Genomic DNA, 990,745 nt, shown 5'->3' on the forward strand with positions numbered 1-990,745 from the left:
ACTTACTAAAACAGTTTACAAAAGGTCACAGAATGCTTTTTGTTTCAGTTTTCCTGCTTAGCTCCACATGTAAGATGCAACAAATGCTGCTGCTTTAAAGGGTTGTTACAAATTAAATAAATTTTACTGAATTAAAATTAAATATGTCAATCAACATGGATTTATTTACAATAGTGTGTAGTTGTCACTCATCACTCTAAGTATCTATGTAATTTGGTATCTATGTTTCCAAGTCCTGTCTTTAGTCACATTTCTGTAGCTGCAGATATTGTGCAGTGTGGTATAGAAAAAGTACATTTCTTAACCAAGATAAGCTAAGAATGATAAGGATTTTTAGTTAAGAGTGACGCAAAACATTATGGTGAGTTATCAACATAAACATAATTAGGAATTTCTACTGCTTTTCAGTACTTCAGTTTTAGAACCATTTAAAACACACAAAAAATGCTTTCAAAGGGCAGTTTATGTCTAGGTGGTGCCTACTGCAGAGCCCACCCCCACCCAGGTGGAGATGCTACAGTTTGCTGCTGATTGAGTAAATCCTCTCCTCTCTCTCCACCTAGAGATGCTAACAGCCTCCATGTTCGGCTGTAGATGCTATGGTTAGTCATCACCACACAGATCATTGCCTCGTCTTCTATGCTGATGAGAGATCAAAATGACCCTGACTTTATGGAAGAGATCAGATGGAGTCACAGTGCATGGAAAGGAGGGCCTTGCATGGAAGAACTTCTGGTCCCTTCCTAGCACATGGCTTGGGAGTACTGAGAAGAATGAGGGCATGGCTAGTGAATGTGGGAAAAGGCATTGCAGGAATAATGTCCACACACAAGCTAGAGTGAACAGATAGTAAAGGAAGAAAGTTTATCACAATTCCCTCAGTATTTCAACAACTATTCCATCTTGCTTATCTGAATCCCAGTAAATGGCTGTCCTCCATCCTGGCCTCAGTCTTCAGACTTGCAATGGTGCTCTGTAAGTATTTACCTATTTTGCCACAAATCTGCCTGCCAACAACACTCTGGAGGCTCAGTGCTGATAATGAAGGCAAAGAATTTACCACTCTCATATGTAAAGAGGAAACAATAAATATTTGCAGTGGAGACAATTCCAAAGCTGTTTCTCTCAGTCTGTTGTCTATGCAGATGTAGATTTACCAAAAGAAGTCGGGGAAGAAATCAGCAGATCTATAGCACTTTCACTACTGCTTGCTCCCGCTTTACGTGTTGCAGTCTCAGGCAGATGATGAGTCTCACAGTCACTCAGTGCCTCAGCAGTACGGTATCCATTCACCTCCTGATAACTGAAAAGGCACAAAAGACTTTTGAAAAGAACAGAAGTAAGGATAAAACTAACATAGTCCAGAATGTGGGTAACAGGAAGCCTGTAGCTGGGGAACAAGTAAGCTTGATAGCTGTGTGAAAATGGTATTCCAAGTCCATCATTTACATGCATAGATTACAGGTGGGCTAGTCTGAGGAAAGCTATCCCATCCTCTGTGCAAGACCATGAGGCCTCATGAAAGAGGCTTCTGCCTGTGATCATCAGGGGTCTCTCCAGACGTTTGCCAAAGACTGGTAAACATCACTGGTAAACATCGTTTGACACGACCTCTTCTCAGCTGGTTTCTCTCACTCTTCTGAACAGAAGGATCCCTCCATTACTTCACTTTTTACATCACCATTTTACTGGCTTTAAATAAAAATTAATAATTATTTCTCTTGATTTTCCAATATATATTTATGGTTGTCTAATAATAGTTTTGCATGCATGCATCTGAGATATATTTTACGACTGACACAGAAACAGTACTTCTGTATTTTTCCAACTACATGTTTCAAGTATCAGTAGAACTCTCCTATATGCTGAGAATGTATTACAAGTTCACGCCTACATCGCTCAGTTAAATTTGTGGTCAGGAGACAAGAGTGTGTGATACTGCCTGTCAGGAAGTGAAGCCCCAGGCAGGCTAATACTAACACATAATCTTAGCTTTCTGTTCATGCGTGCTCTCATACAGCTGATAGACAACATTTTAAGTGGGCAAAAAGTAGTCATACATTTGTAGACTGTGAACTCATATCTAAGTTTCAATTAACATTAATTCAGTCCTCTTGTGTATATGCTTTGTCGTCCAGTGATTTACTTGACCATAGAAGCATTTTTCCAAAATATCCCCAGCCTTCCATTCCTACCTTGGTCTCCACTGTATGTTACTATCACTAAAAGCAGTACTTTGGGACATTTCCCTCAAAATCCACTGTTAAATGAACACATTCAGTCACCTGTGCTGCTCCAGCAGTACACTCTGTCTGTGGTCACAGAATTCTCGTACCACGCAGATTTATTTTTGCCCTTGACTTTTGGGAAACACTACATGGAGCAGAGAAAGTGCTCTGTGCATCCCCCAGCAGATCAGAGAAGCACATAGAGATAGATATACATGGCATGCAAACCTGCTCAGTCATGGTGTCCAAGCAGCTCTGCATCCTCATATGCACACAGGGAAACTGTCCATGTGTTGTACTTCCACTTTTTCAACTACTCACACCAACCCTTCAGCTATGAATTTGACTTCTTAATGCAACTGCAGAGTAAGTTAAATGCATCCCTCTGCTTCAGGCAAGAATGTGCCTCCTGCAGCTTTCCTGGTCTAATTGGCTGAACCTGCTGCTGTCCCTTTCTCACCACTGGCTGACAAGTAGAAACATGAAAAATATCTCATTCACTTCAGAGGAGAGAGAAAAAGCTCAGAAGAACAGGAAAGTGAGATTGAAAGAAAGAAATCATGAAAAAAAAAAAAGGTAAAAAAATGAAAGGCTTAAACTGAGGTCAGGAGAAAAAAACATTCAAGGGAAATGGAAATAAAAACACAGGGGAAAAAAGCAAAGAAAAAGAAGGCAAAATGGGAAGTTGTTAAAGAATTACAGTTGGTATGATGAAAATAGAAGGGAGATAAGGCAAAATGGTGTTGTACAGGAAGTGGAGGATAGACTAACATGGGAAAGATTAGAAGAAGCAGTCTTGAAGGAAAAGAGATACAAAAGACATTATGGATCAGAAAAAAAAGGAAGCTACAGTGTTCTCTTACAAGCTAAACTATTTCACCAGTTCATTGTGTAACGATCATGAGGCTATTAAAATTTCTGTAGCATTTCCAGTGGCCAGCCAGTTCCTTAAACCCAGCTGCTGTTGGAAGCCAAAGTTCTGACATGTGGATAAACATTATTTAGCAAAGGAACCCAGTGGCTGGACAGGCTAATACCAACAAACAGCAACTGAAGAAAAAACCAAAACAAACCTATTCAGACCATATTCAGACCAAACTTCAACCTTTAGGATGAGAGGGTACCAAAAGCCTGTTTTGGAAGGTACACATTTCTCTTCCTCATTCCTGAGACCTCAGTGCACAGAAAGAAAAAAAAACCCATCAAAATCAAATGGCTTTTACTTCATATTTGAAATATGAAGTACACATCTTATTTAAAGGCAATCAACCAGATGAGCTAGGTAATATGGCCAAAAATAATCCCTTCCTGGTTTCCCAGTTCAGGCAACTGAAGGTAAAATTTAATGTTGTTATCCAGTTATTGTACCACAATGTCAACAGCCCTTGTTCAATAGTGTTTTTGTTGACATTCAAGTGACAAAGGGAAGTCAGTTAAAAAGTCGAATTACATGTAAAAGACCAAGTGACACAGAAATTTAGCTCACAATATGAAGATTACCTACTCTGCACTAGGTGGGTGTTGATTGTATTTTATTCTATAACCTCATGCATGATTGATTGCACTCCCCCAGAGTCACAGGACTGCAAATGACTGAATTTTTCCAAGCTGTTTCACACAGGTATCAGCCACGAAATTTATGTGGCTGATACTTGTGTGAAACAGCTTGGAGTTATATATTAATGAAATTAATATTAATGAAATTAAGGTAAATTATTAGTTTAGGCAAGATCTACCGCTATATGTTTGGCATTATATAATGTAATTAGCACTGATTAAGCCATTAATCGTGGCAAATTATCAGCAACATTTTGCCCTTGCTTTTTTATACTGACTCTTCTGTGAACAGATGATGACTTTTATTGACTTCTTTGGTTTTGATGTTGGTTCTAAGGGCTCAAAATCAGTATGTGAGAAAAAAAATTAAATTACAGGCTTCCTTTGTAGTGTTGACATAAAAATTAAGTATCCTGAAGTATTTGTATTCAGTTTACTACTACTAGTACAGTTAATAATAGCTCACTTAGTTGATATGATAACTCTATCCCAACCACAAGCAGAATATCTGTCTTGCCTTGCTTGTACAAAGAAAAAAAAAAAAGTAGGAAGAATGGAGGAAGTAATGAGAACAATGGATTTCTATGACATGCAAGGAAAAACAATATATCTAATGTTATGAGAAGCCTGCAGTCAACATGCAAGCATTTCACAGCCTGGTATATAATTCCAGAATGCACCTAGTAATCAATTAATGTAACTCTCCCAGAAGGTAGGAAAGTAGGGTAATTACTGTCTCACAGGTGGGGAATAAAGGCTCAAAAACTCCACCTAAGCCTGAGGAACAAGGCTTCTGCGTCCATCCCAGACCCCAGCCACATCCTTACATGAGCATGCGACAATTCATTTCCATCCCACTTTGGTTTTTGCAAGACAAAGGAAAACTTTGGCACCTATCTGGGGAGAAACTTCAGTGCATGCAGGGCAAATTCCCCATCTGAGTGGACCATAGTTGTGACCAAATAGACCTCAGTCTAGATACAGATAGAGAGGTTTACCAGAACCCATAGTGGTTAAAATACCTGTACCTGAAATAATAGTCTCACATCCACTTTCAACCTCCGAGATAAAGACAGTGGTACTTGCTTGTCTCATGTCTTGACAGGAACCTGTGCTGCCCTGTGCCTCCCTCCATCAAGAAAAAAAAAAAAATCTAATTTCTAAGTTATAGTCTTCCCCCAGTTTATATTCTGGTATCATTGCTCCAGGTCCAGTAAATACTAATTACTAATTACAATTATCATGGAGTTAATAGTTAATATAGCATGACAAATCAACAAATTTAAACCAAAATCTTCAAACACAATTTTCCTCCAAGAATGCTGCCTTTTTTTGCCTTATTTTGTCCAACAGCTCTTCTTTTCACCTCCTCCCATCTACATTGCATGCACCATCTTTGTGTGACATGGAAGGACACATTCTCCAAAGGCCACATGAGAAAATCTGGATCATTTCACTGAAGCCACTAATTTAAAGCATAGCAAAGAAATTAGTATGTGCAAAAAAACTATTGTAGTATCAGGAGCAACTGATACTTGTTTGATGGATCAGTTACCATATATTTTAACCACTACTTTCTTTCCCAATGGGGGCAGCCCTCCACTGCTTATCAGGTCTTCTCATGGGTTACTTGCCTCTGTACACACATGCTGTCCCGACAACCATGTAACATTTCCCTTTTGGGGTGCTTGCCATTGCTCTCTGGCACAAAATAGTTCTGTTTAGGTATTTACAGGATAAACAAATGCTACAGCATGGAGACAGTACCACTGAGACGCATGACTTCATCCTCTTGTTGCAGGCACAGGCACCTGAGGTTGTAAGCTCCACTTGGAGAGTATGTTAGCAAAGATTTTTTTTTTTCCTGGCACCTGTAGTCAGCACACATGATACTACATGGTCCCAAGGTCAGGAAACTTGTTTTATTATGTTGGTTTCTGACAATGTGTCTGTTTCAGAGAGGCTGTGAATGCCCCATCCCTGGACAGGTTCTAGGCCTGGCTGGATGGGGCTTTGAGCAATCTGGTCTAGTGGAAGGCGTCCCTGCCCATGTCAGAGGGGTTGGGACTGGATGATCTCTAAGTCCCTTCCAACCCAAATCATTCTCTGATTCTATTACTGTATAGTATAATTTTTAAAACAACTCGAGAACAATAAAAAGTATTTTATTAGATCAATTTAGGATCAGGAGGGAACCAAATACAGCTGTAGGTATAATCCTGCTGATGAGGAGGCGATTTCTTCTCTGGTGACCCGAGCTTTTTCTGCAGAGCGACCATGGCTGCGTCACTGCTGCCGCCTGGGCGCGGCCCTGTTTGCCCCGGGCGGGCTGGGCACGGAGCTGCCCGCACTGCCGGCTCTGTTTGCCCCGGGCGGGCTGGGCACGGAGCTGCCCGCACTGCCGGCCCTGTTTGCCCCGGGCGGGCTGGGCACGGAGCTGCCCGCACTGCCGGCCCTGTTTGCCCCGGGCGGGCTGGGCACGGAGCTGCCCGCACGCACCCCGGGCCGCACTGCGGGGCGTGCGAGGGCGGGGAGGTGGCTGGGGCGCAGCACCCTGCGCCTACAGGTCCCCAACCTGGTTTCTAGGCATAGCGACTGGGAGCGATCACGGGCCACTGGAACCCTCCTATTGCCACGCATCCTGATAAGGCCCTCTGTCCTACGGACCCCTCTGCCATAAAACTCTCTTTGCCGGACGGTGGGGAGAGAACCCGGGTGCTTTCAGAGACTTCCCCGGGAGAAAACTTCGCTGCCGCCACCACCTCTAGAACGGAGCAGAGGATAGCACCTACAGGGAGCTGACACTTGCCCAGCCTAAGCCCTCTTCTGAGGCTCAACCCCCGGTACAGCGAGCCCGCTTTGCCCTGCCGCTCCCAGCCCGGCCCGCCCTAAGCAGCCACGAGGGAACTCACTCCCGCGGCGGCCCTTTCCCGTTCCCACCCGGCGTCCCAGAGCGGGGGGGCGGGCCGAGTCCCTCCCCCCGCCCCTCCCGCCGCCCTCCCCCGGGCCGCTATAAGCCCGCGGAGTTTCCGTGTCCTGTGACTGGAGTCAGGTGGTGGCTGCGGTTGGTTGCTTGTCGCCTACCCTCCACCCTGCTCCGTCTTCCCCGTCCGGCGAGGGCCGGCCCTGCGGGGAGCCGGCTGGAAAAAGTTGGAGGAAAGTTGCTGGCTGGGAAAGTTTAAAAGCGGGAGAGCCGCGGCCCCGGCAGCCCGGCCTCTCCGCCGCACTCCACGGGAGGGAGGGAGAGCCGAGGATGGCCGGCGGGGAAGGGGCGGGCTGCGGCGCGCCGGAGTGCCGGGAGCACCTCTTCAAGGTGCTGGTGATCGGGGAGCTGGGCGTGGGCAAAACCAGCATTATCAAGCGCTACGTGCACCAGCTCTTCTCCCAGCACTACCGGGCCACCATCGGCGTGGATTTCGCGCTCAAAGTCATCAACTGGGACAGTAAGACCCTGGTGCGCCTGCAGCTCTGGGATATCGCAGGTACGGGTCGGGGCGGGCTGCTCCCGGCAAGGTGCGCGCCGAGGGCGCTGTGAACCCGCTGTCGGGGGCCCGGCGCACGGCCTCTGCGGAGGAAAGCGTGTTTTGGCTGTGACATCTGTCTTCTTGGTTTTCGTCTTACCCCCGTTATCAGCAACGTCTCATTCTTGCCTTTGAGGCGTAAGTAGAGGGAGTCTTGATGTGGCAATGGAGTTTTTCACTTTTTACAAGCTACGTGCTCTCCCGTTAGCGGACTTGGTGGGGCTCTTGGCTTGGCCCAGGGTTTTGCAGCAGTCCTCAACCAGCTGCTCTGCTCTCACTGCTGCATCCAGGGCTTCCGGAGTGTTCCTGCTCATACTACGCCTCCTGTCTGGGTGGTGGTGGCCTTGGTTATGGCTACTGCTGAAACTAATTCAGGGTTACAGCCCTGTAATGCATGTAATGCCCCATGCTTTACAGGTTAAAAGTAATTCAAATAGCGAATTGTCCTCAAAGGAAGAATGCTTAAACTTTTTGTGCTTGGAGTCACCTGGTTAATTTAAAAGTAGCTTGCATCCCTGCTGCACCGATGAGGGAATGGAACTTCAGTTATGCTTAGTTCTACATTCAAATCACAAATTTGTGTATTAGAAACATACTTGGAGCACATGGAAACAGAAAAGTCCTGTTCACTTGCCGAAACCATGCATTATTCCTTTCCTGTATATCATTCAAACCTGTTCTTTAACATTTCTCTTTCCAGGACTCCCAGCTGTATACCTGCCGTGGTTAACTATGCTTATGCTGTGCTATTGAATGCTACAAAACAATCTTTGTTTTGCTGTGGTCTTGTAAGAAGTCTGTCCCTCAGCTCTGTAATCACCTTGGTTGGTATTGCATTTCTAGTTTTGTGTGCAACTCAGGTGTTAGCCTGCAGCTCTCCTCATCTCTCTCTATCACCCTCAGTATATCCTCAGAATATGAGAAAGTAGACTTTATTTCAAATGCTGGTGTTTAAACTTGTGCTACTGGAAGACACAAGGGAAAAAACCTGGTAGTTACTGTTTCCATGAACTATATTCTTATCAGTGGAAGCTCAGAAATGAGGAAGTGTAACATGTGGCTGCTGTAACCCTGTGACAGACCAGCTGTACATCAGCTTGTGGTCTTTTTGCTCTAAAACACTTCAAATATGATTCCTCAAACTAAAAAGCCTTCTTATTGCCATATGCTGAAATACACCATGAATCTTTCTGTTGCTGGCCTGTAGGGCAAATGAAAATATTTTCTAATAGCTGTTTTGAAGAGCAAGCAAAATGTTGGCAGGCTTTCTCTTTTGATGTGTTCCTTTTGTGAATCAGCTTTAACTTTCTGTGACTCAATTAACAGTATCAGTACAAACTGCTGCAATCCTCTGGGTATATTTTAGCGAGCCTGGGATTCCAAAGACTGAAGAGGGGAGGCTGTTGGCAGGCTGCCGTGCTTGTGTTTGACTTCTCAGCCCTTCGTTGCTCAGACTTGGGTAGGCTGTGTGCTTTGCCAAAGCAATCTGTTTCAACAGGATAGGCAGAAACTTAGCTGTAACTTGTCACAAAGTTTGGACAGAACCTATTTACAGTTTGGGAAGTTCTATCAATACATCCATACATTAATGTCAAGATCCAAAAGACAGTATTTTTCATTCTTGGTTATTGCCCTTAGTGTATTTTTGATACTGCTAGGTGAAGTCTGAGTTAAGAGCTGCTGATAAATCCCTGGAGGTTTGTGGTAAATTGATTGAAGAATTAAAATTTTTCCTGTCACTGAAATATTTTTCCTGTTTTATAAGACTTTTGTATGAAACCCCTGACTAGTCTTTTCCTAGCAGAAATGAAAAAGGAAGATACAACTGTTCTGCAGTTTGCACTCCAAACTCTTAGCCTAATCTGCTAGTTTAGGGTATTCTGCTTCCAAAGGGCTGAGGGAATCTTGCCCAATGAAAAAAAAAAACAAGCGGGGAAGTAATCTTGGTGATTTTTGATTGGGTTGTGTTTAGCCAGTGTGACAGCAACAATTTGGACTCTTACAGCACTTGACATTTGAGAGTTAATTAGTAAAATAAAGAGTATTTTGGTATCCATAGGGGTTATTTGATGGTCTTAAAGCTGCTGAAGTCCTCAGCCTGGGAGTGCAGCTGTTTATGTATACAATCAGGAATATTTCTAAATACCTGAGGATGTTAACACGTTTATATTGCAGTTATTAGCTGAAGAACCAGGTTGAAGATGGCTTCTATAATCATAGACAGTATTCTCTAAAGCGCTTTATTGAAGTGTAGCACAGTGCCTGAGCATGTGATAGTCATTCCTTTTTAACTCATCAGCCCAGCTGTCTTTTGGCTTTCAACAACTCGTAGATAATTTTGCCTGCTGGTGTGTGCAGACAAACGGCTTTAGATCTCTTGAAGAGATCTGAATCTTATGGTAAGTAGTGTTACATGTGACTTCCCTGCAAGCAGTATGGTGCTGGCATTCTGAATTGATTTTGATGCATTTAAAAAGGCTGTTGAATTAAAATCTAACCCTTAAGCATAGAAAGGGATGCTATTTTCACTAGATAAAAGCTTGTACGTAACAGTTCATCATAAGAAGCTTTCCTTGAAGAGCTGGGTGCTGCAGTCTAAGGTTTTGTACTTAAGTCAATGATACAAACTGACTATGTAGTTCATGCATCAGCTAAAGATCATAATGCAGATAGTGTGCTGGTTTCTGATGTGATTGTAGGCAAGATGATGAATGTTGCACTGTTTATTGCAATGCAGCAGGTTACTGGATGACTTCAAATTCTTGTGCTAGCTGAGGTTGTTTTGGTTTGGGTTTTTTTTTTTTGTGATTAGATAATTCTGTCAAATAGAGCATGACCGTGTTACATTGCTTATGCTTTTTCTTTTTCTGCTGAAAATAGCCCTCTTGTTGTAAGGTATAACGTAACGCAAATTCTTGCAGTGACATCAAAGGGGAGGGGACGTAAAATGATGAAGAGGGAGGAAGGTTACTGTTGTGCTTAGACTTTTGTATTTCAGAGATAGTCAGGCATTTTAGTTTTTAGACACATGTTGTAACTTCTTGAATGAAGGTGATGAAAAACCTTGAGAGTAGGACTGATCAGTCACTGTCAAATTCTTGATTACAGCATAGACAAAGAAGCTGAACAGATTATATGCATGTTCATGCAGGAACTTTAGCTGCCTTTAGGCATTATTCTTGGGTTTTTTGTTTGGTTGGCTTTTGTGTTTTAATTGTTTTGGTTTTTTTTTTTAATCTGGATGCATGAAGTAATGAAAAATATATCTTTCTGGATAAATTTTGAAAGTGTTAGAACCAGGTTGACCACCTTGATCAAAGGGCATAAATGATTGGCAAGGTAGGAAGGAGGTAGGAATGAATCATTGTGGTAAAGAGATGCAAAACAAAGAAATTGTAATGATAGGGAAGTGCTTTTATAGTCTATTTCAATACACTAGAGATTCCTGTTTGGCAAGTGTTGCCCCAAGACAGCACTGCACTGGCCACAGTGTGCTCAGGTGGTGTCTGTGGCATATTGGTGAAGCTGTCAGGTGATACTGAAAGAATGCTTAAAGGGTTTTCTGTATCATAGAATCCTCCAAGCTGATCTAATAAGACCAGCAACTGAGTAGTGTTAGCTGCTGCTTTTGTGCTCACATTGACTATCACTGTCACTCACATCAGCCTGTATGAACATGCAGTTTGCTGGAGGGCCAGAGTGGTAAACATCATAGATAGCTTCTCATGAAGACTGTCACTAATTGCAACTGGTAGACAAATTTGGCTTTAAAGCTTTTTCTGAGGAATTCTGAATTAACTTTGGTGTAACAGGATTCTTCTTCCAGGGTTTTAATTAGAATGTTTTTGTATAAATATTTATTAAAACTGAAGTAATGCTTTATCTGGCAGAGCATGACTGTGAAGTCGGCCAAACAGAAGAGGAATCATTGTACTTTGGTATTCTAAATATGCTCTACAGGCTTTCAAGGGTTGAATGATAAGACTTGTAGCAAGTATATTTGTTACTAAAACCTTGTGTGTCACCTTGAGAGGAACTGAACCCTAACTTGTTATAGGTATATACAAGTCCCCAAGAGGATGGAGAAATCACATTAAAATATTTTGGTTAAATACTAAGTTGAGGAAGAGCTGGAATAACCTGTCTTTTATATGAAGATAAATGAGTGTTAAGATATGTGAGTTGATGTTAAGAGCAAGTTAACTTTCTAAATAACTTTCAGGCTTATCTATAGGAAGCCATGAGAAATGGGACAGAGTACAGGAAACCATGGATATGGTTGATTTTCAAAGGCATTCAGGCTGTTATAGTATGTGAGATAGTTTACTTCCATGTGAAAACTCTAGTTTCAAGCAGCTCTGTATACCAGTTAGTCTGCACTTGTGCCATTGGCATGTCATAAAGGCTGCCAAGTTGCTTCTATGTACTGGGGCATTAGCTTGTTTCTTGAATTATGGACTGATTTTATTTAGTTTTAAATAAGGTCTAAAGCAAGTATTAAGTGATGTTAATACATCCCTGAAAGTCTATAGGGAAACAACCAGAAAACTTCTTCTGTTCCCTATCCATACCTGGCTCTGTGCCAGAGGCATGGATGCTTCAGTTGCTTTGCAGAGAAGTCTCTCCTAAGTATGAAGAATTCAGAGGCAGCAGTCTCTAAAAGTAGTCAACGTATTCTTGTAACAACTTGTCCTTAGCCACAATGCATATTGAAGGCATTAAAATGGCAGCCCTAGCAAAGAAACCATGAAAAAATTGCTTAGCTGTGTGCCTGGTACAAGTGAGCATAAGGTGGAGGCAAGACAATCCAGGATAAGTTGCTCCCAAATGCGGGTATTTTTTTCTCAGTGCTATAAATACTCTTAATGAGTGAAGAATGTGCACATAAACAACTGCATCAGAAATGGATGCAGAACTTGGAGCTCAGAGCTTTTTCAGACACTGGTAAGTTTTTTTTGTTTTATATGGTGATGGAGGTTCCAAGAGCAGCTGCCTTCCTATGGAGGTAGGAATGCTATCATTTTGCTTACAGCTGAGGCAGGTCAGAAAACTCCCAGTCAGGGTTGGAGAACCTTCTATGTGATTATGTCTACACAGCCATGGAAATATGAAAGACTTGACTTAATTTCTGACTGCGTTCTGCTCACATGTTTAAATATAAATCTCATGAGAGAAAATTTACTTAAGGATTGTGCTTACTGAAAACATACAAGACTAGCAGATAAAGTTTGGGGAGGGGAAGTAGAAGGCTAGCTCATGTGGAAAGATTTTGAACACAGAAGCAGTAGAGGCAAGAAACAGAACTGAAGGTATACTTTGTTTCCTTCTAGAAACCACCCCTCTGTGGGAAATCTTGTGTGGGTGTCCTTTCTTATTACTCTTGTGGAATAGCTGGATTAAGGTTATGAGCTTTCAGTTCAGAATGACTTGCTGTGCTTGGAGCTCTACAGCTAAATATATCCAAATGAGTGCTGAATGTGTTAAACTTGGGGTTTTGGTGTTTTTCCAGCTTTCAGAAATCTGAGGTACCAAAGCATTCATAATGGCAAAGGTTCTTTTGCTTATCTTATGTACCCACTCAAAGTACTGTATATGTTATCTTGGACTAAACCTATCATCATTGTGCTGATAGAATTCCTTAGGCGTATGGGAAATGCTACTGGCTTGATGTTGGTGTTGTAAGGTAGTTTAGTGTGGTAATTTTGATTATGCAAGGCTGGACTATTCAGTAAAGTGGGAAAATTGAGACATATGTTCTTTGAATGTCTTGGAAATAAGCTTAGAATTTACCCGTAGGCCTTTCAAGGTGTTCTATGAGAAATGGGGTTAAATATGTGATCCTAAAAGACCACCCGATTTAGTACAGGCTTAAAAGAAAGTTCAGTGTATTTATCTTACAGGTGCTTTTAATTTCTACAATGGAAATGCACTTAGTGCTTGAGCGTCTATTCACTGTGGAATAGATGGTGCTTCAGCCTTATTTTCAAACAGATGTCACATAGCAGTTGCTTGGGAGTTTTATGCTTCCTACAAGATCACAATAAAAATGCTTTCCTAGTACTCTTACAGAGAATAAGGGATGACTGGATGGATATACATCAAGTGGACAGGGGAAATCTACCTTAAAGGCAAACAATACCCAAATTCTTATGTGCAATACAGTGGACAGGGGGGAATATAATATATATAGTGCTCAGTGTAGCTAAGTTTTGGAATAGTTTATGAAACAAACTAGAAAGCTTTGCAGAAATAATAATCTTACATGGATCACCCACTTTTCTGAAGGCAAGTATTAATTAAATTTTTGCCCTTCATGTAATACTTACTCAAGTAGTCAGAAATTAAGCTGGTTTGACAAGTCAAGCACATTGCCCTTCTGAGACAAACTGGCACAGACAATATTGAATATACACTTTCCTCTTATTGTATGGCATTTACATGAATGTAAATCAAGCTTTTTCAACTCTCCTTGCATCTTCAGAAGCTGCAGCTTCAGAATCTTGAGGCTTAACCTTATTTACATCTCCACTTTGCCTCTTAACCAGTTTGGTTTTCTTTACATGTGCATTAGGACAGGGTGTTACCAAAGTGCATATCCACAAGTGCAATTTGAGTTGGCAAGTGCTATAAAGGGGCAATTCTCAATTTATAACATAAAGGAAAGAAAATAATCTTAGCTTCCTGGTTCCAGAAAAGACATTAGCATGCTGTAAAAAATAAGATTCTTCCCCTCAGTAGTGCCTGAGACCACTGGATTCAGTCTCACAGCTGTCAGAGATACCTTCCATGAATTCCAGTGGTAACCATTGCTTTGCTTTTGTAGTCTGCTGTGAATGGTTCCTTCCAAGTACTTGCTTCAGAGGTTCAGAAGTGTGATATGACATGTTAGAAAAGTGATTTGCAGGAAGGGAATGTCTGTTTATATTTTTGTATGAAAATACAGGAATACCTCTTGTGAAATTCCTGCAGGTGTTAAAGCTAGCATGACCAGGAGTGACAACAAAGCACAGCATGCTTCTCAAACTACTGTGGAACAATGTTCAATATCCAAAGATCTCTTCTGGCTATGGAGACACAAGAAGAGGATAAATGGAGTGAGAGTATGCTTTGAAAAATGGTGGGATTTCAGGGCTTTATAGAGCTTGCTTAGAAAGAAATATCTTAACTGTCTGGAGAAGGCTAGCAAACTGTCAGTAGCCATGGCTTCTACATTAGCAGGTAATGAAAATAAATATTCCTTATTGTATGGATTTCAACAGCTTTTCAAGTAAGAGATTGAGAATTAGCCTCTGAATGTCACTGCAAACAGCTTATGGGAGCTTGTTCTTTAAATGCTCCCAGTCTAGAGCGCTGGGCAGAGCAAAGTGGCAGCTTTTTGATACAAAATTCCAATCACACACAATATGCCATGACACATTGACCATTTTAGAGATTAACGTTTTTTCAGTCTTGTGATAAAGTTGTTCTGGAGACAAACTGACTTTAGAATTGTTCTCCCATGTGCTGTGAAATGCTGTAGTGCTGTGCAGCATCACTGTGAAGTACACAGTGCAGCTCTGGCCACATGGCACTGCACCAAAGGGTATGGATCAGAGGGTGTCAGGTGTGAAATAGCTTAACTCTGGCAGATTACTTGTGTGGGTAAGTCTTGTTAAAGCAAGGTAGGAAGTACCAATTCATGCTGTTGCTGGCACTAATTGGACTATGTCAGCTTTTCTAAATACTAATGCAGGAGAATTGTTCCATACATGCTGCATTTGACAGCTAGTTAGAAATTGTTTAGCTTGATTGCACTGTGATTTTTCTGGGGATTGAAATCTGGTGCTTAAACAGGGACTTTCTGTCTGGCTGTTTAGCAAAGATGCAAAAAAAATAGGTGGTTTCTTATACAAACATGACTGTCATACTGCTGCATAAAATACAGATGATGTTGGACAAAACCCAGTGAACTCTTAAGTGCAGGGTATGGCCTCTAAACTTCTTAAAGACAGAACAGTAAGCTGGTAAAGTCATTTCGGACAATTAAATAATTAGATTAGCCCAAGACTACAGGCAACAATGAAACGTTTCAGTCTTGCTGTAAAATTCCCAGTGAGAGCTTTGCAGTTTGAGAGAAAATTTTCTATCTTTGAGAGAATGACATGCCTTTTCTACTAGGTTGATAAATCATAGTTCCTGGCAGAAATCAGGTGTCTAACTTCTGAGCACTTGCCATTTCAGTGCTCTTGCTGTTTCCCTGGTAGTGAACAGGACTGTCCTGTGTTAAAGTATAATGATAGTAAACAGTGAATGGAAAGACTAGTCATGATTTTGAAATTTCATGTAGTTAACAAATTGTTAGGTTAGAAACTGGCTATGTTGTGCAATGGAACTATAAAGCAAACTGCTTCCTACCTTTTCAGAATGAAATAGTGACTTCTATGAACATGTGGAAATACTTTGTGATATATAAATAATCAAAATACTGCTGCACTTACTGATAATGTTCAGTAACTTTTCAATGACTACAGAGTGTCTCATACATACTGTATATGTACAGTATATTGTCAGTGTCATGCATCTGGCACTGCATCGTTCAACAGAACTGCTTCAGCTGCACTCTGCAACTTTCTAATATAGACATAACCAGAGGATCAAAGGTTGTCTTTTACAATAAATTGTGAGTCAGTCAAACAGGGATTAACTGGCTTTTGCCCTGAAGAGTGCTCTGAAGCATTTGGGAAAGGGTCAGCGTTGGGAAGAGATCCATCCAGTGGTTGGTTAACTTACCCATGCCAGCCTTAGTAAGAAAGGACACTAGCAGTTGTAATTGTCTGAGGCTTTTGTCTGTTAGAAACTGTAAGTACTGGAGTCAGTGAAGCTAGTTCGAGTATCTGTCTCATACAGGAAGACACAATATTCTAGTAATTCTCACTTCTTAACCTCTCTGTGTTTGTCACCAGAACCACAAATACCACTTTTTCAGAGTGGTGGAAAGTAAAAGCCAAGCTAGATGTACCGTAACACACACAGGTTTCTAACATCTAATAGAGCTGCTAATATCATAGGATCACAGAATGGCTTGGGCTGGAAGGAACTGTAAAGATCATCCAGTTCCAACCCTGCTGCCATGGAAGTAGACCGTAAGTTGCTCAGAGCCCCATCCAACCTGGCCTTTGAACATTTCCAGGGATGGGGCATCTGCAGCTTCTCTGGGCAACCTGTTCTGGTTCTCTACCACCCTCACAGTGAAGAATTTCTTCCTACTATCTTATCTAAACCTACTCTCAGTCTAAAACCATTTCCCCTTGTCCTGTAGTACATGTTCTTGTAAATAGTCCCTCTCCATCTTTCCTCGAGGTCTCCCTCTAGGTACTGGAAGGCTTCAGGTCACCCTGAAGCTTTCTCTTCTCCAGGCTGAATAATCCCAACTTTCTCAGCCTGTCTTCAGAGGAGAGGTGGTCCAGCCCTCTGATCATCTATCTTCATGGCCCTCCTCTGGACTTGCTCCAACATGTCCTTCTTCTGTTGGGGGTCCCGGATGCTACACTCCAGGTGGGCTCTCACAAGGGCAGAGCAGAAGGGCAGAATCGCCTCCCTCACTCTGCTGGCCACGCTGCTTTGGATGCAGCCCAGGATACAGGTGATTTTTCTGGGTTGTGAGTGCATATTGCTGGGTGATGTCCAGCCTCTCATCCACCACCACCCAAGTCCTTCTTGGCCCAGCTGCTCTCAGTCTGTTCATCCCTTAGCCTGTGTTGGGACTCCAACCCAGTTGCAGCACCTTCCACCTGGTCTTGTTAAACCTCATGAGATTCCCGTGGGACCACTTCTCAAGTTTGTCCAGGTCCCTCTGGATGGCATTTCATCCTTCAGATGTGGCAGCTGCACTACTTGGCTTGGTGTTGTCTGCAAATGTGTCTATGTCATTAAATAGTTCAACACCTCCATGTTTTTAACATGTGGCAGCTTTTCACTTACAGCTTAAATGGATAAGACTGAGGAATGGGGAGTCATCTGGTATTAACAATCTTGCAATCTGTCTACTCTCAATCTATGGCTGCTATCCATGGGAAAAAGCAGGTAGACGCACTTGAACGTGAGCTGTAATATTGATAGTGGTTTGGTTAACCTACTTCTTGCAGAATAACAGATCCAATCTAATTAGGTAAGACAGTTCTGGGACAAGATGTGCTGGTTTGGGGAGATGGGGGATAGCTGTCAGCAGTGGTAACTTGCCAGTAACATGTTTATATATCTTTAAAAAGGAACTTCGGTCAACTCACACATGACCCTGGTAATACTAAAATGTACATTAGATGTCTGGAGAACTGGGAGATTCATCCTCAGGGCAGTTCTGGATATTTACTGTATTGTTCCAAACATCCAGCTGGCATTCAAAGTGTGGTCTTTTCCTGCCTGTGGCCCTTGAAGGGCCTAGGTGAGTTTTGAAAGTGATGGTAGTTCTAACTCAATTAGAGGATTGAACTATGTTCCCAGCCATTTTGGATGGTGCTTTAGCTTAAATCTATCCCACAGAATGACATTAACTTTACTGAGAGGTGGAATTGTAAATATGGAATTGTCACTCAGGTGTTCCTGGGAAAAAAAGAGCTTTCACTTATTGTTCAATTGGTCTTTTTTACCATCTACATTGAATAAAAGCACAAATGTCATATGGTCCTGGAAATTGATTGAATCAATTTAGTTTTGAAGCTTGGCACTGAAGTTTAAGTGCTGGAACTGTGCTTGTACGCTGATCAATAAAGTCAGAGTAGTTGATAGCAAGAACCTAAGAGCCATGGTGTTGGCAGTCAGAGTTAGTCTGACTGTTCTTGAGTTTTGGTGTGAGTGACTATTAGTGGTCATGGTAAATAGTTGGGCTGAGAACCCTTCTCACAATGCAAGGAGATTTTTCAAGTATTTCCAGACTAAAAAATGGTTTATTACAGTTGGTCACTATAGCTTAACTAAGCCTTCTGTGATGCCTGTGATCACTGCAGTGTATAGTAACTGTTGATAGAAAAGCAGAATGAATGAAATGCACTGGTAGGAAGCTACTTCTACGCATTTTGAGCTAACTGAATTTGGTTCACTAGATCTGTTGATCATTTTCTTTACTACTGAAGTTGTTGCTGGATAGTTTTTTGGGTTGGTTTTACACATAAAACTTTTCCTGTGTGGCTTATTCCATCTGTTGAACTTAAACTGCCTTTTCAACTATTTGAATTTTCATCTTCAGTGTTCTGTGGGACAAAATTGGTGAGAGATCCTTGAATCTATTCATAAACTGAGGACTTTTTGATATTTGCTAGACTTTTGGCAACTCTATTTGGTCCAGAAAAAAACCTGCAAAGTTTCGTTTCAATGGTCTTCCAGATAGCAGCAAACAACTTGGGAGTAAAGCTCTTCAGCTAGTTGTACACTGACTTTTGGGTGACTGCAGTCTAGACTATACAGCTATAGTTTAAGGTTTTTTGATGTGGAACTGCCAAAGTTGTTAAAATCATATTTTGAGCTCTGGCTACCCATTAAGCTGATTAGCCTGTTAAAGATGGCTTGAACTAATATTACTTTAATGGAAGAAACTACTTGCTCACTTTTGCAGTTGTCAGACTTTTATAACCCTTGGTCATCTATCTCTTCCTCATTAATGACACAGCTTCTGGAGGATTTCAGAACTGTTAATCTCATCTGAAAGAGAAACTTTGAAGAGCTTTGTCCAGTTGTCAATCAGCATTCCTGATGAGATATTAAGGTTTTAAATGCAACTAACACAAATCTCTTTTGAGTTGTGTGGCTTCAGGTAAGGTAAAGGTATCTTTTTTACAAGATAGGGGAACTCTTGCTATACTGTTGGTATTGACGGGTAAGCCAACATTTACCTCCATAGCAAAAAAGAATAGCTGGAGGAACTTCTTCTAGATGGGCCCTTTTACTCTCTTTGAGTAAGTTCTTGTTAGTTGATATAAACTGCATATTAACTTGTGAATAGAGTAAGTAGTCTTACTTAGAGTAAGTAGTCAGGAGAAGGAAGCCTAACAAACTCATTATTGTGCATTATCCAGTGGTCATTTGTACATTTTCTAACCCCAATTCCCATCATGTAGGAAGAGCTAAGAGTTGAAATAATGAGAGTGAAATAACAGGAATGTAGGGTATCTTTCACTGAATGCACACAAGAACTGCTACAATAAGTCACACTGCTGTGATAAACAGGACACTGGTGGTTTTCCCTTACACTGGGAAAGACTGCTGTAGAAACTCTTCAAATGTACTTCAAGGCAAGGTTACAATGATAACTTATCTTTTGCAGTAAAGGACAAATATAAAGATTCTAACGTCAAACCTGGCTATAATTTTTCGTGTAGATTTAAATTTGCAATTCACCCCCATTACAACGTAAACTGGGGAGTGAGAATAGCTCCCAAGTTCTGATGTAGCTTTAAACTCAACTTTATTCCTGTAGGGTGCTGTTGTAGGGAACTGCATTACTTCCTGATGAATGTCATTGTGCAAATACTTCACTTAAGGTTGTTGCAATTACTGGAAAATATGGTAGCAATATGTGCTGAGTCATTTCAGTGTGAAGACTTTGTGGTTAGAGAATGCAGAACTTGCATTGTATGAAGTCACTTCCATGCCCCCAAATTAAACTTCTGCTCCCTGTGAGTGTCCTGTATCTTAGCTCCTCATTTATACCTGAGCTACTAAAACACAAAATATACTTTTGTGGTACCGTCAGGTTTAGGCCTAGTCACTGGACCTACCAGAATGATTAGACTTGTGATGTCCTTTCTATTGCTGTACTAAGCAGTTAGTTATCTTCCTGCTCTCTTCCTAAGATTATACACACTGGGGATTTAAAGTCTAGTTTAATCTGATCACTTTTAGCCTTTTTCTCCTCTGGGGGTATGATCCGCTTCCTGTACTGCTCAACACTATTGTCACACATGGAGAAATGACTATAGCAAATATCCTGCTGGACAGAGGAAGGGGCATGACAAATCTCTGAACTGTGCATGGCAAAAGTTGAGACATTTAGTTTTAAGAACAAAGAGAATGATGTTCAGCCTTGAATTTGGAGGAGTAGTGTTTTCTAGTTTAATTTTTCTGTATGAGGGTTTTGGGGGGTGTTTTTGTAAGCAGAAAAGTGCTTGCAAAAGCTCTGCCTGAAAGTCCTGTTAAATTTTCAAAAGGCTGTCTAGAATGCTCTGCATCCCCCTACAAGAAGCTCAGCATGTGCTGTGTCAGTAATGACAGGATTGTACAGAAAATCCACTCAGTTGAAACTGAATTCTTTTCCTGCCTCATGTTGTATATGTTTCACCAAACAAAATTCTTACCTTTTGGGCAGGCCATGTTTTACTGTTCTGTCTCTGTATGAAATCCAGTATATCCGTCTTCATTAGGCCTCCAGACAGTTGTAATATTCAGGTCAGGTTTATTGTTAGTGGAGGTGAATTCTGGAGGTGAAAATAGCTCTGTAATAACCTGGTTTGAGGTTTGGGTTACTCTAGAAAAGGGCAGCAGTCATATTGGGCTGTAAAGGCATTAATTTCTAAGAATACAATGATGTTGAGCTTGTGTGGCTTCAAGGGTAAGAGATATCAAATCTTCCTAATATAAAGCTTAAATCTAGTAAGTAAAGATAGAAGCTTTTGTACTGATAGGCACATTAGTTTTCTACTTTCACCCAAACTAAAACTGTGGAAGAATATGTATTAATGTTTTTCTAAATCTAAAACTCGTGTACTACAAGAGAAAGATTTGACTTCTATCAATAAAGCTTGCTGGAAATAAGATTTAAATGATTGTTGTGGACAGCCAAAGCCCATGGTTTATACTGTGGCTGCTATAGAGTACCAAGTAACATACAGTTCCATGCTGACTTCCATTCCTGCCAGAACTGCTGTCTTCTTACACTGTGAGAAGCCACTGTACAAGGCTAACCCTGGCATCTGCATTATTCCAGAACTCCTGAATCTTCGTGTTAGCAGCACAACCCCATTTACAGTGGCTTTTCCTGGTCAGGCCATGAAGGGATTCAGCTGGTCTGAACCAGTTTTGCTGCAGAACTACAGTTGTTGCCTTTCTGGCACAGCCTATCTGGCAGATGGTTGCATGGTGTTAAAACTTCACACAGGCTGGAAGATACTGGGCATGAGAAGTCACCAGTGTCAAGGAATCGCCTGCCAGGCCACCTTGGCTATAACCAGTGCAGCTCTCCAGCTTATTGTGTGTAAAGATGTTGGGCCAGGTGGGCGAGTGCTATGGTAAAATGATGGACTTCTCTTGGAAATGGAATGGGAAGACTTACCTGAGTGATGATCAGAGTTTCTGACCAAGGCTAGGTCCCTTGGTATTTCTTTAAGAAAAGCCATTTGGTGGCGTTTCAACTCCTCAAGTTTGGTTCTGAGCTATGCTTTGTAACTTTTTTTGGAAGCTATATGTAATGCTGTACTAATTTCACCTTTTTGTACACCTTAAATGTACTGTTGTGCATTTTTCAGGAATGGTTATTGCTATAGGAGGCTCATATGGCCACTTTGCCAACTGTTTTTTGCTTTAAAGCTTTTTTGGATGGGAGAGCAATAGGCAGGAAGGGATTCAATCAATGGTAATGCCCTTCACTGTGCTAAATGAATGCAGCCATGTTTACCTACAGTGTGCACTGCTGTCTGAGAAATGATAACTGCCTGATAACTTTTTCTGCAATTCCTAAATAACTGAGCTTTCATATGTAGCAATCATGCTGTGTCTACTCCTTCTAGTAACAGTCTAGCAACCCTTCCTACAACTAATCAATACAACTTAATTTTCTTATGTAGATGTTCATCGAGTGTTTGGAAAAACAGCCTTAAGTAAAGCCTGGAAACCTCCCAGCTCTCCAGCAACGAACAGGGAGGACTGATGGGACTGTTTCCTTTGCTGCTTCAGATTCATGTTCAGTCTCATGTAAATAATAGTGAATGGTGTTCAATTCTGGACCATTTCAGGGCTCAATTGAAGAGCTGTTTCTGTAGAAGACTAAGGCTGGTACAGGGTATTTTAGACCTTGAGATTACACTGTTTGTGTTGTGGGGCTGTCCTGTGGTGTGAAGGGATATCTGCCTGAACTGGACGCTGGAGTCAGTGCTTCAGCACAGTCCAAGGTGTTCCTGTGTGGCAGGAATTGGTGGTGATACTGACAATTAAACAAATCGGGAAGCTGAGAAGGATCCTCTCAAAACTTGTGTGGTGCCCTATGCAGTGACTGGCTTAACGTGACTGAATTTGACAGTGTGGAACTCCATCAGAAAAAAAAAACCAACCTCCCAAAATCAAAATCCCTGCATTCTAAGGGTAAAGCTTCTTCAAATATGACATCATTGACCTGCAGAAGTAGTGAAAGCCTTCTGATCTAACTCTTTCCTAATGGCACTTGATTTGTGGAAACAGTGGCCAATGGTACAATTTGTAGTAAGGCTATACTAAAAACTGCTTTTATGCATGAGAGTCCAGGCAAAGGAGATGGTGTGAGTTACTTGTGTATTGTTTAGGAGAATTGTATTAGCAATTTTCAGATGCACAGTCACAGAGATGCAGGCTTGGTGCCTGACTTTTTGCATGGCCTTAGAAGTCCATGGCATTAATGCTGCTTCAAAACTTGAGCTTTGAGTATGGAGATAAGACCTTTCTTCTTGGATCCTGCTTGTTCTTACACAAGATAATCGGCCAGTAGTGACAAAAATAATGTGTAATTTCCATTCTGAAGAGTATGCTGGATAGTGATGCTGTTTTCTGCAGCATCATAGTTTAAAGTGAATGGACAGAAATAAAGTCAGCTTCTTTATAGTTCTCTGGAACTTTACTGTGGCTGCTGCTGTTTTCAGGCAATTCTAACAGCTGCTTAGGCAACCTTTTCAGAAAGTGTCTGTAGGGAATGAGCTAATCGTACTGTGAAGTACTGACATTAAAATGAGGCAATTGAGCTAGAAATGCACACTGCTGAACGGGATCTCTTGTCAACTTCCTTCATCTATTGAATTTCTGTCTCTTTTAGAAGATAACACACACAGTTCTCCTTGTATCTGTTTGTCCTTGCTAATCAAAGGTGGACTTGAATGTTTATAAACAGAGGACAACTAGGTTTCCAAATACAGCTCTTTTTGTATTCTAAAACCTCATGTGCACTAAAGGATAAAAGCCAAAGTGATGATACACTGTAAAACTAAATGATAGAGTGCAGGGACTGCTTTTCCCAATGAAGACTTGCAAACAAAGCAGGAAGTTATTTTAGTAGCCCAGACTTCCTAAACAATGTGCTAAGACTTGATACTGCTATGCATACTCAAATGTAAACACATCATGATGGTCTGACCAACTAAGAATAACTGAACTGACACACTCTAATTTTACATTTCGAGTATTATGGCTGCAGTAGTTGTACTTAATAAGAAAAGGCTTTTTTAGTTTCCTTTGCTTATGGGCAATTGATTTTTTTTTTTTCCGGATTTTTGTTGTGAATAACTGTACTTTAACTATTCTTGTTTTAAATCTTGGGATTGCTGTAGAACTTCTATAGTTGAAAATTAATCCGGAGAAAATCTTTGACTTTAAAAATGAAGTCAGAGATAACAGGTTTAGCCAGAACTGTTAAGCTATAGCAGCTCCTTTTGATCTTTTCCCTAAGGAAAAATGTATAATATAGGTGACTTCTTCAGAAGATGCTTTGAAGGCTGTTAGCCTTGAAGCTTGCAAAAGCCCTTGTTGCTCACCATTCAGCGAAAGGCTGAGTTTGCTTAAGTCTTTAGCTGAAGTAACTAGATTTAGATATAAGCCTTAATATTCTTTGATGAAATAATGATTTGTGCATAGCTGCACTGGTAGTGTTTTTAGGCATTACTTCTACTCAATAAAGAAGTTTAAGAAAAATTCCAGGTGGTAGTTGGGATTGCAAACTACTTCTAGCATGTGACTTGTCTTGTATAATATACATGATAGCTATTACAATGAATTTACATGAGATAAAGGAGGCAATGTTATATGAACTAGGTGACTAGACCCAAATGCCAAACTTTTATGAATTAAGCTGGTACAGTAGTCTATTTACATTGAATACAGTTCATGCTTCAATATAAGTATACTCTGTGACTGTCCTCTCTTTCAGGCCAGGAGCGCTTTGGAAATATGACCAGAGTATACTACAAAGAGGCAGTTGGTGCTTTTGTGGTCTTTGATGTCACAAGAGGCTCCACTTTTGAGGCTGTTTCAAAATGGAAGCATGATTTGGACAGTAAAGTACTACTTCCCAATGGCAGCCCCATCCCTGCTGTTCTACTTGCAAACAAGTGTGACCAGAAGAAAGATGGCAGCCAGAATCCCTCTCAAATGGACCAGTTCTGCAGAGAAGGTGGCTTTGTTGGATGGTTTGAAACATCTGCCAAGGTGAGCATAATAGAAAAATATTTTTAGTCTTTTGAGTATTAAGGCATTTGAGTATTGAGGCATAAGAAGAGATGAATACAATCGTGTAGGAAATAAAGTTACCAAGTATAGGAAGTGACAGTCAAATAGCCAGTGTTCAGCAAATGAAGTGATGTGCAGGCTAGCTTCACTCCTGAGGAAGATGAGGCATATTTGGTTTAGATTAAAACTTAGTTTCAAGGTACTCTGAATTTAAGATATCTGGAAACTTTGATTATCTGAGTTTGATAAGTTTTTTCATTTTGCATGCATGAGGATCCATCATTCTTTAGATGTTAATACTACTAAATGCTGATCAAGCTATCCAGAAGATACAGGTAATCTTTAGGTGCAGGTTTTTAAATGCACTTTCTGCCTTCACTGTTGTATGTAGAAATGGCAGGATTTGAAGCAAATGAGCTGTTTGCTTACTCATTACTACCTACCCGTGGTGTTGCTAAAGCACTTCTCTATTTTCAGGCAATGTCAAGACTCAAGCAGAGAAAAACAAATTGTTCTGAATAGTAATTTAAGTTAAGAAAGACATCTAGTTTATTCAGTTAATGTTGAGTAATTTCATTTATTGTATAGTTTTAGTCTACAGACTTTTTGTCAATGCACAGATTAAACTGGCAGCATCTTAGTTGGAAGTGAAATCCAGTATTTCCTTAAAGCTCAACTGATTCTTAAAATGAAGGACTCCTCTAGATGAGGACACTGTGGCTGACAGACCAGATTACTGGTCTGGCTGATAAATCCTTCATAAAGTAAGATAAGCCTCAAGGTCCCACTTTTCCCTTGGCTTGCCTACTTCCTTTAAGTGCTGCTGCTGAAGTGTTACACAATGATGTTTAGACAACTCTTAAAAAGCAAAGAGTCTGGAAGAAGAACATAAGAAATAAAGTAACAAGTTGATCTTTGATTCCTTTAAGAGAAGGATTCACAGTGAAAGGAATTAGTTAAATTAGCTAACAATTTATTTGCATTTGAAAAAATATTTCCAAACTCACCCATCTGTTGCTAAAAACTATTTCTAAGGCTCTTTATACTTAAAAAGAATACCAAGATTCTGCTTTGGTATAATCTTCCTGGGAGCTTTACCTGCCTGTAACACTGCCATATATAAAGTGTATTATGGCTTAAAAATAAATGAAAGTAACATTAGAACAAAATCTAATGTGAAATTCTAGTGACAACTTGCATTTTAGGTGGCATTTAAGATAGGACAAGGTATGAACAAGGTTCTTGGTGTAGAGAAAAATCCAGACAATAACAGTTATAGCTTAGATATTGACTTGTTTAGGACTCTGAAGAATTGTAGCTAAAATAGCAAAAATTTAGGACAGCTTGCTTGTTTTCTAAGCATACCAAAACAGTTCATGGTTTTAACTCCTGCCCACTTAAATATCCTATTAATCTGCTTTTGCCTTTCTATTGGAACTGATAAGTGGATCCTAAGACTAGTCATCAATAATACACTGGGCTGGTATTTCCTTTGGAACCAAAGATGAGCAATTCCAAACATGGCAGCCCTGTGCTAACAGATGGCCCAGCCGGGTCAAACCTGTGGCTGGAGACTCCTTAGCACTAGGCCAGCTTGGACCCTCAGAAACTGGGATGTTCTGACAAGTACATCTCTTAAGTATCCTGCACACATGCATTCTTTAGAGTGTATGTGAATGTACTTTTCAAAGTATGCACAAGAATATGTAGAGTGGCTAGATGAGGGACTTGGAAATAGCTGTGATTTTGAGGCTCATGGAAAAGATCCTTTTACATACATAAGTGCATCCAAACTCTATCAGAAACAGAAAAAAGCTCCAAAAGGTAGGACAATACTACAGATGGTGTAATTGCCTAGGATCTTGCCTGAGACAGAAATGCACTTTGGCATTTGTGAGTCTTCCAAATGCAGGTGACACTCATTCCCCTGACTGCCTACTAGATTAGAGTCAATATTCAGTTTGTAATATGGGTGAATAATTGTCTCAAACCTTTCTGCTAACTTCTTTCAAGAAAAAAAAAGTGTGAGCTATGACTTCTTGCACCTAAACTGTTTGTGTCCTGATGATGAGACTTTTTCTTTTTGGACAGCTTTTTAATAGGAATATGTGACTGTTTCAAAAGAATCACTGACTTCTTGCCTTTCAACATTTTTAGGACAACATCAACATAGATGAAGCTGCTCGATTCTTGGTGGAAAACATCCTTGCCAATTACAAAACCTTTCCTAATGAAGAGAATGATGTGGGGAAACCAAAACTGGACCTAGACCCATTGAAAGCAGAGAGTAAATCACAGTGCTGCTAATGCTACCACCGTTCAGTAAATGTGATGGGATGAGCAGCAAGACTTTGCCTTAAATCAAAATGCTGCTATGGTGCTGTGTTGTGACAATCCATATGGGGTGTCTGGTACTATCTGAATTGGTGACTCATTTGGTTGTTTACATATTCTTGTTTATCATGAAACTGAGTATCTTGTGAGTTATCATTCCACTTGCTTGAGTGTCTGCATCTAAGTCTGATTAGTGTCTTCTTACTTGAGAACATAAGGTAGTGTTTACACTCCTAAAAAGGAACAAAGACAACATTCAGTGTCTAGTTTGCTTCTAGGGCGTACGCTACATTCCAAATAGGACTCACTTTTAGCTGAATAGAATCTTGCACCTTTAAAGTAAATGTTTCCTTTGTCACCATTTATGTCCCACTTGAGCCTTCTCACTGGCACAATTGTCCCTATTTATTATCCCCCCCCATGAGGATCTGTCTCATTGCTAGTTCTCCTGGATCTAGACATCCCAGAAATCTTGAAGGGGCCAATGACAGATGGGAGGTATCTTTTGTAGTGTGATCACTAAGACTGAGTGGAGTAGATGGCTCTTACCACTGAGTAAAAACAAGATGGTTAAATTATTGTGTTTAACAAGGGAAAGACATGGTTATAGAGATACTAACAAAAATGCAACTCCAGCAATTTAAGGCTGAATATTTTCAGCTAATACTTTACATATGAAACACATTCATGAATACAGTTGTACTGCTGGCACATAGTTATGGTAACCTCACTCCTATGCACATCCAGAAATAAACATCCACTAACTTTTTCATGCATTAACACTGAAAACTTTACCAAGAGTACAAAAAGTAAGTATCTTACTGTCCTGTGATGATGAACTTGCTTCTTTTTTCTTCTGTCTAGAGATGGTTCTGAATACCATGAGCAAGGAGAGAGGTCTTGAGGGAAATAGCTTAATTGGTTCATGCTAGTCTGTCAACCTTTCTGCCCCAAGCTCTGTCTTTGTCAGTTTTAGAATAGTGCTGTACTCTTTTTGACTGCTTTGAACTGATGAACTGGCTTACCAGTTTGTAAGTGTATATTGAGATGCCTATGTTTCTTTGTTATAAAACATGTCTTTTTGGCAGCAAATGAACTTCAAAAGGATTAGAGAGATTTCATGGGTCCTGAATGCATTCTGGAACTCAGCTCTGCTTGGCTCAAAGGCTTTGAAGTTCTTCTTTATTTTAAGGGTTTCTTCTGTCCTGGTACCTCATTGCTACTGACTTCAGAAGTCTCAGAAGTCTTATCTTGCTGGGTTTGATGGTGCTGATGTTTAAGTAAACGTCAGAATTAGGTATATGCAGGATTTGATATACTTTAATCGATATTGAGATTTCTTAGCCTTTCTTTTTTCTAAAGAGTAACATACTTTTTAAGAGTTAAATAAATATATTTGGGCATCTTATGTGTGTTGGTGTATGCTTTTGAGAACATGAATCCTCACATACGTTCCACCCTATACTCACATGCTTTCATTGTCATTTGAAAACAATGCTATGTTAAAGGCTTATTTAAAATTACCACAGTAAGGCTTGGCATAAACTAAAACTGGGCTTATTTAGCTTAGGATCCTAAGATAATTCAGCTGAAAGGGATCTTAGGATGTCTTCTATGCTAATGTCTTTCTCCAAGCAAGAAGATCATAGCACAATTCTTAGGTGTTCATGTGGTCTGGTCTTAACCTCCAACAGTGGAGACTGTATGGCCCTGGGAAAGTTGTTTCAATGCCTGACTGTCCTTAAGAGTTGAAAGTACCATAATCTTCCTATTCAATCACTTGAACAACTGCATTTGAATTGTAAACTCAATTTTGATAAGATGTTTAATCTCCACTGTACTGTCTTTTTTTTAAGCTTTAATTAAAGCTGCACAAATGTAAATGCCTACTTTACCTGCATGGGGAGTTTCCCCAGCAAATAGTGGATTGTGGATTTTTGTTTTTGTGTTTAAATTCAAGAGCAGAATGGAGACCAAACTCAAGCTTTGTGACTCTGATGCCTGAATGCATGAATCTCATCTGGGTCCTGTCACTGGTAATATAATCCTATGCAGGTTATTTTCAAGGATGTCTGTACATTTTTGCTAGAAGAGTTACTGCTGCTATATTTAAGCACTTTCCTTGTTCTGTACATAGCTTCTTCTAAACCTCTGCATGAATGTAGAAAGGCCAGGATTCTAAAACTGGTGGAATGTACTGGTTTTGATACAGGTTGTCACTACTGAGGCCAGTAGTATAAAAAGAATATTTTCTATCTGCATGCTGGAAGTTGGTCTTTCTCTTTTTTTTTCTCAAATCTTCTTTCACTTTTCTGAGGAAAAGAATGTGAGCTGTAATAGGCTAGTCTTGTTTTGAGCTACAAACTGCATTCACTACCTCTCTGTGGAGAGGGAGCATTGTGATGTTTGAGCAGGTGGATCAGGAAAGCTGATCCAGTCAGAACAAGAAAAGTGTAAGAAAAGTCTGGCTGAGGAAGGAAATGGTAGCATCTCCCTGGTAGAGCGAAATGGGACTGCAGTTCATGGAGAAGTGTTTTAGGTCAGTTGAACTAGTCATGAAGCCCTATCCTAATTAACCCAAAAACTTTGATTTGGAAAAAATATGTGGAAGACAGACACAAACAGTGGATTTTTTTTTTTTTTTTTTTTGCAGTATAGGATTTTTTGGTATATCTTAACTGCAGTACTAGAAAAATATGAGCTATTCCAAGCTCCAGAGTTTTGTTTAAACTTTGTGTTAGGCATGTTGAGTTGTACTAGTGTTCAGTCTCCTTAGATTGAACAAATCTTTGTTTCTGTAAAACTATTCCCCAAAGATTAATTATTAAAGTCATTCCTAGAGACCCAGTACTTGATGTCACCACAGAACAGGTGGATGCCCAAAGGAGTCTGTGATCCTGTGGGAAGCCCATGCTGGAGCAGGCTCCTGGCAGAACCTGTGGCCCCATGGAAGGGCTCATGCTGAAGCAGGTTTTCTGACAGGCCTTGGGACCCTGGCAGGGAATCCATGCTGGAGCTGTCTGTTCTGAAGGACTGCACCCCGTGGAAGGAAACACTGGAGCAGTTCATGGAGCCTGGGGCAAGAACTCACATTGGAGAAGTTCAGAGGATTGTCTCCCATGGGAAGGGCCCCATGCTGGAGCAGGAGAAATGTGAGGAGAAGGAAGGAACAGCAGAGGCAATGTGATGAACTGACTGCAAACCCCCATTTCCCATCCCTCTGCACCACTGGGTGGAGGAGGTAGAGAAAATTTTGAGTAAAGATAAGCTCAAGAGGAAGGCAGAGGTTGGAAAAGGTGTTTTTAAGATTTAGTTTCTATTTCTCATTATCCTACTCCAGTCTGATTGTATTAAACTAAACTAATTTACCCCAGTCAAGTCTATTTACCCATGATAGTAACTCATGAGTGATTGCTGCCTGTTCTTATCTCAACCTATAAGCATTTTGTTATATTTCCTCTCATCCATCCAGCTCAGGAGGGGGGTGATAGAGTGGCTTTGGTTGGTACCTGGTGTCCAGCCAGGGTCAACCCACCACACAGGCAAACTACTTTGCTTGAAACTTAAAGAATTGCTGTTTTCAATGGCATTTTGCCAGAAGATGCCCAAAATCACTGCCATCTAGTATTTAATAGTTTGAGGAGCAAGAACTTTCCATTAGATTGTCCACCAGGATGCCATTTTGTTTCCTTGGGTTATTGTTTTAAGCACAATGAGATGAGACCATAACTCAAATGGTTATGGTGGCACTTTGCATATGGATGATGGCATAAGTGTTGCAATAATTTATGTACTTTTTATGAGTTTCAGAAGTTAGAGAATGTAAACTGTGTTGTAGTTTGTTTTTTCTATTTAGAGAAGATGACATGCTTTTATTTGATAGATTCGAAAAACAAGTTTGAAGTCATCTTACATCAGTCTATAGTCTTGTTTCTAACTTTCATGAAGAATGTTAATCACATTTATATTAAAACATATTTATCCAGCAATCTTACATTTTGCATTTTTTGAATAGTAAAGCTTTTTGCTTTTAGCCTGCATATACAACTGCAACCACACTTAAAACACATTAAAGTTAATTACTGTTAAAAAGGATTTGCTATGATCTGCAGCATGCCTTTACTTAGAACAAGAAGATGTAACTTTTTAAATCTCCTGCAAAAAGGTTACATTCATTTGGTAAAAACCAAAATACTGAAGTAAAACAGTATGCTAAGAGATTTAATAGGTTCTGCATTTCTGTAGTTTACACTACATTAAGATTGTGTATTCTCATTTTAAAAACAAATACCCTTCTGTTCCTCAGGATACAGTCACAATTTCATTGTATCTTTTAGCCAAATATCTAGAATTTTTTAAAGAGGCAATACTACTTCCTCTGTCCATATCCCAATTTTGTAACAGTTGCAGTAGTTAGAGTATCACAGTTGTCTTTAACTCCAAACTTCAGACAGGGTTTTCACACTGTATCAAACACAGAAAGCCTTTCATTTTGACATAGAAAGATATTCCTGTTATGAATCATCAAATGTAAATTTACAAAAGAAAGGTAATGGCTCTGCATGGTTCTCTGAGCTGCTTTGCTTTCCCCCTGCTGCCTGCTCTTGGGGCCATACACTGTTTTATCCCTATATTTGAGTAAAGAGATGATCAAAGTTGTGGTGGTCCCCACTTCACACTTTGACCTAAATAAGTGCCCTGAGCAATCCCATGGGACTTGATGGTATTGCTGTATTTAAATTGAACAGCTGCTTGAGATTTGATAGAGTATTTTGGGTGTGTGTTTCTCCAAAATGAGATTATAGCATGAGAATGTGATAAAAAAGCGCTCTAGCAAATAAAGAACTTGGAAAAAAAAAGGTAAGTGGAAATAGTAACATAGGTGGGGTTCATCAGAATCCTTTCTGGCACCATGTCAAATTCAAGAGAGGCCAGAATGTGGGAAAAACCAGGTCCCTGACAAGATCAGATGAGACATGGTACCGTAAGGTATTTTTGAAATGGCAGTGGGCAGAAAGTCCTGTGCCTTGGCAAAGACTATTTTGTATTATGCAGGTGGTTGTGATTTTTTTTTTTTCCCCCCCTACCTGGTCTTATTTCATCAGTTTACCCAAGAAGGCGCTCACAATCCATTTCCCCACTTCACTCCCTAGCCGCATGTTAAGAGTTAACAGAGTAGAGCTGCCTGTGCATGGTTTCAGTCCATCTATTTGAGGATGGTTTTGCTCAAATTCAGTTCCCTGGCCTGTGTCACCTCAGTGACTGACTGTTCCCAACTTAGTGCACAGACTGCTCCTCACAGGCTTTACCACATACTGCAGTGTTTTCATTTTCTCAGGCATTACCATTCTCCACTCACAATTGCTCTTTTTTTGATCTCCCTTCATGCTTTTCCTCATCCTTCACTGCCTGCTCTTGATGAAATGCCAATGCATTGCTGTCCTCCTCTGTTCACAATTTCCCACTGACCTGTACCTTCCTTACATTTCTTCCACCTACTCTTTCACTTAGCAAATAGATAAAAGAGAGTATTGGAAGTTAAGGGCAATGGGGTTTCTTATCTGTTAAATGCATTAATTTCAGAACCTAGATTTTCCTATCATTTGATAAAAAGACATGGGGAAAAAAGTCTCAAAAATACAACATCAAAATCCATTCTATTTCCCTTTAATCTCATGACTGTTGCAACCTCATGCTTGAAAATGCAGCATCTCCTCTTGCAGAAGCCTCTAGCTGATTTTGACCTTAACCCTTTTTTCATGGAAAACTTCCCAGAACCACAGAAATGGGTAAGGTTAGAAGTGGCGTTGAAGATCATGTATTCCTACACCTCTGCTCAGACCTTGAGCAGGTTGCTCATGGTCATGTCCAGTTTGATAAAAACTCCAGTCTTGTTGGAAAACCTGTTCCAGTGTTTGACCACCTTCACTGTAATTAAAATCAAATTTTATTTTAAGGAGGAATTTCTTGTATTTTAATTCTCACATTGATTCTAATCCTGTCACTTGACACCTCTGGGAAGAATGTTTTGGTTTGCCCCTGTACCACGCTCTCTTAAGGCAAAAACTTTTACTGTCTTGTTCTGGAGTCCTTGTGCCCTCTGTAAAATCAGAGGAGAGTTAAGTCTAAGCTCCAAGACCCCTGAGGGGTTTTGGTAGTGTTCCTGTTCCTACTTACTCTTTTTCTGCTCTCTCCAACTAATGTGTGTTGCTATAAAAAAGTGCAAAATGTTCAAGATGAAAAGGCTAGTTTCCCACAAGTGACTTGCATGTGCTGTAGCTGTTGATAAGATGCTTTCAGGGAAAAACAAGCTGGTGTTTTGAATGGTATCTTGGAAGAATGATGACCTTCTGGTCATCCATCCAATGCTAACCAGTACGTGCTACCTTAGTATTTGTTTTGTGACATCTGAATGGGTTCCTAACACTTGTTTGGTTGTCTTGTGCATTTATTCCACATTTTCTGTCAGGCTGCATCTACTCTAACAATTTCTTCCCTTCAGGCAGTGTCTGTCAGATATACTTCATGGCTTGAGACATTAGGGTAGTGAAACAGCTGATGTGACCTTACAGATTCTTTGCCAGTTAGAAAACTACCCTGTTTGAAATTCAGATTAATTTCTCTTTCCAAACAAGCTGTCCTTGTCATTGCTGTTAGGTTATGGAATTCTAAATGAAGTTCTTGCATAAATAAAAAGATGTAACTTGATGGACGTAAAACCTGAGATCCCTTTTATTTTTCCTTCACAAAACACCTAGATACATGCTTTTAATGCTATCACTCTTAGCAAACAAATTTATTGTAGGATTTTATGGCAAAAGGTCAGGTCCATTCTGAACTTCCTATGTAGTAACTATCATTTTAACAGAGCAGAGAATTAAAGGCTCTGTATTAAATATGCTTTTCTGATTTCTGTTCTTCCTCTCCCACCCAAAAATGCTTACAGATCCAGGCACTCAAATTTCAGTTGCTTTTATGTTGTCTTTCACATAAATGTATTCTGAAAGTTTTATTTGCTGGGATGCTGCAAACCTCATTGGTCATCTGCAGTGGGATCAAGGAAATTTTCCTACTATGAAAACTTTTACAAGTGCCTCTTACATGTATACATATGTTTAATAGATACTTTTCCATACTATTTTCTCTGTCCAGTAAGTATAGGAAAGGAAAGGGGATTTGGAGAAATAGAAAGTTTGTAATTTCCATGGTACTTTTATCTGCATTCTGGGTCACAAACTGAATCCTGTCCCCAGTCTACGAGATGGCATCAACATGCAGCAAGGTGTGGAGGTGAGCAGCCCTGTGCTGGTATTGAAGAGGTGTAGCCAGATGTTTGAACTCACCTCTGTCTCTGCTATTTTTTATCTGTTTGCCCTAATCAATATTTGATAGCATAATTGAATGAAGAGAAGATCAGCTGTTCAGTTTGGAAAGAAATAAATAAAATTGAAATGTTTATTTGGCTCTCAAGTGAGAAGTGTCCCTAAGTACCTTATTTAAAATGGATGCTGTTGGACATAATGCTGAAGGAAATGCCAAGATGTAGAAGAATTCTCCACTTTGAAATTTATGAGGGTATATCTGGCCACCTGTCATCTTGATATAAATCAACATCTGACATTTGTCTAAAATAAGCCTCTAGATGTAGCAACATCTGCATATTTTTCCTATTCTTCATCTACTCATGCCCTCCCTGATGTGACAAATTGATTTTCATTGATTTTTATATTTGAAAAAGTTTTAGCTTGAATAAGAATAAATGAAGAAGTATATTCTGTTTTACCAAGGATTTTTCATCATTACAGACTGGGAAACAGCAAATAGGTTAAGAGTTAGAAATAGGAGCTGTTGGCAATAATGCAGTCTCTAGAATGTACCTGAAAAAAGTCTGCTTATAAACCTAAGTTGAAGTCAACTGTCTGCTGAATTAAAAACGAGCAGATTAATGCTAATTTTATCTGACCTTGGTGGAACTGCATTCACTTTGGTAATCACAGGCTTCATATCAGGAATTAATTAGTTGCCTCAATTGGAAATTAAAAAGGAAAATAAAGACTTGCATAGTCTAGTTCTAAAATTTCTCTAGGCTGCCAGGGCAGAGCTGACTCATATTCAAGTTGCCATTGACCAAGCCCCCCCAAGTCCCTTTCTGCAGTGCTGCTGTCCAGCCTGTTTCCCAGTCTGTCCGTACATCCAGGGTTGCTCCGTCCCAGGTGCAGAATCCAGCACTGGTCCCGGTCAAACTTACACAAGTGGTGATTGCCCACTCCCTTCACTTGTCCAGGTCTCTCTGCAGGGCCTCTCTGCCTTCGACGGAGTCGACGGCTTCTCACAACTGATTACCGCCGGCAAGAAGACAAACTGCGTTCTTTGGACATCTTCCTGACGCTGCCGCAGAAAATATCTGTTACCTTCGAAGCAAAATCTTGCCCTCAAAGGCACTTCACGCCATTTCTTTGGCTCCCCGAAAACGCAGCGGGTGCCGAGGGCCGTGTCCGGGCTGGGGGCGGCCCCTGGCCCCCTCGCCCCTCACCGGCCCGCGCGGCCCCTCCCGCGGCCCCGGGACAGCGGCGCGGCCCTCGGGGTCGCCTGGCAACGCGGCGGACGCGGCGGCAGCGACCGGCGGCCATGGCCGCCAAGGGGGGCAAGAAGAAGGAGCTCTCCAGCCGCACCAGCGCCTCATCCAAAACGTGAGAGCCCCGGGAGAGAGGGAGGGTGGGCGCGCCGGGAGACACCGCCCGGCTTGGGCTGCTGCGGCCGCCTCCGGGGCCGGCTGGGACCTTTCCCCGAGGCTTCCCTGCCTCGGCCGGGGCGGCCGTCGAGGTCGGCAGGGCACCTGTGCGTGGCGGCCCTGTCGCCGAGGCACCGGCCGTAAACTCTGTGCGGGAAACAACTTGTGCTAAGAAAGTTCTCTTGCTCGTGTGGGTGCTTCGTTAAAAGTGGTTTCTAAAGACGAGGTGGGATTTGGTTGTTCTTGGGGTTTTGCTTGTTTGGAGGCCCAGCCCGTGTGGAAGTTGTAGTCCCTCGCTGCTGTGGTCCTTGGGGCGCTCTTGTGTGGTAGCGCCATCCTTCCCCGCCGGTGCCGTGCGTGTCTTGGAGCACCCCTGGTCTGGCAGACAGACCTCGGACCTTGAGTACAGCAAGGACGACGAAGCCTTCAGCTGCTGCTCGGGAGCTGTCAGAAGTTAACTGCTCACTGAAGTGGTTTGGGGTTTAAAAGAGCCAGGAAGCTGCGAACCAGGACAATAATTTTGGGAGTGAGGGCTCTGTATTTTAACCAGGTAGAGCAGCTAAACTAGCTGCAGTTTCGGGGGCAAAATGATTAATGACTCTTATAGCACATCAGTGTCACTTACAGAAGGGAAAGACAATTCCAAGTGCTTGGAATGTTTGCTTTATGTTATAAAGAATCTGAGGGAAGAAAATATGATTAAAAAAAGAATTCTTCCTGGTAATTTCTTAAATATTTCTCTGTAAGTAGCATCTCTTCAGTTATTTTTAAATGATTTGCTGTTTGCTGGATGTTTAGTGTGAATTTGTATATTTCTGTGTAAATGTCTATTTCTTCTTGCAAAGACAAATAAATAGAGTACATTGATATTCACTGTCACTGTTTTGACTTGTGAGTTCTGTTTCTATGGTGTCAGCAGCTTTCTTATCCTAATGTAAGCCTGAATGCATGGCACTGTCAGAATTCAAATGAAAAAGGTATCTGATGTATGTGCTTATGGCCTTTTCTTCTTTTTTTTTTCTGCCATAAATAAAGGTTTTACTTATTTCTCTCCTGAAATCAGTCTCAAATGCCTCTTCGTGCTTATTTCATATCTAGCTACACAGCCTTTACTACACAGTAGTTTCTTATTTCGTATTTTCATGTTTCTATTTTATATTTCACACCTTGATTCCCATTTTGCTAACTTTTCTAGTGCAGGCTGCCAGTATCTAGTTCCTTCTCCCCACTGCAACCTTTGCTTAGTAAATTTGTTGATGCTGTTTTGGCCATGCTGTCCTTCATATTTATTGCTTCAGACAGTTAATGAAACTTCTTCTAATGATGTTTAAGCTACCAGGGACAATTTTTGGTTTTTAGCTGTCAGAGAAAATAAAGGAAAATTATTTTACATAAGGCAGAGTAGCTTGTAGATATCCTAGTGGTGGCTTAGTGATTTGCTTCTTCTGTGGTCTAGTGACATGTTACAATAACCGGATCGCAGTGCAGAACCATGATAACACAGAATAAATAGTTTGTATTGTTGTTTTTTTCATTAAGCCTATAGCTTTTGTTATAACTGTAGCATGTCTTTTGTGTTTATCTTGTGATAAACCATTGTGATGCAGAGTGCCCGTTGTAAACAGGGGTAACTCTCAGTAGTAAGCATCTACATCTTTCAGTGCCGTATACATTTCCATATGACATCCTAATGTCCTCAGTAGTATTCAGGCAACTGAATACTGTGACTTAAAAAAAAGAGAAAAATCTTAGTTGATGGAACAGCTCTTAGTATACAGAACTGTCTCCATTTGTATTTGAATCAATTAGTATTTATGTTATCAGAAATGCTGGTAGTGTAAGAGGGGAAAACAAGAAATCTGTGACACAAAAAATGCTAAAGTTACACCAGCTCTGATGCTAATTTCCTGACGAACCTATCCCTACTCTTTTTTTTTTTTTGTCATTCTGAAATATTACTTAAGCCTTTTGGATGAATGGATGAAAAAATGTTGGTTTAGGTCAATGCTTGTCTTTCTAAGTTCAGCAAATGACCTGATAGGTCTTCACTAAATTGTCAGGAAGGATTTTCCTGTAGCATCTGTTGAACTGTAGATAATTAATTTAAATTGAGGAAGGCTATTTACAGTTTATTAAATTTTTGTGTACATAATTTTTGTCTTGAAACAAAAATTTTACTGAAAAAGTAGCCCTATTTTCTCTTGAAGCTGCAGAGAATGGTGCTATAAAATAGCTGAAAAATGGATTTCAGCACTTGTTATACTTTCAGTCATATTGTTTTACTGTTAGTTTTGAGTTGATTAAATGCTCTATTCTACTACAGTATTTAGTCTCAGTAAGATCTTCATCCTACTGAAAACCCACATGCATCTTAGTACCCTCTTATCAAAGATCTGTGTGAAAATCCAGTGTTGCAGAATTCAGTGGAAATTGTTGGTAGTTGGGAACTGAACACAGTGGGACTAGAAATTTTCCCTTGGAAACACTTCTAACATCTTGAATAGCCTTTCTTCTTTCTTGCCCTTGTTTCCTAGATGGATTGGAATTTATATGCCAAGCTCAGAATCAGAAAGATATTTTACCTCTCTTAGTCCCTCTGAAAGGACTGAAATGTTGAAAGATTCTTCTTTTCTTTAGTCATGCTATATGCCAATGGTCTCCAATTAGTGCATCTAATTGCACATCCCAATTAGTGGAAAGTTTTTGAGTGCCAATATATGTGTATTTATTCCTTTATCAGTTCTATACATGCACTACTAAAGATCTAATATTTTTTTTTCCTTCTCTGCACTGCCTGCTTTGGAGACCGCTGCAATAAACTACAGAATTTCTGTGGGAGAGAACAAGCAACTAGGCAGTTCAAGTCTTGATCTACAGCCTCCTAAAGTTTATAGGGAGCTTTTTCTTTGGATTAGGCTTATGGTCAAAACTTGGAACTACAGAATGTGGTGTTTTATGCAAAATGGAGGCTGTACGTCATTTTTCAATTTTTCACAATGTTCCTAGACTGCTTTCCCCTTTGTCAAAGGATTTGTGATGTCAGAATGGTGAGAATGCAATTGATAGCAGACAAATAGATATGTTATTTCTTTATTTGGAAATGGAAAGATGCTGTATAATGAGGAAAATCTGTATTACAGTAAAGATGTAATACAGATGTAATCTTGGACTACAAGAACAAAGTACAAACATCATTCATTTACTAGAAAGTACAGTTTTAGACCCAAATGCAGAGAATGTTTAATTTTCTGATATAAGGCTTAATATGTGTTGTCGTCAAGAACAATCAGAAGAGTATTGAGCTGGTTCTGCAGGAGTCTTCTCTGGGATAAAATGACTCATACTGATGCTGTCTATAATTGTTGAGAAAAACTGCTGAACATGGTGATAAAGCAACTTAATTGTGTAATTCTATGATTCATTCCTCATTTTGTTTGGTAAACCCTGTGTTGAACAGAGTGCTCTATGTTTCCTCAGGTAATTATTTTCTCCTAATACTGGGCAAGTGTTGGTAATGATTGTAAATGTTTTATCAAAGGCAGTTTACCAAGTCTTTTTTTAATGGGTTGTGGGAATTAGAAGTAAATCTTACACATATACTGTGAGATTGCAGCTGTGTTCATGGGAGATATGACAATTACTTACTAGATATTTGGATTTCAGTAAAGCTTTTGATACTATCTTTCACAGGATCCTTCTGGACAAAATGTCCAGCACACAAGTTGGATAAACACATCATGGATGGGTGAGCAACTGGCTCATGGGTCAGGCTTGAAGGGTGATAGTGAATGGGGTGACATCAGACTGGGGGACCTGTCACTAGTGGGGTTCCACAGGGCCCCATCCTTGGCCTTGTGTTCTTCAATATCTTTACAAACAACTTGGACTCAGGACTGGAAGGGACACTAAGCAAGTTCACAGATGATGTAGAATTGTGAGAAGCTGTTGACTCCCTCAGAGACAGAGAGGCCCTGCAGAGAGACCTCAACAAAATAGAGAGATGGGTAATCACCAACCACATGAAGAAGACCACTGCCAGATTCTGCACCTGGGATGGGACAACCCTGGATGTAGGGACAGACTGGGGAATGAGATGCTGGAGAGCAGTCCCTCAGAAATGGACCTGGGAGTCCTGGTCAATGGCACATTGAATATGAATACAAGGGTGCGGAGGGCCACCTGTGAGGAGAAGCCATATGAGGAGTGGCTGAGGTCACTAGGTTTGTTCAGCCTGGAGGAGACTGAGGGGAGACATTGCAGTCTGCAGCTTCCTCACAAGGGGAAGAGGAGGGGCAGGCACTGATCTCCAGTCTGGTGACTCATGACAGGACCCGAGGGAATCACATGAATCTTTGTCAGGAGAGGTTTACACCGGATATCAGGAAAAGGTTCTTCACCCAGAGGGTGGTTGGGGACTGGAACAGGCTCCCCAGGGAACTGGTCACAGCACCAAGCCTGACAGAGTTCAAGAAGCGTTTGGACAATGCTCTCAGGCACATTGACAAGGTGTGACTCTTGGTGTGTCCTGTGCAGGGCCAGGAGTTGGGCTTTGATGATCCTAGTGGAATCCAACTCAGAATATTCTCTGATTCTATGATTGTCTTTGATACCTGTTTGTGTTCATTCTGTTACTCAGTTTGTTTGGGATGTTTATGAGACAGAGACTACAGTAAAAATTTTGTGTAAATCTATGAGAACCTAAGTAACCTAACTATCCCTGTATTTGAAAGAGAAGTGGATGTTTGCAGGCTGCCTGAGAAAGTGTTGCCTTGTAAGTTTAGTACTCTGTGGTAATTGCAAGATAGATTTTCTGTTTTGTTTTAGAATGAAGTTTGCAGTTGCAAGCTGCAAGAATAAAAATGTTAAAAATACCTTGTCTTTTGACTAATACTGTCTTTCTGATAGTAAATGCGACTTGTTTTTATGTCTCTAATGATCAAAATACTAAATAGTAGTATAAGTAATATGAAAAAGAAAATGGCTGGTTTGTGTTTGTTTTTTTTTTTTTTTAAATCCTGAAAGCTGTCAGTGCTTACCAAAAAGAAAAACAGTGTATAATTTCATCTGTTATGGATAAAATTAGTGCAGAAATCCTCTGAGAGTAATGTGTACAAACATCTGTGCAATATATTTTGATCACCTTAAAACCGCTTTTCTTGATTTCTAGTGAAATCAGGCTCCTTTTTTCCCCTACAAGTGTTTAGAACAGTCAGTACAGTAAATCTGCACTGTGGAAAATCAATCAGGATTATTGGTGGATATATTGCATTGTTGGAGTGGGACCTCAGAAGCATATGGAGAAAGGCAGGAAAATTCCTTTGGACTTGCTAGCCAGACTTCCCTTGGGTCTTTGCAGGATACTCCATTGGGTCTCTCTTCATTATTGCTTTCTAATTAGGTAGCAATTCACTTTAGGAGCTAGGCAGCTGCTAGACATGACAGGCTGAAGAGCTCAAAAGAACTGCTGCCTTATAGCTTTTCTTAATTGCACCATTAGAGGCTACAGAGAATCTGATCCTTCCCAGGTTTCAACAGCCATGGTGAATAGAAATTGATGTCTTTGGCAGCACTGAAAGATTCTGGCTAGTAAGAATGGGTAATGAATTAAAATGCTTTTCAAATTAATTTGATGAAGCTCTATGCCATCAAGCCCAATCTTCTGAATTAAACTTAAGCCATCAGCATCTATCTCAATTAGGGTTTGGGCTATTAGGGACAAAAGTGAGGAGTTAACGGTTGATGCCAAGAGAGGCAAGTGATTTAGGGGTAATTCTGGCACAGACAGCAGTCACCAATGTATATAGGGGAAGGTCAGAGCAGTGCTGGAGTTCTTTTTAGAGAGCTCAGTAACTAAGAGCAATATTTACTGCTGATGTATCCCCAAGGACTAGCAGAAACAGGGTAAAGGCTGGAGTGGCTGAAAGAAATTTTTTAAGTTTAGCTATGTGCCAGGTTGATTGCAATGAGTAGCATGTTGCTGCACCAAAGCCTAGGATTACCAAATGTTTGTTATTAAGATTAAAGGATAGGACGATAAAAGCAGAAAAAAATAGTGGCATTGCTAGTTCATTCTTCAGTTCCCATATGCCTACGGTAAGGTTTCAGCCATGGCTTGTGACTGAAGTTTTATCCACTGCCAGCATGTGTTCTTTAGGTAAGTATACCTAAGGTTTGGTGGTTTAGAGAATATAGACTGACCAGATTATTTTTTTGATGTTTTGGCTTTGTTAGATAGGCTGAAGTTTGAGAATGGTAAGAACTAATGACTCGTGGATAAGAGTATGGTAGTTGAACTTGAAGCTACTTTTAGTGTTGTGCTGGACATCTCACGTTGGTTAATGTAAGTTTTAATGGGCAGTAAAAATTTACATGGAATCAGGGAACAAGGCTGCAGAAAAGAAACCCACTGAAGATTATATAAATGCATAGCAACTGCATCAAGCTCGGGAAGTGCTTGAGCACTATTATTAAAAATACTTAGAGACTGGCAAAGTATTTGACAAATATACTAGATATGCCTTTATACTCCTTGCAGGTTTTCAATTGCAGTATTGTTTGAGACGATGTTGGGCTACAGTTCACCCCGTCTCTCGCTCAGTACTCCTGTCCTCCTGTTTGTGGTCAAAGGGGGTAGCCCAGTGGTACATCTTTGACTTGCAACATATGTTGCAACATGTTTTATTTGAGAGAAGGGTTGCTGTATTATTGTAAAAGCTAGTTACATTCGTATGTAGGTGCTTATGCTTGCTTTTGGCTGTGCATGAGCTACAGTCAGAGATGAGTATGGCTTGGTGGTTATAACTAACTTTTGGTAGAGACTTGAAACAGAGTGAACATTTTGGACAAAAGACATTGAGGATAGCAGCCCTGATTTTGCAATTTTTGGATTAGGTGTACCCATGTTATGGTTAATTCTGCCCCATTTATTGGAAACTGGGCTGTCTTTAAAAATACAATTAGTTTCAAGTGTCGCGGTTTACCCCCATCTGGCAGCTCTGCCCCACAAAGCTGCTTGCTAGCTCCTCCCCCGCAGGATGAGGGAAGGAATCTGGGTAAAAATGCAAGAACTTGTGGATTGAGATAAAGACAGCTTAATAGGTAAACAGCAAAGCAAAAAAAAAGGAATTCATTCACTGCTTCCCATGGGCAGGCAGGTGTGCAACCATCACCAGGAAAGCAGGGCTCCATCACATGTGACTTGGGAAGACAAATGTCATCACTCCAATCGTTTTTCACTTCCTTCTTCTTCCCCCGGATTTTATTGTTCAGCATGACAACATATGGCAAGGGAAGTCTCTTTGGTCAGTTGGGGTCAGGTGTCCAGGCTGTATCCCCTCTGGTCCCTTCTTGTGCACCCATTGCCTCTGTACTGGCAGAGCCATGTGAGAAGTAGAAAAGGCCTTGACTCTGTGTATTCATTGCTCAGCAATAACTGAAACATTGCTGTGTTATCGACACTGTTTCCATCAGAAATCTAAAACATAGCCCCCCTACAAGCTGCTTTGAAGAAATTTACTTCAATCCTAACCAAACCAGCCACTCACTGGACTTCGAAAGGAAAGGTTTCATTTAAACCTTCACTGCATTCATAAGCTCCATTACAATTGTAACTGTTACATATTACAAGATTTTATACTCTTACTACAAAGCTGATTTTTGGTGAGTTGGGAGGCTCTTCTATCTCAAACAGCTCAGTTCAGATCCTTTCTAACCAAAGCCAGTTAAGGCTTCACATGACCCTGGAAGTGGTGTATCTTGAGCTACAGCAGTTGTTCATCTCCAGTTTGCAGCTACTTTTCTAACAAACCTGAGGATGCTTTGTCTCATTTAGCATGCTGTTAATTGCAATCCAAAGATAAACAATTATTTTTATTTGAATGGCTGTCTGGAGCCTTTTTGAAGGCATTTCCTGGTCTCTCAAATAATTCAGGCACAACATAAATCTATAATGGCCCAGGATTCCAGGACATCCAGCTGCAGAACTGAAGGGAAAAGTGTCCATGTACCTTGAAAGTTAACCTTCTGAAACACTGAGCAACTGGTACCATTCTGCACATATATACTTTCCCCAGATGTAGCAGTGTTAGTGAATAAATGTGTTGTGATCTTAGGTTCAATTTGGGTGAAATACTTTGGCTCATGATTGCTCTTCAGAAGTTAGTTATTGCATCACTGACCATCTCCAAGCTCTACTACTGTACTATGGTACTAATACCTAAATTCTAACCTAACTAAAGCTAGAGACGTTCCTGAAGAGTTTGCATTGTCTTTCTTAACCATGAAAGAACCACTTTTCATTTATTGTTTTTTATTGTATTTCTATTTGTTTCTAAGTAACTCTTATTTCCGAGGGCAGTAATTTTGTTAGTATTTCTAAATTAGCCCAAGAATTTCTGACCACAAAGATGAAGCTCTTGCTTTCAGCACCTGTGCTTCATTAATTGAAATTTTTCAGTGTGTAAACGCAATACAATGTAACACTAGGGAGCAGTGAGGAGTCCCCAGGCAGGCACAAAGGAGGACCTTTATTTACAAAAACCCGGCCTTTTTATGCTGTTAGTCAGTTGTTAGTTTACATCGTTTTAAGGCACAACAAACCCAATTTTACCAACCACCACACACCACGGTGCGGGCACGAGGCGTTCCCGCAGCATTCCTCACTTCCTCTGTTCTAGCTGAGTCACTCTCCCACAGCCCATTTCTGCTTAGGCCAAGTAACAGGCCGGAGCCATGATTTTACCAGGCCTTCCCTTTACAAAGCTTTACCTATCGGTACAACTTTACATAGTCAATTTGTTGGTACTTTTTTTTCCCTTCTACCTTAACTTTCTTTTTAGTTTCATGCTGTGTGCTGAGATAATGGGTTTTTTTCCCCCAGGTAAATATGACAAGCGTACTAGAATAGCATATAAGATGACCAATAAGTTTAATTTTTTATTAACTAGATTACATGTTAATTAGAGAATTATGTATTCAAATTAATTTTCCTAGTTAATTCTAATTAAAACAATGAACCCTTGAGAGCTCAGCCTATTTTATCTGTAGATTTCAAACTTCATAGACTCATGGGCATGAAAATATTAATTAATATACTAGTGGCAATATCACACTAAATACTGTACTCCCTACTGATCTTGGTTTTAGGTTTTTTCTTTCCATGAAACTCAAAGCACTGTCAGAGGATCTTGCAGGCAAACATTCCATGAGCCCTTGGTTGGAGATTGTACAATCAGACCGTGCAAGAGGAGTTTTGCCTTCTGTTATGATGAGCAGTGTAATGAACAGTGTAATGGAGAAAAGCAGCTTTCAGCAGAACTGCATAGCAGAAAAAGTGCTGTGAAAATAAAAATACTAATAATTGTGCTTTGAAACTAGAAAGTGTTCTTAAAGTATCATGTTAGAGATTCTGTTTGCCAGGGATTATTCATCTACTTAAGCAGAATGGTCTTTATCTTCTGTGAACTCTCTGTAACCACCACAGAAAAAATGGGATTTCCTGGTTTTCTTAACAATGCATGCAAATTGCTTTTTAAATGAGTTGGCCTAAATCCACAGAAGTACTGGCATGCTCTGCCATGCAGAGGCTTTTAGCTCTTAGTTAATTGTTCAGGTGCCATACAGAAGGCACAAGAAGTTTTTACAGAAGCCACCAAAGAGGCAATGCCAAATAAACGAGCAAATTGCAGTTCATATTCTTCAGATATACTTGAGTATCAAACTTTAGTGTCAAAAGATGGGCTGCAATCTTCTCAGCATTCTTACAGCTGAATATAAGGTCATCTTATAACCTTATAACCCCTAGTCATTTGCTGCTAGTTGGAAGAAGAGCACATTGATCAGACAGAAATTTGATCTGCAAATTGGATGTAGATGTTAGTTGCTTTCAAATCTGTGACTTCTTGGAGAACTGCAAGATGCGGCTTGAACCCCTTGTTGTCTATGGCAGTCTGTTCACTTGGCCTGTCACCGCCACCTTTTGAAACCAATTAAACTAAAGGATTTGGACCAGCTCACAATCCCACCTGGAGCACAACTCAGAGTCAACCTAAGCATTTTGGAAGATTCAGTCAGAGATCACTTCTTTTGGCTGAGATTAACACCTGAAAATCACCAGAAAAGATGCTCCTCTTTCCAGGCTCTTGCTATGACATTACCTAGGTATTGGTATATCCTATTTCCACCTGTAAAACTGGACATAAAGCCCACCTCTATAGACTATTTTTGGTTTTGTAGGTTACAAGTGCTCACTTAAGAGCTAGATACTGTAGTGTTTCTGCCTTGGCAGGCATCTCTTGGAATTAATTTTCAATGTTCCACTCTTGGGAATGTAATTTAAAAAAATAAAATTTGAAGGATGTCTTTTAAAGGTCTAAGTGACCTCCAGTGTGGTAGAACATGAAAGACTGTCAAATTAATGACCTTTGGGCAATCTGATACCTTCCATTGTAAAGAATATTTTTCAAATAAGTAAAATAGTATTTTTTCTCCATTCTATATTCAAAGCTTTTTTATAGCAGATCTTTGGCTCCAAATCGGGAGCAGAGAATTTTCACTACAGCTGTCTCTCAGCACTGAAAATGGTAAGCTGAGTTTTCTGGAATTGCTCTTGCAGGCTACAGGGTTTTGGGCTGCTGTTTGAAAGCAGCACATCCATGATATTTTTTCTCAAGTATATAGCATCAGCTGATTTTACTTCTATCTTTAAGCAGTTTACAAATGATAGTTTGTGCAATAAAAACTATTCTTCTTGGAATGCAAAAATAGAAGGATAAGGGTCCAAAATTCTAACAGTGTGCATGAGCTTGCCATAAGAATGAAGGTTGAATTTTACAGTAATTCCTCCAAAAACACATGAAAAAAAATTTTTTTTCTTTACATATATTTAGTCATACAAGCTAAACCAAATCCATTGTGATGTATATTAACTATTCAGTTGCTTATCAGTCTATTTGCCACCAGTTTTTTTAATGCATTTTCCTTTTTTTCCCCTAACCTATGACACAAGTCTATTACTCAATTCTGTGTTTTATATTTAATTTCTGACTTCAAGTTTTTATACAGCAGAATGGTTTAGTTGGAATTAATTGTTCAAAACAGCAAAAGATACTCAATTTTAGCTGGAATTCTAAAATAACAAGGACAAAAATTCAGACAATATTTATAGGGCAACAAATGGAATCAGGCTGAAAACAAAGAGAACAAACAAAAAATTAATTTTAAAACCGACAATGCTTCTAGACCACTTTTTTCTATTAATTTTTCTTTTAAGTAATGTCCAAGGCACACTACTGTGTACAATTTGCACAAGGGATTTGGCATATAGGGTTTTTCTTCCCCCTCCTAGAATCTGGAAAGTAAACCAGGAGGTAACAACTTGGTTTCCATTAATATGAAGGCAAACAAAAATAAGAAAACATGTGGACTTCTAGCTGGCAAAGCTAAATGTGAGGCTAGGAGACCATCTCTCTTAGCAAATGTGTGTGTCTTCAAAACAGGCTCATTCTAGACAAGTTACTGAGCTCTATTAGTAGTTTGTCTGACACCTCTAAGGACATCAGCTATGTTTAGAAATGAGAATATCACACTTGAAAGCAGTGATCTAAATTACAGACCCTTTTAAAAGTAATATGTCTATAAAGAATAATCAGTTGGTGTTCATCTTTTCTTTCTATCTTCACTTTAATTTTCTACAGCTTGATCTTGCTTCACACAGAAAGCACTCTGTGCTTTTTGAGGAAGAAATCCTACCCCAGTACACAAAAGTGAAATGACAGTAAAACGTATTGTCATAGGCTTTGTAAGCAACTATGATTGCAACATAGATGGTTTACAATTATTTGTTCTGCTCATCATACCTGAACTGCATCTGTGACTTGAATCTCCCCAAATGTAAGAGCTCTGAGTACGTAGACTAGAGTATTTTGCTTCTGCAGAGAATCCTATAAGTTTTGGCTGCAGTATCCATGATAAGACTAATGGTAAGGTATTGTAAACATTCATATTTTGGTTTTATTTTGTAATTGCTGCTGACTATTCTAATAATAGTGAGAAAACTGTATCACCTTATTAGCTGTTTATTAAATCATCTGTGACTCACTCTGTTTGTTCTGAAGAATGGCACTAGGTATGAAGAAAAAGAGCAAATCATTTTGCCACAGAGTTACTGATACTTGGCCAAACTTTCTCTTATCCTTTAGAGATTCTTATGAACTTGAGCGTTACCATGGTTTCTGCTCTGCATTTCTAAGATATTCAGATGCTACTTTTTAAAAATCATTTCAGTGGTTATAATTTAAAAGAACTTTCTGCTATAAATAAGGTCTTCAAAGGAGCCTTTTGTCTTTGAGGTTGGAAGAGATTAGAGAAAAACTTAAGTAGCTTCCCTGCAGGGCAGATTTGGAGAAAAAGTTGAACCATCTGTTTGTTCTTTGCCCTCTTTTTCCTGATATAAAAGCTTTTACTGAGGACAGAAGTTATTCTTTTCCTGGCTGTTCAAACAATCCACAGAAAGGGACACTTTTTTTTACTGCCTCTTAGTGTCTTCCTGGATTCTAAAAAAAACCTGCATGGAGTCATGAAATTATTATTGTCTGATGATCCAGAATGACATGTGTACTGGGAAAGGAAGGTTGGAGTAGCCATGCTGTTCTGAAAGTAACTGCTAATATTTCTGTAATTCTTGAGAAGGCTCCCTTCAGTGTTGCTGGGTTCCCTCTGTAAGGATTGATCATGGATAATTTACAGGTAGATTTATCTATTTTAGGAAGAAAATATTTGCTTCCTAGCTTCTTAGACTCCACTGACCAAGGTGACAAGATCTTGCTTACAGAGTGCAGGAGTGTGTATGTCTACAGACTAAATGGCTGTATTTAACTCGAGAGAGCACACTTCCAGTACCTTGTGGGCTTGTTTTCTGTCTCTCTATTAAATCTGAAGTGTCTGAAAAGCTTAGGTTGCAATCCGTCTGCATTTTCCCTGTTGTGCTTGTCTATCCTGCCGTCTTCTATTTCCCCTATTGGCACTATATCAATTATAACAGTATTCTTGGAGAAGCTGCTTAAAAGGTCAGAGGTGAATTAGTGCCAACTTCATGGTATTTCATTTGGCAATTTATTCTTCCTTTTTCTCCTTTAGGGTTTAGCACAGGATTAAAAAGGTCTGCCAGTAAGTTGTCTTTTAAAATACTGTTACACAATGAAGCCATCCAGCCTGAGCATAAAATACCAGTAATTTGCATTGTCCTTCTGTTTTACAGTTCATTTCAAAGAATTCTCACAGTTATATTATTCAATTCTTGTAACAGAGGAATGTCTTAATTGCATTACTAAAATACAGTATTTTAATTAATTCAGCTGTGTTTTTTCATTTATTACTGTTTATTACTAGTATTTGGAGACCAATTAAATTGCAGTGATGTGTGAATTTTCCAGGTCGTATTGAATGATCCTTTTTGAGATGCAGTAGCATTAGACTTCCACAACTTAGTTTAGCCATCTCAGTCATAGGTAGCATTGTTTCCATGTCTTCCACATTGTTAATGCTGAGGGTATTCTGTTATGTCAAAATGTGGTGGAAAGTAGTTTTCTGTCTTTGTGTGATGGTAAGTAAATCTTCCATATCTCATTGCTGCGTTTTAAAATTATGCTTTTTTTTTATTATTCCATTTTTGTCCCAAAGCACTCAGAAATCTTATAGCAAGAAATGAAGAGGGGCTCTGAGTAACATGGTCTAGTGGAAGCTGTCCCTGCTCATGGCAGGAAGGGTGGAACTAGATGATCTCTAAGGTCCCTTCCAACCCAAACCATTCAATGGTTCTCTGAATTATTGCCATTATCATTAATTTTTTTTGTGAATGTCATTAGAATATCTTTATTGTTGTTCTCAGAAAGTGAAATTTCCATGCTTCACTATAAATACTTAAAAGAGAAAATTCAGATTTAGAAGTAGAAAAAAGATACAAAAAATTTAGGAGTAGCCTTAAATATTTAAAATTGCTACATATGCCATTCATGTTTCATCTGAAGAAAAAACTACAAAAAATGAGAATTTTAATTTTTTTTTATTTTTACTATATGTAAAAAGCTGCCAGGAGTTGTATTTAAATCAGTGTTAGAAGTGTTCAGGTTTTGAAATATCACAAATGTTGAATCTGTGATACAGCCAGCCTTTTGTTTTTCATTGTTCTTCATGCATTCAGTTAGTACAGATGCAACAGATTCTTTGAAACAAGTGGAAATGATACAGACATCCCTGGTAATCCATAGAAACTGATAAACACTTCAGGGTTTTTCAGTTGCTTTTAAAATATTATTGAATACAGAATGACGCATCATTTGAGTCCTCAAGAATACACTGGCGAAAATATTGTACCATTAATGTAAGATCAAACATAATAGGGTCAATTTACAGATAACTGAGATGACAGAGATGAAAAAATAAAGCAAGTATTGCTCTACAGAATACATTTTCCTTTCAGTTAGAGAAGTAGGAGCTATGTTTGGGTGGTTTTTGCACAGCAAAAGGCACAGATGGTATTGAATTTTAACAGCTGTCTTCCATTAAGAGTTACTGGTAGTGTGGATGAATGTAGTTAATGTCTAGACAGTGAGAAATCTTTATTTTTATCCATGTCTTTGCCCCTACTACTGCTAACAACTAAAGTATTATGGAATTATAGAAAAACATTGATTGAATGGTGCCTCTCGGAGCCATTTAGTCAAACTCCTACTCAAGCAGGACCTGTTTACATCAGGTTGCTTAGATCCATGTCTGTTTGAGTTTAAAGTGTCTCCAAGCACTGTAGTTACCAAGATCCAAATCAGACTCCAGTCAACTCCCTCAGTACCTTTGCTCACATCGCAGCTAGTCCCAGGGAGCTGTGTGTGTCCAGTTGGCTTAAGTTCTGCCCAGCTCCTTCCTCTACTGTAGATAATGCTTCACTCCCACAGACTCTGTAAATAGACTCTTGGGCTGGGAGGCTTGAGAGCCAAATCTGCCAAAACCCAAGACACAAAAAGACATTGACTGTCTTGGTCTTTCCCGTGTTCTTTGTCACCAAGTTGTTCCCCACCCCACTGAGCAGCAGACATGTGCTTCCTTATTTGTCTTTTGCTGCCAATATACTTATGGAAGCTTTTTTCCTTGTCCTTAACATCCTTTGGTTATTTCTACTCCAGCTGAGCTTTTGCTTTTGTAGTTTCATTGCTCTACACTTGAGTAATGCCTCTGTTCCCCCAAGTCCCTGCTTTCACCTTCTGGGTGATGGCACTTAATAGTATTTTCAGGTGTCACTTGCTACACACCATTTTCCCTAGTCAGACTACTCATTTAAGTAGTCTGTGTTTGACTTTAGAATGTAGTCACACATTTTGTTGCACTTACATAGGAACAATGAGTGAATATTCTAGCTAATTCAGTTTTTCAGCCCTTTGTATGCTCTGGAAAGATGAAGGTGCACTAGTGCTACTTCGTGGCTATGAACACATTGTGTATTAGTCTTGTGAAAATTCTTTCAGTCTCAGCAAAATTATTGCCAGAGTTGTGAAACCCAAAAAGAAGGTGGTGAGAGTGGTGGTAGCACAAGAGGCCCTGAGAATGAAACTGCCTGGAGACAGCACTGGCTGGCCTAGCAGCCCACAGATGCCTAGAAATGAGAGCCCTTCTCCCCAGGACATCTTTTATCCATGGCAAGCTCCTTCTGGTTATTTAAAAAAAACAACTCAGAAAAAAGGAAAGAAAGCCTTTCAGATGGGTGAGTTGAACTGAGTGATGAATGGTAGGACTGGCACAGGAAAAGAAGGAGACCCATGTGGCTTGAAGCAGGGGAAAAGAAGAGGGAAGAAACTGTCCTCAAATTCTGGTTTTGTGCTTCAGCTATCCCATTTACTTCAGCAGAATTCCTCGTATAAATTCATTTAAGTATTTTATTGGTTTATACCTAGTAACAACATCAAGCACTTCTTTAGGTTTGCTTATCTTAGTGATAAAAAAGTTAATGTAGTTAAAAACACTAAAATTTCTATTACAGTACATTAAAAAATAATATTTAATAAAAGTCTTTCTACTACCCTTGTCTAATATGCTGTTCATTTTTATTTATGCCACTGTGTTTCCTAGGGTGTCTATGAATGCCAAGGTAGCTGCTGCCAATGAGAAGTGGGGATTTCCTATTTGGCCAGAATGGCATGATGCAGATATCAATGCAGAAAAATGGGATAAAGCTGGAAAAGAAAAACCTGGAAAAGGTCAAATTTCAGTAAGTTGTGTGACACATATTATTTCCACTTCATTTTTTGTGCTTGTGTTTAATAGAGTATTTGTCACAACTTCAAAATAATGTGTTACTGATAAATATATTAATTTTCAATAATATATTTTCAGTATGTTTAAGTAGTTCCCTGCTAAACTACAGTAATAAACCAGAAGTATTGTGCATTGTTTATTTGCTGCTTTTATAATGAACTGTTAACATATCTGTGTGCATTAATGTGTGTAAGTAATGGTTTAAAAAAAAACAACCTCAAAATCTGTTTCATAACATAACTAAAACTGGGGGATGTGGAAACAGCTGAACTGTTGTAGTATGTCAGGGCATGCCCTTCTCAGGGCACTGCAGTTTCTGTGGACTCAAAAGGTTTGATGCATCCATCTTTTTTATGGCAAAAATGGATGTTGAAGCCTTCTTTTTGTACACTGCAGTTTCTGGATATGTGAAATACTGCCTGCAGTTCTTGTATGTAGAGAATGATTTGAAGGAATATCATCATTTTGCAGAAAGTAAGCACCTGCCAGATGCAGAAAAATTCCTGTTTTCCAACTGTGGAATGAATTAAAAGTCTCATGGGTTTTTACTCCTTCAAACTGGTTATTGTTGCAGAATTTATGTCTTTCATGCAGAGTAGTAGTAAACTTATTTCTTAAAGAGTTTCTTAAACTTAGCATTTGCTTTATCATCGATTTTATATGCAAATTTTGCCATATTCATATGTTTCTTCTGAATATGTCCTTGTGTACTATAAATATGCTACCATATATTTTTATAGAGTATTTTTTTCTTATCCTTAACTAAATTATTATCCTATGGGGCCAAAGTACTACTTTGAGAGAAGGTGTAAGTTCTATACCGAATACTGCCATTAACTTGTCAAGTGAATAATTTTCCTTTGTGTCCTTCTTCTGTTCCATTACCACATTTGGTGTCTTTGGGCTGTACTCAACATTTATCTAGCATTAATTTTTTAGGTCTACCAGACATTATTATGATACATAAACTTCAAAATAGCTATATATGAAAACCTTTCTTCTATTTTAGCACAAGAGGCATTCTGAGTTTTTTACTGGACTCTTCAGTTCTTCAGCTGCAAACTATATGAAACATTGCTCCTTTTACATGTTTAAAGGAATTATATGTCAGTCATGGCAGATGAATTTATAGATCTGACGTATTCTGTAATGTGGCCTCTTTCAGTCCAAGCAGGTAACCAAAATTCAACATCGTATAGGATATTTCAGTTAGAAACAAAATTAGAAATGGCACCCAGGACCGTTGACTACACTTAGAACACAAATATAAACAGTCCTATTTTCTTGTGTGGGAAAAGAAATCAATCTGATCTCTTTCCTTGTAACACTGGAAGTCTTTTACCAAGCACCCCTACACAATGCCCTCTCTTAGAACAGTGCACTGTGTTCCTGAGATTGTGCATTTGACCTTGTCTTTGTCTCTTGTGCCCATTTCTTCCACATCCTTCCTGCAGAACTTGTGGTTGAGATTCCTGTCCTTAGAGCATGAACCCCTAAGACTTGGCACTTGTCTCTTATAGCTACCTTAAATAAAAGATAAGTTAAAACTTGATTTTTCAGCCAAATTTAGCTAAACCTACAATATTCTTCTTCAAAGCATTTTTTGTACTAGTTAGCTAAAGAAAGGTGTATCTTTCCAGGTTTGTTTTTTTGTTAGAGTTTCTTTGCCTGGTGTTGTGTCATTCTGCCTCCTCTGGTTTATCTAGTGTTTAAGTGCTAAACTTTCCTGTTATGCCATGAAGGCAGGGTTGGATGTCTCTGAAAGCAGAATATAAGCTGTTAATACAGTTTTGTATGGTCCAGACTCCAAAGCTTTCTTTAAGCTTTCAGAAAAAAAAAGTATTCCTAAAACATTCCTTCCCTCCCCTTCCCCCCAGTTTATCTTTTTTACTTCAGGTACTGAAATAGTTTGTTGCAGATCATTATGTTGAAGGAACTTACACGATCAAACAAATAAATAAAAAATGTGGGGAAAAGATTATTTGTGATTCTTTGGTTTGTATTTGGTTTTTATGCTTTTGTGATGTATTTTGTTTTGCCTTCCTTTAATCATTAAGTACTCAAAGTATCACAGATTTTTGTTCCCAGCAACTCTTTCTCTTATTTAGTCTGTAGAAGATAGAGTGCATCATGGACTGTGAAACACACACGAATGTGTAATATTCCTAAAAGCTGTTTAAAATCCAGGCACAAATAAAAGGCATTAACCATGTAACTGATTGGTTTCTCAGTCAGCACAACTTACCAGAGGCATGTCCTCATCCTACATTATGCTAGCAAGTAAACAGATACCATGTATCCTGACGCCTTCTGTGCACATGGAGGATAAGCATCACTTCAGAAATGCAAGTTTGAGAACTGTATGAGTTTCTTTCTCTAAGGGGCTAATTCATGCTGTATAATTATAGCTCTCTTTGGTTTCTGCAGCAGTGTTAAATGCATGGAACATGGGGGTTTTTTGTCTTAATATCGCTTTAGATATCGCTTTCAGTCTTCAACTTAAAAAGCTGTAGAAATAAGTGAGTTAGAAAAAGTACATAAGAATAACTTGGTAGAAGAGTACCTGATTTAAAAATTTAAGGGTTTTTTGGAGATCTTTCTGAAAGGGGAAAAGAAAAAAAATCATTTCATATGGACCTCTTAGAAAGTGCAAATCACATAAACTTCTCTGGACAGTATAGGTGGCTTTTGTGCTGCATCTTCAATTTGGGCTTTGGGCTCTTTTTTTCAGTCGTAGATACTATTAGCTCTTTTTTATGCTATTTTGCTCCTTTAGTGAATTATCATGAACAATATATTATTTTAAATCTCATGGAAGATAGAATACTGTAATTAATAAAAAATGGTCCATTTTTGTTCATGTATATTTTATCTAGCCTGGATTTGACGATCCTGAAGGGAAAATAAGGTTGCCAGCATCCTTAAAAGTGCATTCATGGAAACGCCCACAAGAGTTTTTAACAAAAGAGGTAAGAAACAAACAAGATCATGATGAAAAAATGCTACTTGCCTAGCTTGTTAAAAGTAGGGTGAAATTAGCAGAGGAAATTAGTTCAACAGATAAAAGCCACTTTACCACACAGTCAATCCTGTCCCAGAGAGCAGTGATCCGTGTGACAACTGACCTGTACTGCACACACAGCTTGGCCCTGAGGCTGGACCTAAGCACAGGGTGAGCTCACACTGCTGATGGTAATGGAGGAGCCTGCAGGCAGCTGCTGCTTGTTACTGGCAATTACATCACCTGCATCTCCTTGACTTTATGTAACCACAGCAGCAACTTCTTACGTCAACATCCTTTCATCTTACAGCAGAAATTATGAGCAGTGTTGTTTTCTTGTAAGAAATATCCTTTCGTAGCTCAAGTTGTATCATAGCTCGGTAATACCAAAATGGATGGAATCTGCACAGAATGCTGCATAGATGAATCAGAGGCCTGCTTGATGCCACGCAGCAGGGGTTTCCCAGTGTCTAAAAGGATGTAAGATTACCTATACTAACTGCTTTCTTTGCAGTTTGTTGTAATAATAGCATTCTCAATAATACTGTGCAGAATCTGACAGCCTTTATTAATGGAATAAGACCACCATGGACCAGAACTTCCTAGTGCAAAACATCATGGTAGTGTATCTTCCCACATCTGCTTCACTTTTTGACTCCCATGTTCATTTGGAAGACAACTGGACAGAGAGATGCCTTTCTATTTTTCTTTGTGTTCTTTTTTTCTCATTTAAGAATTGCTGTCATGGCAGAAAAATCTCTGTATGTTGCAGCTGAGGCTTCCCTCAAGCAGGTGTCTGAAGTACATATTTATCATGAAACCATAAACTAACTTTACCAGAACTACAGTACTTTTTTTTGCTTCAACTATCGTGGTTTTTCTGGGTTACATAGAGTGCATGTCCGTATCTTTGACAGTACTTGTTTGCAAGGTAGCCATAGCATTTTAAAATTATGCATAGCTGTTATTCAGTTTATTTTTAGAATTAATTGCAGAGAAAATAAGCAGCCTCCCATTTCAAAGGTTAGTGTTCTCCAGTACTGTTACTAATCTAAGTTTTCAAGTGATTTACTTCAGATGAAATATCGAAGTTTTAAAGCACTTGGACCACCCTTCCAACTTTTTTCGGGCTTGTCAGTTTTCCTTTTGTCAGCTTGTCAGTTCCATTTTTTATTAACTAGACACTAAACAGGTCTAAGTTTAATTTTTAATGGAGAAAGGAGAGCAGGAGGTCAGAGGAGTAATTGACAAGACCAAAAGATTGGATAGAAAATGCTGCCAAAATGCATAAACTGAGTGGAGGTATCTGAAGGATGAGGGCAAGAGAGCTGGCAGCCCAGAAAGTCATGGAAACATGTATCTGTATTAAAAATAGCTTTTAAAATCCATCTTTAGAGTACTACGAAGAAAGCATTTGTTTTCTTTAAGATCTGATTAAAACTTTGATGTGTCTTTTGGTCGAATATGTATTTTGAATCAAGAAGCAACAATTACCAGAAAATTAATATAAAAACTGATGTAAATGTCAAGTGATGAAAGGCTATTAAGAATGATACACACTGTTACCTGATATATTTGTAACTATAAAAAAAAGCATAAGCAAGCCTATTTAGTGTGGTAAGCAAAGAATCAAGCAACGAACACCAGTGTGTGATGAGAGGCACAGATACATTTAGTTCAATAAACTACAATCCCAGTGTGTTATTACTAAACTGCTTACAAAAAGAAAATGGGCTGTATAAGAAGGAAATAGTCATGAAAACTATGTAATGCAGCCAAAGGTTTGATAAAGTCGCTGTTCATACTGACAATACCGCTGTCTGACCGACCATGAGCAAATAACCCTGTGAACCCACGTGGGTGGCTAAGGGAATCTCAAAATATGAGATAGTGTTATGATCACGATTTAAATGCAGAACTGCAAATATCTTAAAAAATTGAGGGCATCTCAATTTACTTACGTGATTATTTAATTTAATACTGTTTAAGTCTCCTGGTAAAAATAATTATTATTTTTTAAGAATTCTGAACATTTACATTTTAAGAAAGTTTTATTATGAAATACCAAACCATCTACAAGATTTGCAAGCTGATCACTTCTAGTTTTCAAATGCGTAATGAATGTTTGCCAGATGTCCAACATTTGCATGTTCACTGCAGTTAAATGCTAATGTTCATTTAATTTTTTCCAGATAATTTAGCTATGGACCTAACTAATTTACTTTCTACCAGGTTCCTGTGATAGTCAAAAATGAAACTTCATTTGATCTTGTTTCAGCAAATGAACACATATTTTGTTCTGAGGTAGGTGGAAATACATTAATGTCCCTTTAAAAAAAAATTATTTAATTTTTCTTATCTTTCTTTAACTTTTTGAATTTTACTCCATATTCCTACCAAGAAGAAATAAGTTGTGACTTATTTTTTAAGTGGAAAAAGAATGATGGGAATAAAAGGGCAAGAAATTATCTAGATTATTGTAATTAGTGTTTACCTTTTTTAGAATTTGAAAAGTTGGTCATGGTAAGAGATTTTCTAGACTTTTAAAAAAATATATGTATGCAATCTGTGAACTAAGGTAAATACTATTGGATAATTATGAAAGAAAAGAGTAAATAAAGGCTATGTTAGAAAGGATTTGTATTTTTTATTCAAACTGTCCGGATGTCCAATGGGCCTGCATGTCTGTGCAAATGTCTGCGGCCCAGACAGTCTTTTCTGTCTCTCCAGAGTTGGATGATTGTTTACTGAATTCCTGCAGGTTGTGGAAAAACATAAACCAGGTTGAACCAAGGCATCTGAGCACCTTACTGAATTTAATATTACTTAATAATTTCTATTTCATTTAGTACTTCAATGCAAATTCAAAATTCAGCACCAGAGATACATGGGAGGGAAGACTAGAAAACAGGTCATGTAAATTTTGAAGTTCACAAAACCACTGATTTATTTTAGGACAAGTTTCTTGGAGTGTCCATAGAACCACTAATTAATTTGAGGCCAAGTTTCTTGTAGTAAAAGCTCATTTTCATTGCCGTTTATATAAATCATTGTAACAGTTTGGTAATACTTGTGAAGGTATGGCATACATCAGAAATCTGCATATTATAAAACCATGCATAAAGCATGATTACTTAAAGCTGCTATTTTAAGTCTTAAAAATTCTAAGTATATAGGAGAAAGTTTCACGAAGGATGTCTGGACTTGAGGCGGCTCTCTTGAAAGCTGTTTATTGCATAGGCGAAATTACAGCATTTCAGGGAGTGGGTATCCAGAGCCAGCCCTACAGCTGCCAGCTCCAGCTGTAGGCATACCTGAAGCCACCTTCTGTTCAAGTTACAAAGCATCTTATACTTTTCTTTGCAGAGTATCTTAACACATAACAACCAATAAGCACCATACCCAATACCTTTACATTTGCCTATAGCCTATCATAGCTACTACCATCACCGTATTATAGTCATTATTATCCAATCACAAGAGTAAGTAAGTTACAATTTAAGCTTACAGTGGAAAATTCTTAGACCTTTCTTCTTCTTGCTACATCAACATTTCTTGTTTGCCTGCCTTATCTTTCTTTTTGGTAAAGACATGTTTTCTATTGACTTATGCTCTTCTTGAGACTTATTTACTTGGTGAAAAACATGTCTTTGTTTGTAGTCACATACCTTTGTCCTAATCATAAAAATCTCCTTCCAACTCATCTCCAACCTTTGCCTTCTCAGTTACTCAGCGATCACTGTTTCAGCAAAACATCTTTTATTCTATATCAAAACTTGTTTTCATTTCTACCTCATCCCTAGCTTCTACATTCACAGACCTTTCTGCCAAGCCTACATACCTTACCAAACTTTCATCCTCCCCAACATAAGTACTTTTAATAATTTAGGATTTCGTTTACCTAGTACAAATACTGACTATTAAAGGGAATACTGATTTTTAGCAGTTGGCTTTTAATAAGCAATTAAACAAGTGACAGCTCACAAGTCTGTAACATAATTTATTTTAAGATCATGTTTCCTCATTTGTCTTTGTTAAATGGTAAATACCTTTATTAATAATGTGCCTTTACTTAGTTTCATAAAGTCTTGTGTTATTTTTGATAGGTATTATAATGATTTTAAGAGAAGTTGTAACTGTGAGATTAATTTTTCTCTTAATCCATTGGTATATTTTTGTGTCACTTTTTTATTTACAACAAGATCTGTTTAATTCTTTGATCATTATAATATAACTTGACTTTTTTTTTCAAAAATATGTTGCTTGTAAAGAATTTTTTTCTATTTTTTACTTGTTTTAGCTGATGAGATGGATTGTAAGTGAAATTTATGCTGTCTGGAGGATATATAATGAAAATTCCTTAAATAGTGAAACATCCACACTTGTTTGGAAACCTTGGGAACACATTTATGCCTTATGTAAAGCTACCCAGGAACACATACCACTGTACAATAAATTTGGAAAATATGTATTGAAACTTTATTGGATGGTGAGTAGTTTCCTCCAAAATGTATAAATTTGATGCAGCTAGCATGGCGAATTTTAATGGTTAGTGGGCACATATTTTATTATTGAAAATACGTAGATCTGTAGGAGTAGAAATATTGACAAATTGTTGATGCTTGTTAATTAAAATGCCTCTTACAGTTCATGTGATTTTCTTACAACTTACAGCTTGATAAAAGTGTTATTACTCGCAAAGACAATATTTTATTTTTGTAGTTTTGTAAGTTTGACACAAATGCTTAGTAGAGTCAGGCATGTGGCCCGCATCTCTGGTGTATTAGGCTGAAAAATTTTTATTTTGATGTTTAAGTAATTCAGTTGGCTGACTTTACAGGGCTATTTGTATCTAAGTGTATTTAAAGATAACTAGAAACTTCCAGTGTGAGGACCATTTTCTGCAGATGTACTGGTAAAACTAAAACATCCCAAGGATTTCTAAAGATAACGAACAATAACTTCTTAACACATTTGGCAGTCAACAGGGAACACTTAATTGCATATTGAACCTCATTTTAATAAAGAAATAATGACATATAAAGGAACTGACATATGAAAGTTGTCTGTGTTGTTTGAGTTATTTCAGTTACATTTTTCTTTTGGAAACAGAAAATGTCACAACACCCTAAGACCTATTACTAACCCTATTAAACTTCCAGTTGCTCAAAGTTGAAAATATTTTTGAGACAGTCAGTTGGAAACAAAAACTTGAAAGTGACCTTCCCTAAAAGGGGAACACTTTTACATGTCTGTGCTTTCCTTGTCTCTTACTACTACCTCCACATATGAAATAACTTATATTCATATAGAAATGAGTTGCATGAGTTTGAGAAGGCATAAATTGTGTTGCCCAAATTCCTCAGCAGAGGACATTATTCTCTGTGTGAATTTAATGCTGTAGATGTTATGTTGTCATGTGGTAAAAGACTACATTTTAAAGCATGTACATGAGTTACCAGGGTGTTTCATTTTCTTTGTCACTTTTGTGGATTTCTTTGGTTTGGGCCTGTGTATTTATTCCATTTTCTTTTCCTCTGGTTGTACAGATGTATTTTACAGACAGAAAATCAGGGAAAAAAGAGATTCACATGTTGGAAGATTAAAGAAAATGTGCAAATGAGGAAAGACAAATATCAGTAGAGATAGAGGAGAAAGATTTCACAGGAGAAAATAGAATGTTAAATGAAAAAGGGGGCAAAAGATGGAATAAAAATGAACTGATTTCATTAATATTCTGCATTGAGTCCTGAAGGGATTGTTGTGCACGACAGCAAACCTATGAATGATTTTTTTTTTCACATAATTGGCACAACATATGAATTCTACCCCACATTCTACTTCCACTTTGCATTCCTGAGGTTTATTGAATTTTTTTTCTGTAGTTATATTTTTCTCGCCTTTTTCTATCCGTGGACCTGCCCCACATTCTTTTTAATTTCTTTGGTTCCTTCTCCTTTACTTATCAATTTGTACTGTTCTCCCTATTAAACTTGAGGAATTTTTGGAAGAGGAGATGAATATGTGATCATTTCACTGACTAGGTCCTTTTCAAATTTGGGAAGTCTTACATATTTTGCTTTGGTTGTCACAAAATAGTTCTTAACCTAAAAAACAGTAGCTTCTTTTATGCTTTTTGCATATCTTTGCCCTCTGGCCTAAGTTTGCTTTCTCCTGAGACCTATAGAACTCAAAGAGTTAATCAGCTGTCATTTCAGCTTTAATCCATAGTCTAGTTGCAAGTAGAGAACAGTAATTTTGCACTGTCTGATAACACAGGGTGAGTACTTTAGTGATTTGGTCATTCTTCATCATTTTGTAGGTGAATTAACAGAAGTACTTGCTATTAGCCCACCAATTCTCTATTATATCTTCATCACTGTACAGAGACTTTAATTTGGACATTATTATTTTGTGGAATACTAGCTCAGTTTACTAATGAAATATCTGGTATTGGAGATATCAGTACTTTGTCTTACCTGTTTGTTTCTCATCCTGGAAATACAGATTTTTTTTTTTTTTTTTTTTTTTTTTTAACATTTGATCATTTTGTGTTGTTTTGTATAGTGTTTTATAAAATACTATTGTAATGTTTAACAGGAGACTAACTGCAGTCAACATCCCCACGTAGTTTTTGGGAAGCAAGGGGCCAGCTTATATCACAAGTATTTTGCGGACTAAGACCTAAAGAGGCATTTACGAAGCTTCTATCTTGGTTTTAAGCCTTTTTTTTAATCATTACTGTTTCTCAGGCATCTGTCATGGCAGCTGAAGAAACAGGAATGCATGCACATGATGTATTACACATATGAGATTAAATATATTTGGAAATAGCTGCAATTAGATTATTCTCTGAAATAAATAAGTGAGAGCAGTAATAAAATGCTATGAATACTGTTTCCATGCTTTTCATGTATTATGTGAGAACTTTTTTTGAAGCCATCTGTGATGTAAATAAAAATACAATAGAATTGGGTTCTTGGGAAAGCATTAAAAGTTCTCTTACATACTGTTCACTTGCCAGGCCACAAACTAATTTTTTTCTTTCTGCTTTCCTCCCCCTTCCCTTGTCACAGGGGTGCTGGAGAAAGATCACTGTGGACGACACTATGCCTTTCAATGAAGAGGAGAATTTGTTATTACCAGCTACAGCCTGCCAAAATGAACTTTGGCCAATGTTGCTGTCCAAAGCTATCATTAAATTAGCAAATACTAGGTATGTTTTGTCATCTCACTTTTGGTTTGTTTTGTGAAGTCATGTGGAAATAGCAAAAAGTGGATTTAGTTGTCACTGTTGTACCAAGAAACGGCCAGAATCACGACACAAGTCCAAGGAGAAAATGGAATTCGTTTATTAAATACAAGCTAGGTTTATATACCTTTGTACATAAGAGAGCATATGATTGGTCGCTTGACCAGCCACCCCTTAGAGGGATTGGCTGAGGTTCTCTAACACCCATTCAAAATATTTTTTCCCAGAGTACCAAAACAAGGCTGGAAAACAAACCCAGGTGCAGAGATAGAGAATTAGTTTACAAAACCGTCTTTCACTGTTTCTCAGCTAAAGCATGAGAAAGAAAAACTTCACAAAATGCTTCAGCAGCTGGAAAATTCCTCTTTTAGCATTCACATTTAGTATACATGGGAAATATATTTTGCTAAAAATTTTATAATGACAATTATGCACTTTTAAAAGCTGGCACTGTAAATCACTAAAACAAAATCCTCTGTAGCTACAGAAGGTGCGGTTTCCTTTTTAGATGTGTTTGTAAATTTATGCACCAAAAACTTGCAAAGAAACTGGAGTATTCTCATTATTTGCTTTATTTGTTTGACATTATTCCTAAAGACTTCACATGTGGCTTTCTGCCAAACAGAAGCGTCCGTGAACTCTTAATGAAGTTGTAATTGTCAGCTTTGACCAGTATTGACTCAACCAATATTGAAAACAGAGTTTTGTGAGCTGCTTTTGATGCCTGTGCTGCAGTTGTGATGTTGTGTACAGTGATCTACGTCCCTAGAACTGACTGGAAAAGTATGATGCAGTGACTGACTATTATGGCTACAAGTTCCTATGAAATGAGCAATGAAATCCAAGAGTTTAAATGAATAAGCTTGAGAAAATAATTCAAAACAATCATCTGTGTAGGGAAGCTTCCCTGTTCTGGTCCTATCAAGTTGCGTTTGTCAGAAGAGTCATCTAAAGTATGTCTACACAGGCTAGGGAGTTGCCTAGAGCTGCCTGTTAGGAAACTGTTTGCAGGAATGTGATTGAAATACTTCATTTCTCCAGAGTACAAGGGTTAGTCAGGCAAGTGCTCGCATCTTTAGCCTTGGTCCTCCCAGGAAACCTCTCCAGAGAGTAGTAGAGCGTCAGTTTGAAACAGTGAAGTGCTAGAGTGGAAGTAGAACCAGATTGTTCAGAATAACCTGGGAGTTAGAGAAGCTGCTTAGGAAATGGAAGTCGTAGAATCATAACCCTGTTTTAGTGCAAGGAATTTCAAACCCACATCTCCCACCCTGCAACTGTGTGGATGTATACATAGTAGGCTTGCTAACAATTTTGAAAAAAAAGCCATTGTATGAGAGGGAACACTAAAATAATGGACCTGATGCAAAGATATTGATGTTGTGGGGGAGTAGTCAGCAGTAGTTTGGAAAAACTCCTAAAACTGCAAGTAATGACTTGTTTTTCATCAGGCTATTCTGTGTATGGTCTTATTCTCACGGACAGCAATGTAGACTACAGAGTTTACTGTAGCTGGTTACATTACAATTGTAAAATGTCTGCTTTTTTCTTATAGTATACATGAAACTGGAAAAAGAGAGATGGAGGAATTTACAGTTCTACATACACTGACTGGATGGATACCAGAAGTTATTCCTCTCCAGTAAGTTCTTTTATTAAACAATTTATGTGCTAATTGTTTAATATTTAATTCTTTAAGGCAGTATGAAAAATAAAGCTAAGCCCTAGAAGTCCTTCACCATCAGTTTTGGAAAGTGAATGGTTTATAATTCAGGCACTTGGGAAATGTACCTTTGAGAAATGCAATTTCATTGAGTTTTTCTTTGTCGGTCATACAATTTCTTGTAAAGCTATTTATCATGTATACTGATGCCTATTCCTTATAAAATTAATTTAACTAACGTTAAACAGTTTGATGAAAATAAGGTTAGAGAAATCTGTTTCATTTAGTATGCAGTTACAAAATGTCTGCCAATAATAATAACTTTATATCTGAATGTACCATAGAAAGTATATGTCATGAATTTGGAAGTAATCAATGTCAGCTTTAAATTGTAATTGTTGGTAGACTTCTAGTTTGAACCAAAAATAGTAATTCCTACCTACAATAACATTTTTCTTGTTTCCTGTCAGTTTTATGCTCATTTTGTATTTTTAAAGAAAGACATTCTGACTTTTCAGCTTGACATTCTTTTTACTAAATGAATTACCAGGATACTGACACTAAATATTTAGACTTTTTCTTTTGAATTACACCTTTTTGCCTTTTGATATATACATTTAAATGAGCATAGAGATAACAAATAGTATTGGTTTATGTATAATTGTTTATTTATAACCATATTTCACTATTAAATAATTTCAGTCAAAGAATATTTTATTCCATTTTTCAGTAATTTTTATATCTCAAGCTATGCTTGCAGTTTAGGTTTTTGATATATTTGTGTCCTACAGTAGTGTGTATGTAACTTATGGACTTAAAAATCTAAGTAACCTAAATTTTATTTCTTTCTGTAGTTAGTTGTACAACTGCAACAGCAAAAACAGTATTCACTTACTGCAAATATATCATGAAATATGAAAACATGAATACCATAGAGTCTTTGGAATAGTAGTATAAGATGACTTTAGCTCACTTTACAGTCACTTATTTTATTAAAAAAAAAAAAGTTGAATGCAGTTAGCTTGCATGAAACTTATGCATGACCCTGTTTGGGATTACTTCTGGAATCACTGAGTTTCTGTGAAAAACCAACATGACTGCAACTATTATGTCATATCAAAAAGCTGTTTTTTCTGGTAGAATCAGTGGAAGTAGCATGCAATTGTCTGTGCAGAACATTTAGGAAAGCCCAGTTTGGAAGTACCTTTGAGAAGCTTTTTAATATACAGAGCTAGAATCACTGTGTTGTATGGTGTAGTTGTAAAGTTGTCTGTGAGTTTCTCTGCCACATCTTGTATCTGCTAAAAATCTCGAGAAAGGATGCTTTACTTACATGCATCTCTAACCACCATCTCTTTTTTAATGGGTCTGTCCATAATCTGTCTCAACAAATATCTGTGATACAGAGTGTGTTCTATGTTACTAAAATAACCCAGTAGAGTATTTTAGAATTGGACTGTCAGTTGTGGTATAGTGCGGTCTAGATGAAAATCACACTTTCTTTTCTTATTGGAAATATCCCTGCCATTGACATATACATTTCTGTTTTCTCTTAAAGACCTGAATACTTGGACAAAGTTTGGGGCTTTTTGAAAGAGATTGTGCCAGAATTCAAGTTGCCAGAGAAGAAGGCTCCAGAGCCTGAGATTACTCAGGATGATACAAAACCTGAAGAGACCAAAGACTCAGAATTAAAAAATGAAGTTTCATCTATGAATAAGCTGCCAGATACAATTGAGAAAGCAGAGACAGCCACTAACGTTAGCAAAGGTCTGTAATTTTAGGCAGTGTTATCTTTGTATGCCAGGCATAAATAAGGCTAGCATAATTTCTGTTTCAAATAAGTATATTTTACATATATTGTCACATGCAACTCTGTGGGTTTGTTGTTTCACTGAACATGTTGCAATAATGTAAGTTCAAAATACTTTTGTTTTAGCTATAGATCTCATTAGAAGAAGTGCTAGACTTTTATTTTATAAAAATAGCTTCACTTTATGGCAGAGACTTTTTCAGCTCCATGTCACAGCCATTTCTATAAAGACTAGTTCCTTGCAGAGAGATAACAATCAGAGAGGTTACAGTTTCTCCAAAGGCAACACTGCTCTGACCATCAATTAATTATACATTTCATTATGGATGCTGTAAAGTGTGATTAACTACGGAGTTCTGACAAATACAGTTCTAACGTCTACCTGTATTTTTATTTATTGCAACTTTTCTTTTATGCTACTAGGTATGGGCAAAAATTTTCTTCATGAGCTGCTAATCCTATTTACATTTATATGAAAAAACTTAGATTTAGAAACTTGTTTGTTCCAGTATATTATTCTTCATTGTTTTTATTTGAGACTGAGTTTTCTTAGTTGCTGTTTTTAACTTGGAGGCATGGGTGCAATTTCACAGCACTTCTCATGCCTTTGTAGAGTACAAATCATATGCTAAAATGTCTATTTCTTCCTAGATTTTCAGAAAAACCTCTGACTTCCTTACTTTGAATCCGAAATATTATGTCCCAATGTAAAAAGTATAAAAGTCTTAGAAATTACCTGGCTGAGGTAGTATTCTCTCTTCTTAGGAAATCCTGCTATAATTTTGACCCGCCTATCAGTGTGGTAGCTATTTCAGAGTTTGGAATGGACATGCCACTGGGAACAGCACTGTCATTCATCCAAGAGGGTGTTGGGGTCTCCTCCCCTGCCGTGTAGCCCTGGGAGAGGGGCCCTGAGGGCACAGACACGAGGCTTCCCTGTCCCTGCTCAGCCTCGTTCCCATTGGTTGGTTTGTGTTCCCTGCGCGGGCAGAAGGACCCTTGGTCCCGTGACTGGAACAGTTCCTCGGCAGAGCTCCGGCCATGCGGCTGGAGAAATAAACATCTCTGAAACAGCTAGCAAGAATCTGTCTGTCCATATATATTTCCTTTCCACGGGACTCCTGGTTTGATATATGCGTGTTGCAGGATCCCCACTGCAACAAATGGTGGAGATTTGAGAGCAGAACAATCCCCGATCCCTAAGCGACTGATTTGTGTGAGTAAACCCTGGAAACTTTGGATTCCTCTTCTTGGTTTTGCTTTGCTATTCCATATCTGAACTATGGAGGAACCGTGGGAAGACTCTTGGCTCTCAGAGCCGCATATGGACATTTATCTTAAACTTAAAATGATTCTTGAACAACGATTTGTAAATTTTAGCTTGATTCAAGCTCAAAAAGAACTGAAACACTTCCTGGCATGGTTGTTTAAGAACTTTTTCTATGTTTCTTGGGATTTAATTCTTACCAAGGGCTTTTGGAAAACCGTTTGGACACAGTTAATACTGGAGTCAAAATATATGCCGATGGAAGAATATTTTCGTGAATATTATTTAGTTACCGAGACTGTTGAGCAATGTCAGCTGTGTCCTGGCGAAGGGAATCCTGGCGCAGGGACCGTGCGGCCCAGGCCACGTGCACCGAGCGCTCTGCAAGCAGCAGCGAGGCAGTTCCCGCGCGCGGGCGGAGCCACGCGAGCCGCAGTGTCGGTGGCGGAGCGGGGAGCAGCGGGACCCGGCGGTGCCCGCACGGCCGCGTGCAGCGCGTGGTGGAGCGAGCCCCGTGAACGCCCGACCGAGAGGGGCGGCGCGCGGGCAGCGGCTGGCGGCGGTGGAACGGAGCCGTGCCCAGCCGAGACGCGCGCTGGAGCAGGGCGCGGGGGAGTCCTCGCTCAGGGGCCCGGCCGAGACGTGGGTGCAGCGCCCGGCAGCGGCAGCGAAGCTGCGACCAGAGGAGGCGACGCACGGAGAACTGAGCGGCGTGGCCCGGCCCGGCCCGCGCAGCCCCGAACGCGACCCCGGGAAGAGCGCGCAGGCACCAGCAGCCCCGACAATTCCAACACGGGAGCGACCGAAGGAGAGAGCAAAGACGCAGCGAGACAGAAAACAGCAGCCACTCGGAAAAAGGAAAAGATCATAGTAACTAAGACCTTAGGGATAGTAAAATGGTATAATGTTAAGCAAAATTATGGTTTTATAACAAGGTGTGACAACCAGCAAGACATATTCGTGCATAGAACTGCTATTAAAAAGAATAACCCTGAAAAATGCATCCCAAGCTTGGGAGATGGAGAGGTGGTGGAATTTAATATTGTACTAGGGAGAAAAGGGTTACAAGCATCGCAGGTCACTGGGCCTGATGGTGTTTCTGTAAAAGGCAGTATATACGCAAAAAATCGTAGTCATGTTAGACAGTATCTCCATTGTAAGCCCCCCCTACAGTTTCCCTTTCCTAATCCCACCTTTCCCTTTTACCCTATGTCCTATTACCCCCAGTGTATTCCCAACCCGTTTTTTCACCCATGGTTTCCCTCACAAAACCATGCTTTTGCCAATTGTTTCCCCAAAAATCCCTTTCCAATGCCGAGTGGGGGATGAAAAGGGGGAGGGAAGAAGTTAAACCCTCTCCTGCCTCAGTTTCCCCACAAAGCATGCTCAGAGAATTCTGTCTCCCTTCTGTCAGCCCTAAGATGTTCCACAGAATCTGTTTGGACATTTAAAGACTCAGGAGGGTGGCTTGTTTTGTTTTGAAACTGTTCTTGTTATGTTTATCCAGTTGTTTTCATTCTCCTTTTATTAAAATAAAACGGGTGAGGTGTTGGGGTCCCTCCCCTGCCGTGTAGCCCTGGGAGAGGGGCCCTGAGGGCACAGACACGGGGCTTCCCTGTCCCTGCTCAGCCTCGTTCCCATTGGTTGGTTTGTGTTCCCTGCGCAGGCAGAAGGACCCTTGGTCCCGTGACTGGAACAGTTCCTCAGCAGAGCCCCGGCCATGCGGCTGGAGAAATAAACATCTCTGAAACAGCTAGCAAGAATCTGTCTGTCCGTATATATTTCCTTTCCACGGGACTCCTGGTTTGATATATGCGTGTTGCAGGATCCCCACTGCAACAAGAGGGCGTTGTAAATTTTTTTCCAGAAAACTAAGTAAATTTTATCCTGCCTAAGACTTAAAAATTCTATTAGTAACTGAAATGGCTAAGAATCAGGGAACTGTTGTGCCATGATACAGCTCTGTAATCTCCAACTCTGAGCCTAAAAGCTTTGTTCAGATGCTCTGTTAACGTTAGGGATTTTTTGGATGACATGAAGCCATCCACGTCACTGTGAGAGTAAAGGACCTGGGGGTCCTGGTGGACAACAAGCTGCCCCTTAGCCAGCAGTGTGCCCTGGGGGCCAAGAAGGCCAATAGAATCCTGGAATACATTAGGAAAACCATTGCCATCAGGTCGAGGCAGCTGATCCTGCCCCTTTACTCAGCCTGCATCTGGAATGCTGCGTCCAGGCCTGGGTTCTTCAGCACATTAGAGAGGTGGAGCTCCTGAGTGGATCCAACAGAGGGCAATGAAGATGATTGGGAAGCTGGAGAATCTCTCCTGAGGAAAGGCTGAGGAAGCTGGGCCTGTTCAGATTTGAGAAGAGACAACTGAGAGGGGACCTCATCAATGTGTATAAGTATCTAAAAGCTGGATTCCAAGAAGATGAAACCAGGCTCTGCTCCATGGTGCCGAGAAACAGTACAAGAGGCAATGGGCAGAAACTGGTGCACAGGAAGCGCCACCTGAACATGAGGAAGAACTTCACTGTTTGAGTGACCAAGCACTGGAACGGATTGCCTGGAGAAGTTGTAGATTCTCCCTCACTGGGAATGACTAAACTGGAGATATTCAAGAACTGTCTGGATGCAATCCTGTGCTATGTGCTCTAGTATGACCCTGGTGGAGCAGAGATGTTGGACCAGATGACCCACTGCGGTCCCTTTCAGCCTGAAACATTCTGTGATTCTGTGAAGCTGTGTGGTGAAGTTGACACAAAGGAAGGAATGAATGCCATCCAAATGGACTTGGACAAACTTGAGAATTGGGCCCATGAGAATCTAATGAGTGAATCTAATCTAATCAAAAAGTCCAAGTGCAAGGTGCTGCACCTGCATTGGGCATGAATACAGACTGGAAGAAGAGCTGAGAGCAGCCCTGTGGAGAAGGACTTGGGGAATCTGTTGGATGAGAGGAAGGACATGAGCCAACAGTGTGTACTCACAGCCCAGAAACGCAATTGTATCCTAGGCTGCATCAAAAGCAGTGTGGCCAGCAGGATGAGGAAGGTGAGTGTCCCCCCATACTCTGCTCTTTTGAGACACCAACCTGAAGTGCAGCATCCAGCTCTGGGGTCCCCAGCACAAGAAAGACATGGACATGTTGGAATGAGTCCAGGGGAGGGCCACTAAGATGATCAGAGGGCTGGAGAACCTTTCTTGTGAAGGCAGGCTGAGGAAGTTGGGATTGTTCAGCCTAGAGAAGAGAAGGCTTCAGGGGAACTATGCAGCACTTTTCAGTACCTAAAGGGAGCCTACCAGAGAGCTGGAGAGGAACTTTTTATAAGGGCATGTAGTGACAGAACAAGAGTGAATGGCTTTAAAATGACAGAGGGCAGGTTTAGATTGAATATTAGAAAGAAATTCTTATCAAGGATAGTGAGCTCCTGATACACGTTCCCCAAAGAAGTTCTGGTTGCCCAATCCCTGGAAGTGGTCAAGGCCAGGATGGGACTTTGAGCAACCTGGTCTAATGGAAGGTGTCTCTGCCTGCAGCAGAGGGGTTGGAGCTAGATGATCTTTAAGATCCTTTCCAACCCAAACCATTCTATGGTTTGTTTTTTTTTTTTTTGTTTTTTTTTTGCATTAAGAAGTACTTTCCTGTAGCCTAAATTCTAAGGCTTCAAAGAATGTGGGAGACTTTCTACTTCTATGTCCATTGGGAATCTATGCATCATCTGTGTTAATTTTTTCTTGTAATTATTGATGCATGAGAGGAAGGAAATAAAGAAAATATTTGGCACAGTGCCAGAAATACAGTGACTTCTTATATTGTAATAAGGACATAAAAGTTGTGCAATAACTAAAAGGTGGGACCGAAGCCTTCCTGGCTCCTTCTCAGTAAATCTGCATTTACATCTCAAGAATTACGTTTTATTTTTATTTCTTTTAATTAAATTACATTAGTTTTTTATTGTATCTCAACTCTCAACTTCAAAGACTTTGTGGTTGCTTGTTTTTAAAATTTATCTAAAATCTCATTAAAGCATTTTCACTGTATGACATTTGATGAGTGGCTGTTTTTATCTGAAAAAGAAAAATATTTAATCTTTATTTTGCTTAATAGAAAAAGCAGAGCAGAAAGGAGTAGGAAAGAAAAAAAAAGGAGAGAAAGAAAAAAGAAAGGTAGCGCTTCAGTCTCCAGAAAAGTTGGCAAAAGCCCAAGACCTTCAGGACTTAACTGAAAGTAAGTCCTATTGTTTTGAAGCTAAACATACAGACAGGAGTTATATGTGAAGAAAAGGCCTTTGCTTTAATTTGGTGTTGAACTTAACTGGGGGGAGATTATATTTACTCTTTTTTATTTTCTTTAAATTGTAGTTATTTATAGCTCACAGTACACACTGAAGTCATTCTAACCTAAGAAAATCTGCTACATAGATTAAGAATAGTATATTGCAGTACTTTGCTTTAGTGGTAAACTGTCTTGCAGTTGTTCCATATTTAAGAAACAACAACCCTTCCTCTTTAGTAATTTATTTGTTCAATATCCACTTTAGACAGTAAATCGCAATTGGGAAAAGCAAGAGTGCTTCTTTGTCAAAGGGCAGGGGAGCTGGGGGGACAGAAATATTCGTTAGAATTCACTCCATGATGTAAATCCTTATTTTTTTTATCTTTGTCCGGGAAATACAGAGTGATGAATTTAATTCCTGTATTGATATATTCATAATAGCATAAAAATTAGGTAATTTCTTGCTTTTATATGTAATGTTTAAAAAAAAAACCTCAACAAAATACATTTTAAATAAACCACAAGTAAATACTAATCAGACAACTAAGCAATCAATTGAGATATTTCATATTTACTAGCATAAACTATAGAAGATCTTCAAAAATTTACAATAAGCTGATATGCTCTTGGCTTTGCTTATGTTTGCATACATGTGGCATTTCCATGTGACTAGCAGCAAAAAACAATTATTAACTGGAAAAATTTGCAGTTGCAAATCAATAGGTGAGAACAGGTAGAATGTCTTTCTTTAGGGAAATAACTGCAAAGTAAAAATTATATAACAAGAATGAAATTTACTACATAAATGGGATTCTTGCTTCTTGATTTGAATCCTGATTAAAATTGATGATTTAAATAATTTTCAACTACAGGAAACCAAGATTATGGTTTGCCATCAGCAAATATATTTATTTAAATTCCTACCTTACATACCACTAAATGACTTAAACAGCAATAAAATTTAAAATATATTTCAGGAATGTACTTTTCTTTAGTGTAGTAGGTGTGGAATAGGAAATAAGGTGTTTCATGTGAATATGAGTGATGTGACTAACTAGTACTCAAGCATGTTATGGGGAAAAGAAAGCAAAGGTGAAGCAAAAGGATCCAAGAGATGTATTCTAGAAATTGTGCAAAATGAGTGAAAGAACACTAAAAACAAAGAGGCAGTGCTTCCATGTGAAAAATGACATGATATTTAGGTCTTTATTCTGCCATTTAAAGCACAGTTTATGCTTTAGGACAGTTAATGTCCTGTGAAGAGGTTATTTAGAAAGATAAATCATTCAGGGCTCAAGTACAATGGTCAGAGAACTCATTAGTCCTAAATTTGAACCAGAAAAGACATTTGGAAAAGAGTAAGAGGTAGGTATCTCTACAGTAACAGCAAATTTAAGATTATTAGACTGCAAGGAAAAGAAAATAAGGAATTGCAGTTTGAAATAATACTGAATTACAATGCATATTTGTTGTGAGATTGTAGCCAAAAGAGGGAAATCTTGTAGGCTTTATGAGACACGGGGTCTGCCGAGTGGCCCAGGACACTGTTGTGCATAAAGTAAGATCTGAAACTAGGTCTTGGTTCAAAGTCAGAGCCAGAGGCAGTAGTTGTAAAATGTTCCTGTCTTGTTCTGGGGAATTCTGTAAGAGTGACTTTATTTAATGCAGCAACTTTTTTCTTTTTCATTTTCATTTTAAGTGACTTCAAAATGGTTTAATTCCCAGAATGATAAAAGTGCTCATTTCCCTGCTGCAAGCTTTTGCTCTACCAATTAACTGTTGACTTCAACGAAATTTTTCTTCTTCCTGATAAATATGGACTATTTCTAAAGAGATACTTAACTACTCCAGATACTGTTTATATTTGACTTTTTTGAAATGGCAAAATCTTCTGTATTCATTGCATTGTATATTCATGACCTTGTTTAGTTTCATACACATTGACATACCAAGTTACTTCTAAATACTTGGAAACTTCTCTTACAGGCTTTTGATTTAGTGTGTGCTATAATGTTGTGGTGAGTTGATACTGTCTGGCAGCTAAGACCCCTCCCATACACATGCTCGCTCCCCACAGTGGGATGGGGCAGAGAATGAGAACTGAACCCTTTGCCCACCCCCAGAATACTTGGAGTGAGAAACAGAAGATTTAATGGTGTGTGAGCTCTGCTCTGCAGTTGCTGACATACTGGTGTGTTATCAACAGTGTTTTTGGTCACATATCTCAAACAGGACCACACAGGCTGCCCTGATGAAAGCTCATTCCCAGCCAGATCCAGTACAAACATATGCAGTTCTGAATCACTTGCACACTCAGACCAATGCCTGCTGCACCCCACAAAAGCAGTATGAGTTGCGGGATCATTGAAGCATTGAACTTCTTTCTCTATTTATCCAGTTTCGTGGATCCAGCTGAATAACAAGCCCTTGACATGGTCAGTCCGAACTCTTCCTGAGATCAACCAACCCTTTGGTCCTTTGGCTTATCAATCAGCCAGTTTTTGGGAAGTCTTTGCAGACAATTCATATGTTCCTACTGACCCATTTTAACATACAATCTGTGCTTTTCCACTCACCAGCTTTTTCTTCTAGTAACTAACCTTTCATACTTAGGGAGTTGCCTTGTTTTATGTACAGCTTTTACAATGATGAGATGAGATGAGATGAGATACTTAGTCGCCTTGTTCCTGTAACGTATCACCACTTTACTTTATTTACATTTCCAAACTACCAAGTCTTAATTTTTGAACTGCTGGAAAGGGAATACTATTCCATTTGAAAGGGCATTACCTAGGAATTTGGGAGTTTGTTCTACAAACCAACCATGTATTTTGATAATCACATTCTGCCTTGATACCAGCTTTGTAATTAAAGATATTTTCTATGTCGCAGAAGTGTTGAGAGATTATTATTATTATTATTATGCTAAGAAGTTTTTGAAATCAAACAAGTAGATCTGTAATTTTATCATCAGAGTCAATGAGATGTCACACAACTGTAAAGTTCTTATAATTTTTCTTTTACCTATTCAAGAGTTTTCACTTACAAGATGGATTGAAGCCTAATACCAGAGTATTTTGTTTTTTCAAGTGCATTTCATGATTCTGTGATATTTATGTCAATTCTGATTCTGCAATATTTCTGTCAATTCTGAAAAGCACATAGGTTATTCTTCTGAAGACTAAAAAAATACCTTCCAATAGGCAAAGCTAATCCATGCCTAATACAACAGCAAAAGTTAACATCTGAGCTGCACACCCCAAGATCAGTTATTGAAAGCCAACTGATATGTTTTCACAGAATGGTTTGGGTTGGAAGAGACCTTAAAGATTGTCTAGTTCCAACCCCTCTGCCATGGGCAGGGATATCTTCCACTAGGACCAGATTACTCAGAGCCCCATGCAATCTGGCCTGGAACACATCCAGGGATGGGGCATCCAAAGCTTCTCTGAGCAACCTGTTCTGGTGCTTCAATCACCTCACAGTAAGCCAGGCCTCTTTCAGAGGGGTCAGTTAAAACAATTGCCCTTTGTTCTATCACTCCATGGCCTGAAGAATCTCTTTTCAGCTTTTTTGTAAGCTCCTCTTAGATACTGAAAGACTACTCTAAGATCTCCTTGGACCCTTATATTCTTCAGGCTGATCAATACAAAAATTTTCAGCTCTTCTTCACAGGAGAGCTTCTCCAGCCCTCAGATCATCTTTGTGGCTCTCCTCTGGCCTCATTACTCCTTGGAAAGTTAAACTACACCATCAGCTCTTGTTTGATAAATAAATATTTAAAAGAAACATTAAGAGTGAGAAAATTCTTGTCAAGTCTTCAAAATTTTGATAAACAAATAAAAACAGTTAAGATATATAAAACCAACAATTTTAATTCCTGGCCTTTTAAAGTGGCTGGATATGTATTTTACATGGATTAATTCAAATCTTACTTTCCCTTCTCCAAGGGACTGAAGCATTTGTTTGGGTTGTTTAGCACTTATTCTCTGAAAATGAATTTGCAAAGCTGCAAGTGTGAAATGTAAGTAGTACATGGATTCAGAATTTTCTAACAAAGCACTCCAGAATTCTTATATCCACACTGAAGGATATAAATAATAGGCTCTGCTGAATCTGTTTTGTTGTACTGTATATTACAACATTTTTCATCTAATAATACAATTTTATCAAGGCTATCAGTCTTAACTAGTTTCCCCAGATGCTGAATTCACATTAATCATCATTACACCTGGTGCCAAATAATTTGCATACATCGTCCTTGTTTTTTGTACAGCGAAAAAAGATCAAATAATATGTAATTTTTAAAGCTACTGGCATGATGTACTAGTATTGTAATAGTTTTAATAAAGTGGATACGATGTGCCTGGTTAATCATTTGCATGCTCTAATAATTTTTTCATTGCTGTTTATTGTCTGCCCTGCAGACATTTTATTTCACAACCCATCTGGACTGAGTACGACAGCTTTACATTCCACCTGGTATTTGATTAAATACTTTTATTTGAGAAATACTTCTCACAAGCAGTGACATCACTGTGCCTTGTGGCACATACTGTTCTGTACTGTAATGTGCAGGACACCATAGCTACTCTTGCTGTGTTTGTAACAGATCAGATATGTCGGTAGGGACTGAGATTAAAGCTAAATTATAGCCTTGCTTTTGAATAACTTGAAACCCACAACTAACACAAGAGCTGTGGTTAACACGGGAATCACAATCATGCGGTGAGAAATATTAAGAATCCATTGGAAAGTACCTCTTACTTACCTTTAGCTTATATTTAGTTGGGTAATTGAATTCCCAGAAGAATATTTAAGATGCAAAGATATTGTACTTCTTTAAGAATAAAATGTTGCATACCCTCTAAATAAATGGATTTTAAGTCTCATAAATCATATTTTCCAGGCATTTGCCTATTTATATGCAGATTGCATTGTTTTATATAATTTCACAGAAAATACCTATTCTTAGTGCAACTTCCAGTTGAATACTTACTAAACATAGGAAGCAATTATCCTATATTTGAGGTGAGGCTGAAGTGAACAATGACAGACACAGATAATTTTACTGGAATGTTAGATGGGGATAGAATCATAGAATCATTTAGGTTGGAAAAGACCTCTAAGTTCATTGAATCCAGCTGTTAACCTGTACTGCCAAGCCCACCACTAAACCACGTTTCTAAGTGCCACATCTGCACATCTTTTAAATACCTCCAGGGATGGTGGCTCAACCTCTTCCTTGGGCAGCCTGTTCCAATGGTTACCAACTCTTTCTGTGAAGAAATTTGTCCTAAAAAAGCATTCTGTCCTAAAAAAGCACCTGAAAAACAGGTGTCACAGCCTGTGTACTGAAATCCTGTCTCCACATGTTTTCTGAGATGACTAAGGAAAAGTAGAGAGAAATAGATATCTTTCTTTTTCAGATGTCTTTTTGGTAAAACCAGAGACCCATATTTCAAGTATTATGTTTTAGACCTTTAATCTCCCTTCACCATGAAAGAAATGACTCTCAGACATCCTTGGCTTCTCTTCATCATTCAGGAGTTAGCAATGGCTTCTTTCACAGATAAGAATAGGAGACGATCATATGGTTGTCTAGTGCAACAGATTTCTGGAGTTAACAAAGTGACTGTGCCCCTGTTTTTATTCCTTGCATATAGCAGAATTACAAGCTTCTCTAAGGTATGTGGGATAAGAGCTATGGGGTTGCCCCTTCGTACTTTCTGAGGCAGCCATCATTACCTCCATTTTTTCATCTGCTTGACAGAAGTGAGAGGAGTAACTCTGGTTTACAGGCACTGTATTTCTCAAATTACTTATCTCAGTCTTCATATCCATTGGCAGCAGTGGCCAGAGGTCTAGCTTTGGATCCTTTTGTTGGCAAGATCAAATTTTGCCTTCAGTGGTGAGAAGCATTTAACTAGTACTGACCAATCAGGATGTTTTTACTTCATCTACACGGATTATGTGTATTGTTTATACTAGTACTGGTTTTAAAATTTGAAGAACAAAAGAGCAATGTTGAAAGCTACCTCTGACCTGTCATATTTTTAAGTTGTATTTTCTGTTACTCATTTGTGTAAAATAAGTAAAATACGCAAAGGCTGTTGATTATTTAAATGAGGTGGTTTTTTCCATCCATGGCTTCTTTTTCAAGTGCATTACAATGATCTCTTCTTTTGAATAAAACAGTCAGACAAAGAAAAGAGTAATAAAAATAAAGCAGAGAAGGCAGAATAATTTAGTGTGAGGTACAGCTGCAGTTTTTTACTGTTTACCTTGTTCTAAAGTGTTTTAATGTCTTCTTTGTAGAATCTCCCATACCAACCCAGCCAGAAATGGTCGTGTACGCTGGCTGTATACCGCTGAATTTGTTTGAAGAGGATATTTTTTTATTAACGAGAATGGTAAGGTTCTGTGCTCTCAGGACAGGAAAACATTACTTATTTTCTTATCAGAGTGTTTCATTTTGTTGTAACTACGTTGTAACAAAATACAATTAGCTCAGTGAAACAGTCACTAGATGATGGCTGTCAGTTGAATTTATATTTTGGTACTTCTGTATTCTGAACATGCATTTTCCTGCCAAAGCCTGCTGATTTTATTCAGTTTTCCTCCATTTTCCTCAGGATCCCAAAAGCTGGAGTCTCCTGGGAGAGACTAGATGTGGACTAGAAAATGTATCATGATGAGATACTTCTGAATGGAAAGTCTAATTATTTTAAGGGCTACTTGAAAAACATGAATTTTAATTTTTTTAAGACTACAGTTAAGACTCCTCTGATATATATTTTCCAATATGTTGTTTGTTGTTATATAAGAAATAGCATGTTTATATCAATTTCTATCATTAGTGTTTTAACTGGTGAAAGCAGCTGGAAAAAGTGTAGCACTTAATGCAGCTGGGGTAAAAACAACACTTAAATCTTCACTTAGTCACTCACACTCCTCAGAAAGCTTTTTACAATGCAAGAGGTGGCTTTCTTGAGTTGATTATTAATTGCGTTTCCTTTTTTTCTACATTTAAATCATATCTATCATAATTAGATCATTAAATTTTAAGCTGCCTTCTCAGGAAACTGGTAAGCTTCATGGAATAAAGAAATTTCCAGAAATGGTTTGCAGGTGTTATGCTTTAGTGCACTTAATTCTTGCACTATTTTCTTTTTTTAATTGTGCTGTGTATTTTATGCAGTTTTGAAGATTACCTTGTTATCTTTGATTTTAATTTATTTTAATTTAAGATCTCATTCAATAGCGTAATTTTGCTAATAATAAGTAATGCTAGTCATCAAAAAGCAAAGTGGAAGGAGGAACATGGGATTATATCATTCCTGCCACCTAACATCCGGAGTCTCAAACTTGACTACAGTCTGTTGGGATATAGAGATTACTGAAAAAGAGGTATGGCAGACCAAATAGGAGGAGACAGATGAATCTATATGTCTAAACCAGTATTTTAGTAAAGACTTGATAGAAAAATGGAAGTTGACAGAAGTTAAATATAGAAGTGTAGAGGATTTCTTATGGATAAAACCCCCACCATTTTCAAGCTTTATTCAAGGGCTGAGACAAACTACACTAATTGAAATAAAGTTTAGAAAATGGATTAACAGGGATAAGAGTTGTTCCCTAAACTTGGAGAAAATTTTGTCATTGACTGCAGCTGTGCCAGAATTCCCCTCCAGAATTTTTGCAGTATCCCTTTTAACTTTGCTTTCTAGTATGGATTTCCTTGGATTGTTGTGGCTTAAATTTTCTCAAATAAAAAAAAATCAATATTTGAGTCATACAAGTGTGTAGTGTACTCAACAGGTAAGTTGTCCTTTATGGACTGGTTATCTTCAGAATCTTTTCTAATCTTGGATGTTTTAACTGGCATTTTTAATTTAATTCATTCCCTACTCTTCAAATAACTGACAACCACAACAATATTCTTCTCTCCAGAGTTCTTAAATACAGAACCTCAGGAACATTTTAAAATGAGTAGAAGCATAGAGACTTGCTGATGAGCGTGTTAAAGAAATAACTTATTGTTGATTTATTTAGCATGTAAAAGAAAGTGTGCTTTTAAAATTAAAAGGATGTACAAATCTTGTAACAGAACTTTCAGATGTGATGTTAAGTACTGGACCATTATTATTTTAATGGGAAGAGCACCACTCAATGTTGACATCTAAAATTGCTCTTAAGTCTGTTCCTAAGGGCTTTGGTATACAGGTCAACTAAAGTGTCTTTAATGTGTTTTATAAATTAGCCACCAAATAAAAAACTTAGCTTTAATGATATGTTGGTCCAAAGCAGTACGTTATGGAGATTTTACAAGTTATCTAAAAGACCAACTGATTTTAGAATTCTGCCACTTTATAAATTCAGCATGAAGTAAGGACTTTTTCCCTCAGAAAGTATTTTTAAATATGATTACTTGAAAGAAAATGTTGTGCCTATTGCTTTCTTACATATTCATTCTCTTCACTTGTATGTTATGATTATCTAAATAAGTTGAAAGAAGTGATGAATCTATTATGAAAAGTAAAATACATGTAAACACTTTTAAGTATACTTTTTGTGCTGAGTATCAGATTCTAATCAGCATGTTTTTGGGTAGTCTTGTCAGGTGAACTATATTCATTTCATTTGTTACAGAAGCTGTTAGATGCCTTTGTGTGCATACTGTTCTTGTTTGTTAGACATATCATGAGAAAGAAGATCTGACCCAGTCAGATTATCCTTTTGTGTTCCATAGGCTGATTCTTCAGAGAAGATGAGGCAATATGGGCTTTCCCATATACACAGCCATCCTGTCCTGATCACTCGAACTAGGTCTTGTCCTCTGGTAGCACCTCCAGAACCACCCCCACTTCCTTCTTGGAAGCTTATCCGTCCGAAAAAGAAAATTGTTGTGACATCTGAACCCCAAGGTTTGTCTACTAAAAACTCCAAAATGAATTTTTAACTACATTTTAATTATTTTAAACATTTTCAGGACCATACTTCTTATCTGTTAGCTTAATTTCAATTGAACTCACTTTTGTATTACTTCCTCTTAGCAATATTTCCTACATGCTTTGAGAAGTGTCTCAATTTATGTTGAAAAAAGCATGCTAGTGGAGAAAATGAAGAGGGAATGTTATCAAAGTAACACAGAAGCTCTCTGATGGAGAGCCATTAAAGCTTCTGAACACCTTTTAAAAATTTAAAGTATGTGACTAGTCCTGCTGCATCAACTCATGGTTTTAGAGTAAATTTTTTTCTAGGATTTTTCTGTACTGCATAATGGAGTTAAATGGATGATACGAGATAGCTTGAGTATGTTGAAAGTGTTACAGGCAGGCTAGCAAAATATGGTGGGATAAGAAACAGAGGAAATTGGCAAAGGCAAAAAGTGCTGCCATAGTTGTTTTGAGCTACCCTGGATAACCTTGCATATAAGTTAGGCACAATTTAATACTTTTCAGGCTGAGGATCAGAGTGTAAAGCATTTATTTTTCATGATATGTCACCTAGAACCATCCCTCGTTTTTCTGTTCCATTCAAGTGCATGGGATGATACTTGGAAAATTATTTAGGGGTGATGAATCCCCATTGAAATTTATTTCTCAAAGTTAGTAGTATTAAATATTTTTATGAATGTATATATTTAACAAGTTGCTTTTTTCCCAGAGCCTGTGGTAGAGAAATCTGAAGAACATATTGAAATTGCTAGCCTATTTTTGAATTACAAATTGAGTGTTATCACAATACCAACAGACATGTGAGTATATAAGGTAGTTTCAGCATTAGCATTGTGAAAGTGCACTGTGAAAGTGCACTGGCTTATTTTTGCTTGTGTCACAGGCAAAAACTGCTCAGATCATTTCTGAAGCACATCAGGACAAAGCACTCTGTTGATGTGTTGATGTCATGTAATTAATCAGGTATCAGTGTACTGCATTTAGGATCAATATCAGCAATACGACAGCTAAATTACTATATTAGACACAAAAGGTTAATAAACACCTGAAAACTTCTGAACACCTTCCTGTAGCTAATCCCAAGAAGTTCTAATCTGGCACACAGAGGCATACGTATGCAATTACCCTCCCCCTCCTGTCACTGAGGTTTACAAACTCCTCCTGTTTTGGGACTGCAGCATATACTTCCTGTTGGAGATGCAAGTCTCTAGGCTTAGCTGTTTCTGCCTACAATCTGCTCATATCTGCACTACTGAGAAAGCTTACCAGGGGGTGGACATGAACACACAGGTCCCCACTTGTCACACCCTGTACGGAGTATGGACAGTCCCCTAGGCAGGTACACACTTGTCAGGGCTTCTGGCATTGGAGAACAGGGAGTGCTGTCAGATGCTTTGCCAGATTCTCTGCCCAGTAGCCCCAAAGACATAGAGTATTCAATAGATCACTTCTGCCAGAAATATGAATATTCTTTGATGTATTTCAAATTTTTCCTCAAACTACTGGTCTTTTTTAATTCTTACACATAACAAGGAAAGAATTGACTAGCCAGTCAGTATTTTCACAGGCATCACATGTTTGATATGGAACACTTAATATTTTTGAATAAAAGAAGCTGTTCTCTGTTTATGATAGAACAAGCCTGAGAGCGCAGGTGAAGAAGCTCACGGTCAAAACACAGCTTTGTATAAATGCCTTGTGTTAAAGACTGTTTGGAAGTCCTATAAACCCTTGAAAACCAGAGTCTTTATACAGGGTGTCTTAGAGAACTTTCAGAAATGGGTGTATACATGACTTCTAGTCAATGTGCCATGCTGAGTATAGTACTTGCTCCCTGACAAGAAAAGAAAGATTACCATAAAGTGTATCAGAGCCGTGGGTTTTTTTGCTATGACCCACTGCATAATACATTTCTCTCAGGCTCCAGCTGATGATGTGAACATATGCATTATGATTCAGTAGACAAGTTCTAGAATTATTAATCCTGTCTCTTTTTTCTGACTGAGCTTCTGTCATGAAGCATTGAATGTATCTTATAGCCAGTGTACACCAAAAGGTTTATGTCATTTTGGAGGATACGTCTTTTCTTGAGACTGAGTCCAACAACAGGCTGTAAATTGTTGGAGATTTATGTATTTTCTTAGGGTGTGTGCACCTTTTGTTAAGTACATCTCTAAGTAAACTGACTAAATTACATATGTGGAGGGTTGTGCATTTTGATCATCATAATTGCATGGACTGATAATAAACCAGTTAGGTATTTTTAATTTTTTTTTTTTTTAACAGCAGCATTTGTCCGTGTAAGAAGTGACCTTGGAATATTCTGGGAATGCAATTGTTTTGATGATACAGTTGCATTTTGATAGTTAAAAGTACTTAAATTACTGTTTGTTTTCAAACAGTAGGAGTAGAAATACATTATAATGTTCTAAGCAATTAACAGGCTATCAAAGGAATGAGAGATTAATAATGAAGATGTTGAAGTATTTGCATGTTAACAGATTTTATATTTTTTTTCATATTTGGTAGATTGCTTCATGGTCAAATTACCCCATTTGGGAAAGGATAGTTTATTTAATGCACTAAGTTTCCATGACAATTAGCTCATTTAATCTTTGTGATTTAATTAACAGGTAGTAGCCAAAAATATATAGCAGGTATTAACATTTCATTAAAGTAATATAACTGTGTAAATAAGATAAGGGACTGAGATACACAGTTGGGACTGAAAGCTTTTTATCTCTTCCTTCTATTCTAATAAAATATTTTGAAACACTCAAAGGCAAGATAATTGTGACTGTTACTGAAAAAGATCTTGATCTTTCATTATCTCAGTCCTTTAAAAGGGGGCTAGATAACATGTCTAGATTTTAATTTGTTATTTATTGCTGTAATAACACAATTACACACTTATGTCTAATTGGCATGTATGCAAAATTGGTTTGATCCTCTTCTTCTAGTTCACTTAACAATCAGAGAGTTACTTATATTTCTGTTAGTTTTTATTTCTACTTCCAGTGAAGTCAGCAACAGAGCTTTCTTTTACTAGAACCAGAATAGGCCTGCACAGGTTTCCTTGGTTATCCTGTATTTTAGCTGTCTGGTAGCTATGGAGACCCATTTGAGGGAAAAGACAAAAAGTATTCTGACACAAAACATTTTATATTTTGCCTTACCTTCATTCAAGTAGTAATTCTTGCTTGTCTAGGGGCCATAGTAATTTATTCACTTCTGGCATTGTCGTCTAGTTTTCAGCTGGCTTGGGTTTTGCTTTTTTGAGGGTTGGTTAAGATGTCTTTCTGTCATAGGTTTGTGTGTAGTGCCAAGTCAGTAATGACAAGAAATATAGGAAGATATGGATTCTGTGCTGCTCTAGGAATCTCTCGAAATAAAGGAGACACAAATTATTTTGACAAAATTCTGTTATGAATAGTTGTGAAGACTGTAATTTGAAAGAAAATGTATGGATTAAAGTGTTTTGAGTTTTCTTTTATTATTTAGCCACTTTCCACAGTCTACCCTCAAAAAAGGATTTCATTCTGTATCCAATCTCACTTCTGTTACTGAAACTGATGAAAGTGAAAGTGACAGTAATGGGGACATGAATCAAAATAGGAGACACTCAAATGCAGAAGATTATTCTCAGGTAATAATATTTCTATGTTTTTTAACTTGACCCAGTTTTATATTACAAAGGATAGTGAAAGACAAAATAGAAAATATTTAATACTGAAATAAATGTTTTCAAAGACATTTCAGAAAGCTTTTTTTTTTTTCCCATTTCTATTTAAGTAACTTCCCTACCCTTTCCACTCTATAGTTACATTGATGTGTATTGGGTAGGAAATCTTTCTTAATACCTTTTCCTTTAACTTTCTTTTTTATGATTTTTCCTCAGATTCTAAAAGTTCTGTTGCTAACGCTGTCTTGGTTTTGCTCTTTAAAATGCTTTTGGTGGCAGCATCTTAAGAAGATAGTCTGCAGTCTTTTAAATAAATCTTAGTTTACATTATGATTAGTTTATTTTGGCTACAGTGAAAGCATGTGACTAGAAAAATGTGAACTTTATTAACACATGCCTTAAAATGGCATCCTTATCTAGGACTGAATGGAAAGACTCCTGGTGAGATCTAGAAAAAGAGTTAAGGCTTCACTGCTCAGTGGGCCTGCTCTTAAATTTGAGAAGCTCTGCCTTCTAAAGGAATCCTCGGCCATGATTAAGACCCTCAGGCTTCCTGTGCAACTCTGTGAGAGAAGGACATTCCTCCAAACAGGTTCCCTAGATGCAGCACTGACTAAGAGTTGGCTCAATGCTAGTTACTGCGCAGAAGTCTCCACTGCAATTTTCCGATATAGATAAGATGAATCTTACCTAAGTTTAATAAAACATTACTAGGATGACTTTGGGAAGTTGTAATTACTGATTTTTGTAATTACTGATTTTTTTTTAATGTATCTGTTTTTAAATTGGAATGTGTATATGCTACCAAAGTCTGCTTTTAGATAAATTTTAAACAGAATGCTCCTTCTAATGTTTAAATCTTACTTGCTTAACAGAGAAAAAATGATACTTTCAAAGAGTTTCTGAGCAATAGATTTCATGAAAAAAAATTCATATAGAGAAATAATTGGCAGCATAGAGAAATAGAGACTTAAATACTCACTTAAAAACAAACAAACAGAGCTCCACTGAAGTAATTTCATTTGCTCAATGCCTACAAAGAAACACAATGTAGCAGTGCCAGCATCTCTTCAATTTCATACTTACTGAAGCAAACACTACTCAGAAGACCATTTGATAGCATTTCTCTTTTGGCTTTAAGAAAATTGAGGGAAAAAGCAGTCTAGGCAACATACAAGTGCTTTCAATGATGTTATGCTCAAAATCTGGATCTGATTCAATAATCCAGTTATATTTTGGGGAAGGTGATGTTTCAATTTGTAAATGTTTGCTACAGTTCCTCTTGCTCTATTTGTTTTCTCTCCTAAGTAAAGAGTGAGTACTTCTTCCATATATGCTAAATTCCATGTCATTACAATATAGAAAATAACTTACAAAATATATTCATCCATAGTGCTGTGTAAAGGTAAAACACCAACGAAGTCCTTATCCATACAGTCCAGCAGTAAAGATGACCTAATTTTTTTAAAATCTCTGTTGTCATTTTTTGAGAAAAACTGATTCATATACTTGGGGATAACATTTATTGTGTTTGGTTGATGAATAGTGACTGTCTGTAGGGCTAAAAAATTTATTTGAAGACAAATGACATACTATTAGGGATAGTTCATGACCTTCATGAACCAAAAAACCCAAATTTATTTTGGTAAATTTTGAAATGAATGGGAAGTAATTTTTAATGTAATTTTTGGAGTGCTGATTTCTATGTAATTTTTGGAGTGCCTCTGCAGAGTACACTCATACAATTTTTGTATTTCAGATCTATATCTATACTGTGTGTTTAGATAATGTACATGTGGATATCGCTAGTGGATTTAGTGATTTTAAAATAAGGCAATTCTGCAGTGAAGAAGAATACTTTACAATAGAATATATCTGTGATCTGTGATTCTGTGATATCTTTAGCTATTTGGTATTTTGTGTACATTTTATAAACAATAGCCTAATTAGTACTTCAATAGTACTTTACCTTTAAAAGTCTTTTTAATAATGGCATCATACTAAAATCATTAGAAAAGCAACAGGGTGAAAAGGAGCTGTAAGTAGCATCTCATAGTATATAATAATTATTGCTTTCATTACTTCAGTCTCTAGTTGTACAAATACAGAATTGGTTAGTTGCAAATTAATAGAAGTTTATGTGCTGGAAGCATCAAAGCAGTGTGAAACATCCCTTAGATTTTCTCCCCTAGTCCAAGAGTGTTTTAGAAGGCTGATTTATCACAGTAGGAGAGGCAGTCAAGGAAAGACAAGGGCAAGAATGAAAATACATGAAAGAGAGACTGATAAAACTGGAATGGTTGGAAGAAGACATGGATTGGATGTAGGCTGAGGGCAGTCTGATTCAGACATGAAACGTAAGAAGTTATGAGCAGCTAATTGACTTGTACATGATCTTTACTTTTGCCTCAATTTAAACCTCAGCTGAAAAATGCTATGTCTGTTAATAGCTGAAGTATGCAAGTAGAACTTTGTTTTTACAGATTAGAAAAGGAGATGGTTTTTAACTTGGAGAACAATTGTCTTTTTCACCTATTAAATCTTTTCATCAACAAAATTATGTGGATGCCTCTGTCAAATTCATAATGGGAGAGCTTTCTTTCTGTAGTTTTAACACTTGAAATAACAATATATACTTTTTAAAAACAAATCAGTTAGTGATTAAAAAAACATTGAAAGAGAAGCTTTGGTATCCCCAATTCACTAGATTATTGCTAATTTTTAGAATTTTGTATTGTAATATAATGAATGTAAATAACTTTGTCTCCATTTTAAACTGTGTGATTGTTAGTCAAGAGACATCTGCTTTAAAACCTTTGATACAGATTTGGTAAATCTTTGGGATACAGCAGTTTTATGCTTTAAGCTGACTGAAATTCAGTCAGCTGCTGTGCCAGATGCTCGGCAAGTTTAAATTGGCATATTTCAATTCAGTCCAATACAAACTGCATGAAGTAACATTACTAAATATCTGATTCACTGTTCCTAAGGTCTGTTGTCACAGAAACGGAGACTAGTGATACATGAAAGACAAAATTCTGGGAGCTGGATGTACCTTCTTTGAAAAATACGAAGTTGAAAGACATGCCGTTATCCCTCGTGTCCCCAAAGTACTCATGCCAAAAAATAGAACTGCTTTATTATTGAATTTTTCAAACTTTTTTTTTTTGCTCTGACTTTCCCATTCACTGATTTTACAGTCCTGAAAGCTTTTGGGATTTGCATTAGGAAAAAATATTTTAAAATACCTAATTTTAGTAGTTAAAATGATCTTGAATCACTGGTTTTAAGAAAATGGATTTTGTTAATTTTTTGTTTAAAAACTCCATAACAGAGGGCCAAATTCTTTAATGGAGAAGCTCTCTTTTTTTCTTGTTCAGTAGGAAACTAAGTAATTTATAAGTGTAGGATACATTGAAATACATGTGAAAGTATTTTTGGCCAGGAAAAAAACCAAAACAGTCATCATATGTAAATTGCACAGTCTTGCAGTTTTATGCAACAGTAATTTTGTCAAATGCTTCTGACAAAAAGATTATCCTGGAGTAGTGTTTCCTTGTAGATCTGCCTTTCAAAAGCCTACTTGGATATGCTTCATTGTGATTAATTTCTTGATAGAAGTTATCTCCAATTCCATTGAGAATAAAGCTCTATGTGTTCTGTTTGAAGAAATGCAGAGCAAGAAAATCTAATCCAAATATGTTTACCATCAGTATGTGCAATGGCTACTAGATATTTTAATATACTGACCTGATTGCTATATTTATACATCCTAAGCAGAACACTCATATTTCTCTTTGTGGCTTCTTCAGTGTCAAGCTCCCTGGCAATGCTGATTTCTAGAGTAAAAGTGTTAAAGTCTCCACTCTTTCCCAGTGACAAAAACACAAAAAACTTGTTCTTTAATGTTCATGATTCCTTCATTTTTCTTATTTCAGTCTGTCTATTTATATATTCAAACTCAATCTTACCTTCTGTTGTGCAACTGATACCAGTTTATTTAATTTGCATGCTGTGTTGTGTGCTCTTTTCATGTTCCCCATAAACATTACAGACTGTTCTGTCATAATAAGATTTTTCTTCTTTTCTCTCTAATCCTTCTTGTGTTACATTTCCTAAGTGCAGTGAATTGGTATTGAGTCAACAGGAGGGCTAGGGTCTATTTTCTTTACAGATTTTATCATTTTGAAAATTGCTTCAACCTGCATAAGATGGAAATTCCCTGCTTATTATTTTCAGGGAAAAATTACACATCACATATGAGGCACATGAATTAGAAGAGGGACTTGAGAAGAGGCATTTAGACATTTGTGGTATAGAGACACTTTGATGGGCCCACAGTCATCTACTTGCACATACGGATTGGGCAGCTTCAACATTAGAGACTGAATGAAAGAGATGCCAAGTTAGTAATCCAGTATTTTTAAGCTATTTCTTTAAGCTATTTCTATACCCAGTTTGTGCAAAACTTTGCAGATGTTAGTTCATTTGTAACATTGCCTTTTTTTCCAAATCCACCTCTGTTACCTTCACTCACATCACAGCTAAAATGACAACTGATACTCCATTTAGTGAACTGAGGAATAAAAAAAGACTGTGTCCAAATGACTGTAGAGGCAAAACCCTTTGATGATACAACTCTCAGGTCAACATCAAACCTTGAAATTTAATACAGGGTTGGATCTTAAGAAATATTTTAGTCATCTCTGTCATTTTGAAGTATTTGAAATGGATTTTTAATCTTAAAAATAGAGTACCTGAAACTTTATTCCTTCACCTGCAGTTATATCCAAAGAGCTTATTTTTTGAAGAAGACTTGTGTTTTTCACAGAAAAAATGGGGTGTTAAGTTTTGTCATACATCATTTCTACGGTAGAAAAGGCTACTCTTTTTATAAGAATACAAGATAAATTTTAAAACGTATTATTTGGTAGATTTGAATAGAATAAAAATATAGCTATAGGAGTATAAAAATATGAATGAATCCTTGAAAGTAACAAGATAGCTACAAATATGTGAATTGCCATTATTTTTACAAATATGCATTAGTGATTATGAAACATAATAGATGATAAATTAGATTTTTAAGTTAACTACAGAATTTTCCTCACAATTTTCATTAAGATTTTCCAGTCATTGAGGGAAGAACAATAAGTATTTCTCCCAGAATCTGTGTGCATAATTCCATGTTTCACAGCTGGATCTAAGTCTTTTCTAATATTCTTCTGTATCAGATACTGTAGCAGGAAAGCTGACTTTTCAGGCAATGTGTGATCATTAAGGAGGAAAAATGCCTTTATTTTCTCTTTCTGTGCCAATGTCTTAGGCACAGTATATGAGGCAATAGTATAAAAGAATGGGAACTTTCTTGACACTCTGGTTGTCTTCAAATCAGTGAGGATTAGGTAGATGAACACATCCTGTACCATTAGAAAAGCAGTTTTTGGCCATGTTGTGTTTGTGCTCCAAAAGCTGACTAAATGAGCCTATGGGAGTCTACACAGCTGTGGTTAGACTGGTTTCACAGCTCAGACTGGATGAAGTTACTAAGCATCCAGGTTTTCCAGGGCACATTCTCCTTCTTTACTGGAAATTCTGTTGACTCAGTTTTTGAGGATTTTCTGTATCTCTCCAGGTTTTCCTGCTGCTGACTGTTAGTACTGACAAAGTAGCTCTATATTAAGCTACCTCATGTCCATACTGGAAGTATGGATCATGTGTACTGTCCATGAACAGTATATTGGGCAGAAATTGCTAGACTTGTAGTACAGATGTTGCAGTCTCCAAGGCTTATACAGTAAATCTCATACTTCTTATATTTTGGACATGCCCAGGATTTCTGAGAAGAAACCCAATAAATTGCACAGCTGACATGTATCTGTTTGGTAAATCCTGGGACTCCTACAGGAAATTTGGCAATATTGGAATCTTGAAAGTTGTAGGCTCACATGCATGTGCATGTCACCATGACAGCTCTGTGCATGTGTTCTTCTGAAGCCCCCCTCCCCGAGGAGCCTTCCCCTGGATGGTTCTATCTTAGTTTACAGAATGTGTTCTGGAGAGGACCTTGGGGTCTGGGGCACACTGATCCCTAACTAAGAAGCTTCTAAAATATTTAATCTCCTAGCTTGACAGACAAGTCCAAGAATGTAGGCAAAAAGCACTAAGAATACAGAAGTTGTAAAAAGGTATAAAAGGGGTTTAAAAGAAAAGGCAAAAAATCATCATGGCATCAGTTTAAAGGGAAGAGATAGTCTGTATGATTTTTTCAGACTCATATATTGAGGCATGACTGTCAATGTGACATGACAAGTGATCACAGTTTTGCTGGTTTTGAAGAGTTGTGTGTACAGAATTCTGGAAACAGGAGCTGAAGTACGTGGGTATTTGCAAGATCCTATAGTGCACCTTTTCAGCTCATTTGCTCTAGAAAAATAAGAAATTAATCGGAAAAAACCCTCTAAAATGCAATATATTTCAATTACTAAATTCTTAACCCAAGTGTTAATGATTTCAGCAGTCTTAATTTTTCCCTTAATTGCTCTTAATATCAGGTCTGTCCCCAGCTTTGACTCATGAACATTTTTTAAAAAAACCATAACAGATTTGGAATAGAATTTCAGATTTGTGCTGTGCAAAAATAGGACTTCAAAATTCCCTTAATAAACAATATTACAGTTAAATTATGTGTATTAAATTATTTGCTGCCTCCAGTTTTGGGATAGAGACAAGTAAATCAGTAGTTTACTTGCTCAGCTCTTTCCTTTGTTAATTCAGAAAACATCAAACACCTAAAATTTTGCCAGAGGTGAGATTCCTGAACCTGTTCTCCTGTCCTGAGTCCATGGAGATTCTGTAAAATGCTGCAGGAAGACTTTTACTGCAGCTAGAAATTAAAGTAGAAAGCCATAAGGTTTTCCTCTAAGGAAGTATTCACAGGTGCCTTCACATAATGTATGCAGGGTAGTCTGTAATAGGAGGGTTGAGGCAGACCTGGATTTCCAGCACAATGACCTTGTGCAAGATTTAGGTACTGTTGTGACCTGCCATCGAGTCTAACTCAGACTCTCTAAATTATGTCAGTCTGCCCCTCAAAATATATTTCTTGATTGTACTGAAAAAGCATAAAAGTAGCTCCAGGTCAGCACTGCTCCCACAGCTCCTCTTTGAAATGCAGAACAGAAAATTACCGTGTGTGTCCAGCTGCTGGCCAGGTCAATCCTACCAGCTTCAGCATCAGCACCTTTGACACATGTAAAGATCTATAAGGGTATATATGAGGAGTTTGGGTGGGGAGAAGGGTGACAAATCTAGGTAAAGGGAGACCTGGGATGAAAGGAAGCTTGCAAATTCGTTTGTAGTAGCCTTTTTAGGCTTTAATATTTATCTTTGAAAAGGCAAAGCTAGTCCAGCAAAGCCATTAATATTACTACATTCAAATAGGCAGTAAACTGGAAACTGCAATCTCTTTCTCCTGCTCAACCTCATTCAAGAAAAAAAAAGAGGTGGAAGTGACTCTTTTTCAGTGTATGTCATATTGCAGACTAGAGGACAGTCAGAAGGAAGGATGACTAGACACACATTTTTAAATCGAAGATTTTAACCTCTCAAAGACAAGGACCCTGTCTTTGTAAATTTGATGAGTGGACTTCCTGAAAGGCTGGCTAACTTCATTTGAACTTGAAGTGTAAGCAGCAGTATATTGCATTCATATTAGTTCAGCAATTCTAGCTTGGAGCTGGGGTTGACCAGGATAAACTTCTTTGCCAAAAGCATTAAAGAAGAGGCTACTTTTTATTTATACAGTGATTGAAAACAAAAGATGCTGTTGTAATCAAGAATGCTGTTGCTAGTGACAGTTGTGTACAGTAAGAAATGCTTGTTGGAAAAGGAGCCCTCCATATATTTTTCAAGAATGGTAACAGATAAAAATGGAATTGTTTGTAGGAGTATTAGTTCTTAGAATAAAACTTACTTTTTTGTTAAAAAACAGGAGTATCAAAGAACATTGTTTTAATAGTGGAGTGGTAGGTATCTGAAACAGCTTTTATCTCAGACTCTAGATCACATATACTTCTCTAGAAAAACATCAATCTGTCTGTTGGTGATATGTATGTAGGTATTACAACGAAATTTGCTACTTTTAATTTTCATTTTAAAAACCCAGCCCAAACCTGTGCTGATAACTTCCCAGCTTGTTCCTCTGTCTCTGGAAGGACTGCCCCAAAATCAGGTATTTTCTCTAAGAAAATAATGGAAGATTATGATCACCATCATTACTTTTTCTTGTTTTGTTCTTTCACTATATAGGAGACCATTGCCTTGTGCCATCAAAATGCAGAGTTATCCAGTAAAGGTAAGTGTGTGTGAAGTTTATAGTCAGATGTTTGCCGTTCCCATGTTGTTCGACATCAGTGTTAATGCTCATGTACATCTATCAGCAGTCTTACTTATATATGGAAAAGATTTCAAAGAACTGGTAATGTATAATTACATAGAGTAAAATCTTCAGTTTGGTATTCAGAAAAATTCAAACACTTCTCACAAGTTACTCTCCAGGAAAATACAGTGGATTTTGTACACAGAGCTCTTTTTAAAGAACTGTGAATTACAGTCTTCTTTTCTTTTTTTCTGAAAAAATGGCAGAAAAATGAGCCAAAAACCAGCTTTCTTTTAATGAACGTTCCTTAGAAATGTGTTTTACATCACTATTTAAAGAGTATTCAAAATTTTTCCAAATGAATATCTCATTTTTTAAATTACTTTGAATGTTTGAAGGATTTGGTCAGAAAAAGAAAAGGCTCTTAAAAATAAGAGCACTGTGGTTATTTTACTGGAAGCCTAACACCTAAGTTAACTGAAATTGAAGCAAAAGCCTCAGTTTTTTGGCTTTCAGGTAGTTATTCCATAGTTGAAGGAAAGGTAAAAGGCCTTTGGTGCCTTTCCCTATATTGCATTTCTTTCAGTTCTTGAAAAATAGTTGCAAACTAATTTAGAGCCACACTTTAGCCACACATCAGCTCTGTGTGTCTTGGTGATAGTGAAATATTACAAAGCACATTTAAATATAAATTATGTATGTTTCTAATAGGTTTCTCATTTGTTATACCTTATATTTGAATATTACCTCATCTTTTTCATCAGCAAGCATTCTAAATTAATATTCTAAATTAATAGCTGTTCAGTTCTTCTATTCTCAGGTGTTGAGCTATTCTCAAAACTTTTTTCTGGGCCAAGTCAAACATTTTCAGTAACTATTTATATGAATCTCACAGAATAAATGCAGAGAAAGTTACATTACAACATAAAAAGTTATCAAGAGATTGCAAAATCTGTCTACATATGTCTGTGTCTATATTTTGGCATGAATCTGACCTTAGTTCTGATTTTCATTCAAGAAAATTCATGTAATCTAGTTCAAATCTGTTTCTGTTTAGAAGTAGACTGATTTGTGTGAGTAGCATCATAGCTGGTACTGAGTACTAGCAGCAAGGCTGGGTCTCGTGTCCTCCACATTTCTGTGTATTGTTTTCTGTTGGCTGGAATATTCTGCCTCATTAGCTTTTCACTGAATAGGCTCTTTGGACAAGGGGATGTATTTTTCTTTATATAGATGAATTTAGGTTTGCAGAATTCATATATATGTGTACCTAACAAACTGATATTGAAGATTCTAGGGCACAGATCAATATGTGGTAGTTTATTGAGGCAGACTACATAAGCAGGTGCAGGTGCAAGCACTAAATTTCATACAGAGTTGTTTCAGTCACCATTTAAGCTCTTTAGATTAGTGGGATAGCTTTTAGTTTTAAACTGTATGCGTAATAACTGATGTATGGATAATTTCCTTGTAATTTTAGCATAATTTTTAAGAATGATACTTTTAACTTGTGTATTGTCCCTGTATTGGCTCTGTGTGTCTTTTTATCTTTGCAGAAGAGTTACCTGAGAATATCAGTTTAGATGCAAAACAAATGTCAGAAACAGCTGATACTGATATGAAGAGCTACACAGGGACTAAATCAAAGGATGAAACAGAGTCAGAAAAGACTTCAGTTTCCAGGGAAACCTGGATGAGCTTTGAAGACTTCTGTGTGTGTTTCCAGTAAGGAATAGAGAGTTTGGGTTTTATTCCATATAATATACAGTATAACAATGGTAAATTCAAAACATGACTATATAAAAATTGTATCTTCTTAAGAGTATAACTGTCCTGCCTTTCAGGGTGGCTTCAAGGCTACTCTTCAGACCAGACTTACTGTCCCTGTTGACAGTGCGTCTGTAGCTGCAGCCCTGCTCTTTGCCTTGGGTGTGTCCTCCAGAACAGAGTGGAGAACGCCACCACCAGCTCCATAGAGCAGCTGTCAGACTGCTGCTGGGGTGGAAGATTGTAGGTCATGGAGTGTTGCGGCCATTAGGTCCTTTTAGAACTTGTGGGGCACTGGGCAGACACAGTCTGCGTCAGAACAACATGATTCTAAAGCGAAAAAAGTTGTTGCCATCAGCATAGTTTTGCTTGATCAGCTAGGTGTTTTGTCTCACTCCCTTTTCAATATAATTTCAAGGCATTTGTGCCTCTGAAAACATAAAAAAAGCTAGTGTACTTGTAGCATCATACCTTTAGCTTCTGTCTTTCAGATTTAAGGAGCCTGGTACAATGCATATCCTTTAGAACATCTAAAAATGCTGAGGGAAGTAATTTTATCAGAGAAACTTCACTCAGTTCTTTTTTTGTTTGAATGTGTAACTGAGATTTCTTTTTGAAGCTTCTGTTTTCATAAATGAGTGTTTTCTTGAGCAGATATTAAACTCTGCTTACTCTCTAAAGGCGAATGTGTAATTTTTATACCAGCCAGCAGTACAGGAACTTTAGGAATAAAAAGTCATAGATCACTTTAGGCCTTGTTAAGATTTGCCTGCTATTTTTAGGTAGTCCCAGGTCCAGGAAGATATGGCATTCAGGAAAAAAAAGCATCACAAGCAATATAATTTCCTTTAAAAGTCTTTCTCACAGTGTCATACAGAGAGAATGTGAAATATGAACTTTCTAACTTGTTAGCCAAAGGTTAAAGTACTGCTGACCTTTTGTAGACCAATATTAATATTAATTAAGGTATAAAGTATTTGTCATTTTCTTATCTCTAAATGAGTGAGAGTTTATTTTCACAGTCAACTGATAAAGCAGCTGTTAACAGAGCATCTTCATTGACCTTTGAAGAATTTATCCCTCAGAAGAAATTAGGCACCTAAGACTTTCAGTTTACTTGCCTGTTCAGTTGAAAGCTTTTCCTTCTCTGACATACCTACATCTCAGATACAGTGAAAATAAGATTAATGTTCATAGTTCACATCAACTTTGAGAAGTGAGGAATATTTTAGTCATTGTAGGAATTGGTATGTCATCAGTAGATCAGGATCCCTGTGGAGTTTTCGAGTAATCAAAACATTGGCTCACATCTGATTCCATCCTCAATTAAAGCTGAAGCCAATTATGTCTCCCTTGGTGCCATCAAAATCAGAAAAAATTGTTGCCTGGAACTATGTAGCTCTCTGAAGGTCTGCAACAGCACAGAACTGAAAAAACCATTAATAAAATAGATAAAACAATCCTTCCTTACAGTTATACTTTATATAACACGTTATTACAGTAATTTTCAGGTGGGCCTGGGAGTTTTAGAGTAATATTAGCATGTTACCATTTATAGATTAAAAATAAACAAATTAGTGGCCTGACCTCCAATGGAAAAGTGTAGAAATGCAGCAAATATACTAATTAATTTCAGCTGCTTTCTCTGGAGATTAATTTTATTCACCTTTTTTATAACTAAAAATGTTGAACTGTCTCTGAGAAGTAGCTGGGAGTCTGACTTATGAAAGTAAAATTAATATCTTGTGCAATGAAATAGACATTAACTAAACAATGCAATTTATACTGATTATTTTCTTACAATCATATATATCTTATATTTCAATTTTATTTTCTTCTTAGGAACCTGTATGTTTTCCACAAGCCACATACATATGCTTATAATTATCAGAAGACATGTTTTATGGTAAATGACTGTATTGTGCTTTTTTTTTGTCTAAGTCTTACATAATTAGGTAACACATATATCCTAAAGGATATTGGTGGATCATATAGAACTGCTATTACTGAAAAATAATAATGCATTAGGATTAATGTAGTCAATACAAATGTGTGTTTGCAAGCAAATATTCTGCATTATATCTATCTATCTATCTATCTATCTATCTGTCTATCTATCTATCTATCTTTAAGGCAAGGAAAAAATGCTGAGGAATGCCACTGCACAATAACAGAAAAATGGCTTATGTAAAGAAAATTGATAGTGAATCAGATCTCTGCCCACTCTTTATTTTGATTTAAAACTACCTTTTAACGATTTGATGTCTGAATTGAGTTTAATGATGATTCATCTACAGAATCTGCCCTTCAATTCTCCTTCATCTTCACCTGTCACCTAAAACCCAAATTGTGAGTCTGTTTAGCATAACCGTCCATTTTCTCTTTAAATGCTAAGTCATTTTGCTGTTTACAGCATCCTGGTGCAGGGATTTAGAAATACTCCTTAGTTACATTAAAATAATGGAATTTCTTTAAACCTGTCATGCATATTATCAGAAGGTTATTCAACGTGCTTGAATATCCTGTTCCAGCTCTTATATTATAGTGTATCTGAAGTGTAATTGTAGAGCACTGAAATGTAAACTCCAGGCATGAACTTCATGTAAAATCCTGTACTGAGAAGGTTAACAACATGGATTATGCTTCATAATTGTAGTACACTTGCAATTTCCCACCTCTCTGTAATCACATCACAAGAAATTTTCCTAATGACTGCGTGATATACTTTCCTAAGCCATAATCAGCATTAAGACTATGTGAGGCTGTGTGCTCTTGAGCCAAACAAAACCTAACCCTTTGCTGTAAAATCGTTCTAATTTCTTACATTGAAAGAGATGAGATGTTTACAGTATGGGGTAAATTCTGTATTATGCTTATAAAAGAACTTTTTAATATTACGGTAAGAAGATAAAAATACCAAAAAAATGGCTTTATATGACTCTGGAATATCCAGGAAGACATGTACTGTAACAGTTCTGAAGAAAGAAGCTCATTCACCATTAGATTTTGAAGAATTTCTAGGAACAGTAGAATCATTCTATGGTTTCTAATATTGGCATAGGAATTATGTATTAAAGTTGAGAGTCAAAGATGTTGTCCCCATAGAGTTTTGTAGGAGAAGAACCCCTTTATGAGGGAGGATCACTCATATCTACCAATTAAAAGGTACTTATTTCTTTCAAGCTTTCTTTAATTAATTTGAATCAGAAAGTTGCAGCATGAAACAAAATTTTTGGTCTTCTGTTGCTTGTACCTACACTGAGGTACATATGATGACTATAATATAAAAGTAGATATATTCTCATGCCAAAAAGCATTCTGTTTCCTTTTAGCTTTTAACTGAACATTATTATACATGCAGCATGAGGCTCTGGGCTTAAATGACATGTCTGAAATTTGGAAGAAGTAGTGACAATTAATTGCTTGCTTCCCAGATCATAACTAAGGTCACCATATCAGAAGTCTTAGTCCTATTTTGTATAAGGCCAGTCAGATAACATTCAATGGAAATGAAGGATGAACAAATGTCCATTTTTCTATACAGTCTACTGATGACGAAGTCTTCTATTATTTACTTGTGGACAGTCTGATGCCCATTGAAATCCTGGTTAGCTTTTCTGCATTAGTACACTGGTATGTTACTGAAGGTAAGGCCAACACAAAAAATGTTAATGTTGTGTTTTCCCATTCTTGAATGTTTGTGCTGTCGTGTTTGTCTGTTATGGACTTGGGCACAATTTGAGAGTTTAGCAAGAGTTTGAAATAGTCAAATTGATTTTAAGAAATACACTGATATTCAAGCAATACTTCGTCATTATTTCATATTGATGATGAACATTTTCATGAAAGGATCTCTCCCTTTACTGTTTATTATGATTTGCTGGAAGCTTTTCATTTGTATATTCCTGGAATGGATTTCCTTGTGTTTCTTGGAGTTTCTTTTCTACAGATTCCATTCTTGCAAGCTAACTTATGCCTTAGCTGATCATAATGCAGCAAAAACAGCAATATAACCAAAGTATATTTCTGAAATTATTTTTAAACTGGTTCACAATAAGCTCTCCAGTACATTTAAAGTTGGCTTTTTCAAGATCTAGCAACTTGAATGATTTAAATAGAAATCTCTTGTATTTAATGAAAAACATAGAATGGAATTCAAGAAAGCTAAGACTTTATGGTAATTGGCTTAGATTAATCAGATATTTAAACATTGGACATGGATGTAATTTTAGTGCATCTGGAGTAGAGTAGAGAGAACCAAAAGAAAGTTTAAAAAACCAAACTGACCATTCTGTGTAGATAGTTAAACTATAAGATATAAATATAAATAAACATAAATAAATACGAGTTTTTTATGGCTGTTTGCTTCCTTTGCATGTGGACAGAAAGGGTTTCTATGGAGTTTTACAGCAGCCTTAAGTGCCTTGGAAGATGTCTGATGTATACATCTTAGTAATACATTCTTTTAACCATTATTTCCTAGCAAATTGTACAAGTAAGCCAAGTTTTGTACCACCAGTGCATTTTAAATGACTGGATTTTTCTGTGTTAGTGAAGGCCACAGGAAGACTTTAATAAGTGTCAAGTAGCTACAGATTCTGCATAGGTGTGTCTGAATGTTATTGTTATTCACCCTCCCCATATTGTGTGGGGTGTATTTTCTTGGGTTTTTTTCTTAATCTAGGTACTAAACAAGAATGTTCAATGGGTGTGCTGAGGGTTGAACGTTTCTCTTGGAAATCTGTGACTCCTGGGGAACTTGTGTTAAAGATGCGTACGTCTGCAACCAAAGCTACTGTGATAAATCTTCCTGTTGGGTATGTATGAGGCTTCATTTCTGTCCTGACTCTTTAGCTAAGGCTTAAAATGATTGCTTACTTTACACAGTAACACAGTAAGAGTTTATTTCCTAAAACAAAAGTTTTTGGAGTATCAGACTAGTTGATAGGTAGGATTTGGTAAAACTGCCAAATTGCTGTGAATTTGCCAAAACTTTTATAAAGATTTTGAGTTCTTTACTCGTACTTAAGAGGATTTAACTAGAAAAATCACAGATTTGCTAAAAAAAAAAAAAAAAAAATTAAATTCTTACAAATTCCTACTTAGAAGTGTTTCTAACTAGAATGATTCGAAATGTTCCCTGGAGTAGCAAGAAAGATGTAAGAATTAGCATTTTAGTGGAACTGTAAAAGCATGATGATACCCTAGGAGGTTTCAATGCTTTTTCTGAAACAGGATTTATGAAACATGACAGGATAAATTCTAACATTATCCACGAAGTCTTGCATATCTTACTTCCCATTCACATACTGCTCAATATGATTTTTTTCTCTTTGCATGTAAAACTAAATATACAGTGTGGGGCATTGGCTGACAGAAATAGGTAAAAAGCAAGAGCACTTGATATGTTATTTTCTGAAAATCCTTCTAGGGAAACCAGGAAAACAAAATCTTCATGTCTTGTCATCAGCATAACATTCCTGACTAATTTACTGAGGCCTTCTACTTTTCCAAAAAGAGAAAATCACCAGTTTCATCTCAAAGAGATGAAACAAAATGTATTTTTAAAAGATTAAGTAAGATGTCAAATAAATAGGCATAGAAAGAAAATACCACAACACTAGCATGCTGAAATTAAATCAAAGATCTTTAATAGTGCTCTTTACTTGTTTTGATTCAGACTAAAACTGGAATAGTTATATTTATAGACTGCATTCACATCTAGTTCTGCATTCACATGTATTTTCTTAGTGTAGCTTCTAAAAGTTGTCTCTCTGTACTGTAGGGAGGCCAAAAATGTGTATCTTTTTGCACCTGTGAATTTCAAAGCTAAGATATACCATCATCTCAAATTTATAAGCTTCCCACCTTTGATTCTCTCTACTCCAGTCAGAGACAGGAGGCTTTCAGTCAGATTTAATTTACAAAAGGTATGGGAGACAAATGGGCTTGTTGACCACTTCCCCATTTTATTCCAAAAGAGAAATCTCTTGGTAAGCATGGAAGGCATTCTCTTCCCACTGTTTGTTAGTGGCTAAGGGGCATTTAAATTTCAGTTGAAAGAAGATGGAATTAAAAAATGCCAGTGTGTGTGTGGGGCCTTAACTCTCCTTTCTTACTCTCTCTGCTGAATCTCTGGTTAACACTTTGAAGCTGTGGCCTGGATAAGCTTCTCCAGCTAAATGCAATTCTGACAATGATACTACCAAATGTATGGAAAGAAAACTTAAGAATTTCTGGAATTAAAAAAAAAAGTTGGTTGGTTTGTTTTCTTCCTTATAGGCGACACATACTGCTCTTCACAGTAAATTGTCCCATAGGGCACCACATTCATCTGTGTACCATGGTGCCATGTGTCTTTGGAGAAGAGGATACTGTGATGCCAGCTCTTCAGAAGGTATGCATAATGACTAAGCAAACATTGTTATAACAGTTTTTTAAAATATTAATTAAAGTGAAGTAGTATCCGATTTCCATTTAGAGTTATTATACTCAATGGTATAGTATTAATTTTAGTATGAAATTGATAAGGGCATTAAAGATACATGTTTTACAGCACAACAGGTACTGGGTGCATATTGCAAAAGTTATCTTACATAAATACATAAGTTAGCACTGGGTAGTATTGTGGTTTACATAGAAGAGCAGCATAAAATATCAAAAATACTCTTGTTGAAATACATAAGTCAGAGTAGCACATAACTCACTTTTTGAAGCATGTCATAAAATACATGTATAAATATTAATTAATATTAAAAAATACCTGCCTATTAAATAAACTCTCACATCAGTAAAGTATGTTTTGTCCCACGAGATCGAATATTACTCACCAGGTCCCAGAGTAGCTTTTATATCTAAAATGAGCAATTTAATCAAACAACTTTTCATAGCTGAGATAAGAGGCCCAGAGGAGAAATTACTACAGCTTTTGTTCTTCATTGTCCATAATCCAGAGAGATAGCACTCTCATCCATATTTTCAAGGTTTCGTTAGCAAGCAGTAGGCTCAAATATTTGTTGAGGTCTCTGAGGGGAGGAAATATAGTTTCTAGAGAAAATTCGTGCAAAAATGTTTTAAAAGGTGAGTGTAACAGCAAATTTACATAGCAGTGTAGATTCTAGGTCCTAATAACAGAGCACTAGAACAGCTTGTGCAAATTTATCACAATTTATTGTAGTAAAGAAGTTTAAATATAAGAAATTGGGGCATTAAAAATATCTTGTGACTGTACTATCCGCTTGCCTTCAATTTTTGGATGAAAAGCTATTTATCATCAAGAAAATAAAGCAGAATTTTATCCTTGGGTCTTCTTCGCACTTCTTTTTGAAGACAGAAATTTCTCTGCAGGCTTTCATTTTCAGGAAAGTGTCCATATTCTTGCACAGAAATCCTGATGAAGATTAATGATGCTTTAGGCAGCATGTACTTGATCATTGTTTTCAGCAGGATACAAATACTAATTTGTCCTTTTATAACAGAAGATGCTGAGCCCTACAGCTGACAGTCTTATTATCACTGCAGTACAAAGTCTCTATATGGATCTTACTTTTGATTAAATTTCTTCGGACTAATAATACGGGAATAAATTTCCTAGGACTAATAATATGGGAATAAATAATGAATAGATATGGTGCCTGTTATTTATTTCACTAGCTAAAATCAGTGAGAAATTTATATGCTTTTGAATATCAGAGATGTAATTGATTTTACAGTTTATAATAACAACTGCATGAATTCAGGAAATTTTTTTACTTCATCACAGAAAGAAGGCTTGTATTCTGTCATAGTCCAGAAAGAAAACAAAATCTTAAAGCAATCTTTCTAACGATGGTTGGTTTATTGTCTCCCCCCAGGAGAGCTCTCGATTTATGGAACAGGCTACAGCTATTCTGAAAGCTGTTGGAAATGTGATAAATAATTTCAGCAGTAAGGATGAACTTCCTAAAGCCTTGAAGGAATTGGAAGTAGCTCATTGTCCTCCTGGCCTCCATGGTACTAAAATGTCTGAAGAAAATGTCAAGGTGAACAAACAATTTTAATGAATGCCTATCTAAAAGCTACAGAAGCTGGACAACTGCTTAACATTCTCATTACTCTGTTCAAAACAATGCCTGTGCATTTAATAAGGACCACCTGCATGCTCTGAATGTGGCCTTTGTTATAAAGTGTAAGCCCAAATGGCATAACTTGCAACTGTATGATAATTACCTTCTTTTAATAAGAAAAATTTCAATGTGCACAGAGTAGCACATTCTAAATTGAGTCTATTCTTATCAATCTAGTTTAGCATACTTTGGGGAAGAAAGCATGAGCTGTTTTTATATTACAACTTCCTTTTGAATTTAAAACATACTACCTGAAATGCAGAAAAGTCTAATGGCTCCTTTCTGTGCCTAATGTTGATGGAACAGGAAAACATTATTACAGCTTATATTTATGAAGGCAGTAATGAGTTCTTCCATTCACAGTATTTTTAGTTGGTTTTCTTTGTTTCTTGAAACTGCAGCATTCTTACTTAACTTTTCTGCTCTGTATGTATGATAAATTAAAGGTACATGATGAAAACATTACACTTTTCTGTAGATCTCTATGCTATATCTTTCTAATATTGTAAAAAGATGGGAACAAAAAATTTTTTATAGAAACACTAATTTTTTATGTGTATGCAAATGTTGATAATATTGCTATAATTTGATTTTTCTACAGTCAGTAGCTTATATATTCCAGATTCATTTATTTTCATCAAAGTACTAGAAAGCTCACACAGTTTAGGCTGTATAGTTTAGAAGACTGAATAGAAGAAAGGGTTTAATATTTTTATAATCACTGCTATTAAAAATTAGAACACCTAAGGTAGCAGTTTTAAAGATGGGCTTGACACCAGGCTCAAATTCAGCAAAATAAAAAAATTAAAAGAGAATGATTACAGGTGCATCACTCATAAAAGAGGTAATTTTCATGCCAAGTCCACCAGGGAAAAAAAAATTGGTTTGAACTCAGGAATGGAATATACAAATTTTAAATGCATATGCTCATATGAAATATGTGCAAAACTTAGAGACCTTAAGAAAAATTCAGGAGTCATAAACACAGATATCTCTTCATCTCTCCCCCTCTAAGAAAACCAATGTTTAGCTGAAAAAGAATAAAAAGACAGAAATTGGATAAATGAAAGGCACTGAGCTGACAGTGATTCAAGAATGAAAATATGGAAATTATCTGTCTTTAATACAAACAGAGAAAATATATTCTGAGTGCAAGAAAGCATCTACTATATTCTTTCTTCCCTAGTCTTACAAATTTAAAAATAAAGGATGTGTTTATTAGTATTAAAATACACAAATTGTTTCCAGAAAGCAGAAAAGTATGAAACTAAGGACAATGAAAGAGAAAAATCATGTCTTTTCCAGTAAGTTGTTACTATGTTCTTCAAGTCAGATTATGAAACAAATTCTGAAAAACACTCTAAAATTCCCATCTACTAGGAGTGGGGGAGGAAGAGACTGGATTTCTGATCTTTAAAGAGCATCAATATGTCAAAGAAAAGAAATAGTGCCAAATCTTCCCATGATGTGGCACCTCCTAATCTAGAAAGCATTCCCATTCGGTTATCAGTCTGTTCTCCAACCTTGGGTTTAGAAGTCCCATTGTCATGATAGCAATTATAATATGTTCTTCTGTCTTCTGGTATGAGGCCATCAACCCCCTATGCATAAACTAGTAGGATGTTTTTGGGTGATAAACACACTGTAGAATAAGTAATATTTTCTTATTTTTATAAGCCAGACATGAAACAGGTTTTCTCTTGATTGTTGTCTTGAAGCATTGTAGTCCTGCAGTTGGGATTAATTTTCAGATACAGTATTTGTTAGAGGAAGTTAAATACTTCATTTATACATCATAAGAGAAGAGGGGAACAGTTTTTGAAACAATAATGAGAAGCAGTATAAATCAGTCTTTAGAAATGAATCATTCTTTTAATGCTTTTCCTCTTTCTGATTTTAGGTTTTCAATAATGCATTTTGGTATTTGATCAAATCTGTATTAGACAAGAAGGATCTTTGCAGATATAAATTTGCCTTCAGATCCTTCACTTTGGATTTTAAAGACACTGATATTTCTGGGGACGACACTGTGTTTTCAGGTAACGTATTGATATTGCTAATCACTTCAAACATATCTGCCCACCCTTATTTTCAGAGAAGTCAGCTCTTCTCTGTTCTTGTTTGTTCTTGCTTAAGTAGGCACAGTTAATTTTTAAGCCTAGGACTTTTACTGCTGACAGCACATCTGAGGCTCATCTCAGAATAGAAATGATCCTTTTCCTTGTTCTGGAAAGTATGTTTACCTTTTGTTAATTTATAAGACTGCCCTTTGTCTTCCTTGAGTTGCATTCGTCAGTATTGACAAACATTAACAAACATCTCCATTTTTTTACCTGATGTACTGCAGCTCCTCACTTTTGTTCATATTATCAGCTGAAAAGACCTTAAATGCATATATTGTTCACAAAATGAGAGTGAATGAAGACTCAAGTTAATACCTTCATTGAAAGTTCAACTATTTCTTAGTGATGGGTTGAGAGGTTTTTGTTTGGTTGCAGTGGGGAGGGGTATTTTAATTTTTTTTGTCCTGCTCGCTTGGTTGGTTGCTTGTTTCTTAAGTTCGCTGTTTGTGAAATTATTGTATTGCCTGGCTAATGTAGCGTGGAACCAGCTACAGCACCATCTGCCTCTTCTCCAGCCTGTTGTTAGGGTGTCCTGTGTACCTGAACATAATCTGAGAGGAGCCATTGGAAAGCCAACATATTTATGAAAAGCAGGGATAATTCTCTTCCCTCTGTTTCTTTGCTTCATTTTTTATGCAGGCTGGAGGCATACGTGGTTACAATTAAGTTTGCCTGGCAACCAAATATATGGCTCTTCTCCTTTTTAGGACTTATTTTTCAGTCTCTGTAACTTTTTAATCTATTAATATTAGCATTTAATTTATTAACAAAAGCCTTATGTATATGGTTTCACATCACAACAGAAAAATCATTTATCTGATTGGTGGGAAGAGATATGATCACCATTTGAAGGCTTTTTATGGGGACTTAGCTTTTCCTCTGTCTATTGTGAACTTACAGAATATAAAGTCTTTCTACTTGGTCAAACAAAATGGTACCAACTTCCTTTTGATTAGTCAGTTTATTATGGAAAATTAGTATAAAAAACTAAATTAAAATTTATACAAATATCTTTACTGACTACTGACACAATGTTGTAATACTTCTCTCCTTTAAAGAGAGCACTTATAAGTATGAATGCTTGTCTCTCTTTACTGGGAACTTTCCTCTGAATCTCCTCTCTTCTGAAGGTTATTCTCCTGTGAGACATCAGGTATTTTTCAGAGAATTGCATCCCATGACAAGAGTATATTACAAGGGTCAGCATATTGACATTTATCACACCACTTGAAGTAAACAACACCTGTCACATTTTTAAAGATAACTGTGCTACTGATTTCTGTATTCAAAAAAAAAACCTTAAACACTTGTCAGCAATAGAAGACATTTTTAAAATAGATTTGAATAATTAGCACAGTTGACAGGTTGTAGCAAAGATCTCATATAAATTACTAAAGTATGAGATCCACTGTGACAGAATATTTTTTAGGAGTTGGGCAGTGAATCAAAAAAGTGGGATAAATATATGGAGAAAGTTCTGTTTCAGTTTTGTTTCCTCCAGTGTCCAAGATATCCTTTAAAATTATTTTCTTTTCTAGAATTAAATTGCAAGAGATCCCTTTGGGACCAGAAAGGTAATTGTTTCCCTTTGGGTTTATTGACACTGGACATTTTTTGACCTTTCTTAACTTTTTGCCCTGCTTAATAAATGTTGCTTTGGAGTAAATGCATGCTTTTGTCCAGGCTCCATCCAGAACCCTAAAGAAATAAAGCATAAACCAAGTGAAATGTCAAGGAAAGACAGGTAGATAGCAGGAAAAACCAGTTGAAAACTGCACTGTAGAAAGGCCTAGAAGGATTGGCATCAGCTTATTGCCCTGGCCCACGTTAGTACTGCTGCATTGTCAGGTTAGTTGCTCAAGTCTTGTCACAACTTGAGGTAGTTACTCTTTGAAACCTAATACACACCAGTGTAAACTACCATAACAGATGACTGAAATATTTTTGTCATCTGTGTCTGCAAATATATCAGGTTAAATGTGAGCTTTTTTTGAAAGATCACCTCCATTTTATGTTGGCATATTCATTTTCCACTGTGTGCTGTATTAATCTCAGGGTTTACCAAGGGCAAGGATATTATGATTCACAGCAGTTAGTGGTCATGCCTGGTAAGGTTTCTGAGAAGCCACCCTGAAAATAGTCTAGTCATATTTATTTGTCTGCCAAGTATCCATCCCCATGGAGCAAATAGCAGAAGAGCCACAAGAAGCAAGTGGAAGATCATGCCATGTGAACGTACGAAAAAAAGATGGAAGTGTCTGAAGCTGAGTGCTTCACCATGGCATGGCTCTTCCTGTTGTATTCTGGAAAGAGAGTGAATAAAGGGGCCCTGCAGAACTTTGGGCAGTCATGAGGTGCTGAATTTACAGAGGTATGTGATGCTTCCTGGGAAAGGAAGCGCATATCAGGGTGATGTTACACAAGAGACAGTGTTGGCAATTCAATACTGCCTGCCTGCTCTCTGTTGCACATGTTCTTTGTTTACCTTGTCCTGGTTTCATTGGGCCCAGTAGTGAGCCAGTGGTCTGTGGCACTGATTTTCAGGAGTCTCAAACACTTGAGAGTCATTTAGGCACATTTCAAGGGCTACATTTCTTTCTCATGGATAAATTCCAACTTTGAAGTTGGAAGTGAAGTGCTCTGTGCATACCGTTCTCTTAAAACCTTCTGGTCTGAATTTTTATCTAGAAGTCGAGCTGTTCTCTATAAACTTATCTGTGAAACTGTATTTGAGAAGTCCTGCTCCCGCTCAGTTCTTTTTCAGAACAAGCTTCTCTCTCCTCCAGAAGCATAGGTTCAGATGAGTGATTATACAGTTGTGTTGTGTGACTGAAAAGAGAATTTTTAACATTTGTTTCTTCTTGCACTTTGGATTTGAACTTGAGTTCCCCTAAGAGGTGAGGGGAAGTTGGACATTATTTGGTTGAATATGTGAAGTGCCTCTTGAGTACATGCAAAATACTCCTTTTTCAAAAAAATCATTGTTACATTGCCTCCAAGAAAACTGCAGTGATTTTATGGTGAACAAAGTCTTGCTAGGCTGCTTTGAAAACTTCAGTTTTATTATTAGCAGGGTGTTTTCTGATTAACAGCTGAGGCGTGTCAGAGATTTTTGACAAATCTGTGTTCAATCATAATGTCAAATTTGAAACATGCACTAGTTCAATATTGATTGATTTAAAGCATTCTCTAGTTCAATAATGATTGATCCAAAGCATTTCAGAGTACACATTTCTCTGCTTATAAGAAAAAATAGTAAGAAAGGTTAAGTAAAAAAAAACCTTTGAAGAAAATATTGCAAAGAAAAATATTTTTGTTCCTATGACATTGTATAAAAAAATTAGAGCAAAAAAGAAACTCCTTTGGAATATATACTTTAGGAATATATACTCATACTTTTTGGGTTTTGGCCTGATCTGCAGTAATTTGTGACAGTTTCTATAAATGGAATTGATTTCTGTGTGACAGTCCATCCAAATTTTTTATATTTGTGTTTTCAGAAACAGTTTAACATTTAACTAACTGCGTGTATAGCCATATATTCTTTATCCTCACAAATGAAATGTTTTATTTATAGAGATATAGGTACTTATTTCTAGTTATGGAGGCCACTTGACATTCTCAGTGGATGAAGTTTTCAGCTGATTCATAGGGCAACACCAGACCAATACTTTTTGTGTGTACTTTTCTATATTATTGATTCCTGTTCCATGTTAGGATGTTCTTACTCATTAAGTCAATCTGTGTATGTGTGTGTTCATATATATACAACTTTTACTTTATAATACATTATTTTCCCTTATATGGGGAATGTAGGCTCTGCAGCAGAACTCATTCTTCCGAGCTAAAACATGTGCTGAAAATTGAAGTCTATTTCCCTTCTGTGAAAATAATGATTAGTGGGATCAGAAGTCATCTTGCCACTGTGTTATTTAGTTGTAAAATAGACAAGATTGTAGATCGGACAAATTCATTTTGAAATGTGTTACAGTGATGAATGAATGGGAGAGCCAAAACCTTTCCAGAGGTGCACAGACAGGACTCATCTTAGAACATGTTAAATTCCAGTTCAGTATTAGGAAGCCATTTTTCACCATAAGGCTAATCAAAAATTGGAAAAGAAAATTAAATTATGGTCTCCATGATTATGGAAGTATTAAATAATGGACTGGACATTTACTCAAGAACATGAGCAACCTATTCTAAATTCATCCCACTTTGGATGTGGGATCAGACCAGATGACCTTCAGGGGTCCCCTCCAGTCTGTATTATTTTGTGATTGATTATATGCTTCTCTTTTATAAAAGTGGTTGTGCCATTCATATTGTTGAGTTCTAATCTGGTTTATATTGAAGTGGGCTTGTGTAATCTTTCAGCCCCCAAGTATTAAAGAAGCTTTCTAGCATTTGCAAATGCAATAGTGATAAGAAATGATGGTTTGAGAACACAGCCAGATTTAGCAATATTGAGTAAAAGTGATTAGATTGAAATGTGTGATCTGGCTGATGAAAGCAGTATCTTAAGATAGTTTGTTTGCCTGCAGTGTTGTCTACATTTTTCAAGCAGATTCCTCTTCTCCTTTTTGTTTGTTGGTACTTCCTTTTGCAGCACTTCTTCCTTCCTATCATGCTGTCTTGGTCCCGTTGGTTTCATATGTGTGCAGTTCCAAACTACCCCCAGGCACTGGCCTCTTGGAGTGTTGCTCCCCACACCCTTCCCTAAGTCCTGGTGCTGATGGCTCCCAGGATGCTAACTTTAGGCAAGAATGCCTTCAAAGAGCTCATTGCTAACCTCTCAGAACCTACTAATTATGTTCCACTTCAAAACTCTTTGGTAACAGAAAGTCAGTCAGATAAATGAACTCTCCCTTTATCGTAGATCTTACCCTTATTCCATGGCTCCTTTGCGAAGGCTAAACAAAACGTTTCAAACAACTCTGGTGTTTAAATTATTATTTAATAAAATAATCAGATTGAGAGACAGAAGTACTTAAAATCTTGTGAAGCTCTTTTAAACTGTGTACAGAGTCAGACTTCAGTGTATCAAATCCTCTTGGTTCATGTTTGGAAGAATATTTTGAAATTACAGTAGGAAACATGATTCTAAAATGTGTCCTGCAATAGCTATTCATGAAGAGAAAAATTAAATTATTTGGTGTTTGGAATTAGCAAAATAGCTTACATTTTGACTTTGTGTAATTACACAGTATATTTTCTCTGCTTTTATCATGATAAAAAAAATTCAAGAGTAATATTTTCATCATAAAAATTTTAAGCTTAAAATAACTCTCTTGCTATTTTGTGTTTATTTGGGTTTTTTTTTTCTTTTTAAATTCATTAAAGGCAGCTTTGTTGATGTTGCTCATTCTCCCATTCCTTCAGAGAGCAGTGAGGAGAAATCCCTTAGTAGTTGGGAGAACCAAACTCCTACATCTGAAGAAGCAGCAGCAGCTGTCAAACTTCAAGCCATCTGGAGAGGGACCTATATTAGGAAAATACTGAAAAGCAGAGAACCAGGTGTGTCATTAAAAAATGCCTTTAAAAAATGTTTCATACTTCATCTTATTCAAATCTTCACTCTAAAGAGTTTTTTACTAATTAACATCTAGGTAAAAGTAACTGAAACTAATGAAATAGAACTTAGAGTTCTATTAAGTACACCTAACCACTTAGTTAGAACATATGATACTAAAAGTGTGTGAAAGATACACCCCCCCTAGATTTGCATAGATACTAAACCAGAATTTACATTAATGTAGATTTAGGTCAGAGCTGGGCTAAATGTTAGGGTTTTTTTCTGGAAATGTAAAGGAAATCATAAAAGAACCTAAGCATCATAATGGGTAATCAGTGGAGCACACGCAGTATTGAAGTCTGATGCTGTCCTCCAAAGATACTGTGCTGACACTATCCTTCATTCTTATGCATATAGATAGAGAAATCTTGCATAGCAGTTCAAGACTTGTAGCACATTTCCTATTCAGCAATTCTGTTATCTCAGCTGGAATACTGTGTCCAAGTGCAGTGTCCACAGTACAGGGAGAAAGATAGATAACAGCCGCAAAATTCTGAGTAGAGTTGTAAGGATCAGGATTAAATATATGCCTTGTACTTACAGGTTAGCTTGTAATGTCAGAAAGATCAGATGAAAAAAAGACTTTGCTATAATCTTTAAGTACCCACATGAGAAAAGGAATTTGATAGTAACAGGATCTTTAGGCTGAGATCCAAAGATTGTGACTTGAATTCGTACATACTCAAGTTAGAAAAAATGGCATTTATTTTTAAAAGTTTATTTGTCGGAATAAACCAAGATTTGTGTTGTACTACTGAAAACTTAAAAATCAAACAGTCTAGTCTTCATCTGTATTCCGTGTATAGAATTAGACACCTTGAGATGACAACACATCCTGTTATCTGAGTTACCCAACATGGGTGGGATGAATTACCCATTGGAGCTGTCCAATTCTTTTCCTTTTAGCTACACAGATCGTTTAGGTATATCCCTACCCCTTCCTGGTATCTGCAGATGAAAGTTGCTGGGAGTTAAATAGCCTATTCTCTGAGGCCAGAGATTGCCACATATCACTACAACATGTTACAGTGAAAAAAACTGTAAACTGGAGAAAATATTGATCGCATCATTTTTGCAGTTGTAGGAGTGCTGAAAAGTACAAAGATGATGATGAATGGAATATACTCTGTCAAAGGAGAAAACAGTTTTCAGCTCAGTGAGACTTCTGTAAAACTCCAAATAAATAAGGCAATTTACTTGTGCAAGTGGCATTTTTCAAAAGTATTTGGCAGGTGTAATTTAGAACAATAAAAAAATTGGATGTTATAATTTCTAACTTATTTTATTATCTCTAGATACTAAAGAAAACACTGATGTTGAAGAAACTTTGAAAAACCTATGGACTGTGATTGAGTTAAATTTTGAACAGTGTGCTGTAACGTTGTTAAGGTAATCATGCAATAAACTATTTTATTGCAGGCAATTGTCATAAACTCCTATTTCACAAAATAAACATAGTAAGGGTATTATTAGTGTCAAAATTACAAAACCCTGATGGAAGGGATGAAATGTTTTTACCAAATATATGCTATGCTTTATTCCATGTACTCTACATGAGTAAAATCTAGTTTTTAGGTATGTTACAGATTTTTTCCTACAGTTTGAGATAGAATATTACCTTTTCCCTGTGTTTAATTTTTTTAGTATTTGGTAGGCTGTTCCATAAGGATAGATCTGATACTGATTCCTTAGTTAAACAGTTAACCAGTTGTTTTAAAGAAACTTTTTGATTTGTGCTATCTGTTAAGGAATTGTGGTTAACATAAGAAAGGAGATAGCTATACTATTTAACTGTAACCAGTTTATTATCTCATATGGGGACTTTTTTGTTGCATTTGCTTGAAGGCAAGTAGATGTATTTCTAGGTAGATTCTCTCCCTGGTATTTTATTACAGCTTTTGAAAAGACAGCTATTCTAATTTCAACAGTGTTCATTAAATCATTTGCAAGCATGACACCCTTTGGGGATCCCATATTTCCATTAAGTCCTTCAAAAATCTCTGTGCAAGTGTTCACACAACTGATCTAGCAGTAAATCAATTCTTCCAAAGATGAGGAGTGCAAACTGACAATAATTACTGCCTGTGGATATAAATCCTCACTCCTTATAAGCAGCAATTTGAGCAACACTCACACCAGGTATAATTTTATATCACTTTTTAGTGTTTCTAATCCTGTAAAATCTGTGTACATTGATGGGATCAGGACTTTGCAACCACAGCCTTGTTTTAAGTATTAGCCATGCATTTTAGATTTGCAGCATCTCTACCTCAGCAAGGATGAGATGCAGTTTTCAGTCTGCCTTCAGACTTTTGAAACTTACGGGGTTCATAGGCATTGTCCTGAGGGATACATTTGAGTGTTAAAATCATGCTAATGTACTTATGCTTAATGTTTTTTTAGCAGCTGACAGATTTCCATTTAACATAACAATCTAGTGCCTTGGCCAATAAGTTTTGCTTTTATTCCTTTGTTGTTCCCAAAAGTTTTAAAACTAAATAAGGGCATTTTCATCTCCTAATGATTCCACAGCTTTAAGACGACAACTCAGTTATGCTAACTGATATTTATTTAAAAAAAAAAAAAAAAAAGAAAAAGAATGAGGTAAAGTTTTGTAGAAGCCATAACATTTTGGGGTATTAGAAGCAGCCATAGTCATGGGTAGACTGATGAACAGAAATATGTGCATATATTTGCCATGAGGTCTGAAAGAGCTGATCCCTCCATTATTCTTTTTTTTTATTTAAGAGTGAACAGCTACTAGAGAAACATTAGTAACACATTTTATGTTGTTGTTTTACATTCATGTACAAAGTACTTATGCTTCATGATCAGCATAAGTAAAAGTCAGCATATATATAAATGCCATCCTGATTAAAGTCTTTGTTTTCTGCTTTCCAGAGAAATGTTTAAAAGAAACTGTAATTCAGTTGAAAAGTTTCCTTGTTATGAAGATGAATGGTGTAAGACATATTTCACTGACTATGCAGTAACATATGCTGATCAACCACCAAATGCATGGTTTCTGGTTTTCAGGTGAGTTTCACAGAGCCCTATACAACTCCTATGGGGAAGTAGTATTGATACACTGTGTTTTTACACTAACCTGCTTAAAAACTTACTTCTTATCTGTCTGCTTTCCTTAAATTCTGATGTATACTTGTTGTGGCTTTGGCAGGAACAAATTTCATTTTCTTCTTCATTTCTTCTTCATTTTCTTGTTAGTAGCTGGTACAGTGCTGTGTATTTGGATTCAGTGTGGGAATAATGTTGATAACACACAGATGTTTTGGTTGTTGAGTGCTTACCCCAGGTCAAGGACTTCAGTGTCTTATGCTCTGCCAGTGAGGAGGTGGACAAAAATCTGGGAGAAGCACAGCCAGGACAGCTGTCCTGAAGTGGCCAAAGGGATGCTCCATACCACAGAATGTCATGTTCAGTATATAAACTGGGGGAGAATTACCTGGAAGGGGGCTAATCACTGCTGAGGAGCAGGCTGGGCATTGGTCAGTGGGTGGCGACCAATTGTATTGTGCATCACTTTCTTCTGTTGGGTCCTGTTACTCTCTCTCCCTCTCCTTATCATTAAAAATATTAATATTATTAGTATATTTGTTAGTATATTTTGTTTGAATTGTTAAACTGTTCTTAACACATGAAATTTATATTTTCTTTCTGATTCTTTCCCTCGGGTGGGTTGGGTGTGGGGAGTGAGTGAGCAGCTGCATTGTACTTAATTGCTGGCTGGACTTAAACCATGACAATATTTTTGATTTGTGCTGCACATATCCTTTTATTTGTGAAAATAATTTTGATATAATTTAAATATTTTTTTAGAGAAATATTTATTGTCCCAGAAGACATGCTTGTATTGACAAAGGTGTTTACCACTATCCCTTCCTGTAGACTTCATGTTCTTGATAATGACACACAGGAGGAAATGCCACATGCCTTTTTCAAAGTCACACCTCATGTTTATCCCAAAAATAAGGTAAATGCAAGAAGTTGTTGTGAAAAGTATAATTTTAAAAATAATAACAAGTGCCCAGATTCTGTGGAGATTTTTATCTGTTTCTTAGTGTTCTACTTAAAAGTACACCCTTATTTATCAGCAAATTCGAACAGAGACCATCACTGACCTGCCTCTGTGCTAAATATTTATTACTGAACTTTTGATTATTCTCTCCTCTGTCGTCTTTCCAGCTGCTATTATTATGGGTTTTTTTTCTCTTTTATCATGCGTAACAGTGAGTGAGCACAGTAAACTTTGAACCAATGTTTAACTTGTGGCCATAAAAATTTTGAACAAGGAATGATAAGTGTCCATCCTTTCTTCCCATGGGTACAGCACAGTAGCCTCAATGATTGTCAATTAGTAATGAAAATGGCCCTTATATTGGATTCCTGTTCTTCCCTATTGAAGAAGTCCCCTCCTAAAGCAACATTTCTGTTATTGTTTGCTAAACTAATGGTTTATATTTTGTAATATTAAATGTGGCTAATAGCAGTAAAGAGTGATTTTTAGAGTACTAAAACACAGTTGTGCAGGCATGCTGTATTTTTCTACTTGTTCTTATTTCATTTCTCAATCAATGAGCTCCTGAGTTCCTCAGTAAGAATATAACCTTATACTCTACAATTTAGCTTGTCTTCTTCCTATTTCTTAATAGTTGTTTATTGTTTCAGTGGACCTGCACAAGCTTCTGAAAGCTCTGTTGATACTTTGACAAGACATTTTGCAATTAGCAAACACAGAATACAATGGTATTATTTTAATCTGTTACATTTCTTTATTACAGTATTTTGTAAAAAACAGTCACCAATGTAATACATCAAGCAAGAAATCATACAGTATGCCTGAATTCTTAAATGTCAGTATTATTACATAAAAAGTCCCTTTTTTAAAAAAAATACACCTACCAGTTCTGCTTCAAAACTATGACTCAGCAGTTTACAACAGAGCTAAAAAAGAGTCCTGTCAACAGATACTGTTTCACTGCTGCAGAGACACTCCTGGAACACACTAAAGTTCATTTCAGAATGATTGACAATAAAGATTAAATCTGCACACTAGCACTAAAGTCTGTCTTCTTTTTGCAGACATTACAGCCTAAATAGAAACTGGCTACTTGCTTAGCATTTGGATTTTTTGGGGTTGCATTAAATTTTCTTATTTTGTGGTGTTTTCTTTCCACTGCTAGATACAGTTGAATTTGGTTTAGTTCTTGGTGGTCTTTTTTTAATTCTATGCTTTTTATTATTCACAAGTCTTTTGAACTGATTGTAGAAAAGGATAGAGATAAGCACTCGAGCTGCAGCTGACCTACATAGATAAGTTTAAGAAATCATCACTACCACCATGTTTAGTCTAGAAAATAGAAGCCTGTTTGAGCAAGGACACTGCTCAGTTATTTGTCTTGACTAGTAATAGAAGGACATAAGGGAATCATCTTACTTTGCCATAAAGCTAGTTTGGGTGGTATATTAGAAAGCAAATCTTTCTGATTCTAGAGACAGTGAATTGTAAAAAGATATCAAAGTAAGTAGTGAAACTTCTGGAAGGTTTTTTAAGAAAGAGACATAAATTTTTTTGGGGTTGTTGAGATCTATTTTCTTATTTCTTAGTAGTGACTTGATCTTCCTACCAGACACAAAATTCAGTTATTGTGCTAATTGCTCGTAGTACTCAGAAAGTGCTCACTCAAACTTTTGGTCCTAAGTCTAAATTTTCTGGATATTTATAGTGAGCATTAAGATTATATAACATTATCTTTATAAATAGGTATACAAGAGAAATTGTTCTTTTCATGCACCCCATGCTGTCAGAAAGCAGTTGAATATCTGGCTAAATCCTTCTCAGTTTCCAGGTGTACTTGATAAGAACAGAGGGGCCTGTGACTCTATGCTTAACTAGATGTTTAAGTAATGAGTTCTCCTGAATGGTTACTCTGAGTGATTGCTGTTACCTTGTGGTGATTAAAGGTTATAAAGTGCCTTACAGCTACAATTGCACAAATTGAAATAATGAATAATTTATTTTACTTTCATTCTAAATATTCAGTATTCCTGGAGTCCCAGCCCTGCATTATTGGATAGCCCTAAAATCACAACCCTATTTATTATAAGGATTTTTCAACAAAGCTGTTTTTGCTGGTAAATGCTGGTTTCTTTAAACTGAATTTAGAAGAGGACTAAAAGAGCTAAAACCTTTCAAAGAATTTTCATTTGGACTATTTCTTGGGTGGAACATGACATTTTAATGTTTGAAATAGGGAGTTAGTAGGACTATTCAGAGTACATGAAGAAGGGACTTAATTCTGAGTTCCCCTGTAACATTACAAGTGGCCATTGCACTCCTTATATCCCTTTTCCCTGCCCCTGCCTTTCAAGTAATCACATTCATACTACCTTCATTTTCACAAATACAAATCTATCAAAGTTTGAAACTTTTTGTGTTATATCCTGGCTCCTTATATTCCTATTCTCAGGATTCACAAAGAGCACCTAAATCTGCACCAGCCTTATTAATTGTGTGTTACATTTTGTGGGTTTTTTTACTTGCATTTTCTAAAACTAGAATATTTTTTCTTAAATCAATACCTTCACAAAAATAAGAATAGTATCTTGGAATTTCATGCTTTACCTGCAATGGCATTATTGAATTAGGGTAAATGTTAATTTAACCTCAGATTTGAAGACCAAAGTAATCTCATCTCTAAGTTTCCATGCAGCAAACTCATCCACCTCTACTTTCGCACTGCCTAAGCATGAAGGAGCATTTTAGATCATCAAATAATTTGGTTAGAAAGTGACTGCAGGGCATTGGTTGTGTCTGCCCCTAAAAACACCTGCCAGCTTTGCAGTTAGATGAAATTGTATTTAACTTGCTATGTAACTTTCTGCAAAATAAAAATTGCTAAAATTAGAGACGCTTCATAGATTAGAATAGACTGGAGTTGTAATATTCTTGCTGATGAAGGACATCTTATTATATTAATAAGTGTAATGGACAAAAAGTGTATTGCCTGTAGTCATGGAGTGCATTTTGAGTAGTGTTATTGCCACATAAAAATGGCTTGTTTTCCCTTTTCAGAAAGGATACACTTTTGTGGCTGAAGCACACACTGGTGACCAACCTGTGGCAGCTGGAAAATGGAAGCTCCGCTTCATCAGTTCCCAGAGTCCACTTCCATTTCTCTCTCGTGAGGCTGTAAATAATATCTATTCTACTAAACAATTTAAGGAGTATTACATCCCCAACGATGAGTTTCTACTGTTTAGGTAAATACTGAGAGAAGAATGAACAAATTCTGGTTCTTATATGGGTCATCCCTTCCAGAAAAGTGTGTTCTTTCCTCTTTCTTAGAAGAGGAGAATATTGATGCAAGTATCAGAATTTTATGGGCTATGAAATTTAACATTTGATTAGTGAAAGTGTTATTTTGTGAAATATTGCCACTGCTTAATGAAGAACAGGTGTGAAGTACACAAACTTTAGCTTTAAAATCAAAATTCAATATTTTGCATTTCTATAAGATCAATCTTCTCCATATGCCAATTACTGAAATTCCATAGTACTTCTGGGGATTAAATATGTATTAAAATCAAGATTTTGCAGGTGCAGAAGAGACATAAAATTTGATTTTTTTCTCAACTATGGAGATAAAGCTTTAATTATTACAGGAATAAAACATTTTTTTCCTGATATATGAGACTAATTTCCATCTTGCAGTATTGGCAGAAAAATTTGTATATGTTTTATTTTAGCATGCTGATTCTTTTAGGAGAATACATTTAATAAAAATGTGAGTTGGTTTTTATTAATCCCTTTTTATTGATTAAAGTTCATTAAAATCCCTTCTGAGTTCAGAACTGACCATTACTAAATTGCTATACTGAAGTTTTTACACAAAGAACTACACACTGCACTACAACAGGCCCTGTGCTTAGAGCTGATTAAATGTGTATATTTTGAAGGTTAATTCTAAAATATTTTACATTGATTCCTGAAGGCTTTTTTCAATATTTCAAACCAATGGATTATTCTTGAGATAGAGGTCTCTTTAAGAGAAGGAATCACTTTCAGTATAAATGAAGAAAGCATGTAATGGAAATATAACAAATGCACTGAAATTTTGTAAAACTCTCTTTCTTGATGATTTTCATTCTTTTCTCCCTTCTGATGTTACCATTCTTTAAAAAATATTATTTTAAGATAGTTACATATTTTTAGCTCCAAATGTGCTGAAGTCAGGGTGATGGATTTTTTTCTTTGCTTGTTTGGTGACATTAGTCATAACAATTGGAATTTATGGACAAAAAGCATATAATGCATAAAGCAATGGGTCACAACAATTATTTAAATTTTGTCCTCAAGCTCTTATTTTACAGGTTTTTAATGTCACAGTCTTTTAAGCTGACCAAAGTAGCTGCTGCTATCAAAGGAGATATCTCCACCCTTTTGAAAGCAAATAATTATTTTTTTTTCCTCAGGTACTTTTTTAATTATACAGTTCCCTAATGTGGCTAATGTTATTCAACAAATAAAAGTACAGTAGGAGCTTAAATGCCTATTTGGACATTTGATAAGGTAGTGGAAAAAAGCTAGACCACCCCTTTTTTTCAGCAGCAGAAGTTGCTTTGTTTGTTGATTCACTGCACTAAACTTCACTACAGGAAGCGTAGCCCATCCTATTCCAGGAAAACAGTTGATTCAGGACTCAATTTTAATTGTCTGCTTCCAGTTCAGCACAACATTTAGGTACTTTCCTAAAAAAGAATGATCAGGTATAGTTGGTTATACTGCTATAATTTTTTTCTTCCTCTTTAGGTATTTTGTAAAAGTCACAGCACCACATACTGCTACATTGCAGGTACAAACCTCTAATTCAGATGTGTTCATTAAACTACAAGTCCTAGATAATGAGAAGGAAATTACAAGTGTCATTGGAAAGGGCAATGCAGTCATCCCAGTTTTTAATTTCTGGGGTAATCAATCACTTCCGAGCTCCTACTGTAAGTATTGTATGCTGTATTTTTGATAATTTTATTCACTGGATGATATACGGTCTTACAGAAACTTTTGATAATCACAGAAAACACTATTTTTTCCTGCTCTTTTCATTAATCTCTAATTGCTTTGACATTGAGTGAAATCAGCTACATTTTTGAGCAATGAACAGAAATCCTTGGCCCTCAACACTGAGGAAAGTTACTGAAATTATTGATTGAAATAAGATCTCCAGCCCCATTTTTTTCATCTGCCTTTTGGTCTTGTATTATAACTACGTAAAGAGTTTCGTGGATAGTGAAGTAGCTTTTCAGCTGAAAATTTGTATGCATATACTTGCCTTGTCCTCAAGAATTGAAATATATTTTACTTTCAATATCTTGCAACTATTTGTTTGATCTTACAGTTCAAAAATTTGGCTGTTAGGAAAGTGATGCTCAGACCATGAGGCATGGTAGATAATTCACAGATTGCACTGGGCCTTGTGGTCTAAATGCACCATCCTGAGCCTCAGTCCTTTGAGCAGAAGCACACATTTTATTGGTTTCTTATCCGTCATAGGAGCCCCAGAGCACCAGGTAAAAGACTCTTTAATAAATGTTGTAATATTTATCCTTAAGAAAAACTCTCAATTTTTCACTCTGCTACAGCTTGAAATGATACTCATGGAAATAGGAGGCACTGAAGTAAGAGCCACTTGCCCCAGACTTGGAAAGTTGCAACAGAAGATATAAATGCCCATTATACTTTGTCAGTTCTTTACCATAGCAACTTAAATACTGAGAAAAAGTTAAAACTCTCAGTAACACTTGAATTTAAACAAAATTTCATTTGTAACAAATGAATTTGAAAACTACAGCAAACACTTTAGACACTTTTGGCTGAACAGTTGAATCTGAGAAGCCTATTTGCTCAAAGTCAGGCTATTTTATTTTATTTTATTTTTTAAATGTAATTTTATTTTATTTTATTTTATTTTATTTTATTTTATTTTATTTTATTTTATTGTATTTTATTGCCATTCATTACACTGCAGTCTTGTCAGCTCAGTTCTTAGTGATAAAAATCAGTGTGTGTTTAAAGGTCACCTTTCATAAGTATGCTAAAATCCATGTACTTTCTCTAAGTACTTTGAAACTAGTGATGGTACCTAACAAAAATCCAGCTGACATCAGTTAAAAGTGACCTTCTGTAGTCCAGAAAACTAACATTCTGAATCTACTGCATGCCCAAATCTGGCACCATGTAAATATTGGGAGAAGAGGCAAGAAAGAAATTGCAGCCAATCTCTTTTCAGCAGTGCCCAGTGACAAGACAAGAGGCAATAAGCAGAAACTGAAATATAGGAAATAAGTTTAAGCATTAGAAAAGGTGATTTGGCATGCATGGTTGTTCAGTTTAGGGGGTTTTCTTTTCTTTTCCTTTTCTTTTTTCTTTTTTCTTTTTTCTTTTCTCTTTTCTTTTCTTTTCTTTTCTTTTCTTTTCTTTTCTTTTCCTTTTCTTTTCTTTTCTTTTCTTTTCTTTTCTTTTCTTTCTCCTTTCTTTTTTCTTTTTGTTTGTTTTGTCTTTTTGTTTGTTTGATTTTACTGTTCTTTTGGTTTTGGTTGCTTTTTTTTTTTTTTTTTAATAATTGTTTCATTTTTACTCTCAATGTGTCAATCACTGCCCAGAGAGTGGTTTTGGAGTCTTCATCCTTGAAGATTATTAAAACCCAACTGGATCTGGCTGTGAGGAGCCTGCCCTAACTACACCTGCTTTTAGCCACTGGATTGAGCTAAATGATCTCCAGAGGTGTCTTCCAGCCTCTTCCAGGAGCATTCAGCCTCCAGTGATCCTGTGATATCAGTTAGTAGTTGTGGCTTATGTTTTGTGGGGGTTTTTTTCTTAATGATACAGAAATAGTCCAGTTTCCTTGGATGTGCTGTCCCACTAAGGAAGTATTGATTTACAAATGGACTTAGAGATCCTTCAGCTTGAGATTTTAGCAGTAGTCTGCCATCATCTCCCTCTGATGTAGTGTTAAAACTTCAGGTTCACTCCAGAGGGTAGTTAGGTTATCCCGACATCCTCTTTCATGCTTCATTTCCAGACTTTCAGAAGTTAGAGGTCTGCCAGACTCAGTACTCAAAAGAGTTACCATCAGACACTATTGGCCATTTGTTACTGGCATTTTTTATGATTTGATGAAATTGTGGATGGGCTGCTAAAAACTAGAACAAAACTGGAATGAAGGTTTTGTCATCTGAATGTACTCTCGGCCAGTGGATTGACATTTGATTTTGAAGTGCTGTTTAACTTTACTGTTCAAAACCAATAAGTACAGTTGAATGAGGTACATAATTCTTAGACATACTTTCAGCAATGGTCCCTGTAGTGCTCAGGTAACTTTAAACAAAAATTAAGTATCTTCTGCCTGCCTCCATTACACTTCTTATATGTAATAGATTTTAGAGGCTACTGCCATGCCATCTTCTTCGATAATCTTCATTTGTTTTCCTGTTTTCTATACACCTCATTTCTTAATCAAATGATTTCCAGTTTATTTGTGTACTATTTTGAATTATTCGTTGTAGCTATGTGTTTCAATCTTGAAATTAATTCTTCATAAGAATTACAAGTTTGCTTAAATGAAACAGATGTTTATAAGCAAACAAGTCTGCTACTGTACTCTCAATGGACACTACTATACATAAGATATGTAAGATACTAAAGTCTTCAGTTCTTCTATGAAGACTCCTAAACAATAAATCTTCTGTAAACCTGAGTTTCCCTATTTGAGCATATTGAGAACCTGAGGCAAAGACAATATGCTGAAATACTGCATTATTGCTTTGCTAAAGCCCAAAATAGCATTATATTTCATCTGCTCACCTCCACTATTTTGAACTATGGAGTTTCCAAACATGATGCTTTAGAATAATGTATAATATGAAATTCAAATGCTTTATGGGAAAAAATAATTTATTTAATCATATTTATGAAACATCTTGATTTCTGTCTCAACTGCACCTTGTTATGACCAGAAATGTAAAATTTAGTCCTATGAAGACCATGCTTTTAAAATGTAATTCCTCAGATGAAAACATTAGGGTTTTAAAGGAAGTTATAGAGAAGCTGTCATGATTCTTTCTGAGTTACCAAGATCAGCTACCAAGTAGCTATTTTTGGTTACTGGTTTTTGAATATGGAAGTGGAATAGTAAATTTAATAGTACACTGGTGGAAATAGAAACAGGAACGTATAAAATAGCTCATCTTAGGATCAGTATCACAATAGTGGCAGTGCCAAGTTACCCTCAGTAACGTGAAGGAGAAACTTACTTTCAGGAAACTGTCTTGCTGCAAAGATGATAATCTGAAGAACTGAAATAAGTTAAAAGGCACAATCAAGTGACAGAGAAGATAAATGGGTTCCAACAGATGCTGGAAGGGAGAGGATGGGGCAGAATAACTAAAAGGGGCATTTTGCCTTTGCCAGTCTACCAGGATGTGTATGTGAGAACTTTGCAAAATATCCTTAGAAATCAGACACACACATTCTAGCTCTAATGTGCTGTGATACAAATAATTTCTGCTAATTTAGAATTATTTTAATCCATCATGAATTATTCAGTGAAATACCTGTTACATTAACCTGATTGAAAATAGTGAGGTTTTTGTATCAGGGCCTATTCAGCAGTGGCAGCCATAAAATTGTGTTATGATTTTAGACTATATTTGAAGTTGAAATGAATATTCTGATGCTCTTTAAGTGTGTGTGAATATATAGAGAGTTACCATTGAATGAATGAATGACTGTGAAGCTGTCACTGTTTGTTGGTTTTTTACTATTACTTTTATTTTTATGATACTAGACCAACTGGCCTTAACACTGAAGTTCTTTTCCTATTAATATACATCCTGTATATCACAAAGAATATACTTTGTGTAGAATCTTTCATAGCATCCAAACAAAATGAAAATATTGTGAAATGTACTCAGTATAACCAATATGACAGTATTGTATTATGCAACCTACTGAGTGTCTCTAGGTTCAGTAGTGGTTCAGTTTATGGCATTGTAAAAGCATGGTTCTTTGCTATTGTCAAAAGTGTTTTTATGGCCTGTACTATAACAGTATAGAAACACTCAGAAACACTGATGCCAAATTCAGGGGGAGATTTGTACAACTGACATTCAATACAACAAGATTCCTTCTTTGTTCTCTAAAAAAGTGTGTTTTCTCAGCATAGGAATAACCAGAAAACACTGCTGTACCATTGGCATCAAACTTGTTAGTTAAGACAGATACAGTCCCTACATTTGAGGCTTATTCACTACCACACATGTTCTGCCTCTCATAGAATTGATCACTGTGTTGCCAGAAGTCCTCTTAAGTGACATTATTGTGCAAGCATCACCAATAAAACATTATCTCTCTTGCCCACCCACAGCCTGTTAATTCATCTCAAGTCACAGCTGTTCTATAAATGTCTTTCACAGCTCAAAACCTACATTAAACCACTTGATTTTGAATATATTTACCTCTTTTGAGATGTAGCAGATGACTTTGACCTTGAAAATTTGCTTGACAATAAAGGAGTTACATATTGACACACACTGCAAGCACAATTCGTTTTGTTGATACAAGCACAGCAGTTGCATAAGCACAGATGGGCAAGTGAATGTTCACAATCCTTTCATTTTCCACAGTAACAGTCTGATATAATCCTCTCACAAAGTATCAAAATATCTTTCAGATATTTGCTTGAATCTGGAAGCAACGTAGGTAGGAGTTCTTTCTAGTCAGAACTTAGGAAAACCAAGAGTGACATATACATATTTTTGTATGTAGTAAGAAAACTAATTTGGTGTTACAGCACTACCTGGTGACCATTGCGAGAATTGTTGGCTGTGTATGTATTTTGGGAAGCTTTTCCAAGTGATCTTTCCTGCAAGGGAAAGAGAATGAGTCTTAAGGGGGATTCCATCATTCTGAGATATCTTCATGGCAGGATCTCCCTCTGGGAAAATCATTATAGAACTTTTCAATACTCAAGCTCTTCAGGTTTAGGAGAGAGAGAAGAGGAGGATAGCGAGGCATTCCTGAAAGCCAGTTGTAGCCTAAGGAATACAGCCTCCCTTGAACTCCACCTATCTTGATAGGTAGAGGTAAACTCCTTCAGAGGGCAGTACACATCTCCTAAAACCTCGACACAACACCTGGAGCAGAGCTTACCTCTCTGTTGACTCCAAGGGAGTACATCTAGGTGGCGTCACTGCTTTAAAGCTACCTTTTTGTAAATTATTTGCACTGGCCCTTGCTAACAGTGCTTGGACAGGCACTGAAGATCATTCCTGACTAGAAACCTTTATGCAAATATTGCAAATGGTAACCTAAAGGCAATTTACCCAATTAGAAAATGTCTTCATTTTCTTCCATCTGGAATACAAATTGTTTCTTTGCAGCAGGTTTTCTTGCAGATGTAGAATATTCAAGATTCTGCTCTTTGGATGTTGTTTCTTATTCATCCAAATGCACTTCTATTGAGTGAAAGCCTCATGATTTTGGATCCTTCTGATGAAAGACCTAATAATCCAACCATTGTGAATTATGTCTACTTTCACCTTCACAGCATGGGAAGTTAACTGATTCCTGGAAAGCTCAGCAGCATCTGAGTGAGAAACTATTCCACAGTTACAGGCTTACTTAGGCATAATGCCTTTTACAAAATAACAGCCCTGGAGCTGCAGCACTCTAAAAAATGGTTTAGAAGAAACCAAGTATTGTCTTTCTTCACATTTCTCTCACAGGCCTCCTTGCCACAGGGACAGCAAGAGGGATAGCTCTGATGCTAAAGATTCTGAATGCAATGCAGAAGAGCAACTCATAACTTGTGATTAGGAGTTTGAGACCTCTTTAAGAGACCATCTCAGTAAGGTCTTCCTTTGATTTCCTGACTTCTATTGCTTTTCTTAGGAACAAGGAAGCACTGACTTATGCAGAGGAAAGATGCAATAGGAAATAATCCATGGCATTTGACTTTCATAAGAAACAATATTTCTTGACTCCATTTGAGTTTCCAGGGGCACACTTAAACCTCTGATAGGGCATTTATATTTTGACATACCACAAGTAAATTTTGCTGAATCTGGTCTGATTGTCCTGCCACCTCCTGTGAATTTCCCAGGATGTTTCATCAACACACATGAAATTGTGCATTTTTCTTTTGAGGTGTTGCAATGACACAGTATCATCCTTTGTTTATACAATAAACCCTGGGAAGAGTAAAGCCTCTTGTCCTCAGTGAAGTCAAAATGATATCTCATTCCCAGCTGATGGTCCAGCTGTTGTTAGGGTAACACAGGTGAAGCTGCTTCCCCAGAGGGGAATTATTATGAATGTCCTTATTCAATTTTCTATGAGATGTTCACTTTTAGAATTCTCTTTACTTTCTATGTAGACAAGCAGGCAAAAGAAATTTCAATGGCAAGAAATGAAAACAAATTTATGTTTCCTGAGTTGATATTTCTGTGACAACCCTTCTTTAGAACATTCCTGTTTTCACAGTTTTTCCACATTAACATCTTCCTTAGGTGAAAATGATATACATTGATAAATGGCAGATCACAAATAGTTTTATGGCTCCTTTCAAGACTGGCTTTTTTTTAGCTCAAGTTAGCTATGATCTTTGTGTCAGGTTGACACAAAGAGATTGGATAAGAGACTTCTGTAAGGGTAGGCACTGCCAGAACTGTGGCCAATGCACCTCTTCCCTTCATCCAGTTTTACACAATTTGTTAAATTAGGTTAGCCACAAAGGGATCCCATCGTGGGGAGCACAAGGCTATCCATATTCTGTAATATGGATATAGCACAGTGTTGTGGTGTCTGGTGCAGGAAAGAAGCATGGACTTTGAGGGGAAGAAATTATATGGTTTATAAACAGTAACAACACTCATATATACACAGTCTCAAATTTCTCATTATTTACTTTGAAGATATTTGTGATTTGCATGCAAAATGAAATCAGGGTAGTATTTGGAATAAGCATAATTTTAATTGGAACCTTGTGAGTACAGTTCAGTATGAGAAAATGGACTATGTTAATTCTTTCTAATACTTTCTGGGAGCATCTGTTTACCTCATACCAGTAATTAATAGAATTTCTGGACCTTTTTTTGTCATCTTGCAGTAAAAAACCAAGAGATTATTCAAAGTAGTACAAGGAAGGGATCGGAAACTGGACAATTGAAAAAAGCAAGTAATAATTCATTAAAGAACAGCAAAAGTTCTTCCAAGTCAGACCTTGTACAGGAAGCTCCAGTGATAAAAATAGATAAATCTTTCATCTTGGAAAACTTTGAAAATAATGTTGGAAGCCCACAACAAGTAAGAGATTATTAATCACTGGGATTTGGGAAGAAAAAAAAAGCAAACAAACAGCAAACAAAGAGTGAAGGGTTATTGCTAATTCTTTTGGTACATGTGGAGATTTTCTATCCTGAGACAAGAACAAGGAGTCCAAAATTAAGATTATTGGTAGCTTTTGAATGAGGTGATGAAAAAAGGATAATGTACATGTATGAATGACTAAATAAGTAGGGAGTTTCATATCAAGGTGATTTACTCTATCTTTAAATGTTTTTCATTTGGCAAATCCAATACAAGTATAGTATAACTTTCACATAAGGATCAGAAACGGCCAGAAATCAAAGTTCTGATGCTTCAATATGAGCTTTCTTTGAAATATGATATTATAGAAGGCCATCTGTAATGGTTTGCATAGAGAAACACCTATTTCCAGTCAGCTGGAAACGTTAGTAACAGACACATAATATCTGCTACTCAAGCCAAGTTTGTCAGAGAGTAATGTCAAACAATGGGTTTTTCTTGATGTCATTTAGTATTGTTTATCTATTTTACAGAAATGAGGTATACTTTCTAAAACAGTTCTTGTTTTTCTATTTCCCCATGTTTTTCTGCTGTGATTTTTTCTTGATAGTTGAATTCAATTGCAACAAAATATCCTAAGAACAGCCCATGGACCCTGTCACCTCTGCCTCACATTAAGGCATTATTGAGTGCTAGTACTAGGGCTCAAAGCCCTGTAGTAGGTCTTAAAATCAGAGACAAATGTCTTTGTTTTAGTACATGGCATACATAGGAAAGTTGCATGAAAATCTTACAGGAATGTAGCTCCTTATTGTATAGCCCAGTTTAGTTTTACTTGATAAACACATGAGTAATTGTTTAATTTCACAGGAATTAAAATAAGATCTGTGGAATTAACATTAATTTTTTAAGCTCCTTGCGAATGCTGTTATGTGCAAGCTTAATAATTAATAACATGTTTTATTTGCTGAATTCAATACCTGGCACTTTGCTAACCTGCAGGACTTGAATGCTTGCTGTAATTGTTATGACTTCAGCATGTTGCATTTTCTTTCACAGTCTCACCAGTATACAATAGAGGCATTGGTGTTGCATGATAGTTGGCTGCTTACTGAGAGTGAGTCTTTGCTTGTTCAGGAACTGAAAGAAATGCAGAAAAATGAAATCAAAGGTAGGTTAATCTAAGTACATATTTAGTTAAATGTACCATGTTACTGATTTAAAAAAAAATATTGCTCCAAGCAACATTTTTTTCACTGTTTGAGTGAAATAACTAGGCAACAAAGATTTTTGTTCTGTAGTTCTTAGAAATGAAGCTTGATTGCATGAATCTACTTCTTCAGTTCACAAAATACAAGGAAATCAGAGAATACACGCAAAACTCACCTTCTTAGGGTTCAGCTTCAGGTAGAGATCTGGAACAGAAACATGCCTGCTGATAATCTAAGAAAATGGACTGAACAAGAGGGTGGAAAAAGGCCTGGTTTGGGAAATGTATTGCTTCTTACTGCTAGGAGAAGAATTTAGTAAGAGGAAGGACTAGGAAAGCTCCCAAGTACAGTCCGTATGTCTAAGTCAGGAAGGGGACAGAGAAATTAAAGGGTTTTGGGTTTTTTACAGATTATTGTAGGATTTCTAAAGGGACAGTAAAAACCAAGCCCAAGACACATTAAAAGCACTTAAGAATACTAGTCAATATTCTGTAAATCAGATAAATGTCTCATATTTTTTCTTCTTTTACCAGTAGGGTTGACACAAAATTATTTAGGTCTTAATTATGTTAAAGTTTATCACTCTGGACCCAACAGCCTGAGAGGCAAGGCTGCTGCTACTGCACATTCCCAGGTCCAACTATTTGTGAGGCTGAAGATGTCATCCCACCAAGCACATGCACATAGACACACATACACACGATGTATATATGTATGTGTATACATATATATATGCATATATACACACACACACATTGCCAGCTTCACAGATCACAGACAGACACTCAAAGCACATACACAAACACAGACAGTACCACCTGCCTCATCCTGCTTTTCCCTCTTTGGCTGGAAAGAATGGAAGTCCCCTAGAGAGACTATATATTTCTATAAAGGTGGATCCCTCCACCAGCTGGACTTAGACACCTAGTGTGCCCAGTAGCTGGCCCCTGCATCCCCTATGAGCTCTGAGGCTGCAGCCCTACTCCAGCTGCTAGTGCAGAACATCATGCACACAGGCAGCTGATTCTCCTGTGTTCTCACCCCTAGGTTCCTGCAGAACCTAAAATATTACTTTCCACCATTCAGTAAATTTTCTGTATCATTAATACTAAAGTTCTATAACTCAATTTTTAAAAGAAGTGATAAGCAGAAAGTATTTGCTTCCTCATATATATACACTTGCTAATACCCTATAACTTTTTAGGATGGATTGATTTTTATTTACTAGTGGTATGTCTCACTTCTTACTATATTTACATATTTCTCTTAAAATGTCTGGTCAAGTCTTTTTTTTGTAATTTCTAGTACCCTGGACTGAACTGAGATTCAGCAGCAGTAATTACTGATGGATATGATATAATTTCTTGGGTTTTAGTAGCAGTTGAGGAGCTATGTCATGTAGGCTTACAGGCCTGTACACAGCTCTTTTAGTGATTTCACCTGTTTGTAGTTTGTTGTGTTCTTCACAATATCATCTTTTCTTCCTAGATGATTCCATTTATTCTCTTAATTTTCCCTGTAGACTGCTTCTTACAATAGACATCGTGTTACATCCTCTTATCCTTCTGAGTCGGTTACATAGGGACACTTACACTTGGCACACCCGCCACGCTACTGGTGTGTATCTTTTTATACAGCTTCACCGTGGCCTGTAGAGCTGCATGTCAAGGGAGGTCACTTCATCTCTTAAGCTTCTTCACTAGTTCTCAGCTCATATCACTGAACCTTGTCAATGTCATCAGTATTCTCATGTTGAATTCAAGGTAGCAGTATTCCAGTTCATAGCTCCCCTTCTCCATGGTAATTGATGCTCATTTGCATTCAAATATACTTAAGCTACAGTCAGTGATAACAAGCACTTTTTCTCTTGGGATTATTTTAAAATAGTGTCATTTTTGTGCCCTGTCATAATTGCTGCATTTCAGAGTAACCCAAATCCATTTCACAGTTCTTATTAACTGAGTATTTCTGTTCATACAAAGATACCAACAGATTGCCTAAGCCACCAACAGAGTTTAAAAACAACCTAGATCAAAAAGTTTAAACACCAATACACATTTAATCCTTAGTGTTTATGTACCCCTATTAACAGCAATATTTATCTGGAGTGCTTACTATAGTTAAGTATTTTGGGGAATACCCAAACATTTAATCTTTTTTCTAATCTAGTCTTAAATCAGTTTGAAAACTGACCTTTACCATTTAAAATTGATGACACCAGTTGTCAGACACAAAATTCATATAATAATAATATTGGTGTATAACCAAAAAGGTATTGTCTCACCATGTGATTTTTAAGAATGCTGCAGTGAGCCAGTTGAAAAATTTCTGCAACAAATTTTCCCTGTTGCAAGTATCCCTTTTTCATGTAAGCCGACAGTGCCATCTGGAGTTAATTTTGTATTAAAGCTAATTTATCATGGCAAAACCATACTTCAACTTCGTATTAAGATCTGCTAAAGTCTTTTAAACTAGTCTCCCTTTAAATGACAACCCATGCTATTATACTGTTGATATTCACCAATATTATAAATACTTATTTCAAACATTTTTGAAGAAAATAAATTCTCTGGTATACAGATCCTATGATAACTTTGTATTTGTTGATGTTTGTACTTGTAAAAAGAACTGTGTTAGTGAAAGTTATTTTGTGAATAATACTTAGTCATATTTATTATATATGAAATCCCATTAAATGTTTCATTAAAGAGCCCATTGCACAAACAAAACATTAAAAAGGCATTAGGCAGGAAAACCTAAGTACACAGAAATTAGGAAGTTCCACATAGTTTATTTATGTGGTCTTCGTCTTTTCTCTCTTTTTTCTTGCTCTCTCTTTTTTTTTTTTTTTGTCTCCTCCTTCTGAGAACTGTTGCAGAGCAAGTCTTCAATGGTAAAATATTTTTAAAAATGCAAGCTCAAGATCATAATTCTTGTGGAAAAGGGGAACAGTTAGCGGGCAATCTTGCAACTGCTAGTACTATTGTCAGTTGCTTGACTGTGTGAACAAAATCACTTTAAGGTTCATTTTGTGTATAGGATTTTCAGCTATTATGTTTTGGGGTTCTTTGGTTTTATTTTTTTGGTAATAAGATCACAAGTTTTATTGTGCAACTGTCACAACCCCTAGCTGAATCATCACTGTGTGCTGAATGCTAACTGCAGCAGGTATTTTACATATTGCCTTAAATTAACTTAGGAGTATAAGCTGTTGATAAGAGAAGGCTGTCTATCCAGCTAGGAAAGCAGGGGAGATAGAGTGCCCAGCCCAGGTAGTAGAGGTAGGTTTGAAAAGGCAGGACAGAAAATATGCTTTGGAATATTCCTTTTTATCCTCCAAAGCTGTGAAAGTTTCTCCCACAGGTTTTCTTTTCCCAAAGGAGAATTTGCTGGCTTGTGCCAAGGAGAGGATTCCATGGGATGTTTCACAGGATGTTCAGATCTCTCTCTCTTTATCTCTTTCCCTGCTTGCCTGTCAGTAGTGATTAATCACCTGCCTGCTGTTCAGTGAACAAATAGTTCACAGAGGATACATGATGGTGCTGTAGATCTCTAAGCCACACTCTAACCCCACACTACTACTGTGACCATATTATTGGATTGCTTCTATCCTGGTGTATTTTTTCTGTTACTTTAGTGTATGGGTGAGCCCAATTTTGGAAAGATTTTTGATGTTGCCATCTGTGAGAATCCTCCTGAGGGTCCAGTCAAAGACAGGAAAAGCAACATCTGAACTTCTCAATCTTTTCTTAACAAAATATGGAAGTCCCTCATGGGGCAACTTACAGTTATTGCTATCAACTACTGGATAATCCCACTAAATGCTCAGAGCCTATTTCATACAGGAGCATGATACCTTCTCAAAGAAAGCTTCAAAAGACTCTTCTGTATTATACCTATGAATAAGATAGAGTCTCTGTAATTTAAATTTCATAAACCAGGAGTTGCTGTCTATCTTGCCTAAAAAAAGAGAATTGATGTATCTCAATCTGAAGCTGAGTTTCATCTAGAAAGCATTTGGTGCAATTGTCAAGCTTGTCATAGGCAGGACATCAGACTGGATGATCACTTTGGTCACATTTGGCATTAGACTAAATGAATTTTTGTATAAATAATTGAAGAGCAGTAGAGAAGCTAATTTTAAAGTTGCTGTCAGCTGTGTGTCATCACTGACAGCCTGCGTGATGCCCAAGCTTTTCTTGGTGCCATACAGATATAAAAACTGCCACTGAGAGTTTGTGATGATTGATGCATAAGCTGTGAGCTGGAATGGCCTTTTACTTTCTGTATCATCTGCCTGCCTTTCTTCTTATCATATCCCATACAAAGCATTTGCCTGGCTTTGCCCTAAGAAAAGTCCCAAGTTGTTACTCGCATCTCCCTTTGAATCAGAGTGGGCAGCAAGCTGAAATGCAATCATTGCCCCCTCCAGGCATGTCTGGAGGATGATCCCAAAACTGGGGATACTTCTTGCTCTGCTGAGGGAGTGGGAAGGGCTGTGGGAACTTGAACAGGGCAGCTCATGGCAGAGCTTGGAGATCTCAACTTAATCTTGCCCTAAGCCTTCATATCTGGATTTAAAGTAGGTTACCTCATTCTAGCCCTATCATTTCTTATGCTTCCTTGTTCTTTGATAACTTATCAGGATATGCTATAAGTTCAGAGCATTGAAATGTTATAATTCAGAGTCACTAAATATTTATAGAAACCAGACAAGCTTGTAGTATCCTATGACATAGAAATTCTTTGTCTGGAATCATTTAGCTAACTACACTGAATGTCTTTTGAGTGTTTGTGTAAACAATAAATAATTTGTCTCTAAAAATTAATAATTCCTTGAATAATGCATGTACACCAGCCTGATTTATGGTGCTACTATGTAATGATAATGTGAAATTAAAGGGAAAGCCATTTTTGTAATCATTTTATAACTTTGAATTATGTCATCATTATTTGTTTTAGTCTATTCAGTATTTGTGGAGACCACTTTAATTTTTGCTTTCATTCTTTAATATATGCCTTGATAGCCCTGAATCAATTAAGTTTTACACTTTGGTGTCATTGGACATTTATTAAAGTATCATGAGGAGATAAGAATAATACCATTTCCAGATAAACACATGTACAGTGTAATATGTATGATATTACTTATATACCATATAATATATATTTTTATGTGGAGCTATATGTGCATTATAAATATGTTTCTATATATTTAATATTTAGGATTTTATATATCCCTATAATCTCAGCCATGACATTGCAGATCTCATCCAAAGCTCATTAATCGTGCAGTACAATGATTTGTTCTCAGTGGAAAGAAATTGGAAAAGCACTAAGTAAAAGATATCTTATCTTGAAAGCATTAACTGAAAGATATCTTATTATTATCATCAGACTGTGAAACAGTCACTCATATCAACTTTTTTCTGAGAGAAGTCCCCTATTTTACCGTATTGGCTAAATCTAGGTTTCAGCACTTGTCTCAATGTTTAAGTAGGAAGGTGGAAGGAAATGGAGTTTTCGGACTCAGGTCTTTAATCTTCCTCATAGTGTTTTGGATACATCCCTAGTTGTTTCAACTGATACACTCCTGATGCTATTGAAGTTATATGCTATTACAAGCTTTATTTATTAATTTATTTCAAGAAGAATATGACATGCAATAAGTCTTGTTTACAGCTCTCACCAGCTAAGACATTGCAAAATAGTGATGCAAATGTCAATTCTCAGTATCATTAATTCAAACATATAGTATACATATGTACTGATAATGTAATTAATTAAAAATGTTCTCAGATAGTTGTGATAATGACAATTTTGCATTTCTTAAATATGCCTCGAGTCCCAAACATGTTTCTTTGCCTTAACTTCCTTGCATTTTTGGTGGGGTGTATCTACATTCTCTGTTCTAGACAGTCTTAGGATGTGAGATAATGAGAACATTGACTTTACCTATTTTGAGCTTCATACCTTCCTGGTGCATAACAAACACTGCCAGTGATTGTATGAGACTGTATAAGGGAAGTGAGTGTGAAGCTGTGATTCTTGTGCATTGAAGTCTTTATACCGACCCATACACAAGGCAGCAGTGCAGTGACTGATAGCAGGCACCGTGACAAACTCTCAGTTAAGCCCTGGGTAAAGTGCTATTTAGGACAGATAAGGCTGTCACAATACGTTCACCTTGTAAGTACGTTTTCAAAAGTTGTTTTGTCTTCACATTCTTTCTTGGTAGTACTTGAAAGTGTCAACTAATTAACTGGGTTCCCTTTGTCTCTCTTTATGATTGTTTTGTGCTGTTATTCCACCCTGGGTTTTGTATGGGGAACTATATTTATGGATAACAATGATATTCTCTAATTCGTCATGCATTATAACTACATCTGAGTAATACACAGGGGAAAGGACGAGGAGCACAACTTTCCCCTAACTCTCACTTCTTTCAAAGTAAAAAAGATTGCAAGTATTCCTGAGTCAACCATAAGATCAAAAGATAAAGTATTTGAGAAGACAGAAAAAGAGAAGTTCCAGAACGAAAGAGGATCACTTGAATCTCAGGTGAGAACAAGGCCAAAGCCTTGATTTGTTGAATGTGCCATCCTTGCACTGAATATAGAGATATTCTCAGGTCTGCAGATCAGTACTGCTAGGACTTCTAACATCCCTTGCTTTCTCTATACCCTGCTTTGCCACCATTTTAGCTTTACACCTGAGAAAGGCTGAATTAAAAAGGTTGAATGCAAAAAATGTGCCTCCTGGATTTAGAGATACCATTTGCTCATTTCTTTGTTTATGTATAAAGGAACTACTGGTTGTTCCTTTTGTTGGTGTAGTTTCCTGTCTCTGCTGAAGGCTTACTAAATTCCATGAATTCACCATATTTGTGTTCCATTAGTCCCTCATAGTGGCTTTCATAGGTTCCTAGGGAGATGAAATAGGTCTTTCCACTGTAGTCAGTTCCTGTCTCATATATCACAATTGTCATTAGCATGCAGACATACAGTGGCAGAAAAATTGGTATGTACTTGCTTACTTGGAAGTTCTTCTCCCCTGGGGTGGGATCATCTGAGTGTCCTGTGGCTGTCTGAAAAGCTATTGCCAGCCTTTATGCCTTAAAAGGAATAATTGACATTATTGGTTGCAAACAGATTAATGGAAAGCAATGAAGGAACTGACAGCACCTTGTTTAATGGTATTGCTTTTTCTGGGAATTTTGCTGCCTCATGGTGTGTAGTTCAAGGAGTGAACCATGGATTTTTCATGAAGAAATCTCTACTGGGTTTTTTTTTGTTGACTAAACTTGCTGCACAGCAGACTTCCCTGTGATTCATATCCACACCTAGTTATACAGAGTTCTGGAATAGTGCCTTATACTAGAGGTGCTGGGACAATGGTTCTTGGGAGTCCACCACTAAAACAGATGCAAGTTTTGAGATGGAGCCCTTGCAGATAAAGAAGATGCCCACCTTTAGTCTCATATAAGAGCTGAACTCCTCACCCTAGTTCTAAGTCTTAGGCTTAAAGCTTCTTCAGATGGTATGGTTTCCAGAAATATATGCAGCACAATATCTCATTGGTTCGTCAGACAGCAGAATAGTCTCCTAGACTTCAGGGGCTACTTACCCTGTGATTCTGGAGAAGCCACGTGTTAAGGTGTTTTAGAGACTTTGGGAAGTGACTGGAAAAGAACTTTACAAGACAGAGCAAGGTTTATTTCTAAACAAAAATCCCACTTGAATATAATAAGGCTTCTAGTAAAGAAGGGAAGGGAAGGGAAGGGAAGGGAAGGGAAGGGAAGGGAAGGGAAGGGAAGGGAAGGGAAGGGAAGGGAAGGGAAGGGAAGGGAAGGGAAGGGAAGGGAAGGGAAGGGAAGGGAAGGGAAGGGAAGGGAAGGGAAGGGAAGGGAAGGGAAGGGAGATAAAACAATTGCATGAAAAATCACTGCAAAATACTCTGGTTCAGACAAACTGTTCAGAAGAACTGGGAGGGTGGAGCATGCTGTATGGGGGTGGGGGAAAACATGTGAACAAAATACCTGAAAGAGCTTCCAGGCATTGCAAAGTAATTTTTCTTTCCTTTGGCAGCCTCTATTTGTGTCATAATGCGTATCAGTCTGTCAATGTACAATGCATATCAGTCAGAAAAATTATCAGTATAGAAAAACATAACTTCATCCTAAAGAGTGATAATAGATGTGTACCAGTGACTACATTGTGTTTATGATACTTTCAGCCAGCAGATTCAAACACACCCTACTGGATTTTACGCATAGTTAGCGAACAGAAAGAGGCAGACTTTCTGGAGATGAAGAAAGACACCCGGCGAGCAGATGAGATCAGAGCCATGAAAGAAGCATGGGAGTCTGCAGAGCCAGGGAGAGCTGTCAAGGTAATACCAGAGTGCTATCTTTGCAGTGATGTTTCTTCACAAGTTCCAGGAGTTGTTGTGATGATAGAGCAGTTGTTACAACAGAAACCTGACTTCATAGGGTTGTCCTCTTCACCACTCTGTGGAAGACAAGAAATTTTACAGTTTAAAGAATTAAAAGTGATTATGTGCCTGAATTCCAGGCAGGAATCCAGATAGTCTACTTCAGGCTTCTGTAGATCACTGAGATTTTAGGTTCTACTTTACAAAACATAGAAAAGTTTCTCCTTAGAAAGCCAACTACCTCTACACATTTGCAAAGCTGCTACTTGTGGCAAGTTTAATGTTTAGCATGAACAGATTCTATTGAGAAATACACTGCTATAAACATGCCAAAAATGATTCCTCCTGAAGAACTGGCATCTGGTCATATCAGTACTCAAATTGTCCCTTGCAGCCAGGATTCCAAATTCATTCTGCGTTGCAGGTTACCCATGAGCTGGTACACGCTCAGTATGAATTCACTGTTTTGGAGAAGCAATACTGATTTAGTTGCCAGCTGCATCTGGGTGCTTTTGACGTGACATATGCTTGAGGTGGAAAAATAATACATGCTCTTTCTAGCAAAGCAAAAAGTTGCAGTGCTGATTCAGAATTAGAAGCATCATTACCAAAGAAAAATAAAAGAACAAAGTGCAGTCTTCTAACTCACCTGAGAGTCATTCCCTATCACCACCAATACAATTTTCCATTAAGGGATATTCAGTCAGAATCCCAGATTTGTCTTTTTTATATTACCTTTCAGAAATGAACCTCAGACATGTGTCTTGCCAGTTAGAATCTCAGATTTTCTCAGTTCTTTTCAGTTTGTTCAAAAGCAGAACTTTTCCTGACACTACTCTGTTAAATTCTGAACTAAGGAGAGATGCAGCTCTGCAGCTTTGATTGGTTGTGCTGAGACTGAAAATGCAAGTACAGCCTCCTAAAGATTAGCTGGAAATGAATCCTCTTTGATGTGCAAAGACTCTTCAGAATCTGATTCTATCACCGTTGCCTTTTTTAATCAGAAAATCAACTGAATTGCAACTACGGGGTTCCATTTTTGAAGCCCCTTAGGTTTGTGACAATTTTTTAAAACAGCTGTCATTAAGACAATTGCAGCAACAACAGAATATGCTAAAACAAGGTCTAAATTGGGGGTGTGCTATCCAGATTAAGTAGCTTCCCCTTTCCTTTCTTCTTGACAACCCTGGCCCAATGTCTGCCCATTCCAGAGTCACAGACCCTCTGACTCTGGAAATTGAGTGCCTGACTCCGGGATGACCAAAAGCCAAAGGGCTTCTCTATCCATTCTGGCAACATCAGCCCTTAAGAGAATGCCAAGTGAGTCAAAGTCGCCTTCTGAAAAAACAGAAGTGCTGATGTCTGGTTCTGGCATCAAAGGTAATTGAGTCTGAAAGGGTTTGCACCCAAAGGTCTCATTTTTCAGGAGGAAGTCTAAATCATCAGGCTATAGGAGCTCCTAGGATGAAGTGATAGTTCCCTAAGGAGGTGCAGTAGCCGTACATTCAGCTATACAGCTTTTGTTTTATTTTTAATCCCAATACTATTTTAAACTGCCCAGAGATTAGTGATTTCCCACTATTTCATTGGACAGTGATCTTTAGTATAAGTGTGCAGTATCTTAGGACTGATTCAGTGGGATCCTGTCATCTTTTCTGATTCCAGCACCAGGCAGACTTGCACACTGCACCCAGGTGTTAGGTCTTATTGAAGACTTATAGAATCCTACTTTTGAAAATTCTTTGAGATTTAAAATATGCAGTAAAATTTTTCTTACCTGGACTATAAAACTTTGATCTCTAGGCTTTTCAGGAACGCGTGCGTTTTATTAATAAGTATGCTGTGAGAGATTCAGAGGAACCCATAGCTGGGGCTGAGACTGCCAACTTAACACCTAGCTCAGGAGAAACAGGTAAGGGTATAACTTTCTGTTCAGCATGTTCCACTCCTTAGAAAAGACTTCTGCATTAAATACTGGTAGTAGATGGATAGATCAGCTCCAATAAAGGTGTCCAAATGTGCAGTGGCAAGCTTGCTCTCTATCCCCTCTTTATTTTAATTGTTTCACTGCTCTATTTACAGACACACAGCCTCACAGCTCTTGGAGGCTGCCAGGTTACCCTTAAGCAAACTTCAGGTAGTCCTTTTGTAGTAGAATTCTAATCCTGAATTAATCTGAAATTTTTGGAAGTTCAGCGGAAAATACCTTCTCCTTCAATTCCAAGTACCAGAGTTCATTAGTGTAGAAATGCTAAAAAAGTGTTTAGCAGCTAAAATAGCATGTCAGTAAGAGACTAATGCACCTAAACTGCATTCTCTTCATGTTCATGTTCATGGAAATTGTTCATGAAGAGTGATCTAGAAGCAAGGTGTCAAAAAGTGCATTCTGAGTAGCATCAGCTTCCTGGAAGCTTCCATGAGTGCTGCCTAATGTTATTTAGTGATTACAACTTCTATGGGTTCTTCATATGTATTCCCTGCCAATTTCTGTACTCTGATGAAAAGTTGAACTGGGTGCAAGACTTCAAGCTGTTTGTTGGTTTTTTTCTTTTGTGAATATGCTGAGATCAGGCCATCATAAAAAGGACAGAATACTGCCCAGTCTGATTGTGACAATATCTGGTCATGACTCATATTCATGGAACTAGAACCCGTGACCCATACTTAATTATAGGTTAGTGTTTTTCCATCCTGGTAAGTACACTTCACAGGAAAGGTTCAGAACTTAAGTAGAATTAATCCTCACCTACTGCCTTAAACATAATATTGGTTACTCAAAACAATATTATTTCCTCTAAGTTACTGGCTAAAGGACTTCAAAATTAATGGTTGTCTACCTAGAGCTTTGTTCTAAACTAAGCATTTAGAGTCTAATATAAAGCCTTATGAAGTAAAGAGTGACACCCCAATGACTTTAAGTTGTGGTTCTATTCTGTTGCAGTGAACCATGACCAACCCCAGGGCCAGCCCCAAAAGCCTTGAGCAGCCCAAAGGCTGTGATCTGTGCCTTACCCTTTAGCTGCAAGTCTCCCTTCCCCATTTTTCTCGTATCTCTCTGCCTTTCCAGAGTGATCTAGGTTCTTTGGCAGCAGATTGGTCTCTGTTACTCCTCCCAGCCTCCCCCTTTCTTCATTGACTGTAATCCCTTCTCCCCACCTCTGTAACACCTGCTGGCCGAAGTATCATTGGTTACTGTGTGTTTTCCACACCTGCTTGTCGGGCTACAAAACAGGCATGTGGCTTATTCTACCCTGGAATAAACCCCTTTCCCACGAAGGGGAGTCCCTCCACTTTATCCTACCTCCTTCACGTGTGCTGGCCATCGCGGTGCAAGGCGAACCCGAGCTGGGGATTCGCCCGTTCTCCCGCACGCCGCAATCGGACTCCATCTGTCCCTGCTCGGGGCAGGCAGAAGGCTGCTCAGTACCAGGACAACACGCTAGCCCGGCTGGTACTGCAGCACTGTTCCACAGAGTACAGCAATAGGCAATGATGGGATTGAACATCTCTGTAGTATGCAGTATCTTAATGAGGATTTTTGTATTCTGGAGAATTCTGTTCTGATGGGCAGTATCTAAGGCACTTCCAAAGATCCAAGTCACCCTTTGAGACCAGCAGAGAAGGCTGGTATATTTGTCCATGTATAGACAGTAAATATATAGACAGTAATTTTTTTAATGTTCAGAAATCTCTTCCTATTTTTTCATGAGAAAAGTCCAGTAATATTTTTAAAACATTTCAACTGGTTACTGCTATAGGTAAGGTAATAAAAGAGTTTTTATAAAAGAAAACTACTGCAGTCATCATTAAATCTCATCAAATTTCACAGGTATTTCACAAGCACATGGAGACAAATTGAAAGAAGGAAGCATTAAAATAATGACAAAGCAGCTCAGCCTGGTGCCAAGCTTAATATCAGATGTGTCATTGTATTGCAAGAATGCTACAATAAAACATAGCATGGTTATTATCCATGTGGTTAAAAAAAAAAGTCTAAGATTTCAGAATACCAGTTTTACTATGTCATGGTTTTTCTTTAAACTGGTATTTCTTAAACTAAATATTTTCCCCAAAAGGGAATATAATTTTTTAAAATTACAGCCAGGACTGAACAACCAGCTTGTTATTGATTTTTTTAAATAAAAGAATATGATTCCCAGAAGTTGTTTTTATATCTTTCAGGCACTGCAAATTCAATGTTCTTGCTTAGATTTACAAACTTTCTTGAGTAGAGGGGATTTAGCTAAAATATATATATTAGTTTAATTGTAGTATACGTGGGGGTTTTGCAGCATCTTTGATTGTATCCTACATTTTGGAAGTAAAAGGGCAGAAATATATCCTCTTCAGCCCATATTCTCATTTAATAATTTTGCTGAGCCAAAGGAAGAAAAATTTATGTAAGAATTTAGGTGGAGCCCCCTAGCATAACCAAATAACCAGTTTAATCTGTTCTATTTTATATTTTCTTACCACAGGAGAGAAAGCACCACAAACAGCTATTGGCTCAAGATTAAAAACACAGCAAAAGAAATGGGAGCTTATAGACCTTAGTCCTTACATGAGGTAAACTGCCCTAACATAATAAATGCCCAAGGAGTTGAATCACTGCACTGTATGTAATGAGTACGTGACATAAACTTTTGAAGACAATGAGCATTCAGGCAAATATATTTATTTCAGTGTTCATCTTGAAAGGAGCATGTATTTCCAGATCACAGGATATTCTGAATTGGAAGGGCCCCACGAGGATCATCAAGTCCTGCTCTTAAGTGAATGGCCCATACAGGGATTGAACCCACAATCTTGGTGGTATCAGCACCACACTCCAAACAGCTGAGTCAATCTCAGGATCATAAGAAATTTTTCAGGATGTTATGCTGGCTTAAGATAACATATTTAACAAACACAGTTCAGTTAATAATAGTTAATATCTGAAATAATTATATTAATTATATTTATTATTCAAAAGAACTTTATTCTTTATTACAAATGTTGACATGAACTTATCAAGATAATTCACATGCACCTCCTTATTTGCTGTGCTGTGGCTAGAACCCACTTCATGCTTAAGTCCATTTGTATTCAATGTGGCATTTTTGTATTTCATTGATCTTCAAAAGACTTTAAAAAATGCTGAAAAAAATGCTCAAATTTCATTTTAAATTGAAAGGGAAATAGGCATTATATTGAAGTGAATAGCATTAAACCAGTAGAAAATATGGCAAAATACCTTCCAGAAGTTTGAATCTTGTAAGCATTTCATTTGTCTCCAACTCCTTGACTTTTACACTAGTCATTTAGGACAAAATTTCAAAGTATATTATCCACTTACCTGCCATTATGCCAAAAGGAAAAAAAAAAAAGAAATTGATTTTGTCTCAATGCATAATTATAATATAAAAAACTTCTAAAAATATATTTCTTGCAAATTAAAAGTAAGTGTCACATGTAGGAGTTTTTCCTATGCTCGAAGATGAGCATGATTTTACAAATAGATTTAAAACAGACACTCAAATATATGGCCTCAGGAATGTATTTTCTTATTGGTGTTATATATAAACAGAAGAAAAGTGACTCCTTAACCATATCTAACCATACGATAGTGATGTTGCCAAATATAAGCCAAATACCTGCATATAGATGTTAAGCAAAATAGACAACAACCAAAACTGCATTTGATATGAGACAAATACCTGTTTTGTATTTCCTTCAGAAAAACAATGTCTGAATCTGTCCTGAGAAATGAATCTATCATTCAACAGCAACAGATGCGTAAAGAAGAAAAAATTAACCATTTTAGGCAACTCCGCAAGCTGGTATTGGAACAAAGACAAAAAGAAGAAAATGACAGAGTTTTATTGAAGCAAAATATACTTGAAATGTATGAGAACCTGCAGGTATGTTTTCAAGATTACTTTCCAGTTAATTACTACCGTGATGTCTGCCACTAGTCTGAATATCCTGATCAACCATTATCAAGAGTTTTGTATTCAGTACTAGTAATTAGAAGCAGTGAACAAGCTTGAAATTTCACTTGGGCAAAGGTTAAAACTAAAAGTTCTAAAGTAAAAAAATAGTACTGCATGACATCCTTAGTATGAATACCCTCTCTGCAAAAACACTATTTTATCAGCATAAAAGGATGGTTATAAGTCAGAATAAACTGACATGTGACATACATGACCAGATGCTTATTAGGTAAAGCATTTCCAGTTTGGCTATTTTTTAGTTATAGAATTGAATAGAGCTTTTTGAAAAGGAATAAAAATTATACAGGGGGATAAGTTGCTCTTAATGTGTCTCAGAGAAAAGTTAGAGAACGCAGTTTTCTTGGAATATGCATGATGCCAGCAAACAAAGAATTTAGATTACTAATCTTCAGAAAACCATGTCTATAAGTAATAAATGTGGTAGCATTAGGGTAGGATCCATTGTGAGGATTAACTCAGCCAATGCATTGCACATGAAATTGGTACAAATATTTTACCAAATTGGCTTAACTGTTGAGCATCAACAGGAACAAAATGATGTGTTACAGTGGTGATACAATAACCACTATCAATCAGCTGGTGACTATTCAGAGCTCTTAAAACTGGGTAAGAGACAGTAAAAGCAATTTTACATCAAATCAACCTATTTACAGAAATCTTACTTGAAAACATCTCCTTAACTAGTTCCCAGACAGCCTGATTTATGTTACTCAAGTACTGGTCAGCAAGGAGCCACAGTTCTCCCTCCAGCAGCCTGATCCTATTAAGCCAGGTTTTCAGATGTTACTATGATTTTGGATGCCTAACATATTATATATTAGAAGGGCAAATTTTTCACAAGAGTAGATCCTCTACTCTTTCTGGAAAGTATTTCCTTTAAAAGTGTTTCACAGTATAAATTTAAAATGAGAGTTACTTGTGAATATGCACACTGTACTGATAAGCACTTTTGCAGTTCTTTCATCTGTAGACCATAAAGAACTATATAGACATTTCCAGGTATCCCCATTTTTCAGGATGGAAATAGAAAAGGGAAAGTATTCAGAGGTGTCAAAGCCCCACTTGCCTTAGGTCTCATTGAAGGTCATTGTGATTTAGGCTCCTTTAGCCTCTTAAAAGGCTAGAACTCCTAAGCCATTTCAGCATTTCTGACACCTAGTTTTTAATAGACTTGTTTAAGACAGAAAAGCAAAGCAGTAACTGAAAAGGGACTAGATCCAGATGGGTAACTACTCTGTTGCCCTATTCTCCTTTCATACAACTAGCTTATTATTCCAGCAGTTTAAAAAGGATTTTTCTGAACTTTCTCTTCTTCATGGTGGAAAGATTGACATATAGCTGCTTCCTTTGAGAAATCAATAAACATCCATGTAAAAAGAAAAGGAGAGATACTCTCCCTGTACTTACAGAGTCGCAAAGTGAAACAGAAGAGCAAGGATACAGTTCCTTGTGATGAAATCAAGATTGATGTGCTGAGCATGGCAGTATTACTGTTTGTTTTTGGCCAGGCATCCTTAGATGAAACACGAGGCAGAGTTTACAGCATTCGGGAAGCATACAGAAATCAGCTGCTGGAGGCTGAGCGCAGAAAACAAGAAGAACTGGCAGCTCAGGAAGCAGCCCTGCAAGCAGAGCAAAAGAAGAGAATTGCAGACAGAAAGAAAAAACGGTAAAGGCTTAGGGAAAAAAAGCGTAGTTGCTATCATTAGTGAATTGTATTTAACAGTTTGGGAAAGAAAGTTCATATGCAAAGATGAGAAAGAATGTTTATTATTTTCAAGTATTTTTGGCAACTATATCACATTTTCTCTCTTTGCCTGTTGCTAGTCAAAAAATTGATCTAGTATTCTTTTTAGCAGTGTTTGGTATTTTGCTTCTCACAAAGCTACTCGCTACTATTAAAATTTTTATGTTTTACTGAAATAACTTTTGCAATAAAATTCATATTCCATTTAGACTCTTCTCCCAAAATCACCGTGTCTTTTGTCTTTTTTCCCAATCAAAACAGAACTAGTCAAGAATGAATCAGAGTTGAAACAGTAAATGTAACCAGTCAGTTTTGAAAGTCATTTGACCTGGCTCCTTCAGTGAATGACAATTTATGGAGTTTATCATAATTAAATAGCGGCAAACCACACTTTTCATATGCTGGCATTGGGAGGCTTACCAAAGCCTGACTGAGTAGGCACTCACAAGCTATCTGTGTACTGTAATATTTTTCCCTTCCATCATTCTCTTACGTGTTTTGGAATCTCAGTAATGCTCTGTAGTGACAAACTCATGACACAACCTTCCAAGGCTTGTTAAATACTCCTTTATCCTTCCTAAGCTATATTTTGCCCATGCTGGCTTTGCTCAAAGTGACTAATTACAGTAGACTCTCATCTGGAATTTAAAATCATTTCTTAAAAGTAAACCAGTGAATGAGGTGGCAATCACAGGCTTTTTACACAAAGGGTGAAATGTTTCCTCTAAGCTCTTGTTTCCATTATCATAGAACTCCTGTATTTGTCATTTTGTCATCAAACACAAAAAAACTATCACCACAAGCTGTTGCCCTATCCACCTTTCTTTCCCAAGAAACCACTCACAAGCTATCACTCTGTGCACAGAGACAATGATCAAAACTCTTACAATTGTGAGAGATCTCTAGAACGGACAGAGCTGTCTAGAACGGACAGAGCTGTTTTAAATGGCTTAAAGTATTTTCCATGTATGCAGTTGCAAGCAGAAGTTTGGGAAGTTAGACTAAGTATATATTGTATACATGCAATGTGTCCAGGATGTCCAAAAGCATTTTATTATCTAGTTAAGGTAAGAAACCGTGAGACTCACCCATTTGATGCAAATCACAGGAAGTTTTGTGCATTTTATTCTGGCCACTGGACAGGCTACCATTGCCTTTGAAACTAGCCTTTCCTCTGCATCTTAATGACCAGATGTTCAGCTTCAGCTGGTTTTACTCACCTCTGTTTTATCCATACCTCACTATTTGGCTTGAACTTGACTCAGTCCTCTGTCTGAGCTTTGTACATCATCAAACCTACACACTTGCTGTGTGCCTTCATTCGGCCTCCTTCCTCCCATACATCACGAACTAAACTAACTAGCTTGAGTTTTTGTCTTTGAAAAGGAAGAATTGAAACCAGAGTCCTAAAACTGCACTGGTGAATTTTATTTCTAAGATCAGGAGCTAAGTTTTGCTTTGACCCATACAGGCTGCAAATAAAAAGCCTGTCAGTCTTTTGCTGTAATTGCTCTTTGTCCTCTCTGTTTTGGAATATAGGATATACTGCTTCATAATATTCTATCTTGTTTCCATGGCAATAGCACGTGTTGGTTGTCTTCTTATGTGAATCTCTAATGAGCTTCTGTAGAGGAAGATCAAGTTGAAGTTCTGTTCTTCATGTCACTGCAAGCGTTATAACAACATTCTGTTGTAAAAATCAATCCAGTTCCAAAAGCCAGCATTATAAACATCTAAATGTAAAAAATTCAGCTAATAACTTTCATGATCACAACCCGTCCCCATGTGTAATCAGCTGTCAGCTGACAAACTCAGGCACAGTGTACTCAGATCTACATTATCAAATCTTGCTCTGATGTTAAACGTAATTCTAATTTTCATAATTTTCTCATTTTGAAAGGTAACGTGGCATCGTCAAAATCTGCTGTATGGTTTGTGAATGTCTCTATTGGCTCTTTTATGATTTCAACAATGCAGGTATGATGAGGGTGTGAATTACTGCCACACTGTTTAATTGCATGTACTTTGGGGTGTGTAATGTTTTAAGAGAAGCACAGTAACAGTTTTACTAAATCCCTGTGCATGTTCTAGAAGAACAAAATATTCACTTACCTCATAATGGAGCATGGAAGAGAAAATGCCTTGTTTGGATTGTGCTAAAGAATTTACATACATTGGACCAGAAACAGATGACTGATGACATTTCATATGCATCAGTTTTACACCAGCAGAACAGCTTTTCACATGTTGCACTATATTACAGGCTAAGTTAGTGGGGAAAGATGTACAAAAACTAAAACAAAACTATTTCTAAACAGCCATTTGCAGTAAGTTAAAAAGCCATTGTGTTTAGCACTTTACTGTAAGAAAAACAAGAAAAACTGTATGTTGTGTTTTAATTGATTGTCACCTCCAGTTTGTAGTCAGGTTGCCCAATAGTCAAATTATGTGTTCACGTGGGTAAAACATGTTTATTCTTTTGCCCTCTAGGACTAATACAGCTCTCATGGTTTTGACACTGGCTAAGCGCCAAGTACTCACGAAAAACTACTCACTCATTTTCCTCTGCTATAGCTAAGCAGAGGAGGGGAAATTAAAATGAAAACTTCATGACTTGAGATAAGGATTAGGGAAAAAAATTTTATGGGAAAAACAGGCTCAAAACTTGAACAGTATAAATAAAATTTATTATAAACAGAATTAAAAGTAAAAAGGATATGAGAACACCTTTCTTTCCCAGTCCCTCCCTCTTTTCACCGACCACGCAAGGAGACAAAACATGGGGTTTTGTTTAGTCTTTCACTTCTTAAAAATCTTTCTTCAGTACACTTAAGGAAAAAAAGTTTCTTTCTTCTGCTGTGCTGTGGGATCCTTCCCACGGGAGATAGTTCTCTGTGAACTTTTCCAGCGTGGTTTTAACTTTCACGAACAGCAGCCCACCCGACCTGGTGTAACGTGAGTCCCTCCCATGAATGGTGCAGTCTTCCCAAAACTTGTGAGTCATTTTAGTTCATGGGGTTTAGTCTTTTAGCTGTCCTAGTTTGGAAGCAAGGGTTCTCTTTTTCTATCTCTGGAAGCAAGAGTCTTTTCTCTCTGTTCGAGTTCCTCACTGGATTACAGCTTTTCAGCATTCATGCGCTCCAGTTTGAGCACTATTCCTCACGGACTGTGTGTGGATCTCTGCATCCCACCCATGCACCTCATGAATCACAGGGAAAGAGTTTGCTGTATTATAGTCCTCACCATGGCTTGCAGAAGAATCTCAGCTCTGACGTTTGGAGCACTTCCTCTCTCTCTTTTTCACTGACTTCAGTATCGCCATGTTGGTTCTCCTCACATGTCCCCACTTTGCCCTTGTCTCTGACTCGGAAGAAAATTGGTGTCCATAGGTTTCACTTAGTCTCAAGTTCTATCAATCAAAAAGCTCTTATAGAGCTTCACTGCGCTGAAAAGGTTGAGCTCGTCTGTGTTCCATGTAGGGGAATTGTTCGCCACGTTTTCATCGCTGGCCACATGGTCCCTGCCGACAGCACATGGGCTGCGCTGGCCGCTGGCTCCACTCAGCGCCTCTCCTCATGTGGGGCACTGAAAAGGAGAAGTTGCTGCCGCCCCTGCCCTTTTGTCTGCAGCACAGGTGGTTAAAAGCAGCTAAGCAAGTAAAGTTCATTAGGAGCCCTGAGATGGCAGCATGCTGAGATGATGCTGAGATGGCAGCAGCCACGCCACCCCAGCTGCATGGGCGTTCCCGGAGCTGGTCCCAGCCGCATGGTCCCAGCTGCATGGCTGCTCGCAGTGCCAGGATGGCCCCCCACCCTGGCAGCACGACCCCGGCTGCCCTCTGGATGGGCCCCCCAATGGCCACCTCACCACCCCTCAGGAGAAGAAAAAGAGAGCTTCCGGTGCTTTTTTCCTTTCTTAAATATGTCATCGCAGAGGCGTTACCAACTTCTCTAATTGGGCTAGTAACTTGCCCATTGTCAGAGCCTTCAGCGATTGGCTCTGTGCTGGACATAGGAGAAGCTTCGAGCAGCTTCTCCCTCTCACTAAAACCAGGCTGTGTTAAACCAACACAAAGCTTTTAAGCATCATAATTTTATAAAATTTACTGTAATAAAAGCTCTGGGATTCGGATAGTCATGAGTCCTGCTTATACTTAGCTTGGCCATACAGGGCCATATTCAGTAAGAGCATAAGGACAAGCTTGAAATTACGTGCATTCTTGCTCAGTGAAGAACTTAAGAAAAGGACTCACACATGGAGTCAAGCCCTTTACAGAACAGAACAGATAGTGCAAACTTTTCTGAATCAAGACACGATTGCCTGATCTTTCAAGATGACACTCATTTTGGAGGTGCAATAGCAAAATAGCTGCATCAAAGCATACTATACCAGGTATCTTGTGGCATCACACCACAGAAGAGAGTTTAGGGAAGTGGGAGCAGGGGTTGAACAGTTGCCTTCTAACATTTCTTACAGAAAATCATATCTGAGAAAGCTGGCACAGTTTGTCACTTACACAGCCCCTCATTTTTGTTCATGGAAGGACTCCGTGTGTGAAAAACAGCACGTGTATCTATGATGATCTCTACAGGTTGCAGTTTAGCTGTCTTGTGACTTGAAGAGTTGCATACTTCTCCCCTGAAATTCCAAGTCTGACTCCTGAAGAAGAGCCTGGCAGAAGCCATTTCTTTACATAGATAAAAGGGAATTGGGTACCTCAGCAGTTCAAAAATCCTGATCTGTGTCTAGCAGAAAACTGTGTGCTTCTTAGAGATGGTCTCCATTATAATGGTAAGATTTCTTTTTATTTTTGTGTGATTCCCCCACATCTTTAAGTACCTCCAACTCATGAATCAAATACAAAACTGATTCCACTCTCTTCACTTAAAACACTGTTGAAGAGTCTGTTAGTATCTAAACATCAAGAAGAAGCAATTTCAAAAAGCAGCACAGTGGCATGTGAGAGACAAGCCTGGTTTTCCTCCTGTGAACCAGCTATGCAGTTTGAAACATCTAGTGAGCTCTGAGTTTAGGGCAATACTGAAAATGTTTTACAATTATACTTGGTGATTGGCTGGAATTTTGAACATTGATTTAGAATTTTATTAGAGCATAGGGCATCTTTCAGTATATCATTGAAGTTGAGTTGCATTTTTGTAGTAGTAAAACTAAAAGAATTTGTTTACTGTACTCTTTCCTGATACTCATTTCTCTTTCAATTGAAGTGTAGCCAGTTATACAAAGGAAAAATCCTGCTATTCAGTAGAAATTTGTAAAAGTTTGGGTGGAAACTGCAAAAGTCACAGGAGAATGAGAACATGTTAGATTGCATTGTGAATAATCCCTAAAGAATTTATCAGTTTGATTTCTTTACTTCTACATTTTAGGAAAAATGGTAGATTCACAGTGAGGTGCAGGTAGCTGAGAAAGAAATAAGTCTTTGACCTGATAATTCAATTTAATGGGGATTAAGTCCATAAAGACTTATTCACTTGTAATAATTCTTTGTAGGCATGTCCTGCTAAGCTTTAGCAGTTTTCACTGCTTGATCCTTTTCTTTTGACCAGCTATTCTGAATTAGAAAGGATCTTTTCCATTAAAATATGTATCTACAGTTACTTTTTAATGCAAGTAGCTTCATTAATCTTCATATTACTTGTCCCATCTGCTTTGCTTTAATTTGGCTGGCATTTACACAATGAGTTACAGATCAAAAAGCAGAGCAAGCCTGTTCCGTATTGCCTCACTACTGAGACAAGCAATGTGCTGTGAAACTAGGCTGGGTTCTGAGCTGCCAGTCTGCTCACCCCGGCAATGTGCAATTTACCCACTCTGTAAGGTCTCATTTTAATTCAAGGAAGAGACAGCATTTATACACATGCACAGCATATCCCCTCCAAAAGGCAAGAAAAGTGTCTACATATTTTGTCTGGCAGAAAACTTAAGAGAACAGCTTTGCATAATCACATGGCAGTTTACAGAATGAAGAAATCTCACTCTCTGAGCCCTTTTTTCCTCTTATTCATTTCTTGAATTAGTCCTAATAGATTCAAAGTCCAGGTAATATTCCAATGATTTAAATATTCTTGTTTGCAGAAAAACAAGAAGATGATGTCCTCCATCTCAGAGGAGTACAAAGACAGTAGAAAAGTAGAAAGCCAGGGAAGGAGAGGAAACTATTTGCATTGTATGAACTGAGACAACAGCACAAAAGGAAGGTGCAGTGAAGATGTCACTAGCCACAATAAGAGAAAATATTTGGGGGGGAGGGGGGATGGGGGGACACAGTTAGATAGGACTCAGGACTTTTGATCTTTGTGGCAACAAGAATGTGCTTAGGGTCAGTGGTTCAGGGGCTGGCAGGCTATTCTGAGAATGTGATAATGTACAGGCCCAAGTGTAGCCAGGATATGTCACTTCAGGTCACATCTCAATGCACAGTCCTCTCTGAAACCTGAGCTTCCCTGCCCAACAACCGGGCTTTCTCCCTAAGGGCAAGTACCAACATGCTCAGTCTTCCATGGGTACATGGGAGGTGTTTGCCTTGCACATGGTAGCTCAGTGGATGCAGCACAATCCATGGAAAACAATACCCAGGCTTCTCTACTCTCTGCCTGAGAAAGCTGGATTCCATGGGTGTGGAATTCCATGGTGCCCACAGACACATATATCTGGGATATATATCACAGTGACCACCAGCTCCCCAGGAGTTAAGTGAGAATTTTACAGGACAAAGAGCTGTTTAAAGTTTTATTTACTTGTATTGTGTGCTGTGTCCCTTGAAGGAATGGACATTAGTGTTTTAGAGTAGATTTTTTCCCAAGCTCCTTTGCCTTCTTTCACACATAAATCCAGGTTTATTAGCAGAGCAGAGCATAAACATAGTCATTCTCTTGTACTGATCAAATATGAAAGGAGAAACATCTTCTCACCAGAAGCATCACTAGCAGAGGAACATGCAGGGACAGGTGGCTGAACTGGTAATGAGGTGAAGTGGAGAAATACTGGTTGGTTATGTATAATTTTCCTGATGTGACTTCCCGGCAGCTCATCACAGTAACTCTAATGGAATAAACCCAGCTCAGGGTGTTGTGCAGGTCTTCTGAGTGAAGACAGACTTTGAATCTAGTCACCTAGAACTCATCATGTAAAATTACTCCCAGCCATTGCTCAGTACACATTTTCAGGTGCAGAACTGGAAACCCATCATTTTCTTTGGAACAAAGGGTAACTTACCATATTTTCAGCTGATGCCAAGAAGTGAGACTTTCGAAAAATCCCAAGTGCTTCCCAGTTGAGTAGGGGCTGGTGGATGGAGGACGTGGAGCTACACAGCCTTGGAGCTGTGGGCAGTGAAAATCTGAGCATCCAGTCCCTCTTCTAGGGAGACAAACCAAGGTTATGCCTTGTTTTTCAAATGGTGCTTCACCTCCCACCATTTCCTGCTAGAGCAGGCCTTGGGCCATCATGCCATGCAGGTTTCATGATCCTAAGGGTGAATGCACGGGAAAAAAAACAACCAACAAAAAGCCTAATAAAAAGCACCTGAATCCCTTTGCAATGCTGCCAGCTGGCTGTGGAATAGGGCACTGGGCAGGGCCCGGATCAGCCAGGTAGCCAGGGGCTCTTGGCAAGCCGAGGGTAGCGAAGCATATGGGTCTTTCCCCTGTGTCGCTCTGCGCCCGGAGCCACCGAGGGAAGGGGCTCGAGAGCCAGAGCCGCCAGCTCTCGCTCTTTGCCAGCCCGTCGGCTTCCATCTCCCGCTCCCGGGAAAGCGCACCCGGCGGGGCTCGCACTCGCGCTTTTCATTTGTCAGCCAGCCTGCGTCAGCACTAATACCGAGCTCAGCTGCTCATCATCCCAGCTGATAATGTCGCGGGAGGAATTAGGCAAGGCATGCTGGTAGGAGGGAGAGAGAGAGCTTGAGGGAGAGTAATCACTGGCACAGTGATGGGAAATAAATGAGATCAGAAAAAACAACCCTCAAACAGGCTATTCTCAGGCTAAAAGGGAGTGTATTTTTCGGAGATGGGGCTGTTTCAGTCCCAGCTGTGGGGAGCCACGGGATAGCAGCAGGTCTCCCTGGGATTTCAGCAGGGCTTGCCTCAAGGCTAAATGAGGGAGCTGCCACAGGGCGCTTGACATTCAGCTGAGTTGCAGAAAAGCTAAATGGGTGGGCTGAGAGGCTGGGTTGTCCCCTTGCCCACAGATGAGATGTGGCAAGAGGCAGGGGAGGGCTCACAGATGCTGCCGCTTCTGCATGGGTGCAGTGCAGGCTTTCCCTCTTTAGAGAAAAGTGGAAAGCTTTTTGCTTGCACAGCTTCTGCCTGAGATTTGGAGCAGTTTTTCCTCATGAGAACAATGCTAATAAGAAGAGGACGTGCCACAGTCTCATGAAACCCATGGAGGTCCTGGACATGCAAGCAGCACTATTCGCTGTGCAGCAGCCAGCTGGAGTCCAGTCCCCCATATCTCCCTCAACAGCAGAGCAGAGTGCTCTATCAAAAGAAGGCATACACTTAATCAATTCCTGTGGTGCTGTAAAAAGTCAAATTTAATTTGAATTTTTTAATATACCTTTGCATTTTAACCACCGCTAGCACTAGACCAGCGTTTTACTCCTTCTTCTGGTTATTTCCCTACAAAATGTGTCTATTTCAACTGAAATCCAGCAAACATTTTGAAAACACTGTGGCAAGATCAAGGATGTTTTGCAAAATCTTTATCTGTGCAACCTAAATGGACCTGGCAACAGAACAGATTGTGTTCTGAACTTGGGGAAAAAGGTGAAATAGCTCATCCTCATCAGTTCTGCTCTTTGTATGTTGGCAGTAAATTCAGGGTGACTGTCTATCTCTAAATGCTGCATGGCATCTGGAGCTACAGTCCCTGGATTGTCTGGTTTTGTGCACCGTGTAGCTGCTTGGTTCTCCCAAAAGCCATGAAGTGACCCTTGGAAGAAAGTCTTGTATCCAGAGCACCAGTCTGGGCTGACCACAGAGCCACAGACCAGAATTCTCAGCTTAGAAAGCTGCCTTTCATGGGTACCAGAGAAGAAACAAGTATCACAGTGCAGAATGAGCTTTTTTTTCATGAGTGTTGTGTCATGACTAGCACATCTGAACCAAATACTGTAATAATTTATGCCCATGTGTTGCTTTTTTTTTGCACATGTGATTAATTTTGGACATACATTTCCACATCTCTAAGTGTTCTGCAAAGTTCAGCAGTAAATTATTACTTAACAACCAAAAAAGTTGCTTTCTCACACCTTTTATTTTCCTTTTTCTCCTTGCTTACTGGCCACCAGGAGAAACACCATTAGAGTGATGCTGAAATCAAAAGCTTTAGCTAAGATTTTCAGAGTGACTGAGGGAGAATTGTCAAGGAAAAGGTGTCTGTGTATCTGGCCTCAAAAGGTAAGCCCAAAAAGGAGACACCCTGGTGACTGAATTCTTGGCAAGTGGTTACATTTGAACATTCAATTGCTGTGATGGCAAAGCCTCCCTCAAAATTATTTTTTTTGCTTGAAACCTAAGTTAAATGGCATTTAATTTCATATTCTTCCACAAAAGTTATTCCAAATTGTTTCCTTTTGAAACAGGCCTAAACTAGGCAGGCATCGTTTGGTAATGAGTCCAAGAGGAAAAGCCTAGATTGCACAAGTTAAAAAAATTTGTGAAGGGCTGATAGTTTTGGCAGAAAGCACTTCATGGCCCCTGAGTGACGATCATAAGATACCACCTGTCAGCTAGCTCATAAATCACCAGATCAGAGCAAGTCTGATTATTCTTCCACTTGTAAAAATATTAAAAATAAAATTAATCACCGTGATTTTCATATTGTTTGTTATTCCTCTAATCGATTATGCACTGCAAAGCTTTTCTCCAAGCAGTGTTGCTCTTGGGTTCTCAGGTAGGGTTTAGGGAACAAAAACATTGGTGACAAAAGTGGGAAGAAAGTTTTGTTTATCAGAAACACCCCTTGCACTAGTGCCAGGCTCAGCTCCTGCTTTTGGACTCCAGCTGTGTGGTGTTTCTGCTGCCCCTGCGGTCTGGGCTCAGGAGACTCTCAGCAGGATAACCATCCTCCATGAACAGAAGTCTCTCAAATTATACAGCGAGGTCTACAAATAATCGCATCGGCTTAGCACTAACACTTAAACTCTGGGTTGTTTGTCCTTATTTTACTTCAGTTTTTGTTTGGAAAATTCAAAAGCTGGTCCCACTATAATCTTTCAGCTGAGCTTCACTTTATTAGTGCATTGTGGGGAGTCTTCTGAAATCCTAATCTCATCCCCACCTAGATTTACCTTGTTTCTTCATTCTGCCCAAAGGAAGAGCTTTGTGCTGCACAGTGCATACATGTCCAGCACAACTTTTGATGCAACTGGGGAGCATCTTCCCTCTCTGCAGGTATTCCCTGCAAGAATTACCAATACTTTTCTTCTTCTTTCATTGAAGCTGAATTTTTTCCCCAAGGGCTTTGCTCACTGCAGTAACTGGATGCAAGTGCAGGACCAGGGAGTAAGACCCTTTGTTTTCAGTCAGACCCCACAGGGTTATCCAGAGACTTAATTCACCATATAACAATCTAATTCCCTTCCATAATTCAGCACATGCAGGTGCTTCTAGAGAAGCTGTAACCAGCAGCTTGCAGATGGAGCAGGATTTGGTGCTGCAGGGGTGGATTTCATGGCAGGCTGGTCCAAATACCGAGAGTCAGTTGAGGCTTAATGGTGACCTTACCCATCCTCAATACAAACCTGTGGTCCATTCAGCTGAGAAGGGACTCTTCTCTAGATACTTCCTTAGTTCCCTGTTCTGCCCCTGCTCTGCTTCTCTCGTGCTGCATGCCTGCTCTGGCCCATGCAGTGATGTGCCAGCCAGGAGGGAGAACCCCTCTAGGACCTCTGTCCTGACCTTACCTCAGAAAAGCTCAGTCCTTGGACATGCTAGGGCATTGCATGGAACCTGAGCCTTAGCAGGAGAAAGCTGAATGGAGAAAGTGAGTGAGGCCTGGTGACGGGAACACATGAAAGTAAAACTTGCCTCAGGCCAGCCGGAAATAAAAAGTGGACCTCAGAGGCTTCTGCGTTGACATCAGGGTATATTTTGGGCTGAAGAAAAAATTAGCTCTAGTTTAGCTTCTGTGAATAAAGGAATTGAGACCAGAGTTGAATGATGAGAGACTGTTGATGAAGGAAGAAAATGACGGGCTGCAGGCTGAAAGTCTGAAAAAACCCTCACACTTTTTCAGGATGGATGTGAGATGAGACAAGAAGCAGCTGGTATAGCATCCACAAGGACTGAAGCAATGCCTACCAAAAGGAATGATGATGTGACCACCTCCATTCTCCATGTCACAGAATGAAGATGTCCAACAGTAACCAGCACTGGGGCTTCTGCACCCAGGAAACAGTATAGGCAGGGTTGTGTGTGGGCTTTCCATCCCAGTAGCTAGGGACAGCTAATAGTCTTGTTCCTCTCTAAGGAAACTTCAAATGCTTAAATATCCCAAGGTGCAAAACATCTTGAAACCTGTGCACTACATCTCTGCTACCTGTGGCACATCATGGCAACCAGTGCTTACAGGTCTAACTGATGTCCATTTTTAGACCAGTGGGTGAGTTAATGAATACTTGCTTCTTACTGAAAGCTGTTTATTCTCACTTTATAATACCAGCTAGAGGCCAGGAAAATCAGAGTCTGTATATTTCTCAGTATATATCTACCCACACACATAGAATAAACTGTATTGAAAATATGCAAGGTTAAAGACTAAGGGAGAAGAAGTGTTATCCACATTTTATAGGATGAGTTCCAGATCATACTCAATGTCTGTGATAGATCTGGAAACTCAGGTTTAAGGAGAAAACAATTCTTCCTTCCTGGAATGAAAAGAAGGGAGCTAATACACACCAGAAAGATGGGATTGTACCTTCTGTACAGTATTTGTACTGTTAAAATAACTTTAATTCCCTGCATGAGACAGTCTCCCTGCTTTTTCTTCATTTTGCATCCAGTAGTCTAAAGCAGGAAGTGTCACACTTATTTGATTTTATTTTTTAAAATTTCTTCATTATTGCAGAAAAGTCTACAATAAATCATGCTCAGAAGCTCTGGGAAGTTTGCAAAACCAAGCCCTACTCAGCTCCAGGCATTTATACATGACGCATACACTCATCAATGCTCACTGCTGTTGTTTCTCTGCCAGTCACCTTACCCAATGTGAAGATGTATCACAAAACTGAGCAAACATGGAAACAGCCACTTTAATCAACCATATTTTCCCCATCTGGCAACTTTCCTTTAACATGGTAGTCCAGTTTTCAAACAGATTTTATAGAGAGAAAGTTTACAAGCAATAAAAATTAACAGCCAGTATATATGCAACAAACAAATCAACAATCCCCCCCTATAGTGTGTGCCTGAGTGGATCTAATTCAAACTGTGACTAAACTTTGATTGCATTTCCGTGAGGTATTTTGCCTAGGGGTGTGCAGTGTACACAGTGCATGATTCATTTCAGTGAGAACCAGACCAGGGGTGACAGGAAGAAGTTCTGAGGATAAGCAGAGAGAAACAGCCATTACAGGAGAGGAAAGCCACACAATGATTGCATAGAGCAGTAACAGAGCAGGGCAGCGAGAGCCTTTCCTTCCCATGTACCTGTGAAGAACTTCACTGGCTCCCTTCATCTTCACCTGTTCCTCCCCATAAAGAAGAGAAAGCCCAGAGTAATGTGGTTGGATACTGGGATAGTTCATGTTTCCAAGCGCTCTCTCTGCCTCAGATTGCCTCACAGTTAGAGCTCTTCCTCCTCCACACACCTGAAGGACAGTTCTGGGAGCACGTCTTTCTCAGGAGATGTCCCTCTAGGGCTGGGGAGCAGGTGCCTTGCTAGAAGTAATCCTCACAGCTGTCTGGTTCCTGTGTTGTTAATACAAGCACATAATTTCCACTGGCGTAGATTAGGAGTATTAATGGCAACAGAACAATGAATATCTGTGCAATCAGAATTTGACGTCTTGTATTTGTCATGCCACAAAATAGCTTGTTTTCAAATTATAGAACGGTTTTGTGGTGAATGGAATTGGGCTGTGATAATTTATATGTATGAACGATATTTTAAGACCCACTTGTTTTTGCATCTTGTTCAAACAGTGCCAGGATGGATGCTGGGAGGATGGAGGAGCATACATACATTCTGTTTCGGAAATGCTTCTCTTCCCATCCTGCAGTGTGGCTGAGGGATCTGTCTCTCCTCTGGGTATTCATTTTCAGTAAGACTTGGAAAGGAGAAGACAAACCAAACACAACATAGCATCTGAGGACATAATGTTTTCAGAGTTGGCTGGCAGTGGCAGTCTGTTGTTCTGTCAAAACAAAGATGATGTGACAACTCTGCCTGTCAGTCTTTGCCCAAATTTCTCCTTCCTTCCTTCCACTTGCCCTTCTCCTTTTCCATCAGCACCATCACCTCAGTCAAATTTGACAAAGGAAGTGAGGGATAATATCACAGAGATACTAAACTCCTGCAGTTTTTGCCAAAATCAGAAAGAGACTCTGCTGGAGCCCACACTGGGGGAGTGTCCAGTCATTACATGCACGGCTCCCAGGTGCTTCAGTCATTTGCTGCTTTTGTCCAACGATTTCTGCTCTTTGTGCAGTTGAGAGGCCAAACACTGGTGTTGCCAGTGGGATGGAGTGGGACACAGGAAGGGCACAGAGGAATTACAGGGGTGCTGGATGCAGGAGGTAGAGCTCTGCAGCAGGGGTAGAAGTGGAGCTGGAGAACTGGAAGCACTTCACGTTGGGCTGAGGATGTGTACAGTATGTGAGAGTACAGCACCTAAAGTTAGTGAAAAGGGAATCCAGAGAGCGAAACTTTGCCTATGATATTAACTCGTCTTTTTTTCTGTGTAGAAATCACTTAGAGTGATTTAAAAGCAGTAAGTCTAATTAGATGTTTCATAATTTATGTTTCACATAAACAGTTGTTTCTAGTGGGTGCAGTGGAAATATATTTTAAGAGAAATGAGGGAGAAGAGGAGGAAATATTTAAGTCTCAAAACCAAGGAAAGATAGGTATCTACATTTAAAATGTTCTCAATTTCCAATTCTTTATTCAACCACTTAACCATTTGCTTTGATAAAATACATTTGACTAACTGGCATCATTTTCTTTGTTAGTAACAGTGAAAGGTGATCTCGGACTCAGTTAAGAGATGCTTTGCAGCCTGTGGGGATTCCATGATAAGGTGAACTTGCAGTAGCTAACGTGCAACTTGTGTTTTTGGTTTAGTGAGGATAGGAGAGTACTGTCTCCTCTTAGGTGCTTGGGCAGTTTTGAGAGCCAGTGATATCTAATGCCAAGTCAGCAGAGAGGAATGTCTTATGGGCAAATGCAAACAATTATCTCTAAGCATGAAAACAGTGGGAAAATATGTATGACCATAGGAAATATTTATGGTACATGATGGGAACAGTGTAAAGACATAGAAATCAAGAAACATTATGGCCAGAGCAGTCAGGGGTTACCTGACACCAATCTATGGGAACCTGAATTTTCCTAGTTCCATACAGGTAGAATTTCCCATTCTAGCAAAGTTTGCTGGCATGGTGACTGCTCTGTTCCATTGTATAGTGACCAGAGGGTGTGAAGACAGTAAAAAATAACTAAAATAAATTCTTAACTGAAGAGTTTTTCTGGTATGCACTTATATTTTTGTTCAATGTACTGAAATATACAATGTTGTTAAATGCAGAAATAAAATTAATTGATAAATTTGACTTAAATAATTTCATCTGTATTCTTCTCTGAAGACCAGTATGCAATGTATATGTGATCCAATATGAACTTCATCAATAGAAATTTAATTGCTAGCATATTATCATCTGAGAGTTTTCTTCATCCTGGAATACTTCAGTATTAATCTTTGCAGCCCAGCTCTGCACAGGCAAGATGCTGGATGAGGAATACACTTTAAACAGCTCCTCCAAATACAGTTGAATGTGCCCAATGATCATCTCCTGCAACTCCAGCGGCACACTTAATATGTCAGGACATTTCAGATCAACTTTATCCTGTATGCCTCTGTTGCTGGCGGTGATAGGTGGTGGTTTAGGTGCAGCTGAAGCAGTTGTGCTATATCTGGACACAGGAAACCACAGCATTTTTGCAGGGCAAGCATGTGTCAGGAAGTTGTCTTATGTTCAGTTTTGGCATTAACTCCTAAATTCTCCCATTCACTTCTCTGATATAATTTTGTTTTAAAGCAATCTAACAAAACCAGGCTTCCTGAAAACCGATAAAGTTTTTCTTGCTCTTTTGACTGTAGTGGTGCTGTGCTGTTCGGCTTGGCTTATCAGCACAACCTTCATTAACTGCTAACCTTTCCAAAGATATCAAGGGGAGACCATAGTTTTTCTTTTCCTGATGAAAAAGATTTGTGAGGTCTACCAGAGTGATGAATTTCTCATTCTCTAAACCCTTTCTTTTCTGGTGGCTTTTTTTTTTTCTTTTTCACCTTGCTGGCAGGACTGAGAGCAGCTGATATTTTTGGATGACAAGCATCCCACCCAGCATGAGGACCCACTGCTATCAATTCACACAGGACCTCAGATTATTCTAGAGACCAATCTACTGAATAGGAGTAGTAGGGGTGATTATCACGTAAATAGCTAGCTCTTTCATAAATAAACCATTTATCCTAAGATCTGTTAATTAACTTTATCAAGACTGAAAGATGAATAAGTGCCTTAGTGTCTAGGTGCCAGTAAGATAATAATGTTTGCTTATAATATTACCAATCCTACATGAATCTCTACCTCAATTTTTTAACCTTAAGAGTTTTGTGTTTCTCCCTTGACTTTGCCCTGGTGCCTGACCTTTGAGCAGACACACAACAGCTGATGGAAATTTAGAGTTGCCTGCTTGCAAAGTCCTTTTCTGTAGGATGTAATTTCAAGTCCACCTAGTTCACAAAACTCCTGAGTTATCCTATGCCTGGGTGTCTGTCTGCAATATTCACCCAAAGTGTTGTGATCTCACAGGTGCTCTTGACTCAGTTTTGGAGCTTACCCCAATACCTGCACTGGGCAGAACATTTATTGAGTTTTTTGTGGAGAATAAGGCCTGCAGGTTGGCCATGACTTTTTCATTGTCTTGCTGATTTTGGCCAAATTTGCTGGAAACATGAAGGTCACAAAATTATTGTTGTCCTATGCTTTCAAAAATTGTCAGTCAGGGAGTTACTTGAACTGCTTACTGAAGGTACCATGTACTGGCAAGGGAAGATGCCTTTAGTTTTCTTTTGCATTGGTTCATTCTACTCATAAGCCATTAAATAAGAAGGAAGACATTAAGTCACAGTAAATTTTCGTCTCCTGTCCTATTACATGCCACATGCCTGTCCTTCACATAGTTGTCGTTCCAAAGTCAAATCCTACAGCTCTCCCATCTTGCTTTGAAGCATGGGCTGAAAATGAGGCCCCTGCAAAGGTTTCACTGTATGAAGGTTCTCAGCATTGCCATTATGTATTTCCTTTGGATCCAAGTGGCAAAAAGTGCAGCAGTGTAGGGCCTGTTGCCTTTGCTTAACTGTTGTATTTCCTGAGCCTTTATCAGGACAAACAGCCATCAGCCTTTCCCCTTTTTCATGAGCTGCTGTGAAAATTGGTTCAGTCAGCTGCATGTGCAAGTCTTCCTGTGGTTTTAGAAACAGCAGCAGTGGAGCAACATTTAATTTGCAGCTTCATCTTCTTAACCTCAAAGGGAAAAGGTGGTAACTGTTAATTGCACCACAGCTGGCGAGCACAGTTTGCTCTGACTCCAGGTGTCCTGGGACCAGCAAACCTAACCAAACACAGATCCAAGGAACCACGGGTGCAAACCTAAGCCCAAACCACACTACACAATGTCTGTGTTTATTGTTCCTGTGGATTTGGAGGCAAGAAATCATTAACCATCTCTCTGAGCTCCTGGCTAATGCACACAGATATAAAAGATTGCAGGAATGCTGACAGATTCACAGGTGAGGGCAATCACACGCTGAAGATGTGTATGTGGCAGTTCTTTCCAAAAGAGCTTGAGCTGTCCAGATCAGCCATGTTGCAAGAAATAGGTTGCAAAATCTGGTTTTGAGGCACCATTCTTTTATTCTGAAGTCATGCCGGACCTCAGGGATTTTGGTTTTTTTGAGGTTTTGTCGGTTTTTTTTTATCTAATTCTGGCTGCAGTGTGGACAGTGGGTAAGTGGTTTTGTGTGAAAGGCTGCAGGGACAAGATTCCAGGGTAAATTCTGCAAGATTACAAACTCTTACTGTTGTTTCTGCCAAGAGTGACCACTCTCTCCCCTTCCCTCCTCCCTTCTCCCTGCTCATTCCTTGCCAAGACTAAAGCTGTCACTGTAAGAGGTAAGAGCTACAGAGGTCTGTGCTGCTTTCAAGCAGCTTGCAAGGAAGCTGTGATGATGGAAATACAATGAAAATTGGGCATATTCTAATTAACCTCGGGAATATTGCCATCAGGACTGCAGAGTATTCCCCTGGAAAAGTTGCTTTTAAGTGGCTGATTGTGCGTTTGTCCATGAAGCTGTTATCAGACCACATAACAGCTTTGGGGAAAGCTTGTGAAGACTGTTCTTGAATAGGCTTCCATCAGAAGAGGAGGGGTGGGAAGTCAGCTCGGGTGCTGAGAGGCAGTCTGTTGCTTTTAGGAAATACAGCAAACAGCCTTACAGGAGAGCAAAAGAAATGGAAAAAACCCAACATGGCTCTCTGTTTAATGGCTCACAAGCTATGGGGCACCTCACTGAGCAATACCCAGCAATTCCAGACTGATGATTCCTTAATCATCACACACAGATGAAAGCTTTTTTGCACCAGAACAAATATCAAACCCTACTGCCATGCACGGTGACAGATTCTGGTAAACTATTTCAGCCTAGCTACAAAATTAATCTGAAACAGACTGGCAACAGACAATAATAAGGTGTAACCCTGGAGCTTTACTGCTGTTCATTATTTTTTTATTACTGAGTTCAGAAGCTGCTTCTGTGTGATCTGGAAAGGTCCATTTCAAACAGCGTTGCAGGGTGGTGTGGGGCATTTTCCTGGACTGTCTTGCCTGCCTTAGGGCCTGAGATGCTTGTATTTAAAATAAGCCTCCCCTTCCCCCTCACCCCTTTCCAAAACTAGAGTTAATTCATTCCCACACCTCAGTTTCTGTGAACAGATGCCTCCATCTCTGAGCTCACAATTGCTGGCTGGGAAGTGATTCAGCTACTAAACAGTTGTAAGTGAGCAGGGGAATAATCTTTGGGTATTGCTGACATCTGAAAAAATAATCTTGTGTTCATGACTTTGCTAGCAAATGAAAAGGGACAAAAATAGAGGCCTGAGCTGCCGTGGAGCATGGCTCTATCTGAAGTCACCTGCAGCAAGGAGTTGTGCTTACCAGTTCCTTGCTACAGACAACTTCAGATGCAGCTGTGCTCCAAGAAGGAGCCCCTCTGCATGCAGCACTGGACGTGAGCAGCTAGACAACATCCCTGCATGGACAATGCTGCTGATTTTCAGAGCAGGAAGAGCACTCAAAGAACAGGGTCAGTTTGGTAGCTATGGAGATTGCCTCCATGTCTTCTCACTGTCTTCTATCTTGCCCACAGTTCTCAGTTGGGAAGTTTGCTTATAAAGGAGCATTGCTAGCTCCATGGATGGTCACTATAATGGCAAATAGATGAAGGCACAAGGGATGTGGAGGTATGGTACTCCTGTACCTGGGGGAGATGCTGCAAAGCACTACATGCTGCCTTCAGTGCAGCCAAGCTTTGCCAAGGAAGATGCCGTGAAGAAACAAGAACAAACAAAAAATCCCAAACTCGTGGGTTGCAATGAGCCAACAGAGGGCTGCAAATGTGTCTGACTCACTTTCTTTTTTTTTTTTTTTAAATCTCCACAATAAGCAGTTTGTTTTATAGTCTTGAGTAATTTTTTTGCATGCAGTAAATACATTGGATTCATCTTGAAGGTTGAGTAGTTTCTTAGTAAAAGTAGCTGAAATAGCTTTTCACGATTTATTAATCATTGTAGATGCCATTTTTTTCCTTTTTGATTAAATTGTGTTCAGTTTAGAAATAGAAATTTGGGGATTAAGCTCATACAGAGGTATTAGCAAAGAATGTCAGTTGGGCATTTTTTTGTATTGTGTAATCTGAAGTGCAAAAGGATGAATCCAGCAAACAGCCAAAAATAAAACAAAAAGGTTGTGCCAGAACAATAGCACCTCTGCAGCATATTGTCTGCAGCCTTGTCTTTTGTAATCTCTCCACTGTAATATTCTGCTAAAAAATAGACTATTTTTTGGGTGCCACAAAATAAGAAGGTTATAAAGCTATTAGAGAGCATACAGAGGAGGGCAACAAAAATGGTGAAGGGTCTGTAGGTGAAGCCATATAAGGAGTGGCTGAGGTCACTTGGTCTGTTCAGCTTGGACAAGAGGAGACTGAGGGAGACCTCATGGCAATTTCCTCATGAGAGGAAGCGGAAGGGCAGGCACTGATCTCTTCTCTGTGCTGACCAATGACAGGGCCTGAGGAAATAGCCTGAAGCTGTGCCAGGGGAGGTTTAGGTTGGATGTTAGGAAAAGGTGCTTCACCCAGAGGGTGGTTGGGCACTGGAACAGGCTCCCCAGGGCAGCGGTCACAACACTGAGCCTGACAGAGTTCAAGTAGCGTTTGGGCAATGTTCTTGGGCACGTGGTGTGACTTCTTGGGCTGTTATGTACAAGGCCAGGAGCTGGACTCGAGGACCCTTGTTGGGTCCCTTCCAACTCAGAATATTTTATGATACTATAATAATTCCATTTACTAGTTCAGGCATCTGTGGTCCTCTCAGGCTGATAAATCTAAATTTCAGTCAGTCATCAAAATAAAAATAATGGACAAAGACTGCAGATCTAGTCCTAAATTTCTTTATATCTAGATGGGCAAAACTATGATCCAGCATCAAAGAACTAATGTGTGATGGAACTGGAACCCCACATCTAAACCTCTTCAGACATCCAGACATTAGTGTTCCTATGTAGTGTGTGTGAAGTGACCGCAATTGTGGAAGGAAATTCAAAGATCCACTCCTGGGTACAGCTGAGGCTTTCCAGGTGAGGAATGTATACTTAATACTATTTGTTTGCTTTGAAGATCCAAATCCATCATATAGATATTAGGGCTGACTTCTTCACTGAGTGCTTTTTTGCTTCCACATGGAGAAATGGATTGGCACAGATGTTACTCTGCTACAAAGTTCCACAGAAAAATTCTCACTGTTTAGAGATAGTACTGAGTATTGCCACTCTTATTGCAGATAAGTATCTGCACAAGAGCCTGTTTTGTATGGCAGTACTAGAACTCATTGTACCACAACTAGGTTGATTTCACTCCTCATGCAAAGCAGCCAGTAGCAGTCCAGTCATCAGGTTAACAGGAGGTCCACAGGGTTCTATTTCTGGTTAAAAAATGATTATTAGTTTTCAAGTGATTATTAGTTTTCATCCTGATAAAATCCCATCTGTAATTCATTCAAGGCAAAAAAAATATTTCAACAAGTAAAAATTATTACCATTACCTAAAGCCATTGTGATTGCTCACCAGTTTCTTGCTAAAGTAAATAGTATACAATGATGTCCTGCAAGCCAACTTTGAACCAGGTGAATTAACAGGAGACATGAACGTATCTTATCACTATGAGCAAATAAGTGGATCACTATGAAAATTACCATAGAAAGGAGGTTTTGCAAGGATTCAAATGTCATGCGTAAGGGAGCATTAAGGCTCCTTGGCATAAAAGTACCCCTAGCAGGAAAGAGTTTTCTGTGGGGAATTAAAAGGGTAGTTAAATCAACAAGGGTTTAACTCTGTCATCCTATCAAAATATATTAAAAAAATAATAATGAATGAGAGGCATCATATGCTCATCACAAAAATGAAGATGTTGTGATACACTCCATGCACTGACAAAGTCCTTGGGAGCCTCTGTGGGTACGTGGCCAGCCTCTGGGGCACACATGGAACCTTACATGTACAAATATAGCTGTAAGATCCACCCACACCTGGCCCACACACACTCCTGCATGGTCCCAGGGTCACTGCTGAATAATAAAGAGCAGAATGATGTTTATATGTCTCATTAATAAGTCCAGACTGAATTTTATCAAAGTCCTGCATTCCTGGGAGGAACTCCAGAACCATTCTCCTGGATCTATCACAGATCAGCTGAGATGCCCTGCCACAGTTCCCAGCATGACCAGTATCTATCATATGGTCGTGTGGGCAGAACTGGATCCTACCCACTACTTCCTGCTGAACAGAACTCATTTCCCGGTCTGGCAGTCCAGGCTGGATCTTTGAAGTGCCAGCACAAAAGACATCTTGAGCAGCATCTTGTCAGAGGCGACATAACTGTAAGTATATTAAATTCACAGGTTGCACCAGACTGGGAAGAACTGTGGATATGCTGGAGGGCATGATTTTAAATCAAAACTAATTTGAAAAATTTTTTTAATTGAAGACCCCCTTCAAAATGACATAGAACATGGAAGAGTGAGGTGGACGAATGCAGAAATACAGGAATGTATATGAATTGCATGAATAGCAGCTTTCCAGGGATGAATTCTGCTAGCAATTTCAGAAGGTAACAAGTTGACCAGGAGTCAGAAACATCACACTGAAAATAAAATAGCATATTGCATGGTGGGATTTACACTGGAGCACAGCCTGAAGGGCACATGAAGTAACTCTTGGCTGGACTGGAAGTGGATGTTCAAGTAAGATTTACTCAGCTGGGCCTCTTCAAGCATCAAAACCCTCTTTCTTTTCCTTTCCTGTTTGAAAGACCAAGAGAGATCCAGAGTAAAACTGATAAATTGGGATGAATTCTGTGAATAGCAACCAGTACCAAAAAGGGACAAAGTGAAGCCAGAGATCGTATTATGGACTCATTTACCAGTAAAATTATTATAACAGTTCAATCTACCTCCCAAGTTTGCTTTTCCAGTCTGAAAGGAAAAGCAGCCAGCCTCCTTTCCCATTACCAGATGGAAGCAGCAATATACGCATGTGAATGTTGGCCTGATGGCAGTTTTGCCCTATGCCTGCTTAAAGAAATTCAGGAACTCTAACTTGAGTGGAGCAGACCTGGAAGAAGACATTGCTGCATAAACCTTCTCCAGTGTATTTGCAAGATACTGTGCACAGCTACAAAGGCCTCTCTTCAATGGGATTATTAATTTCAGTCTTCTCTTATTTAATTAGTTCATATAAACTCTCTAACATCATCTCAGTCAGGGCTCAAAAAATCTCTGCCAAAGCCTTCAGTGAAATCCCTCCTTGGCAGACATAGGTCTCAGAAATTAGCTTTCATTTACCTTCCCACAATCACCTCTAGCATTGCTATGGTTCTTATAATCTCAGAATTTGGCTTATCACACAAAACCCAACACTGTACAAGCCCAAAACTTCTTAATCTTGATAGTAGATTTTGTATGCAGTTTTTGCATCTTATTTTCTGCATTTTTTTCTCAGCATTTTAATTTACATATGCTTAGCCCATCCAAGCTTTGTCATATTAACACAGAAGAAAGATTACATAAGTAAATCTGCCTTTCTTGCATTTCTGCCAGTTTGGGTCTAGAAAATGATATGATGTTATGATAATATCTTAGAATTGATGATAGCATTATATAGTGATGTCAGCCCCACAGGAAAGGTCTTTGTAGTGTTTAAGCTGCAGGCTCTACTCACTCATCTGGGGTGGCAGGAAAGGAATATCTAAGGGAGGAGCAAATCACATCTTCTGTTTTCCACCAGCCCACATCAGCCTAGCAATAGCGGGCTGAAAAGCAAGTTCTGGACTGCTAAGAAATGTGTGATAAAGCATCATTTGCAGGAGGTTTTAGGTTGACTCGCCGGGTCTTGCAGCTATACTGTTTCCCCACACTAGGATGGGGTTTTTTTTTCCCCCCTTACCTTGTGTTTTACTAAGGGGTTCATTTTTAACATCTTTTGTATGAAAAGCACAGTAGGGAAGAGAGTGGTGGACAAAAAGCTTTCCCCTGACAAGATCAAGGATGATACAAGTATGGAAGTAATTTTCCTTATTTAGAAAGGATGCTCCATCAAGTGCATTTTGATTGAAAAGAAATGGACCACTATCTTAAAAGTCATAATAACAACAGCTAATATGCCTGAATGTGAAGAAGACTATGACCAGGATTTTGGAGACTGGTACCTAAAATGGATCTCATTGGTGTTAGTCACTGTTTTGTTGGATCCCTTGGGGCCAATGTTTGGGATTTAGGCTCCTGAGACTAGCAGATTCAGTGTACATAACAATGAGGAGTTGTTTGGGTTTTTTTTTCTAATTTTCCAAGAATCAACAGCTTCTCTTCCAAATAGCTGGAGCTCAGACACTGCTGCTTTGAGTTTTTCTGTAAACCTCAAGGGTCCTGCTTCCATCTGGAAAGTTAAGCACTCAGTTCATCAGGCCCAGAAAATAACTTAGAGAGGGGGAAAATCAGGGAGAGCTATGCAAATCTTTCTGATGCTTTGTGTAATATGGTAAAGTAATCCAAATATCCTACAGACGTCAGAGCAATATTTACTAAAACACTGATGTCTCTCAGGTCCATAGGAAAACAGCTGAGATTCCCTGACATCAGAAGTTATACTGAAAATTATTTTTACCCCAGAATCCTTTAAGATGACTTAAAAAAATCCCTAACAACAGCTGTTTTCTATGAAAAGATATTGTATTTTGGAAAAATTTATTGCTTAATTATCTAATATTGAATCCTCCCAATATGGTTATAGTGGGAGTCAGCAGATGGCACTGTTACTCATAGTGATAAAACTTCTTTTTACAGCTGTGCAAAACTTGCTACGCTTTTGAGTAAGTTCTGCATTGCTGCTCATTTTCTAATGAAATGTCCTTGGCCAAAAAGTAGGCACTGGCTCCCCACCTCACCTTATCAAACCACAGAAAATACTTTAGATAGATCTGGCCTTAGAGAACTATTCAGATTCCCAAGAAAGGGGGTTGTTCACATGCTCTCTGAGTACCTCTGCTGAAAAACAAGGATTAAGTAAAGGGAATAGCGATCCTTGTCAGGGCCTGTCTGCTGGGAAGTTGATGCTTTCAAGGATGCTGGTGCATGAGCCATATGGAGTCCTTCTGGGAGGCTGTGAGCACTAACAGAGAGGGTGAAGGGGGCTGTTGTGGTAGAGCTGAGGCACTTTCGAGGACAGGAAGAAGGCCTTGGAAACAAGAGGAGACTCACCAGCAAGAAAACTGTGGAAGCACTTGAAAACCCGAGGTAGAAACAGAGAGCATTGCAGGGGCAGCAAGACTGGAAGTGTGCCCAAAGGCAAGGCCATGGGGCACTCAGTGATAGTTATTAATTCCCTGGGAAGACTCAGCATCTCTCAGGAGATTGCTGTTCCAATCTGAACTATTTGCCACACTGATCCCATGGATGGAAAGAAACAGTGCATAACACCCAGTAATTTTCTCAGTAACTGCATCTGTCTTCATTAAGGTTGCTTTTTCTCCTATGAGTCTTGTAAAACCTCTGTGAACAAATTCCACTTGTCAATATTTCACTGGTGTTTCTGGATTCTGTTATTAAGATTGTGACATTAGTCACTTCAATCTATCTGTTAATGATGAGCAGGCTCACAGATACAGACACACAGACACTTTTAGTCTCAGAATGACTGTTCGTAAGGTAAAAAGGGTTTTACTATTTGACTGAGACTGCATGATGCATAAATCATCAGCAGGGTCTGTACCTGGTAAGGACAAAAGCTGGATTATAGGCATCTCACTGGTATGTTCCCATCTGGCTTCAATTCTTTTTACATGCAAATCTATAGTGATCCAGGTCCCACCAGAGACCATTTGAAATTCAGCCACAGCTGAGCCAGGTGCAGGGAACTCCAGGTGGGGGCACAAGGAGAGTTAATAGGGCTCCCTCTTCCTCTCCTTTCTCATTTAAAAATAGCCCTCTTGCTGTATTCCTGCTTCTGTCAGTTAATGTCAGCATCCCATCCACAAGATACAATACAGAGTCTCTATGCCCTGTGGAAATTGGGAGAATGCATTCTTTCATCAGTCTTCACAAAGTGCTCACAACTGGGTAAGTTTATAGGCAATTAAGAAACACAGTGTTCTAAAAATAACAGTCTATTTATAGTCTGTTTATAAGCTATTGTGTTGCTACCGTAGTGGTCATAGTTTTCTCTGGCTTGCAAGACGTGTTGTCTGGGGCTTTTTGTATTAAAAAAAGAGTAAATAAGGACTTCTGTAATGGTTGACTGGATTAATGTTATGCTTTAGGCTCTTGGTTTTCTCAAATTCTGCAGCCAAATTGTTTGTCAGTTATAAAATTTACTAAATGAAAGGCACTAAAAATGACTTTTAAAACTGCAGGAGGAGCAGAGGCTATATTCTCAATGTGCTTGCAAAAATCTGTTGCTTGCTTGTGTCATCTGTCCTAGGTTTGCCTGCACTAATCATTATTTGCTCCATCATTGATTAGGGCAGCAGTGGATAATAGGAAAAACTGGTAACATGGACTGAGTTGCAATATACAAAAGGAAAGAAAAACACGAGTGTGTATTGGACTTCTATTTCTATTCATGGGGTTTTGTACCCAAACTAGTCTTTTCTCACACTAGCTTCTCTGTAAAGTTTCCTTTAACTACTGGCTGAATTAATGAGTGAAAACTCCATCCAGGTGATGAAGGAGTGGGAACTGGATTCTAGAGAGATCCCTATTTACAGATTGCTATATTATATGAGGAACACTGCTGTATAACATGCCGAGCATATGTTCAGTAAGAGTGGCAAGGTTGAAGACCTGCTAAAACCATTTGGAAACAAGTCACTTGCATGGCTTCCTTCATAGGCCTTTAGGCAATTATGTATTTAAACGCTCAGCATCTCTACCTTGTAGTTCAATGAACAAAGGGCCACAAAAGAAATCCTTTTAAAATCCTATTCAGTCAATGTCCAGTTCTGGGTTTGTATTCCTATTGAATTTTGGTAGGTTCAATAATTTTAGTTGAAAGAAATGCAGTCCTCCAATGCATAAATGAAGAGGCTGGAGGGGCAGGGGGAAAACACACTTTTTTACACTGAAGTATTATTATAGATAATGATTCTTGTGTAATCATTTGGATGAAAATTGCAAGGTAATAATGCTTAAACCTTTCAGTCTATGTTTTGGAACCAGTTATAAAAAAAAAAAAAGGCAACACCTTATTGTCTAGCAGTCATTTGATATTATGTGGAGTATTATGAACTTGGAGACCACTCTTCTTGTTATGTTTGGTTTTTGGACTTGATTGTTTAGACTTTATAAGGGTTTCATTGATAGAAGCCAGCTCAACTAGTTACTTGGCCTTTTGCTACAGCTGCCTGCTTATACAGCAGTATCTTAGGGAATATCTGCTTGCAGGACAAGAGGAATGGCTGCATTACTTCGGTGAAAAAGTACTCATTTCTGGATTGTCATGTGCTGGGCAATAAAGATTTGGGACAAGTTATTAGCAAGGCTTTGTCTGAGTATGTATCAGATTATTTCTGGGTTAATGTGGATTTTCATGGCCAAAGCCAATTTTCAATTTAAAGGGGAGTTCTTAAACCATCTTGCCTTCTCCTCCCTCCCCACATTTAGAGAGGGAATTACAGAATTGTTTGGGTCAGAAAAAGCTTCTAAGACTATCAAGTCCGACTATTAGCTCATCACTGCCATGTCTACACTAAACCTAAGCACCACATCCTTTTAAGCATCTCCAGGGATGGTGACTCAACCACTACCCTGGGCAGCCTGTTCCAGTGCTTGACAACACTTTTGGTGAAGAAATTTTTCATAATACCCAATCTAAACTCCCCCTGGTGCAGCTCAAGGCCATTTCCTCTTGTCCTATTGCTTATTAGTTGGGAGAAGAGACATAATATGTATAAAAATGATTATTTAAGAGCTCAAGACAAAGCTCTGTGATGCAAGGGGATATAGATGTGAATCCAGTCCTTCAGCTGCAAGGGTTGCCTCTGCACTGAGCAATACCTGCTTGCCTGAGCAGTCTCAGTTAGGAAGTTGAACAGGGCTGATGATTTGGAACTTGGTTTTGCTGTTCTCCACCAATGTCCCTGGATAGCACACTGCAGCTGGCAGGAGCGGAAGTGTCACATATTGCCAGGATGCCTGTTGTCTCCTAGCCAGGGAGTAGTTTCTGGCCAGGCTCTGGGACACCACAGAAATGGTGTATGCAGGTCCCTATGTGAAGTGTGGAGACCTAGGTCTAGGATATGTAAAAGCCAGGGCAAAGCAAGCCCTTTATGGTTCTCCAGAAAGACTATTTTCATCAAAGATGTGCTGACAGAGACATCTGTTTAAGTACTGGTAGCCCTTTTTACAGGCCTGGCATGAGATTTGTCTCCTGTCAACACCTCTGATTGGGATTTCAAAATGTCATTATTTGGAACCAAGCAAAGTAGAGGGCTAGCTCATCCAAGGAGATGGCTCAGGAGCAGCCTTTCTGACTAAATCAGCCAGATCTCTCACAGTGGTATTCTGTAAATTTAGGATAAAGGCAGAGGGCTTCACTCCCATTTCTGTTGGTTTATGATACAGCCCCTTCCCAGGGAAGGTTCGTTCACAGCCATTCTGTTTGGCACAGCCTTGTATTATCAGATTTTTGCAAACCTCAGCCTAAAGCAGGTGGTCCTAAATCACTTCTTTTCTACTGAAATACTCAAGGATTATTTTAAACAAGAGCCTTAGCTTATAGTGTTTTTTATAGGAGAGGCAAGTAGGTGAGCTGTCCCAGGCCATATTTTGCTGCAGTGCTTGGTTCGTCTGTCTGTGTGATTTCAGAACTGCTGATTCATTTCCAGGCTTTGAAACTAGTGACCCCAAACACGGCCCTTTTCTAACCTGAGGAACATTTTTTAATGGTATGTAGACAAATGACATGTTAATGTAAATCATCAGACTTAAGCTAGAGTTAATCTGATTTGCTGCATGGAAGGCAAAACAAGCAAATTCCTTCAAGGCTGTTCCTCCGATTCAGACTCCAGTCAGAGCCTCTTTCTGGAGCTGCCAAAATGTGAGTGGTGGTCAGAAAATAACTGTGCTTCAGCATGGGGAGTGTGTCTGCTTACAGGAGCAATGTCTGACCCATCCTTCCTAAACCAGTGCACAAGGACAGTGCCAGAGCGCTTTCCAGACCTCTCTCCTTCTCCATTAATGCTTTTGAGTTGGGGCATGTGCAGAATTCAGTGAGGCAGAAATATCACCACTTCTTCCTCCCAATACTTGTTCCCTCTGGGGCAGCTTGCTAATGGGGGGTGGGGGGGGAAGGGAGGGTGAGAGTGGCAGGGGAGTGGGGGGCTGGAAATCAAGCCTGTGAGTCATGGAGGGGAAGTTCATTACAGGTCACACAGCTGTGTACCCAGGCTGAAAAGAGCTGCTTGCTTGCTGATGAAACACTCTCTCATCACTTGGGTTAACATGGTAACATAGGATTCTGTAGTTGCACAGGAGATATAGGTAGAGAGGCTGTGTTTCTGAAATCGGATTAGAAACAGGTGTGGGGTGCAGTAAAAGCATGGGATTGGTAAATTGCCTTAGAGGTATGGATATCTGAGCTAGTGCATGTGTGTGGGTTGCTTGCATGAGGAAAGGTTCAGCTAAGAATAAAGAAAATCCTTAGGAGATGTGTCCCTTTGGCTTTGTTTGAATTTCACTGCACTCTAGAACAATGCATAGGGACTCAGCTGCTTCCCTCGGGGATGTGAAGGGTACAGAGCCTACAACTCTGCCTTTAGATATTTCTAATTACAGAGAGATCTTGCAGAATCACCTCTTGGCTTCCTACAGGTGAGCTTCTGGATGGATGCATCAAATGCTTGGTCTAAACACGGCTAAGTATCTGATTAAAAACAACATCTTGGAGAAGAGGAAAAAAAACTCCCAATTAATTAACATCTACTAGGAGTGCTGCTCTTCTAATTGCTAGGCGTGTATATTAGCTACTAGTGAAGCGAGTGCTTGCAGCTAATTGTGATAAATCTGTCTTTGGAAAACAATCAATTAAGGTAATTTACATTTAAGCAAACTAAGACTGGACCTTGGCTCCAGGTATCAAATCTCATTTCCCTATGCTTTTAGGTTGTTGTAATTTAATCCTCCAGGGTATATGTGATTTACCAGGCAAGAACACCTATACCTTTTACTGATATCTAAACTGTTGCTGTAGGGTACGGTTCATACTTTTCTGAAAACAAAATGTGTGCAATATATTCACTTTTGAACAGAAGAATACTTTTTTCACTCTTCCATAACCAGCCATGTTTAAAAGGATGGGAAAATACACAGGAAAAGTAGAGAGGATAAAAGTAGAGAGGTTACTGTTTTGGAGAGAGTATTCCTGCCACATGATTCAGAATTCAAGCTGCTGCTCACTTTGCAATGCAAGTGAAAGTCAAGTACCAGCGTCACTGATGTGAAAGAGGAGACTGGACTGGACTGGATTGAAATATATTGGCAAAAAACTGAGGTGGACTTGTTTAGTTGTCTACCAACATCCCATAATCTTTCTGGGCTTTCCTCCAAGAGATGCATACTGTAAAATAAAGATGGAGCAAGAAAAAAAGGCATGCAGGGTCACTGCCTACAATTTTTAATAATGAAAAATAGTTTGAATGGTCTACTATCCATCTTCCATAGCCTGCAGTTAACTTAGATAGAGCATTAAGTATTTATCTGAGAACTTAAGGGTTCTGCCTGGACAGCATGATGATGCCCTAAAAGGAAATAGTTCTTTTGACATTACTTCACATGAAATTCTTGTGAATCAACTAGGGAAATGTGGTCTTTAAGAAAGTGGGTTGGATGAAAAATTTATTATTTCCAGATAAGCTGCTCTCTGGATGTGGTTATCAATGTTACAGCTTCAAAATTGAAGGAGATATCAAATTGGATTCTTTGTATGAAAGGATGTTTTCTTGTTTTGTTGGTTGGTTTTTACATAGCACAAGGGAATAATATGATCTCAACACTTCAGAAATAGAGCAAAAACCTCTGAGTTCATGGAGCATTTTGCTCAGTGAGCTTTAAGTGCAGCAGCAGAGGTAGAGATCAGGTGCTAGGAAAATAACCCTAACTCAAACAAAGCAACAACCTAAAAGTAAAGGTAATGAGATATATTCTTATACTTCAGAAGCTGAGAAGGTCTTTAAGAACAGATTGGACAAACATTAATCAGAAATGACAAGACTGAAACTGAAGCTGGGCACACATTATGCCACTTCATAAAGTCCTTTCTAACCATCCCTTGCATTGTGCTCTAACTTATGATAAAGCTTGCATTTGCAAAGTACCCCACACATATTGTCTTCATGGAAAGGTTAACTTCTAAATGGCTGAACCAGAAGTGAGGACTTTTTCTCCTAAGAAATTGAAAAATGCTAAATTGATAATGATGTACTGAGTCATTCTTTCCACTGCACCATCAAATTACATGCTTGCATCTGTCAGCCATATGCCATTCCAGTCTTTCCTGTCTTGATTTCATTAATAGCACTGGGCCAAACCAGGCAGAATTCCTGTTTGTGTAGGCAGGTGACCTCTCTCATTAGTATCTTCTTGCTTTCTGTTTTAGTGAGTATAGCCCCAATAATATGACATTTTGAAATCACATACTTCATTAATAGATGCAACTTAGAGTTAGTTCCTAGATGGCAAAAATAAAAATGCCTTCTTTATTTTCAGTTTCCTGCTTCTTGCACCTTACAGGTACCCCATTTTTGCTGTATTCTTCCTGGGTTGCTTGTTCTGTACCTCATCCCATACAGTGGGACTGCAAATCTTAGGAGGAGCTTTGTAATACTGACAATGATTTTGTCTGACATGAATATGAACTGTATGCTTTGTCTGGAAATAATTATGCTACTGAATTGATTCTCTACTGAATTGATGCCTTGACCTCCCTACTCTTATTCCCTTAGAAAACTCTGTGGGACACCTGCGGGAGGCTGTTTTTGTAAGGCTGGATGACAGTTCAGAGATACGGGACGTAATCATTCTCTGGCAGAAAAAAAAATTCAATAGGACTGATATGCTAATAGACCTTTGCTGCTTTAATGAAAAGGTACCTAAATGTCTGCTGCTGTGCCCAGAAAGCTTTTGGAAGATAAAGCCCAGACTCTCTAATACAGATAAGCAACTTGGATATGATTGCAGATATGGGACTGGGGGTGGGAGTTGTTTTGTTTGTAATGGTGAATATCACTCCCCATTTTATCACCTTGCTAAGAAGGCACTGCAGTGGGGTTAATTCCTAAACTTCCTCCCAAATGTTTCTCAAGCTTTTCTCTGTGCCCATAATTATCATCTGGAAACTGTCAGACTGCCTTGTTGTAGTGGTTTGGTCCAAAATACTCATTACTGTTTATCTGCTGTGAGATAAGAATTAGGAGAAATGCAAAACAGGCACCAAACTTGAAAGAATATAAAGAAGTTTATTAACAGACCTAAAAGAAGGAAAAAAAAATTATACCACCTTCAGAACTCTCCTCCTCCCCCCACCTTTCTCCCTTCTCCCACTGACAATGTGAAAAAGACAACCCTTCAGATGTTCAGTCTGTTTACCACTTCCATAATAACCTTGTTCAGTCCATTTAGAAAGAGAAGTCTCTTCTTGCTCATGCTATGAAAACATTATCACAACGAGACAGCCGCCCACTTCCAAATATTGTTCAGTCCATTTAGGAAGAGGAGTCTCTCTGCCTGCATGTGAGTCCTTTCCCCCGACTTGCAGCTTTTCCTACAACTGCTTTCGAGGATCCACTCTTGAAGTTTTCTGGGGTACAATTTTAAGGTTGAGCCGTTCAGAAACAAAAACAGAGGCCCTTCTCCTTCCCTGGGAGCAAAGGGTCTTCATCATCTTCATCTTTAGGACTATCTCTGGGAGCATCTCTAGGAACTGAGGTTTTCTCCTTTCCCATTTGGAGCAAAAGTCCTCATCTGGTTCATTTCTACGGACTGAGGTTTTCTCCTTTCCCGTTTGGAGCAAAAGTCCTCATTTGGTTTATGTCTCCCTGTCCAAACTTCTCATGAAATTACAGCTGCGTCAGCATCTGCCTATCTCAGTGCAGGTGCTTTTGCTTATGAGTTGAACACTCCACCCCCCATATCTTCATGAAATTACAACAGGATACTCTGATATATCATAGCTTCACAACAGAATTTCAGCTTTAAGCATCTCCTCTCTCTCTTCCCTCAGGTTTTCAGCTCTTCACAGCAGTAAAAGGGTTAATCTCACCTCGGCCTTGCAGCTTTGCAGCTGGAATGTTGAATTTTTCTTATCGCAGTGGAGAGGGGGGAGAGCCGAGCTGCTCCGGCTGCCCACGGCAAGGCAGTGGGGGGGGGGTTCCACGGCTGGAACAGGTCCATCGGCTCCAGGATGGCCGTGGCCCGGCCCAGCCTGGCCCAAGCAGGGCCTGGCCGGGCCTGCTGGCCCCCACTCGGGGCCCGCAGTCACCTGTCCCAGCGCCGGAAACGAGAGAGAGCTTGGGGGGGAGTTTGCCTATTCTTAAATGTGGATCACAGAGGTGATCACAACTTTAAGTGGCTTAGAGACTTGTCCATATTCAAACTGGCCAGCTGATAGGTTCTATCAGGTCCCAGAGGAAACTGTAAGCACCCCTTAGCAAGGACGTCCCTTCCGGGACTATGCTTGCTAACCTATGACACTTGTGAAAACCCTTGTGATTCAGGTGGATGGTCAGTAACTGCCCCACTGGTGCTGTGAGCTCTTGGGGATGGACTAGCCACCAGTAGGTTTCTGGTTCTTAAATACTTGGAAGGTACTGGGAAGAGGTAAGAAGGACAAAAATCTTGACATGTACAAGAAGCAAAGTGGTGCACTGCTGCAAAAATTGGGGTGCAATGAGGAAGCTCTCTTTATTTATAACACTGTTCAGAGGTCTAAGTCACGCTACCCTAAGACACGTCCTCCACAGGTGGAAAAAAAGGGTTTGGATCTACTGATGTCATTTATCACAGAGGACTCCAAGTCAGTGGGGTTTTTTTTCCTGTTTATGTTTAAATTGTTTTGTTTACTGAAGGGGCTGCTTTTTCCAAAATTATGGTTTCCCTGACCTGTCTTAATGTTCAACATAGTTCTGTGGTTTTATAGTCTCTTCACATTAACTTTACTGTAAAGTTAATATGATAGAATGACATTGTGCCAGAACCTCTCAACATTTTTTTTTGTTGTTTAAAAAAATATACTCAAATCACAAAACAAACCATGTTGCTCTCAAAAGAAAGAGGATGTTCAATCATTTCAAGACTCATCCAACTGATATGGAGGTCAGTTGTTTTGCTCTAGGAGTATTTTTTGAAAAGACCCAGTCCCCACTTAAAGCAATTTTTTATATCCTTTCTCAATCCTCAGTTTCACCACTGACAGTGTTTTTCCCTGGCATCAAGTTTTTGTCTAAGAGAGATTTACAGTTCTTTCCCAGAACAGAGTAGTTATTTGGCCGTCCTATCTGAGACTTTATTTACATACTGGCTACTTCTGATTTGGGAATCTTTAGGCTCTTTGAGAGGAAATGTTATTATTTTTTTCCCATTTATATCTCAATTTTATTTTTATCTCAGGTTTTATTCATCTTTATCCAGGGCTGTTTTGCCAGGAAGAAAATGTTGACTTTAAATTTCCGTTTGTTGCAGGAATGCACGTAAAAAAACACCCTTAACAACAAATGTCACTTCCTTTGAAATTATACTTCCCAACTGTTGTTTAATTTGCAAAAGGAGTAAAACCTCCAAAGGTAAATATAAAGGTTCATACGCTTACAGCAGAGCTAACAGATTTTGAAATCTGATGTAATGTGGTCAATTCTATTTGAATCAGTTCAATTTCAGCATTTCTACTTAATATAACCAAACTGACAGAAAAATATTTATTTGACTCTTGAGACCATAGATACAATCTTTTGTTTTTCCCACTGACAAACTGCATCTACAAAGAGCTCTCCTGCCTATTTGAGAACAGATGATGCAGAATAGGGTGTAAAGACTGCCCTGAGATTGGCTAGGCTGCCTCTGAATTGGGAAGGTATTGACTGAGGTGTATTCTTCAGCTCTGATGCAGGGGAGAGGAAACAAATAAGCAACATAATCCAAGGTGTTACTGGTAAATGTGCAAAGCAGTACCTCTGGCAGAAAAAGAATTCCCTTGGATTCCCTGCACACAAGGTTAGGAAGAGGCTTTGTGGGGCTATGTTGCTATCTTGACATGAGTCCCTGGACTCCGTTTTAGATACGGACCCACAGTCTTTGAAAGGTCTCAGTGCTCTTCTTGCTGCAGGGAATAGTGAGGGAATGGATTTGCTCAGAGCAGATTGCTCGTGGTACTGGAGCAAGCAACTGGAGAGAGGTCTTGCCTACAGGTGGGATTATATTATTTGTGTATATTGACATATCTTGGAAGAGGATAAACCACTTTTACGCAGGCTAGTGTCACTTGTACAAGTGCCTATAGTGCAATCATTTAGGAGCAAGTCAGTAATTCATACTATTTCTGAGCTACCTCAAAAAGTGTGGATTTTCTGCGTGACTTAGCTAGAATATTTGTATTCAAGTGCTGTGTAAAAGGGCCTTTCATCATGAACAAGTAAATGCCAGACTACATCATGTAAGAATTACAGAAAGTTCAATGCTCATAATGGCCTCATATGCTCATAAACTGAGTTATGTTAATTGGATGGAGTTTCCTAAGAAAAGAGAACAGGAGAGCTGGGAAGAATCTCAGCTGGGCTAGTACTGAGTCAATGTCCAAGTGGCTTCAATAGGTACTGAGATAACTGTGTTGGAAATAAGGGAAAGATTTCTAGCATCCTCTAATGAGATAAGAAAAAATTGTAGCATCTTCACACAGAATCTAAACCAGTTATTTTTTTAAGGAGAAATAAAGTTTTATTGGGATGATTTTTGTCTCATTTTATATCTGGAGACCATATGTACTTCTTTACTTCAACTGTTTAGTGTGGAGTCGGTGGTGTGTGGTGTTATTCCTGAAGTTACTTGATTAGCTTGAACTGAACCCATCTTGCTGTCTTGTGTTCTATTTATGGAAGTACCTATGTTACTGTTTCACTGCAAAGTAGCCAACAGAAATATTAATAGCATAAACACTTCTGTCTCTATGGCAGTCAGGATTTAAGCTGGGTCAAATCTGTCACCAAAACCACTGGAGAATGTAAATCAAAGAAACACACCTTCACTCACCCCCAGCTTCTCACTGGTCTTAAAGGAGTCACACATTCCATGAATGGGATTTCAAGAGGATTGGGGAGGGTGGCAAGGGTACCAGACATCTCCTTTGAATCATTAGATCCTGTAATGCTCAGCTCTAATGAGAGGAAATGTCATGGTCTCCAGCTTGACAGTGCCGGATGGTGAGGTGCTGCGACCTTCCTAAGAGCGTCTCCAAGGCAAAGCCGCTCGGCAGGACCACCACACACACACACACACGTACACGGGCACACACACATGGACAGCTCCTTAAAATAGGTTGATGGCAAAGATGTAGGAAGGGCATTCATATAGAATTCCACGGGAGAAGTTTAATGCAACCACACACGTGAAGGGTTCCAGGGACAAAGACAAAGAACATGAGAAGGTCCAGGTTTATATACGGGAGCAGGGAGAGCATCAGGGACCAATGATCTGAGGGCATGGGGTGGTACACAGGTGGGGCCAGGGTATGGGAACCAATGGGGAAACTCTGAGGGAGGGGCAATGGGGCAAGGGCCAATGGGAGAACAGGGAGTGGAGAACCTTCTAGAGCAGGGAATATAAGGTACAAAGGGGCAGGGACGCCAACAGGCCAACCGGGGAAGCAGAACTGGGATACATTAACATAACATAACAGAGCATCCTGGAGGGAAGCCTTTTCTGTCACCCTAACCTCAGGAGGATCTCTGATCTTAGGGACTGTCCTACCAGTGGACTCTTTTTGTTCCTTGTTCCATAGGCTCACCGGCCTCCGCAGGGAAATGCACCTCAGAGTGCTGAGACTGGTCATGTCTTGTCTTTTTACTACGTACCAGTGACTTACTGTTCACAGCTGTCTCCTGAAGGGGGTGGGAGCTGTACATCCAGCTCTTCCCTGGACACATAAGCTTTGGGCACACAACACATGTGCAGCACATAGTCTCAGTTAAAACTTTTTCCACTTTCTAAGTTACAGAAAAGGGCAAGGCAGAAATACACTCATTTGGATAAGGAAGTAGGCTGCATACATCTATACAGGTTACTAGAGAGTTCTGTATGTGCTACCTCAAATGCAAGGGACAGTAGGAGATTGAAAATTTAGTTAACTGAATAGATATTCATCCTAGAAACATGGCTTCCTAAAATTTCATGTCTATAAAGACTGGAATATTCCTGAAATTTGCCAGCTTTTCTAGCATTTGCACAGGTAACACCAATGAAAAAAATTGGTCTTGTTTCATATACCCATAGCTTCTTCTCCACTGGGGAGGCTGCAGGTTATGAAGTAATGTGGAAAAGAGGAGGATTTTGGGGATTTCAAGAGGAGCATTACATGTGGGAAGGGATTCTGCCCTTAAACTAGTTAAAGAGAAAGACCAAAGTGTTTGAGCAACAGGGCTTGCCAGGATACTAAGGCAGGAAGCTAAGAGAAAAATCTGTGGGATGGAAACTGCAACAGTCTGATGAAATTTGAGTACAGATTTTTGGCAATGGAAGAATATTAACCATCTCCTTCCCACATTCAATTCCCTTGTCCTTTCTTTCCACTCTTTCCTTTGGTGGAAAAGTCCTGTCTTCTCCCTTGATCTCAAACTAGCATGTCCACATGCAAACTGGCCCAGCAAGGGTCCCTGGAACATCTTCGGTTTAAAACTGTGCTCTGTGAGGTTTTGTATGGTGCTATTTGATAGGACCATGATAACAACAGTATAGACCATCACATCCCTATTCCCAGGAACAGTCTCAAGCATTATCTAATTGATGAGGACAGAGAGCAATGGTATTTATTTTCTAAGATTCTTTGCTGGTGTTCCTGGGGAGCTGCAGTGAAATGACAGAAGCTCTACTGATGTTTAGCAACTGAAAATCTGATTGTCAATTGCCAAGCGGAAAATGCAGTGAAATAATTACAAGAACGCCCTCTTTTAAAATCTCTTCATCTGTGACATGCCTGTTTTTGTAGAGATGGTATTCAAATTCATGATACCTCCTTCTTGAAAAGCTGTTGGTTGTGGTAAACAGTATTTATTCTGAAATCCAGATAAGCTGCTGTTCTGGATCTGTAGTTCAGATGTATCTGAATTAATCTGGAAGTGAGTTGCCATGCATATTAATATGACAATAAAAAGAAGACTATAGGTCAGACTAAGGGCTTGGTTTACTATCCTAGCTACTGTAGTGGCCACAAATGGAGGCATGTGGAAAAGAGTAGAAACACTGGTAACCCTGAATATTTTCCCAGCTACAGCTATTATTGTCTTAAGGAATGTTGTAAAATGAACCTTTATCCTTTTGTTTGCTTGGAACCTGACTCCAAATTGCTTTCTTTAATTCCTCATTTATTTTATTGGCAAAGAGGGCAAACTAGTGATGAGTTTTTAACCCATTCATGAATGTCATGATTTTGTACACCTCTACCATAACCCCCTTTTGTCATCTCTTTTGTGACTGAGCTGTCCAATCCTGTATCCTTACTCTTTGTTGCTTTCCACCTCTGAATCTTCCAGACTCCCACAAGAGATGTGGAGACTCCACTCTTTTTCTCATAATACTCATGAACCAAATGAACCGTGGCATCCTGTAGGTCTTATTTTTTTCTCTGTTTATTACCCGATAGTGCCTAAATTCAAGTTTTTAAGCACTGCAAAGAATTGAGCTGGTGTGTTCATGGAGCTTCCTATTACGTTTATATAGATATATCCTGTGTTCCTATTTCTGTCATAGTCTCAAGATACCACTTCTGAGTGGTAATGGTCAGCAAAATGGTAAGGACCATTGTTTATATGTGAAGCTGAAATTGTGCTTTGTCTTCTGTGCATGCTTTATTATCACCTACACTAAATTTCCCCTGCTCCTTTATTGTCCACTCAGCTCCTTGGCCCTGCTGTTTTTCTGTTGGCCCTCATCCTTAATAACTTAATATTAACAAAATAAGAAAACTTTCTCACTGCGTTTCTCACCCTCTCTCAGGTACTTCACAAGGATGGGCATTAGCATAAATTCAGGTAGAACCATTAGTCAGCAAGAAATGACCATTTACCTCCAACTTCAGTTTCTACTCCTTTCACCTGGTTATCTGTATATGCTAGCACATTCCTCCTTCATGCTGTACTTGCTTGTTTTTAGCACTTCAATAAGTTATCCTTTTGGAAATCAAAGTAGACATTTTCAGCTTTATCAGACTTACCTACAGAGTTTCTTGCCCCCTTCAAAATACAGTTTTGCAAGGCATAATTTTTCTTCAAAGCCCTGTTGACTCCTGAACTTGATCATTCAGATGCCTAGTATTTCTGTGGTTTTTTTATTTGAAGTTGCCGTTTCCTTGCCCACTACAGGTCAAGAGGCCTGAAGTTCCCTTGAAACTGTTCATTGAAAATTGGCATCACGTTTTTTGTGGTCCTCTGATACTGATGCAATGAGAGGCTGCACACTATCCTTGGTAATTCAGTTACTTCATCCTTGAGTTCCTTTAAAGCTCCTGGGTGAATACCATCTGGACTTGGCAATTTGTTAAGTTCATTTTGTGAATTTGTTTCATAACTTATTCTACAGTTAGTTCAATTTCAGACAGCTCCTCTGAGTCACTCACTTAAAAAAAAAAAAAAAAAAAAAAAACTCCCTCAAAAGACCCCCACCATTTTTTTTTGTTTTTGTTCTGACATGGGAATCTTCCCAGCTTCTCCCAGAGTGAAAAGCTGTGCAAGAAATGGCGTGTCTTCTCTTCATGCATTCTGCCCTTACATTATTAGCATTTGAATTTGCAATCAATCTATATCTCTGTGCATGTGTTACTTCTATCAATTTTGCTTTGAAGTATTTATGTCTACCTCACTGTGTGTTTAGGTTTTACTCTGTAGGAGTTCATGATCTTTTTTACTCTGTTCATTTGGACACACATCTTCCACTTTCTAAGAGTTGCATCTGTTAAAGTATCAGGTAGTAATATTGAACTCTTTTTGCTCCCTTTCTCAAGGATTTCTCAGTTGATGGCATTTGTTGCCCCCATGCTTTCAATATTGTGGCTTTACACAGTTTTGAGTGTGTGGATGTGATTCTTGTCTTTATGAAGTTTTTTGTTTATTTAGAAAGATGACTGGCTTTCTGCAAGTAATTTTTCTGTTATGAGGAAGAAGAGTTTTCGTTTTTTCAGCTCTGAGTGACTGGGCCAGGGATTCCTTTTTATTTACCTGGAAGCTTATTCTAGGTATCAGCTATAGGTATGCACCCATTTAGATTCTCCATGTGCTCATTGAACATTGTAAAAACAAAAAACCAAAGAAAAACAAACCCCCCCCCCCCCCCCCATATAATACACCCATATATGTATACACATGTATTTTATGTATATATGAAATATACATATGCAAGAATGAAAGGGAATTTGTGTTGTGTTCTGAATCCACAGAAGCACATGGGATGAACTGGCTAATTCTGGATCATTTTTGTGTCTTCATATAATAGAGTTCCCAATGTGCTTGTTCCATAACCTTTTAAATTTTTTTCTGTAAATCTCTCTCATTGGGTTGCAGTGACTGTAATGAACAGTTCAGATAGCTCATAGTTGCTAAGCACCAAGCAGACCTTCAGTAGAAAGGAAAAGATAAGTGTGCAAATTTTAAAATACACAAGAAATTATTTTGATCCCTAACTGCATGACTGCATGACTTGCTTTGAAATTATTTGATTTTGTCATTCTAAAACAGGCAATTAGGAAGAGTAGAGGTCTAACCTGCACTTTGCTTCCTTTGGTTGTATATGGCATGTCTTGGAGCATATCCTTACAGGGATCTTAACATAAAGATAAGGTGACTCAGAGAGGCTTCCTCCTTATAAATTAACAATTTTTATCAGTTACTAAGAAACACAGGCAATATTATCTTCTGGTAGCAGCTCTCTGCATGTGGGCATCCTGAAATACTGACATCATTTGAACCATAAGGGTTCTGTGCAATTACATTTTTAAGGCTGATTAAAACACTAGCAGAGTTGCATATTAGTTTTAAATGTTATTAATAAAAGCAATTAAAACCCTTTCATTGCACATCTGCTTTCCTAATGCTGTGAGTCCAGTTGACTTGTGGGCACATCCTTGTGTACTATACATTATCCTTGTCTTCCTGGGAAAGATGAGAAAAATGCCTAGTAATGAGATAGGTAAAGGAAGACATGCTGCTACCTTCCTAGCAATGACAGATTTTACATCTAATGGTTGGATCCTACTGGCCCACTGCAGTGAGCTTTGAGCCCTGTCTGTGCACTAAAAGTGGTTAGAATGCATCACAAAAAAAAAAATCCAAAAAGGTTCATTTTCCAAAAGCAACTTTTTTTTTTTTTTTTTAAAAATTCAGATTCTGTTGAAAGGCTTAATCTGAGGAAGGTCAAAAGACAATTTGGTTGTGATAAGGTTGAGGCATTTTAGCTCAATTTTATCTAGCAATCTCGTCTCTTACACTCAATGTTAAAAGTTCTATTTTACTGTTTGATCCAGCTTTTAATGCCATGTTGTGCCGTGACCAGAATAGTAGGCAGGGTGTCATGCAGAGGACACCCGCTGCGGGCACCCCTCTGAGAGCAATGCCAAACCAAAGCAAATATGCCTGAGTCCCTCCAGCTACTGCTGTCATCTGAGAAGAAGGAATATGATTGTTCCCTGTAAATACGTCTTGACACAATATGACCAGCACTTCCATGTGCATACACTGTATTATATAATACACTGTGTAGACATTCACAGAAAACTTTGCTATCATTGTCATATTTTCTTTTCCTTGATCAGATGTTGATTTACAAGGACTTTCTGATCTCTTTCAGTAGTGGTAGAATCATAACATTTCTTCTGAGTTCTAATTTTAATACCAGCATAAATGCTATTGCAAGTAATAGTTTATTTTTCAGTGAGGTTGTTTAATTTTGTGTTGCACGCCTTAATGGCTTGCAGCTGTTGATAGACCAGTGAGAAACCACGATGGCATTTTCAGCCTCTCGAATGAGACTTTTAGTGAGGTTAAATTTGCCTGCTCATTTATAAGAAGCACTACATATGGTGAAATAGGATTTATTTTGCCTGAACCTTGTTCGCTGAAACAAGTCTAGGCGAGTTGGCTTGGACATATGTAGCTGATGCAGAGAGGAACATTCTTTCAATTCGTGAGGCCTCCCATGCATGGAGCCTGCCTCCTTTCAGATGTGACAGATTGTCCTGTGGAGCAGGCTTTGTTTTTTCATTGGCTACATATCCAGCTCATAAATGGCTTTAAGATGGGTGCATAAAATCAGAAGTGTAGTTGAAGGATTAGGACTTCAGCAATCCTCTGATAGGATTAATCTATGCAGGTAGGTCAAAAGACCTCTACTTCTTCCATTTGCTAGCCAAGCCATACTATTTGCCCAGGTGTGGGGTGATGCTATACCTTTTTTTTCCTTTGATCTGTGCAAAAACAGTGTTGCCCACTGCTCCCAATATATAATCCACAACAAACTTCCTTATAAACTGCATCTTGTTGTGTCAGCCTTATCAACTGGCAAACAGTTATTACTTGCTGAATATAAAATGTCTACCCATGTTAATATGCCTGGCTTCTTTAAACACATCAGAGCTTTCCTGATGCATGACTGCACCATTTTTCTCTTTCTAAAATGCTAAACTGCTTCTGGAAGAAGGTTCTTCTCTCCAAATGAATGGTATTTCTGAGGCAATAACTTACAGTCTGAGTATTTATTTACTTGGATTACTAGGAAAAACTTTTCTCCCTTAGAAAGCAAAGGACTGGGAGTGTTCAGTGACAAATGGAAAATATGGGAGACACTCCAAACCTTGTATAACCTGAAGCAATCTCTCAAAATGGAGGGGCTGCATCTTGAGAAAAGAGGTCAAAGATGCTTCATATCCTTTTGGAGGCACTCTGGAGATAAAAACAAAAAGTACCTTAGGGAGTCACAGTCTCACCTTGTCTGCCATATAAGCTTCCCATACAAACACATCCTGGTATTGAATGACACTGCAATGTTAGCATTTGATAGTTTGCTTTCACAATTATATTTTTGTCTCCTCTCCTTGTAGTTCTCAAGTTACTTAATGGTTAAATCATTGGTTTATGACTGTTGTTAAATTGCAGCAAATAAGCTTTGAGGTTAAAAGGGAAGGAGACAGAATATATCTAATATTTTTTGTCGCTTACACCTGTTTATGGAGAAATGTGAAAACATTTTCTACCTCTTCCCAGCAAGGATTTCTGTGCTCAAAGTGATTCCTGCTTCCCTCTTGATTTGGCACTAATATGTCCTTTAGGAAGGCCTGTGAACATCTGAAAGATGAAGGAAGTATTCTCCAGCACCTGCCAGCTCTGGAGTTTAGTGCTAGCTGTGGCTTGAAGTGGTAACAGAAGAAAGGAATCATTGACAGAAAATGCTTGCTACTTTGGTTTGTTTTTTTTTTGTTTCCCCCCCCTTCATTTTAATCATCCCAGCTACAGAACAAATGATCATTTCCAAGTAGTTCTGTTGGGTTAGGGCTGGAATGTCTGAGTGTGGTGGCACTGAGGTTAAAAACACCACCACCAAAACCCAAGACACCCTTTCCATCATCTGCTTTTGTACACAGCCATCTCAGAAATTAGGCAAATTAACTGGTGAGAAACCTCAAAAGCAGAAAGCTCAGTGTAAAATGCTGTGAGTTAAATTACTGTGCAGCAGATGATATAATTTCATATACTTGTACTGTCTGCAAGGCATGTCTAGCTAGCAGGATGATTTTTTTTTTAACCAAGTTGCTCTTAATTACAAAGAAAATATTGCTGACAAATTATTACTATTGAGTTTCTGAAAGAGGCATTTTCAGTTGCAAGTGGTAATTATAAAACATAATTATAGTTAATATAAGTTACATGTAAATTAAATTGTATTTCAGTTGCAATTCAAGTCACTCTTTCAAGATTATTACTAAGTGGGAAGAATGAGTCAGACTTGAAAAGAGAATAGATTTCATGATCCAACAACAAAATTCTGAATTATATTTCAAAATTTCAATTTGAGCTAGGTAATTAGTGTCACAAATGCAACACAATTGAGAAGACAGAAAAGGTTTTGTAGGAAAAGCCTTTAATTTTCCATACACTACTTGGTGTATTAGATAGGAATAAAATCTGGCCCATTTAGTAACTTTTCACAAGTTATATGGAGGGTCTTTCTTGAAAAGGGTGAGAAGGATTTGCTGGTCTGAGTCCAGATACAGTATACAGCTAATTAACTTCATAGAACACCCAGCCACAAAATAATTTTTACATCAGCATCTAAAACTGCATTGTATTTAACATGCAAACTGGAAATATGCATTCTGAGGGAAATTAAGAGGCAGGGAAGCAATACACTTTTAGAGTTTTGGGCTCCTTCTCAGTCACTCTAATGAAACAGGAAATAGCGAGTTTTCTGGAGTGAGGCTGATGGGAACATTTCCAGTTTAAGGGTAGAACAAACATATCCCCATCAGCCAGGTACTTTTTTTTCTCCCAGATGTCTTTTCAATTAGAAACTGAAACAACCTCCTTCTTTCTTCTGTCTACAGTTACCTATTGAAGCAGCCTGGCACGCAAGTGTGTTTCCCATGTTCGCCTCCATGAGGGGGTTGCTTGCCACAGACTTAATATATTACACTGCTGCACTGCAGCCAGGGCTGATCACTGCAGTGATGCATTGTTTCCACTGTGATGCATGGCAGCGCAGCAGTATCTCCTGTCAAACTGCCTCCTGGCCTGTAAAAGCAGCTCCAAAGCCGTTCGTTCCAAGGCAACGAAATGAAGTCGTACAAAGGATCTGATTGCTACCAGGCTCTTTGCTTACTAGGAAATTTTTTTTCTTGGAAAACTTAAAATCATAAACCCATTAAGGTTGGAAAAGTCCTCTAAGATCACCAAGTCCAGTCCTTAACTCAGCATTGCCAAGTCCATCACTAAACCTTGTTCACATCCTCACACCATTTGAACACCCCCAGGGATGGTGAATCTACTGGGCAGCCCACTGCTTGTCTACTGCTTCAGTGAAGAAGTTTTTTATAATATCCAATCTAAATCTTCCCTGGTGCAACTTGAGGCCCTTTCTTCTTGTCCTATTGCTTGTTACCCAGAAGAAGAGACCAAACCCCACCTTACTACAACCTCCTTTCAGGGAATTGTAGATTCCAGCTTGTAACTCATAGCACTTTTCTTCATCCTTTGACTTGCTTAGAGTCCCTATTAAATAACAGCTGTCTGTGGTCCTGGAAGACCCTGGCATAGGTGCTCTGTGGCAGAGACAAGAGGACCTGAAAGCCATAAAATAACTCTGTACAGAGAGAGACATAGAGGTGTTCTGTCTCTTACCAGCTATAGTTGTGATCTGGTGGAGGGCACATTACTGATTTCAAAAAACAGGCTCTGTGTTGCCTGACAGAAGTCACTGGTCAGAAGTGGCCACAGCCAAGTTCTGGTACCCAGTTTAGAGGGTGTGAGGAGCCCAAGCCAAAAGAACTGGTTTTAAGAAATTCACATGAAAAAAATGATGATCAAGTTAGTTTTTTCAGTAGTGTTTTGAAGTTGGCTCCTTTACACTAATCATAATTACACAATGCATATTACCTTTCTCACTTTTAGGGAAGAGGCCAACATATTTTTTGTCATATTGAACTCTGGTTTTTCCTAGTTTAACTTCCTTTATTGGTGCAATATAGATATAGCATATATAACTATGGTACTGTGTCAGGGTACTGAAGGTCCTTGAGTTTCTCTTCTGGATAACAGGTAGTGCAAGCACCCTGTTACTAGATGTACTTATTAAATTATGTACCATATAATGTATTTTAAAAATATTTTAAAGTACTTATTCAAATTTATTTCAAATTATTTAAAAATTGAAATAGATAACCATGTGTTCTCAGTATGAAAAAAGGTGAAATGTGGATATGAATTAGAACATTTTAATGTGGAACTCTACAAAGCTGGTTTTGTAGCTTAAGTTTTTTCCTGGGTGGCTCAGTATGTACAGAATCAGACTTTGTTCAGCTGGCAAGACCTTGCTTTTAATCAATTAAAGAGAGGCAATATTTAGCTCTTCTCATATTTGAGCCTTCTAGATCCTGTGTTCTCACACTAAAATCGTTTTTCCTAATTGGAAGCAATCTGGGAGTTTGCTGGGATTAGCACTAGGACTGTGAGTCCTCAAGCTGAGTTTTGGAGCTAAGGTTCAGCACAGCTTCAGTCTTTGTGTTAACCACCAGTGCAGAGAAGATCAGAGAGTCTTCTGTGCAAGACATCTGTCTGGGTTGGATTTCTGTTCCCCCTTCTCTTATGCATTAATTTTTTGTAACTCTTTATAACCTTATACAAAATGCCATACATTAATTTATTTGTCCAAAGGCTAGTTTAGAGTTGACTTTGTCTTGACCAGTTAAAGTCAAGAGGTAGACAGCTGGTGAAATCCTGACCCAGATGAAGATAATGGCTGTTTTGCTGTTGACATCGAGTGACAACATTTTCTTTCACCAGGCTTTAGCACAGGAAGGGACATCTGTGTAAGGGAAGGAGTAGAGATGACTGTGCTGAGATGTGCTATCTACTGGTAATAAGCAATATAATCAGCCCAGCAGTTGTCAATACTAGCAACTGTCCTCTCTATCTAAAGAGAAGGGGGATTAAGAGGGATTGGAGTTTCTTTTTTTATTAATTTTTTAGGTTTGCATAACCAGTCTAATTTTTCACTAATCTTGCTTCAGTTGGTACATACAGGCTCACCAGTCCTCATTTTTCAGTATCTCCACTTTATTTTTCTTGTGAAGCCAGTTACAGGCAAAATTAATACATGTGTGGCTTTGGTAGTCCTACATGTTGTGTAAAACTGAAGCAGTGATGAATGATCCACTGCTCATTTGCAGGATCATATAAGCATACAATGTTCCTGTTTCTCTTTATTTACCAGAAATGTTCAGTCTTGGTCCTTCAATCTAAAAAGCAAAAGCAACTGCAAGAGCTTCAACTTCTGTCTAGTATCCTGTGCAACTGAAACAGATGTTCAATTGCCCTCCACAGAAACGTTTTTGTAAGATAGACTGATCTTTAATGCCCCCTTCTCTCCGAGGGAATGCACTGACATTGGGCTGATGGAGAGAATGTCTGCAGCAGTGCAATTCTTCACAAGCACATCTTGCTTCCTTCTTCAGAAGTCCAAAAACAAAGCCAGGCCTCTTGAATTGAGGCCTCTAGAGAGATATTTCATTCTTTGTGTGCTACGTGACACATCTGCTTGGTTTCCTTTTGTCCAATCCAATAATAATTGATGAGCATAGCAAGTTCCTAAAAGCTAATGTTGTTACAATTGAAAACAATGAAATCTGTGGTTTTTTGAGAGAGACTTTTTTAAAGATAAACAACTCCTTTTTCAGTCAGGAAGTATGTGAAATGCAGCCTCTGTTCCTCTTCACTTTATAGAGAACATATTGAGATATAAAACCTTTCATAAGCATTTCCAGAAAATCTGTATTTCTCTTCCTCTGAAGTACCCATTCTCCTCCCACTTTTCTTTATAAACAGAAGAAAAATATTCTTAATAAAGATGGTTAAACATAATAATGCAATATCTGTGTTTTGGAAATGTGTGCATTCTAATTGATACAGGTGATACTAAATGAACAGCACTATGATGCTATCACATTAGTCACTCCTAGAAGCTAAATTCCTTTGCTATTCACGAAGCTCTTTCCTTTGTGCAGAAAGCATTTTCTTTCTAAGACTATATGTGCCTGTACAAAACCTCCTAAGCAATGTCATACACTCAACTCTTAGTATGCAATAACATTACAGCTCTATGTAGATGTATTGCAAGTACTCAAAGGGCTACAGAAATGCCTGTACACAAGTTTGACGTCCTCCAGCAGAGAGAAACTTTTGCAGTACTCCTCGGCACACGCTGTTTTACTACTACACTTCCTGTGGGGGGTGAGAGTCACAGCAGGATTTCAAATGTGCTTAGCTAAATCCCTTTGCCATCTCTCCTGCCATTTACAACTACTAAGGTATGCTGGTTGTAAACTCGCCGAGTAGAGGCTGGATAGCTGTGTCAGTAACAGAAGCCTAAATGGCTGGTGTAGCTTCAGAGCAGGTGTAAATTCAGGATGTAGAGATTTTCATGATCTTTTTCTGATTCTGCAAAGTGCACTGCCTTGAGAGAGCTGGGTGCTAACATGCTGGAGGCATATACTTTTTTTAGGGTTTATGCTGATATTATTGTTTCAGTTCTCACTGTAGTGATACACCCAGAAAAGAACACTGTACAAATATGCAAGGTCCTTCTACCCTTGTACACTGATTTTGTCTTATGTTTTATGATTTCTGTTTAAATCTAAAAAATTTAAAAATAAAATAAAAAAATTAGCAGGGCAGAAGAATTGCAATCTGTTGAAAGAGTTGCTACCCATTTTCTAACATATTCAGGTACTACCAAGGGACTTATCTATGAACTAGCAACCAAAATTTGAATGTGGTAGGACTCTCCATCTATTCAAGAAGAATAATTGAAGGGGGGGAATTATTTTAATTTTTTAAAATTATTTTATATTTTTAAAAATAACTGGTTTATGTTTGAACTAGCCCCAAAAGAGGTTGGACATTACTACTGTGTTACAACAGCAATATCAATGCTGAGGACTCCTGCAAGAAAAGTCCTGTTAGTTGCTGTGCATGGTGTACAGCCTTCCTTGTGTGTTAGAACTTCCATAAAGCACAGATTACTTCCAGTTTAACTAAGGAGTTGTCTAGCCTTCCCACCCCCTCCAAGAGTGTGGAAGAGAAGAAATAACTGTTTTCACACTCCACTTAGAAAAGAAGTTTGAACTAATGTATGCTAATGCTAAAGAATCTGGCTACTATGCATTGCAAATTTGCTTCCTGTAGACAACTACACAAAGGAATGTTCTACAATGAGACCAATATACAATTCTTAAAAAATACTGAGGTGGATAGGAAGAGGCGGGCAACTGAGAACACATCAAGTTACTAATGATATCCTTCAAATAAATGATTTACACACCAACCCTGTAGTTATAATCTCACTCATACAGTATAGGTCTCTGAGGGGAAAGAACAGAAATAAATTGTGTTTTGCATCACTTGGCATGTCAGTATAATCAAAGCCCCAGTTCCAGGTGAGTATGCTATTGAATTATAAAGTGTTCTTATCCTTTCCTAAAAACATCCATTCACATGTATGAACTTTGCAGTCCTTGTTCTGCTGCTTGAGCTCTACTGCTGAGCGACAGGGAAAATCAAAAGCTCAGTTCAAACCAGATGTGATCATAAATGGCAGTGATTCCAGGATTTTTGTGAAACTTGCAACAATGGGATTAGAAGGAAAGTCTGAATTTGTTAAGTGCTGCTGAAAGGCAAACTACTTGAGTTCCAAATTAGAGGCGGGGGTCAGAACTTTCCATCATGATGCTGTGTAGACTGGAAAGTAGATGCTAATCTGTGATCTTCAGAAGTTTTTGAGAAGCCTGGCTTCCTAAAATTAGCGTTTACTCATGGTGACTGTGGTGCTTTGTTATGCATGTGGGCTGATGATAATTTGTATGTCTGTATATGAAATCAATACAACTGTCTCAGTTCTAGGTGTAAAGGAGCTCTTTCAGTATCTGTGACAGACAGGAGAAGATGATTATTGGCTCAAAACAGCTGACGTGTGTGTGAGGGAGAGTGGGCCAGAGCAAGTTCTGTGAAGGTGGGATGATGCACTGCTCACTCCCCACCCCACTGGAGCCTCTAGTCCAGCCCAGAATGGCTGTCAGTCACTGACACAAGGACAACAATGTCCCACACCCCACCCTGGAGCCCCAGCCGAGCTCCAGAGTAGACAGATGACTGGAAGCCCCACCTGGGGGAGAGATGGCCACAGGAGGCCAGAGCAGATAAAACTCACTGCCCTGAGACACACATGGTCACGTCCCTGTTGTCTTTGGATCTAATGGCAGCTGACAGGAAGCTGGAGCCAAGGCAGTAGCTGTATCTTTCTTCTGTCTCTCTCTTTTTTTCTCTCTTTCTCTCATTTTTGTCTTCAAATTTCCTCTTCTTGAAATCTGGGTAATTTAAAGTTGGATGGGTTAGAGTTTGCCAAGTCAATGCTTTGTGAAATGCTTTATTTTGATGAAACGTTTGCTTTAAATTTTGCCAAGTTCCTGATCTTCTAGCTTGCCAAACAATTTGGTTTTTAACGTCTTGGGAACTTTTGTCAATTCTCCTTTACATCACCTCAGGGAAAAGTAGTACCTTAAGCCCCTTCTAAATAAATTCACCGAGTGAGGACCAGGGCTTTATAGTATATTTTAGTTTTCAATGTGCTCCTTGAGATTTAAGCACTGATTTATCTTGTCTTTAATTATGGTTTTTAACATCCTTCTGATTAGAAGGTTAGCTCTGAGCTGGCTCATTTCAGTTTCATTCTGCACTACCCTTTACTGGTACAAATTGATAGTTTGTATAACTTGTACTGCCTTGCACAACTGTATGCTAGGCCATATTGCTGTTAGAGGCAGGGTCAGAGTCAGATATTGTATATAATCCCTTATTTTTGTTGGTGTTCAACTCTTATGTTTTACTCCAACTGCAGTTTTTCACTGACTTTTTCTCCTGATGGCCATGTGTAATGACCAGAAACTCTCTCATAATTGCACGACTATTGATAATGACTTGCAATTTTTTTTTATTTTTGTAAACCTCAAGTCTTCCAGGTGTCATTTTTCCCTAAGCTTGCAAGTTATGGTATGTACTATGTAAGTGAATAACCAAGAACAGAAGGAGTACCACAACTTAGGTATGTGACCTTAGAGATTGGCTGTATTTTCTTTCTCTATTTATATTGACCCAATGCATTCAAAATAGTAATGCAGTTGTGCTCAAATCAGAAGTGGTTCAGAGCCTAGATATACATAATCGGTCATAGGACCACAGCTAAATAATTTAACTCCTATATGACTGCAGCTTTGTACTAGTCCCCATGCTGCTTCTCTACTCTGGGAAGCCTCAGCAACAGTGACTTGGGCTCCAGAAGTCTTTCTGCTTCTGGAACTAAGCACTGCCACCAAGCTCAAAGAGGAGAAACTTCCTCACAGGAAATGGAAGTCTTGCCAATTGTCCTTCCTCAACCTTTCCGGTCATTTAAAGAATGCTTTTTGTTCTTGGTATATTGCTGTAAGACTGGTTCTTGTCCTATGTTTAATAGCTAGAAATACAAGGGGTTTTTTCCACCCTACAGGGCACCTAGGGAAACATGCCCTTCCTGCCCTGGAGCCCTACAGAGAGCAGCAATGGTTAGAGCTCTGAAACATTTTCTGACCCAAAGTGCACTCGCAGGAATACCTGAGATACTCATGACTGACCATGACATATCCTGCAGCCTTTGGCTACGACTCAGTCTCTCTCTATTGCTGAGTGTGTTCAGAAAGTCATGTCCCTCCCTTTGAAATACAGAAGGTCATTAAACTGTACCAACACTAGTCCTCAATACCAAACCCCGTAGGCTCTGCAGAGTTCAGTACTAGTTTGTATTTTTGGAAAGAGAAGGCAACATTGAATTTTGCTTTCAGAAGGATATGGGGCAGGGACCAGACTGCTGCTGCTGTAGGAAGAGAATGGGAAGGCAGGGGCTTAGAGAGGAGCAGGGCTGGGACGGAAGGTGGCTGTGAGAGGTCCTGGGAAATCTAGCCCAACTTCTTCCAAGGCCGAATAAGGAAGGGATGTGGGAAGTGCATTTTACTGTTGCTACAGACCTCAGCAACAGCCTGTTGCACAAGACCTGAGTCTTTCCTTGGCAATAGAGGGGATGCCAGGCTTGCCACCCGTTGCAATGACAAAGCAGGCAGTGAATGGTAAGCTGCTTTGCCACTCCAACAGCCTGTTGTCTGGAGATCTGTCCTAATCTGATACCCAGGGATGTCCCACTGTGACATCAGACAGAGCCACTGTGCAGCAGATGAAACAGAGCTCAGCTCCAGCCATGCCTGAACAGCCATGCCTATTCAGATGTGCTAAAGTTGCAAAATTTGAACGTGCATCTCAGAAAAGTATGTCTAGTAGATAAACAGGTTTGCAATTAAACACTGTGGACATTCTCTAGATGTTTCCTTCTCTTTTTTTAGAGAGTGTTTCTTACAAACCAGATCTTTCTGTTGATTGATCAGTTCACCAGATTCTGTCCCTTAGCAGATGTGGAGTGTTTTGAAACGTGAAGTAATGCATGGGACATTTGTCAGGGTGTACCTGGGGTAGACAGAACTGGAGAACTTTTGATCCTTTGCTGTGGTGGAAGTATTTCCAATGAACTGTGTATTTGTCTGTTTGCCAGGGCTTCTCCTTGTCTTCTCGCAGACTTGGAGTGGAGCCATGCTCAGGGCCAGATGTCTGAGTCTGCAGGCCTACTTTCAATTTCGACAGCAGTCAGTACTCAGCTACATTAATAATTCAGGTTTTTCCTTCTGTTAGGAAATCAAGAGCTTTTCCTCACTAATCTTTAAAAGATATTTTAGTAAATTTTATCCATTTTTTCATATTCTGCTAGGTGGCAATACTGTCTCTGGTTGGGTTCTGAAGGTTTTTTATTCTATAGCTTTCACTTTGAGGACTCTTTTAATAATGTATTATGCAATGTGATCATCCCTATTGAGTGTCTGCTTTTTTCCCCCCACATCCTCTCTTGAGACACAAATGTGTTTAGGAAGCTTCTTATTTCAGAGGGATGGATCCTGTTCTGTTCTGAAGTGAAAGAAAAAGTTCTCTTACATTTTAGGGGTGTATTTTAGATTTACTTGAATTAATACTTGGATTACCATGTGATTGTGCTCTAGAAGACAAAGTTTGAGACGTACCTTCTATTTAGCTTGGAAACAAAATGTTCTTTTTTATTATTTTTTTGTAAGTTCATTTCAGAATAAATGCTTTCCCCAGTTTTAGACTGCTTCTTCATAAAGTTTAATGTGACAACTTTATAAGGTACAGAGACAGGATTTCTGCTGTGACATCCCTAATCTTTAATAATTTATGAAGACTTGTTCTGCAGTTTGGCTTTCTTTGACATTCTATGTTTTTATTTAAGCTGAATTTAAGTGGGACGAATGAAAAAAAAAACTTAGGACCCTAGAAGAATTAGTTCCAAGGTAAGCATACTGTCCAGATGCATAAAATGTTTGGATATCATTTCATTGAAGGCTCACATTCAGCCGACCTAACACAGAATGACATACTGGCACTTCTTTCTCACTGACATCTTGTTCCTGAGAATCTGATTCCTTTCATTTTGAATAGTATCTGACATGGCCACTGAGAAAGCTCTAAAAGCTGAATGTCACTGGTATAGTAGTGGCACTGGGGTGCTATGTCCACTGGCATTTTTGGGAACCTGAGAGAATGGCTTTGCTTTTCCATTCACCACAGTGCCCTGTGACAGGGTTATAAATGCCAGCCTCCTAATGTGCTCCTTCTCTGAGTGTACAGAAAAGGCCTTGTAGGGAAAATTCTGCCTTCTGCAAAGTTGGCTGACTGCGGCAGCCTTACAGAAATGCTTTTACTGATCATCACAGTGAGAAGTGGCTATTCCACACTTGGAAACAATCAGATCTTTCTCCTCTCCCATCATTTCTAGTTGATATCCATGCCTTAAAGCAGATGGTTTTGCTATCCATCCTGAAATGAACAAGCTTTCTCTGTGGAATGACATTCACTTGTGCAATTTCTATTACTCCAGACTGCAAGGTCATCCATTTCTTCCAATACAATTGTCTAACCCTACTACACCTCCATAATGCCTCCCAACTTCATAGGATCGCTAACTTCACCAGTATGCTCCAAGTACTAACAGGAACATTATGTAAGATGAGACCAAAAGACCAACTGCCAAGGAGCTGCACACCTTTTTTTTTTCCTTCTGGCTTCATTACCCTTTTCCAAGCTACCCTCTTTATCCCTTTTCCTGGAGATTGATTCTCACAGGTATTCCCTATCTTCTCCAGTTTAATAGTTATCTATGTGGTAGTAACTTAAATATTTTCTGATGTTAGATCAACCATGTCCTTCCCTGTGTGAATACTAATTATCTCAGCAGAGAAGAAAATCAGTCTAATCTAATCTAACACTGGAAAATTCACATTGTGTCCTATCCTGTTTGCTGTTGCCTAATTCCTTCCATGTTTGTAACAATTCTTTTCTTTAAAATCCACTTCAGTTTTGGTAAAAGCACAGTAAAATAAGTGACTTCATTGCTGCCAACATATTTTATGGCACCTTTGTTAGATTAAAGGCATTGTGTTTGCTGTTCTCCGGTAAGATAACATTGCTGATGCTCACTTCATATGTAAATGTGGCATATTGCCCATTGCTTTCCCAAAAACTCTGGGATGTAAATTATCCTGTGGCTTCATCTCAAGTGCATCACTTTTTCGAGTATTTTACTTGTACCTGGCTTGAGGGAATTTCATGTGTATACACTAGAGTGTCCCATTCTTGTTCTTTCTTAATGAAAATTTGAAGTAGTTCTTAGTGTTTTGGGACTGCAGTTGAAATGCCTTCACCCTAAATGTCCCTCTGTGGCAGAGTGGATGGGCTCTGAAAGGGCTCAGGAAAGCAGCTCTCCTCTGTAGGCACTGAGTCAGCTGAAGGGAGGACTCCCAGCTGGTGGATTTCAATTGTGTGTCTTGAGGAAGAATTCCAGAGGAAACTGAATTCAGTGAAAGCCTTTACAGGTGGAGGAGGTTCTCTTTCTCAACTCCAAGCTGAATGAAGATATTCAGCCCAAAACCTGGCATCAACTGCTGCTCTTACAGAGTTTTAAAGGAGTATCTATATGTGGCAAAGATTGGTAGGCAGCAAGAGCCCATGTGCTGACCTTTCCCAGCCTTAAAAATAGTAAGGCAATAGAGAAGAAAAAGGTCAATTTGTCTTAAAGAAGAAAAGCATTTGAGGATAGATAGCGTCTGTTTGGGGATGTGCCACTGTGTCTTTGTGCCAGTCTCAGTGAGAGACAGTAGATGCATCCGGGCCAGTAAAAATAAGTCTGCAGTTCACTTTCTCTCCACAACTGTATAAACAAAAGCTGAAATCTGTTCCAGAATATAACCAGTAGAGACTTTATCTTTTCTGGTGCTCTGAAGTCCCACGAATACAGACCCAGTTCTGGGAAAAAGTCTGCAGTGTTTCGGAGTGAAAAGCCTTATATGAGTATGGCACAGTACCTTGAGAAGCTGTAAAACCTACTTCACATGGAATAATCTGATACATAAATTGAGCTTTTAGGCTACCTGTGATCGACTTAAAATGGTAAATGTAAATTTCTTTCTATAAATAGAAGTTAGGAATTTTTTTGACCAATTTATTGGGGGAGAAGGATGTGGGGAGCAAACAGTCTCTCTGACATCCTCCTGGGAGGGCAAGACTGGGCTCATTTCCCATCAAGATGAGCACCAGCAGTGTGAATTTTTTTTCATGATACTGCAAGCACAACCAAACAACCCGTAGGCTCCTCCTGCAAACCTCTCTTTTGGAGAAGCAAAAAGCTTCAGTGTCACAGTAGCATGATATACAAGACAATAAGCACAGATTGCTCTGTTGATCTGCTGTGTCCCTTGCCTGAGGGGACCATGTTGCAATTGTTTAAGAGCCTAATTGCAGTACTAAAATGTAATTCAGGGTGGGCAGTGAAGACTGACTTTATTATAAAAAATGAATTAAAAACAGAATGGAAAAAAACCCAAACAGTAGCAGAGAGTCCAGGAAGTTGACCAAAGTGGTGAGGGGTAGCACCTTACTTCTCTAATACTGTGAGACTGATTTATTAGACTACAGTTCTGAATAAACTCTGGTTCCCCATGGAGAGCTTTGATTTTACTTAATAAGAGTTGTCCCTTGCATTTTATTTTTATTTTAACCTGGATCTGAAATATGAGAGGAAAAGGAAAGCATATACATTCTTCCATGGGCAGACATCTGAATAGCAACAATTCAGTGTTTTCATTGCATGCAAAGACTCTCAGCCATTACCTTCAAAAGAAATTATTCCAATTGCTCCCAAAGCAGTTTGGCCACCTTTTGGGCCTGCAGAATACAAAATTACTTGGTTTAGTGTTGAGTTAAAAGGTCAAGGTTTAGAATAGATGCTAAATAACAAAATGCCAGCAAAGTGACCTTTTTGTCGGTGGTTATGAGAGCTTATACTGCTTGACTGAGTAGACTGGACAGTCAGAACACTCTTTCACTGGAGAAAGCTGGAATGAAAAATCTAATGGAAGTAGCAAAAGACTGCATTCCTGCATGGAGCATGTGCACAAGAACAAATTTGCAAAGGAGTGATCAGTGATATAAGATTGCTAGGGTTTTTCTGGGTTTGGGGGGAAAATACTCAGTAGACTTGAAATTTCTAGGCCAAACTGAACTCTGATGTGGTAAACATTTTTGTGCTACTCTTCTGCAAGGGTTTAATATATCAGCAGTTAACAACCTCACCTATGCTGTGATCCATGAGGTCTTCTCTTTATGACTGTGAAAGTAAAATAATCCACAAGAGGTAATACTTCAGGTGTAAATACAAGATTTGTGTCACAACAATTATGCACATGTAAGTACAGAGCAAGAGAGGTGAGCAGGATGCATACTGACAGTCTAACTTGTCCAGAGCATAGTTTTCCTTTATAAGACATAGCTACTTCACTGTTCGTTTCAAGTCATAATATTGCAGTATTCAAAATCTCAAACATCTTGACTTTCCTCTGTCTAATACATTTAGTTAATATTTATTCTCCTATTGTTCTGTGTGGCTCATTCTTTCTGAGGCCTTTTTTTAACTTGTCATCTGTGTCTCTGCTGAATGGTTATCAAGTGAGGTAGAAACATTTTGTTGGAGATACATGGAAAATGTTATTTTCCGTTGTGTGGTGGAAGGGGCACTTGGCTCATTCTGATCCTTAGCACCTCAGAAGGCAGCCTGCAAATATTAGGTCTCTTTCATGTGCTACAACAAACAGCAGCTCCAGTAGAAATATTGTTGTCTCAGCTTTCAAGAAGCACTGAGCTTTTTAGTCTATACTGGGTTTTTAGAGTCCATTATGAAAACTCAAAAACTTGCATCAAAACTCAGCTATTACCAGCAATTCTTCCCAGTCATAAACCACAGTCTTCCCAGAAATATATTGCCACAAACTCGGTCAAGCTTCACTGAAATTAAGTCCAGTCTTATCATCAAGCTGTGGCTCCTGGTGAATTGTAGCTGAACTGTGGAGCTGTGCTGGGACTGCCAGGCACATAAAGGAGAGCTTTGGAGATGCAGTGTTTTATCTGTTTCTGAGCATGTGCTGCAACTGACTCTAAAAATTAACTGAAAAATGTTATTTCCAAATAGACTGAAGGGAGATAATGTCAACAGCTACTATGAATAAGATCAGGAGAGATTTCTGATAAGATTTGTCCCAAGCAGCTCCATTTGGGGGCAGATATGAAAAGGGCTTTGCAAGTCCTGAGCAAATGCAGACAGCAATACTGTCATTCATGACAAACTGCTGCTTTATTGACTGAGCTCCTGTTTGAGGATTAGTTGGGAAAGGATGTACATGCAGGTGCTTCTTATATCTGCCTTATAAAGGCAGACTTTCACAGCCGTGGAGACATATCTGGCTTGACATTCACAGGAAAATTATGACTGCATTTGTTTTCTTGACTTTCAGTAACCCCGATCGCATGTGCAGGGTGGGTGAGTGTACACAGGGGCAATGTAACACTTTGTGTCTAAAAGTGTAGGAGATTTGTTTTCTGAGTATACAAATCAGGGTGCTGATGAGTGCTTGAGGAGGAAGGTACTATTTGTTATTCACATTTGAACATATTAGTTATGAGGCTTTGTATTTAAAAAAAGCCATGTCATTTCTCTCTAGAGTCTGTGAGTTGCTCAGTTTCATTAGGTTGTCTCTAGCCCTGGCATTAAAATGACATCTCTTTTATCTTCAGCTGTTAGATTCTGCAAAAAATGCATTTGCCCTAATGTGGTGCTGTTTCCAAAGGCCTGGTACTGGGTCTGCATTATAAAACATTTTCGTAAATATTAAGTTTCATAAAATAAAGTATTCCCCTTGACAATATCAGGATTTCAAAAGAGTTTAGAAACTCTCTTTTTCATTCAGTGCAAAACAGAAGTGTAGCTTTGTTGTTAAAGCCAGATAATAATTGACCTATATTTCACATACCTTCATTTCCAAAAGTTGACAAAGGCAATGTGTTCTTGAAGATGATAAGAGCTTGTACTGGAATTGGGTTTAAACTTTTTGTGGTGATCCTCTTTGCAGAGGTTTTGAAGATCAAATAACAGTGATAAAAACACACATTGAAAGAGTTAGTGTAATGAGCTGCAGTTTTAAAGAGGAGGAACAAAACATGTTCTTTATTACTGACAGGTTGCAGGATGCTGTCCTAGTTAATTTCCACAAGTAAATAAACAAACAAAAGCCTTCACTTTTCCTTAGCCAAGACATGATCTACCTAAAATAACAGGAAAACCGTAAGATTTCTGAATCTTTGTTGGTAGTAAGAATAGAGAGAGAAAATCAGAAGTGTACAGTGAATCAAAATAAGATGAAATCTTAAAAAAATAGTTTAGGAGTAGTCCAAGAATTAGCCTACCTTAGCTCTTTGGCCTGTAGGGCTCATATTTTAACCTGACCTAAGTCTGCACAAATGCTTTAGTAATTCCAGTCCATGAAAGATCAGAAAATCACATCTTTGTTTATAGTGAGAGTTAAAAAATTAACCTAACTTTAAAAAATCTTGGATATGTATCCAAATACATATCCAAACTTATTTATACATATCCAAACTTATTTATATTTGAGATAAGCAATTTGCTTACCTCAAATATAAATAAGTTTGAGCTCTAGTTTTTCATTCTTACCTTGCTCTTCTGTATCCTAAGTTAGATTTTTCAGAATAGTAATGGTCTCCAGCCTTTACAAATATCCTATTTTCTTGAAAATGCTATTGGTTTCGGGTGGTCATCTTGAGATCAGTGAACTGCATATATAGTTAAAACATAATAGAGTAAGGAAGGTCATCTGCATCCCAAACAAAACCCATGCTCTCCTGATGGTGTGTCTAGCGGCAGAAGTGAACTCAGCATGTGTGAGGATGGGCTCTTTCCTAACGTTGGTGCTCCCTGACAGCCGGGGAAAAAAACCCAACTGCAGAATCATGTCCAGTAAACAACAGCCTATGTTGTTAATTGCTATTAATATCTAGTCTGGAGTAAAAGCCTTGTTTTACAGAATGAATCAGACCTCCAGTGATTTGCTGGTGAGCTCCCTCTCTCAAGGTGTCACAGTCTGTCTGCAGGGTCTGTGTTGGAGTGAAAGCTCCTCTGGACTCAGGCCCAGAGGGAAGCCAAAGCACAGGGGTTGAATTAAAACCTTTGGACAAGCTGAGATACATGAGGTCACACTGAAGTGAAATAGAAATATAGATTTTTTAACTTTTACTAGAAATATATGCTAAATGCCTTAAACATTAAAAAGCTGCAGCAGAGACCTTAAACAAAGTTCTTGCTGCAGCAGTGTTCCCTTTTCACAGAATTCTTTACTTTAGACAAAATATAGATAGAACTATACTGTTCACATTTTTTAGATAGTGTTCACATAAACGATAAGAGCTGATAGAAACTGCACACGCAAATCTGTGTAATACCAATGTAACACTTGTGTGAGACTTACGACTGTTAGAATTAGACCAGGATAGGTTAAGAAAAGAAAACTAGAATCATGTGTTAATCTTATTGGTCAATTAACAAATATAATCCATACTTCGGTAAGAAAATATATAGAGCATATAGAAGAAAAAGCTATTTTTTTGCTTGCCATTTGCTGTTGCTGCTTGGCTTTATCATGTAACCCCCTTTGAGCTCTGCCTTCAAGAAAGCTATGAGACTATGAAATAAAGAACTTAGCAGAACAGCAGCCTCCTCTGCTCTCTTACCCTGGCCTGAGAAGGAAGGGTACCCCGTGAAAAGCTCAACAGGTCTGAGATGATTATATGTGTAAGTAAGGTATGGCAGTAAAATCTCTAAGGACACATAAATTGAGTAAGGACTTCTATGGTCTTAAAAGCAATTACAAGTGGGAACTGGAGAAATGTTAAAAATAAGGAACCATAGAAACAATGTGCTTGATTGAATCACATGTTTCATTTTGTTTTTTTTCTATTTGGGGTAATTGTACTATGTCATGAATTTCAGCTTGTGCTGTGAGAGAAGAAATACCTTGGGGTCTGTTGTTGTTAGAGAGAATTTTGCATTTATGTTTAATATCTCTGTCTTCAAATGAAGGTTTTACAGAAAGTAAGTCTTGTGATTTGAAAACTTTTTTCCCTCCAATTTCATTAAAACCCTGCCATCCAATAAAGGTCTAGGTTTGTTTTCTAAAGCTCTCTTCCCCTGCCTCACCACAACCCACATGGACTGCTGTATTCATATATTACTGCTAGTCACCTAAGGGAGACTAACATTCCATAACAAGTAATGAAAGGAGAGCCAACTTGATGATGCTACATGAAGGGAACAGCCAGTTTTCTGAAAAGAAAAGGTAATGCTGAAATGAGCAATCTGCAGGTTGTCAGACACTTCTGGCCTCCTCCAGTTGTGCGGAGTCCTGAATTCCTCACACACAAGTGAAATCTCTTCTAAATGGATGTGTTATTTTCTTTAGTGCTTTTTCAACAGAATGTATTTTCTGTTTTGAGGTTGGGTTTGGGTTTGTTTGTTTCTTTTCTTTTTTGTTTATGGGATTTTTTTAAATGAAATTTATGTGAAATGTTCCCAATCTGGAAGAGAACATCGGATGCATGAAAGTGCAGGAGAAGGCTGCAGATAGATGTTCTTAAGGTGCCATACTTTATCACAAGACTTGTTGTTTTAATGTGTTAAAAACAAAATTCTTCCTCCCCTTAGTAAGTATTACAGTCTAAGAATAAAACAAAGGTCCATTAATTAAGGCAACAAATAAGGAAGAACAAGAGTAAAATGATGGAGAGAAATTTGATCTAATTATCAGTCACAACTGCCTATTGAAACACCATGTGTGGGTAAAACCTGCTGGCAAGTTGGGGCTGGGATGCAAACACACTTGGAGTTTGCTTTGCCAGCCTGCTTTCCCTCATTAGGCACTTCCTGCTTAAAAACAGAGCAATTCCTATTCATCAAAGATAATAGCTGTATTCTTGATTAGGAGTACATATTCATTTGGATACCATGATGAGCTGTGAATACTCCAAATCATAATTCCTTTTTTTCCTTTAAAAATTTATGTTACAAAGCCTGGTTTATTACCAGGGAAGGTTTTTCAGGTTATTTTTCATTTCAAACGAAAGGGAAAACATTTTATATTCAGAATTGGCTGTAACTGATTGTTCTCTAGCAAACTTTCTGAGAACATCTGAAGACATTCGGTTTGTTGACATTATAGAAAAAGAAAAAAGGGAAGCTGGGAATTTAAAGTAGATCCAATTCAGAGATGCATGTATGTATATTGAACAGTTGGAAAATACTCATATTTTGGTGTGAACAGGTAAATGGTTAGTTAATGGTTACTGAAAGCATGGTTGAGATGGATCCAGAATTACTTAAAAGATCATTAAACTGTGGCCCAGAGGACCCCTTAGTATAGATGTAATGTGTTCTGCATTCAGAGGTCCAGGGGTGACAGTCATCTGGGCATTGGGAGCATCGTTACCTCTGCTCCCTGGTGAGGGCTTCTCCTGCCTCAACTCAGCACTTTGTCATTCAGATGAGGTGGAGGAAAGTGGCTGTTCTTCCAACTCCAGTGCCATATTCCAGGCATTATCAAGATAATTCCATCAAAGCAGCACAACTGGTAGCAGATCGTATCTGCTGAAAATACTGGATTTCCTGACAAGAATTCCCTCACCTTTGAAAAAAGCATATTCCATAAGAAAAACATAAGCCCTTTTTTTCAGAAAAATCTCTAGTGCTTTTTTTCAGTTGTCTTTCTCAGTCCAGCAAGATTCCAGCTCTGACTCACATTCAGTTCTGCTTTAATGCTTGAAAGAATCTTGATGCTTGAAGGTCCTGAATGCTTGATCTTGAATGCTTGAAAGTCTTTGATCTCTTAGAAGGACATACTTCCCAGATAACAACAACATTGGAATAAAACTAGGAAAATAGGTTGTCATCAAGCCATTCTGGGTAACTGTTTTTTCACCAGGTCATTCATAGCAGGAGACTTTGTTTCTGAGGCAGCCCACCAGCCACATCTCTGAGCTTCTACCTTTCCACTCTGCATCTGACACAAATATAAATAAGAGAATGTATCATAAGAGTACTTCAACTGAAATAATCCTCTCCAATCCCATACCAAGTCGTGCTTTTCATAAGATTAACTCATAGGAAATAAGTTTTACTTCTTCCCCTAGCTTCAGTGGGAAAATTCCACTCAGTTTTGGGTTGGCTTAAGTCTACAAGAGCTCACTGCAAAAAAAACATGACTTACTCAGATACAAGTTCCTCTTCAAACAGATGTTGCATCTTTCCTTCTTGCTGATACCTTGAAAATTGTGTGTGTCTCAGCAAGTGCAGGTGGCCTCCTATTCCTTCACCAGGAACAAACACCAGCATCCTGGTGGTTTGGTGGTCACTGCAATGCTGCTCTGTGCAAGCAAGCTCATGATGGGAGTAAAGGACACTGGTTTCTCTGACACTGAATTGCAAGGTACAGCAGGAAAAAAGTTTGTAGGGGTAAGGATAGTACAGATTTCTCTTCTGGTCCCTAAACTCTTATGAGCACATTTATAGCACATCCCAGATCAGGAGCCAGCAGTAACACAGCAGGTCCCTGCTGAACATCTTGAGTCAGCAGGATGTGATCCTTCTCTGGCAAGTGATGTCAACAGCATTTGACTGTCCAGAGAAGGATGTCATGCCAGTGCAGCCCTGAGGGTGGCCCTGCCAAGCCAGAGGATGTGCAGAGCCCTTTCCTGCAGCGTGGCCAGGGCTGCCCTGCCTGGGCTGTGCCCATGGGGCAGTGCAGCCAAGCACGTACCATGGCTAGGGGTCAGATGGCACTACATCTCCTCAAGAGTTGCTTTCCTAAAGCTAAGTTGCGTGTCTGAAGGGAAGAGTTGCTGTGCTATCAGCTACTCTGGCACCTGCCAGATGGGAGTGGTGTCATGAACTCTGGCTTATTTAATGTCCTGCATTGTGGGTCTTCTGCTACCCCCCAGCTGGAACTGGTAGGAGAGTTGGCCAGTGGCAAATATCCAGCAAAGGCTTACCAATATTCGTCTCACAATATTAGCAAGGGGAAAGGCTTTCTGCTGTCTCATGCTCATAGGTCATGCCCTATCTCCAGAAAACTGCCAAGAGGAGAAATTGTGAAGATGTTGAGGAAAGAGGAGAATTAATGAGATGTGAATCAGTGATAAATCTCTGGAGAGGTACAAGCTTCCTTTAAGTCATCTTCTCTAGGTACTAGGCTGTTCTGTCTTATTTTTGGCATGATCCAACTTCAAAAGTTTCCAGTGGCTTTTAAAATTCTTTTGCAGCAATTGTTTCTAAGATTTCTGGGCTACTGGCTCCCTGCCCTCTGCTCTGCTAAGTTGACTGCAGAAAAAATTGCTTCTCCAGACAGTGACCGACAGCACACTGCCCCAGGAGCAGCGGTGCCTCAGAGCTGGTTTATGTCAGTTGGCAGGGAATGTCAAGCCTTCCAGGTCCTGCTGCTCCTCCACATGTACAGGTAGCATAGCTGAAGAGGAAACCTCCTTCATGTCTCAGTACACAGGCAGCACAGGATGCCAAATTAGCAAGCCTTGGTGTTAGTGTTGTCGAAGTGCCTATGAAAAGAATAGAGTTTAAATAAGCTGCTGATCCCACAAAGAAAATGTCAAAAAGTCTGTGTAACCCTGTTAAACAAGAACATGATGTGTCTTCTTCCGTTTGACACCTCTTGCAGCACAAGCTTTGTCTCTGTAGCTGGGGTGGTGTCTCTGTGTTTGGGGGACTGTAGAGTTGTAATATTCCAGGTCCTCAATGCCTATCTGGAGAAAAAATAATTTGCCTTCTTTAAGTTTTTATTTGTTCCAGCTGGTAGCTCTCCTGCCAAAATCATAGTACACCTGCAATGTCAGAGCTGTGTCCTCAGCGCTGAACCCTGCAGCAGGGTGCTATTATTGGGAGTGGTCCAGGGAAGATTGGATATGGGCACAACCAAGATCAGTACTTCTGTTCCTGTGTCCTGTGTGCAGCCACAGCATTCAAACTGTGCTGTGGACAGCATGGCAGTGTGGAAAGACAGGTCCTGTGCTGAAGAGCTTAAAATTGTTGTAGATGCAAGAAGTGGAGGGAGGAGAGGAAAAAACAGACTTTGTATCAGATGTTTACTAAAATGAAAGAGAGCTCTGATACAGAACTGTAGGAGTGAGATCTTAATGCAAACAAGTTTTAAATATTCAAAATGTATTTAGAGGTTTTCTGGGTACTTGACTTCCTGAGAAGGGGTGAGTGTTTACAGTGGGGAAAACCAAGATTCCTTAATGTGACACATCATGACTGCAGAATTGTTGGCATCCCAATATTTGGTTTATTTCACGAATTTTCACTTATGTACAAAGATGTGGATTAAAATGCACCATATTCTTCCAAACATATAAGCAATGTTTTAAAATGATTCTCACTGGTTTTAGCAAGGGATTGTGGGCTTTTAACTAGAGATAGCAAGAAGTCAGTTCATGAACATCAGGGAGGGAAATATTTCAGACTTGGCAAAAAACAACAACAAAATGCCTTAAACTTAAACCCACAGGACCCGAACTTTAAACTCAGATCAGACCCGAAGCAGCAAATCCAATATGTGATGTAGGATGTAAGCCGAGCCAGCAGCCTGCTGAGCTGATGCCCTGCCTGGAGGGGAGGCCAGTGGTGCTCATGTCATGTATAATATAGCCCAAGTAGGCTGCAGCCTTCAAAATGGGTAGAATGCACTAACCTGCAGCAAATCAGACCACAGCGCTTTGCACCAGTTTGAACTGTCAAAGTCTTACTAGGATCTTCCCATAGAGTATCAGAAGCAGGGTAGCTCCCAGCCACAAATTCATAGCCAGCTGTGTATGTGGCCTGCATGGTAAAAGGGCTGGTGTATGCATGGCTGGTAGGGAAGCAGTACAGCAGGAAGATACTTCAATACAACAGTGTAAAATGAAAAATCTTCAAGTGTTCAAGTTTAAAAAATATATGAAAGCAAAAGAAGTATGTACACAAAGTGCAACCTGTTTAAAGCTCAGTGTAGCTCCATGACTGTTTTTAGAATAGAGCTTTCTCTTCTGCAGCTGCAGAGGAACCAGTTTGCTGCCTCTGCATCAGAGTGCAGCAAACTGGTCTAGGAAGAACAAATCATCCTTACTGGTGAGGGTGGGTGCCAGCCTGTATAGGAGCAAGGCCTGTGTCTTACAGCCCACTTACATGCCCTCATCTGGATTTGGTCTTTTTTCAGAAGAAGAGCTCAGCCTTAGGGTGGCAGCCACAGCTACAGGGCATCCCCTATAGCCCACGTACCTATGGATCCCCTGTGGCAAGCATGCTCTGCAGGGCTCAGTGTGTGTGTGTGCAGTGGGGCAGAGACTTTTCCCGAATAAAGCACAAGGTTAGTTAGATCGAGCTGTGATACAGTTAGCCATGAATATGCTAACTTCTCCAGAGAGTTATCACCCCGAGCTGCTCCAAATGCTTTGTCACAGCCAATATTTACTTTACTTGTGCCTCCTACAGGGATCTCTTTTTTCAGAATTTCTGTGCCCAGTGCAAATGGTTTTTGGAAGTCTGGATCTTTCTAACAGTTGCTGCTGAGCCCAGAGTAGCTCTCAACAACTACCTGAAAGGAGGTTGTGGTGAGATGGGAGTCAGTCTCCTCCCAGGTAACCAGTGAGAGGAACAGATGAAATGGTCTCAAGTTGTGCCATTGGACACTTAGATTTGATATTAGAAAACATTTCTTCACTTAAAGAATGATCAGGGAAGTGGTGCAATCACTGTCCCTGGAAGTGTTCAAAAGGTCTGTGGATGTGGCACTTACAGATATGGTTCAGTGGTGCACTAGGCAGTGCTGGGTAACCAGTTGGACTTGTTTTCAGGAGTTTTATCCAAGCTTAATGATTCTATCAATCTGTAAAAGTAACCCAACTAACATATGCTCAGGCTCAAATAAAAACACTAGAAACAGGTTCCTGGGAAAGATCCTGTCTTAAGCCTACCCTTAGTCTTGTATCTATTTTTCTCTAAAATTTGTAGCTCTAGTATGGCTTCATTGTTAGAGTTCAAAATAATGAATTCACCTTTAGACTGAAGAGAAAACAAAACTCACTAAAAGCAGAAAAACAAAATTAGTTTACAAAAGACCTAGCTAAGCTTTAAAACTCAGCATTTACCACTTTAGGTAACTGCAGAAATTTGAAGTTTAATTTAGATGGAGATATTAGGGCACAACCACAGCTGCTGAGTGCCTGTTAAGGGAGTGTTTTTAAGGTAACAGCTTCTCTTTTTCCCCTCCTTCACAAAGAGAAACCACACACAGGACAAGAAGAAAATTGTTTGGTATTTTTTCACTAGGTGTTTGATGCTTTTAAAAGGTCATGGTAGGGTATTGCTTGTTAGATGTACCAAAAACTGCAAATTTTTTAAATTAGCTTACGTTCTCTGCATGCTTTTAAAATATCTGCTCAAGTGCTTTTGATGTTTTGCAATATTTCACAGAGTGCAAAACCTGAGAAGGTTAGAATTGACATACTTACTGGCTTGTACTTTCTTTCTGCTGCGGAAGGGATGATTTAAGACTCAAAAGATGGTGAAAGGTTTTCATTTGGAAAATAGTTGTACAGAAAACAAGTCACAGAAGCGACACTGAATGGACAGGATTAAAGGACATTCAGGATTGCTCAGAAATGCTATTTAAAAGATACTGATAACAGACTAATTAAAAGAGCAGCAAAGCCTTAAAGGATTATGTAATCTAAAACTAAAAAATAATTATTGATTAAAAGAAAGAGGAGAAAGAAAAAAAACATCTTGTAAAGGAAGAGGAGAGTCTTTAAAGTAGTAACCAAATAAAATTGACATTTTGATTTCTGTATTTGCCATATGGTAATGCTTGTTGACTTTCAAACACACACCACCCACCAAAAAAAAACAAACCCAAAAAGCATTCCCAGCTTCCCAGCCTGGGTAAACATTGCTTCTGGTTACTCTTCCTCAAAGCAGTAATGACCACATGTAGTCCAGGCCATCAGTTGTCTTCCATAACCAATTTTCACTCCTTTCCCACCTGTTATATCTCATGGTGTGTGCACATATGTCATCCCTAATTCTCACTTAAACGCATTAACCTTAAGTACTGACAAAATAATAATTTTACCAAAAGGTAGAGGAAAATGGACCTTCAGTATTTGTTTTAATTTGTTGTGAAGTCAGACCAGTACAGCCCTCAGAGTGCTGGCTGGTACTTGTGTTGATGAGATTTTTAATGAGCTGATAATGGTGATCTTTCACAAAAGAAGAGCTGGTGTTCTTTCTAAGGTCAAACCAAATCAATGTTTGCTTCTTAACTGTTATCTATTAAAAAAAGAAAATTACAGATTAGGGGCCATTCACTCTTTCCCAGGTTTTTTACCCTTATATCCCTGGATGACTTTAGCTCTTCCAGCTCCTTCCTATTCAAAATTGAATTATTTCCCTTGCTTATGGCCTGTGTTTTCCAACATCCCTACTATTTCTTCCATACAATTTCTATTGGGAATCCAGCTTTAAAATCAATCTGTGTTAGAAATACAGAATCTTTACTTGATATTGGCTTTCCTTGAGATATTCACCTATGAAAAATTCTAGCAATAACTTTAGATCTTTAATATTTCTGCTCTTTTTGTCTGGGTCAAAAACATTGCAGAGAAAAATTGCCACTTGAGATGTAAATTCATGAACATTTATCTTGTAAGTTAGAAGAGCTCAAAGAAAATGAGAAAACATCTTTTTTCAAAAAGGAAGAAAAATAACTTTTTTTTACTAAGAAGTACCACTTTTCGCAAAACTGATTCTTTGCGTGGCCGAATAGCTGGCAGTGTAACCAAGCTTGTTCCTCTGATGTTTCATGCCTCAGGGAGTTATTTACAAAAAAGCAGACTCTTGTTTTCTCCTTGCAGTAAGTGGCTATAAATGTCAGACAGGTTTCCAACAATAGCAAAAATGCAAGTCTTCCTCACTAGTTTGATTTCAGACAACCTGGATGCTGGGAAGAAGTCAGTGACTATATATTTATGTGAAGTGAGGGTACATTCCTCGTCTCTGTAGCTAAAAGACATCTGAACTCATGACAAAACACCCACATTGTCTCCGCTCCCAATCAGCTACTTTCTTCATGACAACCTTGGCTTTGCTGTGCCCACTAAACAGAGAATGGGTACAATGATCTTGCTGCACATTCTGTACTCTCAGAGTTTCTTTTAGGTCAAGTTCATAATTTGGTAGAAACTGAAATCTTCACAGAACTGGTCTGGAGGCCAAAAATAAAGAAAAATCTCAACTAGCAAAAAATCTCAATAAATATGGACATAAGTTTATTAAAAGGATGGAGAAAAACCTGCTAGCTAACATTTCATGGTTCATTTTATCATGCTGCAAAGGCAGGGGAAATGAGAATATTCCCATCTTAATCTGAAGGTACAGTGGAGTATCTCAGTGCTGCTGCAGACAGCTGATCTCATGACTGTGTCTCACTGACTTGTGCAGTGGGGGCAGAAACCTTGGCACACAGGAGGGAAGACATTGTGACTCTTCTGCATGAGGGCTGTTTGCGTTCCTTTCTGACTCACAGAGCCAGTTATCTAGATGTAATTAAGAGATAAAGTTACCTAATAATGGCCAGGAAAGCCAGGCCCCTGACCTAGAGCGATTCCCTAAACATAAACAGCATAAGGCTTGGCTTTTAGCCCTTCAGGACAGGCCAAGACTTTCCAACATGTTTTCTCATGTTGGTCTGCCACTGCTGAGCTCAGCACCAGGCTTCAGCTTTGCAAAGTTCAAGAGGAAGTTTAGATCTGACATTTTGGTTTGACTGCACCGTGAAAAGGAAGTCTGATTTTGAATGTTTAGAGTGGTCCAGCCAGCTATGGAAGCACTGACTGTTCAGCTAGTAGTACTTGTCATTTCCGTATGCTCTGAGTTTCAGCCAAGTACTGAGAAAAAAAAAAAAAACGCTCTTGCTATGTGCCACACAAATATAGGTTTCGCTGCAGATTGGATGCTCTTTAAATCTAAACCATTTACTTGGGTTCTTACACATATAGTCTTGTGGCAGAAATTAAAGAATGAAGGAAAAATCCCACCATGCTTCTCCAGGCTTGACTCCTTTCCTTTTGTTTTCCATTCAGTAGAGCTTCATGATAGAACTAACAAGGTGACATCACCCTCCTAGATAAATTAATTTAGATTCTCACCAGAAAGCTGGCAGTCAGAACCAAGGAAGAGAAAGGACTGCAGGAGAAGTGAGAAGGCCACCATCTGCACAGAGAGGTGGCAATTGCCAACTGGGCCCCAGTCTAAAGGATGGAGAAGGGGAGAGGATGACCACTGTTCTGTGTGGCTGGCTTTTGTTTTCCCAGCTACAGAGGAGACGTGCCCAGCATTTGGAAATTGCTGAAACTGCTAGGAAAGAAGAAAGATGGAGAACCTGATACTGCAAGCAGGAGTCTGGAGTACAGTTGTCTGGAGCACAATTTTTGGTGTCTAAACAAGCATGATGCCATAAACTACAGCAGTCCTGTCCTTTTCACTCTGTTTCTTTAGAGAGTTGGAGGGTTTAACGTTGCTAAATACTGAAGAAAGAGTTACTTCCTCATGCTTAACTTTCATCAATTTGTTATCTGTCACTTTTATCAAAGCAATATTTTCCTAGTCTGGAGAATTCAAGACTGTGACGATGTGTAAGAAACATCAGAATCTTCTCTCTGTATAACCCCATTCAGTCACTAGGAATCTGGTATCAGCTGGAGACTGCTACCGTTGCATCTTCAGTTCAGACACAGGCTGTTGCAGACGAGATGCAGACTGTGTTCTCCCACGGAGTATTTACTTTCAGCTTCTTTTGTTGTTCCTTTTTATGCAAAATAAGTGTTTTTGAATGTAAATACAAGATTAGGGCTTGTGTATGGAAAATGTGATTAGTGAGTGCGTGCCTACTAGCATGCATATTATTTTCATTAATCAGTGGTGACAGTCATTTTGTTTTCATGGTTTTTGGCAATCCATTTGCTCTACTCTGAGAGACTCAGTATCTAAGGAGTTTGCTGGAAAACAGAATTTTGCAAGAAGTTGCTGGAAAAACACATTCTTTGAACCAGCTAAATGCTGTCACTGACAGTTGCTCTCACATTATAAGCAAACCATGTGTGAAAGCCCAACACAAGCCCTTCCTACCCTCCCATTTTTTCTGGTGAAGGCTCACAGAGGCATATTGCACATATTTCAAGCTTTACTTCCTAGCTCCCTAAACATTTTGTTGTCCTTTAATAGTAAAAAAAAAAAAAAAAAAAAAAAGCAGTGAGACCAGGTGCTATTACCTAACCTATTGCCACTTCTAAACTAAGGCTTGTTTCTTGCTAGGGAGATATCCCTTACTGGATGGCTGTGTCATTTGGCTCTTCACCTAAATAAGCATATCTGTGACTGATGTGTCAGGGCTAGTTTTCTTCTTGATGAAAAGCAGGTGTTTAACAGTATTGCCTTAGCATCTCTTCTTGATAATGTTAAACACAAAAAAATGGGATCTGTCCTTTCCAGATGTAGCCATCAAAAAGTTATTCCAGGTCATTCACCTAGGCTCTTACCATAAAACATTCAGATACTGCTTAAAAATAATTTGTTCAGCCTTTTTCTCTTCCCACCAGCTAAGGAGATATGTATATGACAAGGTCAGATGTCTAACTTCAGCATGGCTAACCATAAATGAGGTGATTCTCCCTTAGAGTGAACAGCTTAGTTCATTCTTAAAGCAGTAGTTTCTGTAGCTGGCATGTAGCCTTTCATTCAGTTTCCTACCCAGCCGGGACAGCTGAAAAGTCACCTAGGGCTAAAGCTGCAAAAGGGCTCACCTTTCATTTTCCATGACTGTTTGAACTCGAAGTCTTGCATCTGGTACTTAACTGCAAAAACCTTGGATCACCTCTCTTCCAAAGGGAAGCTGGCACTTTGGTGGGGTGTTTTCCATAGCTTCAGCATTGAAGCTGTAAATAGGAAATGCTTCAGACAAAAGTTTGGCTCTTAAATCATGTTCTGAATCACATACAGCTTCATTTGATACAGGCCTTCAGGTGTTACTTGGAACACTTGGCTGGGTGATCTGGAGTAGCAGATCACTTCCCAGAGCTGGGAGCCTAAAAATCAGGAGGCATAATTCTTCTTCATTTTAAACATCCATCCCTGAGAGAGTCCTACCAGTATGAACTAATCTCAGCCAGGCATGTATTATTCATTCACTATTTGATGACAAATAATGAATGACTAGAAAGCATTAACAGGTCTTAGGGGACTGAATTCGAGTTATTGCTTGGTGATTTTGAAAGTTTAGATGTGTTCTTGATGCCCGGTGAATTCACATCTGTATACTGCAAGGCCGTGTTTGAAAGTCAGGATTGAGAGTATTATATTAGCTGAGGTCCAGTGATTGGGAGGTTTTGTGTTTTCCAAGGCTACAGGCAGCAACTCCAACCTTAATATCTGAATTAACTCGTAATTAGGACACTCCTTGCTACTGGATGGAGTAAATATCCATGTGCTCATATGACGAGAAAGGGATACTCAATATCGTTCTCACCTTTTCTTCCCTTTCTTTCTCTGTAACTTTAAACAACTGCAGCTTCCAACACTTATTTTTTGGTTGGGGTCAAATCTACTTGTGTATATGTTTTCTGCAGAGTATGCTGAGCATGGCTGCTAGGTCTGGTTCACTATGGCCAAGAAGCATTTAAATGGAGGAGACTGTCCAATTTGGGGATTTAAATAAATTTTCTGAGCCTGTGAGATAAAGAACTTTCTCTGGAGTTAAAAAGCAGCAGTACTCCAGGGAGCTTATCTGTGAAAAAGCAAAAAAAAAATTTTTTTTTTAATTTCTGAAAGATATAAGAAGGAAATTTGAGGAGCACCTTCAGGACTCTAGGAGTCTAGAAGTAACTAGTTGTCACTTCTCATGGACTTGCTCCTTTAGCTCGCTAATACCATCTAAGTATTAGCAGAATAAATTCTTAAAGTGGCAAGTTCTAGGTCCTGCAGCAGTGGGAGCCCCATAAGCACTCAAGAAATTAAAAAGAAGAAGTCAAAAGCTCTCACTTTACTCACTCTCAAAACTGTTTTATCATATTAGGTATATAATTTATTGCAGTTTTGAATGACTATTGAAAGGGTAGAATATTGTTTCTAAATTCAAAGTGGTTTTTGGCATCACACACATATTGAGGCCTTCTTCCACTTTGGAAGAGGAACAATAAAAGTGGCGTGAGACAGCGTAACAAAAAGAATAAAGTAACCAATTTCTTATTATTTATCCTTTAAACTAATACTCTGTTTAGGTTCGTTCCTCGTTCTACTTGTAATATACTTAGAAAGTTTAAGACAGAGGAATACTACTGTATTGCATTTCCTAGCATCCTGAGAGGAGTGGTCAATCTATTCCCTTTTCTTGCTGTAAATATATTTATCTCATACTATTCCACCATGCCACAGGAACTGTTATTTCATTGAGATCATATGTTTCAGTCCCTCTCCCTTTTTATTTTGTGACTTTGTACCACATGTCAGCGGTTACTGCCAGAGCCAGACTCAGTTTTCTCAACAGTCTTGCTTTAAATGTTCCTTGTTCAAAAAGGTATGTATTGTAGTTAGAGACTGAATCTGTGACCTTCCAAATGGCTTTTCAGGTATTCTTCAACCTTTTAAAATCACATGAGAGTCTTTTAGAAGATAAAATTGCAAACAACAATTTGCAAAATACACAATATGGTCATATACATAAAAATGTACAAAACCCACACCAACAGAGTGGCCCACAATCCCAGTCTTAATACCTGCTAGGCTTATTGAGGGTCAAAACTCTACCCAGTAAAACATTCCTTTTACATCTGCAGCTTTCCTTGTGCAATCTGCTAGGCTGGGGCAGGCTGGCTGGTTGTTCTCCTTTTACAAGGAGTTATTACCTGAGTGCTTACACCCCCTCCAGTCCAAGACAACCCCAGTGCCCAGAGTCTTCTCAGCCTTCCACAACCACCTTGGTCTTGTTGAATATGGCCAGCACTGCTTAGTTTCTCTATTCTTGTCAAGAATTCCCAGAAAAAGGAAACTTTCTCAAACCTCTTTTTTTCCAGAGACAGCCCAGTTATTAAGTGGAATTTTTCTACAACAGGAACCTAAGTTCATCTGACTTTTAATTTAAAAAGCCCTGTTGCTATAAAGTAATTCAAATGAACATTTCTCACCAGCTATAAAACAGTGGGTTTTTTTAATGAGTTCCTGGCAAGTGCTCTAGGCACACAGATAACAACTGCATCTCACTTCATAGCTGCCCTTAGCCTCTGTCTTGTTAATTCCTTCTGTCCTTAATGATTTTCCCTCATGTTCCCAGCCCAGATACAAAAAGAACAATTCCAAACCCACTAGTATGTTCAGATGCAAGTACCACACTTTCTACTGTGATTCTGTCCTTCCTCCTTGTAGGCAGGACCGAATTCACCTTTGGTGTAATTTTATCACAGTCAGTGGAGTTCCATAAGAAATGATTTTCAGGTAATTCCCAGTGAACAGCTCAGCAGGAGCTGCTTCGTTGATGCCGATTCCCAAAGCTGTCTCTGTTATTTTTAGGAGAAAAGCTGGAAAGAGGAGTTTTGATTTTTCAGTATGATATTCCCAGCAAGTATTTCCCTTCTGAATAGAAAATAAAATAACTTTAAAATGTAAAAAAAGTGACATAAACTATATACAATCTCTTTTTATTGGGCTCCCATTACTGTTGAGAAGCTGTAAGAGACTGGGGATGTGACTGAGTTGATAATGTTATTGAGCTTCTCTGACAAGGGTATACCCATTAATAACTTCTGGTTTTACATTTTTATGTCCTCTAAAAATAGCTGCTTGTTTGCCTTATGTATTTTTTTTTTTTCCCTCAGAAACAGTTTGTGGAACAGCTCCCTTTAAGGAATAATTAGTTTTAGTTTAAACATTACAGAACTCCTTGAAGTTTCCCTCAATAGGTTTAGAAGATGACATAAATTGTTCTCTCTCCATTTCCCTTTCTCACGATTTATTGCATTGTTTATGGAGAAGGAGAAAACTTCCCTGCCAGTGTGGAACTGAGACTCAGTAAGGGAATCCGAGGTTGGCCCATGAGCCAGGAATTAGCACAACTTGGCACTGCTGTGGAGGAACAGCCTACTCCCACCTATTCCCTGGTGACTGCAGGAATTTTACCAGGTCTTATGGAGGAGGTTTAGAACCCCTTTGGCTCATTCTGGCAAAGAGAAAGATATCACCACCAAACTCATAACACATATGAGAAACAGGTAGGCATACAGAAAACAACATACAGCTTCATCTCATTTCAAACAGCAACACCAGCTCCCATCAGGAATGTCCTCTGGGGATTAATATCTGCTAGCATTTAATGAGCCAAAGCACACTGTGGGCCATTAACTCCTCCCAGCTGGTTAGCAGCTCCCCAGGAAATGTCCTACACCTCACTCATAATTGTTCAATTACACCCACATTGCTGGGTCCTGCAGCCTTGCTGTGTTATCACATATCTAACAGCTATGTCTGGCCAGCCACTAACTAAATGGCTGCATCCCAATTTGAAAGCCAGAGGAGGTAGGAGGACATGGGGGCTGGTTGATGAGCAGCTGTGGTCAGTCCTGCATGCCCTGGCTTTCCATCGGAGTGGAGCATACTGACAGATTCAAGTGGAGAGGAAAGAAAGCAATAGTCATGTTGGGTTCTCAGAGTAGCTGGGGACAGTGATCAAGCCCATGGAAATCAGGAGCCTCCTCCAAGCATCTGCCCTGCAGTACATGACAGCTTGGGTCAGTGGTTCCCATGCTCAGGTGCACAGGAACCTGACTAGCTGCGTTACATAGGAGAATCTGATTTCTCTTTTTGTTTTTTAAAGCCTCATCTTTCAAACTTCATATGAATAGACTGTAGAATCTGCTAGCAAAAGGGTTGCATTGTGAAGCCTTTTTTATAAAGTTAAATCACTAGGTCACTGTAGTGAGAATACTATCTATCTATATTATGTGTATATAGCAACTCATTTAGTATTTAAATGCACAGTAAATCAAAATGGTAGAAGTTGAGATTCTCTGTTTTCATGGCAGAGAATTGAAATGAAAAGCCTCATTTTTCAAATGGGAGAAGTCCAAATGAATTAACTCTGTCATTCTTTTTTTGAAATGTGTCAATTTTAATAGAACTGTCTCTTTAGTGGAAACATTATTCTGTCAGAAATTTTCCAACCAGTCATATAGCCAGCAGCAACTGGTAAAAATGGCAGCACTGGGGCTTTGAAGGCTGTCCTAGTAGCCCAGGGCAGTCTGGCCAGTGAGCCAGCCAGCATCTTCCTTTGCCTGTGAGGAGCTGCTGCTGCTGCTTCCATGTGAGGGTGTGGGCCGGTCCCCCTGCTTGCTCCCACTACACAGCTGCTTGCAGAGTCCTCAGTTTCCCTCCTTTGCCACCTTGCAGCTAAGTATCATTTCTTGCAGTGTCATGTACCAAATTGCAAATACTCTTCTTTCAGTCAAATGGCAAACCATGACATCTCAAGGATTCACATCCTACCCAACTGTTCAAATCTAAAGGGGCAGCTAGGGAGGCACATTCCTGTCCCTTGGAATGTTTTTATTTGCATTTTATGTGAAGGTGACTTTGCAATATTCTCTTAATTCAGTGTATTAAGTGGAATGAGTCAACATTAAATAAATTAATATTTAAATGCCTGAGGAAAAATTGCCGAAGTTTTGAGGAGTCACAAGCACATGGGACACTAAAAATTAAGAGTTTGCAAAGCAGATGGCTATTTGTTGGCGTTTAAGAGACACTCTTAAAAACAAAAATCCTAATAATGCCATGACATTTTAACTAAATTTCATCTGCTGAGAGCTACATATGCAAGCACAGCAAATAATCTCAAATTCAAATCTCAAAGTGTCACTTGTTTTCATGGATAACTTTTGGACGTCCATGGGGACTCCTGAAATATCTGGAACTATCTAGTTCAGGGAAACAGTCTGGAAAGTTTTATCCTGGTTACTGATTGTGAATCAAGGCACAGTACTGTATCTTCTACACCTATTAAATTCTCATTAGGTAAGCATGTGTGTTAACAAGGTTTAGTCAGAAAAACTGTTCTGCAAGATGTCTGTTGTAGGGGATCTACTTTTTAAAATTAAAAACTAAATAAGGCTTCTTTTCCTCGGTACAGATTTGAGGTTTTATGTTCAGCTGGAGTTGTGACTTGCAAGCTCTAGAAACAACGTAGTATGTGTGTGAAATTAAAAATAAATTGATTTAATTTGAAAGCATCATGTTAAGAGCAACATCTGTAGAGTGAATTTCAGACGGTCTAAAAATAGACTTTTGATCTTCTGTTCTCATCCACTGCAAAGTGAGAGGCTGTTGCTACAGCAGAATGCAAATCAAGAAGGCAGTCTATTTCTCTGTACCAAACCTTATAAACCTCAAGTCCACCTGTACTTGTGCTCAGCTCATAAAAAATAATCCTTGAGAGTAAAGGAAGTTAGTTAAAAGGTGTGAAGAGCAGTGGTGCTGAGTGAGAGCCCTGCACTGTTAACAGGCACATGGTTATCACCTCCCTGGAGCAGTGTCAAGGCTGTGCTGAGGGCTCTCCCTTCCAGATCTTTGTGGTGGTGGCAATGCAATCAGTGCCTGCACAGATCCTGCCAGGGAGAGAGGCAACTGGGGTTGCGTTCAGGCAGCTTTTTCTTTACTTCTCAAAGGCCAAAGAGCTTTGCCTCCGCATTAGAAGATGCTGTTTCTGGTAGATCTTTCTGCTTTTTCTATCCAGCATTTGCCCTGAACTGACCTTGTAGTTTTCTCTGCCTGCTTTTTTCCCTGAGGCCAAGCTGAACTGACTGCCTAGAAGGCAGCAGTGCTGACAGGATGGAGTGGAGCTCAGAGCAAGCCTCAGTGCCAAGGCCTTACCCAGTAGATCTCCGTGTCCTGCATGATGTTCATTATTATTGTTAGTGTTTATTCATTGTAGTTACCTCAAAGAGGGTTTATATGAACTGCAGATGCATCTTCAGCAGGACTAGCTAGGAAATGTCCATTGCCTTTTGAATGTCGGGTGCTTTGTCATCTGCTCTTCAAAAAAAAAATAAAGTCAGAGTTACAATGGCTCCTTCAGCAGTAACTCCAGGCAAGTTTTGTCCTGCATACCTATCCTTCAACATTCTTTCCTGTGAAAGACAACAAGGAGCTTCTGCCATCCTTGGACTTGTAATGCATGAATTGTGCTCCACTGCTATACTTTGCAAGCTCCAGCAGCAAGGTTCCCAGACCATTAGTCAAAACAACTCCCCATAAATGCTAATGAGGGTCATGTGGATAAGTCTTTACTTTCTGCGCATTAAACTCACCCTGAAGGATAATTTCCAAGACTTTAAAACATCAGCAAGATGAGGAAGGAGGAATATTAAGATTCCCATCTAATGTCAGTGCCTTCTGGCCAGTTCCGTTACTTCCATTTTATTCCTTGCCACTGATCTTTAAATAGAATTTCTGGTTGTCCATTTTACACTCACCTTTTCATAGGGTCACAGAGGTATCCATGCAGAATGGGTACTCTCATGCAGCCAGAGGAAAGAAATGCTCTGGGAAAAAGAGCTCCAGGTAAAAAAGGAGGATAAAATCTGGAAAAAATCAAGCTCCTTCTATCTGCTGTAGAAAACACCCCAAAGGGACTGAGTTATGTTTTCAGCTTTGCATATATTACAGGAGCTTTGTGGTCAGTACTGCCACATGCAATGTAATCCTTAGTAAGGACACAGCTGCACAGGAAGAATCCAAAGTTCATGGAGGAGAAGTTATGCTTGCCAGTGAGCTGGCAGAAAATCACCTGCCATTTACTTGTAAAGATCACATCTTTTCATGCTATGAGAAATAATACACAGTCCTGGGAGGGCCGTGCATAGAGTGAGGCAACACAACACACACGCTGTCCCAGTATGATGCTTGACAAAACCTCAGAAACAATAATTATACTTCACCCTGTTATTGTGACTCCTTTATGTGCCTCTTCACTGGTGGTGTCATATCAAAGAAGCATGTTATCTCATTGGGTTGGGCTTATATATCAGATGGAGTAGGGTACCATTGTTGATGCACCATTTCAGTGAACTCTTCTTACTCAGGTCAGAGGTCTGTTTTCTATCATGAGGTGCCCTGAGTGTAATACTGGTCCACTATGGGCATGTGGGAAATTCAGCTGTGCTGGGCTGACCCTGGCTGGATGCCAGGTGCCAGCCAAAGACAGTCTATTGCGCTCCCTCCTCCGCTGGACAGAGAAGAGAAAAAATAGAACAAAATACTCGGGGGTTGAGATCAGGACAGGAGAGATCACTTAGCAATTACCATCACAGGCAAACAGACTTGACTTAGGGAAAGAATTAGTTTATTACCAATTGAATCAGAGTAGGATAATGAGAAATAAAATCAAATCTTAAAAACACCTTTCTCTCACCCCTGCCTTCTTCCCAGACTCAAATTCACTCCCAATTCTCTCCACCTCCTACCCCCACTTGTAGCACAGGGGAATGGGGAATGGGGTTTACGGTCACTTCATCACTCATTATTTCTGCTGCTCTTTTCTCCTCATGGGAAGGACTCCTCACACTCTTCCCCGCTCCACTATGAAGTCACTCCCATGGTATACAGTCTTCCATGAACTTTTCTAGCATGAGTCCTTACCATAGGCTGCAGTTCATTGTGAACTGCTCCAGAGTGGGTCCCCTGCAGGGTCACAAGTCCTGTGAGAAAACCTGCTCCAGTGTGGGCTCCTCTCTCCATGGTGCCATAGATCCTGCCAGGAACCTGCTCTAATAGAGGCTTCCCAAGGAGCCACAGCCTCCTTTGGGCATCCACCTGCCCTGGCATGGGGTCCTCCTAGGAGTTCAGGTGGATCTCTGCCTCACTATAGTCCTCTATGGGCTGCAGGGTGACAGCCTGCATGACCATAGTCTGCACCAGAGTCTGTAGGGGTATCTCAGCTTCGGTGTCTGGAGCACCTCCTGCCCCTCCTTCTGCACTGACTTTGGTGCCTGCAGGGCTGGTCTTCTAACAGACTCTCACTCATCTCTTCTCCAGCTGCAATTGCTCTGTGCAGTAACTTCTTTCTCCTTAAATACCTTGTCCCAGCTGTGCTGCCACCATGGGCTCAGCCCTGGCCAGTGGCAGGTCTGTCTTGGAACTGGGTGGCACTGGCTTCACTGGACATAGAGGAAGCTTCTGGAAGCTTCTCACAGAAATCACTCCTGTAACCCCCCTGTTACCAAAACCTTTCCACACAAACCAAATACACCAGCCTGTCATCATCTGACCTGATGAGCCAAGGAAACTTTGCTGACAGGAAGCAGTGCCCTGAATCTACTGTCGGTGAAGAGATTATGTAGTGTCTACAATGCCTTCTGCAAAGAGAAACTTACATAGATCAACAAAGAAACACAGAAATGAAGAGGTTCTCACTGATTTCACTGTGTTTTTAAGGATTCAGAACAAATATTTTCATTCAAATTGGCTGAGGATTTTCAACATTTTCAGAACTTCAGCCTTCAAAATGAAATATAACACAGCAATTACCCAAGGAAACCAGCACTATGAAACTATCTTCCTCAGTAGAACAGTAGTTCTTATGTGATCTCTGTTAACTTTTGTCATTCCTGTCTTTCTGAGAAACAGACTTTAGTGTGACACTAGCCATGTTACCTACTTATCACCACAGCATAATTTAGTGTCAATGGGCAGAAAGTTTAAAAACTTTACCATCTCCTTTTGAAGAGTTACATAAAAGTATCTAGATAAACTGGTCTTGATTTTAAGAAGTAAAATCTAGGCTTTTGTCTTAGCTCCTGCATATCATTTGGTCATTCTTGGGACTAGAATTAGAAATGCCAGTACAACTATCGAAAAGATGTTAGGCACTCAGGTCCTGTTTCAGCTGGAGCTGAGCACTGAAGTATAAGGAGACCCTTTGAAAATCACAGTTCTACTACAAGTGATCCTAAAACTTTCTAAGGAATGAAGAAAATAGGGGATACACTTCAAAATATGCCCACTGCACCTTAGGTAAGATTACTAAAGTGAAGCACCCACTCTCCTCAAAGGAAAATTACATGAAACCATGCAAACGTTTGTCCTTATGAAATTCAGCTTATTTTTTTTAATAGCTCAAAAACCTGTAGATCTGAAACACCCACATGTTGTAGTACTTTAAGTGGGGGAACTGGAACTTCTTGGAACTTTTTCATGCTTCTTTCACAATCAGCAGAGGGTTGCAAAGTGAAAGGTTGACATATAGGTCACTTATGCTGACACACTTGCTAGATCGCAAACAGCTGCCAGACAATTTGTTTCAAGGACACTGAAATCGTTGACTTACAGTAAGAGAGCTGCACACAACTAATCAGTAGCTTCTCTGCAGAAATGTTTACCTGTTTGAAAGTTGCTTTTTTCATGAACTGGAGAATATACTGAAGAAAAAATTCTTTGTATATCTCTTAGAATAATTAATTAGCTAATTGGAAGAAATTTTTATGAGTTTTTTTCATAACATGATAGTTGGACGAAAACTAAAGTGCACAGAAAATTCACAAACATAATTCCAAATAAACTTCCTATAAAACCCATAAGATACTTTTCAGACTTCTGAAATTTCTCCTGAAAAATATCATACTGCCCTCAGTACCTGCTCTGATGGCAGAATTAGTGTGGCATTTGAAGACTTTTATGGCAGCAGTCTCCGTGTAAGGTTTGCAGTTTCTCTTTGTTTTGTGTTTGCACTGATCACATCTACAGCAGAGAATTTGTTTATGGTCCTAAAAGAAATTGCTACTATCTATATGTAATTCTTCCTGAACAAGTCTTCTACATTGGCATATTTTTTCTGCCTAAAAAGCCCTATTTTAGGATTCTCATTTGTAAAACCAATGTGATAATGGGAAAGCTATCTGAGCCATACCATGATTCACAGAGAAGAGTTACACTTCAACTGGTGGTCGTTATTACTGCAGAGGACACAAATTACTTTCGACTAGAGCTTAGGCTTGCTGGACTGACAGTGCACATTTAAACAGAAGTCTCTGAGAGAAAAAGATAAAACCTTCACTAATATCTGCAAAAAAAATTAACTTTCCTGAAAATACAAAACTTAGGGCATGTAAAAAGAAATTCAGAGTGGAATTCTTCTCTCTGAGAAACAAAATTGTTAATGATGGGCTAATCTTTTTCTGCTGCTTATTCCTCACATACACCTCAGTCTGTAGCACTGCAGTCATTTGCTGTGGAGGTTGTGATGGTGCCATGGAGAGCAATGACTGCAGTTGACAAATTAGGCATGGAAGAGGCTAACTGCAGCAATATTCTTGTTTATATCACTTCAACTCACTTGCAGCCCTGAAACTGGGCAAATAGCTAGTTAGTGTAATTTCCTCCGCTTACCTTGGCTAACTTAAATTACTCCCTATTTCATCACATCTTAATGTTGGCCTGAATCTCCAAATCTCTTTATGGATGTCTTGTCACCACAGGCACAAAACAGATCTCCAAATCTTTGCTTGACAAGAGTGTTTTTTCTTTTGCAGAAATCACTCCATCTTCTTCGTCAGTTTCCTCTTTACAATAATTCTCTCCTTGATGCTAAAGCTACACCAGAGATGAAGTTTTCCCGTTATTTCCTCTATAACCTTTTGAAAATTTTCTACCTCTCCTCTCTACCCTAATAGATAAATTTCTTATTCCCGTGCTATGACCAGAAGGCTACTAGAACAATCCTTTTCCTGGCTTGTCAGTACTGTCTTGAGGAAGGCGGAGGGGTTGCATTCATTGGTAGAATGAACTATCCATCTAAAAAGAAATTTTAGCAGCACTGCTTGTCACTTCAGCTATAATCCACTACAAACCCTTTCTCTTTCTTTGCTGTGAAATACCCGCCTAGACTATTCTCTTGTTTCTGTTGTTGACCCCTTCCTCACCTTTGCCAGTAATACCAGTTTTCTTGTCCTCTCTTCTCATTTAAGAGAGAGCTACCAAAAATTCCTCTCCTTCAAAACAATCTCTTATCCTAAAGAAGACAAAAACCATGTGCTTGTTAAAATTCAGGTAGCAGACAAGCCGGGGTTGCTTTGTTTCAGGATAAGTAGTATTGAGTCATCCTTATCTCCATGTTCCCCCTCCTCAATCAGCACATTTTTCATTACTAACATGACACTTAGGTTTTAAATTCCTATATGAGATAGGCAGGTACTCTGCCTTGTGGGATGAGGCCCACAAGCTGGATTAGTTTCTGACAGCTGCCTCAATGCAATAACAGAAGTAACATGTTACTTAAATTGTGCAAAGTGAGACCTGCACTTACAGGCTTGTCAGTCTAATTGGCACCTTCAACAGCCACCATAATTTACATTAAAATATCTGATACAGAACAAATTCCTGTTTTACATTAAAACATCTAGCAAACACAGACAAGAGGGCTCAGCCCTATTGGAGACAATCATAGGAAAGCTATTGATGAAACAATGTTTCATGGCATTTGGTACATTCAGCATTACACATTGTGAGGAATCTAGGAGTTTGGGAGCTGTATAGATACTCTTGAGACAGCAGCTTTGCAGTAAGGAGTGTTTCTAGTTAAAAAGGCAAAGAGAGAAGCAAATTAACAAACTTTACATGGGAGATGGTTGCCTTTCAAAAAAACCTCCTTCATAAATGAAAAGGTAGTCTTTTCCTCATAGCCTAGTGCAGCCCGTAAGACCAGATAGGAAATCATCAGTCCTTCCCCAACAGGGTGCCCCGATCTGGCCTGGTACTTTCTGGGCTGGAGGAACTGTCCATGGAGGTTTCATTTCAGCAGCATTGCTTGCACCTGAGCACACAAACAAACCAAGGCTGAAGTCCCTCAGGAAACCCCATTCTCCTTTTCCTGTTGTTTAAGAAGCAACAGTTCCATGTGAGAAGCTGCATTTGGTGTCTGAGATGCTGCAATTTGTGATATGGGCACAGCTTGCCCTGGGTGCCACTGCTGAGGGATGCTGGTGCATCCCTTTGAACAGAGGCAGACTGGTACAAGACACTCAGTGCTTTTGAACTGGCTGCTTTTCACATCCCCATGAAGTATTGATAGTTTTAGAAATATATTTTTTAAATAAGCTTTCTAGGATAATATGTCCACTCAGAGCCAGGTGAAAGCTTGCCATTCAAAAGCAATTTTGAAAGGAGAAAGTTTATGCATAGCGATATAAGAAGTGTTTTCCATTAAAAAAAGGCCCATAGAGTAAAGAGGTGATACTATGAGAAATGAGGTCTATAATGTGGACTTATAAGCTCAATATACTACCAGCATTTTTACATTATTTGGCCTGATTGTATTGGATTTTTCTAGTAGTGTGAAAAAACACCTTATTTGTGTTCTTCTGATCCAATGTTATAATCTCAGACACACCTCTTGCAAGTCATATAAAACAACACAACCAATTCTGTCTCCACAGGCTAATGTGCATTGTTCTCATCTTGCCACTTCATTGAAATTTAATGTTCTCCCTAAAAGTTTGCTGATTCAGTTTGACCTTCATCTCACACTTAACATCCCTTCTTAACCAACTTTACAGCCACCTTGCCAGCAATCTTTGCTTCAGACACAGTCTGGGCCCTTGCTTCTCTGCCATGCATTCATCTTTGCAGGCATCAGTTCAGAATTTCCATTCCTCCGCTTTGGTGGAATTCAGTTATGTTTAATTGAGTTACCCCTGACATCCTCCAGTGACAGAGACGAGACCTGGCCAACTGTCTTTGTTTTGTGATCTGTAATTCTCAGTTACAGTTCCATAAAAACTATCACGTCCAATTCACTGCCTTTTTCAGGGCAGGGCTGGACAAAGCTCAATTTGAATGGCAAGTAATACAAACACGGCTTATTAGACTTGTCCCTGGAGTCTCTGGCAGAGCACCAGCCCACATCGAGCTGGAAGCTGTTTGAGCACACAAGAGACCCTGCACTGAAGGGCATCCAGTTAAAATAGACCAGAAGGATGGCTGGAGGGAAAGTGGTAGCATAACAAAGATGTGGAACTGAGGAAACGCTGATTCGCCAGACTGATATAGAAGAAAATGGAACATATACCATTAAGGTTTGACTCAGCGCCTCTTCCTCATAACAGTACTCCTCTTTCCATTCACAAGGTCATTTTAAAAGCTTATTTCTTCTCCATTCTTTTTTTTTTTCTTCCCCCAGCTTGACAGGGTTAGAGATGGCCAGTTCATTACCCAGCACAGGGCTCACTGTCCCTGCTGAAGTCAGCAAGAGCATGCTGGTACACGTGTCTCTGTCATGTTGAGTCTGATGGCTTGTATTTCCAGGAAACACAGGGCTGTAGAAATAGTATGGATTTCTCAAGATTTTATGGATGCTTAAGATAACATTTGACGAGTTCCTGTTTTCTGAGAATGTTGTAAGTGGCATCAGAGAAACAGCGTGGGAAAAAGAAAAGCAGACAATCTTTCGACTCTTAAAGATTTCAGAACAAAATTATGGAACTGATGTTGGAAATATTAATTTGTATACATGCCTACTCTGAGAAATTAAAATGTCTGATAACTTCTTTTGAAGACACTATTAATTCTTTGTCACATAGCTCAGTATGTCAGAAAACTTTTTTCTTCATATGTGCATATTTAAAGATTAGCTAAAGTTCTTGCTTCTCAATGCAAGCAAGTAAAAAGGTAGTTTGTATTTTATTGCATTACCATTATTCATTGTGTTTTATTGGTTTGTTGTCTTTATTTTATTGGTACTTTGTAGTAAAAGCTTTGAGTATGTTATACTTTTTGAAAGGGAGGAATTAACTGCCTACCATTCTACAATAAACAGATGTAAAACATAGGCAGCAATAAAAGCACATTGGTCTTTTAGTAAGCAGCTGGCTGTGATATCAGGAACAGAGGTTCAATAAGCTAAATAAATTCGATTTTTTAAATGAGAGATGAAAAATAATCCTTCAAAAAGTAAGACCTAAATTTGATGAAATATAAATGTCTTTACAACCATACCAAACATTGTAAAGCAAAGGGACTGTATCAAAATTTCTTAAGCCTGCATTTCCTTGGCATACTCTGAAAGCATGGCAAAAACAAAGCTGATGGAAAACACAACTGAAAATGTCAAATTACAATTTTCTTACATTCATGGTATTGTGTTCTAGGGAATGCTGTGATCTCTTTCACTCCTCTGCTGCCACTGTTTATGCATATATTTAACTTTATTCCTCTGAACAGTCTCATCAAATTCTCAAAAATTGACCATAATTTTAGAGTTAAAAGGGGAGATGAGAACTTGCAGGATCTGGAGTGTCCTTTACTCTTCCAGTCCTAAACTACAGCTAAAAATTTTTTACCTTTTACCTTAAGTAGTGTTCTTCCAATCCCTCGCAAGATCTTGCAATTTTATAAGACTAGAAAAAAATAGAATGATTTGCAGTTTTGGGGCTATAATTTCTTAAGCAGTTTGGAGCCCTTGTTTTATTTAGAATAAAGCATAATCAAAGCTGAAATTTATCTTTCTCCTCTGAATTGTCTCTGTGGACTTCTAGACCTCAATATTCCTTGACAACTTTCAGTTAAAAGATCATGCTTTCTGTTGCTTCACTTATGAAATATTTGAAAAAAGAAAAACCTGTCTGGTTAAAAACTAGACTGAGATGCTGATATACTTAGTAAATCTTGCTTCTGAAAACTTGTACATTTTTATTGTGTTTTACACATTTCTATGTACAAAAATCATGTCATAATGGTAAGTGCTGTGCAAGAAGTCTCCCTCCCCAATGCCCTGATTGTTTTTGTTTGATGTTTTGTTTTGGGGTTTTTGTTTGGGTTTTTTGGTTGGTTTGTTGGGGTTTTTTAATGACTTCTATTAATGCTTAAGAGGAAATACTACATATTTCATGTAAAAAATGTTTTTATGCAGAACACTGTATATTAAGTATTTTGATTTGCTATTTGACCTTTGAACAGATGGACCTTCCAAGATTTACAAAAAAACTTTTTTAAATTGATTGTGCAACTGAACATTGCTTTGTTTTTCTTCCTTAAAAAAAAAAAAAATGTAAAACAGGGAGACTCACAAAATTTATCATCTCATTGGAGTTGTCTAATTTCACAAGAATGAAAATGGGACCATTTCCAAGAGACATCTGCCTTTTTTTTTTAATCAAAACCTTTCCTGATCTTTTTCCTGTATCTTCAGGATTACAAAGAATTTGTAATTCATTGACCCTTGCATTTGCACAAACTGAAAAATTCAAGGTACTCTTTTGTTAGAAATCTGGACTCAAAAATGAATGTAACCTGATAACTCTAAAGACCTCCTACAGCAACTGCAATATAGTATAGATATACTAATGTAGTAGATATTTTAATCCCTAACAATTATGTGATCATGTACTTTAGCCTGGATGCTATTTACAATATTATTATATTTTTTAAAATAGATAGTAGATATATTTATATTTTCATACCTATTCATAGCATTACCAGAATTCAGTTAAGGTGCATGTTGGTATGATATATTCCTAGTTTGGGCAGAGGTAGAGATTAATTCTTAACCATAGGAGGGCAGCTACGTAATATAAAACTCTAACAATGAAAAAATACTTGATGGTACAATAATTAATGAGACAGCACTGATGTGAAGATCTGTCTAATGTCAGCTATAAGGCATCAGAGCAGTCATATCTGTGCATAGCTAATAATCCCTGGAACACTACTGCCTAGGAAGTATGCTCCTTGAAGAATAGGTTTCTTTGCCTTCAGCTTGCATTACACTGACGTAACTTGCATTATAGAAAATAAAATAAGCCCTGGCAAGCGACAGAGACCCATATTAATCTAATAGATCATGATATAATATTGCCACTTCTTATTAGATTTTTTAGTATGGCTAAAACTCTATTCCCATGTTCTAGACCTATGACAACTGTCATCATCATCTTCACCTGTTCTCAAAGTTTTCACACATATTTGAGCTATAAAAAAAAAAATAAAATTACATTGTGTTTCTAATTAAATGCATTGCTCATCCTCCTTAAAGTGGGGCCCTCATTTCGTATGTCAGCTTCTGCAACTTCCTTCCCTATTTCTTTGTGAAATGCAGTCTCAGCCTTGCTCCCATCCAGCCCACACTGACCACCAAGATTTCACCGTGCTCCCCATCCCGCACTTCCATTCCCTATCTAACTGAACCACGCTGCTTGATTTCCTTCTGTAAGACTGCTGATGCCCATCCTGGTCATATGCACTTATTCTCATTTCTTATGAAAATACCAGCCTCTGGCCAGCCTACATTTCCCTTGTTAACCTTCAAACATGGAGGCTTTGTGTTTCTGGCAGGCTTCATGTTCTAAAAGAAAGGTCCGTGATTAGTCACGAAGCCACTTCATTTTTTTTTTCCCCTATCTTCCTTGTAATATAAAATTTTCCTTTGCTCTAATGCCTACAAGCTTTGGACAACAGTATGCTCCGAGCATATTTTGATCAATAAAGACAATTTCTTTATTCTTTTATTAGCCTTTTCACTTCACCCAAGCTTTTACAGAGGGAGAGGATGTCTTGTGATCCCTGTTGTGTCAAGGACAATGGGTCTTTGTCCATGAATTAGGCATCTAAATGATATAATATCTTGAATAGTAATTTTTATTCCCTATGAGGAGGTCACTACCCGTGAAACAGACAGATAAACAGGATTCTAGAAGCTTGAATTAGGAAGCAATATGTTCTAGGTTATTTTCATGTTAAAGCCTCAAGGAAACAGCATGATTGAATTTTATGCTGGGATTTCCCATTGTACGTTTCTATTTTATATGCCCAAGGAAACCCTTCACATAAGACATCAGTTTGTCTTGTTCTGTAAAAATGTAAAAACTGCTGGCTGTTTCAGGGTAAGATTAGAAAAACTATGTAGAAGAAAATTATGTAAAAAATAATATGGAATTTTTTTTAACCCTATCAGTTGATCACTGGCTTATATGCTGAAGCACAAATGTTCAAAAATACAAATTTTCTCAAAGGAAAAACAAATATTTTATGCATGACTATACTTCTGGAGATTTTAGAAGGAGGGATAAGTAAAACAAAACAAAAAAAAAACCCCAAAACATAAACATATCTTTTTGATATATTTCTTTATTTTCTCCCATTTCCTCTCACTAGGAAAAAACAAAGAACAGAAATAGTCACTGACTTTGGAACAGAGATGAGGAAATAAGAGGGACATTAACTGCCATCAAAGAAGCAGGTGGGTGTAATGGCAAAAACCAGTGGTCTTAAGCTGGAAAAGTCCAGTAAGTTAAAGATAAAATGTATTCATGACATGACTAGTTGTTGCTCGTTTCTGCAGCAAAGGAGAAAAGTACCCAAGGCAATGATGCCTTAGTCACTCTTGCAAAAATGAAGATTTTACGTTTTTTTTCTGTAAGTGAATGGAATGCTACAGGGAGGAGCATGATGGAAAAGCCTTAGAGTATATAGCAATAAAAAGAAATGGCTCTACGAATGAGCTCTGTGGCACTAGAAGGCAAATATAGCGATTACAAAGTCTAAGGGATGACAAACACAAAATGTCAGCATACGGGCAGACATTCTTGAAAGAAAAGGTCATGAAAAATGACAAATAAAAGACACGTGTTTGCTATGAAAAATGTTGTAAGTCAAAGCTAAAAACCTGTATTTAAAGACACTTTCACAAGAAGAGTATGCTATCCATAATATCTAGAGTATGTGTCCTAATCCACTCACTGTAGTATCAGTTAATAGAAGCTATGGAGATATAAAATATTACGTGTAAACTTACTTCCTTTTAAAAAACACTCAAGCATGAAGAAACATCTTTGTATAGAATAAAGATTTTATTTGAATGAAAAAAATAATTTAAAAAGTAGGAAATCTATAAGGCCACTTTCCTTAACAATACTTTCAGAAGTGCTGAGAGCTCTTGAACATTTTCATGCCAATAATCTTCCTCTCTTCAGTTTTGTTTTTGGTTTTCCAAACATTAAGTTTCTTCTCTTGTTTGAGTAATGTGAGTGTAACCAAGCCACACATGAGTCATTGGAAGGGTTACACTACTAAGATAAGACCAGCTAAGGGACTTCCTGAGCTAAAGATCTTATCTTTGATTGTGACACAAAATCTGATAGCCCTCTGTGAAGAAGTGGTAATAAAACTCCTTCATAGAGCAATAAATTAATGTGGCCAGTGTTATTTGGTTTTTAAGTACTTGTAACAGCAGCATATCTTGCTTTTGAGATTCCTGGCACCGTAAGTTGGCATTCAGAGGTCCAGCATCTAAAGACTGCAGGCTGCCTCTCTGCTTACGCACCACACCAAGCTCTGGCGCTGAACTCGCCTCAGCAAAGTGCTGTGTCCAGCTCAGGGAAATACGAGACTTCAGACATGCTGTTTCTTGCACTTTTCGTAACAGCAACCATTAAAAAAAAGTTTTAAAGCTCTCATTTAAAGAAACACAACCCAAACAGAGATTATGCAAACTCCAAGGTCATTGTTGATAGAAAGAAGATCAATTCCCTCCTCTTGAAGGTATATGCTTTTCTCATTAATATGTTGTACCAGGGTCATTTCTGAACCCTACTAGGAATAGGTCTGTGGGTGTCTTGCAAATACAGAAGGAAAGGATGCACCAGGGATGACTGGGGCCACCTGAATGCCAGCAACTCATTCTAATTCATGCACACCTAGATGTACATCTAGACATTCTCATTACCCAGTGGCTAAAATTTCACCCTTTGAATCACTGAGGGGCTGTCATCACCTTCCACCAGCACTAGGAGGTGTTGAACACCTGACTGAAGGACACCATGTAAGCAAGGAAGAAATCGTGTAATCAAGGTGTTCCTTAAAAATAAAGTGTCCTAGTCCAATAGTTTCTGACTAAATATTTAAAGACAGTCTGTTTTTAAGGAAACATTAATACAATTTGTTGTTCTACTCCGCTGTCTTGGAAGTGAAATTAATAATCGAATATCCAAACGCTGTTCCATTAAGAAAAATGCATGTTTATACTCGACAAATTTGATTTGATAATTTACATTAATGTTGTAGCTTATTGACAGTTTAGTTAATGCCTCTTGCATCTTCTCTGCAATTATTTGACAACATTGCCTTATGACTTCCCCGAGCTGTCAAACACACTGAATCTAGATCTTCACATGAGCACGCATGAATGGTTCAGTAGCTTCTGTGCACATGAAAGCCAGAATGATGAAACACAGAAATAGAGTTAGAGGCATAAAAAACCAAACTCAATTACTCCACATAGTTTTCACTCTGTTGACTCTGGTAATTTTAATTGTTTTCAATCACAAACTAGACAAAGGTCAACATGAACGTGAATCATACTGTGTCATGTGGTTCTTGCAGACTTACAAACAGGTTTGTCAGCATTTCTGGCAAACAGCAGCTGCAGGATGATACCAAATGTTTTATGTCTAAAGCTCATTATTTTTTTCTTTGCTTTACAAAAATAGAAATCTGTGCATGCTTGTAAACAGGAAGCTCTGAACTTAAACTGTACATCACACTCAGATATCTCCTCTTGAAATGTCTCCTCAGGTAAGGCCACTAACATACTTGCACTCATCCATTTAAATTACAGAACAAGGAAGTAGGTTAGTTACAAAGAAAATGGACCTATTCCTCATAACAGAATCAGTCTGCCTGGTGGTTTATTTGTAAATAAATGTAGCGATAGGGAATGAGTGAAGACACACAGATGTATACAGGTTAGGAACAAAGATCTCTTTTGCTTTCTATACCATTGCCCTCACTTTCAAAATACTCTGCCACTTCTAACTATAATGAAGATTTCATTTTCATAAATCCAATTTTCAGGACATAATCAAATGAATGAATGAATGAGATAGATTGAAAAAAGAGACATCAGATATGCTGTCTAAAATTAAAGTCCTGTTAGAAACTGCTTAGAAGGATAATCTCCCTGTGTCTTTAACTTTCTGTATTTGCTGATTACAGAAATTATTGTTTTAGTTGTTGACACATACAAGAGCTTGTCACACCTCACAATTTATAACCACTAGATTTTTTCCCTGTGGCATTGTTTGTACACAGTGTAGCCAGAATGACTAAAAGCTAATGTATGCTCTTCTAAAAGTTTTATTTGGGTTACAAATGTGTCTTAAGCCTGATGTGTTCAAAATCTATATGAACAAATAGATCAATGACACAGGATCCTAAATGATGAAATACCAGAAACTCTGCCAAGAGGCCAAGGGAGTGTTCACTTTTTGGCTTGCTCGGGATAGAAGCAGGATGGTCTGGAGGCAGGGCAATGCAATAACTAAATGGGCATTGCCCAGCAGGAATGGACACAGCCATATTGGTCACTGTATGTCCTCCTAAGCTCCTGAAAAAATTTGCAAATAAAAAGATTGGCCAACTCTAAGCCGGTGATGACCCACTTCTGACTAGCAGACAGGAAACAGAATTCTTTCTTGTAGCCATGCCGACTTTCAAAGCTGGAAAAACAGGGGAAGATTGCCTCTTTCCCCCTGCCACTGCCAAAATGCCAAGAGTAATGACAATGTGCATCAGGGCCCAGGTTTTGCCAAGGTACCTTCTCTTCAGTGCTGTGGTGAAAATCTCAGCAAATCACAGAATACAGAAAATCACATGCAAAATAAAGGAATAACAATTCCTGTGCCGATCTTTGTGGACCCCAGGCGGAAATGTATTAATTTGCCTGTGCAGACTTTAGCAATGATTGATTTGGCACAATCTCAATGCTGCATCTATGAAAGTCCCCTCAGGGTGTGGTGGGAAATGAGTGCAATATACACTGTTGTCTTTTCAGTGTGTGACATCTGGGCAGTGTCCATCACCTCTGCCTCAGACTCTCATAGGCTTTAATGTAATTACTCTCTAGTGGTACTGTGAGGACATGTAGTGCTACTACTTTTATTTATTAGTGCAGGAAGTAATGTGTTGGAAGGCTAAGATCTACATATTTAAGTACTTAATTCCAATTAGCTCCTTTAAAAAAACCCCAAAACTACCAGAAGGATACAGGCATCTTTATAGACCCAAAGATTTTGTTGAAACAGTTTATCTTGGGGTACCACAAGTGCTAATGGGATCAGGGGAACTGAACCCTATTACATGCCCTATTTACAGATCTAGTCTAGTTGGTTATTTCCAGTATTGTCAGTATTTAATCTTGTAGGGAAATCTGTATTTAGTGTCAGAAGTAGAGATGCAAAGTTATTTACTGACTGTAAAGTCAGTACACCGCCTAGCCTGAGAGAATTTATACAAAGCTATTATTAACCTAGGTATGTAACTGCATTTTTTTATTAGTTTCTGTGCATGTGTGTCCTAGCATGTGCTTGTGTTACTTTACCTCTATCCACTTCAAAACATATGAACTGGAATAAAACTAACTTCGTGTTTGAATGAATCTTTAGTGCACAAGTGTAGCTCAATAGCAGAGAGGAAACTTTTTTTTTTTTAACATATGCAAAACCTGCTGTTAATCTGCTTGTCCTTGTGATACAAGGAACTCCACGAAGGTTTATTCATGGTTGACTGCTGTGCAAAAATGTTCATAAAGATGAATGGGAACATTTCACAGAAAACTGTAGTAGATTTTGGCTACTACAGTTTTTTTTCCCCTTCTAAGTTCCCTCTGATGTAGTTCATATTCTTACTTTTGCTTTCAGTGTTGCACATGAGACTGTTCAGGAAAGGTTACTTTATTATTGCTATAATTGTTTTTCATTTGGACTGCTCATGACTTGATCCAAATTCCTCAAAATCCACCAATAGTTTTCAATGAACCTTTACTGGCTAGAATTTGGAATGACAACTTCCCTTTTGTTCAGTGTGTTGTCCTGGGCACACCTGAATGGCTTTCTTCTGCTTTGCCAGACATCTTAATGTGTACTTTATTGTAAGAGCAATTGGCTACTAGGACAGCATCAGCCTTCAGTGTAATGAAAGACAATTTTTGTATAGGAAAGCAACACCATTTTCTTTCCTTGTCCATAAATTTTCAGATTAATTCAGTCTGCATCATGCTGCTCCAGACTACTCTGTAGTTCAGCCCAAGGCCTTTGCCAGATCATTGAAAAGATAGAAGCCATCTGTAAAATCTGTATCTCTACGCAAACTTCCTTAAGACTAAAGCCATTCAGATCTGAGGCTTTGATTTGCATGCCACACTTCTGACTATTGACATTTGGCTGTGTCAAAAAACACAAGTTAAGCCAGCCCAGATCTTTCCTCTCCACCTGTTTGTACAAAGCTGCCAAGCAGAAAAATTAAATGCTTATATTATTAAATAAAAAAGCCTGTTAAAACTCCTGGGCTGTTGAATTCTGCAGTTAGTTTTTATTTAATTGGTTCCATAAAAATGATTACTAGAATCTCTTATCAAAGCTGGGTCTCTGTTCAAGGATTTTGAGAAAACACCACCAAATCTGGCTTCCCTTTTGGGATACAGACTCACAGAACAGCAGAGGCTGGAGGACACGGCTGGAGCTCATTTAGTCCTGTCACTGCAGCTCTGTAATGGGGTCATGTCTAATGCAGATAAAGGTCTCCTGTACAGCCTTAAACAGTGGTTATGGTTATGGTTAGGGTTGGGTTAGAGTTAGGGTTATGTTTGTGTTAGGGTTGGGTTTGGGCTATGTTTGTGTTAGGTTTAGGGTTATGGTTAGGGTCAGGGTTAGGTTTGAGTTTGAGTTCAGGTGAGGGTTAGGATTATGGTTAGGTTTAAGGTTGAGTTGGGGTTACGGTGAGGTTTAGTTTTAATGTTAGCTTTACTTGGACCAAAAGCTTGGAAGCAGGGCTTATGTACCATCACTGCACAGCCCTTGAATTCTAGTTCAGAGCCCACTATGTTCTTCTATGTCTGAAACTGTGGGGCAGGCTGTGGCTCTACTTCTTTTCCTATTTTTATCCATTACATTGTTTTTTACACCTTCAGAAAGGGCAGAACACAAGAATAAATGGGCTGGCTGTTGGAAATGTAAGGAAGGAGAAGGAGGGAGGAGTGTAGTGACTCTGGCTTTGAATAGAGGAAACCAGTTACACTCAGCAGATGGGGAAACTTCTCTGTTGATGTCTTGCAGCTTGAGGTGACACTGACCTCCCCTTCCCTCTTCTCTATCACATAGGGGAAGACAAATCTATCAGTTGATGGTTAAGTAGGCAACAGAACTGATCAAACACCTCCCAGTAGGTGCCAAACAGTAGGCACAGCTGTATGTGTATCGCTAGACTGCTTCCTCTGCAGAGGAAATCAAATGGCACTTGTGCCGTTCTGACTGGGCTGAAATGTCACATCTCGCTTTTGACTCTTTTTGATCTTCAATCTGTTGACTGCATTTCCCTCCAAAATAATGAGGGAACCTGCTGAGGAACCACAAAATACACAAGAGCTGGGGGGGAGAACAGCACAGCCCCAGGCTCACTGTAATGGCTGTTTAATGGGACCTCGAGGGACATGTACTTTAAGTGGTTGGGGGACCCCTTAGAGTGTAAATTCTTGTTTCCCTTCGAGAAATGGCACTATATAACATTAAGAGAGTTACGGGAACTTACTGCTATGCTTCCTCAGTCATTACTTCACAGATGTTCATGCACCGAGCATCAAATCATGCTGCAAATCATGGGCATTGTGACAGAGAAGCAGATTTTGGCACAGTTTGTTGTTTGAAAAAGCCCTTTTCTGAAAGGCTGAAAGAAAATTCCTGCCACTGCTTTCTAAGAGGAGGTCCTTTTCCTTCAGCTGGCCTGGGTCTTTTTTTTAAATACTGCTTCTATTAAACCATCCCCATTCAAACACCTTTTCTCCCTCCTTAGAGGTTAAGCTACATAGAACCTGTAACACATTACAGTTTGTCTCAGAAATGTTAAACTCAATGTCTCGGTTCTCAAGATTTGGTGGCACAAAGCCAGTGTAAATTCATTCCTGCAGTGGATTCCTCTTTGGCTTAAAAAGTAACAAATTCTGCTTAAAAACATAATACAAGGAGTGGTGTAACATTTGGAAGCAGGAGAGCCTGTGAAGAGGCAGCACTGCCCTCTGTATGACATTCATATACCTCAGTGGAAATGTGTTATATGCTGAAACTAATTTTCTTTGTGGGATTAGAAAGAAATGGATGGAGAAGCTGGAAGGAATTAGATTATTTTTTTGTGATAAGAAGAGGATCTTGGAAATAATAGTTCTCTCAGTGACTGAAAGGGAGAATGCGCAGGGACAAAGGTGGGGCGAAAGCTCTTGCAAGGGAACACATCTCAGGAATCACTGGGAGCATTTCACATAACAGCATAAGGGGGATGGAAACATTTTCTAAACCTGAAATAAAAAACTTAGCCCAGAAAAGAAACCAGCTGTTTGTGGTATACCCCCATTGTACTCCTCACTGGTACTGGTATCCTGAAAGCTGTCTAGTCCTGCCTTTTCTATCAGACATGCAAATCCTGGGGCCAAGCAGAATTTGGGTCTTACTTTTCCACTACAAGAACTTGACAGATATTTTGTTCTTCTCTTTCCATCCACTTTCTAGATATAATTTCAGAGCTATTTATCTATTCAGGATTAGCTCCTGTCTTCTGTTTGTAAATCAACATTGATCTTCATCTTCTCATTCTTTTAATTAATGCTTATTCACTGAGCAGTATATTCAGAGAAGTTTTACCAAAGACTGCTGCTGCATGGCAAATGAAGCTGGGGGGCAGTGGTGGGAAGGATTGGAAGCAAACTGGGGGACACATTTTATACATCTCCTCTATGCTATAAAAGACAGCACTGTAGACAATCTTAGAGAAAAGGAAAGAAAGAGTCAGAAATGGATAAATACTATCCCTAAGTATTCGAATGGCCAGAGCATATATAGGAGGGTACATTTATTTGCCCAGGACAGCTTAGCTACAGGCTATTTCCAGCAGTCCTTTTCCTTCTGGATGCACAGCTTTGATGCTGTCTACAAGGAGTGCCTGGAGAAAAAGTTGCTTATGTCAGGTTAGAAGAGGAAGGAAATAAGAGAGGAGGAGGGAGCGAAGGGAGCCTAGGCTCATCTGCACTCTGTAGCTGCCTCACTCTCTGCTCTCAACTCACAGTCACTGGTTCCTGATTTTCTGCCCCTTAAGAGATTTTTATTCATTTGGGTTGTCACCCATCCAGCAGTTGCCTTTCTATTCCTAGCAGTTGCCATCTACGGCCTCAGTAGCAGCATCCTACATCACCCTGTTGCCTGCATATCTTGCAAACCAGCAAACTCCTCCAGGGTGGCTCCTACCTTCCTACTTTCACCATAAATCCCAAATATACAAGTCCCTAGTACCCTAGTCCCCCTCCCAGAGACTACTGACAGCCCCAACTGATGCCCCATCCTTGGCCTGGTGACAGGTGAGTGCTGAATATGGATGAAAAATCCAAGCTGCTTTATGTAGTCTGACACTGGATGTTGAAATACCTGAGAAACACTAAGTCTCAGCTTAATAAATTCAATTAAAGGAGACCTGTGCTTGTGAAACATGAACTCTGAGTGGGTCTCACCAGTGAGACATCTTTTGCTGGGCTGTGTCTCAGAAGACCTGGCCAGCCAGCTGCAAAAGCTCACTTTGAGATAAAAAAGTGGATTTCCTGCTGAGGATCAGTAATAAATGCTGATCTATTAAGTTAATTTGGCCCAGGCTGAGATGTGACAGAGAAGTGCATTGAAAAATGGGTTTTGTGTTCTGGCAAAGGAGGAGGGAAACTCTGAGGGCAGAAAAGGGACTTTAGGCTGAGTCCCAGGATCTTGGGGCTTCCCACCAGAGTTTTGGGAGGCTGTTTGCTAATTTGCATATCAAGAGTCAAGGCAATGTACAGAAACTGAGTTCGTGTCCCAATCTGAGGTTAGTAAAGCACAAAGGGCATAGGTCAGCAGGACACAATGCTCCTGGGTAGGGGTAACAGCCTGCATTTTAGTACTGTCCCCCACAAACTTACTCACCAGAAATGAGACGTAAAAGCCACAATTACAAGAAGGATGCAGTAACTCTGAAAAGGACTCAGGGCATTGATGAACTGAACATGTGGGCTTAGCATTCTTATATGGTCACCATAGTTCTGGCAGTAGTAAAAGGGGAATGCTAAGGAGCACAGCTGACATTATGTATTCCTCATTTGCACAGGCACTGCTAGAATGCTTAGTCCAAATTTGGTGTTACGGATCAAACACTACACAGATAAGTTGGAGAGATCAGAGCAATGAGGAACGTTCAGAAGCAGCTCCCGGAGACAAACTGAAAGAACTCAATGTATTTAGCTTATAGAGATAAACAGTGACTTGGTTACTGTCTATAAGTACAAGAATAAAGAACAGAAATGTGATAATAAGGTCTCTGAAGTCTAGCAGACAAATGAATAACAAAGTCCTGAGTGGGTGATAAATCCAGATAAGTTCACGAACCTTCAAAAACAAAGTTGAAATTTTAGTACAAAAGATAATTAACAGTTAAACAAAATTTTGTATTTTGCAATGGATGCTCCATCACTGGAAAAAGTTTAGTCATTGTCAGGCATTTTTCTAATAATGGCTTCAGCGCAAGCAGAATTAATTCAGCCCCAGCTTCTGTTACAGATGAGGTCATGACGGGACGTTGATCAATTTTAACACCAGGATTAATGAACATGTATTCATCCATAGTCCCTGGGGTGCACAATTTTAACATCTGGGCTTAAAAGACCAAGATCCTCGCCAATTCTACCCTAAAACTCCTAGACAACTCAGGGAGATGTTCTCTAGAGGAGCTTGAGCCATATTATCAGGTGATTTTAGGAAGGATAAAACATTACTCAGAAAACCAAATTTTCCTCAAAACCTCCGGAGGAGAAAAGATGGTGAGAGCTATTTAAGGCTCTTCTGCTGCCACATGTCACACGTTGTGACGCACTCTGTCAGTGTGGTTACACAACACCGCCACCTCCTCAGACAGAGCCGCCTTCCCATGGAGGGCCTGTGCCCCCCTGCCACTCCCTGGCCCCCCACCATGCCAAAAGCAAAGGAATAAAACTCTGCTGTTATCTGTCAAACCCATCAATTGTGAAGCAATAATGCATTCCTCTCTTCCTACAGACTTCTTGCCTCTCTTTGGCATACAAACCCCTTGCTGTGATCAAAACGCAATTGCTATTTTATTTGCATTAATTATTTAGTGACATTTGATTTGGACTTCTATAGAAGTACCAGAGGATGCTGGCATTGCGTGTGAGAGAATCTATCCAGCAGTTGTTCCACCTGCTGGCACTGAAGTATGAAGCTATGGAGAGAGGGCAGATAAGCTGCACATCTAGTTTTGCATACAGCCGTTCTGCAGCCTCACACTCGTGAGCAGCCCAGGTGAATCACTGAGTCTGTTCATGCAAAAGCAAAGCTGGAGGGCCCTGAAGTGCTGTTTTGCAGTAGTATTTTGGTCAACATGAAAAACCATCAAAAATTGAATTACTACTATGATAGCTAGCAGAAACTAGATAGAAAAACATGTAAATAATTGAACAGGAGTATTTTGGCTGGTTTTTGACTGAATGAAGAGCAATAAGCTTAAAATATGTACTGCTGTGGTTAGGATTTCTTTTTTAAAATGTTTCCAGGCTTTAGAGATAAGGATGTGTTTACATAATGAGCTATTGGCATGAATATGAATATATATATATGTAACAAATAAGGCTACATAAGGTTACTAGGAATCTCAAGGGAAGGTTGCCCAATGCTTTCCAGAATAGGACTGTGCCTTGAAGCATTATATGGTTGTGCCACTTTTTTTTTTTGCTTTAAACTATAATATTATAGTGTGGGTGTCTGATTTTGAATGAATTTTTAGTGGGAGGGCAAAATAAAGATCAACTATTTCTGACCTTGAGACTAAAGGAAAATACTGTGTTTTACCATTTTTAAAGTACATGTTCAACCATTTACTTAAGCAACTCAGAGAACCCTGTGGTTCTTTGATGAGGGTGCCAACTCAGGAGGAAAGGAGCTGTCCCTTGGGTAAACTCTGCCTAAACAGAAATTAAAAGCCTTTCAAAATGTGCATGTTCAACACACAATGAGGATTCCAGCTAAACACCCCCACCATTCTGTCGCACTGAGAATAATTCAGCTTGGGACTCTCAGGCAAAGGGATGTGCCTGCACTTGCTTTTTTTCTGGCATGCATGGCTCTGGCCTGAGCCATGAGAATACAGGAGCCATGGGAATACGAGGAACTGAAAGCAGCTGTCTCTGCTTTCATGTCCAGCCACTATGAAGATAAACAACGTGACCTGACCCATGTGCCTAGGAAGGGAGATCGAATGAATATTAAATCTAAATTTATAGGTGACCAGATCAAAGGCATCTTGAATTTAGGATGACTTTAACTGTAAGGACTAAGTTAAAGTTTCACAAGTGACATTAGTGGTAATGCTGAGTTTGCAAATTTAGCGTTCTCTGGAGGAAGGAAAAAACACTGAATTTGGAAAATTTATTTGCAACACAAGAGTCAAGCACTCTTTAAAATATCTTATCTTTATATTTTTACTTAAAATTTTTATCTTCTCTCTGCAAAACCAAAAGGAGAGGAATTCTCTAAAATTATTTTGATAATTCAAACCCATGAATGTCTTCCAAGGCAAGCTGTGTTTTCTTTCTAAAACAGCTTCACATAAAAATACCTCTTCCTTCTCCTTTACAAAATACAAGTACAGCAAGCTTTTCCAGAACCAAAGATCAAAAGTGGTACTCAGATCTGTGCCCTCTGGGATTAGTCATGTTTTCAGAAGCTGCTAAGAGCTTTCCACCCTTCTAAGCTGGCAGGAGCCCAAAACACACAGGAACCTGCTGCAAATTCCCAGTTTAAAACTGCCCAGGGCTGCTTCTGTTAGTATGTCTGAGAGCAGTACACCGATACTTTGCTTCAAATACAATTTTCTAATCTCTTAACTTTGCAGAGTCACAGAATGGTTGAGACTGGAATGGACTTCTGGAGGTCACCTGGTCCAACCCCTTTCTGCTCAAGCTTGTGTCACCTAGAGCCAGCTGCTCAGGACTGTGTCCAGATGGCTTTTTGGTGTCTCTAGCGATGGAGACTTCACAACCTCACTGCTGACTGTGGCAGTGCTCAGTCAACCTCACAGTGAAAAAGTGTTTCCTGATGTTCAGAGAACTGTATTTCAGTTCATATCCATTGTCCCTAGTACTATCACTGCTGAAAAGCACCTGGCTCCTCTTTGCATCCTTCCTTCAGGTATTTATGTGCTCCAGAAAGAACTTTCCAATCCTTCTCTTCTTTGGGCTAAACAGTCCCAGAGCTCTCAGCTTTTCCTCACATGTGAGATGCTTGAATCTCTTCATCATCTGCGCGGCTGTACATTGGACTTTCTCCGGTACGTCCATGTTTGTCTTGTACTGAAGAGACCAGAACTGGAAAGAGTGCTCCAGGTGTGGCCTCACCAGTGCTAAGTAGATGGGAAGTTTATTATTGCCACTTGCTGGCAATAATTTCTCCAGTGGAGGATACTCTTAGACTTCTTTCCTACAAGGGTGCATTGCTTGCTCATGTTCGACCTGGTGTTCCCCAGAACCCCTAGGTTGTTTTCTTCTAAGTTGCTTTCCAGCTGGTTTTCTTCCAGCATGGGGTGGTTCCTCCCCAGGTGCAGGACTTTGCATTTTTCCCTGTTGAATTTCATGAAGTTTCTGTTGGCTCACTTCTCCAGCCTGTCAAGGTTCCTCTGGATGGCGGGACAACCTGCTGGCATATCAGCCACTCTGCCCAGTTTTGTGTCATCGACGAACTTTCTGAGGGTAAGCTCTCCCATCATCTAGGCCTCTGATGAAGATGTTAAACGTGATTGAACTTGGTATTGACCCCTGGGGTACATAAATAGTTACTGACCCCCAGTTAGAATTTGCACTTCCCTCTAAGCCTGGTCATTCAGTCAGTTTTCAGCTCACTGTTGTTCATCCAGCCCATGCATCAGCAGCTTGTCTACGAGGATCTTATAGGAAACAGTGTTAAATGCCTTACTGATGTCCAGGTATACAATATGCATGTTTTTTTCCCTCATCCACCAGGCCAGCCACTTCTTGATAGAAGTTTATCAATTTGGTCAAGAATTACTTACCCTTAGTGAAGCCATGCTGACTACTGCTGCTGATTTTTCTGTCCTTAATATGCTTGGAAATGCTTTCCAAAATTAGCTGCTCCAATCTCTGTCAAGGGACTGAGGTGAGGCTGGCTGGCCTGTGGTTCCTTGGTTTCTCCTTCTCTCCCTTTTTGAAGATGGGGCTGACATTTTCTTTCCTTTAGTCTTCAGAAACTTCTCCTGGTCACCATAATTGATTATAGATTATTGCCTTGCAATGAACTCTGGCAGCCTCCTCAGTGTTCATGGGTGCATCCTGTGGATTTATGTGTATACAGATTGCTTAAGTATTCCCTGAACTGATCATTTTCCACCAAGGGTACAAATTTCTTCCACCAGCTTTTCTCCCTGGTCTGTGGGATCTGGGCTTCCTGAAGGCCAGTCTTGCTAGTAATGACTAAAGCAAAGAAAGCATTCAGTACTTCAGCCTTTTCCTGAATCTTGCATAATCGGGTCCTCCATCTCATTGAGTAATGGGCCCACATTTTCTCGGGTCTTCCTTTTGTCACCTGCTTATAGAAGCCCTTCTTGTTGCCTTTCACATCCCTGGCCAGTTTTAATTCCATTTAACCTTCCTAACTTCATCATAAATAACCTTAGAGAATGGTGGAAACACTGACTTTTTGGCATTCTGGTATGAGTTTTAGTAGCACCATGGCCTGGCAACAGACTTTGTGAAAACAATTCTAAATATGGATATCTTGTTCTGACGGAAGAAATGTGAGCTTTTAATAGAAAAGGTCATGTCCATCCATATTTCACTGCATTATTTGAGAACTTTCTATATGGAAATGGGTTTTCTAGTATTTCGAAGAATTTCAGACAATAGGTACCTCTCTCACTTTTAGCAATATATCGTATTTAATTTTGGAAAGAATAGTATCTCCAATAATCTTTATGTGGTGAAGTGGAGGTGATGAATGGCCTTACAAGGCAACTCAGCAAGTGGGGCTTTTGCCCTTGGTTTTTTTTTCAAGAGAAAGCAAAATCAAGCTACAAGGATATGCCGCGAGCATTGTGTCATTCACACCATTTTGGCCATGGTTAGCACACAGAGAGCAAGGAGGTCCGGTTGAATCATATTTTCTGACTCACGCATTAATTACTTTGGAGTTTGTTTTGGCATTGGTGATATTTGCAAAACCAGTCCAATAGTTTCATATTTATTGATGGCTGAAAACACCCTTTACATATTATCAGCAGATAAATAGAAAACTAGGTTAATAGCCAAATACTTAAGGTAAGTTTGGTTTTGGAGAGCCAAGTCATTTGCCACTTAAAAATTCTACAACTTTGTCTGCTGGAGGCTGTACATCAGCCTGCAGACTAAAGTATTCATAGATACAGGTGTTTGACATAGGAGATATGTTCTGACATACTTTGAAAAGGATTCAGTTCAGTAAAGAGGTCAGGTTCAACTCAGCTGAAAAAGAGTCAAATCAAGCAAGATTTCCAAAATATTCTCTGTGTGCTTCTGACCAGCTCTACGACTATTTGCTTTCCCAGAAAAACTTTTTTCTTTGCTCTTCTCTAAAGTATCGATTTTATTGATTTAGGGATTTGTTCAGCCAGCCCTGTACATGTTGTTAGAGTGAGCAAGCATGCTGGGATTTCTGGGACCCCGGAACCAATAAAAAGAAAGGTTTAGTTGATAAAGGGAGAGAAGTGTGAGATTCTTGGAGAGCATGTATCAGTGACACACCCCTAGTAACATTTAGCTTTTCTCAGTCCATTTTCTTACGCTTTAAGTTCTGAAGTCACTTGAAGGAATTAGAGTAGGAAGGGAAAGAGGGGGGGTGTGTCTATCTTTGACTGTATTAAAGTGTACACCTCCCTGATTTGATCCTCTTTTCAAGATTTTTACTTGATGGAAGTCTGTGGAAGTTCACTTCTGCAGTAAAGCCAGCTGCACTCAGGACAGAAAAATTACTGTGGGGGTAAATTAGAACCCACGGAGAAGAAGCCATACATTGCCCTTAAGAATGTAACATCTGGGAATGCTGAGGTCCTCATTGCAATACTGTGGCATAAGCTAAAAAAATAAAGCATCTAATCAGTTAAGAAGCAATTAAGAAACAATGTTTAAACTGCCTGTGGTTAGAAGCACAAGCCAGCAAGGGGAAACTCCTGTATTTTTAAATAGTTCCTAAATTTTGGTGCAGTCCTTCTGCTAACTAAAGCGGATAGAAGCATCCTGTCAGAGTAAGGCATGAATTGTCCACCTATTTTAGCACCATTGGGATCTAGGGAGGTCATGGCCACCCTTCCACTTCATGACCAGAAATGAAGGGAAAGGACTGATAACTGTGTTTGCCATGGAGAGTCAGAGAGGACTGGGATCTGGTACTCTATCTTCACAATGATGAAGTAAAAGGAGGGAGAAAGGAAAAGTTCGTGTCAGTGCGAGGGCAAGCAGAAGGGGCAAGAGGACTGCTAAATGCAGCAACACATCCTGGCTGAACATCTCAGCAGGGGAAAAGGCAGCCTTCAAACCCTCCCTTAGCATCGCAAAGGCAGAAGATTACTGCAAATAGCCAAAGTGTAACTTATCTAAGAAACGCAGTCTATTACCCTTCTTGGGAATTGACATATCCACAGTGTCAGCCACTGCAAACTACAAGAATGCTTTGTGGATCTCTGCAGATATTGCACAAATGTACAAAACCTGGCAATACAAACACATACATACAAAAAAAAAGAAATACACTTAAAAAAGCAAACTCATCATATTTAAAAATAAAAGTCATGTGGCTACACAAACTCACTGAGTGGAAAGATCTCATTATGTTCACATAAGATTTGCACTTCATAAAACTTCCTAAGATTATGTAACTTGAGAAAAAGACAAGAGTTAAATTCCCTTTTTGCTGAGTGTTGACATTTCTAAATTTTTTTCAATAGTTTCAATTTTCCTTGAGTTTTCAAGTTGTATTGAGAGTCCAATTAAACTGCTTGAGTGTAGCCATTTTCTCAAGTGTAGTCATTTTATTAGCTGTCAATCCCACACACCTGGGTAAGCAAGAGGGCAGAAAGCCCTCTTCCAGAAGGCATCCTACCTGGACACAGCTCCTGCTGCAAATTGCTCCATGAAGGAGCTTTTCTCTCCATTAACTGTAAGGGAAGCTGAGAAAGATAGGCTGGCTGTTCAGGTGAGTGGTTTCTAATATAGTGAGTATGGAGAAGAATGCAAATTATAAGAGAATATGGGGGAAGAATAGGCTTTTTTTCTGAAGGACAGGTAAATGGAAGAGTTTATTTTGTTTTTTTTTCCCCACTGTCCTACCAGCTGACAAGCAAAATAGGAAATCTTACTAACAGTGATCCAACAAAGTATAATCTTGATTTTAACTAAGGGACTGTCTACTTTAAAGGAGTGCTTGAATAATTAAGAACATATTTCAGGGTTTGCTGAGTCATGGCCTGTGTTAATCATGAACTATGAAGCCATCAGAGTGGTATATTTGGAGTTTAGCTCTTCCTGACCTTATTTCCTCCACAGCACTGCATTTATTTAATACCATGAGGTGTATTACATCTGCATAATCACCTACAGTGGGATATGTTTATGGAGGTGTCCAGATTCAACTGTTTTCCTACTCAGTGCACAAGTCTCGCCTGCTTTTCATCAAACATATCTAAAGTTACAACTCTTAAGATTTCACTCTTAAGTAGCAAGGACAGGGGCTTTATTAGGGTACTCAGAAATAGTATTTGTTCTGTGGTATTAAATCTCCAACTTTGGGAGCTGGGTTTTTTTCCAACCCGGAAAAAAATTATTTACTTAAAACCTGAAGCACAGCTGGGTAGGGCTCTTCCTTCAAATTACAGTGATTTACCCTCAGAGAATTTATGTAAATCTTTGGAATTAAATTTTAAAAGTCCTACCCTGGAGAATCCATGTTGCTCTCATAGAATACACAATTATATTAAAAAAAAAAAATTAATAAAACCTCACCAAACCACTTCTAAAACACATAAACCAATCTACAATAAATGGGATAAGTTTATTCCTTTCTAAAGGCTAAATCCTTGGCTTTTGCAAATGAGTACAAGATCCAAGTTTTCAGAATGTACCAGTTTATCCTAGCCAGCCAACTGTTTTCAAAATCTGAATGTCCTGAGCCATACATTTAATTTTAATGTATTTTGAGTAAGTAGTTAATTACCATGTTTCAAGCCTCAGCTTAGAGGATTGCTGGAAAACCTGCAAAAAGCACTTCCCAATTGTTGGGCTAGGGTAGTTAACATTAAATTAATGTAATGTTTCATGCCACATTAAGTAAAGCATTCATAAAACCAATGGAGCAGGTTTTGTTTTATATAGGAGCAAGGGAAATCTGTTCTGGAAATAATGCCATTCAGGAAGTACAAATATCTTCACCATTCATCTGCAGTCAATGAATCATTTTCAAAGGTCATAAGCCTTCTATATGGTTTCAGTGTTCTCCTCAGCCTCATTTCTCTCATTATTTTTATTTTTCTCTTTACCATCCCTGTCTTTTTATTTCTAAATGGATCTCCCCGGAGTTCCTTTCACCTTTCATTGATCTATAAATATATCTTCCTAGAGAACTGTACTTCCTTCTTCCTTTTCTTGGTGTTAGTACATTGTGTATGTACAAGTGGAGGTGAGGTTTTCATTCGGCCAAAGAATAACTGCTATTCCTAGACACAACTAATTAATCAATTGGTTTGATCTATTGGTTATGATTATTGGTATCATATTTAATCAAATATAAGCTGATTACTTTTAAGTCCCAATATTATTCCTTTCATTATTAGCTTGCCAGTCAAATCTAACATTTTATGGGTGAAAAATACTTTATTTCTAATCAGCCACATTTCCGCTGTGACCACCTGGAACATGTGAACAGAACAAATATGCCCCTAGAGAAAGGAAGCCTTGTAAAGTTCTCTGTAGTCAGCTTCAAGAGACTAGATCTTTATTTAATCAGCCTCTTTATCACTCTTCCCAGAGGAAAATTATCCTAACTGCCTTTTGAGAACCTTTTTTTCCAAGTATCAGAGGTCATCTCTTCTAAAGTCACAACTTCACCTGGGGTTTGCAGGATTGTAAAATCACTAGGGACCCTTCCTCAGTTTAATGCTCTTTATGTGTTCTGTGGCTTGTGAGTTCATGAAGCAATTAGTCAATGAAAAGCTGTTATGATTGATGTGTTCATTAAAATCTCTGTCATTAGGTCCTATCATTTCAATTTTTTTTTCTCTGACTTTGCTCAAAAGGGAATGTTTTATAAAATTTGGCAAAATTCCACTTGGTTTTTCTAGAGTGAGCTCAGAGTATTAAAAATCATTTTCATTCATCAAATTCTTTATGTGCTTCTTTTCCAGGCAAGCAAAAAAAAAACCCTCAAAGAAACACAAAATTCGCTAATAAAAAACAAGTCAATCCTTACAGATGACTGTTTTAACTTGTTTTAAAAATTCCAAACTGTAAATGGGAGTATATCTCTTATATAAAAAAAAAAGAAAGAAAATAGTTGCGGGGCAGTAAACATATAATACCATAATGAAAACAATGCATACCAACAATGCGGATCCATGGCAAGAGAGCTCTGCTCAATGACACAACTATTCACCTGTGCGTGGTGTGTGTTATATACATCCAAACATGAATCCTTGCCACGTTTGACAGGAAAGCACAATCAATTAATCATAATTTGTTAACTCGTTGCAAAGCCTCTGTTCAGCAGTGTCCAATCCATTTTACAAGAATAAGAAGTGGCACAAGCCAGCCATAGTAAGGTGGTAAGAGAAACTACTTGGATTTAAGTGTTCTCTTATCAGAAAGGTTTTTATGAGAAGCTGCTGATGCCTTGGAAAAATCTTTGAGAGTGTAAGTAGTGTCATGTTACATATAGCTTCTAAATCATATTCCAGATCTTGTGGGTAGATATCACCAGATCACACAAGCAGGAGTAATCGTGTCACCAGTTAATCTGCCAATTATCTAATCCCAAATTTTGATGGGACTAGCAGGTTTACATTAAACCCCATTTTAATTATAGTTTCAACTGACTGTATGTGGAGATGGATGAATGAGAAGGATGGAGAAATGGCTGGCTTACCATGCCTGATCTCAGTTCTAGGCATTGTATGTTCAAAAGAGGGAATTCCACTTGTGCCAGCTGGTATTCGGAATAATAATGATATTTTATGTTTGTTTTCAAGGGGAAGATCAATTTCTGTTGTTCCTACTTAAGGCCAGACAATCATAGTAAAGGCTAGAGAGGCTTGTGGAACTCTCTGATCCCCATTATTTTGGGGCTCTGCATTTGGTAACTGACAAACCCCTCCCTCCTGATCTTGCCCAGTAACTTGCAGGTCACCTTGGCATACAGGTCCCTCAGTTACCTTCAGGCTTGTAGCTACCCAGCAATAATGCACCCAGCTTTTATTCACAGTGAGGATCCTACAGATATGCAGACATAAAGCATAAAGGTTCCCATGAGAATCAGGGACATGCATAAGGACATATTTTAATGAAGGACTGAGACCTAGTAGTACACCTATAAGGGTTTGGAGTTTGCCTTTTTTTTTTTTTTTCTTTTAATGATGTGGGGAATTTTGTAGTTTCCTTTCCTTTATGTCACTGCAGTAAACATGAACTGTATCATGTTGTGATGATACAGGTTTATCTGGAGAATCTCCCATTTCCAGAATGAACCAATTAAAGATAAGCTGAATACATTGCAGTAATCTGTTCCTGTTTGTATAGTATTTTGGCTAATGTCAGAGAGTAATAAAGCCTGAAATAAAAAGGAGCAAATTAAAATTTCATAAAGCAGCTGTGTATTTCTAAAGTAGATGCGGGGAATTTGGGAATTTCAATGAATGCTTGCATCCAGTTGTGATTTGGAACCTGATTTCATTTCATAACTGTAAATCTAATTATGTTAGTGACCCTCCAGCCATAGTTCCTTGAATGATGGTCATGTTCTGTATGTGATTGGGAATATTAATCTACAAGGAGTTTATATGCAATAAGGGGTAGTTAGAAGACCAGTACTCACAATACTCTGATGATCATACAGAACTGCCACCTGAAACAGCAAGCCTGAAAAATCATAGCTGTTTATTGTATCTGCGTGCTGTGAAACTGGTTAATCTATAGCCTTTTGATTTTCTTAAGAATGCATGGTGAGGAATGGTATGTCCATCTTAAGGCTAAGTTGATTACAGTAGACGTGAAAGAGTGGTTTTCAAAGCTGGTGCAACTATGTACATTAGGAAACTGGAATAAGCAGCCCAAAATATTGAAATGAAAATGCAATACTTTACAGATTGTCCTGAGATGACCCAACACACAAGTGGAGCCATTATGTTTTATCCTCTCATATGTAACATTTAGATAAAAAATTATGACCTTGATTTTTCTTCTCTTTTGTGTTTCCTCTTGCACTTGTAGATGAGAGTTGGAAGGTGCTCTTGTGTGAGACCTACAGTGCTGAATATTAAGTAGTTTTATCTAAAAATATTGGTGAAGTAAAGGTCTTTCAGACAAATTATTAATAGTCTACTTTGGTTTAAATGAAGGAAGTAATCTCACTATCTGTCACATAAAAATTCCTTTACTGAAGTAAGAGATACCATGATTCAGAGAGGCAAAATAGCTCCATTATTATTAGGCAGTCATTTATATTTCAAAGTATAAATAAGATATACATAGCGGTGACAGTACGTAATGCTTGCCTTCTTTGCAGACACATGCTTGTGTCTGCAAAGAAAGCAATTATGTTGCAACAAGTGAATACATTATTACAGAAAGAAATACGAAAGTAAGAAGAGTGTATCTGTAAAAAACCAGAAATTTTCCAAAGTTCAATCATTAGACTTCTTCTGCTTCAGTGTATTTCCAACAATACATTATTAATCAATGGAAATCTTCATTAATTTAAGCCAAAACAAATGGTAAAACATACTAAAAATAAAATGGAAAACTATATAAAAGATATACTAACAACATCCTGTAATTAGACTCGTTCCAGCTGCAGGACTTTTGGTTTGGTTGGTTTTTTTCACAGAAAAATGCAGGAAAAGGAGTTACTTTCCAAAATTTTGCAGAGGCCAGAAGCTAGGGGGGGGAAAGAAGTAATATAATATGTAATAAATGTAATGAACCAAAATTTTAAAGCTTTTCAGGGTGAGGGTGGAGAGGCCTCTGAGCAGCCTGATCTAGCTGAATATGTCCCTGATCATTGCAGGGGAGTTGGACTAGAAGTCCTGTAAAGGTTCCTTCTAACCCAGACTATTCCATGATTGAACACTATGTTGCACTGAAATTCCTGGGAATCCTATTTTTGTCCTGTTAATCAGTCTCTGAGTATTTTTCAAATAGTTGCAAGTTTTCAGGTTTACTTCAGAGAGCTATTGCTAAGTTTAATGTTCTTTTATTGTGAATAACAACACTTACCTCCTGCCAAACTCTCCATAGCAATCTGTTGGCATTTTGCTTTATTCTTCTCCATGCAAAACCTCGTCCATTTATTTTATTTGAGAGTGCAGCCTAACTTCAATACACATCATGTTGCAGAAAGTTAACTCCTCCAAAAATTACTATTTCTCTTAGATAGGCTTTTTCTGTGTTCTTCCATCTGCTTCCCATATTTATGTCCTATATACATCTAAGCCATTTTGTATACTGCTAGCGATGTCTAAACCTTGGTTATACAAATTAGTGACTTCAAGTCACAGGAACTGAAGTCAGCACTGCTTGAAACATCATGTTTGCACATCATTAGCACACCTTTACTTTGCAGGTGACTCATTAAAATTTCAGGTAGCAAAATAATTCTGTTACCCAGTTCATATAGCTTGATCAAAATTTTCATACCTTTTGCTCTGTTCTCCTGATCAACTCTACCTTCTTTTGAATAAAATTTATTTACTTACGTGGAGCTACATCTTATACTAAGTTTTTCCCTGTGTGCTTTGTTGCAATGCAAACATCAAAAAATGCCACAGAAATAAGTATAATGCAATCTACATCTGATTTTAAAAGCATATCCTTGTTCATAACTTGTAGTTACCTGAGTCTGGTAGTAATTTTATGGGAATGATGCACAATTGCCTACTCTGCTGGCTTTTATACCTTGGCTGTCAGACAGAAGTCTGTGTGCAGCGCACCTTGGATCTGCTCCCATATCACCATGTTCCTAAACAGTATCCAGCATTACTGAGCAATTGGACTGTGTACACCCTTGGTAAACAGAAAGAATCAATTGTAGGTAACAGTATTACTTCCTTGACTCCTGCAAAAAAACCTAAAACCAAACCACTTTCTCCTCTTTTTTTTAAGATTCGGAATTATTACACTTGGATTTGGTTTATTGCAATAAACATTTTCAGCAAAGGGCAAATAATTTTGTTGAGAGGTGTTTTTCCATCTTGCCAAGTTTTTTTGTCAGTTCTTATCTGAAAATGCACAGAAATGCTCCCCCAGCCCCTGGCTCTTTAGCATATTAACCATAAAGCATCACAGCATGCCATGCTAGTGAAGCAAAAATTACTTTTACCAAGTGCAGGGTTCTGTTTCTAAAAGTCTATAACTCAAGAAAATTGAAACTGCTTTTCACTCAATTTCAGCTTCTAACATCTTTCCATTACAGTTGTACAGATGTTCAAAATAACACCAGTGTTTTTGTTGTTGTTTTTTTTTAATGAGAAATGTGTCTGTTTTCCCATGCTCACACTCTGAAGTAAATTTCTGACCAAACCTATTAAAAATTCCTTTTGAGTAGAAACCAAACGAGTAATACTCCAACCAAAAGTAGATTTTTTTTTTTTTCTGAGTTTGAGAATAATTGAACAAAAGGAAAATAATTCTGTTCTCTCAATCAAAGGTTTAGTTTGCAGTATGATCAAATAACAGGCTAGTGTGATAAAATGAGATTACCTGAGGTATGTGCTCACTGGAAAAAGAGGTAGCATTAAATGTAAGTTTTTATCAAAGTATGGTTGTAACCCAGTGTTAAAGTTGCTAAAACTCTTGTCAGGGAGTGTTACGCATCCTGCAGATATCTGCACAAAACATTCCAAAAGTTGCAGTACCTGCCTACTCAAAACCTATCTGCAAACACTGTGAAATTCATAAAAGCACAAAAATTTTCCTTTAGTTTTTGTGAAATGTTTAACAAGGCAAAATTAATTTGATAAGTACCGAGAAGTATTTTATTTTCAAACACATATTTGTGTTTGAAACTCCCTTTTGTGGGTTATAGAGGAGGTGAAAGTTGAGAAATGATAGCTGAAGAATGTACTGACTCTAGTGGTGCTAAATAGGAACTTTCGTGCTGGTCTTTCCTTTGGCAAATTCATAAATCACCTGAAACAAGGTCTACATCAAAGTCTAACAATTTTAAAAAGAATTCAAATTAAAATAATTCTACATGAACTTCCATCCAGAGAGCACAAATATATTTCTCAACATGCAGGTTGTACATACGTACACACATGCCTTTAGCAGACCCACACTTACTCTGAAGTGTTAGGAACTTTATGGCAAAGTAAAGTTGGTGTTCAAGATTTTAAGGAAACAGACACCAATGTTAAAAAAAAAAAAAAACCAAACTAAATATCCCAGACCCAAACCCCTCTAATCTTCGTAGATACGGCTTTTGTGCTTTCAGATGATGATGAAGGATTTTGAAAATTTCTAGTCCCACTCATACTACACTACCAGGTAGCAGAGACTGGATCGTGTCCAAATGGTGACTAATGGAATATTTCTGCTCCAAATTCAGACTGGGTTAGGGTTGGTACACTGTGAGCTTGCCAAATTTAGCTTTTTGTGGCATCAGAACCTGTGACTAGCTTCACCAGCCTTTGAGTACTTCCACACTGACTGTGCAGATTCACGTATAGAAGAATCAGTTAAGGCTGAGTAAGTATGATATCCATACAGAGAAAACTCTTGAAAGCAAGAAAATGTCAGGTTATGGAACTCCTCTTTAAGGCACCTCAGTGCCCACACAACACATTTCCACTGGCATGAGTAGACTTCACACCTCCCCACAGAACTTCCTTCTGCCTCCCAAATATAAGGGATCCCATCCAGCTCATTAATTTCACACTATAGAACCCCCACACTAAGCCTGGCTCAACACTGAGTATTTCATAAAGTTAGTAAGGTCAAAATGATGTGAATGTGTGAGATTTTGAAATAAAGAGGAGATGGGGGTGTTCAAATTTTATTTGTGCTTCAAATTTGTAGTTCAGAGCTGTCCAACTGACAACAACTTTTTCAATTTTTCTTTTTTAAATAGAATAACATGCAGGATCTATTTCTAATTCTATATTTCAGACTACCAGCTTGGAGTAAATGTTCTGCATTCATGTAACAGGTGACATAGCAGAACAGTTGGTCTAAAGTTTAAATGAGGATAGTAGTAACTGGGGAATTATTAGGCTAAGAATATGAATCGAAACATGATGGATAAACACAATGGACGATTTTTAAATGGGATAAAGATGCTACTTGGCTTCTGCTGAGTTACTTTTGAAATTATCTGCTGCCTAATGAGAAAAAACTTTTAGCATCATTTGATAAGGCAGCCAATTCCTGTGTCTTTCATACACTATTCTGTAGTATTACTACCTTTTCTTATTGGTGCTACCTGATATCTACATATAAAGCAATACTTTATAAAAGCACATGCTCACATATATTCTGCCTAGAGTAGGTAGCTCACATTAATTTTGAATGAAAATGAGAAATAAAGCAAGCAGTAATGAAATTTTAATCACAGTCCCCTGAATATCTCTGTTGTTTTGGAGGCAAACTGGTTCCTTAGACTCATATTAGCAAAGCTATTTAGGATCTTCTGCATACAGAGAGGCACCAGGAATGACTACAGGTTTACAGAATCACTCAGAGACACTTTTGCAAACCCCTCTCGCTTCAATAGCTTTGAAATTCTGGTTGCTTCTTTTTTCCTGAATTGTGGCAACATCTTTAGTTGATAAAGGTGGAAGGGTCAAAGCCAAAGTCCTAGTTAGGACTGTCTTTTAAAAGAATTTTTTTTAAGTGTCTTTAATTTTTAATTGTTTGCTTGCCTGACCACTAACTGCTTGGGAAGTAGTTTCCATATTATATATCTAATTTCAACATCAGCTGCCATTTGTTAGAGCTCAGGTATTCTGGGCCAATCCCTACCAAGCCAGATGTATCTGGTAAGACAGAAGAGTTGTGAAGGCATGATTCCAAAGGCATCTATAGCAGCTCCATGCCACTTCAGTAATCCTTAGTAGTAGGAAAGTCTTGAACTCCTGATAAAATGAGAGTGTTTATTTTTCATTCAGTGATTGGAGCCATGCAAATGCTACTCAAAATTGAGTTTTCTTACCATATTTAATGTGATTTTTATAAGTCTAAGGAAGCAATAGCTAAGAAAATTAATGTTGACGTCTGGTATTAATTCCTCTTCCGAGGAAGTCCTATGCAACATCCATGCTGCTATTGACATAGTTTTTTAAGGTTTGATAAATATGGTGAGTCAAGCCTGTTTGTTCACCACTGGTATGACTGGGACAATTTTAAGGAGTGCCTGTTTAAACAAGTATACCACACCCTCCCTATCAAGGGGAAAGCCCAGCTCCATTGGGGTTAATCCCTTGAATGTTTTAATGATAATGCTCTTTGTTCCAAAGTACTAAGACTTTCTGTTTTGCTCAAAACAATGTCTTGGTGTCATAGTAGCTGAAATATATGCTGGACTATTCCATCATCATAGAGGCACCCATTAACATCAATTCAAACATCTCTGTGTCATGTTTCATTGTCAGTTGTCTCATCTCTGAAATTCTCACCTAGATAAAAACTACTTTTGTAGCTGCTGAGACTTCTACTAAAATAAGTGTACCAAAAATGGATAAACAATTATTATTACCACAAAATTAGTTTGGAGAAAGCCACAGTTGATTTTTGATATTACAGTGTTAGAGTGCTTAAATCTTCATATTCTACTGGTGGTGTTTACTGATGGTTCTTGCTTACAGTCTGTGATCTTTATAGCCTCAAATGCTAAAGGAGATGAAAATAGTTATTATTTGGAGAGTGCCAGAGACATACAAAGATATCAGGGAAGTTGTACCTTTTAGCATTTGTGTATCTGGTGTATTGTGCTTACCCTGTTTGCCCACAGATATGAGCATCAACAACAAATGACTTGTTCCCTTATCTGCAATACAGCAGTGACTTTCTGGAACTCTATAGCTTTATCATGATTCTCGTAGTGTCTGGTGTTTCTCTAAAATTTAATCCCCTGGTATTACTAAATAATATGTGCAACTCTTCTTATTTTACAAACAAAGGTATACCTGACCCTTGCATTTGAAAAAAAACCCAAACCAACCACTTCTCTAACAATGTCAAAAGCATGCTTCAAGGTTCAGAACATGGCCTGTGAGTACAAGCAATCAAGTTTATCCTCATCCATTTACAAGGATGTAGGGAAAGCTGATGTGTTAGAACCCTGTTTATCAAAATACTAAAGCACAGGATTAGCATTAAGCACAGTGACACATACTCTTGAGTGCTTCAGTTTAGGCCCGTGTTTTTTTGATTTGATCAACATTAGTGCATTCATTTTGTGAATGGACACTTACTTTAAAATACAAAAAAAATTAATGAAGCAAATATTACTACAGAATCCCACTTTGCCACTCACTTGAAAGAGAACAAGTTCATGGGGTTAGTATCTGTTTTGGAAAAAAGATGGAGTAACTAGCACACTGAACAGCTGCTTCTGACAACAGGGAAGCCACTTAGGCAATTTATATTTGCAATGCTGTTTACATGTGGGAATAATACTCCAGAGCACAGTATGTGAGCTAAGGAAAGCAAACATACACCCAATTTGTAAACTTTTAATATGCTTGTTTTACCATAAAAATAGACTTGTAATTAGTTCCCAGGAGTTTTGGTACAATGAGATCAAGTCTAATTTCATACAAGATGAACGGAAGTTTGTTGCTTCAGCTGAGACTTAGGCAAGCATGCCAAGACCAATAAAATGAATGGGAGTCTTCCTACATGTTTAAATGTCTTTACCTCAGAATAAATAGCATGAAATTGAGAGTGACTGACAACCCTGACACAGATATAGAGCTGACCAGAGGATTTTTTTGTCCTGTCCTCAGTATCTGAGGTTGCTGTATTCACATAAGCATACATTTTTGACCAGCTAAACAAGACAGGATGTTTAACTGTTCTGAGAGAGAGAAGCAAAGAAACAAGCCCTAAAATGTAACAAAGCTCTTGATCAAGAAAAGCGTTATGGTATAAAATGTCCTTTGATTTCAGTCTTACTGGATCTAGACTAAAGATCCAGTTTTGTAAAAATTTATTCATGACATAATGAATTACAGTCATCCCCACATGACTGCTAATATAAACAAAATACCAAAAAAAAAGTGGGCTTGCAAAATAAGTTCCAAATCACAACACAGTGTGGTGAGGCTCTGCACACATAAATTACATTTAAATATTTTAAGCAATTTTAACAACTGAAAAATGACTGAAAAACAGAAACTTCAGTCTCCATGAGCATATTTGGTATAAGAAAATAAAATGTCTGTGTGCAAGAACTTGAAGCTTTTTCTGCCTTAGGCATTAAAGAGAGTTTTGGGTTTTTTTCCTTTAATGTTTAATTTAGATGATCAGCACAGATGTTTCAGAGCTAAATTGTCTTTTTTTGTTGGCAGTATAGGCATGGTCCCATTACATCCTTCTCCCTCTCATCAACAGCTTTAGAGATTCAGATGCAGTTTTGAGTAACATGAAGAAAAGCATGAAGGTTTTTTTAATTTTGTGATATTCTTAATGAACTCCTAGAAGATGCTGCATGCCCAAGACTGCTTCAGCAAATTCCCTTGGGAAAATATTCCAATGTGACCTTTGTATGTATCGATAACATATTCAAAATATGAGAGATGTATATTTCAAAATACCTGATTCCTATTTCTGCAACGTCTGATACAAAATCTTTGATGACCTTTTCTACTCCCAAAAAATATCATACAAATTTTCTCTGTGAGTTGCTTTCAGTTTCTCTGTGCAAAGTAATTAAATTATTATCAGTTCTATAATGTGTCCCTCTCTTCCTATTGCTTTCCTTTTAATGAATTATTTTGGTGTATATTGGTATTCCTTAATCTGGCTTTCAAATCAATGGCATGGATGTAAGCTCTTGAACTAAGGAGTTCTGTTTGTTACTTTACCTCCTCTGGTAATGGACCCCTCCTATAGAGGGGACATAGAGGGACAAGGATTTCCTAAACGTGACTAGAACATTTTTATAGCAAGGTCTCTAGCCCTATCATCTCTGTCTAGTTGCTGGTGTTTAATTTCAGAATGGATGGGTTCTTTCTTTCTTGTTATTTGGTTGGTGAGAAGAGAATGTCTTGTACTAGTTTAATCAAGAAAGATTATTATGTAACATCTGTCAGATTGACTTGTACCATATGGGCCCTGGGCCATCTTCTGTAAGAGAACTTACAGAGACATCTCAAAATGTCTGTGAAAATAGAACATATTTTTAGAATATCCTACTCTCCTATCCACTCTCCTACACTGCCAAATGAACCTGTCAAAAGCGCATCTTGATTTCTTCAGCTCCTACAACTCATGCTTGTTTGCAGTAATGATATTTGTTGACGAAAAGTGGGTGGTAGAGGTTTTTTGTACCTGCTTTTGCAGATGTGAAATTAACAGTATGGAAGGATTTCCAGGTTTTTTTGTTGGTTTGTTGTTTTTGGGGTTTTTTTGGTGGGGGGAGGTTTTCTAAAAGTTCTGAAGCAAACTCTATTTCAATTTCACACATGAGGAGGAAAGATAAAAGGGACCAAGTACTGAGAACAAAAGAGGAAAACAAAAAGCAACAAAATAAATGAAAACATTTACACAATCCAGTATTATTGTTAGGATCCAAACACAAAGATTACACATACTTGACCCTATTCCTGGTCCAAAATTAGATTTTCAGTAGCAATAAGAAATAAAATTTTGAAATAATAATGCTCCGTTCGGGGGTGGCAAAATGCTATCTTGGCATGGAGCTACTAGAGCTGGTTTGAGAAGAGTGAGGGAAGGAAATAGGCAGTAGGAGTGCAATTTCTCTGTCAGGGTTAAAGGGTCTTCAAGGGGGCAGAGGGGACTGGAAGAAGAGGATTTGAGAAATATGGGAGAACATCTAATGGCTCAGTATGTGGATTTCGGACTCTATATGTTTTATTTACCTGGCTAGTGGTCTTTGAAGGATAGTGCACTCGAATCTCCTGTTGCTGAACAGACAGATGTTCTATCTAGTTCCTAAGAAGAAAGTAATCAAGCAGTCAGCTGCTAAAGTCATGGCTGCTAGGATATGGAAGATAATGAAGAAGCCCAGGCACAATTAAGAACAAGCATAAATGAGGTTATAAAGAAAAGGAAAGTAAAGGTCCAGAAATCATTCTAAAAGTGAACATTTTCATTAGACTAACAGTAACGTGGGTCTTTCATTAAGTGAGGTGTTGATGGAAGATCGCTTTGTCTGGATGTATGCACTCACACCTTTCTATTGTGAGGGCATCAGTGTGAGCTGGGAAAGCATCATTCATATCTTGTAAAGGAAGCTGTATCAGTGGTCCACAAAAATGTGTCTTGTGCTATTCCTGCTGTCATCTGGTCATCCTGCAGATACCTATCAACTCTGGAAACCTACATTCATCTAGGACTAGACTTTTAAAGACAGTAAGGGCAGGATTGTAGATACTTACCCAGCACTGTGCATGTCCTGGAGTAAAGAGCCATTGCTCAGTCATTAGTTACCCTCCCAGCTACCTGGAGTGGAGCTGCAGTGCACAAAGAGAGGAGTGCATGCATGTCTGAGCTCTGCCAAATGAGCTGGCGTGACAGTGTGGTGCAGCACATGTGCCAGCACACTGCAGGCCTCAGGAAGCAGCCTGCCAGTGAAAGGAAGCCAATGTGCATGAACTAATAAGCTTTACATGTCAGCAAGTCCAATGAGTTTGGGATGACACTGCACTGATATGACTACAGTGTGGACCATGCTCCTTTTTGCACTATGGATGTATCATTTTTCTCCATCCACTGGCATCTGCTTCCACCTAACATCCCAGCTGTTTAGAGCCTGAGTTCATGTCACAGCCCTGAAGGTGCTAAAGGATTTTAAACTGGTAGAGAGAGAATCTCATAGCATTTTTCAGGGCATACCTGATACCTGTGGTAATTAACATACCCTTTTATTTTGGCACAAAATCTCCTTCTGAGGCCTTACACTAGGCACAAACAAGACCGCTGTCCAGTGCCATGTAGCTCTGAGTAGGAATATGGAAAGTGCCATTAATAACAGATGTACCAACACTCACTCCAAGAATGCATGTCTTGATAGATGGACACTGAAAGGGCGGGGGGAGGGAGGGAGGGAGGGAAGACTCTAGTCTTGGGAAGTGCAACTGGGAGTTGTTTAGGATTATGATGTTTACTGCCTCTTTGCTTACTGTTCCTCTCCATGTAGCTGCCCAGGTAATCCAGCCTGTTTAAGGCAAAGTCAGCTTTAGGGACTAGAAATACTTGCATTGTGTTTCATCAGTTCTTACCCAAGAACCAGTAACTAACAGTTGAGCAACTTTTTGAATTGTGTCCTAATGCGACAGACCATGTTTGTTTGAGAGCTATGCCCTCAAAGACTGGCCTTAAATCACTGGAACTTAGCACTGAAATGCAGTGAGAGAGAAACATTCACAATTCTGGCAGCACTCTCACCTGAGAGGCTGCAATAAAAAGTTGAAGGGTGCCCCCTGCAACTTCCAGGAAAGGTCTTTCCTTACTTGTAGGAGCGCTTACTGCCATCTTCTAGAGCAAACATTGAGGAGCCATGTGATTAAGTGCTTGCCATCAGGAAGCAAATTCAAGTAAGAGTTTATGCAGCTGAGGCTACCAGAACACTCTGGGCAGAAGCAGCAGCAAAAGACCATTGACTCAGTGAAAGAATGGAGAGTTAGTTTAACATGCTACGGCATCAAAGCTGTAATTGCCTGAAAGCAAACCTTCACTTAGCCTATGCTAAATACATGTTTGGCTGCAAACAACACTGGCATGACCCCCAAATTACTGAGTAAGCTGATAATATTTTAAGATGCTTTTGGAAGTGGTCCTGGTGCAGCTGCCAGAGGGTAGAAGGGCAGCATGGCTCCCATCAAAACACAGCTGAGAGGCACAGTTAGGACAGTGAGACTGTGAGATGCTGCATGCAAGGCAAGAGGGATCCAACTGCTGGTCACAGGCTACTAAGGGCTCAGAGACACCACCCAAACTTACCCCAGCACAACAGTTTACCCTGCTATAACTCTTCCCACATTTGATCTTCACGCACATACTTTTTGGTAAAAATTCTCTTCAACTTTTTTCTTTGGGGCTAAGGGACTTCACTTTTGTTTGTCATTGTTCTGTCTTTGATGTATAACCTACCCTCTCTGAGGAAATGAGATTTATGCATTCTGCATGTGTCTTAGCTTTCAGGAAATGTACATAATGTAGATTTTTAGATTTGAGATCGATAGGGAAGTGCAGATGGATTAATGTGTAATACATGTAATTCAACCATGGCTCCTGACTTGGCAAATTAGGCAAGTAATCCATCCTGTGCACAGCATGGAGCATGCTACTTGCTAAAATCTATCAAAAATCAGGCACCTTAGTGGACAGGTGTTATTTTATAGAAGACAAGCAGTCTTCTGTAAAATCACCAAAAAATCTGATCCCTGCTTCCTGTCATTCAAAAAACATGTGTGGTAGTGCAGGCAGTGATTTCTAAGGTGTGTTTTTTAAAAGCACTTAAGATATGCAGAGCTGGTGTAACAGGTTGCACACAGGCAAGAGCATAACATGCCCAAGCTTCCACTGTAGATGGTCTTGGCCATTACCCAGTGCAACAGTAGATAACAGGTACTGCTGATGGGAAATGTGCTGTCAGTAGGGAGCATTTCAGAGGGTCTAATGTCAATTTTGCATTGATCTTCAGAGAAAGAAAAGAGATTGGTAGGAGATCTACGCTGCTGAGATGCAGATAAGAAATGGTATCACAATGCTAACATGCAACATGTGCTCAGGATAACATATGCTGCTTCTTAGCAGAGATTTGTAGCTTGGATACAATGCCATCCTAATATGGCCATGTGATTGCCAGAGAACTTGGAGTACAGGCAAAAGTCATTCGAGTATGTCTATACCTGCTGTGTAGCCACACAGGCAAGAATGCATCTCAAGTTACTTCATAAATTTTTGTTGCAGTTAAATGGCATTTTGGTGCATCTGCATTGTTTCATTAAAGACAAAGACAGCATCTGCTTTGAACATAGCAGGAAGAATGTATTGTTGGCTACTCTGAAAACCTGATAGCAGCTTTTGAAGCCTGTTGTTGCCTTTGAGGTAGAATTCCAAAAGGCAGGTTATTGACTGTTAGGCAATTACAAGGCTTTGATTTACTTTCACAAGGAAGAAGATTTGAATACAAATATAAATATTGCCAAAGCAGATTGCATAAGTGGCAGACTGCTTATATAACTCTGTATATGTGTCATAGGCAAGCGTTTACAGAAATTCAGCAAGTTTCCTTCATTAAGTACAGATTAATTCTCGCTGATCTCTGGCTTCAGCTGCTTCACATCCAACTGAAAATGAGTCTGCGAAAATGCATATTTTCTCATGTCAGTTTGAAAGCTTCTGAACCATTGATCAAACAAATTTGGAAGATCTTGAAACACCCAGCAAAGGGAAAACAATCACGTGTATTTCTTGAGCATAAATTGGCAGGAGGGAAAGGTCATTCTATTGACAGGCTGCAAACAAAGGGCACTTCTTTTCCGGGCAGCTGCAAACTAAAGTCATCGTTCCCTGAGAAGTATAATATTTGTGAGCTCAAAATGCATTACAACAGTGGGAAAAAGTCAAGAAATGGCTCAGCCTGTCCAGGACAAAGAAGATGTACCCTGTGTCTATTGTCCCTACTTTTCCTGCTTCAACATCTCCCAAGAGAATGGTGCAGTGCCTGCTAAGTAAAATTAAGAGAAGAAAAACACCATTGAGCAGCCAAATACCTTTAATCTGTTGGCTACCAGTGTGTAACCTTCTTGGTAACCAACCACTTAGGATAAGAATAGGAGGCTACCAAAAAAATGTTGGTATTCTGAAATAATGGTATTTGCAAATAAGACATAACTTTGAGAAATGGAGCTCATGACACATATTACAGCTATTGTTGTAGGCTAAAGCCCTGATGGATGCCACCACTCTATCCACTGGTATTTTGGCTATTTTCCATACAGACATGTGCGCAAAAAAAATTATGATCTCTTAAAATTTGTTTAAGGCAAACAACTTATTAGTTTTATACTGATAATGGGTTTGGTGCCTAAAATGTGTCTATCAAAGGCATAAAATGCTGAATGATGTCTTTGGGATTTTTATTAGGCTTGGCAGTGGCCTGTGGTAAGATTGTGTCTATATTTACTGAGATCATCCTGGCTTTTATGTTACATAAGTTTAGAAAATATTTGCTATGCAGTAGCATTAAAAGATAATTATTGTGAAAGATTGGCTTTTGCTATTTTAGAGGTAAATATAAGCATGTTTGCATTCTTTCTCCTAAGTGGAACAGACATTGAAATTTCTTGTTTTTCAACAGCCTAGTATTAACACTTACTTGCTAGGTTCAGATTTTGGTATCTCTTTTCTACTGTATTATTTATTGTGGGCCACCACTTCAGCTGTGTTCTCTGCTTTTAGTCAGCTACATCACATCAATTTTTGTACAATATACATTTTATTTCTTAACTTTGTCACAGCTCCAATAAGACAATGGGGAAATGAACCAGATTTTACACTGCCGATAATCAAAACACTTATTCCATTTTCCTTATGTACTGTGTGATTCAAACAGTGTAATTAGAGGCAAACCAACTATTTCTGTTATACTTAGGGTACCAAGGGGGTGGTCCATTATCATGATATGTGAGTCAATAAAACACGAGTCTTGGTTTTCACATTTCCAAAGTAGTATTGGTTTTGCAGCCAATTAGGAAGGTATTTTTTATCTAGAAATCTGGCAAATTTTTGTAAAAAAAAAAAAAGCACAGATGGTCAATAGACATGGAATTCTAATTTTCAGAACAGAATCAACAAAGATGAACACAAGCCTTGAAAATGCAATATTAAATAAAAACAAGTCATTTATTATATGAATATCAAGAGGCATTAGTTTTGTAAAGTTCACATTATCTTTTTTAAAAGTGCATTTTCCTAATATCTTATGTAAGGAAAGGAAGTTTTATTAGGCAAAAAAGTTTCTTTTTTATATTATTCTCAACTGCAGATAAGTGAAGTACAATTTCTAGCGCAGAGACTGCAACAATTACCACACCAGTCTCTTGGTATATTTAGGAAAGTAAAACACAGATTTGGGAGGCTGTTCACCCCTCAGAATTTACTCATTTCCTTACCACTTGCAAGATCAAACCGGGGAAACTCTAAAGACTAATGAGAAAGGCGGCTGTAAATTCGGTACTACCCATAAGACTTCTGAGATTCTTTCACTGGGCCGGATATTAAAGACTCAGTCCAAGTTAAAGTTAATACATCATTTGTCACACAGAGAATTTCTATTAAAAATTTCAGACCTACATCCTTATGCACCATCTCACCATCATTAAGTATGTTCTTCATGGCTGACTAAAGTTAGCAAAGACACACTAATAATCAGAGAGATATTACTGCTGAGAATTGTTAATGCCTCCTTTCATACTGACCATGCTCAAGCATGCAATAGTTCTATCTTCCTCCCAGCTCCCTTTGGATACCAACAGGTTCACAAATCATTGTCCTGACTGGTACCTGTTCCCTTCAGAGCAATATCTCAAGTGGTGTTAGGAGGCTACGTACAGACACATATGGAGACTTTTTTTCATTTTATCTTAATCAGACTGTACAGTCTAACAGAATATTAGGCTGGGTGAACATCTTCTCACAGCAAGCATCAGAACTAATTGTCCTGACTTTTTGGGTCTTCGCACCATTGACTGTAATGCATGTCTGGCCTATACAGGTGTATTTCAGGGATTTCACTTTGATAGGGGATTCCAGGTGGCTAGACAATTGTTTTGTTCTTTGAACTCTCCCCAGGAGAACTGGCTGTACTCTCTTTTGACCCTTCTCATTTGATGTGTTACACAAAAAACTGAAGGGGATTCCTACTTTCATAGTGAGTTTAAGCTCTTCAATGCTTTTTCTTTAAACACAAATTCTCACTTTTTCATTCCTTTGCCAGATCTGAGAGCAAGGGACTGTTCAGTCCACAGGAGAAGTTTGGTGGTAGAAAGACATTTGGGGGAGTAAATATTTTTTTCAGTCCTGTCCTTTGGCAGCACATTAGCTTTTACCTAAACACTGAGTTTTACTTAGGGTAAGGAAGGAGTTGCTTTTAAGATGTTCATGTTGAGTGTGACTGAAGCCCTGGGCAACCCTGAACTGCTCCAGGGCAATTGTTCAGTGACAGCTGCAGACTTCAGTCAACACATCTATCAGAAAACAAGTTTTCTATCTCTCTGATTAGGGATTTTATAGTTTGTGCCACTCTAGTATCTGAAACATGATGGAGTAACTCCTGATTTTTATCTGTGTTGAATTCAGTCATATCCAGTGGCAGGAATTTCTTATGTGAGTTATCCTACCGTTGGAAGTGCTCACTCTCAAATCTCAACACAGTGGAAAAACTCACACGTGCTGTTAAAATTATGGATCTGGATGGTCATGTTAAGCCTATAATACAGTAAAGGATATTTAAAGAACTATATGTGCATTTAGTGGTCTGTAAACAGCTTTTTGAGTTAAAAGTGCACATCCCTCATAATTCCCTTCAATCCTGAAACACTGCAAATATTTCACAGAAGCAGCCATTTCTTTGTACACACTCAAAATTTCCTAAAGATGTCTAGGCATTAGTGCTGCTTGAATTTCAAGTGTCTTCCAGGAGTCTTGTCCAAATATTCGTAAGTTTTTAAAGGTCAGATACTGTACTCGATAGATATAAGTTCAACATGGTTTCTCAAACACGTATAAACAATTCGGGAATTTTTCTAATTTATATGGCTTTGAAAGTGATTAATTGTCCCATTAATATTGTTTAGAGGATGGGAAATGCTTGTTGCAAAATATGAAGGGAAATTTCATAAGTCAGGAAATTGCTAACAATAAAGAAATCTTGATAGTTACAAATATTGTAAACAGAAAGAAACTCAGACAAAAGTAAAAAAGCTATGACAAAAATAAATAAATGTGGTCCATATAATTGGTCGAAAATAATTAAATCAGTGGTCCATATAATCTTGTGTCTGGCAGCAGACAATACTGGGGACAGGAAGGTAGAAAAAACCTCCAAAATGAAGAAATGCAACTGATCCTTCTGTAGAAGCAATTCCTTCCTTACTCCAGCAAAATTATGATTAATTTGGTCATGAGTGACTATATGCAATGTTTTTCAAAGCTGTCAGATAATTATCAGTGGATGTTCTTATAAATCATCCAAACATCTTCAAAAATCTTCCACAGCTCTTGACTGATCAATATTTTTTCCATTAAATTACACCGCTTCATTTGGTGTAGTACAAGAGATATAACCTGTTGGCAATTTTTAATTTATTAGCTCTTAATTCAATATTTTCCATTTTTTTATTTTTCCATTTTTATACCAAGTATATTGTAGGCACATCCCCTTCTCATAAGACCTCTTAACCTTCTCTTTTTCATTATTATTTGTGTGTAACTCATACCTCCTTTTTGTATTTGTCTCTTTCCTCAGTGATGTAGACTTACTCTAGGATTCTCCTGAACAAGTCAGACTCTCCTTAGCTATTTTCATTTCACAGTAACGTTTAGAATGATAAAGTTCCAGTCTGTATCAGTATTTTTTAGAAATTTAGAAATATATTCCATTGGTTTGCTATTACCAAGCATAGCTTCTCCCTGAGCTTTCTACAGGCATGATGCTGGTAATTTAAAACATGAAAATAAATATACCTATTTTCATTTGAAATTTTCCCACTGTATATATTAATTTACACGCATTTATTTTGCTGGTCATATGGCTCTTTTTCGTTTTGTGAAGCCTTCTGAGTAGTCCTCTCACCTAGATGCCATAAACTCTCTTTTCAAGATCATGAATAAATATATGTAAATACATATATTAATCATATGTTGGAATATTTTGTTAGCATTATTATTGGTTTGAAGTTACTAGTTATATCTGAGTGGTTTTTTTAGCTTTCATTTTTTTGTCTTTTACACAGGTCCACTCAATTACTATTTTTTACAAAATAGCTGATCAGATGGACATTATGAAAGCCTAAAAAAAACAAACCAAGTTTTCTTTTATTTTGACAATCTACATTGCACTAAATTATTCCAGACAGTAAAGCTGGGGAGGGTTATTCATTTTATTTTTAGAGGGGTTTTTCTCTGTTAAAGATAAATTCTTCACCTTGAGGCTGTTCTCAGAATAACGTCAAGAAAGCAAATATTTAACCTCAGACATGTAAAATAGTTCTTATGTGTACAAAGATACTTCAGAAAGAAACAGTGCTCTTTTTTTCTTTCAAAAATATCTCCTCTGGTGTTTAAGTTTTCCGTGTATAAGGTATATCAATTCAGATTCAGTATTTTAATTTCTATTAGTAGGGGGGTTTTTGTTGGTTTTTTTTTTGTTGTTTTGTTTTGTTTGTTTTGGTTTTGTTTGGTTTTTTTTTTCTTGCTGCAGTGTGTACTCTATGTTGGGAAGGAAAAGAAGTTCATACGCTATGAGAAAAGTGATAATTATATGTAACACAAAACACAATTCCCCTCATTTTTCCCCCTTTTTAAGCCTAGCTTAGGTCACATGAAATGAATAGGACTTCTAACCTAGAGCAATAAAAGGAAGAGTTGAGGGGGTATAAGTGTTGAATAAAACAGGTCTAAGTGAAAAGCGCATTAAAATACAGGGCAGCAGAGGGTTACACAGTCCTTGGCATAGTTCTCTCTCATGTAGTACTGTGCAGCTGAGGTCTGCTGAAGTACTCACAATTCCACATTCAAACAGGAAGGAGCTGAAAGAAGGGACTACCAAAAGATCTTCAGTTTTGGGATGTGCTTCTCTGGTGATCTGCTGGATCTGGAAGTCACTGACCTCCAGATCCCACTATTTTTTACCCACTTGCATACTTTGTATTTTCCAAGAGAAATACCCATCTTGTTCTGACTGGAGAGAGTGGGGTATCCAAATCCTGTTTAAAGTTGTATGTTTATTACACAGACACTACACAATGCTCATAATTACTTTAGAAACTAAATATTAGGTAGTGGTAGATTATGATCATTTTCAAAATGTACAAAAAGCAAAGCAAAATCTTGCTTTCACTTATTCATACTCTTCTTTTAATTTGTTTAATTTTGATATTTTTCAGCATGAAAATACATGAGCATAATTTGTTCCTATTAAATTATAGAATGTTTTACTTCTAACATAAATTTCACTGCTTGAACTTTCCTATGGTTTTTGGGTAGCAAGAGTTCTGTGGGGAAAATCTGTTTAAACAGCGTTGCTGTTTGCCTATTTACTTACTCTATTTATGTTCACAGAAGAAAAATTTCTCTCTGCTTTCACCCTAATGAAAGCTTTTTCTTTATTATTTAAACAAAGTTCTATTTCTTCACTAAATTAAATTTACAGTTTTCATGAAATATGTATCATCACAAATATTATCATTTTCTGCTTGAAGTGTAAGGCATATTTCTTTAATCATACCTTCTTGTGTACAAAAATACAGTAGTGCATATACTCTCCACCTCAAAGAAAACTACCAAAGGGAAGAATTACACTGCTCACATAATTATCTGTAGAGACTGAGAGAAACATATGAGAGTTACAGTGCTGAATGCAGAACTGGATAGCAGTAACAAGAACCTACGCAGATCATAATAGGGAGATAAACTTCTTAATCGCTTACTTAGCTCAAAGACACCATGCTTTCAAAAGTGTGAGGAACAAAGCATTATTCTTCAGCATTATGTGAACAGTTCCATATACAGGGGGCTTTAAGGCAATGTTTGTTAATGCTTGTATATTCCATTTCAGCAGAGCTGAAGTTATATTATGATAAAACCCTAATATGCTTTTTTTTTTTTTTTTTGGGAAGACACCTTTTCAATACATCTGTCAACACCTGAAAGCTGCAAAGTCACAGGCATTAAGAATCCATCTGTTAGATATATACTTTACTAAATTTATGCTTACACAGGAATAATTCTTTGAAAATACTATTCAATGGCCTAAGTTTTTGATTCTAAAAAACTGTGTTTACTGTGGGATCAGCAAGACAGACAAAAGTATTTCAAAGCACTTACTGAAAGATAGAGCAGCCTCATGAATCTTCTAAGTACGTGGTGGCCTCTGGTATGTGGTGGCTCTAGGGGATTCCTGAAACTCGGTGTATCCAGGAGTGCCTCCAAACCTGAATGGCATATCCAGGAGGAAGGCAGAAGACATGAATATATAAACTGATATATGGAGAATATATCAGCAAAATGTAAATATACAGCAACAAAATAACTCACTGACATTTGATGTAATGGTTATTTATGGAATACATCTTCATCTAGAAGTCCAGTGAAAACAAATTTTTCTGAAGATAAAGATATTCATGACATAGAAAAGATTTCCATGGGATATTACTTAAGACTGCTCTTCAGATATGAATTGCTACTCTAGATGTAGGCATAAAAATGCCAGAGCCCTGGGGCCACTCCCAGCCCTGACTGTCCCTGCCAGCCCCCAGAGCTCCCCATGACACAGGACCCCATGTCAGCACCTGGAGTCATCAACTCCTGCCCCAGAAACGCTGCAGCAAGGCTGTGGGGTATACCCAGCCCCCGCCCCGGAGGGACGTCTGCTGGGGTAAGGAGAGTGCCTCACCTCCCAGCAGAACTCCCCTGGAAAGGGAGCCACTTTGCAGTTATGGCGAGAAGAAGACAAACCCAGAATCCTCTGGGAGACCCTGTGCAGATCCTTTGTAACCCATTGGCCTTTACCCTCTGGCACCCACCCCCTGTATTCCTATAAAGCTCGCCCCCTGCCCCTGCGAGGGCAGAGCGATGCTCGTCCCTGGCTCCCTTCGCAGGGCTAATAAAGCTGCCTCGTGTGGAACAGCTACAGGGGCCTTTTGTCTCTCTCCCTGGTCTGGCCTGGAGGCTGCCCTGCAGAGCTGAGCTGGAATCATGAGCTGACAATCACTAAAGAGCTGACAGCTTCTGCAAGGGCCCTCCTGGCCAGCAGCTGAGGGAAGACACCAGGCCTTGGGAAGGCGATCTCTTTTGGGACCATCTCTCGGGACCGGTCACAGCTTCCTTGGTCAGAGCTACTGACCCCTCACCAGCTGCCATACAAGGCCATTCTCCAGCTTGCCATGGCCCTGCCCAGCCACGGGCCTGTGTCCCAGCCCAGCCTTGGCACATCCCCATGGAGGTTCCTGGTGCCAGGGTCTGGGGCTGCCCCAGGGCCTCATGGCTGCCTGCTCCTGGCTGGTGGGTGTCTCACACCCTGGCTTCCAGGCTCTATTCCAATGGACTCCCATAAGCAGCCACTAATGACCCACAGTGCCACCAGCCCTCAAACCATCTTTACAATGAAATCTTCATGGCCCAGAGTTAGTGCAGTTCAGTGTTTATTATCACAGAAAAACACTGAATGGCTTGGGTTGGAAGGGAATTCAAAGATCATGTAGTTCCAACCCATCTGTCATGGAAAGACACCTTCCACTAGACCAGGTTGCTCAAAGCCCTGACCAACCTGTCATTAGATACAGGGATGGAGAATGGATAGGGATATTAGTTAGGCTGGAGTGTTTTTCAAAAGCTTAGCTGCCATTTTTGCCTTAAAACCATCAGAATGTAAGTAAGGGCCACTCAGGCTCCACAAGGAGCTGTGTGCTGAGGAGAAGGACTGAGGGAGTGGGGCTGGCCATGGAGAGGGAAAACAGATCTACACTTCCTAGCTGGAAGGCAGAGCTGTGGGTAAGCTCAGGCTGTGCCAGCAGCCTCTGTGATTCCTCCAGACACACCTCAACATTGTTCCAGGGAAGCTACTTGCTCTCTGTGTAAGGGCAGATGCAAATCTAATGCAAATTAAACAGCTCCTACTGCAGATCGTAATTTAGGCGTAGCTGCATGCAGCAGTAAAAACTATACCACAGACTTGCACAACTAAAGCAGCACAGCTCGCCTTGCGTGTGTATCTCAATTTCCAGTTGCTAAAATGAAGGCAATCTCTTTTTTCTCATTGACCTGTCTGTCTTGGCTAAGTAGGGGGGGCCTCTGTGCCAAGTTTTTCTCCCACTGTTACTCAGGAAACATCTTTTCAAACTGAGCATCTATATGGTAATGGTCTACAAAATACAGGTATAATTAATAAATGTTGGCTATTCCTAATTGATGCTGGAACCAGTCTTAACTGGAGAGCTACAGCAGAAGGGATGCTGACTCACAGGGAGATTTGAAGGAGCAGATATTAATGACTTCTTACACACCTTGCCTGAAGTAAAACTGAAAACCGTGATAATGCATCAAGTTGCTGAACCCAATCCCAGCAACAGGTCTGAATTTTGGTCACGACAATGCCATGCCCTATAGTGCTTGCTGAGCTGTCTAGTTAAAGCTCACAGTTTCCTCTACACTTTAATTCAATCACCTTCTACATGTCAAAGTTCAATTGCCTCAATTAGGACTTCAAAAAGTCTTAGACTAAGTCACCAGTTGGACCTAAAGCCAACTCAAGACGCTCACTGACTAGTGTCTTGGGACAGACTCTAAAAAAATTTGAAGAATGGGAGAAATGAGAATTATCAGGATCATTAACTTTAATATATTGGAATCTGTCCTGCATACTCTATGCTTCTCCTACCCATTTGCCTTGTTACCCATTTACTTTCTCTGAAACAATTATTTGCCTTGTTAATTTCAGATTATTATGTTGTTCTTAAATTGGAGCACACCAGTGTTTTCTTTGAAATGTCTCATCTGTCCTTGCATTTCACCTCCTGTCTCACTAGTTGGGAGGGAGGGGGGAAGATGCACAAAGAGGTACTGTTTGCTGTGTTTAGAATGACGTTAAGAGCATGCTAGAATGCATGTTAGAATGCTCATACTTTTATGGTAAATATTTTAATTGTCTTGATATCTGAAATTTTCTCACAGGATGGAGCTAATAACAAAATTTAAATATATATGTGGTGGTGTTATACTGAAGAAGGGTTTACGTTCACAGAAAAATGATAACATGGATGAAAATAACTGTATTAAAAAAACAAAAGCCTAAAATTAAATGAAGTATCAATGCATTTCAGATCTTTTAGCTTCAACATCTTTAAAGGGACTGTCTGCTTGCTTGCATGCTTAGCCTTATGGTTTATGTAATTCACCACTTTTAATATAAAGCAAGAAGAAAAAACACCAGTGAAATAGCAGCCATGTTTAACAAAGGCCTAATGTTTTGGTAGTCTAAATGAGTACTTGTCTAAATTGTTAAACTACTGTACAACAGACCTTCCAACTAATGCATTGTAATGACACTAAAAAAAAAAATGTAGTTTTTTTTTCTTGTGGTGGACAACCACTTTAAATACTGATGACAGATCCTGTCTGAAATGCTACACTTCACACAAAACACCATATATAAACAGATCACTATATTTGAAAGACATTGCACCACTATAATTCTGTTTTCAGAATGGATAAATTGGTTCTTTCCATCATATTTTAGCTTTAATTCATTTAGTACAAAAAGAACCTTCCTCACTTGGCAGACACTCATACTTCATCTTTATTTGGCTATTTTATAAACCTTTTGTTGCTTTCACTTCTAATATTTTGCTGTCTTTTAATGGAGACAGATTGCATTTCATATTTACTTCACACAGGACATAAAGTAGCACTGTAATAAGCAGCATTTGTATTATACTTGACTGAAAACTATAAAATGTGTATGATAAATCCATATGAAACATTATTCAGTCAAGTATTGGCCCATATTTTTCCAGATGGATAATAACCTTAAGTTGTTAAAAACCTCTTCTGACTAGCATTGTATGTCTGAGGTTTTAATACCCTTAGGCCTGCTATTAATGTAAAACCAAGAAAATAGAAATGCAGCACATGGGATGTGAAATTTTAATTTTATTTTAGAATAAAGCAAAAAAACAGAGGTTACAGAATCTCCATCTTGGGAGGTATGCAAAAATTAGACATGACTGTGAGCAACATGCTCTGACTTTGAAGTTGGATCTGATTTATGATTTGAGTAGACCATTGATCCAGATGAGCACCAGAGATCCCTTCTTGCCTCTGTTATTCTGTGCTAATATGATTTTGCATTAGTATGTCTCAAATATCCATCAGAATAGATGGAATTACAGAAGCAATACAATAAAAGGCAAGTAATGATGCAAGTTATGTACTGGTAATGAGCATGTCATTCTGTCAGTGGAGCAAACACTGATGTAGCTCAATCTTATACATACTGTTAAGAAGGTGCCTGGATTGAAGGAAACATCAGGTTAATTACATGTTGAAGTCATGGCACAGATCATATTAAAATTAGAGATTCCTCAGTATCATTTTTTGTAATTTTGCTTTGGCATCTAAAGAACAATTACAACGCATTAAGCAAACTTAAATGTTGACTATATATATTTATCTTCCTGTAAATCTTTACCATCCATTAACAGTACCTGAGTAATGATTTTCCTAAAAACAGAGAGACTGAAGCCCCTTCAGTTTGAGATAAGTATTATGAAATCAACTCATATACAAAAAAAGTATCCATAAAAGCTATAATTAGTAAGAAATGGAATAAGTTGACAAAGGATCAGATCCAAAGTATGACAGATATGAATTTTTCGAGCCTAAGTACAACACTGAACTTCAAAACTACTCATTCTGTGGCTGCCATAGACCCGGTGGTGCTTATTTGTGACAAGAAAATGAGAAATTTAATTCAGATACCTCAGTTTCCACCTAATGAGTAGACACAACATACAGAAAAATGTCCTGGAAGAAAATCTATCCTCTATTTTACATATCAGGGTTTTTTTCCACAAAGAAAGTAGGTGACAGAAGGAGAAGGTCTCTGCAGCTTACAGGATATCTGCTTGGAAGGTATCAAGATCCTGAACTGTGAACTCTGCTCCTAGGACTGTTTATGCACTATACCCTACAAAATCATGAAATCGTGAATAAAAAATAAGAAATACTGCCACCAAAACTGTTTTGATTGCACAAAAGAATAACTTGAAGGGTATAGGACAACTGAGGAAGCTGTTGTAAGCAAAAGCATGAGGCAGGAGAGCAGAGTAGATGTTTGGGTTGAAACACCTTTATTCTAAACACAAGTAAAATGTGACATGAAAAGAAGAAAAAAATCAACAGACTACATGAACCAAGTGAACTGTGCATTTTTAGTATAACATAAGAACGAAATTAATTAAGTGCCTGCACTGGCCAAACAAGATTTGGATAAGCAGAAAAATAAATTATTGCTTCCGATACTGATAAAAAGAAAGGATTGGCTGGAGCCAAATCAGTCAGTCTATGCTGCTAGAATGATCTAGCTTTACGAACTAAAAACATGGCTGAAAATAATGAAAGTAAATTTGAAGACAAAAAAAAAGTAGTGTTAGCATCCCTCTTAAATATTTCCTTCATTTCAAGAGCTTCTATTTCATGAAAAAGGATGGACGCTTAAGCACAACCTTTTTTGAATGGTCTGTGTGTCATTAAGTGAGAATAATATCTAAATTGGTCAAAAGATAAGTAATACATATATTTTCATTAGATGCAGTAAATTTTAGTGTACAGTTTAATAGCTGGCACTGCCTTTGTCTGGTCCAGGATGACAGTGGTGGGACAAAGGTACAAACAAGCATGTGAGATACTGAGGGGAATGCTGCACAACCTCTTTCTCAAGTCTCATGTCTCCACTGTGCAGTGCTGCTGTCATTCCTCCCTTTTGCCTTATGTACTCTCCCTTGCTCCTGCATTGCAGCTGTTCCCCTCTTGTCACATAGCACTGGTAGTGGCCAGCAGTCAGAGACCCACGGTACTCAACTGGCAACAATTCCTTGAACTCTCCCAAGACAGCCATGCCTTTCTTCTGCCATGCTATAGCTCCACACAACAGCTACACGGGCACTTGTATATCATTTGCTATACTGGTTGTGTAGGTCAGTGCTGCAGAGCCCTGTCAATTCATACTTCAATAACCAATGTATGCACCTGACGTTATATTTGCCGACCCCAGCTGAACGCGCAGGGATGTTGGTGCAGCCTCTGCAGCAGCAGGGTATGCCCTCTCTGTCATGTATGTCCATACAGCCTGATGACGTCCATTTGTAACTTATCCATTTGTAACTTAGGAGTTCTAGTCATGCTGTTCCATAGGTCTCTTATTACAGATGCCCCATGATCTGAGTGCCTGCCAAAGACCACATAGGCTTCCAGATGCAGAAACTCATCATATCAGCATAGGCATGGTCAATCAGGATGTTTCTGAAATGGGTGAATTTGCAAACAGTAGACAGTTCACCTCCAGCTGTGGTTATGGCAAGCACTAGCATAGCTTTTTTCCAAGAGCTGACCAGCTAATTGACACATGCTCTTAATTTCTGTCTTGTTTATGGCTTATTCAAACCAAGCTGCAGAAATATCATAATACTCACCTGTAGCTGGAAGTCCTCCTCAGGATTTGTCACCAGTGCAGATTATTGTGGGGAAAAAAAATCACAGATGTTTATTTGGCAACAGCTCTAAGTCGAGAAAGCTTGAGCAATTTCCCAGCAGGCAGGAAAGATTCCAAAACTTACTTGGAGCTGTGGTTACACTGCCCTCTCCAACACATTTCAGTAGAACAACCTGAATAAGATTAGTCCAGAAATGTTTCCAAGCTTCTTTCTATTTATGGCGAGGAAATGTTTGGCTAAGGCTCAGTCGATCCTGACTGCAGTGTGAGTGACTAAGCACCATTAAGAAGTTCTCAGGAAAGCTAAGCATGCTTCTTAGAGTTCAAAGTCTGGATTGACTGACTTTCAAGGGCTTTAGTGCTGTTAGAGGCCAAGCAGGGATCTTGAGGTCACTTCTGATGGTCCATGTCTCACATACGCTGAGTATTGCAATAATTACTATGGTGTGCAAATCTCCTGCAGCCTTCTCTGGATACAACCAGTAAAACTTTTGGGGCTTATGTATAAACTAATGGCAAATACCATGTGTGGACCTTTCACTTCATTACCTACCCACTGCTCTTGATTATTCCAATAAATCTTAGAGTACATTATAACTGGGTGAGCTTTTACTCATTCTGGCTCATGTGAGACTACAATCATTCTCTTTCTTCTTCAAGGTAACACTGGTGATACATCACCCCACAAAAATAAACAAACAAACAAACCCTTCAAAAACCAACCAAGAAGGCTTATAAGCACAGTGATAACTGCACCCTGCAGTTATCTGTGAAGTTATTGGGATTATCTTGAGGCAAAAGACCCAACAAATCTGACCTACACCAGTTAATGGTCTGTGGAATTGCACTGGTATGTAGGACAACACTCCATGCCCCATTGTCTCAGATACCTACTAGGAACAGTGTCTTTATGTGGCATCTGTGGAATACCAATCAAGAAATGAGCAGGTGGTCCTCTCTCTCCTTTTCTAGCAGCATTAGATGACAAGATCAGTACGAAAGGCAGGCAAAGAAAACCAAAGACATGTGGATTCATTTGATGTTGGGGATTTCCACGGCACTGCTGGGGCCTAAGAAACTTGTGGACATTTAACACTGGCTCTGTCCCAGCTGCACTCTGTCATAGTTGAGTACAACAATGTTGCAAACTAGTTGTGTCTGACTGCCTCTTGCCCAGCTGTGCAAGATACTTAGACTTTGGACTGGGGTATAAAACACTGGGAAGTGATTTCTGACATCAGAGGCCAGAAGGTCTGAGTGGGCACCATGAAGGAGGTTAAGCAGAATGGTCTTGTTTGTAAAACCAGGGTGTGGTTATTGTGTAAGAGCTGGAGGGCCCAAAGAAGCTCTCAAATACAGCAGCTAAATCCTGAGAGAAAACGTGGATATTCATTAAACTATAATATTAAAAGGCCTATTACTGTTCCCACTGATGTCCCAGTGAACCCAATGAATTTTTTCACTAATTTGCTGGATAAGATTATTCAAAACATTTTTACAGGAAGAGCTGAAGTCCCAGAGAGCACTGATTCTTTGAATGGCATCAACCTGAAAGTGTGAGGGAAAAGAACTACTGTCAGCTCGATCTAGTGTACATTGTATCACTCGCATCAATGGTTTCGTGTATTGATACAATGTTGCAACAATGAATGAGGTCCTCCTCTTAGGTGCTAATGTAAACAGAAAATCAAATCCAATCTTTCCTCTAAAAATGTACAGTCAAATTAAAGAATGCATTCATAGGCTAAGTACATAGAAAGTAAGAAAAAGAGACTGTAGAATGCAAAAAGAGAGCTTTTAATGTCCTTTAATTCGTCACCCAGTTTTGAGGGGGTTGTTGCTGTGATTAATATTCCTATATATAGTCAGGTTAGTTGTGCTATCCAAGTTGTATCTAGGAGTGTTTGCAGAGCCTGGCCTAAAACATACTGAACAGGGGGACTCAAAGGCACTATAACTTACATTCTTGAAGTTATACATGTACTGTCTTTACCTTCAACAGTTTATATTTACCATTCAAACACGGCCAAGTTCTACAAGTTTTCTTCCTGGTTCAGTGTGTTATAATAAGCATGTGTGAATAGATGCAAAAAAACCCCATTACTTTTGCAACTTATACACAGTTAGCTAAAGTATGTTACAGATAATTAAAGACGTGCTGAAATTGCACATATTTATCTCTTAAAATTAAGTTGATTTTTACATCAGATATTTACTGAACCTTATTTAAGTCTACTGCTTTCTTTTTCCCAGGACTTTTGTCATCTCTGGAAATATTCTTTCACATTTTACCAAGATGATTTCAGGAAATGTCCAACAGTAGTAGTAACACGAAGGAACAGCTCTGTAAGTTCACTTTGCAAGACTATGTGAACTGTCTTGGTTTCTTTCAAATGCCTGTACATCATATACCTGCTGGCAATAAAGCTGTAAATTAACAAGGGCTTACAGGTCTAAGAAGAGTTTTTGGGCTTTTTACTTTTGAGGTTATGATGATGGCTGCACCATAGCTATTCCACTGCATTCCAATTACACTCATCCCTCAGTGCAGTACGACACTGCACACTGTGCTAACACAGCATGCCTGGCCATCGGGCTGGAAACACTACCTGAAAGGACCATTTTTCAGTGTGCAGAGCCTTCTACTGCTAAGGCACTCATGCTGTGGCTAGGAGATGTGAGCCAGCATCGTGATTTACATCTCTGCAAGTTTTCCCTCCAAAAGTGATGATTGAACAGTTAATTTTAGCTGAAAAAAAGTTCAATAAAGAGTCAAAAATAATTATGACCTTCATAAATAAAGCAGCGTGACTGAGATGAGTAATATCTACTGCCTGACTACTGACTAGATACTCCCAAACTACAAGCTAGCTAGTAAAAGAAAAATAAAAGCATATACAGAACACTGTACAAGAGGGGCTATCAGAACGAAACGTTTTAACTCTGTGCCACCTGTTTAAATTGGTTTTGCAACCATAAGAATGAATGGAAGCACCTCCGTAACCCCGGCGCTCGCCTTGCGACGCCAGGGCTGGCCGTGACTCCGCGGGGCGGTGCTGGGCGGCTCGGCCGCAGCCCTCAGTCCGGCCGCACCGCGAGCACTCCCAGGCCGGGGCCGCAGCGCCAGCACGGCGCTCGGGGTGAGTGGTACGGGGGGATCGCACCCCTTCGCACCCCTCCTCTGGCCTCTCCCACCGCCCCGCCGCGGAAGAACCGCCGGCGCTGCTCCGGCCGCGGCCCGCACCGGCCCCGCCGCCCGGGACGAGGCGCAGCCGCGGGGGGATCTCCCGCGGGAAACCACGCGGGGAGCCCGGCTCCGCCGCAGCCATCGAGCGCCTCCAGCGCCGCGCCGGCGGCAGGGACAGCGCTGCCCGCGGCAGTCTCCGGCCGCCGCCACCTGTTACCTGCTGCCGCCTCCGCCCTGCCGGAGGCCAGCACTCGGCCCCGGCCGCCCCGCCCGCCGCCCCGGCCCCCGCACGGCGCGGCGGGGCGGGGGAGCCGGCTCCGCCACATCCGGGTGCCGCCGCTCTCAGCGCGCATGAGCGGCCGCTCCGCCGCTGCCGGGCCGGGCGCCGCGGTATCGCTGCCGCTCCTCCTCCTCCTCCCCGGGGCGCTGCGCTCCGCGTTGTCAGGCAAGGGGGAGCGACTGAGAGGCGGGGGAGGCGCCTTCCACGGCAGGAGGAGGAGGAGGAGGAGGAGGAGGAGGAGGATGGTTGTGGGGGCGGGCGGCGGCAGGCGCTGGCAGCAGCCGGGAGAAGCCCCGCTGGTGACTGGCTGGCGGCACACGCAGCTCTGGGGAGGAGGCGGAGGGTGCTGAGCCGAGCCGAGCCGCGGGGCGGGCGGCTGCTGCTGCCGCGGGGGGAGAGGCTGCGGCGGCGGCGGGAGGGCAGCGGCACACGCGCGCACACACGCGCGCACGCACGCGGACACGGGTGACAGCGCGGCTGCCACGATGTGAGGGGGCTGTGCGGGGGCTCGGAGGCTCCGCGGAGAGGAGAGGCGAGGCAGCCCGCACAACCCCGGCGGCGGGAGGGGCGGCCGGGGCGGGGCCGGCTGGGCTCGGGGCGAACCGCGTTCCCCGGCGGGCAGGGCGCGGGGCGGCCGCGGGCGGCGAGCGTGGGACCGGCGGTGGCGGCGCTTGGTGTGTTGACCGGCTCCTGTTTGCTTGGCTCCAGTCTCCGTCTCTGAGCCCGCGGGCCCCGATGAGAAGAGCTCCTGCGCTGCCGGACTGACGGCTCGCCGCCCTCCCCGCGGACGAGGAGGAGCGCGGCGCCCCCGACCGCGGGCCGCCCCTGCACCGCCCTCCCCGGCGGGGGCTCGTCTGCCGCCTGCGGGGCGGGCGGCGCGGCGGTGACAGCGCGGCGGCGGCGAGGCCGGGAGAGCGGGAGCGCCGCCGCCGAGGACCATGAGGAAATTTAACATCAGGAAGGTGCTGGACGGCCTGACGGCGGTCTCTGCCGTTGCCTCGGCGTCGTCCGCCGCGCAGCAGCAGGCGGCGGGGAACCGGGAGACCGAAATCCAGGAGACGCTCCAGTCCGAGCACTTCCAGCTCTGCAAGGTGAATGAATGCTGCAGCCCCGAGCCGGCGGGCGGCTGGGGAAGGGGGCGCGCCGTCGCGATGGGCGCTGCGGGCTTTGCTCCTCCGTACCGACCTCGCCGAGCCTGCCCGCCGCTCCTGTTTACTTGTTTGGATTGATTATTTCGGGGGGCGAAGACGGGAAGGAAGTAGGTGTAGCTGTTCAGGTCTTGCTGGATTTCTCTAGTCATCTTTCGTGGAGAGTTTCAGGGTTTGTCGTTTTCTAGGCTCTTTCGTTCGAGTAATATTGACAGTGTGCATGAAGGCTTCGTAGAAAGAGTTGGATGGATGGGAGAAGGAGTGATACTTAGCTGTAGCGCAGATCTGATTATCGCGGCGTTTGAGTAGAAGCCTCTGCTAGTGGGCCCGAAGGACAGGGAATCTGTCCCTCTGCATTATTTGGAAATCAGTTATCCTTTTTCTTTACAACTGGAGGCGGCTGTCGATGTTTGTGGTGGTTTCACTGCAGTGTGTTGCCAAGTTGCTGATGCTGCTATTGCAAATCCTATCTAGAAACAAAGTTCCCGTTTATTTATTTGCTGTGTGTGATACGATAACTGCAGTTTGTGTCTGCACGCTTCAGAAAATGATGCAGCGAATTAACCACCAGCTGTATCAAGAGGAATAAAAGCTGATTGGAATATCAATACTCATTTTTATCTATGCAGTGCACCCGTGGCCTAGCTTGACATGGATGAGCTTGTTTGTGGTTTCTCCTCGGTTTTTTTTCTGGTATTGCAGGTATTCCTGCTGCTTTCATGAGTTGGTCACGAATGTTGTGGAGAAGAGCGGAGCTGTTCCCAGTTAGACTTTATTCACTTGTGAAATACAGAGAGTTGTGGGGTATGCCTGCAACTTCAGTGAAGTACAAGGAGTATATCAGAAGTTTGCTGTGCCTTTATGAGGTTCTGAAATACCTCTGCCTTAAACTAAAGGCTTAGAAATAGAAAAGCTGGCATTTGTATGGCTTATGATGTGTGTGTTTATAGTGGAAGTAAGAGTAAGTGACACTTGTATTACATTCTCAGTTCTGATTAATTGCAGCCTGAGAAGTTTAATGGAGTCATTGCTTGGTCAATTACCAAATTAGTCTTTGCCAACCAAAAAAGCTGAATGTGCCAATAGCTCCATATTAAGAAAGAATCTCGTGGCTGAGGGGTTTTGTTTTTGTTCAATGGGGTATTTTTTGGTTTTGTCAATTCTGGGGCTGCATGTTCTCTTTGAGGGAAGTAGAGGGTGAGAGATTGGTTCTGTCAAGCTCAACTTGCTATTTTTTTTTCCTTTACTGAGCTGAGAGAGGTTGGGTCTGTTGAATTGAAATTGTAGTGATTCTCGCAGAGGCAAGTCTAGTAGTTTGTAATAGTTCTGCTGACAAGTCTGGCTTTGTTGCCAAACTTGGTAGGAACATCTCAGATTTTAATAGTGTCTTTGTTAGAGCTGAAAAAAAGATTACTCGGAATGCGGTAGATGAAAAAATGAAATGCTGAGTTGATACAGTCTTTATACAGAAGAAATGTAAGATTCAAATTAAGTTTCAGTAAGTCTGACTGTCACTTGATGCTCAAAGATGAATGAGTAATTATGACTAAAAAAGTCTTTTGTAATTGGTTCGTGTGAGGCAGGTGGTTTTCTCAGTCTGTGATTAAATTGCTTTGTAGTTCCTTTTTAAATTGTGATTAACATTGAATCCTGTTCTCTAACACACAGTCTTGATTCTGTTTATTTTTGGTATCCTGCTTGACCCATTGTTACTGCGCTGCTCTGACTTGTTAGACTGTACGCCATGGTTTCCCCTATCAGCCTTCAGCCTTGGCATTTGATCCGGTTCAGAAAATACTGGCCATTGGGACTCAGACTGGAGCACTAAGGCTGTATCCTTTTGTATTCTGAAGTGGATTTAGTGCACCTCACACAAGTGTTGTCTTGATTCAGCTGCTGGAGCCATTGAGAAGTCTTGGTGGGAACCAGGTATGCTGGAGGGGAGAAAAAAAGTAAGCTGTCTTTGGTGTTGGTGGGTGTCTTGGCTGTTCTGGTTGTACTTTGTGTCAGTTCAAGTTGTGTTAATGATGTGAGGCGTGGCTGCTCAGTCCCCATTATCTCAAGTTAATAGATAAATTTTGTAGAGGTTTATTAGTGTGCTGACAATTTACAGCAGCTGACTGCAAATCTAAAAAGAGATGTGGGCTGAGCTCTGTTTTGTTGTTCTCCTCTATCCGCTGGGATTGAAAGATTTTGTGCTGCTTGGTGAGGTGTTGGGTTTTTTTTGGTGGGGTTTTTGGTTGGGTTTTTTTTTGGGTGGTGGGCTTATTTTTGTTGGGCTTGTTCTTAAGATAAACTTTGTAATGCTCTAGTGACCTGCTACTAATTGTGTGTTGCCAAATGATGGTTTCAAGTGAGGGAAGTAAAAGGTACAGGAATTGTATCTTGCTAAAAGCTTCCAAGTGACTGAGATAAGCAGAATGAATTTGTGAAGTAAAGCACTAGTAACCCTGCTTCTTTTTGTTCACTAGAAAGTGAACTACCCATATGTTTATAGCCATATGGTATCACAGCCATATGGTATATCCAAGTCATGTAATAACATGTGTTTAAACTTTTATTTTTAAAAGATGTCCTGTAGATTCTTTAATCCACTCTGCTGTTGCCTGAACCTTTACTTGTCACCATAAGAGAATGAATTGAATTCTTTGTTGTCTTGAAATTGACTGAATTCTAAACATTATGGGGAAGGCTTAGGCCATCTTGTTAGAAATATTGACTTAATCCTCTTTAAACTGTAGGTGAACCTAGTAATTTCCTTTGGTGTTTATATCAGTCTTCAAATAGACCTTTTTTGTTTCTTTCTGGTATATCACTACCTGTCTATAAGGTTAATTGCCATAAGAGGGTTGACTTTTAAAAGTTGAAAAACCTGAACTGAAAAACTAGATTGCTATTATGAACTTTCAAGATTTCTTAACTTAGAGCATGAGGAATAGGGGTGATAATGCAATGTTCTTAATGCCATATTTGAAACTACACTGTAATGTCATAAATTTTCTTTTTGAAGAGGTCATAGAGTTGACTTAAATGAAGAGTGAACTGTGTGTGGGTGGTGTTAATTGCTCTCATACTGGTGGAATGGATGAGAAAGCAAAAAGAGACACAGAAGTAAGAACTTGGTTTGGAGGAAAAGGAAAGATCAAAATGTAACTGTTTAGAGCTTACCTGTAATTTTGGGCAACATGATGTTGCAGTTTGGATAATGATGACTCAACAAAACCTGTTTGTGGGCACTTATCCATGGCTACACACACCTGTGAAATCTTGGAGGGTGAATTGCCTTCTAAATAATTGAAAGAGGTATTGCAAGATTGTTTGGGAGGAAAGTGTTACTGTGAGAAAATTACAGAAAATGTGTTTTCTAAGGGAAGGGAAGAAGTTTCATGCAGGGGCTGAAATGTTAGTGCTCCTCCAATTTGATGACGATCAATATGCTTCTTAGTACTTTGATACAGCTCTTGATTCTTGGAAGAACTGGTTAAAAGCCCTCAGCCTCAGCTGATGGGGCAGCCTTGTAAGCAGACAACACTGCAGAATTTACATTTCCTGTGATTACCTACTTCTTGTAGGAGGAATCCTCTTTGTGATGGAGGAATGCAGGCAGAGGGAATAGACTCAGACCTATTCCCAATGTAAAAGCAGCCTCTCTCTTTCTGCTGGTTTGAAAAGCCCTCATTGGATAAGAGTGGGGCTTGCAAGAAGTGCTTATTTTATTCTATTGCTTAAAGATAGAGCCAACCCTCAGGACGCTTTCTTTGCTCGCTAAGGTTTTTATGAGTAATAAATGATGTGCATGGGTTCATTAAAGTGGGAGCCACGTACTCTTTAAAGCTGCAAAAGTGTTTTTATTGAAATGAGGTATGGACTAGAAAGACTGAGTGTCAGTAAAGTGTTACTCATTGAGAAATCATAAAAGTGCGATAGAAGTCAATCCTTATTTTCTGCTGTGTTCATGTTGTGAGAGTATAGAAGTAAAGGAATGATAATGTTTCTTTCGTTGCTTTCCAGCAAATGGGAGCTGGGTATTAGTGTTTTCTTTGTGTCTTCAAGTATAGGTACATCTTTTTAAGCTTTCTATTGCAAGTAAGTAATCTGAGGAACTGGGAAACAAGTTTGGGGCTTTTTTTGGAAAGAGTATTAAAGATAAAATATTCTTAAAACAAGGAGTGAGAACCTCTTTGCGATTTCATTAATATGAGGAAAATAATGTTACAGTCCTGTTTTGGCTTTGGGCTATTTATCAGCTAACCTCTTTACAGAGGTTCTCTGTATTTGGTCAGTCTTCAAATTGGGTATTTTAAATTCAGAACTAGTATTGATCAGAACAGGTTAATGTGAGGAGGAGTTTTCTAAATCACACTTATCTCATTCTTCTTTATGAGGACTCTGTAACCACTACTGGAAGAACAGAGAGAGTTCTCTGTACACAAGTAGTAAATGTTTGTAGCAGTGTTAAAGTGATGTGTAAAAATAGAACTTAAGCTTTTTCTGAAGAACCAAAATCTGTGGATACAAATATACTGCCAGTTCACTGACTTTGTCTTTCTTTGTCTCTAATAGATACAGATACTAAATATCAACATTGTGTTGAATTCTCTAAATCCACAAAGTAGTTGTAAAAATGGAAGTACCTGAATTATAGGTGTCATGTTGCGCTGATTGGATTAGAAGTCGAATTGCTACTCTGTTAATATTTTTTGCCTCTAGGCTTGATGGGTGTAGTTGGTAAGATACTGTGACAGAGGGACAACTTTGCCATTCTATTCCCACAAGCAGCAGTTGGTTCTAGATCCTGCAGTTTTAAGAGGGAGAGAAGTCCATAAAAATACTAGGAAGAGACTGCTTTTAGTGTAAAATTTGCACCTTATGAGTAATGAAAGTTAGTTTGGGATTATTCACTGGCTTAACTTGAGCAGTATATCCCTTGTATTAATTTTAAAAAGCTTGATTAGTTACTAAGAAACATTTCTAACTCTTATTTAGCTAGGAGATTTAAAACCTAGTATTTTTGAGGCAGACAGATCCTTAATTAGAGAAGTATCCCCCCCCCCCCCCCCCCCCCTTCCAGAAAGGAATATTTTTAGCAGTTAATAACAAAAGCCTTGTTCTGTTCTCAGCTATGAACAACAGCTTGGTTACTTTACGGTGTATGAGGAAAAGTAACAAAGTGAGTAGCTTAGTAGAAACCTTGAGCAGCCTGCTGATGTGACACTAGGATCTGTTGAAAACAGTTAAGCTGTTGGATTCTGTTTTCTTTGTTACAAGGGAAACAAGGGATGAGGTACACACAAGAGCAGAATCACTCTGCTGAGTGACATAAAATCTCAGATGATTTCTTACAAGTAGTGGCACTCACCTGGAGATGCTGGTCCAGTTGTTCGTCTGATTTTGTGGTTCTGATTGGAGGATAATTGTTCCAGCAGTTTGAGGTGTGTGAGTCTTGGCTGGTGGCCTGCCTCTTGTCTGGCAATTCTGCCTCAGGCTCCCCCTCCTCTGTGCTGGATTTTTGTGGATGTGATCCCCCCCAGGGAGCAATTGTGCTCACTATTGATTTCCAACTACAATGGTCAGCGTTAGCTGCTGGTGGCCTCATTTGTCACTGCAGGTCAGTATCTTTAGTTTTCTCCATACTTGAAGAGATTTAGCTGCTCTTACCAGTGTGGCTTTCACTTCTTGATCTGCTGTTGCAACGTGTGAGATACCAAGTAGTTAAAAATCCATCTATGCTTTGCTTCTTTTCTGCACATACCTGAACCATTACGGTAGGACATGTAGTCCTTGGTCTTTAGCAAGTTTTGTGCATAGTTGGCTGTACTTTGTTTACCCAGCAGATATTAAAACCTTCTAAGGAGTTAGAGTTTAGTTTATCTGCTCAAGGTTTAACTTGGTGTAATCAGTTAGACTTTACCCCATGATGTCCTGACAGTACTCACTGTCATAAGTAATAGCCCTGCTTCTGTGCTCTTCATTCCTTTTGCTCTTCTTCCTAGAAGTCCCTCTGGAAGCCTAATGTGATCTAAACAGGGTGGTGTGTAAACTCAGAAGAGGCTAGAGAAAGATGAAATGGACTCTTTCAGGATTTTTTTTTTTGCCTTTAGGATGGTGTTTCCTCAGAAGTTTTAAGTTCAGGGCCCTGTACAATTAATAGTAATAGTCTGCTGAGCTTTTTTGTTTGCTTTTATAAGGTAGAATAAACTTCGAAGCTAAAGCAGAAATATTGAAGGAATTCTTCTGCTCCCTGCTGTTTAACTGTTCCATCTTAAACAAGTTTCTTCATTTTTCTGCACTTTAATTTCTCTGTAGCAGGACTAGGACAATACATCAAATTAGATGTTTTGTGATTGTCTCCCAACACGAATACAATATCTACTGGTGCTTCAAGCCTTAAAAATACACATTTGCAGCATGAAGTTCAGCCTCTCTCTTGATAAAGGGAGTTCTATAAAGGAAGACCATTTTCTGTAGAAATTCTTGAGAATGAAAGGGATACCTGTAGAGTTGAAGTGTTGTACCTTCCACACAGACCAAATTGTGCTTCTGACTCTTTATTCCCAAGCAGAATAGGTTATTTAATTAAAGTTTGGCTTTTTTGTTTCCCACTTGCAAACCAAGTTCACAGAAGGAGAAAAATTAGATTGTTCATCATTCTGTCATTAAAAATCTGAAGATTCCAATCATTCTGAATGTCAGTATCTGTTAATTTCCCCACAGCCTTTTCAGCACTAAAAGATGAGTTATGCAAGCAAACGGCTGAAGTTCTTATGTCTTTGGGGTGTATAAAGCTTGTTTTCTGTGATTTCCATTCTCCAGCCTTTTTGAGAACTCCCTTTTTTTGAAATCGGAATAGCTCAAAAGCCTGGGTGTGTGGTTCCATGCAGTCAGTTTCTGATAAAGTGCTTGTTGCAGCATCCGGATAGCTTTGCCGTTGATGCATACTACAAAATTCAGGCAATTTGGTAAATTCTCTGAAGCTCTAACAAAATACCATTTCCAAGTTGTGATGTGATTATATCCATTAAAGTTACTTCTCCTTTGGGTTGTTCAGACTTTGCAAGGCGGTCTGACTGATTTTTTTCCTTATAGAAATATCAGCTTGAGATATTTGTATTTTGGGGTTTTTGCTTTTTGGTATTTTTTTATTGAAGTAGTTCTATACTTGCTCTTTCTTCTCTGTAGTAGCTCTACATTGGCAGTAGGACAGTGGCTGGAGTTGTTTATAGTATGCAAAGATTTCAGTTTTCCAAATAGAGCATCCAACTGAAGTTGGCACATCTTCAAGTGGGATGCTGGACCAGATGAACTTGGGTGATCTTTTGTGACCTAAATTACTCTGTAATTCTAAATCTGACCTAAATTCTCTGTAATTGATTCTCTGAATACACCAAATTTGAACTGAACTACTCTTTTGTGGGTGGTGAGGGTCTTTTGGCATTTGTACGCTGAAGAAAGTGGTCTCAACCTTTGTCGGTAGTGTTCTAGTCTTTGAACAAATATGTCTGTTTTGGGAAGAGTACTTTGGTAAAGCTATTAGAAGTATTGCAGTAGTGTCATGTCAGAGAGACACTGTGATTATTTATTAATAATAAATATTTATTGTCTACCTTGCCACCCAATTCACATAGAGTAGCTTAAACAAAAAAAACTTCTTTGCTTAAAGCACATGTTAATCTTGTCACATTTCTGTTTCTTTTAACACTACTGCATTTCTTGTCATATCATCCAGCACTTTGTTCACATGGCTGTCGTTATCTCAGTGAAGAATTCCCATCCTCTCAATGAAGAAAATCAGCTAGTTTTGGGTATTGTGAAATGAAATGGGGCCAGAATGGCATGGTGAGGCATCTCTTAAAAGTGCATGGAATTAAAACAACTAACTCCTACACAGAGAAAGCTTTGACTGAATTCTTCATAATAAATAAGATGGTGTTCTTTTTAAATCTGTGGTTTTACTTGTTGGGAAACTTAGTGTACTGATTTTGGCCGGAGTAAAGTTAGTTTTCTTCACAGTAGCTGGTGTGAGGCTGTGTTTTGGATTTGTGCTGGAAACAGTCTTGATAATACAGGGGTGTTTTCCTTATTGCTGAGCAGGGTTTATACAGAGCCAAGGTCTTTTCTGCCTCTCACTCCACCGCACCAATGAGCAGGCTGGGTGTGCACAAGGAGTTGGGAGGGGACACAACCCAAGACAGCTGATCCAAGGGATATTCTATACCATATGGTGTCATGCTCAGGATCTAAAGCTGGAAGAAAAAGGAGGAAAGGGAAGGTGTTTGAAGTGGTGGCGTTAGTCTTTCCAAGTCACTGTTACATGTGATGGAGCCCTGCTTTCCTGGAGGTGGCTCCTGCTCACCCACGGGAAACAGTGAATGAATTCCTTGTTTTGCCTTGCTTGTGTATGTGGTGGCTTTTGCTTTACCCATTAAATATTCTTCATCTCAAACCATTATTTTTTCTCTCTTTCCCAATTTTTCTCCCCTTTCTCTCATGAGAGGGAGTGAGCAAGTGTCTGTGTGGAGCCTAGTTGCCAGATGGGGTTAAACACAATCCTTTATGAAACCCAGTGTGCAGCTCTAAGGATTTGAGATAATGACAGGTTTGCCTGGAATGTGCTAGATTGAATTTATAGCTGTAATTGCTGATTAGCTATTAATTGGCAGGTGCTTGTCAGGAGCCTTGCTTGCCTGACTGTACATTAGTCTAGTGCTCGTTAGTGGCTGGTTTTTGCTCTCGCTGCTGCTGTGCTGCTTTGTCAGCTCACTGTGCTGTGCCTGGGAACATTGTGATAACAGCAGCGGCGATGTGCCGGGGCTGGCAGGTGGCCAGGAACTCACTGCGTGTCTGTGCTGCTGCCTGGGCTGGCTGGGACTCTGCTGTGAGCTTCAGTCAAAGGGACCCGACCTGTGGGTGAGTCCACGTGCGAGTAGGCAGATCTCGAAGCGGCTGTGGCTGTGGTTACGTCAGTGCAGCAGCAGGAACACCTCTGGAGGGACTGAGGCCCAGGGATAAGTCTGTTGCAGCAGGTAGATACTGAAGCATCAGTGGCTGTGGATAAATCCATGCTGGAGCACCTGATAGCGTGTGGCCATGGATAATCCCACAACAGAGCAGGTATTCCCCATGAAGGACTGCAACCATGGGTAAGGCTATGATGGAGCAGGTTTATCTCTGAAGGAGCTGTGGCTAAGGCCACACTGGAGCAACTGTGACTGTGGGGAAACAGCAGGTCTGTCATTGGAAGTGTTACTGAATATACTTTAATTCTACTAATGCAACTTCTAGTAGTAATTACTTTTGTTCAGAAATATCTGAAGTATAACGGTATTGAAACTCATACTGTAATTTACAAAAATGAACTTTACAATGAAAACTCCCCTCTAGGTATTTTACTGACAGAGCAGAAACTTAATGGATACAGCCTTGCAGCTTCAAACTTGCTGGGTCTTGGTGAGACTGGGGAAGGAAATATTTGGAAAGCGTGCAAAGTTTGTAAGGCTGCAGCACTAGCATAGTTTGTTTCCTTGTACCACTTTGCTATTTGTGAAACACTGAGGTGGTATGTGGATTGTGTGATCTGATGAGGTTAGGCTAAACTGTAACAGGAAGTTGGATAGCTGGGGCCCAGTTTAGGCTTTCCGACTTGTGGCACACTGCTCAATTCACTAGGACCTTAATTTGACATTTCAGTAGATTTGTTCTTTCTTGATCGCTTTGGAAGGGCTTTTAGAACTGAAGTAGCATTATTGCTGCAGGAGATGACATGAGCAGTTTTAGTAAAGTCACATCTGGAAAAGTAGAAGCAGCTTAAGATTTGAGATGTGATAAAGAAAGCTTGAAGGCACAAATCAGGGTTGCAAACTCTTCTTAACAAAACTCTGACAGAAATTTTGTAACTGCATTAGATTTCTAAGTGTCCAGGTCCCTTTGTTGTACAAAGGTTTCAAAAGGCAAAGGTAAGTGTTCTTACACAAAAACTTTAGGGTGACTAGAAGTTGGCTTATCTATTCAGTGAAAAACAGAATAAAACTTGCAAATTATTACATTCGATATGAAGATAAACAGAACTGCAGGACATGGATTTTGGGAACAGTTGACTTTGTCCTTGATCTTAGCTATCTGGTAGTGGTTTTACAGTTTGAAAAATATTGGAGTTCTTAATAGTTTTGAGAGAGTTTATACTGCTTGGGCCTTCCCTTTTCCTCTTGCTGCTCTCAATGTGCCTATCTTGAAGTGTACCATCAAATTGATCATAGTTTTTCTGAAAAATGTGGATTCTTAATCCTGCAAAGTACATCTCATTAAGTAGACAAGACTTTGCTTTCCCAGCAGTCTAATTCTTTGACCCGTAGTGATGTATTTGTTTGCCAGCCTCAGGAATAGGTTTGTGTTACTTTTGAGGCAAAACCACATTGCTTACCCACTGGCAGTGTGCTGTCTGCCAGCAGCTTTTGGAGTTACGTTATTTTGCTGACCCACAAGTTTCAATTGTGGTATTGTAATTGGTACTTGAATGCCAGTCAAGTGTAGCCTTGTAGTATTCGTGATAACTTAGTGAGTCTGTTCATGTCAACGCTTCCATCATAGGCGCTTGATCATTGTACAGCTTACATGTTTATCAAAGGAAGCACTAAGTTACTACCACTGTTGACTTTCAGTGCAAATACAGATGAAGGTCTAATGACAGAATTTAAATCGCTGTCAGTGATATTTGTATCACTGAATTTAGACACATTAAAATAATGAAGGTCTTGGAAACAGCTGAAATAGAAATGTTTCAGAAGAGAGGACTGGTAGAGTGGTAAAATGCCTTATTTAGTAAATTTCTAAAATATGTAACAGTTCTGTCAGCCTCTGAGGACTCATACTGGATCCTGATTCCTTGTGATTTTTGCAATGAGTTTATGAAATTGCATTTTCTATGGCTATTTAGTTCTGGCACATTGATATTCAGTTTAAGACTGACACAAATGAGAACCATTTTGTCTTCCACTTAAAAATCTCTCCTTTTAAGAAATTCTGAAACTGGTGTTGTGTTGAGATATGCACAACTTGATGACATCCTTGGTCTGTGTATTACTTATTTTAACTTAATCACTTTGTGCAATGATTCAGTGTATTTTGAATCCCTGAGCTTTGCTTAAACAAAAAATGTAGTTATTGATAGTACTTGTATTGAGGCAACTGTATCAATTGCTGGATTAAGATTGATTTTAATACTGTATTAGTAAAAATTCTGTATTGAATATCAGGAGTAGGTCCTGCATAGTCTTCTGTCCACAGTAGTTCTAATCTTATAGATTTTTACTTGACAGATTTGAGATTTTTATTTGCTTTCAATTACTTAGAGATTTTTCTTTGCCTTGAATTCTATTTTGAGTGTCAAGAACAGTGAAAGTAGGTGAAACTTGAAATGTGTGTCTGCTGTATTTCTGTAGTATAGAAAACAAAGTGCATTTAAGGAAAGCTATGTTCACAGAATCAGAGATTGGGTAAAGTTGGATGTGACCACTGGAGGTCATCTAGTGCATCCTCCCCCCCGCTCAAACAGGCCCTGCTAGAGCACATGGCTCAGGATTGTGTCCAGATGGCTTTGTTAAAACATAAAACCAGAAGTTTTTTTAGTAACAATGATGAGGATCTTGCAATACTTGAAAAAGGGCAGTCTGAAGAGTTGCAGCTTGCCAAATCAATTATTTGATTGTGGTTGTACAGAGAGAAGTTTATAGCTTGATAGAAATAATTCAAGGCTACTTTATTTGCCCACTTTGCTAAATGCCTGGGATTTTGTTTCATAAACACCTTAAAAGGTAGTAACAAAACCTGATTTATATTTGGGAAACCTGAAGCTTAATTTTCTTCTAGAATTGACATAATTTAGTAGCAGTGGCCACTGCTTCCATGTTCTCAGTAAGTCTTAGCCTGTCCCACCCAAACCACAGTGTTCTTACAAGCAGTCCTGATGGAGAGAAGAGCTTAGGTTCTCCACCAAGAGGGCTATAGATCAAACTCATCCTTTTATGAGGTGTATCTCACAGATTCTCCAAGAATTAATTGTCATCTCCTGCTTCTGTATTCTTGTGTAAACTCCACAGGAGTTTAACTTTGAAACTTTGTAAGCCAGGGAACTAAAGAAAGGATGCGGATCTGAAGGAAACAAGACCTTTGTACTTTTGCTTAGAGAGCTATTATTTTATTTTGTGTGATTTGTATTATTTCAAGCAGAGGTTTGTATTGTGTAGCCTCTTGAAGCTGGTGCCTGGCTTGTACTCTGTATGTGTACAATTAACATTATTAGATTTTTGGTTCACATAATGATGATAAATTTAACACTTCAAGAGTAGCCAGCTAAAGAGGTAATCCAGCTGGTGTCCAGGGTTTTTGATAACAGTTTCTTCTAATAGGCCCTCCCTCGTTCCCAACTAGTAATAATAATTTGTAGTCAGTAGCAGCAGATGGACAAAACCTATTTGCATTTTCCAACTTGCTCATTAGGGAAAAAGAATACTAATTTTTTCATGATCACTTGATGTTCAATTGATAGTATTAGCATGCCTTAGTTTTTTAGCATATGCCCTATCCAGTCATACTAACTTGTTAAGCAGAGCAGATGTTCATCTTCACAGTTGAAAAACATTCCTAACTGGACTTCATAATGTTGATGTTAGAGGTACAGTTACTAAGCTTTAGTGATGCTTATTAATGTGGAGAATGGGCTGCAAAACAATAACTTGCCTGGCATTCCCTTTTATATGTGTTCCAAACCTGTATAGTAAACTGATACAGTAAGATTACCTCCACAGCCACCCCTAAATGTCAGATAAAAAGGAAGCTCACAAAAAGAAAAATAGCTGGCATGGTGAATATCACCCTCCTTCTTTAAAATAACAAGATGGGAAATATAACATTTTAGAAAGAAGTCCTGGTAAATTACTAACCTGGAAAGAGAGATGTCAGGTAGCCTACCTCTTAAAAGCACGTATTTTAGAGGAGATGCAGCAGCAGTTAACTTTTATAATACTGTTTCTTTTCTTCCCTGAGTAGCAAAGGAGAAAAACTACTTTGGAACTCTGGCAGTTTAAAAAAATTTTTTTCCCCATATGAATACTCTGCCAATAATTTCCAGATCAAATAAATGCTGTTCTGTTTTTTTTTTTAAAAAAAAAAGTAGGGAGGAAGTGGCATTTTCCAAATGAACTTTATTGACTTTGATGATCTGTTCTTTCTGCTGGCAGTTCCCAGTGAGAGAAGCAGCACATCAGATAATGCTAACAGTGATGCTTGGTTTAAAATATTTAGAAACTGCAGTTTTATATCACAGCATATAACCAGAAGCACTTCTTCATTTCAACTCAGTACTTCATATTGTTATCATTTTTGGACACAACTTACAATTTTCTTAGTTTTTCTGGTTTTTTAGCAAGGAAACATCTTTGCTACTAAAGCAAAAATTGAGATGCCTGGACAGTTGATGAAAATGTATTTATGGTATGGTAAAAAGTAAAATGCCAAGACTGCTGAAGTGGTGTAGTGGTGAGTTTATCAAGGAAGCTGTTGTGCAAACAGGAGCGTGATGATCACACTGCCATCTGATAATATTCTCTGCCTTCTCTCTTTTGGCTGCAGCGGAAGTTACTCTTGCAATGCAAACAGAGTGCTGGGCAAGTTCAGAAAGCAATGCCCTTGAGTAAGTTTTGAAGGAGAAATGCTACTCTGTGCCATTCTGCAGTGGTGATAGTGTGCTACCAGAGTAATTGTAACCAATTTGATGAAGAAGGTACTACTAATGCTAGCTATTTTAATCTGTGACAGACTGGCATTTCTCAGAGTACAATCTCACTTGTAGAAAAGCTCATACAAAAAGACTATCCTTGCAAAATATTTCTGAAATTATATGTCAAACTTGAATTAAGCAGACTTTGATTACAATACAGGTAAAATATTTAAAAGCATAGTTTGAAAGCTTTATCCACGTAGTTCATTCTACAAAAATGCCAACCTTAAAGTTTCAGAATACAGAGGATTCTCTACCTGTCTTTATTTGCTATAGTACAGACAACACCTGTAAATTATACAACTGTAGTTAATTTGGGGGAAGTTCACCCCTGATGAAATTAAACTCAGTTGTGGATACTTGTTGTTAGTGTTGTGTTCGTGTTTTAATGGAGAATCTGTGAAGATGATCAGTCTAAGTGCATTCTGTAGAAGTGATACTGAACTGCTGTATAATTTTCAGCTCCTAACAAGAACTTCTAAACATATTTTGTAGTCTGAAGTATCTTAGTAGCCCAGTGTTGCTCACAGCTATTATTTGGTATATTAGATCTCTGGCTGTCTTATTATTTTAATGACTATTAATAAATGCCATTCAATGTACTAATTTTCTCGACGTTTGACTGGAATACATGTATCAGTCTATCACAGTGGTTTTTAGTACAATAGGTTTCATCCTGCATTTTTGCAACAGGCCACTAATTAATGCTCCTTTTTTCAGTTTTATTCGAGGAAATTATATAAAGATATTGTTTCTTTTATAGTTGCTGTTTTGTCTTATTAGAAATTGTTGTGTAATAAAAATAATTTCTACTTTTCTTTTGAAATCTCATCTTTAAATTTTTCAGCATCTCTTTGTGACTGGTTTCTCAGAAAATAATTCTTAAAAAATACTATCTTAGTTTTTCAGGTGTGATTTATAGTATAGTGCTTCTTCTAGCAGAGTTCATTGTAGCTCTTGTCCATTAATAGTTTCCAGGAACGTAACTCTCTGAGGTCTCTGGTGATCTGGGATGAATGACTTAACTCTTTCCTCTTTCTTCTCTGCTTCAAGAGGATCATTCCTACAAGTTTGTGCATGTATGTGGTTTGTGAGGAGGGGTAAGGCTTGATTGTGTTGAAATGTTTTTGTCCTGGCTGAGGTTTTATTACCAGTTCTCTGCAGACTCACCAAGTTTAGAGTTGAGCAGACTGAATATGTGAGGGAAAAATGAATAGTAATTAGACTTCAGGTGCAATGCTTAGTGTATTGATCAGGAACTTTTATAGTCCTTTGTTGCAAAAGAAGTAGGGATGCTTTGCAGGCAAAACACTTTCAGATTTGTAATGCTTTGAAGAACTAAAGTGAATCTCCATGCAGTTAGCCAGAAAAGGTTCCTTAGCTTTTTCTCTTAATACATATGTTACTTGAATTTTGTTCTGGTGGAATTCTTTGCCATCAAGAAGTCTAATGCTTTTCTTGATTTTTATTTTTTTTTCAAATTCACACAGAGCTATTGGCCACTGTAAATATACAATGAGGTTATTTGTTCCTGTTTCAGTGCCATTCTGCTATGCTAACATTTGAAAGAAGAAATAAACTTTGAACAGTACCTTTTAAAGGTGATATTTATTTTCTTCAAACTTTTCTAGTGAAATCTTAGAAACAGTAGTTTTCCCCCATGGTTTTTTTTTTCCCCATTTAAATGTTTGAGGAGCACCACAGGTGACTTGTCTGACACATATCAGCTCAGATGTTTACTATTCCGGCTTGTATTTGAGCCTTGTGTGGTTTTTATGCCTCACCATGCAGAGCATACATAAAACTTCTACAGGTTACAGCTTCTAGTGAGTTGTCATAGCTGACTGACAATTACATCTGTTTTCCTCTTGGATTTTTGATGGAAGATGTTACAGAAGTGAACTTCCAAAACTAATTAATTCCATTTTCTCTATTGCTGAGTAGAAAAAGCTATCTGACACTCAAAACATTAAAGCAAATATTTAATCAAAAACATTAAACACTGGATTGCACTGCATAAATGCAGCTTCTGACTCAAAGCAGGTCTGAATTGATGGGACTACAATGCCACATTAATTTTAATGATCTGGATTTGGTGCTTAGAAACTGTCTTGAGGTTGGATGAAGAGTCCTGTTCCAGACAATGCTTTTCTTTTGTCTGAGCCCTTGGTATTTTCATGTTATGGCATTTCTGAAGTGCACTTTTTCACAGCTGGAAACTTCCATAGAGAAGGTAGGAAACCCTGTCTGTTTGACATCTGTAGCTTCAAGCTTTAACATTAAAACCTCAGTAAAGCTTTGGACTATGGTGATAGTCTGCCTCAAACAGCAAGTGATTTTTTTTTTTTTTCCCCTTTAAATTTTCTCTTTGGGGTAGTACTGTGACCAGTGGCGGTGATCAAGGTTACTTTTTTGTAATATACATAATTGCTAGGTTTTATCTTTTAACTAAACAGCAGCCATTTCACTTTCTTCTAAGCAGTTCTTGTGTAAATAAGTTGCTGAAGATTCCAGTGAGAACCAAACCACTTAAAAAAAGTTCCAACTTCCTTAGTTTTGTAATTTAACAACAGTCACTTTGAAGGTAATAGTTTTGGGGAATCTGGCTGTATTTTTCTTCAAGCATATCTTTGTGCAGACTTGCTCTTTACATTGCCTTCTCTTTACCATGGTGAAAAAAGTGAGAAGAGCAGTGGAAATGGGAATGTGTTCTCTTGGCATTTGGGGAACAGGGTGGTAGTGAAGGAGATGGAAGTGCTATGTGGGAAGGAAAACTTCTACTGTTTCTGCAGCCTTTCCTTTACTCTGCAGGAAGCGTACATAAACGCTCAAGTTTCTTTACAAACCCAACCCCCTGAACCTTTCCTTGCTCCTAATAAATCAGAGATCTAACTATTAACTTTCAGTGCTTGTATTTTTCTTAAGACTGTCTTACTCATGCAGAAATGTTGGTAGATATTTCTGTTAAGGTACATGATTGTGGAAGAAACTTGGGAGTTCTGAGCAACATAAACAGCCCTCTGGGGGTTTGAAGGTCCTTGAAACAACAATTTGCTGTGTATGGCACTTCTTCATGTTCCCTTGGAACTGGAACAGTTTCAGTTATGTGAAGTGAGTTGTAATATATGGATATCTGTTATTTTGGATACTTTTGTCTAGAGGAAAGATAGATGTTTTCACTGTGATACTTGCTACTGTATGACTCAATCTTGTAGTACTATTACATGTGTTGTAACTCTTGAAATGCTTCCTGTGACTAAACAGAGCCTGTATTTTAGGATGTTGAGGTAATGCTTTGGATGGGATATGGGCCTAATCTGGATTTTCCCCCCTCTTTCCAGCTTCCTTTATCCCCTCTTTTCAGCTTCATATTTTCATAAAATTTATGGCAAAGTATTATCTGAAGACTTCTTATCTTCAGTCAAAGTTGATTGAAATAGCTCTTCAGACTCAGATTATTTGTTTGTTCTGCTAGTAAACCAAACATTCTTGTAATAGCAGGGCAGATGAGCACTGCCTGAATTACCAAACATCACTTGGAATCTGACAGGCACTGAAAGTAAGGAGAATAAGAGATGGGGAGATTCTCTAAAGTATCAGGAAAAAAAAATCGCTGAGACTACAGTTGCAAGGTAATACTTCCCTCCATCTCATAGATAAAGTACCTGCTAGGGAAAACTGCAAGAAAGATGTACAGAAGTACCTTGGACTGTGCTTTTTCTGTTGATGATCTGTTTTCCATCTTGTTGTAGTCTTAAACTGGGCTGTGGGCACTTGGAAATTTCATAACATTGAATTATTCCCTTCCCAGTGCTAAGGAAAACCCTTGGGTTTCTGACACCCACAGCTTGTACAAAACAGTAGCTTAGTATTTATACCCCTGTGGGAACTCTTTAGCACTGTGCATTTCTTGGGGCTAAGGAAAGGACCCATCTGAAGTCCTCAAGTACACTGAGAAAGAGAGCAAACTACAGGATCTAATGTGGCACCTGCAACAAATTTTAAGAGAAGAGTTAAGATGGAATGGGTAGTGTTATTTTTAAGGCTATGCTTTACAACTTAATAATATTGAAGACACATGTTTTAATGCAAATTTTTAAAATCCACCAATTTAGTTTTTGTTAGTAGCCACTATTCTTTTTACACTTAAAAAATTAAGCTGAATAATGGAAAACATTTACAATTGAGGTTGAGCTAGTGCATTAACTTTTACAAATAAATTACCATCATGCATTTGAGGAGATGTGAGTTAAGGTTGAATAAGCAACTTCTAGGGACAATGTCAACCTTTTAATAGTCCATGTCAAGTTGGATTTCTGGTAAACACAAACCATAAAAATACTACTTTATGCAACACTGGTATGCAACCATTTTTGTGGTGTGAAGTGGAGCTCTATGTAATAGCAGAAATGCCTGGACAAAATAACTAAAATTGCAGGCATTTCCACAAAACAGTAATTTCTTTTAATGTTTTGGCATGTATTTTTCCATGTCCTGTGAAAAGCACCAAAAAATGCAGAGCACTCTAATGAGTGGGCATTGGTTTTGCATATTTAAAATAAAGAGTTCTAGCTCCATGGTACCCCTTGTTTATGCGAGGACCTAGTTTCCTCTCTTGATTTTTGTGGAATAGTGCCATCTACTGAATTGTTGGTATTGTACCTTGGTTTTTCATTTGTGGTGGTAATTTTGAGCAAACCTATAAAATGGTCACTACTGTTTTGATAGTAGTGAAATAGTAAGTTTCTCAGTCCTTTGGTGATATGCAAAACTAAAAATTATGCTGTAGTGGAACATTGAGGAGGCTTAAGAAAGTGAAAAACACTGTCTTAGTGTTACAAAATACTTAAAGTAGCAATTAAAGTATAGCTGTTGATTGCTTACACTTGAGGCTAATTTTAACAATTTTTTAGTGTCATTTTGAATGAGAATATTTAAGAAGTCTCTCCTTCTGTTTTGAGCAGACAAGGGAAACTTTTTCCCAAGACCCATTTATTCCATTATGTTTGAATTACTAGGGTTTAGACACTGCTAAAAAGCAATAGCAGCTTTTTATGATGCTGTGCCTGTGAACATCACGTGGGGTATTTAGAAGATCTTTCAGCTTGCAGCTGCTATGGATCTGGGGACAGATTGTCATACCAAGTTGGTATAGACAGAAGAGGTAAACTTGTACCTGCCACCTGGATCTGGGATCTAAGTTTCTCCTTCTTGCCTAATACCATGAAAGTGTTGGTACTTCTAATCCGTGACCTGCTTAGCACTCCGACAAGTGACTTTGCTGGTAACTACTTCAAAAAGCTGTGTAAGCAGAAACATGGTATACCTGCATCACTGTATTGATAAAACTTCCAATGATTAAACTTCCTTCAGAAGGATGTTTGGAAGAGGAAGTTATTTTTGTTGTTAGCATGATGCAAAATGGTGTGAGAAACAGAAGGGTAGATTTAAGCCTCATCCACAAGTCAAGTGTTAAAAGACTGGGTCCAAAGGAAGGAGCTGATACCGGTACTGAGAGAGAAACTACAGTAAAGTCTGGGGGAGAAGTTCATACACATGACCAACTTTTATTTTAATTTGAGATCTTCTTTAAGACCTCTTCCTATGCCTAAGTCACCTGCTTTTTCTGCTGCCTTTATCAAACCAAGTGAATAAGTTGAGTGGTAAGTTGAATAGCAAAGGATGGGGCAACACCTGGCTTGAGGTAGAAAAGGATTTAAATGGGATTAGTAATTAATTTGAGAAATCAGGCATTGGTGCCAAAAGGAAAGTTGTGACAATAACCATAAATGTCTGCTGAGTGATAACAGAAGGGGGACACACAAGATGAGGTAGCTTACATAAGTTAAAACAGTACCTGTGGTCTTATTCTATATAACCCCATAATGGTGTAAAGGGTTAATGAGGTACAAGTAAAATTGGCTCAGGAGACTACACTCACTGCTATGAAGTTTGTGAGGAGGGGATTGGAGAATAGGCTTGTGTGTGAACAAAGCTGAGACGGAATGACTGGTGATTATAGTTAGTCTTATGTCACTTCTATCCAGTGGTTGGTGACTTGGTAATAACTGAAGAGAACTTGCTTGTCAGACAAGAGTTAAGGGGAAGTATTTTAGATTATGCTGTGAGTGAAGAGTGATTTCTGGACCTAGCAAAACACTTTACAGTCAGAAATAGGTGTTGACAGACAATAATTGATTGGGTAAGGATTGGCCATGTTCTTAGTAAATGTTAAATTGTCCTTTTATTAGATAATATCCATGGTTATTTATGCTTTCATAAGCTGAATTAAATAAGTATATAAATTCACTTAGCATCTAGTTCTAGAACATTACACTTGTTAATGCTGCTCTTGGCAATGTCTGTACATCTGGACTCTGGGAAGAGACATCATTCTTATTCCAAGTGTACATCAGTTCTAGGAGCATAGAATGCCTCTGCCTTTATTCTTGGCCAAGAAGCTATGCATGTAAAGAGGAAAAGCCTGGTTAATTATTAATATTGTGATCTAGTATGTTGAAGTTTGACTTGGAAACTAAACTGGATTAAATGGATAAGAGGTGAGTAGGATTTGGAAGCATGCAACAGACAACTAAGGTTTTTACCTCTGTATTTTGATGAAGTTCTTCAAAAATACATAATTATCTCCTGAATTTACTCTTATGTGTGCAGTCTTTGGAAAAACTTTACTGAATTAGGAGCTGCCACCCATTTCACTGCATCTTGTGTAGTCATAGGAACCAGTATTTGTAAGTTTCTTACCCTTGTGTTCTACTCTTTTCCTTCTCTTCCATCCTGCCCAGAAAAAGTAGTGGGTTAGTCACCTTCTTTGCATTGTTAGTGCTGAAATACAGGTGTAAGACTAAAGGAGTACAACCTGTATCAGAATGCAAAGTCAGTAAAATCAAGGAAAGCCTGTAGCCTTTTTAGTTTTTTTTCTTGTTTGGTCTAAATTGATGTTTTTACCTCTTCATTTAATGGCATGCTTTGCCATCTGTGAATTGTGCATATAGAAACTTATCATTAAAACCAATTTTGCTTCTTGTTTAATTTTAAGTCATTGGGGTTTTTTTAATCTTGTGTGCATTTGTACTGCTCAATTACATCTTGTTCCAATGAACGATTGCCTCTCACTGACAGCTCTGAGAAAATCTACCAAATACAGCCTTTACAGAAAAGTTGCTGGCACTTTCCGTAGCTATTTGGGAAATGCTGTATTTGTGCATATTTATGTAAGCAAGATTGAAGTTTAAGAAGTGCTTTGATCCCTATCTGTTGTTGTTAAAAATGGATTGTATTTAAGTTACTGCTCCCTACCTGTTCACTATCAGCTTACATGCAAATTAGTTCAGGCATTGTTTAATTTTAAAATATAAAACTCATGCAAATTGAGGCAAAAAAAGGTGGTTTTGTGCTTTAAAATAGCTACAACTACCTTTATACAAAAACTAGTTAACAAACTTTAGCTGAGATCTATAGACTTTGGTATTTTTCAAAACAGAGCTCCTTTTTACTCTATCAGTCTGAGATTATTTTTTTTTTTGCAAGTTGACATTGAATCATTTGGCTTCTGGTGTTTAAAGGAGCTGAGCATTTTTCTATAAACAGAGTAAATACTTAAGCTGCTCTGCGCTAATTTAGAAATGAACATTACTGGTAGCTCATTTGGAATTTGAGAAATTGAGCTTCCAGCCAGTTGTTTAATCACCACTTGACTGGAAGTTCTAAAGCTGCAATAGCAAACAGCAGTAGTAGTTTGCTATACCCTGTTAAACTACTGTGATATTTGTAATAGGATCTAACATCACTTTTTAAAATGTTGTGCCTGTTACCGCCCTCCCTCCTTACACTCCCCTGTCACCAAAAGGACAAATTATATTTTATCTTGTTTGGTAGTACATGGATGTGAAAGGTCAAAGTGTATTTTCTAGACAGTATTTGACTGTAGTATTTTCTGAATTTTTGAATAACTGTCTCTTGCTAAATAACTGTGTCTTGACAGATTGTTCTTTGAGATGGTTGCTGTAGATTATGTATGTGAAAGTAATAGTACTCATTAGATTTGATGAGATACAGTGGTACTTTTTTTTTTTTTTAATGATTTGGGGTCTGATTAAGTGGAAAACTGCTACACATACATGACTATAGTAAAATATGCAGGTATATTATGCAGTCCTGGAGAGCTGTATGCTATGGACTGGTATACATAAGCATACATTGAGTCATCTACTGGTTTTAGGGTTTTGTATGCAATTCAAATCAGTGGTTTGTGTCTTTCTCTAGCCAATAATCCTCTTTTTTTGGTCAAAACTGTCAAATGTTTAAGTACTGTTAGGTGTTACAGCTACAGTTTTGAGAAGTATCTAGGAATGAATATTAAAAGCTGCTACAGTTTCAGATTTGTCTTAAAACTCTTGAGCTATTGTAACAGTGGCAATTCTGATACCTGGTCTGTCTTTGCTGTACTATCAAGACTTTTTATAACTGTAATAAAAAAAAGATGCCAATACCTGTGTGGTGATAGTTTGGAAAATAATTTAAATTATAAATGTCTTTGTATACCTCAGGGTATACAGCCTGCTGAGCTGAAAGACAGGGACAGGAATAGAATTAGACCCCCTGTAATCCAGGAAGAAGCAGTTAGTGACCTGCTGAGCCATTTAGGCACTCATAAATCTGTGGGACCAGATGGGATTCATCCAGGTGTACTGAGGGAGCTGGTGGAAGAGCTCACAAAGCTGCTCTCCATCATTTATCATTAGTCCTGGCTACCCAGGGAGGTCGACTGGAGGTTGGCCAACATGGCATCCATCCACAAGAAGGGCAGGAAGAAGGATCTGGGGAACTACAGGCCTGTCAGCCTGACCTTGGTGTCCAGGAAGGTTATGGAACAAGTTGTCTTGAGTGTGATCGCATGGCACTTACAGGAGAACCAAGGGTTCAGGCCCAGCCAGCATGGGTTTAGGAAACCAGGTGACCTACCTTGTGCACGAGGGGCAAGGCTGGGGATGTTGTCTACCTGGACTTTAGTAAAGCCTTTGACTCTGTTTCCCACAGCATTCTTCTGGAGAAACTGACTGCTCATGGGTTGGACAAGTGTACTCTTTGCTGGGTTAAAATGGCCAGATCAGAGGGTGGTGGTGAATGGTGTTGTATCCAGTTGGTGTTCGGTCACAGGTGGTGTTCCCCAGGGCTCAGTGTTGGGGCCAGTTCTGTTTAATATCTTTACTGATGATCTGGATGAGGGGATCAAGTGCACCCTGAGTAAGTTCACAGATGACACGAAGCTGGATGGGAATGTTGATTTGGTGGAGGGTAGAAAGGCTCTGCAGACAGATCTGGACAGGTTAGATCAATGTGGTGAGGCCAGTGCGATGAGGTTCAATGAGGCCGAGTGCCAGGGCCTGCACTTCAATCGCAGCAGCCCTGTGCAACACTGAAGTCTTGGGGAAAAGTGTCTGGAAAGCTGCCCAATAGAAAATGACTGGGGGTGCTTTTTGACAGCTGACTGAACTTGAACTAGCTGTGCCCAGGTGGCCAGGAAGGCCAGTGGCATCCTGGCCTGTATCAGCAATAGTGTGGCCAGCAGGACCAGGGCAGTGACTGTCCCCCTGTACCCAGCACTGATGAGGTCACACCTCGAGTGCTGTGTCCAGTTCTGGGCCCCTCACTACAAGGGCATTGATGTGCTGGAGCATGTCCAGAAAAGGGCAACAGAGCTGGTGAAGGGTCTGGAGCACAAGTCTTGTTAGGAATGGCTGAGGTAGCTGGTAGTGGTTAGCCTGGAGAAATGGAGGCTCGGGGGAGACCTTACCACTCTCTACAACTGCCTGAAAGGAGGGTGTTGCCAGGTGGGGATTGGCCTCTTCTCCTGACAGGACAAGTGAACGTAGTCTCAAGCTGTGCCAGGGGAGGTTTAGGTTGGATATCAGGAAAAATTTCATCATGGGAAAGGTTGTTAAACATTGGAATGGACTGCCCAGAGAGGTGGTCGAGTCACCATCCCTGGAGGTGTTCAGGAAAAGACTGTAAGTGGCACTTAGTGCCATAGTCTAGTTGATAAGGTGGTGATTGGTGAAAGGCTGGACTTGATGAACTTAGAGGTCTTTTTCAATCTAAATGATTCTGTGATTTTGGACAACTGCCTTATGCTGAGGGTTGAATTGATAACTATAGGTTTTGCAACTGTCTTCTATGTCAGAGGCATCAAGGTGAAGAATGCCCCAGTACTCCATAGGCCTACTTAGAGTAACTAAAGAATTAAAAAAAAAAAAAGACTGGTCTTCTCTGACTTTCATAAATATTCTGGAATTAATTTTTCAGACATGATTTCTAAGGGCAGATGCGAACTGAGTTGCTGCTATGTAGCTAAGCTATAAATAATAGTAATAACTTTAAAAAAGAGTATTTTGCAGAGACAACTTGCATATTGCTAACTGAAATGCCTAAAGTGTAAGCTTAAGTCTGAAGCTTGTTTGAAAAAATATCTTTTGGGAATGTTGCCTTTCTCATAAATTAAAGTGAAATCAGTGTTATGGGATATGAATTCATGTGTTATGTGATACTAAATTAAGGTCATACTGTGATTTTCTTGTGTATTACCTGCACTTCTAGCAGTTATGAAAATGAACACTGATGTTAGGACATGAGCATGTTATCTCTTTCTTCTCTCAGGCACAGCTGTTGTCTCTTGTTTTCTTAAAAAATATCCTTGAAGACAATGAAATACTAGTGTTTTCCAGGGTTAATTTCCAAAAGGCAGTGGGGAACATGGAAGCAATATTCAAAGGTACAGCTGAGAAGCTATTAATTTATCCAATTTGTTAATATTTGGAATAGGGAATGAAGCAGGGATAGTAGAATGAACTGCTTGGAATTGAAGGAGCAGGGATGGGTCTTTGATTAGAAAACTGCTCAGAGCAGACTATTTCCTCTAAAGCTGCCCTAGGTCTTTGGCAGAGTTTTTCCTGTCTACCAAATTAAAATGCTTTGCTCATCTTGTCATTATTCATTATAATTTTTGCCTGTTTTGGGAACAACTATGTAGTAGATGATCACTGCTTAGTACAGGGAGCTCTCTTGCCTAAAGCACACATACACAAGTGTAGTGGATTTGGGCAAACTGCATTTCCTGGGCTGCTGCCTGTTTTGTGTGGTTGAGAAATGCTTCACATGTACTGAAATGGGCATGTATTATCCTTCCACAGTCAGGCTTTGTGACGTGCTTTTTCAATTCAGCATACCCTGCAAAACTGGGAGGCTTTGCATGGCTTTAGAAAAGAAGATTAATGCTGGTTAGGAGGATGATATTAATTTGAGATGAGAAGAATAATTTTAGCTACTAGGTGAAAAAGTGAAGATGCCATAATCCTTGAGTAAAGAAACTAAATAAGACTAACTGCAAGGACTATTTTTTTTTTTTTTTAAATGACAGCAAGCACTGCAGAAGAGGCCAAACTATTTTCACATCTGGATGGGAGTTTCCACTAATTTGTTAAAGAGGGATTTGCTTTGAATATATAAAACTTGTGTGATCTTACTCCTAGTGCTGCATATTTACTGGTTTATGGAAAGATGGTTCAGGTGTCCTGGAAAATGTGGAAGAATTTTTTGTTTAAGGAAACATTGAAATATTCTTAATAATGAAATTTTTACTGACTAGTTATAACAGTGCTTCCAGAAATATTAGCATCAGAAGTGCTTGCAGAAAGCATCTGAGGAATAGAATTTGAAGGCAGAAGTAACTCGAGCAGTCTATGGACTTATGTTTTTCTGGGTCATATTCCTCTTATTTTGAGGCAAGGTAGCTGTAGAGTCTCAATTCCAAATAAACTCTGGATTTATGAGCAAGGTTTGCATTTAATTATGTTGGAAAATGATGTTCAGGGGAGGGCCTGGGAAAATCTTTTATTAGAACACTACCTGTGTCAGTGCAGATAAACAAGTTTTATTCCTATATTTTATTAATTCAATTCCTGTAAGCATCTGAATCTCACATTTGGAAATTGTTTTTGTCTACTTCTGCAAATAATTATTAATTCAAGTGAATGCAGATGCATGAGGAAGGCTGAAGGCCATCGGCTCTGAAACTTGTTATTCCTTGTGGGTTTTTTCAATCTGGCAATTTATGTTGTCAATCCATAGTTAATATAAGAGCAATGATTTTACATTAAAAGTATTCTGAGTTGGTGTAGGAAGGTATCATTTATGGGGACAACACCCCCTCTACTCTTTTTTTTTTTGTTTGTTTTTAAGATATAAACTGTGACTGGAATACAGATGAGTTCTTTGTAAAAAAACATATTGATAAGAATGTAAGAACGTAAAATAAAAGCAAAAAAACAGGTGAGGCTATCTGATTCTTTAAGTCCTTCCATGGCAGAACAAAATTAAATTACTTACTCTGTTTGGGGAAGAAAGCTGGTATTAAGTTTGGGGGATTATTCAACATCTGTTTAGTGTATATCTCACCACTTAGCTGGATGTTATGCAGATTCATTAGTCTAGAAGAATGTGATTCAAGTTTTAAAGTTAAAATATTGCAGTGTGTTGAAGCAGACTTCTCCCTGCTGTTTTTCTACTTACATTTTATTTCACCAGCTTAGAGGCTGAGCAGGAGATGTGTCTGAGTTTTGATTTGCATGCAGCCTAGTAGTCTTTTCAGCCTTCCAACTGCCTGTAGCATGAATGCACATGTTTTTTAAGAATGCACGTATTATCCACTTTGGTTTTTTTCAGCAATTTCTCAGTAAGTGGAAAGCTTGCAGAATGGGTGAGAATTACACTGTTTTATTAATTTTTATCATATACTGAGAGGAAAAAGTTGTACATACATTGCCTGTTTTGTATACAGCTTTGGAATCATTTCCTTTCTTCCAAAAACTAAGGTGCTTCTTTAAAACAAGAAGTGTTCAGCCTTGACAAATTATAGTCCAGAAACTCTGGGCATACAATGATGATGTATGAATGAATACTGACCAGTTTGCTTAATTCCTCTGTTGTTTCTGCTCGATCTCCTAGATGTTGGAGAACTTAATTTTGTATCAGAAGCAGGTGCATAACCACATATAAAATACAGAATGTTTGCAACTAATAAATGAGTTATGTATGGAGAACTGAAAGAATCTGTTTTGCTGCTGCTTCTATCAATATTCATTATGGAAGGATAGGACTAATTTACATATGAGAGTGAAAATGAGCAAGCTTTTGTTATCTCATAGCTGGTGTGAATCCAGGAAGTCTTCATACAGAGATCCTGGAAATTTACATTATACATAATTTTCCATTGACTCCTCCATATTTTGACTACTGATCTTCTCATCTCTGTCACAGCAGATTTTTTTTAATATGCCTTATATTATTCAGCTCTTTTTACCTTAAGTAATGTTTAAATGGTGAGAAAGATCCTTTGGCATTTGAAAAATGCAATAATTTTTTTATGATGTTTATTTAGATTAACTTCCTTTTATTCTAGTTCTTATATTTAACATTGTTAAAATAACTGCTTCAACATTCTTCAAGTTGTCCATGATGAAGAATCCCTTAAATCATTGTAAGTTAAGCAGTTATACATAATTTTTATATTTCATAGTAGGTCTTTCAAATTTTGTGTCACTTTGTGGCATTTATAAACTACTGTTTTGGTAACAGCTCTGTGTGATTAGATATGTTGAGTGCACTAGCTAGAAGCAGGATCTTAGCCTGTGTGAATGTGGTATTAGTGAAAGTGAAAATGTTGGTTATGCTGTGTGTTTTGTTTGTTACATGCAACAATTATTCCTTAATGGTGCCAATTCCAGCTTTGGTCGGCCAGGAGTTGAATGCTACTGTCAACATGACAGTGGAGCTGCAGTAATCCAACTTCAGTTCCTGATTAATGAGGTTAGTAAAATAATTTATGTGTAATTCAGAGAAGGTGTGGAGCATATTTTCTTTAATTTTTCATTAAGCAAGCATTAAAATTAGCTAATATAAGTGATGTAGCATGAATAGCAAACAGTAATAATAATTATAAATAAATTAACTTTTTTAGTTTTGGAAAATGCTTGACTAACTGCTGAGAATGTCTTTGTCTCTAGAGTACTCTTTTGTTATAAGCAAGAACTAGGAATATCATTTTGTCCTTGAACATTGCAAGTTATCTTTGCAAGTGGTGAAGTACTTTTCCAATAGTACTACCAGTTTCAGTAGGTACTTAGTTTTATTTTGATAGAGTTACAGTCTTAGACATGAACTGAATAATACTGCCTCAGTTTCAGATGTGTTTTGCTAGAGATGTAGCAGCTGAGATCTGACAGCAGTGCTGTTCTTGAGCTAGCTAGAGACAGGTTTTTAGAGGGACCTCACTAGCTTTCTCAGCACATAGATATTAGTAGTTCAGTTCATTGCTTGATTTGTCTACAGGGATGGACATGAGGAAACTGATGAGCACGCACTGGAAAAAGCTTCTTCCCCACCACCTCTCAGTATAGCACCGAAACAAATATGAGTGAGCTGAACAATGTGTGATCACATCAGTTGTCTCATTCCTGCTACTTAGAACTTACCTGTGCTATGGTGTTGATGCACATGCTTACTCATTTTTTTCCTCCTGGTAATAAAGATGTAGTATATTTCCACTGTGATGATACACTGTTCCTAGGGTTATGAAAACAAGTTGACTAAAACATTTTCTTTCTCATAGGGAGCTCTTGTGAGTGCCTTGGCTGATGACACCTTACACCTGTGGAACTTGCGCCAGAAGAGACCTGCTATACTTCATTCACTCAAATTTAACCGGGAACGGTAGGGACTGGGTTATTATTGCACTGCCCCTTAGCATCGCACTACGTGCTATTGTAAGATCAGATTTTATTAATGAAGTCCAGGTTGTAACTTGGTACATAATTGAAACTGGGCTTACACTGGGTTTGAATTTCAATCTGTTAGGGCCTTAAATAGTTGTGAATAGACACACTACTGACCTAAACTGAGATGTGTTTTCTATCACTTTATGTATTGCATTGCTGAACATCAATTTTCATATCTTAAAAAAGTGGCAGGATAAAATACTTTGAATATATGTCTTCAGAGGAATTTTGGAACAAAAGGAAGTGTATGCACCAACAAGACAACAGGAGAACTAATTCAGTTTTTTTTACCTGGAATTTTTTCTCCATTAATGGCAAAGCAGAATTCTGTAGTGTTAGAGCTCTTGTTCATATCAGAGTAGCTGAAAACAGCTTGGGTTTTGACTAAAAATTTTTATACTCAAGTAATAGAATTGTAAGCAAGCTAAAGAGGTATTTCAAATTAAATTTCTGAAAGTCAGTTGACTAAATTTCTGAAAAAGATGGACTTTTTTTTAAAAGCAAGTATTTCTTCTTTTCCAGTATATGTAAAGTCTCAGCTGGAATTCTGTGTTTGCTTTTGAACAGTATGCATTAGCGATGGACTGCTTGAGGAGCTCAAAGAATGCTAGCAAGAGCACAGAAAAATCTGTGACTTTTATCCCTTTTGAATAGGGCAGGAGGTAATAAATTTTAAGTAATGGGTAGCAACAGAAGAAGTTAAATACTTATGTAATACCTTCTAATGTAGTGTCATGTAAAGTGCTAAACAAACTGTTGGGTGGGTTAAATGGTAACCTTGTAGTTTTAAAGAGCAGGTTATGAACAAATTCATTAGGACCAGCATGAATGCAGACTACCGGGTTTTTGTGTATAGAGGATTCTAAGTACCTTTTGAAATTATTTCTACAATCACCATGCATAAAATCTGACCAGGGCCTGTAGAAACAGGACAAGGGGTAATGACTTTAAAGTGAAAGAGAGTAGATTTAGATTGGGTATTGAAAGAAATTCTTCACTGTGAGGGTGGTGAGACACTGTAACTGCTTGCCCAGAGAAGCAGTGGATGCCTCATCCCTGGAAGTGTTCAAGAATAGGTTGGATGGGGCTTTGATCAACTATCTACTGAAAGATATCCCTGCCCACAGCAGGTGAGTTGGACTAGGTGATCTTTAAAGACCCCCTTCAGGCCCAGATAGTTCTGTGATTCTGAACTGTTATACAGAAAACAGAAAGCTTTGTTAGCTGAGGCAAATTCTCAACCCCAGAGGAGTGATAGTGTTCCTTTATACAGCATAAAAGTCAAATGGAGAGAAATGCAGTTTATAACCCCTAGTTTAATGAGGGTTGTCAAAGTGTAGGAGATACAGTAGTATGTCCAAACTGAATTTCCTACCTCTCCCTTCCTTTTTTTTAGTGACTTTTCTCTTGTAGTGTCTACTTAAGTGTCAGTGTAAAATTAGGGTTTGTATCCTGAAATCACACTTAAACGTGGGCTTCTAACTAATGCGTTAAAACAGGTATCTGAGGAGGTGATTCTGATTGTGTGCAAATCTGTTGTAAGCTGGCTTAGAGTTTTAGATGTATGGGTATCTTTGGTTAAGCAAAGTGAAAGTTTTAAACTGTCCTTTTTCTGTCAATGTGATGATGTCGGTAGCAAAACCTGTCACAGGGAGTTGAGTGTGGGTAGAAAGGAGGCTCGGTCACTGATGTTGCTTTAGTGGCTGAATTAGTTACTAATCCTGTCTTGCTAAGGTAGGTAATGAGAGCACCATAGTTACCATGAGTGGCATAAGCACAGCTTGGGACAAGGGCATATTCTTCCAGCAATTTTAATTTTAAAATATCTATTGTAAGAACATATAAAAGTAGCCAGAATGCTTAAGATTCCCAGATATGTACATTGTCATAGCCACTTATGTCATGCTGGATGACTGCTAACTGTTTTCAAATATTCTGTTTTCTTTTGACTAGTTTATAAAATAACATGTAATTTAATTATCAGGTAAATATTTTGATTTGAACTCAAACTTCAAAAAATTCACTATTGAATAATTCTAAGTAGGGGCCTTTATACACTCAGTTCTTAGTAATTCATTATGCCTAGTATGTTCAATATGCTGTATGAATCTGAAGTAAATGGGCTTTTCTTAGGTCGATTTTATGGTGTATATTAACAACTAAGTTTATTGAGGAGAGTGTTTATAAATAAAATTGGGTCTTCTCCGTGACAACTCACCCTTAAGGGAAAGGAAGTACCTAAGATTCAGAAGTGCTCATTGGTGGAAAGGAATGTCAAAAGTCAGAGGGTCCACAAACAATCAAAGTTTTATTGATAAATTACACACTTGGTATGGAAATGGGCATATTAGTCCCTGGCCTACTATGTAACCACATGGCAGTGGATTTTGGATAAAGGGGTAGGGTGAAAGGGAAGAGGGGAAATAAAGGGGGAGAGATGAGATAAAAAAAGAGTGAAAGAAAAAAAGAAAAGAGAAATTAAAGAGGGGGATGAATTAAAGGAAAAGAGAAAAAGAGGGGGAAAAGAGAAGTAAAGAAAGGAGAAAAGAAGGATGCTGAAATGACAACTACTGATCTTTTTTTATCTAGCTGATGGAATGTCAGTCCTGGTTTCAGCACTGATCCAGCTGCCTTGGTCTGGCTGATGAGATGTCCAGGATCGTGGGGACATTGCCCAGGCTTGGGGGAGTACCTTTGTATGGGCAGGTTTCTCCACCTCACAGATAGGTTTCTTGCTTTCTATGTAAATTAGTTAAGTACAGTCCATTCTTTCAGGCCTTTCTGGAAATGAGTCAGAGGGCTTTGGGGGTCTTTGGTGGTTCTAATCCCACCTTATTGCCGCGTCCACTTCCTACCACTCATTCCTGCACTTGCATTATACTGTGTTGTGTTTTTTCTAAAGGAAAAGTGCTTCTCTTATCTCCACCTGACCCCCCTTCTCCAGCCGAAACTTGCTCTTTCTCATAGTGTGTTAATACCAATAGTCCTTGGTTTTACCAACAATTCTTCTGTGTTAGTAATAACAGTCCTTGGCTGGCTCCACAGCCATCTGGTTATCTGTGTTTGAGACGTTCACATTAGCCCCTTCTGGGAATCAAGAGTTCAAAAGGATCTCACTGTGGACTGCTGCTTATAGGCTTGTTAGACAGTGGACTTTAATAGACATTAGCCTCTTATAATCAGGAGCTCAAAAGGGTCTCACTTTGGACCACTGTTTAGAGGATATGAAGAGAGTGGGCTTTAGTTGTAGTAATTTTCCATCCTGGCCAATTTGAATTGGTAACTTTCTTGGAGTGTTCAACAGCAAAAATATTATTCTACTTGGGTTGCTGTTCAGACAAGAAAAATAAATTTCCAAGGCTGTTTGTTAAAAATAAAGTGTTCATTAGACACCTGTTAGTTCCTGGGGACAGACAGTGTTCCTGATAAGCTCAAGGGGAGCTTAGTCCAAATGCAGTTCATCAAGGCCAGGGCATAATGAGCATTTCTCAGATCAGAGAAGTGAGTGTCCTGGGTGGCAGAGGGGTACAGCACCACAACCCATACCATAACTAAAGTCAGCTTCTCTCAGCCTCTACGTTCTCAAGTCACAAGCATGAAGATGTTATAAACCTAATTAATAAAAATTTTAAAGTACTTTTTATTGTGGAATTAAGATCTGTTCATAAGGATAACTAACTTCTCAAACTGGATTTATTTAAAGTATTTTGTATACTACAACACAGCCTTATAACTGCCTTCTCTAATGATAATTTGTCAGTTTGTGAAGGGAGATTAGATATCTTGGAATTCTTATTATATGACTGAAGCCATGAATCTAGTGGCTTCAGTATTTGCTCTAGGATTTTGTTGAGGCTAATGTTTAAAATTATGTAACTGAGTGGATTTACCTGGAAGTGTGTTGGGATGGAAGAAAAGCAGTATTTGTGTCCTGTTTAACAGGAGTTGAACTTTAATATGTCACAGGCAAATTTTTATTCAGATTTTGTTTCTAAATAACAATGTCCTATGTAAGGTTTAGATTTGAACTAAAAAGTTTTCTTTAGCATAGAAAGCTGACTGTAGCAGTTAGCTACCCAGATGAAAGGATTTTCTTAGTCTTGAAAGCTATTCTTTAACCGTATTTTAAAAAATTAATTAAAAAAGCAAGTGATAAGGCTATGACTTCATTAATGAATTCTGTAGTCTTCTGGCACAGCCTTTTAAGAGCTCTGGCTAATTCCCTTCTTTTAGTCATGTGGAAGAATGACTGCCCCATGTCTAACAACTTGATTTCTAGATTTCGTATTTGTTTATCCTGTTGGTAATTGAATTTGGCTACCTCACTTTCAGGTGTTTTAAACATCTTAAGATACAAACCACAGAGCTAGCTTGTCTATAAATGCTTGTGTCGTGTGTTTAAGTATTTTGTAAACTTACCTGAAAATTTGAGTTTTAAATCTGTAAAGGATTTCAGAAAGCACTCTTTAGTATATGCCAGGAAAGTGATGTGAATTCTTGCTTTTCTACTCATGACTTTTAAGAACAGGGAGTGGTGAGAAAGAGCTGATTCCTTTTAATGTAATTCTATGCCATTACAGGCTATGTTCTGCTTCGTAGAAAATGTCTTTGGGTAACTTGCATCATCTTAGATTTGAGCAAAACATTTCTTTAAAAGCAGTGGCCAAGAGTCCTGAAATATGCTGCTTTCTGTTGAATCATTAAATTAGTTGAGAATCTGTAGATAACAACCTGACCTTTAATGGATTTATAGCTCCTGACTGCCTTTTGTAACAGTGATGGTTAGTAATTTGAAGCAAGTCTTCTGAAGCGTGAGGTTTTAGATACATAACAAATCAGTTAGCTGAAATTACTGACAGATGTCAAAAGCTCAGTGCAAAACAAGCTAGTTCAAGTTTTCTAGCCTTTTGTTTGCTGCATTCATGGGGGTTTTGCAGCTGCTTTATGTTCTAGTTACCAAAGCAGAGTTAGGAGATAGTAAACCAATGTCATGCTTGGCCACTGTTACTTGACTGTGAGAAGCGGTGTGTAGGGGCCAGGACAAAAATGCGTAATGATGGTGAGCAATTGCTTGTGTGACTTGTCATGCAAATTAAAAGTGTCTAAATACTACCTCTTTTCAGAATGCACAGTTCAGTGTGTGAACTTAGTATCTCATACTTCTCTAAGGTGTCTTCAGTGGATCACTATCTAGTTCCTTTGTCATCTACATATCTATGTAAAAGTATCTTAAACACAAGATTGTTGTGTGTTAACAAGTAATGCAAGAATCATGTCAAGTTTGCTTTAACTCAGTAATAAATATAAATGTCACACGAGGCTAGCTCTGAAATATGTGTAGTTAACACATCTTATTAGAGTAAATATTGAAAGCATGTTGTGAGATAGATAGATAGATACCTAATCTGGCTTTAGTTTCCTGCTATGCAGGAACTGTTAAACTTGGTGCTGATCTAAGGTGTGAAAGGTCAAACGTATCACTAACCACAGACTTTCACAGATCCTGTTTGAGAGGGTGGAGGGACAAAGTAACTTGATTTAAAAAAAAAAAAAAAGAAAAAGGAACATAGGATTACAAATTTGAGACCCCTTTGCCAGCCAAAGCAAACCAACTTTGTATAAAAGTATGAAAAGTTTCTTTCATTATCCAAGACTTACATCCTTCCTGAGCTGACATTCCCTGTTCTAATGCCAAAAGAAAGTTTGTCTTTATGGTAAGTCACAAAGCAAGAATGGTATAAAACCAGAACTGAGTGTTTCGTGTGAGTGCTCTGCATATCGATCTCTGAATGCCTTGATAGCAGTTTAATTTTTAATATGTCAACTATATCAGCTTCTGTGCTGTGGGATTTAAATAGTTTTCTACAACATGAAACTGCATAATTCAGAGTTACAAAATTATGCAAAAAATATCTTTGGCTTTGTATCCTGCTGTAAACAGCAACTTTAGCATTGTGTTTGGAACACTGTCTACAGAGAGTGGAAGATCCCACTTGTGTTTACTTATTAATAAGAATTTAAACTTGTTTTGGCATGTATGTTGCCCTGTTAGATACTGTAACTTTGTACTCAGCCTGTGCCTTAGCCAAAGTGGGAGTTTTCTTTCACCTTGAATTTATAAACTGACCAATTCTGCCACTTTGTGGATGGCAGAAGGACATACAGGTTGTCTTGCCTGTGAGAGCAGGTGATGATAGACATTGTTTATGTGGTTTTGGTTCATTTTTCACACATAACTTAAGTTTTTGGTTTGGGGTTTGTTCTTGTTTGGGTTTTGGGGTTTTTTTTTCTCCCACTTTTTAAAGTGACTTTCTTCAGAGTGAGAGGAAATAATCACTGGGTCTGCTTGCCATGATGGTGTCATGTAAAACCTTTTACCTAGTGAGCTTAAAATTTTAACTCAGTGGTGATTCACTGGGGGATGTAATTAGAAGGAGTTTGATCTTGTTTCAAGAAATTAGCAGAAGAAAATTAACTTACTGACTGTCTGGATTTGCCATATATGTGAATGTTTCTTTCACAAGGATAAAATTCCTTTGAAAAATGTTTCCTTGAGGCCATGCACGCATGCAGAGTTCCACATGTCAGTGTGGTTGATGGAACTGCAGTTGCATCAGTTGCCTTCTGCTGCCTTTAGCACTGAGGCAGAACCAAAATGCTGAGTCCTGTCACTCAGAAATTTCAAATTTCTGAGAAATGGGTTTTGAATTGCCTCAGTTGCTCTGTTAACTGGTTCTTTCACACTGACTTTCACAGTGATATGAGGCATAGAATGGCCAACTGCCACTTTCTTGGGCAGAATTTGACCTCTGGTCTTTAAGTTCTGCCTAGATGACAGACTTCTCCCTCAGTGATAGGAATAATTTTTCTGTCTCCTGTGGGAGAGCTACGTCTCTGATATGGCCTTTTTTTTTTTCCTTCAGTTAGAATTTGTGGCTTCCCATGTACCTTTTGAGGCAACTGATTTGAAAACCAAGAGAATTTTTCAGTATTGAAAGAATTTACACAGAACACCCAGGAAATCTGAAGCTTTCTTACCACTGGTGAAATACCCCGCACTATGTATTTGTGAACTCCTCTGGGGGTGTCTGACATGCCAATGGTCTGGTTACTTTTTGTGTCATCCCAAGGTACTTGAGTATCTTGCTCTGACACATGCTTACTCCGTTGTGACACCACTAGTGGCTACCACTACTCAGATACTGAACGTCGGTGCTTCTCAGCTGCCTTAAGAGGCAGCCATTCAAGTCAATATATTTGGGGAAGCACCATTTGGAGTGCTGTTATGGGATATAAATGGAATTGAAGTACCTGGTTCTGTTCCTGTGATGTACTGCATTTACCCACATGTTCTTTTGGTGGGACATTTTTGGGATGCATTGAAGAGGATTTCTTCCTCTGCATATGGCTTCTGGTCTTTGAGGCCTTTTTTGTACATGTAGATGTTTTAAGCCTATTGAAGTTATCAGATGTGGAAAAAGACCCTTTTGCAACAGTCAGGCAGTATCCAAGCCACCGCTTGTTTCCATCAGTATGTCATTTTGACACTGGCTTTTGACTTTTTAAGCCTGTGGAAGACTTTGACAAGAGTGCATGGATGTGGAGTCTACACTAACATCAGAATTAAACTTCTCAGCTTCTGAATTTTACATGATGCTATCTCATACGTGAAAGGTTGAGGATAAAGGTGTGCAGAATTCAGCTTTGATAGCTTAATCTTTTGATTTTATTTTTTTGATGCAATAATGATCTGAGCAGCTTGTGTACTTACAGTAACTGCAGACCTATAATGATAGCCTGAAGCACGAGAAATATTTTAGTGATTTAACAATAAAACCTGTTATCAGTGTTTGTCATGCTTCAAAGCATTCGTCATTGTGCTTTGTTAAAGCAGTGAAAAATTCTGAAGAATATATAATGCTTCATAATGCAGTAGACTAGGAAAAGGTAAAGATTAATTTGGAAGGATTTCTGCTGTCATAATAATACAGTCAAGTTAACAGCCTGCCAGTTTTCCTTAATATTTTCTCTTAAAAAACTAATTCTTTTACTTACGTATTAATTTAATAAGTTGTCTTCTTAAATATTACTGTAATTAAATTCCTGTAGGGAGTATTATCACTTGCTATATTAATAGTTTTGATATATGTGTTGAAACAGCAGCAATTAAGATTTTTTTTGATAGCTTTGATAGATTATAAGAAAAGATACATGCTCTGCAGTTAAGAAAGGGAATCCTTTCAGCAGGTTTACAAACCACTTACTGAAGATTCACTTGTCATTGCTAAGACTCTCCCATAAGCAATATCCTAAATTATACTTTAGTTAGTGTAAGAACAGTAAATATTTTATCATTGTTTTCCCTTGCGGGTGTGTCACTTGCTTTTCTGTATATAATTTTTTTTTCTTGAACTATTGGTGGTTCAACTCTTACAAATTCATTTTGCAAGAAAGAAAAATCTGGGGTTTTTTTGGTTTTTTTTGGGGGGTGGGAAAGGAGTAACTTTGCAAATATGTATGCGATGAAGAGGAAGATTTTGTGCTTACAGTAAATTACAGATGCAGGAGAATTTAAAACTACCCTAACTGCTTTGGGGTTGTGTAACAGTACCTCATTTTAGTGATGATGTTATTTTGTACTGTAGATTTCACATTGAAAAAATAAATCTCCTTAAAGCATTTTTTTTTTTTTCTATAAAGGGATCTTTCTCTTTATGAAGATATGGGAAAGTGAAATATTTGAAATGACATGCTGTGCCCAGTATTGGTTTATGCTAAAAGTTTGGTCTGTTTCACAAAATGTACTACACTTAGTGAGGGAGCTGAAATTGCCTTGGAGACAACATGAGGAATCTGTTGTGCCATGAAAGAACTGCCTGCAAAAGCCTGCTTTCTGTGACTGCTGGCTCAGACAATCCCAGGCTGTCTCTTTAGACTCACAAAACGGGACTACTTTAAATCATAGATGCTTCTATTTTAATATTTTTTGGGCAGAATGGCTTGCTACAGGAGAAAAGTGTGGTAGTCTGCTTTTGACTGCTACATTGTTTTCAGGCAGTTGGGGTTTATGTGCAAGAAATACTAGTACAAAATTTTTTCATCTGTAGTATTTTTGATGTGTTCCCAACAATTGATTATATTTTCCACTTTATTGATTATATTTCCCAACAATGGATTATATATCCATTTGTGGGTAGGGAGAGAGGGGGAAGAGTGCTTGAGTGTTAGGAATGGCTAGAGCATTATATGGCCAATTCTGCTTCTGTTGATCCTAAAATACATTATGGATGAAGTATATTCTAATCTTGTGGCATAAAGATAGGTTTCTGAAAGAAAAATCTGCATTTTTCAGAAAAAAAAAACAAAGCTGTCTGTGGCCAAGTGTCAAATAAGCAAGTATTGCATCACTACCAAGACTCTAACCCTTTGTTTCCATCCTCCAAAAGGAGTTGAATCCCTTCAATCATCAGTCCAATTCTTAGCAGAGCAAACAAGGCAACTGACCATTTGGATGGTCATAGCTTCACTGATTTTTAGTTTTTAAGAGGGCTGTAACACTTCTAAAGTTGTTTAAAATATACATAGTTTAAGGTGAAGCCTTAATGGGGGAGGAGAGAAGCTCCTCATGAAGTGCATGAACTTTAATGTTGGAAATATTATTCTGTAAATTGTTAAAATAAATACAGTTATGTGAAATGAGTCATCCAGTCAAAATATAGTTGAGTTTCTGAAAATTGGAAGATGTAGTTTTTCTATTAAGAAAACAAAAAAATAGTAAACATATTTTTTATTTGCAAAAGGAGTAACATTTACTACATTCAGGGAGAAATGCTGGTTCTTACAGCAGGATCAGCATGCCATTCCTTTTGGATTTAACTAGTTCTGTGAAATAAAAGATCTAGAATATTTTTTAGTGTATAGAACAATCATACAAGACATTGTAGAAGAATGGTAAAATACTTCAAAGAGTAAGGTTAAGAACTCTGTTATGTGCCTATACTTTGCAAGTTTGAAGTCTTTTCAACCTCCTGCCTTCAAGAGTTTGTAAATATTTTGTGAAGCTACTTGTTCTGTTCTTTTACTATTGTTATGGAATCACTTCACTGTTTGCTAACTCTTGACAAAATTAATCTCGGTTGCACAAAAGAGACAGTAAATTGAATATACCTGCATATTCAAGAAGAGTATCAAGAATATTGAGGAGCTGGGCACTTCTTTAAGTGTCACCCTTGTGCTAAAGTAGTCAAAGCTGAAGTCCCAACTTTTATTTTTGCCCACTTTAAATAATGTGAAATAGATTGGTTTTCATAACAAACGTGTTGGACAATTGTAATTAACAATATTAACTTGCTAATCAAGACAAGCCTACAACCCTGCTACTGATTATTTTTTCTGGCTGCTAGGCCATGATTTTGGATCCAACTGATCTGGTTGCCAGCTGCTTTTGGCATGTGGAGTGCTGGCACAAAAAGCTGCTGTGGAGTTGCAGAGTGCTGAAGGTTTATGTTTATGCTGTATCTTTATACACAGTAACTGCCTGCCTAGGAGGAATGTGTACCAATGTACGTGATTTAGCTTCCATTAAAATATTTTTTTTCAAGGATGTTGGGAAAACACAAGTCTTCAACCTGTGGTGTTTGCAGATTAGTGTGCTTAGAGTTAAATGTGTTACAACCTCTGTAAATTCAATGAGTTGGAAGAGCATTTTAAGTCATGTGTATAGTATTTTTCTCCTGTCAAACATCAATGAAAAAAGTTAGTTCAGCCTTTTGGCATAAATATTCAAGGACAAGAAATTGAGTTGGAAAAAAGATAGATGAAATATTTGCTTGAGCAAAGTGCGTTTCCTAATTAGGAAGAAATAAGTGAAAAAAACCCCAAAATAGTACACTTCTGAATCCAGGTAGTATCACTACAGAGGCCTTAACTTTTGAAACCAGCAGTGCAAATTAACATCTCTTCAGCCACAGCAATTTCTCTCTTGGGTGCTTTTTCCTTTCAGCTCAAGTTGGTGTGCATATAGAGCATATAATGCAAAGGATCTAAAGCTGTTCTTTGCATAAATACTTAACAGGCTTGTGAAGTGATGCATGGATTTGGCAATAAGCAACCCAACTGGGAGAAAACAAGAACAAAAAAATTTGTAAAGCTAAGGATTAGAGCTGGCAGAACAAATTCTTGTTGTACAATTGTTTTACCTTATCGCTGAAGCATTTCTGAAACCCCAAGTTTGATAGCTAAGTAATTTGGCAATTTCTTTCGATGTTAGACCCTGTCAGATTAAAATGGTGTAGAGTTTCCAGAAAGTTTCTAGACTCCAATTTTGAGTTAGCATTCTGTCAGTTTGCACAGACGTTATTTCCTTATCTTGAAGAAATAGTCAACAATAATCAGGACCCAAGGGGGGCAGAAATAATCAGGTTTTCAAACGCTACTGTTTGTGCTGGAGCTACCATCAAAGAGGAATCCTCTGCTGGTACATACAGGTGTTAGCTGTTGAGTCTTCTAGCAGAAGAAAAAACTATAAGGCAGAATATTAAAACATGACAGAAGTAAAGTAACAGCCTGAAATTTAAACTACTTTTAAAATGACTTCTATAATTCTTTAGGATTGTTCTAAGGTTTGCTCTTTAGGAGTTAATTTGGATTACATGTAAACTTACTTTTCTTGAGTTTTATCTTTTGTCTTTGTCTCCTTACCTGAAACCAGCTTTATCTGCATATGGTAACTTCTAAAATCCTTTGCTTTTTAAACTGGAAGGTAGAATGATTCCAAAGGGAGATTTATAGACTATAGGAGTATTGTATTTTAAGTTTGATGTGACAGGAACCTTGATCAAATACATTCAATATGGTAATTTTTAAAGGTGATTGTAATTTTTTTTTTTTTTATTGGATGATTTATGAGTTTTAGAATACCTTGCTTTCTATTTTTTTGTTTAGGCTGAGGTTCTACATTATGTTTTCATATCTTACTTTGGTCATGTACTGGCTTTTCTACTTTACCTCAAACTTGTCATATATCTTCTTGTTTGACTATTGCCTTATTTCTACCTTTTGGCAGCATAGACCTTGCAGTGCAGGATATCAAAAAGACATTTCTTTAATTTCTTTTTGGTGGCTTTCTCTTTCAGGATAACATTTTGTCATCTGCCTTTCCAAAGCAAATGGCTATATGTGGGCACCGAAAGAGGAAACATTCACATTGTCAATGTGGAATCATTTACTCTCTCAGGCTATGTCATCATGTGGAATAAAGCCATTGAACTGTGAGTTTAACCAAGTGTTGTCTTGGGAGGGGAGGGAACAGGAGTGTCCCAGATGTTGTTAACATCAGTTGCAGGAATATCGTTGTCTAGAGTGGCCTCCATATTTATCTTACTGCACTGCATACACTGTCAAAGTACATGGTGATGTAAATACTTTTTATTTTCATGAATGTGAAGTGCTGATGTTAATATGTTTCTGCCTATTAGCAGTATTTTGTCATAGTTCTTGGGATAGACATGGAAATAGACAAAATAGACAATATAGAAATAGATGTAAAAGTCACTCTGTGTGGGGAAAAAATAGAAGAAAAAATAATATACATTAAAATATGGTGTGGCTGGTACTTGGACAGACATGTCACTTCTACAGTTTGGGATTAAAGACCAAAGTGTAAAGATAGGTATTTTTTAAGAGGGCTGATGTATTCTAAATTGAAAATGACTTTCTGAAATGCAAATTTAAATAAGTCTATTCCAAGAGCAAAATACATTTTATAGCTATTGTAATTTCTTCTCCTTTTTTTAATGTTAAAATTGGATGTACAGATTATAATGGTTTGTAGGGGAAAAGATGTAGTTGTGTGCTTCTCTTCCTGTGGTGGTGTTTTGTTCCCAGTACGTCTACTTTCAAAAATACACGGAGTCCATCACTTGCCAAAGGGTGCTGCAGCAAACACAGCTCTTTAACAGAAGATTCTTCCATCTTCTTCAATATCAAGAAGTCAACATAAAATGTTAATTCTGTGTTATTGTAACAATGGCTGTCTTGAGCAGTTTATTAATAATGGCAAAGCCTGTTTTCCAGTGTAAAAGTCAACATTTTATCCAACAGTGTCAATTTTGTAACAACAGGTGTTAAGATAAAATTTTTAAATCTAATGGTAATTTTTTTGTTGATAGGCAGTAAATAAGTCGTTCCTTAAGACAGAAACTAAGTGTCTACATAGACACAGCATTTATGGGCTTGAAGATAAAAGTAACTCCATTTTGAAATGTCACATCTTGCTTGCATGGAGTCTGTATCTGCAGAATCTGTATTACTTCCAATCATTTTGTGATGCCGTTTAGGGCAGGGAAACATTTTTTTTTTTAATTGAAGTATTTCTTTTTTAGGTCATCCAAATCTCACCCAGGACCTGTTGTCCACATTAGTGACAATCCAATGGATGAAGGAAAGGTAGGATATGTTTAAAGACTCTTCAATACGTTATTTTCAAAGCAAGGCTTTTTAAAAGTATAGATACCACTCCTATTTAAGGAAGGATTAAGTATATAAGGGCAACAAAGGTTTTAGGCCCTGAAAGTAATACAAGGCAAGGTACAGACATGACTGTAGGGCACATTACTGGAATAATTCATCTTGTAATTGGAAACATTTGAAAACACAGATGAAAATCCTTAGCTGCAAAACTTCTGGAAATAAAAGCAAAGAATTTTACTTACGGTGATAAAAATTAAGATGTTACAAAAAAAACGCCTGTCATAACTAGAGTGCTGAAAGTGTGATGGAAATTAATTATCATGCTCTTTATCATGCTCTTGGATGTTATACAAATAAACACTTTAAAGTTGTGAAACAGCATATTTTTATAGAATACCATGTACTTTGTCTTTAGATTAACTAATCTGAGACAGGGGTTTTGTGGAATTTGACATCTAACTCATATTCACATTTTAGGCAATTTATTATAATCACTAGGTGCTGTGTGCTAATGAAACTGGCCTACATAACAAGATATTTCAGAAAAGTGAACCAAAATATGTGAGAAAGATCTATGTATTAGACTTGCCTTTTCATTCTTATGAGATAGTATTAACAATCATAATACATCTGTTCATCTTGACAGAAGGTTTTACAGTACATGTTCTTGAAGCCCTTGCAAGACAAGAGTCTTTGTCCTGTGACATACCATTTTGCTTACTTTGCTTACTAGTGTTCTGCATATGCAAGAGAAATATTTTTTGTCTACTTTGTGCTTTTCATGTCAGTAGTAGATTAAATTGTAGAGGGAATGATCCTGTTGTCTTAGCAGTGGTTTGAAAGTTTTAGCTAGTTATCAGCTTGTATCCTGAACACCTGAGGTTTCAGTCCAGCAGAAAATTTAATGAGTAGAGGTTTTTTCATTAGTGTGAAGCTCACTGCAGTAAGTGCATAGCTAGTGTGTTTCTCTGTAGAATTAGGTTTGAATCACATTGCAGGCTTATGGACTCTAGAATATGAAGTTGTTGATTTTCATAAAACATAAATGATCAATTTATTTCGATGTATTCCACCCCACATCTAATTATTGTCAATAAAGTTTAAAAATTACTGGTTTTATTGATCAGGCTATTAATCATTGTTTTGAAATCCGACCTTACATTTTCTTATTTCTCATAAGAAAAACATTGCTGGAAAAAACCCCTGTGCAGTTGCAAAAACTCCCTGTGTACTCACTTTTAAAATTTGTTCATGCTTTTAGCTTTCTAATCATAGTGGTTTTTCTAAGGTTTTAAGTAAACATAGAAAAATTATAATATATGGCATATGATAGGCAAGATAATTTAAAATAATAGTATACATAATGTTAATGGGAAAAATTGAATATTCACTTTTACTAGATCAAACATATCTAATATTTATGGTATTTTAGTGCTGTATAGCACTGAAAGAGATTAAATATTTTCTTTGTAAGCTTGTAGGAGATCTGTTGTTTTTGTACTGGAAACAACTGGACATGCTGGAAAGACTGTCCAGGCAAAACCTCTAGGTGTGGCAATAGATTGTTACTACTGCCTTATGTTGGCCTTGGGGTTTGGTTTTTTTCCATTACGAGAAGTAGCACTTAAGATAGGAGAGCAAAACACTTGGATACTCAACAGTGTGTTAGACCAAGTACTAAGAGCAATTTGAGTCTTCATTCCCTGCAGAAAAGGTTTCATCTTGCTTCTTGCAAAAAGATTATTTGGGAAATTACCTAGTTTAATTTATCTAGCTTTCCTCCTATGAACAAATAATGTTTCTGGTGTTCCTTCAGCCAGTTATCTCAATTGTGATTAACATCTGGAGAAAGCTCATAGTACATAATTTCTTTATAGACGATGAGCTCTTACTGAGAACTTCAGGTGGGATATTCTATTCTTCCAGCAAATTTAAGAAGAATTAATTCCAGTGAGGATAATGCCCAATAAAGTTTTCTTTTTCAACATCCCTCATTTTCACTCAGGATGGAATATACATAGCAAGGTTTAATGTTGGTCTTTCTGGAACTCAAAACAATTTCCAAGGAATCTTCAGAAGGATGCTTGCATTTTTTTCTGATTTTGCATGAATGTCCATTATATTTTCTGGAACGTAAGGAGAATAAGTACGAAGTAAACTTTTCTAACACTGAGGCCTTCACCTCTTTAATTTTTGTTTTTTGTAACTACTTGCAGTTACTACATATAGTATTATGCTGCATATCTTTTGGGACAAGAACTTCAGGCGTTGCAAATGATACCATTTTGCTTTTCCTTATAAAGAATTAATGCATCTTCTTATTAATGCAGCTTCTGATTGGCTTTGAATCTGGAACGGTGGTATTATGGGACCTGAAGTCAAAGAAGGCAGATTACAGATATACACATGATGAGGTAATATTTTTCATCTGCATTGCTTTGAGGATATAATTCACTACTGTAATAGTGATTTTTATTATTTTTTAATCTCCTGCTTCTGTGACCAGTGGATCAATAAGTAGGTCTCTTTGAAATTGCAAGTACTGGAAATCGTCTCTAAAAGAGCAGTAGGGCTTGGATAATAAACTTCAGATCAAATAACTTCACTGAGTTTAAGTTTGTGAAGTAATGAATGGTGGCATGGATTGGATTTCTTTACTAAGGTTTTAGATCTTTGTTAAGGGCTTACATTGAAACAAGATGGTTTAGCAATTTCTGTAATTTGGAATCTCTCACATATTCTCAGAACTGCGAGAGGAAAGGGCAGGGGAAGAAACCACTAAATACAAAGTCTCACTACCACATTTCTGTAAACACCTTTTCTCTGTAGAATAAGATCAAGATCAATTCTTTGGAATAAGACTGGGGGAGGTTTAAAAAAACAATAGCATTAAGTGGCATTCATTTCTTTAAAACTTGATTCTCGAGAGAAAAGACTTTTTGAAAGACTGAGATTTAAGAAAAATCATTTGGCATAATATGCAAGTTGATGTATTTCATTTAAAATATATAAAATTGGTCTTGATTACATTTTGTTGATTGTAAAATGACTTTTCATTGTTCGGTACCAGCTTTAGGGGTTTTTTTGGGGGGGGAGGGGGGCGTGGTTGTTGGGTTTTTTTGGTGGCAGTTCTGCCTCAGTATTTGTACTTGTGTGTATACTACCAATCAAGAGTTTGCTTGGTGGGGGAGTTTCTGAAGTAGTCTAAGCCTTAGATCATCAGAAATGTCCATATAACTCCCAAAGTATGTTATCCAAAGAACAATTTTTCTCACTTCCATTTTCATTGCATGAACTTAATTAATTCCCTTTGTAATTTTTTTTCGTAAATTTACTTGTGTCTTCCTCATGTTTTTCTTCCTATACCTCTTACTCGTCGTGTTCTTCTCTTAACTTTTTTAACCATTCTATTTTATCTTTGTTTTATAAAACAGAAGCACACAAGCATAGTATGTATGAAGATGTGGGCACACTGGATTTATCATGTGGAATAATTATCTTTGGACTTGTTTTCTTTTTCCCTTGATCTTGATATTGGATTAGCCTTTTGATGCTCCAAGCATAAAGCAGATGCTTCCTTGGAACAACCCACTATAAAACTAGAGACTCATTCTTCAGGTGTTACTTGTCAGGTCAAAGTCCTGACATTTAGGCATCATTTTACATTGACATAGTTGGACAGTAAAAATTTAAGTCTTTCTGCAGTTTTTCACTGAAATCATGATTTTTACTTCGAATGTAGTTTGGTACTGTCAGTAGACTCTACCACCTTAATGTTGTTGTTCTAGTTTTCCAAGTTGCTTATGGGCAAACTCAGCAGTATAGATCCCTGAGGGTTTCTACCTTAGCTTCATCCATGAACTAATCAATTGGTGCCATCCTGTCTTTATTCCACATTGTGTTACTTCATTAACCAGTTATTTATTTGTTCAAAAGTATTTAGTCTGTTTAGTTTTAGCTTCCTTTGAGATACGCTGTTGAAGGACTTTGAAAATTGTGTAGACAGCTTAAGTGGCATTTCCGTGAGCCACATGCCTGGTACCATTCTTGGAGGTTTGTTGACTACTTCTCTCTGGTATGTTATACTCATCCATATGTCAGTTAACTCTGTTCTTTATTAAAATTTTATTGCAGTTTCTAGAAACTCAGCTAAGGCAGACACCGTGCTGCTTATTCTGTTTTGGTTTTTTTTTATTTGGTTGGTTTTTTTGGGTTTTTTTGTGGTCCATTTATTTAAAAATTGACTAAATATTTGTCTCAATACTTTTTGGAACCAATTCTGACTTGAGAGGCTACAGAGATCAGTGAATAGTTCAGATGTTATATCTTTGATTTTTTTTAGGATTTAGAAGTGAATGCATCCTGGCATTCAGTTTGGGTTTTTTGGTTGCAGAAGAGATAATGAAATACCTCAGGTCAGACCCTTGGCAAAGAAATGTGCTTATCATAACTTGGGAATGGTTAGGAAGGAAAGAGAAAAAAAATTATGATCTGGTAATGTTGTGGTTTCCTTGCTCACGAGGGTGTGCACACAGAAGACTCAGAGAGGAACAGTGGAACAGTGCCTTATCTCAGGAGATCTCCTCTGTCTCTGGTTAGTGTGATGCAGAGCAAATAAAGTTCTTTGCCATTTTGTTTCCTGCTGACTGCATAAATTTGGATATTTCTGTGCACAGAATCTTTCTAGCTAGTTTCTTGTTGACTTCCTGGTTTCCTGGCATTGTCAGAGAGCTTTTTATGCACTGAGTGTAAGGGCTGTATTCCATCATGAACATGTGTGCCAACCTACCTTTAAGGGACAGGAAGCATCTAATGTCACAGCATGCTTCACCTCTTCCCTCACGGAGAGTAATGCATGCAGCATTCTGCCCGGTAGCAGGAGCAGGATTTTAAGCCTCAGGATTTATACCATTGGTTCTCTGCTTGTTCTTGATGAGAGCTCTTCTGAGTGTGGAGTTGACAACCAGTAAAAAGAGAGCTACTTAGTCCAATCTTGTCACACTTGCCATCTTAGGGGGTGGCTAGGCTTCCTCAGGCATCATGAGCAGGGTGGCCAGGACACTGATACCATAAAGAATGTTTACTAGAAACTTTGCCATTGGATTGGTTTCCTCCTCTCTCATCACTTTGCAGCTGATGTTCTTCTTAAAGCCTGTAACTTGAAGGTCTGTGCAATCTATCACCATCATTTGATGCAACTTTCTTAACTCAAAACTTCGGATGTGTGCAGGGATCCAAAAGTCATCCTTTGCTCCTTAGCAGAGGAAGATCATAATGAGGGTTAAAATCCCTGTGTGTCCAGAGGTTTGTAGAAAGGTACCTGTATTTCCTGAGGGAAGAAGTTGAATCCAATTATATGGTTTTGTAGCTTCCTGCTTGGTTTCATTTCAAACGGCCTGACCTTTAGGAGGCTTTCTTGAAGCAAATTCCCATGTTGTGGTAGGGCAGTCTCATTTGTTGCCTGAAAGCCAGGTTAATGGAACACTGTCCACACTTTCTTCTGTCTGAACATGTGTGCCTTCCCAGCATCCTGGTCTAATAGCTGCAGCACTAGGACACTCATTCCAAGGACAGGAGCAGGTATGCAACATTAGCCGTGGCTGGGGGCGCAGCTCTAGGTCATGATTAGGGTTACTGCTGATTGCTGGCATGTTCTTCCCTCCATAACATCCTAGTTACAGGAAAATTCAGAGAATTTAGTTCTAATTTGTACTTGATCTTTCTATATTATGAATTAAATCCTGAACTTAAAGTAGTGTATATTTTTTATTATAACAGTAATATTTTGAATATTTAGAATTAGTTAGAATAATGCACAAATGTAACATTCTTTTTCAGAGAATTTGGAGGAAATTATTTGTACATAGTGAAACTGCAGCTGTGAATTAACTTTTGTTTAGAATATTTCTTTAAAATCCTTTACTCAAAACATCCTTTTTGTCTTAGGCAGGCTCAATGAAAAAGTAAGACTAAATTCCTTTTTCACCATTCTTAAGCCTTTTATATGCAGACACAGGGGATTTAAGGAAAGTAAGCTGTGCATTTGTTATGTGAAATACAGTTTATATTGCAGTCGTTTCCCAACTCATATGTTCATGAAAGAAATAAAACAAATTTCTCAACTATTAGTTTTTTCCTAAAAAAACCCGCAAATCCCTCAACTGTAACTTCTGAAAACTAAAGCTTGTTTTATAATCAAGTCTCTTCTTCAAGTAATATTTTGTTTGTTCTGATGTCAAGTAAGCTTTTCTATAATGCATTATAGATCACTATTTTTAGACTCAGTGTTCTGGTACATGGTTGACTGTAAGAGATTATTTTAGAGCATTAAAAACATGTCAAAGTAGCTTGTGGAATTAGGAGGACAGGGGAAAGAGAAACAACCCTGGTATGTGACTCGCCAGAAACCAAAGTGTGTCAGCATATTTCATTTCGTTGAAACAATTTTCATGATGTATTGTCATTTAAGTCTCAGTAGCTACATTTTTTTTTTGTTTGTTTTCTTTCTTTTGCAGCATTCTTTCCCCTTCCTTAGGTTGTTGACAAGAGACTTAGCATAGGTACTTGCAAGTTTTAAAATACTTTCTTTTTATATTTTGGTGAACCTGTAGAAAAGGAGTCGGTGTCATCATCCATTCACGTTTAAGTGAAATGCTGCTCATGTCCATGGAAACTAAGGGACTGTCATAATAAGACTGTGAAATCTGGATAGGATGTGGTAAATAACCAATCTGGTTTGCAGAATAACTAATCATGGACTTTGCCAGTCATGCACAGTATATTTCAAGCTCAATTAATGTCACAAGAGAGTAAAGGATCTTTGAGAAATCCAAAGAATTGTGAAAGGACTTATCAATGTCTCTGGTGCATTCCATATTTGCAGTGGTCTAAATTTGGTGTTAGAAAACAGGATTAGAAAAATTCTCTTGAAAACAGGGTGGAGTGCTTAAATTAATAACTTTTGTATTTTCATTATGTGAAATTCTTCATGTACTGTTCTGGTTTTCACTGGAATAGGTTTAATTTTCTTTCTAGTAGCTGACACAGTGCTGTGTGTTTAGATTCACTATGAATAACTTTGATAACACACTGATGTTTTAGTTGAGCTGAGTAGTTCTTTTTATTCGGTTATTAAACTGTTCTTAACTCAACCCATGAGCTATACATTTTTTTCTGATTCTCCCCCACATCCTGCTGGTGAGTGAGCAGCTGTGTGGTGCCTGGCTGCTGGCTGGGGTTAAACCATGACAGATGAGAAGAGTGGTCTCAAACTGTTCCGAATATCATATGCATGTAATCAGCTGTAGGGCTAAAATGAGCCCGTAGGAATTTAAAAGAATGGGATTTTTTGTATCAGTATTTAATAAATTGAAAGAGCTAAATTCTCTTGGTGGAAAAATACCATCAAAACTTGAGTCTTTATTGGTGAACTTGTCTCTTAAATTGTAAGGCTGCATTTAAATTATTAATTTTTGTACCTCTTAAAGGAACCAAGAGCTAATAGTAATTTCTAGGGATATTGACAACTTACAGCAGCAGTAAAATAAAATTTCATAAAATATTTTTAAATATGCATTAATATCTTGAAAATCTAGTGATCTACTTAAGGTATTTCTGTAGGAGACTTGCATATAAATGCTTTTAATTTTGTTCCTCAGACTTTTTTTATTTGTGATTACATTTTACAGTCCTATGTAAGTCTCCCTCAGTTAACTGCTGCAGTTGCTGCAAGAATGTTTCCTTCTTAAAATAAGATATATTCACCTTTTTTGCAGGCAGCACAGCAGTAATTTTTCCACATGGGATAATCTTCCTGGAACAGATGGTGAATTGATTTTGCGTTTGTGTACAGCCTGTCTCCACATAAAACTCAGGGATAGTTTCTACAGTTTCTGATAAAGTTTTGGCATATGTGCCAGAACAGAACTATTGTGCTGTTATTCAAAAAAGTAAGATTCAATTCCCCACCCCCTCAGAAAATACATAACTATCTCAAAGTTTTGAAACAAACTTCCTTAGAATCCAGAACAGGTACCTTAAATTTGAATTAAAGTGAAGGTGGTAGTAGGAATACATCCAATAAGAAACCTTTAGTTGTAATTAATTGAATATAAAAATTTATCTAGACAAAGTTGGTTGCTTTCTTATTTGTTCTCTCTGTGTAAGTTCCTGTGAAGTTTCCCTGTATTTGGTTTGTGTTTGTAGATGGAAGGACTCAGAATGGTAGTGAGGTCAGGACTTGGTTTACCTGTGCAGACGACTCTACTTAAGGATACAAATGCCCTGTGCCTTAAATATAGCAACAATCCTCTGTGACACTTGGGTATGATTTTGTTATAAGGGGTTACTTTCTGGCCCCATATGACCAGCAAATATTTGAGAGACAGTTAAATCTGCACCAGCTGATATAAGCATTCTGCTGTATTATGGTACCAAAAAGAAAACAGGAAGTTTTAATCATGGTGAGAATTAAGATTAAAACTGAGAGTTTTATTCTGCATCAGTAAGTTTTGTGTAAAATATTGGAATAAAAATGTATTACTCCTAGGGGCTCTTTAGTGTCTTACAAGATTTGCACAGATTTGCAGTCTTAGTGGATTCTGCTTGATTTTTCTCTTTTATGCTGTCCTTCAAATTCCAGCACTAATATTAACCCTGGAAAAAATGTCAACATTTTCTGCTGTTGTGTATTGAGATGATTTTTCAGATATCAGGGTTTTTTTGGTGACTGAGACTGTTTCTAGTAAACTAGTGCTATCAGCTAACTAGTACTACTTAAGGTTATTGTACTTTTTCCATTATAATTGTCTTGTCATTAGGTCATCTTGTTGTGTACCTCGAGATAGTGCTGGAGCTACTTACAGAGTTGGTTTTATTTTTTAAGCTCACAAGAATTTCTGAATAGTGTGATAGCAAAGGATAAAAGTTTACCATACCCAGCTCACAGGTTTGCTGGATTATTTAAAAAAACATAAATCATGTATTTTAGTTACATTTTAAGAAATACTTAGCTGCACTACTAAATATAACAAGACACTCTAGAGAGGCTAAAACTAGACAGTAAATACCACAAAGCCAAAAGGCTCATTGTTCTCTTTCAGAGTTTTTTTTTCATCCCTCCATGTTCCCTCCAGAAAGTGAGAGCAGTCATCCTTTTCCTTTGTGCTCAGATCTTTTTAAGGGTTAGTGCTGTTTCAACAGTAATAGGTTGTTGCATTTCCCTCCTCTTGACTTTTTTTTTAAGAAAAGGAAGTGATCATTTCTCGTATTTATTCTTCCTTCCTTCTATAAAACTTGCTCTCTTACTGGTTCTTAAGGTCTATTGCTACATAAATGTGGATCAAACTATTCTATTTACATTATTGGCTGCCTACTGTTGTCAGGGTTAGACTTCTTATGGGAGATTATGTAAAATGTACTGATTATATTGTATTGCTAAGCATGCTGTAGACATTTATTTTCTTAGTGACAAGAGCTTATTAAAATGCATCTTTCTCTTTACTAGTAGAGTCTGCACTCTCAAACTTGTTGATTCCTTGCTTTATTTGGTATAATGTTGGTATATAAAAACAAATTTTCAGTATTTATGCAAAATTTCTTTTACAATATCATTTGTTACTAAATAGAAATTTATTTGACAGAATGAGCAAGACTATTTCACTTGGACTCTAGGAGACATCACGTGAGGCATGTAGGTTTCTGGGCTACATGTGTAGATGTGATATTGGTACACAGAATCTAACAAATTCTGTAGTGATTCCACAATACCTGGGGAACAATATTAAATTGAAATTAATAGAAGACTGGATATATGTAAACTACAGATTAATTTTGGCATAAATGCCAAAATTAATCTGTAGTTTACATATATCCAGTCTTCTATTAATTTAAATTGGATAAATTATTATCAGAGACTCTAGGCTGATGTAGTATAGCTGTTTTCGTCTGTTGTTTAAGCTCTGGATTCTCCCAATCAGTTTGCTGGAACTTGTCTTGTCTCTTTGTATAACTTCATGAAATGTGAAAACCTGATCTGTGTATAGTCAGTTTGAGCAAAGCTTGCTTGGATCTGTCTTGAGATGTGCTCTTCACCCAGTGATTACTGCTTAAGCTTTCAGTGCTGGTTACAATTCTCTACTGCTCACACCACCAGGTTTCCTCACAGAGGAAATCCCTAGGTCCCTGAAGAGCTGGAGTGAGTGTAAGCCCTGCTTACAGACAGAATCACTGCTGAGGGTATCCACTCAAAAGATGATATTGTGGAGCCCATTAGCTTTCACTTATACAGCACCTGCTTTTCTAGTTTACCCAGAGTAATGCCTTTATAACAAAATCTACCTTTTCAGTAATACCGAAGTTCCATGTTTCTTGCAGTTAATAGTTCCTTTTGCACGTTCTGGGTAGTAGAGAAATACTTTGAGGTATCATTGTTTACTGATATTTTCATGCTATAACTAAAATGCCCTTGAATATCACCTAATGGTTTTGAAATGTCTCCAAGTACTAATAGAGATGCTGGAAACAGAAATGGCACCAATCTTTTCCTGCTAGTTCATATTTTTGCCTTATTTTTATTCTTTGCATCATTTACTTTCCTCTTGCCTTAAGGCAGCAACTAGATTTTATTTATTTAGCTGTTTTCTGCAGATTTCATGTTGCATGGTGTAATCGTTCCATTCCTAATTTTGAGAGTATAGAGATGATTTGGTATTTATGGAAAGATTTACTAGTAGATTCCTACGCTTTCCTGAACTTCAAAGCTGCCATTGCAATGTTAGAGCATCCAGGCCAATACTTTCCTTTCATCATCATCATTTCAAAAAAGGCTTATTACTTCAATTCTTGTTTTATGGAAGTTTTGAGCCAATGCTTGCCTCTTGTGCACATCCACATAGACATCTCAAAACGATATGCAATACTTGAACTTAATAATCTCATCCCGTGGTTTTTTGTATGGACAGTATGTTTTTTCCCAATAGTGAAAAGTTTTGGTTAGAAAAGCTTAAATAAGTGCTTGCAGTTATTATCTTCATGCTACCTTTCATGGGAAAACACATCAATACTATGCTGAAGAGGATGGATTCCCCCCCTTCCCCCTAAACATGTCATTACAGTGAAGTATTTTTGATGGATAAGGTGTATCTGGAAGTACTACTTACATACAGAAAACTTGCCATGGGTAAATTTGGACATAATAAGATAGGTATTATTGAATTAGTAACTTCTCTAATTGGCTTCTGCTGTTTAATGTCACTGAGGAAGGTATAAGAATAAAATGATAAGAAGATACATGACTTGAGCTGTTCTGCTTTTTCTTGCATAGGCTATCCACTCCGTGGCTTGGCATCATGAAGGAAAACAATTCATTTGTAGTCACTCAGATGGTACCTTGACCATATGGAATGTAAAATCTCCTACCAAACCATTCCAGACAATCACTCCACATGGTAAGATGAAAATGGATACTCACTGCACTTGACAGCTCTTAAAACATAGAGAACTTGTTTTTAATAGAAATGTGGTTTGCAAAAAAACCCAAGTATTAAAAGTGCACTTTCAGTGCAGTAAAAAACTTTGTCATACCAGTTTCTCATAGATTTCACTTGAAAAAGAAAAATCTTTATGAAGTAAGAAGCCAAATTAGCGCAGCTTTCTCTAAATCTGTAAACTTTAAGCTTGCCTTTCACACAATGGCACTGATCTCAAAGTTAACTAATGCATATTTTGTAGGGCTTGCTTTTCTCTTGACATTACAATCCCATGTATTGTTTAAAATGCATATAAGCAAGCACTTGTTTATGTACAAATGTGTAGGTTACCACATAAATTCTCAGAAAGGTTTGTAGCAGAGGAAGACAAGCATCTGATAAGATGCTCCCACTTCTGAGAGGTCTTGCATTAATGTTAATCTAGGAAATTAACATTACATGTTGTTCTTCTGTGAAATATGCTGCTGCTCTTCGAATAAGTTCTGCACAAATGCCAGGCTTACATGGTGTTCATGTCTCTATGTCATGTCTTAGCAACTTACTTTAGGTCCTTAAGTGAGGATGTATCAGTGAGGATAATTGAACAGTTGAGGGAGAGCGGGCTTTTCATGCTCAATTGAAGTCTTAGCCCTGAAGGATAATAGTCAGGATAAACCTCACTTTATTTGTAAGCTGACCAATTTTAATTGCAAAAGGGTAGACACAACATAAATTTTAAATCTCCTAGTGCTGCTTAAAACAGCACTTTAGGGGAGGATTATATGTTTGAAAACAAATATTCTACAGCAGTTGGGTTTAGAGTTGTTTTTTTCCTAAACATTCTAAGCTGGTGTGTTGAGAGCTTTAACAAATTTTTAATTATATTATTCCAAGGCATACTCTATAACTGTCAAAGTTGTTGAATATATGTTTGCGTGAATGTTGTACTTCACAAGGTGCACACAGTGAATTTCATTACTTGCCATAATGTTATGGAACTGCAAGATTAACACAGGAAAATCATTTACTTTAGGAAAGCAGCTGAAGGATGGAAAGAAGCCAGAACCCTGCAAACCTATCCTTAAGGTGGAATATAAAACAACTAGAGCTGGGTAAGACTTGTTTTGGATGCAACATGAACTTATGTAATAGTGCAATTCTGGGAATAGACTTTGTTTCCCAGTTGTTGGGACACATATTGTGATGGTACAGCTTTGTTTTAGTTTTGATAAATCAGAGGTTGATGAATAAACTACAAAAACTTGTATGAATGAATTACTGTATACAAACCAAAGATGCTGCTAATGCATTATCTACATGCTTCTTTCATGCTACTAAAAGTTGTGTGCATTTTTGCTCAATTTTTTGAGAGTTCTAAAGAAAAAAAAGGCTGATAAAGCATAGAAGACACCAAAACACAGACGTGATAAATTGAACTTTGACAAATAGTAGCCCAAATCGAATATTCTAAATTTTGAATACGTTCCTCCCCCCTAAAATGTTATTAACAGAAGTTTTTCTAGTAGAGCACAGTCATTTATGCAGTGAAATGTGCCTAATTATGCACATTGAGAATGCAACAAAGCAGTAATTGCAACAAGAGGCTCAGATGGAATTACAGTATCTAGAGTATCATGTTTTGTTACCAAGACTGCAATTAGGACTGATGGATTTCATGAACTGTGTGGAATTTCTTTTATTTGAGGTTCTAAAGTGATTTAAAGTGTTTGAGTAAGAAGTGCAATATAAAGATAAAATAGTCATGGAAATCTGTTCAGCTATTTGCAAAAGCTGATATTTTTTTCTTTTTTTTTTAATTTTTTGTTTTGTTTGTTTTCTTTTTTATTTGGGGGGGTTTGTGTACCATTTTCATTTGCTTTCCAGGCATTCAAATCTGTAGAAGATGGTTACTTAAATGATGCAATATAGTATGTGTTGATATACTCATAATATCACTGTTTTTAGGTATTTTTATTTTTTTGCTAAAAGTGAGCTAAGTAGAAACTTAAAACTGTGGCTAGTTCCCAGTTTTATAAAAAGCTATCATCATCTGAAAAGCCATGTTTTACTTGCAGAAGTGTACATCTGTCTGCATAATCCTTTCTCTGAAAGGATTACTGAAATATCAAAAGCTGATCTAAAGAGAGATAATCAAAAAATCTCAGCTTCAGCAAGTTACAATTTCTGCAATCAAAAGCCTTCAATTCTGAAGGAGAAGATTAGTTTGGAGCTTGTTCTGTGGCATTATAGTATTGCAATGTGAAAACTAGTTGATTTTTCACACAGTTTAAAGAGGAGCTTCTTTTAGTGTAATTTCTAAGAATTCTTGGGGGTTTGGGAAGGCTACTTTTTCCTAGTGTTGGGCTTTTTTTGTTTTTTTTGTTGCACCTCTCATTTTCTGCTGTTTATCCAAACTGAGTATTTTGATACATTTCAATTTACTGCTCTCTCTAATGTTTTCTATCTTCAGTGCACCATTAAATCTACAATTATTGATAACTCTTCCTGAATCTTGAAATTAAGAGAGGTGAAAAAACTCCACGACAAATAAAGCCCCACCAGTCTGCACTGTGGTGGTGAAGCAGTGCACTGGAAATCTCCATTCATTTACTGCCATGGGTACTTCAGTTTACACTTCAATTTTCAGTTTCATTTGTAATCTTAAAAGAATTTCAAGGCAAGACAGAGCTACCTTTCAATACCTAAAATGTTGTTAGATTTTCTATTTACCATTTGGAATTGGCTAAGTAAGAGCAAGATAAGATTTTAACTTTTATCTAAAGTGCTGTCATTTCTTATTCATGGTTTAATTTCTATAGCACAGAGAGTAATTTCTGGACAGGACAAAATTTTTCAGGCTACTGAAGCAATGTAAGAAATAAATAAACTTTTTTCTATAGCGGTTCACTATAGCGGTTCTTCAAAAACAGATTTAAAAAAACCCAGAGGAAAATAAAACAAAGCAAAAAAGCTGATATTGGAGAGATACTATTTAATGCATATTTAAGTTATATTTCAAGTCTTTATTATGAAAAAATGTTCACTATTACCATACTTTATTTTGAACATCTCTCTATCATCTTTTTTTTGTTTCTCCGTTATCTATGTAGCGTGCACAAAAATCTAGGTTTGTTTCAGTATCTCCTCCAGTGGAAAACATTTCATTCATATGATCTTAACTGTTTTTTTCACTGCTTCTAATTCTAATAATCTATTTTTGGAGAAAAGGGGTTCAGAACCACCCAAAAGGAAGGAACATAACTGATGGCAACCTATATTAAGGGCTACAGACACTATTATTTTTACTGTTAAAGCTCTTATTAATTCTTTCTCACTTTTTTTTTCTGCATTATGTTTTCCATATTGTAAAACTGGGGTCAGGACAACAGGAGGACATGAGGCCTTTTCTGGGTTTTATGGGCTACCTATTTATTTTTCTAACTTTGTGGGGGTTTCTGTTGTTTGTTGGTTTGGTTTTTAAGTTTACCGCAAATAGTGCAAAAAGTGAAGTATCCAGAGCCCAAGTAATTTACCCTACAACGAGGGTATGTCTGTAGCTTTATTTCTGGGAGAATATATATGGAAAGGTTACTATTGATTAATAAGGGGTGAAAAAGGTACATTCTTGGTATATTCCTTGTGCAAACTGGCATGATTTTGCAATCCCAGAGCATAATGTCATTGTACTGCAGCCATTTTTCATCTAAAATACTCTTTTTGTGAAGCACTGCATTTCAAAGGTAGCTTACTTTTTGATCTTTCTGAAATAGTTCCCATGTTGCCTGTTATGCATACTTTTTCTGCCTAAAGTGAATCCAGAAATTGAGCTTCCTAATGCCACTCCCTTTCCCTCCAGATTCAGTCCGTCCTGACGCCACTTTCCACCCCTGCAGGTTCAGTACCTTACAGTGTTTACTCTGGTTGATATTAGGATTATGGTAAAATTGCTCTTGTCTAATAGAAATTAGAGCTCAAAAGTCTCCATGTAAAACAAAATCCAGAAGGGTTTTGTCTTGGTAGCTGATGCAGGTGTCATTGACTGACTGAGCAGTGCCTCTTAGCAAGATGATTGTGTGTAATTGGGACCCAGAGGTTACATTAGTGATGGTGTCTCCCACTAAGTAAAAGTTTTTGATCTGTTCATTTAGTTTGAATAGTACTATTTTCTTGTGTGAGCTTGTTGGTTTAAAACCACACTTCTCAAAATGAATTTGTAGTTTTATCTTCACTACGACTTCAAGACTTCCAGAATTAAGGTAAACTACTTCTTGATGTCTTTTCCATCTTTATACTAGGATTAACTTCTCAACAGATTTACTCATGGTTTGAAAAATAAGCCAGATGGTACCAATGACCTGATTTCTGTATATACCATTCTCTCACACATCTGGATTGCCAGAAGCTAGCTCACATTTGACAGTTTACTTCTAAAATTGACCAGAAACATCCTCCTGGGTTGTGAGCTACTCAACTCTCAATTGTATTATGTTTTCATATGTTGCAAGACCTAATCCTGTGTTTTCTGAATATTTTTTCAATGACCCTTTGCCCCCTTTTATAGTGAATTTCCCATAGTATTGTCCAAGTGATTTTACATATTTAACTGATGAGGAAATTCATGTAAGGGGCTTACTTGCAAACCTGCTGAAGCAGAACTGTTTCAAAGAATCTCTGTATGAGCAGCTGCTAAAAATGCTACATAGCAATTCTCTAAGATCTGAACCCTGGTTTTTTTAAATGTCTTCCATTGTTTCAGGTAGGTAAAATGTAATTCCCAAAGTTGAATCAGTCTCATCTATTATGTAAAGTATAAATCTTTTAAATTACTTATTTCTAATAACGTTGATGTCCACTAACCTTTTAATATGTATCACAGTGGAAGGATAACACTTCAATTAGAAAATGCACAGCCTCATTCATGGTAAATCCATGGTTTCATGAAAATATGAAAAATTCATACACAAACTTGTAGTGATCTTTCTGTGAGACTCAAGTCAGCTTTAATCTTTGATTCATTTGTGGAAAATCTGTGTGACAGATCAGTGTGCTCTATTCTTAGCTCTTCCATTCCTTGCTTCTAAAGGATACAGCCTCCAGCAAGCCTGCCCAAAGCAGTTTGATTACCTTGAGAAATAAAACCAGGAGAAACCAACATACAATTGTCACTGTGACATATGAAAATTAAAAACTGAAATGTGTTACTTTGTTATTGTCAGTTGATCTCAGTGAATCTGCAAATCTGGTAATTACTGCAAATTGTCCTGGCAGCATTATTGTTTAAAAAAACCTGATGATTTCTGTGGACAAAAAAATACTGCAATAAATCATTCCCATGCAATGAAACCACACCAGTATTTTTCTCTTCACCGACATCCTGAAAAATGTCAGACTAAATTTGAGTGTGTAACTTTCTGGAAATTACTTCATGAACCTGACCATAAAAGATTGTGTGAAGTTTCAATACGAAGAGCTAAGATTAAATGAAGACTCGGAGAAAACTTAATCCTTTTCTAGAAATACACTCTGGGCTGCTGTGGGATGCAGGATATTGAATTTGATGGAGCCATGGCTTGATTTATGGCCATTTCTTTGAGGTCTCTTCCTCAGCCAGCCATACTCTTTGAGCCTATCAAATCTTCAGTCACAGGTCTTCCTGGAAGATCAAGCAGGTTGTGAAATAATTGTAGAAGCTGGAAGCTTATCTCAGTCTGTTTTGTCTTCAATGCTACAAACATGGAGTACATTTCAGCCAAGTCTTAAACTCAGGAATTGCAGCATGTGCAGAAACCAAACCCTTAATATACAGTTTTCAAGAATTAAGGTATATCTAGTCTCACATTTGTGTTTCAAGTGCCAACTAGTGAAAGCCATTTAGACAGTGTGGAAAAGATGGTATTATAGGAAAGGATAAAAAAAAGGTTTCTTCAGCCTCCCTTTTTACAATATATCAGGGTGGGGTTTTTTTCCATAGGAAACTTTCTCCAGATACTGATATACTAGCTTCTTCAAAGGAAGATGCAAACGAAGGTTCAGATTTCCACTGAAAGTGAGCATAAAAGTAGATCAGAGGCAACTGATAGATGTGTCAAGTGCCTGTTTTTCCTTCAGAAATATAATGTGAAATTTCAGGCAATAGTCAGTAATGAGTAACATTTATTTTTTGAGCTGTATACTTACAGTCAGTCTACCCTTTAAAAAGGATTATATCCTATTTCAAACATAAGCAATATTAAAATGAGTGACTCTTGAAAATCAGGAAATAAGAAAATACCTAGTAAAATGCATGCATTTACTTCATCTTGTTTTTCAATAAATGAAATGGTAAACTGTACATGATGTGCATATTGGAAATATATGGATGTATTTAAAAGTATGTTTCTGCAAAGGCTTTTTAAAAAAAATTCAAGGGAAGCCTCTAATCTCTTCTCACGACTAGAAGAAATATCTTTGCTTTGCTCTACTCAGCTATTTGATTTTGCACTGGGAGCAGTGTATGACAAAGTAGTTTCTTGACTTTTGTGCACGGTGGTAGGGGGGAAAATTAATAAAATGTCTAGAGTAAATGTGTGATGCTACTTAAAAGGTTTTATGTCTCTGAAGCTTATCAAACAATTGGTTGCATCTCCAAGGCAGTCATATTATTGTACAGCAAGTAAATGGGACTATTTCTTCCGGATTCTACTGGACTGTTTTATGTTATGGATAAATGGACTGTTGGCAAATCTGAATCTGCAGTTCCATAGAAAAGAAACAACTCTAAAGTTGTACAAATTTTTTTTAAAAAATCCCATCTTGCCAAGCAGTTACAAAGATTGGTTAAATAAACAAAAAGTTTGGAGGCGATGTCTGACTTAAACAAGAGTTAGAATAAGATTTGAAATACATACCCAAGCTGTATATTTCATGGAGAGCTGGTTTACATTTTTTTTTTACTCCCTCTCTGCTTAATGATATCTCATTGAACTTTATCAAAAGGTTGCAAAACCTGCCCAGTCTCTTTTATCCTGACTTGATCCTAAATGCCTCTGCTTTATTCCAGGGAGCCTTTCATCATTCTCTCAGGAGGCTTGTCATATGACACTGTAGGAAGAAGACCCTGTTTAACAGTCATGCATGGGAAAAGTACTGCTGTGCTAGAAATGGATTATTCTATTGTTGACTTTCTAACCCTGTGTGAAACACCATATCCTAATGGTAGGCTCTGTAAAGATTTTTCTCAGTACCTTGTCTTATCATCTCTGGATTTTTATCCCATCAGAATATTCTTTACTATTGTCTTTCTGTTTTATCTCTGGGGATCAGACTGCAGCGGCAACATCTGTTATCCCTATTGTATGAAGTGTGGTTCACTTGCCAAAACCATAATAGAATAGTTTATAATAAGCCTATTTTGCTTCTAGAAAAAAAGCCAATTACTCATAGCATGATTTTTCTTTTTAATCCCAAAAGCATGTGCAGACAAAAAGCATTACAACTTTAAGCTGTAGTTACTGGAGCAGATGTGTTCATCTATGTATATTTGAGCACATAAGGCCTTTCCAGTCAATGCTAAACTATGAGGAGCAGTTCTGTATTATTTTAAACTTTTAGTGGCTTTATTCATTCCAATATTTACATGGATTTCATCAATAATCTATACTCTCCCCTCTGCAGCAGGGGATTTCTTATCATAGTTCAGGTAGTTATCTCACATGAATTGTATTATGTTGCTGATGATTCCAATGGTTTTGGCTGTCAACTTGCATCAGAGTATATAAAACTGCTTAGCTTGGAATTTGAGGTCTGGCTGAAAGAGGGCAATATAAGATTTGGAAACTTTTTCAGGTTTCTTATTTTACTGTCAAGTCAGCTCTCTTTTGAGCCATTTTTTAAGCAATTAAAACTTAAACCCTACTGAGTATGAGGAAAAGCAGTTTAGGGGTGGGAGGATGTTATGATTCAGAAATTGGCTCTGTCTCTCATATAACCTGCTTATACAAGTTACTCTGCATGTTCCTTTTTCTGCTATTTGAGCTGTTGAGAATTTTGAATAAAAGAACATGATTTTTCCCAACTTAACTTGGAGTATTCAGGAGTCTGCGTGTATAAAATATCTTCAAAAACTGTAGCCCATCTGAGTGGCTTTCTAATCTCAACTGCCAGAGTGCAAGGACTGATTCCATTCTTGAGGCATACATGCCTGAGCTCCATTTACCAACAGGTAACTTTTTGTTGTTGTTTTCAGACTTTCAGGAACCATATGCTGTAGTTGTTCTCCTAGAAAAGGACTTAGTACTGATTGACCTTGCACAAAATGGGTAAGAATCTTCTGTAGTCCTTTTTAATCATTGGCTGCAGTGATCAGCCTATTGTTCTACTTTATAGTGTTTTAGTCTAACATAATACCTCAGAGCATAAAATTTTGAATATTAAATTTAAAATTTCTTCAGCTGAACTGACAATCTTGTTATATCAACTTTTTTCAAGTTAATGTGTAGTAGATGAGTAGAATATCATGTGACTTTTTCCAGGTTTTATTGACTGACCAAAATGATTCATAGATCACTTCTGCTTTTTAAGTATCCCAGTTTATTTTGAAGTTGATTCCTTAATGTTATGAGGGGAGTTTGAAGTTTTGGGGAGCTTGCAGTTTTGAGGAAGGCAGCAGGGAGAAGAACTGATCAGATAAGCCAGGTAATTTGGCTGTTGTCATCACTTAAATATTTGCTGATATTACTGCCAGATAAATTGCTACCTTTAAGCATAAAGTGACTCCATACTGATGCAATAATATCATATATATAAAATTTGAATGATAACATCTGCTGTCTGGTTTATATCTGTGGGAAGAGGCTGCTCAAGAGGAGTATCCTATTGCAGTATTCACTAATAATACCTGACGAAAACATTGAGTCTCTTGTTTCTTTCTCTGTGGAACAGTCCATACACTGTTACTTGTGGTGATTAAAATTCTAGATGCTACGTATTTTTTTGTGAAGAGTTTTAACATTTGTATAGGCAGTATCAACTAACTGTTAAGGGATAAGGAGCAGAGGAACTAGGTAAGACCTTGGTACTGTTCCTGATTAAAAATCTCCAATGGTCAATGAAGAAAAATCCTTGTGAAAAACATCCTTCTAGGGCAAAATGAAAGCCTGGAATTATTTGTCCTCAAAGTCAGTGATAACACCTTAGACAATGAAGATTCTATGGGATTTCAAAAAAGATCAAGTTTTGTCCAAATATCTCTGCAGCTACTGAGCAATTTCATTTAGCTTTTCCCAGTGTTATATGGCCATATGCTGTATCCAAAACTGGTTTCTGATATACCAATAGCGTTAAGCTTCCAACCTTCATATTTAGTTTGCAGTGCCTGAAACTTTAAGTTATGTTAAAGCTTATTCTATTTCATACTAAAAAATCTTCAGCAGTTACGTTTTTAGTAGACTTACAATGGTCTTTGTTATGATTGACTTGCAAACTATTAATTGTTTCACACCTGAAAAAGAAACAAAATTAATACCAAAAAAGTCTACAGGCTTTCTTTTACCTTGTGTTCTCACAGGGATTTGTCATATTTTGTCAAAGTTAAGCCTCTTCTGCGTGTAATTTTTAAAATATCTTTGTAGCTTTCCATATAACCCTGTATAAAGTTCCTGATATGCAGAATATTTTAAGCTGTTGTTGCTAATTTTTTCCTTTAGATGGGTTGAGAAGCTGTGTCTTTTCACCTCTCAAAAAAGGGGAGGTAAAAAGTGCAAAACAACATATAGCATGCATTTCTCTGGAGATACATGTTCTTTGAACACAGATACATTTCCCTCTGTTAGTATTATTGACCTTTTCCTCGTTAAGCCTGTCACTTTTCTGATGGAGGTAGTGGTGGGGACCATATGTGTGTATGTTCTTCTAATTGGTGACTGAGTGTTGCTGTCTGTAATTTTCAGAAAGTGATCTTAGAGTTGCAAGTAGATTATGCAAAGTGCTGGATGATTTTCTGTTTTAGTACAGTGTGCTAATACAAAGCAAGATGGGAGTCTTCCTGTCTTTATCCCTGGAAGAATAGGCTGAAGAGTTAGAAATAAATTCATAGCTCCATGTTACTACAACTGGGTCTTCCACAGGCCACTAAATTAGTATGCTCTTAAAAATATGAAATCCAGGGAATAGTAGTGTTCTAGAAGTACTCTAAAAACTGTACAAACTTCAGATTCCGTCTAGAGTACTGCACTATCTTTATAGTGCACTAGATGAGCAGTAAAGTTGTGTAGTATATTTGTTCGTAGTCTATTTTGATATGCATTTATTTTTCTCTGTCCAAAAAGAATGCCAGTTTAGTCCTTAGTATTTTACTTGTGTTCTGCACTTCCAAAAAAAGTTTTCCCTGGATTAACAGTTATTATCTTTCTTCCTTTAAAGGTATCCTATATTTGAGAATCCCTATCCTTTGACTATACATGAGTCTCCGGTTACCTGCTGTGAATATTTTGCTGATTGTCCTGTGGATCTCATACCTGCACTCTATTCAGTTGGTGCTCGACAGAAACGTCAGGGTTACAGTAAGAAGGTACTACACGTTTTTATTTTAAAATACTGAGAATCAGAAGCTCTAAATAACATGAGTGGCCGTACTAAGACCAAAGCTTCACCTGACTCATCCTGCCTTTGACAGTGGCTAATAGCAGGGGAGGATCTGCAGTAACTGTAGTAATTTGCCTTACCTTTGCACTGTATGATATTTTCTTCCTCAGTATATTTGTTAATCTTCCAGGAATGGCCTATTAGTGGAGGCAACTGGGGTTTGATCACTCAGAGCTATCCAGAGATAATTATTACAGGGTAAGTGATACCATAGTCTACTAATAACTTTCTTAGCTGATTAAGCAGAAGTGAGAATTGTTTGTTTCTCTTTTGGAACATTGTTTTGCATGAGTGGTTTGAGTGATTCATGAAATTATGATCACCAGACATGTCCTTGGCGAAATCTCCTTGAAGTGCTACTGAGAAAGTAAAGCAGAATGTGGAAGGGAAGGTAGAAACAAAATGATAGCAGATGTTTTACAGGTATTATTATTATGATGTGATATTGTGATTACCTGCGCTTGCTATCAAAATATCTTGGATCAAAGTTACCTTTTATTCTTTAATTTTTGCAAAATAGCTGAGTACTGTTTTAAATAAGCGTGGTAAGTCCATTGAGTAGTTACTGAGTTCAGTTCTCAAAGGGAAGCCAACTTTTTATCTCGAAAAGGACAAGCAAATACTTAAATCTGATCATTTTGAGACTGATCTTTCTAATACAACTGTAAGGAACATAAGTGAAATTTAATTTATAACTGTGCAGTGCATCACTGAAAGTGAGAGCCCTTTTAAAGTGTTTTTAGAACAGCCCATTAGCCATAATCAGGATTACTGTCACCTTGTACTACACATTGCAGAGACTTTGAGACAGTCCTGAAAAAATATAGTCATCTGATTCTCAAAATCAAGGCTAAATAAACAAGTTAGGTGACTCATTAACAGTGGGATACTGTATATTTAGGCATCTTCTTTATAAGTGTTGCTCCTAATATAGGGCATCTTTTAAGAAACAGTGCACAGTAAGGTATGCTTCAGTATTTAAAATGGCAAATTAACTTAGTACAGTGGGATCATCAGGGAGTTAGGCTTCAAATGTTTTTCTAGTCTCTTCTGTCCAAAGTATTTGGAGCACATATTGGTAAAATACTGGCTTTTAATAAATTGTGAAAATCAAGTGTCACTAAGAATACTAATAAAAATAGAATGTTAACTGTATACTTTCCCATCAGTAACAGAGGTCTAGCACTCCAACTAATCATTTTATCATCTCGGGTTTTTTTTAATGTTTCATAGGCATGCTGATGGATCAATCAAGTTTTGGGATGCGTCAGCAAGTAAGTGTTTTCAGTTGAGATTTTTCCTGTGCTGTTTTAGATTTTTCATCTTTAGTTAAAGGGTCAGTTACATCTGATGGTCTACACAGCTCACAGTGAAAAATGCAGCAAGAATTCAAAGTAGAAATCATTGCACTAAGTTAGATGTTTGGTCTAGTTTGAACTAACCCTACTCTTGGTACTTAAAAGCTGTTTAAAGTAATCTTGGAATCATCATCAGTTGTCTTGAAAACTTGCAGAAAACTGGTGAGATTCCAAAAGGCTGAGGCGTGTATGGTTGTGGGAGGGAACAGATGCAATGTATATGTTTAAAAACTGGGAGGAGGACTATTTGGAGTGTTAGAGATCTTTAATTTCGGTTTGGAGTGGGAGTGGAACCTGGGAGAGAGGAGGGGGGAAGCCAAACCTGATTGAATGTGTGCTTAAAAATTCTATTCAGTATAGATCTGTCAAAAGGAGATTCTGTTAAAGACACTAAGTTTCTTTCTAAAACAGATAAATAAACCTATTAAGGGAGAAATTGGAAGTATCCTCTATATTGATTTAAAAACTTTTGAGTCTTTCTAATAGGACAGTCTTACAGATGAACTAGGGAAATGTGGTTCAGGTAAAACTACTGAAATGTGGAAGTGGAGAAAGGATGCTGTAATTTAAGTTTTCCTGATGTTGTGATTAGTATTTATAGCAGTGATTTGGGTCATTGTCTAGAAAATATGCCTGTGAAGTTTGAAATCAGCATGAAGACAGTTGAAAGAAAATGTATCACAGAATTAAAATTACAGTTAAGAAAGATACAATTCAAGAATTAGCTATGTCAATATATTAGTTATATGTTTAGATCAAAACTAATTTTTCTCTTTTGCTTTGTTCCTAGTAACATTGCAAGTACTCTATAAACTAAAAACAGCCAAAGTATTTGAAAAATCACGGAATAAAGATGACAGGCCAAACACAGATATAGTAGATGAAGATCCATATGCTATTCAGATCATCTCATGGTGTCCAGAAAGTAGAATGCTGTGCATAGCTGGAGTTTCTGCACATGTCATTATTTACAGGTTCAGCAAGCAGGAAGTGACAACAGAAGTCATTCCGGTAAAGAGTTATGACCATTTTTTAACTTCATAGAATTTAGCTATGAGACTGTTCTAGCAATTTACTGGTTTTTTGTCTTTGATTATATTAGTGAAATGGACAAAAATAATTGACTCACAACAAAGAGATGTGGGTTTTTGGAGAAAAAGTAATTAATTATGAAATCCGACAAAAGTAAATATTGCACACTGAGACAGAGGTTTCAGTGACTTTTTGAGGTTTTGCAGCCAATAATCATTCTTTGGTCTGTCTATCAAAACAAATAGTAGATCAAAACTTGGCTGTATCAAAGGTAAAATTATAACAGAAGTGAATGAGGTATGGAGTTGAAGAATTTCAAAACTTTTAGGGTGTTGATTCCTTGAGTCCTCATAATTACCATCTGTCCTGTCAAAACTTCTGCAGTATGCAGAGCTAGAATAGTACAAATGTGCCAAACATGCCCTGAAATCTGTTAAGGACTTTGCTGTGTCACTGTTTTATTCTGTATAAGATACAACAATTCTCTTACAAGAGTTTGAGAAGTCTTCTGTTAAATCAGACACACACATGCAAATTTATGTATTTGAATGTATGAAGTAAAACCTAACTTGAAGCCATTTAATTATAAAGTATTGCATGTTCTAAGTAAAGTGTTAATTGTAATGTAGTTGGGTTTTTTTCTCTCACCTCCTTCCTCCAACACACACACACACATACCCCCCCATCCCCTCCCTATTCTGCTACCTTATGATAAGTCTTTGTTTAAGGATGTGAGGTGTAAGTCTTTTTCTTCTGTTTTTTTTTATGTACAAGTACATTCCCTTCTGAGGAAATAGTTTTTCCTGTCCATTTTTTATGAATCAGCCCCAATCAAGCTAGTCTTCAGAACTCTGCAATATTTTAAAAAAATACTATATAGTCCTTTGTTACATAGTTCTATAGTCCGTGAGTTAAGTTCTATTTTGCAAATGATAATAAAACAGTGGAAAAATTCATTTACTCTGCACTGCAGTTATTTCTGTTACAAATAATGGAGAAGGAAATCAAAAGTAATGATTAACTTACAGTTCTTTACAATGTATGATCTAGTTTGACACAACATCAAACATTGAGCTAAGTGCCATGTGCACAGTATTGCATCAGTAAAAGTGTAGCTGTCTGTGTGGCTTTAGCTCTGTTTTACCATTCCTGAATTACATAAACATAGTCATCTTCCTAACTGTGAATGTGTCTCAGCAGAATGATAATTAAAAGGGTCCAGTACTTAATTTCTTTCAATATTCAGAAGCAAGCTTTTAAAAACTGGGAAATATGTCAGACATTCAAGTTCTGGCAATCTTCAGATATTCAGGCTGTGATAGTATGACTGTATTTCTGAAAACTACGTGTGTCTTTAAGTTACACCGTTTATTAAATGGTTATCTTTTATAAGACAGAAAAGTCCTGGATGTCACTTTTATCACTACTGTCTTAATTTGCACTTCATTTATTTCATATTCACTGTTTTGAAAGGCAGACTTTACTGATAATTTTTTTACATTAATTAACAGATGCTGGAAGTACGTCTTCTATACGAAATAAATGATGTTGAAACTCCAGATGGTGAGCAGGTGCCACCTGTACCAACTCCAGGCACAGGTTCCAATCCTCAATCCATTGTTCCCCAGTCTCATCCATCTACTAGTAGCAGTTCGTCTGATGGACTTCGTGATAATGTCCCATGTTTAAAGTAAGTATATTCTGTTATGCTTTCATTGAGTATGAAAAGTTGCAAGAATATGTGATTAGAATATATGTACTTTGGTATCGTTACAGATGTGTCATTGCTGGTGAAAATGTTTTATATTGTGCAGCAAAGTTTTCCAAGTATCTGAAAGCTGAGCTCTGCTTTAAGAAATAAATATTTCAGTCTTAATTTTTTAAACTTCTTAAGCTGATTTTTTAAAAAAATTTAAAATCCTTTCCTTGTGATTTACCTGGTTTTAGGAAAATTTGGCATAGATGTTAGTATAGCTATAGATGATTGTGCTTTAGAGCAAACAGTTTTCAATAGCAGCAATTCAGTCGCTTTGATATCTTATTGTCCTTGAAATGAATAGGAAAATTGATGTTTTGTGCTCTCTCTTACTTTAGTCCAAGTATGTCTGAATATGTTTCGTCTGTTAGTTTTGCAGAGCCTTAGTTGTAGAACCAAATCAAAAGTGAAAATTCTTACAAATAGCTAGCTGAGTGCTAACTCTTTGGGCTTATAAATATATTTATTTTTTGAAAACTCTCCAAGGGAACAACTTCATCTTTTGGAAACAGAATTAATTAAATGTCCCTTTGTCATGGATATTCACTGTACATGATGCCTAATAGTGCTCGCAGTATATGTCTTTGAAAAGTTTTTTGATCTCTTTAAATTGGGAGGTTTTTCTGCAGCTTCTTTGTGTGAGCTTTTATCCGTTTAAAGAAATTAAAGTTAAAAGAGGTCTATCTTTTTTTACTCTCCTACAAGAGTGTGTTATGTGACTTCTGAGCCATCACTTTTTCTAACAGCGTGTAAGAAATATGTAATAGATATCCCAGAGATATAAAGTTAAGTATATACTTTGTTTTCTGAAGTTTAAGGTCCCAACTTGAATTTTAATTCTTTGAGTGTATCCATCCAGAAAATAACTAATCCTGTTAGGGTTGCTTTATTTGGGTTAGAGTTCCCAAACTGTATTGATTGTAATGAGTTGGAGAGGTGTATTTTTGAAAGAAACTCATCTTAATAGAAAAATTGGAAAATTCTGAACTTACGTAAAATATTGTCAAACCAAAATATCCATTAGTGAGAATAAATGGGTAAAATAAGAGGAATTCAGGAAACAGGAACTTGTTCTACATAACTTTTTTTGCGTAAAAAAATGGAGGACCTAATCCTTCCTGCAGGACGTGCGTAAATTTGTTTGTCAGCGTGCAAACAAAATCTTTACAGGAGTTTCAATTCCCCCAGTCCCAGGTTCATTGCATACAACTGGTCTACCATTACAATAATTTACTGGTTTTTGTTTTGGTTTTGCCATATTACCATCTTTTTATTTGCCTTTTTCTCAATACATTGTGCTTCTGTTTCCCTTTTTATTGTACTTATTCCACATAGGCCTCTCACTCCCATTCTCTAAATCAGAGGTCTTTTGGAAACTCTGAAAAAAATGGGAAACACCTTCTTTTTAGACACTGACTGAGCACCTGTATCTATTCAAGGAAGTACAGCATGATAGCACCGTTATGCATTGTTCTGAAGTTGGGAAAAATGAAACATTTGTGATCATTGTTCAATTAATTTTCAATTAGGTAGTGAATCAAAAGAAGTAAATTCCTAGTTTCAATGTGGTTTTTTCTTCTGGTTGCTTTTATTTGGTTTTGATCATAGTTTTTACAATTTTCCAACATTTTGAAGTCCAGCATGGTGTAGAATTTAATGAACTCTGATCCCATAAGGAGAAAATGGAGACAATGGAGAGGCCATGTTTTGTTTACTTTGCAGAGTTAAAAATTCTCCTCTCAAGCAGTCTCCAGGCTACCAAATCGAGCTCGTTATCCAGCTGGTGTGGGTGAGTGGAGAGCCTCCTCAACAGATAACCAGCTTAGCCGTCAACTCAGCGTATGGCCTGTAAGTATATTCTACACAGTTTTTTCATTATTCTGTCAAAGTGGTTTAAAATTGAGTCTGTGTGTGTGTTCACAGCAACATAGAGGTAATCAGTTTCTTGTGCTTATGAGAGAATTCCTTTTGGTCATGGCAGATACTGATGATGCTAAGAGCAGAAGCAAATCAGCATCATTCTTCCTCACCTGGCACTGTACAGCCAAGAATGTCATTTAAAGCTCTGTCAGATAGGGTGGCAAGTACAATGACAGTGGTCTGTTCTACTCAGTGCCATGTTTTTACAAGAGAACAATTAAACAGTATTGCACTCTAAAATAGTAATTTATGAACACGTGCAATCTAGGATAATTCATAAAAATTAGGAAGTATTAAATGCTGAACTGCAAAAAGTACTGATATGAAACATTACCAAAATTTAATTAGCATTGTCTTTCACTTCTCTTTTTCCAGAGTAGTTTTTGGAAACTGTAATGGTATTGCCATGGTCGATTACCTCCAGAAGACAGTGCTCTTGAATCTAGGCACTATTGAACTGTATGGCTCCAATGATCCGTATCGCAGGGAGCCACGATCTCCCCGAAAAACTCGGCAACCCTCTGGAGGTGAGTAACCCAAAACATATTTTATGCTCAGAAGAAAGGCACAATTGGTCATCTATTCTGGTGTATATTCTTTGAATACAAACATGCTTTTCTTCACTGTGGTTTTCTCCTTTCTTCTTGATCTATCGCTAATGTCACTAATGCAGCTTTGTTAACTCATCTTTCCTTAAAAATTGTTGCTTAGAGGAATCTACTGATGCTTGATATCATTACTTATTTTTCTGTGTAATGTATGTTTTAAGAAAAATTATAAATTTACAATGGTTTTATGCAGTTTACAGCAATTTAACACAGCATGAAGAAGTATCCTGATATTTCTTATAAAGCTAGTACCCATATGACATGTTTGTATAAATCCATTAATGTTTCCAGATAGCCTGAGTGTTTGCTGAGATCTTTTGGCTTCCTGTTTTAAAATTTTACTAGAAATTTCCCTGATGAGCTAAATCATATTATGTTGTTAATACTGTTATGTTATGCTTTAGAGGAAACCTTTGATTTAAATGAACAAAATAAATTTCTACATACAAACTAGTAAAATAAATCTCTCTTTGAAAAAGAAAAAAAGGACTTAGATTTAAAACTATGCTGAAGAGTGTTCTTTTTCAGCTGAAAAGGAAAGTAGCTTTTCAATCAAAATGCAAAGCTTTTTGTTACCGAAAGGAAAATTTAGTATTCTAAAATTTTCTTCTCCCAAATGTGTCATGGATACTCCTAAGTTATTTCAGAAAACAGCTTCAGACATAATAATAATAATTATTATTATTATAATGTGTCATTGCTACCCTAGATGATTGTTTTTCAATAGGAAATAAACTGTTCAAAATACTCCTTCCTCGTGATTGAGTGTTAATTCCTTTAAGAGATCCAGAATAAAGTCCTTATAAGTTCTTCGGGTAATATTTTATACAAATTGAAATGGATGTTCTAGGAGGTATTTTAGTAAATGATTTGAAAAAGGTCCAGTTAATACCAGTCAGCTTATTTCAACTGATGAAACTGATCTAAAAATCATTAATAGAGAACAGAGCATACACAGTTGGTATCCTGTCAGATAAAGTACTTTCTTGTATGAAATAAACTTTGAGAGAAAGAAATAGCTTTACTGTTTGGCTGTGTTAATTTGTCCTGGGAGTAAAGGGCTTAGATTGTGCCTCATGTGTTTAGATTACAAACTGCCTTTTGGAGCTTTAAACATCACTTGCCTTTGTTTTCCTAACTTTTGTTATTTTAATCCAATAAATTGGATCCACATAACTGTGTTTCAGCTGTGTCTCTAAGATGTTCATGATGAAAGTCCTTTTTGCTCATGAATATAGCTTTTATACGAAGTCATACTTTTTTCATAACTTCTAACACTAACAATCTGCATGGCAAAAGCATTTTAATAACCTGGTTGTACAAGTTACTTGGCTGGCTTTTCTGTCTCAAATGTACTGTTAGTGTCTCCGTCTTTCCTTTTCTCATTGCTTCATGAAGGTATGCTGACTGTGGCTTCTTGCATGTGCGGCCTTTCTAACTTATATTCAGAGTCTGTGAAAAAGCTTCGCACCTCTTATATAAGTAAGTCATCTCATGGCATTCAAATATTTTTTCAACATCTGAAGTTGATTTTTTTGTTTTGTTCACTCACCGCAATTATTTTTCTTAGTCCTTTTTAAGTAATTATTGTATTTGTAGAAACTGATTTCAATCCGTCGTGCATCCATTGTATTTCTTGTTTGTGATAACTTTAAAAGAAATTTAAAGGAAAAAAGCGACCATAATAGTCTCTGTATTTTGTGGTTTTAAATAAGTAAATCTCAAAATCAAAAGGAGATTCTATCTAGAATTTACTGATATTTATAGAGCTAAGATCTTACTCACAAATTTAGTGTTGTTTTACTAGTAACTTTCCTTGCTTGGTTCCCATTCTGACAGAAAAAGCATCAGAACTCCACAGTTAGAGTATTAGTAGCAATGATAAGGATAAACATTGTGATTACACAGAGATTTTTCTTCTAAAAGTGAAAAGTTCTACAAAAATGTTGTTTATAGGGTTTAACAGGGGAGGTGTTTGTGTACTGTACTGCTCTGTAAGCAGTTTTGAAGTTCAGGTATCTGTGTGAGGAAGGTAACCCATCACAACCATGAATTACCTGAGAGAGTCTGACTTACTACGTCATTCACAGCATCCAAGAACCTGGAGAATGTAAAGCTTATTTTTTAAAAGCTTTGTTCCTTTTCTTAGGATGTCACTTTTCTCCAGCCCTCAGGCAGAGGTAGGTAATCTCACCCCTTTTTTAAATGAAGTAGAGTAGATTAAGCTACTGAAAAAATGGAGTTTAAAAAAGAAACCAAACAAACTTGAAATTGTGGTCCAAGTCTTAGTTCTGCCGTTTCTTTTCCCCCAACAAGAAAAAGGAAATGGATCTCAGAGGACAGTCTCAATTGCCAAATACTGCTTTCTCTATAGTCTTTTCTCCTCTAGTGTCAAGGCAGAAAGGGAGCTAGGCATAAAAGAAATGCCCCCACCTTAACATGATACAGAACCGAAAAACAGGATCTGGCACTGATTGGTTATTGTTTTGAAGAAAAGAAAAAGATGGGTAGAAATCCCAAAACTAGTTTCAGAAACCAAATAAAGCTAAATTTACCTGGACTATTTTATTTAGGTATAAGTTTAAACAAGTTTTGTAGCCAAGAGTTAATTTCTTAATGGTGTAATTCTTTTTCTGTTTACCATCCTGACAGTATCTTGGTTAACTTGGAGCTACAGTCATTTTAAAAACTGAAAATAATTTCTTTAGTTATGATTTAACATTTCTCATTATTTGTAGTTATTTCAGTATATGTGTTGCCCAGACTTCAATAATTACTTCATTAATTTTCCACAAATGATAAGTCTGTTACATTTAAGCACTACCCTTTGATTTATTTATGGGATTGGAACTATATGAGAATCAGAAAACTTGGATTTTGCATTCTCACTTTCTTGGACTTTCCCTGTCTGCATTTAGGGTTCTCAAAAATGCAAGGAGCTTATGCTTCCTTGATTTTGCTTTGAAATATGTGCCTTCATTGAATCTTTATCTTGAAAACATTTCTATTTTAATACTTCAAAATTATTTTTTATATGAATAAGATATTTTCAATGGCTATACAACTAATAATCTTCAGGAAGTACTGGTACTTAATATTGAAATCTTCCTAGAAAAAGTGCTTTTCTATCTAATGTGGTTGGTTTAGAAAATTCCTATTCTTTGAGACAACAACAGTGTATTTAAGAGAAAAAAAAAAAATCATACTAGCTTATACGTGCATTCAGGCAGCATGCAACAGAGCAGCATATTGCTATTGTACATTCAACCACTTCCAAAAAAGGCAGGAAGGATTGGTCCTTCCTTGTTAAAAACCCTGATATTCTGTATGTTTCAGCATAAAATGTCAATTCAATCAATCATGAGTATCTGCTAACATACTTAGGATTTAGTAAATGGTATGTCCTTAGTCAAACAATTGAAAATTTGCAAAGGCATCTTTTAAAAAATTTCATAGAGTAAGAGTTACGTATCTCCTAAAATATGAATGGAAATGCAAGATTTTTTTCCCTTCTCTTGTGTTGCAAGAATATGATGTATTTCTCTGTCATCTTATTTTTTCTACTCAGAAAAGAAATTCAGATTCCCGTCTTAAAGCAGCATCTATTTAGAGACAAGGCTCTCTACACTAGCTAGACTGTAAACTGTCATTTCAGGCTAGCTCTACAGATACAAGCTCCCAGTTGGGATCGTGTTTTGGAATTTATCAGTGATTCGTACCAGGTATACTACTCACATGTTTTGGGTGGCAATTTATAGTTTGTGAAGCATGCAGTATATGTGTTTTGTTAAGGCCTGCTAGACAGTGTCATCAGGTGCTTGTCAAGGTTAAAAACAAAATCAACTTTTGCCTTCAGACTCTAATAGTGAGGGGGAGGGTGTAGAAAATCAATTTGGCCATGTGCCCAAAGACATGAAATGTGTAAGTAAAAGCTTTATAGTGTGATGAAAACTATACACGGTAGAGGCTTACACTGTTAGGAGACCTTTGCTTGATATACTCTTTGCCAAATAAGACAGGAGCCATTAAATCAGTACTGATAAAAAATTGAGACAGGTCATCACTTCATGATGAAACACCAAAACTTATATAGCTGATATTTTTTTTCCTGCTTAGTTCCACAAGTTCTCAGAGGACATGAATCGTAACTCATTTTTTGCAAATTACTCTTGGTGAGAGTTACAAGATTTTATGTGACTTTTTGATTAGTGCAAATAGTACAACTCTTTAAAAGTCATTATTTCTTAGTTGTGCCAGAGGCAGTTTAGGTTTCTGACAAAACTGAAGCAGTTCTGACATGCATGTGACTTTTAAAAATTTTTATTTTACATCAAAAAGCTTTTTGACAGTAATTTATGAGTCATTCAAAAAGTGGGATTGAGTCCAACTGGAAGAAAATACTTGGAGCTCTTCTGGAGTTGCTTGGTCATGGTCTTTTCTCCATCCCCTTTCATGAACTATTTAAATTTTTAACTTAAATGTCATGAGAGTGACATCAGCCAAGGCTGAAACTGTATCAGAAAGTTTGATTGTTAGGTTTGGGTTGGTTTTGGGTTGGTTTTTTTTTTTTTGACCCTGTTTTTCAGGTTAATTGTTTTTAATTCTAACTTTTACATCTTCATGTCAAGTTAGTTTTAGTTGTAATTTTTAATTGGGCTGTTTTCCAGTCAAGTTGTAGGTTCTTCTGAGATACGTCTGCTTGTGCAAAAAAACTGACAAAAGTCTCGTGAAACTTTATACATCAGTTAATTTCAGCTTTAATTTTAGGGAGTTTTTAATGCAGCATGGTAATGATGTCTTCAATGACATTATTTGATTTTTGGTAATTTGGAGGGTTTTCAGATTTCTTGCTTCTGGAGTTCACAGAGATAAACTAAAAGCTTATTAGGTCACTTGTACTTATATTGGTGTTATAGAAGGTTATAGTTTCTGTAGTTCTGAAACAGAAACTCTTGGATCAGTTTGCTTTTGTAGTTCATAGCAATTTGCACGGATGCCTGAAACAAGCCTGAAACAAGCCTGAAACTAGAGAATTTTTCCAGGACAGCTGTCTTGCTGTCTATCAGTGCTTCTATCAGGGTACTTGGGGTTTTCAGATGAAGAGCAATAGAGATTGTCTTGCGAGTTTCTTCAGCTTGGTCATGGGCAGACACTCCTAGTTCACAGACTTAAATCATTCTTGTTATACTCTGCTTGGTTTAATTACTAATATAATCATAGCTAAAATTACTTTTCAATTATTCCTGTTCCTTTTCTCTCCTAAGTAATAACAGTAGTGGCTATGAATAGATTTCCAAGGTTTACATGCCCTAATGATTACCATAATGCACACATATTATTAATTAAGATGTATATTAATCAAATTATAGCCTTGAGAGTTCCTACAAAGCATTCAAGTATGCAGGTGTAGGACTTCATTCTTGGCTAAAGACTATTCCTGTCAATTCATGAATTTTCATAGGAGAACTAGTACAAGAAGTTAAACTCATCCCTTGAAGGTAAAGAATTAATCTTTATGGAAAAGAGGAAATTGTGTTCCTGAACTGCATGTTTGGATTTGGTTGGTTTGGCCCCTGAAGGGAAAACTTCTAAGAGCACAGTATGGGTTTATCCTCCCAGCACTGCTACTATCTAAAACTTGTATTGCTTGTTGTCAAAGCAACATCAGGATTTTTAAAAAATCTTTTTACACAATCCAGTCTAGTTCAAAACATTTAGTCTCCCATGCCTGTTTAAAACTCCAGTTTAAAACTATGATTATCCCATTGTGTTCATTGATTCCTGGCAGATGACTAAATAAATTGCTTTTTTCTTTCTCCTGTGTAGTGGAAAGATACAGCTTCCACCTGGAGTTTCGTTTGACATTTTAGGACTTAAATTTGTTCCAGTACTGTTAAATGTAGGGTTAACAAAGCCTTAAGGTCATTGGACAATTCTAGTCATTGAGTTTTGGGGTTTAAGCTATATATGCTCTTAGTAACCTTAAAAAAGACTATTTTGGATAAATGAAACTGTTAAAACCACATACTTTCAATGCGTTCCATATTGATATTGTAGTTCAGGAGAACCTTTTTCCCTTTAAACAATTAACTTCTGGTTTAGTGTTTGGAAATTTTAAAACTTTGATGGAGTAGAGCTGTTCTTTGATTTTTGTTTGTTGACAGATATGTACAGATGCACTTGTGAGTGTGTAGTGTACAGTTGTATAGGCAGGCTTTCCATGTTATACCTTTCTTGTCTTAGCCATTACCCTTACACATCTCAAACATTTTCAGTATTGGAAATATTTGTGTGCATGCAAACCCCTTTAATTTTAACAAATATTTCTTAGCTATTACTGTATTGTTCAGTATTACATGCTTGTTTGCCTTAGTATCACATCATAGAATTTCTGAAGGAAAGCTTCATGATAGGAACCTGAAGATGCATTACTAACTTTAAAATATCAACAAAATGCACTTCTCTTAATTGTGGGCAGTCTTGACAGAAATTCCTTGTATACTTTTAGTTTGTGCAATGGAATAATATTTAGGACCATTTTGAGGCAGCTTCCATCTTTTGCATCTGATTGTGTATGACTAGGTTTTATTTCCTTTACTGGAATGAAAGGAATTAGCTTTGAGGTGTTACCATACTGCACTTATTCAAATTGATCAGATTTGATGATGTAAGAAATTTTGTGTGATTCCTCCATGGAAGGAAGAACACATATGTAAACACCCTAAGACCTGAATTCTCTTAGTGAGCTTTTCTGGAAAATCACCTTGGCAATACAAACTGGTAAATAGAAAGCATATCACTGTAGCAGTGGGAAGGTAGTTTGAAAAATGGCACTGTAGTTTCACACATCATAGGTTTGTAATCTTCAATACCCTCTTTTATCTGATTTTCTTTTGCAATTACAATTTTAATATAACTCATAATTTTTTTCCAAAACAAATTATGTTTGTGCTATATATATATGTAGCATGTAAATAATTAACTGTTCTGATAAGTCTGTCTAGCTTAAAATGTAGTGGTTCACACTGAAATGTATTGAGAGAGTGTATTTTGCAATGAAAACTTTAGTAGGAAGAAGTGATTCTACAGTTACTGTGGGTAATGTCAAAAAAAGTAATATGTAACAGCAATTCTATCACAACTGGCTTGTTGGTCTTTAATAAGAAATTGCATTCCTGACTGCATTGGAAGTAAAAATAAAACAGCAACTGTATTTATAATACACTGGTTTTGTGTTTCAGCAGGTCTTTGTGATATTAATGAAGGTACAGTGGTGCCGGAAGACCGTTGCAAGTCGCCCACGTCAGGTAATCATAACTTTCTCTGGTCTTCAGCTTCTTATTTTCACAGAAGATGGCATGCATTAAGTTAACACTTACTAGTTAAGTAATTATATAAAACCTGTTGTCCTCTCACAAACTGTTTGAGCTTGTCATAAATTTTGCTGTGTTGCACAACTGCATTTTTAAAACAAGGCTGACTTAAGAGATGCAATAGGAATATGTCATAAAGATGATTGAAGAGAGATATAAGCTGAAATATTTATGCCTCAGGGGACACACTGCACAGTGGAATTTTGAAGCATTGACAAGAGATGCACAGATTCCTGTAATAGTTCATGTAATTGTGTTTTGTGTTCCTCAAAAGTGGTAGAGATTATTTCTGAGCAAGTTTACTTCTGCTTCCTTGTAAGTGGCAACTTAAAATTTTTCTGTGGAATCAGAGGTCTTCAGAAACTGGCATCCTCAAAGAGTAGGAGTTCCCTACTTAATACTCCTCCTACTGCACCTGTGTTTTTTGTTTGTTTCTTTTTTTTTTTCTGTTGCCACTGCTGTATGTGAATATTTTAAATGAAACCTTCAAGATTTATTATTTTAATATTGGCTAGTTGAAGCTATAACCATGTAAATACTTAATAATGCATGTCAGTGCATAGTATTAGAATTTATTAGTATTAGAGAATAGTTTTTGTAGTAGCTAAAAATTGTCACTTATCTTTACTTATTGCTCTGAAAACTTCTAAAGATGTCACTTTGTTTCATTCAAAACTACTCAAGGTTAAAGGACTCAACTGCAGATTTAAATGAAGCATGTGAAGTAGTATGTAGTTTAAAATGCTAATCAAGATGGGTGTCTAAAGATAGATTCCTTTTCTATTGTAGCCTGTATCTTTCAAAGCCAAGTTGAAAGCCTAACAAACCAAAACATTGTGTTTGGAGCTCTAGTAGAAATTTTAACATAAATTTTAATTTTTGATCTGAAAATTGTCTTCTGATGTTCATTTTAAATTGTGCAAAACACTCCTCTAGATGAATCAATGTCATTTTCATTTTCATTAGCTCTTTCTTTGAGTAAATTTGATTTATTTATAATTAAAGCAAAACCTGGCTGTGAATTTTAATTAAAAGTCTTACCTGAAGATGTGATTTCATGACGAACCTTTTTTGCTAAGCACTGGCATGCTGAAGCCGTCAACTTCAGTATAGTTCATAATGAAAGCATTTTTTATGGTGTTGAGAATAAAGTGCATGTTTCCTATTTCATTTTTACATATTGAGACCAGTGCCTGCAAACAATTTGCCATGCATTGCTGCAGTTGCAGTAAATCCTTTCTCTGTCAAGGTTCAGCAGAGTTATCAATCTCACTAAGGTATTTGAATTTGACCCACTTAGAAAGTCTGGGCTACATCTAGTTTCTGGTACATTGCTATAAAATGTGTTCAATGAACAGATAATGAATCATAACCTTTAATGTGTATCCTTTTTTCCCCTTGCTCCAGCATCACCCAAATGTCAGCCCAAACAACTTTTGTATCACTTAAACTTAAAACATTGCATAGTTTAAATAAGAGGGTTTCATAATTGGGTGTTGAAGTAGAGTAAAACTCAATTCATCACTTCCCCAACAGTGCAATGAAGGCAAGTCCAAAGATGAAAATTAATGTTTATGGAAAACTCCTAAGTTTAACAGTTGGCTTCCCCTACCTTCCTCCTGCTTGTTTGAGTTGTGTGAGCTGAAGCAGGTTGAAAAATAATGTCTAAAGTACCAAAAACAGTGAATGAACAAAAGATGGAGGAAGGATTTAACTGTAAGATAGAAACTTCTAGTAGTGAGGTTGGACTGTGCCTTGCTTCCCTCGATTTTGTCCTCTGCTCTCAGTGAATGAGATGAAGTTTATGGTAGGCTTCTCAATTTTTCCTTTGAAAAAGATCTTGAGGCACCACCCTGGTATGGAAATCATTTGTTGATGTTTGTGAAGAGAGAACTGCAATTTCTTAGGTTTGGTTTTAAGTTTATATCTTTTCTGGGCAAAAGCACAAGACTGGAAAGAAGCTTGAAAGTGGCATTTAGCTTTCAGAGGTAAGAAAGGACCTTTTTGAGAGATTTGCTGCAGAGTATTGGCAAGCTTGAGAAGCAGGATGGAGGCTAAATTTAAGGAAACGTTTTGCAGTCTAGAGGCTTTCTAGTTAAGAGGAAAATACACAAACACAAAATGCTCGCATGTTACTAGCTCTAAGATTAGAGGATGGGATTGGCAGTTGAATGCCTTATTGGCTTTCATTGTTACAATATGATCTGTAAAAGAGACCAGTCATCATTTGGACTGAAGTCTGCATTTGCTCAAATCCACCTTTCCATGTCCAGGTAAGGAGAAGTGGAAGGTAACTTAGACTTCCTCCAGTGGGTGGTTATATAGATGAAAGGACTGTGAAAGGGACTACCTGTCTATGCAAGTTGGGAGAGTATTCTACAGTTTCAGTAACACAGAACTATAGAAATACTGTGAAAATGCAGGAGGAATAATCTTATCTCCTGCTTTTTCTGTAGAAGTCAAGTGGTAATAGGCTTAGACTCTGGGAGCGTTTATCTGACCTAAAACATTGTACAGCATTTAAACTGCCAAGTTTTTGTCTTCAGGAGTGCCAAAATGCTTGTGTTCTATTCTGGTTTTACACTTCCACAACATAAAATCCAATTAAATTTGAAAATTTTTAGATTAGTTCTGTTTTAATTTCCTGACAATGTTTTAATTTCATGTCAAGGATAAGCCTGAAGCTGTGGTCTGTTACCACCATCAGTTTTTCAGGGTTGGCATACAGAAAAATCCAGGTGGCAGCATTGACTCAGAGTTGTCTGCAGAGTAGTTGAAGTCCAACAGTGATTTACTGCATTGGAAAAAAAAAACCGAAACAGATTTATAGAACTTGTGTTTATTGTTACAGCTGTGTTTTGTGAATCATAGCTTAGGCTAATCTTTGTGTCTGGAGCAATGATCAGTAGAGCCATTTAGTTATTCAGTGTAAACATTTGTTCAATGAGGGAATTATTTCTAGCAATAAACTCACTGCAATGTGCAGCGCTGTACTTTGCATTATAATTTCTGTGGCTAATCCCAATATGGTAGAATTCTGTCATGCCAAAGTAATTTGTATTTTATAATATCTAGTACAGCTACAGAGAATACCAATATCAGTATTTGATATTTTCTTTGTGTCTTTGTTAAACTCAGAGCTTGTATATTATATTGTATAATATATGTATACATATATTGTATAATATATGGATTAATATACATTGATTTTTGTGTCAAAGATACATCCCCTTCATTCATATCAAGTGTATATCCATTTCATTCTGTCTCCACTTGTAGGTTCTGGTTCACCAAACAATTCTGATGATGAACAAAAAATGAATAATTTTATAGAAAAGGGTACAGTATTTTTCTTTTCTTTAGTCTTAATTTTTCTTTAGTTCATCTTTTGATACACCTAGATTGATTTTTTTTTTTTTTTAATTAAAATATTATTTACAGTGAAGACCAAAAGCAGAAAGTTTTCCAAGATGGTAACCAATGACATAGGTAGGAACTAGCAAAATTCTACTCTTTCTAATCCAGTGCCTTACTTTATGCAGCACTAACCCAGCAGCAAAAATAAAGGCAAAATAACAGTCAATTTTCAATGCATTAAATTATTAATTTTTTCATTCTTTATGCTAATTGGTAATTCAGTGGGCTGCTTCTGTACTAAATACACTGGGCACAATAATTTAAAAAAAATCAAGGATATTGGTGATTTAAATTCTCTGATTTTACAATTGCACTTCTCTGTTTTTCTGGATGGATGAAATTCTAATACACAGTAAGAGTTCAGTCTATGCAAGTCACAACATGATTCCACTACTTTTGCAAAGGCATGCTGGTTTTGGGAACATATGGCTGATACCATTTCTTTTTTATACATTGTATTCATAGCCATATGGTCAGATTTTTATAAGACTGTGGTCAAGAAAGAGGTACTATGGTGCTTTCATTTATTCATCTGAAACAGTACTGGCTTGTATATATAAGTATATCCCACTGCTGTTTCAGAACTCTACTTTTGTGCATCCAACAGTGACACAATACCCTACCAGCTCTAGACTTGTGTCTTAACAATTTGGCAACAAAATTGCCTTGGAATATGTTGTATGCAGGTAGATTGAACCCTTTCATGACTGGAATGGAAAAAAACTCTGCTTCTGATGACTGGGTCATTAAATAAATGAAGGCAAGAGGCTGTATGATTTAGCTTTGGGAAAGGAGCTCTTCTTCCCTAACTGGGATATGGTTACTTTCATTGCAGAATCACTTTGTTAATGGTTCATTTTGTTTTTATTTAGGAAATTAGTATATCATTGTAGGATGATTTCATTTTATCTCTTCAGTCAGTTTAGGTTGAAATTATATAGTAAAGCTATGTGCTAAGCTACTATTTCATAGGTTGTGTGGAACCATAGGTTAAGACTAGGGAGGAAGAGATTTCTTTTCCTGAAGTCTCCCTTTGGTTTTTCTGTTTGGCAGTTTAAGTTTTATCCTAAAATATTAATCCCTTTCATCACAATTCAGTATTTGAGACAAAGAATCATTCAAAATTCAGTGAGACAAATAGGAGTATGACAAAGTTATCCTTGAAATTTGATGTACAGAATGAGAAAGTACTGTACAAAGGGCATATTCTTGCTCTGTGCTGAGACCTTGCAATCATATCAGAAATGGCAGGGAAAATGAATTTTGAGGCAGCAAAAGTCTGAATATCAGTCAAGAAAGCAAATGACTGTTAATAATATGTGAATTCATCTGTAATTAAAAAGAAATTACTGTCTTTTACATAAGCATTAATATGTTCCCCTAAAGGAAATTCAGGGTAACTAGAACCAGCTCTATGTTCAGGTCTTCTAATGAGAAAAACAACACCTAGTCTTGTACATGTTATATCAGTGTCCGTTGAGGTAATGTTTCCCTTTTGTATATTTTTGAACATAAGACACACTCTCTTGTGCAAAACACATGGAAAATTTGATTGACTGTGACCGCCTTTTTTTTTTCTCCACTTCTTTTCGAAGAGTTAGTGTTAGAGCATTAATAAAGTATGCTAATGAGGATTCTATAGAGCCATTCACATCTGTTTCAGCTTGAAGCCTTTCAACTAGAAGTATTAGGAATGTTTTTCACAGCTAAAAAAAGCAAAACATTTATTTATAAGCAATGCGTTCTTCTGGGTGTAAGTTATACTGTGATTTGTGTAATTTGCACCGTTTATTGGAAGCTTAAAGATAATTATTTATTTTGCATTTTCCTAGTTTTGAGTGGTTTGCTGTGCACTGAATGTGGTTGTTTCACTGCCATGTTTTCTATAGCTTATCTGGCATGCTTATTCTAGCTCTTTCTGAACTTACATGCTAAGCTCATTCACATAAATAAAACACCTCTTCTGTCTTAATAGTTGCATGTTTTTGCTTTTCATTGTTTTAAACTGAATTGACAACCAAATGTGAATGGACAATGAGTTTTGTAAAATATGTCACTGTCATTAACATTGCCATGTTGTGTGAAACAAATTTTTTGCCATCAGCTGTGTTCTCAAGGATGAATTTGATGTATATGGCATGGTAATAGCTCTCTTCACTGACACATAGGGCAATCAGTTCAGGTTCTTTCCATATTTTTTTTCAATGTGTGAAATACAACCTGCTAAATGTGGTGCGAAACAGAATTAGAATAATTTACATTGTTAACTTGAGTTGCTGTTAATATCATTCCTGTGTTTGTCACATGGGAACAGGGAGCAAGGGAATACTGCTAGCAAAGTGTGAAGTAATTTCATTTCAGTTATAGGGCTGCAAGGTGTTAACATCACACACACAATCATAAATATTGTCAATTTAATCACTGTATTGAAACTCATGTAGAGCATTGTCATTTCTACAGATTTCTGTAATTAGTGACAATAACAAACAAGGTTTCTCTGATTGGTGAGAGGATCAAAAAAAACATGTAAAACTGAAACAATAGCCCTAGTAAAACAATATGCAAATGCTTCATGCACCAACATTTCGATCAGTTGGTCTGGTTTGTTGTTTTCTTCTAAATACTCAACTGCAAATGCTCTGTCCTAAGGAATGGATAGTAAATCAAGTTAAAGCCCTGTTGTGAATGGGTTGCTTTTGGGTCATCTTTCCCTTTTATTTGCATCAAAGATGAACCTTGAAAAAATTATAGTTAATTGTTACCTTGGAAATACTGAGATACTTAATTTAACTAACCATTTCTAGAAATTTGAGAAATTTCTAGGTGGCCATTATTGAATCCAGCCCATTCTCTTATGAATTTCACATATTTGAAAGTATAAACAATATTCTGTGAAGCAATATGCAGAAGTATAGTAAACGTAGATGAATTTACAGAAGAAAGAATTGGCAGGAAGTACTTAATTTCTAAGGCTGTGTCATTTTTGTAGAAAGACATTGGGATCCAACTTCAGTGGAAGCAAAATCTCCAGTTGTTTTACTCATAATTTGGTTAGTTAAGTATTTGGCATGAAGAGATACAGATGATTAAATATTATAGGTACAAATTGTGTTGGAAGTTAAGATGCAACAACCATTTCTGGAAAAATCTTTAGTAAAGGTGCCTGCAAAGTATGATCGATTTTAAGACCTTTATAATTGTTCTAGAAGCACACACGTCAAATACTTCTCAGGAAAATTGGTCTTATTTTTTTTCTGCACTTTATAAATTTAAAAATAATTGCAAACAGTATTAGTAGACAGACTAAAGCAGAGTAGATTTAATTCCAAACTTTTATAATCCCTGCTCTTAGTACTGACAGAGGTTTCTCACATTTGTTACATTCTAAGTGTATACCTAAATTTTTCAAACACTGCTAAAATAATTGACTGTTAATACCTTTTTCATGGAATCAAATTTTATGATGTTCATAGTAAGTTCTCATTTGCCCTAATGTCAAAGAGAGTTTCTTTCAATGTGTTTTTAATACTTTGATCTAATTTTGGATGTATCCAAGTACGTACTTTCTCACAGTATTTTGTGAAATGGTTTTATTATTCTCATGTGAATTTTAGAGATTTCAACATTTGTTAATGGGTAATGTAAATATTTCACTTTGTGTAGTTGTCAAATATATAATATTTTGGGAGCTTTGGTATCTCTAAAAAATTCTAAATTGCTTAGTTATTTCTCATGTGATATTATATGAAATAGACTTCATAAGTTGTTCTCTTGGTTGTCAAAACTCCAAGACACATCTCCTTTATAATCTTTAGAATTTTATTTTAAAATAAAAGGAATGGAGGAGAAATTACTGTACAGCTTTCAAACCAATTTGCTATACATTTTAAGGTATATACCAGCTCAGGATAACCCACTGCAAATGAAATGTTACTTCTAAGTCACAGCTTCCTACTGAGAGTTCAGTCGTGTCTCAGCCTTCAGGTTTTGTTTATTGAATTGAAGGTTGTTCCTGCTATACTGACACATAACATGTTACAGAAAGGCAGTCTTTCATATTTTAACACCTGCCTTCCCAAGCCTGACCTGTGAGAAATCTCCAAGAATCCTTGGGTTTGGACAGTTCTTCGATGTGATTCTTAATTATATATATTGACAGAATGTGTGTGACCACCTGTGTATTACTCTAGGTTTTCTAATTTAGAGAAATATTAAATGTAGGTCTAAACCCAGGCAAAACAGTCAGTGTTGCCTTGAGCAGCAGTGTGCCAGGAGGAGCACAGCAGCTCCCTGATCTCTTTGTCCTTGTCTCGCACCAGTCTTGGCTGTAAATGCTGCAGCAACCACCACCCCCAAGAGAGATATTGAACTCTGATATGACAGCTACTACTTGAAGTCAGCCACGTGCAGCAGGAGCAGTCAGCATCACCTCTGCCCTGTTGTACAGCTGGAGTGAAAAGCCTGACATTGAATGCTCTCTCTGTAGATCTCCATCCTGTATCTTCCATTTTTCTGATTTGTATCTTTTGCTTTGTACAAGGTGTCCAGCATGTTGCTGGTTTTCATCTGAGGCATAAAAAACCTGAATTTATAAAAAATTGTAAAACTTAAGCAAATGTGAATACAAGGAGGGTTTTTTTTATGCAGAGTAATGTTAGTTAAAAAGGGCTTAGCTGATGAAATATTCCTATTTTCTTACTGAATGTTTAGGCTGTTTTTTCTTTAAACACAAGATGGCACCATTGCTGTTGGAATAGGTTCTTTCTTCTCATTCACAGTTGAATTATTGCGGTTTCTGACACATTAACATGTGTTTTGAAATGTTGGGGGTTTTTTGCATAGCACAGTAATTCACAATTTCCAGTAATGATATCCTTTTTAACAATTCATGTATCCTCTTGTCCTATTAATGAGGCATATATGTTGAAAATTGCCTGACAAATTTGTTTTATCTTACCAGCCTAGTTCACACAGCTGGCCTGCCACTAAGGAACAAAAAGCTAAAACTGGATCAGCTCTCAGAATCCAACACACTCGCCTGTACTTGCTATTACCTGTTACATTATCTGTTACCTAGGGTTTTTTTTTTTTTTGGTCAGTTTTCTTCCAGTTGTTAAGATTGTGCTGAATGTTTCTATTTGAAAAGCCAAGAGTGACTGTACTGGTCTTCAATTAGTTAAATAGGTTAAGGTATTTACACATGGTGAAAGCTGTTAAAAGCCAAAAAGCTGCAGTTATTTTCTGTGTATATAATCAAGGTTTTATTCAGTATCTCAGCTCTTATTATGTATATGTCTAACAGAGAAAACAAGTGTTATGAGGAATGCCCATCTTGTAATTCACTATTCCAGATGAGATTTCATGATGTCTCTGGAAGCTGATTTAAGTTCAAGCTGGCAGCAAAAAGATGGGCTCCTCGTCACTAGTGCTGTTGTGTACCCTGGTTTTCTGTTTGTGTATCTGAGCTCTGGCCTGCAATAGGAGTTGATCTTGTTTGGAAGCAACCCTTGGCAGAAACCTCATTTAGACGAGTTTTGGCCTCACCTTTACGCTAGGTATTTGCCAGTGCTAATACAAGGATGAGGGGTAGAAAACATGTAGTCAGGGTGGCCTTTTCAGTTTCAGCCTGTACTAAAGTAAGTGATTAGCATTTCTGCCTGAGAGTAAGTAATTTCAATTTAATTCAAACATACTTTTAACATTGACACATGAAGGAAATGAGAAGATTATTTCTGGAGTCTTGTTCTCAAATTTTTATGATGTATGACAGGAATAAAACTGTTCAACTATTCAGATAACTAGCATTTGCAATATTGATGAGCATAATTGATGATACAGTGAAGTATTTCACTTTTTGAAGGAGTGGAAGTAACTTTAAATCACCTGCTGTTCTTCAGGATATGTAGAAATTGGAATGATTTCTTTTAAAGTGATAATTAGAATGAGGTAATGCCAATTTTAACAGAGAAAAGCAGCAAGATTCAGGCTGCTTTGAGTGGTATCCATAAAAGGTACTCCTAGAATTATAAGCTTGTGCTCAGTATCTACTTTAGGAAAAGAAGTATCAGCCGTGCAAGATGATAAAGAATTCAATGATACATCAAAACTGAAGCATGTGGCTGGGAAATAAATTTAGACTGTAGTCCTGGTCTAGCAGAAAAGCTATGTCAAAATAATTCCTTCTCCAGTAATTATTGAAAGAAAGATGGAAGGGGGATGTATGCCTACTAGTTTATTTGTGATGGCTTTTGCAGCAGCATTTGTTTGTATTGTACTGCAGTTTAAATGGACTGCAAGATTTCCATTCCTATAAAAAGGATTTCTAAGTCAGGGATGAGTTAAAGTGCTATTTTTCACTTGAGCAGTATTATCAAAATCTTTCTGGTTTTTTTGAATGTGTTGCAAGTGTTTGTACACTGCTTATTTTATGATTATTCTCTGTAATTCTTTCTTCTAAGGTTGTGGATTACATCTCAGAAGATTAGCTTTTTACACATGTGCATTAATTTTAGTGTGATTTCAATTTTTTTTTTTTTTTTCTATTTTAAATGTCTCAGGTTTGATCAGAAAGTAGGACATAAGAAAGGGGGATGGGATCTGAACTTTTTTGTAAGAATCAGTGCACATCCTTGCAATTCTGACCTCTCACCTGAGGAGTTAAAACTTGAGGTTGAGCCAAAGCCAAGTTTGTCCAATCCATTAAGTCCTGCTTGAAGCCTGAAGAGAAATCAAGCTCAGCAAAAGTGATAAGATGCTGTATTTAGGGATTTTGCTGTCTTCCATTATTTAGTTTGTAGCCCTCACTTGAAGAAGCGAGGCTCTGCTTTAAAGGAAATCCTGTAAAGTACCTCAATGAATGTAATAAACAATTATATATTAAATATTGCGAAAGAAGCAAATAAGGACCAGAAAAATTATGTTTATTCTTTTTAAAAAAAAGATATACTTCACTTTTCAGCAAAGATGTCCAGGAAGCTAAGTTTGCCAACTGAGTTAAAGCCTGATTTAGGTAAGTTTATATAGTTGATTTTATTTTTACTAAATCTGAATGTGAGTATGTTAAAGTAATAGGCCTAAATTATGTAAGTTATCATGACTTTGTTGCATTTGTCTGAAGTCTAGAAATAAAATTTTAATTCCACTCTTTTTGGGGACTCTCAGGCACAAAATGTCATTGCTGTCATCATAAGGTAAGCCTGCAATTCCTGTATATGGCTTATCACACTTTCATCATAATTTTTAGGCATCTGTCACTCACATCAGTAGTGCTGTGATAGCAAAAGCGTGAATAAGCAGGCAGCATTTGGAAAACTGCTGCCTGTTTAGGACCATCTGATGCATTTTAAATTGAAAAATGAAATATCTTAACAGGATATGTTGAGGTGCTCTCAACAAATAGTTGGGCATAGTTTTATAAATGTTAATTGTCTTGTGACCACTGTCTCTAAAGTAAAGCAATATACAGCTGTTTGGATGGATGACCAGTCTGAGAATTTATTTTTCTTGAAAATGCACAGTAACTTTTAAAATAAGGATCAGCTCAGTTATGAGATCTGTAGTACTAAAGGTCATTGTGTTGCCTAACTAAAACAGCATACAAATGAGTAGGTTGGAGTTTTTTAATACTTTGACTGCCAGCTGGTAGCAGATCCAGCTCTTCTGATTTGTTCTCTAAAGATGATGGGGGACAACTGTAGACCTACAGCAGTAAATGCAGCTGCCTTCTGCCTGCCACAGCATGCTCCTCTTTCTGCAACAGAATTGTTACCACAAGCCCAGCAGAAGACAGACGGGATCAGACTGGCAGCTGTAGCACTGTTTGCCAGGTGCTGCTGCTGTCGACAAGGGAGAAGTCTGTGGCACTAGGATATTCTGAAACTGAGCTGGACCATCCTGGTTTACAATTACAGCTTGCCCCTCTCAGAGAAATGCAAAGTTGGAAGCACCCCTCGGAGAGTCTTTAATCCAAGGATTGGCAAGGATCCTTTGGCAGGAATACAGATGTTTTGACAATTTAACCTCCTGATCTATTCATAAGCCTCCAATAAATAAGTTTTTAGAAATATACCAGATAAAGTTTCACTGTTATGTAGTCCAGTTAGACAGATTTCCTGTTATTTAATCAAACTCCCTTGCTTCCATGTTAACTTTTTCTTGTCCTTTCCACGATAAACAGGGATAACATGTACTTCCTATCTTTGTTAATCATTATTTATGCTGTTGAAATCTGTCATCGTATCTCTAATTTCATTTTTGCGGATTTTTTTCTTTACAGAATTCAGTTCCTTCTTCTTTAGGTTATGGTATCTAAACTTAGAGTGGCTTCTGTTAATCTCCTCTGGAATTGGAATTTTTCCTCATCTTTGTAAACTTAGTATCCGGAACTAGAGCGATTTAAGTGTGTCTATGTCGGCACAAAAGAGCAGAAGAATTTGACAACTCTTTTCAATATCTTTCTGGTGTTCCACACTACATTTACTAATGGTTTAGGAATAATTTTTGTATAGGGTGAATTTCATACTTGGCAAACTGGAACACATTTATACTTAAATATTAACTGATTGTAATTCTGCTGTTTTACTCACAGTTCTTTGGTGGCAGTAAGTTCTGGGAAGTGTTACTTTTTTCTAATGAAGACTGGTGAAAAGTGAATGCTGAATTTTTTTCAGCACTTTCCAATCTTGAAGGAGTTACAGTGTTTTCTACATCACTTAATATTTGCTGTTCCGTCTACTGAAATAGTGGAAGGGTTTTTTGTCACATCGTTTCTGATATACTCATAAAATAGTCTGTACTTTGTGAATTGTAGTAGCCTTCGACTGGTTTTGACTTTGCGTGTGTGTTAATATCTGTGCTTAGAAACATCATTTCTGTGTAAAATTATTCTAGGTTTTCAGGTCTGTAAATAACTTTCTTAAGCAATTATATTTTTTTTTAAATTTTGCTTCTGTCTTTTCTTGTAGCGGTATAGCTTTTGCATAGTGTTCTTCAGTGTTTGCTTGCTTGTATTTCTGTCACTTTAGTGGCCATATTTACTGGCTGTAGGAGACAACTGAAATGCCTTTCTCCATAAATTCATTATCATTTTCTCTCATTTCTTTCCATGGCTTCTTGAAACCTACTCTTCCATGATCTTGCTCTTTCAAATTAGTTTACTGTCTTTAGATCTTTAACCTGCTCCTTTTCCTTTCTGAACAGATAAAATCTAAAGTATGTGTTTCTGTATTTATTCTCCACTTTCTAAAACAGAAGTTATCTTGAACATACCCTTGTCTGCATTATACCATTGCTTTTCAATGTTCTAATCCAGTGATTGATACTACTGCCACTAGGTGCTATTCCTTGCTTTACTTACTCAAAAGAGCCTCATCTTTCCATCCTTCTGATGGTGTGTAGTGATTCATCATGCTGCTGTTCCTTCCTCTTCATCTGAATCTAATCCATTTACAAACTTCTTCCTTGACTTCAGGATAAATAGGATGCACTAAAGCAGTTAAACTTTTAACCCTTCATTCTCTCTTCTGAATGGATTCTCCACTCTCAAAAATGCCCATATTGTTTGACAAGTTAGTTTTTATTGGTTTTTTTCCTGTCCATCCCAGTGCTTCTGGAATTTGTACACATGCTCTTCAAATCAACCAGCTAGAACTCACAAATGCACATTTAAAACTATGCCTATTGGAGTTACTGTACGATTGATTATATTCAGACTGATTAATCCATGTTAAAGTTGGAAAAAAACATTAAATTAGTAATGGTTTCTCAAGCCTGAAAAAAACAAGCATCATAAGAGGTGGTGGTCATTAGAAGACTTATAAAAACAAATTATTGTTTTCATTGTTTTACACTGGATTTATTGTTTTTAATGTGAAAACTTAGTATGTCAACATCTGAGTGATCGAGTTAGTTTCTATAATCCATGTTTTATATTTGACAGCTAAAATTCAACAGGACAATGTTTTTTCCTATCCTTGTTGGAATGAGGCAATTACCTCCTGAGAAGATGCACTGTTTGTGTTAAGTAGATGTGTGTATTTAGTCAGTTGAAATCTAGTATGTATGCTTTCCAAATGCATGTTAGATATTCTTCGTAGAAAGTTTTTCAACAATTTAATGAAACTAACATGGTAGTACTTCCAAATAGTACATGGTTAAATGTTGTTCTTTAGGTCTTAATCCTGCTTTAAATATGTCAGTTGCATCTATATCCTACTCAAAAGATTTTTTGAGTTATTTTTTCAAAAAGCATAGTATAAATTGCACAAACCTTTGCTGGTGAGGGCTGTCTTGTGCTAAAACTTTGCAATTATGAATTAAGAAAGTATAGCATTAATTTTTTGTGAATGCACAGATAAATTCAGGGTGTGCTGAATTAGGTATTGCCATACCTAGAGATTGCATACAGCAAGAGTGGAACAGCACATTTACTTTTGTTAACATTAGAATTCACTTGTTTCCTAAGCAGTGAGCAAGACATCCTGAAAGGCTTTAATGCTATTACTGACACTGTGCTGCAGCATTCAAAGTGGAGATCTTCAGCTTTGTATAGCAGCACCAGGTGGCATTTGATAGCATTTGTTGTTTCTCTTACTGAAAGTTTGGAGGGGTGTGTAAATAGGCTGTTAGATCTCCTGCACACAGTTTCCTAAAGTGGAATCATATTGTGAGTCATTACAGGTTCCATGCTATCATGCTGTGTGGATGTCACTGCAGTTCTAACGTAAAATAGTTTTATCTTCCTAAGATTAGTTAACTGTGTCCCATGGGAGCTAATATTTTTTCATCTGATCAATGAACTAATTGGCAGAGAGGTTTGTAATTCAACTATTTTAAAGGAGTGCCACTATTATTCTCTGGCTCTAGAACACAGAAGTATGCCTAAAAATTGTTCATGGTAATTACCTAATGGCACCCTCTGCAACAAAGATTGGGTGCTTTGCTCAAGAAACAGCTGGAAATTCAGGCATAAGGAAATATGACTAAGGAAGGATAGGGATGGAAAAATCAATAGCATTATAGTTAGTATACAGTTGATGCTAAAGAACAAAAAATTAATTAAATTCTCTTAATCCCTGCAATTTGCCATTCTTTTAAATTAATACTGGTTTATTTTCAGATGTCAAAGACAACTCTTTCAGTCGATCCCGGAGTTCTAGTGTAACTAGCATTGATAAAGAGTCACGCGAGGCAATTTCAGCTCTTCATTTTTGTGAGACTTTCACAAGAAAGGCTGATACATCGCCTTCCCCGTGCCTGTGGGTTGGGACCACGCTGGGTACAGTGCTTGTCATTGTACTGAACTTACCCCCAGGAGGAGAGCAAAGACTTCTTCAGCCAGTAATTGTTTCTCCTAGTGGTATGTACAAAGCAGATGGCTAAAGTATGCTTTGATAAAGTATTGTTGTAGTTCTTCACATTTTTTGAGAAACTGTTACAGGTTTTCTTTTTAATTATTGATTAATTAAAAATATATATACCATTGATTTAGCTGCTAAGTTTAACAATCTAGAGTAATTAGTTTATTACCAGAGTTTCTCAAGTTGGAAAAGTGAAAAGTACAATCTCCTAAAATATAAAAATACAACTTCAGTGTATACTTGCTGAGAAAACAATGTTTGCAGTTGTTAAACAGAGATAGCAGAAGAGATGAATAGTATCAAATGCTCAGTTTGTTACTGTGTTTTAGTCATGGGGTAAGAATCAATCAGTTTTCCTGCAGCAAGAAAAGGGAGTGCAAACTAAGGCTGTAAATTGAACAACTAGTGTGAAATATTAGTGATAAAATATTCCTTTGGATTGCTATGAAAGGTCTTGTATCTTGTTTTTCTGATGCACAGCAACTGATTTTGTTGTAATTATGTATTAATGGTTTATTGGATATACTGTTGCACTTAGATTTAGCTTTCCTGCTACCACTGTCTCATGCAGAACATGCTGCTCTAGTCCATTTTGCTACACAGATGTATCAAACATACAAATTGCAATGCTAATTGTTTGTAGGAATGATTAGGAGCAGACATCTAGACCATATATGTGATTTGTGCCCATCGAGTAAGGTACTGATAGCAGTGTTCAGATTTGGTAACATTTGGTCATAAAGGCAATGCTTCAGGCTAGGCAGTGGGTTTCATCACTGCATCTGCAGCATAATCCTTAAAAGATATTGCTTTATATTTTGTACTTAGCAAATGTTCATGTTGTTACTTATGTGTGAATAAAGTAAAATAAAATCTATTAGCTTAAATTCTGGCCTACAGAGACAGTGATATCAGCAGTAAGGAGGGAAAACTTTTCTCTTTCATTTCAAGCTAGAGAAGTGGATTCAAGTGTGAACTGCAGGGGAGAAATAAAAACACCACACATGCTTGTTTCTGAACCAATTAAAGGAAAAAGTGGGGCTCACCTTAGACTAATAACATTTATTGTTGATATCAAGCATACTGTGTACTCATCAGGAGAGAATGAAGTGAGTTGCATTTGTGACACTGAACTTAAATACAGATGTGTATGCCAGCCTGGCTCTCTTAATAAATGTATTCATTTCCCTTGAAGTTAATGGAAGAGTATTCACTTAACTCTTGGAAACTGGTCTAACATTTTCTTGATTACATTTGTGCTTCATTGGTTTTTAGATAAATGCCCAAAGATTTTTGTACACCCATTTTGCTACAGAGGCAAACTGAAATTCTTGTTTTCTTTTCATTCTGCTAGCTTCTTAAAGGAATAATTTGTAGCTTGAAAAGCAATTTAGGAGAACTGTTTTAGAAATGTGCTTAACTACTCTTTCCTAGGAACCATCCTGAGGCTAAAAGGGGCAATCTTGAGAATGGCTTTTTTGGACACCACAGGATCTTTGGTCCCACCAGCACATGAACCCTGGAGAGAACACAATGTTCCTGAAGATAAAGATGAAAAAGAAAAAGCGAAAAAGCGACGACCTGTCTCAGTGTCCCCTTCTTCCTCTCAGGAAATCAGTGAAAACCAATATGCAGTGATATGTTCAGAAAAGCAAGCAAAAGTTATCTCACTGCCATCCCAGAACTGTATTTATAAGCAAAATATAACAGAGACTTCTTTTGTTCTTCGTGGAGACATAGTGTCATTGAGTAACAGTATCTGCCTTGCATGTTTCTGTGCCAATGGACATATTATGACTTTTAGGTAAGACCTGTTTGATGGTAACTTAAATATAAAAAGAAGAAATAGTCTTCTGCTACATAGAAAGGTTCCTTTTCCATAGGATGATGAATTAAAAAAAAAATTGCATTCAATCAGGGTTGATAATTCTCCAGCACTTGAGCCTGAATAATTTTGATAGCACATTCCTATTAGTTATGCCTTTAACACATGAAAAAGTTTACCACTTTAGCTTAAGCTACACTGATTCAACACATAGTTCCAAATAGGTGATACAGGTCCATGAGTTGAAGGTTTTCTAAAAGTTGTATTTACTTCCTGATGGAGAAAACTGCCTTAAGTCAGACCTTTAGCTTGTACCTGACCAGACTCTATCTATTTTTTGTGCAGCTGTTTGCATCACACTCATGGCTCAATCTTAATATTTTGTTGTGTATCTTGCTTGTTTGTTAAAGGCCTTAAACTCAGGCTATGAAGGCAAGATTAACTGCTAGCCGTTGCGTAGTAATAAGTCATCTAAAGTAAGAGGTTTAAGTTATGAGTTTAAACATGTGTTGTAGTAGTAGTAGAGTAGTAGTAGTGTTTAAATATACTTACAGGTCACCTATGTAATTTTCATGTCCTTTATCTTAAATGTTTCTAAGTGCTATTTTATTCTGAACAGCAGTGTGTATATACTTATACCCTTGCACCTGCAGTTTAGATGTGGCCTAATGATAAGATGAATGTGGAACATGGCCCTATAACATTATGCCAGTAAAGTTCCTAAAAGATTATTTTTAAGGTTGCCAAAAGAAGCTTTCAGCTTGGAAAATTCTGTAAAAAATATTTCTTTAGGAAGTTGTTAGGAGTAAAACTAAAACTGATACTATCAAATCTTGTTTTTTAATTGTAGTCTGTAAGCCTGTAACTCCATTGATGTATATGCCATGTTTTATGTATTCTAAACATGTCTATAAAATGCTGCTCACCTTGCAGGGCAAACAGTATTGATTTTCCTAATTAAAACTAAACTCAGTAATGTTCGGATACCATATATTGAAACAAATCCTGTCTTCAGGATTCATGTTGTTTTCTAATGAACTCTGCATATAAGCTAAATTACAAATGCTGAATTGTTAACTTGTGTGGGGAACTTGGACTCCAGTGATGAGCTCCATTTCGTAAGCATGAATTGCTGCTGGGGAGTGGACCTTATGTGCAGTTTGTGTAAAGTTTTCAGAGCACTGTATCATACCCAAGATGGCCAAAACTTAGCTACTGATAAAAACTCAGATAGGATTTAGTAACAAACAAATCTGTAACAGAAATTATGAAAATGCTCTCATGGATGTCACGGTTGTCCTATCTGATCTAATATTTTTGTGTTTTGAAGCTGTAAAAATGTTTTATGCTTCCATTGATCTGAAGCAAAACACTTCCCTGTTACTGACTCTATCTTAGGAATATTCTTATTTTAGATACATGCGTGGCAGAGGTGTCATATCTGGGTGATACGCTTAGAAGAGAATATTGCTTTTTATTTCTCACTTTTAAAACTTGCCTCCAAAGGCAATCTCAGCATCCTGCAAAAAAAGAAAAAGAAAAAACAAAACAAGGCAACCTGACACTGTTGTGGTTACTACATCTTTCTTTGGTTTTAACTTCACTTTGCCCCTTTACTTCTTTTTCAGTGTCTAGAAATAATAACCTTATGCAGATGGTGTCTGCAGGAGAAGCTGTTTATTGTATTATTGGGACATTTGCAGCTAACAACTTCTGTAGATTTTTTTACGAGAACTTCACAGGGGATGGTTGAGACAGTGGTTTATTTTGGGTACTATTTGTCAAGAAATTAGGTGTTTTGTCTCTTCTTACTTATATTTATTATTACATTGAGGGAGAGGAATGTTTGGTAGAGGAACATTGTTATAGCCCAGGTGTGCTGTCTGTTCTTCAGTAGATTGATGCAGTAAGTTCTGCAGTTACATGTACAGAATCAGAAAATACAAGGTAAGCAAACTTTGCTCTAAGAGGACTTCCTCTTAAATATCTTGTCAGAAAAAAAAGGGGGACTTAATAAGATTGTTTGAGGCTACTGAATTCTGCTTTGCTTTGACAGTACACCCGTGTTATATTTCTAAATGTTCTTGAGGAGAAATCTTGTAGACTTGTATTTTTAGTCAAGGAGAAATTATTGACCTGAGGGAAGAGAGAGGGTGTTTAATTGTAAACTCTTCGTAGATACTTATCAAAATACCTTGGTAATTATTAAGTAATGCCTAATTCATTATAGCGAATTTTTGATTAGCATGCTCAGACTGTCATTTAAAAAAATGCTTTTAAATGTGTCTGCGATGCAGATGTTTAATTTTTGAGGTGCTACCTTGAAAAATCTCATGTTTTGAGGTTCTGTAATGTCATTAAATTACACCTGTTTGTGGTACTCGTCAAATGGTGAAGAGAAAAAATATGTATTGCAGTTTAAAAATGAGCCATTTGATCAATAATAGACATTTCTGCTCTATTTAATGCGTTTTTAAATTCTTTTCCTTAAGTTTGCCAAGTTTAAGGCCACTGTTGGATGTATATTACCTGCCACTCACCAATATGCGGATAGCCAGAACATTCTGCTTCACCAATAATGGACAAGCACTCTATCTTGTCTCACCAACTGAAATACAGAGGCTCACCTACAGCCAAGAAACATGTGAAAATCTTCAGGTAATTAGCTCTTTTTAAAAAAATCACTTTTTTCTTAGATACATTCTGAGCTGAGTACTTTGACTTTTGCGCTTTGATTTTTTTTTTTTCCCTTTTGTTTTCCTTCACTGTAGAGTCTGATTCCAGATGAATCACTTCATCCATGCTATTGTAGCTGAATCAGTTTCTTACTTAATTTCATTTTGATCAACAGGAATTTTCCTCCTTTAACATGCAGTTAAAATTCACTTGATCAATTGATGCTGGGGGAGGTGTGTGCTGACACAAGTAGGGAATGCTAATTCAGGATATTTGAGGGAAGCTATTACATTTCAGGGATATTAACAGCTTGAAAAAATCTCAGTCATGCTTCAGCTTGGTAGTTGCATAGAATAATGAAATAGCAGAGTTGCAGGCTCTACTTTTGTATTGCTACGTGGATATAAGTATTTGTAGATACAGTTTCAATAGGACAAAGTCGGGAGTCTTGCCCAGGTTGTTGAGGGGCAAATAAGCTTTACTTGAATGCATTTCTTTGCTTCTGAATTCCATGAGCCCTAAGCTTGCAACCATCTGCTTCAGATGGTTTGGACAAATTTCTTAATATGTTTTTATTTTTCTATTTCCTACATCACCTTGCAAAGACAGATGCCCATTAAAGCATATTTATTTTGAAATTCAAATCCATTAAATAAATCCTGAAAGTGAAAGAACATTCCATTCTTATTACTAATTTATGCCTTGTTATGTCTCTCTTTCATTGCAAAGGAAATGCTGGGTGAGCTCTTCACTCCTGTAGAAACACCAGAAGCACCAAACAGGGGGTTTTTTAAAGGCCTGTTCGGAGGTGGGGCACAGTCACTTGACAGAGAAGAACTCTGTAAGTTATTATTAATTGTTATTTTTCTGGTATTTCTACCCAAGGAAGCCAGTGATCCTTGATAAATGTATTACCTGTATTAATAGAACATTACCTTTGTGAAGAGGAAAATAAAATAGGGAATGACGAATACTTTTTCATAGATTTTGTGTTGTGCACCTCACCAACAAGATCAGAAAAGCTTGGTGTGTTTTTTTCATAGGTTCTTTTATCCCATTTATTCAGCAGTAGATTAGTTGTTCCATTTCTTGTTTTGTAATCTTATTTGAATTAATCTTTATGAAGCGTGTAGTACTGACCGTGATTCTATTTATGCTGATAAAGGGACTGAAAGGGACTGCTTTTGGAGAATGCTATTCTGGACAGTGAGAAAATTAAAACTTCACTCTACTTCAGTTATTTGCCAGACTTTCCTTGTTTTACTTGTGCAGAGCTGCCTCAGGAATGACAGCAAGGACAGAACTCTATGATATTTCAATTCAGTCCTGTTTATAGGACAGTAAAATTCAGATTTGGCAAAATTTTCATTGCTTTATCTTTCATTTTTTTTTTGATTGCAACTTTTTTCTTTCCTGTGGTGGCATTCAGCACTTTAATATATTTAAGGAAAATAGCTTCCATTTATTTATTCAGATATTTGCTAGATGCAACACCATATTATGCAAGCTTATTTTTAAGAACCATTTTCTTATTAACATGAAATGTATCTGTCAAAATTGACAAGGTGCCCTGCCAGTCTTTTCTTTTAAGTTGGTTCTTTTGATCTCTACACAATGAAAATTAAATTAGACTCTATTACTTGAGCCTGTACATTTTGAGCAAATATCAGATATTTAGAGGTCACTTTCCATGTTAAAGATTTCTTTTGTGGGTGTTTATATGTGTGTATATATATGTATATGTAATACTGTGGAAGGTTGGTCAAGTATTCCAGTAGAGAAATTTATGTGCACAAATTATAGTTTAATATGACTGGGACAAGGGAAAAATACCTTGTAACTTTAGAAGCTATCTCTTTATATTATTTCAAGTTTCCACCATTAAGTTTTGGCTTGGATCTTTAGAAGGAAAATAGTACTGAATGGAAGAAAAAATGCCTAATGAATTGTAGCCTGAAAGTGAGTTCAATGACAATTCAAAAGACATCTGAGCATGTCTTTAAAGTAGCCATATTTACCATGAAGGTCACAGCAGAATCTCTAATAAATGAAAGGATTTCTCTTTCTTATTGTGGGAATTCACAGTAAGATATTTACAATACTTAATTTAAATGTAAATCATTCTTAATAGAAGCATAAAATTGAACCAGATGTCTTTAAATACTGCATCAAACATATTTAACAAGTTCATAATTTTTTTCCTAGAGGTAGAAAAAAGAAAATATTTAAACCATAGTTTATTGTTTAAGACAAATAATCAAATTTCTGTAGTGTATACAGTTCTGCATGAGATTGGCACATCAAGTGTCTAGATTGAAATGGGTGGCTGATGTCCCATTATGAGCAAAGTTGGTGTAGCCAATGCCATCACTGAGGTCTGGAGCTGTTCAGCTGACCATTTGTACTGATTTATTCTTACATCCGTACTGTCTTTCTACATTACTTTTTCTTTTTTTTTTTTGCAAGGTTTTTACAATAATGATAGCATAGACATCTAACCTACAGGTGTCTGCATGTAAAATTGAACTTCCATCAAAGGGAACTTGTGCTGGTGGAATCATGCTGGCTGGCCTATGTACCAGCAAAGCACTTCCAGAACTAACCACAGCTTGTATTATCAAAATTATTCTGCTTTATCTGTTGAAGTCAAAACGCATTCCATGTGAAATAAGCTATATTGTGCTGGTGAAGTGGTTTTTTAACAATTCTGTTGATGAACATGAGAATTTTAGTTTCATACTTGAGCTGTGAAGAGGTTACAGTTTTATAACCTGCCTGGAAACTTGAAAATATGTTTGAATATCTCAGTTTTAACGTAGTAATATCTACTAATGTAGAGTAGTGAGTGTTGCTCATAGTCATACCTACAATTAGGTGTTTAGCCTCCAATCAAACAAGTTACACCCCTCTATAAACTACTTTCAGTGATATTTATGTAATAGAGATAGAAAAACTTACTATTCCGTATTTGCTACTTTTTGCAAATGCCTCCAGTTGGAGAATCAGCATCTGGGAAGGCATCAAGGAGTCTTGCCCAGCATATTCCAGGACCTGGGGGTATTGAAGGTGTCAAAGGAGCAGCATCTGGTGTAGTTGGTGAACTGGCACGAGCCCGGTTGGCACTGGATGAAAGAGGACAGAAACTGGGAGAACTGGAAGAAAAAACTGCAGCTATGCTTTACAGTGCTGATTCTTTCTCAAAACATGCTCATGAGGTGAGTATGTCAAACTGAACATTAAACTGATTGTCAAATGCAAGTTTTGCAAGTGACTGAGTTCTGCAAAGGCATGTTAGAGGTGCATCTAAAGGGCATGCACTATGATTGATAAAGGATACTTCCCTTTCACATATCACTTGTTACTCTCAACAATTAAGTACTAACCTTTGTCTCATGGCACATTGGTCTAGAGCATGCAGTCTGCTGGAGTGGCATGTAAGCTTCTAAATGTGCAACTCAGTTCTCGTAACTGAAAAAATTACCTATTGTCACTGAATTAATAAGAAGAGTAATGCTTTATGTCAGATTCCTGCTGTCCTTAAGAAAGATCCTGGTGTATGCAAACCCCGTGAATGCGAGTTGGTTTCTTTCCTCGGTAACTACCATAGAATGGCTGTTCTCATCTATTTTCATGCCGATTTCTTTCCACACCCTAAACTCCTGTGAAACCTCCCCATTCTCCCAAAAATGTCATTTTCTGAGGCTAGATCACTGGCAATGATGCTAACATCAGAAAATTCATCATGCTAAACCCTCAGTGTTCAGCAATGTTGTTGTTGCAACTTTGAGAAGCCTTGCTAAAATCCTTCTTTCTCATGCTGCTTTGTAAGAATATAATTTGTTTGCGTCATTGTACATTTTGGTACATTACAGGAACAGTAATTAGAAATTGCTTTTTGTTTTTCTAGATGATGTTGAAGTACAAAGACAAGAAGTGGTACCAATTCTGATGACTCTCATCAATTACATCTGTTTAATTTTGTCCTGATGAAAAAAATCTTGTTTTTTCATTAATTTTGGCAGGACCACTGAAATTTAAAGAAGTATTCACCATCGGATACTGTTGTTTCCTAGCACAAATGACACACTGTTTTACCTCAGTCATGGCTTTAACTGAGGAGCTTTATATCTAAGAAACACACACGCAAAAAAGAACCAAACTTGAGTGTTTCTTAGCTGTTGGTTGGCATAAAGTTGGAACAGAGAACGTAACTGGAACATGTGGAAAAGAGAGTAAAGGGAAATCGTGGTGAGATGGGCAGGGGCAATGCAGGGTCAATCCTGTGTTAATATTTCATATGCCAAAGGTTTTTGTGCTATTGTAATTGCTGGCAGTGTTATACCCTCCTGTAAGGAGAGGCAATAAATCAGAGGTCCAAGAGCTGGAATCAAGTTGGTTTGTCTTGCTGGACAGTAGCTGACTTACAATTACCCTCTCTAGGACTTGCTATATTTACCATTATTGTTGAAGAAGAGTTGAAGTTTACTGTCACTTCTTTCATTTGAAAAGCTGGAAGCTTGGAAGATTTCTTATTGAAAATTGTATACATAGTTGACCTGTGCATAGTCTTTTCTTGGACCCCTGATCTAGTATTCTTGTATTCACATCATATTCTGTGACGTGCAAAACAAAATACGTAATTTTTGCATTAAAAAAGTCAAGTGAATAATATGACTGGAATGTGTCATGCTGGGAGTTTTCATTTGTGTTATGGCCGTGCAATGTGAAATGTGGTAACATCTTCCTTGTGGTAAGAATTCTTCAACTTCTGTTCAGTTAAATATTATTTTTGGCTAAAAATAGTTATTGGTTCAGGTTGTATAACATTTAGAATTGGCTGTGGGTTCCATTCATGCTGTGAGTTTTTATAAATGTTTAACAGAATGTATCTTTACAGCCATTAATTAAAATAGCTGAGATAGTTTTGCTCAAAACTTAAGTTCTAGATGCCCCTTTAGTCCTTTACTATGAAATCAGATAACCTTGGACTCAGGTTTTCAAAGTTTTACACACCATGGAGGTGCTGATGCATGAATAATGACAAGCAAGCATCTAATACTTAATAATTGTCAGTATGTTGTTTAGCAAATCTCTAAGTTCTGCTAGTAGAGAGCTATTTTACAAGTACCTGTCTCAGCCCCACCCAGCACTAAAGACAGTTGTCCTAAAGTTTGGATTTAGTCTCTAAAGCAGTGCTTTCAGTGTAAGCAGTGGCAAAGTGTGCACAAAACCTTTAGGAATTGCTGAAATAATGTTCAGTTTGAGTGAGGTAAATTATACAGCTGAGCTAACTTGTTAATGGCTACTGCACAAAAGCTATATCAGTGCGAATGACCAGGGCTCTTTTTAGAAGAGAGTATTCCTTAAAATAAATGCTTGCATTTCAGAAATTCCTTTAGACCTTTTTCCTCAAACTAGGAATAGTTACTGACTGGTTTTGTTTTATAAAAGGGAGTACTTAGAAGCTGATAGGTCTACATTGTCTGAAATTATTCACTTAGGTTTGCTTCTCCAAGCATTGCTTTTTGTGTACTTTTTTCACAAACTTTCTGAATGTTCCCAAAGCAAAACCTTTGTTTTATTTTTATTGTGAAGTGATGTTGCAGGTACACAGACAAGGCAACCTTACAAAACACCTCAAGGATGCAAAATATTTAAGTTACTTAATGGTTCTTAAATCACTTTTCAAATGAGAGGCAAATATGCTTGGACTTTGTAGCACAAACTGATAAATTTTCTCACTTTATGTATAGCAACATTTAATTAAAAAAGACAATTGAATTGTGTTGTCAGTACGATGGCATGCCCTACTATGCCCACTGTTCAAAGTCCTTAACGAATGAGAATGTGACAATTCGAACAGCAGTATTATGATTTCTTCATGGCTCTGTCCTGTAACTACTGAGGCAATGTCTATTTGAGTTACTTAACTCAGTTTGTCATGCAATATTTGCCTCTGCATGTTAATTTATTTTTAGTGTCTAATTAATGCATATTTAACACCATTTTGTTAGACATCCAGGTAGAAGAAAACTAGATAAACCATTACGCATACCTCATCCAAAAAAACCCGCCCTTGCTGACACTTGTCCCCTTCCTTATCTCACATTTATAAATTGAGATGACTCATGATTTGACCTGGTGAAGATAAAACTACATTTCAGGGCAACAGAATTCTGGGAAATTAATCTGGTCAGGTTCTGGGGGAGAGGATTGTAAAAGTATTCTTCAACAAATTATGGTATCATTCAGTGGAAGATGACCTTGGCTCGAAAAGAAAGCGTACTTAACTTTCTTATCAAGACACATTTGACAGCCACCAGCAAGCAAAATAATAAGAGGCAATGAGAGACCATCTGCCAGTACCAGACGAGTAGTGGCTTATTTGGTGTTGCAGAATCTATCGTAGTTGAATCTCTTCTGTTGCTTATGTTCAGGGCATGCTTCTAGATATGAAGGCTAATGATTCGATTGCTCATGAGATAAACACACAAATGGTTCTTGGTCAATAAAAGGGGCTATGTACAATTTTAGTCTAAAATGTTACTTTTTCCTTCCCAGTGGAAGGAAGGTGATCACACACACATCATTGCATCTTATTGTGCTATTGGTGGTGCACCTTTTGTACAACAAAGTATATGGAAATCCTTGCGGGGAAGCACCCCTGGTTTTTCACTAGCATTTTAGTTGTGTGAAATTTTTTAGAGTGTCTGGAAAACTATAAAATACAATTGAGCTATTACTTTTTTTTTAATGAAAGTAAGAAACTACCTGCTGCTACCTATCTGTTTATATGTAGTGTGTCTCATTAGGAACCGTAAACTGAAGAAGCTTTTCTTCACTTTAGTCCTGCCAAATCATAACTTTTGAATCCTGGTATGTGTAAATATGTGTGTATTCCAAATCAGTCTGAAAGTGTTACACCACAGGCATCTCCAGTGATTGTTCTTCAGCAAACAGTCAGTTATAAAGTATAGTAATATATAGCTGTGTTCCTTGTCTGTCTTTATGCAAAGTTTTTGTGCCTGAGGTGGTACTTGCATGGCAGGTGATATTGGAAAGCTAAATCCAAAGGAGGATTTTTGGAAGCAAGTTCATTTTCTTTTTTTTCCTTTTAGTTTTCCTTTTACTTTCCTTTCTATGTTTTTTTGTTTGGTTGGTTTTTTTGGTGGCGTTTTGGTTTGGGCTTTGGTTTTTTTTTGGAGGGGAATTTTTGTTTGGTTTTTTTTGTTGGTTTTTTGTTTCCTTTTTTTTTTTTTCCTTTTTTCCTTTTTTGCTTAATTAATGGCACTGATCTTACCTGAACTTTTAAACTTGAATTTTTCCTGCACTTTAATTCAATCATGGTATTTTATTCCTTAATTTCGTTTCTGCATTTGTGCAGTTCAGGTTCATTATTTGTATATATAAACACACATGTTCAATAAAGACTTTAGAACAGATTACTTTCAGGCACCTTTGCTAATTATGTGATTGATTTAGAATGTGTGTTTTCTTAGCAAAATATGTATATACAATATAGAATCTAATGAAAGGCACGTATTCTGTGTCAGCATTCAGTTTATAAATTACTGCAACACTTTCACATTTGTTACTAGATAATACAAAAGAAATCTGTTATATTTATACATACTGCTTAAGAATATACTTTTAGTTTTAAATAATTTTTATATGTACACTTCTACCTTTAATTTTAAAAAGACTTACGTTCAAGTTTTAAGTCAAAGTACTTAAAGTATGTATATTATCCATAGAAGTTGTTTTAAGCTTATGAATACATTCATATCTCATATCGAGATGATACAATTACTAAGCAATGAAAACAAATACCCCATTTTGCTTTGCAGAAAATAGTCAGTTATTTTTACCTCCCTTTATGAACATTCTTAAACAATTCTCCAAGTATGGAGCAAGTAGATAGGGAACTAGCCTAATATAAAAGTTTTCTCAATAGGTGCAGTCCATGGCTGACTGGTTTTCTATGGTTTGGTTTTTTTTCTGGTACACACGAGAGACTTTTTTCAGCTATTTCTTGGACTTTTAAAATTCTCCAAAACTGAAGTGAGGTTTGTCCAATAAACATTTTCTTTGAGTAATATGTGTATTTTGATTATACATCAGATCTTTACATGTAAATCAGGGTTGGGTTTTATGTGGGTTTGTTTTGTTGCTTTTTTGTATCCGAAACATGTGTTGGAAAACTTAAGATTCCTTGGCTGAAGTGCCCTCTGCTTTCTCCTCGTGGTTTAACATGTCTGGGTGGGCACTGACCACAGACAGAGCCTGGTGTGGGAGTGAAGGGCTGCAGTGCCTTGCTTCCCTGTCCAAGTAGAAGGGCAACTTGTCAGTTGAATCTTCCCTCATGCCAGCCAATTTCCTGGATAATTCATGTGAATCTTTTTGGGGGGATGTTGATAACTTTGCTACTACCACAAAGTCTTCAAATACTCTCTAGACTGAAATTAATGATGTTTGAGGGGTGGAAGTGAACAGAAACAGGGGGGGGGAAAAGGGTGTAGTGTAGGTGAATCAGTTAAATCAATTTTACTTCAGTTTTCATTGAAAAGCTAACCTGGGCCAATTTCTTCTTCTTAAGCCCATTATGAAGATGTGCTATATATCCTTATTACTGGTACCTTATTACTGTTTCAAGTCTGATGAGTGTACTGTTTCTGGGTTCTTTTACACCTTACAAAGTTTAGACTTAAAGATGTGGGCATTCATTTTTAAAAAGTGGGAAAAAAAGGAAGAAGGGAAATGAGGCAGAAACACCAAACAATCAAATGAAAGATGTCAATCAGTATTTCTTTTAGTATTTCCATGTGCTAATGTTTAACCTACCGCTGTAGGTTACTTTGACACTTGTGTTTCCTTTTGTTAGTACCTAAGTTCCATATTACAAGGCAAAGAACTAGAAGTTAAACTGTTTCAGTTGAAAACATGTAAGGAGTTGTATGTGGATTACCACTACCATTCAGTAATAGGTGATGGAAAGGGAGAGGGGTGGGAACATGTTTTAAATATTCCCTTTTAAAACAGAATTGTAAATAAGCAGTACTGTGTTATTTTAGACCTGAGCTCTGCTATCTGTAGTGGTTAGAACTAGGAAAACATGCTGCTTTCTAGTTATGCTGCTGTTTCATTGTACCAGCACCATGGGGGAAAAAAAAATACATCCGTAAATTTTTCTAACATTGCCCACTCCTGGGTAAGCATGCTTGATGTGTAGCAGTTCTCGTTTCTGTATATGTTAGTGTGTACATGTGTGTTTTCTTTTTCCCTTCTGTTCATTGCAACTTATTCTTCAGTTAAGTCTTGCTGAGCCCCACTAGCTCTTCTGAGGATGATTACTGGAATATGCATTTTTAGGTAGGGTTGCAAATCCATCTGTCTACAAATATAGTTTCATATGAACTGCAAACTGTACTGTTACGAACTCAACTATGTTAGATTGCATAGAGTTATTTTATTTACATGTAGTTGGACTGAATTATGTCATCATAATGAAGTTAAAAAATTAAGTATGGAATATTTTTGTAAATAAAAATACCTGTGCAGCTGGTATTTTAAATTTAAAATGTATTATACATTAATGTTTCAGAAAAAAATGTTCATATATGTGTATATGAATGTGTCATTATGCTGAAGGGCTCTTGATTGGGCAAAATAAACTATTCAAATCTCTCCTGAAATGAGTGTAGCTTACTCCTTTTCTTCCTGACCAGTTGTTTTCCTGCTGGCTGGAGCAGCAGGAAGGTGTGAGTTGTGCTTTGTAACGAGCAGAGCAGTTTGTGCTGGAGGCATTGGCAGCCAGGCTGATGGGGAGTAGCCCTGAAGGACCCCAAGAGGTATGAAATTGTTCATCAGCAGTGATGCCCCCAGGCATGTCTAAAAACATTCTGAAATGTGTGTACTGATGGTGACAATGTGAAGTCGTGTTATCTTTTTAAGCTACCAGAAAAGTTAAGGTCATTCATTATACAGACTCAGTAAAGCAAAGTATTTTCTGTAGCTGCATTTTGTCAGGGTTTATTAAATTAAGAATCCAGTGTGTATGGGGAGAAGAGATGAAACTGGTATTTTTTTTCTTTGCCATGTTTACAGTACAACAGATGTATTATTTTCTTGGGTTGAGGCTCAGCTTTGCCACAGACCAGTTTCTAGCTTGCAGTCTTATTAAATTTGCTGTCTTTTGCTGTTGGGGAGAGAGGGAAACACAAACAACCCGCCTTTGTAAACGTATTCTCAATGATTTGGAAATAATGAATCCAAAGAGAGGCTTGGGCAGTAAATCTGAGATGTGAAATTGCTGTACATAGGGGAAATTTTTGGAATCTCATGATGTCAAATAGCAAAATATTTCACTGCTGCTTGTTTTAGTGTGTGAGAATGAAGTTTCATCTGTGGGAAAGGTCTGCTAGTTCCAGACTTCTTGTTTTTTCTTTAATATCTGATGGTTACACATAATGAACTGGAAGCTGTGCAGTGCATGGAGTTATAAAAAGGATAATGCATTGGAAAGAAAAAATTGTTTTATCTTCAGTTTAATTGGATTCAAGATATTTGGAGCTGTCACACTGCCTCCAGCTACTTGCTAGCTCTGGTAGTCTGCAATAAAAGTAAAAAAGCTACAGTAAAAGTAGCTCCCTCCCTCAGGGTACTGTGGGACTGCCCAGATCAATGGACTGACAAGAGGGGAGTGCCAGACTGAGGTTGCAAAGTGAAGCATTTTCATTTAGTGAAACTCAGGATTTGATCAGACCTATATTAAAACTTGTTTCCTTTTCACATCATGTGTTTCCACAGTTTTGGTGCCAATGTACTGGAAATTAAATGCATTTAAGACTTACAGACATATGATTTTATGCCCACCAGCACTTTTCTTACCCAGATTTTTTAATTGGGAGTTTTCATCCAGGCAGGGTCACTGAACCAGCCCCTCCTTGTTGCCCACTGGCCTATGGGTGCTCAGTGGTATCCCTGATCTTGCCTTCTCCCTCCTCCTGCCTTGATGCAGCTGGACTGCTCCCTTGGCCTCAGGTCAGCCAAGCAAGAGGCACTGTCTGTTTTCTCCCTCAGGAGAAAAGGTTGCAGGAGGCATCCCAGCCTGGCCTAAGGAAATGGGATGTTTTCCCCCACAGTCCTGCACTGAGGTAAACCCACGAGCAGGATGTCAGCAAGAACCAGTTTCTCACCTCCTACTTTGCTGGCTGATTTTTCACAATGTGTAATTAATGCTCCCTCAGTAAGGGCTTGGGGGCTTGCATATGCAACTCAATATAGTAGCGGTGTTCTGCTCACTTGCTGTAGCTAACAGTTTTCTGTATTTTTCAGCCACAGGAGACAATCTGGGCTAAGGCTTGTGCACAGGCTGCTCAGAAGGAGGAAGCTGTACCCATCCCCACTGCCCCAGCTGAGACCTGGGGATCACTCCTTTAGCCTCAAACACTCATTTAGAGCTGTTTGATTCCAACACTACTCAGAAGGGCTGATGGAGGCCTGTACCAAAGCCACAGTCAAGATAAAAATGGAAAGGTTGATGTGTTTTGGAGCAGGTAATTGCATTTTTGTATCTTCCTGCAGTCGCAGTGTGAGCAGGACTTGATAGACAGTTGAGTGTTTGTAGGGGTTTGTAATCAAAATGTCAGACTGTGCTTATGTTTTGATAAGTTTACGAACTCCTCTGCCTAATTAAGCAGACATAATGAGAAATTTTTTATAATTCTGGTTTCTGTGGTGCAAGACACTCCTGGAAAGAATAATGTGGAATGCAGTCTCCCATGACAGAGTGAACAGAAAACAATTTCAAGCTGGTATCCCCTAATTCTCTTGTGCACCTGCAACTCTCTTAGCACCACTTGAGTTAAGTACTTTTTATCGGAGTGTTAGTGTCGCCTACTGACTGTGGTGCTTTTCTTCCAGGATCTCCAAGGACACAGCACAGTGGTCCAAGGTCTCATGAGAATTCTCTGCCTTAGAGTTACAGTCTTCAGACCGAGTATGCACATCTATTGTTCAAGATGCGTGTCAGAACTTAATATTAATTTATATAAGGAAGAACCACTGTGTTTTTCTTTTTTAAATATATCCCCTGTGAAAGGGTTAGAAAAAGGACCAATCAAGGTCATTGTATCACTTTTTCTTTTTAATATGCTTGAACTCAAAGTCCATTCTAGCTGTAAACTTAGAGGCCATTTACCTCCCATTTTGTCTTTAGCAGAGCACTTTCTGATTGGGCTTTAGAGTTCCCAAGCACTTCACAGGTTTTTTTCAAGACATTCTGGAAATTAATTCTTTATTCTACTGTTTTAGTTAGACCCCTATAGAAAACTCTTTTTTTGCACATTTTTCGTTATAATTTGTGGTCAGAGCAGGAGCCACCGAAGTTGCATTGACTTCTAGAGCTTTCCCTCATTTTTAAAAGACCAGTAGTTGGTTTGGCTCTATGTCTGTCATGTAACTGCTTGCTCTTTTTAGGATTCTTCTGTAAGCAGTTTCTTTCTCTCCAGTAGTCTAGTTATGCTGCACGAACCAGATTTGGCAAGTAGTCTGTGGGCTGTAGTCACCAATGCAACCTTTCTCTAGGTAAAGAAAACTGAAGAATGCCTGAATATGGCTGGGGCTATGAGGCTCTGACACCAGTATCACAACTACTTGAAAGTGTTTAGCAGATTGTGCCCTAAGGGACAATAGAAAAACTCTTCATGTGTCTTCTGCAGGGAACAGTGCAACCTCTTGGGGTTTGCATCATGTTGGACCTAGGGAGCATTGCATCTGAGGCCTTTCACTATTTCAGTGTATTTCAGTAGTAGGAATGGGGATGGCTGAAGGGGATGCAGAGTTCAGTGAGGGTTTTAACTCAGAACAAGATGTCTTTCAAAATATAAAGTGATAGGGATTGGCCATGTACCACATCCTGGAGGGCAAATTTCAAGCCTGAAAACCCCACTCTTTTGATTTAACCTGGGGAAAAAGCAAAGCGTATGTGAATAATGGTGACTTGCTGTATTCCCCCACTGGACTGATGGGAAGCAATAACCTAAAATTTCTGCTATAGCTGTTAAAAGAAATTTCTTTATATTTGCACTGTAAGCAATAATGTTGTCATTTGCTCTTAGAGTGTGAGTAGCATGTATTGCTTTATCACTGAGCTACTGTTGTTGGTCTACTACATGATTGTTACAGGCAATGTAAAAACATGGAAAAAATGTGGATCTGAGCCTGTGGTCCTATAGGCTACAGCCTTGTAAAAGAATTTGCGGCATAACTCAGGCAAGGAGGCAGAAACAAGAGGCTTGAGCTGGTTGGCACAGCACTGATTCTATTCTTGATGCAGCTTTTGTTCTGAAGGAAAGCTTTTAAGAATGCATTTAAAATGAGAAAAAGTGATGGTTTGTGCATTTACAAGGAGCTGCTCCCTAACATAAACAGCAAGGTAAAAGGGAAAGTTGGACTGTTTGAAAAATCCAACTGGAAGTGATAGTGTTTGGCATAATTCACCGATCATGAGAGACCTGGCATCCCATGGAAAGAGCAGTGATAGCTCTGGAGGGGACAGGGTGCTGAGAAGGCAATGGACATGGAGACAAGGTGCTTGCATTTGCTGCTCTCAAGAAGAGGGAAGGTAGCACAGGGGGAGATGACAAACCTGACAGCCAGCTCGTAAATCACCTCTGTGGCTGTGTTGTGTAGGATGGCATTTGTCAGAACTCGAGGAAATTATCTAAGTGAGCACTGGCATGAAGCTTTGTCCTGGGGATACATACAACAGGATTTGCTTTAGAAGAGGGGCACAAAAAAGGGCCCATGAGGCAGCAGGCAGCCCCATTGACAGCACCTGGAGAGAGCAGCTAGAAATGATGCCTGAGGAGACACCGGCTTGACCAGGGGACCCACGTTATCCCAGGCATCACTTCACATATGGACACTACCAGACATGGGCCATGTGTTTCCAGTCACACCTGGAGCAGACCTGTGGCTTGTGACAGCCCAGGAGTGACTGGCCTCAAATTTGTCTGGCAGCCAGTGCGAGGAGAGCACTGACCCCAAGGCTCTTCTGTTGGTGGTGAGAAACTGAGAGCCAGAGTCTGACATTGCTGCATTGGGCCCTGACTGCAGACCAGAATCTCTCTCCTCCTCAAAGTGATGCCAGTGGGGTTCTTGTCCTTTGCAGTTGGTGGAAGGTGACTCAGGTACCCTTTGTGGTCCTGCTGGCTTCTCTGACTCTGACTGGGGTTCTGACTCCTGAGATTTTCCAAGGTGCTATGAACTGAATGTGAAGATATATCTTTTGTTTTTTACAGGTTTTTTTCTTTAAGAAAAGACCACTACCCTCCACTGCTCTAGGCCAAATTAACTGGCAGTGTTTCTTCAGGTAAGATCTGCACCTTCCTTCAGTGCACTGATATGTGGCCACATCTGTCCAAAGAGCACTGCAGATGCAAACACCCTCTGGTGCAAAGAAATTGATTTGCAGAGCACTCTTCCTTTTGGCCTCACAGTTGCTGCTCTGCAGGTCTGCCGTGCCTCAGGACACTTGCTCCCTGCAGGCAATGCACGTGACACAGGAACAGATCTTTTCATTCATTCATTCTCAGAGTTTTCAGTGAAGTGTCACATTCTGGCTGAAGACTCATGAGACAGGGCTTTCGTGGGCATGCCAGATTACTGAGCTTCACTGCCGGGTCTCTGTGAGTGGGATCTGCAGCAGGCTCAGGCTCAGCAGTGAACGTGCCCTGTAATAATAAGTCCCGTGGTTCTCAGGCACCAGATGGCTGTTCATGGGAGGAGTACTGGTAATATTGCAAATTAATAAGCAAAGAGTCATCCCCTTCTCATCGTTGCCACCCGTCCTGCTCTGGAGTGAAATAAAAGCCCTTCCTGCTCCATAGTTTTAATTAAAAGCTGTGCTGGTACATTATAAGGCATCAAGAATGACTGAAATTGCAGACTCCTCCTACATGGGATGATTTACTGCATAGACAATGGGAAGTTGTATGTCTTCCCAACAGCATTATCCTTTAGTCCTCTGCACACAGGAGTAATGCAGTAACTAGTATATGCTGTAGTAAAACTTCCCATAAAAAGTTCCTATATAACTAAAATATGGGTCTCTAGAAACTTCTGCTTTGAACGAGTCACTTAAAAGATTCACACACTCAGCTACTTTTTATATTAACTCTTCCTACTGCCCTATAAGGTACAGGAAAACCCTTCCCCAAACCTGTGCTCCATATATTTTTTTTGTGCATCAGCACGGCAGCTCACTTGGGAGGGTTTTCCTTGCTTTCTGTGCTAGGGAATTAAAAGCCACTGGGCCACAGGAGTGAAGGCACTGCAGGTGTACCTTGTGGAAGAGGAAAGTTTCCCCAAGACTTTGTCTTTTCACAAACAGCCATCTTTTTCCCATCAGGTGCATGAAGAAGATGCTGTTACAGCATGAGGAGAAGAAATAAGAGGCAGCAGGACACAGTGTGTAGAGTTTGGGGTTTTGCAGGGCTGTTGTCCCTGCTCTGTGTCCTCCCCCCAGGTAAGGTGACCACTGGGGCTAGGCAGGATCCACATATGGGGACAAGGGACTGGGGTATGCAGGAAGGGAGCATTGGAGGGACCTGGGCTCAGGAACAGCATTTCCAGTGCAGGAGGGGCTGGGCAGGGTCCCAGCCAGATCTGCTGGAGCCGAGGCAGGGCGCAGCTGTATTTTGAACAAGTGAGGGACGGGAAGAAGAAAAGCCTCTGGACTGCCACCACAGTGGTGTTGTGGGCAGCTGATGAGTTCAAAGGTGGAGAGGATGGGGCAAGGATGGGCCAAGGATGGCTGGAAGAAAATGGTCTGTGTAGGGAGAGTTGCTGCTCCGACTGCACAGCAGAGACTGGCTTTGCTCGCCAAACACTGGGCATCCCTGGATACCTGTGAGATGTGGTCTGGCTTCTCTGACTCTTCCAGCTCATGTTATTACTCTTTAATTTAAAGTTGTTCTCTAACCAGCAGAGTACAACAGATACAACAGCTATGCACACAGCCTTTCACCTCTCCTTAGTTCTGAGAAAATCTCCCAGGGACAGGAACAGCAGCACCAGTGTGTGGGTCACCCAAAATCTGACTGAATCAAACATTTGGGAATGCTGCACTCTGTATAATCCTACTCACCTCTAACTTGCATTTGCCATGAAAATCTTGTTTCTCAGAAGATGCTTTACACAGACCTGTGATTGATTACTGCCTGCCTGGGGGGACCAAGAGCCAGAGCAAGAGGAAAAATTTGCCCCAAAGTACATAATGAAAGCAACAGTGTGGATTTTTTACGTAGGTCTGACTGCAGTGAAGTGAGCCTTGGGTCCTTTAGCAATTATTATAGTTGATCAATAATAAGCACTTCACAAATTGTGGTACTGAGCTCCTGTGCGAGATAAAGTTGTATCAGATAGCAACGTTTGCCATATTGCAAAAACACTGATACAACCATCCCAGTCTTTTCTGGAACTGAACAAATCAGCTTTTGTCAAAAGCACAGTGGGGTGCTAGGCTCCTGGTCTGGATTCAGAGACATTGGCCCTGTGGTTTCTGAGGGGTTTTTTTAATAAAAATAAAATGCCTTTACTTAGCTTAGGCTGCTATTATAAAATGTCATTGTGTGTAGATTACAGATTTTGCCAGAGTCTAACAGTCAATCTTTTCCATATGAGTGCATGCTTTTGGCTGGGAAAACTATTATCTGAATATAATGGCTTTCTTTTCAAGCCAAAAACTAAGTATGGAAGGCACAGCCAACTGAAACGAGAAACGCTGCATTATTTCAGTTTTTGTAAAACTGCTCTTATTTCTGACAGTGGTTTTGCTGAAGACAGTGGTTTTGCAGAAGAGATGCAATCTTTTTAAAATAGACCATAAATAATGGCTAAAAACTGAATTGGAAGCAGAATAAATAGAGACAATTAATTCAACTGAAAAAGGCTAATTTCCATTCTGATTACCCATGCTAGCACACAATCATCACTTAATGCCATTACAAGACTGCAGGATAAGGAACAAATCATAGAATTCAATTGATAAAATAAATGGTACAATACGTGTGCTATTCACTTCAATCTGTCAGTCATTATTCTCCACTGTGCTACACAAAAATATTCCCTTCCAGTTTGAACACAGTTTCAAACGTCTCATTAGGAATTTAGAAACATATATGTGGGTGATGTTCCATCCTCTGTGTGTGTGTTTGTGTCTTTCTGCCTTCATCTTCCAAATACATATTTGGAAACTCTTCTTGGTTGGCAAGTATGTTTATGCGTCCCCTCTATATTCTGAAATACTTCACTCTGGCTATTCCTCAAACTTCAGACAAATCTTGCTGCTTCCCCTCATCCAGCTAATTTCCCAAGCTAAACCAGAGTTAATTAATTTTTTGTCATCCTACTGTTCTGGACACGTTTCATTCCTACCACCAGCTGCCAAATGAAGTTCCCTGTAAGTGGCAGCTGTCATGCAAAATTGGGTCTGGAGGAAAGTCCATGCTGTGCTCTGCTGGGAGGACCCAGGGGTACACGTGCAGTATGTGATGCTGTGCTGGTTTCACACTGTAATGCTGATGCCGCCTGGAAACCCATTGCAAGAATGTCTTTTAAACAAAAGTCCTCAATTGTATTGGTAGAGTCTTCATTTTCTGTTTTAAAGCATCACTGTCTAAAAGCTTTATTTCACTGCAACACTGACCTTCCCCACCCTGACTCATTTCTGCCAGACCAAACACTATCCAGGCTTCAGCATTTCTGCCATGAGGTGTGGGCGTGATGGTACAAGTGGGACTGCTTTTCTCATTCTAACTGTTGATGACCAGAGAATGAATCAGAATTTGGAGGGGATTGCTTCTAGTGTGATATGAAATTTAAGAGAAATTGTAAATTGAAGTTCGAGTTCAAAAATAATTTGCTCAGTATAGGCAGCTAGACAGTATATGCACATAAAATTTGTTTTTCTGAGAAACTGGCATAAAGACCCAGTTTGAAACCCTCAGTACATTTGGATCAAATAGTATTGAGAAATCAATTCAAGAAATTATATAAACAACTCTACCTTAAAATAAAAAAAAAAAATTAAGTAGTGATTTCTAACTGGTACAGCAGTTTGCTCCTAAAAAAATTCTGTTAGATGGCTGAAAACTTTTTCAAGCCTGCCTTTCAGCTTATCTCTCATCTTTATAGACTCTGGAAAGGCATGTTAGTCTCTAGGCGATGAATATGATTTGTTTACTCAAAAAGCTTCCTGAAAGCTCAAAGCAGCATTACGGTATGTTATTAAAAGATAAAAAATGTATTACTGTCAGGTGAAGGGTCAATGTCAAATCCTTGTTATATCTGGCAAATTCAGATTTAAAGCTGAAGCAGTCTTGAAGATGCTCAATTGAAAGTGTCATATTCAGCAAAAATATCTCATGATACCACATTGTTTCCTATGTCTGGGTCCATCTAGTGTTGTCAAGAGAGAAATATCACCCTAACATGCAGCTGCCTGTCAATTTACCTCTCTGGATACTTGCAGTAAATTACAAATTGTACAACAGCAACAAAAAATGTTAGAGAAAGGCCATCCTTACAATGTGTGAGTCCAGGCAGGGACTGGAGAGCTGAAAGGCCTTGCTGGAGCCTTTGTCTCTTTTTGTCTGTAAGAGGTGATTCTCTACTGAAAGGAGACTTTAAAAATGGCATTGGTACGTACTGTATCTCAAGGGGAAGAGGCAATAAAAGTAATTTCAGTCAAACAACTAAGCAGATATGACTGGATATTGTAAGAAGCCATTCAGTTGGAAATCAGAAGTCATTTTTACGTAACTGCATTCCAGAAGAAATACTCTCTAAGTTTTTACTGCAGGACTCGATTGAGTCCTGTGTATGTCTTTTCATTCAGTTTTACATGGCACCTTCTTCATAAGGGTTGCTATAAAGTATTTTGTGGAAACCATGAATAGAATCTGCATAATAATTCTTGCCCTGGGAAATTTTTTAAAATATATAGGAAGTTTGCTTGAAGAAGTTATAGTCACAGTGATGTAATGAAGGTGAAGTAGCACAACCGTAACTCTTTACTCAAGAACTAAACCAAAATGTCTGTTGCACTGGGGGGGGACAGCTCTCAGAGCAGTGTGTTAGGACCCAAAGGCAACTTGTCCTTTCAGCTAAATTGTCGGAATCTATCACTTTGCAATGAGGTTCTCGGAGGCAATTTAGGTAACTTTGTTTGATATACATCTCAAAACCGTAATGGTAACAATAAACGGCAGAGAAAACAATTTATCCTGTTCCTGACAATTATTCTTTCAATACTGCAGTGACCCTATTAACCAGCCCTGTGCATTAGCAAAATCCAGCATTTCAGCTAAGAACAAGGGGAAGAATAACAATGTTTAAATGGGTTCATTCTAAATCTAATAGCCAGTTGAAAATCCTATAAAGTTTTTATCAAGCGTATAGATTCACCTAAATAGACAAGGTTCTTACTTATTTTTCCACTACAGAAAAAGATGAGATCCTTAAATCCAATGCCCTTTCCACAAAGGGCTTGAAATTCTATTACAAATCTTAGCTACTGGAAACTGCCTTTGTATTGACATTTTTCTGACAGCAGAGGATCAACTATTTAAAGTGCCTAATTTATTATTGCTCACATGTAAACAATTTCTCTCTTCCAGAATGGACAAGTGCAAATAATTACTTATGCATTCCTGACAAAAGAGGCCCATGAATTTTTCTCCCCACGTAGCAAGGCCATTGACCCATCAGGTATGTCTCTGGCAGTTGTTCTAAAGAAAAAAATTGATGTCTTTCAGTGCCTTGATATGATACTGTGTAGCATCAGCAGCTTATGACAAACCCTGTTCTCAAATGATTTTGCTGAAACAGGCGTTCTGCTGCCTTTCCATACAAGCAATACTCATTGACATATTTCTGCCATGAGCAGCCCCTGTGGGTGTTAACAAATCACATTTTATGCCCTGGGACAAAAGTGGAGTTTGTATGATGTTTCACTCTTGCTTCAGTCTACTCAGATATTTTATTTGGGTTGCAGATCCCATTTACTAACACAGTATCCATAGAACAGACCATGTTCTCACAGAGCTGCTTGTGCTTTTATTTTAGTGTCCCTATGCAACCCCAGCCTCATTTCCATGGTTTTGTGAGTTATGGGAGAGCTCCTTGGCTGGTAGAAGACGCGCAGGGTGTAGATTCATTAATGCCAGCTGCGAAGTAGCAACTTGTTAGTTTCAAGTCTTTTAGAACATAAAGAAAAGTTTTAGATATTTCCCTTCAAGTGCAGATGTGACAGAGTGTGATTATTTCAAACTCTTCAAATTCTACGACAAAAAAATTGCGAGGACAAGAGCAGTGTGCCAGTCAATCCAAGTGGGGTCTTTGTATCATTTGGGCATATGGAAATCATTCCAGAGTTTGCCTGCTAGCGCTCCTCTGTACACCAGTAAAGCAACTGCTCATTGCTAAAGAAAACACAGAGCAGTGCAAACTTAGGGTCTGGCTCCATCTTATGCTGGAATCTGGAGTGATAAAGCAGTTCAAAGCAGATCCTCAAAGATATTTAGCTCTTTGAAATAAGTGGAAATCAGGTCATGCTTACCTGTAAAGCTTTGCTTCTTGGGGAATTTCCAGAAGCAGTTAAGCACCAATTTTTTCCTGAGAAAGCTGTGAACCTGGGGGGTTGAGCACTGCTTTTGGGTCCCTATCCATGTGCTTGGGTATCTATGTATCACCAAGATTCCTGCCTATGGAGGTATCATCTCATTGAATCAAAACAGGTAAATGGTATCACAGCTGATAACTACTTGAACTATTTCCCTGACACACCAAAAGGCAGCAGCAGCCCTCTGGTGCTAAAGATGTCCTGTTTTATTTGATTGCTTGGGATCATTCATAATCTCATGGCAATTTTCATGAAAGACCTCAGCCTGCAATTTAACTGCAAGCCTAAGCTGCAGCACCAGCACAGCTGCTATTTGAAATGGTAGATGAAGATGGTTTAGTGAGGCTGAGGGAAAAGGGCAGGCATGGAAGAGGGGAGTGGGAAAGGAGGGCTGGACCCCACTCAGGTGGGGATGGCAGGGCTGCTGCCAGCTCAGCCCACTTCCTCCCCTACCAGTCAAGGACAACACAGCCCATGCCACACCTGTCTGTATTTCCTCCTTGATGTGGTAAAATTACTGTCATTATTAGAAAAGAAAAAAAAAAATTAAAACTGTAATGAATTAATCAAAAGCCATTGCTGAAAAGCAAAAACAGGATCATGAACTTTTTTCAGAGACAGATTCCAACACTAATGCTTTGTAGCCTCCAATTCTTTTGTTTCTCTGGATTTGAGTCATTACATTGTCTTCATGTCAAGCAAAGCAATTGTCTGTGACCCTGAGAAAATGACTGTACAGGCACTTTATGTTTTAATTAATGCTTTCCCTGCATTTCAGAGCAAGATCTCTGTGTTGTGGTGGTACAAATGCTGTACTCTGTGCTGGAGCTTACACCCCTGGTAGGACCAACCCTGAAAAATGTAGTTTCCCCCAGGGTAAGCAAAATTTGTCAACCCATAGTGGTAGGTGGGATCTCATTCAGCTGCTTTGCACTTTGTATTTATAAGCCAAGAGCTGAATGTGCTGGTTGTATGAGGAGAGGTTTTTCCCTTAGAGTTGTCTTTTAAGTAGTGTAGTGGTCATACTGTTTCCTCATGCTTTCCATCTGACAAGCTACTTCACATTTCTGCAAAACAGAGACAGGCAGCCTGGATCCAACTTACTGCACCCATGACCCTTCTTGTCACACTCATCAGAGAAGTCTCCTTTGTGCCAGGCTGAAGGGTTTGCAGTCCTTCTTATCCATTTCCTATGACCTGGTTGCCATTTCCAAGCTTGTGTACTATTTATTTGGCTTAGAATTACTCATTCAGCTGTTAGGAGTATAGATCTGTAGTTTGGACCTTCACAAATAGAACAAATTTAACAAAGTTTGCACAGAATTGAAAACCATGTTGATAGAACAACTGTGTCTGCTGTCCATTTTCCATCAAACTTTACCCAATATCTGTTAATCCAGAAAAAGAGCTTGGAGGTTTTCTATTTACCATTTCCCTTTTCTCTGCTTTTAAAAATTTCTGGTAAACTTAGTAAATGATGGCATAATGACAGGTAGAAAACTGATCTATTTCAGACTACAGAGATCCGTGGGCAGGTGGGTCAGAATGGCTTATTCTGAAGGAAATCCTTAGAGGGTAAACAAAGCAGCTTAAAACAAAGAAGTGATTTTTTTTTTTCCTTTTAAATCTTGAAAGCTGCATTTTAGGTGTTAAATTATGCTAGTCCTTTATCTTTTATGCATATAAGATTTGTACACTTTATGCTAACCTGAAACATGCCAAACAGGTCGGAATAGATTGGATTCCTAGTTTGAAAAGTGAAAATGTAAGCTGCTTAGACCAAATAGCTTTGCTTTATATGAGTGTTGTAGGAGCAACTCTGGTTGCAAGGCAGAGCTCTCTGCCCCTGTTCCCACACACCAGGTTTTCAGCCAGTGTCCATTCCCATCACTGCTCCCCAGCTCACCCCAGTGTCCTGGGCTGGCCTCTGGGGACTGCTGGGGATTGCAGACCCTGGCCAGAGCAGTGATCTGTCCCCATCACACCTGTCCTGCTGCTCCTTCTGCCCTGCAGCACCTCACGCCTCTCAGCCATGCCCTCATCCCTTTATGCTAGGAGAAGCCTGGAAGGTCCAGATAGGATCCTATTAGCCCTGCTTTTCTGATTGTCCCCAATTTTCCAACATCTGTATCCTTGCCAGGCTTTGCCCTCTCCTCTAGGGCAATCTGCTCCCTCTCTACTCTCTTACCCTGTCAATCTTTTATCGTTTCTGCCAATCTGACTTTCTTCAGATCCTGTTCTATTCAGGTTTTGTCTCCAGTTCCATAGTCTGGCATTGACTTCCCAGTCCCAGGTAATCCTCCTGAATCAATAACTTTCTGCCTGAAAATAAACAATCCTTGATAAGCATTTGCTGAATTGAATAGACAAGGTTTAGCAAATTATTTGATTTTCACTAATTCCCTCAGCATTCCCTAACTTTAAAGACCATGAAGAGGGGTTACAGGTCGCTCTGAAGATCAGGAGCCCTTCTTTTACCAGAACCTTCTGCCAGGTATAAAGTGTCCTGTCCCCTCCTCCACCCACAACTTTGCACAGCCCCAGTGATGGGTGTAGGCTGACCCCCATGGGAAAATCTGCTTTTTGTCTGCTTTAATAATTGCTCCATACAGCTCTGTCACTTCAGTCACCAAGCTGTAAAATTGCTTTTGTTATTTATGTTGTAAAAGCACTTTGAGTGCAGCCTCAGCAGGGCTTTCTGTGCTATATGGTTGTTTGTTTTTTTCTCCCTTTTTTCCTTTGTCTTGCAATATATTGATTGAGGTCCTTACAGAGGTGATTAAAATCCCAGCACCTCCCAGAACTACACAGAGTGCGGAAAAGTTTCATTTACCTCTTTCTTCAGACAAGAGGTCAAAAAATTGGCCTGTGTATTTATTTCTGAATATGGCAAATGTTTTGGTCATCTCATCATCATTCTGCAGTGAGCTACAAACCTCAAAGTCCTGGACCAACCGAGAGGAAACAAAGCATGGGTGCTCCCCCAGTGCCACTGAGCAGACCTGAGCACCCACTGTTCTTATCCAGCTACAAATGCCAATTCCAAAATCCATTGGAGTCTACAGACACATATTACAACTTGTTCACAAAATAAGATGAATCAAACCTTTCCTTTGATTTGTAGTTACGTATAGAATTGCTAAAGACAGAAGGACTGGGGTGATATTGTTTTGATAACCTGTGCTGCTGAGCACATGTCCTTTGGTCAGCAGTGCTTTTCTTGTTGTGAACAATTTACATTCATATATCAAGGTTTCAATTTAAAATAGTGTTTATCATACAGCAGCCTGAATTCAGCAGGAAAATTGCTGCTGACTTGCCAGCTGTCATTTGGATCACAAAAGCATCATCCTCCTTTCTACCAAACTCTCCCGTGAGACTCTTTCAAAGCCTGAAGGGTGTCGTAAGGATTTTGACAGACAAGTAAAGCACTAATGTAATTTCTTTCCATATCGCATATTTACCAAATATCACAGAGTCATATCTTATTAGGATTAAGCATTTTAGTGTTTCTATCACAAATGATGAGTTTTTTCAGAAAAAAGCCCCCAAAACATTTACTTTCTACTATTGAATTTCATCTTCCTGAGAGCAGGATATCCACAGAAATGAATTTTTTTCATTCATTGTTTAAAAGTCTTTTGACAGTTCAGGCTTCTCCATTGTCTTCCATCAGGGATGAAACATATCTGGAGGCCAGACTTGGAGGCTAGGATTTTTTTTAAAACCCAATGAGGAGGTTTTTTTTTTTTGTCTTTAAAACACGAAAATATTTGACTGCAAGGGTACTTATTGGTTTGTACTGCATGGGTAGCATCCATTACTGTCTTCTGGTTTTGGGGTTTGGTTTTTCTTTCATATGACACACAGAACTTCTCAGATCTCTCTAAGTCTATGCACTTCACCTTCCAATAAGGATTCAGATTTTTTTTTTGGTCTAGGTCATGAATAAAATGGTCTTAGGAATTTAAAGCAGGCTCTGGCCATCCTCTGAGTATTGTCTTTTCTTTCAGACCTTAGGGTTGAGGTCAGTAAATTACCTGAATATTACCTGCTCTTTCAAAATTCCAGCAAAGCTTAATGCAGGGAATTTTAGAGTCCTTGGATTAAAGGAAAGACCTGAGCTAGAAGAAAGTTGGTGTTGGGCTGTTAGGGTGAAGAGGAAAACTGCTGATGGTGACAATGGCACAAAGTCAGGCCACACCTGCCTTTAAGGTAGATGATTTGATCTCTGAATTCAAGAAGCCACTAGGTTGAGAAATGCAAGGAGAGAGGGGAAAAAAATGCACTGAAAACTATAGTCAATTATGGGTATAATGACGATTTGTTTTGATATTTTGTCTGCACTTTTGTTTAACCATGAAACCCTCCTGAAGCTGTGTCTCACGTGCCCTTCAATTTTTCAGGATTAGGAGGTGGCTTGTTCTTGTGAATGCCCTTGGTGCAAACATTTCATTCCCAAACCTCAGTGCTTTCTCTCTTGTAAGCATTTAATGGGCTTTTTATACGCTTTTTGAAGTTGTGTGACCTTGTGGCACTCAGAGTCTTCCAAGGAATGTGAACTGATGGACAGTGAAAAGGCCATACTTTGGGTCTGTGATTTCATTTTGGGGATCTGGTATTGCTGCAGCAGGTTAAGTACAAACGGCAATGATGAAGTCTCCTTCCCCTTGCCTTTCTCAGAAAGAAACAGCTGGGACTTCAGAAACACCCAACATCAGGTATTACTTCACGTTTGAGGAGTTTCATTTCAAATAATTCCATGAGCAGTGTTCCAGGGCACTTTCTACCTTTCTCCATCCATTTAATTTCTTTATTCTCAGCACTAATCCGTGTGAGTAGCAGAAGACATGCAGACCTTCCCATAGTCATGTTGCTCCAGTTGTTTCTACTTAATCAGTCATGAAAACCAGCCTTGAGGTAAAGCTTTCCACATTTCTCACCTTCTAGCTTGGACCAGCTCTTTGTCATTTCACCTCCAGCATTAACAAAGTTTCTACAAATAAAGAAATTGAAACCAAAACGAAACAGAAAAACAAAGGACTGCACTAACCTACCTTGGAAAACAAAGAATAGTTGATGGACAAGGACAAGCCACCAGTGGCATGATTTTCCTCTGCTCCCAAAAAAAGATTTCGGATGCTGATCTCCAGAGACTTTGTTTGCACTGGAGGAAAAGAAAACCTCTATATTCTATGAAAATACACCTGGAAACCTAGTAAGTATTCCTTACTCTATTTTTTTCTGTGCAAATAGTTCTGGTTGCCAGCATACATTGCAGTAGAAATAGTCTGACAGGTTGTAGGTGGTGGGGTGGGATTTCACAAGAGTCAATGGCTCTGTGAACTCATAGCCGGCGTTATGAAAGCTACTTTTCCATGGCTTTAGGCACTCTGGCCCTGCTTCTTCTTGCTGCCTTTCAAAATATAGACCTGCCTTTAAATCTGTGTTGGGTTTGATTCTTTTTGTTGGTTTTGGTGGGGTTTTTTTGTTTGGGTGGGTTTTGGGTTTTGGTTTTGTTTTGTTTTGTTGTTTTTGTTTTTTGTTTCTTTTTTCTTATGAGATGCACAGATTGAAGATTATGTCACTGCTGCTGATATTCTAATCCTCTGGCCTGGAATATTTGAAAGAACTTGGGTGCACAAACTCTTAAAGCTGAACTTACAGCGTTTCAATCCACTGCTAGGGCTCACTTAAACAGAGCCCCTACCTGTAACTTCCACTCCCTTGTTGGCAGTAGAGTCCTGTCATCAAGTAACAGTACTTAAAAGACTTCTAAGAAAAGAGCAGGTTTTTTTAGTAGATATAACAAATATCCCATTAAAAAAAAAAAAAAAAAGATATATCTCTGCCTTGTCACTATCTATGGAATAAGAGCTCTTAAGCCTCCTCTTCCTTGTCACCATGCAAGCTTCCCAGACACAGAGAATAAATGCCTTATGAGAAGACTGCAGTAAATTCAAGTAAAATGTATTGTATATAACTAGGGGTAGATCCCTGAAAATAATTGAAATTACATAAATTTGTACTTTTGAAGAAATGATTGTTTGTTATTCTGTTACTTAGTTATGGATAAGCAGGACCAAGGTGCTCTGTGACATTCTCAAAACTCCAAGGTGAAGGTATCTTTCTTTTCGCTCAGTATTTTCTTCCTCTCAGCCACTCACACAAGAGCCTGTTCTTCATTGTACCCAATATGAGCTTCTAAGCCTGTTTTCCAAATCTCCCCTGACCAAGCTAACTCTGGTTTAGCATTTCATGGGGATTGGGACAGGGGGCTGACTGCTATTACAGCTTTTTAAATGCAAATATGCAAATGACCTTCAGTTTGTCCTCCTTCAAGTGCCTCTAAGCATAGCATGAATTTCCCCCAATATTTAGACTGCTAATACCACCACTTTCTCCAAATCTCTAATTAGTATTTGCTTCTGTGTTGGTGCCTGCTGGAATTAATTGCTATTTGTTAGATGCTGAAGGGCAGGAACATATGGTGCCACCTTGTGTGCTGTGCTGATCTATATGAAACCCTGCTGCTGTGACTGCTGAGTCAGTTCTTTCCTTTTCTCAGCAATAGCAGTAGCTTCAGGACTGACAAGTAGAGAAGGTGAAAGCATTTAACCTGTCATCTGAGTAATGCGGCTACAGCTGCATTAGAAAATAGTAATAGAAAGATAGATATTGGTAGTGAGAAACATTCAGTGTTAAATATCTGATTTTCAGGCTATACCCGTCAGGAAGGTTGCTTTGGACCAGGTTGATTCTGGTCCCCTGGGATGAACTCCAGTATGCAGATGAAGGACATTGATGTATATCTGTAACACATACTTTTTTATTTATTTAATGTTTATTTTTGACCAGAAGGAAAACAGCTCCTGTGCTCCAAGGCTGCGCTGTGATGCCCATCAAGCATTTGCTAATCTCTTCCAAGTTTATCAAACCTGGGGACCGTGAGCAAGCCCTGCCCAACAGCCTTGGCCATGAGTTACTGGGGCCTCTCCCAGGACACATGCCCCACTGCTGCACAGGAGCCCAGCTCGGGAATCCATTGTCCTGGTTTCTATGTTTTGAAGAGAAGGAAGAGGGTACAGTGGCTTCATGTAGAAGGCAAACATTGTCTGACACTGTATGTGGGCAGTGAGGTGTGAGGAGAAAAGCCACAGAGCTCAGAGGCAGAAGGGGCTTCCAGAACCACTGAGCCATTTTTATTCCTGCCCCATGACAGCTAAACAGTAGTCTGAAGCTACTGTTCTTCGTGTCTGACAGGGGCCAGGTGCCACTTCTGCATTGCACTGACCCATAGCACAGCTCTGCTCCCCAGCCACAGCCACAGGGCACACATCCCTCCTCAGGAAGTTATGCCCTTGGAAGGATCTTTGCCCTACTGCATCCACCAGGCAGGGATGCTGTACATCATTAGGCAAATGTTATTTCTTAGAAAGCAAGGGCTGGATTATAAATTTACTGACATGCTGCTGCAGGATTAAGGCATCTGGTTTTGTACTGAAATTGCTGTCGGTGTTTGTTTTCAATTGTTTGTTTGTGTTTTTGTGGGGTTTTTCCATTTGGTTTGGTTTTTTTTTAATCATCCTATTCAGGAACTAGTGTTAGTAGTATAAGTACAGTGTATTACTGGCTTCCTGACTCCATTGTTCACTTTCTTTCCTTCAGAATAAATAAACTGCAAATACACTGAAAAGCCCTAAAGGAAAAGAGAAGAAAACCAAGCGTACCACCAAACCTAAAACTAAAACTAACTCCCCTTTGCAAAACAAGGTGGTTTCTGGGAATGAGAGGCGCTGAAAAACTTAATGGGACATAGCTTCTGGCATTGATTTGGTACAGCTTGCTCCCAGCTCTTCAGCAGATGATAGTACCAGGGAATTAGTACAGAGCTGGGGGTGCAATCTAGCTTTGTTATTCCTAAACCACTCAGCTTAATCCCTTCTTAGAGAGAACATATGCATTGAATAAAAGTTTATTGGTTTAAAGCTGACCAATCTATTGAAGTTTTTTTTTTATTTATGGACTTAACTACCTACTAATCGAAAGTTGCCTCCACATTTTTCTCACCTGAGGAAAACCACAAATTGGCTACATTTACAGACAGAAGAAGGTGCTGCTAAGGCAAACATTCAATTTCCTGCTGAGAGGCTGTGAATCATAGCTCACAAAGCAATACACACAGAGTTTTTATTTTGTTGTGAAAATACGGGGGTGAATTTGTTGCCTGGAAGAAATGAAATGCAGTGAGTTAGTGTGGAATGCCTTAATTTGTTGCTTGCTGACATAATGTGTTTTGGATAGCTTTCCATTATATTACCCTAAACAGCTGGACACTGGAGTTGATTGGATTTTTTCAAATTTTCATTATTAATATAGGTTTTCTTTTTCTGAGGGAATGGTATTTCTAGCACAGCAAAGGGTTATTTTTTTTTTTTCTTATTTCATTCTCATTTATCTTCACATCTCTCTCACTGACTTTTTATTTCAGCACCTTTTGCTTTTCATGGGTCTTTAGTTCCATTAAACATCCAGCGCTAATTAGACTCTGTTGTCTAGACTGTACCAAACACTTCACTCAAAATCAAAGAGCATTTAATTAGTTAGTCTACAGGTTACACCCTATCTTGCAACATTAACACAAATGAACAGTTGAAATGCTTGTTACAGACTAGCAAAAATGCAAAAAAAAAGCTTCTATAATGGCAATCAAGATTTTAATTTCGTTATTGATGAAGGCAGTCATGACAAGTCCCTGCTACTCAGATGACTGCCAGGCTGTTTGTGGTGGAGGGAAGGCAGGGAAGCAGTAATACTTATTTCTATCCTTTCCCAGGAACAGCTACACAGACAGAACCCCTTGTCTGTGTTGAGCACCCATGGGGTCAATCCAAAAGTGGGGTGAACCCACATGGTGGCCTTGGCTTAGCACAGCCTGCCACAACCATGGGCAGGATCCATCAGTTTCACTCTTGCAGTTATTTGGGATCTCTGGGTATTTATTCTGACATTCAAATTGGGAGCAGTGAAGTCAGAAGCAATTGCTAATATAGTAATATCTTACTGTAGTCACAGATATGCTAACCAATCCTGGGCTGCATCAAGAGGTTGAGGGAGGTATTCTGCCCCTCTACTCTGCTGTGCTGAGATGTCACCTGCACTGCTGGCAGCGCAAAGCTTACTAAAATTTACTAAAACTCAAAATCACCAAAGCAAGTGATTCTGTGAAAATCTTCTCTTTCTTTATTAAAAAAAATAAAAAGGAAAGAAAAGTAACTCCTCCACACTCTAAGCTGGCCCCACAAAAATGCCAGCTGTTGTGAAAATCAAATTAATGTCATCAAACAGTAGACATAGTTCACGACTGCTGAATATTCTGGATTGAAAACACAATGGTTGCTACAGAGGCAAAGAATAGTAGGTAGTTCACTTAAGGAATTAAATCTCAAGTAATTATTCTTCAACTGCTCAAAACTATGAATAATTATTTGTGGTCTCTGTAGTGGTCTGAGTTTTACACTGAAAAAATGGAGATGGCTAAACAGAGCCAAAAACTTGATCTGAATGTGCTTTAAATCTGTATGATCTCTGGAATACTTGGAGAAAAATATCTGCTCAAGTGAATGAACAATTCTTCTCAAAGCAGTGCAGGCTAGTGACCAGCAATAATGTTTTCCAGGCATGCTTTACCTACCCCTCCTTCCTTCTCTCCTCAATAACAATAATCTAGCAGCATTCAAAAAGGAAATTATTACAGGTTCAGAGTGTGCCTCTATTTTGCAAGACATTTAAGTGTCTGTTGAAGCCAAACTCACCAAATTAGTTTCTTCTTGCAGATGGATCTACATAAGTCATCTTTTCAAAGAAAACTTCTGCTGAAATATGCAGAACTGCTCAAAATGTGCTTGAGATAATTTGCTAATGACATTGGGTTAGGCAGCACAGTCTGCAAGAGCTAGTTCTGCAACTAAAAAGGAAAATAAAATTAACTAAACTGCTGTGTTACCCCTTTAAAAACTTGAAAAAATATTTTTGATAGAGAAAATAACAGAAGCAAAACAGAATTGAATTTATAATGCTTAACTCACTTTAGTGATCTCCAGAATGCTACACTTCAGTCACTTGCTTTGGTTGACTAGCATTGCTATTAACAGAGGCAGATGTATTCGTGGTGTTCCCATTGTAAAGTATAAAAATGATATTGGCATTACCAATTTCTAAATATTATTATAATTTTTACAGTGCACTGCTGTCAATGATTGCTGCAAGACCTCTCTCTTTCTTGTTTATTCTAGCAGTAAAAATCTGATGAAATACGGAAGCTTTAACATTCTTCCTCATGAAATTAAAATCTTCAAAATAAGTTGAGCTGTGCACTGACAAAAAATAGCACATATTCCTGCTCAATGTGTTCCTTTTTTTATTTGTTTGTTTTTGCTGTAATAAGATCTTGCTACAGCAAACTTTTGATACAATTACATTAAATACAAATAGGGAGGGACTGCGTATACCGCTGCCATCTCTGCGTGACGATTTCCAATGGATGTACAATGCCATGAGTGTGAGGCATTTGTCACTCCTTGAGGGGAAGGTGAGTCAATAAAGCAAAATGTCCTTCTTTATACTTACTTTAGCATATAAACCAGCATGTGTGACAAGCAGTCATGATATATTAATGGAGTAATATGTCTTTAAACAGCTATTAGAATTAGCATTTGAGAGGCCACATCTTTGAATGATGACTGCAGCAATGTTTTAGGGGTGTTAGATCTCAGGGGAGTTGAGGAGACTTTTGGAACATAGGTCAGATTTGAAAATATTAAAAGAGCAGCATTGAATGTTTTCAGTTTGCAGTAGAAAAACCCACATTTTTCTATTTGTACTTCAGGCAGGAGCAAAATGAAGATAATATGGTGTTCTCTCTTTACTTTTTGGAGCTCTGAAAGCCCCCAACATCATTATTCTGGCATTTATAAACACTATTAATTGCTGTATACCTCACTGAGGAGTAAGCCAGTGCTCACAGTTTATTCTGGAAGTTCAGTGCAGTCTTCTAGCATAGCAAAAGTTTAGCTACGTGCTTTGTATAAAGTGCCCTCAAAATTTTATTTACATTTTAAAATTAAATTAATTATTTATTAAAATTTAATTTATATTCATGTATGTTAAGGTTGAATTACTAGGCAGAACACAGACACATATATGTTCCACTTCTACAGTTTTCTTTGATCTCATTGATAGGATCTCCCATTTTGTATTCCTTATCTAATTCACAAAAATCTTTAGCATCTCTCTTGCTCTTAGTTCAAAAATGGGCCACTTCCAATGATCCCTCCCACAATCACAGTAGACAGGTGGTGGGTAGCTCAGTATAGCAGTGACTAAGGGAGAAAATATCCATTAAATAGGGACTTTAAAGTTTAAAAGGTCTGATTGAAACCATCCAGAGAGGACTATCTTTTTCTGAAAGTAAAAGAGCTCATTTGTGTGAGATGGGATTTCGTTAAAAGTTTCTAACGCAAAACCCATGAACCCTTCATTGAAGGCAGGGCATTTTGCCTGGGCTGGAGCAGGTGAAGCTTCCCTTGGTTTGATTTTTGCTGCTGTAAGAGAGGTGAGTTTTTATTGTAAATAGCCAGGGAATGTCCACAACAGTATCTAACATGCCTGCTAATGGAAAGGTAAACTACAGATTGCCTCATAAACTTATTGACTGGCATTGCTAGAAAGAGTTAGCTTTTTATATTTTCTGGAAAAAGGAAAAATTATTCATTACAGCACATCTCCTCATGATACTTCTGACACTTCAGCTGACCAGCCTGAACCAATGATGGTTTTTTAAGGCTAAGACTGGTCAGAGACAAAGATGCATTAATCTTCTATCTGGTCTTCAACTGTGCTTGAATGAAAGATGAATTGCCCTAATATTTGATTAATCCAAAATCAGCTAATTCATCATTATGTTAGCTTTCGAACAAACCTTGACTCTTAATTCCAAATCAGAGTCTTGAACTTTGAGGACATGATTTGGCCTGTCTCAAATCATTAGCAGGATTGCAGAAGCTTGTTAGATGGAAAGGTGGGTGAGCTTCATTACATACCTTGTACTCCTGTTCTCTCAAACATCTGAATTGAGGTTTTGGTTGACATCGGCAGTAGCTGTCTTCCATGCTGTGTGACTGCTGTTCTTACCGTAAGAGTAAATGCAAAGATAACTAACTGGACCCCCCAAATTCTACTCTGGTAAGAGGTTGTGACACAGCTGGAGAGTTTACCTGCACATTTGGGAGCTCAGAAATGTCCTTGGTCCACCAAGCTGAGATACAGCCTTTCTCAGAAACTAGAGCTATAGACTTAAAGCTGTGTCTTCTGAATGTGACAACCTGAAACGACGACAAGAATCAGAATGTTGACAAATGCCAAGGTGTTGTCAATGAGGCTATTTCTGGGCCAGGTTTGATCCATGTCTAGATCAGAGTTGGTGTCACATCTTGGATCTTCTCACTTGGGCAGCTGCTTTTCAGTTCTACAACACTCCTATATTGCATATTCAGCTGAAGTGGGTGAGATATGAAAGTCTACAGACGCCTGTAAGGAAAGAAAACATTCTCCATCCCCTTACCAACACTTCCAGGGTTAAAAAGCATCAGTGATTTGCACATCTGGTAGTTTTTAAATTTGGAAGATACTGGCTTTAGAACTCATTTTTCTCTTGTCTTTTCCCACCAGAGGTGCAGAAGCTAACTCTCAGATCTGTCTTTCTTTCTGCAGCCAAGGTCTCTATCTCTCAGCAGTCTTCCCAGATTCACTTCAAATATAAACTGGTAATTAAAGATAGATGATGGTTCACTCTAGTGAAAGTGTTTGTAAATTAATGGAAACTGCATGCCTTCTATAGAGAAATGAAGACACAGTAATACAAACGAAAAAAAAAAAAAACTTCTGTTGAGCTATTGGCTGTTGAAAAAGGAATTAAAATCTAAGACATCAAAAATATAAAACGGATGTGTTCCCTGGAGATAAAACCCATCATCCCAATTTTGTATCTACAGAAAAACTCCAGGTTCTTTTAGCTGTCATGACTCAGAGGAACAGAAACCCAAGTTACTTCTTCCTTTTTCTTACTCACATTTCTAATTATACTGTTATATCAACTTTAGCAGAAATATGTGTGGTGTAAATGAACTCATACAACTGTGAGAACCCTTGTTTGTTAATTCCCTGGCCTTATTATATTCTGCTAGCCTTGTATTTATCCATCTAAACAGTTAAAACCCCATAGATGCACCAGCTGTGTCTGCTTGTATCAGGAAGATCCTGGGTATCAGCTGCAGGAAGGCTGGAATCGACACAGAGTTAATGAAGGGCTGGTGCTGGGTAGTGCTGTGGCAGTCAGTGGAGGCAAGGAGGGTGTGATGGGTCGGGCTCCTGTGATGCGTGATTGACTCCTGACATATCAAGGAATGTCAGAATTAGTCCCAGACAGAAAAAAAAAGACCATACAAAAGGCAGGAGCTGAGATGCAGTGCTGTCTTCTGGGACACCTAGTTGAATGACTGACAAAAATCTATTATGGAGAGAGGGGTGAGCATGACTAAAAGGTCTCACAGCATTTATTTTGACAGGATGATTAATTTCTCATTACTTATCCAGAATGGGGATGTCTGGGGGGAATTAAGGAAATATTTGATTCTTTCAAACATTGATTATTTGGAGAAAAGCTTTTGCATAAATCCAAACACTTTATCCTGCCTTTGTTTTGAAATGCCACAGTGGGAGCTTTTTAATTTTTTGGTGGAGGTTCTTCACAGTCTTAGCAGTATTAGGACTCTTTATTTCAAAGCCAGGAGACAAATCCTTAGCTGTTTCAGATGGTCTAACATATTTGGCCCATGTTTTCATGCCAGCAGGTTCCTTCTCTTCCTCTAGGACTTATGGTCCTGCTGATGTGATGGAAAGAGGACAAATCATGACTGCTGACCTGCAGTACTGCTTCACTCCAGTAATTTTTACCTGATAGCCACCTGGATAATAATCTTGCCTTCTTTCTGTGAGGAAGCACTTTATGTTCGATGACCCTCAAGAAATAGAATAAGTATTTGCTTCTTTGCTTTTGCTGATTTCTACCTTCCATGGCTCCTGCTTTAACACCTTGTGTTTGAAGTGCCACTCAGGAAGCTCTCTGTGTTTATAACATCTACAGTAGCTGAACTCAAGAGAGAAAGGCAAAGCTAGGATGGTGCTTTCACCCTTCAAGAAAACCACACCTAGCAATGGCCACGCTGAATCAGACAAGAAGTCCCTCTAGCTTGATACTCTGTCTAGGTAGCAGGTGCCTAAGTAAAAAGTAAGTATATGAACAGGAAAAATAATTACAAGGAAATTTTCCAACTTAACTATTTTTGTTGGAGGTGTAGGGGGAAAGAATTAGATCTGGATATAGCAAGAGAAGGAGAAAATAAATGAAAGTGAGAAGTGTGAACAAAAAAGCCATTCAGAAGGGATGTTGTAAAGGAAAAGGGGAGGAATTGTGGAAATAGGAGATGGTGAAATAACGCAGTCCTTGAGGCAGAGAGAACTGCAGAAAATTTATTGAGATAATAGACATGGAGGAAGGATGGAAGAATGAAGCAGTTGGAGAAAGAGCCCATGGAATAAGGGAACCTGAACATATGTCAGCAGGTAATAGGAACAGTCAGTCTCTACCATCAGCTACGTTCATAACAGAAAGAAGTTTAAGGACTTATTGTTATAATGCATATTTACTTAAGAGAGTCTGGGTTTTGAGTAATTTTCTAGTATTACAGTATATAATTATACATATTATTATTACATATAATATATATTATATATGTTATATATTATATTATTATATAGTATTATCTATCTTCCCCTAAATACTTCATAAATCTGGGCCTTTGTGTGTATGTTGCTGAAGAGAGACAGAGTAAAAACAAACATGGGAGAAACTAGGAGATATCTGTAAGAGAGCAGCTCTGATGAAGCTCTGTAGGACGAATGGGTGACACTGCTCTGGGAGCACACAGAAGGCTCAGCTGGTCTGAACTGAATGGCAGGGGCTTTTCCCTAGTATCCCCAGGGGTCAGAACACTACCTTGAGGTTCTAGGACACCGCAGGACCCTTTTGGAAGGCAGAGGATAATTTCTGGAGGGTTGAAGGGTTTTCCCCTTTCCTGACATATGCTTTCTCTTCCACAATAATTACAGCAGGTAATTACAGCTAGTACCAGAAGTATTAGGGGAAGTTGCACAGGCTAGCTAGAAATGATGGATTCATTTTTGCCCATTTTATTAAATCCTTTTCTTCCCTTTGGTTTCCTGGAAACCTGGTGCTTGATGTTTGTGTATTTTTCACAACATATTTGTTTAAGGCATCTGACTATACTGACTGTGAGTTCAGTTCTGTTAGGCATTAGCTAATGATTTAAATTAAATTTCTCACTGGAAAAAAAAATCCAACTTGAAAGCTTCATAAAGATTGTTGTTTCATGAGTTGTGCATGTGTCTGATGAACAATCTCTTCTTGATGAAGAAGAGTGAGTGGAACTTCATAGAAAAAAGGAAACAGAAATAAATGGCCAAGAGAGCAAAGCTGTAAGCTTTTTCTTCGTTATGATTTCCAGACAGTATCATATGGAAGCACTAGATTGTAAATTGTGGGGGTATAAATATTTATTAGTTTTCCATCCACTGTGCTGATATTCAGCTCGTATTTTTAGGGACTTTCACAACTTATGGAGTAGTAAGAATGCAACTATTAGTAATAATTTAGGATTTCTACTTATATTTACCTACAATAAGCAGTTCTCTTAAAGAGCATTCAGTGTGAAGCAAAAAGTTTTGAGTTTGGGTAAAATTCAACCATGTACACACCATATCAGCGCTACCTTCTGGCTCAAAGCTAGTAGCAATGAGAGTTGGTCAGTGGTTTATGTTTGTAAAGACAAACCCACCCTGAATTATTATAGGGAACCATTGCTTTATGGAAATAGATGTCTGTCGGCAGCTGGTAAAATACCAGTTACAATATATTTCTAGGAATAAAGTATATTTTTGTTTTGGTTTAGGACAATTCTGTTTTCTTTCAGGATGGAGTTTTTGTTAAAATAGGCTAAGAAGGTAAGACCTTCTTAGGTCAAAATCAAATGAGAATTTACCTTCTCATTGACTGCAACATCAAAAATAAAGTGTTCAAAGTTGACTGTTAATGGAGAATTAGTCTGTGGGAGAAGATGGGCTCTTATACTTTTTCTTTCTGTTACTAAGGAAAAAGAAGATAAGTTTTGGACTGAATTCTTGTTACAGAACTTGGTCTGATGAAAACAGTAGCCTTGATTTGGATATTTATTCCCAATAAAATTCAGTTTCTTTATCTATTTCATTAAAAAGTGAACCGAAATTAATGCCTGTAAATTTTTATGGAAAAGGAGAATCACAGTAAATAAAGTAGCTGTTCTGTTTCAAATGCACTCTCAAATCCAAATTAATTTTATATTCACAACAAAGAAAAATGGCTATTTCATCAGCTAGATCCTTTCACATTCCCTGTTGTATAGTCTCAGTCAGCATTAAGCTATTACAAACAGAGTGAGTAAATTTAGAGCAGGGTCATGTTTTTGTATATTTTAAAGTTTCCTTTATAATTAAAACATTGCTTTGTTTATATAAAATTCTAAGTGATAAATCTGTTTTGTAAACAGTTCTATTTTTACATTTAAATTTCATATAAATTCCTGATCACAATGTTCTCATTAGTCTCCTTTTTTTGTTTGTCTTTTCTGTGATAAAACATCTACTTACATACCTCACAAGCATCATGTTTTCAAATTTTTGTCTGCTGACAAAATCTGAGAAGAGGCTAGGAGAACTTGGTTTGTTTATCTTACAGATGAAAAGGCAAAGGGAATCAAGCTGCAGTCTTTCATTGCCTGTGGGGAAAGCCATGGAGAAGACAGAGCCAAACCTTTCTTAGAAGTGCTCAGCAAAAGCTCATGAGACAAAGGTCACAATTGCTTTGACCAGACAAGAGGAAGAAATTCTTCATGGTGAGAGTAGCTCAGTGCTGGAAGAGACCACCCAGAAAGACTGGGGAACCTCCATCCCTGCAGATTTTCAGAAGTCAACGGGGCAAACCTGTCTGCAACCTGATCGGAGTTTGCAATTAGGTCTGCTCTGAGTGGGGTATGGGACTGGGTGACTCCCAGGGGTCCTTTCCAATCGAAATGCTCCTAATCTTTTATGGAAGAGTACTTTAAATAATGGTCATCTGATTTTTTAATGAGGAAAAGTCAATCTCCAGAACACTTAACAGATAGTACTTTCCATTAGAGTTAGTACAGCTGTGGGAATCCACATGAGGTATACCAGTTTTTGAAGCTTTAAGTTTATTTCTCTGCAGAGTTTACGTCGGCAAATCTTCCTTTAGATGCTAAGTTATGCTGCTATATGTTTTTTAGGATTAACAGTTTGTATAAGACATTAGATATATTCAAACCTTTTCTCACAGTCATTGTTATTTCCCTCTGGACTCTTTGCCAATGTATACCACGTACAGTCAAATAATCACAACATTTTACACACAAGAATAAATAGCTCTATTTACCTAAACTAATAGCCTGGTTCTGCAAACATTTGCCATTGTGTATGAGCAGTTCTAGTGAATTATTCACCTTGTGCCCTAGTGGAAAAATATTTGAGAGTCTGGTTCTGTTCTTTTAATAAAGCATAGAAATATTAGCTTCCACTCGTTCATTGCACATTATTCTTTGCAACATAATCATGGGGTACTCATTCTATGTGTGAATCTGAGTTTCCTGTTCTACCTGAACACCTTCACAAATATCTTGATGGAATTGTATTCATTTCAGAGTCTTCCTCACATTCATCCACTATGTGAGTACTCTTCTAAGTGTTCGTGTTCTTGTCTAGTTTTTTTTCAGCCATCAACTATACGAGTGTATGATTCAAAACACTGAACAGTAGTCAGGTATCCAGAGAAGATGCCCATGCTCCTTCCTTAATGTGTCAAAAATCAAATAAGTCTTGAAGGGAGAAAAAATAAACAACTTTAAGGGTTCCAGAATAATATCACTGCACTTAATAAAAAGCACATAAAGGATTTCTTCACACTGAGTTTGCCGTCACCAATCAAAACATGCCTCCATTTTCTGTTCTGCCATTCTTTGATTTTCTTCCTTCTTTACTCTTGAATTACCTTCCCAACATATTGACTACCCTCCCCCCACCCCCAACTTGGTGTTGTCTGAGAACTTCCCGAGTACATATTCCACCTTGTCACTGGGAGCATCAGTGAAGGTGTTGTACAGAGCTGGCACCAATTTCAGCCCCTGAGGAACATTCCTAACTACCCACCAAAATTTCATGTAAGTCTTCACAAAGACTTGCCCCAGATTTTCCCTGGGGGGTTGAGGTGAGGTAGACCAGTCTTTTGTTCCCTGGACTTCTGATTTGTCTTTCTTAAAGGTGGACATAATATTTTATTTTTATTGTTGTTTATTTTTGTATTTCAAAGTCACATAAAACTTTACTATATTTGCTGACAGGTGAATTAATTTTGTGAAACTAAAATCAGTGCCAAACAACCAGAGAGTTTCACAATGTTGTAACCTGGCAAGACTCCACAGTCCCATGGGGGTGCAACACTTCCCCTGCTGTCCCATCAGAAGGGTCTTACCCTTTTACCAAGCAGATCTGAATCATAATGTTTGCAATACCTTAAAAGCCTTTCAAGACCCTTCCAAAATGCACATAAAAATTATATAATTCTGTATGTATTGTCAATAAGACCAATGAATAGGGCCTGCATCAGTCAATTTTTCCTGCCTCTCATACTATCAGTTCCAGCTCTAGATCACAGAACCTCCTTGCTAATTTTGCAGGTGCTGTCAGTCTTTCACCAGGTCTGTGAAGAGAAGATAATTGCTGCTTCAATCTGTCTCTGGGCTGAGAAGAGGGTTTGACGTATTATGTGGTCTGAAAAGAAAATAAGATTAAGGAAAAAAAAAAAAAAGACGGAAGGAGATTTTAAAAGGAGTAAAATGCTTTTCCTCCTTTTCTCCCTCTCTAGCAGACGAACCTGTGATCCCTAGGCTTTATACCCAGAGGCTGCATTTTAACCACTGGTAAGAAGCTAACCTTTCCAAAACACCTTGCAGTGCAATGCTTTCTGTGAGAATGCCACTGTGCTGCGCAATCCTGCGGCCAACTATCTGAAGCCTGAGGATAAAAGTGCGCCTAACTCTGCTCAGAAAAGACCCGCTACGAATAAACCACTCGCCAAATTACAAAAGGGAGCGCGTCCCTCCTCCGGCAGCCCGGAGTGCTGGGGGGCACCCACCAGCCTCTCCCCAGCTCCCCCCAGCCCGCATGGGGAGGGATCTTCGCAAGAAATGAAGTTTGAAGCAAGTTTTAAATTACAATGGCAGGGGGTCCACGCCTCAGCCCTCTGGGGGTCGGCGAGTGGAGCCGGGGGCGGCGGCAGGGCCGGGCCGGGGCCGGCGGCGCTTCCCGCGGCGGCCCGGCGGGGGCGCTGCGAGCCCGGCGTTCGCGGCAGCGCGCGGCGCCTCAGCGGCCCCGGGCAGCCCCGGCGGCGCGGGGGGAGCGGGACCGGCGCCTCCCGCCTGCCCTCGCCGCTTCCCGGGGCAGCGCCGCTCCGCGCCCCTCCGACCCACGGAGGGTCCCTCTTCCACCGCGAAAGGCTCGGTGCCCCCGCGGGGCAGCCGGCGCTGCCGTCGGTCCGGCTGTCCCAAGGGAGCTGGGGGGCAGCTCCCCGGGCCGTGCCCCCTTGGCGTTCCCTTGCCGCGGGGAACGGGGACGGGCAAGCCCGCCGGAGAGCCCGCGGGGCGGTGGCAGCCCCGAGCTGCTGCCTGGCCAGGCTGCCTTGCCCCCCGGCCGGCTGCACGCCGCCTCCCCGCGCCCCCGGAGGGTCGGGCAGGGCAGGCGAGCGGCCGGCGGCAGAGACCGCGGGCTGCCGGCGGGGAAAGTTGGAAAGGCCTCGGGGAGAGCCGGGGCAGGGGGCTGGCAGCGGGGTGGCGGGCGCGGAGGAGGAGCGGGGAGAAGCCGCACCGGGAGGAGCCGGAGGAGACCTGCGGGCGGCGCGTCAGGCGCCTCCGGGGTAGAGGGGAAGGAGGATCCGGGCGGGGAGCACCGCTCCGGGTACCGGTGGCTGGGAAGGGAGAGCTCTGGCGGCATCCGGGGAAGGCGGGGGCAGCGCCGGTGACCTGCCGCAGATCGGCTCATCCGCCGCTCCCGAAGGATGCACGAAGCGCCGACCGCCCGCACAGCCCCGCCGCCGTCGCCTCCTCCCCAGGGCGGCTGCGGGCAGCGGCGGGAGCGCCAGCGGAGATAGGGGAACGCGGGGAAAGTTGTGCGGGCCGGGCGTAGGGCTGCGTGCCCCGCTGGGCAGGAGGGCACCGCCGGCATCAGCGCGGAGAAAGTGGGGTTGGAAAGCTGTTTCTGGTCTCGCTGCCAGCGAAGCGCATTTAACCAGCATTACGGGGATGAAGGAAAACTGGGAAAGTAACTCGGAAAAGTGAGTGGGATTTTTTTTTTTTTTTTCCCTCTGTTTTGCTCCTAATCCGAAAAGAGCCGTTTAAAAGGAAAGCAAAAGCCTCCGTGTGCGCCCGCTGCTGGGAGAGGCACGGGAGAGGAGGGCACTGCACACCGGCACCCTTACCCGCGCTGGGCGAGGGTGCGGGATCCTGCGCTTGGCTCTCCCCGGACACCATCGTGTACCAAAGCAGCTACTTATAGTAAACAGATTCATCATGCGACAGAGCGCAGGAAGGTGCGACACAAGCAGAAACAGAAACTAACACTAAAAGGAAGAAAGGAAAAAAAAAAAAGACAGTGACTGCGAATTACTTCCAGAGAAAAGTGGGTGGATGTTGTGCAGCAGCGACCTGGGATTTTAGGGGATGCACCCTTATAGCTTGCTTCTCTCTTGTCCGAGCCCCTCTTCTCCGGCGGCAGAAAGCGGCTGTACTTGGTAGTAAGAAAACAGGAGGAGGGATAAGCAGGAGGGGTTCGCTCAGCAGTGCTTGCGGTGCCCTACTGATCTGCTTTAAGGATTTTTTTTCTTTTCCTGGTGGATGTTTTCTTGACCTTGATTTTGAGACCTCCTACTTGCATCGCAGTTTTTGTGGCTTTATTTCCTTTGGCGAAAAGTGGAAAGGGGGAGGCTGGCTTCGGTGCTGAAAGTTGCAGTCGTTATTATTTTGGAGCCAGCATGTGCACCAACATAGTCTACGAGTGGCTGAAGACCCTGCAGCTCCCCCAGTACGCGGAGTCCTTCGTCGATAATGGCTACGACGACCTGGAGGTCTGCAAGCAGATCGGCGACCCGGACCTGGATGCCATCGGCGTGGCCGTGCCCCACCACCGGCGCCGAATCCACGAAGCCGTGCGGCGGCTGAAGGAGGCGGACGAGAGGGCGGCGGGGCTCTACTTCACCCTGGAGCCGCCGCCGCCCCCCGCCCCCGCCGGGCGCTGCCCCCGCCGGGCGGGTGGGCCGGAGGAGCCCCGGCGGGGGGCGGCCCCCAGGGCCCGGCCCGGCGGGCGGCGGGGGGCGGCCGGGGGCGGGGGGCTGGTCGCGTACCCCAGGCTGAAGCTGAAGATCATGATCCGGGACAAGCTCATCCGCGACGGCATCAACCTGAGTAAACCCCCCTACTCCAACAAGGTAAGAGGGTCCATGCCGGCCGCCAGCCCAGGAGGAGCCGTGGATGTCGGGTGTGCAGGAGCAGCGGGGCTGCTGGGCTGGAGATGAGGGGTCCGGCAGGGCCTGGTCCCACCTGGTCCCACCAGTACAGCACGTGTACTGGTGCTGTCTCCAGTTGCGCCGGTGGCTTTTTCGGAGGAGATTATGATAGGGACTGAGCACCAGCAAAGTGTGAAGAGTAGTGGGGCCAACAAAGGTCAGATCCACCAGCACTTCTTGGCATTGGTGGTGTGGCATGGTGCTGTGTTTTGGGTTTGCCTCCCTTTTTTTTTTTTTTTTAACCGGTTCTTTCAGTCTGGTTTAGTTTGAGGTGGTAAAGCGGAAATTGACAGGATGGTCTTAATGGTTTGGGCGTTTGTTTTTTCTGTGAAACTTTTCCATTTTGTTGAAGAGAGATGGCTTATCTTTTGCTAGTGATCCTGTTTTAGGGTCAATTTCTGTTGGTGAAATGCCTCCTGAAGCAAGTGGTCATCTGGCTGGAGGAAGAACTCCAGCAGCTGAATCCAACTGTTGCCTGGATTTATTTGCTGGAAGATGGCAGTGACTGGTGAATGTCAAAACTATTCATCAGCTGCTCCAGCACAGGTCAGTCAATCTCCAGGATGCACAGTCTGCTCGGAGACTAGAAAAGGGTACATCTCAGAAGAGTCTGTTCGAGTTTGATGAAACCTGAGTTTTACCTAATTCTTATCTTTTGAAAAGGTTGCAATGTAAGATTCATCAGTTTTGGAAGTTAGAAATTGTTTTGTCTGAAACTTTTGTTAGGTTTCCTGCTGGAAACATTATACACAGAATAAGTAAAATGATAGAATAAAATGAATAATATCATGGAGGAAAAAATTATTTGTGAAAGAAACTAAGGTATTATAATGCCTGGGGACTTCAGAGTTCGGAATGGAGTGCTTCAGAGTAGTTTGATGACCCAAGTTGCCTGTATTTTCTTCAATGATTTGAAGTCTCATTTTTCAGAAAGACTGAGCAGTTGAAATTGACCTTCAACTTGCGGGTACTTTTTCTCTCTGAAATGCTTATGAATGTATGGAAGCAAGGTGAAGGGGAGGGCTGCAAGTCTGGGTTTACAGAAATGTGAGGAATTAAAATTGAGAATGTATTATCTGCTGTCAGGGACCTGGGTGTGAGGATAATGGATAAAATTCGACTTGTATAACATTGTGAAGGTACAGATAATAAAACTGTAAATTTCACTACACCAATTTTTTAATGTCTCAGTGACAGAGGCCCAGTCACTTCTCAAGTAGAGCACAGTTGTCTGGTTTGAGATATTTATTTGTTCCCTTTTTCTGAAACTTCTGGCTGATAATGTCAGAGACATTATCTCAAATTTAACATTCATGAACATGTAGTCTAAGTACAGCATCTTCCAAAAGTTACTGCATCATTTTGGGGAGATTTTTTTTCCCCCACCTTTTGGAGTAACACATCATTAGACTGAAATTACCATTACATGTCTGATATAAAAGAAATTCCATGGAAGTTCTGTCTTGTCAGTGTAGCTGCACCACATTACCCACCTCCACAGCTATGTTTCACTCCTTCCTTTTGACTTCGTGTGTGTTCTCAGTTACCAGTTCAGTCTTACCAAGTGGTTCCTCTGCCTTCTCTCTGTGGTATTTTAAAGTTGTGTAGAAGTGGCACTTTGGGACATGGTTTAGTGATGGACTTCGCAGTGCTGGGTAACAGATGGACTCAATGGTGTGAAAGGGCTATTCCAACTTAAATGATTCTATGATACTCTTCCACAGGAATTATAAAATTTATAAGATGCCAGCATATGACATCAAGGCAGTTCAACTCCTTGGCGTTGATTTCTTCTTTAGCTCACTTTATTTTAATTTGATGGGTCTGATAATAATGTGGATTAACTGTCAGGACAAGCTTGCCTTACACAGAAAGCATCACTCAGCTTTAATTGTTTTAAATCTAAATGTAATATGTTGAAATACAAAGAGAAACAAAGTTTAGTTTCCTAGTTTTATTTCAGGCTGTGGTGTCAATGTATTTATTTTGGATAATAAATGCATGTAACACCATTTTTTACAGTAACAGAAAAAACTTTCTTCTCAGCGTGAATCACTTCACATTGTAGCATGTTGTAAGGAGCCATAAAGCTGGCAAGATTTGAGCGTGTTGCTCAACATGCATTATTCTGAATGCCACCCACCATAGCAATCCATCTCCAAAATGGCTTAAAGTGAATAGCAAAAGATCACGTCACTGTACATTATTCATTGGATGTTGTTTAGAGCAAGAAAGATGAAATAGTGTATTTTTTCATATGGGAAAGAGCCATATTATAACAGAGTCTCTTAAAAAAAACCGCAACAAAACCTAAAAAAACAACAAAGCGAAACTTCAGAAAATTGTGGGTATAATTTAAGCATTAGGTTTTTAATATAGGCCATACAACATACAGGCTTCTGCATGTCAAAAGAAACTGAATGTATTCTCTGCAGCACACAGGATAAAAGAATCAACCTGAAGTTTGTGTCAAGTTTTTTTGTATACATTTACCACTTTTTTTTTCTATACATTGACCATTTACCTTGTCATGTGGACATTCTGGAGTGGGGCACTAGACCACTGGCCTATTTGATATCTATTTGCATTTCTGCTTATGCTGAGCTGCATCCTAGTCTTCCACTTCCCTTCATGGCTAACATGGAGAATGCCATCTTCTTTTCTTCTTAATATCTATGTATGGAAATTAGTATCTATGAAAGGAGGAGCCTGCTGGTGTATATATGTGTGTATGTATACCTATGTATATGCATTTCACTTGTTTCCTGAAGTATACTTCTTGGGTTCAGTTATGTAGTTCTCAAGCAATTCTGGTGTTTTAAAACAATCCTGAGAACTGGAAATGTTGCTCCTCTGGCTTCTTCAGAGCCTTTTGCTAGCTGGCTGAGCTGTAAATGTGTCAAAAAATCAAAGATGAATATTGGATGTGGCTGTGGAGATGTTAAAAACATCCTTTTGCTATCCTTCCTTTTTGCTCTAGTTTCAGATGAAAGGTGGAACAACAGAGTGGGCAGAATAGAAATGTACTGCTGTGGTAAATTTTAGTTTAACTTAGTTTGATTACAGTCAGCAGAAATGGCTAACAGCTACTTAGCAGAGCTTAATATAAATCCCTTAAAGGATGTGCAGACTTGGAATTGAAGCTGTGTGTGCAGGTGACTTCAGACACAGAGAATTATCATAAGCCATCTTGATTATTTCCATGGAGAGTTCGAATGAGGCCTCACCTCCTCATATTGCATTCTGTGTGTATTTCAGGTATAAACCAAGGAATGTAACTGTAACTGAGGAGAACTCTACAGAAGTCAGATTTTGTTCCATGTTGGAAATGCTCCATAGTACTCAAAGCCTTATGTTTTAGTTTGTCTACCAAGTTTGCTATTGCTGGCTAGTAGCCTTAGGAGTCTCACATGTCTTACAAGCTTCTTGTGGAGGTGATGGGATTTAATGCCCTTCAAACAAGAGCCCATGGTCAAGTAAAACATCTCTCAATCTTGAAACATCTAGCTGCTCAAAAAATTTGTCTTTATGGGTTATAATTCTGTCTTTAATTAGGAAGTGAATTATGCCCCATGTAGAAAGACTATAAAAAGTCTTTTGCCCTGTAAAAGTTTTGGGGAATGAATTGATGGCAGAAGGAAACCAAAATGAGCAGCCCCTCTGTGTTATGGTGAAGATGAATGGAGGAAAATGCAGCACCAACCTGAACCAACTGGATCTGAGAAGTATAGCCATTACCTCCACACGAAAACACTTCTTGCCTTTGTGGGGTTATTCCAAAATTGATTATGTCCATGCTGGGTTTGAGCAGGAGTAAAGTTACTAAATGTTGCTGTGGAAGAGAAAGCAGAGGAGCATCAATTTTGTCAATATAAAGAGAAGTAAGGTACCTTGTTGTGGAACATGCCAAGAGAAATTTAGTACTCTATTTATCTTGAATATAGATTAAGTGACATTTAATAGTTTACTGGAATTTCATTACTATTTCTAATTGAAATAAATGGCTTGACCTGTTTCTTGAAGAACTTTATTCAATTTTTCATCTGCAGAAAATTGCAAGTACATTACAAACATACATGCATTAAATATCCCACACCAATTAAGATGATTTGCTGAGCCTCAGTAAAGTTATAGTCATGTATATTTCAATATTTATTAGAGAGAATAAAACTGTACTGTGACATATGTACATGTATGTGACCTCATTGTCACTCACTGCGCTCTTCATGATTATCAGCATGCTGGGAAAACAAACACTAAAATTCAGATGCATGAGATCATAATCTCAAGAGTTCAAGCAGATGTAGAAAAGTAAAATGTCAGATCCAAGTTAGTATCTGCTTAAACGCCCAAACACATTCTTTTTAAGTTACACGCTGATAATATAGCACAGATTTGTAGTTCTGGTTAAGTCTTTGTTTAATCCTTTGCACTACAAAATGAGGAATATTTCACATAAGTTGAGTGTTAAGAGGTAAAGATGCCAGCAATACTGCTTTGAAATACACTGGTTCAAGCTGGGGCTGGATAATGTAATCAGCACTTTAGATATCTGCAGAAGTGAATTCAGCAAATTAAAAACACTGTGCTTTGAAGAAACGGCAACACTCACCTATACTGGAATTAAACATGAACCTTTTTCTAAAGACCTGGCTGCTTCAGAATAACTGCATCAACTCTGATTAGCAGAGCGTTCTCAAATATGCCTTGGGGAAAGCTGCCTATTGACAGAAGTACTAGTGCATTAAGTAGTAACAATATTTTCATGGCAATAAATTAGCAAAGCTACAGGCAATGTTCAGGAAGTGAAAAGGTATTTTATAGAAGATACCACTGAATTTGCCTTTGACTTCACAACTCTGTTTTCTTTTAAAGAAAATGTAGCACCTCATATATTTACCAGCTGTTTCAAAGTCCTGGTTTATTAAACTCAGAGAAAACGAACTGGAAGAGGTCTTCTTCCAATCAGCCCATTAAAGCAAAATGATGCAGAATATGAACAACACAGTACTATACTGTATTTGCATTTGAATTGTTCCTGAATATTTTAAGGTGTATTGAATCTCCTCTGAAAACGTTGAATGCAAATTTTCATGGGTTTCATTATTTTTCAGTTTTGAGGGGAGGGAAATCTCCTTAGGGTACATTACAGGTGGAGTCCTGAGAGAGGATAGTATCAACTCCACAACTTTCTTGCCCCCTTTCCACAATCGTGTCAAGAGTAATTTCTGAGCTCTGGTCGTGGTGTGGGCTGGCAGAGGAGCTGTGCGGGACTGAGCAGCTGGCCTGCAAGGGGAATCCTTCCTGCATCCTCCACAAGGCTCTAAGTTTGAAGGAAACGCTAAACTTACAGGTTCCTGGCAAGAGAGAAATGCCTAGTCTCTGGTAGTTCCTGGAGGGCTTTTTTCTTCCCCCAAAGGACTTGATTCAGTCAGAGCTCTGTAGTGCAAATGTGAACTGGTTTTTCCCACCTAATGTGGGGTTTTGTGTAAGTACTGCATCTCAACAGGGACACCACCAACGGTGTAAGAAAAGTCTGTCTACCAGTTTTACTCCCACACACTAATAACCTGTCTTATTTTAAGTAACTTTGTTGATCATAAGTCTTTCTGAAAAGTAAATGCATTTTAAGGAAAATATTTGTGTTGATAACCCCACCCCCAGAGCTTCTGTCTCTGCCATATGTAGGATGATGAGGCCCATACACACAGCTATGCATGTGGAATACAAAAAAAACCAAGATAATTTCTCTCCAAAGAAGTAATCTTGTGAACCATGTTTCTAGTTTTGCTTATGACCAATATCACTATCTCACTTATTCCATAATATGTAGGGCAGCCGTGTGCGTGATTTTTGATGTGGAATTGAAGAATTAGTTTAAAGTCATGACAAAATTTAGAGAGATGAGGCACTGGGACCCACTGCTGCAGTGTCTTTGTCTATTGCCTTAGGATTAAGAGTAAACTTCCTTATGTGTAAGTAAAAGAAAAGTGATCAAGGAATAACTGGTGACCTGGCTGCATGGCAATTAGTTACGCCTGTTCTGTGTGTTAGTTATACCCTGCATGCATATGTAATCATGGAGGGTCCCTATCCACTAGTTGTATAGATCCATATGAATAACCTGAAACACACTAACAGCCATTACAGAGTTTTTGAAAAATGCAGCAGAGAGGTTTGAATTGACAGGAATACTATTATTATAGATTAGGAATAAATGTATTATATCACTTACAGGAACTCGCTTACTGGTTGCAGACTCTTCCAAAGCAGAAGAGGAATGGAATGTGTTAATACTAGATTGTAGGTTCAACGTTTAAATTTCTTGCTTTGTCAGTTTGAATGAGCCCCTCTGCTTGGTGTTTGACAAAGCTATCTGTTCAATCTCTTTGTCTAGGCTAATACGACATCTCATATTGATGTGCTTATCTTGACAAATGTGGTGGCTTGTGCACCACAGGAATCGTCTTTTATTAAAAGAGCCCGGCATGGCTATGTTTAGCACTGCCATGTTATTTTAGGAATGGCTGTGCAGCAGGAAGGGGAGAATCGGGTGAACCTTCCCTGACACCGGCAGTCTGCAAGCCAAGCCGGCCCAAAACTGTCTCCAGTGACTCATCCAGCCTCTTCAGTTTGTTACTTGCAGATAGTAAAGAAACTTTTCTTATGATCTTGCAAAACAAAAAAGAAGTGGCGTGTCACGTGAAACACAAGTAGAAGGGCCTTCAAATAGTATCTCATCTTCATTCTCACAAACTCAGCAGGATGGGAATGACAGTGATTCATGCCTCTCGCGGGAGCCCTGTTCTTCCAGTTGGTCTCATTCCCAGTGAAGTCAGTGGGGGTTTTGCCAGGGATTTCATTTGATGCTGCTTTTTCAGTGAGGTGTTCGAATTTAAATCAGCTAACAAGCATACCCTTACAGGCTGTAATTGTGGTGGTGGGCAATAACAGGATTACATGAGTTGAGAACAGCAAGTACAACAGAAACATGAAAAAAAAAGAAATCAGAACTTTTCAGAGCTTTAAGTATCACCATTAACAGCTCAAACAGCAGTGAGGCAGACTTTTGAACACAGATCTTACGGGTCTATGCCAGAATAGGTGTTTGGTAAATATTCTCTGAAATCTCCACTAATGTGTATTGCATTAACGTAGTTGTTTACAGCTGTCCTCTCAGTAACTTAAAATCAGGGAGAAATAGCAATAATATACGGCAAACAAAGCTTACAGCCAGGTACAAATATATGTCTTCTACACGTTTGGGGTTTTTCCCAGAACAATTGCACTGGTTTTGAGGAAACATGCCCTGATGCAGGCATGTGGTGTCATGACATCACTGCATATGATGTCAGTCAAAACTTTTTGGGGAAATTAAGTCCAGCTCTGATGTCTGTGCCTCAAAAAACACTTGGCCTGGTTAAGAGAAGAGCTAAAAGGCTGGGAAAAAACCCTTGCCTTTCAGTCAAGGACTAAGGGCAGTTTGTACTGCTTTTTTTTTCCCAGAGTTAGTTAAGTGGCCACTTGGCCATGCTTTCACATGCACAGAAGGAAATATTTTTATTAGGAGAAAAAGGCTTTGCGAACTTCAGTGACTGAGATCAGGAACTAGGCTATTCATGCTGTGAAGAAGGCCAAAAGCCAGTATAAACCAAAAACTTAATAAGTTAATATTCCATAGAGGGAAAAAAAGAAAACAATCTCCAGACAAAACTAGGAGTGTGTGCCATTTTTTGCATCAGTGCCCTTAGTTTGTGGATAGAGAAGCTGGCTGGAAGTGATACGTCTACACTAGCGAGCTCCTGTCCCTTGGGCTCCACATTTCCCAGCCCTGCTGTCCCAGAGCCTTCTGTGTACCCCAGAGCTACCCGTTCCCTGACTTCTCCTAAATCATCTCCCCAAAGTCTGCCTCAGGACACACTATCTTCTTCCCTAAGAGCAATCTCATTCCCACCCAAGAAAGTACATCTTTTGCCTTTGGTCTCCCTAACCTTTTTTTCTCCTAACTGACATTCTGTGTGAGTTTCATTCCATCTCCCTCTCCTGCTGCCCAGTGCCTCAGGCTGCTATTTGGATCCTTCTCTCTCCTCCCTCATGTTCTAATGAGAAGAGAAACTTTCTCTCCCACTCAGGAGAGTGGGACAATCACTTCTCTCCCCGTTGTGCTCAGTGTCCCCAGCTGCCTTCCCACCAACTAACACAGGTGGCTGAACCCATATTGTTTTCATAAAACTAAAGCTCTAAACTTTGATATTAAAAATTTCAATCTTAAAACTGCCATAAGCAGCAGTTATCCAAAGTCCCTCCAGCTCCAGTTCTGAGGCAGAAAGAAGGGATCGATCTAGGAAAGGAGGATGTAATAATAGCTCTTGAACCTCTGTATGGGATTAATTTGGTCTTTTTGAAGCAGGACTCAATGTATTCTTAAAAAAGTAAGTTGTAACCTCAATGCAAAATGCATTCAATGCAAAATTTTCGAAAGGCTTTTCTTTTTTTTTGCAAAATTTTTTAGTTCTAACAATGTGATCATAATAATTTCTTTGAATTGCAGCATCTCTGAATTCTTGTCCAGTTGGTTTTTGTTTGCCAAAATGTTTTTCTTCAGACTTTATTTAAACTTGTTCTACTTATAACTGCTTGTATTGTACTGCATTGAGAATTTTTATACAAATGCATCTCTGACCTTTTGTTTACCTTGTAGTTAAGGTTCCCCCCTAAATATCCAACTATTAGTTTAGCAGAGGTTTTTCTGCAGTTACAGAATGAAAAGTACCAGGATAAAGAATCATCGAGACTATCATAGATATTCATGTGCTAGTTCTTAAGCTAAAAAGTTCAACCTAAATATAAGGGCAAGTGACTATTTCAGCCTCTGAGTCTACATTCTCTCTCACGTCAAACCAAACATCAGAAGGGAATGGCATTTTAAAACACTAACCTGTAGAAACTAATGGTGGAAATTGAAATTACTAACCAAGAAGGTTTGTTCCTTTTAAAGTATTAACAATTAAAAGAGGAGAAAACAGAAAATATGGAAATGGGACTGAAACGGGACTGAAACAAGAGTAATTTTGATTTAACCTGCTGTTTTCATGTGAAGAAAACTTACTGGACTTTCCTGTGATAACTTCTAAAGAAGATTTTGCCAAGAGTGTGTTTCAGAGAGAGCATTTTCACATGCACTTAGTATTTGCACAGTGTTAAAAATAATGCTCTGTAGTTTGTGGACTAGGACGGAGCAAGAGGAAGTTTGACAAGAATACCACTAGTTGGTTTCTGTCCAGCTCTAAAAATTACATACAGTAGGGACATACTGTTAGATTAGAACTAATAAGATGTGTATGTGTCATTGCCAGTAATGTCAAAACCAAACAAAACCCCCAGTCACTCATTTTATATCTCTTCAAGAAGTAACATTTGTATCCCTAGCAAAGGTTAAGGCAGAAATCTTCAATATTTCTCAGGCTTGTGGTCTAAAAACTCCTAGTTTGAAGCAATTTTGAAAAATTCTCCCTCACTAGTGTTTTGGGTCCTGATGCAGTAGTTCCCCAGGAAATTTTTTTGTTCTCTTTGACAGAAAGGCATGCATGTGCCCTCAAGTGAAAGGAAGGGAGCTTATTTGCCATCAGGCAGCAATGGAAATCAGCTGAGCCAGGCTTGCTCCTGAGGGCTCCCAGGCTGGTGGCCTCAGTGCTCATTTACCTCTATAAATATGAGTAGCACTGCAAAGGCTTGAGTCTTGTGGGGATATTTTGCCAAGGGAGTTCTGCCTGCAGTGACCCTTGCCATGGGTAGGTTTTATGCATGTCAATGAAAGCAGATATTATCATAGTAAGAGGTGGTCTGAATCTCTTGTGGAGGTTGGCTTATACTGATACTACTGCAAGTATGTGCTAGTTTGGGTGTTGTGCTTCTTATAAAATATTGCATCCCTTATGAAATTGGGTGGCTTTCCTATGAGCCTTCAGTAGTGGGTATTAATGCACTTCTTTAAGGAGTTGTGAAGGATTGAGGTATTTCCCTAAGGAATTATTTCATCATAGAGCTGGAAACATATTTAAAAGAGAATTTATACTTAACTTATGTATATTAAAAATAACTGCTTATGCAACCACTGGATTCATTAAGTCAATTCCTATGGCGTCTATCAGGAAATAAGCTATTGCAGTATATCCTCTACGTGTGTGTGATGGGTTTGGGTTTGGAAGAGGCATGGTTTTGTCTAAGTTTTTATAGAACTTGTTTTATAGACCTCTCAGTGGCTGAAATTGATGTAATAGTTAATATTATTGATCTCATTTTGGAAAATAAGGCAGAAATTCCTTTGTGCTAAGCATATTTCTTCCTACAGGGACAAGGAAATGAGTATCATCTTCTCAATAATAAATAGCAGATTTATACTTACAATGAATATGAATTTAATTCAAGGTGAAGGTATCAAAGGAATTTCAAGAGCTTATTTTTCTCTTCCTCTCCTTGCATCTCGCCATATTTACAATGGAAAAATGTCTTTCTCTAATTCGAATTTGCCACACAACTAGACAAAAACAATGTGATCCTTTTACTTAGCACATTCTAAAATCTTCCTTTTTTGTTGTTTTTCCTGAAAGTTTGTGCAGTATGAATATATGCTTCCTGTTCTTGATAGTTTTTAATTCGTAGATGTCTAATCGAATGTTTTCAAGGTGTGTTAGTTTTAATTGAAATGCTAGCATTGGTTTGCTTTCAAATCAATCATGGTATCTAAATTTTGCTCTAAACTTTTAGAGTTGGTATCCTAAAAATGACTTTCAGAGTGACTTGGGTGTTTTTACTAATACCTTGCTACTTTATACAGCCCCTCTCAGAACTTACCTCTGCTCTTTGATAGTTTTGTTTCTTCTGCTGCCTTTTTTTTTTTTTCCTCCAGTTCTTCCTTCTCCTTTTGCTCTGTCTTCCTTTATTTTAGTGTGCGCTTGTCTTGCAAAGTGTTCCATTTACCAAAACAAAATTTTCTCTAGACTCTTTCAGATAATTACCTGATTAGTAATTATCTATTGGTGGTTGTGTTTCTGTCATGGATAATAAGCTAAACGAGAAATATTTATGGCTTTAATATTACATAGGTTTGGGGGCATGTATGAACATTTAAAAGCATTACAAAAACACCTAAAACCTAAATAGACTACAGAACTGAATTTTTGTCTTGCTGTACTTTCTTGTGGTCCACTCATTAGCGGCTTGAAAGTGAAATATATGGAATATGCAATTGTATGTTGCTGGATAAATAGCTCTTTGATAGAAGAGGAAACTTCTGCAGTTTAAGTGTTATCAGTTATCTTTTCTATAGTAGGGTTTTCAAATTAAAAACATATTTACAGTAGATTCTGTCAGGTTTGTAGGCCATGCCCATTACTCCCATCGTGTGAGTTGGTGGAAATTTTGCTATTGATTTTGTTGGAAATGGACTGAAGGTTTTGCCAAGGAGCTAAGACTATGCTTTCAAAGTAGTAAGTAAAAAAAAGTAACCAGTATGGTTTCTGGTTGAAATCTTGCCTAGATTGAAATGGTTTTTAAAACATATTTTTATTAGCTGCTATTTTCATGAGCTGGTGAAGTCCTTTCTCCTTGGAATGAGCTGCTGGGATTTTGGGTGCCCCTCCCCCCACCCCCCCTTAATGTTGTCAGCCATATGCTGTTAAATAAATCTCTACCTCTTTTCTTTCTCATTTTTTTTTTCTTGCTTGCTTCTATCTTGCTCCTGCTCACCCCCTTCAAACCCCCCCCCCCTTTTCATTTTTGAATTTGGAGGTTTGTAAGTTGTAGCCTGTCAAACAGTCTGGTGAAATTCTGAATGGTTTTCCATTTTCCACCTAGAATTTAGGGAATAGAAAGTGTAGTCAGTAAGAATGAGGTGCTTTTTTGGTACATGAAAAATATTTAGAAGGCAAGAAATGGAATAAATTAATAATTGTGTTATAATTATCTACTGATCTTGTATATCTCTTTCAAAAGGATTTTTAACCTATTAAGGAAAAGTAATCCTATATTTAATTATTAGTGCCTTACTAGACTTAAACTGCCTGGGAGGAGCAAGACTTGGAAAGGAGGTATGAGCTTTAGTAAAGAAATTGCAAGAAAGCCTGACTGAGAAAAAAAGGATTTTGCTTTGTGAGTTGTCTCATGCAGTTTTGGAACTATATGGCCCAAGGACAAGATCATTCTGACTTTGGTGAAGGAGTGGGATTTGTTTGGAGATGGGTAGATAGGTTTACTATTGTGTCTGGTCAGTCCTGAAGGTGGAAATTTTACAGCCATTGTACTAATTTTCTGTTCCTTTTTAATTTAAAGTCATTTGTTCAGAGGAGTTGTTGGCTCTCTGCCCATATGCTTCTTTGCTTTTTCTTCAGAATCTATGGTTTCTGCTCCCTTTTCTGATAAATACACACACTTTTAGACCTGTTATCCCATTGCTTGTGCTCATGTAGACCACTTTCTCAGCCTGGAAAAAAAAACAAGCCTGAAAGGATATGCTAAGAACACCCTAAGGATGTTTTCTTTCTGTATTCTCAAAACTATGTATAAAGAATAGTTAAACCCTGGCTTTCCAAATACTGTCAGTTTCTTTTAAATACAAGAAAAAATTGCAAAAGAAAAGCATTTTTTTTTTCCAGAGGTTCATGTTTAAATCCCAGCTCTGGATGTTGTTTAGACAGCTTGCAGCTGAAGAATGTTTCTTGCAGTTTTATATAAGCTTCTTTTTTTTCCTGCACAAATAAGTGGTAGTGCTGCATGGAAATGAGTATTTCTAAATACCAGAAGAAGGAGGGAAAATGGTTCAGCCGTTTTCCATGTGTTCCCTTTCAATGTATCTAAGATTTGACCAAACGGATGTTGCCAAAGTTGTAAAAATAATTCTGTTTATGTGACATCAGATCCACACAGGGAGTTAAATGTCCTTCTGCTGTTTAGCTAATTGGTAGCACTAACCCTCGGTAGTTTTTGTGGCTGAAATACTTGTCCAATACCTTTGAGGAGAGGTGACATACTGGTAAGTATTTTTTCCTCAAGTGTGAGCTGGATTTTGAAACTAGTGATTGACAAGTAGTTTTTTAACTTTGCAAAAGTCACGTTACTGGTGGTCTTAATCTTGGCTATTAATCATTTGAGAACAATAAGCTATCTTTACTATTAGAATTTTTTCCTAAATCTTCCATGCAACAGTTTTAGCATGTTACTTCTTGCCACATCTGCCATGGTCATGGAGAATAAAGGTTTTTGTCTTGTCCTCTGGTGACAAGCTTTAGCTGCCCAAGGAAGTTACGAAGTTCTACCTAAAGGTCTCTGCTTAACTAATAAAGATGGTTCATTAATCCTTTTAGGTTATACTTGCTAGGCCAGTTCTTGTCCTTTGAAGTTGGTCTCTTCCCTTGTTGGACTGAAGGGCTCTGGGCAGTGAATCCTGTTGGGGCCTTGCTGGTGTTGGGCATAAGTTACTTTCTCTTTGCAGTTGATAATTTGGTTTGTTTACCCCCATATGGCTGTTATCCTTTTGTAATGGTGTGATACTGCTGATTCATGCCTTGGAGCCACAAGTGGCCCTGAGACCTTGGGTAGCAGAGCCAGCTATTTATTTTGCATTATTGGTGTATGTAAGGCTTCGTGGTCAGTTGTACTTTCTTGCTGTTGTCCCTGATGAATAACATTTACTGGGCTCTCCCTCCAGTTTAAGACTGCTTGGAAGGCTATGCCTGTTGCTCTGTGCACTACTGCTCCATCCAGTTGAATGTGGCCTGCTGATAAAAAAAATCATTCTGTTTCTCTACCCAAATCAGTACTAAAACCAGTGATTATTGCTGTACTGAGGACAGCCCTCTGCAAAACTTGTCTTGTTCCCTCTTTAAATTTTTGTTTGTAAAAATATTTTTTCCTCATATTTTGTACTCATTTGTTATTTTGATTTATACTGTGCTTCTCTAGTTTACTAATCCAAATGTCTTGTGAAACAACATCAAAAGATGTAATGAAGTAAAGATTTTTGGCATCCACTTTTTTTTTTTTTTTCCTGGCAACTTGTCTGGTATACAAAAAGATTAGGTTGATTTGGCATAATTAATTCTAGACAAGTCTAGGTTGACTGTTAAGCATTGTGTCACTTTTTGATTAATGAAACAGAAGCATTTTTATGTGGAAGGATCAATAAATACTGCCTGTACAGTATAAAATATTTTTCCAACAAATACACATTTGTTTCATCCTTCTGTTGTCTTCCTTTACCCAAAAAGTCACTGCTCTCGGTCACTTACACCACCAGTTTTGGGTGAGGGTAGCATGTTTTCTTGCTGAGCAGCAGCCCATCTCCTTGCATGCAGTCTAGATTTCCCTCCCATGCTGTGATCATAAACCCAGCCTTGTAGGTGAGCACCTCTGCACAGCTGTTGACCCCTGCATAGAAGACAGTGTCTGTCAGACAAAGACACCTGTGTGTCCTCTCCATCTCAGCTTCTGCTAGTTTTCTAGTGGGTAGGGGGAGCTGTGAGGGTAACTTTGTTCTCCACTTCAAACACTTTGTGCCTTAGCAGGATTTGTCTGTAGGTGCCACAGGAACGTGCATGTGCAAAAGCAGAGTCTGTGAAGGACATGCACAGTATCATGAAACATTGCACAGTAATTTAACCAGGGGAAGGGATGTGCTGCTGAAAGAAATCAAGTTCATGGAAAAGCCCTGGACAGTTCAAATGCACAGGCAAGAGAAAAGAAAGCCAATTGACTCATGTGTAGCAATGGAATGGATAAATGAGAAAAAGCCCCATGTTTGCTTCTCTCTGCTGTATATCTTACTGTACTTGTATAATCAGTAGATCTGGTTAATGCAGTGGGGCCCATGCAGTGTCTTTGAATGTTGTCTGCATTATCATCCTAATGGACTGAATATGTTTTGATTCACAAATGCTGATCTTAATGAGAAGGCGGCAAGCTGCAGCATACTGGAGTTTTTTTTATGCTTAATTGCTGAACCACACATTCATCTACTTATGTGAAGTTTGGTGTTTTCAACAGTTTAAGTAGTAAAAAACATTCTTAAATAATACTGTTGTTACCCACTTTCACCACACAAGTCCTGGAAACGGTTCAATATATTGCTTTTAGGGGAAACATTTTACAGTTGCTCCTAGCCTGGAGCTTTGGGAAAATTAGGAAATCACTTACAGGAAGCTATAAATCTGTGTAAAGGGGCTTTTAGATTAAAGAATACTTCTTCAACTGTGACTGTGGCTCATAATAGAATGTTATACAATAGAATGTATAATCTGATCATGTAGAAATTACTGTGTTGAAGTTGGGGGATGGAGGGGTGAGTGGGGAGGGAAGGGGAAGAAAGGGTAAGGAGAGGAAAGGAAAAGAAAGGGCCAAGTGTAGTTTTTACCTTGTTCTGTTCAAATTCTATCCTTGGAGGTTCTTCAGGAAGGATCTGCAAATTGTATCTTGCTGATTTTTTTTTTTTTTTTTTTTTTTTTTTCAGTGTGAATAATTTAGGAAAACCCCCACCAGAATAAAAAGCAATTTTTCTTGCACACTAGAATCAACTTCAGTGACCAGTAAAAGCAGGCAATGACATCAGTATGTAGGTGTGGAAGAATCTTTCTGACTTAACAAACTGGTTTATTCCTATCAGTCATCTTAATAGAAGCACTGCAAGATCCTCAATACTGTGCTTTTCAGTTTTTTCTTTTAGTTTTAAATAGAAGCTGTCTTCTCATTTTCAACCTACATTTATCATGGATTTGGTTTTCATATTTTAAAAAACATAAATAATGACTTTTAGTTTAATGATTTTCAGTTATAATGCAAAAAGAACCCCAACACAGCACCTTGTGCATAGTTTCTAGCATGGGTGTATCTCCTTTGCTGAAGATATGAATTGCAGCGATAGTCCCCATTCAAGGGGTAGCCCAGACTCACAGCACTATGAGAGCAGGCATATCTCTTCAATGCCTTTGTTCTGATAGAAACAAGGAAAGCTCTTCTGGTCTCTCCTTGTAAACTGGGCTGTTCAAATGCCTGAATCCACGAGCATCCTGATATCCCTTTCCTGCACCCATCTAAGTCTGAATGTGGGTTTGTTTCAGATGAATTTTTAATCTGGTATTCTATGGGATGTTTAGCTAGTGTACACTTTCATATCTCTAGAAACATTAAAATCTTTCCCTGTTACGAGGTACTTAATTTTCCTGATTTCCTTTCCACCTCTCCTAAAAAGCATACATTACTAGAAGCCAATTTTCTTTTTATTACTGAGGAAATGCAGTAGGTTGCTCAAGTAATGTGTGGGCATTTTCTTTTTTGTTTCCTGGGTTGGGTTTGGTTTTGTTTTCTCTTTTTAAAGTGATGTACAGTGTTTTACTGCTTTGTGGAATATTCTTGGACAGTGCTGTACATGGTAAGTTATCCCAGGTGTTACAAGTTGTGTCTTGGAAGTTTTTAGTTACAAGTCCAAACTGTGTGTATACCACTGCTGACCTTTTCAGTTTTCGCTTGTAGCACTTAGATAATTTTTTTTTTTAATTGGCAAGTTTGGTGGCCACATGTATTACATAAACAAGCAGGAGTGCCAAATCTGGTCCTTGATGCTTTTAATTTTTTATTTACATATCTCAAAGCAACTACTACTATCCCTGCCCCTACTGCTTTCTTAGATAAAGTAAATGTTTGTAAAGTCAATTTTTCAGGGCTGCAATTCTTGGCAACAAAATAATTTTGAACACTGGTAAGGAAATTTATGGATTTCAATTACAGTTTGTAGTATATCATAATTCTAGTTTTATACCCTGTGCAGTTCAGTGTTTTGGATTTTTAATGGGTATAGAGCAGTAATCATAAAAGTGATTCAAAATGCACCCAGTAATTACGGAGATTTGCTGTTGCTTTTGCATTAAAATGATGATGATTTACAATCAACAAAATTGCAGTCTGTGGTTTTACTTCTGATACTCATGCTATTACACTGCTTATTAGTTATGGTCAGTGATTTAGAGCTTAAGAGCTACATGTTAGAAAGCTGTAAAATTAGTTATTCTTTAATAGATAATAATAGTAAATTTAAAAAGACTTTATATTAGTTATAATCTTGTATATTAAAGAATACACATGTAGCCCTTTGTATCTTCTTTGTTGCTGGAAATTAACTAAAGCTAAAATGACTTAGTTGGACTGCAACAGCCAGAGTCGCATACATATACGTATGGGTTTTTTCCTCTTTATTTCTATTACGGTCTAAGAATTTTAAGGTTAGCTGCCAGCCTCCTTTCTGTATGGCACATAATGTACTTCCTTTTCTTCACTCCTTTCCATACCCCAAATGCATATGTAGGTATATATGAGTTTTTTGAAAGGTAGCATATACTGAAGTTCTGAGCACGCAAAATCATATAGAAAGAAGGAAGATTGATTTTACTTGCAAATTATTTTTAAATGCCTTTTGAATAGAGTAAGTACATGGAGGAGTTTTGCTTGCATTTTCCTCTTTCTGTCCATTTTCTGACTTTTCTGACTTTTTTTTTTTTTTTTTTTGACCTTCATGCATCAAAACTCAAGGAGAACAGACAAGTACCATTAAGTATTATTTGAATGGACCTTACAAGAAAAATGGAGAGAGATTATTTACAAGAGCATGTAGTGACAGGACAAGGGGGAATGGCTTTGAAGTGAAAGGGGGTAGGTTGAGATATTAGGAATAAGCTCTTCACTGTGAGGGTGGTGAGGCACTGCAACACATTGCCCAGAGAGGCTGTGAATGCCTAATGCCTGGAAGTGTTCCAGGCAGGTTAGGTGGGGAGCTCTGAGCAACCTGGTTTAGTAGAAACCTGTTTTAGAAAGGTGTCCCTGTCCATGTGAGTGAGGTTGGAATGAGATGGTCTGTAAGATCCTTTCCAACCTAAACCAGTGATTCTGGTGATTCTGAGTTGGGCTTTGGGTACTCTGAATTAAAGCTGTTTTAATAATAACATGTTTCTTGAGAACATTCTTGAACATTAGCATAGAGAGCACTTTTCCAAATTCTGTTGGATTTTAACTAAGATAAGATAGCGATCAGTTACATTAGCAGTCAAGTCACGATGTAAAATGTACTGGTATAGTTACTGATTATATACCTGTTAGTTAGGAATACAGAATGAAAAACTCAAAACTAGAGAAGTTTCTGAACAGTTGGATGACAGTGGTTTGTTTCTACATGCTCATGCAGGGCCTTTATTATTTTTGACCAATAATGTTACAAGAATAAACTTAATATTTTATTTTAGCTTGTGTTTTATGTGGAATTCCTAGCTGACTAAGGTTTCAGTCACTGTCTTGCATTAACAGTTGTATTCATATCACTGATGCAAAATATTCTTAAGAATGGTCTTTAGAAATTTTCTCTATTAAGATACTTCATCAAAAAATGGGTTTTGAAATGCAACAGAGATCACCTCAGTACTGGTTGCTTTGCAGTTTGCACACTCTGGCAGATTCTCTCCAGCTTTGCACCTTGTTTAGTGGTTATGATAGTGTGAGACATGGTGCTTGGGAAATTGAAAATAGCAAGATTTTATTCTTTCCTTAAGGACTTCAGTACTTTTAAAATCAAGCAAGAGAGATGCTAACCAAACTTGAACCTGAAAAGAGATTTTTTTTTTTTTTTTTTTTCACCATAGTCTATTTGGGTCTAGAGATTGTTGGATATTTTTTGGTTAAAATTAAGCATATGAAGTGTTCCATTTATATTCTTCCATTTTGAGTTAACTTTTGATTTCTAATGAGACTTGGCCCAGGCTCCCTGCAGAATATCTCTGATTTGTAAAGCGTCATCTGTTCATTTCTCCTACTCAGCTTTCTCACTGGAGGATCTGAGAATCCCTAGCTGGTATCTGTCCCCGGTTTCTGCAGCTGATCTCTGATATATTTGTGAAGCTCAGGTGGGTGTCTAGCGTATAGCAAAAACTCCAGTGTCTGAAGCCCAGAAATTGATAGCATGAAGAGGAGTTTGCCTAGGAGCCATATATCCTGCCACCACTCATAGCTTCTCAGTAAGATTGCATTCTTGCGTGACTAGAGATGCCTTTTGCCAAATTAGATTTTAACTACGATGCTTTCACTGAATTAGCTGAAGTAGTCCGTATTAGAATTAGGCCCTCATTTTATAAGCAGTTTAAACTGGTTGTGTTTAAACAAACAAACAAAACCCCAAACCCAACCTTTTTATTAGGCAGTTAATTTTAAATTTCTGTTACCTTCGTCTTGTCTGAGCATGCACACACAAAACTCCTCTCTGTATCCTTTGAGAAGGGTTAGCTTTGATTTGAATTAATCCTGTGATGTAAGCAAGTCCATGGCCATGTGAAGATGGGTAGCGTAAGGAGATGGGGTAGAGGCAGAGATGAGGATGTAAGTGATGGGGGAGTTCACAAATGCTTCTTTACAGTCAGGGTTTGACTCTGCCTCATTAAAACGTGACCCTCTATCCTCTGCACTGTAGATTCATGTCTTGTGAGCAGGATTATTTTAGCCAAGTATTAACTGGGAGGTATGGTGAGTGATGGATGAGTAGCCAATGACCCTGACAGAGTCCTTTGCCCAAACAAGCTTTTCTGCCATTTGTCAAGAGAGTTCAAGCTTGCCTATTTCATATTAGCTCTGTTGTGGAAATAAAACTGCTGGGCAGTTTATTTTTTGTTGATTTGTATAGTAGATTGTGTTGGATGGGCTAATACTTGCTACTAGTAATTCAGGGGCTTCTCTGTTTAGAGTCTCCTTCTGTGTAATACAGGAAGGACAGAAAAACTAAGACCTTAAGTTCCTAATAAGCCTGTAAAGCACGAACATCTGCTGGAGTCATGAACTGTGTATTGACTGTGTTTGGTAACAGGGCAAAGGCAGCTGATCATGACCATTCTTCTCTTAATTACTTTGTCAAATGTCACTACAGTTCCATGTAGGGAAAAGAGGCATTTCCTTAATGAAAAGGAAGTAAGATAAACAGCATGCAAAAATGGGATAGACTGCCAGTATGTACACTACAGCTCTTAGTTTTATTTAATCATAATTGTCAATTGCCACATTAAATTCTTTCTTGCTAAGATTTCAGTACCTTTTTTCTACCAAAATAAAGGGTCTCTAGTTCTAGTTTTACAGGCTGTTGGCCTTCTACCCTGCTAGTTACCCAAAGTGAATGTAGGTCAGAGTTTGTTTGGCTGTTTCTTTTGGCATTTATTTTCTGTCGCCTTATGCTTATCCACCAAATATTGGTACTATTTTTTAATAGTCAGTGTTTTCATGCAGCAAGATGAGAAAGAGGTATACTTTGCAAATGTGAGTGTCCATTTTACATTTTAGTAAGCCAGATTTCAGATGACTCTATCGCCTTAAGCTCAGTCTAGCAATAGAAATTACATTTGAGGCCTTTGCACCTTCATGGGGCAGTAGTAATCTGTAGCTAATCTTTGTGCTAGCAAAATCAAAGAGATGTTAATACATTTTTAACCCTGAAGTACTTTTACATATTCAATTCTTCTTGGAGTAGAATATTATGTAAAAATGTATTATATCCTGCTAATTCTATTTTGATGGCTTAGCTTGTGAAGCTTGAGTAGGGTATTTGTGGTCTGTAAGGCAAAATAGGCCCACAACTTTTTTTACAATCATGACCTCTGCCTGCACAAAGGCAAAGAGAGATTGTTTTGGGTTAAAACTAACTAGATGATAGCAGCATTAGCACAGTTTAGACTTCAGTTTTGGCTGTGAAATTCTGCTGGGAATTTTCTGGACAGCAAGGCACATATGTTAGGTAGATGTACAAGTTACACTTTCACTGTCCTGGAGCTGAGCTTAGTCTTTTCGATTTAAGTAATGTTGAGTCCCCTGAGCATTTCTCTCTGTGGGAGTATGACAGCAATAGTTTCCTGTGCAAAACAACCCACTGCAGCTGTTTGCTAACACTTACTGTAAAAGTGTCTGTTTGCCTTAAGTCATGCTGAATTATGTTAGCCTTTTAAAATGAAATATTCTGAAACCAGCTGCATTTACATACATTAGCTGAAGCTACCTAATTAGCTTAATTAATTAGCATAATTAGCCACATCTTCATTGTTCTGTAGAGTTAGACTGCTGGGTAAGCCTTTGGGCTCAAAAATAGTATTTGAAGTACCTGGGCTAAACTAGGGTAGAGAGGGATGAACTACTTCCAAAATTAATCTTGGAAGTAGTAAAAGATGATATGGAAATTACTGAAGATACAGGTGAGTTTAGCCTGTATATATGAAGGAGATCTTTGAGTCTGCTAGGATGTAGAGTTGTCTTGTCTGAATACTTAAATGAACTTTATATGAGCAGTTTTTCTTGTGGCAAATACAAAACGTGAGTTTTAACTGTTGCAGTGACTGCATATGAGATTGGAGTGTAACTTCTTGGGATAGATTAATACAACTTACCAACAAAAGATCTAGTCACTTCTATCTTCTTTTTGCATTATCAGTTCCATGTAGGTTGCGTGGGAAAGTTTTAGGTGCCTGCACGTGGCACTCAGGATACTGAGGATTACCGGCAGTGAAAGCTACCATGTTCATCACTGTTTCGGATGTCTGGGTACCTCAGTTGGCTGATGGTGGAGCAGCATCTTCTCTCTAATGTCTGAGAGCTGCATACCTGAGGCAGTTGGAGTGCTTGCATGTGCAGCCTGATGCTGTCCTGGGCTTCCAGGCCCTTTCACAGCACATCCATGTGCGATACAGGTAGACAGTGTGCTGCCATGACCACATGGAAGTGTGTGCTGATCTTGTCCAGCTGTCTGAGGGACTGGTGCTTTCTTCTAAGTGGGGTTGCTTCTATAGGGGTGTAGATGTATTCTGTCTGTGGGCCTGTATGGCAACAGTGTATAGGGTTGGGAGTTTTGCTTGACTGCTCACAAAATTTGAGGGGCAGGGTCTGCCCCCAATGTCACATACAGAACTTTAGTGGAGTCAGTGCAGAGTTGAATTTGGTATGTTTTGTCTTGTGTGGTTTTTTTTTTCATATTAAAACAGTAGTATCAGATGAACAATATTCAGTAAAACTAATGTAGATTTATGTTGTAGATACTGTAAATTTTAAGGCATGATGTGTGGTAAATCATACTGTCACAAAATAGATTTATGGAGACTAGGAAAACTGAACCACTTCATTATTTGCTTTTGGAATAATTATTCTGGATATAATAACAGAACATCACAGTCGTACCTTCTGTTTCTTACTGAATCAGAATTTTCATTTCTTTGTCCCAGAATGACTTTTGTAATAGACTTTTATATTCAATTTATGTAATGATGTGATGAAGCGTGAGAGAGAGCATAGCTTACACTATTCTTTCCCTCTTACTGGCTTCCCTCTTGATATATTGCAAATGATCTGTTTGAAAATTTTTGATGCTTTATTGTATGTTTCACAGCATGCAATACCAAAGCGTGCAATGCCCTATACCAGCAACCAAAATATTGAGACTTGTATGGTGAGGATGTGAAAGGGAGGCAAGGCATAGTGTTATACTTTTGATTACTTAAAAGTTCTAAAATATTATTAAATTAGGGAAATTGAGCAATAAAGAGAATGCATGAAATGGCAGCAGATGGCATGAACTTACATAATTTCAAGTGTGATCTTGTGATCATAGTAATTGTCTGCATTATTAATGCCTTGTGTATTGGTTCCTACAGCAATAGTGCTGTCACTCATCTGTGAAGCAATATGTAGCAGACTCTTTATTTCTGTGATTGGCCTAAATATAATTGTAAAAGGTGCAGTTTTAGGGGCTTAGTTGGATCCAGACACTTGTGACTGATCAGTCCTAGGACTAAGCTAAGCTTCAGTACTGAATATATTCATCCTAAATTGTGCCTATTTTAAATAAATGAGAATATTGTTTTACTGTGTAAGCGTTTCCTTCACCAGCACCACTTGTTTCAGAAAACACTGTAGATAAATGATGAGTGTATACTAGGGGCCATATGGATGGAGAAGTAGTGTTGAAAGCCAGATTAATTTATTACAATCAGCTTGTTTCTGGAACAGGTGAGGTAAATCATTAGTTGCCAAGGACATCTCATGAGCGTGAATAGAAGCAATACATTAGCTGAGGGAAGGGCAGGCCGGAACTTTATTATTCTCTTGTTCCAAGTGTAAATGAGGAGAGTGGTACAAACAGGATATTCTGCCTTACAGACAAGAGAAGGTGTCGTGTGGTTTGTTGTTGTAGTAAATGTATATTGCTGTGAGCAGCTACATTTTATTTGTTTTGCTAGTTGTTGCTGATACACAAATGAGCTCTTTTGAGTTTGCATCTTCTATTCTTTACGCAGTTTTTTCTTCTGACTATAATCCCAGAACTTCAGAATCCTCTGGCTTCCCTTTCCAAATTTTAAAACCAGTTGTTATACTTACTTGGATAGTAGAACTGGTTGTGGTTTTTTTTATGACAATATTTTAGTGAAGCAGTATTTTTATTAAGTATGTGAGAGTTGATTTTTTTTTTTCCTAATGTTTTGGTTTTTCACAATAAACAGCAGCAGTTATAGTTTTTAAACAAGGGTTTAAATGGTCAATCTAGAAAAGAGTACTTTAATTTGATGCATGGACTTATTTAAATAAAATTGTGTTGTGTTTTAGGGTCTGTTTTTGTCTTCACCCCCTAGGGAAATGGTGATATTCTTTTTTGGAAAATGGAAGTGGTAGTTTGACTTCAGGAAAAAAAAGTAAGTGTTGATGTAAGGCCTTCAAGATAAGGAATGTGGGAGGTGGAAGCAAGGGATATGATGGGGTGGAGGCCATGCAAGAGAGTCAGGACAAGTTTATTCTTTGACTTTTGGAAACTAGGAAGGAAATATAGCAGAGTAAAGGCAACACATAGAAGGCTGAGATGGAAGTATTGGTTAGTATAGCCATCCTATGCCAAAGTACAAAACCTTGTGTGTGAGTATAGTGGCTTTTGGGGAGAGTTGGTTTCGTATTATGTGGAATAAATAACATGGTGGCCTGTCATATAAACTGATAGTTATTTTTGTTGAATGTTTGAATAGTAGCTAAATGCTGTTGGATAAGAAAGTAACTATTTGACTTGCTTTAGATAACTGGGATCTTCTAAAGCCCGTCTACATTTTGCATGTTTGTTTATACCCTTAAGGTTGGCATATCAGTATTTCAAAATAAGCTTGGGTCTTGGCATTGCATGATAGGTTGTCTATCTGCTGACAACCTATACATGTGGGGTTGTTCCTCTGCTGACAACCTCACCCTCTTTTAATCAGGATTTGTTGCAATTGATTGCTTCCAGAGCCTCTTTTATTCTGTGATGAATAAGAACAACTTTTTTCCCCATTGTCTTTCTTCCTTCGTAACACAAAAAACTACGACTCTACTGCAGCAGTATGCACAATGCATCACACAAAGTTTGCACAGAAGTGTTCTTGTAACATTTGTATGACTCAGAGCAGACCCTGACTGCTGCATGGGAGCTGAAATGTTGAGATCAGATACTGTAGTTATAGCAGCATTATGTTGCTCTTGCTTAACTTGATAATTTCAGGAAGGAGACTTTCCCATTTCATAATACCAGTTTTGATACTTCATTGCAGATGCTTCTTCTTGTTCATTTGCTAGGAAGGATTGCAGCCCAGCCTAGGAATGGTGCCTCTCTCAGGAGTTCCATTTGTCCAGAGAAGATGACAACGTTTTCTTGTTCAGGAGGCTGTTTGGCTGAGGGTCTCAGGCCCTCATGTTTCCAGCCTTCACCCTTTCTATGTAGGTTGGTGTGCCTGGGAAGGGAGCTATGTTTTGGGTCCTTTTGGCCTTCAAAGAAATCTGTGTGGAGGTAAGGCAGCAGAAGAATTGCATCAGTTGTCTAAGAGCACTGAAATTTGAATAAATGGGTTTATCAAATTAGTTGTTGTCATAGAAGAGGGAGATTTTTTCCTAATGTAATTTTTGTCATTTTCTGTCTCTTTTTCATCTTCTCTAGTAGTTTATTAAGGCACCCAGATGACCAAGTTATTTATTATCTTCACTCTTTCTCCTGCTTTGCATACTAATCCAGTTCTCTGCAACCACTATGTCCAGTAGGCAGTTGTGATTGGCTCTGAGGGTTTTTTCTAAACTACTTAGATCTCCTCTGAACTGCTCAGCTGGTGCTTTCCTGCTGCAGTGGAAGGCAGGAAATGTAATCCCTGATTGGTGTCGAGGAGCTGCAGTGTCCTGCTGAGGGCTCTGTCATGAATCTCCCTCTGCTTCTTGAAATCCAAGGATTCCTTTCCTAGAGGTAAAATATCAGTGATTGAAATGCATGTACAGCAGCATAAAGGGGTAACATATGAAACAAGTCATCTCCTGATGATGAATTCAAGAAGTATGATCTGTCACAGATGGCAGAAGCGCTGTAACAGAGATAAATATATGTGGTTTAATTCTATACTAAAACCAGCAAAAATTCACAGTAGCAGACGTGGTTGAACTCCTCATTGCCATATAAGTGAAAAAGCAAAGATTTGAAAGTGAAAATTCTTTCATGAGTGTTAAAAACTAATACTAGAAAGGTTTACTGAAGTGGACATGGCTTTCTTTTTTTTTTTTTTTTCCCCAAGTTAACAGGCACTCAGGTGTTCCATCTTTAAACAATTGATTGAAAATGGTTGAAGTCCTGGAGCTGGAGTCAGGAAAATAGATACACAACTGCAATTGAATGGGATGCTTCATATATATTTGTTTATATAATGTGGGTTTATATGCACTTTTAATTAGCTTTACACTACTTCAGTCCCAGGACTTCAGAGAGTTAATCGCTGCACAGAATTTGTGCTATAATCTGCAGAACACTATTATGTACATCATGTGTTTTCCAACTGGAAGCAGTGGGTCTCAAAAGATAAGAACTTTTGAGGGATAGTAGAAGGAGCAATTGGAGGTTACAGTGGACCAAGCTGTTTGTGAAAAAAATTTTGGGGGGTATCTTGAACTAAGTGACCAGTGTGAGAAGGAGTCAAGTGTCATTTAAAAAAATCCAACCAAACAGAAACAAATCCCAAAACTCCAGGGTTAGTCAATGTATAATTATTGTAGGCAAATTTTTTATTACCGTAAATATTATATAGTTATCCCCTATAATTTAGATATACCAAGTTCAGCCAACAGTGAGTGGTTTGGGAGACTACTGGTAAAAAAACTGACCTGCGAACTAATGGAGATCATCTGAATTTATTATTTAATACTTCTGTATAGCCCAGGTTCCCACTTAGCCTACAGGATCTGTGACCTGTGGTGTCAGGCTGAAGAGTTTCTAGTTTGTTACAGTGTTGTGATATTTGTTACTGAGAATTAGCTTTATGCCAGGCTGTCTTGTGCTGCCATGTTGAAGAGCTCTTGGACTTGCCATCTGAGTAGACAAGATGAACTGTGAAAGGTAGAGCTGAACTGGGACTGGGTTTTCCAGTTTGATTGCCTGTCTTCAAAGCTCTGCTGATAAAGGGAAACAGAGACCTTTGTCTTAGCCACTCCTGTCTTTGGTTCAGCAGCCCTGTAGACATGTTGGGGGAATCTTCTTTTTGGCTGATTGCAAATGTATGAATGGCTTCATACATTAGGGGGATATTGTCTGCACTTAGTGTTCTGGTGCTGCCATTGTACCAAGTGACATAATTTTGTATTTTGCTTTAAACAACACAAGAATTTTCCTGTTTTCCCCTTTTGGGTAGGAAGGAGTAGAATTGACAGCTGGATGAGCTGGCTGGCAGCCTCCCAGTTCCTGTCGTCTTTCAGTGACAAAGGAAATGTAAAGTTTGGAGTGTTATATACATTATTTTCAGTGATAGAGTAACCTGAGCATAAATAAAATAGTATAATTGATAAAAATGCTTTTTTTGTATTTATATTAAGCAAGGACTTGGTAATATCTTCTCAAAGATAAGAGCACAGTAGTTCTGCAAATCATAATTACAGACTACTTTGCTCTCTGCTACTGTTGGCTTTTGTTTCTGTTTGTTATTTTAAGTAACATTGTTGCTCAGTGTCAGTTATTTCAGTTAGTGTTTAATATTCCAGGAATTTTATTTTAATAGGAGCTGAGAAAGGGCCAGTTCATAGTTAATAAGGTTTTTTTGTTTTCTAGCTGGTGCAATTGTATTTCTGTAGGAGAAGATGTACAAATCTAAATTAATATGTACTTAAACTGAAGTATGAGAGATTTTTTTTTTTAAAGAAAGCTATAGGTGATTTTTTGGAATAAATTAATCACTTTCCATCAAAATGCTTTTATTACTAATGGGGAACAATTATTTTAGTAGGGTTTGGTGTTTAATCTGTATTATCTCAGCAGTGATACTCTCAAGGCTGTGGGAATACTTTTTAATATTGCATGTGATAATTTTTTTGTTCCTTAAATCTTAGATTCTGTAATCTCTTGACCTAGATGCCTACTTAGTGAACTAAAAAATAAAAGTACTTGATTATGTAGAGATCTTCATCAGTACATTTCAAGTGTTTTACAATGGAAATAAGTACCGTTTTACAGGTGATGAAACTTATGGATAATAGCAAATTAAGTCACCTGAATGTGCTCATTAGATCAGTTGAAGATCTGGAAATAAACCACAGTATTCCTGTGCTGCTCTCCTGTTTTCTTTTCAGTAAAAAAAAAAAAAAAAAAATTCTTGTGCAGACAGGCTTTTTTCCTGAATCCCCCCCCAAAATAGATGGCAGTTACTGATAATAGTAACAGGTAGCATATATGTATGCAGGTAGTACTATATATAGAACATGCCTACTCATGGCTCCTTGCAAACACTAATTATCCTAACTATCTGCAAGGTTATATTTTATTATACATTGACACTATCATTAATATTCCTAATTATCTACAATGCTAATATCATTTTAAAATTCAGTCAGACAAAGCTGTCTTTTCTCTAATGACAGCATCAATCTCCATGGTTTAAAAGAATCAGAGAAAAAAGGGGAGATTTGGTTTATGGCATAAAGTGAGATTTCTTTCTTCTATGAAGCTTTGTTGTTTGGGTTTTGTTTTTTTTTTTTTTTTTTAATATTGGTTATTCTTGGCTTCCAGCATAGATCAAAGGAAGTAATTCTGAAATGGGATTAAAACTTTTTCTGTCTTTATCTTAAATGGCTGTATACATATATTGTGTTTAGTGTATATACTTTGCTGATCCATCACTGTATTACATCAGCTTTTCCTGTGGATGGGGTTGTCCTGCTGACACTTGTGGTTAATTACAGTTTGATATAAATACAGGTCTCTAGTGTTTTGATATAAACAGATCTTTCACTCTCAAGTGTTAAACTTGTCTGTTTTCCATACAGTAATCCTTGAGTTAGTTGTGAGACTGGCCCTCCTGTGTGTTGGTGAACCTTCTCTGCTTTGTAACATTCAGACACTTGCTTCTTTTTTCATATTAAATCCCTAATGATATGGATGATGTTGAGCTGTGTCTTTTTTGGTTTTTTCTTCTATTTTGGAGAGGGTGGGGGGAGTTTGTTGATGGGTTTATTTTGGTTTTTGGTTTCTTTGAGTGCTCAAATGCTGTGGCGGTGTTGGGGAAGAGCTTCACAATACCAAGTGGGAAAAGGCATCAGATATATATTGTTCTGCACTAAAGCTAAGTAATACGTTGAGAGGAAGAATAATCCAAATCAGGCCTACCTGTTTCTGACCTTGGAAATGCCAGATTACAACTTGGGAACATCACAACTTGACAGAGTGGATTTGCTATTCATCAAATCTTGCAATGTGAAAACTACAGTGGACTCAAAACTTTTACATCATAGATGTGAAATGGATAAAGAGACTGTTCCTGACACAGCAAGTTGGGAACTTCTAAAACTGCAGAAATTGTCTGTTCTCGTGCCTGCTTAATACCCCTTTCCCACCCCTGCTGCTAGGGACAGAATATGAAACTGAGTGGTCTAGACCCCTTAAACATTTTTCCTCTGCAACAGATGATCTGTTTGCTTTGTGCAAAAATCTTCTCATTGACCTGATGACTTTTATTCCTGCTCATGCTTATGGAGTACTGTTCATCTGGTTCTCCAAATCCAAGTGTAAGCCCCTACCTTGATGAGTTTAAGAGCTTAGACCTCTCTTGTTCATCTCTTGCATTTGTGTTCTCTATCCTCTGCTATTGAAAACTGAGTCAAATTAGTTTTTGGTCCATACCTCCCAAAACATTTTTTAATAACTGCTGAAAGTAATCTACTTTAAACCATTATCTTCAAGAGTGACCATCAGGTCTTTATTTTTTTTTTTTGATATTTCACTTAAATATTTTTAAAAAGTTAAATAATGCTATGTGTGCGGTAAACAGCCAGTATTTGTTGAAAGGTTTTACTTGTCATCATTTGACTTCTGTCTCTCAGTATCAACTTTGTATAAAATACTGGTGTTTTATATGCACTTTAAAGTTTATTCTTCATCAAAAAATTTTGCTACTAAAGGTTGAGTAGTGGTTTTTTTGGTATGGAACAGCACAACATCTTTTTAAAATTTATATTTAAAACATTGATCTATTTTTCCACTGTATTTCTTATTTTTCTTAGGTCAGTATTTTGATATCCATTTTTCTTTTCTGAAAATGCCATAAGCAGTATGCATTAGTGATGCGTGAGTGAAATTCTGTGTAATCTGTCTAGCATTTTGTGGTTGCATTACACAATTTGGTTGGACACAAAATCAATTAATAACAGCCTCATGGTTAACATACTGGCACCATCAGGCAATTACTTGAATCATGACTTCTTTTTTAGCATAATGAAAATAATATAGGATAAAAATATGCTTTTAATGTATTTGAGTATGCTTGCTTTGAAATAAAATGACGTGGTCTGTAGACAAAACTTATGTTCCTTTTGGAAAGGGGAAAGTTAAAGTCTAGAATAGGAATACTTCAGAATATGCTGATTGCTTTTAATAGTAAAATCAGGAGAAGGTGTTCCTGGGTTTTGGAACATAAAAAGAGATTGTCTAAACATCTTCATATCACTGACAAAAGAATCTCTCCTAACTTCACCTGTGTCTCTGTACTCTTTGTGGAATCCTAGGATGGTTTGGATTGGAAGGAACCTTAAAGATCATCCAGTTCCAACCCTCCCTGCCATGGGCAGGGACACCTTCCACTAGACCAGGTTCCTTGTTGCCCTGTATAACCTGGCCTTGAGCACTTCAGGGATGGGGCATCCACAGCTTCTCTGGGCAACCTGTTCCAGAGCCTCACAGTAAAGAATTTTTTCCTAACATCCACTCTAAACCTACTCTCAGTTTGAAGCCATTCCCCCTTGTCTTATCACTACATGCCCTTGTGAAAAGTCCATTTTTGGCTCTTTTGTAGGCCCCCTTTAGGAACTGAAGGGCTGCAAAAATGTATCCCTGGAGCCGTCTCTTCTTCAGGCTGAATAATCCCAACTCTTTTAGCTTTTCCCCCCAGGAAACATGCTTCAGCCCTCCATTTCATCTTTGAGGTCCTCCTCTGGACCTGGAAGTCTTTATCAAATTACAATTTCATGTTGACTCCTCCAGAATAGCAGGTTGAGGCACAAACTTATGTGCCATTTAAACTATGTATAAACCTCTCAGATTTTTATTGGTGACTGGGATGTTGGGTGAAGTTGAAGCTTACAGGGACTGCTGAGGGTCCTCTCACCAGCCCCCCTCCTGGTTCTGGCACTGACTCCCCCTTCTAACCTTCCCCAGAAGTGTGGGGGGAGATGTGCCTGCTGTGACATGCACTTCTGAAGGGCTCACTCTCAGTCTTGGCAGATGGGCGGTGAATCATAAATTCTGAGCGCATTCAGTTTTGCAGGGCCTGTTGTTCCAGTGTGTTGCAGTGGGGATCCTGCAACACGCATATATCAAACCAGGAGTCCCGTGGAAAGGAAATATATATATACGGACAGACAGATTCTTGCTAGCTGTTTCAGAGATGTTTATTTCTCCAGCCGCATGGCCGGAGCTCTGCTCAGGAACTGTTCCAGTCACGGGACCAAGGGTCCTTCTCCCGCGCAGGGAACACAAACCAACCAATGGGAACGAGGCTGAGCAGGGACAGGGAAGCCCCGTGTCTGTGCCCTCAGGGCCCCTCTCCCAGGGCTACATGGCAGGGGAGGGACCCCAACACCAGTGAAGGCAGTTAGAACTGTCAACACCTAACAGTGCTTGAGGATAATGAATGTAATAGAAACCTGAGAAGCCCATGAACAGTGCTGGCTTCCCACATAGCGGATGAAATCCACTTGGTCTCTGTATTTCAAGAAAGCCTCTTAATCCGCTTCAGACATTCATAATAACCCAGTGCTTTGGAAAAAGAATTCATCTTGTTCAAAGAAGCATGTTAACAAAAGAAGTTAAAAATATTTAAGCATCCTATGTTTAATGTGTTTAGAAAACCACTCCAGGATGCTGACAGCTGATTATTAATTACAATGTCAGGGATACATATGCCATGATTATGCAGCACATAATTTTTATGTAACTTAAATACGTATTTTCCAGCACTTGCTCAATGTTTTCCTGATGGATCTCAGTAATAAAATATGATATGGTGGAAATCTTTTTGTATTCTTCACTAACTTAGTTGCTTTTAGTTGAGTGCAGCATAGAAGCAAATATCATTATCAGTTAGTAATATTTGTGATACTTGTTTTTTCCTCTAGAAGAAGAGGCTTTATATTTAAGTAATTTTTCTTCTTTGGAGGAGAAAGGTAGAAGGAATGAGTCCTTGGAAAGGCTCTTTCTGAAAGACTAAAGCAGGAAACCAAATCATGGAAGAGGTCTGACTTTCAAAATCCTTTGAAATGAAATAGAATGCGAAGTATTGTAGCTTAAAGTAGTCACCAAGGAAAGTAATCATCAAGGAAGTGGTCATGAAATGTGTTAAGTAATTGCTGAGATTCATGCATGAGGCTTTTTTCTTCCGGTTTGCGTGGCTTTAATTAGAATAGAATATTGTTTGAAGACACAGCTGCCACTAGCCATGGACTATTGTTTGTATTTGACTATTTCAGTTTAAGTGGCTTGAGCTTTTTAGTTAGTTATGTGACCCTATGTGATTGGAGAGATTTATAGTGAGAATATATAGCTTTTAATGTACAAATCACACGGATGCTTTAGAAGTGTTCAGTAATTATTTATTACAAAAACTGGTCCATACACTTATCCACACACATACATTATATTTATAGAACTATAAGATGATAGTCTCTGACAAGAATCAGTTTTACTGTAATAAATAACTTATCTGTGTTAGCCTCAAAACTCTTCCTTTGCTTCAGAGGGGTGTGTGTGTTGTCCATCCTCAAGCAGTAGAGTACTTAGTATATTATTAGTTAAAACAATAGAACTGAGTTTGACAATGGAATGCAAAGTGAAGTTCAGCAGCAGCACATTTGAACGCACTTGCTGAGCTTGCAATGTGCTTGGTAAGTCGTGCTGTTGTGGGAACATCTGAAAAAGAACAAATGAAGCTATGGAGAATTTACACTGGCTATGAAGGCAGTACTATTTTTTATAGTAATTTGATATACTTAATTGAAGGTGCAATTCAGAAAGGGCATTTACTTTTAACTTTCTGACATAGTAAGATTGTCCAAATTAATCTACATAGGGGAAAAAGAACTTCCTTCTCCCCAGATTATTTTGAGGCAGAGAAGGTGATAGTTGCTTTGCCCTCGGTATTACATGCCATACAATGACCTGACTGATATTTTCTCATAGGCTCTCTGTGGAAGGTCATCATTACTAAATCTATTTTCACTACTGTTTCTACAGAAGGAAAAGACGCCTTGTACAATCTCCAAGCATTTAATTCCAAGTCAACAAGTGACAACTTTGTATGATGAAACTGTACAGTAGAGCTCTTGCTTAATTTTTGATTAATACAAAATATATGCTTACACTTGGAGATCCTTGTGTTGAATGATCTCAAGAAAAGCTTCAGAACCTCCATGTGAAACTGCAAAATCTTGCCTTCATTTCAGCTGTTATTGCCTATAAAATGGATTTTTTTGCATTTTATATTATTTGCTCCTTTGTAATGTAGAAAAAACCAGTTGCTTAGGAGAAGAGATGCATTGACTTTTGGAAATTTGTAAACAACTAACAGTGAAATACAGCACTGTGGGAATGACTACAGCTAGCGGAGGATATAGATAAAGCTGAAGTAATAAAACTGATACACTGAGCAATTAACTGGCTTTGTAGAATAAGGGTCTGTAAACTCTAATGATGTTAATTTACTTTTATTCAAGTGGTTTGTTCCACTAGAAGAAAAAGTGTAATTCACTGATGTCTAAAGTTCAGATGTTTCAAGTGTTAGTCCCATGGAAGGTGTTTTCTGGAATGGGAGTTAGTATAAAAACTGTTGCTACTGTAGTTTTTGCATATTCCACAAGACAGACAGTGCTTTTTTGGAAGAAAATGAAGTTTTCACCATGATTTGGGGGAGTTTTTTTTCTTTTGGTGGGTTGAGTCAGGTTTTTTTTGTTGTTGGTTTTGGGTTTTTTTGTTTGTTTTTCTTTTTCTTTTATATTGTTTGGTTTGGTTTTCTTTTTTATACTCGTGAGTGTTTCTTGGCTTATTGTGTTGCATGTGCTTTATTCATATTTTTTATTCAAGGCTTGGGCATCTTTCCTTTTCTTATGGAGTATGATTAGTTAATTTCCACACCCCGCCCCCCCGCCCCTTGGTCTTGGGCCAAAATCTGCATGCCTTAGTGGCCAGCTTGTTCTGGAATAGAGTGTTTTACATGGGTGTTTAAAAAATGTACGTGTTTAATTCTAATCCTTCTTTCTGTAGTACTTAAGACAAAACACCGCAGGGCTGCAGCGAATAGCTCACTGCAGAGTCAGGCTAGGAAGAATTTCTCCCAATGGAAAGGGCTGTTGAGAGTCATGAAGAAATAAGTTAAACAGTTGGAGAAAAAGGGAAAGTTTGACTTTTCAGTTAGTTTCCCAAGTAATCTCTCTATAATTTCTCAGGAGAATAAATATCAAAAGGCAAATAAGGTGAAGTGAATAAAACGATTATTTGTGTAACTTAAAGCTTGGGGAAGACTTCAAAATTTTACAAATATTAGTATTCATTTCAGATCAGAAATAAATGGGTTAAGCTCTGCATTTAAATCTGCTTTCTACTTTCCAGCTGGTTCTGCCAAAAAGTCATTCCACTGGAACATTAGGAAGGAAATAAACTTTTAAACATAATTTAAGACCGGAAAAATCTTTTATGGTTGTATTTTGTATCATGACTTTTATAAAAATGACAACATTTATTATTTCAAAAATGAAGTAGTCTTTCAAATATGTACAGGATAAAATAAGGAACCATCCAGGGGACTGAATGTTATGCGTATCACTGATTTCTATATTCATTTTAATGGTGTAAAGTGTTTAAAAGTCTTAGGAACTAGTGCTAATGGCTTAATTCAGTGAAATCCTCTAAGAGTAAGGAAATCTGCCCAGTCCCTGAAAAATCATTCTGGGGCTTGTTTAACAATGCAAGTGCTTATATAAGAGCGGTGTGAGGTCTTTCATTTTATTTAGATATTATTCTAAAAGTATTTCCCTGTTGATTTGTGTTTTTGGAGGGACCTGTATCTCTGAAGGACTTTTTTTTTATTCTTTTCAGACAGCATAAATGTTCCTTTCTTCCTATTTACTTAAAACCATTGTTGCAGTAGAACTGTACATGATGCCATTATCTCCATTGAGTAACACCTTGGCTTTGAAGTATTTTGAAATGTTTATTGGACCACCACTGAAAGTAAAATGTGCTTGTGACCAAGTGTGAGCAAAGCAGGTGTAGGCTGGTGGCAGTGGTCTGCAGCCATGTGCAAGCTCCAGCCATCAGTGATGTGGGAGGCCTTGTGTTTATGAATAAAATGGGACAGTTTGAGATTTTAGAATTACTGCTTTAAAGATTGGCTGGACAAGGTAAACCAGAGGGATGTAGTTGAGGCCTGTTGTTCTAGAGTCAGAAACATGATTGCAGCCCCTAAGTCCATTGTGAAACTGAAAGAATACTTCAATGTGCACACTTTTTAAACTAACTGATTGAATGTTCAGTGAGGGGATCATCTGGGACACATGAAGAGGGTAAAGAACAGTTCTCAGTCTTTCAACTGAAATGATCTTCCAACAATTCTGCTGAGCCTATCATAAACAAAGTATTCATCTAATTGACAGTGTACAAGAGTGTTTTCAACCAAAATGGTAATTTTCAAAAAAAGAGTGAATAAAACTCTTGCTTGAGCTATAGCTGCAGTCAGTCTCAATAACTCTTGAATGTTACAGACATCCTTAATTTTTATAATTAGAAAGGAGGAGATTAGCAAAATATCCTGCTTTGTAAGCACCTGCCTTGATAGTGGTTTATTCACTTTATTTTATTCAATGTGGTGCAGTTTTACCTAGTTTGACAGGGTCCTATATAGTTCCAATTTAGTTGAAAAATCCATTGTGAAATGATACATTTCCAGGCTTCTTTTTCCATAGCTCCACACTATGGTCTAGCAAAACATATATGCATCTGTGGTTCCTTCACTTCCAGTCTGGTTCCAGAAGACTCAGTAGGTCAAAAATTAGAAAATACCAAAATCTAAGACCAAACACCCTCACAGAATTTAAGAAAATAAAGTCTAAATATTTTCAATAATCTGAAGAGTCTGTGCTCCTCTGGAAAAATGGAAGGCAAATCTATTCTTTCAGCCTTGCAAGCAGAAGGGGTAGAGATTGATGTGAGAAGAGCTTGCAGAGTTGCATCTGAAATTCCCAGAAATAGGAATTATGGAAGGTAATAAGGAAAATAACAAAACTTTAAAGTATTCTCCATAAGGAGTGTGTTAAGTAAGGGGAGAAAATAGCTCTATGTTCAATAGGCTTTATCATGTGTATTTTGCTATCTAGTCAAATTGCTTGTTGTTGAAGTAGAAAATTAAAGTAACTTAGAAATAATTTATCTCATTCAAATATGAGATATTTGAATGTTTCACATGCCATGTTCCTTCCCATTACCAGACAGAGTACAAAACAGAGATGAAAAAATCCGTCTGTAGAAACAAGTTGAAGCGTTCCCTGACAAATTGTAGACTCTGTATTACTTACTGAGATGAGAATTTAATCAAAAAGATCTGAAACTTAGCACAGGGAGTTTTGCCTGTGTTTATCTAGGCAGTATCCTTGAAATGCATGTGTAAGGATGCAAATGATTTTTAATTTAGAAGCCTTGAGTTTACATCTTCACACCCTTCTGCTCCCCTCCTGAAAATATTTTTACTATATTTGATGGTCTTATTTTAAATAACCTCAATTAATCTTGCTTGTTCTGTATTAGTGATCCAGTATGTCCTTTACTACCTAGATGAAATTGAAGTTTTTCAATTAAATTCATGAATTCAGTTTCTAAAAAAACTAACTTCTATAAATACCAATTTCTAATCACTTGGTCATATTAGTTGAGCAGAATTTGTTCTATGAACTGTAAGAATAAAATAAAAACAGCTTTTAAAATGTTTAGGTCTTCTGGAACTAGTAGTTATCTTCAAAATTGTTAAGAGATTTACAATTTGTGTTACTCACAGAATTTTTTTAATATTTCAAAGAAGAATAATGTTTTTCAGAATGCACTGGTTTACACAATCATATGCCACTGGGATAATTCAAGATCTAGCCTCATACAACTCAAAAAGCAGTTAAATAGCATGCTGTTATGTGTCTAATATGTATTCTGCTTGCTGTAAGAAGGTTAATTATAAAGGAGAAGCCTTGAACAAATTGTAAATGTGACTATCAATCATTTTTTAGCCTTGCTTGGGGGCAGTGTGCATTTCTGTAATTAAAGATGTGTGTTTAACCAGTAAAAACATCAGGCAAAAAAGTACCAATGTCTTAATACTGACTTTGTGAATTTGTGCTCATTAGTGTTTCTGAATCAGATTACGCACATGAAGTTACGTTAAAATCAAATAACTGCATTATTGTCTGTGGTTTTAATGAAAAAAAAATAATCAAAACAAAACAAACTTCCAGGGTAATAAAAACGTTTTGATTTTGTAGTGTAATGCTGCCTGTAAATATTAGGTAAAAGATGATAGTCATGAAAGAACAATCTCAGGGGGTGTTGAGGATCTGGGTTTTTGTTTTCTGGAGAAGAAAATATTACTTTTGTTCAGATGTTAGTTTGCTAAAAGAAAAGTTCAAACACTAAATATTGACTGTTCTTGAAAGTCTTCCTGTATTTCACACACCTCCTCCTCCCCCCACTGCCCCCTCCAATCCTTGCATCTTTCTACCCAGGTTTTGTATGAAATAAAATGGTGCTTGTAGGCCTTGATTTTCTAAGGTCTGTTTTTTATTAACCCAGGGCAGATTATCCAGTTTTGTGATTAACTCGACCACAGAGTAGACAGACTTGTGGGCAGTAGGCTGGGGGGGCTCTGCCACCCCAGACTACCCTTGGGGACAGTTATGCACAGGAGTTGCAGATGCTGCTTTGCTTTGCCATTTGCTCCATCCTCTGTTTTGTCATCTCCCTTATGAAGTAGCTTGATAGAAAAATGGAGTAACTTACAAGTGTAGGAAAAACAAAATGGGGAAAAAAAAGTGCATGATGTTGACTTAAAAGCACTGTTTGTAAAAAAAGAAATAAATTCTGTAGTGTTATTCCTTCCTGAAGGTATTTGTCCTTTCACTTTGAAAGGAAACTTTTGTGTGTTGGAGGTTCAGCCATCCTAACATCCAGTGTTTATCATGAAAGACAGCAGCTCATGTAAACCAATTGTGTAGCAGAATTGACATAACTAGATCTTTTTTCAGGCTCCTGGTGTATATTAAGAACAGTTAAATTGGATTGTCTTGTGTTACTGTAGATCGTATCTGTGTCTCCTTGATCAGTTTATATGGATACGATGTGCTTCTCTCTCCCATCATTTTACCTCCAATTATTATGTCCTTAATTGTATCTTTTCTCTCATTTCATCCAGAAGTCATTTCTTATTTTCTGTCTGAAGATTTTATTCGGGTTCATAAGTTTTCATACCAAGTTATGTCTGCTTCAGTGGGTACAACCATTTTGTTCATTGTTTCCACTGAGCTGTAATATTGCAAATATATTGAAAAACACTCTTGTGGGTGTCTCTTGACACTCCAACCCCCTGAATAAACTCACTGGAGTTCTTGTTTTCTTTAAGTTTAAAAACAAGAACAAACTTAATAGAAAATAGAATACAAAATTGTGTGGTTGAATTTAATTCCATCTCAAAAAGCAGGATATGAACATGACAACTGTGGTTGCCTACAATGTCATTCTGAATGATGTCAAACGCAGTGGCTGAATGTTCTCTACTTAAACTGATAAAAATAAGGAAGTCTCTTCTACTTCAAGCTTCTCCCTTGTGTGCCCATACAAAATATGTCAAGTGAAGAAAATCTAGTTGTACAGTGACTTGGATTCTTTGCAAAATCTGTATTTTACTGCTTTTTGAACTGCACACTTCATTAAAAATCAAGGCAACAACTTTGATAAAAAGGGCCTTTTATACAATAAAAAAGAAAGCAAATGGAATGTTACGTCAATCTGCAGCACTAAACAAATATCACATATGTAGATGCATTTGTATCAAAACGACATGTTTAAAACAAGTTTAATTTAAAATTCTTTTGGGCTGCATACAAATAGCCTAGAACAGAGACCCTTGAGATCTGTACAGCAACATTAAGTAAATGACTGCAAAAAAAATCAAATGCATTAAACTAGTAGAACTATTAAATAAATTGTATTTTAAGAGAGAAACTGCATTTGACAGCTCTTTACTGTATTAAGCATTCTGAAATACAGCTATTTACACAACAGTCTATATGTTCTCTTATTTCTCACAGTATTTCAAAATGCTCATCTTCAATCTACCACTTGTCAAAATGTATTAGTTGGCATCTGCTTTTAAAGGCTTCAGAAATCTTGCTAAGTTGGTTTAAAGATTTATTTACAGTAACTACTAGGGAGGCTTGCAGTATAATTAATATTTTGTGTATTGTCACAGAATCATGGAATATCCTGAGCTGGAAGGGACCCACAAGGGTCATCAGGTCGAACTCCTGACCCTGCACAGCACCATCCCTAAGAGTCACACCATGGGCCTGAGACCATTGTCTGAATGCTTACTGAACTCTGTTAGGCTGGTGCTGTGACCACTTCCCTGGGGCGCCTTTTCCAGTGCCCAGCCACCCTCTGGGTGAAATTATGATGCTTTGCACATTGTATTGTGTAATAGTTCTGAATTTTTCTTTACGAAGAAAAAATCTCCAGGTTATTTAAGTGAAGTTAGTAGAGGGTTGATTTAGAAAATGGAAAGCTGTGCTAAATGATTTAGTATGATAATCCCATAATATTCTTAGGGTTAACATCTGCATTTATTTAATAAGGATAGATACATTAGAAGCAAGATATGGCTCATCAGGTTTTATTCTTCAAAATTATTCTAGCAGAACTTGAAAAATACCAAAATTGATTCTCCCTTCATTTTCTTTTCGGTTGAAAATCTATATGCTATATAGAAGGAAATACTATTTTGTAGGAGAAAGCTAGCACTTGCAAATAAATCTCATTGGGAATTTTGGTGGGGAAAAGCCATTTGTGTACACTTACAAGGATACAATAGTGCACAATTATACACTTATGAGTAATTTTCTTATGCTGACTGTAACTTGCCCTTCTTGAAGCTGTCTCAAAATATCCTGTTTTCAAAATCAGGAGAAAGGGTGTTGGGAGAAGAGTGTCTTAAGTTTTTAAATTAGAAGCATTTGGGCTGTTTTTAAAGGGCCCAGTTTTTCCAGGAGACTATCTTTCTTTTCTTGTTAGTTAATTTTTTTATATAAACACAGTGCTGATCAGCATGGAGTCTACCTTGCATCGCTTGCTTTGAATCATATGTTCCTCACAGTGTTATGGCAGGATTTGAAGTGTTGTCTAGAGAAGTAACATGAACTAAATGAGGTAGTGCAAATGTATAGACTTTCTGGATCTGTGTGGACTCACATTCAGGGAGCATCAGGCTTGTGCTGCAGGGTGTGCGCTGGGAAGCCTGACAGGACCTGTATATCAAAGTTGTTCTGTTCAGTGTCTAGAAATTTTTGTTTTGAATGGCAATCCTTCAGATAGCTAGAGTCTTTGGAGCATATCTCCTGGTGTGATGGTCCTAAAAGAAGCTGTGTTCAGGTGACGCAGGTGCTGCGTATGTGGGTTTTTAACAGATCATGCTTACTTTGGTAGTTGTCAGATTTAGAAAGGTTAAGTGTAATTTGGAGAACAGCATAAGAACATGTGTAGCTGCAGGTGACATTTTCTTCAGTGCTAAACTTCATTCAAACAGTGCTTTTTTAAGAGTCGTTTCTAATATTTCCATCTTTAAAACATTTCTTTGTTTTACTGAGTAGCTGTTTCTTCATTTAACCTTCTTATGCCGTGTTACACTGTTCCCCTGTACCTGCACAGGTGGAACAAGGGATTGTCAGCAATATGACCAAATCTTTTAACCTCTAGGTTGAAAGTTCAGTTTAGTCCTCTGTCAGAATTAGTAGATCGGGTTACAGTTGTTTTAGAACTGCAAACACAGTATCTTTGATAAGTACTAAATTCAGTATTATAAAAGATTTTTTTAAAGGAGCAATGGGCCTTTGGTTGTGAAAATTAACTTATGACTCTTAGACTAAACTATATCAGTAGATATGATTTCTCAACAATGCATTTCTTCTAAAATATCACGAAGAGAAATCACTTCTGGAGTGATTTGGAAGTGTGTAGTAAGCATGCTGATTGGTTTGACTTTATTTTTAGGGATGAAGCAGAGCATAGAAAACCAAAGACCTTGCCTGAAAAATCCTTGAGTTCTTGTCCTCGTATGCTAAAGGAATAAGGACACGTGAGGGAAGAAAGCTGGGTTATGATGAAAGAAGTAGTATTCGGTTATCCTTGATTATGTTTAGTTTGGCAGGGTTGCAAATGTGGATTCATGATGAGATACGTTTTTTTCCACTTTCTGTTGTGCAGTGTATACGTACATGTTTTCTTTGGAACTGGTAGAGAAAAGTAAATGTCATAAGATACACTGGGCATACTGGTGTTTAAGTGTACTCTCCTCTCCCTTTAAAGCTTGTTACTATGCTACTCAAGATGAGAACAAGTTGTTAAAAGTTCTCCAAGTGATGTGTGCTTTTATTATGTGTTCGCTGTAAAAAATGTAAGCACTTTTTTTGTGGGTTGTGGGTTTTTTTGAGTGTTTTCTTATGGATATTTTTCGGAATAGAAAATGAAGCAGATGTTTCAACAGATGTTACAGGGGGCCTCTGGAGGGAATGGATATTCCATGCACCAGAGGAAAGAAAACTACTGAAAGAGGGGAAATCTAGAATTGTGTGGCCTGAGGTCCAGTGAGCTCAGTCACTCATAGATTTTTGAGGTTGCAGCTGTTAAGAGTGGAAGGTTTTTATTTATTATTCTAGTGACATGACACAGATTCAGAAACCTTTATCACAAACAGAATTTCTTCTCATTTAGCAGTTATAAAACAATCTGTAAGGATTTCAGGGGCCCATTGCAAGCTCTTGTGTAAAGTGCTCCATCTTCAATAGGAGTGTCAGAAGGAGATTCCTCTTCCCTGAGAGGAAAAACCTCTGGCCACTGCAGAGATGTGCTTCTTGCAGAAGCTGCCAGGAGGAAATCAGGCAGACTAATCTGGAAATGTTTTCTGGACTGGAGAAAACTGCTGAAGTCAAGGAAGGATGAAGAAGAAAAATTAAAAACAACTTTACAAAAAGGTAGAATAGGATATGAAGTTTAGACTCTTGCTGCACAGTTAAGTGGTACCAGTGGCAGTGGTTAGTCAGCTCTAGATTGAGACTAATTTAGTTTCACAGCAAGGAAGACTTGTAGCAACCTCCACGTCCTGTCTAGCAGTGCTTTGCTAAGGAAACAGCTTTCCTATCACCCTCCTGTCTTTTTTTAAAAATCAAAATGCCTTTCCTAGTTCTAATAACCATAACAAGAAAAAAAAAAACAACTTGGAGTTAACTAAGTTGTCCACCACCTAATTTTATCTTTATTCCATAATGTCTTTTACACAGTATGGGGATATTGGCTCCAGCAGTCCTGAATCAGCATAGTTCTTTGGAAGGCGTTAGTGCTGTGAATGTGATCTGCTACATTCTGTAGATGCAGTTTTGTGGAAAAATGTCATCTTGCTAATGAATACAAACATATATTAAAGAGAAAAAGGAAGACCCCATTTCATTTGGGAATAAAAGCTTTTGTCATGGAGGCCTTGTACCTTCCAAACATCTGAATCTTCTGTCTGAATGACACAAAACAACAGGGAAGATAAAGTGGTATGTCATGAGAGTCAAGAAAACCTTTCGAAATGTACAAGCCTTTGTCTTTTTAATTACTCAAAGTGGACTGTTGAAAAGGGTGGGATGGTGGAGAGCGCAAAGAGCAGCTCATGATTTCTCAGAGCTGAACTTGCCCAAGTCTGCAGAGGCAGAAAACACATTTTTCCGGTTCATTAAAGGCAGCAAGCTGTCAGTCAGATGTTTGAGCCAGCTCAGTTGAGAGAGGGCACATGCTTTGGTTGTTTACACAGAAATCCTAAGACTGGTGGAGGAACACTTTCACAGGCACCATTGGCAGCACTTAACACAGTGGCACATGGCTTTGATTTCAGTCATCCTTCCTGGTTTGGACCTACTTTGCCATGTCATCATAAATTGGCTCAGAGGGATAAAGAGCACCCTTGGGTTTTCAGTGTTTCAGAACTAAGATTTACATCTTGTGTTCTACCTGGTATTGCATGTGTGTATCTACCCCTTTAATCTGTGAGTTACTGCTCCTAACAATAAATTACGTAATGGGAATCTGTAGTACTGAAATAGAATGGTTTCCTATAAATCCATTCTTTTCCCTGCTGCATGCTCCAATATGAGGTACAGCCATCATCCTACTTTAGGGGGAAAGAACTGCCAGGGCAAGAGGAGGAAAGATTAAAATTTTAAGAGGATTTAAGAATTCCTGACAAAATAGTTTTTTCCTTACGCTTTTCCAAAACATGATAAGCACAAAATGAAGGCGAGAGAAAAGAACGGAGCAAAACAAAACCCAGAAACATGGAGCTGTAAAAATGTATGAGGTGTTGGGGTTCTTTTGGTCTAGGTTTATTTGCATGTGGGATTTGAGAAGCATCTTTGTGCAGTACAGAGCTGCATGAACAGCACTGCATGTAAGAGTGTAGAAAACATTAAAGAGCTCTAATGAGAGAACCTGGGATCAGCCTGGGCTACTGTTCCCAAAACAGTGTGATGTCCTACAGAGAGATGACATCAAATGGAAAAGGACAATTTGCTGAGAGGGAGAAAAATACCCTAAGGTGGCAACACTCACTAATCCCTTATGATAAGGCATAATAATATGCTGTGTCACAGCATTGGAGTAATATAATATTTTGGTGCAAGTATTGTGAAAGATCTACATGTACTATCTAGTACCTGAATGAAAAGAAATGTTCTGCCAAATTAATAGTTATGAAAATGTTAATGGCTGAAATTATACTCAGAAAGATATCTTCTATTACTTTTTGCTTTATCATATAGTAGCTCCTGAAAAAAAGAATAGCTTTACTGATTCAAGGGTTTTGGAGATGTTTGTTGCGATTTTCCACATGAACCATGAATCGTATTACTTGTACTTTCAGCAGCAAGCAAGCTGATTTGCAGATACAGACACTGAAGCTTATAGTAAGAAGTACAGAACTCCAGTGGCTTTAATACTGTCAACAATCGAATAGAAGTAAATCCAGAGCAATTAAATTTAAAGGCAATAGTTTCTTCAGAACTTGTTTTAATTGCAATACCATTTCTCTTCAGTGGGTTTCCTTTTTTTATTGCTACTTATTTATCAAAAGTCATGTAACTTGAGACCATTAAAAAGGGAATCAAGAATTAAATGTTGTACATTTGTGAGTCTTACTGGAGTAACTGCTGCCTGAAAGTCAGCCTGTTGTGGTAGCAGGTTTTTTGGTGGTGCTTTTGGGGATTTTAGATTGCTTGGGGTTTTTTTGAATAATTCACAGTGAAAGTATGCAAAGATAGTCTCTTACATGGTGGAGATTTATCCAAAACAAGTAGTATCTATATTACACTAATATATATATGTTTTCTTGATTTGATTTATAAGATCCAGTATAAGATACTCCATAATACAGTGCACTGAAGAGCCATGAAAAAAGCTGCTCTTTCAGGGAAGTGCCAGTGCACCTTGAAAATGAGAAACTAATCATTAAAGAATCATAATTTTTACTTTTTATCATAGCTTTTAACATTTTCATGCATTTGTGATATGAATGTGGAGCAGGTGGTGAAAGTGCAGTTTATACTTGATGTGCACATTAAATAGACCCTGTGCACGGTGGAGCATATTTGTTGTGGTGCAGTTTTACTTATTTTCCATTGAGGTGCCTTGACAGAAAGTCCCATGGAAAGATATGGGACTTTTGAGACAAGAATCTGTTGCAGAGCAGTGGCATTCTTTCTAAAACCGTATTTATCAAAAACCATGAGGTCAATGTTAAGTATCTAGGATGCAGTGTGTATAAAGAAGTGAAAAGAGGGGAATGTGTATTACTCTCTAGAAGGGCCAGACTTGTTGCCCAGAACACAGTCAGAGAATTCATGCCATGAAGAGGATGAGGTGAATGAGGGAAGAAGGATGCTGTCCTTACAACTTCTTGATAGTGTTTCAGTTCCATTTTCTGTGCTCACTTTGGGAGCCAGGGACAGTTTCATGCCCATGAGTACAAATATGTTCCTTTAATAAAAGGAAGGAAGGAAAAAAAAAAGTACCACATCTGTAGGTGTGTCTAATAGATGGCTCTTAATGGTTGTGAACAACGATACTGTGAAATCATTACATGCTCATTCCAGAAGATCTCAGTTGCATTCTCAGGAATAGGAGTGCTGGTCCAGCAGTGGGCATAATTTATCCCAGTTCTGGGCAGTACTTGCTGCAGAGGCCTGCACAAAACTAACTGCGTTCATCACCCTCGTTCTTCCCAATGTAAAGGATTCTGCAGTAAGTCTCTCTTATGCTGGTGGGTGAGGAGCTGCTATGATTTTTTCATCACATGAGGAGCACATACTCGAGACCTTGGTGGTACTTGTGCTCTTGCTGGTGATTCTTCATTACTCCACCTCCTTCCTGATTAGTTTTAGGGCACTGCCATCCACAGATCTTACTGAGTGCAGTAGCCCTTTATTAGGTCTTCCAGGCCACCACAGCTGTGTTGTCACTGCATTATCATCAATTAATTTTTTGTCTGTTATTTTTGCTTTTATGCTTTTTAAGCTTTTCACCCAGCTACAAATAACACATTGTTAAAAAATGGAAGCTCATTGGGTTGTTACTGAACCATATGCCTTGAGGAAAAAAAAGTGCTGTTAATACTTTTGACAGTGTTGTAGAAGTTGGCAACATGCTCATATTCTGTGTGTTCTTGACAAAGACAGGCTGACTTTGACATTTATATTTTGACACTCTAAATTATTTGGCTGACATGCATATTAAAAACAAAACAAGAAAAAATCCCCAACAACCACCAAAGAAACCCCAAAACTCTGTTCTTTCCACTGCTAGTGTCTAAACAAAGAAATAAGAATCACATTTAAATATACTGGTGTCACAAGGCTTCTGTTATGGTAAAGCACAGGTATAAAAATCCATTGTCCCGGATTTCTCTCTTCCCATTCCAGTCTTCAAGTTTGTTACCATGTGGGTTTGTCTCTTAATTTTTTAATTTTATGTGACCTTTGTTTTCCCATGTTAACTTCCTTTCCTTTTTTTGCATCATCTACCATAAAAATTAGTCTCTCTTAAAACAAATACACATTTGTTGGATTGGTGAATTGGGTTTTATTGCACTTAGCTGCTCTTAATACAGCATAATAATGCAAACAATTTAAGGAAATAGTGTTTTAATAATAATTAGTTCAGCTGCAAGAGGTATTCCAGAAGCTGGAACTGTAGCAGTAATAATATTTTCTGTATATGCTTAAGGTCATTATAGAAATCTTTTGCAATAGTAGCAAGGATCTCTGGCATTACCTTTAATCTACTGACTGATAGATCACTTGTCATTTGCTAATGCTGACCAGTTACTAAAGGCTGAGTGCAGTTGTGCTTCAACACAGCTAGAAGTTGTCTTCTCTCTTTAATAACTCAGCTGAAGGGGGTGAAAAAAGACTCTTAATTGTCTTAATCTATACCACCCTAAATGATCATGTAGTTTGAATAATTTCTTTTTCAAATGTCAAAATGCAAAAAAAAAGGAAAAAGGGAAGGCTAAAGGACCTTAGAGGTGCTGCTTAAGCCATCAACAGCAGTCCTGTGCTCTTTGCTTAATTTTAGAAGTTTGGTTCAATAAATTTTCCTTTAAATTAATTTTCTGTTCAATACTCTCTTCCATGCTCTGAAAATAATCTCCTTTTAGTTGATGCTTGCAATTTAAATGTATGTCTTGGTAACTCTTATGTTAGGGAACTTTTTGTGGTTTTCAGGTAAACAGAATCATTGACTATATGTGATACTTTCTTAAATAGGCATCAGGAGGAAAGTGTCAAATGCAGAAGAAAAAGTAATATGAAAAAGTCACTTTATAAGTTATGGATAAAGGTTATTTCTAGAAATGCAATGTCAATGATTTATTTTTAACCAGTTGATCCCACTTGGTTCATCTTCCTTCAGACACTTCAGTTATTAATGTAATGCAAATAATAAATCATTCAGGTTCTCTTTACGCTTGTCAGACACATTTCTATACTGTCTGTTTTGGCAGCCAGCAGTGATGAAATACACTTATTGACTGCAGTCACCACAACCTAAATAGGTATCTGTCTTTCCCTAACACCACATAATAGGAATTTGTGGATTTTATCCCTGAAATACATCTACTTGAAAAAATTTTTCTACCATAGGCTTTAATGTTCGGTTTTTTTCTAGAATGGTTTTGTTAACTTTTGGTATACTTGGAGAGGGCAGGAAGGTGATTTCCCACACACAATATTCCTCTGAATACATTTTGCTGTATTTGCTACTGGTTTCTTAAAATTCGCGTTTGTTCTTTTTCTGTCAGTTGAAAAAAATCATTTGCTCTTTTTATAAATGTGGTATAAAAGGATCATGAAATAATTTGGTGGTTTTTCCCTTCATCTCAGTGCATGATCCGTCTCATTTTTTTGAATCATTTATCTTCTTTCCAGGTTATTCAGAGGACTTCTTCACTTAGTTGTAGTTGTTCTTTGAACTGTAAAAGTTGCTAAGTCAAATAGACAATTTTAATGGGGAATTTCTCAGTATTGTGGTCTCTATTCTGCTACCTTTGTCTTTATCCTGTATGAAATAGAAAAAATAATTGCATAAAACAAATAATTCTGTTAGGAAAAGGTATTGGTTAGTAAAAAAGTGGATGGATGTCTTTGTCCTAGACTGTGGAATTATTTACTTTCTTTTTCCCTCTCCCTTTTTTATTTTTAACCCTGATTGTGTCATTGTACAGACTTTGCAGATACAGTTCAAAAGGGTACAAAAAGTGCTCCAATGTGTTCTAGCTTATAATTTGGTTATTAGTGTGCACTGGGGAGATGTGATGGTGGAGAGCAGGGGGATGCCTGAAGAATGCTGTGAGAGTGTGGCAAGTCTGCACTAGGGCAGGCTCCTGGAGCCCAGACTTGAGCAGGTTTGCTGGCACGACGTGTGACTCTGTGAGGGACCTCACACTGGAGCGCTCAATTCCTGAAGGACTGCACCCCATGGAAAGGACCCACACGGGAGCAGTTTGTGAAGAACTGCAGCCTGTGGGATGGACTCACATGGGAGAAGTTTCATGGAGGACTGTCTTCTGTGGGAGTGACCTCACACTGGAGCAGGGGAAGTGTGAGGAATCCTCCTTGTGAGGAAGGAGGAGTGACAGAGTGTGATGAACTGACCACAATCCCAATTCACTGTCCCACTGCATTTCTCATGGGAAGGAGGTGGAGAAATCAGGAGCGAAGTTAACCCTGGGAAGAAGAGAGAGGTGGGAGGGGAAGGTGCTTTCAGGATTGGATTTTATTTCTCATTGTCCTTCTCTGATTTGGTTGGTAATAAACTAAACTAATTTCCTCAAGTCAAGTCTGTTCTGCCTGTGATAGTAACTGATGAGTGACTTCTCCCTGTCCTTACCTTCACCCATGAGCAGCTTTGGGCACCTGGTGCCCAGACATGGTCAACCACAACATCTTTCTACCCTGTCTTTACCCAAGCAGTCTCTGAAGGTTTCTGTAAGTGTGTCTCCCACTCTCTACTCCAATCTTGCTCTGCAGATTGCATTTTGGATGAGTTGTAGGGCGTTTTGGAAGCCCTGGGCTTGTGGTAGACACAAGTGTGCAGGTACTTGGTAGGACAGAAGTTAATGGCTAAATTTACATGATCAATATTCTGTTAAGAAACTTCTGACTTAACATACAACTGCAGAATTTGTAGGCGTTTGTGAGAAGAAATACTGGTTTTGATATTAATATCCAAGCATTACAGTGCAGGTAAAATAAGCCCTGACCAGAGCTAACAATGACAAGATTTCTATGTATTTAAGTTGTAGTTTCACTTGAGCTATAGGTTTCTTTCCTGATGTCATGTAGTCTATTATAATAATCTGACACATATTCACAAAGAGATTTATTTTATTCAGAGGAAGCTGTGCATAAAGTGATGCTGTAGAATTTTAAAAATATCCTTGGTATCTCTTTCCCATTAAGATTCTACAAGGCACTCTTGAATTTTTATTTAACTAAGTAGCTTTTATAATTTGATGTGGTGTGGTTTCTTTCAGTCTTTGACTTAGCTGATACACTTCATTTTCCAAAAATAAACAGCATGCAAAGATCTAAAAAGCTAAAGAATTCATGATTGCAGGAAGAGAATATTATGTCTGCAGAAGCAAGTACTCAGAAAGAAAAAGTCAAGTTGTGGCTTCCTGGGCAATTTTAACTCCTTTACCCTATCTCTTCTCCTTTCATGTGTAATTATTTTATAGTTAATTTTTTTCCAACTGATTGTAAACTTTTTTTACATCCACCATGTGGGATGTTTGATGTGCAAAATGTTGCTTTTTCCTCTCTATATCCCTGCTACATTTTTGCATGCTAATTAAATGATATTCCATGCAAAATGACCCATTTATCTGTGGAGTTTTGAGGTGAATGACAGTGAAGCATCTTTGTGCTTCACAAAATTCACTAATTTATTTTAATGATACTCCTTGCTGTACTACCTGCATTATACATTTGGTAACTCAGACATAAAGGAGGAAAACCAGCATCAGAATTTTTAGCATATTTAACATCAAACAGACATACTGTCAGATTCAACTGTTGACAGGAACATTCTGCAGTGAGGTCTTTAGCTCATTATTAAACAGAACTCTAAGCTGGCTGTCACACATTGTAGATGATTACGGCTCATATGAAATACCTCATATAATTTCAGTATTTCTTTTCTAGAAAGGGATGTGTCTATTTTGGTGAGATAAGACAAATAAGATTATTCACCAACCCTGCATCCCTCTCATGGTTTTGCATAGGCTCCTCTTTGCTGTTGTGTGTCACTTGCATACCTTGAAGATTTTAAATTAAGTAATATTCATAGGCTGCCTCAGTTTTTATGTAGCCCTACACAGGCTTAGTGTTTATAATTGTTTTTCTCAGATTCCCATGTCAGGGCCATACTTCAGAATCAAGAAATAGGTATGCTATTGTTGGTAGCATTTGTCTTTAGTGGTGTGTATATATGCTGTATACCAGAAAAATCACAGCTTTTAGATTTGCTCTGGATGTTCCTGTGGCACATACAGTCTTGTAAGTCTGCCAGTACTTAGTTAACATATTCTGGAAATGTGAAGTTAATCATGCAGATGGGCATTTAGGAAGTCAGTGTTTTCTCATCTCTATGGGTTGATGATGATTTTCTTTAGGACTAATTAGTAGGGTTATTAATCCAAACAATTAAATTCTCTTTTAACACTACAGCTGTCTAATTAATGAATCTATTAATTAATCAGTGGGTTCTCCAGATGTCTACTGAGATACTGTCCCTTGAGCAGCAATATTAGCTGTTGAATTTTTGTAATCCAAGAACTAGAATCTTTCATTTGTTTGGTTGTATATGAAAAAAGGGCCTGATTTATTAAAGTTGTATCTTTTCCTCTGAGTAAAAAGCTATTTTTATTGGTTATTTTTCACCTGCTATACTTGTGACTAGATAATGTGTCATTAAAATCTAAGGAAATGGTATTCAAATGCTTCCTTTCCAATGACCCAGAAGAAGCTCTTGCAGAAATGAATGTTACCATACAAACAGGCAAATAGCTTAATCGCTTTCAATTTCAAAAACCTCCTTACCTTGTGCTGGTAAGTCATGATCTTACCACAGTATTCCTATCTGTGGCATGCTGCCTTGCAGCGTAGCTTGAAAATGCACTGTCATTTGGGTCTGGCAAAGTCAGCCTGTCTGATTCAATCTGACAGATACCATTTATCAGACAGGAATGAGAAGTGTTTTGACCACTCGCTATATGCACAAGTTTGAGCAATAAAGAAAAAGCTTCTCTGCATACTGCAATATGTAAGATATACTGTGTGTGCTGTGCTGGTCTGCTTGGTTTGTAACTTCTTTTGGAAAAGTGGATTTTTCAAAGATAACTGTTAGAACTTGATATTTGGCATCTTTTCTTTCATGACTAAAGCAGTTGTCATTATTCAGTAATGAAATCTTAGTCATCTAAAAGTACTGAAACTGATATTCATGCTTCCCTTTCTGTTCTGTAGAAGCCAAGGTATAAGTGACCTCATCAGTTCTAATTATTGTACAACAGGCTGGGATGTAATTGCTAAGTTACCATGGCTGCAGTTTTGCTAGCACATTGTCTTCCTCAGCGACAAGGACCTATTTTATTCCTCTTCTCCCTCCTTCCCCTTAAAATCTCCTGCCTTTTAATTTATCAGGTACAAAAGGATGTAAGGAGGAGGAACTTAAGCCTCAAGAAAATTGTATTCATTTTAATTAAATCCTAGAATGCAAACTACACCTTCTCTATTCCTGTGTTGTTGTGCACAGCACTCCAAAAACTTGCCAGCCCACAGCTGCCAGTGTTGTTGTATTATTGGAACATATGCAGAGTTGGCTGCTTTTTCCAGTGCCATTCATCCATGCTGAGGAAGGTGCTATACTGTGAAAGGACAGTGTCAGAGGAGCCAAGGGCATATGTTCTCAATTGGAGTTTGTCCGTAGCGACGTTTTGCTGGGGGTTTGTGCTGTTTGGTAAGGTGGTTTTACTGAGGTGACAGGCTGGGTTTTGCCAGCTGGCATCAAATTTATGCAAACTACTGGCAACAAGAAACAAGTGCTTTGAATTAAACATTATAGGAGTTCAGATCTGAGCGAAACTGACTATGTAGGAAGCACTTTGTTCAGGTTCCTTCAGCTTCTGTCCATTTTATTTACTGTTCACATAGATATTTTAGGGAGCTTTGAGATTACATTGGCTTGCTTTCCAGCTGAGTTCTGGGAACTGAAGACTAAGCCAGGATATAATTCTGTTTCTAGCTATAGACTGAGCTAAAGATAACTGTTAAGTGTTCATTGTCTGGACCATGTTGTGCAGAAACCTACAGTTGCACTATATCAATAGCTGTATGCATGTGACTAACCAAGCAAACAGGACTATGTGGAAAATAGAATGCTGGACAACCAAGGAATAAATCCTGAATCTATTAAAGGGAGAAAATAGAAAACCTGTCTCTATAAAAGTCTTTTGAATTAGGAAGACCCTCAGTCTTCTCCAAGGGCAAAAGCTTTATTTAGCTCATCTTTAAGAATTCTCAGTGTTCCTGTTCCTCTAAATTCTTGTGCTGGGATTTAAAAGACAAATCAGACCAATTGAAAAGCTTTCAGTGGCAGTTGAACAGGTAGTATTTTGGTGCTTAGTATTTTTCTTTCTTCTAACTTACATAATATGTTTCCATTCCTATAACTGAAAAGAAATAGTTTAAAAACACCAATAACTTCTTCCCCTTCTACCCCTCCACCAAAAAAAGCCTCAAGGAAAACCTTAACTGTATAAGCATTTACTAGAAAAGAGTAGCCAGCAACACTATCATTTGTTTTAGGTGTGGAGAGCTTTGTGTAGTTGCATCTTAAATATTTTCTTTGACTAAAGAATCTTTAGAATCTGCCTAATCAGGAAGTGGAAAAACATTTGCCTTTCTCACACATACCCTCTCTCCTCCTTGATTTCCTCTTCTCCCCATAAATCCTCCCCCACACATTCTAAGCTCAATTCATTACCTAGTTTTAAAATGCTACTAAATATCACTTGCTATTATATTAGCCCTTGTATATCTGTAGATTTAAGGCAACAGTGCTAAGATGTGTTTGAGTAGTAAAGTCAAATGAGCAAAACTCACTGTTCACCTACATTTATCTTGACTTTTCAGTGTGTCATAAAGGTTTTCACTCCGTGGTTCACAAGTTATTGATGGTCTGGAAAGTATGTGGCAAGTATTTGATCCATAGAGAGATAACTAATTGTACGTGTCCTCTTCAATTTTAAAATTGCATTAAAAGGAAAAACAAAACCACATTGAAGATATTGCTCTCATACATAAGCAACTTATATAGTCATTGAAAAGATGCTATGTGACTTGTGAAAGGAAAAGGGAAGTTGTTAGTTCCTGTGAAAGGAAAGATCTTTGCATGTAAGACTATGTTAAGACTATAGTATAAAAGCATTTGAGAAATCCTGCTATCCCACCTAGACCTCAGTGTGTACATGGATTCAAATGCATGGACCAGTGCAGTCCAAAACCTGCATCTAGAAGTTTTCAGAGGCAGAATTAAAATCTGCTGGTCTGCAAGACGGTTTCATGTGATTGTATTTTGTTCTTTTGAAATTGTTTTCTGGCAGTGGAAGCAAAGGTCTGTTTTTTAGTCTTGGCTCTATTAATATCTTGATTTTTACCCTTTTTATGTCCTAACTGAAGCTGTATTTATAATATTTAATTCCATTTCTTTTGTCTTGTTTAAAAAAAAGCACAACATAACTATCAGTTCTGTATTACTCTGCACCTTACACTAGTACTAATAAGATTACTTTAATAAGACAAAACCTTTTCCCTATCTTGTTTAAATTTGTTCTATGTTCTAGATTTCCACATTAAATGCTGAAGAAACACAGTTTTGTTATCATCACTACTTAATGAGAAACTTCCTTTTAGAATGGACAAAGTAGATAATTTGTTGCATTGAGCTCCATTTTTGGCTTGGGTGAGAGCTCCCTGAAGGGCATAGATTAAAAGCATATCTCGTAGGTGAGAGTATTTCAAGAAATAGTCGTCTTTATCTCCCTGACAAACTTTTGTATGTGCTTGAATTTTTCACTTCCTTACTCTGTTTCATTCCTTTGACATTAGCTGTTTGTATTGTTTAGGTGCACTTTTACTCCATCAGGATGTCTCCAGTAGAGTAGATTCTTGCTACATGAATAACAGGCTGGGCAATGGGGATGACCAGCCAGATTTCCAAGCAGGCATAAATAAATTCTGAAGTAGGTCTCACAGAAATGGATATGTGTCTTTTGGGCCTATTTCTTCAAAGAGTAGACCAGCATGGAGGCTATGCTATGTTTGGCAAAGACAGGATTTTAAAGACAATTCAGTTTGAACCTTCTGATTTTTGATGTATGTGCTAAGGATCTTTGAAATATGAATCTGTTTTTGTTCTTCCAGCCTACCTAAACACAGCTGCTAGAATGTCAAGTCTGTGCTGAATGAAAGTGGAAGGACCCCTTAGTCTCCTATTCAGACAGACTCGCTCAGTATACAGTGCATGATACTTCAGCACTTTAAATAAACATGCTGTGTCAGGCATACTTGATCAAAGGTAGCCTCCTTCTTCTGATTAGGGCAGGTATGCTTAGTGTCTGCTTTTTCAGAAGTGCTGAGCATCTACAAAGCTCTGAGTCCTTTGGATTTGCAAAGACTCAGCATCTTTGGAAGTCACACCACTAGCAATGACAAAATTGGACTATCCAATTAGGTGATGTCATTATAGGTGCAGTTAAATTATAGATGTTAGCGTACTTACAGACTCAGGTAATCACGTGAATGCATACTTCCATTGAAATCAATAAATGTTAAATTACTCAGTGCTTTAAAAAATCCAATTAGGCACTGAGACAGCTGAATAACTGGAGAAATTTGATGTATGGGGACATGAATTTATATGTATGGCATCCATTATGGTAGGAGAAGACTGTAAAGGAAAGCTGAGGAATGAAATGCCCAGTCAATGGGGCATTCAGTGGCTAACTTTCATAAGCTGCTTTAAAGCCTAGGATCGCTGCCTCTGCTTTGAGAAGTTTATGGCCCATATGTGGGAAGAGAATAACTTGGCATACAGCAACCCTGCAGCCCAGCAGGATGTTTAGAATGTTCAACACTATTGCCCTTGGCAGAGAAATCTAAATATTGATCCACTGCCATACTTTGTAACCACTTTTAGCCAAATTCTCTTCTCAGATATGTTCATGCAATGCCATTAAATTCAGTGGACAGAACCTAATAAACACAAAAAGGAGCAATATCTGGAAAAGAGGAACTCTTTAGAGGCTTTTTTTTCATTATCAGCATATTTCACTCGATTTTCTTTTTCTCCTGATCTTTGTGAAATATCAAAACATAAAATATTCTATTTCTTGTCTGTAAGAAAGAGTTAGTCTCTTTGGAAGGAAGAGGTAATTATGGATGGTAATCAGAAAGCCTGAGTGTGAGAAGTCCTGCTGTAGTGTTAGTGTGGAGATGCTTAGCCAACATGAGTCAGATGAGACAATGCAAAGATAGGCAATTTCATTTGTCTGGCAGATGTTCAAAATCTTGTTTCAAGGGCATGCCTAGAACCCTTCAGTGAATATGGATGTATTAACATAGCTACTCTTTCAATTGTTTTTAAAAAATCTCAAAGCATTAAGGCTACCACTTGGCTATGTGCTCCCCCTGAACTTTTCCAAAACCCAGCCACAGATAATAGCAAGGAAGTTTTTTGTCACGTTATCAGAAAAGTATTTTGTCCTAGTTTCACTTTATTGAAATGAGTGGCATATAGGAAGGGATTCAGAAATGTGTTTGAAATTTCCTTCAGTTGTCTTGCTAGGTAGTTGTCTTGCTTTGCCTTGACTAGACAGGATAGCTTTTTAAAAATATATTTGTAAGATCTTAAGATGTTACAAGACTTTTATAATAAACTATAGTGTGGTCAGTTAATACAACAGTAAAAGGTGTGAGATGCATTGCTTTAATGTTTGAATACAGAAACTCCTAAAATGAAGGATTGAGTTACAATTTTGTATGGTCTGAATATATTTATTGTCTCATTTTGTACTAATAGCAAGGCTATAAATTTCTACCTAAAAAGCATGTGGTGAAATGCAGCTAAATTAGTGTATGTTGCTGCAAGGCTATTCCTTTTTCTTAGGGCAAGAAGAAGAGTGAGGGAGGGGTAGGTCTGAGGGCTTTGTGGTGGTACTCTCTTGATGGGGAGGTATGTGGTTTTTAGGGCATTTAGCAGAGCTTTCAGCCTTCATATTATTTTAGTTTTCCTTTTAAAGATAAGGGTCTGGGTTAAGAAACATTGTTTGTGATTAGTGGTGATAATGTTTAATAGCACTGCAAACTGACCCCTGAGAATGGATTGTTCCGTAAGACTCTTCCCTGTTGTGGGGCTTTTTCCTCAATGTTGCAGGTATTTAGAGGTATGGAAATTTGCCATTGCTTGACTTGAGGCAATTTTGCACCTCAACTTACAGCAGTCAAGATATAATATTTTTGATGGGCCTGAGCACTACGTTTATACATGTGTGTGTTAAACTTTGTTATAATTGAATTTTTATTTTTTGTACTTTTAGATTTTTGGACTAAACTATTGTACAGTTTCTGGAAATAAGATAAGAAAAAATGTTTCACATTCAAAATAATTCCAGCCACTAATAATAATGATTAGCTTTATCTACTGAGATTGATAATTGGAGCACTGCCTTGAAATTCAGGAGCAGGTGGCCTTTTTGTCAGGGTATCTCTTTTATAATTAATTTGCCAAATTGCAAACTTTTAAAGTCTGCCTGCATGGGCTGAATAGAGACAAAAGGGAGATTTTTAAAAAAGCTAATCTTCTCTGTAGTTAATGGGAGACAAAGTTTTCCTGGGCTGATTCAAAGGATCAAAGTTAGGTTCCTGCTGAGTTGCTCTCTTCCTTCATTATTCCTGGAGGAAGTCAATGGAGAGAACTCACTTGACTGAAGTTGGTACTGGTGAATTCTTGTTTCGAAGTTTCCTGAATTCTCTGAATTTGTGTGTGAGCGTTTTTCTGCATGTTTTAGTTCTGCTAGTGCTGACCAGTTTGTGCACATATCACCCCCTGCCCCGAGGTACTTAACATGCTTTAGCCTGGAGCTGTGTCATTAAAGCTGGATTCATTTTGCTGCAATTGCTGCTCCTGGCTGAAGAACTAGCATTGAAACTGAAATCATAGCCCCTGTTTTGCTGTGCCCTTGGTGAACCCTGTGCTGGCCCTGAGGCAATGCTGTGTAAAAAACTGTCAGACAGGAGCAAAGCAAGAGGTAAAGAACAGGGCTGAAGCATTTTGGTGGCAGCAGAACAGGGCTGGGAGGAAAAAGAAATAGTAGTCCTGAGAGTTCATATCTTTTTGTGATACAGGGGAGGACAGGGATTGGAGAAAAAAATCAAAGCCCAGCAAACTTAAACCACAATAACCCAAAGCAAAAAACCCCCTTTGGTACTTCAACATATATGCTCTTATGTATTCCCTTTTACTTTTTCCTATGTTTTTGCCCACTGCTTTTTAACTTCAGATTTCCATAATAATCCTATTTATACTGAAATGTATGAGAGAATGATGCTTTTGTGTGTTGAATGTGCTTTGACATAATTTATCTAGAGCTTGACAGGGATTCCATCCTTGATTAAAAAGGCATTAATGAGATGGGTACTTGTCAAGACTGGATTATGGCCATCTTCATGTTAGTGAAAGGGCAATGGAACGACTACTGAAAAAAAATGTGAAGCCCACATTTTTGCAATGAGTTATGGATTGTTCTTGATAGAGGAAATAAGAAATTGGAATGTCTGGGAAACAAAATATAAACAGTCCTCGATATTTTAATCAGGCATGTTTTGACGTTAATGTAAGATAAAAAGCTGTACGTGATACAAAGTAATTTTTTTTTAAGAAGTATGATTCAGTTTAGGAAGGAAAAAATTATGTATGTGGGTTTTATATTTATTAAGCCATAACGCAGTATGGCTTATGTAACATGCAAATAGATTTCTTCAACATGTACATGAGAATTTGTAATTACCATCAGATAAAGTGATGATCATTCAGCTAGATACCAAGCATATGGTTGACATTACATCTATAAAAATTCTCAGAGCTTAAAAATTTAAGCATACTCTAATGCTGATTTAATTTCTTAGCTATTTAGCTATTTTTATTTGACAAATTGAAATAGGTGGTGTCTTGGGGAACGAGACTAAAATGTGATCTGTAAAGGCTTATTATCTTTACATAATGCTTTATAGACACTGCTTTTCTGTGACAGTCTCTTCACAGATTTTTATCTTGTAATGTCAAAACAATTAATGGGAAAATAATAATTTAAGGATGCTTCATCTTACTTGTGTTCAGTTTGTTAATGAGCTTCTGTCTCTATCTCTGGAAGTTTTTAATGTGCATGTGTGAGGAAAGATGGAGTGCAGTGTTGCTGCTGCTTTAGTAAGGCTTCAAGAAAATTGTAGCCATGAACAGTCATTTCTACACACACTCACACATCTCTAATGTCAGAAGTATGCAATGTGAGATGCAGTAAACATTTCCTGCTCACCATAATTTGTATCTCTTCCAGCAGGAGATAAAGTATTAGGGTTTGGTATTTGCAGAATTTTGCCTAAATATGTGGAAATACTTTTAGGGTACAGGGATCTCTAAAACTGGAGAAAAAAAAATTCTTTCTTTCTTTTGCTGTTCATGTCATGCAGTTGGAGAAAAATGCAGAAAACCAATTTTAATCACTTTTAATTCTGCAACACATATTTTACTTTTTCTTGTTTGCATAAAACAGGCAGTGTTTAACTATTTTCTTGTTCATTTCTGTACCAACGTGTTTTCCTGTTTGAATCCTCATGAAAAAAATGGTAGCTTTGATTCTGAGATGATGAATGAGTGTTCTGGGTTTTTAACACCTGATGTGAGAATTCTAAAAAGCCTTTATTTTCATTTTTTTTCAAACATTATTATTTTAAACTACAGCAAAGTAGTAGTTAGGAAGATCCAGCACTGATATTAATATTGTCTGGTCTTGTGGAATGATAAGCAGTCCTCCATTCCGAGTTAGACACATACTTTTGTTGGCACGTTGGTTTTTGTGTTGCAGCACATGGATTACAGGATTGTCCACTAGGTTTGTAAACGATTCTTGTCTGGCTGCAAGGCAAGTATGTTGCAAGGGGTACCTAAATTTTAGCTCTTCTTTTTAACCTTTTTGCTTATTAAAGGCAGTAACTTGAAAAACTGCTCCCCATCTCCTCTATTTTTTTCTAGCTGAATAGTTTTTTGCATAGCAGGTAATTTCTCTTATAAATATCTAAGCATAGATGTCTTCTAAGACATTTATGGGTGTTATGTGCCAAAATACCCTAATTAGCTTACTAGAAAGTGTGATCATCATGTATGCAAACATTATCAAGCACATGATCTCTTCTTGTGACTTCAGCTTCCCCCATTTGGTGATAATACGGGGTAATCTGCTTCCATTCATGCAGTGTAAAGGGAGCTAACTTGTTTCCTGCTCCCTGGCCAAGCAGTAACATTTGAGGTGAGAGTGTGTTTGTGGTGGTGGGGTGAGTGAAGACCGCTTTCCTAGGAGAAGAGTTTGGTCTCCTGACTTTTTCAGCTAAATTAGTGCTCAAAATAAAGGGAAGCAAGCTGCTCAAGCTACAAGGTAACTGTTGGCAGGACAGCAAACAGCCTCCTGTCTGGTTGGATTGTGCCAGAATGTGAACGGCTATGTTTTAAAAATAATGTGTAGAGTAAAATCATGAAGTTTCAGATACACATTAGCTTTTTCATTGCAAGATGGTAATTTACAGAGTCTTGGTTTTTCTTTTTTTCTAGTTGTTTCTGTTAGAATAAGGTTCCTGTGTTTAGAGAGAAAGACCTTTTTCTCTGGTTTTAGATGCTTGTTTGTTTTATCTTTACATGAAGAATTTTTAAAATAATGAGAGTATTTGGGGATTAAAATTCTTCTCTTGCTAAAATCAGCCAGCAAAAATCATGAGCTTGGCTGGGAAGAGTATCAGGCCAATAATGGGTGGAAAAAGCTGGTTCCACTTGTGCACAAGCCCACAGCATTTTCTCATACAACTACTGCTGGGAGGTTGTGTGTGGTCAGCACCACACTGGTAGCCTTGGGCTGACTGGAACTGCTTCAAATAGACCTAAATATCACCAGATACAGAGGAATCTGTTGCATGTTCCCATTGTTCCTGCTCATAAGAAGCAATTCATGCGTAGGCATAGGCAAGCATAAAAAGTCTGGTTATCTTTAGGTTGGGTTGCAATGATAGTTTTAGCAGGTCTGCCACTAACTTAAAATTCAAAATAATGGTACGTTATACCCAAACCTGTTACACCTCTGTGATTTATTCCTTGCTGAGACTAACACCAATATAACAAGTTGTAAGGCCTCATGTCAGCATTTTGCAGCTTAATAATCACAAAACATTAGACTCACAAGAAATGTTCTTAATACTAGTCCAAGCATACAGTGAAAATTGTTTCCTGTAGAAACTCTCTGGAAATATTAACTGTGATTATTCCACTATTATAAGTAGTTAGATCCTATTTAGTTGAAGAATATTTTGGGCATGTAAGTAACTATTGAGTGGAGAGAACTGAGAGAAAATAGGCTCTTTCCTCATCTGGTAGGTTTAAAAGAAAAATTACACTAAATGAGAGGTTTATGTTATCATTTATTGATGATATTTTTATGCCTCTGTAACATCTTAAATTTGAAAATATCAGTGCCTCAGGAAGCTAACTCATTTCTGTGTAGGTGCTAAAATTTCCATAAACATGTAGTATGAAATCTGGTGGATTTGTTTTTACTGAATTGAGATGTAACTGAGGCTGTATTAACTTGTTATAATCCCTCTGCTAAATTGGGTTCTGAATATTTTCTCATTATTGTTTCACTATGCATTGTACTTACTTTAAATATGTAACTCTGCAATTGACTGGGAATAGTTGTGAAGAGGTTGTTATGGTCTCTCTTGCATGAGTAATACATCTTTAGAAAACAGAATTAGGTCATTGGCACACGCATTTAACAGTGATTTAGCTCAAACAGAAGAACTGGAACTGAGGAAAGAGCAGTTTTGTGTCCTGAGGTTCTCCTGACTTTTCATCTTAAAGGCTACATGTTATGGCTACCACCCTTCCTCTGGAGGACAATTTGATCCTTTTGGTTGGTGTTTAACTTTTTCTCCTGGGAAGTGACCCACCAATCAGCTCTGGGGTATTGCTATGGCTGTACACTAAGTCAGTAATACAAGAGGTAAGAAGTTCAGGAGTCCAGACTGTTAAATGTTACTATTGAACTTCTACTTCCTCTGGTACACCTAACTGAGTAACATCTAAAGGTCAACTATACATCCAAAACTGGTAAGGAATTTTAACAGTTTCTATGAGAACCGGCCTTACATTTTTGAAGGGTTTCAGTGGTGTGAAATTATTTACCAAAATGCATTACTAATGCAGGATGTTGGCTGGTTGGAGTGGTACTTGTCCACGAGTGCCTCAACTAAGGTGTGATTTGCTTAGTCTGTGTGTGGTTGCCCCTCACTCCGCAGGAAGCACTGCATCAGCACTTTGGGGAAAGCCATGCGCACAGATCTCAGTGTTCCTCCTCCTTACCCCCTGCTCTGGCTTGAGTGTGAAATGGCTGTATAGAGTATTACATTTAAGTCTCTTTTCTTTTGGCAGCAAGAGACCCTGTTCATGCTTGGTCTTTGTTACTCAGGAACAGTTCTATGATGCTTTCAAATTTTAAAAAAAGACTTCACATGGCCTCAGGTTACATTCCCACTGATGGGGGTATGCCTCACTAGTGAGCTGAAAACATCCTGTCTGTAAGCTGGAATGCAAAACATGAGCAGGTAAACTTTGTCAGACCTGCTCCAGTTTTTTCATGGTCAGTTTGTTATTTCAGTCCCTAAATCTTGGTGAAGGAATTTTGTAGCAATGAGTTTCCTAAGAACTGTGTCTATGAAAAACTTCAGAGCAGTGCCCCAAAGTATGAAAGAATGGATAGGAGAATTTGTTTCCAGCAGTTAAAATCTCTTCATGGTTATGCTGGTTAAAACAGAATAAGTTCATTAAATTCAGTATCTATATTCTGGACTGACAAAAAAAGCAGAATGGTCGCTTGCTCCTTGAATATTTTATTCCATGCTTAATGCCATGTTCCTTACAGAAGAGAAATTTCTACGTATTAAGAAAACCCCAGCAACCTGGACTGTAGTAGTGGATTGCATAAGAATCTCAGCATGCTTTAAAAATAAATACATGAAGTAATGCTATATGTAGCAACTGTCATATGGTTTAATCATAGTTTAATACAACTGAGTTCAGTCTGAGTCCAAGAGATAGTTACCCTATTAAAATCCAGTGTGATTACAGAGCTGTGTTCAGGAAAGAGGAGAAAAAAGGCTTGTCAGCTTTTGGCAGTGTTGAGGTGTTGGACTTTGATCAGAAACTCTGATTCCTGTGGCTTCTATTACACAGGAAAGGAACTTGTCTTGGCACATCTTCTAACGGGTTGCGAAAGATCTGTTGCTCCTGCCCATTGGAAGAACTTTCTTGACTATCGGACATCTTGGTTTGATTAAATCACTTCAGTGAAGTCATGAATTAGAACCTGAGCACTCACAAGGATGGTTTTAATAATCAGTTTCCAGGCACCATATTTATGAAGCATGGGAGAATAGCACTTCTCTGCCTAGCAGACATCTGGAAGGAAAAGCTTATTGAAGGCTATAAGATGCTGTACTTAACTGGAGATTAAAACATGGTAAAGGAATGGAAGGTTGAAAGTCATTTGTAAATACTGGTATGCAAACTCGAAGCTACTGTGTGTGATTTATTTTAATAAGCATATTAAACAACACAAATGGTTGAGATTTTATATATTTTCTTAGATTTTATTTTTCTATTTACAGTTGATATTTACAGTCGTCATTCCTCTCTTAAAATCAGTGTAGTGCTGCAAATGGTCAGGTTTTTCTGGGTTTACCCTTCGAGAGCCACTGGCAGACTTGAAATAGAAACATGTACAATTGCAAGCAGTGTCAGTAAAAAGAAAGTAGAGTTAAAAGATACTGACTAAATACTCCTTATTTCTATTTTTTTTCAATAAAGTTGAACATGACAGACACTTCCCAGAGCTTCCCAGATAAAGAATGCACCTTAATGGAAATGTAAATGCCGAGTTTTTGAAGCCTCTAGGCAGGCATGGGAGTTTTCTAGAAATGGACAAGTGTTGTTGCTTCTGCAGCACTGCTTCAGCTTCCCTCATCTTGCCCGTGTGAGTTTGGAAAGGCTGTGTGTGATCCCCACTTACAGAGCAGCCAGCCCATTTCCATGGCTGCAGGTACACATGGGCATCTACCACAGTTTTCAGAGCTGTGGGGCCCCTGTGGCTGATCTGTCACATCCCCATTGCCAGCCACCTGAGGCCTCAATGTGTCTGAAAGTTGATTCTTTGGTGGCCTTCCCAATGTTTCTTGTGGCAGAGTAATAGCTGTATCTGATCAGCTCCACATCCTGGCCCTATCATACAAAGTGATGGAGACCAGGAAGCACAGATTTCAGGTACTTTAACTTCATGCTTGTAACCTGAACGTTCAGTTTATCTCTTTCTTTAAATGTAGCTATTGTACTGGTTGATGAACAGCGTGGACTCTTGTGTCTGTAACTATGTTTCAAAGGGCTGAGATGCCCTAAGGTTATCCCAGCCAGATGTGGAAAACTAGACTTTCTTATGGGGAAGCCTTTCTAAAACTAGCCTTTCTTACAAGTTGCAGGAGGGGCACCAGAGGATTCTCAGTGTTTTTATTTGTATTCTTGCTACAAAATGCGCGCAAGTGCTAACTGAGTTTAAACTAGACCCTGGGCTCTAAGCCATGCTGCCATCTGTGCTAGCTTGTCAGGATTCAAGACATTCAGACTCAAGTTAACCTTCTGTCTCTGTGGAGGTAGGGAGGTTTCAGCCAAGATTCAGTAAAAATTTTAAACTATTGATAACACAAAGAGACAGGGTTTCTATTTTTCATTAGTTTTCTGTATTGAAATTTTTTCTTCTATCTGGAATTTTAGGTAAAATACAAACAGATTGCAATGTTGTAAAAAAGCTTGAGGTAACTATTAGTTTCTATGCAAAATAGTAATAAAAATAAAATAAAACCTCAGGACCTGTCGGAGATCAGTAAGTTTTGGGTTATTTTCTTACCATTCCAAGGGAGAGTTCTTCAGTTCAGCTCTGGGCTTGATTTTTCACTTCGGATGATACAGCTCTTGTTTTAACAGAATAGCTAAACCTGTCCTGATGTTGTAGTAGTTCTTTAAGCCAAAGATGTTATATGCATTTTTTTAAAATGTTCCCTGGTTTGGGGAAAAAAGAAAAAAAAGGATAAATTAAAAACATAAGGGGTTTTTTTTCCAAAATAAGTCCTTTTCTATGTTTTGTATGCCATAATTTCTTGTTTAAACTTTTAACCAAAATCCAGCATAATTAATGAATACAGCATACAGATCAGCAGTTTCCAACTTTCTGTTGTGTGTGAATCCAGTTCCATCAGCACAATATTTTTTTTCAGTTGTTCTTTTGGTCTGTTAACCCTGATTTATTTAAGAATCACTGACTTTGCAGAACGAGGGCTATGGGAAACCTCAATGATGAGGAATGAGCCCTTTGTTTGTGGGAATACCAGTTCCCAGTGCTGCCTTGGCTGGTGTCCTGGCTCTGACAGTGTATTTGACAGCATCAGATAACTGAAGCTGTAAAAATGGCACAGTAGGCATATAATTTCTTCTTCCAACTGTTTTCACTCTGATTACAGATATTTAAAGACAGGTTTAAACCCATAAAACATGAGATTTTAATAACCTTTCAAGATGTTATGTTGGTTTCACAAAATCTGAGTATCTGTGACAGCTGTGCAAGTTATGGCTGTCAAAACTTTAGGTATATCCTTGCTCTTATTTTGATTTTTTTTTTTTTTTCCCCCTTCTGTAAAACAATACTGATGACTTTTTTTCTCTGTATTTCCCTGCCTTCAGTATCATTGCACAACTCCTTATGTTGCAAGATAAGGCACTCTGATTCTAACTTCTCTATGCAATTGCTAATTTTTATGTCCTAGCCGTTCTAGTTCTTTTGTTTGAACAAAGCAAAAAGTGTTAAAATTGTAGTCTCTTCGGTTTAGTGCTTCCAAGTTTTTCCCATCTTCCTTTTTCAGAATGTACAGATCAGGTTGTCTGATGGACTATGACAGATCATGGCACATTTCCCTGTGTGTATGGTCTCTCCCTTTTTCCCTTCACAATACTCCCAGTGCCACGTTGTTCTTATTTGCCTCTGCATTGTCCCCCTGGTTCTATGACGTCCTCTTTATTTTAATGTATCTCAAACATTTGGCCTTCTCTGGGTGGATGAACACGCACTCAGGCTGGATGAGTAATGGAGGTGGCTGGGAACTGCTGGACCACCTGGCTTCTGCCTCTTGCTTGTCAAGCACTTGTGGCAATGAACTCTTCCATGGTGTACTTGTTTCCAGAGCACAGATGTGATACAGAGGTGATGATTTAAACTGAGCCTGAGTTGGGCAGCTCAGTATGTCACTGGATTGTTGATGTGTTTTCTGTCTGAATATGCAGCCTCAGTTTAGAAGGGAGCTGTTGGATGAAGAGTAAGTAATAATGAAAAGGAGTATCAGATGGTAAACTTCTTCTGGACATTTCACACAGAAATGCATTTTTTTCCAGAGACACTGGGAATGCTATGTGTCTCAAGATGGCTGTGCAGTCACTGGTCAGAAGCAGCTGGAGGCACAGTCTGAGAGGACCCCACTGTGCCAAGGCCTGGGGGTGCAGTGGGGTCTGTGATGTAGTGGGCTCTGCCATAGGACCTGCAAAGGCTGCGGGACTCCAGGTCTGCTGGATCCATCCTGCCAAGCAAAACAGTACTTCCCCTCTCTGAAGGTGAGAGGCAGAGAGACAGACAAGGGAGCTGAGGCAGACTGGCTGCCCATGAGGGTGGGTCTGGCTCTTTTTCCCCCAGGCAGGAGGCACTGCCGTGCCTCATGCTCTTCCTCAGCATCACTGTCACCCATTTCACTCCCTAGACATCTGGAATGGGGAAGCAGGTAGCAGGGACACAGGACTGTTTTCCTGCCCCCAGCAATTTGCTGCTGTAGGCAATCATTAGCTTCAGCTGCATGCCTTTAGAGGATCCTGCATTGGGAAGCCAGCCTCCTCTGAACAGAGGCTGGCTCACACTGTGGCAGTAGGTGAGCTGCCAAATGCCAGCATATTGGAAAATTGGATTTGAAGCAGGATGATATTTTATTGTATATTGATTCAGGATGTTAGTACTGGTTCTTTTATATTTTTATATCGATACAGATGTATTGGGCTGTGTGTGTATATACATGTGTGTAAAATATTAATGAATCCAAAGGGGAAAGTTGCTGGGACTATCAGTTCACAGACCAAAGCAGGCTGAGGGTCTCTACCCTGGATTGGGATAGATGTCGTTTTCCAAGGTTGTAGTTTACTGTCATTCTGGGTGGGGCCTTTCTTTAGTAAACAGAGGAAAACCAAGAGAGATACTTCCTGAGGTTGCTAGCAACTAGAGTCTTTAACATCTGTCTGTTGAGGGGATGTAAAGTTATTTTACAGGGTATTTACAAATCCTTTCTGTTCAGTTTTGGTGTTTGCACCTTGCCCCATAATTTTTGATGAGAGCTGTGTTATACTGTATCTACATTTGCAATGGATCCCAGAAATCATTAGATGGAATTTTTTGGCTTGGTTGCATTGTACATTTCAGTAAGTGTTCTTTATAGTAAGACTATGATAAAAGATCTGCTCTCATAGAATATGCATGGCCTTTCAAATGCTTTGCTCAGATTAATTTTTTTATTCCCAGCAATTCCAATAGCAAGTTATTACTGGAGTTTTTTCATTAAGTTGTTGGAAACAACTGTACTGCAGCAAATGATAAATACGCTATACTATTCTTAAAATTCTGCACTGTAAAGCATGAACATAATTTTCTTACTTATAAGATACTTTCCATGCTGTGCATAGATCTCTTGTTATGTGTCCTGTGTTGTGGTTGTCCTTATTTTCATTTAAATTTATTGCAGTGCTTTGTCTGAAGAAAATATTTTGATTGGTTAGTAAACATGCCACAGGGGGTAGGTAATTTACATGAACAGCAATTCTGTTGAAATTGCTATTCAGCAATTGAAACTACCTGTTTCATCCTTGCTGTAGTTAAAGGAGGGGAAAGATCTTCCCAAAACATGGCCTAGGAGGAGAAAACAAACAGATAAAGTGACCCACCAAAAAAACAACTTCCAATTCCAGAAATATAAAATAGGTGGCTTATTTCTAATACAGGAATAACATTTTGGGAAAATAGTAGGAGCAAGGCTTGTTAGTCTCTGTGAAAACCCCAGCAATGTGTTTCTATTGCAGTAAATTCCTGTAGCCTTCAATGCTGCTCCTCTTCTTATATAAAACTAGATGGGACTGAAGTTCTTTACTAGTCGCTTGAGACAACTAAAGCTAATTTCTCAACTAGTCCAATTAGCCCTAAAATATGCTTACAAAATAGCAACTTCATTGACAAAATGAAGGAAATGAAAGCTGGTGTCAGAGATCAGTCAAATATGAAGATCGCTGTTTTCTCCAGAACATGAATTTTCTTTAAAAGCTGTTGTTTGTGCTTGATGAAGTTGTAGTAAATCCATTATTTATTTAGTAACTGAGACATTATGAATTCTGTAAAAGCATCTAATACATTAGTGATCACCTGAGGCCTTTAAAGAAAGGTTTAAGTTGTGAATGGCCTCCCAATTCTGCTACAGTGCTTTTGAAAGTTGTGCATTCCTGGACCTCTTTTTCCCAGTCTTTCAGGACTGTGTCAGGCTGCAAGTCAAAGCACTTCTGTTTGGGGAGCCACTGAAGCATACATAACTATGAACACTTTAAATATGTAAAAGATTCTGCTCTGGGACATGGTGTGATAGAAGATGCCCTTTGTCCTTGGACATTGTAGAGCATCTTTCACTCTGTACACACTTGCAGTGTGTTCACGGACAAACTGCTTTCTGCTGCCTCACTCCTGTTTCCATTTTCGTGTGTTTCAGTGACATACTGAGACCCAAGTCCTGGTGGGCCCAAAACTACGTAGAAAAAGAAATTTAGAAGTCTAAACATGTTCTTGAGGTATGTCCAACTATGTGTCTCAAGTCAATTAGTACTCAGATTTTCATGATTAAAATTTTCTGAGAGCTGAGAGCTCTGATTCTAGGCATTAAAGTGTCTGCCATACCCACATGATTATTTCCATCGTCTTGCTACACTGAGGAATTACAATGGGAATGAAAGATGGGGTGAAAATAACGCCCCAAAACATGAGGAAGGGGGGAAGCCTTCCCATCTCTGTTTTAAAGGCATCAGCAAGGATGTGAAATATTGACGATTTCTCTCTTGCATCTGGGAATATGTTAGCCCAGATTCAGGAAATGGTCCTGCCTTGCAGATGACATTCATCTGGGCTTAGGGACAGTCCTCAGTTGAAACTGCTTTTTTGCACACAAAAAGACACCAGACTTACCTAAAAACATTAAGCAACAGTTTAGCTCTGTAAAGTTTATGTATCTAACTTTGATTACATGAAAGGCACCTTTAATGGGGATATTGCTGCTTGTGCTCCCCTGACAGGGGAGTGCATTGAAGATACACCAGTATGCTCTCCTGTTGGCATTTTTGGTTCCTGTTGGCTGACTTCGACATCTGCCTGCCAGGTTGCTGGTCTCTGAAGCTGAGGCACCCCTTTTTCTTGTGATTTCAGAGCACACTGCACAGGCACTCAGGTCTGTAAGGACAGTGCCTCAAAATTTGGCAATGGTATCTAGGCAGCAGGTAGTTCAGCTGTGCAGGGACTGATAAATACCAGGTAATGTGTATATCAAGTTGTATTCTGTGCCCAAGGGAAAATAATCCATAAGATTCCTTTGTAAGAGTAAGTATTTTCAGCTTACCTAAACACTCGAACTTCATGCTTAATATTAACCCAGGCGATTTCCTCATCTGAAAACTGCAAAAAGTTTGTATCAGGACATGTGCTAAGCATGTCCATATATAACGTGGTAGTTGAGAAGGCAAAGATTTTACTTTTTCCAGATAGTCTTCTCTAAAGCATAGAAACACTCTTAAGTCCTTTACATCTAAAGAATTATTAGTAAATCTTGAAACCAGCTGTAATGCATCTGAAGATTAAATGTGGTTGATCCAGGGACAAAATAATTCATTCAATGCTGAGACCCAGATCTACAGCATCCCTTTTTGTATTTCATGATCCCTGTGGATAATTTAGAGTGTGAGATTGATTCACTACCCAGAACATACAATAGAAGCTTGTTAGCTTTCTACTCATTTTTCAAATACTTTTTGTTCCAATAAAAGCAATGAATTAAAAATCAAAGCACAAGTTGCTGAAATATTACTTCTCATAGTTACATGCAGGCAGTTTCTTCTTTTTCTTTTATTCCTTATTTAAGTTATTCTGATTCAGTGACAATTCATTTATGTAAATACAGTTTTAAAAATGTACTCACACTTCATTCTAATTTCTTAAATGGTTGACTTTGGAATGCTATCTCTTCACTGCAGTTCCGTAATAGAAATGCTTCATGTCATGCACACAAAGAACAGCCCAAGCAGAAAGCTACACCAGAATTTTCCTGGCTTCAACCTTAATAGGAAGTGGTTGGGAATTTCCTGGTCTGAAATGGTTTTGATGGAGTTTTGAAATTATTGTGACATTCTAATTTAACACTATTTAAATGAAATAGTTCTCTTTGGTGTTCATTTCAACAGCTATAATAATTAACAGTAAAACAAAAAAAAAAAATTGCTGCCATCTAAATAAAATATTTTGATTGATTTGGGCTTACTTTTGGCTTTAGGCCATGTTTGGATTTTTGACATTTTATTCATAGTTAGAAAAAAAATGAAATTTTGTGTGACAAAAAATCCCTCCTTTTGTCTCAGTCTAGTGTTAATATTGTGTTAAGCAAGCTTTCCATATTAGAAATTATGAAGGGAGGAAAAATGCAGTAAGACTATATCTATTAGATATCAGAATAAATCATTATGAATGACATGAAAAACTTCTAACCTTCAATTGACAAAGTCACTGTCATAAATATATGGATATATTTGTATATGCTCAAGCCTTAATATATTTTAAGAGCAACAGCTACTGCTCCACTTGGGCATTTTCTCATAGTTTAAAAATGTCCCTGTTTTCTCTTTTGCTCCTCTTGTGTCTCCTTATTAATGGAAATAGATTTTGGTATTTGTGACATTGTAGCTATACTTGTGTTCCTGAAGTCTGTAAAAGCTCAGTTGCTGATGAATATACAGCATAATAACAATCATGATAATTTATTACTCTGTCCAAAGCCTAATCCAATGCAGTTGTCAATGTCAGATGCCTGTGAAGTTGCTCTTCTTTCCTCCTTACCAAGTTAGGAGAAAATGGAGGGTTGGCAAAAAACAGTCGGAACATTTGCACTTATTTGCATTGCACTTATTTTCAATGTTTATAAGTGTTTATAAAATTCAGTCTTTTGCTGTTAGGGTGATTTCTGTGAAGATATGTTAGTATTAAAGTAGAGAAGACTAGCAACTGTCTACCTCAGAAACTATACTATTGTTTTGAAATTTTAGATAGATTTTGAATGTGATTTTAGTGGAGTATAGAAAGCTATCAACCACCTTCCTTTTCAGGTATTTGCTAATATATTTGGAAGCATCTATTTTTGCAAACATCCCATTCCAATGAGTAACTAATTTGCTGATTTCTGGGTAGTTAAACTTCAATTATGGAAGCACAATTAATTTTTTTTGTTGTTGTTGTCTGCACACGGAGGGTTTCAAAGCCCAGGTTAGAAGCAGGCAACATCAAATCTCATAAAAATAGCAGCTTGGGAAAAGTGTGATGTAGTTATCACAAAGAACTAATGCCACTGATTATTTTACAGGCAGAAAACTAGTTAAAGGCCACAGCTGTGGATAGGGATGGAGAGAGAAGGAAGCATGCCAAGACTGCAAAAAAGAAATTAATTTTTGTCAAGCAAGCTTAAGATGTTCAAGGCAGCCTCCCAGGTGCATGGGCTCTTTGCCTACCTGAGAAGCAGAAATGCACCTACCAGGGAAATGCTGAAAATAATACCATGTTGTTAAATGCAGTTTAACACTTAAAATGTCTTAGACACAGTGGTCTTTTGAAAGGCAAGGTATTTCACAGTGGTTTATAATCAGTACTTTAAGCTGGGGGAGTGTCTGGAAACCTAAGTCCAGCCCTCCACTACAAGTAGGAGGAAGTACAGCAAGTTGCCCAGGGCCCCATCCAACCTGGTTTTAAGTCTCTTTAAAGATGAGCATTCAACAACTGGACTGGACCCCTGTTCCAGTGCTTGACTATTTCATTTTAAAAAGTGGTTTCCTAATACCTCATTGGAATTTCCTCTATTACAGCCTGTTAGTGTCACTCATCCTGTCCCTCTGTGCTTCTGAGAAAACTCCACACCTTCACACCCCTACCCCCAGTTTAGCTACCTTATTTTGCTGTATTATCATATTTATACTGTGTGTAGTGGAAACAAAGAACCAGCTACCTTGTTTCCAAGACAAGTTGCACATTCCAACTCCTATAATTTTTTAGGAAACCAGAAGGAAAATTAAGAATACAAACCCAAGATCTAAATTGAAGCATCTTGCTTAAGTGTCATATTAAACACCAGTAGGAACAGAGCAATAATTTTCTATCTGATTTTTTCCTGTTTTAAAAAATGCATATCTTAATGGTATTTAAGATATAACCCATATCCAGACAGGGTCAGAATGTTATTTTTGACAGTACTCTAGTGAACATTTTTTCCTTCTTTTTTACAATTTCTAGTCTAACTCTGTGTTGATACTAGTTAATTCGATTTAATAATGATGTGTCTTCGGTTCAGACTTAACTTTTTCTTTAGATGTTCCTTGATACATGTCATAGCAGAAAGAAGTGCTCTGTCTTGGTCATCCTCTTAGGCAGTCCTTTGCCTGCCCCACTTCACTGCTGAGCAGGTGCTGATGTGTAGGATAGCTTCTGTGCCAGTTACACACCGTGTGAGGTGACAAGTTCATGACTGGTCAAGAATATGTACAGCTGATCACAGTAAAAATTGATTATTCTAAATCTGATGAAATACAGAACGGCACTGGTGCCAGTGTTGTGCTTTGATGAGCCAAGGACAAAATGCCTGGTGTGTTTTTGTCTATATAATTTAGCTTTATTTTGTTGCCTAGGGTGTGTTTCAGGTCACCTAAATCTAGCTGTCTGGGCAGGCACCAGTGTTGAGCAACTCCCTGCTGTGATTTTTCTTTTCTGTCTTCAAAGAAGCTCATACCTTGTCCCTTTTATTTTAATTTTTTTCAAGCTGGCCAAAACCAGCTAGAAAAACCATGCCCCTAAGCAGTGTCTATCCCTTGTGTGATATCCCAACTTCATTTTCGTAATAGTGTAGTTCCTTTCATACTTTCTACTTCTCATTTGTAGATTCCAAAGCACAGTGAAGACCAGTAGCAATATACTAATATCTGGGTGGGAAACTGAAGCAGCATAATCTGAGAATGGAAGCAGATAAAGAGAAAGCCATAATTAGAATCTGTGTTTTGTATTGCCTAATGTACTACTCAAACCTCAAGGGAAAACTGGAACATGAGTCCTCTGGATTTTTTTTTTCTGCAGAAACGCTAGAACTTGGAATTCAGTTATTATGTGATAATTTGCAGTTTCTTTTAACATTTTAATTACACTCCCAGCTTAAAGATATAAGACTCAAAACTCCAAATATGTGAAGAAAATAAAGGCTTTGGATACATTCTCTTAAAAAAGCGCCTATTTTAAAGCAATCTTCCGAGCTTTGAAGAGGACTTCAGTCATGTCTCTCCCCTCCTCAAATGCCTAAGATTTCATGGTTTCCCCCCCAGCCTTTACTGTCTCTTCTGTGTGTATTCAGCCAGTACAGTATGCTCTGTTTATGGAGTGGTGGTAAATAGTGCAGCGTAGCAGGTCTCTACATAGAGAGCTGTAGTAGCACTCCAATCTGTCTAGTGCAGAGATGTTTCAGTTTTGGAAAGCTGGGTGGTCTTGGAGGGAAAGGAAACAATAGCCTGATTTAAGCAGCTATATTTTAAGAGACCACCTCCTTGCCTTTTTAGGGGTTGGGGGGCAGGGAGAAGTAAAAGCGACATAATTTGATCCATCATCAAAAGCCAAGCAAGTCTGTAAAGGACCCCTTTTCAAAATCTATTACTTTTATTTTTTCTCCGTTTGAAAACAAAATGAGAATCTTGTTGGAATTCTTTATTGGATTTTGGGGTTTTGCATGGGTTTTTTGCATAACAATGATACTGAGATACAATGAAGGGAGTATCTCCTGGATCAATGGCAACTTACAGTAATGCTCTGCATCTGTTGGTGCGGAGTATTTAACAATACAGAGCAGTGCACATGCTTATGCTTGAGCGGCAGTCAATGAGACCTTTTGTGGGTTTAGAGCTAATTGCAGTAATTCTACATAGCAGGGCATTATACTGTAGAAAATACCTCTTAATGTTGTGGTTTGGTCCAATAAGAAAGAATTTAGCAGTAAGGCTGATTAGGATTAAAGACTTATGTGGATCAAAATTATTTCTCTGGACAATTATTTTAGACTAAAATTAATATAACTTTGCTAGTGATTTTCAGTCATCTGCAAAGAGATAGACACTGTCTTTTTGCTTAATATACTATGTGATAATGTTTTGTGTAGTGTTAAATAATGCTGGCTTCCTAAACTTAACAAATATAAGTACAATATATATGAAAAATGCATCATTCTGGCAGTCTGGAATGTTGTTAAAGAGTATAGAATGGAGTTCAGAGAGGTACTGAACTTACATACACACTGTGTGTGTTCTTCTGGAAAAAAAATCTAGTGAAGAATACATAACTGCTTCAATGTGTGTGGGACAATAAAATATATGTACTCTTGTTACCACCTCAGCGTATGTATATGCTTCATTTCAGTAAAGTGAACTTACTGCTCATAATGCAGGAAAAATCACCATTAAGTGATTTTAAGAGTGTTTTAAAATTCAATTTAAGCCTCTAAACAATTAATAAGTTTTGTTCTTTAGTGGCCTCTAGATAAAAGGGAAATTTTTGTTTTCTGTTGAAGAACAAATAGTTTCATACACAACAAGCTGCTTCAGGTATTTTCCTTTCTAAATCTTTAAAGGCTGATTTGGTCTTCACAGAAGAAAATTCAGTTGTGACTCCCACTTGTGTTGCACTGCTGCCAACATACCTAGGGCATGATTAAGATGGTAGTGCATGTTACTGAACAGTTTGAAGCAAACAAAGTATTTTCATGACTAATCATTGCAAATGCAAATATTATATGGGTAAAAAGTAAAGAGCAAGATTTCTAGCCGAAGCTGTTTGTAAGCATTCCTTTATTAGCTACTCATTTTTTTTCTAAAATTATGGCTATATTATTGTGTGTATTTGGAGTCATTTTAGATACTGTTATTTATTTCTCTTCAGTAAATGTTGGCTGCCTGCCTTCATTTCTTTGTGTCTTTACCAGGATAAATTTCTGGACACATAATGCTAGACTTTGGAATCAAGCTGTTGTAGCTCAAACATTGTTTTATCAAAGACTTGAAGGGAGTGCATCTGCTGTTATTTTGACTAAGCTGTGGCCTTTTCTAATTGGCAATATAGTGTATGCTTTGCCACATTACATTTATGAAATGAATTTAAAAACACATTTTTCCCTACTTTTTTTTTAATTTGGTAGTCCCTGATAAATGTCTGAAACCATAAATATTAATGCTTATTCCTCATTTTTGTATTTATTTCTTACATTTCTTCTATTTTCTTTACACAAGGTTCACTTGCTCTTTTTCTGTAAGATCTTTAGATTCAGTGCTTTCTTTGGAATATAGTAACTAAATTTTATGGTATCATATTAAGCAAAGTGATGCACTACAGCCCTTGTTATACACTCAGTGCATGGCTCAGATTTGTTTTCTAAGACAATGCAAGCAACTGTGAGAAAAGGAGGATGGCTGCATGGAGATAGAGAAGTCCTTTTATAGCTGACAGTCACACGAGTTGCTGGTAGGGAAACAGGAATAGAAACTGGATGTACAAAATAAAGTCGTCCACCCTAGGAATTGGAAATGGAGCACATATTTTCAGATGAGTTTTTGCTCTGCTTCACTCAATGAAATACATCAGAGGATGTATATTTCAACAACACAAACACTGTCCCTTTAGACTCTACTGGAGCACAAGGAACAGAATTCAAACTGAGTCAGTGTTCCTCTCAGCCTGTTTTTGAGGCTGTAAAACTGCATCCTATTTGCTTGTGACCTGAATTGAAAGCAAACTTAGAAAAAATGCCATTTTAGGCACTTAACAAGGTCCAGAGCAGATTATTTGCAGGACTGCCCTGCACAAGGCTATATTTTAATCCTAAGCAGTTAAGCTTGTGTGATTGAAAACATGTGACATAGTGCTACTTGCTACACCACCCAGCCCCTGGCATTTGCAGTGTTTGTCCTGAGTAAATCATAAGCACATTACTAAGGTTACTGCCACTGGCCTTCATTTTGAAGACTGGGAAATTGAGGCACAAGTTGACATGTCAGTGAGGTATTGTGAGGACAGTCTCTGGACTGTCGGGACATCAGCTCAATGCACAGTACAACACACCATCAACCTGGGTTTGGCCCATCTGTTGCCAAAAGAGTGATTGATTCAAGTGCTCTTTGGATATACAAGAGCACTGTGTGAATGGTCTGTTTGTTCCTATTATATTATGAAAGACTTTTTCTCTTTAAAGCTGTTAAATATACATCCATATTTTGGAATCAGTAATTGTTTGGTACTTCATCTTTCACTTTTATATTGTACCTAACCCATCTGTTTTCTTCCTTATTTGTTAGTTTAAAACTTTTTTCCAGTTTGGCAAAGGTTGACAGACTTCCATAGTAGTCTTTATACCTAAACATTCTTAATCTAAAATCAATTTTCAACAATAAGGATATAAAAGCTTAATTTTAAAAGCTGGAGTAGAAGTTTCTATCTATGGTGTGATTTTAAGCTGTGGATAGCAGTGGCAGGCACAGTTGCTGCAGCTCAGAAAAGAGAAAGGTATTTGTCATATGACAGTGCTCAGAGATGGCAGTTCAGGGATGTAGAACTACGCACCGTGCTACAGCCCTATGAACACATATTAAATAATGTGAGTACCTGAAAAAGATTTTCAGAGATATTTCAAATGGGCATTTAGTTTTATATAATTCTGAGGTCAGGTGACATGCAGTTTTTCTGAAATGGTATTGAAACAGAAAGTGTGATCTACATGGGAATGGATTTTATTTCCATATGCTGCACAAGAGAACGTGTTAGCAGTGGAGGGGGGACTGGGAAATCATGTACTCTTCAATGAGGTAAGAAAAAACAAATCAGCCCCAAACTAGTCTGTTTGCTGCTCATCACAAGAAAACACTTGGAAAAAATCTTTAAATAATTCCAAAATAAGTAAAAAAATTTTCATCTCTCATCATTTGTCTATGAGCATAACTTCTAATTCAGGCCTACCTACTTATCTTTTCTTTTTGCAACAGTTTTTGTACCCTCTATCTGTGCATTCCCATGAACTTTCGAGAGTCATTGACTTTAGTGGCAGCATGTATTTAGTGAGACTGTGTGCAGGAAAAAAAAATTGCAGAGCCACTAATGTAGAATTTTTTTATGTGGCTCATTAATGAGGATCAAATAGATGGTAAACTTCAGATTTAAAATAATTTTACTTTTGAGATACTTAATTGGGAAGAAAAAAAGCAGCTGTATAATCCTTTAATCCTTATATTGGTGATAGAGTATTTTTATGCTTAGGTGTTTGCTATGGGTTTTTTGTTTTGTTTGAGGGATTTTTGATTGTTTTGTTGTTGTTTTGGGGGTTTTGGTTGGGTTTTTTTTTATATGCAAGGATGCAATTTTTTTTATTTACAAGGATGACAAATTACCCTCAGAAATCATGGGAACAAATCAAGCATAGAAATTTTGTCCCAAAGGATGACCTTCTTAAGAAAATGCATGAGAATATCTGACACAGGGACTTATGATACAAAATTACTTATTCACAGCTATGACATTGTTCCTCCTATCCTAAAGTCTGTGTTCTCAGTGAAGCATACAAGATGAGATTTTGTTTGGTTGTGGCAATACATTGCTTCTGTTACTACTAATCCTTCATGCAGCTTGTTAGAGCACTTACTCTGTTACTCTCCTGAAGCATTAACTTAGTTTTAAGTCTATGGTATGCCTCCTGCGTACCTGCAAATTTCCAGTTAGAATGGATGCAGCATACTCTGCTTTTAACAGAGAAGTTATCTTCATATTGTCAAGTAATTGGCAAACATGCTGGGATAGACTTCAGCATTGCTAAAAATTAAATTGATGCTGTGCCAGCTTCATTCATGCTTTAACATCGTTGACTTCAATGGCATTACAGCAGGTCTGAGTTTACTCTATTGTGCTTATGTTGCTTGGTTTTTCCAGGCACAGATACAGGAAGGAACAGGGTGGATATAGAATAGCTGATATCGTCTTTGTCTTTCCCATGATTCATTTTCCTTGTAAATTAGTTTCACTGAAGGAAATGATATAACTTAGTAGATACTTGGCCCAGTTCTTCATAGAAACAAAACACATTATGGAAAAAAAAATTCTTTGTCCGTTATAGTTTGACAGCATTGTGTTCAAAAAACATCTCTGACATTTGAGAACATAATGGGGATATTCCATCTGAAGCAAGGAACAAACTAAACATTTCAAATGAGATGGCAGTGACTAAGTAACTTTTCACAATATGTAGATTTGTGTGTGTTCTTTTGGATGTTTTATAACATTGTGGTAATTTTTACAGAGTCCAGTGAAACCAAAGAGCTTACATAATAGTTGTATTTGGAGAATTGTCAATGAAAGTAGGACAAAAAGTAGAAAAATAGGCAAATTTAGTTTATATAACAAATTTGTCTAATCTGATGATTGTAACCATCATGTCTTACGGAAAGAAATTAAAGAAAAATAAAAGCAGCAGTTTTTTGCCTGTAGGCAAACACTAAAGTGTGAATTGTGTGAATTGAGAGTCTGAAAATTACATTTTGGGGAATCTCTCTTCATATTTTACTCATTTGTTTTCCAATTGTTACTTTAGCAGCAGCTCTTAGAGCTGGCAGAAAAAAAATGAGGACAAACTTAGTTTTATCCTGGCTCTTCTGTAGGCACTGATCGTTCTTTTTCCTCTGCACAGGAAGCTTGCTTGCCTTACCTCATTTTGAGTTGCTGTGTAGTATGTCCTTTTCATGACCTGCTGCATTGACTTTTCTGCTTTTTGAGTCTGTGCATCTGCTCCTTCTTTACTACACAGATACTTGCCTTTGCGTGTTGTCTGTGATCTGTTACTGTTTGGCAGCATCCTGCTTTCGCACTGGGTAGCTCTAGTGTGACTCTGCTCTTGGGGACAACCTCTTGCCTTGCGTTGGACTGACCAGTGATGCAGTGACAGTCTTGCATGCAGCTTTCCATACTTGGCTAGAGTTTGGCACGAAGATCTACAGAACTACTTCATTGTTCTCCATCACGTCCCTACTTTAAACTGCCCATCACGAGGCCAGTGGAAAACAGACTTTACATAGAGGGCTGTTGGGCTGACCTGCACTGCCCTCAGTCTTTATTTTACTGGTTTTACAAAGCCATCGCCCTATGGATAATATTTTACTAAAAGGAAGAAAAGTGTCCTTTTGTTCTTCATTCTATTTTCTACAACAGTTAGATCTTGATCCATGGCTAAGGCAGAAAGTAAGTAACCTTACTCAAATTTTTAGTTTGTTGCATTATGTGGGACTCAATGAAAGGATAAGGAGAGCAACACTTTAACCACATGCTGAATTAGAAAAGTGGCTGAGATGTATTGGAACCAGTCCTTTTAAAAACCATGCCACAATCAATAGGATTCATTTTGGGACTGTTGTCCTTAACTCTTCTTTCAGTGTCAATGCTCTGCATTATTTATCTGCAGTGCTTGTGAGAGAAAATTCTTCTGTGGTTTAGAGTTGGCATGCAAATCATAAATTAAAATAGACTGGTAGCTAAGCAGCTCTTTGAAAGCAGCATTACTTTGAAGTAAAATCTGTTCTTCCTGCAAACCATTTAAAATACAAGGACAGGTTTGTGTGCAGGAGAGCCCAGCCACGATATACAGAAATACAGATAAGCATTAGTGGGGTTTTCTTTGGGGTGGGAGAGGCCAGGGAAGAGCAGCAGTGGGAGAAATTTTGATTGTAGATTTGATTTATGTCCACTCTCCCACTTTGCTGAACTGGTTAACAGTGGAACCCCTTTAAAGACTGTATTTTGGGGAGGGGCACCCTGTCTACTTCTGAGCTTGCAAAAACCCCTTGTCTAAAACGCTTTACTATTCTTTCTCTGCTGGTCTCTCTATAAGAGCTGTGCATTCTTGCTGAGTACTGTTGTACTCTGAAGTAACTGCGTGTATTATTTTTTGTGAGATTTATAACTCTAGGGTTTTTTTTTTTCCTTTTTCTCCCCCTCAGTGTTGTCATATATATGTATACATAATTACAGTGGTATATTCTTCTATTAGAGGGTTTCAATATCTACTCTATTTGAACCTAACATTGCAATTGTATAAGAATATTTAGGTGCAGTAATTCATTTTTCTCAAAGTCCACTGGCAAATTTCACAACCCAGTGAAGTAGCATAAGTGTGTAGGAACTTTTTTAACAATTCTAACAAATGCCAAAAGCCAAATCCTGTTCTATTTTATACCAGTGCAACACAGAAGTTAAAGATTTTCTCATCTAGAGTGGATTTACACTAATGTTGTACATGTATTTGGTTCTTTGGATGTTACAAAATTATGCTGCCATTAAATTGAGTAGTATAAAATAGAGCACAAAGCAGAAAAAAATATCTCTGTATTATATTTTTACATTTTTTTTCTAGTAAGTGCAAATAATGATGGGCCTGTTTTATGAAAAAGTAAAAGTAATTTGAAAATAATTAATGTATTTTCTTATATTTGAAATCAAAATGTCTTTTCATAAAGCTCCATTGTGCTGACACTGCTTTAAACAAGAAGGAGAAAAAGCCCTAAAAATTACCCAACTCATCCTCTAGATTATTCATTATTAACTGCCTATGAAAATCAGGAGCATTTATTTGGGGTGATAGAACTTACTGGTGCATATGACATTGGGGTCGACTGGAGTTTAATTATTAGAGGGATGGTCCTTTGCTCTTTTGTGCTGAGAAACAGGTCATTTGTTGTAGTAGCAGGGGAGAATCCAGGGTAGCATCAGCTATGCCTTCCCCTACAGGTGGGCAGTTGAGAGGGCTGCTGAGTTTGCTCTTGGACTGTGACAGGTGAAAAACGCTATTTAATGAGTTTCCTTCCCAGACAATTAGCAGAGGGAGGGAGCTTTCCCATCTGTGCCTGATACAATCAGGGTTTGCTGGCTGCCACATTTCCTTTGTGAGAATGATGGGTAATTCATGGAGTGGGGTAATGACAATGACATTGCTGGCTGCAGTCGGTCTCACTAACTGTTCTGATCTGTTTAATCTTGGGGGTTTTTATTAAATACTTCCCTCTAGTGTAAAAGGGAAATGTGAAAGAAGAGTTCCCACTAGGGCAGTGCTGTACAAGGACTGTGGAGGTCTTGCAGTAAAATGAACATAAATACAACCAACAACTCCCAGGCTGTACTTAACATTCTCATCTGCACGCGTGATATATAAATAAGACGTGCGTTTTGATTGCTTACTCTCTCCATGAGCTACTGAATGTTGCCTTATTTTTGGCTAGTACTGGCTTTCTTGAAGCACATTAGATCAGTAAAATACACATAAATCCTTCTGAAGTCTTTATTAAACACAAAAAATCAGTAGATTACATTCATGTGAGTGGCAATGTGCCCTGCTCTCTGCAAATTTTCTTCTTAATTTAAACAGTTTTCTAATTGTGTATTTTATTTATCCTAGACTCTGTTAATCTGTCTAATGCACAGACTTTCATTTCTTCACACATCAGTTCTGCTGAAGTAATCGAAATTAGAAGACATTAACATATCACATCCTACTGCTGTTACTTGGTATTTACTTGCAGTGATACATGGAATTTTCACAGAGGAAAGGGGCAAGATGGGTAGCTAAGCTTTCCGTAAAGCAGACCAAAATTTCTTTGCAGGCATTCCTGGAAAGTATACTATAAGTGCATATATATATGTATATAAGTATATATATACTATAAGTATTTGCTAAGAATATGTATATTGGATGGCATTCAATTGCCTCGTGGCAGTGCTATTCTTGTTATGTATTCTCTTAATATTTATTTTTCACTTTCCAAAAAAACATTTTTGTCTTGAAGTCTACTGGAGCAATTTTATTTCATATGTTTTATTGCCCATTTATAAACTAGAATAAATACAGTTTTGAGTAGAGGGAGTTGCTTTGGTTTTCTTTTCCTTTTCTTTTATTTTAAACCTTCAATTCTGTGAAATATAGCTGCCTTGGGGATTCCTTTGAAAAACCTGATAATGAATGTAAGATGTGAGTGACTGGTGTGTGATTGTGTTGATGTTTTCCCTTCTCTTGAGCCCAGTTTGAAATTCAGCTCTGCACAGCAGGGATTGTCCTCAGCCACATATGACTATTTTGAGGATTGTGTGCTTGAGTAGCTGTGCAGGCTTTGGGCAACTGGCAGCAGTTTGTCATGGCTGCCTTTAGGCTAGTAAACCTTGGGGATTTTAATCCCTGTCCCTCTCTGTCAATCAAGTCCGTTTCACTTTTTAATGTACGTTTTCAAACAAATGGTGTTCATTCTACAGTAGGTGCAAGAAAGCTAAAAGGCCAAGTGTTTAATGTAGGGGGTTTTACCTATTTTCCCCCAGCTGTGTCACTGAAAATTATTTGCTTTGTGATAGAATTGTTCATATTTAAATCATCAAGCATGCTTGCCTATTTTCTCATTGTTTTGTTTTGATTGAGTACTTTGATGCTGTGAATCCTGTCTGCATTTAATTCATTATAATCATGTGAAACTAAACCCTGAATAGCTTCCAAATGAATATTATTTAATTTTGTTTGGCATTCACACAAACAGTGGGTTTGCCAGCTGAGCAGTAAGTAGAGACGTATTTTTCACTTCTGTGTGACCTGGTCAGATTTTAGACCTGTTCTCTTTTGCATTTCCAAAGTTCTGAATATGATATTCTGAATATTATTATTACAAATTTTCCTTCCTTTTATTCACAAAATGTGAAAAGTAAAGAATAAATGGTGCAAGCTGGTTTTTTTTTCCAGTGCTGTACAAGTTGAAAAATTAGTTTCCACACTTAATAGCCAGATACTCTGCAAAGATTATCAGGCATACTGATGTCCAGAAAGAATAATTCTAGGTTTTGACACATTAAAAATATTGTAAAATATGGATAAAAAGGAAAAAATGTATTTGTATGGCTTTATGTATATAGCTATGCTATTAAATTTCAAAATTTCACATTGTAATGTTGACAGGACTTCCAATACCCCAAGTGAATTAGTTTTGAATTTAGGCTTCTCTTTGTCCCTTGTTCCTTCTTGGGCAAGTCAGTGAATGTGGTTCACAGTCTTTATAGGTAACTCATACTAAAACGTTAGAATTTTCATTTCAACAAGTTAGTCATAGAAAAACAACTTTGGAGTAAGTTGTGCTCAAAATATAAGTGATTTCAGGAGGAGACTGAGGCACTGTGTTTTGTTGCCTCATGTAGTAGGGGAATCAGTCTGGTTTCAAAGGCTTTTTTGATTTTTGAAATAATACAATTCTTTTCATGTTTGGGAGGAGCAGGCAGCCAAGGAGTCACGTTTCTGACGCTGAGCCAATGGAGCTGCACTGCCAACTGTGGTGTGCTTGAAGTAAACCAACAAAACTCACCCTCTCAGGCTTCTCCCAGCAGAAATAGGCACAGAGTCTAAATGTTTTGGGGATTGTAACCCTTATTGTACAAAGGTGAGTTTGGGGATAATTTTTGGTTTGGGTTTTTTTTGGTGTTTTGTTTATTTTGGGGGTGAGTGTTTGGGCTGGTTTTGGGGTTTTTTTAATGAAATGCAGGATGATCAGGATCATCAATCTTACACCAAGCACTATGATGACCAGCAACTTTAGTGATATGATGATAGGGCTAATGCCAGGTTGCCTGACTTCTGCCTTCCTGTTGAGTCTGAGAATGGGTAAGTCCCTAAAGCCATTGCTTAAGACAGATAAGGTAAAACTCCTTCATAATGGACTCCACATGGGACAAAATCCACAGACTTTGTTCAGAACATAAAGGTCATCCTTTAATGGTGATTAACAGGGGTTCTCTGGTCACCATAGTAGATCTGCTCCTGTGAGGGAATGTCTTGCCTTCTGGTTTTCTAATTAGGGTTTGAATATGTACGAGCTGCAGGCTATGTTGCATCTGTTTGAGTGGCCATGAGACCAGCCCAGAACAGGAATCAAATGGGAGTCCAAAGAATCAAGAAACGAAGTGGCAGTCAGTTCTGATAGATGAACAGGAGAAATCTCATGAGATGCTGGAGACAAGTCTTGTATCCATTTCAATATGATAGTAAGAAGGTATGTTAAATACAGCATACAGTGCTTGCCCTTCTTGTGTTCTGTGAGTCTGCCCTGACACTTGAGTTCTAGAACTCTGGGTTCTTTTTCCTGGCTGAGGGACATGTTTACACATGTCTACATTTCCTGTAAGGCTTTTCCTTAAGCCTTTTCTCCTTGTAATTTTCATGCTGTTATTACTATGTTACCTACTCAGTCACCTAAACACTATGTGTTCTGCAAAACTTTGACCCAGTATTCATCAGGCTATCAGACTCCCATAGCACAATTACAGGATGCATGAGGGAGGTTTAAAAATTACTTGGTTCCCTAGTTTTTAACAGTTTTACATATGATTAACTACTAACTGTCTCAAAATGCTGCTGTAAGCACAATCTTTATATTCCAACAGAGACATGCTCTCAGAAGAACAATGGGACATTTATAGTGTTTGGGTGGGAGGGATATTAGAAAGTGTAAAATAATTTCTTACTCATAAACTCCCAGTAAATTATCTTTTCATTTTGTAATAAAACACTTAGTTTCAATAAAGATCCACATCAGTGGTTTGCCAGAAACTAGCACGATATTTCCAGTCCTTACTGAAGAATATCAGTGAAACAATCAGGTATTTCTGTAAATTGTTTCTCAAATCCTTGGATCTTTATTTGTGGGAATTCTAGTGCTGAGATCTTTCATTTATATTCCTGTCTCATCATCCCGTGTTCATTAATTTAGAACCTCAGGTTACTGAATTTCAAAGTCTGCTGTTGTTTTCATTTAAATTGCAGAATATTAAACAGAAGTGATATGTTATATTGAGATGGCAGTGCTTGTTTTTCTCCTGAAAATTGAAGATGTGCTGCCCAAACCTTCCTCTGCCACAAGAGGATAGGTGGTTCCTTAGAAAGACAGGGTTCTAACCTGACTGCCTGCTTCCTTTACAATCCTAAGAGGCTCTACATGGAAGAGACAGTCACAGTCTGTGACAGTGTCACTTTTTGTAATATTCTTGATGATGACCCTTCTCTGTAGCCTGCCTCGTGTTTTTCATGCTTTTCTAAAGAGCTCCGTAGTCTGGAGTAATTTTGTGTGGAAAAAATAATGAAAGAATGATAGATGTTATGAAGTATTGGAGATCTCTTCCTGTGTCTGAAATGTCACTTTTCATTTGTAAAGCTACATGGATGGAATATGCATAAGGATGTTAGAACAACTCACAAGTTTCTCCTGCAATTGAAGTTATTGCCTTTTTTACAGTTTTCTTTCTGGAGTAGAATAGCTCACTTTGAGCTGGATTCTCCAGGTTGCAGCTCCGCATTTGCTCAGAACTTGCCTTGTGGGTTGGAGATTCTTCAGGCTTAACCCTGGGAATGGAGGTATAATGACCTTTACAAATGATAACAGACACAGGGTGAAGAGTCTGAAGGCTGTGTTCTTGGGCATGGAGGTGATTTGAATTAAATCCCCATCTATATACCATGCTTATATTATGATTCTTAGTCTTACACTCTCACCTTTGGCAAAGCAGCCTGCAACACATGGCAGTAATTGCTTAGAGATCTTCAATGTCTATAAGGCACCATTTTGCATAAAAAGATACACAGCTGGATAATGTTTAATAGATGAACTGAGGTACAGGTGATATTCCCAGTAATGAGTATCCCTCTTTCATTATAGCCTTGTTTATTCTCTCTATTTTTAAAATAAGAAATAATTGCCATTTACTGATATTATCACTCTTGAATTCTACTTTAAAAGTTATACACAATCTGTTCTCTGCCTTCTAATTATCCACTAAACAAAGTGTTAGTAAATTAATTTTTCTAGATGGTGAGTCTTGGGCTTCAGGTCTTTTCTTCCTCTCTGTTGATTCAGGTTGCTGGTGTTTTCACTTAACATCCAGGATTCCATAGCCTAAACTAATGGGGCAGTGTGTGATTCTTCCAACAGCTCACATCAGCTCAGTGCTGAACAGCTGGGGATTCTTTCACCAGTGACTCTGCCCAGTGTTTGAGGAGTGTGCTGCTTCTGGCTGATCTGTAGATATCTTCTTAAATTGGGAACATTTTAGATGGGAAGAATACATTTGAAAAACTACATATTTTTCTAAGGGAAGTTCAACCAACTAATTTTTTTTTTCTTGTATTTATGAATACAGCCAGACTTCAAACAGCTGATTAGCTTACTTGATAGGAAGAACTTGCATAAAATTACAGTCATGGTTCTACACTTCTTTCAGTGTAATAGAAAATGTGAGATACAATGTGTGGATGGCATACTCAAGGCAATAGCTTCAGGAAGTGATCACAACTGAGCGTTGTTGCATTTGCCAGCCTTAGAAAGAAAAATACTACAATAATTGAGGTGCAAGGTGCTACGACTTGCATGAGCTCTGTAGTTGTCTGGATGGATACAAAACTGCTCTATCTACTGTCCTTCTCCCAACAACCCAAGCAGCTCATTCTGCACTCCTTTTGCCTCAGCTTAAACTAAACAGAACTTTAAAAAAAAAATTTAAAAAAAAATGCAAACCTAAATAAATAAATAGATAGGTGAAAGCCCAACCCAACAAAACAACCCAAAACCCACAATTGCTATGTTCAAGTATGACGAACTAGAAACTATTTTGCTGTACTATCTTTCCATACATTTAAAGTAATTCTTTGTGTAATTACATGGAGTTTTTTTCCTTTTTAAATAAGGGCCCTTACCAATTATGAGGTCTTCTATTCAGTTGTTTTTGTCATCTGTAACACAATTCATATTTATAGAGTAGTAATACGTATTTATGGATTGCTTCTGCTACAACAAGTGTTCCACAGTTTGTAAAAGAAATAGTTCAGGGGGCTTTACTGTGTATTTTCAGAGCTTAAAAAAATGTAACTATCTGTAACCTTCTGAAGAGAATACAGCCTTAGCAGATTTTACTGTTAAATTAAAAAAAAAAAAAAAATTAGAGCTTGCCTGTATAGCTGAAGGTTTGTTTTTGAAACATGGAAGGAATTCAATTTCTACAAAGTATTTTTTGTCCCCCTTACTCCACAAAGCACAAGGGATGGAGGAGGAGAGAAGTGATGTATGTAATCTGTAGTCTTCCCTCTCACAACGTGATGTACAATGCATTGTGTTTGGGAGGAAGCCTGTGGACCAAACAAACATTGCTGTGGCTCCTTTGGGGGGTGAGACTGTCCTGGTAACTAGGGGAAGGAGCTGATGTGAGTTATTAAGCATCCTTTAAACTGTTTAATACATCTTGGATACCTAAACATGACTTTTGTTTCTTCATTGTCCTAGACTGAGTGTGGTCTGTTGTATTTTTTAGTTCACCCAACACAGGATATAGCTGTTAATGTTTGTGGTCCCGGTTAAACAGAATGAAGCTTGTGGATCAGAACCAATCACTTATCATACATGTGTTTTTAAATGCTTTTTCAAAATTCAGATATTTTAGAGAGCAAAACATTCAAGTCTTTAGGAAGTTGTTACTGAAGGAGTTGTGCCTCCTTTTTAAAACCAGATAGCAATGGGAAGGGGTAATTTCCTAGGCTTAAAATGTTCTGCCTCCATAGTACAGTGTTACTGATCACTGGAACTTTTGTTTCACAAGGAGAAAAAATGGGGTTATCTGATTCCATGGTTGTTTCATCCTTGCAGTGTGTTACCACTTCTGCTTTAAGGCTCACAGGGGCCAACAGTATGTCTCCTACATACCCAGGAATCAGATTTGAATTTCTGTGGGTCTTAGTTGCTCAAAATACACATCTTCTGGCAGGTAAATTTGAGTTCACATAACATTTTAGAAACAGATTGTTCTCTTGCACAGGGAGGAATATATTGTGTACTTAACATGAGGGAACTGGGCATTTTGTTTGTTTGTGCGGACACTCACACTGAGTGAATGGAGAAAGTGAAAAAGATGAAAGCCTATTTCTTCACCTCTGCTAATCTTTAAATTATTAGTTTTGTAATGCCCCAGCTTCATGTTGGGACAAGTCTAGACTATACAGTAATTCCTTCTAATTGTGTTGTCCCTTCTTTATTTACTTATTTTTCCCTCCACCCATACATGCTCAGGTCAGGTACCCTGCTGTTCAGACAGTCTTTGTGACTAACAAACCTCAGTGCTGAGGGAATTTCCAGCTGCCTTATTACTGCAGTACCAAATATATATATTTATATTCTGAAACCCTGTATCTTGGCTGTATTTTCAACATTTTACCTTTTAAGCTTTATTTTTGTGATTTTTCTATATACTTTTTAAGTATTGCTTGAAAGATAAATGTTTTTGTTAGTTTTATGGAGGCTTTGCTACAGTACTGCAAAAATGTTTGAAATGTAAAGAGAAATGTTTTCAAAGAGATCTGAAATTTACAGGTGCTCAGCTCCTTTTGGAACAATAATTTATATTCAGCTTTATTGGAGTCAAAACTAGTGCGTTTGTGAGATCTTCCAGATTTGAACCTGATTAGCAGATTTTGGAGGCTGTTGGTCTCTTACCTTCTTTCAGTAAAAGTCCTATTTGGAGATCAATTTGCTTTGTAAATTTGGAAGAATAACTGAAAAAACAGTGGTAATTTTGCCTTTGTGATGCATCGTCCTTCACAATGAGCAAGGACCTTTGTGCCAAGGGGAAGAAGAAAGGGGCTTTCTAATAAAAATTCCAGAGAACCACTGTACTTTGTTTAGAGGATTTAAGTGGAGATATTTCTTCCCAAAATTTAAATCCTGTCTTACATGGCTGATTGTTGTAGAGAACAGTAAAAAAACCACACAAGAAGCTAAAATTATATCATTTAATATCCTTGACTGCAGCAGTACCAATTTGATGCATTTGAAAATAGCATTTCCTGGTTCAGGGCTTGGCACAAAGTCTGGAAGCATAATGCCTGATATTAAAACCATGGCTACTAAACTGCCATGGTTAACTAAGCTGTGATTCTTAGCAGTGTTTCAGTTAGCAGCATCCAGACAGGCAGAGAGCTGGGGAGTATCTTGAAGGTAAGCAAGGGAATTCATAGCAAGGCTGAGCATTAAAGAGAACCATAGGTGGAAGATACTTTGTTTCCCATCACTCTAAGGGGATGAAAATATATTAGTATTTCAAATGGCTCTGTATGCAAACTTGGTAGGTGTCCAAGTTGTCTTTTTTCTTACAGGCTGTAATAAGGGATTTCTGCTCTTTGTATCATCACTTTCCTAACTGAATCTGTTACATGTAGCAGGAATGAAGAGTTTTACAGTACTAGAAAATGTACAATAAATTCATGGTGCCAGTACACTCCAGGTAACCAGCCACTGTAATCCACTGTACAATTCCACCCAGTTTACAATCACTGGTGTCGCCATGTATATTTTTTCTTAGCGTGTTCTGTTTGTTTTTGGGTGGAGATCCTGTGAGCTAATTATCTGTGGTGTACACATCCACATGTGAATTCAGCTACTTTTGCAGTTCATAGAAGTGGTATTTGGGGAGTAGGATTCACACAGTAATCCTCAGACAGATGTCTAGAGCTGGTCAGGTGAATCACAGCTCAGAAATGCTCTTCTCTCATGGTGAGTCTAGGCAGCTAGCCAAGATGTGGATGTCTGCAGAAGTCTGAAGCTGTGTCCTTAAAATAAAATGCCATTGCTTTCATTTCCTGAATAGGGCAAGCCACTAACTATTCTAACACTGTTAGGCTATTTAGATAATTGTGCAAAAAAGCTTACTTGAAATTTAAGAAAATAATTTAAAATTATGGTTGAATAAGTTAAAGATAAGAAGGCACATTTATTGAAAGTGATGGTTCTGTAATATTGGTATTTCTTTTATTAGTTTTTCATTGGAAAGGTAGGACTTGTACTTTATACACAACATGCAAAATTATTTTTGCTCATAATATGGAATATGTTGTAGGGACATGGAAACATTTGTTTAGTGACTGTAAAGGCAGATGCTCCCTCTAGTGCCTAAGACTATTTTCGTGTAATGGCACTATTGTTGGGCTTTCTGCCATGTTTTATTATGCAGTTACTGAAGTCCCTCAGGTATCAATCTTAAAATGTGTAATGTGGAATGAGGGTAAACCCTTTAGTATTGCATACCTCCTTCATCTTTCCCCTTGTGTGTAGCAGAAAGAGTCAGATAATACATTACGATAAAGAAAGTTAATCTAAATATATTATTTTAATCAAAGATTTTTGTAGCCTATCAAGTCAATAAACTGTTACTTAAATTGAATATCACCTGAGAAAACTGTGGTACTTGTGAGCAGTTCTGAACCAAATGAGGGTTCATTGAACCATGAGGGATTCAAAAAGTACCTGGACACTAATCGCGAATTCAGGTTATTGTTCTCCTCTTGATATTTTCGTTAGCTGCTGTTTTTAATACGGCCATTGAAGATACCAGACCAAAGTTGTAAGTGTTCTAAACCAGTCTGTGACATCACTGTGTAAAAAGAAGAAATGCCTGAACTGTCAAGACATCCAAACACATTGTTTAGTAGGAGACTGTAACTCTGAGCATCTGTGCTGGCACCTGGGAGGAGGAGAGGGAAGAATGGAGTATATTTGTGACATGTGAGGTGCCTGAGGATGCATGCTCTCCTTACTTGTTAGGTTGTAGCTGCCTTCATCCTGGAACAATCCTTTCTGAGGGCAGCCTTTCAACACTGTGGGTTCTAAAGTTTTCACATGTTCTCTTTAAAAATATGCATTCTACAGTTGTGTGTCTCTGTAAATCATGCTTAAAAATAAATGCTATTAGAAATAGTATGTGTAGAGTAGTATGCATGATACAATGCGTGGAAAAATATTTATGAATCAAGGTGTATTCCTAACATTTGACACTAAACTGTAAAATTCAAGGTTATGAATAGTTCTGCAATAATGCGTTGCCTACACTATTTTCAAGCTCTTGTAGATGTGACAGCAGAGGATTTTGAGGGAAGAGAATAGGTAGGATTTTTTAAGAAATATTTCACAAGTGTGATGATGAGTGAGTATTGTGCTTTGTATTTATCCTGACTAAAAGCTGCCTGAAATGGTGAGCTTTTAGTTTGAAGGGTTTTCTGTTATTTTTGTAGGTAGTCTGTGTATCCCTTCTCCCTCCTTTTCCTTCCTTCAATCTTTCTCTCCATAAGGAAAACAAATGGAAAATTTATTGTGAAGGCTCTGTGGAATCAGCATTCAAACCCAAGAAAAATGTACACAAGTAAATTGTGTGTTCTGCTTTGGTGCACGGGGAATATCAGTAATATTTTTCATTCTGTATCTTGCATTTATTCAGCAGAATGGGAGAGTGACACAGGACAATTTGAAACAGTAGCCAGCAGCAGCTTCTTTTCCTTCTCGGATCCTTGAATCATCTTCGTCTTTCCCAGGGAGAGGAGTGAGAATGTGTTTTAGCAATCATTTTGTTCAACATGTGCCAACTATACACAGTGTAAGAAAAAGTAATTGACAGTAATTAACTATGCTTGATTACATTTTAAAGTAGTCTGATACTAGAGCTGAGTTAAAAAAAAAGTATAATTCAGCAATTTGTTAAATAGCAACCAATGGACTATTAAAAGTTACTTTTTCAGTGTTGCCACTGGCAAAGCTGTTTGTCTGCTGTAGAGATTTCTTTTCCCCTTGTGGTGGCATTTTATCAGCAGGAGTGGGCATGGCAGTTAAACAGCAAAATCATGTTGTTTAAGAGTTAGACTCCACTCAGAATAACCCCTCCATGAAAAGGATCCATTTTAAATTACTTCTCTTAAATTGTGACAAGGTATGTTTACATCCTTTTTGATGCCTCTTTGTACCTTTAACCACTTGGAAGTCTAAAAGCTCTGTACTTACTCTTTTGTTTCCAGCTGTGCATTGTAGATTTTGTGTGGTAAAACATTCCACTTACCTGCTTCAAAATTACTAGGTAGGCTAAAACCTTAGCCAATTGCCCATGGCTTATTGTGATCTTTTGGATGGTCAATGACCTTCTCAAGAACACATCTTTCTTAGGAGGGGAAATCAGCCCCTAACGTTTTATTATGTGCTACATGTTTATCTTTGCTGAAGTTCTCTTAAGAGAAATGCTGTTTCTTGGCAATTGGAGTATAATGTCAGTAGAGACAAATATGGTTCAAGACAGTCATATTCAGGAATTTTAAAGATCAGGTAACATGTCAACATCCTGAAATACACTATGGAAATGATCATTCATGAGGATGTCATTTGCATGCGAATATCACATTCCTTTTCTTTGAGGAAATGGGATGGAATTTATCCATTGTGAGTAATTTGCCTTCCTGCTTCAAATACAGGGGCTTTTTTCCAAGCTGTGTTGAGTCAGCAGGATCTGATCCATTCCTACCATTCCCTCCTTGCTGCTTCTGCCCAATAAGACTATATCAATTAGCTGATAACCTGTTGGAATAGCAAATCATTACTCCCTCTCCTGCGGGCTCTGCTTTAGGAGGAAAAAAGGAGAATAAGATTTCGGTTATGAAATGCTGGATTATCTGCTTTTCTAATCTTGTGGTCAGCCTATGTGTATTCAAACCAAAGATGTGGGTGCTATTTAAGAAATACTTAATGAAGTAGACATTGTAATATATCCTTAATGCTGTTTTAGATTGCAGAACCAAGATGCCTAGGCTTGTGATCTTAGGCCTGCTTCTGCTCTGCTGAATGTGATTAGCTTCTTGCTTCTTAGTTAAAATTGTGATGATTGTTTAGAAATGATGAAAAACAGCAGTGCACAGCATGATGTTGCATTGATGCAGTTATTCTTGATATTTCTGTCTAAATATCAACTTCTGTGATTGAAACTTTAACAAGATTTTTAGGTTTATGGTTTTGGTTTTATTAGTAAAATGTAAAGTCTGTCCTGAAACTCTGGAAAAATGCATTGGCTTTTGGTTTTTATACTACATGGTAGTTTATCAGGTAAGAGTAGAATAATTTAATGTAGCTAAATACATATTTTTAAAATCACTGTTTCAGTAATTGTTCCTTGGAGCTATTATATTTTCACTTCCCCAGTCCCAGGGATGTCTGAGCACTGGGGCACTGACCTGATCTGTAATTGTCATGAATTCAGGTCCCATCATAGCTATTCTGATTTATATCACTGCTGAAGTTCAATCAAGACTTTGACCATTTATGTGTCATATGGTGATTTTCTTCACATAGTTTTTGTTTTGTTCAAAAATGGTGACCGTTGTCTTTCTTTAGATTGTAGAATTCTAAATGTTTTCTGCCAGTCCTGTTATTCCAAGTTAGACTTCCCCTGAATACGTTTGTACCATGCGTGAAAGCTGGTATTTCTATGATGGAACATGAGGGAAGAATTTAGGTTGATTTTTGTTTCATTCGATTTATGACCTATTTGACTCAGTTTGCCTTTTTATGGGTATAAATTCATACCTTGCATTTTATATCCTTGTATTTTGCCTGGATTTTCTCAGGCTAGACCCAGCAGGAAATGCTGTGTTTGACAAGAGCTTGAAGATGCTAAAGCTATGGGCTGTATCAGACCTGTGTTTTCTGCAAAAAAAGACAGACATAATAATGAAACAAAACCCCATAACCCCTTTAGTGTTACCCTACATTCCTAACTTAAAACTATAACATAAAGCCATTGCTTTTTCTCTCAGTTTTCTTTTGTAACAGTTTATCATATCAATAATCTCATTTACACCATTCATCTGACATGTGCTACCAGGGGTTATCTTCTAAATGTAAATCAAGCTTTTGGAAACAGTCCAGAATATATCACAGTATGGTTTATGTCATTGTATAAACATTTTGGCCAAACTTACGTCAGTATAAATACAGCGAATTGAAAGTTTGAGCCACTGTTGTGTTCATCTGTTTCCAGTAGCTATTTTTCCTTTTCACACTTTTTATGATAGTTGACCTGCTTATCTTGTATTCTTTTTTCTGATTTGTATGCTCTTTCTCATTTTCCATCCAAGTGTTACAGTGCTGTATGCATTTCCTGACAGCCAATTAATTGGCTGTCTCCTCACTCAGCCAAGAATAGAGGTAGCAGTTCTACATGAACCCCTCATGTCCATTGATGTGCACAGCAGACATCCTAAGAATGGGGACACATTTCCCTGGTCTTGTGGCTGCATGCTGTTCACATCAATTTCCCATTAAAAGGTAATTTAAAGGTATAGCCCCAGGCAGACTCAGGAGAGAGCTATAAAAAGAGTTTAATTAACAGTTCAGAATAATATAATCTAAGGTTGAATAGTCTGTAACCAGTTCATTTTTTTGTTCACACTTGTCATTTCCTTTACTTGCAGATTAGAGGAGATTTCCTTGTTCGGTAAAGAATGCAATGAAATAAGTCTTCGAAGAAGCTTTATTGTACATGTTTTGGAACTAGATCAGTGCATTATCATGAGCTTTAAACCTGCCACTGCTTATCTTCCCTCTGCATTAGCACTCCTCTTCTGGTCAACACATTTTAAGGAAAGAGATGCAACTCACCTCACAGATGCACCCCCATGCTTTTTGAAAGGTTTACCGCCATTCAAAAATGCATTTACCGCAACTTGTTCTAAAATAGTCTAAAGAAGTAGCTGTTTTTATGTCGAAAAACGGTAGAAAGTTGTGCTAGAATAGATGTAGGAGGCTTTGTATTCAAAAACAAGTACCATTGTCTCTTTCCTTCCCTTGCTGGTTGTGGCTTTGGTAAAACTTTCTTTGCAGGGGTTTTGTTTCTTGCTTTTCTTTATTTTTATTTATTTTAATTATTATTTTTTTATTATTTGTTTGTCTTTGGTGTTTGGGGGGGGGGTTTAAATTGCTTTTTTTTCCAACTCACATCCCCCTGTGTTTTTGCATCGTGCAGGTTTCTGCACGAATCCAGCCTGGCTGAATATAGCAGGATATGTTACTTTCATTACTCCTAACAGCCTTCAGATCAGAGTGATTTTCTGTCACACTGGCCTGACCTTTTCCTGGAAAAATTTATTACCTAAAAGGAGGGAAAAAAAGACATGTTAAAGAGATCTGAAGTACTCTCTTCCTTGAGGGCTAAAGATATACAGTACCTGTTGTCATTTAACTATCCACCCACCTAATTCATTCTAAAATGCCAGCTACAAGTGCAACAATTTGTGGACATGACGTATCATGCACGCTTGGTACGTAAGAACTAGAAGCCTGACAATTTTATTCTCCTGCAGAAATCTGTCTTGCTTTCTTAGATCTGTTTCCTTTTCTCTAACAGTGGAAAATATTTAGATTTCTTAAAAACTTTTGGTTTTTTATCTGGATCACCTCTGAGGAATAGAGTGGAAGCAGTGACCGAACTTTTGCTTTGTCCTAGTATGTTACATCATTCACTAATTAAATATGGCTACACTGGGACACGTTCTGCACAAGACGTATAGGCCTGACTTTTCAAGTATTGAGTTTGTTTTGATTGCAGAGAAAATGAGAGGAGGCATAGTCTGATCTTCATTCTTTTGTGTGCCAAGTTTTTAAGTATGTTATGACAGTTCAGAGAAAAAAAAAAAGAAGCAAAACAGGAATCTTTTTGTATGACTGACAGAAAGACCCCTTTAAGAAGTGCTTGAAGTGACTACCTCAGTGAAAATTGTTGTGGAGCTAAATCAGTTTTTGCAGTATCTAATTAACACGCCACAACATCCAGATAGTTCCTTAATTACTGTTCTGCTTCTCCCTCCAGTTGCTGTGTCAGGCACAAAAGTTAACATGCACCTTCACGGTATACATCAAATCTGTTAATTTTCATCATGCTCTAACAATAGAAAGCTGTAGAGGTGATCAAAATAAATTTTAAGCATAGACATTCTGAAGGCTTAGTAAGGTCATATGTATCTATTTCAGACTATCTATATCAGTATGGTGGGTTTATAATTCTAACTGTGGAATGGTGGGGGAGGCTTCTGTCTTGTGGAGCTGAGAAGAAAAGCAACTCTTTTCAAGCAAGCCTGAAAAATTCCCATGTGCTGACATCGGGGATTTTCCAAAGTGAGCATAGCCCAAGCAGGCTTGATCTTCAGTGCCAGGAAACTCTGACTTCAGGGGTCTCCAGCACTCATGACTTACAGGGAGTGGGTGAAGGAAATTAAAGTAATTTAAAATAGAGCTCTGCTTCTCTCCTATAGTGTAGACGTGCTGTCTCATGCAAGTAGTCACTGTGGAATTTGGGTTTTGGGGTTTTTTGCTCCTTTTTTATTTTTTTTTTTTACTCTACCCCAGCTCCCTCCAATCTCAGTGTAAAGTTTCTGATGTGTATCAGTCCTATACAACAGGCCCTGTATATTCAAAGGCATGGCATTTCCATACGGAGATGAGAGCACTACAGTAAAAATGGAATTTACTGTCCTAGATGCATAACATCTTTTCACTGCAGGACCGAGCACTGCTGTGGAAGAGGTCTAGTGCTCAACTTGTACCTGTGCTGAAGCACACTGGAGGTGGTGTGAGCAGGACTTGGCACATCAATACCTGTGGGTTTTCTGTAGCTTTGGGTTTGCTCACAGGTAGGTGCTGACCTGTACACACAGCTTATAAGCTACTCACGAAGCAGGTCTGGCTAGTGTATGCAGTCATGTGGAAACAAATACCTGCTTATCTGTAGTAAATATCTGCTCCAAGAGGAAAAAGGAGAAATCAGGCCATGTTTCTCCTGTGATGTAGACTTGACAGGTGAAAATGAAAAGGAAGAGATGGGAAGCTTCTCACTGGGTTGCATAGCAGAAATCACTGTGTAGTTATATCTCATACAGGCCTGAAACTACCAATTTTCAAGGACCGACAGTAAGATATATCTCTGTCAAACTGTCACTGTCTTACTTCAGGATCTCCATCTCGTGTTACAGCGGGAACAAATCTAACCTTGCCCAGGACTGTACTGCAGACGTATTACCTGCTGAGAGGAGCATTTGACAGCTTGTCCCTGAGACTCATTGCAGGGTGATCCTGAATTTGGGCTGTATCTTGAAGTTGACCAAGTTGACAAGGACAGTGAATTTTCTGAGAAAGCATCACTGAGTGACTAATAATATTTGTTAGTTCTCAACCTTTCTACATGGCAGAGAGAGGCAGTGCATTCAAGGGCTTGTTAACCATCCCTGTGCAAAGACAACTGGAGGACAAGAAAACAGGACATTCTGCCTGCCCTAGAATACTGGAAATGTTCAGATTCTGGAAACTGAAATTAGACAAGAGTAGGAAATCCCAGTACCTTTATTATTATGGTTTGAATTAGAATTTCCAAACCCTGTAGAGTACAGAGGGGATTAAATATTTCCCCTCTTTAGCCAGAATTGGTAAAACTAGGAACAAGGGGAACCTGCAGTCAGAGTAAGGACTGAGGAAGAGTGAGTTCAAAGAGGTATCAAAATATTCAGAGAAGGTGTGCCCCAGACCTAGAGAGAATTGAATCTGTTAAGAGCTAGTGAGTCTGCAGGTGAACGAACTGTTCAGTGGTGGAGTGGGCCAAACTGCTTCACTGAACATCTTTTGATGGATATCCTTACTGCCACAACTGCAATCAGGAGAAAATCAGCACATCGCAGTTTTTAAATCTATTTGCAGTGCTTTTTCATTTCTCCAGCTGTTCTGTCCTTATGTCATAATAGCTTCAAAAGTTTTAATCATTCTTGCCTGTAGTTAAAATTATGTTTGTGTGGGTAAATGCAAGTGTGTTGTATCTAATGTCAGAGATAATTGCTGGCTGCCTCAAGAGACTTGATAGATTCATTACCTCTATATATGGTAGGAAGAACACTGTCAGATTTTATTTAAGCTTTGAAGAGTCTTAAAAAGGGTTACAAATAGTCACAGAAAGAGCATCCGTTTTCTAAACAAGGTCCCACGCGTTGCTACATTAGTGTAGTGTATTTGACTTGATATATCTCTTCTATCTGTCTTAGAAAAAATAGTCTGGAAGCAAAAAATAAAGAATTTGTATTTCTCTTCCTGATGCTCATAGATCTTCCAAAATGAAAGCACTTCATGCTGGACTCTGTTATTTTTAATATCTGTATTAGATCTGTTAAATATACTGAGGTATTTTCTAAGCCAAATCTGTGATGCATCTGATGCTATCACTTACTAGGAATGTGGCTAGTTCAGCAAACGTCATAAAGTGACATGTTCCATTTGACAACTAATTTTATCTGTTCTATTATTTTTCCATTGTGATTGCACTTAATGGCCTTATTGAGTTTGAAGTTGTATCATAGGAATGCAGATGAGACAAGCTCCTGTCTCAGAAAAATAACTGAAGCTCTTGCAAGCACCTAACAGGAATTTAAGTTGGTCTCACTGCTGTCTGTGTAGTCACACTCTGCCCCTTTCTTTACTGCACATATCCCACTCATGTTTGAGAGTTCTTGTATTCACCAAATCTGCATTTCACCACACCAAGCCAGTGAAACACAGGTCCAAGTAACCAGTGGCTGTTTCGCTTAGTGTGCTGTAGAGCCACAGCTGGAGGTGCAATTGTGTTACAGCTGAGCTCATTGAGAGGTGTAGAGATGAGTCCTCCCTTGCTCCTCCTGTCTGCTGCTAAACCACTAAGTTCTACCCTTTGCCACAGCTTTGGCTCCTACTAACTTTTCATTTAATTTTTTTAGGTTAGCTCCTCTGCTCAGGCTTTTTTTCTGAGGAACAAGTCTACCCCATGCAAAATTAGACAAGTACATGATGTGGTGCAAAGGAGGATGAGGGGTAGATGAAGTGACTGGGATCAAAGAAGGGGAATGGCAGTAGAGTTGGCAACATTGGGAGCTCCTTCTGCAGTAGCAGTGTACTTCAGATCTACTTCACTGATGTCCCAGAACCATAACCAGAGGAGTCAAGATCAGGAAAAAAAGGTGCACAGAAGACAGTAGTAGCAGAGAGATGGGGAATCAGATGCATCCACCAAATTTCTCTGTCATCACAGGGTTTTTTATAGTTTTTGTGAACTTGTGGCAGGATTGTGAAAATATAGTTCCTACAGGGGAAAAAAAAAGCATTATGAATTTTATTGCATGTTTTCCTGTTTGAATCCACTGGCAAAATATTTGCATGAACTTAACAGATACTGATTTTTTTTTTTTTTTAATGAACTATAAATATTGTAGGGTAATTTCAGTGTGTGAGTGAAATGGTTAAGTAACAAAAGGAGAGGAGGGAATAGTGGTAAGAGCAACAGGTACTTCTACTGTCACAGAGGATATGTGAAAGCTGTAGGGCAGTGTGGTTGCCTAAGGAGGTTTCCCACTGGCACTTCCTGGAATTCTTAAAAGCTTGAGTCGTCCTTTTGTGCTGAGCTGTCATGGGTGTTTAAATCTGTCTCGAGCAAGCAGGGAATTGATCAAAATATAGCATGCATTTGATGTAAAGGCAGCTACAGGAAAAGGGATTAAATCTGCTACAGATGTTGACATATTGAAGTTAGCTCAAGTGGAAATTTAGCTTGTCTTAATTAACACACAGAAAGCTCAAATATACATAAAGAGGGATGTGCTTCAGAGCAGATATGGGACCTTTCAGCTAGTTAGCCCTTGTCTCAAATGCAGAATGACATACTGTTGGAGAAGAGTTGGATGATGATACACAATTGTCTCTTATTTTTTCAGCATTTAATGTCAAAGAATCTTGTTGTCCAGAGAAAGCCCTTTTATAAAATAGGGGCTTTGCCTAATATCTGTAGCAAGGTGTTGGGAAACTGGAAATGAAAAATGGTGAAGATGCAGCAACAAGGTTCACAGCTCTTCCAGTTTTGAAGTCTTTCCTTGCAGTCAGTCAAGCACCACATAAGTGTACTACTTAAATATGAGTTCTATATTAAAGTAGATGAACAAGCACATAAAGTAGCTATATTACTATGCAGAATAGTCTTATGAAGCAGTGAAAGTGGATGTGAAATTTTCTTCAGAGTTTGACACACCTGAGAAAGAGGGCTACTCTGCAGAGTAACATGGGGAAAGCAGTTAGTTTGTGGTGTGATATAATGTGCATAGAGAGTCATAAAACTCTTCATAGGATTTTATTTACAAGCAAAAGAGCATTGTTTGTTGTTGTGTAAGCCTCCTTTGAGGAGAATTTTTGTTGGTTCTTTTGTCCTCAGTTTTGTTATTTAAAACATTTCTGTACATCTGCACATTGCTCAGTTTCTCTGTGCTACAGTTTTATCTGGTAGTCTGGGAAGAGAGTTTTTGAAGCCAGTAATTTAGAAATTTTTCAGATGTCATCTGGAAAGTGAAATTTATCTCATTAGTGTCTGAGCTGTAGGAATTAGCTTGCAAGGTTAACAGTGAAATAAAAAATGAGGTTTGGTGGGGTCTTTTATTGTTTGTGATTTATTTGTGGTAATAACCTCTGTCATACAACTAATATTTTACGAGTGTTCAAGGAGTTCTTTGTAAAAGTGTTCTTTGCTCTAGGGAACTCACAGCATAAGGAAAACTGGTCAAGGGAATAGGGGGACAATGACAGGCAATTTAAAGCTTTGAATGTGATGACAAGAAGCTTAAATTTGATGTGATGGAAATGGAAGGCTTCAAAGAGGGAGTGACTTGACATGATCAAATCGACAGGTGAGGGAAGATGGCTATTCCAGCTGTGTTTTGCATGAATGAGGGGAGTCTTTTGACAAATCAAGGAACAGGACTTATCTGTTCTTAAGGGTTAATAAGGGTCTGAGTAATAGACTTGTCTGTAGGAAGCACAACCAAGGTCTTGGAGAGGCTACGAATGAAGTAGCGGTAGAATAGGAGAATCTCAGCTGTGTGGTAGAGGAAAGAGCAAAGTGATAATTAACTCTGAGGTTGTAAGTATAAATGGTGGTGAAAATCAGTTGATTTGTCATCTTGCACAAGGAAGCGGAAAAGCAGAAAGAAGGTGTTATGGGGAAAGGTGTGGTTACTGTTGTGGCAGTATTTTATGACATCCATGTACTTTGTTAATGGACATTGAAAAATATAATTGGAAGTTCAGCATCTTTCCCTTCAGTTTTCCAGGCAGTAGGACAAAGACACAAGGCAAATTTTCCACCATCTGAAGTTTGTTGACAGTGCAGAGCAGAACTGTGTACGCTGTGAAAAACATAGGAGTAGTTTAGAGAAAGAAAATTCTAATCATCTAATCATGAGGCAGCACCTATGGAAAAGATGTCCCTTTCACCAGTATGTATCTCACTTTTTGCTTCTCTGGAGTTTGAGGGACTGTTTCTTCTTGGCAATGTCAGAAGACTATTTAAAAATTATAAAGTTTGTTTTCTCTTGATTTTTCAAAATAAATTTTTTCCTGCTTGCTTGCAGGATATGAAGTCTGTGACAAAAATTGTTCTGTTGCAGGCTAATTGTGCCAGTTATTTAAAAAAAAAAAGCCTAAGAAATAAATCCTTCAAAAATCAATTAGCAGTCAGATAGCACTTACAGATATTATAAAATTGTTGCCAACATAGGAATATATGGAAAGCCAGGCCCAGATTATTTTAACCAGAGCCACTGCATAAAAAAAAATTGATCTGTTATCCTGTATTTTTTGTGATTCTTCTCCTAGCCTTGAGCTTTATGAAGCACATTTATTTTAACTTCATTTTATGTTGCCATCTGATTAACATGGTGACTGAATGTCAGACTAGAGTAAAATATGCTCTCTTCTACTATGGGCTTTCACACAGGCTTTTAATTCCTCGTGTTATTGCAGAGTACCGCTTGTTTCTGAGCTCTTGTAGAGAAATGTGCTGCAGTTCTCTCTGGCTGTCTTGGATGTTTATGGATTGCTGCTCTAAGAAGTAGAAAAGTTTGCCTCATTTCACAAACATGGCTCTTACAGTCAGGTAACGTAAGAGGCAAGATAGCCCTGCTGATGCTGTAATGGTACAAGCAGTGGTAGATTTCCCATTGCGCTTGCTCATGGGGACCAGAACATGCTAGCTTTTTTACAGGAGTTAGTGGACAATGGGACAGGACTAACAGAAAACATCCTTTAAGACAGGGAGAAAAGAGAGATAATGTGTCATCACTGTGATGGAAATCACAGCATTCCTGGGAGTCATTGGTAATTACTGCAAAAATCACTGGTGGGCAGGAGCTGTATTGACTTATGAACATGAACATGTTTGGTTGTATTTTTATTTGGTTGCAGATACTTTGCCAGCATCCACCAACTATGTTTTAAGGGGAAATGGAGCTTATAGCATTTATGCAGACACACTGTGTGTTTTCATTGCAAGAATAATGTAGTTTTGTAGGTGCTCCCTTGAGTTGGTCATTTCTTTTCTTTAAAACTTGCAGAGTGAAATTTCTAAGTGTTAACTCCCTTGTTCTTACCTTCATGTAGCTGCCTGATTGCACAATCCAGCTTTCAGTTTGCAAAGTCTTGTTACCCAGTGGCAATGCTTTTGTGGGATCCATTTCCATGGAAGTATCTTGGAAAAGACAACATGGGAAGGGAGAACTCGTAAGGAAATGCCTGAAAATTCAGAATGAAATATGTATCTGTCATAGTAAGTCATATTCTGTATACTTACATATTTTGCACTTTTTTGCAAAGTAAATGTAATTTGCAGGGGGTTTAACCTTGAAAAAGAAAACATTCAAAATACAGGCAGACTGTAGCACAGATATGTAACATAAAGGCTCTTTTACAATTGGAAAGATGAGGTATTATTATCATGCAAGAGGAAAGCCCTTTGTATTATAACTTCTCTGTCTACAAGAGTTGGTGCTGTTAAGTGCATGTGTGATCAGCTGCAGTCATTCACCACCTATGTGTAAGGAGAACCTTTTTTTACATATAACGTAGCTCTTTCAGTGGCTGTACATATATATGTATGTATATATATATGAAGTCATAAAATGTTACTGGGTAATAAGATAGCTAAAAAGCTATATCTGTATAGGGATTGTAAGAGGAAAAAAAAAAGGAACACAAAGGATAGAAAACAGGAGGTGTTATATTAAAACAGACTTCAGAGATGTGTAAAACAGAAACCCCAGTTATACAATGAGAAGTTATTCCATGCAAGAAGGTCTGTCTCCCAAGTATCGCATCTTTATTTTCATATCAAATTCTAAAATCTCCAATCATTTGTATATTTTGATAAACACTTGACAGCTCCTCCTCTGTGTCCAAACTAATATTATTTGGATGTACTTAAGTAGGAGGCTGTAGTAAAGAGAGACCTTGCAAGAGAAGGATTTACTTGTGGTTATTCAGTTCCATCTCCTTATTTAGTAGTAGTCGAAAAATCTAAGCAAAAAGAAAAAAGCGTAACAGATGCAGGACCTGGAAAAAAGTACACTTAAATGTAATAACCTGCTAATATAGTAGTTATTGGCAACTTGAAGTCCGCTGCTTTAAAAATTTTAGCAAAACCACTATCTATAAAGACAGACATTCAAGCAAATATGTACACTTTTTTTTGTTTCTGATGTACATGCTTTTTCAAAATGTTTATGTATATTTGGAAGAGGAATTTAGCTGTATGTATTGAGGAGACACTGTTTAGAAGGCTCTGTCCCAATTCTCTAAGACGCATGATCATGTGCTACACTCTAAGTAATAGAACTGACTTCTGAGTACTCAGAACAGTAGCAAAAGATTACCCATTTGTGGGTTTCCAGAGATGAAAACAAAACTGGTTGAATTTTTTTTTTTTTTAATTTCCATTTCATGCTTTCATTTCACATCAGATAAATGTTAACAAAATCTTTGTTAGTTAAAAAAAGAAAATCCCAATTTTTTTATTCAGAGGCACAAAGAAAAGGCATATGGGTATGTTGGTAAAGCATATGGAGACCCTTATGTAAAGACAAAACAAAAGCAAAATAAAGTTACTGACTGGCCCCCTGAGGTGCAGCACATAAGCACATTTGGTGGAATGTTGCCAGTTCTCTTTTCTTCTGAAGAACAGAACTTCCTTTATATCCTAAACAAGTAAAAACAACACAGACAGTATACATCTGGTAGCAGCACTGTGTTGCACACTACTTGAATCTCTGTTTTTATAGCGGTTGTTTTCACTCAGTGCTCAGAAAGTGGTGACCTTGGGTTCGTAGCAATTACAGTATTACAGTAGTTGGTTTATTCCACACAAATGCAATGCTCTTTTTTTCTCAGGTTGGGCATCAACAATATACAAAGATTGCTGCTGTAGGAACCTCCTTTCTGTTAAAAAAGATCTTTACCCTGAACTGATGAACTAAATTTGAAAGAAACCTTGACTGGCTGGGTCCAGAAACAAAGTGTAATGCACTTACTCTAAATTTGAAGCAAATTTTTGGTGAATTTTGCTTCTTTAATATAGTTCATATCTTATGTCTTCATTTATGGCAGCTATTTAGACACACCAGCTGTGCGAAGTTAAACACGTACTTCAAAAAATTAAAACATCTTTCACTGAATGTAGCGTCTATTAATAGCTTGCTCTGAATGTATTTGGATCAACCTCTGGGATTTGCAATAACTGACACACACTGTCATTACTAAATTAAACATGCCAGAACTGTTACAGCATATTCATATACTGATAATACATTTTCACACACTTTTCATGTTCTCCTAAGCACAGCCAGCATGGCTGTAGGCAGACTGCCTATTAGAAACAATCTCCAGTGTATAATAACCCCTGAACTGCGGCAGGAAATTGTTAGGAGGCACCTTGGTCATCACAGCCCAAAAGCATATTCTAGTGATTTAGTAGTAGCGACCCCTAAAGATTAGTACCCAGGAACATTTACTACTGTAGATGTAACCAAGGAGTACTTCTACTAGTTTGTTTTCTAGGCTACTGCTGTCTTTTTATTCTGAGTTATTTTTAGAGAATATTGCTCAGATAATAGAGAATATTGCTTGGATAAAGAGACCTCCTCACTGAGTGTTGCCTCTTTTCAGAGTGCACACACAGACAGGAACTCATGAATCGCTGTGTACATTTTTAACCTCTATGGAGATTTTGAGCTATGAGAGCTTTCCAGCATTGCTTTTTATCATATGGCTAATGAATTGTGTTGGAATTTTTTGAAGGACTCAGATTACTCAGCAGCAATCAATAAAGATGCCTTGAAAACTTCAGGTTCTTTTGAAAATAAGTCTCCATTTTCATGCGTGTTATTATGTCCTTAAAATTATTAATTAAAAAAATCCTAACAATTATTGTTGTGTAATAATAGTTTCTTTCTTGCAAAAGGGAGCAAAAGCTCCTGATGTGTAGCTGAGGTTAAGTTCTGATTTGTGAAAAATGTGTTTAAGAAAGCTGAAGAGTTGCCGTATTCTTCTCTAAGACAGATACTATGTCTTAAAGTGTACCTTTAAATTACAGACCATGGTGAAGTAGGATTATGCGTGGACAGGAGGGGAGAGAAGAGGGTATTAAACCCTCCAGGTGGACTGGATGCCAGAAACAGTATCACTCTGAGACAGGACCTCCAGAGCACCATTTCTATATCATCTGTAAACTGGTTTAAATGCACATCTTCATCACAGTCCTGCCCAACCTAGTACATGAGATGTGCTTCTGTGTCCGGCTTTTCCTGAGCAAGGATGACATCCTCCAGGCTGGAAGGGTGGCACTGGCCTTCCTTTCAGTCTGCAACCCCTCACACCAGAGAGAGAAGCTCATACATCTGCCTGATGCTGGAGATTGCTGAACTGCACTGCAGCTGTGTGTGCTTCCTCGTGTAGCCCCGTGTTGAAGCCAGTCCTGCTAGAAGTCTTCTCGTCTTCCCTCTCCATGTTTGAAGAGGACTTGCGCAGCCCCTCTCCTTTTAAGTGGCCAGAAGTAGTTGCTGTGCACACCTCTGTTGTGTGGGCCCTTGAAGAAGAGGAGCTTAGTCTCAGCCTATGAAGTGTCTCAAGTTTTTGTATTGTCTCCATTCTACTTTTGGAGAAGATCTATAGATTATATTGTTAAGCATAATTCATTGGGAAGGCCATTTACCATGCATAAGTGTGTCCAGCTGTTAGTGTGAAACAAACAGACAAGCAATGCTTGGCCCCAAGCCATGACTGAGAAGCAGTTGGCAACCTGTGCTACATGTCATCATTTGTTTTGCCATTTTTTTGGATGTAATTCCTCTGATACAGAGAATTTATCTTCTATTCCCACCTCAGCTTTTTAAAATGGTAATAGAATTTAAATTGAGAACAGTTTCCGGACAGCCTTAGCATTCCTTAAATGCTAAAGACATTGCTATTTACTGTAAATGGGGTAGAAAAATATCTCAAAAAGCCATGTCCCATTTTATGTCGGTCATCTTAGCAATCTGCTGTGATTAGATTCAAAATTCATAATTTACCTTTACTTTCATTGCCTATCAGTTGCACCAAATGGAACTGCCTATTTTTTGCCCTGTGAGTGTTCTTGAATGTCAGACTGATGGAAACAAATGCAGAATATCTTTTCTTAGAAGGTTGTATTAAAAAACTTCAAAATGAAATGTGGGTAACACAGTCATAGTCTTGAGAGTGAAATTCTACTGCAGATAAAGCAATTTCTTAATTTTCTTCCTCACCCCCTGATTTGTGTTGATAAAGGTTTATGTTATAATCCTGTATTAGAAGATTAAACTGGTTTGGGGAGCTTATGCAGAGTGCTCCTGCAAGGCACAGACCATCTTTTAAGATGTGTCTCTGCAATGCCATCAGGCAAGGTTTGATGTGGAGGCCACAATGAGCAGGAGATCAAGAAAACTGGTAGGTTTGCTCCTACACAAATTCCAGAGAGAGACTAGGCATGGGTCTAAGGGGCTGCTGCTCTGCAACGCTGTTAAGGAAGGAAGGTAGCTTTCCTCCTGGCTTTGTTACTATCAAGTGTTTCTACTAATAAATGTTTTTGTGCCATGACAGTATAAATATGCTGCATTGTTAAAAGGCACGTAAGAGAAGAACAGAGAAGCTGGAAATTACAAGACTGTCTGTGCGTGAAGGCAATTTTCCAGAAGACTCATATTGCTAATACATTCAAATCTTTCTAATATAATGCTGAATTTTACTTTTTTTAAACTTCTGCCAATTCAAATTATTACAATGATATGATAAAAGAATGAAGACTATTGTAGTGTGTTGTGTTATCCCAAACAGCTGGTAGCAGCAGTATTTCCTCTACAGTTATATAAATTATTTCTTTTAAGGCTTTACCTACCCATAGTTTTACCATAAGGTTAGTGAACAAAACCTTCCTATTTCTGTAGAAGAAGATGGCTGCATCAATTTGAAGGTGCATGCTGTCACAGTATAGAGCTCCTTCTACTGAACACTTAAAAGCTCTCTCTGAGTCCTGACTGATAGACCCAAATCCTTGTTTTGAACTTTCCCTTATGGTCCTATAATACAGATAGTTTACAGTATTTCTTTGGGCTCAGTGGCACATGGTGGTGAAGGCTCTTCACTTGTTAGTCCTCTGTGACAATAGGTACTTTAGCAATTTGGCTGTGTTAGAGCCCCAGAATATTGCTGGTTCCTCAAAGAGGTTCCAGTTGTGCAAGCACCACCTGCAGAATTTAACACTTCTTTTGTGCTTCTTATGGGAGTAGAATTTTACTATTTAGACCACAGCTGATGGATTCCAGGTACAGTGAGGCTTTTTCTGAAAGTTTGATAAATCAGCCAAAATTATAAATTCACTTGTGCATATAAAGGTATTAGAATATTTGGTTCTGCAAACACTCCTCAGACTATTTCCCAGTCTCACGAATGTGACCTACAGGTATCAGTTGAGGGGATTTATGTAATGGAGTTTTAATATTGAAATAAAACATAACAGCAGATTAAAGGGAATTGGAAGCTGACAAAGGTAGCCATTTGTTGTTGAAGTACAGTACCAGGTGGAACAGCTGACATCTTGCACCCCACAGCACCATGGTCTGCCTTCATTACATGTTCTACAGAAGAATTTTGAAAAGCTCAAACTAATTCTCTCCAAAAGCAGGGTATTCACTATCAGTTTTATTTAAGTAGAACGTTTTGGTTACAGTTTTTTTTCCCCTTTCATTAACCTCTATTAGTTTTGGGGTTTTTGTTGTTTGGGTTTTTTTAATATTAGCAGCAATAATAATTACTCCTAACTTAAGATAAAAAATGTGTCTAATGGAGAAATAGTATTTTAGATATTTTTAAAATTTAATCATATATGGGGGTTTTTTCCTTCTTCAAATCAAAGAGACAATTTCCATTGATGAACTGCTTTTGTTGTATTAAATAATTTAAAGTATATTTTAAGAATAACTTTGGATTTTGAAAATATCAGTAATTTGAATTATGGTAATAGTAATGGAAAGGCAGGCTTGGGATAATATGCTTGCCTTCTGAAATCAGAGGCTCAACTGTAATCAGAATTAAAGTAAGAAAACTTTCTGAAAGTGAGCCTGTGATAGATCTTTATTGGTGTACATGTGGAAAGTCCACCAATATTAATGGTTCACAGACTGTGAATGGTCCCATGGGTTCTGGTAATTTGAGGTCTTCATCTCCCAGAGTGGTGTTTTTAATTTCTGTTGTTGGGTGTATGAGCATGTGCAGAGTTGCAAGGGAATAAATATTCAGTGAGTAATTTCCTCTTCCTTTCAAGGAAATTGATCTTTTTATCACCAAGTGATTCCTGAATTTCTCATTTTTTTAATCAAGATACAGTACATTATTTTTGCCTTTCAGAAAGACTCAGACTCAAACCCTAATTTTACAGTGTTATTTTTCAGAATGGAAGTTGCATTTAGTACCTCTGGTTTCCTACACAGCACACTAGGAAGAGATTTGTATGTGTTTACCAAAATACACAACATTTTTCAAGACTATCAATTCCAGGCTATCAAAATTTTTTTTTACAACCAGAATTGCAGATGATTTAACATCCAGAGGGTTAATAAATTCTAAGGAAAAATTAATCTTAAGCATAAGAGTAACTTTGCAGAGCTAAGATGAGCCAGAACTTAGTTACACTAAATGCCCTTAAAAAGCTGAAGACTAATGTTCTCTGCCTTCCTGCAAGCTTCACAGAGCTGCTGTCCAGGTATTATGCAGCATATCCTTGTGACTGAAAAGTTGTCAGATCCTCCAGCTATGTAGTGCTCCCACTCACAAAGCTTCAGCAAGGTGAAGATGATTTGCTGACTTTAACTTGAAAGGAGCTTGGGAGGAAGATTAGTAATAAAATTAATTAAGATATTTATAGCTCCTTCTTACCACTAACATGATCATGTGTGCATTCTATGCCTCTGACCTTGCAGCTTCACAAGAGGATATTTACTTTAGGAATATATGTTAGACCATGCATTTGTAAAATTTTGTAAGTATTAGTTTTTTGCGAAAAAATATGAAAATGCAGAACTTAAAATTAAGGTAATTCATGTTAATTAGAAAAATGTCATTATCAGAGAGATGAGTATTATAATTGGTTGTTAGTTTGCTGTAGGTTTTAAAAGAAATGCTAATAATTTAAGCCATATGGAAATTCAAAACCTTCTGCTATAAAACAGCTGCGGTTTTCATAACTAGTAAAAATTATGCATATTTTGTATTTGTCAGATTTACTGCTGGGTTTGGTTTTTGTCAGAGCTGCTCCTACAAGTTAATATACAAATATCAAGTTTAGCTTTTTAGAACTCACTCTCCTATTGCTACTGTTCCTTGTCTTTTCTACCTTTCTCCATTCCCTTATCTCACTTTTGTAATTCCCACACCATGTCCAAAGATTTTTTTCCAAACAGGCTGAAGTCTGCTGTTGACATTGGTGTGAGTATGCTGTTAAGAAGGTGATAGAGTGATACTCCTAGGCCTTTCAAGTGGAGAAAAGTTATGAAGGATTAAATGTTTTATATTGAAGAGTGTTTTAATTCCTGGTTTTTTTAACATTTTTCTGAATCCTTACCTTTCAGTGCTTATTCCCTATCTACACATTTTTTGTGTTGTGTAATTGACTCTGTGAGACAGGCTGCTTATGTGAGTGTTATTATTCAGTAAGGAGTAGTGTTTTCCAAACAGGAGAAAGCTCTGTTTCACAGGACAGGACACTGATTTCAGAGCACAGGTTTTGTACAGCTCTTCCAAGGAACCAATGTTTGTCCTTTAGTTATGTCCAGCACAGACTAAAAGGCTTCTGCACTGACTCCCCATAACCTCAGCCTCCCATGTCCTCTATAAACATAAAAGTGCTGTGTCTGCACAGGGTATTAACTCTAGATCTTGTTCAGAAGCTTCATGTGTTATATCATCCTGTGAAAAGCAAGCAGCTGATGCTGAGTAATAAACACCTCATTCCCACTTTGCAAAGGAGAGAGGTGGGAGTTCTCTGCTTACTTCCTTTCTCCCTCTGCAGCTGCTCCCCTTCTCTTCCATTTCAGGCTGGGAAGATGCTGATACTAGAATACTTGACCAGAGGTTTCAGGTTGCTTCCATTTGTCTCTATTGATGTAGATTAAATTAATTTTGAATTAAGAGTTATAACACAGCCTTTTCAGCCTGCTTGTCTTTACAAAGAATCCTTAGCTCTCTGTAATTATTGTTTTCTACCATCTTATTATACATTGGTTTAAAATAGAAAATCCATTACTCAGGGAAGAAGAAATCTCATTATCTCACTTTTATTCTAGGTATTTTTGTACCATCTGGTTCCCTAATAATGATAGGTTGTGGGAAAAGGATGTTTATATTTACAGCTGTAATGAACTGCATGATCACATGAAGAATTGGCAAGGGATTGCTGGAGATAATTGAAGAAGGAGGAAGTGAGGTGCAGAACATAAGTGCCAAACACTGTCTCGTTAGAAAATCTGTGGCCCATTCTTAAGAACAGTGACCACTCATCTGTCCTGCAGGTTTGTCCTTAAAGGCCTGATCCAGGGAGATACTGACTGTGATGTTTCCAGGATATGGTTTTCACTGGCATTAGTAGGAACTGAGGGCATATGTCACCTTGCATGAACATATGCTCAGAGAGGTAACATCAGTTACTTCCCACCACGTGAGTGCCAGGTTTGATCCATCACAATTCAGTTCGCCAGATGTGTCCTGGGTCAGATGTCTGAGCTTAGCCAGTATTATTCACCAAGAGAGGGTGAGTGTCCCCTATCACTTCTATGCATCTTTGTATACATGGGAGGCAATTTAAGCCGCCACAACTCACTTACTGTGGTGATATCCCATGGGATTTTGTGGATGAGTCTCTGTGAAAAGTAATGAGGTATTTACTTTTTATAAGGAAGAAAAGTGGTCAGAGGAAAGAAAATATGAAGCTTAATTCTTCTGGAGGAACTTCAGGCTGATGGGATGTTTTATTCAACTCTGTTTAAAAGCGCTCAAAATATACTTACACCACCTCATTGATTATCATGACAAAAAATACTCAGGAGGACTATTGCTGGAGGCATAGACAGCACCAGAATGCCTGGCAATTATATTGCCACTTAAAAAAATGATCTTAACTTCTGCTTTTAATCAACATCTTTAGCAAAGTTGTTTGTTGGGGGTGTGTGCATGTTTGTGTCTGTCTTCCTTCCCCTTCACTTTCCACGTTGTAATGGAAATGCAGGATGCCTGTGTACAATCTTTCACCTCTGACAGCATGTACTGCATGCTGCACACAGCTGTCATGGTAATGACAAGTCTGGTGCACTAGGATAATTGGGTACTTGAAGAAGATTCATAAGGCAATGTACTGCACAGTACTGTGTTGTGCCCTGGGGCAAGGGGAGAAAGAAGGGAGGGTACAAGGCAGAGCAGGGAGTGTATTTGTGAGAAATGATGATGTAGTAATGTGATTTTTTTTCCTTATGAAGTGGTTTCCCTCACGCCTGCTCACCCCACAGAATTACATTAAGGGTTTCAAAGTTGGTTTGTTCTACCAAGGAAATTGGGTTCCATTTTATACGAAATGGAATTGAAATATCCCAGAGGAGCGAAGGGGATGAGTGTCGTCATAACACTGCGGCTCTCTGCGAGTAGTTTGGTGTCAAACCATGCTATAATCCCACCATCTGACAGCTTGTTATTAAGAAACAACAAGAACTGACTTTATTACTGTAGACTATAGCTGGCTTATCTGCAAATTAGCATCTTTTCTTCCTTTGTGGCAGATTCTGTCTGTTTTTCTTGCATCTGTCATGAGGTGTTAAAGGGGACCATATTTTTAGAGTCTAATGTGATAACAATTAACCTCTGATCTCTTTCTGATACATCTCCTTTTTCATTATTGCTGAAGTTACTTGTCTTGGAGTGAAGATGAAACACTTGGAGACCATGTATTTATGCACACTGATAGTCTGTGTGATGCACTGTTAGATGTTTAACAGATAAACTCATTAAAATTTTTACGATTGTTTCTCTCCAGCAAAAGGAGAGGAAGTGTTGGTCATCAATAAAAGCAGGAACCCAGGATTCAGTCCTTCCATCTGAATCACTGATTTGTTTCTGCATCTTTGAACAAGTCACTTAATCTCTTGTTAGGATGAAAATAATAGCCATGCTACCTCACCAGCGTGTTGAGAAGCATAATTAATTACTGTTTATATAGTGCTTGGGTACCAGCGAATGACTCGTGGCAGAAATATGAACTACTATTAGTAATAATAGGTTGGAAAATTTTAAAATGCCAATATTGTTTTGTCTGGAGACTTTTTTGAGGCATCATGCAAATGGAATTTTCATCCAAAGGAAAAAAATAATTAAAAAATGAATCTATAATGCAACTTATGCTGCAGATAATGTAGATAATGATACCAGCATAGCACAATACCAGCACTTGTAAACAAGAGATGACTTGCAGTAAGATAGAGGGAGGTCATGTGCCTGAAAAGCTTTTCCAGGATCACCAATTTTGACTATTACAGAAAATGAAGCGTATGTCAAGGCATCCTTATCTTATGAAGAATAATGGGGTTGACACAGGCCACAGAGGAATGCTGAAAGAAGCACTCCTTAACTACCTAAGTGATGAATTAGACTGAGCTTCCTTTTCACAGACCTTTACAAAGAACTTTGCAAAATGAACATTTATTATTTTGTAGATATTGCCCTTTGGAAGTCCAAGGTTTTGGAAACCCTTCAAGGAAACTAATTTTTGAAGTTTTTAATTTTGCAGTAACATTAAAAAAAAGTAATCCAGAAGCAAGCATGCTGTCTTTACATATTCTCTGTTTCTGTGTATTTAGAGCGTGCATGGTCCTTCTCTGAACAGATGCTTGCTTTCATTCCATTTCATTTCTCTCATCAAAAAAGCATCTAAGCTTTTTCATTGTGTCCCTATCCATGTGTATTTTAACCATCCAAGGATCACAGTGTTAGGATAGGCCACATCCCATTGGTTTTAAGGGAAACTTCCAGGCACAATCCTTCAAGGTGCAGAGCCCTGCCACTTCCCGGTGTCCGCTGTGGGAGATGAGTTCTTCATGCCCTCAAAAGTTTGTGCTGCCTTGCAGTATATTGTTATTTTAGTAATTGTGCTAGAAGTGTGTCATTTAAGAGGCAGAATGCAGGTGGAAATCATTAACTATTTGGCTGCTGGGTTGCTGTGTTACCTTTGCATTCTGATGACTTCTGATTAAGCTGTTTTTACTCTCCAGCTATTGAAGGGGGTAACCTTTTACTAGTCTGTGCTTTATGGATTTTACTAGCATTAGTAGCTCCCTTAGATAACTCATAATATATATGCAAACCCTAAATACATAGAACCTTTGATCAACAATGGATTCTCTTGGCAAAATTTTTTCTGAGAATGGAATAGAATTTGTTTTCACTCCTCTGAAAGTTCCAGAACTTCAGCTCTCTCTTTGGATGTTATTTTGATTGCAGTGATGAAGTAAAAAGGGGTTTTTTGGGGTTTTTTTTGTGATAATACATCTGAAATCTGTAATACCCAATTTATTATTTGTAAGCATTGAGATTATTCTGGCTATACTGTGTGGTGTGGTACACCTAGGACTTCTGACTTTTGAAGGAACATAATGCAGGAAAAATTCACTGCCCAGCTGATAGACCCACCTGGATATCTGGAAAGCTCTGAAACTGGTTTGGTTTTTGGGGTTTTTTTTTTTTTTTTTTGGTTTGTTTGTTTGGAGTTTTTTGTCACTATTTGTTTTGGTTTTTTGTTGGTTTTGGGGTTGTTTTTGCTTGTTTGTTTAATTAATTGTTCCTTTTTTAACTACAGCAAGATTCAGCCTTAGGAACTCTTAGAGATTATTTCGTTTTTCAATAGGAGGATGAATGTTAGGGCAAATTAAATATATTGTATGCAACTTAATTCTTAGTGTGTTATAGATAAAAGATCAAGCAAGTAAGGAATTAAAATTGTAGTAAATCAGGCACAAGTCCCTCATGCTATTCTGTATGCTGGGAACTAAGAAGTATGTTCTGAAAGTATCATGTTTTGCCCTCTGAGGCCTTTTAAGGTTTTAATTCCTACCCCATTGGCCTTAGTTCACCTTAAAGGCTCTTCCATGAAGCTCATTTTACTCTATTATTGTACAGAATGTTAATCTGGGACCTTAATTCATTTTGGGAACTTGCTACAGGTTGGTGATGATAGGCAGATAACCAAAGTCACTGACAGAAACAGGTAAAAACAATGGCCTAGATTTCTAACTGTTCAAAATGGCTTGACTGCAGCTCCTGTATCTGATGAAACAGGTCTAGTCATCCTTTTGGGGGTCTGTTCTGTGTCTAAATTGATTACAGTACTTAGTAAAACAGACCCCTGGCCATATTATTTCCTTTAATATACTAGTTGTATAGGGTGATAGGTAAAGTTTAGGTGTGCCAGGCAGGACAGTCTGCCTACAATCTGTCCCTATTGACCTGCCAAAAAGGCAGGTTGGTGCATCTGAGGATTTGACACAGGTTATTTGAGGTAATAGACTGAGCCTTGTGAACCTGTTGGAGTGTGAGTGCATAAGTCTTGGAAGGATGAAGACAATGCTGTAGGTGGGGTACGGGTATAACTTTGACATTTTAAATCTCACTCACAGGAAACATGCAGCTTCCCCAAATGAATTTAAACATCAGTCTCTTCCCTTTGAAGTATGGGTATTTTTCATTGTCACTTATTTGCACCATGTTAAGAAGCCTTTTGAACCTCAGGAAAAGCATATTCCAATTCAATATTACCTAATGGTTTAGATTTGCTTTGCTTTCCCTAAGACTTCCTAATTATAAACGTGCATGTGAAGAACTAACGTAAAGAACAAATAGACGTTAATGCTTACAAGTACCTTCACCCATTGCTGTTATTAACAGTCTTTACTCATTTAAAAAAGGGTATAAAATACTGTTATTCAGAGATTTATTTCTCATATATTTTGAGATACATTAACCATATCATCTTTTAACCCTTAGTAGGGTAAGTAAAACCGCAGTAAAAATTATATTACACAACACAACCAATAAAACACAAAATACTGTTCAGTTACAGCTTGGTGTTTGACATGTGAATTACAGTTTATACACATAGCAAATTATCTAGAAATAATAATCTCTAATCAATGTTTTAATTTTAATATCAAAGAGAATCATGGAAATTTGGAATGAGACGACCTGGTTTTAATAAGTGAGTACACATTTTAAGTCCTAATTGATTCATTATTTGTTCATCTTTCACTATTCATCTCATGTTTTTCCTTTCTTTTCTTTTGAAGACCATTGCAGCAGCCTTTTGTTCAGTGCCTTGAGCTTACATGCAAAACAGTCAGATATTCAGATTGGCCTGACTTTTAAAAATTATAGATGTCATGTTTATATGGAGAAAAGTGCTTGAGTCTTCCTTTGCTTTTGTTGTTTTATGTATGAAAAAATCATAATGATCCTTGTTCCCCATGTAACAGAAAAGCAGGAAGCAAAAGAATTAAGCCCTTAAGGAAAGGAATTACTCTTAAGCAGCAAACAGAGGCCTAGAAAATCTCTAAGGAATACTTGCAGAGCCTTGTAGGATCCCTTATACGGACTTTTCTTGTGACTTAGGGCCCTTCTTCCAGTTCATCCCCCAAGCAAGGCTGTTAGCGGCATCCATAGCTGGGAGCTTCACAAAGTCTTTCCTGCTGCAGGGTACTACAAGGTGGAAGCCACTTGAGGGGCTCTTTGGCATAATCATCTTGAATATCCATGAAGATCACATGGCATATTTATTATGGTAACTGCTCCTTGGCTACTTCAGCTCCTGTCCTAGATGTGCCAGTGATTCACAAGGAATGTTAATATTGCAAAGTAATGATAAAAGGTGCCTGAGGGGGAGCTCAAAGCAGTGGCTCTGTTATCTTTTGTCACCCTTACGCTGCTCAGACAGGTTTAGTTGATAGGAGTTGTTTTGTTGAGACCATTGGTACCACTATCCAGAAAGTAACAGAACTATAACTGAGGTAAAAAAGCAACTGTCCTGAGGCATTAGTTTAAAATCTGATAATGTTTTTAACAGGTGTGGTATGTTGTGGAGTAGTAGAGAGTTACACCTCAGGGAACTAGCACATTATTTTATGCTGGTTGAGGACTAATGTGACCAGATTGACAATACTGAAGACACTATTTAAAAATTGAGCACAACAAAGCACCACATGGTTGAAAAACATTATTATTGGAAATAATAACAGTAAATGTGATTTGCTGGTGGTAAATTGAAATCACTGATTAAATTACATCTTTGGCTAATAAATTCACAGGGGTAACAGTGCACAGCAAGTGCCAACACAGCACAGCCCTAAGGCATAAATAAAAGTTATCTAATTGATGGTAAAGATAAATCAGAATAGAAGCAAGTGGCTTGTTAATGTGCTTGCACCGAATTCATTACAGCTGGAAAAGCAGCTCCCCCTCTCTTCACACTTCACTGCACAAGGCAAACGTGGTGTCTGTCACTTCTACTCACCTGAATTTGTTACCTAACAATTCCTCTTGCATGTGAGTTCTTTTGAGGACACACAACAGGTATCTATGAAATAACTCTGTTCTTACTAGACTACAGCGTGATTAAATCGACACTTATGCTGTCTTTAATTGCTTACATAATTTTTTGCTGTTGCTCAAGAAGCCCTGAATATTTTACCAGGAGGTGACTTGACTTTAGTTAATGGAGTGAGTCAGGGTCCCAAGCTGATTTCAAATGTACCACCAAATGGTTTGAATGAATTCCTCAATCAGTTCTGATGGGGAGATGCAGTTGTTTCTAGTCAGTGCAATTACCTGTGCAGAATGATACACTCTGCCAGGATGGGACATGATATCCAAGTCATCAGACTGAGCAGCCATTAAAATATGCCACTCAAAACATGTGGCATGGAAATTATCCTTTCTTTTAAAATAATTTGTGGTATCTGTGATTGCTGCTTTGGGCTATATGATCATGTGGTTAGCAAATGAAGGCTTTAAAACATCCATTTATCACATTAAAAAAGGGAAGTCTGATTCTGCAGCCTTTGAGGCTTATCTCTATGAGAAGTCAATGGGAATTTGGATATCATATTTCTTCAAATTATTTCTTCAGTTCTGTAATAGTAGCTCTTTTAGATGTCACCTCTAGGAAGAAATGGGTAAGCATCACTGCATGTACTGTGCTTTCTCATCTGCTGCTATGTATGGTCATGTTCTGGTCTCAGTGTCACTGAATAAGGCTCTCAGGTAACTCTGCTGCATTTAAGGAATTTATTATTTTTCTACATATTCCTGAACAGAATTTGTCCTGCTACCTCAAGCTGCAATTAGCAAAGACCTAGTCACTTCACAGAGGTTGTATCATGCTGCCTTTCTGAGATGGGAATTTTGTGATTGATATTCACAATGTTTCTGCAGCCATGGAGCATAAACATGAATATGAATGCTTAAATAATGGCAGCGGGCTTAAGCTTCAGTAAAAATCCCAGAAGTGTTTTTAGTTTTGTAGATAAAGGCAACCACATGCCCCACATAAGATAAAGTGTGAAAGAAACTGAAATCTTACAAATGCAAGCAACTGTTGGATTTGAAAAAGAAAAAAAGAACATGCAATTCAAACCTGACAGTGATAAACCCAGAAAGGCTTTATGGCCCTTCTACACTAGCCCTTGCAGTCTAGTTTTCCTTTGTTCTTTCAAGGTTTGGAGCTGCAATTCAGTGGGAAAACCGTCATCATCTCTTTTTGAGGCTGAAGGATAATGGCTCAAAATTTTTCTATCTTAGCAAGTTAAGAAAAGAGGCAAAAATTGCCTTAATTGAAAGAATTGTGTAGTTCTCCAGAAACCAACTGACTGAACACTCATGATAACCATATTGACTTACTTTACCTGCCTTGTCAAGTGCACACATCATTCATATGAATGCTAATCAGCATTGCACAATCCTTTGAAGCATATTGGAGATTTTTTTTGTTCATCATGAAGTACAACTTCAGACACTGATGAATTTGTAAAGAGAAGCAGGGTGAGTATCAGGGAAGATTATTGTAGTGAATTGGAAACTGGAATAGGAGGAAACTGTTTAAAGAAACATAGTAAGTGTATTTATTATGTGGGACAGCCTACATTTTTATCTCCAGAGAAAAAAGAATTTATCTGCAGTTGCAGTATATTTTGCTCTAACGTAGCTTGTACATACATGTGTCAACTGATTGTGGCCAACAATATTCAGTTTTGAGTGCAAGAAACTAAAATTAGATTGAAACAGCTAAAAGAGGTTTGTCCTGACTGAAGCTCTGGTGGTCTTTGCTGGTGCTGAACACCTCTGAAAAGTGTTTCTTTTTCAGGGTAGGCTAATTGAAGGTTCTATTCTTTGAAGTAAAAATGGGCATGCCTTTTTATTCCTACAACCGTTCATTCAGAGTCTAATGTTATAGATGCCATGTGCAGGTACATCCTGAAAGCTATCCATAACCTTATATGAAATGTTCTTTTTCTTGGTGAGTCCCATAGCCGTCATAGTGGCAGAGTAGAGCAGTGAGTCCATGGCAGTTTCTGAATGTGCTATAACAGAAGGAAGTTCTGAAGGTAAACTGAGTCAGAGATAATTATGGTTTGCTCCTTAGTCTAGACACTGAAGAGGTAATGGAGTGACTGGGCCTTTCTGGAGGGTTACAGAGCCAGCTGCCATTTTGCAAATGGGTTCTGTACCCAGAAGACCTCCATAATTCCTTGCCCAAAGGCAGCTGCCACTCTTGCTCTTATGCATGGGGAGGAGTAGATTTCCCCTGTAATGAGTATAGCTGTCTCGTTAGAACTAAAATGCATTACTTAATATAAATGGCAGCGATGGATAACCTCCTGAGATTATTGTCATGGCTGTGTGCTATCACATGCCTTGACATCCCCATTCAAGGGATTAGAGGAACAAAGAGAATGCTCAATGAGCTGATTAAATCAAATAAACAGATTTTTAATTCTCATTAAAAAACATTGAACAGCTACTGCTTTTACTAACAGTGTGTGTGTATGTGTTTGTGTGTGAAATAATAAAAATCTGCTGCGATAATCCAGAAAATTTAAGGTAGTGTTTGTATTAGAAATATTGGGCTAATGGAAGTCTATCTTGCTGAATGTTGCAAACCTTTTTCATTATCAGCAGCAAAAATGCCAAGGTACATTTTGTATTAATCAGTCAAAATGCAGAAAGTAAAATCTAAAACATTGTAGAGCAGCAGAGGATATCCCCCAGGGGCTGTTTCTGTGGAATTGCCTGACTTTTGCCACTGCACAACCCAGATATCCAGCTATTGATTTAAGTCTAATTATATGCTTTTTAGTAATGGTTTACATGTGTATTAGAACAGGTTTCAGGAGTCGAGTAAGGAGGTTGAGAAACAGAGATAAAATGCAGAGGTAGTCAGGAACTGAGGAAGATAAATTCCAAATCTTTTTGGACTGGTGAGAAAAAATTTTTTGCCTGTATGAAGGGAGAGTCATATCATCAGTAAGCCATTTTTTTTTTCAGGCATAAACGTGTTTTGTTTAGCGTTTTCACTATTATAAACAAACACTTATTTTGCTCACCATTTTGAGCCCCGTAAAAGCAGAATTAATGTGTTCATTTAGTTTGCTTGTGAAATTGTAAAATGTCTCAAAAAGGGGCAACTGATTTTCAGTCTGGAACAGACAGAGACAGAAGGGAGGAAACAGGAAAATAGAACCGTGAAGAATTAGACGAATACCATCTTGGATTGTCCGTCTGGTTCCTTCTTTCCTTCATCCATCTTCTTTTCATCCTCCTCTTGGCCATCTGCTTTGGTAGCAGCTCCCACAGGTGCTGGGGACATGAGCACATATAGCAAATAGTTTCCATTTACTAGAACTGAGGGGGTGGGGAGTGTGTGTGTGTTTGTTCATTATGAAAGTACCAACTACTTTTGACCACCTTCTGAACCAAAATACTTCATTAAAAGTTTAATGGGAATTTAGCAAAAGAAAATCTCTCAGTACAAGCATAAGGTAAGCACCTGGTGCTCGCGGGCTTTTCTATGGTCCTCCCAGCAACCGTGGATTTAAAGTCATTCGATTTGAAAAGTTCATTAAATGAGAGCAACAAATAAAAAGGATTGGGGAGGGGGGGGGGGGGGCGGGGATGGCAGAGGAGGGGAAGTGAAAGAAAGCTCTTTCCAGAGTGGGATATTACTGTGAGGGTTCTAAAGGTTGAATAATAATGTGTAGTGCCAAACATATCTAACCGTACCTCCTAGTTCTCGGTTTCAAGATCACTAAATTAGTGGTGAGAATGTTGAGGGTCTGAGTGAACAATGGTTATTTCTTGATGGCCTGTTCTAGCAAACACTTACGTGACACAATATTAAACACCCAAAAAAAGAAACAGAATGAACTAATCAAAAAATAATTAAGGCACCTGGAATATCCACACAGCAAGAATGAAGACACACCACATGCTTCTCAAAACCCTTAGCTTGCTAATTTGCACACATTTAGTTAGAATAACTAGTAACTTTTTGGGATAAAAGTGGAAAATCAGTATTTTAAGGTAAGATTTTATATAGGGATTTAGAGAACTGCAAAAAATACATCATTTCCTATCCTGTCATTAGTACAAGAATAAAAAGAACTTTTTTTTTCTCTCTTTGAAAAAATTCCTAGTGATTTTTCCTTAGGGAGTTGGTCCAGTTTCTTAATTTTCCTATAATTCAGAGTATGTTTCAACACAATAAATATTTATTGTAAAAATAGTTGACTTAAGTAGTCTGAAGTAGGAAAAGATCATATTTTCAAGGAAAATTATTATCAAAGTTAGTCATTTTGAGAAAGTCCTGAGATGCCTTTCTGTAGCAGAGAGCACTCAAGGATCTTGACAATTCAGGTTGTGACTTACTTTGGAAAATAGTAGTTTGGAGGTGGAGGCTAAATGACATAATTTAAACCAGTATTTATTCAGTAGCATGATTATTATTTTTTTGGTTTTTGCTCAGTACTATGGAGTCTGTCAGCAACTTCCCATGCTCACAGCTTCCTTATCTTCTTTGAGCTTCCTGCAAGACAGTAGCTGAACAGTTGCTTTATTTAATAAAGTCTTTCAATTGTATGGACATCTGACCTTGTTCCCAGATAATTTGATTGTACTTTTTCCCCAAGTAATTATCCCCACTGGAGATAGTCCCAAAATATTAGAGAATGAGTAATGGAATGATACCATAGATTTTCTTAAGTGACAAATGAATCATGCAGAGTCCATTTACAACTTGGGCGATAGCTTTATCAAATTCTTCCTTTCTGAATCATCTGGTTAGCTAACTGTGTTTATAGCTCCCTATGGTAGAACCCTGCAAGGTACTGCTCAGAAAACCTAATGTGGCCAGAGGTGATATATAGATTCCTAAAGAAACATTAACAGAACATTTTTTCTGCCTTAAAGTTCCTGTATTATTTCTTGGGGCTTTTTCCCCCCTTCTCAGCGTCGCTCTATTTCATGAGTCCATTTGGAAAAAAAAAGTACAAACTGCATCTAAATTCTTGCATGGAATTAATGTATAACTGCATAATAGGTTGGGTTTTTTCTGACTGTGCCTTTCCCTTTGCCTCCTGAATGATTAACTTCTGTTTATTTCTAATTAGAAAAGCCACATCAGACTAAACCACAAAGCATGTCAAAGAGTATGCAAATAAAGCAGAATACTCAAAAACCTAGGGCACTTTGCCTTTAAATGCCCCACATGGTTTATTAAACTGTAATTGCACTCTCTGAAATGTCATATTGCAATTATATCCTAGGTTATTAATTAAAAGAAGAGAAACTATAAATGGTAAAATAATTTTGCCTGGGAAAAGCTTTAGTGAGATTTTAGAGAAGCGCAGTCGGGCAAAAATAATTTGTGATAAAACCCACTGAAAGAAAATGAGATGTGATTTCCTACTGGGGAAGTGAACCTGTATCCATCCTCAGTAGCTTGGGAAGTGTAGGTAAAATGCAAAGACCTGCAGAGGAAGAATTATAAGTGGTAATGACCAGTTACCTGTGCAGATAATTCATTAACATGCAGCCTATATACAAAGGCTCTCTAGCTTTTCTAGAATTTTCTCTAGTCATATCTTTAGGAAAAAAAAATTAAAAACCCGCAGCAAAACCAGTTTGCTTTTTAAAAATACTTTGCTTGTTGAAGTTACCCCATAATAGGGGAGTTGTTAACATTCTTTAAAAATAGATGCAGATGATGAAGCTTCTGAGATTATCACCAGCATTGCCACCAGTTCTAGTAAAAGCAGAGTGAATTTTCACTATTTAGGAAACAGTACTTCGAAAGAATAGGTGTTTATACACCTGATAGGAGCTTGTCTCATATTCTGTAGAATAATATGGCTTTTATTTAATGGAATTTAGTTTTATGATATACAGAGAAGACATAAATAGCTGTTTTTCTGAAGTAGGAAAGAAATCTCTATTTTCCCTGCGGAAACTCACTCTTGTATGATTTCCCTTTAGGAGTTTGTTTATGATTGAATCCATCCTGAGAATGAGGGATTTCAGTCTGGCCAGAGCTTTCTGGTATAAAATGATTAGTTACTTTTTGGAGAGAATGTAGTGCTACTTCTCAGAAATCATTGTGCTATTGGCCTGCATTGCTGAGATGGAGCATATTGAAGGATTTGCTGGTTTTTTTTTTTTTTCTCCTAAAGCATTCCCCCTGTGCATACTGCATGCTCACACATATTGCTTTGCATCTGATGTCAGAAATGAAATCTGGCAAGGTGCAGTGCATGTTTCTGTGTACATGGGTATTTTCAGATGGACCATAAATAGCCTGTGGTTTTACTTCTCTAAATGTAAATTGTGGGAATATTTTTTTTTTTCTACTTCTTCACAAGAATTCTACAATTAGCTGTCCTTGGGAGAGAGGAACATCCATCTGATTACTTGGTAGGTTTGGCTCCAAAACCAATTCTTCTGTGCTTGTACACAGTAGTGGTACGTCAGGAGTTGTGCCGTGCTTCTGAAAAGTGGCTGTTTGGGGTTTTTTCCTCTTCCAAGCATTGCTCTCTCAGTGCGAGTTGTAAGGTTGCTAATGTTGGAGGAGTCTTCAACTTATGTTTTCAGTGTATGGATTTCATTTAATTCCAGAGAGACAGAGGAAGCTTGGTCAAGAAGTTCTGGCAAAAGAAAAGGACCAAAAACAACATTAAAAAGTAATCTTTTTTGTTAGTCTTGCAGATGTAATTATTATAGTCAAAGGGGATGCTAGAATGAATGGAAGAGTGGATAAATAAATAAACTGCCTCTTAGACTGCACTGAGATAAAGATTTTTTAATCATAAAAAGTCTCTAGCTACTGTCATTTTCTTTCAGTTTTTGAGAGGAGAATAAGCTCAGAGGTTTGGATTTTTTGTGGAATACTAATTGGAATATGCTTTTTGTTACACTGTGTCTTCTGACAGAACAAGAGGTGAAAAAGAGAAAATATATTCTTAAAGGTATTTTATTATCTCAATGAATGAAGAAAAAGCAAATCCTGTCCTGTAAGGGAAAAAAACAAAACAACCCAAAGCACTACCATGTAACTAGAGGCACACAAATCTTTAAATTCACCTTTGAATAGTTTCCAAATGTGTCTGGCACAAAAAAGTTTAGCATAGTAAAGTTTCACTGAATCGGGTGTCCCAGTTTGAGATTTGCTGGAGGAAAGGAGTGCTTCTTGGAGACGTGCCACAGTTAAACCTATTCTTTTCATAGGGAAAAGGGAGCAAATATGTTTGTTTCTTTCCACAAAACAAATAATTTAAAAAAGTAGTCTGCCTGAACTGCCAGAAAGTGGAGTACATCCTCGAATGAATCGGGAGCTCAGCCCTTCATTTCAGCCAATGATCCCTTGGCAAGCTTGCAAATTCAAAAGAGTAAAATCCCTTATCAGTATATGACCTTATCTGCTCTCTCCCCCAACAGAGGCTGTATTTCACCTTCCATTTCTTCAATTACTTGTCTTAGAGATATGTCAAATTCAGGAGCTCTTGGAAGTAACTAGGGAGAATAGCTGAGAAGTTAGTTCTGAAGTAGCGTGTTTATTTTAGAAAAAAATAATCTGTAATCATCCAAGTGATGGACTTAACAGTACAATTTTGACTCATCAGAAGCTCATCACTAGGGTCAGGATGAGAAAAGCTCAAAAAGTTTCATTTGTTTACTGCTGTCAGCCTACATTACCATTGTTGTGAGGTTCTGAACACATGTATGTGTTTAAATAGCTAAGAGTATTAAGACAGCACGAAAGAGACAGCCATAAGAGTGCAATAAAAGTTGTAGTACTGTAAAAGACTGACTTACACTTTACACTAATTTAAATCCTTATAAAACTTTAGCATTAAGTTTTTCAACTGTGTGAATAAAGGAGTAATGAAGAATTGGATTTTCTACTCTGTAAGGCTGCACTGATGATAAGCATAAAGAGTTATGGATTGTACGAGAATGGGAAGTAACTGTGTCTGAATTTCCAGAGCTTTGTGTGTTCAGTTCTGGAGAACTACAAAGTTTATACCCCAGATTTCAGAGGACACCTGCTTATAAGTTTGTCAGTTTGGAATTGATAATTTTGAAGAAATCTGTAATGACAGGAATAATATTGAAGCATAACAAGTTATTTTTAGAGAGGAATGACAAAAACTACTGACTAAACCAGGGAAGATAAAGCTTAGTGTATGGACTGGGAGCTGGCTAATGGGACGTGGCAGTGGATTGTATTGAAAAAATATAGGTTTGAGGGCGAAAAAGAAGTGCGATTTCCTAAATATTAAGAAGTTAATAGAGTGAGTAGTATTTTTCATTAAATTCTAATAAATTATAGTGCTCTGCTGTTGCAGTTGACACACATTTAGGAAGGACTGTCAACAAAGGAAAAGGTTTGAGAGAGTAGGATGGGGAAAATCAGATGAAGATTATAACAGAAATGTAATGAAACTCGGTTTTAGAAAGAGCAGGATCATTCCTTTAGATTACATGGTAGACTGCTAAATACTTGTGTAGACTGTACTGCTTGATTTTTAGCATGGTCTCTAGTTCCTAGCATGCTTCTTGATGAGCTTTTATGCCCTCTTCAAGACAACAGTCAGGTATGGCTTAGGAAACAGTTCCGAATACTATTCCTGGCAGCCAGTTTGGACAGTGCTGGTAGCACTCAAGTCTCACAGGCTTTGCACTTTCAAACAGTCCCATATGCTTTCATGTTGCACCCTGGTGCTGCACATTACAGATAACCTCAATTTTGTGGCATAAAAGTGCTACAGTGGTGGGCTACAACATGGGGTTCTTTTTTTTGGTGTGGGTCTGTTGAACTGAAAAAACCCCACACAGTAACAGTAATAATACTAATAGCAAAAATGATAGTAATGGCTGTCATTGTTACCATCATCGTGTCCTTGGACCAAGGAGATTACAATATTAGCCTTAGACTCTAAAGCTGTGTGCTGTGTACATGGGTTTAGGGATAGAGAAGGCCTGGGATTTGGGGGTTTTTAGCCATATAGGATACCAGTTTCTGCACTGAGTTGACTCAATGAAAAATTAACAAGAAAAAACCTAATCTACTAGAACCCCATGTATCAGAGGTATCTGCATGCTGAGTCCATAAAAAAGGCTGTGGTATTAGCCCCTGGGAAGCAGTGCATTTGGGTAGAGATAGGCGATGATTCATGATGTACAGCATGGTAAAAGAACCTCACCTGACAGTTTTGTTAACCTTGTTCCTGGAAAAGGAATTTCAACAGGGACAGGTAGAGCTAGGGTAATTAAAAAATGGAAAGCCTACCATGTGCTGGGTACAAAGAGAGTTTGGCTTGTTAAATGCAATACAATTAATGCTGAGGAGTGTGATTACCGCTTTGGGAGCAAGCACCAGAGAAGAAAGTAAAATAATTGTTTCAGATAAAGGGTGGTAGTGGCAGGAGGGCAAAATGAATGTAACTGTTCTTGAATATATTTGGTTTGGGAGAATTAATTACAGCTACAAAATGGCAATTTTTTATAGGCTCTACGAGAGCTATAAGTTTGCTACAATTTTCTGGTTTATTTTTTTAGGTTGATTAGTAATTTACATATTAATATTATATAAAAGATACTAATTAATATCTTTTAAGGAAGCCTTGATATATAAGAATATTTAATGCTCTGTTTTTCCCTTCACTGTTTTATTTAATTTTACAGTATTTCTGGTGATTGTGATTTCTGAGCTTCATCTTGGTATTAAAATTATAATGCTAGGTTAGCCAAAGTTTACTAAATAAAACTTTTTCCCAATTTAAAGTAATAAGATAGTATTCAACCCTACAATTAATTTGATGGTCTTATTTTGTGTGTTGCTACCTTCTGCAGGTGTTCAAGGTATTATTTGGGGAAGAGGAGAATTTAGGAACAATTGCTTTTAGAAAACTTTTGACCAGTTACGGTTTCCTTTCCTGTACAGTGATCTGATGCTAACTGGACAAATTCCAGAGGCAGAAGGTCACTAAGAGTACAAATGTATTGTTCCTCAGGAAAGCAAAAAACCCCAAAACATTGCTATAACTTTAAAAGAAAAACAGTTAATCTACTGAGAGAAACTGAAGAGTTTTCAGGGTATCACCTGGGGTCTGGGGTTGTACGTGCAATGTTACCAGTGGTGGAAATGCTAATTCATTAGGGACCATGTCTGGATATCTACCAGCCTGAGTTGTTTTTTGTAGGATATGCTGCTATAATCTCAGTTCATGACAGTGTAGTTGTGTGGATATTTCTCTTTGTGCTTTATTAAAGATACCATTCCAGGCAGTATTGCTGGGGTGTGGGGAAAGGCTAATTTAAATATATCATGCAATTGTCTTTATATATCAGCATTCTCAACCATTCTGTATGTCTAATAGCTTCCTCTGAATAAAGAAGCCAAATATATGCAAATGTATGAGGAGGCATCCATTGTTTGGCTGCTTTTGTGCCTGAGGACACTTTATGAAGTGTCAGTGATTACAGGTGCTTTTGTTTCGAACACCATTTGCCCTAAAATAGCAACAATCACCAGTAAGAGGAAAAAACAAGCCTTGCCAATATCAGCTGCATAAATGAACTCAAGGGTGTTCAAGGGCCCTTCTAGTAAAGATAGCTGGTAGGGAGATGGTCTGCTCTTGGCATATTAAATGTGTTTTATTGGGGTTTTTTTGTGAGAGACAAGAATTATGCCTCTCACAAACCCAGTGGGAGTGACACTGCTGCATAATGGGGGCTAACTTGTATGCCTCCACTTGAAGAACCTCATCACAGTAATGAGAGATTCAGGGAGTGGAAGCTTCTAACCATTGCTTGCATACAGTCCCCACTGTGCAAAGAAACTGGACAAAAGCTAAGATTACTATAACAACAGCAAAAAATTGCTGAATAAACTACAGGGCTCCCTCAGGAAAAATGTTACTGGTTTTTCACAAAGGGATTTAAGCATTTTCCCTCTCTCCCTGCTTGCTAAGGACTCTCTTGCTGAGGTTGGTTGGTGAGAATGCATGTTGCTCTGAATGATGCCTTGAGCTTTCCTGCCTCGCCTCCTGCTTTTGACTACTGTACCTTGGTGTTAGATATGTTGATTTCTCCTCAAACCATAGCTGCAGGTATTAAAGAATGAATAAAAAACTATCCTTAACCATGCATGTTTGTATAAAATAAAGGTGTTAATACTTAGACCATGGGAAATATGTCATTAACACATATTAGAATTTGAGATTGCCAAATACATGAGAATCAAGATCATACCACCCTATTCTTTTGGTTAAATAATTGTAAATATTTTTCTCTCTGCTACATCTTGGTACTTGTGATCAGGACACTTCCATGACATCATAGCTGGGATTCACTCTTAATACAGACTCTTTCTCCTAGACCTTTTCTGAGTAGAGTCTTTATTTGAACCTTATAAGGTAACAAACCTTATTTGGGTTTGTTACGTGTCCAGACACACCTAGGGTGCCAAGGATGAATTCTCTTCCTTCAATGGCTTTTCTACAGAAGAGGAAGAGAATAATTCAGAATGTCTTAACAATTATCCCAGAAGTGTGAGTGAATGCAGTGTCCAACTTCCAGAAACGCAAACCTGGATGTGGTATCAGGTTGCAATCTCATATCCAGGCAGAGAGAAGAATGTGCAACTTGGTCTCAGCATTTTAGAAATGCCCTGCAGTAGTATTAGTCCATTCTAAGGTAAATCCTTCCATCAGATTCACAGGCAGTAGCTCTCAGGTCAGGTTGTTCATGCTCCAAGAACTACATTTTCTGTACAAATAGACACAGATTCTTAAAACAAGGGTGCATTTAAATAAGAAAAATGTACCTGTCTCATGACTAGCTTTTAAATGAAGCTAGACTTAATGTTAGCCACTCTTAAGAGAAAATGTATCAAGCGGAAAAATGTTTTAAGAACATTTTTTTCTATTAGCTGTATTTTGTTGGACCAGCAGTAATTTTGGATACTGCTGCATGTGTAAAATGGGAAAATAGGAATCAACTGGATATGCTTCTCTTTACATGAAACAAAACATTAAAGGCTTACTTAAAACAATCATAAGTCGATTTTTAGATTTTTATTTTTAATTAAGATTGACTGGTAAGAAAAAGAGTTGATATGAAAGTATAGCTAAAAATTATTAATAGGTTGCACAGATGGAAAATGATGCAGGCTTTCACACTGGGAGATGAATGACTGTAAAACCCAGAATCTAGATAGCAGAGAGCAAAAGAGACAGAAGTGCCCAGCAATGTTTCAGTGTGCTAGGCTACTGTGAACTAAAATGTATGAGAGCTCCAAAATCAATAATAAAATCCATTTTGGGGAAATAAAGGATGAAAAAAATTGTGAAAACTGTTGGTTCCCCAATAGACTCTTTCAAAAGCCATTTTCAATTTCTGGTGATGCATCAAAAGAAAGATAACATCATTTTCTATAGTGGTGCTCTTCTAAGGCAGAGCACATGAGTTTCTGTGATGAAATAGATGAAACATCAGATGCAATTAACTTGCATCTAACCCCTTATTTTTGCATAGCAGTAAATGCCATTAGCAATTCTGATCTTTCTTTTATGATAGAGTATATCAGCTCCTTTGTCTTATATTGGTGTCTGTATGGAGACCAATTAATTTCAGACGAGTTTTTACCAAGGTTCTCACTGAGAAAGTTTTTTATTATAATGCATATGACTTGCCAGAGAAAAATGGTTTTCAGTAGAAGCCTGACTCAATAGACTACAGTAAGTAATCCAGGTCTCAGTTGTCAGAGACTGAGCCAAAAAAATAAAGTCCAGTATATGGATACAGTCTCCTTTCAATGGTTTTAAAGCCAGTGAGCTGAAGAGTAGAAATAGAGAGACCTTGCAGTATAAGATATGTGCAGTACATGAAATAAATTAATTTGGAGCTGTGTATTTTTGTGCCAATAACTAAATAGCTATCAGGGGTTTGAATTGCTTTCAGATTTCTGGAAGGTCTTTTGGCATACTCTTTCATTAAATGCAAGTCTCACAAAAGTTCTAAAAGCAGTTTTATACTATAAACAATTTTAAAATAAATGAAGAAAAATCCTATAAAGCAATTATTATTAAAGACAAATAATTCCAAACAGGAAACTGCTTGTATGAGCTATGGTCAAATACAGTGTTTAAGAAGGCTTTTCAGTATTAGGTTAGTGAAAGAGTTGTGGAGCACACAGAGCCTATTTTCTTTGTAGGTGAAATTTCCTGGGCATCTGAGCACACATATGACCCTAAAGAAGATAATTAGTGATTGCAATCATATATAGCTAATCAAGCCTTCTGCAGTGAACTATATTTGAAAATCCTCCACGTACACAGGATGTTTCAATCTACTTCTAATTTTTTCTTACACATTTTCACAGCAGTCAAATGTTGAATATTTGCTAATATTCCCTAATCTCGTTAAACAGAGCATGTAAGATAGTTGGTTGGGGAGAAGAATAATGTCAGACTTCTGTAAACTGGAGCTGGGCTGCTGTGGCTGCTTTGTAAGAACTCCTGTTTGTTGCTCTGATGTGAGAATTGAGAATGCTCTGTGGTGCAAAACCATCACTTTTGAGTGAGGAATGATGCCTGATCCCCTAGAGAAATTCACAAGCTCTTTTTTTACCTCAATTGATTTTACATTGTCATGATTTTCATTAAATGTGCTAGATGTATCCAAATAATAATCTCATGAATAAAAATGTTCATTTTTATAGGCAACATTCTTGATGAGACTTTTTCTTGAGACATCTCAGCTCCAGCGTACAAAATCACAGTTTCTCCTACACCTACGCTGTCACTTGTGTTCATGTAGCAGTTCTGCCATGGGGAAGCTGTTGGGGTGGCTCAGCCTGCTCTCGGGCTGAAACCATCAAATGTCAGTCACCAGAAGAGATCAGTGAGATCTAGGTTACCTCCCCCTGGGTGGCTCCGAATCCTAAATTACCTCCCCCTGTTCCAGAAAGTTCTCCCTTTTTTAGTTATTAATTGGTTCCGTGTTATGATTCCTGCCTCCCTGTTTTCCCCATTTGTTCTGAAAAATTGTATCCTCCCCTCTGCTTGTACCCCATTGGTTGTTTTCCCTTTCCCTGCCTTACTCCACTCCCCCATAAAGAGGCGAGCCCACGTCTCCTCGGGGCTTTTGCTGGTCCCTGATCCCTCCTGCTAGTAAACCTGTTGGAACTCACACCAGAAGCCCCTCCCGCCTTCTTTGCCTCCGGGCAAACGCGAGCCATTCCATCGGCTGCCCGACGTGCTTCCTCTGAGGAGGAGCCAGCGCACACACCCATCTCACGCTGATTCCACTGAGCCGTCCAGCGAGGACGCTGTGGAGGCCAACGCTGCGTCCCCTCTGCCCGTGGTGACGAGCCCCCGGTTGAGCTAGGAAGCAATCTTATATGATTTTAGAAAAGGGGAAAAAAATATTACCAAAGATAAAACCCCTAACCCTGAATTATTGAAACTATGGCAGAGGTCTTTCATCTGACCAGTTCCAAGCAGTCCTAATGGAGTATTTTCCGTACACGTGTAACGTATGCCAGCTCTCTTTCCCATGTAAGTTGTCTCACTCACTGTAGGAAGTGGGATTTCGTGTCTTTGCTGGCTGAGGTACAGCTAAAGACAACACCACAGGACAAGACTGTTTCATCTGTACTAAAACACTGGCTTAAGGCAAATTTTTTATGCCTAGTTCCATCAATTAACAGGAAATTGAGCTTGGGGTTTGAAATCTTGAATTCCTGCATGGTAACAGCAGTTCTCTTGATTGATTCTCACTGTCCAGCTTTGTACAGAGATGGTGGAAGTCTAATATTGAATCAGATGATCACATTGTCCTGTTTTTGGCCTTAAAAATCTATGGATAAAACATTCCAACCTCTTTGTTCCCCAGTTTTCCCATTTTTAAGTTGAAATAATTCTTGTACACATGGGTCATGGGATATGCTAGGACTGTAGTTTTTGTGAGTGCCATGAAAAGAGAAAGGCTTTTTCTTTTTAATATAGAAATACTCAAATACTGTTAGAGACTTGGTTTAAACATTTACCAAAGTATCATCTGGCTGTAAGAATTAATCTAATATGATTAACAATTTTATTATTGTGATTGCAATGCAGACATTTCAGTACACATTCACAAGGGATTCCTCCTGCTTAATTTATATGGTAATCCACAGTCATTTATTCTACTTTGTGCCTGTTTGTATGGGGTGGTTATAGTCTATGTTAAGGTGTTTGTGAGCTGGATAGGCAGCTGGATTCATGCTCATTAAGCCTCAAAGCCTCTCAGTTTCTCCCCTGCTAGCAGCATTCAACGTGCTGTGGTTTTGTGATTTGGAAGTACAGCACTGAGGGAACTGATCTGAAACCACCAGTCTAATTTCACTTTGGTCTTTTTTCACTTGACTGATCAGAATGATTTTCAGTCACTCCAGTCAGGGCTGGAATCCCAGAGGTGAAAAGTCAGCAAGTAATCCATTTATCCACCAGGTCCTCCAGGTGGAGCTTAGCAAACTATAACAATTACTGTATTCTCTTCTCTCTTATCATAGCATGGCCATTGCTAATGTTGTGTTGGAGCTTCCATTTTAAACCATGCTTTGCAGGAGGTGTGGAATTTGCTGTAAAAAATTCCCTACACGATGAATCCGGACACAAAAGGTCGCAATGCAAGAACCATTTTTGGCACCAATTTAAAGATAAGCTTCAGTGACTTTTAATGAGAAATTGACTTTTCCATCCAGAATATTCTCCCTCAAAATCCAAGCACAGAAGATGCCTTCTGTGAGAGGAAAAAGGGGTATTTGGTGGGTATGTGTCACCATTTATCTCCAGCTGCTGCATAAGTTGCAGAGGGCCCTCCGCTTCCATGTTGTAAGAAATGTAGAATAGCAAAGGAATACCTATGGACCTGCCCCATTAGTTAAAAAAGGTAAAATAAATTTCTTTATTTATTTAACCAGCAACACCTCTTTTTGTTATACCTAAATTGCCTTTTAACCACAGAAATTGCTTCTCGTGTTTAAGATTTTGTTAAGCTCTTGCACTTCTTTCAGGGTGGAGAACATAGAACTGAGGAGTCACTTGTGTGAACAGGCAGTTGCAGTTTTCTGGTTACTGTAACATCTGGGAAACAAACACCACAAAATTGTTTTGTTAAGTACAAGATCGTGGAATCAGGATGACTGGGTTTTTCAATAAGTGCACTTTTTGAATCCCTGTTGTGGAAAAAAGGGTTTTTTATAAATTTCAATTAATATTAAATTAATATCCATCCTTAAAGAAATTATCTTGTAAAGTCACTTGTGTGTATATATATGACATATATATTTTCTTGCATGTGAATTTTTAACTTATAGAGTAACCTCTCTTGTAAACATGAAATAGTGGAAATTAGATGGAAAATGGAATGATTACTTATTATTTTTAAACCAACTGTTTTATAATCAATCTTAAATTTTGTGAGGCATGCATGTGAAACTGAGGGAACTAAAAAAGAACTAAAAGCACTCCAAGGGGGTATTTCTGAACAGTATTCAATTTAATTTCAGTTCTCCTCTTAGGGCTTGGATTTTGGTCTCATCTCCTTATATTCCTCTCACTCCCAATAAGAAAACATTTTAAGGTCAGAGGCATTTTTTTTTTCCAGGCAAGGGGCAGGATTATACCCTTAACTTGTTACTACTGTTAACCAGGCAGATACCTTCCCAGAGATTCTTTTTCCAGTTTATCTCAAGTAAGGCTATTTCTCAGGATTTGATTGTTCCATGGAATCACCTAAAAGCTTTTGGTAGATGCTCAATTTGTACTTTAGCCATCTCTTTGAAAATTCAACCTCCAAGAAAATATAACTGGTCTGGGGCGGGGGGGGAGGGGTCGGAAAAATAATCCAGAAGAAAAAAATCTCTTCTGTTTCATATTACTGAGCTTTTATAGGGTTGCTGTGCAACCCTTATAATTTGTCCCAATTTCCAGTAAATGATGTAACATTTAGCAGTATTAATTCTAGGTTTTAATTCTCTTAATTCCTTTGCACTTGGATCTACTTTTATATGTGGGAACAAGGTATGCATTAATTTTATGCACTCAGGATATCCCAGGTTTTTTTCTCTTTGGGAACCAAAAAATAGGGAAAATTATCAAAAAGGAGGAAATACTTTGAGTGCATCTTTCAGCGTACAGAACACAGTAGCAAAGCTGACAAAGCATTCCTGAAGATCCTGTATTACAAATCTTTAACACTCTTGGCTGTCAGAGGCAAGATGGATTCAATTATTTTGAAAGTGACAAACTTTAATCAATATTCAATTGTTGGTGTGTTAATTAGGAGATGATACCTTGTCTCTATTAGTAGCACAGGCAATTTGCTGTTGAAGTTCTTCTCTATTTTGGCTGCTCAGTCTCTTAAGAGACTGAATCTCTGCAGAAGCACCAGCAGTTGCCTTCTTAGAGCTTTAGGTTAGCATTTGACTAGCCTAGACTAGACTCTCAAGAAACACGAAATTTCTCAGAAGAAATGTTTCTGTGAGATTGTGTCACAGAAATGAAACGCTTTAAAGACTGTTTGTTCATTCATTAGGCAAAGGCAGAACTGCAAGATTTGTTAGCATATTTGCCCATGCTTGCTTCTGAAGGGCAGGTGCATTACTTTGGAGTCCTTGGCTTCAGTGTAAATTTGCTTGAATTATTTCTGTGCGATGTAATTGGGATGGTCCTTCTATGAAGATGGCTCCATTTTAAATTCATGTCTGGACTTTGCTTTCAAACTGTTAGGTATTGTACATACTTTCATGTTTATTGAAGGCACATTTTAATTTAGGAACCAGAACGGAGAAAAGCAGGAATTGGAATTATTTCTCAGAGTCATAAAAGTCTAGAAATTTATATCCTACCAAAGGACTGAATTATTGTTTACACAAGTAATTTTTAAAAATGCTACTAAATTTAGGAAACTGTTAATGTGATTCTGCTTCTGAAAGTTCATTTGTTTAATTAGGGCAATAGAAATAAACCATATGTCTGGGGGCATCATCCAGTGATGATAACACTTCTAGTTATACGGATTAGTTCTAGGTAGTTTAGCAAGGAGCAGAGATTTGTCTTGATGATTCTTATGGGTGCCTTCCAACTTGAGATATTCTAAGATTCTATGAAATGGTCTCAGTCAAGGATTATTCATAATGAGACAAAGTCAAATGCAGGCTCATTGTAACCTGTGGGATGTCAGTAACTACTGCAGCAACGTGCTTTTGGGAATCTACCTGCTCCTACAGATGTTGGACTCTTGATACATTAAAAATTTTGTATACTTTCTGGAAGTATTAGAGTACTTCACTTTTTATTTTAGTGGGAAGCGATATAGTTCTAGAAGATAGGTTGTACTTAATAATCTATTATTATTAATAAATTATATTCTATATAATACATGAAACAAAATAACTGAATTTTATATATTATAGGATTATATCATTACATAATCTATATTTTAAAATAATATGTAATTTATTATATTATTAATTAATTTATCAATTATTATTAAGGAGTATTAATTGTGATACCTTGGGAAAACAGTGCATGATGTTAACATTTAGAATCATGCCAATCAAATCCACCATTTATTTTAAAACATCTATCAATTCTGCAAAAGATATTTTAATATCATCACTTTCCAACCCCAGTATAACCCTGGCACCTTTTTTCCCTGGTGGTTCCATCTGTGTTTATATCTTCTTTTTTATTTCCCCAGGACTTTCCTGCTGGGCTACTAAATGTGCATTGCACAACAGCTTTGGGGTTTTTTAAGTATTAAATATTAATTAGGATACGTGCAGTTCATCCTTACTAATTTTTCCTTGTTTTATGATACTGCTTTTCTCCTCTGTGTACAAGGGGGAGAAAATGGATGTTGTGTGTGGAAAGGTAGGCATGAGAATGGGGGCTTTTGCTTGTCAGGAAGTGATGATGTATAACCCACTATAGCTCAGTATATTTTCAGATACAGCCTTTTGCCTGACCACTCTGTCTTACCACCTCCATGCAGAGATGGAGGTCCTCAGCATTTTTCCCACCTCCCCATGCTTTTCTCTGTGTGATTTAGCTGGGCAACACTTAATTAAACTCCATTTCCTCTCTTTATGCTTCACGTATTATTATGCAGCTCCCTTCAAGAGGTAATTTGTGGGCTGTTTATCAAAGCTGTGAATTTAATAATATCAAAGACATGCTACTGCACTGTCACTGTAATAAGATGTATTGACATTTCTTATGAAAAGAATTGCCTCTCTGTAAGTATGTTGTTCATCTGCTGAATGTTGTGCACTTTCAAAATAAGTAGAAAACCCCACAATATATACATTATTTAGTCATATTATTCCCTTACTGTCACCACCTTTGTAGTTAGATACTGCTGTCTGAAAAGCAGAAGTTGAACACTGTAGAACTTCCACTGCAGCAGGAAAACCACGTTTCATTTAACAGTGTTACCTGCAGCACCCAGCTAATGCTTCTGGTTTGAGGCATAAGTGAAATGACAGTGGTGCCCTGGACATAGAAGTCATGGTTGTGGTTCCAGAGTTCCCTGGAATAGTTGTCTGTTGTGGTTCCAGAGCAGCAGTGATTATAATTCTAGAACTGGTCAAACCCAGATTTCCTGTGGAAAGTGGTTATGATTTGTTAAAAAGTTGGGAATTTTTTTAGGAGAGAGAGTTCTGAATAAAAATAATCATTGTATAGAGAGTAGATGCTTTCTTTAACATAATGAAAAATTACTCAGTATTTTTTTTTTCGTCTGTAGGTTCACACTAATATGTAGCATGATTACAATGTTTGTTCTTTCCTTAACTATTTTCTGTAGCTCTGCTTTTTGTGCAATTTGCTCTCCTTTCCCTTATTCTTTCTACTGCATTCAGGAGGTCTGCTAAGATTACATGTCTAAAATATCCAAAACGCAAACACTGAAAAAAGAGTGTGGAAGGAAATATAGAAAAAAACCCCACAACTTCTCCACAAGTCTAACTCCTGCTTCCTTTTTTTTTAAGTTTTTCTCATCTTTAACTTTCAGAAAAGTAGTAGAATGAGAAAAGAAGTACCTTGTAGTCATTATACAATCAGGTAGTTTAAATTTAAATCTCATAATATGCAGTTATATATGTGCATTAATGCTAATGTCCATGGAAGCATTGTGGAAGACCTGTGGCATTTTTTGAACTAAAGTTATTCTTGATTAGTCAATCCAAATTTTTAATAGCCTTTTATGTTATACTTGTTGATTTTAGTTGTTCAACTTTCAAGTTTTGGGGCTGGTTTAGCTACCTCTTTTTTATTGGAGGACATATGAATTAATTATTAAAGCATTAAGAACCAGTGACTGATGTTTCTGGACAGCACAATTCTTGTATTGTTTTCTCTTTGAATGAAGGTCTACAGTGATTCTATATTTGTGTAATGTGTGACTGATACACATGAGACAAGATTTTTTGGGGGGTTTTGCTGTACAGGTTGTGGCCATGGATGCTGTTATTTCAAAATTCCTGGTATAAGATTACCCTTGCTTATGTAAAAACTGGTTTTGTGTTGACAGAGTACTTTCTCTGAGCAAATGCAGTTGTGTACTGGCTGCAGAATCTCTGATAAGCTAGTCCTAGCTAGGCACTGTGATAGAAGATACAGTGTCTTGGAAAGAACCTCAAAAATCTGGTCTGTCCTTGTCTGCACCATCCTGTAATCTCATCTGCTACCTCAGTGACTGTAGGTGCTGGTATAATTACAGAGTCAAATCCAGAGGGCTTGCTCACTGACAGTCCTCTGGGATGTTCTTCAGTACTGTATGTAAGCCAGGGTTTTATTTGCATTGGACCGAGTGCACTCAGAAGAAGGCAGTCTAGGATTCCCAAATGGGACTTTCGCTGCCAGTTACCTGGGCAACGAAAGAGGAGCTGCAGGTGTTTGATCAGCTCAATAGAGGAAGTTATGCAAGGACAGCATAATTAAAAGTAGGTCTGCAGAGTAGACTACAAAATATTTTTAGGGCATCCTAAAATGCTCCCTTGAATGAACCCTGTGAAATCAGTGTCAAGATATACCAGAGGCTTGGAGCTGAGAAAACAAATCAATTATGAGATTATTGTAGTGTTTGTAGTGAAGTATGTATTCAGGAGAGGGCAGAACTTCAAAGAGAATTAGTCACTATCTTTCAGTTGTGCTAATTTGTTTAGTAGACTTGTAAATGTGTTTGTTCCCCAAATGGCTGTCTGTTCTCACATGAATGTTCACATAGATTGTAAGAGTACAACTCAGTGAAGAAATTGTTGTCGACTGCAGCAAAAGACCAAGTCAAGCTTAGTGTGAGACTAGATACTGGCCATGTGCTCTGTCTCTTCTATGTCAGAGCTTACTTAGTGAAGGACAGTTGCATTCTCATTTTGTGACTGGATTTTATTTCTTCCTAGTCTTTGAATTCTATAAATTTAGTATTTGGGAGGGGGAAAAGTGACTTTACATTTATCTGTAGACTTAGCTTCTCCCTTCTGATTGTGCTTTTCAAGAGACTACTTTAGTCACTGTGGCAGATCCCTAGTCCCTGGTTTTTAGGGCCGCCTGCACAGTTCTCCAGCTTGCAACACTCTTGTGTTTTCCTGAGCTCTGGACACAGTTGAACAATTAAGTTATTACTGCTAGAGGAACTAACTGTTTCTGAGAAATGGGAAAAACTTCAAGTTTACTATTTTATGGGGCTGTTCTTGATCCTAGGCTCATTATTCCAGGGCCTATGCCTGTAAGCCTGAATGTTTTCTTTTTCTCAATGGATTATGATTCTGTTTTCTCCTCTGCAGCATCTCAGACACAGACCTGGTATGATTTCCACACTCTTGGTGTTAGCACCCGTCATCTCTTGCCAGGCCACATAGCTCAGCATGGAGCATCATAGAGTATCTTGAGCTGGAAGGGCGCCACAGGGACCATAGCATCCACCTGGCCCTGCAGAGGTAAACCTCAACAATCACGTATCATGGCTGAAGCTGCTCATGTTGGCCAAGCTTTAGAGTTAGTTCTGTGTTGAATTTTGCACTACTAAACTTCATGAAAGGTATGAAATTGAGATAGATGGCAGCTCCAGTTCCACTTGGAACAGCATGAGGTAAAACTGGCACTCTGCAGATCCAGGCCCTTAGCGCATGATTTTGCTCTGCTTTCATCTGTTTCTTTGAAAAGAAACCAGAGTGCTCTCTCCAGTCACTTCTCTGTCACAGATCTCATAGAAATAGGCAATACACTGAGCCATTTCCAGAAGATAATAAAGGAGACATTTTCCCCACATTAACAGTTCATCTACACAGTGTCCAGTGTTCTTCAGGAGCCCTATAGGCCTTCGATCAGTAAGACTCACTGCGTTGTGAATTTCTGTTAAAGGAAGTTCTCATAAATGGTCTTACTGTTCCAAGGCCTCTCTCAGAGGAACTGGAGTACAAGGTTGCCTTTTGGACCTCTGTTTTTCCAGTGTCAGTCACTAGAAAGCAAGAAGTACTTCAGAAATTTAATAATAGTACTTCTTTTAATAATAGTGTGCCTCTCCTAATTTATGTGGCACTCCTCATCAGGTGCTTTCCATGCTTAGTCTGCTTCTGAAAATACAGTTTCAAGCACTTGTGAAAGGATAAATTGCAAGGATATGTAGTCATGGATAACTGGAGAGAGGTATTGCAACATTTTTGATAACATACAATAGCATTAGAAAAACTCAGCTGTTGGCAGTGGTGTAAGCACAATGAAGTCATAGGGCGCAATCTCACCTTCCCCAGAAAAAGGAGTTGAAAGGACTCCAAGGTCACAGCCAAGGAAGAGGAGAAATCTTGGATGGTAAAATTTAAGGAATGGCCCATACACTGGGGACACATGAAGGATGTGAAGCTGATCCTGTGCCAAGAGACTACTTAAAGAAACAGTCTGTGTGCTTTCCTCCCCAAAACCATATTCCCACTTCTGTACTTTGCATTAGGTCAAGTGATTTTATCACTAGAAGGTGAGTCAATATATCTTGTTAAGCCATCAGAAAACTTGCCTTCTGCTTTTCCTGTGCTGGCGGAGTTAGTTTTCCACAGGATGAGCCAACTGAGCTAACTCACCATGTAGTTGTATAATTCTGTTAATCTGACACAAGGCAGAGAGACAAGAATCCTTGATGCAAAAATGCAGAAAAAAAAAAACCAAACCAAAACATTTTGGCTGTAAAATCTATTCAAAAGCTAATATCTAAAAGTGAGGTAGCCACTGTTCAAGGTCTTTAAATCTGACTTTCTCCTGAGGCCCCATAAAAGAGTCTATTTTGTAAAAAAAAGATGTTATTAATATCTTATGCAAATAATGTGACACATGAATGAAAAAAACCTCACAAAACTATCTATTAGTTGACATTTTTATATAGTGAACATTTTACATATTTTTCAATAAAATACAGGTTATTGCTGGTGCTCTCTAGGACACGTCTTTTCTGGATACCCATATCTTTTTTTATATTTTTTCATGCTTGTTTTCTCCTAGTCACACACAGACTGTGTTATGGATCAGCTCTGTTTTGAGCCAGACTCTTAAACTTGTTATTTCTTCATTAATATTTACCTGAACTAAGTTCTGAAAGGAAATAATCCTGATGTTGTTTTGATGCAACCGTGTATTGTATCGTCTCTTGTGGTGGTACTACTTACTCAAAAATGAAAATATAAATTCATTACAAGGAAGGGTCTATTACATTTTTAGACCTCACTTTAGAAGCTGAAGGCTTATCTTTGAATGTGCTGCAGCTGTTCTATGATCTTTTGAATCAAATTCTAGGTTGCTGAAAATGAAATGAAGGAATTTGTTCTTTCTAGCCAACAAGAAACAAAATTAAGTCAGATGTCACAGCTCGTAAATATTACTATGCTTGTCCTTTGAATAAAACAAGCAAAATCCAATCCCAAACTTCCTTCTGCTTAGCTTGTTATGTGTTCTAAGGCTCCGGTGTCTTCTAGCCATGTACTGTAGTATAGTATTTGAGGGGTGTTTTTTTCCCATGTGCTTAAAAGATTTAGGAGCAGAAACATGTATTATTCCTCAATCATATATAAGAAGGGAGATAAAAGATAAGCATGTTCCACAGGTAAGTATGCATTTCTAGAAACGTTGGAAACAATTCTTGAGATGAAAAGTCTGTAAAAACCATGAATTTATCCTTCATTTTGATGTTTTTACTTTCCATTGTAAAAACTGAAATATGAGAGCTATTAAACGACAGTTGTAAACTCTTTGTAGTAAACATAGAAAGTTTTAACTCTCTGCTAGGCCACAAGGTGAACTCTGTGAATGTTGTGTTTTCTCTGAGCTGACCCCAAGGAACTCTGTTTATGTTCTGAATCAGGAGTAAGAATTGTGTGGACAGTAGCATCTTACTCATATAATTCTGAAAATATCTTCAGTTGTGTTGCTAGGAAAATATTCTCATCAGCTGCAGGAGAACAGCAGTTAAATATATCAGGACACTGCCCTCATAAGTTGTCCTTTTCTAGATTATGTCGGTGAACTAAGAGCAGAAACAGAAATGAAAGCTCTTTTTCTTCCTTTAGGTTGGAAATCTGACAAGGACAGGGTGTGCTCTTGTCCATTAGTGTAATTTTATGTTTCACAACTGGAAGGAGACAGTTATGTTCAAATAAATTCTTTCTCTGTGTACCCCAGAGAGTGTCCCCTTTTTCTTTTCTTTCTGTATCCCAAAATACATTATCTGTGGCTCACTCAGCTTGCTGAATAATATTCATACTACTTTTTTTGCTTCCTGTTTTGTCCTGCTGAATTGTCTGTTGCTTTAATTATCTGTGCCCCCCATGGAATATCACAGAATGTGCTCAGCATAGCATGGTGAGGGAAGGGCTCCTTTAGCCTTCCTCTCTTGTACTTCCCCTGATGGATTGCTGAGGTACATTTTTTCTTTGGTTGCGTAGCCACCATGAGAGTCATATCAGGAAAAGAGTTAAACTCTAGCCCCCGTGGTAAGGGCAAGTATAAGTACCAGCATGACATTCAGGGATTATTTTGAAGTTGGGAATAGTTGTCTGGTTTAGATTTGGGAAGGCCAAAATGTAGGAGCCATACATGATAATGTGAAAGTGGGTTCATATTTTCAGTGCTAGGAAGAAATACTAATGGAAGAAAGGAAGAACTTGGACCATGCTGGATTACGGGGGTGTTCAGGAGAAACACAAAGGAAGATAGGAATAGGTCTAGTTATAGGCCCAGCAATTGCAACATAAGAAAATAATGGTAGTTGGGAGCAATAAAGGATTGCATAACAAAGGGAAGTAAGAAGAAAATGAAATAATATGGTTACAATGGAGGAAAACGTCAAATAAGATATATATGAAAGGGAACGTGCAGGAAACAACAAAATTTTTTCCACATTTTATATACAAATAAAACAACAGACAAACAATAAATAGTTTAATGAACAGCTCAACTGTAATGATTGTAATGTAATCGTAATGAAGTGAAAAAGAGAAAAGACTTGGACAAGTTGAATTGGACTGTGTGGATACATATAAAGACAGCATTGGCACTATTTGTGGGACATATGGAGCAGCTGTTCTGCAATGTCCAGTTTTAATTTCTATTCTAAATTCTTCTATCTACCTGGTGATCAAGTTTCTTCTTGATAAAGTTGTATTTAAGGTCAAACTAAATGTGAAAACAGTGCAGTGGTCTTATCCAAAGCTTTATTGCAAACACTTTGGTGGAAGGTCCATTAAGAGCTTGCACTTTTGACCAAAAAAAGTCAAGTCAGAGAAAGGGCATAACATGCAAAAGGAACAGGATAATAGTGGATGTAATTTGTCACTCTGTGTGTGCACCATGTCATGCTGTGATGTCCTTTTCAGGAGAAAACAAGCGAGTGTGTGTTGTTTACTCCATGCTTAGTTCTTTCTATGTTGCTGTAGATTTTGTTGACAACCATGTGTCTAGTTTTACTGAGAACTTAACTTTTGGCCAGGTTTTAATTAAATCAAGAATATTAATTAATATATCTACATCATAAATGCATAAAATGTTAATATTTTAAATTCAAATTGCTGGTTATGAAATGTTCTCCAAAAAACCACAGCAAGACATTAAACCCAGCTTTTACGGCCATATGGAAGATCAGTGCACTATAGTAGCCTAACACAGCATTTTATATTGCTCATCTGGTAGCTCCTCCATGTGTGCTGCCATCAGTCATACAAATCAAAATATTCTAAGAACTCATCTTGCTCTAGCAGGATTAGACAGACTCAGCTGTGTTATCAGCTTCGGGGCTGTCCCATGCTATAGGTAGGTAGCCATGGCAAGGATGGTGAACAGCAAGCTCACTGCTCCAGTAGCCTAGTATACCATCATAAAAAAATTCACGTCTTCTTTTTTTTTCTCAGTTTTGCAGGAATTTTATTGTCAAAGTGGGCAAGGGGTCAGGATTTTTTTAGTCACAACACAAGATGCTTATGGACAAGTTAATTTATTAATAAATAAATTAAATCTAGTGTTGTAGCAAAATATCATGTTCATGGTGCTGCCAGGTAATGCTGCTAAAAAGAGAAGGAAAACTGTTAGGCTGCGAGGTACTTTTGATCTTAATACTTCAGAGGAATATTTATAAATTTAATTCAATAATATTTTTAGTTCTGTTGCAGTTAATGGCAGTATTAATCATTTTCATTGTCATATTTCTCAAATCTACCTTCTGTAGTTTTGCTTATGTGTTTTTAAATTATTTTCAATGCATGCAGTACTTCTGTAAGTAAAAAATATGCACATATTAATTTCTCTCTCCTTTAAATCTCAAATCTATTTCTAGTTATTCACAGTGACTCTTTTTTCTATTCTTTTGGCTGCTTGTTAGCAAAGAGCTCTGGCAATTATTTCCTTGGGAGATCTGCCTCAGGCTGTAGAATTCTGAGACTGTGGTTCTTGTCTATTCAATTCTCACTTAGAACCAGAAGACTTAGGGTTTAACTGTGGAGAAGCACTTTTCTGGACTGCTTTTCTATTTTGAAGTTAAAATTCGTAATATAGGCTTAAAGGGAAACACACATTATATTTAAATTTAGATTAAGTTATAGACGTAAATTATAGGATGCTTGAGTATCTTTGTTAGGCTTTCCTAGAGAGCGAAGGAGTCAGAATTTCCTAATTTCTAATGATTGTATGAAGCTTTATATTTTTTATAGTATTTCCTTCCATTTTGTATTTTGTGTAGATGCTTCATTCCTCAGGTGTAGATACCTATCAGGCCCGAAGTTTCATTCTAGTTAACTCCTTGGATTGGGAACAGGTACATATCTTCCATTGTTTTTCAGTACTGGATTAAAGAAGAAAGGAAGGTGTGGAGGTGGAACGTCCTTTCTCAAATAAATTCCTACAGGCAAAAGTAAAATATGGTACATACTTAAATATTTTAAAGATTGGCATGTCAGAAAGTTTTCAGTTATTTGGATCCTTTGTATGACATGACATACAGTTTTGTCCACTGTCAAGCCAAAGATTTTGCCCTTGAGAAACTGTTCAAAAATGTCTATTACAGCACAAGTAGCCTTGCTACTCTCCTGAAATCACTCCTTACCCTGTGGGGTTTTATCTTGGTTTCTTTTCTTTTTTAATTTTAATTGTTACTGCTAATAACATTCTGACATGAAATACCATCTATATCTTTTTCCAAGTTTTTTGCTCCTTCCTTCTGTAAAACCTTAAGGTGTATGCAGGAACTGTTAGCTCATTTATAACTTTGCAACTGTTCAAGGTGTTGGGTCTTTGTGAATCTGCTTTGGACGAATCATTTCCATGCACTGTTATTTCAATATTAAAAAAAATAATTACAGTATTTAAAAATTATGGTCTGTGCGTTTTTAGTGAAAACACGCAGAATTATGGTTCAGAGTTGATTGTTTTATAATAGCCCTTAATTATATTATTGTTTGCAAAAGCAAGGTGGTGTTTATACTTGCAGCAATATGAAAACAATAATTTTTCTACATAATAGCCTGGTTGGAGTAAGACAAAATTGACCCCAGCAAAGCGTCTAGCCTGTGATAACTCCAGCGTAATGCCTTTGAGAAAGAGCAAAGAGGAAGGAGGGTGTGTTCAGCTGCAGGCTGAGGCATGTGAGGTTTGTTTGGAATTCAGGCCTCTCTTTTCAGTGATACTCAGTGTGTATTTAAGGTAGGAGCACATTCATCCTGGTCAATTTGAGGATTACTGTAATTTTCTTTTACTACACTGCTCCATGCCTGGTAAATTGCTTTATGATACAAAAATAATGTAACACATTGCCTTTGTCATATCCAAGAAGACTTTCAGTCCCTGAAAGGCATGACTGACTGGCACTTAATAAATCCCATGATAATTGCTAAAAGAACAGAATGCTAAAATATAGTAACTTCTTTCTCCTCACAGCATCAGTATGTCTGAGAAGCACTTAGGCCTTGGCAGATAATATTTTTGTATACTGGTCAATAGATTAGGAGTGTTCAACCCTTCCTCTTCCAGGGCTGTTAAAATTCAGTTGCATATTCACAGATAAAGTCTCTGCTGTCCTGTGTATTGTCCAAGAAGAGCTGTTTGACAGGAACGTCTTATGGGGTTTTTTTTGATAAACAAAAAAATCCCGTACACATATATAGTGGCAGGTTGTAGCATGCACAGAAGTGATATAAGGTTAGTTGGATAGAAAGTCTGGAGCGTGGTATGGTGAAGGGACTTGTATCTTCCTTAGCTCCTGCTGTTTCTGTGCAACTCTAAAGGATAGCTGAGACAGAACCAAAGATAGTGCAGTATGAATAAATGGTGACCCTGCCTGCACACTGTATTGATACCATACTTGTGTTTATATGCATTACTGAAATACTGTCTTCTTTGAATCCCAGTAAAATACACAATTAGGAACAGCTGCTGAATATGTCAAGAACTTTTTTTTTTTTCTCCCTTCTGTAGTCTGGTCAAATGCCCAGAGACATTGTTCTTAGCAGAGAATATTTCAGAGAAGTGGGTTTCTCTTCAACATGTCTTTCTCTCAGCTTTATGTTTGCATGGGAAGTTATCTTAACTTTTATTAACCCAAATATTTGGACTGCAGTTTCCTGTAAGGTGCAATAAAATTTAATATAAATATATGAGTATTAAAACCTGATGAAATATCAGCGTATTTTGGCTGCTGACAAATAGTTTCTGGAGGATTTAGTGGTTTGCAGATGAAAAGAATGGTGAAATCAAACTCTTAGCTACTCTGATAAAAAGTCTGATTATCCATCTGTACTATGACATGGATTCATCACTGCCTGAAAAAACTTCCCTTAGCCTCTTCAAAAATAGTAGGGCATACCTAGACCAAATTGTTTCCTAAACATTAAAGTATTTTCAAGTATGCATAACATATGATGCTACACAAGAAAATTTCCTGATTGTCTAATGTAGGCCTTGGCTTTAAGAAAGGGTTATGTGGAAGCAAGGATAATTTCATGAGCTTGCTTTAAAAATGGAGTGTTGGTTTACCATTTATTTTTGAAATTGCTTCCAACTTTGTCTATGCTTGATTATAGTTTTACCTAAGGAAGGAACCAGCGATTGAGAAATTCTAAGGTATTAAGAAAGTTCTATTAACTTACCTGTCCTTCTGTGTGCCACTTCACCATTATTCTCTACAGGCAATTTTCCAGTGGTTTGTCTAATTTGCTTTTAAAAACCCAAACCAAATTGTACTTTTGCTATTTCCTATGGGAAGATGAAATTGAACAGTCTCAACAACCTTATATATAATTTATTTCTATTATATATGATTTAATCAGAACTTTATCATCCAGATAAAATTATAGCAGAAAAAGTATTTTTATATTTATTTTTTCAGAGAAGTTCTGCTACTGTGATGTGTTATTCTTCATAGTATAAATTTTATACCTCAGTGCACAGCAGCTGCCTATACTTCCATGTCTTACAGGACACGTCAGAGGAGATATATAATACAGTCATAATTTACAGTTATTATATGAAGATGTTTTATCAATTACTTAAGCAAAAATACCCTGCAGAATTTATGCCTTTTAGTTATTAAAAAGCAGCGAGTTTCTTAAATTAGTTATTGGAAATAAAGAATTCAGCAACAGAAATTAATCACTGTCACATTCTTGTGCATATCTGGCGGATGCTAGGCTGTGTGGAACATTTATTTGGAAAATGGAAAAATATTATTATGATACCCTTAATAGAAACAGACAATCAAACAAATCTTAATGTGAAAAGGTTTTTGCAGTCATAAATCATAATGAAAATGTGCTGTTATGGAGGAAAAACATCTTCATAACTGTATGACCTTGGTGCAGAGGGCCACATTCTGGGAGGGGTATGCTCTCATCAGACGTTTTTCCATTTCCAAGACAAGATGACACGTTTACCAAAATACAAGGTAAAAGACATGCATTTGTAGCTCCTGGTAAGATCACATTGTATTTATCCTTTCATTTTCTGTCAACTAAATATGTTTTTCTCGTTTGTTGAGATTATATCTCTTTAAAAGGAAAAATGTAAAATGGAACTCAGGCTGCACAAACCTCAGCCAGGGATGTAACACACCTTAGCTGCCATTCAGCCAATCTGCCCATATCATTGAGAGAGGATTTATTTTTACATACGTATGCATATGAAAGCTATTTAATCTCTAATAATCATTTAATAATTTCATCCCTATTGAAGGGGAGAAGATAGTAGAATATTGAGCAAATTAAAAGCTGAATGGTGAAGATATTTATCTTCAGCCAAAGAAGAGATTAGTATGAATTTAAACTAATGAAGAACCAGGTAGCAAATTAAGATAGATGAATAGTACTTATTTGCATACTTTATTCTTTGTTTACAAAAGCTACTGTCATTCTCACCCAATGTAGCATCAGTGGGAGCTAACTACCACCTCTGTTCCAATGTCTCACCAAATTAATTGTAAAAAATTTCTTCCTTATATCTAGCTAAAATCTACCATCTTTTAGTTAAAAACCATTATGTTCTGTTGTAACAGGCCTTACTAAAGTGTGTCCCTACTGAAGCCATGAAGGGCATAGCAAAAGCTCCGTCATATCGTTCCCTGGTGCATATTTGTTATCTATCAGTGTGTGAACTTGTATGATGCACATCTACTGACCCGCTTTCTTCGTATAATGTTATACCCTTCTTGCAGGTTTTCTCAAACAAGGATTTTTGGAGTAACATTTTGGAGTAATTTTTAAGTGTGACAGTTTTTGTGCTGTGAAAGGAACAGGCCCCATTATAAACAGCTCAGCAGAATAACATAATTTTTTCAGGTCACCTTGAAAGACAGACATGGTGTTCCTACTGTGATACATGCCCCCAACAAACTGCTTCCTTAGCAGGAGTTCTGTTGTTTTATTGATAGCACAACTAACTACAGATAAATCCTCTGATTTGGTAAGTCCCTTGTTACCTTCCTGATACAAAGCATCTCCTACTGTTTCCTGACTATCAGATGATCAAAAACCTGAACTCTGAAAACAACAGTAACTGTGAATCTTCCTTTGAGAAGCCAGTTTTTGAAATAAAAGTCTTACAATAAATTAGTAGATGAATAAAATATATCTCATTAATATACATTATAACAGTGAGAGAGAGCAGATTTTGAGCTAATTAAAGAAGTAGAGCAAGAGGGAGAGTTCAGGTTTGCTCTTTTCCTAATGAGCTATATGGTGTGGACAGTTGGTCATTTAAACTACAGCGTGGTATGGGATTCAGAAGACACCTACAACTGTAGATTTAAAGAGTAGAAGAATAATTATTGTATATTAGGTGGTGCATTGCCCAGCTTTTCTGTACACAGGATCATGCTGTGATCCGGGAGTATTTTTCAATGAAGAAGGCACTCACAAGGTTTTAGCACCCACTCTGAAAAGAGACTCTGGGAAGATTACTGACTTGATTGTGTATTTCAGCTGCTCATCAAATCTTCATAACTTTGGTTTAGCAAATCTCCATTTTGGGATGTAGTCCAGTCACACACTGCCTCATGAAATCTCACTGCCAAAAGTATACGGACTGTGTCTGGTATCTCATACACACCTTGTATGGCCCTGTCAAAGGGATTTTAAGACTGCAGTCATAAATGAATGACTTGCCAGATTGCCCTTCTAGGAACACTGCAGCTGTATTTCAGTATTTATTCAATAGGGGTAGGTCAAAAACGCCGTAAAGACTTAAAGGAGGCTTTGACCCAGTCTTGGTAAGAGTCATATTACATATCCAAAAGGCTGTTAAAGTCTCTGGAATAGCTGCTTCATTATAAGAAAAGTGAGTAGCGGTTTGGACTATAAATTTGTATAAAATAGGTCTTGTTGTTTCTCTTCATAGTTTATGAATGGAAGTGTTAGCTAATAAAAGTGGCACTTGCAAGAATGCAAGTGTTACTTCTGGAAGAATCTCAAGCAATTTGAACATGTTTGCAGAAATCTAGGGAAACATTCAGTCACTGCATATACTGACTCCACAAAGCAGTCCGGCACAACTGAAAAGAAACCCCTGCTTTTCATTAGTCTGACCACAAAAGCTGTATCTTGTCTGATATTCCTGTGATCTCGAGATCATAGAAGAAGAAAATGCTGATGGGAAAAATCTAGCCAAGTTTTTCAAAGCTCAAAAAATGTTCAGTTTGACTGTGATTTGGGTTTTGGATAAAGAGACAGTAGAAAGAAAACATTTCTCTGTTGTCAAGTCTGGGTTTGTTGCACATCTGATTTCATATTATTTCTGGACCTTGTGTATTATGAAGATATAAAGATCATTGCATTAAATTTGTAAGAAACATGTAGCTCTACAAACACCCCATGTTTATTTAGGAACTCACATCTGCATTTTGTGTCTGACATAAAATATTTAAACAAATTATTTAGAGGAATAAGGTAATATTCCCTGATTGTGACTATAATTAGAGTAACATTCTGTTTCAGAAAGACATATGCTGAAATACTGAAATACAGCACAAAAACCCTCAACAGTGGATGTAATTGCATTTAGTGTGTTTTCTATGCACTGAGAGTAAAGATGGAGAAATATTAAGAAGAAGAGGGTAGAGAAGAAAGTAATGAAAACCAAGAGGCTACTGAAACTTCTTAAAATGCAGTAACAGTGTAATGACCACCTATGCTGTATCCCCTGAGTCATTCATCCCTGTACTGAGGAAAAGGGCAGGAGAACTTGCTGTAGATTTTTCTCCTGTTGGAGAAAATCCTTTCTTGTTTTTTATTGATGAGGTGCTCTGGTGAAGCACAGGAAGCTGAAACTATCACTTTAATTACTTTATGATGGGAAAGGCTCAACATAAAGGGTTGAAAAATGCTAGGGATTTTTTTATGTCTCTTTTCATAAATTATCATTAAAAATAAGGTAATCTCTTTTGAGAATAGAGAACCCTACTGCCATCAGTTGGACATAGTCACTGTAATCACATTATCTTTTTACTAAAGACAGTTACATTGATGATTTAATATCCAAACCCATAAAGTATCAAAACAAATGTATCAAAAAAAAGTACGAAGTTTTCTGACAAAAACAGAATATATTTTTTTTCTCAGAAAAGTTATAAAAAACTTTCCAACTGTGTGATGTTCAAAATTGAAATTGTCCTGTGCCCCTTAGGAAGAGAGCGTAGAAGGCAGCTTTCATTATGAACTGATCTAAAAGCCTTATTTCACTAATTTTATTTTATGATGAAACAAGTTTATTGTGTTTTGATTTTAGATAAGGAGAATATGGATAGCACATGACAGTTGGAACCTACATCTAGACTATTTTCTGCTGAGCAGAAAAGTATCAAATGTTTATCCAGTTCAGACAGTGTCCGAGGTTAACACATCCTGGAGTTCAAAGCATAGAACAAGCAGACAACAGACATCCAGTGAAGACATTCATGCTCTCTCTTGCTCGAACACATACATTGCAAAATTTCAAGACTTTGAGCTCTTAGTATAAAGATGCCTTTGTTTCACAGTATTGTGCAGATGTTAGAGAAGCAATGTATAGGCTGCCTGAAAGTGACTTGTCATTTTTCAGATTCAGTGGATATTGTTAATTGCACAAGATGCTATTTACAATAATAATTTCTGAGCCAGGTAATGATCTTTTACACTTTATGTAATTGTTTAGATATTGTATCATGCTCCAATGCATTCGGACTTATTACCAAGTCATTACAACAGGAGTAAAGCTTTCATAATTTACAGAAGTGATTATGCTGTGGAGTGTAGGATGTCATGAAGTAAATAATTGAAAATGGTGGGTTTTTCCCTCAGGTCCCCTGCCACAAGCACATTTCTCCACTCAATTAGAAAACTGTGTTCCAAGCTACTGTTCAGGCAATTCAGAACATGGTTACAAGCATCTTTGTTTCCATCAGTCTAAATGTGATATGTGCTGAATTCAGTCATGCAAACTTTGTATACTGGTTGTACTCTGTTGATAACTTCTGATGTAGAGAATGGAGTTTTGTTTTTCAGATGCTTGATGATTTCTCTCCATCACTTTGTTTTACAGTTATGTATGTTGTACAGATTGTCACAGCTTTAGTTCTGCAACCCATATCTCTTTAGGGCTTTTGCCTCAGGGCAAACGATAACTGTCACATTTCCTTGTTTAAATTAGTTTGTTTAGAGTGTGTTGCAGGATGAGACTGAGTAATGAAATTCATACCCTGGCTGTGTTTAAGAGAAGCTTTTTTTCTCATTGGAAGATTTGAACTTGTGTACTAATTTTGGGCTAGTTGTAGGAAAGTGTGAAGCACCTGTGCTAGTACTTGTGAGCAATCCTAGTTGAACACTAAACCATAAACTGCTCCAGAGAGCAACCTGGCTTCTAAAGAAGCAAATTGGGGTCCAAATTTTAATCTTGTATTTAATTTTCAGCTTTTTACAATTAAAATCTTAAGTGCATGTCAGATGGAAATCAGCTGCAAAAGTTTAAGAACAGCTTCTGGACAGATGTGTCAACAGGTTATGAAAGTGTTCATCAACCAGTGCAAAGTGGTTTATATTTTATACTGTCATGGAAATGCGGCTTGGGCTAAGCTGCTGGATTTCACACTGAGTGGCTGAAGAATGCCGGTCAATGCAGTAACCTCCAGCCCCAAGGCAGTAACATTTTGCTGTGGAACAGCAGCATCTTCAATTACTGCAGGTGCTTGCTAGGCAAGATATACATGTAATCCTTAAAATCTATATTCATTTACTGAAGACAGGGATTCATGACAACCTTTGCCTCAGTTACAGTACATAGTTTAATAACTGGATCTTTGAGCTGGAATTTTCACTTGCTTTTATAAAAGAAGGTTTAATTTTTGAAGTTTCATTCTCTTTTTTTGTTGTTCATGCTAAAAGGTTAGCATATATGCCTACTTTTAGAGATCTAGCTGCTCTGCAATGAGGATTTTAAGACCCTCACAGTGTTTTCCTTGACAGCTGATACATAGTTTTTCATATGCGAGAGTTTCATTATAAGGGTTTATTTAGAAGTATAATAGAAGATTAAGAAGGTAGAGAAGAAATGGAGAGGAATAGCCATTTTTATTTTTTTTAAATAAAAACCAGTCCCCGAGAGCTCTTTCTGACCGCACCAATGTACAGAGTTGCTGGCTTCTGTTGTACTCATAAAACTGGAACAGGGCTGTTCTTTGTTACTGGTTCTTCTACAGAATATCTTAATATTTTCTATTTTTAAAAAAGTATAGCCAAAGAGGATAGTGTGTGCCACACATCTGCAAGGTGCTCAATAAAACAGTTACAACTATGTGCATGAGTAGGGAGTAGTATCAAGAAAGGTTAATGAGGAAAACAATAAATTCTTTTGAATCTTAGGTCAAGAAAAAACATACTGAACAAAACTCTTCAGTAATATGAAAAAGTAATAAAATGTGTCAGGTTGGTAAACTGCCAGTTTATTTCAAGGGCTTATCTCTGCATTACAACCTTCCTTCTGCAGTGTCATCTTCACTGTCGGGGTGGCTTACAGCAACAATTGTGTCATAGATGCATGGCAGCTACTGCGGTGACAGGCTCCAAGTGGTCACTGTGCAATAAAAGGCCTTCAACTGAGAGACATTTCCCAATTACAATGACAGTTTCTCGTTTATTAATCACTCTTTACAGAAAATAGAGGAGAATATGTATGTTTGTGGGAAGGCAGTATGGGGGAGGCAAAGCCCTGTAATTCTCCAGGGAGAAGTAATCATAGTTAGCCAGAGTGTTAAAAAGTTAAGAAACTTGATTGCTGATACTCAATTATTTGCCTTCTTGCCATGTTTCTCCAGGAGTTTAGTGCATTTGCAGAGAATTAGATTATGTAGGGACAGTATCTGTGGGCAAAAGCACCAGACACAATATTAATTACAGCTTTGACACTAAGTGATCACAGAGCAGTGCTGGAGCCTATCCCCAGCCCTATTATCCATACATGTTGGGGAAATATATATAAATACCTCAAGTGACCAAGTAGGAGATACTCTGTCTGGACTAACAGAGATGACTGAGCCCTCTTTTTTCTGGGATGCCAGAAGTGGTAAGTGCAGTTGACAGTGCTAGAACTGCAGGACTTCATTAGTCACTGGATAGGCTCAGTGGCAGACTCAGTAGATCCTGTGGGGAGGAATGTCTATCTGAGAGACAGCTGACTAGATAATTTACATGTTTTTACAGTAGCTTGGTTAAAAGCCTGTGGAAACACAGGTGTGATGGAGAAAAGCTGAGAAGAAAGCTTTGATGAGGAAGGTAAAGGAAATACGCTGTAGCTGCCAGAATGTCACTTATTCACATTCACATCATGAAAGGACTAAGTTTACTCTTGCTTGTGTAATGCTTTCAAATGTTCTAAAATTGCACTGACTGATGGTTCTTTCACTCAGTCTAATCTTCAACTGAAAATTACTGTAATGTAAAGTGGAACAAACCTACAAGGTCATACAATTACTATAAGGGTATGTTAAAAGTTTTTAAAGGATTCAGAGTTGATATACAAAATTCACCCTTTCAGTAGTCTTTACTATGTAAAATGTAGAAAGTATACATCTCTGTCTGCATATAGGTTACTTTTGAATTTCTAATGAGTGCTTGATTATATGAATTCTAATCTGATAGCAATTTTCATTTTCCTTATTTCTGGCATGGAATACTCTATCATAAAAATATGATGCGTTCTTTTCACGTATATTCACAATAACTATAGGGAAGTACATTTCATGGTTTTACAACAGGGCTTCAGACTTCACAAAGCAACTGTACTGGATTTTATGGATCCTTTCAGCATCTAAGTAACTTCATTCAGTAGTAATGATGAGTAAAATGCATAGCAGGTCTCTTGAGATGTGAAGACAGTGATTGTTAATCATAGTTTTGCAGTCATTCATTACAGGAACTAGGGATATCAAACTATATGTATTATTTTTATTTAAGTGCCTGACTTAAATAAATATTATTTATGTGCCTAAATATGGGGGTGGAGGGTGGAAACACTAAACAGAGAGCACAGACATAAGAGGAACTGCCTTTTTCACATTCAGCATAGATTTAGATCAGTGTAGGGAAGTGCCATGACCACAAGTGACACAGACCAGGATGCTGGTTTGTAGGTGTGGACTGTCTTGGGCAGCTGCCTGCATATCCTTACTCTGGTTCTGCTACTTGCCTCCTGAAATATGTGGGAATTTTTCTCAAGTCAGCCAGCAAATATGCTCTCTTTAACTGATGTTCTTCCTCTAGTTCTTTTAGTTTCTCAAGTTAGATCAGGATTACTGTTACTTCTGATTTTTTTTTTCCCAAGATTTTTTAGAATTTTTGCAAAAATTATAAGCTGATTTAAAGGAAGGAGGGGAAAGAGGAATGCAGCTGTGTGGGCAGGACAGGAGTGCTTGTCTGGGTGTTAGAGCAGATTTAACGTGGCAAAAGTCATGAAGCTACACTGAGTATCTGTCTCCCCTTTTTCTTGTCAGAGTTAAGGACAAGACTTGGTTGATGTGTGAGTTAAGAGTAGAGCAAGGTTCATGCCTCTGCAATTTTTGTAAGTGTTGCAATCACTATAGAGCAAACCACCCTATTCTGCAGCCTAGATTCCACTGTTAGAGCAATGCCTCAGTATTTGTGAAAGCAAGACACTTTTGGTCCATGTCTACAATGGTAATTTTTTTTTTTTTTTTGAGTATTAGCTGATTTGGCCTTCAACCCTTCTGCACTTCAAATCTTGAACTTTGTGCAACACATATGCATTTTTTTCTCACACTTCAAGGGAATCTTTAATAAGATATATCTTTAAAACTATGAAAATTCAAATAATGAAGTGTGAAAATTGCCCCCTTATTGTTTTGCAGAAAGGATAAGAGATGGTTGTTGAATGAGGGATTTGGAAGATAAAAGGCACTGAGAAAATGTCAAATAGGGAGAATATATAGAAAGTAGGAGGACCATTCAGGAAGTCTGGGGGGGGCTCTGCCTGCAGGATACTGGAACCTTCTGGATTTCCTTATATAAATATTTCACAGAATTTAAAAATAATGCTGACTTCTTTGATTCAAGAGATAATAGCAAACATAAAGCCAGATCATAGCTTGGTCCTTCTGTGAATATACTGAAGCTTTTGCCCCAGTAGGAGCAGGCCAGCTGACGCACTTTAACAAAGCATGTTTCCCCCCCGATGCTTAAAAGAGCAGGTTCTGTTGGCAGAATCTTAGCCATTGTAATCGAGACTGAATGCGCCAAATTTCAGAGCTTAAAGCCTTCAGAAAGACCCAGCACATCAGGAACATCTTTGAAAGGTTTTAGGAAAGGATTCCAGCAAACAAAACTGTAACTCTTCTCAAAAATAGTTATGTTAGAAAGCAGAAAGAGATTATCTCTGCATTTCTTATGAGAATAAAACTTCTATAAATTACCTCATAGGGGTACTCCTGTCATCTGGAAAGGTTAACACCTCACAGTGATTCTTGTTTATCTCATTGGTCATTAATTTCCAGGAATGGCCTGGAGCCACAAGTAAGATAATAAATAAATAATGTAAACCTCGTAAGCCTTGAACTTAAAATACAGCAAACTGTTATTAAAAATTGTAGTCATGTGCAATAAACAGGGTCAGCAGTATTAATCAGCTATCTGGGAAGACAAACACCATCACTGCAAACTTCCCCCCTTCCTCCTTCTTCTCCCCACTTTATAATACTGAGTGTGATGCCATGTGGTCTGGAATATCCCTTTGGTCAGTTGGGGTCACCTGTCCCAGCTGTGTCTCCTCCCAGCCTCCCATGCACCCCCAGCTTCCTCACCAGTGTGGCCTTGCAAAAAGCAGAAAAGGCCTTGGCTTTGTGTAAGCCCTGCTCAGCAATAACAAAAACAGCTCTCTTTTATCAGCTCTGTGTTCAGGACAAATCCAAAACTGTTGCCAATAATGAAATACATTTCTGGATCACTTTCTCCTGTATTAATGTTGCCACTTGGCTTGCTGAATCACTTCTGCTATTGAAGTCATAGATACTTTTAAGTGAATAGCGCCAGTTTTTAGTGGGTTTAGGTTTTGCATGTATTCTGCAGATAAATGTTTCCTTCAAGACATGGAATTAGATAAACTAATTTTAATTAAGATCATCTGTTTGGACATTGAATAATCATGCTGGCATTGTCTTACTGGGATACTTAAATAAGACATTTAAGTCTACACTTACACATCAGAAATACACACTTAAGTTGATTGCCAAAGGATCCAGATTTCAGAAACTTAATTATATTTCTGTCAACTGGGCAGCTTTCATTTTTATAGAACTTGGCCATCCAAATTTGAAAACACTGATCAAATTTTTTTCACAATGCCAACAATGGTTTGGTGCTTTTTCAGGGAAAAAGAAGATAAACAAACAAAAAAAATCTCTTTTAATGCTTTCAAGATTTTTTTTTTCTTAGTAAGAATGTGCCTGTGCTCTTTATCAGTACATGGATACAGATAATAAAAAGGCCTGAGACATGATCTTGGCTAAGGGCCTCCACACTGCTTCTACAAACAGCCCCAAACGAAGGCATTGTTTTGGCCTCTTCAGTTTGTTCTGCCTCAGATGCAGCTGCGGTGGAAGGTTCCTGAGCAATGGGAACATAAATAGAGCAGTTTCTGGCCATCCACCCGTGTGGAGGAAACCTCGTATTTACAATTCATCTGGTCCCTGTTCTGAGTGAGGATCCAGAAACGAGACTGTCCTCTCCCTGGGTATTCAGAGCAGCAGGAACCACTGAGGACCTCAGAAGATCCCAAAGGCCACTGGAGCTCTTTGCAAAGTGTGGCTGAAGCTACCGCATGCTATTGACAAAAGCTGGACTGCAGGTCTGTTGCATTTTCTGCCATTTTACTGATTGCTTTTGCCTAGGAACCCATCTAGAAGCTGCAGAGTCGAGTTGGCTCCCTTCTCAGTGTTCAGGCAAAGCTGTTCTGCAGCAGCTTCCTTATTTGTTCTCATTTTCACAAGCTGTTACTGGTTGAGCATCAGATTGAGAGACTCTTGCCTGCTTCTGCCCTGCCAGGGGTGGCCTTTCCCTCAGCCTGAGGAACAGTACTGGGTGTGAGCCTGCCCAGATGAGGGGGTGAGCAGCTCCTTTTTGCAAAACCAGGGGCTTGGTGGGAATTAGCCAAACTAATGAGGGAAAGTCTCTGCCTTCTCACTATCTTGTCTTCCTACTGCATGTTTATTTCTGTCATTTTTAATCCGTGGTTAATGCCCAATCAACTTCTGTTTCTTAACTTCGGATGCAATTGCTGTCCCTGGAGGTGGAAATCTCTGCCCTGGGAGAAGAGAAAGGGAATAGTAATTATAATTGTTAGAGTTTGTGTTTACTGCTGGCCTTTTATTCTAGTTGCTACTGTTAAGTAGTTGGCTATCTGAGTTTCGAATTTATACTGAAAAGGCTTGATCTTTGCAAGGTTGATGGAGACTCAGAAGGGGCCCCAGCTGCTTGTGCTGTTGCCAGCACTTTGGAGCTGAGCATCAAATTGTTTCCTTTGTTCTGCTTGTAGCCACTGTTAATTCCTATGGGTTGTGATGGTGGTCAGACATTTTTTTTTTTCCAATTATTTCAGATTTCAATGTATTTTAAGGGATTTTCTCCATTATGTTCTCAATAAAGACTAGGTATGTTAAAAGAAAACATAGATAAATTATTCTAATCCATATATGCAGAGGGAGGAAGGTGACCCTTCCTTGAATCCACTGCAACTCACCATATCCTACTGTTTCAAAAGAGACCTGCCTTGGGGTTTGTTTTGCACCTAGTTTAACAACTACTTTGCTGCAGGACTGGCCTATCGTCATTTTGAAAGGGTATTTCATATCCCTTTAAGAAGTTTTGAGTTTATTTCACTGTATAGGACACAAATTTGTAAGTGAAAAGCTTACAAAGACTTTACTTATTTTGAAGTGCTGTTTCAGATAAAGCATGATTGTAGGCAGTAGGAGCAAAGTAGCCTATGAAAACTTACATTATGTTCATATTTGTTACATATGTGACTGCATTCTTCTGTTCTTGTAATACACAGAAAAGTGTTTGTGCTTAGACTTGCAGTTTGGAGCAAAGACTATTACAATAGAAATTATATATTGAGATTTAACTGCTCCATGGATTGTAGTACAATAAAGTAGTAATCCATCTCTCCCATGATGGTTCTAATTTTTTATTCAGCCATGGCATTCTGTACCAGGCTGTTTATCGTGTACTCATGGATCTGATAGTTGTGAAATTGGCAGATGGTTTGTGGTGCTTTTCTAGGAGTGGTTGCATCAATCCCAGTGATTAAAAGGCTTGCTGATTTGCTTACCCAAAAGGATTAATGGCAGGCAGTGAAGGCTTTGTTTGAAAAATCCATGCCACATAATTCAGCAAAGGGTCAAAAAAGTAGACAGGAAGTAATCCAGTATTAGAGTTGCATTATGGAGAAGCCTTTTAAAAAACTTATGGACTCAGCAACTGGATGTGTCTTGATGAGGTCTGAACTATCAAGGAAAATGCAGCGTCACAGTTTTCTCAGTCATTCCATGAGGATAAAGTTCAAGTTTTTAAGCAGGTCAGCAGCAGAACTGAATGACATGTAAAACTTTGGAGAGCTGCCCTGCATATTTTATTTCTGTAAAAAATCAGAAATGTACAGAATGATGACCTTGACCCATCCTCTCCCACCTATGTAATTTAAGCATTTGTAAACTGCTGATTTTTTTGTTGATATAGTCAGATACCTAGGCAGACAAGACTGAGCACTTTGGCCTGCTGCTTAGACTTCTGTAAGTTGTTGTGATGGTTTCCTAGGAAATTGTAGTAGCAAATTGCAAAGTATAGCCTACTGTAATAGTAGACTATTGTATTTAAAGTTAAATGTAAAGTATACAACGTATAGCCCAGTGAAGAGCAAACTCCTCTGGGAGTTCAGGAAGCTTGTCCCTGTTCCGAAAACCATTTTTAATCTGTAGGCAATGGTCTGTGAATGGTCTGTGAAAAGCTACCATATCAACCTTTTTATGCTCATTTTCTCGTCAGCCCTTTGCCTCTACCATTCTTGGTTTTTCAGCTCTGAGCGGAGGCAGCTCCCTCTCAGTTCTGCCTCTGGTCAGATAAGCAGGGCACTCCTGAGCAGTGGGTTTCAAATATTCTCAAGCTTGGAAGGCCTGGGTCCTGTCTCTGTCAGCAATTGTGCTAACTGCTGGATGTCCCACCAAGGTAGTCTTGGCTTTGTCTGCCCAGTGTGAGCTTCTCTTTTCAGTCAGGGAAAGTTGCCTTAGTCATTTTGGAGTGATTTGTTTTGAACACACCAACTGCCTTTATTTGTTTGGGGAATTTAGGTACAAGTGAGGTTAGGTGATAGACACCTTTCCATAGACTGAGGTGCTTCTCCATATCCATTTCATGATTAGGGAATGGAGTTGTTTCTTGACTATGCATTTCTGAAAATGTACAAATATGCCTATTTTGGGTCCCTAGCATACTGTAGGCAGTTGGTGTATGCTGTCATACAGACACAGTGCTGCCATCGTTCCTTCTGTGATTCAGCTGAATCTGGATATTGGTATTTTTTCTTAAAAATAAATTACATCCCTTCTATTTCTTTTGCCTCATTACGTTATCTCAATTTTGGCACTTCGTGCAAGCTCTAGGTATTATTAAATAGACATTGAACTAGCTCCACTTGCTTTTTGCTTCCAGCCCTTCCTTGTGATGCCTTTGCATTTTTAATCTCACCTGTGTGGTCAGAAACTACAGCCTGATCATCATGGGGGCCGTGGCTGGGCAAAAGAGAATCTCCTTGTAAAGAACTCATTCTAAGTATCCTTGAAATCTCCCTTTGAGATTTCTGTCCTTTAGCCTGACCAATAGTTGGTCTTTTATCCCAGCTAATCCTCTTAGAGTTGCAAACAGCTTTTCAGTCCTAGGTAAGCCACAGACATTTTTCAAGGTTTAGTTTATCTGTCATCAAGCTTAAGGCATACGTTTTAAAACAAATGTCGGTCTTACCTGAGGTATGACTCTCCTCAGCCATATAAAATGCATTTGCACAGTCAGCTGCCTCTACATGATTGCTAACCAAAATACATCAAGAACACAGAAAGCAGCTACTATCAGACTATCCTCTGCTGGTTCTTTTTACCAGCACCCACTTTTTGAAGTACAGAATGTGATTTAGATCTCCTTTAATTGTCTTTATTCTATCCCAGGTTTCCATCTTTGCTGCTGAGATTATTTTCTGTAATTTCATTTTCTCCCTGCTGCTAGATGCTATTCAGATATCGCTTTGGGCAATAGTGCTTGAGAGGAAGATCCTTATTTAGGGGTGCATTTTCAGTCACTTCCACTTAAATGGAGCAGGTGCTTCATTGTGAGATCTTCCTGCATCTTCCAAAGAATGAGCAGAATTATGTAAAGCTTCAGTTCTTCTATCACATAGTATTTGTGATGATATCAACCAGGTTACTCATCTGGAGTGTTGTCTACAGATTCTGTGGCCCAACTAGAAAACCTGTCTTATAGACTGTTCCAGTTTGGTCAAATTTAGGAATATATCCTCTGAGAGAAGGCAGGTCACCACCACCCCTCCCCCACCAGGTTTGGGAAAAATAAATTTTCCTCGAAGGAAAGTGAAGGAGATAAAAACTATTTCTTTAACAAACACACGGGAAAAGGATAATAATGCCAAATAATAAAATCCCTCGCTGTGGAGAAAAAACCTGGGAAAGTGTCAGAGTCCTCCCTTTGGTCTCCTCGGAGCTGGGGCTTGGCCCAGGGCCAGGCCCTCTGTGCTCGGTGGAAAGTCCTCCTGATGTGCTCTGGTATTGAAGCAGTCCAGCAGAAAAGGGAAAAAATCTGAAATTCCAGGGAAGGAAAAAAAAGTTCAACTCTCAGTCTCTCTCTGGAGAAAAAGAAACTGAAAACTGGCCAAAAGCTGACTGGAAAAAAAACCTGCAAGCCGGGTGCTTCCTCGCTCCCCCACTGCAGCTGGAAAAAAAAGTCTCTATCTCTGTGTGACCTTGAACAAGCTGCAAACTGTTTTGAAGAAGTTTTGCTCAGTTTTTCCGTCTTCCTCTCAGGCTCAGTTTAAAGGCATAGAAAGGCACAAAATTAATTTCTGGGTATAGGGCAGGGATATGGGATACACATCATAAAGTCACCCCAAGACATAGACCAAAGATAAAATGGTTAAATGTGTCCAAATAACCTAAGACCCTACCTGAAAAAGATAAAAAATAATTAGGATTCTAAATTTAATTGAAAATATTTCTACATTCTTTTGCATTATTTGCTCTGCTAGATTTAAATCCAGGGATTTTAAATATGCATATTTTCCATATTGTCTCACTATACCCTGGGGATGCTCTATGTAAGCTGTTTTTAATTAGATTTGTGGTTAAAAGAAACTGCCTTTGTCCTAGCTGAGCAACTAGATGTGTTGAATACTTTTAATGGCACTCTGTCTTTATTCTGTGTGTGTGATCATTTACTACTTTTTTTCCAAGCTATAAAAAGGCACAAATTAGCTTCAATTAATAGAGGCATGATACTGATGTGATTCTGATCTCACAGGTAGTAGATGGGAATCTCTTGTGAAAAAACACCTGAAAAGCGAATGAATTTAACATGCTAATTTACCTAAAATTTAGGATAGCTTCCACAACCAAATAATTTTCCTTTCATTTAATCCCTTCATATGTGGCAGTCCAGCACACAGCTGCCTTTTTCCATTTGCATGGTATCACTTTTCCCAGAGGGAAGTGTGGCAGTATCTTGCTGGGTTGCTAGTGTTTTGGCCACTCCTGGCTTTGGATCATGGTATCATCGGGTATTTCGTTTTGGATCTGTGTAATGTAACAATGAAAGAGAGGAATTCTTAGCATTGGCCTAATGCACTGTGCTTGTTTAATGACATGATAAGAGTAATGTGATGGCCATAATGAAGGTAGTCTGTGATGACTTCACTTGATATGGAACCAGCCTTAGGCTACAAAAGAAGGCCGGCCAGATATTTTGGGGTTTTTAAATAGATCACAAGGCTTTTGAAGGTATCTAGAGCACCCTCCTACAGAGAAGGACTTTTCTTCCTAACCTCTTTTCTGCGTCTGACTAGATGACATTAAAAAACAAAAAAACCCATACCACTACACACACACACACACACACACACTATTCCTTCTTGCCCCAAGTTGATTCTCCAAACTGGATATTTAGAAATTGGGAATATGTACTAAATTTGGAAACAAGGTATTTTGAGTTTATAAAGAGATTGTTTTTCAATAACTGATGAAAATCAAAAGCTCGACTATCCTACCATTTACTAGTGAGAGACTGGGGACGTAGTTTTTTTGAGAGAACTTTTAAATAGGGACTGGAAGTTAGTACCGAAAAAATAAGAAATAAGAAGAATCACAGATTTTTTTTTCCTTTTTTTTCCTTTCCCAAACTAAATTCTGATTACTCATTTGATTAACTCTGTTTTGGGAAAAGCTAGCTGTTAATTTTTGCCACAGTAAGGTATAGTAGACTGGTAAGAGATTTGTATTACAGGTGAAAACCATATACCTGGTGCAGTATAATGGCAAGTGCATCAGCTTCAGCTGAAGACAGTATGAATCTTTGTATCTATTGCCATGCTCATGAAAAGGATGTATTTTTGTAACTTTTCCAGAATTTTAGTGTCTCCCTCCCCTTTGCAGGTAGGGGTATCATGTCTGCAATAGCAAGACAGAAATAGACCTATGATTTTTGCTTCTTGTTTTCTGCTGGTTATTGTGTGACATTTGCAAGCTCAGCAAGTCATATATTTTAAAAATAATATTTTTTATGGTATTTTAAAAGTAGCAATGGCTCCAGTCTGATTTGGAGTGGTGACCATGAGACTGAAAGAAGAATTTTTTTTTTTCTGTAAAAAACTACCATACCATAGATGACTTTCAATCAATCAAACAAACCTATTAAACAGAGTTGCTGACACAGGTGGTCACTGGTTTCTGCCAAACATCACAGAGAAAGTGACTTCTGTCATCACAACATGATACAGAATAGGCTGCCTTGTGCATTCCCTTTGTGAAGGAGTCAGGCGAATATCTTTGTAGTGCTGTTGAAGAGGAGATTACATCTCCTCACCTGAATTGGTAGCTGTCATAAGGTTTTCCAAAAACTATAACATAAATCTTAGTTTTTGATGATTTCTGAGATTGAATTGAGTTGAGCTGAAGCCTTTATTGCATTGAGTCGCAATGAGAGTCAAGGACCAATGGACGTGAATAAGAATTAAAGAGATGCAAGAAAATAGCCCCAATAAAAAAGCGCAGCACTTGGATGCCACAGTTAGATTGAGTCCTGAATTGCCTTTGATGGGTTTCTCAATCTTGTCAGTAATGATGGTCTCCCATGGTGCCAGCAAACCGCGAGCAATTTTCTGCAGTAGCTGCTGTGACCAGATTGTATTAAGATGAAATGTTGTCATGAGACATGTACAAAATCTTCTCCTTGCTTGTGTCTGATGCAAGGAAGAAAACCATCTTTCTCTGCTTGGTGAACCATAGACTAGAACCTGCCTCAAATCAAGGCTGGAAGAAAATATGTTTGTGTTTTGCTCACAGGCTGTTGTATCTTTTTTATTGTATCAGTTACAACTGATCAGTTACAACTTTTGTAACTGGAATAAAATGAAATTGTACGGACTATTTTCAATATATTAAATATAATTTGGTCATTTATGAGGGTATATTTTCAACAGTGATTTTTTTAGCATAACGTAACCTAGTGTGAGCATTTGTCGATAGCATTGCATTGTGCTTAATGCATGCTTTCTGTACGTAATTTAAATTTGTAATTCTTAGAAGTAAGCCAGCTTAGAAGTGGATGGATAGCATAGAATATTTCAGTTGGAAGGGACCTAAATGATCATCTAGTCCAACTGCCTGACCTATTCAGTTGCTGATGAGATGGGAGAACAAAATTGTTCAGATGTTTATTGAGGACCACTGACAGAGATGAAAGGTATCTACATCACAGATACTCAGTTCTGTTAAATCCATTGCAATCGTCTGTTTGAGACCTTTAAGATGATGGAAGTTCACAACTAAACAGTTCTTTAATGGAAATTTAGGTATTTTAAATTAAAAATAGATATGAACCTAATTATGCCAAAATTTGGAAACAACAGGAAGTTATATCCAATTAATTTTAAGTAGGAATTCTTGGGCAGGATTTTGGTTAAGGTTTGAGTTCTTATAATTACTTTTGCCAGTAGTGAAAGAGACGTACCAGCAGGTACTGCATACAAAACAGTTTCTGATCATAACCAGTAAGTCAGAAAATTTCTATCTTTGCATAATTGTTAGGGATAGTACTTTCAATTTTAAGTGGGTAAAGTGCATAAGCAGTCAGGTGTAGCTGAAAGTAGAGCAACAGTTCTAAATCCTTTAGACACATCATTAGCTGATACAATTAATGGACACATGGATAATTATCATGAGCACTTATGATGGTTATTTAAATAGAATGCTTGACTCATAAAGCTGCTGGAATTCTTCAAAGTCGTTAACAAGTACATGGGTAAAGGAGATTGTCAGAATTTCCAGGCGGCTTTCAAAAAGGTGACTTGCCAGAAGTTTTAAGGAAATTAAGTGACTAAGGATTGCTGCCTGTACAGTTAGTTTAGTATTCAGGTAGTGGATAAAAGAAAAAAAAAACAACAAATAAATAGAAATAACAAGACTCAATACAGATATGACCAAGTCTGTTCATGATATTCAGGTTATCTCGGCATAGTAACCACCAGGTTGATCAACAACCAAGTACAAGATGAACTTAGAGAATCAGTGACTGAGCAGTGAAATGGCAGATGATATGCAATGTAAACAGATACAAAGTGATACAGGTAGAAAAAAGTCAGAACTTCACACAGAAAATGAAGGTCTTGAGCTCACTATTAGTACTCAGGAGGACCAAGAGTGGCCTGGCCAGGCTGAGTACATCTTCCTCTGTAAGTGAGAGGGGACTGAACTGAAGCCAGCAGAAAGCAGGTTTGGAACATGAAAAGGAGGCAGGTTTTCAACAGTCATGGTACATCTTGAGGCAGAACAAAAGTTCTGATGTGTTAAAGCTAAGGAACTAAAATTGCCCTAAAAATTATTTCAAGGATAGTTCTCTTTCTGATGGTCCCAAAACATGGCCTATTAGTACTAGCAGATGAAAACATAACCACCTTCTGTGGCTGGCACAGAGAGCTTCTGAACTGTGCTGCTGTCAGCACCTTTCACCAGCAGCCATATAATAATACTGAAGAATCTGTGATGTGTTGCTTCACTGGTAGTATTTTCAGTCTTGTGAAGATAAAAAGGACAAATCTCACAGGTGCTGTGCTGTCCTGCATGAGAACGAAGCCTAAACTCTGAAGCTGAATCCCTCATGGGTGATGACATCAGCTGAACAAACAGGATGCTTCTGAAGTGGTGAAAGGGAGAAATTGCATATCTGAACTCCTGGGCCTAAAAGCTGAGACAGGATAAAGTGAAATGAAATGAAAGTGAAAATATGAGAAATACACCAGCCAAGGTGGTTGAAATTGATGGATACATGTGAGCAAAGTGCAATAATAGCTCCCTGTTAGAAAATCCCTGAAGCTGCATGACTTAGCAGGAGCAGCATGACCTCAGTTTCTGATTCATAGACTTGAGCTAGATGTGAGTAACTTTTCAGATCTCTGCCAAAATGAGTACTTCTGAACACAGTTTATGTGTATTTGAGTAAGTATGTTGGAAAGAAATTCTTCCAGAGAGTTTGTGAGGTTTTTCCCCCTGACCGTGACAAGATGTGACAGCTTTACAAGTGCAAACTCAGAAGAGGAAAAAAACACTATGTTTTTTCTTCCTTTTATTGTGTTAAGTAATTTCCTGTTAACTGAATGGAAATAACTCATCTTCTCATATCAGTATCACAGTGCATATCTAATCTTTGGCAGGTCTTAAAACAATAAGCATTGGGGAGCATTGGTTATTACTATTTTCTAAGATTGTTTTGAGTCCTTCAGTAATTTAAGTTGCAGCTTAGACAGGCAGTAAATATGTACTTCAGTAATCAATTTGAGGTAAGTATTTGGAGAGGGAGACATACATACTGAAGGGCTGTTAGTATATCCTTTATCCTGCAGGTGTACAGCATATGAAAAAAATAGAATGTAGCAGGTGGGAATGCTGAAGACCTCTGGAAGTTATGAAACTCGTGGCTGTTCATCCTGAGAAAATATGGCTAGCTACTGTTAAATATGATTTCTTTATATGTTGCCTTGATTGATTAATTGCTTAATTAGGAGGTTTAGATTGGTTAATGTTGGTTCTACCATTTGTCATGGATGCAGGTAATATTTGTATCTCTGGTTGACAACATTCATTTACTTCTCTCCACTTTATGCATCTCTGGTTTAGCTTCTGATGTTTCTTTAGGCCCACTCAAATGTTTCATCCCAATCTTGGGTCCTTCAGGCATCTCTCTTGAGTACATAGTCTGCATTTTGAAGTGGAAAAATCCCTTCCAATACCAATTCCTTGAAATGTCTTCCTTAAACTACCCATATTTTCCATACAATTTTTCTATCAATTGTTCTTTATTAGCCATTTCATTCTGAAGCTACATCTTTTAAAAAAACCCAAACCTTCTACTAAGCATTTCTTTCATTCCCCTTCAAGCCAAAATTCTATTTTCCTTTTGCCTGAAGCCTCCTGATATTTTTCCTGTAAATCATTCTTCATGCCATCCCTACATACTTTCCACTTCAAAATATCCCTTCCCATCTGCCTTCTAAGAGGTGTTGTTCCTTTGTTTATTCTCTCCTTGCAAGCTATGACATCTTTCTTCTTTCTATATCTTATGGCCACCCAATATATTTACACCTCTTTTTGCCTCCCGTATGTATATTGCTATATTTTCACTGCTCAAGATCTCTTCTGTTGTAAAAATTACCTGCTTGCTTTGCTTCCATGTATTGCATTTGTAACCCTCTGCCTCATCTCAGTGGGTTTTCTTCCTTTCTAATCCTTGTATTCTTCTCCACATCTGAGAGGGCACATATATTTTCTTATCATTTGAAAGACCTTCTATCCTTTAAGAATCCCTTTGCTAGCTCTTTTTTTCCATCTCACACTCTCTTTTTGGGTTTCCTTCGCAGTCACACAGAATGAAAGCTATGGAAAATGAGGGGTTTTTTAACAGCAGTCCTAGAAAAGTGAGACCTATATTTCTCATTCTCCTTTGTGGCTTTCATGTTGTGTATTTCTGGCATAAAAGGATGTTCCTGTTCTCTCGTGAAAGTGTAGCTGCCTTTTTAGGGCCTTGGCATGAGTAGAATTGTACTTCTGAGAAGTTGAGGCTGTATGAGCTGCAGTAAGTGCCCAGCCACAGGATCAGTTTGTAGACCACAAGATTAATTTGAACCATTTTTTACTGTGAGACGAGTTCTTTGGATGCTGGCTAACCTCATTTATAACTTGAAGCAAAACAATCTATGTGAGCATTAACAAATAAAGCCTTTGCAACAAAGAATTGCCACAGAAGTATTTGGTATTTCTTCCAACAGTGCACAACCTGAATGCTGAATCTGTAGGACAGGTACACATAAAAATGATTGGTCAAGAGATTAAACTTCTCTGCCAGGTGCTTAAAAGATATTAGCTGCCTAACATCTAAAATATCAGCTTTCAAAGTCCTTAAAATCCTGCTTCTTGAGCAGCATGATCTCTGAGCTGGGGTGAGAGGAAATGTTATCTCATACAGGACTCTGAGATGAATGTGTATTGTACTGGGTTCTTTCAATTCCTCCAACTTTCACCAAGCTTTCTGTGTGCAAAAGAACAGAGACTGAAGTGGAAGAAAGAGTTTAAAATGCTTGCTAATTCAGAATTTAATTTGATTTATAACCAGTTACAGTCCATTCCCCACCAACCCATCTGCATTTTGGTTTTTTCCATAAAAGTGCAGTTTTTTGTAACTTTTAATAACACTGCAAACAACAGAAGACTCATTCAGTGCAGTGTTTGTTCATTTGATAGCTTTTAAATAATTGCATCTTTTTTTTTGAAAATATATCTAAATGCCTAATTAGAAGGCTTATTTCTTCCCGTGCTAATGGTTCTGACTGAAAGCAGCTCTTCTAATGGGTAAATCTTTGTAAGTCTTTAAACTTCTGTGGTATTTGTAGATGGGTGAGTCTAAAGGCACTTACTAATGGAGGGACAAGTGTAGAGAGGAAAAAATTCCTATCACAGCTCAAATATGGCAAGTATCTCCTATATTAAATTTTCTGTATATGACTTAGGAATAGGTATGTCAGTATTCTGTTCCTGAGGGGGAATTTCCTTGGCTTTTGTGGTCGTAATAGTTCATAGTTCACACAATCAGCAGTCACGTGGGGGGTGTTTTTGACTTCACCTGTCATATAAGTGATGGAAAGTTACTGTATTTCCAGGGAATCTGTAAGGCAAATGCTGAATGTCTTACAGTAATTACAGAAAAACCTAAATATGTTTTTCTCTTAATCTTCTAAAAACTTTCATAACAATCCACGTCTTCCCATTTCAGAAATAAAATTTGAAAAGATAGCCTGTAAAACACCACTAATTTTCAAGTAGATTTTTCCCTTGGTAAGATTTTTACCTGAACAGGGTCAGACAATCAGTGTTTCTCCAGAGCAGCTAATGCTGAATTGACTCATCATGGAAAGCAAGTGTGGGTATGTCATGCAAACACAGTATGACTTTCTCCCAAGCTTCCCTCACTACTGCTTCTGGATGGAGATGCCATTCAATGGGCACAAACTGGGAGACTGAAGTGCCAAACACCTGAGCTCAGTGTGGTTGGTACCTGTGCATTCCCACTGTAAAAACGTCATGCCAGTTTCCCATCAGAACTGTCTGGCTCCATCTATTTCTTTCATTTTTCAGGGGTTAGTACTGCCCATTGCAACCTGACCCAGGGTTGTTTCCAACTGAGGAGTCCACTCTCTGTTCTCACTTTTCATGTAGGGTGTCAGAAAATACATGGGGTGAGGAGGGTGTGTCCCATCATTTTTGGCATGATTCCTACCTGCAGAACTGCTGTGTGAGACAGTAGCACCTTTCAGGCATGGGGTGGGATAGAGGTACTGGAGCAGGATAAGGAAAAATCAAAAAGCTGCTTATCTGATCATCTTGAAATCATTTTCTTGATGTATGGTGCATATGGATCGGTTTTGAATATTTTATGCAGAGATACCAAAACCAAATTATTTTTTTAAATTCTCCCTGGAGTTTCTTCAGTTTCTGAAAATAATTTTTGGCTTATGCATGCCAAGTACATGTGAAATGCTCTTAATGTCAATTTAGCGCTGTGGTGGTGTCAGTCATTATTTCTGCTTAATACTTCTTGCTCCTGCCCAAGAATTTCATTCTATCATAACATTAACCTGTGAGCTTATGTTCTCTCTGAACCTTTTCCAGCCTCATCATTTTCCAGAGTTCAAACCTCCTGTTCTGTTAGTGTGGGCCATATTCGTGGTTTCTAGATGTGCTGCCTGCCCAGTAACTGGTTTCTATGCACTATTTTCTCCTGCATATCTGAATTTACAAGCATTCTTTGTGTAATTTGAAAAATCAGCAATCTTGTTTGTTGGGTTTTTTTATTTACTCCTTCATGCTATTCTAAAATATTTAATGGGATCGTCTCTAGTACTGAACATTACAGAACTGCACTTTCAGCATTTTGAGAATGATTAGATATTAGATAATTTTAGATCACTTAGTATTCCAAGTGCATTATTTACTGGTATTGTCTGGTGTTGCATTTTTATATTTAGTAGTGAATGTGATTCTAGCTGAATCAATGCAAAATTCTAAGAATATCCCAGGTTTGTAGTTACCAATTTATAACCTCTCAAAATAGTAGAACTAAGTATGGCTGCCAAGACTTTCATTACAGAACCACAAATGTCGTGTTTAACTGTATTCCCATCCTCTAGAAATCAAATCTTTGGCAATCTTTTCTTTCATTATGCATGGTATTCATACTTCTTTGTTTGCCTTTGTTGCATAATGAAATGTTAGACTGCCTTCAAATTTCTTAAGTATCCTGAAATTAAGGGGTTTCTATAAAAACTAGTAGCAGTGGTTGAAGTATCTCTCCACTCATCTGCATAGAGTTTTGAGAGGTCATTATAAAAAAGAAGCAGTTTAAGTAATTCTTTTGCCTAGTCCATATCGTGTATTTATACCCTTAATTTACTCACATAGTGAAAAAAATCTTTGTGCATTCTCATGTGATGAGTACCATATTGTGCTCTTCGTAAATTCAAGTATTACTTGAATACTTGAGCCTCATTGCCATGTCATGAAATTTTATCATTTCTATTAATAACTGAAGTTTTTACTATTGCTAAGTATTCTCATGTTACTATATCTAAAAGCCTTTTTCATAGTGGCTGTATACCTGCCATCTGTGATTTTATTCTGGTTGATCTTAGATCTCATTCCCATGTTCCTGATAACATCCATTCTACTAAATAATTTCCCCTTACTTTATCATTCTCCAATTTGGCATACAGCCCTTGGGGAAGTGGTGATAAAAAAGGAGAAATGTCATCTAGTTGAAACCTATTATTTGTTCCAGTTCAGTCACTGTGTAGTTGTGCTGGAAAAAAGAACATGGCTTTTTTTTAGGTTTACCAAAGCAGTAACATATTTAATATTTAGTCGTTTGCACAGAATATTAAATGAGTTCCTAAAAATCATGAGAGAAGCAGCTCCAAAAAAAAAAAAATCAGAAATGCGGGGATTTTTTTCAGAATGAACAATACATGTAAAATAAAATAAATTTTACCGAAGCAACCATATTTATTAGTTTAGTCAAAGAAATTACATAGTCCTCTTGCAGATAATTAAGATCTGACATAAAAATTGCATGTATCTTTTGAAACAAGATTTTATTACCTTAAACATCAGTGTCGTTAAATTGCTTCCATTTTCAAACCCTTTTCTAAATATGCCTGTATCAGTAGGCCAGGCATCACATCGTGAATCAAAAATCATTTTGCTCCCTCTGGAAGTCAGGTGTTGATACTTTCTGAGGAGCTGTTTGCTGTGTAGTTGCTGTGCTGGAGCAAGGCTGAAGACATATTACTGTGGAGTCTGTTGTTTTTTGAACATAAATGGAACACCCCTCCAGCCTGCTGTGACGAATTTCCTGCACAGTCATGTCCTTGAATCACAAGCAATCAGTGAAGCATGGTTGCAGGAGAAGATTCTGGGAAAGAAACCTGGGGGATAACTACCTTTTATTGCTTACATTTTTTCCTCTGAAACTATAGCTCAGAAACTACACTCAACTCCAGGTTAATTCTGGAAATAATGTGTATCAAACCTGCCACAGGATCTGGGGCTTGAAAAGGCCCATGTCTGTAGTAATGATGTTAATCTTAAATGATACAGGAATTGTCCTACTAAATTAGAGATGCTTTCATTCTTTAATAGACACGGAATAAAAACCTACCTTCAGTTATTTTATAAGGTGACGGATGCCTCGCAAGAGAGCTTTAGTTACTCATGCCAAAAAGCCAAGCCTTTTGGATATCAAAGAGTAGATTTAGTCTAATTTTAGGCACTCCTGCAAAGAAATTAAGAAATTTCTGAGTGCTCATCAAGGCAAAAATCTCTATGTCCCTCCTCTCTGTTGTATAAACGGAACTAACAAAAACTGATACAACAGATAATAATAGTAGAGTTGGTATCCTACACATAAAAAGGCAGTTGCATCTATTTTTGTTCCATTCCTCAAAAGGAACTGGGGGTTTTTTATGTATGCAAGAGCTGATTGGACATCTTCTTTTTCTTTTTCTTTTTTTTTTTTTTTTTTTTAATTCCAGGTAAATTCAAGATAGAGGTCTATCTCAGCACCCATTCCCAACACATTTCCATTTTGATATGGACTTCCATTGGGAAAAGAAGGATTGAAAGTCAGTTTTTTATATACTGAAAATAATGTAACTGATAAGGAAAAGAGAAAAAAGATAGGCCCAATAGAAAACAAAATACAAGGCTAACATATATTTTTTTAGAACAGGTCATTTGGGATAGAAGATTATTGTGGAAAGTAGCTTTAAAATCTAACCTGAAATACTGATACAATCTTTCCATAACCCAAATAGAAGTCTTTCAAATGCTCCTTTATTTTATGTGCTCTTTCAAAAAATATTTGCCCAGTAGACCATAAAAATCCTAAGTGACATTGTAGTTTGTTAGTGTCTTAAATATTATTAATTATTTAAGCAGCTGTGTTGTCTTCTTTAAAGTAGTTATCCATCTGAATAATTGATAACATAATTGGTTGTGTTTATTTCTATTACCTAGGGGCTTGTCTTTGCTGTTTTAACATGGCTATCTGGAAGGAGGCTACCGATAATACATAGAACAGTTTTTAGTGCTTTTGATTCAAGAGGATAAAATTGTATTATACTGATTTTGGGGGAAGAATTGCTGTACGTTTTTACAAAAACTGTGCTATACTTGCGTCTCAGGGAGGAAATGTCACTGTGATTCACCTTGGGATATTATAATATACAGCAGGGGGTTAGGACATTTTTGCATTTCTTTCATTTTTTTTTCCAACAAAGTTGTTGACCTCTATCCCTTATGCAGTGGCTTTGTCTAACAGCACATGTAATCACACAGCACTCAGTTTCCCACATCTCGGATCAGACAGCAGTATGCAAAGCAGCTTAAAACCCACAGAATGGCTGTCAAGGGATCAGAGTGGCAAACTGGTAAGGCTAGGAGGAGGGGAGTGAGGATGAAGAGGAACTTAGACTGGTCTCATGATACATGTAATACATGGCAGACATTTTTGGGTCCTTCAGACTTGGCAGATTTTTGGCTAATACTGTGAGAACATTATAAATTGTGAATAGGATTTGCATGGGCATTGTGTAAAATTTTCCCTGGCTGTGTGGGAGGATTGGCTGTTGAGCACCCAGGCAGTGAGCTGGGCCACCCAGCTGATTGCTGCGTCTCCAGTCCGTAGAGTCCAGTCCAGACAGTCCAGTCCAGTGCAGTGTGCTCTTAGGACAATCCCACTACTGCAATAGACACCTGCTGGAGGTGAGATGTAGCTTTTTAACTTGCTACTATAAGCAGCAAGAAGAGCAGCCTATGTAGTTAAATTCAGCTCCACTAACAGTCACAGGCATAGAAAACATGGTGAGTGGTTCCCAATTCATTCTTTGGCTTACAGAGTCTTTGACCTGGGAGTGTGTTGTATGGAAAGGAAAGGAGCTCTTTGCCTTCTCATAAAAGTTGCAGGTTGTCTCAGCATGCTGTAAAAATTATTAAGAAAATTGTGAAGGAAGACATTATCTCTATGGCGAGTGCTTTAATTGTGATGCTTCAGGAGGGGAGGATTTGCAGCAACAGCTTGAGACCTTTCTCATCTTCTACGTTAGATTGCACAAAATGGATATAATATTATAGTTAATGCATTTTTGTGAAGATCTAAAGACTGCAAGGTCTTGAGAAGTTCTAAATGTCTATTGCTTTGTAAAGCAGTGGAGAACTTATTGCAAAAACTTTTTAATGAAGATGCTTGCTTATTTTTACGTGTTAACAAAAAGCTACCACTTCTTCTTAGTAAGTGCCACTGTAGGAATTGACAAGTTTGCTCCTAAGACTCCACTTTAAGCCATTGTCATGCTGAATACATAACAATGTCTGGGCTGGTTGCCTCCCAAAACCACTTTGACAGCAAAACATGTACCCCTTCTATTCTGTGCCATAGCAGTGGAAAATAAACATCTGGCTGTTTCTTCAGAAAATGTAAAGTGCAACATCTGAGAGAGTGTCTATATGCAAGAACATTATTTTTTCAGAGAAATAGTGCTTTATCTAAGGAAAGAATAGACAAAAAAACTTCAAAATCACAGCGTACAGCATTAACATCTGGTTTAAAGTGTGTTAAGAGCCAACAACTCAATGTCAATTTGGTCTGACTTTACGGTATTACTTGCTTGATTATGGCTCTCACTGGGGGAGCTGAGCATTTCGATATCATCCAAAGCCCCTGAGAACAATTCAAACCAGCTGGTATTCTCTATATTACATAATTACAAAGCACGCGCCGCCGTTTGGCAGACTGAAGAGGCACTGGGGGCCCACTTCTCAAAATATTTACAGCCTTTTATTCTTCTTTAAACAATCATTTGCATAGTAAAAGTGATATACAGCACACAAACGTGGGTTTACTTTATTTTCACTTTCTCAAACTTACCTGGAAGTGGCTGTGTTTAGCAGTGAGTAGGCAGAAGTGAGATGCAGCCAGCAGGAATAAAGGCTGTAATAATTTCAGGAAAAGCTTCCTGTTGACTTGGTCAGTGAAAGATGGTGAATCTCTCAAAGAAAACCTGAAATATGTATAAATATTTTGCCTATGGAAAGCATATAGTGAAATTTCTGCCCTGGAAGTGGAGAAGTTAAGAAACTAGGAGAAGCTGCTGCACATGAGCAAGTTGATCATGATAGGGTTGCTAATGTGTAGATGAGATGCAGTGGCCGCATCTTGTTAAGAGATGTGTGTGTGTGCATCTTTAAGTAACATATTTTTGATTATGAGATTGTTTTTTTTTCCCATGGTCAAGTTGCTAAAATTCTGTTTTATCCAAGGTGAACAAAAAGCTGTGGAAGTTTTCAATAGCTGAGATGCTGGGGGAAAAAATAAAGGGGAAAAAAAAGAAAAAAATCTGTTGGAATTTCTATCCTTATGTGTCAGTCTGACACATTTAAAGTTGCAAAGGGGAAGGAGAATGTCTAATGGTTAACTGTCTGTTTTCTCACTACCACACCAAGAAAATACATATATTTCTTGTACATACACAACTTTTAAATTACAAACCTCTGTCTGATCTTTGCACCCACAACTTCCCATCATGCTATGGAGGCATCTCACATTGTAGCTAAATTCCTTTAAAGCCCCAAATTCTTTTCAAGTTTTCTCTTATTAAATTCACATTGGTACAAGTGAATCATATATAGCAATGTTAAACTATTGATTAATGAAGGTTTAAAGGCTTTTGTGCAGTGTAGTACAGGTTTTTTTCTCTTTTGTAATGGCTTTAATGAAGAGATCATTAAAAATTATATTGCATTTAGTGCTAAACCCAAGATCCCTTGTCTTTTTATCCACAAAACTTAAAATCTGATTTGAACCAAACCTTTAGATCTTATTAAATGGTTTTGGGGAGGAAAAAATACCAGCTGAAACTGAGCATAGGCAAATTATTAGAGACACTATAGGGAGCCTGGTATTTACATACTGTCCAGGATCTGAATGGTGAGTCATTGATATGAACAGATATGATTAGCTGTAAATCTCTACAACCCTGTGGGGGGTGTTATCATTCAATTTCCACACAGCAAGGGTTACTGAAACTAATTTTTGGTGCCTGTTTGTTTCCCACTTTCAAGATGTTTTATTGCACTGCATAATTTGGACTACAAGTGAAGGTATTGTGAGTGCAGAAGCAGAATGAGAAATGTAGTGGCATTCTGAGTGGGCCACTGTAAGTGGCTTGCTGAGCACAGTGACACAGTGTGGCAGGTGCACACCACAAACCTTACTGAATGCTGAACTATATTTTGCTGTCTCGTCCACTGCAGAATTTGACTGAATGCCAGTGAGTTTCACAGCCAACTTCCTAACGCAGGGCAAATAAAGGATGCTGCTGTCACATGGAACAATGAGAGGACACAATGTCGTATTAAATTACCAGAATAAGCAGACCATTGGATCACCCATTGGACTATTTTTGAATTTAGGCATACCACCAGAGTGTCTGCCACAGGAGATGCTAGAAAATTTATTTTAAGCCTGCTGAGCAGCTGGAGATGAATTTGTGTGAGAAAATACCTGACTGCATTTTAATGTATGCTGTTTTCAAGTGCTGCATGAATGCTCTAATAGGAAACCATACCACCAACTGTTGTTTTATAATTCCGCTTGTCCTTTGACTCTCATTCTTTATGATTCTGCTGGTTTTACCTTGCAAGCTTTCCTGAGCAGATACATTATCACAGAGGAAAAAGGTGAATTATAGGGGAAAAAAGGTTCACTTATGACAAAAGTGATCAATTAGCCAACAAAAAAACCACTCTGCAGAACCACATACTTACAAACAAGGAAGATTTGCTTGGGAATTTGAAGCCTGGGGTGGGCAGCCTTTTCTGGAGTGAGCATGAAATAGAGAAGTTCAGGATCTTGCAAGGCTTCAACAAGGCAAAAAGAAGGATCACAACGCTGTGCTTCAAGAGAACAGGCTCTTACATGTTGATGGATCTTCTTGGAATAACACCATGAGAATATGGCCCTGGAGAGAAGATGGGTCCAGGAGAGCAGGTTGATTTTCCAGAATCTCCACTTTCAAGCTTGGTAGTGGTCCAGTCTCATATGCAGGAGGTGAGGCAATGTTAGCAAGAAACCTGTGTGGATGAACAAGGAAGTTGTGACAGAAGCCAAATATAATAAAAGAAGGTAGCAGCCAAGAGGTGGAAACGGGTGGATGACTGAGCAGGGATATAGAGACATCATCAAGTGCACAAATCCATCTGATTTAGGAAAGCCAAAACCATGTAAAAAATCGATGCTGGTATAGCTTATCTAAAGGCTTATCTCTGGGGTCTCACAGACTAATTTCTGTTGAGAAGGGGATCTGTTTATCCTGGAATATGTTATCCTAATAATAGCCACAAAGCACAGAAGGAAACCCGGATATTTATTTATTTATTTATTTAGTGCTCCTAAATAAATGAAGTAACAAGTACACGATTGATCTCTTTATGAGAAAAATCCAGTGTGTTTGTGAAGAACTGCAGCCTATGGGAAGGACTCACACTGGAGGAGTCTGTGCAGGACTATCTCCTGTGGGAGGGACCCCATGCTGTAGCCGGGCAAGGGCTCCTCTTTCTGAGAAGAAAGCAACAGCATTAATAATATGTGGTGAACTGATTGTAACCCTCAGTCTCCTTGCCAGCGTGGCAGTACAAAAAGAAAGAAAAGAAAGCTCTGTGCAAGCCCTGCTCAGCAATAAAAAAATATCTCTGTATTATCAGCACTGTGTTCTGCACAAATCCAGAACAAAGTTTTATACTAGCCACTGTGAAGAAAATTAACTCTACCCCAGCCAAAACCAGCACACCTCCATTACCCATCTGCCTACATTGCTGTGGGGGAGGAGGTAGAGAGCCAGCAATAAAGCTGAGAACCCGGCACCTAGCCAGGATCAAACCACCACACAGTGTAAGAACATTTAATAATGGAAGTCTGATTTCTACTAGTAAGATGCCTTGAAGAAGGGTGCACATCGTTTTCTAACCGGGCAATGGATCCTTCCATGTTGCTGCTAGAAGATTGTTGTGGATTGAACATTCACCTTCCGGAATGGGGCTGTGATCTGAGCAGCAAAGTATCGGCTTTGCCTTTCACCCTGACACTTCAGATTGTAGAAGATTAAATGCCTGTAGATTAAAAAAGGATGTTAGACAAGAGTCCTATTTAAAACAGGTTTCTGTCTACTTGCTTGTAGGTTTTGCTCAACAGTCAGTGTGGCTTTCAAACTGACAGACTTTCTCTTCATCACATTTCCAAAATAGTACTCCTTTGCATTCTGACTCCTTTTAACACTTCTGCTCCTTCTCAGCTACATTAATATAGGTGTGACACCTGGTTCCACCCTGCGTAATTATGTTGTCGTTTATGGAAACTGGAAAGGGCAGTGGTAGCTGGAAGCCTGCCTGTCTTGGTACAGATAAACCTTACTAGTAGTTAGTGAAGGCTGACTGAAAATTCCATTAATTACATACAAGTATTTTTGTCTCTACAAATCTAAGATATTTTACAGTCTATTCTGTGTTCTAATTACTTCTGAAACAGAAACTTCAATGAAAAGTAGCCATAATTTTCTTTAGTGATACAGACAGAGTAGATAATGAGTTCATGTAGAACAGGCAACATACCTCTCCAAACTTACGTAAAATAGTATTTCTGCTTTGTTCTTTGCTAAGTTTAAATCCATTTTTTAGCTAGCAGATTCAATAATGTGTGTTGCTACTACATCATTTCATTATATTTAATGATTGCATTCAATACTATTATTAAAGTGCAACAAAAAGAACAGTATTGTGAAAAAGCAACAATATCCCCTATGACAGCTCAAATCAGTAAGTAACCCTTATTCTGTTGAAATATACATCGTATCCTGATACGATTAACATTAATTCTGTTGAACAGACTTTTCACCTGTTATGGGAGAATAGGCCTTTCACAGACGGTTCAATTTGTTCTCCTGGCTTTAATAATTATATTTATTGGGTACTAATTTTTTTCCTTTGTAAAAATATGCTTCATAATTTTTGTGTGTATGTATATTAAGTTGAATTGCCTAATTTCTCAGTTCTGTAAAACTGCACTTTAAAAGTCTGTGTATCTTGCAACAGGAAAAGAAGTTATTTTGTGCACAACTAGTGTTAAGATACTCAAGGCGGATAATGCAGCTTGTGTTCTTCTGAATAGTATTTGTGCAACCTTTAAAATGTTTGGTATGCCATTGTATTAAATCTTGATTGAAACCTTATTTGCTGAAAGTTTCTAAGAAACACTACTTTAAAATTTGTCTTAAGCCATTGAAAGTGATATCTCTTTAAAATGCATGTCAGCTAGCATTTCACTACTTGAAAAAAGAAAAAGAACCTAAAGCTTAATGAAGCAAATGCATCAATTAGATAATTAGCTTAAAAAGCAAAAGGGAATTTCATGTCACTTTTAGTTACTGAACCTTAGGATGTCTTGCTAATTTACACATTAGATTTTTCTCATAAAGAGGTCAATCATGCACTTGTTACATCACTTACAAAGATGGTAAAAATAGAAGACATGAAAAAGGAAATTTTTAAAACCTGGAGAATTGTGCCTACGATGAACAAATAGTTTGCTCTAAAATAGGTCATATATATGAAATTTAAATGTTAATTAATAAAATCACACTTAATTCAGTTGCAGGAAGAACTTAAGTAAGAATAGTGCACAGAGAGAGTATTATATCTTGAATGCTATGTTGCAGAACTGATTATTTTTATAGCAGAACATTGTAGTTTCCCTCTCTTAGAAGCTGATTAGGGAGGCAGTTTCCAGCCTTTCTTTCTCTGTCTCTGTTTTATGGGATTCAAACATGATTTCCCTGTCATGACTTTGCTTACTGCTGGGTGAGGCAAGTGAAAAGGGTTCCTGCAACTGTGTGCTGCTTTTTTAAGCTGATGTGACCTCCTTTAAAGCAGTCAATCATCCATATCCTTTACTAAAAAGCACCTAATACCTCCCCTTCCTGTGAAATAGATATGCTGGTTTTTTGATGGGTGACGGTTGTCCTTTTTCATACACAATATTTTTCAGCTTCAGTGTTCTAAGAAACTCGTGCAAGACTATGTTGGAAATGAAGCAAATAAATTTTTTCAGTTTCATCTATTTCGTAGTACTATCATGTAACCCAGGAAGGGCCAAAGAAAGAAGCATCAGTATGGAAATGTGGTATTTTTAAAATGAAATTACTGAGAAACGTTGCTTATCTTCCTGACTTCTTCTTGCAGACCTTTGATACACTCCTTAACTAGTGTGTCCTTAATTTTCATGAGGATTTTATAATCAAGCACTCTTATCTGTGCTGATACAGTGCTTGATGCTGTCATTGGAAACTTCTTTTGGATCACACTTGTGTAACTTCTAGACTTTAGTTGCTGCTTTCTCACATTGATTAATATCCAAGGAAAATAGCTAATGAAAGAGAATTTACCTAGTCAAAATCCTGACCTTGAATTATGATACTTTGTATGCAACATCTACTCTTGGAAACTGATTGATAACTGACTTTTCTTTAAAAACCTAGGTCTTACCTATTTTTCTAAGGAAGGGATTTTCAGAGGTTTGCTAATTCTTCTAGGTTCTGTTAAAATCCCAGATTAAGTCTTGATTCATTTGGCTGTTGACTGCACAGTTCTTTTTCCATTATACTGTTAGGCTCTAAGTTCAAATAAATTAAATTGTGATTTTGTGGCTATCTTTCTTAGAGGTACTTGTAAGGGCTTTTAAAATTCAATTTATAACAATTCTCAAAGCTTAACTCTAACTCAAAATTGTAAATTCCTCAGACTGACCAAAAAACTGAGTCACAGGAAAAGCTTACCATCAGGCTGTTCTATAAGTCAGTTTTCTGTACATAAGGTGCCAACCTGGCTGGTTTTGGGATGTATCTGCACAGCCACTGTAAGCCAGCTCAGGGCTTCTGTGCCACAGCAGAGAAGCAATAGAAAAGCAAGAATTTGCTTGACTGTATCAAATTTCTGTATGAACACTTGTAAGCCTATTTGCAACCAAATCACAGTTTTTGACAAGAAATCCTTGTAAAATAGACCAATATGCTTCAAAAGTCAGTTTGTAGTTCCATATATCGTGAGGCAGTGTGCTTGAATCAAGGTCACTCAGATGCTATCAATCTATTTCAGTTCCCCATTTTACCTTTGCTTTCACCTCTTTTCCCTCCTTCATTTTCTACATCATGATTCGCCTACAGACCAGAAAGCTCGAGCACACTCTGTAAGCCTGCACAGCTGCTGCTCGGCCTCCCTTTTGCCTAGGGACCTCTCCTCTCCACACCTGCTTTTACTGTACTGCCAATCTGCATAGGCCAACAGGCACGAAAGTGGCTGGAACATGCTTGAAGGCTTTACCTGCAATCTTACTAGCCCTAGAAATGGCTTTTATCTAAGCAACGTTGCTGAGTGTGTCTAATTTCTCACCCCATTGGCCTGCCAGCTCCAATGGACTGGCTAAATAGTGGTGGACCTTCAGCACCAAAGGACAAGAGGGCAATATTTTCCTGCACAGCTATAAAACCACTTAATCAAAGCTTTAAGAATTGTGGAATTTTATTGTACTTGCATGCATGATATCATCTGAACATTTCATAATATTAGTACTAAAAAGTAAGAATCATGATACTGCAAATTCTGTGATACTCTGAAAATATTTAGGTTACATTTTAAGAGTTGGGGGTATCTGTCTTTCCTCACTAACACTGTTGTCCTCTAGACCGTCTTGGTGTCACTGTGGACATGAGGCCACTCCTCTGGGAGATTTTTGTGTTCTGTTACCAGCTCTTTTCCTGCAGCTTATGAGTGCTTTCTCATCAGTGATCCCCCAGCTTCTCTCCCGGTCTATCCAGCAGCCCCTGACCCCACACCTGGCATTTTGCTGGTACAAGTTCCTTTTTCTGGTGTGCACAAGCCATGCTTCCAGTAGTCCTCATGCTGGGCTCAGCTTGGGATAGGTTTGGCATAACAAAATGTAATGGCATAGCAAAGGGCCAGGCCACATACAGGACGACAGAATGAGACACAGGTCAGGTACCAGTTCCACAGTAACATTAATATGTAATGTCCTTGATAATAGTAACAGGTTTCAGTTTATTGCTGTTCCAGGAAGAGGCTTCAAGCGACTGAGTTCATTCCTGACCCATTGTCTATTACATGTATCCTCCTTATTTTCCCAGAATGATGAGTTATCTTGAAAGTGGAAGTATTTCAGGGAAAAAGGATATTAGAGGAGTTCATCAACTGAACAATCTTATTTAATATTCTCTTTAATGACCTTGACTCACAAATGAAATGTACTGATATAACGGAGATGGGGTCAATCTCAATGCAGAGGAGGACTTGAATAACAAGTAGGATGAACTGGGTAATATGAAGAGCTGAAATGAATAAAAATAGATGGATTTTAATAGTACAAGAGACAAAGCCGTGTATCAGAAGCAAATAATAATTTCTTCTATATTCTGAGCACTCATAATTTAAATAAAATAGACTTAAGTGCATTAAGCATTCATAGGATGTTTATGAAATACTGATGAGATTTTGCTGTGCAAAACATGCAATAGCAAAAAAATATGATAAGGTATTTCTAGTCCTTGTACTGAGTAGTATCAACTATTTAAAATGTTGATGGAGTTCCTTCTGAAATGCCATGAACGTGTGTATCTTCAAAAAGGATAAAAATTATATTGAAATCACTGTAAATAAGGACTAAGATTGCAAGTTATCAAGGAAATTATGTTTGTTAAGAACAAACAGGTGTCAGCCAGTTGAGTATCCTGTTTAAGTTTCTTTGTAACAGGAGAGTTTGCATGGTATTGCCTCTCCCAGCTTCCCTCTTCTTCAGAGGATCTGAGTCTCCCTGGTTTGGGAAAAACAATATTTATGTCCTGGAGTTTCATGATGTCATTCTAAAAAGAAGCTTGCTCTTCTGTGTTAGTTCCTCTGAGTTGAATTTTGCCATAGTACAGGCTGATTCAAGGCAATACCTTTCTGTCCACTTGGGTTTTTTTTCCCTAGCTGCAACAAGTGTTTGGATTATGACAGAAAATGCATAAGCATGTTGATAATGATAACATCTATGTACAGTGACAGAATCTTTCAGCTGAAGACACCTTTCAAATTTTTCATAATGTTTGATTCTCAAATTCCCACTGTTCTCTTTCTGAGAATTTCCAAGTATTTGCTCTCAAGGAACTCTAATTACTTTGATAGTTACCAGATATAATGTTGGTTATTTTTTAAGTTCTCATTAAAGACCATTTCAAAGACTTCAGAAAACAGGCATCTAATTATTACAAGTGCCTCCATCTGAACAAAAAAAGGTTCGTGGTTTTACTAGATCCAATAGGATTCATCAGAATGAGAGTCCCTAGACAGTTCTCAGAAAGGTAATAATTCAGTTACTATCAGAGTTTTAATAGATACCAATTCAGTTTCCACAAGCACTTTTCTATCGCTCTCCTAGATATTCATACCTTAGGTTTCAGGACAAGAAACTGAGGGATTTACCTTAGAGACAACAAGTATTATTACATTTCTCAGTCAGCATCAGAAAATACACACATTTTTTTGCTGACCTTTATTGTGCTTCAGAAAGGACAAGATGTCCAAACTCAGCTGAGGTATACCTTTGTGTTCCTGTACTTTTAAATATACCCATATCCTACTTTTCTGAAGTTTTTGGGCTTGAGCAGAAGAAACATTCTTTTCCCAGCATGTTCCATTTTTTCAGATTCTTAAACTCTGCAAGAAAAAATACTGAGAATTACAGCAGGAAAATACTGTATTTAATAATTTGACTCTCATTATTCCCTGAACCCTCGATAATCTTACAGATGGGAGACTTATTTTGAAAACAAATTTCTTTTCCAACATTTCCTATTAACAATTACAGTGGGCCCATAGAGTTGGCGTGTATTGACAGCTGACGCATCTGGAATCCTTATGCGTGCATTTTTCCTTTGCATGCTCTGGCTCTCGGGTCAAAAGCAGTATTCTCCATCCTCTAAGTTTGGTTGGAATTAAAAAAAAAAAAAAAAAATCTACCTGTGTCTGTTCTACAGTTTTCCCAACTGGACTAGTTGGCTGCAACTTTGGTTGACACAACCAAATTAATGCAACAGTTACTACTAAAGAGAAAAAGTGTGGCTAGCAGGTACTGCTAACCACTGTCCACTACTTTCAATCTGTATACCTAAAATATTTCTGAATGCATGTAATGCTTCATGAAAGTTACCCCTGCTCCCTTAAAGACCAGGGCCACTTCTTGGGCAAAGAATGTTCCAATGCCTTCAGTTTGCTGCTTGGCTTCTCTGTTTTCAGTGCATTTTTACACTTAGCACTTAAAGGGAAGAGAAGAAGAAAAATACAAGTTATTCAATAAATGGTATTATTGTATCCTCACAATCTGTGTCTCCCTGTCTCTGCTCTCTCAGATTTCTCCACTAGTTCTTTCTTGCCTTAAGCATTGACTATCTTCCCAACTGAGCAGAAGTTATCTGCTGCTGGGACTGTCATTGAGTTCTGGATGCCTATCTGATTTCAGCTATTTAAAATAGGCAAAATGCTCTTTCTGCCTCTGCTTTCAGAAAAAAAAGCAGACACTCATATGAGTCTTACTGTTCTACTAAGTTGATATATAAGAATTTCATTCCTTTTTAAAGCACAGTCAAAATATTTAAACATACAATGCTAAAATATTCAGTCATGTTTAAAGATATTCAAAAGAGAAGAAATAAAAAAAGAAACTGAAAGACCCCCCACCAAAAAGCCCCACCAAACCAACCAAAAAGTCCATCCTTTTCCCTCATTTCTATTTTTTACTCCAAGATATACAGTATGACCTACTATACAGGATCATAGAACACATTAGTGAAGGAAATACCTTTCCTTGTTCTGTATGCTTTCTAACAGGAGAATATCTAGAACAATTTGTTAAACAGTTATTAAAAATACTCCAGATATATAGTCAGCTGAAGGAAAAAATCAAAGGAGAATGAAATGAGTCCCATAGGAAGACCTAATTAGCAAAACATGAGGTGTTCATATATTAAAAATACAGGTACTGTCTGGTACTCTGCTTTGAATGAAAGTTTGATGTTTGTTAGGATTTTCACAGGCTGCTCTAGATTATCTAATAGGGGAAGTTGCTGAAGTATGAGAAATGTGTAGTGTGTCTTCTCCCAGTAAGAGCTTTTCCCAGCAAGTAGTGGTGACCGAATGTGTGACAGAAAATAAAGGAATTTCTTGACTTAGATGGTATAAAATCTGATGGGCAAAAAGAACTGATTTTTTTTTTTTTTTACTGTAGTTCTCTTTGCATCAAGCATATCTGGGAATTTTGAGTCCCTCTCCTAACTTTAAAAAACATACAGCCCCAATAGTTGTTACTCACTGAGAATGTATCAGATGATCTACTGCCATTTTAATTAACTCTACTTTTCTCCTTTATTTTTTCATAGGTTTAATACCCCACTCACAAACAGTTTTTAACTCAAAATACTCCCTTGTAGCTATTCCACCTTCAGGTAGATGATTACCTGGAATGATTACCACCTATGACTGCCAGTTCCAATGAAGAAAATATTGGGTGGGGTTTTTTTCTTCTTTCTCTTGCATGCTGCTCCAAAAGACACTGACGCCTGGTATTTTAGCCTTTACACACAACAGTTGCCATGGGAATCTGAAAGTTTACCCCCAGGCCCTTTACAAAAGTGCACCTTCCTTGTGGCAAAGGTGTTTCTATGGTAACATTTTACTGGAGGCTATAGAATTTACACAGGATGTGCCATAAGGCTTCTTTTGCACATTATCTCTCTTAAATATGTCAATATAGGTTTAGCTATGTTAAGGCAGGAAGCAGTGAGAAGAAGTGTTTCCCTTGCTGACTAGACTCTCTAGGAGTTACTGAACACAATTCATCAGAATTTTACTTTACTCCATGTTTTTATACTGTGCGCTTTCATTTTTTTTTCAATGGAGTGTCCTGTTTTTCAGTGGTAGTCACTGTATGAATAATATGGGCTGATTGTATTATCTTCAAAGTACATACTGTATCAGTGTCGTTTCTAATTCTTTAATTGACCCAATAAGACTTTTGATTTCCAAGAAGATGTCATTGATGTTTTTCAACTTCCTAGGATGTTTTGTTGTTTGTAAGGAAGTTGCTGTCTGTAGTAAATGCACAAGACTGAGGGGTTAAATATGGGGGTTTATTGTTTCTTTTCATTCACTATAGATCATTGTCACCTCTGATAATGGCTTTCACCTTAAAAAATGAGATGACACTTCCTAAATTAAAATGGTCCATGTTTTCTCGTGGAGAGTCATCCGTTGATGTCAGCTTCCATTTACAGCAGAGTCTGAGCAAGCAGCAGCATTCTTGCCTCGTAATAAATAATTTTGGGTTATCATCATTGTTTTATTACTGTGCTATCAGTCTTTATATTTATTCCTATCCATCAGTGAAGGGGTTCTTACTGTTGCCAGGTATTTGGGCCCATTTTGTTTCACTGCCTGTTTTAAAACGCTGGTCCTGGCTTTGCATCAGCTGTTGCTTTGCTTTAACTACTGGCACCGGCTACAATCTGGGTTATTATTAATGTCCGTCATTCTCTGCTGGCAAGGTACAAACAAAGGTTTCAGCCAACACCGTGCTACTTTAACAGGGGTCTTAATTAGATCTTCTTCCTTGGCCAGGGGAAGGTGGAGAAGAGAAAATGAGATGAGCTAACAGAATTAGGACAAATAAAAGCATTTTGTGGATGCATTTCTGACAAATTAGCTCAGACTGCAAATAGAGATTGATCTGTTTGGGTGAAATGAATTGGTTTTCAGGAATGTAAGGATCAGACATTTCAAGTTTAAGGTGAGGGAAGGACACCAATGTTTAGAACCAAGGTTAGCTTTTTTCTGGCATTAACCCTAAACTGAAAATTCTGTCTAAAGTTAGCACTGTGGAGTCTTCTTCCATAAAAAGTCTTCTTGGGTAAGGAGCAGCTGTTCTCACATAGAAGCTGGATAAAATGCAAATTCTGAAAGTGAGAAACAAACTGAGTCACACCCTATAGAATACCTTAAATGCCTGCCACCTTAAACATTCTGCCATAACAGAGGAGGGTGCCAGCATCCCTTGTGCTGTCTTGCTCAGAACACTGCAGTGTCTTACTCGCTCCTGGTGCACTTGGACTTACATCCACTTGAGATGAGTTTGCTCAAACTAAATACACTGGGTTGTTTGCCAGTGTATGATTAATGCTAATTTTTATCTTTGTCATGAAGAAGCAAAAAGAGGGAAGAGGAAATTTTTTCTATCTGACCTATTGGCATCTAGAGTATTTAATTCAGACAGCATCACTTTATTTGCTTTATAACATAGGCATCATACAATTAAAAGCTTTAGATGTGAAAAATTCATGCACACATGACTTTATCTGGCATTAAATCTTCTACTTGGAATAATTAGCAATTCAATACAATAGGAAGCCATATTTTCAGTAGGGGCTCAGAAAGGAATCTTAAATTATTCAGATACTTTTTAATAGGCGTTCATTGCCACACGTAAGTTAGGTGACTGTGCACAATTTGATCTCTATTGTACCATTTGGTGCTCAGTTTCAGACTGACTCCAAACTGGAACATTTGTTTACTTAGCTAGATTTCTTAGAAATGTGTCTTGCCAAGAGTTTAAGCAAGCCAAATATTTACAGCTGCTATTTGCTAGGGATTCTTCCTAGGGGAAAATCTGCCAGAACCCAAAAGTTAAAGCATTAAGCCAGTTTATGGGAAAGGGGATGAGAAATGTTCTGTGATGCTACCTGTCCCCTCTCCTCTTCGGTTAATTTCCATCCATGTATCTTTATGTCTCTGAAATAAATAATTTCTGTCTTCAAAATAATCAGTGGAACTCTTTTGTAATTGAATTGTGCCCAGCCAAATGAAGTCACTTAATTCTAGTATCTTGGCCAAATCAAATTAATTAATGCTGGCCTCCACTCCTTCCTCAGGTCTTCTCTGCTGTTACATGAAACTGCACCCTGGATATTGTAGCAGGCCTTCAGGGCGCCATTTATTTCTCTTTACTTAAGCCTGCTGCCCCCTCTTCTCAGCAGTTCAGAAACTATTTAATACTGCATTTCTGTGCCCAGGAAGAAGGATGAGGCACAAAGGTTAGTATAAACCTTGTTCTCATCTTGTAGACTGTGAGAATATAATTGCTACCTCACTTCTTTATTCTTCTCTTCCTTTAATTTCTATCTCTAGCAGCATCTGTATTGCTGATTTGAGGTTTTTTGGTGTGGTTTTTCTTTTTTTTTTTTTTAATTGATTTTGTCTTCCTACCCGCACTTTGTTGCTCTTGGCGTGCAGCTCACTGATGGAAGACAGATCATGTGAAAGGATAACAAGGCTTTTTTTTTTTTTTTTTTTCATGACTTTCAGGAAAAAGATATTTTGATATTTTGTTTAGAGGTTTTTTTTGTGGTGTTACAAGACGATGATAAAGTTAAATAAGGAGGTGATACAAAATCTGCAATTTGACATGCAGGTAGTTCTCCCTTGAGCTTTCGTAGCTCCATCTGTGCCCTATGAGCTGAGAAGTTTTACGGAAATGGAGGGAGAGAGGGCCTGGTGATAAGTCAGATTCCTGTCCTTTTTTTCCCTTGGTCAGCACAGGTTTCCTTATCCCTTGAAGTACCAGATGAGAGCTGTCATATTTGTCCTGTCATAGGTGGGGAACTGGCGCAGGGAGGCATTCCTTTACCTAAGGAAAAGGGAGGATGTAGAGAGGGTACCACAAGTGCTGTGGGCTGCAGCCTTCACTAGGGATCTTAACCTTTCCTGCAGGATCTAATTTGAAGTAAGGGTCCGATTTAAAGCAGAAAATGAGCTTCCTGTCTTTGCTCACTGTCTCTAACATCCTTGAAAATTTTTGTAATATTTTCATTTAATCCATGTGGAGTTTTGGTGAGAAAGTTCAAACAGTATCACCTTGGATATCACTGAGAGCCGTACTAACCTAAGTAACAGTCCAATAATGAACCTTTTCTTGTGGCATCAGTATTTGCTCCAAAATTAAAGTAGAAGTTTCCATTATGTTTGATTTTATATCCTTCAGTGAAATCTAAGAACTCCCATCAGCTTCAAAATGGGTTAGATTTCCTGCAGGACTGAGAATTTTTCTCTTCATTTCTTCCTCTCAAAAAGGAATTATATAATATTTACCTGAAGGTGATATTCATTAAGAAGAGGAGGATGTGTATTCTTTTGTATCTAAACAAGAAAGAATAAAATAAAAAGTGGGATTTCAGATAGACTGACATGGGAGAATGAGGATTTTTCTTGATAAATACTTACTACGTTTTTTGCGTTTTGTAATAGTAACTTATAAAAATTTGTTGTAATAAAGATTTTAACTCATTAATTGATTAGAGTTACACTATAAGTTGATGGAAGATTTTTCCATCAGTACATTTTATGGTAACTATGCTGTCCTTTCTAGTCCTCATTTATGTAAAATAAGGGAGTGATGATGTGTGTGTTTGTTTTCAACAATTACTTGCTAGTTGGGGTGAATATGGATATACTCATATATACCTAGTAGCTTGGCAAACCTAATAATAAGACTTTCAGTACTCTCATGGTAGCATTCCTTTGACAAGTCAGGTAGAAAGTAGCCCCTAAACCTGCTATTAATGCAATTACCTTGAAATCACTCTAGATGGAAAGAGAATTAAATCCAAGGCTCTTAGCTTCCTGGGAAAATTATCTAGCCAATAGGTTGAGACTTGATTCCACCCTTCTCCTTCCAGGACCTAAAGCCAGGTAATTAAGCACAGCTCAAAATGTGGAGCTTTCCATATTTCTTGCACTGTTATCTGGGGAGAGTCTGGCTGGGGGGTGTCTGTCACCCCTCCTGGCCAACAATTACAGTGCCTCTTGCAATAAGATGTGTGGACTCCAGTAATACAGCACTCAGTTATGGTGTGGGTGTCCTGTGCAGCTCTGTTACATGAAGCTCTAGCAGTACATCCTGTGAACTCAGTTATGACTGACACAAGATTTTGAAAGAATTGTTGTGACTGTTATTGCAGTGTCTTAACTAGAAGCCAAGGTAGGAAAAGCCATTTTTGCTCTATAGGAGCAGAATAATTTAAAAACATATGATTGAACAGAATTTATTATTCTTCATTGTACCAGATTCTTGTCTTAATGAATTTTGGCAGTAGGATCTAATTAAAGTAAATAGTAGTAAATGGTGATAGTAATACATGGAAGCATGTCAAATAAAGAAATAGGTATCTTGAGAGACTTTACTGAATGTGTTTCATAGCCTGTTCAAGCTGAAGTAATGTTTAGTGCTGTATTTTGCATGTTGTGTAGCAACTTGTTATTTTAGGAGGCTTTTTGGGTTTTGGGGTTTTTTTGGGTGTTTTGGTGATGGTTAGCTATTTTTGTACAGTCACACTAAGTCTAAACCAAAGCTTTACTTGTCATATATTTTTTTTCCCAGTAAAACAACAATATGGCCTGCCCCTATTATTGAAATTTAGCTGGCTAGGTTGTCTTAGCTGTCATTTTCTTTTGGAAAATACAGATTTCATGTTCTAATGCTTGGTACCATGACGCTGATCTCTTTATGTAAAGACATATGGTGTGGGTGCACTGTAATCTACTGAAATAGAAGTAATTCTTTTAGAATTGCAGTCCTTGGAAATGTTCTCTTGATTTTCTAAGTTAATCTGGAGTGGAGGCTGACTATGTTATAAGGAATCATATTGCCAAACCTAGTATCTTCAAATTGCAGTTCAGTGTTTTCTGTCTGTATGTGTTGGGGTCACTTCAGATTAGCACACCTGTAGGCAGAAGATGTCTTGTGAAAAACATGTTTAGTTCAAAGGAGTGTTGAAGATTTCGGACTGGTTCTTTTAGGAGGAGCTGTCATGTCATCTAATGCACCAGTTCAACCTAGCCCTTATTAAAGGTTAGTAAGCACAGAGAGGCAACTACCATTTTATCCCAATATTTAAAGTCAACAATTTCAATAATGTAAAAAAAAGTAAAAGTAAATCTTTCTTGTATTTTAGTCTTTTACAAGGTAATTTGAACAAAATCCCATCCTAGTTTCTTTCTGTGATTTTGGCCTTCAGTTATATAATACTGTGCTTCCAAAAAAAAAAAAATAGAAAAATCAGGAGGTTAGGATGGGAAAGGACTGTTGGGTTGTCTTTGTTATCTCAAACATAGTGAGCACACTGGGTAGGAAGCAGCATCGAGTAGCAAGGATTCAGGAATTTTTTTTTTTTCAACATTATTAACTTTGATTCTGCATAAATTCCATGTGCCTCAGGGGCCTGCTGTCTTGGACAGAGGTTAGCCAGTAACTGCTAACCTTGTCTGCATTACTATTGATTCTGCACTGTTAAAAAGACAACTTTCTAAATAAAAATTTTGTCACAGACCATTGCAAAGTGTTTACCAAAGCAAGAGTAAAAAAATGCCTAAAATGTTCCCTTGTTCTCCTCCTTAAACAGTGGGATTAATTTTAAGTAAATGCAGATGCTTTCCGTGTGCCTTATGATAAACATTGTAATTGAATATGGTGTTCTTTGATGAGCAGTAGAAGTTTTTAGATGTTTCTTCATACTTACTGGTTAAATATCAAATCTTATATCATTAAGGAAAGACAGGAGAAAAGAATGATGGACGTCCTTTAGATCTGGTAATTCCTTCAGTTTAGCCTTGTGGAGAGAATGCTGGAGAAGGTTTCCCTTTCCCAAGGGCAACCAAGCTTTCACTTCTGTCACTCATTGAAGAGTAAAGCTGGTCAGCCAGCAGGGGCTTTCTGCGGTGTCTCAGCCAGGGTGACCTGGATAAAGGTGGAAGGTGACAGGCACTGGGAAGCCCAGTCCCAGAGCTGATGAAAAGAGGGGCTTTCCCACTGATACAATGGCAAGGAGTTTAAACCATGATACCAAGAGATGCTGAGTTGAAGGCAAGGCAATAGTTTGCCTTCCAGCCATTTTGTTTAGGTTTTGTCATTCTGCAGTTTTGAATTTCTTTAGCTGCAATTATCTTTTCCTAGTAATTCTTCCGATTAAAAAGAAAAAAAAGTCTTAAAAACTGCAAATCATCAGTTAAAGACTGCAAATACTTGGTGTCTTTACAGGTGCTGGAAAGAAAGAGGGAGACAGTTGTATCCCAGGGCTCCTGCTGACTTGAAATTATGTCAGGCTTTTCTTCAGCCACTCTCTGGTTTGCACAATTAACTTGAAATTCAAACCTTCCTGACTTAAAAGGGTAGCAGGGGCAGGCAGGGAGATGGTAATGGTCTATTGTGTCTCTATTCAAGCCACATTCGAGTTGCTCTTTACATTACATGTGCTGTAGTATGTTGTGTCCTTTTACCCAGTCTACTGCTAGGAATCCCAAATGAAAAATTCCTTCCTACAATTTCCTTAATTTCATCATACTTTCATCTTTGTCTCTTTCTACAAGCACCTTTAGTATACTCTATCCAGTCTACAGGTTGCTTTTATACCATTTCAAATAATTTTAAAATACTGCTTTGCTGAAAGAGCTGGGTTGCTTGTTTACATTTAAATAGTTAAAGTTTTATCCTGGTCTCCAGATGTTTATTGGTGATACTGAAAGTACATAGAACTACTGAAGCAATGTATCGAGGTAGAACTCGGACAGCTGTAACCATTTTTCCTGTGGCATCCCCCACAAGTCACAGAGTGGTGAATGAAATCCTCTGGTCCAACATCCACCAGCACATAATCACCTGTCCTGCTTTTCATTTACATGGATGCATCTACTGTGACAACTCCTCTTTACCCATTACTGGATAGAGGAGCATGAGGAATGAGGTTTTCATCTGAGTGAGTCCCAAGATCACTGACAGCAAACTTTGCCTCATGAACAAACTAGTTCCAACACTTAAAATAAATATCGTGAATGCTCACATATTTTCTGTGATGGCAAATGGTAAAGTTAAGAGTCTTTTCATAAGTTGCTTCATAGTAATTTATTTGCACGTCACAGTTTCTGCTGTGCATTTTTCTCAGCTGTGTAGTAAGAGCAATGTATATGGAGTGGCTTGAGCAACAATGTTAGGGGAGAAATGGGATGGAGAAAGCTCAAGGGAATCAGTACATCATCTTTCTACAGGAAAATGATGTTGCAGTAGTAGTGATATTGTTTTTACTGAAAGCTATTCTAAATAAATTGAATATTCCACTAGAGGAAACGGAAAGCAAATTTGTTTTGACTTTACTACATACTAATAGACACTGTATTTTCAGTGGTGTGAAAGGAAACCTTTGCTAGAGCCAAAGGAACAATATATTTCTATTGTAAGAAATAGCCTTAAAAAGCAAAAAAAACCCCACCCATGCCATACCTTTCTTTTGCTTTAAACAAACAAAATTTCTTTAATGAGGAAATGGAGGGAAAAAAGTAATTCGACAACTAATCATTATGCCCTTGCCTTGGTAAACATATATTTTTCTCAGTTTAGCTACATTACATAATAAAACATTCTGGTTTCAGCAAATGTGTTTTCTGCTGAGTGTTGTGAAATTTAATAGAGAAGTAATGTCTTATTGATGCTTAGTTTTTGTGACCTTTTCCGTCTTGTATTAGTGACATATTGGTCCTCTGTCTCCAGTACTATGGGATTCTAATGGATAGTATAGAATGGGTCAGATAATGAAAGTCCCTGGTACATTAACTTTCAATTTCATGAATGTCTGAATACTGCCTGCAAGATGAATAACAGGCATTTCCTTCCTTTTGCATTTTAACATTTATGACCTGGTTATGATTTTTTTTGGACTGTGTTACCTCGCAACAGGTCCTATGTTATCATATTAAACTGTGTACTTCTGCTTTTTGCAAAGATCAGATGTAATTTGCAGAGAGAGGGAGATAATGTCCAAATTCTGCTAAATGAGATAGTCTAATGCCCATGTTTTTATTAGCAAAGGCAATTTTTTTTTCCAAAATTTATGTTCCTTGTTTAATAAGGTCTCACTCAGATGGTTTAGAAAAGCAGTTAGACTTCGATAGTGCTTGGTCTGTAACCGAAAAAAAAATCAGCAATTACTGTTCTAAGCAGCATTTGAGCCTCGGTAGGGCTGTAATAGTAGGCATGACATACGGAATCCAACCAAGGATAGGGATTGACCAGTATTTATAGGATATATGCAACTCTGTATGGGATACAATATTGCACATATAATGTGCATATTATATTGTATATATGATATAATGGGAAGCTGGAAGTATTTCCAGTGTTTAAATAAATAAATAAATAAGCAAATAAATAAATAACTGTTAATGGTAGGACTGCGGGTACAGCAGGTGGGAACTCAATCTTCCACCTCTTCATAATTTATTAATATAGCAGTTAGCCTTTATGCAAAGTGCATAAGAACTGACCTGAAACTTTCTAGGTTGGATTTTTAGATAATGTTTTAGAAGGTGTTACCTTGTATCTCAGAGCAGCATCTTTGTTGCTTTCAAGAGGCCCCTGAAATTTCAAGTTCTCTAGAAATGGGTACCAGATGTTAAATAACATCAGCATAACATATTCAGAATCTTTCTGTCAGAAGCACTGTACAATACTTTCAGGGGATGAGAACAAGATAAAGTTCACACTCCACAGGAGAGTTCAGCTGCATTTACTCTACTTCCATTTAGCCACATCTGGAAACTGGAAGCAAAGTTATTAGTGTCAGTACTTGTTTCATCCATCGAGACTGAGGGATATAGATGAATAGGGTGGTTAACAAGATCAGAATATAGTCCATGCACAATGTCTAAATACAAATTAGGCTAGATTTCTTCATTAAAGCGAAATCTCTGGGTTCTGTTCCAGATAAAATGAAGTAAGATTGGAACTAGTGAGAAAAAGATGTTTTTCCCATGTCAAGAAGGAAGAAAATACACAAACATCATAGATTTAGGTGAGATTTTCTAGGGGGAGGTAATGAAACATGATTCTGAAAGCAGGGTAGGTTACATCAGAATGCTTTATTGTTTTGTGGCTGCAACAGCTGAGTCAGTTCGCAGTGCATCTTGGAGACAAATAGTATGTCAACGATTTTTCAGTTCCCAGCATTAACTCTATTTATGATCACAAGAATTCAAAACATTCTGGAGCTGGATTGAATCTCCTGCCTAGGAGCCCATTCTTTCTCTGAAACCGTTTTATGTTGGAGCAATTCAGAAATGAGCAGCAGTGTGAAAGTAAAAGAGATTTTGTGGAACCAATCATAATACTCCTGTGGTTATGTAGGCACTTTATAACTAATTAACGGTTTGACAGACATTCTTATTTTTCACCTAAAATTGTAAGGAAAAAAAAATATTTGTTGTTTTGTTTTGTTTTTTTTAAGCAGCCCATATTGATATTTTTACTTTTTCCAAAGGTGTAATTTAAAGGCCAACTAGAATTTAATAATGCAGTATAAATACCAAATAAATGACATGTTTTAGCAAAAAAAGGAAAAAGGAAATTCTCTTAGGCTGTATGTAGGAATACCAAATTTTAACTGCAAAGTAAGAATTGCAAAGTAACTTCTGTGTTGTACCTTTTCATTTGAAAAGTTTCAAAGGTGCCTGTTTAAAATAAGTATTCTGGGAGGAAGGATTCCTCAGTATGGTTCCAGCTCCCTGTCATTAGCAGTCCCATCTGTTGCAAGAACAAAGAACATGGGACTTAGGGAACAGCTGCTGATTATTCAGATGCTCTGTCTTTTACAGGGGTTCTGTCTTGAAGTAAAACATGAGCATGTGTGCACATGGGGCATCTTTTACCTGGGTTTAGAGGATTGCTTCAGCTTTGGTAAAAAACAGTTGCAAAGACTGTGTCTGAAGCACTGTGTAGCATTTAAAAGATCCTACCTGACAGGCCGTAAAAGCCTGTTCATATATCTGGCATGTGTAATAAGCTGCCTCATACAGTAACCTGTTATAAATAGCTACCTAACTGCTTTTCTGGTTAATTCGGTTCAGCAACCAACGGGAAAGCTGATGTTCAGAGGGTTGGTGCATGTCTGCAAAACATGTCTCAAGTTCCATCCAGGTCTAGTTGCTTTGGAAAGACCACAGTTGTGCTTGTGCGGTTCCTGCGATCCCTTTCAGGACAAACCTGACTGTCACTGTAGTTGATGACACTGCCAAAAGCAGGTGTAAATGGTACTTGGCCAGAGGTAAATTCTACACAGTACAGATGCCATCTACTTCCCTAGTTAAAAAGGATGGCCTGCCATATTCAGTGTGAAGGAGAGCAAATCTGTGATACAAGGGAGAGACAGCAGATCAAGCTGCCAGCTGGAATGAACTTGATTTACGTGCATTATAAAAATAACTGGATTGCATCAGTTGGTCTTGGTCTATTCTTAAAATTTAATTTATTGTAATGCACAAACAAAAAGGTATTTAAAGTCATTGTTTCAAACTGCAGGCATAAAACATTACGCAACATGTTTTTCCCAGATATAAGAAAGAATCAATAGAATCAAAATTAGATAATCTGCAGTTTAATTTTGTTACTTTTAATGCAGATACAATAGAATCAAAGAAGAGATACACTCTGGGGCAGAGATGAATATCCAGATCTTTAAAATGAACAAAATAAATCTGGTAAAATTAATATAATAGGCAGCCTTAAAATGTTTTCAACGAAGGCATGGTACTCTGTATGCATTACATGACACATTTATGATTCAGATTCAGACAAATATTATAAGGTCACATTTTCAGTTTAAATAGGAGGTTTAATTTTTTTTGTGCTACACACAGATCTGAGTGATTTTATGACTGGGAAGTGACTTTTACTGTTCATCATCTTACCATGGGTGATCATCATAGCTTTTTTTTTTAATGAAGGGAGTGACTTCTCTCTTTGTGGAGTGAACACTGTTTAATAGCCTTGTGAAAGTCAGAGAGGAAGCACAATGGGGTATTCCTGTACCAGCACATTTACACAGATCCTAAACAGAAGACCTCTGTGCTTGAGGAGGGGGGAGTTTGTAAATAACATTTTGTAAATAAACGTGTCCTACTAAGAAAATGTCCCAGCTTAGGGCTGCACTAGGGTCTCTCTAAGTGAGAAGCCGCTCTGGAAAACTCCTGACTCTGGGCCTGTGAAGCAAAGCATCTACAACAGTAAAATTTCAGTTATCAGCAGTTCAACTTCCTATTAGATCTTACCAAAAGTACATCCTGTTGGTGTGGTCCTGCTGCAACCTTGCTAAGAAGTGCTTCTCTGAAAAGGTATGGGGGGGCTGTTCTGCAGAAATATGTGTGACCTAGGGCAGAGGCTGGAACAGTGCAGTGCAAACAACACAACTGGTATCTCTTAGGAAGGATTAAGAAATTTGTTACAACAGGAGAATTCCCATTAGCAAAAGAGGCTTGGTAACTCTTCTAGAGAAAAAATGTAACTAAGTATATTCAGGGTGAAGCTCCGGGAGACCAACGTGCTTGGGGAGAGCAAGCTCAGGGGATGTGCTTCAGCAGGGAAGAACTGATTTCAGTTTCCAGTGATTAAGCTACAGCCTGATGAATTATTGGTAGTAAATTCATCAAGTTCCATTTGAAAACTAATTATAATGGTTGCCTCTCTTGCTTATGCAGACTAGTAATTTCATTTTAATTCTCGAGTTAAATTTATTTATATACTCAGTTTTTCTTGTGCCAACATGACCAGCTAGCTTTGACGTCTTTTGCTCTTCCCTAATGTTTGTGGGTCTCTCTGGTTCCTTATGTTGTTGTCTGTCCAGTTTAGTTTCTCATCTGGCAAAATTTTTGTTGACATAAACTTGTGTGCACATACCCCGACTCACCAAAAAAACCCCCAGAACATTATAATTAACTCCTGTACTCTTACCCCTTAAAATTAAGTCTTTTTTCCCATTTAACCCTACTTAACCTTTTTGAAAATATACTGCCCAGTGCTAGGAAGTGAGGCTGAAAACCTCTCCTCTCATAAAGCAATATAGAATGCTAATCTTTGAACATATTCCTCCTGCCCAATTCCATCACAGCAGGACACATTAAATGGGGAAATGACATTTAACTTTCATTCATGAGAACTGGGAAAAATGCAACTAGGAAACTCTGTGACAGTTATCATACTCCTCTCATTTTGTTGGAAAGTTCCCTTTAATCCATATTAGTATCTTACACTAATTGAGAAGGAGGTAAAAAATTACCCCACGGAACATTCAAAGTCTGATGATGCAGTGACATACAAAGATTTTTCTCTTATGAGTAGTTAACTGATAATTTAATCTTTGCCAGAGCCTGAAATTGTGTATTTATTTCTAGGCTTTTTTTGAAGACTTAAGTGAAAGATGTAATGGTCGTATCCTAGAGATACAGTGCCAGAGAATTAACAGTGAATGTATAATCGATATTTCTAGCATCAGTTGATTTATGTCAGTAATTACTTCTGAACCCATAATGCTGACTGTTGCCAAAATAGCCTTCTCTCTATAGTGTAAAATACTAGCTGTGCCAAGGGATTCCTTATTTATCTCAATAAATTAAGTATAATACTGATAACTCTAAACAAGTGTTTATATTCTATGGCACCTTTGACACTGACCTGAGAGTAATTCATTCAGAAGTTTACTTGGCATGAATTAGTAAAGAATATAGTAGTTCCAGTCAGAGTCAGACAGCAAAACCCATGGGCTGAGTCAGCCTGGGCAATGCTGATGTAGAATATATAGTTGAAAGATAACAAGTCAGCTCTCCTGAAAACTTGCACAGATAAGCTAAGAAGCAGCAGTCTAAGTTGTATTGCTGGGAAACTTGTTACACAATAAATTACAGCTTATGGAAGTTGAAATGCGGTACTGAGTTTCTCTAGATTAGTAGTTCATAACTGTGAAAAAAAGAGGCCTGCAAATTTACCAGTTTATTGTGGCTCTGTCTATGTAAAGAGCCCTTCTGAAAACAGGAGACTTTACTTGCTCACTACATTATAGTTTTTCAAGGTGTAAAGTGTTGCAAATTCCATCAAAATTCATAGGACTGGCATCACAGATTTTCCATAGCTTCTATGTATATTCAACTCCTTTCAAAAATAAATTCACAGAAACTGTGGCTGTGTTTCCTGTAATTGAGGAGCAGTATTGAAGAACAGTAGTTGGTACAGTTACCATTCAGTTTGGTCCATCTTAGAATATTTACAGAGTGGCCGCAGCTTTATACCCGACTTGGCTGTAATCATGTTAATTATCACAGCAATAATTCATCTCTTGAACCACTTGATTATTTGAGTGTTCACCCATTGCTTAAATGTGTTCTTTTTTTTGTGATAGACACCCTCCTTTCCTGGCTCTTTATTTTTTCTGATAAAATCACCAAGATTATAAAGGAACAAAAACCTTAAAACCTCATCTTTTTAAACGGAAAAGAACACTAAAACCATGGCCTCTGATTAGGCGTGATGGCAAAGGCCGTATGTAGTGCTCTCAGTGCTACAAAACACTAGAGCTTAAAATGCTTAATGGAAGTTGCTAGACTTTATTTTTCTAGCATTATTTAATATTGACCAAAGATTTTGATGCTTTCAGATGTATTGTTCGAATTAGCAGTTTAGTTTGCACATTTGAAGCTAAGCATAAGTGTAAGAAAGGTCTTTTACCGCAAAAGTTACCAAAGATATAGAAAACATTTTTATAGCAGAAATCCTCTGGTTAGAAATGCTTGTCCCTTATGTGTTTCCCCCATTTCTCTGAGTGAATGAACTATGAACCAATATCCTTTGATAGGTCACATCTACTGAAGTTAACAGGAGAAGGAAATGCATATGGATGTAGTGAGCTTCTCTTCATTCAGCCTTTAAGTTCTGATTGGTAATGCTATAGTCAGCCCTTCTGCAGTCAAGAACTGAATTAAAAACCTTCATATTAACTTACATTATTAATACTTCAAAAAGGTAACTGGAAAAAAAAAGTGCTGACAAAAGGTGTTTTTTTGAGTTATCTTATAAAAGCACTGAATCTTTTCTTTTTGTCAGAAAATAAATGTCAATATTTTAATTACCACAAACTGTGGTTTCACCTGAGAGAAGCAGAGCCATGTCTCTACGGTGCTAGCAAATAAGTAGGAGAGATAACACTGCAACCTAATTTTAAGATTCTTTTCAATTCTATTTTGTATAGATATAACCTATTCATTATAGGAAAAAACCGCAGCAAAACTACCAAAAAAACCCCAGCACAACAACAACAACCACCCCTCAAACCAAAACACCTTTAATAGCTCCAGAAAGGTTGAAGCAGTAGAAAAACAGCCCTCTTTCTATGATGCTTCCCTTTGTGACAGACACAGCTTTTAACAACTTTCCCTCACCGTCAGAAGCATTTCTGTGAAGGCTGCAGCTAGATGTGTGTTCCAGCTACAGCTGAGATCAGCAGGTTCTGCTGCCATGGCTATTATGTAAGACTCTTCTTCAAAGAGAAAAGTATTTTTTTTGATTAAGATCTTAATACCTTGAGCTCTCAGCGTGACACATAAAGTCCCAGTTACCTAATGGAAAGATTGAGATGGCAACTCTCAAGAAGAGTTTGAATTCCCATCTGGTCCAGAAAAAGAAGAAAGCAAGAAATTTCATAGTCACCTGTCTGCTTGTACACCGAGGTTTCCATTCAGCCTGGAGACAGGGGGTTGCTAGGGATATGTTTCTATTTTGACAGGATACGGTATCCTTTACAGGCAGATCCTTCCCTGCCCGGTGACCATCTAACACATCTCTGTGTTTCTGAAGATCATGGGCTACACAACAATTACGTTTTTCTTGATCTTTAGGAAAAGCCCCAATGGCAGCTGTTTGTATTTTTTTCTGTTGCAATTTCCAGAAATTGGCATTAGCAACATTACTTTGAAGTGTTCCTTCCAGTATAATTGATTTCTGAGAATTGACTCTATCTGAAATACATCTCTACCTTCAGGGTTTGACACCTTTGTTATATCGCCTTGCATATGTCAAGTCCAGGGGCAATCTCTTTAATACGTATAGAAGAGTTTTTGTGCCTGTGAAATCTGGGTTGAGAGAACCAAAGCCAGAATATACAAAATACAAAGGTTTTGTTGACAGGACATACCAGGCTAAGGAATGATTAAAAAGTTGATATTAAGACAAAGTGCTAATAAGCATAATTGTTTGATGAGTGCAAAGTGCTAGCAGAACAGCTCATAAAAGTATGTTGTTCCTGAGAGTGGGGAATGGGCCAAATCTTACCTTTGCCAGCGACATAAAGATGTCTAGCTACTGCCTTATGCTCCATATGGGGAGTCCCAGCGAGTGCAGTGCAGCATGCATGTACTGTTTTTCTGAAGTGAAACTGCAAAGCTGTAACTAGCATTGCTGTTGAATTTGTCAAAGGTGCTCGCTAACTTGACAGTTTGACCTCTTGAGAAACACTTGGGAATATGCATGAGAAGTTTGCTTGACTTGGCTTCTTGTGCTTTATTTAGTGCTATTGCTGCTGCCTTTTGGCTTTTGTGAGGGAAATTAGCCTCTTCTTGTATTCTCAGCTCTAGCCGTAAAGCAGACTGCCATGAACAAACTTCTGCCTTGGAAACCTAATACATAAGATTTGCTTGCCAGCAGTTTGCTAGCTGCTATTAAGCACAAAAAATGGTGTCTTGGGGTATGATCAAGTTTTTACCTTAGCTTTATAAATATTCATTATCTTACATTTTCACTAATTGCTCTAGAGCAAGAGAAAATGTTAATTTTTAATCAATAATACAGCATCCTTGAGAACATTTTACAAATTAGGACTTCATTACAGTCCCAGCATATGTTGTTAATGTTGGTTGTTACATGCTAATTAGTTTGGATTTTTTTAATCAGGAGTAACACTGGAAATACAAGCTATGAAACCGTCATTGTGCAGAAATTTTCCAGACAGAGGTCAAGTAAGAGCTCACATATAGAAGTGGGATGTAGTTACTTGCTGTTTGAATTTACTCTGTGAAATTAGTTGGTCAGGAAATTAACTCCTTTTCGTAATACAGGTTAACCAACTGTATGTGTGATGTACAGGAATTTTTTCTGATTCCTGATTTCACCATTTTAAGGCACCATGATTATAAATTGATGGGTTTCTTGAAGGCTAAGCATTTTAAAGCACATAGATTTATTCATGCAGACTATCAATTACTTTGATATCGTTTGAATTAGCATTCAAGTTGAGGGTCTTTGAACTGAAAGGATTTCATTAATTGAAGGCAGAAGATAGGGAGTCCATAATTCCTTTGGATGTAACTGCCATGAATCTTGAAATGTGGCAGGAGGAGTCGTTAGCAGAGTGCCATTCACATTGGCTCATCAGAAAGGGAGTTTGATGTGATTGCCTCAAGCAGAGTACAGAAGGTCAGCACGGGCCAATACCCTCAGCTAACAGAAATGTAGAAAGTTCACAGAGCTGCATGACAGCTAGCTCCACTAATCCTGACTCCTCTGTCTACATGAGTTGTTTCTCTGGGAGAAACCTATTGCCAACTGCTCAAGGCTCTTGCCATTTAAATTCTTAAAGGGATTTTATTTTTTATTATCTGACATTTCTGTAATATTCTACATGACTTAACGTTGTTTTTAGGGGTAGTAGTAAGGTTCCATTAGAGATTACGGATCGAGACAATGACCTGCTCCCTCTATTCTGCGTATTCACTTCCAATTTTTCTCAGTGTTTAATGTTCTTCTACTATAGCTCTTGTGTAATTTCACATACTATTAAATGCAAACAGAAAGTCTTGAATCTTTGCAGACTGAGAAGATATGTGACCGGTCAGGAAGGGCCATTTCTTCACTTCATTTAGCAGAGAGATCTTGGGCACAAAAACGATGGATGTTTGAGATGAGACAGCACCAATCACCAATTCTCAATTCTTTTGTGCTTTAGTTTATTCTAAAGTTTTTCTGGTACAGGACTGGGCAGGAAGGCATACTTGAATGACTGTAGGAATTCACCTTTCTTCCCCCTGCACTAACATGGATGGGCACAGTTCTGAGAGCAAATGAGGAAGTGTGGGCTGGCAGAGCCACCCAAGGCAGTGAAACATGAGGAGGGGCCTGAGGGTCTTGTCCAATTTAAGAAATTTAAAATTATGTCAGTGGAAAGGAGAATATTCCTCTAAACTTTTGCTTTTCATCTTATCCAGCATCAAAAATATGAGATCTGGAGCTGTTTCAGATCCTTCACTGGATTTCAGTTACAAAAGTTTAAATCTTTACCAGTTCTGTAGTGGATAAGAAACACTTTACTCTTTATATGGCAGCTGAAATTATATATAGGATTTCATGCTTGCTGGTTGAAGTCTTTTGAAGGACTATTACCAGGGTGCCAACAAAGGACTATCTGCCTCACTATTCCCTGCTTATTAATCCTTCCATTACCCCATTTTCCCATATTAATGTTAAAGTGAATGTTCTCCCAAACGAGAAGTTGAGACACCAAATTGATCCAAGTGGTCTGGTTTCCTGTCTGGGAAGTTGCATGTGATTTCATGCCTACAGAGAGGTAAAGGGAAGAGATTAAGTTTTTCTAAACCTCAGTAAATTCTGTTACTTCTGTAGAACAGCTCCTGTTTTCTTCAAATGACAGTTGCTGGTCTCAGCCTCTATAAGAAGGTTATTTGAGACTGGAATTGACTGAACACATTGATTTGATTCTTAAACCTTTCAAATTACTAAACTGATAAATCTAGAAGAAAGGATGGAAAAGGCTGGAGCTGACCAATAGCACAAAATTCCTCTCATGTAAAGATTACAGTGCAGACAAGGTTCTTTGGTTTGGTGTGGTTTAGTTTGGTTTGGTTTGGAGGGTTCGGTTTGTTTGGGTTTTGTGGGGGGTTTTTTGTTTGGTTGGGGTTTTTTGGTGTTTTTTAGCTTATGGAGGGCGAGACTTTCTGTGGTGGTTTTAACTGTGGCTATTACTTTTAATACTGCTGCCTTTTAAGAATTGTGTGAGATTCACTTGCTTGTGGTTGCATGAAAGTTCACTTTTAGCCTCTGGGGCTGTGAAAAGGTTCAGTTGATAGTTAAAATAAAGGTAGGTCACTTACTGCTAGTCATATCTTTAATCTGGTGATACTTGTGGGGAACTACTTTCCATGCCATTACAAGCAAAGGCTCTTTTTCTCCTTTCAATTGGCATTTCAGGCTGTAGCTATATTTTCTCTCATAGTCAAGTCTTGAGTTTTTATGTCTCCTATCACAATAAAAAAGTGTTAATGATTTCATTCAAGCAATCAATCAAAAACTCACACCATTTATATTATTTATCCGTCTTGTCCTACTATCTCTCAACAGTACCTTGGATCACTAATGCTCAGTGACTCTTAAACCCTGACCAAAGTTTAAGTCCCTGGGTTATTTGGGTGTTTTTTTCTTCTTTATTTAAGTAAGCGTACTAGGTCTGTGGCCTATGACAGTATCTGCTTTATGAATCAACAGGAATCAGAAATGTTAGGGACTGGAAAAATAAGGAAGTCACAAATATTTTCTTTTTAAACTAAGACCTTCACAGCTCTTCTGTGTCTCCTGTTCTATTCTCCCCTGGCACTATTTTGAGTCCGCTATGTGTATATGCAGTTTTCCACGTAGTAAATGCTATGGTTTAACAAAGTGGTAATTGGTGACACTACTGCCAAACAGTGGGGCTCCAGTATTTCTCACCCTTTTGAATCCGAACTCAGACACATGCAGTATTTGGAAATATCACTGTGCTGTACAAGTTATTTGCCTCTTATGAGATGGTTTTTCTGTCAAAATGCCTTCCTCAAAAAAAAGCCAAACAAAAAACTTTGGAAATGGTAATGGTGACCTGGCCAATGGAGATCCAGCTTTTTCATATTTCTGCATTGCAGTCCAGCAGGGAAAATGCAATAACTTCATTTTGTGGGACCTAGAGATGACAGTACTATTGTGAGGGAAGAAAGCAGAGTGAAGGAAGACTTGGAGGGTACATATATGATTCTGTGTGTGTGTGTGTGTGTGTGTATATAACGTATAAGGGGTAGGTAAATCTGATAAGGACAATGAGTGATTTAATTCTATCTGATTTTCTAGTTATCCCAGAAATTCATTGAACAACCTTTTTTTCAGATGTAGATTAAATCTAAACACAAAGCCAGAGCAAATTGCATATCCATTTATTCTGCACAAGGGAAGAAAATTGCATAAATAAACTTAGAATCAGCTTACATTTTTTTAAATGTTCATTTTATTGCACATGTCCCTTGACAGTTACTTAATTTTAAATGGTTTGGGTTTTGAGTCATAGATTTTGAGCACGTATCTCTTCAAAGAGATTATCAGTGTTGCTGCATTCTTAAATAAAGTGTGACATAAGTAAAGCAAAGTAAAAATCCTTCAGTAATAAAATTTAAATGTACTTGATGTTGTAGTTCAAAAATCCCAGATAATTTAAATCACCATTCCTTTTGTTTCTAGTTGTTTTCTTCACTTTTGCTTATTAAAAATGTAATAAAGTAGACTTTAAACTAAAAATGTAAATATATATCCAGTGTATTTAATAAAAAGATAATAAAGTATTGCATACACTATATACATATTTTCACTTACTGTTAGCTGATTCAAAAAACTGCACGTCAAATTTAAATATTCCAATAATGAGACCAACTCACTTACTAAGATGAGACTTGTTTTGATTCATATCTGTATAACTTGGTCTAAAATGGGGTTAGGTGGAAACAGATATGGTGCTAGTTTAAGTTCATTTTAAAAGACATCCAACCGAGATGATGCTATAGATGGAAATATTGCAATTCAGCAACTATAATAGGGTACCTAAGTAATGTTTGCTTGTTGGTTTTGTGTGGGTTTTTTTTCTTTGTTTTTTTGTTTGTTTGTTTGTTTCATTTAGCCTTTGAAGAACAGAAATCTGTCAGGAATTTCTTCAAAATACCTATTACAAAACAAAAAAGGAAGGGATACACAGATACAGAGAAACATACTAGGAGCTCAAATGGTTTGCTAGGACAAAGTCCTCATCATGGTAATATATTAACTTGTCCTAGTGTTACCCTCCACCTTTGCCTTGTACTTCCTCAAGTGCCCTCATCAGGACTTAGAGAATTCTTAGCATTCCTAGGACGAGCCTTATTGGTAAAGAAAAAATTAGTATTGAAGCGCTCAAAATAGTAAGAAATGTCACTGCCTGGCATTAATTTAAAAGTGAAGATCCCAGCAACATTGATTATTTTCAGATATTTCAACATTTTCAAAACCACAAAATGACCTCTCTCAGGCTTTCAAAGGCTATTCCAAGATTATGTGAACTCTTTGTAAGAAGAGTCCTCAAGGATTCCCTGCCATTTTTGATCCAAATGTGTAGCTTTCATATTGATTGAATTGAAATTTTCATGAGAAGAAATCTTGTAGCATCTTTCTCTTTTATACCTCTGGGTAAAGCTCTGCTCCCCACATCTCAATTAAATCAGCATTGACCTTGCAGCTCCCAATAGAAAACACAAAAGTTTGTCTTGTCACATTTTTCCCCTGCTGTTTTCAAGAAGTTGTTGTGCTCTCCAGAACTGTAGGATCAAACCTTCAAAAATATATCCAAAGCACACCATGGACAGATTACAAGTACAGTCTCTGTATTAAAGGTAACGATTTGCACAACTCTACGTGCTTCTTCTAGAAACAGTTAAAATCATACAGAAATTCATCAGAATGAATTCTACAGTCCTCATTTGCACTATTTGCTAACCTCAAGCCTCCCTAAATTTCTGTCTAGGAACGTGCTGTGCCATGTGCCAGGCTGGACTTGGTAGTGGGGATTATTGAGATAGAGCAGAAGCATTATAGATAGAGCAGGTGTACCGTAACTGGGTTTAATACCAGTCAGCAACTGGGTCTTGTAACAACTACTTGGTTTAGAGGACAAGCTGCACAGGAGTATGTGAAGACCTGGACTCTGAGGAAAATAAACCCTGCAAAACTGTTTGGGTTCTTTTTCCCTTCCCCTCTGCAGGGGGGCTTGTGCACATGTGTATTTCATACAAAACACAGAACACAGACCTGTAGTGAAGGTGATGCTTCCTGAATCCTGAAGATGGAGGGATATTTTTATAGAACATTCCTGAATAGGGAATGAATAATACAAAGACAGATATAATTGATTTGAAGGCACTATATTTTCTTTGTTATTTTCTACATTTTATTGAGCATTTACTCAAAAAGAAATTGTAGCATAGTTTGCATTTTGATTATTCTGACTTTCAAAAATAGACTTCTCAAGTCGTTTTAATTGCCCTCTATATTTTGTCATATATCTAGAATGTGGTACAGGTGTTTTATTTTTCACCTCTTCCATTTTTTGTACTGGAATTTTAAAAATCCTTTATTATGTACTGGAACTTATGTCATGCTATATTCCTAAAGTACAGTGGATCAAAACCCTCAAGCCCATTCAGTTAGGTTTGCTAACATTTATGCTTTTAACTATTGCATGATTTTCAGAGGCTTCTGTTCTATTACTTTGAAGGGCTTTTTCTTCCTAAGAAGCAGTTTTGTAAGGTTAGGTATTTCAGAGGCTTGTTAAAGCCCTGGTCAGGGGGGGACTGTTTGTTAGGTTTGAATTTTCTTTCTGTTGTACTGTTGTATTTGGATGAGTATTAAAATTATGTGTGTTATGGATTGGGTTCTTCAGTAAAACATGTTCCTTCAGGCATTTTCCCCAAGACTACAGAAGGCATATCCAAATTCATTATTCCCTTTCTATTTACAAGCCAAGTAAGATGCTCTGACTGGCTATTTTTCATCTTTCTTGAGGGCATTTGGTGTATATGAGTGCAGATGTTTTTGCTTAGCTTTGTCTTTGATAATATGTGTATTACAGTAGAGTTTATAGGATCAAAGACAGAGAGACATAATAAATTCTTTATGTCCTCTAAGCAGTTTTTTTGTCTCCAATCAGACTGGAATATGTATGTTGATTATAATTTCTTCTGCAGATATTAAAAGGGGATAAGAAGAGTTGATACTTGGTTTTCATTTTACTAAAACTGTGGCCTAGTAAAAGCAGAACATAAAGCAGAAATAAGGTCTGAAAATCTGGGACTCAGAAGTTGTCCAGTCATAGCCTGATCAGCTGTGCTTAACAGAAATAGGTCATGTATTCAGCAGAAGCAATATTAAAGCAGCAGGCATTTTTTCCAGTTTGGATGGGTTTGTTCAGTTGTCATTAGCTGGTACAAAAAGATGTTGGATAAGAGATATATGTATATATTACAAGGAGTATAAAGCAATTATTGTCTAGGTAGCTGAGTAGGATTTAATGAGCTCTTAGGCTAAGCCCCAGTCCGTAGGCATTAGCGGTAGCTCTGAGGCTGAGCCCGCGGCACCTCCGGCCAGCACGGGCCCGGTGGGAAGGGTCAGCCTCTGCCGCCCCCGGCACCGGCTCCGCTGCGCTGCTGAGCTGCCGTCTGCCACCAGCTCTGTCATCACTGCTGTCACTGCCAGCTCACATCTGTGACCTGATGATTCCCAGCTCACTTGACTAGCATCCACGGCTTTTCCCTTTAGGATTTTATACCTTGCTCTGTTGGTGCAACTTTCCCTCTTGAAAGCCAGCTTACTTTTCTTTCCCTCTTGAATTCTTGCACTAGTAACAAGCCCCAGCTCAGCAACTGTACCCATTTATAATTTTTATTTTCTGATCTTTCTGCTCTTTCAGACAGCTCTTTTTCCTAAGTTAGTCATTTTCTCAAAAGCCAGAGGTACAGTAACGCAGTTGGGTTGGATCAGAGATGGGCCTCAAGTCCTGGAAACAGCCAGCCAGGGCCCTGGGAGTCAGAGGGGAAGCTTACAAAGTGTCGCTGTTGATTTTTTGCTATACCCTATTTTTTTTTTTTTTTTACTGTTAATATTTAGTTTTATCAATTTTTTGACAACTAAACAATAACAATTCTGAACATTTTGTTTGTGGAAGCATAGCATTACATCCTGCTTTCCTCCTAATAGGCAGTTGCTCTATATTGACCAATATTTCATCTTTCCACATTGACCTATATTTCTATATTGACCTATTTCATCTTTCCCTACATTTTTCAACCATTTACATTGTTTTCTTTTAATAACCAATTTCAGGTGCATAGCATATTTTATAGGCTTATAATAAAAAATTTTAACATTAGAAAATGTATATATTGCATGCATTACAGAGCAAAATAAGTTGTATTTCCATGAGTTAAATGGAAAATCTGTGGTTTTGTTCCACAGCATAACTATGTTATCTTGCTGTGCTCACAGAAGCAGTCCTTATAAATGTATATTGATGTAAGTGCTGCAAATTCCCAGATATTCAGTGAATTGGTTATTTTAGTATAGGTTTACATTTGGTACAGATTCCTTTTTTGAATGCAGATTTCTCTGTTTCAGTGGATTTTGTATACTTATGAAAATTACTACTCAGGTTACATAAATTTAGTTTGAGGTCATTATATGGATAATTTGTTACTTAGTAAAGTAGTTTGCCAGGTTATGAGACATTAATCCTCCAATAGGTCTTTAATTAGGAGAGATGAACTAAATAATTCATAGCAAGACTTGGCCTGAAAACATTTATACTACTCGATTATACCATTTTACATGCAGTGACAAATTGTTTTGCTGTAGTCTGGAAATAGCAGGACTTAATTAATTGCTTCCAAGGTTTTAGACATCTCTGATAGGTTCTTTAAATGCATTAGATTGGAAATTCATACAAAGACTAAAAATAGAGTTCAAGTCCTTGGGGTTAAAAAGCTGAGATGAGAAAGGAGCTTGCAGAAAAGAGCAGGAAGAAGCTGAAAGAGGAAAGGAGTGGCAGCTAACTAGCATGTCCAATTCCCCAAATATTATTTTTGCAAAACTGAGCTGGAAATCATTAAATATGTGAAACGTCGTGGTTTTACATTTGAGTAAAAGGAATGTGCCTTTCCTGTATCTGGTCCATTAGATGGAAGAGGTGGCTGAGAAAGGAGCCCTGAACAGTTTAAAGAGCATACAGACAATTAAAAAAAAAAGGTGGGATGTTTTTCTATTCTGAAATCACATTGCAGATGAAATCAACTAAATTAAAATAATTTATTAGACTGGAAGGAGATATTACTTTAAAAAAAAATAAAAAAAAAAGCCATACCCAAGCAAAATAAGCTGGATTTTATAGTAACCTGAGGATCAGTATACGTCATTAAGTGGTGTCTTCAGATGACGATTTGGTGAATCATGCTGCTATTGCACCTACAACTAGTGGGAAGAGCAAATAGCAAAGGATTATAGTCATTAGATCACCTATAGCTGAGAAAAAAAAAAACAACAACCCTTTTGGTAAGAATATTTACCAATTTATGCCGTGAAAGAGGGCATTTTTCCTACGAATTAGATACCACATTGAACACTTGAATTGTGAGCTCTGAAAGATGGAAATTCATGACCCCGAGCCTGGAATTAATCCCTGAAAATGGTCCTTATGAGTATGGACAAATAACTAATATTTTTCTTTGCAGTCAAGTTGCTGACCTTTACACGTAGCCTCACAGCTGGAGCACTCATCCAGTGCTCTCAAGTCTGCCTTTAGTTTCCTCTATGGCTTGAGAAGACTCAAATGCTCATTGCTACCTCTCAAGAGGACATCTGGGTTCAGTAAAAGGAGCTGCACCATTGTGCCGAATGCAGCTGTGAGAGACCAGAAAATGAGCAATCAAAAGGGAAAGTAATGGAAAAGATAAGTCATTTGCAGACTATGTGATGGGAAAGGGCAGTTTGAACACCATACAGACTGAAAAGCGTGTTTTATCTGTGACTGCTTTCTGACTTTTTGCTGGAGGTACCTACCAGCAGACCTTGAGGTTGTACCTGTTTAATTTATTGGTATGGATATGGCTTGTGGGGACACCTGGAAGTTTGTGAAACATCCTGTCTGAGTCCAGGCCACTATCTTCCACTTAAACTGCGTGTTAGGTGCCTTAGCACTTGTGCTGCTTTAGAACTTCGTCACTTGAGTTTAAGGTTCTCTGTCAGTTTGTGAAAGTACTGAACAGTGCCACTGAGGACAGCAACGGGTGTGACAACAACAGAGGGAGTCTGAATGGAAATAAGAAGGGAAATAGTAGTAGCCCCCCAAAAGCCACTATTGCTAGAGTGCGCACACCTAGGCTCATTCGTAATAGATTTCACTAGTAACTCTTTGTAGGGATCCTGGGAATTCTCAGAATATCTGCTGCTTCTGGGATGATTTTAGATATCTGTAGAAAATTTCAAACATATTTGATAAAGAAAGGATTTGACATTCCCCTCAGAGGCAAAACATCTCTATGTATTATAAAAAGGTACTGATTGTAGAGATGTAAGAGGTAGAAGAAAAGGAACCTGTAAGGTCTCAGCAAAACAATGTAGTTATATCAAAAAGGATAAGTAGTTGAAGAGTAGACCTACTGATTCTGTTTGTCCAATGCACGTATGTGAGGTAGGTTGAGGCTGAATGTTAGGGGTTACGTGTGAGTGAAGAAATCACATTTCACAACTTCAAAGCAATTGCTTTACTCCAATAATCATCCAAAACCAGATTAAATGTTCTTGTTCCCTTTTTCAGTCAGAAACACATTTTTACAGAACCTACTTTTTAGCAAGATGGGGCACTTGCTAGTGCAGCAAACTCTTTCAATTCACTTATCAAAGCAGCACCCATTATAAAACAACAATAGATGTTAACAAAAGGAAGTTAATCTGTGTTCTATAAATAAAAAGCTAGAGAACATCAAAGCTACTTGCAAAATCTTATGTTTCTTTTAAGTTTCATTCAGTTTCCCCTCTTTGCATACATGTGATGAAAGTTTATTTAAGAAGCCCAGCTAAAATATTCAGCATTTGAGAAAAACAAAAAAACCAGCCTTCATAAAGGAGAAGTAAGAAAAGTGCAGCTGAGTGAAGAAGATGTCAGAAACAGCTTAGCTGTCAGTAGCTGTGATATGTTGCTGAGGCAAAACCCTGCAGGCAGGCTTTATTTGGCTGCTGCCTTCCTCAGCATGAGAGGTCAGCACCCTAAGCAGCTCCAGCAGCACTGCTGGTAGGAATCACGGGAGCACACTCTATCCCTCCAGCATCCACAGCCCCAGTGCCTGCCTGAAGCTGAGCCCAGATTTCAAACTAGCCGATGCCACCAGTATTGTTCCTCTCATTTCACTGAAAAAAACATGAGCTGTTGGTCTTGTGGGGCCTGCTCCTGCTTTCTATATGAAGCTTTGGACCCTGCTGCAGGTCTCCTCAGCTGTTTTGAGTTTGTTCTGAAGAAATTAATTGATAGAATTGATGGCTGCTCCATACCTCTGGCAGTAAGAGCAGCACCAGTGGCCTTAAAGAACACATGCCAAGATAGCACTAAAACTGTGTGTACCTGAAGTCTTTAAACCAAAGTCAGGAGGAAAAAATTAAGTAAAGTGGGTCTCTCAAGACAAATTGACAGGGGAGGGGTCTAGTGGAAAAGCATCCTCTGCCAAGATGAACCATTACATGTAAAGGATGAAGGGCAGAGGCAGCCATAGCAGTAGCATTCAGCATGATCCCTCTCACTGTAGACTGGCTGCTGAGAGACAACTTCAGGCAGTGGCAGACACAGTCCAAGTTTCCTTCCCTATGACAGAGCCCATAAAACCTGAGATAGGTGTCCTTCCAGGGCTACATTGCCTCTGTTGTTCTCTGAAGAGTTTTTTATTGTAAAGCTTGTTGTGTGTTTTCTGCTATTGATACATCTCAGTTTGCTGTGTAGATTTTTTGAGGGCAGAACAGGTGCTTGGTTTGCCTGGTTGGAGATCTACCAAGGAAACTAATGGGGAAATCCTGCACTGATGCCGCTCAGAGGTTAATTGCTAGTTATGTCATAGGTGAATTCAGCCTGTGAAATTGTTGGAATGTAAGTTAAGCTGACTTGTATGATTTATGGTTCTTCAGAAAAGTTCTTACAAATGGGTAATATAGATACCATTCTGTTCTTTTTACTTTGTTTGGAAAAAAGAAAACCTAGCACCCAAACCAAAAACCCAAGGGCCATCTTCAAAATACTAGACTGTGTTGTCATGTATTTCTTAGTTATCCTCAGTAAGAATGTTACAAAAATCAAGGATATTGACTGTTTCTTGAGCTACTTAACTATATTTTGCATTTCTCTTATTTTCAAACTATTACTTACACGCATACAACCATCCTAAGTGTACCACTGTAGTTGTGAGATGGATCTTAAAACAAGAAGATCTTGTATGACTCAAGCAGGGTTTGCATATTTTGCTGTTTGTAGAAACACTTATTCAATATTGGGAATTTCAAGAAATATAAAATCTTACAGTGAAAGGGGAAAAAAAGGAAAAAAAAAAAGAATAAAAGGCTGAGCCTTGCAGGAGCAGCCACACAGCCTCCTGGGGGTCCTGTGCTGCTTCTGAGGCACAGTGTGTTGGGGAATATAGAAGTCAAATTGACATAATGTATCATATAGATACAAGACATATAGATACAGATACAGGTTAGATATAGATAGATAAATATCTATCTTTATATATTGAACTTTTAAAGAGCTCTTGTCTTCCATGGAAAACTCTTCTCAGTCTATGAATCAGGAAAGGCTGAAAACCACTGAATTAGCAAATAGACAGCTGTTGGTATTATCTGAATTGTGGTGTTTTCACTTCATCCTGGTTGTAGTGTAGAGAGAAGTTTCAAAGGTTGTCTCTTATGCTTCCTATCTATAACACTGCATTAACTTTTGGATAGAAATAAATCAAGTGCTAATGCTGCTTTTGTGGAAATACAGTATCCATGATTACTGGTAGTTAAGGAAATAATTCGCTCTCTTCAGAAACTCTTGACTCTGCCTTCATTTTCTGCTGGTTGTCAAAGACGAGAGATACTGTGTAAAATACCTGCATAATAAAGTAATCTGTAAAACTAGTGGTTATATTCAGAAGACATGTTCAGAATGCTCTATGTTCAGAACATTAGGTAGCATATTGTAGCTCCATGGCTGTGGGTATGTGCTAAATTTACTCACCAAGTAAATATTCAGTGTTTTAAAAGCTTAATTAGGCTGGAAAACAGAGCTAATTTTTAAACTGCCTTCTGGTAGCCTTGCAGAAATGTTTCAAAAGTGAAAAAAAGCTTTTGAAGCCTGCCTGTACTGAGCCCCTCAAGGTGGTGCTTCTTGATAGCTCCTGCCAGACTTCTGCGCAGCCAGATCATCTGGTGGATTAAAGTTGGTCTGTAATTAGGCACAATTACGTGCCTGGTCTCTGCTACATGATGGCAGCCATCCAGTAGTGACTTTAACCTTTACAAAGCTTCCCGAAATTTACTTTTTTAAAATTCAGGTGTATAGCACAAATATCCTTCTTCTCGTTACCCAAGTGCCTCTACCTTAGACTTCCTTCCTTGTACTGACAGTTCTTCAGTGCCTCTCAGTGTGTTAAAGCTGTATCTCTCTGAGATGGCGCCATCCAAACAGACCTTCATGAGAACTCCCATGAGCAAAGAGTATTGACAAAATGTATAGTAAAGTCTTAATGGGATGTCTTCTGTGCAATCTGTGTCTTCTGCCCAGAGGAAAGCCATCTCACTCCCCTTTGTTGGATATGACCTGACCCTAGCTATTAAGACACTATAATTCTTCAGCCATTGATGTTTCTCTCTGCAGTATTTGTTTATAATTTTGCATGGGGATCTTTTTGCCCTCCTTGGCCTGTTATTAGACTGGGAAGTACAGATGGAAGAAGCTTCATTAAAATATTAATTGGAAAAGAAGGAAGAGGGAGATCAAGTTCAGTCTACAGAACAACCTCCTTTGACTGGCTTGTAAAACTAACTTTTATTAAAAATGCAGTTTAAAAAAATACTTTGAAATGTCTGTGAACAAGAATATATGAAACATTCAGTGGTATCTGGTTTGAAATACATTATGCAGTGGTCTTTAGCCCTGCATTGTTTGGGCCTCCTGCCTGTAAGTGGTGTGCGCCTGGACCTAGTTTTGGTGTAGAGAGCTCTCCCTGTCCCTTCTGTGAAATGTAGACTGAATTTGTCCGGTAACAACAACATAATAATGAGAGAAATTGCTAGTTTTATAATTTCTAATACTTATTTAATGGTATATTCTATCATAATGGCAACTAATCAATCTCTCTAAACCAACTAGGATTCAAAGAATGTAGGTTGGAAATGACCTTTAAGATCATTAAATCCAGCCATTAAACTAACATGGCCAAATTCACCACTTCTCCAAGTCCCTAAGCGCCACATCTAAAGGTCTTTTAAATACCTCCATGGATAGGCACTCAACCACTTTCCTGGGGAGCCTGTTCAAATGTCTGACCACCCTTTTGGTGAAGAAATTTTTTCTAATACCCAAGCTATACCTCCTCTGTTGCAAATTGAGGCCTTTTCCTCTTGTTCCATTGCTTGTTAATTGGAAAAGAGACTGATCCCCCACCTGGCTGCAACCTCCATTCAGGCTCCTGTACAGAGTGAGAAGATCTCCAGTTATCATTTAGGCTACCAGACTACCTACGTATGTAGATCTTTCTTATACTAATGTATTTATTATTATACCTTTGTGGTATTAATTCAATGCTATTGGAGTATAGCAGTATAGTATATATCAGGTGTTTGTGTGGCCAGACCTTAATGGCAAATGTCCTGTATGGCCTGGGACCCCTCACATCTGAGTAGGGAAGAGACTTTTGCTAAGAAGTCTCCAGGAGCCACAAAATCTTTGGGGGTGTAAAAAAGCGTAAGCAAGGAGCTGGGTTTACAAAAGACGGTCTTTAGCAGGTGACTTGAAAAACTGGCAGTGATACCTGCTGGAACCAGCTGTCAAAACCTAAAGAATATGATGATTTGGTGTAGCAGCTTTTCTCTTTTAATTGTTCCTTTTATGTATGGCAGACTTTTCAGTGTGAATGTGAATAATTGTATTATACACTGTAACTATGGGTAAAAGGTGATAAATGTGAGAAAGGGAAGAGAAGTGGTGAGATGCATTACGTAATAAATCACTTTCAGGTCTTGCAGATAGTAAATACATGTAAAATGAAAATATTTCCTTAGGTTTCACTACTTGTCAGTTAAAGTTCTGCCACATTCTCCGTAACAGGAGGCAGGAAAAGCCATGCTGGATTATTTCCTTGAATACAATTTATGAAGAATCTTTTAAATGCAAACCTTCATTCCACAAATTACATCTTAGTAATAAAGGAAGAACATGTTCACAAGTTGATTAGGTAATTCTTATTATTGAAATGCTGTTTTCAGTCAAAAGTGACCTTTTCTCACATTTATTGGGAAACCAGCTTTAAGACACATTAAACTAAAGCTTTTGTGCTGGTGCTGTAAAGCTGCTGACCACAAAGATGATCTTCAGTTTGTTTGCTCTCTACAACCCTTAATACAGGCAGCTGGCTGCGTTATAAGCTTTTGGGGAGAGGAGGGGGTCTCTCATATTTTGTCTCTGTCTTCCTGGTCTTTCAGTCTCTGCTGCATGTTATTAAGTCAGCTTTACAAAGCTTTTGCTCTGCTTAAATTCTGTGCATAACGAAGGATGAATAAGAAGGGGTTTTAGGTAAAAGATTGTCTGCTGAAGATTATGCAGCAGTCTTATTACATGGGGTACTGCATCAATGTTATCTTTAGATGTTGAATAAGATGATTTTGTTTTAATTAAGTTATTTTAGAGAACGTAAACTTGCTATTTTCAAATTTGATTCTTATCTCCATTATAGTTCTATTACTGGTTTTTAGTAATGGTATTTTTTATTAAATAAACTTCTGGCTCCTTTCTGAACCCTTCTCATCCTGCTAAAAAACAGGGGAAGTACAAACAGGGATCTAACTATGTTGACATTTGAAAGAAGGAGAAAGACATCAGAGGAATACAGTTCTATTTGAGAAATGCTTTCACTTGCTGTCTTTTATGTTTCTTCTTTTCTGCTCAGAGATTATGTGGTTTTTATTGTTAATGATCATGGTAGGGAGTTATCTTAGAATACTGGCTTTTGCTATAAAACATTTAATATTTAATATTTTCCTGCAGCATTTGAAGTACTTAAGCATCTGTTTTTTCTGTAGATCAGTTTCTCCTTTTTGTGTGAAAGTGAAAATAGAAATCTTACTGAAGATTTTAGCTGTGGTTTTTTTCAAGCTGTAGTTTTTCAATAGTCAGTCATTGCACACCGCAGCTATGGCATGTGAATTGTGCTCCTCTATGTGTTGCTAAGCAAAGTACTATTCTAACACTATATTATATTCCTGTACTATGTAATTTACAGCAGTGCTATACAGGACAGAGATGCCTCATTGTTTTACACTGAGAGTAGAGTCTATCTAAAGGCATTCCCAACACAGGCATCCACATGTGGACCAGATGTGTAGATTCCCCCCTTTGTAGTCATGCAGAGGGAAAAAGCCTTTCTAGAATGTGGTCAAGATCATCCTAAGGTTAGTGCCGAAAATATGACAGAAGTGTTCGTTTCTTTCCACTGACAAAGTCATCTAGAAGTTGTCATTCTGTAGACATTTAAAGTTAAAGTGACATTTCTATCAACCATCTTCCCAGCTGTGGAAAGTGCAGAGATACAGAGTTGAGAGCATTGCTTACTGACAGTCCAGAATGCCTCTGTGTGTTCACGTTAATTGCTGTGTGGTTTTTAAGCTCTTTTGAAAGAAAACATTGTGGGTTTGGGACAAGAGGGATTGGCTTTTAGATGGGTGATAATTTTTAAGCAGTAGCTATGCCTTATGGCTTGATACCTAGGGATGTCAGAAATAGCACAGTGAAAAAGAGAGAGAGGGATTTGTGGGCAGAGGGCAGGTGAAGATACTCAGAAGTACCAAGTAAAAGCTATTTATCAAGTGGTTTTACTGCACAAGGAATTCAATTTATTCTGTGGTTAGTTACCACATACCATTTTTTTGCTGTCATTCATCATAAGCTGTGCCTCTATCATGCCACTGTGAGTGGGACAGGGTAGGCAGTGACTTTTGTTCTGTCCCTGTGCAGGACAATGGCAGAAGCTCATAATTTTCCATGTAGCTTCTCATGAGGCTTTGCGGAGGATCTTAACGGTGTCGTGCTTTACCTAAGATTTTGTGGAATACCTCTGTCTACAATTTCAAAGAATTATGATAGATTTGGAGAAAACTTGTCTTTTATGCACTGATTGCTTGATGACCTGAATGCAACCTCTCTGCTACTGTCAGTGATATATAAGACCCTTGGAATTATAAAACACAAGCTTTTTTTGTTTAATGTGACAAAGTATCAAATGAAATAAACTGGGATTTGGGTTGGGGGTTTGTTTGGTTTGGTTTGGGTTTTTTGGTGCTTTTTATTGTAAAAGAAAGCCTGTTGTGTGCAGATAAAAATCTCCTAGAAAACAGAGAAAAACCTTTTTAATAAAGAAAGCATTTTGTTATGTATACATTTGACAAACAGGTAAGATACCTCCACAGTTAAGTGTTCTAAAATCATTCAAGGGGCAAATGGAGCACCAAATACGAACTGTCTATACTTTTCTACCACATAAAGTCATCCGTTCATATACAATATGAAGGTAGACTGGAATTCAGGCTGTATGTCTCTATGTGTTTACATAAGGATATTGTTCTCAATGCAGTATAATTAGCCACAGTGTCCCATAATTAGAGGAGAACTTTTTGTCTGAGAGGATGAAATGCTCTGTGTTTGACTTTATTTTTTACAGGAAACTTTACCAGATTAGTTCTCACGTAAAACATTGAATTTATGTGATGTTATTCTTTCAGATGCTACATCCCCAAGACTAAATTTAGGCAGGTTTTGACAGAAACATGACTGAAGTTCAAAGCATTTTTTTCCTTCAAGCACGTTTTAATTCTAAAAACAATTAATGTTGTGTGATGTCTGTAGTAAAACCTATTGGGCCTTTTAGTTATGTCCTAACAAAAGAAAAACAGCAGAGAAAGTTTTCATCGAAGTAGTTCTAGTGTACAAACAGGAGCTATTAATGTTTTTGTATGCAGCATTGTGTCATAAACTAAATGAGAGCTACAGGGACCAGTACTTATTAATGGTGTTTGTCACTTCCTGGGGCATCACCTGTAAATTCTGGGCTGGCTTTCAACTTGAACATCACAATACAGGTGTAAACGCTGTATATAGTGCCAGTGAGCTGTGTGAATGAAGAGCAGTCTGATACTGGTATATTTTAACTCTGAGGAAAAAAAATACAGCTCTCAGAATTGTTTTCTTCCTTAAAAATTAAAAACCAAAGGAAAATAAGAGTAGAAAAATACCTCAATTTGCTCTTAATTTATTCAGATGTGTGATTCTGTAACTGGGTAGGATAATTTGGTTATTTAGGTGAATTTCTGACTTTATGCAAATAAAAATTCAATGAGGCAGAAAATGAGAATTCCACACTAAATAGAAGCTGTTCTTTTTACTCACAGTTAACTGATTGGAACAAGTGGAAATTAAAAACAAGCCTGGAATTTAGTGACCCACTGATAAGATGCCTCAATTCAAGTGGCACAAGGGTAGAAGAAAAATTCATCAAGTTCAGGAAATAATATGTAAGGATGCTGGTACCAGACAAAGAAAGGTCAATTTTCAAACTGTGTGGACTTCATCAGGAGTTTCTCACTGACTCACAACTCTATTATACATACATACATACATACATATATATGGACAGATAGATAGATACACACATATATATATTTATAGTATGTATATTTTAGTGTACATTTTACACATAACTTTTCTTTAAAAGCACATTCATTTTCTGATGGCATATTAATCTACAGATTTTATTTTGATCTCTCAGTAATTCTTAAAAAGAAAAGGTTCATAATATTACATTTCTGGCTCCTCTAAAATGTACAAGGAAAAGTGGTAACCTCCACAGTTGATTTCTGTGTGCATGACAAACCATGTGAGGAAGCACATATTTCATAGATGGTTATCGCAGCAGAAGTACTAAAGTCATAGTTAAATATTCCAGTATCTCTAATGTGCAAATGCTTTTTAAAACTCAGTTTTGATCTACTGACACTTTCTTTTTTTATTTTATGCATTTTATGATTATGTAAGTGTATCTCCAGAGAGGAGCTTTAAAATTAATATTATTTGGGCGTTTCAGTCACGTTTTTCATAGACTTCATTTTTCTCAGTTGTCTTTATAATATAATTTCCCTTAAGTAATTATATAACTAGGCAGACTAGCCTTCACCTAGTCTCTGCTGATCTTTCTCAAGCTAGAAACAGATTCATAGAGAGATAGTGAAATTTCTGTCTGGTGGCAAAAGTCTCAGTTCAAGTCCTAACAAAGGATTTTGAAATCTGCAATAAAATCTAGATATTCAAAACCCTTTTCTGGGTATTATTTCTTAGTAGGGAAGCAGAAAATTGCTAGTGATGGAACAGATTTTTTCAAGGAGGCAATCATGACCCTTCCACACTTCGCCACACCTATTTAAATTAGCACTTTATACACTGTAGAGGTAGAAATAAAGTTGAAGACTACAGAATTCAAAGGGGTGGGGTTTTGTTTGTTGGTTTGTTTGAAGTCTGATTTATAGCTAAGGCTGAAATAAAGTTTCTATACTTAAAAAAACGACAGATGAGATTATGAGAGTAAAAGAAATGACAGATGAGATTATGAGAGTAAAGAATTCAGCTGAAAAAATTACTAAGAGATTTTTGTTATAACTTCTGGTATACAGTTGGAAAGGGCATAAACAAAAAAAAAAAGTGGATTTGTTCTTACTTGAGTAGTGCCTTTGATTTGTACTGTTGGTTGCAGACATTTGCTTTTCTGGCAAAAAGAGAGTGTCAGCCTACTGGTTTGGGGTTTGTAGGGGGGTTTTTTTGTTTTTCTTGTTTTGGTGGTGGTTTTTTGGTTTTAGGGGTTTTTTTGGTTTTTTTGTGGTGGGTTTTGGTTTTTCTCTTTAATTCTGTGATTGGCTAATTTTACATTACTAGTAGGAACTGGCAGTGATATCACCTATCATGAAGTTTTATGAACTTTTACGTCTTACATATTTAAAAAGTGATAATTAAAATTTATCTTTTTCACCTCCTAACTTTCACTTAATTTAGAAGGGAGGTTTAACAGACAAGGGTCACTTGTGTGTAAACGAGTGTAATGTGTGTAATCCATGGAATGATGGATAAAGGCTGGGAAGAGTATTTTTCTTTTATTCATATGCATTTCTAATACTCTCTTAGAAACCATACTTCAGACCACTATCAAATCTGCTGTAGCTTTTCTAAGGTGGTATGTGGAGAGGAGATGTGCTGCAATTCTAAAGAGTTCTTGTGGAATCTACGTGATAAAAATCAGCACAATCCTTTCCTTTACTTCACACACATCACCTGAGAGGTCTCATCCTCCCAGAGTTTGCTCTTTGAGATTTTTCTCTGATGTGCAGGCATGAGGCCTTGGCAAAAGTTTGATGATTGCACTTTGCTTTCTGTTGTATTCAGTAGGACTTTTCAAGGAAATGGAATATAATCCCTGTGAGTTTTCAGGGAAATAGCGTTTTGATGTTGAAGGGTAGAAATCTTCTCTGACCTAAATTTTTGGAAGTGACTAATGCTTGGGGAATTGCATTTTCTAATGCTTGAGCTGAGGTTATGTAAGGAGACCTTTTATGTCAGATGAGTGCTAACAACTGGGGAATTGACAAATCTTAAATTATCTAAATTGGTTGTCTGAATATTCATGCCTTTAAAATGGATGCAGTACAGTTTCTTCTCTCAAATTGTGTAAAGTAAATACTTTTTTCAGTATTGCAAAATCTACTCATATTAACTGGTGCACAAAAATGTGATAACATGAATTAAGGCAGGATTATTTTTTTTCTATTCTGATTGAATTGCTCCTCATATCTTTCCCTCTCTCTTTCTGAATTATTTTACAAAAGCCGCATTAAATTTTATGGAAAACATTAGGATATGGATAAAAATATAAATCCACAGAAGTCAGAAAAATAAAAAGTAGGGTTCTTGTGGTCTCTGGAATTTTTCCTATCCTGTAGAGATATGCAGTATTTTGTTACTGAGATTGGCAGTGCTAAACATGTGTCAGAATGGAGCTGGTGGTGGAAGAAATATTTTTGTAATTTGATTTTTGTACAATTTTTGTGGGTTTTTTCAACAGGAGTACTTCAAATTTTCTTTATTTGTTTCTGTGCTTAATGTAAATTATTTTCGTTAAATTCCTTTGGAATTCCACCTGCTCACCTTGAAAAGATAATGTCAGTAAAGAGATACTTCCTTTGAAAGAGGAACAGAGAGATGGATGTAAGGTTTCTTTCATCTCTGATAGAATAAAATTTGTAGACTTTTACCCTGACTGAGTGCCTTTGGTTGGTGGTCCAGTAAATGTAAACCAGCTTTCCTAATAGTGTTTGTTGTAGCCAGTTTTTCACACAGGTATTTAGAATTTCAGAGAAATTCTAACATGCCAATAAAAACTGTGTTTTCTTACACAGATTAAGCTGTTGGGAATAACACTTCTTTCAAGGTGGTCCAAAATCTTCATGACATTCCTGCATTAATTTGCCCATACTGTATATAGTGTATAAATCTGTTCTTAGAAAAATGCATATCAATTTTGAAATGCAAATATCTATTTGTCCTCTAATTTAGGTAATCTCTGGGTACCTTCAAAGCAGGTGGCACCTTCATCAATTTAATGTAAAAACAATGGATGTTACTTAGAGAAAAGAGATTCAGCCAGAGAAGCAAGACTTTCTCAACTTATTTACATCTATTTACATGTTGTTCAGAAGGCTGGAGTCTAGTGAAAAAAATGGAAATATAATCAAGAGAACTAAGGCTAGCTAGAAATGTGTCTCCAAACCCTTTAAATTTCCATGGGTTTCATATTTGGTAGATTTAGAAGTGCTGCTATACTATAACTGAAGTTAATTTGTTGTATATGAGCATTGACAATATTTATAAGTGATTTGTAGAATAAACTGCTGAATTATAGACAACTTCTAAAAACTGGATGTTGATTACTGTCCTGGTTTGGGAGAAATTTGGAGGAAAATGTCCGAAATGAACGTATCCTCTAACAGAAGGCAGATTTCAGGAGCCCCTCCCCCACCAGGTTTGGAAAGAATTTTTCTTGGAGGAAAATGAAAAAAAACCCTATTTATTTAACAAGCAGGGTGCACACAGGCACCAAAACAGAATGAATAATATTAAATAATAAAAACTCTCACTGTGGAGAAGACCTGGGTAGATTCACCCCAAGACAAGAACATCGGATGAAATTTAAGTCATCTTAACGTGATTGAAACTTACATCCAGAAAGATTGTGTATTTTAAGGGCTGTCCTTTGATACTTAGCATATCCATGCCCCTTTTCAAAAGCTACCTTTAGCAATTAGGAAAAAATTTCTAATGCATGGGATGCCTAAAGGTGCAGTGAATGCCTGGCAGAATTTTGGAGTCACATGCGTCTGAATGCTACTGATTGGCAAGGCAGGTCCTGAAACTCAATGTGGAGGAAAGAGTCTACGTAAAGATGCAGCTACCTAAGAGTTTGACCACACTGTGACCGTAGGCAATCTGAAAGTGATGGGACATTGCAACTTTTAAGCCCACTCTGTAACTTGGAAAACTTTCTCATTGTCTCATACACTGAATATTGTTTTACACCTTTATGTAAGATTTAATGGCAGATGATGGCAGAGAGGAAAATCCGGATTAAAAGAGAGATGCAAATACTCTATGAACAGAACTCTCTCTCCCTAGGAAAAGAAAAGGGATGCCACAGTAAATGGTATTTTTGTAAATTTAGTTTACTTCAAGAAGCTTTTCAATCTGAGTGCAGCATTCAGATGCAAAATAAGTAGCCACAAAAGCAGCTGTTAGGATTTACTCAATAAGGTGATTTCTTGCTGTTGAACGTTGCATTCAGTGCAACATCTGGATATATCCTTGCTGCACACTGTTCTCTCATCCCTTTTTTCCTAAGTAAATTTTTGTGAAGAGCTAAAGAAAAATACTCCTCTTCTTGAATTTTCTGCTCCTTATAGTGGCCTTCCCATACCTAAGGGGGCCTACAAGAAAACCAGAGAAGAACTTTACACAAGGGCATGTAGTGATAAGACAAGGGGGGAATGATTTTAAAGTGAAAGAGGATGGTTTAGACTAGCTATTCAGAAGAAATGCTTTACTATGAGTGTGTGGAGGTACTGGAACAGGTTGCCCAGAGAAGTGATGGATGCCCCATCCTTGGAAGTGTTCAAGGACAGGTTGGATGGGGCTCTGATCAACTTGGCCTAGTGGAAGGTGTTCCTGGCCATGGCAGGGAGTTTGGAATCAGATGAGCTTTAAGATCCCTTCCAACCCAAATCACTCTATGATTCTATTATTCCCCATGCAAAATTCTATCTCAGTGCTTTTGAAGACAAGATTCCTCTCGAAACATGCCTGGGGAAAGGGGAAAGAATGTTATTAATTTATTCAACACATCAGCCCTCCCTAATCTCATAGGATTTAGTAGTCTTCTGCATTAGTAGTCACTTTTATTACCACCAAAGTAATTATTTTTTGTTCCTTAGGTTGGCATAAGAAAGTTTCTTGTTACCTTTGTGGATACTCTTGAGTATGCAGTCAGCTGGTTTGGGGAACTAAAGTCAGCAGCATCAGTGCAAGTTGTATGTACTCTTTTTAGTTCTTCCGTGCTATTATGTGAAAACAGCTCTTACTTTGAAAGCCTCTCTTTTGGCTGCTGAATACTAAGAGCTATAGGCAGGTTAAAACTGAAAAAGGCATAGCATGGAAACTAGCTCATCCAGTAGATTCTGAGGGTCTGACTGAATCTTTGATCAGAGCTATCAAGGGATGCATCCTACAGGATTTAATTCAGTTCACTCTGTTCAAAGAAACTCTACGCAGACATGTACAAAAATGTCCTGAAGTAATGTTCATTAAATCACCTTCAGTAGTAAGATAGTGGTGATTTGCTGCAAGTATTACACTAAAGCACCTATAAAAGCCCTGGTTAAAAACATCTTTTGAGTGAAGTCCCTGTTTTGAAGTGATGTGGAAATGTTTCTAACTTCTTTGAAACCCCTTATATCCATAGAACCAACAGAAAAGAATAAAATATGAGGAAAGATAGAAGGTTACATTAAAAATCCATTTGGGAAAGAAAATACTGAAATACGTTTGAACTGATAATAAAATTATTCTTTCCTTGCATCAAGGAATTGTTTAGATCTTTGGCTTGTGACATCTTTGAGAAGTGTTATTACCATTACATCATTCCTAGTCCAGAGTTTGTAGTTTCCTCCTGTACAATGTGAGCTATGGGAAACACAGTCTAAGCTGCAGCAGTCTCTCTTATATGACAGCTACTGATCCTGCAAAAGGGCTGTGTCATGCTGCATTGTGTGCATTATTTCTCAGAGAGAATCACCATTCAGAATAATTAATCATAATTAGCAGCAAAGAGGGAACAAGGTCAAAATAATAACTGGGATTTTTTTCATAGACATTAATCTCATGTATTTATTGTGCTGTCAGGGAAAAAAGTAATTTTTTAGAATGTGTGGTTTTGTAGCTTGGATCCAGCAGTAAAAAATATTAAAATGCAATTGTTACAACTGATTTTATGCTGGTTTTTTTTCACCTGAAAGAAAAAGTCTCAATATAAGCACTCAGGTTAGGAAGTATTTTTTTTTTTCCATCCCTTAGGAATTCTAACTAGCATGTATTTATCCTATTCAGGCCTGTAGGTCTTTTTTAGTTCCTTAAGAGTCTATTCCCATCAGTGCTCGTGAGATGTATCAGCACCACAGAGCAAACTACAGAAGTGAAAACAGAATTTGAGGCCAGCACATGTTTGCTAAAAGCACTGAAAGAGATATCCTTAACAATAAGAAAGAAAATAAGAGGGAAGACCACAACAGGGCTTTTTGTATATCCTCCAAATATGCACTGATGCTACAGAGCTGCACAAATGGAAATAATACCCCTAGGCTTGACTCCAGTAACTGATAAAAAGTAGGAGGAAGAACAAATGTGATCTGAGGACTGAGGAACTGGAGAAAAGGTTATGACTGATTTGACCCTGAATACATTAGGAAATCAAGCTGAATGCAAGACCATTAAAACATGATTCTGTATGCTGGTTATCCATGTAGATAGGAACCAACTGACTGAAAGCACATTTGAAAGAACTTGATAATTTGTATTTAATGGGTCAAAGCACTCTGAAAATGTTAAATAAACTTAGTACTTCTTTAGTTACCATGCTTCTACTTCAAGGATGAGAGGTTTGACAAAATTAAATAAATTAATAAAATTCTGTCTACTTTTGAAAAGTTAATGAAAACGGATCTTAATCTTTGCCCCTTTCCTCTTTACATTTGCTCTTTTTATTTTTTTTGTAAACAAAGAGACATCACTCCTGACATAAAAAGATTTATCCCTGACCTTATAAACAATGTTTCATGCGTACACCAGATGTTGTAACTACAACCTTTGATGACTTGGAAGCATAGGTTTTTAAATGCAAATATATCAATGTGCTGGCTACTAAAACTCAGGAGGCAGTACTGCTGGGACATATCACATATCACAAATGATTGAATCGAACCAGGGAATACAATGAATTGCTCCTTAAGTAACTGCAAATCATGTAAGGAAAGGGAAATATTGTTGAAATGCCTCAATTTGCAACCGGCTTGTTAGAAATTGCATGCAAACAACATTTTCTACAATTGATAGAAATGGTTTAGAGGTTATAGAAAACCTCTGTAATTTTTTAACCTTGTCAAGTTCTATAAAATACCCTCTAGAAGTGACAGTGTTTCAGAAAGGAGGGAAAAAGCCATAAATAGGAAAATGCTGGAAAAAAAATTCATATAAGGCCCTGAGTGACATATACTTGGGGATAACATTTCAATGTCAATGAAACAAAACAATTTAAGCTCTAAGTTAGAGGTTCTGAATGAGATCTGAGAGCAGTGGACCTAAACAGTGCATTTCAGTGGACTTGAGTGCCACATTACAGATTTGGCCAAGAGACTTTTCATGATAAATATTCATCTTTACAGCTGATAGGGGTGACAAGTGGCTCCCTATTTCCCCCTCTCCTTTCTAGTATCCCTTTCAGCTGAATTATTTTAATGATTGATTTATTTTTATTTTGTTTTCCTGTCATGGAAGGTCTGACACGAGATTTCTGAAACACATCCCTTTTCTATTCCCATTATGTAAATATCTAAGTGAAACAATACAATAGTACAGCAATATTTTTGTGTATTTTATATACATTGTGAGTATATATCATGAAATATTTAACCAAAACAAAATAAAAATAAGAGTTTATCCACTTTCCTTTCTCTGTAGGAATACAGATAGATAAAAACTCAACTGTACTCAGATAAAACTGAGTGAGGCTAGAGAAAGTCATATGCTCTTCACTTTTACATATTTTCCCTCCTTGTATATTCATTTGAATTAGTTACTGGAGATCTTGAAAAACACTGAGGACGTGATTTGAGACAGGAAAATGTGGACATGAGCATAGCAATAACTAATTATGAGTGCTGTTGACTGGAAAACAGATGTGAACTGAAATGCTGTTGTTTGAAGTGCTTGTGACCTCTTTATAAATTCCTTCAGTGATTTTTTCATTACTACAGAATTGTTTATTACTGCTGTCCTCCCTTTCCAAAATTCTGCATCATTCTAGAGTGCTCTAAGCATAGTTCCCCAGCACCTAAATGTTGTGTTTTAATGAGCAGATATGTAAAGCATGCTATTACTTTTTTCATGATAATCCCTTGCACAATAATGTTGCTGAGATGGTTTCTGGAGGATTATTAAAACAAACTGCTCAAAAGCAACAAATCTGAGCCACCAGAGCAAGGGCAGACTAAGAGAATTTAGATGAAAAGCATGAAGTCAGCTTTACAGTTGCTTTATTTTGCTTCAGCAGCCAATATGCCCTTGACTAGATAGGGTCTAACCATCTAGTACAAATTCTTTTACTTGCTGCTTCAGTGGGTTTTGTTGAAGATACTGGCTTCTTCTATATGAGTCAGCAGTGTTTATCAATTTTTTTATCATGCCTCAGGAATATTGCCACTTACACTTTAATATGACTTGGCTTGTCATTTCAAATCTTGGAAGCTTTTTTGCAATTTCATCTCTCATGTTGTTATAATTTATAGGACTCCATGATAATTAAAAAACCTATGACTGTCAGTTCTTAGATAAACAGTTTAGGAAGATGTGGCTTTTTGTTCTTGCAATGAGCTGATTTATTTTGCAAGTTTTACTTAAAGGTGTAGCATTGTGAAAACTCTAAATGCAAGTTGAGAAGGTCATATTTGAATCACAGTGGGCATCTCAATTGGAAAATGCTCCTGTAGATACCCTCCTCTAAAGACTTAATTCTTGTTTCTGAGATGCCCTAAAAAATTCCTTTTATATTCATGGATTCAAATAACAGCTTTTATAAGCCTATTTATATGGGAAATTATACGTTTTGATATAAATTGATAACCTTAATCTGTATCACCCATCAAAACACCCACCAAAGGAGTTCTGTTTCCTATGTGCACAGCCCTGAAATCGTAACTCCTTGATACAGCCTTTGGTGTAGAATTTTGCAGATTCATGCTGAATGAACACTAAATCCCCAAAGACTGCTGATCATTGAGCATGCTACTGAATAGTAGCTTTCAGCATGTTTGAGCCTTGATTATGAGGAGTGGTGGAGGTGCGATAAGGTTTTAGGGGTTTTTTTGTTTTCTCTTACCCAGCATTTTACCAGCCCCATTTTTTTGTTTCCCTATTTTTTTTGTCTGTATCCCTCACAATTTGCACATATGTAGGTTACTTCATACACTTTTTTCTATCCCTCCTGCCACTAAGCTACTTGGTACCATTTCTAAGGTGATACTTCAGGTGCATAGATGGTAGCTGGTGGGTTAAAATCTTTGTCAGCTGTAAAAGAATAGTTTAAGCAGGAGGTTTACTGTGAAGTATTTACTGCCGTAGGGCGGACTCAAAACATCTGCTTTAGGAAAATAGTATTTGCAAAATACATTGCTACTATACTGACAGAGAATTCGTACACCTCCATTGTGCGGTATTGCACTCTACAGGCATAAGCTGACAGAATAAGGAAAAGCAGAAGGAGTTCCAAGGATTTAATTTATAGTATATGATAGAGTTATAAGATTGTAATCTTGTTTTATGTGTTTAGTTTTCTCTAAATTGAAGTTTATGGGGTGAAGAATATAATGAATCCTTATATATCCGTTTCCTTTATTCCAAATTTATGACTTCAAAAATCTTCAGTGAAAAGCTGTTTGTGTCAGCTCTGTGCATTTTGACATACAGGACTCATGTGGCTTCATTTATTTAATCTAGAATGCTTGTGAAAGAATCACCAATTGCAACTGTGGATATTCAGAAACACAGTGCAGTGATATAAGAGCAAGACATCTTCTATACTCTATGATCTCCATTTTTAAATATTTTTACTCTCTCCTGAAAAAAGTAAACATTTAGGTAAAACTGGTAGAAATTTATGATAATTCTTTTTAAAAAAATTGAAGTGAGGAAATTAATGTTTTGTGGGTTTGTCTATATACAAGAGTGTGCACACGCTTATTAAATATCAAGTTTCAATTTCTATAATGCTTTTCATATTTACAGATTATTATTTCAGTAGAGCTATGTGACAATAAAACTTCAGAGTTGTGCTGGTGTTCTTCTGTGGACATCTGCCCTTTGCCATTCTACAAGCTGTGTTTTGGGTTTGACTTAAGAGTGTCTGGAGTATATCAATACTACACAGAAGGTAGACAAAAGAAGGGAGTTGCAATACCTCTAAGGGTTGCTGCAATTTTTTGGATGCTTTACATTTATTGTTCTGAGAGTTGAGCTGAGGGAATTAATGAGCTGGTCTGTAGTTGTATATTGGGAAAGTAGCAGAGATGACTGTCTTGAGCTGTAGGAAAAAGAAATCTGTGGTAGCTTCCTAGAGTTTGTGTAGAGTTTGGGGGTCTTTTGTTTGTTTTTTCACAGTGCTCAGCAACTTGATAATCTTAAGTTTTCTTAGTGTGAAATCAGCTCTTCTTCCTTTTCCATGATCTTCTTCACAGGCCCAACTTAAAGCCGTTATTTGATCTTTGTGATATTTACACAAAGCTCAATATACTGCCCTCCTTAGACACATTAAGCATTGGTTCCATGAACTGGTCTGTTCCCTCTGGGCAGTGCTGTTCTATCTGGGCTCGCACAGAGCTGAACACACTGTGTGGTCGTTGCTGCCATGGCTATCAGCCATTTCACAGATAACACCAGAGCCTAATGCGATGCTTGTAAATACCTCCTTGCTCTGAAAACAATATCCTACTGACCCAACCTCGCAGCTCTTTCCTGATCCTAAATACTGTTATGTGTTTTTCTCCTAGAAGTTTAACTTTCCTGATTATGTAACTGCTTACATTCGTGACATTTCTGTGCTCATGTATATGCAAGGAATACTAAGTATATGGAAGGATCACTTGTCTTCCTTCCTTACTAAAGCTCTGTGTTTTGTTCCTCCCTCCAAACCCAATATATCTTGGAAATATCTCACATTTCTGAGATGAAGTCTTCTCATCCACCTTCTTGTCTGTTTGTGCAAAACCCTTTATCATTTTAGATGCCTTGCTGACCACAGGGTAGCTCTGTTTTCCCTTAGAAGACTACTCTGACTTTTTAACCAGGGCAGTGCTGTGGTTTAATACCAGCTGGCATCTCAGCCGCTTGCTCACTCCCTGCAGTGGGTTAGGGGAGAGAATCAAAAGAAAACTAAAGGGTTGAGATAAGGACAGTTTAATTGTTAAAGCAAAAGCTGTGCACACAAGCAAAGCAAAACAAGGAATTTGTTCACTACTTCCCAGCTGGTGTTCAGCTCTCCCCAGGAAAGCAGGGCTCCATCATATGTAATGGTGACTTGGGAAGACAAACAGCATCATTCCACACGTCCTCCTGTTCCTTCTTCTTACCCCAGTTTTCTACAGTGAGCATGTTGTATGGTATAGGATATACCTTGGGTCAGATGGGGTCAGCTGCTCTGGCTGTGTTCCTTTCCAGGTTTTTGTACACTCCCACCTCCTCACTGGTGGGGTGGGCTGAAATGCAGAGGAGGCCTTGATGCTTAACAGTAGCAGAAATTTGTCTCCAGCACAAATCTAAAACACAGCCCCATACTAGCCATTATGAAGAAAATTAACTCTACCTCAGTGAAAACCAGTGCAGATATTTAAATAAACTTTATGACCTGTACCACATGAGCAGTAAGGGGACATGTCCTTTAACAGCAATGGATGAAATTACTTGAGATGGCCAAAATTTTAAGTAGCGGTCTGCCACAGCAGAGAACATCTCTCTGGGCTCCCCTGCCAAGCAAACATCTGCCTTGGCTCTTGGGTAGATTACAGCTGTTAGTCACTTCTAGCTGCCCCGTACAGATCAGACACCTTGGCTCAGGGTTTGTCTCTGTCCTGCTCTAGTGAGCCTGGAGTGACTGGTGAGCTAGTGAGTGACTCTGCCTTCAGTGTGATGGCCTTGACATATGGTAATATTCTACCACACAGTAAGCCCAGTGTTTTGTGATATTGCTTGTCTACTGTGTTTCATTGTGACTTACCTAGAGAGGTTCACACTGGCCATTTTTAATGGTCTAAGTATGTCTTAAGTGGCTCCCGACCTTCTCTTCATAACTTTCTGTGCATCTATCACAATGAGGCGTAAATGAACTGTGACTGTCAGTAGCAACATTTTTTCAGGAGCAGTGTATAGCCCAGCTGATCACTAATCAGCCTCACAGCCTGTTTTACTCCTGTAGATGAGTGCAGAACTGCAGCAGTCAGCTGTAGCTATGAATTTTGATCAAACACTGAGGGCTCATTTGTTATGGAGATAGGTGGGAGCGTGGCAACAGGCGATGATGGAGGAAAGCAGGGCTGTGTGCTGTTAAAAAATGAGACAGTCAAATAATGTTACACTTCACAAATTTTCAGACACAAAATATAGTGTGAGGGTTTACAAGGCTGGTATATTGCACATTATCTGGTAGCACTTGGAATGCTAATTCTGGGTAACCATGTCTGTGCCTACACTGTTCAGATAAATCTTTTAGGCAATGCCTCTAATAAAAATTAGAGAAAATTGAGAATGCTTTCAATGAAAGGCATTTACAAACTGCTTCTAGGTGCACTCAGTCTACAGCTGTTAGTGTATGTCAAAAGAACGTCTGTGTTAAAATTGGTTGCTTCATCAAATGGAAATTATACCTGATGTCCAGTTAGATGTTGATTTTGCTTGTCTGTAACATATTCTATGTTCATATTTCTCTTCCCACTCTTGGTGACATCAGCTTGGGATTGTACAAATTCCAATCTTCTATCTAGCATATTGACATGGTCTATCAAAAGCAGGGAGTCTCTTTTCTCCACCATTCTATCCCGTTCATTTTATTAGTTTGTTCACATGCTTATGATAAAGCTACGCTAAAAGGAGGCACATGGGAATAAATGGGACTGCATTTGAAACTAGAATGATAGTCATGTTCTGGGGGGATGTTTTGTATCTCTTTATTTTGTCATCTTCAAGCAACTCTCAGTTTTACACAAAAGACTTCTTGTGACAATTAGCTTTAAGGAATATTAAGATAATTGGAAAAGATACTGGTTTGTTCACTGTTTACGCTGTGGGTTATTTCTAAGGCCCAAGTGAGATAACACATTACTACATTTTAGCAATAATTTCATCCCTGCTTCTAAAGGGTTACAAAGTCTGTTTGAAAGAACATTGGAAAGTCAAAGGCTCAGCCATTACACTGCAGTTGCCCAGGCTGCTTACAGCCAACTCCTTTTCTGTGAGAATTATGGCATGCCATTCCCTATGTTTGCTACTCCCCAAAAGCAACTGCCTCATCTAATACTCAAGATTTTGGTGAGTGCTCTATGGAGAACTAATGCCATTGGCTGTAGATCATCTGCCTTGTTTGGTCTTGTTTGACTGCATGTAACTAACTTTAGTGCCTCCAATGCACAACTACCTTGGGTATGCATGTGTGTGTGTATCCTCTTAGAAGGGTTCAGAGTTCATCAGAGTTTCTGCACCACTCAGATTCTTCTCTGACTGAGCAGTGTATAATTAACCACAACCGATTTAACAATTCTGCTGGGATTTTGCTAGGATGCCATAAATATAATTCGGGCGAACGCAGAATTTCACAAAGATAAAGTCTGAGTGTCCACTGAGCAGGGGCTGCACAGAGATAAAACGTTCAGCACCAACATTGCACAATCCATACTTTTACTGTAATGGAATATATCTACATATGCAAGTTTTATCTGCTTGGTATTTAGTTTTGGGTTTATATTTGTATGCATTAATAGGTCATTTAGATGCTAAGATGCCATATGCAGTACTGAAGGCATGTTAGTGAAAAGGAAAAATTTTGATTATCAAGAAGATATACATAGAAACAAAAGATTCCTCAAAGGAGGACATGGTTTGGCAGGGATTTTATTATTAGCACTGACTGGTACTGCATTTCTGTAGTATGGTTCTATGCTACAGAATCAGGAATTAAGTTTTATTTAGTGACATCCTTTATATTGAAAGGGATTCACCCAACATTGGCATTAATTCTATTCACAGTTAGCAAAGTGCAGAGAAAAGAAGAAAAATTAGGTATTTGTTTTTTATTGGAAGTAAATTTATTTCATATTTGTATGGAAAATTTGAAAAAATATGCCAGAACTAATATCCGCAAGCCTATTTCATCAAGCATCTCATACTTTATTAAAATAATATAGACATGTCCTGCCCACAACTTTACAAAATGTTTTTTTTTTTTAATATTAAGTGACAAACATTGGTCTTGAAAACAGGTTCTCATGGTTTATACAGTGTATGTTGTAGAAGAAGTTCATTCTCAATCACTGGGCCTCTGTCAATTTCTTCAGTGCCACAGTCAATATAGCTCTCAAAATATGATGAAATTGTATTTTATGCAGTATATCTTTTCAGATTTTCTTTTTTGAATTCCACTTAATTTAGGGTATTTTTTTGAGAAACACAGTGCCCTTACCAGTGAGATGATATATGCAGTAACTACAGTATTTTAAATCTCTCTAACTTAACAAGACCTCAGAGGCTGAGCTGACATTATCTGGCTGATTCCATTTCCTGCTGGTGGATTACTGTCAGGAATCAGCAAAGAAATTCTTTGTGGAACAGATAGAATCTACCTATCAGTTCTGCTGTAATTAATGTAGAATTTACAGCAAAAAATCCAGACTCTTGGTGATGTGTTCAGTAACTCATGACAAGGCCTTGTTACCAATAATTCTTATCTTTGGAAGAAGCACAGTTAATTTCTTCAGTAGTCCATAAATTACTGCAGAACTTACAAATCTCGTATAAAATCAATGCAAATAACTGTAAATTAATAGATTTCTAAGTGTGAAGGAGCATGTAATAGTGTAGATGAGTCCTTGAATGAGCATGCCAGTTCTGGTGTCAGGGGTGGGAACTTCCCACTGTTTTATGTGACATCTTCAAGTGTAAACACATTTCTTTTCCTTCCCCCAACTGATTTAGCTTGCTACCATAGCAAGTAACATTTCCATTAGCCTCCCACCGTTAAATCGTGGAGTAACTATAATCACAAAAACATCCACCATGCAAGCAAACTAATAGAGCAGCAACTGTGGTCATGGCTTATCTCCATCTTACAGGCATTTTTGTGAGTTCACCGCAGTTGGTGCAGAAACAAATCCCTTTAAACTGAGTCTAATGAAGGAGAATAAAATTGGTTGGTTTCAATACAGATTAAGGGCTTATAGATATTCTTGAGTGAGCTTGCTAGAAAGAAAAATGGTGTGTTGTTTCCCTTATGCACAGTACTTAGCAGCAAGGCAGGGTCCTGTGTGTCAGTGCCTAGACTGCTCAGGCTTGATGGGGCAGAAGAGGAATAGTCTGACTTCAGGATACTTCAGATTTTACTTAAAATATATGTAGATGTTGATAGGTAGCAGGACAGAAACAATCTTAAGACCAGAAGAACTTTCCTGTTTGTTGCTTGCACTGTTTTGGTTCTGGACTGTAACAGACTGTGTTTTCATATGTGAAATAGCCATAATTTTCCATGATTTAGCTTTCTTTGCAGCTAGAATTAAATAAAGATAGGCTTAACTGCATAGCATACTCAGGTTTTGGTTTTCTATAATGCCAGTTTTGCAAAGCATGTAGACTTGAAGCTAAAGTGACTCTGAGGCAAGGTTAACTTTTACACACAAGTTTTTCCTGATCTGGGATTTCAAGGTGTCTTTATCTTCCTCTGAGGCTGAAGTCTGGAAATTTGGCAGAAAGCTATTCATGCCAAGGGCTTATCTTGCAGCGCAGCTTCTCTCTTCTGGATACAGCTATAACTGTTCATACTAGTGAATCTTACACGAGCACCTTTACTACCTATGCACTGTGGGTTTGGCTTGTGGTGTTTTTTTAAATAATAAAATCGTGTTTAGGATGGTGACATGAGGTATCATAAAGAGGAGTCTGTATGTTAAATATATGTAGTAATAGCACATTTACAGTGTCATGTTTTGGAGGGAGGACAGAGTCTTAATAAGCTTTGCAATTAACTATTAGAACTAAAGTGTGTAGAAAGTAGATGGCTTTTCTTTTTTGCTTTTGTTAATTTTCTTATTTTAATTAAAAGCGAAATGTGGGATTTTTGTAATGCGTGTTAGGTGATGTAACAGCAGGGTGACATGGAAGGAAGAAGCACAGCTTGCTGTGCAGGCCTCTCTGGGAGGAACAACAGCAGCAAATTGTGAGATCATTTCTGACTATATCAGATGCCACCCAATCATTCTGACAGCCACCAAAGTTAAACATTTTGATAACCCTTTCCAGGATTGCTGCTTACAGTTTAATAACTCTTAATGCTTATATATGTTTGTTACAAGCTGACTGTTCTGAGTTTCCAACTATCCTGTAGGATAGTGATAGAAATAACAGATGCCTTAGAAAAATTATCTGACCTGTGCTCTATGTCCTCAATCCTAGTTTGTCAAATGTATCATGAATGTGATTTTTTTGCCCAATTTGAGCATTTTTTAGGGCCTTAGCATTTGAGTCCTTTCCTGCAGAGTGTCTCTTTGGATTAAAGGATGCAGAAAAGCAGTGTCTCAGCTATGAGTATTATGAAAACATTAAGCAAAAGGCTGAAGGGAAATGTATTTCTTACAAGGTCTTAGTTTACTTACCAATTATACAAATTTTAGAAGAAATGAGAGTTAATGAAGAGCTTTACAGAGATTGACAAAGGAAGATTTTTGGTGTTGTGTCATCCCCATCGTGTTTTTTCTGGTCCCTGACCCATCTTCCCCTCTCTCTGTTGAGAGAGAAGAGGTGGGTAACAAGTGAAGGGACTCTACAGCTGTACTGCATGACACAGCCTTATGCTAATTTTATGGCATCTCTGTCTCCAAAATAACAGGAACATTTTTGCTATGCTAAGAAAAAAAAAAAAAAAACAAGCAAAAGGATGCACTTTAAATATCTGTTGGAAGGATGCAACTGCATACAAACTATTTTAAATCTTCTGACAATTAGAGGTTTATTATATAGTCAACTATACTCTGTAGGAAATCCTTTGTTTCTCCTTAACAGGCTTTCAGAGTTCCCTATTTAAAAGTATAACATAATGTTTTAAATGATTCAAACACTTCCTATGATGGCAAATTTAGAAAAAAGTAGTGCAGTTCAAAGGTGGTTATCAATTGTAAATTAGGGACTTTGTTCTTTTTCTTTTTCTCTCCTCCTAACCCTCTTTTAAATGTCCTTACACATTAAGTATTTCATGTGGCTGAAGAGAGGTACCCTCAAACTACCCCTTCTTTGATAATATATGCTAGTATTTAGAAAGGATTTGAATGTCTGTCAAAATGAAATGAATGTCAAAATTTTAAAAATACACATCTACAATGGAGACAATATGTTCTATTTTTTAAAATCCCATATTCCAGGAACTTTCAGACACTACCTCATTTCATATTTCACTGAATTAATTTTTATTATCACATTTTCCCTTACAAAGTTAATGAATTATGGAGGACTTCTGATCTACACCACTCCAGTTATTAAGAACTATTTAAGCAGAAGGGATTAAATACTATGCCAGTTTTACAGTTGCTGGGTTTATAATGATGCATGAATTTAGTTTTATCTTGCTTTTGCGTAAGGCCACTGAAATCAATCCACCCATTCAGAGGGGGTGAGGCTGCCTAAGGTGTGCTGTGACAGAGTAACCCTTTGGCTGTTGCCTCAGGTAGAAGGGTTTGGCCCCCATGAGGAAGTGGGAGAGTGAGCTGTGCATCTTGCCCCCTGGCCAGGGAATTGCCCAGAGCAGCCATTCTGCCCATTCCTGCTCTGCAGGATTTGTCTCCCCACCTTGGTTCTCCCTGTCACCCTAAATTGGACATCCCTTTCCTGGTATTTTGAACTTCTGTGCCGTATGGGTAAAAGGCATATTGATGAAGATGTGTGTTGATTAAATATACGTGCTGGTTGTAGTACACATGCAGACTACTATAGTTTCTTATCCCCTGCAAAGTTGGCTTTTTTGGTGTTTTTGTTGTTGTTGTTTGGTTGGAGTTTTTTTGGGGAGGGACGGAGAGGGAAGAAGGAAAAGTCAAAATTAAAAAAAACCCTGATTTTCTTCTCTTAAATATCGGACCTGAAACACTGAGTTTCTGCTAAATAATCTTAATCATATTTATTTTCTTTTTTCCTTTTTTTCATTTCAGGTAAGTGGAAGCTTTCTCTTCATGACTTGGGGCCACACTTAATTGCTGTGGTAAGTGTTCTCCATCATAAGAATATAGGGAACAGCTGTGTGTAAATTAACACCTTAAGTTGGCTGCTCAAGTGGCACAGAATGGATTCCAGGAGGCTACATGTATATCCACATGCTGCTCCTCTTGCAGAAGTTACTGATGTTTTTGAACACAGAAGATGATATTTCCTCTGCAGATCTGCTCAATTGTCCAGTTTTCAGGTATCCTGACTCATTTTTCCTCATGTAACTATGGTTTAGCATTAGCTTGTTGTGTTTGGTCTTAAAATACAAAAGCTTGTTAGCTGAAATGGTTCACTTGTGTTTGCGTTTTGGCAACTTTTCCTCCAAATTTCTTGGTTTTAGCTATAGAAATAAATATTGTTTTTCTCACCTCCTTTAACATTATTTCACACTGCTTCGTAGTAGCACAGTTCAGATTGTTACTGACTTGGGTTTGTTGTGGTATGTAGTTTTTTAAATTGTACATTACTTTATAAATTACATGTGTGTGTGGAAAAGAATTTGAACACATAGCCGTGACTTTTTTCAGAGAAAAAATAATGTTTGAATTTACTTTTGTGCACTAACTGTTCCTGATACACCACAGCTGGGTGAAAGGGAAGGATGGACTATTTTTTAGGAACTTGGGTTTTAGATGATAAGGGGGAAATTTTCTTTTGAGGCCATGCAAATTCCACAGGGGTTTTATTTTTGCCTGAGCCAGGTGTATGAGGAATGAGGCAGTGGACTGCAGGAGTGACAAACTTTCTTTTGCATTTCTGGCATTGTCCTGGGAATAGCAATACATGTGTTGTTATTGTTGAAAGGACTGTGAACGAATGTTGTAGTATCATCTATTCAGTTGCGGCTTTGAAATTAAAGATTCCTCTTCAGTTTTGGTTTCTTTTGGAGGGGCTTGGGGGTTTTGTGGTTTTAAATCTTTATCCTGTGTGGGTTTTGCTTATACATTGGATTAAATAATGCATTGCTTGCAGCAACAGTATTTTAAGCATATCCATCATGTTTAGCCTATGCCAACAGCATTATTTATATTGATGGTATTTTTGGATGCAGATAAAGCAGGTTGTGTTAGTGCAGAATAGGTCCTCATAAAATATTGGATGTTTTTTTCAGTAGATCACCTTTTCACAAATGAAGTCAGCTTATTTGTATTGTTGCTTTATCAAAAATATAACAATGGTGATACTTCTCTTTTTTTTTTTTTTTAAATTGTTATTAAATGATGAAAGTGATGGAGCTGTAATATGTCCTGATTCAGAACAATCATATGAAGGCTTGGCACAGTCCATCTACACTGGCATGGCTACTTTATGTGGAAAAAGTTCGTTGTATAGTTAAGTCTGTACTTGTAAAATTCATGTTTTACGCAAGGCATTTATGAATTAGCTGGAGGATACCCAGGTGCACTTTTTTTTTCTGGTTTTTTTTGGGTGTTTTTCTTTTTTTTTTTTTTGCTTGCTTCAGGGAAACATTTATTCAATACCATACATAGATCAAAATTGGATATGTTTTTTAAAGGCTATAGGTTATTTAGTTTATTGCAGAATTAATACTGGGGTGAAAGAGAAGCTAGCACAACAGACAAAATCACAACCAATGTGTGATTATGTACATACGTAAATATATGAACTTTTTATTTAAAGTCCAATTAGTCAAAATTCTTTCAGTGCTTAAAGTAATTTAAACCCTAAAGAAACCTTTCAATAGCACAGAAGTTAATAACAAGTTAATAGCATATGTTGTGTTCAAATAATTTTTATAGGATTCAGTGACCCGATAAAGAAGGTTATCCACTTGTTACAAAAAAATTTAAATTTATAATGAAACAGTACTTCCTTGCTTCTGATGTCCTTTTCCCCTCACCTCCTTTTTTCACTCAATGCTTGCTAAAATATTTGATGAGGCTTAAAAAAAAAATTAAATTTGTTGTCCAAAGAAACAACTAGAAAAACTCAAAGTAACTAAAAAAATTCAATCACCCCTTACCAGTACAAATAATATTGTATTGCTTGGTGATGTGGAGTAGAAAAATGTCAATTCTAAGAAGTAGAAAATGTCCAAAGGGAAGAACATTTCATGTCAAAGTTGAATAAAAACCTCATGGGAATTGTCATTCCTTGTTGCATTGGTTGAGCGGGGGGAAGGAAGCCATATGTCTGTGTAACATTATATACAAACTCTCTGCGGAAGAGTTGCCAGTGGTCTATGCATAAAGGAAACTGTGCTTGAAAATGCAGTTATATCAGTGTCAACACTGGTTACATATTCTTTTTCAGCTTTTAAATTATATCTTCTTGTTGTGTAGGAAACTTAAAAATGAATTCCTGGCAGACAGATAATTTTTTCTTGAAACATACTAAAGACAGCAGATTTTCCTTTAAATGCCACATTGAAGTCTGTGCCCCATGCTGTTCCCAACCCTGTTATGGTTTTATTTTCTATTGAAGAAAAACGACAAAAAAGATCAGAAAATAGAAAAATGTGAAGGGGCATGTCAATTTTTCTGCTTGCAAAGGCTTTTTATGCTTGTGCTTTGAACCCTTGTGACAAGGATAGAGGCACGCAAATCCAGATGTTGTTTGAAAAGCTACCTCAAAGGAGGTTGGTCAGAGGAAATGACACAGTGTCAGTGTTGTGGTTTTTCATGACCTTGTGCAGTCTGATATCCAACAGCTTGACAGCTGTATCCCATTGCAGGTGTTAGTGGTGTACTGACATGTCTGTCTTTTCCTCTGCATTTGATTTGGGGGTGCTGGTTCTTGACCCCTGAATTTGCTGGCTGTGCTAGCTGTAGTTAACAATTTGTCATGGATTTGGATTTGGTTTTTTTAATACTGCTTACCACAATGATCCTCATTTATATTAGGCATCATTGTACATGAAGCTTTTTTTTAGCAGTGATATTCTTAATTTGCATTGTATTTCAACAATCAAACAAAATATTAGAAAGTGAATTTGGGATTAATGCAAATACTCAAATCTTTTAAATTATTTTTTCAGCTCAGATTGCTTTCAAATTTCTGTTGAGAAACTTCAGTAAAACAAAATAGTGCTGCAGAAACTGGGAAGTCAGTCTTGAATCCTTTACAAACAGCAAAAATTCTAGTTAGTCTGGATTGGCAGGCTTCCTTGGTAATGATTATTTTAGGATATAAATGCTTCTAGTCTTACTTTTCCTTATTCAACCACCTGTTACATTCTTTTTGTTCAAGTTTACTTTTCTTTTCAGAAATCAAGTAGCTTTTTCAAAACCTTTAGCTTACAGCTTCTATTACTGTGTTGTTTGCTCTCTTGTAATAGTAGCTATGTCAAGGGCTGCAGCCAGGACATTAAAACACAGAAAGAAACTGCTGTGCCTTTTGCAGCTGCTCAAAGGAGAGACCAAATGAAAAGTTACGCTATCAAAAACTTGTAAACACAAAAATATCTCATGTTCCAAAGTAGCTATTAAAAATAACTCTTCAAGTAAAACATGTTGGCTTTGGTACGGACAACAATTACTTTAGACATGTGAAGATTGCTATGTGTGTATGGGAGGGGAAAGCATTTCCAAACAGCTCCATAGGTTACGTCAGGTGAACGGGACTTTGAGGCATTCCTGGAGTGCGTGTACTCCTAGGTGGATGAAGGCTATCATAAAGTTTCTCTGTCAGGCAGATGGGATACCTTTCCTTTCAGAAATAATCCTGCACTGATTAACTTCTAGGAGTGGGGAGTGTTAAGGGTTTTTTGTGGTGATCTGTAGTTTTGGTTTCTTCAGTTACTACATTTCTCAAACTACGGTTTTAAAAAATTATTTTGCTAGACTGTGTGTATATTTATTAACAAAATTGATTTTTAAAAATATTTGGTTCCAGAAAGTGTTCCTTAAGCCTTTATCTTATAGGATAAATCAATGTTTTTCAAGATGTTTCATGTACAAGAATGAAGCAAATAAGATCTCAATTTTCTGACAGTACAAGGTTCATCTTGTCTTTTGGAACAGATGTGAAATTTTCAGTAACAGATTGCTTCTAATAAATTTACTTCCACTGTATTAATCTGTTTAGTAATATTTAACTTTGCTTTTTATTGTTATACTATTGAGATTTTTCTAACCCACCTTATTTCTACAGCAGATTGGTTAAGGTTCTCTCTCAAAGAAACTTCCACTGAGAAACATCCAGTGTCTTTGACTGAACTGAACCATTAAAATAATAATCTAAACATTTTGAAACATTTTTGAGTTTGTGTGCCTATATGTGTAAACATGTATGTAACAGAGCAGGCTTATAAAACCAGTCTGGCTAGATAATTTGTTTCAATTTGTTGTTTTGACAGTCATAACTGCATTGCCTTTCTGATTATGTACACAGACATTTTGTATTGCATTCTTATCTCTCGTAGTCCATGACTTCATCTTTACCTTACCTCATTTTTGGTGGGATTAGTTAGGATTGCATTCCATAAATCAAAAAGTGCATTACTTGCATTAATTCAGAAGTCCAGTCCAGAGAGATTGTAGTCATAAGCTTATCATTGTACCTTTTAGTCTATTAAATGTCATTCAAATGGCTTAACAATAACCATGTCGGGGTTTTTGTTTTTTGTGGTTTTTTTAATCTTTGGTTTCTTAATTTTGAAAGTGAGGGGTGAATTTGTATGGAGATAATCAGTATAATCTCAGAAGATGCACACCATCCTCCAGAGAGGTTTTGTTTCTTTATACTGGAGTGAGCAGAACCACCATGGCAGCAGTAACAGTGAGCTCGTGTGTGGCAGGGTTTCAGATTGCTAGTTTTACTTGGCTTGTGCGGTGTCCCTTCCACAAACCCACTGTGTGGTGAGTTAGAGGTGACAAATTGTCTTGTTAAATTGGCCCTCTCAGATTTGACTGAGAGCCTGCAGAGAGCACTTAGGTGTACACCTACCTGCTCTTATTTATGCCAGTCAAAGCATCTGCTGGTCTACATGCTAATGGAGCACTTGGCTGGCCTTACACATCTTATGAAGCCTTGATCTTTTTGTGTTGGGTTTTGGGTTTTTTTTCTATCAGCTAGTGAGGACAAACTGAAAGGCAAATTATCTGGTGTTGTGCATGAGTGTTGGATATTAAAAAAGAACCACTGTGTTATTTATGGAGCAGAGTAACTCCAGAGTGTTTAATTGCTGTGAGCATGAAAAAATTAAAAGTCACTGTGTGGATTGCCACATAAGTGTTGATCTATGCATTTTACTATGACAATTTTTTGTCAAGCTGAATTTGTGAACTGCAATTGAAATCCAACTGATTTAATTATTTATTAAATATTGAAGTAAACCATTTTATTTTGCTATTATTATTTGAATGAGTGCTTTCCTAGTTATATGAAATACCTGTTTTCCTAAGGGTTTAGCAGATAGGAAACAGTAAAATGCTATTTTATAGATTTTTAGTAATGGGGGGGGGGGGTGTTTGGTTTTGGTTTAATTTTATTTTTATTTTGTCATCTTTGAAGATTTCTTTCTGTCTTTTATAGAAAAAGAAATGGGAAAAGAAGCTTGTAAATATCTGCAACAATACCAGAATGAAGTGACAACTGAGGTGTTGACAACAAATTGTTTTAACCTTTATTTAAAAATGAAATTACGAAATGAGAATATTACCTTAAAATAAAATCATAGGGGAGAGTCTTACACATGGCAAAATCTGCTTTTTCATTACTGCACACTTTAGCATTCATTTATATTGTTATTTCCCTAAGTCCCTGCAACTGTTAAATTATGCAAATCAAGTTACCATAATATTCAGTGCCAAAATGTTTTATTTAATAGCAGTCGTTAATTTATTTCTCTAATCAAGTCCACTAGGAAATCATTTTAAATGTATCATTTTGCTTTAAATAGGTCCCAGTTCAGCAGAAAGAAAACCTGTTGGGCCTTACAGTCATGGGGGTTTTTTAACACATGCATGACAATTCAGCAGTGATGCCTCCCTTTTTCCCTACCATTTACCCAGTAACTTTGCATAATGGAAAAATCAAACAACATGTTTAAATGTGACATGACCACTTATTTTATAATGCAATGAATAACTACTGTTGTTAATTCTCTCGCTCAAAGTGAAGCTTTGTAAGAAGGAGAAGAGTTGAAGCCGACCTGAGAGAACTAGGGTAGCCCCTCTGAGAGATGGTGAAGACAATGCTAATGAGATTGAAAAAGGAAAAAAAGGAGAAATTCTTGTATAGCTCCAGGTCTCTTATTCACATGATATTTAGAATAGAATACAAGAATATCTTGAATGCAAATGCTGTAGTGAGATAAGTTCAAGTGGTTCCTGGATCTCCCCAGGAAAGTGATATTTTTCAAAATCTTAGCAAAGGAGAGGCAGGAGAATTTTCTTTGATTCATCCTTCTGTGAAGTGTATTTCAAATGTGCCGTTTAGAGGAGGGAGATTTTAAGGGATGTGATTTAGTTCACTGCAATCACAGGAAAAAACATTATGGAGTTAGAGCTGCCCTGGGTTTTTGGAGGGCTAAGCATAATTTAAATGTTCTGTGATCTGAAAATACTATTTGAGTAACATACACAGAATTTCTTTTTGTCAGAGGAAGCTATTGCATTTGAAATCCTGAATTTTAGGTATAAAATACAAGGATTTATATGCACATATTTATAAGCAAAACCTGGATATGGACAGATTTTCTTTCACTTAACTTTAAACCTTTGCACCCCCACCTTCATCCCAATACCCTTATGCAGCTGTGACAGGAAATTAAATTCAGTGCAGGACTTGAGATTGCAATCATCTCTTCTCCTGTACTGACACATTTTTTACCTTGTTCTATTTCAGGGAACTTCTGGCAACTTGTTTGAAAATGCAAGCGAAATATTTTTGCAGGGAGATCTAAGGTTACCTTTGCACCATTTAAAAGCCACAGGAAGCAGAATATCCTGTTGTCTTTGAGAACATGCAAATGAGATTCTTGTCTAATTGAAAAATAGGACAGTTCTGGGTTAATTGCTGGAAAAGACCAATTATCCAAATACCTTCAGTAAAAGAAACAGCATAACCCCTCTGCTATCTTTCTTCAAAGAAATTATCATCTTTAATCTATAGAACATTCACCAGAAGACTACATGACTCTTATTATTCACCTTTGTGAATAACTGGTGAGATTGTTTCCTGCCGGCCTTATTTGCCATTTGAAACTAAATAGAGCAGTAGTTCTGCTGTCAGTGCCTTGCCTGTGAGCGTCCCTCCCAGTTGCAGATCCTTAAGCACATGAAGTGATGGGAAATAGTAGGTAAAGGGCCATCACCTCATATTTTCCCATCTTCCTTCTATGCAATTTAATCCAGCCCTAAACAGGTTGATTCCTTCCACATCCATTCTTCCTTCTCTACTTCACCTCTAGAATTGTTGCTATAGGAAGCAGAGGAATTAAAGGAGTGGACAACCTGATCTCCCTTCGTGTGGGGTGAGGGGCAAAACAAGGCTGCCCTGGTCTCATCATGCTTCTTCTCTCCTCCTCACCAGCAGCTGGGCTTCAGATAGACATGGCACGGAGGAGGAACATTCCTGGCTTTGATCTTAAAAGCAATCTATAAGTGTTCCTAGGCTTTTTTGTATATGTTTTTCATGCAACTCCAACATAAATAACATGATGGGGTGTATGTGTCTTTTTGCCTAGTAAATGGTGTTTACCTCAGGTAACTTTGTCTCTTTATATGTAAAGTATCAGGACTTAAAATATGTTAGAAGAGTAAGTAGGTCTTTGGACAAATCTGCTTATATTTTTTGGTTTGAAAACTGAGAGTTTCATCACTCTGAAGAAACACTTATGTTCATGCTCAGGACAGATTTTTTTTAATAATTATTTTCTAAGTCAAAACCAAAATCTAAACAAGAATGGCACATAGGAAAAAATATATTAACATTAGCCATAGTAATGCAAATTAATTTTGACTAATCTCCCCAAAAATATAGGTGTTGTATTGTGGCAGAATTAAATATTTCACGTATTTTAAAATAATAAATAAAAGTAACAAGCAAAATTGGTAACTGTCTCCTCTTTTTCTCTACTTCTTGACTTTGTTCTTGACAGATCTCCTGTCTGTGACTGTGTATTCCTGTAGTCCCAAGATATAAAGCTCTCTGCTGAATCTCAATGACAGGAAAGAATCTCAGCAGGTTTATTCTTTAGTGATCTGACCTTTCCTCTGTCAACTTGTTTACTTAGAAACAGTTCTGCATCTTTGATTCAGCTTGCAGTTTACTGAAAAGCAAGAAGGAAAACTTTTCAGTTTGCCTCTCTACTTCTGTGATCTGTAATTTCTGTTACAGAATAATAGTTTGGGAAAATAAAGGGAGGTTTTTTCTTGGGGTTTTTTTTTTTTTTTTTTTCTGGAGCTTGGGGTCTGAGGCTTGGAATTTTGTCAGCACGTTTTGCTGTCTTGAAGTGCTGTTTGCCTTGATGCAGTGCTGGATATTAATTGGATCAAATGGAGGTAACCAGCTGCTAACGCTTCAGCTCCTGTCACTTCTACATGGAGATAAAATGTAGTAGGTAAAGTGCTAGCTCATCAGCCCTAGGCTTTTTCCATTTTCCTGGTTGAATTTCTTGGCGGTGATCTAGAAATACTTTTACAAACTCACCAACACTGAGAGAAGCCGGTTGTGAGGGAAGCGTGTCCGTGGGCGTGAGGAATGAGGGGAGCCTCTGTCAGGCTCACTCTCAGGAATACTGGTTTTCATTTAGATCCCCTTTCCTCCTCACCGTGTTTTTATCTGTCCTCAGTGACCAAACTTTCCTTAGTTAAACTGCATCTACCTAATCTACCTGCCTCTACCACTTCATGTGGGCATACATGATTTTCTATCACTTTTGCTGATCATGGACAATGATGAGAAATTATTGAAGTTTTGTAATCATAATAACAGGGTAAAGACCAAACTCATGCATACAAGTGCAGTTTTTTAAATCTAGCATAACTTCATTAGCTGAAGACTGTCCAAAGCTCAGAAAACACATCTGCTTTTATTACGATGTTTATTCTCGTCGTATATCACAGCATGTCTTATAAAAAAATCCAGAATTTTCTTTACCTCCTTTTGCTTTCAGGATTTGGTTTTACTGATGAGAATTTTATTATTTAAATAATACAATACTGACTTAAAAGGTCTTAAACAGAGAAGTGTTTGCTTAAACTAATTACCACTTTGGTAATTATTTGTAGCTGTTCCTAGGCTTCTCCTTCCCCGGATTTCCCTCTAAAAGAACCTCTCTGCTCAGGGCTTGGGGGGGATGTTTGAAGACCTTCCCATTGCCTGCAAGTGCTGAGCTCTCTGAGCGTACCCAGGGTGTCAAGGTGGGCTTCTCTACCAGCCCACAGCAAAGACAGTTGGTAATGAGGATTTTTTTTCAGAAGTTCAAATACTCCCTGCATTATTGCTGCCCCTCTTAACAATTAGCATTATCTACAAATAATGTGTCAGATAGTCATTAAAGCCCAGATTCTTAAATTTATTTTTATGACCAACTTCTGTAGGTTTCAGTATGGGAAACTCTCAAAAATCTTGGGAAAGACATAAGTGACTTCTCAAACATCTACACCCAGTTTGCACTCAGATTCATTTCCCTGATAGCCATCTGCTATGCTGCTGCACACTCTTGCATATAAAAAGTGGATAGGGGAACTTAAAGTGTATTTGCAGATTAGTTGTTTCTTTGTTGTTCCCATCAAGAAGGCAGTGCTTAAGAGATTTCTTTTTGTTTTGGTTTGGTTTTTTTCCCCCCAGGTATGTGGTGTGAATCATGTGAAGCTGTGCAAATGAAAGATGCTTGTATTTTTTTACTTACAACTTTTACTGATGTGTATTGTTTCATTTTTCTTCATCATCAGAGGGGTTTGGGTGCTGAGTTTATTTTTACCAAGATATGATTAATTTCTATGGAATAAGTAGTAAATTATTTAAATGTCCCTGCTTATCAACAAAGATTGTTGTTCAAAGTGTAAAGAGGATCAACATTAGCAATGTTTAGTACCCTTAAATGACACTAGTTTCAAGTGCCATTTGAAGCCATTAGTATCTCTTAATATTAAGTCTTTGGAACAATCCACATGAAAATTTGAAGTGGTTTAGAATTTCTACATTTCATCAGGTATGTAATTAAATTGGTATTATTCAAAGAAATATATGTAAATTAAATACACTCTATACTTATTTCTCCTGAAAGAACTAAAACTGCAAATTTATTAGAATTTTTTCTAATAGGTGGAAATTTTGTCTAATGGCAAGACAATCATTGTGAAAAGAATGCTGACTAAAAAAGATCAAACAAACCTTATTCTGACTGAGTTAGAGATAATACTGGTACAGCCTATATGCATTGTCAGGAAGAAATGTTATCTGTTAGATATCTGTTTTTCTTGGTCATATGACTTAGAAAAAGTCTTGCTTGAAACTATACTGCCCCTTCTGATTTTAGTAAAGTAAAGATTTAGTCGTGAAAATGCTTTTTTGAATGTATTTGCTGGAAGAGGCTGAAGCCTGACTACTGAACCAATTTTTGCTTGCCACAGAACTGTGCTCAAAAAGAGATGGGAAAACTTGTATATTTGTAGGATTTGAATTTTGATTTGTCAGCTTTTCTTACTGACAAATTATACTTGTTTGTTTTCAAGTTTTAATTTTTAATCAGTGCTAGGTCTGCGTTTTTAAGAGTGGAACCGTATAGAGTTAGGGAAGTTGTTAATGTGTCTTTGAATGTTAAGGAACAATGTGTTCTTAAAGTAATCTGAAGACCATTAAGATAATGTTGCATAAGTAAAATGTACATCTTCTGTAATTATACAGCAAATTTGATTGAAAAAGGGATCAAAGTCCTAATTCTATTTTAGCAGCTTGCATAAGATTGCTGACCATGGAAGACAGCAGAGCCCTTTCAACACTAAAAATGAAGAAATTAATGATATTGGTAAACATTAATAAATTACCTGAAGAGGCTAGAAAGCATGTAATGCTAGTGCTTTGAATATTGCTTCATTTGGCTTCATAGGAGTCCCAGAAACTGCTTGGCAGGTTTATAAACTTGACTCCTAATGAAAATGCTCTGACCGACAGAAATGCAACAACAGCTAGCATTTACATTTTGAAGTGTGTAGCAGTTGTATAAAATCCTTTCAGCCCGTCTTGTACCTAACAAGTCAAGGAAGAAAGATGCCTGTTTGCTGAGATCCTGCCTATTCTGTGTTACAGTATTGTAAAACTCTCAGACTTTTATTATTCTTTTCTACTAAACTTTTTTCAAGGAAGGCCAAACATTGACAACAGCACAGCATTTTGGAAAATAAGTGCATGTTGCATAATATACTCAAAACCATGGTTTCTTTTCTGAATCAAAGATGTTGGTCTTTACTTGACTGCATCATTGCTGATAATAGACACCACCAGAAAACTGGTAACAGTACTCACCTCTGTTAAATGTATTTGCTCAGCAGATGTGTGTTTCTGAAAATGAAGCTAAATTCATACTTTGCTCAGAAATCTAAGAAAATTATCTTTGGTATACTGTAGTCCTGAAAATTGAAGTGATAGCTGGCTTAAACTTTTCTGACTGGCATTTTTTTACATTTCTCACATGGAAATGCATTGCACATCTAGAAAGCCACTGGAATGTGTTGCTAATTATTGTTCAGAAAAAGATTCATCTATCATCCTCATAGATGACATTTCATTAAAGTGTGATGAATGCACATTTCTGTAAGAAGTGGGACATCCTGTTTCTATTGCATACATCTTGGCAATTACTGTGGTGCTCTCTTCTAAGAACCAGGTTTTTTGCATATAAATATTTTTGCCAAAGTGTGCTTAAGAAAGTCACAGGTACTTGATGCTCTAGTGATCCCCAAAAGAACCTGGGGATATGTTGCACAGTGCAGAATTGTCCCTAGAAGCAGCAGTAGATCCTAACAACCACATGGATGATTTCTTAGGCTGGGCTAGTGGCCACAGCAGCAGGATCTCAATACTCATACACGTCACTGTGCTGGTGTGCCTCCAATGCTTTGTTGGACTCTGTTGATGAAGTGGAATGCCTTTGGAATTATTTTGCCTCCTGTGTGGCCATGGTGGCAGCTCCAGTATTAAATGTCTGGTAATATCTTTGCCTCATGGAGACATTTGTTTAACTGTGTAACATGAGCTTTCCCATCAGTTATTCATCATCCTCAATAGGAAAGGAGTAGGTCACATAACAGCAAGCCAGTTGTTCTCACACTTCCTCCCTTTAGAGCAAGGAAAGTTAAGAGGTGTAGACCTTGAAACAGCATAATTTGTGATACCAAACAAAAAAGGAATGGAAATACCAGGTTGTTTTCTACATTAAACTCTGTTTGCAATTTGGTTTACTGGTTATCTCTTAATTAGCTTCCTCAAAAATAAAAAAAATTGTGGGTAAATTATTCCTAGAGCTTTAATTTATTTTCTAATTTCTTGGGTTGAGCTTTTAAAATATGATACATGAAAATATGATATATCATATGAATATATTTCATATATGAAAATATGAAATATCTTATGAAAATATGATATGTGTATTTATTTTTAAAGTATGATTGGTATGTTAAAGTACATTTAATGTGTTACTTTGCTTGTTAAAGGAATAATGCACTTACTATCCCTAAAGTGCGAGCCTCCCCTTTTGAAGCCGTCTGTCTGATTAACCTGCCTGTCTTCATATTTAGAATAATCACACAATTTAATTTTTCATAAAGTGAAGGTACAAGGAATGATGTAAGATCTATAACAGAATAATCTGGTTTGGTGCTGATAATGTATCAAATTGTGACATGATTTGGAAATACAGAAAATTGTTGTAAATGCGTAAAAATAATTTGTTGCTTGAAAGCAAGAACATGTTTTCAGTGCACGCGGGTGTATTGTTTGATCATGGGTAAAGAATAGAGTATTTGTGGAAGATCAAACAAGCTCATGTACAGGGTAGATATTATAGTTCACTTAATGTTTGAGACTTTTCCTCTAGAATTCATCTGACACCTGTAGCTTCAGCTGTGGGGGTTTAACAGAATTTTGTTCTATATAACAGTGAAATGACTGTGTACAGTCAGTTATGTCATCAGCGGGGGAAATCTGTCTGTGATACCAGAACAGGAATACTTTGAAGGATGGTCAAATCTGTACTTTTAAAAACACACACTGAAGACCTTTCAGTAATAGTCAAGTTTATCACATTAATTAGAACCTGATCTTAAGGGTTATTTCACATTTCACGTTGATATAATTTGGAATATTAAACTTCAAGAAGAATTTCTGTAACTGTATGTGCAAGTGTATAAAAGTCTGGTAGTTTAACAAGTACCAGGTAAAATTTAACAAACAAAAAAAACCAAACAGAAAAATAGAATCGAGTCCCCTTTGGTTGGTATCAGTTGTTGTACATGCTGAGTAGTTTAGAAATTCCCTCACTGAATTGTCAGTGAATCATATGATAATCTTTCAACGTTCTAGTATGTTGTCTCCTGTGGAAAAAAAAAAAAATTGAGTTTAAAACAAATAATAGAAAAGACAAGGATGTATTTCAGATGTATTTCTGTTCCAGTTGGCATTTTAAATAGCAGACTCCTGATTTGTGACATTTGGCTCAGGTAAGGGAGGGAGGTTCCTTTCGGAAGGGCAGAGGAGATATTCCCACACGTACTCCAAAAGCACCAGCAGAGCTGCCCTTCAGTGACCCTGCTGCTTGTCCTGGCCTTTGTATATGCCTCCCTCAAAGCATAGGCATCATGACAGATCCTCATCTCCTCCTGTTCTCTGGCCAGTCTTAAACCCTGCAAACACTTGTACACTTACCTGAATCCAGAGAGGAGCCTTGTGCCAAGTACTCAGCATGAATGTGGTGTGTGGCTTCTTCAGTTTATGCTTCCCAGCTTTTCTCTGAACTGTTGTTAAGGCTGGAATGGTGGCTGGAAAATAAGAATGTAGGAGTTTGCTGCTACCTGCTTGTTTGTTTTACCTCTACTGTGTTCTTCAGCTATCAGTCAGTGTAGTCTGTTGATAAAACAAGTTGCCAGTTCAGCCACATCACAACCATATTTTTTTACACTCTTCTGTTTGAACTCTGTCTTCTTATTTCACTACAATTAATACTGTGATCATTACATGTGGCAATCACTTTCCTTATCAATGGAAATAAAAAGGCCAAAAGCAGTTCTGCCTTTTTTTAAGTGGCTTGCAGCTGAGCCAGGTGCAAGACTAGACTAAAACTTCCAAGCTGAACCCTTAACAACTGCATTTCAAACCATTATTACTTTCTCTCTATTTTGCTTTGCACAGGCCTGCTCCTTCAAAATTGCTGTTATCCTGTGTTTCAAACACATGATCAGATCACCCCAAAATCATGGCTGGCTCTCCTACAGACATAGTCTATGTGCTTCCTAGAGAGCAGAAAACATTCATAGTTCTTTCAAAGATTTTTTTAATTGTGGGAAAGGATGATGAAGGTCTGGTAAAAAATGTGACAGAATTGGATTCATAAGTCTGAGGAAATAAGATACTCTAGGACTCGTATAATAATTTTCTGAAGTTGCTGCATGCTACAGGAAACTGGATTCCTTTCTGCATGTACCATATTGGGTTTTTTCATTGCATGTAGCTGGTTTTTTCTTTATAAACTTGTGGCATGTCGTAAACTGTATGTAAAATATGATATGGAGATTGTATCAATGGCATTTCTAAACATAGTATTTTTGCTTTCCTTTCCCTACTTTGATGTCAGGGTTTTGACAATTGCCCTTTGCTTGTGTGCCTACATGCTGCACTTGGAGGCCCAGCTCATATGCCATATTCTATCTTTAAAGCTATATTATTTTTCCTTTGACATTTTTTATCTTTTTTTAAAAAACTTTCACAGGATTTTGTGTTTTCATGCTGATTTTCTGTTACTCTGGGTTTTGTACTAATAGAAACAAGTCCATCCAGGTTCAGTACACAGGTGAGGGGGTTTTGTTTCTGTAGTTTTCCAGCCTTCCTGCTGTTCATGAGGTGTTCATAGACATGCTGCACTTTACAGACAGTATGCTCTGGTCTAGCATTACACTGTATAATAATTTCTAATCAAAATGGCTTCAGATGATTTAACAAGCAACATTGAATACAATTGCTAAGTACAGGTGGTACTGCTGCTCTTAGGTCTTAAGGCATAAGTCTACTGGTGCTGAGCTGGTAATGTGGAGACAACCGTTTGTTGTCTCAGCCTGGTGTTATAGAAGCCTAAATTAGGTTAGTGCTGTACTGTGGTCTTCACATGTAACAGATACTGCTATGCATAAGGAGAGCACAGAGAGACATAAAATCAGCTCCGTTTGTCAAAAGTGAATTCACAGATGCATCTCAAGAGGATGGGCAGCATATTTGTGTAGTGCTGTTCCTCATGGTTTCTTTGTTCTGAAACAATGGGCTTGTGGGCTTTTACTTGGAAAAGGGGGGGAATTCACTAAGATGGGGGGAATAGTATTTCCCCTTGGAAGAAGAAAATAATTCTTGTTAAAAATGCCAAGGCTAGGAAAGTTAATGGGGATAAGTATGATTGGGTTTTGTGGTGTAGAATGGTGAAGAGAAATATTCTTGCAGTCTGCGGTTGAAGAGGTTACATACAATTTTTACTTCTGCAGCTGTCTATAATAAGCCTTATTCATTATATTTCTCCGCCACTATCTCTGGATTTAGCTTAGAATTCAAAATTTAGCACTGACTTCAGTGGTGCTACCATTGATTTGCAACAATTTCAGACATCTCAAATGGGTTTCTAAAACAGGCTAAGGTTGTTCTAGTGATGTGTTAATGAAGCTCTTAATTAGGTAATGGTACACTATGACAACACTGTATGGTGTGACATCTTCCCCAAACTGTTCATGAGAAGTTATGTGTTTGAAAAAAGAGTAGGGGGGGTTGCAGGTGGGAAGTTCATTACCACTAAGGTGGTAACAATATGGTTTTTAAAATCAAATATGTTTTGTTTTAGCGTAAATAGATACAGCTTCAGATTATTTTCATTTTATAATCTAATTCTGTAATGTTTTTGGGTTTTTTTATAGATTTATTTATTCATTGGCTGTTTCATTCCCTTGCAGTAAGTTTGGGTGCAATTTAATAGCTTTTCATTTTATTTTTTTAAGTTTTTAGAAGGTGGAGGTTAGCAGTGCTTCCTATAGCAATGTCCAGGTAACAAATTTAGCACCCTCCTAGTGAACAGCAGGGAGGAGAAAATACTTCATTGGGAGCATTTAATTTGCCTAAGAAGACTTTTCAATTGAAGGGAATTTATTATTATGAAAAATCAAAAGGCATTCAGCCTTTTTGGTGATAAATCAGCTTGTTCCAGTCAGGCAACACTTCTTCCAAAGACGAGGGCATTGATACGCTATTTAAACGGAAAGGTGTAGCTGGCAAAGGGAATGTGAGCTTCTAGCTGTGTGGTTGCCAAGACAATTGGGGGTGGGGGGGGAGGTTTAACTTGAGTAATCAGAACATGAAAAATTCAGAGAAGGGAAACTAAACTGGTGAAGGGTCTGGAGTGCACATTCTGTGAGGAGAAGCTGAGGGAGCTAGAGTTGTTTAGTCTGGAAAAGAGGAGGCTCAGGGGTGACTGTATCACTCTCTACAACTCCCTGAAAGGAGGGTGTAACCAGGTGGGGGTCAGTCTCTTTTCCAAGGCAACCAATTATAGGGCAAGAGGACGTAGTCCTAAACTGCACCAAGAGAGGTTTAGGTTGGATATCAGGAAGAAGTTCTTCACAGAAAGGGTTATTAGGCATTGGAATGGGCTGCCCAGGGAGGTGGTAGAGTCACTGTCCTGGGAGGTGTTTAAGAAAAGGGTGGGCGTGGCACTCAGTGCCATGGTCTGGTTGACACGTTTGTGTTAGGTCATAGATTGGACTCGATTTCAGAGGTCTTTTCCAAAGGACTGGATTCTGGGATTCTGTGAACTTAGGGACTAGATGGGTAAGTTAAGCCAGTCAGAAGCCGCTGATGCTGTTGTTTCACTTGTGGTGGCAAAGACAGAAGTTCCAGTGTCAGTTTTTCACTGCTGAGTGATGTAACTGTTCCTGGGCAATAGTATGATACTGGTGAATAAAGTTAAGACAGAGTAACAGAGAATGTGGTTTAAATCCTCTGATTGTTACGCTGGTCCTTAACTACACTTAACTGCACTTGGAATTTTTTTTTTTTTTAATCTTTCCAATGTTATTGCTGTCTGCACAGTGTAATGGTGGGAGCATTGGTGTGGAAAGACACAGCTGCCCTCTGAGACTGTTTACAAATACTGCAGTCTCAGTAGCTGCTCTGTACGCTTCTAAAACTAATACAACCTAACAGGTGGTACAAACATTGGCTGTCCCAGGAGAAAAAAAAAAAAAAGCTCTGTTAAATAAGATAATAGTATATCTATATAGTATCTTTGATTCTGTAATTACGTACTAAGGCTGTGAACTATAATTATTTAACCCACCTCCAGTTTACAATTTGACAACACTGCTATGTAAGCCTAGAGTTGTAAGAGAGGATAATTTCAGGCTTGAAAACTCCCAGCATACATGTGTCCAAAAGTCCATTCTGCACTCTCAACTCTCTGTGATTTTCAATTACTGCACACAAAGGTCATGATTTTCAGCCCTATTGTTCTGCTCTCCACTAGCTTTTCCAGCTTCTGATTTATTATAGTAGAGAGTGAGATAAGAGCCAGTAAGTTAAAAAGTGTGTATGTTTTGGTGGGGGATGTGAGCAAAGGCTACAAATGCTTTTAGTAAAACAGAAAGATCTCTTGGTGGCTGCTTTTCTGAGGTTTATTAGTTCACCTGCCTTCAAATGAGTCCTGCAGGTGCTTTGACAAATGAATTGAGAGATTGCCTAGTAAATTCTTCTGCTTCTTGTAAATACTTCTGTGCCTTATGTAGATGATTTGTAACTTCCTATAACAAGGTGTCTTTGTAAATCACACCAGAGACCCCTGTGCCTTCCAAAAGCCAGAGTGTGGCTTGGATGAGGAAATGAATAAAAGCTGAAGAAAAATACTGACAAGTGTTAATAGAAAATTAAGGTGTTGAAATTCTAAATGTGTATTGAGGAAAGAGATGTCTCTTACTCTTGCTAGTTTCTCCCACTTGTGTCAATATGTGCTGTTTGCTCGTGGAGTTATAAGACCAGTTATCTCTTCTGCCAAGTGCCAAGGTCCTAATTTGAATCTCCTCCTCATAAGTCTCATTTCTGTTGTGGATTCTCCCTGAACTACTACTGATAACTGAAGTAATACATCAGACACTTGAGTTTGGCTCATCCCAATGCCACCTCTTCCTTGAAAGATAGTTTAAACTTGACATAGAGACTTGAATTATTCACAGCTCGTGTTGACATGATAATGTATTTGATCTCTCCCAATAGCTGGAGAAGAGAAGACAGCTGTGGGTGTTTCTGATGCATGAACAAAGTGGGGAAGATCGTGTTCAGAAAAACTAAATAAACATTACTTATAAAATAATCAGTTTCATTTCACCCTGGATATACTTGGGGTATTTTGTATACAGCTCTGAGATAGGCAAGTGTAATATTTTTACAGTGGGAAGAAGTGGGGAACACAGCATAAAGTGCTCAATTTGAGGAGCTGGAAATTCTGGAGTCCCTCATTTCAATCCTTTCCTTGTTCAAAAACATGTTTTTGTTTTTTTAAAGATCTTGCAGGTCAGAATTCAGGGCAGGAGGTATTTAAAAGATGCGTAGATGTGGCGCTTAGGGACATCGTTTAGTGGTAGACTTGGCAGTGCTGGGTTAATGGTTGGACTCTGCTTTTAGAAGTCTTTTCCAATCTAAACAATTCTATGATTTAATCAATTCTGGAAATGTTTCTTTCTCTATGTAAAGTATTCCCATGCATATGTATATGTGTTTACATGTATGTGTCTTAAGGGTGGGAATAGTACTGCTATCACTTACTATGTGAATTTCTTTGTAGATATTCTTACATTATAATTTCTTCTGAATTGGTGACTGTCAAAGCTGAGCTCTACATTTTAAGATTCACCTAGTTAATTATATTCAAAATTAATACCATTAGAAAGCTAAAGATACTGATTTTTTTGTTTGCTCCTAACAGAAAAGGGGTTTACAAAGAAGAATTTTCAAGTTTTAGACATCTTTTGCAAATTGTTTAGGTGCTTGGTGTTCCAGTGTCATAAAACATATTCTGAAATGTTTCTGTAGTCAAAAATGAAAAGATAGATTATTTCTAAAGGAGCACAGAAGAAGTTTTGCTAAAATCTTCGCTTATTTTATAATTGAGAATGTTTTGATATGTGTTTTTTTCTTATTTACATAAATGGATGTAGTGGCAGGAGTAGAGGCTTTCTGGTTCCTTCTTAGAGCTCCTAGCCTGTTCTCTGGCTGGACCGTAGTAATTTCCTTTTTGCATCGGTAACTTTTTAGCACCGAGTAATTTCAGAAAAATCAGAGGAGTTGAGCAATATTTTACCTGCACTTGCTCTTCCCTGTTGGTACAGGAGGATAATTTTTTATTCAGCTGTGTTTTTCTCTGTGTTGTCCAATTTGGGAAAGAGTTTTCTATTTGGTCTAACATTTCTCCTGTTTGTTTTGTACTTTAAAACTTTGTCTGTGGCTAAAATGTGCTAGTATGCAAAAGTTCCTTGCTTTCAAAAATGTTGGTGTCACCTCTTAAAATTCCTGATGGAAAGAACTTAAGAAAGCTTGTTAAATTTTTAGAAATGTTATTTTACCTGCTGGAAAAGTTGCAGTGCGTCTGATGATATAAGTGATAAATGCAGTCCTGGGAGACCTACAGGTTGTCAATAACCTTTGATTGTCTGTGGAAGCACATAAAGTCTTAATAACTGACTCCTTAAAGAGACAACTTGTAGTCCACTGTAGTTTGTAGTAAGGGAGGGCTGTTATGGTCTGATGGGTATTTGGAGGCTTGTACAAAATGAGGTGGCTCTTTCAGGCTTGACTAGAGTTGGCAGATACCCATAACTCTATAGATTCTTTTATTGGCAAAAGCACAACTTGGCTAGGATTGATGTAAATTGTCTTTGTGTTAAGATCATAACTAAGGACATATTTCATTCGTTGGTCAAACCAAATGTTTAGTTCAATTTTTTTGGTTTTATTTTGTTTCAAATCAGAAATACAAAAGAGCTGATACACATATGAGTTACAGAAAAATATTTTAATAAATAGATATAGACATCTGACTTAAACAGCATTCATTATTAAAAGACAGGCCTTTCATTTTGGGATTTCTAGTTGTTGACAAGATCATGTATTTAATTTTAAAGGGAATTTTCAAATGTCACTGCAGACCAAATATAGAACTAGTGCTAACAAAAGACCTCCACTTCTTTCATTATGCTCACATGCATATATACTTCCAGTATGCTTTCTATTTTCTCTTATGCAGTGTTTGCTAAGGAATGGGCACTTTCTGATGATACTTACCACACAGACAGATACCCAGGCTTGGAGGCTGCCTCAGATTACTTTTTATTTTCCTTCTATTGCGTGAAGTTGAACTAAGAAGATTGTCTTTCTTAGCACAAGAGAAGAAAAAAAAATGTTCATTATATCAGGTTATCAATGTTGTCATTTCTACAAGCTTGAGAGGTGATAAAATTTAACAAAAAGAGTAGTGTCTTTTTCTGAAGTATTTGTTAAGGGAATGAAGACAAGAAAAATTCAGAGTCATAATTTTGAAAAGATATATGGAAGAGCACTGCTTACCTTTTTTGAAGATCCTTCTTAAGCACTCTAACAGTGAAAATGTGAAAGCACAAACACTAGTCATCTCATTCTGTAGTTCAACATATAATTTTAGGGAGAAATTTCTAAATACTCTGAAAAATCTAAGCTTATACTAACTAAAACTATTTCCTATTAAAATAGATTGTTTTCTGGTGAGTACTTGTATGCATTTTACTTAATTTTTATCCTTTTGGTTTTTAACTCTTTGATGTGAACAGTGTTTCTTCCTGTGCAGAGGAGAGAATGTTTTCTGTTAAGTTGTTCATGTTACTGAAAGAGCTTAGAAATAAGAGTTTCAGCCAAGGACAGGGTTGATTTTTCACAGTGGCCATGAGGGAGAGGAGCCTGGAGCGGAGTGGGCATGGCCAAGATATTTCTCTATTTGATGCCATCTTATGTCATGGCCACTGACAGGGACTCTTGCTTCCCAGGATGAAAGGAGTGTTCCTTTTCTGGGGGAGCAAGTAGCAAATGGAATGGTGGGTAATTAATGCTGCTCCCAGTTGGAATATTTGTCCACCATTGGTTTTCATTTTCTCAGGCTTGGGGGAAAAACAGAGGATCTGGGGGCCATTTTGTTCTTTGTCTCCGGGGCTGCACAGCACTGGATTAGTTGGTCAGTGATCATTTTTTGTATGTAAATTACCCTCTTTTTTGTATACTTTCGTTATTAATATTGTTGCTCTTACTGTTCCTTTTCTTATCTCATTGCTGTTTCCAAAAATTGTTCTTATATCAACTCAGGATCTCTGCCTTTTGTCTCTCTCTGACCAGAAGGGGTGGGAAGTGGAGCGGAGAGGCTCGTGGTCTTTCATTTTGGTGGGAACACTAATACCATTCCTAGGCCACAACACAGAATAAAATCCTTCTGAGTTCATTTAAAATGAATATAGCAAACAAACCAAAGCAAACTCATTTATGTTGACATTTGTCTTGAACAATCTGTATGCATTGTGTAGTAACTTCAAACTACGTTTAACTAATGAGTTAAACAAATTTTCACTTCCACTTTGCATTTTCAGTGTCTGGTTTTATACTGTGGGTACAAGACATATTTATAGTAAAGTGGGGATTGAAAGGTGGTGAATTTGGGGCTTGAGACAGTTTAGTGCTAGATCAAAAACATGTCAGCCATGTATGTGGTGAGTAATCTACTCCTGTTCCAAATTGTTTAAAAGCTCTGAAAGAATAAAATAATCTTTGTCCTGAAAAGATTCCAGTTGGATTGGGTCCTTTCTGCTTGCTTATGCTATTTGGTATTCAGGCAAACTTTAAATTGGAACAATGCTTCTGTCTTGTTACAGCACAAACACCTGCATGGACTTGGGTTAGATGGAAGGATGCACGAGCCGCTTCATGCTTGATCCACTTCAAACTGGTACTACATGGTGTGGCATAATGAGCACAGCAGCATCATGTGAGCAGCCCATGTAAAGAAACTGAACGGCAACTCAGAAAACCTTTGTTGTAAACCTTAATAGAAAACAAAGCAAACCCACTGTGGTCAGTAGAAGTAAAAATAGCTGTATAGATGACAGCACCACAGTATGAGCTTGTCTATTGAAGAGAACTGAAAGCCAGGTTCGTAGTGCATGCTTTCTGGATTCTGTCTCAACCTGTACAAATAGATCACAGCTGGAGTATTTGCAGACCCTCACATCTTTGGGGCATGCTCAACAATGACGTTTAGTATAGATCTACTTTTCCTTTTGCTGGCTCAAAAGTAATTGAAGTACAGGTCAAAAAGAACATCTGACTGAAAATACTTATGTCAAGATAGCAGGACAATTGAAACAAGAAGAGAAGGTGGAGAATAATAGCGCGACTCAGCAGTCACCAAAGCATGGTAACCTTCGTTGCTGATCCTGACCTCTTTACCTCTTTTCCTTTCAATTCCCCATGTTATATTTTGGGAACATGTTAACTGAAAAAAAAAAAAAAGGAAGAGAAAACAGACACTAATGTAAGGATACTAAAATAGCTCTGCAAAATGGGATATTGCTATTGCAATCTGAATGCAATTTAAACATTTTTTTAAATGTTAATTTTCTATTTTTAATCTTTTTTCCTAACTGAGCACAGATAAACCTATGAAAAATGACACTTGGCATGCAGTGATTTGAAGATCACTGTCTGTCCCTTGATGTCTTCATTTGACAACATCTATATGTTACCAGGTTGCCATGACAACTAAGTACAGTTGTAATTGCAACCCTGGAAAGGTAATTCTTTCACTCAAAATGTGGCATACATTTAGTCTGCCTGAAGTTTCAACAAACCATCTTTTAATGACAAGTCTTATGAAAGGCCTGAATGAGGTGGTTTCTTTGATGTCAATTTTTTTATTATCTCGTATAGCTTAGCCAGAAAGATATGTTGGCTTTTATTCAGTGGAGTCTGTATTTTTTAACCTTTTTATGTCTTATTTAAGTTTCACATATATGGTATCAACTGTGAATCTGAAATTAACATATGAAAGCAAAATACCACATGAAGTGTTCAGTTATTTGTATTGCCAGTTCTGAAAGCAGATCTTGATATATTCCTCACACTTACTATCCTTTGGCTTTGTATGGCTGACTGTATTTTTTTAAATTGAAAAAAAAAAAACCAAACAAACCAAAAAGGAAAAAACAAACAAAACCAAAATAGAAACTCAACCAAGTACCAAAAAGGCACACCCATCAAACTTGAAAAATAATTGCAAGGGTTTCTACTCAGCAGGCAATATAGCCTTTATAGTACCACAAAGGCAATCTTAAGAATCAGAAAAACTGCAGTAATTTTAAAAAATTTCCACCTGATTTTTATGCCTGTGGGAAGAGAAAAAGAATCAGGGAATTATGTGTGCAAGCTGAGCCTTGTTATTCATCTACAGTCCTGGATGCTGAGAGTTAGCACCGTGACTGCATTTTGCCCTGTTGACAGCCTAACCCATCTTCTGCATCCATGATGATGTGCAGTCTCTCAGTATCCCTTTCCGTGACACAGGGAAAGTAATAGGGGAGTCAGCAACACCACTTAGTAGTGGGAAAAGTCACCTTCCGTGGATGTTTTGGAATTCGTTTAGTGCTATAGCATTGGGGTTTATACTGTCTGAGGGATATAAACTAGCTCTGGAAAGTAAAAGCAAATGTGGTACTAAGCTTTCCACATTAATTTCCTCAAACTGTGATACCACTCCGTGAAGATGTGGTAGGAGCATTTTCTAGGTTTCTGAGTTCTTGCTCACTAAACGATAGTACTGTTATTGGGATTTCTAGCATAAATCAGGCAAGTTTAGCCATCAAATTTGTTAGAGGTTTAGTAAAAGCTGAACATAAATGGTCCGGGTTTAACTTCATATGGGATAAATGCCTGCATTTATCTTTTGTCTCAGCAATCTCCAACACTAAAATCATCCTCCATAAGACACATGGAGATGTTTGGGATTCTTTTTTTCCTTCCCTCAGAAACAAGAGCAGGGTGAGGCTTTGAATGTGTTTTGAAAGTCAAGTTGATTTTACTACAACAGCTTTGACTTTTCAGCATACACTTCAATTGTCAGTTGAGAAATAGTTTAAATGCATCGAGGCCATTCACACTCCCGTGTTGTAGTTCAATCCCAGCTGGCAAACAAACTCCAGAAAAATACTCACTCACTCCTCCCCAAGTGGGCTGGGGGGAGAGAATCAGAAGAGTAAAAAAGAGAACTTGTGGGTTGAGGTGAAAACAGTTTAACAGGTAAAGCAAATAACACACACAAGCAAAGCAAAACAAGGAATTCATTCACTAATTCCCATCTGTAAGCAGGTGTTCAGTCATGAATAACAATGAAGGAAGGAAGTGAAGGAAGTCCTTCTTGGGAAGACAAATGCCATAACTCCAGATATTCCCCCTTCCTCCCTCTTCAGCCTTCCCCTTCAGCCCTGAAGAAAGACTTTGTGCCCCCCCCCCCCCCCCCCCAGCCGACTTGCTAGTGGGGTTGGCTGACAAGCAGAAAAGTCCTTGACTCCCTGTAAGCACAGCTCAGCAATCATGAAAACATACCTGAATTTTCAAGACCTTTCCCACCACAAATACAAAGCACAGCCCCATACAAGCTGCTGTGAATAAAATTAACTCTCCCCCAGCCTAAACCAGCACATCCAGATATGGAGGGTTTTTTAATAGGTCTCCTTGCAAGTCTAAATATCCATGATAATTTCAGAAGGACAGGTTCTCTGCAACAACTGTGGCACAATGCCAACTGATGTTCTTTATCTGTTCTTTTGCATTTGGAATTATTCAAAGTATTTTTTATTTGGCTTTTTTTTTTCGTTGTCTCCTAATGAAAGAGAGGAAAAAACCATGGTATCATTCAGGAAAAGAGAACTTGTATATTTTGAAACAAGTCACAGAGGCATCACTTGAGATGTCCTAAAGCTCAATATAACCAAAGTACTGAGCTAGGCTTCCAGTATTCTAACACACAACGTAGCAGTATATATTGCAGAGAAAGAATCATGATTGTTTAATTTGAAATTAGCCTTTTATCTCTGAGGCCTGTGCTTTGCTGTATCATTTGAGCATTTTGTGTGATCTGGTAAACAGTGTTCTTATTGTTTTTGCAGATCACTAGTTTAAAAAGCCATACACACCTACACAGGGTAGAAAAACAGGCATTCTGTGATTAAAAGACATTGAGCATCAAACACGGAATACCAACTGGTAAGGCAAGAGGATTAGGGATGGCACAGCAATCCTCGTATCTCTCAATGCATCTTGCTCTGAATATTCATATAGGGAGATACTCTTGTGCCTCTGAATAAACAAACTAGGGTGTGCTAGTGTAATTCAGCTCAGAATTTGCTGCTTAGTATATATGAAAGATATGAAGGTGTTTTATGTTGAAAGTTAATTTTTGGCACTGGATATTTATCTAGTCAATCCCTCAGTTACTTTTTTTTCTATAAACTTTAAATATTCACTTAAGCACACAGGGAGATCAACAAGGATCTTATATTCTGGTTTATGCTGTATTTGTTAGTTTTCTTTATCTTGAAGCCATTGAGATATAAATTTGGCCCAGTGTTCTTGCAGGAAGACAGGTTGTTTATTTTGTAAACACATTATGACTGTCTTAAATTTTTTATTCCAGTTGCCAGTGTTTCCTGCCAGAGGCACTGTGTTATGCCTTCGAAGTTTAGAAGTTCTCTCAATCCTGTAGTAACTCCACACCATTAGTTTGTTGTTTCGGGTCTTCACCTTCACTGTTATGCTCTGAATTTTCTCTTTGCATATGAAGGGACAGAATCCCTTCCTTCCCTTCCTTCCCTCTTTTTTGTATTTGTTTGGTTTGTAGTTGCATGTTTGCTGAGTACACGGTCTTGCCCTCCTTTCATGAGAGCTGTGCTTTCTGACTAACCTGGAAATCACTTACATGCTATTGTGCTCTGCCCCCATGATTGCTCTGTATCTACAATTTACCTGTTTAGGTTGCATGATAGGGTGTAGCTTATAGATATGTTTATGTTGCATAGGATTAGAATGTAACTTTTTCATAATTTGCACAAAGAATGCAAAAGTAGGAATCCCTTTAGTGTGTTTTCTCAGTTGCCTCAAGGTCCTTCAGATCCCCTCTGTTTTAAACCCACTTGCTTTCCCCCTTTCCCCCTGACCCTGTACTTAGACAGGACTCCACCTGCTAGGAAAGCAGGCTCCTCATTTTCTGTGTTGTGCCAATGCTCTTTAGGGGCTCAGTTTATTTAGTGTTATGGTGACTTCATCAACCACTTCAGCACTCCTCTGCACAAAGCTTTAGACAAGCTGTGCCCACCGAAGCAGCTTGCTTAACCTCCTGCCCTGGGGTCAGCGCAGCAATGTTAGGAGATAATCGCTTCACCTGAGCCCACTTCCCACAGAGACGTGTTACAGTCCCCTTTCCCACGGACGCACACTCCTCCTTAAAGCAAATACATGTCAACATCATAATGGTGCCAAAAATTCATAAATTATATATAGACTGCCTCTATCATTATATTTCTTCTTTGTCAAGGAAACCTCATTAGGATAGAGGTGAGCTAGTCTCCTGGTTGCCTTTCTGATGTTCTGGCATCTCAGTCGCAACACCCCTTATAATCCTCATTAATTGAGACTTCAGCATTCACTCAGTCAGTGGCCCCCTGTCATGAAGTTATTTTAGGTCTGTTTTCATCTACCCCATGTAAATCTCCTTTCTTGTTACATGTGGGAAAGCTGTACAGAAAGAAGCATTCATAGCTCCCACTTCTTAAGTGCATTCATCTATGAAATCTGTGTTTCATGTGTTTCACACATGAATATTAAAGGAGAGGATTTACATGAGGTAGGTGTGAATTAACCTGTAATGCTTTTACAAGTCTCTGCATCTGTGTGATCATTCAGGCAAAGGGGTTGTTGCAGTGTCTGTATGAAAGAGAAGCCACTTACTTGCAGTTTTGTTATTACTGTAAAGTCTTCTTGGAGAAGTTTGGAGTTCGGAATGTGTTTGTCTGCCAGTCAGGTGGAACTTGTAGCTAAAAGAGGGTAACGACTACGTATTTTGTGTTGCCCATTCAGCATGTATGAAGAAGTTGTTTCTCAGGTAGAAGTGTGATATAGATAGAGCGTCTTGCGTACTCTGTAAGAGTTCTGGTGTTTAATATGCATATTGTGATTAGTACAGTCCTCACAGCCTTTGGTTATAGATGTAGAAACTGACTCATCTGTAAGAATCAAAGTTTCAAAATGTACGATCCATGCCTATGAATCTGAGAACCCATTTTGGCAATGACAAATGTGTTTGAAGGGAAAACAGTATTTAAATCAGAGGGTTGCACATTTTCTTGAAATTATAATTCAATAAAGAAATTGATGCTAATTAATGTTTAAATCTCTCATCTTGTCAGCTCTGTGTGGTGCCTTGTTTGAAGTGAAATGTTTTTCGACACAGCCTCCCTAATGCAAAATTTGTTTTCCTTAGTTCTTTGATGTTGTTGTTAAAGGGAAAGACATAAAAAAAGCACTTTTTTTTTTTTTTTTAGCAATAATAGTAAAGGAGGGGAATTGAGTTGATTTGATATTCGTATTACTTTATATGCAAAGCCCCAGAGGATTATCAACAACTCTGACCTATCTTCATCAAGAATGGAGGAACACTGATTTATATTTTGTATTATAGTTGCACCTAGAGGCCCCTTTCAGAATCAGTTTTATCAAATTTCATGTTACACATGTCAGTGAGCTCCTGTCAGTCATCTGTCCTCCAAAAGTCACAAGTAGGCCAGGCAATGACTATAAGTAAAACTGGTGTTGTGTAAGTGCCCCTGTCTGTATTGCTTTGTGGAATTGAATGCAGCAATGGTGGCAGCATCAGCTCGAGGTGAGTTGGAGGAGGAGAAAATGGTGACCGTAAAGGCTTCCTTCGAGAACATTGGTACTGTACCAATTTTCACTGCTTCTGCACAACATACTCCTAATGCAGAGTAGTATAAACACATGTGTTTGCTTTAAATGCTGTGATAGTGCAGTGCATTGTAATCTGCTGTTTGTCTTGCACCTGGCAGATGCATAAAACAAAATATTCCAGGTGCAAGTGAAGCAAATAATAAAATATGCATTATGAAATAATAGTATGAGGGTATGTTTCTTGGGGAATGTATGTGTGCATATAGACATTGTATAAGTCATAAGTAAACCAAAATTATATCATGCAAAAAAAGCAGTGTTAAAGTAGCTTTATTAAGGTCAGCATACTTAGCTTTTAGGAGCTTGGAGATGTTGTGAAGGTTTTCCTCCTGGTCTCTGTTTAATCTTTTCTTCCCCTCTCCTGTTTATTCTTTGTGCACAGTCCCTATACCTGCTTTATTGCGCATTATTCAGTTCAAATAGAACAATTTATATCCTTGTGAGGGTCTTAAGTTGTTTTATCATTACACATGTGATATTAAAAATTGGTATCATTATCATTTATAGATTAATTTTTCTGGAGTTTTATCACAGAAAGTATAAAAAATGTTGTGAGTAGTAGGAAGTCTAGAACTGAGGCAAACAGATTAATGTCAAAATAGGAATTTATTTGCCTGATCTGAGATGTCTGGGATCATGTTTCTCTGGGTACTGTTTGGTTCAAAATACAACTCCTGCTTGGATCCATAGCTAAGAAGTTTGGATCTATATCCCTTCTACAAATAAGGACCAGAGTCTTCAGCTAAGAACCTCAGCAATGTAAAATGCAAACATTTAACCATCTAGGAAAGTTAACATTCTCATTTTGTCCAGTATTCTGTCTTCTCACTCAGTGAATATGTAAATGGAGAATTAAATTCACCATGGCAACATCCTTAAGACATGACTCTTTTTTCTGCAATATCTCTCCAGCTTTCATAGGGACATCTGAGCACGAAACAAATGTCACAATGATTTTTGTGGGTATAAGTAATGTTTACAAATCCCCAAGGGGAGGTACATGATATCCAACCGCATTTCACATAGAGAGTCAAGTAAAACAGTATCTGGTCAATTTTAAAGATATATTAAGCGGCTAGCAGTCAGTGTGACACATCGTTTTATTATCTGCCTTATGTCACTGTCAGGAATGAAAACTGTGGGACTACCCACAAATGATGACTGAGTTAGCAGGATACTCAACAGTAAGGGAAAGTTATTTTTCTTTAAGTCAGACAGAAGATACGGAAGGACTGGTAGGGGTGGGTGGCTCTTGGGTTTGGGTTGGAAGGTGTTTTGTATGTTTTGGTTTAGGGGGATTTTTTGTGATATTTTGGATTTAGTTGGTTGGAGTTTTTTCCTTCTTGAGACACAGTACAGAAGAAAGTTGCGTAGTCTTACAAACAGAATAGCCTGTATTTGAGCATATTGTCTTCTATTTTAAAAAGAAATCAAATTTTGGTAGTGTATACTGAAAGGTTTAAAGCTTTTTCTCTGAAATTGCATATAACAAAAACAGTAAAAAAAGGAAAAGTTACATTAACTCTGGTGTATCTTTTTTTTAAATATAATACATTTTTTTCAAGACACACTGATCACTCTTGAGTAGTATAAGAAATCATAAGCTGGGCTAAACTTGGTTACCAGATTTGAAAAAAATAGACATCTACACTAAAATAGACTCTTCTTCTCTACATATAGCACAGAATTAGCTAGAATGCATGATACATCTAAAGACTATGTCAAATGCGGTGTTTGTATTAAAAGGATGTTTCATTTCTAGTGTTCTTAAATGATAATCAATTGCATGAAGCTTAAATTTCTAGATGGATTGATTCATTCTGTCTGTATTATTAATGATGAATTACAGTTGCAATGCTTGTTTATATTAATTATGCATCTTCAATCAATAAACATCTTCTAGAAAATATTTGAAAGTGCTATCAAATCTGTTGGTATTTTCCATGGATTAATTTGTATTGTATGATGCTGATTTTCTGCTCAGAAATTTTCTCTCAAAATAGCAATTATTATAATGGGAACTTTGTGTGGAATATCTTTTATTAAGAAACCTGATAATTACTGCTTTCCCTATGATATGATATATTTTTCCTTATAAGCCCTGTCATTTGTCAACTTGACAATTTGGAAATTTTCAGTCCTCCCTCACATCCTAAGGCAGCTCTAAATGTAGTATGATAGTGCTGGAGAGCAGTGAGTGTAGAGAAACCATCTCACAGAGCTGTCTGAAAATCAATAATACTCATTAAAAATAAACTCTGATCTGTATTGCTACTCCCAGGTATTTTCTCTCCTTGGATTAGGTTATGTTGCATTCGAATGTTCCTTCTTTCTTTGCTAGCTGTGTGCTGTAAAAATGTTAAAGCATTCAGGCTATTTTAATCATCTTTTTAAGTACTGCTAATACTGTTGGTTAGCTGATCCTCAGTGGAGCACTATTAGTCAAATGAGTCATTTCCCATGCTCTAGCAGTAAGTGTCATATTTAGAGATATTAATAGCACCTTCAGTTTGGGTAGATGTTGCACTCTTATTTCAGTGGTTTGGAAAGGTCTCAAGTCTTGCTTCCTTAGGAAGAAATTATTTGCGTGATCTCCAGGCCAACCTCTGCTGGAAAAGTGGGCTTTGGCAGTGGGTGTGGGGGGGTGGTGCAGAGTGTGCTCCCTTCTTGGTTGGTCTCCTCTTGTGTCACACATTTGTGTGTTTCAGTCTGAGACTGCCACTTGGGTCAAGGGCAAGCTTTGACAAGGCTGTGACTGGAGCTCCAGGCTGTCTGTTCGGGCCTAAAGGAACTAATTGTAGTGTTAGCATGGTACGTCAAAACGTTTGTACAGTCAATATTCATGGGCTCTTTAATATAACGTGGTTTTAGAGTTTCCTCAAAGTAAGTCAGCACAGAACATCACTGATTGTACATGTAATTACTACCAGCTCTGCTAGCAGAGCCATGTGAACACCCACTGTTTGCAGGAAATTTTAGGGTTGTCCAGCCCTTGCCCTGCCCAATTCAAAAATGTCATTGTTGTCAGACAATACATCACCATTAGTGTGACTGCTTTGATGGCAGGGAAATTCCCTCTTGTCTCAGGGTGATATGTTAAATAGAAAATATTAGTAATGTCAACCTTAATAAAATAAAAGGTTTTCTGTATGGGTTGTATGGGTTTTTTTCTTATATTACATATGGAAAGAACTTTTCCTTTAAATTCAGGCACTCTTTGGTAGGATTTTGATAAAGAAACTTTTTGATTGCTACAAGATCAGTTTAGCTTAGTAGCATGACAAATACAAGTGGCTGTCTATTTCAGACCTTGTCCTGCCTCTGTCATGTTGCCACCAAGTGCTGCCATCTCTGAATTAGTGAGAAAATAATGGATCTGCCAGAGCAGTTTAAATATTTAGGAAATGCAGCCAGGCAGGAGGAGTATTCTATCAGTGCTGGGGCTGCAAGCAGAGAAATGCTTCTCCTCAGTTTTATCTTTTGCACTGTATAGTTAATGTTGAAGGTCTGGGTGTATTGGCTTGCTGTACCTGTCTGATATCTATATGTAAATCTGTTTTGTATCCATAGTTAATATTTCATTTGCCTGCAAGCATAAAACTTTAGAAGCACGTTGCTTTTCTCTTTGATAATGTTGGAAACAGGCTCAGGGCTTTTAGTCTCTGATTAATCAGGAGAGTAAGGAATTTTGCAGGAATGCCACCTGAATTTAGTTAATTGCATGTGGAGGATAAATCTGTATTCTAAACACAGCTTTCAAAGGCCCTAAGTTGAAAGGTATCCATGCTGTGCCTACATAATTCAGACGAGTATCCTGTGTGGAATATGTATGTTACCCTCAAAGCTAAAAATTCTTGTATACTTGAAGCTAATATTGCCTGTGGCTGTGCAGGTAAATAACAATTTACATCAGTATGCTTTGTATTACATCAGCATGTTTTGTGATGAAGAAATAAAATTGCAATACTTTTCTGTTTGTGAGCAAAACTAGTAAATTCTATGACTTTTTAAAATCAGTTCATGCATATTTATATTCCATTAAAAGTTTTGGGAGGTTCTTTTCTCATATTCTCCATATAATTCTAGTACTGACAACATGACCTCTGGTTCACCTCTTTATTGAAAATGTGGCTAACAAAATATATTTGTAGATAAATAGATCTAGACATTACAAATATATATATATATATTACATTTTCAATTCATTTAAATGCAGAGGTAATTTTTGAAAATACTATGAATATGACTGACTACATCTGTAGAAATGATACCATGCATGAGTACTTCTGGGCTTTAGAGGAAACTAGGAGAAATGTGTGTTCTGGAAATCAGAACACTTGTTCATGTAATTTAATCTTTTGCTACTGAATTATTTGAAGGAAAAAATAAAACTCAATGCATCTGAAGCAATTACTCAGAATGAAGAAATAATCACAAGATAATTGTGTAATGCTTTATCAATGATTATTTTCTTCTCGAGATAGATTTTAATGTTTTGGGTTCTTTTTAGCCAGTTTATATGGCAATTTTTTGGAGTTCAACCTGCCAGATAAACAAGCAGAGAAGTTTAAAGGAAACTTGCCTTTTGGTATAGGTAGCTGCTTGTATGGTAGCTATTTGTTGAGGGCTGCCAATTTTGCTGCAGGCTTCTATCATTTGTGGTAGGGTAGGTTCTTGTTCAGGTAGACTTCAAATGACTTTTCTACATTCTTCACTGGCATTCGCATATGCAAGGTTGCGGAGCAGAAGTGGTCGGGCTTCATCATCTTCACACTGCCTCTCCAAGGCTTGTGTCAGACGATCGATGAATGCTGTATAGGGCTCTAATGGCCCCTGCTTTATTGATGTATAAGTCACTCGTGGGTATGTGTCCCAGTTTGAGCCAAATTTGTAGGAAAATGTCCAAAATGAATGTATCCTCTAATAGAAGGCAGATTTCAGCAGCCCTTCCCCAACCAGGTTCAGAAGGAAATTTCTCAGAGGAAAGGGAAACAAAGAAAAACTATTTATTTAATAAGCAAGGTGCATGCAGGCACCAAAAAAGAATGAATAATATTAAATAATAAAACCTCTCACTGTGGAGAAAACCTGAGTCCCTTCTATAAGTGTAGCTCTGCTCTCTCCGGAGCTGGGATGCTGCATGAGCCCCTCCACGCCACAGTGTAGGGCCTCCTGGTGATGTTCTGGTGTTGCTGAACAGTTCCAGAAGAAGAGGAAAAAGCCACAGTCCCAGGGAAAAAAACTTTCTTGCCTCAGCTAGCAGGATAGCTAAAAATCAAAGAAGTTTAACTCTCCGTCTCTCTCCTGAGAAAAGAAGCCAAGAGCTGGGAAAAGCAGGAAGGTGCTTTTCTTGGCTCTGCAGAAGCAGTGAGAACACAGGGGAGTGTGTGTGTTCTTGAACACAAAACTGCTCTGAAGAATTCACTCAGCTTCTCTCTCCCCTCTCCTGAGAAACAGCTTAAAGGCACAGGAAGGCACAGGATTCATGTCTGGGCATAGAGCAGGAGATAGGGAATACAGCATCATAAAGTCACCCCAAGACAGTATGTCAAGAGACATCAGGATAATTCTTTTTAACCCTCTTAGATTAAAGGAGGTAAAAATATGCAGAGGGTGGATGTACTGGTACCCCAGAGATTAAGAAAGGCTACACCTCTTTCTTTTGTCATGGGAACACTCCTCTGTGGGTTGGAGGAAAGGAAGCTCAGGTGGAGAGAGCTCCTTTGGCAGCAGGCAGGCATTTGTAGGCTTCTGCAGTTTTATCTTTTAGGTCCAATGATACAAGGCTTTGATTTGGAAAAGTACATTTGAAGGTGCCTTTACTATGCATTGACTAGATTGAATGAGGAAGATCCAAAGGCCCTTAAACTTCAATTAAAATTCCTGGAAGACAGAACACAGTCTGGATCTCTTGTTAGGGTAAGCAGTTAGGGTAGCTTGTGAATAATTTTGCATTTTTGAGAAAGCACAGTCCTCAGGCCCAAAGATTTTGAATCTTGATTAGATTCAGGCCTCATGGGTAGGTCTTATGTATTCGGTGCAAGAAGTTAAAAGAAATTGCTGTCTCTTGAAAAATGAGAATCAGCCTTTGCCGAAGAATCCCTTTAATTACATTTCTAGTATGCATTTTTTCTTTTAAATTCATTCAGCATAATCTTCATTGCTGTCTCCAAAATAAAGCTTAGTTTAGTTAACTGGCTGCTGGAAGCGAGCAGGCTCTTACGTAGCTGCCACATGACTCTTTCAGTGATAAGATGGGGAGTGGGCTGTGTCCTCTGTGCAGAGCTCTCAGGACATGTGTATTGCTGCTGGCAAGAGCTGCTGCACTTTGGTTTAATACTTGATTTCCTTCTGTCTATATTCCAGACAAGCTCTGAGTATTTGTATATGTTTTCAGGCACAGCTCTGTCAGCATATTTTGTCACTATGCAACCCCCCTTTATTTCTTTGCAATATCCAAGCATCAGTGACACAATGGTTTTTTGCAGTGAATGTTAGACGGCAGTGAGTTGTTTGAAGCCACCAAGTAAGTCTTCATCTTTGGCCAGAAATGGATTTTTAAGCTAGATCATGGTGATAGACTGGCAGAGTAAGTAGTACAGAAGAGTCATAAATGATATTAAAGTAATAACTTGGCAATTCTATTCTTGTTATTGAACTGCATGTCAAGTTGCAATAAAAATTATGATTAAAAAATACTTTTAAAAAATCTTTCATTAAGGAGAATTAAAAGGCTGAGAAGTTCTGACCAAATTTAGTTTCATGATTTTAAATACTTTAGAATAACTTCACAATATATTATTTTAAAAAAAGATAGGTCCTTTGTGAAAAATGTTATTAGTGGAGTCCTTGAAGCAAGTGTTAGAAAATGGCTTTTCCATTACTTTGGAAGCTGCATTAAAGTACCATGAAATTCAGAGCTTCTGATTTTATTACAGACATTTTTATACTAGAATTTAAGCATTTCCCTTATGGACCTTACATCTAACATCCAGCATTTTAAGAGAACTGATATACCTGGAGATGGGTCACCAAGTGATCATTTAGCAGCAAGTTACAAATCTATCAGATTTAAGTGTTGTAAATACTTGTATATCACTAATTTATATTAAAAACATACTAGGTTTTAATTAAAATTCTAGTATACATAGAACTTGCTTATATAAGAGGAAGTTGTAGATTTAGTGCACCTGAAGCAAGTTATCATACCTTCTATTATTTTTTTTAAGTTAGGTGGATCTTTTACAAGTTAAATGAAATTATTACCTTCTGTCATATAAATGAATAAACTTCCAGAGATCGTTCCAATTATAGTCATGATTTTTGTGAAAATTTCTTTCCTGTTGCAGTGTCATCTGATTTGCATTTTATTCCTCCCTGGAGACAGTTTAAAAGAAAGAAGAATTAGTAGGTAAAACAGAGCGAGTCTGAAATACAGCACTTGTGCTGACTGCCCACCCTGCCCACCAGTCTCTTCTTTTCAGCAAATTCACTGAAGCAATATTTTTTTAGGCCTACAGATTATTTAAGGTTGCTGTGGCTGATGACTCCAAGAACACAGCTGCTAACACCTGGGTTATAAATAGGGGAAGAGCAGATACATACCTGTCTCCAAGCCAAAATACTCTACTCAAGGAGCACTTTCAGAAAAAGAACAGACTAGGACAACGAGAACAGTTTTGAAGAAGTATGCTCAAGTGGCACTGCGCCAGGGCAGGGCAAGAGGGGTTACAAAATAAGAGCAAATGCTTTTCTTAGTATCCAGAACTATGGCTTACAGGAATCCAAAATGAGGGAGAAGCTGGGCAACTCAAGGTTAGATGGGCACTGCTACACGTTTGCTATGACACTTTTTTTTTCTTGAATATTGATAGTAGAACATGGTATTACAGGTCACTTCCTTTTGTGAGATGTTTGTGTGCCTGCCTAACATATGAGGCAGATGTATTGTTCTATTCCTCAATTACTCGTCAGGTGACTGCTCTTTGAATATTCTGGTCAGTGTTAACATCACAGAAAAGTATCTTACAGCCATAGTGTTTTGTTGTCTTCTTTCACCATGATAAAGGACAAGGCACGGGTAAGGCTGGTCGGTCTTTCGATGGTAGGATCTACAAGGAGCTTGAGACGATTCATAGAACTGGTTGGTGAAGGCTACAGGGGGTAAATGATTGCATGAAGAGAACATTGCATAAGGTTTTTTCTCTTGGAAAAGTTATAAATCTCAGGTTTGATCGTTTGGAGTTTTGACATTCTATTTCACCCTTCATAAGGTTCTTTCAGAAGTAACAACTACTGATGCTCAGACCAAATTTGATGTTAGGTAATTTTGTCTGTGTTGCAATGCTTCTAAAGCAGTGTAATCACATCCTCTCACAAAATATGATCTGGTGTTATTGCATATTTTATAAAATAATTTTTCCTTCTTCCCTAAAGCGTATGTCTTGAAGGAGAATAGGCAAATTGTTTCTGACAGAATAATTTTAGGCAAGCTAGCAGGGAAATAAGGTTGGCTAATGCTTTCCATCATTAAAGTCTGCTTCCTGTAGGTTATAGTTCTACCAGACTTAAATTTCTGGTTTGGAGTTTTCCATGCTTGCTCTCTGTTTTAGGACAGGTGTAAACTCTTTGCATGGAACAAGGTTTATAGGTGTTACATACACACCTATAATTATAAGACCAGATCATTGGAAATACATTTGGGTTGAATTGGTGGACTTACTGTTAAAATTTTGTGGACTCTTGCATGGTTTAAACGAAGTTAAACATTTTGGTAAATTAATGTGGCAGTCTTGTGTTTGGATAATGTAAGAACTGAAAGCTGAGAAGTCAAAAGTTACCAAATACTGTATTATGTGTAATGTTCTTTCCAGAAATTTAAGGTCAGTCTTTAGTATGGTGAATTCATAAGCTCGAAATGAATTCATTTGTTCAGTCACCACAAGCTAGGGGAACCACCCAGAGGAAAAGCAATGACCTCTATTTCATTATATTCTTTTATTGGATCACATTATTGTGGTTAGGAAGGAAAATTATCTAGATTTAAAAAATTTTCGTTTGCTATGAGATCATATGAAATATCATTTGGAAATATAATTTCAGTTGACTTAAATACCCTCTGATGGATTGAAAACTGAAAGGCAGTAATCCAGAACTACCAAATGCAATGACAGTGCACTGATTATAGGGAGCAGGATCTACTGAGGGCAGCTCCAGTTGTTGGTACTCCTGCCTATGCTGAGTGAATGGTTTCAGTAGTTATTTCTTGTGAAAAAAGGCCACATGTTTATGAAACATGTTGGTTACACTAGACTGAGAGAGGAAACAAATAATGGAACACAAAGCAACTATTAATACAGAGACAACAGCAGATTTAAATTTGTTATACAACATAGGTAGAAAAACAGTTGCAGATTTAGTTTTTTTAAAAAATCATGTCCTGGTGGGGGTATCTCTTTTTGTAGTAAAGATATAGTTTGGTGCTATCAGGTTCTAGTGCAACAGCATCAAAGCTGCACAGCTTGGAGTTAGAAAGTTATTTACTGAAATAGAAAATCACAAGTTGAACCTACAATAATGAATCATTGGTTAGAGATTGGTCTCTGACTTGTAGAATAAAGAGGTCTAGAGTGCCTCAAGTTCACATCACTCACATTAAACCCCTTGATGGTGTTCCTGCTGTGTACACATTGGTCTCCCCTGGACTATATAAGGCACCTCTGCCACTCCTAGACATACTTATGAGAACATTGGGCGTGGACAGAAGGGGAGAAATTCAGTTTATAACCTTAAATAGAAGATTAAGCCACAGCCCACCAGAGTGGTGGTTTATGGCATAATGGCAAGGGCATGACAGAGATTAGCTTCTCTGATAGGGGAATTGATGCTGGCAGAAGGTGACATTAAGTATGCTGCCTCATTCATACTGCCCCTTGGAAGGAAGAGCTGAAGTAAGTTCCCACAACATCACCTCAGTAGTGTCTTGAGTGAATACTTTCTTCAAAGAAAGAGGCACAGATAGTCAGTGGGATATCCATTAGAAATCTGTGGTGTTTGGTGACATGGTCCCAGTTGTTTGTGTGGGCTGGAATGACTTTGAGTCTGGTCATTCTCTGTAATGATACGTGAGTAATGGGCTACGAAGAACTATTAATAAGTATGCTAAATTAAGATAGGAAACCATGATAGCTTGTGTTGGACTAGTTCCAAAAAATTTATAACCTGATGGATCATTGGTCTTTTATATACATATCTCCAATGTCTTCCACACCATTGAGATTAACAGTGTATGCGATACGCCTTGAAAAAGCCATGAGTGACTATGTTGGTAAGAAATTCCATCACTCTGATGATTATTGTTCTTCCCAAGCTAATGTAGTTGATGATTATTAACCTGAGAATTATTAGGTATGGGATCAATGATGTGTGCCATCTGTAACAATGAAATGGTAACTTAAAATGGCAGAAAGCATTGTTGTCTAACACTGAGTATTAATAAAAAGGCTTCCATTAGAAATACTGTAATTGACAGAATCAAGGAACTAATGAGATTTCACCTCTAGTTATATTTCAAACATCTAGGTTTTTTTTTGGGATCTAAAATAGAGATCTAAATCTAGATAGAAATTCCCAAGGAGTATCAGTGCATGTTGTCAAAATTTAGCAAAGTCAAACTTTCAAACATTTTTACAAAACCAAGGAAGTTTTTTGTTTGTTTGTATTTTTTTTTTCCTTATCTGTTTGATTTGGGGGTTTTTTTGTTGTTGGTTTTGGTTTTTTTCATCTCCACTGTACTTCCCATTCTTTTTTTAGGAGCAAAGGTTTTCCTGAAATTAGAAGCTGTTGTGGGATAAATAATAAATTCTTTGGACAAAAAAGTCTGTTAAGCTCTTTGGTCAAAATTGCTATTGAAAAACACTAGTGTAGTCATAGAAGCATAGAATAGTTTGAGTTGGAAGGGATACTTTGTTACAGCGGGGATTACTGTAACACGCATATGTCAAACCAGGAGTCCTGTGGAAAGGAAATATATATGGACAGATTCGTGGTAGATGTTTCAGAGATGTTTATTTCTCCAGCCTCATGGCCGGGGCTGAGTTTAGGAACTCCTCCAGTCACGGGACCCGAGGGTCCTTGGCCACACCGGGGAACACAAACCAACCAATGGGAAATGAGGCTGACCAGGGGCAGGAAAACCCCGTGTCTCCTCCCCAGGGCCCATCTCCCAGGGCTCCATGGCAGGGGGAGAGACCCCAACAACACTTAAAGGTCATCCAGTTCAACCCCCTTGCAATGCACAAGGACATCTCCAACTACATCAGGTTGCTCAGATCAACATTGAATGTTCCCAGGGATGGGACATTTACCACTAGTCTGGGCAACCTGTCCCAGTATTTCACCACTCTCACGGTACAAACCTTCCTTACATCTAATCTAAGTCTACCCTCCTTCAGTTTAAAACATTAACCCTTGCCCCATTGTAAGAGGCCCTGCTAAACATTTGTCCCCATCTTTCAAGGCACCCTTCATGTACTGAAAGACTGCAGTAAGGTCTTCCCAGAACCTTTTCTTCTCCAGGCTGAACACTCCCAACTCTCTCAGCCTGTCTTCACAGAAGAGGTGCTCCAGCCCTGTGATCATCTTCATGGCCCTCCTCTGGACTCACTCCAACAGGTCCATGTCCTTCTTACGCTGGGAGTCCGGGAGCTGGATGCCACACTCCAGGTGGGCTCTCACAAGGGCAGAGCAGAGGGGCAGAATCGCCTCCCTCACTCTGCTGGCCACGCTGCTTTGGATGCCCATTGGGACTCTGAGCCATTGACCGCTACCCTCTGCATGCAACTGTGCAACTACTCCTCATCCACAAGATAGTACACACATCAATCCATATATCTCCAGTGTAGAGATGTTGTGGGGGGTCATGTCAAAGGCCTTACATCCAGATAAATGGCACGTGTAGCCCTTCCCTTGTCCACCAATGTAGTCACTCCATCAAAGTAGGCTGCTGGGTTGGTCAGACAGGGCTTTCCTGTGACGTACTTACAAAAATACAAATTTTTGTAATTTGTATAATACAAATGACCACAAAATTAGAGTGGTCATTAAGCTGTAGCATATTGCTTAGGAAAAATACTCCACAATTTGATGGCAATATATATGATGTTGTTATTGGATATTGACGCAGATTTTCCAAGATGAGAGTCACTATTACAAGGCATTTTCTGTGACGCTTTCATTTAAGATTGTACTTGGTCTACATGCAGTTGCCAGTGAGTCCCTTGTTGTTGTGTGAAAAATACACTGTAAAAGTTTCCTATGAATATGTTTACATCAGTCACTTTGTATGAAAACAGAAATTCCATCTGAGTAATGAGCTACGGAGAGAGGGCAAAAGAATGAGCAGTAGGATCTGTGCCAGTAGTATGTCTTATATGTTGAGGAGAATGACTTTCTAAGATTAATTCATTCTAAGCAAGAGGAATCACCTTGTTTTATGACTATGCAGTAATCTCAAGGTCTGTACATTACATTTTGTCATTATGAAAGGCTTCTGAAGTCATATAAAAAACATGACCTGTTAGAACAATCCAGTGCGCAAAGCCTATTTGCAAAAATTGTTTTATAAATCATGATTCATTGTGTGATTGTGATCAGTATGTAGTAGAAAAAAAAAATCTTTTTCAGTGTTGCAGTCTTTTATGGCCTTCTTTTTATACAGTTAAATTGCTTTACTACTTTGTTCTTTATCTGAGTTTAAATAGTTCTTACATCTTTGCTTGCATATTTTCACAGGATCTATTTTATAGCAGTGAAACCTTTAAAAGAAAAAGGAAGTGTTTTTTCTTTCTTTTGTGCTTTATAAAGCCTTTCACTTGCACTCATGCATTAATGTTTCAACCACAAGACTAGGCATGTTTTAGTGAAGTATCATCCTGCTCATTTTTGACCCAAATTGTGGACGATGCTTATTGGTAGAAGAAGATTGCCTAAATCATCTGCACCACTGGTCTGGGCTATGAGTTGTAACCCAGAGGGCGGCAAACCAGTGCTGCTAAGCATGAATGAGAGCTGAAGTAGAAATCCTTCCTCGCTGCTTCTTTTCTGCTGCACTGTGCCTGAGCTGTCACAGGGGTGGGAATGATTTGGAACATCATAAAACTGTCACTATGCCCCTTTCCTTTGAGTTACTGCCTGATACAATTGCAACTCTGTGTTTCTCCCTTGGGTTTTGTATCAAAGGTAGAATTTAGTCTCTTCTTGTACACAGAGTATAGGTGTTCTCAGTCTTTGTGAAAACTTCATTTTCACTGACTCTCAAATGATTTAGAAGTATAGTTCTGGTCTAAAACGTGATGACAACACAGATTTGTAACTTTCCTTTACATGACATGAGATCAATTTACACCCCAATTTTTTTCATTCTTCTGTGCTTGAAGTACTTGAAAATATTTTTCTCTGCCAGCAAGTGCAGATAGCTTACAGACCCTCTGTATTTAAATACCCTGTGTATTTAAGAGTGTTGCCAGTTACCAAACTTCAACAGTGTAAGGAACAGCAGATGGAGAGCATAATAACTTTACTATCTCGGTAGAAAGCCAAAAAGCATCAAACTGTTTGACACGTGCTCAAGAGCACATAGAATGATACAGTTTTTTTCCCTAGAGAAGTTTTAATCTAAGATCTCATTTGACCCACAAAATGTGAAAGGTACCTTGGACATACACCGTTTTCAATAAAAAACGCGTTTGCTATAACCTGTTTACATTCAAATCAATACATTCAGGGATCTATATCCAGCATAATTAAAAAATAAGTAGTTATAACACTTCGCTCTAAAAATCTCTGATATAGAGAACTCTATTACTGAACTGAGTAAGACTTACAAATCTTTCACTTGTGTGCAGAATCTTGAACTCTTCTGCCGCAGACCATCAAGCTAAATGTCCTTCTTCTGCATACTATGATTAACAGTGTACAGGCCTTTGAAACTCTGAGCTAAGGTTTTCTAAACATATCAGTGAATGATTTTTCTTTCTTTGTATTCCAATGACATGACCTCTGAATCAAATCATGCAAGGCTTGCCTTAGAATTAGTCTCTGATGCTTTGAGAGCAAGCCAGCAAGAGATGTGTAAATTATGCAGAGAGCAAATCCCGACTGTGTGTCGTTTACTTGCACAACAAGCTCAACTTTAATTAAGCCAGGGCCTAAGATCCTTTGCCAAGTTGCTTTCAATACAGATTTTACAGTTCATAGAGCAACATCCTCACCTCTATGAAGCCTTTTTAACCCTTCCAAGCCCTGCCTGTGGTAGAATGTGTGTGATAAAGGGCAGTCGTAATTCATCGGCTGACAGAAGCACTCTTTGATAAATATAATAATTTTGCAGATTGCAGACTTGAATTTAAAGATGTGGAATTTTAGATTTCTTTGGTGTAACAGGTATAATGATTGACATGACTTACCACTGTAGTGTTGGTATTAAATCTACAAGATTATCACCTCCTAACATCAAATGGGAAGGATTAGAAAGAGGTGACCTAAAGGGCACACCTAGGATTTGGAAGCGAGATAAATTCTCAAAACTCAAGAATACTGAACCTCCCATGTGAACTGTGAAGGTGTTTCCCACTGACTGGAATCCATTCTAGGGTTGCACATTACCGTGTGAATTCTTTCCTCCTTGAGCAAATAAAATATTAATCCATTTTGCTTATATTCTACAGAGCTATATTTTTCAATTCTATTACAGCTGCCAGCTAGCAACTGTCAGTGTTTCATTTTAGAGGGATTATGGTTAGAGTAATTTATATTCTAATGTGTTAAACATTATTTCTAAAACTGGTAGGGTTTGATTTCCAGTAGTAAAATTCAGTGGTGTTCCTAATAGTAAGGTCCACCTAAAATCCTCATTTTAACAAAGAAGAAATTGAAAAAAATTGATCACATTACAAAATTTAGTGATAGCTGCAAATGGTTAAACTTGGCACATGCTGTTAGTGTTTTGGACTCAATTTATGAAAATCAAAGAGAATTTTTAAAGAAGAAATGCAAGTAAAAGATTGGAAGGATTTTCTTTTTTTTTATTGTTGTGTTTTTTAAAACCACTGTACTAGCTCTGATAAAGGACTTAGTGCAGAAGGCGAACTCAGAAGTGCGTATAAAAACTAGTCAAAAGTTGAGGGGTGGGGCAGGAAGGATGGTGTTTTGGTTTATGCTTTTTGGTGTTTGGGGGAGTGTTATGGTTGTTTGGGGGGGGTTTTTTCAGTATTAGATACTTCAGGAATGTTTAAGAGCTCTTTCTCATTGTCTCTAATAAACTTCAATAGCTTCTCCTTCCTTACGCAGTTAATCTCAAGTTTCTGTTAGACCTCCGATGAGAATGGGGATTTAGATTTTTAAATAAGACTAAAGGGAAATTTTTGCTGTTGACAGTCTCTTGTAAAGATGCTACTGTGTGTCAAATACAGCCACATTTGGTTCTGTCCTTGGATTTCAAATCCTTTCATTTATTTATTAGCAATTTCAAAAATAATTTAAGCCTTATTATACCTAAAACCTTTTGAATTAAGCTCTCTAAGGCTTGATAGTGATGGTTAAAATTACAAACTGCTGTGAGTCCTGGTCATTGAGGAGCTGAAAGCCATTATCAGGTAGTGGTGTTTGTAGCACACTGCTCATCTTCAGATCTAATGCATGCCGTGATATATTTTAATGCGAGATTTCCCTTTAGTGCGATCTCTGGAATGAGATTGCACTAATATTAAATGTGTGTAAATATTAATGCCTGGTTCAGATTATATCTTCAACATTATCTTGCCAGCGTTGTTCCCGCTCTCATTTCTGTAAGACACTCAATGAATTGCTTAAGTTATATGTTTGTGTTGGTATTTTAAAAACTCCATATGGTGCTGAACATTAAGTAAGAAATATTCTACTGGTTCCTTTCAATTTTCAGCTCCTGGTCATGCAGAAATTCAGCAATTGTTAGTTCCCCACTAGTCACCCTCTGTTTTACTGAACTTTTCTCTAGGTTTTTTGGTTCATGAATTTGCTATTGATAGTTATGTAAATATTAGGTATGGGTATATGGTGAAAATCCAGTATTTAGTTTTCAGATATACAGGCACAGTCTCCACAGAGACATCATGCCTTTTTGTTTCTTTTTTAATGACTGCACGCATCTCCGTATCTTTTTTCCAGTTCTTTATTTTCCTTTCAGTAACTTCTTTTAACATCTCTTTTTCTAGTCATTATCTGATCTTGTCATGAAAACTGCAATCTCATCATTGTGTCTTAACTCATTAGTCAAAAAAAATTTTCATGGTTTGCTTTTCCAGCTTCATAAAACTCTTGTTCTCCTCTCCCAAATTTCATGCAATATTCTTCTCTCTACTCAATATAACTTATGGGCCAACTCATCTTAGGAAGGTGAAGCCTGGAGAAAGATAATCAGGGATATAATTGTAATTTTTGGTTAAACATGGGGGAGGAGGGTTTAAGAAAAAGAAATTGGTTTTATCTTGGAGGTGTGCTCACAGAAAGAACAAGTAGCAGCAAATATTTGGTTGGACATACTGGTGTAAAAAGGTGCCCCAGTATTTCCAGGACTGTTCACTGAAGTTCAAGTTTTTGGATGAGCTGGGAGAGACAAAACACTGGCATAGTTCTTGGTTCTTTTGCTGGGCTTGTATGATGGGGAACAGATAGAGAGTTATCCACTACTCAGGTAATATTAGCCCTTTCTTACCTCAGGCTCATATGAGGAATGGTTTTGAATATGCCCTAAAGAGACTATCAGATATCTTTAGTGTATTGGATTAAACGCAACTTAGATCTCATGTGCATTAATGGCAACAGGGTGGGGAGGAGGAGGAGGAAGGAAAAATAAAAAAAGAGACCTTCATAGGATTATGCCTGTATCAGCAAAAGTTATGCCCAAGAAAGAATGTCACACTAGTGCTACAGGAAAAAAAAAATAAATTAATTAAAGTGACATTATGTATGAGGAATTTTTATTTGTATTGTTTTTATTTGCTTTAATTTTTCATTCATGCATCACCCTTAACCTTTAGGGTAAAAGGTATTTCACATTAGCATAAATATTAAGCAGATGCCATTTCTGCTACATAAAGAACTTTCAGCTAATCATTTTTCCATGCATTTAAATAGGAATATTAGAATGAGGGTAATTACTTCAGTTTTTCATGAGTGATCCATCAAGACATTGAATTTCACTGTATTTTGTTGCACAGATTAGTAAGTATAGAATTAAATTACAAACCAGTGTTAGAATATTTGAAGTGTTTTGACAAGTTTGATTTTTTTTTCTTAACGAAGTTAGGGTTATATTTTGCAAAGATATAATATATATAATAACCTCTTATGAAGAGGTTATTTTGTCAGGAAAATGTACATCAGATTGGATGATAGGAGAAAATTTTAGGTTTAAGATAGTTATATGAAGGAATAACCTAGAAGTGTATTAGAATGTGTGAAAAAATTATCTAGAGAAGTTGCTTTAGAAATAAAATTTTTCAGATTAATATTGTTGTCATTATTTGATTTTACGTCAAAGATAGCACTCTTGGCATTGGGGAAAGGCAGTATAGCATTGTTGAAGCGAATGTTATTGTAACAAAATCATACAACTTCAACATAAATATCTCTGGGAGGTTCAGATTTGGCTATCATCAAATAAAAAGAGCTTTTATTTGCTTTTCCACTTTTTGGCCATTACACTCAGAGAAATTTTATTGTCCAAGTCTTTACAAGGGGATTTCACATTAAAACATCATACTGAAATAAGTGCAAGAATGTACTGTTTATCCCCATTCCAAGTGGAGAAGCAAAGCTTTTTTTGTGCTCCTCTCTGCTTGACTGTATGCTTGAAAGCCAATCATCAGCTAAGCAAGTGATGGGACTTGGAAAGAAATTTACTTTTTGAGGCAAACAGACTGCATTGCCAGAATAATGTATCAGAGGAACTGCTTATTGCATGAGAGCAGATCTGATATTAACAGGATGCTTTGTTGGTTGGAAAAATCCTAAGTAGGCATTGACTTCTCTTGCCAATATCAAGATTTATTGGCAAGAGACATATTGACTTCGGCAAATCCATGACATTATTATATCTCGAAGACTAATAAATCTTGTTACTAGCCAAAAACATAAGTCAATATAATTATGCTTGATGATGCATGTTTTCCCTAAAGATCTCAGTGTCATGTTATACTTCCAAGAAATATCAAAAGATCAAGGGAAAAAAAAAAAAGGAGAAAAGTCAGTATAAATAGCCACATTCACATGAACGTATGTCTCATAGTCTCTGGGCATTCACGAATTGCCTGTTTCTGTGCCATTTCATATGCTTTTTGAAACAGTTTTTTTCCTCTTCAAAAGTTGGACTCCTTTTCAGCAACAGGATTTAATTTTTATTATTGAAAAATAACCAGATGACACATACATGTGTCCACAGGAATTTCTAAATTCACAGATAGTCTTGTTTCGAAATTATGTTGTAATATACATGGGCCTATTGGGCTGCACAGGACTGTGGTCTGTTGAAGAGACCATGTTTTATAATTCACAAAGGAAAACAGTGCTCCAGTGTACAATTTAGGTAAAAAATCAAAAACATGCTCCTCAGTAACCTGATTTATTTTGAGCCAATTTATTGTTTTATGAGAAAGAAAGTCGTTTTTATTTTTAAAAACCTTCTGCTGTTGATTATACCAAAGATTTCTTTTCATTGGGCGTTGTCTTGGATTTTGTTCTTTACAGCAGAAGGAAGGTGGGGAGGCCCAGGAAGGCTGCTCAACTGTCCTGTGGTGGGAGGGAGCCCCCCCCACCACCCCTCCTGGGGATGGCATGGTACCCAGCTGGGATCTGAAACATGGATGCTCCTTGTTGGGAGGTGTGAACAACATAACTGCTCAAGATTCAAAATTTTTGCACCTAATGTTTCACCATGGGAACAGCCTCACTCTGGGACTGCGTTTGTGGTTGTACATTAACTTCTGGTTCTCTGGGAGCTGTCATGAAAATTTCTTTGCATGGATTAGTTTTGACTTCTTTCTCAATTTATAACTGATTTTTAAAAGTCTGAAGAAGCTTCTGTCTGAAAATATGTAAACACTTCTCTACTTCTCAAACTATTACATATTGCAGTTATATCTTTTTAATTGTCCTCTTGCTCAGCTCATCATTTCTTCATTTTCTTTTTTGAAGCATGGTATTTTCTAAACCTGTTGACATAATCAGCATTAGCAGCTTTTGTTTCTGATTTACAAAGTAAGTGACAATCCCCTTATTGTGGAAGCTTTGCTTTAATCTGTTGACTTGCAAAAATATATTACATCAAATATGGAAGCTGTATCGCAGCAAACATGTACATTTCTGAAGAAAAATAGGACGGTTCACAAAATGTAACCATACATTAAATTGCATATTTGTATTTTTAAAAAGAGGACATTAAAAAAAACCCCTGATGTGAAGACCTACAATCACACAGCAGGAATGGTAACAACTCTGCACAGTTTTGTAAAAAAAACCCCCAGTTATTGAAAACACATTTTAACGAAATTGAAGATACTGATGGGGTTGAGGAAGAAGATAAGTTTAAGACATTTATTAAAGAAGGAGGACAGTGTTAAGAACAGGTGGTCTGTCAGATCTGATGTAGTTGGGGTCGCAAAACAGTTTCCATATAATGTGAGAGGTTGTAAAGTATTGATGGTTCCATAAAATCAGGCATCAAAATCCCTTCCCATATTCTTCCTGTTTCTCCTGGTAATTAGCTGGAGGATTGCTTTGCTTCAGAACAAGTATGAACTGTCAAGTACTTCTCAAAAGCACAGATTAGATCAGGGACATTTAGCGTGTTACAGGATCATATCAGTCAGTATTTTAATATGTAACCACATGATGTACTTATATGTTATTTAAAAGTTGAGACAGTTGGCCTTACATAATTCAAAGCAATTTACAGAGATTGAGGTTTCAGCTTAAGAACATGAAGATAAATTTAAAAATCTGCATACAAACGCTCACAGAATTACAACAGCTTTTTTAACCCTGTCTGTCCTGTGCTACTCAGAGGCTTTCAAGGTGGCAACCCCTCCTAGAACTGGGTTTTTCTGCTAATAGAGACAGTATTAGCACTGCAGGAAGAAAACAGTTGCCACTTCATTTGTAGACTCAAACAGCATGGGTTTTTTTCATATGAATTAGTACATGTTCTCCAAACTAAATTTTGTTGGATTACCCTTTTATAAGTACACCAAATATTGTACTTCATATTTTAAAGACAGTTTGAGAAATATAGTTTCCCTCTTAATGTGTTATATTTGTCCCAGCACAGAGCATAGCACAGGCAATTGTATCAAAGAGAAGAGGTAATTAAGTGTTTAGTAAAGTCTAACTTGGTAACCTTCTGTTGTGATAATCCTTCTCCCTTTCCCTTCTGACTTGATGCACACTTGTCTTTTTTTAGGTGGTGATTCTCTCTGGCCTCTGCATTCCTTTGATAGAGATCACACCTACAAGTCTGCACACTAATCTGGGGGGAATCTGTAGCAATATTGCATGATCCTGTTGTGGTTTAGTGGACCATCACATTCTGGAAAATGTGAAAGTATGGTCAGATTAACTAATGTCTTCTCAGAAGGTCCTAGGAGTGCAAAGGAATGTGTAGGAGATGAGGATGAAGAAAAATTTATGGAAAAGCTGTACCAGAAAAAGGGGAAAATATTTATACTGTATACAGATACAGTCAAACTTTTTGTGAAGGTAGTGGGGATTAAAAATAACCCCCAAAACTGTACAACAAGAGCGTTCCATGAAAATTAAAGACAAATCTTTATCCAGCTGAGGGATATTTTCTGGAATCTGTGTATCTCTGATGTTACCGAGGCAGAACTGTGATCTGCTGAGGTACATGTGACACAAGAATCTCATTCTTTTACAAAGCACGTGGGTCAACTCTGTAGTAGGTGCTAGTACAATTCTAATGCAAAGGCTGTAAACTGCTGAAATCTGTAATTCAGCTGCATGTCTATAACAAAATAATTTTTCATATTTCTAGGAGTTCTTCATAGCAAACTTCACCAAGTCCTTTTAATTTTCATTTCCAGTTGGTTATAATAAAGATAGCATTGGATGGCTGAGACAGTATTACAGTATTACATTATTTTAATTTTACTGACATATATTGTCTTTTTCATGGTGAAACACAAGATTTCTCAGTAGATTATGAAAAGGTGAAAGCAAAGATGGCACCTGCTGTTCTTTAAAGACTTTAGAGTAGCATGGCTAGAGCCAGTTTACACTGCAAATACCAAACCACTGCTATGAATTTCCTGATGAATTAGTGATTTTGTTTTTTGCTTATGCTGTATGGATAGACTCAAAATACAGAATCCTGTACAGTATCCCTGATCTACTGATCAAATCATTTTGTTTATAAACAATATAAGATGTATATGGTACTGTGCACATAACTAGACTATAAACCTTTGCTGTCTGCTCTGGTAGGGGTTCAATTTGTAATCTTTGGTTCAAGCTATTGCTCATTCTTTTTATATTCTCTGCTCTCTGTTGGCTGAGTCCCAACACAGTTTGTTCTTTAAGCAGGCACTGGGAGCAATAGCCATTAACCTTTTTAAAGTGGCTTTTTAGCATGTCATGAGTTTAGATGTCTTGCTTCTTTTTGCCATTAACCTTTCTGATGGGACAGTGCACTGTGTTTTGCTTACTTCAGCATGTCATGCACATTTTCACCCCTTGCCCATTTGCTGGCGCTGTATTTCATTACAAGAAAGATGGGGGAATGTGGTGGGGAAAGGACAAAGGCAGTGCATGCCAGGCCTTTTCCCTACACACATGAGCAGATAGTATGACCCTAGTTAAGAAAAACAGCCCATTAAAGACGTATCCTTGTTTAGGTACAGAAGCAGTTCCTCTGACACTGTCCCTGGCATTTGCTACAAGGCCACAATTGTCAACCATAATAAGCCATTGCAACCAGAGCCCTCAAAACAAAAGCTGTTCATCTGAGGCCAGCATCAGTGAAAGGTTCAGTTATTTTTGCTTTACTGAGCATGAAATGGAATTGAAAGGCAATATTAAATGGGTTATTAAACTTAAGACATGGTGTCTTTTGATCTTCTCTTGCAATTGCCTTTACCACATGCATATATAATGTATTCTCAATAGGGTTAGTCTTTTGTATAGCCTCTGAGTTTCAAGAAATGTTAGCATTGTAATTATTCAGTTGTTATTTAATGATAAACTAAAAATAAGGTTCCTTTGGAAATTAATTGTTTGTTTTCTGGTTATTTTCATCCTCTTTCTACACAGGCAAGTATCTACCACAAGTGACTAAGAATTAGAAAGAATAAACATGTTTCTAGCACAGTTTCCCTCCCTCTCAAAAATCCTTAAAGTGAGAAAGATGTACTTTTGTTTCTCTTCAACCTTAACACTTGTGTCTCAAGGTTTTGGTTTATTTTACATATATATGGCTTCCCATATGTCCTACTGAAATGGTTCCAGGACAACTGACATGTGTTTCCTGAAAAAAACCCAACAAAACAACATGAATTTAAAAGGAATGCCATTCTCTAGTACCATCTTTATCAGAACCTCTACTCCAGTAAACATTGAACAGTGGTTTCAACTGACTGTAGCTGGCTTGAGGGCAGGCCCAGGGGACTTGCATGAAGCACATTTCTAGTGCTGGATTCAGCGTTTGTTCAGCTTACCTAGAAACCAGAAAAGGCTAGAACATCAAACAACAGGAATTACCAAAAGAACATCTGCCTGTTAAACCCAACAGCTGGTAAAGGTGCCTGGTAACAGCATTTCCACTGTTTGCTCAAAAACTACAACCAAACTGGGCTTGGAAACTTCCTTGTAAAAATTTGTCATTTACTTGGCAACAAAAGTATTTTCTAGATATTAGTTATCTCCCTGAATAATTGAAAGACTTATGCAGACTGGTCAGTTATCATCAGAAAGGACATTAGCACAAAGCAGAAGATGGAGGAACTGACACTACAGCTTACTGGCAATTAAGCAGAAGATAGAGCATGAGTTAATTTTGCTAAATGAAGCTTAGCTGATATCCAATTTGTGTTTAACCATTTACCTGGGAGTTCTTGCTAAAGATTTGCAATACTGAGAAGAAGGGAAAAAATATTTTCCTTGTGGAATGAAAGAAATATTATAAGATAATTCCCAAAAGATATTGCTAGAAATGTAATCACTTCTACTAGGATTTGTCTGTCTTATTTTGACAGTTCATATTGAAAATGTCATCTTGACTTAGGAGTGGCTGAGAAATATGGTGTAAATGGGCATACCTGTATTAGAATTTTTGGTATGTATAGCTGCAATGTATGAATAGTAGAGAAATTTCACTTTTTCTTTAATGATTCTAAAATATTTTTATTATCTCTTTAGTACTGCACTTAGCTCTGGAAGATCTGTCAAACAATAAAATAAAAAGAAGTGTCAATACAGTCAAAGCACTCACAGATAACCTTAGAGCAAGAAAATATTGAATGGAATCAAAGATGCCTCGGGGGGGAGGATTTGGTTTTAATCTAATGAGTTGGTTTGGTTTATGTCTGCTGACAGACAGGTCAACTGCCACAGCTTCATTTTAACACTTTACAAAATCATCTTTCAAATTGCTAGAAGCACAAAAAAACATGTAAAGTCAATTTTCGCTTGAAAATAAATTTCTGTATCAGAAGAAAAGGTTAGAATTACATGCTTTATCAGATCAGGTTTGAGTTGCTTGGACCAATACAGGTGATGTAATGTTACTCTAAAAATGCTCTGAAATTAGGATTCTATCTTATGCAGAACTAAAACTACTTATTTTCAGATATTTAAGGTCCTATCAATTGTTGGTGTGTTCTATGCCTAGGATTTTGGCTTATCATAGTGGTCTTTCACAGGAAATATAGAATGTGACTTCTGATTGTGGGGGCATCTCAACCTGTATCTAAATCCTGGATGTACTATTCATAAATCATTTTTCAGTCATAGTGATGCCACCTAAAACACAGAGACTAGACAAGAATAAGAGAATAAAAGTAGGTATTTATTTGAAGGGCCTTCAGAGGTACACCCCGGGCAGTCAAAAGGCTACACCCAAGATGGATCCTGGGTCATGGGTACTTCACCCTTTTATAAGTTTGGTGTATTTGCATATCAGGGTTAATTCTCCAGTTACAACTTCAGTTAATGATGTAATTACCCTAAGTTTGCACCCCCTCTCAAGGCTTTAGTTTACACATTTTGGGGCCTGGAACATTCTAGGTGTCCTTGGAGAGCAAACCTAGAGAGGCTTTGTTATGTCTAAGCAGCACGAGAGAACAGTAGTTAACAGGCCACACAAAATTTCAGAGTTACACACTAGGCAGTACAGGATTTGAAAAATATAAAAGTTAAAACCTAAGGCATCAATTGCATTTTACAGCTATACATACGGGGAAAAAAGTATTTGTGCCAATGATTTTGTGTATTTTCTTATTTTTATTTGCAGTAATGAAGTCCCATGTTCTATTTTTTTCACACTAGGCATTTTCTTTCCCACTATTAAGTCTTTCATTGTTCTTCAGCACAAGTGCCAGAGTCTGGGGAAATGCACAGAAATGCTTTTTGTTCCAAACACTGACACTAGTGATCCAACTTTGTTTTAAGGAAATGGGTAAATCCACCCTTTCTTCATGGCTCAATCGATTTCCTTTTGAAAGGGAAAACCTATGCTTCTTTTACCTTCAGACAATATGTCAGTATTTCTACTGTGTTATATAGACAATAGATTTAGAGGGATTTTTCTTTTCCCCCATAAACCAACTAGACCCACACTGTCTGGTTGGTCTGAAGTTCATGTTTGAAGTATGCTACAATTAATCCTTCAAGAACTGGTTTTAGCATTGCAGTTTGGGCTTCTGGCTGCATATGGTTGGTTGTTCTCACTACTTCTGCTCTCTTCTCTCACCCTGATGCTGCAGTATAGATTCGCCCTGGTGGTGAGGGCTCTGTGCAAGCCGTGGTACTCGGTGTGTTGTGTTCCAGTGACCCTGTACAGCACACAGTGAAGAGCAGGTTTTGAGTGCTCGCCCTAGTGCTGCCTCTGTGTCTGAGCTGCATGTCGTTCACACCGAGCTTGCTGAGGTGCACTGAAAGAGCAGCAGTAGTACAGTGCACAGAGGTGTTGGGAGTGCTTTGTGATTTCGTACAATAATACTTTCCAGTCTAATTAAGACATGAGATCTTAGAGGTTTGCTCTAAAACTGACAGAAAGACAAAGTTTCCAGTTTGTGGGAAACCAGTTTGGGTCTAAAATTTGCATTAGGTCAAATGGGGCTAGGATGCTTCAAATCCACTCTTAAGCTTCATTGTAAAGCATTAATTTACTGTAGGAGATGCAGGGAGTTTGAGCATCTCTCTCCCCATGCAGCCCAGGGAATCCTGTAAGGAAGCCAGGCTTGTTTTCTTTAAACAGCCTTATGTTCAAGAAACACAAAATGTTTTAAAAACCCAAAAACTAAATCAGAATCCCACCCAAAAAAAAAAAAAAAAAAAAGGTTTATAAAGATTTTTACAGTTTCATTTTTAAAAAATCAGTTGTGATTCCCTGAAAAATCTTCAGGCCAGTTCTGCCTGATGTGAATTGCAGCTCTCTGACACTGGTAAGGGCAGGGTCACAAACAGGTGAATGTACTGTCTTCATCACATGTAGAAACTATATGGTGACATCCAAGAACTGGACACATTTATTTTGTTTTTAGCTCCTCATCTTATATTTTATTTATCTGATTTTCCTTTTATAATTCGCAAAGCATATCTATTAATCACACCAATAAAAGGTGAATAATATTTAATCTAATTGCACATGTTTTTAAGAGAACCTCAGTTTGATGTCTGAAAACCTCCACTGAGGACAGAAGTAAAAGTTTATGTTGGTTTTCTGGTCTAGGATGGTATTCTAAATATGGGAGAGTATAATAGAGAATATAAACCAGGATATGGTTGTCAATCCATCATACCCCTCACTGTGTTCCCTTGGTAGAACAGTGGCTTCTGTAACCTGTCAACAAATTTAAAGGCAGTTTAAGCTCAGCAGCTTTAAAAAGATTGGAAATGGTTTTCTTTTTTATTTTTTCCATTTTTAGGGTATTTCTAAATCTCACTGGTGTCTGTTCTTATATGCAACAGGGATTCTTTTTCACTCTGAGGCAAGGCCTGAGGCTCTAATCCATGTCTGCAGGTGACCTGCAGTAAAGGCTTGTCAGAATAATTACATCTTGCTGTGGATAGGGATAAGCATTCCTTCTCTTTTTTAAGATTCTTCTCTGAAAACTACCTGCCCTAAGCTGACTATTCTTCACAATGGGGGCGAGGAGCATAAAGCAAAATTAGCTATGCATGTCCTGCTGTCAGCCTGAGATCTCCATCGTTGACTTCTGTAAACCTCCTTGTCAGGAAAACAATCTATTCTTCCCATGCTTTGCTTTATGAAAACAATGCTTGTCCATTAAAGTAAGGAAGAATAAACAAAACAAAAACCCTCTGTCATGTATCAGTTTGTATCAAATTGTCCCAGAAACCAAACCCCACATGTTTATTAAGATGTGTCTCCCTGTTGCTGTGACCACCTGGTGTTGGCTTGAATTGCAAAGAACAGACAAGAAGTGATCGAGTGTGGATTTTTCCTCTTTTATGTATTATACTTTAGTTTAGTCTCAGTCTGGCTCCTAAATAGAATAATCAATGCCATTATCTCTTCCTCCCTTATCTAAATCACATCAGGAGATCAATAGCTACAACAAAGGCGGCCAGTGCTTTCTTTCCACTGGGACTCATTACTTTGTTGCCCAAGATGGGGGTATAGATATTCTCGGGAAGGTTATCTGGTGTTCCCTGGTAGTTAACAACAGCTGTCAGTTATTAATGGTGCTCTGCAGCCTCACCTTTACAGTGCTCTGACTGATAGCAGGACATGTTTATAACAAAATGAATCTCTGCTGCCTTTTTTCCTCATCCTCCTGAATCTTGTTCATTCTTTAGTTTCCTTTCTCCCGTCCTGTCTGCTGCTGCAATACTGGGCAGTATGTTTGAGAATATCAAGTGTTGGGGGCCTTCTCATTGAGATTCCTCACAAGTGCAGGTTTGCTTTTATACAGGCTAACATCTGCTGCAGTATTACGAAGACTAATTAAAATAAATTCAGATCCTAAATTAGTCCTTTCAGTAACATTTATTACACAAGACACTGGGTGATAAAGTCTATTATATGGTTAAGCTGAAGCAGAAGTCATATTTTTATTGGATTTGCTGGCCAGTCAGGAGCAATCTCTGCAAAGAAGCTTATATTTGCAATACAGTATTTTCCACTAGACTAATAAGGAAGTCTACCACAATGTTCTCGTGTTTATGTATACATATCAACTAAATGTAAAAAATCATGTATAAAAAAAGAAGAAAAATACACTTCTCCTGTTAGTTTGGATTACACACTCCATTTTTCTTATCAAAAACAGCGAGTCAGTTTGCAAATCCTAGGTGAACTGAAATGACAAACAATTCACACATCAAGTCATCAAATCCTCAAAGGGGTAGGCATCCGCTAATTTAATGGCCTCACTCTCTGCAGTGGAACAGCCTCAGTTTAAGTGCAGATCCCACCCTACACAATAATTCTGCTGTGGAGAAGCTGGCCTGGAGCTTGGGTAACCCCAAATTTCTGTGTAGTGATGAGCAAAGAGAAGCAAGGCAATGGTACCTGAAGTACAGTTTGCATGTGTCAAGTGGTTACAGCAGTTAGAAATACATGGATAACCAGGACTGTATTTATTCCTTGTTGTGTGTGCCAGAGAAGCAGAACAGGGTGCTAAAACAACAACATTGTCGCTTTTCTGACCTGCAAGGCTGTAAATGAATGAAAATGAGGGGAGAGCAGTTGTGAAACTGTGCCCTCCAGAAATGCTAAGCTAAGGAGCCAAAACATAAAGCAGTCATGCTGCATCTTTTTTCTAATACGACATCAGAATTTGCTTGTTGAATCTTATAGACCCGACCTTATGCCTAGTGAAAATAATGAAAGTTTACTGGTTGGATTTGATGGGAATAGGAGCCACCTTTCTCTGCAGGAAAATGAGGGGGTTTCTGACAGATGGATGAGAAAAGAATGTGGATATTTCAGGCCTTCAGACCATAAGTGAACATTACCATGATGTGAAATATGTAGCCATAAAAAAGCTTATCTTCATAAGGAGCTGAATTACTTGTATTTCCAGTTGTGCTGCATATTAGGAGAGGGGTTTCTCTGACTCTGTGTTAATAATTCCTTTTAAATTTTTGTTGGATAATTTTATCTATAGTCATGCTTATTTTTTGATGAAATAGACTGAGAAAGAGCAGAAAACATTTTTATTTTTGTTTGGTTGTTTTTCAATGTACCTATGAAAATATATATCAGGAATTCAGAGTGTTGGGGGTATTGCTTTCCTTTGCCTGCACAGCATTTCAAGTGCAAGATATCTTGGCCTGGACCATTCCCATTTTAGGTGCTCATTACGGTCATCTTTTTCTTTAAGTATTTGGACTTTTGCAATTTAAAAATTTTGCCTTTGACAATTAATAACTTGGCATCTGTACTGCTACACAAAGACTTGGCATGCATGGATGGGAAATAAGTTAGTTGACAAATACTTGCATTTTTTTCTGTATGAAAGAGAGGGAGGCCTTCCATATACTGTTTGCTTTGATAGCTTTTAGTCAGGGCCTAAAACACAGCTCGAGGACATATTTCCAGTAGCTCTCCATTGGTTACTTTGTTTTCCATACATGAAAGAGCAAAGCAGTGCAGGAGTTAATAAAAATACAGGTCTGTAAAAACAGCATAATCTGTTGCAGACAACTCAGCAACAATATTTATGTTTTCTTTTACTCTGACAGTCCCCAGATTATAATATACAGATTGAGTATTTCCAAGGACACTACAGGGAAATGTGCAGAGAAATCAAAATGGACTTTGGTAGGACATAAACAAAAACTGTCCAAAAGATAACCTTGTAAATAACCAGGCTTCAGAATAAGAAAATCTTGGCAAAATACTTAAAAGGAACATAATGAATGAAAGAAATGAGAACAGAACTGACTGAATCTGTCTTAAATTATAAAAGCACAAATGAAATGGGTTTTTTTGTGTTTAAATTTCTTGAGAAATCTGTGTAAAATTTCTTTTTTTTTCTGATTTGTTTATTGTTTTGGTTTGGGGTTTTTGGTGGTGTAAATAAAATGACTTGTATGTAGTTTGTTGCCTAAAATTAGTCTAGCAAAAAACGTGAACTGGTAGTTACATTTTGGACTGGCCATCTTTGTTACATGGGTGATATTGTGTCTTCATCTCACATGAAAATGAAAGGCTTATACCTGTTAGAGCACAGCATCCTTTTCTTCATCTGACAATGTTTTTGAGATTTTCTCTGCTGATTTCGGGACTTTCTATGCCATCCACTGTCTTTGCATTACTATTGCTGTCTGTACTGTTCAAGACCAAGGAAAGATGAAAGCAAAGATCTTAAAATCAAAGTATGCTCCTTAACTGACACAAACATGTCTCTGCAGTGTAAAACTGGGAAGCTATATTAATACACACCTTCACCTTTGCCACACTGGAAAGTGAGTGGTTCTGGATTTTGGATTCAGTCTCGCAGGAATAGTCCTGAAAGTCTGGTCATACAGTTCCCAGCACAGTGTTTGGCTACAGTTCAGCAAGAAGCTGAGAAGGGAGGAGCGAGGCAGAGAGACAGGCCCACCACGCAGGAGCGCTGGTGCTGATGAGACGTTTCACTAAGATGATTAATGCCCATTTACAAAATTGGGCTATTTACAAAATTGAGCATGCAACTTAAAGACTGCCTAGGTTAAAAGGAACTGTCCCTGCCTGCTGACACCACTTTTATGCCACACTGTTCCACGATGCTGTAATTATGACTGAGCCTTGTGTATTGGCCTGTCCCAGGTGGCATTAGTCCAGGTCCTGCTCACTGCAACTGCTCCTGTCTCTCCTGGTGTGTTGTGCCAGGCTGTGGGAGCAAGGGGACGAGGGAGCTCTTAATGGAAGGCGAGAGCTTTCCATTTATGGCTATTATTTCACTGTGATTCTGGGGTAAGAGCCATTGTAAGGGTGTTTCAGAGCACAACAGGAAAAAACTACCGTAAGTAGGAGTAATGGGATAAGGTTGAGCAAAGGCAAATGGAGGCCGTTTCCTGACAGTGAGATCTATTAGACTGTGGAATAGGTAAGTTTCCCAAGGGAAGTGATAGAAGTCCAAGCACTTGAGTCATTTAAAACCATAGTAGACAAAGAGCTCAGAAGTATGTAATAGGGAATAATCTACCAGTGACCACAGAATAAAAGATTAATGTAGTATGTCCTTCCATCTCTAGTTTTCTGGAATACATACAGACTGACAGCAGCTTTCCAGCTTAGTTTCCTCCTAAACATATTTTGGAAAGCCCCATTTTTAGAGAAAGAGCAATAGCTGCAGGTGTCTCTTAAAGAACTACTGCTTGTTTTGTAATGTTGTTCCACAACCCTTTCTGTAGATGTTTCCTCTTCAGGTGACAAGTTTCAGTCTTTTGCAGTTGAGTGAGCTCCAGCGCAGGGGACAGCTTCCTTTTCAGAAATGACATTTTTCCTCCTTGTACCCTTGTGGTTCATCACACCCTGTACCCAGATATGCTTAGCACTGTTAATATTAGTTAATGTTAGTTTCAGGCTCTTCTTGTACCTTGTTTAACCATTTCTATAATTAACCTAAAACATCAAAATAAGGTTTCATCTCTGTGCTAACCATCTCCTTCACCTTACAACCATATCTTGGCACAATGGAACGGGCCTTGCAGGAAGAGCTGTTCATGGTCGTACAGTGAAAGTCAGGGGAGGGAAAGCACCTCATGCATGAAGGGACAGTAGCAGTGGGAAGCACAAAGAAGGTACCTGTGAGAAGCACAGCAAAGTCCAGAATTACTAAAAGAGCAAGAGATGGAGAATGATGTGGTGCCAAAGGAGAGCATCCAGGGTAGGAGCAAAGGAGTTTGTAAGTGTGCTTGAGCATGAACATGTGATGCAGAGGGATAGTGATGTGAGCAGTGCAGTGACCTAGAGCAATAGACCCAAGATAATCAAGTTTTTTATAACTTGGAGGTAAAATGAAATGTGATGAACAGGAGTCACTGAGGGGAGGGCAGAGAAACTTGTGAAATACTTCTGATTTTGGAAATTCCACTGCCTCCATTGGGCAGTATTGATCTTATGATGCACTGAATTAAAAACTGCATCTAACCTATAGCCTTGTCCTTCTTTCACTGTTGCATTCATGCCATAAGCTTACATTAAAATACAGAGTGCAGAATTCACAAGCAGGTTGTGCAATGTATTTATGACTCGCTCCTCCTCTCAGGCTTCTACCCCTTAGTGGATATTGACAGAAAATACTACTAGCAGAAGAAATGGCTTGATCTAATCTGCAGTGTTGTTTGTGCTAGAAAATGGAGAAGAAAATTGAAATGGATTATGTTCAATAAGCCCTAAGGGTGGGCTAATATACTCAGAAATCTTTAGCACCCTGTAATGATTTGCTGTCTTCAAAAGGTTGGTTTCTTTTTAACTGTGAGTTGTATTTTTTAAATGTTGCAAAATTAATTTTTAACAAACCAGATCTGAATATTGCTTTGTTTACTCCATATTTTTTTACCTTCTTTCCATGGTTTATTTTTTAACACTTATATGTTTCATGTTTGCCATTTATATCTAAACACACGTGTTGCTCTCAAGATTCTCTAGCTAAAAGCCTGATCTGAAACTGAAACACATTAACCATCTCTGAACTATGTACATATCACATTAAGTCTTTTTTATCTTGCACTGTGTTTTATTTATATATAAATGATAGGTTTTATTTATAAAATAAATACATAAATATATAAATAAAGGGTTTATTTATTTATTTATGAGGAGTTTACTTACATATTTAATTTTATTAGCTGTGATGGTTGATTCTAAAATTTTGACCTCTAAGATACTCATTTGAGCAGCACATGCATTTCACTGATGTAAGTGGTCAAGATTTTGAAGACAATGCACTGAAATGCAACTTGGTATGCCAAAAGAAAAGACAAAAATTTTATTGATCTTTTTCTAATTCAAAACCTCTATTTTGCTTGATGTTTAATCTCAAATTAACAATAGCATTTTAAGACCATTTTATGTCTTTTCTGCTATCTATATTAAGCAGATATATTTGTTTCTCACTAGTTTGTTTTTTTTGCAGAGCAAATCCATAAATGTTCTGTCTCAGAATTGATTTGTATAGAATAATAATAAAACTTAAGTATCAGCATTGTACCTGAATAGCTCTTGCTTTATATGTATCTTGTATTTGTAATGCTCTTTTACATTTAAAATTATAAAGAACTGCTAAAGGAGGAGCAAAATTCCAGTGACTATACTGGTATTTATCCACTACATGAACACCTTTATTCTATCATTTATATGAAAGATAGGTATATTAAAAAGCTTATGTTATGGTAGGATGTAGAGTGTATGCATACTATATACAGTCCAGTAGAAAGCTGTGATGAAATGTGTAAATGGATTAACACAGCGTATGTAACCATAGTCTATCAATATATATATTTCCATGTTATTTCTTGCAAAGTGTTTTCCAAGAGGGAAAAATAAAAGCAAGTGAATGGAATACTGATTCCACTGGTGGTGATGGCATCTGATCTAGAGAGATGGCCAGTAAACTCAAATTGTTATTGGCTCCTGCCTTCTAGGCAGCTATTTTTCAGTGCAGGATTTCCCATAGAGATCAGAAAAACAGCTGGCAGCTATCAACTTGTTATTAAAAAGACTTTTAAATGTCTTCTTCTGTCTAGCTGTGATATAGTGCGACTTACTTTAAAATGTAGCTAATGAATGCACAAACTTATTCAAGACCTAGAACTCCATTTAGCTGGTAAAATCCTGCTATGGCTTTAATTGTTTTAAGGTTTATGTTGGGGATGTGAGTCTGTGAAGAGCTCAAAAGGGGGTGGGAGGAGGGGATGGACTGTGTTCTGGAAATTCTCTTTCCAAATTGTGACAAGAATGCTTCGCTGGACACATTTGCACAGTCATTAGTGAGCAGGGAGCCCCATGGTAAATATTACAGAAGGATAAAATACAGCAAACTGCAGAAAAATATACCTGAAAAAAAACCCCAAAAAACAAAATTGGGTGTTGAAGGACATGTTGGGCATTTAAAGCAGGGGAATAACTGAAACCATTATTTTTTCTGTTAATCAGTTGGAGCAGCACTGCAGATGTAAAGTCCGTGTCATGCTCACTCTACACTGTGTATGGAAATGGTGTATCTGCAGCAGAGTCAATACTGAGAGAACTGGATTGGGGTGATTTTGAAGATTCATTTTAAAAGCACGTTCTGTCCAAAGCAGAAAGCTGTGAGAAAATGTAGTTGCCATCAGCTGGATTTTTATTTCTATTTCTTTTGAAAGGTGCCAACTTATTCTTCAGTTTTTCATACTTACCCCTTTTATCTTCTTTATTTTTGTTTCCCTCCACAATTCCTGGAGCTCTCTCTGTATTGCCAAGTATCTAATTCGGCCTTCATATCTGTTTTAGCCATCTCTTTCTTATAGCTACATTTCAACAAGCTATCCCGCTAGAATATCCTGTCTGAAAACTCAGCCCAACAGCTGAGAAGAGTGAGCTTGGATGGACGGATAGATAAACAGTTTTCCAGAACAGCTCTTAGAGCCGTCTATTTTAGCAAACTATTTAAGCTGTCAGCCTCTGTGTATTTATAGCCTACTTATCACACTGGTATCTGAACACCTATCAGTTTAGCATTAGAAATCCAGTCCAAGTCTCAGTCCAATTGTGGAGACTCACTGGATGTTCCCTACTTGCTTTAGATGAGTAGAATAAAAGATGTGATATACAGCCATGCTTTGCCTTTTCCTTCTTAGTCTATTACCTGAAAGCTTGATCTAGGACTTCCTAAATTACCAGAAAATACTCTTTTTGATGATTCCTTAGAAAGGGTAGTTTGTAGTTGTTCATAGCTCTTATTTGAAAAAGTTTTACCTCTTTCTGAAAAGAAATTTTCATTAAAAAGTCTTGCAAAATTTCCAAATTAAAACGTCAATTTCCATTTTTCCCAGAATTTTTCTCCTTTCTTAGTTTTTTTTTACCCCTTCCCATTTCTTTTATCTGTGGAGTTGGTTTTTTTGTTGTTTTTCACATTACTGCTTGGGCAATATGTTAAAGAGAAGGTGAAGATTTTTTTTTTTTCCAGTAAAGAAAATGGATAACACTTTTCACCTGCCAGTCAGAAATACTAGGCTTTGAAAGTGAAGCTGTTCTACAGAATACTGAGCTGAGAGTCATCTAGAGAGAGGAAAATGGAAATCTTAAACAAAATTGAAAGTTTCACTTCTGATATCTTGGCATTGGTTTGGGTTGTTGTTTGGTTTTTTCTTCGTGTAACAGAAGTGTAACTTGACCACCAAGAGTGGGAGTAAGTTTTTCTCGCTTTTGCTGTTCTGATTCCCTGCTTTATCCCACTGTGGGGGAGTGGTAGAGTGGACTGGGTGGGGGCTTGGCTGCCAAGCACCCTCAGCCCACCACAGTCTGTAACTACCTAACTTTGGAAACAATATAAAAGGTTGAGTCTCTCCTGTTGGAGATAAGAACTTGGTGTCAGCTCCTCCCTGTTACACAGCTATATTTGCTACTAACATACTTGCTGTATTCGTGGGCTTATTGCAATAAAAATATAATGGCGAGAAAAGGACGTGCATATAAATATAAATCTGTAGAGGTGTTAATGACAAGTTGCTCTCAGAGGAAACAGCTGATCAATGTATAGGGAAGATGAAGGGGTGTGATCACGATCAGACAACAAGGTTAACAGTATCAATCAGGTCTCCTAAAATAGACGGAAGAGTTGCAGTTTCACGTCTTCAGCTACAACCTGGCCTTGTTTTCTGACTTCAAATATAAAATAGCAATAAAGCATCCATCTACCTGACATCCTTTTATGCTCTCTTTCAATCACGGAATGCAAAATGTTTCCTTTCAGGCTTACCCTGGTTTGACATTCCTGTTATTGCCTATCACTTTAAGGAGTTGAAAGGCTGGGGATTGATTTCATTTTCTTTTAGCTCTCAAGGTTTTTTATGTGGAATCTGTTTCTCACTTGGTTTGCATTTCATCTAAGATAATGCTGGCTATCAGTGCTTGAATAATAATTGAACTGAAGCAAGCTGTTCAGCCGAAGGTCTCAAGCTGGGAAAGCTGTGTATGTCATGTGTGGGTGTTTCAAAAGAATTTAACATTCCAGAATTAAGTTGCAAGCAAACACAAAGGTAGGGGAAAATCCATGCAGCTCTGGCTGTACAGCTGCACCACTGCCTTCAGTAGTTCCTCACTGAAATGAGCTAGCCCTTCACGTTGTTTAACAATTTTCATCAATGGTATGTAGTAAAGCATTACAGCACTGAGAGGTGGAAAATTACAAATTGGTAATTTTGAAATATGGATGAGCCTTGTGGAATTGTTTCTCCCGCCCCCTCAGACGCTTAGCTTCTGTTGAATGGGAGTTTCATAGGTACCCTGCTTGAAATTGAACTCTTTTTTTGATACCATTAGTGCTGCTTAAATATAGATGCTGTTTGTAGCTTTTATAATTATGTCGCTACACCTTTAGTTGACAATAATACTCTGTCATTACTGTTCCACCATCTCTGGTAATAAGTATTTGAAATTGTGGCTGAACTGGCAGAAAAAGCAAGCTTATTTTACAGTATCAGTCTGTAAGTGGGTGGGTGATCACACAATTTGAATATTGCTTATATTGAATGCCACTGTTTGACACATCCTACTAGAATTTGGCAGATCTTGGGAGTTGGAGATGTACAGTTTTGGGATGCAGTTTGGGTTCACCTGCAGAGATTGATGATAAGTACCAAGTACTCAGAAAGCAACAGGACTGAGCTGTGACTTGGGGTAGAGGAGCAGAAAATTTTTCACTTTTCACTTAACAGATGTGTAAGAAACACTGGATGCTCTTTTTTTTTTTTTTTTTTTTTTCATTATATTGCTCTTTGAGCCATTCTAATAGTCCTTATACTCACCTATACAAACAGTTTTTTCTTCATCTTGGGAAAAATTGTATTAATGGTCCAAATAGAAATCACATCTTGTAAGTCACAATCTGATGGCTTGGAAACATGGGTTAATTAAAAATTCACAGACTGTTTTTGAAAAGCTTTAACTTTCTTCTGGCATATTTAATCCAGACATGGCAGTAAAAAATTCACCAATACATAAGCACTTTTACATATTTTACTATTTATTCACATGCCCAGCTACTGTGCTGCCAGTTAGACAATGTGACTTCTATGTGCTCTGGAGATGAGTTACAAGGAAGGATGTGTTAAATATTAAGGAAAGGTCTTTCTATGAGAATTCTGCCATTTGCATAAAAGATGCCACAAGACACAAAAATGGGAGTTAATCACAGAGGTTAAACTATAAAAGAAAAATTCATGCTTAAAGAGAGAGAGAGAGATTTCTGTTGTAGCTATCTATGAATTTATGATACTGCTGATGGATATCTTTTAAACTTCAGAATTAATGAGCACCCTGAGGACAATGAATGATAGTTGGTTAAAAAGGAATAGAAAAGTGACAGGGCAGTATTGAATAGAGGGGTTTTTGCTCTGCAGGGGTAGGCATGCTAAAATCCTTTTGCTGATAAATATCAAATAGCTTCTGTTTTGAAAAACATTATGCTTCAGCCAAATGAAAAATTACTCCAACAGGTTACAGTGTAGCCAGTACAGCTTAGTTCCTTTATAATGTAAAAGAGGAGAGGTAAATAGCATCACTTAAAACAAAACCCCTAGCATTTTCTTTACCTTCGAAATTTCAAGGAGAAATGCTAAGCTTTTAAATGTTGGATTGTACCCAAACTGTTAGTGACTTCCTTGTTTTGGGAAGAGGAGAGTGGAACTGGGCTGTACTGGAACTGTACTTTGCTGTGTACATAAAGTTAGGAGTGTACACATTGAAACATCCCTTCCTGGGCAGGTGACTGCAGAATCCTGTAAAAGGTACATTTGGAGCCTTCCTGAACTGTTAAAACGTTGCAATTCAGTATGAAGTACTTGCTTAGTATTTCTTTTCTTAGGTTTAAAGTGCTTCTCATCAGTTTTGAGCTCTGCAAATCAGCAATGAGGTTTGCTGCTTCCAGCACTGCTCATGCTGATCCACATGATCTTGATGGGTTGGTGGAGATTCTGACCAGCCTCAGACTGGCATTTTTTTCAGAGTCTGAGTACAAAGTAATTAGTTACACCTACAATAATCCTCCAGCTTTACAAAACTCAGAACTCAAAATTCAGCTTTTTAAAAGTTGCAAACATTTGCATGGGCATCTCCTGGTGCTGGATGGTCCCTGTCATGGCGCAGGGGTTTGGATTCAGCTTCCCTCTCTTGTGTGGGTAGATGCTTCTGTGGGTGCAGATTGTTGGGTTGCACCTGGTCTCTTGCCTGGCTGTACCAAACCAGTGGCTGTAAAAGTGTCAGCAGCCCATCAGTAGGTGACTTTTTAGGTTGTAAGTCTTCTACCTATCTTATGGAAGAAGAGAGTATTGCATTTTACAGAGTTGTCTTGGTCGTAGGACAATGGTGTTTTTCTCCATATCATATGCCTTCATCTTTGCTCCATTTGTAGAATCTCAGGCAACTGCCTGCAATTTTTCGACTTACACAGCATTTAATTGTGAAAGCAATTTATTTGCTGAAGTTTTTCCTTGCCTCTAGAAAAACTTTTAGCCTTTAAAACATCAGTTCAGCAATTTGTTGAAAAGCTCTGTATGAATGACAAACTCCTTTTAATCTCACTTGTCTGTTCATTTGTCTGTCTTGTCAGCCCTTGTCATGAGAACTCCTCTTCCATATGGGTATTTTTTCTTTATCAGTGCTGAGCAATAAAGCTAATATAAAGCCCTGAGACTTCCCTGTTACGATAGGGTTAGACAAGTAATTTCAACAAGCCTCATGTTTTTGAGTCTCAGGCTGGTCAGTCTTTTCTTTGCCAAAACAAACTTGTGACAGGTGAACAAACAGACGAATATGTGACTGCAGTAAGTAGGAAAAAATCTTCCGTCTCCTTGCAAATGGGAGTTCGAATGGTGAAGAGAAGGAATGTATGCAGTGTTCCTCTGGCTGAGTGATGTTATCAGGGCAAACAACAATGCTGCATCTCTTAATCATAGCAGCAATCAGCAGAGAGGTTAATATGTGGATAATTGCCACCTTTAGATATTGAATTTGGTGTGACTGCTTCTGGAGTACTGTGTCTAGTCCTGAAGTCCCTGGTACAAGAAAGAAATCAGCAGTTTGAGAAGGTCTCAGGTGAGACCCTTGTTGTGACTTTCTGAAGGATCTCAATTGGTTCAGTTGGCCAAGGAAATGGTCAAGAAAGAACCATATTATTTTAGATTAGTATTACACAAAGGACAGAAATGTGATGTTAGAGGGCCTTGCGGTCCAGCTGACAAATGTATCTAACAAACAATTGGAAGGTAGAAAAAATTGAGAGAAATACAGTGATTAATACTGGTAAAATGTGCCACAATCAAGGACAGATTTTCTGAATGATGTCAGGGGTAGAACTTGATTCAGTATTTTCAAATTCAAACAGACATTAGTTCCAGGAATATCAGAGGTTCCTTCTAACCTCTCATATGAAAGTCTTTAAAAAAATCATCCATAATACGCCTTCCATCTTTCTTTTTAATTCTTCTGTTCTTTTTACTATGGGATAACACTGTAATTCCAGACTCCCCAGCAGCTTCTCTTTCTGCTAGGCACAGAGTCTGTATTGGATATCTGGGCCAGTCAGATCCTGACTGGGTTTGATCTGAGTGCAGAAATAGCAATTTAAAATGTGAGAGTAATGATTTGATTTTTTCTGGGCTTTGAAACTGCTGTCTTAGAGGACAAAGGAGAATAGAGGCACATGAGGGCACTTTTTATCCTTTTTTTGGACCCGTCACAGATTCTACTTGACAAACAAGTCTGTGCTAGTGTTAGGTTTGAAGTGTTATCACTAGACTGCCCTACTAGTAACGTAAAGGTGCATAAAGCCTTCTGTTAAGCTACCTTAATTAAACGTGGAGTTTTTAAATAATCATTCCTGAAGCCCATTCCTTCACTTTACAGTTCACTTACACTCATTGCATGGATTTCTTGAAAACAATCCTTACTTCTCCAGGCAGTCTCCTGAGCCTTCTCCAGGCCTATGGACGGCAGCTATGCTGTGTGATTTTTTTTTTTTTTAATAAAGGTGGTTGAGTGCCTGCAGTACTTCATGCTCAGAATTGAGAAAATGGCAATATGCTCCCAGCAAGCATCAGAATATTTAATCCCCAGGGCTAGGAGGTGGGGTGTCTATTTCTATATTTATTTCTCAGGAGGTTTTAATGTCTTGGGTTCCTTTCACAAAATAGGGATGTTTGCACTAGGTATATTTTTTTTATGATGAGGAGAATACAAACAAGACAATAATAACTTCCATTTTCATTAGCTACATCTCTGCCTGTCCTGACATATTCTGATGAATAACCCCTAGAATTTCAGCAGCAGCAACAGCAGCAAAAACTACCAACCTGAGGTTTCTTAGCAGGTTGAGAAACAGGGAAGGAGGAAAAAAAGGAATATTCTAAAATTATATTGACTAAGGCAGAATTTGGGTCTGCTTCTGATTAATGTAACCAAAAATACGCTTGAGAAATGAGTAGGAAATAATTTATGTTCTCAGACATACAGTTTGTATATCCTCTCTCCCAGTTTTCAAAAATATGAAACTCCTGAGTATGAGAGCTGCTGTAATTTTAAAGCTTCATCTGCTCTGTGTGTAAATGGTATAAACCAGCTACAACTGGTGCCATTTGTTTCAAACACCCTCATTTTATGGAGAGTTGGCTGACAAGTGGCTTTAACTAATGGCAGCGGCCAGGAGGGCAGCTACGCCTACAACTTTCTCAGCAGTGCTGAGTTGTTATTTGGTCTGAGACCTCAAAATAAGTATGAGCAATTCCTGCAAAAACATTTAGTGGCTAGACAAGCCTTTGCCTTATTTATTTTTTTTTTTTCTTTAAAGTATTTCCAAATTTGATCCATACAATTATATATCTGTCCCAGTGTTTCTGTCTCCAGCAGTGGAGAGTATTAGATCTTGGAGAAAAGTGCTAAAACTCCCACAGTGGACAATTATGGAATAAGCTGTTCTAAGGAAAAGTTCTTTCCTAACCGCAGGATGCCTTGAAGTATTTCTGTTCTGTTTAGTGTAATTGGAGATCTTCATATTAGTCCTATAAATGCCAAATCCCTTTATTAATCCTTCTGCAAGATTAGTTCTTTTAAAAGTCAGTTCTGCACAGTGGCTGTTCAAAAAAATAGAAATTCACCTTTAAAAAAAACCCTCTTTCTGTTTTCAAAGCAGGACAGGATCTAACTGATAATTTAAAAATGTATTTCTCTTCATGACTAGCCTGCTATGTTCCAGTTGAAAGACAAGCATGATAATTAATGCTGGTCGTAGGAAACTGAATAAAATATGTTTCTGCTAGAGAGAATATTCTTGAGACTTTTTAAAATGTTGCTATTTTTTATTGACCTGTTCCAGTTATTCCTATAATTCTTTGTACAAGACCCACTCCCTAATCCTTTGAAAAATACCTCAGATGCTCTCTTCAGAGCATTATGCACCTTTTTTTTTTCTGCAGGTTCATGATCTAAGTTTTAAACATATAATTCACTACTAATCTTTATTAGAAATAGGATAATAAATTCAGGCATTAAAGATAAATATTAGGTAAATTATGAGGCTAATGCGTTCCCAACTAAGTAATTTTCTCATAAGCATTGACATTTCAGAAGACATTTAATTATTGATGTGCAGTAGATCAGGAATGATTAATCAAAAGGGTATTGTAAGTTCAAATGGATATAAATTGTAAGTTTTATAATGCTGACATTATTTCATTTACTAGGACTTTAGGTTAGTAGTCATCTTGGATTAGACAATGTAGGGGCACACTGTGGGAATATTAATTTTTTTTTCTGACTTCCCACAGATTCTGAGTTGGCAGGAACTGGGCAGAGTTTCCAAGTCTAAATCCTATGTCGAATTTCAATATAAATGCATGCCTGAAAGACTGTTTAACATGTATAATGGTGTCAAACACAAGCAATCTTTTAAAAGAAAGTTACATTGGCTTCAGTTTTCCAGGACTGCTGGGGAGGTGGTGTTTAACCTTCTAATGATCTTAACAGCAAGACCTATGTTGTACCATAAGGTGGTGAAAAATACCATCAGCTATTTTTATCTAAGATGGCATATTTTGAGGTTACACTGCATAGTTTAGATGCCGTAGATTTGATTTTTCTAACACAAATTTTTCTCTGATAGTGCAGTGTTGATACTGCTTTCTCATGAATATGTAACAGCATAAGAAAAGAGCTGGACAGTATGTGTTCTATAGTAAGAAATCTATTTTCTCATCATTATAAAACACAAATATGTTCCTAACAGAACTATCCATACTGTAAGTATGTTTAAATCAGCTGTTACACACTGGTTTTATGCAAAAATACGATTCTTTTCTATTCAGTTTCTGAACACGCTGTCTATTGTGCAGACTACGTGCTGACAGATCCATTCCTGTTAGGATTGGGTCTGTGGTGATGATTGCTCAGCCCTTGTGAAGGTGTGTAAAGATGTGGCCTTTCAACTCTGAAATGAGTTTGGGTTTCAAAGTCAAACTCATCTCTAAGATGCCTTTTCCAGCTCAATAATCAGCTTACTAAAAACTTCTAGGTTAGCACAGTACCAAAGTAATCGGGCATCTAAAGCTTAAAAAAATAAAAAATCAACCAACCAAAACCAAAAAACAAAAACAACAACAACAACAAAAATGAAAACAAAAACAAAAATTAAAAAAAAACACCAAAAAAACCCCAACCTCGAAAAAAATGGAAATATGTTAGTGCCCTTCAAGCAAATTATTTTTTAAGTGAAAATTTGGATGCAGTTTTACTAGAGCATCTGTATTGGGAAATGTCAGCAGATAAGACTGTTTGAGCAGTTTGGTATTTTCTCTCAATCTGACTCGCTCAATTATTCCAAGCAGACAGGAAGCCCACTATTAGGACCTTTGGTTATCTGTTCCCTTTAGCGTATTGGGGTAATACCGCTCTTCCCACAGCTTCCATGGCAACTGAGGAATATTTAGAGGTTCAGTTCAGTGGCACACATCAGTGACGGTAGGAAGAAGACAATGGCTGTCTGACAGTAACATCTCTGTTCCCAGTTACCCTAGAGAGCAAGCTAATGGAAGAAGAAATACCCTGTTTCTACCTCAGGTGAGAGTGGTCCTGGGTTTGCCAGCATCTCGTGCATGGAAGTGTCAGGGACTTCTAGGCATTTTTGATTTCCCAACATACCATCGAGCCATTACGAGAAGTCATGCAGATACATATCAGTGCATTACTTTTTTGCCTTTTTTTTCTTGGAATAGGTGACAATGACAGCTGTAAAGCCAATATTTTGTTTAAAAAGGTCATGTCCCTAATATGGCAAACTTCAGCCTTTATGATAATGAAAATTCATGTAATTGTTTTTATTACTATGATATCTGTGCAAAGACTGTGATAGCATCTTCAGTTTGGAAGAATTAAAGATCAAAATATCTTAGAATTTGCTGAAAGGTCTTCAATTGGTTTTGTCTATGAGCTTGTAATTTTCAGTAAATTTTTTGTAGTGCTGGGCTGAACACTGCAGTATGACAACTGTTCTTTTTCTTTTTTCTCATATATCTCCATTAAAAGAAGGAATATATTTTGGGGTGGAGATCAGTGAAATTTTTAAAAATTGCATCAAGTTGCAGTTTTAGAAGACACAGAAGATTTCTGTATCAAAAAAAAAAATCATCCAACAGCCTAAGTATTGAACCTGGCTAGAAGTTATCTAACCAGCTGTAAGGCCATGATTGTGTAATAAACCTTTCTGTTCTATAGCTGCTGGCATGGGATTTTTTTAAAAAATTGTTTGACTTCCAGTACGCTTTCTTCAGGCTTTTGGTGCCTTTGGTACACCATGGTACAATAACATAATTTTGAGCTGGAAAGTTCTGTATGAGTGCATATATTTTAAAGATGTGCGAGGAGGATCCCCCTTATAATCTTACTCATGTGTGCAGATGCCTTTACAGAGATTCCTAATTGTCTGCTCTGATTCTTTCATGACCAGCAGGTCTGCTCCTGATGTCTGAAGGTGAGTTATTACTTTCATAGTGGCCTTTTCCTGTAGGCATTAGTCGATTTTTCAGGGGGGTGTGCTCTTTTCTCAACTGAGTGCTTGAGTTACTTTGGTGCAGGCCAGCATGGCTGAGATTTTGCTCAGGGTCTTAGCTTAAATTTGGATAAACAATGATTTTGTTAATTGCAAAACAATCATGTAATACAATGGAGCTTTAACTAAATTAGCAAAGGATAGAGAAATACTATTCCCTCATGTGCATCATGTGGTTCACCTGGTAATGAAAGGACCAAACACCAAGGACTCGCTGAAGATGAAGGGTAAGATGGTGTGTGATGAGGACATTTTATGCTTAGTGTCACCCCAAACCCAGTTCTGATCTCTAGGGTTAAAGAATTCAACTGCCATGATTAACCAGTGTCAAGGAAAGATTGGAAACAGCAATCAATACTCAATGGAATAAATCTTGACGGTTGCATATAAGTTTGTGTATAGCAATTTTAAAATTGCATATTTTAATGCATGAAATGCTAAGATTGGTTTGTAACTTCAGAAGACACTGCAGAAGTTATAAGATAGTTACTGTATTTTATAGAGTACATATTTTCTTCTTTTCTGTTTGTTTATTTTAAGAACTTAGAAGCTTAAAAAAACCCCACATACTTTCTTTGGTAATGAAGTTGTTCTGTGGGGAGTGAACTTTGTATCCTAGAGCAAAACCCGCAAGCTACACACTGCATTTGGTCAGAGTTAACTTCAGATTTTTGTTTAAGCTTCTCTCTGCAGGGATCAGATGGCCACAGTATTCTGAAGTGGGTTGCATTTATCTAAAGAGGTTTTTGCTATTTTCTTGTAAAAAGGCTCATGAGCGCAGAACTCATGAATTTGGAATGGGCAAAATACAGAAAAGAGTAAGCATTTTGCACTTGAGACATATTGGTGTATTCAAGGATGGCCTTATTTACCAGTAGTGATTTTCTACTTCCTTTCCTCTTACACTCCATGAAATGTGGTTTAATACTTCTGATCTATTGCATGGTGTTTATGGTGCCTGGCTGCATGGGGAGGTGCAGGGGTCAGCGTGCCTAGCTGAAGGCAATCTAGTAAGGACTCATTCTGGTGCTGCTGAGTTAAAATTAATCTGCTTAGGGAGAGAATTTGTCTTACTACTGTTCTTTAAACAGATGAGAAAAGGCTACTTCTGTGAAGGGTTAGAGGCTCTTCAGTAGTCAGAGTTGTCAGCCAAGTGAGTGCTCTGTTTGCTTTCCCTCTGCAGGGGCCTGTGTGCAAAGTGGAAATACAAGGTTGAAATGGGATCTCTGCAGTCATTTATGTGAAAGTTGTACGATGATGCCCCTAGATGAAAGAATACATAAAAATTCATAAGATACATGAGGAGCAAATTTCATTAATATTTATCAGCCTTCTTCTTTGTGGAATATACAGATGTTAGCTCATTGTTGCATTTAAATGCAGTATACTCAAGACAGGAAAGGAGTAATGGGCAGTAAATTCCAGCAACCTAATGCTTCTGAGTCCATGGCCACGCAGCCAGAATGATAGTGTCCCCTCTTTTAAAACAGCATTTCTATCTACTCTTTTCCTCATGTGAGTTTGTGAAAATTAACCAATTTTATTATCATCCCAACTTAAGTATGGCATTAAAGCACTTTGTTTTTTTAAAGGTTTCCCTTCAGACTTTACCAATTGCTTACCATTGCAATGCCAGCAAGACTGGAAAATTAAACTATGGTGTTATTATTTGTATTAACATACCTGGGTTTTAATCTACTGTACTCTTTCTGAGAGAGGACAAAAGTTCAACCTGTAGCTCATCATTCAGTGCTGCTCTAGAAGTGTAGCTGAAGGGGGAAGTGTTATTTGGAGTTACAAATGTGCTAAAGCCTATCAAATTCTGCTGTAGCTATTCTTGTTCTCATGCTAGGGGGTAATTACTTGGAACCAAGGCTCTTGGCAGATACACTTTGTGCCACACCAGAAAAACAGGCAGAGCAGTGCAGTGTAATAAGCAGTTTTGTGTAACACATTGTTGCAATTAGCTAGTGCCAAGACCTATTAACAGCGCTTTCTCCCATTTTTATCTCCCAGCCAAAAACAACAGTAATACCACTGGAAAACACAAGAGAACAATTACAACCAATCCATCAGTTCTAACTAAATGACAACACATAATCAGTTCCTGAGGAGTCCTGCACTGTTTGTGGTGACTGACAGGGCTACCCTGAAGTAAAAGCAGAGTGTGAGCAGTCCTACTGTGGCAAATCCGCTTGTGCCTCAAACTTAGCAGTTTCACCTGGTGAGGTTCTCACCTGAGGCTTCCTTGAACAAAACAGCATTCTGCTCTCCCGGGATATGGGAAAGATACCACCACCTAATTCTGTATAAAAAGGGCCTATCTTGGTTGACAAACTCCTGCAATGCCACCAACTTCTTGTGATGTCCTGCTATCTGCAGTCATCATTTCCTGTTGTAGGCATTTGTTTTCATGACAGCCTCCAGGAGCCACATGGTTTTGCTTTTTCCTTCTCTCTCCTTAGCTATTGCAAGTCCTGGCTGGGTCAGATGTTGGTTTCCAACAGTGCACGCCTTCTCTTTGGAGTTTTTGGTTGAGCAAAATGCAATAGCAATTGAGAGAATTTCTCCTCAGCCTATGTTTTACGTCAGATGTTTGTGCAGATCCAGGATACACTGAAGTGCCAGAAACATCTGTGTGAATTCCTGCTAAGTGGGCCCTCCCATTTCACACTGGATTACTGTGAGAGTCAACTGTCAGCTGTAAGATAGCAGCTAGACCCATACACATTCTCCAGGCTATCCAACAGACTTCAGAGAATTATAGCATTAATCTCAGTGTCAAAGGTGGAAAAAAAAATTAAATAAAGCAATCAAAATTGATGCACTTCTCTCCACAGTGGAGGCTGACTCTAATGGCCTGTCAGAGGCACAGTCTGGTGTGAAACTGTGTGTGTCAGACGTGGGCAGTGCTCGCTGCACAACAGGCTGTTGCACAAATGGTACCAGAGAAGCAGTTTCAAAAAGGCCTAAGGAAAAAAAAAATCAATGATCTAGAAAAACAGAGTTGAAGAAATGATGATAGGACTGTAAGAGTCCTGAAGGAATTGAGGACTTTGACCCTCAGAGGATTTTAACTAAATGGCTGCTTAGTTGATTGGATTTACTTGAGGAGAGAGGGGTGGAGGAGCAGGGAGGAAAAAAGCTTAAATGAAGCTAGATGGAGAAAAGATTCTCTAATAGATCAGACTGAACAATAGTAAGAGCTTTATTACAGCCTTGTTAAAATTCCCCCAGCTGAACAGTTATTCAGTTATCATGTTAAGATCCCACTATAATGTGTTCCTAAGGGGATTTTTTCAGTCTCAGAGGTTGTATCCATGCCGTAGTAGAAACAAATCAGTATTTCTCCAGTTTATGTGCTGAGGGAAGACTGAACTCTTTCCTTGTGAGACATCAGCACAGCTGTGCAGAGCTCATCAGCCCAAAAAGAGTCAGGTATAAACCATTTAGATCAGACTTCTGCAACTATCTTTTCATCCAAGCCATAGAGTGTCTTTAATTTCTTGCTCTTTCCTGTGTAGACCCAATTTGATTCTTTTTTCTGCTATGAAAATGTCACTCTGGTTTTCCTTCATTGAAAGGCATGTGTATGTGAGTCATCCCAGCAACTCTGGATCTCATTTCTTAAAATCTGCTACTAAAAATTACAGCTTTGTATTACTCTGAATACATTCCACTGCTCCAAAGATCAGAGTCTCCCTCCTCCCTTTGGCTGTAGCTCAAGAGCATTCTAATCTTACAGTAAGGCACTTCACCTCAAGTGATGGCTCTCCAGCTTCAATGATCTTTCGCTTTCTCCAGCCGGGAAAATAAGTGGTGGAATCCCAAATGTGTGTGATTGCCTGCCTGCGCACCAAGGTGTTGCTAAAGGGGTACTTACTGCTTTACTTGGTACATTCCGTACAGGCAAATATGTGACGCTGTCGCACTGGGTCTAGGAGGAGGGTGGGTAGGTGTTCCTATGCAAATGCAAAGATAAAACGTAGTGCAGAGGACGGTATCAGGTGAAAATGTGTCAGCAGATGTCAAGCTGCTACTGCTACTAGTACTACTGGGCTTTTTGTTTCCGTAGCAAAAAGCCTGTAGAAAAAATTACCTTTGGTCAACTAACTAAGCACAGAATGCCATGTGGATTCTTTAGGGCAACCTCTTTAGTTTTACCTCTTTATGAGAGTCATAATGGCTGAGTTTGTCATGTGGTATCAGCAGGGAGGTTCGACTAGATGACCTCCAGGAGTGAATTATCCGTGATGTTTATACAAATTATTTCCTTCCATAATCTTAGCAGCAGCACTCTGAAACTGCTCTTTTTAAAATATAGCACATGTATAAACTATTTATTCTTAAAATTACTAGAAGAAATTTTTCTGTGTTTGCTTTAGTGCTTTGTAGAATGCAGATGGACCATTATGTTGACAATTAGTTTACAAGACTTGTAAATATGGGGGTGAAGTCTATGAATTTAAATACTGATATAGGAATTAGCTTTGCTTCAACAAAGACAATTCATGATAGTTCTTTTGGAAATGCTGCAATCTGTTAAAGCTAAAATACACATACTAAATATGTATTAGGTAAATATTAAGACTGAAATATGCAAATGTTGGAGCCTGTAATTGCATTTTTTGTTTTTCCTGATGTGTCTATTGATTTTTTTGATGACACCGAATTTTCCTCTTCTGATCTTTTAATACTTAAAAAAAAAAGTAGCAGTACCAGAGTTAGTTGCATTATCATCAAATTCTCAGTGGGTTGTTCCATTGAACTAGTGACTCACCTCACCTTCAGTATTTACAAAGAACATTTGCTGTATCTTAGATATTAAGGGAAGTAAATAGGTATATAAAACCTATTTCCAGTCAAATGCCATTTGAGACTTTGGAGTAAATACTGCATTATTTTATGGACTATCGTTTATTATTTGCACTGAATAAAAATAAGACTTTGACCTTCAGTGATTCAGTTTTTTTCTAGGACACAATGAAGACTTACTAAATGTAATTTAATGGTCTAGGACATGGGCAAAAAGATGTGCAGATACAGACTGCAAGGAAAATGCTAATTATCTTTAATTTAATTACAAAAAAAGATCATGATGAGAATACGTAAAAACGCTTGAAATGCAGCCAAAACATTTTCCAAAGAACATTAAAAATGATTGCTGTTTACTAATCACAGATGATGTAGACACGAAGCTGCAGCGAGAAACACGTTTAAATTTCACCTATGTGGGTAGCAGTAGAGAATCTGGGCCAGATGTACAGAAAACTGGGACCTTAGTGTTATAGAAGAGTAATTTGTTTGAGGCTGATGCACAGATTTCCCCATTACCTCCAAACTGTGCCAGCTGAATATGTCAACAGCCTCCATAAATGACAAATGTCTCCACACAGGCTTCCTCATCCCTGAGTACTGATGCGCACAAAATTGCATGATCTTTGTGAGGAGTCCTGCAGCTTTCAGTGGCCCCCTTTTGTGTTTCCTATATAAAGTCTGAAGAATGCAGGTAGGAAAGAAATGGTGGTGCATGACAGCAGCATTACCTATGCAAAAACTGTGGGTGTTTAAGGATTACTGTCTCTTACATGCAGCTGGGAGCTTCCTTCATCATGGCAAAGATGGAATGTTTCACAATCCTGCATTTTCAGGCAAGAAATACATGGTATCCAGGGGTGAAGCAGAAAAGTGTAGAGGGATTCCTTGTGAAATATAGGATACCCCAGAAGGGCTTGGGCATCCCAGGGCTGTTGCAGAAGTACCCCTGATGGGGCCTCAGGCTGAAAACAGGCTTGCAAGGCACCTGCCAGCCAGCAGCCTTGAACAGCCTTGGGAAAAGGTATATACTGGTCAGCTCCCCCACTGCTTAGAGGCTTTCTCATGGGAAAGGGGTGTGAACTTTGGGAAAAAAGTATAACTTGGTGTAACTGAATAATAAAACTGGAGCACGATGCTCAAATCGTATCGGTGTTTGTATCGTGACTCTGGCTGGATTCCCCTGCTCCCGGAACCCCCCCCTGCTACAGAAAAGTCTGTTTATTGAAAGAATTGTTTATGGCAATTGATATTTTTATCTCAGGACTCTGACTTCCAGTTCCCTTGGAAGTACTGCTAATTTCTGAAAAGTCTCATTCTTACGTTGTTTTATCCCAACCTGAATGTTGCCTGTTCAGACAAACTGAATCCCAGAATGCTAATTTTTGTCCCTATTAAATGTAATATTTGATATATTTGATAAGTCACCAAATTCAAACGAGGATTAGGATGTTCAGAATTATAGTTTCCTTTGAGAATTGCTTAATTTTTTTCCAGTTTTGCTTAGACCACTTCTTTACCCATGTTCCACTAAGGAAACAAAGTGTAGGTAATTGGGCTGGCTGTTTGTCTGGTTGGCTTCCAGTTGTCCTTCCTAGTTTGAGGTAAATAGGAAGAAAAGACAGCAAATAAAAATATCCACAGAGACACACTAATGAGAATGGATTGGACCTCTCACTCCTGTTTAATATCCAGGTGGTTTGTATGAACCAATTATTTTCTGTAGAATGCTACTATTTCTCAGACTGCTTGGTAATCTGAACTTAAACTTCCCAAATCTGAAAGTGAGTTAAGTACAAATCATAAAGTAAGACAAAGGAGAAATCTTCAGGTAATACAGGGACAATCCTGAGACACAGGATCAGGATAATCTTCCTGATGGTCTGTAGTACAGTGCTTGAAAGTATCACCTCCCATTCATTCCCTTTATTATCATCTTGATAGATGAATTGATTACTCATGTGCCAGTTAGTCTTAAACTGAGAAAAAGACAGAGGCCTGAGATACTGCAGACGAGAAGGGCAGTACTGGAAAGGAAAGAAGGGACCAGGGGGCAGAGTGTGGGCTGAATGAGAATGAGGAGCAGTGGAGGTGAGCCTTGGTCCTGCATCCTGTACATGCTTTCTGCTAACAGTGAGAGCTGGCCTGTCACTAACCTACCCCTGACATCTGCTGAAAAACCCAACTGGAGAGTAATGACCCACGGACCACAGTTAGAAACCTCATGCAGCCTTGGCTGTGGATTTGGCAAGTGCTTGCGAGACATTTTCAGGGAGCTTTTGTTCTGACCTCTCAAGCAATGAGCACTATGAGCTGGTGTGGGGCTGGCCCCCATGCCCAAGTGGGAACAAAGGGAACTAAGGGAGTGAAACAAGTTTGTGTCAGAGCCCCTGGAAGGGTGCTTGGCCTGGCATGTTTGGGGAGAAAGGTTTCATTGTAATTTAGGGCAAATCCGAAAACAGTGTGGTTCACAGACCTTTCAGGCTGTGCAACAGATGGTGTTGTTTTGGCTGGCGCAGGAGGCAGGTGTTTAAGCAACTTCCAGAAATTATGGAGCTGCAACCAGCAGAGTTGAAAAGAGTACAGAGAATTAGAAAGCATAACACATTTACATGGAGGAAAGGAGAAGAGGAGCTTTGAAACTAAACTTGGACTTCAAAGGCAGCCATCTGACTTGTTCACTGTTTCTAGGTAAAGTCACTGGTGACTGGAAAAAGGGAAGCATTGCATACATTTTTAAAAAAGGTAGAAAGGAAGACTCTGGGAGCTACCAGGAACTAAGTCAGACTCCCCTCCATGCCTGGGAAGATCATGGAACAAATCCTCCTAGAGGATACGCTAAGGCGAATGGAGAACAGGGACATGATTCAAGACAGCCAACACAGCTTCAGCAAGGTCAAGTCCTGCCTAAACAACTTAGTGGCCTTGTATGATGGAGTGACTATTTCAGTGGACAAGGCAAAAGGCATGGATGTCATCTGTCTGGAATCTGTGAGGCCTTTGACACAGTTGCCCACAACATCCATGTCTCTATATTGCAGAGATATGGATTTGAGGAGTGGACTGTTTGGTGGATGAGGAATTGGTTGGATGATTGCATCCAAAGAGTAGTGGTCAACAGCTCAGAGTCCAGATGGACATCAGTGACAAGTGGTGTCCCTCAGGGATCCGTATTTGGACCAGTGCTATTTAAGGTCTTTATCAATTACATAAACAGTAGGATCAAGTGCACCCTCAGCAAGTCTACAGATGACACCAAGCTGTGTGCTGCACTTGGCACACCTGAAGGATGGGATGCCATCCAGAGGGACCTGGACAAGCTTGAGCAGTGGGCCCATGGGAATCTCATGCAGTTTAACAAGACAAAGTACAAGGTGCTGCACCTGAGTCAGGGCAACCCCCCATATCAACACAGACTGGGGGATGAACAGCAGCCCTTCCAAGAAGGACTTGGGGGTGCTGGTGAATGAGAGGTGGGACATGAGCTGGCAATGTGCATTTGCAGCCCAGAAAGCCAATTGGATCTTGGGCTGCATGAAAAGTAGCATGGCCAGCAGGGTGAGGGAGGTGATTCCGCTCTTCTACTCCACTCTCATTAGACTCCACTTGGAGTACTGTGTCTAGCTCAGGGGTCTTCAGCACAGGAAAGACGTGTTGGAGCAGGACCAGAGGAGGGCCATGAAGATGCTTAGAGGGCTAGAGGGCTGGAGCACCTCTCTTATGAAGACAAGCTGAGAGAGGGCTTATAAAAAAGATGGGGACAAACATTTTAGCAGGGCTTGTTGGAATAGGACAAGTGGTAATGGTTTTAAACCAAAAGGGGGTAGATTTAGACTAGTTCAAAGAATGAAATTTCTTACAGTAAGGGGGGTAAAACACTGAAACAGGTTATCCAGAGGGCTGGTAGATGCCGCATTCTGGAAACGCTCAAGGTCAGGTTGGACGGGACTCCGAATAACCTGATCTAGCTGAAGATGTCACATGATCTTTAAAGGTCCCTTCCAACCCAAACTATTCTATGATTCTAGAAGAAAAGGAGGTATGATGGTATGACCTCCTTTGGGCTTCCTTGGGAATGGTGTGAATTGCTGAAAATACATAATCTTGTCAGGACTGAGACATTGTAGTTATGATCTTTTATTGTTGATGTTTTCCATCTTCATATATCACTGAAAGAAGAGATTTGCTGGCTGGGAGAAGTAAAAGTTGTGAAAAACGGGTGTAGATGATCCCTGAGCATGGTGATATTTATCCACCACAGCAGTCAGAGCAAAGAAAAAATGTTTGGCCAGGGAATGAGTCTTCAGTCTGCGGAGTATCTTGTCTTCAGCAATTAATGCCAACCTGTCCATTTCTGGGGTGTGTTTCTGTAGTTGAATTTCGGGTTATAAACCCTTGTTGGGCACACCTCTTCCAAGTCATAACTCCTGCTCTGATGGCAGACCTGGCCTGACTTCTCCAGTGTCTGCACTGCAGCTTCACCCCTCTGCTATAGTGTCCAGGGTGGATCACAGACCTGCTGGGCTGCAAACCCTGGGGCAGGTGCCCATGCAGGGCCAGGTACTGCCTGGGAAGCCTGCTCGGGAGTATCCTGTTTAGACCATGATCAGCATTTGTGGCTGTGGCCAAATAGTGCTGGCTAGCTAACAGTACTCATTTCCTGATTCATTTAATGCTCACTTGACTGCACCTACTTGTGCTGCAACTATGAGGACATACCTGATATTCAAGTGAAAGTCCCAAGGCTTGTGGTACAGGCTTAATAGAAGGGCAATATTGAATCTTATTAACTCTCTATTCACGTTAATTTGCCCCTTGGCAAGTACCTGCTGCCAGTCTGTCCAGTTTATTTTGTGATTCAGGCATAATTTCCCACAAAGGGACACTTGAAATTAAAAAAAAATAGGGCTATCACACTCTGTGGGAGTAAAGAAGTGCTGGATACACCTGCACAGTTTTCTTCCAGGTCAAATACAGATATTGCTGCAACCTCATCAGGTCAAACAAGCCTTAAGAACGCAGAGAGCAGCACGTATGATGCACATACAGTCATTGGTGTGTGCCCAGCTTCAGAGCCCCTGACTGAGAGAATGACTTTTTAGGTATTGTTTTCGAGCTGTAATTTCAAGGGTTATTTCCTCTTCTTCTTCTCTGTCTTATTTTAGTTAAATTTATTTTCATTTCATTGTGACATATTTCATCATTGTTACAGTGAAAGCAAATAGTAGCACGGTTGCTATATTAGTTGCTATGTACAGATGATTAAAGTAGAAAATATTATTCTACTCATTTCCTTTCACTAAGTTAATGAAGAGTCATTGAAAGTCTCAAATGCCACTTACTGTTTAAGATGCACTTTGTGATTGTGTCAGCTGCTCACTTGGCAGATAGTATAAAGAAATATGAGCTACGTGTCCCATTTAGGGAACTGTAATAATACCTAGGTTATTGCATCATGGGGATTCTTTTCCTCTAAGGATTGGTGTGAATAGATTTTGCAAAATATTTTAGAACTAGAACTCTTTTTACAAATTTGTCAACCACTTGATCTGCTCTTGAAAATATGTGTGGATTATAACTGGTGTATATGGATGAGCAGATAAAATAATCTAGGAAATATAATGTCTCTTTTCTAATTTAGACTGCTGCAGTTAGTGCTGAATGTTGGTTATCATCTGCTAGGAAGATTGATGCTCAAATTGTCTAAATAGGCAACTTGAAGTCTCCCTTTACAAAGAGAGCTACAAAACTGCTCATTTTCCAGTGAATGAATGATACAAATATATATTATTCTTGAAGTATGGTTCTATATTTTAAGTAATTTGGGGACTTACCTTGCAATAGGACATTGTGTCTAAAATATTATGTCTGCATATGGCAATGTTGTGATACCATGTGTGTTAAAATAGGTGCACTACCAATTGCCTCTTAGACATGTCTGTGGAGGGTGAGCTGTTTTTGAGCTACCTCTGGTCTGTGCATATTGGTTTTGGCTGAATGCTGCCTGGGATTCCCAAGCCCAAAACTTTCAACATTTGAGATTGACTTACCAAATGACAAAATAAACTCAACACCCACCCCAGGAAAAAAAAAAAAAAAAAATCTTGCATAGAAACACAATGCAAAGACTAATTAAATTGTTTTTTTCTAGGGCAAAATGCTTACAGATTTCTTTTAAATTGTCAGTCTGCATAAAAGCATAGGTATTTATATTTCATTTCTTGTTGTCCAGTCAAGCAGATTTTCCCCTCTTTCAATTTGCATTTACTATAAGAGGAGCTTTGAGGAACCCTTTGTGATTTAATTTGACATTTAGTTTGTATATGCTGCACAAATTTAGAATATGTGGCACTTAAAACATACTAAAGGTCTTAGTCTTACTGAGCTTAAAACATACTAAAGGTCTTAGTCTTACTGAGTTTTGCTAGGCAAAGAATGATGGACAAAATAATCTCATCATGAGTCTTTGGAAAAGTCAAAATATATTCTTCCTTCCAAGTAGTGCATTTGTCTTGCCTCTGGCCTAAGTTCTCAATAAAATGTGAGATTTTGCTTGGCAGTTGGTGCGAAGTTAGCAAGGTGCCTTATTTCTTGGCGAGTGTTATTGACAAGAGATTTGAATAGAAAATTATACAGTTACTATCATTAGTTTAGAAAATCTGAATTGGTTTAATATTCAAGAATAGATTGGTCTAGTTTTCCTTTTTTGAAGTGTGAACATACCACAGCATAATTCAAGTCTGAAGAGAGATCAGGAGGCATCTACTGCAATCTTCTGCTCAAAGTAGGATGAACTTTGAGTTCAGATGAAGTTGCTCAGGATTTTTTTCCGGTTGGTCTTGAAATCCTCCAAGGATGGAGACTGTTCAGCCTCTCTTGGAAATCTGCTCCACTGCTTCATTGCCCAAGCAGTGAAAAAAACCTTTGTGTGATAAACAATCTGGACTTCTCATTTCAGTTTATGCCTTTTGTCTCCCATTCTCCTACTATGCACCACTGGGAAGAGCTGGCTTCATCATCTCAATAACTTCCTTGTAGGTGCCAGGAGCTGCTGTCAGGTCTCGCCAAAGCTGTCTCTTCTCCAGATCAAGCAAGTGTAGCTCCCTCAGTTTGTCCTCATGAGGCAAGTGTTCCAGGCCTGACCATGTTGGTAGTTATGTTCTGAAATTGGTTGTTTATCAGTGTCTCTTGTGTATTGGAGGAAGTGCTGACTGGAGAGGGACTGTGGTTATGGGATTCCTGTTCATACAGCCCGGGGTGCTGCTGCCTGTCTTTGCTGCCAGGACACTGCTGGCTTCTGGTCAGCTCACACCTGCACACACCCAAAGCCAGTGCCCTCAGAGCTGCTCCCCAGCCATTACTGTTGCAGGAGTTATTCCTCCCCAGGTAGAAGGGGTTTTCATTTGTCCTTGTTGAGTTTCATAAGGCTTCTGTCAGCTCTCTCCTTCAGCCTGCCTAGGTTTCCTGGAATGGCAGCTCTTCTCCAAAGCATATTGATGGCTCCCAGTATTCTGGAGTTAGCTGCAAACCTCATGGCAGTGAGCTCTGCTACCTCCTCTGGGTCACTGATAAAAATGTTAACAACAGGTCCCAGGACAGACACCTGCATCTAACCAACCTCCTGGCAGAGCACAACCCATTGACCCAACTCTCTGAGCCCAACCAGCCAGCAAATTTTTTATAGGCTGCATAGGCTGTAACATCCTAACATAGATTCAGGAGTATTGTGGGAGATGTGTTGCAAGCCTTACTGAAGCCAAATGGGCCCACTTGTTTCCTTGTTTGGCCTTTTTCTTCAGAAGTATCTGTATTGTTTCCATGCTTCAAGTGCTGTTTGCTGACATTCTGTGTCCCTGTTCTTCAGAAATTTTTGAAGCAGCTCTTTCGACTGGATAAGAATGTCTTCTTCTAATGAGTGACTTTTCACTTTAGTTTTATTGATTGAAAATCAGAATGAGTGACAGTTATCATTTAATAAAAGAAGTAAATGGAGATTGTTATGAAAAGGAGTACTAAAATTTCATCGTTTGTTCAATAAATAATGACTTGCTGTGTCATTTAGGCTTTTTAAAAATGCCTATCTCTAATGGAAGTTCTTTCTATTAATTATAAAGTCAAATTATAAAACAAACTAGCGGAAAGCTTTACTTTCATAGCAGTATCTTGCAAAAAGGTCATTCACCTTCAGGCACACTCTAGGCTGATTTTTACATCTTATTATTTATATTATTTATATTTACATCTTATATTCCTACAGATATCCTGTCCAGCTAAGTCCTATTAGAATACAAAATTGCTAAGTAATTGCAGTCCCTAAATTACATAGTTTAGGGATTTGACTGTAATCTTTGGAGGTAAGAAACTCCACTATGTCTGTATGCACATGCACGAAAACTTGGGTCTTTGAGACCAAACTGCTGAAGAACCTGAATTTCATTTCCCACTATGGCAGACACTGCAGGTCAGGCTTCTAAAGCTGCCTGGGTACCAAAGGATTTATGCAAGCACTAAGATTGTTAAAAGCATCTGTTTATCTATCTCCATCATACTTTACATGTCTCAACTTCAGGCATCTTAAGCATGCAGTCAGATAGAGTATCCTAGATTTCCCCAGCCATCCAGAGAGAGAGATCCATCACACAGTAAATTCTTCAATGCAATCCAGATACCTCCTAGACAGCTTGTGCACTGCACAGTTTTAGATTATAGAGTGGTGCTGCAATCAAATATTAAATTATATTTTTGCCCAAATAAAATGATTGTATCTACTTAATCATTTGATGTTTAAGGCCTGAAAAATCTAATGCTTGTAAGCGTTTATAAAATCAGGTTTAAGAATTTTTTCAGTCCTGATTTTTATTGCAAAAGCCTGACCTCTGATTCTGAAAGACCTTGCAGACTCCTTTTTGCATGTAAAAGCAAAATGGAAAAAAATTAAAAGCATTCATAAATTATGTTAAAACATAGTTCTATGTATATTGGAGGGGATATTCCTTTTGTAGTGTTTGTGTGGCAGTTTTCATGAGGGTAGCTATCTAGTTGTCCTCTGCTATGTATGCAAGAAAACAGAGCTTGGACACTTCAGAGCTGGAATTGAAAGCAGAACATATGCACAAACTGCAGAACAGCTGCCTTGGCCAAAACCCACTCTGTTTTATCAGTTCAACTGCATTTTTCTTCATGCATTCAGATAATAAGGAAACAATGTATTCTAATTTCTTCATCCTGTTAAAAAATAAATATGTATGAATCAAAGACTAAGATTTTATTAATATTAAAGGAAAAAAGTGTGCTTAGACAGGTCAGAGGTACTAAATGCAAATACTCCAGAGAAATATTTCACATTATAAGGAAGTCTTTATGCATGCAGTAAAAGACTGCATAAACAGGCTCCTTTTTATTCTGTGTGGTAAGTGGTAATGAATTTCTTGTAGAAAGGTGTCTACCAGGAGCTATGGGACAGGATAAATTGCAGAAAGATTCTTGTTTGGGATTTGAGCTCATCAAAATAACCAGATTGTGGGCTCTGAGTCTGCAGCCGGTTTTCAGGTAGCGGCACCTAAGGCTGGAAGGTAAATAGCTCCCACCTCTGTCAGCAGGCCCTGCAGAGAGGCAGTGAGGACCTAGGTACCGCTGCTGTGAGCAGAGCTTGAAGCAGCAGCCCTGGCCAGGGGTGTGGGAGAGGAGGGGAGCGAGGTGGGGAGGCACTAATGGGTACCCAGAGGCACACTGCAATCAGGATGAGCAGCCAGTTCTCAGGCTCCTCAGCTCTGTCACCCTTCAACTTGAAAAGCTCTGGGAAAGAGATAAGTCAGGCAGTTAAACACAATAATTATATTCCTTCAAAAGCAAGTGAAAGTGGCACATGTTCAACATGGATCTCCTCCCCCCTTCTTGATTGTAACAGAAGATTTGGGCGGATTTCCTATTCGGAGGCAATCAGTGAATGTGGAAAGCGAGGGATGAAGGATGCCCTGGCTGACCTTCAGAAGAATTATTGTTTCTTTCACTCACAGTTTCTCCCCAACCCCACCCCCACCTCCCTTGTACAAGGCTTGGGAGCTACAGAAGCTTTTTATTTAAAAACAGGTGCATAAGTGGAGCTCTCTGCTGCAGGGATGTAATTGATTCAGGACAACAGTGCCCCTAATCAGACAGCTGCTTTTGTTGTCTTGCCCTTCTGTATGAGGGAATAGGAAAACAGCTATCACTATGTGTCTTAGTCAGGAAATATTCGGCAAATATTTGTCAAGTAAAGTGTGTTTAGAATATTGCCTAAAATTACACGTCTATTTAACACTTTCCCCTCCTTTTCTACTCCAAACTGCCAAGCTTTAAAGGATACAATTTAATTAGCAATGGCATTTTAATACAGTTACTTGCACTGGCTGTGCTCTATGCAAATAATTTATTTTGTGGAAATTGTATTGGGATTGAAAATGTTTTTTTTTCCCAAGAGGTATTATAATTCCTAATTGGCTGAAGCTTTGCCAATTTAGAAATGTGTTCAAAGAAACCGAGGCGCAAGTGAAGGGTAGAGGGTGATTAAAGTTACTGTCACTCTTATGCAAATGTCTGTCACCCTACACAAGGCTCACAAATTAAAATTGAAGTGCTGGTTTGCTGCTGCAGTCATGCTTTTGGAATAATCAGTAATGAATTCAGTTACATACCACAACTGTTTCCTAAAACCAGAGCATTATTCTTGTATAAAATGCCACATTTATATTGTTAGAGAAAATTTATACCCATTTCATCCTACATTCAGATCTTTAAAGTTACTAGATATGAATCAAGTGCCTTTGCCTGCCCTGAAGATGAGTTTTCCATGTGCAGCATCATGTTTGTCATTACAGATTAGTGCACCATTTAGAGGGAAAGGGAATAGATAGAATAGATAAAATATTTTGCATATGCATAATCAACACAATTGCAAATAAAGGCAAAAGTCTTGGGAGGCAAAACACAGCTGTAATGCTAATGCTGAGTGAATAATTTTCTTGATGAATTTAGCCTCTGTGTCTGCTCACCAAATAGCCTCAAACACATTGTAATTTCTGGAAATTTGGTTATTCTTTAGAATTGCTGCACTGTTTTGTTGGGGGTTTTTGTTTGTTTTATTTTTAACTCTTTGGATTGCATTCAATTTGTGATTATAAAAAATTTGCTATCCAGCCTGCAGGCTTTATTAGGTAGTACTGTCTATCATATAAACATACCTCATTTCTATCTACTGCTTGTAGTGGTGTAATTCCTTTAAGAATACCCTCTGCAAACAGCTGGCCCATAGCAAAGAGTTAGAACTTTATTTGTAGTGGTTCATGGCATGTCCTAGGAAGTTTCTTTTTGTATGGAAGAGAAAATTTTAACATTTATGTAGCTGCAGTCTTTGAAGGAAGCAAAAGAAAGTGGTGGTATTCTTCCCCTGGGACATATATATATATGCTTTGCTTACCACACTTGGTCTGGTTGGACTTGCCATCTTTCTGTGAAAGAGAATGTTGATTTTTATCTGATGTTAATAATTTAATTTATAGAAAAACTGATAATGACCACAAGCATTTTGAGAAAGACAATTCTTGCAGATTCTATATGAAAAGTGTTAGTCTTTCTGGTACAGTATAAGCAACTTCTTAGCAAGGAGTAAGGGAATAAGCATTTTTTCAGAGCAGTTATTGTCCTTCCTGGAGTGATTAGATGATTGCTTGACATTTCATGGTGGGAAGTATTTACTTTAGTGGTAATAAGTTTTATTTTATTTTCTTATTCTAGTTATTGTACAGTGCTGTGATGAATCCTATAAGGCAGTTCAGTATTGACACAGGCTGCCCAATGATTTGGGAATATTTTCTGTGATTGTGTTCCAATGGATAGCAGACAAAAGCCATTACACAAAGTATAAAGCTATGAACCCTTTGAAGCATTTTCATACCAAAATAAAACCTCATGTTTTCAAAAGCGGTAAATCAAAAAAATGTGTCCTTGCAACCTGAAAAAAAAACCAAGACCGTAAATGGACTTTTACTAGTTCTTGCAATTTAAAACAGTTTAGATGTACGAGCACCAAACAACAGGCTGCTGCTTCTTCCAGTAGTGTCTGTATTCTTGCATTTGCTTTTCCATAAATCCATTAGTCAGGCACCACTCTGCAACAGCCTCTGTACTGGATTTTATAAACCATTACAGTCAGTTATTCTAAAATCAGAGAGTTATGTATACCAGACAAAACCTAAACACGGTGTTTATCAGGGGCTCTGTACCAGTGGTAGGGTTGGAATCAAGCTCCCATAAATACAATATTGTTAATGGTTCTGATTGTATAATAGTCACCCTCATAACACAGGGGAATGAATGATTGCCCAAAGCAAAACAGTGTGTGCAAAGAGCTCATTGTATGCCATTTTCTTTCATGATGCATTTGATGACCAAGTCCAAAACCTTTCTAACTCCATAGCTGCTATTCGGGAACATGATTTGTTTTGATGTGAGGAAGGAAGGTCAGACTCATTTAACAGCACTGCATATTCCCCACCTGTGTCTTTGATATGTTTAGTGCATATATCCTGACTAACAAATCATGTTCTTAAGACCTTATTTGAGAAAATAATATGGATGCAGCTTTTATATGTCTTTGATGGACACTGTTTTCAGGAATCATTAGCAGTAGATCAACCAAACAGATTCTATCGTACCTGTAATTTTTGTTATCCGTGTTATGGCTTGCTGTCACCCTACCCACAGGCATTCATCTCCAGTGAGGTAGGCAGTATTGCTCTTTGTCCAGCAGCTCTCTCAGGTCTCGGGGTTTGCTTGGAGTTAATGCTGTTCCCTTAGAGGAACAGCTTTAACTAACCAACTAAATAACTTTGTAATTTTTTAATTAACAGTACACCTAAGTAAAGTATATTGGCTATTGTTATTCTTCTACATCACAAAGCAACAATTTACAAACTGGAACTACCTTTCTTTTCCCCTCTGAAAGTAATTATTAGCTACAAAGCTGTAATAAATCAGAGCACTTAAGGATGCCTCAAGGGAGCTTTCATGTTTGTAAAACCTCGTCAGTCAGGGTTTGGTTTTGCAAAACTCCAAATGAACCAAAGTTTTTTATTTTGATTTTAATTGAACTTTCAGAGCGATGAAGCTGAGAAGATTTGGTTTAAAATTTCTTTTCAGGGTTTTCTTCATTTTTGTAATATTATCAGATATCTCAGATGTCAGATATAGTAAATCAATTCTCTTCAATTCCCAGACTGGCAAACATTTAAACTGATACGGAGAAAAGAGACACATTTTATATCTTTCTTACTTCTAATTAAGTGTCCCCAGACCATTAGTTGCTTATGTTACTCTGTATTTGAGGATGGTCTGCCCGGAGCAGAGAGAGGGCTTGCAGATGGAGATGCATTGTGCTGTCAGCAGAGTGGCAGAGCTCATGCCAGGCTCAGACGGCACTGGAGCTGCAGACATTTCATGTGCTCACAGAGGTTACTGCAAATATGGGCACCTTGGGTCATTGCATTACAGCAGCAACTTTATTTTACATACTACAGATCTACAGATGTATTTCACACATGTGAAAATGCCTTGAAGTACTTCTGCTAGAGGACACAAAATATCCTGTTACAGTGAGTAGGAAGAAATCTCTTGAAAGGAAAATTGTCACAGAATATTGGCAAAGACTGTGCAATTACAGTGACTTAGGCAAAGAAATGTTGCATCTCTATTCCTGAGTCTTTAGTTTTATCTCAGTAGAATGGATTTTTTTTTTTTCTTAATAGGAAAGTAATTTTTTTTTTTACACTGAATTAGGTCAGAGTTTCCAAAGTTGATGTATACATTCTTCTAACAAACTGAATGGGACTTAACCTAATGGCAGTTTTTGGTAGGACAGACAAGGTTAAAAGCATTGATGGAGAAGTGGAGAGAGCAGAGTTATAGTCTATCTAGAGAATATCTATTGGAATAGTTGGGGTTGTTTTATCAAGGAGATTGTATTTACAAGCCATAAGTTGGCATTTGCCACTTAATGTCTTTCTTCTTGTTCAAGAAGTGTTTGGACAATGCTCTCAGGCACATGGTGTGATTCCTGGGGCTGTCCCATGCAGGGCCAGGAGCTGGACTTCGATGAGCCTTGTGGATCTCTTCCAACTCAGGATATTCTATTACTACAGCCAGTGAATCCGCTAACCATTAAGTACCTGGGATGACAAAAAGAAAATGGGCTGTGGAGGGGGAGGTGTACGACAAGTGCTAATGTACTCATTAAGGTATATGAGGACTATCAGAGGTATAAAGATTAATTGGCATATCTGCAGAAGAAGGAGAACACCCCTGTAGCATGGTTCAGGTGGGCAAAGCCTGGAGCTGTTGATTTCTCATGTTTTTAGTCTTTCTTGTCCATTGCCCCTCTGCTCCACTGCAGCAAGAAAAAAGTTCTCTTTCAGTGTGTGGTATATATTGTAAGCAGTTTTTTTGTTGATTCCCTAATCTAGAACTGAAGCTGTTACTGTAATTCTTACTGTATTTGTAGAGTAGCTTCAGGCCTGATTGAAAAAAAAAGAAAAGAAAAAAGAAAAAAAGAGTGGGACTTAAATTGGTGCTGGCAGAGTGGTTAAATGTATTTGGAAAAGGAAACCATTACTTTAGAACAGTCTAGACCTAGGCATAGTGACAGCAATACTCAGGACCAGCTATTTAAAAACACTAGACCCTCATTAAAACAGACAGCTTTTTTACTTTTATTGAAGAGGCATTGAAGTATGAGATGGAATGGCAGAAGAACAATGAAAAAGGAAAATTAAAGAACTGCAAATAATTCTCCCCTTTCAAATGCTTTGTAATTAAATGCCTGGATAATTTCTACTACTCAGTAACTGGGATCAGCTAATGAAGAGTCCACAAGACAGTTGGGCTGTAGCTCTGCTGTACAATTGGTCTTGTGAAGAAAATTGTTACCCTATAGTAACACAGTGTTACTGAAGCTGACTGATAGTAAAACTCAGCTGCCCTTGATGGAGAAAGAGAGCAGCCAGGATCTTGTTCCCCACTTTTAGCTAATGGAGAGACTTCTAACATTATTGGAAAGAGAAAGATATTCTGCTTCAACTTTTCATGGAAACACCTCAAATAAATAGAATTATACATATATATGTAAGCTGTTCTGATCTAAAATAAATTCATCAGACTAACAAGGGCATGCTGAAACAACTAAGTCCATGGTCTGATTAAAGAGGGTGAGTGGTAACTCTGAAATAAAGACAAGTTATGTAAATTCAAATAATTCCCTTTTTAATTTCTCTACATGTATATTGGGAGAACTGTTGGGAAAAAACTGGTTCTCAACTGCCAGTGGATTACTCATAAAAGTATCACAAATTACTAAAACAGTCCCACAGACTTTAATAGCACATTCCCAAATGACAGGAATGTTCTCCACTTCTAGCATGTTAAAATCTACACACAAAGTCAGGCTTTGAGTGAAAAGGAGCAGGCATAAAAATGACTAGATGAAAAGGTGAAACACTGAAGAACTAAACCAATATTTTACTTTGGGCTTTCAGTCTCTACTCAGCTGAGCAGTGAGAAGCACAAGCTCCTTTTTTGATTCTCCACCAAACTTCAGTGCCTTGGTTTTGGCTTTTTTTTTCCTTCAGGCTCTCTTGGAGATGTCACTCCTTCCTCCCTAATAAGTATTTGTGAGTCATGCACATACTAACTCCAGGCTCAGCAGTCCTAATTTATAGGCTTTGTAGCTGCATGTGAAAATGCGGTACAGCTCCCAGCTGGCAGGCTGTCCAGCTGCCTTCTGGGACAGCCCCTTGGCCTGCACTCAGGCTGGACTCCTTCCAGCAGCTTTAGTCACCCCTTGCTAAACCTGCTAACAAGGATCTGGTGCCCATTTTTGTGTGAAGGGTGTAGTGACAGCAGCAACAGCTTGTTATTTTTAAGCTTGTTTACTGCTTTTGGCAACTCCTTCCCCAGTTCAAAGGGGCATCTGAGAGGTCATAGTTGCAGCCCTTCTGCTTCCCTTCTCCACTGCAGGCACGTGCATCGTCTGTTCACCTTGCTCAAACAACGTGAACCTTTTAATCTCCCAGTTCAAAGCCAAAATGAGAGGAAGGACGTTCAAAAGCAGTAATTACTTTGCATTTTTCTATAATGTCATCATCTTAAAAATTATATTCATCGATGCGCTTCTGTGAGAAAGTCAAGGACATCTGGTCATGGAAAGGCAAGTGAACATCTAGTTTGACCATTGTTCACCATGAAAAATTACTTTCTGTCAAAATAAGATGTTTACTTTGCATTGCCTTATATTCGTAAGTCTCAGCTTCTTTTACTCTTGCCAAAATAGTTTTTATTTTGAAAAGAAAATGTCAGATAGTTGAGAACTTGAAGACTTTTTTCCGAATTTCTTGCCATTATATGGAAGATGCATGAGTGTCATAATGATATGGAGAAATGTAAAAACCTTAAAATAAACTTCTTTTGGAACTGGAATGATCCAATGAAATGAGTAGAATTACTATAATACGAATCATGGTTTGACCCAAAGTTGGAGTATTTCTGCAAGTTTTGGTAATTGCATGTAAGGCCCTTGTAATTTTGTCAGTGTATAGTACGTGCAGTCAAGTGTTGTCATTTCCTTCAGGCTAGCCCTAGTCATGCTTGTTTCCATTATTTTCTAAATGTCCTTTTAGGGCTGAATGGTGGAGGGCTTTTTCTTCACCTGTAAAGAAACACAAAAACAGGGAAAAGGGTCCCATAATGCTTCCTTAAAGTGGATTGTTGGCAAACCCTATCTAGTTTCCAGAGAAAGCAAATATACTCTTATGTTTTCATAGCACAGAAGCTATGATCTCAAACCAGGAATAGTGCCAGCAAACTCTGGCACTATAGAATAAGCAGTTTACTTGCTCAAACTCCCGGGCCATATGGGAATCGGCACTCTTCTCCCCCACAAATACCTCTGTTACTTGAAAGAAGTAGTCCCAGTGTTGCACATACTGGCGATCAAGGGTTCATACTTTGAATTCCAGTTGAAAGGGTTATTTTATGTAAAGCCCGATACCTTTCCTTCACTCAGTCTCTACTAGGTGTTTCAAGCTGGTTAGTAACAAGGTGCAATTAAACAAGTAAGAGATTTTTTTCACAGGTTTTTGCAGGATTAGATTGGATGTAGTCTGGTAAAGTTAAATAAATTTTATCTTTGATACATTGGGTGTACCTGATTTTAGACTTCAAGATTTTGAGTAGGCCTAGCACTGCTTGAATGGTGCTGACTGGGGGAGGTGTCAAATCCTCTGTCATGACTTAAATGCTAGTGTCCGTGCAACATCCACCATAAAGTTTCTTCAAATCTAGGGCACAAGGGTATGTGTTTGGTTGCTTGCCTTTAAAGTAGCAGGAACAAGTGTAAATGTCAGGGGATCACCTGAGACCTGTTACAATCTTGTGACACAGCTTGGCACATGCTGTTGCAGTTGAGTCTGCTTTGGACCACTGCCAGGCTGGAAGAGAAGTTGGGAGTGCTGTAAAGAAGCTGTATACATCCTCCTCAGTGGTACTGTGTGGCTGGTCTTTGGGGGGGGTTGGGGATTTTTTTATCAGTTTCCTTACTTTCTCTATTGGCTTCCTGTAATTCTCTGAAGAGAATGGAAAAGCTTTAATAGGTAATAAACTAAGTCTTTTACAACAAAATAGTGAAAAAATTACATTCATTTCTCCAATTATGTGGTGTTGGGGGGTTATGTAGTACTTGGGGGAGGATATTTAAATATTTTTTTTAATATTTATATTTTTCAATATTTATTGCATAAGTGGGAGCATGGGAAACTCAGATGTGATCCAAAGTGATAGGGACTGTAAAGTCCAGGGTTGCAGGTTATTCCTGCTATGGATGAAGGCATTGTAAACACTCACAGACTTCACAAAGGTGCAGAGACATCCAAAGCGATTTTCTCCTGGAAAAGAGTCAGAATTAGCTGTCTTAGTGCTTATCTGCAGGGAAAATTTGCCAGTGTAATTAAACTGCTCTAGTTACACAGGTATAACTGCTTGCTCAGTCACTCTTGTCTCAGGAGTGCCCAGGCAGGGAGTTTACACCAGAGTAACCACAGCAGTGCGCTGCCCTACGAGTACAGCGAGGCCATTTGCCAGCTGGTGCGTGCCAGGTGGCTGCCATCTGAGATGCTCAGGACAGCACTGCTCATGGTGAAAAACATTGCTGAGTTGTGCCAGGGCCTTAGGCAGGACACACATTCCCATCAATGCCCTGAAAATAAACATTTTACATCGCAAGTCAAATCCCTTCCCTAAGTGTAGAAGCTCCAGCTGCCATTGAAAACCTCCAATCACAGCTTTCTTACGCAGTTCAGTTTGAGAAAAAGATGAATGTAACTGCTAATATTCAACAGGCTTCTGAAGTTTGATCCTTAACTCAGTTCTCACCATCCCTCTTTTCTACCACCCTTCTTTTTCTCCACCTCGTCCTTGGCCACAGAATGACTCCTGACTGAAAAAAAAGTTAGGAAAAACATGAGGTGACTAGCTGGAAGTGGCAGCTTGGATGCAAGGAAAATTCTGCTTTGCTGCAGAATTTCTGTTTCATCTTGGTGAGACAGTCTCTATGCAGTTTGACTTCTGTCCTGCAAGGGTGAGGAGCAGCATGTCCACAACTCTGTGGAGAGTTGCAGGTTGTGGTAACTATGTCAGAGAAAGTGAGTTACACAGGTTGTGCAAGATGAGAGATTGTGTCAGTATTTCTGCTGTGTTGCATTTCACAGGAGACAGGGACTGAAAAGTTGTTCATTCACCAGCCAGGCTGCTTTTCTGGAGTGAATCCAGCTTGTCCGCCCTCCCTATCTCCTACCGAGCAGTAGTCCAGAGCCTTAACTGCCCAAAGCGTATTTCTGTTTGCCCTAATGCACTCCAAAGCACCTTTCTGAACAGGGAAAATGTCCCTTGGAAGAGCTTGTGATCTCTTATTATTACAGCCTGAAGAAATAATTGATTTTAAAGAAGGAAGGGTCATGAAACTTCTCAGGTCATTTGTCTTGCAATGAGGTTTGGCTGGAGAAAGACAAAACTCATTCAGAGAGACAGACTGAAAAAGAGAAAAGGAAAAGGAAAAAGTGGGGAGTGGGGAGGACACTCTAGGTTGCTCTTCATTTCTTCCTCATCCATGTGTAGCATCCCTTCTTTGCCTTGTCTGGACTGTAGTTACTTTTTTGGTTAGTGGGGTTTTGCAGGGTGTTCCTGAACTGCTGAATAATTGTGTTTATCAGCTTGCGTAATTTCCTCATACTTATCTTACAACAATCTCTGTCTGAGGAGGGAAAAAAAAAGCATATCTTACGTGGGAATTTTATTACACGGCTGATAAAGGCACCTACTATCCAGTCTTTCCTTCATTTCAAATGGGACAATTCAGATTGTGAGTTTAGTTCAAGGATATGTACAATGAGGGTAATCAAACATCTTTATATAGCCTCAAATTTGTGTCATAAAGAACTGCAAAAAAGGCATCCAAACACAACACTGGAAGTTAGATAGCATTTTATGTCTACAGTGTAATCTGGCAGTCATTTTCCTGGCCTACAACAGACTTGGAAGTGCTCTGCTGTGGTTTGTACACCCTAGAAAGAAAGACATCCTCATGAACATGCCTACATGCTGATGTGAAATCTACCTTCTGTGTTCCAGTATTTCTGTTTGCTTGTGTCACTGTAAGCATACAATATCCCCAGCACAAAAAGGATGGGATAGGCTAATGCTTTATCTATAACCATCTGTGTTCCCTCCAGCAGCCATACTGCTTTTTCAGCGTTAGATGTCTGGTAATGGGACAGACGAGCCATAGCTTTTTATCAGTATATAGATTGTGCTGGGTCTCCAGTCTGATCCTTGCACAGAGTAATGGATGGGGTGATGGAGAACACTTAGCAGGGGGGAACTACTGGGTCCAGTCCTTTTCCTTATCCAGACTTTGGTCAGGTTTCTCTCCCTCCACAGGTTAGTGAGTAGTCCAGCGGAGGTGAGGAGCACCCACCTCTGTTTTCTCTTAAAAGCTGTCTCCAGTTAAGTGTCCCTTCTATTTTTCTTTTATTCTTACTCTGCTGAGAATTTTTTTCTCCAGAAGTAGTTTGTTTCTCTTACTTCTTTCAAGATGCGAAACAAAGCAGCACTCTGTGCTTCCAGGCTAGTGACAGATCTTTGTTGCTTTTCGTGAGGAGGCAGCCCAGGGGGGCATAGTCTGACCCAAATCCAATAGGTGTTATTGTCCAGAGAAGGGGAACAAAGCTGGTGAAGGATCTGGAGCACAAGTCCTTTGAGGAGAGGCTGAGGGAGCTGGGAGCATTTGGTCTGGAGGAGGCTCAGGGGTGATCTCATCACTCTCTGCAACTCCCTGAGGGAGGATGTAGCCAGGTTGGTCACTTCTCCCAGGCAACCAGGGACAGGATGAGAGAATACAGTCTTAAGCTGTGCCAAGGTGCATTTAGGTTGGACATTGGGAAGAATTTTTTCATGGAAAGGGTGATGAGACACTGGAATGGACTGTCCAGGGAGGTGGTGGAGTAACTGTCCCTGGAGGTGTTTAGTACAGATGGACATGGCACTTAGTGTCATGGTGTAGTTGACATGGTGGTGTTCAGTCATAGGTTGCACTCGATGACCTCAGAGGTCTTTCCCAAGGTAATTGATTGTGCAGTTGACATGTGCATAAAACTAGAGCTGCTTTTGCAATTGAAGCTACTTAAGGGAAAGCCCACAGTATCATCGGCGCTCCCTAGGATTTCATGAGTGGAGCTTGCATGCTTGGTCTCCGTGTTGACTTAAACAGCGATGGTGGGGTCGTTTCGTTCCGAACTTGCTTTGCTAAAAAAAAAAAAAAAAAAAAAAAAAAAAAAAGGCAAACCAAACACACGCGGTATTTCTGCAGCCGTATAGATAATTGTCTCCGGAGCAGTGCTGAGTTTGGTAGCGAGTTTTACGCTGTTACACGTGCGCCGCGGACACGCGTGGCTGCGCTCCGTGCGCTGCCTCCGGGCAGGGCCCGAGCCAGCGGCCGCTCCGCGAGCGCGCGCTGCCACCTAGCGGCCCCGCCGCGCCGCGGCCTGCGCACCGCCTCAGGCACTCGGTGGCGCAGGAGCAGAAATAAAGGAGTTTTACAAGGAAGCAAACCCCAATCTGACTGCCCAGCCCCCGCCCAGGCTTCCCGCGGCCACTGTGCGTATTGCCTTGGGTGGTGGAGGGTGCTCACCGGGCTGCCCACCCTGCAGTGGGATCTTTGGGAAGCTCCCGCATCATTAGGTGAGGGATTGGCTTTGCTATTTGCTTTCGTATTTCCAAATGAAGTAGACATTTGCTGAAGGAATACTCTAAGCCCACCCGGAAAAGTCCACGCCAAATAGTCTCTTGCCCACCAAATTCCAAAAGAGTGAAAGAAAAAAGAAGAAAATCACAGAACTTAAACAGGCTGAAGAAGAAGGGAAACTATGTTTTGCTGATGTGCAATGTACAAGATCACAACGCAAACACAACATAAAGAGCTGATATTTTGTCCTGACATAATAATCATAATTCTACTTGCAATTTGTTTTTTCAATAAATGAAATACCTCTAATCAGGATGATGATGCGGCTTAAACAATATAGCCATTCAAACTGTTCTTTCAGATTGTCTGGCATCTAGTAATTGAAGTGAAGTTATGTCATTGGCTTTTCTCAAAGCCTAGATTTGAAACTACAGATTTAGTAGCCATTTACAGTTGTTCTGTATAAAAACATCCTTACGGTAAGGTTGCTAGCATTAGCACTGTATTTTGTTATTAACCACTGCAAGATCGCTGGGCTCTTTGTTGCACAGGAAAGTTGTTTCATTGTGTGCTTCCTGCTGTGCCACACTACCTTTCTGATATCAGTGGAACCCAGCACACTGGGAGACAGAGGACATCTTGAGCTGTTTATGATATTCTGCACATATCTGGACAAAAAAATAGATGAGGCAACCAAGTCCATTGTGGTTTATGATAGAGGATTGTGGATATAAACAAAATGCTAAGGGGTTCTATTGATGTTAAGAGATTTTGATTTCCCCATTGCTAATGCCAGATATGAAAAAAAAAAAAAATATTTACCTTATTACATTTTATACCTTCTAGGTATTAGAGTTTATGTCCATTCTCTGTGATCCTTAAGTACTTAGAACAAGCTGATTTTCTTTGTGAAAAATGAACTTCTCATAAATAGTGTGATTCCAGGAGCTGAAGCTTAAAAAATAAAGCTCTGCTTATATGCCGATGAGAAAGTACAAAGTTATAAAATTATTATCTTAATTAAACTATAGTATTACTGTTTGTGGGGGTTTTGTGTCATTTTTAGTTATCAAAGCCTCTAGGGATGTTACATATAGATAAACAGGAATGAGACTTAACCAAAAATACTGCTAAATCTTGTTCTGTTAAAGCCAGATGCTATGGGAGGGGTGGGGGTACAGCCATACAGCCATTGCTTTTGCCAAGAGCCAGGTTGGAACTATATTGACATCTAGCCTTGGACCCTTTTTCCCTGTCAACTATCAAACCCTGACTTAGCTTTGAAATAGTACTGTCAAGAAGTTTGATAAATATCTTGCTGATTATTTATATACTTTATATAATTCTGGCTTATTTTTGACAAGTAATCAGTCTTTGCTGCAACCTAGCTTAGACTATAAATGTTTTTCTCATGCTTCCAGGTTGCTGTGTTAAGTTGAACACAAGGATTGTCTGCCAGCCCTTGTGATGGAGAGAAAGTGATGTTGTATGAGAAAATGGTGTTTAAAAATCTCTGTTTGCAAGTCTGAGCACGAGGAAGAACACTGTTTACTGTTTTTTACTGAGGACTTTACACAAGAACAAATCAATTTCTTTTCTATTTCCAGTCAAGATTTGTTGACTGAAATCTACTTTACCTGCTAGGATTTAGGGTTGTAAATCCACTAATTAGCAGCAGCCTCCTAATGAAGGGTAAGAAAGTTGTGTAGGAAGTCAGCAACATGAACAACATAATTTACAGAGCCAGTAGAAAGTTCAGAATAAAATGACTTTTTTTCTCTCATTTTGTCTTTTTTGGTAAATTAACTGGTAGCTTTTTTTTAAAATCAGTATCAACCTTTACTGCATTTTTTCCAAAAAACACAAAATATTCATGTGTGGGTAGGCCTGACTGAGCAGCATGTCAGTGGTTTTCTGTTCTATCTTCTAGCACAGGCAAATCATAAAGTAATGTGCTGTATAAGAAATTAATATAAGCACACACCCACTTTTCCCAGAGCTTGCTGGCATCACTCCTGCAGAAATAGCAGAGCTGTATAATGATTTTCTCTTCCCGCTCTGAAATGGTAGAGCCCTGTGTACATTGTCTGCAACATACACCACACTGTATATTGTCAACAACCTAAGTACACAAAACTCAGGTCAGATGTAAATAAGGCAGCTAGCAGACATCAAGTATTTTCAAAAGAAGTTCTTTTGTTCTGATTTGGTTTGGTTTGGTCTTTACCTAAGCTTAAAATAACTGTTGTCAGTCCGTACAAGATGGTGAAGTCTGCTAAGGAAGAAATACTGAGCCACTTCCTTGGAAAACAGCTAAAAATGCATTTTTTTAAAAACAGTAAGTATTTCATTGTGCAGTCCTTTGTTTGAGACAAACCCTTGCTTTGCTTGTATTGATGCCCAGGTGTTACGGTCTGTGCATGGGACATATGTGCACAGATCCATTCTTGAGTTAGTCTGGCTACAGGTGGAGAGCAATGTCATCTGCTAACTTTAACGCACAGCCCCAAAACCATAGATCTGATCCTAGGAAATGACTTTGTGCTCTTCTGCTTGCAGTAGTTCTGAAGTGTTTCTTACATCTCACACAGGAGTTGACCTTGAGGTCCCAGCTTTGTTTCGGCAATGAAAGGTTACCTGCTACTCCAAATTCTTATTCATACCAGAGTTTTCTGCTACAGAATCTATAAAGAAGAAAAGAGCAATGGGAACTCTTCCTGTCAGCATCCAGATTTCAAAAAGCATCATTGTTCCTGCAAGTGAAGAGGGAAAAAACCCCCCATAAACAGCTAAAAAACTAAAAACAGCACTTCCCTGCTCTTCCATTTTGGCCAAAGTATCTGGGAACTTGACAAAGTTTTAGTACTTGTCAATGCTGAGGACTTGTGTAGGGTTCCTGCAGGGTGAACATGCTGACCTCTGCTTTGAATTCCCAAACCTGCCATGAATTTTACCATCCTCATTAGTGTCCCAACCCCTCTGAAGGGGTTATACAGCTCTTATAGTGCTGTAAATTAATGAAAACAAGAACTGAAGAAAATTGAATAAAGGGGTGATAAATTTTTTCCTAGGCAAATTTTCTCCTGATCCTTACAAGTCTCTGTAGCATAGCAAGCAAGAACAAATGGTAAAATTTAAGGTTCCCTTAGCACAGCTGTGTCCAGATTTACTATACAGTGTGCATTTGGAGTGACCATCAGACTATCAAAAAGGTTGGGGACATTTTCATCCCATTTTGTCTTTATCAATAACCAGAGTCCTTCCTATTGTGTTATCATATGCTCTTCTGTAATAAATGGGAAAAATAATTCCTCTCACCCCTAAGACTTTTTAGTTAGAACTGTTGCCATTTCATGAAATAATTCTCAAGTGTAAAATTGAATCCAATATTAGAGAGTTTACTTAGAGTTTAGAACTGTAACTTTTATGATCAAAACTTGGTATTTTGTGACCCAAGTTGTATTTTGGGGTGTCAAAGGAGATCACGTGCACAGATAACAGGAGGGGACCTATAGCAGGGTTGTGTTTGACCACTTAACCTTGGTCACAAAGATTCAAAAATAATTATTTTCAAGGATCTTCTACTGTGGTATATAGTGAGAACACAATAGTTTTTAATATCCAGTGTTTAGAACCACTGTTGCTTCTTATGCCCATACTACACTTTTAGCTCCTCTCTTACATTTTCGTTTGATAAGTCTGATTCAAATTCCATTGGCATTAATGAGGAATGCTCATTGACTTCAATAGTCTTTGAATTGTGTCTAGTATCAACTACATTAACATAATGAAGTGAGAGGCAATTGTTATGGATGCATTATTTAGCACTGATTGGGGAGGTATTGTCAGTTCCCAGTGTCAGATGGTGTTAGATGTTATTTTATAAGGGCTCGATTATTAAATTAATATTGTAGGTTATAAATCTTTCAGTTGTGCTTTCACTTTGTATTGTGGAATAGTCTGTATTTGTGTTATAGTTCCCCTAAAGCATAGACTGGAAGAGTTCAGCCACTTTATATAATTTCCAAATCTATAATCTCTTCTTCTGTGAGGTGGCATTCCTTACAAGCCGGAGCGAAGTGAGGGCCTTAACGTGCCTCACATTCCTCTCCACATCCCACAGTGAGATGCACCCTGCATTGCTGCTGGTAAGGCTTTGACCTGACAGCACCTTCTTGGGCATAAAGCATTAAAACAAAGAATATCACAGTACTGATGGCACATCCTGGAATAACTTCATCAGGCCCTGTTCAGGGGTTGTGATCAGCAGTCACAGAACAGGCAGTTGCAATTCAGAATCAGGACACTTGCAGGTCAAACACATATGGCAGTGCTCTGGCCCAGCTGTTTATCATGACAGTGTCAGATGTTGCCCTGTCATGAGAGGATCTGCCTATGCCCAGGATGTGTGGGTTTGAGATTTTTAAATCACTATTTAGTATTCAAGTCATACTTGATTGCATTTTGAGTGAAAATTCAGAGCCACAGTGCTGTAAAAATAGGAGACAGCATACTTTCTACAGTGATAGTCTCAGTTTTGTTAATACCTATGGGGCAGTTAAAAGTAGTTTTGTTTGTTGGTGATCAGAGTTTTTCTTCAAAGAGCTGCAGGGAACATAGAACTCTTCTGCAAGTTAGCTGCAAGTCAGCTGTTTGCCTTAAAGGAACTCATAATTTGGTGTTAGTAAAGTCCCAAATGATTAACTGTCATGTTAACCAATGCATAGACTTGTTTCAGCAGCTAGAATTTCACTTTAGATTCTGACTTTCAGACTGATGGGCTTCTGTGCTGGTGCAACACTTCTTCAGTCAGTGAAAGTCCATCTGCAACCTTATTTCATGTTGCAAAACCCAGACCTCCCTAAGTAAATCAGATGTGAAGTCTTCCTCTGCTTGTCAGATAGGAGTGAAGATTCTGGAGAATAATGTGACTTAAATTTTGGGACAGAGAAGTGTGTGCATGTTGTATTGAGAAGGGTAGTATTATAGTGGACTGTCTCAGTCACCCACAGGATAAGGGAATTCTGAAGTGTGACAGCAGTGGATAAAGAAGGCTCCTCTCTGGGGTGAGCTGCTGCACTTCCACAGCTCAGAGAGGAGTATGTGACTGCAGGAACAAGCTCGCTTCAGAAATAGAGCATGAAAAACAGAATATACTTGTGCTTACTACAGGAACCAAACCTCAGAGCTAGATGATGAACATGTGAAAATGTTCAAACCACATTTTCTGGGGGGGATCAATATAAAAGAACTTCAGGAAGGGTACATAAAGGTGATTTACTTCCCACCTTTCTCTGGCTTACTGCAGAAAAATGTAATTGAACTTCAAGTGGTCTTTGAATTATTTGGCCTCCTGTTAAGGCAGCAGAGAAGGATCTTTGATAGATGTTTATTATGATCCTGATGAAAGATCTTACACTGTGTAGCATGAGAATCAAGAGATTAAAAAAAAAAGGGGGGGGAAAGAAATAAAAAATAGACCTTTAAAGATGGGTTCTACGATGCACCATTTCACCTGTGTGGTTTTCCTCGCTCTATCTATCCTGAGTACTGACTTACAGGATCCTGCAGTGCACAAGCTGCCATCACTCACCCTTTGCTCTCCTTTTCCATGCCCCCCTCCAAATATTACTTCAAAACTAAGAACTCAGTCACTTAGCGTTTACATCACAGTTTTTCACCACAATATTTCTAACTGTGGAAATTGTTTTCTAGTTTTCTAAATAACTAATCTAAGATGAGGTAATTTTCCATGTAAATTAAATTTCGTAACACAGTCTCAAATGCTTCTCAAAACAAAATGACTAAGTAAAATACATGGTAATGTAATGGAGCTACAAAAATTCCTTAGCGCTTACAGTGGAGACATATTTCCAACCCACTGTGTTCAATGAACATGGTTCAAGACAACAGATAAGGTATTGGAGACATTCTGTTCGTAACTGGAAAGCCCAGAGGGTTAAGGATCCTTTGCAAAAGGACAAAGATGTCTGTGTTCCACAAAATGCCAGAAGAATTATATTAATTTGCTGAGTTGCAGGGTTCAGAGAATAAAGAAAGAAAAATGTACCTACCAATAAGGAACAGTTTGCCAGTTTTTACAAATGAAAGAGCTTGAAAAGCACTTATAATAGATTTACTCCTGAATGACATCCTTTGAAGTTGTTTATTTCTGGATAGATACAGGATGACCAGTATCCTGTTTTATTTAATTTTGTTTGTATAAATAGTACACGGAAACTATTAACTGGGGAAAAGTGCTGATTAAAGGTGCATCTAAATTTATTCCACATTGTTTGAGGATGACACAGGTCAGGATATCTGAGATCAGATAATTGGATTGTAAATTTGATCAGTGTGTTAAACAGCCCAAGTATATCCCAGGCCAAAGTGTGCAGTCAGAGTCCATCAATATGGATGTTTCAGTAGCCTGGGCGACTCTATCTCCTTTTCATTTTGGCCCACTGATCTAATTAAATGCTGCCTGCAAGTGTGTAACTAGTTCAGGTTATAGTAGCATAGATACTATGCTGTTTTATATATATATATATATATATAATTAGGTGTTACGTAGAATTTCCTAGGCTGTAAGAAAGTGGAAGGTTTTTCTTACGTTTTTAATTATTTAAGCAGGCCAGTAGCATTACTGGTCTCTCACCCAGTAAAAACCACCGGCTAGGAGTTTCATGCCCCAGCTGTTAAGGGCTCACCCCAGCCATGAGGATGAAGTGCCACAGGCTGACCCAGCTACCTCCCACCACTCCAATCACAGCAGAGGGTGCTGGGGCTCCCCTAAGAGCCGCTCCCTGCTTTAATCCATGTCCTTACCTAGTTTTGCCTGTGTGTTTCTCGAAGTTGTGAAAAGAACCTGCAAGCACAGCAAGGGCATCAGAGGAAGATGTTAAAGTTAGAAGCTTGGAAGAAAACATGAGCTTTTAAATGTTAAAACCTGTAGCTGTGGAGAACATTCATCTTGATGCAGTTTCCAAGGCAGTAAGGGCTGCAGCACGTGCGGTGCTCCCAGCTCATTAGGAAACGTCAAGTGGTGTAGAGGGAATGCTACCTCAAACCTCAGTGTGTCAGAAAAAGTAAAAGCTGGCAAAGTAAAAAAGGTTATCCAATGAATCCGGTGAGGGATTGATGGTCATGTAAAGGTCTGCATCAGCATTTATTTCCTGATGTCTAGACCTTTAAAGATTTTGAACCTTCACAAGGTTTACCTGTCAAGGCAGCTGACATAAGCTTTAAAAATTGATGAAATAAATGACACATCTTGCACTGGAGGCTCCCAGCTATCAGGCAGTCATTAGGTTATTATGGATTTCTCCCCTCTTCATCTTAAGGCAGAGGTTTGTTTCTAAACTTGTTTGCCTCTCAGAGCTCAGATAGGTCTTCACCTCTGTGGAAAGAAAGACACAGCTTTTATATTTTCCCCAGAATCCCCATTTCTTAGAAAATTATCCTGCAAATTCTTTTGTGCTTTTCTTGGCGCTTGAGGGAGGAGTGTGTTAATTGTTAAAAGTTGCAATTATAAACCTATTTGAATATGTTTTTGTAACTTCTTCCTATCACTGTAGTTTTGTGCATTAATCTGGTAATGCATTGTGGCTGACCCTATATTTTTAATGTGTGGCTTATGATGAACTTTAGCATATTTATATATGCAGCAAGCAGGAATCCACAGTTACATTCCATACACAGAATGTAACTTCATACACCTTAGGGACTTAAGCTTCACAGACTTTCAAATACAAGCCTCTGGCTTGAAGCTGTCTTTCTCTTGGCTGCACATAGCACCTAGTAAAAGTTTATATCTGGCTCGTCATTTTTGAGGTGTGGCAGACTTAGAGATGGTAATACGAGTAGAAGTTTTACAAATGATTGTGTTAGAGACGTGTATGAATCCCTGAGTTCCTTTATTGTATGTTGTGGGAGCATTCAGTTAGCTGAGGCATACTTCACTTTTGAATCATAAGGAAAATGCCACTACCCAGCTTGCTTGCAAACTTGCTCGTTTGCTTAGAAGCCTCATTGCATCAGCAAAAACAACAGTGCATGTTTAGAGTGCTCTGTGGAGCACAATGTTTCCTTTTCTGCGTTCAGTAATTTAAATTATTGGAGTGATACTTTTGACAAGGAAGAAATCATTTCATTGTTATGGATCATTTTTCAAGTGAAACTGAGTTTTGGAATAAAGTGATGGTGAGTAAACTGTATGAGTGGGGAAAGAGGGTTTATTATTGTTCTGAGTTTTATTCAGCAGTTTCTGAAAAGTAAGATGGAAGTGATTTTGCTATTTTGTCTGCAGGGTTATATGTCTTTTATTAAGTGGAAAACATAACGTAGCCATTACAGACAGTAACAGGCACGTTTGCTGTTGTGTTCCGTGGGGAAGTGGAATGTAATTTCTCTTTTAATATCAAGATACAAATCTGATTCACAGTTAGTTCATATGGCTTTCAGAAGAATCCGAAAGGGAAACATGTGAGCTCATTAAACAGATGCATTTTGTCTAAGCAGCTGCTTTTAAGATAAGTGTAACTTAGATTTTCAAAATCACTTGTGGTATTGCTATCTTGGTATTTAAAGAGGTGGGGTTTTTACTTTAAAAAAAAAACAAAAAACCTCAAAACAAAACCAAAAAACCTCAAAACCTAATTTTATTTCAGATGGGGGAAAAAATTTTTAAAGGTGATTAATTCTGACTGTTCTCTTTATGAAAACTGTATTCTGCATGTTCTGTAAGTAGCCATTTTTATAAAATTTTTTTTGCCATCAAAATGCAAATAATCTTTCAGTCATTGAATTATTGATTTCATCCAAAGAAAGACTGTGGGTTTTTTGAGTCCAAATTTTGCCTATAACAGCAGAAAGGCCAGACAGAATAATGCTGCTTAAGTAAAGGGAGGTACTTATATGCATAGCTGCAGGTTAGGACAAGTAAATTTTATTGTGCCTTCTCTTGTTGCTGATGGTAATCAGGACATTCATATTAGCCTGACGAAAAGGAAAAATCAACTGGAGGCTTTCTAAAGTAACTTAAAGAACACTTTCTTTTCTGAGGGAGAAAGGGAGCCTGATCTATCTGGTAAAGCTTATAATCAGTGCGTCTGGCTTATTGTCTCAGGCACTGCCACAGGCAGCCTTAGATCAGTTTGAGGAAGCCACAGTACAACCCATTTTACTACACTTGCTTACAAAGTGAATTGTGCTGTGTTGGTGTAGTACAGTATTCCCACAAAATCTTTCAGTTTCCATATTCTTAAAGTGTCAGTAATTTCTTCTTACTCTACTGGTGTATTTAGTCGGACACTGTTGCAGCTGTCTCTAGGTCTTTCCTCCATGGGCAGCACTGCAGTTGGGAGAGCGTGATTAATATAAAACTTGTTCAAATTTGTGAGGGCTCATTTGTAGTTCCTTTTTTTAAAAAAAGCAACTAAAGTATGAGTAAAAGGTGACAACCGTTTGACTGTCCCACTGCTGAAAATACGGGACTACACAACCTGCATATTAGGAATGTATGAGTTAAGCTAATCTTTTTCTATATAATTTAGTTAAAGACTGCAAGCTGTGAAGTTCTTCATTTTGCTGTCTTGTATATGTGATTTGTGCAACCATCATTAGCTCACGACAGCAGGTTTGCAAGTGGAAATGATTGTCCTGTTGAACCTTTAGGCCACAATCATGTAATCTGGTTGTAAACCCAAGAGTTTTGTGGGTAAAGACAACCTCTGCACTTGTCTGAACATATATCTTGAGTGGGTTCCCATGCATGGAAGTTACCTTTGCAACTTAGTTGTATCAACTTCAGTCCAGTGACTGCTTTGGAAATGTGTCTCCTGCATGATTTATTTGCTAAGTGGCTTAAATATCTCTTTAAATATAAAACTAGGAAAATCTCAGTTTGTTCCTTTTTGCAGTGACTGGGGGTTTTTACTACCTTTCTCCCAAAACAGTAGCACTTCCATCATCATCTGACTGTACTCTGTTCTCAGATGAGCTCTCTCTGCCAGGAACAGAGCCCTGCACTCAAGACTGATCTTTAGATACACTGCATGAAAAAGGTGCAATTAAATCTTCTGTCTGTGGGATTTCCCATTTCTTGAAATCAAAAATGGGGCTGTGTTTGTGTGAACATTGTTATTTTAAAGAAGTATTTTAAAAGAAAGGTGCCTGGGAATGTTGGTTGTAATTTCAAAAGAGAACAGCAAATGCATTGTGTTCCTGTGGAGGAAGCCAACTGGTTGTCATGAAGAAGATATGCTGGTGTTCACACTGGTAGAGAGGTTTGCAGTAACACTGCTGTGGTGAGCTGAGATCTGGAGGGGATTCTCAAGTTGCTCTTCAAAGTGCCTCAGCACTGGAACCTGGTGAACTGGTTCCCCATCTGTCTTGACTATGGAGTTATCTAGCCAGCTTGGTGAGAGTGAGTCAGGATATCTAGTCCTCATTGGATCCTTGGTCTGAGCCACATCCCCTGTCAAAGATAAAAAGGAACCACTTTCAGGCATGCTGAATGTTTCAAAGGCAGTAGAGGACCCATTCTCCTAATCCACAGGCATTTTGCTTCCACTTTTGAGTTTTAGTAACAAAATACATAATAACAGAATGTGGTTTATGATGTCATGATAGAAATTGTAACGGTGGTAGAAGGGTGTTTAACCATATAGTCATTTTCATTGAAAACTGGGAATGGTAGGGACATCATTAGAGCAAAATGGCTGTTGGATGCAGGGGCACCAAATCCTGTGGAAAGATTGGGGGGTTTTTTTGTTTGTTTCATATTAGATGCTGATTAGCTGTCTCTATTTATATCCATGGGTCAGGTTTGGACTGTGATTCTCATCAAGGGATGAATGATGTAGAAGGTCTCTTGACTTCCTTCGTGGCTGCTGGTGTCCTGAGGTCAGGAGTCACTCCTTTGCACTTAGAAGTGCCCTGCCATCCTCATCATTGGCTGGATCATTTCATTTGGGGTGCAGCTAGTCACCAAAAAAATCTTGCTGATCGGGACTTTCTTCATGTAAATTCAGAACTGCTCTGTTGTGTCAGTTGGTGTCAATGTAGCATTTGAAACAGGTTGAGAGGGGCACAGAACGGATGGACTGTTAATTGCCACGTCGTGGTTTCTGTTGTGGGGTCTGTCTAACCATATGAATAGGATGTGCCAGTGTTTGCTATTGGCAAGTGCAGTGTAACTCTGCTAAGACTTTTGGGGTGTAGCTCAGAAACTTGGTTCTGCAGAGCTGTAAGTTAACTGTGTGTGTTGCCAGCTTCACCACACAATCGGAAGAGTGATCACACTTTCCTTTAATTAAAGTGCTTAAAGCAAAAAGATAAGCTAAACATTCTTCAGCAATAACATAAATAAAAGCACTAGTAGGTTTTAAACATGAATGCTGAAGAAATCATGGCTTAAAATAAAAGCAACCCTTAGCTCGGGCACAGCAAGGCAGTGGACTGCATCTTCTCCTTGTTCCGAGTTCTGGATACATTGATGTATCAACTTCCTTTACCAAGCAGGGGTCCCATCGTTTTTGAGAGGCCTGTTCTCGTCTGGATATAATCCACCAACATCTGAAATTCTTTATGCACCACTGACCAGGTGGAAAGTTCAAATTCACATGCATGAAGAAACTGCTGATCCATTTGCATGATAAGCCACAATCATGCTGGGTTTATGTAGTTAGTTAGTAGATAGTGATATATTCTGCCATAGTAATTGCATATAGATTGTCTTTTTTCTCCCTTCCTCCTAATCTTCTCTCCCATTTTATTACCTCATTTTATATTTTGTGTTTCTTTCACCCCATCTATCAATCTGAAAGTGCTGTATCTGCTGCACACCTATGTTTATTTTCTGTTGAGACATCCAAATTCTAAAAGTCTAAACCAAATATTAACAGGTAATCTGCTCATCTGGAAGCCAATAATTTTTTTAGCATGAGGTTGAAGACTATATTCTTCCCCGGAGAAAAGACATATATATTGATGTGTTTATGCTTTGCAATAATAATATTTGTCCATGTGAGAAAGTGTGAAGTTTTTTTCTCCTGCCACACCATATGGCTTATGACTATTTACAATCCAAACAGTAACAGCTGCTGCTGTGTAAGAGAATCCATTCCTCTGAGCTGGAGAAGAGCTGAGTAGAGAATGACAAAGTGTGTGTCCACAGATGTATTCCAAATATCCTCATTTACCACTCAGCATCGTGTCTTTCTCCTCTTGGAAACCATTGGAGCTTTTTTCTTATATTCATAGCTGATGTGGAGAGCTTTGACAGCTTTGTTTAGGAGTTTGGGAACAGATAGGGAAGCTGTGTTCGATAATGACTATCCAAATGGGAGAAGGGAAGGACATTCTGGTTGGGTGCTCAGCAAAATGAAAATATGAATCATGCTCTTAACACCTTTCAAAGAAAATCCAATTGACTCTCTAAATAGTTGACTCTCCTAATCAATAAATTAGAAGTTTCTAGTTGCAAGAATAAACCAGGTAGTCTCTAGAACTTTAAGATATGTGTCACTTCATGCCCTTCATTGATGGCATGCTTAAAGCTTGGAATTCCATATTAAAATTATGTATTTTGCATTCCTTAGATAGTATCAGTCATTTTGGATTTCTATCAATTACCTGTTTGAACCTCTTTTTTTCCCTGCATTTTTCTGCGGGCCATTTTGGTAATTCCTGGATTTTAGTATCAGGCATTGTAAGAAAAGACCTTCGATTGTCAGTCCTTCCTGTCAATAGCAGGAGGACAGTTTCCAGATATTACACAAGTGATCTACATGCCTGGCCTTTACCTATAGTGCTCTCATTGAAAATAACATTTAAACCACGTCCATGCCTGTCAGCAGGTTCTCCCATATTTACACCAAGTTGTTCATGTACCTGCTCTTTCCCAATGGGTTAGACAATTGGCACATTATATTTGTTATGACTTACCTCACAAAAGCATATTCCAGGGAGGATGAAATGTTCGGCAGGGTATTCCCTGGATATGTTCTTCCTGTCACACAATAATCTAGCAATGCTCATTAGCAAAGAAGAATTGCAGGCTTCTTGCAGTGGTTGCTTTATCTGCCATGAAGGTTTGCTGGTAAATAAAGCCCACTGGATTTTGTCCAACTTAAGAGTGCGTTGAAAGGTGGCTATGAATAGAAGCGAACACACCTTCTAGCAGCTTTTTCTGTTGCACTGAACCCTTCTAATTGAAAAGCAGTAAAATTAAATCAGATTGATTCCCTCACAGCATATAATGATATATAACATTTGCATTTGGGGTTTTTTAATGTATCTGTAGTAGTCCTGTGCCACTGGGAATTTTTCATGTTAAGGCTACAGCTACCATAGAAACAAAAGGACTGAGAGGAACTTTCTGAGCTTTACTGGTAGTTAGCCTGGCAGCCCCAAACCTCACTGCTTCAGCAACCCTTTAATTTAGATGCCCTCGTGGTCATCTCACAGAGACATGTTTTTAACTTAAATAGTTTTCTTCCCTCTGCTTGTTGTGAGTCTCCATCTCAGACTCCACTTACTAAGGTCAACAGCCTCTGCTCCTCTCCTCATGTCCAATAGATGCTCTGCTGCCGTGATTACACTGCCTGCTTACAGTTTCTCTGTCATGGCTGTGCAGTGACCAGAAGGGTTTTGGAGACCCCACAGGAATGAATACACCCTTGTGACCACTGAGAATGACCTGTAGGACACATCCCATGTGCCATTTCAGCATATACATAAAGTGGAACTCCAGGTAGATACAGATCAAATTCCTTTATTGCCCAAGCAAAGCTGCTTATATTTAAGGAGAAATCTTTATAAATCTAAGGACTGTAATATGGCACCATGTAGTTGTGATTCCATAATTCATGTGCTGAGTCAGCTCATTCCCATGTGAAGAAAGAAGTTACTTGAGAACATGCTCCTTGGTGTAGATTTCATCTTGCTCGTCACAGATAAAATGAAATTACCAGAAATATTTGTATCAAAAGCCATAAGTGCAGGCTTAATCTGCAACAGTGTTACAGCAAAGAAGTTCTAACATATTCCTACTGGAAAAAAACCGTTGATAGGTGCCATTTTCTCCCCCATTTCTGCTTCACTAGAAGAGAAAAATTGCTTCAGCTTCCTTGGTTCAATGCAGCTGTGCCCAGATTAAACTTGGAACTGCATGGAGAGAAATCAATATAAAACAACTGACAACAAAAATGGCAGATGGGAAGAATTTCTCTGTATAAACTACAGCTATGTTTTGTCATGGCCTTTGCCTGCCAAAGCTGTTCTGTGAGCAGTAACAATGGATTGCATAAACAAATTTAAGGGATTGATGGAATTTGATTTCATGCTTTGTTCTTGCTAGCTGTCTGCTGTGTTAAGCAGAGAATCCATTTCAATACTCACTATGCAAAATTCTAGAAACAGCTGTGAGTACTTACTTCTAGGGTGCTGCCTAGGGATAGCTGAGTTACTTGGCAACTTTGTGTTAGAGCAATCAGTGTCAAGACATCACCTGGAGAATAAAATTATTTTGCTGACCTCTGACATGATTTGATGCCTTCAATACCAGATACTGAAGCCTCTGTTCTTCTTCCAATCCTGTTCTTAGTTAATGCAACATTGAAATGAGAATTTGCTGTTGAAAGCTGTCTCTGCTTCCTAACACAGAACCCATGAGTGGAGACTGAATTTACAGTCATTCCTTTCTGCTGCCCCATGGCTTTGGAAACCCTGTAGAAATAGACTGAAGAGGGTCTGTGCTTTACTACCAGCTTTATAAGACAGTGAAATGAGTCTCTCCTGCACAGTCAGCCTTGCATACTAAAATTGCTTTGCTTTGGGACTTCATAGATGTTGTCTGCATTTTGGCTTCAGACCAGCAAGCTAGAATCTCAGAGAGCAATCTCTCAAATCCCATACAGTTGCTTAGCATAGCAAGTTAGAGCAAGAAGCTGTGTTTGGACAGTGAGGCACCATGGAAAGTATGGAACCAGTTAATGTCAGAAACCTGTACCTTGATGTGAATCCTAGTGCTACGGAAACACACCTCTCAGAAATCTCCTTCTGCAAGTTAGACTCATTGATTTGCCCAGAGACCTCTGCCAGGACCCAAGTGAGAGATCTGAATGTAATTACGCAATAACCTTGGGAAAGCACACCCAGTAGCATCAGGCAAGCACCTCCAACAGCGATTGTTTGTATGGTTTTTCCTGCCATGCCAGAAAAGATTGAGCAAGGGATGAGGTAAAAGGGCATGTGGGGAGGTCTTCTCTCTGCATCCTACTCAAAAGCAAAGAAGGTCCTGCTCCTTCCATCTCCTGTGTGTAAGGGATCTTCTTTCCTGTGCTTCCACAGGCTGATGATATGAGGGCTCATTTTGTTGGGAAATACAAGGTAGGGATAGTAAGACAATGTGACAGCAGAATCTTACAAGAGAAGATTTAAAGTGAAAATCCTGTGTCTTCCTCCTTTGCCCTGCAGAAGTGTCCCATCTTAGCTCTGCCAAAGAGCAGGGATGCCAACAGCAGGGAAAGCTCAGCAGCGCTGAGACTATGAAATCCTTGGGGAGCCTCAGGCCCCACTGTACCATAGGAGAAGCATTTTGGGCCATTTCCCCCAGCATGGCTGTCACTCCGTATCTCGATGGCACAAAACAGTCAATCAATGGCCCATGTGACAGTCTGACAGGCTGAGAGGTGTGCACAGGCAGACAGGTTAGGAAGACTTCAAGCATCTGCATGATCTGCTTTAATGCAGGCCATTTTAGATTTTAAATGCACTTGAACGATCATCCTAGATTAATTCCTGCAGCGTGAATTGCAGTTTATAGTGCTGTCGATCTCATTATTTCTTCAATTTCATTCTTTTTACTGTGAATTTTATCTGGAAAAAACCAAAAAACTACTGTTCCTCACTTTGTTCTGTCACTGGATAAACTTACTTTCTCCGATACCTTTACTAAACCAGTGGTGCAGATCCTGTGTTAAAAACCTGCAGCTGTTACAAGAATTTTCAATGTACATCTTAAAAACCCATCTTTTGCCTCTTGATTTAATAGTCTTCTAAGCCATTACTTCAAAAAGGGATGTTGCCTATTTTTTATTTCTCAGGTTCAGTAGTTAGTGATAAATGAATCTCAAGAGAGAAAATAGCTGAAGATGATGAATAGAAGAAAAATGTTCATTATTAGCTCAGGCAGAAAATGAATCCCATTTCAGAAATTCACGAAGTTGATAATAGTGGATTTTTTTTTTTATATAGATGATTACCCTCATGACAAATCTATCACTTTGCCTTTTCAAACAAGTATGATATGTTTTGTCTTTTTTTTCCTCTTGACAAGGGAATTCATGACATAATGTCACCCTGTTGGAAAATGTGTATGTTTCTGGTAATTACTGGAAATTATGATGTTCTTAATTTCCATATTATGCAGGGTGGCTGTGATTAAAAAGTTAGACATTGACGTGCAAGAAGGTGCTGGGATAAGTCAGTTTATTTCTCCTAGCTGTAGCAGACATTTCTCTGTGTGGAGACACACTACCACTCGTGTGCTTTTTTTAACTGTTTAACAGCAATCCCTGTAGAAAGCAGAGCTGTGATGAGATGCTGAGTTTCTCTGCCATCTTCGGTGGATGCACTCCATCCCTCACATAAATGTGTTCAGGAGCTCAGAGGTACTTTTTTACTATTGCTACACAAAAAAAAAAAAAAAAAAAAAAAGAACTGTCTTCTTCCCATTTCCCAGTCTATAGGTTTTATTTTCAGAGACATGGAGGTGGAACTTCATCTAAGCACCTCTGCCCACAGTGTTGTGCTGCAGTGGAAACTCAGGCAGAGAATGAGGTGTCAAGGTGTCCTTCTTACCTCTGAATCAAAACAGCATCTCTGCCTTCTTAGACATACCCTGCCTTTGGACTTCATTTAGTATCTCTATCCAAATTACTCTGTGAAAAAGTCAAAGCCAAGGGTGACAGAACCACTCTGTCACCATGTGTACTGGTCACTCCTTGCACTTAAAGAGTGAAGTCACAGCTCGTGTTAATCTTGCCCAGCCCTTTATAACTCCTCAGCCACATTTAACATGTCACATCTGGCTGCCCTTAGGCGCGGTCGGCATCTTTATTCAAAAAGTGTGGTGGAATGCTTACTAAAATGTTTGCCAAACTAAAAAAAAGTGAAGCAAAGCCAAGATTTAAGGTTCCCTTGGGAAATGGAAAGAGAGGCTGGCAGCGGGGGTGCTTCTGAAAACTGCTGGGAGAGAAGTATTCAGTAAAGGAGGAGGAATCAGAAGCAGGGATGATCCTCTTACCAGTATGTCAGAACAAGGCAAGGTTTGCATTAATGGGTTGCTGCAACACAGACAAATCCTGAGAGCTTTCTGAACTTAGAAAAGGGTTTTTTTCTGACTACTCATGGTAGAGAAGTAATCCTTTAATGCAGTGAGAATTTACAGTATTGCAACACATTTTTCATTCTGCAAGTAGGAGGAAAAGCCTAAGTCCTGAGAAGCATTATAAACTTACAAACTCAAAGTAATTAAATAAAAAATGAGTCACAATATTTCTTTGTGTTTTCTGCCCCTTTCCCTTCCATTTTGCACCTTGTTTTGCCAGTTTTTTTCCATCTAAAATTGCTAATCCTTAAAAAATTATTGCCATGGAAAATACACACTTCTGCAATTGAGAAATTGAAATATTTTATAAAGATAGGATGTGTTTATTGAAAAAATTTGCAGTTGACTCAACTTTACTCTTGAAAATAGTCCCTTTAAATCCATGCAGAATGCAGGTAAAGGCCTCTTGGTAGTCTCTTTCCCTGGACTTTGCTAAGGAATTTGGGCTCAGAACACAAGGTGAAAACCTGTTATACAGACTAGACTACAGTATCATCTAGGTTGAGCAATGGCACATTCTAGCATGTGGCCCAAAGTGTTCCAAACTTCCTTGTCCAGGGGGAAAGGAAGAGCAAAGAAACCTTGTGTTAAGTGCCTAGATTGAATTCCAGGAAGCCACTGTGTTATAACTGAATGATTGATAAAGGAATAACACACTATAAAATGATGTGAAAAAGATGAATACTGTTCAAAAAGATTACTATGCTAATAAAGGGCAGGTTTTGCTCTGAACTAATTATAAAATCCACCTCCTGCAAATGACTGAATCGGCTCAAGTTGCTTCTTCCTAGAATTTCTTTGCTGTTGGTTATCTTTTAGCAGGAAAGCTCATTACATACAGTGTAGTAGTATAATGAAAAGCAAGAGAAGGAATTGTCATCAGTTCAAGAGGATTTCGGTGTTTTTAATCTGACGAGCTTTCTGGCAGTTTCATTTACCTTTCAAACATGCAAAAAATGTATTTAGATCTTGGATGCAATGTACAAAAATTTCTAGGAGATGTTTTTAGCCTGAGCAAGCACCAGTCAAGAGAAGTGGAGCCCTGCACATACCCTCTGGAAGCTGATGTGTGATGATCCCTGCCTCTGCTCCAGGGTGCATACTGGATCACTTTGGCTTATTGAAGAAGCTCTTCTGGGTACAACTGACAAAAAAGGGCCTTTCTGATATGATTCCTATGAAACTGTTAAGCACGAGGAGTTGTCAGGGTGAAGTTGTTGGAAACACAGGACAACTGAGCCAGAGAAAGTCAAAGAGCCTCCATTCAGTCCTTAGCTAGGAAGGTAGCAGAATGCAGTTGGTACTGCATAAACAGGACAGATGTGTGGCAGCTCTCTCAAAAGGTTTCTTTTTCTCCTGCAAGGCCCTCATTCTCAAAGTCACCTTGCTTTCACACAGCTTTTGTCTGATCTCACCTCTCTCATCTAGCATCAGAGGCCTTTTGGTCATACCAAAGGCTGTCTAAAACTTTTGCTGCCTGAAAGAAGCCGTTCTTTATCTTTCTGAAGCATCTGTTCACCATCTAATTTCAAAGCATAGCTAAAAATCCTTTTTGTTTGTTTGCTCTTTTTCCCCATGCCAGTTCTTTTAAATTTCTTAATCACTTTGTTGTTGTTGTCTAATTTGTAAATTTTTAGATGTGGTCTTTTTTTTTCTTTTGAGAGAAAAAAGACTGCCTCAGGTGCTGTCTTATGCATGGCAACATATATCAGAAATTTGTTAGTTAATAATACTTAGCCCCCCTCCCACATACACACACAACTTCCTCATTCTGTTTAAATCAGTGTAATGATTTGGACCTCTTTTGTTTCACCTAAAAAAAAAGCACAAGAAAGAAACCAGTTCTTTGAGAAGATGAAATAGTTAATCATGATGGATTTTCACACACATCAGTTGTGATCAATTTTTTTAAGGTTTTTTTTCCCGTAATGCTACAACTCCCCTGTCTGACAGTGGGATGCTTGTCATGACTCTGTAATTCATGGCATGCAGAGAATGTATGTGCTCCTTAGTGCATGGAAGAATAACTTTGGTTTTCCTTTCCCATCCCTCACCTCCCTCTCCACCCCACTTCTTTCTTCATCCGTATTTATACCATCAATGACAAAATAAGGAGTTACCTCCTACCATTTACTTCAAGGCTTAAGAAATTGGGGTACATAACCAGTTGGGTTACACTTTTCAGTTTATGTGGATTTTTTTATTCTTTCAATTTATAAGCTGAAATCAAGAAATGCCTTCCTCTTAACAACCAGCCACAATCCAAGGCTCTTAGAGAAGAAAGAGGAAGGGCAACAAAGCTGGTGAAGGGGCTGGAGCTCAAATCTTATGATGAGCACTGAGGGAGCTGGGGGTGTGTAGTCTGAAGAAAAGGAGGCTCAGGGAGGACTTTTTCACTCTCTACAACTGCCTAAAGGGAAGGTGCAGCCAGGTGATGAGGATTGGTCTCTTCTCCCAGGTGACAAGTGACAGGACAAGAGGGAATGGCCTCAAGTTGCACTAGAGGATGTTTAGATTGAGTATCAGGAAAAAAATACTCATGGAAAGGGTTGTAAAGCATTGGAACAGACTGCCCAGGGAAGGGGTTGAGCTACCATCCCTGGAAGTGTTCAAAGAGTGTGTGGATTAAATGATGGTTAAATGGTGAACACGGTGCTAGGTGCTAGGCAGATGGTTGGACTCAATGATCTTAAAGGTCTTCCATCCTTAAAGACTGTATGATTCAATAACTCTCAGAACTTTTTCTTTCCCTTCCTTCTCCCCCCACCTCTTTCTCTTGAAATCACTGGTCCAGACAGTCTCATCTCAGCCAAACACATCTTTTAAATGGCATGCATACATATCTGATCTTATAAAATTAATTTTTCAAGTAAAAGGATTTCCAAGTAAAATTCAAGTCCTTAGTATGGGTGGGAAAAGCCTTGAGAAGAGATATCCAAACACACCATGCTGAGCTTATGTCAGATGCTGTTTCCCCTGAGCCCTTTCTGAGCTGCGTTACTTGAGCCTGCTTTCACCAGTCCAGCTTTGCTAAACATTTTACCATGTAGTTGGCCTGCAAGTTGTATGCCCCTAAGTATGTTTGAAATCTGAGGCTTAGACAAAACAAACTATGTTTTCACCAGAAAACTGATAGTTGCATCTTATTCATCCTTAAATAATATTTTTGTACCAAATATTTTTTTTCTCCTACCAAGTATTTGGGGATAAAATCTTTTAAAAAATTGTAATAATTATGAAAATAGCATTTAGGTTTTCCAAAATGTTTGAACTATGGAAAATTCATTCTCCAAGAACAAGAAATACAGATGATGTAAGTGTAGCAGTAAAAGTAATTGAAGTTGTAAAGGTACGAAGACCAAGAAGCTCTACTAGAAGTATTCGTGCAATGTGATAGTTGCTATTCTTCCCTCTGTAATAGATGGCTGTGGCTGAGCACAAGGGTTCGGATGTATACACTCAGTTACTGTAAAACTCCTCCTACTGAATCCAATAATCCTGAGAACTCAATTGAAAGGTTTGGAAAAAATATGTAAATGTAGAGTTACATCTGTAGCGAATAAGAATTCTGCATCTATCATCAGTGCAATAGTTTAGAGGGGAGGAAATCTCATCTGAAAGCAGGTACAACAAGTATGGTTTGCCTGAGTTTCTCCTTTGAACTTAGAGAAAAATGTTCTCCACCTAGGTTAGCAGGAGCCAGCTGCCTTCTTGCTTATACACATGCATGTCTGGTCCTGTGGAGTGGGAAGAAACTAGGCTGATGCACTGAGCAAGTGTAATTTAAATAACAGGTTTAATTACACTCCTTGAACTGGAGTGTCAAGTTTGTGACAAACGTGCAGTAATTTCCACTGCACCATATAGAGTCAGCAAATGTTGATCAACAGGTGCTGCTTATTTTGTCCTTTTGAAGTTTTGATTGAAAATAACTGAGATCAAACCAGTTCTAAGAACAAGATATGCCTGCAATGGATTCTTAAAGTTTATTCATTTTACTAATTCATTGTTTTTCATGGTATATACTCTTAGTAGCAATGGAAGTTGAAAAGCAACTGCTGTGAAAAGATAATATGGTTTTAAAGTCAATACTGTTGAGTGCTGGAAAAAAACCCAAGAAGTTAGTAGCTTTTGTACAGACTTAAGATTTGTGTGTGGTGACAGTTGATTTCCTGGATATCTGTGTTTGTCAATAATCGCATCCTATTCAGGGGACATGTCATCAAACCATTTCAAAGGCTAAATGCTGTACATTTTTATTAATCAGTCAGAGCTGTATTCCCACAGCATTTGACAAATCTGCCCTTCTGTCTTCCTTTTTGTTTAGATTATGAAGGAAGCCTCTTATAGTAAAATTATTTTGCCTCTGGTTAACAGAGAATAATGTTGTTAATGCAAAAAAAAAAAAGAAAAAAGAAAACGTTGCACAAGCAGTTTATTTTTAGAAGTAATTTTCTAAACATTTCATTTGTTTTATGTCCATTACCAGCACTAAAATTGAATGGTGAATTGGGAATTATGTTTCAGAAATAAATCTTTTTTCCTCATTAAAATATACTTTATGCATTTTTAGGCTCTCTGGAGAATTAAAGCAAATACATGATTCTCAGGAGGACTTTCATTTGCTTAAAAGTGAGGATTTTTCATTTTCATTTTTTTACTGAACATGGTAGTTTAAAAGACGTTATTCAAGCAAAATGGGTTGTTGAATTCCTGTTCTTTTGTTTTTCCCAGTATCTTTTGCTTTTCCAAAAGACTTAAAAAAAAAAAAACCCACAACACTTCCATATATTTAAATGTTTATTTGGTAGTTAAATCAGTGTTAGAAATAAGTAAGTTACTCCAGAACATATTTTGAAATTCAAAATCTGTCAATTTTATTTTGTCCTTTCTAATTCAGGCACACTTTTTCTGTTTGTTCGATTTTTCTTCCCTCTTCCCCTAAACCTCTGGAGCATTTCAAAGAAATACATTGATGACTGCAGGATTTTTGCCTTGTTTCTATACTCCAATATTTGAATTCAAGAAATAGGTTGTATCTAATCTGTTCAGTTTTGATGTCCCTGATGTCAAAACCCAAGAGAGATAACACTGAATGCCACCTCAGTCTCTTCAAGATGAGAAGCCAGTTTTGTGTTGTCTTATATCTGCCCCTGTGTTTTCCACAATGCTCGATTAATAAAAAAGGGCTCGTCTCTTGTGCTTTTAAATTATTCAGTTTTCAAAAAAAAAAAACCATTCACTGAAAAAAAATTTACTTTGTGTAAATTCCCTGCTCTTTTCTTTTGGCAAATTTTAGACAACCTTGCCAATTTTAATCATACTTGAAAAAAATAATACTTGAAAAAATACTTGAAAAATACTTGAAAATTTTTGGGTTTAGTTTTTCAGCCATGTTTGTGAAGACCTATGGAAAAAACTGAATAGAAAACACGTGAGCAGATTTTTGCTTTTCTATTTGCAACATGAGGATAAGTAATTCCATTAATCAATTCTTGAATACAGGACCTGATAGCAAGACAGACAGTGAGGGTTTCATGAGCCCTACTGATTGTGAGCCATTGCAGTTAATCACGGTGAAAGGGCTGTGGCTCTGCGCATTCTGCAGGTCCCCAGCCTGGTTCCCTTATTTTTATACCTTTCCATCTGCGAATTCGCATCCTCAGATAGTGTCTTAGCATCCATAACTGACAAGATTGTGTACTACCTTTTAGTGTATTGGTTCCAACCATCACCTACCCCACCCCCTAGAAGGGACCCTCCCAAGAAGATTTATGTCATTTCTGCACCAGAGCAGAAATGTGTGAATGTGAGGCTTGAGCTTTTCCCCACACATAAAATGTCATGAACTTGTTCCAAGACTTGACTTGACAATTGCTACTCAGTAGTGTGATATGACATCTTGACTCCACACTTCTCTTGGGATTACTTCAGAAAGAGAAGTTGCAGTTCATGCCACTCTACCACAGGGAGAGTGGAATTATGTATGATTCCTCCAGGCTTTCTGCTTCTCTTAAAGCATTAATCAAAAAGCAGTCTTAGAACCAGAAGGCTTAGGGGATGATGCTGTGGAAGTGTTCATGACTTTCTGTTGCAAAGTGGAAAAAAGATCTTCAAGAGTCACAGCAGGACTATCTGTGCTGGTTTTGCACTGATATTATTTTCTCCTCAAGAGGTGATAACAGCAATAACTCCATTATATATTAGTCACCTCTTTCTGTCACTTATATAAATCTTATGTGCTCTTGTTCATTCAGAAGCATTCCAAAGAAAGGCTGGCTGATTAAGAAAGACCCAGTTGTCTGGTGTTATAAGTACTGGCCTTGGCTTTGCCCTTAGTGACCTGAGAGGTACCATAGGTTGAATTTTTATTATCAGTACTTCCCCAATATAACTATTTTTCCTCAAACCTCACATACTAAATTGATTATGCACCATGTCATTTTAAAAGTATGCAGTTGTTGTTGATTTATATGGTCAGACTGGCTGCCAACTCAGCAATTTCCATCCTAAAATAACAGATCCAAAAAAACCCCAAGTCCTACAGTCGGCTGCTTTATTTTGTAATGAGTCAGCTGCAGATCTGTGTAACCACTAATTTCAGCCCATTTGTCCAAAGGGACAAGCAAAACCATGCAATTTTCTAGCAATTATAATCAGTGAAGAACTCTATGTGGAAATGGTCAGCAGAAATATCAAGAAAAGGATTTAGACCAGGAAACATTTTCTGCTGTTTTCTACATGCACTCTCTCTATATTCATATATATGTTTCCAGTAAACAATTAGATGACAATCATAGACCTAGTTGGCCAGTTTTAGGAAAAGAACATTAAAAGCTGAAACAAAACAAAACATAAAAGAAAACCCAAACCTGATGAAGTCAATGAAGTTGCTGAAGGTTTCCAGCTAAGTGTATAGTTAAGTGAATGGATGCTGGCAAGGCACTGCAAGTTTTAGTAGTGTCTCTTAACACTGTAACAAAATGAATGAAAAATTTTCTACACATGGTTATTTCAGATGTAAACCAGAGAGGCCTTCGTGACATGTGTGATTCTCTGCCACTGAACAGCATGCAGACTAATGGAGAGCAGTCAAAGGCATGGTAAATGTACAGTATTCTTAAAAGCAAGAAGAGATAGAGAGGCAGCCCACAAAGCTAAATGTTGGGGTTCCTCACCCCTGGCGTGGGGTCCGGGGGAGGGGACCCTGGAGGTGAGGCACGGCCTACGGGGTCTCCCTGCTCCCTGGTCAATCCTGTTCCCCATTGGTTGTTTTGTGTTCCCCTGCCCAAGGAGGACCCTGGTTGCCCCGTGACTGCTCAGTTCTTCGGCAGACCCCCGGCCATGCGGCTGGAGAATAAAGATCTCTGAAACTTCTCTCAAGAATCGCTCCCTGTTTCTTTCCATGGGCCTCGCTGTCCTATACATGTTGCAAGAGACCCCACTGCAACGGCTAAATAAGGCTGCTACACTGTTCCTGTGTATAATATGATTCTTGGTATTAATTAGGAAGAAGTAAGAGAAGAAATTAGTCTATGTTTACTTCTAGTAGTTCAAGATACAGAGCTTGCTGATCTCTTCCAGATATTATTATAGAGCTACCACATGTTGATCATTTAAAACCCACTCCACTGTAGTGCTACAGTCTTTTCTTTGTGACTGGGACATGAAAAGCTGTAAATTCAGAGACAGAAATGGCATCCTCAGAGTTTTCTAGTGGTAGCAGGAAGCTGAAAAGAATCCAACCTATGTAGTATAGCATCTATACTAATGGGATAATGGAACCCATTTCCATTATCTTCTCTTTTGGTACTATGAAGGGCACCAGGCACTGAGGTATCCTTTTTTGTTGTGAAAGAGCCAACGACCATCTGACGATCACTGCGGATACTGGCTTTTATCATTCCAGTTACTTATGACCATAGTCATATGTGGCTGTGTCATTTTAAGGTGACCTATAGAGCCTTATACTTGACTAGTGTGTTGTTTCTGTTAATGATGCATAGTTAAGCCTAGAGCAGTAACATAATGAGATGAATCAAATAGAGTTCATTTGTAGGGCCTGTGAAAAAAACATCTTTAACAGACCTTGCATTTAATGAGAATATGGTATTGATTAAATTAGATCCACAATGGCATAAACAATAACACTGAGTTTTCCAAGTGTGCTGATTGAGCTACTACTTCAGATTTAGGCTCTGGGGTTAGAAATGGGGTGAATGCATATCCATAAATAGTCTTTGCTTGGCATCGGTACTAATTAGTGTAATTATATGCCAATGTCATTTGCTTAATTTATGAGTTGGCAGCATGGCTGAAAGTAGGGGTTTTTTCTTGCCTTTTCTATTTAGAATTTGGTTATTAGGATGAGGTCGTTAGTTTACAATTAAGTCACTTTATTTCCTCCTTTAATATTAATGGAACACTTCATCACTGGAGACTGCATCTTGCCTTTCTGGTAAATAGAGGGAGGAACTCCTATGAGGTTTAGCTTCCCACTCCATCATTAAAGCTGCAGGAGGAATTTCTTATATGTGTTATGTGAGACAATGAGGCAGTTTCTTATTAAGTCATTTTTATACACACATTCCCATCTTCATGCCTCCAGTGGGCTTTTTGGATCTTACTCCTAACCCTCTGCCAGCACAATCCACTAGTTCAGATGTGGAAGAAGGTTTTGCTTTGCAGGGAGGAAAAGAGTAAAACTGGCTGTAGTGACAGAGTTTTGCCAACCCAAACCAGCCCTAAACATTCAGTTCTAGGATATGTGTCTGGCAGCAGTTGATATCAGGTCCCTCTGATGAAAGCTTTTTATCCTTGATGTGGAAAGGGGATAAGGGATGAGACCTGTTCTTTGGATCACCCTCGACTATGAGTGTGCCACATAAATATCACATGGTGATAATGCTGTTATCACCATGTGATGCTTAAAAATAAACAAGCAAAGAGATCATAAAAAGCTTGGAGAGATTAATTTTTTTTCTCTCACTCCATGCCGTTCCCTCTAGTGGTAGTTCAGAGGAGGAGCTGCTGCCTTCCCTCAGAATCTGCTGCAGAGCACAGCAAGCTCCTTGCAATGGAACTGGGCAGAAAATGTTTGAGTCACCTTTCAGGACGCAAGTTTATAAGCAGTTGTTCCTGTCATTTTAAATACTGTATTTCCAGACAAGTAGTCGTATCTTTTCATAGGTTTTCTTTTTCTCTGCCTGAAATTAAATAACCTACAGCTCCATGCCACTATTGTAAAGCACACACTTCCCTTTTACAGCTCTCTTTGCCAGCAGTATTCAGTCAGAATATGAGGCGTGCTACTATAATAGAAAATTGTATTTTAATCCCAGTTCACTAGTTGTGTCTTTTCTATTTCTAAGTCGTTCTAGATATGTTTTAAAAGAATCCCAAATCGAATGCCCCCAAGAGTGTGTGCTGTGGCTTTTTACCAGCATAGTTGTGTTTCATGTACAGTTTATATGTCCCTGCATATAAACTCTGTGCCTGAGCCTTCTGAACCAGGTATCTTGAGTTCATTGAAAAAGCTCCTCTGTGCAGTTCCTGATAGAAACCCTGGGTAGCTGCAGTGCTGACCATGTGAGGATGTGTCAGAGTGGGACACTTGCCAAGGCTGGCCTCCTTCCACCCTCTCTGTTTGTCCCTCAGCCTCTGGAGGAAGGTGCACCCTGGAGAGCTCTGCCCCTTGACAGCAGGATTAGCTGTTTTCACAATTTGTTGGGTTGGGTGGGAGTGCAGAAAAGCTGAAGCTGAGCAGCTGGCAGGGCTCTAAAAGCAGTTAAAGGGAGAGCTGGGGATATTGCCTGAGAGTGGAAGTCTTGTGATGGCATTCCTTCTTCCATCCTACATTCCAACCTTCTTCATTCATCTCAGATGTATTTCAGAAGTCTTCCCAGGAGAAACAGCTGCCTCACGCTTAAAAGAGGAAATATTCAAAAGCTCCTGAGGTATTAAATCTTGGAGGATTGATGCAATTTCTCCTCTTTGACAACACAAACAGTGTTTAACTAATTTCTTGCCACAGTCAGGGGCTGAAAGACTGCCATAAAGTTTTATGTTCATTTGAATAAAAGATGGTACCTTCTGCAGGTTCTCAATGATCTTAAAAGTGGACAGCTCTTTGATATTAAATCATATAGCTTCACAAGATTTGAAAAGCCACATTGAGAAAAGGATTGCAGTGATGTGATGGCATGTGTGTTCAAATTTTTAAGGTCTCTAAGTACTTTCAGCTTGTTCATCTAAAGATAGCACGTCAGTGGGTTTTTTGAAGTATCCCCTATTAGTTAGGAGACTGATAGATAATTAAACAAATATTAATTTTTTGACCCTTTGAGACCATAAATATCTTAGAAATAAGAAATACGTGAAAACAAAAATTATGTGTCTTTCTCTCCTACAATGGCCATTAGAAGGTAGAGACAAATATTGGTCTGATATGAGGCTGACTCCTAGTGATTACTCACAGACAGAAGTAGCAGCCTGACAAGAATCTGGCGGAGAGGCTGAAGCCTGAACACCTATACACATGGATACATCCATACTTGTATTGTTGTAAATAGGAAACTTCAGAGTTGAACTTGAAGCAGATTAATTTAATTGTAAGTAAAATGTTGGGTCGATACTCTGAGTCATAGACATATGGTCCCATTCTTGTAAGAGTGTGGGTCAGCTTGTGTTAACACTTGAGATGCTGTAAACCCAGAGTAGCTTCCTAGAGGCAGTGGCTTTAGCATAAAATTTGCCAAGGTGTAAAGGGGAACAGGTACCTGAAGAAGGGTGGTTAAGACATGGAAGGGAAATTAATTGCCATGGTATACTCTGTAATTTTGCCAGAGGAGGTAGAGATGACACGGATATTCTTTAGAAAGATAAACAGCAATTGTTCTTAAAGACAGAAGCCAAACTTCCATAACTAAATGCAAATTAAGTACTTTTCCTTCTAGATATTTCTTCCAACTTGCTTGCTTCACATGTTTGACAGCATTTTGAGGATAGCTGTGTTTGCTTCAACCCCTAGCATATTATTTAATCAGTTTTCAGTGTTGTGCCCGGGTCGCTGCTGTTAAGTGTTTGCTTGAGTACCAGCTGTATGCCTGGCACTGCCTGAGAACATGAGGATGACAGCTTGGAAAACTGCTAAGGCAGCTTAAAAATCAGTGTGTTTTCAAAGTGGCATGTCGGAAATGGATCTGCCACATTCACGTAAAGCAGAGCTTTTGTGGAAATTTGGACAGAAGAGGTGATATGGGGCAAAAGACAAGGAAGCTCCAAAAACCTGATAGGCAGGAGGTGGGAGGAAAGGGGAAGGTGTTGCAGGGAGTAAGAAGTTAAGATAAATTAAAGGTAAGTGTGTATATATATATATATATATTTGGTAATATTTTTATATAAACTAGATAAATTAAAAGGACCCATAATTATACTGAGCTTGAAGGTTGCTGCTGTGTTTTGATTCTAAAGGAAAGCTAATGGTGAAGCAAAAAATGGTGGGGTGGGAGGAGGAAAGAAAAGAGGTGATTAAATTTTCAGGCAAGAAACATGTTTGGTTGGCAGCACTTTGATATGTATGTTTTTGTGCACACAGGAAGTTAGAAAGAAAGAATGGAGAGGCTGCAGTAATTAAAATGGGAATATATGTTAGAGATGAAGTAAAGGATTGCACTCTAAGGATGGAGATGAAAATGTGGATTTTGAAGATGCTGAAGAGATAAGTGTCAAGACTTGGAGATGGTTTGGACCTAGCTAAGGGGAAAGAAATCAAACAGAACCTCCAAATGTGGGCTGGAGTAATAAAAAGAGAAGTGGTATTGTCAACAGAACTAGTAAAGTTTTGTGAGGAGAGGTGAATTTGTTTTGGCCATAACCCACCAAAAATGACAGAGAATTACAGGCTTTTTTGGATAGCTTATTCATACTTAAACAAGTTCCCAGCAACTGAGACAGTTGCCAGCTAGTTTAAAACAATCTTACACAGATTTGTAAAAGGCCTCACATTTCATGTTGAAATGGTTGGTAGTTTGGGGATTTTATAGGTTTTCTAGATACCAGTGGGGTAGGAGAAAAGGGAAAGTGTAATTGAAAGATCCTGGAAGTTGGTAAGAAAATTTAAGGCAAAATGTTAGTACCTTGACTAGGTAGGTTGTATGTGCAAAGTGCTCAAGCAGGGACCTTAGACCAGACGGCCCCAGTATTGTCTCTTCAACCTTACCTATTCTCTGCTTCTGTGATCCTGAAGTCAGTACTGCATTTGTTTGTGCATTCCAGATGGGTTTTGGCCTTCCTTGTTTCATTTCTACTTACAGTGACAACCTTTCTATATTCATTCCAAGTGGCCTGACCCTGCTTCTATCTCCTGTGTATTTCCTGCTTATGGTTAAGTAATAACAGGAGTTCTTTATTCATCTAAATATGATGGTTAGTATTATTCTTGATGCCTTCCTGGACCACAGTTCAGAAAAAAGGTGTTTCTCAGCCATTATTGATAAAGCTACATAGAGCTGTTTATTCCAAAAATTTTTACAGTGAAACAAAAATTACAAGTTTTAGTCTATACAGCTGAAAGTCATGGTTCTTTCTTTCAGGATTGACAGTAAGGTTTGTTTTCTGCCAGCTGTCAGGTCTAGGCTATCCATGAGAAATCACCTCCTAATGAACCATTGTGGACTACCCAAGTGGAAGAGTCTGACAGCTGTTTGACAGACATGCATCAATAAAGTGGCAGCATCCTGACTCAGCTGATAGACAGTGTTGAAACGATGAGTTGCCAATACTATCATGGTATTCACAAAACTAAAAAAGTAGTGAATTATGCATTTCTTCCCTTCTTCCTTTGCTATCCTCTGCTCCCAAAGTGGGATGGCACTGCTGATGCCAACCCTGCTATTCCTTCTGGGGAGGTAAGAGCAGCTCCTTTCCTTCCATTCCTTCTGTCAGGGCCCATGCAGAGTAAAGTTCAGCAGGGACACACCTGGGATCCCAGCAAAGGCATGTAATTTTAGAAGCAGAGAAGTTAGTATGGCAAAGAGATTCCTATGGCAGTGGGATACTCACAGTAACCTGTCTACTGTGTGACAGTACAGATTGAACTTGAGGAGTGTGTTCCCTTTTAATCAACATACATATGAATGTACTACCTCTTTTTCTTTGTGCAAAAGAGAGTCTGTAGTGTGGTTGAGTTTCAAAGGTTAAAATGTATTTATAAACCTAATGCTTCCTCCAGCTGGGAGCTGGAGCAATTCCTATAGTTACTCAAGGACAGTAGAAGCTGGTCTGCGATAAGAGCAAATTATTCATGCAAAATGTCTGGAATACAGATTGCATCCTTTATTTCTAAACTATTAGAGGAAGGACATGCACATGAGAGGTGGAAGGAAATAAAAAAAAGTAAAATTTTTAGGAAAGTCAGTCCACCTCCTGCCCCTCCCCTAAGCAAATACTTCCTTGCACAACATCAAGGCCACTTCAGTAATTTATCAGCTGTCCTGACTGTCTGGGGAGGTCCTGGTAAACTGGAGGTCAGCAAATGTGATGCTGTCTACAAGAAAGGTCGGAAGAAGAATCTGGACAACTACAGGCCTGTCAGTCTGACCTGGGTGCCAGGGAAGGCCATGGAGCAGATCATCCTGAGTGCCATCATGTGGCACATACAGGACAACCAGGGGATCAGGCTCAGCCAGTTTGCATGTTTGAAAGGCAGGTCCTGCTTGGCCAGCTCTGTCTCCTTCCATGATAAAGTGACCCACTTCATGGATGAGGGAAGAGCTGTGACTGTTGTTTACCTGGACAAATCTGTGATTCTGTGATCAGGAGTTTTGCTTTCCTTGGCATTACTATATGCTATCATCAACTTACAGTATTCATTATTATTATTGAAGAAAACTGAGCTGGAAACTCCCCATTCTTAAACAAAGCATTGCTTGCTAATCAGGGTATTATATTTCATTTAAGGATATCACAGTGTAATTTCCTGCTAAGCAATCTGTTATACTGGGGTGGGAAGGAAGCTTTAACTGCTGCCGCTACTGCTGTTTTGAAGTGCTGGTCTTCATTTTCTGTAGGTAAAGTTTGGGGTTGCCTGTTTCCTATGTATGTAATGATTAGGGAGAAGGTGCTTTAGAATGTCCTGATGAATTTCCTCATGAACCAGACTGTGCTGTTCCACCCCTTCTGGAACACTGTTCAGGATTTGTGGCAGTCAGAAGAGCAGAGAGCAAATAAAAGTGGCAGCTGTGGAGAAGCGCCAGCAACAAAGGTCTGCCCTTACCCCTTCAGCTCCAGGTTGAAAGTTATTCAGACCATGACAGCTGAATATTTCTTTTCTTTGTAGCAATTACTCCCAACATAAGTTTCCTCTAGGACATAATTGGGGCACTTGCAGTGGGTTTTGCTGTCTGTCTGCTATGAAGTCTTGCATGAAATGTATAAATGGGTCAAGAACATTAAAATCTTGTGGGGAGCTGTATTCAGGCTTAGCCCGGGATTTGTGTGTGCATGCTCACAGAGACCAGGTGTAAGGCATGGAGTCCTGCCTACATAGTCTGCCTGCTGGCAGATGGGAGGTCTGTGCATACTAAGAAGATTGACTTCTCTCCACTTGGACAGTAACAAGAATACAGGAACATGCTAGGGTAGCCAGAAAAAATTGAAACTGGATTACCCTATACTTGCTGCCGAGAAATGCAGAAGATCATCTCCATTCATACAGTGTTTTTCTACTCAGGCATTTGACTAAGGAGGCATGAGGCAGCACAGCTTTACTCTTGTTAGAAATAAAACAGCCCTCACTTCCTGACTCAAAAATAGGGCTCTGTGGCTTCTGCTTGGCTGAAGCAGTAGTTCCTGTCTTGTATCCTTACGGTTTTAGTATTGCTTACCTGTATATAGCTTTGCTTATCACAGTCATCCAATCCTTTACAAAAAAAAGGCTGGTATTTTTTAAGGAAGATAATCACCTAAAGACTTTGTATTTCAAAGCTCAAACCATGAAACTCATTGAGTTCTTGTCTTGCTGCATTTTCAGGTTGACTTGTCAGATCACTTCCATTGTTTTGGTGGAATACCAGATCTTAATACTTACTTGCAGTGTCTAGAACCAGAGCTGAATGATCCAGTCCTTAACCACTACCTCTAAATCTACTGTACCTGTCTCTAGCTTTTGCTGTCACACTGCAGCCTGTGCTCTGCTCTGCTTTGGTTGCCTCCACTATTCATGCTTCATGTTGTTCTCTGGTTACAGTGACTCAGCTTCCAGCATGGTTCTAGTGCACAGATGTTAATGCCAGAGAATCACTGGTATCACCTGCACAATACTATGCCAGGGATTTTGGCATGGAGCCCATTAAGTCTATGATTTATGTTGGATCAGTGCTAGGGGTCCCAGATGCAGTCTGGTGCAGAGGGTTCGTCTTTGTCTGTCCTTGAGTTACAGAGGGACAGTTGTGGAACCACAAATAGTTCAACTTCAGCACTTTAATTGCATTTCTTGGTAAAGACTGAAGTGGACAAAGATGAAGAGGAAAGCTATGGGGAAGGGAGCACATTCATCACTCTCCAGGCACAATTCATCAGGAATTACATTTAGGATGGCTGAGCAAGGCTGCTTTGTCTAGCTCAGTCTCTTTCCTGTGTGCATGTGCACCTGTTCACATATGTGTATATATATACACATACATACACACACAAACCCAAAGACACCCTCAGTCTTTGTATAAATAGAATCTGGGATGCTCACTTGGCTCCTTTACGTACATGTAAGTGCTTCCAGGTATAACATAGGGTTTTGGGGAGCACAGTAACACCACTGTGCCAGCAGAGATCCATGAGCAGCCACCATCCTCTGCTAAAGCAAATGTGTTCTTTGTCCTGGTGAGATGTCATTTCTCATTTACATCATCCCTCTTACAGTACTGCATCCTTCAGGCTGGGGTCCTAGGAGGGCAAAGGAAAAAGGATGGCTTCAGCAGAGGGGTTGGCTTATCTCAAGCTGGTTTCTGAATGTCCAAGTGTTGTCTCAGTAGAAATGTAACCCATCAGAGTATCCATGTCTGCCACTACAGATCCCATTACTCAGGAGGTGCCATAAAATTTTATGTATATTTACTATAAAAGTAAGAGATGCTTTCAAAAAACCAGAAACATGGCCTGCTTGTGTGATCTGTATAGTGAAGTAAGTGAGCATGAGCACTAATGAGCAAAGTGTAAAGCATGGTTTGGAAAACATGCAAATCAAATAAATAGTACACCAGATTTCAGGTGAGAAAAAGAAGAAGGAACAAAGATGAGAGAGTTTTCCCTCAAGCCAATATTGTTACTGAGCTTGGTGAAAAGGAGGAACTGTTCTGAAACACTGAAGCAACCCAGACCCGAATGCATTAATTCCATGTTCAAAGACTATATTATTGTTTGGTTTTAATTTTTGTGACCCACCTGCACATCAGGGGTAGATCATTCTTGCATTCATAAAAGTTGCTCCTTCTCTCCCTAGTGGTGCCACCAAGAAGCAGAAGGCTGTGCATGGGTTCACTGAGCTGGAACAGCATATTGATATAAACAGACCTGGGACCTGCCGAAAGAGATGCTGCTTGGCAGTAACACCACCTTGAGTTCAGACAGGATGTACATCTGTGCCTCATTGATAATGTAATAACCTTCATTACATTTTTGGCTGAGAGCACCTGTGCACAGCCCAAGATGTCAGCCCAGGGCAACCGTTTTGATTGAGGTGATATTAACAGCTCTCATTAAAACTGATGACTATAGCAGTGCCCAATAGCGCTGCTGTACTAAAGCATCTGTCAGCATTTCTATTACAGAGCTCTGTTTTCAGGAGTTAATAACTTAGCCATAAAAGTTTTCCTACCTCTGAGCTGGAACTTGAATACGAAGTATCAGACTGAGGTTTCTTCAAAGAAACATAACTGTTACCAGTCTGACTTTCACTGTTTTTTCTGAGTCTGCTTTTGCTTTGTTAATAGTGCAATGGCATTTATCTGGCAACTGTAAGATGCCAAAAAAAAAAAGTAATCTGTCTTCCTGGGCTGAAATGAGGGAGCTGGAAATGCCTGAAAAGTCTTGGAAGTCCACTGGAGCAGGCATCCTCCATCTGCCCTGGGAGGAACTGAAGCAGTCTATTACCTAACCTTTAACATTAGACATTGTGCTAAAGTGTAGCAATGTGATTAACTTATTTGTACTTGAACGCTGGTTTGTTTTTTTGTTTTTTTTAACTGGTTTGAATGTATAGACTCTAGAGTAGTATTGCATGTCTGCATAATAATTGTCTCAGCAATAATGAAGGAATAACTATTTCAGATAAATAGTCCTGGTTAAATTTCTGTAGGTAGACATGCTCATTCAAAATAGTAATTTCTAAAACTTAGGCATTCTGATTTTGAAATGTAAATTTTTCAACTAAGCTATTCCTGAATGATGTTCATTTTAAATATAGTTGCCTCTGGGGAAAGGCCCAAAAAGACACTTATATTCATTTAAACATGTAAAGCCAATGCATAAATACAGACCCTGAAATGTCATCTTTCCCATGCTTAACTTTACTGGAAAATAACATTAATGTGTTTCAAGGGATTAAATCACAATATTTAATTATACAATTCCTTACAGACACAGAATGACCCACTAAATCAGTGGGGACCGCAAGACAGCAAATACATGTCAGCAAAAAAGAATGTGGATAAACAGCAATTATGAAACAGATCTGACAAGTCAAAAATCCAGCTGAGCTCTAGAAGTCTATATTTTGGCACCTAGCTCTTTGCCAACACCAGTGTTTCATACTTGACACCTTACATGGACAGTGTGTGCTTCTGCAAATATTCTTGCACAATTATGTGCATCTTGGTGAGCCAATGTCCCCCTTAGGGAAAGGAGGGGGTGGGAGAAAGAACAAATAATGGGAACATTAATGATGCCTCTTATTAGTCATACATTATATAATCACATAATAATTTAAGTTGAAAGGGGTTTATGGAAATGATTTAGTCCCAACTGCATACTTGAAGCAGAGCTAATTCCAAGGATGGATCAAGCCTTGTCCACTTTTGACTATCTTCAGGGGTGCTAGTTCTGCTAATTCTCTGGGCTCCCCTTTCCGTGCTGAGCCACTCTTCCTGTGAAGAATTTTGTCTTTCTGTCTAATCAGAGTTTCTCTTGTTGCAATTTGTGACTGCTGGCTCTTGTCCCATTGTCATTCATCTCTGAGTAAAGTTTGGCTCTGTCTTCTCTATGTTCCTGCTTTCGGTAGGTGAAGACTGGTTAGGTTGCTTTTCTGCCTTCTTTTGTCCAGGGTAAACCCATCCTCTGCTGCATTTCTCACTACTTTATGAGTATTTCTCTTGTGATGTGTGGCCAAACTGGCCACAGTGGTTTAAATATGATTTCAGGTTCTAGAGAAAAGAGAAAAAACTTCTCCTTAGACCTGATGGGTATTATCTTGCTTATGCAAGCTGATGCAAAGCTAATCTCCACCACTGCTAGGGTGCATTGCTGGCCCACATTCCACTGGTTCAACAGGAGCCCACAGTGCTTTTCTGCAAGGCTGCTTGTTGGGCAGGTCAGGCTCTAACAGTGCCACCTTCAGTCTCTCAGTAAACTGATGGGTGATATTGTAGGGGATGTTGGGGTTGTTTTGTTTTGTTTATTTGTTTGTTTTAAAAAAAACCTCACACAAGAAAACCACTCTGAGATTTCCATGTACTTTTCTCTAAAAAGCATTGGAGATGAGAGGAGAGAGAGGGAAATTAATTCCATTAGTCTATGGAATTAAGGCTATCAATGAAAGGAGGTCACTTCATCAGTAAGTTATATTCAGTCTAGAACTGCTTAACACATGTTTATAAAGTTTCATCATCCAGAAAATTTGGGTTGTATACAGGTGGGTAAAACAGGCTAGGCATCCTTTCCATGTATGTTACCTAAAGCACAGCACAAGGGTATGCTAATCAAGCATTCCTCCAAATGCTTCAGCAAGCTAGGGGGATAAACATTATGATCACTGTAGAAGGAATAGGAAAACTGAGACACAATGGTTCTATTTCTACCAGAGGTCCATGCAGTAAGTCATTAAGGAAAACAATCCTCCTAAGCGATGTAGCAATCTGTCACCTAAGCTATACATTATGTGTATTTTAAATCTAGTATCTTTACACTTTTAGTAAAAATCATTTGAAGATGGTTTGAAGAATGCATGAGTGTTCTGCATATTTAAGTTATGAGTTAACCAAGTGGTTCTTATTTTTGCCTTTAAAAAGCAAACACTTAGGAGAGGGTAGATAAACTACAAATCAACAGAAAAAAAATTCCATTTTCACAAATGAAAGTAGGATTTAGGTCTTAATGCTAAAGTGACTACAATTTACAGGAAAAAAACCCTCCACATTGCATTAAAAAAGAATCAAACAGCAGTAAAATGGGCAGTAAATCAAAAGTTAAAAGACCAAGAAAAAAAAGCTGTGATTTGAGGAATGTGGCTCTCAGAATGCAAAAACAGATCCTTAAAGCTTCACTTTCTGGAGAAATCAATCTAAATAATGCCTTTGTGATCAGTCCTTCGCTGAGCAAATAGGCTGTGCTCCATATATTGGGTGGTTTAGATTAATTGACATGGAGTCTCCCAGCCAAACCAGAGAGATGGGAAAGCAGATCAGTTGCTTGGCGCTCCTCTGTAGCTGAACATGGCCAACAAGCTGTTCATGATGGCAGCAGATGTTCCTGCCTTTGCCTTACTCCAAAGTTTGCTGTATGGACTTAGTTCATGATCCAGTCCTCCCAGCTGCAAATTCCAGTGCAGGCAAAAGCCCTTCAAAGTAGAAAAATTGGATGCTGAGGCATCAAGACCTGCAACTAGTTGGTGTTTTGAGATAGGAGAACAATATCTGCAGTGTAGCAGTGAGGGTATCGGAACTGCTTCCCCTTCCAGACTTTGTCCAGGCGTGGCTCTCTTTTGTTTCAGTGCATAAACACTGAGGTTTTTGTGGCTGGACCCCATTAAAATTTGTACTTCACAAAGTCCATGTTTCTTTTGATGTAGGCCATGAGTTTTAGGGGACAAGGTTCCTCAGGGCCATGATCCAGCCCTATGGAAAAACTGCTGGCATAGGTTTGCACAAGCAAATAATAATAGAAGAAGATTTTTTTATTTATACTTCTTTTATCCAGAGAAATACTGGTTTTGCTAATGAAGGGCTTCACAAACAGCAAATTAAGGCCAGCTTTGTTGCAGAGGAGATTATCTCAAGGGGCAAACAAACTTCATCATTTGCATCAGTGAGTAGGATACAAGAGCAAGCTCCTCTCTGGAAGCTCTGCTTCCCTTCCAAGCCTCTGAAAGGCTGTGTTGAAGCCATACGGAGAGCATGTGTGGAGCCTGCTCCTGCCTGCCGTGGGGAGCAAGCAAGGCTGTGCTGGCCAAAGCAGGGAGCTCCACCCAGGAGATATGACTCAGGCTGTGGGACTAGAGCCTGTGCTCCAGGGGAATGGCGTTCAAAAATCACAGTCTTAAGTAAAGAGATCATAATTCCTTTTTAACCTGGGGAATTTGGGGGGTTTTGGAGTTGGTTTGGGTTTTGTTTTTTCTTTTAGAAGAACTAGATGGCACATTTAAATACATACACATGATGTATTTAAAATACATCAATATTGTAAAGAAAATAGGTAATTTTTTTCAATTGATCATGCAACCTTGCTATAATAAATATATTCGTTGTTTAATTTTTAAGTATGGAAAGTTAAATGACTAGTTTTAAAATGCAGGGTTTTTACATATTAGAGGAAGAGAAATGGACCCATCTTCAATTTTATATTCCTTTTTGTGTGACTTTTTTCAGTGTACACAAGTTCTTAATGATTTGTCTAGTTTACTTTTAAAAAATCAGAAAATATCATGCAACATTTCAGAAATTCTGATCATTTTTCACAAAACCTTTTTTTCTTGCACGTATTGTACCATGAGGCTGTCTCGTCCTATAGAGGAGGATGGCAGAAAGCACACAAGGGTGCTCCTGTGGAAATATGACAGTATTTCTATATCTATTACTGCAAGGGCATTTTTAAATATATCGTCTTTTATAAATGGGAATTTTGGAGTCCCATTTGGGACTTTCGGCTTTTTTTCAAGCTAGCAAGAAACCTAAGAGTGGTTTTTCTACTGAACAATATTCCAGAGCCTTTGAAGCTCTATTCCTGATTTTCAAAACTGTAAGTGTTTAAATCCATTTTGAAAATAGCACTTGGGTTGCAAGACCAAGGTTGCTTTTGGAATGTCTTGCCTTTCAACTACACTACACCAGAATCACAGGATCTGGTTAGAACGTGTTTAAAATGTACAATGCATCTGGCACCTAATGCAAGTGCTTAACAATTGTTTAATTTTTAAGAGGATGCATTGCAAACCCCATCTTTTTTCTTTAAGATTGGTTAGTTATTTTTCCACATGCTTACTGACGTTTTGACGGAATCTTAAGTAAGCCTTGTATGGGAAGCAATTCCTCTGTTTTATGCACCATGCTAAGAGCAATTTGATTATCCCTATGGCTGAAAAAAAAAAGTCTGTGTCTGTCCTGAATTGAAAACAGATCTACATTAAAGAGCATTACATCAGTATCACTGATATGCTAGAAATGACTCAGCTGGGAAGTATATTTTCAAATAAAATACGATGGAATTACGAGCAATTAATTTCTTCCTTTGAGTAACAGAGATACACAAAATAGATGTTTTGTTCTTTAAAAATACCTTATGCTGTTAGTTAGAGAATAAGATAGGAATAATGTGCTTAAAGAGTGGACTACACAGGTAACAAGGTAATATGTGCTGCAGAGCATCAGGGACTGTTTGCTTCAGCCACACCCATGTAAGCAGTAGATGTTCAGCCAGTTAAATGGTCATCACTGCTTCTTCCTCCAGCTGAAAATATGGCCTGACAGCTCTAATCATGCTGCTACCTTGATAACATCATATCAGGGTCTAAAATGTACTTTAGATTGCTCTTACTGTGCAAGAGACTACAACTCTGTAGGGCCAACATATTTTTAATTCATATAATACAATTCTATGAATTCTACAGTTTTAAGGATTGAGCTTATTTGGGTACAAAACAAAAAATTACTTACATGATGAGCATTTTTACCTCTCTTGAGGAACAAGGAGAGCACAGTAGCTAGAACAACTTCTTGATAACCATCAAAATGTATTTTAAAATCTTGTAGAAAATAGGTTTTCCATAGCCCTTTCTCATTTTAAACATTATGTGTGATTGACCTAATTTTTTTTTTTTTTTAATGAAAGGAAGCCTCATTTTAGCAAATTAAAATGCAGTATGTCAGTATCTCAAACTCTGAAAAATATATAAGGCATACTATAATCATTATCCAACTAGGATGTATTTAATGTCCAGCTCGTGCCAGAGGGGACAGAGCAAAGCACAGAGAATTCTGCTGTAGCAAGTTACTCACTTTGAACCTGCCTTTGACTGTTTCACCTCCCTTAAAAAAAGTCAAAGAGTTAAGTTACACTGCTTTGCTATTTTAGTCCATTGTTTTGGCATTTTCATGTGAAATGAAGTCTCTTCCTGGCATCTGGGACGACAGTGACAGAAATTAGAGTTAAATCATCTAGATATGTGTTGAGTTCAAAAAGTGGTTAGCACAGATGGGACAACCACTTTGTTGATTGCTTTTGGATGGCCTGCTTGGGACAGGACAAGACTGTGGGAGGCAATAAGCCTAATTTTTTAAGGAAATGAGGCTGTGAATCAAAGATTGACTCCCTGCAGGAGGTATGAGTTACATCCAGTGACTAAAGCCATGTGAAGGATAGGGAGCCAAATAGCTGACAAAAGTGGAAAAAAGGATTTTTGTTGATTCATTATAAGAGAAATAATGAAAGCTAAAAAGATTTTGGAAAGCTGGAACAATAGTCACTGGGAGATTTTCTTCCTTTCTTTTAGAGCTGTTGGGAAAGTGGGAGAAAAATCTGACTACTCAGCTACCACTTTCTTTTTTCAAAACCTGTTGATCATAAATATTGTGATGGTGTTAAGAAAATTTATGTTACATGAGATTCTCAAAACTGAAGTAATGATGCATTGGCCAGGAGGTGATGTGTTCTTTAGAGTGTCCAAAATTTTGTTTTGTTTTGAGAACCTGCCAGCATCCCTTAAATGACATCAGATTTTTGTGTATGCCAGGAATTACTGCAGAGTACCATGGGACTGTCTTTGCTTTAGAATCAGCCAGATTTTTTATTTGGGTTTTTTTGGTGGCTTATTTGGTTTCACCTAACACTGAAGTATCAAAAATGTTGATTGATAGAATTAGTAGATTACCAGTGTCTCAAACCATTTGAGCAATGGGTGGTCAAGGATCAGTTAAGGAAGTAGATTGATAGATAGCTCTTCCATCTCTGAAAATCCAGATCTTGTCCTTGAATTATCTTTTGATCAAAGTTAAAGACACATTCCTTGTTTTTGACTCACTGGAAGTGCTGCTGCCAGTCTTGTGGTGGCAGAGGAGCACAAGGGCCAGAGAGATAGCACGGTCCTGGGGGTAAGATTGGGATGGGCTGTTTGTGCTCAGATATGTCTTTCTGCATTAATTATGTAAAAGGAAGAAAACTCGAATGTTTTACCAGTGCACAAGCTGGGCTTTTTAAGAAAATATACTGCACTGTTATTATTAATTTAGGCTTATGTGTATGCTGTTACAGAAGAAAAATGACAACATTTGTGAGAAAAAAAATCCAACCTCTCTGCATTTTTTTTTTCTGTACCGTTATCTTGTTTGTGTGTGTTTGTAAGATTACCTGGTATTCACAGAATCTGAGTTAAAAACGTTTCTGCAAAATCACCAAAATGTCACAAGTTACTCCTGACCTTGCATGCTTTGCAGATTATTATCAGGCATTAGTCACCTCTATTCTATAATCAGAGAGCAGGAGAAATAATCAGCAGAAAAAAAGCCAAAAAGTGTCAGTATTGTTTTACTAAATTTTTTAGGTACAAGTTGTTAACATAAAATATGTTTTCCATAACAGACCAAAGGAAGGTGCTGTATAGATTAGGGGAGAAACACGGAACAATGCAGGGATGTGGCTGTTGTGCCATCATACCAACTAGTGTTACTAGGTATCTCTTAGATCAGGGGAGATCCTTACCTTCTCCCTGGGAAATCTACGTTTGTCATTTGTTAGATTAGATAGTGAAGCTTTTGTGTGGAAAAATACATCAACTTTACATAAATTTAGCGGAAGCAATTTGGCTGCACCAGCCCTGCCCAGGGTGCAGTGCTGAGTTGCCTGTTGCAACCTCTGATAAATCTGCCGTGATAAATCCACCAGCTGATTGGTTCAGAAGGTTACACCATACACTCAAGTGACTCTTATTTCCTCATCTAACATAACTAAAGCCCGGTCTTGCTGGATATGGCATTTAAGAATGTGCTTAATTGTAATAAGATAAATAGTTGAATTGAGATGACCCACATTTTTATTCTTAAATATATGAATAATCGTCCTGTTGGACTGGCACCGTAGCACTTTCCAGCATCTTGTCAGAACAAGACATTGGTTTATTATTCAGCAAAACAAAGTAACATGAACCATGTATGGGTATGTCTGCACTACACCTGGAACCATTTCAGGACATCCAGCTATAAGACCACAGGTTTTGTCCACCGTTATGGGCCTTTTATTTCTTTCTTGGTTGGTTGGCTGGTTGAAGGAATTTTTTTTTCATGTGTGTTGAACCACCATTAGAGTGGCTGCAGAATGACGTTTAATTCTATTTGTAACCACCCCCAGAGATAGGGATCTTTCCACATTGCCATTACTAACAACATGCATTCTTTCAGCTTTTCAGAAAGCTGATAGTCAATAAAGAGTAGCTTTCTAGTTTTGACTGGCAAATGTAGCAGAGAAGAACAAGAATAATAAACCAGATCATGACTTTTTGTTGACGACATCACCAGAACTTTCTATATCCTGTGTATCAATTCATATCCGTATCTAGTATAGTACTTCTGTTATCAAAGCTTTTTTCAGAAGAAATAAAATCCTCATTTTCAATAGAAAGCATTTATTTTATTCCAAGATATAGTCTGTGTGCTTATTTTTTCATGCATTAACTTCAGGAATAGGAATTTATTTTATTTATAATTTTTGGAGGATTCCTGTAATCTGAGCATTCTAAAGGGAGAGGGGTGATGTGTATTGATTAATTCTCTATATGTTTTTATTAGTTAGCATCAATGCCAAATGATTTGAAGGCAGGTTAGTACCTTAGAGGCAGCTATCATAAAGGCTTTCTTCATTTATTCAGTTACAGATCACATGACATAAAGGACTAATTGTCAAGAACTCAGGTGAGAATTATACATTCTGTTGCATTCTGCAATGTTTCAAGGATCTTGTAGTTTAGATCTCTTTTTGCTTGACAATACACCAAGTTTTTAAAATTCAGTATATATGTACATTTGGCCATGCATGTAGAAGCTAAGATGTTACATTTGTTGTCTCTATTACCATTATTGTGAGCATCATTGCAATTACTGCTTCGAGAAACCCAAAATTTCTCTGGTCTGCAAGACATATAACCTTTTTTAGGCTGTCAAACCCAAAGAGAATTTAAATTTGAGAGCTTTCAAAGGAATTACTGGTGACATTTTAAAGTTTATGACAGAAAGACTGATAATAGAGCTCTGTCTAAAGCAAAGGCACCAAAATGAGGCATCATGTTTGCCTTTTCACAGTCTGTTCAATGTCAGCTTCCTCTCAGGAGGATCCACTGCAGTGTTAATAACATCAAGATTGCTTCAGGTAATTCTCTGGTTTCCTTAGGGTAAATTTCAACCTGAACTAGACTGTTTGAAAAAGTGCAATTTACCTAAGTAGTCTGTAACCTCTTCTTTTTCCTAATCTGATCTGAATTCTCACCCCTTTGTCGCTCACCTTAACCATATTAGACACCTGATAACAGTTAACATCGTTAGCGAATGAGAAACAACAAAACCTTTACATGCATTAGCGGTCTCTGCAGTGCACGTTTGCTTTAGGTTTCTCTTGAAGTGCGGATCAAAGCATTTCCTGGTCCCTATGGTTCATCTGCTGTGCTTTCTTATTAGGCCTCCAAACACAGGAAGTTTACAGCTCAGGCTGCAATTTGATTCAAGTATAAGATATGTAAGTACAGGGAAAGTATTTGCCCACTCTTAAGCCAGTAATTATTCCATAGAGTAATTTACATTTTGACTGGTGTGTCTCTGAGTCTTGCTTAAAAAAAAATACAGCTTTTCCCTTTTGCCTGGTATGCATCATTATTTACTGTTCTTTGCATGTCAAAGTTCATCTGGTAAGATAATTCTATGAAGGTATTCTGCAAGGAATACAGGAAAAAAAAGTATTTTCTTTTTGAAATGGCTAATACTTCTGCTTATTCTTTGGGGGCTGGAAATTACATCCCTTAGGGGAAAATAAAGTCCCCTTTGGAACAGTTGTTCCTATCTGTTGTACAAAAATACAGTGGACTAACTTGGCTACTGCAGTAGTTGCCTAAGCCAGCAGTTCTTCTGTCAGTCACGTAAGGTTTCGCAAGCACTCAGAGCAAACCTCACTGGAGAAGCACTGCCCCACACTGTCAGGAAAATATTGCTGAATTCCATTATATGAAAAGTTAAGTGTTCTTCACGCATGAAGACCTCTTTGCAAATGTTTTCCATTATCTAAACTGTTGGCCCAAATCCACTGGCAAGAGCAATAGTGGAAGTGTAGAACAAGTGGTGAATAGGGTTGTCTCTTTTTGGTTTATTACATTTCTCATGGTATTTGGTATTTTTACTAGTCCCTAGTTGCTGAACACAGTGATTATATGGGAAAGACAACTTTCATTTAAATAAAATAAATGAGAAGTTGCATCAGTGGTAAAATTCAGCCATTGCTGTTGCAAAGAAACATTTGAAAACATACTCTGGAGGTGCAAAACTCCAAACAGAAAAAGACCCCTGAAATCTGCCATTTGTACAGTAATTTAAGCCACTGTAGGACACTGGGGAGTGCAAGCTACAATATTTGAGAGTGGGATGTCCACAGTTCAGGGTAAATGCATTGCAGACCACCTGTTCTTGCTAGCTTCAGCGAGTAGCACATAGACCAGTAGTAGCCAGTTCACCACATCAATGCAAAACCTCTTTTGCCAAGTGAGATGGGAACAGATGAAGTTGCTGGGGGACTGGGCACCTGCAGATAACACCAGCTGCATGTTAAAAGTGATATGCAGCATCCTCCTGCTCTTTTAAAATAGCTTGGAAAATCGGAAGGTGGTGGTGTTTACAAAAATGAAAAAATTCAAACTTGTAAATACTACGCCAGTAAGATTTAGTTGAGAAGATGAAATAGTTCATATCATATCTGTTTGCTAGGACCAAAACAAGACCAAAAAAAACATCTTAAAATGCAGGCTCAATACAGTGAGTGGTGTGGGTGAGCAAGGCAGCTCCTAAAATCCAGCTGAATACTTGAAGAAACTACGTTGATGTGAACCAGTGCAGGAATTATGGGCTGGCAGCAGGGAGCCGGAATCCCCAGGGCAGCACTATTCGGCTGTTCCAGTTCTGAACCCGTGCTCCAGGGGGCCCTGCGCAGCCAAAAGTGATGCTCCCTTCACTCACCATCTGCTACCCGGGGGTTGTGCTGCTGCAAGGGCTGTGAAACGCCCCTCTGCAGTCCCGCATTAAATAAAGTATCTCAGGGGCAGCCTCTTCTGCCCAGGACCTGCGCACTTCCAAGAGTCACTGCTTGCTTTTTACAAACCACAGATTGTTGTAGGAGTGATGGTTTATTTAGACAGAAGCATTTTATTTTCAAATAAGAAGAGAACCAGTATGAACACTGGTGCATTCTCTGTGTGTTGTGTTTGCATGTTTGTGATTGTTTCCGGATTTTTTTAAAAAAATTAAGTTAAAAGTGGTCCATCAGGGGCTCATAGTGCTTGTTATTTGTTTTCTGTTTGTGAACTGAGGCAGAAGGAAAACAGGTTTTTAGTTATTGGCTTTATATGATCTTGCTGCTTCACAGGTTTAAAACAGCTGTACTGCATGTCTTATAGGATTCCTGATCTTTGTCAAATTCGGGTCTGTATCTCTGCTGTGCTCCTCTTCCCATAGTCTTTCAGGTCTTACCTGCAAAACCGACACACATGGCAGAGTGAGAGCAGCTGATTCACTTCACTGTAAAATGTTTGGACTGTCCAACACCTTTTGCTTCCTTTAAATAAAGTGTGTTTCCATATCCCTGAAGGGAAATTCAGACTTCCACCTTTTCTTTTTGCTGCTTGGGTTTCAGCTGTACTTGGTCATGTGGCCTCTGACATTGTACAAGAAAAGCAACCTGTCCCTTTAACAGTTCCTGTCATTGAGACAGGAACCCTTCTTCAGGGAGATACTGGGAAGTTTTAACCAGCAGTATTCCTGTGGCAGAAGAGGCTTGAAATGATGCTTCTCAGAGCTTGGCTAACCTCAGGAGTCATAGACTTATTCCTGATAAGCTTTCAAAAAGCAGTGATTTGGCAGTTGAAGTTTTGGAGTTGAGAGAAAGATTTTTTTCTTTCTTAGGCAGCCTCTAGTTTTTCTGTACACAAGTAGACACAAGACAGTTTTCTGAAATAAGGGGAGGCAATACAATGAATCAGACTTGCCTGTTAGATGCAGCCGGTTTTGTGTACTAAGATCAATAGAAACTGTGACAGGTCACAGAGTAAGACTTAAGTTCTTCAGCTACCTGCAGATTTCTATAAAACGCTGGCCTAGTTTTGTCTCATTGATGGCTGGAGTCCAGAATATAGAAAACTGCTTAGTTTTAACAACAGTGATCATTCTCACTTCAAAGACCTTCAAAAATATCTGTGTGGCAGACCTGGGACACCTCTTAAAGATGCAGTCAGAGACTGCCATGGTCATAATCATGGCCTGTTTCCACAGGGCACTATTACCAAGCTTATAAAAAGTCATATCCAGCTTATTTAGCTTTACAAGGCTCTAACTTCATTCTAGCAGAACCGCATGAGCCTGTTTCCCCACACAGCCCCATGAGAAGGAGAGAAAGTTTAAAAGGGGGCCCCAGCTATTACTAATGAATACCTGAACTGTGCCCACAAATGCTGCTTCTCAGGGACATAGGAGAGGGCTTTGGCTGTGGCTCCACATCAAGGAGCAGCACTGTTTGAGTAACACCTCCCATAGAGCAGCCTTCTTTCTTTCCTCTTGCCCATCCCAGGCTATGCCAACAAAAGTGTTCATGTGGCTTCCTGATGTACCTGATCACAGAAGTGATTTGGAAGGAAAAAAAATTTTTTAGGTTCCTTTTCTCCCTACTCAGATCAGCTCCTTAAAGCATTTTACCACACAGCTGCATAAATAGTTGGCTTTGGCAGAGCACAGGGCGGGAAGTGAGGTGGGCACCAATGTCCAAAGGAGGAGAGCCAGGGCTGTTTAAACGATCCTTGCCATCAGAGAAATGCTCCAAGAATCACTTGGTCCCAGCTGCATGAAGTCCAAAAGCACAGGTCTAGATTGCAAGCTGCTTTCAGTGTGCATGAAGAACCTGTACAAAATTGGGAGGCCACTGCATACAAATATGAGACAAGCTCTGATCTGTTTCTTTTGTGGGGGCTGTTCTCAGTGCTATGGACCATGCTGATTGTTCAACATTATGTTATTGGATACCAACCAAAAGTAGCTTCGTGCCTCTAAAAAAGGAGCTTCCAGAGGTAAATCAAAGTGACCTTTGAAATGAATGGTGCAAGCACTGAAGTCCCACAAACATCCATCGTGGTGTTAAGATCAGGTCTGTGCAACACCCGATCCAGATCACCTAGCAACACCTAGATGTGTCCTGTATCAGACTTGGGTGCATGCTTACTCAGCCTGCAAAATAACCTGCAAACCAGCATGTATTCCAGACTTCTGTTTATGCTGGATTCAGAGGACAGACTGTTCCTAGTCAGGAGTAATGCCTGCCAGAATAAAAAACGTTATCCTTCAGAAATACTTCAAAACAAATTATACCCAAATGTAAGTTTGGACGGATTTGGTGGTTTATGCCAAATATCTAGGTTTTATTTTATTTAGTACTATGTGCCCTAGAACCAGAGTTAGCACATTGTATGACAACAACCTGATATTCCGCACAAGAGTTTACAACAGGAAAGAAAAAAAAAATCAGCTAAAAAAAACCACAGCTGAATTCAGTTGGTTAAAATCCAGCTAACTCTAAAACACCAGTAGCTCATGAAGTCTGGCATGTTTTCTTTAATTTTAATGCCTTAGACTTAAAAAATGCTCTGAGACAGCTGAATGAAAAGTACTAAGAGCTTCTTGTTTTGTTTTCATGGTAGTCTTCTTCTACGGAGGGAGAAACAGTTAGTTTTGGTAGCTACAGCAATGGAGAGGAGCATCCCTATATATTATTGAGTTGATGAGTGTGTATTTTTTAGGTACCCAGGAAAAAGCTTTTTACACGATGAATTAAGCTCTTTGCGATTTCAGAGTTTTGAAGATGTCTCTGGAGGTGGTTGTACCACAGTCTGGGTGGACGCATTACTGAATACCTGCCAGGTGTCCGCCTCCAACTGAGCAGGGTATTTTGCAGAATCCTTCTGGAGGGAAAACTGGTCACAGAGGTCTCTTTGAACACTTGGGATGATGGCAGAAAGGAACAGACCAAATTTTTATGGAGTACCGTCCTACAGGTCACAGAAAGCAATTTGCAAACATTGAAGAAATGTCAGGGAAAAGAGAGGTAACATGGTCCATCCAGCTCCAAAAGCATCTGTGAAAAATTACATAGCCCAGATGGCTGAAATTATTTTCACATTCATTGCACATGTAGTCTGGTTTTAGCTATCTCCAGTGCAGTCATTCTGCTGATCTATGGAAGTTATTCCCCCCTCAGTGCATGAGCATGTTTCCCATTCACATAAATAAGAGTTATGTCTTTGTATCCAGGGAGAGGGGATTTTATTTGTCTAGTGCCAAAGCAGCTTCTCACAGGACTGTTTTCCTCCCACATTCTCAGTTGTGTTCAGCTCTCCTGACCTGTGTTTTCTTTGTTTTGCTCTGTTTGAACTTCTATATTTTAAGTAATGATGTTAGTAAACTATGAAAAAGGTGACAGGCTAGAAATGGGATCCTTACTAGGTTAAACCACCTCAACATAAAATATGAGAGGTGGCTAAAAAGAGAGAAAAAAATTGGAAAGTTTTGCAGCATAGAAGTAATTTGATTTTGTGTGATGATATCACCACATTTTCCCCTCTCCTTTCCCCTGGTACCTATCAATGAGAACCTTGTTTTGTGTGTGGGAAAGTTTGCTCTTATTTCCAGGGCTGCTGTCAATTGCTTTTAAAGTATCTGTCATAAGGTACTATTCAAGCAGTGCCAGTGATGACTATGGCTACCACTGCTAAAAAGTTCTAAGCCATGGAACATGGGTTTCTTTAGTATGAGTTTAGGTGGTTTAATTAATGGAGTGCAGTACTGATGACCAGGGTACCTAAGCCCCAACAGGCACTGGTGCTGCGCTAGCAATCACAGGGTCTCATTTTGACACCTCCCATTTATTTTCCAAGACTATTGATGGGAAGGTGGAGCTAAGGTTTACTCAACGTTAGGTTTGATGTACTGGGGTTTTCTGAAGCAAAAGTTTGGAATAGTCAATTTTTGCCATTTGTTCTTCCCCTGTGCAGTTCACTTGGTTATAGGCATGCTGTGATGATGTTAGGTGTGCTGTTCTCCCTGTGAGCTTCTGGAAGTGTTGCTGATCTGTTTCTTGTCCCCTCATTTTTTTCTTGGGGAAGGGAGGGAGAGATGGGAGAAGAGGAGGAAAGCAGCAACAAAATTTTAATTATTTTTAATTGTTTCCTTTTTTTCCTTTTTTTTTTAATTTTTAAAATTTCTTTTCATTCCTCTGCTACTGTTACTGACGAGGCCTTCCAGCCACTCCAGCCTGTCTCATTCTATGTGACAGAAGCTGTCATATAACTTTCTGATGATGGTTATTTCTCTTTACCTTTTCTGTCTCTTCTCTTTGCAGGCAAGTTTTCCTAGCATGCTCACTGCCTGGTTAATCAAATAAATTGACACACAACCACCCTGGGAAACAATTGTATAACTGGAGAGAACAGGGAGAAGGCAGGGGAGGTTTCAGCAGCATACGGTCAGTAGCAATGTGGGATGAATGAGCTCTTGGATAGCACTGCAGGCCTGTTAGCATCCCCTCAGCTGGCTCCTGTATAAATCAGGGTCAGCTAAAACCACTGGGGAGGGGGGCTGTACTTGTAATCTAAAGTGACTGCTCTATAGGGTGCTTGGTCACTGTGGTTCTAGAATAACTTGGCATCGGTGTATGGTCTTTTGCATCCTCTGTACTGATGAAAGGCAGCTTCCCCTCAACTCCTTGTGGCGCTGGACAAGCGTCCTGTTTGCCTGGCCGCTCCCCGGGTTATCAGGGGCTGCAGAAGAAGCAGATTAGGGCCATTCACACCGGCAGTTTCCTTAGTGCCTTTGCGAGACTGATAACCCCTGGCAGTGACGCCAGCAGGCAGCAATCTCGTCCCCAGGGAGAGCTGCCTGCCCTGCATGTGTGTTTATCCCCGCAGGTGTGGCTCCTGGAAACCCTGTCTCTCCCTCTGGTTTTTGGCGCCTGCAGTAGTCTCCCAGACTGGTCATCACGGCTTGTCCGGCTCCAGCCATTCCCCCTGGGGAGCCTCTCTGTGCAGGATCTCGGGGAAGTGTTGCTTAATAGCAGCCTCATGCTTCACAGGTGCCTTTATGGCACTGCCAAGGGGGTATGTGCTGAGCCAGCCTGGCTGTGGCACAGCACGGCCCGCACCCTAATTTCCTCCCTGCTGCCTGGCAGCCTGTGGGGAAAGGTGTTGGCTTCAGAAAACAAGACGGGCTAGGTGAGCAAACAAGAAGAGGCATGAGAACAGCTAGGTGTAATTCCTGAGCAGTGCAGTGCTGCCCGTCAAGAGGCAGGGCACAGCCCGAGGAGCCTGGGTTGGGTGACGGGGAAGCGTGCCCACCCCGGTGTGCGGCCGCAAGCACGTGCTGCTCCACAGCCTCGGCCACAGCCACGCCGGGAGAGCGCCTTCCTTTCCACAAAGGCAGCACTGAGTACGGGCATGCCCTTCTTCTACTGTCCTCACCTTCGGGAAGTTGCGAAAGCAAAGTTTGAGGATTTTTGCACATGGCTGTGAATGTATATTAGCTTGCTTGGCCCAGGATATAGTGAGCCACTGAGAAGGAGTGTTTACTGAAGTGTACCCTGGCATCCTTATCCTTCCTTTGCAGCTGCTATTTACCAGACAGCATTTGTGGTGAATGTAGCTGGCAGGAAACATCGTCTGGAATGAACTGGATGAGTTAAAGAATTTTTCACACTAACATTGTTGCAGGCATTTGAAAATACTTCACATGAGGGCATATTTTTGTAACACCGAATTAAATTAAGATTGCATGAAGCTGGCTCAACTAAATTGAATTTACCATCAAAATGTTTGGTGTTCTTGTTTTGGGTCCCTGCCTTGTTTACAACTCCTCTGTGTTAGGCTCTGTGTTGCAGAGAGATCATCTCCATCCACTCTATTCACACGTCGTATCACAAATGTGGCAACAGCACAGCTGATTCATCAGCACTAGGTGGGGGGGTGTGCTTGGGGGATGGGGGGGTGAGATTTAGACTTTCTCTTGGCAGTTAAAGAAACTGATTATGAAAATGCACATATTCCTGTTTTAGTCAAAATGGCCTGCTATGACACTATTTCTTTAAGACACTTAGATTGCTTAACTAGAATGGGAATGTCTTCTTTAAAAATTGCCAGAATAAAGTAGCAGGATTGTTCCTTCTATCGGCTGTTCTGAGATTCAGAAATTGCTTTCTCCATTCTGGGCTTTTACTTGACAGTCAGATATAATTATTTTTCTTGCAGTTTGGTAACCCATGACTGGAACTTTATTTAACTATCATTCCAGAAACTGAGAAAACTGCTTAAAAATAGATACAAAAAGAAATCAGATCCCACAAAAACAGACAGCCATTAATATGCATGTCACCCCACCATGCTGAGTCTTTGTTTGTAGGTTGTGCAATCTACTCCTTCCTTTACCCATTGCCTTTGTTTTCTTACTTTGTTTAGATCTCATGTAGTATTGATATTCTCTATTTTTTTCTTGAGAAAGTTTCTAGCAGACTGTGGCTGCTATAGCTGTATGGGAACAGACTATTTTGGTCGAGTTTTTTATTTGACTTGGGACTCTCTAAAACCCCCTCCTTGTCATCAATCTAATAGAGATGTTCCGAGAGTGTATTAGTCATTACTGGGGTGACATGAAGTAGAGTGTAGTTCTGGAGACGCCCTTCCAGTGAAAGACACTGAGCTTTAAACCTCCTCACAGATGTGCAGAGCTGTATTAGCCATGCTTAACTCCCTTGCATGCTTAATAGGCTTTTTGCCTGTAAATCCCCATGCGCCATTGAGATGTTGGATCTTTGTAGTAGGGCTGGGTTTAATGGGAAGCCTGGATGTCTCCGATTTATCTCACAGCTCCTGCCCTCAGTGTTGCTTATGGGGGTGGGTGGGGTACATTGCTGCTGCCCCCCGGGTAAAAGCAGCAGAGGGAAAAGATCTCCCTGCCCAGCACCCAGAAACAGGCTCAGAGCTGGGGCTTTGTCTCCAGAGCTCTGACAGCAGCATGGCCATGAAACAGATGAAGTAAACAAACCAACAATACAGGCATTTTTGTACAGAATAGGTCTATTATTCTTCCTGACAGCATGACTTGGATTTTGAGTTCTCATTCTTTGTATTGTTCCTTACTTAAAAAGAAAGAGAAAGCAGAACAAGGAATAATACAAATGAGACAGCCTGGGGCTTGTGCTTGCCTATAGGATATTCTTAAGGTTCCGTTGGCATTACAAATTGGAACCATTTTGTAACCAGGTCCCTGAACCCAGCTGTATTTTTAAAGCAGTCGGGCCTCAAAGTCTAACATGCTGGTGTGATTGATTCACCCAGGACTGTTATGCAGACCAATAACCAGGAATCCCTAACCAATCACTTACCAACACCAATTCATTGATCACTCAGTGTACGGCGTTTTCCTTAGCTGGCCGATGGGGCTTGCAGTCCTACAGAGTAGCATCTGTGTATTAATGCCCTCTCCTTTTCAGTCCCAGGTGAGGTTTAGGCAGGAGGATGTTGGGTGGGCTGCGGCAGGGATGCACACTGCTGCTCCTGGGCACACTGAGCAGGGAGCCTTGTCTGTGGCAGGCTGCCAGGCTGGATTCTGCCCTGACTGTCCCTGCCAGGCAGTGGCTTCTGGAGGGAGCCTGTGGCCAGAGGGCTGCTGGAAAGGTGCATGAAACTGTCAGGGTTTTCAGACAGCAGTTTGTTGCAACCCTAACTCAGTAAAGCTTCAAAAAATTTGCATTAGATGAATTATGACCTTTTTGGTCATTTGGACTGGAAATCCATACTGTCTGCTGGACACAGAAAAGCCAAGATGGATTCTGGGAGATAAGCCTTTTCTTCCTTACTCCAGCAGAGGCTGCTTATCCCTGAAAAACCACGCTTGAACTTGCTGAAGTATCAAGGGTGGGGATGTTTCGCAAAGATGCATCAAAAGAATATGGAGTTACACAAGCCTGAAAGCACACAAACTCCCTTCCAAGGGATAAGAATTTTGTCCTATCTGCATGGTAACTTCCTCACCTGGCCAAGGAAGTCTTCTGGAACATTCCCTTGGCTTGGGGAGGTATGGCTGCAGGGAAGCCCTGCCTGTGGGAGAGCTGAGGGAGGGTCTGTTGAAACCCTCACGCTATCCTCACACTGAATTTTTCAGCTCTGGGTAGTCATAGCAAGGGAAAAGCAATAAAACCATCATCACTGAAATGAGATGCACTGTTACAATAATCAAATTAGCAATCCTGATCCTGCTTCAGGAGAGAGTACATGAGGAACAGTAGGCAGAAAATTGCTCTGTGCTTAAAAATTGTTAGTTACTGATTATTTGTGTGAAAGACATAATTTCTTGAGTTGTTCCGTACCACTTCTGTTTTTATCTCTGCACTTGTGATTTTCCAGGAGGATATATAAATCCTTATTCCACTTTCAAGACTGTGTGTAAACCTCAGTTTAACTGGGCAGTCTGGAAGATCTTTCATTCCACTAGATGCCATTTCTGTTTACACATCTGTAGCATTTAAACATTGCAGGATTGTTTAAATGCATTTAACATTTAATGCATTTGTGTTTATGCTTAAATGCATAAACAATGCATAGATTTTGTTTAAAGGCATAAACACTGCATGACCAGTTCGTGGTCTTAAATAATTGGGGGATTTGGCCTGAAGCAAGCAAACTGACAGCAGGGGAATTAAGGGGAACCACAGAACATCTCTCCATTATTGACAAGTAATAGATAACAGAATAACTTCATTGGCAGATAAATGAATAAATGACTGAGAGTCATATCCATTAATGGCAACCAGCAAACATTTTCCCCACTTAGCCTCTTAATACAGTTTGTGAAGTCAGTGCCTGGATGCCCAGGAATGCCTCTTGCCTCCCTCTTGCAGCAGGAGGTGGGAAACTGGAGTGGACAAGCAGTGAGAGAAGGGAGAGGAGGCATGAGGCACTCCAGTAGGCAAGCCAGATGCAATTAAAAAGTCTTTGACTGAGAGACATGGGAAAAGGAGGAAGCGAGCTCACAAAGGCATCCAGAAAGAGAGGCAAATGGGAACAGACACAGATTCTGCTACAGGAGAGCATTAAAATGTCCTGGTCAGGATATGCAGAGGGGGAACATGAGGGAACACACAAATATTTGGTCCAGAGCAGACTGTGGCAAGCAGTGAGGGTCAAGGGATGGAGGCACAACAGGAGAAAAAGGGTCACACATGAGTTAATGCCTCATGCTCACAGACCCAGGTACCTGAAAGGGTTAGAGAAGTCCACACTGGGAGCAACACAGGGTACACACAGGATTGCTGCCATGGTCAGCTGCAGGAACTTCTTGTGTGGCCCTGGGAGAAGTTCAGTCCCTTTCTCCCCATGCCTTTATTGTCTGATGCATAGCAGAGGCAGCATATGCAGTGAGACTGTCCTCAGCAGTGCACTACACAAGATCAATGGCAATACAATTTCCTCAGGAAATATATTATGCATTTGTTATTTTCAATGAATACAAGGTGGGAGAACTAGCTAAAGGTAATTCACTGGCTTACTTCCTACTCATATTTAAAATTTGGAAGCTTAAGCCTGTTCTTTCTGACTTTGTGGCTGTTCAGCAGAGGTTGTAAAGCTTTGCTTTCGGTGGGGAAATCGATCAACTTGAAAACCGAAAATTGTCTCTGTCTGACACTGCCATACAAATAAGACAGAGTGCATACTGTTCTTTTTGTCCCTTTTATGCTATAGATTTCCTAGTGTGGGGTAGTTGTACCAGGTTTGTGAATGCACACTCATCTCTAATGGGATATTTGTCATTAAACATTTATAAAATTCACAAACATACAAAGCATATGGAAGTCTTGTTAAGAAGGCTTTATTCCCTCCATGACTATATACAAACATTTGAATACTTGAATCAGACTGAATCATGAGGTTAAAAACAGATTGGTAAAGTCTGCATATTTACTTCCTAAATTTTAAACCCTGTGAAGGCATAAGGAAGCATTTAAAGTTAGCTCACTTTTATCTTTTTCTCTGATACCAGAAGGAGTAAACAAGGGGGTTTTCTTTCCTTTTCTTTTAATGAAAACAGGAGATTCTCAAGACTTGAAATGAAACCCTGAGAAGAGGCAACAGCTTGTTTCCTGCTTCCTTCCCGTTTTGTTTCTGCCAGGGGCCCTCAGCTGTTGGGCTCAGCCCCCAACCCTCCTTCACCCTCAGCCCACATGCTGTCCTTTCCCTGGTGCTTCTGCCTCTCACTTCCCGTGGATGGTTGGCATTGTGCTTGGATGGGCTAAGGTTGCTCCTGCTCCCTTTGGCCACAAGGCCGTTGGCACTGAATGTAAACGTGGGTGTAAAATCCTGTGAGGATTTACATCCTTACATCCTTATGACTGTGAGGACGGCAGCTGTTTGTAATACGCATCTCACCTAATCTCAGCCCTCATTCGTCTTCCCACAGCAGCAGGGATGGTTGGTGGAGTTGGGATGTTGTGCAGTTCTAACCTGTGCTATTTGTCCCTGTAATATTGAGGTCAGGCCCTCTTTGTCCTCATAGGAGTGTAGCAGAACCAGACCCTCTGGGAGTTGCCCAATTTAATAGCTGCAGATGAAAATGCCACCTACAGCAGCTGGAAAGAGCTGCTGCCAGAACACAGCTGTGCTTTGCAAATGCAGGAATTGCTGAGTTGCAAAGGTGAGCTTGTGCAAGTAATGGAGTGTGGGGCAATTATTTAAAATAGTCACAGTCACCATCATCTGTAGAAAATGGTTTTCTGCCCCTTCCGGTACTTCAAAACAACTACACCATTTTTACTCTTGTAAGAAAGACATCAAGACATTTTTAACCCGAAAGGGTGAAATCTGAGAGCATCACTGACTTACAACAGTGTGGTGGGACTTGATATATGACACTCCATCTCAGAATCATTTTTCCCCTTTTGAACTCATAGTGATATGTCTTTGATAGAGTATTTTGTTTTTTTAATTTGCTTCTAAATAGACCTAAAAAGGTATTTTAGAAAATGATATGCAGGGACCTTGCTAATGGCCTAACATTTAAAATCTTTCAGGAGCTCGTGTGGGCAGATGCCTATGAGAAATTTTTCTGTGTATGTGTATGTAGGGACAAGTCACAGTTTTCAACACATTTGCTTGCTTTCTGCATTCCAAGTTCACTTTCGTTTGTGCAGCTACAAAGCTTCTGCTGTTTTTAGTCCTAGATAAGATTCAGAGGGCCACGACAAATTGGCGGTACAATCCTTATCAGCCGTTTTCATAACCGGCAGAACTCGGGTTGGTCCAGTCTGGAGGGGAAGCTGTGAAGGGACCAGCCTTGGCTGGGCCAAGGCTGCAATCTCTGGGTGAAGGGTACCCTCAGGGTGATGTTGGAGTGCTGCTGGGGAGCAGGGCTGGCTGCTCCCTTCTCAAGCTGGAGAACCTATGTATTCCAGGCGCAGACCTGCCACCCCAGTGCTGTGGCAGTCAGTGTTAGCAGCAGCCAGCACGTGGTGGTGGAAGTGACACATGTCTAGCAGGAAAGGAGGAAGGTGTTTTCAAAGGGGGGGCTGCAGCTGGACAACTGCAGCTGGGTGGCTCTGCCTTTGTTTGAAATGTAGTGCTGGGGAGTCAGCAAGGCCTTTGGCTCAGCTCCTCTGAGCCTCTGTATGTGCCCATCAATATACTTTTTCATATTTTAGGGAGTGGTTACCCAGCATTTTTAGGACACATGGCTCTTCCTCAGGAATGGGACAGTTTGGCTTGCTGATGCTTTTCATCTGGAGTATGAAGTACTGCTTTGATGGCTGATGGGGGTTTTGCGCTTTCTGGGTCTGGAAGATGATTGAGAAGTGAGTGGCACAGATGCTTTGGAGAATAGTCTAGGCTTTAAAGAAGAATAAACTTAATAATCCCTGTCAAGGCTGTTGCTATTCATCAGTGTCAGATGGTAAGTCACTGAGATCACTCCATCTTCATCTATTTCTATACTGTATCTTCAAACTATAGATTACATTGATGCTTTTTAGAAATCTATCATATGGTTGATTATAACTGAATTTTGTAGTTCCTGGCATTGAATATTTGATTGAAAATAGTTACTTTCAAACTGGTCTCATCTGAGAAATAGAAGCATTACAGTTCTGCTGCTCCATGTCTTCTTATCACAAAAGGTAAGAAATTAAATTAGACAGTTAATTATCACTACAGGTAACTTTTAGGTGTTGGTTTATACTTTTAATTTATCCCTTAGAATAAAATTTATGGATAAATATGAATGTGAGGAATGTTTAAATTTAAAGGAAAGAGAGTAATAAATACAAATTTTGAGCAGTAGGATGTGGATAAAAAGTTAGTTGTGCAGGGTATTGTTTTCTCTCTCTGCTTTAAAAACTAGTGAAAACTTGCTTCTTGAATTTAGCTTGAATTCAGGTTGTTTTCCACTTGCTATATCTTCTGATTAGTCACCTATTGACATTGTTTTAGAGGCAAAAGAAATTGAATGTTGCTCCTATGTATTCACTTGGTCTAGATCTAATTTTCTATTCAGGGCACCCATATGGGAGAACATAAAAAAGGTTCAGTGATTCATTGGGTGGCTGAAGCTGTTAGTACTCCCCAGGGATGGTACATGAAATGAAATCTCAATTAAGAGTGACTTTCCCTTACAAAGTAAAGCCTTTGAATCAGAGCATACCTCTGAGCCTTTTGTCTGCCAAATGGGTGGGGTTAATTCAGTTGAGAAAATGTAGTCAAGATGTGAAAAAAAATGCCTGGGGGCATCCAAGGCCTGTTTCCAGTGATGCATGGATGTTAGCAACATGCTGAGCTTTAAGATCCCAGAGCACAATACGACAGAATATTCCCTTCTCGGTCTCTGGGAATTAAATTAGGTGTCAAATCAAAGGCCTTTAGGAAAATAAAATCAGAAAACATTTGGTTTTCAGTTGGAACTTTTACATGACTTACTAACTTTCTGTGTGTGAAAGCTTATGATAATATGCTTCTTTGCTGGCATTGAAATGAGGACTTGTCACTATTTTAGTGGCAGTGCCTTTTGTATAAGCCAGTTGTAACTTTTAAGTCTGAAACTTCAAAAAAATTGGGACTATACTTCAGCAAAATGAATTCTAAAAATTTTGAAAGTATAAAGTAACCTTTATAGTACTTTACAGTATATACATGATCTTAAGATTCTTAATTCCTAGAATTATGTGTACAACTGAACTAAGTTATTTTTAAAGTTCCAGCAGAGACCCCTGTTCCTACTAAGTACGTGGGTTTCCACAAGTTGATCATCTCACATGTTCTGTTACATAAGAATTTTAAATGAAAAAAAGAAAGGAGGACTGAAGCTGAATTCCCTGAACTGAGAAAGTAGACAAAGTAAATAAAAGTAAATATATTGTAGTGGTGCTGTACATTTGGTTTACATTAATTTGAAATATACCACTTGAAATATCTTGTATGAAGGTATCACTATGGAGGGAGGATTATATATCTCTTAAGTGCAGATTGTCTGTTTTAAGATGAAATAATAAAAAAATTAAAGAAACTGGATCTTATTCTATGGTTCTTCATAAAATATGAAGAACATCTTTAATGCTTTCAGTTTTCTCCCTCTCATAGTCTAGTGTAAATAGACAGTATTCTTGATCTCAGCTGCTCAAGTTTAGGGTAGGCTTCCTGAATAATGAGAATTCTCCTGTAAGCAATTCTCCCCCAATAAATTTTTTGTTTCTTTTTATGCTAAGTGGATTTTTTTCAGTATTTGAAATATGCTGAAATTGTATTTTTATGCACTGTAAAATCAAGAGGACTAAAATCCCCTGCTTTCTTCTCCATTTCCCTTTTTTAAAAAAAGGGGCCCACATAACTTCATGTGTTTATAGAGGGGCAAGGAAATGTCAACTGTCATAAATTCTTAGGTTGAAAATCTTCCAACTGAGCTAGTGCTAACTCCCAGGCAGTTGGTTTTTTCAGGACATGTTTTGTAGACCTAATAACTAGGCCTCTAGGTTATTTAAGGTGTTCTCCTCTGACTCTTCATAACTGGTTCAGATTTTTTTGAAGTGCGGTGTCAGGAATGAGTCTTATAGCCCAGATGATAGAGGTCTTGAGCAAAAGATTGATTTTATGTGTCACCTGTTAGTAAATCTTTATATAATGGTTGCTTTTCTATGACAGCAAGAAGAAAGTCGACTCATGTTCAGCCTGAAGCCTGCAGATCCTCTTGTGAGAACTGCTGCAGGGCCAGCTGTCTCCCATCCCCTGCTCATCCTCCTAACTTGTTTCTTCCCAAGTGAAGTGTTTTGCAACAATATGTCTTTTTTGCATACTGCTTCCCCTTTGTCTTAGGCCATTTTTCCAATTTCCATATCCATCTGTGTATCTAATCTGCTCTCTGATATTCCTGCAGCTCCTTCTAGCTTTCTGCAGTCTGAAAACTCAGAAATCAGGTTACATCATCCTCATGAGCAGACATGGTCCCCTCTTTCTCATGGTTTTCAGTGCTTTCTGCTGTCCTCTGCAGGCTCAGGCACTTTTTGCAGATTTCTGCTGAGCACCGTGATCTGGAGGGGATGGTCACTGAGGCCCCAGAAGAGCCTCAAAATGGATGTCTTGGTCACAAGACTCAAAATGTGAACAGTTCCTAAACAAGTATGCTGTAAAACTATTGAATAGCGTCAAAATGTCTCGATGCATCTTTCCAGTTTGATGAGGAACTACTGTAAGTACTTTTTTATATGGTTTCCCTGTCATGCACAGACAGTTTCATATACACCATTCCCTTCATGAATATGCCTAGTGAAGTAGCACTGGGAACCATATAAAAATGCAGATATATTTTATTTGCTTCCTTCTTATTTGTAAGGTGTTGTACTACTGAACAAAAATTAACTTTATTTGATAATAATTTACAAAGTTTCTCGCACAAGCAAGTGACTTCAAAATCTTTACATGCTTACAAGTAGTATGCGTGATTGTTTGTTCCCGAGCACATTTTCCTGCAAATTTAGGTTGGACGTCAGTGGGGCCCCTGTGAAATCTACTTTTGGATCACAGAGATAAACATTTACTTGCCTTTTCTCTGTCTTCTGCATTGTTGTGCCTAGATCTGTGCTATTGACCTTGCCAGACTTGCGTGGAGGAGGATTTTGCTGCCCACGGCTGTGACAGCCAGAGGGCAGAGGCAGCGTGGACCAGGGTCCCGGTGTGGGGCAGCCCTGCAAGGGGCTGGCAAGCCTGCATCAACCCAGACCACTCCAGTGACCTCTCTGGGAGTGAGAGGACTCAGTTTCTCTCCCTGTCTCATGCCCAAACCGCATCTGCCATGACCACTTTCTCTCACATACCAAAGATATGCTTAGTGGCCTGTGGTGTTTGTGTTTCAGCAGCATTTGGGTAGTTAGGTCTTTCTGCTTACCAGCAGGTTCTGCTGTGTGTGATACTATTCGGGAAGAAATCTTTATTCAACCTGCTTTTATACCTGATGTAGTCATCTGTAATAGGTGTTGAACAGTATCAAAACCTTTGTTATTTTCCTCCCTTTTTAATGTCCCCAGACTAACTGGGTTTTCTCCTCTTTCTGAGTTTGGGATGAGTGTAGGTTACCTCTGAAATACAACTGTAGACCTCTCCCCTGCCTATCATTCACAAAAAACCTGCACATTTTCTACATTAGTATTTCAGCTATGTGAATTCCCAGAAAGTTTCTCTTGTGCCAGTTAAATCTCTTACTTTTTTTAGCATTAAGACATCCGGTTCCTCCTGCTTTATTCCTCATGGCTATTTTATTAGCACACAGGTTTGTAATATGATGGCTGGAGTGAGCTGCTATTTGTTCTGTCCCTTTTGTGACCTTACAGTGAACTCCAGTATCTCTTTTCCCCTCTTCCCCTCTTCAGAGTTTGTGCTCTTTTTTTTTCCTCTTTCCATCACTTCCCTGGGTTTTGACTGTTGTCTGCACTGTTTTAGTTGAGAGGGGAGAATTTAGTTCACTTTGTTGTTTTCTGTCTTTCTTCACTAGATGGATAACAGCAGAATAGTGGGGAATCTGTCATGGAGTCATTATTCCACGATCAAAGAAGTAAAAGCATTCTTGGCAGTGTTCTCTGCACAGCCTCTGCATGCAGCCCCATCGTGTCCATGTGCATGTGTGCCCACATGTCCATGTGTGCGCCTCTCTGCCCCTCTCTGCCTGGTGCTTTACTCTAGTTGGGAGCATCTAAGGTGATGCTCAGGCAGCCCCTGCACCTTCTTGCTTAGCCCAATTATTGTCCAAGTTTTTCCCACTTTCCCTAGGAAACTATGGGTTTGTTTTTGTGCATTTCCTGTTCCATTTTTTGAAGTAAGAGAAGCTTTCCATCCCTCCCGAAACAGACCAGAACTCTGGGTGGCAGGAGGTCACTGAGGCACCTGAGCACCTGGAAAGGAGCAGGAGCACTTCTCGCACAGGCAGGGCACGCCTGAGCTCCTAATAAATTGTTAAGAGCCGACAACAGCAAGGGAAGAAACTCAAGATCCTAACCAAGGGAGATAAAACTTCTAAATAGTTTTGAAAAAAACTCGGGAGAAAAATCTTGTGATGTGTTGAAAGAGTTTGTCATCTCCTTGAAAATATTGTGGCCACCTCCACCACTTGATTGCTCCTTCCTCCTTACTTTAAAGATGGTGCAGTTTAGTGTGGTGTACTTGAGGGCCTCTGTGCTGCTTAAGTCACCTGACTCCTAGGACTTTGCCATGAGACCTGACTACTAAACTGACCCAGAACAAGCAATTGTCCCACATACTTTTTGCTAATGTGTTCCCACACATTAGCTGTGGCTGCCATTAGGACTTACTGCTCAATGGCATTCTCTGCACGTTTAACCATCCATCTGACACCATAACTTTTCTAGTTTGTTTCAGACTCTGGTCGAAACTCAGCAAAAGTGATTTGTAACTTTTCTGTATTCCTGAAGATGTTTAGGCACAGATGAAAATCAGTGTGGTGAATTTAAGACTATTAAAAACGGAAGATATTTTCTTAAATGACTTTATAAAGACTGCATTAAGATACTTAGTAAGGTCTCAGGAGTCCACGAACCACAAGCAGAAAACCGCAGCTTCGGAAACAATCTGTTAGGAATTAGTGGTGAATTCACAGTGTTTGTTACCTGCATTGCTGCTAGTAAACAACAGGAAGCATCTGCTATCTATTTAAGCAGCAAAGATTAGCAGTAGAGATTTCAAAAGCAGTTAGTTTACTCCATTGATGTTGATCTGGAAAGGCCTTCTGGATCTAGATTGTTCTAAATGTCTCATTTCTCATTCCCCCCTTTCACCATATTGCCATATACTTTTCAGTGTGGGGGAGCATGAAATCCAGAAAGATGTGAAATGAAGAGATGTCACTGTAAATCATATAAACCTAGGTTAGTGTAGTTGTAGTTAAATACTCTGTGATTCTTCATCTTTAGTACAGTGTTAGTAAATTATGACCATGGGTCCCTTTGATATAGTATCCACTACTTCTATAATTATCATTAGTATAATTTTACATGGAAAATGCATTTGAAATATGGCTGTCTGACCCTATTCTACCCTCCACAAGGATCACAGTGCTAATAAAATTTTCCCAACTGTAATACTTTTAGTTCTAATGTATCAAGTTTCCTTGCAAAAAGACTTTAAAAATAGATGATATTTTTCAGTTTCTTCTGAAACTCTGCATTTTGCATGCACTTTATAGTACAGAATTATTATTTTCCAGCAAGCCCTCCCATCTTGTCACATAATTTGGGACTTTCTTACAGAGCATTTCCCCTTCCCATTTACAAGAGTGTCTCCTGCTGCTTATTTTTTGCTGTTGTTCCTGTAATGTTTTTAGCAGGTTTATTTCTGTTATACTTCACTGTATAAAAGTTGTCCAGCAAAATAGATCATTTCCTAAAATATCTTTGCTTTCGTAGAGTCATGGAGCATGTGATGTGCAGCCTGTACCTGGTGCATGATTATTTACAGCACAAGGAGTACGGACAGCATGGTCCAGTTGGCAGTGCCCTGGACCACAACTTTGGAAGACCTTGATTTCCTTTTTGGCTCTATTACTTATTTTCTGTGTTTCTCATTGCAGATAACTTTAACTTCGTGCATCTTCACCCTCTATTTCTGACTCAGATGTAGAATGAAAATGCTTTTAATCTATAAGCAATGTTTAGTACAATAGGAAAGATCTTGTTCTTCAGGTGATGCTTCTGTAATAAACATGCATGTTAAATAATATTTGAAGAAGTAGCAAAACATGTTAAGAAACTGGAACAACATAGGAGATCTATTTGGGCAAACATTTGTCACAAAAAATTTCATCATGGTCCCACTACCTGTAATTTCCTACTTCTGTATTTATTCCTGCACTATTTCTTTCTAGACTTTTCAGAACCTTATGTGTAGACAAAAGCTCTCATTTTACTTCATATGTTCCTCTGACTTCAGTAACTCTAATTTTGGTAACATTGTCACTCATTATTACTGCAAGAATTATAATATCTTGACTTGTGTGTGGCTGGCATCGTGGAAGTTCAGGCAAGTTGCTTTGAAAAGAGGGAACTCCCTTTTGCAGCTGCCAAGGTAATTTTCAGCTATGATAAAGTCCAACCACTGATGATTTTATATTGAGTTTGGTTTTTAACAGAGAAGATAGTCATACCGGGGGGGAAAAAAGCTCTTTTCAGATAACTTTGTATCCATGTCAACACTAATTTTCTGTGTTTTGTGCAAATTGGATTAGTTTTCAGACAATTTAAAGCAAGCCCAAACGGCTAATGCTGAGAGGCTGCAGGAAGGGAGCACTGGGATTTCAGAGGAGACCTTGTCTCTGTTCAGTGCAACAGGGAGAACCCTGCCTGGATATTGAAGGAAAAAGGAAACTTCTTGCTGTTCCTTTACACTGCTCTTGTTTCCAGGGAAATGAGTGGGTGAATTATGATTGGCATTGTACCTTTTTCAATACGCAAACTTAGAATTTACTACAAATGTGTTTAGACCCTTCTGGCAGGGAAATGAGATACATAAAGCATAAGCTTTCAGCTCAATTCTTCTTTCAAAATTTGTATTTGAGGGGAGGGGGTGTTTTCCTATCAGTGGAGTCTTTAGCTATGGTTTTTGCACTTTTAAAGTTATAACAAAACTGACTCTGACTTTTGTGGTATGGCAAAAGTGTGGAAAGGGTTTCTCCTTTTTCATCCTCTGATATGAAATACTACTGCAAAAAAAATTATTCCAAACTTTTCCAAAGTACTTTTGCTGCAGAAAGCTCTAGCACAAAGAGGCCTTTGTTTCACAGGAGTATTTAAACCTGTGGTAAACTCTTGCTCTTTTTTTGTTTGGGTTTTTTTCCCCCCAGACAGGTGCCATGGAGCACTTTGACATTTTTAGAGCAGATGGGATGCCATTTTACTGTTGTATCTAATTGACAGAACCTTACACACTCTCTCCATGCATCCTGCGTTGGAAAGTGTGGGCCATGGAGTTTTAGAGACCACTTCTTTCCTCAGCAGCAGCTTGTTTAACTCACTGCTGGATGAAGAGTGAGAGTCATAACCCACTAACTGGCCTGTGAAACCTCTTGGGAGTTCATACCTTCTTGCTGCTGAATGTGCCCTTTTGGCTGCTTGGTCACTTGCTGTTGACTTGGCTACCATACATTGTATTAGGCATATTTCTAGCCACAGATGTTATTGTGTGCATATGTTTTAATGTAAATAGCAGCACTGTCTGTGAAATCCCATAATGACAGGCGTAATTGAGTATGTGTAAAAAACACGAAGATGTCTGTGAATTGCTGTCTCTGGGAATGTGTGAATGCACACATCCTTCTATGCCTCCTCCCCATTTCAGACTCCCAAAGGAGGGATTTTGCAAATGTCCAGTTCTAGGATTCCAGAAACGGTGAGGGTCTTATTTCCAAAAGGCTGGTGGGTGAGAAGGTCTCAGAGAAGAAAATATGTCCCAATTATTTCTGCTATCTTGGCATGCCACCGTCATTGCACATACGAAAACAGAATAACTGTTTCGAGTGTACCTTCTCCTAAAGGTTGTACACTCCCTGGCAGGTCTGGTTTACACAAGAAAGCCATATTTGAAATGTGTTTCCAGTGTTTAAATCCTAAAAGATTACATATGTTTCCCCAGCAATTGCCTCTTTGGAGAAAGCAGGTGATGATTTCACTTTCAGATAGGTAGCTGTAATTAATAGTTATCCTCACTGGATATGACCAAGAGGGGTAGGAATATCTAAGCAAGTATTTAATGCATTTCAGCTGGAGTATAAATGAACAAACTCCTTGCCCATGAGCAGCTGTAATTTTTAGGATTATTCTTATGAAGCATATTGAGTTTGAGATTCTTGGCTTCCTTGTGCAGCAGCCTGTCCCTCTGGCAACTGCCATCCTCAGTCATATCAGTTACATGCTGCCACAGCCACTCAAACATCTTGTGCAAATGTTAATATTAAAAGCAGGCCAGGTGGTTGCAAACTCTGGAATAGATCTTCTGTTCAGTAGCAAAATCATAGGATTTACAAATAGCCTGCGTAAAAATTCTCCAGTTCTTCAGGTGACTGTGGTTGTTTCTGTGGCACTGGCATGCAAAGCATTTCAATGCCCTTTGTGGTATCCTTGATATGTGTAAACTCTAATTCTAACTTGCAGCATTGGATCTTGGCCTTTTGGCATGAGTGCCATTCAGACATCCTTTCGAGTAAGTGCTGGCTGCTGTGCAAAGGGCTTTCACAGTCTGGTTTTAAAGAATTAAAATACAAAAAGTACTCATTTAAAAAAAAAAAAAAAAAAATACTGGAGAAATCTTAAGAGGTTATGTAGCCAACTCCAAGCCCCAGAGCAGAATCGGTTGTACCAAAATAATGGGATGTTGGGAGGCTCTCAAGAACAGGTTAGACAGGTATGAAGGCACCACACTGACCCCAGGAAATCAATTCCATTACCTTTATGAACCTTGCACTTAGAAAGCTTTTTCTAGCATTTAACTGAAAATTGCCCCAGCTGCAATTAAGCCTGTTCATTCTTGCCCTATCCCCAACAGATAGAGAAGTTTGTTCTTCTTAGTGAATCAAAGAGTTTACATATTTGAAAATTATTATCCTATTCTCTGGTAATCTTCTTTTGCCTTGGATAGAGTATCCTCATTCTTTCAATCTCTACTTGTAAACATCTCATTTACATGGTTGTCTTCTACATTTTCTCTCATCAGTCCATGTCAGTCTTGACATCTAGGGCACACTGGGTCAAAAGACAACCTGGAACTCCAGCTGACAGCTTGGGCTTGGTGAGCAGTGTATAGACTGTTACATCTTACACATGGCTCTGTATCCTACTGGCTGTACTGGGTATGTCCTCCTATGAAACTTGCTCTTCTGCAGCAAGATGACTTTTCTTGATGCACTCAGGAGCTATTTTTGAGCACTCTGAGCTGTCTCTCATCTGTAAATTTAGTGAGCATATTCTCTATTCTACTGGCCAGTCTGTTAATTAAAATATTGAAAAACAGATCCCTGCAAAACCTCACTCAATATATCTTTTCCCTTTGGTGCCAGCCACTGAAAACGAATCCCTGAAAGTGTTTCTTTCAACCAGTTGTATAGCACTTTATAATGGCAATGGTTGAATAAGGTAGAAACCTTATTAAATTCAATATGTATTCCAGCTGCTGCTACTTCTTATCCACTACCAATTATCCTCCAAAGTGGGAAATTAGATTGATTTGACAAAATTAATTCTTGTCAAATCCATTTGGCTGTTTAAAACTCTTACAGGATAATAGGGTAGAAAAAGAAGCATTATATAACTAATTTGTGTGTCTTTCCAGCCCTGTGCTTGCCTTCCCTTAGCCTTCTTGAACTCTTTTCTTCATGAGCCCTCATTTGTAATTACCATGGCACAGGAGTGAGAACAAGACATGGAGACAGCAGTCATTATTACTGCCAAAATCCTTGCATCTTGAAGCCAAGCCTGGGCATTCTTGGATGAACATGAGCAGGTTAAACTTATTTGAAACCACCAGGCTCACTAAGTACTCTGATACTGTTTTGCCCTTTGACACTGCCCTGAATTGCCTGTCATACCTGAAGTCTGTTACAATCCTTTCTCATGCATCCATATAAAACAATTCAGCTATTTAACCTCTGTTACCTATTCATACTTCTTTGGGAAATGGGTGCTAAAATATTTAAAACCAGTTTCTCCCTTGCTGAAATCTATTTACAGATGAGGATGATATTGTACATGTTTGGAGGTGCTGTGAATAATTAGGTCCTTTGAATTATTTTCTGTCTACAGATAAACATAAACACTAGCTAGGCAAGTACAGGCAATAGAATGCATAAGTTTAAATCATGTTTTATACATTGAAAACGGCTTTAACTATCCAAGAGGATAATTATATTTCTTTTCTATTCATAATAAGTCCATATCTGTTAGTATTTATTTGGGAAATGATAGGAGTTAAAAAGGTATCACAACACTTGGCGAATGCTTTTAGGAGGTAAGGAATTTGTCTTTTTGACAAGTCAAAAGGCAGTCATTTCTTAGATCTGTCTGCACCTGCAGTTTACATATACAAATATAATAAATTAATAATAATATACAATAATATAATTTTCATCTCTAGGAGTTTTAGATTCCTATATAAACCCAAAATCTGGTGAGTAATGAAAATTGTCTACATGAGACCCAATACCTTGCTGACATCTTACTGTGCTTATGTATTCCCTAAATGCCTCATGTTACCATGGGAAACCTAAGGTCCACATAGGCTTTTCAGACTTCTTAGGCAGTTGCTCAGATAGCATACCCCTTAGAATCATCCATTAAAACCACCCAAAATAATTCATGGAACTGCAAGTCATGTGAAATTAAGTCATGGATTGTATCTAGCCCAAAGCGTTGTGAGCTCACCGCCCATCCCTGCTGCTGCCTCCTTAGCGGCAGAGACAGCAAATATAGAGTGAATCCATAAGGTCACTTGGCTTGTCCCTAAGACACAGAGTTACTTCTGCTCTCTCTATATTCCCCTCATTAATATAGCAAATTTTTTTTATTCCTTTTAATTCCCTTTCACATATTCTGTCCTCAGTAACACACAGCAATGACTGAAATGACCAGTTTGCATACACAAATAATGTCATCGTTTTATGAGCCAGTATTTCAGGGCTTAAAAACACATACATTTATCTCATTGCCCTGAGTTACACCCTCTTGAGCTTTTGTCTGCAATCTGGCTTTCCCCTTGGTGCTTACACACCCTTCATGCTTTCAGATAATCACTGCATCCTTTCCAGTCCCTTTAACCTTCATCTAGCCAAGCGACAGTTGTTTGTTTAAATTTATTCTCACAAATCACATCTTCCCACAGAAGTCAAAAGGAACGTGTGATGCTCCTCTGGGATGAAGTGTATTAGTCATTTTCAAAAACCCAAATCTCAGTTACTTCTTGTTAGGCATATGTTGCTACAGGATACACATTGTACTGAAGAAGCATATTTGGCCTCACAAAACAGAATTGCCTAATTATTAAATCCTTGCAAATGAAAATTCTTTTTCTTTTTCTGAGAACCAGAGATACCAGCCTACTCTACATATACTTTAACAAAAAAACTTCCCTGTAAAACTTCATCAACATGGAGCCAGTGCAGTAAGCTCACTGCCCTCAAGGGCTGTTATATCATCATTAATGCAGTTGGTTGAGTTGTGGACGGTAAATTCCTCCCACTCACACCACCACACTCACAATAATCCTTCTGTTCATGAGCTTCCCAAAATATTTGTTGAGATAATAGCTTGGAGGTATGTTTTCAGCAATGCTTAAGCCTGTTTTCACTTGTCTTTTTTTTTTTTAATTACATTTTGGGAGGGGGTTACCCAGTGCTTAAAAGCTGGAGTGTCAAATAGATGGCTTCTTCTCATTTTAATTACTTTGACAGGCACCTCTCCTTTCCAGCTGAGCTATCCTAACTGGAAGCAGCTGCTCCTTGGAATTACTCCCCATCCTCGCTGTGTTACAGAAGTAATAAGTGTCTCCTGCCCCTTCAATGAATTTATGGACATGAAGTGCAGTATGTGCCTGCTTGTATAGAGATGTTTCTCTATATGTTTAATGAAATTTTATGAAGTGAAACATGTCATTAACAATATAGGAAAAATGAAATATACAGATTGGATATGATTTTCCACTTCTTTCTTAACTCTTGTTAGTGAGTGCAAAGCAGGTTTTATTATATTTTTCCATGGCAATTTGAAACTCTGATTTGAGAGAGAGTCCAGGGTGATTGATGGTACAGCTTGCTGGGCAGTGAAGAATAAGTCTTCTCTAGAGCAGCACAGACTCTGTGAATCAAGCTCATGCCTGTGTTTACAGCCACAGCTGAAATGAATACTTATCATCTTGACTACATTGTCAGAGTCTTGTGATTGCTCCAGATTTCATCTCTGGCTTGATGATTTATTTAACATCCTAACACCTGCAGCCAGTGATGTAAAAATTCCAGTTTGCTGCTGTTTTTTAAATAATGGAAATGTAAATTCCGGGTTTTATTTTTCAATAAAAGGATGAAGATGTGACCTAAGTGCACCCTAATTACTTAGACAACTGAAGCTGAAGCACTCCAAAAGTCTTAACTTTTAAAATTTCATTATATTTAAATGCAAGTGTAATATTCAGGTGCCTGACATCTGTGATTTTTGAACACTAATCATTACAACTGAAATTGCAACACAACTGCTTTCCTGCTTGCTGGTCAACTGCCATTTGTTTTTCCATAAACTCACTCTTTATGTACATATCTGGGCTTGTTGCATGGCACACAGCTCAGCCAGGGGCACAGCTCTGACATCAGGAGGACACCCATGTTTTAGTTAGGTGTGGTACTTTGGAGAATGGGCAGAAAGCATTTAAAAGGAAAGATAGGGCAGCTGTTTGGAAAGTGAGGGAAGAGAACTGATGAGAACTGTTTCTGGGGATGGAAGCAGAAGGAGAAGCTCTGATGATGGAGCAGGAGTTATCCCAGCAGAAACTGATATGAAAGAAGAGGTTGAAGCCAGTAAATTGTTCTGCAGTGGCTGCAGTAGGGAGAATTGACCTTAGGCTGACATGATATGCAAGCAAACATCAAATTATCACATCTGGTCATCTGTGGCTAGCTGAGAGCATCAGGCAGGTTTCTTTGGTCAGCATCTGCATTAACTAGGCCCACCTACTCCTTCACTGCCAATATATTTTCGTGACTTAGGACATAGGCATAAAAAGTGGAAAGTCCAAGCTCAGTTCTGAATCCTTGTGGGACTGAAAGTCAGGCTTTGGTAGGGTCTGTTTTCTGCTTGTTCAGATGGGGGTGAGGGGAGGGGGAGTGTATTAGCTTTCAGAGAAACATCTGAGGAAAGAGTTTTGTTCTGCTATGTTTTGGGGCAGTATTTAATTGGTAAATTGGGGAATGGGTGTTCGGTGGAGTGTGGAGGAGGTGACTTTTGCATGGAAGTGATCTGTTCTGAAAGAGAAGCTAAGCAATTTTTCCTCTTTTGTTTTCTTCCAGCTGTCTACAGTTGACATGTTTGGGTCACATGTACTTTGTTGTAATAATATTTTGCTAAGGGCAACTCTGTAAAGTTTCATCTCTATAACAGGCAGATAACTTTTTTTTTTAAGATCTACATTTGCATTTCATGCTTGGTTGCTTTTGCAAAGATACAATTAATGAAATTGAAATTAATGAAAGCTCTTGGGTTTCTTTTTCCAGGAAGTATTACTTTTAAAAATGTTGGTTTCCCTTTCTAAGGGAGATGCAATAAGCATCATCTGTGAGGTGCATACATTTTTATTTTAAAAATTTGTGCTGGTCATAAAGTGATACAGTAGTAATATAGGTGTCACTCTGTGAGATTGGTCATCTCTGTTGATGCTCTTCCCATCTTACCACAGCTAATTTGGAGTGATATTTACATCAGCACTGAGCGTCTCTGAAATACATGGTTATCACACACTACTGAGTTGTACCTTATGCTGCTTTTATGATGTGCTTTAGGATGAGATCATCAGACTCCTTTTCATTAGTATTTATTAAGAGTTTCAACAAAGGAATCAAAGGACGCCACATTTGGAAAAAGGAGAGGCTGAAGTCCTATTCCTGGTTCTGAGGCTAGCTTTTCATGTTTTTTGCTACCACAGTTCTAAAATTATTTGGGAGAAGAGCAGCCAAAGGACACTGAGCTAAATACTTCTGTCTTTATGGGCTTTGTAAGTCTCTTACAAAAAAGATTTGTATGCATCCCTTCTAGCAGCTGCTTACGAAAAAAATGCAAAAGTGCAGTTGAGCAACCTCCCATGAATGACAGTGCAGAGACTACACCTAGGTATCTCAAAGAATGCTGAACTCCTTTCTGAAAAATTAATTAAGATTCTGAAAACATTTTGTAAGAAGTGCTGCAGAAAGCTAAGAAAAAAGTGAATGCTATTTCAATGTTGACAAGAAAAAAACAACGCATCAAAACTGGCTTTGCTGTGCAGGTAGAGAAGAGGGGATACTGAGTTTGGGTGGAGAAGGCAGAAGTGAGTAACACAAAAAACAAGAGTCTTAGTAATTTCTGGAAAATCTCCGGACAGTGCCTGATATTGTGGGAAGCAGCTGGAGTCCTGATCTGCGGGCAGTTTTGGAGTGGCATGCTGTGCACCTAAGCAGGATCATGGCTGTGGTTTCCCTCGGGATATGTGTTCCTCACCAGCCATGCTCCAGCTCCCAGAGCCCCTCCACTGGCTGGGCTAGTGCTACCGCCTCCCAGTAAAGAAATGCGATGCTGTGCTCCATGATAGACAGGGGAACTGGGCAGGATATGAGAGGCCTCTGTGGAGCATATCTTTGGGCAGGAAGGGAAGGATGTCAACCTTTCATTTCTCCTTATGAGTCAAAAGATATCCTTCCAGGAGGGCTGTGATGCTTGTTGTGTTTAGATTTCTTTTCCTTATATGATTTGTCATGTAAAGTCACAGCTACTGTATTTTAAATGAAGCCTGCCAAGCTTAGCAGTACTTTTGCGTCTACTGAGTGCGGTGCTAGCCCAAAATATTAAGACTACTGGAATGATTTCCCTGGGCGTAGGTCTCTCCTACCTTCTAATTTTTTAATCTAGTGGAGTACTGATATCTAAGGCAATGATAGATTGGGTGTAATGTGTAGAGTTCAGACTTTTATCAAAATAAAGCAATTTGTTTTCTACTAACTGCTTTCTACTATTAAACAGACTTCATGTGATTTGTGCTGGGCATATTAGTGTGCTGCTCTCGCTGGGATGTGATACTCTAGTCATGAGGCTGGCAGTAAGACTGGGAGCTGGCAGCTAAGCCTCTAAAAGAATAATTAGTGATTTCTGACTGTACAGCATATAGTATATGATGTAAATATAGTCCATTTTAAAGACATTGGATAAGTACTGTCTGTATCGCTTCTAAAATCAGGAATATTTTCTGTAGTTATCTAATTGGCAGAGGGTGCTGAAATGTGATCCTTTTGGAATATATAGAAATCTGATGTGCAAATGGATGGATCATGGATGCATGATGGACCTTGTACTCTCTCCTAGTTTACACATGTACATTCTAGGAGAGCCTGGGACGGTGATAGCCTGTTTGTCAGATCGACTGATGCGTCAGGTATGTGTATTCCCATTCTATCCCACAGCAGAGAGCACCTTCTGGAGCTGGCATGTCTGCTTTCTGTTGGAGAGCAGCTGCTGGCCCCTTTGGCTGATCCCTACTCTGAAGGACCATGCTATCAGAAATAATAGTCCTTAAACAGTTCTTAAGGAAAATAATTCAAAAATTAAGTTTAGGGGAGAGGTAAAAGAAATTATACTTTAGAAGGACTTTGAAAAAAAAATGTAACAAGGACAATGAGATAAAATCATTCAAGATGGATCTTGGTAAGTTGATGGGATGGAACCTGCAACCACTGAGAGTTGCATTTGTAATCAACGGCTGTGGTGTGAAACTTCGTATTTTTCAATTTGATGACCTCCACCAAGGGGGAAGAGGGAGAGAGCTGAAAGGAGATGCAATCACTGCTAATAGTGTGTTCCATTGTAATGTGCTTGTGTTAAGAGTTTTAGGGCTTTGGCAGGTCACATGCAGGATCTAGCTGGAATTTTTATTTCTCCCTTTCTCTGCAGCCTCTCTACATACAATGGCTTGCTTATTTTTTTCTCTGAGGCTTTGATGTTCTGATTTGGTCTTGATATACTGGGCAGGGTGTTGTTAGTGATGTTGAGAAACCTCATGTGTTTTTGTTCATGCACGCAGAGTTAATTGCCAGGTCTCTGAGCAGGAAGCCATTTCCCTCAGGTCATCTATCGGGAACCCATGAAGTTTGGTGTCCATTTACTCTGTGAAGCATGATCCCCTTTCCAAGGCAACCTGATATCACCCTCTTGTATATAGTTTAAAATTGATATCAAAGTGCTCGAGGTTGTTTATGGTATAGATTTCCTGGATTAAATGCCTTTGATGTGGCTGACAACAGTTGTGATAGTCTGGTTATGATAGTGCATGTTGGCTTTCCCAGTTTATTTTGATGCGTATTTCAATTTTTCACTATTAAATGCTTTGCTGAAACCCTTGTGTCACTTTTATGTGACATTGTGGTGAGATGGCACACACTGCTTTGGAACAGAAAGTTTGTCATCTTTTGCCGTAATGACTCAGAGGTTTGTGTTTGAGGTTCATGCTTTTCACAAAGAAAGAGTTTGTCCTAGTGAAGGCCATCTCCCTAAACCCTCAGTAAAGAAAGGAGAAAGATGAGCTTCTCTGTGTCCACCTTAACCTGGAGCTAGGATCCTGCTCTGAGTATTCCTCTAGAAGAAAGTCCATCTCTCTTGAATACAGACAAGTGCTCTCCTAGTTGGTTAATCCTGCCTGGCTTGTATATGTGGGGAACTCTTATTAACTTTACACCCACGTGTAGCTGATGGTGTGATAGGAACATATGCACAGTGCGTCTGCCGTAACTCAGCAAGACTAGGTTGACCACGTGTCAATTGTTTCTATCTCCTCTTCAGAGATTTGCAGAACAAACACGGGGAGCTTTGTAGCCACACTGCAACACACTGGGGAATCGTATCAGGATTGCTGCCCTGCTGCCTAGTGCTACCCTGAAGGTGCACAATGACTGTTTTCCAAGATTTCTGAATGTTACACACCTGGTCAGAGCTCCTGTGAAATGTCACAAAAATCTCAGAAAATTGACCATGTTTATTTCTTCCAATAGCTGTAGAGAGGCCCAGCACAAGATGCTTTTAGAGAGCAGTCTTTTGTCGATGCTTGAGTTATTGTCTAGGGAACTACAGATAAAACTGCAAACAAAAACTGCATTCTAACATGCCAAATTTCAAATAATTTGTAATTTTTTAGTAGCAGTTGTAACACAAGCCAAATACTGCACTCACAGCTGGGCTTCAAAACCCTTGTAAGATCTGAGTTTCTGCTTGTTCTAAAACTCCCGTACTTTTGTTGCAGCTGGTTTTTGTAAAATACTCCTGGGATTTATTTCTGCAAGACATTGGCTTCATTAAAATAGAGGAACCCTGTCCTATCTAGAAGGAGAGGGTGGCTCTACTTGAGGGAAGAGCAGAGAATTATTTTAGCATGTCATATTCATTGAATGTCTTGAGAAAATGGCATGTTGTGAATGTCTGGAAATGCATAAATGCTGTAGTTGCAAGACCACAGAAGGTGGTAGCTATTGTAAACTGCCATGGATTTGATTCTCTCATGTCCATTTGGTTTTTAAAGCAACTGCTCCTGGGGTCATGTGATTTTGCAAGGTCTTTCTTTCCTTATCTCACTTTCTTGAAATCAAAGGCTCTGTGTCTCAGATAAATTAAAGTCAACTGGCTAAGGGGAAGACAGCCACAGCCGTGCATCATGCTCCTCTGATGAAAGCTGCTGCCTCCACAAAAGGGATGACATAATGGCTCAGGAAGCAACTCTGGGACCACCACAATTTACAGTCTAGTTTCTGTTACCTGTACTGCAAGGCTGAAAAGCGTGGTTATTCAGGACCCACTATTCTGTAAGTGGTGTAGTCATCATTGCACAGAAGCAATGACCGCAGTTGGCAGGGAGGGGCCAGGCAAGTGGGAGTACTGCCCCTTGCACCTATTCAATCTTCATCTGTTGCCACCCAAGACACAACAGTGAGGTGGTTTAGGCTTTGTGCTGCAGAGTTGGGGTTTTTTTGTTTTTTTCTTAATATGTCTCCATCTATAAAAAAGACAAAGTACAGAAGATAGTGTGTATGAGGAGCCCAGAATACTTAAATCCTGAGATCAAGTGTGCTTTGTTCAGGTATTTTAAAGTAGATTGACATTACTACTGTAAGTGGTTCAACCGGAGTTTCAGAGGGTCAGTCAGTAAATTACCCTTGACTAATTAAACCAGTTTTGAGTTATGCAAGCCATCTCAGAGTACCGAGAGACTTCAGACATGCCTTTAGTCTCATACTTCATAGACTTATAGTTGTGTACAATTTAAAGGTCAATTGGAAGAGATTTTATACCTGATTTGGGCATTTCATTATTTCTCATTACTAGCCAATAAGATGTCTTACACAGGGTGTATCCTACATGTGCATCCTAAAGGAGGGTGAGTAAAATTGTGCATATTTTTACATCATCAGTGGTTTCTCCACCACTTTCTCTCAGCATCATTCTCTTCTAGGTTTTCTGCCTTTTCTTCCTACCTTGTTTTCTCTGTTCAGTGTGTGCTGTTGACGACTCCAGCAAAAGCTGCAGTAACACAGTGCTTAGAGAAGTCTTGTCCCTTTCTTTGTGTAGCAGTTGATGAGAAAGGAAGTGTTTCGACCAGCTTTTCTCTCCAGTGCTAGTCTACAAAGTCAAATACACAATCTTGGCTTTGAGGACAGAAAAAGAGCATTGCTGAGAACATTAAGAGAAGATGAGTGCAATAACCCCACTTTTCCTTTATTCCTTCTCCAGATACTATGTTTAGCCCTGACAGCAAATGGTATCATTTGTTGCTCCAGCCCTCCCAGGCCACTGGTGCTGTGCCCTCAGTGTGAGCCTTGTCAGCTGTGGGCTGACAGGAGCCTGATGCCAGGAGATCCCAGGGCTGAACAGAGAGCCTGGACGGGAGCACAGGTTCTAGGGCAGGCTCTGAGTTGTGTTTGGGTGGTGCAGGGCATGTAACATACAGGCTGGCAGCAAGCGGGGCTGGAGAGATGTTGGGGGATCTACAGACTGCTCAACTGTGTGAGGTCTCAAAATGCTTGGCCAGTGTGTGACAGCTGCATATCCATTAAATACATCACTTTCCCCACCACCCCGTGCAGACAGGTGCTTCCAATAAATGGCAGCTTGAAACAGTAGCTTTTCAAGAAGCATCTAAACATTTTAAAGCTTAGGAATGAGCACTAAAAGTAAAGGATTTCCTTGCTGCTGGTCACAGCAGACGCTTGGAGTGAGGTGTGAGGTGGTGGACAGGCCTTTGGGTTATTCTTCTGCTGACCTCTGACACTCCTTCCATCCATGGGCAGTGGGGTTTGGCCACTGTTATTTAATGTGCCTTCCCCAAGAATTGTGTGTGCGTGCATGGGCACTTAGCAGTTTTCCAGGTAGAATGCAGGAGCATCGCTGCTGCTGTCCGTAGTTAGTAATTATTTAATTTGACTATAATGGGGATTGGGGGTGGTACCAGGTAGCATAAGCCACAGACTAGGAGGGGCAGCGTTCCCACAGTCCTTCCCCAAGGGCGATGGGTGACAGAGCACCTCTCCTCAGGAGAGTGATGCAGTCTGGTACCCCAGCTCTAAACCTGAACTAACAGGGTACCCCTTCCCCTGCCGCCGTGTAACGCGTGCGGCTGACACTCCTCCCAGAGGCTTTCCCCGGTGTTAAGAAAGCGCTGTTGACTTGGCCACCGGAGGTCCCGGCCGTCAGGCGAGGCACCGGCATAGGGGGTAACGGGAACAGCAGCAACAAGCGCTGCGCCAGCGACCACGCGTGTCCCGACACCGGCTCCTGACTTTTGGGGTGCCTGAAGCCGCCGGGGCTGCGCTGGGGCCCTTTGTTGCCGCCCGGGGGCGACCACATGCGCCGGGTGAGCCCACGGGCGGGTGGGGAAGGAGGGGCTTTGGGCCGCAGCGGCACCGCCGGCCGCCCTGTCCCTGGGTCGAAAGTTTGAGGGGCGGCGGCGGCGGCGGGGCCGTCCCGCGGTGTCCCGGGGCGGGCCGGGCCGCAGCGGGGCGGGGGAGGATGGCGGGGCGGGGCGGGCCGGCCGCGGCGGCGGCAGGGAGCCGGCGTTGATCCGACGGCCGGGCCGGGGCATGGAGGGGGAGCGGGCGGATGGCCCCGCCGCCCCGGCGGAGAGCGGCACGTCGGAGGTGTTCGCCCAGCTGTGGGCGGACGTGATGGGCATCCTGGTGAGTGCGCTGGGGACGGGGTCTGGGACCGGGGCGGCCGCGGGGGCAGTCTGCCGCGGGACGGGTGTGTGGGGTGGGGTGGGGGGATGGAGATGCTGCGGAGCGTTCGCCGGGTCTTCCCAGCACCTGCTGCGAAGTTTGCCCGAGTTAGAGCATGCCCACCCTGTGCGGGCGCATACGTCCCAGAAAAACTAACTTCACGGGCAAAGCCAAGGGCTGTGTCGGTGACCGCCTTCATCGCGGTTCTGGAGTAGAGCTCTCCGGGCTGTCGTGGTGGAAGGGGCGGAAGGGCCGCGCCGAGCACCGCCAAGGAGCGGGTCCGGGCAGGGGCTGCCCGCTGGCGGGGACGCACCCGGGAGCGCCGGTTCAGCCGGATCAATGGGTGCATTGTCCCCCTGTTGTCCCGGCGTGCCGCCGATTCAGGGCAGTTTGGGCTGGAGGCGGTGTCGCTGCAGCCTTTGCATCCCACGCACGTGTTTCGGGGTGAAGCCCCGCGCGTGGGGGCCGCTGCCCCGGGGCTCCCGGGCACGGCCGCCGGACCCGCAGCGCTCCCGGGGCCCCGCGGCACTCCCAGGCGCCGGCTTTGGAGCTCTTACTCCCGGTAGTTTTTCGGAGACGAGTTGCTCGGTTACGGCCCATGGAGTTTCTGCGCCGGTGATCTTCTGAGGAGGGACTAATCCTCGTAATTCACTGGTTACAGACAAAAGAGATGGCCCCAGTAACGAGGGCTCAAGGAATTACGTTTAATGGGTACGTAGCGTACCGACAGGACAGACTGGATGGCAAACAGTAAAATACAGGAAGAGTCAATCCTTTATTTCTACTTGCAGCGAGAGAATAATATTTACTTTAGGTCCAAGATGATAATTACCGCAGAGGACTGCCACTCAGCAAAAAAACAAATACTCACGTTATATACGTACTGGAGCTGGCAGCCTTCCAGTGATACAGGAATGTGGTAATCAACAGTGGAGTGCCTGTTTATTCATTTTAAAAGCAAATGAATAGGCTTGATGCGTGTTAGTTTTTGTTGTTAACATTTAACCAGCAGACATTCAAGAATATTATGAAAAATACTTTTTGAAAACTGCCATGGAACATAATTAATGGTAAACCCATAGGATTTAATTCAGAAGAAATGTTATAGAATTGAACAGAGAAATTAATTAGCATTTTATGCTGCCTTTTTTTACCACGTGGAATTTACTGTTAATATTCAAAGTCAGGTTAAAAAACCCTGTGTCATTCCTTTTCTTCACAGAAATTCTCCATTGACATGACATTCAGTTTAATAGCACCCAACTGCATACACTTTTTTACTGTTAATGATTTTAATCTAAGAATGCAAGCAGAGTCAGTTCTGCCAGTTTGTAAGGAGCACACAGTTGGTACTTTATGAACAGTCTCTTTCTCTCTTTTTCTGGCAGGTTTCAGTACTGCATTTAGTAAGAGCAAAGTGCTATTGGATGCCTGGGAAGGAGTGTTTGAGGAGGCCAGACCAACAGCCTAGCATGCTGAAGCTCAGTGCAGAAAAAGATCTGATTGTCACACAACTAATAATTTGAATAGGTTTCTTTTGGCCATACAAGCTAGTTTCCTTCCTGGGAAAACAGATCTGTTTAATTACTATTTGTCTTCTATTAAAACTATACTAAAATTACGTCGTAGAGTTGGTCAGCTTTACAGAAAAGAATCATCTTGTGACTATGAAGTTGCTGGTTTATATCAATTGCAAACATCACCCAGTATTATTAGCATTTCTTACTTCAGTGTTTTGTGTTGCAACACAGTTACAAATATGAAAAGATACCTTGTGTTGGGTCTCCTATAAGAGGGAAGACAGAAGCTCTTCTCCCTGCAAGCTGTCCGTTTTCTTCAGATTAAGATTTTTAAAGAGTTTCTAGTTCTTGAGGCTGCAAAATAAGGTCCTAATCTGAATTGAGTGCTCTGTCCTTGTTCGAAGGCAAGGAAGAAGTTGTTCCAGTGCCATTTTCACTGCTCATCTTTGTGGTGCGTAGAGCTTTGTCTCTTTCAAACCTGTGTTGTAGAAGGCAAGCAGTAAACTAGACTTGTGGCTTCCAAATGGAAGTCTATAGCTGGTTGGTTGTAGTCCGTGATACCGCATCAGTGGCCTGTGTAGGTGGCTTACTTCTTTTGCCTTGTCAATTATGTGAGAGTATGGGTCTTAATTTCCTGGGATCTGTAGCAGTTCATGACTCAAACTGTCTAGGGAGCACAGATGTAGACACCAGAGTGATTCACTGGGGACGGCTCTAAGAATGAAAAAGTTGGTGCAGTGATAGGCTGGCCAGGTTGGCCCTGCAACAGCCTGAAAGCTACCAAGGGAATGCACTAGCAGAGGGAGAGAGGCGGGAGAGAAAAGCCCAGATCTGCTCTTGTGAGCCTCCCACCTGCAGTGCTCCATCCGACTCTGGGGTCCCCAATACAGGAAAGGACATGGACCTGTTAGAGCAAGTCCAGAGGAAGGCTCCCAAGATGGTCAGAGGGATGGAGCATCTCTCCTGTGAAGAAAAGGCTAAGAGATTGGGATTGTTCAGCCTAGAGAAGAGAAGGCTTCACGGTGACCTAATTGCAGGCTTCCAGTACCTAAAAGGGAGCCTGCAACAAACATGGAGAAAGACTTTTTATGAGGGCATGTAGTGACAGGACATGGGGGCTTTAAACTGGTAGAGGGTAGATTTAGATTAGATATTAGGAAGAAATTCTTTACTGTGAGGGTGCTTAGGCACTGGACAATTTGCCTCAAGTTGTGGGTGCCCCGTTCCTGTAAGTGTTCAAGGTTGGATGAGGCTCTGAGCAAACTGCTCTAGTGAAAGGTGTCCCTGCCCATGGCAGGTGAGGTTGGAACTAGGTGATCTTTAAGGTCACTTCCAACAGACATCATTCTATGATTCTGTGATCTTGGAAGGAGAAAACTAGAATGAAATGAAGAAAGAAGGTGATCATCAAAGGTTTGTTGATTGAATGAAAGAGAAAAATGCATTCTTAAGCCATGATTGTAGGATGATGCAGGGTGGAAAGAACCTCAGGCAGCACCTAACTTATCCTCAAGCCGAAGCAGGGAGAGCTCTGAGGTCAGGTGAGGTTGCTTGGGGCTTTATCCAGTCATGTCTTGAAAACCTCCTGGGACAGAAACTGCACAATCTCTCTGTGCAGCCTGTTCCACCAATTTGCTGTCCTGACAGTAAAAAAGATGTTTTTTAGAAAAGTGATAAAATGCCTGATTCTGCCCTCATACTGAGAAGTTAAAGCAGTGGGGAAGAGGAGGGGAAGGTGTTGCCTTCCTCCCGCTGGACCTGCTGAAAGCCTTGTGGAGTGTGGTAGTGTCTGCTCTAGGTGCTGAATTAGGAGGAGAGGCCATAGTGTCAGCCCAGCTGGTATTCAGTACTGAAGTTACTTGAAATACAAATTGAGCCCCTCTCCATATTTATATGGATAAATATATTTCGTTGTTTGTGTATTTTTACTTATGTTCCTTCAAATAGGAACTCATTAGGAGGAACCTGTGGTGGCAGATCCCAGGTCTGCAGGGGAAACAAATGGTTGTCAAGTGCTGCTTGTAAGGAGCATATTTTATGGACTTTGAAGTCACATAATATCTCTATACTTGATAAATACTGAGTGTATGCTTGCAGCTGTACTAGGATTTTGCTGAAGTAAATGTGGCTTTTCCCTTTTGCACTTTTCTAATGAAATATTCCATAGGTGCAGCTGTGGTATAAGCACCTCAAGCTATTTGTGCTGTTAATGGAACTCGCTGGATAACAAAATTATACCCAAAAGCTTTTGCTTAGTCTGTAGCAAGCACGTGTTGGAATGTATTGAATAATTTTAATTTTCAGTGTTTCAAAGCAACAGTGGATGGTGGAAGTGTATTAAGGTTTTAGAGAGCAGTGGATTGTGAGTAGTAATAAATTCTCTGCATCACCAAAACTCAATGCTATAAAAACGGGTATTTTTGGCATAGAATCATGTGTTGATGTGGCGATAGCAAAGTCCTTGTTGCTAAAGGTGTGAAGGTTTGTATGTGATGAGATCTGAGAACAAATTGTAATATGAAGTGAAAATCATGAACTTCATTCTTTTAAAGATGTGCTTTTGAAACGTGGGCTATTGACCTTAGTACAGGGAAGACATTCCAGTGCCCCTCTTGTTTATGCAAAGTTCTTCCTTCTCATATAGATAGGAGAGATCTGGGTTAAATCGTGACATTAATGAAATCACTGGCAAAACGAAACAATTTTAATAGAGCAGGAATTTCACTAAAGAAAGTGTCTTTTTTGTGTGAGAAGATTTTGTCTTCAATGGCCAAGATGCAAAAGATACAGCAGAACTTGAAAGAGATGCCACAAAATTAGAAGTCTTTCCAGCTTTTTATTTCAAAGCGGTAGCTAGTTTCTTGTTTCAAGCTACTGAATCAACTATAACAAGTGAAACAAAAAGAAAATTATTTCTTTTTTGATAGTATTTTGCAGTTATGCTGAGAGAAAACCAGTCCTTTCCCACCATCTGCTGTTAGTTGAAGAGAACAGAGTATTTTGAGGACAATAAAGCTCACTTGGCTACCAAGAGCCCTACTATTTACATATATAATCTATCTTGGTCTCCATGTTTAAGTGACTATTTGAATTTCTTATCAAAGTAATAAAGAAAAAAACCAAAAGAGAGAAAGACGCCAGCTGATAATGGTACTGTGATAACATGTAATTGGATACTGGCTAACATACTTCGGGAAGAGGAATTTGATATTAAGCCAGGGAGTCTGGATATCTGGAAGGATCAGGGAAGTAGATCCCTGACCGATAAAAGCAGTTGTAGAACTGCCAGGAGGAGTTGTGGCAGCTAACACCAGCCAAAGATTGCTTCCAGGATAGCTCTTCCTTAAACCATCCTTAAATCACTGTAACCTCCAGTGGAAATCTCTACTCTGTTGCTCTCCCAGTTTCTCTTTGGGTGGCTGTTTTTCTGGTGTCAGATTGGCACCAAAAGGCCACTCCTGCTGAAATCATGGACACAGCACAGCTCTGTGGAAAACTGCAGGCAACTGAATAGGTGCTTCAGGTAGAATGTGCTTTTGAAAATGCAGTATACTCATTTTTTATGATTTTTATTGAAGACATGTCAGCAAAGTGCCTGTGGCACTGTGTAATTAACTGAAAAAGTGCTTTGGGATATTCTGATTCAAAACATTTTTGTTCCAACTTCTATTTGGAGCACGTTTTCTAAATCATATTCCACTTGCAACAATGAGGATAAACCCAGAAGGCCTGATCTCTGCTTTCAAACTAGCAGATATTATTTTTCCTATTTTACAAAACCACAGAGGGTATTTTGCTTTCAAATAAAGAAGTCAAAACAGAGAGCGACTGACTGTCAGTTTAGGTGTTGGATTCAATTCTATAATTTAAACTTAACCTGTTGCATCTCCTTTCCCTTTCCATGAAATGTTATGCCCAGCAATGCTAATCCCTTTATGAAGAAAGACAGCTCACAGAGATAACCTTTGGTCTTTGCTTTTTCTTGCACGTCAGGGCACATAAAACAGATGTCTCCATCAGAGAGTTTAGTCCCCATAAGACCCTACGCCATGAGGAGTGATAAGAGCTTTTGGTTCTGGTGCCTTCTTCATTCTTTCTTGAAAGCAAATTCTTTCTCTTGCTGATTTGCTGTGAATACCAACTTGGAAATACTCTTTTTCTTCATACTTTTTTCATCTTTTGAAAGTCAGTCAACCAATCTCTCTCTGTTTTTTAAGAGCAGTGGAATACAAGATCGCCAGAATTTGCCTGTAATGATGCCTTCTTCCTTTTGTGGATATGAAAAAAATGGCAGTCTCTAAATAGAAAGAAAATGTGAAGATTGATGTGGAAAATGAGATGGTGTTGCACATAAGCACTTAAAGGATTTTTATTACATGGAGTGCAATGTACGGTGCTACACATGTTGGCTACCATTTTCTATAGTCAGGTGAGAACCTCTTACTTGTAGCATATCTTAGAGCAAATGACATTTTCCAGAAGTAGATAATGATTAATTTAACTTAGTCTGATGCTGTCTAGAAATCTGCGTAAATAAGTGCTGATTGTATAAAGTGCTGTGCAAACAGGAGCAGAGTGTAGGGACCAGGGCGCAGCAATGCAGCACGGGGTCACTGCTGGATGTGGCACCAGGCCAAGGGACAGAGGGAGTGGGTAGTGCCCAGGGCAAAGGAGTTTGAGTCAGAATTTCTCCTTCCAGACCCAGTTGAACTGTTTCAGATTTGGCCCTGGGCTATGTTCCTTCTGGATTTTTTTCCTTTCAGAGGTGGCATTGTGGAGGAGAGGGTGCTCGGTGCTGGTGCACCCCGCCCCGCTTCCTGCACCTTTCCGGTCCCCCTCTTGTCATTTGGAATCTATGGTTGTAGCTCTTCATTAATGCAGCAGCCTGGGCTTTCTTCTTTTCTACTTACCCTGTTGTCACAGTATTAACGGCTGTAGTACACGCTGCGTTCGTACTTTAGGAAGTTCAGAAACACAGGATGAATAGGAATTACTTTGTAATGACCCAGCAAAGTGATTTGTCACAATATCTGTTTTAAGTGCTGCTAACAATTTTCCTCTTGGTGATCGCTTGGTGCAGCTGATGACTAATGAACCTGGCACTTTGTCTGATGCCATTACTAGTGGTGGGAGGAGGAGGAACGTGGTTGTGACTGCAGGGATGCTAAGGTGACTTTGCAAGGATCTGAATTCTGTGTTTTTCATGGGACAAAAGGAAGAAACTGGGTTTCATATGTGCAAATCTAAAAATCAAGTTTCTACTATAAAAACATATTCTCCATTAAAATACACGTAGACATGTTGTAGGATTAGATAAAGAGATATGAAGGGGTTTTACTTCTGCGTGACATCAAGAGACTTAACTCACTGGCAGGGAAAAACTACAACACCTTTTGGGCACAAGAGTTCACAACAGAGATTTCCATTATTGAAAATAACGACTTTAAAAGGAGCTACCTGTGCCCTCTCCCCCAGAGTGCAGTTGCTGTGGTGTGGGTCAGGTGTGGGCATGCTGGCTCTGCTTTCATCTTCTTGAGGCAAGGGGAACATTTTTCCTGGCTTACGGTAATAGCAGAGCTTTCTTGTCTACTGCCATGTTTTGAAACACAGACTTATAAGACCAGGTTATTTGAACTAAGATTAGTATAATAAAATACCTAATGGTTTAAGTTCTAATGACACCTGTATAAGCATTTTTGAGCTACATACTAGTTTTAGAGGCAAGTTTCCTGTGAAGAGCTGAAAATTGAGAGTGGGGATTGTATAACCTATCTGGAAAACAGTTTTAAGCAGGGTGTAGCTGGAAAATTGGATGGACAAACTTAAGAATATAATACAACAATGATTTATAAATCACATTTCAGGCTTTTTAATGGAAAGTCATACAATAATTTGGAGAACTGGTTTCTAATATCCGTGTCACAATCTGAGTGCGATCTGGTTGGAGTGCTGTTATGGATCTGCTCTGCTACAAGCCCGTTAGACTTTGGTGATTTGACTTCCCTGTGACCCTGCATGGACATGGGGATATGCTCTTGAGGTCAGTTTGTGCCATCAGGCCTCCAGATGGAGAAAATATGTCTGTTTTCATGTGCATGGGTAAACATACACCCTGAAGGTTACAAGCATGGTAATACAATTATCAAGAATACATCCTTTAATGTTTCGTTATTGTCGCTGTATTTATGATGATATGCAGTGCTTTTTGCTCTTTGTGGGTAACAGCCTACTAATATTTAATGTCATGGTGTTCTCCACCTGGAGTATATTCTTTGTGTGTGGGAGTGTGTGTAAAGGAGATTAGGTAACTGTTTAATATAATAATAAAAGCAATGCTTTGAAAGCTTTGCAGCAAGCATGACAAGAGCTGATAGATGATAGTGGAAACAGTACTATGCTTGTTACAATATTAAATTGAGAGTATATGAGCAATCTTTTGATTGTGAGATGCTCCTAACCCTCTCACCTGCAACTGAAGATGCTTTGTGCAGTGCTGATACGTATGATGAAAACAAAAGATAAAGAAAGAAACAAAAGATAAAGGGTCTGCTTTCAGCGCTGTTTACATAGAAACTTCAGGAGCCTAAGGCACAAGTTTATTTATAGCCGAGCCATGTCTGGCCTGTAGGCTTTTAAGAAGAAAGGAAAATGCATCTTTTGTTGTTCTTTCACAAGTTCAGATGAGTTGAGCCTCCTGCCCCTTTCAATGCCAGCACAGGCTGACCCTGCTCTGCAGAGCTTGCTCTTGGCTTCACTGTAACCCCAGTCTAACTCGATGGAGGAAACATGAGAGCTCATTGCACCATGGTGGCACTATTAAAAGTTCCGTCGGCGAGTGCACATCCACAGCTGGAGCTTGGATGAAAACACGTGCTAGAGCTGATTGTATATCATTACATTGCACTTCAGAAAAAATGGCATTTTAGGCTTTTAAGGTATTTCGCTTGCCAGAATAATATCTTGTGATTCATAAGATATACCTTTAGAAATTATATGTCACCGCTTAAGAATCTGTGGGTTTTACACATTTTACATTTGCTGGGATGTTTGTATGTTTGTGTTCTGCCTGTTTATTATCTCTGTTTATCCATATTTGTTACAGTTCTGAAACGCTTTCCTTCCCTTTGGATGCTGTGCTCGCAGTTTTCCAGCAGACACATCCTGCATATTGCCACTCAGCCAAAAGGGGTTTTTACACCAGAAATTTCTAGTGCAATCCTAGGGATGGAATGCAAATTGAAAACACTTATTTTCTATTGCTAAATTAAGAGTCATCTCTTTTCACCATCCATGTCATACATGCTTTCATATTGTTATCAATATCACTGCATAGACTTAACGTAGCCTTTAGTTGTACAGAATAATATTTGATACTTGTGAGTTTTGGAGCTTTCAGTGGTTGGCCACTTTAGTGCAATACCTCTGAAAGCTGATGATAAGTCCTTTGCATTTAAACTGCAGTTCATAATCTCTTGAGGATGAAAATAAGAAAAATCCTGTTTTATACATAAGTGTGTTTGCGTTCATACATAATATCCACCACAACTTGGAGGTTGTGATTTCCACTCTATTATTAGGTTTCTTTCCCACCTTAGAATTCATAAATAACCATTGTAAAACAGGAAAAGGTGTGGGCAGACTACATGTTGTATGTCAGTTGTGGTTCCTGTCTTCAGGTTTCCATCTTCAAGATGACTGTATGTTTACACTTGAAAAACATGATGCTTCAGAGTGTGTTTGGGGATATATCATGTTTTATACAAAGGTTGGGGAGAAAGATTTCCCTGTGCAACATTTTATCAGAGGACTGGTAAAGATACTGTATTTCAAAACCAAGAAACCTGGTAAGGAGAGGAAATTTCTAGAGGAAATTTTTCCTCTGAGGTTTGGGGGAAAGGTCTGTTTTGTTTCTTGTTTAATCAGTGGAGACTGCTCAGTTGTAGGTAGTGCAAAAAGGATTGCCCATCCTTAAAAATTCTGTTTTCCTCTCTAATTATACCTTTATTTGGAGTGTCTTACAATGAGACAAGAAATGGAGTCTAATCCTGTGCAGTCCTTCTCCACTGTAGTGCCATGTTCTGAAGTGTAGTGAATTGAAGGGACACTGGGGTGTTTCAGTTCAGTGAAGTGTATTGTCTCCTGCTCAGCCCAAACCCAGCAATGTATTGTTTAGATTTTGTGTCAGGGAGTGAGTATATATGTGCAGATGGATAAACTTTGTAAAACCTAAGCTTTGCATGATAGCTATCTAAACTCAGGAAATTAACAGAGAACATAAGGTCAAGGACCTCACCAAAATACTGGCATGGTAGTGATGATGAAGAGTAGCTTCATCACACATACGGTGTGTGGTCACACATAAATGAGAAGGGAAAGGCATTCTTCTGCATATCCTTGTTATCCTAGTCATGATGAGTCTCACTGGGTTTGGTCAGTGTGGAGTTTGAGTTCCTAATTACCAAAAGTAGGAGAAAAAAAAAACCTGTGGATGTTCTCAATGCTGCTTTTTCTCTCTGATGGAATGGTACTTTCTTCAAGTAATCTTTGCCAAGTTACTTGTGGGTTTTAATTCTTGTCTCAAGTGTACATAGAATACAAAAGATTGTACAAATCTTCATTTTTCGTCTGCCAAACCTAATAACAACTACTGCAGAATGCTTACAGATAGTTTTTTTTTTTTATAAACTGCCATGAAAGAGAGAGGAAAGGGATATAAAAAGGTATGTTAACTCCTGCTGACCCTTCTGCCTTTCATAGGCAGATCTGTTGCTGGGGGCACTTGAGCAGTTTACAAAACCAAAAAATTAAAAGACTGAAGCAGGGGTTTTTCTCCAGACATACGCCCCTCTTAGGAAAATACGTCTCATATAAAGCGGAAACAGAGGATGACAGGGGATGGAGGTGCAGTGAGTCAGTATCCAGAGCTGTATTTCTGTGGCCAGAAAAGTGAAAAGAGTCCCAGCGGAGAAGGGTAACTTGCAACTGCTAGGAAGAGGGATTTAGAAGGATCATGTGAAAGGAAGAATTGCCGCCTTCATGGCAGGAAATGACTGGAGCACGCACTGGGACCTTGGCAGAGGAAGGTCAGTGTGCAGGCTGGCTTCGTGGAGGCCCAGAGGAGGTGGCTGAATGGTGTGGACATCAGGAGCACATGGGAAATAAATAATGGAGACTTAAGCTTGGTTCAGAAATGAAAAGGCTTATTTCAGGCACTGAGTAGGGATATCAGAGTGCAAAGTAAGCCTTCACATCTAGTTGGTTGCACCTTGTTTTGTTTTTGCTTAGAGACAAATGCAGGCTAAAGGTGGGTAACCATTGATGTGTGTATGAGTAATGTAAAACTAACCCATCAAGGTATTACCAGCAGATGCTTTGAATGGGTAATTTGTAGCAGAAGGCTGGTTAGCTAAAACAAGCTGGGGATGAGAGTGCAATTAATTTTTTCATGGAGACAGTCTGATGCCCTGTTGCTCTGGTTGCATGTAACTCCTTCTGAACCAGACTGCACCTCTCCAGCTTTGAAGAGATTGCCATATCTGAAAATACATGATTTTCCTTTCCTTTTGAAAGAGTCATACAGCAAAATCTTTGTTTTCTTTCAAATCCTAATTCTCTGTGAATGAAGGAGCTTATTTACTGTACATCCTTTGTTTTGAAACTGATAATGGTACGTACTGTGAAAAGTGGTGTAACATCTTGCTCAGAGAGTGTCCTGCTGGTTTTGTGTTGCTTCAGATGCATCCTGGTACAGAGGTGGTCATGCCACTCTTGCTGGGTTTATGGGGTGGTGTTCCCTGAGACTGTGGTCACTTTTTTCATCTGAGAAGCAGAGTCTGTGAGAAAACTCCTTCCATCTGAGACTTTCTTTGCATGTTACTGTCACTTTTACAACTAGGTGAGATATTTTTCTTTGCCATGACAGCTGTTTTGACAAATGGTTAGTTAGCAGGATGTTCTCCTTTTGATGTTCAAGTTGCTATGCATTGAGATGTTGCTCAAGTGAGGGCTTAGCTTGCCAGCTAAGTCCAAGTGTCTTTATCTACAGCTGTTTTCTTTCAGCCTGTGGTTCAGGGCCTTGGGTCGGTGAGAATCAGCTACCAGGTTTTGTAGAGAGACAGTGGTTTTTGCGAGCTTCATTAACACTGGGGTTCTGCCAGCTTCTGCTCTCTATGATCTCTTTAGCCATATGGCGCTTTTCAAACTGTTCTGTGCTTCAGTTTGAGGTGCATCTCTGTGATGTGCAACACTTGAGTAACTCATTCAGTCTCCAGTAAAAGCAACATAGAATCACAGAATATTTATTGGAAGGGACCCATAAGGGCCATTTAGTCCAATTTCCTGCTCCTCACAGGATTACCTAAAGCTTAACCATAAGACTGAAAGCATTGTCCAGATGCTCCTTGAACTCTGACGGGCTTTGTGCTGTGACCAGTTCCATGGAGAGCCTGTTCCAGTGACAGACCACAGTCTTAGTGAAGAACCTTTTCCTAATGTCCCATCTGAACTTCCTCTGATGCAGCTTCACTTCACATCCCCATGTCTCTTATCAGTGGGCAGAGCCACTGGACTGACAGCAGCCACAGGATTAAGCACTTCCTTGAAACAGGCACATGACATCCTTTCATGTCACCCCTTCAGAGAAATATGGGCTTGAAATACCTGGGAGATACAGCAACCACACAGTTATTCAAACCCAGACTCCATAGGATATGCTCTGTTGGTAGGCAGAAATATTCCTCTTTTATTTGTGTAAGAGGCCTATTTAGCCTAATTAGAAAGTACTTTGGCAATGATGAAGCAGTGTGAGCACACAGGAATGCAAAAAGCCCATCTTTTCTGTACACAGATAAAGGGAAATGAGTAAATAAAATATGGGATCCCAGAGTGGAAAGGATTATAAGCTGGCAAGAGATAGAGTTCTTTATTGCTAGGTTGATATCCCTAATTGATATAAACATGAAGCCCTGTGCAATCTGTGGTAGTTAAAAGATATGCATCTAAATAATATTTAAATAGATTCTTGCATTTTTAAGACCCACTGGAGTGTAATTGTATTCAACTTAATTAAATGAACTGAAACCCCCTGATAACTGTGCTTTACTGTTCCTAAATAAAACACTCTCCAAAGAGACTTGACGAAGCTTAGTTAAGGCGATAAAAAACCTGAGCCCAGCACCATGAAGTTTTGCACGAGCAGTTTTATATTTAGTTCATCTGTATGCTACCTGCAGTGGTTGAGACTGTGTTAACAGTGCCATGCCTCTGTTAAGAGTCAAAAGCTGAGGCTTCACTGAAGTGGTTCAGGGCAGAGTCAGCCCTTCTGGTTTCAGATTATTTATATGAATGTGGGGTGTCTATTTAAGATAGTTTATTAATACCACCCCTCTGTGCCAGCACAGGGCATGCAGTCCCTGCAGGTTTGCAGGGATAGCACAGGCAGGCGGGATGGGCGGCATTGGTGAAGGGGAGCCTGGGCGCAGCTTCTTATGGGAGCTACAGGAAACCATTTCTGCTGCTAAGATTACAGGGGGAAACATGGATTGCTGCCATGCTCAATTACAGTTGTTTCCTTTCCCGGTAAAAGACGCCCCGTCAGGAAGTGGTAGGAGTGAGGGCAAGGTTAGTCCCTGCTTATGTAGAAGTGTTGGGTGTATCCTCTAGGCTGCAAGCTGCTGAATTTCTAGCAGGAAGAAACAGAAAAGTAGCAGAGTTTGAGAAAGCAGTTTAAACATCAGCATTCTGGCTTTCCATAGCTAGAAGCTTGCACCTCTGTGCTTGCAATAGTAAGTCAAGGACTGCATCTCTGGGGCATGCAGTGCTCTGTGCTGATGGGTGCCTCAACCAAGATTGCTGATTTCCGTACCTACTCCCAAAAAAAGAGGAGAGATCCTGTCATGCCTTGGTGTACAGAGCAGTGTTTTTTCATGCTTTGTAAAAACAGAGTTTGAAGTGAAGGCAGATATTCTGAGATTTCCTTTGCCCTTTCTGAAACCTTAACATGGATAGCAGGAGAGCACCTTCCTCTTGGAAGTCAGCCTCCAAAATGGCACAAGTGGGAGTAAGTAATTGTGCTTGCTGTCACACCCATCTTCTTAAGAGCAGGATTTCTAAATGCTGGGCTGCTCATTGCCGAGCTGGGTGATGCAAGGTGCAGTGCTGTCCCGTAGTTCTTGCCATGTAAGCGCAGATGAGATGATGGGCTAATCCAGCCATGAGAAACGTGGGGTGACTGCATCCCTGCTGGGCTTTTCCAGTGCTGGATTTCCTTCGGAGTGGGAGGGGACTGTGCTCTCTCCTCTACTCTTCATTAGCTGTAGCTGGGGGGAAGGTCCCACGCAGGATTTAGCTGCTGGGGTGCTAAGAAATGAGGGAAGGCATGGAGTGTTCTCTTTTACTGGTGCATGTCCAAAGCCGGTACTGCTGGGTTTTGGTAGGCTGGGGGAAGCTGCTGTCCATAGGGACCTGCCCAGGATCTGGGGCCTGGCTCTCAAAGTAAAGCAGCAAGGAGTGCACAACAGTACACTGAAGAGGCAAGGGAAATGGGCAGGGGGAACAGAGAAAAAAGGATGAGAAGTTTTTTTTGAGTGAACTTTCCTTTTTCTGGACAAGGTGTGTCCTCCTTCTGCCAAACTGTCCAGGGGAAAAGCATAGCACAGTTTAAACTAAAGGCAGTCATTCTCTCCTGCCTTGACACTTGGAAAAGTCCTTTTGTTAGTAAAACTAGCACATAACCATTACCAAAGTTTGCTTTCTCTGACCAACTTTAACACCTTGGGGAAAAAAATGTAAACAAGACTTGCTGAGCTTACACACTTGTCCTGAAATACTGTTGACTACTCTGTTTTGCCTTTAAATATCCAAATATTTTTTCTTTACATGTTTTCTGTTTAGATTTTTTCACACTACTATTTTAATGATTACTCACACCTCAGTTATGTAGTCCCATATATTACAGAAGATTTGGTTTTGTCATACTGTGCTGCTACTAAACATAAGGAAAAGAGCTTTAATAAGAACTCCTTCACTATTGCAGCTGATATGGCTAACTCCCTGAAATACTTATTTCATCATCTACTTGAGATGTTTGGCTTTTGCATATCTATTTTCTTAGACCCTGACTTACCTCAGACATGAAGCCACCCCCGTAATATATGCTAAATTTCCCAAATCTGGAACCAGAAATTCACCTCCATCTCCTTAGTGCAGGAGATAATCTGCTTTTATCAGATATATGTACATTTCTTAACCCTTGCCATTCTTTTGTTTACCATTTGCCTCTGCTCCAAGTCTCAGGCTAGAATCCACTGCAGCTGGTGCACATGAAGTGACAAATTTTCACTCAATCTGAGAAAAAGTCTCAGCAGACTGTGCAAAAGGAAGAGGCAGTGAGAGCAAGGGAGACAAAACTAATGAGAGGTGATGTCAGGTGCAGCTATTGCATGGCTTAAGGAGTTAACTTACTCTGCTCTACAAGCTGACAGTGGCAACTTGTACCTGACTGCTGACCAGTCTGTTGGGTAGTTGTGGCCTTTTGGGTATCAGAGCAGACAAGGGTTTTGAGTTCCATTTTGATGAGCTTAGTGCAGAGCACGTCAGGGAAAGGAGGATAGAAGATAATATACTGTTATTAGGGAAGTTGGACATTAAGGGTGCTTTGAACTAACTTTCATGAATAAAATTTGCATATATTCTTGTCTGTCAAGACCTGGTTCTACTTGTGATAAATACTGACATTTTAAGTATGTTGGAATGTACATTTACATAGATGCAACTTTTTGGTTAGCATGCATATATTTTTATTTTTTCCACAGAGGACTCCCTTGGTTGCAAGCTACAAAGAGGGATCCCAGTAGTGTGCTTTCAAATTTATTTTAATTTACAGAGGGAAAAGCAGAAGTCACACTCAGAATGTTTTTTCCAGAAATGCTTTGTTGCGCCTTCTTGACAAAGACTTTGGGGCTTTAGAGTAAAAAGAGGGGGTGAAAAAGACTATTGTGCTACTGGTGAAGGAAACACTTTATTTGCAGAATTTTGAAAGAGTAAGGGTTTTTTTTGATATAAAGATAAGGAAAAGTTTCATATATATGTATATAAAAGAAAAAAACCTTACATAATGCTGTAGTTAAATCTCAATTTTCTGGGTCTAGAGTGACCACTCTGAACTCAGTGGGTTGTATGAGTTATTTCAGATAAGTGCTGCAAAATCTTTGATATCAAAGTATACCATTGTGCTTTCTGCTTATTGTACAGAATCTATAACCGTTTTAACCATGCTGCAGAGAGCTTGACACAGTAGCATCACATCTATTTTTGTAACTCTGTCTGTAAAGCCGCATAGTTTAATGACTCAACCCTCAGATGCCATAAAACTTAATGGAAAGTCTATTGAATCGGTCTGCTCTGTATGTTCTCTTTGTTCTCACAGTGTCCGGCTATAGAGAGGTCAAGGGAATCATGACAACTTTTCAGCATCCTCAAAAATAGCTGTTCTCAATATAAAAATGTCATGACTTGTACACTGAGTATTTTATGCCTTCTGAAATCAAGGCAAGTGCTGGCTGCCTGGCCTTGCACTTCTGTCTCATTCACATTTCTGACCCTGCTGACTGTCAAGACAGACTTTGAACCTGTCATTGCATGGATAGTGGAATTGTTAACTCTGCTGAATGGAAGACTGTCCTTTCTGAGCCCTAAGAATAGAAGAGAATGTTTCTCTAGAAGCTTGTTGGGTTCATTTTTAATGCAACCATTTTGAAGCTGTGCCAGAAGGCAAAACATCAACCCTGTTCCTAGTAGAAATACATTGGTAGCAAGGGACAGGTAAGAGGGTCAGAACTGTGGAACAGATAGGATTATCATGAAGCTCTGCAGGTTTTCCTATAGATGCCTGTCCTCACTGTGTATTATTGTAGAAAATGAGATGCAAGCTCTAGCCAGAGAGGTGGATGCAGGCTTAACTCTCTGTTTGGAAAAGGTTTGGATCTGATTTCAATCTGCCTCCTTAGAAAGCACTGGGAAGGAACCTGGAACACAGTGTCTCAGATTAATCAGCTGTAGCCTGAATTCAGGTATTAGTATATTTTGGAATGCAAAGAGTTCTGCCACGAGTCCAAGGTCACTGAGGGAAGGATGCAAAGTTTCTCAAGCTTTTATGATTAGTAAAAACATCTAAACAGGGCTGGCATCTTAGTCAAAGTTGTCCCATGAAAATCTGATAATCCCTTGCTTTCTAGCTAAGCTAGTTCTGCTTAACTTTAAACATCTTGTAGGATGTGTGCTATGTAGATGAAGTCCTGTCAAAAACAGGGTGTTTATTAGGCACAAATATGTTTTCCCTCAGTAGATGTTCTCATTTCACTGCTTTTTGGTCCCTCCTCCCTCTTACCCGTCTCCCCTCCCCAAACAAGCCTGTTTGCTCTGGCCCACGTTCTGGCTTTCATTTATGTACTTCTTAGAGCTTTCCAAACCAAAGGTATTATTGAAATGCAAGGTCATGTTCCACAAATTTTTAGTAGGCGTCCCTGTTAAAATCTAACTGCCAGAAATTAGCTGCTAATGTTTACAGTGACTCTCCACACAGTAGTCCTGTGTTTCAGGCATGGAAATGGATTTTTCTCATCTTGGCCTGTGAAGGTCAAAAAACGTGCCTTTGCCAGGGCATGATTGCTGAGCGTTGTGAAAGGGCACCTTCTCTTTGCCAGTGCCATTTCCACATTCATTTATACTTTAGTAGGAAAAAAAGTCAGATTGTCTTCCTTCTAGTTTCTGACCCGTTCCTAAGATCCCAGATTATGCATGTGCTGTGGCCATAGCTGCAGTGGCTTTTAAGTTCTGAACTCGTGTAGTTGCACTGTGTGCTGTAATATGCATTGCCATGACAGATGGAGACCCATCTGTCTCGCTGAACAAACAGGCTTGTAGCATCCACATCTTTTTACATTTCTGAGATTCATGCAGTTACATGAATTTCACCCAGGGGCTGGGAGAGTGAGCACATATATCCAGTAATCAAGACGTCTTTTTTGACATTCCTAATATCTGCCAGAATAGGAGGAGGACACACTGGAATACGCAGCTTTGTAATACATTTTTCAGATTCTGAGATAGAGAAGTATAGAGTAAAATAGTTGTATTTTTGGAAGATTTTTCTAAAAATCTTGTTTATGCAGAAAGTATGCATGCTCTGCTAGTGCCTAATATTTAGATACACGTGCAGGTTCATCAAATGTATTTGTTACTTAGCAAAGTCTGTTACTCCTCCTTAGCTATTAGTGTCTTCATTTTATTACACTATTAAAATATGAATGTATTTTTACTTAATTTTACAGCCAGCAGAGCTCTCTAGCAAAACATTTTTCTCTTTTACACTTTCAGATGTCAAATACAAAGGATTCTGCCAAGGCATTAAACTAACTGATGTGCAGTGACCGATAAATTCTAACTTTATAATAAGTGTCAAATCGTTCCAACTTTTCTTTGTAGTCACTCCATTAACAGGAATCCCAGTGGATTCCTTTGGTATTCACATGCATATCAGAACTAATTCGCTGGGAATTTCAGGGCAATTCATCATCTTGCTCTGTGTTTTATGGTGCCAAAAAATGGTGCATGCATACATTACAAAATGGAAATTTAGGAACATACTTCACAACTGAAAATAGAAATCTGAGATAACTTCTGTTTACATTAGACTATTAAATCTTCATTTTACGTTTAACCCTTTATAAATAATGGATTGTTTACTTTCCTGGCTATCAAAACTATTTTGTGGAAAGGTATCAGGCAGTAGTGAAGTCTTAGGGGTAGCATGTAACTTTTACCAATAAAGTGTTTGGGGAATGGTTTTCCTGCTCAATATTTGTATTGCTCACAAATTTTTTTCCACTAGAGAAGATCTGTGGGATTATATAGCTGGAACATTGCAGTTTGCATGGTAATAAACACAATTGGTGTAAAGCACTCTTCATGCTAGCGCTTTTTTTAAGTATTAAATTTTTAACAAAATGCAAAAGTTTATTATGAGGTCTTGGTTTTAAAAGTGTTACTGACAGTTCAGAGCATTTCAGAGGCTTCTGAATTACAGATATGTCAGTAAGAACAAATTTGAAAGCTATATATTTTTTCATTGCTCACATAGGCTGTTTCAAATATGCAACCCATCTATATCAAAATGGGACATAGTGGGACATAGTGGTACATAACTGATGGCTCATTGTAAATTGCATTGGCTTACTAATTTTTGTATTACATAACTGTATGTTTTTTCCTACCTGTGAAACTAAAATGGCACTCCACATTTGTCTAAACCTATGAAAATTTACACTGGGTCTTACTCTTTATGCAGCATTATGAAATATTTTAAAAATATTGTTAGTATGAATGCTTTTATTGTTCTATTTTATTAATAATTCTAGAGATTTTTTTTTAACTTTTCAGACTATTCCTTTGACTCCCTTTGTAACACAATGCATGACTTACCTAGCTGGAGCTAATGTTTTGTGTATGAATATTTTTTAAATACTCTAAAACAAAATAGAAATGCAAAGCACACTCCTGGTGATTTTGTGTGAGACAGTTTAGAATTATTTAGAGAAGTTAGGGGATCAGTTTAAAGAATAGACAAAATGCCATGGTTCAAAATTCATCTTCAGATTAGTTATACTTGTGGTTTGGTGATATCTAAAGTATGTCTTCTTGGCCAGTATTAGTGCAATAGAAAAATGAAGCAACTTCTCTTTTCTAAGTTTTGCCATGTTTTTAGTAGTGATTGAAGAATAAAGGAGGATGATGGAGGTAACTCTATGTAGGGATCAAATTTGAGGTCATATAAATCAAATATACAATCCTTTGTTAAGTTACGACACTTACATGAAACATGAGTGGATGGTGTGGGTTGTGAGATGCTTGCTGTCTTTCACTTGGGTTGATTTGTGTATCTGTATTTCTTTTGACAAAACCAATACTTTTCTGCATTGCCCACATGCATAAACTCATAAAAGCAGGTCTTGACCACAGACACAAATGATTCAATCGGTATTTTCCACTGCAACCTTCTGGCAAGCTGAGGTGCAAATGCAAGTGTTTGTGGTTTTGTTCTAGTTTAGAAGCTATGGGGCTTCAAACCCCAAAGCTGTCCACATCTAGTTAGGAGAGTGCATGCTGCCTTTTTGGAGTGGCAGCTGCGTAAAGCTGCCCTCGGTCTGGTAACCCAGCAAAAGCATGTGGCAAGGCTGTAGTGAGTATGTGTGTCAGCTATCTACTCTCGTCTCTAAGATCTTGTGGGATTTTTTCATCTTTTTTTGGACATTAAGCTTGTTTTCATTTGCAGCATAGCCCCCTCATGCAAGCCTCTAGTGCTGCCAGCAATCCCTGCTGTCAGTCAGGCAGACTGGTGCCTGCAGCTCGGCTCCTCTGGACACGGCGGCACTGCTGGACTGGGTCACTTGTGAATAGGCCTTTCTTTGCAGCCACGTGCTTGCTGGCAGTGGGGCCGCCCACGTTCTGCAGGCTTTAACTGGGGTGCTGCAATCAAGCTAATTTTGCTCTAGGGACAGTCAGAAGCCTTCAGCCTTGTGGAGGCTACCTTTAAAAATAGCACAGTGAACTGCACACCAGTACAAACGAAAAATGAGCACTTGTTCAGCTGCGTTGGATCTACTGGCAGTGCCATTGCTATCCTGCAAACAGTCCGTGACCACAGGTCTGAGGAGTTGTGGGAGGGTGTGGGGAGGAGCAATGGAGTGTGCTGAGATCCTCAGCTCCTTCTGGCTCTCAGCTGAGCTAAAGTTCACATAATATGTTTTGATTTGGAGTACTTTAGACAATTTCAAAGTCATGAATTACCTTCAAAAATTACACATATTTTGGAGTAGATTTACTTTATGAAATGTATGGTTTCCATAATTGGGAGAGGACATGGACTGATAGGCAGTTTTCATATTATTCTAGTAAAGTTATGCTTTCCTGTGTTGCTCTTCTATCGTTACAGTTTCCACCTTGAATATTCTTAACTGGCAAAAGTTATCAAGGAATAAACAGACTCTGCCTGGGGAAGATACTCCAAAGTGAGAATTTTTGGTGACCCTTGGAGAGGGATGTTTGTTATGATTGAGTAGCTGGGATTCAGATGTCACACTGTCTCTTTGGAAGTCACACAGGTTCTCTTATTGCCCACAAAAGTGAGCCAAATGAAGGTTAAGTTTTGGGGTTGCTTTTTCAGTTTAATGTTCTTTTTTTTTCCCCAGCAGTGCAGCCCTCATCATTCCTACTGAGTGTGCAAACACTGTGAAAGCAGCATGTGAGATCAGCAAGCATACCCTCAGCCACCAGAGGAGTGTCCAGTTGCACTGGGAAATTTTTAGAACTTGTGGTACAGGCAAAGAGTCCAAGTTTCATGCCCAGCTTGTTGGGAAGTGATGGAGGGCAAGGAGGTGGTTGGAGGAAGACATAGGCTTCTGCTGTGAGCAGGTAGCACTGTGGCTCCAGTAGAAAGGTGGGGTAGCACTGTTGTGTTCTCAAAGGTGCTGGTTTTTTAACCATATAAACTATACACTTGCTTAGCAGTGCGGGAAGTTGTTTGTCCAAAGCTCTGGAAAGGCTGAAGTTCCCAGAGGTGTATTTGTATAAGGACCCCAATCTTCTAATGCTTGAAGCATCTCCTAGGTGAGACCTTTGGCAGGTTGAGAGATAGGAATTACAGTAAAAAAATACATGGGGGGTGGGGGGTGAGAAAGTGTAGATACATATTTAGTGTAGTTATTTTGCTTCTGCTGCTCCAAGAAGTTACATGCAAATCGTATCCACCTGTACTGAACACAGTAGTTTTGAGAAAATTCAAGCTGTTCTAAATTTTGGGAATGTGAGCTGTGCAAAGGTTTCCAGGGAATCTGCAGAAGTTTCAGGAGATACCTGTTTTGCATGTGGAATTACACTTTAGAAGAGTAGAAAGTAGTTTCCACAGACTCTGAGGCTTAATAGGCTTTCACTTTGATTTAAACTGGAAGGTTTTTTCCAACTCTCTGGAAGTGATACTTCGGTAGAGCAAACCTACCTCTTCAGGATAGTCCAGAACCCTGAGAGTGGGACCACGTGCTTGTTTCCACGTAACAACAGCTTCAGTAAGGTGTGGTTACTAATTAACAGTTCCTTCTAGCTCATATGCTATAACTCAACCTTGCAATTTATCTATATTATTAGGATAATTATTTTTTCATTATTTCTCTGTTGCTTAGCTTTTTCTTAATAATCAAGACATAAATTTATTTCAGGATAGGCACAGAGAGCAGATTGTTACCTTCTAAAGAATGCATACAGTAACATTCATGCTCTTTCACAAGTTAGACAAATAGGGACGCAAGATTATTCCATCCCATCTTTTGGACCTATTTTAAGTGTGTGCATATTGTACCTGCCCACCCCCTCACCTCACAGGTGCAGCATACATATCTGATCTTTAGAAAGGTTTCTCATGACACTTAAAATCCAGCCTATTTATTGGGGTTTTTTGTTCTCATTTTCTTCATTCGTCATTTTTAAAGTATGAATTTGGACTGTAATTAACAGATTGTTGCATATAGATTTCTGGCTATGCCATTTTATTAGCAGTGTAGCAATACTGCCCTGCAAAGCAGACATTTGGGACTCAGCAAACCATGTTTCCACCTCCAGTACATCTTAAAAGACCAACTGGCAGAGTGTCTTTGTGGGTGTCATTGTTTGCAGTCTGGCTGATTTGGTGTATTGGCAAGAAATGTAATGGTTTTAGTTGCTGTTAGTCGTTGTCACAAAGCAGGGCTACTCTCAGTAAAGTCAGTGAAATGTGTGTGACGACTGGCTCCCAATTGGAAGAGTGGGCAGCTGCTTGGGAGAACCAGGTGCAGTATGAGTATATGTTGGTGGGAGGGAATTGAGGCAGATAGTGCCTAGGGATATGTTGTTCCACCACTGTGCATTGCAGTCCCTGCCTTCTTTCTCTCTGTAGGAATTAACAAAGTCTCACCTGATTGTGAGGAGCTGTTCTGGTACTGCAGTTCCCAACTTTCTTGCTGTTAGCGTGCTCTCGGATAGGGATGGAGAGGATGACCTGAGCACAATGTGCTGGATGTGCTGCAGGGAGGGAGTTTCCTTGAGTTGTGGTGCTACCTTTGAATTAGGATTTTAGAATTGATTAACCTGTTTTCTGTGTCTTCCCTGTAGGATGGGTCACTGGGAAATATTGACGATCTGGCTCAGCAGTATGCAGACTACTATAACACCTGCTTCACAGATGTGTGTGAGAGGATGGAAGAGCTGCGCAAGAGGAGGGTTTCCCAAGACCTTGATCTGGTATGTAGAAAAGTTACAACTGTATTAACAAATAGTTGCCATTCATGCTCCAGATGAAGAATCAATATTACAGCTTGAACAGTTCTACCCAGGGAAATAACTCTACGTGGTTGTGTTCATGCATGCAAACATTTCAGCCAACTCAAACACTTGGAATTAGCTGGATTAGGTTTTTTCTAGGTATTTGTTATGATTCATTAAGCCTTGGAGTCTGCATTTCTTATTTCTCCTTTAATTAGAGTACTTTTTGCTTGCATACATTTGGTTGCAATCCTCAACTCTGAAGCAAGATGACAAAAGCATTGTTTCCTTGCTCCAAGACGCTCCCAGTGTGAGCACAATGAAACTGTGCTGGTTTTCAGCTGCACTGTACAAACTGTAAAGTGGCGCTTCTCAGGAGTCCAGGGTACAAAAACTGGTTCCAGGCTCCCAAATGTAAGCAGTTCTGCAAACCCCTTTCCATTATTATGCATTATAGAACCTGTAGCAGGTAACATTGAATCACAGAGCCTTTCAGGGTGGAAGGGACCTCAGGAGGTTCCTAATCCAGCATTCAGCTCAAAGCAGTGTCAACACTGAATTCAAACCAGGTTGCTCAGGGCTTTATCTGATTGAGTTTGAAGACCTCCAAGTATGGAGACTTGGCACCATCTCTGAGAAACCTGTTAATTCTGCTTTGCTGTCTTTATAGTTAACTTCTATTTTTAAATTATATTCTGTGAGATCCTCCCCATAGCAATTTATACCTGTTGTTCTCATGCCACACACCTTTTTGATAACCTGCCCACTGGTGCCAGTAGATCTTCTTGAAACTGTCTTTTCTGACAGGTGAATCACCCAACTTTCCTTGCATGGCAGGGGCACAAGTCCTTGAGAACACCTTGGTAACAGCCATACCTGATGATGTAGATTATTTAAGGTTACTTTCTTTTTGGGATTCCAGGATAGCAACTGAGAGGCTTCCAGAGCTTGTAGAGACTACAAACTTCAGTTACACAATTAATGGCTGCAGAATCAAGGCAGGGAGTCATCCTCTGCCCCACTGAAGTTTGTTAGTTCCTTTTTTATTTTTAAATGGAGAAAAAGCAAATGTATTTTGCAGATCTGTGGCTGTCAAGAAATTCCAAGGGTTAAACAAAAGGCTATTGCAGGAAGTTCTTTTGTGGACAGACCCTTGAGGCTTCTGTGCAGAGAAACTGATGGCACAGAATTGTGGTCTCGCGAAAACCCCCATGCTTGGCAGGCCTGGTATTCTCGGTAGCTGTGGGCAGCAATGAAACCCCCTTTCCTGGTTCTCTTGGAAGGCAGCTCCTGTGCTGGGTAATGGAGTGTGCCTTATGGCGGGAGAGGTGTCCCTTCCATTTAGACAGATGGGCCTAATTTGGCTGCCTTCGCTTCCGAAGCTGCAGAAGCCAGGCTGGAGAAAGCCATGTGAGCTTAATTAACTCACATCAAAGGTGCGGATCTTCACGCTGGTTTTTAAATAGAAGTGAGCTAACCCGAGACAGACCATCAAGTGATTCATTCTGCTCCAGAGAAGCTACAGTCAGAGAAAGTGGCTGTGTGAAAAACAGCTTGGAAATTCCTCTTCAGTGTCTCTGATACTGCGTTTGCTTACTCTAGTGGTTCAGTGATGACTTCTTGAACTGTCAGGTCAGACAGAAGACAATGCAATTGAAAATTAAATTAGTGCTCCATTTTTGCTACATCTGTCACTCTTATAATACAGTTTCTAGACATAAGATAGCCATTCTGCTGGTAACATATGAGACTATAGATATTGGCTCACTTGCCCAACACCAGCATCCAGACAGTGCTGACTGCAGCTGAAACTTGCTCTCATCAATAAATAGGCAGGCTTGACTTAGGTACACAGGGAGGGGGAAATGGCCATGCAGACCAGAATGTGATTTCAGTGTGATGGAGTAGTATGCCTGTTGATGATCTGCTGTACAAACATGAGTTGGTTTAAACAGCAGAGCTGCTGAAGTTACTGCAGAAGTGCTAATGTGAAAGACAGAACAGAAGAGTGAGTCATTTGTTGTGGTGTTTTTCCTCTCTTGACACCCTGAGGAAAGGTAGTGTATTGGCAGATGTTTGGGGATAGTGAATGGGGAGTAATGCTGGGGGAAATTCCAGCTTCATAGCACATCCAAGATGTGCTAAGATAGCAAAAAGAAAAATGCACCAGATAGCAAATATACGCAGCTCCAAAATTTTTATGCACCATTATTGTTGGGCTGTTAGTCTAGGCTGACCTTGCTCTGCCATACATTGCTCTTCTAGCAGGGATGAGGAAGGCAGTGCTGTCTGTACACCCTCTCTTCCCAGCAGTGGGGTTGTGCCAGAGCTGGAGGTGTCCTCCCCTCCCCAGCGGTCTTCTCCCTCTCTTTAGTGAAGTGAACAGAGCAGAACTGAAATGCATGGAGTGTTAGTGCAGATTTTCAGGGGTTTGCTGGAGTGACGGTTACTGAATCCATATGGAAAGGCAGCATGAGTGCATAATACTTAGCAGAAAGTAAAAGGCTAGATTGCTGATTTTACTGAATGCTCTGAACAAAGAGAAAAAAGCAGGTCACCCCATGGGTTGAAGTGTCCTCTAAACCGTGCACAGAGAGGCCCTGTCAGGAGGAGCAGTGTAGCAACAAAGATGTGCCTGAGCTGGCAGAGCTTTGGCAGGAACATGTATTTAGAACTGGCTCACCCAGATTGCCCTTTGTAGCACGTCCATTGGAAGGACAGAAATATGAACTGTTTATTGCTGCTTCTGTACCCTTTGAAATAATTTTAAGCTGTTTGGGTGCAAGTGTTGATATCTTGATTGTATATTGTACTTTCTAATCAGCTCTCCAACGTTTCCTATCAGACCATGGCCATTTCAGTCTAGATATCCTGCTCTGAAATTGAAATCGGTAAAATTGTTTGGGAAAGCAGCATATCTTATAACAAAACAGTGGGTGCAGATGGAGCTGAACACAGAGTATTTTCCAAATGGTAATGCTGTCAAGGATTGTTAGTTGTCCCTAAACACGATAACTGCTTTTTGTGTTTGGAGTTTTGCCTATGTTTTTGTAATGGAGAATGTGCTTGGGTTTGGACACTAATGTTTGTGAACAGCATGGGAGTTGCCCACATTTCCTAGCATTTGGCCTATTCCTGTATACCATGTGGGCTTTTGGCTGAGGAAAAACTGCAGGTGGAGTAGATAGAGTGGATTTTCAGGCCCATAATGAATGTATCACTGGTAATATTGAGGTGGACATCTGCTAAAATGCAGTTATGGCCAGAGAAGTGACTCTGTGAGGATGGTATTTTGTAACTGTTCATATGACATTCTTGTCTTTAATTGGAGAGGCATGAATTAGACGGATGAACCACTTGGATGTATAAGGAATTGGCTGGATGGTCATACTCAAAGGGTTGTGGTCAATGGCTCCATATCCAAATGGATGAGTGACAAGTGCTGTTCTCAGCATTTGGATTGGTGATGTTTAACATCTTTGCTGGTGACAGGGAGAGTGGGATCAAGTGCACCGCCAGCAAGTTTGCTTACAGCTCCAAGCTGAGTGGAGTGGTCAACATGGTGGAGATAAGGGATGCCATCCAGAGGCACCTGGACAGGCTTGAGAGATGGGCCTGAGAAGCCTCATGAAATTCATCAAGGCCAGGTGCAAGGTCCAGCACATGGGTTGGGGCAATCCTGAGCACAGGTACAGGCTGGGAGGAGAAGGGATGAAGAGCAGCCCTGCGGATAAGGATCTGGGGGTGTTGGTGGATGAAGAACTTGACATGACTGGCAGTGTGCTCACAGCCCAGAAGGCCAACCACATCCTGGGCTGCATCAAAAGGAGTGTGGCCAGCAGGTCGAGGGAGGTGATTCTTCCCTTCTGCTCTGCTCTGCATCCAGAGCAGGAAAGAACTGGGTTTGTTCAGCCTGGAGAAGAAAAGGTTCCAGGGAGACCTCACTGCAGCCTTCCAGTACCTAAAGGAGGCTACACGAGAGCTGGAGAGGCAGTTTTTACAAGGGCACGTGGTGATAGTGGTAATGGCTTCAAACTGACAGAGGGTAGGTTTAGAAGAAGAAATTCTTTACTGTGAGGGTGGTGAGGCACTGGAACAGAAAAGCTGTGGGTGCCCTATCCCTGGAAGTGTTCAAAGCCAGGTGGGATGGGGCTTTGAGCAACCCCATTGCAGTGAGGTTGGGACTAGATGATCTTCAAGATCCATTTCAACCCAAACAATTTTAGGACCTGCTTCTTTTGTGTCTCTGGGGTCATATCTGCCTGACTCGCTGACAAAAACAGGTTTGCCTTGCCTGTCAGCGGGGCAACTGACTTAGCCATGAAAGAGCAAACTGCATTCTGTTGTCTCATCCATCACTGACAGTGGCCAGCTAACTGCTGCTGCCATGGTCTGTATTGTAGCTGATGATCTTGAAGTCAAAGAACAGCTTGAGATTTTCTGATGGACTCTGACAGCTGCAGTTGGGGCACTCAGAAGTTGCATCCATCTTTTGTCTTGCAAATTATATAAAGGTAATGCCACTGAAAAGCTAAATGGTAGAGTAGTATACCTTTTCCCCACATTCTTGCAATTAATTTCAATGTTTAAAAGGGGTAGTGTTCAGAATCTCTGTACTTTCTGGTAAAGCACAATGCATGCATTTGGACAAACTAATTTGCCTAATCCCATGTGTTTTTACCATACCTGCATGTGTACACAGGCAAAGCCAGAAAACAGAAATGGTCATAAAACCATCATAAGTTTCTTGTCCTGTTTCCAACATTCATGTAGTCTTCCTAAGTCTTGTCTGTGCATGGTTTGAAAAGATGCTCAACAAACAGTTGTTTGATTACAGATGGAGTTGACCATCTAGATAATGTCATCACATATAAATGGTATGTCCAGCAAGAAAAAGGGGAGGAAAAGAAGCAAAAGTAGAGTTATTACTAATTTGAGTGATAGAGTAATAAGAGATGCATATATATGTGTAGTACCAGACAAATTGTCTAGCTGGCAGTATCATCAGGCTACTTGAGAAACTAGCCATCCTTTGCTGAAGCACGCTAAAATACCCAGAACAGTTGCACTCAGTGATTGAAGTATATTTAAAAAATCTTCGAGGGAGTTAGCCACCAAAGTTGGAGTTGGGATGCTGAACGTGTTTGTGGAGTGTGCCCGTGTCTGCTCCACACCTGACGCTAGCCATGTCTGCCGTTCTTCGCATCTTACATTAAAATTTCAGGATCCTAGAACAGACTAATTATTCCTGCTATGAAATGAACACCTCTGCTTTGCAAATTCAGTACTGGATGCTGTTACCGATGTCCTGAGAGGACACCTCTGTATCTCACTGGAATGGGATCCCACTGTTTCGTTTTGTCTCGCTGGCTGCAAGAGGCCTTCCAAAGTATAAACAACATCTGAGTTTGATTAAAAAGGTATCTACAGCACGAAAGAGCTGGAAAACACCCAGATAAGATTTCCTAATTTTTTGAGAGTCTCCAGGCCTTATGGGGCAGACACGCAGAAGAAAAAGTAGCAGTAGAAGGTGTGGACTTTCAAGCATTATTGTGGGGTTTTTTTCTCAGTATAGATTGAAGTAGAGGGGGTTTAGCTTGAATATGAGGTACATAAAGTAGATTCACATAGAAAATATTTGATGGAGATTTACTGTGTGTGCCGTCTCAGTCTCTCAGTATTTTAGGCTTATCTTCATAAGTTAAATTCAGAGTGACATTTGCATCATTAATGGAGCTTTTCAAAGGTAGACACAATGGAACTTCTGGAACAGACAGGCTATTTTTAGTGTCTCATATCACACACCAAGGCAGCAAAGGCATTTAAATATAGAGCTAGCATTAAACATGAAAATAAAGGAAGGCTTGTTCCATATGCAGCAAAGTGAATACCATTCTTAAACAGTTCGTTTAGCACTAGCAGACTAAGTAAAAATCTCTCCACTTTCTGCGAGCTAATGATCCCCTGCAGTCTCACCACTGTTTTTGTTGGAAGGCCATTTATGAATAATCCCTTAAGCAAAATCTGTTCATTTATAGGCCGGAGACTCAGTGGACTCTGCAGCTGTGATCATTTAGGTGACCTTATCTTCCTTTCATACTCTTGGAGGATCCTTGCTTTTTGGAGTAGGATCTTCTGTTTAACACTTCTGCTCTTCTGAAGTATTTTTGGTAATGTCAGTGTTACAGGAAAAATAGGTTGTCAAAGGTAATTGGGGGGGTGGGGGTGAGGTTCTGAGCTGGTAATACTGTTACGAACAAAATAGTATTTATGTTATAAATAGAAAAGGTAATCACTTCTAGCAGTCTGGTAATTGTGGAGGGGAGAAATTCTCTTTAGCTTTATAAGTGTTTTTCTAGGTATTCTTAATCTTCTAACATAATTTGTAGTAGTTTTCTTGCCCCTTTACATACAGCAGGAGTTTTACTTTGAACCTTAGATCAGTTGAATATATTCTTACTGTGCTCTTTTTTATCACAGAAACAGCACAGATCTGCTGGAACTGACAGACTAGATTTGTATTAACTCTGTGATTTAATCTCAATGGAGCCTGAGGACTAGAGGGAAGGGGTAACTGATTGACTAACTTTAGCTCCCTTTGTGTATTTTTTTTTTCTTTCTCCCCTTAGAATTTAAAAGTGACAGCAAAACTGGAAGTGTACAGTGTCATGCTGGTAAATTTCATTGCAAAGGATGCAATTGTTTAAAAAGACAGCAAATCAATTTAATTGTCATTTAAGAAGGTGCATCTCTGAGGGGGGAAAAAAGCCCAAACAATCAGAAAAACCAAAACTAGCAAACAAAATCAACTCAAACCCACCCAAACTCCGTGGTGAACAGTTTCTATGATGTGCAGCCCAACTTGCCATTCACATATTACGAGATTTCCAAAATACCCAGCTGCGTGGCATTACTCTGGGAAGGACAGCAATGTATATTGGCTATGTTAGAAGAGTGTCAGACTTTCGTAATGTGATAGCAGCTAAACCAACAGAGGAATGAACCTAAAAGATGTGATGTCTTCTATTAAGATTACTCCTCTTTGTCTTTGCATAGCGTCAGCTTGACTCCGCAGGCAGCCTCTCTGTGCTCTCCTTCTGTGGTTCCCCAGCAACTGCTCACCAGTCCATCTGTGTGTGTTGAAGACAGCTGGCAGCACTTCAAATGTCAGCTAATTGTAGCCCTAGCTTGTGCTTCTTCTAAGTCCCCAAGTAGGGGAACACCAGCATGTGTCCTCAAGGAATAGTAAGGATATTGCTCAAGGTAGATGTCTTGAAGTTAGTTGAAAAGCCTCACTTGTAAGAACCATAACAGCCTTTCAGGTCATTAGGGAAAACAAACAGGTCTTAATAATAAATCAAGAGCATGTTGTGATGAGAATGAGAAACACATCGTAAGTATTTGTGCACATCTGGATGTGCTTTGGAATGTCTGTTTCTCTGGAGCAGAAGGACACTCTTCCAACAAAGATGCCCAGAGGAAGGCAGGCCTCCATCTGTGAATTCAAAGGCACTGATTTCTTTTTTTTCTTTTTTGCTGGCCTGGCCCCTGCTCTTCATGATGTAGGTTCTGATGCTCCACAGCTACTCTGCTTTGATCTTTCCGTGCTTTATCTTCTCTCAGTGTTGTGTAGGTTTCCTGTTTCAGCAGTGTTGCCTGAAGCACACAGAGAAATGCTCCATTTCAATCAAGATGCTCTGTGAATTTTGTGTTTGAAGGAGAACTCAAGCAGTTTGAAGAGACATGATTTCTTTGGTGCATGATCAATCTGTTTTCCACAAAATAATGAAAAGGAATGGCTATCAGCTGGAAATCCATCTTCCTGACTCCCATATGTCATATCCCTCTTGATTTATATTTTTAGATTTTTCCCCAATGGTTTAGATTGCAGCTATATCTTACATAAGGGAACAAAGTAATCTGGGATTACTACATCCAGATTTTCCCTGATTCTAAGGTTTCTTTGGTTGTTCAACCAAATAGAGTTGGGAAAGGCAATAATCCTGTAAAAAAATACATATGAAAATGAATGGGTAATATTTTAAAAAGAATTCCATTCCGGCTCCTTATCAGAGGGATGAATTTCTTGCATTGCTTGTGGGCTTGATGAATAAAATCAGTCATGGATTAGAAACTAATTAAAGAAGAACAACTGGAAATGATTAGCAAAATTTGGAATTCGTGAGCTCATTATGAAACACCTGCTGGTAATTTTTTTGTTTATGTCAATGTCTTTTACCTGTTGCACTAGAAGTTCCTGATAAGACCACAGTTACAATTGTTTGGTTTACAATTCATGTGAAACTAGTAGCAGTATGGTTGTGTACCCAGGTGCATTTAAGATGATAGGAGTAACATCTGAAAAAGTCAGTGGTTATAGATGTGGAAAAGTAGACAGGCTTTTCATCATATAAGGCTTTATTCAGAAGCCGTCCAGATAAATTAGGAAGATAAAAAAGCTAGCAAAAGAAAAATCAGAATTTGGGAGTATTCTTTAAGACAAAATAGGCTGATAAACAGTATTTGAAAGAAGTCCATCTCCCCTTCCCTTCCCAGGGGCACACAGTTCAAGCTTCTGACAGCTTTCTGTCTTGGTGTGTCCACAGATCACAGAGTATTCTGAGTTGGAAGAGACCCACAAGGGTCATTAAGTCCAGCTTTTAAGTGAACAGTCCATACAGGGATTGATCCCACAACCTTGGCGTTTCTGGGAGGGTTTTTTGGCACCAGGCTCTAAGCAAATGAGCTAATCTCAGGGTCATGGTAGCCCAGCAAAGATTAAGCCATAGTTGAAGTCCATTTTGACAGAAGAGAGAGATTTTAGAGTTTTGAAGCATGTGCCAAGTGCTGAAAGTCACACAAATGAGAAGTAAGAAGGAAGCCAGTCATCAGAGTAGCTTTATTTTGTTCATGGGGTTAACTATTGAAAGCTACATAATTGGAGCCTTCAGTTGCTAGCCTGCACAGAAGCTCACAAAATAGTTTTATTTCTCCTTTGTGTCACACTTTCTACTCTCAAAACCCTTTAAAAACATTAATTAGCCTTTGCTGCTTCCTTTGAAGCTGGTAATTTTAGTACCATTATCCCTATTAGGCCTCGCCTCCCTGAGATTCAGCCACTGATGAAGATTTACTTATGTAATTCCCTAATCCCTCCTCTGTAGCTAAATTTGCAACAGAGTAGCCTGAAATTTAGAGTAAGTTCAGAACAACTTAATAATACACAGCGGTGTACGCCAGTGTAGCTGTAAACAAATCCTGGCCACAAGAGCCGGTGAAGCAGTGCAGGGCCAGTGGGCGACAGACACTATGGGTGATCTGCAGCTCAAGCCTCAAATCCAGGCTGTTAGACCACACTTCAGAAAAAAACCAAAATTCAGATGTACTTCAAAATCATGCCACACTCTTAAAGTGTTCCTGATCTAGCACCTTTCCTTTGCAGCATGAACATGGAGGTCTGGTGAAGAGTATGGCTCTCTTGGTCAGTAGCTGACTGCCAGCCATCTCTCCTTCCTACCATCCTGCCTCTACTTGAAATAATTATATCTGATGTATGGCAGAGATAATTGAAGTGCAGAAACACTGTGGAAGAGACTCTGATTTCTTCAACGTGTTAATTTCACTGGCATAATGTCAATTGGTGATGACTGAAAAAAATGCTCTTGCTAAACCCTAAATTAGATATTTTATTCTGAACACCTGTGGGAAAGCATGAGAAATGAAGGGCATGGTGTGCAAAGTAGTAGGAGGTGGTGGTTTGATCCACTGTTGTAGGAAACCAAAGTTTGGCTCTTCCCTCTGCCTGAGGAAACTTGGAACTCTTATCTCCTATCTTGAAGCACAGTGCTCTGCAATTTAACATTCTGTCTTAACCTTGTCTTTTGATCAACTCCGTTCACATATGTAAGCAGTTCCTGGTGTAGCAGTGGGAGTAGCAACATCTCAGCTTCCAGGTGGGCATCTTCACAAAGTTAGTGAATCTTTTCTTTTTCACTTGCAGGTTAAAAAGTCCAAATATTTTAAACATTGTTCAACAGGAATGGAGTAGGAATGTGAATCTTAGTCCAATGTTTTTTGGCATGGTTTTTTTTTTTTTTATATTATACATGTATATATAAAATAAATCATAATATTTATATATTTTTAATTATTTTATATATTTTTGTTACTTCATATCAGAATGATACTCTAAAGGAACTAAGCTGCTGACCCTCTAGCAAAATTCAAATTTATTTTTCTTGATTGCTGTTTTTTACTCCATAACTAGTTTGGATAATATTTTGTTTGTAGGATAGACAATAGCAGAAAAATTAACTCTCTTGATCTCTTTGTTATGAGTAGCCTCTCAAGTTAACAGCAAGACTAGAACTTAACTTAATGCTAGGCCAGATGAGCATTCTGGGGGACTCAGTAACTTTGTTTTTCCTCCTTTGAACTGAGTTGTATTTAGCCTTAGTGCATTAGTTTTGTTGTGGCTGTTGAATTGCAGGTGGTACCTGTAAACTCACACCTTTGCTCTTGAAATACATACAGATGTTTTGTAGCAGTCATCTTAATTTTCTAAGAAATTTTAATGTTCTTCAAATTTTCTTTAGACAGTGGAAATGGAATAACACCAAGAATTGCATCAACTCTACACCTGTATTTGGTAACATGGAAATATGAAGTATCTCATAAAGCTTTCCGTGACTGAATGACAGGGCGTATTTAGACATGGAACACATGTTGTTAAAAACATGTAGATAAACAAATTAAATACATTCTTTTCAGTGTTTTGCATTGTGGCTAAGGTAAACAGTTTTTACAGAAGCTGGGTAACCATCAAGTTTTCTAACTGAGATTTTGGTCTGAAGGTAGTAAAGGACATTAGGAGGAAGGAAAGGTGAATGTAAATTTTGGCAGTTGGACTTGCCTTTTTCAGAGCTTCCTGCTCCATTTTTCCACTCTTGGAGGTTTTATCTGGATTTTGGGGTTTTTTGAGGCACAGGAGGTGGTATGTGCTCAAGGAAGGAGCCTCAGCATTGGGGCAAAAAGTGTGGGGTAAGGAGTCCAAGAGTGTCAGGAGCGGGTGCCCCAGGAGCTGGGACCTCTCACTGCATTTGTCAGGTGGAAAAAGAGGAAAGAAGGAAGTTTGGTCATTGCTTGCTTACGAGGATGAGGAACAAAATGTTAGAAGGTTGGGTGAATAGGTCACTAGAAAACTAAGCTGGAGTAAAGAAAAACAGGTGATGCACTCTGGTGGCTGCAAAGGGCGAAAAGTGCCACAAGGCAGCAAGATATCTGTGCTTATGTGAGGCCTGAACTGTCCCCATGGACCAGAAAAATGTAATAGTGCAACATAATTAATGACAATAAGTCATAACTAAAAAAACCACAGTAACATTTCACAACTGGTCATTTTAAGGCACAAAAAAATGTTATAATCTGTTAAGAGTTAGTGCTAGAATGGTTGCCACTGCTTGCCAAAAATGTCTTCACTCACCAGTGCACTCTCCTTCTGTGCATCTGTCGTGGTCACTGGCCAAAATGCAGGCTTGATTTGATGAGGCACAAGGTCAAAGGACAAGATTTTGAATAGCGGTTTTTACCTTTTCATTATAGGTACCGCAGGAGAAGTGGTGAGCCACAGTCAAGGCTCTGATTGCCACTACAGTAGGTTGCTCTGGAACTTTGCAAGCTCCAAGATGAAACTAATGAGGAAAGAGAAATGAAAGAACAAAGTCATGGAAAGGTTGAACAGTTTTTTCTTAAGAGTGCTTTGTACACCTGAAAACACCTAGGGGCAAAAGAATAAAATTGAAGTTAGCCCTTAGTCCAGCTTCACAAAATGACAGAAGGAATTAAAACTGTTAACTTTTAAGAAAAACTGCAGAATTTCTGGAAAAAATCTAAGAATACAGAAGGTATCTACTGTATCATAGCTTCATTTGGAGCAGTGGAAGGGCACGAGTATCCCTAGGGTTTGCATCCTTAATGCATTTCTTCTGCTCTTAAAAATTACAAAAGTAGGGATACCTTCCTGACTATAGTTCAGTGAGCAAATGGAGACGAAAGCAGCAAGATGTTTTATCTGAGTGATACCGAACATCTGAGGTCTGCAATGAAGTTGAAGGAGATGGGCATTTTGCCAAAAGTCACTTTCATGGGGAAGCATAGCAAAGTATGGTAGGAAACACTCTGTGTTTTCCTCTATATCCATGCTACATGCAACAGGAAATATTATTGTTTTCCCTAAATAGTGCGAACACAATTGATTTTCTCTTCTGAGTGATCCATTGAGTTCTTCTGATTGAAACTATTTAGATTTCTAAAACAAGCATTATTCTATAGAGGCCTTTGTTGGCAGTAAAAGGGGTGTAGTTAGGGCGAGACATCACCATTGGGCTTATAACAGATTACCTGTTGTTTCCTTTCAGCCTTTCACATAAATGGCTTTTTTAATGCTTTTCTGTTGTATCTTGAGGTCCTTCTAGCAGTGATGAATGTTTTATAATTCATTATCGTTGACATACTGTGAGGTGATTCCTTTGAAAGGATATTTCTGGTTGCACCATAGCAGCTCTTCAAGTATGAAAGCTTTCTTTAGAGATCGTTACAGCACTTTTCAAGTCTCTACCTATAAACTTATGAACTCTCTTAAAAAGCTAGTGCTCTTGAATTTTTTTCATGATCTCTGAGACATGTTTGTTTGTAGCTTTTGTTACACCTATTTCCCTTTATCCATTTATGACCACAGTCCTTTTCACCCTCTATCAGTCTTGAAAACAGGAAGTTTTTCTGCATGAGATCACAAGTTTGCCATGAGCTGAGGCCTAACAATTTCCATCTTTAAAAAAAAAAAAAAAAAAAATTAATCTTACACATTAGACAGTGCCATTCTGGTTCCTGCTGCCAATGCAGTTTTGATATCTTATCTCAGGAACACCTTGAAAGTTAGCTACTTCATTTACTTGCAGGGAGGGATATTTTGTAAGTGAGAAAATCCTAAAAATTTGGTGGGAGTGTTTATCTAATTCCTTTTCCATGTAAATGTATGTCCTATCATGGTAATACATTATGCAATGTAACATTTATAACAGAAATTCTGACCCCATAGCACATAGATTATTCATAGCCCAACCCCCTCCCCAAAATGGAATGATACAAAATGACCTGTGTTTTGTCTCACCTTTTTAACTGGAGGGAAATGACATATTTTTTTCACTTCACGCCTAATAGAAACACCAAAGGAGATTTGGAAATTGAAAAGGGTGTCTTAGATAAATTGCTCTTTAAGCTGTCTGAACAGCGGAATGAAAAGAAAATGAATACTTCTTGTGAACAAACACGAGTACTTAATGTAATTTTAATAGCTCCTTTTATTAAGAGTGGCCTATTAGAAGTTTTTAAGGAACCTATTGATTGTCCCTGTCTCTGGCTTTGGTAGAGTTCAGTATCTATAGTAATAGTGTGCAGAAAGTCATCTTATGCATCATACTAAGAAAATTAACTTTATTTGGCACAAATCACACTGCTTCCCCTGGTCTTACCTGCTGTTGCTCATCTCAAGGCTGGACAGGTGAGCAAGGCTTACAGAAGTTGAACCTGTTTCTTATCCTAGTTGATTACCTTCAGAACATGGTAAATTCTTTTGAGCAAGAATTTATAAGCCTGCAGAAAGAGGTTACACAAAAGAAAGACGTTTCTTGAAACACAAGCATATCAGTCTCTCTACCCTTTCTCTTACCAGCAGCTTCAGATCAACACAGATGCAGTTATATTGAGTGGCAAGATATTTTCTAAATGGGGAATGTTATGGATTATTATCACATGTAAGGCATTTATACTGTTATAATAGATTTTTTCCCTGGGTTTGAGCATGAGACTTTTATTTCCACCACTGTGTCAGAACAGCCAAGTGGCAGATGAAGGGCTTTGATTACCCATGCCGGATTTGTCAGCCTTTTTCCCAGGGCAGATGGAGGATAAAATACCTGAGGAAGCTGCATTGTTCTAGATTAATCACATGTCTAGCCTGCAGTGAGAGCTCAGATATTGCCTCTGTGCTGCCTTGTCACAGGAGACATAAAGTTATGGGAGGACATTCTGTCTTTTTTCTCTACTGACTCTCCTTCCATGACACCATGTTTGTTCTCTAGGCTGTTCTTATTACTAGTGGCGATCATCTTCCCCTTGCATCCCATTCCTTAGCAGCTCAGCCTGTGCCTTCCTGCCTTCCTCATTTTACTCCACCCATGCATCTTTTCAAAGCTTCACATTTTCTCTCTTCAGTACTCAAAGTCCTTACAGCACCCTTTCTCCATTCACTTTGTCTCACATGCTTCATTTTCTTTTCCTTGAGTACCTCCTACACCCTGCTTTTTTTCCATCCTTCTATAGTCCTTATTCTTTCTTGTGTTTGTCTCCCTGGTTGGGATGTTGTTAACTCTTGGAGAGCAGTGCTTTTGTGCAACCACGTATGCTACTTCTGCAGAATATCAATAGAAAGAATAGAAAAGATCAGAAATCTGTGCAAATGCAATCCCTTGAAGACTAGTGAGTTGAGGGTAGTGCACATGTAAAATGTTCCTTAAAACACAAAATAAATGAAAAGTGAAGCGGTTTATTTAGCTTCTCTGCTTACAGCTTTGGATTAGACATCACCATAAGCAGAAACAGTCTGCATCTCAACTACACCAGATTAAGTTTGCAGCAGCTGCTCTGGGATAAAATTTCCAGTTATTGCAAAAGGAGGAGTGGAAATTCTCTTTGTAGTTATGTGTGAAATGTATAAACCAGAAGTAAAACACAAAACCAACAATATCGGAATTTTTTTGTTGTGGTTGAAGGTGTGTTATCAAACCTGTTTTGTTTTAAGTACTGTTGGTTTTCATGGAATTTACCTTGGCTTTGTTTTATAATTTTGAGAAGTCACCTGGTGCATCCTTTGCCCCAAGACAGATTCAACTGTCCTTATCACGCTCAACAGATGTTGATCAGACCTGTCTTTAAACTGTTCCAGCATGTTAATTCCACTGTCTTCATAGGAAAACTATTTTAGCATTCATAATATTTGTAATACAATGGTGGTTCTTTACACAACAACATGATACTAAGGCTTGTGCTTCCCTTACTATTCACTCTAATCCCTACATATTTTTCTGCCAACCTGTTAGCTCCCCAGATGTTCCCCACCCTGAATGTCTTTGTCTGGGTAATTCTGTTTAAATGCAGTACCTTTCAGTTCTCCATATTGCACAGCATCTGATTCCCAAACGTTAGGCCAGAATAACCTGCTTTTTCAGTTCTTTCCCTAGTAGTGGTGATGGGTTGACATGTTTGGTTCTTCAAAATGGAGCCTTAAATGAAAACAACCTTTGTCTCTCTAATGGGTAATGATGCTACCTTCCAGCCCTATGCTCCTTGGTAACAGAAGCAGGCAACAGTCTATTCTTTACACCTTTCTCATTTGATCTTTCACCAAAAATCAAGCATATATTTATTGATCTAATATTTATATGTGATCCAATATGTATATATTCATACAGATTTCACTAGCTTTGGCAAGAATTAGTTTTAGGGTGTCAGTTTTTAATTGATCAGTCCCATTATATCTTCACTGATGTAGGTATTTTTTTCAAATCCTTCTGAAAAGAATATGCCACTGTGGATATTTGCAGGAAAGGGTCAGTCTGTAAAGAGTGACAGTGGAGGGTCCAGAGAACACCCTGTATTTACATGTGACCTTGCAAAAAAATGGAAGATAACTTAACCTGTCTCAACAGAGGTCATGTGCAAAATGTTAAATAGTTTGTTCAATGCAAATTCTATTCCTTGGATTGATTTGGCATGTTCTTGCTATGTAGAAAATTTTGCCATCCTCTCAAGTGAAGTTACCAGTATTATGAAGTTGTTTTATTCATAATGCCTTCTTTAGTCACTATTTATTGATTTCTGTAGTAGAGCCTTCTATAAATTTAGTAATTAATTACTTGATCTTGAACCCTGAAGGCCTTATTTATTGCTTGAAAATTAAGAAGTCAACTCAGGCTGTAAGACAACTGTTATCCAACCTTCCTTTCAACAGAATTGACCTGTAAATTTAAGTGGGTTATTTTTTTCTCAATTTTATGTAATATTAATACCTGCTATTTTGTATATGCTTTGAAATTTTCCTGAGATGTTTATAAACTAAACACAGTTGCATTCTTCCTGTGCCTGATGACTTTGAAATCAAATTACAAACGATATTGCTCAGATTTACATTTATGTAATAGCTTTGTGATACAAAATTATTTCTGTGACTTGTTTTTCCTTGTCAGACATTCTTTTGTTCTATGGAACTGCATTTTAGAATTCTGACTTTTTTATTGGTTCAAAAACAATATCCTGAACATATCTTAGGATGGGGAAAACGCTATTTTTTAATACAGCTTTATGTAATTATTTATATACATAAATACATATAAATTTATATTATGTATGGTTTTAGATATTTAATATAATTTTTAATATATTTTCTGCCAGTTTCTTAATTCACAGACTATTTTATGATCTGGTTTTCATTAATATGAAAGAATACCCTATTCACAAACTCCTGCTGAAATTACTTTCATATTTCCCCACCAACGCCGCCCTTCCTTTCCTCTGGAAAATACCATTCTCCATCAAAAGTTTAAAACCATGCAGGAAGGCAGATTTCTGCTGTGCTCATTTGATTTGTCTGTAAAAATCATTTTAGAAGTGTAAGGACTTGCCATGTAACATACCTTCTGTCCTTTGTCATCACGACATCTCTTTCCGAAAACACGTTTTAAGGCAGTGGATTATGACTGCTCTGAAGAGGACAGACTTTATAGGAGTTTTGTCTTGGTACTGTGGTGTTACTGTGTAGGCAGACAGATTATTGTTACATATGATTCGCATCTGTGCATTGAATGCTAAAATATCCATTTTACAGATAGTTTAACAGAGGTATTCAGGTGTTAAGTAATTTTTTGGAAGACTTTGATGTAGCATCTATTGATGAAGATAGTTTTCTTGATTGCATATGGAACAAGCCTGTGATGAAACAGTGGAATTGACTGGATTTGACTAATGACAAATGATGTCTCTTTAGTGACACTGAGAAATAACACAGCAAGTGGGTGTTCCTGGTGTTTGCCGTACAGGATGTTCTGTTGCTTTTGGTCTCCCCATTTTCTTGACAGTTTGCTGTGGACCATTTCTGGATTTTCATTTGCCAAGACAAATTTTCTCAAAATTGCAAGAAAATAAATTAAGCTTGCAAGTGTTGAATTGTAGCAATGTTCATTCTCTGAACTTGATGAAAATTTCAGCACATTCATTCATATGTGCTTTCTGCACTCTCCAAGTGCAGAAAGCAGCACTTACCAAAGGAATATAAATTAGCATTTGAAGGAGTTGCAGCAAAAATTAAGGACATGCTGTTTAAGAGATGCTAAGTCAGAAGAAGGAAAAGAAATGTATATTCATGATGCTGTCCCTTTAATTAATCTACAAAAGGTAACAATTTTGTGCAGTCAGGAGAGATTTTTCTGGAGGAGCAGAAAGCTCTCTGTGAATGGTTCCCATTTCTCATTAATGCATGACAGAGTCTTTGCATTTCTAGATGAGGGCCTTATCTTAAGCAGTCAGCAAGGCAGTGCTGATAATTTGAAAACATTTGTGTATACTGGGAAACTGACATATAGAAGTATTACATTATAGCTTCAGAGGGAATTTATGGAGGCCATAAATGTATTGGTTTAATTAGGGGCACAGTGCTAACTGCTGACTCCTCCCCTCCCCTCCCCTCCCCCTCCCCAGGTACGCTGTGATTCCAGTTACTTACACCTCCGTATGTCTTTTCTGAGGTGTGTCAGCAGCTTTGACAAAGCTGTGAAATACAGTAGGTAAGAATTCTTGTTTTCAGGCGAATATATTGAGAAACAAATGATTTAAGTAACTTCCTGAGATAATACAGAAAGCCAGTAGCAGAACTAGAAGAGGGACTGAATATTTTTATTATCTAGATGTCCTTCTTGCTGTTTTGGGAATGCCGTTCACAGAAAGTGAGAGGGGAAACACTTTCGTTTCTGTGCTGTGTTTATGGTGGGTTTAGGTTTTTCACTTGTGTTCACACCCCAACAGGACTCTTTTTTATCTTTTAACAGTTAATTCTCATTCTTTTCTTTGGGCACTGTAGGAGGAATGTTACGAATGTTTTTGGCAATTCAAGGCAGAACAGGCACAAGTAATAACTGCGTTTTACTTTCTGTGATGTCATAGTCTGGGTCATTCAAGCTCCTAAATCCTGAAGAGCCTTGTACAGAGTGTTTGCAGCCAGAGCACATGAAAATAGCAGAGAGGACTCTTTTTCTTTATAGGTTTGCTGGATGAACGCTGAGTTACTCAGCGCTGCTGAGCTAGTTTATTGCAGGAAGTAGGAAAAGCCTTGCTCCCCATTGGAAGACTACAGCAGTCTGAGTAATGTCAAGTCTAACTTGGACACATCAGCACTGCACTGCTGCTGATTATGTCTCAAGCTGTTTCCTCTCAAGGAACACCATCTTCTGAAGCAATCTCCTGTGTGTTAGGGCTTTGTGCTTTGTTCTCTTCTGGCCATCACACCATACTTTTCCCAGTTTTTACTGTTCAGGTGCTGATCTGCTCCTCAGCACTACCAATGAGAGAGTTCAAAGCAGTATGACAGATGCAAACCCAGTGGCTGTCCTGGTGTGAGGTATAGTCTTAAGACTGAGTAGGTGTGGGATTAATTTTTCTCTTCCTGGGCATAGCAGTGCATTGTGTGTTTCGTGGTAACTACATAAATCATGTCTCTTACATATGTAGCTGTGGAAAAAATCCCTGGGGAGCAGGTCCTACAGCGACAGGGGCAGTGTATAGTAAAACAGCTCTCAAAGGCAAATATTTCACTTGAGGCAATGCAAAGTGCACAATATGCAGAAGAAAACTCTGGAGGAAAATCTTTTCCTCTTTGAAGACTTTTACTTTCCCTTTTCATAGTGTGGAGGATATCAAAATGTATCGCTTTGTAGTATACCTGGAATTGGAGAGATGGGAGAAACAGCTGGAAAGAGGAATGGGCTCAAATTAGCCTTGCATGCCAGTCCCTAATACTGCAGTAGTCTTTCTGTAACTCATCCTATTTTGCATGGAGTGCTAGCCAAAAATTTCATTATTTTTAATTCTGTTGAAAATAATGATTACAATCATATTTAGATCTACCAAGAAACTGACTTTCAAGACAGTAAAGCAAATAGTTCGTTCATTTTTTATTCTGATCAGCTAATACATTTCTTTTTTGCAGTAAACTTCAAAATGTCTTTCTGTTCTCTAACACTGAGACTTGAAGTGATAGAAAGGAATGGTGTAAAAGACGAGCATTTGCCAGTGCTAGAGAAGCCAAGGACATACAAAGAAAACAGATTAATCTAGTGGCAAACAGGCAGAGGCCATGAAGAACAGTTTTTGCAGCAGATATCTTGCCTAGCCAGCAAAGGGACTGGAGCAGGCGTGATCTACTGAGATAACCTCACATTTTAGTACCTAAACAACAGCAGCAGCATTTTGAATCCTTGTAGGTGTTTCAAGGCCTTGTCAAGGAGGGGGCAGCTGCGGAAGAGTTGTGAGAATCCGTTCAACTGGAAACGTTGTGCTGTTAAAAGTTGGTGCTTCATTAGATCTGAAGGGAACTGAAGGAGTGAGGAAACAAAACTGTTAATATGAAAAGCTAATAATTGAGTTTATGTAATTAATAATGTCTGATTCAAGCTGAGAGCTGGGAGGCAAATTAGTTACTGCTTAAAAAGTTTAACGATAAAGATCATGTTAAATAAATTCTATCACCTTATTTAAGCTTAGGTTTGGCATTTTAAAAGACAAAGCGAGCCATATGTGATATGAAAACAGGCTCTGTTATAGTATATCCTTTTTCCATGGATTGTTTTCAGGAAGCTAGAATTGAGTATGTGTCAAGGACAGGGAAACACAAAAAAGGAGCATTGCTTCAAATCAGAAATTATTCACTTTTTGGCATTACAATTTCATTAAGATTTGGAGTTTGTTTTCAAAAGTGCAGAGTACCAGTAGATTTTTGACATTGAAGGAATTCTGTTAAATCCACTGTTGCAGTCGTAGGAGCCTTTGTGGAATTTCAATGCGCAAGGGGTATACCTGGGTGTTGGGATTCCCATGAATTTATAAGGAATGTTGAATTATGAAGCAGGCTTCCCTATCATTGCTGCAGCACCCACTCTTTATTAGCAGTGACCAGTTTCCACCCTCTTGTCTTCTTTCCTTTTGTGATCTGAAGCACTAATAAAGAGTGGCCTCTGGGTATGCTGGGACAGCAAGTGATTTACTCTTTTTCCAAATTTAAAAAGAGATATCTGTCCTCTAAAGGCTTGGGTAGTTGTATAGAAACTGCAGTTTATGCACAGTAAAATGTGAAAGCTGCAGTTTCTACAGACACTGCAATACTGTGCAATGAAAAATGAAGATGTCCTGTGTTATTGACTAACTTGTCTTACTGCTGGTACTGTCTTGTGTGATCAGGATTTAATCCTGTAAAGCCTGCAAAAACATGCCAAGGTTTAAACACACTAGTGCTGTTGCCAGCCATGTGCTTAAATACCTTGTTGTCCTAACCCCTCAATTTCTCTGAAATATTACATTAAAAAATATATATATATAAGAATTATCATAGATTAAGTGAAATGAAGAGCAGATGAGCCAGAGAATAAAAATTGATGCTGATGAATTTCAGTGTCTCTTTCTGCTTTGAAAGTCAGTGGACATGCATAAACCCATAGTTTCTTTATAGAAGTGAGTAGTATGCTGAGCACGTTGCAATACACTTGATCTAATCCTTATTAGATTAGAGGGACCTGTTGGTGTATGTGAAAGTCTAGTGTAGCATATGGGATATTGTTCTATAGTTTCAGCTACATTTACTAATGTACTATTTTTATTTCACTTGTTTTTTAACAAAACCTTGCATAATTGACAACTCATTCTGTATCCATTGGCATTCACTTATTCACAGACTGCACATAACCTTGAATAAGAGACAGTATTGTTGAGAAGTCTGTATTTAGAACTGGATCTGGAACAATAAAAACTTGAAAAATGGTTTATTCACTAATAGAGCCTCAGGATGTTGTAACTAAACCTTGTTAGGGCCATAACCTGGAAAAAAACCCTAAGGTACAAAGAGGAGTGTGAGCAGGAAAAAAAAAAATTAAGCCTTTGGTCAAGACATTTTGTTGCTGTCCTGATTAGGGCAGATTTGTTTCCAAGAAGTCTGGACTGCTTTCCCTGCTGAAGACCGTTGAGCAGAGGAATTTCTACCATGGACACTCCCATAACAGTGGCAGCACCTGCCCAAACAAGCAGGTCTTTGCTGCAAAACCCCAGGCATTTAGAAACCCTTGCAGGTGTTTGTACAGCTTAAGTTTTACTTCGCTCAGGTTTTCCATACCATGGTAAGTTAATTTAGTTGGAGTGCCTACCAGCAAGCTGAGTCATAATGCTTACACAAAGACATTTGCAAAGACAGGGTGTTTGATGATTTGTTCGTGGAGCTTTGCATTCGTAATTTACATTTGCTGGAGGGAAGAGGAGACAAGATTGAGCACGCTCCCTCCCCGAAGCAAACCCTTGGCTTGTTGTGGGCAGGCAGCTCACAGTGCGCTTGCTCCCTGGGATTGCAGCAGTGACAAAGCAGAACTGGAAGTGCTTAGCTGCAAATTATTAACTGAAGTGGTTTGACTTCACTGGCTTTTCCTCAGTCTAAAGTTTGACTGCCATTTGGTTTAGATTGCAATCGAGAATTGTTATTGCTCACAGCAATACTGCAATGCTAAGAGGCACCAAGGTTTCTGGACTTGTGGGTCTCATTTACTAGATGTTTAGTTTATGTTTCTTTTGTACCTTTGCTACTGCCTTTCTCTTTGTGGGTTTTGTGCAGTTGGTTGGGGTTTTTTATGGTTTTGCTGATGGTATTTTATTCCAGGTATTTTATCCATCTCCAGGATGAAATCTGGCTCAACACTTCTTACCTTGAGGGTTACAGTGTACAGTCTGCTTTGGTCTTTCTCTTACTACAAATTTCCTAGCTGTCAACATTTTCTTTGTCCATTCTAGTCTCGTGCTTTGTTATGTCACTGCCCGTAATACTTAATTTTTCTTTCTGGTTTTTGGTTGGTTGGTTTTTGTCTGTTTCTGTTCAAGGTACACACTTACTGGGAAGATTATTGGGAAGACCTAGTTATATGAAGTAGGAGTCATGATGAAGCCCCAGGTTTCTGCAGCATGACAGTAATAGGTGGCCTTTATATTGACCTTAATTTAAGTGAGCCTAATGTGGAGCTTGCTTGCTCTAGCTGCCCTTCAATGTGTTGTGGTTTAACCCCAGCTGGCAACTAAGCCCAGCACAGCCACTCACTCACTCCCCTGCCCTGGTGAGATGGGGGATCCAATCAGAGGAGTAAAAGTGAAAAGACTCATAGGTTGAGATAAAGACAGTTTAAGAGGTAAAGCATAAGCTGTGCACACAAGCAAAGCCAAACAAGGAATTCTTTTACTGCTTCCCCTGGGCAGCCAGATGTTCAGCCAGGAAAGCAGGACTCCATCATGTGTAACAGTGATTTGAGAAGACAAATGCCATCACTCCTAGTATCCCCATCCTCTTCCTCCTTCTTCCCCCAGCTCATCATGTTGAGCGTGATGCCATATGGTATGGTATATCCCTTGGATAAATTGAGGTTAGTTGTCCCAGCTGTGTCCCCTTCCAGTTTCTTATGCACTCCCAGTCTGCTTGCCGGTGAGATGCAGAAAAGGCCTTGACTCTGTGTAAGCACACCTCAGCAATACCAAAAATGTCCCTGAATTATCAACACTGTCTCCAGCACAAATCCAAAACAGAGCCCTATACTAGACACTGTGAAGAAAATTAACTCTACCACAGCCAAAACCAGCGCATTCTCCACTCTATTCATTACCATTTATGTCATTCTCAGGTACCGCACTATCCAACACATCCTCATTATTTGCCACCCCCTTCTCATCCTTTGATACAATACACAGGTATTATTCCCCTGGCCTATGGACTATCCCTGTAAAACATCCATAAAGGTCCACTGTGTTTACTCAGGACAGGAGAGGTGGTGTGGTGTGTGGAATTATCGGGCACCAAAGCCAGTTCAAATCAGTTTGCTGCTGCCCGTGGAACTGCTTTTTGTAAGACTTGTCCTCCACTGCTTTGTGTGGTTCCTGCCATAGTCATTCCTCTGATCTGCAACCCAAATTATGGGTTACAATGATTTAAACCTATAGCCATTACAGTCTCTGCCCCTTGTCCCTTTGAGCCAGACCATTGAACATTTCAGTGGAACTCCTTCCCTTGCTCCTAGCCTGGCTAAGACTTATCCATGGACTGCAGTCCCTTATGGCTGTGCTGGCTCCAAGTGGAGCCTTTATCTCTGAGCCACGGTCACTTTAGGGATACAGCTGCCCTGGCATGGGCCTATGCACAGTCTCAGTTGCTTTAAGGTGCATCTGCTCCAGTGTGGCCTTAGCCACAGCCCCTTCAGAGATAAACCTGCTCCATCATAGCCTTACCCATGGTTGCAGTCCTTCATGGGGAATACCTGCTCTGTTGTGAGATTATCCATGGCCACACGCTATCAGGTGCTCCAGCATGGATTTATCCACAGCCACTGATGCTTCAGTATCTACCTGCTGCAACAGACTTATCCCTGGGCCTCAGTCCCTCCAGAGGTGTTCCTGCTGCTGCACTGACGTAACCACAGCCACAGCCGCTTCGAGATCTGCCTACTCGCACGTGGACTCACCCACAGGTCGGGTCCCTTTGACTGAAGCTCACAGCAGAGTCCCAGCCAGCCCAGGCAGCAGCACAGACACGCAGTGAGTTCCTGGCCACCTGCCAGCCCCGGCACATCGCCACTGCTGTTATCACAATGTTCCCAGGCACAGCACAGTGAGGTGATAAAGCAGCACAGCAGCAGCGAGAGCAAAAACCAGCCACTAACGAGCACTAGACTAATGTACAGTCAGGCAAGCAAGGCTCCTGACAAGCACCTGCCAATTAATAGCTAATCAGCAATTACAGCTATAAATTCAATCTAGCACATTCCAGTCAAACCTTGTTTGTTGTTGTTATCTTGAACCCTGCAAGACCCATGTTGGGCAGCAGAAAGGACTGTTGTGGCTTAACCCAAGCTGGCAATTAGGCCCCGCACAGCCACTCATTCGCTCTCCTACAGTGGGTTGATGAAGAATTGGAAACAGTACAGGTGAGGCATTACTCCCTTAATGTCCTAGTTTTGCGTATTTCATCAGAACATTCCTGTAACTTATGTCCAACTCTCGTGCTGCTGGAATGCCTGCGTAAGTTCACTGTTTAATGCTAATAGCAATTTTGAGTGGACCTCCAAACAAAAGTAGTTATGCATTGCTGAGGCCTCTGTTTTGCTTCATGTGTGTTTGAAAGACAAGTTATAAAAATTCAAAGCATGCTGGCATTTTTAATGCCATAATTTGATTACCTGTGACTGCAGTACTCCTTTAATAGTAAAACATGGCCCTTAGTGGATAGGGGGAATAGAAGGTGCATGTGGGAGTGCAAAGCTGTACAGGCTTTGCTGGAATGAAGTGCATGTGCTACATGTACTCACAGCGTCACTGAAAAACTGTGGGTGGCTCTTGGAGTGCAAGACTGCCCTGCACTTGCGCTTCATTTGTTTCTGCAAGGCTAGCTCTGTGTATCCATCTTAAAGTCACGTGTGACCCAAAGTCTGGTGGCAAAAAAGGCTGGTTTCAAGTGGAACCTGGGAAGAAGTCTGCTGTAGTTGGTGCTTCAGGAGCAACTTCAGGAATAAGCAAGGAGAAGATGTTACGCGAGAGAATAATTTGTAAGGCTTTACTGCCGCACTCTTAATTCTCCAGTGAATAGTTGTGGATAATGATTGCAGATGACTTGCTTGGAGCAGTGGTGGCAGCTTTCTTTGCAGATTCCTCTGGCCTGAGTTATCTGTAGTGACTGAAGGACGGATTTTTGCTGAGGTTCAAATGCTTTGTCTGTAAGCAGCATTTAAGTGTCATGATTATTTTTTCTCTGCAGACATTCGTGGTACTAAGTTTGTTCATCATTCAGCAATTGGCCTTTTATTTGGAAAGGACCCTCACTCAGCCTGTGATGGGATAACCACATGTTGCATAACAACCCAACAAGGCGTACCAAAACTGTGCCTCACCATCCTGTGCTAGCCTGAAAGTGGGGCAATGCACTTAGATAAGGAGCAGCTATCAGGCCCAGGGACTGCACAAGCTGATCTTACCAGGAGGCTGCTGTGGCCCCGGGGGAGGGTTCTGGCCTCCACTGACCTCTTCTGGGGAAAAACTCTGCTCCTCCTGCTTTGAGCAAAGAAAGGAGCATTTTACAGTTGCTTGATGGACCCTCAGAATTCAGGTTTGTTGCCCTTTAGATTTAAGCATCACAGAAACTTGTGTTAGGTACTTTTCTTCTGTTTGGCCTGTGTGCCAGGGCAAATCCCACCTTCTACCCCAATTGTTGGTCATGTGCAGTAGCCCACTTGTGCCTTTTCAGCAGAACGGCTGAGCTTTGCAAAAAGTGGCTGGAGCTCTGCAGCTGGGCTGGCGCCTGGCCCAGCCGGGAGCTGTTAATGGTATGATTGAAGCCTTTAATTTAACCCCTTACCAGCAGTTGTGCTGAGTGGTGTTGGAGCTGTCAGATGTCACTGTTCCACCATTACCCTGCAGAGCAAAGTATGCAGAGTAATCCCACAGAGCAAGGTTCCTATTAGCTGCACCACCAGCTGGGGCTGTTCCTGTTAACTACTCCATCTATGGCATATGAATTTCTATCCCAGTCTTACTTTAAATGTAAATAGAAAATGAAGAATATTTCTATTAATGGTTGTCTAGATAGAAATTTTTGTCATGAGTGTGTAGAAGGCAATAATTACTTCTTAATAATCTCAAATAGAGATGTTGTGAATCTTCTGTGTAAATAACCAAATTGTGCCAGATAGTCTAATGGCATTCAATAATATTTTTTTCCCTCTGATGGGAACAATCTTCCATGTTGACTTTGAGCCTAAAAAATGCATCAGAGTTGATTTGAAATTTAGTTCTGTAATAATCATCATGTGATGACCAGTGATGAATATTAAAGTAAGGTTCTGGCCCAAAGAATCCATCAAATGTAGGCTTCAATTTCAAAGGTAAAGAGAGAACAGCTAATTTAAAAGTTCTCTTATTAAAGGTAGTTTTTATAGCAGGAAGAATGTATAAGTACAGACTAGCAACTTGTGGTCTAGTCCTTTTTTTGCATTAATGTGATTAATTTGTTTTCAGTTCTTTTGTTCAAGAAATTAATTTTTCCTCTCACATTGTAGGACCCTTTGAAGTTAGCATCCACCTGTCAACCTTTTTCTCTCTCTCCTTATCCCCTCACATCCCTGGAGTGTGTTTATGCAGGTTGAGAGCAAGAAGTGCAGTGCCACCTCTAGGGAATGAATTCATACTATCAGTCTTAATTTTCAGTTGTTCAGTTTCACATATCAACCTATGAAACAGAACCAGTTTGATTTCAAGTTAAACATTTATTCTGTTCTTTAAATGGTTGTAAAAGTCGTATTTTAAAAATGTGTATCTATAATAAAACCTTTCCCAGTATGACCAGTTCTCTCCTGCTTCAAGTGCCTTCTTAAAAACGATCCTGAAATAAAACTGTTTCTCCCGAGTGAGTTCATTGTAATAAAGAAATGTTATTAGAGAGTTAGTTCCCAGTATGCTGACACAAGTTTGTCTGACAGGAGTTTTTTTTCAAAGCTGTTCGTCATTTGTATTCCTGCTGTTTTCCATTGTCAAAGTGGCTGAAATGGGGGTCAGACCCCACCAGCCCTCCATGTTTATAAGTCCTGAAATACACAGCATATCTCATGTTGTTGCAGCTTTTTGACTGTGGTCCTCTCATGAGATAATGAACATAGAAATCACTAAGGGGGAACTGAACTGAATTTAGAAAATTAAAGTGATAGTGCAAATCAGCAGAGTGAGCCTGCCCACCCTAAATCACAGAGAATGGATGGCTTGAAAGCTTGGGTTGCACGGCTTACTGCCAGCAAAGACCTGAGTTCAGGATGTCTGCTTTTTTAACCTCTGAAAGAGGAAAAAAGAGGTACAGTGTTACTATCAGTTGGAAAGCAAGAATCTCTTTTGCCCAAATGTTTATAATTTTGATGTAATTATTTTTGCACAAAAAGATGCAACAGTAGGCTGTTTGAATTCCTTCATGGAAATATGAGAAAGCCAGTAAATGTGCATGTGGGCACAGCCTCATGATAAGACTGCTTGCCAGGGTTAATGTGGCTCAGGTCCTGACTCAGCACTACTTTCTGTTACATGGTTCTGTTGCCTCTTTTTCCTGGTGGGGTTGGTTTGGGATTTTTTTTTCTGTGTTTTTTGAGGGGTTTTGTGTTGCTTGTGGTTTTGGGAGTTTTTTTTTTGTTGTTGTTTTTACTGGATTCTTTCACTTCTCTAAAAAGTTCAAAGTTAAATCCATTCCCTGAGCAATAGCACTAAAACTTTCAGAAATTCTGTGCTGGGTGTGAGAAAGTCTTAAATCGATTTTGTTGAATTAAGTAAGGGCTTTAGTCGTGCTCTGAAAGGTTCCATTTCATGTTTTAAAAAAACCCATGGAGCAGGTATATACACATCTATACATACAGACTTTTTAAAACTGGAAACATGGACATGCAGGTTTTTATAGAGGCTTTTGAAGCCAAGAGGAAATCAGGAGCTCTGAAGAGCACAACCTGATAGCAGCCACAGGCAGCCCAAAGACCAGCAGCTGTAGAAACAAAGTAGAGCCAGATTTCTTCCACTGCCCACAATGCTGTTGAGTTCTGAATTTTGGGTTTACCTTCCACAGCTAAAGAACCTGACAGAAGGAGTTGAATCTTTTTCATATGTATTTGGGTTTGGGTTTGAGTCTCTGCAATGTGAGGTGTCTCAAGTAAAAAAAATGGAGATAACTGTCTAATTCTACTGCGTATTGCACTGAATGTATGATGGAAGTTTCTGACTCAAAATGCCTGTCAGTTTGTCATAAATCAGAAACAAAAAATTAAAAGGTGGGGGGAAGTTTAAAACTAAAATATCCTTTGCTTTCCACTGCATAACCTTTATAATTTTTTAAAAATCTTTATTCTTTTAAACAAAGTAAAGCAAATCACTGCTCTTCCCAAAAATTAATGCAAAATTTTGGCTTTTTTTCCCCCCTGAAATGGGGGACTTTATTGCTGATACTCCATACGTCTGTGGTAATACAAAAAGAACTTTTGTAGATCTCTTAATAAGCAGTGCTTTCTCTTGATTTACCTCCTCCTCAATTTTACCAGGGTTTTTAAGGCCTTAGTAACTCAAAGTCGACTTAGTTTCTAATCTTCTTGGTAAATTATTGTTTGGTGCAACATAAAGTGAAAACAACATACAGTTTTTAAATGTTAGCTATCACAGTGATGATGTGAATGGGGGTATACTTGTAAAAAGTCATCAGTATTACAGTAACAACACATTTTACAAGAATCCCTGAGCCTTGAACGTACTGATTCATCCAGCACAAAAGCTTCTGTTCATTTGCAGTATAGATCATCTGAAGTTCCATGTGCTCGAGACATGGATATTGGCATGTAGGTACACAAGTGTAGTATCAATACAAATATGACCGTGGACCTGTGTTACCCTCTCTTTCCATGGTGTGTCTGAAAGGATTTATAGCATGGCTGTAGAAGTTTTCCTGGAGGTATTGGTCAAAGTCTGAGCTTCCCCTTCTCTTTCTTTGCTGCTTTTCAGAAAGAAAATACATCTTTTGTTGTTCTTGGAAATACTGAAGAGAAATTGAGAAAATGGCAAATAATCTTAATAGAAATACAGTACATCTTTGTGTACATGAAAATGAAGAATTGGTAAGATCTGAAAAGTGTTTTGCAGAGGGAAATGGAGAACATCACTGACCCGTAGGAGTAGGTGTCCTGAACTTGAAGAGCACATAAAAACAAATCAGGACCATTGGTATTCAGAAAGAGGTTTGCCATATTCAGCCATGGCTTTCATGGCAAGGAGATACTCGTGGTTGTTTTCTTATCTTATCAGTGAGTGCTTCACTTCAAAACCACTCAAAATTCCTAACCCCACAGTTACAGAAAGCAGGCTGCAGGGTGGTGGTGATAGGGATGTGTGGCTCACAGAGGTGCTGCTTTCCTCATTAATTGAGGTTGTTTGTTCAGGAGGTGACTGTGGCCAAAGTACAGTGTGCTGCCATTAGCCGTCCTTGCCAGAGGGCCAGCACCTGGGCAAGGAATCTGTACTTGGCTGACCAGACTGTTCCTACCCCGAAGTACCCTATAACAAACTGTTGTTTGCCTGCTTGTTTATTCATTTCTTTTCTCTCTTCCTTTTGTTGTGCTTTTCCCGCAGGATAAAACCCTCTCACTGAGGGAAGTGGTCGCTGTTCCCCAGGCCCATTGTCAGCTCTTGAACAAGAAGGGCCCCATTTGGGCAGTATCCAGTTGGGCTTCACCTTGTGCCTCCCTTGTCTGTGTCACATCCTGAGTCCTCTTTGGCTTCCCATTTAACCATTTTTGATGTGGTTTGTTTGGGGTTTTTTCATTCCTCTGAAACATTACAGCTCTTCCTGATGCCAAAACCACTCTCTCTATCTTAAAGTCCTCCCATGGAGGACCATGGAAACCCATGTCTTTCACTGTGTTTTCCAACATTATTTCACAAAAGTTCTTTTTGGCTTTATCTGGACAATAAAAGTCAGCTGACAAATGTAAGGATTTTCAGGCAAAGATGGCAGGTCTTACTCATCCTTTTTATAGAGCTCTAGTGCAGAGGCAGTTCACAAGAACACTTTGGTATTGTACCATTTGAGTAACGAGTGTAAAATGCAGCAATCAAAGACCTGCTGTGTCTCAATCACATATTGGCCTTTATATTAATATGTTTTTAGCACAAAGATAGCTGCCATAGTTCTGGGCTTGCTTCATCTTGTTTGGAAAATTGATCAGAAGGTATTTGATTTCCCTGCTGCAGAATGCTCTGTTCGCATATCGATTTTCCTTTCTCTGAAACCCATTTCTATTGAGGCTTTTTTGTGTTTGTGCCATAATTCTGCTGGACTCTGCTTCTGTTTATTACAAGTAAATTTATGTGTTAGCACTGCCTCACTTTTTGTTGTTACAGGGCTTTACAAAAGCTGCAGTTTCTCTGTAATTGCTAATGAATTATGTTTTTCAAAATCACTGTGGAATGTTTTTCAGCCCTGTGGCTCCCAGCCTTTTTGTTGACTGCAGTGTATTTAAGATGAGTGAAAAAAACCCTTCTGCTTTTATTGTTGGCAAAGGGAAGAGAGAGGGTCCAGTGTTTGCCCCGAGATGTGTTAGGTTCGATAGATTCTGGTGTTTGTGTCAAGCTGAGAGGCAGGATTTGTCTTCCCTCTCCAATACTAAAAGCAGACATGTGAGAGTTCCAACAGTGTGTTCTCTCTGAAGCTGCATTTCATCAGTAGTTAAGCTAAGTGTTTACCTATGTCTGCGCTTCTGTATGAGGCATTGGGACACTTGGATTATTGTTTCATGCATAAAAGTATTTATTGTTTGAAATTTCTTCTTTTTTTTTTTTTTTTTAAACCATCCCTCCTGCATAACTCATTTCCTTGATCCAGAGTTTTGCTGCTGCTGCAGGATATTACCATTTAGCATGTGTCAGCTCAGGCTCTAATGTGCAAGAGCAATGGTGCAGAAAAACCTTCTTTCTTCACTGAAACAGATAAGGGGATGGTCCAGAGGTTGTGGTTTGAAACTCAAAATGGCACTTTAACTAATCTGTACCACTAGAAAGGCACCGAGTTGTTAGTTCCCTGAAACACTTGCTGAAGTGGTTGACACAGGAATAGGTCTTTTTTATTTCTTTATTCTGACCTGTGCCTCATATCTAGTGACTTGTAGGTAATTTCTGTTACACACCTGAATACCTGTGCTGTCTCTTTACAGGGGTTTCCCTGTGTCTTCCCCAGCACCTCTGCAGAGGCTGAAATGTAGAGTGTGGTGGGGGACTCCAGGCAGAATCACTGCTTTCAAAGTAAATCAAACTCTTACAAGCCTTCAGTGCTCTTCTGTCTTTCAGATACAGCTTTGTTTAACCATTTTAGAAGCTAGACTAGAACATGCAATGCATGTTCAGAGCAAAGAAAGAGAGAAAACTTTGGGGGAAAGACTGGCATAATTTTCTCACAGAATTTTCTGCTTATTTACACCTGCTGAAATGGGTTCATAAAATTATTTATACATTTATGAGCATTTTAGTTCTCTCATTTTTACTGGTTATGTCACTGAATTTTCCCAGCACTCATCTGGGTCTCACACTGCACACTTTCTGTCTGCACAGTGAGATTAATCCTGTCATGGGATCTGCAGAGGAGTGCTTAAATTTATGATTCAAATGGACACAGCTCTTGTGGCCGAAACTGTGAAGAGGTTCATGAATTCTTAATTAGAAGGGATTAATTCAGTGAATATAATTTCCTAAACTAAGTTGTGGTGTGGAGGATAGATGTAGCTTAATGTGTAAGTAATTAAAATATGCACAGTCTCCCTAGAATGTGTGAGCCATACCCTGGATAACCAAGTTTCCTTTCAGATGCTCTTCTCTGCTATGCTTGTGTATTTCAGGAGCAGAATGCCTTCAGATAGGCTGTGATATGCCTCTTACCTGTTACATTACATACAGAACAAGTGAACTGAAGTTACCATGGAAGGAAAAGTCCCTCATGAATTCAAAACCTGCCATTCCAGGCAGGAAATGGTTTTTCAGCTTCTTTCCTGTGTATTTTGTGCTTTGTACTTTCTTCCAAGTTGCATTTTTCTGACTTGGCTCATAAATGGTTGCAAAACTGTTTTGAAGATTTTTTTTGAGGAAAGTGTATAAAACCAAAATCACAGTATTTAGAAGCCAGCAGTAATTTGAAAAGAAAATGTATGCAAATGATCACATAAATTCAGGTACAAAGTAGGCAAAAAAAGCTACCTGTGAAGGAAGCTTCTTTCTTGAGCCCTAAGGCAAACAACTAAAGGCATGAAGCATAAGCTAAAAATCTTGCTTGTTAAGCTTACTACACACGTTTTCTTCCAAAATGAGAGATTTGTAAAAAGCATTTCACCAACTTGCACTTCTGCACCAGGACTCCCAAGGCTACCGCTGTGGCTCTGCACTGTGGCAGTCGCTCTCTGTGGCACCCACAGTGCAGAAGGGTTGGCGATCCCTGGGCCGTGCAACACCTGCCATCCATCCTTTCCTCCAACTGCTGGATCAGAGCTTCAGCCAGGACCTCAGGGCCTTGTCCTGCGCCCATCCTCTTGATGGCATTGGCTTTGGATGAAGGAGGAAACAGGAAGGAAATAGGACTGCTAAGAAATGGCTTTAAAGGTGGGAGAACAAAATTCCTCTGCAAGCTGAGATTGTTTTAAATCAGATGTAGGTGACTAGATGGAGGAATCCCTAGTTTAAATTCAGTGGGCTTACTCTACAGGATATTAACATTACTAATTTTTAAAACCTCCCCCTTCCTTTTTTATCAGTATTTGAGATTCTGTGCTGTTCTGACCTTGGACCTCAAGGGAAGCTGGACGAGCTGGTGCTAAGCCACTGTTTGCTTTCCCTCTAATGTGTTCCCTGGGGATTGGATACAGTTTATGAATATCTCAGTTTCTCCAGAATCTTCAGATCCTAGTTGCTGATTTTAGTAGTGTATTGGACAAGTTTAATATGCACCAACAGTTTCTGGGTACAAGATAGGTGCCCTGCCTAGGGCCCCTTAAATCCAGAAACCATACAAGTAAATCAGCCACTTTTGGGAAACACTGGATTTAATAGCATAGCTTAAGGAGTCTGCACTCGATCAGGTACTTTCTCAGATCATCGAGTTTCTTCAGAACACTGTGTAGCATGTAGGTGATGTGAATTTTCTGGTACACCTCAGACAAGTTTTATGGGCACATGTGGAGGGCAGTTACCTGAGGCAGCAGACTGCTCCACGGAAAATACCTATCGTTCTTGTGCCTGCTTTGTCTAGACAAGAGCTCTGGAAATGCAGGCTAGGGATGTTTCTTACTCCAGCCACTGTTCCTGTAAGCCCAGGCTGTCCTCTGTTTCATTTTTAAGTTTTTGTTCAGAATGATGGAAGGTGTACTTTAATGAAACTAACCTCTAAAATTATTTTCTGAAAAGATCGTATAGCGTGCTTGAGAACATGCCAACAGTACAACATTTGCTCAACCTTCTAGAATTAGTCTTTGGTAAAAGAGGGCCCTGATGCTAATGGATTAAAGTCAACACAACCTGTGGATTTTAAAGTGAGGTTTAATGTGAGGTTTAATGGATTTTAACCAAAATAAATAGAATTGCTCAAGGCTGATGGAAGTTCTGTGGTCTCTGATACAGATCTAAGCCAGAAGTTTAGTTGAGAGTACTATTTCCCTAAGTATTTTCCTTTGGTTTCTTGTGTAAGTAGAAATAGCAAAAAATATCATTTCTGCTGGAAAGGCAGGTAGGAATATTAATCATAACAGTGCAGGACTATCAGATGTTTTGCACTCCAGCATTGCTAAGTAGAGCTCTAGAGGAGGGGGAGGAAAGTTGTCCTTGCTTCTGCCCTCCACAGTCATCTTGGTCCTATAAAACCTTGGTCCTGTTCTAACAGGGTGGGCTTGACAGCAAATGAGAAAAAAGAAAGTAATACAGCCAATTTTTTTAGGATTTAGTTACATGGGATGCAGCTGACTGTCCACATGAGTAGTTTTATGCTGAAAGTAGTAGCTTTTCGTCTAATTGTAGTCTCAGGCTTCAACTTCACAAGCAACTGCTCAAGCAAAAGACTTGTCGTGGGAGGCCAGGCAGTATCTTATAAATGGTAATTTACAAAAAACCTAGCATGTTTAAATAATGAAAAACCAAAACACTTGCAGCAAGGAGCTTTTTAAGACAACAGACAAATCATCAGGAACTTGGGATCTAAAGGTGTGTTGGGGACACGATGGATTCTCCTGACTGGCATACCGAAACATAAAACCGATAAAATGCTCCTTTTCTCATCAGTGCAGCAGAGTGTGGACAAATGAGGTGCTCATGAATGGCAAGTGTTTGGATTGTGGACCTTGACTTTCTCTCCCTCCTTGCAAAGAGCTAGGCAGGGGTTGGAGAGTGTCTGAGGAGGATTTGCAGCAATGTGCCTGCAGCCTTTTCCAGATGCAAAACTTAGATTCCATTTTGACAGAACTAATGGAGAATGAGAGGGATGCCTGGTGCCAAACAGCTAATTTCATTTTTCTGATCTGCGAACATCTGTGGAATTCCCCTGGCCTTGGTCCAGCTTCTGCTTGAGAGGAGTCCTGTTGGATCTGTCAGTAAGTGGATGTGATCACTTTTTCGTGTCCACTTCCACTCAAGGACTTCATTTCCCTTTGTGTGCTACAAAATCAGCAAAAGCAGATACGCAGGGAATGCACGGTCAGGAAAAATCCCCCAGTAGGGCAGTGACCCTGTGTCAGCCTTGCACCCAAGCAAGGACATGGCCATGAGCCATCCTGTGCCCTCCCTGGCTGCCGTGGCCAGCAGTGCAAGCTGACTCAGTTGTGTGATGGCAGAGCAGGCTCCTTTCTACTCTAGATCTTGCAGACTTCCTGAGAATGGAGTTAATCCAACACCACTTCATGGCAGTCAGTGGTAATTTCCTGTTTAGTATTAAAAGGCTGCATTTCCAGAAAATTGTGTCTGGTTGTGGGTTTTTTTTTTTTTTTTTTTAATTAAGTCCTAAGAATGTTTTGTCACCCTTTGTGTAAACGAAGGGCATAGGAAGTACAATTTCACAGAGATAAGAGTTTTACATGTAGGCTGAGGAATGCATGAACAAGAAGTCCTTCAGTACTGTGAAACAAATCTATGTCTTTTTTTTATTATTTTTTTTAAGCGTGTACACTACTGCTTACCCAGCTGTGATGAGTAAGTTACAGAATTGAGTTTGCAATAACTTCACAAGGGCTCGGACTGGCTGAGAATAAAGTAGGAATAAGTAGCTTACCCCATGATTTCACGTGAAGATCAACCAACAAAGTGTAGTTCTCAGTACTGACAACTCGTATTATCTTCCCCCATTCTAACTGGAGTTTTCCCACTGATTTCAGCTAGACATGTTCATAGTATGTGCCTTTTAGGCAGTTGGCTTCCAGTCTTAGATACCATCAGTGGGACTCCCTCATGTAACTTGAGGTAGCTGAAACCCGTTGGGCAAGTTGTTCTGTAAACGGGTATCTGTGTGTCTCCATCAACTGCAAAGGGAGCCTGGATGACTGAGTTCTGGAGCGGATGGTTATATCCTAGATGTTTGTAGAAAAATGGTTTGAACTCCATACTGTTGAAAAGTTCCTGTGTGAGAAACTGGTCTTGCTGAAAGGCATCTGCATTCTCTCAGATTTTTTTCCTCAGAGAATGTTCTTTTAATGCAAGTTTTTTCCTGAAGGTAACTTCTTGGAAATTGCACTTGAACTTATATAACAAACTTTGCAGTGATCTAGTGAAAATAAAACACCTCTCTTTCTATTTTATTTTGAATGACTTCTGTTTGGCAGTTTAACTTTCTGTATTCTCCAGTGATAATATGAAATTATGTGTTTTACTGGATTATTTCAGAATTTATTCTGAAAGCAGTTCCTTCTGTAGTAGTTAATATTCCTTGTGTGAACTGTTTTGAGATAGTTCTTGGTTCTGTTTCTCTCTATCTTTTCCATTTTTGTCCCCTTCAGATTTCTTCTTTCCGGTGTTTGGATATTTTATTAACTTGATATTTGTTGTATTTCAGGAGAAACCTGATGCCAGCCCCACATCTCTACAGCTGCGATCCCAGATTGAGGTAAGCACTTAGACTTTGATCATCCAATTTGGTTTGTTTGTTCTTTAGTTTGATATTCTGCATAAATTGGGTAAAGGCTTCTCTAGTGTCTGCTCTCAGTGCTGCTTGTCTTCTCTTGCAGGAGTCCCTTGGTCTTAGCAGCACTGCATCAACACCCGACACTGAAAGAAAGTAAGTGAAGGCACAGGAAGTGAGAAAGGAGGGAGGGGGAATTTGGTATGTTTTCTTTTTCCTTGGAGTAAATTAATTTTAGATTGTACTGATGTTTCTAGATTTCAGATCCAGACACTATGAATGAAACCTGTTTGGGAACCTGCTCCTTCTCTTCCTTCTCTTCCTCCCTTTTGGGTTTTTATTATTTTGGGTTTTTATGCCAAGGGAGGGGTACTGTTTCTCTCTTCTGTCAGCATTTGGGGTGTGCATACACCAAGACGACTGGTAGTCATTTCTGAGGAACATCAGTGATTCCACATTCTCTGCAAATTAAACCTGCTTTAAAAATTACTTTCTCTGACTAGACCTAAATGCAGCCAAAAATGACAGGTGAGGGGAAGGGAGAATTACAAACTTACATTGCATTCCTTTTCCTGTGCACTCCTGAGTTTGTAAGTGTGCTTTTGAAGAAGCTGCCAAGGGAATGAAGTATTTAAAACCAAGTTAAAAGGAGCTTTAATTTTAGCGTCCTTAATAAAAACCTCTCTGTGAGGACTGAGAGGGTTTCTGTTTACTGTCACCTCCTGCTGCAATGTGTGTGCTTGTTTTCTGTGCCTTCTTCCTTTGATCCCAAGATCTTGGATCCCTGCTGCTGAGGGTAACGTGCAGTGGTGCATGAAGACAACTGACACTGTATGTCCAATTGCCTGCACTTTCATGAGGTAGTGCCAGCTGGACCAGTTCAGAGGGAGTATGTGGAATCCATTTGTGATAGGACATGCTTTTGGAAGGTTTTACAGTCCCACAATTGAATATCCTCTAGTGTTTCATCACTGGGCAGTAATTGGAAGGTTTCTGCCCTTGCTTTTGCTAGGTCAGTAGAAGGACTGTCAGTCCCAGAGCAATTCTTGGTGGATGCAGCATATGGGACTTGCCTGAGCACTGACCCTATAGAAGTCAGTTGTGTGGAAGTGTACAACTGCTTAGGGGCTTCCTTGGGGCTTGTCTGGAAGCTGATTGATGCTAAAGGTCCCAGAATGTGATAAATTGTCTTTTAGAGGTGCCTTGTCTTGCTTTATCACTCAGAGAGAAAAGCAGAGATGGTTTGGTTGAGGTAGATGCTCATTTTCAAAACAGCCTGAGACAGGTAAGGTGAATTTTACCTTGGGTACCAGCACTGCCCCTGTATTACATGCTGGTAAAAGAGAAGGCCTAGAAGTCTTAGAGTTTAATACTTTGTGCTTCAGATATTGAAATATGGAAAAGAATCCTTGAAGGATACCTGGCTGTCCCAACATTATAATGAAACTAGAAGTGCCAAGTAAATGGGAACTGTAATCTGGGAAGTAAACCTGCAAGATTATCCTATAATCATATGACTTTTCGCTCAGCCTCAAAGCACTTTACCCATGGGTAAATATCATAATCCTACCTCAGGTAATAAGAGATAAAGATCTCGCAGGAGGACAGCACAGAACTTGGAAAAAACTCCACTTACATGTTCTAACCAGCTTCTAAGTCGTGCCTCTGTGTAGGTGTTCTACTACAAATAACTGAGTGAGAAGGCAGTATCTGCAAAAACTTCTCCTGAGTGACTCCTCTGAGACAGCCCATTTACAGAAATTATATTATCTTCGTTCAGATGAAAGGGACATGTGATTTTTGTGGACCTTTCAAGAATGGAAGTGTGCCATTTGACAATTTGTAGAAGGGTGTATGTGATTAACCTGATCATATATATGAAACTGATGCAGGACAGGTTGTGCCAGATACTTGCACAATAAGAAGCAAGGCCATGTGATGCATGATAATTGGACAAGGTGTTGAAAATAATAAATTATATCTACTCAATACTGTACAAATTATTCAAACCTGAAATTATACAGGCCTGTGCCTATTTGTGACAGCCTGCCACATCAGTGCTGGCCTCACCCCTCTAGCCTGGAAGGCTGAAGTGTCACAGGAATTACCTCTTCCAGGGAGGCAGAGTTTATAAAATTGATCTGCAGGAAAATGACCACTTCAAGCCCATCCGATATTATCTGTACTTGCTACTAACATGTTGAATTAGATATTTTTCAGGGGAGGATGTTGTGTTGGCCCCAGGGGCTTTTGTGGGGGTTCAGTGTTTAGTATATGGCTTTCATCAGAATTTTCTGTATGGGCATGCTGCTAGACATGGGAGCTTGTCCCTTTGGGGGACATTGTTCTTATGTCCCTCTCATGCATGACAGATGTGAGGTAAACCTTCTACAAAACTTCTTTCGTTGTGAGAAGACTAGTTTGCCAAATATGAAACTTGATGCAGATGTGCATTGGTTTCTGATATTCACAAAGAGATTTGGGGGACAAAAGGAAAGATTTGTTCAAAACTAGATATACAGACTTTCAGGAGCTGGAAAATGTGTTTTCGTGAGTACTCTTCCACAAGTAAAAGCTTATCCAAGAATAGTTACAATTCTACATATTGAAAATCCAAATGTTTTCCTAGGATGAAATGGGTTGTTTCTGGTCCAGTGTTCTGAGCAAGTTGCTTTAGAAAATAAAGGCAGTCCCAAGGAAAAATCTGTATTGAAATAAGGAGACAGCAACTGTCTGGCTGGAATGTGGTCACTCTTGAGTAGCTCCCTCACCCAGCAGTGCTGCCTGCATACCCTACTGCTGAATGCTACCAAAGTCTAAAGTTTTAAAATAACACATCTGGATGGTTGTTTAATTTGCCAGAGTTGAGACATTCTGGACAGAAAGAAGCTTTGAGGGAACCTGGGAAAAGCAATGTTTGCTTTAACCCGGTTTGGTTTTCCTTTTCTGTGCTGCTCAGCTGGAAGAGAGAGCCCAACAGGGTCCACTGTACACCACACTGAAAACAGATTAACCTTGGTGGTCTGTGGTAGGAAAAAATCCTGTTTGTGTGGACAAGCAGTGTATGTTCAGTCTCGCCTTGAGTCTTACTAACCCTGCTGCCCCGTCTGGTCTAAAGTCAGTGCAGAATTAGTCAGTGCCCTCAGTCCGGCAAGTTGCTCAACAAGTTCTGTCTAGTGAGTGATGGGTTCTGCCACAGATGAGCAGCAGTAGGGCCTGTAGGCAGGCAAAAGGAATTAAATGAGCCTGGAGGCAGAATTGTTTGTCAGTGTGAGTCACTGTCCCTCTCGGAAGGCATTTGGGGCAATAATACCTTCCTCTGATGCTGACAACACTGTTCCTCTTAATTAGATAAAGCTACAAAAAAATTAGATGAAGCTATACGTGAACCTGCTCTATGCGTTATATGTGCCCTACCAAATATGCCTTTTTTTTATTGGTTCTGACAACAAAAGCAAAATCTTCACTCAGAGGCAAAAGCCTCTGAGATTTATGTGAATAACATCAAGGGTGCTGATGTGGCCTGAGAAGCTATCCATAAACAACAAAAAACAAAGTCATGTTTATTTAAGCTTTGCTTCGCAATTGCTCTGGTTTTTTGGCCTTACTGGAGTTCCTTCTATAAATTGAAACAGTTCACGAGGTTTCTAAGTCATATCATATTCAGCAACTAATGCTGAGCATGGAATGAGGTATTTGTAGCTTTCTTCTCTGAATAATAAATTTCACTTCCCTCTGCCCTTTCCAAGATTTTCATCTTTTAAACTGCAGTCTTGCTGACAGTTGTGGTGCTAGTGTAGCTTTGCTGTTTCGCAGTGTGCCTTCAGTAAAGTGGCAACAGCATCTTTAACAGTGATATTATCCATTTTAAACAAAAATCTCCCCAGAACCACAGGTGCTTCCATACAGACACATTGACTTCTGTTTTTGCTAGAAGAATCATCAGTGTAGAAAATATGCAGTAAATGTGTTCTTTAGCATTTACTGTTACTTCTCTGACCCCATACCATGTTCATCTAGGGATGTATTGTATATACAATTCCTATTATTTCACAGTGATGGCAACACCCCAAGGATGTTTACTCAGATAGGGGACTGAGCAGAGTTTTCTCATAATTGTAAACAGAGCATTTAAACAATGTAACCCAACTTTTAGCCTGTTCCCATTTTTGAGCATTCAAGTGTACATGACAGACTGATGAGCTCTGCATGTTTGCCAGGAAATCCAGGTTAAACCCAGTCCCCTGAACTCAGGCTTCTGCATCCTGACTCTCATCCTGTTTTTAGAAGAACTGGGGGGATGTTGCAGAAAGGAAGCTGTGTGTTTTCCCTCTTTGGAAGTAGATCTGTTTGCTGTCACTGTTTGCTCCATCAGCCTTTGGGCTGAGTTTCAGATGTGGTGTATCTGAGAACTGCCGGGAAAGAAAAGGAAGTGAGTGAGAGACTCAAGAGCACTGCATACAGATAGAATGAGGTACAGACATTCCTATATACTAATTTTTTTCTTTACAGTTGCTAGAGAAAGAAAGGATGAAACAAGGCTCGAGGTAACAGTTGTGTCCTGTATCTGATGTTTCAGTCATTCCCACCAACTTTGTGTGGCAGTGGGTATTAGGAATTGTCACATCCTATGTGAATCACCTGCACTTTCTTGAACTGTACCACTCAAGTGCACTCCTGACCAGTGAATGGTCACACTTCATATCAAGTGCCACAATTCACCCTGCTGTACTCCTCAGACTGTGACTCCGTACAGTTCAAACATTCTTGACCCTGTAATACTCAAGACCTAAATCCAAGACTCTGCCAGAGCAGGGAACTGGCCAGAAACATATGTGTCAGGCAGAAGGAGAAAAGCAGGCATGTGTGGTGTGCAGGTGACACGGGGCAACATTGCTCAAGGGCTTTGCATTCCCCTGGTGTGGGGGAGCTGCTGTGCTCTGGCAGCTGCATCCTCAACTCCCTACTTCAGCTGCTCCTGAGGGCAAATGTCTGTCACCCTCTGTGTGTGCAGGATGTACCAAGCCACTCACACGTTACATTCATTTGTTTGAGTTTGGCCAGATCTCTGATGGCTTGTTGGGAATGTCACAGCTGGAGCTCCTCAGGCAGTGTGGCTTTCTCCGAGGTTGTTAGTGGGCAAGCAGCGAGGCCACAGCACAAGTGGCTGCTATCTGCATTGTATCTGTTGTCACTGAAGGAGAGACGATTGACTGAATCTGTTTTTAAGAATTTTTTGCAATGAGTGTGCCATAGTACAGCCGTTCAGTGTCCCATGGTATAAACTGCAAGTCCGTATCAACCTAAGGCTGGCAGAAGGCTTACATTTCAGTGTTCTCATCTTCCACAATGATTTTCAGTGAAAGCTGCAGAAAGGTTCGTACAGGCCTCAATTCTGCCTCTTTCGGTACACTAATCTACTGGCCTTTGCCAGTAGTTTTTAACACTTGATTCCCTAGTCTTCTTTCCCTGCAGCATCCAAACTGCAGGTCAAGATTTGAATGCAGGAGGTTATTAAATCCTCCCTCCAGGTCATGGATGGGGGGACTTAAATTCTATCAGCTTAGATTCTGGCAACTTCTCAGATGCCCAGATTAATTCTGGCAGGTATTTGTAAGCTCATCTGCAAGGAAGAGGAGTGCAGGTCTGAAAGAGGATGTGAGGCAGAGAGAGGGCAGAAACTGAGAAGAAGAAAGCAAAAAACAAACAAGTCCCCCAAACTGAGGTAGCTAAAGGGTGCACTTAAATTGCCAAGAGAATAAATTCTTCCTTTTGCATAGTTTAAAAATGGAAAAGAATATTGGAAGAAAAAGAAGAGCTTTTTGTACTTGAGATGTTTGCACTTAAGATACATTTTTTTTATACCCTGTTCTTGCAGAAATCGAAAAGAATCAGTGAATGTGTATGGCCCTGTTTTCACTTGTTTGAGGCCTGATTTAGTCAAAGGCAAATTATTCATGCTGCCTTTAAACAGCCTCCTCAAGAGAAGTAGGGCAGGAAACTCCCACAATAACCCACACAATGGGAGTGAGAGGCCAGCCAAACGCCGCCTGGGACACGTGAGGAGGGAAACCAGTGTGCCTTTGAGCAGCTGGAAGAAGATTTCAAGCCTGGAAATTTTGTACAAGGAAGTATGAAGGGCTCATTTCACAAGAAAGTCTGACTTGTCACAGCGAGTTGAGATGGCACATAGTGAGCAATACGCAGGGAGCAGGGAAGCATTGCCTGCAGCGTTGGGCCCTGCTCTTTGCACTCAAAGAGTTTTTAGCTGGCAATTATCTGCCCCCTGGATGGGACCAAGCATTCTGTTATTAAATACATGACGTACCCCCATCTGCCTGCTGCCAGTCCCCAGACCGAGCCCATGGGACCGGCTTGGTGACTTCCATGCTGGTGATGCTACAGAGTACACACACACACACAGAGCCCACAAGCAGCTCAGTGTTTGTTTCCACTGAGAAAGTTTTGACCTGCTTAAAGAGCCATTGCTATGGAAACCTAATGAGAAGATAATTGAATGAAACCTCTTTGCTTTCCATCCCTTTCTCACACTGGTGCCAGCAAGGTCAGAACCTTGCAGGCCTTCTTTCTCTTCAGGTTCATGCAAATTTGATAAAAATACCAAAGGCCCATTTTCTTCCCTTTGCCAGCTCCAGTTAGATAAATTACCTTGTATTCAGTAAGGAGCAGTTACAAGTCTGTCAGTTTTTCATACTAATTATGTAAGTGGGCCATTTCTAATGCACACGGATAACCAAATGACTTTGCAGCAGAGCCAGCATGGGCTTTTGCATTGGTTTATTCACCACTCTGAATATGCATAATATTTGTATACTAAAAATCACATCTAAACCATTTTCCTCAGTGTACTATAAATAATCATTGGTAAGGAATGAGAGGGGCACTATCAGTTTATTGAAGACGATAGCAGTAGTTGTTTCATCATCATATGGTGCTATGCACCTGTGGATTTTATGATCCATAAATGAGAAGCAACCATTTGTTAAAGCACATCTGCATTTAAAATATAAATGGCCATCATTCTCAGTTCCCAGATTTGTTCTGTTTTGAGAATGATGAGATTTCAGAAATCAACAGGCACATTCATGAAAGCAGCGCATGGTGTCATTTGTTTCCTTTCCCAGTTCTGTGGAGTACCAGCACGTTCTTGGGGCACATATGACCGTGTCTCTTGTAAAATCAACCACTCTCTATGCAAGATTAGCCCTGGTGTTTTTCTGTCTGGGATCAGAATCAGTCCAGAGTTAACAGGAAAGCTGTAGCCTAGTTAAAACCAGTCTTAATATTATCAGACTGGCTTAGTTGGCTTGTGATCCAAATGTGTGCATTGGTTCTTCCTTGTGCACCAAGTTTTGGAGCCACTTCCAGGTTTCAAAGGTATTGCTTAGGTGTAACAATTTTATCCCCACTGTAGCACTTCTATGGAAAGATAAGATTCAGAGACCATTTTAGATGTCAGGCTTTGACATTGCTCTTACAAAGAGCCCCAGGCTCCAAAACAAGAACCAAAAGTGCCCTCCAGAGGCAATCCTTATGATGTCTTCAGTGTCTAAGATGTCTGGTCAGGTCTCTTATCTTTCAAGCAGCCTCCTATAAAAGCAGTTCCTTAAGTTTTTGAAGTTGTCCTCCCTTTCTCTACCTACTGTTGGAAGTTTGTCCAAATAGTTAGGAAATGTTAGCTTCTCTTTTTTAATTTTTTGCAGCATGTGCCTGTTCCTGTGCCTGCTTTATTAACAGGCAGTAAGTTAATCTTCTTGCAGCTTTCCAATTTGACAGGCAAAACTTTCCTAGCTTTCTTTTGTAAGATAAGTTGTCCAGTTCTCTGGCTATTCTAATAGCTTTCTCTTTACCACATCTAGTTTGAACTCATCTCTTTTGAGCATGAATAATGATGGTTGTACAGCCATTCCCATATATATTTGTTTTTCATATTCTTCATACTGCCATTGGAATTTCCTTTTAGGAAAAAGCCTTTTAGGATTAATGTGTAGGTTTTTTCTCAGTCATCCTTTTCCACCTGGTATCCCCAGGTACTCTGTCATTTGCAAACCTCCAGCATTTGAAAGACTGACTTTTGTGTCCGTCTTGTTTGTGCATTTGCACATTTTAGTGTTGAATGTGTACTCATTTCTGTTAAGCCAGTCTTTCTAATCAACAAGTTCCTTGTCCAGGTTCTCCGCTCCAGCTGTTGCTACTAAATTTTGTGTCACTGATCACTCCCTGAGTGGCGTGATGTAATTTACTAAATTTTGCTCAAACCCATCAACTCTCTAAGGCAGTAATATTTGGGTACTCTCAAAAGTAGCTCCATTTTTAGATTATGTATTGTGTTTTCTCTTTGGGGGTTTTTTGAGCTTTTTTTCTCATTTGTTTATTTCAGCAGTTTGGCTTGAAGAGGCACAAAGTACTGGCCTAGAGATGGTTCAAGATTTGTGAGATAAATGAATTAAAGTTTTGACCCCATCCGTTGCCCATTTCCAGAGATTATGGGTTGATAAGAAAATACTCCTTCCCTCTGGCTGTAAATCTTGGTTTTTTCCTCATTGTGTGAACATATACCCATACATTTCTTCTGCTTTATGTGGTGACAGAGTACATTTCATGTGAAAGCTTGCTAATGAAGTTGTACATCAGACCACAACAAAAATGAAGGCCTCCATGGTGGAGTAATGGCATTTGGCTCCCTTTCAGACACACAGTGCTGAAACTTCTGCCAAGTGTCACTGCATCATTAACTTTCAGTACAAGTTATCAGTCTATGAATGGAAGAGCACAAATCGCTTTCAGTGCACGTTCACAGAAGCGCTGCAGATTTAACAGAGTAAGGGAGTGTAATTTGCAAATCAAACATACAGTGACTCCAAGGTAGTATGGATTTTTCACCAGACGTCTAGGAAGTAAAATGCTTGATTGATTTCACTGAGGATTTTTAAGCATCAGAACTGTCTGGTGGAACTAAAAAGCAAGTGCCTTATCAGGCACTACGTGGTAAGTTTTGTTGGCATTTCCATCTCTTCAGAGCAGCTGTTAGCATTTTCAAGGTCAGCCCAGGCATGGAAGATTTCCTTTTTAAAGAATGCGTGAAAAGATAATTGGAATTCGCATCCTCTGATGAAACTCAGCATAGTTCTTAAATCAGTTATAAATGAGAAGGTGGTCTGCTTGCTGTGGATCCTGCTTTTCTCCTCACACCCTCTGGTTCAGGCACATCAGAAGTTTGCTCCTACTGCCCTTCCCCTTCTTTGGAGGCTGGTTTATGGTGAGTTGGTGGCCTCAGGCTAATTCCTACTGAACGGATGTCCACATCACAAACATTGCCACTACACCTGCTGCTTACTTGCATCGTTGTTGGCAACTGTGCAAGAGAAGAAAAGGATTAAAAGGAATTTGGAGGCCACAGAGCACAAGAGACTGCCTTAGAAACTGTCCACTTTGAGGGTGATTTCACTAGTAAGGCAGTTCTGATCATTAAGAGATTTCATTTTCTAAGGATGGTGATTTGGTACATTTCATGGATACTAAATTCATTTAAAATAAATAGAATAACTGCTTGATGGGTGGAGTCTATGGTCATGTGAAAAACATGTAGCGGATTAATTCTGTCAGTTCCAACAGAGCTTGGCTTTCATTAAAAGAAAAGTCTCCATATACAACTCCACATACTTTTCATCTGATTTACCTTTATTTAGAAAAATACTTGCTGAAAACTTTGCTTTGAAGTAAGTGTCTGGATGAATTCCTGGCCCTGTTGAAGGGCTTTCTCTAGAAATTTTTACCCAGGTAGCATGGGGCTTGTATTTTTCACCTTTCACCAGGCTTCTTAAAAATTAAACATCTGGTGGCATATTATTGGCTTTTCCCCTTCAAGAGTAAACACCAGCAAGGAAAATAGTAAATGTCTCCCTCCTCCTGGTACACTAAAAATTTGAAGGTTTTTTGCCTCAATTTGTTTGCAGTTTGTGCTGGATTAAATGTCTGATCAGTCTGAGTTTCAAGGAGGTTGCATTTCAGAGCTTCACTTTGCCCTCCTTGTCTAGATGAATTACTAAATCACACTGAAACGTCATACTGTCTCGTTTCCCCTTTAATGATATCTTTGCAAATTGATGAGCATGTGTTTCCTGCTTACAAGACGTTGGCCAGTAATTGCTTATGTCTTCTAACACCGACCTGGCTTGAACTATAATTTCCCTTCGAGTGGTTTAGTGAATTGATCAGAAACTCTTTATTGCCCTCTGCTGGGGGTCTGAGAGAGCTAAAGGAGCCCGTGCAGGCAACTCTGCATGGACAGCAACAAGAGCGTGTCATATGTGTGTTATTATATGGCCTCATTTAGAGAATGGTTTGGCCTGAGGTCTCCTTGGTGCGCTGGGGTGTGCGTGTTTCCATCCTGCATGGCTGCAGTACAGCCACCACACAATGGGACGTTGGCGTGTCATGGGTCCGAGCCCGCAGCAAAGGCACCACAGTGATGCTTTGCACGTGGAGCCTCCAGCAAAGCTCTTGATGCTGGCAGAAGTCATTTCCCTGGCTTGCTGCAGCGTGGTTTAACTAGCAGTTCCCACAGGAAGGCTTCAAAGAAGAAAGCAAGGTTTGGTAATTTCTGTTAGCTCCTTTTATGCAGACATTAAAAAAAAAGGCCGTGAAGCAGGGTGATGTTGTCTCATCAGAGATCTCACAATGAACTGTTGGCACTGAGTTGGAATCCATTCTAGAAAACTGGTTCAATGAACATAAAGAGCAAGAACAAAAGAGTTATTTACTATTTTAGTGAGTTGTTTATAAAGCCCATATTCTAGACTTGACTAAGTCTGTCCAGCTAGCTTTTGAAGAAGCAAGCATACAGTGAGGAGAAAGCACACAGCAGGGATTTGGGAGAAAGAAGCTGCAGTCTCCAGTCAGCTACAGTTGCACTTCATAGGGTCTGGAGAAACTTTCTTCACCTTGTCTTTAAATCTCTACTACTGTCTTCCACACGGTGGCTTCTGGAGGTGTAATGAGCACATATTTATAAAGCATTGTCAGATAAAAACTGAATAGGCTTAAAATTGGTGTACAGCTAAACAAGTGCAGCATCCCAGTTCCACAGTTTTTAAGGCAGCAAAATTACTGTTTTGCAAATGCAAGTGGGGGAACTATGTGAATAGTTGTTTTTCTGAGGAATGCCTAGACTCCTTTGCCTTAACCATTGGTTTCTGTCAGTATATATTTTTCTGTGCTGGTCACAAGAGGCACATTTAAGAAGGAAACTCAGTTACTGTGGTCAGACCAGTAGGTTCAGTTTTTGTTTCCAACTTGCTGTGTTGGGGAGAAAAGGGAAGAGAAAACAGCTCATGATATATTATTTGGAAACTATAATTTACTGTAACCAGACAGCTCCCCTGAAATGTGAGAAGCCTGCATCAATAAGTCCATTTCTCTTTTTTGTCCTAGGCTCTCCATTCATAAATCAAGTTCGGAAGAAGGCTCTGTAGGTCAGTATATTTCATTTTATTTGATTCTCCTATGGAATTCTTAAACAGCTTTTGAGTTTTGCTTGTGCTGGGATGTGAAGAGCTGGCAGAAGTCAGCAGCGTTTGTGTGTGTGGAGGGTGAGTCTCCGCAGCTTTCAGTTTGATGCTGAGTGTCTCAGTGATCACTAAAACTGCTCAGCCAGTATTGTCATGTGATAAATACGCCTCTTTTGACTTGTTATATTGAACTGAAAATGTTTGCATGTTAGATAACTGCTAGCCTGTCCTTTTGTATTCCAAAAAGTACCACCACCGGTAAATAATGGGGGTTCTTCAATATTTTTATCCATGTCATGCTAGAGTCTCTTTCTTTGTTCCTGAATTTTTTTTTTGCTTATTTGAAAAGAAAAATAAAATTGGAAGGTTTTTCTTGTTTGTTTCCTTGTAATGGTATTCTAGGGACATTTCCACACAGTCTAAACTTAAGCTGTATTTCAGAGAGTCAGCAAGCCCAGCTCTAGGGCACCCAGGGCAAGATCCTAAATACTAATAGCTCTTCGTCAGTAGCATTTCTGCCAGATCAGGCACAGTATGTTCATTTGCAGGTGGCATAAACTTTATAGCATCTGCCCTGGCTAATTCAACAGAACACAGTTATATATGCCCTATCTTGAGCTAAATCCCATTTTTCTTTCTAGACCAAATTATTTACTTTCAGGTCATCAGTCCATATGGAGATCTGATACTAGTGGACATGGAGACCCAGCCTTGTACAGTCCAGGCATATAGAGAGCAGGAGTCAGATGTAGCTGATGATCTCATGCCAAGTAGCAGAACGTGTGTATGTGCACATGTGTGTGCATGTGTGTGTATATATGTTAATGATTTCTCTATAGGTAGGCACAGGCATACTAGAAAGTCACTTATCTGAGTTGTGGCTTAAGCTCCATAATCGTGATTCAGTTAAAGAGAATAAACCAACAAAATACTTCAAAAACACTTCCAGACTTGACATGAACAGCTCAACAGACATCATAATTAATGTAAAATATTTTCTGTTTATAATTTTAAATATCTAAGTTACTGGCTTATCTCAGTCCTCTATAGCATTGGCAATCATAAAAGAATGTGCATTCCCCTGAAATAGCTACATCAACATAGTTATAGTACAGAATAAATGAAGAAAACCAGAAAATTTGAGGGGTTTTTATTCTTGTTTCTCATTTAAAAATACAATGTAATGCTTGAAAGCTTCTCTAGAATTTACTAACTAATGTTTCTTTCTAAAATTCTTTTTCCCTTTCCCCTCATTCTCCCACTCCACTTTCCTTTTAGGGAAAGCAGACTGGAAAAAGAAAAATAAGTTTTTTTGGCAGAATTTCCGAAAGAACCAGAAAGGACTAATGAGGCAGACTTCAAAAGGTAAAGCTTTTTCAAGGGTACACATCCTATCTATATAAAATGTAAGGAGCCAGCATCACAAAGGAATAAAATGCATTTGTTATAGTGTGGCAGCTGGGGTCTGTGGCTCTGGAAGGTTTGGTTCGTCATGACAGTGCTCAGAATGAAAAATCAAATTCTTGAGACTGCAGTCATGAGGCTGGGATGCCTTTGGTCCTGTCTGTCAGTGATGGCACACATGCAAAGTGATGCAGTAAATATATATTTATAAGTAATATATGTAAATAAAAAAAGATTCTTTTTTTCCCCCCTAGTCCTGACTTGATAAGAAAAATACTGTTCTGTTTTAATTAGAAAGATGTTTCTCCTTTTTTTGGCATTTTGTTACTTTGACCTGTTTGCTTTAGGCTTGAATCCAGCCTCTCATTGTAGAAGACACTACAAGAAGGTAGTAAAAGTGCCTCTGGTGACTAGTGGAAATGCCAGATTGATTCCACTTGAACTGTCAGGTGTCTTTCTCTAGTTCTTCTGCATAAGATGCAGCTGTGGATTGCATTAAGTATTTCTCTTCACACAGAAAATTTTTGTTTCCCCATGTGTATCTGTTAGATTCTTATGTTGCAAACAGATGCTTCTCTATGTCTGTGTGTGTTCAGATGGATTGTGAAAGATGACAAAAGCCCATTTAGTAGGTCCAAAAGGGGCACACTTTCAGTTAAGTGCGAGTCCTTGCAGTTCTCGAGGCAAGTTCTAGTTGTCTGTGCTGACATGCCAAGCACATACCAGAAGGAGAGTCCAGTACATCTGGCACCATGGGCCAGCTTAGTGGGCGATTAGACAGTCTGGACAGATCACAAGCAGTGGCCAGTCCACAGCAGAGAGCTGCAAGGGCCCGGCGCAGCATTCCTCAGCAGGCAGGTTCTGGCAGGTGAGTGCTGGACTTTTCCAGCATTAGCACTTTCTCTTTTAATTCTTATCTTTCAGGGTCAATAACCATGTGATGATGGTCAGTTTTTATTTCTCCTTTTTGTGCTTGCTTGATTTCAGTGTCAAAGCAGACTTAGTTTTTTAGTTCTAATTTGCTTCCTATTACTGCCCAGTTATCTCAAAAATCATTCAGTTCTTTAAAATCATACCATGAGCCTGCTCTGGGGAGGGTCTGTTTCTGGCCAGCCAGATCCACGTGGCAACCAGATTTCAGAGCACTGGGAAAAATCCAGTTTCAGTGTACCCTGCTCTGTGCATGAATTCTTACATGTGTCTAAAATATTTTTGCTTTTTTTGTGCAGGAGAGGATGTCGGTTATGTGGCCAGTGAGATCACAATGAGTGATGAGGAACGGATCCAGCTGATGATGATGGTGAAAGAGAAGATGATCACCATTGAGGAAGCACTTGCTAGGGTATGATATGTGCATACTTCAATATCCTTGACAAACATGTTTTGGAACGTAGGATATATCAGTCTGGAGTTTTACTTTGTTCACAAAACAGGAGAAGGTGGAGAAGGCCTGCCTGTTTACCCCATTGCAATAGGTATCATAGATTAGATAGCAATTCCTTTGTTTATTGAGATTTAGCTCAACCAGAAATAGATATCCAGTACATGGTAAATTAATAGAGTCCTAAAAGCATTGCTTCTCTCCCTTAACAATAAAAGGTGGTAATCAGAGAAAAGATTAAGTGTAGACTTTTTCATTGCAGCTGTCTAAAGTGAGGGAGAGGAATCTCTCTCACTTGTACTAGCTCTTACTTATCAAGTATGTTCATAGGTTTAAGTACTAATAGAAATGTTTCAGGTTTTGCTGAGCTTGCCTTACTTGATCCAGCACACTTATATTTCTTACTATTCTCCTTTAAGCTAAAATTTCTTCTGCTTGTTTCTTAGTCAAAAAGGTGACCTTTTACTTTAATAACCTTCAAGAAAACATATTTAGCCTTTTTTGGCATATGACATTATGTCAGATATACAACGCAGTGGCTGTCACAAGGGTTTCTTTATAAACTCTAAATGTTAATAAACCACAAGGAAAAGAACTATAAGATACTGCATTTGTGCAGCAATAGGGCCAAGGTTTTAATTGCTCAGGAGCCAAAAGAGGGTTAAAGTTTCCACACAACCTTTGTGTAAAGTACTGTGATGGAACACAGGGTATTCTCTATGGGCTCCATTAGAGAAAACATCATATAGATTGGTTGGCAGTCAGATAAATATCTTTATCAACACACTACATCGTGAAATAGATGATTGTAGAATATAAATTTATGTTAGTATCTGAAGAAAGTATTGCTTTGCTGGAAATCATATAATGAAAAAAATGCAAAATTTTAGAATTATTGTGTTGGAATATTGGGAATTCTTTTTCTTCTCTGCTGTTAAAATTTGGTGGGGTTGTACCTGATCTGATAGCTCATATATGAACTGGTAGAGTTTCCCTCTAGTGGTCTGAGCTACTAGCAACATTTTTTATTTTTTTAATATGGGTTCTTGATCCTTTCAACACTTTGATTCCTGTAGTATTGGTTTTGTCTGAAGCCTTTTACTGGAAAATGGGAGAGATTTTTTTTTTTTTTTTTTAATTACAAAGGATGGTTCCTAGTCTTTAGTGCAGATCATTTTCTTTATGAAGGAAATTGGCAGGTCACTGTGATTTAGTCTGTCCACTGTAAACTGTGCCTCTGAGATGGGGATGTGTAATTTTTGTTTTACTAACAATAGCTCATCAAATTTCAGTATTTACAGATCATTTTCTTCTAAGAAAAAAAAACAACTCATTTTTAGAACTTCTGGATGTAAGTCAATTTATTTTGAATAAGTGAGACATGCAGTGCAAAAGTTCAGTTTTTCCCAGTTCCACAATGATACAGGGAAAAAAAATGAAATTACATTAACTCTTGCTATTTTAATGAAGATTAATATCTTCTTGTCACTGGAAAATATTCTTTCTGTCTTTTCAAATTTCAGCTGAAAGAGTATGAAGCCCAGCACAGGCAATCAAGCAGTGTAGATGGTTCAGAATGGCCTGATGGTTCTTACTCGACACTTGATGGGTCTTCCAATTGTAATGTAAGTACCTGTCATTGTGATATAGCTCCCCAGTGTCATCTAATATTTAAATTCTTTCATTGAAGTACCGAAATATCCTGATTTACCTGGCAATTTCCTTAATAGCAAATGTGTCACTGACTTTGCAATGCTCCGTTCTGTCTGCAGCAAATCTTTAACTTGCATTATAAATCTTCAAAATCTGTTGGCATAGACTTCAACAGTCCTATTGTATAATCTCTCTTTTTTTTTTCTTTTTTTCCTCTTTTTTTTTAATCTAGCCCTTTGTCACTGAGCTTTTGAAACACAAGTGGTCCCCAGCAAAAATCCCCTTGTTACAAAATGCACAGAAAAGGGCTTTTAGGTCATTAAACGAGAAGTTGCTGGTTCACAAGTAGAGTTTCTCAGTCTTTTCTAGCCCTTGACAATACATTCTAGATGAGGGTCTGACTAAGTCCTAGCTGGCTGCTGCCTTCAAACACTTCTGTCTCTGCATTAGCAAACTCATAGCCCAGAGTTTGTGGCTTTTGTCATAAGCAGTAAGGCAGCTTTCCTCCCTTGTTTTTGCTTCTGAGCTGTTTAACTTCTGTTGTTTTTATGGGCACCAGACAGTCTTTGTGTTATGCCATACTGAATTAATTAATTTTTCCTTCCAGATATCTTCATTTCCACTGAGTAGTTTATTCCACTTCATTTCTCTAATTGGAAGTTCACAGATAAATCTTAGAGAAGAACACATTCAACTGTCAAATTCAAGCTCTTTGTAACCCATAGAATTGAATCATAGGCTTTTGAGACCATTGGTTGATTTATTTATTTTATTGTCAGTGGAATTTCCTGCGAACTGTAGCAGCCGGTTTGCTCCTCCTTCCTAAATGAAAAAGGGAATGCAATGTCATTTTATGAGATGTTTAACATATTTGGTAGCAGAGAAAGATTTTGTTGTTTGTGTTCACAAAAATATGCCCATCTTTAGTTACACTGGAGCAGAGGGGAAGTGATGTTGCCTTATACTCTGTTCTGATATATCAAAAATGTACAAAGAATAGAGAAGGAAGCATCCTGACTCTCCTGCACTGATTGTTTAGCCAGCTGAAAGATGTCTTGATCTTTTCCTCATTAGTATTTATAGCTTGAACTTTCCCTTCTTAAGGCTTTTGTCCAGGGTACCTATAGCATAAAACCCTTAAAACTCTCACTTACCATGGTCAAATCTCAGAAGGATACTGCATTTCTCTCTTAAATCTTCTGGTAGTGGTTTATGCTTGTGTTGAATTTACTGAAAGCTGTGTGTATCTCTTGAGGACTGAACATGATTCAGTATTTCTTCCCTAAAGGAATGACTTGGCACCTTTTCTCTAAATTTTTTTTTCCTAAGCCATCTTTGCATTTTGAGCCAAGAGCTGTTCTGGTAGGATTTTAACCAACTTTCTGCTAACTTCAGTGGGGGATCTCTATTCAATCGCTGTAGATAATTCTCAAGATTTTTGCTCTTGCCTCCTGGTTTTTGTCCCGATTGCCTTTAACAGAAGCTGTGAAACTGCTTGCCTTCAAAGGAAAACAAGATCATCTGCAGAAATGAAACTACATGTTAGAACAAAACTCAGCTTGACTTTTTTTTTTTTGTGGACAAGAATGAAACTGGGGTTAACTGGGGTGAAGGACTTTGGGCTGTAATTAACAAAAGGGAAAAACAAACAATGAAAAGTATCAGGTGTGTCTAGAAATAGGATATGTGTTCACCCAGATTTTTTTGCCAAAGGACATCTCTACTAATCTGCAATGACCAGCTTTTGAGACATGCAAAGATGATTCCATTTTCAAGCCCTTTCTTTCCCAAATGGTTTCAGTGCCATTTGTGTGATTTGTACTCTGTGTATTTGGAACCTCAACTTAAAATTACCCCACTCATTTTATATAGGCCATGAAGCAAAGATGGTTTTCCATATATTAAAAACATACTTTTAGGTAGCCCGCTGCCTTATAACCTCAGAAAGTAATTGAAAATACAAGTCCCTGAAATAAACGTTTCTGGTTTGAATTTGAAGTCCTTGGGCAATGGTTCTTCTGGTTCTGTTTGCTTTTTAAATTTGTTTATTTATTTTTCAGTCTCACAGCCAAGTTGTTACTAGGCAGTTTTTAATGAAACAGTGTGATCATTTTGTAAACAAAACAAAAAACAAGTTAGAATCTAAGCAATGAGAGAATCTAAAAATGAAGGCAGAATGTCTGGAGTGTTCTAAGATTTTAAGTAATTCTTTCCTTTCAAGCCAGCTCTGTCCACAGCACACAAATAATATCTAAAGTACATATATCATTAGTTATTGTTTTCCATTTTAGGAAAAGACCACTTTTTAAAAAAGCTTTTATAGCTATCATGTGTTTATGACTAACATAACTGGTGTTGATTTAAAGATTCTCATTGATTTGAGGATTCTGTTTTCCAGGTTCTACTCTTTTAAATTACTGTACCAGGAAATGGAAGCTTGCGTTTCGTACCCATAACAAAACTAAACCCTAAAAATGAACCACAAAGGAGTGAGGAGTAGAAAGGTCAGCATCCCAAGGGAGGCAGCCCCATGTCAGTGCTGTGCTGTTAATTGTATGTCCTGTTTGTTTGTTCATAAGAAACAAATAAACAAACAAAAGCCTTGCCGAGTCAGTAGGTGACTTGTTTCTTTGCCACTTTAGAGTAGTTTCTAGCTTTCAGTCTCACCACTGTGGTCCCGTTGTTTCACAACAAAGTATGTGTGTTCTTTATTTGCTAATGTGGGTATGCAGTTGAAACTGTTTTTCTTTTTAGTCAGATGTATCAAAGCTCTAAAACACCTCATCATTTTCTTACAAGTTTATTTCTGAATATTTATGTTTCATCTCTGTTGCAATGAAAGCAGTTCATAGTAACACTAGACAAGCTTTCATTGCCTTGTGCCAAGCATTAGGATGTAAAGCAGGTGCAGATTACAAATGGATCCCTTTCTGGATTGTAGATAAGGCCCTATTTGTCCTCAGGAGTCAGAACGTCCAGGGAAAGAGAGGACTTCAAAATTGTATCACATTCTTTACACTGAGGTGCCTTTTATGCTTCTTAAAGATAGAAGCGCATTTGATAACTTTTGGGGGCTGACATTCTCAGTTCATCTAAAATAGGGTTGCTTCATCCCCAGAGCCCTTGCTGGGATGGCTCCAGCCCAGCTTGGAGAACCAGCACTAGGAGAAGTCAGTATGTTCAGTGTGTCAGTCACTTTCTTTCCTGTGCCCTCTGCTAAAGACCACTAATCGTACCAGTTGCCATGTTTCGTGTCAGAGTGGGGAAATGGAGAGAAGCACAAGGGAGCTTGTGACAGAAGTGTGTATCGTACATGTGCTGACACTGACACAAACCACTAATTAATTTCAGTGTCAGTTTCTGTAGATGCAGGTTAATTACAACTTCACTTATCTCTGGACTAAACTGGTTTGTTGGTCTCATCGTCTGTATTTTGGTTTTGATCAGCGGGTAATGCTCAGCCATCCAGCACACCTCTAGGTAGTGTAGCTGGCCTTCGTTTGAAAGGTGCTACAGTGAGCTGTGCCATGCTTGTCTGACCCCACCTACCAGATGTGCCTCAGCAGCCTCAGGAGAGAGGCCGTAATATTTAGGAGTGGGGAGAACAAAAGCAGCATCTCCCTCCAACAATATGGCCCACACGTGGGCAGTGGAGGGGCCTGCAGTGCTGTTTTACATCCCTGCCCCCCCAACACTTCTTTTCCCAGGATCACTACATTACCAGTAGGAAACTGGCACCCAGTTTGTTTTCTCTGAGGAGAGTGGCAGCAGTGGTGCAGACCTGTAAGTAGGCTGTGCACATCTGCATCTGCTGTGAGGCCAGTGCTGGGGACAATTCCCGCTGGTGTTGCCTGTTTTTTTCCGTCTTCTATCAATCCATTTTTTAACAGATGGCAGTGCATTGAGTCCACACAGCAATAGCTCTAGCTGGACTGGGATAATCATTTGTTGCTCCTGTTCTTACTATTATTTCTTTTTTTTTACCAAGTGGTTAAATGGGGCTAAAAGTTGAAAGGCTGTGCAGAATTGGGTTTGTGTCTGCTACAAGCATCAAAGGCAGAGTAACAGATGAGAATGGACTTGGAGTTGTGTTCATTTCAGTCCCAGAGATGCTGAAGCTGTTGAATCAGGATTGTGTTACCCATTGTACAAACCTGACTCTGCCAAAAGACTAAATCTGATATAATTATCTCTGACTCATGACTGTCATTACTGTGTTGTTTGGTAAGTGTGAAGAATAGGAAGAAAAGAAATAATGAAAGTGTAACTTCTCTAGCACCAATTACCTCAAGAATAAATCTAAGCATAATTACAGCAAATCCACATTATTCAGGGTTATACTATATTTCAGTATGTGGATGCTTTCTAAATGCAGCTATTTTTAAATTTATTTTTATTCATAGTACTGATGGGTTCTTAAAATTTTTAGCCATTGATTGACATTACTATTGCTCATAATACAGAACTGTTAGCATAAACAGGAAAAAGTCCATTTGGTATAATCAGTTAAATTTGTTAGAAATAAGCTCAGAGTCCATGTATATTGGGAATCAGCATTGGGTATCCATGGAGAGTAGAGTATGATGAGGTTTGTTTTACTTTAAACAGTAGTATTTAATTTGAAGCAATGTGAATATTTTGAAGTGTTAGCCCTGGTTTTGCTGTTATCCCAGGACTCACCATTTTTGGTAAGGTTTCTTTTCCATAAAAGGCTAAAGGGTAGAAGAGCATTTCTGTGTTTTAGTTCTTCTTGGAGAGCTTGTTGCCGCCTCCAGGCCGTGCATGCTCTTTCAAGTAACAGAGGGGAGCTGCTGCTGAGCATGGCTGTGAATGAATGCAGAGCTTTCATCTTTGCTCCAAAGAATCTAGTGACCCAATTTCTGTTAAGATTTCCTGAAAGGCACTGATGTGCCTCATTGTATTGGATGGTGTATTTATTATTACTACCCAAATTCCTGTAATACTGTCAGTGCTTAGTAACAGTTATGATGAGAAAGAACCTATAATAAGACATGCTTCAAAATGGTAGTGGTGAATTCCCACGCTATGTGCCAATCACAGGGACTGTCCTGGGAGGCATTGGCTGCCCTCCTTTTCCACTGATCACAGGGACGGTGTCCAGCACCTCTTGGTGAAAGCTAGTAGCAGAATTACAGCATGTTTTGTTATGATCTTTCCCCTCTCTCTATCTCTGCATAAGAGCAGGAATTCCCATGGGTACAGTAATACAAAAACCTTCATGAGAGAAGTGCAAATCATCATTACAGTTCCCATGACACAACCCAAAGTAAGGTCAGTGCTGGGGAGTGATGATAGCAAAGCAAGAGACCATTGATGTGTTTGTATTTGGTTTTGTAGAACACTCTAAGGAGTTTTTTACTTATTTTTTCTGAAATTTTCCAGAACACTTCAGAATTTGCAGGAGAAATTGCTGCGAACTATTTAAGAATAAAACTGGGTCACCTCTTTAAGTATTGTTTACCATGCAAGATGCACCCTTGTTGTTATCAGATACAGCTTGGCTAGGTATGTATCCCTAGTGGGACTAAACATTGTCACTACAGGATTGTACTGAGCAGCTGGCAGTAATGTAGCCCAAATAAACCTCCTGCTTGCTGCCAATAGGGGTTTCTCCTCTGTTGTAAAGTCTCTGAGAAAAATCTTCCTGCTGTCATGACTCAGAGCTTACAGTAACACCCAAGCAGTGGCTGCAGTTAGGCGTGTTCATAACCACTTCTGTTTGCCTGCATTCGGACAAGCCCTATTGACTTACTTTATTGCAAAATGTTTGGTCATGTGTTTGAGGAGGATGGGAGGTGGGAAGGCAAATTAATTTAATATTTATTCTAACATACTAGTTCACTTTTTTGTACTGTTTTTGCCTTTTGGCAGCTGCCTAATTTTTCTGCTTATTACCTAGAGGGTGGGGGCGTGGTACCAGCTTTTTCCTGTTCTCCATGCATCAGCCAGCAGGAGATGCTATAATCCATAATGTGGTTTCACTGCTCCCCTCTTTTCTGAGACCAAGCCTATTAAATTAGAACAAAGCTTTGCTCAGTTCGAGAATTAGGAATCTCAAAAGCCATGTGTTTCACTGCCCTGTTTGGCAGACCCAGGCTGAATAATCTTTGCTTGTGGTACAACAGAAAATTTTAATTGCCTGCTCATTGGTTACCACTTGTCCCCCTTCCCTGACGCTGGTGTTTCCTTCCTCATGCTTTGGATGGTAACATTAACAGCTTGATTGTTTGAAGATACTCTAAGAATGTAATTTAAGTTACTACAGCCTTCACTAAAGGGCTCTCATTCTTTTCCTTTGTTTCTCTGATATGAATTTTGCTGTGTTTCATATATTGCTGTTTCACCCTTGGTTTTCCAAGAAGTCGAGAGGTGGGTTTCCAGTGGAGTACTCCATTTGTTAATAGTACAGCCTATGTCAAAGAATAGGAATTCTCCCTGGATCTTCATAGCCTTGCCAAAACACAAGATTCAGTTGAGAGAGTCTTGTTAAAGACTTTTGTTTCCATGTATAGAGGAGTCTGCGGGAGAATTGGAAAAGAATGATGTATTGTAACAGATACAGAATAATGTAATACAGAGCTTCATTCTGCTACGTATACCTATGACAAGTGGTACATGAGTACAGTTGTAATGTCATTAAAATTAATTATGCTAATCAGTGAGAGGAGTGCTTCACCATGAGGAAATGTGTCTGGCTTGCAGATACAAAGGTCGGCAATGTGCTTCACAAAATTAAACTGAAACCTGGAAACAGTTAACAGAGAGGAATTTGTCTAAGCAGCTATTCTTGTATCAAGACAGACCTCCTGGGAGAATTAAACTTTTATGCTCTCGTTACTTATGACAAATATTTCCCACTGATTTCAGCAAGCAGTGTCGTCACCAGCTAATGTGTAATATATCTCTCACCAAAGTAGCCATTGGATGCTCCTTTGATTTTCTTATAAGTAATCACAGACCAAACCCAGACATGGTTACCTACGGGGGCTGACACTGCACATTTCAGACTTGCACAGCCCTTGCAATTCATGCTCTGGGCAAAAAAATATTTATGACCTCTGTTAATTTTCTTTAAAATTTTGGAGGCCATCATTTGTAACTTCAGGATGTGATGTAGCTTATCACATCTTAGCTTCCTGCAGTTTTCTATAAACAGCCTCTGCAAGGATTAGAGGTCTGTGAAACTTTGTTAATGAAACCCAAAACCTTCAAAACTCAAGTTGCAAAGTCCCAAACTTAGATCAGTTTCACTCATGGCCATGAACTTTTAAGGGAATCTGGGATACATTTCAAGGAAGTCGCTGTCATGTTTCACTTGATGCAGGCTTGTATGTTATTGAAACTGGAGAACACTAGCTGGTTTTATCTGAAGCTTAGAATTTTCCATAGGGCTTTACATCAGGCTTTTGGGGTTGAAGTAATTTAAGGGTAAGAACTCAGCTACAGGACACTAGTAAATCTAGCTTACATGATGGCTGGAGAGTAGAAAAGTTGTGTACAGTCACTAGTACAAAGGTGGAGAAATTGAAAAGGGCTATTTGACTGGGGGGCTCATTAAAATCAGCCAGTCATCAAAGGGAATAGATGTTTAGTCCAGTTATGATTTCACAATGTGATTGATTTGCAGTGAATCGAGATTAACAGGCCACTGATAGTGTGGTCCTGATTGAGGGGAATCTTCCTTGCCTTAGAGAGAATGCTGTTGTGGTATGCCTTTGCTACTGCTTTCCACCCCTGGACAGCACTGCTCCCAATAAGTAGCAGTTTTGGTCCTTGTTTTCTTGTGCTCCAAGAGAAATGTCCAACTTCTGGATTTTTTGTGAGGTTTGGGATAAGGTGTGGTTGCCTGTAAAAGGAATGCCAATGTACTTGAGCATCTCAGAGTCTGTTTCTTAGGAAGGGAGATCAGAGCCCAGCCTAGGTGGAGATGTTGAAAGGAGTACTACAATACTTCATAAAGCCACAACACAGCTAATTATGGACCAGCACTTCTCTTTCTAGTTATTATTTATGTTCTTTTCTAGCACGGAAACTGAGGGGAAAGATCAAAAAAAGTATCTAAGTTCACCAAGTTAAAAAACATTCAAGCAAGGTTTATTTTTCTTTCAAATTAGTCCTTCATAAAGGGAAATTCTCCAGGGATTTTTTGTCAAAAGAATTAAAAAAGAGAAAATAAAAAATGCCTGGTAAAGGGCTTAAGTTATATTTCCTATAGACACAGCTTCCACTCTAGTGGTGGTGTGTTGGAGGGTCACTCTTCATCCTTGCTTTGCAGAGATTCTCTGTATTTTTTTCTTTCACTGAAATTCCATAGACAGTAATTAAGGAACTGGAGGCCAGCAAGAGGTCAGCAAGCCTTCGTCAGTGAAAACAGGGATTGTTTGCCATGTACAACACTCCCTTTTTTCCTTGTGGTGAATAGAAGATTTGCTTAGAGCTGATGACTTATGCCTTTCTTGCAAGTTATGCAGCTAGCGAGTAACTGGGGGAATCAATCAGTGAGCAGAAAACAGCTAATTGAGTCCAGCATCACGCTTTTTTCTTCTTTACATATTCAGCACTGGAATCGGAGCCAGTTTGGTGTCTGATAATGTAACTCCAGAGACGAGGCATTTTGTGTGCAGGATTCAGAGCGAATACAATACTAAAGAAGAAGTGTCTGCTCCTAAATTTTAGGGTTACAAAGCTGACAGCGGTTGAGGACTCGGGGGAAAATACTCGAAACTGAGCTTTAGGCTTATAAATGCCGAAGCTGGTAAGTCACTGAGCATGTAGCATGATGTGGAGAGGATGTGCCTCCTGTTTCAGGGAGGGAGAAAGAGAAAAGGCTTTTGTGGTTATTCTTAGGCACAGCACAGCATGCATAGCTTTTCTCAGTTTTCTTTTTCCTTTCTGTGGGCTTTTAAGTTCTTTTCTGTTCTATTTTTCTGTCTCTGACTTTATCCAGGCATCTTTAATAAAAACTTTTTAAAGTTAGAATGGTTGGGATTTTTTGGCAGATGTAAAGCCTGCTGGAAAGAAGAAAGGACATGTGTAGCTACCTCTCCTAAAGGGAACAGCAAAGTCTCTTTGCATTTATTATAGAGCCTGTAGTTCTGAGGTGAGCTAGCCAGGGCTGGGGGATGTGATGTGATATGTCAGTGAATCTAAATGTAGTTTTTTGCCCCAATTTGCTGAACAAGAATTGTCTGGTAGCAAAAAAGAATTGCAGCTTGAGCTTAATCAGATATTAAAAGATTTCCTTTTTTCTTAGACGGAAGGTTTCCAAGAGATTTCAGTTTGGGGCTGAACTATTACTGGGCATAAAGCAAATTGTAAAATTTTAACCTCTCTCTAAATGGCTTCATGTAAATGTCATGTATGTTTGGGGTTTTTTATGGAGCTGAAGCAAATCAATCAGTTATGATAGCTTTAACTGGATGTTGTCCTAGCATTTCTTGCACATTTTTATTGGGACATGGCTACCAAGCTTTGCCTGTTTTTAAGGGCTGCTGCTATAACCCTGAAGTGTTTCCAAACAGTCCTATCGAAAGCTAGCTACTTACTTCTGGTTTACATTTTGTCAATTAATTCCAAGTACGCTAATAAATGTTAGTTTTCTCTGTCTCCCTCTCTCTCTGTGAAGCACTAACTCAAAGAGGGAGGTTAAGATTGTTATTTCTGTGGCGTGTGAAATGGGCTGGATGTTAGAGAGCAGCAGAGCAAGGCGTGTGCCCTGCCTCCTGAGCAAGCAGCACCAAAGAGCCTGCGTGAGAAAAGCAGGAGAGAAAGCAAGAAGGGTGCCAGAAGCAGAACTATAGAGAGCTCCTCTAGAATCCTCCTAGAATGTCAGAGTACGTGTGCTAATTTCCTATTTGTTCCTGAGCATAAAGGATTTTTCTTTGATCTTTCATATGAGATGATGCAAAGTGCGGCCTTTGGAGGTGCACAAGTAGGGAGTTTTCCAAGGTGAAGGGATGCGAGAGGTGGCAGAGGGGATTGATTTCTTACGGATTTGACAGCATCTTCATTGTTTGTGGCCACATTTGTTTGCAGCAAAAAGCTGGGCAGTGGGTATGGGCCTTGGCCTCTCTGTAGTTTTCCAGCCGTGTGGTACGTGGTGGCTGCAGTCCTCTGCATGCAGTTCTTGGTATTTCCAGATGCTGTTAATATATTCCCTGTTTCCCTGCAGTCCTTCGCGCGTTTGTGCAGCCAAGCTCTCCGAGCTGGCGGGTTTCCTCACCGTGAGAGCATTGCAGATGCAGGGATGCACTTGCTCCAAGGCGCTCAGGAAGGGCGGCTCCACCCAGCCAGCCCCGCCAAGGGGCCCCGCAGGCTGCGCTGGGTCCCCGGCAGCCCGGCCGAGGCCTGCGCTCGCTTTCAACCAGCGCGAGTTTTGTGCATCAGCTTTGGCCAATTTGCTATGGTTTAGGGCTGTGGAGCCAGCTGTCTGCAATCTGATGTAATGTTGCCCTGGAAACCAGAAATGAAACACTTAAGCATTCACCACAGAATTACTACATACAGCATTAGCCAAAGTAATTAAAAGTTGAGCCATATGGGCTTTCGGATGGAAAAATTTGGAGCGGAGGAGATGGAAGTTAAGTTGTTCCTATTTGCAGTACTGCAAATCCATTTGTTGTCCCCTTGAGGGCACAGGGAGAGGCCTGCCTTGGCTGTGCACAGGGGTACAGGGAGCTGGAGGGGCTCTGGCTGCTCTGGCTGTTTTATCAGCACGTTAAGGACACCAAGGCTTGGCCTGGTGGAACAGCCGTGTGCCAGGGCCAGGAGGCGTTGGCAAGAGGGGGTGCAGCAGGGACTCCTCCAGTGCCAGAGAGGCTCTGGCTGAGCATCTTGCAGACACGTCCACTTTGTAACAGACCACGTCTACCCTTCTGCAGTGCTGCAGCATGCTGGAGTGCCTGTGAAGGGGGAAGAGGGCAAGAGGGGGCTGGCAGCTGTCTACATCCAAGTCCTGTGCCAAGGCCTCGCTGCTAGAGCTGTCCAGGAAGCCATTTCCCAGCCCACCACACTTTGGGGACACTGGGGTAATTTTCTCATCTGAAGTCAGGGACAGCTACCAAAAAAAGCAATTTGTTCACCGTGAAAGATGGGGAAGGTAGAGTGGGTTGGGGAAGTCAAAGCCTGGAAGTTCAATGATTTCCAAATATGTCAGTTATGGCCTGAATGCTTTACATTTCTGTTTTCTGTTTAATATTAGCTGTAAAAGAAAGCATTGCTTGAGCTGGAAAATTAGGCTCTGTTTCCCATGTGCCAAAGTGGAAACTTTTGATAATTCCAAGGCCTTTCTTAAAAATTTAATTCAAAAACAGGAAGCAAGTGAAGAGTAACCCTTTTTGGAAATGCATTCATTTTCAAGGAATCGGCATTATTTGACAGTAAAGTTTCCTGAGTGGCACCACTGGTGTAGTCACCATTTTTAGGCCTTTTTGCATAAACTTACTGTTTTTCTCTGTAGAAGATTTCTCTGTCATATGCTACCTGATATGATAGGAAATAGGCTGCTGGAGGGAGACTTGTCTTTCATCTACCCACAAAGCACGAGCTGTTCTCGCCTATCTGCGAAGCACTGGCGATAGACAGGATCTGTCGCTGCTTGTGGAGGACCCCAGCTCAAAAGGCTACTAGGAGTCCTGAAGCATTGGGGAAAACCAGCTGGCACTTAATTATGATTGCACTTTTTTTATTTTGAAGTATGGTGCCCTCTGTACCACCCACTCGGGTTTGATTTCAGTACCTTGCGCTGAGGCTACTTTGACTCTTGCTTTTGCTGTGGTAGTTGTGAATGCAAATGTCAGACATTGTAAAAGCTCTTTTTTCGTTGTTGGTGTTGAGTCTTCATAACTCTGAGGGGGCCCAGTTCCTTATCAGATATCAGTGGTGCAAAGCAGGTCTAGCTGTTTATTCTTCAATGAAATCCTGGGTGGGAGGACCAGGTATGAGCTGTTCTGTAAGTCTAACAGAGCTCACAGTTTCACAAGCAGTAGTCTTGCAGACCTAGGGTGTACAAAAAGTAATGATGGAAAGCAATCCCCTAGAGTAATTGCATTTAAAATAAACATATCTTGAGTGCAGAATATGCATGATGGTTGCTTTCCAGGATGCACTTAATGGCCCAAGAAGTCTTGCCTGAACTTCTTGATTACAGTCAATAATCCATTCATCATCTTATCTAAATGTGTCTGTCTTGTTTGACGTATCACTAAGTTGTCCCAGGCATAATCTCTGAATTAATGCTCATCTTGTTGCTTAATTTGTCTTGATGTAAACAGCCCTGGTACTCTTTACAGTCCTATTTTTCCTGAAGGAAATTTATTAATTACCTAGCCAGTCTGTAACCACAATAAACACATTCATGCAATTCTTGGATGATAGAATGACAATTCCTACAGCCGTTAATGTGGTCAGTTTGGTATTCCTCCTTATTTTGGAGTAACACAAAGTTTGTGGGAAATTGGTAATTGACAGTGCCCTTGCAGAAAGTCGCCAAAGTTTGCTCTGGTGTGGTTCTGGGGCCTTTGTGAGGTGCATGCCTGGGAGGTAGGCTTTCAGAGCTGCCCTGGCTCTTTCAGGCTCTGTGTGTGCCTTTGGAAGTATACCAGTGCAACTGCTAAATAGTGTCCTGCCCCGTGGCATCTGCCTTTAGTACCTCATCCTGATATTTAAGTGCACTACAAAAATACAAAGCATTTTTATGTTCAGCCTCTTATTTATCCTCCAGATAATCAGACAGCATTTTTGCTGGGAAGAGAAGGGGATGGCTTTTATTTGTTTGTTTGTTTTTACTTGGCTTGCATCTGTTGGGGATCTTTATTTTTAAAAGTTTCATTAAGGAGGAGAAAAAAGGATGAGCACACTGTGGAAGCCCAGATAGCTGCACTGACAGGAAGTTGCATGAGGGTTTTTAGAGCTGACCATTAGGAATGCTGTGAATTGGCTGGGACTATGAGTGAAAACAAAGTAAGGTATACGATCCATACCGTGCTCCAGCTGGAGCCTGTGCTGTGCGCAGGAATGTGCAGCGGCGCAGGATGCCAGGGCTGTCCTGGCCAAGCCAGAGAGCCCTGCTGGCCTCCTCTCCTCTCCCCTTCCCTGCCCTTCCCCCTGCTGCCTTCCACATTCTGAACTGATTAAAACAGAGGAAGTAGCACGTTGAACATTGGATCTGGCTCGAAAATCGAAGTTGTCTTCTTGTTCACAAGGAATGGATTGTTTCAGCTTGTTGTGTCACTGCTGCTGGAAAGAAGGGAATTTTTTTTTGTCTCTGTAATGTTTGATACTTGAGGGAAAACAGCTGGAACTGAGCATACTGGATCAGATGCAAAACGAAACGGGATGCTGGGGAATATGGACTGCACTGTATATCTGAAAAGGTCAGAGTTTTCCCTTGGTCAGTGCTGGAGGAATGCTCTGTCCATCTTAATTCCAGCCTCGAGAGCCTTCAGGAGGAGTGTAAGGAGCAGGGAGGAGGAAGGGAATATTTTGTAGCTGTGGCAGTCCGTGAGTGAGGCAGATGAGGTCTCCTCCTTCCTTTCCTTCCCATTCCTTTCTTGTGCTGCTGTTTTTGATTTTCTGGGAAGACTGGGGGGAAAAAAAGAGAAATCATCAGTGACAGAGCTTCATTTTGGAAAAGCTGTTTATAACCAGGTTTAAACAGCGAGTTCTGAGATGCCAGACAGACCAGGGACTGACTAAACCACGGGAGCATAACTGGTATGGTAAGAAGAACCCTGGAAAAGAGCCCTGCCTGAAACATACTGGAAGAGGACGTGGAAGTAGTTATTACACAATGCATGTGAAGAAAGACAAGGGCAGGAATGCATTTCAGTGCCTAGGATCTTACGTTGCACAGATTTAGAAATCAAAATGGTATGTCATGCTTTCAGAAAAAGAAAAAGAAAAAAAAAGAAAACGAGAAAACCCTCAGTAATTTAAATGTTTCTGTCTGACCTGAGCTGAAAATATAACACCAGTTACAGAGCTGCATTGACACAATGCAGCAGATGAGCTGGGTTAACTTGACTTGAACGAGCAAGCCGTGGAACTACTGCTTTATTAATATTCCTTTTGTTTCTTTGCCAGTCAAGAGAACAATCCGATGATGAAACAGAGGAGTCGGTGAAGTTTAAGAGGTTGCACAAGCTGGTGAATTCTACTCGCAGAGTCAGGAAGAAACTCATAAGAGTTGAAGAAATGAAAAAACCCAGCACAGAAGGTAAAAAGCAACATGGTTAAAACTGTATGTGTGAATACACGTTTCTCTTGAGAGGGGACAGAAAGTGGAGGGTTGAGGGAGGGAGGGGTGGAGTATTCGTAAGGGAGGGTAGGAATGACTGCCTTGTCTATTGTGCATGCCTTAAGTTACTGAATTTTTAGGCTTTAGAAGGAGGAAAGTGACAGCCTAGAATGTGGTTGCTGCCGATCTGGTATTCTCAGAGCAGCACTGGAGAGCCCCTCATTAAGAGATCAGAACTTGGCTTATGTTTTCTGCCACATGCTGGGGAGGGAATGAGCCTAGGAGCAATCCTAGCCAGCTGCTCCACAAGCTCAGCAAAGAAGTAAGTGGAGCCACTACCACACTGCTCCCTCCTCCCAGGCTTGGGGTGGCACACAGGTGAGCTCCTGCTCATTTTGGGAGGGTAGCAGCTGGCTGGTGATGCAGTTGAACCACATGGCATCACCCTGTGGCAGAAATACAAAAACTCTATCAGACATTCTTGTGGGATAGCAATTGCCTCGTGACTTCTGCTTCTGGGGGATCCTGTCTGCAATTTGGCTTCTGAATGAGCCCTGCTCCCTACAGAGAGGGGGAGAGAAGGGAGGAGGAAGAGGAGAGGGGGGAAAGGGAAGCAGAGTTCAGGCCCTGGGAACACCATGCTGCAGAATTAACTCTGGATGACCTGTATCCATGTGTGAGCACTCAGATTAATGGAGCCTGATCCTCAGGAGCCTCTCTGCGCAGCTGTGCTTGCGTCTTCACTGGAATTGTGGGCATCTCTCTATGTTGGTGGCCTTCCCGGCATTGTATGCCAATTCCCCTCAGCTCTGCAGTGAGCTGAGCTGTCTTACGATTCTTTGCTAGTGCATTTAAGGAGAACACGTGCATCTTGCGTATGTGGCAGGAAGCTGCTGGCAGATCTATGATCTAGCCTGCCTCTCCTACATTATGGATGGTGTTACTGGCTGGCGTGGAAGGCACAGCCCATCTAGAGCTCTGGAATGGGCAGCTGTCTCTGTCTGGAAAGGTTTTATCACCTCATATGGTGAGCATAAAGCTGGGATACCTTGGAAACAAAAACATGGATTTTGAGATGAGACAAACAAAACAGGACTATTTTTCCACTGCTCTGGGGAAAGATGGCCCCCAGAGAAATCTGTCCTACCTCCTCCTTCTCTCCCCAGGAGTCTGGGAAAAGCTGCAGGGAGCAATCAGGAGGAGGCTCCAGAGATGGGAGCACATGCAGGAGCAGGCAGCCCAGGGGCTGCTGGGCATGCAGATGCCTTCCTGCAGTTGGACCAGACTGTCTCCTCAGCATATTAAATATCTGTCTTGCTCTCTGTATCCTCTCTTACAGTGCTTCACCTCCTTATTTCCTTTTTCCCTCAGTCTTCCTCTGAAGTGTGCCACTCCTTCCATGGTTTTTATTTCACTTAAGCGTGCCACTCCTTCCAGGGTTTTTATTTCCATTGAATTTTTCCACCCCTGCCCCCTGCAGAAAAAGCACTGAACTAACAATTGTATCCAAAAAAAAGTTTGTTCTCCTTCCTTCTTTCTCCATCTGCTGCCTGTCTTCTCTAGCTCTAGGCTTCTTTGATTAAATTATCTGTAACTCCTGAGTTTGTACTTTATCTATCACTCTGGAGTTTCTGTGTGGATTTGCTCTTGGAAAACTCTGTTGCAGAACCAGTTATTGCTAAATAACAACATGGATTACTTCTGCATAACTTCTGTATAACTAGAAGGCCCCCTAAGTAGCCAAGTATACCTTAGCAGTAGATACCTATGACTTTTCTTTCAGGAAATTCCACACCCAGGTTTTTATATGGCAAATTAAAAGTGCTTCATAAATGCCATCCATCCTAATCTGTAATAATATAGGTCTGTATTCCCATTTGGATATGTTAGAGGGCTATGCAAGATCACAAAAAATAGGGTGGTCAGATTTGGGATTGCAGTCTGGCCTTCCAAATTACCTGCAGTTGACTGGATGTTTGCTGTGATTCTTTGAATCTATGTTACGAATGTGAAGTAATGTGAAATCTTAGGTGACTGGGTTCTGGGGAGATGGCTACAGTATTTGACTGAGTAACATCAGTAAAATTTAAATAAATTCATTACTGTTCAACAGCCTTTAGTTTAGTGTAAGAGTAGACTTATTTTGAAAAATGACATGCAGTTTCCTAGAAGAAACATTCTGAATAATCCTTCTCAAAAATTTCTTCACCAAAAACAACTTTGCTGAATTTCCCTTGTGTGTTCCTGTAGATTTTAAAGGAAAGCACACTAGTCTCAGATTCTTCTTCCACATTTCTGTTACTGACTCTGTTATCACAATGTATGTACACTTGGCTGAGCTGATACTCACTAGAATGTGCCAATATCTGAATCCATATGTATTTTGTCTTAATCTGCTCCTAAGTGAGCTAAATAATTGAAACTTCCTAATTCCTGGGCACCATTCTTATATAGCACTTAAAAATGCATCACATCTACATCTGTGTCATTATGGCTTTGTGTCATGGACTCACTCCAAATAACATCTGTTACAGTGTTGACACACAATGCATATTTTACAAGCGGTTTAAAAACATATTTCCTTAGTGGACTAAAATTGTTTATCAGTACATACTCAGTCCCAGGAGAATGTCTATTTTCTCTTCAAATTAAGATGTAGAGGGGGAGAAGAGCAAGTTGGACAGCCCAGGGAAAGTGGTGTCAAAACCAGACTCCAATCTACAGACCTACCCCAATAAATTTCTCAAGAGTGAAAGTTTCATGTCAGATGTGGTCCACTATTCCTTTAATGTCACAGTGAGCTTTATCTTAGTAAAATAACATCTTAGGTTTCAACAAATGTATGTCAAATATGTTTTGCCAACAGAGTGAACTGAAGGTGGGGCAGGAATCCTGTACAAGGTTGCTAATCTGTCATCTGAAGGGTATCCCTTGTTATTGAATGAGCTAGTTTAGTAAATCGTAGGTAGTTTGGTAATGGTTCAAATTTAGTTCTGCTGGAAGACTGTGGAAGCAATCAAAGATGAAGGCAAAGTCAGGTCATGCTAGAAATTTATTTTGGCAAGAAATAAATACAATCATATTTGTGTGTGTGTGTGTCTGATACGTAGCTATGAATGCTGTGAAATTTGTCAGGGAGACAAAGCAGGATGTGTACTTTTTTTTGACTCTTACCTTGTTACTGCATCTAAAACCTATGCCTATACTTTGCTCAAAAGAAAACACCAGAGAAAAGTTTCTTATATGATAAATGTGAAAAGGAATTTCAGTTTCAAGTTCTTTATTCCCTTTTCTCCATTCCAAAAAGGAAACCTGGCTATCTTCCCATGTCCAGTACTATGTTGCAAAATATTCCTGTGAAATATTTTCTGGAAAAATTTGGTGAAAACCAAGTGTTTCTGTCATTACCAGGACAGTGTTGAAATTGGCACACCTGCAGTTTGACCTACTTCTTTGTTTTTGCAACTGCTAAATAAATTCTGTGTGATTAAAACTGGTGCCTTTCCCCCATCAAAAACCCAGAACTTTAAATTTCATCCTGGAGTTCAGCTCCATAAATTTCTGCAAAAAATACTCCTTTCTGCAGCCACAGCAGCACTAGGTATTGGAAAACTGGACCTGAGAGGTACTTGTTTGGGTTTTAACACCTGTGTGTACTTCTGACTGAGTAAGCTCACTAGAGCTGAGCATCATATGCAAGTATCATAAGAAAAACATGAAAAACAGATCCCAGTTCCAGCTTCTAAGGGATTGTTAGTAAGAACATCTGTGGTCTTACTTAGCTGCAGATGAAAGAGAGAAACTTAAAATAACGATGAATTTATTTACAGGATGTTGTCTCCTGTCTTTCATTAACTCATCCCAGAATTCTCACTTCCAAATGGAAGGAAGTACTTCAGGTTTATCCACTCAAAAATAACTTCTGAGCAATTTACATCAAAAATAGTTTTCTTCCAATTTAAATGGGTGATATCTTGAATAAATACAATAAGACTCTACAGGGAAACATCTTAGAGAATTATGAACAATGACAAGCGTTCTGCTGCTTTTGTCCCCTGTAGGTGTGGAAGAGCACTCACTTGACAACTCTCCTATACTGGATGACAGATCAGCACTTTACTCTGGAGTTCACAAGAAACAATTCTACTTCGACAGCTCCTGTGAAAAGCAGCCAGAGGATGACTCGGACTCACTTACTACTTCTCCCTCATCCAGCAGTCTTGATACCTGGGGAGCTAACCGGAAGCTGGTGAAGACCTTCAGCAAAACTGATAGCCGTGGCCTTATCAAGCCTCCCAAGAAACTTGGGACATTTTTCTCTTACCCAGAAGAGGAGAAGTCCCAGAAAGTTTGCCGCTCCTTGACAGATGGGGAAATGAAGAAGAGCCTTGGCTCGCTGAGCCATGGGGTAAGTACAGAAAGCATTTGCTTTTATGACAGCAACAGGCACAAGCACCATCTTCTGGTGTCCCTGGAGGAGATTCAGAGTGTAAGGAAGCAGATCCGATTGAAGAAAATGGATACTAACTATTCCTGTTCCAGAGCTTTTCTTTGCCAGCGCCCTGCTAGGAAAGGAGCATCCCCCACAACTTGCGACCTACAATTACTGCGGCACAAAACAAAAGGGGGTGGAGGTTGTGGCTTCCCAAACAGAAGGCTACGAGGGCGCACCTCTGTCAGCGAGTTCAATATCACCTATGTGGTGGAGAGAAGCCTGTACAGTCACCTCAACCTCTCACAGCTGGTGCGTCCCGTTACTGACAGGACCCTGAGCAAGGCCGACAAGCAGGACCTGAGGAGATGCCTGCTGGAGGAGGATGAGGAGGCCAAGAGGAAGTGGGCTGCCACAGTGGATCGCTGTACTAAAAGGGTTCTCTTGAGAATCCACCAAAAGTCTGTGAGTCAAAGAGTTGCCATGAAGGTGGTCTTCCAATTTCTATGAGGTTGCAGTGAACGCTTTCTGCTTTGTACTTTTAACTAATATTCAGTGCTTCTGCTTTCTTTGCCATTAGGAACTCTTAAGCACTGTAGTGCAGGTGATAAGGGAAGCGCTTGATATAATCTTGTCAGAGAAGAGTTTTGTTGCCATTTCTGTGTGTATAGAATAACTCAGTGAGAGTGAGCAAATATCACAAAATGCTGCTTTTTTAATTCACCTAGTGCAGAAATAGAGATCACCAGTGAACAGAGAAGGTTTCAGATACTATAAATACATTCTTTGTGATGCTTTGGGAATCAGTATTCTCTTCTACCAAGAGATGATCAACATTTTCAGAGTAATATTGTTACTCAACTGTGCTCTATTTCTTTTCAGCTGTCGTTGCCTTAAATTGGCCCTTCCCTTCTCAGATTGCATCTCATCAGTTCACTCACCCAATCTGTATTTTCCCTTACATACACAGCTGCAGAAAGATGTGGAGGTTTGCATTATGTAGTCACTGCCCTCCTGCTTGCTGCTCACCACCACCAGGAGTGTCACTACTGCTCCTTCCTTCTACCATGGAATGAAGGTGGCAGCTTCCCTCAGAGCATTATGGAGAGGGAACGGGGGATGGCCAAAAGAGGAAACTGTGCTTAGAGTGAGAAATTAAGTGATTTGAACACTCCATAGGGATCCAAAGCCGCTTCCTGATTATATGATCCAGTTTTGTTATATGATGACATTTCATCATATAACATATGTTAACTGTGATTCTGAGTTTCCTAGGAACTTGCCTTTGATGCCAGATCTCCAAAGCTGAGCCAGCTAGTCTGTTGTCTAGTTGACAATGTTCCCTACTTGAGTGGATGGAAACAGCAGTGCACCCATAACATTAAGCAAGATATTCCAGTGAACAGTACAGTAGAAACAGCTTTTCCTCTTAATAACAATTTTTTTTTTTTTTGAGAGGTCTCTGCCTAATTTCTTCAGGTATAAAGTGTAAGAGTGACAGCTGTGGTCTCCTTGAATAACCTGTGGGAGATGACCAGGCCTTCATGGTTCCCTTTTTGCTCTTTGGCCACAAAACACAGATTTTTATTCTACCCAATACCAAGAACATTCTCTCTTGGCAGCTTTACTATTTCTTCTGTATTGACTGCTTACTTTCCCCCTAACAGGACACTGTTTATTGGTACAGACCTTGTACTCAGAAGATGTTGTTTTCCTGTAAGGATATTAAAATTATGAGAGAAACCTTGCTCGCCCCTCTGTGGGTTGAATAATAAGGTTATCTTGGACCAAAAAGCATACTCATATGTTCTAGAGATGCCCCATAATTAAAAATACCCTCTAAAACTTAGTAAAATAACATCTTAGGTAAATCAAAAAACATCTTGGTAAATACAGATGACATAAACTTTTCAGTTCTTCTATTAAGTTAGTCTTGTCTCGCTATAGTAATTTCTTTATGAAAACCTTCTGCACTGACCTTTGCTTAATCACAGAGATACAGTTAAAAAAGAAATGGATAGCATTTTGTTGTTGTTGAGGAACTCCGCAGTCAGCTGCTTCTCCATCCTGGTTTGAATGGGATAAGTGTTGGAGACCTGCTGCCCTTACAGCTTTTTCAGTGCACTTCCTCCTGAAACCACAAATGGCTGCCAAGCTTCAACTAATGCCGCTCCTTCCTAGAAATGCTCAATGTTTGTTTGCTGCAACCTCAGGGAAATTGCAATGCCTATGTATTCAGTGGAATTGGTCACTCTGTCTTGCCTTGCCATTCATTTTTGTCATTTATATTTGTTTCAGTGGCCTGGACATGCATGAAATTTTCAAATGGCATCAATTTTTCTTTTTTCCCAGAAGAACAGTACTTTTGATTGCATGGCCATTCCATTGAATATCCCTCTCCTCATCCACAGACCTTTTGTTTGGTGCAGTATTGCCAGGGCCTCTACTGGAATCTGAAGGTGGAAGTTAAATTTTAAATGTATGGGGAGGTCCATAGTGAAACAACAAGCATCCTTAATAAGGTGCATTCACTCAGAAGCTTTTAACCAACAGTTGTTTTGCTCTCCAGGAAGACTTCTTTAGGAGGAGCTCTGGCTGATTTGACAGACAAGTTTGCTCTGAGCAGTTCCAGATGTCCTCTCTTCATTGCTGGGATTACCATACACTGTAGCATTAGTTATAATGGTCCTTCACAGAAGGACCAAATTACTCCTAGCTAAACATGCTGTGCATTAGAAACTGATCTTATTACTTGTGGTTAGTCTCAAATGTTTTCCAAAAACAATTTTTAAAACCTGTGCCATAGTCACATTGCCTTCTGGAAAAAAACAAAAAACAAACACTTAGAAAAATTCTACATCATAGCACTCTCTTTAATGTGTGTGGGGCCTCGACAAAGCTGGCTTTGAGTTCCACTAGAGTTGTGGTGGGTACAAACACTGTCATCCAAGTTTGTTGGGTGTAAGCAGGAAGAAGCTAGAAATAAAATCTTCTAAAAGCTATTAATACGTATGCTTCTAAGTGGTGGGCAGGAAGAGTGTTTACTTTAAAAGAATGAATTCTTATAATTGTTTACTAAGTGTCACAGTTTATACAGCTTGCTTCTTCCTAATAGACAAAGCAGCCTAGTAGTTCTCAGTAGTGGGTCTTCACTGACTCACTGAATCCTTTGTAGGTCTGAGCCAATACCTAATCAATACATAACTGATTCTACTCTGTTGCCCTAAGAACTTCTAGTTCACAAGCATTGATCTTCTGCCTCCTGTTTATCTCAGCTCTGACTCGGAAAAGAATACTTATAGTAGGAATCTGCCTGTCTTCAAAACCCCACTCAGAGCCCAGAATTGAAGCTGTGCAAGTTAATTTTAACTGCCACACCTTCATTTCCTTGCATTGCCCCATGAGACTTCTGCCAGGGCCAGTTACTTGAGTACTGTGCAGCTGGTTGTTCATTGGTCAGGTTTTATTACCTCTTGGATTGCAAAGAAAAAGCTGGAGCACCTTATCTGGAATCAGGGCTTGCTGGGTCTCTGGGGACACAATGCTTATGGATAGCTGGGCTGGGTTTTCCCTCCTCTTACCAAGGGCTTACCCTACTAGGCTTCCAGTGATTCCCTGTATTTCAGTGGAAATGCAGCCTATGCAGCTATTCAGAAGGTAGGTTATCCAATGCTTTAAAAGATTTAGAAGATTGGTGGTTCTCTGTTTCAGTGCTGCTGTGGACTTATTTATGAAGGCAGATGGGAGTGAAGAGATGGAGTTGCCAGCACCTTGGAAAACTTGATGCATAAGATCAACAGTTTCCTCAGACCAAAAAGTCTTTTTTCTTTTTAAAGAGAGGAGTAGGCAGTAGATGACTCAACAGCAGCAGACCTTAGGCCAAGGAGTTGTCTCTGGAAAAGAGAGACTCATATTGCTTTACAACAGAGTTCCTGATTTATAATCTCTCATCCCTTTGTTTGTTTGTTTGTTTCTTTCCATTTTTGCAGACATTTGTGTTTTAATTGGTGTTCTCCAAATCACAGATGTTCTAAGTGAGCTAATCATGGTGATAAAACTTACCTATCCTTGGTTTTTTGCAGAGAACCTGTAGCTTTGGAGGCTTTGATTTGACTAATCGTTCCCTTCATATTGGAAACAGTTCTGACCAAATGGTGAGTTTGAGAAGGTGCAGACTTGAAATAGCATAAAATGAAATGCGCAGTAGAGTTATAATAGACTGAAGTGTAATTTAGGTCTGTAATAATAGTTTGGGGATCCAAGAAAACAGAGGATCTTTGTTAACCTCAAACTTCCTTAGCTTTGAGAATAACATACCCACCCATATCCATGTGTGGATAAGTATTTATATACAGTATGTGTAAAAAGGTAGGAACAAGTGACCAAAGCGCAGATCTGGGGGCACATCTGTGGGCTGTTCTTACGTCTGACTTCCTCAGAGCATCACCCAAGGCAAAACATGTGCTTGCTATACTTTCTTGGTAAAAATATTTACTATTTGGAATGATGAGGCTAACTTTGCTGAAGATCTGCCAGTTATTTGCATGGAAGTCATTATGAAAGAAGTTCATTATTTGTTTTCTCATTGTATCTCAGAGCTCTGGAGTAGACCGGGATCCCATTGTGCTGGGTGCTGCGCAATTGATCTCAGAGAATTCTTGTGTTTAAAAAAAAAACTCATCTCCCCTGAGAATTGATTCCATTTTATGTTACTCATGTTGATCCCACTGGTACTGTTGGTTGGCCTGTGGCCAAAAAGAACAGAACAGAAACGAGCCAGAACATTATATCAAATGAAATAGCAAACATATTTTTTCCTTCTGCCCATAGATGTTTTTCTTTTCTGTTCCAGCATTGGATCTGATACCTTTACTGTCCACTTAAATCAAGTCTAAATTGTGAAACATTTTTTATGCCAGCATTATATTACTTCTTATGCCAGCTGGGTTTTTTGGGCATGCTTTTTGTTGCCTTATTATTTTTTAACATCATAAAATACCCCTAAATTTGCTAAATCTGTGGGTGGTTATTTTACTCATCAATTTTCAACTCAGTAAAAAAGTCAACTTCTGAACTTAGAGTGTTTATCTTTAAACATAGATACTTGTTTTGATTAGATTGGTTTTAATATAAGAAAGTGTGAAGTTTAGATGTTATACTTATCCCTGGGAGCATCAGTAGTGGGAGAGATGCAGTGCACTAGAACAATATATACGGATCAAAGGGGGTTTTTTCTTGAAAACATGTAAGTCCATTAAATAGAAGGTTTTTTTCAAAAAAAGATTAAGCAAAAAGCTGTCCTTAACTTCTTGTAAAAGACCAAAATTACCAAAGAAGTTGTAATTACGAAGAACTTGTAAGGGGGAAAAAAAATGTATTGTCAGTTGAATTTCAGAGAAACTTTTTGTAAGAACATTAGTGAAGTAGAAAACATACATAAACGTAGGGAAAAAAAAAAAAAAGATAAATCTTTAATGTACAATATAGTGTACATTTATTTTAGGGTTTGCTATCTTCTTGTAGCTAAATTGAACCAAGTCAGAGACCAAACTCACTAGGCAATCTCTTCGGCCAGATGGATTTTGGTCCTTTTTTGTGCTGGAGGGTGCCAGAGTAGCTCTAACAGAGCTGCATTGCTCAGCGGTTCCTAAAACACAGTCAAACGTAAGACGATGTTTAATGTCCTGCCTGGACAATCTGAATAAGGGCTGAATCATACAAGTTTGGCAAAACATCAGCTGATCCATATTAAGTGTGTGCTTGTGGCATAGGTAAGTGCTCAATATCTTAAGCTGGTTTAGAAAAGGTTAAATGCATTCAAAGCAGCTGGTCTTTGTCATCCACTATATTTATCTAACTTAGTTTGTCAGTACCCTGTTGTGTGCCTTAAAAAACACAGTGCAAGTCCATGGCTGATGAATTTAGTACATTTTTTTGTGGTGCTCGGTTTTTTTGGGTTTTTTTATGGTCCACAGTAAAACCACAGAGGTTAGCAGAATACCTGTCTGAAAATAAAAAGTAAATTCGGGTAGGCAAAAATAAAAAGTAAATTTGGGTAGGCAAATGTAGATATACACACATATATATATACACACAGAGAGATATGTATTTGGCTAGGATCTCAGAGTTACCTTTATTCCTGTTAAACTCTTTGTAGTATTGGCCAACATTAGCCACAACTACTGTTGCGTGTCCTGTCAGGAAGGCTTAGCCTGAAACTGTGGGGTTTTCTATCAGATCAAATACTTATCTGAAATGCAAAGGGATAAAGGCATCCTAACAGTCCTCAACACATCTACACACAATACTTTCACAAAAAGTTTACAAATCCATCCTTAAGAGTGAGCTACAGTGGACTGCTACAGTGGTTTGCACAAGGTCTCAACAGTGAATTTGGAGCAGGCAACAGGACACTGTGCTGCTGTCCTGTGTCTGCCTGGACACCTCTGCACTGACTGCTGAATGAGGGAAAAAATGGCTCTTCTCTTTAAAAGGCTTAAGCCCTGTTTTATTTTGCAGGGCAAAGAAGGAGACTTTGTTTATAAAGAAGTGATCAAATCACCCTCTGCCTCCCGTATATCTCTGGGCAAAAAGGTGAAGTCTGTAAAAGAAACAATGAAGAAAAGGATGTCAAAAAAATACAGCAGCTCTTTGTCTGAGCAGGTATGTAAGGTCTGCAGTGGAATCCACTTAATAACGTAGAAGTGTTAATCAACATTGATTCCCATGCATCAAGGCATCTCTGAAGAAATTTCTAACAAGACTATATGGTGTGACTTATTCCTGTGTTTCTTTAAAATCCCTCACTGTGAAATGGCTTCCTTTAGATGCCAGTACCATGGAAAATGCATTTTCAGATTTTCATTTAAGTAGCTCATCAGAAGTCTGTCACTGATGGCACTACACACCTCATTCTCTATTTCCATTTCTTTTCTATCATAATTTATTAAGGGAACTAGTATGTTACACAGGGTCACAGTAATATATTTAATCTGCAATTTACACCGTAGTTTAAATTCCCAGCATAACTCCACATACACAGCTCTTCTCTGCTATTACAGATCTTTTCTCCATCATAGCTTGCCCTGTGCCACAGCCCATTAAAACAGAGGCACAATCTAGTCAGAAAGGGGGCATCTGACAGAAGATTTTCCTATTATTCTTTCATTACAGATTTTTATAGTCTTATTCTTAAAGACAAACCTGAAGTACATTAGTTCTAAATTAGGCTTTGAATTTCAGTGGCCCAGAAACAATTTCTGTCTTTTCCCCTTTTGGTATACTTTGGGTTCCTTGCTTTAGTGGAGTGTCAAAAATTTTCGGCATTTGTTTAAAATCGGTCTTGCCACTTGGGTTGTGTAAGGAGGAAGTTCGAAAGACGCTGGGAAAGCAGAGCTCTTCCTGGTTAACACCGCCCCCACGTGGGCTCAGACCGGCTGCTGGGTCGCAGGGGATGCTCGCAGTCATGGGGAATTGGGAATGGAAAGGGAGTTTTGCTCTTAATGCAAAGCCTTACTGCGTGTAAAAGGAGCAGTTCGTAACATCCATAGTAACAACCCCAAACTGAAGAATCTGCAGGCACCAAGAGAGGCAGAAATGTGGCCAGTGTTATGCCATGCTTTGCAGCATTAGAATCCCTTTCCTGCAGAATGATTTATTAGCCATACTTATTCATAACCAGGGGCAGTACTACACTTCTGGTTATTTAATTTAAACTTACAGTTAAAATATTTTAAGGTGTAACATGATTTAATATTGGTGAGAAGATGTTTTGGTGTCTGACTGGCTTTACAGTGCGTTTCTGCAAAGTCTGCCAAAAAAAAGGGATCCTTTGAGAAATTGCTTTACAGTGACTTAGCAATACTTCTGCTCTCTGTCTCTCTCTCTGAGATTGACTTTACCTCTGAAGTCATATGCTGGGATGAGATTTTCCTAATGATTCTTCAGCATGCAAATAATAGTGTTCATCTAAAAGTTTTATGACCACACATCTCCACAAAACACTCCTGTATGCAAGCTACAGTTCCTCTGTTTTCAAACTTCATGGCACAGTTGTTTTAAAATATTTATGACTTTCAGGCATCATGATTCAAAGTATGTTCCAGTATCTCTTTCTGCATGCATTAAAACAAGCAAAAGTTATGCTGGCCACAAGTATCTGCTGCTTTGTTTTACCTGTGCTTCACAAAGGCTGACAGAATTTCAATTTAGGAAAGACCCTTTTGATTTTCTGTAATGTTTGACTGAATGAAAAGAGAAATTGCTTAAACTATTGCACATGTAGCAAAATCTTTTTATATTTATGCATATATGTTTATGCGTATTTGTACTATGCAAAGGCTGCATTTTCCAGCCAATTTTTTTTTTTGTTCTTCTAGGTAAATGAGCAATGATATAAAAAATTCACTGGAAAAAAAACCAACAAAACAAACCCATTGCTTCATGTCTCACTTGCATTGTCTGTTTGTTTGTGTCCATCTTTGTACAAAATCCTGATTCAGAAACCTGAATTTGGCACTAGTTGTTTTGCAAGTACTGCTGGCAAAAGTATTCATGTGTCATAAAAACCCTTGAATTGGGAGCTTTGTGTAAGGTTTTTGTTTCTACTTACAATGCTAGCTTTTTCAGCCTGGTCTGTTTGCTCCCATCACCACTATCATGCCTAATAAAGTGGAGTTTCTACCACAGCTGGGTACTGCTAAATAAGTAGATAGAAGGTTTCAGCCTGTCTGGTAAAGAGCGGGAAAACAGAATCTTTTTAGAGATGCACAAGCAGCTCCTGTCAGTGCCTATGTTCATTTAACAAACTTTAATGGTCCAATCCCTTTCAGGAGTCCAGCCCCGGGATCATGCCAGGTTCCCTGCAGTCGCCACCACCAGACGCTGACTCCCTGGACAAACCCAAGCTGAAAGCTGGTGGCTCAGTGGAGAGCCTGAGGAGTTCCTTAAGTGGTCAGAGCTCAATGAGTAAGTTCAGTTATAACTGTGTTACTCCATTTCTGTGGCTTCAGGGAGCAGAGATCTCCACAGTAAGCAGAATCAGAGAAAGTCAAAGCAGAAACAGTGGTTAAAAAGTAGAAAGGCTGATGGGTTAGTCATTAGGGGTTTGCAAAGAACTGTAAGCTCTTTGGTGCAAAGAGTGGGTTTTTTTTGCTTTATGTTTATGCAGAACCCTGAAAAAGTGAAATTCGGTTTTCTGGCTTGGTCTGCTGGGTCCTACTATTATAATATAAGTATTCTAATATAAATGTAATAATGAATCTGTTTACTACTGGCCAAGGATTGTAATTCTCACTCTAAATAAGAATTACAATCCTTGGCCAGTAGTAAACCGGCTCATCTTTACACTGGATTTCTCCTGAGCACTCCAGATGGGCTTCCCACCTTCCCTCCAGAGAAACCTCGAGAGAGTTTCTCTCATTAACTGGTTAAAGAAAGAGTAGTATTTAAAACCTCTCTGGTTTTGATTGTCTCGACACGAAACAGCTTAAATGGAACACAGGTGATGTGAACTTGCTGCACTATTCACGAAATTTCTGGACTTGGGAGGGATTCTAGAACCCCCCTGCAGGTTTCAGAGCTTGTTTTCCTCATAAAAGTTTTGTGAGCAAAACTTCCCAGAAGATGTCATCTCCTGTGACGTACCATAGATGAGACACTTGTTAAATAGCTTCTCGGTTAAATATTAAGGGGCTGAATTCAGGAAAACAGGAGTGCAAAGTAGATTTACTAACTCTCCCATCCATATGTGTGTATAAGAAATAGCAGCATCTAAGGACTTTTAACTTTGATACCATGTTTTGTGGAAAGAAGACCCATTTTCTATCTTTCCTCTGTTTCTGAAGCTTCTTCACAAAGAGCCTTTTCTGTGAACTGATACTATGTCTCCCACACAGGTGGTCAGACAGTGAGCACAACAGATTCCTCAACCAGCAACAGGGAGAGTGTGAAATCAGAAGATGGTGACGATGAAGAGCCTCCTTACAGAGGACCTTTTTGTGGAAGAGCCAGAGTTCACACTGATTTTACTCCAAGTCCTTATGATACAGATTCTCTGAAGCTCAAGGTACCAGCTATATTTGTTTTTAAGGAGTAAAACATTTATTTTGCTAAAATTCTAAATTAAGAGCTTTTTGCAGCAATGATAGAATTCTTAATCTTTTAATGAATTTATATGTGTTTTTTAAGCCCTTTAACCTGTCTTATACATTTAATATTTCCTTGTATAGCATTTTTAACAAAATGTTATAGAACATAAGTAAGTACTTACGTTTCTCTCCATCCAGGGAAAGACACTTGTGTCTTTAGTTTCTGGAAAATTAAAGATGTGCCATCAATTCATTTCCATTTTGCAAGGTTTTGCTTGAAAGATTGGAAAAATACTTTGTCTGCCACAATGAAATAATCCTCAATGGAAAAATTTTCAAAACTCTTGGAAGAAATGTGCATGCACCTGCACACAGTGTCTCTTAAAGGCATCTCAGTTAATATAACTTGGTTTGAGTTTATATTGAAACACTTTGCTGAGTGGTCACCCCCCTTTAATTTTTCTGGATATCGGCTTTGATTATTTTTAGTTGTGCCATATTCAATTCAAACTGACTCCTTACATTCATTACTTAAAATTCCAAGGGCAGCTTGGAATTAAAGCAGATGTATGTAAGGTAATCTCTTCAGGTGTGCAAAAGCAGTTGTGTGTCCGTTTCTTTGTAATGATCATGAGCACATTAGGAAAAGCAACTTTGTTGGTTCTTTCTGCGTTGGCTTCCTTTGCTCAGGAGATCTGATGTGAAATTGTTCCCATATACACTGAGCATGCTCTGCTTTGCACCAATTTCAGGTAGTTGCAAGCATAGAGACTTTTGAACCAAAGAGCACTGATGCTCTACAGAGATGCCAGCAGGTTTGTGAATCTGGACAGTCGGGTTCCATTCCAGGTTCTTTTGTTGACTTGCTCTGTGTTCTGAGGCATGTCACCTGATTCCCTTTCCTTCCATGCGTAAAACAAGCATTATCAGACATTTTTGCAAGAGCTGTGGTTAACCTTTTGAAAACTAAAGTGTGTTGTCTGTGTACATGGAAATCCAAGTGGGTGTGTTTGCTTAAATATCTGTCAGAAAGCTAAGTGGCTTTCTTGCTTCTTTGGTCTGCAGAAAGGTGACATCATTGATATAATCAGCAAACCCCCCATGGGCACTTGGATGGGTCTCTTGAACAACAAAGTTGGCACCTTCAAATTTATCTATGTGGATGTGTTAAATGAAGAGGAAGAGAAGCCGAAGCGGCCCACCAGGAGACGTCGAAAAAGCAGACCTCCCCAGCCCAAGTCAGTTGAGGATCTCTTGGATCGCATCAATTTGAAGGTCCCAATTCTTTCTCTCTCTGCTTACCCTTCACTTTTGCTTGTGGGAAGGGGACCACACCTTTGAAGTTGTTAGTTTTGGAAGCTACACACCAGATTCATAATCCTAAGGATTGTGACACCACTTAGCAGAATCAGGTCTTAGCTGCAGAGTGAAAATAGCTGAAGCCAGGCAGAACTGCCTCTCAGGCATGATGAAGTGCTGCAGGCTGCGAGTCATGTGCACTCAGAGACCGTAAATCGTTGTACGGTATGACCACAGGCTAGCACACTCCAGAGGCAAGCCAAAAGTGTAAAATAACAATAATTGCCCTGTCTTTAAAGTGGACTTTTTTTTCCCGTGTTTCTCAGGATAAATTGGTGTGGCTGTCATTCACCTTTCATACTTCTCCCCTCATACAGAACCATGCCATGTTGTGCCTTCAGGTAGCATGATACCCAGGCCATGTAATACAGTACATTCCAAGCACAACAATATATGCAGCATTCCAGTTCTGGCACAGCTACCTCCCTGAATTCAGAGCAGTGTTTATGCAAACTATAATACATAATTTTGCTGTTGTGCGCTGGTTTGCACTTACTTAACTACTGCATTTCTTGCTGGTTGCAAAAATCTCTTTTAGTATTTTTATTGATAAAGTTGAATGAATATGTTGTCTTACAGCTCTTCTTATTTTTTTCCCCTTTGTGCAGGAGCACATGCCCACATTTCTATTCAATGGTTATGAAGATCTGGATACCTTTAAGCTTTTAGAAGAAGAAGATTTGGATGAACTGAACATCCGAGATCCTGAGCACAGAGCTGTTCTCCTCACAGCAGTGGAACTTCTTCAGGAATATGATAGTACGTGGGATGTTAGAGGTTTTCTGTTTTAGTAGAGCTTTGCCAAGAGCCTTGTGAACCCCTTAAAGCAGAAAACTTGTTCCAGGATTTTGATTTTTTTTCCTAATCTAGTCATTTCCAGGGTAATCCTGTGTAACGTTAGATTTTTGAGGAGTGACTTAAAACTTCCTTTTGTTCTGCTGGAATTAATTCTGTTCATGTAAACCTTGCCACCCAACTTATTTAATGAATATCAAATGTACAACACACAACACTTTAGAATACTGTTGTTCAAGAATAAATCCTGAGATAACCTACTCAAAGTAAGAGGCTGAGACATAGAGAGTAGGAAAGAAGAAATTTCCAGATTAGAGGGAAGAGATTAAGTTTATCAAGAGTAAAAAAAAAGTCAAAGCCCAGAGGGCTGTGGAGAAGTGTAATGTGAATTAATCTTATCTGCACATGCTTTTGGTTCTTGGGCTGTTAATTGCAGGATTGTAACGGTAGCTTCAGGTTGTGTATATGGCAACACAGCAATTTTCAAAGGGAGCAAATATATCAGTCAAGTGCAAAGAGTGAAAAACAGTGACCCACCTATCTGTGTTCGGCAGTGCAGTTTTGCTCACTGAACACGTGGTATCGGGAAAGTGGTTGCAATGACGAGGAAAAGTGGAGTAAGCCATGGCAGTCAAATGCAAGGGTGTCTTTGCTGCACAGGAGTAAGCAGAGCCTAGCTGCAGCAACCTTAGACAGTACTGAATTTGCCCTTCATCTCCAAGTGTCAGTACAAGGTTGGTATCCACCGAGCAGAATCAGTAGAAGGGATTGTGTGAGGGCTTTCTCAGCTGCTTCTGTGCAAATTCCTATGTTTTAGCTTAAACTGCCATAGCAGCAATTTAAACAGCTGTTATTAAGTGGGAAATGCTTAATTCAGTTACAGCAATATTTGTGGTTAGTGTCTTTAGACAGTGCTGTGTGGCCTGTGTAGCTTTCTTGTTCATTTCCCAAAGAGGCATCCACTCCTTCCTTGCCCTTCTCTAGCTCCCAATAAAGTTGCAGTTGCAGAATTAGTTTCTTTTCACTTATATCAGAGTAGCTTTTTGTCACTTAAGATGAGCTTCTCTTCATTATGTGCAGACCTATTTAGAATGCTAAACTTCCCTGAAGTAAAAATTCTTTTCAGGACCCTTCAATTTTGGTTTGAAAACTTGACGATTTCATGGTTGGAAAGTACAAATTCCAGCTCCAAGTCAGGATGATGAGGAGAAAGAGAAGTGGGGACCAGACAGCTGGAATCTGGGAGGGGCAACAGCACATAGTTCCATCCCATAATTACCTGCCGTGTGCTGAGAGTAGGAATTGTACTAGCCATTTCTGACATTTTATTGCAGGGGGAAAAAGCCCACAGCATAAACTGTATTCCTGTGTCATGACACTGGTTTTCTGTATCTTCAGCTCCAGATTTAGCTTCTTTACAAAATATGATTTCTGACAAAACATTCTGGGTAAATGCCTGGAATCCAGTGTATGCAAGCTGGATGGACCACACTTGAGTGTTGGCTTTTTGCATGGACCAAGGAAGGAAGGAATTGGCACCATTAGTCTCCTTCATGTCCCTTCATCCTTTGTTAGGGGACAATATCTAATGTGCCAGACTCACTCCTGATCCTTCCTCCAGGTCTTCTGGAAGGTAATTCAGAGTTAGGATTTTATTCTTTTTCACTTGACTTGGTTCTTTTCAGCTCTTTTCTTCTGTTTTGGGTGTTGGAGGGTTTTTTTAAGTCTTAGAAAGAACTTTGACACAATCATTTTAAATAAATTTCTGTGGTGGTAAGTTGCAGGCCCCAAGGCAGCTGAGGCGCACAGAAATTCCATTCTGCTTTCATTGTGTACCATGCTGCTCCCTCACACTCTTGCTGAGGCTGTTGTTAATCGTTTACCAAACAGGATGAATGTTTCCAACATTTGTGATGGCTTTTCCTAATGCTCATTCTTTTCTGATATAAATAATACAATAGGGAAAATCATAGAATCATTTAGATTGGTAAAGACCTTTAGGTACAGCAAGTCCAACCAAGTCCTCACTAAACCAAGTCCCTAAGTACCACATCTGCACGTCTTTTAAATACCTCCAATGATGGTGACTCAACCATTGCCCTGGGCAACCTGTTTGAGTGCCTGACCACCTTTTCAGTGAAGAAATTTTTCTTAATTCACAAACTAAACCTCCCCTGGCCTCCCCTGGCACAGCTTCAGGCCATTTCCTTTAGTCCCATTGTTTGTTACTTGGCAGAAGAGGCCGACCCCCACCTGACTACAACAGTCCAACAGTGCAGAGGGCATTAAGGTCTCCCCTGAGCCTCCTTTTCTCCAGGCTCAACAGCCCCAGTTCCCTTGACTGCTTCTCATAAGACTTGTGCTCCAGACCCTTCACCAGCTGTGTTGCCCTTCTCTGGACACACAAGACAATGGTGTTTGAAATGGAAGGTTGCGAAGTTCAGCCGCATTTTATGTTTGCCTGTTTTTCACTGTATTCTCGCATCCTCTAGGTAACAGCGACCAGTCAGGATCTCAGGAGAAACTTCTCATTGAAGGCCAAGGCCTAACTGGATGCTCTCCTCGGGATTCTGGCTGCTACGAAAGCAGTGAAAACCTGGAGAATGGTAATGGTGACAACAGTGAGCCTTATAGTTCCTGCAGTCTTTTTTTTTCAGTAGATAACTTCATATACTTTTGCTCCTGTTCCTAGCTAGCACAAGCTACTTCCTACTTGACTTTGTTCTTTGCTCTGACTACCTCTTTCTGCCTTGGCTTGAGCCATTGATTTTCACTGCTACTGCTTCTTATTTATTTATTTGCATTAGTAGGAAACAGATCACATTTCACAAATAGTCTTTCTTTCGTGATCCTAAAGCAACAGTCTTTCTCACTGCCATTCTCCTGCCTTCTCTGCTCCCAATCATATTCTCATGCCACTGTGCCTCATGAGGCTTGCACTTGCTTGTACACTGACAGTCCAAGTCTAAAGGACCAACAACAGAGAAGCCTCTGAACTCTACTGATATTAGGGGGATTTCTTTTGAACCCTTACAAAAGCTGTTAAGAAAATGTTCTTTGTTTTAGGCCGTATTTTTCTGTTTGCTTTGGGTTGCATGTTGCATTGTCCTCTGATCAGAGCCCAACTGCAGAGATTTAGGACTTTTTAGTGTATGAACACTAGAAAGTTAAATTATTGAGAAGTTGGCAAGAAAATAAACTATGAAAAAAATGCTAATGATATCAGCTCCCATTGCCTTATCCTGCATCAGGGAAAGGTGATGCACTGAAAAATTACCAAGGCAGATGATGATAATAGAGATTGCTGTCTCTGATCTGAAGAAACAGGTTATTGTGCTGATTGAGCATATGCTTTACTTCTGGGATGGTCTAAACTTGTCATTAGGGATGAAATATTAAAAGAGCTGAAATTGGTTTGAGTTAGGCATTTTCACGCCAAGCATTTGAGCCATGTCTTGGCCTCAGACTGCCTGGATTTATTGCTAGCATTCACCATAAATAGGAAACCAGGAACAGAAAAAATAGATTCTGTAAACCCGTTATAGTGGCCATTTTTCCAATTTAAAATAAGAGCTAAAAATCCTTCTCTTAGTATGTGCATTTTCTGTTAGTCTGCTACTGAAAAATAACATTTTATTGAAGAAAATAGCAATTTGCTTTGAAGCTGAATGCCTGGAATTGACAGTATACTAAATTCCTGAAAGGAGGGAGGCTTTTTTCTTGAATATGAATCCACCTCCACTTGGCATGCTGGAATAGAATCATAGCTAAATATATGGCATATGTGACAATTTTCTCTTCTTTTTATCTCTAAGTACAATCATAATGATAGCTGTAACACCGAAGTTGAAGTGCTGCTTGTACACTTTCTTTATTTTAACAATATAATAAAACCTTTAGAAAGCAATTGGCATTGCCTGTCTGCTTGGATACTTACATTTAAACTAATATTTCTCTCTGAGTTTTCCAGAATGTGAAATGCTGATGATTTTAATATTTTTTTTTAATGTATGACTTGCTGCATTTCTGCATCATTTTTGCTCACAAATGCATTTAGTGCTTGTTTTGAAAACCATTATGAAAAGAACATTTGATTCATTCAGAGATTTTGTCAAGGCTATTTAATCTGAAAAGTGCTTCACCTTCATTGCAAAGTTCATGGTCCATAGTTGTTTATGTGCATTTTTTTTTTCAAAATACATTCTGTTCTCATTCTCATGTCTGGTATAAATACCATAATGTGCAGATCAGCACTTCATAAAGGGGAAGTGCATTCTGAGAAGAAACCAGTCTTCACATTTTCTGGGTAATGGTTATACATAATATTTCTATGAATAGTATAGTGTCCAGTTTGGGGCTGATATTGGATCTTTTGATATCAGTTCAAGATTTCAGAGCTGCTCTTACACTTTGGCTAGAAAATGGTTTGCTATGTACTATAGCAGAGTATCTTTTGTAAGTACTTTTCTGGGTCCCACCGCAGAAGTGTTTGGATATTCTCCTAGGTATCTACAGTGTACTTATAGCAGCATTGTGGTTTTGTTTCGATTCACAGAGAGCAAGGAGCAGGCAGTCTGTGATCTATCCGGTGTTAGACAGGAAAAACCTCAGAGCAGGAAGTTACCATCCCTGATCAGATGCTTAGTCCATATAGAATCAGGGCAGAGAGAGCAAGTTGTCCCTTAGACTTGTGACAATTAGTCACAATTTAGAGGCAGGCAGTGGGCTTGCTTTGTGTGCGGGAGTCGGCAGTTTGAGGTGCATTTGGAACCCATATAAGAAATCTGGTTCTCACAGGACTGGCCAAAAGTAGATAGCTACAGAAGGGTATAGGAACAGAGCATGCATATTTGATGCTTCCCAGGACACTCTTGGGGAATGACTCATTTAAGGACTTCAAAATTTGGGTGCTGTTTCCTTGCATTCGTCAATTTTCCTGGAACTTCTTATGAATGCCCCTGGTCTTCCTTAGAACCTCCATACCTAACAATATCTGTATACAGATGTCTGTCATACTCCTTCCCAAGTCATCTCTTTTTTAGTCTGAGAAGGCCTATTAATTATTCCCTATAGGTCATTCCTATCCCTGTTCATGCCTGGCTTCTTTGAACCTTTACTTGTTATGTTGTATAGCTTTTTCAAGGGGATGTAAAGAGGTGAAATTGCACGTGCAATGTGCACACTTGAATGAGCGAACAAACCAGGCCTTTATCAGGTTGAGATAAGGGTATTCTCTGATTTGTTCAGAATCTGAAGCCCAGATTCCCATAGTACCAGGCAGGCATCCTAAGCACTTAAGCATTCAGCCCTGATTAGTCAGAAAAGGAAGCAACAGAACAGGTGGCCACATTGCCTAATGTAATGTGCATTTCTACTTATTTGTAATCAGTAGAAAAAGCAATGAGGCCAGTATTGTCTAAGGTGCCATCATCTTTGTTGTGTCAACAGAGCAGTTTGAAATGCCCCCAAACTATAGCCACAGAAAGCAATGCCAAAATGAAGTTAATAAAATCTGGGATTTGGACACTGCATTCTGTGTCTGGTTTTGCATACATAAATTTCTGAGGACCATCTTCCATAAGGAAAAAGATACTGTGATAAGCACTGAAAAATTTTTGCTGTAGCTATGGTACCTCTAGAACGATTACCCAAGACAGTCTTCTTTCTTCTGAGACAGAAGATGACAAGGAATGGAAAAGTTCCTTCCCTGTATCATAGTAACAAGAAAAGTATCATGAGAGGTGGACAATGCTTTGTCCAAGAACTGCACCATAACATCAAACAGAAGAGTTGAAGTATTTCCTATAGCTTGAACTGAAAATAATATAAACTTTTCTTTCATTTTGTGTGAGGACCGCCTTTGTAATCTTATTTTTCACCCAGACATCTGTGTCCTGCACACATTTGAATCAGAAATGCCTCTATGGTTTACAGCCCTATGAAAGGCATTAGACTGCATAACTGTATCAGGGATCCATAAGACTGAGTTATTATCAAAAATCCTAGCATTAAAAATGCGGTTTAAACTTTACTAGCTATACACTTCAACCCTTGCAGGTTGTTTCCCTTTTTTTTTTTTCTTAAGGTAGGCAATATTACATTTGTGGACATTATTTATATAACTCTCCACTTCATGAAAACAGCTTAAAAATATATTTTAAAATCTGTTTTCAGGAAATATTACCTTCATTTTTTAGTGTCTCAGAAGCATAATGAAATTACGCCTGACAGGAGGAAGGAAGGAGTAGATGAAAAAAGAGAAATAAATCATAGCTCCCCTCCTGATATTGCTCTTCACTTAAATCACATTAAAAGAAATTACGTTCTCAACTACTGTCCTTTGTACAAAGCCATAGCATTGAACCTAGCAGTACCTTTTAAACCATTTTGAAGCAGAGACCATAAAGATTGCATGTGTGGTTATATATGTTATAGACAAAATATTTTGAACTTCCTCCCGTTCTCACCTCATTTGTATATGTATGCCTAACAGGGTTGGAATGAACTAAAGATTTGATTTTACTTTCACAAAATTTCTCTTTTCTTGGTTTTTTTTTTTTCTTCCTTTTCCTGTTCCTCATTTCTTCTTTTTTCCATTTCCAGGCTACTGGCCTTACACAGACATACCTCATTTCTAAAGAAATTAAATGCTGCTTATTAGATACCCTTACGGCTTCAGTAAGAGCTTATATTTCACAGTAGTAGGGTTTTTCACAACTTTCTTTTAGTACTGACATTCCTGAGTGAACTTTCCTAAAAACTGTGTAACCCCTGATCGATATATCAGATTGAAAAGAAGGCACATGGATTTTGTTGTGTGAGCTGTGACAGCAACCCCCAGACAAGAGGATGAATTACTGCACAAGTCAGGCATGTGCTAGCAAATATGAATAATAGAAAGAGAACACTCCTTTCCATGCTCATTACATATTGACATTAGCGCCTGAAGGCACTAAAAAATGAATGTACCATTTCTTACACATCTTTTTAATGTGATTTCAAGTTATGTTCAGAAGGTGGTGGCCTAGCTCCATGTGGAAGGGTGCAGACAGAGAGTTTCTTTCTGCTACTTCTCTGGGTTACCTGAACTCAAGGTAGCACCAAGAGAGACAACTTCAGTGTGGGATGTGTCTCTATTAGCATTGTGGGGAAATGGTGATATTTAGCTTGAGTTGAACTGTGAACTATACAGCTTCTGAGAAAGGAGTTCCTGTGTACTCACATGCATCCTCATAAGCACGCCTTGATTTTAACTTTTTTTTGAGAGTGTTGTCCTTATATCTTCTTAAATGTAACCTCCATTTTCTTTGCTAGTTTTCTGGATACTTTGTTTTTTTTAAACTCCTTGAGCAGAGTAAGAGGCAAGAGAAAGCAAGGTATTTATTTTCTTAGGTTAAACAGGTTCCTTTCATTCCTATGCAAGGTGAACAGTGCATATTATTTAAAAGCCAAGCACTGAACTTCTTTCAGGATAAAGCTCTGAAGGCAAGAAGAAAGCATCTATTGCTTAAAAGTACACACTATGATTTGAGACTAAGATTAGTCACGCTTGAAACTCCCTTTTGAAACACTTCTCCATCTCTTAAGATCTTTTTCTATAAAACTCTGCCATCCCTGAAAGTAGCTTTCCAAAGGGGCTGATGCAAAACCAGTCTTCATGCACTTTCTTGCTCTCTGTTTTGCCATTGCAAATAGTTTGTGGCTCATTTAAAAGATGAAATAACACTATTGGCATATAATTTAAAAATTTATAAACAGGAAGTATCTTTAAAAAAATCCTATGCAAACTAGTAAACTTTATTAAAAGATTAACATTATTATTTATATATTAAACAAATTAGAGAAGAAGAAAAAAATGTAGGTCTTTTGAGTTATTTCAGGGGGGGTTGTCAAACAACTTCACACAATGAGTATAAGGTATCAGTTCTAACTGTAGGATACAGTATTTCTACACTGAACAAGGTTTATATGAGCTAGACCTCAAATCTCTGCACACTGGAGAGCAGGAAGGATATTAAGTATTTTGGATGCATTTTACTTAAAAGATAACATTTACTATTAAAGCTGAAGTTCAAATCAAATCTTTATGCTTGAAATGCCATTGAGTTCCTTTACATTTAGAATTAACAAAAAGGGAATAAATAATTTTGTTTCAAAAGCATTTAGAAGTGATCTGTTATTTATGCTGGAGATTTTATTTTTAATGGTGAATTTATTTGTTTCTAGGTAAAACTCGAAGGACTTGTCTTCCTCCTTCAAAATCAGCAAGTGAGCATAGCTTTAGGGATTTCAGCAGAAACCAGCTATCAAATTATCCCACGCTTCCACTGACCAAGTCAATAGAAACTCTGCAGCCAGGGGAAAAAGAAAGCCGGCTGAGTTGTGCACATCGTGCTCTGAAGAGTTCTGTCCAGCCTCTGGCCGTCACGGGTCTGAAGAAGAACCGCAGAAGTTTACCAGTTGCTGTATGTCGAAGCTATGAAACTCTGGATGGCCCCCAGGGTGTAGACACATGGCCAAGATCCCACTCACTGGATGATCTCCAGGGAGAACCCCATACTAACTTACAGGGCACTAACAAGAAAGTAGGTTCTTTTCCTCAGGATTCACTGGATATAGCTAAAAAGGCAACTGGCTCTGCCTTGCCGCCTCAGTCTCATGGAAGCAGCTGTAAGGTAGATGATTTCATGGCTAAGCAGGGCAAAGAAGCTGCTAATTCTCAGAAAGGAAGAGCTAAGGAATTGAACTTCTCTGTAATGGAGACTGCAGGTGGAAAGCCTGCTCCATTCCCCCTGAAAAACTGTGAAGCTGAGCCTGCCTTAGTGATGCATCATGCAACAAGGACACCTCTGGAAATACAGAGTAAAGGTTTTCATGACCTTGCACGGGCTGATTATGCTCCAGTCCTCAAGGGAGGTCTAGAAGCTGAGCAAAAAGGCATAAACGAGGCAAGAATGCAACCAAAAAATCCTTCTCAGCCGCCGCCTGTCCCTGCCAAAAAATGCCGAGAACGCCTTTCTAATGGATTATATCATCCTCCCATGACCACAAGTGGAAACCACTCAAGTTTAGAAGCACCATGTTTGCCAGTAAAAAAGACCAGCTCCTCCACTCCCATTGATTGTCATGGAGTACCTGTCCATAGGACATCTTCTGAACAGGAGCCCAGTAGCCCTCCTAGCCCGCTGCCGCCCTGGCTGTCGGAGCTCCCAGAGACTGCTAGTGTTCAGCAGCATGTGGTAAAGCTCGGTCCTGCATCAGCAAGGAAAGTCTCTTGTAGCAGAGGAATGGATCTGGAAATGGTCATAGAAAACAAGCTGCAGTCTGAAGACATTGATCTTACTGAAGAACCGTACTCAGACAAGGTAAGTGGTAATCACCTCAGTGGTTTTATTGTGCTAGCATTCCAAGGGATAGTCTGTCATTCATTGTATCTGACATTTTTTGTGGGTGGCCAAGATAAGCTAACAATCATTGGGACATTAGACATTCTATAACCCTGTTTGTCTTTTCTATCAGACTGTATGCCTAAAGTAGTTCTTGTGTTGTGGGGGACTCAGAAATCCCAGACTTACTCTGAACCTTCATCTTTTCAGACCACTGGTGCCTTGGTGGCACTGGGCATGGAAATGTCTCTTTCTCTACTAATATGGGGGAGTAGAACTGAAAAAGGAGGTAATGATTAGATTTTATGTTGCCAAGAAACTCTGATTTGATAGCATCAACTAGTACATCTTTTTGCGGGGGGAAGGAAGGAGTCTTTTAGGGATTACTTTTTCAGTTTTCATGGCACCTCAACGAAAGCTCCTTCTTGCTCCCATGCTGCACTTCTCTTTCTGTTGCATTGTTTGGTCTGTATAGATACACTTCTTTAATCTGTCCTCTCTCCTTTGTGTCTGGCTGGGAACATTCAGCATGGTCGCTGTGGCATTCCTGAGGCTTTGGTACAGAGGTACTCTGAAGACTTAGAGCAGCCTGAGAAGGACGTTGCTACAAACATGGACCAAATCCGGGTAAAGCAGCTGAGGAAGCAGCATCGTATGGCAGTGAGTATTCCCATGAAGTAGATTTTCTTATTTATGAGCAGACTTTTAAAAGGACTGACTAGTAGTAAAGGGGGGTAATTGAGAAGTCCTGGTACCAAAGTGCTCCTTATGTTCATCCAGCAGGTACAGCATAAGTAGAGGTACTGCAGGGGCAGGGGATACCTCCCCCAGTCCCAAACGAGGACAGTCAGAAGCTGAGAGTGGATAGCCCTCTCTTGACCAAGTAATGGCCTTAAAAGTCTAAGCAGACTGCAAGCAGTGGTAACAGAGACTTGCTCACTAAGGGTGGCATGTGTTAAATGCTTCTGTATTAAAATCTGAAAGGTTTTACACTCCTTTTTCATTTCTTAAACTATACTAGTGTCCACTCCTCCTTGGGAAAAGCAGAAGGGAGAAACCATCAAAAACTTTGATGGCTTTTTCGGGGGGAACTTGGTATGTCTGAGGAGGTAATAGGCAAAATTGGTATTCTCTTGCCTTAGTGAGAAATTAAATGTATCACTGTGAAAAGTCTTGTTACTGAGTATTCTTTACTGATCTCAGACTAATTCAGAATGGTACTTGACAGTCAGCCAAACAGCTGGATACTGCCCACTGTGTCTGTATTGCCAAAATTGTTGTCATTGCTTCTGGCCAAGGGATCTGAGCCTTTAAGCCCACACCACTCTCATACTGACAAATGTGACATGAGAGAAGTTAAAACATCTGCTATGAAATTCTACCAGTTTGGAAGAGAAAATAAAAAGAAAAAAGAGTTGTTGTAGAATCAGAGATGTTTAACATTAAAGGTTCTCTTTTCTTTCTTTTTTTACTCCCCAGATTCCAAGTGGAGGACTCACAGAAATTTGCCGTAAACCTGTGTCCCCAGGACTCATCACCTCTGTATCTGACTGGCTGATTTCCATTGGTCTGCCTATGTATTCCAGCCTGCTCACAGAAGCAGGATTCAACACACTGAGCAAAGTGCCTTCTCTGTCACAAACTTGCCTTCAAAAAGCTGGCATCACAGAGGAAAGGCACATAAGCAAGCTCCTGGCAGCAGCAAGACTCTTCAAACCTCTTGATCCAGAGGCAATTTAACATTCTCAATAGTGTGACCTTGCCTGGTCGAGAATCCACTGCTTCTTCCTGCACCAGTATCACTCTAATTACTTCACGTAGCTAAAGGGATCAAGGAAGTGGCTCCCCAGGACAGGCAGATATCTTCTTCAAAGGATATGAAAGTCTTTGGCAACTGAAGGAGAAGAGAAGCAACCACCAGGTAACATAGATGTGGTACTTCCCTCCCCCCTCACACCCATCTAAAGTATTCCTATTTCATAAACTGCACAGGGTTGGCCTGAGAATCACACAGCTTCACAGAATTAGGGGATCCTTGGATATTTTCCTCAAGTTTGTGAGTGATGCTAGTACATCTAGGTCTTTCGTACATCTAGGTTCCAGGTACCTGAAATCAGTCCTAAAGAGCAGGTACAAATCACGGTGCAAATTCCAGTAGAAGCTGTTTGGCAAATGCCTTTTGTTTATTTCAGCAATCTAGAGATAAACACAAAGCCCTCCCCAGTCATCTTTGCTGTTGCTTGGTATAGGTCGCAGTTGCCACGAAGCCTTTAGCTAGGCTGAAGTTGATGGACTGAAATTAGTTTTCAGTGTGGTCCATCTTTGTCACTTCAATGCAACTAACCCACAGAGAGTCAGAAAGCTTCTTTTTATTTGTACAGAGCTGAGGTCATTTTTATAACTGCTTTCTAGCAATCAGCTTTTTATTTGCCTTAAAATAAGCTTTTAAGCAGTTACTTAGTGTTCACTTCCCTGTATTCACATTTCCCAAGCCTTGTTTCAACCTGTCACACTTAAGTTGCATTTAGGGTGATTGCCAGCTGAAGTAGCTTCTATAAAATGCCTCATCATAATATCTCCTGTGTTGTAGAGGTGCTTTTACAATGCAGGGTTATGCTAGGTTTCGGTTGTCAGGTTAACTCCTTGTTCACTACAGTCTGCATTTACTGTTGTTACTAAACTGTTCCAAGATATACTGCCTTGTATATATGTAACTGCTTTTCATTTTAATCATATTCTGTGTACTGTGTTATATTGTCAATCATTATGCTGCAGCTTTGACTTGGTATCCTGACCATATTGATTCCAAACAGTGGGTTTCTACAAATGAAAATTCACTTGCATTGAAAAAGCAAATTGTGTCCCATAGAAATCATTAGACCCAGTAATTCCATTGCATGGACAAGAAAATTCCCATATAGTCTTACGAAAACACTGTGATTTTTAGAACGGTTGATATCCCTCACCACTCTGTTAATGTTACCTCTCACTGGAAAAGAGCATTTTTCTGGCAAGTGTGATGAACCATTTTTCATGATGCAATGATATTTTTCTGCCTAACTCCATGTGAAACGTTCCAGTCATATATATGACTAATGACAGATTTTATTTTTCTATATTGGGTACACATTTTATATACCAAATACAAATTATCATGAATAGCACATAACTAGCTTTTTCTTTGGGATCTATATATGGTGCGTCCTTCAGCTTCTTGTAGTGCAAATGCTCCATGGAAGACAGAGCAAGCTTAGTCTGGCAGGCAAAAGGAGATAGTATAGAAACCTGGGCACAGGCCAGGATGTGTAGCTATTTCCAATATCATTTCTGACATCAATTTACTGTATAAAACCAGACAAGGCACTTCACTGTTTGGTGCCCCAATTATCCTAGCCTCATATTGAGCTAATGACTTCTCCTGATAAAGTGCTCTCAGACTGGTGAATGAAAAATTGTGGTTACTCCATGATTCCTTACTGTATCTGGCCCTTCTTTCATGGTCACGTTTTAAGCAGATGAATATGCATTTTACTACAGATGATAACTAATTTGCCTCCTGGTACAATTGATAGCTGTTAGGTTTACTTCCCTCATTTCATATTTCAGCAGTGTTTACTGCTTACCATCATATGAAGGCAACTAATTCAGTGATGCAAGTTGAAATTGCAAAGCTCTGCAATATTCTCCTTGGTGTCTGATAAGCAGCATGTTCTGATATGACAGAATCAGGAGACATACTGCAGACATGTTTTGTACAGCTGGTGAAAATCTGGTGCAGCCTCACCTCGAGTCCTGTGTGCAGTTTTGGGTGCCAGAATATAAAAAAGACATTAAGCTATTGGGGAGTGTGCAGAGGAGGGCCACAAGGATGGTGAAGGGTCTGGAGGGGAAGCTTTGTGAGGAACAGCTGAGTCTGTTCAGCCTGGAGGAGACTGAGGGCAGACATCATTGCAGTCTCAACATCCTCATGAGAGGAAGCAGAATGGCAGGTATCGATCTCTTCACTCTGGTCACCAGGGACAGGACCCAAGGACATGGCATGAAGCTGAGTCAGGGGAGGTTTAGATTGGATATCAGGAAAAGGTTCTTCACTCAGAGGGTGGTTGGGCACTGGAACAGGCTCCCCAGGGAAATGGTCACAGCACCGAGCCTGACGGGAGTTCAAGAGACATTTGGACAACACCCTCAGGTACATGGCGTGACTCTTGGGGATGGTGCTGTGCAGGGCCAGGAGTTGGACTCGATGGGTCCCCTTTTGTAGCTCAGTATTCTCTATGATTCTAAAAAAAAAAAAAGAAAAAAAATGTTTAAAAATTGTTTTTTTAATAATTATTATTTTTCTCTTGTTCCTCTCTGAGGCTTACATGGTGACTATCAGTAAGCAGGAGATGGAAAGAGTATTGAGACTTCCTGGGATTGCTGGGAGGGACCAGAACAGAGTAGAAGTAAGTGGACAGCAGTTATATCGGAGCAAGGGTAAAGTCCAAGCTGACTATAGCAATAAAATAGGAAACAAATTGCCTCATGTTGCAAGGGAAGACAAGTCATATAATGAAGCTCTCCCATATTAATCACTTTCCCCTCTCAATAACAGAAGGAGATTTATGGGAATAAGCTGAACCTGTTTGCCAAATTCTCTTTGTAAATCCATACCTTTTAAATGATTATGTGACCCAGGGAAACCAAATCATACCCATCAGGACTGGAGTGAGAAGTTTGAGATTTAAGAGTTTTAATATTTGTTTTGTTTTCTTTTAAAGACTGTGCTTTGTGGTCTTACTTGAATTGCAATTTTAGTTTATATTCTAATCTAAAAAAAGCCTTAAGCTTCTCAGTGTTTGAGCTTCCCTGCTGTGGTTTCAGTGACCTGTGGCATTCCCCCAAGCAGGTGAGGTGGTGCATTATGAGAGCCATAACCTCTTGCATCTTCTTGCAACCCTTCAGTGCCCTAAGCAAAAGTTCACTCATTAACTCTTGGGAAGCACAGAAGAAACCTGCTGCTGGAATCCTCATCTGCTCCACTCAGGCTCACTGTGTTAAGTATCTATCCGTTGTATCTTAGTAACTCAAACAGCTATTTAACAATAGAAGCAGCAAGCCCAAAATATTACCAAATGCCATCATAATCCTATGCTTTCATCAATAACCTGCTGTTGCTACCCAGATGGCAATTCCCTGTGCTCTTATGAGCCTGGCTGTGGATGCAGACTGGGAGCATGATCAGAAGCATTAAACATCGCAGTATTCAAACAGGCCATCATCTCTAAGAGCAGCAATAGTGGTCGATTCACCAAGTCACAGCTGTGCAGTTGTACTGTATTATTTTTAGAATAAATAATACTTTTGGTCCAAGATACTTTTATCATTAATTGACACCCTTTGGGGAATCAAAACTGTCAAGCAAGTTATGTAACAACTAACAAAGTTGCACTTTCTGTATATGAAATCAATATTTAAATAACTTATTTTTCTCCATTTGCTGTTCTTAAATGATGTAAGTAGCTGTAATATACCAGTACTCAATATGTCCTGCAGTTTGCTTCAACCCAAGAAAGCTGTGTATTGTAAAGAAAAAAAGCAAAAACAAAATATGAATGTGTAAAGATTATTGTGCTGTTTCATTTAGCAAAAAAATGGTTGACAAAAGGGTTTTCCTGTGTATCAAAACTTGTCTATAATTATATGTCATACTGTTCATAGATAAAAAGTAAATAAATTTCCATGGTCTCTCTCATTTTTTCTGTTGTTTTTAATTTTGCTAACATATCCTCTATTTAGTGCTCTGGTAGTGGTGTCCAGTAATTTAATTTTTTTGCTTATATCTTGGGCTCTCAACCTGTAGCTTTCCAAGCCTGTAGTTCCTCTCCTTGTAAGCACTCTCAACACATCTACAGCAGGAGAAGAAGGTTTAAAACATTTAAAATATTAAAAGCCCTGATAATCCAGGACTAGGAGCAGCTGTTAAATTATGATATGATGTGAATCAGCGCTGTCCAAACTTTGTCTGTTATATCCTGTGAATGTCCAGCTGCTGGGCTCAGTGAGGTATGTGTGAGAGGTCTCCCAGGTCTCCCCTTGGGAGCTTTACCACTTGGCAATGGAATAATTACAATTGCTGGACCCAGAGAAAGGGCCCATGAGTACAGTGCTGTGGAGTTGCAGTTACAGCTCTTGCCTGCCAGAAGGGATTTCAGACCTGGTTTTCAAATGCAGCTGTGCTTCGTTTGGCTGGCAAAGTACTGTAACTCCTGAGCAATCAGGTAATGTCTTCAGTCTGTAATAAGATGCCAATGTCCAGGGTTTGGGGCAACCGAGCCTTGGGACATGACTCTTGGCACTTCCAGCTCACTTGAGTAACTTCTTGCTTACTGTTTTGCATTTGTTGGTGTGGTTAAATTCGCTGTGCAATTAATGGGTATGCTTAGCTGCCTAACAGCGCGCTGCCAGCTCCTCATGGCAACAGCTTAAAGTTAATCCTTTGTGGCTTTAGCCCCAAGGAACGGCGGGGGGCTGTGTCTGCACGAGTTGTCGTTAACCGGAAGCTGAACTCAGGAAACGACATAAAGAGGAAAACACAGAAATATTTTGGGCTGGATCCAGGCAGCTGAATCCTCGGCTCCCCTCGGGCAGCGCTCCCATCAGAACTGCGCGACGTGGCGAACATTTCGTGGGAACGAGGGCGGTGAGGGCTGCGAGCGCTCCATGCGCTCCGTGCGCTCCATGGGCTCTGCGGGTCCCTGAGGGCGCTCGGGCGGCAGAGGGCGCCGCGCCGCGGGCAGCGGGAGCGGCTGGCGCCGGGACCGGCTGTTTCCAAGGGTCTCTCAAGAAACAAAACAGAAATAAAAACAAAACAAACACTGCACAACATGAAAAGCCAGGGCGCTTGCCATTTCTGCAGCTGGAAGGAGTATTGCTTCCCTTCCAAGATTGCTGTGGTCCAGGATTACATTGGGAGCAGCTGAAACACAAAGCCCCCATCTATTGCTCTCAGCATTTTGCTGCTGTGTTTGATCCAAATGTGTGCTAACCACAGTAGCTGCTGCCAAAACCAAACACTGCCGTCCCCCAACACATACATACCTATCCTTATTCTAAAAGTTCTCTTTCCGTATGTGTTTGCACCAGAAAAAGAGATGTGGGAGAAAAGTGCTAAAAATTCTTGCTGCTGATACTTAGAAAAAGAAACTTTAAGCCTGAGCAGAAGATTGCTGTGTAAGCCCATAGAGACTTAAAAGCTATGAATGTAATGTTACATGTACCACCCGAGCTACCTCAGGAGTCCACTAAATGGACAAAAGTACAAAACAAATGGTGTGACTCTTGGGGATGGTGCTGTGCAGGGACGGGAGTTTGACTCAATGATCCTTGTGGGTCCCTTCCAACTCAGCATATTCTGATTCTATGATTCTTATTATTTCTTAGCCTTTCCCTTTTGCAGGCACTGCAGTCTTTCACTGCATGAATGGACATCATTATTTGTTTCCTTCAATTCTGCAACACAAGCAGTCTATGCTGAGCTTGCACCTGCATGACTGTGCTAGCAGGTGTAAGCGTACTGATAATGTTCAAGTCCTGACCCCAAAGCTATGATATTACTGAGATTCTGTCATTTCCAGTGGGTTTGGGCCTGACTCCAAGCAGAAGAATTTTTGCACACATAAATGAACTTATTAATACTCAACACCAAAAAGACACCAAGCCCTCTTTAAAAACTTTTCAGGACATTTATAGAATTAGTATTCTTCCAGAAAGAGTCAGGCTAGAACAAAGCCATAGATCTTATTTCAAAGGAATATTGTTGCTTGGCCTGCTGCAGTTGAAGTTAATGGAAAATAAAGGTGCCTACGGTCAAACAGAAAGATGCCTGGTGGGATTAGCTGCTTCCAAGACTAGACAGGTTTGAGTAGGAGAGAAAGGTGAGTTGGGATTACAATTTTGCACTTTAAACGGCTGTGTTGTTTACTGAATCTGCTTAAGCTCACCATCTGTGAGACGAGTCCTGCATAGGCTTGGAGGTTCTGGACTTGGCTCTCCCAAGGTAGATCCCATCTCAGGTAGGCAGAGCCCTTTGCATCCCTGACAAGTTCTACATTCCTTATGATATTATGCATATGCTATTCTGAAATTCCCACAAGTTGCATTTTTTTCATTTAGCCACAAAATGCATACATAGCTGTGCAAGTTCATGAAAACAAGACCGGTGTTTATGTCCGCAAATCCTGCCTTAAGGGGGCACTCTTGTGAATTAGGCTATCAATCTACTGGTTTGTGGGGGTTTCTGCCTTTTTTTTTATCTTTTTTTTTATGTTTTACTGAAGCATGACTAAGCTGTTACCGAATACTAGCATTCACTTTTAAAGTTCTGATTTAAGTGGCTCCATTTGCACTTAGCCAAACAAAAAAAAAACACCTCCTTTCTCTGCCTCGAAGAGTGGAACCGGGTTGTCTCTCTGGCAAGTTCAGTGTTGATTAAAAAAACCATGCAGTGCCACCTCAACCCTGTGGTGAGCTGCTCCTGTACAGCACTAGCAGTGTGACAGTAGCCTGTCGTCCATCCTGATGTCCAGAGTCCCCAGTGGAACGAGCTTGGTAGTGAGAGCTAAGGTTAGTTCAACTCGCAAATGTGCTCAGGTCCTAGCAATCCTACAAAGCCAAAAACTAAATGAATTTGCAATCCTGTGGACTACCTAGTATACCCTGAGGTGTGAGCAATTTTATAGCTGGCACTGGCTATCTGAAAGCAAGATTAGTGATGCTCCTGAGCACATGGAGACTACAGGCAAACACTACATAACTTTTTGTTTTCTTTCAGCAGCACTGAATTGCCTGCCATCCACAGGAGCTGCTGCATGACTAAGGCCACATTTGCTGAGAGTGAGAAGCAGGATTGCTCCTCTCCTGCCTCCCACTGCCATCAGATCTGCTGCTGTTACAGAACAGCACAGGCTGCACTTGCTCGTCAAAGCATGAGCATCATAGTAGGTGTTTTGGATTTGGAGCAGTGCAATTTCTGAAGAGCAGGAGAATGGCTTAGATCAATTCAATTACACAAATAAGTGCTTATGTGCTTAATAAAGTCATCTAATGAAATGAGAGATGAGAGGCTCTCTCAATTCATTAAACCACTTCCCCTTGAGAAAGACTTTTTTTTTTATTTAGAACATGCCTTGGGACCAACTGCTGCCTTAGCTGTTTTCTTCTCCTCAGCCTGATGACAAAGTAAGGAAAGGTTTCAGGCTGCTTTCTAACCCACATGTGATCATGAGTCAAAAATTTGCTTTTTTGGCACAGGAAAACCTCTGGAAGGCATTCAAAAACTTGATTATTTTCCTTTTTTTTTTTTTTTTGGTGTCTATTTTAGCAATTTTGTCAGTTGTGTCTTGCTTCAGGAATATGGGAGGCTTCTACCTGAGTCTGTGAGGATTCATGCAAATTCACATCACGAGCAATGGCCCAATCTCCCACAAATCCAATGCCTGTCCATGTGTGGATATGTCTCCCCTGGAGCTGACAGGTATAGGCAACACAGTGTTTAACCTTGCAGGCAAAGCTTCAGAGTCGTTTCATGCCCAGGAACACATAAACAAATTTGTCTGTGCTTGTCTGCATACACAGTAAAGCAAGATTCAGCCTCCTTGCGTCCCTGTGAGCTGCATCCTACTGCCTTCTCCTGTCATGTTACGTGTTTGGCCTGTGAGAAGACCAAAGCCAAGGTTTTGTCAAGTTCTGGTCATTGTTTGGTGCTCACTTAGGAGTGTGCAAAAACAAAAGCGGCTTGTGATGCCATGTGCAAGCAGCCCAAGAGGTCTAAGTGGCCTGGGGAAACACTGCACTGATCTGGTGAATACCTCCTCAGGGCCTCACAAAGATCCCAGGTTCAGCTGGGAAAGGGAGGCAGGAAAACAAAACCAGTGAGCTGGAGACCCTCCATACTGGTGCCTATTTCTGCTCATTTTTCCAGGTGTATCTACTTTGCTGAGAACTTTTGTAACTTTTATAAAGTTCTGTGAATTCAAGATGCTATTTGGAGAAGAGAAACTCAATTCAGTCAGGAGATTGAGAGAGCATCCATGCCAGATGCACTCTTTAATTCTGACAAATACTGCTTTTACTAGGAGCATTAAGCCCTGAGGCACAAGCAGTGAAAGGCACAGAAAAGCAAACAGTTTTAGTGGCTAACAGTAAAATCCTACAGACACTGTCTTCTTGATGTATGTGAAGTAAATCTAGATAAATCCTACTTAGAGCAAACAGCAAAGATCTGTCAGGTTGCACCCTGAAGCTTGTGCAAGGTTTTCACAGTGCCAGAGTAGGAAATATTTCATTTCTCTTATTTGTTTTTTGTTATTTCCAATATCAGCCCCAATAGGGTTCCTTACCTTCTGTTTAATCCTGTGTGTGCTGTGGGAATAACATTTCCAGGCCGTGCACCTCTTCTTCCTTCATGCCCTCCCAAGGTGTGCCTGAATCACCCAAGCATGGCAGTCCCTCCAAGCAGCCAAAGTGAAAATCTGTCTCTGTAGTATTCCTGGCATGTATTTGCTCTGGCTGCATTAAGGGCACAGGAGGAAGGAAAAGGGATCAGCCAGCTCATGGAACAGCTGAGGCGGTAGTGGGGCTTACTGGGAGAGAGAGGAGGGAAAGAAGGAAGGGCTGGATGAAGAAATTAGTGGAAAGCTGATGAGTGTCTTAAAAATAAGAGCAGCGTTTCTTACCTTCTGGGAACACAGAGGTCTCCCATTCTCAGGCATATATTTGGTGTGAATTAGGCGAGGTTGTGCCTTGCCTTATTATGCATTTATTAAGTTAGTTTAAGCATATGTTTTTAAAGGAGGAACTCCTTAAAAATATATGAAGAATTTAAGGACAAGAAGAAAGTTCTCATTTATTTCCACTTGTGGGAACTACGTGCTGTTCTCCCCTAGAAGAGGCATCTCTTAGCTCAGGACAATTACCACTGGATGAGGTGAGACATCAGGCTCTCGCCATGGGCCGCTGTTCTGTGTTTCTGTGCTGTTCTGAGCAGGATGTGGCTAACTCTGAATTGCAACATCCAATTCATCCTTCTGCACACCTAGCAGTGGGAACATGAAAGAGATTGTTGGTTTTCCCAGACATACAGTTTCTGCTCAGTGGCTTAACCTATAAAGGAAGCAGCCGCTACAAGGTTTGTCACCGCCTTTGCATCAATTATGTCTAAAACCCAAGGGCTTTTTAAAAACCAACCAACCAAAACCCAAATGATGACAGCAGACCAAATAAGCAGCCCTACCCTTGTTGCTAGTGAGCCAATTAACAAAAAAAGAGTGTGAGCCTCTCAGAGCCACATCTGCACAGGAGCTCTGCCACTTGCTGCCGTTATCTCCATCTCATGGAAACCTGCAGTTTCCTTCAAGCTCCAGCTTGCTTCAAGTAAGTAATTGATGGCTGGTACAAGGGTCTGAAAATGAAAACTGTTCCGCAGGGCTGCTGCTTTCATCTCTGTTACAAAAGGGTCAAATATTTGACAGAGGGCCATTTTTGCCCCTATCAATCCATACTTTCAGAAATCACAAAGCTTCAAAACAAATGCATAAACAAAGTGATGAAGAAAGCCCATGAGGACTCTCAGATATTAGCAAAATACTCTTGAACCTCAACTGATTCCCTGTCTTCCCTTCACTTTGTTGCTTACTGATTTGTCACTCTCTTCCACAGAAGGATGTGTGCAACCTCTCTCCAGGTAACCTTGCTGGACTATGGGTCTCCCTGCCTGTGCAGCCCTGAGCTGGGACACAGCCATGGGATGATGTGAAACACTTCAGCTATCCCTGTGTCATGCAATGCACAGCTGGTGCCAAACCCCCTGATCTCTCTTCTGCTTCCCCTAAACCCATACCTCCCCTAGCTCCCTGCTCTGAAGGGAAATACCACCACTTGCACCCACCCCAAACCCTGCGGAAGGCTCTGTTGATGTGGGCAGGTGGGACAGGTGAGTAGACAGGCTGGCAGCTGAGGCAGGGTTCCTGCCAAATCTGACATATTCTGTGGGTTTGATCTTCCAGTAGCAACCCCAGAAATTTCTCTGGAGCAATGTAAATGAGCAGACAAGGCACAGACACTCTGTGACACCCAGCTACCTTCTGGAGAAAGGGGTCATACAGAAAGGACAGAATTCAGAGAGTTCTGTATAATCTTTTCTTAAACACAAGAAATACAGCACTTCAAGAGCAAGTAAACTTCCAAATGGGAAGATACCAAAATTTATAGTTTTACCTCCCAGGTCTTCTAAAAATCCATGTAAGAGGCATAACTAAAACAACAAGCAGCCATTAAAGACATTAAAATTTTGCCCTGCTCTGAAACTCAGTGCCATTTCCACATTCACTTCTCAAGTCTTATTTTTTCTGGTGTTGTCTCATGCTGACCAGCAATATAATAAAACACTACTTTAATGATTCACTTGGATAAAGTTTGCAGTCCAAAGTTGGAATTAGAATATATAACTAAAGCCGCCACAGACTTGTACATAGAGAAGTGTCTCCACATGACTGTTTTATTGGCCAAGTGCTGGATTGCCATCTACTGGAAAGTAAAGAAATAAAATCCAATAAACAGCTAATTCATAGTGAGGGAACTATGTTGTCTGCATTTTTGGCTTTAACTTTCCCTGCTTCTGTACAATTAATACAAGTCTGTGATGGCCTATAAAATTGTTTCTCTGTTATGGTAAGCAGCCTCTGGTCTTCACTATCTTCAGTGTTAGACTGCATAAATATTACTTTTAGAACGAGGCACTTGAAAAGTTTTTAAAAAGGTTTCTTCAAAATAAGCATATATGGTCAATTTAAAGCTGGAATTACTGGATAAGCAGCAAGTAAAAAAGTTGCTAAACATTAAAGTTTTCTTAGTTTTGATCTGCTGTATTTGTGTGACCTTTGTGTTCTTACACTTGTAAGAATGGTTACTGGATAGCTAAATAGTACTACTACTACTACTGAGAGATAAAACTACTGCTGGTAGAATTTATGCCAAAGGCAAATTAAAGTGAAATATTTAAAGCTTTCTCCCCCCGTCTATCTCCTTTTGTCTGTGAAATGAATCTGTGTATTTAAGCCTATTAATATACAGTAATCTCTTGCTGCCTTCCATTTACTTTTCTTAAAGATCATAAAGCCAAATGCTCTTAGAAGGTAGAGAAAAGAACAATTACAATTTGTGGTACAGCCTCAACTCGTACTACCAAGAGCACTACAACTGCCTTGATGAGCTGAATGTTCTTCCTACAGGATGCTCCTCTCATTCCCTGCAGAACTTGATCCTGTCCAGGTGGCAGATTTAAAAGACGGGGAGAAATAAATCTATAGGACTGTGGACTACATTACTGAGGAAGTTTGGGGCAGATATCAAATGAGGCAGGTAAGTACAGTAAGAGCAAGAATGGTTTCATGGCTGTGTCAGTTGAGGCTGGTTTGAGTCATGCTTGTGACAGAAAATAGGAGAAAACCCCAGATACTTTGTTTAAAAAGACAGATGAAGATTATTGAAAAGTCATCTGTATTTCAAGAGGAATGAGATCCAGCCACCACAGCTCTTCTGAGTCCTTCCACACGGCTGCATGCCTGCCTCCTGCCCATGTTTCCTTTGATGATCCTGTGTTTTCACTCCCCCTTTTCTCCTCATCGCCTCTCCTTGCTCGCCTTGTCATTAGATCATCTGTTGAGGTGCTTATTCCACTCCATTCCTCTCTGTTGAATACCGCAGCTATGAGTGTTTCACTCAAGACAACTCGCTCACTGCTGCTGAGGCTCAGCTGGTGCAGCAGGAGAAGCACATTTTGGGGAACATCCCATCCAGATCCTGCAGTGTTGTGGCAAATCTGTTGAACAGATTCATATGGTGCACTGTTGCTGCAGCCAGCCTTGAGACTCACTTTGAGCTGGACCATTCTCAGTGCAAAATAAATCTACTCATCGTTTAACTGTTAACATTTTAGCAACTAAGCAAACAGAAAGGATGAGGTCCAGGCTTTGCCAGTAGCCGTGATCCCAAAGCAATGAGGTAGCAAGTGCTCAGTGACAGGAGTAAATACAGTTGAGGGATTATTGTTATTGCTGCTATTATATAATTTTCCCTAAATTTTTTCTGAAATTGTTGAATGAATTTTCTTTCAGGAGGAAGCAGATCAGTCTGCAGCTTAACCAGGCAAGTCCAGCCTCTCAGGACTGGACACTAATACTTATTAGAATGGTGTTTATCCCAATAACTTGGAGATTTCTCTTTCAGGAGTAAGTGCATCTCTCCTAATCTCCTTTCCTTGAAAACAAAGCATATTTTATTCTCTGCATCTCATACTGGTGTGCTGTGCCTCTCTGAAGAAAATCTGTAACACCATCTGACTTTTGCAGCAGCCCTTAAGATAGGGGTAAATCTCAGTGTTGAGCAATGTATGACTGAAAGGAAAAACAAAAACAAATCAGTTTGCTATTAGTGCAGTTATCCCCCAAGCTTCAAGTCAGGTGATCAGTCTATTTGCTCAATTTTCTGTGCAGCTGTTTGGATATTTTTCCATTTTGATGAGACTGTGTTTCTTGAAAACAGAGACAAAAAGCCAAACGGAGTGGGGAGCTGGGGAAGTTTCCAAGCAGCTCTGAGAGACAGCGTGGAAGAGACAGAAATGTCATAAATAATAGTATATTTCTTTTTTCCAATAACATTTCTGAGTGGCATCAAAAAAGTAAACAAAAAAATGTCTGCAATTCACTCTCTTGTCGTTCAATAACATTTCATGTAGCTCTGTGAAAGCCCTTTTATTTGCTTCTTGTGGCTCCTACAAGAACCAGGAACACGTTAGCCAGCCATGTATGCCCACTGTCCCACCACCTGAGTGCCTCCCTCCAGCCCAGGTGTGCAGGCCAGGGCTGGCACGTCTGGCAGCTCAGTCTGAGCCCCATTCACCACCAGGTTTGCTGGGAAGGTGCAAAAGCGAGGGAAGTCCCATGTCTGCTAGAGCACCTCCCTGTCCTCAGATCTAGAATCTGGGCTTAACAGCAAATTATCACTGTCTTGATTTTGTGTCTTGCTGCAGGGGCTACTTTATATTTGTCTGAAAATGAGTGTTTATGTTGTCCTTGCCTCATCCTGGGTCAGCTCATACCTTCCTCTGTGGTAGAGATGGGAAAGCAATTCACCTGGATAGCCAGCTGTGCCTTGCAGAAGCTGAAGCATCTTGCAGAAAGGCAAGAGAAGAAGTCTGTAAAAGGTTTTTGCAAAACCTTTTAATCACCTTACTCAGAGACTGCAGCCAAGCCTACATGTCATTCCTCTTAAGTTTTGTTACTTTCTCTTTACAGCAACAAAACATACTGATATTCTTCTATATACTTCCACAGGCTGTCCTGAACTAAGGCGTTTATTTCTCCCATTCTGATCTATAAAAATGATCAACCAACCTATTGCTGTCATAATGAAGCCTAGCATATATCTTGATATAATTATCCAAGCATGGGTTTGTTTGTTCTGTGCATCCTTTGCCTTCTTCAGGACAAGAAGACAGACTTTTCCCACCTAAAATATGTATATTCATCCTTCTTTATGTACAAATAATACTATCCTGTAGCTATCCTCCTCTAATTTTTCCAGGGGCTCCAATGGCCCTACCCACTTTCTTTTTGGCTACTATGGCTACTGTCATTACCCCCACACTCAGTACTTTCCCTTCAAAGTATTAACCCTATTTTAGCCTCAACTGTCTTAAAAATTAATCCCATAAAGTTCCTGCCCCTGATATCTTCCCCTTTTTTTCCCCATCCATAGCGCTACCATGCAGGCCACGCCTGCCTTCCTCGTGCCTTTGGAGGGGTGCCTCTTTGCGGGGGTATGTGCTTTGGGCAAACTTTGCTCTGTGCTGGGGCAAATCCAGGAGTGCCTTGGCACACTTGAAAGAGTCCAAGAGGACATTTCTGGGCTTGCTGTAAGGCAAATGTGGGTCCCAGCGAAGCAGTGAGGACATTGTTCTTTCAGTTGTCTGAGTTAACAATATTTAATTGAGTAACTGCCTTCCTAACTTAAAAGCTGTGGAGTTTGCATGTTTACCTATACCTTACCTATACCTACCTGAATGTCATTAAGGTCACTGCTATCCCAGAAAACATTGTGTCAGAATTGGACACAGCACAGGATGAGGACAGGGACAGTCAGTGCAGCACAGCTTTCCTATGAAGAGAGACTAAATAGCCCTGAGGTCTGAATGGAAAGACTAATGCAGGATGGGATGAAGAGCAGTGAAGTGATGATGGCCAGAAAAATGTGAATGGAGAACAGTTTGCTCAGGGTCTTCACAATGCAGTGAACAACTGATATTAAATCAGAGAAAGGAAATAATTGTTCATGACTGTGGAGTTATATTGTGGTGGTGTTTACAGTAAGCTGCTTCAGAGGCCACAAGAATGAATGAATTGAGGAGATTGTGAAATTTAGCTTTGTTTATGGCTGACAAAAAGATTATGGTGTGAGTGCAGGCTTTACTTCAGGACATACTTAAACCACAGAGAGCTGGAGGAGTGTACAGGGGAAAGGGTTTCATACTCTTTCTACAAACATAGTCAAGATGAATCTGAAGAAAGGGATGAATAAACCTTTAGTCTGACCTAACACTACTGACCTAACACACCTAACACCTAACTAACACTGTTCTGATGTTAATGAATTTAGGAGACTTACTGGAAGACTGGAAGGTGCAACTTGTGCTTCCTTCCTTGTATCTCATTTTTTTCCACAGTTAGGACTAGTGGTAACAACATGGATTTAGACGCAGTGGTCAAATATGAGGTCACTTTTCTTTTGCTTAAGAGCAATCTGCAGTACCTCAAATCCCAGCCTAATAGTCCAGAACCCTGTAAGTATTGAAATTGAATAGGAAAGGGGCTTTCCATTAAAAACTGAGCAGCTCACTACTGTGTTACCCTACAGGATGTCTCAAACTTCAACAGTTGCCAACAGCAGCAGCTGAAGAATTATCTCTCCTGGCTGACACTCCATTTTCATATACAATTTATGGAGTTTAGTGTTAATATATGGCCATAAACAGATGCTGCGTTTCTCCTCACGTGATAACGAAGCTTAGGAGTACCTGATGAGAAGGAAAGGAAACATGTTTTCATTGTAAGGGTCACCTCACCACAGCGAGACTTTGGTGAATTAAGCACCTGCACAGTGGGTAACATAAATGGGGTTCAGAAGCTGTCTTTGACTTCCCACCCTTTCCTTCCAGCTTTCCACTAGCGCCTCACAAAGTGGGAAACAGAGAAACTGTCCATGCCATTTAGTCCAAACAAATTCCAGATACCTACTTTCTCACTGTTATTCCAAATACTAATTTTTCAGGGGAGAAACAACTACAGCAGACATGGCCAGACACCCAGCACCTCTCTGGGAGAGGCTGGGGGCTGCCACAGCTTGGAGGGGGAAGCCTGGTGGAGCATCTTCAGCACTGGCAGCCAGCCCACTGTGCTTGCTGGCCCCTTCTCCATCAAGTCCTCCTGGTACACATTCCTCCAGGCTCTGCTTTGCCACCATTCCCAACAAATAAACAGCTCTTTGCAACCCATAAAGCCCATGCTCACCACCCACAGCCTGCATGTTGGAGTTTGCTCCCTGCCGTTGTTTCCTACAGGGAAGCGGCTAAAGATCCCTCCACCAGTGCCACGTTTTTCCCCGAATAGGCCTGTTGTGATTATGTGCACACGAGGGAGTTTTCCAAGCTTGAGCAATCCATCTGGCAGCAGCACGCACCGCTATAAGATCCGTTCCTGCAGTACAGGACCAAGAGCTGATTTAATTGTATTAGTCACCACCAGCAGTACCGCTGATCTTGGACCCAGAGTGCTGGCTGGCCAGCAAGCCTCGTGGTTATTTTAACTTTGTTTGTTTGACCTTTCCAGTGGTCCAGACCCCTCGAGGAGCTGAGGAATGCTTCATCCCCCGCTGTTGCCTCTGAAGTGCAGAGCGGCCAGGGCCAAGTGTTAGGCTAAATATCAGGATGCACAGGCTGAGTAATGGTTCATCTTCATGAGGAAAAATTTGCCTCTTACTGACTGACTTTAAAGAAACCAGTTTTAGAACAGTGATTGAATTTGATGGGAAAGAAGGAAATTCAACTGGCTAATGTTTATGGCTCTGAGGATCATTAAATATTTCTTTATTTTGTTTATTAGCTGTGAGATTTCTTTATAGCCAAATAAATTCACAGATATGCAGAACAGAATCAAAACCTGACATTTAGAGCCAGATTCAAGTTTTCCCAAAGTTTGTGAGCGTTGTTATCCACTGATTCAAGCAGGATATAAAGAAAGAAACTGAAATAGTCATGTCCTGGGAGAAAGTTTTGGAAGTCCAACAGGGCTCTCTCTTTCAGGTAGATCATTCAAAGATACATATTATGTATCTGAAACTGTTACTTGCTGTGATTCCTAACACTACAGACAAAGCATTGCACAAGTTTAAGTAAGCCTCCAAATAATACTTCTAAAAAGCTGTTTACTGCCAGACCATTATTTTTTTAACCTCTTGAGCCAAACTCTCTCAAACTGCCCAGCATCTGGGGAGGAAATTATTGCTCAAACTGCCAATGTCAAGACAGATGCCAGACAAACTTAGCTGCATAGCAGTGATATCTCATTCACTGCTGTCTGAACAGCATACTCGTCCTGGACTCCTGTGCTCCTCACCTTTCAGGAGAGCACTTGTCAGAGCTGAGCTGACACAAGAATTTGTACCTAAGGAGCCATAACACAACTTGGCTTAATTTGGGAAGATTTACCATTACTCCTCTCATCAACTAGATTACTGCTGCATGGCACGTTCAAATGAAGAGAAATCTATAAGGAATTTACACCAAATGATCTGTAGAACTGTGATACTAACACACAAGTCATATAGAAATAAGGATAAAATAGATAAAATTTATTAAATGATACCTGATATTATGCAACTCCATACCCTATGGAGTTTTAAAGACCACCAGAAAATCCATAAATCTGACAGCCCAAAACAGGCTACTACAAGAATCAGATCTCTGTTTAAATAATCATTTTTATCACAATATCTTGGTAAATTTTGACAATTTATTATTTTTAAAAGATCCCACACCGCTGAGTTTTGAGGATGACAATGATGATCTTAATGTCCTAGTGGGATATTTGTTCTTACTTCAACAGTGAGCTCACAGGCTGATGCTTCCAAAGTAGGAATAGTTACCCCTTGGGTTAAGGCTGCTCTTAGCTGGAAATACTTTACTATTTGAAGCTTCCTGATTGACACTTCCTGAGATTCTGTAAATAGCAGGGGAGGAAAACATCTCTGTTCAGATAAAAGACATTTGTGGATTCACTGTCAGAGACGTGCAGTTCCCAGAGCAGCATCACTAAGTGATCCCCATGAACCAAAAGAGATGACTGTGGAAATGATGCCTGCGGTAACACGGAGTGAGAGGGACAAACAGACAGTCACATGCAGACCTTGGTTCTGGAGGTCACTTAGTACTCTGGCAGACTATCCAGTGAAATTTTTAATAGGAAGAAAGACAACATTTAAATTACTCCAGACATGGTTTTTCTCAGTTTTACTCTAACCAGGGAATCAGGGCAAGCAGCTGTGTTTTCAAAATTCACATTTTTATGGTGTGAAATTGCTTTACAATCTTAGGAGAGGGGAAGGAGCTGAGGTTAGGTTTTAGCAGAAAAGTAACTTTTCAGACTAAACTTCTTTTAGCTAACTAAAACATGATAACCTTTTTTCCTATACTGCCACATAAAAATATATGGTATGGCTCTATCCCAGTTTCTGAGGTTAAGAGCTCCAACTCCAGCTCTACTCTTAACTGTTACTCTGTAAAAAAAACCACATCCATATTTATTGGTTCTAAGTCACTCAAATCTCAGATCTGCTCATTTAAAAATAAAAAAAAATATGTTTTTTCTAGCTGCTGGTGCTTAAACTGCACCTGGCTCACAAATCATTTCTCACAGGCTTCGGCTGTACCTTCACTGTGCCTGTGAGACATCTCAGTGGGATGGGATTATGGATGAGGCAGTCAGTGCCAGGAGGAACACAGCCTGTCTTTCACAGCCCTGAGAGGGTCTGCAGGGCTGGCAGCCTTATAAAACAGCTTTTTTTAGTCATAAGCTGAATGCATTCAATCTGCTGGTCAGCTGAAACATTCTGGAATTCACCTGAGGTTGTGCCAAATAGCCCAAGAGCAGAGGCGAGTGGTGATACATGTTCATCAGGTTAATGGAAAAGGTCATTTTTGTCCTGTTAATGAGATGGGCCACCTCCCTCACACTTGTGGCCTTCTCTCCAGTGCACCTCTCAGCAGAGACAGTGCAGTTATGTGACATGAACCACAAAGTCCTACTGGAGGAAAGAAATGTCTCCATGGGCAGGTAATTTAAGTGACACTATTTTTGTTTTTTTAATGTGGTTTTGTGAACTTATAATGGGAAGTCATGTCAGAAGACAAATTTCTCACAGCTTTCTAGTGCAGGGAAAGGTGAGGACCCCACAGGGCACCATGGCTCCCAGGGAAGGAGCTGAGCCTGCGGCTGCAGCCACAAGAAGGATGTGCTATCGCAGGAGCCACCAGCCTGATCCTAATGCCACCAACCACCAGGCCTATCTGCAGGAAATGCTCAGGGCCTGCTGCTGGAGAGGCTGGGGAGACACTAAAATATACATGGGGAATGCCAAGCCCATGCTGGTGCAGAGGGGATCATGGACCAGCAAGGACAAGGGCTGAAGTATGTTCCAGGAGCCGAGCTGAGACCACAAGCACAGCAGCACCTGTAGATGGGCTGGGCTCAATTAAAAAAAAAAAAAAAAAGCAGGGATAGCTCATATGATAATTGCTAATTAACTCTTGTTTGCAGGGAGGTTGAAGGCTCGATTGGAAGCAGGTAGGGAGCTCTGAACTGTTTTTGCTGAGGTAAGCTCTGTGTTGATATTCCAGCCCATGGCTCAGCCCAGGGCAGGGACTGTGCAGTGGGGTCTCTGCTCTGGGGAGGGTGAGCAGGTTTTAAGGTCTTTTAGCTTTAAGTATAAGCCTTCATTGCAGTTTAACTCCTTCTGGTTGTCCAAGCAGTGGTGGAGGTCTCTTAGCCTGTTTTCCTTTTCAATTTGTTATATTTCTCTTTTGTTATTTTTTGAATGATTTCTTCCTCTTCTCTATGCTCTCTCCTACACGGTTTTACCTTTCAGATCTGCTTTGCACCTTCAGGAATGTGGCAAATTTTCCCTCTCATCTATGCATGTGTGCCTATAACTAATAATATGGTTCAGTGCTTTACAACACCAGGTCATATTCCTTGCATTACAAACATTCATAAATGTCCTATTCTGAACTGTTTTGATCTGTGCTCTCACTTAGCAGGCTGATAAGAAACTATTTTGCTGAATAACTGCCCATGTAATTTCAAGCTGTCCACTTTAAAGAAGAAAAAAATTGGCAGCTGTTTAATTTATTAAATCAATGTCAATGCAATTATGGTCTTAAATGGGTGAAATCTTTTCTTGAAGGGAACCAAATCTGCCTAGTATAAGCCATCAGAGTGTCATCACAAATTGGTTTTGAGTGTCAAAACCACTGTAAAGAATTGCTGTGTGACTAATAAATGCATTGTCATCTTTAAGCTATAAGAACTAAACCATTCCCTAACCCCTTAGGAAGGAAAGTATCATTTACCAACCACTATATCTTCAGCATGTAAGGGTTCAAGAGGGTCTCTGGTGATGTAAGCATGCATTTTGCACAATACTGAACCCGGAAGGAGTTATTTCAATTTTATTTTGAGGTTAAGAGGCACCTGAACCTTTATCATGGGTCCTAGGAATACACATATATGTATATTGTTTCCAATTCACTTAAATCTCAGTAAATAGGGTTATTGCTGTTGCTTACAACAACACAACTAATTTTGGAAGCTATAGCAGAAGGCAAGAGAGACTAGGTAGGATAGTTCACAGCACTAAGGAAAAGCTAATGCCTTCTAATTAGTATAAAGTGTGTGGCTGTGAGGGGCGTGGGACCCGCCTCTCATTTAACCTCACCAATGGCACAAAGGAGAAGAGGTTGATTTCCCACCAGCACTGTGTGCTGTGGAAGTTAGAGGGAGGGTTTTTCAAAAGAGGGGGGAGATGAATGTCACAAGATGGATGAAGACTATGCTCCTTGTTGGTTTTGTTTTATTACTGTCATAGCTCCAGGCAGCACAAGACCATTGACTTCAGCCTGACCCGAGCTATTGGTGGCTATAATTTCTATCCTCCCTTATTTTAAGAAGATTTACCAGTGCATCATTTCTCTTAAGTCACTGCACAGAAGTGACAGCACTTGTAAACAGATGATGATGAATTACCTGTGAGAATTACTTCTCCTATATGTAGTGCTGTTGGAGGGAAATATCTGCCAGGTAGATGGCAGCTGCAGAAATCCAGTGAGAACAGAGGGACTAAAGAAACGAACCTTCATTCCACTCTTCATGCCCTACAATAGCATGACTTTTGGTGGACAGCTGTGGGACTAGTATAGAAAACATACTGTTTACATTGCCCATTCAATGATATGCTTAAACACCACATTTGCTGAAATTTGCTGGGATGCAAGAAGGAGAAGAAAAGGGGGGCAACTGTAGCTTTCTCCTACACAGAGGAGGTATCAATGCTGCACACTCACTCTGTTCCCTTCTGCAACGCTGATTGTATTTCCAAAGCTCTCCAGCAAATCCACTCCTCCAATGCCATCTACATTTACTGTTCCACAAAAAACATCTGTCAAGGTCTGATTGAAACCAGAACATGCTGCTTGTCAAGACTCAGTCTAGGATACCAAAGGATCAGGCTGGTAGACCCAGAATGCTCTCTGGAGATGGGTACAGATTTTTGGGGATGGAGCTGCATCCAGTTTCAACTTCTGCCAGCACTCACAGATGCTCTCCCCACCAACAGACAATCCTTGATTGTGCTGCCAACCACCTGGCTAGACAACACCTCAGCTGCTCCACTGACACCCCCTCCTATAGCAGCACGCACCCCCATCCTGCCTGCCAGCCTTGGGGGGATATGCTCGACAGCTTGAGCGTTGAGAACATACTTACCCTGTTTTAAGAAGAGAGTTCTTTAAAAATAGAAAGAAAACAGGTGTCTTTAGTTTTTTTTCCCCAAGCCGCTCTCCTAAATTAGCATGTTGAGTAAGGAACTGTAAAAATGATGCTCTCTTCTCCCCTTTCCTTTCAACTCTAACAGACATCTTTAGAATTCAGTCTGGTCAAAAAAAGCTAGAAGTAGCAAAGGTTTCCTTCCCACCTCACAAAAGTGCAGTCTTCTGCTGGCAACCAACAAGATCATTCATCTGCTGCTTATCATCATGTTTCATGGACTTAAGGACATTTCAAGCACCTCTTTTTATGGTGTGCAGAACAGATATAGTAAATTTTCTGTATCACTCACTGAAGATTTCAGACACACCTACAGTAAGCCAACAAAGAGCAGCTTTTGTTATTTCTATGAAAGGTTATTTTATTAATTTTCTGTATTGTGGAAAAAACCTGTTTTCATTGAAATACAGAAGGCATGCAACATTCTCCTAGTATTAAGATATGAAACATGCATATCTTGGCTTGGAGTTTATTGAATCTTACCGTAGGACTCATGCTTGGCAGTGTTTTGAGGCTGGGATTTTTCTGTTCTTGTTTTTTTTTAAGTGGACACATTAGTAAAAAAAAGGCCCAACAGCAGGGAGGACAGACTCTGGTAATGTCTAGGAGCTGGTGGCTATCCATGTGATATTCACAGCGCTCCCCTTCTACCAGGGCCTGACGGAAGAATGCAGGAGGCTGTGTTTATGCACCATCATGCTACGTGTGCTATGTCTGTGATTTCTGAACACACCTAACTCTACCCTACCCCAAGAAAGACTGGTGTGATGGAAAAGCATGGATCATAGTGGAAGCATTTTGTGCAGGCAGGAATGCAGGAGTCTCGTTTGGGATATGGCTGACACTGAAGTGTGAGTGAGGAGCCATACAAGTGGGTACGCTGGTGGTTAGCCTGGCTCCATGGCTGAGGTGCAGAGCTGCTCAGGTTGCTCTATGCTTCACTGCTGTGACATCCCTGGAGGGCTCTCCTGCTGCGGCACTCAGCATCCTACCCTAAGACAGGCTCCAGAGAGTCACACCATGCTCTGCACCACAGTAGGAGCCTCTACAGAGCTGGAGAGCTGAGCAAAACATAGCAAAGGTGTCCGGTGACTGGGCATAACAGCTCCTGGCTGAGTTCTGACCTGAGCTACTGGGCTGTCTCTGCGTCACGCTCCCAAGTCTCCGTTGTGCTGGTAACTTTTTTGCCCAGGACTCTTGCCCAGAGCCTCCCCAAAGCTGAGCAGTGCTGTGTTAGTGCGGCAGATGAAGGGAATGACCCCACCCATAATTTAGATATGCAAAACCACAGGAATTCGGTTGTAAGGGTGTTGACTGCTGTACTTCTAGAAGTACTGAACTGTCTGTCATGATCATACTGACTTTTCTTCTTGATACCATATACAAGCCCTCTGGGAATTTATGAATTTTTGAATATATAGATCAACATACATATAGACTAAATGGTGGTGTCATGACCCAGGTTCTCTGAACATGCTCATAGTTTTGTGCTGGATATAAGAGTTTGAGGAACCTTATATACAAGTTAATGACAAATGGAAAACACCACACAGTACAGCAAACTGAACAAGAGATTTAATCCATGACCTGTACCACATGGTGTCCCTGAGCTCCTGAGTCTACATGTAGAGGCTGAAGAGCCAACCATGAGATTTTCAGATATATGTTTGCAAGTGTCCATCTCCACCTTTCTTTACTACCTGTTCTACATTGTAAACACTGCAAGAGTTCCCTAAGGGTTCCCACATGATAGAGCATTAGCTGCTGCCCACTCCTCTCTTCCCCTTATGTAAACAAGTGTGAAAGAAGAGGTGCAGAGACGGACTCCAAAAGCATATTCAGATCCCCTGAGAGAAGGTCCTGCATGAACCTACTCAGATATATTGTTTATTAAGCGTGCTCTGGAAAAACCTGCCAAGTGTGTTTCATTTGTATCAAATCATGCTGAACACCACAGAGGTTACAGAGTTTTGTATATGGTACAGGAGTAAAGCCAGGTTCAGGAGGCATTCAGAAAAACCAACATAAAGCTTGATTGTTGGATTTATTTTTCTCCCAGCAGAAAAGCAGATAAGAGTTCAGGATATCTAGCAGCATGCCAGCTTTAAGGAAAATAATACAGGAAAATCTATGAGGGGCAATGACAAATAGAGTTGCTGTGAGTACGACTTCTTGGCCTTGTTTATGTTTAGATCTCCTTCTCAAAATAATCTGTTTTATTGAGTCTGAGTGTTTCTCCTATCCCCATTTAAAACTTGAGACAGACCCTAAAAACAAAAAGAACTTTAAAAAACTAGTCAATGACATACAATAAAAAGGCGATATAAGAGTTTATCACGTTTTTGTAACTGGCGATTTTTTCATTAGAAAGGAGCTAGCACAGTCCAATATGGAATACATATATACTATATGCATACTGTACACATACCTTCCTACATGTAGTTTGGCATTTAAGTTTGGATAATTGTCAATTAATGACGAAAGCATCTTGTCTAAGCTCCACCTCCCATGCATGCCTCACTGCTTCTCGGTATGTCTTCACATTTTCTTCATCACTGAAGCTCACAGTGCACACTAAAACATCCATTGCCAAGAGAAATAATGTTCCTTGTGGTGTTTTTAGCAATAAAATGGGGTTTTTAAGGCTCAAGTGCTAGTGCTAAACTCATTTACAGTTACTTTTGGCATTGTAAAAAGTAAGACTGTGCATTCTCTTCAGAAAGTACATGACAACTTAGGTAAAGAAAAAACACTTTTGCGCTCATTTTATCAAACCTTCTATATAGGAAGGAGGCAGCCTGTAGAGAAACTGTTGGAAACTTATTTCAAAGGCAGGTTATAGATTATTGAGGGGAGACATAGTAAAATCTGGGATGAATGATCTGTCCCAAAGCCAAAAGGTTTTGAAGGGAAAACTTAACCAGTTGGAAGAAAACAACAGATGATTTTGTCAGCTTGAATCAAGCAGAAGAGTAAAACCCAATTTCCTGGGAATTCATGAAAAGAGGCATTTCCAAAAAAAAAAAAAGAAAGTAAATAAGGATGCTGTATCCAGATGGTCAAAATCACACACAAAATCACAGTGAAAAACTGTCTTCAGCAGGTGGAGATTGCCAGCCTTTTTAAAAGTGGTAATGTCAAGCCTCATCAGCCAAGGAACTGCAGAACTGGGTAGGAGGCATCAGAAAAACACGGAAGCACCACATTTTCCCCAGTCGCTCAGTAGATGTCATTTCCCACTGTCTCAGTGTTGAAAGGTGCTATTTTCAGAGTGAAACAGTAAAACTGAACTGCTGACCTCCACATCCATTCAGGAGAGATTATTGCCAGTTTTGCATAACTAAACTAAGTGATTTCCACTCAGCCTTTTTCTTTTTCTTTTCTTTTTTTTTTCTTCTTTTTTTTTTCTTTTTTCCTTCTTTTTTTTTTTTTTTTAAACTCTTATGTTTCCAGGAGGACAGAATGTCTTAGAAATTTTGAAAACAATAATACAGATGTAAATGTTGGCACTGAAATCTCTGAGTTGAAGAGGAAAATGGAGCTAGTTCAGAAGTCCTGGCTCCAACTCCTTCAGGCTCTGGATGCCCTCTGGAGAAAATCACAGGTGGTTCTGTCATCGTTGCAGGATGAAGTGTTAGGAGCCTCTGGCAGTCAAGGAGGAGGGATTGCTGACCTCAAAAGTTCCAGATATTTAAAGCTTTCCTACCTTGAAAGGTAAAGGTCTAAGTAGAGCTCTTATGACTGCAATACCTGGTCTTTAGGTATTGGTTTTGTCAGCTCCAGCTGTGGCTGCTGGTTTAAAATTCCAGGTGGAAACTTTTCCCTTCTGCACTCTGTCCTAAATCTCCCATCTGGTCCTCTCTTCTACCAATGTTTTTTCATATAAACCCTAAACACATTTGTAATTCTGAGTCAATGATAACAAGATGTTATGCTTGCACTCATCTGCCTAGACTACTGATGTGAAGACTGAAGTACTCTGGGTGTGGAGTTTGGTTTGGTGGGGTTTTTCTACTGTTTTCATGGGCAAAGTTCATTTCCTGTCTTCTGTTCATGCCACAATAATCTGGGAAGAAGATACCCAGCCCAGCTGAGGGAGAGCAGTGGGTTAGGAGCTATTTTGACAGATACTAACTCTATTAAAATCCATGGATCAGATGATTCACATGAGAGCACTGACTAAATAATAATAAACCTTCAAAAAGAGATCACATTTCATTTGGGGATAAGTGAACCAATTTCCATCTCCCAACTCTAGAATATTTTTCTAGATGGCCTTGAAAAATTGTTGAGCTCATCACAAATATACAGAAAAGAATAACATATGAACATGTTTTTTGGTAAATTTATTTATTCAGAAATACCAAGTAAAATCAGTTTGATTGTACAATCAGGCTGATTCAGTGGTCTAAGTGGAACATATACATATTCTTGTCTTTAGGTATATTTTCTGTATTAGCTAACTTTTGACTAAAATGATCAGCAGTTGAACAGTTAGCAATGTTCACATACTGCCTGTCATCTTCAGATTTCAGAGTCAGTATTGTAAACGGAATGAACAGGTCATATCGATTGAAAATTATTCTTTTGATTGTCTTTGGTCTCTTGAACATAAGACTACATCAGTCCTGTTTGATTCATGTCTTCAAGGATTTCCTCACATCCATGACCCTGAGGAACATAATTTTATTTTAAATGGGATGTGAGAATTCAGAGCACCAGCTCGACACCAAATTTAATAACGACATAAAATACTGTGTGAATGCAGCACGAGAAATTTAAGAATTCAACAGAACACACCCTTCTTCTTTCCACCTTGTTTTCTCCCTATCGTACTTAAGTTCAGGTTGGCATTTGTTTATGCAGTAAGCTAGCTCCAGATATCATCTCTCAACCCCTCCTGCCTGTTTATTTCCATCTCTGTGAAATATTTATTGCTGTTTCTTATAGTCTTCTATCCTGAGGCATACAGCTTTTGTTTACATCATAACAGAATTAAGTAGTAGGATGTGTTTGCACAAGCCTTACAGGCATGTTCCTGCTTGGGCTTCTCAGGTGTTAATTATAGCTGCTGGTGTTTTGTAAGCAAAGGCCTATGTTTCTGGTAGAACAGAAAGTTTTACAATTGTCTGCACCGTAGAATGTGGAAGAGGTGCAACTCAGAGATAACACCAGATATTAGGGCTGAGAGACTGGCAGGGTGGCTAAGTGCATGTAGAAGAAGATAGGAAGAGAACACATAGAGGACAATTGAGTAATTTTTCTACTGTATTAACAGCTGAAGATCCATGCAGTGCAAGGGAGACGGGTTCCAATGTTAGCTTGGACTGGAGACCGATCTGAAGTGAATCTGCAAGACAACAAACTCACAGTAACTGCATTTGTGATCATAGCTCACACTGCCCAGAAATGAGGAGTGGAGGCAGGAAACAAAGACAGTGTCCACAGAAAGTTGGGGAGGACAGCAAGGCTCCTTCAGAGGAGAGAGGAGGAGGGAGAGGAAGGAGCCAAAGCCCGCTGTGAAAGCTGGAGTGGGCCTGGCTTCAGGCAAAGTCAGCAGTGTCCACAGCATCTGGCTGGTCACAGAAGTTCTTCACCCAGCATCAGATTAAGGAAATGGGCATCTGAAATCTTGACAACAGCAGCCTGCCTCTTCTGTAAGCAAGAACATAGGCTTTCTAAACTTTTAAAGGAACATTAAGTGTTTCTAAATCACTTCTAACACCCACAGGAAAGGCTCTGTGTCAAAGCTGAGTATTACAGTTTGAACTGCATCACTAATGTCCAAGACGAGTTTTGCTTATCACCTATTAATTTATTCATTCTTTCCATGTTCAGAAACCACTTCCATGATAGGTATATCTGTAACATCAAAACACCAAAGGAATTGTAGTCCTGTAAATTGTTACTTCTTTAATCAGCTAGATTATATGCAACTAAATATGCATTATCTTAAAGAGAAAATTTATTTACTAAAAGGTGATAAACAAGCTACCTTTTTGTAGTAGAAAGGCAATTAAAATGCTATGCATAACATTTATATGTCCATAATGTATAAAAATGTTTTGTTTCCAAAACACTAACCCTGCAACTTGAGTTAGAAAAATCCATACTTTCAGCTACTTTAATATGATACATAGATGACATAAAACACTATTTTCTTTTCCCTTTTCTTTTTGCTTCTATTTATAATAATAGTAAGAAGTAAGAAAAACCTGTTATGCAAGGTTATTCAGTAAGCTAGTCATAATTCATATAGAAAGACAATATTGATTTTTATGGAAAGGCTGAAATTAGAAGATATAAAGCATCCTTTTGTCAGATAGCTTTTGGGGGCTAACTACTTCAACCACATTCAGAAATAAAAACTGACCTTCTAAAAAGAAAAATATATCAATAACCAAACAGAACGACCATGGCACATTTATCTCAGTAAAATTTCTTTCATGGAAATGACAAAAATAAAGAGCATTTACAGTGGGCAGAATGATCCATTGGAATAAGATAATAGATGCAAATTTTGGTCTAACTTCTGGTTTTTTCCATGGCAAAATCAATGAACTATGGTGTGTAGTAAATTAGTTAATAATGTAAGATGTCAAACCCCATAAAGGATGTAAGATTTGATTTTACAAATCAGTTCTGCCTGTGAGAAGTTTTGCAACAGTAAGTACTAGTGTTTAAAATGTCAGCATGAGGGACTGCTGCAGATTCTACCACTCTAATAACAGAACATAATAGTTACATGCTTGGAAAGTCTGCATAATAACAAATACAAATTTCAAATTTTTTTAAAGAGTGATTTGAACTGAAAATTAAAAAAGAAGCACTAAGTTACAGGAAGGTGGTCTCCACAGGCAGCTCCTTTTTGATCAGTACATACTCTGCAACTGCTTTTGCAGCACCTTTACCACCCTGCCAGCCAAGAGAATCTGTGTTTGGGGACAGTGTCAGATTTTCTGTGTCTGGCTCTTGCAAAAATTGCACACATTCTGAACATGATGCATTTGCAATTTCTTAAAATACTCTCCTATCCTCAGTTATTTGCATTCTTCAATTACCAGCCAGCTAAATCCCAGCAGGACTTGACAGTTTCAATGACAGCAGTTTCTTCTCACCTTCTATGGCATAACACCAGCCACTGCAGAATTCCTGTAGGGTCTACTTTACCTCTTAATGCACCACTTGCTTTCAATATAAGATCCAGTCCTTTCTTCCTGATAAGTCTTGTATTACTGTTTCCAAGTGTGCAAGGAATATGTTGCATCACCCAGTGGTGACAGCTCAAAAGTGAACTTTGCAGGGGCAGTTTAGGTTTATTTGATAGTCAATGTCTTCTTTAAAAGATAAACTGACATTATGTGTATTTCATATTTACCAAAATGTAGACTGTTGGAAAATAGTGGCAATGGAAAGTTTTGGGGGCTCTGAATTTGAAAATTTTCATACTGTAACTTTTTCTTTCATTCTTTTCCCGTTTACCATCTCCTTCCTTTTACTTTCATTCAACCAGCACTGTATCTGCTTGCAAGACCCCAGCTCATCCTGTTTTCTTGTTATTATGGCTCTGCACTCTTCAAGACTTCTGATATTTTCTCAAAAACTTTTCTTTGAAGCACTGCAACCCCTGAAGCAACTTCTTTAAAAATTCCTTCCAGCTGGATGCACTGCCAAAGCAGGTATATTATTACTCCTTTCAAGATGGAGACTGTACTACAAAGCATGCACACATCTACAAAGCATGCACAAAGAGTGCAAACATCTGTCAGCCTCTCTGAAGCAAAGAACTGAGCTGTACACAGTAAGTTCAGCGTCACATCTCAATTTCTCACCACAGACATTCCCAAAGCATTAATATGTTTTCATATTCACTCAATAAAGAGTTTAAATTTGGAGACACTGGACAAACTTTGAGAATCCTCACCTTGCTATCATCAGTCAGTCTTTCCTCTCTCTAAGTTAGCGCGTAGTGCTGCAGGAGGGAGTAGATTTCTACTCACTGTAGAAATCACACTATGAGTAATTTCCCTTGAAAAACATAAGACAATGATGTAAATGTTATAAAATGTTTCACAGTCACCCTGCCAAACGTCTTTGGGATCTTCCAGCCCTGCTTTAATATACAAAAAGTATCTTGAGCTGTGCAGAAAAACAGCACGTGGGGTACCCATGTGCCTTCACCATTCCCCATTTAATAACTCCCACCATTAAGCAATGTTATCCCATGTCTTCTGAAATTATATTGATTTTTTGGCTTCTCAGAATTTTCCCAGCTGAGAAACTTCTGTAAAATTACCATTATCACCCCTTTCTAGCTTTGGTTTCTTATTTATATGCCAACTAATTCAATGGAAGAGATCTTTAAAACAGAGCTGGGGGTGAGAAGTAGAGGCATCCCAGTGGAAGGAACATCCGTCCAGTTGAGATACAGCAAATACGTGTGACTCTCTTCAGGTGAGTTGTGGCTCTGCCCCAAGAGCAAATCATATGTAAATGGATTTAGACTTCCATGTCCACAAGCTTAGAGAAGTCGACATGTCTCAGCTATGGTATAGGACAAGGCGTAGTTACATGAACTTTAGCTGCTTGTTAGTATTAGAAACCTGATTAGTAATTAATAGGTAATAAGAGTCTTCATCATATATTCCCTTAAGAATTCAGAGAACACAACTGTAAAGCCTTTGCAAAAAATGGAAAATACAGTGAGTTGCAAAAGGGAAATGGAAGAGAATGTATCCTCTGTAATAAGAGATGAATGTTTGTCATTAGTTTAATCAAGGGGCCACAGAAACCTCCTGCAGCCCCCCATTAGTCTAACAGTTAGTCCATTGTATACATATACAATACACAGTCACTTGTCCTTGTGAGGGATCATGTCTGGGGTAGGTCCAAAGCCTAGAAATGAAGCCATTTCTACATTTCTGAAGCTTAGATTTAAAGCATCAGGAATTTAAGAAACGAAACAAAACAAACCCAACTTTTGACTGCCCTATTTTTCTAAAATACTATCTCTACAACAAACATTCTTCCTCAGTTTTGTCTGAGAGCTTGGTCTAATCATGATTTATTTCCACCTAATATTTATGTTTCTGGTTAGAAGGAGAAGAATTTTCAAGACATTAATGTTCAGCTTTGCACCTACTTCCCCTGGCTTGAACAAACATACCACATTTATGTGTTAGAGAAGACAGAGACATTTTGGTCACTTGTGTGAGCAGTACATGCAATTATCCAGAGTGGGAAAGTTTTAGCTTTCCATCTTAAGAGCAGTTAGAGGTACAAGGCTGTCATTTGGAAGGGGAACTCGAATGCAGATAAAAGGTGCAGTTTATCCTCAAACTGCTACAGGATCCATAAATGTATGGATATTTATGAGAGAACACTCAAGCCAATAACAAAGTAAGTATTAAAATGTAATTTTGAGGAAAAATTTTCTTCTTACAGAGACAAACAAGCCAAATCTTTTAATTTGATGGGAGAATCACACTTGTGATCCTGTATCATAATTTCTTCCACAGCACTTGCATTTCTTACACATGCAGAACAGCGTTGTAGTTTTTTCCTGACCTGGGATCAGACGCAGATGATTGCAGCAAGAATAATTCTTCATCATGTTGTGCTTGGCACAAGGAACACAGGATGAAATCCAGAAGAGTGGAGATGCAGATGGTGCAATGTGCAGATTTTGGAGCAATAGCCTTGTCCTGCCACCCTTTTCTGGTTATCTGTCCTGAAGGAAAGGGGGATTAACATACCACATAATCTCCATATGTATTCGGGGGTTTCCATTATGCAATTCAGGGTGAGATTTCCTACCCAGATGCATATCTGTCATCTCCCATCCTTCAGCCAACATAAGACTACAAATGTAAGAGGTCTGTAACTCATCTGAGGGTGTAAGCAGGGACTGTCACACACAGTCCTTGAAACAGCCTGCTGTCCATGGATAAACTGCATGAACTAAAAAGGCAAGGCTGAGGAGAAGGCAATATGATCTTTCTTTTGCAGTAAATGAACATTTTTCATAAAGTAACAAAACATAGAGTCGATTTATGCTGTGAATATGAAAAAGCAGCACTTTAGGCAGATCTTCAAAAGACAGAGTGTACTGTTCTTGTAAATGCAAACGACATATGGTTGAGCCTGCTTGTGTTAATTGGAGATAAAAAGAACGGGGGAAAAAAGGTGATACCTTTTGAAAGAGCCTCCCATTAGGGCAATAGGAGCTGCCTTTACAAGGTGTGATGTTGAAGTCTGGCTTAGCTCAATCAGCAGCACACGTGCAGTCCCACTGAAACTGCTAAGGTTGCTGCACCAAGAGACAGGGAAGCAAAACATAGTGCCAACAAAATACTAGCAGCAACAACAGAGTAATTTCTTCATTTCATCAAGCGACAGAAATCATACCAGTTAATCGTAATTGTTGCTCTGTTTTTTTAAACTCAAGTCTCTAAATCAGGAGATTACTCAGCTGAAGGCCCAGTATAATGAGAATATATGCTTTCTTTTTCCACAAGAATTGGAAGTGGTATGATCTAAGACTGACAACTCCAGCATCTGGGAGTGCTTAAAGCAATTCTTAGTTTTGCTCCAGTCATGTGGCTCTGGACAAAGACTGAACAAAAATCAAATTGATTCAGAGGAAGTCCTGATGTTGAATAGAACTCAATAAATTGTGCAGGGAGACTTTATTTGCCTTGATTCATTATAAATGAATTACATTCTTTCTCATCTTGCAAATGCTTGGGTGCTATTTTGGTGTAAACATTCATGACTATGTTAATTGCATTGTATCTTTTTATATTCAATTTAGAGATTTTATTGCTCTACTTTAGAGGTCCTAAATATTTGATTTATATAATATACTTTTTCATCAGGCATTTTCATAAGCATTATCTTCCAGATGTACTTTATAGTTTTAATAGAAATGCATACCGCATTCCAGAAATACTGTTGCCAAAGAATCTAACTTAAAAGTGGAGGGAAATACTTTAGGATATGCAGATCTACTTCCTGCTTTGCATATTTCACATTTTAACAGCAACATGAACTGCAAGAGTAACAAAAATTAATTACTTAAGTGAGAGCTATTCTTACCATATTAAAAAAATTAATAAGTTCCATATTTCCCACAGTCATTCTGCAAGCTGATACTGAATAAAACTCCTAATCTGACTGTACAGAATCAAAATGAAACTTTAAATACAGGTTTAAAAACTTTCAGGCTTATATATACATGTGCCAAGGAAGGGATAGGAACCCAAGATTCTATACTTAACCATCTGGGAAATGAGTAAAAATCTAAGTTAGAAAAAGACTTGCAATAATCTGCCTGAACCAGTCCAAGTCAGCCTTTTGTACCTACAGGTACCTCATATATGTGTGGGCATACTTGTATACAAGACAGTGTTTTCACCTTTGGTGCTCCACTGTTCACCCGTTCCCTCATGTGAGGGGAGACTTATCAGATAATGTTCTAGCAATTGGTATGTTAAGCTGTTGGCTTGGTGTTTTTAAATTATGACCTTCCATTTCAAGTCTCAGCCATGTATCACCACTCTGCAGTCAAAAGTTTGCTGATAGAACTGAGTGCTTGGAAGACCACGTTACCTATGCAGCAGATGCAAACAGTTCCAAGGGACATTCCCTCCGCTGTGGCTCACGAGGGAAGCTTGTATCCACTGAAACATGGTGTACTTCTGGTTTGGGGTTGGGAGCAGCAGGACACTGGCAGCCAAATGAGGAGAAAAGGCAGTTTCATGCAACACATGCACCGAATGGCCAACACTTTTGTAGGAGGTTAGAAGATGAATTAGCGTGATTCACAGGCTTTACAGTAAACTCCATCTTCTATGTAAGTCCTTTTTTGTACATTTTTTTCCGAAATTTGACGTGACATATGTAATGACATCCCTGTGGCAGATTATACAAAAGCAGCCAACGCATTACTCTATTTTTGGTTAATACCACTTTCCCAAGCAAGGGATCCGTGCTACAAAGCTTGACATTAGATGACTTTTGATATGTGAACAAACAGTTTTTCTGAAATACTTTGATTACATCCAATCTGTTTATGAATAATTCAGTAAAGTAACTTTCAGCTTGTGACATTTTTCATATATAAGGTCTGAGATGAGCTGAAAAAACACAGGGTCAAATTTACTGAAATTAAGAGGGTGGTTTACCCCCTGTTGTTCAGACACCCACCTTTAAAAATCCTGTCTGGAGTCTGAGACTGCTAAGCGTTAAAGGCATCATATCAGCTGCTGTTTTCCCACCCCACTAGGAGAGAATTTCCTTCTTCTCCTCTGTAAGTACAAATCACCCCTCTATTACTATATCCCACAGCCATAGGGAGGAGAGGAGACAGATCCAGCAGGCAGGAATTGTGCAGCAAGATTGATTTATTTCATTATTTTACAAACTCTTTTATAGACTTTTTTCTTCATAGTCTAATAGGACAAAGGATCAGCCACCCCCCTGGGGTGATTGGATAGAATCCTAAAACATCTATTGTCAAAATATTTTTCTACTGTACTATAAACAAGGCTTTGCAAGGTCGCAGGTGTTCATTGTTTATAGAACTCTGCTACTATCTTTGTGAGAGAGAAAAGTATCCCACGGGCTTAGAAAGAAGCAAGAAAAAATCTTGCTAGCAGCCAATATTTGTATCCACACCCTTCCACCTTGCACACCACACTAGGTGTAGGATTTTTGTCTTCACCTTTGGTGAACCACTCTTTTCCAGTCCCTCATACGAACTTGCTTCCCACTTATTTTTTTTACCTTCACTTTGGCTTTTCACATTCCTTCTCCTTACACTCCTGCCCCTTACCCCAAAATCCTAAAACCAAACAAGTTGGAGAGTCATCTCACACTGGTTAGAGCCCTCACCTGTGAGAAAGAGAAACCTCGTTTTCAGGTCTGCCTTATTTTATAAGACCGCAGTGGTAGCACTACTCTTAGTATAATATTAGGGGTTAGAATATTAATTTTAGGACTGGTTTTAGATATCTGGATTGGGGTTCCATACAGACTAGACTAGGTAGCTGCTTCATCTTCTCACAGTGTTCCCAGCTCCAACACCAACACACCTCTCAGTGTATTAACTTGCTTCTCCCTGAAGCTTTTTCCTATGCTACAGAATGTGGTGCTCTACAGGAAGCTGTAAAATGTCTCTCAGATTGGCTGAGCTAAATCAGTGCCAGGATGGCTCTCTGCCCACTCTGGCTAGTCCTGCTGAGAGCCCCATGCTAACCTGCTGCTGCTGCTCTCTGGTGTTGCAGTGCTGTAACACTGCATGGGGTTGCATGCATGCACCAACTATTTTAGAGGTAGCTGTGTGTTTCCAACATATTTTGCATTTCCTGGATTTAGACATTACTGCCTAACTATCTACTTTAATTGGTGCCTAATTAGCACCAGTACTGTGTTTTCCCCATGTGACTGTCTCCATCTTTACATGTCTAAATCTGTCCAGTTCATCATATGGTGTTACTCTGTTAACTGTCTAAACAAATGTAGCTTTTAATGGGTCTGTTGTGTGAAAAGTCATGTTTACACATTGAAACTTCTGCCTTTCTATTAGTAGCTCCTGCAGACAAATGCAGGAATTAGACTGCTATTTGAAAATCAATACAAAGAGGACACAAAGAGAACACGGTTGGGGTGTTCTGAGCGGATATTTATGAGAGGAGAGGATTGATCATCAAGACTATGTATTATACAACATCCTCTTTTATATCTAGCTTCATTTTGCCCCTTCTGAATGGTATGCATGCTGACTAAAAAGGAAAGCAATCTGGCTGAATTCTCTTGTTACCCATTTTCTGAGAAAATCAACCAAACAAATAAAAACAATGGTATCAGGAGTTAAGATGGCCCTGTAAGTAGCACTTTGCTGGAGATAGTTAGCCATGCCAAGGGATTAATATAAATTCCTTGTGACAAATCCATCATACTCCAAGTGATATTGATGGAACACACTAAGGTAATTCCAAGTACCACTTCAATTACAAATTATAAATTTCTATTCCACAGGGAACCTGCTTCATCAGAGTGTCACTAAGTTGTAGCCATCTGGCACACAAGCTCATTTCCCTGTCTTCAGATATTTACTATCATATTTTTCATGGGCATATACATTCCTGAACCTTCCACAAAGGACAGAAATGAATACCACCAGAACAGAGCTGCAATTCCAGTTCAGCCAAGGCAGATGAAACTTGAAAGAATTCTATATGTATGAAATGAAAGAGTATGGGGTATCCTTATTTCATCTTCATCAAATTATCCGCTGTAGCTGAATAGAGCAAAATAAAGCTTGCATAGTTGCCATCAATTACTCTGTTATACTCTGAACCCTTTCTGAATTGCAGAGAGTGCGGGAGGAATTGAAATCTGAAATCTTTCATGGGTGCCTCCCAGAGGACATTACATTATGTCATTCTGTTATACCAGTGAACCTTTACTCAGTGAAGTCTGGTATCTATATTTCTTCCACCCTTACTGTCTTCTGAAAACTAGGGCCCAGTCTATATCTTATCCCTTTCTAGTTATTTATACCTTTGCAAACTGTCAATTCTGAAACATACCAGCTGAGAAATTTGGTTTAATGAGAATTTATTTCCAGAATTTACTTAGAAAATTAGAAAAAAAAAAAAAAAAGAGTGTTCAGATGTTCCTAGGAATAAGAAAAATATGTTTTGCCTAGCAGAACTGACCAGTCGGTAGGTAACCCACGCTGATCTGGCCAAATGAGTCTCTCTGCAAAGAATTGCCAGACACAAAACCTCCTTGCACTCTTTATCTTGCTCATTGAACTTGTTTCTAAATCCATGCATTTGGAATTATGATTCAGTGCAGGAATATCTAGCACAGTACCAACATGGACTCACTTGGAAATTTTAGGCAGCTATGCTTTCTGTTCCTCTGTACAGAGGAGTATCCTCTTCCAGCCCTGGGGAAAGTGCCTCTGTGCTCACAATGTCCTTCTTGCTGGAGCTGTTGCAGCTGGGAGGGGGATCCAGTCTGAGCAAAAGCTGGACCTAGCCTGGATGAGGTCATAGAAGAAAGCAGATTTGGACAAAGATCTTGGAGCTGAGATTAGAAGAGGAGGCAAAATAGCGACACAAGGTCAGGGCAAGCAGAGGATGATGACTGCTGCAGTGAATACCACACTGAAAATGATTGATTCTGCGTCTGCTAGCGCCAGAGCACTCCTACATGATGTCAGGCGCATTACTTGAACTACAGGTGGCCACCAAGCGCTGCTTCTATGCTTGGTGTTCGGTCTGAGAGCCTGGGGTCTGATTTGTAGAAGTAGTTAACATTCACAGCTGCCTCTGAAGTCAAAGGGAGCTATGCTTCAAACATACAAAGCACGGCCTCATGCTAACTATTTCACCAAGGCAAACCTCAGTCATCTTAAGGCTGGCAACCAAAATTAATAGGCATATTTAACCTTAATCTCTCTGTCTCATTTCCCAATGAGTAAAATGTTGATGTTCCCTACATCTCATGAATGTAATTCATAAGCATTCATTATACGCTCAAGGTACTGTAACAATGAATGCTGTAGAAAAGCCTGCTACAATGTCAATAATTCCACACTACAAGCAGGATTAAACAGCTTTAAACAAAGCCTGAGGACATATGCTGAACAAAGAGATTAAACATAAACTGAAAGGCTGCACATTCAGTGAACAGTGTCTGTCCCATGCACTCTGCAAGGCAGGGGTCCTCTGAGCAAAGCAGTATCATCACCCAATTAAAGGCTAAGTTGTAAGTCATACCCTCTACAAGTCACAACAAGTTCGTCTGAAAACTCTTACCTTTGGCCTACCCTAAAGTGTCAATACTTGGCTTTTAAACCATAATATTACTTTCATGTGGGGCTTGTGTTTTGGATTCTTTGGGGGTTTTGTGTGAACGGAACATAATAATTTAAGGAGATATATATATATATATATATTTTAAGTGCTTTATGCTGTGCATGCAAAATCATACTGGTTTTGTTAAAGCAGATGAGTAGCAGGGGAATTAAAAATAGGAAAACAGTTGCATCGTATCAAGCTATAGTACAAAGTAATTGCATTTATTTTCCTGCACATTGCCCTAGCCAGGCATTATAATAATAGGTGTGATAGTTTGTATATATGAAAGTAAATAATTTTACAGCTAATTCACATGTTTAAGCATATGTTTCAACAACAAAGATTTCTATTTTGTCTTCCTCACAAGAGATTTCTTTTTTAATCTGTTGATGCTTAGAAATATGGCAAGAACTCTCCATAGTACAGTCTTCCCATGTTAATTTTGCTCCATTGATTGGTCTCTTTTTCCATCCTTTTTTTTAAATCTCTGCCTAGACATCAAAGACATTCTTTGCAACCAGAAAAATAAAGATTTATTGATTCACCTTACAGGTGTTGTCTGTCTTCTCATCAAAGCATCCATTTTTTCTCAAACATTCAGTGTAAGTGCTTATCTGTTTCTCATCTGCAACAGCAATGAGCACTATTAACCAAATCTGCAGTGCCGTCATCCAAACAAGACAGTAGATACTGAACTATTCAAAAGAATATAAAACATTAAAACGTTCATGGAAGCAGAGCATGGTAAGCAAGCCCCCGAGTACTTCCTAAGTGTTTCAAAGACATGTTTATGAGAATTAGGAAGTGGTAGTTTAACCATGCAATTAGAGTTATGACTTTATCTGGTGATAGGTGTTGGCTATTTCTGTTTTAAGTGAACTGGAGCCCTAAAGGTTTAGCCCAAAGTGGGCTTATTTTTTGTATCCTGTTACCGTCTCTTTTTCAGAAATGTTATGTCATACCTAATTTTGCCATTGCTACAGGTTTAATGTAAGATTGCAGAGGATCTGTGCATTGATGTCATAGAACTGTGTAACTAAAACCAGGAGATTCCTCTCCAAACTAAGAAGGTCTGTTTGTTCAGGCAGTATGTACTTTTTATCAAGGAATGCAATGGGAATGGTTCTTTATCATTGGAGTCTTTGTACTCTTAACTACACCAGCAAGATTAATTTCCATATATTACCCTTTGCTGCTGGTTGCCAACCAAAGAATCAAAGCCAGTAGCATAGGTAGCATTTACCCAAGCCTTCCAGGGCAAAAACATCTGAATGCAGTGTCCTGAGCAAAATTTCCAGCTGCAAGTGTGCAAAAATTATGAGTCAGGTCCCCTAAACCAGAATACTTTTTTCTTAAGCCTTAAAAGGAAAAGTGTGATTGCTTTTTAATTTCCGACATGGCAAGTTACACTTGGCTCCTGATTTCCAATTTTTCTTACAAACCACAGCGAATAGAATTTTGCTGTTCCTTAGAAATTAAGAGTCTCATGTGACTCCATGAGTGGGATCTTGGGAAATACCCCCAATCTCAGCCAGGTCCATAAAACAAAATGGTGAACCAGCATTACCACCCCAAGCTCTTCTCCCTCCACTTCTACACTGGCAGCACAGCTGCATGGGGGAATGAAATGTATTTCTACATCAGACAATGCCCAAGAACAAGAATAGCTTCAAATAAGCCATAAGGACACATTGGAGACATATGTTGTATGAAGAAGATGAAGCTATTACACAGCTCAGTGCCGAGAGAATGCCATTCATCTGCCAGTCACATGGTTGGAAGCGGCTGTCTAGGAAAAATA

The 990,745-nt window shown here is 38.7% G+C and overlaps 4 protein-coding genes and 4 long non-coding RNA genes across 36 annotated transcripts; 6 read left to right on the plus strand and 2 right to left on the minus strand.

The window, feature by feature from the left end:
- The first annotated feature begins 6,815 nt into the window (after positions 1–6,815).
- Positions 6,816–28,478, plus strand: RAB32 (RAB32, member RAS oncogene family). Its single transcript, XM_048297625.1, has 3 exons — positions 6,816–7,267; positions 24,438–24,715; positions 26,894–28,478. Exons 1-3 carry the CDS (start codon positions 7,039–7,041, stop codon positions 27,041–27,043), a joined length of 657 nt encoding a protein of 218 aa, XP_048153582.1. The 5' UTR covers positions 6,816–7,038; the 3' UTR covers positions 27,044–28,478.
- A 6,854-nt stretch (positions 28,479–35,332) lies between these two features.
- Positions 35,333–143,947, plus strand: ADGB (androglobin). Its single transcript, XM_048297624.1, has 34 exons — positions 35,333–35,760; positions 51,918–52,056; positions 54,980–55,072; positions 57,337–57,408; positions 59,405–59,593; positions 62,181–62,320; positions 63,909–63,995; positions 65,575–65,786; positions 77,692–77,786; positions 80,126–80,300; positions 81,043–81,133; positions 83,835–83,979; positions 92,326–92,371; positions 93,952–94,120; positions 96,005–96,068; positions 97,707–97,809; positions 98,847–98,979; positions 100,445–100,559; positions 102,016–102,183; positions 104,168–104,306; positions 109,734–109,907; positions 111,261–111,354; positions 112,867–113,001; positions 113,803–113,956; positions 117,059–117,246; positions 118,796–118,980; positions 126,150–126,346; positions 127,409–127,520; positions 134,012–134,121; positions 135,796–135,951; positions 137,797–137,905; positions 140,472–140,559; positions 141,710–141,893; positions 143,495–143,947. The coding sequence occupies exons 1-34, from the start codon at positions 35,699–35,701 to the stop codon at positions 143,657–143,659; spliced, it is 4,488 nt and encodes a 1,495-aa protein (XP_048153581.1). The 5' UTR covers positions 35,333–35,698; the 3' UTR covers positions 143,660–143,947.
- A 24,870-nt stretch (positions 143,948–168,817) lies between these two features.
- LOC125322341 lies at positions 168,818–279,912 on the plus strand. Of its 2 annotated transcripts, none has more exons than XR_007201960.1 (3): positions 168,818–168,927; positions 231,637–231,721; positions 279,723–279,912. It is a non-coding gene; the product is annotated as an uncharacterized LOC125322341 (long non-coding RNA). The 2 variants fall into 2 exon arrangements; XR_007201961.1 differs by lacking the exon at positions 279,723–279,912 and adding an exon at positions 233,970–234,054.
- On the minus strand, positions 252,252–280,937 carry LOC125322339. 2 transcript variants are annotated; one of them, XR_007201959.1, is made up of 3 exons: positions 280,874–280,937; positions 271,088–271,194; positions 252,252–252,730 (listed from the first exon to the last, which is right to left on the minus strand). It is a non-coding gene; the product is annotated as an uncharacterized LOC125322339 (long non-coding RNA). The 2 variants fall into 2 exon arrangements; XR_007201958.1 differs by lacking the exon at positions 280,874–280,937 and adding an exon at positions 277,450–279,731.
- Positions 280,938–281,784: 847 nt separating this feature from the next.
- Positions 281,785–389,276, plus strand: STXBP5 (syntaxin binding protein 5). Of its 16 annotated transcripts, none has more exons than XM_048295977.1 (29): positions 281,785–282,027; positions 283,819–283,916; positions 309,655–309,736; positions 310,539–310,639; positions 322,839–322,973; positions 324,087–324,150; positions 326,505–326,588; positions 335,498–335,621; positions 336,676–336,754; positions 342,682–342,836; positions 343,867–343,939; positions 346,041–346,188; positions 346,393–346,460; positions 347,496–347,536; positions 348,411–348,631; positions 350,164–350,342; positions 352,131–352,256; positions 352,704–352,855; positions 354,335–354,418; positions 360,178–360,243; positions 363,589–363,648; positions 363,751–363,798; positions 370,685–370,735; positions 374,843–375,082; positions 376,518–376,887; positions 379,401–379,566; positions 380,314–380,425; positions 382,579–382,799; positions 383,492–389,276. In XM_048295977.1, exons 1-29 carry the CDS (start codon positions 281,875–281,877, stop codon positions 383,531–383,533), a joined length of 3,543 nt encoding a protein of 1,180 aa, XP_048151934.1. In that variant the 5' UTR covers positions 281,785–281,874; the 3' UTR covers positions 383,534–389,276. The 16 variants fall into 16 exon arrangements, with proteins under 16 accessions (XP_048151934.1, XP_048151935.1, XP_048151936.1 ...); XM_048295978.1 differs by having other exon boundaries at positions 360,181–360,243; XM_048295979.1 differs by lacking the exon at positions 370,685–370,735.
- A 4,571-nt stretch (positions 389,277–393,847) lies between these two features.
- LOC125324201 lies at positions 393,848–408,282 on the plus strand. The gene is made up of 5 exons (XR_007202860.1): positions 393,848–393,958; positions 394,997–395,113; positions 399,267–399,357; positions 405,221–405,488; positions 407,129–408,282. It is a non-coding gene; the product is annotated as an uncharacterized LOC125324201 (long non-coding RNA).
- Positions 408,283–421,328: 13,046 nt separating this feature from the next.
- On the plus strand, positions 421,329–955,614 carry SASH1 (SAM and SH3 domain containing 1). Of its 11 annotated transcripts, none has more exons than XM_048296504.1 (20): positions 421,329–421,991; positions 857,411–857,539; positions 893,529–893,579; positions 893,701–893,750; positions 905,049–905,089; positions 906,404–906,490; positions 907,759–907,871; positions 909,434–909,535; positions 923,667–923,799; positions 927,882–928,717; positions 932,335–932,406; positions 934,772–934,915; positions 937,084–937,219; positions 938,149–938,318; positions 939,406–939,615; positions 940,308–940,458; positions 942,987–943,100; positions 948,721–949,859; positions 950,409–950,540; positions 951,360–955,614. In XM_048296504.1, the coding sequence occupies exons 1-20, from the start codon at positions 421,539–421,541 to the stop codon at positions 951,618–951,620; spliced, it is 4,524 nt and encodes a 1,507-aa protein (XP_048152461.1). In that variant the 5' UTR covers positions 421,329–421,538; the 3' UTR covers positions 951,621–955,614. The 11 variants fall into 11 exon arrangements, with proteins under 11 accessions (XP_048152461.1, XP_048152462.1, XP_048152466.1 ...); XM_048296505.1 differs by having other exon boundaries at positions 906,413–906,490; XM_048296508.1 differs by having other exon boundaries at positions 421,441–421,991; positions 927,882–928,228.
- Positions 602,725–621,876, minus strand: LOC125322632. 2 transcript variants are annotated; one of them, XR_007202128.1, is made up of 3 exons: positions 621,833–621,876; positions 604,846–604,932; positions 602,725–603,566 (listed from the first exon to the last, which is right to left on the minus strand). It is a non-coding gene; the product is annotated as an uncharacterized LOC125322632 (long non-coding RNA). The 2 variants fall into 2 exon arrangements; XR_007202129.1 differs by having other exon boundaries at positions 604,767–604,932.
- Positions 955,615–990,745: the final 35,131 nt, after the last annotated feature.

The sequence above is a fragment of the Corvus hawaiiensis genome, chromosome 3 (assembly GCF_020740725.1).
Source record: "Corvus hawaiiensis isolate bCorHaw1 chromosome 3, bCorHaw1.pri.cur, whole genome shotgun sequence".
In the NCBI taxonomy this organism is placed as follows: Eukaryota; Metazoa; Chordata; class Aves; order Passeriformes; family Corvidae; genus Corvus; species Corvus hawaiiensis.

Bases quoted from the DNA above. Each gene is read 5' to 3' on its own strand.
- SASH1 (XM_048296504.1), top strand. From the start codon at position 421,539: ATGTGCACCAACATAGTCTACGAGTGGCTGAAGACCCTGCAGCTCCCC. The intron at 909,536-923,666 runs GTAAGTACCTGT...TTTCTTTGCCAG, and splicing joins ATGGGTCTTCCAATTGTAAT to TCAAGAGAACAATCCGATGA. The intron at 932,407-934,771 runs GTGAGTTTGAGA...TTTATTTTGCAG, and splicing joins GAAACAGTTCTGACCAAATG to GGCAAAGAAGGAGACTTTGT.
- ADGB (XM_048297624.1), top strand. From the start codon at position 35,699: ATGGCCGCCAAGGGGGGCAAGAAGAAGGAGCTCTCCAGCCGCACCAGC. The intron at 83,980-92,325 runs GTAATAATATTT...TTCACTATATAG, and splicing joins ATGCAGAAGATTATTCTCAG to GAGACCATTGCCTTGTGCCA. The intron at 134,122-135,795 runs GTGAGAACAAGG...TGATACTTTCAG, and splicing joins GAGGATCACTTGAATCTCAG to CCAGCAGATTCAAACACACC.
- RAB32 (XM_048297625.1), top strand. From the start codon at position 7,039: ATGGCCGGCGGGGAAGGGGCGGGCTGCGGCGCGCCGGAGTGCCGGGAG. The intron at 7,268-24,437 runs GTACGGGTCGGG...CCTCTCTTTCAG, and splicing joins GCAGCTCTGGGATATCGCAG to GCCAGGAGCGCTTTGGAAAT. The intron at 24,716-26,893 runs GTGAGCATAATA...CAACATTTTTAG, and splicing joins GGTTTGAAACATCTGCCAAG to GACAACATCAACATAGATGA.
- STXBP5 (XM_048295977.1), top strand. From the start codon at position 281,875: ATGAGGAAATTTAACATCAGGAAGGTGCTGGACGGCCTGACGGCGGTC. The intron at 282,028-283,818 runs GTGAATGAATGC...CTGACTTGTTAG, and splicing joins AGCACTTCCAGCTCTGCAAG to ACTGTACGCCATGGTTTCCC. The intron at 363,799-370,684 runs GTAGGAACTAGC...TTCACTTTTCAG, and splicing joins GATGGTAACCAATGACATAG to CAAAGATGTCCAGGAAGCTA.